This window comes from Anas acuta, chromosome 3, assembly GCF_963932015.1.
Source record: "Anas acuta chromosome 3, bAnaAcu1.1, whole genome shotgun sequence".
Taxonomy (NCBI): Eukaryota; Metazoa; Chordata; class Aves; order Anseriformes; family Anatidae; genus Anas; species Anas acuta.
This window is the reverse complement of record NC_088981.1, coordinates 51,724,551-52,877,983: the sequence shown is the minus strand read 5'-3', so window position 1 is coordinate 52,877,983 and position 1,153,433 is coordinate 51,724,551. Positions and strand designations below refer to the sequence as shown.

Here is a 1,153,433-nt window from a genome sequence, read left to right as displayed (position 1 = left end):
AGGGGAAATTGCTTCTTTCACTGAACTGATACCAAAGTGTATGATATCTTTCTGAGTTTTGCACTAAGGACTTGTCTATGAGCATCAGTGAGATGTGACCTTGTTCAGACTGTGGTATTTAATGAGATATTCATTCCTTGTACTAAGGTCTGTTAAGAAAGAAAAATAGAATGTTGAATGTCTAAGTTGTAATGACCTACAGAGGGAACCATACAATTGAGTGAATTTATTTAATTGTTAAAGAACAACAGCATCCTCCTAGTCTTTGCCTTATATGCTGTCTTCTTCCTGAATATATAACATAATCATTCATAGGTTTATTTTGAATCTCATATTAATGTATCAAATATATTTTCCTATTATTGACTAAAACTGCTTACTTTGTCTTCTTCCAAACCATGGTGTACATACACATTCACATTCTGTAAATATTGCAGAATTCATATTCTGTAAACTTGTAAATAATTTCTTGCCTTGGTAAAAATTACCAAACAGTTAGGAATTGTTCCTTCACAATTAGGAATAATGATTTTATCACCTTACAAAGATTTCAATGGAAATTATGATGAGGGGAATTTGTTTTAAGCAGACTATTACATGAAGCACATGGTGTTGTCTATATGTTCTCTCTATACATGTGATTTCTGCAGAATATTATAAAACAAGCCAAGGGTAATAAAAGGAGCTACAAAGTTAACTGCATGAAGTCGTTGAATGTCTCTTTATTAAAGCTGCTATGCTGTTGTAACAACTTTTCTGTTCAGGTCACCAATTCTGGAAGGCTTTCACCCAGCACGAACATTCAGTTAATGGCATTGTAATACTTTCAAAGCAATATTTGCCTTTTGGGTAAGACATAAATTATGAAAGACAATTCATATCAAGGCCAATTAGAAACTTTTCAGTATCCACTACATAACAGACTAATGGCATCAATATTTTCATTTATTTAACAGAAGCATGAATCTCAGAATTAATTATTCTAGTGAAATTATGTGAAGGACCTTAAAATTAAATAGTACAGCAAAATTCAGAATTGTACTTTATATCAATAGCAAATATTACTCCGTGTTTAAGTCCTATATTTAAGCTTATACTTTGGAAATTATTTAGATATTACAGTAGGTGTGTAATTAGTTTGTTCTAGCCTTGGATTTGATTTTTAACAAAATCAATCAAGAAAACTTAAAATAAGGTATAATGAAGAAAAAAATGTATAATAATATGAATTGGTATAGTAATAATAATAATAGTAATAACAACAAGAGTAATAATAATTGTACCAGGATGATATTCAGGATCAAATTCATATATATTTTCTGAAAGAAAATGATTGAGAGGAATACCCTTCCTGCCTACCAAATCATTTAATGGATAATTACGATATTTGATATATATATGATATTTGAAAAAAAAACAAAAAACAAAAAACATATTGAATTAACTTTTGCATACCTTGCTAGTGCAAAGTTAATTCATTGAAGATTTCTAATAATCTCTTAGTATTTGAAGAAGCATCACTTCTCTTGGAAGGTGTTAATTATTTTATTTTATTATAAGTTATTATTATTTTATTTTATTATAAGTATTACACTTACGCATGAATTTTCTTTATCTATTGATCTTTAACTTTTGGAGTTATCAATGAGTTCTGGATTAATGACTCTGAAGAAGGATCATATAACACAAATACAGTCCAGTCAACTTATTATCATCTCTCAGAATAACTTATTTTAATGATTTTGGTCATGGATGAGTGTACTCTTTGACTGGACTTCCTTTGTGATTTAAAAGTATTTAAAAGTATTACTAACTTCCTGGTTTCATTTTATATGCATATCTAATAAATTATTATATTTCCTTTCTCTCTTGTTATTTGTTTTAAAAGTGATGCTGGATATATGCATATTCATCTTTTAATGATAAAAATTTTTATTGACCTTCATAAATGTTTTCTGATGACATAATACCATCAACCATGGAATCACCATGGAGTCTTTAAATCCCTTCAAACATCCTGAAGCATTGCAAATGTTGAGATTGTTTGCTTTTGGCTATGTATTTGAAAAGCTTACTTTTTCACCTGTCAGTTAAAGCTAATAAAAATACATCTAGTAGATGTATTGACATTTTCTGTGACCATGCTAGAATCTGCACTACACAGATAAGCCCTAAAAATGGGAAAGTGAAGAGCCATAATCAGCCCAAATAAATTTTACTGTATGTACCATATTGTTAGTCTCTGACTGTCAGCAGAACTGCTACTGCCTTATGAACAATTAACTTCTGTGATATTCATATTTCTTCTCTGCTTTCCTTCTTATCTTTCATTTACTTGGAGTTCAATAACTCTACTTTTAGGGATAAAGCAATTATTCACTGTCAAGTTCAGCTAAATAAATCTTTCTTTCTTAAAATAAAATTTGGAACTACCTCAGAACATTTTCTTACTTGTAGATCCCACAGAATAAACACAATCACATCATTTTTGTGATCATAAAGCTTTGAATGGACAGAAGTCAGTCATACTGTCCTCACATATAGAGGACATCAGCAGAACCTACATTCTTTCTGTAATCATTTCAAAATATGTGCATAGGATTTGGACTTTGTAATGTACTGGGGGTGTGGGGGTGTTCTTTGGTCAAAATGACTCAACCCAGAGGCAAATAAGTTACAGCCTTCTGGTGGTTTGAATGTGCTCTGTGATTGGGGATTAAGTGGTCCGTTTTTTACGCGTTGACTGTTTATTCTCATTTAATCATACCATACATGGAGTCATTAGATAGAGTAAGCTGCAGTAAATGATAAATGCACTAGCAATACAATATCATTGTCTAGAAATTTGGGTTCACAGTCCCAGAATTAAATCTCTGCAAAAGGATTGGAGGACCTTTTCTGGTTGGAGCACTGCAGGACTGGCAACGTTCTGCTTTCCTTACTCCAGAAAACACACCAAGGGAAGGTAGAAATGGCAAGGATCACATTTAACTGGCCATGAGGTTGTTTTGTTACCTATGTAGAAGCAGTCAATTAGGCAGAAAATGGTATATTGGCATTTTGGACTATCAACTGCCTCTTAACTGAAGAAGTAGAAGAATAAAGATAAGTGGTTAGAAAGCACATGAGGTTAGGTCAGTCTGGGGAAGACAACCCTTAGAGAAGTATAGCTACATCCCTTGAGATGAAACAGTTCTGTCATATTTCAAAAACATATTTACTAAATGGACATGCCACCAAGCTCAAATGTTTAACTATCTTTTTGTATCCATGTGAATTAGTATAAAAATTGGGCAAGGAAGATTACCAAGATTGGAGCTAAAAAAGTTTGCAGATTTCATGCATTTCTAGTCAGGTATCATACCGTATTGTCTGTGAAAGACAACTGTGATGTCCAGAAAGAAATTCTCTCCTTTGTTACCTGCCAGACTATTGTGAACAGCCTGTGTCAAAAGTATAATTAGTCTTGGAAAGTGGAAGTTACAATGGCAGCTGTCCATGCAATTATCTATTTATTATTTATTATCTATTAGTTATTATTAAAAAGTAATCCAAAAAATGTTGTAGGAAAATAATGTATTTGTTATGCATTATACACCAGCAGTAAGATATACTATTGAAAATATGGGCTTAGGACCTTAGAGAACTGTTTACATTTCAAAGTATTTAAGTATTTTATAGTTTACTCTTACTGAAATTCAAGATTTCAATTGTTTTGTAGTTTCTAAGGTGGGCTTAAACAAACATCTCAGAAGAAAAGGCAATGTAGCAAATGCTGATTCCTTTTTGTGTTTAAAATGTGGTTCTGACAATATAGAATCATAGAACCATAGAATATCCCAAGTTGGAACTAACCCACAAGGATCATCGAGTCTAACTTCTGGCTCCACACAGGTTTACCCAAGAATTCAGACCAGATGACTAAGAGCACAGTCCAAACTCCGACAGGCTTGGTGCCATGACGGCACCAAGATGAGGAGGGTTAGAAGCCAAGTCCCAGTTCGGCGTCACAGGTAACCCCCCTCCCTACCTATCTCACTTCCCCAGGTGCCCCTCTGTATTAGGTTTGAGGCCCTGGATCTTGAAGGAGAGGTAGGCAAGGATGTGGTGGAAGTATGAGGTCACATCAGAAGAGGCAGCTGACACCATGCTTTAAGACTGCCTCTGAAAAGAAAAAAAGAAGGGTAATTGTAGTAGCAGATTTCCTCCTGAGAGAGCAGATGTCACTGTGGTCTTCAAAAAGGGCAAGGAAGAGGACCCAGGTAACTATAGACAGATCAGCCTCACCCCCATCCCTGGTAACGTGATGGAACGACTTATCCTTGGTGTTGTTCCTAGACATATCAAGGATAAAAAGGTCATTAGGGACAGTCAACATGCCTTCACCAAGGGGAAGCCATGCTTGACCAACCTATTAGCCTTTTATGAGGATATAACCGGATGGATAGATGATGGAGAGGCAGTGGACGTGGCGTATTTTGATTTCAGTAAAGCCTTTGACACCATCTCCCACAGCATCCTTGCAGCTAAGATTGTGGTCTGGACGATTGGATAGTGAGGTGGACTGTTTACTGGTTGAATGGAAGAAGACAGAGGGTTGTGGTTAATGGGATGGAGTTGAGTTGGAGTCCTCTATCTAGTGGAGTTCCTCAAGGGTCAGTAATGGGACCAGTGTTGTTTAATATAGTAATCAATGACTTGCATGAGGGAATAGAGTGTGCTGGCAGCAAGTTAGCTGATGACACTAAACTAGGAGGAGCGGCTGACACACTGGAAGGCTGTGCTGCCATCCAGCAGGACCTTGACAGGTTGGAGAATTTGGCAGGGAGAAACTTAATGAAATATAACGAGGGCAAATGTAGAGTCCTGCATCTGGGCAAGGATGTAAGGATGTACACCAGTATAAATTGGGGACTGCCCTGCTGAAAAACAGTGAAGGGGATAGGGACCTGGGGGTCCTGGTGAACCTCTTTATGACCATGAGCCAGCATTGTGCCCCTTGTGGCCAAGAAGGCCAATGACAATTACATCAAACGAATCTTCATTGACCAGTTTTCATACTGGTCTTCCTACTAAAACCATCATCTGATTCATGTGTTTTAATATCCACAAATGTGGTCATTTGTCCACACCAATTAGCTCTGCATCAGAGTTATCTGTGAATAGTTTTTCCATTAAATGGTTTTGTAACATGGGGGTTTGATAATTTAGAAAAGATAGCAAAAATTATTATTATTATTATTATTATTATTATTAGTTATTTATTATTGTTATTAACTAACAATAATAATAATATATTATTATCAGTTAAATAATAATAATAATAATAATAATAATAATAATAATAATAATAATAATAATAATAATAATAATAATAATAATAATAATAATAATAAAACACAATCAAAAATGCCCCAAACAAACAAAGAAACAACAGCAACAAAACATAAAACCCACAAACAAGAAAGATGATACTGCCTTTTCAGGGATTTTCTGTTTCCATATTAGGTTCCTTTATTGGCTTACATGTTTTACCGTTTCTTCTTATGTGACTCTATAACTTGTGCTGACTTGTACAAAGCCAGTAACAGTGCCATAAAACACCAGTTCAAGAAGTGAATAATGACATTCTCTATGGTCATTAAATCTCATCATTCTGAACTTTAATTTTGTCAGAAAGGTATGTATAATCAATATTGTTTGAATGAGTTTTAGTGGCATAGAAAAATATTATGTGTTAGTAGAATGGAGCAAATGGTGCTGCACTCCTTGTTAGTCTTGGTGTTATATAGGTCAAGCTGAACATTATTACTTTCTCATTAGTTATCCTTGGAACTGTACCATATTGATCTATTCTGAGCAGTCAGTGCACATCATCCACATATTTGAAGTGATGAAGAGAGTGAATTCTGTATATCAAAGCAGAGACATTGAGAAATGTTTGAGTTGAGTAACAGATTCCTTGAAACCATGAAGGTCAAGTGACATGACATCTGCCTTGTCCCATGACCGACAGATTAATGTGGGTGCAATATTTTTTAATTAGTTAAAATCAGCTTGCCTAACCCACACTCATCTCTCTTAGTTACTAGAATAATCCTGGTAAATTTACCAGAAGAAAGAACTTAGTATGCACATTTAGTAATAAAAACATCCATTTCTGATGGATGAAGCAGTCATAAAACAACTTACACGATGTGCCATAGCTGCCCTTCATTTACTCAAGTCATTTCAGACTATGAACAATATACCAACTGTGATACCAAAAATTTACATGTGCTGAACTAGTGTTGAAATACCATGGTAACCAATACATTCCATTTTTGCTGTTTCTCTGGCCAGAAAATCTAACAATTCTGTAGATAACATTTTCCTCTTGTGCCCCATTATATTTGTACTCTTTGTTGATAAATTTATTTCATTTGTGGGGTGGTATTATTTTTTGTGTTTTGTTTTTCTGGAAAGGTTACATCTTCATGTCTTATCTACAAGATAATATCTACAATAATATACATGTCAGCATGTATATTATTGGTTTGCTATATTGTTTATGCAAGTCCACTTCAGAGCAACTTTATTAATTTTAATTACCTCGAGGATTGATTCCAAATGATATAGTAAAATCCCTGGGGGAAGAAAAAAAAATAAGAAAAAAAAATACTTCTTTAAAGGTATGTTTAACATACATACTATTTTAAAAGAATAATTGTTCCACAAAGATCAATTTGAAAATCCAATCCTTCTCTATTCATTTAACTTTCATTTTTCATTTTACTTCAGGGTTCTGAGAAATAAATTCCAATGTTGATTCTTGTTAGACTTTCAGTGATCCATCCAATGGAAGGTAGGCATGGCTTCATTTCTAATGCACTAGCTACTTTCCAGCTGAGACAGTAGGATCATTTAAGACTGCATGATCTTTATCTTGAGCTGCTATTTATTATTTATTAAATAGCAGCTCAAACAACTATGAGGAAAAAAAAAGTATCTAAAAACTATTATCTAAATATTTTCTTTAGTTGAGGGAATGGATAAAAGGAGAAACTGTATGAAGGGGGAGGATTATGTATCAGACAGGAGAAAATAGATTTTCAAAATTGTGGAAGAATCATTTAAAAACAAATAATAGACTCTCAGGAAAAAGGCTGTGCAGCTTTGACATGAAAACTTTAAGGCTTCTTGTCATTATTTTTGAAACTTTGCAAATTTTTCCACTTGGAGAAAGACCGCTCTTAAGTTTTTCAGCTATGGGCTAAGTAATATAAGCAATTACAATGTGATAGCAAGTTTTAATGAGAAAACTCAGGAGAAAAGCTGAGTTAAATTTTGCTGAGCCATGAGAATCTGTTCTTCTCAAGTTTTCAGTGCCATAAGTAATATTGTTGGTATAAGATATTGTATACTATGTTAACTAAATTAATGTAACATCTTGATATGTAGAATATTTTTTTAGGTTATTATTCCAGTGAATTTTAACCTGTCAGAGAAGTAAGTTGTCTCAATGTAGATTCCACTAAAAGATCTGTCTGGTTACTGTGATGGTAATCTTCCATTGAAGAAGGGCATAATAGTGGATGGAGTTAGAAGACTAAATCACATCAGAAGTAGAATCTGGTGAGGGATATGGAGGGCAAAAAGAAGACTTTAAACAGGTGTAGAAAAAAAGCAAAAACTTTTGAGCAGCAAAAGTAAGAGTAGGGAAAATGTGGGTCTGCTGTTGAATGAAGAAAACTCTGTGATTACAAAGGACATGTAAAAGGCCAAGATGCTCTATGCCTTCATGGCCTTGATCTTCACTAGTAAAAGTGGCCTTCAACAATCACAGGCCCCTGAGTCCAGTGAGGAAGTTTAGAGCCTGGAAGACTTGGAAATTGGACATGCACAAGCCCATGAGACCTGATGGGATGTGTCAAACATCCTGAGGGATCTGGCTGATATCATTGCAAGGTCACTCTTGTCTATCTTTGTAAGGTCATGGCATTCAGGTAAGGCTCCTGAAGACTGGAAGAAAGTAAATGTGGCTTTTGTATTCATGATGGTCAAGAGGGGAGATCTGGTAAACCACAGGCCAATCAGCCTCACTTTGAGCCCTGGGAACACGATGAAAATAATCCTAGAAAACATTTCTGAACATATGAAGGACAAGAAGGTGACAAAGAGTAGTGAACATGGATCTACAAAGGTGCCTGATCAACCTGAAATCCTTCTATAATGAAATGACCAATTTGGTGGAGAAGAGAGTTGAATGTCATTTACTTTGACTTTAGCAAGGTTTCTGTTATAAGAGGACAGAATGTCCTTGCTTCAGTGACACTTTCATTAGCCTGTCTTGCTGTTGACCAAATTGGAAGTAATTGTCGATTTGAAATGCTTAGCTTTGTTCAAGAATAAAGAATAATGCACCTACCCAAAGAATAAAGCACCTATCCAAAGGGAGAAAACTTAAACTAAAGGAGATGTAAAGAAAGGAGATAAGTGAGTTTAGGTTAACTCACATCTTCTTCAACAGCTTGTACTCCAAAAATTATTCTCCATGAAAAGACTTTGTTCATTTTTCCGTTTAGTTCTCTTATTTTTGTCCTTTACACAGGCTTAATGGCAGGAATCCACAGATCAAGCCTAAGAGACAGGAAGTAGATGACCAAATAAATTGCATAACTGGAGTAAAAATTATTCTTTTCTTCTAGGTGCTCTTTCTCTCTCTCTCCCTCTCTCTCTTTTTCTTTTTTTTTTTTTTTTCTTTTTTTTTTTTTTTTTCTTTCTTTGTCTTCTTATCTCTCATTTTCAGGCTTTGCATAGTACAAAGGCCTCTCTGAATTCTGCCAAAGTAAATTCTGCAAAGTAGGAAAGCAGAGATATGAAAGAGTTCATCATGGAACTATACAAAGTGCCTCTATATAGCAGGATGTACCTTCAGGAATAGTAAGCTTATGTTATTCAAGTTCAGTGTATTATAATGTAAAAGGTTTTAGGGAGATTCACCTCTTCATGACTTACTGCCACTGGAGAACAGAAACAAGCTAGGAAGTGAAAAGTCAGCAGAAGAAGATATATAGTAAGTATACTCACATGCTTAAATCAGTGCATTAGACTAGTGGGAAATCACCCTTGTATTACAAATTTACCCAGCTCCCCCATGGTTACATGGTTTATTCTGCTCCTATTAGACAGCTTTTACCATCATCCTTATGATACAGGTGACCAAAATTAGCAAAATACACCTGCACAGAACAAACAGGTGCAGCTACTCTTTTACATGCTTGGAGAGAAGAAGATTCTGCCACATTTATTTATCTGCACAGGTTCCCAAAGAAAGTAATCAAGGTGACTATAAAAACTTGGTCTCATCCGATACCTGTTGTTCTCATTGGACTATCTGGAATTCCTTAAACTCTCAAAGGCACAATGGGGAATTTATGTGGAAATAAAGGAAGGGGAAGTACAAAGGGGCAGCAGGCAGATGTATGAGGTCACTCTCACCTATACAGTTATTTCCTTTGGAAATAGGGATGTTTTGATTGGAACTTACAAATCTAAATGGTAAAGCTATATCAGTGAAAATGATAAACTCCAAATTTGAATTTCATAGGATAAGACTTTGTTTCAACCTGTTATAGAAAATCTGTGCATTTCAGAGTCAGAATTTGATATGTCCCACCATTCCATTCTATTGTTTGCTACTGCAAACTGGCATCTCATTTGGGATCATCCTGTTTCTATGTAGTAATTAAATGTAATTATGTGGAAAAAGGAATGACTGAAAAATGTACACCTGCAAATTTGGCTTTTGAAGGAACCTGCATGATATTTCATAGTTTATTTGACCTATATGTTCTCCAAACACAGCACAGTACTGCAGTGTACTTTGTTCAATGCACCACACCTCAGGAAAGCTGTAAGTAATTCTACCATATAGTCCATACAGCCACATTTGTCTTTGAAATGGAATTTTAACTAGGAGTTCAAAATATTAGTTCATTCATTGCATAGAGAAAGTGGCCTGAAGGATATAGAACTACAATCATGTAACCAGTCATAATTCTTCATGTGAGCTCTGTTTTACCATAACTATTCTGTTTTAGAAGTCACTTTTTTTTTCTTTTTTTTTTTTCCAGAAACCTTGTGAGCATATTTGTGTCCTTGTTGCTATGCCAGTGCAATTATTCATACAGCATATTTTTCTGTACTGTCAAGTATCTGTGATTTGTCTTTAAATCAATAATACAAGCTTTCTACATGAGCTTGGGTGTCTGTTTCAATACTTTACACACAAATGAGAATCATAACGTAATTAAGAAAGCATCTTGGTATTTTTAAAACTTCTATTTTACTGCTACAGTGTGGTGGTTTTACTCAGGTGGGCAGCCAAGCTCCACCACAACCGCTCTCTCACTCCCCCTCTCCTCAAAGAGGAAGGGAGAGAAAATACAACACAGAACTCAAGGTTTGAGGTGAGAAAGGTTTAATTAAAGGGAAAGGGAATGGGGAGAAAAAAGAAACAAAAGAAACAATAAGTCCACGCGGAAGCACAGAGAGAGGGAGAAAATTATTCTCTACTTCCCATCAATGAGCGATGTTCAGCCACGTCCTGGAAGCAGGGCCTCAAAACACGTAGTGGTTGTTCAGGAGGAACCGCCCCCTCCCCCATGAAAGCCCCCTCTTTCTATTGCTGAGTGTGACATCAGGTATTATGGAATATCCCTTTGGTTGGTTTAGGTCAGCTGCCCTGGCAAAGTCCCCTCCCCATCACTTGCCCACCCCCAGCCTGCTGGCTCTTGGGGACTTGGAAGGAGTCCTGATGCTGTGCCAGCACTATGCAGTAATAGACACAACACTGGAGTGATATCAGTGCTGTTCCAGCTACGAGTGCAGAGCACAGCAGTGTGGGCTGTTGCAGGGAAAGGCGACTCCAGCTCAGACAGACCCAACACATACAGTTGGAATAACAATGAAGAGAAAATAACTGTAGTTGCATGTTAAGATAAAACAGGAAATTAAATGCATATACAGTTAAAAATAACATAATGTGTTCCTTGATGTTACCTCTGAGATCACAGAATAAAACAGCAATGGATAAAACTGGGTGATTAGAACTGTTTTCTTCAACATGTTTCTGAACTGTTCTGCCCTTTAAAGTATCTAAGAAGAAAAATATTCTTCATAAGATTTTTTCTGTACCATAAAACAAACTTGAAATAACCTTGGAGCATCACCTTCCACTGTAGATAATTAAATCAATTGCAAGAAGGAAATCATAAGTTTGCTTTTGTAGTAGGGGAATATTTCTTAATATTTCCAATCTCTAACATTAGTTTCATAGGTATCAAAGACTTTTATTTCTGGCTGAGAATAAAGTTAAAACACATTTACGAACTAGCTGAATCATAGTAAACAGTCTGAATATAATGCTACACATAATAAATACTATAATGATAAATTAAATTAATTCTGATTAGAGACGTGACATGGGATGCCAATAGTAACAACATATTTATGTTTGTATAAAGTTTCAACAGGCTGCTTGTGTTATTGTAAGCCATCTCTTTTGTTCTAATAAAAATGTGTAAAAAGTTCACTTCTGTGAACATCCTTAGTGTAGACTCAGCTTTTAATCAGTTTTTGAGTGCACGTCACCTAAGTATCAAACATTTAAATATGTATTTAGAGTTTTCAGTAGCTACTTAAATCCAGCATCTTTGTGAATCAGAGAAACGTGTGCAAAATAGTGCAAATTGTAGTCATTTAACAACTATTTTCAGTCTCTGAATTTTAAAATGTTATCTGTTATAAATCTGCTCTTGGTGTCCTCATTTTCAAACTAATATTTTGGCCACAGCTACAATATAAGATTCTATAAATGTCATTGTATTTGGCAGATGATTTTTAAAAAGTATCAAAGGAACACATGTATAGTGTGAAATGGTATTATGCACTTTTTCTGTCCTGAAGCACAGTTTTTACGTATGACACAAAGACATCACCGTAGAAATGATAAGACACTCAAGTCAGGTCAAAGAAGATCATGTTGATCATGTTCACATGCTACACTCCTCACAGTGAATGCTCATTACCCACAGTAAAGGAAGATCAATTAGAGAACATTTAAGCAAGGAGATGGAACTAAATACATCTGAGTTGAAGCTGGTCAGTGTCATTTCAAGGTTGCTCTCTAAATTTATTCAGAAAGGTCATGGAAATCAGAAGATATTTTTGAAGACTGGGAAAAGACAAACATCTGATCCGTCAGACATGAGTACAGACTAGGAGAACTCATTGAAAGCAACCCTGCTGAGAAGGACTTGGGAGGTTCTGGTGAACAAAAAGCTTGACATGAGCCAACAGTGAGTGCTTTTGACCCAGCAGGCCATCTACATCCTGCGCTGCATCAACAGAAGAGTGGCCAGCAAGTTGAGGGACGTGTCTGTCCTCTCTGCCCTTGTGAGGCCCTTCTTGGAGGGCTGCTTCCAGCTTTAAGGCCCCCAGCACAAGAAGATTGTGAACCTGTTAAAACAGGTCCAAAGGAGGGCCACAAGGATGATCAGAGGGCTGCAGCACCTCTTCTATAAAGACGGGTGGAGAGATATGGGGATGTTCAGCCTGAAGAAGAGAAGGATCTTGGGAGACCTCATTGCAGCTTTCCAATACTTAAAGAGGGCTTATAAAAAAAGATGTAGTATAACTTTTTACTCAGGAAGATAGTGATAAGACAAAGGGGAGTGACTTTAAACTAAAAGAGGGGAGATTTAGTTTAGCTCTAAGGAGGAAATTCTTTACTATGAGGATGGTAAGGCACTAGTTGCCCAGAGAAGCTGTGGATGCCCCATTCCTAGAGGTTTTTAGGACCAGGTTGGACAAGGCCCTGGGCAACCTGATCTAGTGGGTGGCATCCATGCCTATGGCAGGAGGGTTGGGATTGAATGGTCTTTGTGGTCCCTTCCAACCCAAGCCATCCTATGATTCTATGATCTTCAAACAAGAACAAGGGGGATGGGGAAAATGCAGACTAGCCAGCCTGTGGAAAGATTATGGAGCAACTCCTTGTGGGAATCTTGACTTTAGCAGTATTTTTGACTCTGTCCCAGTTTTAACCTTGCAACAAAATTAGTAAGATAGCTTGGTGTCCTATAAGGTGGGTGTAAAACTAGCTGGACTGTGATTTACAACCTGAGCAATGGGACATAATGCATTGTTATCAAAGTGCATTCTAATATTGGTATTAGAAAAGACAGTGTGTGGAACATAAGAATATTTCTGCATAAATTAACTGCTTTCATTGTAAATGAGAGTGAACCAGTATTAGAATGGTTTGTGGGTGGAATTGTGGTTTACAATAATGTGGTTTACTCACACGTTCAGACACTGAAAAGTTTATGATAGTTATAGATCTGAATTGTTGTATGCTGAAATAAAGGTTTATTCTCATATTCTTATGTAACCCTGAATGCTGTATTTGCTCTGTTTTAACATTATTTATAAATGGTTGATTATAGGTGTAGCTGGCTGATGGAAAGAAGTATTTACTGAACAACATGTCATCGCTTCCTCTTTGTTTTGTGATAAGAAATAGATTCGGTCTATTTAATTTTTTTTTGGACAGTAAACACTATCAGATATTTGTCCCTGAAGGGCTCATTATTTTAAATGATTGATTTCCCCATTTAGTATCCACTGCATTCAAAAGAGTTTTGAGAAGCCAAAGGTAAGGCAAAAAGCTACTTTGTGTAATGAGTTATCTTGCAGAATATGAACAAGATAGTTTGCCAACTTGTGTGTCTGAATACTTGTGGATCACCTATGAACTATAGTGATTATAAAGAGAAAGATGAGAGCAATTAATTTACACCTGTTCTTTCATACCATTTTTTTTTTCTACACTGTTTATCATTATGGTATCTGGAGCATACTGACATGTCAGACACAGAGGTTGCTAATATAATGATAACTGGTCTAGTATGGAACAGCTACTACCCTTGCTAATGACAGCAACTAATGTAATGGCAGCTGATATCCTGGCTAAGGTCAAAAGCTAACTTAATGAACCAGAAAAAGCAGAATGTATGACTTTTTTGAAATGATAGAGGGATGCTTTCCAGCAGTGCTATGGAGACTGATGTATATTTACTTTATCTGTGTTGTTGGAAGAGCTCATAAACAATAAAAAGAATTCACAGAATTCTAGTCATTTGCTGCAAAAGGCGGGGTATGAACACTGGAAATGTGAAACATAAGTGTGTTCAGATTCAAGGAAAGAGTTCTAACATTTTATATTTAGGAAACTTGATGTCACTGGTATGTGATACCTTTAACTTTGGTATAGGAGAATTTTCCATCACCTCTTGTTTCAAGCCCCACTGAGTATATCTGTACACTGGTAACCTCAGAAACCCTTGTAAATGCTGCTGTTCTACCCTCCTCAAGTAAATACATCTGAAAACATTGCAATTTATCTATCTTTAAAGTCACTTCGACTGACTTCTCTATATGAAATCAAATTCTTTTAAGATGTAAGCAAAACATTTATTTTTTATTTTTTTAAAGTTCTTTGAGAGAACTTCTATTTTTAAAACCCAAATATTCTTTCTGAGTATCTTGATAAAAGAGAATCTTTAAGGGTACTTCTCAACAGTATTATCAATATTGGATAAATACCACAATCTTATTCTATTAATGTCTTTGCTACTGCTTTCTGTGTTAGAGCAGTATCATAGTGTTTGTGTTCTGTACTATGGAATGTCCTGCCAGTTACCAAGGAATTAAAGAAAATAAATGAAACAGCCAACTACATTGTGCCAAGTGAATGAAACTGTTTCCAGACTGGACAGTAAACTGTCTTAAATATTTGGGGGGGGGGGTGTGGGAAAAGTTTATATTGAATTTATTGAAATCTGCCTTACCTGGAACATATTTTTCTTCCATGATAACGTGAATGACATGGACATATGTCCATATAGCTAACACTAAGCAAAGACCGACAGGCAATATAATATATCTGAAATACTGTCATTTTTCTTCCATCCTGTCATGTTCAAGATGACACTGTCTGTAATGGAAATGGTCTGTAGAAGTTTTGACTATTTTGACTATTTTGACTATTTTGACTATTTTGACTCCTATTCTAAAGAATCCAGCCTAAACAATCAGCTGAGAAAATTTCAACCCCCCGTCCCCCAACAGAGGCATAAATGAGGCATAATCGAGTAATGCTGCTGTCAAAGTCTTTCAGGTTACTATAGAGATAGATGATAAAGAGCAAAAATGATAAATGATAAATGATAAAAAGTTTTCCAGTGGAATTTTTGGATTTCTTTTCTTTCCATGGCTTTGAGGACAGATGACTGTAGGCAGCAAACAACTTGCAAAAATGTGTGCTTTTTTTGCTGATGCCATCTCCAAGTTAGGTTCTACTTAGTGTCTCAGCGAGCTCCACTTCACTTTGCATTCATCTTTTTCTTCATCACTCAGCAGAAACATTGTGATGTTAATAGGACTTTGCTTTAAGACTCAGGCTGTGCACAATCAATATACTTCTCTAAAAATGGAGATTTCTCCTTCATATTAATCAAGGGAACAAACAGCAAACAAATGTCTGAGCTGACAGTGGGGAGGGAGATGTAGTGTAGATAAATGCTATGTTGAGAATCCCATGTAAGGGAGGCTGAATTAGCACAAGTTCAAGATTTCTCAAGAAGAAATATTAAGGAAAAATTGGAATATATTGGAGGAAAATGAAAAACAAGGAAAAATGGGGAGAAAGATAATGAAATTTGGTAGGAAAATAGTGCAATTAAGTGGTTGGGTGGAATCAGGTAACATTTTAGAAATAACATTGAATCGCAAAAGAACCTGTTAATGGAATGGTTAGTGGAATGAAAGTTTCCCTAGCAGTGTGCAGGCACTTGAAAATGACAATATTCTGATAACAAATTAATACAGCATTCATAAATATTACTCAGGGTGTAGCTTTTCATAGGATAAAGATATTCACTCTGGGATGTCTGGGAACTAGTAAAAGTTTTTCTTTTTTTTTTCTTTTTTTTCTTTTTTTTTTTTTTTTTTAATATATATATAAGCATAGATAAGAAATGTCTTCCATTACAGTAAAGTGTATGTGATTTGGAAGATGCTGATTACTTCATTTTATGTGGTACAGAAAGGTACTAGAATGCTACCATTAAGAGGATGATATGAGACCAATACAGACTGATTTAAAAGGAACCAGTCCTCTTCAAAGACAAAGTGCAAAATTTATAGCAGAAGAAAGCTGTCTGCATAACAATAGCTTCCAGTCTGAGACTCAATTTCTCCAAAGAGAAAATACCAAGAATTAAGCTGATAAAAACTTAACTTACACTAAGCAATTTAAGCAGAAAAATTATGCTAAATTTGATTAACGTATTTATCTGTGTTCAGGTATCCTTAAAGCTTTTTCCATACATTAAGTCTTTCAGGTCTTTAGTCAAGTATTTACAGTGCCTTTTAGAGGATGATAAATCAAAATAGTTTATCAGAATTTGTTAGTTATTCAGAGTAAATTTTTTCTCTTATTGACAGTGTTGCAGACGTTCTTTATTTTTTCACCTGTCGAAGTAGGCCATACTGCATACCTTAGAGCAGTAGAAATCAAGGACACCTTTACTGACAGAAGACAGCTTTGCAGTATTTTTACCTTCTAAAAATATAAGTTTTTGAAAAAAAGACTCTAGATCTGGAAGTTTGAAGAGGGTTGCAGTCTCCAAGCTCAGATACAACCATGTATTAGTCTGGCGCAACTGATTTTTGTGTTCCTTGCACTAGCTGTTCCTTCACCTCCTCTTCAGAGACAAGGACATGTGTCTCTTTCATGCTCCTTCATTAGTAAACAAACCAGGATAGATTAAAACCTCTTTCTTCAAGTTAGTAAGCTACTGGGCTACAAAGATGGTGAAGGGCCTAGAGGGGAAGACATATGAGGAGCAGCTGAGGTTACTTGGCCTGTTCAGCCTGGAAAAGAGGAGGCTGAGGGGAGACCTCATCATGTTCTACAGCTTCCTCACGAGGGGGAGTGGAGATGCAGGCACCAGTGATAAGATCCACAGAAATGGTGTCAAGCTGAGGCAAGGGAGGTTTAGGCTAGACATCAGGAAGAGGTTCTTCACTGAGAGAGCAGTCTCACACTGGAACAGGCTCACCAGGGAACTAGTCACTGCACCAAGCCTGTCGAAGTTTAATAGTTTGGACTGTGCACTTAGTCACATGGTCTGAATTTTTGGGTAGACTTGTGTGGTGCCAGGAGTTGGACTCGATGATTCTTATGGGTCCCTTCCAACTCGGGATATTTTATGATTCTATAATTCAAGAATATAATGGTAGCTGTTGTGATTTTAAAATATTTATCCTAACTTTCCTTAAGACATAGTTGTTGAATAGAAAATCAGATTCTTGTAAGAAAGTTTTTTTACTCTGTTAAAATCTTGAAATCCCTGAGAAGATATCCTTTATAGCTTAAACCTGTTTTGGGTTGGTCTTATGCCTCTATTTTCTTCTCTTTTGCAGAGAGAAAAGGGAAATACCCCCATTTTCCACTCAGCCTACAACCCAGTTTCTTCTTTGCTTTTGCCTTTGTTCTCTTTCTTAGCCATCTTCATTTGTCTGAGTAAGGCCATCCTCACATTATCCTTATACAGAAGAATGTACATCAAACATATTTTAACAGTGAAGTATTTCTATTAACCACCTTGTCACTTCAGTTTAGAGTGCGAGTTTTTGCCTTTCGTACAGGAACTCCAGAACTACCCCCATGAGCAGGTTTTATAGAGCAGTGTGTTGCCTTCTCTATACTTTTTATTTTTACTTTTATTTATTTATTTATTTATATGTATTTATTTATATTTTTATAGAGCAGTGTGCTGCTTTATATTTTTGTAGGGTTTTATAGAGCAGTATGTTGTCACTCCAGTGGCCATTAACCTCAGAAGGAGTGTCTGTGATAGCAGATGCAGAATTACCTGTGTTGTGATAGCACCTGAAATACCAGAAATAGAGGGTTCCATATACATATATCTAAACTAAACTGTCTGTCTTCAAATTCTAGGTTGGGATAAAACTATTTAGCTCATTAAATGACATTTGAAATCAGGGTACACAAATATCAATACTTCAAGGTAGCGGACATTATCATTCATCAACATATATCCATTTATGAAAAACAATATTTCAATAAAAAAATAAAAAATATATATAAAAAATGAAGAAATGAGATGTGAAATTTAGAATCAAGTTCACAACTACTCATTTCTTATCTCAAGGGATTCCATATATTAAAATGAACATTACACATAATAATTTCCTAGAATATGCTGACCGGGTTTAAATAGCTCAAAGAATGAATAACAAGACAGTTATTGTATATTTAAATATATTTAAATTCAATGAAATTTTAAAAGTACATGATTTGATGTAAAGGGTGTATTTTGAAAAGTTAATCTATTTGTTCTGAAATTACTTTTTTTTTTTTTTTTTTTTTCCAGAATTTTAATGTTGTAGATTTCATTTCTTCATTTCATATCAAGACAAAAGGAAATTTGGAAATTCTCTTCTTCAACAGGATTAAAATTTTATTTCTTACCTAGTGTGAGAAAAATGCTGACTATATAGAAAGTCAAAAGTGGTTTAGAATGTATTTGTCTTGGGAAAATGTATGGAAGAAGAAATGAATCTTAATATTGCAAGAAAGCATTATTTAATATATATATATATATTATTTAATTTTACTAGACTTGCCCAATTTAACTTTATTAACTACATTATTATAATCCCTAATATCAACTACTGTTTGAAAACATACTTTAAAAAAAAATATGTTTTTGTGTAATTATCACTACAGTCCTTATCAGAACATGTATGCTGGAAACATAACTAATTTTAATAAGAAAATAAAGCAATACACTATTTCTGCTTCTTTTTGATGTAGAACTCCTCTTGTTTAATGAATCTTCTCACCCACTTAAATATATTAAAAAAAAAAAAAAAAAGTGATTTTATTTTTCATTGTATCTGACAGCACTGAAACTACTAGCAGGCTTTTATTTTATGTAAGACAGCATTTTAGCATGAATATTTGGACCATTTCTGTCAAATGCAAGATCAATAGAGAGGAAGGAACATAAAATGCTTAAAAACTAGGGCAGTACTGAAAAAATGTTTAAAGATCAATCAGTGATGACAATTCTTTTTCTAAGGAGACATTCAAGGAAAGTGGAGCATATGTTATTTTTTCTATGAAGGCTGGATAAATGTTCTCTCATTGATGAGATCTTTATTTTAATACATTTCAAATAAAAGTATTAAATGTTTAAGAAGCAAAAACTGATCCCCAGATAAAGAATGTTGATTTATTTGAATGTATTCATTTACTATAATCTCTTTAATTTAGTATATAGTCATATTTCTATAAAAATGTATTAGCACTTGGCTGCTTGTACAAAAAAGTTTAGTAAATATAGCTGTTGTTATTATAATGGAATAATTTGGTATTAATACATTCAAATGCATATAGTGAAAGGTAACACAGGGAAAAAAAAAAAGTTGCCTCTTAAAATTTAGACTATTGCACACGTTCCTGAGAATATTGTTTCTAAATACACTCTTGTTTGTCTAATTTTGTGTTTCCCTCATGGCTGTTTCTAAAGAGTATTTACATCTTGTGTTTTTATGTAGGCTGGAGAAATCTGACATTCTTGCATTTTCTTTTCTGCAGTCTTACTCTTTAGCTATGACTTATGAGACAAAATATAAAATTTTATCTCTTTCTTTCACTTGAGTAACTAGTCAAATTATCTCTGAACTCTGATGTCCCAGTAGGCACCCAAAGTAAAGTAACTGATGATGTCAGAGCTACTTTCTTCATAAAGCTAGCTGTGTTTCCTAGCATGCAGGCAGAACACTACAGCCCTAAGGTTATAAGGGCAGGATTAAGTCACAGCCACAAAGCTGCAGCCAAGAAAGGGAATAGATCATGGGAAGATCTATTAAGATTAGATGTGTGAAACGGTGGGTCTGCTCTAACACTACACGCTTGAGCTGCAAGACAAGGCCAGCCCAACTTAACAACCGCTGCTCCTTCCACAAATGCATGGCTTCTCTTCACAGTTGTACAGCTACACAGGCTTGCTGGGTTCTGCTAAAGGCAAAGTCCAGAATAGCTGACAACTATTTTTCTGTAACCCAGAAATCACATTCCCTTGGAAACTGTACATTTTAGCAATTTCTAGAACTGATCCTGTACTGGGATAAATAAATAAATAAACATTTATACAATTTTATTAAATACTTAGACCATCAAGAAGAGATGGGTATGATATTCAAATTCATTCTGGAATTGAACTAAATTTTAAAGTAGAAAAAAATATTTCAAAATTTCTAATCATTTTAAAATACAACCCTTAAGCTAGTCCAGCCATGACTTATAACAAGTAGTTTGGTATCATAGGACAGTGTTTATAAAATTATAGACTCCTTTTCTTCAAAAAATTGGTTTCTGAAGTAAGTATTAAAACATGTTTTCCTTTTGAAGATAGCTTGCTCAACCACAGCATTTTAGAATTAAAAATTAATAATGCAGAAAATAACATCCATCCACTAGCCAAAGAAAAAAGTTCAAACCACAGCACAAACTCACCTAAGTACTCTATATTTCATTTCAGTTCCACAGCAGAAATGAGAAGGAAATTTTGGGGAAATGTGGTTTTCCATTTTAATTCCACTTAGAGAATGATTGAAGAACTGGTTTCAATTACCTCAGGCAGTTTTACAGTGTAGAATATAAATCAGAAATTTACATCAGAAATTTACAGGCAGTTTGCAGTGTAGAATATTACACTATTAAGTTTAAGGATCTCAGAGTAGGGCTTATAGAATTAAAAAAATATATATTAGACTATCACAGCTTATTAAATAATAATAATAATAATAATAATAAAAAGAAGAAGAAGAAGAAAGAAGAAGAAGAAGAAGAAGAAGAAGAAGAAGAAGAAGAAGAAGAAGAAGAAGAAGAAGAAGAAGAAGAAGAAGAAAAGAAGAATCCCAATAGATTCCGTCAGCCCCTGCTATTGCCGAATATATATGATCCTATTCTGGGGAAAATATTCCTATGGAAATCAATGTAAATATTGTTTGAATTATTTCTTAGTGAAGATTCCTTCAGTTGACGTTAGCTATACAAAACAGATGAATTCTTGTGTGACTGAGATTAATTTTACACCATTATAAACTATTTAGAAGTGAAACTTTGGGATATCAGGGACTGAATTAAAACTGTCCATGGAAAGGAACTTAACCACTTCTCAAACAAATGAAAAATAAATAAATAAACAAACAAATAAATAAGTAAAGACTTTCACAGCTACAGATGTCTAAACCTACTGATCTATCATTTACCCGTAAATTAGCAAAGGCTTAGAAAAAGTGATTTGGTTTGTGGGTGTATTGCTATATTTACATGTTTGTTCTGGTTTTACTGAAGTTTTGTATGAGCCAAATTAAAACAGTAGTACAGTTTTATCTGTTCTAAATAATTCAAGATCCAACTACACAAATTTGTCCCCTGTTAGAGAAAGGCTTTGGAAAAAGCACAATTCAGCTGTTGTTGGAGGGAACGAGTACTCCGCCATTACATTTAATAATACTTATTTATTATTTGTCTCATAACAAATATGTTGCTTAACATTCTTGAGGAATGTTAATGCCACAGTAATTATGAGCTACTATTTAAAAACTTTGGCACTGTAGCTGTCACTAAGACCTAAGAGTAAAGCTGAAAAGGTTGAAATTTGTGTTTTTTCAAACTACATTTTTATTTAATATCTCATGATGACTGACAGCATAGTTCTCTCTCTGTTCAGCTTTGCATTTTGAATTTGACATAACCAATAATAAATAGCTGTTAGAGCTGAGGTTTTGATCAAGGCTAGAGAACACGAGCTGCCAGAGTATCTCATGTGCAGCTTCTTCCTGGTCCCTTAGCCAGCTCTCCACCTACTCCAGAAAGCAACACAGCATAGGAACAACATATCAAAGACCTGTGAAGTTTTTTAGGCCACCACATCTATAAGGGATTGTCTAACTTTCTAGCCTTTCTATATGAAAGTTAGAAAAACAATGAAATATGACTTCTCAGTAACCTCATAGATTCTTTGCCTTCAAGCGGAAATAAGGAAAAAAAAAAAAAAAAAAAGAGAAAAATCAGCATGCTATGGAATACTTCTCCAGTTAGACAGAAAACAAACAAAACCATATCAAAACAAATAAAAACAAAACAAAAAGAGCATTTCAGTGAAAATTTTTATTTGACTGACATGTATCTCTGAGACAGACAGAATCTTCTATACAAGGGCTCTCACATAGAGACTAGTTTTGTTTCCATTCTTGAACATTTCCATGGAATGCCATGTAGCCTGTTACCCAAAATCCCTCTGGACTTTTCCAATCATTATAGCTACAGCAGCTATACATGTGAGATGACATCCCTCTGGTGAACTGAATATAGCTCTCCTGGGCATGCTTTTTTCTGGAAAGAGAACATGGACAAAGACTTTCTTAAAATCATTTTTACTATAACTGCTTCAGCTTTGGTCAGCTGTAGATCCTGGGCCAGAGAGAAAAGGTTACAATGGTGGGACCACTAAACCCATCTAGCAAGAAAGCCAGCAGTGTGAGAAAAATCCTTTCAATATTGAGCTCCTTTTGAATATGGAGCACTTGGTAGTTTTAACTCTTATTGAATGAAACTGCAAGTCCAAACTTTTGTTCAAGAGCATGGCTATGAAACCTTTCAACTCCCAGTTTCTGTCAGTCAGTGACTAACCAAGTTGAAATGTGAAAGTCTGTTGTGGCCAAAGTCATGATCTAGGTCTCCAAAGCTATATTCCAAATCTGCTTTGAAAACCTGTTTCAGGTGCTTTTGGAAAATACAAATGGATCAATAAATTCATGCAACCTTTCACTCTCCACTGGTTCCCAACATGTGTAAAGTCAAATGACATATTTCCATCCAGTGACCATTTGGTTGCTGTAGTCTGGGCAACACAAACCTCAAGGTTAAGAATCCCTTCTATCCTTTAAAAGTAAGCAAAACTAAAACCAAACAAACAAGAAACAGATAGGTTATAAGAAAAAATGTCTTAAAGCTATGCTTGGAGTACTGACTACTGGATGGGACTGAAATGGGTAATGAAATGGAAAGGCCATATTGCTGAAATGCTTTGTTTCACAGACATCTATCCACAAAGAAGGAGCCACTTATTAAGTGTCTTGTCTTGTAAAATCCCAGAATCCTCGAGTCTCCGTTGTAGTTGTTGTTGTTGTTTTTTGTTTGTTTGTTTTCCCTTCATTGTTATGTCCTACACTACTTCTTCCTAAATAAGTATATATTTTTGTGGTACTAAAAGAGTTACTTTTTTTTTTTTTTTTTTTTTTTGAGTGGGTGAAAAGTGATCCATGTATCTAACTTCATAATTGCATTTCCTATTCTGATACATTTACAGAATCACAGCATCACAGAATGGTTGAGGTTGGAAGAGACCTCCAGAGATCATCTAGTCCAAACCCCTTCTCAAGCAGTGTCACCTAGAGCATATTAAGATTACATCCAGGTGGGTTTTGAATATCTCCAAAGACAGAGACTCCACAACCCCTCTGTTGCACCTGTTGAAATTTAATTTTTAATTGTTTTACTGTCCTGATAACAGTGATTCAGACACAGAAGCTGTAGGCATGTAGGTACAGCTTCAGATATGTTCTCCGCTGACCTGCCTGTGTTCCTGAGTAACTGAAGCAGTACAGGGAATATTTCCTCTATTATATTCCCTCTAGTTATAAACAACAATTAGGGAGCAGCAACAAGCTCGTCTCTCCTACAGCTAGAGCACTGACAGCAAGACAGAAAGTTTCAGGGTAATGTCAGATCAAACAAAAGCAGCGTAATACCCATGTACCTAAAATGTAATCTCTGCAGCAAGTCCTATATTACAGCAATTGAAATGCTTACTAAAATAACATCCAATTTTAGAGAATATAGAATATGGGGGGAAAAAAAGCCTGAACTTTCAATATGAAACCTGATAAGCAGTGAAAAATTCTAGGGCTGATTACTCAGTCCACAGATGTAGGGAGATCCAGTTAATCTATTAGAAGTAACATGGTTATATGGGTTCAGCTCCTACCAGTTTTTCAGTTTTCCAGAATCTGCTTTACTTGTCTTTGATAGATCTTCAAAAGTGCTGTCTTCTATTTTTCTTTTTCTGCAGAAAACTAGTCAGAGATCTTGCAGCAAGCAGTCAGAGATAACTTTGCCTGTAAATCAAGGTAGTTTTAAAGTAGACCACAGAAAATGAAGAGCAGTTCCAAGTAACTCTTCTGAAAAATAATACTATATAATATATAATAATAATAATGAAGCGGTAGCTATTAAAGAGTTGTTAAGTGAGTGACTAAATTAGACGAGCTAAAAAAAATTTTGTGGATGCTAATGGCTGTGTGTACCTACAAGAGCGAGGAGGGGGGAGGGAGTGAAACTACTTACAGACAAGATGGAAAACATTGTCAGAAAGTAAATTCAGTGATACCAACATAAGGGTAGAGTCTGATATCTGGAAGGTAGGTCTGCCATTCAGAAAAATTTTAACAGAATGGAGACATGGTCTGACAGGAATTTTGTGAAGCTCAGCTAAGGCAAATTGTGCACCTGGGACAGAATAACCCCATGCAACAGAACAGGCTTGGCACTGGCCACATTGAAAACAGTTTTGCAGAAAAGAAATTGGAGGTACTGATGAACTGCAAGTTGAAGGAAAATCAAAAATGTCCTTTTGCAACAGTGACAGTTAATTTCGAATTGGGCTGTATTAAAGAGTGTGGACAGCAAGGGAAGTGATTAGTCTGCTCCATTTAACATTTGTGCAAAAGTACCTAGAGCCTTCTTTACAGTTTTGTCCACCCAAATACTATAGCACTTCCTATGGAGAGTCACAAATGTGAGAAGCACATGATATACAAGAGCCTGAGTTAACTGTGGTTCTTCACTTTTAAGGGAAGTTTAATAGTTTAATAGATTATCTTGTTTTCTATTACATATTGGCTTACAGACAAAAGTCAGACTTTTTTTGATCCTCAAACGTGAAAGTAGAAGAAGCAATGGACACAAGATGCAACAATGGAATTTCAAATTAAATATTTAGTAAACACGAGGGTGGTGAAATAGTGGAACTGGCTTCTCACTGAGAAGTGATGGAATTTCCTTTCCTGAATGTTTTCAAAATTCAGTTTGTGCTCCAGAACAATCTGATATAATGTTAAAGGTGACACTAACCTTGTGATTAACCCTCCTTTAGACCAAATGTCTTCCAGACTTCCAAGCTATTCTGTTCTACCTACATTCCTAGCAAACATATTCCTTGATTCTATTCTGTTAAAAAAATAAGTATTTTGTGTTCTTTATGGCATTTCTGCTGCTATAATAAAGAAAAACACAATAATCTGTCATCATAGTTACATGATGATCTTTTTATCGTTTTGATCTCTTTGTCATTTTTGAGATCAAATAAGCATTGAGAATGATTGAGAACTTTTCAAGACACACACACACACACAAAGGCAAAAGAAAGTTGCCCAAAGGACATGGTTAGAAAGAGGAACTACAGAAATATTTTATGAAGTTGGTACATGGCAGTGTGCATAGTTCCTAGAATAGGCAACTATTGATTTATTTCTGAAAAATACAACAAAAGAAAGGTTCTTCAAAAAGGAACTGCCAAATGCTTTCTTGGAAAATATGACCGGAAAATGACTAAATGATTTGTATAACACAGAGTAAGAGATGAACAAATGAGAGTAAGGGAAAGAGTTTATAGAAAGCTGTATTTCTGTCTATCCAATTGTTCAGCTAATCCAATGTAAATGGATAAATCACCTTTTGTTCGCAGATAAGAGTCTGAAAACCTAAATTTTGTGTTCTGATCAGGAAAGAGTGAGCCAGAATATAACATCAGAGCCTAAGCACCGCCATATTGACATGCATGTAAAATGCAGATAGTTTTTAAGACATAAGTGATAATGTCTCTTGATTATCTTTAATTATGTGAGAATCAAACAGGTCACCATCATTCTTTTCTTATAGGAAATATACTAAATAGCTGGAAAATATCCTCAGTTTCCAAACTCAGTTTTCAACCCCCCTCCAAACCCTAGAATTATCAGAGACAAAAAATAAACCACTGAGGAAACGGCATCCAGCAGAAGATCACATCTAGAAAATTCTCCTTAGTTTTGAAAAGTCATCAGAAAGACACAACAGAAATTTACTTTGGAGATAGATGAAGAACAAAATCTGGACTATTAACAATAGAATATTTTATAATGTCTGAATGGGTTTAAGACTTAGTAAGACTACCTCTGAACACAAATTCACAGTGCGTGATATTTCCAAGGTATTGACCTTATTCATTCAATAACATACGTATAGACATAGTCAGAAGGTTTATGTATACAGTCAACTTATTAACAACTCTGGAGTACCTCAAAATATTAGACAATTGGCATTGCAGGATTGAATGATTCAGTTTTGTGCATCTGTTGCAACAGTGAAAGAAAGAGAAGTAACATTTTTTTCATCCAAGAGAAATACAGTCAACTAAGGAGGGATTTTTCCCTAACATTACTCACAAAAATTTCCTCTCTAGCATGTCCAGGCATCAAAAAAAAGCAGATATTTTTTTCTCATATGCTCATTTTAAAAAAAAAAATCAATCTGTGCCCTATTCAAGGTACATTAATGAATTTCTAGGACTGTCACACAGTATGGAAAATCACTTCATGGCCAAAAAAGTTTCTTCCTTTCTATTGTATGTAGAAAGCAATAATTTTCACAAAAGAAAATTACCCATTGTTCGGCATATTTTCCCCAATTTATGAGTATTAATACTTTGCTTCTTTAAAGTTGTACTCCTGGTAATAATAATAATACATATATATATATATATATATATGTATTATTTATATATATATTATATAATATGTATATGCATATATATGTGTATATATGTATACATATATATACACATATATATATGTATTTTATATATATATATATATATATATATATATATATATATATATATATATATATATAAAATAAAATAAAAAATAAAGTCCCTGATGCCCTGATCTCACAGAAAAGAAAAAAAAAAAATGCAGTCTGGTGCATTTTTTCACAGTACTCAGAAACACAGGGAAACACAGGACATGCATTCTGTTATCTGCTTATTTTTCTGACCTCTGCGTTGGTGAGATTGAATAATTTGATCCTAACACAGGTAAAATCTCACCCCAGCTCTTGTCAGTCTTCCAAAATGTGTCACACAAGGAGTTTTGCACTGTTTTGTTTTTTTTTCATTCATGTTATAACAACTGTGTCTGTGGCTGCTGAGTAGTCTTTCCTCCAAGTTCATGATACACCCAGCTATTTCTGAGATGGTGTGAGGGGGAGCTGTACTAAACTGCCTTCCCGTATTCCAGGTGGACTTGGTTCCAGCAGGCTGGGGACTAAAGGGGTGCATGGCTGTCCTAACAACATACTCTTTTTCCATCTATTCTGTCCTCAGACAGAGCTTCTGTCAGCCCCCACTGTGCTTATTATCACTCCTAAATCACAAGTCACCAGGAACCCATTTTACCATTAACTCTATGCCTTATTAAGCTCATTTCAGACCATCTGCCTTCTCAATATAACAAGAGCTGGTAGTAAAGTTGCCAAGGCAGTAAGTAAATTCAAAATGATTTGAATCTTGCTGTCTCTGAGTAAACACATTGCTGAGAGGAATTAACCGGAACTGAGCTTGCGGAATGGTGGCTTCCTGTCTTGTAAATTCTGGTCTAAGTCTGCAGCCTTCACATACTTTAGCTTTAGTTTAGGCCTGTTTCCCTCTGGGTTCTCTGGATTCTAATGAGTTGGAAGGAGCGTGGTAGCAGACTTCATTCCTCTTACTTTTGAAATGTAGCAAATTAGTACAGAATTCTCTCCCCTTACATCAGGATCAAGATTTACCATGAAGTTATGAAAATGTAATAGTTCAAATTTCAATAGCCTTAAAAATAATATATCTCCATACACTCTCAGAAAAGTGAATGAGACTTTTAATGAAATTTGGAGGGGAATAAAATAAAATAAGATAAAATAAGATAAAATAAGATAAAATACAATAAAATACAATAAAATACAATACAATACAATAAAATAAAATAAAATAAAATAAAATAAAATAAAATAAAATAAAATAAAATAAAATAGGCTACCTTCCTGTATTAAAGTTTGAAAATCTCCCCGTTGATTTCTAAATACTTTTGGTAAAATGTTAATTTTTTCTACTTTCACTTCTAGGTAGGCATGAATGCCCTGGTGCAAGCTTAAATGTGATATTCTGTTATCAATTTTGTTCTTGTAGTTATTACATAATGACATAGACATTACTGTGATGACCTAAGATATTCTGCTATTTTTAATCAACCATTTTAATGGTTTTCATAATACATGAAAAGCACATAGAGGAAAAAAATAACAATTTTCAAGAAACAAGTAGTTGTGTATTATCTAGCTTCAGTTCTGCTTCACTATATTGTCTTTTATAGCTGACAGTTTTTTAAAACAAAACTCTAGACTAGCAAAACTCTAGACACTGTTAAAGATTTATATTTTATTTTTTTTTCATCCCTAAGGAAATGTGACTGAATTATTAGTAACAATGTAGAGCAATGTTTGAGCAGAAAGAGTGTTTTTTGTTGTTGTCGTTGTTTTATTTGTTTTTAAGATAATAATGTCTTATTGCTAAAGCATTTTTCTTTTGTAAACATTTCCATATATTTAGTTATTTTTGTTTTACTTATAAGCTGTGTGACTTGTGTTTTGTTTTGATTTTAACTTTTTGTTGTTTGTTGTTTGTTAGAAAGGAAGTTTAGCTGTCTTCCATTCATGCTCTCAAGTCCAAGTTTTTCTGCAGTGATGTGTTTATATAATCCATCAGTCTGCTCCTCTGTACAAGCTTGGCATAGAGAAACATCTCATGCAACACCTTTGCACTGGCTTCTTTAAGAAGGATATTTGCCATAAACAGATGTTTCTAGTTATAAAGATTATTGTAACAGTTCTATAAAAATATATTTCATAAACTGGAAATTATGAGACTAACAAATGGGTGAATGGCATTCATTGAAATTTGCTTTGACGGATAAAAATAGTAACTGTTATACATGAATATTGGGAATGCACGTGAAAAAGAGGAAAGATTGTTGATTTGTGCTTGCCCATTCCAGATAACAAAGACTTTGTAGTTATATTATTTTGTGTGCACTTTTTCTTAGAAAAAAAATATTATTTTATTATGAAAGTTTAGTAAACTGTGCATTACGGTAGCAAAACATTATTTTGTGAGGATACAGCTCACCGAAATCTTTCCAGAAAAATATTTCGATCACAAAATTATAATTAGATGCTGATACTGGTAAGCTAAGCAACTATTACCAAACTAGTTGGAAAGTCAATTACCAATTTCAATCACCAGTTTGCATTACTGTAAACTTCAATTTTCAGTTGAAATTTTGGTTCACAATATTATGTGTCATATTTTTTTAAAGGTAGGCTTTTCTATTTAGCAATTTAATAATATAGATCTTTAAACATGTCCAGAGAAATCTATCATGAGTTGAAAGGAACAGGTTTAAAGAAATTGTAACCCAGACTGTTAATTCCAGTGGACACCTGGAAGAACATGGGAGAAACACAGAAGGAGTTCTCTAAGATGTATTTCCACATGGTAAATCTGAGAATCTATAAACAAAAATCCAATTAAAAAAGAAATCTAATTGGACTTATTTAAAATAAAAGTGTAGAGTGTCTCTGTGTAATTTTGTGAATGATTAAATTCAGGGCCTAATTATGTTATTTCTTTGCAGTTCCAGTTGCATCCCTCATTAATGTCTAGATTATGGCTAACTATTAATTGAACAGTAATGAGATGAAAGGCCTCCAGAAGTCCTTTCCACTTATTCAAGCAGTCATCACAGTGTTGTTTTTTCCCTATGAAGTGCCTGTGCATTGCAAAGTGTCTATCTTTCAGTGTGTTTGTGCAGCCTTGAAGAGCTAACTAACTGCTGCAGCTCTAAATTGCCCACACCATTCATTTTCTTTCAGTCTGTTAAAAGTCAAGGAGTAATAAGCTGTACTCCTGTAATGAGCTGCAATGCCAGCAGACTTGCCAGACTTCAACATTCAGAACACTGACTTGACACTGAAGTCATGGGTGTTGTATGCAAACAGCTCCATTGGGATTGTCCCCTTTGCTGACTTGTGTCTCAACCTCTCTGGTTCACACAGATGTAACACGGAGAATAAATCAATATTTAAAAATTTCCAGAATAGATGCTCTGGAACATCACAGAGGTTGTCTAACTGAAAATAAAGTAGACAATTTCAAGTGACAAAATGTAAACTTGACTTTAGGACTAACCTAAAACAAGGATGATGTCCACTTTTTTTCATCATGCACGAACAGACCCCCCCATACTCCTAACAGTTATTGTACAGATTGTCACAGAACAAGAAGAAGGGGGAAAAAATCAAAGAACTCTCAAAATACTTTTTTATATGTATTAAAAAAAAAATAAAAAATAGAATGGTTGTTCCATTGGCTAACCCTTTCCTTTTTTAATATCTCTTTTTAATTGCTTAATGCCAAACTAAATCTGCTTAGAATCGGTTACAGCAGAGCTGTGGTTATGACCTCAGCTTTATCAACATTTCTCAAACTTTCCAGTTCTGTCTGTAAACTCATATATGTGGGATGGAAATTCTGGGCCCCCAAACACAACTCCCTATGCTGGAAATCTGGGATACAAACTTGGAAAGTTCTGGGGCACAAAGTTTTCTTGTTCCAAATATTAATCACCATGATTCCCAGCTCCTGAGAAGGGTTGGTCATTAGAGCTGTTCTTAGAGGACAATTGTCATACAGCTATACAGCTACACAGCCATCTCATTTTGGATGCTAAGGAAGTTTATTAGTTTAGACATGCGCTTCTTAGGCCACTTGGCCTTTGTGCCTAGAAATAGTCCCAGGCATGTTCTATTTCTTAGCCAACACCTCACATACAGGCACTCCAACCCATAAAACTCATCTTTTATTATTCTTTTACTTTATATTGACCATAAAATTTATTTATTATTCTATTTTCAGTAACTGTTATGAAAAATGTAAGTTAATTCTTGACCCTCTGACACTTAGTTTTTTTCCTGGGATAAACTCTTGTACTGGACAGCAGAACCTAAGAGAAAGCCTTAAACATAAGGTGCTTCCTGACGCCTGTCTCTGGAGCAGAGGAAAGCAAGCCTGAAAGATTTTCATACTGCCCTCTGTGCATGAAGAGATGTTACAAATCTGTGCCATAAAACTGGCACAGAGAGTCTGTGGATATTTCTCTTTGTCTTTTTGTTTGATTGTTTGTTTTTCTGAAGTTCCTATTCTACAGGGTCATGCAAAGATACAGTAGATAATACTGTTATGTCTTTCTTGTCTTTTTCTTGCTGTCTTTCTCAGTTATCTCACTGTCCATTGGGAACAACGAGGAGCAAATAATGGTTTATGCAGTTTTTACTTCTTTATAAAATCTTTCATCTTATGGGAAAAGAGGCAAAAACTTTTGGAAGCTCTTGAAATCTGACGACAAAACAGTACAGAGTAAATTTATCAGAGGTTTCATGCATTTTCAAGCAGGGTAACATTATTTGCTTTCCCAGTGGCACATTCTACAATTCTATCTCCTTGGGCAAATGCTGTTGCTATTTTTCTTGTTGTTGCTTACACTTTTCCTATTTTGAAACCCTGCCTTTCTCAGCTATAAGCAACTGCACAAATCTCTTGCATCCCCAGTATTTGGTTGTCAGGACGGAAAATTCATTTTATACTAAAATTTATGTTCCAGATTAGAGCCAGAGTCATTGAGCCAACATAACGTCAGGTTAATCAAATGCATTAAACTAAAGGTACAAGAAATCTTTGTCTAATGAAGACAGTATTCCCTAATTTTCTGGACAGACACACACTTTTTCTTTCTTTTAAATTAAAATGTAATGAAGATGCATATTCTTAGATAATTCTTAGATAATTTTTTCTGTGCCCAGGTCAGAGCACTCATCAAGCCAGAATTTATGCCAACAGTTCTTTCTTTGTTCACATCATTCATCTGAGCAATTGGGCTGGTATGGAAATTTTGCCCTGCTTGGCTTGCTAACATGTTTGCATTTGGGCTTGTAAATTACATTTACTTCTTCAGCGCAAGTCTTTCCACTTCTATAGGAAATGTGTTTGTATGATGCTTATCTAATTTTTGCTTACTTGCTGGGAAAATTTATCTAAGATTCTGTCAATAAGCCTGAAAAAAGAATAAACATAATTGCAGTACACGATGAAAATTAATTGAAGTACAGAAGGTAGGAAAAAACAAACAAACAGAAAAACAAAAAAGACATCAAAAAAAACCAACAACAACAACAAAAAAACATAGCAGTAGTTTATACCACTTGAAGACTAGCCCCACTGACTTCACTGACATGTAAGTACTTTTCAGAACAATCAGGCTTGAATTTCTTGAGTTGGAGGATAAATTTGAAAAATAAAATGGCATAGCAAAAATGAAATAGCACAGTGAAAGTAAGCTGATCTTTCTTTTCATCTGAATTTTTGTCTTCACATTGTTCATACCAGGATAGGAGTTCAGGAGTGAACAGAATGTACCACAAATCTTTAAAAGAAGCAAGAATGGCCAAATATAAAAAATCCAAATATTCTAAATTCTGTATGTCCTATAAATAAATAAATATCTGTATAGAAATACATGGAAAATAAGCTGATGTTAATTAAAAGGTAGATGACATATGGTCAATAATAATAATAATAATAATAATAATAATAATAATAATTATTATTATTATTATTATTATTATTATTATTATTAATAATAATAATAATAATAAAAAAACAGAACAATAATAATGTATTTTATGCATCAATTGGCCTGTTGTTTGGGTTAGAAGAATCATGGAATCACAAAATGACTTGGGTTGGAAGGGACCTCAAAGATCACCTAGTTCCTCCTCCCCCCACCATGGGGAAATATTAAATGCATTTATCAAGTATGGAGAAGTAGTAATTAGTTGTGAAATAATAAACAGAATGTATGACCTAAATTTTCTGTAACTGTAAAATAATTATATCATTTGATGTGATTTGCTGGAACATCAAAGGCAAACAAAATGTCTGTGAATACATAAAAAATATTTCAATCAAGTTTAAATTTAATTAATTTATTAAATCTAAATTTAAAAATGCAAATCCATATATCTAAGAATGAAAAAAAAAAATGTAGCTAGATCATTCTTACAGGATAGGAATCTGTATCCTGAACTGGAACAACTGGAGGAAAAAATAATAGTTATTTAAGAGTCATGAAAGATGAATAGCAGAGAATAAGGCCTTACTGAGGTTCCATAATTAAGAGAAGAATATAATATCATATCATATATATATATAATTTATCATTTTATGTAGCATTAATGATACAGAACTCCATGTTCTTTCTGATGGCAATACTTATAGAAACCAAGATGACTAATACCTTTGGATTCCAAAAGGAATTCTGAAGATTGTTAAAATGCTCTGAAAAAAAAATCGGAAAGGGGAAATTTTAAAGTCATTCTGTTCAATACATTGAAGTTACAATAGTAGCTAGCTACAGTCTATATATATTCTCATGAGAGAAGAATCTGGAGAACAGTGGATGCTTGAATCCCTCAAATGAGCACTGTCAAACCTAAATAGTGAGGATTTGGAAAGACATTGATATACATAAGTTCATGTGTGCTTGTCTGTTTACAATGCGTAAAGATTAATTGCTTTCAACATTACTGTCAGTGTAAATGTTAAACTGTTTCAAAGCTTTCTGGACAATGTGAGTCTAATTTCAGTCCAGCTGAGGTGGTGAGGTTTAACTACAGATAACGCAAGTTTAACAACCCTAATTCATTCAGATTGGATTGTATGGGGTAAGTGCTGATTAAACCTTATTGCATCAGAGTTCAGATAATTTATAATCTTGGAGGCAAGTTCTTTTTGTTCCTGAGATACAGTTGGAAAAAAAGAAAGTATGCTGTCAGACTTCCACACGGACACAAGTGGCCACTAATTCCTCTTGTTTAATAACTACATTTATTTTACTACTGAGACAGATTTATGTTTGTCTTTTTTGCCATTAACAAAATTTGAGTGTGCGTAAACTAGCAAGGAGAAAAACACCTGGGCAGCAGAAGCAATCTAGCTACAATTGCAGTTCTGGACTAACTTAGTTTTATCTTGGAGCTCTGCAGTTTTCCTTTCAGGGCTTGAGACCTATTACTAGATTGCAGTGTGTACTCAGATTTAACTCCAAAATGGTTTGGTTTTCTCTATTTTGTAACACAGTGATCAACATAACCATACTAAGAAGAAAACACTAATTGAAAAAGGCAGTGGATACTATTTTAGGTAATATACTGTGTCAAGTCCATGTTTCTGAGTGAATGTAATCACTTGAGACATCTCATTATCAGCAGCTCGTGCAGAGAGTGCTCTCTCATTAATCTGAAGCATGACTGCTGGTTTACTGGAAAGTCACTAAGTGTCTGAAATCAACCGGAAAGGGGTCTGTTCTCAGGCTGTGCAGTTAATTAAGCACCAATTCTTTTATCCAATTCTTCCATTTATACCTGGTCCCATTAAACAGCAGCTTTTTGGGGTCATTAAGAGATCATAAAGAATAATTTATGAATGTCATAAAATTCCAAAGTGCAGCAATCTTAAAAATACTCAGAGCACAGTCCTGATTTGTGGTACCCAAAGCAATTGGGCTACACAAAATACAGCTGTACTTTAAGAGTGGTTTTGGTGCAAATTAATGTAAGACACCTTAAACGTGGCAATCTATACTTAGTAACCTCCACAGATAAAAAAGCTGCAAAAAAGGGGCCATATCAGTACTTTGACCTCTGCATTATTTTTCAAGTCATCTAGCAATTCCAAAGTTTGATGTTCTCTGATGATAAATAGAACTGAAGAAAATATACATTGTTTTAAATAAGGGATCTGTGCTGAAATTATACACAGTATTTTATAAAATATCTTATCTAATATATCATCAAATGGAAAGGATGTAAAGACTAAGAGTTTTCTTTACACCACAAAAAGTAAATTATGATTTTACAAAGGTATATGGCAAATCTCACTGTTTGGTTTGGTTATGTCTTGATTAGGATGATCAAAGATGATTTTTCTGTTAGCTGCTTGGAGCTGAAGCTACTAAGAGCCTCTCTTTATGACAGCAGAAAATAAAACAGCATATTTGCTAAACTGGAGTCTGATAAGCCAAAACATTGTCCTCTCTAGCAACATGTAGGTAGTAGGTAGAGGTTTTATCTCTCTATCTTTAGATAACGATGATATATATAAAATAGATGATATGGAATGTGTGAAACCTATTGATTTTTTATTTTGAAATTACTTTGTCTGCATATTCCATTTTAATTTACTCATCTGAAAACTCTTGGAAACCTTAATGAAACATATGACTTGTGATCAAGCAAAGCATTTTACTTATGTTATTAAAAGTGCCAGGTAATGCTACTTCTATGCTGAGATAGGTGGTTCACCTATGTTCAAAGAATCACAATTTTTATGAAAGAGATTTTCCAAGGTTTTTGCTCACTCCCTCCAAATACCTCTCGTCTCCCCACTTCCCCCCCCCCCCCCTTTTTTTTTCTTAATTGTCCTTTTGCAACAGAAAGAGAAAAATCACACAAAAAAAGATCAGTGACTCCACAAAGCATATGGATCAGACAAAAAAAGATGTCAAAACAAAACAAAACAAAACAAAAAAACTGTGAACTGTATTGGATGCTTTGATCAGGTCCTGACTTACCAAAATGTTAAAACAGGTGAGTAAAACATTGGTGTGGCTTAACTACCTCAGTTTTCTAGTATTAAAGACCCATCACAGCCTAGGAAATTAAATTAATTTAGTCTGACTCTGATTCCCTGATATAATCCAGATTAGATCAGAGAGTATTTATTCTGAATGCTGCCATTGGTGATAACTGGGGCACAGTATAGACTGTCTGGAGCTCATCCTTTTCTCATGATGCTGTCCCTAGCAGAGTCCACCACTGGCAAATGAACAATTGGTTGCAGCTCTGTCTGCAAGTCCTAAACTGATTTCCCAGTAGTAAAACAAATCTCTGTTGACTATCTTCAGCCTATTTCAATTCATTTTGTGCTTCAGTCTTATCTGACAAACTGATGACTACGGTTCACATATTCCAAGGGGATCTCAGTAAAACTTCCTGAGGGGAAAGAGCAGGTGATAGTATGTATGTCAGGATTACTTTATCCACAGTTTTCTTAGCCAAAGGGTTTCCTTTCTATTGCAGGTCTTGATTATTTTCAGCATTGCTCTTCTTAAGTGTATCAATAACAATTATCTACTTCTAATTCATTGAGCAAAGACGGCATTCTCTGTGACATATATCACATGGTGGTGAATAGAGCAAGCGGTTTTCTAGTGCACAAGTCTTTTGTTTCCTTTAGAGGACGTAAAGCCACTGTTATCATTCAGCTCCTGTAATGATGAAATAAAAACAATTCCCTGGGCTACATTCTTGGTAAGTTGCAGCATTATTTTGGCAAGATCTACAAGTTCTGTGCTTCCAGGTGAACAACTAGCAAGTTAAGATCGTCAATTCTCTGTGAAGTTTATTTTAATTTAGTTTTAGTGGAGAAAAGTAAACAAATCCATGATTGTGTCCTGAAAGCAAAGAGAATTGTGCCAGGTAATCATCACTCTTGGACAGGAGCTACAAACTCTTTACGCTGATCACATATTCAACTCTGACAAAGATTACAGTGAGTAATAAATACCTCCTCTTTTGCAAACCATTTGTATGTAAGCCAGCAGCTGATTAGCTGATCCAGCTGTGCAATATGAGTAAGCTCCTGGATCAATGCATTTTCCTAACCAGCTCCACATATTTACAGAGGCCACTTCTACCTAGGAAGTTGCCACAGAATTTATATTAATGTCATTGCCATGCTTTTCTGGACAAAATGCATGATGCCAACCTACAAAAGAAGCTTTTGTTTATGTATTGCACTCACTAAGAATACTCAAAAAGTTGTTGACCTAAATACAGAAAAATTCTAGTACTGTCATACCTGCAGAGCCATGCATGCATATCTGAGTCTGCTTACCTAATTTGGGATCCAGTCTCTGCTTGTTCCTGCAACATGGACCAGTCTGACCAAAGTATCTACCAGTTATTCTGCAACTCTGATAATTCTCCAGTCTGTTCTAAAACCTATTACAACTCTGGATTGCTGGTATCTGAATTGACTTCTATTAAGCACATTTATTCTACCTTATAATATACATCCAATTCTATGCATTCATCACCCTAGTAAATGTATAAGAAAAGCATTATAAATACAGACCTATCCTAGATGAAATCTTTATTAGTTATTATTTCTTTAAATATAATATAGTTTGATTACATAGCCTATTATTAAGGCATTTTCACATTGTAAATGTTCTAAAAACAAGGCTTATTTATTAAACCCTATTTTTCCCTCTATTTCGGAACATGACCACAGTAAGACTTTCATAAGACACATATACAGTGTCTAGGCAATTCTCAGTCACTTCAGATCCAAATAACTCTATTTTCTTTGTTGTACAAAACCACTCCAATACCACGCTAAAAGCTGCTTACCTGAGGCAAATGTAACAAGAAGCAAGTCTAGGAGTAAATATTGCACCTCCTGTAAAGACAGAAGGTAAGAGGAAACAACAAAAAGAAAGCAGTATGTCAGTGATGTCCCTTGTTAAGCTGGCCTTACTGACTCTTGTTATATGACACATCCTTTTTCCAACCTGAGCAACCAGTATCAAAAGCTAACAAAGACCTTACCTGACACTGATGAATGTTAAAAATATTCAATGTATTTTTATTTAAGTAGTTTGTTTAGTTGGCTGTAGTTTTTTTACATTTATGAATTAGTGAGTTTAGCTACTCAGTTCATAGTTAATCCTGAATGATTGAGCTTCTGACTGAAATCTCTTGCTTTCTTTGCAAAAGCAAATATTCCACTTTAAAGAAAAGGACAAAACAGGTTAATTTTTTTCATTACTGACCCTTATAAGAGCCATCTGTCTCTAGCCTGTGACTAGCAGATGAAAGAAATATTTTGTTATGTTTGCATGAGAGATGAATGCATATGCAGAGCAAGTGCTTGTGAGTGGTTATAATTCACCATTTGTAGAATGGCTTGTGTAGATACTACATGAAGTGATGTGTTCCTAAATCTCATGACCCTGCAACAGCCTGTTGCTGTCTGCCTGCACAAGTAAAGATGAATGTTGCTACATCCAGGATGACTAGGAAAACAAAATTCAAAGTTCAGCCCGACGAACTGCTACTCTGTGGGAAAGGGAGAAGAAGGTTGGCAGTCATCCAGGGAATGAGAAAGGACCACAAAGAGTTATAGATGTTTTGTAATCAGATTCTAGCTGTAAGACATAGCTGGAAGACTGCAAAGACATAGCTGGAAGACTGCAAAGATGTTTGAGATGGTAATAGTCTGAGTCCCCACCTGCTGATGTTAAACTCGTTAGGAACGTCCTTCCTCTGATCCCTTTTTGGTACAAAATCCTCTGCAGAACTGGTCCCCAGACACTTTATCCCTTCAGTGCAACCACATATCCATAATTCCAGCTCCTCTTCCAAGAAGTGGCACCTTCTAAACTAGTCTGGCTGTGGTAAATGGGGAGAGAGGTAGGTGAATTCAGGGTTTCATTCTTCCTAATACCTGTGCTCATTGCAGGACCTATAGCTTCTACTGCATACCATATTACTGCCCTGGGAATAGTAAACATAGTAGCTGAACCTGTACCTAGCAAATATCTCTGCCCCAGTAACAGACACATGCAGAGAGGCTGTTTACACTGGAATAGATGATCCCCATCCCTGTCAAAACAGACAATACAAACCTTCTTTCCTCAGACAACTAGCTGTTCTGTGAGAGTTATTGCTCATTTCCAATTGAAAAGTAATTTGCTTGCAGAACAATACTGTGTTGAAACTCAGCAGGTCTGCTAGGGGGTCAATCTCACACCTGAATGAAAACTATTTTTCGACAGAGGTTGAGAACAACTATTAGGTTTAGCAGAGTACAGCATGCTTAAAAATCTGGCTTTAAAAGTACTTGAAAATTCATGTACGTCCTCTTTGAGCTGAGCTAACTGAAAGGTTTCAAAATGTAGTGGCTAAACACCTGTATGAAAATGGTCCAGAAGGTTCATAACAGGAGCCATAAAATATAAGCATGTTCTTTTTGTATTACCTCTTGAAATATATTAAAATAAGGTGAACATAACGAGAAGCATAGTTACCTTGTATAAAAGATGAAATAGGTGAAATATTTCCTATAAGGAAACCATACATAAATAGCAGCAAAAGAGTAAAATGCTTGCAAGTATCTATCAAAGATATGTATCTAAAGACATTATATTAAGCACCCACATCAAACATGTACAATACATTAAAAGGTCTATACGATATACTAAAGGCAGGGATTAAAACAAGAAAAGATATTCTTCAGAAAGTAGAACCTGTGTCTACCTAAGAGAAATACAGAAAGTTTAAGGGTTCTTTGTTGTTGTTTGTTTGTTTTTTTCCAAGTTGTATAAAAAAGCAAAATAAATCAAGAAAGAGATTTCAATTATCAGCTTTCTAAACTCATAAATAGTACTAACATATTTTTATATACTATGAGCCTTTTATAGGCTTGGAGGCTATGAGAGGGATAAATATTAAATTGGGACATATAGAGACCAGAGGTGATAAGGTAATGGTAGAAAAACAAAATGAAGCATTTGGACCAGTATTCTCTACTGAGGAACAAAACCATGTTCCCAGACTAAAACCATTTTTTATTCAGGATGAGTCAGAGGTACTATCTCAAGCATAAGTGTCATTAGAAAAGGTTTTAGAACAAACTGGCAAAGTGAATAGCAGCAAATTGCCAAGATCTAATCATATTTGCCTAAGAGTCCCAAGAATATCTAATAAAATTGTCAACCTATGATCTTTGCTATATAACCCCTTTCTTAGATAAATATCAGTATTTGAGTAACAGAAGGTGGCAAAAACAATGTCATTTTTATAAAGGGCTCTATAAGGAGCAATAGTTGAGTAAGTTTGATTTATATATTAATCAGCTTTCTTGGAATTTGGGGAAAGAATAAAATTAATAAATGAAAACAGGAAAATGCAATCAAGGAAGAAGGTATCCTCAATTATTTATTTATTTTAAGAAGAGGAAGCAACTCTATTATAACTTTGAGGAAGTCAGCAGCCATATAGGAAACATGATTCATCCAACACAACAGACTGAGTACTCAAATCCTTGACCAAAGACTTGAAACAAGGTTACCAAAGAATACAGGAAATTATGTGAAGTCTTAATAACCAATAGAGTTCTTAATGGGTTTTTCTTTTCCCTTCTATTTCATCTTAAAAGATACTGTAAGAGTACAGAAGGCACAAAAATAGGTTGTGAGAATGAGCAAAGGTATCACAAGATATCCACAAAAGATGTTTTTAGCCAGATTAGAAAAGCAACAACTATGTGATATGGCAGTGTTATATAAATTCATGATGGCAACAAGTTTAAGCAAGATAGTTAAATACTTCTATGCACATTAACAGAGGTCATTAGGAATTGTGGATGTCAAAATGGCAAATGAGATTAAAAATCAGTTAAGCAAAATCATGAAAGAAAAGGGGTTGTTAAATCCGTTTTCTAGTAAATGAATTGCCAGAAGCTCGGTAAGCATACCAGAGAAAAAAAATAGCACATGTTTATTTTGCATCGATTCCTCCCTTCAGCATTTCCTATAAGATAATACCAAAGACAGAGTATTGTTTTGTTTGTCTTGCAAGACAGACCTGTGGTCCAATACAGTAGAGGTATTTTTAAGATATCTAGTTCTACCACGAACTATCAAAACAGGGCAAGAAAATGCTATAGTCTTCAATAGGGCAGACCAACAGGAGAGACAGTTTTGTAGACAAAATTATCTTGGTACCCAACAACAGAGTGTTAGGGTGACAACTTCTCTATTCTTCAACATTTCCCTCTGACACTTATGGAGCAGCATAATTTCTGGCAAGCTATTGCTAGAGATGGGTGAATGGTGAGCAACTTGTCTCTAAACTTGTTCAATGCATCAGACAAAGCACTTGCATCCTTGTTTATAATTCTGTGAGCCTTTAGATGACAACTTCATTTTGGAAAGAAAACAGCAACTATCCCACAGGAAGTGTTTATAATTTCATGAAGCCACACACCTAATAAAAGGACACCACAACTACACATACGTTCTGAATATCAAATGCTTAGGAAATCATATGGATAGGAAATGAATTTCCAAAAACATTTTACTGAGCAATTTAAGAAAGTTTCAGAGGGACTTGAATTGATAGTTTGTATTTTGAATATGACCTTCCACCATGGTTAGTTCTCTTGAGGCCAGTTTGAGGGGTAAGACATGACTAATATAAGAAACGATATCGTCTTGGTCACGTTTTATGAGTAGATGAACAGATAATTTTGATTAGTACAACCTGAACAATTTACAGGTCAAATACATTATTCCCCAACCAGACTGAAAAGTACCCAAACAGTCTTCAGCTCAAGAAAAGCTGTGGTAAATGAAGCTAATCAGAAAACAATGAAAGAAAAAAAAAATATATCAAATTCTATGTCTAGGTTGTTTTGGTTAAGTAGAATTTAAATATTCCTTAGAAGACAGATACTTTCCACATGCAGTACTGTGGTCAAAACCAATTTCCCAAGAAATATTATAAGGTAATTTTGTAACTAGCTATGCTTACTGAGCCTTCCCCTGAAAGTCTCAGGCAAAATTATATTCTCAAATATCATACATTATAGGAATGTCAGTGCCTGTTTCCCACTCAGCTAAGTAAGCCAAACAAAATTCTCAGGAAAAGAAATTCAAAGCCTCCGTTATAACAGATCTGCCAGGGGTATCTGCCAAAATACCAGATGCTCTAGCTGGAAAACAGATATTATTTATATTACTTGCCAGTATTTTCTGGCTGATTTTCTTTTCACCTAACAGTGAAGAGTGAGATTTCAAATTTTTGTTTGTGTTAGAACAGAAACTTTTAAACTGTCATAAAAATATTTACACCACAATGTTTTCTTAATATAAACATCTTAATAGGAATATTTTAAGATTATTTCATGTCATTGAAAATATAAATAACAAAATATTTAATTAGCTTTACTGTACATTTAGAATTGTGCAATATGATATTGAGGACATCCATATAAACAATTAGCAAATCTTTTGTGGTTTAATAGATAGCTGACAAAAGGGAGAGATGTTTGTGTGTTTCAAAATGGTGACATTTTTATCAAACGCTCTATAAAACATCAAAAATATGGTTATTCAGCTTTTATACTCTGACAGTATTGGTATTCTGTAATCCTGGTTCCTCATTTAAGAGAGAAAGAGCATTACTTGAATGTGTCCTTTACAAGACATAACAGTTAAATTCAGGGCAGATTTCTGTTATGTTTAATTTTCCTCATTCAAAAGTCATTGAATCGAATTCTGTGCAGACACTTTAGATGTACAATTCTATCACAGGGAGAATTTATTCCACAGGCAGATGTATCTTCATAAAGATTATAGAAAGCGGTAACATAAAAAGTGAAAGAAAAAAAATCTATTTTTATAGAAATTTCTGACACTACAAATTAAACATAGTTCAAGTTAAGAGCAACCATTATTACAATAAACCTGTAAATAGAAAATGCATATTGAATATAACCAATCTGATCAATTCATTCCACTGCTTTATCAGAGAATGCAATGTTTTAGGTAATCCAGTTAAAGTTGCCATAACAACGCAACAGAATAACTCACGTTACAGAGTTTCAAATACAATCAATTAGAATAAAATTCTTTGAGTACTTGGAAGTCTCTTTGTGTCCTGTGTTCTAGGTATAGTTTCCCTCCAAGCACGGTACCTAATCCTCAATAATTTTTCTTTTAAACTTGGTAAAGATAGTTATCCTTAAAGAATAGCAATGCAATCTCTGATCTAGAAAAAAAAAAAAAAAGTTAGAAATGATTTCATCCTTAGCATATTCCTCATTATTATCCAGTGAAATAAACGAGTGATTCTTATTCAACAGAAAAAAACCTATCTCACATGAATTGCTACTCATCCCCTGAAGAGTATAATATCCTTCTTGTTTTAGAAAGGATGAGAAACAAGAGTGGTTCATTAAGGAGAAATACATGTATATCTAATCCCAATGGAAATGCCTAGGACATTATTATCTTTTAGTCTAGACAAATGTTGAAGAGAGGCTGTCATTTCTTGAACCAACTAAGATTAGAGAAATATCTTTCATAGGCTATGTAAACTGGCTGATGGATACAGTAAATCCAATCTACCTTAAAACCCCACATCCATCTTTATCTATTGCATGGGAGAAGACAGTGTAATTGAGGTAGAGATATTTCATCACCTTGATATTTAAAAAAGTACAGCCTTGACTTTATCCAGATCACCATTCAAAACAAAAACATGTTATATTTCTTCCTTTGGCCTACCTCATTTCTTTCTTGTGAACAGTTATTAGGGAGTATGAAACAGTTATTAGGGAGTATGAGTACTTCAGTACCAGCTTCAGTACTTCTCCAGAGTGTGATGGAGAAGCCCCATCTCGGGTTTCAGAGTTTTCCTCTTTACTTTGAAGACAGCAGACAGTGCCTATCCTGGTTCAGGCCTGTCTTGCTAGACAGCAGGAAACTCAGCCAAAGTCTTTTAATGTCTGCACACTATTTGTTGGTAGATATATCCTCACCTGTATGGGGACAAGGAGACTCAGGTAAATCTCTCTGATATGTTCCTGAGGGCTCGAGGTACACAGCAGCCTCTGTGCATATCAATGCTTGAGTGGTGACAGATAATTTTACTGATTTCTTTATCGGGATCTGTGAGAGGATAAATCCTTAAATTAAACAAAAATCCCTTACCTGACTCAGTTAATTGAACTTGTTAAAAGTAGCATCAGCAACATTGGTCTTATAGAGGATAGCCAAGGAGAGAGGAAGAGAAGAAGGAGCTTATGAAAAAATAATTGATAATATCCCCAAATAACCACATTCTTGTGCACCCATCTGGAGATTCAGCTTAAAAAAAATCCTCAAAAATTTCAAAAAAAGCATCTTTCTAAGAACAACAGTTAGCAAGTCGTAACCTGTTTCATATTCTTTATTTATTTTCTGTAATTACAGACATTAGTCTTGATCATAAAATTGTTACTGAATAAACTCTTCATCAGAGTTTACTGTAAATGAGTTCTCACAAGTAACAGTGTATTTTAATTTATTTCACAATATTAATTCAATATCATTAAATAATAACTATTATAATTAATATAATAATTAGATAATTAAATAATTAAATATTTTAACTGGATAATTAAAATTAATTAATATTTATTGAATATTAAATAGTATTAATTTACAATTTAATAGGTTCAGTATTTATGAAGATTTTTACATCTAAAATAAAGAAATATGACAATCAATAAAACCATCTGTCACCACTCAGACATAGATAATTATTATCTATTTTTTTAAGAACAAAAACATTCATTGAAATTAGAATACATTAGCTGGCAGCTAATATAATATAATAATATAATAATTCTAATACAATTAGAATACATAAGCTGGCAGCAAAGTCTTGTGTGGCTTTTTTTTTTTTTTCTAAATTGTTTGGAAATAGAAGTGCTGAGGTGCTAACAGGCCAACTCCTGTTCCTACCCCTGCCGTCAGAGTGGTTCCAAAGAGTGTTTATCAATACATGATAGGCACTTTATGTAAATAAATATAAATATATATATATATATATATACATATAATTATTTGGAATTCTTTATATATATATAAAATTCTTTGGAGGATTTTGCCTTCTGTCCCACTTGCTAAAAATAACTCCAGAAATTTTATAGCATTATTCTGCAAATCCTTTGTTGTTATTGTTGTTTTGGTGGACTAAACACAAAAACAAATTAAAGAGGAAACATAATGAGAAGTTCTCTCTGTTTAATGCTGGATGACAGAAGCAACTCACTGTGGCAAGGAAAGAATGTTCCTTGCCTAAAGACAGGTTCCTAGGCAAAGGGCTGAAGGAAAATTCTGTTAATGCTGAGAGCTCCAGAACCCTATGAAAAATTATAAAATAAAATAAAATAAAATAAAATAAAATAAAATAAAATAAAATAAAATAAAATAAAATAAAATAAAATAAAAATACATTATTGTATCACTGAAAGATCATCATCACAAACAAAATTTTTGTTCTTTAGGTTTGTGTTTCAGGCACATCAGTGCTTGTGCAGCACAGAGTAAATTCTCTTCATCAAGGAACTTGGCACACTAGCAATTACTAAAAGCTACCTATAAGAGTAGTCTTTGTCTTTGCAAGTAATACTGAAGCAATATAATAATTGCTTCTTACTATACCTTTATTTTGTGCCATCTTATGTGAATCATAGAACAACAAGCAAACAAACAAAAAAACAATCATATAATTCTTGCAAGTAAACTTGCACACTTTTACCAAATTAGCCTTAAACAAGAGAGTAGAATAAGCACTCAGTTTCCTGCTTTCATTTTTCTAACTTTAGCTTCCTTAACTCTCTTCAAGGAAATCTGAGTAAGTTTAAAAATGTTCCTAGATTTGAAAGTATGGTTTGAAGGCAGTGATGTGAAATGTGAGCTCTACTGTGCTGTTGAGATATTTGTCCTACATTATATCAGCTGTTCAAGACATAATATGCAGACTGTTTTTATCTGATACTATTTTATATAATCTAAGAGAAAAAAAAATAATATATTAATCCTTTAATTAGAGGAACATTCTTCAATAAGAATAAAAAATGAGATAACATTAATGTTTAATGAGGTACTAAAACTGCCTGAGGTGCAGTTCATTATGACCTGTGAAGCAACTTGGACCTAGCAGTGGTTCTCTGGAAAGACAGAGTAAATTAAAACAACAGATAGGTTTTTGGAGATTTCATGTGGTAGATGGCAAATGTGGCAAATTTAGGAAGATATTTTTCCCCAGAATATGAACTCTGATTGAAGACATCTGTTCATTTTTGTGAGTGCTACAGTAAACTGTTAATGGTTTTTAAAGGAAATTTCCAGTCTTCATATCATTGCATTAAGAAGCAATTCTTTTCGAGTTTGATCATTATAAATAATTGATTGTCAAAATAATTTTGAGGCAGAAAAAGACTATAACTTCCTTTTTATTATTATTATAATTATAGGAATAAGTTTTATATACTTTATCAGATATTACTGACAAAATTTTAACAGAACAGAGTTTAGTAGTGATATGTCTTTAGGTTCCCTATAACTTTCCTCATCAAAATAGGATAAGAACAGATTTTAAAAATCCCATTAATTTAATTCCAGCTTGGCTGGATTAAATCTAGTTGATCTTAAACTTGTACTTGGTTTCAATAGTTGTTCTATGAATTAATCTACAAATTTTTGAACAAGTATATTCCCCCACCTAAATTATTTGCAGCATATTTTTTACTGGAAGTTTCCCATTGAGTAGAAAGAGTGTCTGTTAATTGTCTTCATTAGCTGAAAGTAATTTCAACTGCAGAATTGTTACTGTCGGTATATAACACTTAGAGGTTTAATGAGTTGTCTGTGATTTCACTAGAACCAGAGTAATTAGTCATGTCTAAGAATCAATGTCTCATCAAAGGAAATTAAAAAAAAATCTAGATATTTCATGAATTTTCAATGCTGTCAAGAAAATAATTAATTGCCAGCTTTGTTAAATCATACTAAGTAGTTGTGTATTCCTTAAAATAATTTTTTAGCCATACAGCAACATAAAGCAGCATAGAGCAACAGTGGGAGAATTATAAACATAAGATACTAGAATACTGTAAGACAATATGACAGGTTTTCTAGGTAGGTTTGTCACTAACCTCCAACCTACTCTTGCTGTCATAAGAAGCTGGATTAACGATACCAGCTGTTTGCATTGTAAAACCCAGGGTAGAGTCAATCTTATGTCACTTGTGACTGCAAAACTGCTTTGGCAAGAAAAATCTTTTGCTGTTTTCCAGCTGGCAGAATCCAGTAGACATAGTTTGTCCTAATTGTTGATTTACAAGACAATAATTGAATGTCATAGTAACTTTATTTTCTACTGCAGCACTGCCTGATGTTTCACCTCCTTCTGTGAAGAATGGAAATTCAAGAGCTGTAATAAGCCAATGTTCAGCATCATAGAGTAAATTTTATTTTCTATGAGAAAAAAAAAAAAAAAAAAAGTAATTTTCATTAGGCTTGACAGGAACTCGGTGCTTTTGCCAATGTATGCTTTGAGTAATATACTCCTCAATGAATATTTGAAATACATCTCCTGCTTAAGGATTTGAAAAATGCCTCACATGCTATCCTGGATGTTGTCTTGCGTATGTTTTTGGAATATATACAACATTTAAGCAGTTGATGCCTGATCCTTCGAATGTTTGTACATACAGTTGCCTTTATAGATCTTAAGGACATAAGAATAAATGTTTTGTGATTAAAGTGCTTTAAAATTTTTGTACAGAATTTAAAGGTCTTGTTATTTTACTGGTATTTTTACTACATTAGCCAAAGTCCATGTGAGTGGAGTTACTTTAGTTTTGAAAATAATATTTTCCTTTATAACTATTATTACTAGAAAAAGACATTTTGATGAAGCCAAAAATATTTGGGTATATATATATTTAATTGCAAAAGATCATTTTCTCTCAATAAAATTATCTGAATATTAGTCACTAGCACCTGAATAAGCTTTTCAGAAGATTCCAGTTCAGGGAGAGAGAGAGATTGCTTACCTTAGCTCTGTATTTTTCAGATTGTATACAGCACTTCCATAAAACAACCATTCATATTAAAAATCTTCACATAAAAATCTTTATAAAAAAGTTTGACAGATCACTATTTCACAGAATCACAGAAATTCTAGGTTGGAAGAGACCTCAAGATCATCGAGTCCAACCTCTAACCTAACACTAACAGTCCCCACTAAACCATATCCCTAAGCTCTACATCTAAACGTCTTTTGAAGACTACCAGGGATGGTGACTCCACCACCTCCCTGGGCAGCCTGTTCCAGTGCCTAACAACCCTTTCAGTAAAGAAGTTCTTCCTAACATCTAACCTAAAACTCCCCTGGTGCAACTTTAGCCCATTCCCCCTCGTCCTGTCACCAGGCACGTGGGAGAACAGGCCAACCCCCACCTCTCTACAGCCTCCTTTAAGGTATCTGTAGAGAGCGATAAGGTCGCCCCTGAGCCTCCTCTTCTCCAGGCTGAACAAGCCCAGCTCCTTCAACCGCTCCTCGTAGGACTTGTTCTCCAGGCCCCTCACCAGCTTCATCGCCCTTCTTTGGACCCGCTCAAGCACCTCGATGTCCTTCTTGTAGCGAGGGGCCCAAAACTGAACACAGTACTCGAGGTGCGGCTTCACCAGAGCCGAGTAGAGGGGGACGATCACCTCCCTAGCCCTGCTGGTCACACTGTTTCTGATACAAGCCAGGATGCTGTTGGCCTTCTTGGCCACCTGAGCACACTGCTGGCTCATATTCAGCCGACTATCCACCATCACTCCCAGGTCCTTCTCTGCCTGGCAGCTCTCCAACCACTCATCTCCCAGCCTGAAGCTCTGCTAGGGGTTATTGCGCCCCAGGTGCAGGACCCGGCACTTGGCCTTGTTAAACTTCATGCAGTTGACCTCAGCCCATCGGTGCAGCCTATCCAGATCATCCTGCAGAGCCTTTCTACCCTCGAGCAGATCGACACACACACCTAACTTGGTGTCATCTGCAAACTTACTGAGGGTGCACTCAATGCCGTCATCCAGATCATTGATGAAGATGTTAAAGAGGACCGGCCCCAGCACCAAGCCCTGGGGGACGCCACTAGTGACTGGCCTCCAACTGGACTTGACTCCATTTACCACAACTCTTTGGGCCCGGCTATCCAGCCAGTTTCTAACCTAACGAAGCGTGCGCCAGTCCAAGCCAAGAGCAGCCAGTTTCTTGAGGAGAATGCTGTGGGAGACGGTGTCAAAAGCCTTGCTGAAGTCAAGGTAGACCACATCCACAGCCTTTCCCTCGTCCACCCAGCGCATCACTTTGTCATAGAAGGAGATCAGGTTCGTCAAGCAGGATCTGCCTTCCATAAACCCATGCTGACTGGGCCTGATCGCCTGCTTGCCCTTCAAGTGCCGCATGATGACTCCCAAGAGGATCTGCTCCATGAGCTTCCCTGGTACTGAGGTCAAACTGACAGGCCTGTAGTTCCCCGGGTCAGCCCTCCGGCCCTTCTTGTAGATGGGCGTCACATTCGCTAGCCGCCAGTCAGCTGGGACCTCACCCGATAGCCAGGACTGCTGATAAATGATGGATAGGGGCTTGTCCAGCTCCTCTGCCAGTTCTCTCAGTACCCTTGGGTGGATCCCATCCGGCCCCATCGATCCCATCCAGCCCCATCGACTTGTGCACATCCAAGCGCCGTAGCAGGTCACCAACCAGTTCTTCGTGGATAGTGAGGGCCACATCCTGCTCCCCATCCCCTTCCACCAGCTCAGGGTACTGGGTATCCAGAGAACAACCGGTATTGCCGCTAAAGACTGAGGCAAAGAAGGCATTGAGCACCTCTGCCTTTTCCTCATCTCTTGTAACTAAGTTTCCCCCCGCAACCAGTAAAGGATTTGTTCCTCCCCAGCCTATCTTGACAAAATATATGTGTTTTGCTCACATAGCTCATCCCTAGAAGATCAGAGCACTTACCCACTAAAAAGAGTAAATAAGGAAAAAAGTATAAATCCAACAGTGAAAGACAAGATCTATCAAAGTCAGTCAGCCAAATTTTCTGCATTATCATTAAATGAAGAGGAAGAATACCACTGGGTATTTTTCATATGTAAAAAATGTGAAGAGGAAGGGAAGTAGATTTAGTTTTTTATGCTGTCAGAGGAGTATGCATAGAAGGAAGAGGGGGGAAACTGCAGTGCAAAACATCCTGTTGAGGTCAAGATCTGAGGGAAAAGAATAGCAAGTATTACATGATACAGTCCGCTAGAATTTTTAAGCCTTGAAATTTCTATTTCCAATGATCCTCTGATGGATCTAGAAACTGGAGAGTATAGATACTGCTATAGATTGTAAGTTGCAGTCCTTTACAATATTTATTTATAATTATAATATTTCCAAGTACCTGAGGGTAGGAACTCTCTTGCTGCTCTGTGGACTTAAGACAGGCATGCTTCTGTGGTAAGGTCCACTTCTGGCATCTTATTTATCTCATATTGATGTATGCACATAAATATATACAAAATAAACCAAATCTGGTGGCCTGCCATGAAAAAGAATTGTAAAACTTTTATTTATTTCTTCACTGAAAAATGCCCAGACTAAAGAAAATGCATTTGTTTCCTACTTTCATTACAGAGCTTCAGCAGAGAGCTGTTCTTTCAAAAACAAGCTAATAGCTTACACAAATGGTGTGAGCATAAAGTGGGTGCTAGTGGTCACTGTCCTAAAGCACACTGTGTCAAAACCTCACTGATTTTTGCTTGGCAAAACAGGTTTTCTCAAGTAATCACTTAATGTGATACTCCTACTTCTGTGTACGAGAAACAAATTCAACCTCCTGTCCTCCCTGGCTCAGAGCAGCCTGTGACAGTAACCAGCATTCTAAGGCAGAGACAACAAGGGCAGGCACGGGTCTTTTTAGCAGCACAGAGCTCCAGCCACAAGGAAATATGCTGTGTGTACTTTCTACAGAGTGCATGATTTAGTCCGGAAAGAGACATTTTGACACAGTCAACTTCTGAGAATACATCATATAGTACTTTATTTCATTCCAGTGCATGATGGCAAAAGACTTCAGAACATTCAACAGTGTCAGGAAATGAACTTTCAACCTTTAGTCAAGCTCCCCTCATCCCACTCCTCCATTCAGATAAAATTATTTTGAACAAATTCTTTAATGAGAGCAGAAAAAAAACAAACAAACAAACAAACAAAAACATACTGTGCAATATATTGTGTCTTGTTCAGCATCTCATTGCTGCATTTTTGTTTTCACTGCTAAGTTTCTATGTGCCGTAAGGTCTTATGGTATGCCTTAAATGAGATTTAAAGACGATATTAAAATTAAAAACACATTACGCCAGGTCACAGCATCTAAGACTTTCTTATACTTTTATTCTTTCTCTGATATACCCAAATATTTTAGCAATGCATTAAAAATGGTCTTTTCTTGGTCACTCACAATGGTGACATCTCAACCTGACCTAAGTGAAGAATTTGTCATGTGCCAGCAAATGTGTTATTAATATTTATGTATGTACATTGCTATGTTCTTTTTTTTTTTTTTTTCCTTTTTTTTTTTTTTTTTCCTTTTCTTAATGTTTTAAACATGTCCATTATCTGGATGCAACAGCCAAGGATTTGATTCTCTTAAATCCCTTTCTTGTCTCTGATCTGTTTCCTGACTTTATCAAGTTCATCGCCAAGTCAAGTCTCTGTTTAGTAGCTTTAAGAACTATGATATCTACTTACAGCTAACACTTTCATTGTTTGTCAAGAGTACTAGACATCTGTAAATAAAAGACACCATGTAAATACTATATATAAATACTTTGACCATCTTTGTAGAATAGTCTTTGTAGTAAAATAGTCTTTGTATGTAAAATCCCGAGGGATTTTATCAGAAGACAAACAATCATATCAATATATATATATTGATATGAACAATCAATCAATATTGATTGTTCATATCAATATATATAATATTGAAATCAATATTGATATGAACAATCATATCAATAAATAATCACCATAAAATGACTTTTTATCTTTTTTATCTTTTTGTTAAAAAGATAATTTAACATTTAAAATTGTAGTGTTTTTGTCTACATAGTATTTTTCTTCTGTCTTTATTTTTCTTAGGTTTTCATTTGCTGAAGTAGCATATTAACCAGAAATGCCTTTTACAAGAAAAAAAAAAATAGGACACTAGCAAGTCTGGTGGAATCCTTTTAAAATAACATATTATGATGAGCAATTTAGATACATAAATGAGTTTTGGTTCCAACAGCCTTATAATAAGTGTTCCTACTGGCTTATTACAGTTCAGTTTATGGAATGTCATTTCCTTCTCAGGCACACCCATATGTCTCTTTAACTACCTGTAAGAGTCTTCCCCGAGGTACTGAGGTAGATATAATTTTTCCTCCTATTCTTTCTATGGATAAGAACCTGCAGGAAGAAATCAGTTAGGAACATTTGTTGGTTTATTTTATGGCAGTAGAAGCTTTAACTCCAGTGTATATTAAACTTGCAGTCCTTTCCTATAATCTCATGTGGATACTGCTTCTCAGAACTAACCTCTCTGTCTGAGCTAATTGCCATTGCTTAAGTGTTTTATTTATGGTTTTAAGTCTTTTCTTTTATTAAAATGCAAGCATGTCAGAAACAAGGCTCCACAGGCTTGTACAAATTTCTCAGCATTGTCTTTCTTAGAAAAATGCATAATAGGATGTCCTTTTAGTTTTAGATATCTTGATTACTGTCAGAATTGTAAGCTGATTGGCTGAGATTTATTCTTCTTATTATGAGTATTCAATGTCCAATAATTTAATGAAGTGATTTTTTTTTTATTTTTATTTTTTTTCAGTAAGCAGCATCCCCTGAACAGCCACGAGTAGAGTTATAGTTATTACAGGAAAGAACACTTGAATAAACCAAGAAAGTTATGAGTGAACTAGCTTCATTAAATAATCGTAGTTAAACTCAAAAACTCATGCTTTAGAAAGTTAGGAAAAAGAAGAAGAGTGGAAAAAAAATTCACTTTGGGAAGAGCTCTGAAAAATCATCTCATAACCTGCATATTAATTATTAGTTACATGTACACAGTATATGAAATACATGATCCATGGTAGCTTCAAGATACCATTGTCTACACCTATTTTCTACTCTCAGTTCATTAACATGGGAGAATTACATCTTGTTTACTTAGCCTTAATTCTAACATGTCCTTTTTATAAATGCATTTTATAAAATGCATTTCATGCATTTGAAGTATCTCTTTTAATCTTCTATGCAAACTACATCTTCATAACATCTTATCTGAAAAAAATATAAAATTCATTTTATCTTAAACTCTGTTTTGCTTCACACTCTATGTTCTTTGCTTTCGATACGTTCTTAATCTATTTCTCAACCAGTGATTCACTTTTTCCTATTTGTTTCCCATAAATCTTGCATTTTATTCTCCTGAACAAGCAATTGTTTGTCACTGGCTTCATCTTTATCAAATCCTACAGCGAAAAGCAACCTCATGATTTCTTCACAAACAACTCTTTATCTACAGAGTTTGATTTGTATTGATAGACATCTGGTATATCAACTTGAATAACAATGAAGATACAAAAACAAAGGGCCCTGAAGAAAGAATACTAACACTTTACCTTTCCAAATGCCAATAATTTGTTCAACATAGGCTTAGACATTTATTTTTTTTTTCATCTTGCTTGTTATTGAATTTGAAGAGAACACATTCATTTATATTTCCAAAAGGATTTATACCATTAGAGTCAATCATTTAATTTGGGAAAATGTTCTCATCTACTTTAAAAGTACATTTGGGTGGCAGTTAAATTTACTGAGACAATAGAACTATTTGTGTTGTTGTTGGTTGTTTTTTGTGTTTTTTTTTTTTTTTTTTTTTTTTCCTTAGAATGGAATTTTATATATAAAATCTGGAAAAAAAAGAACAAAGTGGAAGAAAGATAAAAATAATTTTTTTCCAGTTGATTTGCAAAGACCTGTTATTTTTTGGTATCAGAAACGTTAAGTTTGTTCTGTTTTCCTAAGTATTTGATCTGATAAGACTTAGATTCAAAATCCACTTTTACATAACAAGATGTTACCATTACACTAACAAAAATTTGAATGATATCACCCCAAAGCACTTATATTTTTTACTATGATCTATTTAGACTGCCTGATACAATACCCAACATATTTCCATAGAGATTGTCCTACAAGGTTGACATTTATGACTGTCTGTAAAATTAAATCATAGTCAGCTTCATTCTGGGTTCTCAAACTCATATTTTGAAAAGGTCCATACTTCTGCTTAGTGTTGGAATCACTAAAGTTTTCACCTGTTATTTAGATATCTAAATAACTTTCAAGCTTTATCAATTTTTCTTTCATAAGAAAAATTTCTTTCATAAGAAAAATTTTCTTTCTTATCAAAAGAGTAACATGTTTTGCCATTGAGTATTTTTGTTGTTAGATGTCAAAAAAAAAAAAAAAAAAAAAGGAGAGGGTGGGGGAGGGGAAGGGAGAAGAGAACTAAAGTAGATGCTTTACCCAGATATAACCTTGTAGGTATGCTTAAGTCCACAGCAGAACTAGAATATTATTTCCATATAACTGAAGGACAACAAGAAAACAAGGAGAAGATAAGTCATGATAAAACTTAAATTAATATTTATTTTGCTGGAGTTTTCTGTAAAGAAATTGTAGCAGAGAAAAGAAGACTGTCTTGCAGTGATGAGTAATGAATAATTAGCTTACTTCCTTGTGAAATACAAGCAGAGCAGAACTCTAGAAAGTTGGTTAGCAGCACAACCTCTTTCTCAAAGTATTAGTTAAATAAATAAATAAATATCCAACAAGCCATGGGAATATGTGACCATAATTACCCAAAGGTGATCTTAAAATGATGTTTTTTACTATCCTCCCATTCCTATACAAAAATAATTGTTCTCTGTTTTCTTTCTGACAAACTTCTACATATCAGAAAAATATTATGTTCCCTTTCTGGACTAACTAGTTCTTTTGATTTTTTTTATCTTAGGTCACACATTTTTAAATATTCATGTATTTTGTTTTATTTACACTGAATGAATAAATAAATAAATAATACCTATAATTCAACAAATAAATACCATAAATCTCTCTTTAGGCAGACTAGGGCATTTACTGTTGTGATGTCCAGTAGGTAGCACAGTGAGGGAAAAAAAAAAAAAAAAAAAAAAAAGGAGAAACTCTAAGCCCAGAAAAGCCCAGAAAATGGTAGTTAAAGGCCTGAGATGAAAACCCCAGACCTTGTCCTAGAAACAAGGAATTATCTTAGAAGCCATCAATAAAGGCACAGGCAAGTCAAATTAAATCAAGTTAAAATCACAAGTTAAATATGGGGCATCTTGATAAATGATGCTACGAAAGATGTAAGGCTACCACCTATAGGTATAGCTTGGTCTAGAAAAGGGAATATGAGGCATAATCAACAGAGGATTTGGGTTGCAAACTAGAGAAAATCTAGCTGGATTGGTAACCAGAGGAAAAAAATGATATCAAATGTAACAGTGTAAGGTAAAAAATTGTGGCTATAAGGACTAACAGTAAGTTCTTGTCTTTCTTGCTGAAGTCAGGGGAAGAGAAAATCTGGATGGCTTGAACAGGCCTGAAATAGAAATGTGATCCTGGAATATGTGGCTGAAATATGTTTAGGAGTAAATGAGAAACACTGATGCGATTGTATAAAGACATAACTCTGTGCCTGTTTGAGCTTACATCACACGCCAGAACACTCCCTGTGAGCAGTCAATTGCCTCAGAAATATCTGTCAGGTATAGGCCTAATCATTCTTACTTAAGACAGTTTGATTCCAACAAGATGTACATATTTTGTGCACCAATGTTAATCAATCTTCTTACTTTCTTAGCACCTTCCTCTTTTTAAAACCTGATTTTTCTCTCTGAATAATTCCAAATAGATATTTTGAACCATTTCTATAGCTATCATGAAGGCTCTCCTCCCCAACAGCAAGGGACAGTCAGGTCTGAGCAGCTACATATGGGAACATCTTCTGTCAGGATCCAGTAATTAGGGGAATATCTTGTGACTGACAGTGTTGGAAAAGTATGCTCAGAGCTAGAAAACTCTCCTTGTCTTGTGTCTCTACAGGACAACCAAATTTCATCCTCTATTTGTGTTTCAGGAGATCTATAGGACTTAATTGGGAAGATGCTGATATGTCCATCAGCCTTCTGATTATAAAGGTAAATAGCATTGTTTTTGTACTTGGTTGCTTGAATTGAAATTAAAAAAAGAAAAAGGGGAAAAAAAAGGATTAGATGTCTGATCTGCAAATGTAGTCTTGTAATACAAAATGCAGAGTGGTTTTATGCAGTAGTGATAAGGCACTTAAAAATAAGGAAATATCTTTATTACTAACTTAGTTTCTATAAGTCAGATTAAAAAGGGAAAAAAAAAAAGAAAAAAAAAAGAAAAAAAAAAAAAGGAGCAACCACTACCACAACAACAATAAAACTAGATGTATTTGGGCCCTCCAGGGTAAACATTCTGCAAAAATAATTGCTCTCTTTCATCTGCAGCTAAAACTGAGACAAGTAGTAATGTCCATAGTAATTATCAGTGGGTTAGTCATCCGCAAACACCTCTGGCAATCAGAGCTGAAGTTCCTAAGAAACAGTTGGAATCTCCCTTGGCTCCCTCCTTGTAGATGGAGAGGCAGCTGCTCCAATTTGCTCAAATATCTCTGGAGACCCCACTGATAAGTGAATAGGAGATACTGCAGCTTCCAAGGCGAGCTGTTTATACAGTTCCCAATCACTGCTTGGGAGCAATTGAGCACAGGGTCCCTTTCTGCCTCTACCGGGAAATTAGGTATTTCCAGCAATACCACAGCCTGTCTTCTAGAAGAGACATGGCTTGACCTGTACGGGTTCAGTGCCCTCTTAACAAAGTAGAGTTCACTTTGGATGGTATTATGTATTCTTGTCCAGAGTCAAAAGCCATTATTTGTGACAGATTAATAAAACATTTATACTAAGTTGATTATACTCATCTCAGTGTTCAACCCCTGCCTCTGAAAGCAGCCAAGATTATTGACATATAAAGTGCATTCCAGCTTCAGCTGCAGAACACCAGGAGGCTTGCTATGCAAAACAATTGATAAGGAGATTCATAAACTGCAGGAAAGTAAATCTGCAGTAAATAATTACTGTTTAAATTATGTGACTTTTTTTTTTTTTCTTTGCCATGATAAGTACTATATACAGAAAAGAGCTCTTTCAATATTTGAAGTTATGTGTATTCTTAATTTATTACAAGTTTTAACAGCTGGTATAACTGACGAAATGTTTACTGATGGGTTTTATCACAGAAACAAAACTAAAAAGGGACTGAATGTTTCAAAACAGTTCATGGGAACAAATAAAATTATTTTGCTTTTATTTTCTTGTTTTGCATAATCACATCTATATTTCATATGTGCATACAAAGTAACACATTTTGGAAATCCCATACTACAGATTTTCAGAAATGCTATTCACCAGAAAATGTTGTCTCCTCACTCTGTTTCAAAATGCCTCGAAAAATAAAACTTTCAAAAGCTCTTCAATTACCACTAATTCAAGCTTCAAGGAATGAAGATCACAGTCCTTCTTCAACTACTGTTTAATCATTTCTGGAAGTGATTGTTTGAAATATTCAATAAATGCTTATACAAGTTACATATGCTTATACAATATACACAGGTATACACAGAACATAGACCAGTGCATCTGTATCAAACATCCTCATAGACCTAATTCATGTTGCTAACTACCCTCGGGAAAATGAGTTATACAGGATGGAAAAAGCCTTGGCAGTGACAGATCATAAGCCTACCTGAGTTAGTAAGCCTCTGTCACCTTTGCAAGGGCTATGATTTTAAATCCATGGGACATAAATCTTGGTTTACAAATCCAAAATTATAAATCTCAAGTACCATCTTCTCACATATCCAGCATTAGAAGTTAATAAGTTCATCCCAGGATCCATCTGCAAGCATTCACATTTTACAATGAAACTGGAATGATAAGAGCAAGTAGGAACCCATCCCTGAGGACGTATCTCCACTGCTCCTGAGCAGGTGTCCTGATCACATCCTAACTTTCCTCAAACTGCTCCTAGATATTGCTATTCATTATGAGAACAAAAAGAACATATTTCTCAAACTTGAATCCTCACGCTCTTTTGAAGACATTAGGTGGTTTTACCCCATAAAAATGCCAACTTTCCAAACTTCTTTCATGTATAGCTTTGAAAAGATATTTGTTTTTCTGGTAAGAGAAAAGGTAGTTTTCAATACATTCAGAAATTCATTAAATATCTTCTGTGGTGTTCAAAACAACAATGTGGCCCAAGTCTCAGGATAAAGCATAGCTTTAAAAAAAATAAAAAAAAAAAATCAATAAAAGTTTCAAAATTCCCAATATGGAGCAAAGGAGAAAGGGAAAAGGAAGAAGAACACAAGAACCACAAGAACATCTCTTTCTAAGAAAGGTAAAACCTTAATCTGAGATAATATCTTTACATCTTAGTCTGAGTTTAATTAATTTAGATATTAAAACATCCAGTTTGTTTTAACATATGGTTTCACTGCATACAGAGAGCAGTGTTGCCTATTGACCATACTAATATCAGAAAACATTACTTGTTTTCACCTGTTTAAATTATTAATGTTTCATTAGATGAACAAACAAAAAAAAAAAGTTAATCTGTCACTCATATGAACACAAATATTTTCTAAAATGTTTCTTGAAGATGAGAAATCAGGTTGTCAAATTATTTTTAACATTTTTTTCAACTCTGCAACCTGGCATTAAAGAGCTGTGAATAAGAGTTAAAATAGTCTCAGAAGGTTCTTTTATGTAAAAAATGAGTAAACACATGAGTATTTCACATTGTAGAAAGAGTGAATTGTGTCTCAGGCTTAAGGGTTTATCTATCAGTCATCTTTACTTTAACAATAACAATTATCAAAATAACATAAATTCTATGTCCAGGTATTTGCAAAAAGGGCAGAAAGACATGCATTTTTAAGTAAAAAAATAATTTTAAAGTAACTGCTAACGTTGATTGTTCAGATTCTGTCATTAAGTAGCTGAGACACATTTTGAGTATTAAATCTAAAGCTATCTTACAAGAAAAATAATGTTCAATTTTGTTTGTTTTCTTCTAATTAATTTGTTGTGAGTAAAACGTCTTTTTTTTTTTTTTTCTTAAAAAAAAAAAAAATGGTATTGCTCTTATTTTTGTTTTCCAAAATAAGGTTTAAGTCACATCAGAATGTTGCACAGCCTTTAGCACCTGTGGCTCACGTTATGGGCCTCTCTCGATAAACATTTTACAGTTCAACACAGTATAACTAAAAAGCTTTCTATTAGCCTTGCAAGTAAGAATTCTTAAATTCTTTCCAAGTGTCCCCTGAAAATCTTCCTCTCTTAAGAAAAATAACATTTTGATATGCCATACTCAATATTAGTCTTCTATTACTGTTCCAATGCTCATTTTACAAATAGATAGTAACACAACGCAGATGCCTGGGGAAAAAAATAAAAATAATAATAATAAAAAAGGATTCTCTAAGTCCACCCCTCTTTTTCTACACTGAAAAGATGCTGCCAAGAATTAGCATTGGCTAAGTAATATCTTTTCTGTGCTCATTATGTTTACTTAAATTTCCGATATTAGTATCACTAACAAATACTCTATCACTAAGAAAACTCTTGGCTTAAGATAAAGGGTTTAATAAGCAAAGGAAAGAGGAAGAATAAAGACAAAACAAAAACAACCAAAACCAAAACAAAAAAAAATGAACAAAAACAAAACAAACAAACAAACAAACAAAAAACAGATGCAAAGAAAACCATTCATTCATGATTAGACTGATTTCCAGCCAGTCTCCAAGCAATGGCTACCTACCCCAACAGAACATGGCTCTTATGCTTTTATTGATGAGCACGAAGTCTTGGTGTGGAATATCTCTTTGGTCTGTTCTGATCAGCAGTTCTGGCTATGTTCCCTCCTAACTTGCACACCCCCAGCATCCTCACTGGAGTAATGCAAACACTGTTCAGCATTAGCTAAAATACTGATGTTTGGGCAATGCTGTTTAGGTCACAAATTCATAAACACAGCATAATACAGGAAGAAGATTAATTCCATCCCAGTCAGATCTAATGAGATAAGGAAAATAAAAATTAAGTGCACAAGAGAGAATGACAGTAGCTCTGCAGGAAAAAATAAATTAATAACAATAATAATAATAAAAAGCTATTTATTTTCAATTCAATTAAAATAAGAGAGAAAAAAAAAAAAAAAAAAGGATTTTTCCCCTTGTCTATAATTTATCTGGGGAAGTGTATTTACTGTATATGAATTTGCATAGAAATTCTGTCATTATCACTATGACAATATTAATAGTAAATCATAAGCATGGAACTGTATATGTCAAGGGAGCTATACAGTAGATCAGCTGCATTTCCTGCAGGAAGGAACAGCTAACATTAGCTGTGGTAGATACAGTCTTGCTGGTTGAAAAGGCCAGATAATGGTCTTTAATAGAGGATAATGGCCAGAGTTGGGATAAATGACTTGGAAAAAATTACTTTGAAGTAAAGGAATTGTACATTCGCAAACAGACATATTTATTTTAAGATGAGGGACAATGAAGGGACAATCAAAGGGAGATGGGAAAATGCAGTCTTCCAGAAGAAAACTCAAGAAGCTGAAAAAAAAAATCTTAAATAGGCCCAAAGGAAAACAGAGCACCAAAATGCACAATAGGAAAGGTTTCTGTTTTTTGTTTGTTTATTTGTTTGTTTGTTTGCTTTGTTTTGTTTTGACTTGTTTATTTGATGTTTTATGTGAGTGTTTGGTTTGGATTTGTATGCTACAAAACAAAATGAAGAACAGTTGTGTATTTCGACCCTGTGCAATGCATTCTGTATATTTGGTGTTTCCAAAGAGGCCAATCTATAGATGTTTCATTACAGGAACATTATTGTTCCATTAAGGAACAATAGATTGTTGGGAATCTGTTCCCTACAAGAGGCTTAGATGCACCAGAATTCATGTAGGGCACTATGGTCTTCGACAAAAAACTTAATGGGAAAGAGCAGTGTCACATATGTCTCACAACCCTTCCTGTACATTCAAGGCTACCAGCAGTTATTCCCTTCTACTCAGTGCCACAAAAGATGGCACAGAAAGAGTGTTGGGAGTTCCATTTAAGAGTAAAATAAAATCTGGTCAGTACCAAGACCAACTCCTCTCTTCCCCTTCCCCCCCCACCCACCCCCCCGGACCTCCCCCCTCTTCCCCCACCCCGATTTTAAGAATACACTGTCATGCTGTCATGAACTAATAGAAAAATAAAGGTAAAAGTATTCCAGGTTAACCAAATTATACACAGTATTATTTGTGCCACACAAAATAAATAACCTTTTAGTTTGTGTGAAAAAGTTGATGTCCCAAGATAATTTTAAAGTGGTTTCACTTTCAGTACCTCCATAAAAATGGGATGCAATTGGATGTTATACTACAGTCAAACAACTATAATAGAGTCCTTGTCACAAAAAAATATTTTGTAAACACAATCCTCCAACCATACATCTTCAGGTAGAACAATGGAAATGCTATAAAGATAAAAGTAAAATACATCTTGCTTTCTATTTGGTGTTTATCAAATCAAAAATCAAGGAGAAATAATGCAAACCAAGAATTAAAGATAGTTGGTGGGAGGGAGAGAGAAGAAAGCAACAGGAAAAACTGACCCTGGAAACAGGGTCACAAAGCAAAACTTAAATAGGACTGATTCATTTTAATACATCTAGCTATAACTTGTTCAGCTATCACTTTCTGAATAGCTAAAACATCCCAAAATTAGAGGAAAAAATATTTAAGAATAAAGTAGGATAGACACCTAAGAGCAGGAACCATTACCATCTTGCTGCTCACCAGCCAAAGATCAGAGATTTCCTGCACAGCATTCCACTTTATGCATCGCTCCTTCTCTTCTCTTTTTAGATGCATTTTCCTTTTCATTCCATACATGCTTTTTTCCTCTTCATTTCCCACATTAGTTTTCCTCTTCTTTCTCAGAGAAGTAACAATTTACTTTGACTAAGCTTTGGAATTTGCCAAAGCTGTTTTGAGCTTGCAGCCATAGAGACAGCTAAAAACTTAAGCAAACATGTTTTGATCTATGGTTGTAAGGAGGATGGGCTCTGCTTCTAGCAGTTAGATTGCAATAGAAGTCTGAACCTATGAGTAATTTTTAATAGTGAAAATAATAATAAAGATAAAATAATAAAAAAAGCTTTTTCTTTGTCTTTTGGAGATTCCCCCCCCCCCCCCCCCCGTTCACTCCCCCCACCCCCGCCGCCAAGACATACAATTCAACTTAAATCAAAACAATAACCCCAAATAATCAATCAAAACAATACCCCAAATAATCTGAAGTAACTTTCCAGTTTTCACAGAAAAGACTCTTAGCACCATCATTTCAGAGACAGTCAAATGATTAATTTCCTTTTAAAGATATTTTACTGCTCCAGGCAAAGGGATATATTGTTAAAATGAAAAATTTATTTAATATTTTACATTTCAGTTGCTACACTGGTTTTATTTTTCTCCTTTATCTCTAAGAGCAGGACTAAAGAAGCCAAATTTTCTGCATTGAAAGATACCAAGGATTTTAACTATTTAATGTTATGCAGGTCATGATTACAACTTAGAACTGTCATATAAAAACTTGCCTCAACAAACTGAAGAGGAGGCTCCCATAATACTATCTCTGTGTAGAAAACATGTAATAGTGCTGCGGGTTTTTACCACATGGGGTAGGCTTGACAGCTTTTTCTGATTCAAATAATGTTACAACTATTTTTAAGTATGTAAAAGGATATGCAAAAGCTCCCTGAATCCCTAGCAAATATTTTCATATGAAACCAAATTTATTTTCTTCCAGGGATGCTTTTCTATTTCTGGTATAGATTCATTCAGACAACAACAACAAATTACTTCATAGTTTAGGTGAGTTTCTGTGTCAAACAGAGTAACTAACTCCTCTGGATTTGTAAAAATGTAAGTAGTATTTCCTCTGTCCCCTAGTTAAATGGTTATTTTAGAATCATAGAACTATAGAATATCCCAAGATGGAAGAGACCCACAAAGATTATTGAGTCTGGCTCCACACAGTACCACCCAAAACTCAACTCATGTATCTGAGAGCATTGTTCACATGCTTCTTGAACTCTGGGAGGCTCAGTGCCATGACCATTGCCCTGGGGAGCCTGTTCCAGTGCCCAACCATACTCTCAATGAAGCACCTTTTTCCTAATATCCTATATAATTTCCTATATATTCATATTATGTTTATTATATATATATTAAATCGGAAGTAACTTCCTTTCCAATGGTGTGTGTGACCCAAAATATTTCTTTATATTATATTATTCTAATAAAATACATATGCTATTAGAGGGTCCAGACTACTACAGCAACGTTAATACTGAGCAGGAAAACAGACTTTGACACTCTCTCTACAGATTCATCACATTTTAAACACATTCTTGAACCACACTGACTTCTGCTTAAGTTACTGTAAATTGAAAGATGATTCTCTTCCTCTAGGATGTGAAGCAGCAACTTGTCTTTACAAATGCTTTTATAAACTGGAGGACCTGGCAGATCTATCAGGCAGTGTCTTTTGTTCCCCTCTTGCCTTTATGTAACAGAGCAGTATGCAAGAACAGTTTCAATAAAAACACTCCCAGGCCCAGAGCTTTGTTGTAAGAAATGTTGTGTGGTGAGACTCTCAAATCAGCCTCCTTGGGCTTCCAAGGTCATCAAAGCTTTGCCACAACAGATGGTGGCAAGGTGGGAGAGCAGATTGAGCCCTGCAGGATGTGAAAAGATTTGACCATTGAAGAGATACAGCTGAAAAGCTATCCCTGTTTCCAATGGTCTTGGTTAGAAAATAGAGTTGCAGAGCTGCACAGTATTTTGCTGAGGAAAAGCTGATGCAGAAGGGTTTTTTGCCCAGTCACAGCAAACAAAACTATGTGAAAGCTTAAGAAAGAATGCTGCCTTGGCATTTGCATTGGTGGGTACTCTGCAAAAACCCAGGTAGTGCAAATAACTGTTCATAACATTAAACAGCGCAAGCTGTGAGAGCAAACGCTAGCATTGCATATGCTTGGGATTAGTAAAAGATTCACAGTTCTTTTTGTGATGCATTGTGCTAAGCTTTATGTCTGTCAGACACATAGGCACACACGTCTGTGTTAGCTGAAATATTATTTTATGAAGAACTATGTTTTCTGTTTTTGTTTTTGTTTTTAAAGTGTATTTTGTGTACCTTTAACTCTCCACTGTCACCTAGCATTGGTGTGAATTGCACAATTACCTAAAGGCATTTACTTCTATATATTCAGTGACTTAAGCAGCTGCTCAGGAAACTAGAAAAGCCTTTGAATATTGCACTTCATATACATACATCTTTCATCCAGCTGTCACAGCTGCCTGTCTGAAAGGCGTGCTTGAATCTCCCTTGAATTTTTTGCTCACATTTCTAAAGCACAAATTCTATTCTAAATTGAATATTTCTTTTTAACAGAGTCCAAATCATTGTCCCAGTCAATAATGTTTCAAATATGTGCCCTCCATCCTGTGTTTGCAGCATTTTTACATAACTTGCTGTCAAAAGTAAATAAATACATAAATAAAATAAAATAAATGAAGAAGTCTTTAGATAAGCTATAAATAAGCTATCTTTAGGTACTTTAGCAAAATTGATGTGTATTGACTAGATTATTGCTCATTAACTTTCCGTGCATCTTAACTTAGTATCATCAAGCTTAAAGTCTCTTTCTGAATATTATCATATCTACCACTGATGTAGAAAAGAGCAAAATTAGTGATCTGGGACAAGATACTCTGACGTCTTAATGGTCAAAATGAGTGACTAAGGAACACCTCTGCCTGTCGTCTTGGTCCAAGTCAGTACCAACAAATGTAATGTATTTCACAAAGATTCATTGGCTAATTTTAGTATTTCTTAACCACAGTTTTCAACAATGTGGGGGGAGGAATTCTAAAGTGAATTGCAATTAGTGGTTTGAAACCTACTGTTTTTTACTAGGTGAAAAATTTGAGTCCCTCACTGAAGGACTCTCCCCTGTATGTGTATGTCCTCATGTGTGTTTCTTATTTTGGGCTTCTGCCATCAAACAATTTTTATGGAGTCAGTTGTTTCCTAGCTATAAAATGCTCCATTATATATATATATATATATATATATATAATATATGTATATAATATATGTATATTATATATATATTTCTATATGCATTTTTGCAACCTATTTAACAGTTATGAGATAAAAGCAAATCAATATACAATATTATCATTAAAGCATTATTCAAAATTACTGGCTAGATTATTATTTTTTTGAAGATATTCCAGCAGCATTTTGTTTTTAATTAGTATTTTAATTAGCATTTTGAAGAAGTGTTTTTGCTGTTCTTCCAAAAACTGATTAGTAATCTCTGCTATGACTGTTACAGTGTATTGTTCTCATTTAATTTTTAAGTCAATTTCTCATCAATGGTCCTTCCCTATAAGTGGAATAAACCTTCTATTATTCAAGCAATTAATCAAACAGTGAGGGAAGAAATAGCTGACATAATTACTAATTGAAGTCCTAAAGTTATTTTTAGCCAGCAACTCCTGCTACATTAATTTAAAATCATTAAATATGGCTTACTGCGTTACACTTTTTGACAAAAGCATTATATTTTTCTCTTCAGTCTTTGTGGATGTTGCCTTAACTGAATGAATTCCTGAAACTGTTAGTTAAATTCTGGAATTTAGAGTGCTATGAGTATATAAGCATATACTCATTTAAAAATGAAAGAGAATGATGTGTTGTGAAACTGATCCTTTCCAGTGTTCAGTATCGACAGTTTACATTTAAATTAGAGCACAATTTAAATAATTTTAAAATACACCCTAATTTTTTATTAAAATATATATGTATACACACATATATGTGTAGCAAACATGGGATAGTCCTACAGCTTCAGCCCTACTACCATATATTATTCTAATCAATGCCTACATTTTTAATGCATAAAGTATGTGTCTTGTCGGCTATTTATATTTCTTTTTCTATACACTGACTTTTTTGATAGATATTTTTAGTATGTTCATTCTATGCCTCAATTTAATTAACTTTAATTGTTTGTTAATACAGGAAATGTTCCTTTTTACCATTGGTGGGAAATATGCAATTCAGTATACTTACTACTTTATCTTTATTTTACTATTTTAAATCAAAACATTGTCCTTACTTGTCAGAGTTTGTTAACCTTGAATATCATAAAATTGAAATCTTTGACACACTATGATGATTTTTTTTTGTTTGTTACATCATTGTTAATTCCAAATGAACTGATTCTTGCACATAAGCAAAAATTTCACAGCTTTATTTGACAAATCTGAATTGAATATATTACATTATATGGCCTATGCATCCTCCTGAACAAAGCACTTTTATGAAAACTAAGGTATCAGTACTTTGCTTGAAACCACAGCCCTAGCTTTGGTAGAAGGGGATGTAAATACCTTACCAGGTTTACAACAAGCAAAAATACAACACAACTCGAACTGACCTTAAAGAGAAGCAATTAGAAGTTACTCGTTGCAATCAAGTACCCAATATCAGCTTCTGATATGCAATTAAGTTTCAGAATAACAGCTTCAGACAGAAGAGAAACAGGAATAGGGGGCATTTATCTTATGGTGTCTTTTTTCTTATAAGAAAATTACAGCCTAAATATAAAAACAGATAGAAGAAAGAATTTGCTGTCACCCCCATGTAAACAACACTAAGGGTAAACACCTCAGTCCAATCATACAAGTGTCCTGAAATGCTTGAAACACCAAATAGAATTCCTGAGCCCCAGTTCCATTTTGACAATAGTGAGAAGTTCAGAAATTTGTAGATATCTGTGTTCTGGAGCAATTTTGTCATCAAGAGTACTTCTGAACATTTTAGATTTATGTCATTTGATGGAGCTTGATTATTCTTAGCCTGCATGCGTCATAAAGACCTTGCTTCACGTTTATTAGTTACCTGAACTGGAAAGATAACGCTATCCTTTTTCTGTAGTCTCAAGCAGCATAAATAGCTTCCCTAATGATAATTATTTATCCTTAAGTTCTCTTTTGCCCAGACATTTCCTTGCGAATGGTTTAGTGTTCTTTTAATACTTTATAGTTGTTCTCTTTGTAAATCAGTCAGCTGGTGTTCTTGACCTCCTTCCCAAGTATATTTTTGGCAGACTACCACACTCACAGTTTCAAACACTTGCTCTCTCAGTTCTGGTTTGTAAAGTCTTTCCAGTCCAGTTTGCTTATTCACTTGGCTTTACAATTGCTTCCCCTCAGTTACCAGTTAGGGTCATGCTCCCCTCTCTTATAAACAGAATATTTTTGTTTTCCTCACGAAGCTGGCATCATCTCATCTTGCAGTTTGGCTGGAGTGTGAATTTTTTTATTTTATTTTATTTTATTTTGTTTTTGTAGCTATGCATCAGTTTTGTTCCTCTTGCTATGGCTGTATATCTCCATTCCTACAATGGCTGTTCAAGTTGCATTTAAATGCTATCATCCAGAACAGAAATTTTACTGGATGGAGTGGTTTTGAGCTAAAAATTGTGTTTTCTTTTCAAATGCAGACAAAATTTCCAGCTTTCACTGCGTTTCTGGAAGTCAGATCCTGCTGCCCAAGAAACAGGTTGCAGCACAGTTCATATGCCTCAAGACTACATACAAAGGGCATGTTCTTTATTTGTTCCTGTTTGAATTTTTAAAAGTTTGCACTTGATTCAGTTAAATGCCACTGAAACATAGGCAGGACTCTGCTGGAAAAGTGCATTTTCCTTACTGAATGCTGGAGTGCCTGTGACATTTATGGTTGCAGTTTTCCTGTGTTTCTTTCCCATGTCGAAAGTAACCATAGCTTCCAGATGTGAAAACTGACTAGCTCTCCACATTGATGATAGCTTTTTCTGTGACTTTGCATAAAACCAGTTTGAGAAAACATTTTAAACTGAATACATGAGTAAATTGTGAAATATTAACACTTTCTGCTGATCAGAAATTCTAGGCTTTAGACAGCTCTAGTTTAGAACTTCTGGAATTGATACATTTATGGTTTATCTAGTGCAAAATTAACTGTTCTGATTATGAAGTCTTCTCCAAACTGTAAGCAGTGTTGAAAAAATTGCTTTCTGATTTCCTCATTCAGATCAGCAAATTTGATTGTGGAGGCAAAATGGAGTAACTTGGCTTTAAACCTGGGAAGTGTATGCACTGCCTCAGTGTAGCTTGCTGAAAGACTTTTTCTTTTCCCCCTTTCTGCACAGCAAGCTTTGGGCAGAATTGCATAGCTATGAAGTGAAAGCAGAGAACTACAGATTTGCTCGACTACTTATTGGTGTGTCACAGACAAGATTTGCAACTTCAAGTACAGACAGCACATTTTTTAAGTCTTCTTGTTCACTCCTATTGAAATTGAACATCATCCTTGAAGCTCCCAGCAGAGCTGCAGGGAGGCTTACTGGCCAAAATCTTAGCCTTTCCCTCTCCCCAAATCTATTTTCAACCAAAAATATCCTTTGTAAAATAGCACTTCCACCCCTTACTTGGTATACTGATAAGGAAATGGGACTTTTCCACCCGCTGATTGATGCCCAACCTAACCCCAAGCAGCCTGGCCCCCGTCTCCGGGCTATCTACCTCTGTATACTGTTTAGCATGATGTCTAATGGTATAGAATAGCCCTTTGGCTAGTTTGGGTCAGCTGTCCTACGTCTGTCTCCTCACAGCTCTTGCTGCACCCAAAGCCTGCCCGCGGGCAGGACAGAGCAAGAAGCTGAAACATCCTTGGCTTGGTGTAAGCACTGCTGTGCAACAATTAAAACATTGGCACATTATCAGCACTGTTTCTTGGGAATACAAATGCCATCACTCTGAATGTCCGCCTTCTTTACCCTAGCTTTTATCACTGAGTATGACATCATACTGTGGTGGGACATCCCTTTGGTCAGTCTGGGCCAGCTGTCCTAGTTCTGTCTCCTCCCAGCTCCTGGTGCACCCCCAGCCTCCTCACTGGCAGGGCAGCATGAGGAACTGAAGTCCTTGGCTCTGTGTGAGCACTGCTCTGCATGAACTAAAGCATTGGTGAGTTATCACCACTATTTTCATCTAAAATCCAAACCATGGCATTATGTGATCTTCTATGAAGAAAACTAACTGTGTCCCAAAACCATGGCACATGTATCCCGGACAGGCCTCAGGATGGGACCTAGCTCTTCCATCAGCAAGCTAGTGAAAATATTGTTGCCTTGGGAATGGTTTTGTGTAATTGCCTCTTCTGGGATCTTTAAATCTTTTGAAGCATCTGTTACATCTGAAACCATGTACAGCAATGAGGAGTGGCATCAGATGAGTAGTTAGTCTGATCCAATGTGGAAAGGTTCATGCAGAGATTAAGCTTGTCACATTCCAGCATATGAGTGACGTGCAGCATGATACTTGCCTATTATGCAAGAACTGTACAGAGCTGAGCCTGGCTGACTAGGTTTTTATAGAATGAAGGACAAAATGCAAATCACTTCTAACAGTTTAGCAAAGCTGTTTTCAAAAAGAAAGAAATTAAATTACCATTAATTCTCAAGTTCAGTTCTAGAAAGTGACACCAAATGAAGTATTAAGCAGGTAAAAAAAGCAGGGACAGATAATGGCTGGCGAGTGTAAGTAGATGTAAAGTCAAAGAGTGACATGACAAGCCCTGGAATACAGCAGTTTAATAAATGAAATTCTGTGGTAAAAGGAGCAAGTAGGGAAATCCATTCCTCCATAAACAGTAACATTAAAACTCCAAAATCACATCGTCTGCCAAGTCTGGAGGCAGAGAAGAGACATACTGCCCAGTAATAGGTGTAGCTGTTTGCCTTCTACACTTTATCCTCCTGAAATTTCTGGTCACTCAAGTAGATGTAATAAAGCTATTACAATCTTTATGATCTAATGATTACTTTCCTCATTTTTTTTCCCAATAAGGAAAAGTTGTTGATCATGAGTAAAATAAAATATTTAATTTAATCCAAAATAAACCTTAATATCTGGGGCAAGTTAAAGGTTTTAATAGCTTTATAATGTGTTTAATAGCTTTTCCAGAAGCAAATGTGTGCCTGCGGAAGCCGGGACTCTTAGCTGTTCTTAACTCCCTGATACATATATCCCTTCTCATCAACTGGCCACCTAAACAATATTAAAAGGGAAAGCAATAAACCATTCACTATAAGTTGTTTGCATGTCTAACACTTTACTGAAGGTATAGTTCATTTTGGTGTGTTTTAGGGAGAGTTTCATATGAGTATATGAGCAGTGGGTCTGAGGAGGGAGCAACCACAGGAAGATAATGAAGATATTCATTGAGCACAGCCATTGAAAAGCTAGGAGACAGGTTGATAATTTTGGTATAGTTGCTTCTTCAAATGTTTTACAAAGCTGATGGTTTGTCTACAGCAGTCTCAAAGCACTTTGCTTTTACATTCACCTGCTCCACTGTCTACAAATCAATCAGTTTGCCAATTGTACCATATTTCTTCAAGCTGCACTGTAAATTTAATTACCCAAACAGGAATGGTAGTTAATAGATTAAATTTACATCTCCCCAGAAAATCAATACACTGAAAACAACTGAAGTGAAAAGCTATTAGTTATATGCAAAATAGGGAGTAGATCAGATTGTAGGTGGGTTGCCCACAAACCTCTATCATACAGAAAAGCTGTATGAAAGGACAAAAGTTTTAAGATAAAATATTTATCCAGGGCACAATTTACTAATATTTACTAATAATACTAATTTACTAGTTTACTAATATTTTCTCCAGGGCAATACTTTTGATTTTAACCTCCCGTTATAACTATTTAAAAGGTGTGTTTGCTGCTTGCTGGAAAAGAACATTTGATGGAGAAAAGCAGCAAATTTGCTATATTTTTACTGCTGGGGATTTGTTTTGTGTATATTGCACAACATATAAGTTGCACAGCCTCGTAAACTCTTAAGCTTAGAGACAACCAGTTTAGTTCTAATTGCTTACAGTACACTCAAAAACTGTAGCTCTTATTTCTTCAGATCTACTCTTCCTTTCTGAACTTTAACTTAACTAACTGCTTCCAGGTAGCTGTTTCAAAAGCATGCAAAGTTACTGAATTGGAAAGCTGTCAAAAATTTGACAAAATGTCTACTTCAGGTCTTGCTTACTGAGCAGCTGGAGTTGCACAGCAAGCAAACAGTCCTGGATGTTAAGCAGCTTCTTGGGTCAGTCCCTCAGCATGTGATGTGGACTGTGTTGTTAGGGTTCTTTCAGTAGAGGTAATGAGCTAGAAAGATGGAAGCTGGTATATGTCAGAACAAATTGAAGGTCTTTGTTGTTTTGTTTGTTTGCTTTGTTGGTGTTTTGTTGTTGTTGTTTTGTTGTTTTTTTTTTGGTTTTTGGTTTGTTGGTTTTTGAGCCTATGTTCACTGACAGGCTTGAATTATGAAGGTATAGTAGGCTTCAGAATCCTTTAGAATAAGTTCTTAAGTTAGCTTGTCACTTTTCTCCTTCATCTCAATATATTTTGCCTTTCTATTTAGGCTTCCACTATCTGTGTTTGCGTGAAAAACAGTTATGTGAAATTCTCAATCTTTGTTTATCTTTCCCATCAAGAACAGTTCTATACCACATGAATCTGATGAAAAGCTGGGAAAGATGATCTCTTAAAACTCATCAACCTGTCTCCTAGATTTTCAATTTCCTGGAAACTTAAGCTTTTCCTCAATGCACATTACTTTGCCTGGGAAAACACAGACACTCATATCTTCTACCTACTTCCATTTTGACAAATGCCTTTGTTTCAACCTGTGAAAGAAACTGTTTTAAAGATGAAAGGATATTAAACTTGTCACTTTCTAAATCCCATGGTTTGTAACATATCTAGAATTTTCAGAGTTGCTATTCTTTTCATGTTACCATTGTACAGGTAAAACCAATAATTTACAGGTGGTACAGATATAATCCTGTAGTCAACTATAGTGTTATGGAACAACTCTGCTCTGTGAGCCTGAGTGCAAAAAATCACAGATGGAGTGTTTTTTTCTGAAATCACGGTGCCCAAACATGCTGTAATACCTACTTTCCTATATGGATGAAAAGATGAATGGTTGCATCTCTGCTGGCAACAGTACACCTTCTACCCAGAGATTATTCACCTTTTTTTTTTTTTTAATCCTGTCCTCTTTGCTCCACATTGTCATTAACACTGTACACTGGTTTTGCTTTTATCAAGTAAAAAGAAAAGGAAAAAAAAAAAAAGTAGGTTGCTTCTTTGCGAAGGAGCAAATGGCAAGAAAATCCAAACAGAAAAAACTAATTTACTATAATAGCTATCTTGCATACATGCACGTTGTGATCTGTGTTCCCCAGGCAATCTGCTTCATTGCACATTTCCAACCCACCTATAATATGCAGACTGAATGTACATCTGAGGTGCATCATCTACTGTCACAGAACAGCTGTGTGCTAGTCCAATTTTGAACACAGCACTGGAAGGAAAATAACTAGAATAAAAAGAAATAGATAAATCAAAATAAGAGTGGGAAAGAATTAGAGAGAGAGAGAGAGAGAGAAAAAAAATCTGTGCTTAGTTCCACTGAGAAAAATAATTTCTTCAATCACATTGTAAACTCTTAGCAGCAGTGCCACACTTGTGAATCAAGTCACTGAGTGTGACTCACATGTAACATAGCAGTAATAAATATTAGCTTTTAATTCCTTGGTATAGCAGTAAATTGTCAATGTCAGTAACACAGAGTTTAACTTCAACAGAAAGAGCACTCTTTACCAGGTCTTTACATTTCTGAAAGACAATGGTAAGCTCCTTACTGGTTCTGGCTTTAGTTATCTACTCAGTAAAAAAAGACGAGAAACGCTTGGCTTCAATATACCTCTAGTTGAGTTACTTGACCATATTATTTTAATAAAATAAAAATATTCAGGTTTGGAGGTATCTTCCTGAAATAAATGGGGCAAAGAATACAGCTTAAGTTTGTACAGGCTAACTCAGTTATGCAACAACTACCTGGATTCTCTGCCTGAAATTGAACCTGCCCTAGGAGAAAGGGTTCTCTGGAAAGATGTTTCTCCTGCTGCTTCTCCTGCTATACCACATAACAAACAGACAGCAGTGGGTAAAAGATTTCATAGTTGAGAAGGGAAGGCACCTATGCAGACCATCTAGTCTAACCCCTGTGCTTAGAGCTTGGTCAGCTAAGCAGGGTGCTCAGGACCACATCCAGCTGGGTTTTGAATATCTCCAACTGTTTTTAATCCTCCTTTTGATATATTCACTTGCTGAGTCTACAAACTAAGTAAACTTTTAACAGAAATTCATGTGTTTAAAAATACAGTTCTTTAGTTCCTACATGACTGTTAGCTTAAATTTTGTATTAATAACTATACACTAAGGATTAAAACAACTGCCATATAATAGGAGTAGATATAGTTATTTTTTAACACAGTTGATTTTTCACAATATCAGGTTTAATACTGATCCCAGTCACTCATATTATAGTCCTGTGAGATAAGCTTTTGCTTGTAAGAAACAGCAGCTACTGTGCATATATAGTTAAGAGTCTGACACTGAGCTGGAATGGTCTGCATTTGTTATGTGTAAGAAGTGTGTTTCCAACTTATTAAAACCAATGGGAGTTTTTAGTCAGACATCCAACAGTGGACTCAGAACAGAGATTTCAGAAAAGTTATGTTTAGTTAAGCTAGAAATGTTGAACTATCATAACTTGAAGGAAACTGGGTTAAGGACGTGAAAGAGACTACCAGTCAAGTATGGAGTAACTGTATAGCTATAAACTTGAATTAAAACCACAGAAATCTGAAACGTGGATTAAAACTCTGATTTTTGTATATGTGAAAGAATTCAAAGAATAGGATCTCTTCTTTTTTTAAAAAAAATATATGTCTGTTTTGTGTTATGTACTTTGACTGACATTGTGGCAGTTTGAAATTTTGAGGTACGTGTAAGAGGTAACGTGTTGAAGATAGCTCTAAAGGGCAGAGTGAAATGCCTTCTTACCTTTCTTACCACATGAAAGGTAAGAAGAGAGGATCTGTCCTTTTCTACATGAAATAATTAACCTTTGCTTTCTGCAGTTTTCCTTTTTTTAATACGATATGTTGAAAATTGGTACATGATACTCTATAAATGACAGACAAGATAATGGAATAGGGCAGCTTTTAGGATTGTTAAAAGTCTAAATTCTTGGTTCACACCAAGAAATGCACCTAGTGTCAAATAAAAGATATGCTGTTCTCCACACATAAAATGCATTTTTAAAATGTATTTCTGAGCAGAGCCTTTTGAGAACCTGTCCAATGGTTGCTTATCAACATGGAAAATTAGCATAATATTTCCACCTCGTATTTCACCTTTTACTTTCTAATTGCATAAACACCGTCCTTGGAATTATTCTTTATAAGACCCATGGCCTCTTTCTAGACATGTGCCATTTTTAATGCTTTCCCATTGCTTCATTCCAAATATTGTTGGGAAAAAAAGGATGTGGACCTTTATTAAAATGCAGTGTTCAGAATTGTCCACGCTGCTTAGAACTGGCCACATTTCAAAGTTTGAGACTACTGGCAGAGGAAAATACCTTCAGTTTATGCCTTAGATATTCCCTTTGTGTTTTATGTCATCTAGAAAAAACATTTTTTCTGCACTACCATTTCATTATTGATGCATATTCAGGTCATATACTGCTATTATAGCTCCAGATGCAGTTTATTCCATAATTATCCATTTTGCATAACAGCATTCAGTTTCCCCAAGGCTTGGCATTTTTACCTTACTTTTTATGAACTGAATTATACTGATTACAGTTTCTTAAACTCAGCTTGAGTTATGAAGTTGGTGACACCTCACAGTTCAGTGTCACACCAGAAATTAATCTGTGTGTTTTGTCATCCCACTGGTTAACAGTTTTAATTACTGATTATGCTCTTGCAGAGGACCCCATCTGAAATGCCCTAAAATTGGAGCATTACTCAACAAATGACTAGTTTAATCAGCACCAACTTTATGATGATTTCATGTAGATTGTTTTTCCCTGGGTCTCAGAGAATACTATAATTAATTCATGTAGTGTCTCAAATTCCCTTTTCCATGTGCTAGGGCAGCTATCTTACCAAACGAAGAAGTTATACATGTTCATGTGATTTACTCTGGCAAATCCATACTGACCACATCTTATTGCTTCATGATCTCTAGCTGGATAGTTTACTTCATGATCATTCTGATCAATTGTCCTCACTTAGGACAAGCTCCATGATTCTCTTAGGCAATGTCCTGGGAGCTCACCATTCCTTCTCCAATTGCCAATTCTTGGGGAACTATTTTGGCCAATATTAAGGTAAGCAAGGGGCCATCATTGTGAACACACACTTTTTCAAAGTGCCTGTTCACCATCATTGTGGTAACACAGAAACCAGAGAGGGACACCAAACATTTTCTTCGTGCTCCCTTTAACAGTACAGAGGATGAGGGGATGTTTAAGTTCTAAAGCAAATAAAGTCACATAGATTGACTTCAGTGGAAACTGAGCAGGTAGCTATGGTAACAGGAACAGAAATTATCACATTGACAAACACTGCATAGCCAGGCTCCCCAGTATCTTTGTTGTTGCTATTTTTTCTGACACTAGCTTAAAAGTTTCTCCCCTTTCAAATATTAGTTTTAAATATATAGAGACAGGCCTCTATCAATTTATTAGTACAGTATTAAAAATGCCGCTCTTAAATCTGTTTTCCGAACTCCACTCACCTTCTGTTTTATCTTTTACATGTCTAAGATTTGCTCTCCTGTGCTTATGGTTTTGTTACTTTACAGGTAAAACTTTCCAACTAAGGCTTCTGTCTCCCTCAAATTGTCATCTCATTCTCATAAAGTTTTCCTAAGTTATGATTTCTACCATTTTAGGGGGGAAAAGAGTTCCTGAAAATAAATTCATTCACTGTGGGATTCCTTTTTTTTTTTGTTGTTTTGTTTTAAATTAATTGTGCTCCAGATTGCTTGAGGCAGGGAATGGAAATGTCTTTGCCAAGGGATTCTCTAGTAGTTATTCTTAGAGAAAATTCTGAGCGTGCTTCACAATCAACAAATCTAAAGAAATAAATGAATACAATAGCAATCATTTGTAGCAAGAATAATTTGTCCCTACCACATCTTCAGGTAGAGGAAAAATGTCTTTTAAAAACAGAACAGTAAGAACAAGAATCAGTCCAAGGCAGGTAATCATTCCCATTAGATCATAAATCTTTTTGTGCATCCCACTAAAATTTGCTCTGACTTTGCATTAAAAATAGGTCTCTGAAACTTACTGAAGGAAGTTTTAAAATGAAATATACCATTTGTGTTCATGACAAAAGACAATTTGAATCTCCAGTCCTGTAGCCTCCTTAGAAAAAAAAATAAATAATAATAATAAAAATCTTTAAGCAAGACAGGTATTTTTGTGTATTTTATACTTTGAACAAAACTTTTTCATACAGAATGAGATTATCATTAGCTAGAAGAAAGCTGGACAGTTTTAAAATAGGGGTTTTTCTAGGCATCTTTTGGTTAGCTACAAGATAAAAATACAAAAAAGGATTTCTCCCTTCATCTCTTGTTTGTCAGAGAACACATGAATAGACTCCTTATGCAGACTCCCAGCTATTGAATTTGCTTCTTCTTGTTAATATGGAAAAAAATATATATATATTATGGTCCCTTGGTTATTTCACCATCTGTGTGGCAGCTGCAGTAGTGAGAAACTTACAGAAAAATGTATCTTTCTTTAATGTAGCCTTACCAAGAAAATTTTCCTAAAGTCTTTGACTTTGATTGAAATTGCAGCGATCAAGCAGGGAATTTAAACTCAGCTGCATTATTAGAAGTTACAAATCAAGAGCACATGAAATAAGATCATTTAACTTTGACTGTAGCACCAAAATGACTTTATGCCACAAGACATTGAAAATAAGCATTCCTGTAACACCAAAATAGATTGAACATTACATGTCTTGAACCAAGATATCATACTTATTAAAGTTATTTGGTATGTCTAATCAATACAAATAAATATAGATTTATACATCTATGTGTGAAAAGTTGAAATTTGATGACTTAAACTAATAATCTGCCAAATCATGTCTTCCAAAAATATTCATATGTGAAGGACTTTTGTTTGTAAGCTTTTCTGTTTTGCCTCAGATCACAGAAAAAGAAGAAAAAACAAACAACAACAAACAAAAACAAACAAATGAAAAAAGAAAAAAAAAAAAAAAAAACAAACAGAAACGACAACAAAAAACTTACATATTCTTTATTCTTTAGTTTAAATTTCTACACTAACTTTCCAACCGTGATAGTTGAATTTTGTTTTAAATTAAACTATGACTTCAAAATAAAATCTAACAGACTAGTAATTCTTCAAAGAGCAGGCAATTATTATCTCAGCCTAGGACAATTTTATGGCCCTTTTTTTTTTATGGCTGGTAGATGCGAGCGCATTGTTGTACTTGATGAGAATTCCAGACCAAAATAATAATTATCTTAAGTGACATAAGAAAGTGTCTACTCAATGGCTGTCTTACTGTGGACATCACAAGCTCCAGCCTTGGATAAAACTGAACTAAGTTCTCTCAGTCAAAACATTTTTGGTTTGGTTGGGTTTTGGTTTTTGTTGGTTTTGTTGTTTGTGGGTTTTTATGTTTATGTTGCATATGTTTTTTCCAGCAAACAATTATGATTTCTTGATAGGACCTGCTTAGTAGACGTATTTCTTGTGTTAGGAAGATAATGAAGATAAATAAAATACAGTTTTAAAATTTTGATTTGTTGTTGAATCTTAAATTTTTTATGCAAAGCTCGATATCATTTGAGTGGTGCAATTGATACACCAGAAGGAAGAGATGCCATCCAAAGGGAGTTGGAAAAGCTAGATAAGTGGGCACAGGTGAACATAATGAGGTTCAACAAGTCCAAGTGAAAGGTGCTGAACCTGGGTCAGGACAGTCTCAAACGTGAGTACAGACTGGGAGGGGAACTCATTGAGAGCAGCCCTACCAAGGACTTGAGGGTTCTGGTAGATGACAATATCTCTACATGAGTCAGAAGTGCTCACTTAAAGTCCAGAAGGCCAGCTGTGTCCTGGCCTGCATGAACAAATTGGCCAGCAGGTGGAGGGAGGTGATTGTCCCCTTCTGTTTTACCCTTGTGAGGCCTCACTTGGAGTGCTGCATCCAGGCTTGGGGTCCCCAGCACAAGGACATGGACAAGTTAGAGCAGGTCCAGAGGAGGGCCACAAAGATGATCAGAGGGCTGGAGCATCTATTCTGTACAGGAAGACTGAGAGAGCTGGGGATGTTCAGTCTGAAGAAGAGAAGAATCTCAGGAGACCTCACTGAAGATTTTCAGTAGTTAAAGGGGGCTTATATAAAAGACAGAGTGTGACTTTTTACTTGGACAGATAGGACAAGGGGGAATGATTTTAAACTGAAAGAGGAGAGATTTAGATTAGATGTTAGGATGAAATTCCTCACTCAGAGGGTGCTGAGGCACTGGAACAGGTTTCCTAGAGAGGTTGTGGATGCCCCATCCCTGGAGGGGGCAGGTTGGATGATCTACCGCATCTTGATCAAGTGAGTGGCATCCCTGCCCATGGCAGGAGGGTTGGGACTGGATGGTCTTTAAAGTCCCTTCCAACCCAAGCCATTCTATGATTCTACGAAGATTCTAGGATCTTTCTAAATTATACTCCTAAATTGATTTTAAAATTAATCCTATCTACCTGAAATTGAAATTAAAACTCAGGATTCAACAAAACCTTTGCTCTACACAAAGTAAATATGCTTTATCATTTCTATTTGAACTAAAGTATAATTTACTAACTTTTAGTCTTGCCAGAAGCCTTCACAAATGCATGCTTAAGGCAATGTGTAAATTGCAACATAAAAGTTTATAGTTGGTATACTCGAGTCTACATCTTTTTCTGTCAAAATGAGTAGAGACAGCCAGGATCTAAATAAGATAGTTGCCCAAGGCTGAAGTCTTGAAAGAGGGAAAAAAAAAAAAAAAAAAAAAAGATGAAAAATATAAATAATTTCTACATGAGGGATTAGATTATGTAGATTATGGCACTGACATCATCTCTTAGAGGGCATGTCCCATATCATTATATACTTCTGCAAGCTTTCAGACCCAATTGTGTTTTCTATGCACAGATATCACTGTGATTTTCTATGACTGTCTCAGACAACTGCATTTTAATGAAGTCCTTTAATTAAGTAATTTTACCTAGTAGCCTACTGGTTGTTGATTATTATACGTGTCCAATTTCCTTGGCATTTTGACACATTATTTCTCTGCTACACAGTAAGAGTTTATAAGTCACTTCTGTGTCCCAGAACTATTTTTAAGCTACAAAACCATGGAGTTTTGGTGATTTTTTTATTTTTTTTTCACAGTAAAGCTGGAAACATTCATAGCTTTTTAAATGTCATTGGTAAATATTTAACAGTTGCTCTTGCAATGAGCTGTGACAGCCCTGGGATAAAGATATCAGGTGGCAGATGTGACCAAAGGAAGGAACTCCAGAAGATTTGTACTACTCCGGAGCATGGTTGCAGGTGAGGGAAGTTAATCTAAATCATCAAATCAAAATGGCCATTAAAAAACAAACAAACAACAAAAAAAAAACTTTAAAAATCTGAATCCATTCAAGGTATCAGGAGATGATTATCTATTTTTATTTCTGTTTTTATCAATTTGAGGAAAATAATAAAAGTCCATGGAAGCCAGTAAAATGCATGAATGACATCACTGCATACAGGATTATATAAATAATGAAGGGTGCAGATATTCTTTATGCATTTCTTGAGGAATGCTCTTGTAAGTGATATTTGAGCAGACATAGGTTTCTGAAGCTGTGTAACAAGCAGTTGGAAGGCTGAGAAAGAAGGCAACATTTAATAAACTTATGTTATTACCTTAATTTCTGGCTAGTAATTTAAATAATAATCAATAATATCTTACTAATTATTACCTTCACCCATTGCTTTGATAGCTCAGTAAAAAGTGATTTCCTATGTATCTTAAAACATGAATAACACTAAAATCTTGATTTTTTAAATCTCACTTCCCGTTCTCTCTCTATATATATTTTTTTGAATATTCTATATTTTATCATTTCCAAATCAGAAATGACAGTTTGTGCCTATCATAAAGAACAGTCACACTTCCTACCTGAATTTATCAGCTAATTAAAAAAAGAATTGCTATCTCTTCCATACTGGCCACAAGAGAAATATAAAGTCTGTGTTCTAGCAGTCTGAGTAGTAATGTGTTCAACAAAAGGATTTCAGTGTTTCATCAACAGCAATGAAATTTGCAATAGCAATTCAGCAGACTTCATTGGAAAGACTTGCTTCAATGGTTTGCCTGCAAGCTTAGAAAAGGCTCTAAGGGGAAAAAGAATGCAGGAAGAAGTAAAATAAATAAATAAATAAATACAGTTGCAATGAAATTTGTGTATAAACGTCACTTTCATATATTTTTAAAATGCCAGCTTGAACCTATTTTATTATTTTATTTTATTTTTTGACAGTTGTTAAGACAGGTCAGGAACTTCAGGTGGTAAAAACTCAATATGCAAATCAAAAGATCAGTTTAAATATAGGTACTGAAGTTTAGGTGCATTGGTCAAGAAAATACTGTTTTACCTACAGATACCAAAGATGAACAGAGTCTTTGAATGAATACCAGGTCCTAAATTGTAGACAGTCATGCAGGAAAAATAAATAAATAAGTAAAAATGGTCTATAAGATTTAAGAGGAAACATATTAAAATTTAAATTTGTGCTCAAGCTTTCTTTTTTGCCTAGTGCTTTCACTCAGGAGTACCTAAGGCTATATCCCATGTCTACCATTCCATATCACAGTGTAGCTAACTGCAAATGGTTGAAAATTTATATTCTACTGTACATTCCACCTCAGTTTTGGGCATGAATCAGTGAAGATTTATCTAAAAATGAACACTTATTTATTAAGTAGTCCCTAGAATATTGCAAATATGATCTTTGTGATAAATTTGTAACTTCATCATTTGTTTTACTATGGCCAAAAGTAATATCTGCAGTTAGTAATACACCTGCACCTCAATCCACCAACAATTTCTTGATCTTTCTGTTAAAGTATGCTTAATTACAAGCAATAAAATTCAGTTAAAAGAATATTAAGAGACTTCAGACTCATGCACTTCCGCTTCATGCTTTCATTTCCTACAGTTGTCTGTGTATATATGTGCTTTTTTATTTTATTTTTTTTTTATTTTTTTTTTTTTTTGCATTGCATTGCCCATGCAGCATTTGTGTGCTTCAAAAATGAATTTAACCTTTCTGGAATATGATTATTGTGTAACAGTGTTCCCATTCTCCAGAGGGGGGACTACATTAAAATGACATTAATATCACAAGTGCACATTAACTTAGAATGACTAATTTGAGGTGCTCCAGGACCAGTTTTTCAGTCATTTAAGATTTAATTTTATATGCTCCAATTACTGATCTCACTGACTATATCTGTAAACTTCAAGATAGCCTGCAAATTAGCAATATAATAATGACTTGTCAAGACTACCAATCAATAGTGCCATTTATATTACTTGTTCAGTATCACTATCCAATTTGCATGCAGAAGCAAATGTGGAAACCAGTTTTTAGGACAGTATTAAGATTTCAAAACTAAGGCATATCTGACAACACTCTGTCTCACTGACAACCATCCTTCCATCTTTTGCATCAGACAAGGCAGAAGGAAGGAAGGAAGGAAGGAAGGAAGGAAGGAAGGAAGGAAGGAAGGAAGGAAAGAGAGAAAGAGAAAGAGAAAGAGAAGAGAAGAGAAAGAGAAAGAGAAAGAGAAGAGAAGAGAAAGAGAAGAGAAAGAGAAGAGAGAAGAGAAAGAGAAAAGAGAAAGAGAAGAGAAAGAGAAAGAGAAAGAGAGAAGAGAGAGAGAAAGAGAAAGAGAAAGAGAGAAAGAGAAAGAGAAGAGAAGAGAAGAAAGAGAAGAGAGAAAGAGAGAGAGAAAGAGAAAGAGAAAAGAGAGAGAGAGAGAGAGAAGAAAGAGAAAGAAGAAAGAGAAGAAGAGAGAGAAAGAAAGAAAGAAAGAGAAGAAAGAAAGAAAGAAAGAAAGAAAGAAAGAAAGAAGAGAGAAAGATAAGAAAGAGAAGAAAGAAAGAGGAAGAAGAAAGAAGAAGAAAGAGAGAAAGAGAGAGAGAAGAGAGAAGAAGATGAGATAGGAGAAGAGAGAAAGAGAGAGAGAGAGAGAGAGAGAGAGAGAGAGAGAGAAAGAAAGAAGAAAGAAAGAAAGAAAGAAAGAAAAGAAGAAAGAAAGAAGAGAAAGAAAGAAAGAAGAGAGAAAGAGAGAAGAGAGAAAGAGAAGAGAGAAGAGAGAGAAAGAAGAGAAAGAAGAGAAGAGAGAAGAGAGAAGAGAGAGAAAGAGAGAAAGAGAGAAAGAGAGAGAGAGAGAGAGAGAGAGAGAGAGAAGAGAAAGAAAGAAAGAAAGAAAGAAAGAAGAAAGAAAGAAAGAAAGAAAGAAAAGAAAGAAAGAAAGAAAGAAAGAAAGAAAAAGATCACAACTGTAGAGTTCAAGCATTTGAAAACCACATCTTAACGTGGAGATTAATGGACAATCTGAACTTCAGATATCATCATCAGCCTGTCCACTGTATCTAGGATTATGAAACACTGATCAAACCAGATCTTCAGGTCACGTAAGGATACAGTCCATCATCCTTGATCTTACTGACTGGTAACATAATCAACACAATCAAGAACTCATTGAGCATTTACAAGGCAATTTCTCTGATGGCCATCCAGTCTGTCCTGGAATGAAAGAAGCTGAATGAAAAAAAAATAATCCTTTTTCAACTTGCTGTATTTCTGTCTCAGTTATAGAGTCTATACTGTAGTCACTTACATATATTTTATCACTGTACCAAGCCATTTATTTGGATTGGAATTTTCCTTTTCCATTCTCAAGTAACATTACCCACAGGGCCTAAGCAGTGCCTCCTGATAATGAGAAATGACACATACAGTCTCAGGATATCCTAGTGTGGAAGGAACCTCTGGAGGTAAACCACTCCAATCACCTTTCCAGAGAATGACCATCTTCAAAGTTAGGTCTACCTTGATTACCTCTGCTTCTGCAAAGTATACCTTCTGTAAGGTATTTGGCTCTATCTGCGTAAACATGAAAGTTTCATCATTCTCCCCATGTTAAAAGGATTTGATCTCTCTGTAACCCTAATAAAGCACTAATATGAGCAAGCAAAACAATAGTTTCAAACTGAAACAAGTTCATACACAATTAGCAAGTTTTCCAGACATGCAAGAAATTGAGATAAAATTACTTCCACAAGCATAGACATAATCTACTTCCTGGATTCTGGGATGCTTTGGAAATATTTTAGAGATTTATGATCAACAGTGTTGCTGTCAGCATAACACTCATTCATTTACATTACAAATTAAATGTCACACAGTAATAAACTTGTTAATTCTCAGAATATACTGCATTGTTCATTGGGAGTATACTATAATGTTGCTTCATGAATTCAGTTTATGTCTATTTAAGTTTTATGTATTTAATTTTTATATGTGGGATATAGAGTAATTTTATATTTTTACCCATTACCTAGTCTTTTTAACAGAACCATGAGCTAGCCTTTTCTAACTAAAGATCTGGATATCTTATTTTCACAGAGCAGTTAAATTTACAGCATACTGTAAAATGTTTTCTCTTGCACAGTAGCTGTCCGTTGCATGTTGCAACATTACACTAACTCAGTTAAGGTCATTGATTGATTCAAAGAATGAAATGATTACAATTCACATTATAAAATGAATTAAAAAAGAAACATACAGATAAATGTAGTGAACTTTTCTATTTCAGTATATGGTGATTTGTTCAGCTATATTTGGCAAGAGCTTTAAAAAGGAAGTACTATATTTCTGTCATGAGTGGGTAACATGGGAATGTACATCATGAAACAAGAATATATGCAGCAGTCAAGAATGTCATTGGATGCCATGTCTTCACATTTCCACATCTCACCTTGTTTTTTTCAGCTATGATCTTTTCATTTGTTTCATTAACACTTCATCTAATGAAAATGCACATATTTGCTTTCCAAGTTATTTTACTAGATAATTCCAGGTTCAGTGGTTCAGTCAGTTCTGTAAGCAAGTGGCTGTTAACCTGAAACAAGATGTCAAGTCTCCCATGCCATCCAGAAGTAGTTGGTACAAAATACTTGGTAGTTGGTACAAAGATACTCGGTAGAGACTCCACTGTAAACAAGTCTAGACATGGCTTAATTTCCCATCGAACTCCACACTTTGCCTGTTGGCAAATTTCCTAAATCCTGCCAGATGGGAACTCCCCAATTTGATGTCATGCTCATATATAAAAAATAGGTGAACTAGTTTTTGGCTGGGTTAGAGTTAATTGTCTTCACAGTAGCTGGTATGGTGCTACTTTTTGTATTTGTGATGAGTATCAGTGTTGATAACACGTTAATGTTCTAGTTGTCACTGAGTAGTGTTTACACTGTCAGGGACTCTTTTGCTTCTCATGCTGCCCTGCCAGTGAGGAGGCTGGGGGTACACCAAAAGCTAAGAGAGCAGACTCAGCCAGGAGAGCTGACCCAGGCTGACCAGAGGGATATCCCATACCATATGATGTCATGCTCAGAAATAAAACCAGGGGAATAAAGGAGGAAGAGGGGGACATTTGGTGTTTGTCTTCCCAAGTAACCTGTATGTGTGAAGGACCCTGCTTTTCTGGAAGTGGCTGAACATCTACCTGCCTGCTGATGGGCAGTAGTGAAATAATTCTTTGTTTTGCTTTGCTTTGCTTCCAGACATAGCTTTGCCTTCCTAGGAAACTGTCTTTATCTCATCCCATAAGTTCTCACATTTTTACCCTTCTGATTCTTTCCTCCATCCCACTGAAGGGGTGTGAGTGAGCAGCTGGGTCATGCTCAGCTGCCTAGTGGGGTTAATTCACAACATAAGGCCAGCTTGAAAGATCTAAAGCCTCACATTCTTACAGTCCATTCATTCTTTTAAACTGCTTACATCCTGCTATACATTCAAGTCAGAAGTATTTTTCAGTGTTGTGTTATGCCTACATAGTATTACTTTCTACATCTCTTGTGCTTTCCCTTAGCCATTAGGAATATATCTCTGTTATTCTATTAGAAAAGTACAGTGGTAGACGGTACTTGCATTTTAAATTAAAAATATTTGTTGCACCAAAGTGCTGCAAACATTTAAAAATCAATTTAGTTTTTATTTGTCCTGTATACTACTTTATTAGATTATTGTCTTAGATTATTGACTTATTATATTGACTTATATAATATATATATATTTTTTTTTCTTCAGCTTTTGCTCTAACTTAATTATTACTTTCTTTGTCACAACAGCATAGGCTTGTGTGAAGTAGTTAGCTAAGAAAAATAAATGAAAATTTATTATCACAAAAAAATCTTGATTTTGAGTTCTGATCAGTTCCCTCGTCTACTCTGTAAGAGAACACCATAACCAGTCATGTCAGACCAATATCAAGTAGGTGGTTCTGTGGTTCATAGGCAACACTGGAAAGAAGGATTGCTAATACTACTGCAGAATCCCACTGCACATCTGTTCTGTATGAAAGTAAAACCTAAACACCAGTATAAGTCCTTCCAGAGGTTTCAGTTAACTTAATTTTCACTTATAATATGGCTATCCATGGCTTTGTCTTGTTAATATCAATGCCTCTGTGTGCTGAGAGTTGATATAAATGAGCTGTTAATGGAACAATTACTCATCAGAGAGAAACTTTTCAATTAAAAATTCTCACACTAGCTAGATGAGACAATAGCTGTTGTGAAATATATGAAATAGGACTAAATCTGTAGCTGAATATTGCTGACAGTTCTGGTTATCTCAGTTTGAGAAAGCTATGGTGGAAAAAAGTACAGGAAAGCTCAATAAGGAGAATCAGAGAAGTAGAATGGCTTCTCTGTAAAATGAGATTGAACAGGTTCTTCATTTATGAAATGAAAGCGTTCTGGGGGCATAAAAAAATGGTCCCCTGTGGTTTTGGATGTCAAAATTATAAACAGGTAAAGAAAGGAATTTGACAAAGTCACAGAAGTCTAAGGCATGGAAGAAGTGTTTATTAACATCCAGTAAATTTTAGTAGAAAGCCTAAAGTTTCTCTGGAGGCCTTGTAATAAAATGAAATAAAATAAAATAAAATAAAATAAAATAAAATAAAATAAAATAAAATAAAATAAAATAAAATAAAATAAAATAATATTGACAGTCCACAAAGTGAGAGATTTTGGAAGTGAACATTTTTTTTCAGGTTCTACCTTGAATAGATACAATTGGAGAACATAGTTGTAAAGCTAGAGATAAGTCAATTGAACAGAATCATCAGAGCTGTGAAAATCCTCCATGGCTGAAGGAGACTAAGCTTCTTATACACATAGGAAGGATACATGAATGGAAATCTGATGAAGTTACTGATTTACAGACAGAAGTGAGTCCTCCAGAACTGACTTCTACATGAACACAATATGCAGAAGCTTCTGTCTGAGCATCCTTTTCTGGCTTTCATTGCTGCATGAGCACCAAGTCTCAAGCTTTCAACACTACCCCATTTTTCAAAAAGGGAAAAATCCAGGCTCTGGGACTCAAGTCTTGAGTATCCCAGACAGTTTTACTTAAGGCACATTAGAATGCTTCCTGAATTTCAAGGATGCTGAGCTGTCCAGGCAGACATAGGCCCAAATTCTTTGAACCTGTCTTTGCATCATCCACTTATATCAGCAACACTGACTATAATGTTCTTCAGTTACAGAATTATTTGTTTTGCTAAAATATGTCTGCAGTGAATATTCTTTAAAATGGGTCAGTTAAACGACTACTGCAACTGCCACTGGGACAAAGTCATCAGGCCCTTCTATTCTTCTGCTTTTTCTGATAGTCCTTTAATATTTTTAACAAGATTGCTTTTAAAGAAACATTAATGATTTGCAGTTTGCGAACTCATATCTAAATCTTATGCTCCCAAGTGTAGGGATGAAATTTATTTGCTTTACCAGGGTCTAGGCTTACATAGTTTATAGCTGTGTTAAAGAAAACTTCATTTTTAAGAAGCTTACAGTTGTCCAGTGGCATGGGTTTGATAATATTTTCTTTTGTGTTTTAAATTAGTAGAATAGATAAAGAAGTTATATAGGTATAAATACTACTTCACGGGTTACAAGAAATGCCTTCTTCTGAATGACCAGCTTACAGTAGAATACTGCATTATTGGTCAATGCTTTGAGCTATTCTACATCCTTCAATTATGACAGTGTTCATACCATATTCTTTAAATGAATCAACACTGTTCAGCAATTCAAATACATCACCTGAAGAACAGCAGTATGTACAGATTAAATTCTGCTCAGGCAAAATAGCTATTCTGAAGTTTAGCTAACTCTTTATTGAAAAATTCCCTCTGCCACAGTAAATCCAGTTAACACCCTGCTGGTTTATACCCATGGAAACCAAAGACTCAGTGTATTGATTGCAGTAGAAATATTCAAGTCCTATTCCAGGAGAAGTGCCAGGGCACAGCAAGGGTCTGCTGCTCCCATGGGCAGACAAGCTGAGAGCTGAGGTGACCCCAGCACAGGCCATGTCCCCAGACACAAGCAGCTCCCAAAGTACAGGAGACAGAGCCAGTGCTGGGAACAAGCTCCTTTAGCAGCCCCAGCAGCCCAGTAAGGGCTAAATCTGGTCCAAGGTCCATTCAGTCAGGAAGCAACAGCAGATGGAGCTGCAATTTAGGTCCAAAACATACACACAGGTCTAAAGGGTCCATTCAAGAGAGAGAACCAAAAAAAGGCACACCAAAAACCTGAGACAAGGATCCGGGGCTTCAATGGAGACTGTCTATTCATGAGCAGATGTGCGCCTGGCCAGGAAAATTAAGGCCTATTAGTACTATCAGAAAATAAGAGAGCTATTTGATCTTAAGTAACTATTTTCAGGTGATCCCGAGACATTTCTGGTTACAATATCCTGAAGGAGAAAAATTTAATGATGTTCCTAGGGAATATAGATAAGCATGAATACAAAATAAGAAATACTAAATAAGTATTAAATACTAAATACTAGTTACTGATGTGCTGGTATATAAATAATGCAGTAAAATATCAATACATGTATATCACCTTTACTGCTAAAGATATCATTCCGCTGCTTTCCAGAAGAGAAGAGAGTTTCAAATAGAGAAAATAAACGTATTTTTTTAGATGTCTGTGTTTTCCAAGTCTGCTGCGTTAGGTGTTCCTCATACATACTAGTGCATATAGCTGTATCTTTCCCCAGTGACATCTCTTAACAATTGCCAGTTGCTTTGCTGTACTCATTGTTAATATTTCCTTTATTTTTATAATTTCTTGGGCCTTTTAAAAAAATCTCTATTATTAATTCCACTCTGCAAGTGAATTCTTCATTCAAAGAAAGGGCATGAGTTGTATCCAGTGGTGAACTGTTTTTATTTATGTTTGTCAACGTAATTCATCCAAATAACCCTTATTTGCTCTCTTATATAATTTCTTTCTCATTGAACCTGTGGGTGGATTAGATTTTCTGGACATCTAACCATTGCACAGACTGAGTACCTTTAGAAAGTTGTCTATTCCAACTGTTTTCTAATGCTGGGATATAAACCTCCATACTTTGGAGAAGAATTTGGACAGGGTTGCTTTTGAACAAACTTTAGCAAAGAAAAAGGCTATGTTTGGCAGATTTGATAACCTCTCTGGAGCTTCCCATCTGCTTCCTTCCAGGAGTTTTGTGATGTGCCCAGCAGACAAAGCCCAGACCAGAGGGCAGCCCCATGTCTGTTCCCAGAGCTATGCTCTTTCTGAAGCCAGCTTCAGATCAGTCTGAAGTAGCTTATGAAAACCTTTCCAGCACACTCATTAAACAGACCATTTGAACCCCAAATCTATGAATCTCTTCACAGGGGTCTGCACTAGCTCCTACACCCAAGCTTTCTGAAACTTGCTCTTCTTTTCATAACTTATGAAAAATAAATGAATTTCAAAGGGAGATGAGTAACAACCACAGCTGGTCAAAGGTCACCTGAGGAAATGTCCCACTTGTATTGGCTATATAAGCTAGCTGGCAGTACAGACAGTTACTTCACAGCTAACAGAGTGTTTTTCATTCCAGAATAAGAAACAACAAACCCCACTTTTTAATCAGATGTTCTCTGAGTCAGATTCTCTCAGCTGAGTTCTTCTCTTCCACTTTCTGGAATAATAAATAATAAATAACAGTCATCACACTTAGAAAAGACGCTATTTTTAATCTGAAAGGGGATTTTTATTTTATTTATTTTTTCACTTTCTTACTTTCTTGCTGTCCTGTGAAGATGAAAGTTGCTGTATGAATGCAAATTTCATTCATATATTCAATCACTTATCCAACTCCAGCTTTTGATAAATATGATAAGACTTGTCTCAGGGATAGAAGAGAGGCTGACTGATTCCATTTCTGATTTAATGGTTACTAAGAGCTTCATGCAAAATTCTGCAGGAGCAAGCCCCTCCATAAAAAAAGAAACACACCACTGCCATTTCCAATCATGTTTTTACACTAGGCAATGATTTTTTTTATTGTGGTGTATTAAACAAAATCAGTTTTTCATAAAGTATACTTTATGAATACTCAGATATATGTTTGTTTTTACATCTGTGGTGGGATTTAGTATCAAAGAGGCCCTTTTCTCCATGTCTTTTAATAAAGATCTATGTAGGAATTCTCACTTTTATTCAAAAAGCCACTGCCATGTTTCACTGAGGTATATATTGGTCAGTGTTCATTTTAGTGTAAGGGTTTTGACATAAAGCATTATAAGGATGTTCTTTATAGCATTTGGAATTTTCATAAATGTATCTGTCCAGTCAAATCCGTTTTTTTCTGGAGAATTCTTTTACTCCTGCTTTCACTTCAGCTTTCAAATTTTTACTCTACATAGCCTGTAAATAAGAAAAAGGCATCCTGGTATATGGATGACTATAGGACAGAAAGCACTATTGTAACACTGTACTCGCATAGTGCTTTTTGGAGTTAGTGAAGTATGACTGGAGACTAAGAAAACATCTTATCCACATTTAAGCAGAAGCACAGCACTGTTATAGCACTTTTTTTTTTTTTACTTTTTTTTTTTTTCATGAGAATGGCCACCAGCTGAAAGCAGTGTTTCAGTTTCCAATGAGAAAGGCAGGAAAGAAGCCTCTTCAGATCGATTTGAACTCAGACATCCAAGAGAGCGTCATTTTCTTAAAGCACTTGTGTCTTAATATATTGTGAGGTTTCCATGCTGATCACTGGGTGAACAATAGCCTGGGGATTTGCAGAGTATTTCAGAGTGTCTCCATCTCAGGTTTTAGGACTCCTGTTTTTATCTTTAATGCCAGTCTACATTATTTTTTATTTTTTATTTTTTTGCTAAACAAGATTTTGAGCTACAGCACACTGTGAAGCTGTTGATTTTGTCCAGAAAAGGTTTGAGTATGTGCTTCCTGCAATAAGTAATAAGTACCATACAGGGCGGTCAGAAATCTCTTCAAATCTCCTTTTTTTTTTTTTTTTTTTTTTTTTTTAGTTACACATGGAAATAAGTAGTTAAGTCTTTCAAATAATGTAAATGCGTAAATGCAGTTGAGCAGTTGAGTTCTCTTTCTGGCCTTTGCCTAGCTTGTGGCTGCACTTCCCAAATAATTTGTGAGTTGTGTGGCAGTAGTTCCAGGAAATGCCTGAAGAAAACTTATTTGTCTCTGACACTTTGGAATGCTTACTTTGGTGTGGTGTTCTTATAGTGTCAGTCTCATACTACTCCTGACACACTGCCATAAAAAAAAATAATAATAATAAATAAATAGATAAATAATTAAATAAAACTCAACTGCAGAACAGACCACTCCTTTATACAATTACAGCCTCACCAGAAATAGGTAGGGGTTCCCGCTATAAGATAGCTGTCTTCCATGTGTTGTGGAGTATCTACAGAAACAAGGAAAATACATTTCTGGCTGCATCTTCCCTTGTAATGTATGCTAAAATTCCGGAGGATAGAACAGACTACCAGATGCAGTGATGTGGTAAAATGAATACAATAGGAATGACATATGTCAGAAGTACTCATGTCATAAGACATATGGATGGTATATATGAAACCTAGGGACAACAGCCAGAAATCTGGTGCATGCAGACCATGACCTGAGACTGGGGTCACTGGCCTCCAGTTTGGAGCTTTGTCTTGCACCTATGGCATCCTGTACACCTTGAGAAAGCCATCCAAGACTCGAATAGCAGAGAAATGAAGCAGTCCTCCCAGCCACCATGGTCATTTCCACCTTCCCACACTGGGTTTTACCTGGGTGGAGAGTTTAGGTAACCTACACAAAGCCAGGGAACATGCTGGAGAGGGATGAATAAGGAAGAGCCAAACTCCTCCACTGACAACGTCCCATGACAAGGACAGCAGATAACAGCCTGGGGACTAAATCTGCCTTGTGGTAGCTAGGGACTGTAGAAGCTAGGGACTAAATCTGCCTTGCAATGGTTTAAGACCTTTCCTTCAGACATATGGCAAGTATTGTTGGAATTGGCATATTGGCAGAATATGTAGGAACATGAATGAGTTTCCACTCTGTATGGAAGAAATGATTGTCCCTTTCAGAAGATTAAAATAAAAACCCAGGAAACAAAATATCATGATTTATTTCAGTAACATTTCAAAAATAAGATAAAATGAAGTCAGCTTAATTTATCTTGCCTATTGTAAAATTATGAGCACTGAAAGTGTAAAAATCAGTATAAAATCATATAAAATTTCCAGAATTCTGCAGTGTTTCGGGGAAACATAAGTATCAAAAGGAATGGGATACATTCCTTTCTCATCTCTGTCGTTTTCATCTGTCAGCAGACTCTGGCTGACATCAACTCCATTTGATTCATATTTTTAAGCTTTTATTTGCATTAACAAGTGACAAATACTCCAAGAAAACTATATCTCTTGCCAAATAAAGGGCGATTTGTGTCACTGTATACACAAAGAAGTTCACATATATTTAAAGAATGAGAACTGAGTTTCTGACCTCAGTATATGACCCGTGGATACGCATGTCTCCATAGCACCTATGCTTTAATTTGTCTTCGAGCTCAAGTATTTCACTACAGTGCCAATGCTTTATCTATATATTTTTTTAATCAATATCACATCTTCATCTGATTGACTGTGTTTGATTTTATTATAAATGATCTTCTCATGCATTGAATGCTTAGACCAGATAGTGTTAGTCTGTTAGAGTGATTTATTTTCAGTAAAGGGAACAGACTTTCCTTGTGTCACTTCATAAATACTTAATCATAAATACTCACAAAAGCATTTCATATTACTTGGAGGCCTAATGTAGGGATGAGTGATTTTCTGGCTCTTAATTCTATTGACTTTGACTGCTGAAGATTATATTAACTATTATTATTATAATTATTAACTATATGTAACCACCTGTAAGTCTAAGCATGAAGTAAACCGAGAACCTTAACTTCAGATATCAGAACAGCAGATATAATTTCTTAGTAAGCAAGCACTGCTTCCAAATATGTTCTTGGCCCACAACTGTACTACGTCAATACAGGACTTCCCTGAGTCTATTGAAGTTGAAGGAGGACTTACTGGTCTGACATGCTAGCTAACACAACAGCAAAGGAGAGGCAGTTCAAAAGGATGCATGGTTTTACAAGCTCCTTGCGGTTCTGTTCCCTGTATCTACACATCACTGAGAGTCATGATCTTCTCCTGTCTCTTCTCCCAGACCTACTAAACAACTTTTTGTTGAGAAATAAAATTCCCCAGTCTACAAATTCATCACAAATAAGTGAAAATATTTAGTTAGAACTCCTATAAACTCTTCCATTAGCATACTGGTCACTCGTCTTCCCACTGAAATATTTTTAAAATCTTTTAAAAATCTTTTAAAAATCTTTTTAAAATAAATAATGACATTCAAGGTGGAGTCATATAATCTTACACTTCAGTGACCTGTTACTCTCTACTTTAAAGGGAAATTTTACATCTAGCACAGATTTATTTCCTTTGCTCTGATTCTCCTGATTGATTCCCTCCACACAAATTTTGCACTGATGGTCAGCTTCATCAATATAAATGGGAAGTGTGTTGTAGCCTATAGCACATGCCTGATAGAAGCCCCTCTTTTTTGTTTGTGATGCAAAAGCAGGCAACAGGAGTTCACATTATGGAGAATAACCTCTGTATCCTGCCTACCATGAATGACTGCTAAAATGTCAGTTTGTCACTATAAAATTCTGACACTTCAGTGTTAGGCCAAATAGCTAGCTTAGAAGCTTCACACAGTGTTTAAGTGCTCTTTGCTCTCATCTGTTACCACTGGTTGCTTACATACAGCTTGAGCTCACAGTGTTGTCTTCAGTTTATGTGGCAAGGAGGGGACTCAGGGGAGGCCTCTGTGAACAGAGCCCAGCAGCTGCCCCATGTCAGATCAAAGCCAGTTCCAGCCAGCTCCAAAGCAACCCACTGCTGGCCAGGTGATAGAATCATGGAATCATAGAATATCCTGAGTTGGAAGGGACCCACAAGGATCATAGAGTCCAACTCCTGGCTTCACACAGGTCTACCCAAAAAATCAGACCATGTGACTAAGTGCACAGTGCAAGGAGGAATCTGTAGGCCACAGTGAGGTCTCCCCTCAGGCTCCTCTTTTTGCAGACTAAACAGGCCAAGTGACCTCCCTCATATGTCTTCCCCTCTAGGCCCTTCACCATTTTAGAAGCCCTCCTCTGGACACTCTCCAATAGTTTCACATCCTTTTTGTACTGTGGAGCACAGAACTGCACACAGTACTCAAGGTGAGGCCGCATCAGCTCAGAGTAGAGCGGGAAGTCAGTGGTGTTGGTTGGGTCTCTGGGAGAGCAGATTTAAGAAAGGGAAAAACCTGCTGTGCAGCAGTGGCTGGGAGAGGAGTAAGAAGCAGCCCTGCAGACCCCCACGTCAGTGCAGCAGGAGGGCAGGAGGTGCTCCAGGCACGGAGCAGCAGTTCGCCTGCGGCCTGTGGTGGAGCAGGCTGTCCACCTGCAGCCCATGGGTCCCACACGGAGCAGATCTCCACGCTGCAGCCTGTGGAAGAGCCCCCGGTGGAGCAGGTGGATGTGGCCTGGAGGAGGCTGCAGCCCATGGAGAGCCCCTGCAGGAGCAGGCCCTGGGCCGGAGCTGCAGCCCGTGGAGAGGAGCCCACACAGGGGCAGGGGGTCTGGGGGCAGCTGCCACCCACCTGTGGGGGACCCATGCTGGAGCAGTTTGCTCCTGGGGGATGGGCCCCATGGTAAAACCACCACAAGTGTGATCTCAGGGATAGCAGGTCATTGCTCAAGGCAGTCCTGACTTTCTGTATCACTGTGGTGCAGCCACAGCAAGCGCTCATGAAGTGGCATATTCATCACACTAATGCTGTGTTTACACTTACCAAGTAAGGCAACTGTGTCTGCTCATCCCGCTTCTTCTTGTTTGTAGTGCCAAGCAATGTGTGTCTGTAAACCATCATACCCCTCCATCTTCTCATGCACACCTTTTGTTTTAGAGAAACTGTCATAGCCTGTACAAGACTGGGCAAGTCACTATATATGTCACTGATATGGAAGGAAGAAAGATTGTGCAATTATTAAAAATGCAGAGAAAACAAACAAACAAACAAAAACAAGCTATATTGCCGAACCTTATAAGTGATCTAAACGGGTACTTTTATTTCATGAGGTTTTCTAAGATTTTTTTTTCTTTTTAAGTCTGCATATTTCTAGTTTTATATCTCTTAAAAATATTTTCATCTCACCAACCTATTGAAAAGCAAACTTAAACATGGAAAGGTTCTTCTTTTTCAAAGCTCTTCACAAGCATGCCTATAAACAGATGCTTCTTGTAACACAGAATGACCAGAGCAACGCTGAGCTTCCTGTTTTCATAGACTCCTTGAATATCAGTAGGGAAATTAAGTTCTCTTGTTCATTTTCAACATAGCATCTGACATCTCTTACAGGGTAAAATAATACAATACCTCAGTTACAACAAAGAATATGAGAGATAGAAACATTTCCTTTCATGCAAGTTGATTTTAAATCTCGTAGAATTAATTGTGAGGGACTGTTAGGGCTCCCCACCAGAACACTGTAATTGTGGAAGGTTTTACCTACAGATCTGTGTATGTCAAGTACGTACACAATCAATAATAACCAGAAAAACAGCTGCTATGGAAATGAGCCTAACCTGTGATGGTTTAGACACAAGATTAGGGTGCTAAAAAACAGAAAGCAAGCTTGAGGGCTGAACGGTATGACGATATGGAGTTCACTCCCATCCTCTTGCATAAACACAAAGCTATCACTTAGTGTTCTGCTATAGCTGAAAGGCATAAAATTCTGAAAAAACATCTTAGGTTCAGGGATCACAGCTAGCATGAGAGGAAAAAACATTATGAAATACTGCATTTCTTTCTTGTTTTGAACAGACTGAAAGATTTTCTTTTTACTAAAATCTTTTCCTTCATTTAATTCTCTATTGATTTTAATTAAGTCCTCACCAGGTATGTACCTCCAGCTGAGTGTTTTATTTATTTATTTATTTATTTTTCCCTAGCCAATCTGTTTTTTAGACTGTTTTTCAAGGTTTCAAATCCAATGAAAACCCAAGAGTGCAATAGCAAAAAATTGGCTATGTGCTAGGAAATGAACCACCTATAATCTGTCACTGTGAGATTCCTTTAAAAGTCTCTTTCATAGATGACCAACAGTGGATCTAAAATGCTGGCTAATGATTCTCATGAAATGCCTTAAATTTAAAATTGTTTAGGAAGGTTAATTTCAAAAAGGTCTCCTTCTTTAAGAAAGTGATTGAGATCAGCTTATTGTTAAGGAAATGCTCTGCTAAATAAGTATATGTGGTTAACTTTTGTCACAGACTCACTGAGAGACCATGAACAAAATGACTATTTGATCCCTCCCTCATCTGTAAATGTATGATAAAGACTGTCCTTTTTTTGTCCCAGTTTTGTATAAATGCATTAGTACAATATTGGTGAATGCCAGGAAAGTCCTGAAAACAGATGGGCAGTCAGTTGTGCTTACATTACATAGCTGCCTTGTTTTTAAATCAGCATCAGTGCTAACAATGACAACAATGTACAAAATCTTTGCTTTTTATTTTTGAGAGTTTATTTTATTGTAAAATTGTAATATTGTAAAATTTAATATTGTAAAATCCAAAGCACTTACACTAAGAAATCTCAAAAATTATAATGTTCAACTGATTTAGATAATTATGAAAATCCCGTCTTAATATGTGCTACCACACCACCTAAATGTTTAATTATCATAATTCTTATACTAAATGTTGAAGCTAAATAACTGAATAACTTCATTAGCTGGGAGAAACCTTATAGAATGGAAAACTGAAAAGAAGCCCATTACAAGGTAACAAGAGATCAAAAAGAAGGCTATATGAACAGGACAGAGACCAAATAAATGGTCAGGGAAGATTACTTACATGATTAGCTAATTCATTTACAGTGACAAATCAGGAGGAGCTCAAGTGTTTTATGCAAAGACATAAACATTTATACAAGACAGTCACTGTGAAATACAGTTAAAGCTGTGTACAATTAAATATTTTCCTAGCATGGTGTTTCTTATAATCCACAATCTAGAATACACATGGGCTATGCATTACTACTGTTCACGTTTCAAAGTATTAAAATTATAACATTTTACAGAGTTAAAAAACAAACAAAAATAAAAAATAAAAACAAACACAACTTTATTTATTTTAGTATACACCTCTATACTTTCATATTCTATAAAATGATAGCTTTTGTAGTAGTGTTGAAAACTATAATTTCTTGCAATATGAACTGAAAAACGTATTATGGTAGCTTAGATCACTCTTATATTGCTCTTGAAAATGAGCCTACATGGGAAAGGATTTTCCAAAGAAAAATAATTCAAATGTAATAAAGATTCTTAAAAAAAAAAAATCTTTTTCTCATTTCCTCCAATTCATACTCTCCAAAGGGTAAAGTTTTTGCTGTTATGAACAACTTATAAATTGTATGTTCTGCAAGTGGTTGCCCTGGGTGTTCTTTGGAGTTTCAGTTCTTTTAAGTACAATCTCAAAGAGTGTGCACAGTTTATTTCAGGCACAAGACTTTAGCCTGCAAGACCTCAGCCAAGTGGCACTGCAAGGCTGGTAAGAATTAAAATGAAAAGAAATAAAAATGAAGGGAAGGGAAGGGAAGGGAAGGGAAGGGAAGGGAAGGGAAGGGAAGGGAAGGGAAGGGAAGGGAAGGGAAGGGAAGGGAAGGGAAGGGAAGGGAAGGGAAGGGAAGGGAAGGGAAGGGAAGGGAAGGGAAGGGAAGGGAAGGGAAGGGAAGGGAAGGGAAGGGAAGGGAAGGGAAGGGAAGGGAACTTCAGAGTTAGTGCTGTCTCAGCAATTTTTATGACTTGCCCAGTTTAAATCTCAATATTTGTATGTATCCAGTCAGGGAAAATGAACAAGGAATATTATCTGAAACTTTCTGAGTTCTTCATGAGCTGTGCAGTCTATGGCTAAGGACCTACTAATATTTCAGGAGTTACCTCTATTTCCATTGTTCTAGTGGTGACCCACTGAATGATGTATCACATTTACCCTTTGCATATGTTCGATGTGAAACCACATAAAAGTAACTTCATAATTCTATGAAATATTATTGAAAGCAAGAATGGGCAAGCTAGTCATTAATTTAGTCAAAACCTGTCGCATTTTGCAGAATTGTAATGGTTTGAGTCCTAAACACCAGATGAAATCTCTTTGCTGAAAAATATTATACTTGTGTCATTGGAACTAGAAAAGTTTTTTGTTTGTTTTAATAAGGAATCTAGAAATAATAATAATAATTTTTTAAAAATGTGAATCTGTGGCCTTGTCAAATTAAAAGTTTGAAGTTCTTTTGTAGCTCTGAAATTCTACATATCTTTAATAAACTCCTGAGTATTCACTGGAAGTTCATGGACAGCAGTTGTAAGTAAATCAAGTCTGGAAGAGCTGGCATTTGGTTGAAGATAGGGGAATAAGCAGAAAGTAATCACCAAAAAATAACTTTACTAAGAACAATGTAAAAAAAAGTAGAATCATAGAATCATAGAATATCCTGAGTTGGAAGGGACCCTTAAGGATCATCAAGTCCAACTCTTGACACCGCACAGGTCTACCCAAGTTCAGACCATGTGGCTAAGTGCACAGTCCAATCTCTTCTTAAATTCAGTCAGGCTCGGTGCAGTGACCACTTCCCTGGGGAGCCTGTTCCAGTGTGCAACCACTCTCTCTGTGAAGAACCCCTTCCTGATGTCCAGCCTAAACTTCCCCTGCCTCAGCTTAACTCCATTCCCGCGGGTCCTGTCGCTGGTGTTAATGGAGAAAAGGTCTCCTGCCTCTCGACACCCCCTTACGAGGAAGTTGTAGACTGCAATGAGGTCTCCCCTTAGCCTCCTCTTCTCCAGGCTGAACAGGCCCAGTGCCCTCAGCCGTTCCTCGTACGTCTTCCCCTCCAGGCCTTTCACCATCTTCGTAGCCCTCCTCTGGACACTCTCCAACAGTTTCATGTCCTTTTTATACTGTGGTGCCCAGAACTGCACACAGTACTCGAGGTGAGGCCGCACCAGCGCAGAGTAGAGCGGGACAATCACCTCCCTCGACCTACTAGCGATGCCGTGCTTGATGCACCCCAGGACACGGTTGGCCCTCCTGGCTGCCAGGGCACACTGCCGGCTCATATTCAACTTGTTGTCTACCATGACCCCCAGATCCCTCTCTTCTAGGCTGCTCTCCAGCGTCTCGTCGCCCAGTCTGTACGTGCAGCCAGGGTTTCCCCGTCCCAGGTGCAGGACCCGGCACTTGCTCTTATTGAACTTCATGCGGTTGGTGATCGCCCAGCTCTCCAACCTATCCAGATCCCTCTGCAAGGCCTTTCCACCCTCAACAGAGTCCACAACTCCTCCAAGTTTGGTGTCATCAGCAAACTTGCTCAAAATGCCTTCTATTCCTACATCCAGATCGTTTATAAAAATATTGAAAAGTACCGGCCCTAAAATGGAGCCTTGAGGGACCCCACTGGTGACCGCCCGCCAGCCTGACACAGCCCCATTCACCATAACCCTTTGGGCCCTGCCCGTTAGCCAATTGCTCACCCATCGTATGATGTTTTTATTTAGCTGTATGCTGGACATTTTGTCCAGTAGGATCCTATGGGAAACCGTGTCAAAAGCCTTGCTGAAGTCCAAAAAAATCACATCAGCTGGTTTCCCTTGGTCCACCATACGGGTGATCTTATCATAAAAGGAAATCAGGTTAGTCAGGCAGGACCTACCCTTCACAAACCCATGCTGGCTGGGACCAATGACTGCTTTGTCCCCCAGGTGCGCCTCAATACGTTCGAGAACCATCTTCTCCATGATTTTACCAGGCACTGATGTGAGACTGACAGGCCTGTAATTGCTAGGGTCTTCTTTCTGACCCTTCTTGAAAATCGGCAAAACATTTGCCAGCTTCCAGTCTACCGGGACTTTACTAAGAACAATGTAAAAAAAAGTATGTTGACTACCTTAATTAATCATTGTAATTTTTGAAGGTACTCATTTAGTATTTTGTTTCTGCTTGATGGCTTGTTGTACTGAAATGTCTGAAATTTCTTCTCTTTGAAAATATTAAATGTGTCATTGCACTGCCAACAAGGACATTGACGACTGGTCAAAATCTGTCTGAGAACCCTTGACTGAAGAAATAGGGGTGGTGACAGGAAATGAGCTTAGATTAGTTTATATCCCAGTATGAGTATCCCAGTATCCCAATGAGCTTATATTCCAGTATTTCAGTGAGTTTTAACAAAATGCCATGAAATGGCTATGTAAAAGTCTCCCTTAGTTAATTACTTTTCATTCTAACTCTGCAGTTCTACAAGCTCTCCAACCCTCCAAAATCTTCCTGGACAGGCACAATTGTTACTTGCAAGAAATAATGACAACATTGTGGCACATCTTGATTATGATGTGGAGAAGATGACAGACATCTATGTCTTTTTTTTTTTCACATTTTAAACCTCCTTTACATGTTATTGAAACTGACACTTCTTGACATAGGCCACAAATTCCTAGAGCCTTTCATAAAAGTAGGAGCTATCTTCTAAAGTGCCCCACCATTTTTTTCTTTTTGCCATGCAAAACTTTAAACTGCAAATTTCAGAGTTTTAAGGGCTCTCTTGTGTGTCCTTGTGTGTCCATGCATGAGCTTTATGTTCTGTCAAATTGGTTGCTAAGGAAAAAAAAAAAAAAAAAAAAAAAAGACAATTTGATTTCTGCTGTGTATTATCACTTACTCTAATAGTCTGGTATCTTCAAAAGGAAAACACGTCTCATATGCGTGTATATGTATGTAATGCATATAAATTGACTTAATATTTTTTCCAATCATAATTTGCTTCAACATTTAATTATGATATGAATTGATGTTTCAAAGGCATTTTGTTAAGGCATGCCTTGTGTGAACTGCCTTTATGTATAAAACCTAAAACACACAAAGGAGCTGCCTAAAGTACATCAAAAGAGGCTAGCATTATTCCTTCATTTATTTATTGGCTTTGTTGCAAATAAATTGTTGTAGCCTCAAAAACCTGAGTATAAGCAGTTGATCTCTTCATGTTTATGGAATCATAGAATCATATAATTATTTAATTGGAAAAGACCCATCAAATCCAACCATACCTAACACTACCAAGTCCACCACTAAACTTTATCTGCCTCTTTTTATATTCTCTGCAATAATTCCTTCTCTTGGGACAGTCTAACCTTCAGTGACTGAGAAACAACACAGAAGTTAACTGATTCATATGCTGCGAGACCCTGCATAAAGATTCCAATATAAGGATACGAAAGCATGATAGGAAACTAAACAGAACTTAGTCTTTCTGAAAATTCAGAAGAAACCCATAGGCACACCCACGGGCTTTGGCAGAAACCAGATTCAGTGCTAAGAACTATTACTACAGCATCAAAACCAAGAAGTAGGATAACGTATCTCCTCTTCCTCAGTCTATCACCTGCTGTCCAGGCTCCTAACAGCTCCTTGCAGGTGCCCAAGTCTCAGAGTGAGATGAAAGCAGGCTATCAAAAAAAATTAAAATAAAATAAAATAAAATAAAATAAAATAAAATAAAATAAAATAAAATAAAATAAAATAAAATAAAATAAAATAAAATAAAATAAAATAAATATCTTATTCACTCCTTCAGGCATTTTCTTCATCATAATAGTCTTCAGCAACAAAAAAAAAAAAAATCATTATTGAAATCCCAGTGGTATGAAAAGGCAGAAAGACCAATAGGAAAACAATAGGAAACAGAAGGCAAAACAAGTGGATGTCTTTAACAATGACTAAGAAAAGCTGCTCTCTTACCTTGTCTTTTTATTGTTTTGCGAGGGTTGAAGAAGGAATTTTTTTCAAGTGAAAAAGAACTGAATAAAGTTTTTCTGCATTATATTTGTCAATCATCAAGAAACATGCTTCAGTTGCCTCCATCCACTGTTAGGTAGTTACATGATCAGCACACACTTCTGCTAACAGAAGGTGTGCTAGCTCCTCGCTTAAAAGAATAGAAAGGATGCCAGCTTCAAATGATCTTTTCTGCTTGTTTTAGGAAGTATTTGTCTGTTTCCCATTGCAGGGTTGTTGAGGTCTGAATGAAGCAGTACAAATAGCGGGGAAGAAGACATAGGATTAAACAGTCATACATTAAACTAAGGTGTGCGTGTTCTGCTTCTGCAGTGCTCTCAGCCATAGGGAACTTGGTGTTCAGGGGAATCACCCAAGGAAATGTTTGTCTGTTAAAATAGCCAGAGGATGCAAAAGGCTGCTCAAAGCTCTGAATATACTGCAGGCAGGCATTTGGGCAATAGCCATGAGACTATTTGTGAAGATACCTTCTCTGCCCCAGAAGAAAATTTTTCAGAGAGAGTCCATGGCATTTCCACTGCCAGTGTCATCTCAAGGCTGGACTCTGTTCATGCCCCATAGCAGTGATCAGAGAAGAGGATGAAAATGGCAATTACTGATGGCACAGTGATAATGCCCTCTCCCACTTCTGCCCTCCTTGGCACACCCAGGTTTCTTCTAAACAAATCAAGTTGGCAGAAGTATCAGCAAGAATTATTGTGCCTGTTTTGTGTGAAACTGAGCTAGATGTCTGCTTGCCAAGTACACAAATCAAGGCTTAGGAATTTCACAGGTCTGTGTTTAGTGACCATCTTAATGTGCAATGACATTTTTGTTATCTTAAAACAAGAGTGCAAGCTGCATGCTTACAAGAAATATTGAAAATAGTGAATTGTTCACGTAAGGAACTGCTGTGCGAAATCTGATGGCAATAGGCATGTTCATACTGGAAGCAGAATGAAAAGTTAGTAGAGAGCCAGGGAAGTTGCATGCTATAACTTTTTACATGGAAGTCTTTTGTATTTTAGTCTTTCAGACATAATTTATGTTTACAAACAAAACCTAAACAAATCAAGTGATTCTAAAGAGCACAAGGATTCAGGTAAGAACTTCTGCTGTCTGATGACGCACCCATGTGATAGTGTATTTTAAGTTCAAACTCTAAAAGCATTAAAAGCTGGGACATCAAAGAGCTCAGCATGGCTATTTTTTATCTGAATATTAGTGTCAGTGAAGTGAAAATGAAATAGTTCCACAATGTAAACTCCAGCCCTGCTGGCTGTTTTTGTGTCTCCACCAATTCTACTTTGAGATAGGAAGTTGTCTTTTGCAATTACCTCAACTTCTCCAAGGTGTTCTGGATTGGGAAAAGGGAAATTTTTCAGAGTTTTGGAATCTATCTGTCAGAGGTCACGGTCAATAAAAATAGCCTTTAAAAGAACTAACATAACAAACTTTTCCTTGGTTCCCCACTTGACTGGAGTAGGAAGATCAATTGACAAACTCTTATGAAATAGAGCAAGACAACAAAAGATTGTCCTGATTATGAAAAGATTTCACAATTTCAATCTATTTGCATGACATCCTTAAAAAAGATAGCTCTGTTATTTCACATCAGCTTAGAATGTTTTTTTCTGGTCATCAAAAACAGACAAAAAACCTTAGAAGTACAAATCAGAACAAGTCACTGGCAAGATATTTCCAGCTACAGCAAAATAATGTAATTTTATTTGGAAGAATCATTTTGTAACTCTTGAAGGAAAGAACCAAATATACTTAGCATAAGCAATGTTCTTAAGTAGTACTATCCAATTATATATGAGGGGGGAAAAAATCTGGCAACAAACCCCAAAGCAATTATTTTGTTTTGGAGTTGATCCACTGTATTTTAATAAGAGTCTTTACAATTACATAATAACCCTTCATGTTTAGCAGCAAATGTTGTTGGCTTAATTATATAAAATTTAGTTCACCTCTCCAGAACAGCCCACACCTCTTGAGATAAAGACCTGCAGCATGATAAAGCATGCATGACTATTACCAATGGGTAAGCAACCCATTTGTCAGCAGATCTGGTATTATTTTCCTACAAAAAAATACATTCAACTGGAGCAGTTCCTAAGCTGCATATGTTAATTATGTTATTAATGAGTAAACAACCCCATGCAGAACCACATGCTGTGGGGTGCAGCCCAAGCCTGGCACAGGTTTGAATGGGGTGGAGTGGAGTAACAAAAGGAGCTAGGCATGTCTCCTTCCTCCCATTAGCTTACATTTTTCTACCACAATAACAGCAATTGATGCAGCTTCTTTCATGGAATCACAGAACCACAGAATGGTTGAGGTTGGCAGGGACCTGTGGAGGTCACCTGGTCCAACCCCTGCTCAAGCGGGGACACCCAGCGCAGGTTGCCCAGCACCAAACCCAGGCAACTTTTGAAGCTATCTAAGTAGGAAACTCCACAACCTCTCTGGGCAACCTGTGCCAGTGCTCAGCAACCTGCACAGTACCAAAGTGTTTCTTCGCGTTCAGAGGGAACCTCTTTTGTTTGTGCCTGTTGCCCTGTCTCTGTCTTCATTGCACCTTCCTATCAGGGATTTACATGTTTTGACAAGATCCACCCTGCATTCCTCCTCACACCCCAACCCCACCCTGCATCCCCCATCTTCTCCAGGCTTAACAGTTTCAATAGCCCAGCTCCTTCACATGCCAGGTCTGGCACATAAAATCTTCAAGCTGAAAGGGACCCACAAGGCTCACCAAGTCCAACTGCTGGGTCCCTGAAAGATTAAGATTCCCACCACCACCACCCCTTAAAAAAAAAAAAAAAAACTGTCAGAAGCTGGCTGATGGAGTCTGTCTTGTGGACAGGAATAGACATGTGGCAGCCTGGCACTCTGCTGGCCGGTGGCTGATGACTGCAGCTATCCTGGAGACAAGCCAGAGCTAAAGAGCCCTCCTGAGTGGCTGCAGGTGTTAGCTCTGGCTCTGTAACATGGCAGCTGTTGCTGCACAGCCCTTCTCAGAAGGGTCTTGAGCCACCTCTGCTGTCCCCCAAAGAGGGGACTCTCTGAGCAGAAGGGCCGCACAGCATTGGACTTCAAAAAGAGTGGGGTGGCTGAGCCCATGACTTTTAAAAATCCAACCAGTCTCAAGATATATGTCAAAGCCTGGCATCTGTTTCCCACAAATCTACCAATAAAGCAAATGTGTGGTTCCTACCCCATTTTCTCAGTTTTCTCCTACAATCCCCTCTTGCCTTTTCACCCAGCTAGCAGAGAAGTGTATTATTGCTTTTTCTCCTGAGAGAAGATGCTGTGTAGCTAAGAAGTGCGTGCTGTGAAAGCATGTCTAGATAATTTGCTTTCAAAAACCAATTTGCTCCTTAAATCTTCTTCCAAATGTGGTTATATGAAACACATCTACTATCCGGTGGCATTTGCCTGCAACCTTTTATCTTCATGATTACTTGCTAATAACAAAAACAAGTTCTGCTGCTCAATTTGCCCAAACTAGTCTTTCATTTAGAGACAGAAAGTCCAATGCAATCGACGCCCTTTTACCTAACTTCTCTTTCCTCTTCCCCAAAGATCTGGAAAGCTAATTGTCACTGCAGCAACTTTTGAGTTTTTAATAGATGCTTCATTGGCTCATAGCCCCCATTACTCAGCCTTAGGAACTGCTTTGTCTAATTGTTTTCCATCCTGGTAAAAACAATAATTTCAATCATTTGAATGAAAATGGCAATACTGTATGTCTAATAGCACCCTGCAGCTCAGACACCAGTTTTCCTCAATAATGGAGACCTGCATTTCAATATGTAGTAAATGGTTAAATCCTTCCATTTTGGAAGAACTCTCTGCAGCCATTTTAGCTATATAACTGTCTATTTTTTTAGGAAGAAAGTGATCTGCCAATGAATAGATTTACTCTTCTGTTTAATATTATAATACAGCATTGATTATTTCAAGCTTGTTTGTAATAAAACAGATTATTAGGGCTCTTTTCACACAGTTGTAATGCTTTTGAGTTACAACACCTGCTATGTCTGGGGTCTATGTTTTTCTATTTTTTTACAACAATTTTTGCATCTTTCTGGAAACATCTGTATATATTATGGAACTTGAAGTGTTGTTCAGTCCCTGATGAATCCAAGTGCAGGTCTCCATCTCAACTCAGCTATAAAAAAGGTCAGATCTGGCCTCATGCTGCCGCCTGTAATAATTTCTTTAAGTGTTTGTTTATTAACAAAAAGTTTTAGGAGTATTTTCTTGTGATAAAATAATGCACCTTACACTATAAAGCCCTATTTCTACATTAACAAAGTAGGATTTGATATGTTTTCTTCCTAGCACATAAAATAGTGAATTTGATCCAGTTTTCAAAGTTGCAGGGGCCATAAGCATACTCTTAAACTGCCTCAGCAGTGAGGAAAACGTGATAAGCTCAAGCTCAGTCTTACAAGTTCTCAGTTCATACGCTCAATTATTTCCTAGTAGAAATTCAAAAACTCTTGAAGAAAAAAAAAAAAAATCATGAATTTGGTAATCTATATATTTTTTCTTGAATTTATTATTTACTGAAGTGTCAGTTTATTCCCAAATTCCTTTCCCTTTCCCTGAACACACATGTTCCTGTCTATTCTCTCTTTGCAAATGCTATTCACAGAAATATTCAGGAAGCCTGGATTAGATATAAGAGAAGTCATTCAAAGGTGGCAGGCATCATAATGTCTGTCTGTCTGTCTGTCTATCTATCTATCTATCTATCTAATCTATGTCAGTAATGCCCTCATAGCTCTGCCTAAGCAATAAAGAAATAAATCGAATGTACCTGTGGCTTTCCTAAACAATTTGGTTGTGCTTTAAAATTAAAGTATCTCCATAGCAACTTTGAGGGAGAGTATTTTGCAGAAAACATGGAGTGGATTTAAACTATGTAGAACACTAAGACCAATTGCTCAGACCTCTTGATGCTAGTATGAACATGTGTTCTGAGCTTGTAATGGCCTGATACCCACCTCAGAAAAAAATGATTCTGTAAGAGGCTGCCATCACTTCTGGCTTTGATCAACTAGCAGGGAGCAGCACAGTCACCTGGGCACCATCCTCCCAACAAGGCACAGCCTTGCAGCAGCAGAGCGAGGAAAGCAGAGCTGGGTCAGCACAGGTGACCAAGGTCTGCTGAACCCAGGCCACCAGGCAAGTCTAGGACTCAAGGTCAGGGAGCTACATGAGTGGACACAGGCATACCTACAGTGTAGCTCCGGCAAACACCAAGTGCAGAAGCCTGAGTTTGGAAGCAGCTCCTGAGCAAAGGACATCTGCTGAGCTTCTCGAAGCCTGATGGTTTTGCTATGAAAGCTGGCCCTGAGCCCAGGAAGCATACCCTGCAGAAGAGAGGGAATGCCCTTAGGGCCCTGACACTGACTACTTATGAAGGTTGAGAAAGCATATCTGCAGCTAGTTAAATGTTATGAGGGTCAGAGGAGCGATTTCAGTTTTTTGTACCTTCAAAATTAATGTGTGCCACCACCTGCCCACTGGGGATGGGCCTTGCTGACAGTCTGGAAATAACATAGTGCCATCTGCTTTAGGGAGGCTGCTTTTGTTCTTCCATTGTCATTTTGCAAGCCAAAGTTTGCCATTTGGTCTGGAAGTCTATACTTTGTGCTACATGTGGGAAAAACAACTAATAATATAAAAAAGATTGCAGACACTTCTAAATGAAACATGACGTCTTTAATAAAATCATTCTAACACAAAATATATTTCTGCCTTTGATGACTACTACTAGACTGTGAACAGCTCTCCTAAGTGGAAAAGACAGAACCTCAAGGTTATAACTACCCTGAAAGTCAATTTTGTTTCATGGCACCTTCTAAGAGTTCACCGTGACCCCTTTGCAGCCTACATGCCCAGGTTTTTTTCTCCACAGAAAGCAGTACACTGAGCACACTGTTTTTCTTAGGAGGAGCAGAGAGTTCTTTCCAGCTCCGAATTTCTTGCTTTGTCTTGAGGTGTGACACTGAATAACTCATATTCTTTTCATCCACAAAAGAAAACATTATTAACTTTTGGAGTCATTTGAGGGTCTTCAGTTGGAATTTGTCATATAAGCACACCAGGTGATTTAAAAACACTTGCAGAGGAGACACAGCTGTCTCCATATACGTAAAATATTGGCAATCAAACAATAGTAGCATATATTTCCATATTTTCATACATAATAGCAGTATAGCTCTTTCACATCTAATTTTGTGTTGGTTTGTGAAACTTCATGTTCATGTGATCATTCACATATTTGATGCAGACCCTGCTTTTATGCTTTCCTGACCTTATCAAATCTTTTTGGTAACTTTATTCCCTCTGAACTAAAAACATATTTCTGTAGTTTTTGCCCAGAGCAAAAGAAAAAAGGCTTTTTTCTCTCACAAGCTTCTGTTGATGTTGTTGTTCATTACCACCAATGTGATCTGTTTCCCACACCTTCAAACAGATCCCTGAAACTCTTGTAGTCTGTATTTGAACTAGTGTTATGTTTTTCTCTTCTCTGTCCTCCTCAGGGGCTTAACACAATCCCCATACAGTTCAGAGAGATTTTGAATTGGACTTCAGAAGTGGAAGAACAAGGCAAATATTTGCTTTTCAGATACATAAAAGTAATACAGGCATAAACATCTTTATATTCAGTTATATAAGAAATCTTGGGATTAATTCCAGTTCTAATTTAAACAGAATCTGGGAATACATCAACCAAAGATATTGTTTGTAACCTGGAAAGCACCTGGAAGCATGGCAGGAAAGACATAACACTGCCCCTGTGGTGGTCAGGAAGGGGCTGATGGGTCTATGGGAGCACTCAGGGATCAGGGTATGGCCAGAGGGCCAGCAGATGTATTCCCTAGGACTGTTGACTTCTCTCTGTTTAAATAAATGGGACAAATCATATAGGACACACAAGCTAGGAAAGGACAGTCCAGGATCTGGAAATGAAATGGGAGTGAAAAAAGTCTGGAAGAAATACATGGGAAATAATGCACATCCTCTGACAGAAGAGTCAGGCATTCAGAAAGCACCACTGGATTTCTGTGTCCATAACCCAACCTCAGCTTCCAATAAGGGCAAGCCATAATTAATCAGTGCTAGATGGTGTGTGTATGACTCTAACATATGGCCAGTAGCAACCCCTGCCTCTGACCCATTACAGACTGTTCTCACTGCTCCTGTCACTCCCCAAATATTCCCTAAAAGTCTTCCTGTCTCATTTTCCCCACTTTTGCCTCTGCTTTTGTATAGGTTTGTGATGATACAGATTATCAAAGAGGCTCTTTGTGTCCATGAAAACACGCTTTAATGGGCTGCCTGCTGTGCTTCCTGCCATAGAAACATCTAGAGATGAAGCATAGGAAGACATTCTGCAGGATGGACAAGGACTGTCCATCCTTGTGCTCGGAGAGTTTGGGCAGCATTTATCAGTTCCTGAGAAATGATTAATCATGCCTGAACTCCATGACATCATAGTGGCAAAGGCAGGCTGAATTTATTTCTTCCTACTCATCCTTCTCCCAGTCCCACCACAAATAGGGAAAGAGTAAAAAATCTGTAATTCTGTGACAAGAGCAACAGTGTACCTGGGTTTGTGCAAAACAGACCGGACTGCCTTGGGAGCAAAAGCCAGAAGTACCTACTGATAAAAAATGGGAATACAGAGGGACAGAGAACCAACAAAATACAGGTGGAGAAACAAATTGCCACAGTAGGAAAGAACCAGATGTAGAAAATGCTTTCTCTCTTCTTATGAATACAGGAGAAAAACACTCTTACCCTCTTTCTGAATGGGAGTAGCAGAACAAGCACAGAGTGTAAGAAAAAAGTAATATGGCACAAACATTTTTGCAGGAAAAGGAAAAAATACAGAGAATACTGTAATCACAGAACCAGTCAGATAAAGTTCTCATCTGCCTTGATGCTCATTATGCCACAGAGTAACATTTGCTGCAGGTTTCTTTTCCTTTCTTTCTTTTTTTATTTTTTTTTTTCCCTCTGAGTTAATGTAACTGAGCATATCAGGGCAATAAGATCTTACTGAATAAAACAAAAGGAGGCATTAGGATAGTGTCCCTTGATGATGTCCATGTGCTATTAGTTCACAGCAAAAAAGCATAAATTATTCAAGCTGAAAAATATTGTTCAACACTTAAGGTTGTTATGCACAACTAACATGGAAAAAAATCCTACCAAGAAAATAAGCCCCTGAACACTATATAACTATATTACACACCTATGTGCACTGCTAGAAAGGGACATTTCTATTATCTGGCACACGCTCTGTAGTCCAACAGCTCTATAAATATGTTGAAGCAACCTCTGGGTTTCTATTCTCCATTTGAGGATGATAATCTCCAAATACAGGAGTAAAAATATCTCCATATTCTGCCTGCTTTTCTCTCTATGATGTGGGTATCGCTTCTTCTTTAGGTAGGTTACAGGTGGGCTGTGCTGTCCTGAACAATAGGTTTGATGGTAACTGTTCTAAAAGGGAGGTGAACAATGAAAGAAAAGGGTTATTATTCAGAACACCTGTGTCTTCTTTTGTTAGTGGATGATCAGGAAGGACAGTGACAGAAACAGGAGTGCATTTAACCATGAGTTCTTGGCAAAGATGAGTTTCAAGCAGGCAAAGGGCAATAAGTATTGCTTTCTACCAGTTAGAGAGGTTTAAAAATAAACCTATAGAGCAGGCACAGAAGAGTGTTCTTTAATCATTACTAATAATTTATCTGAACAATGTATGATGTGGATTTTAATATAAGAAACTGTCTCAGCTAGTACCTTTTCTGTTTTATCTGTTAGTTTATTGTTTTTCACATGGAATTTGCATCACAACATATGAAGACAAGCACAAACACCACGACTTTCAAAATCAGTCTGGTGTCATATAAAAATGGCACTCATATTCTGTCTCTTCCCTCTAAAATGCTGTTAGTTCCTCCTTATGTCAGTCCATTGGATTTTTATACTTAGTTGTTGGCTTCTACGCTGCTATGCCTTCTCTGTTGATCACAAAGATCTAAACAGATGTTGCCCTTCTCAAAAGAAGTCTTTCAGAATAAAGAGGAGAAATATTCATTTGGAATTATGGCAAATCCATTAGCACTCAAAATTATAATTTACTGTAGAAGAGAGAGGACTGAACCCCCCAAAAGAAAACACTGAACCTCACTTGGGCTGTGAGATAAAAAAGAGAATTGATTGCTGGCATGGCTGGCACTGCCAAGTTTCGTTCAGTGGCATTGTCTCTGCCAGCTTTCAGCCATCCTGGCAGACAAGTACTTTGTCTTTTTGAACCTTTCTATAATGTAGGATGGAGGTTTCTGTTTCTGCCTTCTCTCCTCTCATAGTTGCCTCATGCCTCCACATCCCTCTTGAAGGGCATCACAAACACTAAAATGATCTTCGTTATTAGTGAGTCTTTGAACCTCTCCAGTGGTTTGGTCTTAGAAGCCACCAGTGATTCAAGCTTTCCTCCTTACTTTTTAAATGGTTTAAAAACTCATTCTTACACTGTCCAACTGTCAAAACTTTATTTTCCACTGATGAGCATGTGAATGAGATCTGCATAACTGCTAATTTAATGTAAATCGAGTCTTAGAGCATGACTAATCTGCTGAAAAGACTACCTACCAGCTCCTGGAGAGACTTGGATGTGGATGAGTGAACCTTGGTGCCAGCTATTACAGCCAGGTCAGGGAAGGGCACTTCAGCCTGTCATACCAGCTACTGGAGGGGGCACGGGGGTCTCTGTGCCAGCCACTGGTGGGACCTGGGTGTGTGGGAGTGGAATGGGTGCCAGCCACTGGAGGCAGGCCAAGGTTGTAGGCTGGTGGGCTGCAGTGTCAGCCACTGGAGCCAGTGGGGTCCTAGCACCATGGAAACATTTAGGTTGGAAAACATGTATGTTCCCAAACCAGGAGGTGTGTGTGGGGGGGTGGGGCAGCATGAGTAAGGAAAGTGTGGGGCTCCACAGGGGAGGCTGGAGTGGGGCTGTGGGTCACAGCCCATGGGTCTGGTCCCAGCCGCTGTGGGGCTGAGTATCTGTATCTTCCTCAGCCTGGTGTGCATGGGTTGTGCGCCTGTATACACTGGCAAATTTCAAGTTGGCCTAGTTGACAAGAAGCCTGGGCCTCAGGTCTGGGCCAGGGTATCAGGCAGGTGGGTATACCTGGTACACTGGTGAGTAGATGACCCATGAAGTGAGTAAGATGCCCAGGAGCTGGGCAGGGGTGCTGGATGGACAGTGGGGCTGTGCCAGTACTTGAATGATCCACAAATGTGTATGCTTTTGATCCTAGAGAGAGCTGTATGTGTGCCTGCACTAGTGAAATTCTGTCTGTACCAGACAGAGAGGAGGAAGGTATCTCAGCTGTCTGTATCTACGTTTTACATGAGTCCTGTGTGCAAGTGCTGTTGAAGACAGCCCCTGGCTGGGGCAGCATGTGTGACCAGTCATGTTACGTCCTGTCTCTGTCTGCGTGTGTCTGTGTCTCTGGGTTATGTGCTCAACTTTGCTATTGGTTACACCTGTGAAAGAAAAAGCAGCAGCTACTTCCCCCAGCTTGGGCAGAGACCCTGGGCTGGGTCCCAGTGGCTGAACAGGATCTGTCCTGGGATGGAGTGGCTGGAGGAGGTGGCCGTGCTCCTTGCTTCACCCAACACCTGCCCTATACATCTGTTGCTCAAATAATCCCTTCCTCACTCCCATCTCTAGCCTCTCCTGTAGGCAGCAGGAAAGCAGAAATACTGAAGGACTCCCAGGTTTCCATAGGGCAGCAGTCACCTTAGTTCCTCATCATTAGAACAGAAAATTTCAGTTTTAGCTAGGCTTAAAACACCAAAACGCTTGCAACTGGTTCTGGCTTTTTCTCCTGCTTCATGGTACAAACAAAGCAAAATATAAATTAAAAGCAGATATGACTCAATTAATTGGACAAAGCATATTTCAACTATTAAAAAAATAATAATAATAATACCTGTTCAGTGCATTCAGTGCATATTTTTTTCAAGGGGAAAAATAAACAAATAAATTGAAGGGCAACGGTGGCAACATTAATCCATTCTGTCTCTGTCCTCGAAATGTCCGGAAAGAGCCATATTTTGAAAAGAGTACCAGAAATGAGCCTGTGGCCATCATCTGGGGGCATGACAAGATCTGTATAGCTACACAGTCTTGCACACTTCTCAATTTTTTGTGAACTGAGGAGTTAGACAGGTTCAAGACTGCATGCATGCTAAGCTACAACACTAAGGTTAGCAAAGATCTTTGCTCTTATCCTTTAAAAATGGGACAGAAATTCAGGTGCCAGAGGGGCAAGGACAACTATTGTTTTATCCTTTGTATACAATTACGAAATAAACAGTAAACTTCATTTAAAAGTGTTTCAGAAACTACCTTTACTGGTATGACATAATTACCAATTAATGCAGAGATCAGAGAAGCATAGTTCATATCTAAAAATATTGAGGGATTTTGTAGTGTTTGTGTATACAGCGACAGCAAGTGGGCAAGACCCATATTATTTTGTAATAACCATTTTGCTTTGTCATGGGTGTCTGGGTGGAATTTACTTCTTGTTTTGATTTTCTTGTTAATTTAGAATTTTGGAGGTTTCAGCTGGATAATCTTGTTGTATAAGGATCTTCACCCAAACACTTCACATATCTTCAATGACTTTGTTTACAAGAGTCTTGTGGCTGGAATCAGTATCTGACTACATATTTGACAAAATGTGCAGATGCAGGCATCTAATTAACTGTAGTGTTTACCATGCATTTATACAGCCAAATCCTTCTCAGAAAGCTATCAAACGGTAGCACAGGCCTTGCTTTGGCAGCATTGCTTGACATTCTTTAAGGCACAGTAATCTTTGAAGCACAATCCTCTTGGTTAAAAACAAAGCTTTTCCTACTGGGAGTGGCTCATGCCTGCCCTCTGTCTTCTCTTCTCACCTTTACTGAGCCACACCATGCAACAGCAGGAAAACAATCTGAGTAAAATGTATGTTCTAGTTCCAAGCCAAATTACTGGTGGGATCAGGAGAGCTTTATATATAGCAGGCAGTATTCACACACAAAAGGTGGGTGGGCAATGTGCTTCATGGTCCTTTGGCCACCATAGCCCACCACATAGCCTCAGGGCTGCTAGCTGAAGGATAGGGTTGGAGCACCAGAGCAGCACTTTGGGGTGCTCTGCAAAGCCTTAGGAAGCCAGGGAGAGTTGCTCAGCTCCATGCTCCTTCTCCTTTGCCTCAGGCCAGTGCTCAGAACTGAAAATACCAGTCCAACAGGTTTTGATCATGAGAAATTAGAATTATCCACAGCAACTATCAAAAGTAGACCAACTGGCTCCAGCATCCTTGCAAGCAGAAAGCTGTGCAACAGTATTCCAGCTACCTAAATTCCCCAGACACTCCAGAAACTGAGTAGAGTTTTGTTATTTTTCATTTTAGCTAGTTGCTTAGTGTGACAACATAACACACTTCACTGAAGAAGTGACAATTTTAATTGTGAACAAAATGATTCAAATTCATATAGTGCTGGTTTTGTGCAATTAGCAGAATAAATAAATACGCTGTGTACTTTTGTTCTCCCTCTTTGTTGAAAAACCCTACATAGGACTGTCATCCACTGTTAAATGCACGGACGCTTTTTTGAGAGATGTCAACAAACCCAAAATATTTGGAGTGTTGTTGGCCTGTGAGAATAACAATGTTATCATTGTGATAATGTTGCAGGCATCTTTCTAGAGCTCATTCACTACTTACATGTACGTCTGATATCCCAGCTAACCATGCTCCAGGTCCTAAACCATTAAAATTATTTGCCAAAGTAAATGATTATAACATAAGCAAACATCCAACCTTGTGCCCATCAACTCTGTATTACTTATACTGGATTATAGCTACTTCATTAAGTGACTATAATACTGCCTCTAGTAATATCTATGCATATGCAATGTTTTATTTTGAAATAGAAACAGCTCCAGGTTTAACGGGGTTCTGATTTTAAAAGCTTTGTAAGTACCTTGCTACAATCAAAATCAAGTGAACTCAGAGCAGTCTCAGAACATACGTCATGCTTGGGGTGATCAGATCCATGACTGGGGGCACATGTGTCACTTTGAAGAAGAGATTAAATGGACCTAGGTAGCAGTCAGTAGCAGTATGATAAAAGGAAACTGTTCAACTGACTCTATTCTTTTCTCCCTTTCCTTCCCTTAAAACAAATTTCTGAAGTAATAGCACATTTCTTAAAATACTTGATTACTCATTTTCTGTCACCTTCACCTAGGAAGAAAATGTCTTATCTACTTTGGCAGTATGGTATGACTAAAAAAAACTTCTGAAGAAATGTGTGGTAAAGAAGTGGTCTGCTTTTCAGTTTTGTATTGCTGTGCTCACACTGGACTCAAGAGATAGGTAGGGCCAGTGGGTCTTTAATCTGATTTCATCTTCTGAATCTGATGCATCTGCATCTAATAATACAGAAATTTGCATGAAAGTCTCAGTTCAGCTGCAAAGCATCTGGTCATGAAGTACAAAAATGCTCCATCACTGTGCCAGGTGCTCTATGTGTTTTAACTCACAGGAAAAAGACCTATGAGACTTCCATTCCTCAGGAAGAATGATACAGCCCTTTGAAACTAGCAGCTGTATAAAATTAGGAAGGTCTTAAATGTCAGTGAAATGCAGAACTTCCTTGTTGTTCTTGACCTTTTAGCTATCTTCATGCCGTGAAACTTAAATAAAAGACTTCATTAAAAACTACCACTGATATGTCCTGCAGAAAATTCAGTTACTCTGTTTTGTTCAACAAATGGATCTCACAATCATCAGCAAAAGAAAAGGTGACTCAATGGAAAAATAGAATGTACATAATACCCTAGGGGAAAAAAAAATGCTCTGAGAGAAAAGCAAATCAATTGATCTACCGAGAAACTAGGACGTTTTTAAGAAAGCAATTGCAGTTCTTTTACTAACAGCAGTTACGTATGGGAGAAAGGGTCCATTTAACTACCATTTGTGAAGACATTATGACAAAAACTGTGTCAGTTGATAGATCTTTCCCTTGGGTTTCTATATTCTGTGTTCATCAATTACCCACAGTTAATTGAGAAGTGTATCACTCTGTAGTATAAAAAAAAGCTTATAACCATTCCATCAAACCTGTTCTGATGATATCACAGATGACCTCCCATGACTGAAGATGTTGCCATGGAGAAAAGCTGTTTTGGATAGAACCTTGCACTTACATTATTACAATTGAAAGTACGTGTTCCTGATCTGTAAATTGCCGAGACAGTTCCTTTAACAGTACCAATGTTACCTACAAATTTGTCAAACTTCTATGTTTGTGCTCTTGTGAAATAAAGCAAACGAATATGAAAAGATTGAATTAATATGAATTTTCTTTAATGGTGATTTTCCATAGCTTCTTTTCTCAGAAAATGCCTTAACTCCCATGCTAAAATGTCCCTTGCTACAAATGGAGCCTGTCCATAAGGTGCAAATGTTGAACTAACTGAGTAAAGCTGAAAGCAATGTTAATTACAGAACTTAACAACTGTGCAAGAAGCTATTCTAGCTGAGTTTGAGGAAAGTGCTGCAGACACCATTAACATGCTTTGAGTATTCACTTTTGTTGGGTAGCTTCTTTGTGAAAAGAGAACAGTTCATTCTTAGTAATGCATTTTAAGATATACTAGAGTTGTACTGGTTTTGTTTTTGATTTTTATTCAATTGTTTTTGTTTTTACTTCAGGACTGACCACAGGAACATATTTTTGAAGGGGCCCTTCTGTACAAAATCCAGGTACCTGTTATTACCTATCAAGATCCACCTTAAAAATAGATAAACTTCTTGCTCTCACTACTTCTTGTCCAAAATCTAATTTCACTGATTCTGAACATCTAAATCGCAGTATGAATTAATTCATAGCTAGTTTATGAATTTGTTATTTCAGCATTGCCCTTATACTAAACATGCTTTTCCAAGCCCTTGTTTTTCCCTTTCTTTCCTCTTCCTATTCATCTCCACTTGTGCTCCCTGAACTAGGCCCAGAAATCACAGCTCTATCTCAGTGGGTTTTTGTTTGTTTGCTTTTTTTTTTTTTTTTTTTCCCCAGGGACAAACAAGATAATCTATTTAAAACTGTTTTTATTAACTGTTCTGTTCTGTTCTCAGTCATTTTTTAAACCTTAGGTGCCTCTGCTTCAATCTTAGTTTATTTTTTAATTTGTCAGAGTAGGACAGTATGCAGTTCTCCAGATGAGGTTTCACCCTTTCCTTTCATATTTCAAGTTAATATTTTCCAATTCAATCAAAATTCCAAATGTGAACTCCAAATTTAAACTTCATTTACATCCTTTTGGCATGTATTGTACTTCACCTCTTTCAGAGACATCTTGATGGCACACCAAGGCATGTTTTTGACTAAAATATCCCAGTTCTTTTCGTTCTTGGTTTCAGCTTTTTATCTTACATCTCTCAACAGAAATTACTGCTCATCCCAAAATATAAGACATCTAAACAGAACTATTAAATTGTGTTTATTTTCTCTTACTCCGGTACTAAATGCTATCGAATTCATTCTGCAGGAGTTTTTGATCACCGTGTGCTGATGAAATCTTCCATATTTGCCTTAACGTAATTCATTAGTGCCTTTTAATCCTAACGAAAGCCTTGCAAGCTGAGCTTCACTTATGAACAGAGACAGAAATTTGCATTCTAACTACAAGACATCTATTTTCAGTCATTATCCCAAGGCATAGTTGATGGGCATTACAGCTCCTTTCATTTAATTTCAGCTCATCAACATTGAGACAAGAGGTCCAAGAGTTGATTTAAACAAATGACCTCTTAATATTATTTTATAATAGCCTCTCTTATAAACTCATTAGTTGGAGAAAACAGTGGTACTGCCTTCTGCTTAAACTGCCACAGGAACAGGAATCTTCTGATAAAGGGCAACATGATATAGGAAGGCAGACTAATAGTCATGCTGAGCAAAAGATTTGACATCAGGTTGATCAGACTAATCTGCTCTGTTCTGTGGAAAGTCTGTGATGGTGCTGGTAGCAAAAAGATGGTTTTGCATCAATCAGTACATTTGTCTAAGACAATCCATATCCACGCCTACAGGTTTCAGACAAAAGGCATTGAAAAGTTTATTCCAAAAAATATATAGCTTCAGAAAAAAAATATATATATAAAAAAAAAATGTGACAGAAGGAAAGATAGAGCAAAATGGGAAAGAAAGAAAGAAATAAAGAAAAAAAAAAAAAGAAAAAAAAAAAAAGGAAAAAAAAAAGGACAAAGACTGATTTTCTCCTGATTTTATTTTATTTTATTTTTTTTTTTCAATATGTTAAATGATCAAATGAATGGCTTTCTGTCCCTCATACAGTAACTGAATCACCACTATTTTGGAACTTGGAGCATTGAACATCATCAACATTTTGCTATCTGTCATTTCCTAACCACAGGGGGTACTTCACATGCTAAATGAAAGGTAGCATTTTATCTAATATTTAGCTGCTTGGATATCTAGAGTTACATTTTATGATAAACTCTGATGATTGAGTTGGTTCTCGTCAGTTGTCATCTATGCTTTTGCCTCTCTTTAATTCTTGGCTGCAGCACAACCTAAACTATCTTCTTACTTTGCAATACTTACTGAAGAGGTTGTGCAGAGTTCAGCATTGTGGGAGAAATAATTATGCTCAGTATATATTTGCATTAATGAGAATGAGCTGCTTTGTCATACTCTTGTGTTTAGGAAGAAAATAAGGAAATTATCTGAACATTTATAGGTAATTTGCTATCAAAGGACATACTGAGCTCTCTCTATAAAGAATTTGCAAAACTGAGTGTTGAGTGAATTTAATGTTTCCCTGGTATTGTCCCGGGGAGCTCGGACTTGTTATTCTACACATTTATATAAAATAGAAATGAACAAATTCATAAGAGATGTTTGAGGGGCAAAGACTTGAGATAATTGTTGAAGTTATTTGGAAACCTATAGTTGGGTAATCTGAAACCATTGTGATTAATGCCTGGCTGTGCCATTGAGTTAATAATGCCAGTACTCAAGTATTTGCCAGTTGGTGATTTAATGTGCCCCTTCTCCAAACGTGTGCAGCACTGCTAATGAAATGACCAGAAATAGTTCTCTTCCCATTGTTCTGTGCCCTGGTTGCTGAAGAGTACTGTGACAGCCATCAGCCAGGCCCTGAACACAAGCTGCAGTTCAGTAGAGTAGCAGACAAGAAGTATACTGTGGTGGTTCCCTACTTCATGGAAAAAAAAAAAGTACCCATATCTCATGCACACTCCCGCGGCTTAGCAGCCTCATTTCTACAGAGTACAAAGCATTCAAAAACAACATGGAAACCCATTTCTCTGCCCTCCCATTCCAAATTCAAAAGTAGTAGCCAAGGAGAATCACACAAAGTCAAAACTTCTTTTCGTATCCTCTTCTCTTGAATATCAAAAGTCTCCTGGTCCTGAAGGATCAGTCTGGGAAATAAAAGGTATGGGTGTTCAATGTATTATCATGACACTGTAAAGAAATACTAGCATTTCCAATGAGGTAGCCCTATTTGTGAATGCCACCAGCTAAGTTATAGCCTGATTCTTGCTTGGCAGGAGTCAGCAAAAGCTTATCATTGACTTCTTACAGACATCTCATGGTTGTGAAATCAGTTCTAACTGAGTTCTAACCACCACACAACTGGATACTTTAGCATTCACATATATTTCTGTATTCGTATCTCTGTTCTGTAACATATTTCTTCTGAATGCAGCCACTGTGATCTACACTCAGGTCACTATTGAAGACGATTTGGAGACCATTTTCCCTATACTTGCAAATCAAAGAAATTTACAATGAATACATAACTTCCTATGCCAAAGCTAAATACAGTTTATATATCTTTAAATACATATTTAAAAAAATCTTGTTTTGAAATGTATTCAGTCCTTTGTTACAGGCTTTTATAATTTCTTGCAAGGTCTATCTTAACTGGTTGTTTCCCAGACTTATTGACTGCACAGAGACCAGAGACTTCCTTGCAAAAATTACTGTATCCCTCACTGGCTTATTATCCCTCACTGGCTTATTTTGCCAATTGTTGAAGCCAAATCTTCATGTTTTCTACTTTGCCTTTTTTTAAAAAAAAATTATTATTATTATATTATATTGTTTACACACTCAGAAATAGCACGTGAAAGAAATTTAAACAAACCCTGTCTCTGGTAAAATGAGTCAGTGAGTATAAAGTTTCTTGTCTCTCCATACAAAGGGTACAGACTTCTAGAGTGAAAAGTATTACTGCTGGCTTTTGATTGGTTATTTCCAAAAATAATTTGTCTTGTATTTGTCAAGCAGTCATCAAAACTGGATATAAAAGGGGATACATGAAGTCAGGAGTTCAACTCTCACCTCTGCAGGAAATGGCAAAGCTCCATTTCCAAAGGACTATTTGTACATGGAAAATAAGCTTAGGCAGAATCTTATCACTGAATATGAATTTATAGTCCTCAAAACTCTCACCATCTCTATTCTGGCAGCATCATAAGGTCAGTACAGAAGTTCCCAGGCATCCTAAGATCTGCATCCTTTTGTGCCAGAAGTCCTGACATCCTGGCACCTTGTCAACCTGTCAGCCCCACCATGAACCTAAGTGTTCCCATAGGGGCCAGGTTAAGGATGGCACATGCCGGGAACATCTCATGGGGCAAGCACAGAACACAGCATCAGTCTTTCTTTTTCACTGCAGTGCTTCACAGACTGACAGGCCCCCCATAAGAAGGGTAGACAGGCATTTGATCCCTGTCTCAGCTTCAAGGTGACTTTTACTGCAGCTGAGAAATGGTCAATATGGTCAATATGGTCAATGCATGTATTTGAGAGTACGAATAAGAAATTGTTTATTCCAAATGTTGTTTCTAGTATGTAATGTGCTTCAGACCATCACTAGATAAAATATTCTATTCTTGCAGTCCTATGTGGTTTCACATGATGAAGGGTCAAGGTGAGTAACTGGCAGTTGCCCATCTTCAGTAAACCATAGAACTATGCTTGTGACATTTTTGTGGGAGATGGAGCTCTGGCAGCCTTCAAGCAGCTGAGAAAAGTGCCTCCCTGTGCCTGTGTACAAGGGTGTGAGGGGACCTCCAATTCTCTTCCTCTGTTTTTGAAAACAGAATTCCCCCTCCTTCACGTATACTGGTTTGTTGTTTTGTTGGTGGTGATGGTTTGGTTGGTTTTGTTTTGACAGATTTGCGCACATACCACTGGTGGTCTAAAAAGCGTGCATATACCTGTGGGTAGATGGGATTGATATTCCTGTTCTCCAGGGTAGCTGCTGGTTAATTTAGTCTGCTCCTCCTCCCCCTTTTTGGATTCCTGGTGGAGGCACCTGCCTTGACCACTTTGGAACAGGTGTGATTTCTCTGTGATGTAGGTCAGAAAGCTAGTCACATCCCTAGTGCAAAGAAAGCCACCTTTGGCTTCTGAAATGCAAAGAATCAGACCTTGTCACTGTTACAGGGCTACACACAAAAGTCCTACATCTATTCAGTCACTAAAATATGCCTCTAAGAAAGGGGCCTTTTTAGGAAACAGTGCCAGTCGACCTCAGACCAAAACAAGGTGATTGACAGTACAGTGTGCCATTTTATTTCATCTACAATTGTTTCTTTGAACAACTGTATGAAAGTGATGGTGACATTGATTTCAAAAGGATTATCAGCATGATTATACTGACTAGAGAATTAATTAATCATTGACATTTGTCAAAAAAAAAATGACATTGGAATTCTATTACTTCATTATTAGCATAATGAAGAGATCATGTTTGCCCTCTCTGGCAATCAATCAAGCATCTGGTATGCACTCCAAAGTCAAGAAACTAAACTTAAAACCAGAAGGTATTTGATTTTTTTGAAACATGTTATTTTGCTTGTTTGATGGGTGCCACATACTATTTTTCAACAGCTGAGTATTTATTTGTGTCTTTGAGATAATACCCAGTAAAAGACTAAAGATCAGAAACATTAAAGAAAAATGGTTTACCTACAGTAAAAGGAGGATTTTGAACAAGAGGGTAAAACTAATATTTTCATCGTTTTTTTTATCAGTAGAGATCAGTATCATTATCCCTGTTTATCAGTTGTAAATTGACAAGAGAATTGGAATGATACTCCCTTTGATGAGCAGAGAAGCCAGGACCTGAACCCAGCTCTTCTGAGTACAACCCACTGCTCTGTTGTCCAAGTAAACTGTAGTAATTAAAAATGGTCCTGACTTTAATGTCATTTTCAAAAGTAAAGGATTTGGTCTGCAGTCATTACTGATGTGAGAAACATTGATTTAACCACAAAATTCAGTAACATAACCATAAATGCTAGAACCATACAAATTTGTTGCCAGACTTAAATAGCTGCAGTAAAAAGCAAGTCAGAGTCAGCAGAGTAGTTTGCTTGCTGTCTGAATGCAGGATTAGTTACCATGCAGATGCTCCCTCTCTACCTGAGTCATAACCTCACATCTACTTAAGTCCTAACCCATTTGCAGGCCCTGCAACTCAAGCTCCAGAGCTGCTTCATCTGCTGCATGACAAGGGGTCTGGCTGAGTCTGCTGAACAGCATTCCCTGAACATCCAGAAGTAACTGTTTTCAAAATAGCAAGGTTTCACACAGCAGTAGGCAGTGCTTTATGTGACATTTTTCTGGTCTCTTAGAAGCATGGAAAATCAGTGAAAACTTGAACAGAAAATAACAGCTGGGTTCCTCTGCTAGGAATCTCAGGCTACGTGTGACCAGTTGTGTTAGTTACAGGGCTGATGGCTCTTTTTTCAGTCTAAAATGACTGTATTGGCAGTAAACATTTACAGTCCATATATATTTTTACTTCAATGGTTATATTGAAGTGTAATTCAGATTGTGGATAGACTGGTGAATTTTGGCTTACCAATAAAGGAAAGCTGATAAGGAAGATCAAGCTGATTAAATTTTAAAGCTGGATCTATTGTACCTTAAAATCAGATAATTTGTAACTTAGCATGGCTGAAAAGGGGAAATTCCCAGCTTACTTTCAGGACATAGACTAACAAGCTTTTAGTACTGGAAGGCTCTACAGGATTCAAGCCTGAGGTTTAACATATATATATGTGTGTAGGCACATATATCTTGCAAGACACACAATATGAGGAAAGAAAAAGCACTGCTACATCATTAAGGATATTTTTTGTTTGTTTCTCTCTGAGACATACAGTTTTGTTTAGATTTTATTATTACTATTAATTCATTTTCTCCTCAGGATTTTGCAAAGCTTTCTGGAGCTTTTTGGATAGACCTAAAAATGTTTGGTTTTCTGTGTGACTTTGAACAAAATTTGCATCTTTATTCCTATTTTTCTCATCTTAAAAATGAGGGAAATATTACTATCCTTGTTTATAAATCATGTGTATGCATGAATGTGCATCTGCTAGGGTAGAAAGCATTCGTATCACTGGGATAACCACAGTACTGACTCACAGTTTTACAAGCTCTGGGTAATACAGCTGTTCCTGTCTCACACTGATATGGCAGAAGCATATCACATTTTGCTAATGTATCTGCACACTTGCACTCACATGCCTGCACAAAAATTTGTGGGAAGAGATTACAACAATTGCATGGCTAAGCAGGCACTAGCCAGGAAAAGCCAGTACAAATCCTGTATGATGTCTGTATGAGCATTCAGGCAGAAACAGAGCCCAGGCAGCAATCTTGGGGATTTCAAGCTCCATTTCAGCAGCTCTTGGCAGCACAGATCTTCAGGCAGCTTTGGTGGATGTCAGAGCTGGCTTCATCACTGCCACTGCAGCACATGGGGAGCCCCCAGCTGATCACTGCCCTGCAGCATGGCTTTGGCCAGTCCTACCAAAAGTGTAGACAGCAGGTACAGCAGCCAGTGTGGCATGTCCCTGAGTGAGGATCACAGTTTTGGGCAGACTGGCAAATTTCACTTGTCAGCAGAGCTGTTTCTACTGCAGAGCAACGTGCCGGATACTTGCTGACCATCTTCACTTTCTGTAGCCTCTCTGCTGATTCCCTCTCATACTTGTTCTGGCTCCCAGAGTGATATCTATTGCAGATTGCTCCCTCACCTTATGAAATTTGTGCCCCTTTTCTCCTATTAGCACAGGCATGATTTAACCCCACCTGAGTTTCCTAAATTGTTTCAGGATTTTTTTCACTTCTGCAATTTCACAAGAAGCAGAGGTTGATTTTGTAGCCTGCTCATGAAGTGGATTTTTTAACACATTCTACCATGGCATACTTCCATCAAAAACATAGGTCTTCATTGCAAAAGCTGACATAAGGAAAAGATGAGGTGAAAACCAAGTACAAATTAATTATAGTGGTAGAGTAAATATTACTGAAGTGCTTCATGTTTGCCTAAAGCTTTTCTTTGACCTGAACCTCTGCATTTACATTTCAAGCAACAGAAAATTATTTTTGTAATGTATTCAAAAGCAAATATGTAAAGAAGAAAAAAAATAATCTTTGAAGGTCAGGTCAGTGCAACAAAGGCAGGAAGAAATAGTCTTTTTCTACATCAAACTCTTGTCACTGAAAATGTCTCTTTTCCCATTCAATAGAGCTCAAGTTTAGAGCTTTTATTTTTTTTACAAAATAAAATTTAATTTCTTTAAAAATGTATTACAAAGCTAAGTGAACATAGCACTGATAAAAGTGAAGGAGTCCAACACAATACAGGCCACTCACCTATGAGCTGGGCAAATCATCTTGTACGTACTTTCTGGATACCCTGTAGCTATCCTCATCACTGCAATCCTATCCCTCTAGGATCCCTAATACCATCTACCCATTCCACTGAATGATCAGTGATGGTAGGTTCTGTGATATAGATAAACTTGGAGATCAATGTTATGGTCACATGAGATTTTGAATTTGTGTCTACAGAGACTCATAGTCTCTCCCTAACAGTCACTCCCCACTTTCCTACAAAAGGTCATTACAATTTGAGGTGTTCCGAAAACAGGTTTGATAAGGCCCTTGGCAACCTGATCTAATGGATGGTATCCCTGCCCGTGGCAGGGGGGTTGGAACTAGAGGATCTTTAAGGTCCCTTCCAACCCAAGCCATTCTACAATGATTCTGTGAATACTGCTCTTCAGTTCCAGTAGAGTTTGGTTGTTTCTTATTTATCTCTCATGAACCCATGAAATCCAGCCATCCCCCACAGTGCTGGTTGCAACTGTCAGCTTCTCGTGCTGCTGCCTGCCAATTCTGGGAGCCTCACCTGACCACCTGAGGGACTCAGGCACTGGTTAGCTTATCTGTCAAAGGTATTTTCTGCAAGCATCCCTTCCACACCTGGCTTTGGAAAGCCTGGTCTCAAACCCAAATTCACAGAGATGCGGGGGGATGAGAAGAATGGATCAAAGTGTCCCTAAAGTTTTCTTTGTGCTTTTCATTGCTTATGTTGCTTTTCTACTTAATCCAGTATCCGTGCTTATTTATTCAGAAGTAAGGAAATGTTATCTTCTCTTTTGTCTCATTAGTCTTGAATCCATTTCAAGTTACCCAACTAGTAACACTAGAACACCTCTAGGAAGACAGTCCTCTGAATATCAAATAAGGTTGCCTTGAAACCTGGGGGCCTTTTCCTTCAAAATCGATACTCTCAACAGATGTTCAAACACACAACATTAAAAGAGGGTATCACAAACAATATTTCTCCTTTTCATTTCTATGACTGCTATTCCCCTTTTGCTATTTTTCTCTAAGATGATTCTGCATTATTTTCCCACACCTCATTAAACCGTCTTTACTAATTCTGTTTCTAATGCTTTATTTTGCCTAGTGAGCCATCAAAATGTTGCAGATTCTCAAATCTGTTTTTCAGATGCCTCAGTTCTTTAGCTTCCTTTTTTTTTGTTGTTTTTTGTGTGTGTGCTTATGGTTTGTGGTTTTATTTGCATACCTATACAGATTCAAAAATGAACTCCATGACATGCTCTAAAAACTGAGACAGAAAGAGTGAATTTTGTATGCTTTCTCCTTACCTCAATAATATGGACTTCTCTCTGAAAAAAAGAAAAAAAAAAAAAAAAGAAAAAAAAAGAAAAAAGAAAAAATGAAGCATCTACTCTGTGATGGAAAGACCTTCCAAAACTGAATAGCTAATATGTAATTCTTTCCTGTGTACTCTGAAGAATCATTTGTGAAGTCACTGTATACCTTTAAGGTAGTTTTAACTAAATAGGACAGACTATTTTAGGGTTTCAAACTCTGTTCTTTGACATATCAGTGGCATTAAGGCTTCATTTGTACTTCTGATATGCTGAGCCTGTAATTCAGAAAATTATCTGATATTATAGAGACAAATCATTTACAGTTATTTTACAATCTCTAACTTCTTACCTTAGTTATCTCTTTTCTCTCTTTGAAAATACTTTGACAATTTTATAGTGATAAGAAAAAAAAAAAATCTTTTAGTTAGGCCCAAAGTTTAAGGTAGCACTTTCGTTCATTTTTGTGTATCAGAGAGTTAAGTGCTCAACTCTTTCTAAGGGAAGTTTTCTCTCCTTCCAGAAATGCTTAAAAATATCCCATCCTGAAGACACTCAGCTGTTTGAGCCAAAGAAGCAAACAGGTGTTTATGATTAACAACTCTTTATGTTCCAGTAAAAGAAACAGTAGAAATAAAATGTCTTGAAAGAGTATTTGTGCAAGTTCAGGAAAAATTGATATGGGCACAGATAAAGAATTTGTTGATATGTCTTTATCATTATTATTATTTTGGTGATGTATTTTGGAAAAGCTTTCTCCAAAATCTCATCTGTCTGCCATAAGAGCAAGAAAAATCTCATTATTTTTGGAAGAAAATTGTTCTCTTTGCTAGTGTTTTGATCAGCCAAAATAGACAGGTAAGTACAGTACAGAAATGCTCTTGAGTAGTGATGCAAGGCTGCACTGGTATATTATGACTGCCTGTAAAGTCTCCATCATCTCAACACAATATCATCTGGGATTTCTGGCTATGTCACCTAGCTGTAGCCAAGAGCTGGGCTTTTGGCAAATCAAAGTGATTTATCTGATTATCTGGTCTGGGGACAGGAATGGAATTCCCAAATCCCCGTGCTTTGTCTGTTTGCCCTCTTTAGTAAGATGAAGCTTCTTAAAGCAAGAATCATTTCACCTTCCTTTTCTCTGTGAGGAATCCAGTGTATTTTGTATGTTCTAAAAACTGTAATACACCAACCTCTTAGAGGTATCTATCTTCTCTTTATTTTATTACTAATCTTGCAAAGCAATCATTTCTAAAGATTAATATCTCAAATACAAATTATTCTCTACTTTTAATCTGGACAGTTTCTGATGTTATTATTATATAACATGATGATGTTATGCTCGTGTTGCAAGTTTCCAGATTACCTCCAGGCTGTATCCAATCACTTTATTTGTTTAACTTGTTATGAGAAGGGGCATTTCACACTGATTTCAGGGTGGGAACAAACTGTTCTGCAAAGGCAATTTCACATTTTCTTTTAACCTTTTGGCTCTTCCTTTGTTTCTTAGCTATGCCTTTTAAAATAAGAACTGGCCTTCAGCTTACAAGCTCCCCAATGGTCTTCAATGAAATCACAAACCTGCTTTTCTGCCAGAAATCTGTTGCTGAGGCACAAGTTTAATGCTGCCTTTTGCTACATAGATGAAAGACAAGCATATGAACTTGAAACCAAAGAGTTAAATGACAAGACAAACACCACTGATATCTATAATAGGCAGAGGAAATTAAAAGAAAAAAAAATGCACATAGTAAAACAATATGGATATGCTAAGATTTTAAACTTGATATATCCCTTAAAGACACGAGTCCCTGAAAATTACAACAGGATCCTAAGGCTTTATTTTCAGCCATCCTGTCCTGTGAAGAAATATCTGAACAAATATATAAAATGTGGTTGTTTTTCTTTATGGTAGTTCAGTCTTTTCATATTTATACTATATAACTATATATTTGTTCCTTGGAATTTTTTGTTCATTATATTATTTTGCAGAGGGAAAACTGTAGCTACTGTATTGCCGGGCAGTCTAGGCATCAGAATGTAGAGAAGCTGGCATTTGTTGAACATCATCAGAAGCTACATCCAGCATTTAAATTTTCAAGGCCAAAATGTGTTCACGTCAATTTAGACTTATTTCATAGACTTATTATTTTTGAATAGATCCATTAATAATACATTTCCCTATTCTAATTACAGAAGTCTCATTTCTATGCCTATTGAGTTGAAGAGCAATTTTTCCATCAGATTTAATGGTGCGGTACAGGACTGGAGTTCTTTATTAGAATTAAGTCCCACAATTCAACAGATTTTATAAATTTATGTGGGGCACGTATAGTAGGTACAACATATACAAGTTAGTGAAGTCGTTTTATTTTTCTTAACAATGCTACATGATATAGTGTTAGTGCTTAAGGTTGTTTTACATTTTTAACTGAGAAAGTTTATCTGTGACTACTTTGTGGCATCTTTTCCAGATCTGAGTTACTTTAGAAAAAAACAAACAAACAAACAAACAAACAAAAAAAAGAAAAAGCAACAAACAAGCATAATAATAATATTTACAGTGTTTTGTGTGTTTTGGTTTTTTTTTTTTTGTGTGTGTGTGTGGTTTTTTTGGGGGGGAAAAAAAAAATCTCCAATATATAATTTTTAATACTTAACATACAGATAAAAATCAAAAAATGTCTGGATGCCAGTGAACATGTTTTAAATGTGTTTACTGTTGAATATATACTCCTTCAAGCACCCAGCTATCTTAGTATTTGAGCCCAGTATATATCACTGTCAAATAAAGTCTATCACTTTAATAAATAAAGTCACATCATCCCTCCTCCCCCCCCCAAAAAAAAAAAAAAAAAAAAAAAGAAAGTATATACTAAAGACATCTAAAAGGAACAACAGATTGAATAATTTGCTTCAAGAATTCAGCGTTGAATAATTTGCTTCAAGAATTCAGCGCTTGGTAGCTAAAGAGTTGTAAGCCTTATTTTGCTAACAATTGATCAAACAAACATTACAAATTTTAAAAATATTAATTGAAGGAAAAAGCTGTTATTTAGGGAGAATGAAAGTATTCATTTTAAAGAAATACAATCAGAAACCTTTTCTCTCAGCCTTTGATCTCTTGCCCTCGCCTCAACACCTTATTGGCTTTGCAGTCCATATAGTAAGCATATTTTATCCATTTTTATAGACAAAATGAAGTTGTGAACCTAGTATAACTTCACAATATTAGCATAAAACAATTATATCATAAATGCATAGAATAATTGTTTGAATGGACTTCTGGATTTTATCTGGTCCAACTTCCTACTCACATAAATTATGCTGGAAGAAAGCACACTGCTGCATGTTATTTTGGGAGATTTTTAACTAAGCACTACTGAGAGCTCCTATTTCTTTAAATCATTTTCTCTGTTACACTCAAGTGGCGGGTCACCTTTTATGAAAAGACCACACAGAAAGAATATGGGTCTGAAGTAGACCCAACACGTAGATGGTATTTTCTTGTGTCTGCAAACTCAGAAATTCTGTGAGCAAATATCCTTCAAAGTTACTTTGCCACTCTGAACTGAGGGCAGTAGGTAGAGGATGAAATCAATTTCATCCCCATATCTCTTGAGCATTAGCTTGGCAGCAAGGCTCAAGCTGGCACATCTTTGCATTCAGAGCTAATTAAGCCCTATATATCTGAGTTGCTCTTTGCAGGATTGTTACTGTTAATGAGGTTGTTTTCATGTGATCTCATTGGCAAGTGCTGCCTTTGAACTGTTAACAGTCGAAAATTTTGGCTACCAAAACACAGAACCCCTCTTTCTCCATTCTTGTACCAGCCATGATTCAAACTAAAGTGAAAAATAGAATCAAGGATTATCATTTGTTTTATCCCCTGCTCATGTTTCTTTCCTTCAATCTTGCCATGCACCTTCTTGATTTATGGGGAACATAATAACATAAGGCTTTGACTGAAGATGTGCTTCCTGGTGAAATGAGTATTTAGAGACCATATTCTCATGTTGTTTATAGAAATGGAAATCCAAAGTGATTCCATGAATGTAAGCAAGATTGTCATATGCCCCTTTTTGCTTCATTTACCTCAGTATATATAATTTTAAAACTTCTTTTTGATGTATAATAAATAAAATACTCTATTGTATACTTTACCTGGTGACTTTTCTGGACCCCATAGACATACCATTGCTTTGGTTTTCTTGTCAACAGCTTTCCCACTGCCCCCGTGATTGGATTATCGAGCTAATTGTATGCTCTATCAGACAAGGAGCAGCATGAGCAGCTGTCTGCAGCTGGGCTTTTCTCATCATTCTGCATGGAAGACCTGAACTCCCAAACACAGCAACACACAGAGAGATCACAGAATCACAGAATTTTCTAGGTTGGAAGAGACCTCAAGATCATCGAGTCCAACCTCTGACCTAAAACTAACAGTCCCCACTAAACCATATCCCTAAGCTATACATCTAAACGTCTTTTGAAGACTTCCAGGGATGGTGACTGCATAAATGTAAATGAGAACTAAGAGCATGATGCACTGATTAATAGCTTAAACCACAGCTTACCTTTTGCTCTTGTTAACTTATGCAGTATGTCTTTCTGGAGGAAAATCAGAAACTAACGTGGCTTTTAGTCTGATGGTGAAGAACTGCAGTGTTTTAGTGCCTTCTTGTGTTGATGCCTGGAAGTGCAGTTAAAGTAAAACCTCTGAAGATTAATTTCATTCTGCTCAGATATATGATAAAGGAACAAATTCCTGCTTCATTTTTCAGCCCTTTGCTAATAATGTCTGTAAAACAATCTAAAGCTTCTCAGAAATAAACATTTTTTCTCTGATGACAGAAAACAGTTTAACTCAGTAAGTGGTTGCTGTAATATCTGTGGCTCAAAAAAATTATGAGTTCTGCGATGGGGAGAGGTGTTGCCTGGGTAAGTGTGATGGTGGGGAATCGCTGTTGGTCCCTCTGGCCCCACAGCTGTCTCTCTGACTTGTATCTAAAGTCAGTCACATGGAAAAATCTCCCTGTACAGGGCTCAGCATATTCCTGTTATGCTGACAAGCCACACAATATTTCAAACAGGGACATGAAGGAAGCATACAGGGCTTGTGTCTTCCATCATCTAGACCCATATTCTGTTTGCCCCTTCCACTCTCAGCATGGTGCTGATATTACCGCAAAGGGCAGCTGGCAGGAAACAATAGCTTAAGAATTCTGGAGGGGAGAGAGTCTCACCAAATAACATTTAGGCAAGCCTGATGCCTATAAAATCATGTGAGGGGAGAGAGCTGGAAGTGAGTTAGTGAATTAAGCAAAGGGGAGCAGAACTGAATGTGTCATCTCATCACATTTCTCCTGAAAACAGAGCACAGCACCATTTTCCCTGCTAGGCTCAGGGTGCGGCGCTTCATCCTCTCTGCTGGGCACAGCCATGGTAACTCCCATCCCAGTTCCCACCTCCCAGAGCAAGAGTACTAAGAACACACAAGGGCAAAGCCCTTCTAGCACCATCCACTTTTCAGTTGTCCAGATAACTGGGAAATGCAGAGAAGTTAGAATTTTATAGACTCATATTTTCATTGCAATATGCTACTTACCATGCATTTCCTCAAATCTCAATCTTCTGAGTTTCAGTAGTCAGACAGATTTCACTCCTGGCTATGTAGAAAGGCTCAAACATATGACCAAGAAGCTTATGAAACAGAAGGCAATAAGATTATCAAATACACTATTTTATTAAATCATTTTGAAACTTTCAAGCTACACAGCAACAGTGTCATTATTTGATAATTATTTATAGTCTTCAGAAGTGCTTTTCTGACTGTCTTTCTTTCTTATTACAAGATTTTCCATTTTCTCATGAAATATGTTGCAAGAAAAAGAGTGGTGTTAAGATAGCATACCTTCCAGAGGTATAAGGCTGCCATGTATGGAAAGAAATATAAAGAAATATATAATGGAGTGAAATTATAGAAAATAAAATTTTCACTGAATCTGGAAATATAGACCAAATGCATGGTCTGCTGAGCTATGAAAAATGTTCTCAGAGAAATTCACTCTCAGAGAAAATCACAGTGTAAAACCCGGTTCTTGACTCACTGTGAATCTATATTCACCTGGAAAAATTATGAAGATTATCTTAGGTACTGTTGAAAAGCATTTAAAGAACAAAACCATTTTCAGGCATAGTCAGTAAAGATTCATGAAGGGAAAGGCCTGTCTTAGTTATCTGATATCCTTCTGCAATAAGGTCACCCACTTGGTGGATGAAAGGCAGGCCGTGGATGTAATCTTTCTGAACTTTAGTCAAAGTATCCTTCTGGACAGATTGTCCAGCTGTGAGATAAAGAGTTTCATGCTACACTGGGTGATGAACTGGCTCAACAGTAGAAATCAAAGGGTCATAGTGAATGGGACTACATCTGATTATCAGGCCTTTGGAATTCCCCAAGGCTTAAATCAGGGACTGGCTCTGTTCAACATTTTTATCAGTGATCTGGATGAAGGAATGGAGTGCATCCTCAGCAAGTTTGGTGAGAATACTAAACAGGGAGGTACTGTTGAATCCCTGGAGGAATGAGAGACCTTGCAGAGGGATCTACATGGACTGGAGCATTGGACAATCATCAACAAAATGAAGTTAAACAAAGGAAAATCCTGCGTGCTCTACCTGGGACAGACTGATACCAGACACAGGTACAGACTGGGAGACAAGGGCCTGGAGAGAAGCTCAACAGAGAGGGACCTGTGTGTGCTAGTTGACAGCAGGCTCAACCTTAATCAGCAGTGTGCCCTGGTTGACAGGAGGGCAAACTGCATTCTGGGATGCATTAAGTACAGCATAGCTGGCTGGTCAAAAGAGGTGATTCTCCCACTGTATTTTGTGTTGGTGTGGTCTCACCTTGAATATTGCATGCAGTTCTGGGTTTCAAAATATAAAAAAGATGTTAAGGTCCTTGAAAGCATCAAGAAGACAACAAAGATGGTAAAAGGGCTGGAAGGCATGTCCTAAGAGAAGAGTCTAAGGGTTGTCTGGTCTGGAGAAAAGGAGGCTGAGAGGCAACTGCATTGTGCTCTGCATCTTCCTGACCAGGGGAAGTGGAGAGGAAGGTGCCAGTCTCTTCTCCCTCACAAGCAGTGACAGGACTCTCAGGAATGACACAAAGTTGTGTCAGGAGAGGTTCAAACTGGATATGAGCAAAAAATTATTTACCATGAGGGTGGTCAAACACTGGAAGAGACTTCCTAGAGAGGTGGTTGATGCCCCATACCTGTGAGTGTTCAAGAGATATTTGGATAATGTTCTTAATAATACTCTTTAACTTCTGATTAGCCCTGAATTGGTAAGGTTTTGATGGTCTTTGAAGGTCACTTCCAACTATTCTGTTCTGTTCTGTTCTGTTCTGTTCTGTTCTGTTTTGTTCTGTTCTACTCTACTCTACTCTACTCTACTCTACTCTACTCTACTCTACTCTACTCTACTCTACTCTACTCTACTCTATAGAATTTGAAAAGTATTCCAGTAATATTATTATGTTGAAGATTGCTGTGACTCAATCATTTCCACATCATAAGCCTAAATTCTCAAGTATGATGTTCTCTACAGCTTTCAGCCCTGAACACTCAACCTGAGAGCTGGTTTTCATGCTAGATTATTTCCACTTTACATATTGCCATCAACAATAAAGACTGTCCTATGTCAATTATGTCCAAGAGATACCTTTTTCCCTTTTGTGGCTTTGCACAGGTGTAGTTGATAAAGATTTTGGAAATATTTCTTCTGCCAAGGCTGAAGGGGTTCTGCAGCTCAGTCTCTCTGCATCCAGCCTTTCTGGACTATAAGTAAAAAGCAGCAAACAAGTTTTTGTTGCTGTTGTTTTTTCAGTTAACCAAGAAAATATTTATCTTATCATTAAAATCAGTAAAGAAGATGAACTGTAGTTCTGTGTGGTAAAATTAAGCTATTTTTACAGAGTCACCAAAAATGTCTCTAAATTAAATATCCTGAAGTACAGCACAGGAAACAATCATCTGTTCACAGAGGACAGACAAAAAGACTTAATATGCATTTCCAGATCTAATTACTATTGCTCTGTTAAAACCTCTACCAATTCACAATGCATTTCAGATGATTTTTTTTTAAATAAACTACTTCCAAAAGCTGCATGTATTTTGTTGAAAGTATTTTGTTACTAGTCTTCCATCAGGCCTTCAGCAAGCCAATCAATAAATGGCTCTTTGGACCAAAAACCAAACCAAACCAAACCAAACCAAAACAACAACAACAACAAAAAAAAACCACCACCACCAAAAACAACAACAAAACACAACCCATTTGGGTCACTGTGTGAAATAAAAATGTCACTACTGTGGGAGTGTCTTTGTCCAAATTCAGAAATATGCTTCAGCTTGGAGCCAGATTTCTGTAGGTCAAACATCAGCTGATGTTGGTTTGGAACAAGTCATTTTATTTTGCGGTAAACAGAATAGAGATTATGTTAGTCCTTTTAACAGAATAATTGTCGTCTTGCTCCAAGCAAAGGCCTAGCTACCTAGTAATGTACATTATAACGATTACTGTAAATATTACTGTAGAATATAAGTCACAGAATTAACCCCATCCAATGGAAGAAGTTCATCTGTGTTTCTCTTCTTAACATATATTTACTTTCAGGTTAACAACAACAAGATAAATTCAGCACATATAGTTTTAGATGCATCTTCACACAGTGTTGCAGAATAAATAAGAAAATATATCACATTTATTCTGTTGGGCAATGTTGGCTAAGATCAATCTTAGGAACATCTGCAGTAGAATTTTGTATATATTGGACACATTATTAACCAGAGTTAGGTATGAGCACTCTGTTAAATCTCACATTCCCACCCAGTAGAGGGCAATAGAAGTATACAATCAAAAAGCAATGCATTATTAAATGCCGGAGATTTCCTACAGCATCATTTGGGTTGCTAATTACCTAGAAAGAACAAGTACTGTTCTCCCTCCTATGTGAGAAAACGGTGGGCTACAGAGAGGACAGGAATGCAGTGTTCTCCCTGTACACTTGAATTAGAACAATAAGCAGTAGGTGGAAATCAGAGCAAAGTAAATCATTCTCAGGCATTAGAGAAATCCGTCTAATTGCAAGGACAGTTCAACATCAGAGTAACTGAGCTGGTTGCAGGATCTCCATTGTTGAAGATCTCTAAGTACAGGCTAGGCAGATGTCTGTGAGGAATGAGCTGGGGATGCCACTTGGGGACATGGTGAAATAAGTGAACTCTTGAGATCCTTTCCTGCCATTTTTCATGTGACTGATTCCAGACTTACGCAGTTTCTCATTTATACCATAAATACGTCTTAAATAAAAAAATTAGTTCACAATATTGGGGTGTACAAAAAAAAACATTTTTAAAATAACTTGTACCCATGGTTTTGAAAGATGAATGTGTTTACTTAAAAACTGTATAAATAGTACATTTTAGAGACATACCTATTCAGGTGAAGAGTAGTACCAGTGATAGAAATGGCTTTTAATTTATTAATTTTTTTAATTTATTTTAATTTACTTAATTCCATAGGCTTAAACATAAGCTTATAGTTACTTGTGGCCATTAAGCAATGTACTCTAATGAAAAGAAAAAAGTAGAGAACTAGAAGATATATTTAAATGGCATTCATTAAACCTCTTCTTGTTCAATCCTTTTTGGTAAAGTCAGAATTACAGCTGATCACTTGATAAAAATTTTCAATAGAAGGAGAGAAGAAAGAGAATTGTTATTACTCTTTCTTTACATAAAACCACTGTGAATGCGAATGCAGAATGACATGTGGGCTCTTGCTGATATCATAAAAGTATTTCAGTCAAATAATATATGTCTGGAATAAACCTCTACCTTTAAAGCTATAGTATGTCAGTTATTACTGTTTTATACAAAGCAATTGCACTGCAAATGCAAAGTCATAAGTCTTTAACTTAGTCCTTCAACAACATGTCTCAAATTTCACTAAATCTCTAGAGAAATAAGAATGTACATATGTTGCAGGAAGAATGGCCGAAAACACGACAGACACTAGTATGGTCAGATCATGCTCACCCCTTATTACCAGAATAGCCTGACTTTTATAGCAAACTTAACAGGAGCAGATAGTGTCTCACACAAGATTATTGGTCAAAAGCACTCAGACAAACAACTGCAAGAAAACAACCCCACCTGCAAGAAAACAACTCCTTTGTGATTAGCAGTCACATAGATCCTATCCTTGAAGCCAGCTGCTGGCAACAATTTTTTTCTAAATTCCTCAATTGGGTGATGTGGGAACACTGTCATGGGAACTTCTCATAGTAGCTGGGTTTGCTAAGCTGCAGCAAGCCATGGGATCTTTGCCGTTTCAAAAATCCCTCAACATATATATATTAAGAAACAACAAACTAGAAAAAGGGAAATATAATAAAGTAGTTCACGATAACTGCAAGTAGCAGAATAATCTGAAAAAGCTATACTATGTGGAATAGTTTGATTTTAAAGATCTTCTGGAAGACTCACCAGTCACCAGTCTGAAAGATTCACCAATCCAAAGCAAAAGCCAAAATGGTGGAATGGTAGTGAAAAGAATATAAAACTGCATGTGCTGTACTCAAGTGAGTCTACACATTTACGACAGAATTAGAATGAATAGATATAAATTATATTTTATATTTTTGCCTGGGTGTAGTCCATTCTTTCATTTTTTGTCCTTTTTTATTGTTCTTAGTATTCACAGGCCACAAATGCAAACACAATTGAAAGAAAAATTTAAAAAAAAAAAAAAAAGAAAAAAAAAAGAAAAAAGAAAAAAAAAAAAAGATGGAGACCTGAGATCAGGAGAGAACCAGAGAGCCAGAGCAAGTGTATAGAAGAAAGAAAAGGAAAAACAAAGAAGGAGAAAACAGAATATGTAGATAGTAGCTGGTCTCCTTTTAATTCACACAATTTTAGAAGGTTTTGGAGCCCTGAGAGAAAGAGTAAAAAGGTTTCATTATAGCAGGTATATTTTATTAATTGGCCCTTGGAAGATAAATTTATTTAATTATTTATTTTTTTTAAGAAGGAAGGAAAAAAAAAAAAAGTGGTTTACATAAACATTTTCATGGAATACAATTAACTCATGAAAATTATCACTGCAGGCTTGTCTATTGGAAAATTGTGCATGATAGAAAACAATGTTCTGTAAAAAATATTAGCTTTGCAGTTTAGTCTGATACAGATAACACTGTTGATGTTACTTCTATCAGTCTTCGTAATACAGTCTCAAATAACCATCAGCTGCATTTTTAAAGACCTGTCCTTTTATAACATCATACAACATAATCATGCTCAGAAATGAAAAAGTTGCACCTATCTGTAGCATTCCTTCACCGAGTCAGCAGAATACTAGGCTTAGAGAAATCTAGAATGAGAAGTGTCTTTGTTTTGCTTTTTGTTTCTCTGGTTGGTTTTATTTTGTTTTCAGTTTGCTTATAGCTGTGTGTGTATTGCAGAATATGTTATTCATATATTGAAAAAAATAATAATAATAATTTGGAGTGATGAGCCATTATTATTCATGCCATTCAGGGGAGCTCATCTCTCAAAATTTTGGACTTATATATGCAGGCAGATACTCTAAATTAGTTCTTACTCTCACAATAGTCAACTGAAAGTAAGAGGCAGAGATACTCATGAAATCCTAAAATTGGTGTCTAAAATATGAGCAATGCCTTTCAGGAGGTGCCTGAGTTTCTCCACACACTATAAGGAGAGCTGGAAGTATTTTAGATAAGATATTTAACTTTCAGACAATTAAATTCTAAAGGAGATTAATCATACCCAGGTCACATCCCCCCTCCAGACAATGAATTTACTTTGAGACACTATATAATGGCAGTTGTTGTAAAAGCACTCCAGTAATAATTCCCAATATCCTATCTGAAAACTCGTTTGAGATGCACTGCATTTAAAATTCGAAGCGTCCTGATTTCCAGCTTAGTTGTGTTTGAGGCCAGTTAAAATCCCCATTTTCCTGTATTGAAAGATGCATTTGAAAAGTTATCCAGATGAACAAAGATTCGGGCAAGCATCCAGCTGGATTTTCTATGCATCCACAGTTTCTCAACTAAGATATATTAGTTACATCAACAGTTTCTCAGATACCAGTTGGAAAATCTGTTTTGTTGTTGTTGTTGTTTTTAGTGGTGTTTGTTTAATTTATTCAGGAACGTGTTGGGCTATAAGTAATAAAGTGGGTATGGCAACATGAAAGCATATTACTATTTGTATATTGAATAAAAACTGCAAGTTGGATGACATTGTGCTGATTATTGCCCAAAGACATTGCAAGAACCAGATCTACCAAAAATTATTATTATTATTATTATTATTAATAATAAATAATAATATTTTTATAATTATTTTTATAATTATAATTATTATTTTAATAATAATAATAATAATAATAATAATAATAATAATAATAATAATAATAATAATAATAATAACAATAATCTGGATAGACAAGTCAAATAAAAGGTAAGATAAAAACAGAAATTAGTTTACAGGTATTAAGAGATTTGTGAAACAAATTTGTGCAGCAGACTTGCTGGTTTACATACTAGATCTTGTGAGTCACAGGCTGACTACACACCAGCTAAACCTAAGCCTACTTTCATATATACTAGTTACTTATTTTAGTTTCTTCACTTGCTGTATTTCTGTTCATGTTAATATTTGTGTATACCATTGCTTTAGGAGGTTAGGCATATAGACATAAGTCCCTTTATAAAACAGCCAATATTTTTTTTGTGGCAAGATGTTCAACCTCAAGCAATTCCTGTATTTGACAGCTCTAGTACTAGCACAGTGAAATTTCACATAGCACATGTATAAACTGGTGAACAGACATTCAGGAACATGATATTGAAGAAGCTAGGTGCCGTGCTTGTGTGCGTGTGTGTGCAATTACCTGCTCAAGCTGTATGCATAACCAAGGTAAGATTTAATCAATTATAGTTATACTCCAATTACTCTGACTGCCAGCAGGAACTTGAATTTAATGTTTTCCTTGCAAGAATACTTAGGATTAGATGTTTGTTCCTTGATTTTCACCATGACTTCAACAGTGTGGTAATCATAATTAGTACTGGGAAAGGATTATTGGTCCTTGTGTCAGACATTCTGTTAGGTTCCCAAATACCTCTCTAGGTATGGTATTTATTCAATAAACATGTACTAAATACATATTTATGTACCTACATGGTTTCCCTGACATTTATTCAACAGGATAAATGTTTAAAACAAGACTTTAAATTAAATTCTGTTAAGAGAAAAACAGAAATAGGAATGAAGATGAATATATGACTACACATGACCAGGCGATCGTAACTAAGGATAGTCCCTCTCTCAACCAGAGTAATTTTCTTCCTGTGATAATGAAGACTAAACCTCTGTCATTAAACATGAAAAGAAAACAATTCACAGCCCCGAAGTTGTAGTCTAAGTTCAAAAAGAATTCTTACAGGAGAGCTTCTTATGACTAACTAGGTATTGGTAATTTCAGCTATTAAAATTAGTGCAGTAAACCTGACACTGCTCAGCGATCTGACGTGGATGGTGTTCATGTTAGTTCTCATGCTGGTTACATGTGCAAATCTTACAATCTAATTGAGTCTGTTGTTCTTGGTTTTCCTTTTTGGTGGAGCTTGATGTTTTTCTGGACAGCTTTTTAATTTTCCCAGCTAAAGTCCTAACTCATACTCTCATGGTATCATTTTTGTGTTGTTGTCATTTGAGCTCTAGCCTTCCCATTTCCTTCTTGTTCAAGGGGGTATAAAAAACAGATCCTATTCCTGGAAACTTCTACAGCCCAAAGGACGTGAAGGCAGCTGCCTATAGTGACAACATTAACGAAGGAGTCAAAACAACATAACAGCAATGACATATAGAGGACACCACAACACAGGCAATGGCAAGTGTCAGAAAGAGCAGAAATATATAAAGTATTGTAAGAGACAAGAAAAATTCCACCTGTAAGAGACAAGAAATATTCCACACTGAAAAATTCCAACTTGAAGGACATTCCTTCATGTTGCACTAGTTTTTCTGCCCCTTGTACTGCCTCCCTCCCTCACTTCCCCAGTCACTTGTTCAGAGGGAGGGAAGAGGAGGTATTTAGAACCAAGTGACAATACCTAGCTCTTCTCTGTGTTGGATGCCTTTTTTGATTAACAAATTCCTTTTCAGTAATACACTCTGTTAATTAGACCTGTAAAAGAAAGTGTTCTTGCAATGGGTTTCTGTAGCTACCTGTTTTTAACACTTTAGTTTGGCTATCATTGCCATATATCTGTATCAGGGGAAAAGAAAAAAGAAAAAAAAAAATAAAGAAAAAAAAAGTGCACCATGCGAACATAGCTTGGGATAAAGGTCATGTTTTGAAACAGTTAAAGCAATGTGTACTCTAGTCCAAACCTTCAGTTTTAAACCTGAACCAGCTGCTGAAGCCAGATCCTTAAAGGTCAAAATAATTGTGAAATGTATATACACTAGTGAACTTTTCAGATAATGTCTCTCTAAATGGGTAGTGAGGAATGACAAACAAGGGATGATTCATGAGTGGTGCTATGTCCTAATGCAGGTAGTAGCTGAGGCATTCAAAAACAAAACAAAACAAAAACCCAGTGCTTTCAGAAGTTGACCCCACTTCCCTACTTCTGCCTGATCCTGAGTACCTAAATGGGATCATTGTGACATTTTGTTGCATCTGTGAGCACTAATATCAAAAGATAATGATTATTAAACCCATTCCACATAGCCAAGTCCCATTTGTCAAAGCACCAAAATTGTGCACTGTAGCTATGGTTAAATAATACTTCTGAAAAGTGGATGCCTGATATTTTAGGCGGTATGATGAGCCTGTTCCATCCACATTTAAGTACAAATGTCCAACATGGTTGATTAATTACAAAAGAGAGAAGGAATTTTGAACTTTAGCGTATTTACAATTTGAAAGCATTGATCCACATTGATCATTTATTTAAAACAATAAAAATAAAATAAAAACTTATTGAGCAGAATAACCATTTAAACTATGCTTATCTTTCTCTCAGGAGAATCAGAAATGTTGTAATGACTGGAATATTTCACTTTATTTTAATTACACCTGACAGGAATACTCATTACTATTTAGTTAAGTTACCAAAGTCCACTGGAAAACACAAACTTAAAAAATGTTGTTGCATGAAAGACAATGAAGTATGATGAAAATAGCAGCATCTAGGAGAGAATTTCATGATTAGGAAATGTATCTGCAAAATGAAATCTAAAGTGGTTTCAGCTGAGTCTATTTATTACTCCACTCAAAAGAGTGTTTTTTAATGCTTATGGAATATAATTTTTTGCTCAACCTTAGTTGTAGCTTTGCTCAGCTATATAAGACATTTAAGCAATTAGAACTAAGTACTATATTAAATTTGCTTGCCTTTCCTGGAAATATTCTGCCATTGATATTTGCAAAAGCCTCTATGCACTATTATCGTGTATATCCCAGCAGGTACGTATCTGCCTATTCTGGTACTTTAATAATAACTCTGTGAACCTGTATAATAAGTGAATAAGCAGAAGGATTTGGACAGACTATAAGTCTCAAGTGTTTAGCTTGAATCAGTAATTATTTTTATTAGTTGACTAGATGTGATTTTCTTATTCTTTTCTGTCTTTTACCCCAAGAGTTAAAAATTCCTGAGTGACTATTGTTGCTTTAAAAGAAATCAAACTAGTATGTTACTCATGATTCTTAAGCAGATTTCATTGCTAATTAGCAGGAGAGCTTTGATGTTTTGTGTATATGTTTATGCAAATGACAGTTATACAGAAGTAACTTGTAAGTCCCTACAATAGTTTTCCATGTCTTTGCAAGTTCTACTAGTTGTAAATACTGATTCAGTAGCTTAATAAATGCCTTGTATTTAATGAATTAAGATAGGCTTAATAAGGGTCTAGCATCTAAGAGGTGTTTCTGCAAAAACTTTTCCAATGTTTAGGAGTAACAAAAAGAGTAACTGTGAGGAGATTGAGTAACGAGCCATTAGCAATCTTGGTTCACCAATTATAGCATAACCCATGTTTTATTTAAAGAGCCTCTTCAATGTGTTTATAGTTAATCAAACTGCTGAGATCTTTGGAGCATTCCAGATGATAAACACTGTGTGAATTAGTTGTAATTGACATATACTTTTACTAAAACATATTCAGAAATGACCATGGCATAATTTCTACGATATATTATTTAACTGGGTCACTATTTTCCATGTTACTAAAAATGTGATGTGATCTGATCAAATTTGCCTCAACTTTGGCTAAGAAATTGTAGCTTTAGCCTTAAATATTTTGGTAATATATGAAGACAAACTGGGCAGTCCTGTTTTTATTTATTTATTTATTTATTTATTTATTTATTTATTTATTTATTTATTTTGTGGCATTTGTTAATGCTCATGAATATCTTTTGTTACAGTTTACTGTTAAATTCTGCATATGTTTGGTTAAATACTTGGCTCTATGTCTGTTTTGATTTTATTTCCCTCATAAAATCTGATGTCTGTTTTTTATATAATTTCCGCTCATTTCTGTGACTAAAAATTTTAAGTTTTGTTATCATTTTCATGATTCTGGTAGCGTTACCCTCCCTTCTAGCAAGAATTAGTCTTAGAAAGCAACTTGATATTTTTATTGATTTTGTGCATTTGTTTAGATCTTCCTTCCCCCCTCCCTCCTACCTCCCATGGAAAGGAATGACTTCTTAACAATGAGCTTTTCCAAATTATATAATAAACTTATTATAAGAATTTATTATGAGTCACGTGAGAAAAAAAAACAATAGTTCTTAATTTTCAGGAATAACAACCTGAAATTCTGAAGACTTTCCCAAAGATTTGGAAGAAAAACAATGCTGTGACAAAACATAGACAGTGTAAATAGAAATGATCTTAGTGATAGTTCAGTCAGTCTGATTTTATTCCCAAGAAAAACAATTGAATGGTTCAAGCTGGATTCTGTTAATCAAAAATAAAGGTCAGCAGTGTAATCAATAGGGTTCATCAAAAATAAATAAATAACTAAAGGAAAAATACAAGTTTTTATTATACCAGTAGATGGCAACGTAATATATTTCAGCTTTTAGGAGACATTTTATTCAAGTAAATTAGACTACAAAATAAACACTGAAAAAATTTAATTCATTAATATTGATGGACTGACTGTTTTATTTTGAGGTATGTCAATAGATAATCATCTTTAGAAAGTTGGGGATAGAATTTGGTCTTGATGCAATTAAGACTTATCTGTGAACTGGTAGAAAATACATATACTACTAATAAACTGCACAAGTGAAATCAATGGTGTAGTGAATCACCAACTAAGAGTGAGCTACAATGCCTGGGAAAGCTGCAATCCAGCTAAAACTATTCATTTAATGTAGCCAAATGAGAATTCATTGGAGAATAAAGCAACTAATCCATACTTGCAGACATGGCAGTTCTAAGAAATTATTTGGGGTTTATGGAGGATAATCAAATAAAGATGAACTTTCATAACAGCACTGTCACCAACAGGGCTAACATGCTGTGTTAGAGTAATTGGGAACTATGAGTTTATGCTGACTGTGAGCACAGCTGTGAGAAACACATGAAAGCTCAGCTGTTATTAGCATAAATAATGAGAAAAGGAGTACAGAAAGAAGATGGTTAGATTGGACTCATCCTGGGAAATAAATAATAAAACATTCAGTCAAGCATTATGTTAAAGTAATACTGGAGAAAACACATCAAAATAAATAAATAAATAAATAAATAAATAAATAAATAAATAAATAAATAAATAAAAATGTGTGTCGTTCTCTCCCTTCTTATACGTTGGAAAGCCCAGAACCTCCTTGGTCCCACTGGATAGGATGGGCTCCCTGAGCCAACATAGCACCCTGGAGGATCAGTAAAGATCAGACCAGATGTCTGGTTTCTGGCACTGCATTGACAAAAGATACATTGTCCTTGATAAACTTTCTCCTCCATCAGTGGATTTTCTTATTTCAAAGAAAAGTCAATCCCATTTTCTGAAGTTATACTTTTAAGATATATTTTTTTTTTTCTGAAACTATTTCAATTGTATTTTCCATACATAAATCTCTTAGTATTTTAAAGTTATTTTGGGGTGAATTTTGAAGAAAAAGAGATATGGCTATAAAGGTTATTCTATTTCTGTATTTTAAAGTGATGTGACTACAATACAGATTCTGTACTCACTTTCTGACAGGGACAGGGCAAGGAAGAAATGTTGCTATATTGGTGAAGAATGATAGAAGATCTACAAGGAAAATTAAAAGACCAGAAAATAAACAGTTCCATCAAGCCTTAGGAAGAGATGCAATTAGGGCATCTAATATTATCAGAGAGTAAAAATACCTATAAACGGTTGATAATAATGGCTTATAAATACTTCTGGCAATGAACATGTGCAACAGCAGAACAAGGTATAATAAAGCTTGGTGATGGGGTGAAGGAGAATCTAGAGAAATTCAGAAATGTGAAGGGGGGAACTAAAAAAATGAATCAAAAAAAGTCTCAATAGCTGTAGTCTTTTTGTTGTTGTTGCTATTGAAAATGTTGAAATTAAGATAATTTCTGCATAAAAGATATTTTTTCTCATTAAAACTGTATTAATTATGGGATATGCATTGAGTTTTATCTTATGCAATGAAACACTATACCATGGCTTCCTCAACTAGGTATATATTAAATTCTAAACAGGATTTTCACGGTGTCTAAACAAGTATTGGTTAGGGTCTATAACCCTAGAAAGTTCACTGTGTTACAGAAGAATGGAACCAAAGACAAGAACAAGAACAACAACAACAAAAAAATCTTTTGATTTATATCCCTCAAATAAATTAGTAGTATAACTTCAGTCTTCATATGTAGAGTCACAGAATCATAAGATTGGAAAAGACTTTCAAGATCTTCAATTCCAACCATCAGCCTGACCTACTGAGGTCCATCACTAAACCTTGTGGTTGCACAATACTTCGCAGTGAAAACACTAATGTCTGCCCCATTTAGACCTACTAAGTACAGTAGATAAGTCTTCAGTCTAATCTGTTGAACTATTCATTTGGTAACATTAATTGACATAAACTACTTTGATAAACCATTCACTTGCACAATAGTCATCATTATTCTGAAGTTATACGGGACAATTCACTAACTTACATGTATACCTTTATTTAAAATATATTCAGAAATTGTTCTTATCATTATAGGTCACACCAATTTAGAGGGCTAAATCTTATTTTCACAGGTTCTTTACAATCTAAACCTCAAAGGAATAAGTCTCTAACTTGGATGTAATGAGGTAATTATGACTAGTTCATAAATGAATTACCACACCTCACTGTTGAAAATATGACTTAGCTATCCTAATCCACCAAGCATATGCAAATCACGATTTTATATTCTGTTCCTCAGCACAGTGAATGCAATGAACTGCATGAGGTGCAAAACTGGATATGTGAGTATGAGTAAATTTAAGGTTCTTCATTTAATCACCAGCACACCATCACCCACTTCTTTCCACTCTCCATTAGGAGAATGCCAGCCCTCTCAAACTGAGTTCATCTTCACATTCTTGTCCATGCATGGCACTACAGACTCAAGAATATCTGAGCAAAGGCCAGACTCTGAAGTACTTATTCATTAGATTTCCAGTATACTTGACAGCATTGCAGAAAAAAAAAGTGCCAGAAGACCAAAACAGAGACCTTGTCATTAATGCCTTCATTAGATCCAGCATTTAAAGACAGATTATTCGGTGTATAGAAAAATAAAGAAAATTAATAAACAGAAGAGTGCTGTCACTGTGGATTGGAATCCTAGAGTTACTAGAAACACTTTTCCAAGAGAAAATAACATTTCTGAAAGAGAAACAGTTTCATTGGTAATTGGCAATAGTCTCATGGTTTAAAGCTGTTACATTATGAATCCATTTCATTCATAGCCCTTCACCAGAGGACTGTCTAATAAAGTAATTGTCTAGAGAAGAGAGAAAGTAAAAAATCATGTAAGGCTACAAATAGTTCCACTACAGAAACTCACCATGCCCGGGTAACAGGTTTTAGGAGTCAGAATGTATAGGGAAGCCATTCAGTCCAGTCAAACTATTTAGATACAATACGATGAATGGTGGCCTGAGACTGACAGATTTATTTACATTTATTTAATTACAACATTTTTGAGGCTTAAGAAATTCTGCATATTGTGCATCAGCATGCAAGTAAATCCTTCAGAAGATTATAGAAAAGGAATCTCAGTGATAATTCCATTTATGATCAGAATGCTCCCTTTTTTCTTGCAACTTTTCTCCCTTCCCCTTACAAAAGAATAGAGACTGTATGGTGAATTGCAAAGAACTATTCCCTCAAAAATGTTACCAAAACCAATATAATTAAGGATATATCATTTTTAGTAGATAAATATTTTATATATATTTCTTTTAATTATTATTTTTTTTAACTGAAAGTGCTCTGCCTGATCATTTAATGAATTAGACAACAATCCCAGAGCCATGACTGTAATTAGCAAAAACAACAAGTTTTTGAAAATTTGCTCTGAGATTACTATGTTTGTAATGATTTCCTAGGTAAAATGTAAAAGTACCAAAGTACCAAATACATCCCCTTATTGGACTACAGTTGGTATTGCAGCCAAACTGCAATGTGTGTTCATTTTCAAAATGCCCAGAGATTACAACCTCAAATGGGAAGCCTCAAGCTCTCTGTTTGGAGATAATCTTAATCATCTGAAGAGACTTCATTACAGCCAATAGATTCATCATTTGTCTCTTCTTCCTCATTTCCTTTCTCATTTCAAATCACGCACTGTGGTCAGAAGTGGCTGACAAATATGTAAGAATTGCATTTGTGGTGTGGAGAGTTAGGCCATTCTCCCATGGCTTCTAGGAGACACCTGTGAATGATGCAGCCTTTGCAAGAAGTACTATATATTTAATGGTTCAGAGAATACTGTTTTAATTTATGCTGCAAATTGCATTGCTGTGAAGATAAAAGCTAGTGTAGACTTGAGCAGGACAGTTTGCAACACTATGATATTTTATAAATGCATTAATCTTCGCTTCAAGGTCTTTATTCTTTGTTTTTGTATCGATATTTTGTGCATGCATTAATTAACTAAAGTCAACATTTACTTATGAGCTGTTTCTTTCTGGTACTTGTTTACCTTTAATACTGCTGCAACTGAGACCAGAAAAGACACCTGCTTTTTTCAGTTTAGAAAGGGCTGTTGGTAGTTGATCTGTGACAGGATCCTACTTCTGAAAGCTGCTTTCCACTTAGGTGCCTAAAGCACTGGGTGAGTACATTAAGCTTCAACACATGCTGCTGGGTCTACCTTCTCCCCCTGTTCAAAGGACGAGTGTCCTAGTATGAAAGGCTGAAGTTAGTAATATGGATGAGGTTTACTCTAACATTTTTGTTGTACTTGTTTTATTGCTGGTGTCTTGACCTCAGCAAGTCATCTTGCTGAATTTATGATGTGAAAGCTATGTTCAGCGATACACAAACTGTCACACAACATTATTCATTTATTTATTTAGTAGCACACAATAAATAAGTTTTAAAAATGTATTGTATAAATTCAATTTTATTTTTTTTTGGGGGGGTGGGGGGGATTTTTTGGTCTTAAGACAGTGGATGTTCATTGAGTTCAGTGGAAATATACAGGAGTAGAACAAGACTGTCACCGGAATAGAGGCTTTAGGATTTGGTCTTTTGTTGCACCGTAGCATTTTAAAATCATTTTAAACCACAAATCATTTTTAAAAAATCACTTTAAAATGAAATTGCAAACCAGGAATCTAAATTAATAAAATCTTGAATTTTAATACCCAATATGAAATCTGACTCTATGATGAAACAGAAAAAGCTATCAGTGCAGAAGATTTAAGTACAGCATTCAGTCCTCTCAGTGTTAAAATAACAGGAAATCCAGATAATCTGCACCACTTTTTTTTTTTTTTTTTTTTAAACAAGTAGGAGTGGATAATCAATCAGAGCATACACACATTCAAATTAAACATATATTCTTAGATAAATATATCTGGTGATATATATTAATTTGCAATAATAACTTGGTAAACTGGTAACGTTCAATTTAAAGGGAAGAAATTTGCAAGTATATTTAGATCACTTGTGCCAGAATGAGTAAACCTGCAGAAAAATTTAATCTTTCAGCAAGTAAAAAGTAAATTTATTCTGAAACTTATGCTTTCACAGGATCAGTGTTAATGTTTGCTAACTAAAAATTCCTGTTGCAGATTAAAAAAATATTTCTTTATCTTAAGTAATGCCATTACCACTTTTTTTTCTACTGCATTTATAAATTCTTAACAGTAAATTGATATTTTTCCATGCTATTCTGAATAGCTACAAAAGAAAGTGTGATCAACCTTTGCACTGAACCGATCAGAAATTCATATTATAAAAAATTAGATTTTAATTAGTTCTTTCAATAGTTTATTTCTGAAATTTGTTACAGATAATCAGTTGCTATACTAATGTAGCCCAGGAATAATTAACATTCAGCTTTCTGGCGCTAATCACCGGAACCATGGCTCGCTTCCTAGCATTTAGGGCAGCCCTTGGAAATAATGTGATAAAGCACTCAAAAGCATTCAACCAATTAGAGTGCTTGGATGAGTGAGCTTTCCAAACCATCTGATTTTAAAAGCAAGTGCCTCATGCTGGGGAATATTTTCTGTGCAAAATTTCCTAAAAGACTGTTCCATTAAATGATGGGGATGGAGAAGAAAACTGTAATCACAATGTATTAACCTGAAAGGAGGATCCATTGGTCAAAGAAAACCTGTATAATAAATATAACAAATAATAAATAGTAGAAATGTCTTGAAGAAAGTGTCTAGTTCTAGCTGTAAAATTTTCTGTCCATTCTAAATGATTGTTACCATTAAGATGGTAACATATATAATGTATAGATACTATCAATAGACTGCAAGCAGTATTAATCTTTCAGAATGTTTTGTCGTTTCAAGGCACTTCTTAAATTTTAATTTATAAAATTACTCAGCATTTCCTTTGTCCACATTCTCCATCTTGTTTTGTTTCCATTTAAAGAGGTTCTGATTTTATTTTTTTTTTTTTTTGAAATTTCATTCTCTTCAGAAAAATTGCTATTAAAGAGTCATATTTTGTGAAAAAATATCCCATAAGATTTAGGAACATTTTTCAACATGTTCACAAGATATAAAAATGACAGGAAAAAATCCTGTTTGTTAATACACTTCATTAAATAAATACATGAATAAATACTATTTTTCAGTGTCAGTTAAATTTGCTCATGGTATTTTCCCATAAAAATCTATTTTATCAAGGTTTTTCAGAACCTACAAATGATGACTTGTTTATTCAAAGGCAGCTTTCACCTAATGTGACTACGTAAGTGTATATACATGTACTGGTATATACATTTACTAATTTTAAACACCAACCTTGTTGACATAAAGCTGAGACCATAAGATATTTCACTATTAAATTTACAATCTAAGCAGTGTGTAGTTGTCTCTAGAAAGTCTAGAATAAAATGTTATTTTTCATATTTTTCTAACATACTAATCATTTCTAATCTACACTCATATAGAGGAAAATTAGTTCAATAGTATCGTTACAAGCAACTGAATAGTTTTAATCTAGATGACAAAACACTTTTTTTTTTTCTTCTTAAAAATATTGTGTATACATATGTGAACAGCTTGGTTTTGTTTCTTCGTTAAAAAAAAAAAAGGCTTGCAAAATGTTTTGTACAATTAAATATTTTATGCATGCAAAAATGTTGACTTTTTAACACGTTCTAATATTTGTTATTTTTTCCAGTTAATTTATAGGATCTGTGAGACTTTTTCATAGTTACTTTCAGACTTTGAAGATCTTAGGTTCAAAGGGGATAGAAATGTGCAAAAGATCAAAGCATATCAGTAGGTATGACTTTGCCTTTCATTTGCATGTCTTTGGGATCTTAAGCTACAACCTACGTATCTGTCATGAATTTCTAGATCTGTAAGACCCCATTCATTCTTCTGTATCCAGAACTGCCTCCCACATCCCAGATCCAGATTTCTTGGTTTCACCAGATATTGGAGCAAGATCTGGATTTCATCAAGTCTCACCCATACTCACACACCTTTGTTTTCATGTGAAGAAAATGTGAGTACACAGTAGGGACAGGAGCTACTTCAGAACATCTTGAAAATTACACATAACACAGCCTATGTGCTCATCCATGGGGAGGTCCTTTTTTCTCTATGTTGGGAAGAAAAGTAAATCAGGGGAAAAGGTGGGGAAGACCTGAACTTTCTCAGTACATGCCAAATTAAATGTGCGGCTAAAAAGACCCAATATGCTCAATTTTTAATCAATCAGTGTAATTAGTGTTACCTGCTCTGAGTAATAGTGTTTCTTTCACTCTTTCTGCCCCTGATACGATAGCTGATTTTCAGAGACAATCCATAAGTTGCACTAGCGTCTGTCAGGCTCCACATATTTGGGGAATCACACGTTAGGAAAACCCAGAATATCTCTTTTGCACTCCCCAACCATAGACAGCAATCTGGGTAGTAGTGGCTTTCACTGGGATCTTTGTGCCTGCAACTGAAGTGAATTAACTTCAAATTCTTCTTTAGAGAAAAGGGTAAAATAGGTCTAAAAGAAATGCTTCTAACGATCTAGGATGTGAGATACCAATGTACAGTTCTTTCAATAGATCTTGCAAGTTTAGTGACAGGAAGATGGGGATTTTTCAACTCCTGAAAAATAGAAGAAATTCCTGAAAAACAGTAGAAATTAATGTTGTCAAGGTGTTCCCCAACACGTGGGAATTTGCAGAACATTTATTCTGTCTTGATACTGAATCTCTAAAGAAGCGGTCATATAACAAAGCCAGACAACCATCTGAAGATTTAAAAAAAAAATAAAAATACAACTCCCAAGAATTACAGAAGAAATGCATTAGGATATTCATAAAACTAAAGTTTTCTTTTGTCACAAATTCTAGCTTCCTGAAAGATAGTGTGAATGATTAAAAGCCTCTTCATCGCAGGGATTCACAATAAGATTCCTACCTGGAACTACCAGCAAAGTCTTTTTGCATTTGTCATGGTCAACGTGATGAGTCTTTTTCTGCACCTGATAAGAGTATTGAATGGCCTAAAGCGTATTCTTATTCCTGAACCTTTTCTCCATCAGTCCTGTTTACTAAAAGGAATATGCAGTACAAGGCTTCCTCAGCTCCTAACATTGTTTTGATTAATTTCTGTCCCTTGTGTGCACTTGTGCAAAAGAGAAACACATGGGTCTGCTTTCCTACTTTAAGCATCCCAATCAAGGCATCTCTTTGATCAACAACACAAATCACAGTACATTTCATATTCTACAACAACAAAACGCAAAAAAAAAAAAAAAAAAAAAAAAAAAAGTGCAGGGTGTGCTGTAGATCGATATCCAAATGGCACATAAAAGATCTAGAATACAGATCAAAGCAGAGAATGTTGCTTTTTGGCTGGTCAGTCATCTTGTGTTGTAGTGTATTACTCCTTTACGTCTTTGGCTGACAAGGCTTCTGAAAACAGACTGACTCAACAAGCTCCTGTGGGAAAACTCACTTTTTTTTCCTTGTCAATTTAATCTGCTGGCTATTTAGAAAGATGTCATGAAATACTTTTATTTTCTGTATTTTATAAATCAATCATAAAATAGATGAAGAGGCACTAAAATATGAACCCACATAAGGAGTACCTGAAGCTGTCACTGTGCTTTGGGTCACTTTCCAGTCCGTTAGGTACTTATAAGTTGCTTCATTGCTGTGGTGCTTAAGACCATCACAACCTAGCACCAACCCCTTTGGTGAGGCAGGGAAGTTCTGCTGTTCCCTTCACGGATGGGAAACTTAAGGATATGAAGCTTAAAATCAGCACTAATTTTCTTTTTGTCTTTTCCTCTCTGCAAGGTATACTGTGCTATGCAAGGATGCCACATTAGATCCCATTTGGCAGGATGTATCAGCAACTCTGTTCCTACCATACAGTGGTCAATTAACAATTAGGGGCTCTTTTGTGGCTTTTATGAAAATTAAAGATATGGACCTATTAAAGACATGAACCAGTGTACTTCAGTACCTTCCAAAGCATTTGAAGTTTCCTTTTATGCTGGCGAGTATTTCATGCTTTGTTTTGGTTTTGTTTAATTATTATTATTCTGTTAGTGTTGTGGTTTTTTGTTTTGTTTTGTTTTGTTTTTTTTGTGTGTTTTTTTTTTTTTTTTTGTGCACTTGTGTGTTTTTTTGTTTGTTTGTTTGCTTGTTTTGGTAGTATTTTTGGCATTAGCTTTTGAATTGTTTTGGTTTTACTTAATAATCTTGTGTTTTCTTTCTCTCTTGCATGCTTTAAACTTTACAGACACAGATGGTCCACTCATCCGTAAAGTCAGACACATGAATCAGCCTACTTGAATAATATAAAGCACATGCATAGCTGTTTGCAGAATCAGGGCCTCAGCGCACACATCATAAATCCAGAGGGGGCTTGCCCATAAATCTTCATGGGCAGCCATACAAACTGGCACCTAAGGAGAAATCAGACATTCTCTTCTTGTCTTTCAGGAGCAGTCTACATCCCAGGGCACATACCTGTTTGGTAAAGGAGGAAAGCAGGTATTTCTTCCTCTTTGTGTTTCTCAGATAGAGACTGGAGAATGCATATAGAGACACAATGACATGCCAGGCTTACAGCAATTATTTTCACTGTGGTCATCAGGTTGCAAGGCTGGTGACTCTCAGAATTAAATACTCTCCTTTTCCTGGGGTACTCAGCAGTCAAATAGTAACTTGCCTTGGTGTTGTACAGTCATTGTGACTATTCTTGGATTTGAGATGAGATAAAACAAAGTGCAGAAAGGCCTGATGAGGTTTTTTTTCTGTTTGTTTGTTTTTTTCCCTAATATGTTTCTAACCCTTAAGCTCTTACATGGGGCCTGCTGGCACATCTGAATGCCATTGCCTGGTTATCTCTGTTTTCATGGGGGCACCCTTTTACTGAGGTTTGTAGAGACCTCACATACTGTCAGCAGGATGTGCCCTTATTGGTCTTTATATTTGCTGATGACTGAGGAGTGAAATGCTTGTGATGATGAAATACCAGCATGCTCACCTTTTACAGAGCACATTTCCGTGTTTCACCAAGCCTTCATAAGCACTTGGTACAGAAACAGCTCTGTTTATTGGAGGTGCTTGTTCCCCAAGCTCCTGGGACTGTGCCCAGTTGCAATCACAGCAGTGTTATTTCAGTTCCTTCCTGTCCCTTTGATGTAGCATTTGCTTTTTAAATTCCTGCTGCTTTCACTCATTTTTCTCAGTCTGCTTTTTGGCTGGGTTTCTGAAGGTACTGGGGCTCTTTTAGGGACAAAGCTTTAATAGGGAGGATATATTTCTCCCACCTTACTTTTTCACTAATTCACAATGTTAAAGCCTGATAGATTTACTAACATCAACGACCCCTAGAAACACATCAAGGACTATATTAAATACGGTTTTACCTATATAATGCTTAAAGAAGTCAGCTTTAATAACCAAGACAGTGAACCACGTTTATTTCCCAGGTTCTCTCCTTACTCTCTCAAAATGCCGCAAGAGCTTAAGAAGTTCAGTGCTCTGGAGGAGGGACTTGGTGCCTTGCAGGAACAAGCTATTAAATGTCAAATATTTTGCAGCAAATACCCTAGAAACATAACTATCAGCAAAACTGAAGTAACTCTCATGAATTCAGTTTCATTGTCCAAGAAGAGCAAGATGCAAATGGCAAACCTGACATTAACACTGAACCTAAATGGTTGATTTAAAATATTTTTGAATTATATTACTCAAGGCAATCTATGCTGCGCCTTGTTTTTTGTTTTTTTTATTATTATTATTTATTTATTTATTATTATTATTATTATTATTATTGTTTTTTGGTTTTGTTTTTGTTTTCTGGTTAGTTTTTCATTTTTTATTGTAAACTTGGCAGAGGCCCTATAACTCTGCACAAAGCTATTAAGGGTTTTACCATGTTAAAGAGCAATTGGCCTTTCTCTGTATAAGGAGGGAAGATGAGGCTGGAAAAACAATCTTAAAAAGGCATTGAATCTACTATTTTTCTCCTACAGCTATTGTGGATAAAGTGTAGGAAAAGACGTATTGTAGGCACGACTGGAGGACTATAGTTTGCCTTACATAGTACATTTAAACCATCTCTTTTTTTTTTTCTTTTTGTTTTTCATAACTACAACACATAAGAAATCAGGATTTCAAAATCAAAGTGAAATTTACTGAAATTTAGTAGTGAAGTTTAAGTAAAACTGTAAATGTGGTTTAATGGAAGGACCATACCTCTTGATCTTCATTTTAGGAGTATTATCTCTGCATTTTTGGATAAGTCTCTTACCTTTAATGTTTATAAAACAGAAAAAGCACTATATAACATCATATAAAGAATTAAAGTCACAATTCTACTCTAATCAGATCTATTTGGAGGAAGATCAAAGTTCATTTTAGGAAATGTTGGATGAATTTTGCCCTCACTTACACCCTATGGACTTCTGTGGGAGTAAGAGGGTGGCAGAAGAAGTAGAATTACTCATTCATTCTGTGCCAATCATCACAACATCAGAACACTTTCCAAATTAAGATTTAAACAAAGAAGAGTAATGTCTGCCATGCGAAGTTTCTTCTGTTCCTCCCCTACAAAGAAATGTTATGTCAGTGTTGTGCAGGAGGGATATTGTGATATTCACATAAATAGAAAAGGTAAATGCATATTTAAAAAATAAAAATAAATAAAAATAAAAGAAGAAGAAGAAGCAGACATGCTTATTTACTGCCTGTTTCAAAAGAAAAGGTTGAATAAATGAGCTTTATAATTAAGCTGGAAAGGCTTCTAGTTTGTTGACATACTGTTCTTTGAGACAGATTTTCAAACCCCAGACCCAATTTTTATTCACTGTAAACATTCAAGAATGAACACTGGGATCTAAATGAGACAAGGAGAACAACGTGGGATTGTCAGTGAAAAGTATCATTATTATAGACCAAAGAGAAAAATTGAATGTGAAGGACTTTGAATAATTTGAATTATTTGCTAGAATTTACAGTGATATTGTTTTTTCATAATGGACAAACAATAATCATATATGGGATGGGGAAACATTGAATTATTGGTTCATTTTTGAGACCATGAACAACAAATACAGATACAAATTCCAGCAGTTGTTGTAGCTATCCATCCCAATTTTTACACTTACACATCCTCAGGACCAAATCTGCTGATGTACATGATGACAGGTGTCTTGATTTCAATGCCCTTGGGAGAGGAGGGAAACAACTTCATAATGTTCAAGAAAATGTATTTTTTTTAAATGTTGTTAAGAAAATGTTCACCTTGATAAAGTTTAAGTCCATTTATGTATTTTCCTCTGATATTTTTCTTTCTCATCAGTAAAATTCTCTCACTCTTGCAATTGCATCTATTGTATCTTGATCATGTCATTATTGTCTTAAATTGGGTGTTCTAAACCCTTCCCTTGTTAAAACACTTCGAAACACAAACCTCATTTCCAATTCTGATACAATAGCTCTCTATAGCAAAGATGAGGGCAGCCTGTATGGGTAAGGAAAGAAAGACTGACTTAATAGTGAAATTACTATTTCACTTTTTATACAAACTTTATAAAGAAATCACATACAGTAACTGCTGATTCACTCTTCTGATATTACCTTACATTTGGACTTACCTTTCACTAACAACAAATTGATAGATGGGCAAGGGATGAAGAGCTTCGGTGATTAAAAACTTCCCTGCCACTTTCTGCATGGACAAGCAGAGTGTCTGGTGCTGCAGAGACTTACAAATATTATTCTAGCTGCCAGCATTACTAGAAATGTTAAACACATTTTGTCGTACTGAGTTCCAAAATAGCATGTGGCATAATATCCTATAAAAGATGCTGTTGAAGAAGACAGTCAATGACAATGTCAAGCTTGGTCATAGCTTAGGAGACGGGGCTTGTCAAAAAGTAGAAGAGGTCAGGAATGCAGCTCGACTTCTAACATGAGCAGAACTCATCGTGCTCTGAGGAGCACCAAATGCATTTTGTAACTCTGCACACATGCATTTGTAGTATTTTCTCCTACATCCAGTGGATATATATGCCTGTTAGAAACTGATTTGTGTGTAACATTGTGACAAACAAAACAGAAATTATTTAAGATACACAGATGACATGATTTTGGCTGAGATAGTGTTAGTTTTCTTCATAGAGGCTCATATGAAGCTGTGTTTTGTATTTTTGATTAAAATAATGGTGATAACATGCTGACATTTTAGTTACTGCAGAGCGGTGTTCACATGGAGCCAAGGATTCTTCTGCTCCCCACACTGCCCTGCCAGTGAGGAGTCTGGGGGTGCACTAAGAACTGGAAGAGGACACAGCCAGTAGAACTGACACAGAAGAAACACATGGATATTCCATACCATATGGCATCATGCTCAGCAGTAAAAGCTGGGGTCAGGAAGGATGGGGACATTCAGAGTGATGGTGTTTGTCTTCCCAAGTAACTGTTATGTGTGATGATCCCTGCTTTCCTGGAAGTGGCTGAACACCTGCCTGCTGGTGGGAAGCAGAAAATGGATTCTTTATTTTTCCTTGCTTGTGCATGCAGCTTTTGATTTATGTGTTAAATTTTTCTGTATCTCAACCAATGAGTTCTCACACCTTTACCTTTCCAATTCTCTCCTCCATCCTACCTGGGGAGAACAAGCAAGCAGCTGTGTGGTACTGAGCTACATGCAGAATTAAACCAAAGCAATGGATAATCCTATTTTCTTCCTATTAGCATTATTATAAATCCAGGGAATAAAAAGAGAAGTCTTTATTTATTTATTTATTTGTCTATTTAAAGACGTGTACTCCAGAGGTCCCTTTCTCTCATGATGTCTTCTTCTGCTGAGGGATTTGTATGTAAAAAGATATATTTTCAAATTTCTGCCCACAGGATGTAAAATTTCCTGTAAATCCTGTCCTGATCTAAATTGTAATAGTGTAACTGCTCAATCAATTATGTTAAGGTTGGTGTGAGTTTTTTGAATTTATAACTTTGCAGTTGAGATCTAACTGGGACCATGGTTTTTAAATAATCATGAGTTAGAGTGACCAACTTAAGATATTTCTAGAAGGCTGGCCTTTCCAGAACTCATGAGCTTCTCCCCTGCCTCTTCCCTAAGAATGTTTGGGCTTTGGGTGTCTGAGGTTGTTGAGCCAAAATAATAAGTAATTTCTGAAGAGTGATTTTTTTTTTTTTTTTTTTTAAGTTGGCAACCTTTTCTACCTGCCTCTGATGGCAAACGGGTTATAAGTATTGCCTGAATCTTGTAAATAACAGTTGTTCAGCGTAAAAGAGGCTCTATGGTTCAAGATGCTTTGATGTTATTTCATTTTATGTGCTTTGATTTGATTCATAAAGAAATGCTTAGGAATTCTTTGTAGTGTTCCTTAGCATGATGAAATTTCCAGATGCTTTCCCTCCACTATAGCTCTGATTATATCTAGGAAACAGACTTTTTTTTGTTAGAAAGTGACATTTTTAAACATTCTTTTTTTCAGGATAAGTTTGCTGTTCAAGTTCTGATCCGCTACCTTCTAGATTCTGACAGGCATTAAAATGCTCTTGAAAACAATGGTATCATTCTTCTCAAAAGACTGTTTCATTTTCTTTATTGTGTCTAAAGTACTTTACAGGGCAATATCAGCTTCATGCCATTTATTGAACTATTAGGCTTCAGACAGATTTAGATAACAAGCAAATTATCTTTTTTTTTTTTTTTTTTTTTTTTTTTAATTTTACTTACGTGTTGTCTCCAGCTTGTTTACAGTGCTTTCTTTCTTAGTTTTGAGACAAACAAGGCTTGACCAGATGTTGTGTTTCATGGAGGGGAAAGAGAAGAAATTGGTTGGCTGATTATGACATCATATAGACACAGATTTCATAGTGATTATCAATTATATTTTATTATATGAGATCTTCACAACACAATGACTATACTATCATTCTAGATTGTGTTGAGTTAAATAGAATTTCTCAGGATTTACAGTAATATGCCCTAGATTTGATTTTGGCAAGTTTCAAAAGGGACAGAGGGGCTTGGCTAATTTCATTTTAGATGTTCAGAGTGATTCCTGATTCCTCTACAGCAAAGAATGTGAAGTCACATTTCTCTGTACAATATTATTGTAGTCATGTTTATGGATTATATCCATCAGTGCAATATTAAACAGATGACACAATGGCGAGCTCTTTCCTTTTTTATAGTTCTGTAGACATATGTTGTGCTTTAGAAAATAAAGATAGAATCTTGCTTGAAAGAAATGACATGTTAATTTAAAACAAGAGCAACAGAAGAAGATAACAAATACAGGAAATTCTTCAAGGGAGAGAGACTAAAAAGGAAATAATGAGCTTAGGTGGCTGTCTGGGTATAATTTCAGAATTGTTTTATCATGTTTAAATAAATATAGACTAGTCTAAAAGTCTTTAAATAAATAAAGACTAATCCAGTAGTCTACTTAGGGAAGTGAGTTTTGACAGGTACATAATCACCATATATGAATAGTAACTACTCTTAGCTTCCAGTCATGTGCTCAGCCCATTAAATCATGGTGCCTAGCTGAGTGACAAACTCACAGGTCTTATAATTTGCATTGATGGCATAATCATGACATACTCAAATGTAAATGTTTTCAGTTGTGCGGATAAGGCAGAAATTTTCATCTTTTCCCCTCTAAATAAGCTATATATCTAGGACATGAAATTGCCATAAAAAAATAAAAAATAAAAAATGCTGCTTGAATACAGCTGCTGTTACACCTCTGCTTCAGGATTTGGTTTCATTTAAAATGATACATAGCTGAAATAAAGTACTACCACTTTCTCTTGTTAGTTACAGTGCTGTTTCCCTTCTTTCAAAAGGAGCAATAAAGTTAGAGGTCAGTAAGACAGTGAGAGGTAATAACAGAAACAAAAAGGTAAACAAGTCCAAATGGAGCCATAAAAAAAAAAAAAAAAGAAAAAAAAAAAAAAAAGCCATTTTGCACAAACCAGTATATTTTTAAATCATCATTTTGCAAATCACCAGACCTACACCCGTTGCCCTTTTTTTTTTTACCTGCTGCAAATCTCTCAAAGCCTCATTGATGTTTCTGGCCTGGGCTTGAAGTTGTGAGGCTGGGAAAGGCTAGTGTGGTGCACATCACTTCTTCTCAGCCTGGGGTTACCTCACAAAATGGCTGTGGGGAGAAGGGAAACAGAACACATCCTACAAACACTAACACCTGCAACTGAGAAAATAAATGGAATTGGGGAAATGCAAGCCACACAAGAACATTGTGAATTTATGCAAATTTTGAGCTGAGTGTAGCAGTACTGTACTGGTAGTTACTGAGGTGTTTTTTTAAAAAAAAATGGATCAAGTCCTGGGTAGGAGAGGTTGAGTAGCACTGTCCCCTGATCAGATGCATGACCACTCAGTGGTCAAGATGGTCCTGTGAAAAGGAAGCAGAGGTCACAGACATCCTCACCTCCCAGTGTTTGAATCAATCCAGTTTCATTTGGTTGTGCAGGAAAAAATCTGACAGGAAAACTCCTGATTTTTGTGAGAATGTTCCAGAACTCAGAAATTTGTCATCAAATTCCCATTTTTCTTCAGAAAACTTATATTGAAGCAAAATAGTAATTTTAGTGTTGCTTTGAAAAAAAGTTTGCTTCATTTTGGTTTTCCTGGAAGTAATTCTTTATCAAAGCAAACAAGGACAAAAAATTTTTTCAGACTTTGTTGACAAGTACTTAAACACAGTAAATTATCTGAAAGTATTTGTAGATGAGACAAATACCAGATAAAGAATGAAGTTCACATTTCCATTTATTATTTATTTGTAAAAGAGTACAATAAAAGGACATGTTACAGAATATTTGAGGCATCATTCACAAGGACAATTTAGCCATTCTTTGACACATCTGCTAGTGAGAGTGACCTAAGTCACTCTGCTGCCTCTTTGTGACTGTATACAAGCTCTACTTCAGAAAGTTCCTGCTTATGCAAAAAGGTATAGCAAATACTAACCAGGGAATGGTGCTCTCTACATGCAAATACAAATACCGGTAGAAAGGTTAGGCATCCTCCCAACAGGAGCGTGTTTCTTAATACCAAGTGATCGACCGTGTCGATTCCCATCACCAAATTTTTCCCCACCTGAAGTGCTGTGAGTGGCACAGGTAGAGAGCACAGCGCCCTGGCACCGGAGAGGGAGTGCTCTGCTTCCATCTCTCGGTAAAGAGGAGGAAGAACAACCAGCTCAGATTATTATTATTTTTTTTCATCTGGATACTTCACTGATGCAAAAGCCAGATGAACAGATGCTTCAGAAGGGGAGGACAACTGTGCTTTGACAGACTGAGAAGCATGGACAGAGACCCATTCACATAAGCTTTTCTACTGGTATTTCCCCCCCACACACTGCTCTGGGACTCACCACAACTGCAAGTTAAGTTAAGTTAACTGCAACACCTGTTAAGTGTACACCTTGTGGAGCCAATCCAAGAAAAGAAGGGAAAGGTGTCTAGTTTGTGGTGAGGAACCTATTCAAGCTGCTATCAGATGCTGACTTCTAGCCAAGGAAATCCATATGACTTTGGGAGGATTTTTCAATACAGGCTGACGAAGAGGGAAACAAGGACACAGATGTGCCCTTGCCAGGGGATGTGGCATTGACTGCTGAACTCAACAAGGCTGGCAGCAGAAAAAAAGACCAAAGCTGAATCACTGCCTGGAGGTGCAGCCACAGGTGACAAACACAGGGCACTGCCCTGCTGTCTGGGAGTCACACATGTGCCTGGGACTCTGGGAATATGCAAACCACTGATGCCAGCCTGTGGGTCATGCCAGCACCAGGCAGGAAAGTGGCCCATCAGATGTTCCAGATGGTGGGGGCTCTGGGCTGAGTTAATAAAATTCTGCCAAATGTGGTGGGGATGAAGGAGAGAGTCACGTATCCTCAATAGCACAGGAAGCTGCTCACCCTGCTCCTTCAGCTGTTTCATAAAATCTCCGAGGCTACAAGCTGCAAAACCTGCCTCAAAGAGTGCTGAGGAAATGGGAGGTCTCAGCATCAGACCAAACCCTCACCACCTCACTGCCTTCTACATCATATAGACCTGACTTGGCAAACATATACGTCATTAAGCCATGTGAATACCAAAAGCTACAAGTTAAGCAATTTTATAAGAAATATATATATAACATATGAACCTTCTATTTCCAGATATCCTTGTTATGATATTTCTTTGTTTATTTTCCTTGAAAAAAAAGGTTCTCTGTCCTCTTAGAAACTCTGGCTGAACATTCATGTGTGTTTCTAATCCAAGTTTGGTTGCTTCCTAACAACTCTGACAGAAGAATTATGTGTATTATAGAAATAGGTTAATTTAACTATTGGATGCAACATTAATTTCTTCACATTACACTGGCCACATTGCTTGCACTTATAATAGATACTAGCCAAACCCTTCCATGAAATAAAATATGCACTTTTATTCCAGTACTTCTACCTTGTCCTATATTTATGCACAAATCTCCACCTGAAATATTTGAAATATTTGCCTATTTGAAGAGTTGGTCTTATATTCACCCATACTTTCTGGTTTCAAATGCTTGGAGATTTAAGTCTTTTTTTTTTTTTTTTTTTTTTTTTTTTAAATTTCCACAGTGAAAACATTTATAATCACTGTTGTGTTATGAGGTGGAAGGGCTTCTTTACCAGTTGTTGTCTGCACTCTCACCTTTATCTTCATCTTAATTATGATCTCCATGGAAACATGAAATAAACTAAGTAAAAATAGAATATACAAAGCATAAATATTTGTGTTTAAAATTTACCTACAGTAAAGATTATATGATTATATATAAGATTATCAATCATGTAAAGCACAATAGAAAATACAAACTCCCATTAAAGAAAATAATGTATTATATGCTATATTTTTTATCTTCTTAAATATGGAATTACCTTTACACTTAAAGTCCCATTTACTGAGAACAAATACATGTTCAAGACTTTCTTGACTCAGGATCAAATTTTCAAACTTTGTTCTGCTTTTATTGAGACTAAACAAGGGCTTAGAGAAATAGCATTATTATATGCCCTGTGGTGTTTAGGAGTAATCAGGGATGTCATCATTAGATAGAAATGCTAAAGAGTTTGTGGAAAAGCCAGCTAAGTAAAAATCTGTATTTTATGAGCTGCACCTTAACCTTGATCCTGACAAGTTTTTATTAATTTTTCAAAATTCATAACCCCAGAATTATCATTCACTAGAATGAATTCACATCTAAAATACTACATACTTCTTCCCACCCAAGTGTCATTTCTTAGGAGATAAAAGTGGCTTTTCTGACTACTAGTCTTTAAACTTATACATATATATATATATATATATATATATATATATATATATATATATATATATAACTTACCATCTCCTGGTCCTTTCTGTTCACTTTCACTCAAAGAGCAGATGTGTTTCACTGCAGAGTGATCAGATCACTTAGTTACTGAAGTAAACTGGCTTATATAGCTTGTAGTAGAATTTACTTGTTGAAATGGTAAATGATAAAACCAACTTGTTACTGAGCTAGCATCAAAGGGCTACCAGGATAGCTTAAGCCCACAGGAAGCTATCTCAAACACCAGAGCTTTAGTTCAGTCTGGTTTATTCAGTTTAGTGCCAGTGACATTTTTCTTCCCCTTTGAGTCAACAGACTTCAGGGTTTTGGTGCCTGTTGGCACATAATACCAGCCTTTGAAATACTGATTGCTCAGCCAAAGTTAACAGAAACAGCTGCAAAACAAGATGTCATTATCTCTGGGTCTTGCTCTGAGTGAGCTACAAGTGCATTGCCATCTGCAAAGAGCAGTTCTTTAATAAGGGGACCTCTAAAGCCTTTGTTTCTGCATACAAACAAGCCAAATTATCAATGTTGCTTGGGGGAAATCTGAAACTGGACTCTCAGAAACAGACTCTGAATTTGTTCAATCTATTGCCACTGCAGAATAAATCTTTGTAACACTGAGATGCTGTAGCGTTACTCACATTTTGCAAGCCATCTCTCCGTCCAAACAGCCCATGCAAAAGGATCACTTCTTCAACTTATTTGCTTGTGCAAAAGAGGAGGAGTTGGGATTTGTTTGTTTGTTCTTTTTTTTTTTTTTCTCCATATTTTTCTGCATAGCAGCATAGCAAGGTCTTTTTCATTCTCTGAACTCTAACAATATCAAATAGCATTAGCTACTCTGATGGTTAATAACAGCCATGGCTGTCTCATAGGCATAGCTAAGATTCAAATCAGTATTTTGCATGAGGCAGACCTTAAACATACAGTCACCTCTATAACTACAAAACATTTTTCTAACTCATTGCCTAGTTGATGGTACAAATGTAAGCACCTTTGAGCTGCTGCAATATGCTGCTTACAGAAAAAGAAAAAAAAAAAAAAAAAGTATATCATTAGGGGCTCAGACATATTTTAAATAATTCATTTTGTATCACATCGAAGCAACACTGGAGAAATGAAAGAAAGTCATGACTTTTTGATCAATTTGAGGTTTTGACTATTGATTTGTTTTAATGATAGCCATTGATTCTTTTAATGTTGAAGAGGGGCAGAGACTACTATTTACAGAATGTAATCTTGATGAGTTTATGACCATGAGAAATTTTAAACATCTTGTATTGTACAGGTAAAATATGAAGTTGTCTGAAGTTAACTAGATTGTTAGTCAACTAACAATCATGGAGCCTTTATACTGGAAAATAAGGAACCTAACTTCATGTTCATTAAAGTAATAGGCATCTTGACATCAAAGATCAAAAGTTGGTGTATAATGATTTTATTATATTTATATGTAATCTTTATACCAGAAAGCCTTCTTGTGTACACAGTGTTCTAGCTTTAAAAAATAAAATAAAATAAAATAAAAAATTTAAAATGCATTACTATGTCCTTTTCATTTTTCTCAAAAGTCAATGACAATTCATTGGAAAAAATGATGACAACAGGTTTCAATTAAAAAATAACGAATGCATGGTAACAGGGAAATTGTTTGGGTTAAGAAATGCAAAGAAGCATGGAACAAGACACAGGAACTAGGGAGAGAAGATAGAAAGGCCTGGAAGAAAAAGTCATTGAACACAATTGCAGGGGTCTATAATAGGCAAAAGGATTAGTCAGTGGTCTGAACAGAGTGGCTGAACAGCTATTGAAAGTAAGTGTATTTATAAACAGGAGTTCAAAGAACAACAAGGAATGGCTTCAGTGCAGGAAGCTGCAGTAAATAGGAATGGCTGTGGGAAACATTAAGGAAGTCATAGAAATCTGAAATCTTTTATTCATTTAAATAAGTGAAGCATAACATTTTCTAACATAAAATTCTAAAATTGTGATTTTTTTTTTTTTCTGGTATGTGGATATATATATATATATATAATATATTGATATATATATATGCACATTCTGGTGTGTATATACATATGTTGAACACCTGAACACCTGCATATACTTCCTATGTACTTACTAAATCTTTGGGAGAAGACACTTGATTGATGGGTTTCATAGTCAGAACAAAACTGTTGTCAAAACTGTTGTCCTAATATTACAGAAGCTCTAAAGGCTTACTGTCTTCAGTATGAAATGAATAAGCTCCAATGTATGACCTTTAAGTATATTCCTTTTAGGAATATTTCCTAAAAAGGGAGACTTTCCTGAACTGAGGCTTGGAATAGCATCAATGTTCTTTAAATTTAATTCTATACTAAATGTTAATATACCTAACATATAGTAACATACCTTTTATTTTATTTTATTTTTTTAATCATCACTTAACAAAACCTGTTAAGAAACTCAGAATAGAAAAAATATGAAATTCTGAACATTCATTCTTCCTAGTTGTCCTTCATCACTCACTCTTAATCGTTCATCCTTCTGGAGAGCAATGTCTATTACACTTTTTTTTTTTTTCTTTAAACTTTGCAGATATGCAAAGCTCAGAACACTGGTTTGGCAGAATATAAAACTGTCTTTCATTTTGGAGAATCCAAGGAGCAACCGGGCAGTGTTATGCTGTTGCTTGTTGTACCAGGACACAACCTGTCAAATGCCATCAGTACAGGAGCAGCAGACGTGATTCCTAGTGCTGGGAAGCACATTTCTTAGTGAGCCTTCTAATTGTTTTTCCTATTTACATCTCTGTGTATATGTGTTCTTGGTTTGGATGTTTTTGACAACGAAATATGCTCTTTTCTGAATGTCTCCCAAGGTCTGCCTTCTTGGAGGATCAGAAAATCTAATTTACACATTTGTTGTATTCTTGAAAGAAGGGATACCCTACTTCAATCCAGGGTGTGGACTGTGTAAAGACAAGGCAGTTTTAACTTCTCTTTAACTGTCTGTGAACAGCGAAGATGAGCTTGAAGCATATTCAAAACTGTTAACACTTCATAAGCATTTTTTTTTCTTTTTCAAAACTCCGAGTACTATTTTGGAAGAAACAGAACGTAAGCTAAATTTCCATAAAGATTTCCCAATTGCCATCCACGTGGTTATTTAACTTGGAGTTACACCTACATCTTTATTTATGCATGTAACTAAAAATTTTGAGGGGAAAACTCTATGTATAGGTAGCATTTTTATGAAGACACTTGGCATAGTTGGAGGGAAAAAAAAAATCGGGCTCTCAAGATCTTCTTCAAGTCCTAAACAAAAGCTTAAATATCAAACTAAAGGTCTCCTGTTCTTGCTTTATTATGTTTAAAATGGCTGAACAAATCAAGAGAAGGCTGTAGGAGAAGAAGGGGACAATTGCCAGGGAAAAGGTGACAATGTATGAGCACCTGTAAGCCACAGAAGAAACAACTGGAAAAATTTTGCCTGTGGAAAACTGAAAGGCTACTTTGGATGGAAACGATATGAAGTTTCCATCATGGCCTTTACTTAGCCAATAACCTTTGGTATCAAGCAGAGTTATGTATTCCAGTTCTCAGATTTTTCTGCCATGAGGATCAGGATCAGAAGAAAATAGGAGTGACGGTTTGCTTCCCCTCTGGACTGCTTCCAAACCTTTTAATTTCAGCCCTGCTAATACACACACAGATCTGGCTTCAGTTTTAGCACACTCTACTTTGAGATGTAGCTGAGATGCACAAGTGTCTAGATCAGTGTTGTGAAGAGGATCAGTATGGGTTGCTGGCGAGGCGCAGTACTACCTTAATCCAGCCTTGTGCCTTTTTGTACCATCTTGCCAGATTGTTTTGACTGAGTGGTAAATGCAGCAATGTGTTCTCTCTTGAGATATTAACATTTCTGGATTCGTGGCATGATTTGACAGGATCCAGGTGCCAAATATGTATTTTTTCCAGTGCCGTTGCCTTCAGGCATATCAGGCTCCAGATTTTTAAGGTGCAGCAGGGAAGCTAAGTAACGTTCTCTGTTGAGACAAAATTTGGAAACTGGAGTTTGGGAAGCTGGGGAAAAAATGACTGGCAAGATCTGGCAGGATTCAGGATTCGAAGCCAGATTTTCAGAACATCCTGGTGTTGTTTCTTACGGTCACAACTGACAGATCCACGTTGGTTCTTTATCCAGGCGTTGCTCTTCAGGTGCCTGACATCAAAAAGTTAATCAGGCTCTAAATCCCTGCACTGCTCTTGCCTGCACGAGCGGAAGGAAGAGTTGGATAGCGTTTTAAACACCTACTTCTCTTTTTTTTACAAACCAATATGGGGACAAGAAAAAAAACCTAAGCCGCAGCCCAACCACCCCCCGCCACCGCGGCTCCCGGCTGCCTGCCGCAGGGCACTCCCAGGCCACCGGCACGGCCACCGCGGGGCTGCGGGGACCCCTGGGGGGGAGCGAGGGGGACTCACCGCGGCCCCCGCCGCCCTCGCAGCCCCGGGGACCCCCGCCGAGGAGCCCCGCGGAGGCGCGGCCGTGCCGGGGGTTGCACCGAGGGCTTCCCCACGAGCATCCCCCGAGCATCCCCGCAGCCGGCGGGCGGCGGGGCCGTGCCGAGCTGTGCCGCGCCGTGCCGAGCCGTGTCGAGCCGAGCCGTGCCGTGACTCACCCGCCGGGGCCAAGCGGGGAAACTCCCGCTTCGGTGGCAGAGCGCATGTGCCGAGGCTCCCAGCCTCCGCTCCTCGCACCCTCCCCTCGCTGCCTCCCTGCCTCCCGCCCTTCCTCCCTGCTCTGCCTCCTTCCCTCCTTCCCTCCCCGCCCGCCCGCCCGCCGCCGTCTCCTCTCCCTGCCGGCTGGGTGCTGAAGTTGGGCGGATGGCAGCAGCCCAGCTCCGCTAGGACGAGCCGCCGCAGCCCTTCCCGGGATCGCTCAGCGCCAACCGCACGCAGCCGGGCGGGGGTGGGTAAGGCGCTCCGCTGGGGTTTCAGCCTGAACCGTGCGGAACGGCAGCAAAATGTCTGCTTCGGACTGATGCGCGGGGTGGGAGGGTGGAGGGGGGGAGAAAAAAAAATAATGAAAAAATAAAAAATAAAGGGGAGGGGGGGAGGAAAAGAGGAGGGAGGTGAGAGGGGATATGGATGGAGGGCGGTGGAGTGAGGCTGAAAATGGGGAGACCGGCTCTGTGTGTGTGTGTGTGTGTGTAACAACGGGCGGCTGCGGCGCCGAGGCTGCAAGGTGGTGTTTCTATGTGTGTGTGTGTGTGTATATGTGTGTGTGTATGCGTGTGTGTATGTGCGTGTGTGTGTGTGCGCGGCTCCGTGCCCGCGATGCACAAAGGGGTGGGGAGAGGTGCCGCCGGGCTCTGCCCGCTCCCTCCCCCGCCGCCCCCCCGGTTGGTGCCCGGGGTGCCGTGGGGCATCCGCCGAGCCGGGCGATGCTGCCCAGCCCGGGGCGGGGACGTGGAAAAGGGGGGGGGACACGGGAAGGGAGGGGGACCGTGCCGCCCCCGGGGAAGCCGGGGGCATGGGCTGGCGGTGTGACAGCCGCCGGCTCGCAGCTGAGGCAGCGCTCCTCCTGCCTCCCTTCCCTCCTGACCTTCCCCCGCGTATCGCGGCTCTGCTTGGCGGGCGGCGGGCAGCAATTAGCATTATTATCGCTATTACCGTTTTCATCCGAGGAGCCGGCGTAAGGTGCAGGCGAACATCCGAGTCGTTGCTCCGAAGCCGAGAGTTGCTTCCCGCTCCCCTGTTGCCCCCACCCCAAGCCCCCGGCTCGGCCGCCCCCACCGGGCCGGGGAGCCCCCGGGGGCCGCCCCCGCCGCGCTGCCCTGCGGCACCGCCAGCCTCCTGCCCTGGCCTCCTTCCCGGTATATGCCGGCGGGGGCGGCACGGCGGCGGGGGGAGCGAGTGGCGGGGCTGGGGCTGCTCCCGGTGGGACCCTCGCTCCCCCGGCCCCGGTCCTCGCACGGCGGCGCGGCCCCGGGCGGCGCGGGGCTTCCCTGAACCCGGGGAAATCCCGGCTGCTGCCGCTGCCGGTGCGGCGGGGGGATGCTGCAATCCCCGCCAGCCTCCCAAAGCCGCCGTGCGCTGCGGTTCCTCACCTCTCCCCGGGATGAACCCGCCCGCGGTTTTAAGCAGGCTGAGGTCGCCTCGCTTGCTCGGCTGTCAAGCCCGCGTTGCACAATTTATAGGTGCCTCTTGTTGATTCATCAGGGGACCCTACCCGCGCCGTCAGGCTTAGCATCGGCAGGGGTAAAATTTAGGATTTTCGGCATTCAGTTTCCTCATTTCCGTATGTGGATTTTCACCGATGTGTGTCTCAGGTTTGCAGCCAGATGCTTTTGCAAAATGGATGAAATCTCAAATACCCTGCTAGGTAAATGTAAGTAAGTTACATATCGTCTGGCACTAGTATTATGGGTAACAGGTGATAAATAGCTTTCAACAAATGTAATATACAAGCACTGCAAATTTGGGGAGTTGTATCAAGGAAGTTAATCCTTATTCAAATCAGTGGATGGTAGTGGCATCATCCTTACGTAAATCACTAGGGAATTTTCCCGTGGCCCAAGTCGTTTAAGCAAACAAATTATTTCACCGTTATAAAGACACGGTGTTACACACTGTTATCACTGTTATCAAATATGTATTTTCATTTGATTCCATACTTGGAATAAGCAAAGTCCTAACAAAAGACACATGTGCCCCACCCCAGTAAGTTTACGGCTTCAGAACTGCAGGCCATGATAGACACAAGTATTTACCTCCCTAAAATACGTGAGAGTCAGACATTGAAATGCCTTTCTCAATCAGGGCCTTAGATCCTTCTAAGTAGCCAAAATAGGAACATAATTTGATTAAAAGCATACGATCAAAAGAATTGCTATAGTGAGTTGGACATCTAGTCCAATATCCTGGCTCTGACTGCAGTCATTAGCAGATGCTGAAGGGAGAAAAACGTAAGAAACAGGGCTGGTATACAGTGTTTTTTTCCCGGCATATCCTTTTAAGTTCAAGCAAGCCGTAGTACAGGGATTTCTTAACCTGGAGTTTGCTTCCAGACCATCATGTGTAATAAGCCCCTGACTTTCTGTGCTCCCTTTTTTTAATCCATTTATACTTTGGTCTCAACCACATTCTGTGGCAATGAGTGCCACAATTTAATTATTATTTGTGTGAAAAAGTACTTCCTTTTGTTTGCTATGAACCTGCTGCCTGATAATTTCATTCAGTGTGTGACAAAGAGCGCACACTGTGCCTGCACAAGTTGCTAGCAGTGTCCTCTCACTCCAGAGCAGGTACAGCACTGGCAGTACAAGTCCCGTCATTTCATCTAACACTGAGTTAGGAGGTCTGCCTAGGAGTGTAAAGCCATATTAAGCTCTCAGTCTTCCTGTTGAAATCTACAGATAAGAATAGTCATTCTTTTTCTTGTTATTCAACACAGGTACTTGTGCACAAAAAATTGCTGTGAACCCATGAACTCATTTCAAAAAGGCTACTGAAAAGCTGTCTGCTGAAAATTAACTCTCTGCACTATTGATTTGAATCAAAGTCTGACTGACAGCTTGGCGAAAAAGAAATCCTGTCCTAATCCAGTTTTCTACTTATCCTGAGCAGAAGATAAAATGTTTTATTTTCAACTGCATTTTTTTTTAAGAAGTATACTAAATACAAAATGGAAGCTACATATGTCTATGAACTCTACACATTTGTGTAACATCTCTGCTAATTAATTCACCTGCATAAAGCTCATTATAAGGAATGTGCATATTGAATGATGTGCATGGTTGCATAAGTAAAGTTTAAATGTCCCATAAAATCTAACTGATTTGGAAGGACTTGTGACATGAGGTCTTCTCCCCACGAGTGCTGCTGGGTTTGAATCATCCTTAAGAATCACTAGTATTGGTCAGATTAACATGTCAGAAAGCTTCCCCGATTTCACTGCTAGGCTCCCTTTGAGTTCATCGCAAGAGTAATAAAAGAATAAGAGCCCAGGGAGCTACAAAAGCACCACATGGACCCAAAGATACAGAAGTTCCCACTGTTTGAAATCAGCTGTGGACACAACTTGGAACAGTATAATCCACAGCAATTGTGGGCCCATGGGGAACAGTAGAAACTCACGCTAGCTGAGAAGTCCTTCACAAAAGATAAAATATTGGCAACCTCAGATGCTGTAATCTTCACCAAACAAGTTCAACAAATTAAAAGAAGAGACTAAGTGGTATGATTATGAAGACAGGATATAAGGGATGTCAGTCAGTCTTCTACATAAGCCAGTCTCAAACTAAGTATGAGAATGGTTTTCCTCTTATATATGGCATATATGTATATGTATGTGTAGGTATACATATATGTGGCAAACATACGAATATAAACTTTCCATCATCAAAAATGCATGTGTGAAAAAAATATAATCCTACTACCTTTTAAATAAGATTAAACTTTTTTCTGCTTCTATATTGAGCAAATGAAACCACGTTCTTACTTGTATGCTTCATGTGCATGCCTTTTGGGCATGGGGAGATTCCTATGAGTACTTAATAAGTGTACTAAATGAAACAGTGTTAGCTCTTACAGAGATGCTGGTCGCAGTTCCATTAGCTCCCTTATAACATCCTCATGATTTCAGGTATGGATTTATTTTGCACTTGTACCCAATGTCTCAACTTCAGCATTTTTGATGAAAAATATATCCTCACCATACTTGTAGTGCTTGTTCTGGGAATGTATAATGAGTTTTCTAAGAACATAAAATTAATGTGCTAATTAGCTTCAGTTAAAATTAGTTAAAAATGAAATCATTCAAGAAATTTAGCATTTCTATTGACCTCTTGTTTGTCCTAAGTAGTCTTTGTAATGAAATAATGCAATCAAACTTTCCATATTGTTAATTAAAAGCTTGTGCATAGGGTATAAAAACAAATGAATAGAATAAGTTGTAATTAAGTTTACCTATTCCTGGCTATAGCTAATGGCTATAACCATACAGGCTGTAAGTAGGCTTGTGTGAGCAGCTTTGCTGGCTCCTGGGGGGCTACTGCACCCCCTGAAGGAACGGAGCCTTTCAGCTCAGCACCCTGGCAAGTCCCGGCTACAGCAGCACTGAGGCAGGGGGGCTGCATGCCGGTGTCATGCAGCCCCACTGGAAGCAAACTTCCAGTGGGGCTGCTTCAGAGACCTCCTGTCTGAAAAAAAAATAATAATTGTGCCCCTACCCGAATCTGGGTATCTGCTCTCAGAAGGTCTCCCTTGGCACAGTTGCTGCCTCTAATGTACACAAAGGAAGCAGCCATGCAGTGTAACTGTGGCAGGAACTTGTGGGAACACATAAAGCACACAAACCAATGAACTCAGGGTCTGCACTGCTGCTCCTGCCGAGCCACCATGAAACCTGGGCCATGGTTTAATGTGGGTCCTCCAAAGTAGGGGCTGGGTTCACATGCTTCAGCAGTTCTGCACTGCTCTGGTGATGCAAAATAGATGTAAACTCAATTTAAATGCTGTGCTTTGAATAATTTGTGCTGTTCTGGTATATTAATGAATCTGGGCTTAAATTAAAAAAAAAAGAAAAAAGTAATGCAAACTGATTTAATACTGAATCTATCATATCTTAATGTTTTGAGTGATAGTTTTGTCTTTGGGTTCCTTGTTTATAAAATATTAATGAAATGTTTCTTACCTTTCATACAATCACAATTTTCATAAATTATTTATTGTGTAATCAAATGGCAATAAGTTCTTAGAAACTGGTAGATTTCTAGCCAAAATGTATATGGGGAATTACAGGTAGGGAGATAGGCTAGAAATAAAAAAATAATAACATCTTAAATCTTAAAGCCAAGTATTACATATTGCACTTAAAGACACTCAGACATCTTCAACACTACGACTGCTCCGCATAATCCTTCTCCATACAAAAATACAAAATAACTAGCCTAGTTTCATCAGTGAGAAAGGGAGTAAATTAGTGAGTGATGCATTAACACAGCTATGCAGCTTCTGCTACCAAAGCAGCTTCATTTAAATAATCTTGGCTCTTATTCCAGTGATGCCAGCTCTGTGCTTGCTGAAATATGAGGGAGAGATCACAAGCTGGATGACTCTATATAGACCTAACTCTATATGTGCTGCCCATCAGAGAGTATAACTGAGAAAATGCTGCCTTTAAAGGCATCACTCTATCATGGCTTCCTGCTGTAAAAGTCAATTGAATATGTCACTTTGGTCTGTAATTTTAGTTCAGTGCAAGTCCAAGCAAGACTTGCTGATAGTCTGTTTTAGGAAGGTTGAATATGATTTGGGCTGTTTTGCTGTGTTATGTTTTACTATGTTATATTTTGCTGTGCTGTGGTGTGCTGTAACAATGTCTTCATTTATCAGTGACTCGTGATAGTTGCAGTAAAATAACCCCATGTGTTCAAAGATAAAGCAATTAGACCATAGGAATCATGGATTAAGGCTGTCAGGCTATCCTTAGCACAACACTTCTATGCCTACTGCAGTTCAGACAGCTTTCAGATGAGAGGGCTCAAAATGCAGGGCACTCCAAGAGGCAAGTGTTCAGCTAGCCCTAGACACACTGTATCTAAGGTGAGGATCTTAAGGAAGTCCTTACGTTTCTCATGCTACCAACTATTGTCACCATATACATACTGATCTCCTAAAAGCCTAAGTAAGAGGAAAACACGCAATACATGTTTAATAGTGTGGTTACTATTTATCCTTTATGCAATGAGAGTGACTTTCTGAAATTAGCAATTTCTTAGCCAATCCACCTTATTAGGGTGCTCTTACCCAGCCCTGCAGGCAGCACCCAGTCTCCAGCATTCGTATTGCACCACACCTTTGGGTGGTGTAGATGTGGGTTTCTCAATTGTTTGCATCAAATGAAAAATAAGAGCAGTGAGTAATAACTTCCTTTACAAGAGCTTCAGAAGGAGCCCAGGTTTAATGAATGTAGGTGGGAAGTGTGGACCTAATTACTTTGTGTCCAAAAGGTAGTTTTACTTCCAAGCCTTAATGTCTTCAGAAATGAAAAATCTCTAAAATATTAATCAGAAAATTTTCACAGCTTTCAAGATGAGTTTGGGAAGAGAGGATTGAGATGTGTAACCTATTTTTTATTGTTCGTTCACAATGGTTCAAAAGTACATGCACAAATTATTTTCACACTTAACTCTGAACTAGTTTGTTGGAATGCAGTTGTCATATAATGGTCTGATAATCTAACTCATTCAGCTTGATATATCTCCTAATCTTGTAACAAGAAAGCATCATGCTGACCAGAATAGACAAGGATATTTTCAAAGTCAATATCTGATTATTTCATATGTAAAACCAGGTCATAGAGCTACTGAAAAAAGTCAAGACAGTACTCGTGTGGTGAGGACATAGAAAAGGAGAGAGGGAACACCTCTACTCAGTAAATGCAGAAGCTTTATAAATTATGAAGTTATGAAAATGGCATCTTTGAGTGGTACAGTCATGTACAACTGGGCATAGGTCAACAATTGAGTATACAAAGATTCACTATAGAGAAATATGACTGTTTATGGGATTTGTCCTGGGTTCTGTTTGCAGAAGAATCATCCTGTATCAAATATCTGTCTCAAAGAGCATGTCTTTACTGCAAATTGCAATGTATGGTAGAGAGACCTGTCATAAGTTGAACACTGGAAAAAATCTAGTTAAAGCAGCACTGTACCCTGTGGAAGAAAATGACCTTATTTTACCTCTACTATCTGTATGCCATCTTGCATCATGTAATATAGGCTGCTCAGAAACAGAGATATCCACTCCTGATTTTTTTATATTTTTTAAAACTAAATGGCTTCTGAGGGCATTTACCATGAAATATGTTCCATACTCCTTCAGCCAATGTCTTAGCTGTTCTTAAACTTGCTCCAATTGATCAATATTCCCCTTCATCTATGGACTTCCCAACTGTATGTCAATAGCAGTCAGTGAAAAATACAGAATTAGCACAGCTTTCACATGGCTAAGTTTTCAATTTTATGTAGCTAAGGGAGGACAGCTCTTCCAGGTGCAGTATTGCACTGAGCACTTCTTTTACTTGCTGTGACTCAGTTCCTGTTAAATTCCCAGGTTATGTCCTGTAAAACAACAGAAGCCTGAGCTTGCGCACCAGAATCTGACCATCTGCATACAACATTGTTAGAGTGGTCCCAGCCCTGGCTAGAAAACTAGTGCAGTCCAGGGAGCATTCCCAATAAAATGCCTGCATGAAGCAGTCCTGTTATTCAGAGCAGGGCAGTCTAATTATAGGAATATAACTAAATTGGCCATTTGGCCTCAGAGCCAGAGAAGTCCTGGAATTGCTTAGCTTTCCAATATAGATATGTCACATCTTTTCAGGATGGAGCTTCCAGCCTCTGGCTTTGGCCTGCATCTTTTCTCCTTTGATATGTGATGTTAGATTCAACCAAAGGAAATCCCTGTTTGCTGTGACTTTGTTACCAATGGTTCCAGATCATCTTAAGTCAGTGATTTGCCCTTGTTAGCCTACGTTGTTCCCTCAATATTCGCCTACTACGAACATTAGCATTAGCAATTTTTATGGTTCCTTTTGTTTCGTTCATAGTAGAGGGAAGGTTGTTAAGCTGAATAAAAGAACATATTCCTGAAAGACCCAATTAGAAACACACTTGCCTAAAAGTTATTCCCTATTTTTAATTTCAGACCAAGATTTATCAGTTTTTAATACATTTAATGTTTACCAAGTTCATTTTTATCATATTTATTCTACAATCATATGTACTAACAGAAGTCAACTTATTTACATTGGTGCTATAGCCACCAAGTTCAGCCATCAAATTGATAACCTTATGTAAAATATATAGCTATGTAGTTTCAATTTTTTATTTACCATAACTCATATGGAATGCCTTTAATTATTATTAAGTTCACTCAAGTTTTTCATATGATTATTAATAATAATATTCTATCAAATCTGTCAGATGTGGTGGTGATGTTTTTATGTTTAATATTAATTTCTTTCACACATAGCATAGAGGAGAATTGTTTAAACATATTCAGCAAGGAAGTGTAAAGTTTAGAAAAGGGGTGTGGCTCATATCTGTATGTGCATGATATAATAAGAAAATGATATACCTTGTGTGACTTGACTTCTACTGAGCATTTTTCTTGGCCAGACTGTGACAAACTGGCCAAACGCTGTGCTGTGACAAACACTGTGACCTGGTTTCATTTACATAGGGTGTAAAAACTGGTGACATTTCAGGAACTTTTAAGAAAACAGGGAGTCCAGAAAGCTCCAAACAGTAAAAGATGAGGGTACTGTTTTTCATATTATAACAATCTTGAGAATCTAGACAATTTAGTAAGCACTGAGAATGAATACAAAGCACATTATGAAAAGGCCATCCTTATTAATACTGTTTTTTCCAGATTTCTGGGTTTCAGACCTAGGAAGTCTTTTAAGATAATTGTCCCATCATGCCATTTTTGCTACAAGCTCATTTTTCAAAGAACCACATCACCTCTGTGTTCTAGGACATAGTAAACAGCACTTCTATTTCATGGAAAAGAAATACAGATACCTATTAATTAAGTGATTACCCAGGATCACACAGTAAAGTACTGGCAGATGCATAAATTGAATATAAAGAGCAGGAATCAAATTTCTTGTTGAAAAGATGTTCAAGAGTCAGAATTTAACACCAAGAATCTTGACTCACACTCAACTTAACAGCTTTCTTTTTTACCAAAGTAATGATCACATGTAAAATATCAGTGAGAGCTTAAGATACAGGACAAAAATGGGAATTTGCATTTGACTCAGAAGTCAGTCTTTCTGTTCAAATGTTCCTAGACATTCTGAAAACGACCAGAGCAAAGCCCACGTTTCCATCCAATATAATTACCCTGATGTCTTGAATATGTAACCTGCATATCAATATTAAAAGTATTAGTTATTGTCCTGTTAGAAAAACATCCCTCAACAGGAAGAAAGAAACTTCAAAAACATGGTAGCTTTGGATAATTGAGCAATGTAACCCTACATTTTGTAAATTGGAAGAAGAGAATGGAAACACAGTTGATGGCATGATACCTTCTGCATATATCTACTGATATTTGGCTCATCAGTTCTTTAAAAAAAAATAATCTGTTAAATCTGTTGGGTTTGTTTAGTTTTGGTTTTGTTTGATTGTTTTTTTTTTGTTGTTGTTTGTTTGTTTCATGTGTTGTTTTTTTTTTCTTTTTTTTTTTGTATATGTATGCATGATTCATTAAACCATTACCTATAGATTTGTCTATATAATTCCCAATACAGTAAAGTCAGTCAGATAACACTTGTTCTAGCTTTACTAAATTAAAAATAAAATAATTTTCTGCATATATATTTTGGCTTTGTGTTTGTTTGTTTTTTTTAGTGTGTGACAAAAGATCCTTTGAGATCACAGTTATAATATTTTTTTTTATTCATTTACTAGCAACAAGAGGGCTAAGAGTGGACTAACAAGTCAACACATGCCTAATTCCGCTAATGAATACACAATACATTTGCTAACCCAAAATTACTCTGAATGATAACAACACTATACATTCTTTGGCTTAATCAGGGCTTGGCCTAGGGGAGGTGTTTTCATCAGCCTATATCAGGATATACTATATTAATATGTATATTATATGGATATTTATTTTTAATGCAGTCTAAGATATTTTGAATAAATTGTCTTGTGCATAGCACGGTGACAGAACACATCCATGGGCTGTAGCATAAGTTACTCTCAGTCAACTTCTCCAGTATATTTGCCCTGAAGTACATTGATGGCCCAAGTAAATGTAAAGTAGGTTTTTTCTTAGTGAAATAAAGTAAGTCACTCCATGTCCCTTTACAGATAGGGGGAAAGGTCTCTTTGAATTCAAGTAAATATGGTTTAAAAGAACTTTAATATAAGAAGACTAAATTTGTCTGAAAGTGTAATTTATTGCAGACTGAGTTGTAGCTGGAATTCAGATGGTTTAAGGTTCACAGGGGTTTTAACTGTCCAAATAATTCAATTGCTATTAACGTATAAGGCATTTTTCCATTAACTTCAATGGACTTCTATGGCAGAAACTATTCTTACATGCAATGCCACCAGTCATATTTCAAACATGTGATTATGAGAGCTCTATTTAGGCTGTGTTAAATAGAAACTATTCTGCTGGACAGTGAGATCATATGCAGCAAAGGGACTGAATGCCAGAGACACCCTGACTTGAACTGCACCCCGTGCAGTGAGATACTAATGGGAACCACCTACAGACAGTATTTCATGTTTTAAAACCAAGTTGGACAATATTCATGAAACAGACTTTTATTTATTTATTTTTTCCAATCTGTATCAAACCTTAATCCACATAGGTGAGAGACTACTTTAAATTGTGCTAGAGTCTTATCCTCAGAGGTACAGAGTGTATGCAGCAGGGTGCCAAGCAAATCAACTGCTATCAAACGAGGCTGGCAGCATGTGCTCAGCAGCTCTCTGGATTAGGCTGCTTTTTATTAGTATGGCCAATTCCAGCAGGTGGTTTAGGAGTAGTTTTAGGAACACTGGAAAATAAGAACATAGACTGAAGGGAACACCCTGGCTAATTGTATCCAAATCCCCAGCTGTTTCCAACCATCAGTTCTTACTTTTCCTTCCTATTCTGGATCAATTTAATATTAGAAGCAGGAAGGGTCTTACATCTATTCTTATTCAAAAGGTGTTCCAGAGCTCCCGTTTAAAACCTTTTTTTTTTTTTTTTCTCATTTCCAGATACATTCATTGAAAACTAGCTTATTCTCCATTTGTTCCTATGCAATAATACATATTAAATTGTTTTCCCTTCCTTTTCTTTGTCCATCTGACATATTCATCTTGCTCCTGTTTAAATATTTTTCCCCATATTGCTCCTTAGATCAAACAGATCACAGAAGATGGAGGGAATCCTCAGAATGCAAAATCTCCATATCTTGGAAGAAAGAAGGCTCAAATGCCATGGCAACAGCACTCCTTCCATTCATGAAAAACCTCCTCCAGCCCTTTTTCTTCATAACTTGATCTGTGGAGCTCACTGTAGTAGGAACGCAATAGGCTGCATGACTACTACACAGTCATCCTCTCACTCCCATTTATTTTAAGGTGATTCCATGCTAAGATGCACCTAACACCTTAAGAAAGCATAGAGCTGTGTTGTTTGAGTTTCAGTGCTGTGACACAGAACCTTCCTTGTTGTAAATAATGGCATCAAAACTCATAAAGTCATCTGTGTAAGAAAACTTACATGAACTTCTACAATCTGGACCTAACTGAAAGATATATCTTGATACTTATTTCTGATGAAGTTGCAAACTATCCTGTGAGGCCTGCTGATAATGATTCACCACTAGTGAGGTGAACAAGTGACTGGTTGTCAGAAGGAAAGGTGGTAGCTGACCCATAGCCACTTCCATCCTAAGTTATACAATGTGAAAGAAAAAGAAAAAACATTTCAGGTGTAATAGTAGTTAGGGAAAAAAAAAAGGGAAAAAAATACATCAACTTCTGCATGTATTTCCCCAACCTTAAATTTAATATTAGTATCTATCTTTCTATCTATATGCATTAGAATGAAAATAAACAAGAAACAAGACATGAGAGAAAAAAAAATAGGAAGATCTATCCATATATCTCAGGAAAAAATATTTAATTAGTATTAAAGATATACTTAACTTCAGAAAGCTTTTCTGACTTCATGTAACTTTAATGGATGCAATTTCTTTAAAAGTTGATACAGTTGCTTTTGGAATTATTCCAAACCTAATAAATAAAGAAAGAAACAAAACAAGGTCTTGATAACTTAATAGCCAAAAAATCTGGTATAATAGAATTCTCAATCACTCTCCCAAAAGAAAACAAATTTATTCTTGTTTACTACTAGGTTTAGAGGTGCCTGAAAGTTTTGTTTGTTTGTTTTGTGTGTGTGTAGTTTTTGTTTGTTTGTTTGTTTGTTTGTTTGTTTTCTATCACCAAATTACATTTCCACATTGATCTGGATGTGGGAAAGCTTAAACATTAATATACTTTCTCTTGTCAGACAAAATTGCTTTATCAGGAAATTTCGGTAAGTTACTTATAAGTGCTTCTCAATTTTGGCCTCTTGTAGAACTAGATAAACAAAATATGAGCGTAGATACTTAGATGTTAGTCTACAAGAGCAGTGTTCCAACAATGACAACTGTGCAAATGCTTTGGTTCCTCCATACGAGATTGCACAGGACAAAAAAGTATGTCATCCACTTTGATATGTTGCTTCTTGTTCAGAAGAAAAGTCAAATCACAGGATAATTAAACATTTGTCAAGGTGATGAAGAATCTGGGCCATTTGAATGAATTGGCTCATGATTATTCTTAAAGTTGAATTGTGTTATGAACTAGGTAATGTTGACCCACTTGCAGACTTTAATGGAAACAGATCATGTGGATTTATAAAGCTTTCGCTCTCACATCTCAAAAGTTGTCTTTACACCCAAGCAAAGGGTTGAACTGACAGTAAGCATGACATATATTTTATTCCCCTTGCTATCATCCTAGCTGTTAACATGCAATAACGAAAATACTCAGGGCAGGGACCTAACTGGGAAATGAAATTTGGCCAGGCCCAAACTTATGATAGCTGAATAATGTCTGAATACATGTATCTGATGTGATTAACAGGCAGCAATGCCCCTGGAAAATGCAATTATAACACGACTTTAGTTAATTCTTTAATAGTAAAATAATAATAATAATATTGTATTGTTCAAACAAACATTAAAACCTTTCAGAAACCATCTAAATTTGGCTTCAGACTGTTTCAGATTTTGAATGCTTTTCACTGTTTCTGAGTGATGTTTGAGGTTGGTGGAATTAGCACATTGAAAACACTTCCCTCCACATCTCCTTCTTAAGATGTTGCATGGGTGCCATACCAGAGGCCAACGTGTGTCATGAGTATTATTTACATGTGTCAGAGGCAAGTCCCCTGATCAAAAAAGCAGCTACCCTGAGGTTGTAGCTATGCACATGCCATTTGTTAAAGGACATTCTGGAGCTCAGGTACCCAAACAAAATATGTGGAGACAGCACTGAGTTGGTCTCTGTGCCCAAGCAATGAACACTTACCTTTTGCGTGTCCAGTGGCTGTTTACTCCATGAAGCACTTCACATCCCACCAACATGCCAGTGTCTGAGCCTGTCTCGTCCTCTTCTTATCACGCTTCCACACACAGATGCAAGAAATCTTGTCTTGTTCACAAGACAGCAATGTAGATGGGGCATGGGAACCTCCCACACATCCAGCTGGCTAGAACATATGATTTTGGTCCCCCTGTAAGCAAAGCTTCTTAAAACAGATAGAAAGTATACATAGCACATGCTTATTCTGGCTAGGATTCTGAACTAATCTGCAACTCCACAAAATCAGAATTCAGGTGTGGATTTACACAGAACACTGTTAGCATATCTAATCTTTGTCAGTCTCTCTCCAGAACTCATCAGTCATAGCACAATTACAACAATGATGTTGTAAATTAGGATAAAACCAAAGAAACAAAATTTTTTCATTTTTCTGAAAAATCAGAAGTTTTCTGATTGTCTTTGAGAATTGTCCAAAGTAGTAGTAATGAGAATGGGAAGGTTAGAAGTTGATCTGTAGTGGTATAGATGGTTAGTGGCCAGGAGTGACTTCTGACAATAAGAGCAGAAATATACTTTCTTACGGTGCTCCTGCATCCTAAAGGATGAAATCAAAAATACTCTCCATGAAAGTATCATAGTACTTGTCCACAAGTCGATGCCAATGAGAAAACATGACAGTCCAAATCAAGAACCGTAATGCAAAACTTCCAACGTTTCCACACATGGAATGATGAACATGAATACAGGCCTCCACCCTAGCAGAAAAATCTGCTTAATCTTACTTTATGACAAAACATGCAGACAGCTCAATTTAACTCTGACTAGTTCTTTCCACAAAACTACAAAAATTTCCTTGCCTGAGCAGGAAGTGCTTGAGTCAGCTCCACAGAACAGAAGTCTATCCTATTCATTAAGAAGGATGAATCTTCTATTGAGATGCTAAATATTGTTTAATTGCCTGGCATACAGCCCTTCTATATGATCTGAAGAACTTTTTATTCCACAGTCATGTATTCAGTGTGAGCCTGATGCCCCTGGCTCTCCACCTGCTTTTCTGCTTACATTCTGAGGCAAGAACTGCTGGACTTGGGGAGCAGGAAAATTGAATTATCGACAGAGACAGTCTACAGAAAGATTTGGATTATGTGTACATCTCAGAACTGTTAATCCAGATCTTTCAGGAAAATAAACAATTCTGCAAGAGCAGAAGTAATAACCAGCAAAAACTGAGGCATCAAAGAGATGTTAATGGGACATTCAAAACATAGGAATGCAAGGTACAGGCATATCAGGCATTGAGACTATAATGATAGACAGTAATGATGAGTACTGAAGCAAGAACATGTGCCTAGATGTTAGTGAAGGAAAGAGGAATTTAGTGATGGCTACAGTGATACAAACCTGGAAGTATTAAATAGGAGTAAAGAGTAAAAGTAAAAAGAGGAGAGCTGAAAAATGAATGTGAGAGGGAGGAAGGAGGCTTTGTGCTGTGGAGATGGGAAGGGGAGAAGGATTTTAGAGCTCAGAAAAATGAATGACAGTATTTCAACAGATGAGATGATAAATGAGAGGAGTCATTGGTGACTGAAGTTTAAAAGGTTGGGAACAAAGTGGTTTGAAAGATTTTTGGTGCAGAACAGAGTGGAATATCTAGAGAGGTAAGAAAGACTGTTTCTCTTTCTATGCAATGAATTTAACTTGCCAGTGCAACATCAAGAAGAAGAAAGCCATTAGCTAGCTAATAAGAGGCTGAACAGAGCAAGATCTCACCAACAGTAAGCTGACTACATAGATAGCAGTTTAGACATAAGGCAGTAGAGGAACATGTTGTGGGAAAAAGAAAACTAATGTTAAAGTACTAGAAGAAGAAGAAGCAAATGCTGCAGAGTTTTATAGTGAGGGGAATGGAAGAAAAGTACTACAGTCACTTTTCAACATAAAAGCTGATTATTTCTAATATATTTTGATTATTAGATGTTTGTAGCATTTGAGAAATCCAGTCCTTATAACAAGATGTTTGCTCAGCCTGAACATTAGCTAAGATTTTATTCAAGTCCTGCTTTAAAAAGTAGTTAACTCAAAAGAGTTAATTTAACTGCATTAAAATATGACACATGGACAACACCAGAACCAACCAACCAACCAACCAACCAACCAAAAATGTTAAATTTTCCCTAAACTAAAATTTCTTCCTGAGGCACTCAAAAGTATGTACCATTCAACTAGGTCAGAACTAACAAACAGATAACAATTTTATATTCTCTCTCTTTTTATTTATTTTTTTTTATCCTATCCTACGCACAAATTAAGACACCTTTGAGTAAGTAAGACCAAATGTATTCTTCTTGAATGGAAAGATTAACTTTTCCAAAGATGTGCTTTCTTTGGAACCGGATATCCATGAAGAGAAAGAATGCAGACAACTTTTAATAGTAGTAAATATTCATACCATTCCTAAATTTGCTCTCTGTGGGGATTCTACTGGAGACCAACTGCAAGCCTCCCAAAGATTTTGTTGCTGGGTTTATTTGTTTTTTATAGATTATTCAAAATTTCATTGTATCTTATTCAATACTGTTAACATTACAAAATAGATTTTGTTTCATTGCTCTACAAAAACAAAACAAAACAAAACAAAAACAAAAACAAACAAACAAACAAAAACCACTTTCCACCATCCAAAATTTCCCTAATATTTTTCTCATCAAATCTGTTTATGGAAAATGCATAAATATATTATAACATGGCTATTGGTAATATTGTTTTCCAACGTATCAGTGCTCTGGTAAATAGAAGGGGGGGAGATAGGAATAACTGTCTTTTTATGAAAAAAAAATATATATATTAAACAATTTCATGTAACTGAAACATTTCCTAGACCTCCATTTGCATTCAGCCTTGTAGGATGAGGTATATGTGCAGAGCTTGAACTGGCATAGCATAGAAATAGGAAAGGAAGAGTTTATCTTCTTTACTTAATCTGTGATGGCAGTATCTGCTGCATGTACCTTGGCCTAAGTCTGACATAAACATTAGGAATCCAAACTAGGATTTATTTAATTGGCTTTCAGTTCTCTGTATCCAAGAATCCTCAACGCCCCATTCCTCCCACAACCTCAGGTACCCAGATTTCCCAGGTCAAGTACCTTGAGTGCCTATTAATCTCCTAACAGTTATGCCTGAAACTGCTTTCAGCTAAGTAAGCCACAACCAGCTCTTATCAGAAAAAGTTTTCTTCCTGAGATCCCAGAGGAGGCTGGTCCATGCTGAGAGTGTGCTTCTCATTTTCTAAAACAGCTGAGCTCATCACAAAACACAGGTCAAAAATCAACTGTCATTCCAAAACACAGCCAGAGGTGAAGCCTGGCCAGAAGTATTTTCTGTGGTTGTTTAACAGCCCCCCCTGCCCTCACAAAAACTGTTAAAATTTTCTTCACTTTTTTTTCTTTTTTTTTTTTTTTTTCCATAAAACTATGCAAGACGGACAGCTCCAGCCAGGATGTGAGTCCCACAGGATGCCCCAGTTCCACATCATGTGAATCTCAGGAGTTCAGACCTCTCCTTTCCAATCAAAAGAAGCCTGTCTTAATCACCAGTATTGTGTCCTGAAGATATTTAATGTCTCTTTCCACTATTTCTGTTGTCACTACAACAAAAGCCAAAACCAAACCCAAAACAAACATACAAAAAACTAAAACCCATCAAACAATTAAACCGTCCTTAGTCAGACAGGCAGCAGAGTACCCACCACAACAGCGTTCACCTGGGAGCAGGAACACCTTGATTTTTGCCCTAAGTACTAAAGAGAGTATTGGAGCTACATTCTTTAATCTTCATGATATTGAATAAAAGCAAGAAAGCACATCTACAATTTATCTTTTTCAAAGCATAACCTGCCCCTTCCTTAATGCGTTTTTAAAACAGATGACTCAGAGTCCCAAATCTAGGAGAGGTCCTTGGCCAAAAATCTCAGTCATTCTGCAGTTCAGACGGGGTTTCTCAGTTCCAGGAAGGGACAGGTTAAAGTACTCTTTTGGTCACCTATCCTCCACTCATGGTTGTGCCCCAGCTTAATCCAGTCCAGACCAGAACTGCTGCTTCTGTCTCCCTGCCACATGTAAATCAGTGCAGAGAACCATTCCAGCTGAAGACTGTAGAGTTAGTTTCTTGCCACAACATCTACTTGATTTGGCTTACCACATGGTAGAATCACATCAGCAGAAATCAGGAGTTTGAGGACTGGCAGCTCAGACTTCAGCCAGCCAAAGATGCCGCAGAGGCTTCTGCTTGGTGTGCTGCCTTCGGCAATTCAATCTGAGATGTCTAATCCTGTCAATGTATTGCAGATGCCCAGTATTCCACACAAGGAGACAAAAGCACCTCTAAAAGCTAGGTGCTAGTTGTGTTTTTGCAGCCAGAGTTCTCTGGTCTGGTATTTTCAAGCGAGCTGAGCAAATCAACTCTGGGGGGGCCTAGTATTGCCACAGTGCTCTAGAAACAGAGGGAGGCATTGGTTTGGTTTTATCATTTCCTCATCTTGGTAAAAATGCCCATATTCACTGTATGATTTTTTTATTATTATTATTTTATTTATTTATTTATTCATTCATTTATTTTCTGCTTGCATTGTAGTTCTATTGGGACCCAGTTTTAACTTTTGAAATTAAGTGTGTTTGATCTTTTTTTTTTTTTTTGTTAACTCATTGAATAGCTAATAAAAGTTGTTTAAATTGTAACTCAAAAAAAAAAAAAAAAGCAAACAAACAAAAAAAAACATTAAAAGTAACAAAATCTGTGTCCCTGCCTGGGACAAAGACTAAACCTACAGTAAATGTTGCATGCAACAAATACCCTGACAAGTTCTCTTCAAATACCTGCAGTTAAGTGGATGTTCACCCCAACCAGACACCCTAAAAGATATTTATCTGTACATAGATCTTCTGTACATAAACAGAAAATTAATTTATTCCTCTAAATACAAGTTTCTTCCTTTTTCTTTTCTATTTTCTATTTCTATTTTTCTATATAATCAAGTCTTGTGATAGTTCATCTGGGTGAAGATATTCACCAAACGTGGATGGGGAATGCACTTGAATGCCTTTTCTAAGAATTTTTGCAGATATACCATTTGTTGTAGATGAGGAGATGAACTCTCCTGGGAGTTGTATCAGACAATTTTGAGATTGTTTCTGAAAAAAGAACACTATTTTTTTTTTTTTAACCTTTCATGTATGTTCCCCTACTCTGTGAAATTATTAGTCTGACAGGAGTCATATATGGGAGCTCAAAACTGTTGTGATCATAAGACTGACACAATAATGTACAGCACCATTTGTAATTCCAGCCAGGACTTAAATGCAGACAGGTCCACTATTATGGCCTCACACAATAGCTTATTTAAACACTAACCACAAAGTTTTGTAAGGTAAAGTTTTTCTCTGGTGTTTTGTTTTAGCCCTAGAAGGCAGCTCAGCACCACTACTACATGAACTGCTCACTCACTCTCCCCAGCTGGGATGGAGGAGAGAGAATCAGAAAGGTAAAAGTGCAAGAACTAAGGGGTTGAGATAGAGAGTTTACCTGGATTAAAAAATAAAAATAAATCATGCACACAAGAAAGGCAAAACAAGGAATCCATTTGCTGCTTCATATTTGCAGGCGGGTGTTTTGCCACTCCCAGGACAGCAGAGCTCATCATGCATAATGGTTTCTTGGAAAGACAAACACCATCACTCCCAACACCCCCCCCCCCTTCCTTCTTCTTTCCCTTCCAGATTTACTGCTGCACATGACACCACATGGTATGGGATATCCCTTTGTTTATTCTGGGTTGGGCATCCTGGCCATGTCCCCTGCCAGCTCCTGGTGCACCCCCAACCTCCTCCCTGGCAGGGCAGCACAAGGAACCAAAGAGTCTATGGCTCTGTGTGAGCACGGCTCTGCAGCAACTAAACATCGGTGTGTTCTCAGCATAATTCTCATCAAAAATCCAAAACACAGCACTGCGTGAGCCTCTACAAAGAAGATTAACTCTATCCCAGCCAAAACCATGACATCTGGTTGTCTGCACATCTGATGTCATTCTTATGTCTCTCGTTGTCCGAGTCAGAATCTTAAAACACTATGTCTGGAGTCTGAGATAGTCAAAAAGACTCATTTCTGCTCACGCAATACTCAATCACATGTTCTTACCCCTGTATGTAGAATGCAATGTTTAAGGCCAACCCGAGCTGAAAAGGGAATTACATCTGCATCTCTTGCATCCTCTAGCTATATAACTGCAAACAGTTACATACACGTCAATGAAATCAACAGAAAAGTAAGAAGTCTTAATTTCATTTGATTCAAAACTGGAAAGATTTTAAAATCACAGATTTGTTTCATTAAATCAAAAAAATATATATTTTATACAGGAAGAACTGCAATACATCATTTCACAACCTACAGTCACCAATTCCTATTGAAAGGAATAACTTGATAGAATTCAGACAGTAAGCAACAAATTTAGTCAGACTTCTAAATTTTAGGATAGCCCTCACCTACTGGCTTATGCTTTCTCTCCAGTTTATTGGCTGTTTCTGATCAGTTGGGTATGGTGGCTAACTTTGGCACAAGTGGAACCTCCGTTAGTAATCATTTATTAAAGCTGTGGTGAATGGCTGTTGTAGAAAGTTTAAAGGTTATGTTCTTTTATGTAATCTGAACACTTTTAAAATTCCTTGGGCTCCTCTACTGACACACTGCCAGATGTGAATCACAGCAGGATTGCGTGCTGCCTTCTGTGTAAAATTGGACACACTCAACAGATTTTCTAACTAGTCAATATAAACATAAATCCTGTATGGCTGTTTATTTTCCTGAAAGGAATTTCTTGCTCATACAGTGTCAGATTTTAGGATATGAGAGAGCAGAGAAGATGAACACTGGAAGACAAATCAAATTAAGAATCTGTGTGGTCTGTGAGAGCAATACAGAGAGCTTACTGTAAAGGAACACTGTTAAAACCAAAGTGCAATAAGAGATAGGTTTTCATGTTGAATTATACTTCAATTATCTGGATTGCATCTGGAGCACAGAACTAATTTCTTCAGTTCAAAAACATGCAAATGTCTGTGTGAGACCAGCAGACTGACCATCTTCTATAAGCCTCCCATGTAAGCGACACAAATGCACAAAACCAAGAATAAATGAATAAATGGGGAAGCAACATTCCTATCCATTGCTTCAGTAACTTAGATGGAAAAAGACACACCATTAAAAGAGAAAGGGTGATAAAAGCATATCACTAGACCGCTAAGTTTGCCTTGTACTTTGCTGTAAAAGCTAGGAATCATCAAGCTGAGTGTTCTGAAAGCTTCTCCATTCAGCAGGATACAAAAAAAAACAATTCCTACATTTTGTTATGAGTCAAGCCAGCAAGATGTTTTTAATGGGCTTTCAGGCTTGATTTTGGAAATATCATAGTGTCACTTATGGTAAAACTAGAACAAATAATAGCATCTGTCTTGAATATAGCCATCTCAACCCCATTACACCATAGCAATGCCATTAGAAGCAAACTGGCTTTCCTGTACTGTCTCTCTATTAAATTATCTTCCAAAGTGATAGCATTCTTACCATAAAAATTTGCCAAGCATGTCTTGAATGATTACCTGTTTATATATAATTTCAATTTTTCCATCTAGTAAAAAAATCCTCCGTATCTGAAGGAGGGATATATTCAGTCTGTATCCAGGTTAGTATAATGGCCATTTTTAGTTGGAAGACCATATATTGGTTATTCCAGTACAGAAAAAAAAAAAAAAAAAGAAAAAAAAAAAAAACTTTTCCAAAAAGCTGTGGCATGTGAGGCTTGTTGTTGGTTTGATGTTTGGATTTTTCTGGGTGTGTGAGGAGTTTGAAATCATTGTCTCGCTACCTTTCCTAAAGCAAGCGTGCCAAAGCAATCCACGTAAACTACAGGTGTGCTCACAGGATGACTAATGTCAGCTGTCACTGAAGAAAATGTGCTAGGGAGTAACAGTGTACACCATTCAGCATGGAACAGAAAAAAAATGAGTCTCTTTCATATCATTTAGGTGACAGAATCTGACTTGTTGCTGAAGACCAAAGTATTACTCTCTTAGCTGCAGCTTAGTTTCCGTAAATTCACTTGAGGTAGTAGACTTTCAGAGCTAAGCTACTAGAAAGGCATGGCTACAGCAGGAAGCCAGACTGAGATAATTCTTGAAATCTGAGGTGGTCAGTCTCTTAAAACTGCACTGCTTTTCAAAGACTCAAATTGCAGTTTCCTGGCATGATGATAAAGCATAACCCAGCTTTCTTTTTGCCAAGTGGCTACAAACTGCCACTAGAGCTCTAGAGTAGACATCTCTGTGGCTAAAGCATAAGCACCTACTGAATTGCAATGAAACAGCATAAAGAAGGATGGAGTATAGAGAAGGGGAGTAGAAAGTGCTGAGACAGCTGACAGAACCACCTCTGAAAAGGAAAACAAGGTGAACACCTGCAAATTCCTGCATCATGTCATATGCCATCCTCTTGAGGAAGGAGTAGGATGCAAACTGTACTATGCATTTTCTCAGTAGTAATACTGACTCCTTTAGGAAGCACAGTATATCCAACCTTGAGTTTTTACAGAAATAATCACTTTAACAGTTTGACATCTCAAAATTGAGCTTCCTGACTATCAGGTGAATAAGGTATGTCTGCATTCTATTCTATTCCCTTATCCTTCGTAGGAGTAAAAAATAAATAAATAAATACATTTTCACATTATCTAGAATCAAATGTATGTAATCCTAACTGGAGAAATTTGAGTGATTCAAGAATCTTGTGCTCTACATCCTAACTCAGTACTTTTATGTATTCTTAAAAAAAAAAAAAAAGATACACTGAAAATACATCTAATACATCTTCTATGCTTCTATGCTGCTTTTTACATTTATGTGGCCAGGTATAAGAAACCAAAACTTGCTTTTAGGGTTATTTGTAAACCTGGTTAATATCTTGGCACAGGGAGGATAATGAAAGTGCTGTGCAAGTGCAAAGTGATGATGTGTAGTGAAGAAAGCTCTTTTCTCGCCTAAAAAATGGCGACTTTATAATAGCTGGAGGTAACTCAGAGATATACCTAGGCATCTTTATAATTTCATTGGTCGAAATGATTACCTTTTGATGTACACTATAGCTGCTCTTTAAATTGCACTTCTTCTCCAACAGCTCATGTAAATTTTACAACTCATTAGTCATTTTTCATTTTATAACACCAGTTTATACAGTTTTTCTGGTATAAGAGTAAAGGGATGTTGAATAGTGATTAGTAATTCCTAGACTTATTTATAATTTAATGCCCCTAGAAAAAATGTATGAAAATAAGAGATGCCTTATCTCATAAGTTTTTGGGAAATTTCTCAATCTTTGAAACAGTGCTTTTCAGGCAGCAGTATATCACTCAATTTCGCAACCCTGACCCATTCAGGTATCTAGAAAGGACTCCTTCCAGACAATTCATGTGCTGAGATTTAATCAGGACCAAATAACTTATTATAATGTTGAGTAAACTTGACTGTGGTCACTTTTCTGTTGCCATGCACAGAAGTAATTATATGGCAATTTATGGTTCTCATGTAGAAGATTTTCTTCACTCAGAGGGTGTTGAGGCACTGGCATGGGTTGCCTAGAGATGTCCCATCCCTGGAGGTGTTCAAGGCCAGGTTGGATGAGGCCCTAAGCAACGTGATCTAGTGGGAGGTGTCCCTGCCCATGGCATGGGGATTGGAACTAAGTGGTCTTTAAGGTCCCTTCCAACCCAAGCCATTCTATGGTTCTATAAGATTGGTTTTTTGCCCAGGTTTACCTGAAACTTCAGACAAGTAAACACCTGAAGAATTAAAAAAAAAAAAAAAAAAAAAAAGACACAAACCAATAAAAAGTGAAATCTTATAGATGATTGGCCAAGATCACTGGAACATGACTCAGCATAGTCTTGATATTAAAGCAAAGCTAGGTATAACAAATTTTATCAGTTTTGGAATTAACTTGACTGTCTCTGACATATAGACATACATGTATATGCAGCCCAGCTGATGCTAACGGCTGACTTGCTCTTGGTCAGTAAATCTCATATCCTGTGGCCTCTCTTCCTGCTAGGCATTAAGTGCATATCTTAAGCAAGTCTGCTCTCATACAAAGCAAGTAGCAATATGATAATCAAATGTATTTCCTGTTAATATCTGATTTATTCATCATTTTCTTTTTAAAAATTAAAATTGAAATCAGCACTAACTTCTATCCTTGCCAGTTCATTTTGTATGGTAGTTTCTCTAGACAGCTACAGAATTTCATGTCTGACCATGGGCAAAAACAGTGATCTGCCTTCCTCCAACTTTTCTAGGACACCTTTGTGACCTGGAAGACTCTATCAAATGCAAATTCATGATTGTCATTGCTGTATTTGCCACTTTGAGCTCCACCTAGGCTCCACCTAGAAACAGTCCTGAAAGGAGAACAGAAAGCAAATTTTAATAAGTAGGGTGCATATTATCTATTCTTTTCATGGGAGGTAAAGACAGAAGAAAATTTATAACATCTTTTGTCATGCTGCTCCTCTCCCACAAGATAATGTCACTGCAGTAGTATTATAATTCTCTGTATACTCCTTGACTATTTGACAATGCTTGACTGTGCAAAGCTCTGGCCTTTCATCCCCATTTTTCCCAGAGAATCCCATTTCTTCAGTTCAATCATACTTGCCTGCTGGTATACTCAAAGGGGGATGAGCTAATCCAGAGAGGTAGTCCAGATGACTGTAACAGGAGAGATTAGATTGTTTGAATGTCTAAATATTCTTTTTCTTATTATTGTGAGATACACAGAATAACTAAGTTGCTTCCTAGCTTATATGTATTTGCTGTAGAAGAAAGGATAAACCCAATGCCTTTGTTTCTACTGTTTGCCATTCACTTTATTAAGTTGAAAAGCTTTAGTAAGCTAAAAAGCTTTTTTTTTTTTAGCATTTATTTTAAGTTACATTCGTAACTTTCTATGAGGGAACACTGTTTTCTGTTGTAGAATAATGAGGTGTACACCACTGAATAAGTAATAATCTGTTCATTAGAGCTGAATTTAAGGCATTTGTTCACATCGTTAAAACAAACAAACAAACAAAAAAATATATTTGTGTACAGGAAGCACTCTAAGTTTCTTCTCTAAATATTAGTTTGTTGCTTGTTTGCTTGTTTTTCCCCAACTACTTGCAAATTCTATAACTTGAGCTCTGATTTCTCCTCTCAATTGTTTTCCCATTTTTAATCATGCCAGCAGTTTTCTCTATTCATGTGGAAGCACTCAGGGTTTTTTCAGCATAACTGCTTGAAAACAAAACAAATTGGAATACAGAGGAGCATACAACTTTTAAATCTAGAAAATGAGTGGTTTAGAGGCAGTTTGGAAATTGATATTATCATAAAAGGACTGTATTCCACTTTTAACTCTCCAGAATCTATAGGAACTAGTAGACACAGCGTCCTGAAAAGCTTCAGTCTAGAGGCAGAGGCAGGAGCATTTTTTTCATATGTTGAGAATCTAACGTTTTCCAAAATATTTCTGTCCTAAATAGTGAAAAAACTGTCTCAGATGTAATAACCCTTCCTAAATAGAAAATGTGGAAATAAATTTGGATTAATGAAAACATTGATTTTTTTAGAATACTTTTATTTCATTTTCCAACATAAATTTATTAGTTTCAAAGCAAAAGTTTCCCTTTGCAAAGCTGGCCTCAGTTTAGAAAGGAAAAAAAAAAAAAAAGGAAAAAAAAAGTGAAACAAAGCAAAACAAAAAACAATTCAGTGAGATACTTTGGCAACTTCCAAACTTTCTTTCAAATAAATGTTTTTTAAGAGGACATCTGTCATAAACAATTGTTTCAGCGGTCAATTTTGGTTTTGCCAAACATGGACTTTTCTAATTTATAATTAATTGAAAAATTCCTGACCAGGCCTATTCCAGATTGACATGGGAATTGGCTGGCAGTTGGACACTATGCAAAAAAAAATACGATATTTACATGGCAAGCTAAGGACCATGAGCATAAAATTAAGGTGATGTTATATAAGGCAGCTCCTTTCGCAGAGAAATCTCATAGGGAGCATAAAGCATTACTGATTTTGTTTGCTGTGACAGCATGGGGAACTAGCATAGCCAAATTGGGATTGCTTCATGCCCTGACTCCACTTATTAATATGTCCTCTGCAGGACATAGTAATAGTATATCAACATCCACAATACCAGTGGCTAAAAAGTTGAAATTTTACAAGAAAAATCAGTCATCAGTATCTCATTTTCATGAGTATCTGTATCTATATATACATGTATAAATAATGTAGAAATCTTTAGTAAAGGGAAAGCTTTACTCCATTGAATAGCCTTAGTGATGGTGATGACCACTGAATAGCTTATGTTCTGCTAATTGCAGGGCTACAAAAAACTATGTAAGTACACAGTCAGAGTTCTTCTTATAATATTTTACCAGAATAATTACTTTGCCAATTACAGATTAACCTTGCTTATGAAGCATCTCCACATTTTTAGGCTAAATTTTCAGGAAACTATCGGGGTGCTCTTTGCTGCTGCTGTACCTCCCACCACTTTTGTTGCTGCTGCTGCTACCACAGCTGCTTTGCTAGCAGAAGAGGTGGAAATGTGCACTGAGACAGCAGCAGTACTTGAAACAAGAGCTTTACCTGTGGAGGTGAAAAAGGTACAGTGAGAACAGTAACAAAAGGGTCTGGTACATGTAGGGTGAGTGGGAATTTCTGCATTCCTAGTGGGAGAAAATGTGATGCTGAAGAGATTTCAAAACCTTTTTATATCTCCAAACCAAATTCTTTTTATTATTTTTTAGTTTTATGTTGTTTGTTTGTTTGTTTGTTTTGTTTTGTTTTGACTGAATTTAAGAAGAGATTGGACTGTGCACTTAGTCACATGGTCTGAACTGGGGTAGACCTGTGCGGTGTCAAGAGTTGGACTTGATGATCCTTAAGGGTCCCTTCCAACTCAGGATATTCTATGATTCTATGATTCTATGTTTTTCTGCTAATGTGCAAGAGGTCAATAGTGATTTCAGTCTCTTCTGTGCAATTCCACCTTTCTATCCACAAGTGTTTTTGGGACAGATATAATTAATCTTTTCCTTGTGCACTTGAGATTGCATTGGGATTCTCTCCAAGTCTCATCTTCAGTAGACACCTTTGTTCCCTAGGGAGGGATTTATTCACTGCTACAAATCACTCACTTTGAACACCCAAATCAATACGTTTCAAGAGAGTTTGAATAAATTATGTTTGGAAGCTATGGTGAATATTTCTTTATTTAACAGAAATCAAACTATCCTTGGGAGGGAATCCACCATGTATAATTCTGAAGCAGAACTGACAAAATGGACAGAGCCCCCCTAGACACTTAACTCATTAAAGCAGACCAATCTCTGGAGGGAATTTTAAGGACCAGTAAAACAAAAGCATAGTAGATGCTCAGGTTTTTATCATGTCTGAAGTTTTTCTTTCAACTGTAACAATAAGTTTATTTTGCTTAGGTATCACTGACATTAAAGCTCTAGACTTACCAAGAGGACAATAGATCACTGTCACATACTCAAAGGTAAATGAGAATACTTTTCTGACTTGAGAGGACATGAATTTCCTTCTGAAAGAGGACATGAATGTTACTGTTACAGAAATCCTTTGTAACTCCCATAAATTGATTATAATTCTTCTTTGCTTCATCTTGTTTGTACATGTGCCACGTACAAACATGACCTTCCTAATTTGTGGAGGAAAACCTAGGCCTACTGACACTGCTGCAGAGGAAGAACACCTGCAAGAGTCAATAGAGTGGTTGTGTTTACCAATGAACAGGGAACTCTGAATTTGGCCTGTTGTCACTAAAGTGGCAATTGAGGAATACAAAGAAAAAAATACTTTGAATATAAGAAATTCAAATAAGTGATGTGAGTAGAAAAGGACCCACTCCAGCAAAATTACTCTTCTGGATTAATTTGAATTTTAAAAGACCACACAACTGATAGAAGTGCCAATGAAGTTTTTAAGCCCCTCTTCTGGCTCTAAAACAGATTAACTTGGGAAAAAAATGAGACTACACATCCAATGGAGATCTGCCTTACTTAAACAATTCTGTCTCGAATGACTGAAGTAGCCACAAAACTTCTGAACTTACATTTAAGAATAACAAGGCATCACTTGAACAACTCTGGCCGAAGTATTAAAGGCATTAATTGCATAATGGTACCTTTCTATTGCATCAAGATCTTCTCTACCCACTGTTTTCCATATGATGCACTTGCAGTATAGAGACTGCAGTGACACAGTATGTGATTTAGGCAGCAAGGGGAAAACAGTTCATGATGGGAAATAAATCTAGCAAATGCTCCCAACACTTGGGAAACTGATGAAGCATGGCATCAGTGGCAGCAGCAGTCTAATGTTGAACTGAACAAGTCTGAAAAGCAGGACGGTTCCCCTATCCAGAAATTTAGAGTATAACTAGCAAAATCTTTCCACCACCACCACACCCTCTAGGAACCTGTAATGTTGCAAAAATGCCATTTTCCAACAGTCACAGAGAAATTCTGATTAGTCCTTGGCAGAATCAGATTAAATGTTCAGTAACTTACAGCAAGACACAACTAATTGTTTCTGCAGAATTTTTTGCATTTTCTAAACTATGGAACTTGAAAATACCCGTGAAGAGATTTGTCTGCTATCTGCTATCATCATCAGCATTTAATTTGTGTCTATCTTTCTGGGGAAAAAATGCAAACATAGTTGTGAATATTATCAAGTCATCCACAAACATTTTAGGCTAGTGCAGGTTATTTGGAAGTTGTATTTATGGATAAGCCTGTAAGATACCTCATGCAAGACTGAATGACAATGGCCAGCTACATCACCTACATAATTTTTCATAAGTCAATTATTTTTGTACAGCTGAATTAGCTTTTGTGTTGGAGCAAATGGTGTCAAAGGAGTACTCAACTTCTGAGTTCTCGTCACTTTCATTAGCTGCGTTCAGATTATCTGTAATGATTAATCAACTTGAATAAATTGCCTGGAAACATTCCTTTAACCACTTCCTGTTTGTGTCTCATTAAAAACACTGTCTTTACATGGTAGGGAAGGGTGGCAGATGTATTTACATACAAATAGAAAAAACAACTCTCCCTTGTGTTGCCATGTGCCTCCTGCAGTAAGAATTGCTTATGGACTTATCTCAGCCCTTGCAGGGGAAGCTTATTCCCAATGGCTTCACTGGAGGCCCCTCACACATTCAGCTCTAGGGGTAAGGGGGGTGGGTCATGCAGTGGCTTTATGGGGGATGTTGATTGCATCCAGATGCTGGTTCAGAGCAGCCAAAGTAGCAGTGGAAACAATGACCCCAGCTTCAGAAGAAGAAAGGAGCAGATTATCCTCCACTGGGAACTGAAACACTGGAAATGGGGAAGGCTGATGAAGAAGTTTCAGACATGCCTTCATTTTGGCAGGAACTGGAGCTATCAGAAAAAGAAGTCAAGCAGAAACATTTGTATTTCTGAAAGTAGGTGATACTCAAGAATCTCACGTTTTTCATTATTTTTGCTTATTCAAGTAGAGATGGTTAAACATGAGACTACATTCGAAGTATGAAAAATACACTGAAAAGAGCCTCAGAAACAATGTGTTTTTGAGCAAGACATTACATATGCAAGTGAAATGGAGTTATTGACTGGTTTAATTTTTAAAGGTAATTTTGGGAAGGTCCTTGTAAAAACAAAGTAGGACCACAATTTGAGGCAAGGTGCTCAGCCTGATGAAAGACCCAGAATTAACTTAGCAATATGATTATTGATGGGTAAATGAAGTGCCCCTGCCTGAAATTTTGAATGTAAAGCAGGAATTTGATAGTGTGGACAGTGAGGAAAATTATAAAATGCATTTTAAAAACAGGCTTGAATTACAACAGCATTTAGAACTAATATACAGCAGACTGCAAACAACACAAGTGTGGTTGTCCAGCATGGAAAATAATGAAGGAGCTGAGCTGGAATATGCCATTAGAAAGACTGTGCAAACTTCAGGAAAAGCTGATGAACATAAATTGATGATCTGACCAAATGCACAGAAGAATGTTTACTAGTCAGCGCTGGAATAGAAAAATGACCAGATTATTAGTTGCAAATATATGGAATCTCCGCTGTTAGTTGCACGCTGGTGCACAAGTCAGTTGAAGAGAAGAGAAATGCAACAGATGGTAATATGCAAGCTGAACATTAAAGAAAAGCTAAACAAAACATGGAAAAAAGAATACCCATAATATCACTGAGAGGGAAAAAATAGTGTTCCTGTAAGGGCTAATATCTGTTATATCTTTTCTTCTTCTTTACCAGCTGTCCTCCATTCAGAATAGATACGTCCAGAGACCTCTGCCTCCACTGCTCTGAGGGTGCTGCCCATGCCTGCCACATCATGTGGCCTCATTTGTTTCCACATCTGTGAGCTCCTCTGGGCACCACTTCTCCTCTGGGCAATGCTTCTCCACAAGTTGTCTCCAAACATAGCTGAGTAACTTTGTTGGGATTTTCCATTCTTGTCTATAATGTGGAATAAAGCCACTTCAAGAGATGTTTATTAGAACAAGCAAGGACTGGCAGACTGGCATTAGGCATGCTGACATGTGTCAAGTGTGTTGGGAAGAAATGCTGAGTTTTGCTTTTCCAGTTGTGCATTTACTGAATATGCCAAAACTTTGCAAGAGGCATGAGTCAAATATAAAACATAACATGAAAGCATCATTTAGTCTGAGAGGTTTTGAAACAAAGCAGTGGTCTTTTTGATTGAGAAAGACTGTGTTCAGTGTCTCTCTGTGAAGCTTCTGTTCCTATTTATTACTGCATTAAATTGCACACCTCCTAACAAGTAGAGATCTGAGGATGCACAGCTGTGTTAAATGATCATCTTTTGCCCCAAAGAATAGTCTCATTTATTTATCTGGACTAAACTAAATATATGTGTATATATATTTTCTTAGTGAAAGAGTAACAATATCAGAGGAATCTAATTCACAACATGCAGCCTTAGAAAACATCCTCCTGAAGCAGCAACCTTGTCTAATACTTAAAACAGAGATAGTTTTTCAGTAAATAAAATTAATTCCAGAGCTCTTGCACATATCTTTTAAATAATGAAAATGGTACCTTGTCCTCTAATTGTTGTAAATATAATTTTCTAAAATTCATCCAGCAAACTACTTAAGCATATTTCACTGTCTAGAGGGAACAGTTCTTTTACTCATTTCTTTTAACAATATGTAATACTGGAAAAATAAGAGTGCTGATAAACTTCTGTCATGGAACCTATAATCTCTGTGGCAGTAAACATGAGAGGATATCAAACACACTACACTGCCTGCGAGCAGGATTTTGGTAGGGAGAGAGGTGATACAGCAGGCATTCACATCAAGCTCTGTTCAGAGATCTGTGAAGACAGTGTTCCAAGAAGTCTCATCTGCTGATAGATCTTTGGGGATCTATTTATCTAAATTAAGTTGTTTCACTTTATCCCATTGCATACTCAAGCACAAGAGCTACTTGAGTGCCTTGCTGCACAGTAATATAGCTGGTAATTGTAAATCTGTTCTAATGCCCAGCATAAGACTAGTGAGATCGTAAATATACAGATCTGGCTAGACGTGACACTTTCATACCAAAATTTGCATGTTCCCAAAGATTTTAAAGGTTTCAAGTTTCCATAGAATGTTTTCTGTCCCTTGTGTCTGAGTGTTAGATTTTTTTAATACCAGTACAATGAGTATACTTGGATTATGATAAATCATGAAAGTTATACCATGGCAGAGTAGTTTTAAGTTCCAGCCTTTAAACTTTATAAAAATAAGGCATTAAAAATAGACATTTTATGTAACCCGTTTTTGTAATTCCCTTATAAGTGGTCTTCAAAAGGTTTTCCTGCCTTTGTATATATTTTGCTCTTTTCAGAGCAGCAATTGATTTGCAATTCTTTCTCTCTTTTTTTAACTTTGAAATAAACTCACTAACACTGCAGCCTTCCCTGAGCACACACTGCTTCAAGAACAACATCATACAAAGAAAGAGGAGTAAAAATAACTTATGGAGCATTACTTATTCTTGGAGCATGTTTCCTAAGTTCAAATATTCTTTTCCCAAGAAGAAAAATTATAATATTTTTTTTCTAGAAAAAAAAAGATTGTTTTTAGCATTGCATTTGTGCAAAAGCTAAAAGAGTGTTTATTGCAATGATTTATTAGGAATTTATTTGTTAAGAGTAGTGACATGTTTCTTAGGTTAAAAAAAAAAAAAAAAGGAAGAAAATCTTTATATCATTTTTGTTTGCTTGTTTCCATTCTGAAGGATTATGCAAGTCTTTCATAGTTTAATAGCTATCAGATCCTGCAGGAAGACATAATTTATTCGTTTCTATTGGTGAATATGAAAGAACACATGGGCAGCTTATTACAAAACTTTGTTTACTGGAATGGTTGTGAATCTGTATTTTTAAAACTGACATTAAATGAATGGCCATGGGAAGATAAAGGAGGGAAGAAATAATACTTGCTTTTGTTTCCATTCTCTGTACATCCTCATATCCCTCCCAACAGACAGCATGTTAACTTACTTTAGGGACTTCCCATGCTCACTTCAGAATGTCTCAAACTCCCTGCCTCAGTCTGGCATTTTGGGAATCTCTATGTGCTTAGAGAAACCTGTACGACTGTTAGCCCCTCTGTATGATTTAGACATTTATGTTGTTCCCCTTGCATCATACCTCCATGTTTAGGGAGAAAGATTGTGCTACAAGTGTACACCACCACTTATAAAGTACCAGCAGCAATTTGTGGCAGTAGAACAGCGTAGCTCCTGAAAAGCCTTCCAGGCAAGATAATAAGCCTGAAGCTACTGGGGATTCAGTCAGCTGAGGCAGCTACTCAAGTGATGAGGCACACAAAGGAGCTTGCCCCTTTATACATAGGAATCCTTCCAGCAAGGGAAGGGATAAAACAAGGGCAAGGGAGAGGAAAGAAAACCTGCTTATTCTCATGAAAAAAGGTAGTGAATAAGTTCTAGACATCTCTTGTAACGGCAAGGGGCTTCACCTGGAAGTCTGCTTTCTCTTTTTTTTTCCACAAATCTCCTTCTGTCTCCTGTGCTGTCTAGTGGCCTTGACAGATGAGCCGCAGCGAGTCTTGCTGCAGCAGCATCTGCCTGGTGTTGCTGTGCAGGCCATCAGTAGCACAGCAGAGCTATGAAGTGCCTCTTAGAACGGAACAACTTCAGGGCCTAGACTGGTGGTTTCCACTGCCCAGAGATGTGTCAGACGTGGGGTGTGCCTCAGCTTTTCCACAAGACGTAGACAGAATTTTTACATTTCTGACTAAAGTAAATGTTGTTGGTGAAATGTTTGTTTTGTATATATATATATATACACATATACATATACATATACATATACATATATATGTATATGTGTATATATATATATATATATATATATCAAGGCACACAGAAGCTGAAAGCTCTGCATGTTTTTTATATCTCCTTGCAAATACCAAAAAAGTCTCCCATTAAAATGTTTAGGCTTTACAAGACGCATAACCAACCAACTGATACCCACTCCATTCCTTGCTCCAAAATGGTTCTAACCCAAGATTTAGTTAGGTAAAACCACATTCTCCTTTCTAGATTTGTTCATTTTCTTTCCATTTCCCTACTGCTGTCAGCTCCCCTTTTTACTTCAGACCATATTTTATTTTATTTTGTTTTATTTATTATTTTATTTTATTTTATTTTATTTTATTTTATTTTATTTTATTTTATTTTATTTTATTTTATTTTATTTATTTTATTATTTATGGTGAACAAGCTGCTTGCTCATCAAAAGCAAAAAGACAGATAAAAACTCCTCCAAATGACTGCCCTGTGGCTGTGATAAGCAGATCCTGCATCCCCTTGCAACAGTGAGGGCCCAGCCAGCAACCAGGGACATGCAGCCTGGGGTGGAGAGGGTGAGTGCACCAGTTACAGGGATCTGGTGAAACTGTGAGGAAGCCTGGGGCCACAGTGTTCCCTGCAACTTTGGCACCTCCACAAATCATGCTGTTGATAAGGAAAAGGGACATATTCTTTTTATAAGTAGGGAATCCCCTCATGTGACCTGTATGTAGGACATGAAACTTGGAAGCAGCAGATGGTAAAGTGAGAGTCACTACGAGGGATGTGTGACTAACAGGAAAGCAGCATCCAACACAGAGAAAGGAAGTACCAGGAGACAGTGAGACCAGTGGAAATGCATGCGTTCAGACTACAAGCATTCTCCAACCGTGGAAGCAATAGCTGCTTCTGCAGAAAGGGATGAGGAAATGAGGACAAAGCTTTGCTATATTATTTGTGGGGAGGAGAAAAGGGAGATGGAAAAAGTCTGAGACATCCTTTTCAGTAATAGTGCCTGATACTGAGTAACAGGGAGAAGGAAAAAAAAAAAAGGAAAAAAAAAAAAAAGGAAAAGAAAAAAAAAAAGGAGGGTTTTGGTTTTGTTTGTTTGTTTGTCTATTTGCTTTACCTAGCACCTAGGAACACAGAGAACAGACACATTACAAGACAAGAAGATAATTGGCAGGAGAACTTATAAGAACCATGGCAATTTTTGAAATTATGCAAGATTCCCTAATTTTAAAAACACAAAATTTGAGAAACATTTGATTACAATTTATTGCAAAGATTGGGGTAATGATGGTATATTTCATCCTAATGCTACAATCTAAAAAAGTCATGGCAGCAGAGCCATTCAGGTAAAAATCAATATATCTCTCTAAACTGAAAAATAATGACCTATATAGCCCTGATAAAAGCATAACAATTAAATAAGAAGAAGTGCTAAGTAAGTTGCAGCCAAGCCTGGAAGGATTCAAGAACACATCTGTGTGTCTTTAATTATATGAATTACTGTTAGTTCATATCCCCAAAATGAGTTAGCAGCCTGGAAGATACACTGTGATTAGAATTTTTTCCTTGCAAAGCACTCAGTGCTTTATCCTCTTACCTCATGCAATGATATTATTGCACCCATGGCATAGCACCAGTCCTAGCATCAGTTAGTACAAATCATCTTTACCTAGACAGTAAGAAAACCACAAAAAGATCTTGTCAGCAGTAAAGATAACCAAGAGATTGACAGATGATAAAGAATGGATGGAAAAGATCCTTCCTGTGTCATGCTGAATTATCCTGTGTACGTTATTGGATGTTAATTGTAGCCCTGCACAAACTGATATGCCAAGACCTGCCTATGAGAGTCAAACGTAATGAAGAGCTTGACATGGCAGAGATTTAACTGTAGGAATGATGAGAAATAGAACTGCCACAAATCTGGAGCTATTATGCAGGTGAGCAAATGGTTACCCACACCAAGGGCTAGACGCCAAAAGCCCAAGCTACCATGGACTACAGGTCACTTAAAGTAGTTACAGACATGGGGTGAGAGTGGAGGAGAAGGAAACAAAGGCAACTGTGGAGTGGTAATAGAAACATTACTAATAGAATAGCCTCACACATATCCTGCAGAAACTCTTGAAACGGGGTTAACAGGTAAGGATGAAGTCAGAAAAGGCAACATAAATTTGTTGTCTGGAGGTGGTAAGAAGGTAAATGAATGAAAAACAAGCAAGGTAGAACCAAGAACCATGCCAATAGCACTGTGCAGTAGAAAGAGCTGAGGCTTTAACTGCTGTGGATCCAAAAGCCAGCGTAGTGGGAAAGATCATGTCCTCTATATCAAGTAGAAGTCTCCTCTCCTTCAAGTTAGCAAATATTAGCACCAACTGGAGGACCAGACATATCAGGAGCTTGCAACAAGTTCAACAGAAGTAGCATAGATTGGAGGGAAGTGGGGATGCTAACTGCACCAGGAAGGAGCTGATGTGTATGCACACAGCCTGAGCACTACCTGTCAAGGGTAAATATGTCCTTAGTTCTGTGGTCATAAAGTTCACAGGTGCTATGATATATGGAGAGCATGAGGATAATCTGCCGCTGCCTTTTACTGGCGGCTACTTGCTGCATCTGGCTCCCATCAAGCCTATCCACAGGGTGTGCTTGTATTAACCTTCTCCCACTATGCCAAGCCATCCAGCGCAATGCTACATGCCTAAACTTGTTTCTCCCACATGCCACTTTCTGTTAATTTCCGTGGTTTTTTTTTGTTTGTTTGTTTGTTTTGTTTTGTTTTTCTGTGTTAACCAAATACCTTCTCCCTGTCACACTAATCTCTCATTTATTTATTTATTTATTTATTTATTTATTTATTCATTTGTTCTTTTGAGGGTGTCTGAGGGAAGGGAGGCTGAAGATCCTGTCACAAAGATCCTGTCAGAGTATACCTCAGAAGTCAGTCAGTGAACCTAAAGTCAGCACAATGAGCAAATCTCATTATTTCAAAAGACCTATGCTACAGAACCCTGTTGGAGGCTACTTCTATCTAAAGCTTCAACTTCCATTTCTGAAGATAATTTTAAATAATAATAATAATAAAGGTGATTAAGAAGTACAGAGCACAAGTGTTCATTCTACAGAGAAGAATGTAGATTTTTTTCACCTCAGAGACTAGGACCATGTCCAAAGTGATTTCATGAAATCTGTTTTCGCCCTAAAACCATTTCCTTAATGCCTTCTTTGTTTTTCAGCCTGTAGTAGCACATGCACCCTAAATGAAAGTTTTGTGCATTTATTTGATTAAATGCTGTAGTCATTTATGCAAAATTGCTGCCATTTCTGCCTACGGAAATCTATCTGAATGGTCTTATGTGCAGAAAATGTAGTCAACCAACACTAAAGCTTGTTGGATACTTGCCTTGTACATGCAAATATTTTTCCCCTACATTTGGTACCAATGCTTGTACTGGTCCTATGATTTTTCTTAAATTTCTGCTGAAGACTGTAGAGAATCTATGCAGTTCACATATCCCCAAAAATTACTTCTGTTTTTTTTTTTTTGTGTGTGTGTGTGTGTTTTTTATTTATTTATTTTTTTTGTTTTCTTTCACACACAAAACTGGCTTTAAGCATAGAAAAACTTATTTGGAAATTACAACCCTAATGCTTGCAGTAAAGCTGTACGTTTTCTCAAGTGTCTTCTTAGTGTCCCCTTTATAGGGAATGTCATGGACTTCAACAAACACTTCTTTAATTATTTAGCAATATGTCAAGATCTGTATTTCCTCCCTGTGAGGAGAATATCTTTTCAGTTTTCAAAAGTGTAGTGGCTTGATGTGTCCAAATCAGTGGCAACCATGCTAGCCACAAACAATAGGTATATATATATAGCATAAAATGAGATTCTCAGATGTTTCTCAAACACACATAAATAAAAGCAATATGCTTAAAAAAGATAAAAGGTTTCCTGATGAGTGTTACATTTTGCTTTTTATAAAAATGTTCCTGAAGGCTGTAGAGTGCTCTTGATCATAATTTTAGAACAGTTCCTTAAAAACCACATGTAGGCATCTCAAACTTTTCAATAATGCATTGCTGTCAGGCTCGATGTTTTGTTTCTTAGCAGTAACCTCTGATTCAAAAGTACAAATGCATATCTACTTGATGAGATTGTAGAGATTTAAGCTGGGCTTCCTAAGGATACTAAGTTCACCATAAAACAATAAAAAGAAATCTCAGACATCCTTTATGAGCACAGAAGCTGTCTGGCAAAGTCATAAAAAGAATATTACTCTGCACAAGGCAAAAATTTTATAATGTTCAGCCAAATTGCACAGTTTCAGGTTAAATGAACACTCACGGAGCAGTGTTGTATTCTAATAAAATGCACAATGTCTGAAAATTTTCTGCCAAGTGTCCACACAATTTCTTTTTCTTCTCCTTCCATCACTGGACAGAATGTCCAGTTTGTGATCTTCTGAAAGACTTTAGAAAGAGTCAAACATTGTCAGAGCAGGAGAAAGATAACTGCACAGAAAAGATGTACAGGTCTTGAATCTTCTTGTTAAGTTGCAGTAACTGATAGAAGAGCAAGATATTTTGCTGGAGGCACTTGGGTCTTCAATTCTCCTCCCCTTGGTTTGATCTTTCCTTCCAAAAAATTACCATTCTTAACAATACAAGCATTTCAAACTTTCCATAGTGCTGGAATTAATTGGCATTTTCCAAGTAAGCATTTTCAAAGCAATTAAAGTTCCATTTTACCAATAACTTCTAATTGTCTTTTAATAGACTACAAATACATTGGAATAAGTAAATGGAGCCCACGGTAATTCAATTACACTTCTTCTTCTGGTAAGCTTTTCCTTCTCTATTACTTTATATTCATTTATTTGTGAAATATTGAGTGGTTATCATGACCCAGTGGCAAAGTAGAGAATGTATTCATGTCAAGGTTTCTCTTGGGTAGAGTATAATTGCCATTGCTCTATGAAGATTTTATAGGTGGTGAGGGGCAATTCAAAGGATGTTCATGTCTCTTCTGTCTTGACTTCACTATTCATCAAATATTGCCAGAGGTGTATGGAAAACTTTATAGTTCACAGTCATTCAATAAAGTCTTCCAGTCCATCTTCATTTAGCTTGTGGCACACTGAAGACACTCTAGAATAAAGACAGCAGAAATAAAAGACTGTTGCTGTGTGGTGGTTGTCCTTGCATCTCAGGAACAACACAAGAATCTGTGAGCATCAGTAGAGTTGCATCTGGGACTAGTATAAACTGATAAAAAGTTTAAATTCTTGCAAGCTATGCAGCTGAGCTTTTGGTGCTTTATCGTCAACGTTAAAAGAAGCAAAGCAATGCAGAAGAGTTGATGTGCTAGATCACCCAAAGAAAGTATTTTAATGGCTAGGTTACTAGCCTGCAGAATAAATCACCTTCAATATCCTGAAGTCATTGACTGCTTCTTTCTGATGAAACGTGATTTTTTTTCTCTTCCATTGAAGAAGTTTGACAAAAGACAGATTGCTCTAACTGATTCTGTTCCAATTCTGTCCTGAAAGCTAAGTCATTATGTGTCCTACCTGCAACAAAAGACATAATACCACTTGCCTGCTGTAGAAAATGATGGTGTGTGTTTATCTGCACCCTTATATGATATCTCTTTTTCCAAACAGACATTAGGGAATGGCTCGAGAAGATATGATCAAAAAATATCTGTCCCTAATGGAGTTTCAAGATGCTTCTATGACTTCCCAGCATCTGAACCGCTCCATGGTATGCCCTCTCAATCCTCAGAGTAGAAATGCTTATAGGAGAGTCATATGCAGGGGAAAGCTGCAACACTAGCAGAGAGGGCTGGATGTGTCAGTGCCAAAAGTAAAGTTCAGGTAATTTTCAGGTACTAATGTCAGGCTTTTGAGGTCAGAGAAGAAAAATATATATATATATATATTCTTATTTAATCAGAAAATAGACTTCACTACAGTCACTGAAATAATGTAGACTGTGTTCTGTGCTGTGTTGAACACCTTGGGACTTTCTGGGGGAACCATTCTGAAAGCTTAGCATAAGTTCTACAGAAGATGAAGGAATGGGGAGGTGGAAACATTCAGAAATTGCCTTCTTTTCATCTTCAAGAAGCACTGTGTAGAGTTTGAAATTACTGCAGTTAGGATTCAATAGAACTGCCCGGGTATAAGTGTAATAAACCAAATGTTCTGTCAGCTATTCCTTTTTGAGCTCTCTTCCCAAGATACTCTTTCTGTGCACAAGGGAATTTCTCGAATAATTACTCCTGAGTACCCAGTGGAATAAGTAGTAATTACACCATATAAACAGAAATAGATCCTTGTGCCAACGGTTCCACAGCTAACAGGAAGCCTTACTCCAAACTTAAAATTTCTAAGGGTTTTTTAGTTTTCATATTCCTCTTACACTGGAGCATTGAGGATGTTCACAGGGCTGTAGAAATGTTCTTGCTTTGCAGTTTATATGAACTACCTGTCTGTAACAAGTATAATAAACAGTTGCTACACCCTGGGGTTCCTTTCCTCAGCTGCAGGGTAGGGGAAGCAGATGCGCAGAATTAAATCCTCCATGATTATGGTATTGCTCAGAGGGCCATAATACCTACTTATCCCCAATAGAATGAGTCAGTCAAGCAAAATAGAATACTATTCTGATTTCTGATCAGCACAAAGGTAAATCATAACAATGGTAGTAAACTATGCCATGAAATGGAGGCAAAGAATCAGATGTAAAACTGGCAGAGGAAACTTCAAGCTGTGTTATGATGGTCTGAGAGATCATATGGAGTATCAAGGAAAAATAATACTTCTACTGGACAAAGGTCCACCTTCACAACCAGGTATTATTGTCAAGCTAGAGAAGAATGAAAATGTTGAAAAACCTAAAAAGTAAAAGTCTTGGGGATAGTAGATACATTTTGTATTACTATCCTATAAGGTGTTCTCAATATCTTTTCACAGTATTCTACTCCTTTGTAGTTATGCACTAACTTTCACACTTGGTTTCAGAAAAACAATTTATCTCATTAGACTTAATTGCTGAATTAGAGATTCTAAATTCCTTTTTCATACCTTGTACCAAGGTGCCAAATATAAATCCTCTGTCTCTGGTTCAGTCTGTCAATACAGCCAAGAATTAGGATGTTCCTGTTTCTGAATCCTAAGTAATCTAACAGAATAAATTACAGTTTTCCATAGATGACATCTGATATTCGCAAATGCAACCTGGAACATTAAAATAAAATCAGCATGAAACTAAAGTTTCCACCTATCCTCGTTCATCCTCAGTAAACATATTATTGTTTTGCACAGCGGGGTGGATTTCTTGTGTTTCTCATAGACTTCAGATTGGAGACTGCATGGTAAGGAACAGGATGGGTCATGTCCCTCCTCAAACTCCAGAGCAGAGCCAGACCATAGTAAAACACATAGTATCATTCTAGTGACTGGCTAGTCTGTAGGCTATGAGTAGCCTTGGAGGAAACCATGCCTCCTGAAATAGTCTGCAGTGAAGGCACATTTCCTCACAGCTCTTATGTTGCTACCATATACTGCCAGAGTTGCAAATCTCTGACAAGGTTGGCCATTGCAGTCCATATCAAATGGTGAACACTGAAGAAGTTTCAATGGTAGATGTTGCTGGGCAGGGCTGGGGACACTGAACCACTCCTGTGAAATCATATGTCTGCCTCTGTCCCCAGATAATGGCCAGGGTTGTGAACTGGGAATTAAAGTTATGGATTTTACCTTTATGCAGCAGAACATCTCCCATCAGTTTCACCATAATTTCATGCCAGCATAAGCAAGGACTGTCAGCAGCAGTCCCCACTCTCACTTCCCCTTCTTTATGTTTGCGCTGTACTGCTCTGTTTCCTTCCTTGCTCCACCCCAGGTGTTCACATCTTCCCAAGGTGAACAAAACTTGGACCTGAACCAAGTTAAATTTATTTTCCACCCCCTTTATATTAATTTTTAATCATGTCTACTGTTTTATCCAATTCACCAAGTGAATTTGCCTGCACAAATGCTGCTGCCTGCACAGAGAATGGGACAGCTCAAGCAAGGGAATGAGAGGCTGTGAGCTCAGCAAAAGCGAAGGCAGAGGGTCATCTATCTTAGTAGCAGCAGCAGCTTGTGCTGTGTTAGTTATTGTGAAAGTACAAAAAAGTCACAACCGTCATCACTATGTCTGCATGGCTAACCTTTATCCTGCCAACTTGTATTTATAGTGAAAGAGATTCTAGCCATTTTTTCAACAAAGGTAATAGTATATTTTATGTATGTAGCTAAAATTGTGTAAGAAATGCATGATATCAGGTATAGAGGTTGATCACATGGGATGCTTTCATTCCAATATTACAGCCCTATAAATGCCTAAATATGGGTAATCTCACTGGTTTCTGAAACTAATACATTTTATGATTATGTAGAAATATTTTAAGAATCTCTATTTTGTTAGAAGCAAATGTTCCCTGTGAAAATATCTGGCTTTAATTTCTTTACCCATAGTCATTGCACCTGCTGAAGTAAGTACTATTCACAGCATGGCACAGCTATCTATGAAATAATTTAACTACATCATGCATAGTCAGCAGAAGTTCAGCACTGTAATTTGGAGAAAGTGGCTCCATGCTGTCACTGTCTAAGCTACACATTATGCTGCAACTTTCCTTTCCTTCCTACCTACTGTAGAAATATGGGCATTCTTTCAATTTTATCAAAGTATCCCATGTTAACAACATATTTACAATAGATTATATATATATATATTTAAATGTAATTTTAATCTTCAAGAATTCAGCAACTATAAACCATAAGAAGTAATATCAATAGCATAAACAGGTAGTTAAATTCTGAAAGTATTCCTGAAAGTCCCCAAAGTGGTGGGAATTTAATTCCACTTAAATCAAAATCATTTTATGTGAAACAAATATAAAATGGCTGTTCATTGTTCAGTTTAACCAAAACACTGAAATGACTCAGTTTTTCAACATACACCAACAAGTTAGCTGCACAAGACACTAAAATGAGCACCAACCCTGAGTTTTGCAGCATGGGTTCAAGCTCTGAGACTTAATGTTCTTGCTACAAGGTGTTGTGTGTAACTTATCTATAAGTACACTTTTACAGAAGAAATTCAGGAGTTTTAGAAATTGTGTAAAATGCAAATTCTTAAAGCTGCTCTTTGAATGCATGTAGAGGGAGTACAGACACCTCTCCATTACCTGTGCATCGTGTACACAGGTGGCAAATTAACCAGAGCCTGACTTTCCACAGCACTCCTGGCTACAACAGGAGGCCTGAGGACAATGAGCAGAGAACATGCTGCTCATACCAGGCTCTCTTCAATCCACTTCTGTTTAACATTGGACTGCTCTCCACACTAAAATGTTTGCACTTTTTCAGACAGAAGTACCAAATTTATTCTAATTTGCATTTACTCTTACTCTGGGAAAACAATAGTTGTACAAGGAAGACGTGACTCTGGCATCTAAACCTTCCTAAATAACATAATCTGGCAGTAAAGTTACAGCTTCTTTTGAAAAGTAATGTATGGAATATTACTTCTAGCTGCATAGTGCAAGTCACTGGAAAGAAAAATATCTTGGCCTAATAAAATCTAGGAAGGACTGGCAATGAGCAAAAGAAAAGCTGTCACCAGAAAATAGTCCCAAAGCTGGAAAAGTATTTTGTAAATAAATATTATTCCTTTTATTTACAGAAAATAACTCTCAAGTAGCAAACATCTCAGTTACGACACATAGTAATCTTGGCTCATTATTTACAGACAGCTATTGCTGCCCATGATTTTTACAACACTTATATTGATTTCTCTGGTCCAACATTGACCAGCGAAGTCAGTACTGGCTTAAAAAATAAAGATCACTTTCCAGCTCATGTTTGAAGTATATAACCATTTTGCCATATTTTTAGTAAAATGGAAAAAGCTGTGATAGTCATATGGTAATGAACAACTCAGTCTCTACCAAGTGCTATCCAAGCTGTGTAGCTTGGTGTTCAGCATGGTAATAACAGTCCTGTTAGTCCACTCAAAGTGATAATAGATGTGATTTGAAAGCACAGTAGCATAAACTTGCCACCAAAATGTGGTCTTCTGGAAACTGCTTTTATCACAGGAGAACTATGACTTGGCCACCAAAGTTGATGGTCATGTGCTTTCATTGCCACAAGCTGTGAGAATCAGTAGAATTAGAGGTTATTGTAGAAATGTGAATGTACTTTATGATGGTCTGTAGTAATACTGTACATCTCTTATGTCTGTGTTCTTATAGCCACTTGGGCACTGAAGTAGCTGAAATGAGAAAGAGGCAGCAGTCACAAAATGAAGGAACATCAGCTGTGTCTCAAGCACCTGGAAACCAAAGGCCCAACAACACATGTTGCTTTTGTTGGTGCTGTTGCTGCAGCTGTTCATGGTATGTCCTGTAGTATATTTGGTTCCACATCCACCACAGGTAAACAATGAGAATGGAAAGAGACAAGTACTGGGAACATGCAAACTTCTGGGAGAGGATTTCTGCCAAGAGGCACAATTTAAACATTTCACATGCACAAAAATAAAATAAAATTGAATAATTCCCTGAATTGGTTGGACATCTTGTGAGGGGGAGGATGAAAGAATAGTACATTTAAGATATATTTACCCTATCAAAATCATAACTAAATGAGAAAATTCCACCCCTGAAACTTGTATGTGAGAGACTTCATGATGAACGTTTTATATATTGTGTTCAAAGTGCTGGGACTTTTTCTGCTTGTACTTTTGATATTGTAGTTCTTTTCATTCAGGAAGAAAAAGGGGGGAGGGGAGGGAGTTGTATTACTTCTTAGTTGTTAAAATATATATATTCTGTAAATCTGAAATCATAAGCCTTGAATTCTACCTCACCTTTTAACTGGTGTGTCAAAATTTTGATGGAAAAAAAAAAAAAAAAGCTCAGTAATTGTGGTTGCCTGTTTGTTCCTGAACAATGTGTTGGTTTGGAAAGTCAAAGAATTAAAGACAGTTTCAGAAATAGCTTAAAATTTTCAGTGTCTTGAAAAACATTAAGTCTTTACTTCTTATTTTCATGAACACAGTCAATGTTGAAAGAAAAAGAAATTGACCTGCAGTGTTCAGAGCCTGTGCATCCTGTTACATACAGAGTTCAGTCTCTTTGGAGTGACCATTCTTCTGTGTATCTGTGTTATTTTCACTTGAATCAGCCCTCTAACCCTGATCTAAAATCAGAGGCTATTTGCCCCAGTACATTTAAAAATACATGTAAGTGGATATTTGGTGCAAAGATGAACGAGTGCTCATGCTTTTACAGATACTTTGCAATGTGTTCATTCCATACAGCAAAAGGGCAGAAGTGCCTTTAATGGAAAGAAACAGGAGGATGTTTTGCTGCTGTTTTCTTCTGCTTGTGACAAAGGCACAATATAGGATTTGCTACACTATTACAGACCAAAGGTCCATTTAGTTCAGCATCCTACCTCAGGATGCTGTAGTGGATGCTAGAAGGAAAGGATAAAAGAAGTGAACATCCACATTCTCATGTTTACCCCAACAAAACTCACAACTTCTGGCAATCTGCAGTTTAGGGACTTCCTGGTCCATCTATGGTTTTTGTAGCCCTTGATGGAATTTTCTTTTATTACCTTGCCATATGATTTTCTGAAGTGACTTCTGTAACTCACCTAAACTTTTGGCATCTAGTTTCCCATAGAAGTAAATTCTACAGCAGACCTCTGTTCTGCGTAAATTATTAACCCCTCTTATTTGTTTTAACCTGCTACAGAATAATTTCATTTGATGCCTCCTTGCTCCTATGATTATAAGGAACGGTGAATAATTGTACTCAGGTTGATCATTTGTTAGAAAGGCTCTGTCATATCCCCCTTGACGTGTGTTTTCTTACATAGTCTCCTCTCTAATCTCTGTGATACAGAAATTGACCCAGACCTTGGTTTATCCTCTTCTATCTATCCAACTACTTGTGTCTCTCTATATATCTTTCCTTTTTTACTATCCCGTCTGAGATGTGTGACCAGAACTGTTGCAGTAGTCAAGACATAGGTGTACATGTATTTAGTATTTAGTTTTTGTTGTTGATATTCTGTCTTTTTTTTTTTTTTTTTGGGGGGGGGGGGGGGGAGGGGAAGGGAATGTGGAATGGTAGGGTTTGGGTATTTTATTTTAATTTTTTTTTTTGATAATGTAGATTAGACTGAACATGCAGAAATTCTGTCAGTTTAAGCTAATATTCTGAATTAAGGCAAAACACGCAATCAAAGGAGGTAGTGATATCCCTTGTATTTTCTAAAATCAAAGAGATAAAATAGATGATAAGTCTTTTTCCAGCTTTATCTTCTGTGATTCTACAGTGGAAACCCCAAAAGAGAAGAGATGAGACAAATTTTGAAAAAGACAGTATGAAAAGCTTCCGAATCTGTGTTAAAATGAAGTAATTGGTTCTGGTGCCAGATCTGTTTGGTGAATTTGAGCTTTCCAGGTGGAGTACAGATTACTGTTCTTGCATCAGTTACTTACCCTAAAAAGAAAAAAAAAAAAAAAAAGAAAAGAAAAAAAAAAAAAACAGATAAACTTTGCTCGTCACTCATTATATAGATGATTCCAGGTAGGTAATTCTCTAGGGTCATGAAACAGGAAGGCTTAATCAATCATTGTAACAGGTTCTCTGGACCTAATGCAATTCCCTAGTTCTACAAGGATTTTTGAGTAACGTGAATTTCTCAAGAGATACCAGTTTGGAAACGTAGCTGGGTTTATTAATGGTGATAATAATGCTTTAGCTGTCAATATTAGGATAAGAAGGTTTTTCTTCTGTTTTTCCACCAGCTTATGTAACTGAGGGACAGCTCTTATATCACTATCATTTAATGCCACAACTTCCTCACTATTCATAGAAAACGGGGGAAGGAGGAGGGCAGATTTTAGCATAAAGCTTTCCCTTGTGTCTATGTGAAGAGCTAGTTCAGTAGTTCGTATCTCCATACAAATCATTCCAATTCTAAAAATATCTTTTGTGAATCATGTGATGTTTGTTTCCTTTTGTTCTACCCTGTGTTAAAATCAGAATAGGCATTAAGTCTTCTGTTTGCATAACAGCATAGGCAAATATTCACACCTTTGTTTGGAGAAATAATACTTTGCCTAACAGAGACTTGTTATCAGCAACAGGTTGAATCCCAAAATTATCCAGTACATATTTTTAAAACTTTTTTTTTTTTTTTGATTTTTCTCTAATAATTTCTTCTTAAAGGTAATAAACTTCTGGAGCACATTTCTATTATTGTGAGTTAATCCCAGAAGGCATTTGAGCCCCACCCAGACCTCCCTCCCAGGTGGCTGGGGAGAGAACTAGAAAGGTGAAAGGCATAAAATTTGTGGGTTGACATGAAGACAGCTTAATAAGTAAAACAAGGCTGCATGCACAAGCAAAGAAAAACAAGGAATTCATTCACTGCTTCCCATGGGCTGACAGATGTTCAGCCATTTCCAGGAAAGCTGGGCTCATCATGTGTAACAGTTACTTAGAAAGATAAACACCATAATGACAAACGTCCTCCCTTCCTCCTTCTTCCCCTCAGTTTTATTGCTTAACATGATGTCATAAGGTATGGGATATTACTTTGGTCATTTTGGGTCAGCAGTCCTGGCTGTGTCCCCTCCCAGCTTCCTGTGCAGCCCCAGCTAACTTGCTGGTGAGGCAATGTAAGAAACAGAACCTTGACTGTGTAATCATTGTTCTGCACTAGGTGTGTTATCAACACTGTTTTCTCCACAAATCCAAAACATAGCACTATACAATCTACTATGAAGACAATTAACTCCATCCCAAACAAACCCAATATGTCCATTGGTACAGATCATGGAATTATCAAGGTTGGAAAAACCTCCAAGATCATCTGGCCCAACCATCCCCCTACCACCAATATCACCCACTAAACCATGACCCTAAGTACCATGTCCAGCCTTTCCTTAAACGCCCTCAGGGAAGGAGACTCCACCACCTCCCTGGGCAACCCGTTCTAATGCCTAACTACACTTTCTGAGAAGAAATTTCTCCTGATTTCCAACCTGAAATTTTAAATAATTGTCATGACAGCAAATTGCTTAGTTTAAATGGATGGAACAGGGTTCACCCAGATTGCCAAGATGGAGATAAATAGACTCCAGAAGATGGCATTTTATTTTGATAGGTATGGTCAGTAAGTTGCTCAACTATTTTAAGCCTTTAAGTGGTGGTTCCTGAGTATGACTAGCTAATCATAAGTGGTTCCCCCTTGGTGGGGAAAATACAGTACTTCAGAAGTCCTCAACAGCAAAAGTTTGTCCATTTACTTCAGAGGCAAATAATATATGCCTCTGAAGGCCTTCTATAAAACCTTCTTCTCTCTGTTGACCAGATATAAGCCTTATACTTTGGAAGGACTGCCTCACTGAAGTGTCTAGTATATAAGTACAAGTTAGGTACCTAAGGTGCTAAACTGAATCTCACCCTGTGTCTTAAGCTACCACAAAACACCATGCCCATAGAGGAGATAAGAAAAGGCTTCCTCATGAGGTATAACTTCAATGATTCAAGTAGCCATAACTGTCCTAGAATCTACAATTTCCTCAATTTCACTGTCTTCAGAGAGCTGCACTAGTGTTTAATGCTATGGCTTTAGTGCTTTGAGCTCAGCCTGGCAAGGTAAATGTGGAGGAAGACCTTTATTTCACTTTCTTTAACAGTCCACTAATTCAGCTTCCTGAGCAGACATCAATCTAGTCGCTCCCTTGCAAACATTTGTAAATCACATTCTTCAAAATAATCTCAAGATGTAAACATGGAGATATTGGCTATCTGCCAATTTTACTTTGCTTCCTCTTTTTTTCTCCCACCCAGAGAATCATAGCTTTTTATCCTCTCTTCCTTTTATAAGGTGCTCAGTGAATTTCAAAGCTCTTGGACACCCTGATGTCTAATAAGACCTATCTTATTTCACCATACACAGAAGGTCCAGAAGACATCCCACATGTGCCCTGCCAGACCTTTTCTGTATGGGAGCCTGGGGGACATGACAAAGCTTCCTCGGGATGAGTGAAGCTGATCACACAACCATACCTACTTCTGTAGCCTGATTCATGTACCTGAGCTGGATGGCCTTTTCCTTAAAATGAATTTTAATGAGACCTGCATCAGTTGCTGAAGAACTGTGAAAGAGGGAGAGGTGTTCCCATGTCCAGCAGCGTGACCCATACAAAATCTGTGCCCACCATTTGATTTCTTGTGACCTTTCTGTGACTAATTTCCCACACCCAAGAGATCTTGAGGAAGATAGGGTATTTGCCAGCTTGGCAGTAAACAAGAGTTGTGTTGGAAAGAAACCTCTCCCTTTAAAAATAAAAATAAAAATAAATTAAAATATAAAAATAAAAATAAATAAAAATACAAATACAAATAAAAATAAAATAAAAATAAAATCTGTACTTCTCACCTATAGTACTTTGAGATGAATACCTGTTTTCTGGCATATTTGGTGTTAGTTTGCCACTGAAAATTGTGTCTAAGCTTTGCGTGACTCTACACAAGGCAATCTCTGGGGGTTATAGTCAGGGCTGCTTTATCTTTTTTAATTCTGGAAGAAAATTTGGAGGGGAAAGAATCAAAGAAAGAATAGAAACAAAACCAAACAAACAAAAGAATCCCAACAATGTAATGCAATAAATTATAGCCACATTTTCTGAAATGTGTGCAAAAGCTAAAATCTATATTCTACTTCCCAAGCATGTCTGCAGCAGAACTCTTATACTAGGAGTAGACTAGAGGGGAACTGGTACAAGCAGAGACACTCTGGCATTTTGTTAAAGTTTTAGCATCACAATCAGATGTACCCAACTCCCTACATTGTATTTTTTCAAAATGTCAGACCTGAGAAAAGCAAATGTGTAAAAGTGTACTGAGAATTATGGAGCTGTAGTGTAGAATATGGAAGCATAGACTATTGCACTCTATTTTACTGAAATAGAAGGTGATATTCTAAATATATGTATATATTTAACAGGAAAAGATGTTCAATTCTGAATCTTTTTATACTTTCAAACATCACAGAACTTCCTTCAGTTTTTATCATTTGTGGTTACAGAGGTCAAAGATGAAAACATTCCCTCTCTTCCCTGCACAATAATTTATCCTGAGGGGTAGTGGGCTTAGCCAGCACAGGAACTTTTTCTATATGCTTCTATGAGACAGCCTCACTCGCTTTGCCTCGGGTTATCACATTGCAATGGGCAGCACTGGTGCTTCCTGAGGAAAAAAGCACTAGTTTTCCTGACAGGTAGAATTTAACGCTGTACAAAATCCATTACATAACCTGTCACACATGCTACTGAAAGTGATATTTTAGAAAACTAGTTTTAAACCACCTTGTCTTTAAGTCACCAATCCTGAGTGCTGAGGCCATGACAGAAAGCAGCCTGGCAGGCATTTCTTTTGTCCCAGGAACACGCCATGGCATGAGCTTGGGGTGAAGACTTAAATGCTTAGTCCTCAGAAGTGGGCCTCTCAAGGAACCCTGAGCTACTTAAATTTAAATTCTCAGCATTTGGAAAAACAAGCAGAAGACACTCTAAAAATAAATAGCTTGTCAAGTATTCTTTTCATACTTTCATAAACTGTGTTAATATTTGAGAGGTAACGCATATCTTTTCCTTTAAAGCAAATGAAAGGGATGATCTCTGAAGTTAAAAAATCAAGAAGAGAATCCTGTCTTCTTAATGGGTATGATATGTAATGGTCTCTCTCTGCTTTGTAATTCAAATGGGCAAGTGATTTTTCAGTTTTATGGATGCTTCATTCCTAAGGGCAGGTGGGGGACAGGTGGCTCTTTACATGCTTGTTTACACAGCTCTCCCAGGGCATCACAGTCTGACCTGCCAACCTCTGGGCTTGTACCCTTCAGTAACACTGTGCAGATTGTCAGTTTTAGCCTAATAATTCCTGGAAGTCTGCTCTCCCATTGAACTGGAACACAAATTTATCTCAGATGTGATTTGGGGCAGGTCCAATCCCAGAGCTCCAGAGGCAGTGAGCAGAGAAAGATTTTGACCATTTCCTGCACCTCTCTGTGAAACAGATGTGAAATGACACTGTTTGAAAGAGGGGAGCACATTTCTTCTACATAAATAATGCCATTAAGTTTGAACATATGACAGATTGGGTTTCAGGTATGCTAACTGCAGCAAACTTCACGATTTTTCCTTCATCTACATCTAGATAGCAAAAGGCCAAGGCAGGAAATCAAAACGCTAACAGCAAACTGCAAGGAATACAGAAAATTTAAAAAACAAACCAAAAACAAACAAACAACAACAACAAAAGAATTTAAAGTAAAATCAACAAAAGAAAACTTAAAATTAACTTGTTAAATCTCATGTGAAAGCCTGCCTCAATCATTGTGGAGCCCTGCTCTGAAATGCTAATCTGATCTTCCCTAGTCAGAAGCAGCCCAGAAATCACTATTTTCAACTCCATCCATCACCTTTTGTCTTCCTATCTTCCCTCTGTCTTCTTCTCAGCCTCCCCCACCTACTTGCAAAGCCCATTGCTGAAGGTATTGTGCAGCCTTGGACCACACATTGACTCCCACAGCAAGGAGTCTCAACAGACCATTTGCCACACAGAAGTGGCCTTGGTGCAGGTCATTGCCCCACTGGGACATGTAAAGTAGAACAGAATCCTGTGTTTCTCTAGAAGAAAGCAGCAAGCCACACACTGCATATATTTCTGCCAGTGGTAATGGTAAGGGGTAGTCACTAATGTGCTGCTGGGCTACCGTGAAATCATAGTGGAAGAACAAAGATACAGAAGATACACACGTGTTCAGCTTATACACATTATTTCAAATGAATTTTTAGCCAAAGCTCTGGTTTGGAAAAAAAAAAATGTACCACCATAAATTCAGTATAACTCCATGTAAATTGACAGATGTTTCTACTTTCAAAGGTATGAGATAACTTTGTTCCTCCCCACTGTAAAATAGAAGACTAATGTGAGATGGAGCAATAGCTTATCATGCATCCAGGCTGTTAACTTTGCTCCCAAGCTAGTGGTGGAATCTTCATTAACATCAAAAGCAGCTCTATGTTCTCTTGGCCAAGCTTTCAAGATTAGGTCTTTGATATCTTAAACTATGAAGTTTGTTTCATATTGAGAAGGCTCATGTATTTATATATACATATAATTACAGTTAAAAAAAATAAAAATAAATGAATAAATAAATAATAAAATACAGTAAAAAATAAATTAATAATATAGTGACATTTCTACCTGTCTGTGAAAACACAAGCAGGTTAGAGAATGGTAGAACATAAACATAATATATTAGCAAAATTTTAATAAATGTTTCTGAAGCTTCATAACCAAATGCATGGATTCTTATGTGCATAATATTGCTGAGATAAGAAACACCTATCAATCAAAAAGCAGAGTTTAACTGCAGAGAATAGTCCCTATTTCAAGCAAACAATTCTGCAAAGGAACTGGAATTAAATAAAAAAAAAAAAAATCAGAACAATAAATACATGTTCAGAGGGGATTTGGGATTACAGAAGGCTCATTCTAATTCAGCCATACATAAGACGCTGATAGTAGCTCCTTAGAAGGAAAAAGCAGACTAAATCTAGTTAACTTCAGAAAATGATCTTGATTCTGTCCTGGCACAGCATGCAGGGTGGATTCAGGGACAGCTGCTCTTGATGAGACTAGAGGAGGAGAAAGTGAAGGCAGAATCACCTCCACTGGGGTACAGCAGCTTGATGTCTCCTTGGAGGCTGTTTAAGAGATGGATAGCTTCAGAACATCAGCATCTTGGCTGTCCCTCGCCACTCATGCCCATTTCCCACCTGCCTGTGCCAAAATGCTGTTCAGCCTGATGTCTGCAGAATGGTGTCTGAAGGAAGATTCATAATGTCAGGACAGATTTTCTGTCACTAGAGCACAGCTTGACTGTTTCTGTGGAAAGAAAGAAAGAAAGAAAGAAAGAAAGAAAGAAAGAAAGAAAGAAAGAAAAGAAAGAAAGAAAGAAAGAAAGAAGAAAGAAAGAAAGAAAGAAAGAAAGAAAGAAAGAGAAAGAAAGAAAGAAAGAAAGAAGAAAGAAAGAAAGAAAGAAAAGAAAGAAAGAAAGAAAGAAGAAGGAAGGAAGGAAGGAAGGAAGGAAGGAAGGAAGGAAGGAAGGAAGGAAGGAAGGAAGGAGGAAGGAAGGAAGGAAGGAAGGAAGGAAGGAAGGAAGGAAGGAAGGAAGGAAGGAAGGAAGGAAGGAAGGAAGGAAGAAGGAAGGAAGGAAGGAAGAAGGAAGAAGGAAGGAAGGAAGGAAGGAGGAAGGAAGGAAGGAAAGAAAGAAGCAATAGAAATGATTGCTGAGGATGCCTGAGTCAGTTCGTGTTACAGTTTCGGTGATCTTCAGTTGTTAGGATTATGGAGCTTTTGAAATCTACCCAGATGTTTTGTTTTGTTTTGAATTTTTTTTTTCCTTATTGAAAATTTGTCAATTATATATTTACAGAAGGATGCATTAACATAGGAGTCTGTGGAAGAACACAGAAATGAAGATGTGAAAGATCAAAATGTGTCTGAGATCAAAACACAAGCTCAACTAAGGCTTGTTATAGATGGTGTCATCTTAAAGGAGCAAAAGTGACATTGCAAATACTCGGAGTTTTATTCATCATACAGTGTAAGAAGGGCTTAAATATTTAAATGCAAAAACAAAGCCAACAAATCTTACTCAAATTAAACACATTGACTGCATCTATATTAGCAAACTAAACAGGTCCAGGGGCCAGTATGGGCTCAAGCAATCAGCCATACTGTTAAATTGTTAGCAGTTGGTACCTCCCTGACAGTTTTTGGCACAGTTACAGACAGAGACCTATTGCATGTGCAGAACCCACCCCTGTTTTGGATATGGTCTTTATTTTGAGCTATGGGCTGTCAGTAAGCCTCAGTGCCAGAGAACTCTCCCAACCTCTGCAAGAATAAATGCAGCCTGCAGTTCTGAGCTGGAAGGGGAAAAATATGAGGCTACTTAAATCTGTTAGCAGCAAAATTTCCATCTTATGATGGCTTATTTTTTAACCATGTATCATTCCAAATCGTTTAAAATGTCAGTTAAAACAGGAATAAATGCCTAGTGCTTTTAAGAGAAAAAATGAGAAAAAAAATATCATGGAAATGAGTCTGCACCTCTAGTAGATAACACTTATATGATGGAAATCCTTGCACTTGAAAGTGGGTCAGATATTCATTATGGGAGGCAGAAAGGCAAAGAAGATGAGAATCTTGTCTAGTCACTCTTAATAATTTCATAGCACACTTACTTGTCTAGATGGTAATTCTGGCTTTTCCAAAGTGGCTGATTTAGGCCTGATACTGGCAGATACTGAACACCCATTATGGAGCAATGGATATTCCTTTTGCTCTTTAAGTTCCTTTTGGTATTCGTTGAAAGTGCTTGTCAGCTCAGCAATTTGTTTAACAATATCTGGACCCCAGAAGTTGGCATCCATCAAAAGAGAAGCTTGTCTGCATTAAATACAGACTGGCATGACAGTTGTAATTCCAGCTTCTTAGGTGGACAAACGTTAAGTGGAAGATCCCCATCGTATACGATTGTAGCGTGGATAAGTATAAACTAGTTTGGCCCATGTTAATTTCATAAATAAAATAAGCTATTCATAAGCCTCATGGTAGGAATTCCACTTGACAAATGCATAAAGCTCTTTATAACTGAAGAATTGTAAAACACTTTATGAAAAATTATGAATTTAGTATGAATGCTCCAATGCACCTTCTCCCATTTAGAAACAGCCACTAAATCTACAGAAGCAAAGGAGCAACCCTAGTCAGAGTGAATTCTTTACTGTTGCTGCTATTTTCATCCCTTTAAACCAAAAATAATCAAAAACACTATTGAAATCAAGACTAGATTCATTTCTCTGAATAAACTGAGACTATTAGACTTGCTTACTAATGGATTGGAGGGCTTTTATTCATCCAGTTACCCTCACATAATTTCTATTTCTTTGAACACTAGACAACTGCCACTTTTAATTGTGTCAAGTATATGAAGGAATTGCTTGCAAAATAGCTGTAGCCAGGAGTAAGGACACTGCAGATTGTCTAGTAATTAGACATATCCATTGTACAAAACAGGATATGAATGGTAATCTTATTCGGAAGGAAGGAATGAAGCTGACAGCCAGACTAGTGAGCTGTTGGGTGACCTGACAAGAGAAATACACCCTTAAGTTGAATCTTGCCTAAAGCAAAAAACAACCCTACTGTAACAAAACAAAGCCAGAGTAATTATATTAAGAATCAGTGGCAAGGGAACTTAGTCAAATTGCATCAATGGATTTGTTATGTATACAGACGTTACATTCTTTATGTGAGACCAAAAAATGTAAAAAATTTATCCTAGAGGAGACTCAAAGTTCCCAAAAGATGTAATAGCTTCTGGTGTGGCTACCATTATGTAAAAGTAATATAATCTCCTTGCAGTAGAATCCACCAGAAAGCATATTTTTCTTAAAGATTTTAAGAACAAAATACTTCTGAGAAAAAAAAAAAAAAAAAAGAAAAAAAAAAAGAAAAAAAAGGAGAGTTTAGGAAATCACATTTTTCTTTCTTTTGCACAGTTGCAAATTTTGCTCAGTACTAGTCTAACTTTGAGGAAGATACTGTCCTTTATTTCAGAAGTTCAAGTACAGTGCACACTGGTAGTTTCCATCTGCCTTTGGTTGCCTGCTGAGCTGCAGTATCTGGAGCTAGGTAGATTAAATCAGTCACACAAGAAGAGAGGAGAAAAGCAAGTTCAGCAAGCCTTGGCTTTCTGAAAGACTGTCCATAAAAAAGACAAGACTGCTTTCACATATTCTTTAGCCTGAATTTACTCTCATTGACCTTGGGAATATCTCCCTTGTTCACTGAAAAAAAAAAAAAAAAAAAGATATTCTGAAATATAAATATTGTTACTCTTTTTTTATCAATGTGTGCAAAGACCTGAAGGTGCAATGAAGACAGAGCCAGGCTCTTTTCAGTGTTGCCCAGAGCCAGAACAAGAGGGTTCAGAATAAGAAATGGACACAAGAGGTTCCCTCTGAACATCAGGAAGCTCTTCTGTACTGTGCAGGTGACCAAGCACTGGCACAGGTTGCCCAGAGAGGTTGTGGGGCTGTGGGGTTCTTTGGAGCTCTTCAGAAGCCACCTGGACATGGTGCTGGGCAGCCTTCCCTGGGTGTCCCTGCTTGAGTTGGGGTTGGACTAGATGGCCTCCAGAGATGCCTGCCAACCTCAGCCATGATATGGTTCTGTGATTCTGTGTTTGACTGGAGAAAGACTAAACTCAGATCTTGAATGTTTGCAAAACTTTTGTTGTTGTGGATATATTTGTGGTTATCTTAGGAGTATGTCCCTTCTGTCAGGGGGTTTGTAGCAGGTTAGCTTCTCCTCCATCAAACTGCTTCTGAACATTTTCCACAAAAATGTTCAGAAAAAAAAAATGTTTTCCACAAAAATGTTCAGAAAGAGTCAGTTGAAAATTTTAATCAAAGATCAAACTGCAAATATAAATCTTTGATAAAAGACATATCAACACTTGATTTTTTTATTCTACAAGGCCTTGCTTTCAAATTCTTTGTGGGCTCCAATAAGAAAATGCAGAGTTTGGACAAATTTGAAAGCTTTGTCTGCCAAATTTGTACTGATTTCTACTTTCATGGAAAATACAGCAGGATGATATAGCTCATGGCTTTAAAAAGAGACTGCTAGTTCAACTGTCCCTTTTGAACAGAAAGAGTTATCAGATTTTAGATCTGTTACATCTTAAATTATTAAATATACTGAAAAGGGAATAAAGTGGAGTGCTGCAGATTTGCTCAAACCTTTTTAGGTACTGATTTTACCGAGCCTCTGTGACTTACTTTAGCTTAGCATTCATTTTTCAGTAAGGATGATTTACCTTCACAGTAGCATGTGGGATGCAATTTAATAACCTTATATAATGATCTTACATAAACTCTAAAATCTTGTCCAAGACTTCCCATTAACAAAGAGATGATTATACTCTTAAGCACTAGATCACTTGGTTTCAATTCCGCTTTTACTCAAACTAAGGAGTAGCATAGCAAAAGTAAGAGCATCAGAACAGAGCTAAATGCCTTAACTGACCAGACCTTAATAGACTGAGATGATGCAGATAGCTTAAACCTTCATTTTTACTGATCTCTTTTTTCTTTTATGGTCTGTAGTTGCATCTGTAATGACTTTGACCAATTACCCTGAATCCAGCACAGTATTAAGGAAGCACTGCTATTGAAAAGCCTGCTCTCCCCCACCTTCAAAGCATGCCAGAAATATACAATCTCAGATAAACTGAGAAATTTCTTATTTTTCAGGAGTAAGTTCATGCTTCTGAATTAAAATAGGGTTGACCTTATGATAATCCTTTTAAGAAAAGCATTCACATACCTTAGTTCAAAATTTCATGAGGAAGAAAAGTAGGACTCCCCTCCTCTTCATCTACAGTGTTTTAAGTGTATTTCATTCTAAACTCTCATATTTCTTGCAAAACAAGCAGCTAGCTCTTCACACGGAAAAAGAGCACTGCAAAAGCAGCACTGGAACAAACAGGTTAATTTTCAGCAATTCCTTAGTCACATCTGGATTGCTGCTGCATTGTAGGTATTAGAAATACTGTAGCAAACAGGCCAAGATACTTGTGTGTAGGCACAGAATTTTTTGGCCACAGATCATCATAGAATCATAGAATGTTTTGGGTTCCAAGGGACCTTAAAGACCATCTCATTCCAATGCCCCTGCCATGGGCAAGGACACCTCCCAATAGACCAGGTTGCTCAAAGCCCCATCCAGCCTGGCCTTGAATACCTCCAGGGACAGGGCATACACAGTTTCTCTGGGCAATCTGTTCCAACCTCATAGTAAATAATTTCTTCCTATTATCTAATCTAAACCTACCCTTTTATACTTTAAAACCATTACTCCTCATCCTGTCACTACACTCCCTGACAGAGTCCATTTCCTGCATTCTTTTAGGCCCCCTTTAGGTATTGGAAGGATGCAGATAACTCTTCACTCCTGTCTTCACACACTTAACAGCCACTTGTCTAGGAATCTCATGACTGATTTAGGGAAGCAAGGATACTTCAAAATAACACACGAAACAAATGCAGTTTTTGTTGTGTTTTGGGATTTTCATTCTTTCAGGCATTGCTCTTCAAACTTCTCTCAATAATGCTTAACATAAACATGACTCTAATGGAAGGTGAAAATTTATTAGCAGGACTCAGAGATAACAAACTAGTAGGCTCCATGTATCATGAAATTAAGAGTTATAGCTTTTGGATTTTCTTGTTAACTATTTTCTTATTAGAAAATCTCTTTTCTAATTATCAGAGAGATTACTGGGGAAAAAAAAAAATCTGCTATTACAGAATGTAACTTTTTAAAGAGCTTTTAAAAGTCAAGCACTTTAATAAATCTAAGCACAATAATTAATTTAAATGTATTTTTGATTATATTATCTGGAAATAAATATAAATGAATAGTTTGTTGTTAGTAACTAGCAGTTTTACATAGTAACTAGCACCTACTAGCTGTGAATGAAACCAAAACTACAGATTACTGTATAATTAAAGAAAAATTATTTTAAGAGTATCAAAATAAACTATGAAATTTAATGAATCTGAAACTTACTTTTTCAGTAATGCTGTTTTGTGGAAAATTAAGTGTTTAAAATCAAATTCAGAAGTAAATTATCTTCAACTGTCAATTTATACCCAACACAAACTCAGTGCCAGTCAGCTGTATTCCCTACCACACCACAGTAGAACATGAAACATAGTAGAACTATGAAACAACTTCTGTACCTATTAGTAAAAATCCGACCAGAAAATTTACAAGTTGAGTATTCCATTGGCCCCCAGGATTTACAGTATGCCGAAAGATGCATATGGGAGCCAGAAGTCTGCCTCCATTTACTATTACTGGATCTTGAGCAGGCACTAAGCTTTTCAGTTGAAAGCTCATTCACAGCACACACAAGTGCCCAGCCGTCTGTTACATACCGTATCTCAGCTGTATGCCCTTCAAACAAAGAGACGGAAAAAGAGGAAAAATCTGAAGTACACCACACTACAACATACCAATCTGAATCAAACAGAAAAGATACCACCAAGGAAAATTGTAAAGGGAGAAATTTAATGTGTTCTAGCCATTGGAAGAAAGAAAGTATCTGTTTTATCATCTGGTTCATTTTAATTTTACCTTTTGTGACCTATAAGGAGAGAAAAAAAAAAAAAAAAAGCCAGTAATCAGTTATCATCTAGTTATCATTGTGGCTTTTATGGTTACAGGTCAGAATGTTGCAATCATGGTGCAAGCTGAACTAAACTGAACACATGAACTTGGAAGTTTGTGACTGCACATTCCTTTCCCTCACTGAAGTTCTGAAGCTTTGAAATATTAGAAGTTTTTTTAGCTGCAATATAAAATCTCCAGGATGAGAGAACCTTTGAACCTTGCAAATACTTGTTTTATTTAAAAACAAAACTAAACAAAACCACTATTTTTTTTTCTTATATGAAGTAAGCTTGCAGAATGAGACCTCAAGTTCTCCTTGCAGATACATTTTTTTCACTCTAAAATAGCTGTGTCCAAGGTAGAGTGTAGGTTTGTTTTGATTATCATTATTTTATTTTTTTTTCAAGAAACAATTTGTATCATACATATCTCTTGCGCCATCTTTTCACTTAAGGCAAATATAACTCTGGCACTCAGGAAACTTAGCACCACAGGTACCTGGACTTTTTGAAAGGAGTTTATAGTTTCAGTGGACACTGCCAAGTAGGCTGATTATAGCCTTATGGTAATTGTTGGCTTTTTCCCAACAGGCTGCTTTCCTCCTTTCCTCTGGCAGTCTACTAAACACAATCTCCCTCATTTAGTTTAAAGCATGAGACAATTCATTGCCTCAAAGAAGGATGTAGCTATTTTTTTCTAAGATCCTAACATTTATTCAACATAAAATTTTACATCCTACATTTCTTCACTGAATTCAATGTAGATCTGTAAATCTTATTTTATTAAATAACTAAATAAATACTAATTCTAAAATAAATTCCTTCACTTTTTTTTTTTTTTTTTTGCCTGCTTTACCTTTGGACAAAGATGATCATGTTCTGCTGCCTCAGTTAAGACCGGATTCTGATCGCCTGTAATCATTCTGTAAATGATTCCCAAAGCTCTTGATCACCATTTCCACTTCAGTTTCTTGCAGACAATCAATGTTGCTCTGCATTTCTATGCTTTGCATATATTGGTATTACAACAATCTAAATGCCTGTCTTGCAATTCTTTCTGACAAGGATATAAATTCTCAAGAGGTCAGAGATAAGACATGGCTTTGATGGCTCATGCATCCCCTATGAAAATATCTAGTGCAGGGCATTACTTCTTCATAAAATCCATTACCCTAGTTCAAGCTTTTCTCAAACTAATTATTCTAGACTTTTTTCACTTACTGTATCAAAAATGAACCCTTCCTAACTTTGAAACATCTTTTCCTCAGATACCAAAAATCAAAACAACAACAACAACAACAAACTCTTAAATTTCTTTTGACAAATACTCATTTTTGCAACATTAAATGGGAGATATAAGATAGCATTACTGACTAGGCTCTGCCTAAGTTATTTTGAGATTAAAATAGCTTCATTGTTCTTTACAAATGGATCACAAATATATTGCAGTTATTTTTCCTTTTTATTGATTTATTCAATATAGTAAAATCATTATACTCCTCTGGTCATAAACACAACCCTGCATAGTTTTCACTGCCTTCAAGTTTCAATATTCCATCTGTCAGAAGAAAGTTGTCAGAAAATAATTTTATCCTTTGTTTCATGAAGAAATGAAAGGGTGCCAGTATTGTTGTCTCTTTTACTGCCATACAGCATCACGAGACCACATCCATCTCTGACTGCTACTAGAGCCTGCCTCAGCAGCTGAACAGAGCTGTGCAAATATGCTGATTTTTCAATGACTGATTGTTGAATTAAACTTCTGAAAAAAAGTCTATTCAGATTGATGCACAATCAAAAATGGCAGGAGATACCAGCACTCACTTTTTCTCCATACAAATTAAACCCAGGAAAAATATACTTCTGTTCATATGGCATGTTTTATATCAGACATTTATTAAAAAAAAAAAAAAAAAAAAAAAAAAGGTGAAGGAATCAAAGAGCTTGGAGAAAGGAGGAAAAGGCACTACCATTTTATACTGAAGAGTGAAGGTATTTACCCAGCTGGGCAGAGATCTAGGATTACTGCCCATGTTTGTCGCAGAGTACTCAAAAACACATTTTCCTCTTTTCAGGAAAATTCAGTGATCATATGTTCTTGTTTTCAGGCTCTCCCCTCAATGGTATAAAAATATTGTACTTTATATAAAATATAATTATTCATTATGCAATGTTTTGCCATTAAGAGTCTCTTATTTCCACATCATGTAACCTTTATTTTTACTAAGTGGAATAATTTCACCAGAACATCTTGAAAGACCCCACAGCAGTCCCACAGTGAGGGTGTTTCAAACCATTCAATCTACTAACTCTTCTACTAAATTTTCTACTAAGAAGATTCAATCTACTAACTCTTCTACTAACTCTTCTACTAAATCTTCTGAATCTACTAACTTCCTGGTTTAGCAAATGGCTTCTCCTCCTCCAGACCATCCTGAAAAAAATATTTAATGGCTAAATCTGTTTGGCAACTTCGACCTGAGTTTCTCAACATTTTCAGGTAAAGGGACACAATATATTGTCTGCCAGTGGAATTTTGAAATCTCAAATATATCTTTATCTCATTCTTTTTTCTTTTCTTTTCTTTTCTTTTCTTTTCTTTTCTTTTCTTTTCTTTTCTTTTCTTTTCTTTTCTTTTCTTTTCTTTTCTTTTCTTTTCTTTTCTTTTCTTTTCTTTTCTTTTCTTTTCTTTTCTTTTCTCTTTATCATTTCCTTTTCTACTCTTTATCCTTTCCTTTCCTTTCCTTTCCTTTCCTTTCCTTTCCTTTCCTTTCCTTAAAAAAAAAAAAAAAAAAAAAAAACACAAAAAAAGAAACACCATCTTTTCCTTTAATCTACACCTCACTAATCACTATTCTATGTATCGCTATTCTAGTGATACAATCCCTATTATTTCACTATTATTTAAATTATGGTAATCCTGCATATAGTTTGCTTAAACTGGAAGCTGGATTCAAGCATCAAAACAATCCTTCCTGGGTCTTGCACCTAAGACCTAAAAATATTTTGTCTTTTGATCCAATGGTAACAAAATTTCCTAGGAGTAGGATAGGTGAAAAGTAGTGCCAGCAAGATATAGTCTTTCAGAGGGTAAACCAGTGAAACATGTCAGAACAGTCATCTGTTATCCAGAGGCCTTGAAATGAATATTGATTTTCACCTGGAAACCAAATTCTGCCTTTAGATTATATGTGTGCAACTGACTTATGTGGCCTTTGGGCTGAAATAAAAAAGGCAGTTGTGTTACAGCAGTGACTAAAAGGATCGTGGCCCTACTGCATTACACGCACAGATTTAGGCCAAAATATAATCATCAGCAAAGAAGTAGAAATTGAGCACTGATCTCCTGAATGGCAACCCACCAGCCCACCAAATAAGTGTACAATGTCCCAGTTTGATTTCTACTCCTTATCTTCACGGCAACACAATAAATGCCACTAAGAGGACAGGCTTTAATTGTCAGCCTTCAATGACAGATATAATTGCAAAATACTGGGATGATATACTGGATATGATGCATATAACCCAGAAAATACCTGAGTAAATAGTAACTAGTGGTAGCCATGCACTGGCAGAGTGTCAGTCTTAGCACCTGTCACCATGGCAATTTTCTTGCCATAATAGTAATTTCATTGATTCACCAGATTTAGGCTACTGGTATATAAGAATCTGATGTTTGGAAAACAGTGAAAGACTATTCATGTACTGGATATACATAGAATGAAAGATTAGGTCCAAGCTCTAACTAATTTTCAGTTTCTTAGTGGCAGTATAGGTGAGTGCAGCAGTAGAGAAATTAAGCAGCTTTTAAAAAAAGTTAAAACCATTCGCAGGAAACACCTTGAAGGACAGGCAGTGAGGTCCTTGCTCTTAAATTACTCTAACTCTCTTGATGATTTTATCCAATTAGCTTGCCTTTTTTACCTCACCGTGCACCAGTGAGCTGCAGTATTTTTTTATTAAAGTAATTACTCAACAGAGCAACTATTTAATTTCTGAACACGGATGTTAACAGGTGATTAATATAGCTAAATAAATAAATGTTGATCTTCTGAATCCCACTATTTTCTCCAAAAACACATCATCTAGGAACCTGGACCAGTTTAACATTATATATGGTAATATTTTCAATTTGTATACATCTTTAAGCAATCCCCGGATATTAACATTTTTACTTATAAAGTTTGTGAAGTAGCAAAATAGAATTGTACTGACTTCAAATATAAATTACTCATAATAATATTGTTGCAGTAGTTAAAGCAACTATTATTTTTATAAGTGTCAAGAACCCAAGATATATTTGAAAGCAACATCAAGGTCAAGTACTTGGGCTTACTGAAGTACTTATACTTATTTATACTTACAAATAAAGTCAGCACAAATATGGGTAGAACAAATCTTCCAAAAGAACAGAAAACAAAACACTGCTTGTGCTTTGCACTGAACTCTTCCATTAGGCAGCCCAAACTCTCTCTTTTTAATCCTTTAGTAGTTTTGTTGCGGTTTTATTATAGATAATTTATGTCCCTACATTTTAAAGATCTCTGTTGGTTGGTACCATAGATGTTAATTTCTATCTCCTTAGAACACCTCTCTTTTATTTAACTACTTTTTTTTTTTTTTTTTTAATAAGGCTTCTCAGCAATTTCCTTTTTCTGAGAGCCTTAAATATGTAAGGCCATTTGTTGATCTTTATCCTGTAGCTTTTATTTAGTTTAGTTTTATACTAAATAATTCTTCTGCCATAATCAGCTAGTTTCCATGATGGAATAGTATATGAAGGATATGCTTGAATTCCACAGAGAAATGTGGGCAGATAGGGTATTTTCAAATGAAGATAGCAACTTAGCAAATAACAATGTAGTGTTGTCATTTTGATGTAAAAGGTAGCAGTCTGTTATTGTGATCAGTGTTATTTAAAGGCTGCTTTTAAATTAGTTTTACAGTCACAAATGTGTAAATATTTAATTTTTTTTTTTCTAACTTAACATGAAACAGTTCCTTGACTGAAAACAGACATGTCTGAATTGAATGTACTTCTGTATAAAAAGAATGGTTTCTTTCACAGGAAAAACATAGCAAAAATAATGTATCCGATGTAACTCCAGTCTTGACAGATGTATATAAATCAAAGTTGAAATGTAGGGCTAGTTGTTGTCGCTAGAAACATAATGTAGAATCTGTGCCAAGATATATTATAAATTTAGCACAGTTTTGAATACAATACCCAAACTTGAGAAATTGTTCCAACCACATCTAGCACCTCTTTTAGAGTCCTCCCTGTTTTGCAGTGATGACTAACTTCAGCCACTGAACTTCAGCTATGACTGCTGAAATGAAGGTATCAGGGCCAAGTGTGCCCTTTGCACTATCACACTGGTATAAATACCAGAAACTGTACGTTGCGTTCTTGGCCCACAACCCAAACTTTTACCAACATGTAGTCTTGCAGAAAATCAAAATGTATAGGGCCTATCCATTACTCCTCTGATAAAAAAAAAAAAAAAAAAAAAAAAAAAAAAAAGGACATTGAGGTCAACATTTTTTTTGTCCATTTCTCTATTTCTCTATTCTCTATTTCTCTTTCTCATTCCCTACTCACTACTTGTATTCCCCTTTCATCAGCCCATATTGGTTTTCTGAAGTTTAGCAGAGACTTTGCATGAGCACAACCACCAATATCTGACCCCAGACAACAAATTAAATTAGCAGGGCAGATTAGCTGCTCTCAGATGAGTCACCTTCCACTTCCAGTAAGACTCTGCATCCAAACCTTGTAATAAGCCCACTGTCCAATAAGTAAATTATCTCAGTATGGTTTAGCTGCTGCTCATGTGATGGAGGAAAGAAAAGGGCAGCCTTTGTTAGAAGGATTCAGGTGAACACCCTGCATTCCCAGCTGACACTGTTTTCTGCTTCTGCTGTGTCATGCCCCCATGGCCCCCATGGTTCAGTTCTCTGAACCCAGAGGAGAGCACAAATGAATGCTGTTCTAGTGGAGGACTGAAGAGGAGGAGGGAGAGCAGCTTTGTGCCTCTCCTGCTTCTCCTTTGCTGTCACTTTGTGCTCCAACCAGATGCAAAGTAAACCCTAAGCAGTTACATGTGCGGACTTAAAGATTACAAGACAGAAAGTGCATGGTCCCTTTTTTTCTCCTTCTATATATGGAACTCCCATCGGTTTTCATGGGTGTTCCCTCTATAGACTGACAAGCAACAGGTCAGAGGAGATGGAAAGGCTTTTTACCTGCCAACCCCAGAGTTCAGGATGTGTTGTTTCTCCTGCAGCAGTTGATGACACCATAACACCTTAGCAGCACTGGAGCTGCATTCCTACGCTGTAACAGGGGAAGCAGGACCAAGGGCCTGAACTAAGGTCTTGGCAGGTAAGTGAAGGAGCAACCAGCATCAAACAGCTTTGTTTGAGAGTGTATGTCTTTGTAATGTTTAAGTCTTAATATGTGCTCTGCTTTACATGCAAGTTTAAACTGCCAATTTTCAGAAGAGTAGTTGAGATCCCCTATTCACTCTGCCAAATGCTTGAAAACATGTTGATGAAACTCATCAATGCAGAAGGGCTAGGAAGAAAGGCTATTTGTGCTAAAAATGTCTCAAAGTTGGGATTTCTTCTTAGAACTGAGTGGAAGTTACTATGATTAGTGGGGGAGGGAGACACTTATGCTATCAGCATATATTTGCATACCTCCACTTGGAATGATTGAGAACATCATTGTACAATGAATACTAAATTCAAAATATGAACTTTGTTGGGACTAGGGCGGGGGATTTTTTGCTTGGTTGCTTGTTTTCCCTCAGTTGAATATGCAGGAAACACACAGTGAAGGGAAATTTCCATTTTCTATGTTTCACTTCATAAGCTTAATTATTGGAACCAGGTTTCTAATATGAATACTGATGTTATTTCAAAATTCACTTTATTTCAGAAGTTATCAGGGACTTTGTTTTTGCTGGCAGTACCATGGTCCAGAACACTCATAGAGAGCACACACAGGGGAAGCCACTACTACTGAACCAAATCCAATTAAAAAGACATTTACAGAATAGTGATGCAAGTTACCAGCTTGAAAGAAAAATCAAAAATAAAAAATCAAATAATAATGATAATAAATACAATTTAACTAGATCTTTACCTAAAGGAAGTTTTTATTTTCATTGCTTCTAGTAATATGACTTTAATGGAGGCCTTTCTGTTCAGAGGTCAGTGACTTTAACTTTTTGGAATGAAAAAGAAATTTGGGTTAGAGGAGGAAATCATAAGCAGCAGCCACATGCTAAGATCTGTTTCCAAGCCATCTACTGCCACTATATCCTGGAGAAAAATGGGGATGTTCGTAAAGAATGAACAACCATCCAAAGCTGCTGGGGCACCAATACCTGATCAATGATTCAGATATTCTTATCCTCCTTATCCTTATTGTTACTAATATTATCCAAAATTTCCCAAGAGAAATCACTCCAACAGTGACCTCTAAGTTTTTGTCTGTCTTTCAGCTTGTAAATAAATAAATAAAAATCACATATGTTAATACCAACTGTTAATTAACATTCATCATTATTACAGGGAAAAAAAATGTTATAAAAAAATTTCTCTCCAAAATCTGAGTGTAAATTCTAGGGGCAAGAGTGAAAAATGAGATTTTACATACATTTATATCTTTTGAAAGTTTGCATTTCTGTAGTCATTGTTTTAAATTAACTTTCTCTAGACAAAATAAAGTGTTGTACTACATTGCAGCCTCACTGTTAGGAATGAAGATAGAGGAGACAATGCAGGAAGGCCAACACATACAACCAAAATGGAGAGCATCCAAGTCATAGAAGAATGGTAAGTTGGTCAAACTGTTGTCCAGTAAATGTTTTTTAATTTGACTGTAACTAATTTGTTTTGGTTTTGTAGGCTTCTGAAATATTCTTTTAATGACTTTTCCTCCTAAAATTTCTAGAAAAATGGAAGCAAAGTGAGGCCTGACATGAAATGCCAACAGAGACATTCAGGTTTACTTACAGTTTCACATTTGTCGGTAAAGAATGATGGGAAGAAATGGGAGGTGCAAGAATGGTTCCATGGATCTATGGGACTCTATAGGAAGTGTATGCTATTTGTGGGATCATTTTCTTCTGCTTACCCAGACAAGAAATAAAACTAACTTGGGCAAAAGTGTACTTTATAGTCAGATTTTTAACATGGCTACTTTTTGTAGAACAGCTTGGACTATGATTTCAACTGAATTAACCAAGGAAACATACTCTGAAAGCTGGGCAAATATGCATTAAAAGTCTGAGCTTCTGTTTGTGTCTGAAGGTTGGACCTGTATTTATTCTGTTGGGAAATATGCTAAACTATCAGTGGTCTTGACTTCTCTAATCCCATAAAAAGTAAATTAAAACTTAACTCTAGAGAATATGATCGATTTTAAAAGCAATCCAATCATCTCAGGCTATCCATTGCTACTCACAGTCATTTTTGAGACGTCAAAATCAAAAAATTTCCACAAGTTATAAGTAGTATATACTTCTTTGTTGTTGTTCTTACTGACAAAGAACATCTAGTGAATTGATTTGACAGATTTTCTTTTAGGTTTATAGGAGTATGGTATAGGAGTATGGTTTAACTATTTATTTCCTTCAGTTACATTATGCTGAGCACCCCAGAATTCAAGTTACTTACAAAGAACTTACAGGAGCTCTCCATCACAACATATCTATGGTACTTTGTGACTTCTCCATCTAGGATTATATGTTTCATAGGGTTTAACACTCAGCCTTGTAGCTTTGTCATGCAAAGAAAGAACAGAGTTTAGTCAGGGAGCTCAGCCTGCATGGCTGAGATCCTGTGTTCTCAACATCATTGTCTGTGGTAGGCAGAGGACAGGAAGCCTGAGAGGTCTGTCAGAGGAATATTAACAGAAAGTAAGGGTGTGGCTTCACAAAACAAGGACGTGGTTAATTCAAAACTACGAATTAACAGCTCCTTGCCTTTTGGGAGAAAGAGGCTTGCCACCCATGCCATCTCTCTGCTCCCTCCTCTTTTGCCTCCAGTTCTCCCCCCCCACAAACTACATTGAAGCTGGTATTCATCTGAGGTGCTTCAACTCAAGGAAAATGCACAGGGGTAGCAGGTAAAGAGATTACTTAGTTAAATATTAATTCCAAAATTTTTAATTCAGCTCAACCATGATATAAAAATGCATCCTACATAACTTAAGATCCTTCTGCAATCCAGTGGGGACCAGTAACTCCAGATCACACTCAGAGCACCTGAATTTAGCCCATGGCAAAACATATTTTTGCATTCACTTGTAGTGAAACTTATGTCAGATAACATCCATCAGCTAAGGTTAGTATCTTGGTTTGTCTGAACTTGTAAAATTTACAGGACAAGGTACTCTGTGAATCAAACTTCATTGCATGAGCTTGTTAGGTTTAAAAAAAAAAAACAAATAGGATCTCAGTAGCCTTTTAAGAGACTAGTCTAACTCATTAAGATTCTGATTCACAACTTCATTTATTCATGAATTCATTAACTCACAAATTCACCAGCTTTGCAAGTTCATCAACTCATGCATGACTTAGCAAAATAGTTACTTGGCTGATGGGGAGGGTGCTCACCTTTCCTGCCTCTTCCTAGGCACATCCTAGTTTCCACAGTTCAGTTGCTGATAGATCCATTCATTTGAAAGGCTTGTTGGGTAAACTGTCATGTTTATACCTCTTTCAGTCTACATCACCCACTAAATTAGTGGATTCTGCAGAAACTGCCAGACAGTTGCTGTTGCAAAAATGCAAGAGATGAGAGCCAAAGGTCACAATGGCTGCAGGATGGCCCTTGTCTCATTCTGTCTATTGTGTCCCCCACACATGATGCTTCCTTTTTAACTTAATGGTGCTTCTCCCACCATACATCAGGCCTTAGGATGTGCTGTATGTTAGGGCTACATCTGAGCAGGAGATGAGTGAATATCCAGAAGTTCAAATATTCCGTATAAGTATCAACCTTTTATTTCCTGGGAACAGGGAACATTCAGACACTGCCTCACTGCAGTGTATTGGTTGGTTTCAATGTCTGCTAAATTCAAGGCTTCAAAAAGGGAGTTGTTCTTCTATTTCCCAATATCACGATGAGTTATTTAGACAGAAATGAGCCTTAGTTTATCAAACTGGAGATTCTGTACGTAAATCTTTCCTTAAACTGATGTAGTGGTATAGTACAAGAGTATTCTTTACAAATCTCCTCAGGAAACTAGCATTTTGGAGAAGGAACAGGAAAGCAGTTTTTTAACGAAATGACATACAATATAGTGGGGAAAAAATATCTTTATAAGCAAAACCTTATCAAAATGGTCTTATTCTGTACTTTTCTTCATATTGTTTTTACTTCCAAGTGTAGTAAAGATGCTTTCCAAACACAAGTTGCTTGCCAGCTCCATCTACTTCAACAGGTTTGCTTCATTCTCCTCAGAGAGAGGATTTTTTAACTTTAAATCTGTATGTTTATAATTTTTGCTTCAGATTGCAACTATTTTGCTGGATAGTTTCAATGTTGAACACTTTCTCATTTATTAGATCTTAACTACCATGAATAGCTTCCTGTCATCCAGTCTGCCTTGCATACAGACTAGGAGTTGACAAACGGACTTGAAATCGTATGGACAAATGTCACTTATTGTGCAACATGATTGCACAGACACTGTTAACAACATCCAGTAAAATTAACAACATCCAGTAAAACTCTTGCATTGTATCCTATCAGGAAGGGGAGGATGAGCGCTCAGAGCTAAGTGTGAAACCACATTTTAATTGTTTTTAAGTAACTTGGAGTATGACCTTCTCAGGCTGTTGATTTGTACATTAGTGGATTAGTGACCCGAATTAGTCTTCTGTTCACTTATCCCATGCATCCGCTCTGCAAATAGCTTCTTTCAGAAAATGGGAATGGGGATTTTTTCCCATTTCTTCTCTCTTCAATTTTGCCAGAAACATTCATCACATCCCATGCCAATAGATCATCATTCAGGTCAATAGCACCAAACAGAGAGAAGCTTAGCAACCCTTAGGTACAAGCACAGAGAAATATGCTAATTTAAAAGCTCTCTGAATTACTATTTTGTTGGGGCTCATTAGTATGCTCTTGGCTGCCAAGAGCCTTTTGTTTTTCTTGTCCTTGCTGAACCAAATCGTGTGGCAGGCAGTGATTGGCCAAACCCTATCAGAAGCAGGCAGGGACATCAGGTGTCTTCCAAGCCCATCATGAAAAAGAACCTATTGTCAGCTGCCTCAATTCACATCTCCTTTAAATGCAGAAGCAGAAATTCAGTCCTGTTGCTGGAATTTTCTTTGAGTCTGATAGTGAACAATACCAGTAGAAACTTTGCAGAAAGCCAAGTGCACATCTCTTAATATTAAACATAGTTTAGTGGGCTATTGAGATAATGAATGCACAAGTGAAGAGTGAACGAAATTCTCTTGTCACTGCTGAAGCCTTGTTGCTTCCAGTTTTCACTCTGGACTAAAGTGCAATTGAAAGGAGAATTTTGGATGAATGTATGAAAACACTGTTACAAAAATAGAAGCATATTTGTAATGATACTTTGCTTTTGCAGCCAAAACCCTACTGCAGATGAAATTTTGTCTTGGGCTCAGAATTTTGACAAGATGATGAAAACACCAGCTGGGAGGAACCTTTTTAGAGAGTTTCTTCGAACAGAGTATAGTGAAGAGAACCTGCTTTTCTGGCTTGCATGTGAAGATCTAAAGAAGGAACAGAACAAGAAAGTTATTGAAGAAAAAGCAAGACTTATTTATGAAGATTACATTTCTATACTTTCACCAAAAGAGGTAAAGCTGTAAATGTTAGATTTGCATTTTCTGATGTTCCAGAGCAGATATGCTATACCCTGGGTTGCCAGAGGGAGGGTCAGAAAGTCTGCCTCATCTGTCAGATGAGAGCAATACTTATTATGGAAGTTTAGATCATGAAAGCAAGGGATAGAACAAGTGCTGACAGGTGCTGAGCCATTTACCATCACTGGCCACAACTCCTCAAAGCTCTCCATATGAGAGGAATAAAAGGGAAATTCCAGAAGCAGAAGGATGAGAAATGAGAATACTACTTTAACAATGCAGTATGTCTGCCAAAAACAAGAAATACATCATAGAAATGGATTTATGGAGAAACAGCACCAAAATTTTCAGTATCATATGACAAATAAAATACTCAATATTTAACAGGAAACAAATCAGTCATGAAACAGATTCACAGTTTGTGTCTTGTACAACATAAAGGAATTTAAATCATAATCAGAACAGATTTATCTGCTGCAACATCTGGCCGGGAAAAAAAAAGTAAAACTTGTTCTGGTTATTCCTATGTGGGATCAACTAGTCTAAGTTGATCTCTAAGGAGTGAGATCACATATTTTTTCTAATGAAAGGTATGATAACATCTAGGAAATTATATATAACTTCCTCCGATACTCAAACTGAAATGATCTTCACCTGAAGTTGAGTAAAAGCATCCCCTATCAAATCACAGTTTGGAATAATAAATAAATATACAGGCATTGTAGAAGAATTTCTTAGGCCATGTCGTGTACCTTTAGCAACTCTGCCTTGTCTTACATCTGACTTTCTCTTCAATGGCATTATGCTAATTTATGCTCACTTGCGGACTTGGCTTGCTACATTTTACCTTTTAGTAATAAATTGAAAATTCGTTACTATGAAGGGAGCGACCAGCCATTTATAACTCCATTCCCTTCTCTTGTGATACCATGTGTGTTTTGGCTTTGGAATGAGACAACTACCAGTATAGCAAGAAAATAATGTGCATTCCTGATCATATATATGTGTCTCTAGTACACATATATGTACTACTAAACACTCAGTTTTCTTTCTAAGCCACCATGAACCAGCAGATACAATTTAAACACTAAAGTAGTTTTGCTTGACTTAAGGTTTAAAAAAAACTGCTCACAAACTTCATCCTCTGCATGTGTGAGGATGTCATCATCCCAATTGCTACTTATTTGCTCCATGAGGCAAATAAGAAGAGTTTGCAATGCTTTAGATCAGTATAGGAGCTTTAAAGTTCTTGTTCATCACAGCATCCCCTTCCAGATGAAACCTTTTGACATAGGAACTGAAAGGAGGACTTTGACATAGGAACTTGCTCAGTGATGAAGTCATTGAGGCAGAAAGTCCTAGTGTACTAAACAAATACCTTGTGTACATCTGTTTACCAAGGAGATAACTTTAATAATTTCAACTACTCTTGCCATCTGGCTCTAGTGAGTCACAGAAAAACTACAATGTGAATTAACAGATTCCTAATTAATTTTTGTTTCACTCTATAACTGCAATTAACTTTTACAATATTCAATGGCAAAATGACACCACCATTCTGCCAAATTTGAGCTTTTTTGTCCCAGCCCTTTTATTTGGTAATGAGGAGTCAATTAGCTAGCTGCATAAACTGGTCTTGCTAAAATAAGTGCCTGTGTGTGCACATGTGTGTGTGTCATGCGGGGAGCAATTGCTTCAATCTTAGCATGTCATTTCCATGCTACAGATAGGCACTGGTCTAGGATTTAAAATTATTTTAATAAACTCCTAAGACAAGGCTGCGACACTGCTGCTCAGAACTACATAAGCTATACCCCCACATGCTGTTGTGTCTCAAAGCATTTAATCAGAGTAACCCCTCCAGCTTGTTAAGCTTGGCCACATAGCCCAGCGTGCCTGCCCGTTCATCCGTACGTCAGTTAGGCACCAAAGTCAATCTAAAAAATACCTGGGTGAGAAATTGCCTGGAAGACAATGTGTCACCTTCAGAAGCTAAAGCTGAAGCTCCCTAACAACTTCAATATGGTCACATGATAGCCCGAAAGTATAAATTACCAGATATTAACAGGTCTTGAAGAGAAAAATGAATCAGAATAGGAAATGTTGAATGGGAAATTTCTAAAGATCCAACCATAAATTATAAAAGAAAAAAAAAAAAAAGCCTTTGTGAGAAATATTTCTAAATATGTAAAAAGATAAAACATTTTAAGATATAATAACGTATTTTGGGAGATCCAGGTTACTACAGAGCTTTATTTAGCAGCACTGTATTCTGTTAAAGAGAGGAATTTAATTTTACAGCTCTTAATATGGATGAAAAGAACAGGTCAGAACCAAAATTGAGTTAGTTGTCTGACTTTGTAGTTGTGTGTGGTCATTTTAGAATGATGGCTGTGAAAGACAAACAGCATAACTTGAATAAACTATGAAACTGATAACTTCTGGGTGTTCTGTGCAGCCCTATGCAATGATGAGATGTATACATCCTTTCCAGCGTTATTGTTTAATATCAGTCTATTCTCATCTTCTTCAGGTTAGTCTTGATTCCCGGGTGAGAGAAGTGATCAACAGAAACTTGCTGGATCCCAGTCCTCATATGTATGAAGATGCCCAACTCCAGATATACACCCTAATGCACAGAGACTCTTTTCCAAGGTTTTTGAACTCTCAAATTTATAAGTCTCTTGTTGAAAGTATTACAGGCTCTACTTCTGAAACTTAGTTTTAATTTTCAAATAAAATTACTTGATTTTTTTTGGGTGGGCGGGATGGAAGAAAAGTAGTTTAATAACATCTGGAGCTGGGTTCCTGGAGAACTACAGTTTAGCTCTACTCAGGCTACTGTGAAGAAACAAATACATATTATGGTCTATGTCTACATTTTTACCAAGGTCCTCCTTGCTTGAGATGGCATGGGAGGGGAACAATGGATTTGCCAAAATACATTTGTTTCACACTCCTTTCACCCAACTGCAGTCAAGATTGCAATGATGTATTTGTAGTTTTATGAACAGTCTCCTTGTGTATCCTCACACTGCATGTGCAAGGTAAAACTGCTTCACTTACCACTTAGTTGTTGCAATATTTAATCCAATAACATAAATTATATCTGTATTTAAGAACTTTTTTGTGCAATACAGTCTAATGGTACATAGAAACAACTGCAGCAAACCAGAAAGAGGCTTGCATTTTTTAACATCACTAACTGAAAAAAGCCAATTTTTAAGGTGTAGCATTACTCAATATGCTCTACTGAGTACAATACACTGACTTTTTGAAGCCAATATTTCTGTACAGACAAAAAAAAAAAAAAAAAAAAAAGAGCTATTTATCACTGTTTATTTAAAATTAATTCAAGCGGAGGATTCCTCTGGTTGTTCACTGCCAAAACTGTGGCATTTTCATTACAGAGTTTGCAATGTCAAAAAGAAAGAGAAAAAAAAAAGCACAAACCACTTAAAGGGATCCGTATCTGGGTGACACAATCTATGCGCTGATATTGTTTAATTGTTAAAAGAACAAAGATTTTCAATGTACATTTCAGATGTCAGATACTGTAATTGATTTATTAAAGACTGGCTATCCAGTTCTAACACTGTTGTATAATGTTATGTACTTCAGAAAAGAAGAAAAAAAAAGAAAAAGAAAAACAAACAAAATCTTGATAATTTAGTTTTTTGAATAAAGAAATTTAATAAAAGACTGCCTACATGTAGCATTTTAGAGCATTTTAGAACATTTTGATGAATTGCATCTGTCCTGTAAGATTTTTTTTGAGAGCTAAATCCAGTCAAAAAAATGTTTTTAAACAAAGTAATGTTTTACAAGGTGGCGGGTTAAAGAAGATTTATCTTAACTTCTAGCCTCATTGAGTTTGAGTACTCCTTGAAAACAAGGGGTTTGGAGAGTGATATTAAACCAAACTTCAAGGGCTCCTAAATCTGCAGTCCTTAGCCAGGCAAAATGCCTACCAAAACTCAGTGGGTGTCTTTCCTGGGTAAAGAATCCTGTAGTAAGCCCTAAATCAGAGCTAAGGCAGCACAGTACTCAATCACTTTGCTGCTATGGTGTTTTTAATAGATGTTTGCTTGGCCTTTTTATCAAAAAATGTCCAATTTTAGGATGCATTTTGATGTTTAAAGAGACAGTGACTTGGAACTTAAAAATCCCAACATCTTCATACCTAACTTATACATGACAAATGAGCATTAGCATCCCTCACAAACTGCTAATAATATACCATGAGATTGCTTTGAATGCTTGTTAAATATATATATATGCATGTGTGTTTGTATATATATATTTAACACTGACAACTCTGGTCTTGTACTAAGACTTAAGAGGCAAAGTTCTTCTCACTTTCCTAGGACTAAACACAGCATAACCCTATTGCTTTTGATGGGACTGAAAGGTTTTACAGTTGTGTAACTGAGTGGAATCTGGCCCCAACAAACTTGGCTCCAACCAGCAAGCTGCTTCTTGCAGGCAGCCCCTGGTGCCAGCTCTTGATGAAGCCGCTGCTACCGAGGCTGCTCTGGCTCTATACAGTAGCTGGTAGGATGCAGGTCTTAGTATATTTCCTGGGGCTTTTTTTTTTTTTTTCCTTTATTTTACTACCTCTTTCTCTCTCTCTCTCTTTTTTTTTTTTTTTTTAATTTATTGAACATGCTTCAAATAGCAAATCTGGGGAATATTTTAATCATTCTTTTTACTTGAAACCTATGTGCTTTTTTTGGATATATATGAACAATTTAACAAACTGTTTCTTAAACTCATTTGGTTTTGTAATTTATATAGAATTCAGGAGATGATTAAAAGGGCTATTCTCTATTCCCTATGCAAATATTTTAACTGTTGTAGTGTTTGACAAAATGGGATCTAAAAAAAATCTGCAAAGTGGAAAACAAATCTGTTTACAGTGGCGTTGCTGACTATCCTACCATATTCAGCACTTTTAAATATTGTTATTTATGAAAATGTAGTTTAAAATGCAAGACAAAATATTTATAAATGTTTCTTTTAATAAATAACTGTTTTGTCTGAAAGTGTTATTGTGTTATGACAACTTTATTCATGTTGGTTAGCTACTTACCATTATGAATAAAATATTCAATTATTATACTGATAGAATAATAGCTACGATGTTTACAAATCCTGAGGGAGGGGGGAAGTCAGTGAGAAAGGACTGCCTCCTTCTACTGTGAAATACTGTTAGAAAAAAATGATTTTTTCTGGCTTCTTTTCTTAACTGGAATTTAACTATGGTCCTACATATGTCTAGTATCATTTGATTACAGTTGTATTTACTGTGGTACTAAACATATACAGCATCATATATGTATATATTTATACAGTGTAATTTCAAGTTTGTTGGTGTTTGAGGCACAAAACATTTAGTTCACACATCTAAACAATGTGTAAGAGACAAAACTGCATGCAAAAGTCTTTACAAATGTAGACTTGAATATTCTTAATGTTACTATTTGATGGTGACCTGCTAGTCATAACCTATCTTTATAAGATACTTCACATAGGTAGAAGTTCTTGTCAGCACAGACAAGTCATCCTTTCAAGGACATTTTTAAAGTTAACCATGTTGGCCCCAAAATATTATATTGATTTATAGCAAAGGATTCCAAAACCTGTATTTGGAAACTGTTTCATTATTTTGATAAATATTACACCAATCTTCAGTGTAATACTGCAATGAAATCATGCTCAAATTTTCTTGTCTTAAATCCTCTAGTTGGAGGGATTTGTAAATTGACCATAACTTGTATGAAGTTTCTTTCTTGGAGCAAATGCTCATATTAAAATGATTGATAGACATTTCATCTACTAGTTTGGATTTCCCAAAATTTTCTGAAAAAAATGGATATAGTCCAAATGGACAACAAATCGTGCCATAACATGATCTCATTGCCTGTCATACAGTTCTTTGAACACAAAATGTAAAACAGTCAAGTTATTAAACTGATTTACTGTGCATGCAGTGTACAATACACTTTGAAAGACTGCCTAAATACACTTATTCTATAGCCTGGAATAAAATACGTATGTATTTACCTTGTATTTCAGTTTTTCATGAGAATGTATATAGTAAGCGCACTACAGAAAGCGAGTTATGTTTTTTCTCATTTTTTCCTGGTGTTTAATCTTTTCTGTCAAACAGAGTCTAATACCAAATAGCCACAAATAAGCACTTGGTTACACTCCTGAGACCCTTAGGTTTTGAAGAAACTCAGTCTATGTTGCATTACGCATGTGTTCAACTTAGCTGTTTGCAGTGAAATTTCAAGTAACTGAGCTAAAAATAGTTTGGGACACCCAGGATAAAACAAAAACACAGATAAGTTCAAGCTTGAAGGCAAATATGGTATGGAGGAGAGTGAAGGTATGATGGAGAAAAGAGAAGTCATTGACAGAGGTGACCGCAGTGCCCGTCAGCCAGCTCAGCCCAGGCAGCATCCCCTGGAAGTGTGGCCGTATGGCGTCCAGTGCCCCTGGCGGTACACAGCGTGCCCGTGCACCTGCGGAATCCACTTGAGCCATCGCAGGATCACCGAGAGCTGAAATCACACTTAAGCTAATAATACCCTCTCTTAAATTACAAGTGTGCAACACGTCTGCTAGTTTGTGGTCTAAACCAACAATATATGGCAGACCCACCCTATAACTAAGCAGGTTTGAACAGTCACTTAATGCCAGACTCACTCCCCTTAGCATCAGATGCGAACATAAGGAGCATTTGAGCACAGAAATAGAATCTAAAAGAGGTAGGAAGCTCATTCTGTGAGAGCAGCTTGCTGGACTGACCACACTATGAGCCCGCTAAGGAACAGGTAGTTTCCATATCCAGTGAGTGTTGCAAAACCCATTTAGCATATGTATTGCACGGTGCTGACTCAAAACCAAAGCTCATACAAGAAAGCTTCTTAACTTCAGCGGCTCCCTGCACCACCAGGAGTAAGGGTCACAGGTATACAATGCCAGTGAGCCTGCTCCTGACAGCCTTAACACAGTCTGCAGCAGCCTGAATCCTCATCAAATTCAACAAAGCAAAGAGCTGTGGCTGCACATACATGGCTGCAATGTCTGCCCCAAGCTGATTGGAACCAAGTCTAACTACCAACTTCAAAATGGGATTTTTCTCAACCCATTGAATTGCTATTTCTGGAGATACCCAAAAGCAGCACTTGACAGCAGCCTAGGATGTGGCTGCAGTGACAAACTCCCAGCCCTGTCCACCTCTGTCATGAGCACACACTGCAGTGACAGAACTTCAGCCCCATTCACCTTGGTCCTCAATACTTCTGCCAGAAGATGTGACCTTTGCGGGATGAAAGGACAATGCGATCATGGTGCCAACATCAGCTGAAAAAAGAACTGACACGAACATTGTCTGCACTTTTGGGAAACAATTACCTTAACGTCATGCCAAAAGCCAGATTTTGCCCCTGCCTTTATCCATAAACTATCACTCTCTGGAAATCCATCCTTCCAATTTAAAACAGAAATACAATAAAGGTGATTAAAAGGCTGACAATAAGTCATTTACTCACAAAACCTTTTTTTTTTTTTTTTTTTTTAATTCCCAGAAGCTTTATATTAAATCACTTGGTATTCTGAATTTCCCAAGCTCTGTGTACTTCTTTCACAACCAGTGATCTCTACTGCAGTTAAAACCCTCATGATTTCTTTCATTGTTCTCAGAACACCAACGTGTTTGGTGTATGAAAGGGTATAAATTCAATCATTTTTATTTTCACCCCTCTGAAAAGAAGGCATACAGGGAATGTCACAGGCTGGTGGCAGTGAGCATAAGGGAAGCTGTCAGTAAGAAAGGTTCATGAGCAGCAGTCCAGGCTATTTATTTATGCCAGGCTAGCTACAAACACTGCACATCCTCCACAGAGGTCTTCAAGTGTAATTTTACTTATAAAATATTGTTACAGCATAATTTGTCAGAGCCTTACTCAAAAGCAGTGCATTTGCATCACAGGAAAACATTTTTATCCTACCATTTATTTCAATGTTTGATATTCCAATTCACAAGTGTTCATGTTGTCTATATTGCTTTGGGATGCCTGCAGTGGAACAAGACTTCAGGCTTTTATTTCTGACTACTGGAACCACTTGGGCGCGCAAGCACTGCCCTTACTTTTGATATTGCACCACTGGTATTATCTCATGAAGATAACAATTTGCTGATTTAACATGTTGAAGTTGCTGTTATTCCATCAGTGTAACTTAGCTGTAAAGTCTGATTGCCTCCTTCTGTTAAGGCATGAGCAGGAACAAGAGAATGGCAAAGACCTGACTTCGATCCCTTCGGTTACTGTAATATAAACCGCCTAATAAACTTTTATGGATAGTTGCACATTTTTATAATAAAGTATATTCTTCAAACCACGCTCTGAGTTTAGCTAAGGCTCTCATTGATGGCATTACCCAAACCAAGGCCCCCGCGGGCAGGCAGCCCAGCCCCAGCCCCAGCCCCAGCCCCAGCCCCAGCCCCTCACCAGGCTGCCCCTCACCACCAGGCGGCCCCCAACAACCAGACCCCCCCTCCCCGCCCCGCTTGCTGAACCGACACCCCCTCAGCACCCCCTTGGGCTCTCTTCCCAGAAGCCCTTTATAACGTCGCGGTACAGTGCGGGACATTCGGCGAGTTTTTATTTTTATTTTTTATTTAATTTTGTTTTGCTCAGAACGACACCAAACCGCCCCGCCCCGCCCCGCCCCAGCCCCTCCGCCCTCAGGAGCTCGTGGCCCCGCCCCCGCGGCTCGCCGACCAATCAGAGCGCGCCCTCCCCTCCCCGGGACTCGGCCCCGCGAGCCGAAGGGAGCCGAAGGGAGCCGAAGCCCTTCGGCCGTTTCCGCCAGCGGAGCGCCGACGGTTGGGCTCGGGGCCGAGTCTCTTCGGCAGCTTCCGGAAGCCCGGAAGGGAGGCGGCCGAGCGCCTTCGGCTGTCTCCGGCAGGGCCGTGGCCACCGTCCGGCGGCTGGGGGCCGGCATGCGGCTGCTGTCGCGAGCCCTCCGCGCGGCGCACGGCTGCCGGGCGGCGGCGCTGTCCGCCCGCAGCTACCGCGCAGCGCCCGCCGGGGGCAGCGCGGCGGCGGGGCCGTGCCAGCCGCAGCCGCGGCGCAGCCTGAGCGGCCGGCCCTGCTTGGACGGCCTGTTCGCCACCGGCGCCTTGAGCCGCCTCCTGGAGGCGCGGGCGAGCGGCGAGGCGGGGCCGGCGCTGGCGGCGCGGATCCAGCGGCTGCGCGACAAGGAGCAGGAGCTGCGCGACACGCGGCAGCTGGCGGGGCAAGGTGAGCCCGGGCGGGGGGACCGCAGCCCAGCGGCACGGCCCGGCACGGCCCCGGCCCGCCCCAGAGGCCGCCGCAGAGGGGGGGGGCGGTGGGAGGGGGCGGGCCGTTGGGCCTCCTGCGCGAGCGGGGGGTGATTTGCATAGCCCGAGGGGTGATTTGCATAGCCCGGCGCGATTGGCTGGCATCTCTGCGCGTGCACGCGGGAGGGCACGTGCCGGCGCGGGGGCGCGCCCCGGGGTGCGGGCTGGGTCCCGCGCTGTTTGCAGGTGGCAGCAGCGCGGCTCCCCTGGGAGCGAGAACTTTACAACGCTGTTGGAAAACAAATCGTGTTTCTTATTTTCTTCCATCCCACAGTTCAAATAGTAAACGCGTCCTTTGAACAAACTCACGCTTGACCTGAACCCGTTAGTTTCCATTCCCATGAAATCAAGTGAAGGATTTTTATCCCCTTTCAGAACCTGCTGAAGGTGATGGTGTCTCTAAAACCTGATGGAGAACTTCATCAAAGTGAAGCAATCATAAAATTTTAGGCAGTAACTATGAGCATTTCTTCAGCTCATCCTTAAAAATATTTTTACATTTTACTCTTAAATGATTTTAAAGCTTATATTGCTTTTACATCTTAAAAAATGCAACTGGTATTAAATAGATTATTTCTTAACACTTAAATAATAAATTTGTCTAACAGTACTAGACATAGAATTCTTTAATTCTTGTCCTCCTTTCTGTTAGCTTTAATGTCTAGCCCTTGATCAGTCAGTAAAAAAGTAGTTGCAGGTGATCAAGTTTGCGTGTTTAAAGTGTTACAGTTAGCTAGTCAACCATACATGCTTCACACCAGGTGTAGGTAAAGCATTCTTGTTATATAAACAACTTACACAGTGTAAGTTGTTTTTTTGAAGTTTCCTTTTTGCAGAGGTGATTTGGGGAAAAAAAAACAACAGATATTAAACTTGATCTGTAAATTCAAAAAAAAATGATTTTAAATTTGTGTTAGTGACTAAATGCAATTACAGTCATAAAAAGGTATGGTTTTACAGTGAGAGTGTACCTCTAGTCCTGGCTGAATTCATATAAAAGCTCAATGTGCACAAAGAAGAAATGGTTATTGTCTTTCCTTTTCTTCTGCTGCGGTTATGTGTCCCCGTGTCCCTCCACTCACTCTTTCAGTAAGAGTGCCATTTTCTTATTTTCGGAGAGGTTTTTTTGTTTGTTTGTTTTTTTCTGTGCACATGAGGTGAGTCAGTGCAAATCAGAGGTAGCTTAAACTGAATTTTTATTTTTCCATGTGAAGATTGATCCTGACCAGGAAAAAAAAAAAGAGAGAGAAAAAAGAGAATTTATTGAAACTTTGGTATAGAAAAACAAGTCTAATTCTAAACTGTAGTGGTGATCAGTCAAGTGACATCTTAATATTTCAAGTTCCTCTTGTTATGCAAGGGTTCTTTCATACCTTTTTTCTTCTTAGTGATAAGTTAGAAGCTTTGAAGCTGCTCTGGAATAAATAGATGGAGATGGAATGCTTAAAGTTACTGCTACTGACTTGAGATTTTTACAAATGGCAATAGGGTAATGGTCCTTTTAATGAAGAGTGTTAATTGTGGGACTTTTATGCCTTCTAAATCCTTGATGTTCCTATCGCAGGGAAATACAGAAAGCAGTTCCTTAGAATCTCAGAGCAGCAGAGATGGGAAGACCCTTCTGGAGATCATCCAGTCCAACCCAGAGCAGGGTCATGCAGTGTGTGCTGCTCAGGGTTGTATCTGGCCAGGACTTGGGTATCTCCAAGGGACTCCAGAACTTTTGTGGGCAACCTGTTCCAGTGTTTGACCAACTCCACCATATACATTTTTTTTCTTGTGTCAAAGTGGAACTACCTGTACGTCAGATGTTCCTGCATCTCCCACTTGAACAATACCAGAAAACTGGTACATACTGTTTATCTCCATTACAGATCATAATATTAATCTCATTTTCTGATAGGTTTATTGTGTTTTGTTTTTTTGTTTGTTTGTTTGTTTAGTAGAGTAAGTTCTTCATATGGTTATTTTTCAGAAGATTTTCTGAGAGTGGCACTGATTTAAGTCTGAGGATTAACCATGCTCAAATATTCCAGATGAAAGTGAAGATCTGCGGAAGCTTGCAGAAAGTGAAATCATTTCCTGTGAAGAAGAAATAGCTGAACTGAAACACCAGGTTAGATTCCCTTTAAAAGCCTCGATTTCTTTGCCATTCTTAAAATAAGCCAAATAGCCATAATTGAAAGAAGATGTAAGTGATGAACTCTTCTTTTACTTCCATCCCCACCCTCCTCCACTAACTATAATCCTTGACCAGTGTCTGTTATCTAAGAAAAATGCAAATGGCCAATAGACTTATATACCATCTGTAGATGGTGTATAGGTCTGTAAGTGCCTACTTTATATCTGAAATTCTTTGAATCAGTACATCTCAGTAAGTAGGTGCTGTGCTTTGTCTGGTCTGGGTGTGCCTTTGTGGGTGTTCAGCTTTTATCTTTTAAAAAAAATGAACTTATATGGTACCCCACACTAGTCTTTCTGTAAAAAATAGTTTAATACTATGTAACTGCTGTAGCCTGCTACCTTATATAGTTTCTACATAGTATCTATGGTATTTTGTATAAAATACGCATCTTTATGTAAACAAACCGTTACATACTCCTAATTTTACAGATGAAGTAGAAGCTGGTATTGTCACGTTTTTTATTCCTTTGACAGCAATACAACAGTCATCTTATAATATATATATACTAAAGGAAGTAAAAGAAGGCTGAAGTAGAAAGAAGTGTTACCTGATGCTAGTAAATAAGGATGATTGAAAAGCATTCATAAATCATCCAGAATTTTGATCCAGACTGCAAAATCACTGTTTTTTATTATGGGTTAATAAAGCCATCTTTCCTTTAAATACATAAAAATAATGCAGCAGAATTACTATTGAAGGAATGTACTCCAGAACATCCATACCTTCTTAGTTCTGAACTGGATGTTTGGTTAAAAGAGAATTTGGTGGGAAGGGAAATGCTTAATTTCCTTGCAAGAATCATTGTGTATCCACAATGTCCAAATGGTGCGGTGCTTTTAATTTATGAAAGCTTCTGACTTACAGAAAGTTCTTTGAAGCTTTGTGGGTCTCAAAAGAAATCTTTTGTTACTACAAAGAGACACAGGGATCCTTTCTGCAGTGCAGCATCCTCCCCGCCCTCTTCCTCACTGTATTAGTGCAAGGGTTGTCAGAAAGCACTGAGAGGCCAGCCCTCTGGAGAATCCGTGAGTTAATACAGGAGAATGCAGAGTAGATCAATTACAGACATGCATGGCATTTTATATAATCTCAATTCTGTACTGAACTGCCAGAGGGAAATCTTAGATGGGTGTTTTTGCATTCACAGATAGCATTGCTTTTGATTCCTTCAGAAGAAACAGACAACAGTGATCTTGTCATGGAAGTAACCGCTGGAGTTGGAGGACAGGAAGCCATGCTGTTCACGTCAGAGATATTCGATATGTATCAACGATACGCTGCCTATAAAAAGTGGAAATTTGAAATATTAGAATACTTTCCCAGTGAAATAGGTCAGTAACAATAAAAAAAGTGTGTAACTTTTTAACTTAAGCTGAAATGTTTATTCCTAGGCCATTGGAATTTCATAAGTGCAGGAAACTAATTTGTGTAACTTATTTTTAGAAGCAGAGGTAGGATGTCATGGTACTATTTTCCTTAGCTTCTGTATTTGAGAGTGAAATTACATTTGAGAAGTACTGATAAAATATGGAGGAAAAAAACTGTCATTCAGTAGTTTCAAAAACATAAATAAAACTAAGTGTTTGGAGGAAGGAAATGCAGAAAGTCGAGTAGATGTGTTTTAGCTTTATATTAATTTTACAAATACAGGTTACATATTTCTTGTGTTTATAGATCAGTTTAGAGGCAGGCTGAAAGTCTGTTTATTATTTCTTGGCAGAGAAGCAAACGGTATAATTAAAACTAGTCTTGGTGTTTAATCCAAAACATCTTGATTTTTATGAAATGTCAACTGAGGGTTTATATAAGGAAATTGGATGTTTGGATAAAGCTTGTGTGCTTGTATAACAGCTAATGGATCTGCAAAGTGGAGGAACTGTTGAGACAGCAGACAGCTAAGACATCTAATTATTTACGAAAGCCTTTGAGTAAAATTTCACAAGTAGTCAAGTTTAGCAGCTTAATGATGCTTGTGAAAAGAATTTTTTCTCTGTTCTCTCACTTACTGTCTTTGTGCCTGTCTAAGCAATCCTACTCCATTAAGTCCTACCTTAAAAAGTCCTCTTCTGATATTCTTTCCCTTAAACTGGCAAAGACTGTGCTTTCTCAGACTGGAATTGTCTTTTGCCTAGTTTGAGTTGAGTCAAATTCTCAGCTAGCATAAAATAAGGAACAATGTGTTTGAATGAAAGGAGATGGAGAACTGGTTCTTTTGATGATGATGAGCTGTTAAGCTGGTCATCTCAGGTAGCAGTGTGTTACAGAGATGGGATTGATAGGTTTACATAACAAACAGAAGCAGTTATATTTATTTATTCATTATAGTTTAATCCAGCTGGTGTATAAGGCTGTTTTACAGAAATCAGGTTTCTGCCTCTGTGCTGCTACTAACTTTTCTGCACTGATGCTTTGATCTGTGCAGAAAGTCTCATTACCAAGTTAATTCAATGGACAACCCAATTCATTTTCAGGTTATCCAACACAGGAGAAGAGGAAAAATGCTTATGGGGAGAATGGAAGCAGAAATGTGTGGCTGCCAGTGGTGGTAGTTAGAAAATCAAGACCTTTCCATCCAGCAGCAAAAGATTCAGTCAGCTCAAGCTAACTGTGAAACAGCAGTCTGAAACATGGAGATGTGCTCAAGTGATGGCAGGGATTAAGGTTTTTTTGACTGACAAATTGCTAGCCACAGTTCTCAGAAGGCCAGATCTGCTGACTCTGTGTTAACAGATCTGCAAGCTTGCTGTCATACATGCTGTGGTGAGTAAAGCTAGCACATTCTGGTAACCTACATCGTGCTGTGGGTACTTGTGCAGTTTACAAGTTGTAGCTCAGAATGGCTGTGAAACTTTAACTGTGTTTGTACTTTCATCAGCATCCTTTTCTTTTTCATAATGATGGACAGTTAATGCATAGTTTTAGTTATACTTTTGTTCTTAACAGTTCTAATGAATAGGTGTCAATAAAAAGTAATGGGTAAAATGAAAAGTAATTCTTTAAAAATTGGGTTTAATTGGAAAAAACATGAAGAATACAGTCTGCTTGTGAACTTCAGTCAACATTTAGTTGCAGAAGTACTTTTAGCAAACTTTGAGGAATGCATAGCATCTTCCAACTCTTCTGTTCACAGAGTACAAGATACTACATAAGTAGTATTTTCAAGTACTTTGAATCTTTTCTGTTCTCGTAGAAATTTACAAAAAATAAATATCCATGATTCTCCTAATTGAACTTCTCATGTCAGTGAACAACTTTGCTCTTCTAATGAGGGACTTTCTGTGCCTAAAGACTTTTGTTGCTGAAGTATAGTTCTTGATTCACTGTTAATGTAGTGAATAGATTACTAAAATTGGACTGTGTGGAGGAATATAGTCAAATATCATAAATTGGGAACGTGAAGGTCTAGACACAGGCTTCATTTTGTTGTCTGTAATACTTCCAAAGAGGAAGACCCATATTTTCACCTGTCAGATAACACTGATATAATTTGTTACGGGATTTCACTTGCATTTCTGAGTTCTTAAAATCATTAACAATTCAATTTTAAAAAGTGTTATTTTGGTAAATATGTTCAAATGGGAACTTCTGTTCTAGAGTTCTTAAATCACTTACTTGAAGTTCAAGCACATGAACTCAGTTTTTCTGTTTCAGAATCTCCTAGAGTGGCTACTGCTAATTCAGTTAATATACAACCTTGAATTTCATGGGACTTGAATTCAGTATTGTCTGTTATCTAGACATGTTATTATTAATACATTTTCTTATGGTCAAGAGGCCATTTGCACAGTTCAAGTGATGGGAGGGGCAAGAACTGAAAGCACAGATCTTAGACATTGAACCCACACCATCAGAGACGTTCTTTTTAATGCCTTATACAGGAAATCAGTCATACATAAATCTAACAAATATCTAGCCATTTTTCCTTTTTGAAGCTGCTAGTCTTTAATGGAGATATATGTGTTTTGTCTTGCCTGTGTGATGAGATGAATATTTAGGAAGGTGGGATGTAAATTTACAGGAAAAATAAAGGCAGCCCTATCCTTTGTTTGCCTCTTGCAGTGAATTTTCAGATCTTACTCATTTGTATGAACACACATCTTTCAAAGCTTGAGAGGCTGGGAATAAGTAGTAAGTAGCATTGTAGATGGCGTTGCCACTACTTTCCCATACAAGTCCTCAGTTTCACTTTGTCCATACTGTGTTGAGTAAGAACTGAGCTAAGGGTATTTGCTGGTATACCAGTGGGTTGCATCTCATCCATGCTTAATTCTTAAAGACTGCATGAGCAAAAGCAAGGTCCTATGTTAAAACATCAAGTTTCCTTTTCAAGTTCTCCTTTTCAAAGAGTTCCAGGATTTGTCTGAAGTTTGAATGTGAGCGTGTGTAAATATGGTGAATGTTAAGCAAAGCTGCAATTAAGGATTTGTCTGAATCCACTCTTAACTGACATTATTGACCTACCCTCAAAGAATGACACTGCAAAATAACACCTTTGAGGTTTAACGTATACATTAAAGGACAAACCCACATGTCATTGTTTATCTGTTGCTGCTTGCTAGTAGCATGTGGAAACAGATATCAGGCTTTGTCTCAGTCTGGGTATAAGGTGACATACAAAAAATTGAGGGAGTGCAAACATGCACCTTCCTGTGCATCTCACCTTTTCAGAACAGCAGGGGACACTTCTAACTAAAAAAAGAGGCAAACGTAGAGCTAGTAAGAGCTAGCTGTGTTTGACAGGCCTGTGCAGTATCTGCCATATTGAAGATTTTGGGGTAAATGGTTTGCTGAATTTTCATTGGGTTTGACTGTGTTTCACATTAAACCTGAGTTTACTATGTGTTGGTAATAGTCAATTATCAACAGTAAGGCAGTATGACCTAAATAAATGCCTGTCTTTCAAACCAGTTTCTTAGTCTTGTGTAAAGCCCAACGTTGTCACAGGTACATGATCATCTCCACAAACATAAACTCTCCTGAATAAGTCACATATGCAGCTGCAGCTCAAATAGACAGATTGACAAATAGATAGACAAATAGACATGATACCCATGATGGATGTACCAATCCCAGGACATGTGAGGGAGAAAAGAGAGAACATCAGCTTTTGCAATGAACTGCTTATTACATTATTAATGCTTGTCAGCAGTGCCATAGAACAACTCAAGTTATTTTTACTCCTGGTATGGCTTGGTTTCTTCCTCATGTACAGAAATTGTTTATTATATTTTTTTTTAGTACTTTTTTTATATATATCAGAGGAAGTATGTTTTTATGCTAGCTCTGCAGTCAACCTCTGTGAATTATTTAAGGCATTATTTTAAGATATATAAGATTTTTAGAGTAAAAAACAAAGCAGGTGTCACAGAAAAAAAAATATATTCATCTGTAGTGCCATCAGTTCTCTAATCCTTCAAACAGTTTTACTAGCAAAATTGAAGGGATTGCACGCTGTCAAAGAAGGAGATAGAATGCCATCAGCTAGTATTGCAACTAACTTTGTCTTGAAGCCATGATTATATTGGGTCTTACTTCCAAGTTCCAATTCTGATGGTTAGGTGCTAGCTTTTAGTACACTGCTATCCAGCAAAACATTTGACATGCGGGTAAGGGGGACAGGAGATAGAATTCTGCTCATTCTGAAAGATTAAAAGAGTAAAATGAAATGAAAGAGCAAGGATGGGATGTGGGTAGGATGCAAAAAAAAAAAAAGACGGGAGGAAGAAAGAGTAACATCAGTCAACACTAAGTTAAAGACTTTGAGTTTTGTTTTTTTTTTCCAGTAAATGGTGAGGTTCTCAAATACCAGTCAAAAGAGTTGGATGTAGTTTCTGAAGGTGTCTTTCAAAATTTGATCTTTGTATAAACTTAATGTTGGTGTGTGTTAGACTTCTGCTATGGTTGGAGGATTGCATATGTGCATGACTCAACCTTTTTATGTATATAAAAAATAAAATGGACTTTTTACAAAGAAGTTGGCAGTCCTTTACTTAACATTTTGTGCGAGTATGTTTGTCTGGTTTTAGAGTTTCCTTACATTTTGAGTTTAATTCTACCTAAGCATTTAAATGGTGAATTCATAATTTTAAGAAACAAACAACTTAATAAAATTTAAGAAATCAACAATGATGCGAAATAGAAAGCCTGAAACAGAAAAGCATAGAACGAACAGTTTTTCTTAGTTTTACAACTGTTTTTCTTTTTTATTTAAGGTGGCCTAAGACATGCAGTTGCCAGTATAGCAGGTATTGAGGCTTACAAGTACATGAAATTTGAAGGAGGAGTGCATCGCGTACAGCGCGTGCCAAAGACAGAAAAACAAGGGCGCATTCACACCAGCACAATGACTGTTGCAATATTACCCCAACCCAGTGAGGTAATGGTATTTTAGTATAACAGACATTACTATAAGCAATGCCATGTTGCTGATATCCACATCTTTTCTGTTGGTCTTACTATTCTCTCTTAATTACTGTTTGTTTGTTTGTTTGAATCTTAAAATTTTACATCATATTTTTTGTTTATTTTTGTCTAGGGAAATAAAGAATTTCTTTTTTTTCCTCAAAATCTTAATCTCAAAAAAACTCACTGGCAGTTTATATCACTAATTTACTGTAACGGTGCCTTGCATGTTCAATGGAAAATGTGACACAGTTAAAAAGGACTGAATTAGTTTAGACAGCTCAAAGAGATTTGTTTTAGCACTTCCTTTTCCACAATTTTATAGTATCCTCACTTTTCCCTTCCAAAATGTGTGGGTGACAATCTTTTTTTACTGTATTTGCTTGGCTAAAAAACAACAGGCTAAGAATTAAAACATTGTTTGGATCTTTATTTCATGTTGGCCTATCAAACTGTCAAAAAATGTTATTCCTTCCTGCACTCCCTAAGTTGTCTCATTCCTTCCTCATAGAGATCACCACCCCATTCCAGAACCAGAAAAATCGTTGTGTTCTGTTTTATCTGAAACCAATCTAGTCAAGTTCAGATATTGATTAACTTGTTTGGGAGAGGGTGCAGAGATTAATGTTAAATCTTAAACTATCTTTTCTGATTTCCCAGCATTTAGTAAATGAATCTGAGCTACCACTCATGAACTAGAAAAACAGTTTGATCTTGCCTGAATGTGACTTATAAAATAAAACAACTATGCATATTTGACTTTTTTTTTTTTCTCTTATGACAGATGAATCTGAAAATTAATCCGAAAGATCTGCGAATAGAAACAAAGAGAGCTAGTGGAGCTGGAGGGCAACATGTCAATACCACAGATAGTGCTGTACGGATAGTTCATATTCCAACAGGTGCTTCACTTTTTCCTTACCATAAGATCTACAGTGTAAAACTACTGTCATAATTTCCTTTTGAAATCTGAATTTCAAACAGATTTTTGAATTTTGAAACAAGTTTCAAACATGGCTAACAGTAGAGCAGAGTTTTTGTAAAGGCTTTATGTGTGCAAAAATATCACTAATATTGTGTAAAAAAAAAATAAAATAATAAAAAGTCTTGCACCCACCTGTTTGTAATAGGGAAAGCTTTAGTAGGTAACTACCCTTTTTGCCATTAAGCATGACACTCGTGAAGTATTCAAATCAATTTCCATGAAAAAAAGCTATATTTAAGCTTTTAACTAATGAAAAAGACAAAGGTTTAAATCTGATGATTTGCCTTTTCTTGACTATTCCATGAAAGAGAGATTGGCTCTTTTTCTTTATTAAAATGTTGGCTTAAATATCATCTATTGCATTAGGATGCCAGCTTTCATTTGTCTTCTGGCTCCTTTCCCATAGATTACAGACATAATTAGGAAGTCCACCCCCAGGGCTCACGTTAGGGAATGTAAGAGGATGGATAAGATACGCCCTCAACGACTACCTGATTTTAGCCATCATATCTTTTTTTATTGCCATTTCTAAGCTTTTTACTTCCTTTTAAGCAATCCACAACAGCTGCCTTGACTTTCATTGCTTTTTAACTTTTCCTCTTCTCTACCACAAACATTAGTCAAGTTTTACAGCCTCAGGGTAATCCTGAGCGTGCTTATCTTCACATATTCATATATTTGCCACCCATTTCTTCATATTTATTGAAGACGTAAATCCATTCTACACTTGTTGCATCACCTCAGTAAAGTAGAAAGTAAATAGTGGAGATGGTAGAATTCTGATTAAGATACGGTGACAAAAAGTTGCTTCAGATTACAAGAGTTTTGTATTGTCTCCATGTTTGGGGAAAAAAAAAAAAAAAAGACCTTAGTTTTTGCTGGTGGCGATTAGTTTTTGTTACAGAAATCTTAAGATATATTGCTGTTTTGTGATTATACAATAGAGATGGTTCATAGTTTTTTTTTTTTTTTTTGTATTTCACCTTGTCTCCTGAACTTTTCTTGTTCCATCTTTTGAATCTTTGTTCTTCTTGATCTCTCTTCCCTTACAAACGTTCTTCTCCTTCTTATGTGTCTCTCCTCCTAATTCTGTTTACAAGCCTTCATTTTGACCCCAAAAGTTGTTGTTAAACAACTCTTTCATATATCATATATAAGTAATCTTACTAAAGTTGCTTAAAATAAATCCAAATAAAAACTTAGCTTGTACTATCTTCTTATCTTCTTCCTATATTTCTTCCCTTTATGTTTTGTTTTTTTTTTTAGGCTCTTCGCTTCTTGTTTTAACTCAAATTGTATATATATTTTGATGAGGAAAACCACACTTTTAAAATTTTATTTTAAGAAAACAGTGCCCACTTTGGTCTATTCTGTATACTCACTACCTAGTGTATATTACTGCTATTTAAATCCTAAATTTTCTGGAACTGAGGCCAAAAACTACAGGTACTAAAGGAATCTTCTATAAGTCAGATCACATTGTGTGTCTTATTTCATTTCTACCTGTTGTACAACAAAATTTGTTGTACAACAAATCAAATTTCTTGTCTTCTGGCTCGAAGTTTGCACTCTCCCAAAATGTATCATAAGACACTAATGAGGCTGGGCTTTCACATTCCTACTCCAAAATAGGTGTTGGAAGATAAAATTTATATATATACATATTAATTTTTAAAATAATAAAAATATTAAGAAAAAGGGTTTTGGCATTTCTAGCTTGTGTTACAGTTAAGTGTTAAATCTCATGATATTTTTGGCAGGGGTTGCATCTGAATGTCAGCAAGAAAGATCTCAAATTAGAAACAAAGAAAAGGCTATGCAAATGCTTTGTGCTAAACTATACAACATTAAACTGGAAGAAGAAACCAAAAAGAGAAATAGTGTTCGAAAGATTCAAGTAAGTTTCACTTTATAAAGATAGAACTCTACATATGTGTATTTTTTGGGATGTTTTATGCTATGCTCAACCAAAAATAGTAAATGGAACTATAGAGGAACGGGAGCCCATTAAAGACTTACATGAGGGGAAAAAATTACCTTTTCGTTCAGCAATAAAGGTTGTATATTAGCCAGATTTAACGTTTCAGTGGTATGTAAATTCTAGAGACCTAATGAAACAAACTGGATTAGAGTGTGAAGAACTAGAACGGTATTAGAAAAAAATATAGTAAAATCCATCTTTTACATGTTTAAGTGTAATTAGTGTGACTACTGAACTCGTCTGTGTACTAAATATTTCTATTGCATATTTATGGAAAGAGGAGAAAGCATTTGCTTTAAATGCTTAATCAACATTTCATCCTTTTTCTAAGAAGGCTTTTAATCAGTTTTATAAACTGCTGCTTCTTGTTTCATAGATTGGGACTAAAGGAAGATCAGAGAAGATCAGAACATACAACTTTCCACAGGACCGGATTACTGACCACAGGATAAGCAGATCAGTGCATCATGTCGAGAGTTTCATGTTAGGGGAAGAAATGCTAGATGAAATGATACAAACTTTGAGGGAATACGCTGATTATGAATCTTTGATGGAAATTATTTCAGAAAATGAAAAATGAACCTTGCTCTTTGTCAAGCCATTTCAACAGATGTAGATGCTTGTCCGCCAAAGGAACTTTTTGGAGTATCATCCAGAAAATAGAACTACTTTTCAGATACTGAAAGACACCACAGCTTGTTTCCTCATGACTGATAAACAATTTTCTTACTTGCTGAGTAAAAGACTTTATCACTGCAGAAGTACACAAGTAAATTTGACTGGTCCAGAAGTAACTGCAGTTTTTAACCTTCTCCACTGAGAAGATGTTGATACACCACTCTCAAAAGGTACGCATTGAAAACAAGCTATTTCTAGTTCCAGGTTTTATTTAAACAGTAGTTGAACATTGATAGTGTCAAGTAGTTTACCTGAAATAACAAAAAATCCCGTTTTGTTTGAGTGACAGGAAGAAAGTGATAAATAAATGAAAATACTACTAATCTGAAGACTCATTAATGACTAAGTGACACGGGAGAGGAAATTCTTCAAAGTGTATCTCTTCACATGTTCATGGCCCTTTGGCCCTTATTAATCAGGCATGAAGAATTGTTTAAGAATATTGTTCCTTTTTCTACAAGAGCTCTGGAAGCAAAATGACAAGATATGTGGAATCTTTTTGAAAAGAATGGTTCCGTTCTTTAGTCAAAATTGAAAAGAAACATTACAAATTGGTTATCTTGAAGACTGGTATGACTTCAGTCTCCATTTCTGGAGTACAATTTCTCCTTCATTTTAATTGGCTCTCTATTTTACTGATTTTTCTGAAGTTTACATAACATGAGTGGCATCTTATTGTTTTGACCTATTCGGTTTAACAGCAGCTTAAAACACTTGTTCTGTGAAAGCAAAATAACACTTGCCTTTTTAATCTACTGATACATGTGCACATATTTATATCTGTGGGTAAATAAGACTACATTTTCCAATCCCAAATATCAATATACTAACATAAAACCTGCCTCCATGTCATGTTATCCCATCATGCATCATATGTATGCATGTGTTTATACACATGGAATGTATTTGAAATATAACTACCAGTAGATAAGAAATCAGAACCTAAGGAAAGAATGGAACCATGAATACAGATATTTATTTTGAGACTTCTAATTAAAATTACTATAAGAAATCAGAGTAGGAACAAAGCAAATGCAGCACTTTGCTGCAAAGAGCTTATTGAAACTCATTGTTTGAGGACGCTAGATAAAATTCAGTGAGGAATGCAAAAATAAAACCGGTTGTTACCAGTTTATCTTCTTTTATTACATAGAAGACTTCAGTTGGAACACAAGCACATAAAAATACATAAAGAGAGAATTACTTATTACCTTGGTCAGCTTTATTTTCTAGGACATACCGCGTGGTAACAATGATTAAATTCCAAATCTTCAAATTAAAGATGCATATGTTACATTAAGATGTTGGAGTGTCTGTATGCATGAGGTGAGGTACGTTTTTCCTTTGAGACTTTACCTTTGTCTAGATTTATTAGAAGGTTTATAACTCCCGCTGGTACCTAAGAAAGTAAAAATAAACATTGAGCTTCATGTGTAAAAAGGTATTGATTGGAGTAGAGTCCAGGACTGAGGTCTTTATTCCTACTAGATCTGTCCTGCAAACTGGAAACTACAGAGCAATTGTCACACTCTCTCTGACTTAAAGCCAGGTTATCTTATACGAAATGATAGAAGGAGTTTGAGATTTCTTCTCTCTAGCTTCCTAGTTTTGTAAGCAAATAAAAGGACATTAACCTGGTCTAACCACTGGCCTACTGCATAAAACCCAGGAGTGTTTGGGTCTTTGTCACCTCAAAACCTTCCATGATGTTCCAGCTGGTGGCCTTGCTGGCCAGATCCTACCAGGCTCACAGCCTCCCTGTTCTAGTCTGCCTCCTCAACAGCGATGAGCTGCCTTGTGAGTGGCCAGCCTTGGATCTGTGTGAGAAAACTCAGACATCTTGTGGTCCTGGGAGAAGGCTGGCAGAGGTGTCTGAAAATGGTCAAACTGACGGTGTTGTACGAGGTGGACTTCCATACCCTGTGTTGCACCTCCTTTACACCGTAAAGCCTGGAAGTCTCTTTTTTGGCCCTGTATTCATTTTAATGGAAGACTTGTTTGTAGTCTTGGTGCAAGTGCAGCGTTCCTGAGCTGTGAGATGATATTTTCAGTGGTAGGATCCTGTCCTTTACAACCTGTACCTCAGTCTGCTGCCAGCTACTGATGTTCATCATACTTTAGAGGAAACAGGCATTTCATTTCATTTCATTTCATTTCACCCACGTGCTAGCAGCAGCCTGTCAGCCAGGGGGAGGCAGGGAGATGCCAGCCCCGCCACCAGGCGCAATTCCCGGGGAGCCGAATTCACACTCGGTGCGGGCAGAGCTGAAGCGAAGGCTCCAAGCGCGTCCCTTCGCACATAAGCGTGGCTGCAGGAGGGCAGCCTCAGGGAGCCCGGTGCTCCCCGGGAGCGCAGAAACCTCTCGCTCTTTGTGACCACCGGGGAGGGAACGGTCCTGCGGGGCAGGGCGGGGGGCAGTGCGGGCAGGACCGGAGCCGCGAGGCGCTCTCCTGCCTCCCCCTCCTCATCCCGCTGCCGGGCGCTCTGTGAGGGGTGCGGGGCCGGTGGCGGTGGCGGTGGCCGCGCCGGTCCGTGCCGGGTGGCGGCGGGTGCCGGGCGGGAGCCGCGGCCGGGCGGGAGATGCCCTTGGCCCCGCCCTCGGCGCGCGCGCGCCACCGCCCCGCCACTCGGCTCGCTCCTCGCCTGCCAAGGAGGGAAAACGGGAGCGGGGCCGGCCCCGCCCGCCGCGGCCCGGATTGGCCCCCGCCTCCTGCCGGCTTTCTCCATTGGCCGCGTCGGCGGGGCCGCCGGCCCCCGATTGGCCGGCGCGGTTTTGGATACCAAATTCAAAGTTTTTAAAAGTACCCGGCGAGGGCGGCCGCTCACTCACTGCCCGCGGGACGCGCTGGCTGCAGCCCTGCAGGTGAGCGCCCGCCGGGACGCGCCGCGAGGGGCATCCCCGCCGCCGCCGGGGGCTCGGGGCTGCTGCGGGGCTCCGAGGGGTTGCGCCGGGGCTGTGCGGGGCTGTGCGGGGCTCTGGTGGGGTTTCGGGGGTCCGGGGCTCCGGGCGCGCTGCGAGGGGAGGCGGGCGGGCATCGCGGATGGGCATCCCCCCACCCGGGCTGGATGGGGGCCGCCGGAGCCGAGCCGCATGCGGGGCGCTGCCGGCCCCGCGCCGGTCCGGGGAGCGCTGATCCCGCCGGCGGGCAGCGGGCGGGCGGGGAGGGGCCGCAGCGCACCGTGCTGCCTCGCTCCCGCCCGCGGGACCGTGCCGCCGGAGGGGGGCATCCAGCCCTGCCCGCCCCGCCGCCACCATTTTGGGGGGAAACCCGCCACCAACGGGACCCCCGACAGCCCTGAGGGGGCCGCCGCAGAGCCCGCCCGGAGGGGGGTCGGGGCTGGCCCGGGAGCCCCCGGGGCCGGGCTGAGGGGGGACCATCGGCCGCACCGCGCCGGGGAGGGGGCTCTGGGGGGCTCCGCTGCCCCCCGCCTCGCTCCGGGTGTACAAAGCCGCGGGCGCGCTCCGTCCTCTCTTTCCCCCCATCCTCCCCCAAACGTGGGCACGAAGAAGCGGGCATTTCCCTGGAATATCATGAAACATCCTCAGTCCTCCTCTACTTTGCTCCACGCCACTGGGAGTGCCAAAATCCCTTCCCAAAATACCTGCTCAGACTTTTTTCTTTTTTTCGGTGCGTTTTGCACAGTATATTGGCAATAATCCCCCCTCCTTGGGGCTAAGGCGGCAGCGATGGCTTCCCTCTCCCCTCCAGCCCTCGCCCATCCCCCGCGGTCGCGAATATAGATAGCACCATGCTCGGGGGGAGGGGAGCGGAGCAGGGCAAGAAGGGCTCCATTTCCTTATAGCAGCTACCAGTCCCCATGCCTTTCCCTTGCACCCGCTTAATCCTGCTTGTAAGCAAGACCCCGCTTCACCTTGACCATTGTCTAAGGCTCCTTGCGCTACCCTGTAACTCACCGGGGCCTGTGAGTGCACCCACGTTTTTCCTGTGCCACCTACCCTCCTCGCCTTTAAAAATGCCAGGTACCTGCCCTGCACCAGTAGCATTGCCTCTGGGCATGGATGCAAACCCTTTGGGTGGCTCCAGCCTAGCTCTGCCCCTTGCCTGGGCACTCTGCTGTCACTCACTGTGGCAGAGGCCTTTAGACCCTCTGCCACCAATGTCCCTCGCAGGGACTGCAAATGTCCTCATCATATCATTGCATCAAGGGCAGGAAGTGGAGGCATTGGTGTGTCTGAAACCAATCTGTACTGGTGGAATGGCGGCAGTGTAAATCATCCACTCACTTTTCTCATCCTAGCTATGTTCAGTGTCAAGGTCAAATTCTAAGAGAAGATCTCAGGTAGACTTAATGTGTGGCTGATCAAATCCTTAGTTCCACTGGTTTTATGTGTTTAGCCACTAGAGGTGCAGTTAGATAATAGATTAAAATCCCTACTTTCAGAAGGAAGGCATGATCACTTTGAAACAAAAACAGTTTGTGCTGCAGTTTGTAATATGTTGTAATAATTTCCTTACTGTCACTTGCAGGATACAAACAAAGCAATGAAGTCGAATATTAGCCAGTCTTTCAAAATGAAATGTGATTTTGGTTGTACATCTCTTCGCACTGGGTTTGTGCCATCAAAGTCTGCTGGAAAAACAAGACTGGAAGAGTCCTGCCCCTCGAATTATGAGGAAGGTTTGTGTAAAAGCTGTGCTGAAGAGCATCAGAAAATACTCCTTAGTGAATCATATCTTTCAACCCCCAGAAATCTAGATGTTGAAGATGAAGGAAGGCCTGTACATAACAAAGAAAACAAACAAATAAACCAAAGACTCGATGAAGGGATCTGTGAAGTGGAGGCACTGGAAAATAGTAAACTTAACGAGGACAGTGGTTATTCCTCTATGTTAAGTAATCAATTTAGTGATACAATAGAACATGAAGATAGTATACCCTTGGCTGGAAATCTCTGTGGCACACCAGAGCATTGTCTTTTGAAGAACCAAAACCAAGTACAGTTTTCAAAGAAGACTTTGTTGCCAGTAATCCATTATGAAGAAATGATTTGCTCAACTTTGAAAAAAAGTGGTAAAAGAAATCTCAAATCTTGGACTGCTGTAGACAGAATTTGTTTTAGGGGAAAGTTTGAATTTCACAACCTAATTGGAAAGAAAATGGGGTTAGATAGAATAGACATTCTTGATGAACTCTTTCAAAAGAACCTGAAGCATATATTAGCAAACATCTTAAGGCATCTCAGTGACATGGACTTAATAAAGTAAGTATTTTGACCTTCAGGTATTCCATGGTGAAAGCAAATTACCTAATAAGATGGCCTAATGCTTTAGATGTGACTTTTGACATTTTCTTAGGGGTTAGTATTATGTGTTAATATACTAAAACAAGAACTGGTGATGTAATCCATAATATTTGTGGGCAATATGTCTTTTCCCTAGAAAGTAAAGGCAGTAATTGTGAACATTTCCCATTTCTGTATGAAAAAAAAAAATGCATAAATAGCTATTTCCACTTCTAAATAACAAGATTTCCATCTTTCTTAAAGAGGTAACTGACGTGTTTGTATTGTCATTACAGTTTTGCCAAAGTCAGCACAATGTGGAAGAAGATTCTGCAAGAAGATAAATGGGCTTTCCAAATGTACAGTAAAGCTGTGAAAAACCTTTCTGTAAGTTTCTGCACTTGTAGGATATTTTAAGCCATATCTCTTCCCAGCCTCACAGAAGAGATTCTTAGGTTGGGAAGAGTTAGTCACTGAGTGCATGAGTTTGTCCTGTTAGGATGCCTTATCTCAAGCGTTGCTAGTCAATTCATGGTAGTTCCATAAACTGACTTTGGAGCCCAAGGAAGATTAGAGCTGAGAAGATTATCATACAAGATACAGATGTTCTTAAGAGCTCCCACATGTCCTGTTTAAAGAGAAAGAAAGCACGGTGTCAGTTCCAGTGCTGCCCACTAAGCAAGACCTAGATCCTCTCAGCAGAGGCTTGTTTAATTCAGCATCCCCACTCATCCAGAAGGGAGAGATACTCAAAGATACTAAGTGGTTGACTGTGAGACTCAGATTTTTTGCATATACTTTCTATCAACAGTCTCTGAAGTCCAACATGTTAGCTACAGACATTCAAAAAGCTTTTTGCACTATAAGCTACTCCTATTGCTTATTCGCTATATGAAATAATAAACACAAGATCCAGCCACACTGGTGTTTTCACCTTATCAAGGAAGGACTCTCTCAGAACATTAGGAGTACTTTTGTTCTTTGAGAGAAGGGAAGACAATGAAGCAAGGCTTGGCATCTGTCACAGAATGAGGTAGTTAATTAGTCTGAGTTTTCATTAGTACTTCATGATACTAAGTTGTTGTAATGAAAACATTGGATGCCACCAATATAAAAACTTATGCCATAAAGTTTGATTTTCACCTAGCATTGTATCACTTTCAGAGGTTGGACTCGATGATCTTGAGGTCTCTTCCAACCTAGAAATTCTGTGATTCACTTTTTTTAACCTGAATTGCAAACAGAAAATCAGTTGAGGGGAGGGTGGAGTTTACTTCCTAGAAATAAAATGTACAAGCATTCCTATTCTCTCTAAAGATTTAGACATAGCTGCTTTGTGCTTTAAAACATTGCAGTGTGGACATTCTGCTTAAATAACAATGTGTCATTATGAAGTAATATAAAATGGTTGCAAATGGTGGTCAGAAATAGGGGTCAACTCTATTTGTTTCTAACGGTAATAACTAAGAAAGCTAATGTAAAATTGTTAGCATACTACCTGCTATGACACTTTATTATTGGAAACCTAGCCAGAGGAGAGATCAGATTTTGTTCTGCTAAACAAAATTCACTTTGTATCCTCTAAACTGTTGCCAGATAAGTCTCTTCTCAAATTTTATTCTTGTTTTCTCTTTGTTAGGATGGTACTAAGACATCAGAACATGCTGCAACAAGGGACTACGTTCTCTACCGGGCGGCTTTAGCTTCAGTTCAGAGAGCAACTCTGCCAAACAGCCTAAGTAAAAAAGGCAGCAGATCCAAAGCATCTAAGAATCACAGTAGGCTCATGGAGTTTTCAGAGGTAACTGGTGGATTTCATTCATCTTTAATTTCTCACATGTTGTCTGGCACACCATCAGCTTGTAAAGTGTATTTCTAAAAGTAGTATCTCCAATTTGAAGTGCTTGTAACTCTTAAGTATAGCTTCCAGCTTTTGCTTATTGAGTCTATTTTAACACAATGGTAGAAACAAAGTGGAGAACACATACTGTGAAGTTGTGCATCTTTTTTCTCTCGGTGTCTAGGTACCATCACAATAGCTTAGTACTTTATTTTGCTTAAATTTTGGCTTTGATCAGACATGAAAACTTTAAGTCATTTTCTTTTACTTCCCATGGACTTATGATGAATCACGTGTTTTCCAGTTATACAGTCCCACAAAAACTGATAATTTGCTTCAACAGCAATTGGCAATTTAAAAAAAAAATAAATAAGAAACTAGTTCTTATTTAAAAAAAAAAAAAAGAAACAAATTAATAATTCTCTTGTTCATTCTGTGCTTCTTTTTGAAAGAATTATCTGACACTGATCTGACACGTGGATTCTAGTAGCAATTACCTTTTTAATTACACATTTGCAGCATGTCCCATGTTTGGAGTTTTGATTAAGATACTTACTTGGTCAACAACTGCTAAGAGATTTCCATTCACCTTTTATTTTTTTATAAAACAGACAAGATATAATGGTATTGAAAAATATGACCAAAGTGCTCTAATACTAACATACAGCACTTAGTAACATTAGAAATCTGAAAGTGCAACTGTACACTAAAACAATCTAAATTTATTTTGCCTTGGTATAAGTACACACTTGGTATAAGTACACGCTTATTATAAAAGCATTTTGTTTTTAATAGTTGAGTGACATAATCTCTAATGTTGAGCTATTTTGAACGGTGGATCTATTTTTGTGTCAAAAACAAATTCTTTGGGTAAATGTAGGAATTGTTTCCATTTGGTGTCTCAAGCTGAGTACCCCACAGCTGAGATATCTGGACTCAATTGTTATCTTTGCAAATGTTAATTCAGTCGAATTCAGATTGTTTTATTTTTTAAAGTTGACTAAATCACCATCCTTAGATGAGATTTGAAGGATTCAGAAGTTTGATTGGCTATTTTTCTTATTGGTTTGCATTTAGTCTGACTGTCCTTTAAGAATTATAAATTACTTATCTCCAAACCAGTCCAAAGTAACTGAAAACTGTAACTTCTGTTCAATCTCCATCAGAACTTGATGCAACCATAACTAAGCTAAATTTGTAGTTTCCAGAGTGAGAGAAGTTACAATTTGTTTTGTGACACGTGGTTAATATCGGAGGGTGTTTGCAACGTGTTTACCTTCCACTTATGACTTTTTGTGTATTTTTTTTTCAATAGGCTGCCAAGACTTTGAAAAACACTGAAAGCCTTAAAGTCTGCCATCGCTGTGGCTCACCTGCAAAGTATGACTCCTACCTGCAAAGAGCAACGTGCAATTATGAAGGCTGTGGCTTTGACTTCTGCACAAGATGCATGTGTTGCTACCACAGCTCCAGTGACTGTGTGAGCGGCAAGCCAATAAAGTCAAACTCTAAGATGGGGCCACTTCCCGGGACTAAGAAAAGCAAACAGAATCTGCGGCGATTATGATCAATCCTGATACACTTTGTCAGATGTGCCATAAAAGATTTCTAGGACGTAACTTCAGCAAAGAAAACAAAGCCTAAAGATGCTAAATGGCATTCTGACATTATCCTATATTAAAAAAAAAAAAAGTTAATGTTACAGTTCCATTTAGTCATTCCTAGGAATAGTCACAAATAACCATTTTAAAATGTCTTACTGATTTCCAAGTTAAAAAAAAATACAGGGCATGGATTCTAGAAACATTTTAAATACTATTTTGACAATTTTTGTCTACCATGTTCCAGTGTCCAAAAACTTCACCACAAAAATATTGAACAAAAAGCTTTTGGCAAGTAATCTTGGCAATTCTTGGATGCCAACAGGAAAAAAAGCTAAGATGTGTTTTATTTAAATGTTTACTTTTGTTGTTCAAAAGTCTTTTAAAAGCATTGATAATGAAAATGTCAAGAGAGGTCCCTTTTAAACGTTAAGAGGGTCCCTTTTAAAATAAAATTGTGTGGGACTCTAGATTTTATTGTTCAAGATTTTGCCTTAATTTTAAAATGTGAATGTTTGTAATACCATTTTCTCTGATGGTTTATTTGAAACTTAAATATTGTTTTTCTTCCTTCATTCTTCATTCAGGAACTACATTTTTTCCTAGAACTGTGATGATACTCTTTCTAGCTTTTTTTTTTCTTTAAAAAAAGAAAGTACTGTATCTTGGCAATACTGCTAAAAAAAACTGCCAATATTTTCCAAATTATATATACATTTTTAATATTTGTGTATATTTGTAAATACTTTAAATATTTTTTTGTTTGTCTTGTAAATGTGAAAATAAATTGCTGTTTTCAACAATCTGGTTAGTAACTCTGAACTTCCTATTTGTTGTCTTAACAGATAACTTTATATACTCATTTCTCACCTTTGCTAGTAGTGCTGCGTAAAATTTCTGATATTTTCAATGACCAAATATCCTGTTTTTGTGTAAAACCTTCAAAATCCATTCTTATGCTGTGTTTCTGCAGCTCACCTAAAGTGTGTTAGTGTAACTGCTGGTAATTTCTGTTCTAACACATTGTAGCAGATGTTGCATTGACTGAATTTATGATGCTGTTATAGAAGTAGCTTGCTGCCAGTAAATTCATACTTGCTATTCCACAGTAAAAGAAAAAGGCAAGTTTTTCAAGAAAAGCCCTGAACCAGAGCAGGGCTACAAAGCTGGTGAAGAGCCTGGAGCACAAGTCCTGTGAGGAGCAGCTGAGGGAGCTGGGGTGGTTTGGTCTGGGGAAGAGGAGGCTCAGGGGAGACCTCATTGCTCTCTGCAACTGCCTGAAAGAAAGCTGTGGGGAGCTGGGGGTTGGCCTGTTCTCGCAGATAACCAGTGATAGGACTAGAGGGAATGTCCTCAAGTTGTGCCAGGGGAAGTTCAGGTTAGAAATTAGGAGACATTTCTGCTCAGAAAGAGCAGTCAGGCACTGGGACTGGTTGCCCAGGGAGGTGGTGGCATCACCGTCCCTGGGGGTGTTCAAGGAAAGAGACGTGGTGCTTAGGGATGCAGTTTTGTGTTTTGTGGGTGACATTGGTGTTAGGGCGATGGTTGGACCAGATGATCTTGGAGGTCTTTTCCAAACTTTATGATTCTAAAGTTTGTCTGTTTTGAAGCTGAATGTGGATGTTACAAACTTAATAGATTCTCAGGTTTTGAACTTACTAATGTAGGCTGTATCTACTTTCCAACAAGCCTAATAACTTGTACACAGAGAAAGTGAAGGACAGCTTTTTGTTTTTCCCTCCTGTAGAAACTTACCTGTTTAAGCATTCTGCTTGCTTATGCAGAATTTTGAGGAAAATTCCTTGTTACTTGCAGCTAAGGGGAAGGAATTAGGCTATGTGGCTTCAGTGATCATGGGGATATGAACAATATGAAGAAATGGACATTTTTCCCTAACTTCAGGGTGGGGTGGGAGGGATAGTCTACTGGAAAAAAAAATATGAACCCTATGTTAAATCTATTACAAAATATGAAACGATGAGTCCTAAACCAAAAGCATAAACTGATAATCTGGAAAGTAATCAATAAACTGCTTTGAATAACAACCTGAGTTTGAAAAGAAATGAAATGCAAAGTGTGACTGGTTATACAGCACCTGAAATATTGTGTGCACTTCTGGGCCCATCAGTACGAGAAAGATATTGAATATCTGGATTGAGTTTCGAGAAGAGCAACAAAACTGATGAAAAGACTTGGAACCGAGGTATTTCAGGGCACCTGAGGGAACTGGGACCAGAGAAGGTTGAGGGGAGACATCATAACACTCTACAGCTAGTTACCTGAAAGGAAATTGCAGCAAGGAGAGCGTTGGTGCATTTTCTCAGGTGACAACTGTTAGGATGCAAGGAAATGGCCTCAAGTCATGCCAGAAGAGGTTTAGGTTGAATGCCAAGAAGAATTTCTTTAAAGGGAGGGTGGTTACGTATTGGAACAGGCTGCCCAGGGAACTGGTGGAATCCCCATCCCTGAAGGTAGTTCAGTGACATGTGAACATGGCACTTAGGGATGTGATTTGGTGATGGCACTCAGTATGTCAGGTTAACAGTTGGACTTGATAACCTTATGGGTCTTGTCCAACCTGTGGGTTCTGTGACTCTTAGCCCTTTTTTAGAAATTATGAAAATCTTATAGGAAGTTCATGAACAGTACAGGAAACACAGGGCCATGTCCAAGCAGCTTTTGAAGATCTCCAAGGAGGGAGTCCACGACCTCTATGAGAAACCTATGCCAGTGCTCCATCACTCTCACAGTAAAGAATTATTGACTTCTGTTGTCCAAAGGGAACTTCCTATATTCCAGTGAGTGTCTGTTGCCTCTTGTCCTGTTTGTCACTGTGTACCACTGAAAAGAGCCTGCTTCTATCTTCACTGCTTCTTCAGGTATTTGTACACACTGATGAGAGTCTGCTTTAACCAGCAGTCTTAACCACTGTTTTGGAGACATGGCTTTGCTCTCTGCCTGTCATTACATGGGCACAAGGTGAGCAAAAGAAACTTTATGTTTTAGTGCAGCCAATCACTGCTTGAAGAAGGAATCTGTATTTAGTAGCTTTTATAGAAAGCACCTATATTTTTTTAAGTGTAGCAAGCAAATATGTGTTCATAGAAACTAGGAAAACCTTAGCATAAATTACTTTCTGATAAGAGCAGGGAGCTTCATATCCCAGAGGAGTCCATTTGTGACAGCTTCTTAAGGATCTGGACCTGTTAAAAAACTATGCAAAATTTTTAAACAGAAGCATGAGAATCTATGGTGGTCACACTGCTATTTCTTCCTTAATGATAATCTTGCCCAGTAGTTGAAATCTTGCTCAATGATGCATAGCATTGGAACCATATGAAAACCATATGCATCTTCTTGAATGCCACATAATGTTTGGTCTCCTCACAAATAGCTCCAGTTCAGTGAATGGTGTAAAACAAACAAACAAAAAACAGAGTGGACAGTCAATCTCCATCTCCATACCAGCATCTACTGCTGAGTGAGGAAGCTGCTATTTTTAGAGACATTACACATTAGTACTAGCTTGTGATCTCACGAATGCTGAAGAATTAAGTGCCAAAAGTGGGAACACAGTAGCATATGCAGATTATTCTTAATGTCTGTGCCGAGCTCTTCCTGGACCTGCCTTTGATATGTAATCGATACAAGATTAATAACTAACATAGGAGAATGGCATGGCAGTTGCCACACAGAGATAATAAGTGTCCAATTACTACAATACCACAATAAGTGTCCAATTACTACAGCTGTGTTGTCAAAAATGCTTTCAGACTTGCCAACTCTTGGCCCCAGTGATACGGCAGGAGCAAGGTAAGCTTCTTAGCCAGAGTACTTGCACCTTTCAGATCTACAAAGGGTGATAAATACCTGGTTGATGGGCTTGATAATCTTCAGGGTCTTTTCCAAACTAAACAATTCTGTGACTCCCGGAAGCTTGGAAAAATTTACAGGAAATTCAAGGACTACTATGAACAGCATAGGAAACCCATAATATATGTGTTACCAGTGCAGGATGAAAGAGTTCCTTAGCTGGTTGGTGCAATGCAAATTTCTCCAAGTTTATCTTATGCTTATCTCTGGGCATGGACCTACATGAAAAGAAAGGGCAGGGCATTTTTCTGCTTTGTAAATTACCCCAGCTAGTAGCCATTCCCCCAGCCTGAAAAGCTTTGATACCAGAATGGTTCTTACCTTCACCCCAATTGCCTCTCCCTGTGAGGGAGGTAGAGGCAGGGATTTAGGACTTCTTGAAAATCAACAGTAAGTATCCACACTTGACAACTCTTCTCTCCTGCACTCATGATGTTAATCTGAAGAACCCAAGGAGGTCATCTGTTGCTATTGAGCAGTTCAAAGAGGTGCTTACTTCTTTTTGGAAAACATTAAAGACATTTTCAGCTGTCCCACCACAGCAACCAGAAAAACTAAGGAAATGTCAGATGTTTATTAAACTGATGATATAATCACTTTTAAAAATAAGGATGAGTTTGCATGGGCATATCAGTGTAATTTATCTTCCAGCAGCAGGTTTTGTGCCATGAGGACCATGAGACATGGAAGAACCAAGCCAAAAAAAAAAAAAAAAAAAAAAAAAGCTTACTTCAACCATGCAACTGTTGGCACAACTTTTGGCACCTTCGTTTAGCACACAACCTCCCTGTTTTCCTGGGAGACTGATGTCTAGCCCATGGCAAATCTGCTGGTATTCTGTCAGCAGCTGAATACTCCACTGAAAACAAGCTAGGTTTTATAATGCTGAACGTTTTGTTTGATTAAATGTTTAAAACATAAAGTTCTGGCAGCAACCACTATAAAAAATATTAATAAAATATTTTTTTTTTTTTAAAAAAAAGCTCAGAATATTTAATAGTAAAGACTAAAAATAGTAAAATAGTGTATCCTTCTCTGACTCACAGAGTTTAAAAAAAAAAAAAAAAAGGATCTAGATTAAGATGGCAATAAGAATTGCCTCATCAACTCCCAGAATATATACTCCTAAGTCCAAGGGCTGACATCCCTATTGAGGAAATTGTGGTGTAGTATAGAGATTTTAAAAATATAAAGTATGTTCTGGGAAGGGAAAACCACAAGATGGTGCTCTTGAAACACTGCATGAGGCCAGATTCATTGACTTCCTTCTTGCTCACTTCAGAGTATATTTCCTGCATTTCCGCTGACTATAGCTAGCCATCCAATTACTCTGGTCTAGGGTGATTACAATAAATCTGTGATTAAAAGAACAAATCCCAAACCTTGAATTCATTTACTTATTTTGACATTCGTTTGAAAAATATTTATCAGAATATGTATTTGTTTGCTACACCTAAACAAATACATGCACTTTCTATAAAAGCTTTATACTGCTGCTAAATACATGTCTTCTTCAAGACATGATTGTCTGACCTAAAACATAAAGTTTCTTTTGTCGACCTTGTGCCCGTGTAGTGACAAGCAGAGAGCAAAGCCATGACTCTGAAGCAGTGTTTAAGAGCCATCCCACCAGCATAGGTCTAAACAAAAATATCTGTAATGTGCCCTTGCTTCTGAGAAGGCTAATGGTATTCTTGCTGCACTGGACAAAGGTTGAGAGAGGTGATTCTTCACCTCTACTTGTCATTGGTGTGGCCACACCTGGGGCGTTGTGTCCAGTTCTGGGCTCCCTTGTAAAAAAGAGATGTGGACATACAGCAAAGGGTCCAGCAAAGAGCCACAAAGATGATGAAGGGACTGAAGCACCTCTCCTGTGAGGAAAGGCTGAGAGAGCTGGGACTGTTCCACCTGGGGAAGAGAAAGGGATTTGCTATCTGGTTTCTGATCAACTTAAGCATCAGCTGTGTGACTGCTACAGAGTGACTTGGACTTGTCTTCTAGCAGAAGCTAACGCTGCCAATTTGCAAAATATCTATCTATCTGATTTTGGAATACACTTCCCATGACAGAAAAGAGGGTTATCCATCTAATGAATTTAATCTTTGTAATAGAGGATGAGGAGTTACAGAGGTGGGGACCTGCTAGAGTGGGAGTCTCTACTTGAGGATGAACAATTTGTCAAGTCAGGGCCGCTTGATATTAACATTACTTTGTTGGAGTTGTTTCTCCCCTGAAGAAGTCTAGGGGCATACAAGGAGAGGTGGAAAACAAAATGTTGATATTTCTAACAGAAAACAAAATTACAAGGGTGTCCTTGAACTTGTAGGCACATACAGAAATACTCATGAGGTTCAAACAAAAGAATACATGTTGTTGTAATGGCCACTGAGATGGTTCAGCAGCTGTGGGTTTGTCCCTTAAGGTTTAGTCTTGCTCCACACTTTCTGTTCAGAAGTGAGTTCACTGTACTTTAGCATTGTACTCACACGAGACAAGGCTTGGGAGGTATTTTGAGAAATTAAGATGTAAAAATTAAAAACAAAACTCAACAACAAATAAAAAACATAGTTCCTCGTGTCTGCTGACTACTCTGCAGGCATTTGTTTGGTGCTGGGGAGGGATACAAGCCAAGTTGAGCTCTCAGTCAGCTGTAGTGGCAGAGCCAGCCTGTGGCCTCACAGATGGTCCCAAGGATGTCCCCTCGCTGGGCAGGGGCTTTACTGAGGACACAGAGGGAACTGTGGACACCCTCTGCTCCATTTCCCGCTTCCTAAGTGCTGCTGGACTGGTTCTGGGGAGGTGCCAGAAGTGCTGCTGACCTTGGCTGACACAGCTGTGCATGGCAAGGGGAAAAGGAGGAGGGAAAAAGGCTCATGTGAGACTTGGGGCAGGGGAAAAGCAGGGCCACGGGGCAGGACTAGGGGTAGGGGTGGGAACCATGGAACAAGGTGGCATAGCTGGTCCCTCTGGGGCACAGTGAGGAACAGAGGAAGGGTTTCTAGACATCTGATGGTACCTTATAGCCAAACGTGGCTGGTAGGTTTGGATGCTGATGTTGCTGTAAATGGCCTAGTTACACGAGATACACCAAGGACTCGTTCAAACCGAGAGTATCCTGAAGGTCAGCGTTGGCTCTAACCAAAAGTATCTAACCAAAAGCATGTGCACTGGGCACATAAGGTTCAGGCAGTCTTCATCTGCTCTTCACAGTAGCCCTCTATATGCTATGTGCGTACTTATCTATATGAGTGGCCCCTGTGAGACCTCGAAGAGGTGTGGGGATGGGCCCATGCCGGCACCACTGGCCGAGAAGAGCACAGCAGAAGGACCAGGCTCAGATGAAGCTCCTGGGTGTTTCAGGAGGATGTAATGCACGGTGGCTACAGCTTCACACGAGGGACTTTATATGAATCCAGCTATGGTTCTGGTGCTTCAACATTTACTGCTCCCTCAAACTCTTGCTTTCTGCCTGTATCTCCTGTATTTCCACCAGGGTGCGCAGTTCACCTTCTCAAAAGCGATGAAAGCTCCTTCAAAGGGCTTACTTAGGTGGTAGCTTGCTCAGGCATGAATCATAACGCAAACACGATGACACAAGACCTCTGAGACTTACCTCTCATATTTAGTGTCATTTTATGAGGGTCTACCTCGGTTCAGTTAATTACATTGTGCAACAAATTTTCGTTAGTCATATGTAGATCTAATTTTCAAGATTGTCCCTGGGTACCAAATTAGCAGAGAAGACATCAATTGCAATTTGCTTACAAACATACTTTAAACACCAGCTGCTTGTAAAAATACACATAATGTTTTTAAATTAAAAAGCTCTGTGTTGCCAAAAGCAACAACAACAACAACAACAAAAATAATCTCACAAAAGGCAGCACAATAGCATTTAGTCTCTGCAATGCATTTACTTATGTACTACTAGATTAAAATAAAATAAAATAAAATAAAATAAAATAAAATAAAATAAAATAAAATAAAATAAAATAAAATAAAATAAAATAAAATAAAATAAAATAAAAAAATATGTGTGCCAGAATAAAACTCAGGAAGTTTGTGGCTTGCTTACATGTCTTTATAATTTTTTTATGGCTAATCACTATTATGTGATAAGTAATGAGAAGCTGTAGTGGGAAAAAACTGTTGAAGCAGGGTAAAAAAACATGTAAGATATCAGATATTAAACACAAATAAAGCAGAAAAAAATACTGCAGGACTTCCAGACTCATAGAATACATTTTATAGGGAGTTTTGGAAAACCAGGCAATTCATAGTTTTTCTGGTCTTTTCACCTCATTAAATAGCTGTTATATTTTCTGTATTTATATTTGTATATTAATATATAAATATATATAATACATTATAAATTATTAATATGTCTTAGTGCCCTACACCACTACCATTGTCCTTCCACTCTGCTATGAAATAGACATGAAAGATGTAAGGAGTGCACTTCTTACATATTTCTATTTATACTCTCAGTATGTTAATAGTCAGAGTACTTAATTTCTTGTCAGAAATAGTAATGTTCTGCAGTGTTCTTGGTACTCTTGTAAACAGATTAAAATTTGAATTGTGTTTTTCTCAAAGGAATGAAAACTGCTTTGCTGTATATCAGATATCATGACAGAATAAAGGCTCTCTTCCACTGTAGTTTCAATCAAGAGCAAGATTTTCATAGTTCATACAGAGCAGCTCACTATAGTTAGGTTCTCCCCAATTTCTGGCATTGACAGTAATTTAGCATGTTGAGTTTTGTTTATATGATAGTCTTGAATATGATTAATGTTAAAAAATAAATAAATCAATGTCCTATCTATACATATTGACACTGAAGCAAAATAGATCTCAGTAATTACTATTTCACATATTAATTTCATAAATCCTGGTGACCAAGATCAAAGCTGCTGTTATTCTATTTTAAATGTAAAGAAACTGGGAGGTATGAAATGCTTATTCCATGATCATTAAGGGTTTCAGCTACAAATACATCCTGAAATTTCTGACTCCAAATTCTGGGGCTATATCTTCTCCTATCCAAACTGCTTTTTGTAGTAATTAAAGTAGAAAATCAAAGGCGCATCTTCTATTTTATGGTACACAGTGCCCAAACAAGCAATGAAGCTTTTAGGGAACATGAATGTGCAGAAAGATTTCTTGTTTAAATTGGTTATATTTTAAAGCGGTTAACTCATATCAACAACAACAATAATAATACCAATAATAATAAAAGGTACAAAAAAAAAAAAGTTGTCTGAAACAATAAAACCAGTCTCAGATCATGCCTCAGACAGTTTTTAGACCAGATGAAGATCAGAAGTAACAAAATCTTAGTGTTTCTTTCTGATGTAGGATTCACCCATTGATGTAACTTCTTACTGCAGGTGAATGATGTACACTTGTACAGCCCACTCAGGTATACGTCACATAGTCATTGCTCATGTGACTGATGAAAACGGAAATTTATGCTCTTGTAAAAGCACAGGATTAACTTTTAGCACTGCTAACTAGGCAGAAATGGTTTTGTTACTTTAGAGTATGTAAGTGTAACTCTCTGTGAAAAAAAAAATAAAAATAAATTAAAAAAAAATCAGTGGAAGACATGCCTGTGACTTGAGCCTCCAGAGGTATGAAGAATAGTCAGAATTGTTAGCATCACTGATAAGCACCAGCGTTGGGCAAAGGAGAGTTGAGCAGCTTGCTTCTGTTTATATCTTATGCAATCTTCGTGGATGGAGGTTTGCAAGTTTGGTATGAGAGGCTGCCGAAGGCAGGAATCTTGTGGTGGCAGGGCAGCCCACTTCTGGTGGCAGAAGAATCTTGAAGGTCACAGTCCCCAGAGCTTTTGCTTCATTATTTGTTAAATGAATATTAAAATTAACATCCTTGAAGGATAATGAGCTTAATGAAGTACATGTTAAACATATTTGACATATATGACTTAACAGTACTTAACTCTTCACCCAAATCATGCCAAACATCACCCCAGAGGGGGAATAGGTAAGGTTAAGATACAAAAGACTGTTAGGAGTTAGTGTTAAGAAAGTTAGTGTTAGGAAAAAAAAAAAAGAAAAAAAAAGAAAAAAAAAAAGGGTGAGGAAAAAGAAAAGCAGGGGGAAGAAAGCTGAAACTGCTTAATACCTAATGCCTAATACCTAATACCTAACAGAGGCAGTTGATGGGCTGTGCTCCTTCTCCACTGAGACAGGAAGCCCCCCTGGTAAGCTCTGCACCTTCACCCTTTGGTGAGAAATACCTGGGATAACATTTTGCTAGCACTATTACCATAAGTAATAATAACAATAGTAACACTGCATGAAGTGTATTTATCAATGCCTATTCTCTTGCCCTACTAATTACTTTAAATGTTGTGAAGCTGTGTCAGTGAAACCATTAGGAGAGCTCTTAAACAGGCAAATGTTGGACTCTGGTAAGTTCCCTTTAACATGACAAGAGGGTAAAAAATATTAATTGTGGAGAGGATGGTAGAGGGTTACTGTAGCTTTTCCTCTTCTATCTGAACAAATTAAATATAGCTTATTAATAACAAATTAATTATAGCTTATGGATTTGCAAGGATTATAAACTGGAAAGAAAAAGCCATCACTTACTTTATTGCTTATTACTGTTGCTTTATTTTGCACTTAATAGATTTATCTTTCAAAGAAATCAACACATTTCTCAATAAAATTGTAAAGTTCCAAAATATTTCTGAAAGTTTTCATTGCCACATTTACATACATTCTTTATTTTAAAACAGTTAAATTTGTATTCAGCAAATAAGGTTTAAGAATACTTCTGTTCCAGGGTTTTCTGTACATGTATTTATTGTATTTATCTATAGATAATTTACGTAATCTTAATACAAAGTATGTTAGATGTAAAATACTAGTTCTTATTCTCTGCAACTATTGTGACAGGAGCTAGCTAAAAGTAGGCAGGTCATATAAAAATTTCTGAAGTTGTGAATTTATTTTGGATGTACAGAGTTTTAAACTGGCATTTTTGCTTCCTTTCCCAAATTTCAAGTTGTGTTACATATTTATAAAATACAACTTATTTACAATCTATAAATTTACTAAAATATAATTTTAACTTGTCACAGGTAGTGCCCAAGAAGCTGAATCACCACACTGTTTTGCCATTCTGGCCACTTTCTCCCAGGTGGCAAGAGATGTACCATTACACCTTCACACATTTAACCCATGTACATACAATCTTTTCTACTTAAAACAAAACAAAACAAAACAAAACAAAAAATCAGTCAGCACTTAGCCCCCAGGGCAGAGAGACGAAGCTGTCTTCTTACCTGCTCTGCAAAGGTTTTTCAGACAGCAGTTTTGTTCATGCACACATGGTTCTTGATCTTGGGCCAGGGCAGTTTGAACACAATTTCAGAGTAAGCCTGTGCAGACCTCCCTTGTGGAAACCCTCACTGATACAACCTTTCAGAAACAGTCACACTCATGCAGTGATTCTGGATATTTTTTAATCCTGCTGCCGGGTTTGCTGTAATGAACATCAGAGTTCTTGTCATGGGTGCCACCTCACATTCAGAGTACTAAACTTGGCCCTGATTTCAAGTTTGCTATCGTATTAATTTAATCATCCAACTTTTGGCTAGCTTTATATTGATGTTCTTTTCTTTACACTGCTATAAATATGTATAAAATCATATCTAATCTCAGGAACTGACAGTTTTCATGATGCCAGCAACAATACCAGTACCCACGCATGCATCTAAAGTAAGGGTCCTCTGCTAAAGAAGAGAAGGCAAAGAGAAGATCTTGAAATAACGTAAGTACCGAAGATTTTTACCTTTCATTAGATATTTGTCATGCATAAAGATTTTAACTCCTGTTTGCACTAAATTCCAGCACAGTGCTGGAATTTAATAATAATGTTGTTATCATTAATTTCCAAAAGTTATTTGAGAAAGATGTTAGAGCCCAAGATGTGAAAACATAATTGAATTTATCTTTTTATTGATGTATTAACCAGTGCTTTTTCAAACTTACATATTCCTTGAATTACCTTGTTTTATCACTGTTTAGTTTTAAATATTACTGCACTGAAAATATCTTTGAGTCTTTCAGTTTCTAGTTATTCTTTTAATTAAAATGTAAACTATTGCCCAGTATATAGGCTTGTAGACATTATCATGTGGATTCAAAGTTAATACATCTTCTTCTTAATTTTAATAGAGGAATGAATAAAGCCATGACCTTCTCCTCCCACCATGTTGAATTACAAAGAGGTTGGGGGTGGTTTAATCTATTGAAACAGTTGTCTATGATGACATTGCTGTATTATTGATTGAAGATAGACTACATGTGCATACTCATCCCTTTACTTGAAAAAGAAATAGTTTTAAAGCTTTATGTAACAGGGACATGTCCTTAGCTTTCAGCCATTTCAGCCCAGGCATTCTAACTAGTATACATGCTTATTATTTTTTTTTTTTCATGAAATAATAATCACCGTAGTAGTAATTATGCCTTAAGGTATTCATAATGTAGGCTACATTTTTAGACATCAAATGTTTGAGTGTGTTACAGAGGTTTAAGAAAGTATTGGTTATCTGCTGAGTGTGGCAACAGTTCCTGGACTCAATATTAGTCCTAGTTTTCATGGAAATGATTTATTTTATCTTAAAGCCCATCCAGTAGTGTTTAGGGTAAATTCTGCTTTGCAATATGCTAATGTGCTAAGAGTATACACAGTTTTAAGCCATGCTTAAGATGGCAAAATGAAAATGCCCAGGAACATTCATAGTAATTGAGGCTGACAGCCCATATCTATGCTGACAAACACCCTGAGCCTCCCAAAGAGGTGGGCTGTGTGCACATGACCCATTGAAGCCAATCTCCACCAACTGTATTAACTTTTGAACAGTACACAGCAATTATTTGGGAAAAAGCTAGTCGGTACAGGCTAATGGCTCTAACAATACAGGATAAGGTATTTCAGTGCCCACGAGCCTACTAAGGTAACTTGTAATTTGCTTGTGTAGAGGTAGCCACAGAGAACTGGCTAAACTGCTCTAACACCACCAGTTGAACTTTTAGTAGAGAAAGATCTTTACTGAAACTGCAACATTTAAAACATGGTTAAAGTTTGGCCCACAATCTTAATTACCTTTATGGCAATGAGAATTTATTGGGTAATGGTTCGCATTCAGATCTCTAACCAAAGCAGTAAAGTGAAGGGAAATCACTGGAGGCTATGCAATACAACAGACATAGTCCCAGATTGTGGTGTCAAGACATCTCTGGACACTGTGGTGAATTGCCTCATCTTATTCCTGTCTACAGTGACTGAAGCCTGTTTGAGAAGGAAAAATGCATTATTCACATTCCAAATGTTTTAAGCAATGTAAGCAACTTCTGTAGTTGCTCAAGGGATAGTATACCTACTTTCTAGATAGATGGATTGTAGGAACTTAAAAAGTAATTAGAGTGAATAAATTACCATATATTTATATATCTGACCCATCTCTCAGGAAAGATACACATCCCTAAAAATACCCAGGAAGAAAAGCACTGGAATGATAGACATCCTCTGATAACTGAGCTGAGTGTCCTGCTTTGTCCCAAGTACATGGAAAGAAAGAGTTTTGTACTTCCAAGGTACTTTGGAAGGAAGAAACAGAGAGGTTAAAAGGGTTGTGCACCACGACAGAAAGCCAGGGGTAAAGGCTTGCAGATATGAGCAATGCCATGGAGGTGGAAAGAAAGACTCATTTTGAAATCCCTGCTGCGGGTTGGGAAGGAAAGGGGAGATCTGAGACCACAGCTTTGGTTATTGAACTTGTCCGTGCATTACTTACGCATGAGTATAATGTGTGCTATTCAGCAACTAAAGATTTTGACTGATAATACACAGACTCAACACGTTGAAACAGAACATAGATTCTATATCAGCTGAAGCCTCCCAGGGATTTTTCTCTCAGATGAAGCCTATAATTTATATTTGGTGGGACAGATTTTTCAGCTGCTGTAAATCAAAGCATCAATATGATTTACAGAATATGAGGATCAGTTCAAACTGTGTCTACATAATTTCTGGGCTATAAGAATGATTTTGGGGCCTGATTTTCCTGTGGTTTTCATTAGCATAATTTTGCAATAATTTCATTGAACATAGAAGCATTTGATCATTGAGTGAAAGGTGTATTAGCTCCAATATCTACATTGCAAAGGTGTAGATGCCAGTTTATGTCATGTTTCTTGTTATTACTGACAAGTTTAAAACCTAGCAGTCACATACATGTATGTAAGTCCATAATAGTCATGTTAAATTGAGCCTATCATAGTATTGATCATCACACAATAGATTTGTTGCTAAAGAACAATAAATTATGTTGATTCTATCTTCTTAATGCTCTTCCAGGGAAAATATTGATTATTCAATTGAATTGATGATGCTGAAACATTGAGAGTAACAGCATTTTTCAAGTAGAAAAGAAGATGAACATATAATATTCTAAACATATATATATATATATATTGAGATGTTATTACTTTTGATAATTCAGTGAGGTATTATCATCAGATCACCAAAATATTATAATTAGATGGTTCCTTAATAACAATGTGTTTAGAACATGTGTTCCTCTGCAGACCATTTTTTGCAACTATCATACTGTTAACAGCTAGTTTTTTTTCTGGGAAGCATTTTCTACAGCACCACAGTCCAGCAGGTGACATATAAAATGGATTTAGACTCCAGGATACTCCTGCCTCACACTTCAGCCTCTCCTCAGAAGTGTGGCTATTTGAGTAATGCAAATAATCCTAGCAATCCACCCAGCAGTGCACCAGCACAGCAGAGGACAAGCCTCTGACACATGTTTATGTGGGAAAGCAGGTAGGAATGAGGGCATGTGTTGTCCTGTACCTCCATGTGCTCCACCATGTCAACCTGCTTCTAGAGTAAGGCAGCCCAGAGAGAAATACCTCAGCTAGGATGTGGCCCTGGTGCTGCTGAATTTCAGGCTGTTAGGTTGGAAATTCAATTCCCTTTAACATGTATAACTGAGTCTGGGAGGATACTCTTTGAAAGTTTGACTTTAAAGACGGTTATGAAGTGTTGACGTGAGAAACCAGACCCAATAAAAAGAAGAGAGAAAAGTGAAAATAAAAGTTATAGCCACTTAGTCATTTGTGGAAGGCATTGGTCATCCTGTTTGTTAAGTGGTAACAATGATGACTGGGTGACTCAGAACTGACCCTTAGAAGACTGCAGCCAGCTGACGTACTTCCATCCATCCCCTTCCCCTCAGCTCCTGGTAGATGCTCGGTGAAGAAGCATTTGCCCATTCTACCCAAAATAGAAGAATTTGCCCATTTTACCCAAAATAGAAGCCTGGAGGCTAAGGAAGAAAAGCAGGATGTCAAGACTCTCTTTTTATTTTATTCCCCTCTTCCCTCACAGAAGCAACTTCCTCAGGTGATTGCAGGAACAAAGGTGGCATGGAGGTTTCTATGGGAAGTGATTTTTGGTAGCAGATCCTTGCCTGGAGCACTTCTAGAAAATGCTTGCCCATCCATCACCTAATATGGGGCAGCTGATAACTTGAGGGTGAAGGGCTTGAGTTGCTCATTCCTCCCCAACAGGCATACTGAAGAAGTCTCAATAGCTTCAGGCACTTATGACCAACTGCACAGTCTGGTGGCCTAGGATCATATTAGTGGCTGTTATTCAACATAAGGTGAGGTCTGTTTTAAAATATGACAGGCAGATATTTCAACACACTTGGAGGTGGAAGGTGGGGGAATACAGGATCGGCGTCATCCTTCAACAGGTAAAGAGAGTAGGGAGGTTCATGACACTGAATCATACGTGCATTTCTTACAGTTAAAAATAGACCAAATAGAGGCTCTGGTCTTGACACAGGCCTTCTGCGAGATGGTGTCTGCAGCTGCTTAGAGCCTGCAAAATCACTTCACATAGGTTGTTGCACCTAGGGTCTTCATGTGGAGCTCTGCTTGCTAGGTATGTCTGTGTTGCTTTTTATTTATTTATTTATTTCTGTTTTAGAAACTGAGGTCAGCGAAGAGCAGCTGCACTTAATAGGCCTGTAGCGTACATGGTTGTTGCAGGGCTTTGACATGCAGCATCTCCATGGCGTTGGGTAGAGAACAGCACTCTTTTGCATATATACACTAGTATTTTCTGATTTGGTCACATTTCCATCCTGCATGTTTCTTTTCTGCAGAAATAGTTGTACGCTAGCTCAAAGTTATCCATCAGATTGCTAACAGTGTTATAGGTGCTCATCACCATGTTTCCTCATGCACCCTCCACAGCTTTCAGCTGTAGCTGTAGGTGGTCATAGGTTAGATTAGCTGCTGCTGAGCTTGTATCATTCTCTGGGCTAAAGCTGGGTCTTTCAGCACATTTTGGGTTGCTGGAGAAAAATCATGAACTTCATTTTGTGAGTTGATCTATTTGCTAAAAGGACTTTATTTTCTTTCAGTCACACAGTCAGTTCTAGCAGAGGATGGTATGCATTCATACTTTTTACAACATATTGATAAATGCCACTGGCCTTTGCAAAGACACAACTCTTCCTCTTGATTGTATTTAGCACCACACTGATATTTTTATAACTATTATTTCATTCTGGGGGATCTTTACGTTTTCAAAGCTAATAATTTGGCATGGAAATCTTCAATTAAACAAACAAACAGACAGAAACCCCACTCCCCAAAAAAGAATCATGTATAATGTGGACTAATGTAAACTCACATAATGAAAAGGATATTTCAGTGAAGTACTGCAGCCACTAGTTTGGGGATGATGACAACTGAGCTCAAACTGCATATGAAATTATACTGTAAAGACTGTGTTATTTGAGAGAACAGATCTCACTGCAGATGTCTTGGATGTTGCCTATTAAACCTCTGTAACCACCTGGGGAAAACCTACAATGCAGTGTAGGCAGGCAGATTCTTTTGCAAAATGTAACCCAGGAGATACTACAAGGGACCAGAAATCCTGTTGGATGGTGCTCTGGTTGATGTGGACACGGACAGTCTAAAAGGGTCTGCAGGGCCAAGAGGGTACAATTACCTTAGTGAAATTAACATAGACAGCTTTTCCTCAGGAGCTCTGCACTGGATGAAATGAAAACATTAATGCCACCTAAATCTACCCCTTCCTAGATCTTGCCTGTGCAATTACCTTTCCTGTTCCATTCTTTAATGGATATGTCCTCTGTTTAAATTCACTTTATGAGTTTTAAAGCACTGTACAAGCACACTAATTCTCATAAGCCTATAATCTATTTACATTTCACAAAAGAAAAATAGGAAGTAAGAACTTATATCTAGCTGAAAGCTCACTTCAAAATGTTTCAGAGCCAAGATTACAATGCAGGGGTGCTTGACTTCCACCCTAATTTTTGCTCATTATACATCTTCACTCCCTTTTTGTTTCTGTCTTCCCTGTCTAGAGTCTAAACACTATTTCATACAGGCTCCAAAAATTTACATACCTTTAAGCCCTTACAAAGCTTCAATCAGACATTAATGAACAAAATAACTTCCGATAGTGGAAAAGAGCTCTTCTCCCTCCCAAGTAACTCTGGAAAATGTTTCAGTCATTTTAATGACTTAAAGGTTTAAAAATTACTCAGCTAATCTATTTTGGATTTTTAGTAAGAAAGAAGACAATCTGTAAGACATGAGATCATTTCCTAGTTTGAAACCTTCTGTTTCTGACTTGCTTTACTGACTCTGCTTCAGATTTCCTGAGGAAAGTTTTATCCATTACATAAGAAAACATTTCAGGTAGAAAAGTTTGGCTACAGAAACCTTATTTATATCTGTTTTACAAGAGGACTAGAATGATGCATTTGTGAATAATAAAGAATATTCATATCAATATTAAAAATCAACCAACTTTTGTTCAAAGTGATAAAATGTGATTTTTTTTTTTCTACCAGATCAATTCTGCTGACCTCAGTGGAATTGTTATAATTCACAATTATAAAAAAGTTCTAAAAAGTAGAAAGAACCAGACCTCTGATTTCCCTTTTTAATTATTGATTCTTTCTCTTCTAATACTTGATTATCACATTATTTTTCATTGTGAATTGAGTACGAGGGAGTTCTGTTGCAGTGTTTGAGAAATTCTGCCCAACCTCTGCTGTTTGTCTGGAGCTTGTTGCGTACAGCTCTGCAATGTCAAACATCTTTGATTTGATTTAGACTGGACCAGATGTCAACAAATTGAAATTTAATGTTGTTGAGACAGATGACAACGTAGGAAGCATAAAGGGATTCATTACAAATTAGAATTAAAGAAAACATTCAGATGCAGTTGTGCAATTTTTATTCACCACAAGTTAGATCAATTCCTTACAAAGAAGTAAATGAGAATTTGGGCCTTTTTCATAATGCACCAGGATGCACATTTTTTTTTCTTTTTTTTTTTTTTTTTCCCCTCTGGACTGGTATTTTTCAAAGATCAGTTTGTGGTATATATTGTGACATTAGATTAGACAGAAACTCAATAAATGCCCAGTGTTACACCTTCTTAGAGTTTATCTACAGAAGTAATAGATATATAAAGCTGGTAGGGCTTTTTGTCTTCTTGGTGTTGACAACAGCAAATATGCAAGCAATGACATTTTACTTTTCAAATTCATCTGGTCAGTAAACAAAACAAGCTGCCACAATCTCACTGGCCCCGTAAGCAGGGTGGGTCAGATGGTGATTAACTGTTGCCTGCCTATCTATCTATCTATCTATCTATCTATCTATCTATCAGAAAATGCCAATGAATAAAAGACTCAAAGACATGGCCCTCTGAGCTGCAGATGACAAAACAGAGGAGGTCAAGACTGAGGTATCCAACACCACATCCAGCTTTTCGTTTGGAGCCTCTCCTGGTTGCCTGGTCAGCGACTGTCTGTCTCCTGCCCCTGGGTCTTCTCTGCTGCCATCTGCCAGCATTGCAGTGGGAGAACTTCCTCTGCAGCACAGCATTGCATCCCTGAGGGACAAAGTCCTTTTTCTCCAGGAACTCAGTGGTAGTGTAGATGTTTCTTTTTACAACCTTGTCTTATCAGTACACCTAGCTGTGAACTCAGAGATGCCTTAGCTTTTGTGTTGAAAAGTAGGCCATTTGGGTTCCATGGGAATGACTGCAGTGGTTAGTGGTAATAACCCGTAAAGCTTGGGAAATTCAGAGGACTCAGAAAGTGAATGGGAGCAGTTTTCTCAGTTCTGAGTACAGCAACATCCCCTTCCCAATGCAGGCAGCATGGTAGAAATCTGTATGGAGAGAGGAAAAGCCCCACAGGTGTATAATTTCCCTTTAGGTAGAACTCAAGTGGAAGCTATGTGAAAAAAATAAATAAAAAAGATGGATCTGGTTCCACCTAACCCTGACTTCTATCCTGGACGTAACTGATTGTAGTGGTTTTAACCAGCTGGGCAGCTGAGCTCCACCACAACCACTCTTGCTCTCCCACTTCTCAGAGGGAAAGGGGGAGAAAATATGATGAAAAGGGCTTAAGGGTTGAGATAAGGACAGGGAGATCACTCAACAATTATCATTACAGGCAAAACAGATTCAGCATAGGGAGATTAATATAATTTATTACCTATTACTAACAGGCTAGAGCAGTAGGAAACTAAAATCAAACTAAAATCACCTTTCCCCCATCCACCCTTCTCTACCTCCTCCCCCCAAGCAGCACAGGGGAACGAGGATTGGGGCTGTGGTCAGTCCCTAATGCTTTGTCTCCCCTGCTCCTTCACAGTCATTCCCGGCCCCTGCTCCAACTTTTAGTCCCTCCCACGGGATGCCATCCTTCCCCAACTGAGCCTGCCGGGGCTGCCCGCAGGCAGCAGCTCTCCAAGCACTGCTCCCACACGGCTCCGTCCCACAGGCTCCATCCATCCATCCCCCAGGAGCAAACTGCTCCAGCACAGGTTCCCCCCTCACGGCTGGGCAGCAGCTCCCCCCAGACCCCCTGCTCCTGCGTGGGCTCCTCTCCACGGGCTGCAGCTCTGGCCCAGGGCCTGCTCCTGCAGGGGCTCTCCATGGGCCACAGCCTCTTCCAGGCCACATCCACCTGCTCCACCGGGGGCTCCTCCACCCATGGGGAGGCTGCAGCATGGAGATCTGCTCCGTGTGGGACCCATGGGCTGCAGGGGGACAGCCTGCTCCACTGGGGGCCTCTGCACAGGCCTCAGGGGAACTGCTGCTGCCTGCCTGGAGCACCTCCTGCCCTCCTGCTGCACTGACCTGGAGGCCTGCAGGACTGCTTCTCACTCCTCTTCCAGCTGCTGTTACACCACATATTTTTGTTTTGTTTTGTTTTTTTTACCCTTTCTTCAATCTGCTCTCCCAGGGGCCCACCCAGCGTCTCTCCCTGGCTCAGCTCTGGCCACTGGCAGGTCCCTTTGGAGCAGACTGGACCTGGCCCTTATCTAACATGGGACAGCTTCTAGACTATTCTCACCAAGGCCACCCCTGAAACCCCCCACTACCAAAACCTCACCATGTACCTCATCCAGTACACTGACAAAAAAAAAAAAAAAAAAAAAAAAAAAAAGAAGGGCTCACTTGGGTCATACAAAAATCTGAGGTTTTGTCCTGGTTCTAGACATGGGGGCGTGGCAGCCTTTTATAAATCAAGATTGAACAAAACCTAACTAGCAGCTGAAGGTTTGACTTAAGGCTTAACCTTTTTCATTCAACACATAGCAGAGAATTGCAGCTGAGGTCCCATGGTTTCTTCAGTTCCGAGCAGAGCAGGCTGAGGGGAGGCCTCATGGCGGCCTGCAGCTCCCTCACGAGGGGAGCGGAGGGGCAGGCGCTGAGCTCTGCTCCCTGGGGACAGCGACAGGACCCGAGGGAACGGCATGGAGCTGGGACAGGGGAGGGTCAGGCTGGGGGTTAGGGAAAGGCTCTGCACCCAGAGGGGGGTGGGGCACTGGGACAGGCTCCCCAGGGCAGTGGTCACGGCACCGAGCCCACCAAGTAAGAGAAGTGTTTGGATAATGCTCTCAGACACATAGTCTGATTTTTGGGTGTGCCTGTGTGGAGCCAGAAGTTGGACTTGAGGGACCTTGTGGGTCCCTTCCAGCTCATGGTATTCTATGATTCTACGATTTACTTCTCTCCACCCCCCACCCCCTGTCATGGAGGACTAGACATTTGTCTTTTGTGGCTATTTTCTTTATTGATACTGAAATATGTGTACTATGAAGAGGTTTGTCACTTCTTCTCTCTTGAAACAGCACATCCTTCAATGAAAAACTATGATTCTTTCTCTGAGCAATGCTATTTGAATTATATACAGTGCACATATATACAATTTATATAAAAATACACATTAACCAGAGAACAGATAAAGAGTCAGCAAACAATAAATGAGGTTTTACAAATAACTGCAGAGTAGAGTATGGCTGAACAATACCATTTAAAAAGGGGAATATGTGGCTGTTTAATCTATTGCTACAATTTAAGGCTATTCCTACTCGTGATTCAAGAAGAGGGCAAACTATTGGTTTCTTTTCTGCAGGAGCGTCACATGCATTTGAAGACAGGAGTCTTCCCCACCGTTCCATTTCCTTTTTGAGTAATCACCCAAAGTGTGTTTAACATCCTTTTTTGCATACACAACTGACCATTCTTCCCTTTGCCTAATCTTTGTCTTTTGCAGGATGTGTTCTTCAAAGTCAGATATTATGCTCTACTTTTGCAGGGTCAAGGAGCTGGTCTTGACGTTTTTTGCCTGAAGTTGGAAACCATGCTCCAGCTCAGGAAGTACCACTAGTACAAGAAAGAAGAAAGATTTAGTCTTGCAAATCTGCTCCTCTTTATACCTGCCAGGATGATATTTGATGCTTTGGCAACAGCAATACATTGTTGACTCATGCTGAGCTGCAATCCTCTCTACTATTTGGTTTCTTTCTGGGAACAGGTAGGGTTATAGGATAAATCAGCCTGGAAGAGACATCAAGAGGTGTCTAGTCCAACCTCCTGGTCAAAGCAGGGTCACTTCTGTGCTCAAACCAAGTTGCTCAGGCTTATCTCTGGTTATTATTTCTCATCCTCCTGCCATGCCTTGCTTTGAAGAATCTGGATCCATCTTCTTGCTGACCTCCCTTATAGGTGCTGAGGGGCTGGTGTTAGGTACCAAAAAAGCCATGTCTGCCCTAGGCTGAACTAACCCTAATCCCTCAACACCTCCTCCCAGAGTGAGTTCTCCAGCATCTGACCATCCTGGTGGCCTTCTATTAACACCACTCCAGATCTGAACATGATACTCCCATGAATGCTGACTAAAGGGGAATGATCACCTTGCTCCATCTGTGGTTGTGCTCCTTGCCACACAGCTCTGGATGTTGTTGGCTGGCTATTTGCTGCCAGGGCACACTGCTGGCTCATGCTCAATTCCCTGTCTGCCAGCACCCTCAGCACCTTGTCAGCAAAACTGATCCCCAAAGTCAAGCCTGAGCTTGACTTCAGTGTTGTAGGACAGTCTTTCCTGTGAGGTCCAGGACTTTACATCAATGGTGCTTTAGAGTGTACTAAATGCCAGGTTGTTTATAAACCACATCTCCATCACTCAGGAAGCAGAACCTGCTCCAGACCACAAAGATTTGGTAAAACTGATTTGTTCAAAGGATTTTCCAATGGAGAGACATACCTTTTCTTCATTCTCTCTAAGGAGCAAAAGAGTATTATTGTTTTTGGAGAAATATAAATACAGCTTCAGGAAGGTCATGTATCCTTCAAGTAGCAGAGCAAATCCCTCTCTGTTCTCCTCAGTCACGGCAGCCAGAATCTTCAGAGGAACTAAAGTTAAATTTTAGAAATATAGTTCTCAATTCAGATATTTTTTTCTTTCTGTGATTGATTTAAAAACCTATTATGGTAACACTTCTCATGTAGCAGTTTAATATTACAAAGGAATGTTCATATTCCAAATCTAAGCATTGTTTATAACTACAGCTTAGAAATGGGATTTTGCAAAAAGACAGGATGAACCCACAAGAGCATCTTTCCTCTGACTCTAAAATGCCATGCAAGTCTTTAGTGCTTTATTGAAGCATAAATTCAATTCTCTGATGGATGCATGACTTCCTTAACAGCACTTTGTAGTTACTCAATAACTGTTACCTTGTAATAATGTGAGCTTCCTTTAGGAAATTCCTCTTTGCACATTCATGCGTATGATTTTGCTGAGATTTGGAAAGGGAAGTTTACCAAATTGTCTAATTTATTAATTTCTTTGTACCATGTTCATCACCATGATGTCTACATATTTCTTTAATTACTGAAGCTTTATTGTGTTTCACCATTGTATGATAGGAAGGAAACAAGAGTTATTTGTTATTATCCAAGCTTTAATCTTCAAACAGGATATTAAAAAAGGCTAACTGCCTATAAGAACTATAAAACGGTACTTCAGCTCTTGCACCTTTATGCAGTGTAATTATAATTGTATTACTGGAACCTACACAAGTGCATGCTAACCTACTCAAGGTAACGAAAGCTTTAATCTTCAATTATTACTTCCTGTGCTTGTTGTCTTCATGTTCCTTCTGCAGAGTACATTGGATCATTCCAGCACAAAATTAATCTCTTGTAGAAAATAAATCACCCTTTACTTTCTAGTTAAAATATATTCTCGCTTTGCTATTCATAAACACACTCTTAAAGAGGTATATTTTTGTAGAATGGATGTGTCTTGGACACTTTCAAATAGCTGCCCATTATTCAGATATGTTAAATTAAACCTGTTTTTGTTGGACCTTCTTTGAATAAGAAGTTGGACTAGAGGAGCTCTTGAGCTCATCTACAGAATTCTGTCCTTGCTTCCAGTGATCTCAACTTTCTCCTACATTTGGAAATTTCATTGTATTTTCAACATCCTTGGGAATACATCTAGGAATAATTTTGATTCTGAGGGTTCAAAATTCAAGCTGGAAAATGCAAGTGTAGAAAAGTGGATGAGCTTGTTCCACAGTGCAGCAGAAGTAGTTTTTAGTTGAACTTTCTTTAGTAGGATTGACTCCATATACCAGCTCACGAAATGTGAAACAGCTGGGAATCAGAGCCATTATTACACTCTTTGATATGGAATATCTGGGAGAAAGAATTGTGAACATATACTGGAAGACTAACAGTGTTTCGGACCCATGTCTGTCTTACAAGCACAATACAAAATGGGCATCTGTGACTCAGCTTTGAAATTGTGAGCCCATGCTCAGACATGCTTAATCAAGCTTTTGCTACTAAAAGTGGCCCAGAAACCTCCTGACACAGATGAAGTCTAGAGAATCCTTCTCAAGGTTGTTGTTATTTATTATTATTATTTTTATTAAAAAAAAAGGACTTCTGGTGGATTGTGTATATTGTCCTCTCAACTTAACACACTGTCATTAGGAAAATACACTTGGATGTGGAATGACACAGACATGAAATGTTGGCTTTCATTGACTTAAACTTGGATTTATTGAATAAGTAAAAAATCAGTTTTTTATTTCAGAATTTGCTCCTCACTAAGTTTTAAGTTCGTGAAGGCTTCAGAAGAGTTTCTGAGATGACTGGAAAACATCTGAAAAAGAAGGTAGGGAAAAAGAAATCTAGAAGTCACAATTTCTTTTTAGAGTCTATATTTTCAAAGTAGTTAAGTCATAATAGTTATTTCTTCTGACTCATGAAAGAGTAAAAGACCTTCAGGTTTGTTCTTTTCTGGACTTTTAGATATTTATTTTTTTCACACTTTTTTTTTTTTTTTTCAGATAGATAGGTCATTATGGAAAAAACACCAACATAGTTTTGTTTGTACTGTTGTTAATAAGTAGTACCTTAATAAAGAGTTCTAAATGAGGTCAATGGGAGCTCAGTGTGAATGATCTCTGCTTTTATTTTGGAAGCTATGGGAATCCAAAAGCTATTATGTTGAAGATTTTTCTGTTAATTAAAAAAAAAAAAAAAGTTTTATTAGAAAAGATTTCCAGTCTTTGTGGATAGTTTCTGGGAACAAATAGATTTTTAATTCTTGATTTAAAATGCAAAAGAAAGATAAAACATTAATATTTAATGTTAGTGGGTTAAATCTGTGTTAACCTTAGGACTTAGCAGACCTATAAGTTCAAATGTTATTGCAACAAAAAGAGAAAATTTCATATATTTGTCTCAAACTAAGTCCCTCTCACCTTTCCTCATCTCTCTGACTAGCAGACAGAATAGGATTCTGAATACTGATAAGTACACCAGCTCATAAAGTATTTAGTTTTCTTCCAAAATTGCACGTGAAGTTTTTTATTATTTTCTTTGCACATTATGTTTGCTGCAGTATACCCCTATTGTTTTAAAACAAAACTACACATTCTTTGAAGTATGATTTATTGTGAGAGGTTGTTTAAACAGAGTGTGATCTCAAAATGTGTTACATGCAGTAGGTATCAAGCAGCATTTTACATCTCCATTCTTGCTTTAAACACAAGGAGCTCAATTCATGTGTTTGGCTGTAAGCAAACAACTTGTCAAGCTCCAGGGTATCTCACACAGGACTTCAATGAAACCCATATTTCGTGGTGGCCTGAGGCTGGGAGGATGCCAGGCAATGCCAAAGGCTGCTGCTGATCACAAGAGCTCAGACACCGAGGGTGGGACTTGGTCTTGGTTACATGCTGTCCGTGTCCCAGAAGGTCACAGATCCATGAGAGAGATATGCCTCTCATGGCATATCATGGCATAATATTTGCCTAGTTGCAGCAACTAGGCAAAAAGAAGGGAACTGTGGAGTGGCTGAGAAGGCACTAAATTGATGAAAGAGCAACTGAATCCTTCCCCAAGTGCACATGCAGAAATATAAACCCTGTTCATTAGTTCAGTCTGCTCTTTAATGAAGAAAGACCTGAAGAAAATGCTGATTATACCTCTGTGTTAACTTGGGATACTCATAAAATAATTTTGGTTCTGGGAAATGAGATGATTTTAGATAACAGCTTTTTGTCATTTGGAATTATAACAAATCAGGCTATAGAAACTCACCTGGTTTGTTTCCTTGTCCCCAGAGCAAACTCACCTGCACTTAAACTGCTCCTGACAGACATTTGTTCCTGTAATCCTTTAAATGATGGGGATGCTGCAGTTCCCATAGACTACTCATTCTATTAGAAAGCTAAGTCCCTACTGCTACAATTTAAGCCCATTACTTATGCTATTCATAGCAAACACAGAAAACAATTTTTTCTTTTCTTCTTTGAAACAACAGTCTAAGTACTTGAAAATCGTTCCTCATAGATGGCATCTTCCAGATGTTTGATTCTCTTCAGCTGGCCACGTCTTTCAATACAGGAATAAAACATTTGCTGCACAAAAGCTTTTCTCCCCTAATCCCCTATCCCACTAAAGAGAAAGAGCTTTATTATGGTGATGCATTCATCACTGATCATCTACATTTGAGATTTATGCTCCCTGTGTGCCTTTGCTGTTGAGGAATGTTCAATGATATTCATTTCTGAGCCCCCTTCAAACTTCTCACAGCAATATTTTCTGATATGCTGGGCCTTGGTTGTCTGAGAGGCCATCTTTTTCCTCGGGGGATAATGGTGCAGTCAGAGTTTTCAAGTTTCTGCCTTGTGATTTGACTTGGACTGAGTGATATTTGTTTTGAAACTATTCCTTCTGGAGGCACTCTAAGTCATAGTGTAGTAAGGGAGCAGTGGACTGTAACACAAGACCTTTGTAAGTGCTAAGTAGGTCACTAGCAATTTACTAGGTTTAACCTGGCTTTCTTCAGAGTATATAAAAGATAACTAGGCTTGCCAATGCTATTGTTAGACAGCAAGTGACTTACAAATTTAATAAAAATACTCTTCAAATTAAACAGAGACCTGATAAAATTCAGAATTATGCCAGGTAACTACCAATGCATGATCCACAAAAATGCAAGATAGTGAGGGAGCTCAGAAGTCAAATACTGCTGCATTTTGTCTGGGTCATCATTTTTTTTCTATTTTTTTTTTTTTCTGTTTGTGCTTCACTGGAGGTAGAAGACATAAGAGCTTTATCATGGATGAGTTTTAATAAAGTACTGTAGCTTCATCCTGAAAAAGACTGGGTCACTCTCGATAACAAGACAAGCTACCCTAGTTTAGTGGGACATACATCACATTGCCTCACACCAGCCATTGACCTATCTCTTGGTGCCCGGAAAAATATTTTGGAGAATTATGCAAAATCTTTCTTAGTTATATAGCTTATGTGTGTGTGTGTGTGTGTGTGTGTGTGTGTGTGTGTGTTACGTCTCTTTCTCTTTTAGTCAGCAGAGCAAAAAGAAGGAAGTCATGGTAGAACATGACTTTAAGAGCACAAAAACTGGAGGGATCTTGTCTGCAGGAATATGTTTGTCACTATTTTTAAGGTCATGAGATATTTCTAAACTGACTGGATTTCAAATTATGGTGTCAGTTAAACCACAAAAAAAAAAAAAAAAAAAAAAAGTGATTGGTAAGTGATTGGTGATTGGGTGAAGATAATGAATGCGTTTGGTAAACCTGAAATACATAAATTACAAGGAAATAGACACTTAAAAATAGTTTGTCAAATTATGGATGAAGATCAGATGAAAGAAATAAAAAATAGAATCAGAGCAACCTTTGGGACGTCAGTGGGATCCATCAAAGTCTATTCATTATACAGCTCTGGCATTTTCCTTCAGTGTAGGGGGTGCCCCAAGCACTTCTGGTTGGTGGCTTGCTGAGTAAATGTCAGTTTAACACTGTTTTCCTGTTTTTGCAAAAAATTCCTGTAGGGTCTCTCATCAGCTAACCAATTTTGTTACGTCTTCACTGCCTGTAGTCAAGCATAAATGTTAGTTCTATATGTAGCTGCTTTCTTATCTTGCTTCTTTTTGCTCAGTGACGTCAGGGTTTTTAGCCATTTGAGGTCTAAGATCAGCTATTTTTGAACCATGAACTACTCATATCTTTGATGCTTCTTGCAAATTGTATCCCTGGGTACATGTCACCGAATTCATTACAGGCAGCAGACATGCACATAGTTATGACAGTTGTTTTAAAATTATTAGTTCCACTTTAAATGTGATCCATGGATAATACATCCCAGTGAGTGCACAGAAAATCAGTTCAGTTCTGTTTCTTTGTCATAAGCACTAAGATCAAGCAAAAAACTTGTTGAGAGAGCACTTGTCACTTTTCTTTTTAGTTTGCAGGGTACAGGTCTGGATACATGTATTGTATGCTATCCTTTAAGCTCATCTTAAAAACACTTCACACAAAATAGAGGAAAAATGTTAAGTGTATTAGATGCCTTAGAAAAATATTATCACCTAGTAATAAAGACATGCTGTTCTTTATTCTGACCTAAACATTGGAAGCATCCATAGTAATTTACAATGTGTCTTACAAAGAACATAATCCCTGCATCATTGGGACATCACAGTCTAAATGCATGAGTGGGCATAGTATAGTGAACATGCCTTTTATGTTCATTTAACTGCTGTTTAATTACCAATTTATTTATAAAGTAAAATATATGCATATTGAATAAATAATTCCATTAGAGTTCATCAAAGCTGGGAGAGAGGGGCCTCATTTACTGACCTTCCTATAAAAATGTTTTTCATTTGGTGTCAGAATGGGAAAATTTTAATAGGGTAGAGCACCTTTGTCTGAAATGTGGCATAAGGAATGAAAAAAGTTTTAGTAATGTTGGCAGATTTATTTGGAGAAGCTATGGGCTGTTTTAAATTATCATTACTTTATTTATTTATTATTATTATTATTATTATTATTATTATTATTATTATTATTATTATTATTAATAATAATAATAATAATAATAATAATAATATTAATTATTATTATAATTAAATTAATAATAATAATAAGAAGAAGAATAAGAATAATTTTATTTTTGCAAAAGACCTTGCTAAGGTGAGGTGCAGATGTGGCCATTATCTAGCTCATATGACTATCTTCGTTGTAGCTCCAGTAACTGGGAAAGGTTGAACTGCAAAGCTCCAGATCTGTGTCCATCTGTGAGTCACAGCAGGAGCAGAAACTCTCTCTTATAGACAAATGACAAGTTAGAATTTCATTAATCTATCTGTCTTTTTATTTATTTATTTTTCACAGGAAATCCACTCCCATGGTTCTGCTAATAGTTAGCAGAAGCTAAGGTAAAGTTGCCATAAAATCTGTCCCAATGCCAAAGAGTGAATCTGTGATCTTGTGACAGAACAGCCTTGTTTTAATTTACAGCCCTGTGCTCTCACTTTTAGATAACACTTTCTTAGCATAAGAGAGTAAGTTTTAGAGGAAATGAGAAGGCAACATTTCTTTGAGTAACTTTGATTTAGTAAAAGTCAGATTCTTATATTTTTTTTATGATGGGGTTTTTGCACATAAAATATAAATGAAAGCAACTGTTAAGATTCTGCCTTTTTTTTTCTGCATCATAAAATGGTGCTATTTTTAAATAATCATCCCTTAATGCATCACATGGTTCATTTTCATTAAATAAACATTTTAAATGTGTAAAAGCCATATTCATTAGTTTTTTGTTTTTGTTTTTTTTTTTTTTTAAACTAACCCAATGGATGTGGCTCCCTATGAATAATTGATATTTGTTTTATCTTCTGTTTCATACAAAGAATTAGTTAAATTAAAATGACATTTTTCCTCATTTGTTTAATTTTTATTCTCTTTTAATCTTCCATTAATGTTCAAGTAATTCATATATATTTAGACGTTCCCTCCATTCTCTCCGTTTCTTCTTGGCTTGGGGCTTTAGCCCCAGAAGGCCAGCAAGCCGCAACCATCTACATAAGCCTTGCTTCAGTCACCACTCACAGGACTCATTTGCAGCTTTCCCTACTATACCTCCTCTGGACTTTTCTTTCTTTATGATAACAAGTTTCAGCAAACCTGGCCTACGTCATCTGTGGTTTTGTAAAACCTGCTCACAGGTAGTATGCTGCCCTTGGGTCTGAGCCAGATACCACTGTACTTATTGGAAAGGCAATTGGATTTGTATGAAATCTCTCTGAGTTAGGCTTTACACATTTGTTTTTGCTATGTTGCTAGACACCCATCAGTCCTCACTGTGCACAACTCCTTTCACTAGCTTTATGCCCATTTCAGAGTCATTCCACTTCAGAGTTATTTCAGCTTTATGCCCGTTTCAGACATTTCACCCCTTGACATTTGTTTCTGAACTCTACATTACTGAAATTCCAGGAAATTTTGCTTGTCTTCAGTTTGCTTCCTCTTCTTGGCTGCTGTTGTGTATAACTGATGGTTTGTAAATCACTCCTTGTTTGTCCTTAGATCCCACCTTACTATCAAGAGAAGTATACTCTTTTCTAGTTGGCCTGTGACCCCAGTTCTCTCTGCAATATAATAATCAAATCCTATTCTCTAAATTTCATCATTTTCTACATTCAGTTATTCTACATGAAATCAATCCATTCTAATAGCATCCAGCTTTGAAATGATTTATTGTGCAATTCTTATGTTGTACATGCATAGGCTTTAATCAGCTCTTGGTTGTTAATAAGTTCTATTCCAGATATGGAAAGGGATAATATTTTTTTCAGAATATATATGATTTATTAATCAGAAAAGGGGAACTTTCATACTGGAGGGACTAAAAATATGCCTTTTTTTATCAAGCCAAAGGTGAGTCTACTAAGGAGTAGCTCTGTCATGCATTTAGCTGGAGTTGTAGATATGTTTGTGCCTCTGAACTTAAAACCAAACAAAACAACAACAAAAGTGAAACAACAACAACAATTTAGTGTTTTTTGTTTTTGTTTTTGTTTTGTTTTTGTTGTTTTTTTGTTTTTTTTTTTTTTTTAGAGACAGCAGCAGTCTGAGATGTTCTTTCTCTATGTGCTTCAGCTTAGTTTCTGTAAAAAGAAATCAATCTTTTCAAACTGCTTAAAATTTGCAAGGAGGAACAGCCTCTTAAGGACAAAACACTTGTAGTAGCTTTTCCAACCATCATCTTGGTAACATAGTCATGTTTTACATACCACCCTCAGTGAATGAAATCACTTTAATCTCTCTTACCACCTGTTCGCACTTCAGAGCTGTTGTACCAGAGCAACGATGCATGAGAGCAAGCTGCAGCCTGTGTTTTGAGTCCCAACGTAATTAAATCCAAATGAAGAAAATAGAGTAAATACAGAGGTATCATTTGTGATACAACATAACTAACAGAAATACTGCTCCTCCACTGCAGAGCTTTTAGTGCAGTACTGATTATTTCAGTAGTGACAGGAGGTAGGGCAGGAGAGGAGAGGAAGTTTTCAATCTCAGGCAAAGATTTGCATATATTTCTTTTCTAAAGCAAGTATATTTCCTTCCTAAAAATAATATATTTATATTGCATATGTAAAAGAACAAGATGGTAAATATAGAATCCTATTTTTGAAATTCCTGTGTTGAAATATATGAATTGCTACAGCTTGTTTTTACTTTTGTTTTCCACCCACCATTATCTTCTCAGCAGGAAAAATTTTCCTCAGCCCACACAGGCACATCAGTGACTGACATCAGCAAATGGTGCTTCTTCAGAGAAGGAATAGGGTAGAAGATCTGAGTTTCCAAAACAGAGGGTTTGGGATTTTGGTGACTGTGGAGCTAATTTTTCTCAGCTGAGAAATGTCACATAATCTCTAGTGTTCAACACCTCACTGTGTTAAATGACTTACAACAGGGACTTTGCAGAAGCAGCAGGAAAGAGGGTGCTAGGTGCTCTTCCAGAGAATGCCTCTTAGTGGACTTTTTGAACTCAAGGTCCTGCTGCATGGTGTTGCCTTTGCTGGAAGGCAATGCCATAAAATCACCACATGCCAGAGACAAAGGTATGAGGTAGTCCTCATAGCACACGTATATGAAGCAGAAGCCCATTATTTGATATTCAGCACATAAGAAGTCAGATATAGTGGTTTATATCTTGTATAAAAATCCAGGCTGATCATATACATATATAAATGACTATTTAACCTGCTTTGTAGCAGAGATGAGGTCTCTTTTTTGTTTCCCCTCATCAAACTGAGCTTCTGAGCAGCCTGGCAGGCTCAGATTCTGCCCCACTTAAGTGTTACTCACTGGGAATGGACTGATGTGAGGTATTTTTTATATGCATGTCAATATTTGTCCTCTAGGGTAATATGGTCTGACTTCAGCCAGGGATTTAGCTATTAATTGAGCCTTGCCTCTTCTATACACCAACTTTTCATCTTTCCTCTGACAATTTGACAAAAATTGTCAAAAGTTGTTGCCTCATTAAACTAAATGCCTAAATCACCAGAGATCATCACAATCAGTTTCCATAATCATTTACTTCAAATAAGCTATGTTTATTAAGTGGTTTCTTTTACAAAGAATTACAGAATACCCGAGGTGGGAAGGTTCCTCTGCAGATTTTCCAGTTCAATCCTCTGCTCAAGCAGGATCACCTACACCAGGTTGTTCAGGGTTGTATCCAGTCTAGAATTGAATATCTCCAAGGATGGATACTTCACAGCCAATATGGGCAACCTGTCTGGGGCTCTGTTTGACTACCATCACAGTAGCGAAAACTTTTTTCACATGCTTAGACAGAATTTCTTGTTGTTCAGTTTGTACTCATTGCTCCTTGTCCTGTCATTGGGCACCACTTTGTATTCATTGGCTCCTTGATGACCTGGTTGCCTGTAAAATCCCTCAGGCTAATGCAGGTGAAGATCAGTGGGTATGCAAAAAGAAGGTGGATTTTCAGTATCAGGAATCCTCAGTTCATATCTTACTCCTACAGTGTTTTCTTAAGCATGTTTCTTGTCTGTTCTAGATTTCAAGGGTACCATCTACATAATGGAAATTATAAATGTGAACAGCATTCATTGGAGTTTTCCTGTAAAATTCTTTTTATAAAAATAACTGTTTGCTTTTCACTTACTTTCTTGATATTTTAGATTACTTTAATATTTTTCTGCTTTGGAAACCATAACTAATAGAGATTCTTTCTATTGTTCTGCATTTTATCAATAACAGAATAGAAGAAAAGGGAGGCAGAGGAAGGAAAGTTCAAGGAGCAGACTTCACATCAATATAGTTTGATTTTTTTTAAAGCTAAATTTAGAAGAAACATTTATTTCAATAATTCTCTCGTCAGTTCAGTTCTGGTATTTGTCTTTATTTGTGATGTACAGCTGGAAATCACCAAATCACAGATAAATAGGGTGCAGAAATAGGAAGAAATGCAACTTTGTGTTATCCTGTGTCCTTGCAATAAACAAGTAAGACTATTTTTAAAGGCAGCATAAACACCATTGTATGTAGTTCAGTAAAGTTGTACATGGATCTTGTAAATATCATTGACAGACCATGACAGAACTCTGTATCTAAATGTACACACCAATTGATATCAAATTATTAGTACCACTGTATTAAAGTCTCACCATTTCCACATTAACACTACTTCCATGGCTTCTGCATCATCACAGAGAGAGATGGAAGAGGTCTCATTTTGCCTCTGCTTTCTCTTCTGCTTTGCAAAGTGTTGGAGCAGATCACAGATTCAGTGTTTAAATTCAGAGGGATCTTAGGAAGAGTGATTGTGCTGGGATGGGTCTCAGTGGGGAGGAGCAGATCTCAACATTCAACACAGCCCATTCTTTACTTCTCCAGCACAGAATGAAAAGAACCTGGGACATGTGCCAGCTTTCTTGTGATGTCAGCTTGGTTGGAGAACAGAGATCTGTAAAGGAAGAGAAAGAGAAAACTCCAGCAGCAGCCTCTGCTAACTCCTAGTTCAAAAATGTTCAATAGATGCTGTCAGTATCTTTATGGAGAAAGACTGAAATGCTAATTCTTTACACTGGTACTAGGACAGGTTTTCCTAGAAAAATCTAAACAAATATGGCAATATAACAGCTGCTTATCAGTGAAAGAGTTAAAAAAAGTTGTGTCTGTATTCCATTTATTTGCACAAAATATTTTTTTCTACCTGTTTCAATTGATCAAATGGTGAAGAAATATGACTTAAAATGTAAGCAGGTTAAAGGTCAGTCCTCTAATGAAGAAAGGGGTCAGAACTTACATGTTCTATTTGTTCTTGCCATAGTATCTCCTTACTTCAGGCTTTTGGGAAACTTAAAAAAATAAACCTAATGAATATGCCTAACATTGGATTAAATCAGAATTTTGTTTACTTCTGAATAACTATGAGTTCTTATACACACGTATATTGTTATGCATTCTTACCTCAGTACACCTACCCAAAATACCATGATACTCTAAAATTGTAAAAACATAATTCTCAAATCACACTTTCCAGGGGCTTAAAAACCCAGTTGTAGACCAAACTTCATAGATTACTTGCAATGAATATGCTAGTGTAGTAGGTAACAGCAACAGACAATAAAGGGGACTAGGTAGCTTCAAGTTACAAATTGTTCATTGAAGCAATGAAGGATGTTTTCTGCAGGGTCCAGGAGTGTTTTGAAGTAACAAAACTTTGCTGATCAGAAGTTAAGTGGGAAGAGAAGGTTTTCTATAGTCATGACTGTGGGACAGAGCTAGTAGATGCTCATATAAACCAATAAAAACCTGAAGAAAACACTGGAATTACAGTAGACAGTGGTCACAGCTTATGCATGAAAAGAAAGAAAGAAAGAAAGAAAGAAAGAAAGAAAGAAAGAAAGAAAGAAAGAAAGAAAGAAAGAAAGAAAGAAAGAAAGAAAGAAAGAAAGAAAGAAAGAAAGAAAGAAAGAAACTAGCTAACAAACTAACAAACTAACAAACCCTTCCATTTATGCAGTATATAAACAGGGCCAATCAATCTCTTCCTTTGAATTCCCTCTAATTTTCCTGCTTAATAATTTCAAAGATGAGAGACATTAATTATTGTCAGATAGATTGTTACTACTGTATTACTTTTGTTCTAGAGTTAATCTTAACACTTCACATTTTTCTTTTTCCTCTTCAGATTTAATGGCTTTTGTAATTTTATTGGGTATAGGAAGTTCTTGAAACTTTTTTTTTTTTTAAACTCCAGGGGGCAGACAGACACTTACCCAAATCTCTCTGAAATGAGAATAGTGACTCTCAGTGCAAGAGTGACTAGGAATTAGACCAGGAGATTAGAAACACTGGGCTGTAAGATCACTGGCTTTGTAATTTCTGCTTTGCTTTGAGCAATTCACTTTCCTTCTCTATACTGTATTTTTTCCACCTAATGCCTACTTAATCATTACTTTACACTGCCTCCTATCAGGACAGTGGTTATAATAAATAAACTATAACTTAAATTTATGCTTATTTTCCTTTGCATAATTACAATTATTTTTATTTTGTGTGCATATGCATTGTAATAAATAAAGATATCATATATTATCCCATTGAATTATTGGGAAAATAACTAATGAACAAACAAAAAGTTGTTCCTATTCTCACTCAAAATGCTTAAAAGGGGAGAAGGAATTGTTTGCAAGAATATTTCAAACTCTGAAAAAATAACTTTTCCAGTTTACAGGAATACTTTTAAAATCCATTTAACAATAGATCCACCTAGCACCAAATCCAGCACATGTTGGTTGCAAGTCTCCATCAGCTGTTCAGAAACAGTATGCTTTATTTTTTAAAGAAGTTTTGTCTGAATATCCTCTAATCTTGATTACTGCATTACTTTGTTTTGAAACCTCTTCTATTTACACACAAAATGGGCTATGCAAATGTAGAAAGCATTTCTGCTCTCCTCCAGAAGAACATTTTTGCAAAGATCTATGTAGATTTTCTGCTGTTATCTGTCTTGAGTTCTCCTCTTGCATTTTGATTACTGACCCTGATTAGCTCATTCCTTCTCATGTTCCTGACAAGTCTTATTAATAATTTTTATTTCTTCAGCTAAATTCTCCTCAAAATAAGTGTTTCTGTTTGACTAGATTTGGTTCTTGTAACTTCTACCTTTTGACAGATTTAGTATTAAAACTGGAAAAATAATCAGACCCCAAGCCACAGGAAGTATTATGGAATTGTGTTTAGAACTGATGTGCTGAACATTTGCTGTAATTCTCTCTGGTGTAAAGTTAATTGTGATGCCTGGTTGCCCTGATCTGTATATCAGGTCTTACAGAATCATAGAAGCATAGAACAGCTTGAGTTGCAAGGGACCTTAATGACCATTTATTTCCAACGCCCCTGACATGGTCAGGAACATGTTCCACTAGACCAGGTTGCTCAGAGCCCCATGCAAGTTGGCCTTAAACAATTCCAGGGATGGGGCATCCACAACTTCTTTGGCCAGCCTGGTCCAGTGCCTCACCACCCTCTGAATCAAAAATTTCTTCCTTACATGTTATGTAAATCAGCCCTTTTGTAGTTTACTCATTTTCCTATCACTACAATTTCTGACACAGAGTCTCTTTGCTGCTTTCCTGTAGGCCCCCTTCTAGGTACTGGAAGGCTGCAATAAAGTCTGCCCAGAGCCTTCTCTTCTCCAGGCTGAACAATCCCAGATTTCTCAGCTTGTCTATGTAGGTTCGAGCCCTATCATCTTTGTGATCCTCCTCTGGACTTGTTCTAAAAGGTCCATGTCCATATGCTGGGGGTAACAGAGCTGAATGTAGTACTCTAGGTGGGGTTGCAAGAGAAGAGTAGAGGGACACAGTCACCCTACCTTAACCTGCTGGCCACAATTCTTTTGGCACAGCCCAGGATACCGTTGGCTTTCTGGGCTGCAATTATGCTGGTTCATGTTGAGCTTCTCATCCATCAGCAACCCCAAGTCCTTCTCATCAGGGCTGCTCTCAATCCATTCTCCACCCAGCCTGTATTTGTGCTTGGGATTGTCCCAATGCAGGAACTTGCATTTGGCCTTTTTGAACTTCATGAGGTTTGCACAGGCCCACCTCTTAAGCCTGTCAAGGTCCATCTGGGTGGTCCACCCTTTCCCTCCAGCATATCTCCAGCATATCTCTGAAATAAAGCTTAGTAGAGCCAGACCAGCAAATGATTGACTATTTAAGAATTTAAAGTAAGACTGGATTTAAAGCTTGTCAGGGGTGAAATACTACTGGATTTGCCATGTTCTTTTGTTGTTGTTGTTTGTTTGTTTGTTTGTTTGTTGTGGAAAACTGTTTGTCAGGTCCTCTTTGTCAGCAAATCCATAGTCCGTATGTTCCAATAATGCTTATGGAGAACTTCACATTCTCAGACACTTATTCCTTGCATAGCTGTGATGAAGTAAACACTGGTAAGCCATGGACTCTAGATATAAACACTTACAGAACTGTAAATACATATACATATACAAAAATTCCCTTATGAGGCAAGTGTAAGCATTATTATCAAAGACTGCAAATTTTGCATGATCTAGGCAAGCAAGGAACTCCAGAATATTTCACTGGTGACAAAAATGTGAGGTTAAGAATGAGAAATGGCAACAATATATACCTATGGAAAATTCCCATTCATTTTTTATAACCAAAAACTCAGAGAAAGATTTCATCAAACATGATACCTATTAAGGAGAACATCAACTTTCTGCTGACTGTTGAATTAATAAATAAAGCCCTCAACTTATCAGTTTTTCTTAATTGCACCTCAGACAGTGATCTTGTTTCGCTGACACCATCTACTCCATGCTGGCCATTGCTGTAGAAACATGGCATTATTTACAGGTTCATTTTCACCTTTCTAAAGGGAAGGGGTGGCAGCAGCAGCTTGTTTAGGCACAGGTAAAGCATAAGCTGCCACAATTTGGTTTCCTGAATTTGCTTGGAGAAAAATTCTCCAAGCAAATCTGCAAGCCACCAGCTGCAACACATGTAAAATTATCAATGGAAAATTATAAATTTAACATCAGGCCATATTAAATAATTTATTAAAAATTACAGTAATTCGATTAGGACAGCATTCTTTTGGTTCTGTCATTTCTTTCCTTCTTTCCTCATTTTGGTGTGCCACATGGAATAAGCACCTGCTTTGCTTGTTTATCCTGTTCTGAAACAGGACATAGAGAAGGAAACCTCTGAAGATTCATTTCAGCTGTTTTCCAGTTATTTTACTAGTACTATCAAGCTTTCCCATATAAAAGACAGAAAAAAAATGAGTTAAATAACTTATATGATCTGATGAAATTCCAGATGAAAAAGAATAAATTGTTTATGCTATCTGAATGAAAAAAAAAGGAAGAAAAAAATTATAAAAATAACAACAAGAAAAATTAAGAAGCATGTAAGGCATTCAGATAGTGTTGAATGTGATAAAAGGTCCTATTTAGAATGGAACCTGGATAAACCCAGACTGTAAACCTACATAAAATGATCATAGCTCAGCATCACAGGACTCTGAAACAGACTTGTATCCCTGTGAAAGTTTGTTGAATTTATTTTTATTTACATGTGTAAATCCCAAGTGGGCTCACCATAAATCTGCAACACTTAGTTTGAATAGAGAGCTCAGTCAGCTATACCAGTTACTTGTTCTCAGTCAATCCAAATCAGGAATTGAATATTCAGCACACACTGATATCTAATGCAGTACAATAGAAGTAATTTGTCTGTGTATATTCACAGTCTCTCTGAAGTAACTAAATACTAAATGGCTATTATATTTTTACAGAGCTTATTTTCTGAGACAATTCTGCACATCTTATTTAGTTATATTAATTCTATTAAATTTAAAATCTTTTTACTATGAATGGTTCTATATCAAAAAATTAATTATGTTTGTGAAATAGGTTATATAGTTAATACTTTCGTTATTGACCAATTTTGAATGATAATATTCAATTTTCAAAGACCAGATATTTCTCTTCTCTCTTTATATTGTAAAAGGAATATCTACTTGATAAAAAAGATGTTACTAATCTGGAGAGACTGATAGACCATAACAACTCAGTTTTTCATTTTCAATTATTTGTTTATTTTGCTTATTTTTGATTTTTTTTTTCTTTGAAACCTGATGTTTCAGGTATGAGTGGGGCATTTTTCATCTGACTATCAAAAATAGGTATCTTACGTGAACCATTCCTTTAGTTACAACTTCATCCGTTCTTCTAGCCAATCCCATTTAACAACAACAAGTCAGATTCCTTAGAGAGCAAATTCATCCCATAATGGGATCACAGTCACATTGGATAAATGTACTTTTCAATATGCCTATGTGTCTCTTCATTAATGACTATTCAGACTACTTCTATCATTAATGAAGAGACATAGGCCTTGGTGCTTAACTTTCACAAGGCTAAAATTAAGTGGAAGAAGCTCATTCTATGGTTCTACACATCATTTGGGGTTTATCCCTCACATTTTATATTTTTCCCCACTATCTCATTTTGTGTGACAATGGGTACAGCAGTGTATACACAATTAGCCCTTCCCTCTTCTCCGCTCTCTAGGCACCCAAATTTTTAATCTCTGCTCTTTTTCATGCAGCTAAGGGACAAGACTGCAGATTTTATGTTGTTCTTTCTTTTTTCTTTTTTCTTTTTTCTCTTTTCTTTTTTTTTTTTCCTAATAATATTTAAATAAGTTTATTTCTCAAAATCTAAGCTGCTTTTTGAAACTGAAAGATCTAAAATACTTCTCCAGAAAATGTTCAGTAGCACAACCAAGCTTTTCAGTAGTTAGAGTCAACCTTTGACATGGTGACAAGGTTATTTTACATAACCTTGTGTTGGAGGGTATGTTTTGTTCCCATTACTAGTAGTGAAGTAAGTATCTGTTGATTTCTTCAGTTGCTAAATGTGAACATTTAGTTATAAAGAGGTAAATTATTTCTATGTGTTAAAATAATGATACATTGTATCATGAGTAATGCTTCATTTGAAAATGATTGATTTTATTATACTATGATTAATAGTATAGATCTATTTTAGTTTAGAGAAGCATTTGTTCTCTTAACAATATGTGGTTAAGGCATACATGTCATATACTTCTCTCTCTGTCTTTTATTTATTTATTTATTAATACTTGTATAGATTTCTTTATGTGGATATATGTCTGTATATATAGAATGAGATTTGATAAAAAATTGGAATAGCAGTGAAGGTCCTTTTTCATTTCTAACTTCTGTGAAAGTGAAGTTATGAAAAAGTACAGAAGAAGGAAGATGAAAACGCAAAAAGCAGCAGATTGTTTTTGATAACAGAGACCCATCTTAGTTAGAAGATCTTTGGAAAGAGCTGGTAAAAGTTCTATAAGTCTTCGCTTGCAAGTGTGCATTTGGGAAATGTCTCTGGCAAGACACACAGCTAAATTGTACTCTTAAACTCAGCAATCTCTTTTTCCTTGTGTTTATTTGGCTATAATTAAGGCAACACTGGTCACACTAAAAGCAGCCAGTACATTTCTTTTTTTTTTTTTTTTTTTTTTTTTTCACTTTTTAACTCTTTGGTCGCCTTGGTCTGCTGCAGGGACTGCTGAACTGTTGAGAACATTTGTCTTCAGGAGAGGGAAACCAGCTTTCTGGTGAGGCTGCTAATAGAAGGAATTGATTTCATAGTCAGAGCTAAATGGCACCTTTCTGGCAGCAGACACGTTGAGTCACATCTGCTACGCATGTACCTCTATGCTGTTCTCTTGGAAACTCTCCTATATGGGGTCTGTCTGCCTCTAAGAGCTCAGGCAGAAAAATGTTCTCATTGAACAGTTCATTTCAGTTAGGTTTTCTAGCTACTGAATGTCTGCAGTGCATTCTGCAGACATTCTGCAGCTACTGAATGTCTGACAGTTAGTTTTGATGGGCTTCAGGTACCCTGCCCTCAGATCAGCATCTCCACCATATCTAGTAGGCTGAGCAGGATGTCAAATGCCACTGTAAACTCTGTGATGTTGATAATTTAAAACTACTAGAACCTACTCCCTATGCAGCTCTGTGACTCACTGCAGACACCAACTGATTTCCCCAAACTTGTTAAAGGAACTTTCTGCAATGAAGATACTGTTTTCCAAGATGAGGCAATAGCCACATTCAAAATTTAATGGGCACAGGCATAGGAAAAAAAAAAAAAAAAAAAAAAAAAAGTCCATCAAGGATATTGAAACAGCAATTAGCTAGGAGAATCCCAAAAGCTGTCCTGAACAGGAAAATCATTCCTCACATGTCCCCTTAATGAAAGGTAAAAAATCATGGAATTTTGCCACTTACCATGATATCTCTTCTAAACAGTAGATGAATAATCATCCTTTTGCCCTTTATTAGGTAGATGGAGCTCTGAATGAAATTACATGCTCATTAAGCTAATCAGATCTGGAAAAAAACTCCACTTGACTTAACAAGCTATGTGGATCAGTACATAGCTTTACTTTTCAGATATTAAATGAAGCATAGTACTAAGAAATTGCAGGGTAATTAGCACCTATCTTTTCTTCTTCTTCACTCAGTAATTCTGTTCTTTGTCTTATCTCTGTTGTCTTTGTGTAATGGAGCTTCTCTGATCTTCCCAGAGAGATCTGTCATATTGTTCCATATTCATTTCTTGACATAAATGTCAAATTATTTTTCCCAGAAGTACAAATAGTGATAACAAAAGAAAAAAAAAAAGTAGAGTGCCATGAAAGGAAGTAAAAGTAGCCCTCCAGAATTTTTACTGATGAATTATATGAAATGACTTCATTCATATTAAGTGAGATTCCAAGTGGTATGGGAAATTATTTGGAGGTTTAAAAACAGCAGTGCAGAATTTCCTGTTATTCCCGTATTATTTCCTCTCTTCTTCAAATGTAATATTACTTAAATGCTAGTTTGTTTTTCTCATTATGTTCAGGAAATATGATTCAACATTTATGTAATATTTCTTGTAAATGGAAATAACTGTATACTTCTAGAAACTATAGTGTTCAATATTAATCTATAAAAGTAAAAATTAATATAGGAAAGTAAATACAAATGTAAATGCAAAATACTTTCAACTGATTAGACATAATAAAAGTATAAGACAATTAATTCAAAATATAGTGTTATTTTTGTTTTGACAACAAAAGAGATTAACATATGAGAAATATTTATTTTCTTCAAGTGCTCCAAAACCAGCTTTGTTGGCTAACATTATGTATTGAGTAGTGATCTGCAGAATCAGTCTTGTGCCCGGTTCTCATCAATGTTCTCATTAGTGACTTGAATCATTGAGTAGGTAGTCAATGATTAAATAGTGTAGTGTGCTTATTAAATTTCCAATGACATCAAGCTGTGAGGGTCTGTAAACATATATGAGGACAGACTTAAAAAAGATTTTGACAAATTAAGGAAATCATTTAAATAAATTGGACGCAATTCAGCAAAGACAAATGCAGAACGCTAAGCTTAAATGATCAAACATTTTGAGAGAAGTCATGAAGAAAGCATTTTGGATATAAGGATCTGAGGTAAACTGAGCAGATTTTTTTTTTTTAAACATTAGATATCCAAAAACGCAGACATCTGCATCTGAGACATTCGCTTTATTATCCCTTTGAAGTTATTGGGAAGAAATACCTCTTCCAGGAATCCAACTTTTTTGAGATATCTGCTTAAGATACCTTAGAAATACATATATATATCTACTGATTAACAAAGAAGCCCAGGACAGAAGATCAGCTGTAGATGTCCATATTTTAAAAAGACAAAAATCTATGAGATTTTTCTACATCTATCAGATCAGCACCATGTCAGAGCTGGCTAGATTTCTCTTAAACCAAATAAGAGTCCTATTTATTTGAACTGTGATATCATTATCAAGAATTCAATGTCAGCCACAGAACAGGAAGTCATAGATGTAGTTTTACCAGGGACAAGGACATCACCTGGTATACCCGTTTACCCACTAGCTCCTCTTCCCTCCACTATGAAAATGAAGACTTAACAGAAGATTCCTATACCCCAAAATCTTACAAATCAGGAAAGTCTGAACAGTGGATATTCAAAACTTAAAGTACCAACACAAGTCAAACCTTATAGTGGTGCCATTACCTCTCTAAACTCAAGCTGTATTTATCAAAGTACTTCACACCTCTCTTGCCTAGAGCTTGTGGCTGGATGCCTAGAAATCAGTGTGCTTATTTAGAGTATCAGAAATCATGCAGTTGTCACCCTGGCTACTTTACTGACTTTCACAAAATTCCCTGAAAAGTCTGTCCAAATTTTAGCATAAGCAGCACAAGGTCAGGTTACTTGAACATACACAACGCAACTCTTATATATATACATTTATTATTATTATTATATTTTTATCAGCTTTGGTTCTGATCTATGGAATTATTTCAGTGGCCCTCCACCAAAACCTAATGATACCTTCACATACTGCGAGTTATGATGATGAACAAGAGCTAATGATGTCTACATGTTAAAGGCAGACTTTTCACATGTTCGTTCATAAATACTAATCCAGTGTTCAACAGTCTAGTGAATGACATGAATTATCTTCCTGACTAGTGTTGTGATTCGGGGAAAACTTACATTGCTTTAAAAGGACAGAAGATCTGTAAATTAATAAACCCCGAAGCAAAAAAATAAATAAATAAATAAATAATAATAAAGAATAACAAATAGATCACTGAAAATATTCAGCTCTACATTATATGTAACCTGGCTGATTTGGGATGACCAAAAATGTTTCAGCCCTTTTTGGCTGAAGGTCTTTGTAGGAAGAATGTGGCTCCCAACAGACAGATATTCTTTTAACACACTATCAAAGGTGTTCTGTGCATCTTAAGGAAATTTCTATATAGAGTCCTAGGACTCACTGTAGTGTCCAGAAACCTTAGTAACAGTTTGCTACTCACAAAAGATTAAGTCTTCATTGTTTTACCCAAAATAAAATTGATAATGTGTTGCAGCTACAACTGAAATACTGAAATACCCATATCTTTCTATGTTTTTTTTTTCTTTTTCTTTTTCTTTTTTCTGTTTTTCACAATATCAGTGGAGCTAGACGGAACCTGTCAGCAGGAGATTGCCTATACTATTTAGTCCCAGTAATAAATTGTTTTAAAAAGAAAATACAGACTTAACAAAATGAACAGTAAAAACAGTCAAAAGCACAGGATTTCTTTCTTTAATCTGATAGTATTTAGCTTTTGAAGATTTGAGCTTACACTAAGCAGTCATATGGACCTCAAGCCTGATACCTGCTGTCACTGTCTGAGTCAATCAAGTGGCAGTGTTATTTCCATCGAATTTATTAGAGCTGTGTGTCCCTGGACACTGGCTTTGAAAGCTGAACTGCCAGCAGCCTAAACCAGAAGTTCAGTGACATTTTGATGAGAATGATTCAGCTCCTGTTTCTTGTTGAGAAAGGGGATAGGAACAAATACGTTTATGTATGCAAGGAGCTCTGTGCTCAAGGTCTGTAAACATCGAGAGTCCCTATTTCATAAATGTTCTGTGACACTTCTATTATGAAGTAGAAAGAACAAGGATGTCCATAAACTGATAGATATCGGCAAACATGCCTCCCAGGGGTGTAGTGAGATCAGTAATAAGCAGAGAAGCTAGCTTCCTTATGACCTACCACCATCTGTCATAGCAAAAGCAGGTCTCAGCCAGCTGCCATGGGGCTGGTTCCTCCATGTTGTCTTCCCTCCATCCTATGCACTAACGTGCTCTGGGGTCCTGACCCTATCACCTTGCATTGCAGCTCTGGTGCCTGCTGTGCCCTACCTCATTACCCTTGTTCTCAAGGGTATTTTTGATGGCCTTGTTCTCCTCAAAAGGGTAAGTTTCTACCTCCTAACTCTCACTCTCTCATAGATTCCTGGAAATATCTTGTTAAAACTGCAAATCATGGTAAGGTGTTGGAAGCAAGGATTTTGCTGATCTTCATGAGAAGAGCTGCCACAGTCTTGGTGAATGATCTTTACCAATGATAAAAAGCTGCCTTTTCTATTTTTATTTTAAACTGACGAATACTTCTTTAAGGATGTCACTTCTGTTGAATTAAAGTATTTCGTTACATTAATATGCAAATTTAGGCCATAAAAATTAAAGCAAGCACATCACTAGTATAAGAAGACAGTGAAATGTTTGAACTACCTGTAGATGTGAACAAATCTGCAGAATGATAACTTACTGCAGTGATAGTTGAGGCTAACTATCTAAACCACAGAAATCACTGTTCTTGTGATAGAATCTTGGAATGAGACATGTACAAGCCCTTGATCTACCTATTTTATATCTTAACTTACTAAAATAAAATAAAATCAGCATTAGTTTGCTTTGCTATATATGTTCTCTTTGGAAGTATTTGCATTAACATACAAAGGAGAGTGACTGCAGTTTTTTTGTTTGTTTGTTTGTTTGTGTGTTTTTTGGTACCTGTTGTTTGAATTGAAGAACATTAAAAAAAAAAAAAAAACAAAAAACATACTGTAGGTTTGTTTCTTGCTCGACAAGATCTGTACTGAGATGTCTATCTGCTCAGCTTGTATGTGCAGTGCCTATTTTCTCATGCATCTCCAACCTCACCCTCTCATCTTGCTGTGGAACATTATTTCATGCACTGGAGGGCTCTGTATTATAAATAAAATATCCTCTGAATCCTCAGCGAGAATCCTCTCCTGCATCACAGCCATTTACTCTAGAATAACATTACCTAGTGCTTTGCACAGATGCTGCATAAATATGCCATCAGAAGAGAACCGTTACATCTTAGGCCCTTGATCTTAGATTCTCATTATGCAGTCCACCCCCTAATTCACTTGAGGACTTCCTTGATGGTAATTTGCACAATACTTCATTTTGTTAACTGAATACACAGCATATCTCCTACAGTTAAACAGAGACAGATACATGAAACAAGCTTTTCTGTGGAAAGAATATTATTTAAATCAGAATATTAACTTGGGCAAAACAAAGGCTGAGTTAAAATTAGGTCTGCTTCTTTATGGCAGCAAATAGTCTGCTGATCAAGGTATAAAAACACATTACTTTAGCCTGTGAATTTGGATAAGTCATAAGGTGAGATAATTTTAAGATGTCCAAAATTTTTTTTTTTTCTTCCAGAAGATTGCCTTAACTTAGCATTAAACTTAGTATTGAAACTTTGGTTTTCCAGGGATGCTAAAATATTGTTATTTTGTAAAGGAACAGATGTTTATTCCAAAAGTATGTAGCCTTCTATAAATAGTGTATAACTAAAGAATCAAAGTAGTCCTGCTTTTCATACACATTGAGTGGGTTCTTCAGTGATGTAGCCCACATAAAATATGACATAAGCCCCACTCTATCTACTTCCAATACCAAAAAATGTGTATAAGGTGTGGAGTTTACTTTTGTTAGTCACTACTCAATTTAGAAATGTTTATCACTAGAACTTTTAATATGATCATAAAAATATAAACCCTGTTAGATGGCATGACCATATGAAATTACATTGTTCATGTTGCCAGGTTTGACACATATTTGATAGGTTTTTGATAGATTTAGCCTAATTATGGAAATACATATTTTTCTAAATTGGTAAAAAAGACATTGACACATACTTGTATCTTTTTTAATGGAAATAACCACAGGGAATCTTTTATTATACCTAGCTACATCGCATCATTTTATTATTTTTTTTTTGTGGCAATATTTTATGATTTTTCCTAAAATAGGTCACCTTCCTTGAGACTTCTGTTTGGTGAAAACTAATAGGCAATAATTATACACTGAGTTTACATAAAATCAGCTTTCACTGTTATTGATAGTTCAAAGTGTGATGGGCTTATTTGGACTTTTATTTCCTATTTCACAGCGCATTTTTTTTCCTTAACAGACAGCACACGGTGTACATTGGAGTGCACTGAAATTTTTTCCAACTTTGAGAGTTGGGACTAAGGATCTGTGATGGTGGTTTTGCTAATCCATTCCCTCTTTCCATGCTGCTCACTACTTTCTGAGTTACATTTTAAGGAGCACATCTGCCTGAGTTTGATTCTAATATGGACACATTTTCTAAGTAAAAAGTTGTAGTCATTTAGAGATTTCACTGAAGAATCCAGGTTATTTACTTAGAAGAATCACATTTCTGTGTCATGCTTTCTTAGCTCACAATGGGTGCTCCCTACTAGACTAAGAGATCTGAGATCTACTCACATTTTGCATTGGATTAAATGCTGTTACAGGAAATTACTAACTGAGTTTTCTCTCCACTTTTACTTTTTTGTTGTTTGATTGATTGTTTGTTTTCTCTCCTCTTTTGTCTTTGTTCTATTTTTATCTATCTCATTAATGTACCAACCATCATATACTTGTCTCTTTCATCTATAAATTACATAAGGTCCTGTATTGGATGCTCAGATAGATATACTGGATAGAGCTGTGTGAGTGAACTGTGTTCCTGCCTCCAGTTGAGAAAAACACAAGGACATTAGCTATTTTACCCCAATTTAGCAAGCAACATAGCAGTATTCAGTGTCTAATATCCATGAACAGATCTGTCCTCATAGGAATGATTTTGCAGGCATCTGTCATGATAGACTTTGGATCAGATGTGGATGATTTTTGTGTTTGTATTATTCTGCACAAAACAGTGGCTCTGCAGACAGGAAATGTTCTTTGGCAAGATTTTTAACAGTGCAGACAGAAGCTTGTAATCTATCTTTAAATACTAGAAGGATATGACATTAATCAATTTTTAGCAAATCTCTGTTTCATGTCTAAGCATGAAAGTTTTACTCTTCCTGGTAGATGTTCTAATTGCCTGGTTGAATGCAGAAAATCTATAACCATAGGATCGGTAACCCTTCACAGTAACCTCTCTTTCCACAGCTTTGAATTACTCAGCGGTTGAACGTACTAAATTTAAGTGGCCAGGTACTGTTCTCATTTGATCACTGTTTTTAGCCTGGCTTCCTAAGAAAATCAGGTTTATGTGAGCATATATAGATAGATAGATAGATAGATTTTTCAGTTAGCTACACATGTCAATGTCTAGATGTCTCAAACAGTTGCTTTGATTTTTGTGAAAGTAGATGGCTATAATTCAACTTTATCCCTTCCGTATGGCTGACTAGCTGCACAGAAAAAGAGGATCTGAAGACAAATAGAAACTCATGTGAGTCAACCAGCCAACCTCCATCCCAGCAAGCTTTGCTGATGCCCTCCTGGCTGACCAAACATGGGCAGAGAAAGCAGAAGTGAGTGGGTGTCTCAGGAGGGTCATAGCTGAAAGGGGAAAGGTTTCAGGGAGGATTGCAGATGAAAAATGTGAGAACAGAGAGAAAGTTGAGTGTGCTTGTGAAAAGTGTGAAAAGGCAAGGGTAGAGGTTGAACAGGCAGAGGGAATCTAAGAGCAATGTAAAAACACTTAAGGATAATACCCTTACTCCTCTAGAAAACATGGGGCATATCAAGATATTGGAGCTGAAGAAGAAAATGGAATAGGAAATGAACCTAAGTCCATTGGCTTTACTGGTCCTGTTGTTGCTTACAAAAGCAAAAACAAACAAACAAACAAACAAAACAACTTCACATTTGTTTAACGTAAAAATTTTGAAACAACTCCAAGAAGATAGATACTTAGTTAAATCCAGTAAAAGTGATTTGTATCTTCAGTTATGGAATCTTGTGTCACTCACATTCTACAGATAAAAATGTTTCCTAAGCTGGAAAAATATTTTTTTTCTCTTGCATCAGCCTGGAAATGAAAGATGGATTTTCTTCTGTCAGAAAGAGTAAATAATGATAGATCATATTACAAAAAAATTACCATAGTTTCAAATTTATATTTTCATTTTCTCACTCAAATTTAAGTAGCTTTGGGGGTACTGTTATTCTATTTTTTTTCCTCTCTTTTCTTCTCTATTATAGCTGGAATAATGTAAAAGTATAGTTTAGGATATTGTCTCAGTTGCTACAAAGATCATGTTGTGAGTAAAAAGATAAAAGCTCTAGAGTTTCATATGCTTATTTTCCAAATTATTATAATTTTTCTCCTTTTCTGCTTGCTACTGATACATGCTGCTAAGCTTGTCCATGCACGTTCATACAGGTATGAGAAAGTTGCCTTTACTCAGAGCAATTTACTTAAATTTAGCAGTGAGACATCCACCAGTAGGAGACCTAAACTATGCTGCTTCTTTTCCAGGACTGTGCACTCAGCCTCTATAACAATGAGGAACCATCATGTTTTCTTCATTTACTGGAGTCCGTAAAGAAAAGAAAATATAGTTTATTCTTATGCACAGTCTAGTAACAGGAGTCTTTTTGCCCTCTGCTTTCTTTGCTAAATTTATTCATTTTAGATTTTGTGTAAGCTACTGCTACCTACCTCTTTAATTTTCTTCAATTTTCTTTCTAGTGTTTTCTTTTTTCTGTGTCAGGGTGCAGCAAGGGCCAGCTTCTCCCAGAGGGTGGGTGAACTGAGAGCCAAGATCACCCAACATCAATGTCTTGTTGTTTCCGAACATGGGGACAGGTCTTAGGGCTGGGTCCTTCAACAGCCCAGACATACAAGCAGGTGAACTTGGGACCAGGCTCATCCATGGGCTCTAGCCCCAGGAGATGGGACTGGAGACAGGCCAGAAGATAAGGCCATAGCATATGTCCAAGCAGTGCATTCAGGAGACCAGTTGCCTGCAGCAACTGGACAAAAGTCACCCAGGGTCCAGGACGAGGGCTGGAGACCTGACAGCCCTGGGCTGGTCTGAAAACTTGAAATTTCCTGATAGTGTTGTCCTTCCCATAATCTAGGTCATTAATAAAGATATCAGTCAGTATTTTCTCCAGTCTGCATCCCTGAGGGATGTTACTTGATTTTCTAAGTTGACTTTCTACTGCTGTCCATTGCTAACTAGTAATGTCCAGCCAAGTAATCGATAATGTCAATTGAAAATTGAGTAACTCCCAATTTTCCACCCAATTGATTGTCCACCCCTTCAGCCTATATCTCACTAATACGGATATAGGAATACTAGGTACAAGTATTAAAGGCTTTCTAAAGTCCAAGTGAGCAATATCCAAAGTCAACCTCCACTGACCGAGACCTCTCAACATGCAAGGCAATCACTTCATGATAGAAATTGCCACATGAATATGAAAATGACATAATCATTTATTTAGTCTGACTAGTCATTTTACTGGGTGTTGGATCAGGACTTGACTAAATAAACAGTTGTCACTCGCTATCTCATCTGAAAATTGTTTTGTCACATAGTGGTGTTTATCTTTCACATCAGTCACCTTTCAGAATATGGGTGTTTTAGAATTTATATCCTGAGTATCAGTCCCCTACCTCAGGTTTTCGTTGGTTTTCAACCATTGTCATTAGTTTGCTGAGTCACTAATTTGACATGTCTTGAAAATTTTTTCACCACAATCTTAAGACATATTCTTACTTCTCTTTGTTGCCTGAAATTCAGTAAATCAATTTTAAGACCATATTTTCGTCCACAGATCATGATCACTACAGATATTAATTTTCATTTCTTTGCCCCTTCTTCTTCCCTTATTGATTAGCATAAGGATATGATATAATTTCTATGTGTTCTTTGGATGGCTGAAAATATCCAGAATAAGTTTGGAGGTGGAACACTTTCCTTGTATGTGTTCTCACAAGAAAGTGTCTGAGCATAGTCTTACGCAGGAAACTTGTCTTAACTTCTCCAGTTCAAGTGGTTACACTGGTATTCATTATATATTCCTGACACAAATTATATACTCATGACACAGTTCAGGATTTACATATTTCTAATTTTAATTATCCCAATAGAATACTGTAATTTATTAATTTGTCTCAAATAATTTGACAATCTATCCTTATTCTGCAAGCTTTTTTAGTTTCTTATGCTTTTGTCTCAAAAGAATAATTTTCACTTGACTGATTTCCTTTGTCTTGCCTTGCTTTGCTTTACCATTCTTTTCCTTCTCTGGGCAGCTGTTTTTTTTTTTTTTTTTTTTTTTTTTTTTTTTTCTATTAGTACCTCCCTGAAACTGTCTGTTCCAATGTAGGCTCTATACTATGGGCCAGCCATCCAGCTAGCCATGGTAGATATTAGAAACCCCCAAACAGCTAGCTTTGAGTTTTGAGACAGAAAGGACATCTTTTGCTAGTTATATTTTGATGTTCTTGCAGACATATGAAAAAAACCACCAACAACAACAAACAAACAATAGTCTCAAAAGACTCAAAATTGAAGTGAAATGAAGAACATAACATTGAGAGTTTAATTGCATGGATGATGATGATGTTCGCATTTGGAAAGAAATGCTATAAATATTTTTATTGTATTACTTTTTTTATCCTTCTACTCAGACTCAAAAATATTGACTTTATTTCATTTATAAAGATAAGTAAGTAAATAAATAAATAAAGCCAAATAGGTTGACCAGAGGCCACAGAATCCATCCAGTTAGATGCCTCCTCAACCCACATCCAGCTGCAAGAATTTTGGCCTGCAGGGACAATGTAAGTCTAATTAAGAAATTCTGTTTGGTAATTATTCCTTTTACATTTAAATTAGAAAATAAATTATATATTACCTTTGTTAATTTCTTGTTTACTTCTGAAGTGCCTCAGTCACTATTTTGAGATTATTTTCAACCCTCATCCTAGCACTAGCATTACAATTAAGGCTGATTTTTTTTTGAGATCAATTAGATATTCTACTACTACAACCCAAATCTGATGTTAATAATACTTACATTGGGCTGAAAAAATAAATAACATGAAATAAAATTAACATTATTTGATCTTAAATAGTCAGTAGAATGTGAAACAATTTAAGATTGTTCCAGCTCTCTTTCTATAATATATATTTGTATTTACATAATAAATCTTGTTTAAATATCAGGTTCTAGCCACAGTTTTAAAGACTGCTGAGCTACAAACTTATGAGAAAGTAAATTATAAGCTTAGGGAGCTGGGGATTTTAGTGCCATTTTAGCAGTCCTGAAGACTAAGAGCAGGTGGGATGGGTATGATTCCAACATTTTCTGATTATGCAGGAAAGATTTTCCAGTATTGCAGATACATTTTTTTTTTCTCTTGAGTAACTGCTTATTCTTTAAGGCATTTCTAAATTCATCTCCAGATAATGAAAACACATTCATCACATTACATGTTATAAAAATTTACATTACACTCCCTCCCCTAAATTTCTATGCTTAGTTCTACGAGTTGTTTACAAAGTAAGATAAAATGGTTAAATATTTAGATTAATTTAAACAAATAAACAAACAAAGATTTAAAATGTCCATTTTATTTTTTAAGGATTTGCACAAAACCACTGGTCCCCTCATACCCAGAAGGAAATTTTCCAATTTAAATACCTGTGATTCTGTGATTCTGTGATCTCTCAGTAACGATCCAAAAAACAGATTACATTTATTCTAAATAAAAACCTGCCATTAATTGATTATGCACTGTTTGATTGTATAGGATAACGTATTTGCATGAAAACATTATTTGTATGCTTGTGATATTTTCACGGATATATTTTATCATGTTTCTATCACTTTTGTACAAAATTAGTAAAGTTAACTAATTAGTAGTCTTTGCCAACCATATTGTGACTCATAACAACAATGTGAGTCAGAACCTTTCAAGCTATTTCTGTAAAGAGCATCCATTCAGTTCCAAGACCCCCGCACCCAAATGTATAAATTAGTAAAACCAGAATTGGATTAACTATCTTTGGACTATCTTCCAAAGATTTTTATATCTGTTTTCTTTTCCTCTCCTCTGCTCTCCTTGAAGGTGGGAGAGATCTATACCAAAATATCCCTGATGGAAAGCTGTCACTATGAAACAATGAGCAAGTTTCCAAACAGTTCTTTCAGTTATTTGACAGCTTCCATACTCAGTAAAACTCAAAGTACTTTTGTTGTTGTTAACAGAAGGCTATTCCAGATAGATCCAAAGAATAATGAGCCCCCATAAATTGAGTTTTGTCATGTTATTTATTAGTTAGAGATTGGTTTGAGCCCCAAAGCATGTTTTAATATCTCTTCCAGAATATAATTTTAGTAATAACATTTATAACTCTGGAATTTTTGCTATCTATATATGTGTACAGTTTCTTTTTAACTCTCACATGTTTTTTTCCCTTCAGCATTTCCTTTGGCACTAAGTTATGCAGTCCAATTATGGGTATCATGAGAAAGTACTCACTTTTATTGGTTTTGAATATGTTACCTCTTAATTTCATAGTGTGATTCTCTATTTTTGTGTTATGATGTAGGATAAATAGTAATTCCCAAAAGACATTCTTTATAATGTACAGTATCTTAAATATTTTTAAACTAGTTAATATATTCCTGGAGCACCGATTACTATCTAAATTAAATTTATTTGAACATTCCCCTTATCCTTTTCCTGAATAATTTCTTTCTCCATTTTTTGGAGCCAAAAGTTGCAAAATAACTGGTAGGTTTTTCTGTACAGAAATATTTTTGCTGAGAGATTTTCAAGTGCTGGATCAAAGCAAAACAAAACCAAACAAACAAAAAAGGTAAAAATCAAAGACTTTTAAAAACACGCAAAATCAATGAGTGTGTTTGGTCAACATTGGGCTTGGTCTAAACCATCTAAACCATTAAAAGAGTAAGAAAAGGATTTATCTTTCACCAAGTTTTATAGAAATGGAAATGAGCCCCTTGTCAAAATTGCCTGTTAATAGTTTGCAGTATCATGACCGCAGGGAACCCATGCCACAGGTCATTTTTCCTAGACTTTATAAAAGACTCACATGTTTCTACAATCAAATACAGAGTCCTATATGTCATTCCAAATAGGACACTCAAAGGTTAGATCATTCCACAAACTAAAAACCCTTTTGTTCACTGTTCTAGCTGACTGATGAGATGTTTATCCTATTTTTTATGGCAACATTTAAAAATACACCTGTAGTACAATCCATGTCCCTAAGGAGTATTTTAAGACGTTTGTGGGTAGAAAGTACCATATGTGCAAACCATTGCAGTGAGTTAAGATTCTTATTGAAGATTCAGTTGGGTCTTTTGAACTGAAAAAATATTTGTGGGTTTTGTTTTGAAACTTACTAAATTGCCTTCATTATATTTCTGCAGCTAACACAGATGTCTTTTGATATTGTGCTATTCATCTTTTATTAATTATCTACTTAGACATATGAACAGACCATTTGAAAATTAAAAGCATTAGTGAGCTGAACTGTTCTCTACTGGATATACTTATAAACTACCTCTTAACAAAAATGCTCCTAATTAAAAGAAAATATTCAGGTATTGAGACAATATCCGCTGTATTCATAAACAGCTTAGAGCTCAACTTAAAAAATAACTTAGTTTTCAAATTAAAATCTATGTACATGTATGTTTGATGTTCCAAATTTATTTGTCTTTCATGGAGAAATTAATTGATTACTTTAGCTAGCTAATAAATAAATAAATAAATAAAAGTAATAAAAATTAAAAAATATGCATAGCGCTTAATATATATAACAAAATAGATCTTAGTGGGGTGGTTTCACCTTAGGTGGGTTCATAGGTATTGGATTAGATATGCTATATCAATAAGTCATCTCTGTATCATCTGGATTTCAAACAATATTTTGTGACATTTGCAGTGCAGATTAACAGGCCCAATAAGCATTTGAATCTGTGGTGCTTTCACTCCTTCAGAACTGCTGAAGCCAATTAATAAAACTTCTGAAACTTCCATGTACTTTGCTGATAGCAAGCAATCTCTACTTCAATTCCACCCCATTGTCCATGAAAAGGAAAATGATGCTACTGAAAATCTATCTCTATAGAAGAGAAAAATTCCACTATTAAGAAGTATAATGGTATCCCTCACATTAGTACTTTAGGAAAAGTCAGATATATTCTGTATGGGAGGAAACCTGCCAATTATTATAATTATTATTATTATTTTTTGATTGTCACATATGATATTTTAACCAAGCACAAACAACTTTATTTGTCTGAAATGCAATTTGCCCAAAGTTAATATTTAAGTTGCATTGTGATAAGGAGGAAGAAGTTTAATTAGCTTTACTCACAAAATGGGTGAAGTAGGTGGGACATTTAAATCCCATGAACCTGCACAAGACAGTAATTTGTGTTTGAAAGAAAACTGATGCTTCCTACTTATGCCGTTTGCCACTATATTTTCAAGTAAGAGAGACTTAAGACGGTTGATATTGATTCATGTGTCTGTAAACACAAAAAGAAATTTCAGTTAAAAAATTGTAGACCTTTGTTCTTGTTAGAGATACTACTCAATCTGAATTTAGTAACATTTATAAAAGGTAAGTAAACAATGCTGGGTGCACAGGGAGTCTATGCTCTACCAACACGCACACACAAACATCGAAATTTTTAAATATACAGAACATTGCTTTTACATATTAAAGCCAAATACCCAAATACATATGTACAATCAGAAAAGGTATCAATTGAAATATAAACGTGGCGAAGTTTTAAAAGGCAGGTGTTTAACAAACAATCCTTTAACTGTATTACTATTAATGTCCATGACTGGAGGGGCATAGTTGGAGTTGGTAATCCTGGTTGAAGTGCTCCCATATCTTCCATGATTTCATTAATTTTTCTCAGATCATATAACAGTCTCAATTTTCCATTCATTTGCTTGATTACAATCACCGGAACAATTTGTCTTGCTGTAAGTTGTTAAACATCTCGGCCTTTGGGCCTCATGTATTCTATTCTCCCCAGATCGCAGGGAAACATCCGTCTTCTTTTCAAGGCCAATAGGGCCGTATAGGCACGTTACGGTCACCAGGGGGCGTAACAGCAAAGGTCTGTGATGGCAGTAGCGCGGGGACCGATGATGTAGCAGAAGGATCGATGGACGAGCCCGCGGCACCCTTACCATCTGGCAAACCACACGTTTCTGTTTGTGGTCGCACATTGCTCTTTAAAGCCTCAGAGACTGCTTGCCAGGTGCCGAGCATCCAGGTGCCAGGTGCCTGCAACCTTGTCGTTTTTAGTTGCAGAGTCCCACACCTTGACCTCAATTTGGTCCCATATTTCAGGATCATAAACTGTCTGATTGTTAATAAAGAGAATAAGATGTAAATTTACCAGCACAGTCTTTGTTTCTAAGGATTTATGATTCCTCATCATTCCTGATAGCCTCATCGTTAAGAGTCTGATGTTATCATCAACCACGGGGCTTGTCGACCCCCATGGGCATACTCCCACATCTCTTCCTTCTTTATTAACATCAACCATCTTCTTGACATGAATATTGACTCCATATATTATCACACCTTTTAAGGTTCTTCCTTTTTGCTCACTTAGACTTATACCAGTGACTCTCACTACAAAACATCAGTGCCAATTATGAGTTGTGCCTTAATCAGGAAACAAACAAAACAAACAATCAAAATACTATTTCAAAAGCTTTTCTAAAGCTTTTCTTGGCCTCTAGTAGGTTTCTGAGCCCAAAGGTTTGTAAGTTTTTGTTTTGTTTTGTTTTGTTTTGTTTTTCAGTCGCCAGAACTTATAGTTAAAAAAACAAAACAAAACACAAAAGTTTCAAATCCCAATTATTTTACAAGTGTGTCAGAAAACAAGAATGAGTTAGACCAAAGGTCCATGATTATCCATTCTCTGGAAGTGCTTAAAACAGCTGCTTAAATTATAAAGCAAGTTAACCACACAATTCTTCTCTGGACTTTGTTTCCAGCAACCTGCAGCTCAGATGATGTCTTTGCATTTCCCAGCTTTAGTAGATTTTTATTCCATGAGTTTGTCCGGCTGCCTTTTTAGGCTTTTAGCCATGGGAAAGAGTCTGACACCTTACTTACACATTGTGTAACAAATTCTTTCCTGATTATCTTGAATTGCTGTGTTTTAAGAGGGTCCTATGAGTTCAAGATAACTAGCAACCTGTTACTTGTGCAGCACCTGAGAGCAAATGCAAGTGAGAGTGCTGAATAACATCAAGAGGTGCTGTTATTCACAGTCACAGGTGATACTAAGTAAGATTATTGGATGGCAGAGTTTCTCAGATCTTGGAGGTATGAAGAGAGAAGAAAAGAGATCTCTCTTGTGGGGAAGCCTTTGCTACAGGATGAAGTTCCTGGGTAAGAGCTTCTAGACTCATACCCATTGGATCAGCTAGATGTGAGGGTGGTGCAAAAGGGCACTGGGTGAGAGGAAAACTGACAAGGTTAAGTGTGAGAAAGCACTTCAGGTACCCCAAATCTCACGGAACCTATGCCAATCCAGCAAAACAAATTGGGCATCAGTTGGCTAGATTGACACCTTGTTATGAGCATAACATATCATGACATGATCAAAGTTTGTTATCACTGCAAAGGTAGGCCTGCAGAAGTGACAGGCTGGAGCAATTAAGACATGTTGCCTAAGGGTCCAGAAATAATAGAACAGTGGGAGCTAGACAAGGAGTAAAGTTAAACATACTAAGCATAGACGGAAAGAAGGAGAGAAATAAAAGATACAAACAATGATAGAAATAGATATATCTATTTATGGTAACATTTGAGACATTTGTTCCTATGTGTCCGTTCTGAGATGTCCAGAAATCTGTGAGTCTCCGCTGTCTTTTGACTGAATATCATACTTTTTCAGTGCAATTTCTTAGCAGTTTTCACTTACACATTAGTAACTCATGTAACTCTAGTCACGTAATAGAATGGCATATGATGTATTCTCAACAGGCCCATACGGAGATGGAGTGACACAAGTGTAGGTCAGATTTCATTCACAGCTGAACAGTATTTGGTTCATTAGCTTTCTTATTTACAGTTGGATATGTGCAGGGATATTTAAGAGTTGTTATTTCATGTTTGCAAACGCTCCACATCTGTTTGTGGACCTACAAACATTGGACCTACAGCTACATCCTTGGTGAACTGCTAAGTAATGCTTGATGGACTTTCTCAGTTATCCATTTGTAGTTGCAGCTTTGTTCTTGGTGCTGTTCCTTTTTCACACTAAGCAAGTTCAGAACACTTCCTATAAATAGTGGTTGAAGGTAATAATCCCTTTCCCCCAAAATTCTCTTAGTTGGTCATGAAAAGGGGTACCAGGTCGTTCCTTTTGCCATGTATTCTGCTGCCATCATGTGGTTATTTCTTTTCATTCACATCAAGATTTTTTTTTTTTTATAAATAAACCATTGTTTTTGCACCACATTGTAGGCACCACCCTCTGTAACATGTAACATTCCTGTATCAATTTTCTTCAGATTCTTATTCTTAGTATTTCTCATACACATAAATGATGTATCTGGCCAACATTTGTATAACAAATGTTTTGAAGATTTATGTTTGAAGGAGAAAAGTTATTGGGCCAAAAAAAAAAAATAATCATCATTTTGCACAACAAATAGGTGACAGTGAATGCACATAGCATTTTAAAATTTAATAAACAATGTTGTTAACACAATATTTTCTAGTCATCTGACGCAAAGGGAACAGCTTGTAAAGTTTCTCCACAGCTTAGCACCATGAGGTGTTTCAGAATAATTCTTTTTTTTTTTTTTCTGTATAGTCAGTTTGACTTTGATATCCGGCTATTGAAGATGTTTGATATATATATTTCCTGAATTACATATTTGGATACATGAAAGAATTTATTTTCTCTGAGCCTTTTCTTTGAGTTTTCATTGAGTTTTAGTCTCAAATGTCTATGTGAACATGAAGGAGGTGTGCTAAAGGTAGGAAAGTCTGCAACCTCTAGGGTGGATTCTGTAACTTGTAATATCATCAGTCTTACTGTGATTGAATAATAAATACATTAGTGTTTTTCATTCAATTTGGACTCCCCTTTCATGTAGTTTTTTCTCCTCATCTGACCAGGATAAACTGGAAGTATAAGAGCTTCAGCAACTGAAACAAATTGACAAGCACTTCAGCTTTTGATAGTCTACCTGATAATACTTCTCCATGTTCTTCTGTGTTACACATGCATGTTCACGTGCATGTGCAACACAGTAAACCTTGTATTATTTAGAATGTGCAGTCTCCATCGAGTCTGCTTCATCTAATTTAAACACATTGCTTTGTGTTTCTCTGTAGCTAACTGGCCACTATACCTCATTAATTCAGCCAAGTAGTCTGACAAGCTGTGTTGAGGATTATTATGTGGTTGACTTATCCAAGGATATAGAATTTATCCTCAAAGTATAGTAGTTTTATTTAAGGGTGTTGTTGTTGGTTAAACAGACTGTCTGCCCTTCTGCAGTTGTCAGATTTTTGGCTTAAACACCAAATGTTATATTGTATTTATTGTATTTAAAAAATCTGCCTGAAACATCTTGCTTTTTTTTTTTTTTTTAACCTTACTTATCAGTTTTAAAGAGATAAATGATCGTGGTTTAACCAAATAGTAAGATACATACTGCTGTGTTAAGAACAATAGTGCATGTGAATGAAGATTAATAAAGTGCATATTAACAGAATTAATAGAAATCCAAGCTTCTGTCCAGCACATTTGGGCACGCTGTAGTGCCTAAATTTTAACTTATAAATAGGCAGAAATGATGAAAAATCTGCTGTTTTATCTGCTCAGAAGCATTGCTATCTTGCTGGAATTGAAGACTGCTGCACCTACCTCATGCCTAAACACCATCTGGGATTTACAAACTGCCTGATGCTCCCCAAGAGCATTGGCTTCAGTACAGATCTAAAGGTGTGGAGGATGCTTTTCATAATATGGTAAGTAAAACTTTATCATTCTTACACATTTACATTTTGTGTATTAAGATGTAAATACCCTGTTGCTTTACTCCATTTGAGATATCTGCAATGATAAGCATAGTGAGTGCTATAGGTTAAAGTTGAGATGCCTTTTTCTGTTTTTGCAGCATGGGTCTTTTCCTCCTATTTGTTCATAACTCCATCAAATAATTAGCAGAAATTTTCCACATTTTATGTTAGCTTAGGTGACAACTTTTAAAATAAGTTTAATCTCATACAGTTGTGTATGTACATGTGCATGAGCCATGTGCATAAAGAGGATTTGTCCATTTATTGTCAATCAGAAATTGTCCACATAAAATGCAACAGCTGAACTGAATTTTGATAAACTGCTGTCTTGATAGTTTCAGCCTGAAATCTAAAGCTCAGCATGAAGAATAAAAGTTCAGCTGACAGAGTGAATATTAAAACTGTTTGTATGAGTGTACATCAGAATTTTTCTCATTATGACTGAGAATGAGAATGTTGCTGCCCAATGGCACTGGAGAATTTTAGGCTTTTATGCTGAGTTTAAAATGTATGCAAGTATTGGCTACTCTGAGAAAGATTTCAACTTCTAAGAGCTTCTAAGCAGAGAGTAAACAGAAACAAGAAAGAGAAATAAAAATGCTCCTCAAATTTGAATTATAGGCCTCTCCAGCCTTTAGACACCCCAATAACAGTTGCATGGAGTAGAGGTTATCCCATCTGTTTAATGAATATTGAATTCTCACTGGCATGATGACCCAGCTTTTAGAAGAATAGAGTGGTCCATGTGGTCAGCATAAGCTTTTAGGGTCTGCTAAAACATTATTTTATTCAGCTTCATGAATTTTGCAGCAGCAGATTCCTGTGTTTTAGTTAGAATGACAAGTATTTACAGAAAGCCCTGCTATGATACTATAAAATTGAAGAGACAGGGAATTAAGTTGTTAATTTTTCAAACATCTGCTTAGAAACAGATATCTTAAAATATTATTAGCCTTCATCCTGATTTGTTTTGTTTGCAAGTGCATATTTTGCAGTAATGAATCTCTTGGTACTTGGAATCCACCACTTAAAGAAAATGAAATCTTAGCATCCTGGTGATCACTGCAATCTGATTAATCTGGAGGGATGAGTAACAATCATCTAACTTGACATGGTACTTTACTAAAAAGAAAGCTTAAAAAAAAAAAAAGTGATTTTCAATTGTGTAAATTATTTAGCTTTCTGTTAGGAATCAAATTGGAGGAGGAATAAGAAGATGGGAATTTTCCAGACAGCAGCTTTTTATAACCACTGTGTCTTGATAGATCACACACAGATGCTGTAATTACCTCAACTGTGGTATATTAATTTTCTAACTAGGTACCAACATTGGCAGTGCAGCATTATGATGTTTTTCTATCTTGGTCATAACTGCTTGGGCATATTTCTTTCTAGGATAACTCATGCAACCATAAATTATGCCTCCTATTTTTTACATTAATAAGCAACTAGGGAAGGCTAATGTTTGTGAAGATGAAAAGGTTCTCATTACAATCGCAGTTAAACAGAAAAGAGGTAAAAAACATTTTAAAACAAAACTGAGAAGGGGAAGCTGAAGTATGAAGTATTTGAACAGGAAAAAAAAAAAAAAAAAGAATTCCTATTACAGTAGTAAAGATATTTAAGAACTGCAAAGAAAAAAAAAAGTGTTTGAGCAGGAAAAAAAGAAGTCCTATTACATTAGTAAAGATATTTAAAAACTGCATAGAGAAAATGTCTGGCTAAGTTTATAATCTTTATGTAAAGAGCCATGTACTATGTGGGGAAAGCAATATATCTTATTTTCAGAAAGGACAACTTTTCCTTTCCTCATCAACTGGAACAATAATTTAGAGTAGGAGACAGAAGGGAAATCTCCAGTGAAGATTCTATTTGCAGAGGAGAACATGAATTTCACTCAAATTATTTACCACAGGCAGAAGTTCAATTATTAATTGAGCTAGACTACAAGATTGTTTTGTGGTTATCCTTGCATTTTTTAGTGATAGATGAGGAAAAGGGAGCAGAGGGAGGCAGGTTGTTTGACCTTAGCACATCAATAAAGGAAGGGCTGGATTACCTCAGAATTAAGACACATCAATCAAAGTCTCTTCAGGATGTTGCCTATGCGTGCCCAGGTGCCTAAAGCTCTTGTTACAGTAAAAGCAGATCCAGTCTACTTTTGGTTGGTGAAGCGTAGAGGGTGATCCACCACAGAGAGTATAATCACTCTGAATTCTCCAGCAGCAGGATTCAGTTGCCTAAATACGTGTTGCCATTTTAAACACTTTTGAAATGATACCCCCAGATTTTTGACAAATGTAGAGCTGAGGCTTCAGACCACTCAGTAATTCTGTAGGCTGCCAAGAACCAAGCTTTAATTGCTATTTCCTCATCATAAAACTCCTTAATTCCTACATTTATTTAGGCTTATGGTGTTATTTTTCATCCTTTTTTTTTTTTTTTTTTTTTTTTTTTTCCTTCTCCAAGGGTTCAGAAAAAGAGGGACTATAAACATTCTATGATGAAGTATAGGTAAGTCTTGGAACTATAAAAATGAACTTAAAAGAGCTCCATAGGATTATTAGACCTATTCTCATCTTCACAGGAAAGAAAACCAGCCTCACATGGCTGAGACGTTGTCACTACAAACACTTGTGAAACACAGTTCTCTGTGGAGTGCACTGGAAACCTACAAGAAAAACCTGTCCTCATTGCACTCTGTAGAGTTCTCAAAGTTCATGTTACTGATGATGAGCCACCACTTAAGAATTAACATATTATATAAATCATGCTCAATTATAAGGGTATATTCCCACTCCTTAACCAGCACAATGAAAATAGAACAGGAAAAAAGAGCTGCATGACTGTTTTATTTACGTAAAGAAATGTCATTAAAATTCTTTTGATTTTCCTGGAGGCAATTTTTTTTGCATTAGTAGGAATACAGATCTGGCCTAATTTCCTAACTGCAAATTAATGAGGATTGGAGATATTTAAATTACAGTCAGTGAACTCAGATATTTAGAAAAGAGAATATCTTTGGTGAAAAAGATGTGTGAGGAAAAATACTGTAGTGAAGTTGGAAAAGAAAACTTCGTAGATCAGTTGAAGGCCAATTTTCTATATATAGTGTTAAGATATTTACTTGGAGTAGCAAGTTGAAAGAGGTATTGCAAAAGGAACATAAATAGATGGTTGTCCATGCTGGGGAGTGGTAAATTTTTCTTCAGAGTGAAAAGCTATTTTAATTTTTCTTCTGTTTTGCCTTCATTTGTTTATGTGGCTTTCAGTGACGGCTACATATCCATGCTAATCTGAACCATCACAGACACTAAGTTGTATGCTTTGCTGCTTTGGTAGTGCATTGAACCTAGCTACTGCTCCCCAGAAGCAGAGCTGCATGGTGATGTGAATGGGTTCATTCAGGCAGTACACAATGTCTAGTGGGATGTGGTGGGCAGCCCAAGTGCCCACATAACCATTGCAGCTAGTGCAGCCTCACACAGGCATAGGCCCTCCATCTATCAGCATCAATGTCCACAATTTCTTGAGCTCTGCAGGGAGTCACTGTGGAAATGCACTGCACCAGTACACTGCTGTGGTTTGTGACATCTCTACACTCTTTCCTTAACACATGTAATTGAATAGAAAATTGCATCTCCAATACATTTTTTTAAAATTGAGATTATTCCATGTGTTCCCTTCTTCATGTTTTTGTTTGTTTGTTTTGTTTTTGTTGTTTGTTTGTTTGTTTTTGTTGTTGTTGTTTTTGCTTTTTGTTTTGTTTTTGTTTTTTTCACTTCCATTTCACAGGAAAAAGAAAAAAAAAGAAAGGTGGGTTTGTTGTTAATTTAAAGCCTACAACTACTTGAAGTTGGAAAAGTGACTTTTGAGGAAAACTCCCCCTTTTAAGATATAAATCAGAAATTTCATAAAGAAAGCCTAAAGTCAACCATAAATAAATAGACTGTAATACTGATTTTGATGAATCCTTTCACTTGCTGATTTTATTCATTTAATTTCTAAATCATATCAGCTTGTATGTTTCCCAGATATTTTTGTCTCTAGAGTTCCAGAGCAGTACCTTTCTGACAGCCCATTTCACCCAGTCCAGTATTCTCCCATTACATTCTTATGAAAGAATTACTACATTCTTTGAAATAGACTGAAAGAAAGCGATGACCAAGTGCAACTTGAGAACTGGATTGGAAAAAAAGTGGGGTGATGACAGAAGAAAGAAAGTGGGTAAGCTAACTTTTATTGTGTATACAACTAATAAACATTATTGCAATTTCTGAAATTCTATTTACCTGCATTTAGCTTTGATTTCTCCACTACACCAGTAGAGACTCTAGAAACTAGAAAGTAAAAAACCATTCCAGGGTGAATTTTCACTTGTACTATACTCCAGTAAAGAGGTTCATGAGATACATTACCAATATGGCTTCTGTGGAAAAATTATATAGGAGTCAGTTAGGGTTTGAACTGTGTAAAAGTTAGGGTACCAGTAATGGATAGAATTAATATTCCCTGTGCTCTGTGCACAGAAATCTCTTCATGCTTTTGAATTACCTTAGAGATTTCTTATTTTTGAGTAAGAAAAATATATAATCTCTTTTTAAAATGTTCTGTATGGCACCAGCATAAAGCCAAATGTTCAGGCTTTATACAGGAAATTGACAAAGTGGTTTCAGCCACCCTATATTGGTTTGTCCTTTACTTAGCAGTTTGGAGCAGACCTGCATCTGCTTTCACTCCTTGATAGCTAATAACCACAGATCTAACTGGGGTACGAGAGCTAATTGCCTATAAATGTTCTGCTTATGCTGGGAAGTCATCATAATGAAACGCAAATTCAGGCTATGTAGACTGATTATCTTCCCGAGAGCTAGAATCCAGTCTCTGATACAGGAGCTTCTGCCCAAGCATCCTGCAACTTGCTGACCCCATTTCCCTCAGGACCCTGTGATTTGAGGTTGTTCCTCAAAGAGCCATTTACTGGAAACAGAGAGGATGATAACAAAGCTGAATTAATTCCAATGGGAGCCTAAAGCCCCATGGGTTAGAGGGATGACTCTCTGGCAAGAAGATAAAAAAATCCCACAATCCCTTGCACACAGACTTCCAGCCCATGCATTCTGAGGTTTTAATGGAAGTTCTGCTACAGGCAGCAAGGCATGTGTGAACAATCACCAATCTTACACTCTAAATTAGTGACTTCTGTCAAAGTTGTCATGAGGCACTGTAGTAGTAACCATTCCTGTGGAGATATGATGCTGTTTCAGTGCACAGGAATGGAGAAGATATTCTCTTGATGTCTACATTTTAATTAATTTATTTATTTTTAAATCCAGTAAGAGTGTCTTATAAGAGAAAGTCTCTGTACAGGGTTTGTCCATGTAACTTTTAAAAAAGTGTTGTACAGCAACTCAACATTGGCAGATGGGAAGACATTTTTACTGAAAACATGTAGGTAAGCTGGCAATGTTTTTCTGTTTTTAGGACAACTCACAAATTAACTATGACCTTTGTTACTGACGATATGACATAAAGACTATGTGTGCTTATCAATCAGCAGAAATATTGTCTAGCAAGGATTTTTTTTTTTTAAACCAAAACATGCTCAACCTACTAATGTCAGCCTACCAACATCCAAACAATACGAAACCATTGCAAATATCATATCTTTCCAAATTTGGTCTTTAATCCAAACTGTTTCTGATAAACATTTTCCTTATGTCAAGCTGCAGTAACCCACTTAGCTGGTATCTTCTATAAGAGAATGAATTTGAAAGCTATTCCAGAAATAATGCTTTATAGTTACTGAATGATACAAATGCTATCAAAAGATTAAAAAAAAAATAATAAAATCAGTATAAGTAGTATGATAGAGCTTTATATCTTTGTCACTCTTAACTGTCGGATCTTTTATTTTATTTTATTTTACCAAAACCAAATTATGTTGAGCCAATAGGACTGCCAAGAGAAGGGATAATGGGAAATTAACGCAAAAATGCTCGATCCTATTCATGAGAATTTACCTTGAAGATCTAAAGTTTCCTCCAGAGAGAAGATGAACTAGCAAAAATGCTTTTATAAACAAGATATATTTTTATATCTTTCAGGGAAAAAAAAATATCTTCCTCGAAACCCATAAATAATTATCAAATGAAAACTTAATGCTGAGAAGTTCATTAATATTTTTGGGACAGCCTGCAATTGTCTATTCAGATAACCTTAAAGTGATCTTCAAAGTGACCTTAAAGACCATCTCCCTGTTCTACTCTTCTCCTGCCCTGGCCATGTCTCTGACTGCTCTTACAGCAGTTGATCCTTTGTGTTTAAAATGGGGGATCTAAAATCTTATATTTTACCTCCTGCTTCCCCCCTATGGGAGGAAATGTGCCCAGGTCCAGGGCAGACAGACCCAGTTCCATCCATAGATGGAAACTACCCATGTTTGGGCTGGATTAAGCTGATCTGTGCTGCTCTGAAATTCACAGTTCCCAAAGTAGCATGAGGTGAGTGCAGATGAGTCCTATTTCTCCTCTCCTCCTTTAGTTCCCCTGAGCTGGAGAAACTGTGCTAAGGAATAGTTTCAATTTGACCAAAAAGAGAAGGTGGTAGAGGAATGAAACTAAAATGTTTCATGAAATCATTAACTTTTGTAGTATTTGAGATAACAACAAGGACCAGAAGATTATCAAATCTTTTTTTTTTCTTTGCTAAGTAATATATACAACATACATACCTATCTATATGATAAGTCATATATCATATAATATATCATATGATGTATGATACATACCTATATATTTAGATATATAAAAGGTGTCCAGTTAAGTGCATTTCAATCTGCATGCCTACAGTCTCACAAGCTTGAGCTGAGTTCCAGGTTCAAAACTAGACAATATTCAACACTTCAGCAGTTACTTATAATGCATCAGTTTATTCTGGTGTTAAAATGTCATTAGTTCTTTGAAGAAACAAATAATGACTTTTAAGTGTCCTGTGAAGTTACAATTTGTTGAACTGCAAATGCTGTTAAGTAGAGATAATAATGTGTCCAAAAGATTTCAGAGGAATCAAGATATAGGACAGAAATGAACAACCAATCAAACAATAACAAAAAAAAAAAAGCTCAGTCCTTCAAAGTCTTTCATGGTGTGACAGCTCTGAGCCTGCAGACATAAAAGCTACTCCAAAGAGCCATGCAGAATAAACTCTGAGAAGAGAGGAGCCTGGAGACACATCTCCTCCTATATGTGTGAACAGCTAAGTATGGAGTTCGTAAGGGTTGCTACTGTCCCAACTTTTATTGGTTTTATTGTTCAGCATGATACCGTGTGGTAAGGGATATGTCTTTGGTCAGCCTGGGTCAGGTGTCCTTGTTCTGTCCCAGCTCCTGGTACACCTCCAGCCTCTTTACTGGCAGGGCAGCACAAGAAGGAGAAAAGTCCCTGGTTCTACATGAGCACTGCTCTGCAACAGCTAAAACATCCATGTGTTGTCAGTATTATTCTCATCCTAAATCCAGACCACAGTACCATACCAGCTATTAGGAAGAAAATTAACCCTATTCCAGCCAACACCAGGACAGTCTTCCAGCTTCTCTATTTCATAACAGACCTTTTTCATCTAACTGGAGACTGGAAAACAGGGACAGTCAGACCCTGTCTGTGGCTGTTACCAGATGCTAATGGAGTTTCAGCACATACATTTGAAAATACCGGTCTTAATTCACACTTAATAAAAGTTTGTATAAAATGGGATGGATAGTAAAGCATACTTTACAAAAAGTAAGAAATTTATCTCTACGGATAAATCTTACTGTTGTTAAAGGGGTTTACTACAACAGGTCAGCTTGTACTTGGTATTCATAGCTGTTGAGTCATTTACTGAGGTAGAAGGTAGAGTTAGAGCTTGAGTGATTATTCACCAGCAGCCAGTCTCCTTTACCAGCTGATATTTCATATTAAATTGTAATCTCAGTGTTTCACCAAAATGATTTGCAGTTTATATCCTACATTTACCTCATGTCCTTTAGTCAACTCATTGTAAAGTGCACAAAAGGAAGGTTAGGAAGCAGCTGTGATACCTCTGCTCTTCAATACAGAACAAAATATTTGCAAGCAATTATTTTTCAGCATCTTTTCTGAGTTCATATCCTCAATGCACATCAGAGATGGTAAATTAATTATTATAGTTGATAGTATAACGTAATAAGAAAAAAAATACATTCAAATCTAGAGGTCAGTTTTAGGGATTTTCTGTTTACCCAAAGAAAAAAGAACAAAGCCTTGAAAGTTATTTCTCTCTTTTTAAGACGCCCTTCCTAAATAAGGTGCCTCTTTCTTCAGCTTGTTTTCATTTCTAAGAGGTGGAGAGGCCAGATGTGCACCCTGGGTCAGAAGATGTCACTTACCGAATCATCAAAGCATCACAAGAGCAACTGATATTGTCTGTCCAAACTTTACTACTTCCTTCCACAACTACTTCTGAATTTCATAAGCTCTTCCTGAAAACTTTTATAGTAGGTCATCTGACTGGCTGGGGATTGCCATGCTGGGAAACAGAAGTTATATGGGGAAAGGGAGGTTATATAGCTACGCAGGTGTATGGGAAATCATAGCTTTCCACACCATGAAGCATACAGATAATGTTTCTCATCATGTAAGTCTGGTGGAGAAACATACATCAAGGCTACTATTTTGGAAATCACCTGGACCAGGACACGTTTACATCACTTGAAATATAAAGTCACAAATTATTTCATAAAGCTGTATTTATAAATAACTAACTCTTGATTTTTTTTTACTTGTTTCCTTTGGATTCTCTGAGAGTTTACACCTTTGTACACAGTGAACAAAACTTCCTCTGTGATCCAAACTGAAGCTGTTTTGAAGAAGCTTTGCTATATAGAAAATATACTATAAACTGTATAGAAAGCATATAGTAAAGCTACATAGCAAGTTTAACTAATATGTCTTCTTCTTTTTATCTGGTAATAAAAGGTTCAATTTTTATCTAGCTGTCTTTTCTGATAAGTAAGTTTGAACCACAAGAACATTTGGTTTTATAAGAAAGCCTGCATGAAACATTTTGAAATAGGAAGTTACAAACACTCCTTTCTGTAGGAAAAAAAGTTGGTCAGCTATTCACCTCACATAAATTCACATACTTTCACTAACTTCAGAAAATAAATAAATAAACATATATATATATATATTGCTAAATGAACTTGATTAGTTTGAACCCAATTATCTTCTTATTTATTCTCATAGAAATTAGAAGGAACTCCCCTGAAATCTCTCAAGTTATATCAGTGTAAAATGAGTGCTATCAAGATTGGCCTTTAGAGTTTTTTCTTCCTGTGACAACTGATCTCTTTTATATCTAAACTAGGAGTTTAGATATGATACTATTAATCAGAAGAAAGGGAAGACTACAGGCCATCTGTCAGGGCAGAGGTTGACTTAAATTGACAGTTCTGATATCTGCAGAAAAAAAAAAAAAAAAACAGTTAAGGAAATGTCTTGTAGATCAGCACTTTCCCTAAGTAGTTGGGCAGTCCATCTTTGAGTGACTGAACATCAAAACATGTTTTTTTAATGCATCTTAGGCAACTCCAAAAATACTGACTTACAGCTGATTACTTATGAAACTCACCATGTCCAGGAGGGTACCGTGGTTAGTAGACACTTGTCTACTTGCTGATTTATTAACAGATTTGTTAAATATATTTCTCAGCAATCTGAGAAACACAACAAGCCAAGAAAATTCACTGTCTTGTTTCACATTATAACAGAAAAACAAAACAAAACAAAACAAAAAAAAACAGCATGTAAATATTTATACATACATATAACTTTTCTTCAAGCTCTCTCAACATCCAATATTTGATAACTAAAATGGAAAATCATGACAGTGCTCTAGAGTTTGGTCTTCCTTTAAAGTTCATATAATTTCATCAAGGTATCCTGTCAGATCAATCAGTGAAGAAGCTGCAGGTTATAAGTAAGATATAAGAAAGTCTTAATAGGAATTCACCAACCTTGGGCTTCTGCTAAAGTTAATGCCAAGGTTCTTTCTGATTCAGATGCTTTTTCTCAGCTAAGTTGTTAGCACATTTGCATCTGAATTTTTCATTGATAACAATTTGTTTACCCAGAATAGTTGCAGTAACCAGAACAATGATCCCCTCCTTGTTAAACCATATAAATCACTGAAGTCTTTTTTATTTTATTTTATTTTATTTTATTTTATTTTATTTTATTTTATTTTATTTTATTTTATTTTATTTTATTTTATTTTATTTTATTTTATATATATATATTTTTCTTGCTTCCTTCTAATAAAGCTGTTAAGAAAATGCAATTTAATCACTGAAAAAATACCATCAAAATTTCTAAAAAGAAAACAAGGTACACAATCCTATAGATTTTGGATGGGCTTTTAATGAAAGAGCTTCTTTTGGTTTTGTGTAAAATCAGTAGGAAAGAAGAGTATGTAGGTCCTTTTCTCCCTAAGCTCTGCCCTCAGGGGAAGAATTTGAATTACAAAAAACTGAGGAAGTTTGATTTCATTTCCTTTCCACATCTGAAGAACAGTGTGGGGGTCAAGAGTCTTTATTTTATTTGCTTAGTGAGCGATATAGAAAATGTGCTTTCCAAAGAACACAAACACTGCAGAAAAACAGAGATCCATATAAACTGAATGAACTCCCTTTCCAAAAGAATCTCCACTTAGTGTTTCCCTCCTACTTGGATAAAAATCTGAGTATGCCGCACCAAATGTTGGAAGAGCAAGAAATCATTAGGCATTTATTACTGCTTTGCTCTATTATATATTCTGCAGAATGAGGAAGAGATTTGCTTTATTTCCTGTAAATGTGCAAACTTCAGACTGACTCACTATTATACTGCCTGTAAATCAGAGGAAGCTGTTAGATCAAAACCAATAGGAAACACTGCAAGCATTGTGTCCTTGAAAGAACAAAGGTGATCTGCTATTCATCCCTATGTGGCACTGGGGAACACTGTGGACCAGAAACAGAACATGCCTCCAAACAGGTTAGTGGTGTGCAACATCCCAGTCCCTGGATTAAGGCTCAAAGCAAAGTTTGAAATTTTACAGATGCTGAGGTAGGCAGAAGAGAGAGAGAGTGGGTTTTGAATATGCTGACAGAGATACTGGAAAGAAGTGAAATTCTGAATAAGTTTGCAGCCAGATTTGCCAAGGCATGGAAGCAGGTAACTGAGTGGGCAAGTCTTACAGAAAATGGCCTGGGAAGACTGGTGTGCAGGCTGAATAACTGGGTTTGAGCCTCTAAAATCAAAAGTTGGGTTTATTGGGTGCTTCTGTCAGTAACATTTTTATTTTGTTACAGATCTGGAAGGATGGGTGGGAAGTAGAGCTGGCAGAGCACAGCTCCTATACTGATATGATTGGGCAGGGTCATCTACAACAAGGAGACTGAAGTTCCACCTTTCACTTAAAGTATCCTTTTGAAATAGACAAAAGATATAAACACTAGTGTAATTGCAACTGTGACACTTTCCATACTATCTTTCAGAGGAGTGTCTGAATCCTCCCCCAGTCCTGGATTTTCTGAGGTAACAGTCCACCCCTTCAGCCACAGTTAAGGATGTTCAACACTTCATTAGGCCTTTGATGAATGAAAATGCTGGAGTTAAACACCTGGAAATGCCCAAGGTAGTGAACTTTGATTTATAAAGGTTGATTTAATTTGACAAAGTGTTGGTAGTAATGTGTCATTATCAAAGAAGTATTCTAGGCCCTGTTCTTTCATACCAAAGTTAAACTCTCAGAGATACAAATGGGCCTGTTTAAATTAATTTTGAGCCCCTTGAATTCTTTAATTCTACTTTAATTTAACTTTAATTCTAAAATGCTGTTTCTATTTCTTCTTTTGTTTGCAAGTTGAAAAGGTAAACTACTCGTAGACAAAATTAGAAAAATTGAGCTGGTTCAAAATAGCATCTCTGGATATATATGTTATGCTACTTTCAACTGGGAAACCATGTAATAGAGCACTCCAAATGCCATTCCTTTAACTATTTATATACAGAGTCTCTGGAGGAATTTGATGTATTTGTTTCACTTAACCCAGTCATGATTAAATTTCTCATATTCTGAACAGCAGGCATAGATCTATATTTCTTTTCTTTATTTCATTACTAGCTGATAATTTTATTGTATTTCCTTTTGAGATTCATCTCATGAACACACTGTGTTTTGCATTCAGCTAGATCTTTCTTATTTTTAGATCTTGCCTGATTCACAGTAAGCTTTAAAAGAGAAAAAAAAAAAAAAGCAAAAAAAAAAAAAAAAAGCAGACAGCCATCCGGCACCTTTTGTTCTTGGAACCATTTAAAATCAATTTGTGATCCTCTCTACTCAATATTTTTCTTCAAAACTGATAATATTTTCTGCATGAAAAGTTGCTGACTTGAGAACAATAATATATTCTAAAACCATATATGCATTTTTCTTTTTAATTGGTTTTATTATATCTGTACATTTTCTTATTCCTTTCTTTGAAGATGGTATTCTATTGTGAAAAACTCAGGACAAAAATACAAGTAAAAGGCCCATTCATTCCTTCTGAGACTACACAAAATGGAAAAGATATCTCATCTAGGTTAGCTGTGTGAAAAATCTCTGCATCTTCCCTTTCGCAGGCTTGAGAAGGTTTTGGATTTTGCTCTCTAAGGTTCTGGGAGAAATAGATGCAAGAAGCATTTTTTTTTTTTCTTGTGATCTTGCCTCTCAAGAAAGCCTGTCCATTTTCTGTCTCATGCAGATTTCTCAGTCTTATCTCCAGCAAGCGCCCTGAAAATGGGGCTGGGGAACACCATATAGTACTTCCTGAACTGAAGCACAGCCCAACTGTAACTTAGGTCTTAGGATGTCCCAAGACCCACATTTGCAGCAGCCGGAGCAGCCAAAGATGTGTTTTGTATTGAGAATTACTTCCACCAGTACTACATCAGACTGCCTCTGATATTCATCTCAGTTTGATGCTCATTCAGATTCTCAAAGTTCAAAAAGTTTTGTTGCTGCAGCACAGGAAAAACAAGGTACAAGTTTAGGAGATGCTATGCTTGAGTTTTCCCCAATTTGTAAAGTAAAGAGATGATGTTTAAGACTGGAATAGAAAGTGAACTTTTATGTAAAGTTTTCAGACCAAGAGTACAGCTTATAGAGCTTTTTTTTTTTTTTTTTTTTTTTTTTTTTTTTCCCTGCCCTTCCTTGCTATGCAGATAGACTGACAGCATTTGAACTCTTTGGCACATGAATATATCCTGAAGGGACAAACTCTGCAGAATAATGTAAGAACTTAGCAGTATGGACAATCAGTGATCTGATGTTCAAAATATTTCTCTGTTTTAGTTAGCAATATTGACACAACCTATATGTACCAGAGGATTGGACAAATGGTTTAGCAGACTTTCCAGTTAGCTCTCCTGTGGAAAAAGACTCAAAATGTATTGTTTAGAGTTTGTGAATCTTTTCACTTTTTTTTTTTTTTTTTTTTTCTCTTTTCTCAAAGGGACAATTTCTCATCTACATAAAAGGATAACAATTAATATTGTTTGCAGAGATACTAGCTAACCAATTGACTAACATATGAGTTTGATTACTCAATTGATTCTTTTACTGCAGGAAATCTAATGTTTAATGAAAGAAAAAAAAAAAAAGAAAAGAAAAAATAGAAAAGAAAGAAGATTCAGTGAACTAAGTAATGCAAGTTGTCACTTGTTCACTTGCTTTTCAGGTCTTCATCTCTACCAGCTCATGCCAGTGGCACTGTTCAGTAAGCACATCTATAAGCATTTTAAGGATATTTTCCTTATCTTTCATATGATAATTATTAGGGTCCACGGAGCTTAGGCTGTTTATATTGTTTAATCACACTTTACATGTTATACATGTTTGTTTTAAGCTTATAATCATTTATTTTCCTGCACAGAGAAAAAGATGTTTAAAAGAATATTTGAACAAGTTGAACATAACCAAATTGTTATATAGCATTCAGCCATGTAAGATTACATGTAAGATTACCTATTGAAATGTTGAAAACCAAAAGTACAGATTATGTTTTATATACAATGTGATTAATCTGATCTGTAACAAAGGAAGAAGAAATCACATACTCTGAGCTGCAACTGTGGCAGTTCTCACATTTTCATAAAATCTTATTTGCTGTGGAATCAAGACACTTATCAGTGTTTCCTATTGGCTCTCAAGAGGATTTTCATGATGGAAAACCTTTGAAGGAAAGTTAAAGAAAGCTCTGGGATAAATTTGTGTTAAGATATTTTTATACTAGTTGTATTTTATTGTAATAATATTAATGCAAGATATCAGTAGAAATACTTTAAAACTAAAGACCATATTAAGGGGAAAAGTATTAGAAATATAAGAATAAGATGATAACTTAGAAGAAAAGAAGTGGAAGTTTTCCTAGGAAAGGAGACTCAGCAGTACTCAGGTCCTCAATATAACTTTTCTGCTTTCATTGATATTTCCCAATTAATGAATATTGATGATATGATATTTCTTAATGAATACAAAAGGTGTAAAGCATCTGATATGTCACACAAACACAGGCACAATTCTGTCTGTGAATTGTGAATATCATTTTTAATAAGAATCCTAGCCAAGCCTACATTGTATCTGCAAGTATATTGTCCTAGGCCAGAAAATTACAGTCTTTTATACAAGACCTATTTTATGGTACTATTTTTATATAACATATACTTTTATTTTGACTTTGAAATATCAAATCCCATTTCTCATGTAAATTCTGCCTTGTGAATGCTTTGGTGACTCAAAAAACATTGTAACTCCCAAGGAACTAAAATAGTAGTGTTTTTCATGTGATTGTCACATATCAAGTTTTCTTCCTAAAGTTTACTTCCTTTCTTGCTGATAAAAACAGAGGGTTGGGGTGGGGGTTATTAGAACATGCCATAGCAAACATGCCATATAGCCACAAATGAAACAAATTTAATAGACTATACTTCGTTATATTTGAAGAAAAAAAAAAAAAAAAAGAGATGTTTGTGATATACAGGCTGAATCTCAGTTCAGGTAAACAATTTGTATGAGATCCTTCTCTCCTTTCTCATTCTGCTCAGTCTTCTGCTTGGGTAAACTTGAAGACAAGTCGCTTGCATGAGGGACCCTGTGGTAAGTCGCTGGTTCAGATCTCCCTGCCAAGGGTCCTTTTGGTTTTTAGGCATGTTGCTTCAGTCCAGGTGGGATCAGCCAGGTATTTAAGGACTCAGCAGTACCAGATACAAAGAAGCAGTACTTAAAGCATTTTTATCAGAAATCAAGCAAACTGAACTTCCAAAGTCATGCTACAAATAAATTGTGTAAGACAGCTGACTTCTTATCAGCTATGCCAGTTTTCACCAACTGCAATTCCAGGCCAGCATATTTTTTGTTTGTTTGTTTTATATATACACTGGTGCAGATGCTGGGTATAATAGATCTTTTGCATATGTTCCGGTAACTTAATCTGTTTTTCTTCCACCCAGAGTACAGTTTCTGCTTGGAATGAAAAGATGCTACAATTGTAGTAGTCCTGGTCTTCGTAAGTTCAGCAGCTGTTTTGAAATGTATAGATGCTGTGTATTTTTAAACATACAAAACAACCGGAAGGAGAGCAATGGAAAATACAGAATTCAAATTGATTACCAGACTAGGTTATAAATAATGGGTAAAACAATAGTATGTAAATGTACTATGGTATCACATAGTTATGAGACATTGCAACAAAAACATTTTATTTAATTACAGACCACTGAAAATCAGTCTCCAAAGCTAGGCAAAATTTTGGAGAAAGCTAAATAGTTTCCCAGTGTTTCATACAAGGAACAACTGCATTTCTACTTACTTTCTAATTTGAAGGCCAACTTAAAGCTAATAAGAAACATTAAAGTAACAAAATTCTTCCACTTGTAAACAGCACAATGAATCTGTACAAAAATTGCATTGCCACGATTTAGGATCTGTCTCTCAAGTTTAAGACTGCCCAGTTCCACAAGTAATTGACTTTGTGTCATGCAAGTCTAAGGGATTCTGTGTGTTTATGTTTCAGGCCAATGGTAATGTCTTCATACAGATCATTCATCTGAAACTGTTCTGTTGAAAGAAATCTGGTGAAGTGATAAAAACTGCTGATAAAAACTTTCACAAGTGCATTTAAATGTTTTAGGTACCTCAGAAAAATATTCCATACAAATACAACAAATATACAAACAGACAAACCCTTTAATGTCATCTAACTAAAGTTAAAAAAAAAAAAAAGAAAAAAGTTTTAATAAGTGTGTATGAATGAAAGTATCATTTTTTACCTTGTTAAATATGATTTACAAACAGATGCTTCTATTCAATACAAGCCTGTGATTTCTCTTCCAGTTTAGGAGAAGTGATTTGAAATATGAGAGAAACTACTTGGACACTTGAATATGTCTCTGAATTCACTGTCTGAGTTTCTATTTATGCTATTTTTTGTTGCAAAAACAGTCACAATGAGTTAGGTATTTCAGAAGATGAAATCCACATGTTGGTAAATCAGGCTGCTACATTTCCTACTTCTTCAGAGTGAATTAGTGTTTAATTCATATAGCAGAATTAAAACTAATATTGGAGTTGACACATTGGTTCCTTGGCTACTATGAATCAGTAGATTTGAAATGTAAGTTGCACTTTATATAAGTCTGTGGGAATAGGCATTGTGATTGTGATGAGAACTTTTGATATACATGTATTTAGTATCACTCAGTAATTTATTTTGATGGCTAACCATCTTTTCCATTTTTTTTTTTTCTTCTTTATGGTGTAGAAGATCTGGAAGAGTCAAGAATCTGGAAGAATATTATACATTGTGACTATTCGGTGAGTACTTGTACAGAAAAGCCTGTGTACCCTGTAGCCTGTGAAAGGAATCCTTTCAACCAGCTGATTTCAATATGGCCTTAAAAGTAGCAGTCGAAACATTCCTCTATCACACTTGAACCTGGACAAAATCTGAAACAACATATAAGATATATTAAAATGATATCAAAGCTATTTAATCATAATTATTGTTGTATTATTTTTGTTTTAGTATAAAACAAAACTATAATTTAGTATTATTGTTTAATAATAATAATAATAAAGAGCTCTACAAGCAGATTTCCTTGTTGTGTTCCATTTTATCTTTACATGTTATTTCAAAACAGAGCTGAGTCTCCTCAGCTCCTGAGGCACGTCGGCGCCATGCTAGAGTGCAGCATTGACCTCTGCATTCTGGATGATTTCAACAGAATCGTTCAAGTCATTTGACATTAAAATAATGTTCAGTGACTCCATCATTTTAAAGCAATTTCCTGAATAATTTCCAATCTATTAATATACAGGAAACTGCTGCTTAACAAAGGTTGGATTCAGTGAATCCAGGAACACCATCTAATTATTAACTTCCTTTATCATCTGAAATGAAACCTGCTATGATACAGACTCATTTTAAATATCAGATAGTGAAAAAGATAGAAGTGATGCACACAACTGACATCCTTGTCTGAAAAAGTGTAGCACTCTTATATTTTCTTGTAGTCTTTTATTTTACATGGAAAAAGTAAGCTAAGCTAAATATTGTACTGATGTACAAAGCAGGAAAGGAAATACCTGTTTAACTATGAATTTCTTCTTCACATTTGTAGCTTGATATATTAATTTATCCTGTTGATTATAACCACAAAAAGCCCAAATATTTTCTTTCTTTGTCAGGCTTCTTGACCTGAATGAAAACAGAAGGCCTACCTAATCTACAACTGGCACAACATAGATATTTTGACAACTTCTTTCAATACTACCCTTGTCTTTTTATTTCTTGATGTGACTTAATAACAACTCTAAATAACAAAAAATAAGAAATACATATAGCCTGACTCTAGAAGTGCTGAAATTCTTTCAAAATCATACCCAATGGATTTTGTACTTACCTGTTACATTTTAGGTAGCTAACAATTTCAGCTGTGAAGTGTACACCTGATTATTTTTCCATGACTTCTTAGGGTATATGCATTAAAAGAGATCTGTGCCAAGCTGCTTCATGCCTCATGAAAAGAGCATTGCTTTGGTAAAGTGACTGACTATCTAGTGTAAGCCAGAAAGAACTGGATCATTAAAGAGTTATTTTCAGCAGCCAGAACAAGAAATGATGCTGGCAGATTGAAAGATATGTCATATTTTTGTACCTTGATGAATATTGAAGATTGTCTCTTCAAGAAAAATTGAAGACCACAGTTGTTCTTGTGTCAAAAAATAGATAAGCCCAAGGCAAAAAAGGAAAAGGGAACCACGAGATAAAAATTGAACTGTTGAAACATGGTGAGTGAAATGTGATGATTATGTTAGTCATTATACTGTTGTCAATTTGATTAGCAAGTAGCTCTGGCAATAGTATTGGATGAAGAAGTAATGGAAACTTATTTTAACTGCAACCAATTGTCTCACAGCAAATTAGATAATGAGAGACTTGAGTTTTCAAGCTCAGAGGTGGTTTTGTTAAACCCTGAACTTTTAGGTACTTACCTAAAATAAGCTGGATCATTCTCTTTTCACAAGCAATATCTGGAAGGTAGAAAAAACCCTCTCATTGAATTTTTCAAAAATGTTTCTGCTGAAAGAATAGAAAATAGACAAATGAGTCTTTCTCTTCTCTCTTGATTCGAAATAGCAATTCCAAATGCTAAATTTGGAATTTGTTCCTTTATAGCAATTCTCAGCACTCATAGAGAAACTCTTATAGAAAGGTATCAGGAAGATGGTCAAGAGACCATCTTCATTTTGCACTTCGCATAGGGAAAGAGAAACAATAGAGCAGGACAAGTGAAGTGCAACTTCCTTGAGAAAGGTTGGTCTGAGTCGCCCATGGAACATGGGCCCATGACCACATAATGAGAATGCAATTATATGCAAAGACATGGCAAAACACACTGTGGGTGCTGAAAGAATGGTATACCTCCTTCTTTCCCCTCTGTACAGGCTGGGTGCAGCTTAGGTTCTGTTAGAAGCTAGAAATGTTTTATTTGACACCGATGTATGACATCTGGCGCTTCAGTATATGTAGTTAATGTTAAGTCTGCAAGAAAAATGTGCCAGCAACATAGAAAAGCTATAAAAAACATAAATTCAACTCCTCACCCATATTCTATTTTGATTCAATCTAAAGATCTGATTTAATGGTATGATTTCAAACAAGTTAGTACTTTTAGGAATATCCTTAATCTATTCTCAATCTGACAGATGTGAAAGTCTCGGTTGTTTATTTAAGATTAATTGTTGTAAATTAGGCTAAAATTGAAATACAAGCATCCATGCTGCCTTTGCATTTGCATAACTTTTTTTTTTTCAAGTAATATAAGTTAAACTGGTATTTCTTCTAATACAGGAGAGCTTGTAGTTTAAAATAAGACTGAGTACCAGGATTTCTGTTGTTTTAGTCTCACATAGAGTAAGAAAGGAAAGCAGTAATAATAGCTATGACTCAAAGCTGTGGTGGCAAGTTTCAAGCGGGAGCATCTGTACTTGTTCACTGAAATTATGGCTCTAATAATTGCAAGATCATTGTGTCCAGTATTTATTATAGTGATGATATACTGATGACACAGGACAATTTTATAAAATACTGACTCTTCAATCCATTTGTGTTTTCTCTCTAGATGATGACCATACTTCAGATGCATTGCATTGCTGATAAATGAGTGGAGAATGCAGAATGCCTTTTCTATTAGTAGCTTCACAGCAGAATTTTCTATTCTTTCTGTAGCTAAAATATTTTGTATTCCTGTGTAGCCAGGCTGGAGACAGGGAACCTGAAATGATACAGTCTTGCCTATGGCTTGAATAAGAGTAATTCAGTCAGGTGATACAGAGTTTTACATTTTATTTACCTCATCTTTGGAAATTCCATAAATTATTTCAAAATGTAAGGTTTAAAATTACACTGGAAATGGAGATAAGAAGAGTTTGGGCAGAATATAAGCCCATTCTAACTATATACAACTTAAATAACCCCCCCACACCCTCCTTTTTTTTTTTTTTTTTTTTTTTTTGGGGGGGGGGGGATTAACCATAACTACTTGAAGCTTGTTTTGAGTTCATTAAAAGAATTTTTCTATAGCTCATCTCAGTTCCTTATTTCTTGTGGAAGAAATATCAAAGTCTGGAAGACTTCTCACTAACCACTGTAAAATAAAGATATTTATTAGGCCTCAATTAACAGGCAATTTGGCACAGTAGGAGCAGGTCAGTTATGTCTACCATTTGAAGAGTTTCAGAAGGAATGCTCTTCTGTAGTAGATTTAGTCATATTCCTTAGACCAAATATTCATTATTCACAAGATATAAGGTTTAGATTTAGGCTTTTGTGTCCCCATTACTGATGGGTATGGAGCTGGGGTAAATTCCCCATGTATTTTCTGTGAACTGAGACGATGTCCATAAAGTCAGGATGACTGGAAGATTTGTTCAAAATTGCACTACTGCTGTAAAGTAAAATAAAATAAAATAAATAAATAAAAAATGCAGCCAGTAAGAACTTCTCCTACTACTGAAATAAATAAATAAATAAATAAATAAATATATAAATAAATAAATAAATAAATAAATAAATAAGGGCTCAGTACTTGATTTAATTGCAAGGCAGCATGACTATATTTTATTGGCTTTTTATAATCACTTATTTTGATCTGTATTTTACTTCTAATTTTATAATTTTAAGTTATGACTTTTGCTTATTTTTACAGAAAACGATAAGGAAGTATACGATATAGCACAGTGTATCTTAAAGTATCACCAAATCCTCAGTGAGCAAGAATTAGGTGCACTGAGATTAGCACTAGTCTTGCTGACTAGTTTATTAACTTAACTATGTTGCCTGAGATTGAGGACTGTCTTTCTATTCTATGCATATATATACATATATATATAATATATACATATTCTTGTATATTCTATATACTTCTATATAATCTATATGTTTAATACACTGACTGTCAGTACCTAGAAGAACAGGCTTATAAAAATAATTATTAAAACGGGTAATGTATCACCTTATGGAGACAAAAGAAATGTAATGATCTGCTAGAAAGACATTTTTAAAAATATGATGAATATCTACACCTATGTCTTTATATCTTCATTATCTGTACAAACCAAAGATGTGATAATCATGTATACATTGGAAAGGCTGATAAAGTACACAAACTTTTTTCATCTTTGAATGTTACGGAATAGAAATATCTAATATCTCTTAGATAGGAGGTCTTATAGGAAAATTACTTTCTATTACTGAATTCATAAGAAGTAATGCTGATCATATACCTTTCCCATGAGAACATAAACATACTAACAAGAAGGCAGTAAGTCATATACACTAACATCCAGCCACATCTGAAAAGATTAGAAAGCTCCCACTAACTTATAAAGGATTCAGTCAAGCCAATAGTCAGGCAAGTCTCTTGAAGATCTTGAAGATTGTATCTTGAAGTGGTTTGTTACTAGAATGAAATTTTCAAATCATTCCTAAATTAAAAATAAAAGAGAAAAAATAAAAAAAAGAGAGAAAGAGAGAGAGAAAAAAAAATAGAGAGAAAGAGAGAGAGAAAAAAAAAAATAGAAAGAGAGGAGAGAGGAGAGAGAGGAGAGAGAGGAAGAAAAAAAAAAAATACAGTATTTAAGTAAACAGAAGAAAACCTGCAACAAAGGCTGGTAATCTGAGTATAGTTGGGTAATCAAATTTTACTGCAGCAGATAACACAATTGATGATACACAGCTCATGGTATAATTGTCTCCAATTACTGATATGACTGAAACAGAGCAGTAGCTATATACTTCTGCTGCTTGTTTGTTGAAACACTGTTTCTAAAATACTATACACTTCTAACATAACACAAGACAGACTACTTTTCTTTTGCCTGTCAGTGGTCAAATGATTGATTTTTTAAATCATTAAATGATGCTGTATACAGTAGCTAACCAAGCCCTAAAGTGGCAGGTAAATACAATTTACCATTAAAATATTTATTGACTAAACTTTTTAGACAGTGGGAGGCTTTCAGCAACATGAAATAGTACATGCCTGAACCTAAAAGGCTGCAATTACAGTTGCTGGTTCTGCAAAGATTGTGAGAAAGAGAAATTGCATCACAAAGAGGAGAAATACATTCAATTGTTTTGAATTTATACAGACCTGAGATAGGTAAAATGTGGAAAATTGAGTTCTTGCTGATGGCCATAACAGGAATTTGCTAATACCACCCCTTGATAGTAACTGTGACTATATTTAATGTACAATCAAATAAATTGAATAAGCAATTCCGTTAATTACACTGTTCGCAGAAAATTCACCTGCTTTCAGGTATTCTGCATGTTTGGTCTGTAGCATAAAAATAGTAGGTCAACTCTGGATTGTTTCAGTCTGTTACAGGGATTAAAGTGATGTAGGTTTGACATACTTATATGATTAAACTTGACCTATAGCAGTTTTCCTATCACATAGGTTACACAGGGCAAGCAACGTTTTGTTTGTTTGTTTGTTTTTGCTTTTTCATATTTAATTATAAATTGAGGACAATAGTTTTTAATTGATTTTTAATTGAATTTTAATTAATTTTTAATTTTAATAACACTTGGTCTGATAAATAAAATTAGTTGAGGATTCAAACTTGGTAAGCATCACTGCAACATTTCTTTAGAAAAAGTGTTATGAGTAAATCTGTATACCACCATTTCCTCAGTACTTCTGGCCTCTCTTTGCCAAATCCCATCTGTGTGTTTAGCACTGTAAACTGATTATTCCCCAAATCATGCTAATTGACCAATTAGCTGAAAGTAAAGGTAAATTAGGCATTACATAATTACGTTTACTGTCAGTTAATCAACTACTGCAGATACAGCACATCCACAAAGGAATATCAGGAATAGGAATAAAATAAACCTATCACAAAGTAGAAATTGATAAGCATTATTCTGCTGAAAAGGGTCATTTTATTCCTTTTTTTTTTTTTTTATTGCTATCAACATTGTTACATTGTTATCAGTAAACCAAATTTATGTGACATCAAGTACAGAAGTCAAAAAAATTGTTTCCAAAACAATCATTATAGGTTGTCTTGTTGAGCAACTGACCATTACTACTGGTAATAACAATATTCTGTTGTCACTACTAGATCTATCTAGTACTTACCAGTCATCATGAAAGTCAAAGAGGAAAATAAGGATTACCAACAACAGGAAATTCAAGGTATATCTAAGTCGTTCTGGGTGTTTGTTGCTAAAAAAAAAAAAAAAAAAAAAGCCTGAAAATCCTGGATGTTTAAACAAAAAGTAGAAAAAAACTATGAGATCATAATTCCTTCCCTTTATCCCTTTCCCTTCTCCATCTTCATTCCTTATAGCTTTTAGCAACCTATCCTACAAATATTCCAGTCATCTCCTTCTCATAGAACTGAATACTTACAATAGTTAAATTTTGTATCCCATCTTTGGTGGGATTCAGTAAGCATAGAGAATTTGGTGTCATTTGATCCAATCTCTAGTGTCACTTCAACCTTCTAAGAATATGAGCTGGCATCCAGTTTGAGGTTAAGATGGGATTAAAATTTGGCATCTGGAGGTAGGGGTCTAGGAAAGTACAAGGTGTCCACAATCCCATTCCTGTTAGTGGGGTTGATTTAGTTGCCAAAATGCCAGGTTCTTGTGCCATGTCAGGGACTATGAGGTCTAAGTCCTGGCCTCCATCTGCTGTTAAAATAGGCATGTATCTCTTGCAAGTCCGGCAGTATTTATTTGCCAGCCCTGTGTGGCTGTATGCGACACAACAGAGTATTTTAAATGGTACTGGGTAGGTGTCTATGTGGGCAACCAATCCTGGCTCCAGGTGCCTTTTGACATATAAGTATGGTCAGATTAGTTATTCTGAAATTAATCCCACTGTTAGGGTCTGTATGAGATAATTAGACTTCTCCTTAAGTCAGTGGGAAAAAATCAGGACCTCCTAGAGAAGGGTTTATACTGAAAAAAAAATATCAAAATATCTTCAAAACATCAGCATTATCTCCCATTTGGAGAACAATGCCAAACTGAAGCAGCCCGCAGTTCCTGTGGCAGAGCTGACAGCCTGTATAGGTGTTTCAAACGGCACTAGGGAACATGACTCTGGATCTGTTAGCATGGGCCAACAAATGGCAACACCTAACACTGAGCAGACAGCAAGAGATGCTCACATAAGCAGTGACTGAGCCCAAGAGAAAGACCAAAGCCAATGGGAATATCTGGAAGCAGGATGAGGCTCCATTGATAATGTACTTCTCTGGCAGTCTTCCAGTCCTGCTGACTCAGTTTTCTACTGATAAGGGGGCATAAATATATGTTTCTCATTACAGGGTATTTTGTAGATAAATGCATTAAAGATTGTGAAATTATTCAATTTATTTCTTATAATTGGAATCATTATTGGCTGAATGCAAATGCATTTCCTTTATAAATTCAGATTATCAAAGTACTCGTCATTTTCATATAGTTCAAATAGAAAACAAAACAAAACAAGAAAGGAACCCTAGCGTTTGGGATGCAGATATTACATTCAAGAAAAACTGCTTATTGCTTTATTTAGTGACATCCACTAGTTCAAGAGTTAATATATTTCCTAGTTAATTCAGAAGTTCTCATAACTATCGTAGTGCTACTTTGAAACATATTGTAGAGTTGTATAAATTACTGTGTTCATATAGCTCAGCTTGTACCTCTACTCTGTTAATGTAAGGCACTTATGTTAGGTATGTTGTGGGATTCAGAAATAAATTCTACAAGTAATGGTATGTTAGTATCAAGGCCTCTTTCCCCAAAGACAAACTCCTGCCTATATTTAGTATTACCTGGAGATATCTGCAAATGTCATATACAGACCTTCTGTTTTCTCTTGACCACTCCAAGCTGCATACAAGGTAAATATTTAGCTAAACGCTTTTCCGCTTTTATGAATCCAAACCATTTCCTGCCCAAAGCCCACCTCGTAGCCTCTGCAAATATTTCCCTGTCTGGCTGTGCAAAGAGCTTACCTGACTGCAGTTTAATAACTTTTTACTCACCTCTTTGAAAACATAAAGGTCATTAATGTGCTCTTTCTTCTCCCTTCCTAGACGAAAATTATTCTGAGGAAAAATTTAAAACAAAAATGAAAAGAATAACACTACTTAGGGTTCTAATATTTATCTAAGGCTATTAATGTCCTTTTGTTGCACCTTCCCCAGAATTTTAGATATAGAGCATATTCTACACAGCAGCAGGTGACCTCTTGTCACCCACTTAGTTTAAGAGACTGTTTAGGACCACAGGACCATATGAAAGTTCAAGCTGGAATGGATCTCAGAATGTCTGTAGTCCAATTTCCTCCTCTAAATACAGTCAGCTGTTAGATCAAATCAAGTTACTCTGGACTTTATCAAGTAGAATCTTTAAAAGCTCAAAGGATGGAGCCTGAAAAACATTTCTGGGAAACCTGGTCCAGTGTGAGACTATCTTCATGCAGAAAAGGATTTTTCTCATGAAATCTGAACCTCTCTTGTTTCAACTTCTATACTCCACCAGGCTTTGAAGAGCCTGGCTCCATCTTCTAGGTGACCTTCCCATTGGTGCCAAGGAACTACAATTGGATCCTCCTGCATATCTCTGACCCCAGGCAGAGCCTGGTACCTCAACACATCCTCACAGGGTAAATGTTCCAGCCCCTGACCATCTTGGAGGCACTCCACTAAACCCACTGCAGTTTATTTGTTCCAGAGTCCAGAACTGGACATAATGTTCTAAATGTAGTTTAACGAATGCTGGGTAAAGAGGGATCAATTTACTCCACCTCTGGATATGTTCCTGGTCAAACAGTCGAGGATGTTTTTGTCCCTTTTTGCTTCCAGGGCGCACTGCTGGCTCAGTTCCCTGTTTGTCAGCAGTCATAGTGCCTTTTCAGCAAAGTTGCTCCCCCCAAGTCAAGCCCCAGCCAGCATTGCTGCAGGAGTCTCTTCCTTCCCAGATGCAGAACCTTGCACCCGTCTTCACTGAACTTCATAACGTTCATGATGACCATTCCTAAAGTCTAAGTCCCCACAAAAGGCAAATCTGCACTTGAGCATATTTTCCTGTGCCCCCCAAAATTTCTACTGTCTTTCTACTTTCTACTGTTCTATTTTGATAAAGTCCATTCTGTTTACCCTTAAATTTAAACATCCAACCACTTTTTTTTTCCCCTCTACTTGCCTATTCATCCAGATGGGAACATCCTACCTTGGAAAAAATTTCAATATCTAAAGTCACAATAAAATCATCTCTCTTGCTTTCCCCTTGTTCACAAATCCAGTGATTCTATCATGCAAAATAATCAGGTTAGTCAGGCATGATTTGCCCTTAGTAAATCCATTCTGATTAAACCTAATCACTTCCTTTATGAGGGAGACCTCATACCCAGAAAAATCTTTGAAGGGGGCTAGCTCTATGATATTCTCAAGGCTGACCAACCTGTAGCTCCCTGGGTTGTCCTTTTGTTTTTTTGGTTTTTTTTTGTTTGTTTTTGGAATATTGGTGCAACATTTGCCTTTCACAAATCAGGGATTCCCCTGTGCCTAATATCTCCACAATCATTCAAATATGATAAATATTGCAAAGATATTGGCCAGTTCACTCCGTATCCTTGGATGCAGGCCATTGGTTCCCATGGTCTTGTATGGGTCAAACTCTTGCAAGTAAACCCTGACTCAACCTCCATCCACTGCTGGTAGTTCTCTTTCACTAGGCACAGAAGCCTGGGAGACATAATCAATAAAGACTGAGGCAAAGATAACATTAAATGCTTCAGCCTCATCTGTGCCTACTGTCACTAAATCAACAATCCTGTAGGCTCATGTTTGCCTTTTTCAGCCTTTTACTATTAAGGTAGCGATAAAAGATCTATTAATTGCCTTTGACATCCATTGACTCGACTCCAGTTCAGCTTTGGCTTTTCTGATACTTTTCCTACATGCCCAGTCAATGTTCTTAAACTCATCCTCCAGAGTGTTCTTGTTTTCACCTCCTTTTCATACATAAGATTTCCAATGATTTTCCTGTTGATACAAGGAAGACTCCTGGTGCATCTGTTTGTCTTTCCCCATGGACTGTTCCAGCACTTGCAGGATACTGTCTTTAATACCTGCCAGACTTTCTGGGAACTGTTGCCTTCCATCAGCTCCCACCCACTTGTTTCCCGAGTAAACTGTAATATGCTCTCTTGAACTCCAGTGTCTGTACTCTGCTACTGTTCTTCCTTACTCATTCATCACCTTGAATTCCATTGTTACATGGCCACTACAGGCAGGTCTGTCACCAATTACCACATCCCCAGATAACTATGCGTTATGAGTGACCTGCAGATCCAGCTGTGTGTCACCTGCCTGGCTCATTCATATCAAGCATATCAAGCATATCAAGCATTCATCCCTAATTGCAATCCAGAAAGAGAAATCTTCCTGACTGCCCTTCTCCTGTGATATTTTCTGTTTAGCTGACATCAGGGAATCTATGAGGCAGAGTTTATTGAGTTGCTTAAAGAAGGTTTACTGTTCTACTGTTCCCTTACCCTCTTCTACTGTTCTTCCTTACCCTAGAGTGGTCTGCACTACACAGCGACTTTTTTCCCCCAGCTGAAGATCTCTTCCTCTGGACCATAGCTGACTCATTCAACAAGAGCACAGCCCTCTGAAGTTCCAAGTTTCTAAAATAAATAAATAAATAAATAAAATGGGGAAGACTTCTAGCAACCCCCACATATTTGAATAGGGCATTAAAGTTACTGTGCTTAGTGGCTGCCAGATTAAAAATAAAAATGAATAAATAAATAAATATAAATTTTTTTTAAATTATTTACTCTATGGAAGAGAAGATCCTTACAAATAATAGTAATAATAATAATAATAATAATAATAATAATAATAATAATAATAATAATAATAATAATAATAATAACAACACAATTTTTTTTCAATTATTATTATTATTATTTTTATATTTCCACATTCACTAGTTAGAGATCTCTGCCATGGGCTTCCAGAAACACTGAAAATCTTGTGAGCCTGTGTCCTTTCAGCAAATGAAGAAATACGTAGGGTACTTCTAACTTGCTCCAGAAAGACCAATCAATTTTAAAGTTAGTGAGTCATGAGCCCTTGCTGAATTTAGAGCAAGAACAAACAGTTGTTTCAAGGGAATAAACAGCACAATCAAAAGTACAAGCTTTAAATTGTTTTCTGAAGAGGGTCTGCATACAGATGGTTCAAAAAAAAAAAAAACACAAACCAAAACAAAAACAAGAAAGAATGTATACCTTCACCATAGCTAACTCCTTTTTGGATCTTTAAAAATGTAAGAGTTAAAGAGAATATTAATTGTTCCTCTGTGAGTTACACAGCTTCCAAGAATCTAAACAACCTTTGATCTAGTCCTCAGATAGAATAACTCAAAAACTAGTTATAATGTCAAAGATGTGACCCTTTCAGGCCAGGTACCTCAAGTACCTACTAAGGCAGCTGAACAGAATAGTCCCCAAATAGCCACCTTCACTTTGTAATGCAAAGAGAATCTGGTTTTGTAGCCATTAACTAATTTTGCTAGAAAATAAGGCAGTCAAAATGAATGCTACTACTAGGATAAATATATAAAATCCCATTGCAAATTTCCTTCCTTAGAAAAAAAAAAAAGAATCTTCCCTTATGCCTTCCAGAATTCAATGAAATATTCATCAATGTTGAAAGGATGGAAGAGGAAATTTCATTTGTCTTTGCTCTTTTTCCTTAACTCTTACCTCACATACTCTTTTCTCAAAGAAAAATGCGATTCATAGTATTTTTTATTATTATTTTGGCTTTAAAAAAATTAATCTATTTGCAATTTATAAGAAATGTAATAAATTAATTCCTACTGTTTTAGATGGGCAGAGGACAATTAGGATGCCTTCATACTCATTAATTACAGAGGAGAGACTTTGGAAATCAGAGAAGATAGCTTTGGAAAAAAAGCAGTAGATAGATAGTAGCTGAATGGGTAGTTAGGCCTCTAGCTGAGCAGGCAAGGTATGCCTCAACACCACCTTTTGACATGATATAATAGAAAAATTATATATCTTCCTCCAAAACCACAACTAAATTGTTTTTATCTATAGTGAATTTGAAAGAAAAGATTATCTCTACCTAACTGGTCATCATCTTCATCTGAAGAGTAGCACAATGGCATTTCATTTTAAATTTGGATTTGTCATTCCTCATAACTCATTTTTAGCCTTGTAGCTAAAAATGTGAACCTTTTTAGCCTCACTCTCACCCCAATCCCTATTCCCCAGCCCCTCTCACCTCCCCAGCCCCTTGAAATATAGTGCCAGTATCTAAATATTTACTGAGATGTTCTGTGTAACTCTTCATGATTGCTATCAAAATGAAAAACCCAGTCTCACAAATAGATCTGTGTGAGAAGATCCCTTTTAACTAGATATAGCCCAGTTGAATCATAGAATCATTAAGGTTGGAAAAGAACTTCAAGATCATCAAGTCCAACCATCCCCCTAACACCAATGTCAACCATTAAGTCATGTCCCTAAGCACCACATCCAACCTTTCCTTGAACAGCCCCCAGGGACAGTGACTCCACCACTTCCCTGGGCAACCCGTTCTTCTAGTGCCAGACTACTCTTTCTAAGAAGAAATGTCTCCTAATTTCCAACCTGAACCCTACCCTATCTCATAAAAGAAAAGCAGTTGCTACCTAGAGGATTATTATTTTCTGGATCAGATTTGTATAGGGTTTGATGAAATAGGACATATACTTTCATCTGGAAAGCTTTTCTTTCCCTAGCTGGACTGATCTAGAATTTATGTACCTGTTGACTTCTTTATTTTTAATTCCCTGTTAGTGTAGAAGAGTACCAAAATGACAGAGGGAAATATATGTCAGCAGGCAAGGATGGACTAATATAGAGTTTTCCGCTGGAGAATATGTCCAGATATTATTCCCAAGCTAAGAAATTCCCTATATTTTACGTTTAGTCAACATGTAGACTAACTAAATACGTTCTGTTTGTGCTCCTATAAAATATTTGCTTTTCTTCCAGTTTTACTTTCTGTCCTTCACCACACAGCCATACGGAAATCTAAACTTGCTTCCAGGAAAACTTGTAGAATTTCCACATTACTTTTGCAAGTTGAGAGAATGTGACCACAAATTATTTGTTTGGGTTTTCCAGAATAAACATTTGTAGAAAGATTTTTGAAAAGTCAGAATATTCTGAACTGAAAGAAGACAATCCCACTGTTAATAAGGAATAAATCTTGTAAAAAAGAGTGCTTGCAATGTGTGCAGGAGCTGGGTAAAGAAATTAAAGTATTTCAGACTAAAAATTGGAAAGAAATATAACTTTTCAAACTTACTATGGAAAGCAAATCACTCATTTTATTGAGTTCTGATCTGTACACTGACAGCACAACGGTACCCCTTTGTGGTGCTCTTGTACATGAGTTCTCTCATGAGTTCAAATGTTTTCTCAACTTTTGGTGGTTGAGATTGTCTGGTCTACTCAGAACAAGACCAATTCCCTGGTTGGCTGTTATATATAAAACACATGTTGGAAAACCCCATTGTAATAAAACTTTTCTATGATAATAGCTGGCTCAATATCTGATGCTTTCCCTATTTTGTGGGACTTTCATAATTTTTATTTGTTGTCTGAAAAGGAAATTACTTTTAATGTTATTTCAAAATAAATAGACTAATATTAAGTATATAGTGCTAAAATTTATTCCTCTAATTCTAGGCACTGCAGAGGGTAAAAGTTGTTTTTTTTTTTTTTTTCATAAAAACACTCAAAATATCTGACAGAATTTAGCTCCAACAGTACATATATAGCCCAGTTATAGACCCATATTATAGCCCATTACATTCTGAGGTTTTCTTAACTATATTTATAATTCTCTATGAATGTTCATATTGCACTACCATTTTATTTATTTATTTTTGATCTCCCTTACACTTTACCTTGTATATGCTGGTGACCTTTCCCCTCATGTTAATGAAGTAGCACAATGATCTCAAGTTTTATCTATTTAGAAATTTATCAAATTTATTTCACTTGCTAGAGACATTAGGAAATATTTATAACCTTATATTAAGTATGAAAAACTGTCTTAATATTCCAAGCAAAGCTTATGTTTGCAGCTTTGGTGTTTCTATATATCTTTAAAGCTACCTCTTTTATCTGAGAGCTCTCTGTAGATTTTTACAACTTTCCCATTTATGTGTCATCAGAGCATTAGATGTATGAGAACATATCTCTTGTGGTCCACTGAAATACTTAAAGGAATATTGTCTTAGCCCCTAGTTGGATGGCAACTCTTTCTGTTTATTGCTAGTTTAACTTATTGTATAAATAAACTGATCCTTCAAAATTTTCTTCAGTAGGAAGAAATTGTAAATGATATTCCTGTATTTTAATAGAGATATTTTGGTTAAACATTTTCACAAGTCAACAACCAATCTTTTTTTTTTTTTTTTTTTTTTTTTTTTCAGTTGGAATCCTTCACACTGAATTCTATTTCTACATTCTCAGTCTTCTCTGAACAAGCAAGAAATGAACACTGAGGTAATATTCCTCAAATGTTGGTCAAAAGCGGAAGTTTTAGCAAACTTGCTATCTGCCCTATTCAGGGAGTATACCAAGGTTTGAAACTGCTGAACATACAACTCTTTTCAAGCTTTTAGAAATACATCATGTGAAATTGGCAGCTCCTAAAGCTATCTTATTACCTCTTCTAGTTCAAATATAAACAATTGGATATGAAGATTTTAGGGAAAGATGTCTCATAAGAATGAAAAAATGTGGTAAGTGCAAAGAGCATGAATAAGAAACAAGTTTAAATTCTATCTTCCCATAGAGATATACTTCAGAAAGAGAATCTTTGGAGGATATTAATGGAAGAAGAAACTCTGCAAGACTCAGATAATTTTACATGTTGAAGGAAGAACAAATCTTATGAATTTCATAGTACCAAATGCATTCTTCACTTTGTTTTGAAAATGATACAATTTCCCAGACTCCTTCCATTTCTTTTAATATCTAGTTAGCTGTTTGTGGTTTGACTTCAGATCTGTTACAATTGCTGACATATGTGCAACTTTCCTTAGCTTCTTGTGTGATCTGAAACAACCTTGGATTTTTCCATTCCAAGTATCTTGCTTCATTTACAAAAATCATGTAAACACAACTTTACAACATTACAGAAGTGAACCTTCTTACCTGTTAAAGCATTCTTGTGTTCTTCTTGTGTTTTGACTGATGGTCAGAGAAACAATGACCCATGTATCATTACACATTATACATTATTTATGACTGAGATCTGCCCTTCCCATAGTTGTTGCAGAAGTCTCTTTCTGAGCTGCACAGTATAAAACTTTCATGTGAAGCATGTTTCATTCTGAAGGCAGGGATGCTCGCAGGGCTCACTGCAGGCTCTTCACATCAGTATGATGTAACTGCAATTTAGGGCATGCTTAAATTAGGAAATCACCTAAATTTTTTCTGTATCAGTTACTGTTCTGTCAAATGCTCACAGAGTAACAGGTCAGTCAGCTGAGGAGTATTGTCAGTGGTGGAGCATTAGTATTGAAGAGAGAACAGCTTAACTAGATAACACAACAACAATAACAGACTCAGAAGAAGAAAAGGATTTCAAATTAATATTCCGGCTGCCCTTTATTCTTTGTACTCTTTCTGGCAGAACCTGAGAAATACATATCTATACTCACTTGGCTGTTGGTAATTGCAAGACATCTGAAGTCAAATCATTAACAGCTAACAATATTTAGAGAAATAAAAAGATTGTTTCCTCTTAAGAAGACTCTGGCTGAGAAATTATGGTATCTTTAAATCTCAATGAACACTTTGACAAATTTTTGGAATGCAATAGGGCTGTACAATGAACTGCAATGACTTAATGGAAATTGAGTTAAACACAGGCACATGGACTGAAGGATCTAATTAAGCACCATTGGGAACACAAATAAAGTAAAATGTAGAAGCTAGTGTTTTACAACAGTGTTTTTCCTATGAGAAATGCCTATATTATAACCTAAACTAGAGTAGTCTGTATATTCCAGAGAAGATGGTCTAACAAAAGAATTTCCCCCTTTTACTTAATATATAGATTTGTAACAACAAAAAATGTCCTTAAGACTAAACCTTTTTATATTGAACATTATTTCAATAGTGACTTATTAGGTGACTTTATCAGAATTCTGGTAAGTAAGTTAAAAGGTAAAGAGTAAATCATTTATAATAATAATTAGTAGTAGCAGTAGCAAATTGTTTTTTAGTATTTGAAACCTTACATATCAAACTAGTTGAGCTGAGATTTGTAGTAAAAGACTAGAAACAATAAAAAAAAAAAAAAAAAAAAAAAAAAAAAACTGCTTTTAAATCCTGCTAAATGAAAAGTGGAAATTGCAGTGTTAACAGAAGTGTTAAAGTTTTGTAATGAGTAGTCAGAACTGTGGAAAAGACATACTACCAAGCGACAATGTTAAGATATGTTTACTGTGCAACTGGAATGTGCAAACTCTAGTGGAAGCTAGCAAGCAGTATAAAGATGCAAGTTCCCCAACATTTGCATAACCCATCCTGAAAGTGGTGTCGTGGCATTTATACTGCTAGGACCTGCACAAGTTAACGAGCCAGTGCTCTTCTCATGCTACAGTCATGCCTTCAGCTGCAGTGCTGGCATAGTCTCACTTCTCACTTCCTAAAATATGCTGGTTTACACATATCATGCATGGTCACACCTCTCAATTGCACAATATCTATGCCTTAATGTTGCCACTTAGAGTTTTCTGTAAGTGTCTGTCTTACGTGACCAGAGGCTTTTGTTTGCTGTGTTGCTGCCTGCCTTAGGTGTTGCTCTGAACTTTTTTTTCCCTGCAGCTCCATGCAGCTACTTACAGTCAGTGATTCCTAACAATAGGATATGATCTCTTCTTATAATGGCAGACAATCTCATTATGTTATTTGTACCATCTGGCTCCTTTGCTTTATCTAAAAAAGCATACAGGCAACTTCAGAACAAGTGAAAATAAAACATGATATAAAACATGCTGAAAAAAAGTCTGGGCAAGCTGTCAGGGCAGCTTTTCTTTCCTACAGAGCACTACTAAATGCAGGGTTGTTTCTATTGCTGAAGAGTGTAAGGGAGGGGGTTAAAAACAAACTCCAGTAGCATAATTCAGTTTCCAGACAAATTCATCTGAACTGATAAAAAAGTGTTATCCAGGCTTATGCCTTAAGCCTGTCTGTTGTGAAACTCACAGTGAAAAGCAAGATTTTTGGCGACATAAATATTTGGCACAGTCTTGAGTAGTTTCTGAAAATCTCTGTTGAGGACAACATCAGAAGAAGTGAAAGTGGAAACTCTCAACTTGGTTCTCACTTCTCAGAAAGCTTTACAGGCAAAAGTGTTCAAGGTTCATATTTACATATACTTTCAATTATAAAATTTGTATCAAGGTAATATCGCAAAGACAGATTACAAACAAGGAAACAAGGGCAAAGGTAGAGTCCTTTCTCCTTTCCTTAGAAGACAGACTGTTGCCAGCAGGATCTGAAGACACTTTGTAGATCTGCCCTTACAAGTTAAGACTTTGCAGGGTTTTCCTGCGGCACAGCACTGTTGGGCAGTGCTGACCTGTTTTCTTGCTTTCCTGGGACAAGCCAGAGCTTGGAATCCCATTGGTCTGAATTCAAGGCACCAAATTTGGAGTCTTGTTAATTCCTGCTTTTGGTCTCAGGGACAGCAGCAGTGCCTAAATTCCTTGCACTTCCTCATGAGCCTCTGGCACTTTAACATTTATTCAGACTTAGGTTGACCTCTGCTGCCTTTATGTATTTTTAAAGTTCATTCCTTTGCAACTGTCAATACATCTATTTTGCACCATGGAAATAAGAAGCTTTAGGGTGACTAAAATAACACTCAAACTGTTAAGTCAAGTGTGGTTGTGATTTTCAAGATTTTGCTGTTTTCGGTTGACTTTTAATAATATTGCATCTATTTTCACATCCATCTTTGGGAAATATATAACTATACAACATTTTCTAACTAGATTGCCTTGTGATTCATGAAGGTAACTGTAAGGTAGAGATAGAAGCTGTTTTGGGGGACAAAATTTACCTCAAAGAAGTCTTTTCCGAACCATTTTTTTGTTTACCCTTCAATCATTTATAATTATGTAGCCAGCCTTTCCCAGAATGATAAAAGTGGTATCATCCTAAAGCTGAAAGTAGACCATAAGTAGTGTGGAATAGCTTTAATATGATATTGGAATAGAAATAAGGCTTCCAACACAGACTATATAAAATGCAGAAATAATTGAGTTCTAGGATTGAGATTGAGTTCTAGGAGTGCTCCCAAGGAAATAAGTGAATACCATGAGTCAGTTTAATTCTCTGTTGAAAGGAGACATGACTGTTATCTAATTTGTCACATTATGTGTGACTTATATTCTCATCTGTATATAGCTGCAGGGGTTTAGCACAGTTCTGTCCCTGTTCTGGACATTACACGTCACTATATCAGCATGATAAGTCTAATATAATAATTTCAGCATGTCTTTTCCACCTTAGAACCACAGAAAAACCCGTGCTGTACTTTGTCTTCACCAGCACCCCCAGCAGAAGTAAGCAGATTGGGGTGCAAAGTCAATTGACAACCTCAGTCAGGTTGCAATAAACACAGATATTGTAGCTCAAAGCAAGACCCATTCTGTCCTGCAGCTTACTGTACAGAAGGATACATGTAGGCTTCACAGACATCATGAAAAGAGATGGAAAATAACTTTTTTTTTTTTTAAGTGTCTATTTTATCCTCAGAAATCCTTGCCTTTCAAAACAGAGTTTGCTGTGTAAAGCTGCTATCTGCTTCATCTTCCTAAATGTCTTCTACTCTGCCAATGGAGGGAAAGGAGCAAATGTAGTCTGACCGGTATTCTCATGAAGACCTTTTTTCCCAGTCTGGAAATGCAGCTCAGGTGTGGGGAGCTGTGCTCTGCAGCAGCAGAAGGTGTCTAGTGAGTATCTGGTGTGGTGTCTCATACGAAACATTGAGATAATTGAACCCAAATGTTGAGATAATTGAACCCGAAGGTGGAAGAGTCACAAGACTCATTCTTAACCACAGTCTTCCTACTGAAATGCAAATCTTCAAGTCTTCAGTATTCATGCCAACTGGGTGTCTGAAATCCCTGAGCAGGCAGTTCAGGGACTTCCCCAAACCTTCACCATGACACTCAGCTCTTCCTTTCAGCAAGGCACACTCCAGGGACATTTTCCATTGAACCAGGCTGTGCGGAGCACCAGTGCCTCAACTATCTGCCATCCAGTCATGGTTAAACCCCAACTCCTCTACTGACATTCTGTTGCAAATACTTGGTTAGGTATGTGGCTTTTGCGCCTCATCTGGCTGCTCATATTATCTGATGCCTTTTGCTTTCTATGGAGTTATATATATTTCTGGCATATACTACTTCCTTCATTATTTTCCCCTTATTCTAGGCACTTTATCTCTTTTGTACTTTATTTATTTATTTATTTATTTATTTTTACTCATGTTCACTTTTATTTTCCTTGTTGTGATATTTTTGTTTTCCTCTTTTCCTCTTTCTATCTCTGATTTCTTACAAAAACTCCTTTCTCCCTTCTTTTTCCTGCTTCTTTACATTTACCTTATTCCTTTTTCAGAGAAACCAACAGATTTTGTGATCCTCAGCATTAATGATTTATTGTGTCCTCAATCCTTCAGATTGATAGCACTACATCATGGTGTTGGATTAATCTTTTTTTTTCTTTTTTTTTTTTTCAGTGACATTTCCAGGCTGAGGATTTAAATCAAACTAATTCATCCACTATTAATATAAAACTCTGATAGGAATTCTTTTGTATGAAGTTCTGACAAAAACTATCTTCAAATCCTAGTTCTTTAGTTAAAGCCAAACGCTGAATTTACAATTAATCCCCTCCTACGCATACATCTGAATTCATTAAACACCTTTCCTTGTCTTAAGGTCATCATAAGAGTTCTGTCTCTTAGCATCACAATGCTGAGTCCAGAGCTATTGTTTTTCAGATTTTTTTTTCCTTCTCCTGAAGAGTTGTTTAGTTTGTGGGTGATATCCTTTTTCAAACTAATTGATGAAAGATACGATCATGCATTGTGGGGTAGATGCACAATCTGTCAGCAAGGATCCCTGACACAAAGCAGAAACGTAGAGTTTAAGTTCACTAAAATGTTTTCCACTTTTGAAGCTCCTTTACCAAACAGAAAAACTAGAATAATAATGTTCCAAGGAATGTTTTTTCCTGTCTCTTGAAAGAAAATAAAACTAAAGCAAGCAACAAGCAGGTAGATGTCACAGTTTAATGTTTGTCCTTCAGTTTTCCGATGTCAATGATTTAAAGAGGACATTATGTTTCTGAAGTTTTAGTAAGATCTCTAAAGGACTTAGCAAAGAGATCCTGGTCAAAAAAGCTGTGTAATACAGCCTAAGCTCATGTGAATGACAAATCTGGGTGTCTGTGTCCTTTTGGAAACCCCCAGACTCTTCTTCTGACAGGAGTAAGATTATCTGTCACCTTTAAATCATCGAAGCCTGAGATCAAACAAGGCTCCTAATCTTAACAATTCTTTTCTTGTGTATTTTGGTGTAATTGTCAAGGTCAGCACCTGCAGCTCTAGTAGTGCTTCTTTACAGTTGTTGAGACAGTAGTAAAAGAATCTGAAAATGGATAGTAAGTGCAGGTGGGGCAGTAGAGAAAAAAATCAGACTCCTTCAAACAAGGAGATGTAACCCATCAAATATTCCCCGTGCATTGCATATGGAAATTGATTTAAAACTACTTCAAAGTACTGAGTAACAAATCAATTCAACCTTTTTCCTTACATCATCCTTTCTTAACACTTCCTCTGCCCTATGCTGGGTTATACCTATTTATGTTAGTCAAGGATCTTTTCTCATTTGATTCTTTTCTACAATGGAGAAGAACTAATGCTTAAGATATAATGGTTGTGCCAATACACTAATCTTTGAACAAAAAGTAACCTATCTCTTACATGCATGTGCAATTCACTTTTCTCAATCTTTCCACAGAGACAAGCACCAAATTAACAATATAACAAAGGCATATTTCCTGTGGCAAGGGCCAGGCCAGGCCTGGCATTACTGTAATTCCTTTGTTGAATTGATAGAGAATTGAATATTCTTTAGTTTCCTGTTGTCTGAATTCATAACAGTCCTTTATACAGACTTCTCAAAAAAAAAAAAAAAAAAGTCTATCAGTAAAAAAATTTTTAGTATGCACACCCAATACATGTATATTAATTTGTTTATAAATTATACACATATATTGCCATATTAATACACAGTGAATATTATAAAATTTACACAAAAGTATAAAGTTAAAAGGATAAGATAAGGGTGAAATAAATGTTTGTTGTTGTTATTGTTGAACTTATTTATTCAAATAAGTACAAAAAAAAAAATCTTTTTGTACCCCGATGGATTGTTTTGCATATACCTTGGGGAACACACACACAATTTTGGACACCATTGCTTTAATTAATGTATTGTTGTGGATTGTACACCTTTTTAGTAGAAGTGTTAACAGCAGCAGTAACCAAACACAACCTATCCATATACCACACACTTAAGGTTGACATCACATTCACATAAGAATTTTAAACTTTCAAGTCTAATTCATTTTCTGTTTTGAGTCTGCTAGAATATCTGTGGCTGGTTTGAATTAAAAACATTGTTATGGTATTAGGAAGTGATGAAGACATGACTGTAGCTGTCTGCTTATTTTCTTTTGAATAAAATCACATAAATTAAATAAGATAGTGTTTGTCATTTATTTATTGTTTTGAAAGGACTGTTGATTAAAAAGTACTGGGAGAAGGCTGGTGTAGCAGAATACAGGAGGGCAACCTTTTCCAGAACTGTTCTTCCCCAAAGCAGGATGGTGATGTGCAGCCACAACACCATGAGAAAAGGTGGTCTGAGCTGGACTGAACTGCAAATGTTACTTTTGTTACAGGGAGGACTTCAGACCTTTGACTTGTTGTTGATGTTGAATTGCTGACATACCAGCAACTACAGTATAAATCTCCCACAAAACTCTGATCTTAGAACCTTGACTATTTAGAAAAAAAGAGCTGTAACAGTTACTCCAAAGAATTAAAATTTCTGTTCACAATTTTTGGAATTAGCAGTGACATTTAGTCTTTAAACTTATTTTTCTTTTTCTCTTCCATCAGAAAATCAATTGTGGTGTTCAGTTTCTTATTTTTCTCACTGTAGTATCTCCAGCTCTTGTTATATGTACCTTGCCATGTTGTAAAGGTCTGGGAGGAATTGCATCTGTCTTTAGGCCTTATTATAGAGCTGCTGAATCACAACATATGAGAGAAAATGAATAGTAGAAAGTCCATTGAAAATCATTTGTTTTACCGTTTTAATTATGTCAAATTTCTAATTTTTTTTTCTGCTGTTTAAAACCATTAAAGGCAAAGCCTCATATAGCCATACATCAACTCTGCTTTGCAATAACACTACCCTTCATTTAAAACGTAGAATGTCTTATCTTACAAAATTAAGACAAAACCCTACATATTGATACTAATGATGGAATGGATATGTATTTATTCCACATTTGATTTTTGCCAATGAAAAGGTATTCACACCTCTCTCAAGCCACTTAAACAACAGACCCCAATCCTGCTCATACTGAAGTAAGAAAATTCCTACAGAGTTAATCGGAAATGGAGTAGACCATGGTCAAAAGTACTGTCATGTACAGATATCACAGAAGCACCTAGCTGGCAAGATGATTAGCAAGCACATCTGTTCTGAACCATTAAAATGATTTAAAGAAATTACCTTTGAAGCCACCCACAGGACAGCAATTTTGTACAATCATTACAGACTCATTAAGAAAAGTTAATGTAGAAAAAAAAAAAAAAAAAACTGCTGTGGGAAACATAATCTTTTTCTCTGTTTACTAGATAGTCTAAAGATGTGAGCAGAGAAGAGTCTGAACACTTATTTTTGATGATTATGCCTTGTCTCCAGAGCATATTGGCTGACTTATTTCTCATGGTACAGGTTAGACTACTTTTAACATATTCAGACTGTGCTGAGAACTTCATGTTGGACATATAAATACGGTCAAAAACAGGTCAGAGGATTTGGGAACCCCTCTTAAAAAGACGTCCTTGAATTCTACACTTGAATTCAGAACCCTACACTACATAGGCCTCTAAATGTCACTTTTGAAATTTTATTCAGAGTAGACCCATCATTAGGTTGAGAATAAACAATATGGATTTAAAGAAAGAGGTACTACGGTTGGGGAAGGGACTTAATAATTCATACTAGGATCAAAGAAAGAACAAGAAAAAATGTGATAAACTCAACATTTTAGATAAAAATAAGAATTACTCTTTAAATGTCATAACAGAACACAGTACGATTTACTACTGGAATATCTGTTTAATATCCTTTATTTTGTATGTAATATTTATATGAAGCAAATATTGGGAAGAAAAAAAGTGTTGCTTACAGAGGTATTCTGCTCAGAGACATACAAGGTTCTGTTTGACTCGCAAGCTGGAGGATGTATATGGAAAGCACTAATTGGATTTGATAAAGCTTTGACATCATTTCACAAAACAGTCTCATGAACAAACTATGGAACTATAAATTTGGACAAAACCACTGGGAGCAGACAGTCATAGTGAGCAAGAAACTAAAACTGTAAGAGATAAAAATTGGCTGCAATCAGGAGTTAGTTCATACCCTGTGTAGGGTAGCTGAGGTCAGCTCACTTTGCAGAGGGGCCATCATCAAAATAATCATTGCTGTTTGCCAGCCAGTGTGAGGTTTGTTGGAAGGTTTCAAGTCAACTCTGAGTAAATCACTAATCACTTAAATCACTACATATTGTTCTCTACAACTACCAGAAAGGAAGTTGTGGGGAATTTATGTCAGTAGCCAAATATCCTGCTAACATCTGGGAGCCACAGCTTTTCCACAGTTGCCAAAGAGAAAAAGAAAGGAAATGGCTAATGCCAGTCTATTTGGACAGTCTATTTATTTGGAAAGTAAAGTTCCAAATAAACAAAAGAGCTTTGTTAAAAAAAAAAAAAAAGTCAGCAAAAGGTAAAGTTACAAATGCAATAAAATAATAAAATAAAATAACAAAATAGATACTTCAGTAGCAATAATCTGGTCTTATGTCATTTAAATACACAAGGAAAAAGCCAACCAAGTATTCTGTGAAGCCACAGAGGGATATACAGAAATTGGGAAGTTAGTTAATGACGTTAGTATTGCTCTGAGCCTGAATAAATTCTCTGCTTTCGTCTTCATAAAATAAACCAAAGGTCAGTTTCTGAGGATTAGGATATTTTCCCAAGTGGAAGGGAAGGCAATGGAAATGTTGAAAGACTTTATGAGTACATCAAAGCAGAAAGGCAATCAGAGCTGATAAAAGTTCACATACAACAAAATACAGATAAATTGCATTCTATATTTATTTATTTTTTTAGGTCCTAAACTAGGCATTAGGACCTAGTTTATTAAAAGGGTAGTTTTGAACAGAAAACATAAACAAACATGTAGAGTCATTTTCAAATAAATTGAGATATTAAAAAATTTGTTTTGAGGAACTCCTTTTAAGTCATGAATATCATGTCTACTTAAAACTTCAATCCACTGAGCTTTTATAAAATGTCTGTACAATCATTTCCTCTCAGGGTTTATCAGTGTCAGGGGGGTTCTGTAATATTTGCAAGTCATCTTTAGACATGGAAAGCAGTTTATGGTCCTTTAAAATACACTGAGAATGCAGGTATTAGGTGACCCATTTTTACTCATTAGTTGCTAAATTCAGTATTTTCATAAGTGGACAGTGCCTTACATTTCAAGTTATGATGCACCTATTGAATCCCATTGTTTTGCATTTTCCAGCTTATTTTTGTCTTTTGTTCCAGCTAGAAGGGCAGATCCATGTCACTGGATGTATATCTAGTATGCTGATGTCACATAGTGCTCTGCAATGCCTTCCAGTGTGTAACTCTTATTTAAGCAGTAGTTTGGATTTTTCAGTACACGTTCTTGGTCTTTTATCATGTTTTAAATGTAAAAAGCTGGTACCCAGTAACTACAATAGTGAATTGATACCGAGGATATTAGTTGTGTAATGTTAGATATGTTGCTTACTTTCTCTTCTACTTAGTTTCTTCTTATCTGACAGATGATTTTAATGATTCTAGTTCTGCTTCCCAGGAGTGTGGTGGATGAGCTTTAATTAATATATTTAAAAGTGTTCTAGCTCCTTACCCATACATGTAATATAAATGTGAAGTATGATTAGATTTGAGAAACAATGAAATATCCTAAAGGTAATAACAAGATTAACAGTTTGTAGAATTTTATGCTTTCTATTAGCAACTTACATGTAAGATATTATGGTTGTATGCCCACACCTGGCTAAAGGAAGAGTTTTTGACTAAAGATGTTTTTTGCTCTATTTTTATATATCAGGTCTAAATCAGTTCTGATGAAAAACATTTGTTCATTCTAGAGTTCTCAATAGTCATCAGAGATATTCTTTTTAATAAGTAACATATTATTCATCACTGAGGTAGTGACCAAAAATAAATAAAAATAAATAAAATCCAACACCCACACAGGTAAATATTATGAAAAGTAAATTTCATGTTTCCTACAAAATCTCACATCAGTTCAGGCCTTCTTACTATTTCAGTACAGCTTTCCCTGTTTCTAGATTTAAAATGTAGCTAAACACTTTTTTAGTTTCCATTGGCTTCTCAGTTTGAAACTGACTTACATTCAAATTGGCCCAAAGTCTTGTTGAATGATCAGCCAATGGGACACTGAAAATGTTTAGATGGTTGTGGTTGGGGCCTTCAGCCTTCACAGAAGTGTCTGTTACACATGTGGTAAATTCTCACTCCTAATAGACTCCCAGCAGAAATGATAGATTGATGAGTGATCATGGAAACACAAATATCATTGTCATGCTTTAAATAAAGCCTTTCTGCAAGAAGCATGCTGCTGGGTAGCTGCTGAAAGTTCTCTGCCCCCACTGTATCCCTTGAGCTGAAAAATATGGCTCCCAGAACTTTCATACGGGAAAGGACATCCATGATTTGCCAGCACAGGGTGCTCGTACTCGTGTCTGTGCACATCAGAACTCTCAGCAGAGACTCTACAAAACCTGTGTGCCCAGAGAAAGGACTTTCTTCATGCAGGGCATCCTTATTTAGGGGGATGTCTCCAGGGCTAGAACACCTTTCTGAACACTATCAGGATTTATTTTTCTCTCTTGTATTCCAGAAAATAGATGACTGCACAATTCCTTTTCTTACAAAGCTAAGTCAATATTTTAATTCAAACCACATGAAATAAAAAGTCTGTGACAAGACTCAGAATCCATGTTTCTCCTATCTTCATCCATTTTTGCCATTCCCCTGTCACTAGGAAGTTTTTTATTAGCTTGTTCATAACAGCATTTTCAATGAGAGGACTCAGGAATGTTCCTTTTTCCCAACCACTGCCTGAAGGTATACATCCCATTGATTAGCACAGTTTTCTACTGTGCTAATGATGGGCAGCAGCACCGCTGTTCTGTGGATGTTCATGAGATGTAAGTATCAAACTTGATGTCAATAATAAGGTTTCTGAGCTCATCCAACAGCAGAAATGAACTTTATCTATTAAGGTTTTATTTAGCATCAGGACAGAGGTGAAATGTGTTGTTGTTGTTGTTGTTGTTGTTTGTTTGTTGCTTTTTTTGTTGTTTTGTTTTTATTTTTGGACTACAGTCTTGCACTTTTTTTTTTTTTTTCCCAGATATCAGTGAAGTTTTCTGGACTTAGGCCTGAATTTAAAATCTAGTGATTTAATGCATTGAGCTTAGTATTTGCCACCATTGTTTCAGTTTCATCCAGTGTTAACTATCTTACGATTTGTCTTCTGAATACTTATATAAGATTTTTAGTAATATTTATTTTAATTTTATTTCCTATATTGTATTGATATTTATATGTAATACATAATTATTATACACATATGTGAATAAATAATCTTGCAGGTAACCATTTTAAACTTAAAATAATTTACTCTCACTATGTATAATCACATGCTCGTTTTTCTCTTCCAATGGAAAATGTTAAGATGTCATTTATTTCAGCTTGTTTTCAGCAAGAGCATCATCATGCATCAGACTTCCAGCATCTATTGATAATTTCCTTGTTTGCTTTTAATTAATATTATTAGTCATTCAGCATATGACACTCAAAGTAAATGTTAAACCCCTGGCAGCAAAAAATCTGATTGGCACTTTGTGTGTCACAGTAAAATGGCAAAGGACAGTTGTCGTCGTTCAGGAACAGGAGCACTTTGCTGGGAAAACAGACTATGACGATCAGTTATCCTGACCTTGAGAGACACTTGAGAGTCACAGGGGTCATAACACTGGTTTCAGAGAGCTGGAAAGTAAATGCTTCCACCAGGTGGTTGACCTGTGGGGGCACCAGCAACATGCACAGCTCCCAGACTCCAGGAGAACCTCTGGGTCTGCCACCCTGCTTCCCCGTGATAAGCCAGGGTACAGGGTTCAGGCCATCATTTTGGATCCACAGATGCAGTACAAGCAGTGCTTTGGCCTCTCCTGAAGGAGGTGCCAGTCTCTTTAACAGAGCTTTATTTTGATTTATTTATTTATTTATTTTGTTGAGAATCTAACAGTATTATTATCTGTCATTGCTGTAAGCTTGTGTCACTTCAGGGTATAAAGTCAATTTGATTATTATTATTACAATTATGATCTATCAATATTATAGGTTATACCGTAATGTTATTATACAGTTAACTTAATGGTGAGGAGTGTCTATCATCAAAGAGTGACAGCAGAGTCCAGAAAATATAGATTTCTTGTAGGCTAACTCGGTCTGTCTTTTTTTCTTGACTTTGTCACTGCATCATATTTCTCCATTTTTCCAATGCCTGTGTAAATATCTGCATAAAAATCAATAAAAGCACACCCTGCCATGCACATGCACCTGAATTACAGGTTGCTGAGGTCCTGTACTGCTGTGGATAGGACACTAGTAATGCTAGAAGTGCTCAGCCCTGTCAGGTCCCTTAGGAGAAGCGTTATCCCCACAACCACCCCTGCCTTCGCAATGAGCACGTCTTGCAGCATATGGCCAGTTTACATCAGGCTCACTAATCTTTTGTTGTTAAGTGTCACCAGTCGCTACACACAATAGAGTTTGATTGAGATTTCTTCTCTTTTGAAGGAATCAAATTGCATTTTTTTTCCTTCCATGAAATAAGGCTCACTGGTTTGTTATTAAGATACATTATACATCATAATTCATCTCCTTGTTTATATGCCTATATATATGATGTGCTCAGCTAACATTCTGATAAACAGATTTATTTCAAGAAAAATCTCTCTTGCTCTGAGGTGATAGCTTCTTACATTGTCTTCTGGCAACTGGAATTAACAATACCTCTTTCATAACGTTTTATAAGATTCCCTTCCATACTGTTAAAGACCAGCAGGTAACACTTGCTTAAATAGAAAACTGATTTCCATGCCAATAGCTCTTGTTTTTCTCTGCAAGCACAGCCCAACAAGGACAAAATACTAGAGAATGAACAGCTATAAAATGGATGTCTAGTAATGGGAAACAGGATCACAATATGATTTTTTATTATTTTTTATTACAACTGACTTCATAACTCAGAACAACATATTTTTGCATATTTGAAGTTTATTTTAGATGGTAAAATAACACCTCTTCAATATTTTCAAACTATTCTTCAATTTATAAACAAAAAAAAAAGAATGACTTCATGAAACCCGCTTATTTTAAGAGGAATGGAAATGTATATTAATTTAATAAACATATTTATATTAAACAGCCAACCCACTCCAAACTTATATCAAACAGAACTACAATAAATATAAATCCCAGGAGGGATTTCATGTACTTAACCTTGTCTCATTTCATATGAAACTGACAGAGGAAACATATTCCAATCTATTAAAATACATTATTTTTCTGTATTGAAACTGACAGAAATTTCCCATATAAAATAGAGTATCAAAGTCCAGCTATCAACAGTGCTGCTCCTATTCACTCTTTGACTTTTTAATATGCCTTCCCTTTACAACATCTGAAAATATAAAAGCAATTAGTTATGAATAATATAATCATAATTTTACAACATTTTACATTTCTGTATTCCAAACCACGGGACAAAAACTCTTTTCATGGCTCATTCCCCAGATAACTACACATTAAAAAATGGAATCACATTTTACATTTACAACACTATTTCATATTTATGAAACCAGAAAGATAAAATTCACACACATTATTTCAACTATATATATTATTGGTGTGTCCTTCACACTGTAAGTTTTTTTGCCTTGCCCTGGAAAAACACAGACTACATAAGATTGCCAGGAAAAAGAGATGAAATTTCCCACCAACCCCTAGATGTCTATAATTTTTAAAGACTAAAAAGAACTGATTTCAAGCTTTATAAGAGATAAATTACATAAAAAAATTCTGAAGCCTTCCAGGCTATGTCAAGGATCTAACCCATTACTTCTAACCCATTACTTCTAGTCATGAAGTGCATGGAGTATAATTTCAGGATTTGCAAACAGTGTGCTTAGTACACTAGTGCTATTTCACACAGATACAATTCCTGTAAAATCCTTGGTGCAAAATCAGCATAAAACTAGAAGCACCAAAGTTTTGATTGCAATACTGCATTGGAAATAGAAAAAAAATAAAAAAAAAAAAAAGAATGAATGATAGGAAGCCTCCTGTGGCAAGGCAACAGTTGGAAAGAAAGCTAATCAGACACAGTCAGAAACTCAGTGGTTTTTGATAAACTGTAAACAGTAAAAGTCATGATTTCTCTCCAAGACATCTGAAACCTTCATTACTACAATTGCTTATTTAATCCCCCTCACTTCAAGAAGCAAATGAAGCTTTATTAGGCAGCTCATGCAAGCTTTTTTTTTTTCTCTGTATTCTTCACCAGTACTTACCAATTAACATTGTGCATCAACAACCTGACATTTGTAGCAGCTGCTGAGCCAAAAATGTATGCAGATAGTAGAACAGTATTCAAAACTGTCATACTCCTTCTAGGAACAAGACCAAATGAAGTTACTATTCATTCACTTACCAAATACATATTGAACTGTGGCCACGTGGTACCTGAAAGGGAAATATTTATCTGCAGATTTTCCATAGCTGTCCATTTCAATGATCATAACAATATATATTTAATTCTTTAAGCTCCTGGCCCTACTTTACAGAAGTACTAAATACATGTATATATCTCAAATTTGGCCCAAGGGCACCCTAAAAATATTTAATTTTTAATATTCACTTCTTAGACTAAACTGGTTAACTCATCTGTAAAATCTTGGTAGCAGAACAACCAAAGCAGACAGAGGAAATAAAAGAAGCCAGGTTTGTAAGGAAAAGCAATATCTTTTAATAGAACAACTGTTACAATATAAATGGAAAAGCATTCAGACTCAAGGTTTTTTAAAAGTATGAAACTAAATAGCTAAGAAACTTTTGGGACCATATAAGTACATTTTGAGAGAATACAAAATCCTTGGATTCTGGCCACAGAGATCTGATGATTTTCAAGACATTGTTTCCACAGAGTTTTATAACAGCTGTAGTTATAGTAGCATTTTGTAGTAGCATTGCCATGTAGTAATGCATGTAGTAGCATTAGCCAAAAATCTATGATACATGTTTCTTTCCTTTCCAACACTAAGGCAGATGTCAAATGGAAAGTCTGGGGAAGTTTTTGTTTGTTTGTATGTTTTGTTTGTTTGTTGTTGTTGTTTGGTTTGTTGAAACATTTTCTGTATTCCCTAATCTACTATCCCTGTGCAGGTAAGAATACTTTTCACAACATACAAAATACCGCTGAAAAGTAAATAAATGTCTATAATTAGAAAGACTGGTTGATACATTTGATTATCAAAGGAAAATATCATCAGTGCATTTTAAAGTCATCATATATTTTAACATATTAAGGAAAGATTTTAATGGAGAATATACTAAAGTTCATTCAAATTATGTGTAGTATGTTGTAAGAGAAAATAGATACTTGTTTTGTTAATTCCCCTCCTTTCTAGGCTCAGTGAAGCAAAACTAGATACTGTTGTTATAGAGCCAATAAGTGTTCCTCTGTCTGTCTTTCTACTATGTAAAAAACACTGACCAACAATTTGAAATTGATGAGGAGCTTTCAGATGGAAATAAAGGCTTAAATAGATGCTTCAGAAAATGAAAGGCAACCCATCACTTTTTTTTTCCTTTTTTTTTTCTTTTTCTGAAGACAATCTTAAATGTAAGGAATATAGAGCAGATTGTAAAATTCAAAGTCTCAATCTGTCATAAGTTGCTCCATTTTTTCTTTCATTTTCCACATTCCAGATAAACTAACAAAATCCATCTTACAGTGTAATTGTAGTAAGTGAATTTAGCAAGTAAAGTCAGGTGTTTCTGCAAATTATCATGGAGTAGATAATATTAAGCATACAAAATGACTTGTAGTAATTTCTTCTGTACCTTGAAAGAATAAAACTTTTGTACTTTACGATCTCTAAGGAGGCAAGCAGACCTTGTGATCCAAGACAGCCTCCATTAAACTCTTGTAATGCGTGTTAATGCAATTTTCCTAAGGGAATGCTGTGGTGATATTTATCTTCAGCCTGCTTGCTAAGAAAACCACTGCCAAGGAGGCGAGCAGGCATCTGTATACATGGCTGAGTGGCATTTTTATACTAGCAGATATTGGAAGCCTCTGAAAAGACTCAGTAGGAATTGAATTTGAGAGAAACACCTGAGGAAAGGGCATTTGTCTTTTTTGGCTTTTTTTTGTTTTGTTTTGTTTGTTTATTTGTTTGTTTTTTGAGTTTGGAGACATAACTTGACATTTAATATAATAAAACCATCTGTAAAACCATGTCTTGTTCAGGAGTTCCATTATGAGAAGTCCAACTCTTCCAGATTAGACAAAAAAGCAAGTTAATTGTGATCTTAATAGATTTCTCAGGTGCTTGCTGTAATCAGAACTACCTTTTTAACAGCTTTCATTGCTCATTAATTACATTTCCTCTCTTAATTTCACTATTTCTTTCCTATTCCTTGGGGAGTATGGAAACTGATACAACTAATCACCTCTGAATTATGCATGTGAACCATCCCAGAAACACGTGGTTGAGATCTTTCTCTAGGTCAAGAGGCTACTTTCGATAGAGAATAATTTCTCATCTTATGGTAGAAACTTACTGTGAACTTCAATACAGCCAGAGGCTGTATGTAACAACTAGCTTTGAGGCAGAAATTTTCATTCTAAACTAATTAACATGTCCTAAATCCTAAAATAATGTAAATGAGAAATAATTTGAGATGACTGACTCACCTGATAATTCTTCTCTTTCCTATTAAATGTTTTGAAATTCTCTGAGAGCTCTGTCAACTGGACTTCAATTAACACCCTGACTGTTCTGATTAGGTACTATCTAGATGTAGTTTTTCTTTATACCGTGTCATATTATAACATAAGCCTCAAGTTTAAACATTTTACTTGGAGTATATTATTCATATATAGTGTGATTGCAATGGAGTTGTGACATGCAAATAAGAATAAAATTAAAAGCAGAATGTGTCTAAAACCGGTACCTGCTTTTTTAATATACTGTTTCAATGCAGTTTACCAAATGTTTCATGCACAGCACCCTACTTTCAGCATGTTAAAACAGCACATTTATATTCTCTGTTCCACAGATTTTTTGTTGTTGTTGTTTTGAATAGGATTCAGTTCATTTTTTCTCCCTGTATAAGCCTTTCTTTGGCCTACCCGTAAAAACAGTCTTATATTCTATCTTTGTATCTATTCCCATTTCCTAACTGTGAGATTTTTTTGGCCTAACAAGAACAATATAATGGGTGATCATAATATATTTTCATTTTTTCTAGGTCTAAAGGGCCAGTCATATATTTTTTGTGTACCTACAACTATGACCTTACAGGAATGTGGGACTTGTGAAGTCTACAGAGAACCCAGGCCTTGACTGTTACTTTCTTTCCTGTGGAAAAGGAAAAGGAAAATAGAAAAAAAAATAAGGAAGAAAAAGAAAAAGAAAAAGAAAAAAAAGGAAAAAGAAAAAGAAAAAGAAAAAAGAAAAAGAAAAAGAAAAAGAAAAAGAAAAAGAAAAAGAAAAAGAAAAAGAAAAAGAAAAAGAAAAAGAAAAAGAAAAAGAAAAAGAAAAAAAAGAAAAAGAAAAAGAAAAAAAAAGAATTGCATTTCTTTATAAGAAATTTTCTAAAGAGTATTGAGAGGTGAATTTCAGCGATGTACTAACCCTGAAGGAAGCAGAAAATAAAACTTACATTAATGGTGTTTATATATTATGCTGCAGGGTTCTTATCTAAATGTCATTTCCACTGGAATGCCCAAGATTTGCCAAGAATTAGAAAAACAGTTATGTATGCAAGTGTGGGGGGAAGTATGCAAATGTGTGTTGTTATATACATTGAATGAGTTAATAATAAACATGCAATAAAGCACAATTTCCCAATGGTACCTGATTTATCAAGCAATGTTAAAAATGGTACTATCAGAAAATGTAAGAAATCATCATGTCCGCAATACTTATATGTACCTTCATCAACTATATAGTAAATTATGTAATTTACTATATAAACAATTACAGTGCCTTCCAACCAAGATGTGGCTACACAGATTGTATGACTGAAGAAGGGGTCACGTTTGTTTATTTTCTGTGTCCATAACAAAATTAATAACTCCAAAATTCTCTATGGTGTTCATTACAAGTTCTTAGATTGTGTCTTGCCTTGACGTATGTCAAAGGTAAAAATAGCTGCAACAGCTATGGGCTATGCATGATAAAAATGAAAAAAAAAAGAAAAACAGAGTGTGCCTGTTGGCATCACAGTCAAATTTGGCCATATAGTAGAAAGAAATAAGTCAAATTAGAAAGATAAAAGTGGAATTTTCTTTCTCAGCAGATAAAGGAATGACTGGGGTGAAAAAAAAAAAAAAAAAAAAGTTATAATAACAGGTTGCTGACTCAAAGCTTCTCTCTGAGAATAATCTCAGTTAATTTTGTTTCTAGCTTTTTATGCTACAGGGGAATGTAGAGGGGGGAATGTAGAAGTTTCCCTTCTTCCTCCTGCTTCCTTATTCTTGAATATGTGCTTAATGCAGAAGATGGGAAGAAGGAAACACTGCGTATACCCTGTGTTGTCAGCTACCTACATTTTAATAAGCTATTGAAAACAATGAACTTAGAATCATCAGAGAAGTATCACATGCCCTTGACAGTCTGTGAATGCAGTGTTTAAACGTGCCTGCTACAGTAATTCCGAGGTCATGGAAATGCATGGTCCTTCATTAAAGTAGAAAGAAAATGATGTATATGGGAAGTACTTTGCTTGCACCAAATTCACCAAATTCACCAAATATTTTTTAGACTGGAGATGGGTGACTTAGTAATTAAATAAATCATCTCCTAAACAAATAAAGCTATTTTGTAGTTCTTGTTTGCTGGCAGTCAATACAAGCAACGAAAAAATAAAATAAAATAAAATAAAATAAAATAAAATAAAATAAAATAAAATAAAATAAAATAAAATAAAATAAAATAAAAATAGTAAAATATTTTTTTCTAGGTTTCAGTGCAACCAGCTTTAAGAAATCTAAGTAAATGTGTTTAAACAATTTATTTTAAAATGTTATGCCACTAGCAAGTATAAATCAAGCATATGCTATTTTCCTGTTTACCTTTATTTTTTTTATGTTGTTTTCTTGTGAAAAATCATTCAGTTTGTTCCAGTTCAAGTTTTTATGAAAGCTGCAGACAGCTAAGGGTAAATGACATCTAGACAAGCTATCCTTGTAACTTAATATTCATATAATTTACTTAAAAATGAAATTCTTTAATCAATACAGTTGTAAAAATCCACAATAGAAGATATAATTTAAAAAGCAATAATAAAACTATGGATTTTTTTCCTGATATTTTTGTCATATGTAGGTAATTACTCCAAAAGATATATAATGTGTTTGTGACATTACTACATGTAAACATAAAAACAACAACAAAACACAGAAGCTTTTCTGCAACATTTGATCTGGAAACATCAGAAAACCAGATGTGGACAAACCTCTATTTCTGAAGATGATGATATGAAAACTGGATACTTAATGTTAAACAATTCTTAAATTAAGTAACAAATTTTATTTATTTTTTTTTTTAAGGACTTGGATTACTCTTTTTTCTTCAACAGCAGATTCTCCCACAATGAATAATATTCCTCACATATTTTCTTCCAGCTACTGTAGTGTGATTTTATTCAGATAAATTGCAATGAGATACTCTTTTAAATTCCTTTCAAAGTCCATTAATACAAAGAAGCCTAAAATAATAATAGGCACTGAGAGAGATTCCTGAATGTAAAGAAGTTCTCAACCAGTGCAGAGCAAGCTAAATATATATATTTATATATATATATATATATATATATATATATATATATATATATATATATATATCTTTATAAGCTTTGAAGCTTCGATATGTTTGTCACATGGGCTGAATTTGGAAAACTGTAGTTCCAAAACCTCATGAAGCTCCTCTAAAAAATGAGCTAAAATCGTCTAAAAAAAGGAGCTCTTAAAAATTGCAATCCAACAACCTAGATTACTGCAGACTAAATCTGCTTTAAAGCCAGTGTAGAGGTCCTTGAAACCATAATCTTTTCCGCTGTGGCTGACCATTGCAGCAATGGAGAGTGAAGCTAGGGCAGAAGACCTTCTCCTTCAATGCTTTTTTACTTATTAATAGAAAATAATTTGATAATCTGTATGCATTGTAATTATGTAGCATGCTGTTTTTACATTAAAGCATATCATTCACCAAACATAATATTAGTATAAAACACCATGTTTTTGAAACCAAAATTCTGATAGATTTCCTTTAGAGAACTGTTAAGCAACAATGTAATTAGAAATGTAAAAGAGCACATTTATGTGGATTAGTCCTTATTACAAAGGTAACTTGTCTATTGTCCATGTACTTATTTATTAATCATATCCTGCAAACATATTTTAAACAAATAGCCAAGCAAAAGTCCTACTGAAATGTCATTCTGTTTTTGCCAGGTGAAGTTCTGTTTGTTCCATCATTGAAAAGCAAGCTAATTAACTCATATATTATTCCATTCCACTTCAGAATGTCACAAACGTGCAAAAGCTATTCAACCGTGCTAAGGCTGGGGAAATGAAATTTTGAATTAGCCATTCTTTGGGAAAATACATTCGAATAGAGCCTGAAAGTTTGAGAACCTTCAATGCCCATTAAATTTGATCTTTACAGAGTCAAACCGCTTCTCTATGAAAGAAGGGCACATTAAGCATTTGTATTCTCACCTGTACTGAACGAAGAATGAATCATAAATCAAAGAGCGATGGCCCAAGTAGTCCACCCAGATGGATTTCTTTATTCCTGCACAGCAGCAGACTAATAATACATAAGGTAATCCCTGTAGTAATCCCTTTAGCTATGGATAAAAGGAGACCCTCAGCCCCTCGTCATCACTAGCATTGAACTTTAGCATAATATTTTTATACACATGACATAAACACACAAGTGAGTGCTTTCATGGCTCTCCTTCCTTTTGAAGCATTAACACTGGTGAGAGGCCAGTGTGTCACCTATACCACTCATTACTCACAGAACAAGTCAAAGGACATAGTGCTCTCTCTGTATTAGTCTCCTTGATAACCTCATAGGGTTTTGCTGTGAATTCACATCTCCCCGTTTCTCCTTCCTTAGGTTGGCAAAAGCCAGCAAAGGGCCATGGGTGCTCCTGCCCTTGGGCAGCTGCCCCTACTGCAGATGATGAAATGGCAGCACAAGGGTTGCATTCTTTGCCTCCTGAGGCTGCAGGATTTAAAAAAAATAATAATAATAAAATCAAAATGTAGGCCATTTCCACATAAAAAGATGCATTCAGAGATCTAGGTGGAACCACCTAACATCTTGGGAATCTGCCTGGTTAAGAATCCAGATTTACTTTACAAGCATTTTAGATTGGATTGAGTGTTTCTCCTTCTGCCTGTCCCAGAAAAGCTGTCATATTTCACACCATTGGTGATTCGATTTGGAAACCTGGAAGTGTTTGAGAAGCAACAAAAATTCCCCAGTCTGAAAAATCAACTCTTCTGCAGCCCTCAGGAGAGGCCCTCAAAATTTGAATGAGAAGAGTAATGGTACTCTTACGATGAGGATGTTAGGATAGTAATAAATGGTTTCTCAAACATCCAGGCATTGATTGGAATGAGGTTCCCAACAAGTACAGACACTAGAATCAGAAATAGCAGAAGGATGAGACAAACAACTAAACTATGTTCCTGGTGTAGTTTAGGTTAATGAATAGACTTGGGTGATCTAGGTCCTCTGACAGCAAAAGCCGACTCTCTTTATTCTTAAAGCAAGAATCTTATATCTACATGAAACAAAAAGCCATATATGAACTCAGTTTAATATTAGGTACATTTTTGAAGAGACGGTTTCTATATTGTCTGTGATATTTCGATACCTATTATGTCTTTTTTTTCTCATGTTTACATGGCTCATTTATCAAGAAGAAAGTACCTACCTTCTGGAACCTGTATACTTTGCCCGTAAGCTTTGTAAGCAGACTGTGAGGTACTGCTCTCAAAGAAATCACCAGCCAAGATTGGAATCACCAGCACCAAATCTAGAATTTTTCAAACCTTTTAAACAAGATTCATTCTTTTGCATAAATGGTATACCCCCAGCTTTGTCATGAAGAATCTTCCTAAAATATAGCAGTTTTCTTTCTATACTCCCTAATAAGAGGCAGAATTGCTTACTTAAAGCTGTGTGCAGATGTTCTGACTGTGATTAAGGGAAGGGGGGGCGGCTGAAAGACAATAATAAAAAGCTGTGTTAGAATACCAGCAAATGGCAATAAGGCATCTGTTAAACATACTTGTGAACGCTTCAAGTAAAAAACAACTCAGTAGTATATGAAATAAGCAAACAGCTAGGAACCATCCAGACTTCATGCAGCTGATTTCTCCTCTATGAAAAGTTGATGTGCCTGACGCATGTTTAGTAAGACACCAACACTAACAGGTAAGACACCAACACTAACAGGTAATTTAACAAGAACAACTAGAAAAAATTTTGTCTTTGTCCTACCCAAAGACTAGCCTGTCTATTTTATATGCCATTGGCAAAAAAAAAAAATAAATAAATAAATAAATCTGTTGTTTACATTTCCTAAATAGATAAGTTTTCCTTGATCCGGTAATATAATAATAGGAGAAAATGACCTTTTCTAGCTTCAATTCTGCTTTGCACCCATGCCAAAAAGAGGCTGTACAGGAACAAATTTCTAACTTGACAGCTATAAAACAGTAGGATCAACATTAAAAAAAATAATAAAAAAAGATATATCCTGTGTTTGGAAGCAACTTAGTTTCCTAGAAGCTGTCATCTCACTGAAAGCAAATGTGAAATAAGGTTTTTAAATGTCCAGACCAGTTCTGAAAATGTATCTTAAGCACCAAACTCATGCACAAATATCTTCATACTATCCTGTACAAAACTGCATCTATGATCAAATAATACACTCAGTGGGAGAGGACAAGATCTTTTCTATTCTTTTTTATTTTTTTTTTCCTTCATTGTTGAAACATTTCCCATTTTTTTACCCAAACCGTGCTCTATGGAGGACATTATTCTCACCATAAAATTTTGATAAAATAAACTTTCTTTTTTTTTCCCATGCTAGAATAATGCAACTTTCGGCTTAATTTTTGAATAATAATATTTGTATTTATTTCATATTTTTACTTATAGATATGTATTGAATATTTTGAACAATTGTTAATGAAAATACTTATGATATGAGGGAAAGTTTTTTCCTAATAAGTAGCCTGCATATACCTGTGTATAAAACTGAAGAAAAAAATCCCTCTTTGTTTACTTCAGAAGTAGAAGACACATCAAATTATTTTTCAAGCTTTTTTAAAAGCTGATGTAAACAAGCAGTATCTATTTTTCTACTTCTAATCCTAAACCAGATTGTCAATCTGGCAAGTGATGTGACTGTTCCAAAGCAGAATGGAGAAAAGCTGAAAATACTGCAGTTGCCTGAGCCAGCAGGAGAGGCAGGAGGCCGTCCATCCTGTTTGATGTATCCAAGGAAATGTCAGCCTTCTGTGTCAGTCACAAACCTAATGAAAAACCTCCAGTGGGAAGTAAGGGCAAGCATGTAAAGTGTTCCTGCATACACACACCATTTCCCAAAAGAAATACCATATGCATTAAGTCATATTTATGCTTAGGACCCAAGCTACCCATTTTCATATTTTTAAACAGAAATTTTGTCTTAGATTTTCAGGTGTAGAAGAAATTTTCATTAGTCCCTCAAGTCCATCAAGTCCATTTAAAGTATTGGAGGAGATCTTAATGTTACATGTATTTAAACAAAAAGCTCTGTGTATGAAGACAATGTATAGTTTTTCTTTCTATCTTTTTTTTTTTTTTTGTCATTAAGATTTTAAAATACATGTTAACACAGAAATCCTAATAAAGTTCAAACTACACCAAAGAAAATTCTCAGTTAAATACTACTACACCATCCATCTATTAGTGTGCTTCAAGTATCTTCAAAGGCAATTTTCCACTCAAGTTTTCATAATGAGATAGGAAGTGAGAGTAGACAACCAGTAGAAGACTAGTTTTCAAGACAAGGCTTTAAAATTGTATGTCTAACTTTTGAGAACCATTCACTGGTTTAAAATAAAATTAGTTCAGTCCACAGTAGGTGGAAACAGCAATAATAACATCTGATATGTGCAAACTGGTTTTCACTTGATATATTTATGCCAATATTCAAAAATAAAAAAAAAAGTATGCCAGAAGGCTGCAAATTTATGAGAACTAGTCCCCATAAATTTAAAATTTTATCATGTGTGAAGCTTCCTTTTAAATAAGAACAGTAAACTTCTAAGTGAAACTTGTAAATCATTTTGACCACTATGTGTTCCACGTGTGATATATAAATACACTTGAAAGTCTACATTGAACTTTGTAGGTAGGTCTGATTTTTTTTTTACTTCAATTTTTTTCTCGTTTTAGGATATGAGAGGGTGTTCATAGGAACTCTAGTATCATACATGAATATGCATTTCATAACTTGTGTATGCAGCTGGAAGTATATAATTCTTTAGGAAATGATCCAATTGCTTAAATCTAGAATCTTTACAAAATACAACTGAATTCTGATTCATATCAACTGTGAATCAGCTTCAAATTTCCAGTTTCTTACTAAAATATGGTTCTATATAGTTTACCTGCTTAGTGTTTTTAATTTAACAAAACAATATTTATAGCATACCTCAGTGTATAAATATCTTCCTCTACTAATATAGTAGAGACAGAACTAACTGGGACCTCTACCCTTTCAGATAACTGTAGCACTAATTCAAACCAATAAGTTTGCCGTGATAATAAAATGATTTATTGTCTGCATATTTTGTAAGTTACATTCATTCTGAAAAAATAGTAAAGTTTCTTCAGATTTTTTTTATATATACGGAATAATTTCATCATCAAAACTACATACAACCAAATGTAGAATAACCAGTGACTTTAGACATCAAACAAGAAGAGGGACAGCTTTTTTCTTTATATGCTTTGGCAGTTCCAAAGTATTGCATTCAAAACATCACTAAAAACATGGGATACATTTCTGGTCCTAATATAAACTGTATATTGTGAACTATTAAAAATATGAGTAAAAAGTAAAGATGTTCTCAAAGGTCAAATAATTTGTAATATTTTTTTCATTTTATCTGATTGACAAGCTGCTATTAAAAAACATACTTTTTTGCTCAGTAATAAAATTCAGAATTTTTTATAATGCAGTTTTAGACCCTTCACACATTCTTTTCCTCACATTTTCAAACTTGTTTATGAAGCTGTCTGCACATGTATCCATCTTATCATAAAGTCTTATCTGACTTTGTACCACACCTAAAGTAAGCCAATTAAGTAGTAATGATGGGCTCTTTTCAGCTGTGCGCTCTTTTTCAAATGAATTTATTGAAGTAAAGGATTTACAGCATATGGACTCACAGACTTTTCATGAGTTTAACTGGCATCCATATGTACAGCTTTCAGTAGAGAACTCTAGAGTAGTATTTACAATGTAAATATCAACTTTTATTACATAAGAAACAAATATATCACAACTTTCACTTCACAACATATTTGTTCTGGTTTGATGACTAAAGTCATCTCTTTGAAATACTATGTGGAACTCAAAAGTAACGTGTTCTTGTTGTAGACTTTACCAGGTGTCTTTCAGAGGTCCTGAAATGCAAAGGAAAAATATGTTTGAAAAATCATTTTGGTAAGCAAGTGCATCATGAGGTATATAAAAGCAGACAGGAGACAAAAATTAACAATGGTAAAAAACAGCTACTGTGTTTAGGACTGAGAAGGTACTCTTCGCAGGAGCTTGATGGTCATTACAACTGGCAGACAAGGTTGTAGCATCAAGAATAAAGTTTGAAGTTTTATTGTAAAATTTTTACTGCACATTGTCCTACAGTGCTGAACAGCTCACTTTGAAAATATCTGCATCCTTCAGACAGATAGAATTCAGGCTGCTTGATACACACTCTGTCAAGAACTGGGCACCATGATAAAACGACCAATAACAGACAATATTAAGTAAACTTTTTACCTATAGGGAGATCTGAATCAGCAGTACAGTCAATAAAAAAGGACCAAAAATATTTCTAAGTGAATACCATCAAACCACTGCATAATCCAGAAGCAGATATTTTTTGAATAACATTGTCCAGAAAGAATATTTTCTGAATCCCATCAAATAGAAATAATTCTGTTCCTTCAAGCATAAGCCGTTATTGTCCTTTCTAACATTTGGGACCTTTAGAGGAATAGCCAAATTTACGGAAAGTAAAAGAAAATTTTCTTTCATTCTCTGAAGTAAATAACAGTTTGGAGAAAATTGGTTTTTATTTCCTTGAAAATATTATCTTCAGAATTATAGTTTTCATCTTACTTGTAGCTCTGACACAGCTGAATGGTAAAAAATAACACCCAAAAACAACAACAGCACTTTCTTAATATTTCTTAATACACTTTTAAGAATAACAATCCCGATAAGTTTTTACATTACCCTTTCAATTTTATGTCCCTGCAAGTGCTGTGATGTAAAAGGATTTACGCATAAGTAAATCAAATAAATGTTTGTGAATGAGCTTTGAAAAATGATAACAGCTAAAAGGAAAACAATAACTGCAATATTTGCCTGCCTGATGATCCATCTACAGCACATTTCAGATGGGAGCCAAGAACTTTCTTAACACTTAGGGTTCACATTGCTGATTCTCTTAGTTCTAGAGGCAACTTTTAATGAGGTAGATGATGTTAAACAAAATGAGTATTTTTTTTTTTTTAATTAAAAGACGTATCACTGAATATGTTCTCTGAAGAAATAATAATCTTTGTAATTAAAAATGAGTCAATTCTGATTTTATGCCACAGTGCATAAAGGTTGAAACACCCAAGTGAGTTAGGTACATTATTAACAGTGCCATTTAACCAGGAACTTTCAATAACAGCAATCATGGGATATTTTAATTATTCTTAGTAAAATGATTATTATATTCACACAAAATCCCTATAGAAAGAAGTAGCATTTTATGGAACATGGATTTTTCTGCTTTTCAGATGTGCCACATTTCATGTATGACTGATCTCACTTTATGGGGAAAGTTAGTTAATAGCATAAGGAAAGAAAATCTGGACATACCAGGGGGAGGTGGCTCAGCAGCTCATCTACAGAAACATCATCATAGTTTTCTGAAAAGGAAGGTTCAAGAATTTCTGCTTCATCACGAAGTTTAGAGGGGTTTAGCTCTTCCTGGCTGTTGTGGATTAAAAACAAGTTTTATTACCTTCAGAAGAAAAAGCAAACAAGAAGCAAAGCCTTGTACTAACTTTATCTATTGTACATTTTGTTAAACTTATACAGAAATGTTATGAATAACATGAAATAGCACATTTAGATGAGGTGAAAAGACAAGATATTTAGAAGGGTTTGTCTGAGTGAATATACAAGAGAATAAGCCCTAAAAAACATACTGGCATTTATCACCTAAGGACATATGATCTTTTGGGGTCTTCTAAATTTTTTGTATTTACTTAAAGATAGATTTCCATCAAATACTGTTTCTCCCTTAAAAAAAAAAAAAAAAAAAAAAAAAAAAAAAAAGTTGTTCATGTGTCATAGCTCTGATTTCTTCCTTAAAAGTTTTTTCTTGTTTTTGTTTTTGTTTTACACATAAAATCAATTTAAGAATATGTCAGAAGCTTTTTAAGATTACTAGATGCTATCTCCTCTTCATTCTTTTACTCTAATCTGATTGTAGCCTCTGTTTCAGAATGGAAAAAAATGCTGTCTGTATTTGAAAGTCATGTTATAAACTATGTTAAAAAGTCATTACTGCTCATTGTCATTTGTCTTTTTTCCATATGTATATATAAGTGGCCATAAACCTTTTATGTTTAGTACTATACAGCTATGGAAAAAAATATATTTTCTTTATTGTAGTACCTTCTTTTTCCGGTTAAAACTGAGTTTAAGTATTTCTTCACTGCCATTTGCTTCCGAAAGCGGCTGTAGTTGTCAGTGAAAACAGCATCAGAGTGGCGTTTGACAGGACTGTCCTGGGAACTGGCAACATACAACAATCGTGAAGGAAAAATTAATAGACAATAACAGTTTAAAAGAAGATACTATTCAATAAATAAAATAAACTTTACAATGTCAAGCTAAATAAAATCTAATTTTCATTTCAGCTTTCATTTACAGCTACGACTTTGGATCTTTCTGCTCTTGAAAAGTCGTTGCTTTATTTGTATCATAGTAACAAGGACCGATTTCTCAATTCTCAATGACTTCCAGAGCTCCGGTCACAGGAAGTCTGCAGGATCAAGTGGCTGTGCAAGAATTTTACAGTTTTGTCCTATGTGTTCTCATAGCCCCCACCACTCTTTTTTTTAAATAAATAAATAAATAAATAATAATAAAAAAGAATTTATTCTGTTCTCTTTCATTTGCTTAAATACATTTTAGTCCAATACCAACGTGAAGTAACCTCTTAAAAGGACAGGTCTCTGTTCACGTTTAACTCAGTGAGGACTGAACCTGCCTCTGAGGAAAGGGAGAGCGTAACATTACATATATAGTTGCAAATGTCTGTTTTAAGGAAGTATCAGAAGACAAGACACAATTTGTGAAATCCAAACTTGAAGGTATATTTTTCATGCGTGGTCTTGGGACACCTCAGGGTGTTCTGATATCAGTGATCTATGTTATAGCATAAGAGAAACCGGCCCTATAAGTTCTGGAACAAAGGCAGCATTGACATAAATAGGTCAAAATGGAGGACCTAATTTTCACTCTGCTTTTAAGCAGTAAGTAGTTACTAATAGGAACTGTCATATTGGGTCAGACCAAAGTATCTTATTATTCTGTTCCCAAGAGTACCCAATAGCTGCTGCCTAGGAATATTGAAAGAAAGAGAAGTACAGAGTGATCCTTCTCAGCACCCTGAGACCATTCGTTCATGAACTCCGTGCTTTAAAATTGTGTCCAGACCTCTTGTCTACAGATTTGCCTCATTCTTTTTTGAGTCCTTCTACAATGCAGAACTCCCAAAGTGCTCTGGCAATAGTTTCTACAGTAGCAAAAAGATCATCCCTTTTTGTTGTCAATGTAAACCAGTTGTTTCTTAATTTCATTGAATATCCCCCTGTTGTTACATAAGTGTTGAGTAATCATTCAGCTTTTGTTTACTTTTTCCAGTCATTCACCAAGCCAGTAAAATCATTATAAAAAAAAGCAAATTGGCATGGTAATCATTATACTGTTACCAGTATTTATTAACAGCTATGTGCAGTCCCTATTGCTATATCCCTCACAGCTGTATCAGAAATAAATAGCAATGTATGCATTCAATTCAGTAACAAAACCCACTAATTTACAATATAGGATTTTTGACTCCCCCATTATTATATCAATTGCCCTTTCATCACCTCTAAATTGCAAAAATGAGAACTTAGGTACAGAAGGGTGAAAAATTGCCAATGAAGCATGAAGCCAGCTAGGAAAAAACTCTACCTAATGTAAGTGTCACCTCACCTAACTCGTTTTCTAATAAGCGAATGCAGATATCTCTTCACAGCAAGTTTAGCCAAAAGATGGCTGTAGACACTGGTGAAAATTCCATCAGCATGCCTTGCATTTCTGAAATGGACAATAAATAAACTCTACAATACAACCTGGGTTTATATCATTTTGATAATGTTCATTTTGTAAACATACTGCTTTCCTTAAGTTATCTCTTGTACATATTAAATTAAGCTAGTTTCATAAAACAACTTCCAGATTTTCACAATATGTATACCCTTTCTGGGAAGTGAATGAACTCATCATGCCAGAAAGGCAATGCCATCAACATTTCTTCATACATTTCTACTGCAACAAATATTCAACCAGAGGGCGCGTGTTCTTTTTTCAATAATTGATTCTTCCTTTCCTATATCTGTTTGAAAAAGGTGACAGATTTTTTGGCATAATTCAAGCAATGTATCAACATTTGCATTTATGACAATAAAGAAACTCACCTATCAATAATTCTGGACAGATCAAAATAGAATTTCTCATTTTCAGGTAGTGTGTTCTGCAAAATGTCTGATTCAGACTTTAAAGACCCATGGGTACGGTCAGGTTCACTGGCTGCATCAAATGGCATTCTGTTTCCCAATCTGTTGGAGAAGAAAACCACATGAAGTGCAGTTGATTGAGGATATGCAGCGTTTCATTGTAACTTAGCATTCTGTTTTGTGGTAAAATGCACCTACTTCTTTAATCTGTAAGGCAGTTTAAAGTAGTCTGGATAAAACAAAAATCACTTTCAGGTTTAATCCATGCTCAGTGATAAAGTAACTAGCATAACAGATCTCTTTTCTCTGTAATGTGTGCATTTGAGAAATACATTGTCATTGCACACAATTAGTGCCAGTGAACAGTGCATAATGTATGGCAATTCCAGCTCAAGTGGCAAACACTTTTCATAACAGCTATATTTTATATGAACAAGGAATGAAGTTGCCTACCTCTGCCCATGCAAAGTGAAAAGAATTCCTGCAAAGTACTTACCTTCCAATTAAGACTTAAACACTGAAGTGCATATGAAACAGTTCTTAGGCTTCCTCTATAGGAAGACAAACACACCCTCCAGAACTTCAAACCAAATATGAAGTGCAGTCATGTAATTCTAATGCTTTTTTATTCTCCTCTGTTTAAATTAATTTACTAGTTGCAAGTTAAAAACTGTTCACAAACCTTTCAAATGTATCACTGCAAGTGCTCTGTATAAACTGATTCACATTTACATTTTTTCCCATTTGTTTAGACTGCTGTATCTTATGATGTGTCATATTTTATCGAGGACAACCTGACTGACTAGCAGTTGTTTGGCATCAGATGTTTGGTCTATCTGCTGTTGTGTTCTGTGGCAGCCACAAGTCTACTATTCCTATGGTAAGCCCTTGTGTGTGATGATGCGAAAAAAAGCACATGTGAAAACTGAAAAAGATTAATTTCCTCATGAGCTTACAGTTATTATAGTTATTAATGTGACTTACATATTTGAGGCATGTAAGACCTCTCTGGTTTAAAAAATAATAATAATAATAAAAAGTTTTTACTGTGTAAAACAAACTAACTCAAGTCTTGGAAATAAATCACTGTACTGCATTTTCTACATTGTTTTCACACTTTATGTTCCTCCAACCCACATGTAGAGACACCTGATGTTTATAACACCTGATTTAATTTAGTTAGATAACTAATAAAAACTTCAGCAATTCAAAACGTAGTGGTACAAAACTTACATATTGATCCGTGCAGACCATGTCCCCTCATTCATGATTTGGGATTTTTTAATGTCTTTTTTTTTTTTTTTCCTATGGATGTCTGTGCTTTTGAAAAGAAAAAAGACAGCAGTTCAGCCATCCACTTAGCAGACCTGTGGAAATGAAGGGGCTTTCCCACAAGAAAAGCAGAGTATTTTGCTGGGCACCCACTGTTCCCCAGAGCACGTTTTAGCCTATATCCTCTACGCCTTTCACTAGTACAGCGGTCGCCGCTATTCGGCTCATGGGGCGGCATTGCCAACGGTGCCTCTGAAGACGCGTGCGTGCCTCGGGGGGCTTTTAAAGACCAGGCAAGACCGGGCTCCCTTAGCCACGTTTTACCAAAGCCTCAGCTCCGAGCACGCCCCAGGTGACCTCTCGGGGTCCCATCCCCGAGCAAGCAGAGCAGCCCCCAGCCATCCCCGGTCCTTACCGCGGCACGGCGGGGAAAGCGGCCCCCCGGGGGGGCAGCGCCCTTGCCCGCCAGCAGAGAGCGCTGAGGAGGGCGAGGGCGAGGAGGAGCGGGGAGGCGCCGCGGTGCTCCATGGCCGCCACCTGCGGAGGGAAGAGCGCAGCCGTCACCGCACCGCTCCGCACTGCGCGGGGTCCCCGAGGGGAGAGGGATGCTGCCAGCAGCGGCGTCGACGGGGCGGGGGAGATGCCAGAGGGGAAGGGAGAGGAAGAAGCCCCCAAAGCTGCGGAGGGCAGAGGTTCTCGGGACGTAGAGGTTGAAACCTTAAATATATATGGTGTATATACACCATATATGTTTAAGGTTACCCATACATATTTAAGGCTACGCCCGGCTACCCAGGGCGGTCAGAGCCGCTCTCCGCTGCTTCCCTAACGGGCCGAGAGGGTAGAAGGAGACTGAGGCCGGGGCCACCCTCCTCACCCGCTGGGAAGTTGCCGCTGCGGTGGGAGGGAAAGTTACTCACGGAGCCGCGAGTCCGTCGGTGGGGGCTGGCTGAGCGGGCAAGGGGCGCTGCGCTGCGCTGGTCTGCTGGGGACGACGACCTGCGCCCTGCCCCGCTATCGGGCTGAGAGGCTGCAGGGGACGGCGGCGGAGGACGAGGAGGAGGAGAAGAGGAGAGGAGAGCTCCGTCCCGCCGCACGATCTGAGCTGCCCGCCGCGCCGCCGCGTTTTATAGCGTTTACACGTTTCTGCTTCCGAAGAAGCAATCACGTTACTGGGGAGACGTCACCCTTCCCAAGGGGACGGTCGCTTTGTTCAGGACAGTCAGAGACTTATATTTAATTCATGAGCAGACGCGCACCCTGCCTCCCCCCTAATTCCCCCCCCCCCCCCCCTTCCATTATTTGATTTATATTAATGAGTTAGTTTTGCGGGGATCAGGGCCCCGTCGTCAGCGTGATTCCGCCTCGCAAGGCAGGAGAGCAGGCGGCCAGCGGCGGCTTCGGGAGCGGGGAGCTGGGGAACCGTCACCCCCGGGGCCCTTCCCTCACCGCCGAGTCCCCCCACCCCATAGCCGGAGCTTTTAGGCTCACACGGTCCTTTTCTAACACCGGCAGGTCGCCATCCCCGCCGGGATGCGTGCCCGGGGCGCGCCGTCGGATGATCTTATTTATTTATTTATTTATTCATCGATTGATTTATTTTAAGCGGGGTGTTCGCCAGCCTTTGCTTTTTCGTTGAAGCTGTGTGTGTTCCCAGGGAAAAAATCGTGTGTGTCTCCCCCCCCGCCAAGCAAGTACTGAGGGTGCTTGCGACTGTTCAGCGCGGGCACCCCAGGGGCGGGCACCCCAGGGGCTAATTCCTAGGGGCTGGGGTCACTGCCACAGCCAAGGATTTCGACATGGAGTTCTCCCTGCCTTAAAAAGATCCGTGGGCAGCAGGGAAAGAAACGCGGGGAAGGTGGGCGTGGGACCCGCGGGTTCCTGCGAACACCTCTTCGGTATCTCACCAAGCACTGCCCTGAAGTACCTGCCAAAGAATCACGGCAAGAATTGGATATCGAAAAACGCCATTACTCTCTTTTCCCTCCTCCCCCCCCTCCACACACACACCTATTTTTTTGGGGCTTTTCTGTTCCTCTGGTTCTCCCTGCTCAAAAGTTACGATTGTAACCCAGTCCTTGAAGATGATTTCACTATTCCCCTTCTAACAAGTTTCTTTGTTTCATGTTTCGCTAAAGGGTTAGGCAGGCTCAACGGTGAAGATTCTGCGATGCTTAATCACATTTCTAATCAGTTACACAAAAATTAGTGAATTAGATTAAAAATGCCTGGAAATTTGTTTCTCGGATGACAGCCGTGACTAAAACCAGAGTTCCTGCAGTAGTCTAATTCAGGAAATTTTCCCCTTGTTACTGCATAACTAGAGGTCGAGGAAGCAATTCAGCTCTGAATGGCGAGATGAGCATCAATAGCACCGTAATCCCCTCACCCCCGAAATATTCAGCCAAGGTGTTTTGGCGTCGTGCTGCGTGCGCGACCTACCTGGACTTCGCCTGACAGATGAGAGGGAGGCGAAATCTGTCTCCCGGGCGTTGAAGAGCAGAACAGAGAAGTGGAGCTCTGCCCCTGCAAAAGGCTGCGCTGCTCAGCCTCCCGGCTGGGGGAGCGCTCATGGGGGCGCAGGGCACTCCCGACCCCGCTCCTTCACCCCACCACCGCCGAGGATGAGGCCGTGCTCTGCCGTGGGAAAAGCCCAAGGGCAGCCGGAGGGAAAAAATAAAAATTAAAAAATTGCCCTTCAGCTTGTTCATTTTAGCTGATGCAGGAGGGGGGGGGGAGGGGGATAGTGGCGGGCTGTGGGCCCTGGGAAGGAGGCGGGGAGCTGCGGGCTGCTCGCTCCTAATGGGTGCGGGAAAGCAAGCCTGCTGTCAGTCGCTGTATGAGAGACTGCATAGAAAACGTGTATAGTTTTCACTGCCAAAAAAAAATGAGGATCACTGGTACTTTTTTAGTACTTTTTACCGTACCGTACCGTACCATACCATACCATACCATACATACCATACCATACCATACCCACTTATTTACTGTATCTGGTAAATCTAGTTTGTCATATATATATATTTATTTATTTTTTTGTCAGGTAATAAAAACTCACCTGTTCACTGGAACAGGCTGCCCAGAGAAGCTGTGGATGCCCCATCCCTGAAGGTGTTCAAGGCCAGGTTGTATGGGGCTTTGAGGCAACATGATTTAGTGGGTGGCGTCCCAGACCATGGCAGGGGGTTGGAACTACACGATCTTTAAGGTGTCTTCCAACCCAAGCCCTTCTATGATTCTATGAATAAACTAGATCGGAGAAGTGAGAAACATGCTGCCACAGTTGGATAAAATAGTCTTCAGAACCACTCTATAGATGGCAGTATTCCCAATAAATAAATAAATAAATAAAATAAAATAAAATAAAATAAAATAAAATAAAATAAAATAAAATAAAATAAAATAAAATAAAATAAAATAAAATAAATACAAAACACACCTCTGTAGCCTTTTTTCATGATTTAAGCTGTCTTTAGCATATTCATTCTTAGCATATCATCTACTTTTGCTATAGACAGGAAACTGAGTCACTGGGAGATCAAGTGTATTCCCCATGTTTATGGAGGAATCTGTAGCAGAGCCTTGGAATGACCCCAAGCACTTTTCAGTTGCAATAACTATGTCTTCCTTCAACATCCTGTTGTACTTGTCACCTCCTCCTTCTCTTGAATCAAAGTAAGCTGAAGAGGAGGAGATGCTACCTCTTTCTTTTTCCTTAGCTCTTTCTCTCATTTCACAAGACAATTTTCACAGAAGGAGGTTTTGAGATGACTGAGAAGGACGTGGGGTGACAAACAAATGACAATCCAAATTCTAGTCACTTCCTTTTTTTTTTTTTTTAATGACATACTGTATTAGTTCTACATCATTCTGAGATGTTTTGATAGGAGAAAGACATTAAAAAGGAAAATAAGATCTTCATAAAGAGATGGAGGAAAGCCTACTTTCTAAAATAGTTCTAGGTGAACTGATCCTTTTACAGTGGTAAATCTTACTGTCCTCTACTGAAAGAAATTCTGTCCTTTCAGAAAGTGGCCCTTGGGCAACAATACCAAGTGGGAGCTTCTTAATTAGAATATTTATTAATAATTAGACATAGGCAACTTTCAGACAGTCAAGCCTTTTGCAGTGGCTGTTGCAGGAATCCTGATTACAGCTGCACATGGACTGAACCTTTAGTTTATATTATCAAGCATCTTTTAGTTATTCTTCCTTCAGACTTTATTTTCCACTTAACAAAACAGAGATTATGATTGTAAAATGTGCAATACTTGGGAATGATGGAAACTCCATTATACATGATTGAATAATGAGGAGTACAAGCTATCTGAAAACTCATCTTACCATTTGTATACAAACTTGTGTGTTGCATGTTGTAGATCAAGTATGATCTAAAATAGCTACCTTATTCTGGGGAAGGAGATTTGGAAGTTTTTAGTTTTGATAGTTACGTTTGATGATGATGATGATTATTATTATTTTAACATATAAAAATATGCTGAAGTTGATGGACTAAATAATTCTTAAAGCCAAATCGTTAGATAGGGAAATCTGCTTAATTCTATTGAGCACCCACTTAACATTTACTAGATTTATCATGTAATTATGTTTAAAAAAAACAAACAAACAAACACACACACACAAAAAAAAGAGAGAGAGAGAGAGAGAGGGAAATTACATCACCAATATAAATGCAGTTTTACTGTTAAAAAAAAAAATAAAGAAAAGAAGAAAAGACAGTTGTCTAAGGGCTTGCGTGTTATATCAGAAAAGGAAACTTCTACTGACTCATGAGCTCTGCCTCACGAATCATTGGGTCTGCAGACTCTCCCTTGTGCATTACAGCTCATGTTCCTGTAGACGAGTTCAGAAACTCTGCCTTTGATCCCATAGCCATATAACATTGATCCATGAGTTTTTAGAGCTTATAGAGCAGATTGATGGAGCACTACCATTCAGCTTTTCTGATTTCCACAGAAGAGATAACAGAAGAAACGTCAAGAAACTGTACAGGCAGAATAAATTATTAAAATCAAAACTAATACACTAATCTGCTCTTTTCTAACCCTTAAAAAATATGAGCGGCAGAACCCCCAGTTTATTCTCTCAGCATCATTACCTTGCTTGGTCCCTGTAAACATTTATATTCCTCAACACCACCTGGTTTGAAAAAATGGATGGGGTCATATGCTGAAACTCTCCCAGCTTCACTCTTTGCAGATATCTCTGAATGCTTCTCTGGATAAATAATATATATATATATATTATTTCATTCTTTTAGATAAGTTTTATTTCAAAAGGTCAGTTCCCATTCAATCATACCTTTAGCATGAGTCAGTTTTACAACTCAGAAGTGTGACAGTAAATAGAATAAAACACTGACAAATATTCTGCAATTGAAAACTCATGACTTCCCTCCTGCAACATTCATTGGAAGAGTGCTTGTGTCCTCAGTTCCCAGATCATTAGGAGATTATGCAAGTGGAACAGGGAAGCCTTCATTTCCTCTCATGCTCATCTCGAGTCCTGCTCTCAGGTCATAAGTGCGTATCCTCAAAGGAGAGTGATTGATTAACCTTAGTAAACTACTGCAACAAGTAAACAATAGTAACAAATATGCTTACTCTGTATAATACTTGTACAAGTTTCACCTGTTCCAGATGATGCCTTTGCATTATGACTCTGTGTGGGTTAACAATTTTCAAAATCAATTTTCAAAATCATTGGAATATTGAGCATCTTGATTAAAACCGCCTGGTTGATACCATGATGAGCAAAATGCATATTGGAGACCTGTTGAATACAATAGTATTCCCAGGGGTCTTCTTCCCTTGCCTGTCATGCCATCTAGAAAAACTGTTATTACTTGTAGTTTTATTTCATACATCCTATTCCTCACTCCAAATTCTATCTCAGCTTCTTGTAACAGCTCAAAAAATGTTTGGGGTTTATGCTGTTTGTTTATGCTGTTTGGCATGTGCTTGAAGTACTGGTTCTTGTTTGGTTCATGGTATGTAGCTATCCTAGAAGTGTCCATCCAAACTCCTTCTCATTCTTTAAAGAGGATATGATATTTTTGCCAACCCTCTCTCAATGTTGGACACATGTTCTGCACTCATTCCCCAGGAAGATCTGTGACTATACAAGCTTTAACAGTAGCTTTAATATTTCTGGCTTTCTTTCAAAACTATCTCCTTTTAATGTTTCAGCCTAATTTTTTTGAATGATTTAATTCACCTCAGAACCTGGCAAAGTATGTGGTAAAACAAAGCTTGTCAGGAAGGCAGAGTAGTTTGTGGTCTGGTCATATTGTGTGTTCTTTGTTTTTAACAAGCTATCTGAAATATGTCCTATTCCTATATATATAAATACACACACACACATATATATAACACTCTTATAAACTTCAACCTTCAGAAAAGGATCAAATGATATTTTCATCACCAGAAATATGATTCCCCTCACTGCAGCTGCCCCAGCCCATTCCTCTTCTCTGAAAATCTAAAATTACTTCTGTATATGTCATGAATGTATATCTCCAAAATGCTACAAAATACAGATTCAGCTTCTCATCCATATGCATCTAACTCAAAACAACACCCTTTGCTTTCATAGAGTTGGGATTTTTTTTTCTATAAATTGATTTGTCTTTACAAAACTGGATTATCTAAAGTAAACCCTTGAAAAATCATTTTATTTTAATGATATTTTGACATACGTCAGTTTAGAGCTGGATATTAAGAACCACCTTTCAGACTTATGTTCCAACATTTTCCTCATGCTTTCCTGCTTGTCACCTGTATTATATGATGTCTTTTTGCTTCTAACTGTACAAATCAATACAAAATGGAAAAACAAAAACAAACAAAAAAAATACAAAAAAAAAAACACATCCATAAGTCCTTCAGGTTACTTGTTTAAAGTAACACCCAAATAACAGCACCATGTTGGCGCTCATAAGGCAGAAGAAAATCCAGAGAGCAAAGGATTGTCAGGGACATATTATCTTACTCTAAATCACTATTGCCTCTAACCTTCTGAAGTAGGTCTGTAAGTTCATCAGAAGCTTCATGAACAAACTATTGATACTACTGGCTTGGAGTACATCTCCATATGCAGCACAACTGTTGAAAGTCACTTTGCCTTCCTTCTTGCTTTCTATACTAACTGAAAAAATAAATAAATAAATAAATAAAGCACAGAATTTAGTCCATTTATAACTAAATGATTGGAGACTTTCATGGGCTGAATAGAACAACACCTGTGGGATGACTGGGATGCTTGCTTCTCCGATTTTGCATACATTGCATTTCCTGTGTCTAGTACAAGATCCTGGCTATAGACTGTGTACATGGCCAGATTCCTTCTGTATTCCCTAGTGAATATTGTTACTATTGCACTGTCTGGAAACTTGTAGGAGCAGACATATCATCTTGGGATACAGAAAAACCCACGTCAGTTGTGTTGGAAGGCACATTTTAAGATGCTAATTATGCCAGGATAACTTTATCCCTTGAACTGACCTAATCATCACAAGTTCTTTATTTACTGAGCTGAAAAAAGCAACAATCTAAAAGCTACGGCAGAAAAAAAAAAAAAAAAAAAAAAAAAAAAAAGCTAAAAATGCTTCACTCTCAAGCAATTACCACTATTGTCTTTATGGAAAAAGAGCTGAGAGAAGTTTTCTAAAATTGTCCATGTGCATAAAGGGCATAATGTAATGTGCTGTCTCTGAGCACTACTCTAAGCCTAGTGTACGTGACAATGGCTGAGAAAATATACATTCATATTTAGTTTCCATAAAGAAGTCATGTAGAAAGAAGAAAGTATCAACCTATAGTTTACTGTCCTTACATTTACTTATGTAAAATATATAATATGGACTTAACTGCTTTCAGTATTAGTTAAGGAAGAACTTTATTATTGTTCCAACATAGTTTATCATTTAGTTTGACTCCACAGGTCACTGCAACAAATAATAAACGCCTACATTTTGTTAAATTTGATTCTTGGCCAATACATCAATGGCTCATTATTCTTTTTCTACTACATAAAGCATGAAGAACATTCCAGTGAATGCAACACCACAGTCAATATATTCCACTTTATTAAGTACACATAAATAGATCTAATACTAATAAGATTTTAAGGGATTTGGGGACACTGTGGAGATCATCACAGAGACAGAAAAGATTAATAAGACAGCAACATTTTGATAGCCATCATGTGTACTGTCAGCATATGCGTGATGCATGTATCATTACATCCAGCTTTTTTTTTTTTTAAGTTGACAGATGAATAAAAGTGTTTTCTTCAGAAACTAATAAAACATTCAGCACCTGTGCTAAAAGAACTGACACAGTGTTTTCAATTCTATTGAATGATAAAAAAAGTTGCTAGCTGTTGGTTAGTGACAAGTTGAACATAAGCCTTGGACCTTAGCACTTTAAATATGCTAAATGTCGTATTCAAATTATAATAAAGTCTGAATTTACAAACTATCAATCTAGATGTAAATCTTGTTCCTGGTGACTATTGGTAAATCATGCAGTTACATCAATAGCTACTCAGTAAAAACAATTGTATTTCTACTATAACTTTATTTCATCATGTAACTAGATTAATATATATATACATATTTTTAATTTCATGGCAGCAGGGTTTTTTTTCTATAATAATAATCTTTAATAATCTTTATTATCTTTATCTCTAATAATCTTTAATGATAAACTTTACGTATTATTGTGTCTCTCCAAATCACATATAATTGTTTTGCCTTATTTAAACCATTTTCCATTTCAATAGAAAAAAATATTTCAGTTCTGATTTGAATCCTCTGTAGATATATGTCAAGAATTCCAGTTAAATTCTCCACAACCATGTCTTCCAGAGTGTTATCAACTGCATCGCTGTTCTTTGGTGACACACTGACCCATTCTGACATTACTCAAGGAAAAGACATAAATGAGAAACCCTGTTATTCAAACTTGCACTTATTGTTTATTCATAGAAGCCATTTTTTCTCATTCATTTGAGCACTCCATGCACATGTTCATCAAGTGTATCACAAGATGCCACAGAGAATTCTAGAGTACTTCTGAAAATTATCTGGAATTAACTAGAAGATATCTAGAGCAACAGGCAGGATGATCCATATAGGATGTGGAAAGAACTTTGTGTTCAATGTCTTCATGAGAAAAGACTGATCTGCAAGTACTTTGGAGTCTCCTTTTATCAGCAGCATTGCACTATATAGTGCAATGTTTCTCAATGTTTTTTTAATGACACAAATTTATGTTTTATTATGAAATTAATTTATCTAATAAATAAATAAATATTTTATTGTATATTTATTATGTTTTATTTATTATTATAATTTATTAAAATTATGCTTTATATAGAGTGGTTTAGAGTTCCATTTTTTTATTTTTATTTTTTCCCTAGAAAAATTTGAATATAGGTATTGATGAAATCTTGAGGCACAGGTGAAGATTCATTGTAGGTCCCTATAGACCTATGAGACTTTTTTTTTTTTTAAAGACAGTAAATCCTTCTGAACTAAGGAGATAAGGAGACGCCAGGAAGAATATGAGGTTGTTCTGGCTCATTTGTGTTGCAGAAAGCCTCTTAATTGTTCATTGGCTCAGAACTGGGTTTTATTGACCATTACTAGCTGAGAAACTTAATTTAAATCTAACTCAAGTGTTTGCCACAAAAGAATGGGCCACACTGATACCAACTAACATGGAGATATGTAATGATTTAACCAATCTGATTGGTTCAATACTCTGAAAGCAAACTTTTTGTAGTATAGGTTAAAATGCTCCTATCAACAAATCAAACAAAATCATCTGTCTGTTTTTATTGTCAAGGATGCTAAACTTGAACTAATTGAATATCCACAGAGAACTTAAGTTGGCTGCCATGAAACACCAACCAGTGTAAATTGTGTTAGTGATTTACAAAGGTGTAACTTTTTTTGTTGTTGTTGATGGAGGAATCAGCTTGATGTTGATTGAAGGCATAATGGAGGCATGGAGGATTTGACTTGCAGACTTAAGTTCAGAAAACCTTTCCACAGAGGCTCATTCTTCATTCTTTATCTACTGCCATTTGCATGATAAATAAATAAATAAAAATATTGTTACCAGCACAAACTATTAGGCTACGGACATAGTTTACAGAATCAAGCTAAGCAGTTAGAAGCTTCATGTAACTCAACATTGTGTGTGGAAAGGGCAACAAAGTTCACCTGTCATAGCTATACTTTCTTGCTCTTCTTTCAAAAGATATCCTCGGTTTGCTTCAGTTGCACCAGCTCATGTGAGAGAATAAAATAACATTTAATTCCCTATTGACATTACTCAATGAGTATTGACATTTTTAACACTGAGTTCAAAGAAAGCCTTCAGAATGAAGGGGTATCAGAACAATTGACTCAAGCAGGTTTATCTTACTCTCAGCTCTTGGAAGATATAGGTGTCACATGACACCAAGTTGAGTGGTGTAGTCAACATGTTGGAGGGAAGGGATGCCATCCACAGGGACTTCGACAGACTTGGCAGATGGGCCCATGCAAATCTCATAAATTCAACAAATCCAAGTGCAAAGTTCTGCACCTGGGTTGGGGCAATCCCAAACATGAATAAAAAATACCATGAGTGGATTGAGAGCAGCCCTGAGGAGAAGGACGTGGGGGCATTTGTGAAAAAAGGACACAGAATGTGAGCCAGCAGAGCACACTCGCATCCCAGAAAGCCAATCATATCCTGGGCTACATCAAAAGAAGTGACCAGCAGGTCAAGGAAGGTGGTTATCCCCCTCTCCTCCATTCTCATGAAACACCCAACTAGAATACTTTGTTCAGCTCTAGGCCCCACAGCATAAGAAAGACATAGACCTGTTAGAGAATGTCCAGACGATGGCTACAAAGATGATCAGAGGGCTTGAGCACCTGCCATATGAAGACACACTGAGAGAGATGGCGTTGTTAAGTTCAGAGAAGTGAAGGCTCCAGGGAGACATTTTAGTGCTCTTCCAATACTTAAAAAGGGTCTACAGGAAAGACAGGGAGGGACTTTATTAGGGAGTGTAATGATAGGACAAGGGGTAATGGTTTTAAGAGAGGGTAGATTTAGATTAGATATTAGGAAGAAATTCTCTACTATGAGTGTGGTGAGGCACAGGGCAGGGTTCCCAGAGGAGCTGTGGATGCCTGGAAGTGTTCAAGGCCAAGTTGGATGGGGCTTTGGACATCATAACTGATAGCATAAACTGAGGCCAAATCCATAGCCCTGTCTTGGCCTCTGTTCCCTGAGCCATGACACTTCATTCAGGGTTTAATGGTTCAGAAAGCTCACACAGAGAACAACCTGTGGTCCTGTGGTGCTGTTGCCCATGACTGAGAAAGGTTAAGGATCAGCCTTTCCCAAGAACAAACAAGGGCTGCATCTCCCCTCCTGGCTTGACTGACAATTATGTGTCTAGAAAAAATTCCCTGATTTTCTACTTGAGAGCCAAATATCTTTTTCATGCTTAACTTAGTCATCTTTTAGTCCTAGCTATCTATTATGTACATTACCTCGTTAAAAAAAAAAAAAAAAAAAAAAAAAAAAAAAAAAAGTGTACTCATCTTGTTTCATAAAATTCTGCTTGCAGACTTTGTGCACAAGGTAAAACATGTTAATAAAAGTTCCCTAATAGTGGAAAGGTTACAAGGTCACTCAGAAATGAATGTCATGTACAAATTTAAGAATCTGAAAATAAAGCATTAATAGAAGTCACCAAAACAATTCCAGATTCTTTTCTGCCTCATCTTCCTGTCAGCTTAAGACAAAGCTGAATCCAAAGTGAGATCTCTTGGGATCTATCACAATAAAAGGCATTTTGTCAATTCTAGACAAAATAGTCTAGAATAGTCTAGAGGCAGAAAGATGTTTCTCTGAGTCTGTAAGAGATTGTCCTGCTGGGGACTGTTTGTCTTCAGACAGTCTTCATTGCAAGCAGGATTGATGCAATGTTGGCCTCAACTGCCAGAAGAGAGACTGATTTCCCGATTCCAGGACTGTCTTTGCTCAGTTTTCTTTTCCAACTCCATTTCTAAAACACCCCAGCCCAAATGGTGCCCAGAAGTATCTGTAAAAACTTCTCTTCACTCTTTCCTGATGTTTCCCATTTCACAGACACATCATCTAGATAGGCAAGATGAGATGATGAGATATTCTGCAAAAAAAACATCACTGTTAACAGAAGTGCTGAGACTCGAGCAAAGATGTGATTCAGGATTTCCTAGCACTGCATCAATATCATAACAGATAGGAGTGGCCAACCAGTGATTCACCATGCCCTCCATGGTCAGTCCCTCATGTGTCTTCATAAGGACAAAAAGATCACCATTACATTCTCACAGAACATTTTACATGCTCAAGAAATGACTGGAGAGGTAAGATGAGCAGAGCAGGCATCTGTTTTCACAAAGAGGAATCTTTCAATAAACAGAAATCACTTAGCAAATACAAAATATGCTCTTAAATTAGGCACTAGAATAGTGTGGCATATGGAATTATATTCTGATTCATCAGTTAATAAGCATATGAGTAATCTCTCTGCAGTGAATAATAAAGTAATAGAGATTAAATCATCAATGGTCAGTCAATGCATTCAGAGAATTAAGGTAAATGTGAAGCAATCTGTTTTTCTGGATTGGTTTTGGATAGCAAGACCCTCACTTGTGTGACCAGCTTACCCCATTTGCAAATATACCTCCAAAGAACAGCAATATATAACACAGTATAACTTTTATATTCTTTTGATCCACCATTTTGATGTACTAATAACTGAACAGTTAACCTTGAAAGTCTTTTTATCAGTAATAACTCTGATTTTGAGTACAATGTCAAGATAAGCAAGATTGCCTGAAACATTCTGTCTGTTTTTATATCTTTTGTAATGTCCAAAACTGGAAGAAACTTTAAAATCATCTAGCCATTCAGTGTCTTACAGATGCTTTGAAAGAAGCAGAAACACCTGCTTATATCCTCTGTGATCCTAGTAAATGCATTTAAATGTATTTAAGGTTATCTAGGACTCTGTGCAATTCTAACAATTTATCAGAAGATCTGTCAAAGAATATGGAATACTTGTGGATTGTCTTATGTGAAGATTTTGATTTTCAATTGTCCTGGTCATTGCACTCTAAAACTCTCCTCATCTAAAACTAAAAACTGGGCAATAAATACCTGTTGAATAGGTGGATGAAATGTCAGGAGAAGATATAAGGCATGTTATTTACTTTCTGACTCCATATCTTTTATTAAAACAGAAACTGATTAATGTTCTGTACCCATAAAATGGTTGTGAGAGGCCATGTAGATGGCCTTGTTACAAATTAGGGAACACTGAATCAGGAGAAACCCTCTCAGGCATCTTTTAGGAATAAACACAGTCACACTTTCACTAACTTTGCAAAGTCACAGTAAATCAGCTATTCTCTAATATTAGTTGAAGCCCATCTTTACCTACACTGAGCTTTCTCAGTCCTTCTTTCTCTCTTCAATATTTCTAGTTTTACTGGAAATATATCTGTCCAAGAACAGGTTCCTTGAAGTGAAGAAGATTAGATTCAATGTCTAGGAGCACTATCACCTTTAGAAGAGTTTATTTAATATTTATACAAGCACTCAAATATATTTTTGAGCATGTGGGACTTTTTATAAGAGTCAGTTTTATGCTACTCAAAATTTTCAAAAGTATCAGCATCATGAATTAGTGTATTGTAGATTTATAAGAATTTTGCAAGGCGATTCCGAGTTTCACTAAATGAATCTATCTGTTATTTAGTATGGACACAAAGATGTTTGTCCTTTTCATGACATCTACTTGAGGGATTAAAAGGGGAAAAAAAAAATACAAAAAAAAATACAATGGAACAGTGCTTTGATGCTGGCAGACTAGTGCTGGAGAGCTTATCCCATACAACCTAATCAATTCCTTAGAGTGATTTTCTGGATAACAAAGTCACCTTTTCTGTTACTGGCAGAACAACAAAAGAATGGGATAGAGTGAAGACCTGTGTACTTTTATACTTGATCCATAGAGAGAGAGATGGAACTTACTATGGAACTAAACAGATGAACGCTGAATGAGAAAAAACAAATTCTACTATCCATTGAGTAATTATCTTGTAATCTAAAAGGAGTTATTCCCTCCTCCAAAAATAACTTCGAAATGTCACCAAGATATACAGCACAGGAACAGAGCATAGTCATAGAATGGGTCTCTCCCATTCTTTGCTTCAATGGAGCTCTAATGTGCTTCAAGTCAAACCGTGGAAACCTCAGGACTGGTCAGCCCTGAGGTTGAAGTTTCATGCTGTTTTAGTGTTTTAGCAACTTCTCCATGTATGTCCAAAAGAATACAAATTACTGCCAGCTGTTATATGTGCTCTTGTCTGTTTGAAACAAGAGGGTGGCATCACCTGTCTTGTGTAGTCATCAATATGCCATCGTAAACTAGTGGATCGAAGTTGATGCAGATCAACCCTGAACAAGATATGGATGATTTCACATTCCAGTGCCTTTCCATACTGTCTGTACACACAAGACAGTTATGTCCTAAATTAGCAAATCTAATTTCTTGCTATCTTGGGGCCATCACTCTGTGTAGCTTCTTTCACAATTAATTGTCTCTTATTTGAAATAACTCCTTGCTCTAAAATTGTGCAATTGCTCTTTCTCAGCCCTCAAAGCAGAGTCACTTGCTTTTGCTACTTAACAGATGAAAAAAAAAAAAAAAAAAAAGCAAACAAACAAAAAAAAAAAAAACAAACCATGTCTCTTTTGAAGAATGTCACAGAGAAAGAAAGCAGACAGGAAACATGTTTGCAGAATTAACTCCATGATCCAGTCGATGCCTATCAGACACTGAAACCCTCATGCAGTTTACGCTGTCATAAATCTGATGGGAGCCAAAAGCTTCCATAAAAAAATAAAAAGAGAAATGAGACATGCAAACCAGACTCCTCTGTTGAGTTGTGTCCGCAGACTCTAAACTGTTTAGAAGCAAAAGCATAGGATGAGACACAGCCACCACTTATCATAGCGAGACCAGAGATCCTCAGTGCGGTCCCTGGTCCAATTTCTAAAATTCTGCTCTCTGCTTTGTGAACTTTATCAGCAGTGTTTTCTCTATTCTGCTCTGAACTTGACAGAGGTAAATTTTCAACTAGTGTTTTCTTTCTTTTTTTTTTTTTCCAGAAGCTGTACTGCATCAGAGACATCACCTAATTTTATCAAATGCCTATAGGTCAGGGATCTGGCATGTGTCATTTCATCTCTGAGAGGATATTTCCAGTAAATGGGGTTTTTCAGTTTATACTTAAGAATGAATGTTGAGATGACTCAAAAACTTCATGGTAAATTGCAACTGAACGTTAAAAATTTAATTTGGCAAGGATTCTGCATGTTCATTGTGTTTTAGTATGAAAATCAGTAGCTGTCTGAAGAGGTGATCAGAAATTCTTCAGTAAGGAAAGGTCAAGGAATATAGCAAAAGTTACTTTTGTAAATACATTGGAACATAACTAGTCTCAGACAGAGCTGGTAAGTTTTGTCTTCTGTATGAAACTGGAACTGGAGCAATATTTGTCATGCCTATTGGCAGTAATAAACAGGTTTCTCTGTGAAAAGAATTAGCTCTGTTCACTTCAGGACAGGAGGTCAGGATATCTAGAGGATGATCGCAGTTTTGCATATTCCACCTTGTGTGATTCTGGTCATATCCCTTAATCACTGCCTCTCACCATTAAAAAATATTATATGCAAAACTGTTGTAAAGTTTAATTTATTGCTTGCGAATGCTTTGAAATACACAGAAATACATTTTTTTTAGAAATCAACCTTTCCTCCCAGTATTTTAAATTAAAACCAAAGTTTTAAAAGGCCATTATAATGAGCAATTATAACCTTTTGCTTATCAAACACCTGAATTGATCCCTGAATACTACAATTGAATTTGAAGTTTGATCATTTGGAATGTGTTTTGGTTCTAGCTCAACTAAATGTGCATAAGTCCATTTTAGCATGAATTCTGTAACGATTACCCATGTGCAATTCTGTAATCATTGCCCATGAGAAAAGCAAGCATTTTTGTGGATTAAAGTCAAATTACCGGGAAAACATTGAATTTTAAATCTGCAATCACGTTATTTGTAAGAGAAATTTGATGACCACTCATTGTACTACAAAAATAGTTAATTCCTGTTAGCATAAATAAGCAAAGCAATTTCCTAATAATATCTGGTTTAGTTTCTACTTCTAATCTTTGGAAGGTGGTCTCATGTGGCATATTCTTCATTTAAGATCATCAGCCATGGTCTGTCTCCTCACACAGCAGAGGAGGGGCCAAGCCCCTATTCACACTCCCAACTATATGAGCTTGAAGAATTAAAGATAATTCACTTCCATTTAAGGTATTATTTTTATACAAGTCAACATATTTATCTTTTAAAACAGAGAAAGAGAGAGAAAGAGAGAGTGATTGTAACATCTATCTTTATTTCACATTCTGAAACCTCTACAGAGCTTGCAAAACATTCATTTCAGATATTTTTTAAACTGGTATCTGACCGCCAAACTGATTAGGCATAAAACAACCTGTGTTTTTAATCCCCCTAATCTGGGGGACATAAAAAATATTTTGATATCCAGTGCAGATTTCAGGAAGAAAAAAATACAGTACATTTAAGCTTCCCTTTCTACATTGATTACTAAATATAGTATAATACAAGCAATAATATGCTGTGGAAAGTTCTACTATAATGTAATGTGCATTTATAAACTGGAAGTAAAAAATCACTTGTCTAAAATGATTTATCTCAAGGAATGAGCAGTTTTGGCCTCCTGGGTACACACCAAGTTGTCTCTGGGCCAAGTTGTCTCTTCAAACAGTCCACCAAACTCAGTAAAGAAAGGGAGCAGGCTTAAACTGCTGCTTGTAGGCATGTCAGAATAGGTGGCTTCATTTATTCTAGTTCCAGCACACTGTAAAAGTACTTGTGAATGCAATGAAGTTCACCAGACTTGATAAAACTGTAAATTAAAAAATATTATTAAAAAGAACAAAATAACACAACTTTCTTTCTCCATAGGACTATTGTTTTAAGTCCATAGTCTGCGATCAGACAAATGCAGTTTTACAGTCTTATCAGTAAGTCTTCAGTGTACTAGAACCCATAGTGTCTGCAGTGAAACTCTGTAAACGCTGTTAAGTGGTTTTCTTCTAGCAATAACATGCATCCCTCTAGAAGGGAAAATGTTGCACGCTAAAAATAAAGCAACAAAAAACAGTCAGTACATAAATGCAAAATAATTTGATTTTACAATAAGTAATAATTGTAGCTTATAATAACTAATGCTTGCAAGCTCAATGTAGCAATATTTGCAAGTGGAAAGGTATGGAGCTGGAAGATTGCAGTAGTGGTGCTGCTTGAGGGATGCTGAACTCTGTAGAGAGATGCATGCTGCTAGATACCAAAAGCCTGCAAAGTAAAATATGAAACATTTTGCTTGTTCTAGAAAGCTGCTGAATCCTCGTCCCTCCCAGAGGAAAGATGAGGACTCAGGCTCTCTACTGAAGCACAGGAGCGAACTACTCATATTCAGGGGTTCTGCAACTGGTAGTTGCCCAACACTTTTAGGAATAAAAGGCTTATTTCTAAGCAAGAAGAAGGACTGTTCTTCTACTTATGGAAATTCTTTTCCCTTTATTTGAGCATGAAATACTTATCAAGAAACAGATATAATAAAACCTAAATCAGTCCCGATCTGTCTGTGCTATTTCTAAATCCTGAACTTCTCACATTGGTGCAATTAGTCTCTACTAAACCAGAGGTTAGCTTGACATAATACATGTATTAACAGTCAAGTTAACCTTAAGTAAATATTCCATCTTTATCTTTATATTCTAGCTAATTGTACAATCCCAGTATTCATCTATAGATGTCTAAATTTCTGTGTTAGTGAAATACATTTCAGTGAATAACTTGCCAGGAAGAATCGAACTATGGTAAAATTTGAGAAATACAATTTGAAATAAGGAAATGAGCAATCCCATAGCAAAACAGGTAACTTAATTAAAAATAAATAAATAAAATTAAAAAGTTATCATTCATGAAATGCTTATCTTGATAACCAGAACTAGAAAATGAAATATCAGGATTTCTGCTGTCATACAATCTTACTGGTTTTTAAAATGTTAAAATGACTATGTGTTCTGCAGGCTGCAGGCAGAAAAATCTTTATAATTGTTGCCAAGCATTTGCTATGCTGTTTGAAACTTCTTTTTACATGAAACATAGTATATCTCACCCATGCTGTGGGGAATTTCATACAAACAGCCCTAATATAGAGTGTTTTAAGGTCCTTTACAATCAGCAGAACAGGATACCTATTATCACAGACTGGACTGTGATGTCAAATCTCCTATGGGGTCTTTGTATAAGGTTTCTTCCTTAGAAGCTGTTCTGAGGTTACAGCAAGAATTTGGTTAATAGGAGGTTTTCACTGAAAGTTTAATATCCTTGGAAAAATACATAGAACCAGAACATGTGTTTTGTTTATTTGTTTGTTTGTTTGTTTTTTGTCTGTTTGTTTGTTTGTTTGTTTTAAAAAAAAAAAGAACAGAATAGTGACATTTGCAGAAATCTGTATGAGTAATTCCTAGAATCATATTTCTTGAAGAAATTATCTTTTTTTTTTCTTTCTTTCTTTCCTTTTTTTTTTTTCTTAAGTGCAGCAACATTTTGTTTTCTATAAAGAAAAAGATACAATGGTTACATTACAGAGATAGAAATACGTAAGCATGTTGTAAGGCAGTAAATCAGAGCTGGCAGCGCAAAGATGAGTGATTCCTTGGACAGTGGGACATAGTGCTCTAAGAAATCAGCACTACCCGCCTCCTGGCAATGTACGTCCCCTCTGCAATGTGTCACAGCAGCTGGAGACTTCTTAGAGATCTTCAGCATGCACAAAAAATGAGACATTTGTGGTTCTTCCTAAAATGTCCATGTGTATTTGCAACAAGGACCTGGCTCAAGAGTCTGGGAATGCTTTTATGATGGTTTCATAGGCAGGAGGAGGGGTTTGTGTGGAGTGGCAGATGCGGAGGCTGTTGTTAGACCAGTGGAATTCAGGTCGACTTAAGCTGTTGGTGGTGCTTCCCACAAAGGTTGTGGTTGTGTTGGTGGGAGTGAGGGTGATCAGTTGACTGTTCGTCTCCACAGGGAGGGGAGGGCACTGCAGAAAAGGGTGGAAGGTGGACCCACGGAAGCTTGACTTCCTAGGGAACGAGTTGGCTTGCTCCAAGGAGGCTTGCCGCTGGAATGTGAGGCTGGCCAGGCTGAGGTTGCTCCGACGTTCACAGCTGCTGTTACGGTAAAATCCAGTCCTGCCAGTAGTTTGGCTGTGGGAGGCAGGTCTGGACCGACGACTGAAAGCTGAAGAGCTCCCCTGGGAAATGTGAGCACTAGCTCTGCGACGGGACAAACAAGTGAACAAGGCCCAGATTATCCCTCCAATCACCAGTCCAATCACCATGGACACTGTGAAGGCGATTGTTATCTGTTCTGAAATACAGCAAAAATACACAGCAGAGTTAATTCATTAGTCCTGAAAAAATATCCCTGCTTGAAGATGATTTGAATATCGCAGCCTCCTTAAAAGATGAGCACTCCCTAAGATTTTTGTGTCTAACACATGAACCTTACAGCATAAACACAGCAAGTCATACTGTCATAGTATCATAAAATCATAGAATGTCTTGGGTTGGAAGGGACCTTAAAGATCATCTAGTTCCAACCCCCTTCCATCTAGGCAGGAACACCACCCACTAGATCTAGGTTGCTCAGGACCTCATCATCTAACCTGGTCTTGAACACCTCCAGGGATGGGGCATCCACAACCTCTCTGGGCAACCTGTTCCAGTGCCTCACCACCATCATTGTGAATAGCTTCCTCCTAACCTGTAATGTAAATCTCCCCTCTTTTAATTTAAGACCTTTTCTCCTCGTCCTGTCATTATCTGATTGAGCAAAAAGTTGTTCTATGTCTTTTTTATAATCCCCCTTTAAGAATTGAAAAGCTGCAATAAGGTCACCCCAGAGCCTTCTCTACTCTGGGCTGAACTAGCACACCTTGGTGCTAGTGGGTGGCCCTCCCCTGAACCCTTTCTGAAGAGATCAACATCCTCCTTTTTCCGTGCTATATGGTATTTTTTTTCTTTAATTTGCTTAATTCAACAACATTCAGAAAGTAGACTGCATTTCCTACCAGTCTTTGGTAGGAAAAATTGTAGTCTGTCTCAGAAATGGCCACCCACTAGCACCAAGGTGTGCCGTAAAACCATCAAACATTTGTTTCTGTGAACACTATAAAGTATGGATTAATGAAGACTTGATGACTTTTTTATAGATATTTATATTCTACATGTACATGTTTGCTAACTAACCTATTACAACTGAGATGTAGCTTCTGCCATGTTCTTAATGGATTAAGCCTTGTATTTATTACAACATGAGAACACGTCCCAGCCTTTTACTGCTGAGTAAAAGAGACTTTAAATCCTCTTAGTAATTAATGTGAATTACCATATCCTAAATGATTTAGGTCAGAGATAACCGTTAGCAATACTAAGTCCCTTAAATATTTCCCATCCCCCACAACTAATTTGAAGATGCATTAATCTGCCATTAGGAAAAGTACATTTCTAGCTCTTTCATACTTGTTTTCAAGCATTAAGAGATCAGAAAATAAAAAAGCATGACTAGGATCATTTTCTCCCCCACATGGTTTCACCAGGTAGAAGAATAAGAATTTTTCCTCATATATTTCTAAGAATAGGCTAGTTGCTTCAGAAAACTTGTCATTTACAACTCAGTACCAGCTTTTTTTGGTGTACCAAAAATTTAGACATATCTTTTTGATCCTGGATGAGGCCTCAAATGAATGCAAAACCTTTATATATTTCCTAAAAATACAAATAGGGATTGGATCACAAACAAGATGAAACTGTGTTGACTACCAGTGGAGCAAAGAGGAAATGAGTGAAAAAGTGCCATATAAATGTTTGAAATATTTATTCTGTTTGCGTTGTTGTCTGTGTTATGTTATGATGTTTGTGAAACATTCCTGTTAAAAAGGTAATTGGAAAGGAATAAGGAAAGGAATTCCTTATCTACCTTCTTTTCACCCTTCAGTGAAGGATTTAAGACAGAGTAACATTATCACATATTATTGACATCATTGTGAATTTCCTACCTAACTTTATTTGCTCCGTATTTTTCAGGAAAGATATGGAGAAAAATTCAGGAGGCCCAGAAAATTTAAGTTCTAATTAAGCCACTGGTATTTCGGATGTCTATAGAATCCTATTGTTACTTGCTCATAACCTCTACTTTCAGAGAGGTGTCTGACCACTACACTTTGCAAAAGGCAGAATAAAGTAAAGTCTGGGGGCATAAAGCTTTGGATATTGTTGCAGAGCACAGCTTGCTGTTAGGAACAGTTTATTGTCCCTCAGATCAGAGATGGACCAGACTTGACCCGAAATACAATTTTTTTTCTTTAAGCCCTCATTTTTTACAACTAAGAAACTCTTGATTGGGTATTCTGCAGCCAAAGGTCAATTGTCTGGTCTGCTTTCTGCAGGAACCCACAGGCAGCAGCATCCTGCACTGCAACTCTGGACCACAGATCAGAGCCCTGTCACCATCAGTGGCCTTCTGATAAATGCATAATGATTCTGCCCTTTATAAAATCATCAAATCATCTTCAGAGACACAGCAGGCCTTAGTGTGCCACTTTTTTTTTTTTTTTTTTTTTTGGTCAGGAGCAGGCTATTATGATGTTTTAATGTGTTTAACACCTTCTGTTACTGCAAATTCCTCCTCCTACTGGGAGGAAGAGAGAGACAGATTTTGGTGGCCTTCAGTGAATAGAGCCAAAGAGTTGTCCTAATGACAGCCCTGTGCAAGGGCCTGAGCTTCTGTATGAATGCCCCTACTCCCATCCTTCCATGGCCATGAGTAGAGCAAGAGCTAACCCTTTCTTAGGTTGATTTATTTCACATCTTGACTAGAATGCTAGATACATTGTTATATTTTGAGACTGACAAGGAATACCCCAGGCACAGGGAGCTGTGCTGCTTCCTAGCAACCCCACTCCTGCTTGGTATCTTGACTCCAGCATGGAGGTAGAGAAGGGGTCCTCTATAGGACTCAGCATCCTCCAGTGTAAGCAGAAACACAGCAAGCTGCGCCAGCATACCTGACTCTGGGGCTGCTGTGCACCATGGTGAGAGTTTGTCTTTGCATCCCTCTAGGCATAATTTTCACCACCTGCATGATCAAATTGGCATTTCACACTGTTAAAAGCAGATGAAGGAATTGACAAAAGTATCGAGTGTAGCTCTTCAGTCCTTCCCACGTGCTCTTCCCCTGTGCTGGAGGTACAGCACAAACAATTATCCCTTTTCATAATGTCCTCATTTACTTTAACTTCTTTGATTCTTTTATTTTTCTACCTCTGTATTTGAATGCAAAAATAGAGGGTCAAATTATTCCCTGGGGAAACTCAGCTGGGTTGGCACTGATTATTGCTATCCCCATGCAGTTCCCCATATGCTCTCATTTCAGTTTGTACCCACATTTAATCCTTCTGGTTCCTATTATAGAAATATCACTAGACCCATGAGTTACAGGTACTTTATTCTTTCTGTTCCCAGACTCTCCCTGACATCAGTGGGAACTGTGGGGGCACACTAATAAGCCAAAGTTACTTTTTGTTGACTCCCTGCAGAGGATGAATTTCACTGAAATGTAATTCAGGTCTAAAAACTTACACTGAAGAATTGTAAATCTATGCCCATTGATTTCCTCTTTAGAACGTCCAGTGATCACAGCCCTGAGGTGCATTGGAGAAAATACTACAAAACAGAGGAAAAGATCAAAGGCAGAGAGGGACTTGCTGCACCTGGGATTTTGAGGGGAACAGCTGGCTTTCACAGAGTTGTTTTTCTCTTCCTTAATCGGGGCAGTGCCAGGACAGAACAAGCCTTTCAAGAAAGTCAGAGCAATACTACCAGGATGTATCTCCTATGGAGCCATTATAATACCCTATAGCTTGCTGAGAGCTATGCAAGTCATTCTGTCAGCTGCTTTTTAGAAGAAAAAGGAGAAAAAAAGGGGGGGATGAGGTAGGAATGCTGACAATAGTTCCTTTGGTGCTGGTCCCCTAAATATGTTTTGAGATGTATGTTTCTCAGGCTGCTCACACTTTCCACTTTATTTGCTTATGTTACTATTGAAAAGATTGGGTACATCATCTCACCAATTTTACCAACTTTGACCCATAACACCTGACCTCTAATACCAGCTGAGATGAAGAATAAAGGTTTTGTTTGTTTGTTTTGTTTTTTGTTTTGTTTTAAGAACAAGAAAAGACAGACTTTGAGGTACAAAGCCAGAAATAAAAGGATATAAAGAAATAAACATAACACAAGCCTGCTGCATGTTTAACAATTAAATATCTGAGCTACATCACTTTTCTTATCTGTGGTCCTTCCAACAAGTCCATGTCAAAATGTGGAAGGTTTGGAACCCACATTAACTCCCATGTCTCCTAGAGGTTACCCTTGATCTGAATGCCAAGCTAACATGTATCTATCAGCCCAACTTTTGTCCATATTGGGCAACTCCTGAATTCCTTCTGTTCTCTCCTCATGAATTTCTACATGCAGAATCAAAGGCAGTACTACAGATTTGCAAGGCTTTTTTTTTTTCTCTCTCTTTTTTTTTTTTCCTTTTTCCTTTTCCATTTCTATACAGTGCAAGATTTTTCTATGCAAAGTTTTTTTCTTGGTTGTTGTAGCTGGCTTTAAGCCTTTTTATAAAATTCCACGAGATGTATGTATGAAGTGTTATTATATAGTATACATCCTGTCAAGACGACAGTCTAACACTCTGTAGAACCACACAAGAAATTTGGACATGTTATTAGTAAAAATAATAGACTGTCTGGTAAGGTACTTTTCCTAGTTATGGCCCTGAAACAAGTTCTTTCCATCCAATTTGGGCATCAGTAGCAAGGCCAGCCAAAGAGGGCTTATACCAATCTGTAAATCTTCTGAGAAGGTATACCTTGGGGTATACTTCACCAAAAATTAACATAATCCCTACTTTGACTTGTAAGTCCCTGGATCAGCCAAACTCTTCAGGAAATAAATTTTCTTTTCATGATGGAGGATCCTGCCTCTACCATGGAGCTTAACAGGATCCTTGCATGTGTACTCAGGTCAATATCTTATTTCTGTGAGGCTTTCATTTTCCTTTCATTTTCATGAACCACAACAGATAGCAAGACATCCCTTTGAATTTAAAACACATTTGCATTGAGGATTTTGCTCGACTAAAATGTAAGAATTTTCCCAAGATTAATTTTCTCTTGTCATTATCTCTGTCTGCATAAAGGCTGGAGCAACATGCTGCTCCTTGAACTCAGGAAATCCCCTGGACTTGCATATTTCCTATAGCCTTATGATCTATTAACCAGTGTGAAAAGTTAAGGCTGACACAAGATTTTCCTTACCCTGCAAGGAAATACACATTTGCAAATTTTTCAACTGGACAAATACATGAAGGTTTAAGTAGTATCTTTCAAAATCATGAAAATAGCATTTTCAGTGAGAGCTTCCAAGGGTAAAAATCATGATGGGGGTGGGGAGAGGGAGCAAAAAGAATTGTATGCAGGGAACAGAGAAGTAGAAAAGCATCATTTAGCCAGGCTGTGTACGTATGACTTGAATCTGAACTGCATCATTGCCAACAATAACTAATAAAGAACCAGCCAGCCTTCTTAACATCTGTTCTCCTCATGCTGTCACTAAGCACAAGGACGTAGAAAACACCCCTACAGTGAGATGATGCCTATACAATTGATATCTAGTAGATGTCTAGTAGATCATTAATTTCTAGAAGATGACTTACAAATATTGCAATCTACTTTATGTTTTGGGGCTATTAATATTTTGATGTTGTTGCTTTATTAAAGCTGAAATAATTAAGTAGCTTTATCTCAAAGTTATGATACATGGTAAGGTAGTTTGTCAGTCAAGTATGGCATTGTTCTGATCCAAACTCAGGTTTTTATAGAGATGCTTTACTCATACTCTGTTAGTGCAAGATCCTTCCTATTTACTTCAAAAACTGAGAGTAGTTTTCCCATTTGCTTTTTCTTCCACCTACTTAAAACTAGGATGAAGCATTTTATATGACATGCAAACTTTATTTTACGGGGACATCAGCAAGCTTGTTTACAGAACATATCACATACAAGCTGCTTGATTTCAACTCTGTAAGAAATTATAGAATCATAGAATCATAGAATCGTAGAATCATAGAATCATAGAATGGCTTGGGTTGGAAGGGACCTCAAAGATCATCTAGTTCCAACATCCCCAACATTGGCAGGGATCCCATGTTGGCTCCATGTTGATCAAGTTATCCAGAACCCCCACCAACCTGGCTTTAAACACCTTTAGCGACAGAGCATCCACAACCTCTCTGGGAAACCTGGTCCAATACCTTGCTGGTACTCAGAGGGTGCTCTGAGTAAAGAATTTCTTCCCGATATCTAACATAAATTTCTCCTCTTTTAGTTTAAAACCATTCTCCTTTGTCCTATCACTATCTGCATGTGTAAAAACACTCTCCATCTAAGCCCCCTTTAAGTATCAGAAGACTACAGTGAGGTATCCCCAGAGCTCTGTTTTCCAAGCTGAACATCCCCAGCTTTCTCAGGCTGTCTTCACAGAAGAGGTGCCCCAGCTCTCTGATCAACTTCATGGCCTTCCTGCTCTGCTAGAGCAGGTCCACATCCTTCTTGTGCTGGGGGCCCCAGATCTGTATGTAGTACTCCAAGTGAGGCCTCACAAGATGCAGAGCAGAGGGGGACAATCCCCTTCTTCAACCTGCTGGCCTCTCTGTTGATGCAGTGACATGAGATGCCTGACTGCCATTGAAGAATGGCAAGACACAAAGTATTTGTTGAGCACCTCAGCCTCCTCCACGTCTATTGTTACCATTACTCCTTTCTCATTTATCTGAAGGGGTACAGTCTCCTTGGCCTTTCTTTTTTGACCCATGTAACTACAGAATTCTTTCCTGTTATTCTTTGAATCCATCATCAATTTCTCATTCACTATTCCTAAAGCATCTGGTAGTTCTCTCTTTAGAAGTTGAGAGCACTGACTTTGCTCTTTGCCAGGTATATATTCCTTGAGATCAAATATTCAACCAGGGGGTAGGTGCTGCAGCCCAGAAAGCCACCAGTCTTAAACTCTTTCATGACTTTATTTGCACTGGTGAGCACTGCATCCAGTAACACTTCTCCTCTGATCGGTTTGTCAATTTCTGGCCCAGGAAGCTATCCTCAACACACTCCAGGAGTTTTCTGGATTGCTTGCAGCCTGCTACGCTGCTTTCCCAGCAGACATCCAGGTGTCTGAAATCCCCCATCAGGATGAGCGTGTGAGCATCGTGCTTCTTGTAGCTGAAGCAGGAAGGCCTCAGCAACAGGGTTCCCTTGATCAGGCAGCCTGTAATATACCCCAACCATACAGAGTCCTTTTTGGTCCAGTCCTTAACTTTTACTCCCAGGCTGTCAACCTGTTTGTGGTTGTTTCTGAGGTAGCTCTTTGCAATGTATCCACTCCTTAACATAGGGGGAAACATCCTTATCTCTCCTTTCCTCTCTGTTATGAAAAGCTTGTAGCCCTCAATTACAGTGCTGCAGTTGTGTGATTTGTCCCACCACACTTCTGTGATACCAATTAGGTCATGGTTTTGTGAGCATGCTGTGGTTTCCAACTCCTGCTCATTTTCCATTATACGTGCATTGGTATAGAGACACTTCAGCTGAGTTAATGGCTGCATCACCTTTTTAGAGGAGCCCTCCCTAATTTCTCTGAGACAATTCACAGGTATTTTCTTGTTTCTTAGTAAAGTGTCAATGTTTCTTGGTTCTTCTCTGTCCCTCAGAAGTGACAAAGAAGTGACAAACATGAAAAGTATCAGAACATACTACCATGTTGTATGGTGGTAATGAGATATTTTTACATTTTCCATCTAAACAGGAGAATTCTAAATTTTGTTCCATTTAAATTCTTTCCATCTCACATTTTTATGAACTCTTTCCTTTATGCCATGCCACATGCCAGTGACTCAAAACTTGTCCAAATAAGTAAGCAGTTCCCCTACATGCACACATGCTTATACAAACACGCACTGCTTTGCCCCTTGAGGTGAAAGACCTTGACAACTGGCAGAGACAAAAAACAGTGTAAAGATTTACAAACCAGAATGGGAATACATTCCTGGCTATTGCACAGCTTAGCGTTGAGCACCAGCTAGTGTATTTAGGTATGAATTGCACTTACTTATGAATGACAAATCTAGTAACCTGACTAGTAAGAATGGTTGAGATACTGTTTTACTGGAGTCTTGGTGAATTTTGAAGTGAGGTTCATCACAATCAACAGTGCATGTTTGTAACTTAGTCCAATTTGTGCAAAACCAAACAGCAGTAGCCAAGATCTGTCAAAATTTTAACAAATTCATAGAATCTTCCTGCAGCTATAGTAAATCACAGAATAGTAGCATGACTTGGGTTGGAAGGGACCTTAAAGATGGTCTAGTTCCAGCCTCCCTGCCACAGGTTGACACCTCCTACTAGACCAGGTTGCTCAAAGCCTCATCCAACCTGATCTTGAACACCTTTTGGGATGGGGCATCTACAGCTTCTCTGGGCAACCTGTCTCAACAACTTCTGAGTAAAGAACTTCCCCCTAAAATAAAATCTAAACCACATCTCCCTTAGATTAAAACCATTCCCTTTTGTCTTATCACTAGCTGCCTATGAAAAAAGTCACTCTCCATCTTTTTTGTAAGCCCCCTTTAAATGTACAGATGTAAGCTGGAGAGGCTGCAGCTATTCCTCCTCGTGCATCCCAAGCAGTGTGTAGAAAGGGAAAATACCCTACACCCAAACAGCCACCACTTTTTCCCAGCACAGAAGGTCTCAACTGACTTGAAGTACCGAAGATTTTATACTGGCTCTAGGAACTCTAAGACTTAACTTGAGGCTGAGGCTGACAGTAGAAGCCAACTCCTGTGCTGCTGTTGTCATGCTGAGTTCAGAAAAAAACAATTTCCCTGTAACTGACAAGTGTTGACATTACTATCTTCCTTATCGTTGTCACTAATTGTATTAGCAAACCAGCCGCTCATTAATCATTTGTAGGCAGCCCATGATTCAGCTGGGTGGGCGAATCACTTGCTTTGTGAAAGCAGCCAGCTGTGATCTTAGTCATGGCAAACGCTAAGAAAGGTCACACAGCACTTGTGATAAGACGGAGAGAATAATTGTCTACAGTACAAGGTGATTCAGGTAACTGTGGCATCCAGAAAGCAACCAGATGAAGATAGGTGTAGGAAACAGAATTTGCTGGGGCAGAAGGGGGAGGGGGATAAAAAAGCTGAAAGGCAGACTGTGTGGGACACAAGAACTAATAAAACAAGATAGTTAGGCTGTCAGAATGTCAGAAATGTCATCTTGTGCTATCACTAGATCCTTTTCTACAGCAATTAAAAGCAATTCTCCCACTTTTATTAAATGAACTGTTGCTGCAAATAAAGTTTCTATGTCTGCTACAGATCAGGTAAAAAAGTACCGGGTTTAAAATAAAGCAAAGGAAATTCAGATTTAAAATTCAAAATGTGTTTCTATTGATGAGGACATCTAAGAACCATTCCATGTGGGTAACACATGTACACACATTAAAGATTCTAAAAATATATATTAATCAAGGTTTTTTATAATGTAGTCAATCCTGTCTTGGAAAAACAAAACAACAAAAGTAATATAGATGACAGCTCAAGGCCCATACAGATGCAATTTTTGTGCAGTTTCTAAAATATTCTTTGAGAAGTTAAGATAAGTTCCAGAAGTGTCTGAAAATTTATTAAGTAAACGACAAGGAAAAAAATTGCATAGTCCATGTCCTTGGATTAATCCCCCTTTTGAACTGCAGAAGGAACAGCAGTTTACTAGTAGGTTTATTTCTCAAATGTTCCACCAACGTAGGAACAAGATTGCCCTCTGCTGGAAATTCATGGTGGAAATCTAAACAGTACATAAAATACCTTACTCAAAATAGGGTGTCAGAAAACCTAAACAATGAGCATATGATGAAGGGTAAAGGAGAACTTAATAGTATCTGAAAACTCAGACTCCAAATTATGCTGACATAGCACTTTAGAACTAGCATTTTGCAGAGGCATTGAAAGTGGGGTACACTGTGGCACAACAGAAATAAATACATGTATTTATTAGTCTAGTGAAGTACAGTTTGTACAGATTTTCTTTGCAAATATATGTATTTATTGTGAAACATGATTAACATGATGTTAATTCTGTTCTTAAATTCCTCTTTCTTGCTACCCAGCCATGTCCAGAATGAACTCCCTGCATTAGAGGACATCTTCTTTGTTTACTAATACCATCATTCATTATGATAAAAATCCAGAACAGTGGGATATGCTATCTCAAAATCCTATAAACCGACTCAGAGGTAATAATAGTCCATTGATCTTACTGGCAGTTGAGTTTTACTGGAATTATAAATAAAGAGTAGCTGTAATAATCAGAAGGAAACATCTAAGATGGAGATGTCAGCATGTTTAATTTCATACCTTTGTACAACTTCATACCTGTTTGTACAACAAACTATATAAAACAAAGATTTCTTTGTGCAGAGATAGAAACTTTGTTGCTGTGTGGTTTCATTATAATTCTTAATGCATTACAAAGATAGTAATGTAATTGTGATGCTTTTTGCTTGTGCAGCAAACAGTCCTCTGGCAAGACATTCTTATCAGCCTCACAAAACCAGAGCACAGGCCAAAGCTATATGTCCTCTGCATAAAACTAAGCTAAACAGTAAAACACAATTTGCCAGAGTGCAATATGATTTTATAGTTATTATGTAATTGATAAGATTATTTTACTGATCCTGAGAATAAAATCTTTTCCTATATGGTCAGAGCATGGCTGACTAGAGTGATATCCTAATATTATAAGGACAATTTATTGAAATTCCTAAAATTAAGGAAGTAAATCTTAAAGAAAACAAAAGAAAGTTACATTCAAGAAAACAGAAGAAATCAAAAGTTAGTACAAAGTCCTTAACTTTTTTTTTTTTTTCCAAGTTACTGGGAAGTCTGTAGTGTAAGGAATAATTTACAACCATCCCCAGTCCCACCACAGCAGTTCTGCTGCACGTGGTCTGAGACCAAAGAAACACAGTATCAGGACACACTTGTTCTTACTGTGAAAATACACAAAAAGACAAGAAGTGTTCATACTGATAACTTAAGTCTTACTAGAACATAAAGTCAAATATTTTAAAAGGGAGAAAACTCAGAGTGACAAGGTGTGTTCAAAAAAAAAAAAAAAAAAAACAAACAAACAAAAACATAACCACATTTCGGCTTGTCTCATAAATCCTACAAACAGTGTTTCTCAATGCAGAATGTTTTCAAAGTGCTCCAGCGTTTGCTGCTGGGGCATAAGTGTCTCTTTCTGTTGTCAAGAGGCCTTGTTTCTGCTCCTTGTTGCTCAGGGCTGCTCAGCTGCTTCCAGGAGTGTAGGAATCTCCTTTTTACAGTTCCATCTCTTTTAGCTCCATTGTAAATGTCCATCATATATGCTAGTGCTGACAAAATGAAAGAAACAGATACAGCTTCTGCCAAGATGCAGATATGTAGGAAATCTAATGGGGCCCAAAATGGTAAAGCTTCTCAAAAGCAGATCTTTTTCACTCAAAACTCTACTGCCTTTAAGATAGTGACACAGAATATTTTGCTTTCTACTGACAGCTTTAACTTGTGCATTGCTTGTTCAAAAATAGCCTTTAATGAAAATAGTATTTAGTGTTCTATTTGTAGTCTTTTTTTTTTTTTTTTTTTTTTTTTTTTTGATATGTCCATCCTTCTTTAGGTGAAAATGAAGAAAGTTGTACAAAGTTGAAGAATGGAAGGAAGAGGAGCTGTTTGTGAACTTCAATGAATAATAATCTAAAGTATTCAATAAACACATGTTCTAGTAGCAGGAAGAGGGATCTCTATTTAAATAATATTTTCCTACATTTTTCATTACAGAAATACCTGATCTGTATCCAGTAATGCAAAATAAATAAACAAATAAATAAATAAATAAACCTCCTGCTACATTTATCTTCCTTGGGGAAAAAGTATTGCCATGAATATGTAATTTTGAGAATACCTAAATGTGTTCATACGTGGTAGTACTGCACTCTGAACTACAGAGAGGTAACTGCAGAAATTTGAGCTTTATTTCTCCCAGTACTTCCTGTGTGACCATCTGTGCAAACACAAGCTGATAAATGTTGGTATGATTTCTAACTGGAATTATTACTGATCTGGACTTTTAGTCAACTCTTGATGATCCAGGGCAGATGATTCAGGATGGAGATTTGGTGTGCAGTGAGACATTGACGCTTGTCTCACATGAGCCAGCAGTGTCTGGAAGGCTATGCTTGCACTGGACTCTGTTTGCTCCAGGTGCAAGGTCTGGTCCAAGCTTTGCTTACCAGAGACTTCTGCACATCTCAATCAGCTGAGCCATCAATAGTCTCCTTCTTCATTTGTATTTTGCCTGCATTACCCTGGGTAACTGAGAGACGGCATCAATATAAGATAACTTTTAAAACAAAGGGTTTAAAATGAGGAGAGGATGGTTAAATGGTCAAATATCACATAAGCATGTGTTAAGACATCAGATTGGGAATTCAAATGTCTGAGTCAGTGAATTTATTTTCTTCAGCAAATAAAATGACTGAATCAAGTAGAGGCCTCTGTTGAGAAGCAGAAAATGTCTTGGTTGTTTCCTTTAGCAAACACGTACAAAACCCTTAAGAAGTTTTTGCATTGCATTGAACAGTCTGTTTTGTTTGTTTGTTTTCCTTTTCTTTTTCTCTCCCAACTAGCCATTATTTCATAAAAATGTTGTATATATTTGTATTGTTGATGTTTTTATTGAAGCTGTGTAACAAATAAGTGAAGTTACAACTGTCCTGTTTTTCAATACATAAAAATCAAAATCTCCTAACTCTCTTTTTCATTTCCTCAGACAGAAAGGGATTTATTAATCATATTGGAAACAAATCTACTGCATCCCAAGAATGCAGTAGATTACATTTACATTGTTTAAGAGTTTTTAGGAGCACAACCTTGAATTGGCTGTTAAAACTTAAGTATTTTATAGTACACGTACCTTTTATTAAGGCTGTGTAGAAAGTGAAACTTCTGCTTTGAAAAGTAAGAAAATGTTCCATAGTCAGTATGGACTGTAATGTCCGTACTTCATTTATTTATTTATTTTCCCAGTGAAAGGGATAAGGTTATAAAAATCCTACAAAGACAAAAAGGGTCATTCTTGAATCTTGATTTTATTTTGTGCTCTTTTTTTGATCGTGGACATCTCATGCCATCTGCAAACTTCATATTAATCTCCTGTGTAAGGAAGATGACACTACTCACAGCCATTCATTTGGCTCACAAAGATTTTCAGCTCCTGGTTGAATGAGTTACAATCGCAAAATGGGAAATTGAGTATAAAATATAAATAGAGTATTTGCCTCTAACAGTTTTTACAAGAAGAACTGAGACAGTCTCAGCACACCCAGAATTTGCTGAGACTAACACCTCTGAATCGAAATCTTGCAAGGCTCTAACAGTTGAGCATACAGCTTTGTGGGGTTTGTCTTTATCAAAAAGTACACAAGGAAGGTACTTCTTTATGTCTTTGCTGATATCAAGACATTCACTGCCATGTTGGTTGGAAGAAGACATATACATAATTTCCCAAAGATGAGATTTCTGGATTCAGTGGATAAATAAAACATGACTTTCTTGGCAGCTGGCTCATGTGACAACAAGCAGCAGTACACAGTCAATATAGTGGGTGTACCTGCCAAAATGTGTATACACTCTGTGTTTGATTAATTAAATAATAGTATGTAGAAACTTTGCCTCTTCACTCAGCTACCTTAGATCTATATTCTTCCTGCCAAATATAGTTAAGCATTTGATAAATCAGTGGTTGTATAGTGGGGGAAGAGGAAAGGAGGAAAGGAGCAGTAATTAGGAGGCAACAAAACACAGCCTGAGGATGACAGATTCACTTTAAAAGAATAATTTATACACAGGGAAGAAATCGTGATCTGAATAGACAACATGTAAGTATAAGACTGGTCTCTTCTCCTCAGTTTGTTGCTTTTATCCATCTGCAGTAATACTTATTTCTTTGGGTTTGCCAGAAAAATGTCAAGGAAAAAAATCAGTCCCTCATTAATATATACTTTTATCTCTCTGAGAAGCCGGCACATAAGATCTTGGAAAGGATTTACATATTAGCTCCCTGAATGCAAGGACTGATTATTGATATAAAACCTTTTGCTTCAGTAATGCAAGAGATTGTTTCACATGCTTATCAAATCTTTTACTTAACTGATAGCAAAATAAATATCATTATACTAAAATTGTAATAGTGTGGTCAGCCTGAACCTTGTGAAGAATGTATATGATTTATCTAATAAATTCTTATATGGGGTTTATATAAAATGGTAATGGTCCAGTAGTCGATAGAAAACAGTAACTCCAGAATATAACCAGCGAGCCAAAAAATAAAACATGGCATAAGACTAAGAAATAGTTCTGTTTCCTAGAGAAATCATTGTGGGAAGAATATGTTTAGATTTGGTATATGACTTCTGTCCCTGATGAAACAGGGAGAAAGTGTTGGCTTCCTGCAGTAGTCTGGCACCAGCATAAGCATTAGAAGGTACAGCAGAGCATCTCTGGCTTAGCTGCTTTAGGTGCTCTTCAACAACACTGGAAGACAATGAAGCACAAAACCACTGCAATTCCAGTAAAATTGCCACATGAATAAGAAATCTAGCTGAAAATCTGTTATTCAGATAATTTATTCTCAAATAAAGTTGAGGAAAACAGAGACATATCCTGAAGATAAAATGGGGAAGATGAGCAACACCTTCCTTTTTATTACATAACACTTCATAGATTATTTTCTCATTTTTTTTATGGGCATATTCCTTGAGGACTTCACAGAAGGAGCCGGAGACCCCAAGTGTTACAGAGCAAAAGGATTAATTGCTGTCATTGTTGCCGCTGAAGGACTGATGTTCACACCATGCTGTTTGCTATTATTGCTAATGCCTCACCATCACATGATGTACGTTTAAACCCACAACCTTGTTGCCATTTCTCTCAGCATTAGCACTATTTGTATGAAAACTTTGTCCTGTCTGAGTCACTATCCCAGGCTGATCTGCTGATGCCTCATGACACATCCCAAGTCAGCTAAGGCTGTGGTCAGGCTAACCAGAAACAGGAAGATCTGTTAATGACCTTGACCTGGTAGATCCCTCTTTCTTGCAGAGATCTTAACAGCTTTAGCCAGAGGAGAGAGGAGAGGTGGCACATTTGGATCTTCTTTGCCCCAGTAGTCCTCTAGTTACCTGATAATAATGATCATTATCAAATTTGTGTGGACTACTTAAATCAGCTTCTGGCCACTTGAACACTTGAGAAGTATCAGGGGTTTTAGTTATGTGACCTTTTCTACATTTCTATCAGAGGATTTTCATATAGTTTAGTATTTAGTCAACCACAATGAAAGGGAATAAAATAAAATAAAATAAAATAAAATAAAATAAAATAAAATAAAATAAAATAAAATAAAATAAAATAAAATAAAATAAAATAAAATAAAATAAAATAAAATAAAGATTGCCATTAGTCCAGGGAAATCTCTGTTGCTTCCAAAACGATGCAGCATAAATTATTCTGAAACTTCTGGGTGTGGGAGGATGCACAACCCTACAGCCCTTTCCAAGGGGAGAAAAAGAAGCCTGTCTTGGTTCCTGTACAGGTGAAGCTGAGAATTATCAGTGTTACCATTATTTATTCATTTCTGTGTTCTGTGTTCTTGGAGTCTGATTGGGGTCCCACTGTGTGGTGTATGTGATGGACAAAAAATAAAACTGGTTCATGTCATGATGAGCTATATAGGATTTTCACAGTCCTGATTTCTGCAATTTCACCATGCAGATATATTGCAATTATTCTTCATCAGTATGAAAAACTGTCACTCATTGAAATGAAATATTTGGTTAAATGATCTGAAAATAAGACACCACTATTAAATTTCTGGTATCATAATGTTTCACTGAGGAGTTGAGGAAAGACCTTGTAGGCACATTCAATTTAAGACTGATAATAAACAAAACATTAAAAAGATGTAACTAATATTAATGGAGAGATTTCATTGTCTTTCACAGAATTGTTTAAATGTGTCATATTTTATATATGTGTTGTACATCTAGTCCTCAGACAAATGTACTTGAAGAAATATGTGTATTTACAGGGAACATTTACAAAAACAGAATCAGCTTTCTGTCTGATTCTGTCACAGTTTGCCTCAATGTCTTATCTTCACAACTTTCATGCAAAGCAGCACAGGGTGCTTTTCTCTACTTTTTCAAATAGTCACCCAAAATGTGAAAAAAAATTAGCTGTATTATCTTCCAGAAACCCTACTAAAAATCTGTCTCCCATTATGCTTATTTTCAGTAATGTCTTTTGGAGGTGCCACTCTGCTCTAAGTTCAAGCTAATCGTAGGAAAATAAAGCATTTCCAGTTTCTCAGTGAATTTGGGAAGAATCAATGTATATTACTCCATGTTAGGAGAGCTACCTTGGGAGTCTAAATTTGAAATGGATAAAAATTTGGGGCAGCATTGGGCACTTTCTTTGTGGAGGAAGAGGAAGATGCTACGTGTCACCATTACCTTTACTCTGCACAGCTAAGCAAACACTTAACAAGTGTGTTTGCAGATGTGCTATTTGATAGAGCCAGGGAAATCTGCATACACAAGGACTGGTCTGTCCATACCAGACTGTAACAAAGGGCTGTAAACATACTCTACATTTTTTCTGTATTGTAGGCAATATGCAATTATACCATTCACACAAACAACAGAATTTTCTAGTGCAGACAATATTCTACACATATTTTAGAGGAATAATGCTCTAATTAATCTAATTAACCTGATCAATACTTTCTGGGCTGAAAACAGGGGAAAGATTTCAAGGCAATTATTTTCCAACCAGTTTAATTTTTCAGCCATTTAAAGCAAAAATGTTAATAAAAATTTTCTTTTTATTATCTATTAATAAATACATATGTATTTATTATGTATTAGACTACATTTATATTAGGTTGTCCAAGTTCACATGCCACCGACATATACCAGAACCAATCAATGGCATCATTGGATTCCATGCTCAAAACAAGCTCTTTTTTCTACAGTTAGAATATATACTTTGCTTTGAAATGGGACTGAAAGAAAAGCTGCCATTTGCTACTAGAAGTCCTAAGGGTATATCTATGGAAAGATAGCTTTGGAGATGTACAACTTTTACTTTTTCAAATCGTCAGATTGAATAAGTAAAGGAGAAAACATTAGTCAGAAGATGGAGAGTTCGGTAAATAATAAACACACAGTAGGACTCTGGAAAATCTATAACAAACCTGGAAGTTTGAGCCTTTTATTTGATTGGAAACGATAAGTGGGAGAGGTGGATGGAAAGGTTGTTTACAAGCAATCGTCTCTTATACTAACACCATCATGAAATCAGAAATCTGCTCATGAGTTGAGTCTTTTACTGTCACACATCATGTGACAAGTAAAAGTTGCAAGCCCTGAGTGCAAGTCCTAAGCAATAGTTCAGTATTCCTGATAAGCCAGATATGAGGTTCTGAAATTCAAGTCTTAAGTAAACCACAGACTCATTAAGGCAGTGCATGATAGGGTACTGTGGGAAGTCTGAGTGGCAAAGTTGTCACTCTAGACTTAGTCATTGTTTGCCAGAAGGGGGGTTGTAGACTCAGTATGAAGACTGCATTTTCTTTATATGTGTTTGTCTGTGACGTAAGGGAGGCATTAGTACAAACTCCTTGATCTGACTTCTATTCTTTCAGATATGTTCGACTTCACCAAATCAATATGGATTAATCATTCTTCTGGTAACACTTAATGGTACCATTCTACTCATTTCCCTCTCACTCAAGCTGTATTGAAGAGTTTGGCTTTTAGTTTTTATCCTCACTGGTTATTTTTTTCTATTATTTCTATATTGTCTTAACTAACTGGAAAGGAAAAAAAAAAAAAAAAAAAGAAAAAAAGGAAAAAAGTGTCATTAAAGAAATTCAGAACTGACAAAGTCTGCAAAGTCAGCCTACAAGTCTGCAATGCCCAATCTTCCAGGATACATTCTCTCTGGAATTCTCTATTTTATGCTGGTCTTTTCCAGCCATCAGATTAGGAAGAAGCTACTACTGCCAAATCTTCTGTCAGGTGCTCCATGGCTAGCCTAAAATTCTATCTTTGTGTCCACATCTCCAGCAGGGCAGTTAAGGCAGCTCCTGGAGTTTTTACCTGGTGCTGCTCAGGCAAGACCCGAGGGATACTTGTCAAAGAGAGAACAGAGAATGATGTGAGAACACCCAGTAAGTACGCTGGAAATGTCCTGTCACATCAGTCAGAGAGGAAGCCAACAGGCTTAACCAGGTCACCACAATTACCCAAATACTACTTTTCACACGCATAACTTGAATTTGCTACTGTTACTTCTAGTCTAACACTGCTACAGACTGTGAAGGAATGCTGGCATAGAAATCATGTTCCATGGCCACCTAGGTTAGAATTCTCAGTGTTTGAGAGCTGTGCCAATGCTGCCCTTTCACAAGTAGTATTTCAATTCATAAAGAGAATGGCTCGAAGTCCTTAACCACCATTATTGCTAGATCAGTAACACAACACAGTATATTATAATATGCTCATTGATAGGTTGCCCAGAGGTGTTCTGGAGTCTCCCAGTTTGTCGGTCTTCATAACGTGCCTGGACACAGTCCAGGGCAAGCAACTCTGGGTGTCCCTACTTGAGCAGGGGGGTGAAACAGATGATTCCAGAGGCCCCTTTCAATCTCATCCATTCTGTGATTTCGTGAACTATTGTCCATATTTTCCAGCAGAATATATAGATCGATTTCTTTCAAGCAAAAAAATCACATGTTAATAGAGGGAAGACCATTGGGTAAAGACAAGGGAGAGAAAAGGCAAAATTTGGCATTATATTTAAAACCATGAGTGTGTTTGCAGCTTAGCAAAGTCAAGTGATAATGCTTAAATTGACAATACCAGACAGTTCTCAATCTTAAAATGTTGAAAGCCAGCTGGCATACAATATTTTTCCATATACCAGACAAATAACACCCTAGATTCTGATTCAGGGGGGAAAAAATATTGGCTTAATGTTTTTAAGGTATTAAATTGTAATGTTGCATTTCTTAAATAGATACTTGAGTAAAACCAGACTGAAGGATTGTCTAGGGATCCAGGTTTATGCTGATTAATACCTGCTCACACTTTTTCTCTCTGCTGTTGTCGTATTCATCAAACATAATATTTAAATTGAATTTCCTGATCTGAATGTATTTTACCACTTACACTGGAGGAACAGTATTGTCTAAAAGCCATTTATTGTATTTAATTCTGTGTGACTGAAAATGCTTTTAGGAATTACAAGAAATGCACTGCTGGTTGAAATGGAAATATTTTTGCTTCCTCTGTAAACTTACTCATAATGAACTCAATAAAGACTATATTAAACAGTAAAAAATGAGATTAGTAGTTGATGGATGGATACCAAACCCTGAATTTCTCACTGAGCTAATGCCAAAAAAAAAAAAAAAAGCGAATGCAGATTCTCTGTCTACATTCCCATGAGATGCCAATGGTGCTGAAGCTCAGCAGAGGCTGCCTTTAAGTGCTTCTACCTCTGCCAAACTAATGTACTATGGGAAAGCAGAGGTTGCATAGCTTCATAAAAGCTGGCACCTGAAAAAGATGTTCTGCATTCTCCAGTAGCTCAGCCAATTTCTCTGAAAAAAAATCAGGTATGTGTTAGTAGACTGTGCAACCTCTGTAGTAGGGAACAATGGCTAACAAAACAGGAATCAGAATCTCAGGGGCTGCAACAACCTACATGTCTGCCTTTATGCTCGCTACATATTACACAGAAGATATTTGTTCACAATGTCAGGAGTTCTATTATGAAACTCATTAATTTAAACTAGAAGAAAACACTAACACTTTATCATTCCTTTTTTTTTTTTTTTTTTTTTTCCCACAAAACTTCTCCTTCTGTTTTACATTGCTGCATAATTTAGCATTTCAAAAATGTAACAGAATGAAGTTCTGTTAAATTCAAGCTTCACTATTGACTATTCAGGCTTCACTGAATTTAACAGAAGAGTTAAGTGTCCTTGGCCTGCAGGATCTAAAACTAAGCATGCTGTTGACTCTTCAGGCCTCTAAAATGAGTCTGAAAAAAAAAAAAAAAAAGTGCTCTTTTTTTGGGGAGAGTTATTGCTTTGTTTTTATTATTGTGTTAAGGAATCGGTATGAATTGAGATAGAAGATTTAGACTACTTAGGCAATTCACATAGTATGCTTTATGTTACATTATCTTAGATATGTATATATATATATTTTCCTTTTCTTTTCTATGCAGTTTAATCATACAAATTTTTAACATGAGATAGTGGCCTGGGGCAGTTGTAAGATGATTCATGTGTGTAAATTTATGATTTACATAATTAGAGGACAAATTAGTTTGTTCAAAAATAATTCTTAGATGTTTTGTGTGAAGTTACCATTGGAAACCAGACAGCTTTAGAAAACAGGATGCCTGTGTATTTTCCAGAGTAGGGAACCAGTTGTTAGACAATAGGTGGTTCAGGAAATTATAAGAAATTAAATGTCATTATGAATATCTTCTCTTACAATTTTTACAGCACCTATTTTTTCTCCACAAAGTTATTTTCTCTCAGCAAGCTGTTACACACATGCTAAAATTTACATATTGGCTGAGTCCAGGAGAGCTACTGAGAAGTCACCCACACAAGGAAAAGGATCTGCATCTTGGTAATGTATTCATATATGGTGGGTGGCTTAGAAAAACAGTGTAACAGACTGGAAAACATATTCTAGAAAAAAAAAAAAAATAATAATAAAATCATAGTTTCAAACCTGAAATCATAGTTTCAAATATTGCATTCTCATTTAATAAAAATATACATTCAATACTAATAAAATAAAATATAATATAATAAAAATATACATTCAATTTAATAAAAATATACATATTTATACTTATTATGCACAGTTTTATTTTTACCTCATGTATCTCCAAGGATGTTAGCAAATACAGTTCTATCTTTGTAATAGATGTTTTCTTACAGTGAGGTTACATCAGTCATTTAGTTCTGATGCTAACTATATACTGAACTAGATTGTGTCCCTCCCTAATCTAATGTATATGATTAGGAAATCATATAGGAATCTAAAGGAAAGGAAGGGTAAATGTTATTAACTCTTCTAACTGTATCAGAAAATACAAGAACCCAAGAGATTTCTACTTTCCAGGATGGTGTGAGCTCTTTACAAAGTTTTATCTGCTGTTGGAGCACAAGCAAATGGGAGGTAATTAGGGCTAGGGAGGTAATCAGGGCTATTTGTCCCTGGCAAGCCATGTGGGTAATGCTGGTGAGAGGTAATACTGGCCTTTTCAACATTAAGGTGCTCATGAACGTGTTGCTTTGTGTTGTCAAATACAGCCCTTCATATTGAAAGACCAGTGCTTGGCACACTGAGAGGTAAATTAAAGTGTGTAACAGCAGCACCAATGGAGTCAGTTCCATGCTCTGCATGCTGTGAAAATTAAATATTCACTTTTTAAATACCTTTTGTATACTTTTTTTTTTGACTGTTCATGAAAATGGAGAACACTTTGCCCACAATCTGTGTTATAGCTCAGTCTTAGAGTTTTTATAACTTTGCTGTTTCATGTGAATATTTACTTGAGTGTGAAACAATAATTTATCTCAGAATAAAATTAAGTCTGCATTAACAAGGGACAGCAACTTTTACACAAAGATTCTTAAAGTACAGATGAAAGCACTTCCATTTTTTTGTTCTGAAAGAAACATTTTAGCATTATATGAAGTTCCACAATACAAAAATTATAGTTATTCTTCAAAGTCCATCAGACAATAAGAAACTAAACATTAATAACAATATTTTTTTTCTTCAGTTAATCTCTAAGTATTTCTCAAAGATATTCAGTATGATTATCCCACTCTCTAGCCCAAGACACAAAAATGAAATGAGTTGCTCATGGTGTCCCAATAGGAAAATATATGTGTCAGTGCAGGAAACATGTGGCTGGCATTCCACAGACTCCTGCTTCATATACTAAGGAAATCAAGGAACTTCTTTAAATCTTCTTGTAGTGTTATTTTCCACTCTTTTCCCAGGGTGCTTTTATATAGCAAAAGCCCCGTGTTGCTAATGAATATTATATTTTAGCTTTAGATATTTCACAGATTCTTGAAAGGGTCATTAACAATAATGAAAGGCTCTATAACAATAATAAAATAGACATAAATATGATCCACATAATACATGATATGATCCACACTAACAATACCCACTAAATGGTAATACATATTAATGCTAAATATATCTTGATAGAGCATTTTTGAATGGAAATAGTCTCCACAGAGTCTGGATTCCACAGAATCCACAGATCAGGTCACTGAATCTGATTACCTCAAATGAATTTCAATATGAAATATCTTACCAGTACACACTGTATACATATCAGTTAATGCACCATTTCCAGGTCTGGGTGAAGGAAAACAGTCATAATAGAGGATTATCAAAATATTCATTGAGGAATAATTAAGGAAAATCTGATCATGAGACACCCCAAAAATTACTGCTCATTTTACATTCTGGAAGATTAAGAGTGTATTCCAGAGGTTGCAACATGTTTAGTGTTTGCCATTTCTTTTGTCAGAAGATGAAACAAATCATGTCTACTATTTAAGGACATCTATTAAACAGTTGAGAATGTCTTCCTGATCTGAAACACACTGAAGTCAATAGATACCTTTTCACTGACTTCAGTAATGGACTTTGTCAAACAATCAGTTCTGTCCTGGAGGTTTCTGCTGTCTTGATTTGTCAAAAATCATGATAAAACTGATTTTTTTGCTAATAAATATCTGATTTTTTGTTTAGACTGATTTATTGTCTAATAAATATTTGGAAACAACCTTTCACATTGCAAGAAATACTGACAAAATTTATTAATTACCTTTTGTTTCAAACTTAATGCTTGCATTCTCTAGATGTATTTCTTAAGGCAATTAACAGTGAAACTCAGCATCTACTTTAATGATATTCTAGAAAAAGAAACAGAAAGCTTACCCCAAAACTTTGGTGGCCATGTGGTCAGAGAGTAAGTGCTGTTTTTATCCATAACATCCAAATGATAGATACAAAACTATATCTCCACAGTGTAGCAATAAGTTTCTGAATGTTTGAGATTTAGGGGTAGAAGCAATGCTTTTGTGCTGCCAGGGAACTGTTTTGTTTGTCTGAAAGGAAATAGATGTATCACATTTCCTGCTTGTGGACTCAAATTAGCAATCGCTTGCCTTATCTTAGAGCCCCACATAGTTCCTGAGACAGAGGAATAGTTTCCTTCTCGTCATTTCCTCAGCCTGAGTGAATTGACTTAGAACAATACCAAATCTGCTCCTGCCCCAAAACAGTTTGAGCCCCAGAACTGTTGGAGATAGAGAGATGCAAATTCGTTTTTCTACACTTTACTGAATTTTTTGTCTTAAAGACGTTCTTTAAAAAAAATCAGTATTTATATTCAGTGGTAATTTTCTATAAGGAATAAATGTTTGAAATATGTTTGTAATAAATGCCGTTTCACTAGTATACTGATACAGGGTATGAACATTTTAAAGTATTTGCCATTGTTCTTCAGCTCGTCTGAGGAACTAGCTAGGCCTGACAGTGTAGCTGTAGGTATTGCTATTTTAATGAGTGTTCTTCAAATTTCCTCTGCTAATTCTTTTCCTTTCCACACCCCATTCTAAATTATGAGCTCTCTGTAACACAAACAGGCTTTGAGCTAACTGTTTGAATAGTTTTAATACAATGTACTGGTAAATCTCAGATGGAATTTGTAGGCAATACTGCTAAATATAACATATAGCAATAGTAACACTCAATAATAATAATAATAATAATAATAATAATAATAATAATAATAATAATAATAATAATAATAATAATAATAATAAAGCACACAATATATTTGAGGACACAGACACATAAGTAATATAAAATGTATGGGAATCAATAAAATGTATGGCTTTGTACATATGTGAAAAATTCTGTAGAACCTGATTTTAACTCTCTCTTTTTGCTGACAATAGACACAAGAGGTATCATTATAATTATTAATTATTATAATATTAATAGATATAATAATAATAGATATTGCTAATAATAGATGCAAGTCTTTAGATATATTTAAGGCAATTAACAAACTTTTTTTGTGGTGAATTTCAATACTTAGCAAAAATACACGGATGATTAATGGAAGACTAACAGTTTTCAAAGTTTGTGCTTAAAATGACATACCCAAATATTGATTTAATCTAGTTGAAAAGCAGCTGAAAAGACATGGACACTTATGCAAATAATTAAATATTCCACATTATCAAATGTATGAAACATCAACCTTAGTACTTCGTGAGAAAGTCAACAGCGAGAAGGATGGCAGTTTTCCTCTGGAAAGGGTATTCCAAATAGAAATTCTCTCTTTTTCCTCAGAAACATACAGCTGATATTGGCAGTTGTTAGCAACAGTAGATCAGAGAAGAACCACTGAAAGTTATTTGGAGCATACCCCTGCAATGCTTATCAAGTTGCACCAAATAAAATTTTAAATGAATCAAGATAATGTGGGATTACAATGATTTGCTAATCAGGAGGGTCTCTCAGATCAGTTTCACAATCTTTCCAATGTGTATTCTTGCCTGAAAAGAAGAACTAAGTTTGTGCAACAGAATTTGCCAAAAACAGATAGAGTGTATGAAATCAGATGTTTTAATTAAAATTACACATATTTTTTTTTCCAAAAAGCTAAAGCAGGTTGATGTATAGTAAATAAATCTTGCCTTAATTTATTATTTCAAATATTATATTAATCCTTATATTTTATGCTTGAGAGTACTGCAAGAATCTATTCACATTATCCCTATTAGTTCTTTCATTTTTCACCCTAGAGAAGTATCTTTTTCTGAAAAAAATAATTGCTGCAACCCAAGATATCCTTATGGGTAAAAATGCTCCTCACTATGCATTATAATGACAAGTATAACACACTGTCACCTCTAACTGGTGAGAGACAGAGGTATGTAGAGGACAAGCTGTCAAATGCATTACTGATGTGAGTTCAAATGAGCAGTCTTTTTTACTGCTTGAAAAAAAGGAGCTGAATTCTGTTTTTAAACTTTTTGAATTTATTGATTAAGTGAGGGGAGATGTTCTGAATTTACATCAACACAAATTTTAATCAGTGAAGAAAGAGAAGAACTTCCAGGGGATATAAATGTGATATGTCTCTTCATGTGTTAAATAAATTATAATTGTAATAATAATAATAATTAAGAATAAGAATAAGAATAAGAATAAGAATAAGAATAAGAATAATATACTAATGCTATTATATATTATTATAATATATTAATAATATTATCATTGTTATATTATAATATAATAACAATAACAATAATATATTATTATCATTATTAATATATTATTATCATATTATAACAATGATTGATAATGATAATGATAATGATAATGATAATGATAATGATAATGATAAAATCATGGGTAAACCAACTGTAGGTACACAATGTAATTCTGGCAGGTAAAGAATCACTTTCTGGCTTGCAAGAAGTGTGAGGAAACACAGAGGAAAGAAAGTTCTAAAGAGGTTTCTGAAGCCTTGAGGGGTCTCTTCCTGCCTCAGGGCTCTGTAGTCCCTTCCTGCAGGTCCAGAGGGGCAAAGATTTCTGAGATGCATTAATGCTTTCCCCACTGGTATATTGTGACTCCTCTCTTTTTCTTTGCCTGTGTGTATAGATATTAATTTAGTTGAAACCTTTTTATTTTTTATTTTTATTTTTCCTAAGGCTGTCCAGGGCTCATGTTGATGATGTTTGAATATGATCTGAAACAAACAGAACCCAGATCTTATCTAGAGTCAATCATTGCCAGACAAGAGTCATACCACTGTCATTGGCAGCAGAAAATGATCACTCTGTCAGAATTTTGAAGCAACTTGCTGTGAACAACTTTTCAGTTTTTTAGTTGATTTACTGTTACTGGCATTTCTCAAGAAAACAAGATACACATGTTGAATTCTCCTGAGTGAACCCACAAAATATTTTTATTTCAAACATAAACAGAGTTCACCAAAAACAGACAATGAAAAAGTGGAATGAGTGAAGTGAAACTTCTTTTTTTGACACTTTCCTTCTGGAGATTATGATTTAGGCTGGGATTTCCTTTAATTGTTTCATATTTCAGCAGCCTCATATTTGTCCTTGGTTAGTTTTACAGCTCTCCGGATGCATGAATTAAAACTCAGGAATTTTTGTTCTTTGACCACTGATGAAAAATATTCCTGTCCCCCATCAAACTACCCCTTTTAAGGGCTGCTCATAATGTGACAACAGACAGAAACTACTGCCTGAATTTAGTCTTTAATGACTGACTTTCATCTTCATCAAAATTGAACAGTGGAAACCTTCAGTTTTCTTGATACAGATCACAGTCTCCAGTGAAAGGGTTAAACAGCTTACTTCCAACTGCTCACTGTATCAGAATACACCTTTTCATATGATGTACCTGCTATTATATGGCTTCAGTAGTGTCAATATTTGGAGGAGGCAAAGATGAGCTTTTGGGGGCTAGTCGGGCAGTGTTCTTCTGGCACTGTTGTATCTAACAGAGTAATGCTTTGTGTACATGTGTAGCCCATATGGAGCTAGCAGCTTGGACTCCAACTTAAAAACTCCAGACTTAAACTTTTATTTTGTCAGAAGACAAAATTGTGAATAATCAGTTCAGAACAGAAAACAATGTACTGTCATTCTCTGAGGTTTCCTCACTCACAAGGAATAAACTCACAAGGAGTAAACAAGCTTCAGCCCTAAAGTTGAAGCTTGAAAAATTACAAACAGGATTACAGGAAGTGACTGCTTATTAGGGGTAGAGACCTGCACCTAGAGTAATCCTTCATCGTTCTCTGTTCTCCTACAAAAGCATCCTGTGAACTACTTCCCATTCAGCAGATGAAGATTAAATTCCCCCATATGCTTTCCAAAATGTGAAAACTTTCATCCAATGGCCAAATTTTCCATTTGTACACAAATTTACAATCTAAGTAAGAGACTTGGCATTATGTCTTCAGAGTACAACTTCTCCTTGTGTTACAGGTAAAAGGGACAGGGGGCAATACTAATAAATAAATAAATAGACCTGCATCTGCCCAGTTGTGCATCCCTGAATCTCCTGAGACATGAAGTACTGAAGCATGACATTTAGTAGACTCAATATCTTAATTCAGATTAACATCTTATTCTTTCTAGTATTCATTAAGAAAGGGACCAAGTAAGGGGACAGAAAGAATCAATATCAGTGTTCAATATAATCACAAAATTATACTGTTTTAACATTTTCATAGTAAATGATAGAGCTCCACAACTGAGCCGTAAATTTTGCATCACATATCAGAATTGGATAAAAAGTCATCCATTGACATTATATTCTCTCCTGCCTGCTGTTAAAAAGATGGAATGAAACTGCATCTGTTCTTCTCACTCCCTAAGGAGGTCTGAAATTTTAAATTGCATTGACAAATAATATTTACAGATATATTTGTATCTGTTCACACTGAGAACATTTATTGTCTTTCAGAGACAACAGTTTGTTGATGTGAGCAGCAGGTGTCTGACTTACTTTTAAAGTGCATGAACTATTTACGAGCAGAATTGTATTTGTCCCAAGTTGCCAACATAACATTTAATAGACTTGACATGACATGTGACATTGTTTTAGAACAGGCAAAAACATTCCAGTGTGTTACCTTGTGCACGTGGACTTTTACATCAATGTACCTTTGTGGACACCAGTACCTCTGCAGAGTGTTGCTGTTCTTAGATGGACAAAGACTATTATTTGTAAATAATCTTTTATTGAGTTGTAAACTACGACTTACCATTGAAATTGTCTTCATCTATCACACTGTTAACAATACTGAGATACAGAGCATGCTGGATTCAAAGTACTTTTCTGAGGCCCAGTTTTATTTTTATTTTAACAGAAGTAGGACCCTACTGTCATTTCATTACATAAGTAAGATAAAAGCCTAATCGAAACACGTGGAAGCTAGTGAAAACATCCACATATATACTGAGATAAGTGCAGCTTGGGTAGATAAACATTTAGAAAGTATTTATATCTCCCATATATCTGAAATCTGTTCCAGAAATGAGATGGGAAGGTTGGTAGGAATTAAATCGTTAGAGTCCATAGAGTTTTATGACTGTTTCCAAAACTAATACTTGTATAGATTCCAATACTAATACTAATCCAGAACCACTTTATAACATGGCTTGTCCCAGTCTAATGTGGTACATCTGGATTACTTCATTATTCTTTCCAGATTATATCCAGTCTATCAGGCTTGTCACAGAAAATGAAATGAAATGAAATGAAATGAAATGAAATAAAATAAAATAAAATAAAATAAAATAAAATAAAATAAAATAAAATAAAATAAAATAAAATAAAATAAAATAAAATAAAATAAAATAATCTTTGTGGAATTAAATGTTAGAAGACACACCATTTTGGTTTGACTTATTTAGGGTTCTTGTGAGTACACTGCTTAATTTTCATGACTGCATTTTTTTTGATAGGAGAGCAAATTGAAAATTCCTTTTTCATTTTTTTAGACAAATGTCTTGTGACAGTAAATGTCTGGTTTCCATGTCACACCAGAGGCAAGGAAGTAATGTGATGTGAAATAATGACAAACATTTGATCATTATGGCCAGGTCCATACTAACACACACAAAAAAAATAATCTAGGAAAACAAAATCTTTTCTGAATATTGTAGGAAGAGGAAATCCTATAAGGAAGGTTAAGAATGAAGACATGATAAACAATTGAAGGAAAATGCCTTTCATCAGTTCTGAATGTTTAATCTCTTCCTCTGATTGACAGATTTTTTATCACACTGCTGTCATGGAGTATTCATTGATTTTTACAAATCAAATAAACCTGAAAGTCAATTCATGAGAAAATTAACTGGACTTGTATCTCCCTGTTATTATAGTTTAGATTTACCCAAGGAAAATTAAAATATAAATGATGTCAGAATGTTTTAAAGTATGTAAAGCCTTGATTAATCACACAGAAAAGCACAAAGAGTGCCACAATACTTCATAACATCATAAGCAATGTTTTAAGGGACTATAAAGTCCATAGGTAATGCCTTGTATGCCAATTTAGCTTGTGTGGTTTTATTATTATTTATCATTCTTCGTAGAGCTTCCCCGAGGCGTCCCAGCTCTGTTGTACATAAGCACTGTACAAACAGGTTATGTTAAGACTAGGTGATTTGCATTCCTTCTTTGTTGTGCAAATGATTGCTTCCCGTGTTCTCAGAAGAATATCATATTGAAAAGGAAAGAGCCAAGCCTCCTTTCATGGACTGGTATTTTTCCAGGTGTGTCTTTGGCATGTCTGTCATCCTCACCTTGTATGTCAAGATACAGTACCTTAGGGCAGGCCCATTAAGAACTGGTGTGAAGACAAGATACCAGCAACAAGCTTCCTAGTCTGTCCTACCTCTGCTAAAGTAGAGAAGTAGGCAAAAAGTTTTTAGTGGGAAAAAGATAACAGTGGTCTGTCAAGGAAATTGTATTTCTCTTTGCATACCCAAGAGCCCCAGTAGTTGTTTCTACATATTTCTTCCTTCTTATTGAAGCAATTCTAAGCATCCTATCACTCTTCAGACGCACCAGATGTTCAAACCTTCACCATCGTCCTTACCCATACAGACATCCTAGCCACTGAAAATTCCTGCTGCTCTCTTTGTAATTCCATGTAGCTAAGCCCTCAACAAGCTAATAGGAGAGCTTCACAGAGAATGAAGATGAATAATTAATATAATAATTTTCTATTACAGGTCATTCATTTTTACTGCTCTCTGATGGCTTGCTATTATAGATACTAAGCTTTATAAATCTTGATCCACAAAGGACAGAAATTCTGGACAAAGACATCCAACACAGAGTGACTGCAGAAACTCCAGATGTAGAAAATAACTTACTGGTTAGTTCAAGAAGCTTGATACTACTTTCATGTACACTTTCATGAATGCTTTCAGTTTTATTTTCATTAAAAGGGAAAGACCGGGGAACAAGTACTTATAAAGACATAAGATTTCTGAAACAGACTTCTAGCTTATAGAAACCCATGACAGTAAACCTTGACTTATAATCTGAACAATTAAAAATATCAGAAAGTGATGAGAGATGATGAAAATGTGAGGGTACACACAGTTTACAAAAGTAAAGCAGAAAACAACATCACTATTTGATATGGGCCACTCAAAATTAACAAAGCAAACATTTACTAAGACTAAAATGTGGAACTGAGGGACACAGAGTAGAAATGATTGCTGACCCTTGCAATTATGATCACTTGATCTTAACAAAAGGGTTCTGGACTGATCCAAGAACAGTCCCAAGGCATAAATAAAATTGGCATGAAAGAACATGGATTGAGGTATTGAAAAAATGGGCAATTCTGTGGAGAATTCTGACTAGACAACAGATAAGATGATAAAGGGAAACAGTAGTAGGGGAGTTAGTGACAAGAGAAATGTTTCTACTTGAAGATGGTATAGACAAAGAGAGTCTTTCAAAAGAAATACAGCTGGATCTCAAAAATATGAAAGATTCTGGTTTGATGATGTCAACTTACATCTGATCTTCATATAATATCAGAGAAAATTTATCGGAGAAAATATCTACTCTGGCTGATTTATCAGGCCTTGTTTATAACAGCAGTCAGTAAACTAAACAGAAAGACTTCAAAATTCCTACTGAATGACAAAAATAAATCTGTATGGATTTTTCTTGGGATGTGTTGAGTTGACTGGAGCTGGGCTTGGGAATTTTGAGATCAGAGAAGAGAAAAAAGATGGGAAGCATGTAATATTTTTGTCAGGAGATGACAGAAAAAAAAAAAATCCCAAGGATTAAAAGGGGTTCAACTCTCTGTCCTTCCTAGTCTACTCTGAAAACTCTCAGGTGGCTCATCTCTAAAGCTGCAAGCTAAGAAATAGGTTAGGAACTGGAAGAACATGGTAGGATTCAGAGGTTAGGGACTGGAAGAACATGGTAGGATTCAGAGTTCAGGTTCAGCTGGATCAACAGAGACATTTGTTGGACTACAGAGGGTACAAGATTGTTGGACTGCTGGACACATTGTCTGTTTTGTGGTTAAAAATTCAATGTAGTTTCAAAGCCTTGTACTCATGTAACTCATATTCTTCCAAAGACTGGCAAAACAAAAGTATTTTGGAGTTGGTCAGGAGAGCACCTGAATCAAAATGTAGGCAAAATTAATTAATCAATTAATTAATTAATTAAAAATGCCTCAATGATATTTCATTCTTCTTCATTATATTCAAAGGCCTGATGTTTGTAAGATTGAAAAACAGAACAGAAAGTCACAGAGTGACTTGGAATCATCAAAACCTCTCCAGAAACAAAACGATATGAAAGTTTCATTGAAAAAGGTAGAGATTTCCAGGTCTAGGCAACACACTCCTACTTGTGTAAACCTCTACCGATTTTATCGATAGTTCTTCGTTGTGTGCAGAAGACAGAAGCCTGTAACAAGTCTTCACTGCATAGTACTGGAGTTCCAGATAAATCTGCAGCAGGTTACTCTTTTATTTCTGCTTCACTTCACACTCAGAGGTGTTAATCAAATCAATCACTATTATAGCTCTCCACATCAATGTAAACTGTACACAAAATCAGGCCATTCTGATGTGGTCATTTTATATCCACCCTGAAGTTCCTTTGTACGACAAAGGTATGTAAAAAACATTAACAATGAAATATCCATCTCTGGAGAACTCACAGATGGTTTAGGAAATCTCCGGAGGGTCCAGAAGCTATAATCCCTATTGATTTGACACAGACTTTGCCAGATATCTTTAAATAGACCTACTGAAATCAATGTGTGTAGGCCTCCCCACCAGTTTTATAGAAAGTGCCTTTGTTGAATTTAAGTAAAACATTGAAAGGATATGAATCATCAGTGGGTTTTCTGGGTTTCTCTTGCAGTTATCCATCTTAATTTTTTGGAGTTTGGAGAGACACAAAAAAGTTGAGGTACTTTTAGCAAGAGAAGCACGTTTACAAAATCTATTTCATCCTCCCAAGCACATCACTTAGTTTGCTCTAGAAAGAAGACATTAACCCAAAGCCTTGAGATAGAAAGACTTTCCCTCAGGGATTTTTTTGTCCTATTAGAGGAACATACTTACTGAATAATTACTATGATGAATTTTAACTATATTCTGTATTGTAGCACAGTATTTTCCTGAAACAAACATTGCAGTACAAAACAGATGCAGCCTTGAAACTGCCTAATTTACTCCTACTCAGAGTTGAACATAGGGGACTTGCAGGGGAAAAAAAAAAAAAAGACCACACAGACATTGCAGAGATGAATGAGTCACAATTTGCAAGATTGCATACACATATGAAATACAGCCACCTTCAGGATAAAGTACAACATTGTAAAACAGTGGACAAAGACAGTTAAAGCCAAAAGATGAGCAATATGTAATTTTGGAAAACAAAGAAATTTTGTAGGCACGTTAAATTATTCTTTCAATGATTATTGGCCTTTCTATGGACCAATTACAAATCTTATAATTTCATCCTTAGATTTGATCTATCAATTCAAAAAGTTTTTGTTCTTAGTCAAATACCTGTCTTTTTCTTTGTATGTGAGGTTTGTGCGACATTATTCTTATCTACCTTTCTATTCTGCTGTACTCATTTTTGTTAAAACACTTTTATAAAATAAGCATTATTTTTACAAGTTTTAATTAAAAAGATCTATGTATGTTGCAGCTTCTCATAGAAAGCTTCAAACTTCTTCATTGTGATATTTGAAAAGATGGATGGTTTCACATTGTTGAATGAAAATATTCATGATGAAAAGTATGGATTTCTCATAGAAAAATCCTAATGTTGTTCAGAAGAACTCCTGGTTCTACCTGTCAACATCAAAAGGTAGAAAAAAAAAATATCAGTAAGATTCATTGCACAGCAGTGACAGATTTCTGATCTTGGAAGTCCTCGTGAATACCAAGATGCTAATGAATTTAAGAAATATTCACAATGAGGTCAAGAAAAACTAGATAAATTCTTCCTCTCACACATAGCATGCAGAGGTTCAGATACATGCCTTGACTTTTGAAATATTTAACATATTTTAAATATTTAAATTTATTTTTATAGTTCTTTGATGCATTTCATAACAAGACTAATATAGATGTCAGAAAATGAAGATTTGGAACCTTAAGTATAACAACAGTGGCAGGGTACATCATGGCAACACCACGGAAACAGGGGTTCCTCTTGGTAGACACTGGATGATCAGAGAGATAAACTTCACATTCTAGACCTCAACACTGCTTTTTTTGCAAAATCCATATTTGTAATGTCACAGAAAATGGAGCACTCATATAAAAGATATCCTTATGGAGTGTGACTCTTTGCAAATAACATAAAGATTGAATAAGCAATAAGAAATGAAGGGAATGTGAGAAGATGAGGAGGGGTCGGAGGTTAGAGAATACCTGCATCCTGTTTTTTAGGATTTGCATTTAGGATTTGGGATTTGCATTTCTAAAATACCCCAAAACTTGGAGGAAGTTTTAGTTGAATTTTTGCTAAGTGTACCTGGACTAGTAAGATAGAGAGACTTTTCTACACTCCTCTCTTTTCCTCCCACATGAGGTAGAGTGAAGGGAACAATAGATACATTAGAAGTTGAGGAGGTGTCTCATAAGGTCTAATCTAAAATGAAATTAAGAGGAAGCATAGGATTTAATAAGGGGCAGGAAGCTTGCTGTGTCACCTGAGGCAGCTACAGCACCTGACAGGAACAAACCTGATGTTTCCTAGAGATAAGGAGGAAGATAAAATCAATGACTATTCCTTGGGAAAATACTATTATTTTAGAATAATTGGGTTTCGAACCTCTTGGCTTTTTGTTCACTTGTTCCTCATCCATAAGTGACAGAATCAAGGAGATCAATGCTAACCTCATGTTCCAAAAGTGTATTTCAAATTCTCATGTTTCACAGGAAAGCTTCAAAGCATTTCACACAAGTGTGTGTAGAGGAGTGAAATACAAATGATTTGATCAGTCATGTCTATAAAAATGAATAATTTTCGAAGATTTATTTAAGGTTCTTGAACATCTGAGGTTGACAGCAACAGCTCTTGTTCCTCTTTTTTTTTATCTTCTATCTTCTACAAACATGTCTCTCATCCCAGTTGTTTTCTAGCCTCCAATATAGTTCATTTTCCCATATCTCTTTCCTATTCATTCCCTTCCTCCTCTCATGCTTACTGCCCATTACCTCCTACAATGCCACATTCTAGGAACATTCCTCTGGCAGTGCTGCTTTCCTGTGCCCTTTTTAGTTCTTTGTGTTATACACTAGTGTCACTGCACAGCCTAGATGGAGAAACACAATAAACCCAGCTGTCAGGACTTTACAAAAGCAGCTCCCATGTCTATTTGAGCTAATTAACATGACAGCTGATGTTGAAGCAGCAGAGAGTAAGGGGTTACAGTTTGCTCAGAAGCACTGGTATATTAGCCTGTGGCATATCTCTTCTCAGTACTTCCTCATTTTACAATAACTAGGAGGAAAGAGGAAGTGTTGCACCCTTCACTCTACTTCATGTGGGAGGAGAAGAGAGGAGTGTAGAAGTCTCCCTCTTGCTATGTTCAACGTGTCTCTAACATGCCTGTCAGCCCTTTCTTCCTAACAGGTTACACTTTTCCTTCAGTCTCCAGATCATGTTTTACTGTCTGTGGTTTCACTGTTGTTTATTATTTTTACAAGGAGGAGTGGATGTTTGACTGTAATATTTTACTTCAGAGAAAAAGTTATTTAAATGTCTTACTTATTTTAAGATAATTTTTCTATTCCTGAATGCAGTTCCAAACAAGTAAGTACAATAAATTATTCCAAAATAAACCCAGAAGGATTAGTTCCTCTGCCTAATAATTCACCAAAGATTATTATTATTATAAATTATTATTAATTTCTTTTTTTTTTTTCTGATAGGATATTTGTTCATTTTTTAGTTTGGTGCTAAGTTTTTCAGCTGAAACTCTGCCTAGTATTGTTCAAAAACACCCTGTCTCTACCAGAGTGTAAACAAATTCAGAATAATTTCAGATTTGCTAGATGAAAGTTTCTTGATCTGTTCTGCAGCTTTTTAGTCTAGCACTAAAGAACTTTGTGATACAGTCCATGTGGTGGCACTATCTGATCATGTTAGCTTTGTACTACTACTTCAAGTTAAACAAGTTACTTTTAACATGTTTGATATGAATTTTTAATATATATATATATATTTATATAAATGTAATCAACATATATAAATACCTGAGGGAGAATGCAGTGAAGATGTATCCAGGTTCTTTTCAGTGGTTCTCAGAGCCAGGACAAGAGGCAATGGGTACAAACTGGAATACAGGATGTTCCCTCTGAACATCAGGAAGCACTTCTGTGTTGTGTAGGTGACTGAGCACTGGCACGATTACCCAGAGAGGTTGTGGGGTCTCCCTCCTTGGAAGTCTTCAAAAGCTGCCTGGACATTGCTCTGGGCACCCTGCGCTGTGTGTCCCTGCTTGAGCAGGGGTTTGGACCAGGTGACCTCCATAGGTCCCTGCCAATCACAACCATTCTGTGATTCTGTTATGTATATATTTATATATAATGCTGAGGCATTAAAACATGTTGTGTTAAACAAGAGTAGGCAGGGGAACCCCAGTAAAAGCCCAGTACCCATGGGCTGACTAGGGAGTCAACGGGAAAGGCTCTCCACAGATCACTTTATAGACAGAGAGGGGGGTGTCATGGAATAGATTTTACACAACTTTAATCTCAGATTTATAGGAAGTAGAAGAGCATCTTGGGATTGTTCAAGATTTACTAAAGGATGTTTAGAATAGGAAGCAAAGGTGGGGAAAGTGAGTAATCATGGTGGATTGTGAGGAACAAGGATGGGAAAGTAGAGGGATAAGGGGACAAAAGGTTTTAAGCAGAATATTGGTCAGTATACTATACTGCACCTGATCAGCACAATCTGTCCTGGCTTCTCATTAAACTCAATTTCTATCTCATTTTGCGGGCCAGGGGCTTCCTATCCTGTGTGCATGGGTGTGTAAGGAAGTCTGTATGTTTGGGGTGTGTAAGAGCACTTGTACTAATCAGAAGGTAGAGTGGGGCTCTGGCCTTGGGAGCTCACAATGCACATGGACCCATGTCATCCTTGCCACTGTTTGACTGCTGGATTTGACAGCTCCTGAAAGAATGGAAATGAGTTTTAGATTTGAAGAATTTCTGTTTGCATGTCACATTTATATAACACAACTTTTAGTCATACTTTAAGCAGTAACAGGGTGTCCACTTTTCATTCCTAATTTGTATTTTGAGTTTTTAGAAATGTTTTCTGATTTAGTGTAATGTGAGAAGCAAAAACAAGGAAAAAATGGCACAACAATAAATTCCAAACAGATATGAATCTCAACAATAATGAGGTGACTGACATTAAAAATAAATGCCATTTGGTTTAGCTCAGCTCTTGCCATATGCTACACTGAGCTCGTTCTGTACATTTACGTGGTTTTAAGTCCTAATTAGGCATCTCTAAACCATTAGAAGTTTGATAACTTCACTTACAAGAACATACCATATATTATATACTAGTTTAGAAGATGGTTTTCATTTATTTATTTATTTATTTATTTTTAATGTCTAGTCCCAGTACATTTTTCTGTAATTTCATCCTGTTATTTTCATGCCTTTCAACACAAGTAAAGTTAAACGATCTGTTGCAACACTTCATGTAATTTGGTACAGCTCAAATTGGAGGGAGTATAGTCTCTTGCTTCTATTGTTATTCTTAAGTTACTGTCATAATTTACTCAAGCTTTGTCACATTAAAATATAAAATATAAGCTACAGAAAACATTTATGTAGAAAAATTCATTCTGTTTACAGTTTATACATTAATGCTTTACAGAGTACACGAAAAGGGTATGAGGAAATGCACATATCTCTCAGGAGATGTGTGGCAATTTTTAAAGTTGCATATTGATACTGTACGGCAGTTTAGGACAGGAAGGAAGTGGCAGCTACTGCTTGCTGCAAAACCTGCAGAAAGAAGGGTATGCTCTGTTGCTCAAAGCAGTCTTGATTTCCACAGAATCACAGCAAATAGACTTGGAAGAGATTAAGATACTGAAAGAGATATCCTGTTCTGCACTCCAACCAAAATCCAAAAATGCTTTCCAGGAAGAGGACTGACTAGTCTTTACTTTAATACCTTCCATTATGCAGATTTCACTTCCTCCTTATGTTATGTAGTGCAAAGCTTTATTTCCTCCTAACATTTTTTCTGTTCTGATACAGCAATCTCACCTGCTGCCGGGCAGGCACATTACTTCTTGTCTTCTGCAACTGTGGACACTAAGAGGTTATTCCTTTCCTTTAATAGTGCTCCTTTACTGTTTTGAATGCTTTTATACATACTTTCACTTTCTGTTCCTTTCTATTCTCTAGCTTAAACAGATTATTTATTTATTTATTTATTTATTTATTGGGTGGGGGGAGGGCAGTGAGGGAGGGATGAGGAGAGGAGTGGAGGGTGTCTTCCTCAGTCTTCCTTCAGTCACTCTCACAGTTCTCCTCTGGATTCTCTCCAGTTAGTTTAGGTCTTTCTTGGAGTCTGGTGACCAGAATAGGACCAAGCTCAGAGTGATACAATGAGGCAAAGAGGTAAAGTCAAAACATTACCTTACTTTCTGAGGAAGGGTGCCCAGAACTCTTTAGTGCCAACAGCCTTGCATCTCAGCTAAAAGCAACATCACTCAGAGATTGATTCTGTGTCATCCATTACACGGAACCAGGACACTTACATGTACATATCAGCATTTGCTATATTGTCTGTATTTCTTTGCAATTTATAATACTTTATCAGAGTACTCAAGAGAAGGATTTCTTGGAGGATGGTTAGTATCCTTCAGCACACACCTGGGCAGTTCATCTGGCTGCCATTTGTCCTTAGTTGAGGCCTTGTTACCTAAGGTCTCTTGGAAGCATGCTGCATGCTAAATAATCTCCTTTGGAAATGGTATGTTACTATACATCTTGTTATTATCATTATTTCTCTATGATGGAAATAATATTTGTTTCTTACCTTAATTAATGTATACATCTAGTAAAGCATCCTTATTTAGTACAGCCATTTAATATTAACCATGTTTAACATCATAGTGGAATCAAGTATAAGCTTAGAGTAAGGATATCGTCCATTTTCAATGAATCTGAATATCTGAATATGCTTCTCGATTGTCCTTTCCAAAAATTCCTAGTCATGGTTACAGAGTATACATGGTAAATTAGGTGACCCCTTTTTCAGAAATGCTATCTATTAGAAAATACAATCTCCACTCTTTCCAGATAGGCTACCCACAAACATCATAGTGGCAAGAGTTTAGTTCTTTTTTTTTTTTTTTTTTTAACAATTAAAAGAAAAATAAGATAGTGATACATTGTCCCTAGGACAGTGAAAATAATTTTCTTCTAGGAATAAATAAATAAATAAATAAATAAATAGGATAAGTGCAGTAAAGCTTACAATGATTACCACATTTGTTTGGAATAAAATTTTGTACAAGGTGGCTTCCAGCTCTGTTCACATCTGGAGTTGATAATTTTTGTAAGAACAAACAAGAAGAATTGGGATGATATTATATGCTTGATTAATATGCAAAGATAAAGAGATTTGAGTAAGCCAGATCTTCTTTTCAGCATGTTAAATTCAGGGTGACTATACAGAAATCAGTAAGGTTTTTTGGGGTTTCCTGATACATGTATAACGGATAGACAAAATATATCTTGGTCATTTTAACTGAATATTTAAAGTATATAGTGCAGCATACAGTGCTGCAGTTTTCCAAAAGAAGAAAGCTTACTCTAGCAAGTACTTTCATTGTTAAATTGCTTAAAACTAGAGTATTATTATTATACAAAGTCTAAGCTTTAGTTGTGAAAAAGATGTTCTCTCACATGTCAGTATTCTTAACCTAAGAAGCAAAAATAAAATGACATTTTCTGAAAGAGACAGCAAAAATTTATTCAGCTACTAGGTGTGTGTGGAAAGGGGAAACTTGGAAGCATGTCAGCATCTACTTCCTTTGTCATCTCTGATGCTGCAACTGGCATGCAGTAAGACAAAGAAGGAGAAAAATCAATAGAGATAAAAAGCATCAGATGCAAAAGTCTTTGTAGTTCTACACAGAACAAGCAAGGAAGCAAAAACTAATTGATTAATTAAATAATAATAATAATAATAATAATAATAATAATAATAATAGGAAAATTTCAGGGCCAGTATGCCTGGCTACACTCATTGTGAGGAAGAGATAATGTTTTTGGATGGATGGAGGTGACCTACATACATACACTCCTGTTTCACAATAATCCTTGCTTAGCTCCTGCTATGTCTTCTACACAGCAACCTGACTCCAAGAGTGTGATTTGAACTGCGTGTTGTTTTGGGATAGGTGCCACAAATATAAATGTTCATATTGCAAGGGTAGCACCAATTTTAACATGACTAGCACTAAAGGAAGGGATGATGCTGAGTAATCTCTGCTGCTTAACTCAGATTTCTTCCATCCCCTCAGTAAACACCCTGCATGCTAATGTTGCAGGCTCACTGCAGCACGGCCAGAAAAGGTGAAAACTAAAAGGTATATTGGCACCTTTTCTTCCAACTTCTCCATTTTGGGTCTAGATGAATACTTTGCTCTCCTAATGATTCCAAGCAGAGATGATCAGCCTAAAGAGAAAAAAAAACATCCCCCCACCTACTGCACGATGTTAACCTTAACTGTACCAATATAAACGAAGGAGGGAAAAAGCATAACCAAGCGTTAGGGCTTGTGCAACGTCCTTTGAACAAACAGAAACCCATTTCACCCTGGTGGCATAAACACTGTTGCCCAGCCAGCGAGGTTTCAGCTCAGGAGCGGCAGACCGTCCTGCTGGTTCCTCCGAGTATTTCTGTCCTGCCGGTGTTATGTAAGCGCCAGTGTCCCACTTTGCTTGCACAGCTCCCCGGCTTACTCGCGATGCTCCGGAGCCCACACCCGAGGTGATGCTCTCCAGTACGCCAGGTAACGCAACAACAACCACAGTAGTAACGCAAACGGCGGCAGCAACTGGCAGCCACAGCTCGCCGCAGTCATCCTCGGCGCTATTTGTGCCGGCGGCTAGCGCGCACTTCGCGGGGGTTTGGGCTCGGGGAGGCGGCTGGTGCCCCAACCCCGATGGTGCCCCAACCCCGATGGTGCCGGTGCAGGGCCCGGAGCAGCCCCCCCCCACCCCGGGGCCGTGCTGCTGCGGCGGGGCGGGGCCCCCGGGATGCGTGCAAGGACAGCGGGTCCCGGGCACGGGGGGGCAGGGGGGGGGGAGAAAGAGGAGGAGGAGGAGGCGGCCCGGAAAACGCCGCAAGGGCACCCCCACGGCCGCCCGTCCTCCCTCCCACATCCCAGCAGCCGCCCCCGGTTGGTGGCCGCGGGGCTGCGCCGTGCCGGTAACCAGGGAGCCGCACGGAGGCGGCGCGGAGCAGCAGCGCGGCGGGCGGAGGTAGGGCGCCGAGTGGGGACGGGGTGCGGGGGAGCGGGGTCTGGAGGAGGGGACCCCCATGGGGCAACCCCTGTCCCCCTCCCTCCCCCAGCACCTCTCTCCAGCCTCAAAGTGCTTTGGGGTCGATCCGGAGCTCGCTGCCGGCGTTAAGCGGGCTTCCCCTTCTTGCTCAGAGGGTTTGGGATTGTGTCCTTTCGGAGGACGGGGGTAGAAAATCTCACAGGAGGGGAGAGGTTTTCCTCTCGAAGTGCACATGGGTGTGTTACGGAGGTACACGGGTATTATGCTTGGTCACACGGTGCAGGCTGAAATACAGTTAATCAAGGGAGACGTGACTCTCCGCATATGCTCCCAAGAAGCCACTTTTAGGCTGGGTTGAGTGCAATGATGGTGCAAAAAGGACGAGTGCATTGCAACTGAGATGCATAGAGTCCGTATGCTCCCTGGTATGTGTGGAAACTCCCCAGAGGTAAGACCTGCTGGAATATCTAACAGACACGGCTGTTCCTAGGATTTTGATAACCATATCTTCAACCATGTTCCTGCTGGGCAAAAGTGCTTGTAAGGATTACAACTCTGCTATTATAAACCAGAATTCACAAATTTACGAGAAATTAGCTACTTAAGTTATCTACCTGATGCTGAGGGAAACTCCAGTGCTCATCACTATGAGGGATTTATTTTGTGTGGTTTTAGGAAAATAGTACGTGCTATTTCTGGCTGCTTGCCAACACTTTTCAAATGCTGAGCCTGTTGAAAGACTCTTAACAGGCACACATTTTCCTGCTGTAGTACTAGCAATGGACTGCCTGCTTTCTCTGGTCTCTGATAACTATTGTCGCAATTTTTGTGTGTACTCACATGGAGCCCAAGTTTTAAATGCTGGTGGGCAAACCAAATTATTGAGAGTTGCCAGATAATATCAAGGTGCCATGTTGTTGTAACTGGTAATCAGAAAGGCTTTTTTTTTTTTTTTCTTATCATACTGACCTTCATGTGGTGAATCACATGACAAAAATGGTTTACGAGGTACAGTATTAAAATTTGTAGAGCGACTCACTCTTTTATTTTTATTTTTATTTTTTTTTCTGGTTGGAGTCCATACCTAATCTATATGGAATGCATGAAAAGCTCTAAAGCACAGAAGTTTCCCCTGAGAAGAGGAGCTATCCAGAAGGAGCCTGGTGCTGCATCTTGCAGTGGACAAAGTGTAATCTGTGCAAACTCTGTAGATGTGAAAGAAGTAATAATCTCTCCACTTTCCTCATTTTCTTTTACTTCCTGGTCCAAGGTGTTGTGTTTTCCTTTGGTTTGTTTGTTTGTTTAGTTTTTGCTTGTTTTTGTTTTTATTGTTATCTCCAGAGTGGCAATTCTGTGCTGCTGAGTATGGATAGGTATTAATCACTGATGAAACCTAATAAATTTGTGAGCTTTTTTTTTTTCTCTTCTACTTGATGTTACATAATTCTGATAAATGCCAGTAGTGACTTGGACTACTTCACTTAATAGACACAAGAATCTCACCATAACAGTATACCTGCATGTTTTGCTACTTTCCATTTGTTAAAATATGAGAATCATCCAATGATTTTGGATTTTTTTAAATAAATAAATAAATATTTACTTTGGGACCCTGGGAGCACCTTCCTATGAGAGTCACACTGAGTTACATAGCCTGCTAACATGTACATTGTTCAAGGACAGTAACCCTTTGGTTTTGGGTGAGAGAGAACAGAGGCACTCAGGGAAGTAAGAACAGCACCCTGATAGCATTTGAATGCATTTGGGGAGCATATGGGTCTCTGTAGCTGATCACTGAGAGTCTGCAGGGTGGATCCTGTGGATAAGGCCCCAAGACACACATGTATATGTCCACCATTCAGACAGGCACCATGCTAATCTGTCTTGGTTACACTTTGTTAAAGGAAGTCAGCTGTGTCTCAAGTAGTGACTGTAGTTATTGGGAAAGTACATACATCAAACACAGACAATTCTTTCCGTACTTCCTTGTTACCATGGCTAGTGGTGGAGACTGTGTGTCCTTAGAGGTCATAAAAATAACAGCAGCAGTGTACCTCTGAAACAACTGAACTTTTACTTTCTTTTCACTCAAAGGCACAGATTTAATGAGGAAAGCAGTTTTTTTTCTTTTTTTCTGCTTTTCCATTCACACGGCAGCCATGCTGTCCCTCGCTTACATATTCTACTCCAGATGAGCTTTCTTGCTTGGGAGATGTGCAGAAAAATACAAGGGATTATTACTTGCTTATCTTAAATTCAGTTTGACCCACCCTTTCCTGAGATGCTTCAGTGTCTTCTATGTTGGTGTCTTTGTTTTTGTTTTGTTTTCCTCCTATAATTGTATCTCTGCAGGAACCTTATGCTATAGGTGCTGCTATGCCACAGAAATCCTAAATGCCATATCAGTATTAAAATAGAAAAATTAGAACCGCTCTCCTGCCATTAAATGGCTTACAGATTATATCCTAACTTCACTCTGTCTTATTTGCTTGCATATTGTGACCTCTGATCTTAATCTTAGTTTTTGTCTGTGCAGATAGTAAGCTCTTTGAGACAAGGATTATATCCTGTGTTTGTAGAAGGTAATGAGTTACTGATCCCAGTCTGCTGCTATTACCAACATCTATATAAACTATAATACATTCCTGTAGAATTTCAGTAGCAGGATTACCAAACTGCAATATACAATGTATTTAAATTCTCATATTAGAAAGACAGAGAATGACCTTTCTTTGAATATGTCTCTATATATTCTGCTAATTTTTCCGGGAAAAAAAATAAAATTTTGTCTTCTATTTTCTTCTGGAACACTTTGCGTTTTTGGTTCAAACTGAATAACTGCAAGACAAGAGTCACAATTTCATAATACCACTGGAATTTTGCAGCCCCCTTCTCTTCCCCCTCCTCCCCCTCAAAAAAAAAATAAACAACAAACAAACACCCATAATCACAAGTAAAAATAATAATAATTAAAAAAAAACTATTAATGTACATAGGTGTGTAAATGAGTGTAGTACTACAAATAGTTTTTAATACCAGAGTATAGCTGTAGGTGAAGCACAGAAAAATTGTGAGACACATACGCCACAGTTTTAAATGTCAGATTTGCAAATTACCTTGACTTTTCCAAATTATTAGCTGGTGTTGCAGGCTTTCTGTAAAAAGAAGAACTTCTGTTCAGTGCCAAACATTACTGAAGCACAATTAGAGGAACTGAAACAATCTGGAGCTTCAGAAGGTATCCAAACTTTTTTTTTTTTTTTTTTTTTTTTTTTTCCCCCTATGAAAAGCAAGTTTAAATACATCTTGCAAACCTCTAGGTAACTACTGCATATCAAATCAGTTTGGAGTTGAATGGTCAGTGAGAACACCCTATTTCAGTGTTTCCGTTTCAGTGTGTTCTTAGTGAAAGGTTGTAATCCATCTCTTCTTCCACATTTTTTCTCTTTGAAAGCAATTCATGCTGTAAAGAAAGGAAGCACAGAGTGACAGTGTTGGGATTTGGGGACCATACTATCAAAAACACTTTTCAGAGCCAAAATTACATTTTTCCATGATCTTATGCAGTGCATCGTTATGTCCCATTTGACTTGGGAAAGTTCCAGTGTACACTGACTTGTGGTGCTACATTGTGCTTAAGCAAACAAGTGTACGATTGCAGTTCAACCATCTGTAATAATTACCAAAGTGATTCTTCTGGTGGACTGAATTGTGGAAAAAGAGTAAGGAGATACTACTTTGTTTGAAGGTAGCATAAGAATCATTTTGGATCACTCTCATCTCCTTCTTTCTACTAACTCCTAAGTGGGCATTACCTGCAGCTTGATTTATTCAAATATGTTTACAAATGGGTTCTCAATTCATCAGCTACAAGCTTTCAGTATTCTGGGATGAGTTTTATCAAGTTCTTCCATTTTTAATTTTGATTTTGTTTCAAATGGTGCTCTTTCCACTTCTGTTGCACTTCTGTCCCTGTATTTATCATAGTTTTATCATCATCTTCACTGGAAATAGCAATATAATATTCACTGATGTAAATTAAGCTCAACTTTACCTTTTATTCTACTTTATTTCTATTTCTCTGGCTATGAACCATTTTCTCAATGTCTACTTCTCCAGTCTAACTCATCTGGACTTTCAGCAAGTCTCTCATCATCCCAATAGATAACATACATTGTGTCAGAGATCTTCACTTCTCATCCTTTTCTGCACTCTTAATGTAAATATGATAAACAATATAGCTGGTTCTGAGATTATTTGATGTAGAAAACTGCAGGTATGATCTCTAAAAAATTCTGCCTTTATGCAAATCATTTCTTCTTGGTTAGCATGAGGGTCACTGCTCCCTCACACAATCACATCACTTTCAGTAGCATTTATCTCCCTGTCAGAATTCTGAAGACCTCTACTGTTTCAGGAACTGAACCTGTGGATCAAAGTAGACCTTTAGCACGACAGCAGTAAACAGTGTTTGGTAAGGCACTGGAACAGGTTGTCCAGAGAAGCTGTGGATGCCCCATCCCTGGCAGTGTTTAAGGCCTGGCTGGCTGGGGCCCTGGGCAATCTGAGGTAATGGAAGGTGTCCATGCCAATGGAGGTTTGGGAACTAAGTGACCTTTAGGTCCCTTCCAACCTAAGCCTCTTTATGATTCTACGATCCTTTCCTGGAAGTGATTTTTGATTGAATCAGTTCTATACCAGTTTCTTTCTTCAGGGAAGCCTGCTGCTTCTTTAATATGTAGTGCTGCTTTGGCAATTGGTCTTATCTCTCTTTCCTGAGACTTTGTTTGGTTGTTGTGTTATAGTTACTCCAGTTGTTCCACTGTATTTCTTGTGAGTATTTGTCAATCACTTCTAGTTGCAGTATTTCTTTGAGTTTATTACTCTTTTTTTTTTTTTTACCCCTCAATTCTCTTTTTGATATACCCCAGATATTTTAGACAAGTTAGAAACAGTCTGCCACCTTGCTATCACCAATAACTGTACTGTGTTTACCCTTTTTTACCCAGACTTTCTTTACCCATTGCTACTATAACTGGAGATTATAGAATTCTAAAACTCTACTTTCAGGTACAACCCACTATCTGAGACATGCATTTGCAGTTTATTCTATGCGGAATAAGTACACTTCCAGTGAATGCCTCTTTGTAGCTGTGCATCCCCAACCCTCTTTCACAGTCCAAGTCTCTCTGTAACTAGCTCTTTGTTCACCTTTTGCTCTCCTTTTCTAAGAACTGGGAGAGTCACTGTGGAGACTGTCCATAGCTTCAGCAGGAATCTTCCTCAGGTTGCTATATGCAGCATCATTCTGGTGTAGCAGAAATCTGCAATTTCTGATGGCATGAAGAATTCAGAGCATTTTTTATACTTATTTTCATCAGGTTTATTTTCAGCCATTACTCCACATCTTATAAGCTCTCTGCTTTTCTCTTTGGTTTTCTGGAACCACTTCGCTGATTGGCTTGTCTGTCAACACTAACATGTCTTATACACTTTAATAACTTAAAGATCAAATATGACCTGCTCTTGCCAATGGTGCTGTAGGTTCACCAATAAAAGGAAAATATGTTCAATTTTCTTTTTTCTAATTAGAAGAGACATCTTACTTTTCTGGAAGTTGAAGAGAGAAACAATATGCTGTTTTAAAATCTCTGTATTTTATTACTATAGCGGATTGATAGGCCTTGTGCTTTTAATATGAGAAAAGAAGTAGATACTTCTCTTTTCTCATTTAAAATCACACTACCAGAATATTAATACAAGAAAGTTGTGTCAGTGTAACTTTATCCATCAAATGCAGATAGATGGCAAAAGTAATAAAAATTATTTCATATACATGCAACACTATTCCTTTTCACTCTTGTGCATTCATTCTCTCTATGTTCAGACCAAACAATTAATTATTTAAAATAAGGAATAACCACTTTTTCTGTGTTAAAGCAGGGAATAGCTCACATAGTCACATAGTCAGGTCTATTTCTGGCTGAGATTTATGACATTTAGGCTGTATATTTGTCTTAAAGCTTGTGTATTTTAAGAATGTATATTTGGAGATATATCTTTATGTCTGGTACTAAAATAAAAAATGTCATTCCTCTTATTACAAATGATTTTCTGTAACATATATGAGTATATTTTACGTAATGAAGATTTTTTTTTTAATATTTACAAATCTGAAAAATACGATGCTTCTATTGGGATAGTTTGCTGCAGGCATTAAACATTTGTTGATGTCAGGGAAAAAAAAAATCCTTTGTATTACATTGAGTAGCTGACTGCATGTAGATTTTCTTGTTGTATGGAGTTTTAGATGTTGGCTGAAGACAGGTAAGAAGGATGCATGAAACTTCTTTTAATCCATTTCCCTGATGTCTTTGTTGTACTCTGAACTGTGGTTTTCTGACTGTGGAGGTGACTGCAGTTGCATCTGTGAATCTTTCTTCCTTGTCTGTAGTAACTCAGTTCCTTCTTTAAATGAGTTAATTTGCATTACTTGCAAAAGGAGAAAGGAGTTTTTGAATGAGCAACTGCAGATTCTTATTATGTAACATGTAATTTAATATCAGCTAGATAAATTATTAATTGCTATTCTACCATTTATTACTATGCAGTGACTCAGCCTGCTGTATGAGTAGATTGAACATATATCTTGATTGCGATTTCCCAGACGCTTTTAGCTTGGAGCTGGAGTCAGCATCATCCACAGCTCCTCTAAATCAGCTCGTTTACAACTGATTTCTACTGATTTAAAGCCAGCTTGGGCCTGCTGAACTGAGTAGTTTTAATTTTGTTTCCAAAATACATGGTAAACATCTCATAAAACCAGCAGCAAGAGGGGAAACAGGGAGTTCCTTAGGTCAGGCAGGGTTGGAAGGATCAGAAAAGGAAATGTTAAAATGTTATTTCCTCTGACAGCCCTCGCATGTTGACAATTTCTTTGGGACTGTTTTGTGTGCCTGAAGCAGGGCAGCCTAAAGGCTCCTCTATTGTAAACTGGGAGACCATGTGCTCTGATGGACCTTGGGGCCAAGGGGAGGGTATGGTGCACAATTCCCATAACCCTATTCATACCTGTGATGCTGATCACCTTATTTTTATCTCAAATTTGGGGTGAACCCAGGGTATGTAGTATGAATGCAGTTATTGTTGGTGTCTATGTGGTCAGTTATTTCTTAACGGAGAACCAGATGCATATATACACAACATGTACTGGCTTCTCGGAAGATAAGATGCTAAATGACCCAAGATATAACATCACCATATGCTGTAAAAGGGAATGCAAATATAACTTTATTTAATAATAAGGTATGCAAATCTCAGTGTTTCAGATTAGAGCATGCAGTTCAGTGGTGTTATGGATTGTCACGATCAATGATTTATTATTATGTGTTCCCTTCTAGCATGATAAAATACAATGACATTTAGACACTTACGGATTTTACAAGCGAATTTAGTTTTCCTCCTTTATGCATAATATTATTTACATTATAAAGTATTACAGTATTACTTTAAATATATATAACTATCATTGTTTCTAAAATGACATCCACAAGCACACTTCTGAAAGCATCGATGTCTGGTGCATTGCCAATTGTTTTTAATGATTTGTTTTTGCCATTTCCGCGGATGATGGCCAGGCAAGCTTTCAACATTAATTGCCTCTCTGGCTGGAGGGTACAGCATGCACAAGACACATCAATCCTTATGTGTTAAAATAGCTTTTGAGGCTCAGAATTCTTAGTTTTGCAGAGCTTGTAGACATTTCTTCTAGATCTTGGTACTTTCTTTTTCAGGTGCTGGGGTTGCTTGTGAGAACAGCGCTTCTGCTGGACCCTGTGAATGCCCACATGGGCCGTGGGTGGCTGTGACTCAGCCAGACAGGTTATGCTGAGGCTGAATGCTGGAAGGAAGAAGTCAAAGGTTGGCACCTCACCAAAGCTGGTGGCTTGGAGGGTGTCTTCTGAGTCTTCTGTCAGTGGAAAGGGACTTGCTGCAAAGAGATCATGGCCTCATCCAGACTTGTGGCAAGGTCTAGGGATATAGCCAATGTCATGCAACGACTTCAAGGTAAGAGATGGACTCTGGTTGGTGCTCTCTGTTATCCATTCATAAATGGAGGTTCCTACTTACTAATTAACAGAGTTAGGATGGTATTTCTGAATTCTCGTAGCTATTCTAAACTAATACTGTGCATATTTTCTAGTAGATATCTGAAGGGTTCTGATTATATGGGTATTTTGGTATAGGATTAGTTGCAATGTTTAAAAAGCAAATGACATTATGAACCTGGGTGCAAGGGATTGAACAGTGAACTGAAGATAAGACTTTGGTGCTGTTTCTCCCACCTGACCAATTGTACGTTGGATTTCTCATAGAGAAGAGAATAGAATCTATATCTATCCTCTTCTTAGCTGTGAAGTCTACAGGTAGATCTGCTTTACTGGTAGACTAGTATTTATTAGTTTAGTAATACTTCTTGTCTCCGAACAAGGACAGGACCTCATTGCATTTTTAAGCATTGAAAAATTCATAACTCAGTGAGCTAACTATTTGTGTTGAAGTTGGTAGCCTTATACACATTGTATCATAGGAATACTTTGTAGTATTTCAGTATTCTTTTTTTATGTTCTTATAGTAAAGTATGATTAAATGAACTTATTGTCTTGTTTATTTATTTATTTTTTTAGAATTAACACCTAAATGCTGCAGATAAATGTTGCATTCAGAACATGTTTTTGAAAGTGATGTTACTGACTAGAAACAACTATTTTCTGTGCTGCTCTAGGCTTCATTCCTCTTAACTTTCAAACTTAAGCATAAATCGCTGAAGTAGTGCTTTCTTTATACACCAGCTTCTACTTCAACAACCACTTGTACGCACAGAATCCTTGCAACTCTCTTCTGCATCCTCTAAATATGTAAACTTTATCTTCCCATGACTTTGCCTTCCATTTATCTTTTTTTAGTTATGATGGGATGTCTGAATTCAGCTTCCGAATCGCCAGATACAACTAGCGTGCGTGATTTCTATGTAGTCTCAGTAGAGAAATATGAATAAATAAAGATGAAAATTCTGTTCTGTTTAGGCCTAGTAGAGCACTTTTCCAACTCCAAAATACTTCTGCCTTATGTTCTACAGACTTCTGTGTGGTTACTTTTTTCTCCTTACTATTTTTTTTGTCTGCTGTTTCTTAGGCTGCTATCTTGGACAATTGTTGTTCAAAGTGCACACAAATGTAGAAGAAAGAAATACTCCCTGACCAGAGAATGTGTGGTTTAAATATTAGGATTAGACCCTCAAGGTAGACACAAATGAGTGTGCAAGACAAAAATGAAGCTGCCCTGGCCACAAAACAGGCAGTGGTCCTAATACACACACACACGCATATGTATATATAAATCACTCTCTTGTATCAACCTATAATACGCTTAAAAGAAGTCAGGTTTTTAATAAGGATCCCGGGGTGGGGGAATACAAAGAAAGAAATAAGCATGGGACAGTGAACCCTTCTGAGGAAAATAAAGAAGTGCATGTGGTAAAGGACAGAGGTGCTTAAAGCTTATGAAGACACATTGCAAAGGAAATGATCAGAGAGTTGAGTAGCATTCAGGGAAGGTTATCCGGGCTGGTACTCTGAAGAAATGAGCCAGGAGGATGCTGAGGAATTTACAGAACACGTGTAGTGTTAATTGTCAGGCTGCTGAGTACCACCTTTCTAAATATCTATAAAGTTGCTACTGACAAAATGGCTGTTCTGTTTATTTGCATATTGGTTTTTATCTTATTTTTTTTATTATTATTATTTTTTAATATTTTGTTCTGTTGAAATCCAATATAGGATTCAGAATTCTATATTTGTTTTATTTATTTTTAGACATCAAAAGTAATTAAGTGATCTCTTAAGTGAGGATCATTTAAAAGAAAATGTATGAAACAAAAAATATATTTGGTATTGGTTAGTTTAAAGTTATAGATGTAACTGGATTCTTTGCTCCTCAGATGAAATCAGTTCAGCTTGTTATTGCTGGGATCTGGGTTTTGCTGCAGAAGCTATACTTCAATAAACGTTTCACCTTTGCCAAGAATGGAGAGCTTGGAACCGAAGTCTTTTTTTAGTCTGTAGTTCTGCATTATGGATGAGCAGACATGGATCTGCACTGTGACTATCTTAGTCTTGTGAATTAAGGTTACTCTGCTGGGTCCTGTACTTGGGGCACAACAACCCCATGAAATTTTATGGGCTGGGAGAAGAGTGGCTGACGGTAGACTTGGGGTAGACTATTGGTTGGATAGTTGGATGAATATAAGCCACCAGTGTGCCCAGGTGGCCAAGAAAGCCAACAGCATCCTGGCTTGTATCAGAAACAGTGTGGCCAACAGGAATAGGGAAGTGATTATCCCTATGTAGGGACAATCGCTATTGTATGTAATTGTACGTATGTAATCCCTATGTATGTATAGCCTCTGATGAGGCTATACCTTGAGTAATATATTCAGCTCTGAATCCTCCAGAAAAGACCAGAAAAATACCTCTCATCCCTGGGATTATCAACACTGGTTTTGAAATCTCTCCTAAACATCCTGTAAGTGAACAGATTTCTGTCAACTTTACAAATACTGTGAGAGATAAATAAATACAAAACAAACTACTGGCTTTTACCAGTGATTATGGCAATTGCAGGAGAAAACATAAACGTTAGAGTTTTTTGTTTTGTTTATTTTTTTAAAAAGATTATGTATCGCTGCCTCAGAAGCCCACTTGGGACAAGCAGTCATAATGATGTGGTGTGTGTTAGGCTGCAAGTGTGTAGCCATAGCTGGGAATGTACAGATCAATCCACAGAAGCCATAGTTGTCCTCCATTTCTACTCTTTTGCTAGATACATACACTTAGGGGTGTGTGGCATCTTTCTACTAATCTCTACATATTGCTTACCCTATCTTCAGTGCTAGCTCCAACCCTGCAAAAGTGGTTACAGAGAGAGACAATAGAGCATAGAGGAGATACCTGATTTTTTGGTTGCAGAATTTACACATGAGGAAGCCCAGCCTTGAGGTACTACAGACATCCTTTAGTATGATTGTCTTTGCATAATTTATTCCTTACTAGCATAGTTCATGGCTTTCTACTCTGTTTCCAAGTTTACTTTTTCACATTACAAAAGCACTCACAAAGTTTGAGCAGAACTGGTGCTAACCATCAGTTGGAGTTGCATTCCTGGGATTCTTTAGGGTTATTCAGGGAAGTAAATGCCAGTTGGCACAAAGATACTGCTCCTTTGCCTATGGGGAGTGCAAGTTTCTCTAGCATTATTACTGATTGTACTCTAAAGGTTCTTAAAACACTTCTAATATGTGCAAAAATCAAAGCAGGCAATGCTGGTAAACAAGCCAGCAAAAACTTGTCTTTTTGATCTTTGGTGACATCCTTATATTAACACTGATCACAGAATACTGTGTACTGTGTTGTTTTGTCCCCCCTATTTTTTTTTCCCCCCTCACCAAACTCTCCTTAAATTTTGTCTCTTCTTTTCCTTCCTTTCACATTCTAGTACTTTTTTCTTTTCCACAATGTCCTAGGAGTAGCCATTAATGAAGCACCAGTTATATTTTCTTTTTTGCTAATAGGTACTTTGTTAATATGTACCTTCATTGGACTTTCTCTGTGGTTGTTTTCTAAGTCAACAGTGCCAAGAGCCACAGTTTAACATTAAGCTAAGCTGATTTAACAGCTACCTGCTACTGAAAGCTACCTTGCTTCACTGCATGCGTGTTCCCGACATTCTTTTACACCAATGCTTCAGATCTTCTATTAGATCTGAACCACATGAAAATTGTATTGTGGAGGTCAGGAGAGCTCCTGCCAAAAAAGCGAGTGTCAGGGTTTCCCTTTTTAATGCCATTTCCTGTTTTATCACTTCTGAAATCAAACTGCAAAATCACATCTGTAAATGTGAGCTTGAAAGTCTATGCTTGGTCAAGAGTGGAATGCTGCACACCTTGCGCAATGTAGAGTTTTAGTCCTGCATCACAAACACTGACATGATTAAAGCTTTTGTCCAGTTTGTTGACATTCTGTCTCCACGCAGTGTCCTGCTGCTGCTGTTCCTTTGCAGTCCTTCATTCTCTGAAATAATCTTGCATGAAGATTTCTGCACCTTTTTTGAGGGAAAGTACATTTTTTTTTTTGACTCTATTCACTCAGTAGGCCAAGTAAATCCAAAGGGAAATCTGTATCGTACTTCTCATGTCTGATTTAAGAGGATTCCAAGCAGAATTTCAAACTTTTTTTTTTTTTTTTTTCTGGGTAAGAAAACTTAAGTTTACATTCTTTCATAACAAAACAGATTTATGTGTGATGGTTAAAAGATTTGGAAAAAAACAAAAACAAAAAACAAAAAACACATCATAGCTGTGAAGAAAACTACTAAAGAGTAAACAAAGAAAGAGAAAAAAAGAACAAGATTTTTCATTTACTAAAATGAAAGTATTTGAAAGGGTTATGCAGTCAGGGATATCCAGGTTAAATATTAGTTAACATTGAATAGGGAAACTTGCTAAGGCTAGCTGTGAAATCACTGTTGCTGTAAGTATTTATTCCTCAGGTCTCTTCTGACCCAAGTATCTGATAATTTGACGTATTGCTGGCAGAGAGAATTTCTGGACCTACCTGTCCAGAAACATATGGCCAAGGTTAACAAAACAAGTAGCTAATAGAGTAAATGACATAAATTCAAGTCCAATTCAAATTCTAGGTATCATGTTGCATTAGAATGTTTTGTCATAGATAGCGATGAGTATCACAGTGTAAAGAAACATGATTTATTTATTTATTTGACTGTAGTTGGCTTTCATTTTCTGTTCTCCTCCAAAAGAACACAGTCCTGGGGCAGTCTGTGTGATGCAGTATTTGTTTTAGTCCAGCATGGTCCTATCTTGGGACTTCCAGATTTTTTCCTTTAGTAACAAATTCCAGGTTAAGTATTTAAATACCTTTTCTTTTTAAACTATTCTTACCATCTTACAATTTTCTAGTGTTTTTCTCCCAGTGTTATACAGTATAAATCACCATTTCAACTCTTTTTTTTCATTGCACCCTTGCTTGCACTTTTAAGAACTGCACTGTTCTTAAAGGTTGGTAAACTATCAGTGTTCCTTTTTCCCATTGGTTGATGATCAGCCAGGATAACAAGCTCTAAAGATCAAACAGGTGTTATAAGTAACAAAAATACATTTGCATTTGAGTTGGTTTAAATATATATATATATAGAGAGAGAGAGAGTTGGTTTAAATAAATAAATATATTTATTTATTTATTTATTTTCAATTTTCATCTGGGATAAAGTATATATTTAGGGCAGAAAACAGTTGACATTTTAGTGCTGCATACTGAGATTGGTTACACTTGGTTCTAAAGGAATAGAGTTCAAAAATCATAATTCTCTTATGTGGTAGAATTCAAATATTGAGGGTATGATTCACTACACAAAATGTGGGAGGGCAAAATGGGAGAGGAAGTTCCCTTTTGACTTGTTCTGTATACTGTGGTTAAAAGCAGTGCTTCTCAGAAACAGATCTTAAAGTGCATATCCAAAATATATCAGACATATTCTGTTTTGTACAAATCTGTCGTTACCAGCTCTGCTTCACTCAGTGTAGACTGACAAATTCAGATGTAGGCATCTGCACTACAGGTGTTTAAGTTGGATGTGATTAAAAGCTCTTTGATGTGTAAAATAAATAAAGAAAATAAAAGAAAAACTATTTTCAGTTAAAAGGTTTTATCTTAAAATAACATCTGCCAGATTTGTTACTGGTGTGAAAGCTGTGATGTTTCAGGAAACCTAAACATGAACAATTGCATGTCAGTTTGAAGGTTTACTGAAGATAAAGATTTTGAGAAGGAAAATATTACTGTCATGAATATTCTTGAGACCATCCCCTCTATTTTGACCAATCTCTAGACAGTAGAGATTGAGTAAAGTATTTTAGTAGTATCATTGGGATGGGGATATCAGAAAGCAATACTTTCAGAATTATTAAAGAATTCCAATGTCAGGTTTTTCTATACAGGTTATGACATTTATCATCCATCTTACTTAACATCTGATTCCTTTTCTGTCTGTAGTAGAATATACTACAGACTTGAAAAATTAAGCTTCATCTACTCACAGCTGTGCTGTAGTATCTTCCTACAATACAACTTGTAGATCTTGATGAATTAATTTTAGATATAGCAAATTGTGATCACCACAAATAATCTTCCCTCTTGGAATGACATCTTTTTTATTTTTTTATTATTACTATTATTATTTTTATTACTAGAGGAACTTGAAACTACATGTCTCTTGTCCTCTATTACTAAGTAATAAGCATTAAAATAGTTTTGTAGAAGTAGTATTGCTGGTCATCCTTCTATGCATGGGTAAAAGTCTTCTTCAGAGTAAAGGGAAAAATATTTAAATGAGGCAGCTGCATTTGTTTCCTGTTTTAGCCTTTTGTGGAAATCAGAAGCTTTACCACCTTTAATTATCAGGCTAATGATAATACTTCAGAGAATCTACTTGAAAGAGGATAAAACACAGATATGAAAATAACACCTAGTAATTATTAGCAATTTATTTCATAGACTATTTCTAGAATGCATTTTTTATTTTGTACTTTAGACTTCATTTGCTTAAAAATATCCTAGTTTGTCACAAAGCTCCATGTGAGTCATATCACAGAATTCTAATTTTAGACTCTCACTGAGTTTTAGATGACAATTGTATGTATCCAAGTGAATCGTCTATTACTGTATGCAAGAAAACAGGCTACTTGTTCTCCCTTTTATCTAAGATGAGAAGGAGCCTTATGAGGAAAAAGTCAACAACCTATTAAGAACACAGTAGTCCATTTAACGAAGAGAAAAAGCAATACAACTGAAAAAAAATCCCAACAAACTAGCCCTTTGGAATTTATTACTCAAACTAAAATGAGATGTTTGAAATGTATTACATGTATTACATTTTACAGGAATTTCTAATTGATTACTTAATTCCAGAGCTAGCGTTTATGTTCAGATTTTACTTGCTTTCTTTTTGGGGTCTAGGTTATATTTTTTCTTTTGTTTTGGGGCCTCTTCACATATAATTTGCTTTTCAGAATGTGTTTGAAGGATCTAAGGCTAAATATAAAATCTAACCTCTATCCTGTCCATTGGAACTGATCCTGTTTCATTTGAGGTTCTCAGTGACTCTTTTAATTCCATAGCAGAACTGTATGGGACCTAGCAGCAAAGCATGACATATTTCAGGTCAAGTCCACGTAACCTCCAGGTGAATGTTGAAGAAGGAATAATGATGAGTTGCTATATACTGTGAGAGTGGCTCTTTCCAGCCACAGCTTGGTGTGCCTGGAAGCCAAGACCCCACATCTCACCCTGATCCCTAGTAAAGCTCTCCCTCTTCTCTCTGTTGCTTATACTCCCACTGCCAAGGAGTGACAGTTATTAACACATAGCATTGTGAAATGCTGTTGGGAGTTTCAGTATAAACATTAATACAAACACACAGACATTAGTTTATTAAGAAACATAATTTGTGAAAATTATTTTACTAGAACTTCAGCAGATTTTGTGTAATTACATTCAGTATTTGTTACATACTTGTCAGTACTTTTAAGAGGATTATGCCTTCGTTGATGCACATTGGTTTAAGTGTCTATGGAGAATCTGTGTAATCTCTTTATAACTCTGTAAGGCTTGTGACACAAACCTGAAAAACCTGTGAAGCTCCAAGCTAAAGATTGTCATTTTATTCACCTGGATATGACATGTGCCTGGAACGTTTAACAATATCTTGTATCTACATAGCTGTTGATGCAAAAAGAAAGTTACGCTTTAGTTTACCTAGATCAAATTGTTTCTTTTTAGCTGTGACAGTACAATTCGAAGGGAAAATCCATTATCTCCTTCCAGCAATAGCAAAGAGCTGTACAAATGTGGTGTACAGCACCTATGCTTTGTGCAGGTTACTCATACAGGCCAGCTAATGTAGTTTGTCATGACAGCATAGAGTGTCATGACTCCACCAACCTGCTTGGAGGTTGTCATTTACATACCCAGAGCAGTACAGCTTCTTCACCTACACTAGCATCAAGGACCGTATGTCAGTGTGGGAATCTTGGCTTGAGGCACTGTTGCAAGAAAGCAGCTTGTGAGAAAGCAAGGCTCCAGACCTCGTGAATGCAGCAGCTGTTCTACAAAGGCTTTATCTTAAGCTCATTAAAACAAAGGAAAGATCTTCTTTCCATAAGGTGAAGGGAATGAACTGTTACAGCAATAGTAGTTGAAGAGTATTAATGCTAGTCTTCCGGTCCAGGGAGGATGGGGAGAGGTGGGGGTGGGGAGGAGGAAATACCTTACACGTCAGATCAGATACTCAAGAAGATGTGGCTTCAAGCCAATATATCAAGGCAAGGCAAAATGTTTACTTGTTTATATTGTCTAATGGTTAAAAACAAAACAAAACCCTTACTTAGGAACGGAGCCTATAGCATTCAGACTTGGCTATTCATAAGAAATTATAGTTCTTCATGTAAAACCAGTGTTTGGACTGTGCTTTTATTCTCCCAAATAAATGAAAATAAACAATTATGAGCATTAATCCAGTTGCTTTACCAGCTCAGTCTTTCTCTGTTATTAGCTTCATTGACTACATACTTAAGTGCTGTTTTGCAGTTTGAATGTTCTATTCACACATGGGTGAAGCTGATGTGCCTTGTCACAAGTGAGAAGAACAAGAAATACCTTTTAATGGAAGTTACAAAGCTTGTATTCTCTTCTAAATTCAGGCATGAATACTTTCCTTAGATTTGATGGTGAAAATTTTGTGCTTCCAGCTGTGCTGCACTTTTGAGCTTGGTTGACATTTTCCCCAGTAGAGTACATCATCAAAGAAACACAGGCCATAGCTGGGAGGTTATGTTTAGGGAAACCAAAACTTGGGCTTGTGAACAGACAGATACACAGGTGAGACCATCCTGTGATCAATTACAAATCAGTGAAGAAGTAAACATGATTAAGCCACTGTGTTAGTGGAGGTCATATGGGCATGAAGCTTTGTTAGCAGATGTGAGTTGCAGTAATAAAACATGGATGATCATACCCTGATTTGAGACTGATTAGCCAGGACAAAAGGCTAATTAACCTGAATTTTTGATTGCTTTGCATTACTGAAATTGTGCAACACAGCAAGAATTAAAAATGAAAAAGAATTTGGTTGCCCTGAGGTACTGGCGTAGAAAGACATAGATGTGGATTTTGTATATCTAAAGATGCCTCTTTTAAATTTGAAAAAATTAAGTAGTATATAACCTGATCCATAAACATACAAATGCAATGGATTAAAACAAACAAATAAACAAACAAACAACAACAACAAAAAAAAACACTTCAACAGCACTAGCAGTTAGAAATTAGGAGGAAGACTGTAATTATGTGTGAGATGTGCAGTACCCTCAATGTAGTTAATATTTCAAAAACAAGATACTTTCTTGTCAGCAGTTGTGAGTTGAAGTCAGTGGGCTATCCTGGGACTGCCCTTTTAGTTCTTTAGTGCCATGTTTCATATCTATTATATAAAAGTGAAACCATGTGACAATCTCATTTATATTTCTAAAATATATATCCATCCTGCCACCTTTATCCCCTCCCCCCCCCCAAAAAAAAAAAAAAATTACTGTTTTTTCATCCAAATCAACTTCCCCCCCTTGAAATACAAAGCTCTGAATCTTACTATGAAATGCCTGTTTCTGGTTTTCTGCTTCCTAAAGAGTCAAAAGTTCATTTTGATTATTTTTTTCTGGCTGACTGACTGTATTAAGAGCAGGAAATCTACTGCTACTTATTGCCATGTATCGTAGAAGGAAGACTCTAGTCTTGTATAATCTTCTTTCTTGGTCTTGCTTTCCAGAATCTCCTTTTGTTAGGACACTTCAGTGAGCTTGAACGCAGCCAAGTTGCATAATTCTTCTTTCATAATCCTGATCCTGCCTTTTCATTTGTGTTGTTACTAAGAAAACTGTAGGTGTGAACAACTGCCAGAAATAACTTGAATAAATGAAAAGAATAATGAACACTTCATTGTTGTGTTTACATATAGTTTCTAAGAGATGAATAGTCCACGGTTACTGGATCTGTGTTTTTGTATTTGATATTTTAGGCACGTTCAAATACTATGTTCCCTGGGGAAATTTGTCTGCACAAAAACTCGTACCTCATATTCACATTTACCACAAAGAAGTTGTCAAACTTGCATAGGAAATTACAAACTTTATGAATGAGATTTTATAATAGTATGTCATTTTGCTTATTGTTCTGTAGTAGTTAAGGTATTACTCTAATTTTTTGTTGACCTTTGAAAGCAATATGCAAATATGGAACAAAGTAACACATTTTGATCTCTGAAGGTGGTAAAGATAACTAATACCACTTTCCAGATAGGAACTGAAATAGAGGAAGGTCTGACTCTCACCTACCAAGAAAGTGTGGGATGCAATATGGCATTTACTGCAATCAAGAAGAAAAGGTCAAATCCTAAAACTCTGCTGTGCTGGTTAAAGTAACAGCTTGGATCAGGTGCACATGTAACTACCAACAGCTAGTCATAGGTGTTTTTGATAGTTATTGATAGCTGTTTGTTTGTTTGTTTCTGAAGGCCCATATTAGTCTAAAAGTCAACTGTGTCATCAGGAATAAGAAGTAGCTTGAAATTTGAAGTTTCAACAGTATATTTTCTTTGAACTCGCTGCTTTATTATATGTTCGTAATCCAATATTTTGGAAACTTTATAAGCTGCAGTTTGTTTGTTTGTTTTTTTTAACTCACTATTGGCACACTTAAAGCAGTAAACCAGTAAAGCAGTAGTCACAAATGCCTAGCTATTTGAAACAACAGGAATGACAGTAAAATGCCTATTCTCTCACTGAAATGCAAGCTGCTAGTAGAATTGTACTTCGAATGAATCCAAATTTGGAATCTATGTCAATTCTCTTGCAGACTTCAGTGACATAGTTAATTAACATAACATAATTGTCTGTGGTTTAAGGAGCTCAGGTTATTTGCACAAGTGCATGACAAAATTTAAAAGCATCAAGCTGAATTACAGTAATATCGCAGGTAATGTAAGAGAGAGAGATAAACAGGTTTACATGAAAATGTGTATTGAGCTTCCTTTGAAGGAAAGGAAAAGATTGAGTCGATTGATCAAAATTCTGGACTACCTCTTCTCACCAAATAGGAAGTTTAAAGTATAGAAATCAGAACTGAATGGTAGACTAAATGGCCTAGAATAAAACAAACAAAAATAATTAATGTTTTCTTTTCATCTTCCAGGAAAGTAAACTTACAATTATAAGTTACGTAAAAGCTATGAATGATATTTTCAAGGCAACAGAACAAACTAACATATTGGAAGACACATAAAAGTGAAAGAAAAAAGATGAAACAAAAGTGAAAGAAACTCAAATAGCCTTCTGACGTAGAAATTCTAAAGGAAAAATGTGTGGAGAGGAGATTACATATTGAGAACAGCAGTAGCATTGTCTTGGGGGGAAAAAAAAAGAAAATGGAGAGAAACTTGTTTACATCTTGAAACATAAAAATTACAGTGGCAAGTGTTTTAACTGTGTTATCAACTGTGAACTGTTCCAGTTTCAATCAAGATCTAATATTAAAGATCTAAGACTAAGTTTGCCCTAAAGTTTGGTTTATTTTGGCAGTATATTATGGAGGCACTGTACTAAATCAGCTAGTAAAAGTTGTATCTGTATTCTTTGGAGGACCTACGGTGTTGAGAAACCAAATCTAGATTTAAGATCTTGGTCTCAGTATTGTGTTTCAAAACCCATACACTCAGAAAGGAGGTGTCTTTAATCTGAATTAGTTATTTTAGTTTGAGTATAATCAAGGTGTATCATAACCTGATTGCTTCCTGGCAGGGTTTGACCATTTGCTAATTACCAGGTGATGGCTGGATGCTGGGTTGCACTTCCCTAATCTCGTAGAGTTCTCTTGCAGTTGCTCTGGCGACTAGTTCTGAATTACACAGCAAGAGCTGTTCATTATTAGATTAATGTTATTAGAGGCTCATTATATAGAGGTACCTCAATTTCTTCTTTCTTTCTGATAAAGGGGCCTTGTTTTCTCTGTCATTACTTTAGTATCCAAATAATTTGAAGTCCTGAGTCCATGTAGTTTAGACTAACTTCATACTAGTCAATTGTTGCCTTCTGTTTTTTTATGGCCTCTAATACAAACAAACAAAACTATTGTTTGGATTCCTTTAAACTTTCAAAACTTTTACTTTCATTGCGTCTTTTACTAAGAAATGACTCAATTATTTTAGCATTATCTAGACTTCAACATTTTTTTACTTTTTTTTTTCCACAGAAGCAGAAAGAATTATAAGCTTGTTTACAGTTGATACTTGTACATAATTAAGTCTGTGCGATGGCTGTTGGCTCAAGTTTATTGTTTATCATTGTCATCTAGATTTGTATATCATAAATACATATAATAAATATGGCATAAAAAAATTTAACCTTAGACATTGAGCTTTAAAGACACACGACTCAATAGAATTTCACTGAAAACCATATGTTCCATTTACACGACCTCTTTCATTCTGTCTCAAACCAGGGCTATAGGATGTTGATCATCTGTTCTCCAGACATCTTTTTCCCCTCAATGACTGGACAGAATTTGTGGCTGATAGCCAGCAATGCAGGACATAAGCTGCTTTGGCAGATTTACCCTCCTAAAGCTGTGCTTTATTTGGAGGGAAAATGTTTCCTTTCCAACACCCACAAAAAGCAAAACAGAAACAATAAAAACCCTTCAGAATGATACTAACTAAGGTAAACCTAGTGTCAGAGACTGAGGTAAACCTACCTAGTGTTAAAGATTAAAAATTACTATGGAAAATGAATCCCAAGCTGATGATTTTCAGTTCACTTGTCTATAACCCCACTAACGACTTACGCTTCTTTGCTGTTCATCAAAATCAGATTAAGTTGTTGGCCAGTGCTATAAAGCATAATCTAATAATCTAATTTCTCTAGTTCCTCTTTTTCCTCCCAACTTAGTGTCTAAATTAAGAGAATGTTTAAATCTAAACTTTTTCTTACAACTGAGACTCAAATAAAGATTGAAAATATTGCCAATATACTAGTAAAAGCTTCTTATTGATATATAGAAACATGCAGATTTTGCAGCTGATACCTCTTCCTTGAGGAAGAACCTGAGCAGTTTGGTGGTGAAGGCTGAGAGATTTTTTTGAGAAGGTAGCACAAGGTATACCAGATGACTGCTCTGTAACCTGAAAGAATTCATAGTCGTGTAGCTAAGAGAGTCTGTGATAACCTTGCCCTGATCACCTGCATAATTTTAGAATTAAAATCTGAATGATGAGCACATAAAATTGTGAAGTGAGGTGAGTACAAAAGGGCGCACACATTTGGTGAGGAATATCAGGGTGATTGTCTTTAGATTGAATTAAATGTGTTTATTCATAGATGGAAAATGTTCGATGTCTATGATGAGATACTTTAAACTCTCTCTGAGCACTAAGCAATGCCTTTCACTGTTTTTTCTTATGCTGATAGGCTGTTCTAGGTTGGGCAAATAATGCTGCCTCAGGTCATTTGGTCAAAAAGTATGCAAGACTGTTCTGGGAAAATGAAAATGGGAACACATGAGAGCTTAGCAGGAAGTTGTCCAAATGAACAAGTTCCTCTTAACTCTGATAAGCTGCTTGCATCCTGCAAGTCAAGATGACCCAAGATAGTAAATTTACAAAAATGGCAGAAATTGTTGTATTCATACTCAGCACCTCTCACCATGGGCTTTGTGAAGCCAAGATATGATGAAACCATACTGGGGTTGAAAAGTGGTTGAAAGTACAACTCCATCCTGTGGAGGTCAGTGCTTTAAGGACTGCATGCCTTCATACTTGTTGGCAGGAGTTTGTGTGGATGTGAATCGGGAAGAGATTTCTTTGGTTGTTTATGCTTTGCTAATCGTGTTTTGGGTTAGGTTGAATTAATAAATTTTGGACGTGATGTTCAGTATGATATGCACTATTTTTTCTGCTAATTTTTGTTAATGAGAATAATGTGATCCAGCACACTTTTTTTTTCAGCAAGCTTTGGGCTCCTGGTGGCCATATTTAGGACTTAAATCTAGAAATAAAATTTTAAGCAGTGTAAAAGTGGAGAATCAATCTTAACAAATTCCCATGTGTACATACACATAAATATAAAATAAAGCAACAGACAGATGTTTCAGGTCTTGTTGATCAAATTATTATCTAAACTAAAAATGTTTAATATGTCCTAAACATAAAATAAAAGTACTTGGTCAAGTACATATTTTTATTTAATTGGCAAAGCCTGAACAGAGCAAATGTGGAAGTCCTATAATACCACCTTCAAATTAAGTACTAAAAACAACTGAAATATCCTTTTATTCTCTGTTATGAACTAGAGCCCTTGCTGAAAAGAAACATTAACTTCATGCCATTTTATTGCAATTGTGTGACCCTCATTACCATTTTTATTTAAGTTCCTCCCAGTTTTTAAAGTACTGACCTTTACAACATCCCTGCTTGGAAGCAAGGATGCTTGGAAACTTTTCCTACATTTGTGGAGTAAAGACCTGCATATGAATAGGTCAAATGCCACAGGTACAGGCAGAAGATACTTGTAGTGGCAGGAGAAATCAGAGGTTCCAGCAGAAGACTCAGAAACTCTCCAGCTGCCCAGACCACAGCAACAGGAAAGGCTGAGGATAGTGCCCAACCTAAAGACTTGTGCTTTGCAGAGCTGAAGTGCCTTACTCCCTGTGCTGGCTGTCAGCCTTGGGTTTCCCTGGGGAATTTTTCACTGGGAGTTTAGCCTTCAGGGAGTTTCTTACACCTCTGTGGATGACCATTAAGTAGGTCACCCACCTGTAATGCAGAGTTTTCTACATGCTACTGAAATCATAAGATTTCAGTTTTGCCTGATAAACAAACTTGTTAAACACATTTCTGTATTATTCATGCATTTCTGTCATATAGAAATGTGCAGTGAAATTTTCTTTAAGAAAACAAACCAAAACCAACAACAAACAAAGCTGTGAAATTGCACCCTATAAAGAGCCTCTCATTTTGTAAACACTTAACTGTGGAAAAGGCACTGCTCTCCTGCTTTAACAAGACTAGTTACTGAGGTCATAGCTATCTTTTCCAGCCCTTGTGGTACTCCACCCATATGTTGTTTTCATGAAGAACTGAAATCAAGACAAAAAGATCAGAAGGAAATAACCCTTGTGTTGAATTTGTTTGTTTTTTTTGTTTGTTTTCTTGAAAGGCGGTTATTCTTCAGACACTGGTTATTTTTAGTGCTTATGAAACTGAAAGACAATGAACATTGGACAGAGTCAGGAAAGCTGAGAGCAAATATAATATTGGATTTAAAAAACAAAACACAAACAAACAAAATAAAAATTGCAGACATAGAATAACTCAGTTGTCTTTGCCCTAATCAGTACCCTTTCTTGATATTTGCTTCATTAAAACACAGCAAGTATCTATCCTATAGCTGGTTGATAGCAGTGTGGGTAGGTGGTCTTTCTTCATTAGATCAGTAAATTACAGTCTTCTGTGACCTAAGGCAAACATAACTGTATCTCTCTTCTCTGTGTTTAAAAACACCAAATTCTGTCCTGCTGAAGATCTCTATTTTTGAACTGTATTGGCACACAATAAGCCTAAAACCACTTTGAGGGGCACTGAGTTTTTAAAATATTTTTTTAATGTCTTACAGTATTTTATATAATAAATTTTCATAATAGCCTAATATATTAGAGGTTCCATAGCTGCTTTAATGTCCTTAATATGACAATTTTCTCTGAAACCTGAAAAGAGAGGAAAACATTATTAGAACATTAAGAAAATGCTCCCACCTCTGATGGTAGTGTTAGGTTCTTCAGATCAGCAGGGACTGGAATGAATTAGAGGAGCTGATGAGGTGTCACAAGTTCTCTTCAGGTTTGGACAAATTTTGAAATGCAGGAATCAGAGGAAGTAAGTGTGTAGTAGCAACCCGCTTCAGTCCAGTCACCTGCTGGGTCCAGTGACTGTAATGAAACTGTTGTATTATTTCTATTATATTTGTATTCAAATCTATTCTATTTGCTTTCAAATGATAGTCAGTATTAAATAAACTACAATGTCTGCATATCCAGGCTCATATTTTTGTTTTTGTTTTTCCATTAGAGGTGATATACAAGCATTTACATCAAATGCTGTGGATCTTTAAGATACCAAGTACATAGATAAGAGCTGTAGATGAAAAAAGAAATCAAATTATCTAATCCAAATTTACAAACAAATTTGCAAACAGCATGTAAACACATCAGATGACTTTGGAGATTTTAGAAAAGGTACAGTCTTTCAAGGTTTTTGTCAAACCAAAGAATGGCATAGGTTGTACTTGTGAATTGTAGGGAAAGATGGAAAGATATCTTCAAAAGAAGGATTTCAAAGGTTAGAGTCTCAAATGCTTGATACTGTGGGATGGGTTATTATTTCAGAGAGGGAGAGCAGCATGAAAGCAAGGCAAGAAAAATAAACTATATGGAAGATGAGACTGCAGTCATTGGCAGTGTAGGAGTAAATGACTTTAGAAGATATATATATTATATATATAAGTTGTATATAAGTATATATATATATATATAAGTTGTTTGTAAAATGAATTACTTTCATTTGAAATGACAAAAGACAACCAAAGAACATATCAGTTAGAGAAATGGCAGGGTCAAGAAGGTTGCTGAAGAAGATAGTTTTAGTAGCTGCATGGCAAGTCTACTAGAAAGCACAACGGAGTGTAGAAACAAAATGCAAAAAGGAAGGTGGTGTTCGGTAGGTGAAGAGAGAAACCAAGTCTGCACAGATTCTCTGTCCCTAGAAGAAGGAAGAGAGTCTTTGATATTTTAAGATGGTGTGGAAAAAAGGATAGTACTCCAAAATATAAATAAATACACAAATGTGTTAGTCAGATAACAGGAGTTAAATGTCTCTTCTAAGAAGCTTAGCTGTAGTCATGAGGGACTAACATGCTGTCTTCAATTTTACTGTTAATGCAGCTAGAACACTAGCATTTGCTTCAAAGATTTTTTGTTTATTTTTCACAGATTTTTAGGTCACTTTGAAATCTTTGGAAATCCTGAAAGTACAGAATGTACACTTCCTCGTCAATTTTGAATTATAGTTGCCTTTTCCACCTCTGTACTTCTTTTGTGATTCAGTGTAGATTGCTATTGCAGTAGATAAATTTTGGACTGAGTTTTCACTGTTGCCACGGTTCCTCAGCTTGCTAGAAGTTGTCTCTGCTCAGTAGGCAGTTATTTGTAAGGGTGACTTCCTGAGCAGCATAACGCAGCATAATCATCCCACCATGGTAGGTTTATTGATTTACTATGAAACAGAAAGGTTGTATTACTCTTGAGAAAATTTCCATCTAATGTGAACACCAATGGACACCATTTATCCAGTATGATGTTCAAAGAAGAATGTGAAAATATCACTGTTACTTATTCCTTTGTTTTCCAATAAGTTGTACACTACAAGAAAATAATGCATGGGATCTTGCCTCGCCTATGGAAAATTTTTGAACCTCTCCTACCAATCTATTACTACTGTCAGGCCTGGTTCATATGAGAATTTAGGAACTGCTATGACAGGACACCTCTGAGGTCTGTAAAAGGTTTCTGGAGAATGGGGGTGAGTAGGTGGTTTGGCAGCTGCCGCCAAAAGCTGGAGGTGGGACAGTCTTACCGCCCAAACCACAGCCAGTTATTTAGTAGTTACTTAATCTCAGAATCTATTAAATAGGATCCTACATAATATCCAAAGAGGATACATTTTAAGTAGTAACACAACAATGTAAGATTAAACTCAATCTGATGAGCAATACCATGAATTAGTTATGAACAGTAATGTTTACGTTAACAAAATTCCAAATATCAACCTTGTATAAAACAAAACATCTGATGAGGATGATGTCAGTAATTTATGGTCCCAAATCTCTGCATTGCTACCTGTACAATACTGGTACTTGGAAATAATGGTCCATGTTTCTAATATCCTGGATTTTAGAATTTGTGACTGAGTCAGTCATTTCTTGTTCCCTAGATTTGCTTTGAAATACTGTCAACACAGTCTGTGGCTTGTTAAAGGGACTTCAAAAACTGTGTTACTTCCTCTAGGAAGCAAACTGCTATTAATTTATCCAAATCTTTAATTAAAATTATCTACTTTTATTTACAATTTTTAAATTATTGTCAGTGAGTTTTCAAAGGAAAAATCTTTCAGACAAAACAACATTTAAGTTTGTATTGTTTCCATATGCTTTGCTTCTTCAGCATTGTCTGGAGACAAGTTTTTCTACCTCAGCATACAAAATGCTTGCTGGGCAGATCCTTTCAGATACTCAATAACTTAAAGTTTATCAAACAACACAGCTTGAGGAAATCAATGCAGAGAACTATTTTGTTAGACAAAAACAGAATGCAAAGGATTATTTGTCTCATGATAAAAGAGAATGTTCTAGCTGAAAATGTTAGTTCATCTATGTTACATAGACGTTCATCTAGTTACAGATGAAAGATGTTTATAATGTTCAGGTTCAGTGACACAAGCCCCAGCTATCATCCTTATACAAATATAATCACATAATAATTATGATAATCATAACTGAAAATCTGTATCCAGGGAGCCTTTTAACATGGCAGAGAAATTGTTACTGGATGGAAAAGTGATGATGGAGTAGACAGCAGAGAAAGAGAGTTAAGGTGTGTACACTTGGTTTCAATGGGAATGATTCAAAAATGAGACCCCAGAACTGCGATCAGTAATTAAAGACAAGTGGAGTTACTGTGGTGCTGAGGAGACACTGGCTGATTTCTGAGATTTGGAAGCTGCATTTTAGGAATCAGGAATCGGGACTGCACAACAAAGCAGGTTCTTAAGGAAAATGCAGCTCAAGCTGGAGAAAATTCAGGTGAGAAAGGTGGGAACAGGGACCAGATCGTGGTTGGCAGGAGCAAGCAACAAGGAAAAAGGAGTAGCATTTCAGCCAAGTGGCAAACTGAACATCTAGTAACAGCTGGTGGGATGACTCAGATGATGTTCAGGAAACCTGGTATACGGGCTCACAGTCGAAGCAACGGTTTATAAGGCTTATCCAAGCTTTCAGTACTCTTTTGTTGGTACAATTTGATTGATGAGGCAGATCCTGACACAGGCTGAAGAAGAACCGCTATAGTTTTATCTGTTTCTCCTTTATCTTTGTTCAGAAAACTACAATTTCAAAAGAAGATGTAGGGTGGCTTTTTTTTTTTTTTTTTCCCCAAACACTGGAATTCTGTCTATGAAGTATTGTCAATATTGAAATTGTCACTCAAATAGTTACCTCTTTCTCAAATTAACATGTGCATGTACACATATATATTTGTTTTTCATTCATATATGCATACATTACCATATGCATGTAAGTTTAAAGGATATTACCCTGGAGCACTGGCAGAGACACTGTCATATTTCATTATTCTTGCCTAAGATGTTATTTGCTGATGGCGTTGAATAGGAACTGTAATCGAACATTTTATCATGTAGTGACACATGCAGCTCTCTTAATTGTATGTTTTAAAATTAGGCATAATCTTGAGGTTATTTAGACTATCTGCAATAATTTAGGCTTGCAGTACACCCCACTGTTTATTTGTTAAATGTTATATTTTAACTAGGTTCTGTATAGCTACCTATACCTAAATACTCGTGGCCTGAAATGAAGATCACCTTCAGCTCCAGTTGACATCTCTGAGATTCCTGTGTTTCCTTAAAAATCAAAAATGAAGGTACCTGCCAAATGTTCCATTGTGTATCCCACACTCACATTAAAATACTGAGGTATGAATATCCTCCATGTCTCAAGTTGTGTTCAATCTATATTATACTGATTCTTCAGGAAAGTAGACCATTTTTGACCTTAATAACATGTGATAACGTATTAGGACTCTGCTTGCTTTTACACTAACAGCTGCTAAATTCTACCACTTTGCATTCCTATTTCTCTGTGAAAGCTTAAGTAGTTTTAATTTACATGGTAATTCCCTATCAGTTTGTTTTGCTATTTTTTTTTTAAGAGTACATGTCCAAAATCTGTGGATGTTGGCCAACTATGCTAAGACAACACAAGATAGATCTTTTTTTTTTTTCTTTTTTTTTTCCACATTCAGTTGTTCATATTTCCAAGTTTAGCTGTACTGAATTAATATTTTTTTTACACATTCTTAAGTTGTGAAGCTCTACTACTTTCTGGCCAAGGCAGTTATCAGATATTCAGAAGTTTTTAATTTTTATAAATTCAAATTAATTTTTATATTATTATTTATTTTTAATATTTTTATAATAATTTTATATTATTATATATTTATGAATTTTTATATTTTTAAAAAATATAAAACTAAAATATAAAACTATGGGGCAGCTTTTTCCTCCCCTAGGTCTGCTCAATTTAGAAGAACTCTGAATGTTTTCAAGTGGTAGCAATATCTCCTGTTAATATTTGTAATGACATAGGAAAAAAAAATACACATGCTTTAATATTATCTTACATATTAGTATTTATTTAGTATTATTTAAAAGATAATTTTCAGAATAATAACCTACAATTGTACAACTTCTAGTAAGTAGATTTTACTCCATTTCTGTATTTGCTTTAACACCCTCACACACTCCACCCCACTCCATTTTCAACTTTCCTTTCCAGTGTTTAATTCCATTATATTTTACAAAATGCAAAGATACGTATAAGCATGGAAATAACTTCACTCAGAATAAGTCAGCATTACTCCATTTCACTTGAGCAGTCTTGAGGAGCTGGTCTGTATCATTATGCACATACAGCTAATGATATCAGAGGGATTGCTCATGTGTTAAAGATCAAGACAGATCTTTTGAGCAGGGACCGTGTGTTTTGTCTGCCTCCATATGGCACCTACCAAATGTTTGTATAGCTAGAGCATAATGCTGCTACTCATCTCAAAAATATAATTAAGTTTGATTAGAGTTAGAAACAGGTCGTTTTTATGTGCTCTCCACTAAGCTAAATGCACTTTATTAAAACCACTGAATGAGCACAGTATAGTAAGGTGGTATCCTAGAAATGACCAGGGCTTTTGCATTGATTATCTTTCTGCTTGAATTAGTCAGTAACGATGCCTGCCAGACAAGGTAGATCTCAGTGGAGCACTCAGAAGTTAAAGAATTAAGTACTTCCTCCCTGAAGTACTCCTCAGCCATGCTGCTTTCCCTGTTCCTACCCAGTCTCCATACACCATTCCTGTCCCCGCGGTTCCAAATCTGGGGACAGGGAAGATTAAGGTGATGTTATCTGATTGAATTTTGATTTTGAATTCCGTGCATAGTACTTCCTTGTGGATTTGCCTGTATAGAAAGGCTAACTTAATGATTTTGAAAGGTTACATGTTTCCTGAATTGTCATCTTTTTTTAAATATGTCCAAGTAAAAATTGACATACACACTTCATACAAGCATGTAAATCCATAGGCATTACTATATTTTTTATTTATTATTATTTAGCTTTTCCATACTGTAATTTATGTATCATTGTTTGTTTGCCCAATTTACATTTTCAGGAGCAGGGGGAAGATTGATATGTCACTTATTGAACAAGATTGTATAGGCAGTCACTGAGCAGCAAAACAGGGACTTCACTGGACTGAGATGTACTCATTTACTTTTCCTTACAGTTTAAGATGTTTTTCATGATTTGCCTGTATTTTGTAGATAATCAGCTCAAAACGAATGGGAAATGCCCCACAAGATGATGATGTCAGTGTGCATTTTAAGGAGAGCAGATGAATGCTGTAAACTGATTAGTTTAGTGAACTGTGCAGGTGTTAGAAATTACACTGTGTTAGAGTTGACTGCTTTGGGTTGTGAGCTATAATGGTTTTATTTTATTTCATTTATTTATTTATTTTCAGTTTTAAAGCACTTAGGTGAAGGACAGAATTATAGTTGAAGCAAGGATTAGAAGCACATGTTCAGTTGTTCAGTCTGTTCAGTTTAGGGTCTTCATATTCACATTGTATTATTCAGGCTGTGGAAGGTCTACAGCTCTTTAACATCAATATTAAAAGACTGTGTTCAGTGTCTGATTACAGTGTGGCCGACTCTCATAATGGTTCTCAGATTAGTATTAGTAAAATATTAAAATATAACACTAAATTATCTTCTGGTCATCATGGCTGAAAAGAAACATTTACAAAATAGATATATGGCTCCAGAAGATAAAGATGAGCTAATTATCAAAATAAAATAAAATAAAGTAAAATAAAATCACAGTTTTGGAGAGTTGGTCTTGATATGTAACTTTCATCATTCATGTTTTATAATGTTAAGACTAACTAGCTATGGTGAAGAGCCTGAGTGGTAGGATTTAAGAAACTTCTCTTATTAAGTTTGTAATTCAAATGTGAGAACTTTTGTGGTAGCTTTCATTTGAGCTGGTTCTTGGATAGAGCAGTTTAATGACACTTTTGGCCTGTATATGTATGTTGTATTCATCTAACCCCAAGATAAGTAAATGAGGATGATCTGATAACCATGGACTTGGGAAATAAGATGTGTTTACTGTTGTGGGTCACCCAGTTGATGCTTTTACTCAAACCTTTAGAATAATAATGTGAATTATTTTTATAGTAATTGTGTTAATAATTGAATAGCAGTAACGTATAAAAGTATTGGCATGGTAGTTGTATTTTACACTGTGGAGAGTTGTCCTTCATCTGCTGAGGGCCTGAAGGGCCTGCTCCTTTCTTGTAACCTAGATGAGAGATGGTCTGCAGGCTATCTGCAGATATTTGTCTTCAGAATCACTCTGGTGACTATGTAGTCTTCTAGTCAATGTAAAAAAATTAAGTAAGTTTGAGCTAGTCTAGAGTACCAACAGAGAACTGATTTTTTCATAGCATTTGACTATTTGACTAAGTTCTGTCTGGATTAAGATGCAAGCTTGTACCCACTGAAGTTAATAAAGTCTTTTGGACTTGAATCCATGACTTAATATCTTCAGTGTTTTACAGGAAGCAAAGAGTCCTTTGACAAAATAATTAGAAAATAATGTGGTATGCAGTTATCAGTTTTTGAGGCATAGATTGTGATACAAGGTTGTAGAATGTAATCATTTCTGTCTGTTTTTTCTGTTTTCCTAGAATAAAGTGATATTAGCAATCAAACATGCATGCCAAGGATATAAAAGCAAAGTGAGCTGAAAACACATTAAGCAGTTTTTTTTTTTTTGTTTGTTTGTTTTTTTGTTTTTTTTTTTTAACGCTGTGAATGTTTCATGCCATTTTGCAGTTGAGTGAAGTATTTGAGCTCTGTGTGTCATGCCAGGCATGTTTGGGCTTGTTTGTTGGCTGGACAAGTTTATTTTTTTCTACTGTGTCCCAGACTAGAGGACTAATTCAAAATCAAGGGTTGTAGTCTTTGAATTCAAACACAATCATCTTAAGAAAATTGTAACCAAATTGAAGAATAAAGAGTTTCTATAAGCATGGTGTGAAGCATAGCCCTGAATTGTTGGGATGGAATTTTTCTCTAGTGATCGTTTTGCAGCCAAGACTCCCTTGAGGATGGAATTTGGTCCCTTTGTGGACAGCTCCCACCTGTACCAATGCCCGGACCCAGTGCCAGCTCTGCCACCAAGTCAACCACTTGCTCCATCCTCTGTTGGCAGAGGTCACCATGCTGGGGTCCCAGGGCAGGATGCTGCAATTGATTCATCGCTTCTGTGAACATTTAACAGAAGTCATTCAAAATTAATGATCTGAGCTTTTTGTCCTATTGAAAGCACAGCGGTATTTAAAAATAAAATGGCAAAGGGCTGGGTTCTCCCAAAAGGGTAGAGGTGGGAGAATTTCACCCAGTAATATGTTGTCTGATAAAGGGATTTTTTGTATATGGTTTCATGATGGTCAGTAACACCTAAATATTACAGTAATGGCTTGTTTGTCTTGGCAAAAATAATAGAGAAGAAATAATAAATTTAGAATGAAATTAGAAAAACTGTGAAATGAACGTCTGGTAATGCTACCTAACATCAGTTAACATTAACAAACATTTTATTTCCTGTAATAATTGGTAAGAATTTAGATATATATTTATCAGCTCACAATAGCTTTAAGCTTTTTCTTCCCCTCCAGTGGATGTGTACAAAGCACAATGAGCAGCTGACTTCCTAGGGCAGCATAGACCTTTCTTTTTTTTTTTTTTTTAAATACACTAGTTGTTACCTTCAGTAGAGATGAAGAAATAGCCAGGTACATCTTCTTACAACACACTGCAGAGGAATTGAGCAAAGAACATTTGCTCTTGTTTGAATAAATGTTAACAGAGAAGTACCACCTATTAGAGCCATTCTAGTCATAAGGTGAGTGAGAGGCAGATGTCGCTCCTGTGTTGCAAGGTAATGGTTAGTGCAATTTTAACAGTTGCTACAGCCTGGTAGTATTTGTTAGTGTTGTAAATCTGATTCACCTAATATGCTATGCAGCATCACAGTTGCATCTCAGTTATGGCCCATGGCCATGCAGCTTATTTCTAAACAGGAAAGGAAATTCAAGTCTTGTGATGCTCTTTCCGTCACCATTACATCCTTCCACACCAGCAGTATGCATGGTGCTCCTCTTAAGAAAGTCACATGTTTAACAGGAGTGCCCTTGGCATGCAGAAAGTAAAGGCAGCACTTTGCTGGACAGGAACAAGGTCACCACTGTGCTGCTTCTTGCCTGTGCCAGAGCCCTGCAAGCCCAGGCAGGAGCTGCTGCTTCCCCTTTGGAATCAGGGTAGTGGCTACTGCTGTGGGAACAGAAGGACATGACTCTTTGGAAGCAGCAGTTGCTACTCCCACTTCATACAGGATCCAAAATTTAGATTGTGGAGGCAGCTTTACTATATTTCATCTTAAGTGTTAGATAATTTGCTTAATACCCCAAATAGAACTGTTTTCAAAAGTTAATTTCAAACTAAAAATAACCAAAAGATGATGTGTGGTAACTTTTGATGAACTGTAGCTACCCTTCACGGGGTTTGTCATCATGATCATGGTATTCTGGTCGACAGGTTTTGCTTTTCAATATTCTATCATCTTTAGACAAAACCAAGAAATGCCCTTATGAGTGGCTTGAGGGATTTTGCTTGCTGATTGTGAAATTCATATAATTTGTGTCTGTGCAGGTCCTCGTGATAATTTGCTATTTTGGCAATACAATAGAAACATCCTAGGGAGTATCAAAGGAAATAGAAACAAATTATTTTGTTATTTTTTTTTTTTTAAAGGGTGATGTTTAAATGCGTGGCCTGTTCTTCCTTTCATTTAATCTAACTTTACAACAGAATGTAGACTACAATCCATGTAAGCTCAGTTCACTCTGGTTCTTGTCATGGTTTAATTTACTGTTGTCTAACCCCAGTGATGTCAGTGGAACTTCTCAGTGTGAAAACACAGTCAGGCCAAGAACTGTTAAGTTTTCCAGAAGCTGCCCTCAGATATGCTGTGAAGTAGTGACACAGAAAAAGGGAAAAAAAAAAAAAAAAAAAAAAAAAAAAAAAAAAAAAAGTGGTATGTTCTAAATATAATGAATAAAACAGTAGTTGAGAATATAGAGGCTAAATTCTTTTATTTATTTTTTCATACTTTAGTAACCATTAAAAATGAAACAAAATGAAGAAACATACCTTAGATACAGTAAAACAAACAAAAGACACACCAAGATCTTGTTTTCTTAAGAATGGGTTTGACAGAAAATTTTGCTTTGGTGTTTTTGTCCTATGTTTCTGTTAATATGTACAAATTTTAGAAAAGATGTTATGCTCTTAACTGTAGTTTACTACTTAATTGCCTTCTCATTAGTGATAAATTTTGTTACAATTTACATACAGAACTCAATTCCAGTAGGTTTATCAGTGTTTTTATTTTGACCTTACTGAACATTTCTGGCTGTTTCTCAGATGATATATACCCCTCAAAAAGCACTGATTTTATTTTATTTTATTTTATTTTATTTTATTTTATTTTATTTTATTTTATTTTATTTTATTTTATTTTATTTTATTTTATTTTATTTATTTTGTGAATTGTTAGTAATATTTTTCCTGTTAAATGAGTGCTATGAATTTTAATATGACACAGTAATATAGACTTCGTTGACTCTACTGAGGATGAAGTAAACCTTGTAATGTACCCAGGACAAGAAACTTAGAGTTTGCAGTAATTAATGGGTGTAAGTTGAACATATATATTCCAGACTCCTGGGGTCTTCAACATCCACAAGAGAAGTCAGTTAGGTGGAGTCCTTCGTCATCCCTGATCCTTGCCATTTCCTAATGAAAGTGGTCTTAGGAAAGTAGAGAGTTAATGCCTCCAAAGCTGTCATCCCCTTATGAACTGGGATATGTGCTTGCATCTGCATATTTGAGGACTATCTGGTCCACTATATAAAACATATCCAGTGAGTTTCTGTAATGTTTCAAGTAAAAAAAAAAAAAAAAGGGGGGGGGGGATGCAATTTAGGTAGAAGTGAGTTTGAGTTTGCAATTTAGCGTAGATGGCCCCCAGGAAATCTGTGAATAAATCTTCATTCCACAGTGAACCTTCAGATTAGATGATCCTCAGATGCCCCTTCTAACCTCAGCCATTCTGTGATTCTGTGGTTCATACATCCTACTCTTGTCTGGTCCCGCAGATACATGGAAATACACTAGCATGTGGCTTTTACCATATTGTCTCATACTCCATAAGGTTGCTGTCTCTGTACTTACAGACACAAACAGCATGTTGTGCCTGTTGGAGCATGTATTGGTGTTATTATGTTGATTGCCAGTATCTTCTGAACCTATAATTAGCTGTCTAGTCATTGCCATCGATAGCAATCTGCATATCCTTGCACAATAGGTGTATTATAAAGGTATTTGAAACACTAACAAACACATACTATGCCAGTAATGATTTCAGTCCATCTTTGGATTAGATCCTTGGCTTAAGGGAATCTACCTTCATAATGCTCCAGCAGAATAAATTGGATTTGGAGGCTGGAATGTCTGTTAGGGATTTTCTTTCTATAAAGAAAAGTGAAGCAAATTCCATGCTACTCTGCCTTCACATTCTGCAGAGGAATTATGTCAGGGCAGGCTAAAGGCTGAATAAGTACAGCTGGAGTTGTGATGTGCATAAGTGTTTAAGGAAATAAGAAAAGATTCGATGAATTGTTATGTTTACAGTGTTGTAGGAGTTACTGTTTACCTCACCTAGTTGCAGGTAGTTCCTAGAGTGCCTTATAAAATACAGATATACATGCATATTTATCCTGAAGCTCATTATCTGGTCTAAGGTGTGAATGAACGGAAGGAAAGTTTTTGTTTGTTTGTTTGTTTATTTTTCTTCCTTGACTATGAATTGGAACAAAACAAAACAACAACAACATCAACAACAAAAGTGTAATTTCTGGTAAATCAAAATGCATACACCTTACAGGTGCTTCTTGGGACTGATGTTCTTGTCACTTCCGTTACTAGTAGCAGCAAACTATTAAAGGCTCTGACATGCACCTGGCAGGTTTACCTGTTCAAGGGCTGGTGATTGAGCCCTTTTTTTCCTGGCAGTGAAGAGTATCTTAGAACCTTAGATTTGATGAAAATGAGATGGACCTGAAAATTTTCAAACTTACGAGTTTCTATAAAAAGCATTTTTTTTTTTCAGCAAAAATTTTGTCAATGTGTGTGGTTGTGATCACTCTCTTTTCCTACAAGCGAACAATCTCATAGCTGTTTTCTCTTGTGCACACGTATGCCAGTACTGGAAGAACTAAATTCTGGCTCCTTCACTATTATCAGCAAGGCATACTGTCTCTTCAGTGGAGCTGGATTTTTCTTCACTGAGTTTTAGATGTCCCTGTAGATAGTCTGCATTCATTCACTTCTTACATAAAATTTGCAATGAAACCTTGAGGATTTTTTCTTATTAAAAATATGAATGTGAACTGATGGGTTTGTCACAAAATATATTAAATGTTAACAGTGCTTAGTCACGGCATGGTTCCTGGGGAAATTTGAGATGTCATTGTCTTTTTTTGTGGGCTATTTATTTTTGTTATGATGGTTGTTTCTTGTTGTGTTGTTTTGTTTGTTGAACAACCTACTGTGAACATGCTTATCTCTTCTTTTTCATTCCATTTTAATACATTTTTGGATGTCCAGCACATGTGAAATCCCCCATGAGGAAATATACTTTTCAGCTTATTTTTGACAGACATGTTCTTCTGTATAAAATCAAGATGCACAGTCCGTCTAATTAGAATAGGGTTCCTACAGGAGAAAAGAAATTCTTCCTGTGAGCAGGAAGATGAATGCAGGGTATCTTCAGATTTTTGGACTTCTTGGGAAAAAAAAAAATAAAAAAATAAAAAAATAATAATAAAAATATATATATATATATATATAATTATATATATATAATTATACGTATAGATATTTCTAGGAAAAAATATGCTGGGGGTTGGTAAGGAGTTTATTTAGCAGGGACCTATTAATAACATAACTTTTTATGTGACAGAAATCTTTTATCTGTCCTTTTTAGCACATGCTAAAAAGGCAGTATGAAAGAAATATAAATTTCTATTTCATGTGGGAGATGGTTGCCAGTCAGATGTACAATCTGAATTACAAATGCTTGTCTCATTCAGTGGCAAAATTGCTATTAGTTTGTGTGTTGCAGAGCTAGAGCTCTTCAGCACTGTTTCCGGTGGGTTGACAAGGCAGAAGTGGGATGGAGGCTGCTTGCCCTCTTTCAGGGCACCGCTGCTGCTGCCACCCTACGACAAGACCAGGGACTGACTCACTCTAACACTTTTTTTCTCTTGTTCTTTCAAGGACACAGTTGCTACAAATACTCTTTTACCTGCTCAGTGGTGTCTGTGATTTGTAACCACAGGAAGAACTGTTTAAGGCAAACATGGTAGTGGCTTTTATTTATAAATACTTACTGTGGTGTGTTACAGGTATATGCCAAATCACTTTTAAAAATAATAATCGATGTCCAGACAGTTACAGTTTTATTTAAACGATGTCCAGTTTTGTGCCAGTCAGTCTGTTCAATTCAATGAAATTTCATGGAATGAACTAGTATAGCATACAAACGAGGTAAACTCATGGCTGAAGACCCATGCTTGGTTATCAGCTTATGCCCTAGGATGCTGGTGTGGAATGATATTCAGAGAACAGACTGATTTTGATCTATGATTTGAGTCCAACAAACTTAAGATTTGTTTTTAGTTACTTGTCTTGTTTCATGAACTTTAGTAACCAGTTTTCTTTGAGATTTTCCTCTTCAAAAGTGTTGGGTTTTAGAATATTCTGTGTCTTTTAATAAGCTTAATTGAAAAGAAAAGCAAAACAAACCAAACAAAAAACCCAACAACTTAAAATTTATTTTCATAGGATTTTCATATCTTACACAATGTTACAGAAGTAGCACAAGAGTTGCAAAGGCACATGGTTAATCATTAGTTCTGATGGGAAGTGCAAAATCATACATAGAAAAAAAAAAATACTGATTGAATATTTTCAATTTATCTGCCAGAAATGGCAGGGAGTATATGAATGAAACCTGTGTGGCTGTTTAATTAAAGACTGATCTTATTACATGCATAGAAGGGGCAAATATAAAGTTTGTACAGACGCAATTACATCTGACATATGTGACTTCTGAGTTTGTCTTGGCAATAATAATATTTTAATTCCAGGGCAGAGATGTTTATAAAGTGAGCAGATTCTGCCTATTTGTTTTGTTTTTCCAGCTGCCAGTCATTTTTTTTTTCTCACCTGCAGAGGGCATGCTCTCTAGGTGATTCACCCTTTTCTTCTCAGTTTTCTCGCATTAACACAGCTTTTGTCCCTTATGTGGCTGAAACAGAGATAAATTTAGGTGATGCCATTGGGATGGGAAGGGAAGTGGGGATAGGTACTGAGTATGCAGAAGAGTTTCTTCTGAGATTACTTGGAGATGAAGCAATTATGGATAACAAAGATTGATTTTTCCCTGTATTCTCTGAGCAGAAAAATATTCAGCCACTCTTCATGGGAACAGTTTATTTACAGACTGCTTGGCGATCCATTAAGGGGATGAAGCATGCTTAAGTGAGAATGGTGGCTTTTAGAGAGCTCAGGTGTTAAAATTTAAAGTATGTAATGAATTTGAAAAAGCTTGTGATTTGGACAAATTAGTATAGATTTTTTTATTTTTTTTTCCCCCAGGGATAGCTGAAGTTCTGCTTCTGGCCAAACGTGTAACTCTGAACTTCCTACTTATTTATGTATTGAGAATAAATAAATAAATAAATAAATAAATAAATAAATAAGAAATTAAAAAAAAAAAAAAGAAAAAGAAAAAAAAAAAAAAAGAAGCAGCCAGTCTAAAATTAGGACTCCTTGCATCAAAAATAGCTTGTAGATGGATAGATTAAAAAAAAAATAAATAAATTATTTACATTGGCTTGTGAAAGCATTGCTTACAGTAAATCATAATCTTTTTTTTTCATTTTTCTTTTTTCTTTTTTCTTTTTCCTTTTTCCTTTTTTCTTTTTCCTTTTTTCTTTTTTCTTTTTTCTTTTTTCTTTTTTCTTTTTTCTTTTTTCTTTTTTCTTTTTTTTTCTTTTTTTTTTTTTTTCACAGTTTGTAGCTCTTTACCAGAGAGTTTCCTTACTAGATCATTTTATCTTTGCATCATTGAGCAATTATACCCTCTTCCATGCCTCAGCAGCCCTTACTTAGCATAATAAAATTTTCAAGGAAATGAATCCTAGTAGAATTTCACGTCAGAATAGCTCACTGGTTTGTCCTGAAGTTTTAGTATTTTTGCATTAGGCTGAGTGAATTGAAATTACAGGCTCAGCTGTGATACTTCTCACTTTGGGGGATCCCTGAATGTATAGGAAATTAAATGTTTTCAGTTGTGTATTTGGATGCTTGGCTTGAGAGACACGGTCAATGAACATGACAGTGGTTGAAGTTCAAAATGGTCAGTCCTACACAGCTTTTATTTACGGAACTGATGGTGAATGGACTTTGTCAAAGTAGCTATTTAAAACAGCATATTTTCAAGATGTCCTTGCTTTGAGTCACACTGAGACAAAAGAGACAGAATGAGAACAAGGTTCACAGAAGTAACCCCCACTGCAGGGAAATCTCAGTTCATCTTCAGGGCATTGCCTACTCTGGCTTCCTTGAAAATAATTTTATCTATAGAAATTGATTCCCACAGATGGACTACAGGAGTAATTAATTTATCGTTCATAGTATCTTACGAAGATGTTAAACAGGAGTGGATCTGCATTTTTGAACATCTGGGTTTCAAATCTAATTTTCACCAGCAAGACATGCTTCGCATTGCATTGCAATACTGGTTTATTTTTAGCACAGAATATTGTTAAATCCTCTGTAGTGTTATAAGTTAACAATGATAAGTATTTCATAATTGTTCTGCTTGTTTTTAATTTATTTTATTTTGTTCAAGAAGGTTTCTGAATAAACTGGAACACTGTGATTAGGGCCAAAAATCTTACTCTTTACTGATGACCCTTGTTTTGTCATAAGAAAAGTGCAGTCATATCTGTGGCATGTGCTGCACAGTACAAGGGACAGGTGGGACAGGTTCAGCCATGCAGAGAAGAGGGACCTGAGGTATGAATACTTGTAGTGCTACTTTTGTGCAGATAACTTCAGCTCATTTGGAAGTCTTTATTTTCATGGTAGGTGCATAAGACAGGTATAGAAAATATAAATTTTGTAGCAAATAGGAGTCTTCTAAGTCATATACGATCTGCATTTATAAACAATAAGTGGGCACCAATAAAATGATGTTGACATCCTGGGAGATTGCTACAGTGTGACTCTTCTTATGTCTGAAAACCTTCCTCTAACTCATAGGATATTCATATCCTACCTGCAGCCTTCTTCTCATGTTCTTTTGCATTGTTTTTTCATGTTTTTCCATGTTTTAATTTTTTTTTGTCCTCTCCCTTTTCTCCTTCCTTTCTCATATATTTGCAGAGAGCAATTACAGTCTTTCAGGGAGTGAGCAATCTATGCTCACTCAATCTATGCTGTTTCAGTTTTCATCAATCTATGCAGTTTCAGTTTTCTCTTCATCCTGTTGAGTATCAATTCCAGATCCTCACAGTATTTGAACGTGGGTTATCAGAACTCTGAATAATATTCCATGTAAATGCTTATTGTGTCTGATACAATAATATTTTTATTCCACACTTAAGCTGATTATATCCTATCAAATAACATCATACAGTCCCATTTGCCGTTTTCATGTTGCACTTGTGGCTTATATAATTCCTGTAGTAGAACTACAAAAGTATTTATTCCTCCAGTCTGGTTTTGTGCAATGAGTTTCCACCTCAAAGCATAAATTCTTGTTATTCCCCACTTAAGTACTTATGTAACATTGTACTTTAGCTGTTTAGTAATCGTACTTTAACTTTTTCCAATTCAGTAAACTCAACTTCTTTCCCCCCTTCCTTCATCTCCCACCTTTTTTTTTTTTTTTTACTTTTTTTTTTTTTGAAGGTATTCTGATTCCATTGTACTGGTGTTTCCCAAATATGTCATTGTTAAATGTATAAGCATTGTTGTGATTTTCTTGCCAAAATCATGGCTGAAAATATTAAAAACTTAGACTAGTGTTTGAGGAACTCCAACTTTTGTTCCTACTTATATCATTAACATTTAAGGATGCCCCTTCAACACAGTAGCCCTATTTTTTAACCTGTGCAGTAACTTGTTTTATGAGTAGTTCTAGTGGCAGATAGTGGGACAACTCCCTGAATTAGCTACAACACACTTTAAAATGGTGGAATTTATCATATACTACTTCATTAAGAAATACCACATTTTAAACACGAGTGGTATAATTTTTAAAGTGAGGGATTGTTTTTTGGGGGACACTTAGGAAAACAAAAGAAAATGGAGGAAGGTACAAAACCATTGTGCACATACCAATGTATACTCAAGTATTTCATGAAGATTGTCATTCAGAAAGAGCAGATGGTTTCTCTGATAGGAAAATTTGCATCATCTAAGGCCATGTTGTGTTTGCACAAGTCCTCTATTGTATATGATGTATGCACCTAACCACCTGTCACTACACCCCCAACATTCAGCATTTCCGTAGATACCAAACGTCACATCCTTTCTGAAAAATTGTAAATATTAGTTTGTTTCAGCATAACGTGTTAGTTTTTTGTGTTTTTTTTTTTTTTTTTTTATGATTTTGTATTTTGTTGATGTTGTTGCTGTGTTGTTTCTTTGCTGTTGTTTGTTTGTTTCATTCACAGTTCCCCAAGACCTCAGTTCTTATATATGCTCATATACATTTTTATTTTATTACAGCTCACACTAGGAAGAGTAATTAATTTGTAAGGTTCTGGTTTGAATCTAAGTTGGAAGATATATGACCATGTGTATGATTTTATAAACATGGTGTGAAATTATTATGGTTTTTTTTAAAGTAAATTTGCACATTTCGCATTAAGACAAAATGTTTGTTTGTTTGTTTTATTTACTACTTATACTGAATCTATTGAGTTCAACATAACTGAATATGTGAGTAAAGCATTCATCATTTAATTCTGAATGTTCTTTAAATTATTGTGCCTTCAAGCATTCAAATATAATAATTGCTTTCTTTCCCTTAGGCAAATTTTCATAGAACTTTGTTTACCCTGTGTATAACTATAGTAAAAAAAAAAGATCTTGAAGGAAAAACTGCCCAGACTTTCTGCAGGGTAAATGAAGGATTCTACGTTACTGTTAATGTTTAGTACAGTATTGTAATTTCCCTAAGTTTAGGCATAAACAGCACTAAGATATGATTGCAGAAAGTCTTTTCTGCAAGACATGAATCATGATGTATTTTGTTTTTCTGCATAGATTTATGCATGTTACATGTTTCACCCCTACATCCTTATTTAATCTCTTGGATAGTGTGTGCCCACCATGTCTCCATTGGTTTGACTTTTCTTAGTAGATTCTAAGCTCTTCCATGTCTGAATCAAATGTTCTCCACTTCTTTTAGGCTACTGAATTCACTGTATGCGTAGAAAAATAGTGACGTACAGAATAGAGTAGTTCAGTTGGAAGGGACCTTCAAAGGTGATCTAGGTGATTGATTTAGCTTGACCACTTCAGGACTAGCCAAAGGTTATATTAATTTTCCCAAATGGTTCTTGAACACTAATATGCATGGGGTATGAACCAACTCTCTAAGCCTGTTCCACTGTTTGACCACCTTCAGTGTAATGAATTTCCCTAATGTCCAGTCTGAACCTCCTCTGGAGCAGCTTTGTGCCATTCCTTTGTGTTTTATCATTGGTTATAAGTGAGAAGAGACTGGCACCTTCCTCTCCACTTCCCTTGCTCAGGAAGTTGCAGGGAGCAATGAGGTTGCCTCTCAGCCTCCTTTTCTTCAGATAAGACAACCCAGGTTTCCTCAGCCTCTTCTCTTACTACATGCCTTCCAGCCCTTTTACAAGCTTTGTTGCCCTCCTCTGCACAATTTCAAGGGCTTCTTATATTACGGACACACACAATGTTAAAGGTGAGACTGCACCAACACTAAATATAGCAGGAGAATCACCTCTTTTGACTGGCTGGCTATGTTGGTTTAATGCATCCCAGAATGCAGTTTGCCCTCCTGGCTGCCAGGGCATGCTGCTGGCTCAGGTTGAGCTCACTGTCAACCAGCATAGCCAGGTGAGCTGTCCCTCATCTCTCAGTCTATACGTGTGTTTGATATTACTGCATACCTGGTGCAGCACTTGGCATTTTCCTTTATTGAACTTCATGCTATTGCTGATTGCCCAAAGCTCCAATCTATTTATTCCCTTCATCCACCAAGTCGGTGACTTTATCATAGAAGGAGATCAAATTACTAAGGCAGGACTTTCCCTTCATGAATCTATGCTGATTAAGCTTGATAATAGCTTTGTCATTTACCCGACTTTCAATAATATCTAGGATAATCTTCTCCATAATTTTTTCAGAGACTGAGGTTAGACTATCAGGTCTGTAGTTTCCTGGGTCTTCTCTTATGCCTTTTTTGAAAATGGGTATAACTTTGGCTAGCTTCCAGTCAGCAAGGACCTCCCCAGACTTCCATGACCTTTGATGATATGAACTTGTTCCTTGCTGTGTATTTGGCATAAATAATTTATCTTCCTTATTAAATGAAAATTAATTTAAAATATTCTTGCACCGTCTCTTCAGGATGCTTAACATTGTGAACAGTCTTGTCAGTGTTGCACATTATTAGCAAATCTACTGAAAATCAATCCCAGCTCAAAGTAATTTGCCTTCCTGACAGGTTTGGCTTCAGGAAAACATCACTTTCTGTTGTTTTAGGAGATTGTGTAAGTGTCACAAGTGTGTAAGAGATGGAATTGGAGCTTATCCTCTCAATTTTCAAACATATGCTACTTTCAATCTGATTTCATAGATATTTTTGTATAACTGCATGTTAAGTACCCTTCTTGACTGTAGAATGACTACTTAAAGAAAGATACTTGTAGACTGTCTGGTACTGATCTGGGTAGATTTCAACATTTTTAAAAACCTTCTTTAAATGATTTGATGTGAATGGTCTTTGTCTTTAAGACTTCTGTTAAAAATTAAATATTTCTTTACCATAATACATGTTTAGTTCAATCCGATTTTATAAAAACCTCTAGGGGAGGGGAACCATCCCCACACAAAGGATGTCATTCACAATCTTTTCATGTCAATGGAAAGAATTGCTGTAAAATGTGTATGCAAATAGTAACACGATGCCAGTTGCAGACCCTGTGGTGAACTGAAAAACATGAAGATTTCTTCAGATTTTTTTTTGACTGTCATCATTTCAGATGATGATGTAGGTGGTACAGAGTTCATAAAAAAGAAAATGATTTTTTTTTTTTTTTTTTTTTTTTGTCAGGGTTTCTTTACGTCTTTAAGTCTTTATGAAAATATCTTTTGTAAACTGTTGTGCTTATTACCATGGAGGTGTTGAAATTTGAGAGTATTTTCTTATAAAATAGAATACTTGTTAACAAACTTAGGATTTTCTACCTGATCTGTATAATTAAAGATACGTTTTGGATGACAACAATTAAGGAAAATAAGTAATTAAACGGACAAAGGTCAAGTTGACTCTGATCTGTTACATCAAGCTGTTTTCACCTTGTATACAAGTTTAGGAAAAGATAAGCATATTTAAACACTTAGTTCACTGTCACCCATGCCAGACTAGTGAATAAGCAAACATCTTTATAGCTTCCAATCCAGCATCTTTTGGAAGGCACTGAAGTCATTACATATAATAATATCAGATGTTGAATATTCTAATTTTAGGTAACAACTTTCTTCAGAATACTTCTTTAAAAATTAATTGAATGGGCTTTTAACTGTTATCTAAAAGATCTTATGTTTATTTTGGAGTGTATTCAGCCAAGTACAGATATGAAAACGAATAACATATTTACATCTCACGAGCGCTGGTCCTCACGGGGAACTTCAATTACCCAGACATGTGCTGGGTAAGCAACTCGGCTAGGCACAAGCAGTCCAAACAGTTCCTACAATGCGTTGAGGACAATTTTCTGACTCAGGTGGTGGAGGAGCCGATGAGGCGTGGGGTGCTCCTGGACCTCGTTCTTACCAACAGGGATGGCCTTGTTAGGGATGTGAAGGTTGGGGGCAGCTGTTGGGATGCAGCGACCATGAGATGGTGGAGTTCCAGATGGAAATAGGCAAAGGAAGTAAGGCTAAAAGCAGGATTGCTACCCTGGACTTCCAAAGAGCCAACTTTGACCTCTTCCGGGACCTGCTTGGTAGTATCTCATTGGTTATGTTGCTAGAAGGCAAGGGTGCTTGTGAGAGCTGGGATTTAAGCAGCACTTCTTCCATGCTCAGGGTCAGTGCATCCTGAGGAATAGGAAATCGGGGAAGGGGGGCAGGAATCCCGCATGGATGAGCAAGGAGCTCATCAATAAGATCAAAAGGAAGAGGATGGTCTATGAAATACAGAAAAAGGGCCTGTCCTCTTGAGAGGAGTATAGATGTGTTGTCAGGGCCTGCAGGGACGTGATGAGGAAAGCTAAAGCCCACCTAGAGATGAGGCTTGTGAAAGAGATAAAGGATAATAAGAAGGGTTTTTTAAGAACATGTAAACAGCAAGAAGTATGTAAACAGCAAGAGGAAGACGAGGGATAATGTGGGTCCCTTGCTCAATGAGGGGGGTGTCCTGGTCATGGGAGATGCTGAGAAGGCAGAAATACTGAATGCTTTCTTTGCTTCAGCCTTTGCTTCAAGGACACTCCCCTGGGACTCCTTGCCCCTGGCAATAAGACAAAGGGTCTGTGAAATGGAGGGCTCCCTGCTGGTGGACATGGGAGTGGTTTGGGAGCGTCTGGGAGGGCTCAGTGCACACAGATCCATGGGCCCTGATGGGATGCATCCGCATGTGTTAAGGGAGCCAGCAGATGTGATCGCCGAACAGCCCTCTATCATCTTTGAAAGGTCCTGGAGAAGAACGGGTGAGGTGCCTGAAGACTGGAGGATAGCCAATGTCACTCCAGTCTTCAAGAAGGGCAGGAAGGAGAATCCAGGAAACTACAAGCCAGTCAGTCTCACCTCTGTCCCTGGAAAGGTATTGGAGCAGCTTGTTCTGGGTGCCATCTTCAAGCAATAGGAAGAGAAGAAGGTTATGAGGAGTAGTCAGCATGGATTCACCAAGGGGAAGTCGTGCTCGACCAACCTCGTTGCCTTCTACGATGGCATCACCAGCTGGGTAGATAGGGGGAGAGGTGTGGATGTCATCTACATTGACTTTAGCAAGGCTTTCAATACTGTCTCCCATGACATCCTACTAGCAAAGCTGAAAGTGTGGGATAGATGAGTGGACGGCAAGGTGGGTTGAGAACTGACTGACTGGCCAAGCTCAGAGGGTGGTGATTGGAGGAGCAGAGTCTGGCTGGAGGCCTGTAACTAGCAGTGTTCCCCAGGGCTCGGTGCTGGGTCCGATCTTGTTCAACATCTTCATTAACGACCTTGATGAGGGAATAGTGTCTGCCCTCAGCAAGTACGCCAACAACACAAAACTGGGAGGAGTGGCTGACACGCCAGAAGGCTGTGCTGCCATTCAGCAAGACCTGGACCAGCTGGAGAGATGGGCAGGAAGAAACCAAATGAGATTTAAAAGCAAGTGTGGAGTCCTGCACCTGGGAAGGAACAACCCAAAGTATCAGTATAGGCTGGGGGACAACCTGTCCTCTCCTCTGGAGAGGAGCTCTGACAAGAAGGACCTGGGGGTCCTGGTGGACGACACGTTGACCATGAGCCAGCACTGTGCCCTTGTGGCCAAGAGGGCTAATGGGATGTGCATTAAAAGGAGTGTGACCAGCAGGTCAAAGGAGGTGATCCTCACCCTCTACTCTGCCCTGGTCAGGCCTCGCCCGGAGTACTGTGTCCAGTTCTGGGTTCCCCGGTACAAGAAAGACAGGGATCTCCTGGAAAGAGTCCAGCGGAGGGCCACAAAGATGATACGGGGCTTGGAGCATCTTCCCTATGAAGAAAGGCTGAGAGACCTGTGTCTGTTCAGCCTGGAGAAGACAAGACTGAGAGGGAATCTCCTCAGTGTATATAATTGTCTGAGGGGTGGGGGACAGAAGGATGTAGCCAACCTCTTCTCAGTGGTTTGTGGGGATAGGACAAGGGGCAATGGCTGAAAGTTAGAGCACAGGAAGTTCCGCACTGACATGCGAAAGAACTTCTTCACAGTGAGGGTGACAGAGCATTGGAACAGGCTGCCTAGGGAGGTTCTGGAGTCTCCTTCTCTGGAGATACTCAAGGCCTGTCTGGACACCTACCTGAGCAGCCTGCTCTGAGGAACCTGCTTTGGCAGGGGTGTTGCTGATCTTTTGAGGTCCTTTCCAACCCCTACAGTTCTGTGATTCTGTGATCTACATGAAAATTAAGAGAATAGTTATTGAAGATGATGAAAGTAACAGTAGTGCATCAATGCAGGCAAAAATGCAATAAACATAAAATGCATATACATAAATTGGAACATTTGTATTCCTACAAATGTTATAAAATCTGTGGTTTCTGAACCACCATACTAAAGCTGCCTCCAGATTGAGCAACAGTAAGAACTCCATAGAGCAGATCCCCATCATTTTCATTAGTGGGGCTTTGGGTAGGATGGCTTGATGCCTACTATCACATGTGCATGGATTTCCTTTCTGCAGAAACTGATGGGGAGCAAGCTGGTGCTGAATGATGGGGCATTATATGGCTGGTGTGTGTACCTACAGCTCAAAGCTTGGAGATTTAGATAACAGACCTGTTAGTAGTACTACATGTATTTCACTGACTCTGATAAAACACATTTAAGAGGGGCATATGTACAAAACTCTGACAAGCCAGTCTTTCTCCTCAAAATAAAAATAAAAGCCATGGAGTGTTTTAAATTATATTCTTATTATTCGTATTACTACTGCTCAGCTTCAAAGTCAGCTGCATTGCAGTGGCTGCAGAAATCAATTTTATTTTTCTCTCTCTTACTTTGTTCCCACTGCACATAGGTCTCTTATCCTTTTCTTTCTAAAATGTATAAAGTAACAGTTAAACTTAGCAAGTGGCAAACAATATATTAGCTTTAGAGCTATCATCAAAGTTTTTTTGTTGTTGTTGTTTTGTTTTAAAAAGCAAAATCATCCTTCCATAAAAAACATTCACCATATGATACTTTCAGGAAGATCCAATTATTTTCCTTTATTTCCTCTGTGTGCTAATTCTGAATAGAGGTGCTAATTAAGCTCACATGGCTTAAAATATTGATTATTTTTATAACTAAAGTCTCCATATTATTGCTTTGACTCTGCAAGCTTTTCTACAGCTGCTTTAAGTTAAGAATGTCCTTAATGAAGATGGAAATTGCCATATAACATTTCTTATTGAAAGCTTTAGGGAATTTATGCCAAACTGCTGACCAAACAAACCTTCCCAGCAGGGTGCTTGCTGTTTGTCGTTTTCTGTGCTGTGCATGTTCTCAAATGACATCTTGAAACATTGCAGGTGGTTTGGCACTTCTCTGCACTTCCAAGTTGTCTTAGCAATATTCCTAAAGACCACTAAGACTTAGGAAAAAACATCAATAACAACAACAAAAAAAAGGAAGCTGTTTGGTATCTTTAGGACTTTACTAGCATAAGGAAAGAAAGCAAAAAAGAATAATTTGCGCTAAAAATGAGGAGCTGTGAGCAACTTGATTTTTATTGAAGTAGAAAACAAAGCAAATGCTAGGTCACCAAGAATCAGTCAGGATGCTTTTGTTAGCCATGTGTGAACTCACCTTTGTCACGTCTCTCACTCTGTGCATGAGACTCCTCCTTGTGTGACCATGCAGCAGAACACTCTGTGTGTAAGCCTATGCTACGGTTGCCTTCCCACCATTCAATCCTCATGTACCTGAGGCCAGAGAGGCATGATGTGATATCTGCTGCTACACACCATGCACGTGTAGTTCTACAGCTGAGACGGGCTGGGTAGCTTAGGAAAGCTGTCTCTAGAAGAGCTCTGCTGGAGAGCATGCCATTACTTTGTCTCTTCATGTATATTTATGATACATGTGATAATACTCATCATAATGTGCATGCAAATTGAATGTTTCATCAATATATTCATAACTGTCATATTAATAAGATACATATTTTTCTTTCAAAATAATTTATTAATTACTAATATATTATTTTATTATTTTGTTACAGTAAATATGTATTTTTTTCTTTTTTCCTAGTCAACCTAAATAGTATTTTGTTGGGCATGTTTTAGTGGAGTAAATATTTGTAAAATGTGAAGATATTTTCAGCCAATTAAAGGAAGATAATTGATTAAATAAACTTTCTTGTAACATTTCTTTTGAATGCAGCATGATCTTGTCAGTCATCATGTTCTACACAGACAGAAATTTGAATTCAACCTCTGTAATGATGTAATCGCTATAATGGCATACTAAAAGCAGGCCTTTTGTTCTCATTTCAGTATTATGTACTGCTGTGTTGGCCCCTGTCAGTGAACAACATATGAATCTCCACATGCACTGTTTCATAACTGCCTTCATTTTACCAGAGCAAAACAAAGTCTGTTCAGATGCTCTGGTGCTCTGATGCTCTCACTTAATGAAATGGAAAGTACATTGTATTTTCAGAAATTGCAGTATGTTTCAGGCTGATTCAGATGCACTCCAAAAATTCTGTGCATCCTTACATATGTTTCATCCTTCTTATACAACAGTTCAAATATATTATTAAAAGCAAAGTGCCCTGTATGTCTGTTCAGATTCATTGCTTTCTATTTCTTCCAGTTCAGTGTTTCAGTGGCAAAGCTGAAGGGTATTCATGTCTGAACAGAGTATGCAAAGAGGAACCCAAGTGGTTGCTTTTAAAAGCTGCTTTCCTTTATGTGTATGAAACCTAGAGAAGGGCTATGTTATTCAGCCATTTTTATGCTTACTGAGCAGTGTGTTATTACAAAAGCATCAGTGAGAAAATTGCATTGCTTTTTGCAGCCACACATCTTGCTGTTTTTGGATATCAGCAGTGTAGTTGGGTTGTCCCAGTGCCTGGATGAATTATTCAGACTCTTGACATCAGAAGTTTCTGTGCGTGGATTGGCTGGTGCTGGGTTAATAAAATCTTTCCTCAGGAAAACAGTGGAGAAGGATGATGGCAGTGAGACCAGCAGAGCTGCTGCTTCCAACACAGCTGGCTTTCTCTGGCTTTTGCATCTCTGCAAAAAAGCATAAAGATGATTTTAAGGTCTGCCTTCATAGGAATTCGATAAGAGCAGGTGGAGGGATTTGTGTAAGAGGCCTGCATTGCCAGTGAAGGAAAAAAAAAATTGTACTTGAAGAATTACTTCCGTCTGTATTCTAAAGAAACGCTGCACACTACACCAGACAGGAGCAGCAGCAGCAGCAGTGCTTATGGCTCATTACAAAGGTGCTGGCGGCAGAAATGTTACATCGTTAAACCTGCTTCCTGGGTCCTTTCAGTACCGTCAGGGTAAGTGGTGTAATCAGGGTGCTGGCAGTCTTTGCAAGTGGGGAAGGCATAACAAACAGTATGACACATGTGTCTTATGGTTATGGGTAAGCACTACTTCTGTAGAGAAGTAGTTAAATGAAAATTACATATTTTCTTCCAAGAAAATTTGTGAAATATATATATATATTTATTGCTAAATTTGTAAAATTGAGCTGCTACTTGTGTTATTATCAGACATAGGTTACTTTAATTGGTACAACCCATGCCTTTTAAACCTATACAAATTAAATGCTAAAAAAAAAAGAAGACAAGGTTATTAATATTTGCACTGGAGCTCATTAAGAATACGTTGTTCACATATATTCCCTTGAAGCAGATCCTTTTGCAATGATATTTCTGCTGTTCATTGATATGACCGAGACTGAGTGTTTACTGCTGCTAACCATTTGGATGCTGGGAGTTAGTTCTCTGATTTCCAGTTGCTGCCGGAATACAGCTTCTTCAACCAGCAGGATGTATTGTAACTAGAAATTAGGGAACTGGAGGTGAAAATCATTCTCTCATTCCTGTAATGAGAAGTTCAATTTCTGAAGGTGCAGTTCTTTTCTTTTGGTATGCCTTATCTGGATTTCTGGGGAATTTTAAGTTGCAGAGGTGTGAAGGAAGTCAGGACTGGACTAATCCTGTGCAGAGGCTCTCTCTCAGTCTCCATACCTACCAGAGTGCCATCCAAATGTACAAATAATTCCAGTAAAATGAATTGGGCTAACATCATTGCTTGTCAGAGCAGAGCTGATATTTACTGTATCTCACAAGGGAAACGTCTTGTTCATGGTTAAAACCATCCAGTGAGAAATCTGTTTTCCAGAATGTAGAAGCTCAGTAGTTTTTAACAGGTTTTATCATTTCAGGTATCTTTATATGTTTGTGGTTTGTTTGTTGATATTGTTTTGTTTTGTTCTTAAGTCATCAACATTTCTGTTTATTGAATAGGAGTTCAGATTTAATTATTTTCACATTAGTTGCCTATAAGTAGATTCTGAAAATTTGATGAATGTTTCCAAAATAGTGTACAAGAGCCTATCCAATGAAATCAAAGAAAAACAAAGAATGCGAAAATATCTTCTTAGACATGAAGTATGGTAATCTAGTAATAGATGCTAGAGATATGTCTTTTTCCCCCTGGTATTTCTTATCTGTGAGATAATGCTTCTTTGTAAAGAAAATATAGAATTAGTCATAATACACAAATATATTGCTAGAGCTTCTACATGATCAGGGAGCAATTGTCCCACTTAAGGTAACATTTTGTCTGATGGATTTTGTGCAGTGATTTGTATCTTTTTGTACCCTCACTGTGGAGCAGCATTACATTAGTGTAAATGAAGGAGCTTAATACATATATTAGTTTCCATCTGTACGCTTTGAGACATGCATGTGTTCTTATACAGAGTAAGTATTTAACTGGACTTTTATTTATTTGAATTTTCTGTAGGGGTATGAAGGTGTTCATTTAGAATTAATGATGATAGTGACACAAATTCTTTTTTCAGAGAAACAGCATTTCCTTCTATCTCCAAAAGGAAAAAATCCCAATAGAAATATGTAAATTCTATTTGTGTAAAAATTATTCCATGTGTCAAAACTGGTTTACCACAAGGAAGGTGCAGGGTTTCATGGACTGGTTACAGTGCTGTGATGCTTTTTTCTCCTGGCTGTGGAGCCATGGCCCTGGCTGCTGAAGTTAGAAGAGCTCATTTGGGAGCTATTTTTGCCTATGCAGCTGGCAACAGTCGGCTATCTGAGAATCAGTGGAACTCACTATAAATCAGACAAGTTCTGCAAAACAGGACTGAGGGAGGTAGTATACATGTATGAACTATCTGAACTAACTGATGGCTTCTCCCTGGCATGATCTCCCAGAGGACAAATAAGGCTGAAAGTCCAGTTTCACGTATTTAATTCAACATCATGAATATTTTCAAGTATACATTCTAATAATATTTTTTCTAAATCTTCTAAATTTGATCTTCCAAATTAAAGCAACTTGACTATCAGACATGGATTCTAATTGGGAGGTACAGTAGAAGTTCTACGTGCTCAGAATTTTTTCTTGGGTAAATATAATGTCAACTTTGAAGTCGAATTTATCTTGGCATTCAGACTTGAAATGGTGTCTTACTTTTCAATCACTCATTAAGACTTGAACTTTGCTGTGAAACTTCAAACAGTCAAATGTCAGACTATTATTTTAAGACCTGAAGGTTTTAGTTATGGGTAGTTACAGACAAAATTGTCTGAATTGTCTCAAGAAAATAAGAAAATAGTGGCATTTCTGGCAAATGCATGATGCATATAATAGAATATTATTCTTCCATTATATAAATCCCAAAATATTCAGCAATATCTAAACTTTTTTTTTTTTCTTTTTTTCTTTCCTCAGATGAGCAAGAGTCAGTGCAGAAAAGGACTTTTACAAAATGGATCAATTCTCATCTGGCTAAGGTAATGTATGGCTTAGAAAAAAACATATAATATTTTTTAATCAAACCTTTTTATTTCTACATATACAGGCTCTGGAGTATACAATATGTCAGATTTGGCTGAGCAGAATAGCATAAACTTGAAAAGTGATCCACATTACCTGTACACAATCTGATTCAGTATGGTAGTGATTGAGCCAGCTACATCTATAGGCTCAGCTCCTTTTGCCAAAACTAAGGTCTGAAAGGTAGCACATTAGCAGCTATTCCAGCCAGAGGAAAGACTTGAAATTGTTTTTTTTTTTTTTTTTTTTTTGTTTTGTTTTTGTTTTGTTTTGTTTTCTTTTGTTTTTATGAAGTAGAAATATTAACATTATTATATACAGTGTACTTCAATAAAATTGAGTCAGTTTTGTAGTTTGATAGGGGCATCCTGGACTGGCTGCATATATAAATAGTGTTTTTTGAATCCAGTGCCAAAATCATTATCTGATACATCTTAGGATATATCATGAAGTCATTTTTGCTTCCTCTTGCCACAACCTAAAACTCAGTTTCTGGTGTTAGCACAAGAACAAAGGGAGTGATTTGCACACAATTTTAAAATATTGTTACAACTGATATCAGTTTTATCTGACAACTTGAACAGTGAGATTTAATTTGGCACTTGCCATAGTTTTCTCACAGCACAGCCCTACCTGTAGTTATCCATCAGTCCAGTTGATTAAAATATCTAAAAGTGTTCTGAAATTATGAACATGAATGAGTTTGAAAGTTGAGCATGGAACAGATAAAATTGTGTTGTTTTACATTATGTATACGGAATTGGCAGATAATGCCCCAAAATAATAATAATAATAGTATGGTTAAGATTGACTGTTAGATATATGTATATGTTGTTAATTATACATACGTGCATGTGTAACGATAATTACTAGTAGTAACTATCTAATCCTTGGGAGGAGACAAAGTAATGGCAGCTCAGATAAGGTATTTTGTTCTGGATTGACAGTTGTAAAATCAACCTTTACTATACCAAACTGACTGGGCAATGAGACCTCAGATAGACCTTTTGACTTTTCTTTATCTGTATGTGTATTTCTTTAAAGTCTGTGATATTGTAAAGGTGGATCAAATACTCACATTCAAACAAAGCAATAAACCAGTCACAACCCTTGCATTTAACAACCTGAGCTATTGTGTAGTATTTAGTGTTAGTGTTAATTCACCCTTTAACAGGAAAGTTGTTTCTGTCATATTTTCATTGATAACTGTCAGCAAGTTTGCCTCACTGCCTAAGCCAGATTTATAAATGATCTATTTTGTTTTGCTTCTCATTTATGTTATGATACTGCTACAGGAGAAACACTGTTTTTATATTACAGAGGTTAGAGTCAAAAGAGGAACAGTGACCCATGCCTTTCAAATGTTTATATTTTTGAAGTTTAAACTTTTAAGTCTTTGTTGGTCATGTTTTTGGAAAGTGTGGAAATGTGTTTCCTGCATTCTTTACAGCTGTAGAAAGTACAAATGGGTCTGTGAAACACACAAGCTTCCCTCAAATTCACGTTCCATATTGTAACCTAGAAATTCAATATTTAGGTTATTGATAAAAGATAATTGTAATTCTTATTATTTAAAATTAAAGTGAAAGCTGTAACATCTCCATTGTCTGGAGGCCCTTGAAATGTGTTAGGAAAATATCTTGGAAGTAGACCCACTAATAGACAGAATTCTCTGCGCTCATGTTTGAACACAGTAAAACGTGGAGCACCACAAAAATCATTACCTAATGAGGACTAACATGAAATGCTGGCCTTGCACTGATTGCTGAAAAACAACAGTGCATGATGAACTGTCAAGAGACAGAAAAATTCTTCCTGGTCTGAAAGAAAGGAGATGTCACCCTTGCAGATCACCCCAATTTATGTCCATATGACTCTCAAACACATACCAGTTAGAAAACACATACCAGCCTTTTAATTGCCCCATCAACAATGTTTTTTATCAGGAGATGTAAAGGCTAAGAAAACTTGAGATCACAAGGAAATTGTGCTTTCAACAGCTTTGTTCCAAAGCTTTCACTATTTGCCATGTTTCTTTTACCTGTGAGAATAACGCAGTTGCCTGAAATAAATAATGTTGCAGACGTTGGTGGAGAATAGGGCTTACTTACTAAAGATAGTAAGTTTTGGCTACTGTAGGTCTACTACTTTACCCAAAGTGTTTGTACTGTACACACTTTTAGGACTTAGTAACTTTTAGTAACTTGCCATCTATATGAATTAGCAGCTTGTTTATTGAAACTAAAGGATTAAAAGTTCATTGTTTTTAGATACTGATAGATAGTTTTGACTGATAATACTATGAATAAAATATTATTTGTATGGTTGCTAGTGTATGAAAATTCTGAGGCTAAAACCAAGATGTCTAATGGTATTTGATTATTTAGTAACTCAGTTTATTCTAAATCATATTGTTTTCACTTCTTGTGCACGCTAATTCTGAAATACAGTCACTCCTGGTATTGTTGATCCAAAGCCTGATTGATTTTTTATTTGTTTATTTATATACTTTAGTCTTCAGACAGGTAGTATAATACAGCTTCATTCTGGGGCAGCTTTTAGCACTATAGACTATGTGTGGGGGACTATAAGGGACACGTATAGAATACATGCGATACATATATGACACATACAGACTATATGTGTCCCTTAGCGAGTTCTAGCTGTTTGAACTTGTTCCATAATTCTGACTCAGAAAACAGAAATTGTCTCTGCTCCCCAGTTCCAGAAGTTAAGGCCAAAGCTGCCAGATAAACATGGTCTCTCTGTCCTCTGGCTGTCATTTTAAATATTCTTGCATCTCTGCAAGTGTAATGACAATGGAGATACACATATGTCACAGGACTACAACACTCATGTTTTCTAGCTGCATATTACTATCTCATACAATTCATTTAAGCTTCCCAAAATAGACCTCCCTCCTCCTCTCAGTCTCGACCTTCAAATCCATAGAAATAATTTGTTTGCTTCTCAGCATATTTTGAGGAATCTTTCCAAAGGAAAAGTTTTAAATAGAGGGCAATATTACACCAAACATGTAATACAAACAAACAACAACAACAACAAAATACTCAATTGCATCCATTCTGAACAGCAATCACTATAATTTCCTTTCAATGCTTATCCTGATATTTTTTGTTTGGATAGCAGATTAGTAAAGAAGAAAAAGCAAAACACGCTTCTTTGAAAAACAGCAGAGGTATATGGCTTTTATTACCTTTGTCATTTTCAGTGAAATTGTTGGCAAACAGCAGTTTCAAAACTTTTGAACACAGACAGTAAATTGGTTTAACCCAATCAAATAACATCTTGTATAGGCATAACTTCAGTATTTGTGCTCATAAAAGTATTGTTGTAAACTCACTGAAAAGAGCAAACAACAAATATATATTGAAAAAAAAATAGTATTTGTTTTCTATTTCTATTAAAAAGGTGCACATATCAAGAAACAAAAGAAAGTAATGAATATCAAATCAAAATAAAATGAAGAATGGATAAATATGTCTACATTATGCAAATACAATGCTCTCATAATACTGAATTAAATCTGGATATTAAACCTTACATTAAGGCTTTAGAAACTGCGAAAGCTCTATAGAATTGTTTTATAGAACAAAGAAAGGAAGAAAAAGAAATGGATATAGGAAGTTTTATAACTCTCCCACGCAAGGCTGTCAGCTGTGCTAATTTGTGGTTCGAATGTAACTTGGTCTTCATACAAGAGCCACATCATTTTTATGAGTAAACTAAGTAGTTCTCTTTCCTTTTCAAATGGGAAAACAAAGGCTGCTAATTGTCTTAGTGACTGACACAAGAAAAACTTTAAGCTAAGTCCATCTTGTCTTCATGATGAGGAAAATCTGACTGGAAGTTTTTTGCTTCAACAGTCACTGCATGTATTCACTAGTATTGCATGTAACTCTAATATTAAACCAATAAGGAATGCTAAATTAATTTTTGTGAAAAAATTAGTCATGTAAAACCTAGGGCCTGATCCCACAGATTTTAGTCATAAAAATAGTCATTAATGGCAAGAAACATGAAAAACAATGTGCTTAAGTATTTATGAATTAAACTGGGGCAGAGGGGTGGGGTGGGCCAGCTATTACAGAGTGACTGAAATTTCACATTCTCCTTCCTGTACTCACATGTATTTCCCTGTCTAGACAAATTCAGTAGTTAAACAGATTTTTTCCTGAAATGAAATGAATGAAATGGTGTTGGAACAAAACAGTGAAGCTTAGCAAGGGAGACTCTTTATCAGGGAGTGTACTGACAGGGCAAAGGATTTTTGATTTTAAACCACGAAAGGATAGATTTAGATTAGACAAAAGGAAGAAATTCTTCACAATGCGAGTGGTGAGACACTAGAACAGGTTGCCCAAAGAAGCTGTGGATGCCCCATCCCTGGAGGTGTTCAAGGACATGTTGGATGGGGTTTTGAGGAACCTGATCTAGTGGGAGGTGTCTCTGCTCATGGAAGGGGGCTTGGAAGTAGATGATCTTTGAGGTCCATTCCTACTCAAACCATTCCATCATTCCTTTGATATATCATTATATGATATATATATATATATATATATATATATCATATATGTTATATATATATATAAATAAAATGTATGTGATATATATATTATATCATATATATCATTATCTGAATATTTGTTGGTTCCATATTTGAGGTTTGGATTTTTCAAAACTTAGTTTATTGTGTCAGAGGAGGAATGTCTAGACGTTGTAGGATTATCATATATCTCTTTTTGTGAGGCTTGTCAGTCAAATGCTTTTTGTATGTACTGATGTTCTTTAAATTATTCATAATATTTCCTGAACACTGCAGCAAAGGAGATCAGCTTGGAAGAGCAAATAGTCTAAGGAAACCTCTTCCTCATGGATTGCCATTAGTGATCAATTCTAAATACAGATATTTAAATAAAAATTTAGTGCTGGGAAAGATGGTTCATTAACCTTTAAAAATAATTCCATGTTAATTCTTATTCCTTCTACAGAGCACATGAAATTATTTGTACTGAGTATGCTTCTCTCCTTGTGATATGACTGTTCTTAAATGTCAATATCACTATAAACTCCTGTGATTGCATATATTGCAATAAATGTGTTGAAAGAGTACATGTGATAAAGTATATAGAATATCATCAGTATTGTTTTGCTGTTTTGCTTTCCTGGAGAAGCTTATGGAAAGCCAATATCAAGTACTAAGGCATATAAAATATTAGTGGAGACCTGACAAGTTGTAGATTTAATGTATGCTTGCTCATCAAAGTATATTCTGAGTATCCCCAAATAATTTTGTCAAAGAAGTTTAAAAATGACAACTTCCCCTTAATATTACAGAATTTTACAAGTTACTTTGTGTGCTTTTTTAATGTTCATTTTTTCCTGGTTTAAAAGTGGTTTCATTAAACTATTTTGTACAGACTTTCCATCATTCAAAATATATGTTGAATTTTTCCAACATTCAATACATAGTTTAATAGGATCATTAAAGCTGATCACATTGCTGGAGCTATACATTTACAAGAACAAAGACAAAATCTGGGCTATGTTTTATATTTTCAAGATTACAAAATCTCAGGTTAGTTTTCACTCCCTGCTTTTACTGATTTGCAGTTAGCATTTTGGCAATGCACTGTGGCTACTAGGTGAATAGTTGCTAAGGCCTATCGAGTCTCTGGAATAAATAAATAAATAAATATTATTAATATTAATAATAATAATAATAATAAACCAGATTTTATCTGAATAGAGTTCTAAAACAAAGAAACAAAGCTTTCTTCTCTGGAGGATAAGTAAGCAATATACATCTTTAATTTCTCATTTTATTTCGTTTGCCATTATACATACAGCCAAGGACTAAGTCTTTATTCATTTCAACAGAAGTGTTAATTTCAGTAGAGGATCTGTCTCTGTAAAATATTATGTAGCTTGAGCAACACTGTTCAATGGTTGATGTAAATAGATAAATGTTTATGAACTCAATATCAGCTACTGTATATCTTACTTGTTTGTATTGGCATGGGGAAAAAGATTGGCTTACATGGAATACTTATGTTAAACAGGAATCTATTCTTCTATCTATGCCATTAAAAAGATGACTCATTCCATATTTTTGAGAGAAACTGGAGTCATAATAATAGGGTGGCTCATGCACAAATTATTAAAAAAAAAAAAAGTTTATGAAATACAGTAGGGGTCTTATCTTCTTGTAACAAGGTGTTCTTCAGGATAGTGAAATATATTTTAAATTGTATTTTGCAAAAGCTTGTTTGTCAATATATATAAGTAATTTTCCATATAAAAGGAATCTCATATAGAAGACCAGGTGACATGGCTGTTGTACCTGCCTTTCATTCATTGTTTTATTAGTATTATATTACATGGTGTGTGTTGCTAAACACTGGCAGTGATGGCAACTATAAAAACCTTGTAGCCACAAAAAGTAGATTTCAGTCTACTGATTTTGGGCTAATTTTTATGATTTTCATGCTTCAGAGAAGTCAGCATTAGAGACTGATGTAAATCATTTGCTTGTTTCTTTTTTTCTTCTCATTTTTAATGCTTTCTCATACTTCCCCTTGTTTTCCCCAGACTAATATTTGATTCACATCAAAAGTAGAATACTTTAGGTGCTAGTTTGCTTCAGTGATGCCTCCAGTGGTACTTTCACTGCTTTACCTTAGAACTACATGTATGCCTAAGTTACTAATTCAGTTTTTCTAACTACTGTCAGTGACTACTGAGGAGTGACCAGTGAAGGGTGGTTCAGAGCAAGAGTTTGACACAGAAGATCAGAGGATGTGTTTACAGTGTGAAGCTATGCACTATGGGAACCAGAAGCACCTCCCTTGTTTTGCATATGAATGCCATATGACTTCTGACTTCATGTTTTGATAAGGCAAATTCTGGAGCATACCCAGAATTTTGAGAGTAAGGATACCAAAACATTCAGTATGGAAGGGAGCTGTGGTGCTCTCAGAAGATCATCTGACACATATGTTATGGGCAGCAGGTGTATGGGGCACCGTATATCTCACCCTTCAATCTAAAAGTTTCCTAAATCATCCTCTGTAAGAAGTTCCCCCTCTTTCTTACTGTAGACTGAGCTTCAAGTGACAAACCTCACTACTGGGGCATTTATTTATGTGGTGAATCTTTTCAAGCATTTAGCTCCTGTTGGATTAGATTGGCAGCTGCTTGTCTTTATTGCTGAATTATTTTAGTACATACATGTAGTTCTTCACTGTTACATCATGCAGTAACACTGATAAAGCCATAGCTGCTTCAGACTCCAAACAGGAAATGGTAACACAGAAGGTGAGGAAAATTAATTGTATTTATGTCAACTGCCTGTAATGCAAGACTGTGACGAATTAATCTCCAGTAACCTGGTTGCCCCATTGATTTCTTTGTCGCTATATTAAGGAAGAACATTATCCATTATATTGTGCATTGCTAAGGAAGCAAAAAGAATAATGATTACATTTACTTTTGTAATGAGTTGTAATACTGCTGTGTTTGATATACATGAGAGAATGAACTCTTTCATTATTGGGCTATCAGAGCATGTAAAATCTCAGATGAGGTTTACTTTCAGCAAAGGAGTTCTTTTTTTCCATTTTATGCCAAAATTATGTCTCAGTGAAATATTAGTTCATTCAAACTGAATGATGAATTTGGGGAGTTTTGATTTTGTGAAGTACAGATTTTTGCTTTCTCCTTATTTGCTATTGCATTTTTTATGTTTTCAAGAGCAGTGTTTTCTTTCTTAGGTTCATCTTTTAAAATGTATGTTTCTATAGAACAGAAATCAGATCAAGTTTTTGTACAAGATTTTTTTTTTTTGGAAGTACCCCATACGTATATTATTTAATACAAGTTAATTTCAATAATTTTGTAGTTTAATAATCTTTTCAGTCAATTATCAGATATGACTATTTTCATTATGTGAATTTGCAGATATATGAATTCTGATAACCTCATGGAAACTAGAAGGTATTTCTTTCATTTAGTTCAGCAGGGCAAAGTTTCACTTTAAATGTATTGTTTCTAAGAGATATTTTGTGATCATTAAAGGGGCCATTCAAAGGGACCTGGGCAGGCTGGAGAAGCAGGCCCATGCGAACTGCATTAGGTTAAAGTCCAAGTGCAAATTACTGCACTTGGGTTGGGGCAATCCCAGACAGGATTAGAGACTGGGAAAAGAATGAATTGAGAAAAATTCGGAGGAGAAGGTATTGGGGGTTCTGTCAGACAAAATGCTTGTCGTGAGTCAGCAGCGTGCACTTGCAGCCCGGAAAGCCAACTGCATCCTTGGCTGCATCCACAGAGGAATGTCCAGCTGGTCAAGAGATGTGATTGTACCCCTCTGCTCTGCCCTTGTTAGGCCCCATTTGGAGCGCTGCATTCAGGTTTGGGGCCCCCAGCACAAGAAGAATATTGATCTGTTGGAACAGGTCCAGAGGAGGGTCACAAAGTTGCTCAGAGGGCTGGAGCACCTCTCCTTTGAAGAAAGGCTGAGAGAGCTGGGGATGTTCAGCCTGAAAAAAGAGAAGGCTTTGGGGAGATCCCATTTCCAAGGGGTCTTAGAAAAAAGATGGAGAATGACTCCTTACTCAGGTAGATAACGATAAGACAAGGGGGAATTGTCTTTAAGTAAAAGAGGATAGATTTAGTTTAGACATTAGGAGGAAATTCTTCACTGTAGGGGTAGTGAGGCACTGGAACAGAGTGTCCAGAGATGTTGTGGATGCTCCATCCCTGGAAGTGTTCAAGGCCACACTGGATGGGACCTTGTCCAACCTGATCTAGTGGGTGACATCCCTGCTTATGGAGTTACATGATCTTTGAGGTCCCTTCCAACTCAAGCTGTTCTATAATTCTATAATTAAAGACCAGATGTTAGTTAGAGTCCACAAACTGACCTGTACTGAAGAAAGTAGAATACAATGTTATTGCCTTGTTAAAGACTCTTGAAAGAAACACCATCTGTTTACATATTTTTCAGTATTTTCATTTTTCTATTTGCAAATGTAAAGGCAAATATTGAGCAATTTTTCTTAAGTAGAAAATGACAGTGTTAACAACACTGAATGGAGATAGGATGTAATGTTCCTGAGCCTTTATAATATCTGGTCTTCTCACTTTTCAGCGCAATCCTCCCATGCTGGTCAATGATCTGTTTGAAGATATCAAAGATGGGGTAATGCTGATTGCCCTTTTGGAGGTTCTTTCAGGACAGAAACTGGTAAGAAATTCCTCCCTTCTGAATGTAGAAAGTAGTTACACTACTTCTCTAGAACATTATCTATTTTTTTTTCTATAGTTGAATACTTTTTTAAAAAAATAAAAATAAAATAAAGATTGCTACATAGCAAAATAAGTTTATTCACTGAGTTGCCTGTCTGGTTAAAAAGCAAAACCAAGATGATTACAGAGTGACATTCTCAATTTTATGCATTGTCTTTTAGTTTTGTCTTACGACTTCATAAAAATAGCTCTTTTATATTAGTCTTTACAATTCACCTTGGTGTTACTGTTATGACACACGAAAGGTCTAAAACTCAGGCCGATTCTATGTCTTGAAAAAAATACGACAGTCCTTTCTTGACTAATTCAGGGCTTTCAATCTGAGAAAATGTGAGTGTGTCATGTATCATGGGGTCTAATATTCATTTACCCTGACAGAGGCTCAGCTACTGTAAAGAACCTTAACTGATGCCAAATGGCTTTCTCACAGCCAAGTTATATAAGGAGGCTACAAGATTTACATAGCAAACAGGCTGTCTTTTGGGAACCAGGTTAGTGTTGTGTGTGTGATGGGAAGAGAAATGAAACATTTTCAGGCCAAGACTTCTCACATTTTCCAAACCAGCTCACGTGAAGTAGCAGCATCTGATAATAGGGTAACAGTCTTCATCTGCCTTTATCTAGGTTCAGAGGTTACCTATTGCCCCACAGTCAGGCGATTTCCAAGTGACATTCTTTTGCTCTGTTTTCATATGTCACTTCTGTTTCGATTGCAGGTGATGCACAAAATTAGTAGTAACTCAGATTGCAAGTGATTGTAAGATAGAAAGAAAGCAGCTCCTTCAGGTGTATTTTTGCTCTGTTGAATTGTACCGATTTGTTTGTGTTCATGTGAAGTCTCCCTCTTGTGGCAAAACAGAGGTAGTGAAACAGAAAAAGAATTTTAATGAAGTTATCAGTTATATTCACATTCACTGGATCGTATCCTGCCTATATTTACTAGTGAAAACAACAGAAATTACAAAACCAGAATAATGTCTGGTTAATTTAAAATCCATGTATAGTGGAATATTATATTGTGTAGTAACTTCAAAATAAATTTCAGAACATACAGCAAAAACATTTTAAAGTGATTTCTAAACTCATGAATACAAATTTAAATGGCCGTAGTTATATATTTTCATTGCAACATAAGATTGGGGGGGGAGGAGGTTGGCAAAATTCCTGTTTACAAAGGTAGAGACTATGATGTGTTCTTGGATTAATTCAATAAATTGTATTTTATTTTTTAGCCTACCTTTCTTAAATTCAGCAAAATTATTTTTCAGTAAGGATTAGTGATTTTTTTTTTAAGGTGTATTAAGGAGAATTGATAGAATAAATAAATAAATAAACCTCTGCATAAAATGTCTTTACTGCAGACTGAATTTAAAACTAACAACAACCTTGACTTCTAAGGCAAAATAATTTACTGAATGTTACCTTCTCTCAAATATATGTTAATAAACACAATTATTTTATTTTACATAACAAAAATAATTTGCTGTTTTGATGAGGTCTATAGACTGAAGTCCACAGTTTTAATCCTGGAGTTATTAAGACATCTACAATTATTTGATCATGTAATTTTGGTATTTATGTCCGCTATATCTGTCTGTCCTCTCTGTTGGTTTTATTTAAAAATGCAATTTGACTGTTTCAAGCAATGTTGTTCAGGTAAATCAGGCTATAGCCTGTATATATGTGTTCATAATGATCTTGAACTTAATTTTTTTCAGCAAAGTGGCATACATCTAATGAGTTTACACTGTTCTTTTTAAGCCATGTGAGCAGGGACGTCAGCTGAAGAGAATTCACTGGGTTGCAAACATTGGCACAGCTCTTAAGTTTCTAGAAGGAAGACGGGTAGGTTTGGCAGCACAAAAGTTGCTGTAAAGTAAAAATGTCAAAATCCAACATTGGTATGTAGCAATCTATAGGGTAAAGTTGTGTTTTGTTTCTGTTGTTGTTTGGTTGTTCTTTGTTTGTTTGTTGAATTAGAATCACCTTGGATGATCTCCTTCATTTTCTGTGGTCTTTGTCTCTTTCCTACTTTTCTGTTGCTGTTCTCAGCAAAGTTGAGAATGATCTTCAGTTCAGTAGACACATTCATTTATAATTAAAAGAACAGATTTATGGACTTGACTACATCGTACATGTAAAACTCTACTCCCTGAAAGTATACACATGAGAACAGTGTGACTTTTTGTTCGCTTGGCAAGACCAGGTTAATCCACGGATTGATTCTCATAGTCACTTGATTGATTGATTCTGCAGCCACTTCAGAAATGTAGCAAACATTTTTAGAAATTTAACATATTTAGATACTTAACACAGAGTGTTGTGATTGTTCAACTTGGAGAAGAGAAGGCTCCGGGGAGACCTTATAGCAGCCATCCAGTATTTAAAGGGAGCCTACAGGAAAGCTGGGGAAAGACTCTTTGTCAGGGAGTGAAGTGACAGGATAAGGAGTAACAGTTTTAAACTAAGAGTGGGTAGATTTAAATTAGATATTTGGAAGACATTCTTCACAATAAGGGTGGTGAGGCACTGGCACAGGTTGCCCAGAGAAGTTGTAGATGCCCCATCCTTGGAAGTGCTGGATGGGGCTTTGAGCAACCTGGTCTGGTGGAAGGCATCCCTGCCCTTGGCAGGGGGGTGGAATTGGATGATCTTTGAGGTTGCTTCCAATTCAAACCATTCTATGAAAACCTAAATGCTTAATGTATTCTAGGTATGAATATCAAATACGAAAAATCTACTTTTTTTTTTCTCACTTTCCTCTCTGTATTACACTGACATATCATTTTTATTTTTTTTAATCAGAATTACATTTACTTTCTTCTTTTAATGTCTGTATTTCAATTTATTTTTATGTTTTTTTTTTGTTTGTTTTTGTTTTTGTTTTTTGTTTGTTTGTTTGTTTTTCAATGCATATGTAATACCGAATGATTTTTATTTCTTCATAGTACAATACATCAAGAGCTTTTGGACCTTGGCATTCTTTCAGTTTCTTTAACCCCATGGCACCGTGACTTAATTATTTTTCTGTTATGTGGTAAACTATCTTTGCAGATTCCAGTAGAATTAAGTTTATCGTAAGATAACTTTTTTCTAGTGAAAAATATATATGACTAGAGCAAAGACAAATATGTTCACAAAGCACAATTCTGCTTTGACTCATGGCTCTGCTAGTTAATGTAATAGAGCCTGTTAATGCAAACCGTATCTGAATGCAGCCTCAGTGTGGAGGCTTGAGAGCTTCCTGAACAAGACTGGGGACAATAATAACAATAATAATTGGGGAAAAAAAAAAAAAAAAAAAAAAAAAAGAGGAAATGTAGCAGGTGACCCAAAATTTATATGATGTGCAGCAAGATAATTAACTCTGCTAAGTATCAAGATATATCACCAGGAATGGGACAGCATGGTTTTGCTTGCTGATCTGAGCATTTTTGTCTGAGCTTTCAGTTATTTCTGTATGCACTGTGTATTAGTATGCCAGATTTCCTTCTAGAGAGAAATGAAAATAAGCAGTGTGTAAGGTATATTAGTGTGTCTGCACGCTGAATCCAGACTAAAGAAAGCATCTATCCAGTCTGTCATCCTTTTCCTCCCAGAGGAGATGGGGATGCTGTGGGCACAAGAAATGACTCTTCAGCATCTAAGTGCAGTCCTAGTTTTTACTCACGGGTGAATGAAGGAAGATGTATAAACGGCCGTCTGTGGTGCCTTATGGGAGTGCTGGGGGTCTCCTACTACCATAAGTAATGTTTATTACACATATAATCAACTTCCTATTTTCACAGTCCAGACTCCTGTTACACTGCAAAATGCAGTTGGCATTTGACAGATGTTCTCTGATCATCAGAGAACATCAGACGTTCTCTGAAGTTTTTCTATAACCTTGTTCCATGAACAAGTATGCAGTGCATGAACAGTTTAGCTGCCCATATTTATATCAGGATTAATGGCAGACTATCTTAGTTTTGCTGAGGGAATGAAGGTTAGCATATTTCATTATTTTCTGACACTATTTAATATATTCAATTTCCTTGAGCATTACCGATATATTATTTTCTTTATACATACTCTGTCCCTTCCATGACTGGCTTTTCTCTTATGAGGTTATTTTAGGGCGATACCTTATTCAGACTATCGATGGAAATTTGGGAGTTAAGACTCATGGAACCTATTCCTGTTTCTTAACTTTAATTCTTAACATTAACTCTTAAATTCTCTTTATTTAGTTCATTCCACACCTATTAGTAATATATCTTGCATAATTTAAAATCTATTATGCATAGTATTTAATTTGCTTTCCTTATTAATTGTGCTGTAAGATGTAGCCAAAAAAATGTTATTTTTACATTATAAAATTAAATGAATGCATTTACCTAATAATTAATCACTTAAAACTTATTTTTGTATCATCTTTTTCCATTTATTTTTCATGCAAGTCTGTGTACAGAGGATCTCCGGTTTGTATAATGGTTTTATAATTATAATTACGTAAGAAATCTTATTGTTTTTTTTTTCCTTTTTTGTTGTTTTTTTTTTCTTGTTGTTGTTTTTTAAATGAAATAAAATATTATTTCTACAAGTAATAACATGCAGCAGCCCCTAAAAAATCTGTCTTTATCAATAGCTATTCTTGTTTAAAAAGTGAAATTGTATCATTCAGTTATATTTTTTATTAACAAACTTGTTATTTGGTTACAAAACTGTGTTAAAAGCAAAAAACCTATTTGAAATCTATTTTGTAATTGTTATCATTCCTTGTGTGTAGTAATAACACATTTTCTTTCCTAAATAGATTAAACTTGTCAATATAAACTCAACTGATATTGCTGATGGTAGACCTTCTATTGTGCTTGGCTTGGTGTGGACCATAATTTTATATTTTCAGGTACAACATTTTTTATACTTCAGTGTAGCTTGCTCAAGTAAGGGTCCAGGTCATTATTTCATATGAACTGCTGTGTTTCCAGTACCTCACTACATCTAAGTTTATAATTAGCTATTAGATCCTGAATAAAGCAACAGTTTACTATAGGGGTGTTTCACACTGGTTAAAATAAGATACCTGTATTTGGAATGGACCTCAAATGGCTTTCCTTTGTCACTGAAACATATTCTTCCACTCTCTCTGAAGAGTGCAAAAGAATAACAAAAGAAAAGTATAGAATCATGGATTCTTCATACAAGCACCTTTACCAGCCCTGGACATGATTGTGCTGTATGACTAATTCCATTGTACATGATGTCAGACAGTAATTTTGCATACAGAACATATGTAAACTTGCTGATTTCACTGGGAGATGCAAATACTTGTAAGGACAATATTTAGCTTTAAATGATGTAGATGGAGACCAATCTTGCAGTGTCCTCCATAACTATTTCATGTTAAGGCCAAATTGTTGTCATCTTAATGTTCTTAAAAGAGAAAACTTACTGATTTTCATTTGATGAAAAGCATGATACAAATAACTGTCATACATCTTCACCAAGCAATACCAATGCACTTTGTTTCAGTACATTGTACTGAATGTATTTCATCACAAGGTATTTCTAAGCAGAGATTCAATTATATTTACACCAAACCAGTACAAAGGTAAATGAAGAACTATCCAGATGATCATCAAGGCCATTTCCTTTCTTTAATTAAATGAGTGGACTCTGAAATTAGTAGATTGTTTTAAAATTTCAATTCAAGCTAAATATTGTCTCCTACTTGAATGATAATTTGTCATATTAGATAACTTGACACAGTTAAATATTGCTGTAGCTCTTTGTCAGGAAAGTCAATGATTGTTAGATTTTCTATACTTCAGAAATTAAGACCATCATCTGGTCATGTACATTAGAATTTTTGAATCTACTTTAAAGTACAGTTAAACAATCTACAGCATGTTAATCACAGCTTCTGCTCAGCTTTGTTTTGTTAGTCCTATTACAATATTATTTAAGAGACTGATAAGAATTAAACCGATTATCTATAAACAGTCCATTAACATTTTTTTCACACAGATTGAAGAGCTGACCAGCAACCTCCCACAGCTGCAATCATTGTCTAGCAGTGCTTCTTCTGTGGAAAGTGTTGTCAGTTCAGAAACTGCAAGTCCCCCAAGCAAACGGAAGGTGGTAACCAAGGTCCAAGGAAGTGCCAGGAAGGCTTTACTGAAATGGATACAGTACACAGCAGCAAAGTAAGTAACCTACAAAATAATTGATTTTGTATCTTAAGTGTAAACTTTTTCTTCAGAATTTAAACTCTCTCAGTCAGGGACTGTCCTTTTGCTATCTTTTTATATAGCACCAGTCTGTGATCATATTATTTTTGATAATTGAGGCTGCTAAATGTTCCACCATTACAAAAAGCAAGTAATTAATAATAATTTGCATTAATTTTACAAGCAATCACATTTTATAGTCTCTGATTAATGAATGGGATTATCTCAACAGAATGAGGAACTGAAAGGGGAATTAAATATCTGAATGATGATGTATTAGTCTTACTGCCAAAACACTTGATGTTACAATACAAGCCCCACACTGACAGCATTCCTTAGTGACAGAGCCTGTGAATTCTGCACTAAATTCAGGCACTTGCTGTTAAAAGAAGTGGTGAAAAATCAGAACATTCTTCCACAGTTTTAAGGCAAAGGATGTATTACTGCAAAAATTGTCTGGATTTTTCATTCTTCTTAAACAAAGTTTATGCCAAGAAAGCCTAAATTTATTTCAGTTAGTTTTACTATTTGGTACAATTATCCCAAGTTTTCTGTGCTTGTTAAAAGGCATGAAAAAAAAGCATACATTAAATCAAAGAACCAATATTAATTTAGTTGCTCTCACTCTAAGAAAATAAAGATAAAAAGCATAAAAGAATAAAATGTGTTTGGTTTTTATTATTATTATTTTACTTAAGTAATCACTACTGTTTGAAGATATCAATCATGCAATAATGTAGATGGAAACAGTGAATTAAGGAACAATTCTCAGAGCAAAGAAATATAAAGACAAAGTTCTCTCCAGTTCTTCGATAAATAGGTAGAATACAGTAACTAAAAATGCCAAATCAGATTGTACTGAACTATTCCTATTGAATTGTTGTTAGGAAGAGACAGGCTACTGAAAAGTGTCAGCTGCAACTTCCAGACGTAAACAAGCAAGACATAAACAAAGAGAGAGTTTCATAAATCTGATTTTCAATACAGTGAGGAAGAGTAGGTGAAATGTGTTGTAAGAAATCTAAAAGAAGGATAATCCACTTTGCCAAGCCCTTATTTACACTACAAGAGCTTTCCAAGTGTTCATCAAAGGTTGTAGGAGTCTTTCAATGATTACAATAATCTGTGAATGAAGCCTTCACCCAGAGTTACTGTTCTGTGACCTTCCCAATGACAAGACTACCTTCCTGTCCAGGTGTGTCTTCAAAGGAAGTTTGTGTGCTCAAACTAAGTTAAAAAACAAACAAACAAAAAAGTCACTTTGCACCTCCTCATCATATACAAGAACCTCAGTGCACTTTAATTGTTCAAAATACCATTGGCTTATGGCCGCTACTGAGCTTGCTGGTGAAAAATGCAGTATGTATATAATATCCTCTAGGATCTTCATATGCAGAAATGAATTTATGCAGTGTACAGATGGAGCTGTAGTCAACTGTAGGAACAGTAGGTAGTTTAAGTCTAATTATGAGTAGCCACTGGTTGGAGCATCCTGTCTCCTCCCACATTTCCTCTAGTCTTGATGTTGAGATCCACTATTTTTTCCTTCATATTTCTTAGGCAAGTTGGAATTGAAATCAAAGACTTTGGACAAAGCTGGAGGAGTGGTGTTGCATTTCATTCCGTTATTCATGCTATCCGTCCAGATTTAGTGGACATGGACAAAGTAAAGGGAAGATCAAATAGGGAAAACCTGGAAGAAGCCTTCATGCTCGCAGAAACAGAACTAGGAATTCCAAGGCTCCTTGATCCAGAAGGTACTTAATTCATTGCTTAAAAAAAGTTTGGACTATTAGTATGCGTTAAATCAAATATGCTGATTAGATGGTGTTTAGAAGAAGTCGAATGGTGTTTAGATATTTAAGTATCACGTTGTGCCATTCAGATATAATTTAATTTACTATGTTCTGTACTCACATCTAGATGTGAATGTTGACAAGCCAGATGAAAAGTCTATCATGACATACGTAGCCCAGTTTTTGAAGTACTACCCTGATCTTCATCATACGGTGACTGATGTGCAGGAGAATGATGTAAGTTTCTCTTTCATACCTATGCAAATCAGTTTATTGTGTGTGTGTGTGTTATAAATACATTTTTAGTTCTAAAAGTTTATTATATTTCCTTTTGATTAGCAGTTCAAATGAAAGCAAGAGGAGTAAGAAAAGTAAGAAAGATTAACTGAGAATAAAAGAACCTGTGTTGTAAATATTTACTGGTAGATGAAGAAAAGAGTGTGGCAGTTCTGTGGAGATTTTCCTTTCAACAGTAGGAGCCAAAAAAGAACAGAAACAGTTTTGATAAATGTTAACAAATGAACGGGTCCCAAAATCCTCTGAGAGCTTTTCAAGCATAACACCAATAAGATTGCAACAGTTCGTTACATGAGACAGTGCATCATGTATTTTTGGTTTCTTCTGGGCAGGAAGAAACCAAATGAGATTTAATAAGAACAAGTGTAGAGTCCTGCACCTGGGAAGGAAAAACCTGAAGTATCAGTACAGGATGGGGGATGACCTGTCCTCTCCTCTGGAGAGGAGCTCTGACAAGAAGGACACGGGGGTCCTGGTGGACGACAGGTTGACCATGAGCCAGCACTGTGCCCTTGTGGCCAAGAGGGCTAATAGGATCCTGGCGTGCATTAAAAGGAGTGTGACCAGCAGGTCAAAGGAGGTGATCCTCACCCTCTACTCTGCCCTGGTCAGGCCTCACCTGGAGTACTGTGTCCAGTTCTGGGCTCCCTGGTACAAGAAAGACAGGGATCTCCTGGAAAGAGTCCAGCGGAGGGCCACAAAGATGATACGGGGCCTGGAGCATCTTCCTTATGAGGAAAGACTGAGTGACCTGGGTCTGTTCAGCCTGGAGAAGAGAAGACTGAGAGGGGATCTCATCAATGTGTATAAATACTTGAGGTGTGGGAGACAGAGGGATTTGGCCAACCTCAGTGGTTTGCGGGGACAGTACAAGGGGCAATGGCCACAAAATGGATCACGGGAAGTTCTGCACCAACCTGCGAAAGAATGTCTTCATGGTGAGGGTGACGGAGCATTGGAACAGGTTGCCTAGGGAGGTTGTGGAGTCTCCTTCTCTGGAGATATTCAAGGCCTGTTTGGACACCTACCTGAGCAGCCTGCTCTGAGGAACCTGCTTTGGCCGGGGGGTTGGACCCGATGATCTTTCGAGGTCCCTTCCAACCCCTACAGTTCTGTGATTCTGTGATTCTCTGATTCTTTTTCTATCACACTGGATTTTTGGATAGGAACAAGAGATTGCTTAGTCTTTGGACTTTCAGACTTGGGAGGCAGTTGTAATTTTTACACAGACTTCTTTATATTGCACTATGAAGTTAGACTAGACTATTCGCTTTAAGGAATCACTTTGTCTTTTTTTTTTTTTTTTATCTTGTTTGTGCTGTGAGTGCTATAGTGCATTAGTTTTGCACTAGAATATCTGTACTCAGTGATGCCAAGTGATCATGACTCACTTCCTAATCCTGATCATTTACTTCCTTCATGGCAAATGGAGGACACTGCTGAGACAATCTGCTCAGCCACAGCAAGAGAGAAAGAGACAGCACTTTTTGTCTGTGTTTCTTTGGATACCTTACAGACAGCAACAAAAGATCTTTGAAAGGAGTCAGTCTTCTTCCTTGTGGCTATATGCAGCTTTATTAGGTGTGGCTAAGTCAGCTGTATCTTTGCTGTCTGATTCCAGTGACTGAGCACTGGCATTTCTCATTTTCCTTGCTGCAACATTGTGCTGAGGATGCAAATGTGCTTAAGACACAGCATTCCACTGAGCAGTGGATCTGTTGAGGGAGATTGAGTGAGCACCGAAGTCTCCCTCTGTGACCTGTGGCAGACTGAGGTAGTCCTGCTGTTTCCATACCATGGAAATGCAGCTCCTGCCACCGACAGACTCAGCCAAGTCTGTCACCTGTGCTGTGGCTGAGTTATGAACAAAAGCCTCACCACCTTCTCCTGAGGTTTACGCAGAGGTGGTGCAGGAGGATGCAGGACACCAGTCAAAAATAGCAATGGGATGCTACATTTTTCCTGACACAAATTCTGCTAGACCATCTCTGGCAAAGTTCTCATCCCTGTCAATTACCTATGCCCACTCCATACCTCACTATCCAGTCCTGTCCACCATAACTTTTAATTTCCTCACTTCTCAAAACAAAATGATGACCACATGACATGTGATAACTTCATGGAAAGGAGATCTGTATGAAGCCTGTCCAGTAATCAATGTGCGTAAAGTCCAGAATCCCAAGTAGTTATTGGCCCTGAAACAGTAAGATGCCTTGAAAAACAGCACGGGATAAATATATGCTCTCAGGTGTCTAAGCTTTTGGGAAATTTTAGTCTTCCATTACTATAAACCTTTTACATTTCTGTCATAGGAAAGAAGTTTATTTTTTTCTCAGAACTGCTTTGGTTATGACTTTTTTTGTTATGACTTTTCAGAGAGGAAATTATCTGTCAACAGATAATCAAATTTTTATAGTGAGAACTTGCCTTTTAAGATATTCGGTGACTTTGGCAAACTATCATACACAAATTCCAACAAATGTTGAGACCATAGTTTACATACTTCTGGTTACAAGGTAGTAAAAAAAGAAGCCAGGAATTAATGCAGTCAATCCTGTGAACTGCAAAATACCTAGATGAAAGAAGATATCCAGATAATCCTTCACAAAATGCGAAATTCATTTATATTACATTATATTAGAGAGAGATTCTAGTGCTGAAAGTCCAGCAACACAAGGTTAACAGCATACAGATAAATATTACATTCCATATTTATACAATATTTAGAGGCAATATTTGAAAAAATCCCAATCCAATGTTTCATAATCAAATATCTTGTGGAGTTTTTTTTTCTTTCTTTCTTAATACAGCAGGCGTGTCTGTTTCTTAGTCCAAATTCTTTAATATAACACTTATTTAATATATGGGTAACTGCTTTTCTTGGCCACACAACCCACCTAAATGTGATTTTTTTGTTTTTAACCCATTCTGCACATATGGTCATTCTAATATGTACCTCAGATAAATTAATTGATTAAAAATATGTAAAGGAGAGAGTACTATTTTTTTCTCAGCACACAGTGTATCAGATATGAGTTATTCGTGTGATGACATAATCCATTTAAATTGAATTTTTATTTTTTTTTTTCCCAACAATGGTTGTCCACTGATTCTGTTCTGAGTATATACAGGATTGATATTTTTATGTCTTCAGATTTATAAAAGAGATGTATATATGGTTTTATATATGATTGTGTCTTACATGCTTGGGGTCTTTTTGTGTGAAGGAAAGCATTCATGCTTGAGACACTCTGCTCTTTGTTTCCCCATAGATTATGATATTTTAGAAGATATACTTCTCTAACCATCTTGGAAATTTAGATCCCTAAAATTGTCTAGTAATAACTGAGAGAAATTCAAAAATCTAACAGATGAAGTTTTTACATTTGAAATGAGCGTTCAGAAATGAAGCTGCAGAAGTGAAGCAAATTGCAGTCACTGCAGTCAGTCATTGTGTTTATAGTTTGACTTGATCCAATTAAATACCTTTATTCCAAGGTAGTTTCTTTGTGGTTTTGTTTGTTTGTTTTTCTTTTGTTTGTTGTTGTTTTTGTTTGGTTTTGTTTTTAATATATAAGTAATGGGTTATTTTCAAGCAAATATGATCAAGGGTTCATCTCATACTATTTATATCTAACTAGTAGCATATGTTGAAATTAAGTTTAATACTCATAGGAGAATTACTCCCATCTTCTCAATCCATTCAAGAAAATGTTTGAGCAGCTTTGATGGGACCTTGTTGAAAATTCTTACCCTTACACAGTCCCAATGCAGTTCTGCTGAAGCTAGTAAAGAGGTAAAGTTGTAAAAGCTCTATCAATTGCTTCATCTTGGTATGATTTTAAGTATAGAGAAATCACATTCCTTCAAATTAAAGTGTTCTAATGAGAAACAAGTAATTCAGAAAATAATACTGTCACCTCCAACACCTTTATGCCATTGTAGTTCCCGAATATAAAAGGAATTTTCTGAGCAGCAACTGCAAAAATGTCTTTCTGAGCTCTTCCAGTAATTTTCTGTCTGCTTTTTAAGATGTACATTAATAGCTCACCCCTGAAGATATTGCTTGGCTCAGCATTCGCAGTGCATCTGTGCTACTGTTATCAATGGATGTGTTTCTGTGATGATGGTAACACATACACATAAACAAGAGTTTTCAAAAGGAATTGACTAAGTAATTGAATTCATAGATACACATTTTTAGAGGGACCTGATTTTTTTTCCAGTAAATTGGAAATAAAATAGTTCCATATTTCTGAAAAACAGATAATTTTTGTATTTTTTAACTTTTTTTTTTTTTTTTTTTTAGATTTAAATGGTCGTGTCTGAAAATTCTGTCCTGGTTCTGCCTAAGAATTTGAACAGTTCAGCTGGTTTATAATTACACAGTAGAGAACTCAAGAAAGTACTCATTTCCTAGCCCATAATTAAATTTCTCATGAAACACGGATATATATTTTTAGCTCTCCAAGCACCAGAGTATTCTGTATTTTGTAATTTTCAAATTAACACTGGCAGTTCAGTTTAAAATAAGAAAAAAAAAAAAAAAAAAAATATATATATATATATATATATATAGAAAGAGAGAGAGAGAAAGACAGAGAGAGACTGAGTTTGCGCTGAAAAGCTTCTATGTAAATTTAATTTTTCCCTTATTCTTGTCATATTGGAATTCATAAACACTTTTCTCTAATATTTTTCTTTAATATTCTTTGGTGGTTGAGTGCTCCAGTTCTGTTTTTTTATCTATGCAAATAAGTGAAAGTGCATAGAATGGTATCAGTATAGTATAATACTCTAAAAATCTGTTTGGAAGTAGCAGAAAATAAGTCGTAGTGACTTAGAAGAGTTAAAGTAAATGTGATCAGAGATCAAAAATCCTCTTACTGAGGAAGGAACAGATGGTTACAATTCTTTGATGGTTTTCTTTGATGGTTTATGTTATGTTCTGTATTCTGCTTAAGATGTGCAGGTTTTAGAAAATAGTTATGTATCTGTAACAACACCCTTTTGATGTTTTTTATTCAGGGTAAGAAACATTAGCCACTAATTAAAGTCTTGTTTTAAGAATGATATCAGATGGGGATGATGGTGGCAGGTGCCTTTGTGTCTAAGTGAATGCTTTAAAATATTTTTATATCAACCAAGGAACACAGAATCACTGCAGGTGACAAGAAGTGATCTGCTCAAGTGAAAACCTGTGAAAATTTATAAATAAATAAATAAAATGCCTATTATGCTTTTCTTGAGTTGCACAGTGTCAACACCATTAAGTTAGGCAGTTACTGAAACACCTACATCTTCTGCAAGTAAGCAAAGTAAACAAACATAATCTGAGTAAATACTAAAACTAAATAAATACATGAATCTCAGAAGACCTAATGTCACCTATTAACTTTACCTTTTTCATTTAATGTCAAAGAAATCCTACTGGAATTCGAGAGGTGTGGCTATTCCTATATTCTTCAGGTATCACAGAGGTGTTCTTGTTCTGGTGATATTATATTTCAAAAAGAGTCGGTCAGGCTCATTTTTAGCTAATATTGAATTTTTAAGCTGCCTTAACAGGAATCATGTTAAATGCCTGCTTTGCTCACATTGCTTGCTATATGAACAGTTATCACCACACAGATGCTCTTGCAAAGACTTTTCTTAAAGGAAGTGATTCTCAGCCATAAGAATGGCATAGAGGAATGCCATTCCATAGAGGAATAAAGTCCTGTGTTTTACAAAACTTACTTAAAGTTTTAATTACCAGGATTGTTACAGGAGTTTTGACCTATTAGGGTGCAGAATTTAGTATTGTATTTATGCATCTGACTGCTAAATATTAATAGTTCTTTTGGTGGCTGAATGAGTAAAGGGGACGGGGAGCAGGATGTGGCCCTCACCATCCACGAAGAACTGGTTGGTGACCTGCTACGGCACTTGGATGTCCACAAATCGATGGGGCCGGATGGGATCCACCCAAGGGTACTGAGAGAACTGGCAGATGAGCTGGCCAAGCCCCTATCCATCATTTATCAGCAGTCCTGGCTATCGGGGGAGGTCCCAGCTGACTGGCGGCTAGCAAATGTGACGCCCATCTACAAGAAGGGCCGGAGGGCAGACCCGGGGAACTACAGGCCGGTCAGTTTGACCTCAGTACCAGGGAAGCTCATGGAGCAGATCCTCTTGGGAGTCATCATGCGGCACTTGAAGGGCAAGCAGGCGATCAGGCCCAGCCAGCATGGGTTTATGGAAGGCAGGTCCTGCTTGACGAACCTGATCTCCTTCTACGACAAAGTGACGCGCTGGGTGGACGAGGGAAAGGCTGTGGATGTGGTCTACCTTGACTTCAGCAAGGCTTTTGACACCGTCTCCCACAGCATTCTCCTCAAGAAACTGGCTGCTCTTGGCTTGGACTGGCGCACGCTTCGTTGGGTTGGAAACTGGCTGGATAGCCGGGCCCAAAGAGTTGTGGTGAATGGAGCCAAGTCCAGTTGGAGGCCAGTCACTAGTGGCGTCCCCCAGGGCTCGGTGCTGGGGCCGGTCCTCTTTAACATCTTCATCAATGATCTGGATGACGGCATTGAGTGCACCCTCAGTAAGTTTGCAGATGACACCAAGCTAGGTGCGTGTGTCGATCTGCTCGAGGGTAGGAAGGCTCTGCAGGAGGATCTGGATAGGCTGCACCGATGGGCTGAGGTCAACTGTATGAAGTTCAACAAGGCCAAGTGCCGGGTCCTGCACCTGGGGCGCAATAACCCCAAGCAGAACTACAGGCTGGGAGAGGAATGGTTGGAGAGCTGCCAGGCAGAGAAGGACCTGGGAGTGATGGTGGACAGTCGGCTGAATATGAGCCAGCAGTGTGCTCTGGTGGCCAAGAAGGCCAACGGCATCCTGGCTTGTATCAGAAACACTGTGACCAGCAGGGCTAGGGAGGTGATCGTCCCCCTGTACTCGGCTCTGGTGAGGCCGCACCTCGAGTACTGTGTTCAGTTTTGGGCCCCTCGCTACAAGAAGGACATCGAGGTGCTTGAGCGGGTCCAAAGAAGGGCGACGAAGCTGGTGAGGGGCCTGGAGAGCAAGTCCTATGAGGAGCGGCTGAAGGAGCTGGGCTTGTTCAGCCTAGAGAAGAGGAGGCTCAGGGGTGACCTTATTGCTCTGTATAAGTACATTAAAGGAGGCTGTAGCGAGGTGGGGGTTGGCCTGTTCTCCCATGTGCCTGGTGACAGGACGAGGGGGAATGGGCTAAAGTTACGCCAGGGGAGTTTTAGGTTAGATGTTAGGAAGAATTTCTTTACTGAAAGGGTTGTGAGGCATTGGAACGGGCTGCCCAGGGAGGTGGTGGAGTCACCATCCCTGGAAGTCTTCAAAAGACGTTTAGATGTAGAGCTTAGGGATATGGTTTAGTGGGGACTGTTAGTTTTAGGTCAGAGGTTGGACTCGATGATCTTGAGGTCTCTTCCAACCTAGAAAATTCTGTGATTCTGTGATTCTGTGAATTTTCTCATATAGGAGTAGTCTTGGATTTGTTGTTCATCTCAAAGAATCTTGATATTTTTCCACACAGAAAGCAAGCTATCAGACCAGAAGAGTAGTACTATCATACTAGAAGAGTAATACTTTTATTCTCCTTCTCTATGTTTAAATGATTTGAGAAGTTGGAAGCATTAGGTGTTCTGGCATTTTGGGACACTGTATGCAGTAAAGGAAATGCCAGCATTATAAAGAGCTGAAGCAGGGAAGTGTCATATATGCCCTAGACTGTTTCTCAGGTACCAGCTTTAGGCAAGTGTCAGAAGATAGGAAATAGAGCTTTATTCCAGTGCAGCTGTCCTAACACAATGCTAACTTTGCTGCACCATCCAGATAAGAATTTACATAGGGAATTAACAGACATAATGCCTGTGGTATTTGCACAATCTGTTATGCAAATTCTGTCCAACCAACCAGCACTGTTTTGAATAGAGGATCAGTACTTGAATTAGTAGCAATACATCAAAGATGATTCTGTCCTTTCCTCAATTGAAATGAAGCAATAACTCTAAGCTCTTAAAATGATTAAAGGAAGTTACATTTTACATATTTGAGACAGCTTTCAAAGAAAGGAATCATAATTGGCTCCTTTCTCAGGTTAGGATTTTATTAAAATAATTAACTTCATTACTTAAATACTGTAAGTTGCTCTTCTTTTTGAACACATAGCCCAGTGTTTATTCTCTCATATAATGTTTAAAATTCAATCACTTGTTTTAGGTGCTTAGCTGATATAATGTGGTGTTGCATTTTTTCACTGAGACAGATGTGTTTCTGATAGTCACCAATTTTATGGTAACATCACTTCTTTCATTTTAAAGAGTAGCTTCAGATTAACAGCCAGAACACATGGTTCATTGGCTGAAAATATGAGATGGACACTTGTATTCTACTTAAAGATTAGTGTACTTACACGGTGCACAAAAAGCCTTTTGTTTGTCTGCCAACCTTCTCATATGACATGTTGACAGATTTCCTGCCAGCATTTTAATTTTCACTGCCAGGTCACTGAATTCTGCAGAGAACTTTGCAGCCTTGCAAAGCTCCAGGGCCAACAATATACTTGAAGTGTTAAAGCAAAACTATAAAGTAAAATGCCAAAAATATCATGGAAACAAAAGAAACTGAATACAATCAAATGTTATTTATTTCCATTTTCCTTGTTAAAACATTCTCTACTAAAATATTTTGCCAGCTTCTGAAGTTAGAGCTTGATGTCAAGGATTGCCCTGAAGTCACTAAGAAAATAAACGAATGACATTGGGATCATACTTTTACTACACTTTCCTGTCCAGCACCATAACCTTACTCTCTCCTTCCCTCCCCTCCCAGCACTAGTAGACCAGATAATAAAAAGGTGGCAAAATGATGATGATAAATTCTCTCCTGTCTCAGCCCAGTTAGCTTTTCCTGGAAATTCACTCTGCATATATGTGGAAAACTAAAATTAGCTGCTGAGGTATATTTGAAGTACTTTCTGTTAAATTAACAGCAGGCAAGAACTACAAGTAATATTTCTGACACAGTAAAGACACAAATAGTTATGATGCTATAAGACTCATGTCTAGATGCTGAGTTCATCTTTCATACTCACAATGTGCTTTTCAATTAAACTATATGAAGATAAGTGTTGAGAGAATTTGGCCCCAAGGTTTCTATTGATTTTCACTACAGTTAATGACCTTGAATGGCTAGATAGATGTTCTATCCTGGGCTATATCTGACACCTCTACTAATAGGCTGTAATACTTTTTTTTTGTGTGTATGTGGTTGTACAAACTCATAGAAGGAAGACAGGTTGATGCTGAGAGACCTAAAGGTGTGGGCAGAACAATTTGAAAGAGATTTAGCCCGAGCACAGGTGGCAGAAACAAGCTTACAGGAAAAATACCAGGTAAGCAATTGGGAAATATTTGAGTAATAAGATATTATTGTCATCATTTTTGTAATATGCATTGCAATATTTTATGCAGTCTGCATATTTGCAATTCAACATACTGTAGTTTAAAGAAATAAGGATGCAAATTGTGTTGCCTGTTATTGGTGGAGTATTATAATGTCAACTCCCGCTTTGCTATGTAGAATAGTGCACAGATGGTATGCCTAACACAGAGCTTTTTCTAGCAGCATGAACGACTGTCCTAGTTAGAAGTGAGCGTGTGTCTGTACAGTCCTTCCAGATCTTCCATGATATAGCTCAAATGAGAAATATAACTGAAAGCTGATTGAGGTGAGAAGTGGACAGGAGACAGGGCTTAGAGCTTCATTTTTAAGCCCTCTTTTAAAATTTAATGTCTAAATCAACAACACAAATTTTGGCCTAAATTTTCTACTGAAGCTCGGCTATTTTCTAAAAACAGCATCTGTCCTACCTCGCATTTAATCCATTTGCTAGTTTATCTGAAAAATGATTATTTCCCTTTGGACAGAGTTCAGGCATCTGATACTGAAGGGAAATGCAAAAGTCCTACCTATATTTTCTGGGAGCGTTCTAGGATCTATTAAAAACTTTAATAAAAAGCAATTCAATGAAGGTTATAAATATAAAAGTTAACTGTTTCTCCTTTTTTGGGAAGTATTAGGACTTCCATCAATGCAAAATTGTCATATAGGTGGCCTAAGTGGCAACTCCATAAATGTTGCAGATTTTTTTTAAATCTACTCTAAATTAACTTGATTTTCTCTTTGTGCAGTCATTTAAGCATTTCAGAGTGCAGTATGAGTTAAAAAGGAAACCGATTGAACTTGCAACCCAGTCCTTACGGAAAGATGGTAAATTACTGCTTGATCAAGCTATAGTGAAGCAAGCATGGGACAGAGTTTCTTCCAGGGTAAGTTGAAAACTTATTATACTATATATTTTTTATTAAGTGAAGGTTGAATTTTTAAATCCTTCAAGGTACCTATTTGCTGCTGATTTTATTAGGCATTAGGAACAGAAATATGAAACAAGTTTTCAGTGATGTTGAATTGTACAGTACTTTTTTTGAGAATGTTTTGTAGATCTATCATCCTTAATATTTGTTCAGAGACAGAGTATGAACTTTAAGACAAGGACAATACATTGAGGTTTCCCTTTATTTGAAGGTATATTGACAAGCCAAGCTGAAAATATTGTGAAGGGAAAAAAATGCACAATGAAGCTTCCAAATGCAATTTTTCAATTGAAACTGCTAGAGTTATTCTAGTAATAACTAAAAATTCGAATAAAATATTTATTTATTTAACCAGAAAACATTTCTGTGCAACAAATTCTGAATCAATAAATGAAGATTTAATGTCATTTTTTACCTGGTTGCAATAGAAACAATTGATGTTAGTTTTCATGATAATAATTTTGTACTAAATGAATGAAAAATCCAAAGTGAATTATAATGTTTGTCCCAAATAAGAAATAAGTTATCAAATCTATAATCGATACTCAGTGTATCTTCATGTATTCTTTTATTATTATTGTGAGTATGTGTATGTCATACTTAATGGAGAATCTGCTTTAAAATATTCTGATTTTTTTTTTTATTTTTACAATTTTCATTATTTTTACTCCAATATCTGGGGTTGCCAGTAAGACATGGTATTGTAAACAATAAATGAATTTACTGTTGTACTCTCAACTCCACAGTGCTTTGAAAATCATTTGCACATTTGAATGAAAATGAAATCAAAATTGCAATGAAAAGGATTTTATGGAAAAGTATGAAATAAATAGCACTGAGAGGAAGATTGTCTCAACTGCTTTGCTGTGCTTGATGAAATTCCAAATCTTCAGAATGTCAGCTGTTACAGTTTACATATAGTCGGTTCTGTAATGCAGCTATGATTCTAGAAGGGAAATCCAGAAATCTTTATAGAGATTTTGTTGCCTATGAGAATAATGTAATTTCAGAACTAATGTCATACTTGTTTGTAAAATTAAGCAAGGAAGGAAATTCAGTCCTCTTACTTTTATTTCCCAGCTATTTGATTGGCACATACAGCTTGATAAATCTCTTCCTGAACCTTTGGGTACCATAGGTGCTTGGCTCTATAGAGCAGAGGTTGTTTTGAGGGAAGAAGTAAGTATTCAGCAAGCTCATGAAGAAACAGCAAATATAATTCACCGGAAGCTTGAACAACTTAAGGTAAATATACATGCATTCATTCTGTGCATTATATTTCATTATTTCCAAGGCTGTAAATGATCCATGATTATTAATTGCAATTTGAAAACTAGTTGGTACGGGAGGTGTCACTTTGATGGTAGTTAAAAATTAGATATCTTTCGGTGATGACTTTTAACTGTGATATCTATATATTTTACAAGTAATATTAAAGATTGGTTTTGAATGTTCCTGCTTCTTCTTTCTGAAAAATACTGGGTATTAGTATTTTAACTGTTTCCTACTCTAGGAGTGCTGTTGGGGAAAACTCCATACAGAACTCCTAAGTTGGACGCATTGTTCAATGAATGTGAACTCAGTAGGTGAAAAAGAAGAAATACAGCAAACTAAATGCAGCTACTAAATGTGCTGATGGTTCATGAATATATAGCTGAGACTTGGGGAAAAAAATAATGAAATGAATTTTCATTGTGTAGTAATGACAAATGACATGAGAAGTCCCCTCTGCTGTGGTAAAGAGGAAATTTACCAGATAAATGTGAATATCATTGCTACTATTTTTGCTGAGTCCTTGTTGTCATTTAAAATTAAAACTGTGAGGTTTGTCAGTGCTTTTATGTAATACAGATGAGAAAAGTATAGAAATAAAATATTGGAGACGATGAAAAATTGAAGTAGCAAATATAAAGGAGAAAGGAAAAAAATGGTGTAGAGAAAGGCTGCACTTGTGGCACTAAGGCTGTATTGTTTCATATATTTTCTTCAATATTATTTTCTCAATATTATTTTCTAATTTTATTGTGTTTGGATATTGTTTTCATTTTTATGGCTGTGGAGGTTTTTTTCTGTAAAAAAAATCCACTGTTTTAAGAAAAGTAAAGCTACATAATGAAAAGCTGACAAATTTCATGGATATCTTGGAACAGTTTTGACAGTTTTTGGATCTCCCAATTATTCTTTATTAAAACAGTGTCACCTGTACTAATTTTAGTTTTAGCTAATAAATCTTACCAAAACAATATTAAAAATTACGAGAAAGATAATTGTTATCTTTCAAAGTCTAGTCTTTCATAAGGTTACATTTCATTAGCTTTATTTTCGACATAAAATATTTCAGGATTCATAAAAATTGATTTTCATCCAAAAAAAAAAAAAAAAAAGAAAAGAAAATGTATTTTTTTGTTATTGTTTGTTTGCATGTGAATATTATAAACCTTATTTTGATACATTCATAAGAAATAGAAAAAAAAAAGTGTACTAACCTATTTTCTTTGCATCAGAAATACTGTGGTGGGGGATTTCTACTCAAAAACAAATAAAAAAAAAAGAAAAAAAACAAACAATTTAGATTAGTCTGTTTCAGGGGACTTTTCCCATGAGGGTGAGATGGGGAAAACTTCAACATAAGCATGTATAATTACATTCAGTTCCTGGTGTTTTATCACTCAAATTTATATTGTTGAATCCTGGTGTGCTACTGAATAATACCAGAAATACTTTTTTTTTTTTTTACTTTTTTTTTTCAGTCACTGTTCTTTAGGAAGTTTTAGGGTTTTGTTTGTTATGCCTTTGTTCAGATAACGTTACCTTCTCTATATCTCTCGCTCATCTGACATTGCTTATTTTAGTGAACTCTGTTGCTTATAGCCATTTGGAAGCTAATACAAAAAGTATCAGCTTACTTAGACAAACCTTCAAGGAATTATGCAAGTGTTTAAGTTTATTTCTTCTCAGAAAGAGTAGTCAGGCATAGGAATGGGTTGCCAAGGGAAGTGGTGGCATCACTGGCCCATGGGGGTGTTCAAGCAAAGGTTGAACCTTAGGGACATGGTTTAATGGGTGATATTGGTGGTAGACTGATGGTTGTACCAGATGATCTTGAAGATGTTTTCCAACTTTAATGATCCTATGTTGTGGGTCATTTTGCAAAGCAGGATTTCTCTTGATGTGTAAAATAAAAAATAAAACCCATCTCTTTCATCCAAATTCAACTTCCAGTTATAGAGATGGGTTTTATTTTCACTTATGAGTGCATGTTAGGGGCATCCCTCTTGAGATTGGCAAGGTCTCCAATGCAGGTAGATGAGATGCATGTTCCAAGTCAGTCCTCTACATGAAAGTATGTTAGCTACAGGATAGCCTCAGTGCGGTTTTCCACATGGTAAAATCAGTACATCACCTGCATCTGAGAAAGTCTGATTCACTTTGTTTCACAATGAAGTTTTGACTGAAGTGGAAAACGGTGAAAACATAGATGGAGTGATGGGAATTATGGGACCATTTGGTGATCTGAGCAAGTAGATAGGATCAATACACAAGCCTGCACTTTGTTCCCACGAGAGAGAAGGGGGCAACTTTTTATGATTAGCTTTTGCTAATAGGCTTCTGAGCAGTTTGTGCCAAGAGCTGCCTGTTTGCAGAAAAATATCCACTGCTTTGTGTCCTCTCAGCCACTGGGGACTTTACGTGTTATTGTTCTGGTATCTCTTCAAAGACTACTGCCAGTCATTCATTTTAATATGTAATCTCCAGGAAACCGTTTGAAGCGGTGTTGCTTAGTTACAGTTGAAATGTGCTCTGCCGTAAGGTTTTTGCTGGTACAATCCTTATCACAGGAATACTGGTTGGGTACCACATTCTGCATTCATTTGTGTAATATAGAGAGAACAATCCTGAAATCCTTTGATGCTGAGAGAGTGAGAAGTTGACTAAATACTGAATATGTACTTACATAAGGAGCTCTGGATCTTCAGCCGGTATATAGAGGAGTAGATTAGTTGCTGAATATTTGAATCATGCTTAATAAAGGTTAGTATCTGCTATAAAGATGTAAACAGTAAATTTAGCAGGATCATAGAGTATTGGTATTAGTGTATTTTCGTGGTGCTTTTCAGGCATTATTTAATGCAGTTGAGAGTTCTTGTTTTGTTAAATCATTGCAGTATATTCTCTGTTTTAAAATCTTCCTGAATTGTTAGACATAGCTTTAACAGAGCATTTAATAAGGGTGTTTCCAATGTAAATGTTCAAGCTGATGTAAATGCTTTTATGGTAGGCATAATCTTGCATGCAAATGTGAGAGCATGATCAAATAGTTAACTACATTGAGTCATCGGTGCAGGCTTCAAATTGTGCTTATTAGATAGCCTACTGTGAGCCTTCTTTCTCCCTCTCTCCCTCTTCCCCTCCACCCCTTCTTCTCTCACTCTCAATCTTGCTCTCTCTCCTTAAAAACAGGATCTACTGAAAAATATAGAAGGTCACAAAAAGACATTCCATGAGATCCACAGGGCCAGGTCTGTTAATGGAGTACCTGTTCCACCTGACCAATTAGAAGATATGGCAGACAGGTAAGGCTTTCAATCTGAAATGAAAACCCTCTGTGAAATAAAGGAGACCTGTTTGCTTTTTAACCTGTTCATGTAAAAACTGCTGTCTAATTATGTTTCTTAGTGGCAAGCATGAAAAAATTGGAAGGGAAAACCCTCTTAGTATATAAAAAAAAATAAAATGCTGAAAAGCTTGGTGCATTGATGACTGATGAGAATTAACAGAATCTAAGTGTTTTAAAAGGGAATATATATATATATATATATATATATATATATTTAAATTGATCCTGTTATTACTTTCCCCTGGAAGAAATGTTATGTAACAGCAATCAGGATGAATGTAAGAAAAAAGAATAAATTACTTTGCAAAACTTAGTAATAAATGTAAACTGATGATTTCTATGAATGAATATGATTATAATTCATTTGCTATTCAAAAGCAGCTATCAGAATGATCATCATATGTAATTAAATGTTAGTAGATTCTGAATTAGGTGAAAAATATCTGAACTGTAAGTGAAGCTTTCAGTATGTCCTGAAAGAAGAAGAATATTATTGATGTGTTTTACTACAGTATGATTCATTTTCCAGGTTTAATTTTGTTGTCTCCTCATCTGAGCTCCATCTGTTGAAAATGGAGTTTCTGGAACTGAAGTACCGTCTACTGTCACTCCTAGTCCTTGCAGAATCAAAGTTAAAATCATGGATTATCAAATATGGAAGGCGAGAATCAGTGGAACTACTACTTCAAAATTATATTGTAAGTTGGGGTTGTCTTCTTTTTGTTATTATATTTGAAATATTTTCACCAAAGATTTCTTGAATTTAATAATAATAACTATTATTTTGAAAAAAAAAAAAAAAAAAAAAGAAACGAGACGTACCAGTCATCAACTTTGGCTGCATTTATATGAATATCTTTTCAGATGTGTATCTCTCATCCCCTGGAGGAGCCTTAATCAAAGTACTAAAAATAAAAATCAGGCATTTTACATCATCTCAAAACCAGAAATAATGTCCCAACTGCTGTCTGACCATCCAGCTTACCAAGCATATCAGGAACTTCCAAATCCTATTTTTTTTTTTTAAATAGAAATTTAAGAGAACTTAATTTCATCTAATTTTACAACAGCATAGATGCACTTCATTGTGCCTACATATGAATTTAGTGCAGCGTTGAGGAGGTTCTGGGAGTGAAGTCCTTCACATTACAATTATTCTTAGTGTCCTCCAAATGAGGAAGAAATAATAATTTGTCTCTGTATTTGTTGAATGTATTATACCGGTAGCAGAGTCATTTTATTCTTTCAAGGAACAGTTTTTCCACTTCTGCTCTACATTAGTATATTAAACCCATTACTTGATTTCTGTTCTGGAAAGAAATGGCTCCAGTTCTGCATCATTCATATATCATGTTAAGAAACAGAGGCTATTGACTTGCAAGTGCTCATTGATGTGATCCCTTTGTTACAAATTAATTTGCATTACCAAATGGCTGGTAAGATGGTGCCACCACTCGCACTTCTACATTAGAGTATGAGGGATTCTTTCAAAAGCAGGTCTGGAATAAATATTTTTCCCCTTATGTCTAATACGTATGAGGAAATTTGCACAGGAAAATTCAGTTTGGAAATAATTCATGCAGTTATAGAAACTTTCAGAGCCACGATACTGTAGAGAAAGTTACTGGTGCCCACATAGCCTGCCAGTTTTTATTGTATTGGAAACAAACTTCAAATTTAAATTTCCTCTCACAATGTGAGAACTGAAGGCTATTCATACTTTTCCCTAAGTTTAAGCTTTAGCAGTTAGAGACACAAAAAAATCAGGGGCTAACCCTTGCTTTTAGAAAAGCAGTAAAATATTCAGATGACCATTTACAATAACACAGTTTGCTAGAATGATGTGCAAGAGCTAGGTGTTAATTGTCCATATGTATGCTTTGTAAGGTTGTCTCAAAGACTGCTAAAGGGTGTCAAGGAAAATAATGAGGAAGTGGATAGCTTAACTTTTGGATTATTATTTTATATCACTTTCTTATTTTTAGCTTTAAAATAATTATTAAGTGGTGATTTTGTATGTTATTTTGTGATTAGCTCAATTATTCCTGTGCTTTCAGACAACTAGCTCTTAGTTAGTCAATAGGGAAAAGAAAATGCTTCCTTGCATCATTTATGAAACTGTCACATCAAAATGAGGAAACTGGGACAAGAAGATAGAGCTCAGCTTCATTCCTGGTAGCCTTCAGTTCTGTTTGCTTCTAAGTGTCCTATGATGGGAAAAGATTATTTGCTTTGGCTTAACTGAGAGCAAGTTTCTAGGAGCGAAAGCTGAGTATTACTCTTTGATCTTAGGAATCTTAATTAGGAAGGCCATAGTCAGTGCCTTCAGTGACTATGTTAGTAGACAATCAAGAAATAAGTATGTTGTCTGTCACAGCAGACTGAGCAATGTTGGCATTCTAGGAGCATGCATTTTTAGGATTTAGATATAACATATACCTGGAAAATATTTATGTTCTGTAAGATAAAAATAAAAGTGTACATTTAACCCATCTTCTTTTCACCTGTGTCATATACCGGAAGTAAAGTTCCGAATAGACTCTACGCCATCAACTTGAAGAATATATTGTACCAAAGTGTCAGCTGCAGTGGAAATACCGGATACAGCTATCTGTGGACTTTAACCCATTGCACTATTTTTTGGCATAGTTTTATTAGAATGTTTGTAGCACCAGATGCTGTATGGATTTGGGAAAAGCTACATATTTTCTTTAAGTGCTCTTGTCAGATGGGAGAAGTTATTACTTGGCAAAATGCCAATTTATTTTTTAAGTATGTTTGTAATTGTTCTTGTGATTAGTATTACATAAATAATTTTGTATCTCCCTTTACTTTCTCATATGAAGAATAGCTTTTAGTTCAGGTTAAAATGTCTGTGCATATGGATTTAACAAAAGTGAAAATTCAGGAATTTGTCAAATAATTTGTGGTAAAGCATGCAATTCCTTATATTTGACAGATTTATATGTATATATATATATATATATACATATATATATATAAGTAGAGTAAAAATACGTCTGTTCTTGACTTCTAGTTTCCTTGGTTATAGACACATTTTAAAACTACCTGCTAGATAACTGGTGATTTGACATAGCAACTGTAAAAGGTTTTTAAATAGAAGATTTTTAGATATATTTTGTCTGGTGGGTTAATTTTTAAAACAGTTTATCATATTTATATTATGTGGGCTGATGAATACAAGGTCTGATTCTTCTCTTCAAAGTACATTGACCTTGGAAATTTTTTCATTGATCATTGAAACTTAGGCCCCATTTGAGACCTGGTATTACCAAAATTATAGTAGTACACATAGAAGTTTGTCTATTTTGACGTTCCAAAACTTGTATACAGATATTAGAGATGTGTTTGCCTTAATGTGTAGATCTGTAACTAGAGACACAGCAGGTAGTATAGGTTATAGAACCATTCAAAAACTCGAGATAAGTACAGTAATGTAAGGTAAGGCAATGTAAAATCCTTATAAAAAGTAATGCAAGATACAATATATCTTTGTATCAAAAGATACATTTGCACAATATAGGTATATAATTATACAGAGCATTTAAATAAAGAGACATTTCTGAAAGACATAAAAAAAAAAAAAAAAAGCCATTTGGCAGAAATAAAGAGGCATAATTTTGTGACCAAAATATTTCCATATAAATTATTAATTGCACTGTAGCACATTATATATTGGAAACACCACTCACAAAGGAAAAGGACCGTTTTTCACTTTGGAAAAGTGATTTGCAATTTTTTTTTTTTTTTCACTTTGGAAACATATATATATTTCCTTAACTATATTTGTACCATTTCCAAAGAAGGTAAAAGAAAACTGAAGGATCAGTCAAATGTATTTCAACTCTTGAACTGAAATCTGTCTTTCTGTAAAGGACTAATACAGTAACCATTTTTAATGCTTTACTACAAAAATCAAATCTAGTTACCTTCTTATAGGGAGGAAATTTTTATTAATTAAAATTATTAATTAAAATTATTCCACAACAAATAAACATAATGTTTATCTGTTCACTTTCTGTATATTCATAGAATATATAGAAAGGCTTGGGTTGGATGGTCTTCAAAGACCATCTAGTTCCAACCCCCCTGCTATAGGCAGAAGATCAGATAGATGATAATGATCAGAAGATCAGATAGCTCAGGGCCTCATCTAACCAGGTCTTGAACACCTCCAGGGATGGGGCGTCCTCAGACTCTCTGGGTAACCTGTTCTGGTGCCTCACCATCCTCTGAGTGAAGTATTCAATGTAACATATGCTAAGACTTTCAGCAAGTGATCAACTAGCAGATTAACAAAGAACATATTAAATACTTTTTCCATATGCAAAGTTAATAAACTGAAGTTTGAGGAGATACTGTGCTGTACCATTAATTTTAAAAGATGAAATTTATATACTATTTTATAAATGAATAGAAGAATAATGAAGTTAAGAGATGTCATTGCTGTCCTGGTGTGATTTCAAGGAACATATTTTTAATATCTATCTTTATTTTCTCTGCATTTTTTTTCCTTTCAGTCTGTTATTGAAAATAGTAAGTTCTTTGAGCAATATGAAGTTACATACCAGATCTTGAAAAGAGCAGCTGAAGTGTATGCCAAAGCAAATGGCTCAGGTAAATGCCTATGTTTCTGTTGTTGTTGTGGGGATGCCATTTTAATCTCTTCAAACATAAATATCTTATAAAAATACAGCCTACTATTTGTTTCTTCAGTGCATAGAGCTGTATAGTGGCTGCAGTCCACCAGAGAGGCTACAGCCTCTTGTAGCAATTTTGCGTTTTCTCTAGCATGAGGCCAGCTGGTAGACAGTAGCCTGCCCTCCTGCTTTCCAACTTTCTGAATGTCCAGATCGGCATTGTCATGTTCAGACTTCCTACTGGGAGACGTCCATGGTCCATCCTAATTTATAGATTCTTTGAATATTGGTGATCTGAGCCCAGTAGTGTGCCAGAGAACCAATTATCAGTAGGGAAAATCACATTCTGGTGCCTGGGAACACTCACTGGAAAGACTTCATTTACTAGAAAAACACAGCCAGAGAGCTGATCTCAAAGTTGTCACAGTAGCAAAAGTATCCCCTGATTTAAGATTTTTCATCAATTGTGAAAAGGTATAAGGGGAGCCCAAATGATAGCTCGAGTATGGGTGTACATGAGAAAACTGTGTAGCTGATTGAACCAGTACCTCCTGTAATTTCTGAACAGCTCTGCTTGGTTCAGTGAGAATGTATGAGGGCAATGTTCAACTTAGGTATCACTTTAGTCTCTGCTGAGATAATAACACAGTAACATCTGTGGAAGATTGTTGCAGTTATTAAAATGGTTAGTATATTTGCAGAGAAAATGGACACCTTTGTTGTGAAATTTAAAATTGATAGTGATACTCAAATTTTACTGACAGGATATTCTTGCAAAGAATAAAAATTAATAGATTTACTCAATAGTAGTAAAAATCAAGTAGCAAATTCTGTGGATTTATATGGATTCTTTTTCATATGTCTTTTTTTTTTTTTCCCTTCTGGAATAAGGACACATATCTTTCTTGCAGTGTAGAAAATATTAAAAAGTAAATAAAGCAAAAAAGTAGTTTTGTATACAGACATAATTTGTTTTTACATTACACATCTCTACTACTTTATTTTTAAATTAATTTTCTCTCGATTTCTTTTACTACAGATTAGAAATGAACATCACACTGAACATGCAGTGTTTCTATGCAAATATGGCACTAATTTTATGTACTTTCCTCTGTCTTTAATTCACATGGCTCATTTTTCAGTAATAATTTTGTACTAAAATTTGGGCTATCAACTGAGCATATGTATATAAGCCTTCTGAAACAGCAGTTTTAGCAAAATGTAATTCCCTGATGAGAATGGATAAACGTAGAATAAAATTAAGCTTCACAAAAGCTTAATAATAAACTTAAATAATTGATTTCATTTCTGCATGTCAGTGGAAGAAGTTGAGAACGTGATGAAATTCATGAATGAAACAACAGCACAGTGGAGGAACCTCTCAGTAGAAGTGAGAAGTGTAAGAAGCATGTTGGAAGAAGTAATTGCTAATTGGGACAGATACAGCAGCACTGTGGCAGGTCTGCAAGCCTGGTTGGAAGATGCTGAAAAAATGCTTAATCAGCCTGAACCTTCTAAAAAGGTAAGAATTAATGCCATCTATATCTATCTATTTTGTAAATTATTAGATATATTATATCCTTTTGCATTTCTTTAGGTTGTTTTTAAAAATATCATTATGAGAGAGAGAGGTTCAGGCTGGAACTTTTTAGTGGATTCACTGATAGATTCAAGGACTTGAGTAGTTTGCTACATCTTCTCATTCCTTCTTGACCTCTAATAAGGCTGACCAGGACAGTTTTCCTGTCTCCTAATAAGGAGAACTGGACAGTGCCAGATTCGGTAGATTTAATTAGTTTTGGCTGTGCTCACAAAGGACAGTCTATGCACAAAGCAAAGGCTGTGCTCTGCAACATATAGAAGATTCAAACTGCACATTTAGCTTACTAAAGAATGATGATTATTCACTTATACAGCAGTACAGAGTATCTGTACTCTTTATTGATCTCACCTTTGAGGATTTAAAACACTTTGTTGTTCTACTCTTTCTTCAACAATTTTAAGCAGTATATATCCATTTAAAATTTTCTCTTTGGTTGTATCAAAAATGTAATTGTATCAGAAGTGTTTTCACATGTGGATACATTCTGACAAGAAATGTAGCTCTGAAACTTGAGATGACTGGCATTACAGTTGGACAGGGCTTTTTCACATCTGCCCCTAAGCAAGGGATAGCATAGCACTGTCACTATCAGATAAGCAGTCTTGGAATTCTAGATTGAGAGCCAGTAATAAAATGAGTCAGTGCCTCTTTCTTGGTCTTGAGGACCAAGTGGCATGGTTCAGCTTGCAAGCTTGTGGCTACTCTATTTCTCCACGTAAAGAAAGTGTCCTCTTTGTTTCAGTCTATTTGGAACAGCACTTGCCCTGTGCTCTCCAATGAATTGCATACTGTTCGGGAGAAGAGCAGCTGGCAGAAGCCAAAGCCATATGAGAGAACATGTTAAATAATATGGATAATCATGGGACAGTGATCAAGTAATGTTTAGTTCGCTGGTATAGCTATGACCATAGTGCCTGGAGATACCTGTCTTAAGTAACTCCCATCCTTAGATAACTTAGATAACAGCCCATTCTCTTGCAGAGCAAAAAGGAAGGGGAGAAGGAAGGAAGGTTGGTCTTTGCCTTCCCTGCCAATTTATGTATGTGTACCCTCCTACAAGATGGACAATGGGTGGGCTATTTAGGCTGTCTTAGTAGGATAGGGGAAAGAAATCAGTCACAGCTACCCTTTTCACTTAACCTCTCACCTTCTCTGAGATAAGAGGAAGCAGTAGTGAAGAATCAGTTTTCTCAGATCAGAAATTTTATTCTAACAGTGTTTTTAGTTACTGACCAAATACTCTTAAGAAGGAGTTTCATTAGTTCAACTGAAGCTACTCACCACAGTAAAATGAGCTACGAGTAAACTAGTAGCAATTTTTAATATAGTAGGCTGTCTTCAAAGAGTTCAAAATTCTATTACGGCATATCCAATAAAAAGTGTTTTAGAGAATGATTGTTCAAAATGTTTTATCAAACCATTAATGGGTGGCTAATGTTTAGTTTATTGTTTTAAGGTAAATGTTATTTGCAAAGGTGTAAGAATTTTGCTTTTATTTTTTTCTTCAGGATTTTTTCCGGCACTTACCTCATTGGATCCAACAGCATACAGCCATGAATGATGCTGGTAATTTTCTGATTGAAACATGTGATGAGGCCATTTCTAGAGACCTTAAACAGCAACTTCTGCTACTAAATGGAAGATGGAGAGAGTTGTTTATGCAAGTTAAACAAGTATGTGGTTTTGCAGTTGTTACATTTAAATGTTTACTTTGTAATTTCCATGCCAGCAAGACAGATTTGCCCCACTAGCAGGACTATACAACAGCTTACTAATGTGCCTAACTTTTCATAATTATTTAAATATGAAATTAAACCCTGTCAGTAGTTTACTGCGATTGGGGCATTTGTCTTGTTTATCTTTTGGGTTATAAAAAATGTTGTTTTTATTTTTAGACATTTTCAGCTGGTGTGGCCTGTATTTTTGTCTTTACTATCATAATACGGTGATTGTTATTCATGCATAACTTCTACTTTCTTTTAAGGAAATGATTGGTTTTACATACCCATTGTTATTGCAAGGTCTGTAAAACTAAGTAGGGAAAATGTTAAAAGTGCATGTTTTTATTACCCTTTAATGGAAGTTGTGTTCAATTACTGTACTACAACCATAAGCAGGTGCAATGCAAATTAGTTAGCTAAATGTTTTCCCCAAATCAGTCAGACATTAGTTCCATCTCATGAACCCGGAGGTAGGTATAGCAAATTTAAAAACTAAAACTAAAAATACAAATATGTCTCATAAAAGAGATTCAACTGTTTGGAAAATAAATGTTGTTTTTATGTTCTTATTAAAAGGCACAAGAGAGGATAAAATTATGCACAAATGTTTCACACCTTATAAACACAATAGAAAATATTTTTGCTTATTATCAATATATATCTAATGGTATTTTTCCCTTTCAGCAGCTTTCAATTGGCAATTGCCTGTTTGAAGATGTTGAATCTCCTTTTTACATTGGCATGATTAGTTCCATTGCAGTCAAGTTAAATGGAAAAGTGCACAGATTTTTTATTGTAACTTTTCCAAACTAGAACATTCTCGAGTTTTATTTGTTAATAATATTTAGGGTGATTCTTTGTGGAAGTGTAATGCCTAGAGAAATGTGTTTCTTGTCTTATGTCTTTCACATGTGAAAGCATAGCCTGTCTGCACTTCCATTATAGAATGCTTTCTTCCTTGTTCTCCCTCCTTCCAGTCAGCAGTTTTTACTGGACTTTCCCTTCTTTCTCAGCTTTTCTAGGCTTTTTGTATTATTTCTTGTTGCTGAACTTTCAAAATTGGCACTGTAGGTAATAAGAAATTAATTCTAGGTTAGAAACCAATGAGAGTTTGGAGTTCTTGGAAAAATCCAAACCTTAAAAAAAAAAAAAAAAAGGCTGAACTCTAGTTTGAAAGTTCTCCTTAGCATCAGCATTGCTGAAAATAAATCAAACCCTTAGAATATTTTCCATTACTTTATATTCTATTGATTGCAATTTTTCTATCAAACTGCTCAGAAAACATGCTAATTTTCTCAAGTAATTATTTAGTAGCTACGTATGTCCTTTGGATAAGTTTCTTTCTTTCTTTCTTTCTTTTTACTTTACATTTCTTTAGTATGCTCGAGCAGATGAGCTAGACAAAATGCAGAAGGAATACCTGGATGGTGTTGCCAGTTTGACAGCCTTTGTTGATGAAAGCAATAGAAAATTCTCAGCACCTGTAGAAGTTTCCTTCCTAGATGTCAAGATGTTTGTACAAGACTTAGAAGTAAGTCTTCATTCCATTCTTTTCTTTTCCTTTTATAAAAGAAAGGTGTGTAACTATTTAATTCTGAGGATAAAGCACAAAAATATATTAGTATGTGTTTCCATTATTACTCTTCTTCACTAGTGTTACTTTTGTATAGTTTCTCCTATGGCGAATCTAAATCCTTGTGTTCTATGAGTGGTATTTCTAGAATACATTTCCAGAACACTGTCCATCTGGATATTTATTTCTGTTTAGTTTCAAATCACATCCAGGTGAGCTGATTTGATACCCTTTGGCACAGTTTGCATGCATTTGAATTATGATTCAAGCCTCACAATTCAGCCAGGACAAAAATTGGAATGTGTCTCACATCACTTGGTAATATGCTTGTATCTCCCATGAATGCTATTGTTGATAATTTTCTTGAAACATTTGTTACAGAATATTAAACAGAAATTGCCTGCCATGGAAGCTCAGTACAAAACGGTCACAAGAACAGCACAACTTGTTACAAAAGAAGTTTCCCAAGAGGAAGTACATGAAATACTTGCAACTCTGACAAGGATCAAAGAGCAGATAAGCAAGGTTGCAGAATACATTTTTCTACTATACATGGTGTTGACTGCTGAACTAGTAGCCAGTAAGCTGCACAAGAAGAAAGAAAGAAACAAACAAAAAAACACTCAGGGATATGCGTTTGAGCAAATTAATGTCTGTAGTAACAATGGAGTGAATTAATGGAAGAGAAAATATTACTTCTTACCTCAAGACCACCATCTTTTATTTTATTTTATTTTATTTTATTTATTTATTTATTTTTAAAGTGATGCAGTACTGGGATTGATCTTAAAAGAGACAGTTACCAACTATATAAATTACATGTAAATGAAGCTACTGTTTATTGAATTTTATTACTTTTTTAACAATTATTTTTCTTTACAATGACCAAAGGTTAAGGAATATTCCTGTGCCCTGCTATATGAAAGTCAGCATCTGCTGTCTCCACTGGAAGAACTGGAGAAACAAATAACAAATTTCTATGAATCTCTTGAAAAAGTCAATGAAATAATTTCTATTCAGGATCCTGAAAAACAACCTACAATAGTTCTTAAGCAAAAAGCTCAAGTAAGTTTATAAAAATACTTGAACCCCCACTAGAACCCATGGTTTCTCAATTCAAGATGCAAATATGAGATCTTTCTTGTGAAAATAGAATTGAAATGTTAGAAATGTAAATATGATATTTACATTTATATATATTTACTTTATATAATATATATATTATATAACGTATAATATTATATGTGCTGTGTATTATATGTTTACATTAGCGTGCTTTATGTATACATATGTAAAAAATACTTCAAGCCTGCAATGTGAAGAGATTGTCAACGAGAAGGGTCTTCTTTTCCAGTGACTTCAAGCTTTGATTGTACTTGGGCAAAAAAAAATGACCTAGTGAGTTCGACTGTTCAATCATAACAGCCCTCTTCTGTACATGAACAATGCAGTCTTCTGGTTAAGAAGCAGTCTGAGTACTCTTTTCCTCTTTCCTGATGTTGCCCAGACTCAGAATCTCAGAATGTCGTCATAAAATTTCATGTTTCTTCTGCGGTTGTTTGCCATCAAGGAACTGAAATCTTCTCATTTATATGAAGGCTACTGACAGGAAAGGTTAATTTGTTGAAAGGCAAGATCAGTCTGCTTTTGAGAGTTGTCATTCTGATGTCTATTTTCACTGCAAAATTAGAATTGTAATATAAATGCAGACATCACGTAAAATCAAATCACAGATTTATGCACTGACATGTATTCTACAAAGCTATCCAAAGGGCTTTGGCACATGTCTGGTTGTTGTTGTTGTTCGTTTTATTTTATTTTTTGTTTTGTTTGTTTATTTTACATATAGCTAGAACTCTATTTTTCATTCCATCTAACATTTTCTGTAGTTTTTTTTTTTGTTGTTGTTGTTTTTTTTGAGGTGCTTTGACCGTGTCCCTTCTATTCTTCTTGTTAAAAATATCGTCCTGTTATTTTGCCAAACTTTTCTCTCCTTTATTCCTGGCCAGGGTGGATATATGTTTCTTTCTTTCAGGATTTGGTAGCTTATCAAGAAAACTGCAAGAAAGCTTTGTCCCTCATTGAGAGAAATAGTCAGAGTATCCTGCAGTGCGTGGCTTCTAGTGAAGCGTTGCAGCATTTCCATCAGTCAACATTTCAGAAGAAAGTCACACAAGTTCAGATTACTTTTCAGGTACTTATGTAAAACCTTGGTGCATATTTTTGAAGTCTTCTTAATATGCAGCTGACTCATCCTGCCATATCTCCATTTAATTGCTATGTAGCTCTATAGGTAACAAGTGGTCAGGGGAATAAGGGTCATCTTCTCCATGCAGTTATTCAGAGGTTAGGCTGCCTCAGGCCTTTTGAGAAACCTGGGATTTAAGGAGAATTTTCACATGTCTCAGGCTCCTTTGAAACAAGCAATTGAGAATCCACCCACTAGCTCTGTGCCATTTTTTTTTTCTCCTGACTTTCTTATCTTGGCTAATTATTTACTCCTATATTCCCACACATTCACTTTAACATAAAGCATTGAAGACAGAAAGATTTGCAATTGCTGCTATTGGTCTGGAGCTTTGTTTTTCATCAGAAAATGCAGATCATGAAGATAAAGTCAGAATTTACATTTGTTAATGTAAAAATGCAGTTAGGGCTACAATCCACTTTAGTTTTAGAATTCTTATTAGAATTATTAGAACATTATTATTAGAATTATTAGAATATTACTATGTTATTAGTAATATTGATATTTTCAGGGCTACTTAGTCCCAGCCTGTCACAAACTCAAACATTTTCTTGGGTGATCTCCAGATGCTGGGTGCTGTTAGATTTATTTTCAGGCAATTATTGTTGTAATTGTTGTATAAGGCTATCTAAACTGAATTTCAACCTGCAGACAATCATCTGTCAGTGAAGAGTTGTACCTGAGAGGCGGATTTCAAAATGTATATTGTATTTTGTGTGTTCTACGTAAAGATCTGTAGTTTTTGATTTACCATTTAGAAATCATCTAAGTTATGTTTGTGTTTACAGAGGCAGATACAATTGTCTTGATAAATTTACCATGTTTAAACATAAATTATTCTGGTTCTATAAAGATGGACAGTGATTTATCTCCGGGCTTAAAATATTTATGGATCTGGAAATTTGTCTTTTCTCATGTAAAGACTACATTCCTATATGATTTTATTATTTTACACAAATTTATCTGGAACCTTTAAAAAGGCTTAGCAAGGTGTTTAAATTGACAGCTACAGATTTGATTAGCTCACTGGGTAAAACTATTGTAATTCTTTTACACTGGGTTAGTAATCAGCAAGGATAGTAAAGTGTGTAGTTAGTACACAGTGTTGGAATTACCTTGGTGCAGCTGAACTGGTGAACTGTTCATTTGTCCTGTTAATATTTATTATTTGTTTATGGATTGTAACTGCTGGTTGATGCAGTGCACCAGGACAGAATGCAAGGCAGAATAATAAAGAGTGTGACTAAGGTTTCAAAACAAGAGAAGTACAAGCTAAGCAACAAAAACATAAGTCTCTTTTAAGCAGCCTTTTAGATGGTTTGACATGTGGCCTACTAGAGTGATTATTGTTCAAACCCCCAGGTCAGATCTGTAGCATGGAACTGGTTGGATCCATAGGTTAAACCATATTTATCTGTCTATTCCCTCCTATCCCCTCCCCTCATTTTTTAATCAGGGGTTGGTGCAGAAACTGGTAGTCTGATAAAATGAGAAATGCAATGACACACATTTAAACAAAACAACAACTGTTTTATGTTTGAAAACAGTCTTTGGGAAATAAATGTTAGCCAAATGGCTACATATTTGCATTCTGCAAGTATCACAGGCATCTGTATTGAATAACTATCCATTTTTAATTGAATCAAGGATGACATTAGGGTGAGTCTTTGTATAGGTATTAAAAACAGGGAAAACGGGAACATGAAAGGAAGAAGAGGAGCAGCTGTGAACGAAATGTATTTTTAAGAGTGACACCAGTCAAATGCATTTTTAGGTAAGATTATGGTAAAAGAGTAAGTAAAAAGCTGTGAAAAAGTGCCAACTAATTTTCTTTGTTTATAACTCAGAATATGATCAGGAAAGCTGGTGAGTGGAGAAAAAATATAGAAGCAAATAGCCGTTTGATGAAGAAATTTGAGGAGTCTAGAGCAGAACTGGAGAAAGTTATACAGATTGCCAATTGTTGCTTAAAAGAAAAAGGAAATCCTGAAGAACTTCTCAGGAAGCATAGTGTGAGTAGATTCTCTAATTTTCCTCATGGAAATCTTTAAGTGCATGACATATAAGTGAAAAACCTATTTAATTTTAAAATTGACATAGATTTCTTAGATTTCTTCCATATTTTGAAGTGATACAGACCTGGTCAATGTTAAGATTTAAAAAAAAAAAAAAAGTTACAACATATAGATATAATAATCATCCCCCTTTAATCATCCCCCTTATTGGTGAATGTAAGCAACCAGAAAGTATGGAGAGAGGAACCCCTTAGACATTAAGGTTGGTTTTGCCTATAGAACTGGTTGGAGTGAGAGCATTAATCTGTGTTTTGACATCCACTGCTGGGTTTTCAGAGGAATGAATATTCATTTGTGTATTATAACAATTACTTACACGTGTGGCTTTAAAAGCTATTCTAGTTAAAACACCGTATCAATGTACTGTCTGAGTGCCCCAGAATAAATTAATTTGCTGGACTATAAATAGATAGACAAAGTTTTCCTTAGTTCAAACTCTACTTCTTTGATGTAACAGATGTGACATTGAAACTTACAGTGTATGTTAAGAAACTTCATGCTAGCAGGTTATCATATCAATAACCAGTTTTGTCATCTGACTTTTCACCTTTCACTTCAAACTCAGGAATTCTTTAACCAGTTGGATCAGAGAGTCCTAAATGCCTTCCTGAAAGCTTGTGATGAACTTACTGACATCCTTCCTGAACAAGAGCAACACAGCCTGCAGGAAGCTGTAAGGAAACTCCATCGGCAGTGGAAGGTTAGTGACATTGAATGATTTCTCTGGATATTCTAAGTTTTAACTTGGGAAAGTTTCTGCATGACCTATATGCTGAATATAGATTACAATAAATAAATAAATAAAGTAGTTGTAGTCTTTGACTTCTTATACAGTTGGAGAAAAATCTGTATTTTACTACACTAGATACACCTACACCTACAAATACCCTCCTGAAAAAGCACTGATAATTTAAGTGGTCAAAATTTAGGAAATGAGAGAAAACAATTATGAAACCTTAATTTCTTCCCCTGTGTACAAGCATAATGATACCTGTGTTAAGAACATTTGTTGAGTGTAAGTGCTAGCTTTTCTTACTTTATGCTTATGTTGGACAACTGCAATTACTTTCCCAACCTTAGGAAGGCAAATTTGCAAGAAATCAAGCTATCAGTTTACATTGAGTCTTCTGCTAAAAACTCTGAACAAACAGAACAAACTCAGACAACTGAACAAACATTGCTCATAAGCTGTAGAATTTTTGCCTCTTACAACATGTTTCAGGTCAGAGTTGGAATGAAGAATGAGTGGGTTCTCACTGGCAGCAAAAAGGAACCTCTGAAAGCAGGTGTGAATATAGGTTCACTATTATGTTTTTTTTGTTTTTTTGTTTTTTTGTTTTTTTTTAAACAGGAAGTACTTAGTATATCTTGTCAAGAGCCAAGATTTCTCTGAGATCTGCCTTATAAATACATATTTTGGATCCCACAAACATATGTCTTTATCATCTTTCTAAAAGACATCTTAGATCTAAAACATCTAAGATGCCTTGTTTTCTATATTAGTTGTTAGATAATTTATTTGCAGTTACTTCACACTGAGGTAATGGGTGTATTGTTACATTTCTGTTCTTGTTCATTGCCCCTGTGGGAATGTAGGATCTTCAAACAGAAGCTCCATATCATTTGATTCATTTGAAGATTGAAGTGCAGAAAAACAAGCTTCTGGTCACAGTGGAGGAGTGCAAAGCTGAACTAGCTCGTCAGAACAAGGTGCTAACCAGAGAAGGCAAAGAAAGGATGATTGAGGAACACATGGTATGAACTATACACCACCAAGTGGGCATGTATAGAAATACATCTGAATACAAATGATAAACACATCTTACCAAATCAAGCCACCAAACACTGTGCACAACTGAATCAGTTCAATGCTTTGGACCTTTCATTAATAAATAAATAATAAATAAAATCATTTGGAATTTATCCTTTCATGCTAATACCTAAAAGCTTAGTAGGAGCATGTATGACCTAGTAGCATCATGTATGACCAGTTTACATCAAAGATATAGATATGCTTTGTGATTTATGCCAATTATATTATTATTGAATTTTCTGCTTTTTCTCCCATCAGCTGTTCTTCGGTGACAAGGGATCTTACCGTCTGTGTGAGAAGAGACTACAACGGATTGAGGAACTCTGCCAAAAACTTCCAGTTTCTGATCCAGTGAGGGCTACATTGGAAAGTAGCCAACGAATCCTGAAGGAGCTGAAGTCCCAGATAGACAGCACATACACAAAACTAACAGAACACTCAGACACCTGGAAGGCCTATAAGAACAGGTGTTAGCCCAAATCCTAGAGGGGTCTGGTAGTGCATTATGTGTGATCACTCCTCAAAATGTCATTATAGATCAGTACCATGTAAAGAATGATAAATCTGTGTTCTTGACTTCAAGCTAACTATATGTAGTGATTCTACAAATAATAGTGGGGCTTTGAAGGTTTTATAATTATTAGCTTAAATTTAAGAGGTTACCGTTTAACAGTGGTAATCATTGTCTTTTTTCCTTGCTTTGCATTATGACAGAATCACAGAATATTTTGGATTGTAAAGGACTTTAAAAATCATATAATTCCTTCCCCCCTGCCATGGGCAGGGATACCTCCCACTAGATCAGGTTGCTCAAAGCCCCATCCAACCAGGCCTTGAACACTTCCAGGGACAGAGCATCCACAACTTCTCTGGGCAACCTGTTCTAGTACCTCACCACCCCCTGAGTAAAGAACTTATTTGTAATGTCTAATTTAAATCTACCTTCTTTAAGTTTAAAACCATTACCCCTAGTCCTATTGTTACACTCTTTGATGAAGAGTCCATCTCCAGCTTTCCTGCAGGTGCCCTTTAGGTACTGGAAGTCTGCTATAAGGTCTTCCCAGAGCCTTCTCCAAGCTGAATAACCCCAACTCCCTCAGTCTGTTTTCATAGGAGAGGTGCTTCAGCCTGTTGATTATCCTCATGGCCCTCCTCTGGACTCATTCTAATAGGCCCATGTCCTTCTTATATTGGGGACCCCAGAGCTGAATGCGTTATGTGATGTTTTATTTCAGATTTTCTGAATTGGCAAATTGGATTTCATCAACAGAAAGAGAACTAAAGAAGATAAAGGAAAGTGTCAATGATACTGCCAAATATGAGCAGTTTAAATCATCTGTGGGGGTGAGCTTATATTCTAACTAAACTACACTCATTGATACTGGGTCTCTGAATAAAACTGTACTCTGAAGCATTGCAATTGTTTTAGTGTGGAAACCACGGATAAAGTTCTGCTGATTCTTAGAATTCTTAAAAATATTCCCAGGACAAAATTCCATGTGCAGCAAATCATGGTGTAAGTTCCTAATTCTAGAAATTCGGAGAATGGCAGGTCCCTTTACCAGTATGTTCAGACCATTCAAAATATAGAAGCAAGTACACTAAATACTTACCCCTCATTCTGCTGCATGTACAGTTAAGAGTGCAGTGCAAAGAAAAGCCAAAATTTCTGGACTGGGTGGTTTTGAAGGATCAAGTTATTGCCCTACATTTACAGAACATTTAGGGAAAACTTCTATAATAAGACTTCTCTTCTACAGTAGTATAATAGGGGAGGCAGAGATAGTCTACCATACACTTTTGCATTGGTGAATGGTAAGAGAAATAGTAGAATGCTTTTAAGATTCAGTGCTTCTAGACCTTCAAACTACCTTAACATTTTTTTTTTTTTTTTTTTCTCCACGCGTTAGAAGCCAAAATAGGAACATCACATAACATAGAACTTTGTGTGAAAGTCATGAACAGTTTGTAAAGGCCAACTGTGTAGAGAAATAAAATTATTTTTATTTATAATAAAATAAATTGCTTGATAAAGCAGAAAGACCGTTAGCTAAATGGGTGTTTCTGCTCCAGAGAGTCTAATTTATTCATGTAGTTTACCTGCTGACAGCTTTACCTGCTACCAGCATTGATATAAAGACAGAAAATAAATACTGGATGGAAAGATTGAAAAAATATATATTAAAATGGAAAAAGAAATATGTAGAACCTTATATCATATGATGTTTATGTTTGAGAAATTTAAGATTTAACTTGTAACTAAGAAATTTGGTCAATATATGAAAAATATATACATATTAACTATCTATCCATCTTCTATTGGTAAAAATGCTAGTTTGTGAGGAAAAATAATTCTACTGCTATTTTATAAAACAGAGTTCTGTAAAATCTGTGGAGCAAATGCAAGACACTAGCCACTGATTGGAACAAAATAGTATGTGAGCAGAAAAATTTTACATTTTTAGTGTTTCAAGATAAGAACAAAAATAGTATGTTTATACCACTAATCTTTGAATTGATGCCATGAATGCGACTCATTAATATATTTTACTTACTTGAAGAAAATATGTTTTGATTCTTCCACAGGAAATCAGGCAGCATATTAACAAGCAAGGAGAAAATCACAGCTGGCTGAAATCTAGACTTGCTGTTCTGACATCAATATGTACTGATATGGAGGCCAAGAAAACAGAGGATGAGCTGTGTAAACTTTCCAATGACTTCAAGGGACTCCTGGATTTGCTGGCTGAGGTACAGATTGAGGAACACAAAAAAATCTCCATTTACAGTGTCATGTGAAATGACATCAATCATGGCTTCACAAGTTTCCTGATACATAACATATATATACATATATATATATAACATATGTATATATGTTATATGTATGTATATATGTGTATATATATATATATATACATATATATATATATAACATATGTATATATGTTATATGTATGTATATATATGTATATATATGTTAATTAAACTGGAAGCATTCAGCAATGAAAAAAATAAAAAACATTTGTACAGTCTGGGTAGCAAAGCTGTGAGACAAGCAGACAAAAGATACTAACAGTATTATAATAGTTTTATAATAGATGCTTTTTTATTTTTTGGTCAGAACTGGAATGTGTCCTAGAAAATAAAATATTTATAGAATCAAAATGTCAATATTTTTAGAGGCAAAAAATAGTTTTCTAAAATCAGTTCTTAATTAAAATTGGGAAAACCTATCAACAGTTGGATATACAACTTGTTTTTAATCTTAATTTGTGTATCATTTATACTGAAATAATAAAGGAAATACTGTGAGGTGGTTTCAAATCAATTAGATTTCAAGCATGCACTGAATTTTCAGAAAAAGGACACAAGTATCTGAGGTCTGAATGGTAATGAGATACTGGAACTGCTGAAATCTTGGGAAGTTTCTAGTCAATAAGAAGTAAAACTTCTCAGAATTCACTGAATTCTTGAGGTTTGTGGGATCTTAGTGATCTTACCACTTCACAGTTTTTACAGTAAAAAAAAAAAAATCAATTTGAAAAATAGTTCAGTATAGAGAAAGGTTTCAGATTTCATTGTTAATGTCAGTCCTTGTAGAGACCTCATAAGTGTTCGAAATGTGTAAAAGTTACATGTATTTAATAAAAATTTTCTGAATTTCCATCATCAGAAAAGTATGTTTGGAAAGTTGGGGAGAACCAATGTTATGATTTCCAAGTGATGGCAATAAATAAATAAGATACCTTATTATTTATATATATATACATGTATATATATTAAAGTACTTTTGCTTTTTGGAACACAAGTTCATGAAACTACAACAAGAAATTAAGAACTAGAATCTAAACTTGTTTTGAATCTAAAAATGTTAACAGAAGAAAATATCCCAAGTTGGAAATGGTCAACAATGACCATAGAGTCCAAACCCTGGTTCTACACAGGGATACATAAAATTAAGCTGTATGTCTAAGAGTGTTGTTCAAACTCTGCTTGAACTCCAGGAGGATTGGTGTCATGACCACTACCCTGAGGAGCCTATTTCAGTGCCTAGCACTCTCTCTCTATTTAGACAGCTATCCACCTTATGTCAATATAGTATAGTATGGTATGTCTAAACAAGACAAAGCTCTCTACAGCCATATTTTAAGGCTACAATCACTCACCAATGTAAAGGTAAAGGTGTACACTAAGAATTCTAGAGATATAAAAATTTAGACAATTCAGTCTTTACAATTTTTAAAGACAATATTGGAAGTCTTTTGTAAAACAATTCATTTTTTTACAAAAAGTATTCCACTTATATACATGTCCTTACAATATAGATTTGTCTTTTAACATGAAATACATAAAGTTATCATTAACTGTAGATTGAAAAGACACTAGGCACTCTTGGAGACTGTGTTCAGTACAAAGAAGAAGTTAAAAGTGCAATTGAAGAGTTAATCAACAACTCTAAAGAAGCCCAAGCAGAGGCCGAAAAGATCCTGGATACTGAAAGTTTATTACAAGCTCAGCAACTACTGTTTCATCATCAGGTAGGGCAATTTCTCCATATATGTCCATATTTGATTTTTTTTTTTTCTTTAAGGCAGGAGGTATGTAATTACTGAACTATGTAGCCATAGCTCCATAACTCCAGCAGCATACATGTAGCTCTCTCTATCAAAGCTTGCAAGAGTCATAATCAGGCACTATGATGTCTTGCCTCTGTTTTATCTGAACTCTTTGGTGTTTTAAAAGCTGTTGTATGTGTTAAGGTTCATATTGTTCTTTCAATATTCTGCAATCCTTACTCATCATAGGATAGGTAGTAGGAACAATTATCTTCTCCCTGAGTTCTCACACTACTCTATCTCTTTTCATATAAAGCCTGTTATGTTGAAAAAATACTTCGACAAAGAACAGAGTAGATTTGACTGGGCAAAGCTTGCATAGCAAGGTTGCTAATGGGTCAGGCACGTTAGGAAAGGGGCTATATAAGCAAGCTGATATATTGCTTTAATCAGTCCAAGGCTCCAACATGTTCTTCAAAGGATACAGAGCAGAAGCAGATACTTCAAGGCACTCAAGAGGAATGCACACACTTTTGGGTACTGCTGCAGTTGCTCAACTGTTGCTACTTCTTCTTTCTAAAACATTTCTTTGGATGAATGGCCATATATTGTCACTCTCCCTCATCCATTTCTATGACACAGGAGGTGCATACACCTTTTGGAATTCATGTCATATATCGTATGAGTATATGTGACTCAAGTAATACTTGCACAGTTTATTTCTCTGTTTATTAATTTCAGTGCACACCCATTGCAAACCACAGAAAGTGGTTTCAGTGTGCCAGTTTCCCAAATGAACTAAAAAGTCTGATAATTCCTGTTGGATGAATCCTTCTAGCAAAGGACTAGGAGACTCCGTGCAAAGAGACAAGATGTGCAACAGCAGATTTTCCAAGCTAAACAGTTGCAGATTGAAGGTGGACTGCCAAGCACAATGCAGGAGGATTTACTAAAGTTGGAAGGAACACTGGAGAACATGCAGCAGACTATGGAGAAACGTGAAGAGCAATTGCAGGTGGGTCATTGCAAGTAGAAATAAAAAAAATATGCTTTATTCTTCTCCATTATTATTTTTTTATTAGTAAGAAAATATATTTTATATAAAAAGTCAGAACTTTCATTCTCACCTTTAAATCTTGATCCTTGAGGTTTTCATGATCAGTGTCTGCATCAAAACTTCTTGAAGCTTCTAGATACTTCTAAATAAAGAACTAACATTTTGTTTGGAAATGTTTAAAAGTCCCCCAACATTTCAGTCACAAGTTTAAGTAGACATCTATGAATTTATTTTTTGGATGGGTTAATTATCACCCCCAGTTATTAAAGATGACGAGGACCTTTATTTGAGAGTACTAAGCCAGACTGATAGAGTAAAAATACTGATGTTGTGCAAATATAAGCCTCACAACTACTGTGTGGAATACTTGTTGCCATCCTATATCTGGAGAAGGAAATAAAAAATCACAGAAAAATCAAGTGGAATACTTTCAGCTGTATAACTAATTACTGACTGAAAAATAACATGTATAACAGAGCCCAAATAACTTCTTAAAATAACAATTTATTATCAAAACTATTTTTTTTTCTAAAGAATCCTATATATGAAACCTTAATTTTGCTTTGCCTTACTTCAGAATCAAGAAAATATTTGTTAATTATTTTGTCATAATTAATTTGTCATAATCCTGTAATAATCTGGTAATAAAATGCTAGTCAATAAAATGTTGGTCAAAATTTAATACAATCAAAAATAAACAGATTTTTATGTCCAAGGAAAGGTTTTATTTCATAAAATCCTTTTAGATATTACTGACTTCCTGACACCATAAACATAAGCATCTGCAGTCAGCACTTCAGACTTAAAGGGCATTCAAATATAAGTTTTAAATATTTCTGTCACCTTACAGATTGAACAGTGTGCAAAATCAGTGAAGCAGTGTGAATATGCAAAGAAAAACTCTTTTTTTTGGGTTTCAAAACAGTTTCATCTGTAGAGTAGGTGGCATTTCAGGAGAAATTATATTATGTTAGATTTTTTTTTTTAATTTTTCTGTAACTTGAAATGAAATTCTTGTAATTCTTTTTTTTTTTCTCTTCTTTGTCCTTTTTGTCTTTGTGTGTTTGTGTGTGTGTGTGTGTGTGTTTGTTTTTTCCTTTTCGTTATTGTTTTCTTTTTGTAGGTCACAATAAATAAATGGGAGCAGTTTGAAAGGGACAAAGAAACAGTTGTAAAATACCTTAATCAAGCAAGCTCTGCACTTGAACGTATCTTAAATTTTAGCAGCTTAGAGAGCCTCTCTTCAGAACTGGATCAGACAAAGGTATTCACTGTATGAGATACAGGAACTGAGATATCTTTCTGCCTTTTTTGGTTAACATGTTCTGAGCATATTGCATACAATATTTTATTGTTAATGCTGATATAAATTGTGTATACAGTTTAGAGACTACATAAACTTCAGAGGTAAAATGTTCTCTCTTAAAAACATAATGAAGAATTACTCAAAATCTGCATCTGAATGTATAAAATGATAAAATGGTAAAATTATTTTAAAGACTTCCCATTTTATGCTCGGTAATTGTCTATCCTAGTAAGCTAAACAGTATCAAGCTCTGGCACGTCATCATTGACAAAAGAGAGAATTCCACTGTATGGAATCTATAAGCCATTACCTGACACTCGCCCTTAATAAAAGAAAATTATCCCAGCCCATTTTATTTACTAATACAGAAGTAATATATGTGATCGACTTTCCATAGTGCTGTGCTTTTCATGACATTTTTACCCTGTGGTGAACCTGATACCACATTACATCTACCCTGCTTTTCTCTGAATCCATTGTTCTGTAGCACATTTACTATGTATGATAGAAAATAGCTATTAAACCAAGTGAAATTACAAGCTACAAGATACTACAAAGTCATCTCTTCAAAGGGTAGTGCAATATTATGCAATATATGTTCAATATTATGCAATATATGGTTACTGAAAGCATATAATATTCAAAAAATCATTTAAAACAATCAACAACAACAAAAAAAATGAAGAGCTATAAAATTAATTTCCATTAGTTGAGTTAATACCTTTTGAACATACATAGTTTTCCTTTCCAAATTTCATTGGATAGAGTTTGTTAAAATGAATATTTATTAAATGCAACTTGAAAATGAATTGGGAGGTGTTTTTTTCTGTGCATTTACACATTCGGAATATACATATGGGATGCACATAACCCCGTGCAATGCTTTTTTCCAAGAACAAACATTGAAGACAAAAATATTTTTTGAATATATAAAACTGTACGTAATTGTATTAATAGGTCTTTCATTCTTACAGGAACTTTCTAAACATGCTGAAGCCATGACTGTACAAGCTGAGAATTTGGTGAAGAATTCTTCTGAGATACATCTTGGTTCAAAGAACAAGCAGTCCCTTCAACAGCAGGCAAAATCTATCCAAGAACAAGTGAAAAAAGTAGAAGTTACTCTTGAAGAAGAGTATGTTCTCAATAAATCCTAATATTTATTCTCCACTATAAGATTGAATCAGATCTCTAGAATCCCTTGCCCAACATTTTGTGTCGTCTCATCAGCTCTGTCATTTTCAGCTTGCCATGGCATAACTACCAGATTATAGTACCAAATATGTCAAAAGGTTAATATGTGCAAATAAATTTAATCTTTGTTTGATAACACATAATTTATAAAATCATTGTAGTTACATTTAACCTGTCACGGTTCTTACCTTTAAGCCCCAGTCTTGTGAAGAAGGGATAATTAATCTCATTCTTGAGGTTCTATGATCTTTTAGAAAGAAAAATCTCTGTGCAAATATGAGAACAGTACCATATTTGCCTCAATTTTCAGTTTTCCATTTTCTCTACAGAAATGTCAAGTGCCTTTATCTTAGCTGAATGCCCAGATTATTTTTTTCATGGACAATATCAAAAGCTGCTTCTGCCATCACAAATGAGAAGGCATAATTTGCCAAATTATGTTTAAAAGTGTGACATTCAAACTACAAGAAAATGTTGTTAAATGGTTTCAGTATAGGTTTCAGTACTTGTGAAAGTCTCATCCTCTCTCCTAAGTAATCAGAAGTTACTCAGCTCAGTGTTACTCTTCAAGAGTGCTTCAGCTTTTGACATTTTTCTATATACACATGCACTTGTATGCATGTATGAAATTTGTATTTTTTTTCATATTTAAGAGCAGGCTCACAAAAGATGTCTTAGTGGATTTACTATGTAGATTAATTTATTATACAACTGTAAGAAGACACCATGTGGTGGAATACCATGTATTCCATCTGAATATGAACAAAAGACAATGTCAGCATTACTGTTTTGTGTTTTTTGTTTTTGTTTTTTCCTCTATTGACCATTGTCATGTCAGCATGTTGGTACGAGTTTAGTTGGTACGAGTTTAGTTGGTACCCTTTTCTTCCTGATGCAGAAGAACACCTTTAAGAACAGAGAAGAGCTCTAAAATGGAACATAACAAGGCTGTGCAGCAGATGCAACTTTCTGATTATTGTTGGTCTATTTTTTTATTTTTTATTTTTTGGATACCATTTTATGCAAGTGTATTAGAGTGATTTGAAATCAAATCTTCTACCGTATCTTCCTGAATACTTTATGAAGTTGTTTTGTTTTTTGTTTTCCAATGTTACTGAAAAAGCTTGTATGATTTTACATAATTTAGATATAGGAAATTCATCCTTCCAGCAATTATTATTCACTTTTTTTAATAACATGTGATCTAGTTTTAAATGGAAACCATTGCTGATATCCCCTTTTGATCTAGGTATGGAACAGGTTTAGTTGAATGTATGAGTTATACAGAATGTCTGTGATACTGTGATATGGCAGATAATAAAGAAATAAATCCCTTCTGCAAAACCCATGAATATATACAACTCTCTATAGTTAATCTGCAGAACACATAATCAATGTGTAAAAGATATGTTGTAACTCACATTAATAAAAAGGTTGGCCCAGTAAGTTGAAGGTATCCTACATACATATATTATGCCAGTGAATAGGAAGAGGAATTTTTTATTTTGAAAATAAATAAGAAAAAATAAAAAGGCCATTTTTATTTTTTTTCACTGCCATCTTTTCTTAGCTTCCTCTAGCATTACTGAGGGGAAAAAAAAAAATCAAAACTTAAAAAAAAAGTTGTTTTTTTTTTGTTTTTTTTTTGAAGGCTATATTTAAAAGGAACATATATTTTGGAGTTTTGTAATATTCAAACTTTTCTAAGGAAATTTTCATATTTTCAGTGAAATGGAAAGTGCATATTTTACAAGCTGTGTGTAGGACCCACATTAGTACTGGTATCTTTAGATTGGTTTTACAGTAAAAAAATTTCTACATTGAAAGTTAATTCTGTTAAGTCTTATAAGGGTCTTAGACTTCTAACTTGTGAGGAAAAAAAAGGTGTGTGTGTGTGTTTGTTTTTTTTTTTTTCTCTCCAAGATATATGTGAATGTCTCTCTCTCTTTAACATATCTATAATGGATGGTTCAAAACATATAAATATATTAACTTTGAGGTAGTTGTCATATCTGTTGATTCTTTGTCTCAATATGAAATTATTGCCTCGGAAAACACAGGTGTCCCCATTATGGCTAACATAACGGTTTGACATCATGTGCACAGTCTAAGAGAGAGGCAAGTTTGAATTTAGGTTCACATCTTAGTCTTCTAAAATCAAGAGTTTTTAAAATGCCTTTCCTTTAGATTGAATTAGTTACATTCTAGCAAGAATACAGGGAGTTTTAATATATTAAACTTTTTATTCTCTCTAATTAATTTGGTTAATTTTAGTATTAAAAGCATGGAAATGGTGAAAAACAAGTGGGATCTTTTTGGCAATAATTTTGAAGCTCTGTCCATCTGGATAGCTGAAAAAGAAAAAGAACTGGAAATTTTGGAAACAACATCGTCTCCTTTGGACAAACAAATCAGCCAAATCAAGGTGATTAGTTCTTATTATATTTAGCATTAAAATCACATTCTATGTCTTTTTTTTTTTTTTTTTTTTTTTGATAGAGGCCAAAACGGAGAACAGATTTTTTACACACTTCCTAACTAACCTGAAATAGTGATGACACTTGGTACATGAACATGCAAAGCAGTAAGGCTTCACATAAGCTAAAGAAAAATTATTCTGACTTCTCTGTTAGTGCTTAGTGTACACATATGCAGCCTTTATGTGTATGATTAAAAAATATATAATAAAAATAATAATCATTTAATTTATACTCTTTTTCTTATTTTTCCTGAGTAATTTCCATTGATGTAGAAAATAGCTACATATATAAAAAGTCTCTCTCTCTCTATATATATATACATATTTTTAAATATATAACATCTACTAGGTATAGATCTTGATTTCAATCTTGCAAGCAAAAGTTATAACATGATTTATGTTTTATCTTTTCTTGTAGAATAATAAAGGAACTATTGACTTTAGTAGCTTGTAAATCTGCATTTATTGCTATTATATTTACACTGTTCTATATTCTGTGTACATTCCGGTAGACATAGTCTTTTAGTTTCTTGTTGCTAAGGTACACACTGTCCCTAAGCATTTCCATTTCTAAAGGTCTGCCTTGAAATCCATCCACAAATGAAAATGTGCCTTCTCTGAAGTTTTTGAAGTTACATGTTCCTAAGGGGGCAGCCTTTTTTTTTTTTTTCAACATGTTTTTATACTGAAATTTTCTAAATGTGCTAACTACCTATCCTTCAGAAAGTGCAAAGTTGTGCAGCTGCTTACAGTTAAGGACCAGATTGACACTAAGTCACATGTGGACCAAACAAAATAAATACCTTGATTTCATCACTGAAGAATAAAACAATGCTTGATTTTTTTGCTTTATTGCTGCATCAACTCAAAAACATCTTCCTTTCAAATATATGCATTTATCCACTGGCATGCATTGTCATCTATCCATACCTGTCAATAATTAATAGATAAGATTCCAATATTTAAGACAGAAAATTATATTAATATTGCATTACAGAGTAAAGACAGTTCTTGTATGTCTAAATTAAGCCTCTTTAAGCTCTACTAGTACATTTAAGCCAATGCCCCAGAAAGGGTTTTCCTTGCTATTTATGCATATAAACGGTAATTTTTGCAATACATTGCAAATTTCTGAAAATTCCAACACAATTTTTCTTTATTTAAACATCATGCCTGAAAGAAAATGGCCAGCAGATACTTTTTTTTTTTTATAAATGTGTATAAAACAGTAAACGGACATGAAGCAGAGAACACCTTTCAGATACACCTTTCAGATAAAGCCTAGAGCATATAATTGTAACTCAGGTAAACAAAGCAGCTGTGTAAACTGTGAAATGAGTCATACAACCTCAGATATGTGGACATAGCTACAGGTCTCCTTCAGTAACATTGTTCTGTGCTTGATTTTGAATAAATTGCTATGTGTTTGTTGCAGGTTTCCTGTTGGTTTAGTTTATGTCACAGTGCTAATCAACATACTTAGTTCATAATTTCAGGTACAGAATTTTAGTAAGGACTACTGCAGATGAAGAGAATATAGTGTGTTCCCTGACATCTTTGGCTGAAGTGATTAAAAAACTGGTCTCAGCTGAACATAATTATCAGGCATAATAGTGGTAATTTTTTGCCTTCTGTGACATTGATTGCAAAACCCCAATGATGTCATTAGAGCCAGATTTTCACCTACACATTTTTCTGAAATTCCTGGTGGACAAAATGACAGCTATCACAAGAAGATGCCATAGGTGGCAGGCTCAATGCGAGTTTGAAGGCTTCAATTATCCACCTTCTTTTATGTAACTGAGTGAATTTAACTGAATAGTGTGGGAGTAAACAAGTGCTGCCTAATTTATATCTGCTGGATTGTTAGATGATTTCAGCTTTAGGGATGTAATTCTAGTATTTTTCCTCTGCGTCATATTCTCATAAAAAAAAAAAAAAAAAAAAAAAAAAAAAAAGGATATTTTATAATCTGAATTAATTCAGCATATATTGCATACACTCTATAAATGCTTCCTGTACCACTTTTTCTTTTTTTCTTTTTTTTCCTGTACTGTCAGCCTGCTAATTCTAGACTCTGAATGTTGCAGAAAGCTACTTATGAGATATATAAGTAAGGCATCATATTTTTATCACAATTATACCAGAAGGTGGACAATTTTAATACCTTTGAGAGTGCATATTCAGGAAAGTTTTAGGTTGATGTCATGTACGTACATATCAACATATATATATATATATATATATATATATGTTATATATATATAACATATAACAATGTTATATCTAAGAATCTTATTGCCACTTTCAATTCCAATGGGCTCTTTAGGCTCTCTCAATTCCCTCCCCAGTGCATGTTTTACACTCCTTTTGAAATGAACTCCAAGGACATGCTACATCTGCTGAATTTAAAAGAATTCTGTCTTGAAAAGAAAATGTATCTCCAAGTTCACAAATGCTTTTTGAATAAATAGCCACCAAATATATAATACCACAGGTTTATTTCTTGCATGTTATAGGTTTCAGGTTTACCTCTAATTTGCAATAAAAGTGAGGAAAAAACAGAGGAGGCTGTTGTCATGTACTTAGTGAAATATAAAGCCAGTGTTACTTAATCTTCATGCATTTAGTAATGGACTTAGGAGACAGCTGAAAAGTGCCAAAGACTGTTATCACCATTGTTTCATGGTAAATTAAATTTATACTGTAATGTGTTTCTTTATTTAATCCTCTTCTTGGGGGGTGCACTCACCTTACCACAACATCTAATTTCATTTATACTTTACTATTCAATAGAAATTTAAATTAGAATAGGAAAACAACCTCTATTGGTTCTCGAATCATAGCACGTTTTATTTTGTTAGTGCTTGAAAATTTATTAAAAGCAATTAATCCGATCATAAGGTTTGATTTCTTAACAATGTTGTTTTCAATTGCACATTTACTTATTTCTTCTTACAAATATTTTGAATCCTCAAGAGAATTGCATATTAATTTGCAAGATTCGAGATGGTAAATTATGAACCATTTTGCCTACTGATGATAATATGCACCTCAGCAAATTCTAATTCTTCTTCATGGACACTGTTTTTGTGTCAGGCTGAATTTTAAACCTTTTCCATTGCTAATCAAAAGAAGAAAGGGAGAAATACAGGACATAGTAAAGACTTTCATAACCAGTTATTTCACGAAGTCAATGAGCTCTCCTCTCACATTTTAAATTAAGAATATTGGTAAGAATATTCCTTCACAGAAAGGAAGTATAAAATGTTATTCTGATCATTAAAAACCTGTTGTGCTACTTTATTTATTATTACTTTACATTTTAGGTTATTAATAATGAAATAGATGGTAAAATAACTGGAATCTCAAAACTAGAAGAGGAAGCTGAGTCATTTTCCCAGTTTGTTACCTCTGGAGAATGTGCCCATATTAAAGCCAAACTGACTCATATCAAAAGGTATTGGGAAGAGCTAAGAGATCATGCACAGAGATTGGAAGGAACAATCACAGGGAATGTATCAGCACAGCAGAAATATGAAGAATGTCTGAAACAGGTAGACAATATAAAATCTACTGAGCTATTTGCAGCAATTTATTGAATTATTCGATTTTTCCAAAATTAAATATAAAATACCATATTATAAGAGAATGCACTAGAATGTATGAGTAGCTTTTTAAGGCAATTGCAAGACTTCCATAGGTAAATTTTTGCTTTGAGTGACTTAAAACGCAAGTTCAGGAAGACATTAAATTATACATACTCAAAAATTTATACTGTCTTTTAGAAAACCTAAGTGATTCTTCTGGATGGAGAATAGTAAAACGTATCTAGTGTCTAGTTTATTTGTATAAACTACATAATTCCAATCTAAGATTGTTAGCGTGTGAATATGATACATCATAAAGGAATAATTTGGATATTATTATTGTCTCAGTTCCAAGTAGCAGAGCACAGTTAGCAACTTTTAACTTAAAAAAACATCCAGAACTACAATAAATAAATAAATAAATTTGATATAATATTCTCTTGGCACTAAATATTTATAAAATGTCATTTGAAGCATCATGTATGATTCATGAAGCATCATGTATATTTCTTGATAATTTTAGGCTGTTTCATCATTATTACTATTTGCTTCCTTTTCTTCATAGGTGCAACAGTCAGTGTCTGAATTTGAAACTAAGTTAGCTGAGCCTCTCACATTATGCAGTTCATCACTGGAAACGTATGGAGTCCTGCAGGATTGCATGGTAAGCACATGGTCAGTGAATCCTGCCACTGAGTCTAGGGAAATGGAGCCACAGTGAGCTCCTCACAGAAACCCTAATTCTGGACCTGTGTCTGCCTGATGCCACACAGCCTGGGATGGAAACACAAGGAGGCAGCGGCTGCCTCTTGGGGTGGGCAGCCCCAGAGAAGCAGCAGCTTTCCTCTGCTACGTCCTCTCACCATTTCAGACAGGCTTGGATGGCTTTCTCCCTCCTCTAGAAAAACAACCACCAAAAGTATTAAATGGGCCTTCAGGTTTTTGTTTTTAATTTCATATGCCATATGAATATTTCAATAGAAGAAACAAGTCTGGTAGGTGTTGTTCTATTGTTCCTCAAGGATTTTTATGAAACTTAGGTTTTAGAATAGAGAGGTTTGTGATTGAAATAAACAAACAAACAAACAAATAAATAAATAAAAGTGGATCTTCCTGGAAGCACTTTTTCTTGGGCTGTGCACAGACTGAACAGAGTTTTTCAACAGACAATTTTTTTTTTTTTTTCTGTGGTGCCCATGAGTGTTTCAACATTTGGTTCTGTCCATTGCAAAATGAAAGAGAAAGTTGGACTGGTATTCAGACTACAGACAAGCCCAAATCTCAGTGAACTTGGTGTATGCAGCATTTTTTTCTGTGTCTATAAGTACATAATGTTTTTCCATGATAGTCATTGTCTTCCTTTCTGAGAAAACTCTGTAAAAATGCTTAGTTGTATATTGCAGAAGAATAAATGTAATTTCCTTTTGAATTTAGTGATAACTAATTGCAAAGTCTCTATGCAAGGAAGATCTTAGCCGAAGCACTTCAAAAAAAGCTTGATATTTGTTCAGGAAAAAGAACTAGCATATAGAAAATTCATTCAGACAACATATGTAATCATTATTGTTACTGGCTTTTAAACATTATGAATATACTGAGTATACTGTTGTATTCCTGTCCTGTCCACAGGATCATGTTGATCCAGTATCTTAATGTGAAATTAATTATTATTATTATTATTTAGTTTAAATATCAGCAGTGTTTTGCTGTATAATACGTATTTATCCTATATATGATTTATTCCATGATGGTCATTATAACCATAACTGTTTTCATTGCACACCTGTAAATTGGAACTTCAGTGGTATTAAATGTATTTTATTTCGTGCTTTTCTAGCTCATTTTACCACTTTCGGTTCGTTTTCAAGTGAACAAGTTTCCTAGCCCTTTAGTAATGGCAACACTGGAAAGTCTAGTCAACATTGGATGCCATTTCTATGAAAAGGCGCTGACAGGAGTCAGCTATGGTTAACGCTGACAGGAGCTTACTGTAACTGTTCCCTATTTCTCCCTTGTAATGACATGGGTTGTGGCAGTCTTCACAGGCTGGCAGGACCCTTGGTTGTTACTGTATCTGCATAAGTTAAAGCAAATGTTTTCTTTGGAATTTGGATCATTGTCCTACATGATCATGCTGTGTTGTGTGCCAGTTCAGAAGATCTGACTGTTTCATTTATGACTGGTTTTTTACTTTAACACTGTTCTTAGGAAAGTCTTTTCTCACTGTAAGCTAGTGGTCATTGATATACTTGGACCCGTGTATCTAGGATAGATGTGAGAGAAGCTTAATTTATACAGTAGCTTCATGATCTGGGGGGTATGGCATTGCTTCAAACTCCTGATGGAAGTATAGATTTATTTTTTTTCCCACCTTTGTTACTGTAGTTTTGCTATTAATGTATACAACTTCTCTTTCTTTTACATGTTCATTAGGACCTTTGTCATACTGTGGAAAAACTGGGCAACACTCTGGCCTCTCTCTCAGCCTGTGCCCGAAAGGTGGCCAACAAAGAAAAAACTGCTCAGGAAGTTACAGTGTTACAGCAAAACTATGAAAAGGTGCTAAAAAATGCTAAAGAGAAGCAGATCTTACTGGAGACTCTCCTGGCTCGGTGGCAGAAGTGAGTAAGCTCCTATGTCTGTTATGATGGATGCAGAGATCTTTCTACAGTCAGTCCATGATATGATGGGGAAGACATGAATTGATCACTATGTTGTGATTTTCTTAGGCAGGAGAAAGAGCTCTCTTCTTTCCTGGCCTGGCTGGAGGGGTGTGAAGCTGCAGCCAGGCCTTCAGAGCAGTATGTTTCTGCTGACAGAGTTAAGGTGGCAGGTGAACTGCAATCTCTGCAGGTATGTTTCATCTGAAAGATCATTCCCAAGATCATTTCCCTACATATCCTAGTTTGTTTCTGTAACATCTAAAGGATGTGCTTGCTCAATTGTCATCTGAAAAGTCACTTGATTCTGGACTTTGGAAATGTTTTAGGGAAATATTCCTATTTTTTTTCTTGTTTTATCAAAAAAAAAAAAAAAGTCAGGAAAACTATTTGAAAATATAGAATGTCTGCTCAAGAAGAAAATATATCCTGGCATATACTATATATTTATCATTGGTCTGCTTGCCAGAGGATCTTTACTCTAGATAAATTCCTTTGTTAACCAATGTTACTTTCCTTTTCTCATGTGAAGAATGTTGGTGTGACAGCAAAATATTCAGGGATGTAGAATTCACAAGTCTGATATCCTTTTGCTTTTTTAAGCGCAAGATTTTCATCCTATTCTAACATATGCATGTATTTTTCCTGGCATTTGTTTTTAGATTAATAGGAAGCAGTTGGACAGATGTAGCATCCTTTACACACTCCATGACACCAATCAATCCATAATTTGACTTTTAAATGAATGAAGGGAAGGAAAATTACTATTTTGTTTCTTTGTTTGGGCCAATATTTCCTCATAATTCTGATGCTGCACAGAAAATATGTTGCAAAATTTACTCTTGATTTTAGCCATTTTTGTCAGACAGTAGAGCTATATGGAAAGGTCACACTTTGTCCTAAGAGAGAGAAAGGAAAACAGTTTTTGATGAATTCTTCTTGAAATACAGAGGCAGCTTTAGCTATCTGAGAGATATTGAATACCTTTGTGTCCTAATGGATCTCAGTTCCTCCAAGTATTTGGAGCTCATTCACTTGTTTCACAGTGGTTTTATAGGAAAGTCTAAGTTGATTTTTTTTTTTTTAATGATTTATTGTTATTTGACATAATATGATGCCATATTTAATCTAAATTCTGCACATTCCATTGTTTTCTCAGGATTTGAGAGCAGATTTTGAGCCTCATGCTTCAGTCTATGCGAGCCTGTTACAGTTAAATGAGTCACTGTTCCCAACAGCTTCCAAAGAGTGTGTGAAAGCAATAAAAGATAAATTTAAAGAGCTGGATGAAAGGTGGAAAGCTTTACCACAAACTGTCGATAGAAGGTTTGTGCTTCAGAATGTTTTTTGTATGTTGAATGAGAGTAACCAATACCTCAGTTAGGAATCCCAGTCCTGAAACCTAGTTTTACAGTATTGTCATTAGGAAAACAAAGATTTAAGGGTCACTTTGTACACTGTGCTCCTAGGAAAAGGATGTGGGGAATCCTACAGATTTGTCATGTTGTCTTTTTGGGATAAACTCCCCTGTTTCTTTGATAGAAGATGTTTATTGCAAGGAGTATGGTGCCAGAAATGGAGATAGTGTTTTGTTTCCTCAATTACATGTTCTCAAGTGACTTCCTAAATTACTTCCAGAATCTGTAATATCTGCTTTTCATTTCTTCAGTTATATGCTTTACCTTGTGAAAAGCTGTCTTTTTAAACCCACTTTGGGCTTAATTGTTGGGCTACTGGCTAATATGAGACTCAGGAACATTGCCTCCTTTTCAAAACCATGTCATATGGTATTGTTTAGATTTCATTTGTTTTGGTGATGAATGTACATATTTTGCTATTTGTAAAGTGTCTTAAATAATAGACCCTGGTCAATGACAATATTTTTTTTAGGTTCTTTATCAATACAATTATTTTACAATATAACAGGCTTCTTCATAAATTTTCATGTTGAAAATCACATAGAGAAATTTCAAAGGGAAGTCTTGCAATGGATGAATGGTGAGGCCTTTTTTAAAGCAAGGGTTTAGAAACTGAGGTCTGCTACATGCTGAATACTCCTCTGGACATGTTTCTTCTTTGAATTGTGTTCCTCTGACTCCAGCCCCACTTCAGCGAAAGTTGAACATTCAGCTACTCATCCTCTGCCTACATTTATAAGACATTTACCTCACAAGCAGTGTTGCGGATAGGATAAACAGAACTTAAAGTTAGCTTCTCTTTGTTGGGTCTACCACTATGAAGAAAAGTTGAAGAAGCCATACCTTGGTGGCTTGGCGGACTTCTAACAGTTGATATGAACAGGATGGTAGAATAAAGGAAGACCTGATTTTATACTTTCAGGTAGTGCTTCCCAGTTAAGTAATCAGCACAGTAGTCATTACTTTTGTAACACAGATCTACATTTCCTTCTTTCTTTCTACCTGGCAGTGATTTTAATTCTGTCCAGTCAGCTATGGTTTTGAATATGGGAAATGATTAATTTACGTCAACTGCATTCATATTTACATTTGACATCCTATAGGATCAACCTCCTTCAATCTCTTGTTGCTGAGCATGGACAGTTTGATGAGCTCCTACTTAGTTTTTCAGATTGGATTAAGCAGTTTCTTGCTGAACTACAAGCCACTTCAGAGATAAACACAGCTGATCAAGTACTGGCTGCATCTCAAAATAAGGTAAACTTTTGGATGTAAAAAGTAAAGGCTGACAGATTGTGCAGTGTATTCTGATAAATACTCATCTAAAACTAGCAGGAGGTCGTTTACTTGTGCTTGAAAATTAATACTCTGTTGCAGCCACATACACATTTCAATCATTTGACCAGCCTGAAACAAAACTGTAACACCAAACTGTTCTTACTAAAATCACCTCAATAGTACTTGTTTTAATCCTAAGTTTAATACTACAATGTTTTCTGAACTTCTGGTTGGAAAATGAAACACAGATCTCATATTTTCTTTCTTTCCAATAGAACCACTTAATGGAAATTGAAAGTAAGAAGCAGCAATTCCGAAGTCTGAAGGAACATTTAGATAAATTATGTTCTTTCAGCTGTCCAGAGGACCAGCAGACATTGCAAGGAAAGACTGAAGATTGCTTTCAGATCTTCCAGGAGGCAAGTCAAATAACTAGCCAAAGACAAGAGGCTCTAGATCAGCTGCAGGTATTCCTGGGGCTCCATAGTGCTTCATCAGGAGTACTCCACCAGCTCAGGCAGACAGTGGAGAAAACTGGAAATATGGATAAAGCTAAGTCAGAGTTGTTGGAGAAGGAACTCCATGATGTTATTCAGTCTCTTAACAAATTGGAAACTGTTGCTGTCAGTTTGGATGGTTCACTTACTAAGGCCCAATATCATCTGAAACATGGGAAATCTGAGCAGAGGACTTCGTGTAGGGCTGTGGTGGATAACCTGTGCTTAGAACTGGAGGCAGTTCAAAATCTGCTTGGAACAAAACAGAGTGAGGCAGAAGCTCTTGCAACATTGAGAAGATCCTTCATGGAACATAAAGAACAGCTGCTGAAGAGTATTGAAGATACTGAGGAAAAGGCTGACAAGGAGGGCCTACGAGAAGCAACGCTGCAAGCCCTCCAGCAAAGGTAAAAACAGTATAAATGTTTGAGATTGGCATCTCTTCATTTGCTTGCAGTCCCTAGATTTTTTTATGAGTTGGAGGCACATGTGAATTTTCTGCCTGGGTGTCTTATTACTTGCCATTTTGCAAGGCATGTGAATCCATATATCTATTTAGTCAAATTTTGGAAGTGAGATGTTTGGGTGGAGGGAGAACATGAGCAGAACTTTCTGTCTCTCAAACTGTCTCTCAAACCTTTTATACTGAAAGAACAGAGAAGAAAGTCTTTGTCACAAAAAATTATTTTGTTCAAATGAAGCCAAACTCCCAACAGTTATTAGAAATACCGTATAGCATAGGTTTCCCTTACGTGAAAAGGAAGATAAGTAAATTTGTAACCTGACTTTTAACTTGCAGATTGAGGGTCTTTAACCAGTTGGATGAAGAATTGAGTTCTCACCAGCATGAACTCCAATGGCTCATGGACAAAGCAAAGCAAATAGCCCAAAAAGATATAACACTTGCTTCTGAAATCGACAAAGAGATTAACCACTTAGAATCTCTGTGGGAGGACACTGAGAAAGTTATAAATGAAAAGTAAGTAGATCTTATGTTTATCAGTGTAAGTGTATTATACACTTACATGTATCAATGAAAGTTGATAAAAAAAGAAAGAAACTGCAGAAATAAAGAATCTAATTAAACTTGTCTTAACATTTTCTTTGTTTTAGCTGCCTTTTCTTATATTTAAAGAAAACTTTTTCAAATGTTCTTTTTAAAATTTGTATATTAAAATTAAGTGCTAGATACATTCAATACTACATCATCCTCAGTGAATGATTTTTGTCTAAGGGGCAGAAGCAGAACAGTTCCAAGCCTGACTTAATGGAAAGATGCAGTTTGGTGATCCCCAAATTTGATTTGATTTACTGGCTGCTATTGTTCCTTTTTTCTTGATTGCAATAATACATATATTTGTAAATATCCGTCCCTGTCTTATATCCCTTCTGCAAAAAAAAAATCTGTACAACTACATGGATTACATTTTTGCTTTTATTTTTTTCCCAGCTGAATTCAGTCTATTTTTCTAGTGTATTTTTAGGAGATATATAAACTTGAACTAAGTCAATGAAAACAATGGTTTTGTTAAAAAAATCTTTACCACCTCTTTTTCTTTAGCACTGCTACTAATTTGTATTTCATGTTGCATGTTGGTACCACCCATTTTTCTTATCTGTAGAAGTCCTTAATAATAGTAAAACAAGTAATTTCTGTACTGATGTGCGAAAAACTAGATAGCACCACTTTGGCAGTGAAGAACATGTGTTATTAAAATAGCTGCCTCTGATAGATGCGTTATTGAGGGTAAATCAGTTGTGCAGTTGTCCCATGAAGTAGGTGTATCTTTATACCTAAAACTGGAAAATGCTCAGGTACCCTGATGTGGTTTAAACCCAGCAGGCAGGCAAGCACCACCCAGACTCTCACTCACTCTCCCCAGATGGGATGGAGGAAATAATTGGAAAGGTAAATGTGCAAGAACTCATGGGTTGAGATACAGAGAGTTTACCAGGTAAAGAAAAATCGGGTGTAGAAGAAATGCAAATCAAGCTGCTTCTCATCAGCAGGCTGCCACTGGAACTCAGCAGTTCAGCCACTTCCAGGAGATTGGGGCTCACTACCTCTAATGGTTTCTTGGGAAGAAAAACACCATCACTCCAAACATCCCCCCTTCCTGCTTCTTTACCCCAGCTTTTTATTGCTGAACGTGACACTGCATGGTGTGGAATATTTCCCTGGCCAGCCCAGGCCAACTGTCCTGGCTGTGTCCCCTCCCAGCTCCTGGTGCACGCCCAGCTTCCTGCTGGCAGTACACTGCAGGCAGTACAAAGAGAAGAATATTCCTTGGCTGTGTGTGAGCACTGCCCTGCGGCAACTAAAACAGCAGTGTATTATCAGTATTATTCTCATCAAAAATCCCAAACATAACATTATATGTGTCTCTACAAAGAAAATTAACTTTGTCCCAGCCAAAACTATGACATACCTCATGGTTGCCTTCTAAAGTAAAAATATTTATTTTTATTAATTTATTTTACTGATTTATTTTTACTAATTTATTTTACTAATTTACTATTTTTAAATTATTTTTTTTCCTGATTTATTTTGAACAGTTTTCTCTCTCATATACGCACAATTTTAAACACTCCTAACCATGACTATTTTTGGAGAGTGTTTTGGAACATTCAGAAAAGGTCCAGGTCTTAAAGCAATTGCATCTCTTTGCAATGTCATATTTCCCAAATTCCTTTCATTGTTAAACACTGTTCTACAATTAAATGTATCCAAGATATTAATCTCACCTCTCTTTCTTCAGCATAAACACCAATAGATTCTTTCCTTCTGTCTACTGCCTGAACAGAAGTAGGCTTTTCTAGAAAGGGGAAAAACAAAAACAAAACAAAACAAACAAAAAAAACCACCTTTCTTAGCATCCGGTTATTTATTTATATTTATAACTATTTATAGTTATATTATCAATACAATGATACAATGGCAGGTGAGTTGAATATAATGTTTTAAACACAAAGGATTGTCATCTGATAATTGGAGAACAGAATAGTTGGACTGATCTTGCAACGGATTTAGCTGTTACTTCTGCTTCTTATCCAAAAAATACTCCATGTTAAAGGAAGAGGTTAAAAAATTAATTGCAATTCTCAACATTATTACAATGTGGTTTCTCGTTAGTAAGATGCTAAACTTAGGAAGTGAGAAATTTGAATTCCAGTTTTAGTGCTTCTTTTGCTCAAGTCTTTTGCTTCACAGTATGATATGGATGAGGTGGTGATTGATATACTGCCTCTTCAGTGAGGTGCTTGGTGATGTATGGAGTGCCGGTGATTTGTGAAAGCTAAATATATTTCCTTGACTGCCCAAAATATGTTTAGGACTGCATTCTGATTCCTTCATGCTGAATTGTTATACTACATTCACTTTCCATCATAAACATAAACATGAATTACTCTAACACAGACTTTTACCATTACAGAAAGGAGCAGTCCTGTATTCTTATTGATCTGATGAAAGAATATCAGAGCTTGAGGTCAACAGTAATGAAAGTCATAGACAGTGCTGACAGTGCTTCCGTGATCAAATCTATTTGGAAGGATCATGAAGATGTCAAGAGAACTTTATTGAAGGTAATTACATATATTTTCATTTGAGAGATTTAAGTGATCTTTGATTTCATCAGGATTTTCTGTTTGAAATGTGCCATTAGGCTGTCTTTCAAGTTCCTTGAATTTACTGTCGAATCTTGACACACTGACATTCAAGATTTAAGTTCTTCTGATTCTGGTGAGGAAAGAATATAGTCCTTTCTTCCTTTTTTTTTTTTTTTTTTTTTTTTTTTTTTCCTGTGAAATCCATTAATGGGCATTTGATTTTTGTTATTTTAACATTTTAGGATCAAATGAATAAATTTTCAAATGAATAATACACATATACACCACTGGCCTAGAGATGAATGCCCGAAAAAATGGGTTATTTTTTTTTTCTTTGAGTCTTCATTAAACAAGCAAATATTTATGTCCACAGCATGAAGCAGCCAAGAACAACCTGAGTGATAAACAAAAAGATCTGGATACTTTCACCAATAAAGGAAAACATTTGTTAGCAGAATTGAAAAGAATTCATAACTGCGACTGCACTGTGGTGAAAACAGATATGAACTCTATGGTGGACAAATGGCTAGATGTAAGAATCTGGTGTTTTTACACAAAATACAGTTTTTAATTGAGCAAAGGTTAAAGTACTAGTATTTCCTTAGAATATGCAGTTTTTTGTAAAGTTTACTCTAAAATATATGATATTTAATATGATATCATAGGGATAGTGCACAGCAATGACATTCATTTGCTACACTTAAAAAATCTTGTAACAATGTATGAATGTAACTGTTATAGACCTACTCAGAATATAAATTTGAATTGGATTCTTGCCTAATGTGTGCCAGTATTACTTCATGACTGTAAGTTTTACTAAATAAATAAAGCAGTAAATTATATTATATTAAGTTACACCATTAAAGATGTGAATACATTGGGAGAGACATTATAGCAGAGAAACATAATATAGAAACTAATATTTTTTAATTTTCATATTTATACTGCTTTGATAGAAAATACTTTTATCACATAAGAAATATAAATGTAGCTGTTTTTAATAACAAATTTTATTTGAACCTGAAATGATTTCCCAGTAAAAACAAACAAACAAACAAACAAAACACATACAGCTTTTTAGGAATAGTAACATATGATTTTTGTTTATTTTATCATCTAGGAAACTAAATTCAAATTAGATTTTAGAACTTTTGCATAACTCTAAGAGGAGAATTATTTTGCCTACGGTAACTAATTATTTGTCTTAAAATTGGCTTCAAAATCTAAAAGGAATCTAAAAATAATTTTTGAATGTATTTATATGTTCTCCTTTCTTAAAAGGTGTCAGAAAGGATTGAAGACAACATAGACCGGCTGAGTGTAAGTGTGTCTTTATGGGATGACATCCTGAAAATTGGAAAAGAAATGGATGGATGGTGCAATAAATGTATTTCTCAACTGAATGAAGACATCAGCAACTTGAGTAACAGTCAGAGAATGGAGGTCATCCTGAAAGACTTCCAGGTGCTTATGCATAAATTGTTAATAAAAATGTTTTGGGCGAAAATCTCTAGTGATATAAGGCACAAAGATAAACCTGCACTGCTTTAGACCACTGTGTCCCCTGCACAAGTAATGGTATCACAAATGCAGCGGCTAGCATAGACACTTCAGTCTAATTTTGAAGCCGTCTGCTTCTGACAGAAACAAGAATGGCACAGCGCTTACTCCATCTAAATGTCATAGTCATTTTGACTCTAGCAGTACGTGACCATGTGTTCTTGCAAGGACAAAAATTTCAAAAATTTGGGTATTGGACTGAGTGATGGTCCAGTAGAAGCTCATGGAAATTTTAGACATCACCTGAAGTTAAGCAATGAGCAACTTCTAAAATCTCAGCTTAAAAGATAGAGTCTCCAGCCACTATAATAATAAAGTTATGGTGGACTGTAACACAAATTTTAATGTCAGGTTATAACAAGTTCAGTAACATGCTCTCTTTCTTTTCTGAATAGTGTTAAACAGATTTTGGAATATAATCAGTGTTCAGGAAGCATTCTGCCACCGCTGGCTTAAAATGTACAGCAGGTCAACCATAGAATGAGTTATATTCTACTTCATTGGAAATAACGTCCTTACAAAGATGCACAGTGTACAATAGAAGATGAAATGGTGCTAATTCAGTATTTTGCTGAGGACAAACTCTATCTAATGTCTTTGTGACAACCATGACAGTCAAACCACCTAACTTCATTACTATTTAAACTTCTTTGGAGTAACAGCAGCCAACACCCAAACCACGGGTGTACCTGACTCAATGAGAGACAGAACAACAGAAAGCATGAGGGCTGTGAATACATCTGCAGTCACAGAATGCATTGTTCATAATACTTTTTTGTACTGTCTTTTGCAAAGGAAAGGCAGTTCCTGACACATTTCACATGGACAGAAAAATCTCATATATTGTCCATAACACTGGTCTCTTTCTCAATTAGCTCATATTAGCTAATATTATATGCTCCTAGAACATCCCCTTGAGGATTCTTCTAAAGCCACCTGAATTTCTACCATTCATGAATGGTGCTGAAGTTAAGCGTAGCTGTTTAATCCTGAAATCCACAGTCCAATCATTTAACTGATTTTGGCCTTTGAGTTTTTTGAATGAAAGTTTGGGTAACATGGCACAAACACTAATTTCTTACTTAGTACTTCAAAACTACAATTATACATATTATATTTTTCTCTTTTTTATTTCTGTTGCTTTTAAAATAAACAGAATATTTATTTATAATGTGGATATCTATGACTGCAATAAATATAAGGTCCTGATGCGTCAGTGTATATATAACAACATTTTTAATTCCATTTTGAGTGTGACTTTTAGTTCTGTCTATTTTTGTTCTGAGGTCTCATTTCTTTGTAATAAAAAACAGAGTACATCTATTATGCTCTGCATGCTACTTAGTGGAAGCTAACAACCACAGTAGATTTTTCCAGTCAAATAAACAATGACATTCCAATCTTTATTCAGCCACTTTTAGGAAACTAAAGCTGTTGTATTTTTAAATGCTAAAAATATGTCTGATTATTTAAATGGAGGGAAAAAAATCTGAGCCAATTCTAATAAAGGAAAAGAAATGGGAGAGCTTTAGAGAAGGAAACTAACAGAACTGTGCTTGCTGTTGGTTGCTAAACCTCATCATATTGTTCATTTTTCCGACTGATGGAGCATCCTTTCCAAGCTCTAAAACCTTCTTGTAGTTTGGTATGAAACTTTGACTACATCTCTTCTACAGTCTCAAGTCAAGGATAAAGAACAGAAGCTGGAGCAGCTCAGCTCTAAAATTTCAGAGCTCAAAGACCTGACTCATAGTCAAGAGCCTCCTGCAGATCTTCAGGTAAAATAGATACTGTTAATCACAGACTATGCTTAACTATAAGTGTTCTTTAGTAGTCTCAAATTAGTGTCCAGAACTGTTACTAGATAAGGATAAAATAGGAGCACTGAAGATAAGCTCTTGAACTGTTGTTGTTGGTTAGTTTCATACTTTTTTTTATAATCTAGGAGAGATGCAAAAGCAAAAATATGAATATTTTTGAAGTTGGATTTCAAAAGGAAATTGATATGTGAGGTTATCTGTTTTCAACATGTCAGAAATTTTAAAAGATAGTCTGACTTCTGTGATTTCCGCAGCAAGGAAGTATCTCAGTAGATAGTTATTTCAAGCACAGGTATCAGATTTTAATTTAATCTAACATTCAAGTCTTGTCCACATTTTGGACTGACTGTAAACATAAGCCTAAATTACTAATCAGATACTGATCAAGAATCCTATATTATCAAGATGCACAAGCTATGTAGTAATGCTTATGTTCTCAGAAATTGTTTCCTTTATGTGAGAGAATAAAACATCATGTTTAATTTATTATGAAATTAAATTTATTAAATTTATTTTAATAAATTTAATAAATTTGTTATTTTATAATAAATTTAATATCTATTCACTTAAAGTGTAAAACCTAGAGCATATTATGTTGCAGTATATCCCTGCTTACCAACAGACACCTATTTCCAAATACTGAATATGATAAATACGATAAAAATGTACACCATATCCACAGTAAAACTGTGGTAGATATTATCCTATCATAAGTTGTTTGATTTACCTTTTATTAGTAAAATGTTTACAACTAGCATCTACTATAATTTCATATAATGCTGTGATTAAACATTTTTTGTGTGTGTTTTCTTCAATCTGCTTTACAGTGGGATTCTCAGTACTCTTACTTCTCACCCATATCACCAATATTTATTGTATAGAGCTAGTAGTAATTAGGTGATGTTGTATATATATATATATATATGGCAAACAATTAAATATAATATATAATAGTAATATAAAATAGAAATATAAAATATAATAGTACTAGAAATGGAAATAGTAAAAGATCGTCTGTTTAATTTATTTTAGAAGTGGATAATAACATTTTGCATTCTAGCTTTCAAGAAGTTAGTATTCCTTCTTTGGATTACTGTATATCTAAGATTTGATCCTGAATGGCTGATATTTTTTTATCCATGAAAGCATACTTAGTCATGGAGCAAATTTTTAATGTGTATAACTTTCCTACCTTACATTTTTTCAATACATTTCCAGTTCTCATTATAAATGTTTTATTTAAGTATTTTTAAAGTTAACATTTTTCTTTTAGTTTATAGAATCAGATTTAAGGCAAAAGCTGGAACATGCCAAAGAAATGTCTGAGACAGCAAAAGAGACACTAAAAGATTTCAGTACTCAGAAGATGCAGTTACAGAATTTTATTGATCAGACAACAGACTGGTTAACAAAAGTGGAAGATACACTTTTAAGCTGTGCACATAACCTGAATCCTGAAGCTCTGAATAAGGTGAAGGTCAGTGTTGAAGAAAATGAATATATTTCTTTTTAATGCAGCAAACTTCTGTTTTTACTGTCACAGTTTTCGCTACCTAGGTATAACAACAGTTAAGTATTATACATCTCCTGCAGAGCTACTAGAATATTAGAAAATACTGATACTCTTCAAAAGTTGCACCAATGAATAGAGGTGCTAAAAAACTATTAACTTTATGCAAAACTTTCAGAAAATTATAATGAATAACATGGTCCTTGATGTGATGAGAACTGGTTATGTTTACAAGTCCATTCAATTCCTTGTGGAGTAAGTTATGAACATATAACTCACCAAAGTAAAAGACCCTGGGCTTAACTGAATTTAACACAAGCTTCTACCTCAGAAATACTCTTCGGTCCTCATATATAACAATTCTTTTGTCTAGATGCTAGAGTTCTCTTGATTGCATACAATTATGTACATCATAACAGGACAAACAATATGGAAATCTTTTTTCATTGTGATCACATGTTAATGCTGATATACCAGCTAATTCAAATTTAATTTGGTTATAGGTATTCCTCTCTAGTCAAATGAAAACTCCTTTTCATTCAGAAGTCCCAGTAAATACCAGTGTCATAGTGCATCTCACATGTAATTTCATACTTTTCTGAAAACAATTATTGTAATTCAATATGTTTTGATTAAAAAAAAAATAAAGTTAAACAATAATAAACAGTAAATTTTGTATATATTTGCTGGATCTTTAGTTTCAAGAATTCATTTCACTTGGCAAGTTCAGGAAGCATGATCCAGATCCAGTACTTCTTCCCTTGATTGTGCTTAGACTTGCAATAGACCGTAGAATAAAGGAATATATGGGAGGAGCAGAAATGCTTGAGAAAATACAGGGCTCATTCGTTTATTTAAAAATGTCATATTTATGTTATAACTTCATTTTCAGGAAACACAAAAAGACCTACAGCTTCAGCAGAGCAGCATTGATTCAGCACGTGAGAACCTCAATAGACTGTGCCGCAAGTACCATTCTGTAGAGCTGGAAACTCTTGGTGGCACTGTCACTTCATTAATAAAGAAATATGAGACTGTGATTCAGCTCTGTTCCAGAACACAGGCCAGCTTGCAAGAGTCCTTGGAAAAACATTTCCTCTGTGAGTTTTCAGGCTCGTTAATATGAACCGTTAGCCCACAGCCATGAATCATTCTGGAGGCTGCCAGAGTTTCCAGTGATGTCACTTGCAATTACAACTTTATTTTTGTATGGAGCCTTTCAGAAAGTTAGCAAATGGTCATTTACCATCTGCTACGAAACAATGCATTTTACAAAAACAGAATTCAAATTTAGACATGTAAAATACATAAATGGCAACTCACCTTTCTTCAACTTCTATGTTACTGCCTCATATTCTCACAGATTCTTCCTTAGTATACATCTCTAATGCATAAATACACTTTGTGTATTTGTTATTCAGAGATGTATTTAACCATATGGAAATCTTTATAATGAAAAAGTACTCATTTGGAGTAGTTCCTGGTTTCTCTGGTAAATAACTGGAGAGAAGTATGCATTTTTTAATCTTAGATGTTAAGCTAGATGTTTATCTAACATCAAATTGGGATAAATAGTAACCTGGAAGTGTCTGTCTTTCCATTGACTATAAAGGGGAACCTAGTATGACTCTTGGAATTTGGATGTTTGCTGTGTAAACATCTGACTTTTTGTGAAATGAATCTCATCACCCAGTGTCAGTAAAAACAGTGAGGCTCATCCTGTTAGCTATTACACATGGTTCCTGAAGGATAAAGGATAAATAAGTGTGGGAGACAGCTGCACAGTATTGTGCTTAATGCTGCTTCTTAAATATATATATATATATATATATATATATATTCTCTTCTCTATATTTTTTTTTTATCAAATAAGATTCTATGCAAGAATTCCAGGAATGGTTTTCTGATGTGAAGGCTGCAGTAAAAACATCATCTGACAGGTCTGGAGACAGCAAAGCTATAGAGGCAAAGCTACATGATTTGCAGGTATAGTAAATAAATAAATAAATAAAATAGTAATTGACAGTACAACTACATGTATCAAATTATATCTCTAAAATAATTTGTAGAACCTATCATGCATATGATTTTGTTTCCAATAAGGCAGTGTAAGACTAGTTCAACAAAGCTACATGTACTGTAAAGGAAATAAAATTTACATTCACTGTTCTGAAATATCAGAGTTTACTTTCTGGAAGAGTAAGAGGTTGATGTATCTGAACTTTTCATTTTTTTTCTGTTTTTTAATCCTTTTCCCTCCCCTTCCCATTTTATGGTTAGTCAGTCCTTCAGATTTACACAGATGTATCAAATCTTGTCTATTGCTGGGACAGAGCACAAACAGAGCAGACAGCTAGTGCAAGCAACCATAATTACTGAAGTGTCTAACATCTTTCGGACATCACTAAACTATCCAGAGAAAAACAGGGCTGTCTTGAGGACAGATAGGAAAATCAAGCTCTGTGAATTATAGCATCACTTAATAAAACTTTATTTGAACTATCCATTGGATTTTGTTCCATTTCTTGAAATGGTTCTCATCTTCTAACATAAATATTGCTTATCTTTATCAAATCTTACATGTTTAAACAGTATTCTTTCATCACACAGATCGTGATGGATTCTATTAGTGAGGGACGAAACAAGTTAGATGCTGCCTGCAAGGAAGGAGAAAGTTTGTATGCTTGCTTACCCAAACCAGTTGTGATCCATATTCAGGAGCAAATAGCAAAGTCTAATGAGAACTTCCATGAATTCTTCAAACAGTGTCTAAATGATAAGCAGGCCCTGGAAGCTTGTGCTTCACACCTGGGAAGGTAAGTTGAAGATAGACTGCATGAAATGTTCAGACTGGAAGTACAGGACACAATTTGAAATGATTTCCAGTTACTCTAGTCCTGTTTGCTCTTTTTCTTTGGAAATATTTAAGACAAAATGAGGTTCTCTTCTAAAAACTACTACTACTACTACTACTACTAATAATAATAATTAATAATAATGATGATAATAATGATGATGATGATGATGATGATGATAATAATAATAATAATAATAATAATAATAATAATAATAATAATAATAATAATAATAATAATACAGCAAGTCCAGCTCTGAGAGTATTAGCTTAAGTGTCAGGATCATATATGTGGAAGAACCATGTAGCTCTTGTGATCCCAGATCAGAAGTTGGGGTCTCAGTAATCCAAATGCACTTTCAGGGGAGGAAAAGGTATGATGAATTTCCAAGTTCTGCCCCGGCATTTGAAGATAGTATGTGCTTTCTGAACAGCTGGCACCTGTCCTGTCCTATTCCAGATTTACATATTTCCTAAAGAGATAGTAAGAAAACACTCTTAAATTACACCTTGGAATTTGGGGACATCAAATGCTTTTAGGTATAATTAGATTCCAAACTGTTGCTAATTGAAAGCAAATTTGGTGTGTCAATAATGATAAAAGAGCAAGGTGGGTTGGTTTGCCTTCATGTAAGTAAAAAGCTTGCAAACATAGGAACTTAGAGCCTGTTTTGTTGAGTTCTGAACACTCAAGATTCCACTTTGTCAGACAAATTAAAAGCACAACACTCCAGGTATTGCATGTATCAATAATGAGTAAAAATCAATTTCTACCCATTTTTTTTCCTCTTAAAAATATCGTTATGAGGATTTGGGGATTTGGAAGAAAAATATTTCTTGTGCTCTGTCTTTACTGAGTCTAGTAATAAATAAAAGCACTGCCACTTTAAATTTTGAGGGCTTCTTTTCTGACTGTAGTTCCCATGATTTTGCTGAACATTTTTAGAGAGTTACTGAGTATTTTTAGATTAGTAGTCACCGTGGAATTATGTTTTGTGTACAACTCCTATTTGCCAAGAATGAAACTTATACCTAGCTTTGGTTTCCTGGTCTTTTGGATATTGAAAGAACTGAGTTAACTTAACTCGGTTAACTTTGCTAACTGTACTACACCTGAGAAATATTTTTAAGTAAATATTTATCTGTTCTGTAGTTTTGAAGATCACTACAAGAAACTCAGCCTGTGGTTACATGACATGGAAGAAAGAATAAGCACAGAAGCATTAGGAGAGAGCAAACAGCTTATTCCTGAGAAGAAAAAGGAGGTGCAGAAAGTGGAAAACTTCCTGGAAGAGTTACTGACTTCAAGGTAGTATGAAACACTTTTCCTAAAATACTCTCATTTTCCCCTCTGTTAAAGTAATACTGAAAGTGAACTGTTTGGGTAAAGTGTGTTTGTGAAAGACAGAAAAAAGTGTTGCAATATATTCTAAAAATAGACTGAGTCCAGATATTCCCTGTTTTAAGGAAATTTGAACTTCAAGACAATACCAGAATTTGATATAGACACATTTCTCATTAAGAAAAGTATATCTTAGTTCATTAATAAATGAAGCCTGAAAAATATCATTGATAGTAAAAGCAATAGTAAAAACATCATATATCATCACATCAATTTATAAAATTTTATTCTTTTTTCTGTCCTGCAACACCTAGATCTAACTGGGTTAGCAGATTCCACTTTCCTATAGAGTTGACTTTGTATAAAGAGACCAAATAACATTATTATGTTATTAAATAATATTAATTATTCATATTAATATTAAATAATATTAACATTATTTACTAATAAATTGGCTGATAAGTATTTCTAGATTTTAGACTCAGTGAGTGGATTGACATCCAGGCAAATTAATGGCTTTTTTTTTTTTTTTTTACTACATTGTGGCTTTTCAATTTTTATTATCTTTATTATGTTAGTGAATATTGAACAGAAATAGTAGTCAGCTATTCAAGGCTCACAGAATGCTAAAAAGAAACACAGTCACTATCTATCCTCTTGAGACTGTTGCAAGACATTTTGGTCTAAATTCCGTCTATATAAATTCCTTTTAATCACAGGATATCTGGAAGGGTTATCCAGTAGTAGATTAACTGAGGCTATATAAGGCCAGAGTTTTAACTCCTTTTACTGAGCCTTGTACTGAACCCCAGAGTTAGTGTCTAATGCTGGGCAAATGGCCTGACTTTTCCATCATACATTCTTACATGTCAAAGGTTATAAACTCCTCAGAAGTTTTGGCAGGTACAAAAAGGTAGCAGTTCATGAAGAACTGGATGTCTGATAGCCAAAAAGAAAATAAGTTAGCTTTTAATTTAAATATGTAACACAAAGATTCCAGTGTGATAATTTGGAGTATCAAAATCTGCAAGAAATGGCACTATATATGAGTAATGATATTAGTTGATACATACTGCTAATATTTCCTTTCAGTCTCTCCCAGCTAGATTTTCTGTTAATTAGACATTCATATTTGTGGAGTAGATGATTATGTCAGCACCCTTCATGACTTCTCATAGTTGCTATTACAATGTCATATGCTTTTTGAAACTGATTTTTCAGCCTCAATATTTTTCTTTCAGGGAATCTTTTGATAAGCTGTCCCAAATGGCACAGGCTTTAAATGAGGAAGGACATGGTGCAGGAAGGGAAGTGCGCCTGGCCTCTCAGCATCTCACTAATTATCAAAACATGGTCAAAACAGTCAAGGATAAGCTGAGGACATGTCAGCTTGCACTCCAGGAGCATCTCACTTTGGAGGAGGCATTGCAGAGCATGTGGTCATGGGTGAAAGAGGTTCAGGATAAACTGGCATCATCAGAGAGCACAGTCGGTAGCAAAGCCACACTAGAGAAACGACTGACACAAATTCAGGTAAAGATTAAAGTGGAGAGTATACATCAATTAACATTGTGTGAGGGCCACATCAATGGAAAAGAAATAATTTTGTATTTTATCCTTCATACTGTTATTAAGGAGAGAAATTTGAATTTAAAGTGATCTTAACAAATTGGGAGATGCAGTGTGAGAAATAAGATAAAGTGTAATGAAGACAGAGGCAAGGTATTGTGGTTAATGAAGAATAACCAACTATGAAAATGTGCATTCAGGTTTTAAAAAAATATATATCTTCCTAATGGAGGGGAAGTCTTGGAATCGTTCACATGGAGAGACTCTGTGACGTATCTGTTACAGTAGGTCTTCAAGAACAGGACAGATTAGGAAGGTCATCAGTGTAGATACCACTGTATGTTGCTGTCTTTCTGTGCAATGCTTAACCTATTCATTATCTACTGCAATATGAGCAATATTTTAGGACCAATGCAGAGAAATACCTGTATGGCTTTTGGGAAAACTGTTGGGTTACTTGCACATATCAAGGTACAGACGCTAACAAAACCAGGTGCCTAAGAATTCATACATGGTATGGTTATCAAGGGTAAATGGTGTCTTTTACTGGAAGAATTTCATCTCTCAAAGGATTTCACTTAATATTTTGATTCATTTTGCCTCACAGGAAATCCTCTTACTCAAAGGCGATGGTGAAGTTAAGTTGAACATGGCCATTGGCAAAGGAGAACAAGCACTTAGAAGCAGCAATGAGGAAGGACAAAAGGTGATACATACAGAGCTACAAACACTGAAGGATGTATGGAATGACATCATCAACACATCAGTGAATTGGCAGAGGTAAAACTAACTAGAAAACACAGGTCAAACCCTCATATCTTTGCTTATGACAAAAGAGGTACCTTACAACACATGAGACCATTCATTCACACCTGAGGGAAAAGCTACATACATCATCAGAAAGAATCAAAATTACCTGAAGAAATACATCCTTCTGTAAAAAAGAAAAAAAAAAAAAAAAAGCAGAGAGTTCACCTTCACCCTATCAGCTGAATCAAGTTTCATATGAGATGGTCACTTAAGAAGAAGTAGTAATCATCCAAATTCATTCAAAGAAAAATCTAGAAAGGGCTTGCTGAATTATTGAACTGGGGCAGAACCAAGAAAAGCTGACAAATATTTATATACCTTTTCCTTACAAAACTCTAGGAGGATTCCTCAATTATCTTTCTCTTTTTTTCCTTGCCTTGCCTGAAAATGAAGCTAATTTATTCTTACCTTAACTTCAGTGGAAATTAAAAGTTTTTTGCTATTGCCTGTGTGAGAACTTTTTAATATATTTGAAGGACCCCAGCATCTCTTTCTGGGCCGCTTTAATCCATGTTTCCTTTTCAATAAATTGCAGACTACTGCTCATTTGTCTACATTTTTCATAGAAGATAATTTAAAATGGGCTGATGTCTTACGGTATTTGAGAACTTATTAATTCTGAATAGAATATCACCATTTTCTACTTCATATAACAACCTTCTTAATACAGTCCAGAATTGATTTTTTTTTTCTTCATCAAATTCCATCTTTCTTTTCTTCTTTTAACAACATCTGACATTTAAATCCTGTTATCCATACTAGCAGCATGCCCTCCCTTGCTGCTTTCATCTACGGGTTTTATAAGCACTGCCTCTTTCAATAATGACTTTAGTCATTATTGGATAGAAATGGGCCCTTCTTCATGATCTTAATTCCTTAGCTGTCTAATGAAAACAAAGCTTTCTCTTCATTAGGGTATCTGAGTCTTAAATATGAGTTGTCAGTGAGCTATGGTATAAAATTGGAGTTCTTCAATGAGAAGTGATGCCACTTTCTTACTTATGCCAAAATTGTAATACAATGCTATGTAGAAAATTATGGTGGGAAACCTTTAAGATTTCATTTTAATTTCATCCACTTTGTGTCATAAAATATTATTTATATTACTATAACATTACATTACAATATTACTATTACATTTTAAACAAAATCTTTACCACACACTCAGCTACTAAGTCCAGTGGAATCAGAATTACATTCCTCAAGCCAAGTCCCAGAAAGACCCGGAGATCTGTTAGAAGGAGCAATATATAACAGAAGGGTATATTTATTCTTAATGATAAAATGGACAATTTATAATTTATTCATTCTTTTAAAAAGTTACCAGGAGCTCTCTTAATTGTCAATAACCTAATAGGATGCTGTACATTTTATTACTGTGGTTGTAAAGAGCTCCAATAATGCTCTATATTTTGATTTGCTAGACACTGAAATGCGCATTTCTGAGACAGATTGCTCATGTAACCTGTACCAGGGAAGCAGTTGTATCAGGTTATATGTAGTAGCCTAAAGAACACAGAAATTCTAGAATAGCATGGATTAAGTTGACACAAAACTAAAACAAGATGAAGGAAAAAGTAAATACTAGATGTATTAAAGATGTCTGTATAATGTAAAAATTACGGTATATGCAAGCTCTTTTTTTTAGACCTTTCGAGTGTTCTCATCTGTACCGTATATGTTTCTTTTAATGTAAGCTGCCTAGAGTCTGTCATTAGCCAGTGGAATGAATACCTGGAAAGGAAAAACCAACTGGAGCAGTGGTTAGAGAAATTGAATCACAAAGTGGAGCAGCCTTTAGAACCACAGATTGGTCTGAAGGAGAAGTTTGCTCAGCTGGACCACTTCCAAGCTATTGTTTCTGAGATAGAGGATCACTCTGTTGATTTACAGCAACTCATTGAAAAAGCTGCAGAACTGCATGAAAAAACTGAGGATGTTTTTTTTGGAGAAGCAGCTCGAGAAGAACTAAAAACACAGTTTAATGATATCGCAACAGTAGCCAAGGTAAGAAAAAAGCAAAGGTTTCCATTTCAAGCAAGTAAAATGTTTGGACATCTGTATAAAAGTCTAACGTTTTGATTTTAATAGTTTTATAGTGAATGAATGACTGATTGTGTTTGAATAGTTATGCCTTTTGTTATGGCTGAGTCCAGCAAAAGAGTTGGACATAATTTACTAGAATTCACTAGAACACAAAAGGTTGGGAACTGAAACTGGTATGGTTATGATTTTTTAGAAGTGAAGGGCATATATTTTACTCTAAGTTTCATATGTACAACAATACTTCTGATATTCTTCCAGATTTATTTTCTACTTTCTACTTCTTCTGGCTGACACACCAGAAGGCTGTGCTGCCATTCAGTGAGACCTGGACAGGCAGTACAGATGGGCAGGAAGAAACCAAATGAGGTTTAATAAGAGCAAGTGTAGAGTCCTACACCTGGGAAGGAACAACCCGAAGTATCAGTACAGGCTGGGGGGAAACCTGCTGGAGAGGAGCTCTGAGGAGAAGGATCTGGGGTCCTGGTAGACGACAGGTTGACCATGAGCCAGCACTGTGCCCTGGTGGCCAAGAGTGCCAAGGGGATCCTGAAGTGTATTAAAAGGAGTGTGGCCAGCAGGTCAAGGGAGGTGATCCTCACCCTCTACTCTGCTCTGGTCAAGCCTCACCTGGAGTACTGTGTCCAGTACTAGGCTCCCCGGTACAAAAAAGACAGGGATCTCCTGGAAAGAGTCCAGCAGAGGGCCACAAAGGTGATACAGGGCTTCAGGAAAGGCTGAGAGACCTGGGTCTGTTCAGCCTGGAGAAGAGAAGACTGAGAGGGGATCTTATCAATGTGTATAAATACCTGAAGTGTGGGAGGGAGACAGAGGGATTTGGCCAAACTCTTTTCAGTGGTTTGTGGGGACAGTACAATGGGTAATGGCCAAAAGATGATGCACAGGAAATTCCGCACCAACGTGCAAAAACTTCTTCACGGTGAGGGTGATGGAGCACTGCAACAGGCTGCCCAGGGAGGTTGTGGAGTCTCCTTCTCTGGAGTTATTTAAGGCCCATCTGGATGCCTACCTGGGCAGCCTGCTCTAAGGAAGCTGCTATGGCAGGGGGGTTGGACCTGATGATCTCTCGAGGTCCCTTCCAACCCCTACAGTTCTGTGATTCTGTGATTCTGTGATTCTTTTTCTTTTATTCCTAGCACTCTCTCTCTCTCTCTCTCTCTCTTTTTTTTTTTTTCCCTAACTAACCTAGAAAGCAAAGAATCAAATTCTTCCCCCCTAAGCAGAAAACAAAGAAAGAGAAATCTTGTTTTCAGAAAATTAAATGCACATATTTTGTGTTATTTCAAGCTATTGAACACTGCAGTTGTAATACAGGTGTTCTGTTTGGTTTCTAAGAAAAAACATAAGGAAACTCACAGAGATCTTCTTCCAATCCAGATTATGACAGTGACACTAGCTCTGAATTACAGTCTTCATCTTCTCAGCTGCTGGGAAAGTTTGCATCAGCAGTCTTGTGTTAAAAATAAAATAAAATAAAGTAAAATAAAATAATGTAAACTAATAAATAAAATAAAATAAAATAAAATAAAATAAAATAAAATAAAATAAAATAAAATAAAATAAAATAAAATAAAATAAAATAAAATAAAATAAAATAAAATAATATAAAAATAAAGTATCATAAGTGAGCCAAGCAGTGTTCTGCTATAATTGAGATGCATCAATAAATTTAATTTCTTAAGCAATTTTCCATGTCCCTCAAAAAATAAAGATCCTGTGGGTGAGTATAAAAATTGGTGCTTTTATTTTTCTTTCAACAAATATTAATTGTCTTAATTGATCCAGAATCTCCCAGCTGGGGTAACTGGTAATGGCTGCACATGGCATTGTATGAAACAGACCAAATGTAAACAAGAAATCATTACAGAGTTTGAAGAATTCTTCTGAATGATGCTCAAAATAATGGCAGAATATTCTTTAAACCCATCAAAAGCAGGATCTAGGGAATTGCTGGGACCACTTACTGATCAAAGATCACTTGCTCCAAAGGACAATAAGGCTGTACCAGGAGCTCAGTGAATTTACGTTGTTCCTTTCTGCTGAAGACATTGAGGAGATTATAACACCTGATATTTTCTTCAGAGCATGCAGGCAAGAGGAGCTAGAGGAGTTTTCTGGTAAATGTATGGAAAGACCTAGACCAAGCAGTTAGATGCTAATAACTCCCCAAAGGCAGATGGCATTCAACAGAGGTTTCTTGAAAAATGCTCGAACAGAAATTGCTGAAAAGTCTGGCAATTGTTGTGTCACTGCCAGCTTCAAAGGAGGCCCTAGAGGGAACAACAGTCTCATGAGTCTGGCTGATGTAATCAGAGGGCAGTAATCTATAATGAAAAACAGTGTAATTGACAGTATTGGTTACATGCAGACTGCTGAAAAAGTCAGTATGGAATCCAGAAAGTATAACTAACAAACTAATATGCTGGAGCATGGCCAAGATATCAATAAGCACATTAAAATAAAGGAGGATGAAATGAATGTAATACAACCAGATTTTTCAAAAGCCTCTGACAAGGGTCCACATGAAGGATTAAGAACTTTCTAACATTCTTAAGCAAATTACAAATGATAAGGAAGTATAAGGGAAATTGCCCACAAATATTTGCCAGATTCATGTGCTCTCCCTAGATAACATGGGAGAGAATAGTTAGTTTGATGAACCATTATACAGGCCCAGTAGAGCACTTCTCATCTGCTGAGCATATGGGGCAGGTATTTCTACTTTGCCCACATCAGAGCAGATACTGACATCCTACCAGCCTGCGGCCATGCTGTGTTTCTTGTGCCTGCATGAACTTCTTCTCTGTTTGGTGGAGACTGGGGCCTGGGATATGTTGTAAATTCATCACTTGTAGGGTAACAGTGTCCAACAGCATCACAGGGCTGGAAGGCTGAGAAAAGAATTGATGCTGGGCAGAGAAGATGGGCCAAGTTTGGCTAGCTGATGTGCCAGATGAAGCTACTGCTCCTTTCTCTACTTGCTGTGATGGCAGAAATTGTTGATAACTTTGCAGTCTTTCCTTTGGGAGAGAACAGCACTGATTGGAATTGGTAAAAGTCACTGCCACCAGAAGAGAAACAGTTTCCCTCCACTCTCCCTGTCTACTAGTGTTACATTTTGGTATGTAAACAAAAGTAAATCATCTTTGGCTTTCCTTCCTGATACTCTTCTGCTGCCTTCAGAAGATACCTACTTTTTTTTTTTTTTTCTTTTTTTTTTTTTTTTAAGTCAGGCACATGTGTGCATTTCTTTACTTGGTCATTGGACAAAATGCATTAAGAGGTAAAAATTTTGAGGATTTACTTTAGGTCATCTTTGTTTAGCTAGTAACCATCAAAGAAACATTCTGACAGAGAAACATTCACATCTCAGTTCAATTTTGGTTACTTTTGAGAAACATTCCTGAGAATTTTAAGAACAAATCTATGGTCAAACCAAAGGCCGGCCTAGACCAAAACACTATTTCACCTGTAAGGTAAACTGGTCCCACTTTAAGCCTATGTTAGAACACTGGTACAAAGCCATGCAGTTGTTGTATGTCTATGTAAGGGAAAGAATCTTCCAGGGTGCAAGGCATATGGCCTGGAGATAGCCACTACTTCTGATCTGATATCTAAAAAAGACTCAGCACCATTACAACCTTTTGCACTTTTGAACAGCAGAACTCATTTGTGGGCTTCATATGGGACATCTCTGTGACTTTGCTTAACATTTAGAGACTTGTTTCTTCTAATAAAAAAAGAGATATTTCTGCCAGCACTCCTGTCCAGAGCAACCTAAACCAAACTTTGTGCAGTGTAGCACTGTGTTCAGTTGCTATAAGCTGCTATATGTTCTGCTGCTCAGTATTCAAATGCATGCAGAGCAGTTCTTTGTAATATTACACCCATAAAGTCTGGACAGAAGCCAGGAAAGTGTTTTAGCAATTTAACAGATTTTTGTTTGTTTGTTTTGTTTAGTTTTGTTTTGTTTTTAAATCTGAAAAATAGGACAAAATGAAGAAAGTAGAAGATATTGTGAAGGATCATTTGCTATACCTTGACGCTGTGCATGAATTCACAGACTGGCTCCATTCTGCAAAGGAAGAGCTACACCGTTGGTCAGATGCAACTGGAGATACATCAACGATACAGAAAAAACTGGCCAAAATCAATGTAAGAAATATTAGCTGTCATGATTTCATCTGTGATTCAGAAGCTATGCTCCAAAATAGGCCAGAGCCAAAAACCTATGGGATCTTGCTCTTTTGTGTATTTAAAGTGGTGATTATATTCCAGTGAGCTGAAAGCAGCTTTTCTAAGCTGTGATGTGTTTTTGCCTGCCTTGCCATACTAAATTGATGGAGTGAAAGTACAATCAGACCTGAGTTAGTCACTGCAGGCATGGAAACTATTTGCAAGAGTGGAAGCCCAGTGGCATCACAGAAAAATATGGCTTAGCTGTTTAATGAATACTGTTCTGTCCTCATCTCCAAATATGTTTTCTCCATAAACAGTGTTGTTTGAATCAGTCAGAAACAACCTTTTGTGATTTTCATGAAATGGGGATGCATAACACAGTTGAAGGATGTCCAAACACAGTAGAAATGTGTGTTGCCTCTCTATGTATACTCCCCTTGTGCTGGCATCTCTATGTGTCCATCCATTCTTAGGCATTTGAGTGTCTGAGCAAGTTACACATTTCTGAATGCAGCATTAAAGCAGACTTCATGTTTTGCTCATGCCTGATGTTTACATTCAAATAGTCATGCTAACAGCATTTTAGCCTGATCCTAAATTTGAGGGTGGGCCTGTGAACAGAGTAGATGAGGATTTAGGATAGCCAGATCAAATTATAGATTTGTTGTTTATTACTGAAAAGTTTTTAGCCTCCTTTGTGTTCAAACTCCCCATGTATAATATGAGAAAGAGAGGAGACAGTAGTTTCTAGTTCACGAGATGAAGAAAATAAATAGCATTTTTCTGGCATGCAGTGATTGGGATGATATTTATATTTTCCAGCTTCTAAAGCTGAAAACTAAACTAAACTAAAACAAACAAACAAAAAACAAAACAAAACAAAAGTCCTCGTAGCCTGTGTAAGAATGAAATAGAATGCTGTAGAAAGAATTTATTAAAAACCAAAAACAACAGCAACAAAAATCATGTGTAACCAATAATGGTAATCTCAGATCATGAGTAGGCTGCAGAATGCTTTTTTTTTCAGCAACACGGTAATGTTCTTAAACCTGCTACGTGCAGCTTTGTACCAGTGTTTGTTATGCAAAACATCTCAAATCAGTTCCTTTCTGCATCTTACCCTAAACATTACTTTTTAATATCTGGAAAAAAAAAAAAAAAAAAAAAAAGTTCATTCTCCTCTAAACTTATGAAAGTTTAGAAAGAACCACTCTGTAATAACTGTAAAGCCCTCACAGTCCCTTGACTGAGTTTTATTTTCATCTTGCCTCTGGCTACGTTTTGCAATTCTGCACGCAGCGTGGATGTCGTGAAAGTGTTGCTGCCGAAACTGCTGCTCAGTGCAGTGCTGCGCATTCCCCCTGCATGCTGCCCCCAGCTTGGGCGGCCCCCCCCTTTGCAGCTGTAGCAAGTTACCATGACAATGTTGCTTTGCAGGAGCTGGTAGACTCCCGCCAGATTGGTGCAGGCCGCCTCATCCGAGTGGAGACTCTGGCTCCCGCAGCCAAGCGCAGCACAACTGCAGGCGGGTGCCATGTCCTCGCTGCCGAGATGCAGGCCCTGCAGTCGGACTGGAAGCAGTGGGAAGAGAGCGCTTTCCAGAGCCAGCAAAGCCTGCAGGGTGTGCTGAGCCAGATGGCCCTGTCGGAGCAGGAGTTCGCCGTGCAGGTCACACAGCTGGAGGAGGCCGTGCAGCGGTTCGGCGGACTGCTGGCCACCTGGTCGCAAAGCCTGACCCCCCTCGATGGCCAGCACACTGACACCGAGATCATGGAAAGCTGGAACAAGGAGAAAGTAAGGTCACCCCTCTTTTCTGAGTAGTTTTCCAGTTGTAAATGTACAGGTACCATGGGCAGAAAACTTCTGCCAAGTGGCACTATCAAGGAGTGGGAGAGGTAGAAAAAAATAAAAGGTGTATTTGAAAACCTCCCTCTGAAATCCCAACTTTCCAAACTTCTGTGACTGCAAGCAGAGCAAGCACTGTTTACAGAAGACGTATCTTTAGCCACTGCTGTACTAGACTTAGTAAATGCTGCCTGGATCGTACACGTTAAAAACAAGGCTAGCCTTTAAGAAAATGAAGGAACTAGCAAACTGTCTCTGAATTTCTCTTTAAGTTGCTCACTGTTTAGAGCCAGGGTAGTACTTGATCAGGGAAGTATGAAGTATTTCCTAAAAGCCAAGTAGCAGCTGGAGTGATTTGTAACTCACAATTTTTCATGCATGTATTGAGTTTCTACTTTTCATTTCTTGAAATATTCCTCACATTATATATGTTAAGATCTTGTCCAGTATTTAAAGAAGTTATATTTGAAACAGGTTTTTTTGCTAATCGCTCTTCTTTGGAATGTAGTGGAATTCAGAGAAATAGAAAAGGAGTTCCTGGGTGTTTTCTAGCAAATATTCCATATGTATGTATCACACACACACACACACAAAACATATATAGATACACACAACACACGACATCCAAGTTACATATCTATATGTTTGTACCTATCTCAATTTCTGTGAATCACAGAGGTAGAGGAAAGACACATTGTATCTTTTGCTTTCTTTTCAGGGTAGCGTTCAGTTTAATTAAAAGAAGAGAGGTATGTGATGCTTGCTTTCTCTCCCCTTCACCAAAGAAATATTCAAAAAACCCAAACACTTTCTCTTTAAACTGAGATTATAAATCTCCTCCTCCTCCACTGGCTGTGCCAAGTTATTTCTGTGGCTTCCCCTTCCACAGAATTCCCTGAAACAGACTGATGGAACCTGCTTGTTTGAGTGCCAGTACATAACAGTAGGAGTAACAAAGCTGACACTACACTAGAGTAAATAAAAAGCACAAATATGCAAAGTCTTATATGGTTATGTTTTTAAACAGGGAAGGAAGATATGGAACTATCATCAACATGCAACAGATGTTTCTTTGATCTTTAAAAAAAAATAATAATTTTAAAAATGGAGAAATACTAAATTCAAAGGACATTGCTTTTATTAGTACTATGTATACCACGTATGTACTGTAGCTCTATGTGAAATGCATTATTTAGACTATAAAGTTGTAAACTTTAGGTAAGGAGGAAAATGCAGAGGAAACATAAGACTTATTATGCACAGTCCTACTATGCAAATCTTTTTTTTATATATAGCTTGAAGAAATGCAGTCAGGACAGTAGTCCTTCAATTGGGCTCCAGGGATGGGTCCTACTGTTAATGTAAAATAGCACTGCAAGCATTCCCTTTCCATTGTCACATACCAATTCTGTTGTCACACAAGCCAAGGCCACAAATTAAAGATGCGTTTCCTAATTCTCAGAATTAGCAAGCTCACTCTGTTATCCCATACCCTTTTCATATGTGCAACATAATAGCAACAGATCTTACACCTGGTATTCAGCAAATTATTTTTGTAATTCTCAGATTCAAAATTAAATCTGTCACTGAAACAGTGCTATTAGTGATTCAGTGTCTCTGTATGGCCATAGCTAAATGTAATCTGGTTTTCAAGTAAATGTTCCTGCTTGTTAAGAGGTTATGCCTAAGGTTGTATAACATCAAAAAAATCTTTTAATATTTATTGTGGTAAGTTATTTGAAACTCATAGATTTCATTGAAAACAGATGATTTTAACCCATGATACTCTTAGGCTCTGTTTCTTTGGAAAAGAAAGAAAAAATATACATATATATTATGTCGTTATAGTGATTCCTGCCATAAGTAATCTCTGTTTTAAGTGTTAAAAAAACATCTTGTTTTAAGTAATAGCCAGTTTGCTGTCATTCCCAATGCTTCCAAAAAAAAAGTCTTGTGTGCAGTTTAATGAAGTAGACAAACGAAAAACAGCTTACTTTTTTTCTTCCTTTTTTTTTTTTTTTTCCTAAACATTGTTATTACTTCAGTACTTAATTCAAATGTTATTTTGTGTGGTTTATAAACAAATCAGCATCGTGACTATTTCAAGTATCTTTTAATTATGGTTGAACAGATTTTCTGGTATGTGAGTGATTATGTCAAAATGGATTGTTGTTGTTTTTCCTGGCAGTTCAGGTACTACAAAGAACATGCATCCCTTATTCTTATTTTAGCTTTCTCAGAAACATACATTATAGATCTTTTAAAAAATTTGCAACTCCACAGATTTTTTCAATAAAAGAGATATAAAACAAGCACAAAGTTCCTCATGGGCGGCAGACACATTATCTGAATCCCAGGCTTTTGATCATTTGCTGTTCTTACTAAGTTTGTTGTCTTGCTAGACCCTTGCTAATATTTGTTTTCAGTTTTAATTTACACAAGTGCATATCAGTTTATTGCAGTGAGATGTATTTGAAAATGTATTTGGTGAGTTTTTTTTGGTTGGTTGGTTTTTAATCTTTGAAATTGTGGTGTTTTCAAAACCTTTTCTCTATTTTCACATACATAACTTGTATATTTCCTGAACATACAATTGTGTGCTGATAGATAATCACAAACTATTTACTATGTATATTCTCAATTATCATTTTGCATATATTCAGAAACTTAATGGCCTTGTACCACTTCCCCTGTCCCCTTTCTATTCTGTTGTCAATTTCATGTGATCAGTTTCTTATATTTATACATACATCTCTTCCAGATCAGGGCTTAGATGTAGCCAAACTAACCTATGCATGCCAAACCCTCTGGCATGACTTCACTGTAGAACCTTTGCTGTGGTGAATGTAACAATCTAGAAGATTGTCTTTTCTCCCTGGTAGTTTAAGAGGAATGCCAGAAGAATTTAGTTTCTAATGATGTGAGGAGCCAAGTCTACACTGCTAATCATGCTAGAGTAGTTGGCAGGGTGCTGCAGTGGAGACACTGTGTACATCAACATGAGAACTGTTTTTGTTGGAGTAGTTATCACACCTATCCCAGTGATGTTTGCTAAGTAAATATAAATACTTTTTTCTTGACTTAGCTGTTTCCAAAAACAGTGCAGCAGTGACAGCCAGTAACCCTCAAAGGACTGTGAGCAGCTGTGCTTTTACATTAAGAAAGCCTCTGTCAAAATATCGAAGCTATTAGAAGTTTCGTTTGTTTGTTTGGGGGGTTGTTTGTTTTTTGATACAGCTTGTTTTTATTGGGCATACTAAACTCAAGCCAAAAGGACAATTATAGTCATATGCACTGGTATTGTTTGCTATTCCCTAATTGTACATAATTTCATGGGTACAGTTAGTTTATAATACTATGTATTATAATATACATATGCACCTTAATATATATAAATATCAAGGGGCATATCTTAAACTCTTCCACGAGAACGTTTTGAATTAAAAAAGTTGAGGTGTCCAGAAATTTAGTCTGTAGAAGCTCATAATTTCAAATAAGCCTCTGTGCTTGATTGCTAAAATGCTTTCAAAAATGTATTGAAATTGAAGTTGAAATTAAATTTTATAAATTTTCATTGTATTTTTTTTTTTTAATTATTTACTTACCAATATTGCTCATTTGTTTTGTTTTAACAGGAAATGTTGGATGCCCTGGTGAAGTCTGAACATATGATAGATGAGATCAAGACTCAGTTAAACGATCTCTGTAGATTTTCCAGAGATTTGAGTACTTATTCTTCAAAAGTCTCAGGGTTGATTAAGGAGTATAACAGGTACATATTCATCTTGTTTATAGTTAATCAATCCCATATATGTGTGCATGCAAGTATTTTTTTTAGGGAAACATTAATTAGAATGTTGGAATTTGGAATAGATATAGACAATGATTAGAATCATTATTTTGATATCCGTGTCAATGACATTTTTAGCATTTTAACATTTTGCAAAATTTTAGCAATATTGGTTTCAATTAGCATTTCTAAAAAACAGTTGTGTTTTTTCTGACACAAGTTATGCAAACAAATTGAGCTTAAGCCATTGTATGTCTACACCTGGTCTATTACAGGAAGTAACCTTATAAGAAACTGTGAGGTAGAGCTATATGTCATTTACCTGAAAGAGGAGGAAGCTATAACAGCTGTCTAAACTTTTTTTCTTAATTTTGTCCTTCATTATACCCCTGCCCTACCTGTCAGTTCATTGAAACAGGGGGCTAATGTTTATTTGTTCTCTTACTTTCTCTGAGGCCACTGTAGATGATTGACACCTGCATTTCAGGTGCAAGATTCTTTTGTCTCTTGCAGCTTTTGGCTTCTGTAACTGCAGACGAAGGGTGTGACGACCCAAGTTGATCCCTTCTAATGTTATGAACTTAATTAAACCGTGGAAGTTCATATTGTAATTTCTGTAGTTTCGTGTTGTGTCCCTAGAGAGAAAAAGGCTTGAAGAAACTGTTCATTCTTAGGGGTACTGAATCATTCTGTAAAAGCTTATCTGTCATATCTGTGACAGCTATATCCCAATTTACATACTTCACTTTTAAGGCATTGAAAGCTTCTAATGGATTTCCTGGTGCTTAGTTATGTGCTTACAGTTGGTAGAAGGAATCCAGATCTTATTCAGAGAAATAAGTAATAGCACTGTCACCTAACAGAGTCCTTCTCTTCCTTTTCTCCCTTCTGCTTCCCTGATGTGGTAAACCCAGCCTTTGCCTTCAAGCTTCAAAAGGATGTCAGAGTAAAGAGCAGATCTTGCAGCAAAGATTTCGGACAACTTTCAGGGATTTCCAGCAATGGCTGGTCAATGCAAAAATCACCACAGCCAAATGCTTTGATGTACCTCAGAATATCAGTGAAGTCTCAGCGAGTCTACAGAAAATACAGGTAACTTTAGCAATTGGACATTCAATCATTTTCCTATAAAATTCAGTCTTTTCTTTTTTCTTTTTTTTTTTTTTGTTAATGTTATTGATAACACTAAAGGTGACTAACTGTAATGAAATAAACATTTATTCTTTCTTTTTGAATCTAGATCATTTAATTTAGCTGTCATACTATACTATACACATAGTCATTGCCTCTCATAATTTTCCTTTTTTTTTATTTTTCTTTTATATTACAATGTGGAAAAACGTGTGTTTTGAAGGCAGGATAGCACTGTAAAATTGGCAGGGCATCAGAATTGGGACTTAAAACCTGGAATTATTTCAAAGTCATATAAAGTTTTTCACTCATTTATGAAAGTAGAGACCTTATAGTGTAAGAACAAGGTAAAAATGTATGCAGTGAAGCAGGCATTTAAAAAACATGATTTTCATACAAAGCTAAAACAAGACACAGCAAAACTGTGGAAATAAATGCCAGTTAAAAATTTATTTTATTAAACTAAAAGAAACAGGTTTTTAATAAAATATGCCTACAATTTTAGAAATGAGAAGTACATAATGAGATTGTTTAACCTTCAGGTACACCGTATGACAGAAGAAATTCCTATCATTTTTTCTATCAGAAAATACCATGACCAAAATCATTTCCCCCTGTTTCTGGTAAATTTACTTTCCCTTGTTTATTTAAAAGGGTAAGCACCACTTTACTAATGTGACAATATTTTTACTATCCAAAATGAGAGTGTTTTAAGAGTAAATACAAGCGTTAAAAATAAAAATAAAATAAAATCCAATCATCTTGGAAGTTAAATAAGAGTTTTAGCAAAAACAATTTCCAAAACTGGTAAGACTTTTTTTTTTTTTTTTAAATCACTGCAGCCTATTCGTAACATAAGGCCTTAGTTTGATCTCCTTCTCCCTGAAACTTTAAATGAAATAAACTTTTTTGACATGTAGTAACTGCTTTAATACTTTGCGGCATGTCATGGGAGCCTATATAAACTTACAATTGTATTTTCTTTCTTTTAAGTTAATATTCTGTCTGTTAGCACCTTTGATATTATTAAGTCACAAGGCAATCACACATTTGATTTTAATAAAGCAAGAGCTTGGACAAAGTATTTCAGAGCTAACAGACCCTTTGCATTCTCTGATAATAGCTCCAACTGTACACATAATCAGTACTTTAGTAAATTTTTAGTCAAGCCGTTTGTTTACAACATGGATGTAACCTGATTACTATGAATATTAAGCTAATTGTGTGTCATGTAAGCATAATAGTAGTTTAAAATAACTTCATTGATATATAGAACTGCTAAATTCACTTGAGTCCTAAAGGCTCACAAAATATTTTAATAATTACAAGTTATAAGAACACTATCCCAACACATTGGAATTTAAAAATCTGGTTATTTCCTTACAGTATCTAATATTTACTCTTATATTTCTATATAGTCTTTGCATACCAACATTGTGAAAGAATACTGTGAACAAAAATACTTTGAGTCAAGAAAGATACCCTGAGGATGTGGAGGATAAATCACAGAGCTCAAATGTTGCTCAGGGTCTGATTGTTAACCCCTGCCCCTACACATGCATTGGAAGTCCAGTTTGGCTGTCTCCAGTGGGCAAGGCTTCTTTCCTGTGTTCCCTCAGAGCAGGACCCTACCCCTGAATGTAGCTTCAGCTACATGTCATGCTGTGCCAGGATACTGGTTTTCTGAAATCAAAGTGTTATCATTTTCTGTACTGTGAAGATTTAAAGAAGCATAATGCCCTGTTAAATGTCTCATGAAGTGCAGAACATACAGATAAACCAAGAGGTAGTATATACATTGTTTAGACTCATGGCACTTCTGGATTAAGTAGCTATTGTCCCTGTAATATAAATGATTGTCCCTCATATGAATGTCCCATATAAATGCGAATAATATTAAAATGGAATATACTGAAATATGAATTTTTAAAAAAAAAATAACATGCAGAAACAATAAACTCCATTCTCTGTTTTCTGTGACCTTGCCACTCACCTTTACTGGACCCAAAATTAACAAAAAGAGTTTTTACTGAATCCAACCAATTAACTTATTTTGTTATTGTTTTTAGGAATTCTTATCAGAAAGTGAGAATGGGCAACATAAACTAAACCAGTTAGCATCCAAAGGAGAACTGCTGTGCTCTATTTTACCAAAGGAGAAGGGTAAAGTTATCCGGGACAAATCTGCTACTGCTAAAGAAGATTGGAAAAAATTAATCAGCACCCTCCACCAAAAGGAATCTGCACTGGAGGTACAGAGCAAGTCACAGTGGAGAAATATTTGATCTAAATTTCCTTTTTGCTTTTTGTTTCAAAACACATTCATCTTAATAGAGGACTTTACAGTTTAGATTTCCCACTATAGCTGTAAGTGTGTATGATGAAGCAGTATGTGTTTATGATTGAAGACCCAGTAGAGAGGTAAACTTTGTTGTTTTGATCTGCAAACTGGTGAAATGTAATATTTTTGAATAACTTTCTAAATAAACCCTAGTGGTGTTCTCTTTTCAGAGCTCACAATTCAACCAGCACATAAGGTGAATATATTTAAAACATAATCTCTTTTAAGGTCATAGGTTTTAAGGTCAAAAGGTCTTAGCTGGAATTCCTTGCATAGTGTAGGAGAATTAAAGTTCTTATGCCTTCCTGTTTCAAACCAGTACTGTCTGGCCAGCTGTACTGTCTGGCTGAGATGTTAACTTTCCCTGAGAAAGTTTCCTGCTGAGAAAAAAAAAATAAAAAAAAAATAATAATAGTGTTTAAATAGATTAAATACATCATGTAGAAAAGGTTTTTATTATTATTATTTATTTTATAAGAAAATTCCCAAGTAGCAAGACCTTAACTTACTTTGTATCAAGGTAGCCATGGGAAGGGAGATTTCCATAGATGTTAATCTTTTTGTGCCCAGCATTTTTCAGTCTCATAGGCCTAGTCTTTCTTTCTGATGCAGAAGTGATAAGGCTATAGCTAAAAAGAAAACAAAATCAGTCTGAAAATAAAATAGTAACTAGGGCATAGGAACTGTGCTGTTCAGATTTCTATTACATAAGAATTATTTCAGGTGCTGTTTTTTTATAATGCAGCATAAACCTTTAAGAAAATTATGCAGGATGAAAGAATGCCTACACATATCTTACACATACATTTTTAAAACTTTCTACTAAAAGAAAATATAATTAGAAGTGAGTATCAGGACTGGGTTGAGCTTAGTCATACAGGCTCTAAGAATAATGTCAACCCATTTAAGGGGGGAAGATGCTCTTAATGACTGCAGGCAGATTCGACTGCAGGTAGATGCAAGGTAACTTAGATCCCAAAGTAACCTTGATTCAGACTCTCTTTGCTATGTGAGATACACTTATATTGAGTCAAAGCTCATATAATTTGTAAAGCTTTCAATACAGAGAAAATTTGCTTCATTCTCTCAACTGTATAGACATACAGCATTGTTGCCTTTGTTTTGTTTTTTGAAGAGCTCTCTCAGACTTTTCTTTTGGTGTCTATGTATGGGCAGGGGCAGAGTCAGTGATATTTATTTTGAACAGCTGCGGTAGTGTTTGGCTGCAATAATATGTGTGTACTTTGTGTCTACTTAATCTGTGGGTTGTACATTACACACACAACCCATTGCAGGGGGACTTTATAAATTTGTATATTACATGTGTTCCCAGAACTTAAAGATCCAGATGAAGGACTTTGAAGCAACTGCTGAGCCTCTAGCAGAGTGGCTGAGCACAACTGAGAAGATGGTACAAGGAAGTAGCAGTAGGCTCCATGATCTTCCTTCCAAGAGGAGAGAACACCAAAAGTTGCAGGTGACTTCTTAAAACCTTTTGACAGAACCAGCTTTTTCACTCCCATCCTGCTGGTCTCATTGATGCTTTACAAGCTCATGATCACTCTGGCATCCTAAACACTAAATAAGAGGAGAACTAGTTTCAGGGGTCTCTGTTGATGGTCCTGTTCCATCAGAGTTCACATCTCCAAATTTCTTACGACATGTTGCTTCATTGCTATAGCTGTATGGTGTGCTTTCACAGTACACGTGCCATTTGTCATTTCTATATTTCATGGGGCCTTTAAGCTGCTCTCTTCCTTGGTCTGCTTCCTTGCACCCACTCGTAATATTAACGTGCTTGTGCTTTACAGTCTGTCCTTGAGGAAATAAGATGCCACGAGCATCAGCTCAACAGGCTTAAAGAGAAAGCTCAGCAGCTGTGGGAGGAGCAAGCTGTCAGCAAAAGCTTTATGCGCAGAGTGTCTCAGTTGTCTTCTCAATACCTTACTCTAAGCAATCTGACAAAGGTAATGCACCCAGTGTATGTGCTTTTAAGCTGTTCCTTTGATGTTTGTGGAGAAAAAGAAAGATTGAAATGTGAAACACTATAGCTGTCTTGCTCATCTGCTCTGTGGTATGTCTGAGCTTGCACTAGCTTTAAAGAATGAGAAATAGGGACCTGTATAATTTTGTGGGCTGTCAATGAAATAGAATGGTGATTATTTATTTTTTTAAATTTTATTTTAAAGTAATTAACAAAAAAAAAATCCTGATTATCAACAGTTTTGTCCTGACAAGGTGCTTGTATTTTTGATTTTTTTTTCAAACATTCAAGACATTTTAGATAAGTGGCATTTTAGATGAGTGGCACCTGAAAACAGACAAACATACAAAAAACATATTTTTCAAAATCTAGGGGAGCTGGGTTTCAGTGGTTTTTTGTTTGTTTGTTTTTTGTTTGTTTGTTTGTTTTTTTAAGAAAATGACAAGTCATTACATGGCAATATTATTATTTCATTGTATTCAATAAAGATAACTAACTATTTGCATTGTAAGTATTTTTGTCTAAAACCAATAGATTGTTCTTTAACATTATTTTAAAAGTGTTACCTGTGAGGCTGCTTTTGAAGGTTCAGTGAGAGACATGGGTCAAACTCTGAAGTATCAAGCTAGGAACTGACAGTTTAACCTAACTTTGTTTTACTGAGTGGTGTGTTTCACCATTTGATACTTTTACTACCTTTGTTGTTTATGCAGATTAGAAGGTCTTTGAATGAGGACTGACATTTTTCATAAAGTGCCAGTTATGATGGAGGCTTGGTATTGAATTAGGCTTGTACTTACTACAGTAATAAGAATAATTAAGGATTTTGGAAGTTTGTTATGGGTTAGCAATCCAACACATAAAGTATTTGTTAGAGTAATTGTGTTTTTATTTATTTGTTTGTTTGTTTGTTTATTTAGTTATTTATTTTTCCTTATAACTTCCTGTGGAAGTAAAACTATAAAGAATATTTAGAGCTTTAAAAGAGAGCTTTTAGAGCTTTATTTACTGAAAATTCAAAAGGAAAAGATGCATAAGTTACTAACATTGGCTTATGTGGACAGAACTTGTAGAAGATTTCAGGATAAGAGGATGAGGTCTGAGGAAGAGGATACATATGGTCCACTCAACGAAGGAAATCATGAAATTCTTTGGTTTGCCATGAATGTTTGAGACAAATCACTATATCTTCCTGAGCCTGTTTCAATGGCTTGACTAATTTTCTGTTGCCATGTGAAACACACTCAATGTTAAGTACTCCTGTTAATCTTGGGCCTTGTAGCACTGTAATGAGTATTTATTTTTGATATGAGTGAATGTCAGTGATTCTTCAGAAGAGTGGGTAGGAGCTGTTCTTCTGGTTCTGGGAACCAGTTGGATTTACTGAGGGAAAAAAAAAAAGTTCTATATTCCAATATCAATGAAATAGTGTTGCTCTGGTGGCATAACTTCATATACTTCGCTTTGTCTTGTATATTGACAGATTTCACAAATTATCTTCAGATGAAACACTGAAATGTAATTAGTTAGATATGATAATTCATAAAGAATGGAAAATAATAATAAAAAAAAAACTCATCTACTTTGCATAAGGGGAAACAAAGAGATAAAACTTTAGATTTAGAAAAAAAAAGAGGTCATTTCTGAAATTTTGATTACTATATTATGATTGGAAAACTAGAGTGACTTTATGTGTTCCAAATTCATTCCATGTTCAACTAAGTGTACTTGCTATTATCAGTGTATGAAGAGAATTGCTGTGTACAGTTCATGAAATTTGTTCTAACATCCTTTGACTAGCTACTGATACTAATTGCAGTATGAATTGCAGGAGAAGGTTTCCAGAATGGATAGGGTCGTAGCAGAGCATCAACAGTTCTCTCACAGTATCAAAGACCTCCAAGACTGGGTGGCTGATGCAGTTCACATGCTGGAGTCCTACTGTCATCCCACCGCTGACAAGAATGTTCTGGACAGCCGGATGTTAAAGCTGGAGGTATGTAAACAGACCTATAGTCTGTTAATATCACTGCCCAGAACATATTAAAGGGCAGTGCTCAAAAAATAATACTTTGATGTCCATATTTTGGCTGTAGCTTAAAATCTGAGGCAAGTGCTTCAAATTCCAACCTGTTCCTTTGAAGCCCAGCCATGAAAACCACTGTCCCTCTTCTGACTGTTTCTACAAGCTGCTAAATTTGATTAGCTAATTTTCCAGTGAATCTAGTTAGCATATTCATGCCCAAATAATGATAAAAATGGAACAATATCTTCTCACATTTTAGGGACTGCTAACAGTGAAACAAGAAAAAGAAATCCAAATGAAAATGGTTCTGACAAGAGGAGAATCTGTTCTGCAAAATACTTCCCTGGAGGGAGTACAAGTGATTGAACAGCAATTGAATACCCTGAAGGACAACTGGGCTTCTCTTCTATCTGCTTGTATCAAGTGCAAGAGGTAAAAAGGGTGCACAATGATGCTTGATAGTCAAATTTTTGACTGTCGAATTTCTGGAAAAGTTAGTTCACGGTGTGTTATGTATTCAGGAATCAAATTTATATAAAATGACTGCATGTGCCTAACATTGCAGGTCTAGAAGCCTTAAATGACCTATTAGTTTGAAATAGAAAAAGGGGAGGAGACAGTGAGGAACTAAACTTTATTAACACTTATTATCAGTATACTCTTAAAAATGGATTGCATGTTCATAATTGTTTTGTAACTTTTATTTTGAATTGCACTCAATTCCTTGAAACGTTCTCAGAAATGATAAGATCTTAACATGGACAGTAATGGCTGCTCTGTAAAGGTTCTGTCTGTTTTTCCACTTGTTAGCTTTTCACAGGAGGTAGCATAATTACAATATCCAATAAAGATGCTCAAAATAGTTATGTTTAAAATGATAGAATAAAGAAATTCAGGAGAAAAAAAAAATGCAACCTTCTACGGTGGAGCATAAATAGTTGAATCATTTTTATTTAAATTATTCAAACAATTAAATATTAGAATGCAGCAGCAGAAAATTTCTGATTCTGGATCTTATTCTTCCTGTTCTTTTATTTACTAAAAATTGCACACATCAGCTAACTATATCATTTTAACAGACCTCTAAACTTACAAGTTTGAAATCTTCATTTGTCTTTATTGGACAATCAATGCTCCTAGTTAAAACCTGTAGGGTTTTAATGGCTGTTTGTTTAGCTTGTGATACAAGTCTTACAGATATAGTCTAGAGTGATTCAAATAGCATGAGAACCTGAAACTCCAGTATCACAACAAATGTGAATTCTTAAATTGCAGTCAACTGGAAGGAGCTCTCTCCAAATGGACAAGTTATCAGGATGATGTTTGCCAGTTTACCAGCTGGATGGATAAAGTAGAAGCAAGCATGAATGCTTCTGAAAGACAATATGCTGAACTGAGGGAAAAAAATGCTGCCCTCAGCAAAGCAAAGGTGCGTTTGCTTTACAACAAACTAACAACAAATGCATATCACGTTACAAGCAATAAAAGTCTGAGTAACTGCAAGATTAATCTGTGGTTTGTTTAATGCAGATTATTCATAAATTCTCTTGCTGTTTTGCAGCTACTCAATGAAGAGGTGTTGAGTCACAGCAGCATATTGGAGACAATTGAATTAAAAGGCAGTGGAATGGCTGAGCACTATGTCACTCAGCTTGAACTCCAGGACCTTCAGGAGCGGTACAAGTTGCTCAAAGATAGGATGAGGGTACAGTTTTTCTTTATAGAATCTCACTACATTTTGTTGTCCACAAGGAAGCAGAGGAATTCTTTTTTTTTTGTTTTGTTTTGTTTTGTTTTAATTATTATTATTTTCTTATTAGAGTTAAATGAAGACTAAAAGTCTGGGGGAAGCTGTAACTTAATGTATGTGACAGAAAGTTATCAAGGTGCTTTATCAATCTATCTTTTTGTAGCACTGAGCTCTAGATATTTTCAAAAAGGTTCTGAAGGTCTGAATCTGGAAATAAAAATAAAATAAAAAAATAATCAAGTGAATAGGTCAAGGAATTCCATGCCAAAAGTGTAACAGACTTCAGTGAAGCTATGACTTTATTCATTGTGACTGAAAATTTGGAAGCACCTCTGAATATCTGTGGTTTGCATAAATGTAGGTTTTGCAATAAATGTAACCATATGAGCAGGTAAATCAAAAATGGTTGACAATTATAGAATCTTGCTGCTCAACACAAACCTTATTAGCAAGTAAATTGACTCTAATGTTGAAAGACCCATCAGGACTTGGACTTGACCATTCTTGGGGCAACTTGGGATATTCTGTTCTGTTCTAGTAAGTCCTATGTTTACAGGAAAGTGCTACTATGGTAGATCTTGAAAAGATCAGGGCATAAAGTATGATACAGAGGAAATAATGAAAGACTTGATAGTGCATGTAGGTTACCTGCACATTACCTGCCAGGTGGTTACCTCCAGTTAACCCATTTTTTTTCTGTGCTGTTTAAACCATACCAAATGTATGATCAGATATATCACTTTTCTCCATGACATGTCTCGAGGATGTCTTTTTCCTGTACAAAGGGCCAAAATTCATTTTTTCTGATGCATAAGTGAGTACCTGCTTTGCAATACTCCCTTCCACAACCACAAAGAATTCATTGTACTGTCTTCCCTGGACCTCCTCAGAATGAGCTCAAACTTGCCAGAGAGATAAGTGAAGTCCCAGGAAACATCAGTGGATACCTATTATTCCTGTTAGCATGGGGAATTCTCTAAACTTTACCTTTTCCTGCAGCTTTTGCTCTTGCAGAAAGCTGTACAGAATGCCTGTATTGACTAATTGTATGGAAAAAGCTTGATTAACAGTATGGGAACAATGGGAAACGGTTGTTCATAGGGGCAAGAGCTCTATGTCTTTCCTAATACATGTGTAATGATAAGCATCCCATCTTTCTCATTCCACCTAATACCCCAGATGACTTCTGGTCTTCCCCACTCCCAGCTGTAGTGATGATGTTAAGTGTCTAGACCACATTTAACCCTTAGGAAGTTGGTCAAAGGCACTAGCTGGAGAGTAAAAAATCGGGGGAAAATACCAGTTTGGTAACTAATGAAATGTATGCCTTGAGTTTGTTACTTGAAATCTTCTCCATTTAATAATGCTTTGGCCAAGTGAAAAACCTGGCAAACTTCTGTAAGTGTTTGTGATCCAAACCAGAGCAGACTAAGACCTGAAATTCCCTGCAGCCACTAGTAAGACGCAAGAGAATTAGTCACTGTTCCCAGTATCCCACTGTTCCCTGTGAGGACAGGACATTTAAAAACGGACAGCTGTACTCTTTCTCCCATTGCCCTGAACTGTTACGAATAGATAAAGCAGACTATAGATTTACACGTATTTGTGAAAGCATTTTTCTTCTTGCGTAGCCTGCTGCCCTGGAACACAGCCTCTGTTACCTTCATATGAATTTTCCTCCCTGCTCCCTTCAGTTCCTCCAAGGTCTGAATTACTTGTAGTACAATTTTCTTGCCAATGGAAAGATCAGTCTTGTGCTGATGCAGGATGCATTTCTTTCTGTATTCCAGATATGGTAATATTTTAGTGCTGAGTTGTGAAATTGTTTGCTCACTCATGTACATGGACAACCTGCAGTTTTATTCTTAGCGCGTTCTATAGGAATTGCCCACAAAGGACTCGGATAGTCTTCAAACCTGAAGATATTAGATATTCTTAGGAGACTATTATTCTACTAGCATAATAATAATAATAATAATAATAATAATAATAATAATAATAATAATAATAATAATAATAATAATAATAATAATAATAATAATGTAAGAAAAAATCCTAAGCTTATAGTCTCATCAATAACTTTAGTAAACAATTTAAAATGGTATAAGAAATAAGCAGATCTTTTGTTGTTATAAACTGAGGTTTCATTTAAAATTAAACACTGATCAGAATTTCAAATCCCAGAATTCACAAACTTAAGTGAATAATTGTTAAGGATAATTATCTCCATCTCCACATTTGAGCCCTCTTTCCTTATAATCAATCAAACCATCCTCAGAATCCAATTAGTCTTGAATTCTAGGAAAGCTTAGCATCGGACACAAACTATGATCTCAGTACTGGATTTATGTTTTTTTTTTGGTTTAATGATACACTTATGTATAAACATTTTAACAAACAGGAAGCAGTAACAAAAGCCGAAGGATTGCTTAACCTACATCAGGAGTACCAAAGACATCTGAAGACATTTGAAATATGGCTGGAGAAGGAACAGGAAAAACTTGACTGTTTATTACATCTTGAAGGTGATGTCCAGAAACAGGAGGCAACACTCAGAGATTTACAGGTACAGTATTTGTAACACCCTAACTAAAATAATAAATAAATCCTACTTGTAAAATAACAGAATATTAACTGCTGGACAAAAAAATACATCTTTGTTTGACTCAGAAACATGTTATATCTAAGTAATATACTGCTTGAAAGTGAAGTTCGTGGGAACATTAATGTTCATTTCCAGATAAAAGCATCAGGACTTGAATGAATTCTTCTGCCATACTAATGCAGGTTTCTTGCAAGGACTGAATTTATTTTAGATGTTAGCCTATAGTGAAGGAACTACCTATTTTCCCTGTGTTTCATAGAATATCAGAAGTATTCTTTTCATTGAGTTTTCACCTTTTATTGCTTACAGTCCAATACTTACTTACCTACCTTTAAGTTGTTCCAGTCATACAGGCTGCCTCACATGGTGAGGTGGGAAGATTCTCGCTGAATCCCCCAGGTGATAATGAAGGGTGAACATAAAGCACTGCAGTAATCTCTCAGTTATAATCTTAAAAGGACTAAAGATACTTTCAGGCTTGTTGCTGAATTAGGAAAAGGGCTGCACTTGAGTTTCCATATAATGAAATATTTATTACTTTTGGCCAGGTGAAAAACCTGGCAAACTTCTGCAAGCGTTTGTGGTCCAAACCAGAGCAGACTAAGACCTGAAATTCCCTGCAGCCACTAGTAAGAGGCAAGAGAATTAGTCACTGTTCCCAGTATCCCACTGTTCCCTGTGAGGACAGAACACTGAGAAAATCTTTGTGCAATCAATGTCTCTGTATATAAACCTTAATATTAAGAGTTTAGAAAATCTGAATCCAGTTTGAAAATCTTAGTATATATTTCAAATACAAACCAAGAAGACATATAACTGTATTTTGGTCAGATCATTTCCTGATTAGGTTTCCTCATCTGATGGATTCCCTGCATACTTTCTAATAAAGTTCTAATAAACATGGGAGAGAAAAAAAAAAAAAAAAAAAAAAAAAAAAAGCACACATATATCCAGAAGAAGGTATCGAATTATTTTGGGATTATGTATCTAACATAAATAGAGACATAGAAATAATTAGGTGTCTTAATTAAAAATAAATAAATAAAATGAACCATCATCTTGTTCCTTGCTTTTAAACAAATTTAATTTTAGAATCAGTCTTACAGTGTGTTTGTTACAGCTGGAAAATTTTGAGCTTAAGGTTGTGCTGAATGGGTTGCAGGCTCCCATGACAGCTCAGGCAGCTACCGTTTCAGAGTCCATTAGAAGGCTAGGAGGGGAAGGAATTTAATATAAATTTTGTCAATATTTTTCTACTACTCTCTTGTCAATAATAATAATAGTGGATTTGCTTTGTAAGTGAGCATGTCAGCAAGGTCTTATTAGAGATAGTGTAACGTGTGTTCAACTATAGATAAAGGATATGGATAGATAACTGCTTTTCTCTGAAGTAGAACCAGGCCTTCATTTGTCACGTGTAGCAACTGCTAATGTAGAATATGTATCCATAACTCTGCCTTCACAGGAGCTGCAGGTCCAGTGTGCAGAAGGACAAGCCTTACTGAATGCTGCTGTTCATGCCAGAGAGGAGGTGATTCCCTGGGGCATGCCCCAGATAGAAGACAGAGCCCTGGAATCTGTACGGCAAGATTGGCAAGTTTATCAGCACAGGCTTTCTGAAGCAAGAAGCCAACTAAACGCCACTGTGAGCAGGCTGAGGTTAATGGAGAAAAAATTTCAGAAAGTTAATGACTGGCTAACGGATTTGGAGGAGAAAGTTGCTGTCAGGACTGGTAGGCAGTCTAGCAGAGCAACAAAGGAGATGCAGCTTCAACAAATGAAGGTAAAGAATATAGTGAAGGAATTACATAAATAAGGAATGTGAGATTTCCACATCAGTGCCTAGTATGAAAATGTCAGGAATCACTGAGATCATCTGAGTGTAGACACTCAGAATGATGTATCCAAGAGAGTTTTGTGCCTTCTGGGTCCAGATTTCCCCTGTTCTACTTATAAAACAGTGGTTATACCAATACTGAAATCTGATAAGGATTATCTGTAATTCCTGTGCTCTGTGGAATGAAAAGACATTACTGAGGTTCTGGAGTGGGAAAGAGTTAATATAGTAACAAAATAAAATGTCATAAGCCGTGTTGTGAAGTCTCTGCTGTGTTGATGCAGTGGTTTTCTTTAGTCACTAGAAGTGGAAGACATGGTTCTGAAGAAACAAAGGAAGCGCATTTATAAAAATCCAAGGTTATGGTTTACGGTCTCTTTTAGAATTTGGGCAACAGGAAAAAAAAAAAAAATTGTAGGACTTCCAGCCTGCAATTCTATTATTATTCATTAAAAAAGTATTAAGTCTATTGTAATAAATTCAGTCCATTTAATACTGTAAAAACATAAAATAAATCACAGAATGGCTCTGGTTGAAAGGGAACTTAAAGATCATCTAGTTCCAACCCCACTGCCAAGAGGTTTGGGTCTACCCAATAGATCAAGTTGTCCATCCAACCTGATCTTGGGCACTTCCAGGGATGTGGCATGTGGCATCCACAACTTCTCTAGGCAACCTGTTCCAGTGCTTCACCACTCTCTGAGCAAATAATTTACTTCCTCCTAACATTTGAACTAAACCTTCCCTCTTTTAGCTTAAAACCATTCTCCTTTGTCCTATCATTATTTGCCCATGTAAAATGTCACTCTCCATCTTTTTTATAAGCCCTCTTTAAGTACTGAAGGGCTGCAGTGAGGTGTGCCTGGAGCTTTCTCTTCTCCAGGATGAACATCCCCATTTCTCTCGGCCGATCTTCACAGGAGAGGTGTCCCAGCCTCTGACGCCAAGATCAACTTTGTGTCCCTCCTCTGCACACACTCTAACAGGTCCACAACTTTCTTGTGCTGGGGAGCCCCAGACCTACTCCAAATGGAGCTACACCAGGGCAGAGTAGTGGGGGGCAAAACATCCTGTATGTTTATTCAGTTAACCGTCATCAGATTCTGTTTAATTTTCCTGTTGTAACTCCAGGTGTTTGTTTTCCTTTCAATGGTTTCCTAACCATTACAACTAAATTCCTGTTGTGTTTAAGTTGTTTGAATTAGTCATACAATCTGGGTAATGTCTTTTGTCATAGAAGTGGCATGAAGAAATTACAATCTACAAAGATGATGTGGAGGAAGTTGGGATATTAGCTCAGCAAATACTAGAGGAAAGTCTCACTACAAGCAGAATGGGAAGCCAGGCTACACAGCTTACATCTCGATATCAAACTCTCCTTCTTCATGTCTTGGTAAGCAATGATTAAGTAATTAATTTATAGATTCATAGAATCATAGAATATCCCAAGTTGGAAGGGACCCACAAAGATCATTGAGTCCAACTCCTGGGTCCAACTATTCATTATAAAATTATAAATAGTCAGTTGAGAAACAGGTAAGATAGACTTTCTTAATTAGATTTTATCAAATTTTACTCATTACTGTAGATTCCATAATACAATGTTCACATACATATCTGTGTTTATATAACTATCTACATATAAATATATACACACATTTATAACTATATACGTGTAAATAACCATGAATACACATAGATTTCATTGGTCTAAATGCGTTAGAGAACAATAATCAGGTTGAAACTCTTTCAAAAATATTCAGTATTGATCAGATGTTGTTACTACCTTTCTTGTCAGCTTCATGAGAGAAATTCAGAATTCAGCAGATTTGAAGGCTGAATTACTACTAGAGAAATGTTTTCAGGTTACCATATATATATATAATATAGATAGATGTGAGCAAAAATGAATGGATAAGGTACAGTGTTCAAGTCACTTTAGGTAGAAAGTGCTTCATAGTGACATAATCACAAGTCACTATACAAATTGCAAAATATAAGTCCCTTTTCCATGTCTAGCATTTACTCAGTTTTAACATTAGTGATTGTGGTATGTACACTCTGACAAGACCCCAGTAAGAATTATCCATTAGATATGAAAGGACTCAAAAACTATATATTTAATCTTAGTATATCAGGTTTTATTGATAAGTGGCAATTTATTGCTCTCTCTAACCAATAGCTATGATAAACATTAAGGTGTTTCTCATTTCTTCCCCTAACCTCCATACCTGTTTGAAGGAACAAATAAAGTTTCTGGAAGAAGAGATACGCAGTATGGAGGAATCAGAATTGGCTTTTAGTGCTTACACAAATTGGTACGGAGCTACTAACAAGAACTTCAGAAATGTGATCACCAAGTCTGATGTGTTGGATAAAACAGCAATGGAGAAAAAAGTGCAGGAACTAGAGGTACAGTGTTATTGAATACAGTTATTTTTTGTCTTCAGTTTCTGTTCACCAAGAAGTGCCTATATTTTAACACGTATCTTAACAGCTGCTCAAAATTCTAACTTCACTCTGCCCAGAGAAGTAAACAGGATAAAGATCACCAAATATAAAAGTTTGTGTTCTCATGTCATATACATATTACATCACAGTTTGGTTGGTGAGGTTATGCATAGTCGTAAATAATATAATCCTCTCTTTACATAAGGCATGTTTTATGCCATAAGGCATATTTTGTTTCAGGTTAAAACTTAGAATAAATTTCCCTCCCACATCATCCTGCCACATTTTATACCAGTATGCATTGTTTCCTGTATGCATTCCTGTATTTATACCAGAAGTTATAATATTATATACTTAATTATAATTCCCGTATTTATACCAGTATGCATTGTTTCCTGTTTTACTTCATTGAAATAATTCAGTAGTAAAACTCACGGTTCATCTGAGTTGCAAATGAGTTTTTCATGTTTCCTGTAGCTTAAACATAATGCACTAAGTGAAAACTTTCATCCATTACAGAATTTGAGTATGAATCATCTCTTGATAGACCTGAGTTTCTGTGTTTATGTTCATAAGCCCAGTGCAGAGCAGAAGCATTCGTTTGTTGTTGTTGTTCTTTTGTGTTTGTTTGTTTGTTTTTTGCTTCTTTCTAGTTTATCACAAGTTAACCTCAGGTAATTTTGAAATTAAAAGCCCATTTAATTTCCATAGCAATTCCTTGTGTCCTTATAATAATAATAAAAAAAGAAATAATAATAATAATAATAATAATAATAATAATAATAATAATAATAATAATAATAATAATAATAATAATAATAATAATAAAGTGTTATCCTCTCACTAATAATAGAACTACACTGAATCAAAAAGAAAGAGACAAGAGCTTGTATGCATTTTCTGTTAACCAACATTTCTTTCACAGCTGCTGCTGAGTGATATGGACATAGGCCACAGTTTACTAAAATCTGCCCGTGAGAAGGGGGAGCGAGCTATAAAGTACATGGAAGAAAATGAAGTTGACCAGTTAAGAAAAGAAATTGGTGATCATGTGGAACAGCTTGAAGAGTTGGCTGGATCCATCAGGAAAGAACACATGACTTCAGAAAAATGCCTTCAGTTGGCAAAGGAGTTCTCAGACAAATACAAGGCACAGACTCAGTGGCTCACAGAGTACCAAACCATGTTACATGCTCCAGTGGAGCCAAAGAGTGAACTCTATGAGAAGAAGGCCCAGTTGTCCAAATATAAGGTAAAAACTCATCATATCATTGCACTATTGAATGAATTTTGACCTATAGACTTGCAACAAATCTGATGCAAGTGTCTGTTCAAGTGCCCTCAATAGATTTATGAGATATCTCTGATCTGGGTGTCTAAATTAGCAAAAAAGTGAAAAGATGCATAATGCCTACACCTATGAATCAGAGTGGGCACATAGATATGCAAAGTGAAAGTTTTAATAAGGCTTCTACATTTGAAAATGTCCTGTTATGAAACAAAATTCTATTTCTATTTTTACATGTGAGCAATTCCTTTGACATCAACAGAGTTAACTTCCATTTAAGCCAGGACAGAAAATAATTGGTCTCTCTTCTCTGCAGACATTTCCCCTGTCTACATTTGCTTAATCATCTTTCTGGTTAAAGCTGAATGTCCCAGCTCAACTGACATCCAGGACAGTCAGCTGCTATGGCTTCCTCTGTTTTTAATTAACATTTTTATGATTTTTTTTTTTCCACTTGTAAAAGTGAGTAGAAAATAATTGAGATCAAAACTGTTGCCTATCTTAATGATGCTTTTATGAAATACTCCAGGCTTCCATACATTTTGTAAGATGTACACTGGGCCTGGAATGAAGACAGCTCTCCTCATAGCAGCCCATACAACTCTGTGTTTAGCATTTATGGCTAAAACAGTGTTTTCAGCATACCAATGCTTTTGCTGTTGTTGAGCAGTACTTGCACAGCACCAAGGCTTTCTCTCCAAACCACTTATCAACCCCATCCTCCTGCAAGCTTAAATACTCAGACATATAGAAGATCTGTGTGCTTGCTGGCTACATGTTTGAGGAGCTTGTATCTCACTGTTAAGTGATAGATACTGTCATGTACTATGCTGTCTGACCCAGTAGCGCAACAATGACAACAGGAGCTCAGACTGGTACTCTTTATATTCAAGACTTAAGCATTAATCTGTTATATATTATCTCTCTAAGGGCAGGGATTTGGTGATGATTGCCCACCTATTTACAGAATTTGTTCCTCAGAGCAAATTTTATCCTTAGCATTTAACCATTCACACATATTAACTCACTTTCCTTTAGCAGCTCCAAATTGTTAGGCATGCTACTAGGCAATCACAAAAGGATCAATTGCTGTTATGTTCCTGCAAAGCTGTTGTCTCAGGGCATAGCTGGAAAAATATAGTCCCACAGTAGTGGCAAAGTTCTTCTCATCTGGAAAGGATGATATACGGCCATACTTCAGATCAAAGGTGAGCGAATGAAATAGATCTTCAGTGCTCAATTAATATTTCGCTATTCTTGCTTGCACTGTAGTCCATACAGCAGACCGTTCTGTCCCACGAGCCTTCAATAAAATCAGTGATTGAAAAGGGAGAAGCACTTTTTGATCTGGTGAATGATGTGACTCTAAAGAGCAACATTCAAGACCTTCAGAGCAGTTACCAGGAACTCTGCAGTGCAACAAAGGTAAAAAGTCAGAAAGAAAAATTAAGGTTCTTCCAAATTACTATATTTTTCCCCTCTTTGAGAAGTTGACTATTTGTTTCATACTTCTATAATGTTACACCCTGCACACAGAGCCAGTTAGGTTTCCTTACCTTTTATTTGTCTCTTGCTTCTGCTACATCTCACACAAACTTCATTTAATCTAGTTTCACTACTGAATGGAGGTCACTGAAGAAAATGAACCGTAAGATGGATTCAAGTTAATTCAGCAAGGACAATATAAATTAACATTGATTCATTGATTCATTGAGTCTACATGAATCTACATGAGTCTACATGAATCTACATATAGTAATACTTTGAAACACCCAATACTAAATACGTCCTTAAGTATGATTATGGCTACAGCTTTTAATAGGTTATACCCCTAACAAGGAAAAGCTCCACAAATTAAGTTAAAGTCCTTTTACCATCTTAATCATTATTCATTATGAATGTTATTATTTTCATCATTATTTAACTTAAATTATTTTATTAATAATTTAATAATTTATTTTAACGATATTTTAATTATTTATTTTTATTAATAATGTAATTAATAGTTTATTATTTTATTATCATTATACGTGTTGTGTATATGTCATCATATATTCATTACCATCATTATTCATCATATTAAGTCCTTAAACCATCTTATTAAAGTCCTTTTAATTTCCAATCCATCCATCCAATAATAGATTATTTTTTTCACAGCTGATTTTTAAATTTGTACAGCCTGGTTTGTACCACAAAACTGATATCTGTTGTAGTAGACATAATTTGGATGGGTTAAATTCAGTAAAGTACATGAAAAGCTTTTTTAAAGGGGGGAAAAATAATATTATCTCAATGTATTTACTCATGGTTTTGTGTGCTACAGTCACAAGTACGTATAAAGGCAGCAAATACCTAACCATAGCATTTGGTAGGTCATGTGCAGTCTCTCAGTGTCTGTAATAGCTATTTTGAAATGAATTTAATGTCAAGTTAACAATGTTTATTTTCTCAAAGAAACAGAATCTTCACTGTTTTCTTCAACCTTCTCTGTATACTATTTCACCCTAAATAAAAATGCCACTCAGTACCACAGATTTTTTTCACACAACTAACCCTGTTGGTATCTGGTTTAACAGTCTAATGACAGGACTCACTCACAGGAATATATATTTGGAAGATTCTTACTATGCTTTCAAGATCTTGGTGTTTTGTTTTGTTTTTGTTTTGTTTTTTTTTTATTCTTCTTATGTTTTAATTTTGGTCATTGTGAACCTGCAGGCATATGTTGACACTTTAGAGGTGAGAGTAAAAGAACATGAGGATTACAATAGTGATTTGCAAGAAGGAGAGAAATGGTTACTACATATGTCCAGCAGGCTGGTTAGCCCTGACCTCATGGAGAGTAACAATCTTGAGATAATCACTCAGCAACTAGCCAACCATAAGGTGGGTTTGTTACTTTGGTAAACCTTCTTTATTGGGTAAATTGGAATTTTTCTTCTCTGCTTCTGTGTCTTCACTCCAAAGCTCTAGTTATTTCTCATTCATCTGTTTTATTCCTCCTACTGTTAACAGTGAAAATGAGCACCAGTGTCATTAACACAATGAACATATTTACTTTGTTGTAGCACTGTATCTTGGATCAAATTGAATCTGCACAAGAGCTTTGTTGTACTCTGATCTGAATTTCATGTCAGACTCTTTACGAGAAGTTCCAAGAAATAGACCACAAAAGGCAGATTAGGGTCTTTTTACTCCTAAGGTGTTTTTGATTCTGACACTTAAGGAAAAATAATAATAAATTTTCAAGTATTAAGGTGTCATATTTCATCTATTGATTTAATTCAAGGTATTGTTACTGATGTTATCAGTCATAAGCACTCACTACCTCAGTTACTGATACTTTATGTAAAATAAAATAAAGCATAATCCAATCCCCACCACCACATACACACTTAGAAACTGAGTTTCCAAGGGCGAGTATTGAAACCTTTTACCTCACTGTGATTAGCATATTATCCTTTAAGTAACCTCTTGGTATAAAAAATTGGCTCAGCCAAATCTTATGCAAAGATCTTTCTACAGTTGAAGAGCTTATGGAATAAGATATGATTCAGCATCAGGTTTTGTCCTTAGCATTAGACACAAGAGAATTTGATGCAACCCTGGAGATCAAAGGAAGACAAAGGGCACTCTGTTTTGGGGCATGAGCATATAATGTTTACACGTTACAATAGTACTGCAAACATTTCTGTGGAATATCTCTGTAAAGACTTTTGACAATGATTTTACAATGAAAGTGTATTCTAATAGCTTGACTGTAACAATACACATTGCCTGAAAACCTTTGTCCACATCTGAAGACGAGGAGTGATCAGAACACATTCTAAATTTAAAATATTATTCAAAATATGTTAACTGTTTCCTAGGCTATCATGGAAGAAATTGCAGGATTTGAAGATCGTTTGAACAACCTGAAGAGTAAAGGTGATTATTTGATCAACCAATGCACAGAACATCTTCAAGCAAAATTTAAGCAAAATATACAAAGCCATCTTCAGGGGACAAGGGACAGCTATTCTGCCATATGCAGTACAGCCCAAAGGGTGAGTCTTGTTTCAAAAAACATTTTTAATACAGTTTAAGAACAACATTGTTTTTTTCTGTAATTGCTTTCTGTTTGTTCAAATGGTATACATTTCTACTGTTTCAAAATAAATTGAGCCTATAGGCTCCTAATATAGCATTTCATCATTACTGTGGTGCAGATGAATTTCTTGTGATCCAAATGTTGCCTTGAAGCCAGCAGAACTAGCTGCATATCATCCAGAAGTTTGTACTTAATTTCTCCACTGCCTTGCAGCATTCATGTTACCGAAGCTTCTGAGCAGTCACAGTCAAGAAAATAAAGCTATTCCTACTTCAAAAATGATGGAACAAATTACACTTTTAGTGCCAGCTGTTTAAATACATAAATAACTGGTCTTAATTATGTACAAGAAAATACTGTCTGTCTTAGTTAAACCAGAACATACAATAAAGAAGGGCTAACTGGGTCAGTTCCAATTAGGAGATCAGGACAGCATGGTTTCACAAAAAAAAAAAAAAAAAAAAAAAAGCCTTCAGAGTCAGTAAGAAGTAAGAGTTGTTGAGGTAAAACCTCATACTATAACAATGGTAAAATGATGGACAAGAATACAGAAATTAGAGAAAATACTCTTCATTTTCACCTCTATTTTCTCTTTCCAGTAGCTATGCTTTAGATATCGTCTGTTTTATCCACAAATGCAGTGGGAGCTTAAGGAGTTAACTATCCCATGGTAGTTTATACAAGGGCTAAAGTAACTACAGTCTTAGCAGTTCTCTTTTCTTCTGCAGTTTGAAAGGTGTGGGAAGAGAGACAATAATGGTGTTTGAAAATGTAATGAAGTTCCAAATTGTTTATTTTAGGTATACCAGAGTTTGGAACATGAACTCCAAAAGCATGTTAATCATCAGGATACCCTACAACAGTGCCAGACTTGGCTGTCTACAATACAGTCAGAATTAAAGCCAAGTACCTGGCCACCCTTCAGCCTGGCAGATGCAGTTAAACAGGTAAAAGTTCAACACTTGAATATGCTCAGTTATCCTTAATGAGGTGATTTCACATAAGAGCTTTATATTAATAGAAATTAGGTACTCCCTCTAGCCTCCTCAGACACCTGTGTAGCCTCATTTTTTGTCCCCAGCTCAAAAAGGAGTACCTTGAAGGAAAAATAACTTTAGGTGAAAAATCACACAGGGCTTTTGTTAGCTCTGTTTAATACTTAGAAATATGCTACTTGAAAATGTTGGCTAATTAGATAAAACTGCTCAGATATTCCATAGATGTGTTTAGCAGAGAGGTTGTGTCTTTCTGCTTGTCTAATTGCTTATCTCTGTCTACTAAAGTTCCTACATGACACCTGGTTTCATAGTACAATCAACACAGAATCTGTTAATCAGTCAATTAAAATAAGTTTTCAGTCTGATAGTATAGAAATGCCTCCAGCTCACATTAGTGATTAAGGATGTTTTATTTGTTTTCTGATTATTTTTAGTAACTTAATATATGTCATCACTGGATTTGTACATTGTTTTCAAACTAACCTGGTTTGACACAGAAATTCAATGCTTTCTCATCTACCGTATAGCTTGAGACCTTGAAATACTAGAGATTTTGATTTCCCTTTCCTCTAGTCCTTTTTCTGCTTAACACTGAGAATGGTATGTCTGTCTTCTAGATATCTGTCCTTCTACCCTTTAAATAATAGGAGATGGCAATTAGCATCCCCTCTCTAGGTTAGACAAACCCTTTTCCTTCAGACCTGCCTAAATGCCACATGCTACTGCCACGTATACACTACCTCTTTGCTGAACTTGCACCAGCTTGCCGATATCTCTTCTGTTAAGAGGGAAGCTTGAACCCAATACACCAGGCTCAGCCTGACAAGTTTAAGCACCGGAGGATAATCCCTTCCCGGAGCATGCTCTCAGCTTTCTTGCTAATGCAGTAAGTCAGGGTTGCCACAAGGGCGCACTGCGGTGTATTCAACTTCTTGTTTACAAGGACCCACCACTGGCCCTCTGAGTGGTCATTCAGCCTCCTCTCTGGGACTCTAGGGGGTATGTTACATGCAGGTATAAGCCTGCTTTTTGACACTGATACCACCATTTTCTTGTGAAATGAGGAAAATCTTCATGAGAGAGATGGGCTTCTATGAACAATAGCAAGAGGAACAACCCTCAACAGAATAGTGTTGTCAGATCTTGTCAGTTGTAGATGTTGAGAGGGCTTCAGAGGGTGTGGAAAACTTGTTTTGCCACTGGTTTGGATCCTCCTTGATCTATTGAGATGCAAGAGATTTTTATAGGTATAGGCAACAAGACACTTTAATAATTGGATAAAGCCCTGCTTCCCATTTACCTTGGGAAAGTAAGTCACCTTTCTGAAACTCTATGTGTGTCTATCCAAACCTTCTAATTATAAAGAAATAAGGTAGGTAATGCATGTCACTGAGTACTTTGCTAAATGGACAATGATAATCAAATTTTTAAGAGTTACTCTTTTCCATGTTTTTTACATTTTTTGTAATAAAATAGCATATGTCTACATTTCTTCTCTTGGTAGTAATGAGCTAAATTTTAAACACTGAAACGTGATTTTAATAAAATAAGAAATATTCCACAAGCTGAGTTTATATGAGGATTGTCTTCCTTCAGGTGAAACATTTCCGGGCTCTGCAGGAACAAGCTAATACATATTTGGATCTTTTGTGCTCCATGTGTGATCTGTCAGATGCCACAGTGAAAAGTACAGCAACAGATATTCAACAAACAAAACAAATGGTACAAGATAATGAGCTTTTAATCCTATTTAGAGCTTTAACTGCTGTCATCTGTCCTCTTTTAAGATGGTCATCTTGGGTAATGGTTTAAAGAAATGTTATCTTATATCTTACATTCATCTTAAGTATTTAATTCAAAAACATTTTATCTTTTTTTTTTTAAATATGTATATATAGATATATAATATAGATATTATAAAATTGACACAATGCTATCCTGGCAGTAATAAAAAGAAAAGAGACAAAGGATGTGAGAGGTACTGAGGTGCTAAAAAATGTCCTAAAGCCACACGTATGACATCATAAGGAAGAAAACCAGTTCCAAATTATTTGTCTTCATAAAACATAACTCAGTTAATTCTTATTTTTAATTAAATATTAAGCATATTTATTTATTTATTCAACAGTAGATTGATGTTCTTCTTACTAAGATATACTAATATATTCTTTATAATCATTATTTTTATAAGTCAATTCATAAATCTATGTAATTTATCCAGAATGCATCAATTTTAGCATATGAATGTATAGAAGCCGACCTCAATTTTAAGTTTCAAATTACCTTAATGATTTGTTTTAAAATAAAATAAACATAGCTTATTAGAAAAATTATATTGTTAGGATTCCTGGGTTTTTAACCATTAAAGTTTTAGTTTCACATATGCACACACACACAAAACTCCTGAAACTACTTCTACAAAGAGTAAAAATATAATACATACAGTAACAGTCTTTCATACTAGAGAAGTAAATTGTGCAAATCCAAGTAATCCATACAAAAAAACTGCAGTCCAAATATTGAGTAACTAGAAAGCATCCCAAACATCAAAATGAGATTCTTCTTTTATATATATAAAGCAGTGGGGGAAAAAAAAATAAATAAAAATAAAAAAAAAAAAAAAAAGAAATCACAGACAAGGCAGCACTCAGATATATTGAATTGATTGAGAGTCTAAACCTTAAAGGCACCCTACTTCTGGTTTGAAGCAAAAGAAGCTCTGTGGCTAATTAGTGTAAACTGATTAATGGGCTTAGATCCAGTAAGCATTGTTCTGCTCAGCATTTTACAAAAGACATATAGGCAAAATTACTGGGCTAGGCAAATTAAAATTAAAGTGTTTTGTTTAAGTGTTTTTTGGTCATTGTGAAGGCATATAGGGAGTAGTCCTCCACAATCCTTGGTACGCAATATGCATTACAAATTACACAGTTAATTTAAGCTTCAACTGAAGACTTAGAACACTTCAAAATACATATATAAATATCCTTGCTGCACTCAAGGGTGAATTTTTTCACAGCTTTCCTTGGATAGGTTTGATTTTTACAACTTTTGAAGGTTAAGTGTCTTTGTGAATAATATTAGCCCCTTCAGAATCTAGTACAGGAATTTGTTGTGAATAAAGTATTGTGCTGGGAGGAAGAAGGTATTCATCATCTGATGCCCCAAAAATAGCTGCATTAAAGCATTCCTACTCCTTTTCTTTTCTTTTCTTTCCTTTTCTTTTCTGCTAGATTGAGCAACAGATAATGAACTCACAGTATTTGGCTCAAGGTTGGGAAGAGATAAAACAAATGAAGGCTGAGCTCTGGATGTATTTCCAGGATGCAGATCAACAACTACAGAATTTGAAAAGGAGACGTGCAGAGTTGGAGCTAAACATTGCCCAGAATATGGTACTCCAGGTTAAGGTAAGGAGACGAGGTTAAGAGCAGAAGTTAAAGAAGACATTCACCCTATGGCTGATTTAATTACAATACTTGCTATATACATGTGTTGCATAGAATTGCTAATATGTTCTAAGCAAGAACAGTGAAGACAGTGGAAAGAAGGTTTCATTATTGATGCTAAAGGGTAACACAGGGAGCAAAACACAGCACAATACTATTTTTCTGTGTTTTTTCCTTTTCTGTTTCCTTTTCCTTTTAACAGCAGACAGTTTGCAGCCTACTGTTTTGATTTGCCTTTACTTTTAAAAGTCTAATTTCTGATTGCAGTGGATATGAAAATAAGGTCTGCAACTTGTGCTTGCTAAGTTCTTTGATTCCAGTGCTTGTAAATCATTCAGTTCTATTTCAAAATCAGTCTAGGAAACTATTCAATTTTGCTGGACACTGAAAAGCACAGGAGCATTGGCATAATGGAAAACCAATTTAATTTACCTTCAGTAGTGAGATTAATGCCTTCAGGTCCTCCGTCATTTCAGATATTTTCCACGGTTATTCTGCACACATCTCAAACATCAGTAAGGTAACAAGAAGAAACAGGAAAACAAATTATGTATTCGATAACTGATTAAATGCTTGGCTTTTTCATTTTTCGTCTAGACTTCACGTTTTCTTTTCTGATGTGCCAGGAGTTAGCTGAAAAGTAAACAGCACTTCTTTTCTGTTCTAAAGAAGTGTCAAACAAAGCTGTAGCTCTTGAACACACCTCAGCACAATGTGGTCTGAGACCTGCTACACTAACCATCATGAAAGGTGTCTGTGAAGAGGCAGGAGTCTGTACTTCACTGTTTCAGTCAGGAACTTCTGATTATTATGAATGACAGGCACCAGTTGTACTGTCAGATGTGGTGCAATCTGTATTTTTCCCATGTATTCCCCTGGTGTAGGAAGATGCCTAGCTCCATTTGAGACAGTAACAAAGAATGAAGCAGAGAAGGGCAGTAGCATCTCTTCTCCAGAACTCCAAAAGCTCTCAGTGAAAATGAATCACCCCAGCAAAATGCTGGAGCTGGGCATAGTTGCTTAGTTATTGGAACTAGAATTTGGAAAAGATTATATTTACCCTAGACAGTGTGTAAGTGCCAAAGAATATTTGATTATTTTAACTGTCAGTATAATGTATATTTTTTTCTTGGGTTCTCTGGGACTTATTCAGTAAATGTGTGTACAGATTAGCTCATTTGTCTACTGGAGTTTATTAACTTAAATAGTAATGATAACTGAATAATTGTTGGCTTTGTTTCATTAATAACAAGAATAATGGTCACTATTGGGGGAATAGATACAATGCAAAATATGGATGTGGGGTTCACAGACTCATTGGCATTGCTTCCTTTTTTCAGTACCTAATGAAAAGTTGAAGAAAAAAAAAAAAAGAAAAGAAAAGAAAAAAAAAGCTACAAACAGTATTTTCAGAATGAATTCTCATGAGACCCTGATTATCTTGCTTGTAATAATGTAGGTAGAAGAGGCGTTAGGCCAGGCACCTAGACAACAAGACGTCACTTGCTTTTAATTTCTTTCTATCATTGGCAGTGGGAAAATGCTCTGGTTTGCTGTCCTCATCTGATAAGATGGGGAAAAAGTGCTTTCTTCCTTCCCATAACCTTTATCTAATTAACATTTACACATTTGCCTGGGCAGACAAGTAGTACTTATAAAATATATTAATTTCAGAGTTTGTATTTAAATTTCATCATATAATTTAAAGTAGGTGACAACGTATTGGTTTTGGTTTGTATCTTTTTTAGGAATTCAATCAGAAGTTACAGTCTAAGCAGTCAGCTCTTACCTCTGTGACTGAGAAGATAAACAAACTAACCCAAGGACAGGAATCACCTGAACACAAGGAAATTGGACAGTTGAACAACCAGTGGCTGGAACTCTGCCTTCAGGCACACAGTTTGCTCATACAGAGGGAAGAGGATCTGCAGAGGACAGGGAATTACCATGATCGCATGAATGTAGTTGAAATTTTCTTGGAAAAGCTCACAAAAGAGTGGGACAACCTGGCTAGGTAAAAAAGAAAAGCACACACAAGGCTTATTATATATACACTGAAAGAGCAGTTTACAGAGTGTCTCTAAGTGGATCTGCTAAAAATACATTTTTCCATGCCTAAATTAAATCAGCACACCCCCCCCATTAATTATAACATAATTACTTGTATTGAAATAAAGAGAATTTGAGGAGCTGTATCTTCAGTCTTTGTCTTTAAGGCATAGCCCATCTTGGGCTATAACATTTTCTGATATTTCAAGCATTTTGGCTGTTTTGTTTGAACTTTTCGTTTGTGTTTGTTGTCATTTTTTTTTAATCTATTAGACTATTATATTTCAGTTTAGTTGCTGCTGCTAAATTTTTGCAGCTGCTTTTCACTCGTGTATAGCATAAACACACAGGCTGTGTGTAATATTTCAGAAGTCTGCTACTGCTGCTATTACTGCAATGAAACAAGATTCAACTTCATTACTTCTTGTTACTGTGTTCTGGTTGTTTGAATGGGAAATATAACCTGTATGCTGTGCATTACTGATATTAATTTGTTTGGTCAACCTGATGACCATATTGAAAGTGAAAGAGAGAGAAATAAAAATGTTAAACTTTGTAATTTATATTCAAGACCAGTACCTTCAAAAGAATCTGATATCTCTAGGTATTTATATGATGTTGATTTCAACATATAGTGGGCTCATCATTTATCCTAATCTCTTTTAAAATTCCTTCCTAATCATTCATTTCTATCCTATCCATTTTGATAACAGATCTGATGCTGAAAGTACAAATGTGCACCTTGAAGCTTTGCAAAACTTGGCACTGGCACTGCAGGAGAGGAGATTTGCTCTGGAAGAATTTAAAGATCAGAAACAAAAGATGGTGGAACATCTAAATCTTGATGACAAAGAATTAGTAAAGGAGCAATTTGGTCATTTTGAGCATCGCTGGACTCAGATGGAGGACCTTGTCAAAAGAAAAATACAAGTTTCTGTTTCAACCTTAGAAGAGTTCAGTTTGGTGCATTCCAGATTTCAAGAACTAATGGAATGGGCAGAGGAGCAGCAACCTAGTATCTCAGAGGCTCTTAAACAGAGCCCTCCTCCAGATTTGGCTCAGAGTCTTCTCATGGATCATCTTACCATTTGTAGTGAGCTTGAAGCCAAACAGCTTGTTCTGAAGATGCTGGTGAAAGATGCTGACAGGGTGATGACCAACCTAGGACTCAATGAAAGGCAGGAGCTGCAGAAAGCACTTTCTGATGCACAGCATCATGTAGATTGTCTCAGCGATCTGGTTGGCCAGAGGAGAAAGCACCTGAATAAAGCACTATCTGAAAAGACACAGTTTCTCATGGCAGTCTTTCAAGCTATTAACCAAATTCACCAACATGAGAAGAAAGTAATGTTTCCAGAACATATCTGTCTGTTTCCAGAAGATGTGAACAAACAGATTAGGGCTTGTAAGAATGCCCAGGCTAACCTGAAGACCTATCAAAATGAAGTCACTGGGCTGTGGGCTCAAGGAAGGGAATTAATGAAAGAAGCAACGGAACAAGAAAAGAGTGAGGTGTTAGGTAAACTGCAAGAACTACAGAATGTATATGACACTGTTTTACAAAAGTGTAATCAGAGACTGTTAGAACTGGAGAAAAATATAGTTTCCAGGAAATATTTCAAAGAAGATTTGGATAAAGTTTGCCATTGGCTAAAACAAGCTGATATTGTCACATTCCCAGAAGTTAATGTAATGAATAGTAACTCTGAACTGTACACCCAGTTGTCCAAATATCAACAGATTCTTGAGCAATCTCCAGAATATGAAAATCTATTACTTGCTCTGCAAAGAGATGGCCAAGAAATCCTACCATCACTTAATGAAGTGGATCATTCTTATCTGGATGAAAAGCTTAACATTCTCCCTCAGCAATTTAATACTGTCACTGCTCTGGCAAAAGATAAATTCCATAAGGTTCGGGAAACAATTTATGCTCGAAAAGAATATGCCTCTTTGATTGAGTTGACAACTAAAGCTTTGACTGAGCTAGAAGATCAATTTATTAATATGGACAAAGCTCCAGCTGCTGTTTTAGCCAAAGAAGCTGTGTCACTTCAGCAGGCCTACAGAGATCTCTTAGGTGAAGTGGTGAGCCTTGGTGCAGCAGTGGATGAACTAAACCAGAAGAAGGAGGCCTTTAGAAGCACTGGCCAGCCATGGCAACCAGATGAAATGTTAAAACTTGTCACATTATATCACAAGCTAAAGAGGCAAATAGAACAGAAAATCAACCTGTTGGAAGACACAATAGAAGCATGTCAGGAACATGAGAAAATGTGTACACAACTTGAAGCACAGCTAGAAGCAGTGAAGAAGGAACAGATTAAGGTAAATGAAGAAATGCTCCCAATAGAGGAAAAGTTAAAAATATACCATTCTCTAGTGGGCAGCTTGCAAGACTCAGGGAGTCTTCTGAAGCGAATAACTGAACATATGGAAGCCCTTTCTCCTCAGCTTGACCCATCTGCATGTGAGACAACAAGTCACCAACTGCAGTCTTGGCAAGACAAACTAAAGTCTTTGCATGCTGCCATTGGAGACACAGTGATGGACTGTGAGAACAGACTTGTGCAAAGCATAGACTTCCAAACAGAAATCTGCCGCTCACTTGACTGGCTGAGATGGATCAAAACAGAACTCAATGAAACACTGATTTTGGACCTCAAACTGCAAAGCATCCAAGAAGAAATCCGAAAAGTTCAGATACATCAGGAAGAAGTGCAGTCAAGCCTGAGAGTGATGAATGCACTGAGCAATAAAGAGAAAGAGAAATATATGAAAGCAAAGGAGCTAATACCTGCTGACTTGGAAAACACTCTTGCTGAGCTAACAGAACTAGATGGTGAAGTTCAAGAAGCTATACACATGAGACAGGTTAGTGCATCCTCAGTGTCATTAGCTTCTCGTTCATTAAGCTGAAAAATATGACTGTGTGGTTTGATGTTTGTAATCATCATGAAAGGGTTCATTTTAATAATCTTGTTGTCTTTTTTTCTGACACCTTAGATCATGGTCTGTTGCCATTGGTGAACACAGGGGGAATAAGATTTTCTCAATATGCCCATATCCATGCGCATAGAAATGCTGACTGACTCAAAACCTACTTCCATCCGGTCTCTCCAGACCTAAGTTTTAGATATACTACAGGGAAAAGAAAGCAGGCATGGGCAAAATCCAGACTCTGATGAGGATATATTTGTTGCTAGTGTGAATTTTTTGTCTGTGTCTATATAATGTTCACTTCCATTTCAGGCTACCTTGGATAAACTGTATAGCCGTTGCCAAAGATACTACCAAGTGATGCAGATAGCAAGTGACTGGCTTGAGGATGCTCAGGAATTTCTACATTTAGCAGGAAATGGTCTTGATGTTGAGAACTCAGAGGGGAACCTAAGGAACCACATTGAATTTTTCAGCACAGAAAGTCAGTTCAGTAATCATTTGAAGGAGTTACAGGGTCTGGTGTCTGAGATGGAGCCCTTTATCCAAGCCACAGTAAGAGAGGAGCTTGTGCAGAATCTAGGTGCACTGGAAGAAAAGGGCAAAAGGACAAAGCAAGACTCAAAAACCCAGCAAGAACTGTTGCAAAGGTATGCTTTCCCTTTCCCTTTCCCTTTCCCTTTCCCTTTCCCTTTCCCTTTCCCTTTCCCTTTCCCTTTCCCTTTCCCTTTCCCTTTCCCTTTCCCTTTCCCTTTCCCTTTCCCTTTCCCTTTCCCTTTCCCTTTCCCTTTCCCTTCATCACTTTGTTAGTGATGAAAGAAAGAGATCACAACACTTGATTTGTCACCTAACTGGAGTATCGTAAACTGTGTGACTGGTAACAGAAGCAGATATTGGGATTCAGGACTCTTAGATTCTGTTTTTCAGTTCTGCCACTGACTAGCAGTGTGATCCTGAGGTGTAGATATGGTAAAGTTCTATAAAGCTTGGAAAAGCACTGAGAGGATGTATAGGGAATGGCTATTTTACATAGTACAAGAACCATGGAGTAACAAATAAAATTGAAGCAGACATTATGGGCTTAAGTTGCGCCAGGGGAGCTTTAGGTTGGATCTTAGGAAGAACTTCTTTACCGAAAGGGTTGTTAGACATTGGAACAGGCTGCCCAGGGAAGTGGTGGAGTCACCATCCCTGGAGGTCTTTAAAAGACGTTTAGATGTAGAGCTTAGGGATATGGTTTAGTGGGGACTGTTAGCGTTAGGTCAGAGGTTGGACTCAATGATCTTGAGGTCTCTTCCAACCTAGAAATTCTGTGATTCTGTGATTCTGTCATTTTAAACTACAAGGAAATACCGTTTTAACCAACATTACTGTGTTATTCATTATTCCAGAATGTTCTGGATGCCAAAAGTTTGGATGGGTTTCAAACACAACCTAGACAAAGTCACTGAGGAAAATTCTATCAAAGGCTATTAAATGCCAAGCTATAAATACAGTTTCTATCTGTCTCTAAGGCAGAGCTCAAAATCAGCAACATACATTTCTGTATGTGTGCTCTTTAGCAATAGTCTATCGCTTTCTTGGAAAATAATGGTTTTATATTGCATTAAATTGATTTTTCTGACATTTTATTTGTTTAAGGTGTGCTTCTGAGTGGCAGGAGTATCAGACAGCAAGACAGAAGGTTATTGAAGTGATGAATGAGGCTGAGAAAAAATTATCTGAATTTTCACTAGCTAAAGCTGCTTCTTCTCATGAAGCAGAAGAGAAGTTGCTAACACATAAGGTAAGGTGCTGAAAATGATATGGAATCCTTTTCCTTCAGTTAAAAATGAAAATTTTTTTATGTAGGTCTTTACCTGTGAAAACCTAGAGTTGAGTTTTTAGATATTTTCCTGTAGCTTATCGGTGTTTTAGCACATTACAAGCTGTTTTGTGTTGTGCAGAACACACATTATACTTGTGGGATGAATGGGACAGATATTTCGTAATCTTTTTCTAGTCTGTGCATCTGTGACTGTAGGGGAATGAAAGAATCCAGGAGATTCCTAACAGTCCCCAAACTGTGTACCCTATGCAAAATTCAGAACAGAAATTTCCATCTCTTTCTGCATCATATTTAATAGTTTTATGAGGACAATAAAATAGGATTTAATATTAACTCATTTAGTCTAAAAGAAATAAATGTTACAAGAATTACTTTATCCTCTAGCATTTAGGATGCTGCCCTCACTGCTGCCATTCAGCTACCTAAATATACTTAGGTATAGTGAGTTAGAGAGACTTAAGACATCCCATGTGGTCTCCAGCTGTCTCTTCATATAGGCAGGAAACTCCTGTAAGAGCACTGTCATGTCTTCCAACTTCATGAGAATATCCTGGTACATCTGGATATCTAAAATGATATTAGATTTTAAAATGACATAGATGAGTTCAAGCATTTGAATTGCTTTTTTGTTTGTTTTTAGGCTCTAATAATAGAGGTTAAAATCTTTGCTATTAAAATGTTCCTGAACGCTCATTTCCATCCCTTTTGAGGGGTTAGCAAGAAAAAGAAAATCTGATTACACTAGATTGCTGCTGCTTCTAGAGAATTGCAATTTGGACCAGGTCCTTCCAGTCACTGTACCTAATGTATTGCAGTGCAATAAGCTGAACCTAACCAACTCACTCAATGTAGGGTACCTCCTTTTAACCTGCAGTGGCTGGAAGTGGCTTGTCCACTTGCAAATGTATTGCGTTGTAAAAAAATAAAAAAATAAAAATAAAATACAAAAAATGCTCATTTGCATTCTTAATGCTCATTTTTGCTTTTGCAGACTCTTGTGTCCATAGTGAATTCTTTCCATGAGAAGATCACAGCTCTAGAAGAAAAGGCTTCACAGCTGGAAAAAGTCAGCAATGATGCCAGCAAGGCAACTATAAGTAGATCAATGACAACAGTTTGGCAACGCTGGACACGGCTCAAGAATGTAGCCCAAGAACAAGAGAAAATTTTGGAAGATGCAGTACAGGAATGGAAAGGATTTAATGATAAGGTAACTTCTGGTTTTGGTAACTCCTCCTTTTCTAACTGTACATGGGTTTCCACTCCTTATACTGCCCTTCACAAACATTGAGTACAGATTATAATGAAGTCTTGTGAAACAAACAAGTCAATTTTATTAATAATAATTTCATGGTAGAGAAAGCTAATACTATGAAGTACAGTGATTCTTCTCAGGTCACAAAAGAAAAATAACAGCAACAAAACAACTGTGGAAGACCTAGGTTTAGAACCACTGCCTCTAAGGCTTGCACTGCTCTTCTGTATGTATACACATACAGTAAAAACAGAGGTATTTTGATTTCTGGTTGTTCTTCAGAATCTTCTCCTCTGTTTCCCTTTCCCAAATAATACGTTCTAGATTAAGTCATTCTCTCTCTCTCTTTTTTTTTTTTTTTTTTTTCAGAAGAGAATGAAGTTGCTAATTCTAAGTTTGCACACTGATATCTTTGCCTGTTACTGGTCTCTGATCATGCCTCTCTTTTTTTTTTCGTAAATCCTACCTGACTCTCATTATTTGTCATTGTCCTTTATTTTATGCTCAGATTGCAGTCTCTCTGAGAATAGGGATAATCTTTCTGTTATTTATATGGTTTATGCCAAATAGGGGCATAAAGGGTTAAAGGTCTAAGTTGTATGGCAATAAAGATAATAAATGATCAAAAGTATGTATATTTAAGGAGACACTTATCATAACAAAATAGACTGTTAGCAAGCCCTAGTCCAGTGTGGAGAGCTAGGGCTACCTAACTACAATTAGCAGCATTAGGTCACAGATTTAGATCTATAGAGATTGTTGCATCAGCCCTTTACCACAACTGTTCTACAGCATACAGCACAGGGTTTGGCACATTTTTATATCAGTTCTACTAAATTATTTTTAATTTCATTAAGAGACTGCATCTCTTTACATAGATTGAGAAAGCCACTGTGGCAATAGATCAACTACAAGATCGTTTACCAGAAAGCTCAATAGAAAAGGCTTCTAAAACAGAGCTCCTGGAACTCCTGGATTATCACAGCAGCTTCCTTCTGGAAGTGGATTACCAGCTATCATCTTTGGGTCTGGTCAAACAGCATGCCCTTAGTATGCTTCAGGATGTGGAAATAAAGCCTCCATCTCAGGAAGAACTACCAGTCATGCAAGAAATCAAAGCAATGCAAGATCGATGCCACAAGTAAGGAATTTTAAAAGATTCACTAGAAAAAAATGGTAACTTAAAATTAATTCAGTAATAACAGTTCAAATATTACTTTTATTATCATTAACAATTATAATACTTAAATAATATATTTATGTTTAAAATAAACAGATAAAATTTAAATAATCCTTAATTTTGAAATAAATTTTTACCATTAGTTTTTCACCACTGTATGTATTGTAGAATATGTACTTCCTGCCTTGCATTAATAATAGTAACTTATGTAAGACTTGTATAAACTACATTAGAGTTATAACTGACTTTAAACACTTCAATTTCATCTTATCATCTTTTTTGATTAGTCTATCACTTTGATTCTCCTTTTCGAAGTACTTCAGTATCAAAAGTAGGCATCTTGTAAATTTCACAAATGAATTTAGTGCACAGGCAAACAGAAGACATCTTAAAATGTTATCTTGTACCTTACACAAGTATTATCTAAATTTAAAGTATTTCTCTGTCATATAAAGCAGGAAAATTTATGGTTAAGGTTCAGGGTTCACATCCATTTCATAACTGCACCAAGACACCATTAACTGGATCTCCACAGTGGGAAGAGAGAGAAAGGGAATGAAAAGTTTAAACCTTACACCTAGCCTGTTCAAAGTTAGTTATGTTTATGCATAACTGATCACAGTAGAATAGCAATCACTGTAGAAATTGTGTAGAGATTAGCACTTATGTAATTCCATTCTTCACCTAGAATTGTTTTCTAAGAAACAGCATCTGAGATGATTTCATGCTTGTGTAAGTAAGGCATGATTCAGCTCTGAAAGATTATACATGTGTAAATCAAATATCAGAATATCAAAATAAGATCCATGTCACATGCATAAGAGCTGCAAACTTCAGTCCTGTACATCTTTCACTGATCTGACATCTGAAGTATTCTGTTTTTTAACAGGATATCGCAGTTCTTGAGGAAAGTGTGGAAATTATGTCTTAGTGTAAGTGTGGAGATAGGACCCGGGATCAAAAATGGTGTTCAGATGCTTGAGCCGTGTCTTATCCTAGGTATTCTGCCACTGAAAATCCCAATAGTGGTAGAATTTGTCTCATGTTATTTTAGCTTATAGATATCGACATCTATAAGCTAAAATAACGACATAACCCAGTTAATTCTTGCTGCCTAATTAGTGGAGAGAAATAGACAAGTCTAAGATACAGTTTTTATGACCTGTTTCAAAAGTTTCTTTTAGAATGATGATGAATCATCATAAACCATGACACAGAATTGCCTGTTTCCTCCACTGACAATAAGGACAGACTGTGGTGCTGAGCACAGATGTAGGTGTCTGGTACTATAAACATTTGCATTTGCCCAGAAGAATTGTGCATGAATGTCAAAATACATAAAACCACTAATAAAAAGGTGTGAACTGTAGAATGAATGTGAGAAACTTAAAAGTGTCTGCTACTTTAGTAAACTGTTAGCTACATTACTCTGATTTTTATTAATCTGGATATGGGGCTATTCATTGTTTTCCTTATTATTCAGTGTTTTTTGACAAACCAATATGTTTAGACTTCCTTAATTCTTCACAAATAATTATTGTTTCTGTTTCTGAAGTATGCAACAGAAAGTGAAAAAAGGTGTGAAGCTGGTGAAACAAGAGCTGAAAGAGCGCGAGGAAGTCGAAGCAGAGATTAATATTGTGAAGACTTGGATCCAGGAAACAAAGGAATATTTATTAAATCCTGATGTGGAAGTGGATACTCAACTTCAGGAGTTGCAAGTATATCAAATTTATCAATTTCTAAATTGTGATGTTTTTAATGTGTCTTCATCATAATTTCATAGTGAGTGTTAATTGCTTCCAAACCACCATCAATTCAAAGTACAAAGTATTAAATGGATTTTGAGTAAGCCACCAGAAAATAAATAAATAAAACATGGAGTAGCTGATAGGCTACAATATCTTATTTTAAAGATGTATATAAGTATTTGCATTTGTGCAACCTTACGTGCCTAGTATATTGTTTAGGAAATTTTCCCCCTGCATTTAAAATACGGAAGAACTATAGAACATAAATGTACAGAATGTGGCATTTCTTTTCTGTCTCATAAGTCTTGGGAGAAACAAAAGCAACAAATTAAAATAAATTACTGAAGTTGCTGAAAACTTAGTATTTTCCATATAAAGGTGGTCAGTCTGGAACAGAGGACTGGACAGACCATCATAAATTAGAATCCAGGGAATTTCAAGATACAATTCTTTTTAATGAAATAATTAAACAAAAAATTGAAAACAAGTGTGTTTGTCATAAGATGCAAGTAATGTCTATGCTTGCTAAATTTGTGCAGATGTTTTCCCATTGTTCCTAACAGCATTATTTCTCTGTAATTAGTCTCTCCTTGGTGAAGTAACTGCTCATCGCCAGGCTGTTGAAAAAATGGCTGAACAACAACAGAATAAGTACTTGGGGCTTTATACCATTTTGCCTTCTGAACTCTCTCTTCATTTAGCAGAAGTTGGACTGGCCCTTGTAACTGTACAAGATCAGGTAAAAGATAGCAGATTAAATTTTTGTGGAATTGCACAGATTCACAAAATTGTTGTGGTTGGAAGGGACCTGTGGAAGTCACCTGGTCCAACCGCTTGCTCAAGCACCTAGAGCTGCTTGCCCAGGACCATGTCCAGGCAGCTTTTGAAGGATCTCCAAGGAGATACCCAACAACCTCTCTAGGCAACCTGTGCCAATGCTCCACCACACACAAAACGCAGAAGTGATTCCTGATGTTCAGAGGGAACCTCTTGTGTTCCAGTCTGTGACTATTGCCTCTTGTCCTGGCAATGGGCACCACTGAAAGATCCTGGATCCATTTACAGATCTAAAGCCCTTCTTTAGACTTCATAATTTAGTAACATTGTCGTGGTTTAACCTGGCCGGCAGCTAAACACCACACAGCTGTTTGCTCACCCTCCCCCTCCCTCTCTGGGATGGGGGAGAGAAATGGGAAAGTGAAGCCTGTGAGTTGAGATAAAGACAGTTTATTAAGACAGAATAATAATAATAATAATAATAATAATAATAATAATAACGAGATAATAGTACTACTACTAATAATGTGTACAAAACAAGTGATGCACAATGCAATTGCTCACCAACCGCTTTACCGATGCCCAGCCTAACCCCGAGCAGTCCAGCCCCCTCACCCTGGCTAGCCACCCCTATATATTGTTTAGCATGACATCAGATGGTATGGAATACCCCTTTAGCTAGTTTGGGTCAGCTGTCCTAGGTCTGTCCCCTCCCAGCTCTTGCTGCACCCCCAGCCTGCCCATTGGCAGGACAAAGTGAGAAGCTGAGATGTCCTTGGCTTGGTGTAAGCACCGCTCTGCAACAATTAAAACATCAGTTTTTTATCAGCACTCTTCTCATCCTAAGCCAAAACATAGCATTCCACCAGCTACTAGGAAGAAAATTAACTCTGTCCTAACTGAAACCAGGACAAACGTACAGTATCCAAGTGTAGTCAAACTATGGTTATGCAGAGTAGTTTTATTGTCTTCCTACTTTAGCAAAATAAAATTAAAAGAAAATTAAGTGAAAGTTAATTTATTTTCCGGAGGACTGATTCCTGGTTACTGAATTTAATTCTTGTTGTTGACAGATTCAAACAAAAGAAAAAGAAACTCAGCATATCAAAACATTGAATCAAGAGTTTGGACAGAAAATCCAGGGAATAGCAAATGAACTAAATGCAATTCTTTCCAAACTGAAAAAGAAAACAAATGATATAGCACAAGCTAAACTTGAACAGAAGGTAAGACTAGTTTTTCTTTAATTGGTTACAGCACAGGCACTTCAGAATTGGGAGTTGGTACCAAAATTATATTTTTTAAGAGCGCAATCAAACTTTTATTTTTTTTCAACAAGCCTATACAGGCAGATGAGGGCTTAACAAAAAAAATGTCAGGAGTATCTGAGAGTAAAAACAAGTCAGTTGGACAGAATTATGCTTTTCCCTTTAAATAATGAGTATGATTGCAACCTGAGGAAGCGTATGAGGCTTTCAAACTGCTCCTGTTTTAACTCTGTATTGAAAAGACCATTCTTTGCAGTCTTATCTTTACTTGTAATAAATAGAAGCTAACTTAGTAGTCCATCTCATATCATTTTGTGCAGTCATGAATTTAAGTACTATTGGTGCTGTTACAGGAAATGAAAAAGACTCTTGGTTACTTTTCTGATTTTTCAATTATAGTTATATACCACAAAAATATTGGCTAACGGGCAGGGCCCAAAGGGTTATGGTAAATGGGGCTGCGTCAGGCTGGCGGGCGGTCACCAGTGGGGTCCCTCAAGGCTCCATTTTAGGGCCGGTACTTTTCAATATTTTTATAAACGATCTGGATGTAGGAATAGAAGGTATTTTGAGCAAGTTTGCTGATGACACCAAACTTGGAGGAGTTGTGGACTCGAATGAGGGTGGAAAGGCCTTGCAGAGGGATCTGGATAGGTTGGAGAGCTGGGCGATCACCAGCCGCATGAAGTTCAATAAGAGCAAGTGCCGGGTCCTGCACCTGGGATGGGGAAACCCCGGCTGCACGTACAGACTGGGCGATGAGACGCTGGAGAGCAGCCTAGAAGAGAGGGATCTGGGGGTCGTGGTAGACAGCAAGTTGAATATGAGCCAGCAGTGTGCCCTGGCAGCCAGGAGGGCCAACCGTGTCCTGGGGTGCATCAAGCACGGCATCGCTAGTAGGTCAAGGGAGGTGATTGTCCCGCTCTACTCTGCGCTGGTGAGGCCTCACCTGGAGTACTGTGTGCAGTTCTGGGCACCACAGTATAAAAAGGACATGAAACTGTTGGAGAGTGTCCAGAGGAGGGCTATGAAGATGGTGAAAGGCATGGAGGGGAAGACGTACAAGGAACGGCTGAGGGCACTGGGCCTGTTCAGCCTGGAGAAGAGGAGGCTGAGGGGAGACCTCATCACAGTCTACAACTTCCTCTTAAGAGGGTGTCGAGAGGCAGGAGACCTTTTCTCCATTAACACCAGTGACAGGACCCGCGGGAACGGGGTTAAGCTGAGGCAGGGGAAATTTAGGCTTGACATCAGGAGGGGGTTCTTCACAGAGAGGGTGGTTGCACACTGGAACAGGCTCCCCAGGGTTTTGTTGTTGTGGTGTTTTGTTTTGTTGATGAGGAAGGAGAGGCAGGACATGGAGGACTCATTCTGTGGTTTTTGCTTTTATTTTTGTTTGTTTTTTTGTTTGCTTTTGTTTTTTTGTTTTTTTTTTTACTAGTCAAATATAATCTTGACCAAGTTGTTTGAAAGTATACGAAACAGAAAACTGGGTATGTCTGATAGTTATGCTTGTCTGAAATATGTATGTCTGTATTTAGATGCGTAGATCACCATCTATCTTTATGTCTACACACAGGCATTAATATCATTAAAGCATGTTACTGTTCGTGGAACGATAGTCATTTATCATAAATGGTTGATCATAAATTACACTCTAATGCATCTGTGCTAGGACAGTCCTAATCTGGCAAGCTTAAAGCACCTGCAGCTAGAGTTGTGTTCAGTTCTGAATGTTTTTGCCTGATGATTGCAATTTATATTTCTAAAAATAATTGTAAGGAGCTAAAGTGTTTGATGAGACTTATTTTGTTTATACTACAAAAGCAACAAATCATTAACACCCTAGGCATAAAAGCAACAGGAAGAAAAAACCACGTCATCCCAAGAAACTGTAGCCACTAAACATGTTATCAGTCTGGAAAGTATAGAAAACTCTTTAGATTTATTTTTAAGAAAATTTGTCATTATGGTAAAAAAAAAAAAAAAAAAAAAAAAAAAAAAGATTTAAAATTTGTTTCTATTGAAATAGTCTATCATGATCCAAACCACATGTCTGTGTAGATCAAGCTATGAAAATGCAAAAGTTTTTATAATGCATTCATGAGTAATTACATATTTCTGAGTTTGCAAGGATAACAAGATCCTTTTCAAATAAACAGAAATCTTTGTCATGGCAATGTGTGCTGACCATTCACTTCAAAAACAAACATGGAAGGAAGGCCAAGAACAGTTAATGTCACTCTGAAGTGACTCACTCTTTTGATATGGCACAGAAAATGGTTATCCAGTTCAGCCAGGAAGTCAGAGAAGAAAGAGTAATGGGACACATATAAGAGGTGACCAAACATCATGCTGTTCTGCCTTTCTGCTTAGACAAGCATTGCTGGTTTGCAGCCAGAATAAAAATGAAATGAGAGTTGCAAGTTGAACTAGAAATAATCAACCAGAAAACTAACACTTCCTGTCGCACTGATTTTCTCGTTTTTCTGTCTAGATCCTTGGTGAGGAGTTGGACAGCTGCAATATAAAATTGGTGGAATTAGATGCATCAGTCCAAGACTTTGCAGAACAGAACATACCCCTTGCTAAGCAGCTGGCTAACAGGATAGGGAAACTCACAGCACTGCACCAACAGACCATACGACAGGCTGAGTACAGAGCAGCCAAGCTCAGCCAGGTATGGTCTCAAATTCTTTCTGTCATGTTTTTGTTGTTACTGTTTTTTCATTTTTGGTTGGTTGGTTTGGTTTGGTTAGTTGGTTGATGTGTGTGATGTTTTGTTTGTTTGTTTGTCTGTGTGTTGGGGGGGGGGGGGGGTCAGAAAGAGGAAGTACAGGCAAATTTCTCATTTATTTTCCTGTATTTACACAAGAAGGGACATTCTTTGGCAAATCTGCCAAAATTTTATTCAGAGCTTGCATCACACAGCAGAGGAGTACAGAATGGGATCAAATAAAGAGGGTGGAATAACTGACTGGGTGATGCTGCTTTAAGAGATGCATCTACTGATTGGTTCTTCTGGTGCCCTGAACAAATTTTAGACCTTCCTACTAACAACAGCATGCCAGGAAATAATACTATGTTGTCATACTTTTCAGGGCTTCTGTCTTATCAATTACCAATATTTGCTGCCTCATACATACACAAAACGAAAATAAAAATATTTTACTTTAGTCACAATATGTAGAGGGAGAATATAATTTGTAGATTCAATGAAAAAGTCTAGATACAAAGAACCTGATAATGCATAATCTTTCTTCCCTGTGACATTTACAAAGATGCTTCCTCTGCTGTCTTCAAGATTCAGTCTCTGAAACCCCTTGCAAGAAGTTTTTCCTAACTGTCGTGATCCAAAAAATAATAATAATAATAAATAAAGTCTAGCTAATATAAAGAAAGGGATTTTCTATGGTTCGGCAGTCAACACCCTGATAATTTATAACTTCTCTTTTCTGCATGCATGAAGAAGGTTCTGTAAGTTTTGAAAAAGTATTTCATGATATTTTTTTTCAGTTATCTCTGAAAATTTGTTTTAAAAACAGTTAGAAAATAAATATCGAAGCATGAGTTCAGTCAAAGGTGAAGGGATTTAACTATTGTTAGGGAATTTTTGTTCAACAAAGAAATCCACTTCCCCTTTAAAAATAAAAATAAAAGCAAAGTCAAGACAACACATACAAGTAGAGAAATACAGAAATATAGTTCAAGCACAGAGAGGAGTTGATCTGTCCCTCATACAGAACAAATGCATGAAAAATTAATCCTATTGTAAATAAAGGGTACTTGCTAATCACAAATTAGATTAATCAAAAAACAGAGCATTTTTGCTCTTGTATTATGAAATAAATGCACATTTCTCTTTTTTTTTAAATGTGACAGCTTGAGTAGACAAAACAGGTTTTAAATAAAAGTGATTTGGGGAATTACATGGCAGAGACAAAAACATATGAATGCCATAAAGGAGACTTGCAGTTAGCTATACGTTATTTTCAAACTTCTGTGTGTGGCTTAAGTATGTGCAGGAAGTGTATATGTAGAATGTACACATGTACATATGTAGAGTGTAGATGAGCATCATCTACAGGCAACCATCTCCCAGGTTTACCTATGTTCTTGTGGTGACTTTTTTCCTCAAAAATAGATACGGTTGTTACTGAAACCAAACCTATTTTATCTCCATAAATATAGACTTAATTGGTTTATATTCAACGGTAAGTAAAAGTTGTTAAAATTATCCCCAAAGTTAAACATGAAATGAAATGAAATGAAATGAAAGCAATTTTGTCATTACTAAGAACTGTACAGAATTACATCTTAGATTAAAAAGGTGGATTTTTCTTCTATATCCAGGCTGCTTCACATTTGGAAGAATACAATGAGATGCTGGAGTTCATACTGAAATGGTCTGAGAAAGCAAATATCTTAGTGCATGGTAGTATAACATGGAATTCTTCCTCTCAGCTTCGTGACCAATTTAAAGCCTACCAGGTGATTATAGTTGTGAAATTTAAGGGAAAGTGTATAAAAGAATTGAAGTTTTATTTTCCACACATTTTCTTTTCTTTCCTTGAGAGAAAAATGCCTAAATATGCTAGGTTTCTTTATTTTCAATAATTGTTTTGAATACTGAAATAAGGATGCATTGTTGAATAAAACTGTTTCAAATGATCTCTCTGTTTACTCAAGTACATTGGCTTCATAGCAGCATCTGACTGAACACTGTGTCTAGACAGTGGGATGCTATCACACTGAATATGTCATTACAGCTAATACTCTCCTAGATAAAGATCATAGTAATTCTTTTCCTGGCACTAGATGATTCCTATCCAAGAACATTTTATAAATTCTAACTTAACCAAACAAAATCTTCAGTCTTTTTCAGTTTTAAGCTAAGTTAGAATAGCCTTTGTTCACATTTGAGCAGTTTCATACCAAATGTTCGCACTGATGCCCAATGAATGTTTCTTCTTCCCAAGTGCTTCCTGAACATCTCACATTAGTGTTTAGCTCTCTATGACAGTGTATGATCATGTGAAAAAAATCAAACCATCATGAGATGATCATGTCTCACAAATGCCAAAATAAGACTGCATTAATTACGTCTCCTATACATGTAGAGAGAGATCAGTTAATTGTCAGCTGCATTCAGTTACATTAGGACAGGATAACATGTGCACTTCCTTATCCTGAGTAGGACTCTCCAGGCAACTTATCCTGAAGAAAGCTGGGAGGTAGCATTCGTAGTTTTTTTGTTTGTTTGTTTGTTTGTTTGTTTGTTTGTTTTTTTTCCTGCTTCAGAAGTCTAGGAGATGGACGTAACCAATGCCATCCCCACTAAACACTTTGGTATCCAATTTTTATGGAGTATTGATTATTGTTGCCCTGTTATCCAAGTGCTTTCTGTTGCTTCCTATTGGGTATATCAGGCTTCCAGAACAAATCATATATGTAGATGGTGCATATTACATTTTTATAGGCAAGTATGTATAGCAAAATACTAATGATGGTAAGCAGAGTTGCTGAAGCTTCAAGACTTATTCTGTTAACCTGATATAACCTGAAGCACTTGAGTGTGCACTCAGAATTAAGCATATTGCCTAAGCCTTACAGTAAATTGGTGAAACTTAATCATACTTATACATGTGTACAAATTGAGGAGCTTGAACAACAGGAATATACTTGGAGATATGTCCAATCTGTAGCTCAACTTTGGCATTCAGTTCTGATTATATCTGTATCTAGACTATGCTTGAAGAGTCTGGGGAGATTCACGGTGATCTTGAGGCCATGAGTGAGAGGATTGAGTATCTGTCCAGTGTATACTCTACTGAAGCAATGTCTCAGCAAGTTCTGGAACTGGGACGTCGTACAGAAGAGTTACAGCAAGTTATCAAAGTACGGTTACCAAATCTCCAAGATGCTGCCAAGGTATATGAAAGCACTTTTTTTCTAACATCAGCTGACAGCTGTTTCTATGTGCTTAGAGAATTATGGTTTTGTAAGTACTAGCAGTACAGATTATCTGTGGTCTATAAAGGATACAATTCTATTGTCTAAGCATAGGTGTCCTGCACTGCTTGCAATGCTGTTGAGCATTCAGCCTTGACTTCAGCTACTGATCCAAATAGGGACAAGATTCGTGTTACATCTGCCCTCTCTAGATAGATGTATTGGGTACCATGGTGTGACTTAAATGGCACTAAACACCTTGGTTTAGATACTTGAACTGAGATGAAAATGTCTCTGTCAGTATTTATGCTGTACCATTTCTTTAGTTTTCCCTTAGAAGATAGCTGTTTATTGATTCTAATCAGCACTGGACCAGACCAGGACTCTGTAATGTAAGACCTGTCTCTCCAACAGAGTGCAATGAAAAGAAGGAACATGCTTTTTCATGTTCCAGATATTTCTTTGCAACTCTTCCATATGGGTTTATTATTACTGTATGTGTGTTATCCTTATGTAACGCCTGAGGTCACTATAAACTGGTATGAGACACAGGAAAAAAGCACAAAAGTCTTTTCTATTTGCTCTTATGGTTAGGGCACATTTTTTTTCTTTTATTATTATTATTTTATTAAACACAATAATTTGGTAAAAAGAATATAAAAGAGTATTATATATTTCTAGGTTTGTTTTTTGTTTCTTTGTTTTTGTCAGATGCTACAGCTACACACAAATAAGTAGGAAAATAGTACCTAAAGGCACCTAAGAATAGCCTATTGCTAATAGTTAGAACAATCATAGCTAAATTTAAAATGGTTAGAAATGTGATTCATTTGACAGTATTTATAGGATATGGCAACATGACCATGTTTAACAACTGATGGGCAGCTAACTTCAACACTCTCAAACTCTCTCCCCCTCCTCAAAAGGACAGGGGGAGAAAATACAAATAAAAAATAAAAGTTCATGGGTTGAGGTAAGGAATAGTTTAATTAAAGAAAAAAAGAAAAAAAAAAAAAGGCTTCATGGGAGCAGAAAGAGAAAACCTCCACGTTCTCTGAAGCAATGTTCACCACATCTTGGGATGCAGGGTTTCATTATACGTAGTGACTGCTCAAGAAGACCAACATTTTCATAATGAGAGTCACGTCCTGCCCCTCCACCCCTTCTTCTTATGAATTGAAAGGCTTTTATTTATTTTTTCCATGGGAAAAAAATGCATACAAGTAAGCACAGTAGAAACTAAACTTAGTATCTTCAATTCTCAGATAAATCTTGGTATAATTGAATAAACTATTTGTAAATTTTAACATGGAAACATGGAGCAGAATAGAATTAATCACAGATTTGTGAAGAAAGAAAATCATATCATAAGAGTGCAATTTAACATGAAAATAATAGTTTTTGTACATAAATGTGTGTCCAATATATTTAATAATGTTTAACATGATATTGTTATTAGCAAATGTTAAAGCTTAACTAGTTGAAAATAAAATAGGTAGATGATTAATAATAATAATAATCAAATAGAATGTTTAGAATTTTATTTGGTGTGTAATTATCCATGCTTTGCACCCCAAAAGACAGGATACATCAAGTAGGATTTTTCAAGGTTCTCCCTTGGGTCTGATACTTGTCAATAATTTTCATTAGTGAGGTGGATGCTGTTTTAAAGACCATGGCTTTTAAGTTGCTTAGACAAAAGCAACTTAGACAGCAAGAAAACAGCTTGAAATCAGACAAGAAAAAGAGCAAGAAAACAGACAAAAGTACAGGAGCCACTTGGAAACAAATAAATAAATAGACAAACAAATAAATAAATAAAGCTGCTATTGAATAGGGACAAAGGCAAATTGTTACCTTTAAACAAGCGGGGAAAAAAAAAAACTTCTGTATCTGAATGAGGAGCTACTGGCAAGAGGCACACTGTAGAAGGGTCTTGACTTCAATCATGGAAAAATAAATGAACATTGTTGCAAAAAAATAAATAAATCCAAACACTATGCAGAATATAAAGTATGAAGATATGTAAAGCAGGTCTTTTATTCTCCCTGTTGGTCAGTAGCAAACTCTCAGCTGTGTTCTGTTTTCCACTTGAGGAAAGTTGTGGACTCACTGGATAAAGAACAGAGGATAGTGATAACAGTGACATGAGTATAAACTTGCAAGAAAATATGCATGAAAAAGGATTATCCTAAAATATTAAGTATTCAGAAAGGATAAAAATATTTTTTTCATGTCTGCTGTTAATAGCATAGTAAGTAGAGGATTGAAATTGCAACAAAAGATAGTTTCATGTCAAACAGCCAGAAAAAAAAATCTTCAAAATAATAGTAGTGGAACAATAGAGCATGTTGTCTGTTGTCTGAGATAAGAAGGACACTGATGGTAGTGGTCTTTAAGAACAGTCTGTAAAAATAAGACAATTCTGTCCTGTCTTATTGTGGGAAGGTGACTAGAGGACGTCTTGATCACCTTTCTAGAACTATGACATTGAAATCAGTTTTATAATATACATGCTGTATATTATACAGCATGATATATGTATATCATGCTGTATATCATGATATATGTATATCATGAGATGCATGAAGTACTTGAAATAGTAATAAACAGTAATAAATAACTCTGGATTTGGGACCTCTTTCTCTATAGCATCACATGACTGATATTTTCATCCAATATTTTAAACAGTTTTCGTTGTTAAAATTATGAATTAGCTTTGACACTGTAATAAGGGACACAACTACAAAATCCAGACATTTATATTTCTAGTGATTTTTTTTTCTTATTCCTGAATCAAATCTATTATGTTACAGGACATGAAGAAATTTGAAGCTGAGCTGAGAGCCCTGCAGGCTGCTCTGGAGCAAGCCCAAGCAACACTGACCTCTCCAGAGCTTGGACGGTTGAGCTTGAAAGATCAACTGTCCCACAGACAGGTAAAAGGGCAGGACCTCAAAGTTAGCTCTTGAGTGGCATGAGCTTACACAAAGAATGTTGGTAAGACTGTTTGTGGTGTTTCTTAGGTAGGCCATTTTTTCAAAATCTAGCTGCAAATTACTGCCAAGGGAATAAGGGATTGAACCATAGAATCACATATTTTTGAGTTGGAAGAGACTTTAAAGATCATCTGTTTCCACCCACACTGCTATGGACAGGGACACCTTCCAGTAGACAAGGTTGCTCAAAGAAAGCCCCATCCAACATGTCTTTGAATACCTCCAGGGATGGGGCATTCACAGCTTCTCTGGGCAACGTGTTCCAGTGCTTCACCACCTTCTGAGTAAAGAATTTCTTCCTTACATCTAATATGAATCTCACTTTTTTAGTTTAAATCCATTACCCCTTGTCCTGTAACTATATAACCTGACAAAGAGTCCCTCTCTAGCTTTTCTTTATCCCCTGGATAAGTGCTAGAAGGCCACTGTAAGGTCTCTCCCGAGCCTTCTCCAGGCTGAAAATTCTCAGTTCTCTCAGCCTCTCTTTGTAGAAGAAGTGCTCCAGCCCTTTGATAATCTTTGTAGTCCCTCCTCTGGACCAAATCCAACAGATCCATATCTTTCTTATGCTGGGGGTCCCAGAGCTGAATGCAGTGTTCCAGTGGGGTCTCACAAAAGCAGAGTAGAGGGAGAGAATCAAGTCCCTCGACCCACTGGCCACACTTATTTTGATGCAGCTGGCTTTTTTGATGCAGCAGGTCTTATAAGTATACCTATCTTTTGTACAGATGGAAGGGGGCTGTAGCCCCTGCACATGTATTTCACCAGACAGAGAGGAAGTCTTGGAGACTTCCTGGCTGGCAAGTGGCCCCATGGTACCTCTGAGTGCCAGTTGCACAAAGCATCTTTTGCCAGCAGTGCAGGGCCTGACAGAGGAGAGGCCTTCGCAGTCCAAAGAACAGGTTGTTGTACCAAGTTTCTGGTTAGATTATCCACCATACCTCATGAAGTCTGTCTTTCTGCATATAGTGTAGGAGGAGGGAGACAATCACTCCTTGTTTGCCAAATACATTGCCTAGATGATTTGTATCTATTGAGCTTCACACCTTTTCTAATGTACTGAGGTTCCTTTCATCAGCTTTGCCTTTTTCTATTTTTTTTCTGTATATTTTAATCAAACTGTATATTTTAATCAAAAGGAAAGCTTCAATGTACATCTAATTCCCTAATGAAGATAAAAGAATACCAATAGAATCTATTAATCAGTCGTTGCACTTTTATATGCTTCTCATGCACAGACGTTGTGAAACAAATAGAGAGTATTAAAAAGGGAACCCAACATATGATTATTAAACAGAAAAAATAAATAAATCTGTATGTGAGTTTTTGTTCTTTTATTGCCTTTTGAATTTTAAATATTTTCAGCAATTATTTGTATTTTCAAGGAAGACTGTAAACGCAACAGGATTCATTTGCTGTTTTTTTAAGTGTGCTTCAACATGGAGTTCCACTTGGATTTTAACGTTAAAATGTATGTGTGCATAAGTGACTCCTATGCAGCTTCAGTCTGTGTATTTTTTAAAGATATTTTTCAAATATGTTAACAGAATTATTCTTGGGCTTAGACACTCAGAAATAAGAATGACTGTTTTTTCATGAATTATTTTTATGCCTGGTATGTAGGTCTTTTGGTTAATCACACAGAATCACACAGAATCACAGAATTTCTAGGTTGGAAGAGACCTCAAGATCATCGAGTCCAACCTCTGACCTAACACTAACAGTCCCCACTAAACCATATCCCTAAGCTCTACATCTAAACGTCTTTTGAAGACTTCCAGGGATGGTGACTCCACCACCTCCCTGGGCAGCCCGTTCCAGTGCCTAACAACCCTTTCAGTAAAGAAATTCTTCCTAACATCTAACCTAAAACTCCCCTGGCGTAACTTTAGCCCATTCCCCCTCGTCCTGTCACCAGGCACATGGGAGAACAGGCCAACCCCCACCTCGCTACAGCCTCCTTTAATGTACTTATACAGAGCAATAAGGTCACCCCTGAGCCTCCTCTTCTCTAGGCTGAACAAGCCCAGCTCCTTCAGCCGCTCCTCATAGGACTTGCTCTCCAGGCCCCTCACCAGCTTCGTCGCCCTTCTTTGGACCCGCTCAAGCACCTCGATGTCCTTCTTGTAGCGAGGGGCCCAAAACTGAACACAGTACTCGAGGTGCGGCCTCACCAGAGCCGAACTAACACTTTAAAAGAATGCTCATTTCAGAATTAAAAACTCTAGACAAAGTGTATCATAATTATATTAAATTAAAAGCAAACAAACAAACCAACAAACAGATAATCAAATTCATTGTTTATTTTAGTTTGTGAATTCATAATTATCTTTTGCTGTATCAAATGTTCTGAGAGTTCTGCAAAATGGGCTTATTGTGGCACTGACTTTTTGTAGCACCTGTTGTCTGAAATGGAATCACTGAAGCCAAAAGTTCATGCAGTACAAGTTTGTCAAAGTGCCTTGAGGATTCCTGAAGAGGTGGTCACCAGCCTGCCAATATGTCACAGTGCCCTTCGGCTCCAGGAGGAGGCCAGCCGCCTGCAGCACACTGCCATTCAGCAGTGCAACATCATGCAGGCAAGTGTAACTGTGTCTCATATATTATATCTCTGAGTAATTTGACCACACAAATTGCAATGAAAACAATTTTATATTTCTATCCATTCTTCATTATACAATTATTATATTTCCCGGTATGTTTCAGTCCTTTCTGATCGCATATTTTGGGGGGGTTAACATTTTTGATGATGTTATTGGTCAGTTTACTCATCAGACTTTTATGGTGGTTCTGTCCTCAATCTTGAAATGTTTTTTGTAATGCTGCTGGGATTAAATAAAGAAATAGTTAATATGCATTTGTATGCAGGGTAATGTTTTAACTAATATAATCCCTTAATGAAATTAATTTTAATATATAACTATAATTTTAATATCATAACATCAGCTGCTTAAAATAATAACATAACATTGAGCTAAATAGCTTTCTGAACTAAAAGTCATTATTTTTTTATTTAAGCTTTCTACATATTTCCTTCCTGATTTTGAAGACATTCAATATGTACTAAATTCTTATTTTCAAGCTTTGCTAAATACAAGAAAATTAGTTTTTGTTCGATAGCTTGATTTCATACCTAAATATATAAAAGGTATTTCCAAAGAATGGAATAAAACTTTTTTTCCTGCTAGTTAGTGATAGAAAAATACATATTGAGCTAAGGTACAGCTACAGAGATTCAAGTTAAATAACAGTAGAGGCTTCTAATTAAAGGTAGTTAAGTACAAAGAAGGACATAATGTCAGACAAAAGGTTTTAAAAACAGATCAGACCAATTTCTGATTTCTGAAAAAAAAAAAAAAAAAAAAAGATACCTCACTGGTAGTATAATGGTCTAAACTAGTCTTCAGGATCTTCTCTCTGTAAAATTTAAGTTTCTCATGTAGTTTTTCCATTTCATAGAAGGAGGCTTGAAGTGAATAAATAGATGAAAGTGCTTATATTAAACTATCAAATTAGGCAATGCTGTCTTTTGGTGAGTATGCTTGGGGCAGATGCTTATTGAAAGCTGAAGTTTTAGCCCCAATATTGAATATCTTAAAAACAAAAACAAAACAAAAACAAACAAACAAACAAAACAACACAACACTTTGGCTTGCCAAGGTGCAAGCGCCAGTTGGGTGTAAGTTTACTTCAGTGAAGAAAGGAAATTGGTTGTACTTACAGTAAATAAATAGTTATTTTCATGTAGACACTTGATTATTTTTTTTTTCTTCTCTAGGAAGCTGTGGTTCAGTATGAGCAATATGAGCAAGAGATGAAACATTTACAGCAAATGATAGAGAGTGCCCATCGTGAAATTCAAGACAAGCCAGTACCAACCAGCAACATCCATGAACTCCAGGTCCAGATATCTCGTCATGAGGTAGGAAAGACAGAACAACATAGGCTCACTGGCAGTTCATGGGCCTAAAATAATTTTCATAACCAAGTTTCATAAATTAGCTGAGTAGTTTTTTAGGCATGCCTGAAGGCTATCTGAGCAGATAAACCAATACCCAATAGGAAACTCGTGCTATTAGTGCAATCTGGAGTATTTATTTGTTTATTCAGTTAAATATGTCCTAATCTCCAGGCAATATTATGCAAACTAAAACATTTTGTGTTTAAGGGGCAGTTAACATAGGTACTTAACTGAGGAACATCACAGAAGCTAATGCAGAGCATTTAGTCACTTGATCACTGCCAACTCAGCAATTCTTAGGTATATCTTAAAGTCCTTACTTATTTCCATCCTATTAATGTAAGAAAATACGAGGGGACTTGAATTGCAGAAAAACTACAGTAAATTTGGAGGAAAAGTCTGCAAGAGTCACTCTAAAGGATTCTTGTCAATTCATTTTGGGGAAGAGTTCTGTCCTGTGAATTTACAGATTCTGCCCTCAAACTCAGTGATTGTAAGTACTCATATGAATCAGGACAGTTTCCATGGAGCCTTTTCTGCTGTGCTGGCATGGGAGCTCCTGAACCCCTTTTCTATCCCTCTATCTGCTGTGTACTCCAACAGATAAAAAAATTGCATCATTGATACATGTGTATCAATTTTGACACCAGATGGCACCATTTCTTTAACTTTGAATTAAAAATCAACCTGGAATATTATGTAACCTAAAGTAGTGTTATATGTGTTGATCATTTTCTGTCTAGTTATCAAATAGTAACTCACTGTAAATGCAGAGTGTTTTCCTTTATAAACAAAACAAAACAACAACAAAATAATACCTTCTGTATTTTTAGCAGGGAATTCAAAATGCTAGATTTTCTGTTCAAATGTTCTGGAACAACAAAAGCAGCAGGAGAGTCACTTTAGTGATACAGAGCAGTGCTGATAAGGAAAGGAATGAGGCTGCAGGGAGGAATTTAAAATGGGGCAGCTTGTAGTTTCATCTGCCTTTCAACAAATTCAGTAGCTTCAGTTTAGAAGATTCCTTTTAAACATCTGCAGGAAGATAGCAGCTTTACTGTATATTTTGGGAACAAGCAGGGAGTGTACAGGTTTCACACTCTCAAGATTCCACATTTAGAGACAAGGAATTTTAAAAGACTAAGATACACATATTTTCGGTTTGCATTTTGTCTGCTCAGTAGTTGTGGAAAAGCAAACAGTTACGTAAGTGGACTCTATATTGTTATACAACTTTAAAAAGCAAGTCTGTCAAGATGCTTGTCCTGTGTTTTATTAATTTAAGAAAACATTAGTTGCCAGATTGTCTGTTTAATCCTGCACGAACATGAATTTATATAAGCATTTTGGTACCTTTGTTTAGGATGAAAATAGGAGGAAGGAAATATAAGGAATGTACACTGTTTTCTAGAAAGCTTGTAGTACTGCATATGTATGTAGTTATACTCTGGAGCTAAGTTTACTGAACCCTGTTTCTTTAGACTTTCGGATAAGAATATGGGCAAGTATCTCCATACTTGCATATGATTTTAATGGATATACAGTACCTCACAGGAAATTACCTTTACAAGTTGTTTTATTTTCACAATCACATTTTTTCGTCTTTTTTTATTTTCTTTGTATTCAATTGAAGGAGGTATGTTAGATTCTCCGTTCATTAATGATACAAATGTTATTACTTTTCAGTAGTATTGATGGAGTAGTGTGTTTTGAATGACAATAGATTTCCCGCTTGTGTGTTGCTGAGATGTGCCATTCATCAAATATTAGTAAATGATTAGTACTTGCCAAACAGAACAGATAACTCTATTCCAGACATTAAAGCTGTGGCTTGATTTGATCAGTTTTTCAATTGATCTCATCAACTGTTTTATACTTGAGACTTTGTTTAGTCTCCCAGGTGAACCTTGGAGCTCCAAGAGAGGTTGTCTTGTTGCTGACATGACAAGCAGTGAGCAGGTACCATTGAGTCCCAGACTGAAAAAGTCATCATTGGTCTTTGTGATGTATCCACTTCTAATTCTGTATTTTCCATCATGACTGTTCTGCACTGTGACTTTGAGGAAAAGCTTTACTGAAAATGTTGTATAACCAAAATAACATTTTAATTTTACTTTCCTGAAGCAACAATTTTAGTTCCCTTTTTAAAGATATTGTAATCATTTAATATGATTAATCATATCAATACGCAATTATTACGCATATTATTACTCAATATTATATTTGTTATACTAGATCTTGCAACTTCTGTTGCTGTTTTTCCCTGAAAACTTTCATTAGGTGAAAAAAATAAAGCAGGTATATAAGTAATTTAGAAATACCCATTAGAATGAATAATCACTGAACTAACAGGCAAACTTACATAAATGTTGTTTTAACTTTATAAATCAAAATTCTATCACATCACTGAGCCTCCAGAGAGGCAGGAACATTAGCTTTAGCAGAAATGTGAAAATCTCCCACCAGTTTTTATTTGAAAAATATGAACTGAATGCCTTAAAACCAGACACTGAACTAGGCAGCAGTAAAGTATATGAGAGAATATTAATCAGTTTCTGTCTATTCTGTTCCATGTTTCTTCTCTGACTAGACTTATTGTGGTGATGTTTCATAGAATCATAGAATATCCTGAGTTGGAAGGGACCCTTAAGGATCATCAAGTCCAACTCTTGACACCGCACAGGTCTACCCAAAAGTTCAGACCATGTGACTAAGTGCACAGTCCAATCTCTTCTTAAATTCAGACAGGCTCGGTGCAGTGACCACTTCCCTGGGGAGCCTGTTCCAGTGTGCAACCACCCTCTCTGTGAAGAACCCCCTCCTGATGTCAAGCCTAAATTTCCCCTGCCTCAGCTTAACCCCGTTCCCGCGGGTCCTGTCACTGGTGTTAATGGAGAAAAGGTCTCCTGCCTCTCGACACCCTCTTAAGAGGAAGTTGTAGACTGTGATGAGGTCTCCCCTCAGCCTCCTCTTCTCCAGGCTGAACAGGCCCAGTGCCCTCAGCCGTTTCTTGTACGTCTTCCCCTCCAGGCCTTTCACCATCTTCGTAGCCCTCCTCTGGACACTCTCCAACAGTTTCATGTCCTTTTTATACTGTGGTGCCCAGAACTGCACACAGTACTCCAGGTGAGGCCTCACCAGCGCAGAGCAGAGCGGGACAATCACTTCCCTTGACCTACTAGCGATGCCGTGCTTGATGCACCCCAGGACACGGTTGGCCCTCCTGGCTGCCAGGGCACACTGCTGGCTCATATTCAACTTGCTGTCTACCACGACCCCCAGATCCCTCTCTTCTAGGCTGCTCTCCAGCGTCTCATCGCCCAGTCTGTACGTGCAGCCAGGGTTTCCCCGTCCCAGGTGCAGGACCCGGCACTTGCTCTTATTGAACTTCATGCGGTTGGCGATCGCCCAGCTCTCCAACCTATCCAGATCCTTCTGCAAGGCCTTTCCACCCTCATTTGAGTCCACAACTCCTCCAAGTTTGGTGTCATCAGCAAACTTGCTCAAAATACCTTCTATTCCTACATCCAGATCGTTTATAAAAATATTGAAAAGTACCGGCCCTAAAATGGAGCCCTGAGGGACCCCACTGGTGACCGCCCGCCAGCCTGACGCAGCCCCATTCACCATAACCCTTTGGGCCCTGCCCATTAGCCAATTGCTCACCCATCGTATGATGTTTTTATTTAGCTGTATGCTGGACATTTTGTCCAGTAGGATCCTATGGGAAACCGTGTCAAAAGCCTTGCTGAAGTCCAAAAAAATCACATCAGCTGGTTTCCCTTGGTCCACCATACGGGTGATCTTATCATAAAAGGAAATCAGGTTAGTTAGGCAGGACCTACCCTTCACAAACCCATGCTGGCTGGGGTCAATGACTGCTTTGTCTCCCAGGTGCGCCTCAATAAGTTCGAGAACCATCTTCTCCATGATTTTACCAGGCACTGACGTGAGACTGACAGGCCTGTAATTGCTAGGGGCTTCTTTCTGACCCTTCTTGAAAATCGGCACAACATTTGCCAGCTTCCAGTCTGCCGGGACCTCTCCAGATTCCCAGGATCGTTGAAAAATAATTGAGAGAGGTTCCGCAATGACGTCCGCCAGCTCTTTCAGCACCCGGGGATGAATCCCATCCGGACCAATGGACTTGTAGGGATCCAGGTGGAGCAGCAAATCCCGCACACGTTCAGGGTCGGTTGGGAGTTTGTCATCCGCACCGTCCCGGTCCTCCAGCTCAGGGCACCCTGGGTCCCGAAGCCCATCATCAGCATTGAAGACAGAGGCAAAGAAGGCGTTAAGTGTCTCTGCTTTGCCTATGTCATTGTCTGTGAGGAGACCTTCCCTATCAAGGAGCGGCCCTATGTATTCTTTAGTTCTCCTTTTTCCATTCACATATCTGAAAAAACCCTTTTTATTTTCTCTCACAGACACAGCCAGCTTCAACTCTAGGTGTGCTTTAGCCACACGAATTTTCTCCCTACAAACATGAACAGCATCCCTGTGTTCTTTCCATGACACCTGGCCCTCCTTCCAGTAGCGAAACACTCTCTGTTTCTGCCTAATCTCCATCAGAATGTTCCTGGTCAGCCACGCCGGCCTCCTGCCCCGCCTGCCTGACTTGTGATATTTAGGAATCGCCTGATCTTGTGCTTCTAGGAGGCATCGCTTAAAGAATGACCAGCACTGGTGGACATCGAGGCCTTCAAGAGCAGCTTCCCAGGGGACCTTGCTGACTAGTTCCCTGAGCAGCCTGAAGTCCGCTTTCCCCATATCTAGGAATGAGGTTTTGGTGGCACTTTTCCTTCTGTCACCGTAAATTTTGAACTCAACCACTTCATGGTCGCTATGACCGAGGCGGCCACCGATCACCACATCTCCCACCAGACCCTCTCTGTTTTCTAGCAACAGGTCTAGGAGGGCTCCTTTCCTAGTTGGCTCCGTTAGCACCTGCACCAAGAAGTTATCATCTAGGTGCTTCATGAACCTCCTGGACTTGCTCGTGTCAGCCGTGTGGCACTCCCAGTTAACATCTGTCAGGTTGAAGTCCCCCATAAGGACAAGGGGAGTTAATCTCGAGGCCTCTCTTAGTTCTGTAAAGAATAATTTATCGGCGCTATCGTCCTGGCCAGGCGGTCTGTAATAGACTCCCACAACGACATCCCCTTTATTCGTTCGTCCCTTGATCCTTACCCAGAGGCTCTCAACTTTGCCATCGCCGACCTGAAGCTCCACACAGTCCAGCCCCTGCTTCACATACATCGCCACCCCACCACCTCGCCTACCCTGCCTGTCCCTCCTGAAGAGCCTGTAACCATCTATCGCAACACCCCAGTCACAGGACTCATCCCACCAGGTTTCGCTTATGCCGATGATGTCGTAGTTGCGGGACTGGGCCAGGACTTCTAGCTCATCCATTTTATTCCTCATACTGCGTGCGTTCGTGTAGAAGCATTTCAGGTGCGTCTCCTTACACTCAGCACCTTGTGGATCTAACCGAAGGACCTCACTGGCACACAGCCCCTCTGATTCCAGCGTACCATCCCTTAGGTCTTCACCGGCGTGCCTGGTTTTAGCCCCTTCCCCCTTCGACTCTAGTTTAAAGCCCTATCTATCAGCCCTGCCAACTCCTGACCAAAGATCCTTACCCCTCTCCGAGAGAGGCGCATCCCATCCGGTGCCATCAGGCCCAGTGTAGCATAGACCTTCCCGTGATCAAAGAACCCAAAGTTCTGCCAGTCACACCAGTCTCGAAGCCACGAGTTTATGTGAACAGCACACCTTTCAGCCTCGATCCCCCCTATCGGAAGGACAGAGGCAAACACAACCTGCGCCCCTGATCCTCTAAGTAGTCGCCCCAAATCCTTAAAGTCTCTTTTGATCGCCTACAGATAGACCATACAGATAGACCATTTCATAGCCATGATAAACAATATTTTAAAATATACCCAGCTTTAGGCCAGATTTACCAATGCTTATTAAAGAAGAGCTAGTACTGTGTGCAGTTGAGTTTTTAACTCTGAAAATTTACTCAAAACAGAAATAAGGTAAAATATATCCAAACGCTAACAAGTGATTCAGTCTGCATTTAATCTTATTATGTGAACTATTGTTCATATTACAATTGATCTTGTTAAACCCTGTGAGTTATTGTTTGAACTATTCATTCTTTCTGGTGAGAGCTGAATGGTGCTTTTTTTTTTTTACAGTTCTGCTTATTACATGACCTCATTTTCATGGCATGCAGTATGTGGAAAAGCTTCATCTTCCTTAGAAAAATGCAAATAGGTCAGAAAGAAAAAATAGAAAAGAAAGGAGAGATGTTCCCCTTTTCTGTAAACTGCAGCATAAAGAATCTGTGTCTAGTTCAGGCTGGATGCAAGTATGGGGTGTCCTTCACTTCTGCAGTGATCACGTAGAGGCTTTCACAGTACTTTTCCGGTTTCACTTCAAAGCTCTCTGCTTTGCGGTTTAGCTGTGCAGTGAGACGCAGCCTGACTTGTTCCCTCCACGATCAACATCCTGCTTTTCAGCTAGTGCTGCTGCTTATGCAGGGTTTCTGAGAGGCAGCGCTATGATTTCATTGGCTGAGCTAGGAGGGGAGAGCTTGCCTTCTCTACGGAAGCTGGAATGTTGCTAGTCCTCTGGCCTTTATTGGCTGCCTCTGCATTAGGGAAAAAATATGTTTCCTCAGGAGCTGGCACAGAAGATCAAAGGATACCAGGAGCAAATTGCTTCTTTGAATTCAAAGTGCAAGATGCTAACAATGAAAGCAAAACATGCCACTATGCTGCTGACAGTGACAGAGGTGGAGGGGCTTTCAGAAGGAATGGAGGAGCTGGATTCAGACCTGCTCCCGGCACACCCTTCTCATCCCTCAGTGGTTATGGTAAGGAATGAATTGTTCTCAGTACCGGTTATCTGAGCTGATTGCTTTTGCATCATTGCAACACTCCTGTGTAGCGAGTTGCCACAGCTCATATCTGTATTTTGCTTTTGAAATGACTGGAGTGTGGCAAACCAAACAAGCTACAGCTTCCCCTTACTGTATTTTGCTTTATATGGGTTATTAAGACTCATAGGATGAAGTTATTTAACAAACAAACACCAGTGGCAGTTATCTGTAATAAGATGCAAATTTAGTGCCTTTTCTTAGCTGTCAGCATGTGTGAGCAAATGCCAAAAAACTACTGAATTGCAGGAATCAGGTGAAAACAGAAGAAATATTATTTCATAGAATGTTGCAGTGCATGTATTTTACAGAGCATATTTCTAAAGCTCTTTTATTAAAAATTTGATGTGATACTCAACTGTATACTGCTATATTCTCAAATGAGTATGTGGGAATGAAAGCTGGCTAAGTATTGGCATAGGCCTCATGTTTGAATTAAAATACTTTTATTTCTTGTTGGGTCTTATTATAAACATACTGTTAATGTCATTGTGATTTTTGCCTGAGTGCAGGTTTCAAGATTTATCATAGCATAACAGAACTGAGGAAGCAAAAATTATAAGTTACTATGGGATTATATGTTTTTTATATCTTAATTCTATTCCTTGATGTTCTAACCAGGCCTGGATATGGATACCAATACTTTATTATTCTGTAGCTGTCCATAACATTTCCATATGCATCTCTGATTGCACAAGAAGACATTTAGGCAGACCCTGACATGTTATTATTTGCTGACTCTATACATTTCCTTTTAAATTCATTAGTTTACAAAAGAGAATGTTCATAATTAAAGTATGGCCAGTAAATATGACTATTAATTCACCAGATTTTTAACCTGGTAAATGTAAGGGCATGAAGGATGACTAAATGCTGTCATGTTCATTCCAGCTGAGTGTTTCATTTTGTTTTTTTTCTTGTTTTGATCTCAGTCTAAGTAAACCTAAGCTGAGGTAACTGATTTTCTTCTTGTGCTCTGGGGTTTGCTTTTCCTGTGGCAGATGACTGCTGGTCGCTGTCACACGCTGCTCTCCCCTGTCACTGAGGAGTCTGGGGAGGAGGGAACCAACAGTGAGATCTCTTCTCCACCTGCCTGTCGCTCTCCCTCACCTGTGGCTAATACAGATGCTTCTGTTAACCAGGTACCTCCCTCTTGGCATTCATTCAGCTTTTATCTCAGACATGTATGGTTCCATTCCACAGGTGGTTTATTTAATCCTGTGATATTTGCCTATAGCTCCAAGAAAATGAGGCTGTACCTCTAACTTAATTGAACCTTCAGATTCTAGCTCAAAACATGTACAAATATTTACTATTGAGTTTAAAATGTGTAATTTGGCATTACGGCTATTCACTAGTTTTAAAATAAGTTTTAAGTGACAGTTACAAAGCTCTTCCATGTCACTACTATTTTCTATTTATACGCTATTTTTGATTTTCACAGCAGTACACAATGGAATCTTGCATCCTGAGAAAAAATGCAATTTAAAATAATAAAGCATTGTACTATATCCATATACATCTATCTTACAGTATCATTGTCATTGTAGCATTGAATTTGCAGACTATCTTCTATTTAATACCATTTCAAGTATTAATTTTCATGTAATTTTATCATGTATTGTTCATTCCATACTTTCAGTGACCATCCATTTTAAATGGCAATGAGAGAGATCAGTAAAATAAATTAAATTTTAAATTAAAACTGTGGACTCTGGCACTTCTACTAGGATCCAGTGTACATCAGCATTCATTATAATGTGAACAATGAACCAGCACACTGAGCATCATGTACATCAAGGCACATATATAATGCTAAGATTAAGTTTATAAATTAGCCTTAGGAGCAGTCACCACCTCACTGGATTCATCATGTTTTGTGGTTGTTGTTTCTTTTTTGCGTTTATTTTTATTCCCAAAATTGACCGCTGCAGAATTTGAAGGTAGAGTCGTGTTGTGTTGCATTGCTGAAAAGAATTAGAGAAGTTTGAGCAAGTTGCCCAATAATTCCTTCCACTAATTTTGAAGATGTATATGGTGCTTTAGAAGTTGCTAAATCTAAAGGGTTCATTTTCATTAACTTATATAAGAAAGAACATTAGGGTAAGATAGTAATAGAGGTAGCATTCTTCAACAGAATAATAACAATGTTATATAATATATAATATATAATATATAATATATAATATATAATATATAATATATAATATATAATATATAATATATAATATATAATATATAATATATAATATATAATATATAATATATAATATATAATATATAATATATAATAAAGGAGGATTTTCACACACACAGAATCACACAGAATTTCTAGGTTGGAAGAGACCTCAAGATCATCAAGTCCAACCTCTGATCTAACACTAACAAGTACTCCACTAAACCATATCACTAAGCTCTACATCTAAATGTCTTTTAAAGACCTCCAGGGATGGTGACTCTATCACTTCCCTGGGCAGCCCATTCCAATGCCTAAGGTTTTTTTGTTACTTCAGATAATCAGAAATGGTAATGTTTGCTTAAAGGTAAAACAAAACAAAACAAAAAACAACAACAAAAATGTCAATGTCAATCAGTGAAAGAGTTAAGTGACCAAGAACATCTTGTGTACTAATAATCAAATCCATCATTGGTTCATTACATTTTTCTAGGGGGTGGGAAATAAATAAATAAATAAATAAATAAAAATCCAGTAACTCAAATAATAAGGAAAATCCAGTAAGAATACTGAATACAGTAAGAATATATAACCTGACATGGAACACACAAGTTTTAGAGCCTGTAATTTACTAGGGTAAAATTGAACAGAAATATGATGTCTTTCACTTAGCAGGAGATCTTTGAAAGAGATAAGATCGCTGGTGTTATAATAATGTAAAAAACTGACAAATGAAGGTTTCTTCAGTGTGGTTAATGTTGAAATGAACATCACTTACTAAATAATAAGGGGAAGAACATTCCAAAATGCAGTGGTTTACTTACAAAATGCAACAATAACTCTAGAGAAGAAAGAGTTAGGAACTTAAATGTTAAAAATATTTTGTATTCAGTAAAAAACAAAACAAAACAAAACTCTACAAAACTAATTTGGATTTTTTTTTTCTTTTTAAGTAGCCAGTGCTAACAGAAATACTTTCTCACAGGAATATCACCTGCAACATACCAGAAAAATCAAAAAAGGAACTCTAGAAAATAAAGAATTACTCTAGTTTAGTTTTGGGAGAAAATAATTAGAGCACTTATAAAGGTTTTTTGTTGTTGTTGTTGTTTTATTTAATTGGTTTTTTCCCTCCTGGAGTAGGGGAGAAATGTGTTGTTAAAACTATAGAGAGGGATTAGCGATTAAAGACAGTCTTCCATCAGAGTTTCATAAATATCTCCTAATGATCAAATGTAGGTATCCCTCATTGAGACATCTAAGTGCTATTTTTACAGTGCTAACAAGTTACAAAAATACAAAACAAGTGTCAGCTGCATATTAGTGTAAATACTGATCCTATGTATGGAAACAGTAAAACAAAAGCATGAATACAAGAAAGTGAAATACCTATCACTGTTGTATTGTTGTTGCACAGGGTCTTTGTTTTGTACTAACACTCCTCTAAAAAAGTCGGGAGTGAGGTGGAGAGGGACAAAGCTAAAAAAATTTTAAGAATCTGATCACAACTCCTAAAAGGGTGAATGATTCCATGGTGTATAATATTTCAGCAATTAGTAACAGTGCTTTCATGGAGTTTATTCTGATAAAAATCTGTGCTACAATAGTGAATCAGAATCCCTCGAAGCTAACATTTCTCACATTTACCCAAAAATATAAGTGATTAAAATTTAGCACATCTTTTAAAACCTGTTTTCTGGATATATAATGTACAGCAATTGAATTGAAAAAAGATGAAGTTGTTAGTGTAAAACCTTTGGGGCCACAGCTGATCTTGTGATTCAAGTCTTCATCACTGGGTCACTGTAAAATATCTTTTTCTCTCCTTGTACACAGACTACTTCATAATCGTTCTTTCTCCTTCCATTATGAAAACTCATCTATGTTGCACCAGCCCTTAAATACAAATCCTTGAAATTTAAACTCATCATTTGCTCCTACATCCTAACAGTGAAGCTTGAGTACTGTTCATTGACTAATTTTCCTAAAAGAGGGCATGATACATTGGGTCCTGAATAGGGGAAAGTAATCACTAAGAACACCTGGATTCACATTGTCAACATAAAAACCCTTCTGAAAAGAAACTGTCATGTTCTATACTCCAAAAAGTAGTTGAAATGATGCACAAAGAGGTTACTTTTCCCCCTCTGTAAGAACAAGCCATTTATTCTACAAACTCTGACTAAGAAGTCTCAGAAGCACAGGCTGTTTTTTTGTTTGTTTGTAGAGAAGACTAGCTGGGGACTGTGCAGTAGCTGCAGACAAGACAAATTGAGAAGTTCCCTGCACTGCTGTCATTTTTCTCCATGCTGTGGAAAGATCACTTGTGGTCAGAGCCAAAAATTCAGAAATCAAAGTCCTGAATACTATGTTAAGCTGTTACACGTCCCCTGTTGACTCCCAGACACTGTGTAAATGCCTTTATCTTGTGATTTCCCAAGACACTTATTAAGAAGTATCTCATTTAACAGATTTGGACAGTTTGAAATTCTGTCCATTCTTTGGTCTTCTGTTTCTATTGAGAGACTTTTTCAGGGATCCTCAGTAAAGATTCATGATCCATCTGTCTATAAAATACAGTAATGGCAGTTTCCTACCTTTAAAAATACTGGTAACAACCAGTGAACAGGCACCTTAATTGTTAAAATGTCCACCTAGGAACCAGATAACCTGAGCTCATCTCTTCATTTTCTTGAGAGAGTGAAGAAACATACCTATGCAGCTGCTGGGTGATGGGCTGTTTTCTGTGGCAGGTGGGCATTCTGTGCTTATTAGATTGAGTTAGAAAGAGAGCCCAAGAAAGTGACTGTACCTAGAGTGGCTTGATTTCTATACCATTCTTCCAGAGCTTTTTTTGGTTTTGTTCACATATGCTATTAAATAACATTGAAATAACACTGGGAAATGAAGAGTCTGCTTCAAATTTGGATCCTTTTGCAGGTATTCTAAATTCCCACATGTGCAAGAGTGAGATAATATGGCACTTGCATCAGTACTTCATTATAAGAAAATTCATTTGTTTGAAATTAATTTTTGTTAATCCATAACATCCTTTGGTAACACTGGATTACTGTCTTCTTTGGATCTCACTAATTCCTTAGGCCCTTATTTATCAAGCCATACTTTTCTGTATAATTTTCTATTAATTTCATTTTTTAAAAATTCCCATTAACTAATAAAATGAAGATCAGTAAAGATTAGACAAGAAATATTATAGTGGCCATGAATTCCCCAAAGGATGACACACCGAGCACATAACATAGGCCTGTATTTTATTTAATTATTTTTAAGGCTTATCTTGAAAATGCTGCTTCTGAAAATGAGGTCACAAAAAGATCTGTAATGGTAGCATATGACATCTTGGTCCCAGTGTCTTGTTGCAACAGTTGAAGAAATAGCCAAACACTAAATACACAAGTTCTGATGGGAAATATTTCTGCCTTGAGTTTTTCAGTGGTAACTTGAACACTTGCCCATTCTCCTTAGTACTTCTGGTCCCTCTGCCCACTGTCTTTCATGAGTGAGTCGACAGTACCTGTTTGTTTGAAGACCAATGCTTAATATTCTTTCTTACCTCATTGACTAGTCCTTTGGCATATTTGATTTCAGTTCTTCTGTTGTCTTCTCTATGCTAGAGTTCATTAGAGTGATATTCTTTGTCACCCACAATACCCACAATGCACTGGGTTGTGATGGGCTTTCCCCATTTATAGCTGTGTTGCTAGAATGTTGTTCCAAATTTGAGCACTTCCCTCACAGACTTTCCATGTCTCTCCACAGTTGCATCTTGAGACTCCTTCCTAATATCCATCCAAACATGTTCTGTCGACATGGAAAAGAAAAAAAAAAAAAAAAAAAAAGATCCACAATTTTCATCATATTAAAGCTCCAAACCATACTCAGTGTATTACTTTTAAATATTTATTTACTTTGTTGTTCATGGATTGTTTGGTTCTTTTGGCTTTGTGGCTTGGCGGTGTTTTGTTTTGTATGTTTTTAACAGATATATGCAATGGATCAGTATATGGGGGGATATTCTTATACATAATTTTTTATTTTGAAAGTGCAATAATGTGTTTCGTGATTGTAGGATATTGCTTATTACCAAGCCTTATCTGCTGAACAGTTGCAAACAGAAGCTGCTAAAATTCAACCCAGCACTTCAGCCACCCAGGAGTTTTATGAACCAGGATTAGAATCAGCTGCTAGTGCCAAATTGGATGATTTGCAGCGTTCCTGGGAAACACTGAAGAATGTGGTATGTCTTGGATGTCTGGTATATCTGGAGGGTTTAAAACAATCGGCTAGCTTGTAAGGAATAAAATGCTTAGCTAGTATTCTAGCTAGTAACCTGCTTAGCTAGTATTCTTCTCTGAAGTTCTTGGCTCTCTGGGGGCAACAAAAATTGTCTGTTGCAGTATTATATTATCTTCGTTTGTTTGTTGAAAGCCCGTGCAGGATGGACCTCTATTAAGAAAAAAATAAGTCATTTGTGCTGATAGTTGCCTTCAGAAATATTAGCTGTTGTCAGACAATATTCCATAACCTAACATGGAATTCAGTTCATACCAGAAATGTTGGTAAAAAAGGCCCAAGCATCCAGTTCCTCCAAATACTGAGTCAGCTTAACACAGTTCTGCATAGTAGTGTAGCATAGTCATTCAGTGATGTATCAAAATGGCTACAGATTTTATTATATACAATATATTTTTAATTCTTTTGAAAAGGCACAGCAGCTATTATGGGGTATGCCTCTATCAAACTGTACATGATTGAGTGCATAAAATCTGTAATAATTCACAAGAATGTCCATAGTTTATCCCTGCATAGTAAAGTGTTTTGTTTTTTTCCAGTCACAGAACATAGAATTTGATTGATGATGTTTAAACATATAAGTAATTTTAATATGTCTGTTTTGATTTCTAATTTCTGTTTTTGAAAAACGATATTGCAAGTTTTTGGGTTTAGTCATTTAAGCCTTGGGATGTATGAAGCAAAAAAACATTCAAATCCTGTATCAAAGGTTGGAACTTAGATCTTCTATTCCTCATCAGATAAGTGAAAAACAGCGCACCCTTTATGAAGCTCTTGAACGTCAACAGAAGTATCAGGACACACTCCAGTCTATATCCAGTAAAATGGAGACCACTGAGTTCAAACTGAATGAGAGTCTGGAACCATCCAAGAGTCCAGAGAGCCAGATGGCAGAACATCAGGTAAAAACTTTTTACATAAGAATTAAAGGGAGGCCATGCATTACCTCTGTATCTTTAGTTCCCTTTGTTGTTAGATAGCAGCGTTCTTTTTGGTTGGATGACTCAACAATATGCAGTAGCTGTATTATCTATGCTAACTGTATGTATTGCCTTTCTGGACTTCCCACCATTCTAAAGATGATGTAACAGGGATTCTTTAAAGGAGAAAAAAAAAATGCATATATATATATATATATATATATATATATATATATATATGTATGTATGTATGTATGTATGTATAATGTTTTCCAACCAAAATTTTCTGTAAAATCTTTTGTCAAAGATTGTGTTCAATGACACCTACATAAGATTGTGTTCATTGACACCTACATATACTGGTTTTCAACGTTAGTGCTATTAGCAATTTATGCTAGTGCATTCATAGAGAGAGACTATATATAATATTCCCAATTTACTAAGATCATCACTAATACTGATGCATTGTAAATTGATCCAAATACACTTTTTGCCTTGTTAAACAAAACAAGCAAACGAAAGCACACAAAAAAATCCCTTCCAAGGGAAGTCAAGAGAATATGGTAACTCTTTGAGGTAAAATGCTGCAATTATATTCACCAGGAAGCTTCTCCTTTTCAGGTTATTAATGTCAGTATTACCGACAAAGAATTAAAATAGAATATTATTTTGAACTTTACTATATCAACCCTGATGCTAGAGGAAAAGGTTATCTATTTCTAACTGATTTTGACACTGGATACTCAGTGTCAAGCAAATAAAACATCTGCATCAAATGTCTGCACAAAAATACAAATGGATTATTTCCCTGGTAGATGTTCATCTTCAGAATGTAAAGAACCCAGAAGAAGGCTTTCAGAGAGATAACACTACCTTTCTTTCATCCATGTAGGCTGGAGGAAGATGCAACCAATACAGGTCTCAAACATTGTTACATGTATAATGGCAACACCGAGCCATTTCAAAATTGGTTTGAACTCATTCATTACCAAAAAAAAAGTGTGGATTAGGCTTCGCAACTTGATTTTATTTTCTTTTTTCATTATGCTTGCAATGAAAATATAAGCTCAGATGTTTGGCTTGATATGTTTTGCAGTTTTTACCTTCAAATAATTACGGACACAGAATTTCACCAATACATAGTAAGGAAAATCATGATGTAAAATATCTGATGTTACATGCAGGTTTTGCTTGCAAATTTGTTTATTGGAGAACACATTAATGTGACAAAGAGCCAACATGTTACAAAAGACTTACCAAAATAGTACATTCAGAGAAACAATGACAGGGAAACACTTCTGTCATTATCAGTCAATGGACACTTGTCTAAATTGCACTCTGGCCATTCCCTTGCTCCAGATGCTGAAAACTTGAGTCAGTACAATACTCAAATGCAGAATACAGCTGCAGGTTTGTCTAAATAGCTCTTTATCAAGAAACCAATCAGACATAACTAAGTTGTAATCACAGTTGTAAGTACTCTAACTGATAACTTGAAACAGTTTGGTATCTCACTTCAGTATGAAGTCTGACTTGCAAAGGATAACGTCTGGCTTTTGCAGCAACGTGTTGTCTTGTGTATCCAATGTCTATGTACTCTTAGATATGAAAGTAAAGTGCTTGCTCTAAAAGATTGATAATGCGACATCATTAGGTATCTGTCTTGAAACTCAAGATGAGGAATGAAATCCAGCAGTGATATATTACATTGTTGTATTCCTCATGCTTCTTTCGAACAGTCACCTTGACTTTTATATTAAGGATACTTTATATACTTAATACCCTTAGATACTTCCTTCTCTCTGATAGATGAACTAGTTTCTCTGCTCTCATTTCTAAATAGGCTTTGATGGATGAGATTCTAATGTTACAAGAAGAAATCACTGAGCTTCAGACATCATTAGCACAGGAGCTGGTTTCAGAATCACGGGATGCAGAAGCTGCTGATCAGCTGGCATTGCAGTCCACTCTCACAGTCTTGGCAGAGCGAATGGCCACAATTCGAATGAAGGCATCAGGAAAACGACAGCTATTAGAGGTACCAAAAAAAACCTAAAAATTAGTCTTTTGGATTGCATTCCAGATTTTGAGAGCCATTTTTGGCAGAGCTGTACTTTGACCAAAGTTCTTAATCACTAGTGAATACTTCTGATTGAAATAAGTCATTTTAATTTCTGCTCATTTCTCACAATTCCTTTCCCTAAAATATTGTTGTTCTTCCCTAGCCAGCCCCTCCTCTTAAAGAAACTAGACAGAATCTGGAAACACATAGTGCATATATTTATTTTTTATTTAATATCCTTGTTGACATTTTCTCAATAGGTGCCTTATTTTCTTGGTATTCCTTGTCCTCCACTGAAGAAGTTATGGAGTGCATTTATTTATAGCAGTTTGCAAGTATTAAAAGCAGTTACCTACAGTAAAACTGAAACTTTTGAGGAGTCATCTGTCCAAACTGGGAAACAAGAGAAGAGGGAAAGTTCAAACCAAGAAATAAGTCCTCTTCCAAACTGTTGCCTTGTTGCCTCTGGTCATCTTCCAAGTGATTTGCATGCACACCTTTATAGTGGAAGATGGACTCTTTTATTTCTTTGTCTACCAACTTTACCAAAAATCCTTTAACATGAAGGTGATTACAAAAAAATAAATAAATCAATTACATATAGGAATATTTACATGTATAACGCAGCAGGTATGTATGAGAAAATGCATTCATGCTAAAGCTGACTACAATCAATCTACTTTGAATGCTACAGGGCTGATTTACTGCTGTAATTTTGAGAATTCCAACAGTGAACTCATAAACACATCAACTGCTGCTTTTATAATTTCAAACATAAATTGGTTCTAGTAGACTGTGTGAGGATTTGCTCTGTGGATTTACCTGGGCTACAGAGGAGTCCTAGGGTGTATCACCTCCTGTGCAGTCACCTGAGGCAGTGAATACATCCTTAGTAAATAGAAGTTATACTAAAACAAACAAACAAACAAAAGAAGCACTAAATTTTTCCCTCTCAGAAGAAAAATGGCCTTTACCTAACATTATGGAGCTCAAAATAGAATAAGGATCTTGCTGTTTGTAGTTTGAGCTCCCTACTGGATCTTCTTGATGGCACTTAGAAGAAGATGCTAACTAGAAGATGCTCTCTACCCACCAGAGGCCCATCAGTACCTTGCTGGCACCTTGAAGTACACTCTCATGTCTCTCATGAGAGACGCTAAGACTATCTAACAGCCTGCTGCTGCCACCAAAGAAGGCAAGGCTGCTCTCCTTTCCCTGAGGTCCACTCCCACCTTTGTGTTACCCATGCATGTTTCTCCCTAAGTAAACAGTTTTGTGATAGTTAAGCAAACTGAATCAGGGTGTGGGGGGGTGATGGTGGAACCCAAAGGAGAGCAGCAAAAGGAGGCAGAAAAGTCCTCACCTTTAGGAAGTTCTAATAGTGGACATCTACTTGTAAAATCTAAGTAAAAATAGTAACTTAACTGAAACAGAATTCAGTCACCACGAAAAAATGTTCATTGATTGAAACTAATTGAAATTAATTTTATTAATTGAAAGCAATAATATATTGTAAAGTTTTCAAACATGTGAAAGAAAATGCTTAACATGGTTTAAAGAATACAAGCAGTATTCTTGTATAGAAGCAGTGAGAAACAGAGAGGAAGGACAAAAAAAATAAGTAACTACTATGGTGTATGGCTTTTAAAAAGTAAAATATTGTAATTTATACCTCTAGGAAAAATTGAGTGAGCAGCTGGAAGAACAGCGGCAAGAGCAAGCTCTTCAAAGGTACCGCTGTGAAGCTGATGAGCTTGACCACTGGCTACTCAATACCCGTGCTACGCTGGACACTGCTCTGGTTACTGCTGAGGAACCTATGGATATGGAAGCTCAGCTGGTGGACTGCCAGGTAAAATTATCAGTCTCAGTTTTTTCATAGATTCATCTTTGACAGCCATATTGTTGTATATAATATAGTTCACCCTGTGAACTTGAACAAAGGAATATTTTTTAAAAATATAATCTCCAGGAAACTCAAAACTAAAAAGAACAGTTAACTCTGTGGATGCGTTAATACTGCTGTTCTTTAGCTAGTTCTTAAAAACTTAATGCAGTAAGTTTTTTTAAAAGTCCTATATTTTTTCCACATTTTCGAGACTGCCCATCTCATCCTGTACACATTCCTTCAATGGGCAATATTTGTAGGCTTGTACTTGACAGTGGCTATGGAAATAAAAACTGATATTAGGCTAGGATTTTCAGCAAGAATACTATGAGCTTTGAACTTGGAAAATCAAAATATTTACCACGTTAATGGAATGTCAGGAAAATAGCTCTTGAGAATAAACATGGCAGAGATTTGTCACTTTAAGTCTTTCTTTAGACTAAAGAGGATTATACAGAAATCCTTAAGTCCATCATGAACCAATCAGAAAGAGCAAATAGCAAGAAGAGAAGCTTATCAATTTAGTCAGAGCAACACACAGGTAGAACAGATTCTACTAAACATACATGGAAGAAGAGGAAGGAAGCATTTCCACCAGTCTGTGCTCAATTTCTTGTCATTATGGATGTCAGTCTTAGCCACATTTACAATTAATGCGAAAATAAATAACATCTCCTCTACAACAATTCCTGTTTCAAATAATTCTTCAAATTCCTATTTTGAAAAAAAAAGGTTGTAAACAGAAATGACACATGCAAATGCCTGTGAGCATATTCATAAGGACTTTGAAAGAGACTGGAAGGCAAAGCAATAAAAAAACGGCTTGCTGTTAGCTTGGCAATGGGTGAGGCATGCCACAGGTCTCCTTGCCAGAAAACGTGACAGATGCTGGAAAATGTATGAATTTGCTTCTTTGTTTTTGCTGCTGCAGAACATGCTGGTTGAAATAGAGCAAAAGGTGGTGGCCTTATCAGAGCTGTCTGTGCACAACGAGAACTTGCTTATGGAAGGGAAGGCTCACACCAAGGACGAGGCAGAGCAGCTGGCTGTGAAGCTCAGGACATTGAAGGGCAGTCTTCTGGAGCTGCAGAAAGTGCTACATGACAAACAGATCAACATTCAGGTAAGTGGCTCTCTGTAATTGGCTTCAGAGTGGGCAGGAGTTTGAGAGATTTCATAGCGGTGTTATGCAACTGGGCAAAGGAGTAAAATTATTCTACTGTTTTAGATTGAGCTATTCATCTTTTATTAGTAAATGGATTTACACTCACAAATAAAGAACTGCTGAGCAAGCTTTAGTTTATCACGTCAAGCACCACTTTGTGGTGAAACTCTGCACTGAACCTCACTATCTGCATGAGAGGACAATAATAAAGTAGATAGATAATTAACTTTGTCTGAATATATTATGTTCCTGTTCATGGTCCCTGTAGATTACATCTCCCTGCAACAGAAGAACAATCCTAAACACATGCTCCCATGCATAGTGTGCACAATATAACATCAAACTAATTAAATATTTTTAAATATGATTAATACTCAGTGGCATCATCACACTAAACAAAATATTATATAAACATAGACACATTTAACGTCAGTTTTGTCCTAGGTTTCTTTTCCTACCAGCACCGGTCTGCTTACTATAACTAGTTAATTTTATATAACATTTGTTTTAGTCACTCATCAGGTTAAATTAACATGCAGAGAACTGAATGCACACAAGAAACCCAGCCATGTAATGTGACTGACTAGTTTTGAAATTGCTTCCTCTGCTGTGACATACCGCTTTCCCCTTCCTTTTCTTTTACTTCTTCCCTGGGCTTTGTTGTGCAAATTAAACATGATAAGCTTCAAAGATTTCTAGCTTGTAATGCAGATTAAACTCTACTGAGAGGTTAGCTTGAAAAGTCCCTTAATGTGCTAAGAACTATTTTTAGCCCAGAGAAATTGGATAACTATGAAGTATGACATAACAAAAAACAAACAAACAAAAATAAAAGGGGGGATTGGGGGGGGGGGGGGGGGCAGGAAAGGGTAACCTTAGGTATTTATTGCTGTTGCATCTAAGATTGAGGCAATATGCAAAATGCTTCATATTTTGGCCCAAGATCAATGTCTGTTTTGAAGGAGAAAAGGAAGCTGTTTGCCCCAATCTTTCTTTAATATTCTTCTTACTTATATTGGGCAAATGAAAAGTGTTACTAATAGCATGTGGACATATGAATCTGATATATTCTGATAATAATAACTATTATTATATTATAGTCAAAATTCTGATATACTAAGTATAATTATATTAGTCTTTGCTGCTGCATTTTAAAATATGTGTGCAGTATTTTAAAATATGATGGTGTGATTTAATTTACTTAAACTTTTAAAGCAGATTTTTTGGGGTGTTTTTTCTAATATCTAAAATAATATAATAATTTCAAGATGTATAATAAGACTAATTTAAGATACTACATACATGAAAGAGTTTATAAATTGCAAGCAGTTTTTGGACTTAACCTGTGGATTATGAAAGAAAATAAGTTTAGGCAGTGAAACAGCTATCTTTTCAAATGAGAAGTCCATATCAGAAGAGGATATTTAAATGCTAAAATAATTTCGTAGTCAGCTAGAATATATATTGCAAATTCTATCTTTCTGAATTCATGCCCCTCATGTTACAATCCCTTTATTCCAAATAATCAGGCAAAAAGAATTTCTTATAGACTGAGGTTCGGAACATCAGATGGCCAGACTAAACCCTGCCATTAACACTGAAAAACATTACATGCTAATAGTACTGCAGTTCATGCATGTGAGAAACACTCTTCTCACCAGGTGTATTATAAACTTGCAATTGCCCAGAGACACAGACAAACCTGTACCCATGAAATGCACCCAAATTGCAGTGCAAGACAAGGAGCATTTTAAATACAGAGCTATATTTTCTTTCAAGCAGTATTTCAGCATGTCTGCTATTTCTGTGTCAAAGTGTTTTAGAGACAGTGTGAGATTCTGTAATTTCTTTGGGCAATTTTAGCTTTCTTTCTAACTGCATCTGTCATTAATGATCTGGAGAAAAAGTCATATGGAGACAAATTCCGTTATTAATAAAATAAAACACATAAAATAATCAGAAACATGATGGGATCCTGAGTGTTACATTGATTTCAAATGTAGCATTTTTCAAGCATTTTGAAAAATATAGAAAACATTGCCTTGTACTGTTATCTTCTAACATCTGTAATTTAGGTGCAAAAAATTGCTGTCCTTATAAAACAAAAATGTAAAACTGATTTTGTATTAAAAGTAGTGCTTTCCTTTTTATTCCATTGTGTGTGTGGGGGGGAGGGGGACAGAGTGTGGACACGACAGACAATAACAACGTTAGTCTTCAGTTCTACAAAAATAATGTGACTGATTCAACTTTGTACAATGCAGAGCTCCTTTGACAGATCTATTCTATCACCATTTTCATCTGGGATTTTCCAATTATTTCTGTGCTGCAGTGGATACTCTCCAGGAAAGACAGCATCAAACATTTATTTCCCTGTCTGTTTAAAGGAAAATTATTATAGTTCTATCAGGCAGAATTCAAATGAAAACACAATTGTATGTATTTTGTGATTGGAGAATGATAAAAGTTGGTTCATAAATAGTTTTGGTCTAAAAAGTATGTACAACAGCATATTTGCAAAACCTCATTGCATCCACAAAAGCCATAAGCATTTTTAAACCCCTTACTACTGTAGGAACTGCAGGACTACCATTTGTCTTAATGTAACTGCAGTATTTTAGCTTCTAAACCTTCTTCTTAGAATACTTCTTCACTCCAAATCTAAGAAAAATCAAGCAATCTGCACAAATGTAATGAAAAACTAGAGATGATTCGCTAAAGGAATCTACAAGCTGAACTGCTATTTTCCCTAGAGCATATAGGAAACATAGGAATTTCTGGTTTTTTAGAATTTACAAAAAAGATGGCTTTTTTTTCTCCTTTAAAAAAAAAAAAAAAAAAAGAAAATCCTCTTTATTTCTCTATTTCTCAGGTAACATTTTCTTTTCCTAATCTGATATCCTATATATGCTGCTGTTTACACTCCAACCACAGCAGTTTTTCAGTTTTTCTAGAAACTTGTTCCTAGGAAACACAGATAGAGTACTTATTTATAAAAAATAGTAATAAAATAAAATAAAATAACAGACCAGAATGAGAAACAACTTAAACAACTTTCTCTCTTTTTTTAAGTTGACCAAAAAAAAAAAAAAAAAAAAAACACTTTAGACAAAAACCTGACAGAAACATCCATTGATTCCCTGCATTCCCAGTTAGAGCTTCATCTTCCATTACAGACCAATTCTGTTTTCTAGGAGAGGTAAAACGAGGTAAAACTGTCTTTAAGAGTATGTCAGCCCATGGTCTCTTGATCTCTGGTCTCAGATTCTGATAATTGAGTGTGGAGCTGTGTGTTTATTTTTAGAGATACTTTTTTGCTAGTAACCAAAAACCAGCAAAAGTCAGAAACCTGAAATCATAGCTCACTTCAGAATTTATGTGAGCCAGCAACTTGAAAAGTAGAAGATGGAAGTACGTGTAATGCAGGGACTTGCCAGCTCCCTAGCAATGTAAGAAATTTTGTGAAATTTTCATTTTTTTCTCTTAAAGCAGGGATCACTACAAGAAAAGGAGGAGAACAATCTGGACTTGGTTTCTTCACAAAGTCCCAGCGTCCAAGAATGGCTGGCACAAGCAAGAACTACTCGCTCACAGCAGCAACAGAGCACTCTACAGCAACAGAAAGTTGGTGTTTTACATTTTTTTACATTAAATCAGTTTAGATCAGCTCACTATAGCTGAGCGAGTCTAGTTAGTTTTTCCTCTGAAATCTTCATTTTAACATTTTTTGTTGCCCAATGTTCCTGTAATTGAGTTCATCTCAATTGAGTTCCCTCATCTGAGTTCACTGTTTTTTGTCTGTAACAGCAAGGAAGACTAGACTTCCTGGGAGACTATGGTCAACTCATTTAGTCACTCTGTACTTCTGTTATGCATCAGTAAAATGAAACTGGATGAACCATCTGAGTTGCTGATGCTCAAAATAGTAATCAATAGTATCTTTATAGAAGCAAAAGATACACATATTTCAAGGTATATTGTTTTGCATGATACTCAGACATCCTCACTGGGTTAGATTCCAGGAACTATTATGCATTAGTCAAATAGTTCAACATTCCTCTTCAGTTTATTTTTTCTGTTTCCCTGGGTGGAGATTTTGCACTGGTTTTAGTGCTCAAGAAATAGTTTGGCTGTCTTTGCTTAATATAGGTATATCTTTCCGGAGCTAAAACATTCTGTTTCAGGGTTGTCTTTTTGTTGTTATTGTTATTATTGTTGTTGTTTTTGTTGTAAATTGCTGTGTCAGGAGCTGGAACAAGAGCTAGAAGAGCAGAAGAATCTGCTGCGGTCAGTAGCGTGCCGTGGAGAAGAAATCCTAACACAGCAAGGTGCTCCAGAAAACCTAAGTATAAGGTATGGTTAGATGTTTTCTTCTGTGAAGTTAAATTCTTTGACCATATGCCTTATTATCCCTATGTTTACATCCTTCTTCCACATATGACCCTCTAATTTTTTTTGTTTTATACAGCACCTAGGGTACTGCAGTTCTAGCTTGTAGTTACAGAGTTTAACACAAATATATATATGTTTTATATAGTAACACAAGTTGTTTTGTGCTTATAGATTCAGAAATTCTTCTTATTCATGCATCATTCTAAAATTGCAAATTAGTAGGATTCATTAGACAAACAGTGGATCATTACTATAACTTTCTGGTCCAGCATTTGTGTGTGAATCATAGCTGAAATCTATGTAAAACATTATAGTCTACTGTTGTAACCAGATCCTTCCAGATGAGATACTCTTTGCTTAATTTTATTTTTCCCACAGTTAGTGAATGTTTCTCTTCTTGGAGCCCTGTGTGTTTTGAATTTCATCTCTGGTCTAAATTTCCATGCACACTTTCCCATTTGGGGGAAGTAATCTTCTTTAAAAGCCTTAGCTCTGGCTGGGAGAGAGTTATGCTTTAGAGAAGGTGGAAGAAAATAGCTTCCTACTGCCAATGCAGACCTTCAGGGACCAGCAAGGGCCAGGTCTGGGGAAGAGGTAATCAGAATGGACATTGTCAGTTTCAGAATCAAGGAGCTATCAGCACCTCAGTTAAAATACTTCCTCTATGTATTTCAGCACCAAAGGCTAGAACATGAAGGTGATTCATGAGACAGGAGAACCAAGACTTATGCATAGAGAATGCACTGTTTTCCTCAGAATTTGTGTTAATTCAATGTGTTTTATTCTTAAAAAGTACTTAACTTGTATCTTCTTTTGTCTGAGGTTTCTCTCCATGACGTTATACTATAAGAAAAAAAAAATCAGAAAATGAATAGTTTAATTAAATGCTTACCATATTACAGTTTTACATATGAAAACTATTTCATACACTTCATTATTTTTCATTATTTTTTCATTATTTTCATTATCATTATTTTCATCATTTTTTCATTATTTTCATTATTATTTTCATTATTTCATACATTCATAAATTCATACACTTGTCCTGTATTGAAATATCCAAGTATGTCTGGCATGTTAAGAGATGAGAGGAGGAAGGAACCGGATTAATTTTTTGTTATTTCATGCTTTGAAGTAAAGCTTGTTTAAATGTTGCATTCCTAAGTGGTATAGTTTTAGTCTGTTTTGTGAGTTCTGACTTATTCAGGGTACTCACAATTCTAACAGCATGTTAGAAAACACATTTTATCTCATTGGACAGGATCAATTACTGTTACAAACAAGCCTTGTCTTACTCCCAGGAATAAATAAATAAATAAATAACAAGGAAAAGCTTTAAAAAGTAGCGCTTAACTTTAACATAGAATTTCCTGACTGAAAGAGGAAATAAACGCATTATGGTATTATAATTGTTGTTTTTTTGTTTAAACTTTATGTATTTTCCCATTACAGTGAGAAGCCTGAAACACTCTCTGAAGAATTGGGCTTGGAAGGCGAGAAACCATCATCTGAAGAGCAGCTGAAGCTGAAATGGGAAAGCCTGAACCATGAATTCAACAACAAGCAGAGGCTTCTCCAGAAAGCTTTAGAACAAGAACAGTTGGTAGCTATTTTTAATTTCTCTATGTGTTTCCTCTGTCAAAGGAGTTATCACAACACAAATTATAGTATGTGCATAGCAAATGAATTAAGTTGATGGTATTAGTGCAAAGAATATGGAGAAATTTCTTTTTCTGACATTTAAAAAATATATATAAATGTTGGCACTAGCGTTGCTCTTGTTCAAAGTAATTCAAATTGCACTACTGTTCAGGTGAATAAGCTAGAAAGAAAAGGATTAGACAAAATTTTGATCTATTTATGTAATTTGGGATAATTCTGTAACAAATTGTGTCTCTGAAATTGACCTCTAGTGACAGCTTAGAGAATCATAGAATTATAGTATCATAGAATGACTTGGGTTGGAAAGGACCTTAAAGATCATCTAGTTCCAACACCCCTGCCATGTCACCCACTAGATCAGGTTTCTCAGGGTCCCATCCAACCTGGCCTTTAACACTTCCAGAGATAAGCCATCCGCAACTCTTTGGGAAGCCTGTTTCAGTGCCTCACCACCCACTGAGTAAAGAATTTATTCCTAATGTCTAATCTAAATCTAACCTCTTTTAGTTTAAAACCATTCCCCTTTGTCCTATCATTAAAAAGTTGCTCTCCATCTTTTTTATAACCCCTCTTTAAGGTTGCAGTGGCGTCTCCCCAGAGCCTTCTCTTCTCTAGGCTGAACATCCCCACATCTCTGTCTTTCTTGACAGGAGAGGTGCCCCAGCCCTAGGATCAACTTTGTCGCCCTCCTCTGGGACCCACTCTAACACATCCACATCTTGCTTGTGCTGGTGGTCTCAGACTTGCTGCAGTACTCCAACTGGAGCTTCATGAGGGCAGAGCAGAGGGGGACAGTAACTTCCCTCCACCTGCTGGCCGCTCCTCTGTTGATGCAGCCCAGGATACAGTTGGCCTTCTGGCCAACTGTCAATGACTTCTTCACTTAGTCTGTACTCATTTGGGAGTGCCCTGGCCCAGGTGCAGGATCTTGCATTTTGCCTTATTGAACCTCATTAGGTTCACATGGGCCCACTTCTCAAGCTTGTCCAGGTCCCTTTGGGAGGCCATTCCTTCCTTCTTGTTGTATCATACCAACTGTACCACTCAGCTTAGTGTCCTCTGCAAACTTGTTGAGGATACACTTCATTGCACTGTCTATGTCATTGATAAAGATATTAAACACCAGTCCCAAGGCAGATACCTGAGGGACATGACACATCACTGTCTTCCACCTGGACGTAGACAACTCTCTAGCTGTAGCTATCCAGCTAATTCCTTATCCACCAAATAGCCCACCATTCACATCCATATCTCTCCATTTTAGAGATAAGGATGCTGTGTAGGACCATGTTAAAGGCTTTACAGAAGTCCAGGTAGAAAACATCAGTCAGTCTTCCCATGTTGACTAATGCAGTCACTCCATCATACAAGGCCACTAGATTGGTCAGGAGTGATTTGCCCGTGGTGAAGCCATGCAGGCTTTCTCACATCACTTCCTTGTCTTGCATGTGCCTTGACATTGCTTCCAGGAGGATCTGTTCCATGATCAGGAACTGAGACGAGGCTCACCAGTCTGTAGTTCCCTGGGTCCTCCTTTCTACTGTTTTTAAAAATGAGAGTGATGTTTCCCTTTTTCCAGTGATCAGGGACTTCGCCTGACTGCCATGACTTTTCAAATATGATGGAGAGAGGCTTGACAACTCTATCAGCCTTGTTCCCTCCAGACCCAGCGATGCATGTCATTGGACCCCATAGACTTGTACTTGTTTAGTTTCATCAGGTGGTCTTGAACTTGCTCTTTGCTTACAGTGTGAGGGACTTTGGTCCCCCAGCCCCTGCCTAGAGTTTATCAATTAAATTGTGAGCATGTGACAAAGAAGCAAATGATTTCAATCGTGGAATTTTTACTGAAAAGAACAGATTCACCAACTAAATTAAGAATAGTCCAAGACCTATATTTCTGTACATCTTCTATTTTATTATCAATAGACCCAGACCCACTATTCTATATATCACACTGTATTAAATTCAGCTTTCAAAGTTCTAAATATCTTGTATTCATTCAACAGTATATAGCCATATGGTGGGTTCTTTTAAGTGCAGTTATTTATTTTACACTTGAAGTGAACCTCCTGTTGATCAGTCTTCTATACAAGAACATTCATGACAGAATAGTTGTGGAAGGGCCATGAGCATTACTTGGTGTAGTGGAACTTGTATAGCTGAATTTTGTGCCCTATATTGTAGAAGCACTGTAATTACTATTTATCTCTCAGCAGCTTTATCACAGACCAAACAGACTGATTTCTGGACTGCCTTTGTATAAAGCAGAAGGACAGGATGAGGATAAATCATCCGTGTCACCAGTACTGGTTGAATTGAATCATGCCTTTGAAGATGTGTCATCTGAGGTAACATTTAAATCATCTTTACTCTGATTTTCATCAGAGACACATTTACAATGCAAACTCTTATAGTTCCCACCAGGAAATCCTGTCCTTTCCCTAATATTAGATGTTAGAGAGAGTGTCTTGTACTTCTTCTCTGGACTTTTTTGGTTTCTTTGGCCCAGGCTGGACAGGCGGAGAAGGAAAGAATGCATCTAGAACAGAAGCTGTATGATGGAGTCACAGCTACCTCCTTATGGCTAGATGGTGTGGAAGAACAGATATTTATTACTACATCTCATCTACCAGAGGAAGAAACAGAAATATACCTCTCCAAACAAGAGGTAAGGAATCCATGAATAGGACTTCCTTTAAATTGACAGTAAGGCTACACTTCATGTAGTGATTTAGAAGGAAAATTTTAGAATTGGCTTTAAGTAACATGTAACTGTCATAGTCCTCTATGTAACTGCAGTACACTGCTACTTGCAGAAATAACTTTACCGAGCATGTAGACAATGTTTTAGAAAACAGAATATGACCAAAATTTTGCCTAGTCAGAAGAGAATTAAACACAGACTCTTTGTTCTGTTTAAATTCTTTGCTTAGTATTAGCAAACACCACCCTGTTGAAACTGAAATGAAGCAAACAAGGAAGAGGAAAGCTCTGGGATATAGAAACAGTACAAACTCATCAATGTGAGAGAACATTGAGAGAGGAAGAAAAGCTTTTTCATGCAGCTGTTGACATAAGGCGGCAGCTACATGTATTTCTGTTTCCTGAACCCCTTATTCAGAGAGAGGGATCATTTGGGCAGGTTAATCCTTGTTTTAGGACATGTTCCTCAGAGTATTTTATTATTATTATTATTATTATTATTATTATTTTGACTTTCAGAAATTATAGTTGCATAACTTTGTCTAATGTCTGTTTCTTAACAATGTAAAAAAGTCACTAAATCATTGCAGGATGGGCAATGGTTATGACAATATGTTTGCCCACTTTCTAGAATGTCTAATTGTCACTTTGTTTTGTTTTCTACAAAATCAGTCTCTTGCAAAAGAAATCAAAGAGATAACAGAAGAAATGGATAAGAACAAGAATTTATTTACTCAGACATTTCCAGAGAATCGTGATAACAAGGATGTTATAGAAGACACTTTGGATTGTCTCCTGGGAAGACTGACTTTACTGGAGTCAGTAGTAAACCAGAGATGTCATCAAATGAAAGACAGGCTCCAGGAAATAGTGACTTTCAAGGTATGATGTCCATCTAAAGGAATTAACAGGGTTACATGTAAAATGGTGATATAAAGGATCTGACTCTCAGTGATAACTTTTGGTATTAAATCAAGAGAACAGGTTTTCACAGGTTTTTATTGAAAATTAAGTTCTCTCTTAGGCTATGAAGCTTGGCAAGTAAATCATTTTCCAAAATTGAAACTCCCTGCTAGAAGACCCATGTTTCATGACATTGTTATAGAAGGGATCATCCATCCAATACCTTCTCACCCTGTTGGCAATACAATAAATAGAATTTCTTGACTACTGACCTGAAAGGAGAAAAAGCAACTTTAGAGTTCTACTCCACACATTTTGTGATTTCATAAATGGTAGAGTGCTCTGTTTTCATTATCTGAGATGAAATAGAAAACAGTATTGATTCCCACCTTTCTGAACACTGTTAGACCATCCCATTCTTCTGTGAGAACTCATATCTCAAGGCATATTCACTCATATTGAGTGAAGCTGAAAAAAAAAAGAAGAGAATGGGAGAAATGTTCACATTTTGAAATCTCTTCAGAGTTCAGAAATATTTTCAGATGTTACTTGAGCACTACCTTCTCTCCAATTCTTATAATAAAAAGTATGGTTTTGGAAAAAAAATAAAAACAGATGCCTGGATTACTGGTGTCATTAGATTAAGAACATCATTTCACAGGTATTAATATATGATTTGTTTCCAAACTCCATAGACAGGGAAATAAAAAAAAAGTCAATAACAGACCTTACTTTTTTGAAGAAAGGAGACAAGTTGATTAGACTCCTATGCATTACTGTTAAAGCACAGAGATTTAGTATTTAAAAGAATTACTGCATGAAAAGCTCAATAATGCACACCTTCGTAATGGTGGAAGTCTTAGAAAAAGAGTGATTATTTTCTATTTTACCAATATTAGAGTTTATGATGAATGCATGGCAAAACAAAAAATAAATAAATAAATAAATAATAATAATAGTAACTTGGCAAAAGTTGTAATGTATAGTTGGTCTTGTAATGTGTGGAAGATTTGTTTACTACATTGTTTTATTTACTGAAGTTAGTAATGAATACAACTTGTCTTAAAAAAAATAAAATATAGCTTATCTACAAGTGTATGTGATTGAATAAACTACAGAAGAGTAATATTTTTGTTAAATAAAGCTAACTGATCTTTGGTTATTAATTATCTAATTGGAAGGGAAAAGCAGAAGTGTATTCATAGGTTTTGTTTTAAATAGGAGTTGCTTTAACTTTTTGCTCATTTATATCCAGTTATCCACTTTCAGCTATGTTGCATGTTTTGCATTGGATAATTATGACATTTTCAGTTTTGAATAGATTGTATTCCTTAGTGCTAACATTGCAGCATTGTATTGCTTTAAACTTTTTGGAACATAAGGCATTTTTGGTTGCATTGTGCAGAGATTTTCTATAATTTTTTGCCATTGTTGTCTCCTATAGAATGATCTGAAGATCCTGTTTACATCACTAGCTGATAACAAATACTTGGTTCTACAGAAACTAGCAGAGGCAGCTGAGAAACCAGAAACAGAACAAATGCAGGTATTAACAACTGTCTATTATTTGGCAAAATAAATAAGATGTAAAGTTTCTCTTCAAGGTATAAATGGATTCTAGAGAGCAGTTGCTTTGTATGGTCTAAACTGGTTATGCATACACTCTTTTCTGCCAATTTGAAAAAAATATCTAAAGTTATTTTTAAATTGTTTGTTTCATATACTTTATTAAAAACTAAAGGCACTTTCTTTGTCATTGCTTTATAGCGGCATCTTGACTCTTATTTAATTGAAGACAATAATTGTGGTTTTGTTTTGTTTTAATCAGGAATTGCCTGATGAATAATTAGTTAAAACATGACAAAATATATTCTGTTTCCTTGTTTCTGTTTTGCCAACAATGAGATAATTAAATGAAGTATGCTAAGGGTTATTTTCTGCAGAGACTTCTCATTACCCAAGAGCTACATTTGTCTGGTACCAGCAGGGGACTGGGAGGAAGAGACTTATCCTTCAGCTAAAGTATTCTTGGCTTCAGCAGAAGTATTGAGTCTCTTATATTTGATAATCAAATTTAAAACAAAAACAACAACAACAAAAAAAAACACAAACTCATATATAAACAAGAGAGGTAGCACTCTCTCTTTCCTATTGCCCATGATGTGAAAGGTTGTTTAAAATTAATTTCTATATGATTTCTATATACCTATCTAATGGGGAAATATAGAATCATAGAGCATCCGGAGTTGGAAGGGACCTACAAGGATCATAAAGTCCAGCTGCTGGCAGGTCTACCCAAAAATTCAGACCGTTATGACTAAGAGCATAGTCCAAACATCTCTTAAACTTCGACAGGCTTGGTGCCGTGACCACGTCTCTGGGAAGGCTGTTCCAGTGTATGACAGCCCTCTTGGTGAAGAACCTTTTCCTGATATCCAGCCTGAATCTCCCATGTCACGGCTAAACACCATTCAACAACATGCTAACAAAAGAAAACAAACAAACAAAAAAATTGATTATCACCTGTGTATCCTTGCAAAGACCAACTTATATGCTTAAGTTGTAGCTTCCCAAGTGTAAAAGAGGATATGCAATTCCTTTTCCTTTACTGTAATATTGCCCCTATTCTGGTCCTCTAGAGGAACTGCACAAAGCTCTTTTACTATCATGCATGTTTTCTGCTTTGATGGTTGTTTGCTTGGTGCTCAGCTATGACAGGAATAAATGCTACTACAAAGAATGTTCTAAGGTGGTGTTAGAACAACTAAGAGTCCTTTTATGCCTGTTCTATATAATTAATAGCATGGAACTTCACAGAAGGTTTTGTATAAGAGTTTACGATACTAAAACGGCTTACAATTTAAAAAAGAAAAAATGTATTTCATTTTAAAAAACAAGCTGTGCTCACCCAACTTTGAGTTTTTCTTTATAGTATCCTTTAAATCCTATCATGTAGTATAGAATTTTTTTTATAGTATCCTTTAAAGTTTCATCATATCAGATTCATCATATGAGGAGGACTGATAAATACTTCAGGCAGAAAAATGGAATAAAATATTAATGTACGACAGTTACAGTTTTGTTATTAAACATTCAAATTAAATGATTTAATTTTCAAATACAGGTCATACTGCAGGCAGAAGAAGGTTTGAAAGAACTAGATGCTGGAATCAGTGAATTAAAAAAGCGTGTAGAGAAACTGCAAATTGACCAGCCTGCTGTGCAAGAGCTATCTAAGCTCCAGGTAAGGTTCATAAGTTCTACCCTAGAGCTGGCTAGTGATATGAAAGGTGTTAGTATGCTCCTTTTTGTTGTTCATAAGGCAGTTTAGGAAAGCATTTCAGTGTGTACAATAGATTGAAAGCTTTCTCCCTCGTTCATTTACTTTTTCTACTTTAGCTTATTTAAATTGTCTAACCTCTATTAGTAGCATCCACAGTAGAAACACACAAAAACGTGTTTCGAGTCCCTGTTCAAATGGATGAAGTTAAACATGTAGACATAAATGCTTGTTGAAAACTGACCCCTGTTCTCACCACTGTCTCATGATTTGGGGTTTAACTTTCTCACATCATTAATTTTAAAAGTAAAGCTGGGGGAATAGGCAGATGGCAGTGGGTAGGGTACAGAAAGGCTAAGTATGACCTGAAACTGGAAATGTTCCACTTTCACAAAAATGCTAAACTTAAAATAATGCTAAACTTAAAAACTTTCTCATGTTCCTGCACACATGGTTTTGAACACACCTAAGTGGTAGGATTCCCTGACATACATATGTAGGGTAAATTAATCCAGAACTTTTCTAAGGTTGTTGAATCTTCTTTGTCAGCAGTTTCTTGCTGAGGTAGGGTAGTGAAAGATGACAAGGTTTATGACTGAATTTTACTCTTTATAATGATGTAATAATAACCTTGAAAAAAAAGAAAACAGATGAATTTGTGTGGTGGTTTTACTCCGGTGGGCAGCTGAGCTCCACTACAACCGCTCTCTCACTCCCCCTCTCCTCAAAGAGAAAGGGGGAGAAAATACAACACAGAGAATTCGAGGTTTGAGATGAGAAAGGTTTAATTAAAGGGCAATAGAATGGGGAGAAAAGGAAACAATGAGTCCATGCGGAAGCACAGAGAGAAGGAAAAATATTCTCTACTTCCCATCAACAAGCGATGTTCGGCCACATCCTGGGAAGCAGAGCCTCAAAATGCGTAGTGGTTGTTCAGGAGGAACAGCCTCCTCCCCCACGAGAGCCCCCCCTTTTATCGCTGAGTGTGACATCAGGTGTTATGGAATATCCCTTTGATTGGTTTAGGTCAGTTGCCCTGGCAAAGTCCCCTCCTCATCACTTGCCCACCCCCAGCCTGCTGGCTCTTGGGGGCTTGGAAAGAGTCCTGATGCTGTGCCAGTACTATGCAGCAATAGACACAACACTGGAGTGATATCAGTGCTGTTCCAGCTATGAGTGCAGAGCACAGCACTGTGTGGGCTGCTGTAGGGAAAGGTGACTCCATCCCAGACAAACCCAACACAACGTGGAACATAAACTTAAGCCAGCAAAACAGTAATCTCAATTAAAAATTAATGACACAGATTTTGTGTAAAAGGCATCTTTATCTCATTTCTTTATCCTTTTTTTCCAAGAGGCTCCTGTTTTTTTTGGTGTTTTTGTTTGTTTGTTTGTTTGTTTTCATTGTCATATTATGTCTACGTATTCCTCTCCCCTTTACCTCAATTAAAAAAAAAAAAAAAAAAAAAGACCTTCCCTTTGGTTTTGTACCAAAGGTTTTGGTTTTGTTTCTCACAATTGTCTCTAGATCTGGGAGAGACAACTGCAGTCCAGGGTGGGTACTTTGCTGTAGCGCTGACTGGTCTTAGAGGTATTTTGTTTTGGATGCCTTGTCTTCAATAAGATGATACAAGTCTTTGCCCATCAAAAGTCTTGGGTTATCCTCACAATTAGATATATGTTCTGAGAATGTAATTCTTGAGACCAAAACAAGTAAAGAGTCCTGCTCATATGAAGGAAAACATCTGTAGGTTGCTCTCACTTCTGGGGTTGACGTATAAAAGTTGAGGAGTAGCTATGAGGTTCGTTCAGCTGGCTCATTTTGAATTTCACAGAATTGGCATTCTGAAATATACACTTTTTTATTTTTATTATGTACTTCTGTTGCTAAGAATAAGCTGCTATGGCATAGATCTGGGGTTTAACTCTAAACTCTGACTGTTCTGCAGCAGCAAATGAAGATAAACCTGCCTTCAAGATGCCTGTAACCTGTAGCCATGATGGAATCAGTCCAACCTGTTGTAATATAAGAAGCAAAACATAAACAGCATCTTCAGTGTCCTGCAGCCACATAGTGCTGTTTTTTGATGACTTAAGTGCAGTTACCCCAATTCTTTGCTTCTTAAAGACAGTCTTAGGGACTTTGCTAATTTTGTTCCCAAATGCATACACTTGAAATACTTACAAGTGCTACTTATCTTTCCTCTCTTTAAATGCTGAGTTATTAATTTATGAGTTAAGACTATCTGCATAGTCTTTTTGAGCTGAGATATTATGCTATCATTAAGTGGAATATACTGACAATTAAAGTAGCTGTTAGGTAGATATGTAAGGTGGGAAATAAGGATCATTACTGCTGCTTTTTTCCCCAAGGATACGTATGATGAAGTGGTGAAGATCATTGGATCCAGACGGAGTGACCTGAACCAGAACCTGGCTCTTAAGAGACAGTATGAACGGGCTTTGCAGGACCTGGCTGACCTGGTAGAAACAGGCCAAGAAAAGATGGTTGGTGACCAGAAAATGATTGTTGCTTCTAAGGAAGAGGTTCAGTTGCTACTTGACAAACATAAGGTAAGAATCAGTGACATATTCAGGACTAATCACAACTGTAAGATTGGATATGATAAATTGCTAACCTTGCATTCATGAATTAATGTTCAGGACCTTTTCTGAATGGTGAGTCAGTGTTAAATCAAGATATATTAAAATTACTCTTTTTAAAATTGTTATCAACAAACTATTTTGACTGAGTGACTTTCCAATGCTGTATTGCAGGTAAACCAGGTGGGTCATAATAGCTATACCATTTTAATAGCAAGTTCCTATTATTGGGTTGTTATCCTACCTAGCAATTTCTTCCACTGCTCCATTTGTTTTCTAATGGAAATTTAAGTTTGCTAATAACACCCATAAAATATAGAAAGACCATGTACAGCAAGTCCACAGTTTTTTATTTGGCAGAACTTTTAGGTAGTTTATATCTGATTTAAGCTATTTTTTTTTATGGAATGAGAGGGTAGAATTTGCATGTAAAGGATGACCTCTTTCTTTAAAAAACCTATTGTCCTTTTTATATTGTGTAATGGATTTTGTGAAATGTTGGTGGAAGGAAAAGTTTACCTATTTCTACGTCTGCAGATACTTGATTTTACTGCTATTGTCGCAAGATATTGTTTTAGTGGTAATGAATTATGTAACAATTGCACTTTCCCTTTTCTATCCTCCTCCTCCCCCACATCCAAACTTCTCAGGAATATTTTCAGGGGTTGGAGTCTCACATGATCCTTACGGAAACACTCTTTAGAAAGATGAGTAGCTTTGCCCTCTTGAAGGAAACTCAGTCTCATTCAGAGCTAATGACACAAGCTTCAGCTGTATTAAAGCTGGCCCATAAACGAGGTGTGGAGCTGGAATACATTCTAGAGGTGAGGATCTCTGTGTTATTTTCTGTATGTCTATTGTAATCAACAACCAGGATATCCTACAATGTTGATTTCCTGGACAAAATTGGATGTCAGTCCCGTTTTTCATACACAGGAGACCGAGGGACAGCATGTAACCTTTGTTTTGGGAACTTCAGGTGACACCAGTTGTGTTTCTCTAAGTTTGAAAGAGCTACTTTGCTTGACATGACAATTTTGTTCTGACCAAAAGCTGGGTTTGATGAAGAGATGGTGTCTTATTGTAGATTCACGAGACGTTTGTACTGCTATTTATGTACATTTACAACAGTACAGCTATAGCATTTTACTCAGGTATAAAATGTTCTAGACACCCAGGTCAGTAATCACCATACGTGTGGGTAATTTCTGTTTGTAGACCTGGATGCATCTGGATGAAGATTACCAGGAACTTACCAGACAGCTGGAGTCTGTTGAAGGTAACATCCCTACTGTTGGTTTGGTGGAAGAAACGGAGGACAAGCTCAGAGGTCGGATTGCACTTTTTCAGGTTGGTGCTTTTTAGTCATTCTTGATGGAAAAGTTAGGTGGAAGAGTACCTCTGAAGGTCATCATTCTCATGGGAGTCCCACCTCCCACTTGAAGCAGGACAGTTATAATGGGCTGGATCAGCCATAGTTTTGGAAACCTCCAATAACAGAGATCCCACAGATGAGGTGGGGACCAGTTGCAGTGCTGCACAGTCTTCTACTGAAAAGGTTTTCTCTAATGTCCGATCTAAACCTTCCAACTTGCAGCTTGTGGCCATTAATCCTTTTTATATTATGTGTCTTTACAGAGGAGCATTTATCTCCATAATATGGGAACATTTATCTCCATAATATTTTTCATTCTGCTTCAAATAGTTGTAGGTCTTTGTTATACTAGCCTTTAGCCTCCGCTTTCTCAACCTAAAACACACATACCTCCCTAATCTTCATTTTAAAGGTCATGTGCTACAGGTCCTTGAACATCTTAACAGCTCTGCACCAGACCCTAACCAGTTTCTTCTTCTTGAATGTAGTGGGAGATGAAGACAGGTCAAAATTGAATGCACTAGATGAGGATTTAACAGCACAATATAGATGGGGATAAGAAAATAACCTGTCTGTTGTCCACATTCCTACTAGTGTAGGCCAGTGCTGTGGTTTTCCTTATTAATGATGCCGTTGTTATGTTATTGTTACATGATATGGCACTTTATGTTATAGATGCCATTGTTATGTTAGTTGCAAAATTAAAGACAAATTTTTCCCTTCCTAGACTGTACTTAAAAACAGGGTTATTCTGCCCAAGGTACAGAATTTCTACTTCATTTGAACCTTCTGAGGTTTCTGCTGCCTCCAACCTCAACTTCTATCAAAGTGTCTCTGGACACAAAGCCTGCCTTTTCATGTGTGTGTGAACCACTCCACATATATTAGTGTCATCCATGAATTTACTGAGGAATGCTCCATGTCATCATCCATGCCATTAACTAAGATGTTGAAGTTATTTGGGCTCCATCATCAACAGTCCTTGGAGTACTTTTTCATTACTGTCTCTGAGACAGACATCAAGCCTTTGATCATTACTCTTTAAGACCAGCAATGTAACCCATATAACTGTCCATTTCTCCAACCCCCTCTTAGCTACCAGAGGAGAGTGTTGTAAAGAGACATTATCAAAGGCCATACTGAAGTCTGTCTCATCCACAGAGAGAGTAATTTTATCATAGAAGGCAGTTAAGTTAGCGAATCCATGCTGAGTACTCTTGATTACTTTTTCTCTTTTTTGTGCTTGGAAATGGATTCCAAGATGTACTCCATGATCTTTCCAGGGAGCAAGATGAGGCTGAACAGCCTAAAGTTCCCCAAGTTGTCTTCCTCTTTCTCACCTGCAATAAGAACCAGTAGTTTAAATATAGATTTTTGCCACATCCTGTTTTTTCAGTCTGTTCTCAAAATGAAAATTCTGGTCTAGTGTTTTGTCTTTGTCTTGTAATACACAAGATACTTCAGTTGTGTTTGTGGTGTTTTGTTTTCAGAAAAATGTCTGCTACATTTTTCTTTCAAATTTACTTTACATTCTTTCCTATTCTGAGTTTACTATATGTTCTTTTACCAGACAGCTTTATGCTTTTGTAATGGTAGGAGGGGGTTATTACCCATTGTGTTTTGGTTTTGTTTAATACTAGGCATTGTTTATGTTTTTCTCTTTTGTCTCCCTTATCAGTTTAATAAATTGTGTTATTCAAATCCAGATTTTCAGATTCTGATATAGCATAACTTTTAATAACATTTTTTCTTTCCTCTCTCTGTGGCCATTTTTAGATTTAAAATTAATCATATGTAATTTATGGCTGTCTTGGAAATTTTATGTTACTCTCTAGAATTTACACATTTATGTTATGTTATGTATGTTATATGTAAATACATCTGTAGACATATAAAAATATAAAAAAATATTAATCTATCAAAGCTTTATTTACGTGAAAGAGAAAATAGGAAGAGCAATAGAAAGCTTATGTACTCACCATAACATTGATAGCTTTGTACATTTTATCTTCAGACTGTTTTAGCATAACTGAAAAGTCAGAATACATGTACATATTGCCTAGTCAGATATGCAGATACTTTTGAAAATTTGTACTACTTATGTGATGATAGCAGAATTTGGCAGGTTTGTTTGCCACATATACAAATTCTTTACCCATCCAGAAGTCACCATTTCTATAAAATCTGCCTCTCCTCCCAGTTGGATTCAGGGTCAGAGCATTAACAGTTGTTGTGCTCTAGTATTTGGATAGGTGGGTAGAGCTTCTCTTTCGTAGTAAAGATTTTGTAGTTTGATAACTGAAGATAGACATTGAAGTATGGTATCTGCATTAGCATCTTGGGCATCTTTAAATTTCAGTATATTAGAACTCTGAGCAGATGGAAGATTAAGTTATGACTTTTTAATCAATTTCTCTTAGAAGTGATGTTGCTCCTCTAAGATTCCTTTGAATTTGTACTTTTCTATTGTAAAATATCCACACCAAGGAGAAATTAATCAGAGGGAGATGTTAATAGACATACTAAAGTGAGGGGACTTGTTACAGCACATTCAGATTGTGAGTAGATTACCTGCATGTTGAATCTCAGGCATTCTAGAACTGTTACGGAGGGGAAAAAACGAGATTTGCAGTAATGACATTGGATATGCTACAAAATGCAATAAAAGAAAATGGAATATTGAAAAAGCTTGGTAGTGGAGACCTGCAGACCTATCTAACTGTCTCTCTTCTGTCATTCCAGCATCTGAGATCTAATCTGACTGAATACCAACCTAAATTAGACCAGGTCCTAGATGATGGGAAAAGGCTCCTTTTTTCTGTTAGTTGCTCAGATCTCGAAAGCCAGCTGAACCAACTAGGAGACCGCTGGCTAAGTAACACCAGCAAGGTTAACAAGGAGCTTCACAGGCTGGAGACAATACTGAAGCACTGGACCAGGTGATGCTGATATAGTGAATGTTATAATCTATCTTCAATTGCGCTTGTTGAAGTCAAAGGCATTCTGAACCCAGAACTATTAAATTCCATACTTAAAAGAAAGTTCTTTAAAATGTATGTGATGGTTTAACTAGTCTACCATATCCTACTTTAGTTCTATGCAAATGCTCTCATACTCTCTCATTTACAATAAATCATGCACCAAATAACAGTTGGTGAGAAGTCAGAAAGCTATCTTGATAAGATAACAAAATTATAAGTCCTCTCTATATATATAGTGCTGAAAAGGGGTGTGTGCTTTGCTAGACAGTATGAGTATACTCATGATGTTCTGGTAGAGATATTGCCGCTGCTGGGTACTTGTGTTTCTGTGCCATTGCATATAGGGAAGGGAGCTTTTAGCGGTGTTCATGCGCCTCTTTTGAAATGAATTATCTAAGTGATATAGAAACTTTCTCTATTATTCATAATGTTCCTGACTTGTTGGCTCACTAGCCTTTCAAGAGAGACACATAAGAGGATTTTTATATAAAGTTTATATGGAAGCACTGTCATTCTGACATTTGATTAGTTGCTTAGCATATGGAATGATATGAAGATAGTTTCTGACAAAAGCAGTACATTTCTGATATAAGATGACTCGTGCTAAAGTTTTTGGAAGATTGAGACTTCTAATGGAAAAAGAAAAAAATGTGATTGTTTGAGTTTGTGTGGTGTGGAATGGTGCTATTAGAGCTTCCCCCAAAAGGTTAGTAACCTAGTTACCAGTCTGTTAGGAGATTGTTTTTTCTAAAAGGCAAAAAGAAGTCACCATTAAGAATTGTAGATATGATAACTAAAATAAGAGCAACCTTTCTTAAAAATTAAATCATGCTTTTCTGAAAGTTGATAAAGGAAAGAAAAAATATTTCTTTACAATCATATCTTATCATATCTTTCTCTTAACACGTGGAAGAGAGACTACTCCACTGGATGCAAGAAGTGACAATGACTGTTTAAGTTTTCTGTAAATATTTTTACAGGTATCAGAGTGAATCTATTGAACTGACACATTGGTTACAATCTGCAAAGGAGCGACTTGAGTTCTGGAGCCAACAGTCTCTGACAGTTCCTCAGGAACTTGAAACTGTCCGAGACCACCTGAATTCCTTTCTAGTAAGTCAGTCATGGGTCTAGGACATTTTTTTTTTTTCTCAAATTACAACTAAACAGTGTAGCAATGAAATGGTCATTAAGTAGAGCATGCAAAAAAAAAAAAATATTTCTGTAGATGAGCTGGTGTGTTTGCACATTACAAAATCACAGAATGGTCTAAGTTGGAAGAGACCTAAAGATCATTGAGTCCAACCTCTGACCTAACACTAACAAGTCCTCCACTAAACCATATCCCTAAGCTCTACATCTAAACGTCTTTTAAAGACACCCAGGGATGGAGACACCACTTCCCTGGGCAGCCCATTCTAATGCCTCACAACCCTCTCAGAAAATAATTTCTTCCTAATATCCAACCTAAAACACCCCTGGTGCAACTTTAGCCCATTCCCCCTCGTCCTGTCACCAGGCACGTGGGAGAATAGACCAGCCCCCACCTCGCTACAGCCTCCTTTAATGTACTTATAGAGAGTGATAAGGTCGCCCCTGAGCTTCCTTTTCTCCAGGCTGAACAAACCCAGCTCCCTCAGCCGCTCCTCACAGGACTTGTTCTCCAGACCCCTCACCATCTTCGTCACCTTTCTCTGGACTCTTTCGAGCACCTCAATGTCCTTCTTGTAGCGAGGGGCCCAAAACTGAACACAGTACTCGAGGAGTGGCCTCACCAGAGCTGAGTACAGGGGGACGATCACTTCCCTAGCCCTGCTGGCCACACTGCTTCTTATGCAAGCCAGGATGCTGTTGGCCTTCTTGGCCACCTGAGAACACTGCTGGCTCATATTCAGGTGACTATCCACCAATACTCCCGGGTCATTCTCCGCCTGGCAGCTTACCAACCACTCATCTCCTTGCCTGTAGTTCTTGGGGTTATTGCACCCCAGGTGCAATTCAGAACTGTATTATTTTTATGATTAAAAACAGTTTATATTTTCACTTGATTTGAAGTATATCTGGTAAACACTAATAGAAAACGTGTTTTTGAAGAGAAATGAGGGTATTAGCTTTCTGAGGTAAAGATTTAAGTACAGTAAACTGCTTATCTCCACAAAAAAAAATGATTCTGTTTACAGGAGTTTTCAAAAGAAGTGGATGCTAAATCATCACAGAAATCTTCTGTCCTCAGTACTGGGAACCAGCTCCTCAGACTGAAGAAGGTGGATACAGCAGCATTGCGTGCAGGATTATCCCAAATTGACAGTCAGTGGACAGAGTTGCTCACACAAATCCCAGCAGTACAAGAGAAATTGCACCAAGTAAGGAAGCACAGCGATGGCTTTTAATATTCCAAAAAATTCAAACCATACAGTTGGCACTTTCTCTGAGACATGGTTGCTCCCTTCCTGCCTATCCATGTGAGCAAGATAGGAACATTACATTCATTTTAGTGTGGGAAGCTTACACTCTTGTCTAAATCCTGTCTACTCATAGTGTCTAGCACCAATAAGTGCTACTTTCAGACTTTATGAGTTACACAGGTTACATTTTAAAGAACAAGTAGATAAGATTAAAAATAAAAAAAAAAAAAGAAAAACATAGCCGCCATAGATGAAGAGTATAAGATTTTTACTAGACTTATTATATTTGTCAAAATAATTTAATTTAGTAGTTCTCTGAACCATCTTGTAATGCAAAATATATACATCTACCTAAACAAAAGTCTTAGAGTACATTTCCAAGTAACTGTATTTAAGCCAGTTACACCAGTGTATCAAATGTTTTTTAAGAAAAAAGTCTTTTAAGAAAAAATCAGGTACTTTTCAAAATAAGGCCATTTAGAAATCACATCCAAAAGAAGAGTAGTAGAAAATTATTTTCGAATGGCCTACTCACTAGCTATTTACAAGGACTGAGAAAGTATAGCTTAAAGTTGAGCTACACAAACTCAGTACAGAATTACGGAGTGAGAATGCAGAGCTTTTTGGAAGCCAAAATGGAATCTTTGGGTTTGTCCAGTTTCTTTGCACAATGAAGAATAGAAATAATAAACCTTTAATAGAATGTTTTCTTATTAAGATGCATGAAGTTACACAATGTGTTTCATATTAAAAGCTGTAATTTCTTTTACTTCATTGTTTTATGAACTTCAATAATGTTTTAGGGATGTACATGATAATAAGAGCAGGTAAAGGAACGTATACTATGGTAATGCAAAGCAAGGGGTTCTTATTCATTTTCTTCACGACATTGTCTGTTATTTCTAAAGCTACAGATGGACAGAATTCCTTCTCGCCATGCCATCACTGAAGTTATGAGCTGGATTTCCCTGATGGAAAATGTTATTCAGCAAGATGAAGAGAATATAAAAAATGTAGTAGGACAGAAGGCCGTTCAGGATTATGTCCAAAAGTACAAGGTATATCATGGAAATGTTATGGATTTTCTTTTCTAATTATCTCCAATAAATATATATACATATGTAAAGTATAATTGACTTAAGTAGATAAAAAAGTATTTACACTGTGGAGTGGTTAGAGTTGTACACTAGATAAAACTGGGTAATATTTGATACAGTGGAAAAGAAGCAAAAAATACTTTTACTCTGCTGTTTATGGCAGGAATGTAATTTTTAATGTACTTACCTTAATTTCCAGTTAATCCAAAGCAATATTCACATGATGAAATGTTATTAGATCTGACTTTCATCCAAAACCACAAAGCACTTTGTATATGTGCTTTCATGAATTTTTTGCATGGTATCTCCCTCTCCTCAAAGCATAGCCTGTTCTTGAATGAAAGGTGTTCAGTGCTTTACAGATCAAGATCATTTTAATCAGTATCTGAAGTGAAAATGAAAGATGCTGTATCTTGAGATAACTATTGAGGAGAATAGATAAAGAACAATCTCAGATCTTTAACCAGATTGGTAGTACTCCTGTAGTAGATACGCACCCGAAGACTCTATTTTCAGTGTCATATCAGTTTTATCCTTCTGAAGAATATTTATTATGATACCTTCCAGATATTTGTACATGTTACATGAAAGGCAGAAACTTCACCTTTAGTCTTCATGAGTCTCCTGAAAAAAGCAGTTCTTGGTTATTCTTCTTCTCTGTTTGTAATATCTTCTGTATTACCTCTTGGTGTAGTAAAAAAGTTTTATACTAAATAAAGTGAATAAAATTTTTAAACAGACAGTTTTTCTTATATCATACGCTTGAGACCAATATGTTTACTGTTGTATTTTAATCATTTACTTCAGAGAAAACAAATTCTTTATTCCAAAGACAATGTATTGAAGTCTTTGTTCTCAATATTTAGAAAACAAATATCAATGTTTCTAATTGTTGTTCCAATGCTAGAAAAACTTTAGGAAAATTGTGGTAGAGTTGTAATCTGTGAACGTTTTCCTCCTCTATTCTGGAGCAAGTTAAGAAATGATGATACATTTTTTTTATTCCCTTCTTTTTTTTACTAGGGTTTCAAGATAGATTTAAATTGCAAACAGTTGACGGTAGATTTTGTGAACCAATCTGTGCTACAGATTAGCAGCCAGGATGTTGAAAGTAAACGTAGCGACAAAACTGATTTTGCAGAACAACTCGGAGCAATGAATAGACGTTGGCAGATCCTGCAAGGCCTGGTAATGGAAAAGGTAAAGAGAAAAACCTACAGCTGCTCTGAAATAAACTGTCAAAATGCATGCAAATGTCAGATAGTAATGACTAGAAGTCTCTGCAGGTCATCTAGTCCAACCTCCTGCTCAAACAGAGCTCACTTTACCATTAGATGAGATTGCACAGGGACTTGCTTAGCTGAGTTCTGAAAATCTACAAGGATGGAGATTCTACAGCCTCTCTGAGGAGCCTGTTCTTATATTTAACTACTGTCCCCTATTCCTGTGAAGAACAGGTTTTTGCCTTATGCCCAAACAGAATTTCTATTGTTGCAGCTTGTGATTGTTGTCTCTTCTCTTTTCACTGTGCACCTCCAAATAGATTTTGCCTCCATCTTGTCTAAAGGAGCACCCACATAAGGACTGGAAGAGCACAAAGAGATGCTTTCTTAACCTTCTTTTCTCAGGCTGAATGAAGAAAACCTCTCCTAGTATGTCACGTGCTTCAGCTCCCTAACAACCTTAGTGCCTGTTCACCAGTTTGTCTATAGAAAGGGCCCAAAATGGATCACAAGAGTCAAGGAGAGGGAAATAATCTCTTGTTTTTACTTGCGAGGCACACTTTCAATAATCTATCAGAGGATGTAGTTGGCCTTCATTAGTACAGGTCCATACTGCTGATCTATTGATTGCATTCAAGTTATTGCCCATCATAGCCCCTATGCCCTTTTCAACAAAGTTGCGTTCTATCCAGCTTACTGCTAGCCTACTGCCAGCCTACACTGTTGCATGTTACTTTGTCCCAGGTGCAGGACTTTACGTTTGTCTTCGCTGATTTTCATGAGGATTCCCAAATCCATTCCTCCACCTTATTTACGTTTCTATGAATGGCAACCCTATTCTCCAGCATATCAAACACTTCTTCTAACTCATAAAACATATAAACATATAAGCATATGTTTTATGAGTAAGAGGAAGTAACAGATAAAACAATATCAACTTCTAACATATAAAACAATATCAACCCTAGAACTGGCCATGATGATGCATCTTGTAAATGACTGCCAGATGGACGTTGAAGTGTTTACCATTGACCTTTAAGGCTGATGACTCCAAAAGTGTTCATTCACTTTTATACCTCCCATTGAAACTATCTGTCCTAAGTTTTGCTATAAGGATGATATAGCATCCATATCAAAAACATTGCTAAAGCCAAGTCAAACAGCATCCACTACTCTCCATTTGTCCATTATATAATCGTAGCAGTTGATCAGTTAGTTTAGGCACAGTTTACCATTAGTAAGGCAGTACTTATTACTTCTTATTCTTCATGCATGTGGACATTTCCACATTTCTGACAGGATTTGCAATATAGCCTTTTTTCCAGTCACCAGAAACCTCTTCCAACTGCCCTTTCAAAGTGATAGCTACCTTGCAATGACATTGGCACCCCTGGATGCAGCCTGTCTTATTCTGTGGACTTTTACATGTCAACCTTACATAAGTATCTCCTAATTCTTTTCTCTTCTACCATGGCTAGTACAGAGTCTGCCAGAAGACCTGGGAGGCATGAGATGTTGGCAGTAGGATCAGAGCACAGAAGACACGGTGTGCCTCAGATTATTCTGTGGTTTCCCATTAGTTGCTGATGTACTTGCAAAGATTAGCAAGAAGGGTTCTGTCCCTCACTAGTTAGCTCCAGCCAAAATTTTGCTTTCCTAACAACAGCCCTACACAGCCAAGCAATGCTTTTACATGTATGTCCAGTTTTCGTAACCCACTTTCCATGCATACTTCTTTTTCCTTTTTAGCTCTGTAAGAAGTTCTCACTTCAACCCAAAATTCTGAACTATGCCATCCTGTTTCCTTGTAGCCTGGGTTGGGTCATTTTTGTGACTTGAGGAAGTTGTCCTTGAAGAACATCCAGTTTCTCCTTTGCCCTTCTCTACAGCCTCCCATGGGATCATGATTCCTTGAACAAACCAAAGTCTGCTATCCCAAGCTCCTAGGGATCTTTAGTCTGCTATTTGCTTTCCTCACTTTGCTCGCAGCTGTCTTGTCACTGTGGTCAATTGACAATCACATCCTTAAACAGTTCTAATTCAGATTACACCTAATTATGTTGACTCGTTCCCTAGAGTGATTGTCTTAATATGTACTTAATAAGTACTGTGAATGCCTTTTATGTCAACACTGCCATTTTCAAATTCTGCTTTGTTTTTTTTTTAACTCATATATTTCCTTTCAAAGAAAAACTATCTCATTCTCCAGTGAATAACACCCATTTCAGAAAAATCTAAGTGATTTCAAAGCTGTCAATTGACAAAGGAGTTAATATAAATATTCATCTGCTTTATCAGAATAATAAGCAAGAAATATAAAATGCATGTTTAGATACTTAATTTTATTTGGGAAGTCTTGAGGTCCTTTATGTCTGAAAATAATGCCATTTCGTAAAAAATTCCTGCTAAAGTGTTAGCTCTTTTCAATGTGTCATCATGTTTGAACAATTTATCTGCGCAGAATAATTCCTCAATTAAACAGAATTTTATTTTATTTTTAATGTACTCCTTTACAAATAACAGGCATATTTCAATTTGAATACATATACTGTGTTTAAATTCAGAAAACATTACTGAATTCTGAGAAAGGCACTGGTCAGCATTGTTTTTCACTGATTTATTTAATTGACACAACATTAGAGGTAATTGTATGAGGAAGTATGCACTCATATTTCTTTGCAGATCCAGCTGTTGGAAAGTCTGCAGGAATCTTGGACAGAATATGAAAATAATGTGCAGTACCTAAAATCTTGGTTTGAAATCCAAGACAAGAAGCTGAAAAAGCAACAGAGAATTGGAGACCAGGCTTCAGTACAGAACGCTTTGAAAGATTGTCAGGTAATGTCTCTTTCTAAATAGCAATATTCTCTTTCCAGCAGTTAGAAACAAAACCAAATAAAGCCATGAGATATCTGCATACCAGGGAAGTCAGTGACCAAGCTTCTCTGTACTTCAGTGAGAAAGATTTTATTCCTAATGTGCAAGTACTAAAGAAAGGAAGAAGGAATGGTAATACCCCACGAGGTTTAAAGGCAAAGTCATTATTCTTTTTGCATTCAGTATAAAGGCAAGGACATTTCCAGCTATGCCAGGCTTACTGGACTATGAAGGCCATCAACGGAATAGGTTGCCATTCCTGTTTGGCTAGTTATTTGGAACGTGATGTCATGAACACCATGCTTGACTATTCAGAAATATATTGTTTGTTTGTTTGTTTGTTTTAAAAAAACCTCATCACTACTTTTTCTCTGCCCCCCCCTTTCCTTCCATTCTTTTTCCCCTGACATTCTCATTTCCTCAGAATTACTAAAAGAAAGATGATAGAATGCAAGGAGGTTTATTTCCCTTTTTAAAAAGTGCTAGGAATCATATTTATTCGAATATTCAACTATCCAGAAAAGCCAACAGTGCTGGACTCTTTTCACCTTCAAAAGAATGAAGAATAATCTTGATTAGAATGGGCAAAGATTGAATGAGACAAAGCTCAGTTATACATAATGCACAGCAGGTCATAATTTCATGCAAAATTTATACAAAGACTACACAGCATAGGGAATTACAGCTGACACTGAGCATCTGACTAGGAATAGTGTGCACATTTAAGTAGTTGGAAGCTTGCTTCTGGAGCTATCAGACTAGGGTTCAAGTTTATACATGTCTAGGAAAAAGTTTTTCTGAATTTCTAGTTTTCTGAATGCTATCAAGCATCAGAATATTTTTGCTCAAAATTGTTTTGTTCTACCAGAGACCAAATAATAAATTTCACAACAGATCAAATGTGTAATTAAACTCAGACATGACAACTGCATGTCCACAATCTTAGTATTCTTTAGTGTTTGTAATTATTATTATTATTTTATAATAATTATAAATTATAATTATTTTTATAGTTATTATCCTTATTTAGTATTAATTAGTATTTTTTTAGTATTCTTAGAAAAGGAGTAGGGAAGCATGTTTATTTTAGTGTGGCTGTTTTTCACCCATGCATTTAATGAATAGGATAAGTATGATCCAGCTTTTAAGTCTTCACAAATGGAAATCTAAAATAAAAAATGAAGTGCATAATAGAATTTAGTGTAAATTCACCAGTGCATTGATTCTGTAATGGCAAATAAGCAGTTAGGTCAGATATGTTAGAAGCCTTTTTTCTCTTTTTCTTCCTTTTCTTCTTTTCCTTAATTCAGGTTTTCAAACTGTATCCAATGACTAGTTTCAGATAAAGTGTCTTGATGATTTCAGCACAATAAGCCCATACCAAGTGTAATTTAGCGTAGACTGACATAATTGGCAAGCTGTGCTTGGCTAGAGTTCAAAGCTGAATCTGATTTATCACCTTTTTGGTTTCTTTTGGTCAGGGAAGTTAGCAAATATGCTTGGGGAATAAGTTACAAATGGCAAGACTTTGATCAGCACAGAAACAAATTGTTTAAGAAATAACCATATCAGACACTCCCAAGTATCCGGTTCAACTAGTACAAAAGCTGCAGCTTATTTATTAACCAATGTTAGTTGCTACCTAGTGTCATATTAAGAAATGAAGGCAACTTTTTTTTTTTTTTTTTTTTTTTTTTTTTTTTTTTTAATCATGGTTCAGAAAGATTAATGCATCTTTAACTTTGTCTTCAGGTTAACATGATGAAAAAGAAATAGAGCCGGAAATATTTGCTATTATTGGTGGTTGAAGCTTCTTCCAATTTTGCATTCTGAATTTTGAAGCAACCTTCTTCAAACTTAAATTATTCTTAGTGTTAAAATCCCCTTGTCAGAAAGTCAAAGTTGATATTTGCAACTTAGAAGTGTTTGGTTCAGTGTCAGATGTTAAAAAATGAAAATAAAAATTAAAAAGTTATAAATAAAATTTTGAAATAATGAAGAAGGGAAAAATAAACAGTGCAGCAAAAATGCTCTCACATATATGATTTGCGATGTATATAGACAAAGCTGTTGTTTGTGAGAAGGGATGAATTTTGTTAATAGCAAGTGTTGGGCAGAATTTGGTTCCAAATACTCTTCCTGCTATGCCAAGTCTCTCATAGCAATGGTTAAACTTTTTTTTTTTGTTGGTATTGTTTTGTTTCTTAGGGAGAGTATTTTATTGAAAGATAGGTGTTTTTAGTTTGCCCAGAGTTTTGTTTTCTTTCGTGGATGATTCATCTCTCTCAATAAGGAGTAACCTGCAGAATATGGACAAACTGAAAGAACTTTGGCATTGGAGAACTTTGAATCTTCATTTCCATGACCAGTCTAGGGTTCTCTTGACAATACAGTAAGCACTTACTTCCAGCAGCAAAACAAGCCATTATCAAGCCGTTACAACCTCTGTGCCTAAATACTCAACCCCATTTTCTTCACCTGTTTTCAAGCCAATCATTCATTTTCTTTCTATTTTCTTGGGTTAGTGTGGGGGAATGCTGAGTAGAGCAAAATGTTATAGAGCTTGTTAATTATAGAATTATCAAATAGCTCAAGTTGGAAGGGAACTTAAAGACCATCTACTTCCAACCACCCTGCCATGGGCACGAATGCCACCCACTCAATCATAATAATACTTCCCAACAACGTATAACCTTGTGGAGGCAATAAAAAAAATTCCTACAGTCTGTTGCTTGTTATCATTGGCTGGAGTCCAGTGAGCTTGTCATCTAGAAAAGGGGAAGACTTGATGTCCTCAGGCAAGGGGCTTTGCTGGGATCTGGCAAAAGAATAAAGATTCCACTTTGGGAGGCACAGCACATTGACATCTTTCCCTAGGAAATCATTTTGTCCTTTCCTTTGGGTGGCAAAATTCAGTTTTTCCAGGGGCTTGAGCCAACTTTGGGCTAATTAAAAAGCCCTCTGTGTGCTGGGACAAACTAAGACAACACAACAATTTTCCCATGTATTCAAACTGCTAGCCTATTTTTAATTAATTTTGTACTCTTCCATGAGAGCAGCTGGTTACAACAGAGTTTTAATGTAGATGACATACTTCTATTTAAATTAAAGATATGCAACTGTGATTTAAAGGGAAGATAAAATATTCAAGAAAATTGTTGATGAGTTATAATTCTCTTGAGAATAAAAAGACAAAGTGCACAAGTTTGCCTTTCCTATTTTTAACGTTGTACAAACTGGGGAGCTTATGTGTATCTTTACCGACTCAAGTCATTATCCATTAAAGTAAACAAACAAAAATACTCAGGTGTCTTATTTTTATTTTAAGGAATTAGAAGAATCAATAAGAACAAAAGAAAAAGAAGTAGAAAACATAGAACAAAGTGGCCTGTCTTTGATACAGAACAAGAAGGAAGAAGTCTCTTCTACTGTTATGAATACACTGAAAGAAATCAACCATGCCTGGGCCAACTTGGATCACATGGTAAAACAATTATCAAAGGGCAAACCATAGTTCCAGGAATTGGAACATGCAGCAGAAGAACTAGCAGTTTGCGGCTAGTGGATTTATTCTGTGTTGTATGGGAAGAGATTCTGAATTGTGTCTCTGTTTTCATCCATCTTCAAGCTAGTGTGTACATAAAATTTACTATTTTAAGGATCACAGAATCACAGAATCTGTTTTACATTCTTAAAATTCAAGCTTTTTATATGCTGATACGTAGTAGAAAAGTACCGAACGATCCATAAGTAACTACCTTTTTAAGCATATGGGTCACGCAAACTGAGGAAGAGATCAGTTTCAATTGTCATCCCCTGAAATCTGAACCTTGGTAGCATTAGTCCATATTCTCAGGAAGAATGCAGTGTGTTAGAACTAGCCTCTCCTGTAGCACTAGCCTCTCTTGGATTTGAGAGGCCGATTGCCTGTCTTAAGGAGTCAAGAAATTGCTTTTGAACCTTCTTCAAAGCAAGGTTCAAATATATTTGAACCTTGTATGGTTCAAATGTACTCAAAGATATTGAGTACATTCAAAGAATGTACTCAATATCTTTCCAGTCCCTTCCATACTGGTCTTCTGTGGCTTTATGGAATCAAACAGACCTTTCTGCTGTACCCAGTGTAAGCCTAGCTGATGGTAGGGCAAAATGTTCTCTTCTTTCTCCAACAAGTTTAAAGTTCTGCATGAAGAACAAGTAGAATATGAGATCAAAAGGAAGGAAATCATTTAAACAAAAGCAACCCCCTTGAATGTTTTTCATTTACCTTTTTTTTTTTTTTTTTTCCCTCCTTCCCTCCTCCTAGGTCAGCCAACTAAAGATATTGTTGCAATCTGTTCTTGATCAGTGGAGCATTTACAAAGTGGCTTATGAAGAACTGAACAGTTACCTGATGGAAGCCAGATATTCTCTGTCCCGTTTCTATCTCCTTACTGGTTCTTTGGAAGCTGTGAAAGTCCAAGTTGATAACCTTCAGGTGAAAAGGAATACCATGCCTCTTGCCACACTGAGGATGGATTTCAGGATAAACGTTGTCCTTATTGCATGGATGCAATACATGTACATTTTAGCTGATAATGAATGAAACTACAGGTGTATCGGCACATTAAAATCTTATGACATTGAGAGGGCACTTTATCAAGTAGCCATTACATTTTTCATTTAACTAACTAACTAACTAAAATGGTAAAATTGTTTCATTTGTAGATTTTTTGTGTTGTTGCTTACATTTTGACCTGTTAATGTTCTACACACTGAGACAGCATTTATAAAATTATATCTGTGGATCTAGTTTACATAAAAAAAAAGCAATTTCCTTAAAAGTAAATACTCTGTGTGATTGGATGTCCAGACGTATACAGCCAAATGCCTTAAGCATAATCCTCACTTTCCAAATCAAGATTTAAAGAACGTATATACACTTTACAGGTACTCTTCCATGTTTTCATTTTCTACATATCAGACAGGAGGAGTCAGTAGAAGGATAAGTTGTGTGGTTTGTTTTTTTTTGTTGTTGTTGTTTGTTGTTATTTGTTTTTAAAAAACCCTTTTTTACTTATTTTGTGTATATTGATTAATCAGGTTGAGATTTGCTGAACTGTTCAAACTGCAATAATATAGTTAAATATATATATACTTTTTTTTAAAAAAGAAAAGGAACATTTTACCTGATAGCAATACTTCAGTCTGTTAAGTGAAAAAGAACCTTCTTTTTAGAATAAAGCTTTTTTATGCTGTTACTTTTTCATCTAAGTCTGAACAGGAAAACGTCATTAAATTTAATATCTTACAGCAGTTAATGTGTTATTTCTGAGGGAGTTCCATGCACTTATTCTGTCAGTACAGAAGTATTTGCTTAGGATAATTTCTTTTACAAAATTTTTACATATTTAGAAAATTTTGGTTAAAAACATACTTTTTGCTACACCTGGATATTGAATCAAGTGTATCTAGCAATAGTCTTTATATTAAAAAACTTCCTAGTTAGATTCAATACACATGAAATCTAGTTTTGCTTTCATAACCCATTTACTGCAATCGATACATACCATTTTGAAATGTTTCTACATCATACAGTTATAATAGTTTGTGTATCATTATTTTTTCTTCTATTTCAGAGCCTACAGGATGAACTAGAAAAGCAAGAAAATAGTTTACAGAAATTTGGCTCAGTGACCAATCAATTGTTAAAACAATGTCACCCACCAGTGACTGAAACACTTACCACCACTTTGAAGGAAGTGAATATGAGGTAGAAAGTGTGTTTATGTTGAACTGTACTTTCAGTGGTAGATTTGCATTTAACTGTGGACTCGATTTTCCATCATTTTTATTTTTATTATATTTTATGTATTCTTTTATTTTATTCCTTTTGCTGGAGCAGAAGTGTGTTATTTTACTAGTAATAATAAAATAAATGTTTTCTCCAGCAAGAGATTTGGATCATTAGTGTCAGCAGCTTTGCTCCATGCATGTCTGCAGGGAAATTTGCAACCATGACAATTCTTGTCCTGGAAAATAATACTGCACTTAAAATGCAAGAATTCTGTCTGAAAATTGCTGTGCATGTCTTAGTTTCTCCAGTACTCAGCTTGCAATTTCTAGCTGTAGAAAGAGCATGATAGACTTTTCTATCTAAGATCTAAGGTTTTGCCAGTAGCTTGGCAAACAACTTCCCCAACTTTGAATACAGGCCATAGAAGTCTGAAGGTTTATTCAGAGAAGCTACAGAAGGATTTGATTGATCCAAGATCAAAAACTGCTGTGGTAGAAATACTGTTGTATTTGGTTTTGAGGGGTTGTATGTTTGTTTGTCTGTTTTTGAAAACGCAATCATGCCAAACTCATTTTGGTTCGTCCTGTACTGGAAACTGGAAACATGGGGAGAAGACTTTTTCCCCAGAGAAGCTGTGGATGCCCCATCCCTGGAAGTGTTCAAGGCCAGGTTGGATGGGGCTTTGAGCAACCTGGTCTAGTGGAAGGTATCCCTGCCCATGGCAGGAGGGTTGGAACTGGATGAACTTTAAGGCCCCTTCCAACCTAAGCCATTCTATGATAAGATACTGTATGATTTAAGTCTCAGTGATGACTGACAAGGTTTTCACTTTATGAGATAATTTTATCATATAGTAACAATTGAAAATGCTGTGATTTTTCTTTGATAAGGAAATAATGAGAAAATTTGATAAACACAGTACATTTCAGAAAGCAGCTGGTTTTGGGTCTCACTAAAGCTAAGAATTCAAAGAGGAATTAGACATTTAATTGGATAATGAACCTATTAGAGCTTTAATAAACCTGGAAGTATTTTAATTTTACGAGGCTTTATGAATTTAAAGATTCTGTGAGATTTTGGGAGGAAACTGCAGCAGAAGAAATGGTTTCATATATACACCTGTTCTGGGCCTTTCAGGCCCTTGATTAAATTTGAGGCTGGCAGTTCTTGGCCAGTTATGTCTGCTGTGTGGTGAACCAAGGTGTGCTAAGTGGGAATTGCAGTAGGTTCACTTCAAAAAGTGTACTCCAGCTTTGACCTAAAATATTAATATGCAGCATCCAAGATGCAGTACAGATCAAACCTGGTGTCACAGGTCAGAACATCCTGTCAACATATTTCTTGGATTCCTTTTTTTTCTCCTAATGTCTGAATCTTTATTATTATTATAAAATTTCTTAAAAGACAGAAGACCACAGGAAACAGCACTGAGGAAGAAGGGCAGAGACAATGGATACAACAGTGAGGAAGAGGGGCAGGTGTAGTTCTTTTGAGCTACCAAGGTTTGATCATTCATCCAATCTCTTTACCAGGTGGAACAACCTTCTTCAGGAGATTGCAGAGCGGCTGCGTTCCAGTAAGGGTCTCCTTCAGCTGTGGCAGAGATACAAGGACTGTTACCAACAATGCTCTTCAACAGTCCGTAAACGAGAAGATCAAATCAATGAACTGTTGAAGACTGCAACCAGTAAAGATATTGCTGATGATGAAGTAACTGCTTGGATTCAGGACTGCAATGTATGTTCACTTAATCTTTGCACTATACAACAGCTCTGTGAGCTAAAAATCTCAACAGGCTCTACATTACTAAACTACGTATTTGGTGTATTGGAAATTTTCTTTTTATTGAAGCATCTCTCATGTGCAGGAGATACAGCTTCATGTCTGCTACCCAAATCTCATGATTATCTTGGACTTATATGATCCCTCTATTATTTGTTGCTGTGTTATATTGCTTTTATCTGAAGTCATCTCTCTGGAGAAGGTGGATAAATTCTATTGTTTGATTCAGTCCTTGCTTATCAAAGTATTTCTTGCTAGGCAAGAATCTCTGCCAAATCCATTGAGCTCCTTATAGTAGAAAGAAACAGGATCCTTTGTCTATATTTCCAGATGTCAAGGCTGGTCACTTTTCTGAATGAAAAAAGACTGTGTGTGTGTTCTTGGTGTCTTTATCCTTCCACATGGAGGAACAGTGTTGACTCTGGAACCTTGAGATTCCTCTATTTTTGATACTGTGTCCCAGAGAAGCAGGATTTTTTGTCTCCTGTTATGTGGTTATGTTTTGGTGTGTTTGAGTTCAAGTTAATGTTAAGTGTCCTTGATAAGAAAATTGAAATGGCAGTTGTCTTAGGGTAAGAAAAACAATTGCAAGGCAAAAAATTAACACATTAATGAGCATTCTGAGCATTTGCTGCCATAGTCTGCTGGACAGGCAACTCAAATATTTCAGTCAGATAATTGCATTACGCAATTTGCAAAAGTTAGTTTTTAATCCATCCTGGTAATTCATAACAAGAAGAAAAAATAAAAATTAAAATTAAAAATAAAAAAAGGAGATCTAGGGATCATGTTGCCTTGTGGCAACCCACAGGTAGAGTTGCCACTGCTTAGGAGCAGCATGTCAGTAAATCGAAAGTGTTTTTTTCAACAAGTGTTGCCTCATCAGTAACGGCAGTTTACTCAATGGCAGCTGAGTGTTCACTTCTTTCTGTTCCTCTGAACATAAGTAATTCAAGATATGTTTTATTCTGCATATCATTTCCTTTTTATGCAAAGAGACAGTGGGCACTTTGGCATTGAAATACAGTAGTAAATATAAATTCTTCATGTAGTAGTGGTCCTTACTGATTTCATTTCTCTACATATCAGGGAGGATGGCATCAACTGAGTGTCAGATTAACTATTCTTATCTTTATTCAATGTGTTGCCACAGGATCTACTCGTTGATTTAAAGACAACACAGGATTCACTGATTGTTCTTCAAGAACTGGGAGAGGAGCTAAAAAGCCAGGTGGAGGCTTCAGCAGCAGCAGCTATACAGTCTGATCAACTGTCTCTGAACCAGAATCTGTCAACCCTAGAACAAATTCTCCGCAAGCAGCAAACAGTACTTCAGGTATTGCAAAGAGTGTTTTCAGTTCCTGCATCCAATCACCTTGTTGTACTTGAAAACGCAATTAGCCAAAAATACCTGGGTAAAGAAGATGGTGCTACCTGTTCATCTGCATTTCCCAATCTTCCCTGAAAGCCAAAGGAAAAAAAAAAAAAAAAGTTCAAGTACAGTATAGAGACCTTGTATGAAGTTCCACTTTCTGGAAGAGAATGTGCAAACCTCACAGGGGAATGTTTCCATCTGGAATGCCAAGGGCAACATTTGTGCAGACAGCAATAATGCTAATGACTATATCCACAGCTACTGCTTCCCCAGTGACAACCTCTCTTCCCAGCTTGTTCTGTTGTAAAACAAAGGAGAGAAGATTCCAAACAATTGTGTAGCATGGATTTTAACAGTTCCTAATAATGTCAGTGACCATACTGACACCTACTATTTGTGTCAAAGCTTGTATGTCACATTTTGCTAATTGTTGCATGTGTCACTAGGGACTAAAGGGTAGAAAAAGAGTGTCAGAATGTGTTTCATAGGGCATGGAAGTGCGTGGATGAGAAAGCAACAAGGCAGTGGCTTCTGTTTGGGTGACAAGTGGAGTTGTCTAAGAAATCTAGTGTCATCAAGAATGTGCTCATTAATGTAAGGAGAGATTTTTTTTTCATTTGAAATTGCAACAGAAACTGGTGGTTCTTTTTATTGACAGAGCACAATAAACAGAGGAGTATTTTATATAAGGAAGTTAGAGCAGGCTGTGTATTTTAAGTCAAGAAGGTCTTTTAATATTTTGCTGAAGTGCTGCCCTTTTGCTATGATGAAAAATCCCATTTTCTCACCTGGTGTGGACTTTACAGCAAAAGCCCCTTGATAAAAATAATGAAAATAAATAATAATAATAATAATAATAAACACTATATCCACAGTCTGTAAACAAAGCAACAGTTGAAATTGTTCCTAGCGTATACTTCTGTTTGCAAATCTATAATGAGAATAATCAGGAGCATAACTACCAGAAGGGTGCTATGTGGCTAAATTCCTAAATCATGGGTTCTTTTTTATTCAAGGCTGGAGTCCTGGACTATCAAACCTTTGCCAAGAACCTGCAAGTCCTTGAGGTCTGGATAACAGAAGCAGAAGAAATACTGAAAGGACAGGATCCTAGTCACTCATCTGATCTCTCAGCAATACAGAGTAGGATGGAGGAACTCAAAGTGAGTAATAAATACACAAAATGTTCATTTTTTTACATTGGCCTGGTTAATTTGTACAGGGTATGCACAAATATTACTCTATACATATTAAAGAACTGTCACTCGTGGGAAGCATAGGACTGAGAAATGTTTGATGGTAGTCAGGTAGTGATTGATTGTCCATGTTAATCTGCTCCTGAGTAAAGAATAAAAGGAAAAACGAAGGATTTGGATTAAATGAATATCAAATCAAATTAGGAGTGGAAAATTTAGCAATTTTTGGAGTTCCTTTATCTTATTTTCTCTCAATTTTTTTTTGAATGTATGCAGCTTAAGGACCAAATCATCTACACGTTTTGGATATATTGATGTACTGAAGAGTACTGAAACATTCATACTATGTACCCTATAATATACATTTAAACTCTTTTTCTTTCTTTTTGTGTTGCTTTTTTTTTATTATTTATTTATTTATTTATTATCTTTCTTCTTCTTTTGGAGGCCCTGACAGGAAGTTGATTGTCTCTGCCACCTAGGCTGTTTTTGTCATTTTAATATTCAATTATTTTTCTTTCAGGATTAACTATACATGTTTTTCCACTGTGCATGCTAACAAGCATAGCACTTTTTCCTAATTTAATGATGATTTGGACATTTCTGTACTGCAAAAAAGAAAATAATAATAATAATAATAATAATAATAATAATAATAATAATAATAATAATAATAATAATAATAGTAAAATCAAGTGAGTATGTTCAATGTGGTATACTACCCTAACATTGAGTTTAGTAAACACGAAAAAAGGCTCACTTTCTTGGCAAGATAGACATGTAGCTTCAAGCACTATCCTATTTTTGCAGCTCTGAGAGGTAAATCTCCAGTTCAGCAATATATGTAAGTGCAATTTGAGTTTACTTCTCTGTTTCTGTTTAAGTTTTCTTCTAGACTTGGACCAAAGAGACTGAAAACTGGAAATAAAGTCTTTCCTTGGCATAAGGATTGTTTGCCACTTGGTGGCAACCAAGGCCATTCCAAATTTAACTGAGTGCTAGCTTAGTCTATAGTAGTGTAATTACTGAACTTCTTGCTTATCAGCTCTATTGTTTGTTGCAGAGTCAGATGTTGAAGTTCAGCAGCATGGCCCCAGATTTGGACCGTCTTAATGAGCTGGGTTACAGACTTCCTCTGAATGATAAAGAAATCAAAAGGATGCAGAACCTGAACAGACACTGGTCTCTTATCTCATCTCAGACTACAGAAAGATTCAGGTGGGGATATCTTAAGATTATTGTATAGTTTTCTTATATTACAATAGTTAGAAAGTATGCCTTTTGCAGAGTATAAAAAATATTTCAGATATTTCATTAACCAAAGCACCTTTCCTTTAGTGTACTCATGAATAAAGATAGAAGTCAATGAGTTGAGATGGTGGTTTTGCCATAAATTAGAATTTGAAATAAGAAAGATTGGTTCTTTTTAGTGTTGTATAGATAGATTAAATGATGCAGCTGCATGGTAAAATCAATACTATCTGATTTAGATTTCTGCTGGAAAATTTACTACAAGAGTCAATACTATGTGAGAGAGCAGGAGACCTTACCTGAATCCATCTTTCTTTCTTTCTTCCTTTCAGTAAGCTGCAGTCTTTCCTGCTGCAGAAGCAAACCTTTTTGGAGAAGTGTGAAACTTGGATGGATTTGTTAGTTCAGACTGAGCAGAAGCTGGCAGCAGAGATTTCAGGAAACTACCAGAGCCTTTTAGAGCAACAGAGGGCACATGAGGCAAGTCATCATGTGTATATATACATAACTACAACACATACTATTTATACATAGGTGGAACTCACATTCTTTTGGGGAGTAATATAATAGTATGTCTTGAATATATCTAGTGGGTAGCATCCCTGAACATGGAAGGAGGGTTGGAATCGGGTGATCTTTAAGGTCTCTTCCTACCTGAGCTATTCTATGATTCTATGATAAATTGAATTACATTTGCTTGCACTCTTTGTGGATATCTTAACTTAGAAACAACAGCATGCAAATATGTCAGTGATATCCAGTTTTGTGAAGGGCTTGCTTATCTGTCTGCATTTTGTGTATAACATATTGGGATGCCTCTAGCTGCTTGTCCGCTATACTTATTCTACTTCATATTAGTTTCTACTAAGGGAATCAAAGTTTTACTGGTCTTCCCATAAGACCAAACTATCCTCATGCACTTTGACCCTTTGTCTTTAGTCCTAACTGGAGATTTCAGTTCTTTCATTTTATTTTGATTTTGTTAATTTACCAATAAATTGCCAACATACATTGAATCTGAAATGCAAGACTTTTCTGTCAAAGACTGAGTTATATAATTCATCATGCAGACTCCATTTGAGTTCCTTTTGGTAACATTTCCTTGGAGAACAAACTGATTGGATCTTCACTCTGTGCTGGAATCATTTGTTTGTAGACCTATTTACAACAAACCAAGAACTAGTCCAGCTTTTGCCGAAGGAAAAAAAATGATTCAGAGTTTTTACTAGAGGATGCTTTTCTGATTCTATGGTGAGGTCAAATGATGCACATTTTTCTCCACCCATATTGTTACTGCCAAGAATCTTAGTAAAGATCAATTAAGACAAGTCAATTTTCATACCAAAGCTCCCATGTGGCAACAGCAGTTTCAGTTCCCACAACTTTTTCAACTGACCTACTCCAATATTCAGGAAGGATCACAGGGGAGTTGTGTCCTTCCACCCCTTGTGTCTTATTTCAGCAAAACGTTTGGGTGAACATTTTTAAGCAGGAAGTAATTCACAATAATTTTTGCTTGCTTTAGTAGATATTTGCTTTAACATTTAATGAGATTTGCCTTTGCAAATCTCATCCATTTCATTTCATCTCAGTGCTGCCAGCATTAACTGGACAGGGTATCTTTGTAATTTGAGATATCTCAGCTTTTTGAGATTTATATGTCCACAAATCATCACTGTCTAAACAGATAAGTTCCTACTGTTGTATTGGCCACTCAGAGTTATATTTTTTGAAAGGGGTTAACAAGGATCGTTTTGCGTGTAATTGCATGTCTTGAGACCTCAGCCTAAATCTCTCCTGAAAACTTGAACTGTTTCAACTATCTGAAGCAGTTAGTTCAGATAAGTGCTACTCAGTAGAAGGTGATTTTTTTTTTCTTTCAACTGTAAAGTCATCTTTCGGAATTTAGAGAATTAATAGCCAATTATCCAAATACTGCATTTCACCCTAACAAAATGTTGTAAACTGTATCTTTTTATGAAGAAATTGCTTTCCACTCCTGCCAACTGAAAGACAAGGTTCAAATCTAAATTCCTTGAGATTACTTTCCAGATTGTTTTACCTTATTTCCTTGCACATTAATGAGAAAATATTCTATTTCCACATACATTCCCAGAATGGATACTGGGATGCATTCAGTTCTGCTATCAGCTTTCCAGTGCTGACTCTTAACTTTCAAATAAACAAATGTTTATTTAAACAGGACTCCAGCTACCTCAGTGGCCTTATTTAGAAATAATTTCCCACTGTTATTTACAAACCTTTGATGTGGATGTGGTGCTTTTTCTAAATATCATGAGCTAACACTTTCATCCACATCAGATAACTCCTTCATGACAATCTTGCAGTCATTCTTATGCAATTCTCCAGATATCTGTCTGGAGACCTGGTACATTCCAGGGGACACTTACAAAGTGCCAATGCAGTGAGACAAGCATTTGAGACAGTGCTGGTGGAGGGAGTTGCTTGCCAATGCACTTACTGTTGCGTTTTGTGGTTTGTTTGTTTTTTTTCGATGTGCTGTTATTGTGCATTTCAATACCTGTCCTCCTTTCCTGCTTCTTTGAATTCCTATTTCTGTGTTGACAGTGATCTACATATGAGAAGAAATTGGAATGGCAAGCGGTCTCACATAACAGAATATCCCTTTTATATACAAAGTTAATATGTATTCACAGAACAAGTGGATGTTGACAAGAATATTTCTGGTTTTGGGTAGGGTTTGAGTAAATCCTCTCTAAGCAGAGTTCTTCATGCTTGATAAGGTTTTATTTCACCTATCCTTCGGAAAAAGATTTTAAGTAGTCAATGAAAAATATTTTTTACCACAGAATATAGATATTTCATACAGACAGACTTAAAATGTAAAACCTTTCTTTAACATCCTTGTCTCCTGTACAACAGCTATTTCAGGCAGAGATGTTCAGTCGCCAGCAGATTTTGCATTCAATCATCTCTGATGGGCAGCACCTCATAGAGCAAGGACAAGTGGATGACAGGTAGCCATTCTTGTGTTGTTGTTGCTGCTGGTTAAGTGAAGTAATACTTAAAATAGTGGGAGACTTCTGAACAGAGAATGTTGCAGAAGATGTTAGTGTTCAGATCATGTTTTTCCAAGACAGGAGTTACCATCTACATGCTTAAGCTATTAATCAGCCAGCTCTTAAATAATACAGTGTTCATTAGGATGTGATAGGGTAGATGTGCTGCGTTTGGGAATGTAGTAGCCTTGAGGCTACTTCTCTAACAAATATTTGTCTTGCATTATCAAACACATCACATATATGTCTATTCTGATGTACCTTCAAAATATGTCTTTCACCAAAGGAGCTTGCACTGACTGATTTACAGTGAGTTACTCTTGATTTGTGCCAAAATAACCTGAAGCATAAATATGATGGAATAAGAATTCATTCCTGTCTCATTTTTTTTATTTTAAATGCTCCTGATCAAATGAATAGGAATCAGTGGAACGCCAGTGGCTTCACACTTATGCATTGATTTTGCTAAGGATATCATGGTCCTAATACAAGAAGAACTGTTTACTGCAATATGAGAATTTTATTAATTCTGTGTACATCTTACACCTGCTTTGAGCTAGCTCAGTAGTAAATTTGAGGGCAAATCATGAAATTTCCATGATTTCCTATTAATTTGGATAATACAAACTAGCAAAAAATGTGGGTTTCTTTGTATGTTTGGGGGGGAGGGGAGAAGAGTTTCTTTATTTAGGGGAAAAAAAATAAAGTCTTAGTAATTGGACTCCTTTGATTATCCACGTATATGATGTGTGGAGTTCTCATCCTCAGTACACTGTCAATAGACTCGAGTAGTTTTCTTCTAGTGCTTAATAATCAGCAGCCAAAAAACACATTTCCTTTCCCTCCAGTTTATTTCATTAAAGAAATAGATCAAAGTATGAATGCTACCATAGCTTTTTATTTATTTATTAATTTGCAATAGGGATGAGTTTAATCTGAAGCTGACACTTCTAAGTAATCAATGGCAAGGAGTAATTCGTCGGGCACAGCAGAGGAGGGGGATCATTGACAGCCAGATCCACCAGTGGCAGCGCTACAGGGAGATGGCAGAGAAACTGCGCAAGTGGCTGGTGGAAATGTCCTGTCAGCCAGTGAGTGAGCTGGGAAATGCTCCTATCCCATTGCAGCAAGTCAGAGCATTACTGGATGAAGTGCAGGTATGTCCAGTGTGTTGTAGAAGAAATAATACAGCTTTTTATCATCATCATTTAAAATATTCTTAGAAGTACTTTGGATTCATACTATGTGCCTGGTAGAAAGCAATATTAGATATCAGTTATTCTTTGAAACTGACATAGCCTCAAAAGCAACACTTTGATGGAAAGGAAGTAAAGAACATGCAGTGATGAACTTAACAAGCTCTTTCTCAAGCTTTGTTAGTGTTTTTTTTTTTTGTTGTTTTGTAACTAACCTTATATTGAAGCTGTCTTGAAACAAAAACAGTAATCTCCCATTTGAGAAATGTATTCTAGCTAACAAAAATGGATACCTTGAATGCCTGATGTGATCTTCATGTGAAGTTAACGGTGTCTATTTAGCAGTTTGGTGTCTTTTTTAGCCAGATGATACTGTATTATAAGCGTATTGTGCTCTTGAGGAACTGTTCCTCCTCAAGATCAATTGAAATGCTGATATAAATGAGGAGAAAGAGAAGTCTTCCACGTCTATCTCCTTGGAGAAATTTTCTAATGGTCTGCTGCAGTAAATGATAAAAAAAAAAAAAAGTATCAAAGTATTTGAGCTGTAGCTCATGCTTAAGTATGCAACCAAATAAAAGTGAACTAGTAAAATACGGTTTTCAGGACAGACTATACTGAATTTCTAATTATAACTAAAAAGACAAAGTTGACAGAAATCCATTTATAATTGCAGCTTAAAGAGAAAGTTGTTCTAAGGCAGCAAGGGAGTTATATCCTTGCTGTGGAAGCTGGGAAGCAATTGCTGCTCTCTGCTGACAGTGGAGCTGAGGCAGCCCTGCAGACAGAGCTTACAGAAATTCAGGAGGGCTGGAAGATAGCTAGCACCCAACTGGAAGAACAGAAGAAACAGCTTGCTTTAATACTAAAAGTAAGTGTATAATTTTTTCTGTACCTTTCAGCATGTTCACAGTTTCTCACTTTGAACCCTGATAACAAGTGTTCTCAAGGGATGAGTACAAATACAGGAATTGAATGTATACTGCATTACCATTTCATTTCATTACCTCTGATTTTCAAATATTTAAACTAGAAGAGGAAAAAGTTCCAAGCTACTTTGGAACAAGTTTATATATTCCTTGGTATCTTTTAATCAATATTTCCACATCACTGCTAATAAAAGATATTCCTAACAATACTATTTTCAACATAGAGCAAAAATGTATTTTCTTTTGCACAATGCTGGTGGGTTTTTATACATGCTGTATTGAGAATTGCATCTGCCTTATTCCTTCTTGTCCTGGTTTCAGGACAAAAAAAGGACTGTTGTGGTTTAACCCGGCCGGCAGCTAAACACTGCACAGCCATTTGCTCACCCTCCCTTCTCCCTCTCTGGGATGAGGGAGAGAAACAGGAAAGTGAAGTCTGTGAGTTGAGATAAAGACAATTTATTAAGACAGGAAAATAATAATAACAATAATAATATTAACAATAATGAGATAATAGTACTACTAAAAATAATGTGTACAAAACAAGTGATGCACAGTGCAATTGCTCACCACCCGCTGACCGATGCCCAGCCTAACCCCAAGCAGTCCAGACCCCCCACCCCGGCTAGCCACCCCTATATATTGTTTAGCATAATGTCAGATGGTATGGAGTACCCCTTTAGCTAGGTTGGGTCAGCTGCTCTGGGTCTGTCCCCTCCCAGCTCTTGCTGCACCCCCAACCTGCCCACTGTCAGGACAAAGTGAGAAGCTGAGATGTCCTTGGCTTGGTGTAAGTCCTGCTCTGCAATGATTAAAACATCGGTGTTTTATCAGCACTCTTCTCATCCTAAGTCAAAACATAGCACCCTGCCAGCTACTAGAAAGAAAATTAACTCTGTCCTAACTGAAACCAGGACACTTCTATGTGCCAATGCTATCCCTAAGATATCCCAAAGATATCCCTAGCCATCTGATAGCTGGTGCTTCGTTCAAGAGTCTCGAGTGTTTGCTAACTTAGGTAATGTACTAAGAGTGAGCACTGAACATTTTATTTATTTTTTTTTAAATATAGGCAGTGTCCAGAATGACTGCTAACATCATTTTAAGTACTAAAGATGGTAGTCAAAGATTTAAATTTGGTCTGTTTGTTTTTGCCTTTTGCTCTTTCCATGCAGGATAATGAAAATTGGACTTGTGTATATTAATAGTGAAATCAATGGCTTTTAGAACAGTTTCAGAGGTTTAATAGAATTCTAAAATTACAGACACTTTAGTTTTGTTTGTAAATAGAAAGGAGAAAAGCAATGCAATAAAATTAAATATTATTTTGGAAAAGTTCAGATAAGTAAATTTTTCTTCATCTTTCAAGCCATGTTCCTCCTACCTCTGCTTCTAGGTGGGGAATTACATGAGGAAATTTTTATTCATGAAAGCTTATATCTAGGGAAACTAAAAGTTCTGTGGTATTTTGGCAAGAGAAAATATAGAACTTGATGCTTGAAAGTGAGGAAGTAGGGAAATTACCACATAAATTGCATAAATCATCTCATAGATATCCAAACTTCATTACATGTTGCTACCTTGGTCCTACATATGTGACTTTTCAGTAGTCTTCTGACAAAATGAGAAGCGTAAGAGTATATCTTGCATTAAGATCATCATAACCTCATACATCATGTAAGGTCATATTACTTATTAAGGAGAGAAGAAAGAAGACACTAAAGAAAAGGTCCTTTTGCAAGACCTGTTATTTATAATAATCCATCCTGAAGAAAATCATGAAATACTGATATAGACTGAAAAAAATGGAAGGAGAGAAATACTAAGGCAGTGACAGAAGGAGAGTATCTTCAAATAGACAAGTTAAGATAAGTTCCTGTAGTGTAATACAACTGGCATTCTGAAGGATTGACTGGCTTATTACAGATTTGTCTGTGTGATTACCTTTTCAATAGGCCTTAATGAACAGGTAAGATGGGCAAAGCTATGCTGTCATATGACAGTTGGTGGCCTTATATTATATTATATTATATTATATTATATTATATTATATTATATTGGAGACATTTAAAATTTTGTAAGGCATACAAGCACTAAAGCTAGATGTAGCTGCTAGGACCATAATTTGGAGGAGGTACTTCAGATACTTCGATCTGACCTGAATTTGCAGTAACCCCAACATTTACATTTTTTTTCTGGAGCTTGATGCATCAGCCATTCAAGAAATGAAATTGAAAATATTTTGGGGAGTTAAAGGCTTTTCTGAAAGGATGGAGTTGTAAATAGACAATACTATAATAATAGGAGGCTTTGACTAGTACATTACTGCTAGCAAAGACCTACATCAAAACTAAAACAACAACAAAAAAGATATGACTGTGCATATGACCCAAGCTTTAAGACTCTGCATATTATTTAAAGGGAAAATTCAGTGCTTTCTATTGTTATGGAAATATGTGGTTAATCAGTCAAATCAACCAACATAAGTATGAGAAGTATAATCTAGATCTGAACTGAAGTCTGTTAAACATTTTGCCTTCAGGACTGGGAAAAATCTGAAAAGGGCATAGGAGACTCCCTGGAGAAGCTAAGATCATTCAAAAAAAAGCTTTCTCAGCCTTTGCCAGAACACCATGATGAGTTGCACACAGAGCAGATTCGTTGCAAGGTAAAGCACTTGTTCTCTGCTAACTGTTGTCTCATCTTTGCATGCTTTTGTGCAGTAACCTCTTTAGGCTTTACATCGCTGACTGTGCAAACCCACCACACATGACTGTGACAAGCTAAAAATCTATCCATGTGACATTTGAACTGTATAATACCTGAGTGATCTCATTATGATGTAAAACCTGCATGGAATACATCGAACTGATCAAAGTGAGATTATAACAAGGTCTGAAAAGTACTGTAGAAATAACAAGTAATGGTATGTTTATATAATATAAATTCTTGCTTCAAATTTAAGCACATTGTTTTTAAACACTCAATTTCTTATTTGAGGTTGAGGACCTTAGATAATATTTTATGCTATATTTCTTGCAGTAGAGAAATGTGGTAGAATTTGAAAGTATTTTTACTACAGAGAATTTCAAATCAATACTTGAAACTCCCCAAACCCTTTGAGTTTGAGAGACATTTGAGTACTAATTTAGTTTGTGGCTACTTGTTACAAAGCTGATGTATTATACTCTGCTGGGGTTGAAAATAGTGGAACATATGGGGTTGGTGTATTCTTTTTCTTTTAGTAGGGCAGAAGTAGTCCAAATGGTGGGTCTGCTCAGATATGACATTAATTCAGTGAGATAAGAATGTTCATCTTTTTTCATCATCACCACATTCAATTTTTTTTTGTTTGTTTGTTAGCAAACTGGTCTTTTTTCCTTATGCACTTCTTTTAAGGAGTTAGAGAATGCTGTTGAAGGATGGACAGATGACCTTGCACACCTCTCTCTGCTGAAGGAGTCCCTGTCTGCATATATCAGTGCAGATGATATTTCAGTCCTCAGTGAGCGAATAGAGCTTCTGCACAGACAGTGGGAGGAGCTGTGCCATCAGGCAAGTATAGTACTGAGCTCTGATATGAGTATGCAGACTAAAAAGGTATTGGAGGAAAAAAATAATGCAAGTGGCAGATTTTGGAAAAGATGCATATAGGCACAGGTAATGTTCAATTATGAACTCTTGCTGGATCAGGGATAATATCCATAGAAATGTTTCCTTTAGTTACTGCTTATATTTTTATATTTCTTGAACTTTGCCATGCTTACGAGGTCATATTTAAAACAACAAAAAGTCATACTGTGTGTTGTGGGACTGTGGCATGGGGAAAACAGAATTAATACAGTTTTCCATGCTTTTGTGGAGTAGCCGTGCACAGAAATGATGTCCTCTCTCAGCTCAGCATTACTTTTATACCTTTAGTTCTGCTGACGGCTTCTCCTTCTTCAGATGTTAATGTCTGCATTTCCCTTATTCTGAGGGTGAATTACTTGGCTGCACAATGAGATGAAGAGTATTGTTTGATTTTTCAGTACATAACCTGAGAGGGTGACAGAGCACTGGAACAGGTTGTCCAGAGAGGTTGTGGAGTCTCCTTCTCTGGAGCTATTCAAAACCTGCCTGGATGCCATCCTACACAATGTGCTCTGGGTGATCCTGCTTGACAGAGGGGTTGGATCAGATGACCTTCAGAGGTTCCTTCCAACCTCAGCCATTCTGTGATTCTGTGATCATGCTATTAGTGTATTTCCTGCATCCTTTTTGCATTTAGAGATGCAAACAGTGGATTCTCCCTCACCCAGCTTTTCAGATTAGGATCATGTTATTTCTGTGGTTTTGTAGATGTCGCAATGCATACCAGGGATATTGTGGCAAAAGTTACATCCCGTAAGTTTCCTATGAAGGCCTCAAAACCACCCTCAAAATAGAAAAAGTGCATTACAGTTAACAATGCAGAACTTCTTTAAAGTTAGTTGCATTTGAATGAGCCAACACGGGTACATCTAAACTATGGTCTAGTCACTGTACATGTATTTATGGGAATGGAGATAGCCAGGTAAAGAAGTTTTGTACATACTAAGTGCTTCAGGATGTAACCCAGTGCAACACTGTGTCCAACCGTTGCTTATTTCCGGAAAGTTGTCATCAAATTTAAAACCACAAAAGGGAAATGTTGAGATCATGGTGTACGCTACTGTTAAACCTAACATAGTAGTCAAAGAACACTACAATCACTTTTGCTTATGAAAGAGCAGATGAAGTCTTCATATTCTCAGCTGAAATGCTGGTATGAAGTCAGAAACAATTTAGAGTACAGCGAGAAGGAAATAAGTAGTGGTTCTGAAACTACAGAAACAACTGCTGCACACCTTCTGCTACTATTTTAATTTCATTTTCCATGCTTTTCCTGTCAAGGATGGACTATTGCTCATTTCTTAAACTTAGCAATACTTTTCTTATTCCAGTATTAATTACAAATTACAGCATTTGCTTGGTGGTTTTTTTATGCCTATTCTTCCTTGTCAGGACATATTCAAATCCTTTGGAATCTCTGAAGGTGTCAGTGATTCAGAAGAAATAGTCATCCGTGAAATGAGTGTATCGGGATTGAAGCGGAAAATTGCATATGCTATTTTAGAAATTAAAAAAAAAAAGTAGTGTCTTTGATTTCGCTTTGTGCTCATGCACAAATCATGAAGTCTTTTGTAGTTTGGCCTATGCTCTCTCTCTATATATATATTTTATTTTATTTTTGGTGTTGGTCAAGCATTTATATCTTCCTTTTAATTAATCTCTTAGACTAAAAAGAAACCATTAATATGCCTTATTGCATCTTATAAGTGAACAAAAATTGTAAGAGAATTTCCCCCTTCTAATGAAACCTTAGAGACATTATGAAACAATATATTGACATGACACTAAGCATAGTACTTGGATGCATTCTTCTATGCAATTGGATGTAACTAACAAGAATCCTGAGAATAACACTTATCTCTAAACTTACAAACAGTCATGCAAAGTATTTGCAGTACAACTCCAGTTTGCTGTAATAGAAGTAAGTGGCTGGAGTTCATCTGCAGCGCCAGAGGAGTTCACATGGAGGCACAAATTGCTTCAGCTATCTCTTAAATCGATGTACTTCTATTTATTTATTTATTTATTCTGTTTAAATGTTTTAAGGTCTCCTTGCGTCGACAGCAAGTTAGTGAGAGACTGAATGAGTGGGCTGTCTTCAGCGAGAAGAACAAGGAGCTCTGTGAGTGGCTGACACAAATGGAAAGTAAAGTTTCTCAAAATGGTGACATCCTCATAGAAGAAATGATTGAGAAACTTAAAAAGGTATAGTGCAATTACAAACTGTTGTGTTGTTGTTGTTGTTTGTTTGTTTGTTTTTTAACTTTTGTTTGGTTTGTGTCGCAAAGAAGATTCTGAAATAGATTTTACCTGTTTATAAATTTCAGGGCGTATTTTTATTCTCTCACTTCGCAGCTTTTTCCTGTCTTTTTTAAGGTGGGACTATCCAGGATACCAGAAAATTAAATGAATATAAAGTCTAAGGCAACTGAGTGTTTTACTAAATGTCCAGTCAGAATTTACTGCAATTACTTTAACTATAACAGACGTATTTATATAAGGTTTTTTTTGTTTGGTTAGTTGGTTGGTTTTTAATTTTTTTTTTCATTCTTCTGATAAGGTTGTTCGTGGTTATACCCTAATATTTAAGAGATTGTCTCTCTACTGTACCAATCACCAGAAGAACAAAAATACGTTAACATTCACTTGTATTCTTGTATGGTTCCTTCTGTAGTGTAGAGCAGAATGCATTCAGTATTTATATTCTGAATGTTCTTTTCTGTCCAGGATTATCAAGAGGAAATTGCTGTAGCTCAGGAGAACAAAATCCAGCTCCAGCAAATGGGAGAGCGACTTGCTAAAGCCAGCCATGAGAGTAAAGCATCAGAGATTGAGTACAAACTTGGCAAGATCAATGACAGATGGCAACATCTTCTGGACCTTATTGCAGCCAGGTAAAACACTTGTTTTGTTTTAAATTAAGAATCTTAAATTAAAAATCAAATTAAAATATTTTTATTGTTTGCCTTTTCATTATTAAATGTGAATGAGTTTATTCTCAGATATCAGCACATTTCTGTGAAATTTACTTTCCTGTTTTCCTTTGCATTATTTATTCTGACATTATTTCTTCAAGCAAAAAGGAGACAAATTGAAATTTGTCCACTAGAATGACACAGGGTTGGTTGCAGATTTAATTGAGCTTTCTTCAATGCAATCTTACTTCAGATGAGTGCTTAAATCTAGGTAGAAATGTAATTAAAAATAAAAATAAAAATGTTGGCAGAGCAATGGAAACAGTGCAGTTATTGTTTTGGCTTGAATTTCCAGAAGAGCAGTTCTAAAACTAATTCTGCTTAATTCGTTTTTGACTGATGGAGAAAAGTAACTGAAGGTAGACATATACACATTGGACTTAAATATTATTCTTTTTTTATTAAGGTGAACAACATAAAAGCAGTTTTCATAGCTTAAAGAAATACAGGGTTGTTGTTTGATATATGAACAAAATTGGCTTATTTGTTTCAATATTTTCTGCTCTGAGTCATTATACAACCTTCTTCCTGTTACAGACAATAATTTTGGCATGGTTTTGTATACGCAGTTCATAAAACATATACTCTGTATTTTACACTTCCGTTATTTAAGGGTATATGAATTAAGAGTATTTCAATCTTGTTTGCAGCAAAAGGGTTTGCTTTGGTTTATGTTTGTTTTGTTTTTCACTTTTTTTTATTCTTTTACTGCATTCTTGCTCTGAAATCTTTAAGCATGAGAGTAGTAAATTTTATGTAAGCAGAAGCATTCTGGTGGCTCCAGCTACTTTTACAGCAGCTCATTTTAAAGTAATGAAAGCTGTATAGTTTCTGATCGAGTCAGGAAGTGGCGCATTACAGTTGAGAAGCCTGCTTGTTTTAGAGGATGTGATATATCACCAGCTGTTGAGCATGGCATATATTTGTTGTATATTTTTTGTGTCTTCTCAAACACTTCCTCAGACAAAATTTCAAATGTTATGTTCAAATCATACCTTCAGGAAGTTTTGAGTGAAAAGCAATGAAGTTCAGAAACTGTAAAACAGGTTTTTGTGGAGAGGAAGGGCATATAAAAACTTAAACTTATATAAACTTATCCACTTAAACTTTTTCATTCTGTTATCATGAAGCAGGGTGTTAAGTCCTAGCACTAGACTAACGTATGTGAAGTATTTATTTACTTTTATTCCCATAACATTTCAACTAAGCCTTCAATATAGCCTTCTTAAATAAATTACTTCTTAATTCTGGACTAAGTACAGTTTGGGAACTGAGTCGCTGGGAAAGAGCTGAGCAGAAAGGGATCTGGGTATGCTGGTTGACAGGAGGCTCAAAATGAGCCAGCAGTATGCCTTGGCAGCCAAGAAGGCAAAACACATTTTGGGGTGCATTAAACACAGCTCAGCAATATGGTCAAAAGAGGTTATTCTCCCAATTCATTTAGCATTGGCGCAGCGTCACTTGGAACACTGTGTGTAGTTCTGGGCTCCCTAACTTAAAAAGGATGTTAAGGTCCTTGAAACATCCAGAGGAGGGCAACAAGGCTGGTTTAAAGGCTGAAAGTCACGCCCTTTGAAGAGCCACTGAGTACAATGTTTGTCAAACTTTTAGAAAAGGAGGTTAAGGGGTGACCTCATTGCTCTCTACAGCTTCCTGAGGAGTGTAAGTGGAGAGGGAGGTGCTCATCTTTTTTACCTGGTATCTAGAGACAGGATGTGTGGCAATGGTTCCAAGCTGCACCAGGGAGGTTCAGACCTCCCATTAGAAAAACCTTTACCCAGAGAATAGGCTTCCTAGAGAGGTGGTTGATGCCCCATGCCTATCCATGTTTAAGAAGCATCTGGATAATGCTTTTAATGATAAGTTTTGACCTTGGGTCAGCCACAAAGTATACTGACAGTTGGACTCAATGATGTAGGTCTCTTCCAGTTGGGACTGTTCTACTCTATTTCATTCTAACTAGCATGCACAGCACTATTGTATGCAGTTGTACAACAAGTGGGAAAAAAAGAAAAAAAAAAAAAGTTTGGAAAGTTTGAATGTTGTATTTCTGAAGTTAGGAAGTAAATAGTGGAGAGGTTTGACACTAAGTTATGGAGATTTTGCTAGTTCAGCTGTAACTTAGGCTGATAGGAGCTAAAACCTGGTTAACTAATTGAACAAAAATTTTTGCATTCCCCGAGCTGATATTTAGAAGACTGCAGAGGCTTTCAAATACATCGTTGTATTTTGAAGTATGTTCCTATATTGATATTTTTGAGTTTGGAATATGTCATATAACATAACTTTTGGCTGCGCGCAGCTAGTAAATGTAGATTAATTGTTCTAGTGTCAACAATTAAACACACCTTTTCATATTCTGAATATCCTTGGATCATAATCCTCAATATCATTAATGAAATATTATAGCCTGCACACTTTTCTGTGGAGCCACAGTCAGCCTTTGCTTGGAGCATTTTTCTTGGTGTTTTTTTCTCTTTTTCTTTTTTTTTTAATTATTTTTCCATACAGATGTGAACTAACAGAAGGTGCTCTAAAAAATCTTTAGTAATATAGTATGATAATATGAGTCTGATCTGTGTCTTTACTTGTTTTTATGCTGGGTGGTAGAACTTCTCCATTAACTTGTAAAAGGCTTTTTTAGTTGTGTTCTGGTCTGTTATCTACTTTTTTAAATTGCTTCTTCATTTTGAGGAGGTCTGTAACTGAAGAAAAGACAGCTACAGAAAGGTAGTTGTGTCTCTTCATCAAAAATTTCTGTTTCTGTCCTTCTGGAAGATTTTTATCCTTTCAGATGAATTTATTTGATAGGTCGGCCTGCTGCACAAAATGTTACTTATGTTCACAGCCAGTTAGCAGTGCTTTTGCTGTTACTGCTCAGGCTTTGCAAGGAAAGTAATATTGTATGGTGTCTTTTTTTCCTCCCTTCCCCTTGCACTCATGGTCCACATTCCTGGAGATCAAGCCTGGCACATGTTGATGAATGCAAGTTTTATTTAGAAACATGACCACTTGTCACCATTCAGTCTCATGTTATCAAGCAACGTCTGCTAACATTTGTTTGGCATGCAACATTTTCTGTACAGTACTCACCAGCAAAAAGGAGTTTGTCCCCTTTCCTTCCCCCATACTAAGCACAGTGTGTGCAAGCTATTGGACTGGAAGTTCTTCTTTTAAATGCTGGAAAATTTCATGGTGGTGGCGGAGGACTTGCAAGCTGTGAGGATGGCGGAGGACGGCAGTGTGGATTCAGATCTCCCAGACTGTAATTGTGATATCACAAGGCAGGCAGCTATTTTTGTTTCCTTTTGATTGATACAGTTCTTTTTGAAGTCTTGGATTGCTGAGAAACTGATAAAAATATAGATATGTAGAAATCACTGCCTTAGCTAGAAATGCCTGTTTTTTGCTCTATTTAAAAGTAGTTGACAGTGATAATGGTATACTTTGTTTTACAGCTAGTGCTTTTGGATCCCAGATTAGCTTTTTGGTAACTAATTCAAACTTGCAACTCCTAAAATGTCTTTGCTATCTGAAAGAAACCATTGACTAGTTTTACTGCTCTTTTTAAATACAAGTGTATACACATGTGAGAGAAAGCAGACTTTATATTTGTCTGCTCACTGTGTCATCAAAGGGGCATGGCTACAAGCAAAACTCAGAGGAGGAAAGAGGCTGTAAAGACAATGTCAGGCATTACATACCGGAGTTGATCTGTCCAATACATATCCTGTAACTATATGTAACTCAACCTACATTTTCTTGGATTTATGATTCAATTTGTCTTCTTCTCAATAAATATCTTCCAATATCTTCCCTAGAAGTTTTGCTAGTTATGTTCATAGTTCTATAAATTTATTCCCTGAAAGGGGAATCTGTGATCTGAAGAACAACTATAACTGACAGTAATACTGACATTGTGCACATTTGTACTGTAATTTGGACCTTGCACCTTTTTTAATCATAAACTGATTTTAAGACTGATTTTAATAGTGATTTTTTTTAACTATTTCATAGAATTAAATGCTTCTTAAAACTTCAGTTATGAGTATGTTGGGTTTTTTGTGGTTTTTTTTTTTTCACTTTTCTGTTTTCTACTGGCTTTATACAGGTTTAGCTAACATGGTCTTACTGTCTGTTTTCATGTTCATTTTAAGTTTAACATTAGTATCCAGCTGTCTAAATGACTAATGCAGTATCTATGAGTTCTGTATGATGCATTGTTATGTATTTACAAGGCTGTTCCTGTTTAGGTTTAAGTGGAATCTCAGGCTGTCTAGTTTAGGACTGTTTGAATTAAAGGCATTTGGCTTTAATTTTAGCTCCAAATTGTTCTGCCATTGCCCTTTCTTAATGTAAGATAAACATTTCAAAGTTACTTTCTTGGGGAATCTGAGGTACAATAATTGAACATTGAAATTTAGAAATGAGTCTTCTTCACTAGACCACAGAAACTATTCGATTCTGCAGTATTTTCCCTTCTAAAAGTCTTAAATATTTGCAAAATGTAGCAATACTTACATAGATATATAGATATATAAAACAACCTTTGAAACAAACATGGCATAAGTTTGAATGTGATGTCTTCATTATCAAGCAGGGAAATTTTCTCAAATCTCTTCAAGTAACATGCATAGTGCTGCAACAAAGGCATGAAATGCTTATCAGAATAATTAATGGTTTAAACATAATCTTGTAAATGAAATCTCAAAAGATCAAAAATTACAGTTGGCTAGGAATACCACATATTTGGATGGTTTCTAATTTGACCTTTGTCTCTAAGTAGAGCTTTTAGTTTCATTTTTAGTCTTTCAGGCCCTGCCATTAACATAGAAATATGTGATTTTGAGCTGTTATATTTTCAAGGGGAAGACATTTTTTTCTTGCATACACATTATGTAATTATTTGTATGCAGGCACAGTGTTCAGTGAGATTAAGAACACATGCATCTTGCTTACTAAATTCAGAAGAAAAACTGTTAGACATGCTGGATGTCAGAGTAAATTTTCAGAACAGCTGCAATCACAGCATGGTATTTCAGTTTAGTCAAAAAATAAAAAAAAAAAAAAAAGGAAGCCCAGCATATTCCAAGAAGCACATGTTTATTTGTTTCAATCTGTACCATGGGCAAGGAAGCTGTTATGTTATACTCTGTACAAAAAATTTAGGTGCAGGTATACTTAAGAATTGCAACAGCCTTTGGAGGGAAGGCAGGTTTAGAAGTAGTTTTTGGCTTTAGTTTGAGAATTCTTTTCATATGTCACTTTTATTTTTTTCTTTTTGTCTCTTAAGTAAATTAGGTCAGGTGACTGAAGACATTGATATTTGGGGATTTTATTATTTTTAGGTTTCTTTTGGAGCCTGGCAGAGCTGTAGTCCCATGCAGTCTGACAGAGACAAAGAGTGTACTTTCTGATTGGCAGGCACTTTATCAGATGTGTCTAGCAAAATTTAAATTAAATCTAGCAAAGATATTAGGGTACTATAAAACTGCCAATATGAAAAGCCTGGTTCACAGCTTGGACTTACAAATGATAGAGCAGCATTGCTTGTACGCTAAGGCCTGATGTGACTCATTGTTCCCTTTTCCACTCCAGCACACGTACAAAAGATCAACAACATTCAGCCTTGAGAGTCCAAGCAGAAAATGGGCTGGATTTCACCCCAGATAGACTGAAAAACTGTATGTGAGGTCAGAATGAGTGATAACCAACCTTCTTGCCTATCCTACAAGCAAGCTTCAATTGGTCCAAAACCACAAAACACAAGCATAACACAAAGGTGAAGAGGGGATGGTACCGCAAAGATTGGTTGCTCATAGTGTCTCTCCAAGGCTGAATACATTGCTGTGTTTTGGGATGACCTGATTGACTGGGAGTTGGACTGTCTTCCAGCACAATTGTGTTGTCTTCAATTACTTCATAGCTAGATTTTCAGAATGAAGGAATTACTGAGAAAGACTTTTACAGATGAAACAGGCTGAAGTGAAAAATATCAGCACAGGGTGAAGGTTTAGTGAAATTTTTCTCTCTCATTAATCTTAATGCACATTTAAATCAAAAACACTGTATATTTTTTCCTGACCAGTATTTTTGCAGGATCAGGGCCTCCAGAAAAATACTACTTAGATATCACTACGAAGATACATTCTGATTTCATCGTTTAAATCTGAAGTAGGCCATTAAGACCAAGAACATCTTAAAGCAGCCCTTAGGATTTGGGAATTTTCACTAAGTTCCCAGTTTGATTTCTCTCACTAAAATCTGTTTACTCAGGCACAACTGTCACTAACAATAATTCAATGTTTTGAAATCATCAGGGTGAAAACGATGTGTTCACTCAGAGCACTACACCAACAGTACTGGTTAACTGGACCAGTTATTTGTAGTCTAAGATCTTTTGTCTTCTTTTAGTCAAGTTTGCAACTAAATTAGCTACATTATTTTGGGTTTTGGTGTGTGTGAGTTTATTTAAATATATATACATATTTGTATTTCTAACAAACCATTGTCTCAACAGATAATGGTATAGAACCTTTGAAAATGTTGTCTGGAATTAGTAAACTCGTAATTTTTCTCAACCAGAACCTATGAATGCTGGATTATTTGTATAGATAATACACTTCTGTTACTCAGTAAAGGAAGACTTCAGAACAGAAGTTGCCATCTATGTTAAGTTCGTTAAGTTTCATCCCCCTGAAACACATACTGTAGAAATTTTTATGTTTTTGTTTGTTTGTTTGTTTTTTGTTTTTTTACAGGGTAAAGAAGTTGAAAGAAACCCTGGTTGCAGTGCAGCAGCTGGATAAGAACATGAGTAGCCTGAGATCTTGGCTTGCCCATATTGAGTCAGAGCTGTCCAAACCAATTGTCTATGAAACTTGCGACTCTGAGGAGATACAAAGGAAGCTAAATGAACAGCAGGTAAAATACAAAACACTTATAAGGTGCACAATGGCATTAGGAGAAACAAAGTAGTGTGTCCTTGGGCTGCTCATACCCAGGGCATGAGGCAAAAATGTGTACGAATATCAAGGCAAGTGGTGCTTACTGTGTCACTTATAGAGCCTTCTGCTGGCTTTGACATCCAGTCTACGGGAGCTGTTTGACATTCACAAGAAAGGTAAGGCACCAAGAGATGTAACCTGAACGAGCTATTGCAATTGATTTTCCTTGGGGGTTTGTGGTTTTTGGTTGTTTGAATTGACTGTTCCAAGAGGCAAAACTGACACCTATTAGACCTTGCAAATTTTGCACATGCTTGAAAAAGACTCTTTTTTAGCAACTTTTCTAACTTGGTTTTATCTTGCAGCTTGTTTGAGAATCACATTGCACGCAAAGATGCATGAACTATACATGTGAAGTTAAAATCAGTTGTTTTATACTGCCCAAAGCTTTTACGCAGTGCTAGAACAAAATAGTCAACATTGGAACAGGAAAAAAAAAAAAAAAAGTCAGCCAGCTTTTGGCATTACAATTAATCTTACCCCAAAGAACATTTATTATACTTTCTATATCCTGGTCCTCTTCACTGCTATGCTATACGCCTACTTCACAGATTATGGCTCAGTGCAGTAGAAGGAAATATATGGGCATTTCATCCTTCAGCTGCCCAGTGTAGTTTTACTTAGAAGCATTTTGCTGGTGAAGACTGTTCCGTTGTGTTCCTGTTGGTTATTTATTAGCAGAAATACCTTTTTGGTGCCTCATTGGAGCTGACTTACATGTTCTCCTGAGTTCTTTCATGAGATGAGAAATAAATGTGTGGGAAGAGGAATGCCAGAACGCTTTGGGGAACTTTAATTTATGGAGTGCATAAAATGGCATTTTGATCTTTTAAGCTGAGTGTGGGGCTGAGACCCAAGAATGTTCTGAGTGTTTTCTGGCTCCCTAACTGATTTTCTACATGGCTGTGCAGAACTGCTTATTAATATTCTATATGTAATTTACACAGGGTTAATAATTCATAACACACAAGTGTAACTAATGAGTTGTGTTTCTGAGATGGTGAAGTGCTGGGCAAGGCTAAACATTGCTATCAGTAAACTAGATACTTGACATTTTTTTTGCACTAGGATCCCCGTGCAAGCATTCCACTGTTTGTTATAACCACTCCTTGTGGGACTTATTAGGAGTATGGAGACTGGTGTCTCTCTGATTTCCACCATTTCCTTGTGGTGGTTCCCATAGAGTGAAAGCATACAACAATATTCTGTGGAAGTCTGAGTGGTTTCACTGGACTCCCAAAGGGGAGAAATAGAGGTGAATTTTATACTGGGAAGATACTGTGTTTGTAATCTTGATGATGATTTGATTTGGTAATGCTGCAGACCATGGTTGTCCTATATATATTACAAAACAAAAACTTCAATGTATGGCAACCAGTATTTTTATTACCAGGCAGCTGTATCTCTGTTCACTTTATCTCAGAAGGCCAGCATGTCAGCCATCTCAAGTATTTCATCCCTCGTTTTTCTTCCCTCTTAGTGTTCTTTTGTTCTTTTCTATGTTTAATCTTCCACTGAGGCCATGTTATCCTCCCCGTTCATACTGCTACCAGTTGTTCATATACAAGATTACATAAAAAATATTATTCTGTGAAAGAGGAGAGACAAATTCCATTTCTGTAACCCCACTGTCATTCTGTAACTTCTCAGCCTCTTCTTCAGTCAAGAATGAGCTTTGCAGGTTGCTGGTCCCTATAGTGAAATTAAGAGGCAATTCAAGCTGGATATCCTGGGGAAGGTAGTGTAACCTCACTGAAGCGTTTTCCAAGAGTTGCAAGCTACATTTCTAGGATTACTTGTTTGTTTACTTTCTCAGCCTGCTACCAGTAGAAATTGAAAAATTGTTTTTGCTTTTGGGATGATTAAAGAAAAACTTGTGCGTTGATGAGAGCAGTGCACAAAAGTGATGCTTCTTCTGTAAACTAACCAAAAAGGCTAATCGTTCTCTAAGAAACATATCAACTAAGGAAAAAAAAAAAAATATATATATATATATATAGCATAGTCATCTGTTGTAGAAAAGCTTTGTAGGGGAATAAAAGTTTAATTCTTAGGAATACTCAGGACCATCAATGTGGCAGTTATAATTGCTGCTGTAGTCCAAAACAACAGAAAAGAGATTTTGTTACCTGAACTTTCTTAGCCTAAAGTCTCATAGCTGTCTGGAATACATGTTTTACAGAGTGTTGAAACTATTTATAGCATCCACCTTATATAACATCTCAGGACAGGGAGAAGAATAAACACTTGTACATTATGATGAAAGAGTATTTTCCAGGCAAGTGAAAGTGAAAGGGACAGAGCTGAAGGATAAAATACCGTGATTTTCCACTTTCTCATGTGGTTAGGTGTTCACAAAATATCCTTCTATTTCATATATGAGAACAGGAAATTAATAAAGTCATTGAGTCCAATCTTCACAAACAACAAAATCAGATAACTGATATAAGATAACATTACTCCATTTCAAATTTGATGATGCTTTTATATTCTATATTTAAACCTCATTTCCTGCTGGAAGGCTATCTTCGTATTGCTAGTTGTTAGAAAGATTTGTCCAGTTGGAGCTTAAATTTATGTAGAGACAGTATGTTGACACTATATTTCTTTTTGTGTGTCAACATTTTGCTTTACAAGCAAAATCACAGAATCATCTAGGTTGGAAGAGACCTAGTCCAACCTCTGACCTAACATTAACAAGTCCTCCACTAAACCATATCGCTAAGCTCTACATCTAAACGTCTTTAAAGACCCCCAGGTATGGTGACTAAACCACTTCCCTGGGCAGCCCATTCCAATCCCTAACAACCCTTTCAGTAAAGAAGTTCTTCCTAATATCCAACCTAAAACACCCCTGGTGCAACTTTAGCCCATTCCCCCTCATCCTGTCACCAGGCATGTGGGAGAATAGACTAATCACCACTGTGCTACAGCCTCCTTTAAGGTACCTGTAGAGAGTGATAAGGTTGCCCCAGAGCCTCCTCTTCTCCAGACTGAACAATCCCAGCTCCCTCAGCCGCTCCTCATAAGACATTTTCTCCAGACCCCTCACCGGCTTCGTTGCCCTTCTCTGGACTCGCTCAAGCACCTCCATGTCCTTCTTGTAGCAAGGGGCCCAAAACTGAACACAGTACTCAAGGTGTGGCCTCACCAGAGCCGAGTACAGGGGGACAATCGCTTTGCTAGCCCTGCTGGCCACACTGTTTCTGATATAAGCCAGGATGCTGTTGGCCTTCTTGGCCACCTGAGCACACTGCTGGCTCATATTCAGCCAACTATCAACCAATACTCCCAGGTCCTTCTCTGCAAGGCAGCTTTCCCTCACTTTACCTCTACTTAGCCTCAAGTTACCGTTTTCTTGTTCTCCTACTGTGTTCATCTCTTGGGGCCCCCAGCACAAGAAGGACCTGTTAGAATGAGTTCAGAGGAGGGACACAAAGATGATCAGAGGGCTGGAGCACCTCTCCTATGATGACAGGCTATGGGAGCTGGAGTTGTTCAGCCTGGAGAAGAGAAGGCTCCAGGGAGGTCCTTCCAAAGCAGATCTACACGAAAACTCAAGAGGGACTTTTTGGCAGGGAGTGTAGTGATAGGACAAGGAGTAATGGTTTTAAACTAAAATAGGGTAGATTTAGATTAGACATTAGGAAGAAGGGTTTGTGAGGCACTGGAACAGGTTGCCCAGAGAAGCTATATGTGCCCCATCCCTGGAAGTGTTCAAGGCCAGATTGAATGGGGCTTTGAGAAACCTGGTCTAGTGGAAGGTGTCCCTACCCATGGCAGGGGGGTTGAAACTAGATAATCTTTAAGGCCCTTTCCAACCCAAACCATTCTATCATTCTTTGATTCTATAAATAAAATTTCACATCTCTTATACTAACAGTTATTTTGTTCACCTGCAGCAGAAGCGAATGTGGTATTCTAGATACAATCTATCACTTTATGGTATGGTCATGTTAACATTTCTCTGTTACTCTTGGGATTATGTTGCCTTGACCTTGGTCCATCCTGACTTTTCCATCTAATACTCTGATGGTTCATTTCAAATTTAAGCAAAAGTCAGGGAGGGTTTCTTTTCCTTGCACTTATCTAACAGAAATAGCCAATTACTTTTGTGGCTTGTCTCGACTTGAACCAGTTGTTCAAAACTGAAAATATGCTTCAAGAAGCAGCATTATCACCAGTGGAGGAAAAGACATTACAACCAAGAAACCAACAGGAGAAATAATACTAATCACATATAACAGGTGCTAAGACCACATAAGTACATTTTCTTTAGCTGTCCTAAATCCTCCGTTCCAATTCCAATTAAAATGCTATATGTTTTGAAAGTTGAAGGAATAAACTCCTACTAAATATGCAGTTTGACATGTGCTGCTGCCAATCTCCATGTCAGACGTGCCGCTATGCAGCTATCTTGCCTCGGGAAGAGTAGAATCATGAAGGGCACCTCCAGTAGATAATACTTTTTCCTGACACACTTGTCTTACTAACTTCTGCTTTACATTCTCTATGATAATGGAGAAGGGACGGGAACGTCATTGGTGTGGTTGATTAAATGTAGCTGAAAGATACTCATCTGAGTATGCAGAGCTCTGGCAGTTTGTCCCAGGGGATGTTCTGATGTTCATAGCTCCTGGGAGAGCTGTGCATGCTGCCAGGTTCTCCTAGCTTCGCTGATAACATTGTATCAATATTTGTGCTGTCACAAGCACAATATCTATCTTAGTAGATTGCTTTTTTCCTGTTTGCAATTGTTTGGTGTTTTTTGTTTGTTGTTTGTTTTGTTTTTTTTGAATAAGTAGAACAGAAATGCATCTGTATTTAAGCATGTTTTGTAATTTATCTTAAGAATTAATTTCTTCATCTACAGGAACTTCAGAGGGACATAGAGAAACACAGCACTGGAGTAGCATCTGTTCTCAATTTGTGTGAAGTGCTTCTTCATGACTGTGATGCCTGTGCCACAGAAACAGAGTGTGACTCTATCCAGCAGGCTACACGTAACCTGGACAGAAGGTGGAGGAACATTTGTGCAATGTCAATGGAAAGGCGACTTAAGTAAGTCTAAAATGTCTACAAATGAGTATTTTCTTTCACAAACACAACTACAGAATGGGACATATATGATAGGGTTGCAGTATTGAAGGAAAGAGTCTTGTGGGAGTGTGGCTATGGCGGTCGACAAGCCCCATGGTTGGTGATAACATTGGACTCAGGACTCTTAAGGATGAGGCCATAAGGAATGTAAAGAGTGTAGAAGGAACAAAGGGTGATTCAGGAGACATCTTGTTGTCTCAGGTTGCTTGTTCTCCAGCCCTTAAGACATGGAAGTTGTTGGGTGTTTGCTGTTGCCAGGCAAAGTTGTTGACCAATGAATAGTTAGTGGAAAAGTACTGCTGTAGGGCAATTGGTATAAGAAAGGAGCTTGTCCTCAATAAGAATAGATGAAGTTATGCCCTCAATAAGAGGGAGTGGAAGTTGTCATCAATAAAGTAGAAGCAGTTACTTATCCTGAAAGAACTCTGGTGTCTGTGTGGTTCTTGATGCCACAAAGTCTAGAGGTCAGAAAAGGATCATACACTGAATAAAAGCCAATAGTTACCATGACACCGGAGGAAAAAAAAAAAAAAAAAAAAAGTTGTATTATTATGGGTCTTTATATAAAGTACATGAGTCAATTACCAAATTTTGTTCACATGAGACCTTTGATGGAATATGTTTGATTTTCCATGCTTTACAGGAGCAATGAGAAATAAACTAGAGAATGTATGGTGACTGCAGTGATTTCAAGAGGTTTAGAAAACATGACCTAAAAGAGAGAGTTACAATAATTAGTCTTACCCTAATGATGTTTGTCCTGCTTCATATCCACAGATTGCTATCTCTAAGTAATTTTCTACTGTTTCCATGGTAATGTGTGCTATTAATACATTTGTAATAGTAAATTAGCTGAGCTATCAGTATTTAAAATTGTTATTGTGCTAAAAAAAAAAAAAAAAATTTGAAAAAGGAAAAAAAAAAATGGGATGTTGAAATTCAAGTTCAACAACATATCATCAGAGTGTAAATTTTACCTCAGAGTATTGCATGGATCAGGTGCCTTTCAGAGCTGCATATCTAAGATTTGGGGAAAATGTCTTCTGTATGCAAAAGCACACGAAGTTCTGTTGTAATATATGCGGTCCCCACCCCAAAAAAAAAATCATCTTGGGATTTTACAGTCTCAATATTAAGACAATTTGGTTTCAGGGTTGAGTCAGTCACTCCTTTCACATATTCAACTGAGGTCAAATAGTCTATTTGAAAAGTTGAAATAATTTTTAATTTTTTGATTAAAAAAAAAAATCGATTACCATATATATTGAGAGAGAACATTTTACCACTTGTTGAATGCCAAAAAAAAAAAAAAAAAAAAGAAGAAAAAGAAAAAAGAAAAAAAGGTCATGTCCCTTTGCCATGCAGGACAATGACTGTGAACTTTAAAACAACTCAAGCATTTTGCAAAAAAAAAATAATAAAATGTTCTGAAGTTGAAGTTACTGTGGAATTTCTAATCTCTGAAATACTGTTTTAGGTACCTAGATTAGACTGTATATCTGAAGTTATTTAGCTTGTGCTATGATTTTTATAGCTCCTATTACATGTTTATAATGTTCTTTTTATAATAGTTCCAAAATTAGACGTATTAAAAAAACTGTCATCATCTTATTCCAGCTCAGTCTGGAATGAGTCAGTCTCCTCTGTTGTCTGTTTATCAACCTGCCTATGTGAGTTAGATTAAGAGCCAGTTTAGTGCAGTACAAGTTTGCTGTTGATGATTATTTAAAGTACTGAAGGTCAGCTGTCCTTCAGTCCCAGCATTCCTTAATTTTCCATTATCTGTTGCAGAATTGAAGAGACGTGGCGGTTATGGCAAAAGTTTTTGGATGACTACTCAAGATTTGAAGATTGGCTAAAAACCTCTGAGAGGACAGCTGCTTTCCCAAGCTCCTCTGGTGTACTTTACACGGTTGCTAAGGAAGAACTGAAGAAATTTGAGGTGATTTATAATACTTGAAATTTAATATCTACTGATCACATTACAGCAGCCAGCTGGTGTTCTTCCTTCCCATACACAAGTCACTCAGCAGACACTGTATTAACATAGCAGAGTTGATGATTTTGCAACTGCCCTCTCTGGCAGGTTTCTAGGAGGAAAAAACAGTGGAAGGTGGAAACTAAAAATGCTAATAAGTTAATCCAGCCTCACTTCATTTTTGTTCACCACAGTTAGAATTCTTGGCATTTTTCTTCTGCATTTAATATGCTCAGTCAGCAGGTGCTCCATAGCATTCATTAATTTCTCTTCAGTAAGTACTTCTTCAAATGAATGCTGTATGTCTTGGCTTTTGCTTTGATTTCATCCCTTTACTTGTTTCCATAACACTCTGATACCAGCTCTCTAAACTCTTGTATTTTTTTGTACAAAGTACTATGTGCCCATATTAGATACTTATCCCTGAAAAGCACGTGCATGCAAGTATTGTTGTATGTCCACATGGTGTCTCCAACAACTTAGAGGTCAAGTGTGTCATTAAAAGTTGACAAGCTGTCACTTCAATCAATGCTTAATGGCTTTTTACATAACTCTGTTATTTCTCCTACAAAGTGATGCTTTATCTCATAATCGCAATGGGTTGTATGCCTATATGCAAAGCACACTTAGTCCATGTGGCTAATCATGGTAAAAGTCATAGAATCAGAGAATCACAGAATGGCTGGGATAGAAAGGGGCTTTAAAGGTCATCTAGTTGCAACCCCCCTTTCATGGGCAGGGACACCAATCCAACCTGCCCTTGAATGCTTCTAGTGATAGGGCACCCACAACTTCTGGAAAACCTGTTCCACTTTCTGAGTAAAAGATTTCTTCCTAGTGTCTAATCTAAATTGCATCTCTTTTACCTTAAAGCCATTACTCCTTGTCCTATCACCACATGCCTTGACAGAGTCACTCCCCAGCTTTCCTGTAGGCCCCTTTTAGGTTCTGTAAAGCTGCTATTAGGTCTCCCTGAAGCCTTCTCTAGGCTAAACAACCTCTCTCAGCCTGTCTTCATAGGAGAGGTGCTCCATCCCTCTGATGGTCTTTTACTTAGTTTTAGATTTGCAAAGAGAATATCAAGATGAGAGAGAAAAATGACTCTGAAGAAAGAGAACAATTTAGACATTTCAGTAAGCAAGCCAGGTGCTAGAAAGTATCTGCTCTGAGGAAGAAATGCAAATTTTACATGTCCAAGAGAAGTTAATACTTTCTAGTGTAGCATTTAATTCAGAAACATAAACTGTGAAGCACTGATTCAAGTTTTATTCTTGACATTTGCATCTCTGAGTGTACTGGCCAGGTTCTGTTGTTATACACTGCCAGACTTCTTAATTAGGGTGAGTTAGGTTACCAGAGCATAATAATTCTTGCTTGCTGGACCCATGCACTCTGCCTCAGACTTTCTTTCCATTGTTTCTTTATTCAGTGATCAGTGTCTAAGTGTCTTGTTTAGCAAGTCACTCTATGAGAAACAGTACCAAAAATCTTAGCTGTTTGATTTTCAAAGGTGACTTGACATTGCCCAAAGTCTGTTTCATCAAACCTCCATTTGTAAGGTGACCTTCCCTCTCCTGCAGACTTGTAAGATTTTTACTGCAGGAACTATCTGCAAAGTTTAGCTGTCTTTCTAGAAGCCTGCTTTCGCTGCAGTTGGGTTCTTTCTCCTTTTCCTTTTCCCTCCTCTTCTTGACTAGGTAGTTTCTCAAACTACAAAAAAAAAAAAAAAGAACTTGGTGTTCAAATTCAGGTGCGAATTCAGCAAATTCACTGTTAAGTCAGTATAAAGTCAGCCATGTATGCATACTAACTAAATTGATTTTTTCTTTAACTGATTTTTTTTCTAATTTTATTTTCCCCTCCATCTTAGTTGAATAATAATAATAAAAATAAATAAATAATAAAAATAATAATTTTAAAAGTGCAAGACCATGTAAGAATATTTCATTTCCTGATCATGGAGGTCAGAGATGAGTGCCACTCAATTCACAATACAAACTCACACTGCATCCTCCTCGATAGCTTACAGAGAAATGAAAAGAGGTTACAGGGAAGAAGGCAACAGATGTATTCTTGTGTAGCTGAACTGAAAGTATGTAAAACAAATACACAGCTGTTCTTTTGCTGAAATAGTCTTGGTAACAGGTGAAACAACAACTGCACATTTGTGGATTTCATAATCCTAGTAAATATAGTCATAATTGTGTCTCTTGCATGAGAATCACTTCCCTTCTTCTCCTTGTGTGATTTTAAGTGAATTCAGTTTTGTTGAGTATTTCAGTCCAGTTACAAGCCTATTTGCTGCTTGTTGGTTGTCCCCTACTCAATTTAACAGTGATTTAAACAAAGGAAATAGTTGTATTGAGAGGACTCTACAGACTTTTATCTTTTTCTATTTTTGAAACAGGTTCTGTATTTCTGTCTCTGGTCTTATAGTAAAAGAGTGCTTATTTCACTTTTAGTACAGTAATAAGAGTATTTATCATTAATGAAGAAATCTTGTGTTACCTGATATTAATGAAAAGTTCTATACTGAAGTGTTTTTTATCTATCACGCTTCTCTGATTCTTAATAAGGATAGTGTCTTGTTTTGGGAGAGATTGTTTATTTGCTTTGTGAGCAATAGTAGAGAGCAAATTTGTAGAACTACAATTGGAGCAAAAAACTGTTCACCTTTGTCCTCCTTTTATTCAAAAGAGAGATGGTAAAGTAGTCATTTTAAGTCTTCTTTTGTTTGATTTTCTGTTCATAAAAATAGAGGTAAGTGGAATTTTGAAAAACAATTCATAAATAATTTTTGATTGGAAAAAATCAATCAATTCCTTACACAGTGCTTCCTCTAACTTGCTTTGTGATTGCTAGTCACACTGTGAAGCTGATGGGCTAAATCATCTACTTTTCCACTCCCCAGCTGGGTGACTGAGTCTTTAGTAATAGTAGAAGAAGCACTGAAAGTATGTGACAGAGACACTTGTCCAGGCATATGCTGGTATAGATGTTCATAAAATTTTCTTTCCATTAAAACTTTAAGACAAAACTGACTTGTATAGCAATATACTGAGGTTAAAGAGATGATTCCTTCAGTACCAATTTTTGCTATTTTTGGTAAAACTCAGATTAAGCAGTTTCTTAAAACTTCAATATTTGCACTTCAGCAAATGTAGTTTGAGTAAGTAAATCCAATGAGGCCACAGGAATCTTGGCTTACTTTTCCATTAAAAAAAAAAAAAATCATGTTCATTGTTTGTGTTCCTATTCTTCAATACAAAGGCATAAGAGCACTCTATTATTTTTTTCCTTTGGTGTGATTTTTATCATTGTAACAGGTATTCTTCTTGCAATTTTTCACTCAATAAATTATGTCAGCCTTGTAAACTTTTTTCTTTTTCTTGCTCATTTTATTCAGAAGATCATATCTCAGTGTCTGCATCTACACTTAAATTTATTTAACCCCAAAAGATCAGCTAGCATGGGTTTTAGTGTAGAAGCAGGGTCAAAATAAAAGGAGAGGCTATATACATATTGTGATTTAAATAATGAAAACTGATGGTGTCTTTTATTCACACTGCTTTAGGCCTTCCAGAGACAGGTGCATGAAAGTCTGACTCAGCTGGAACTGATTAACAAGCAATATCGTCGCCTGGCCCGGGAAAACCGTACTGATTCTAACTGCAGCCTCAAACAGATGGTCCATGAGGGGAACCAGAGATGGGACAATTTACAAAAGCGAGTTACTTCCATCCTGCGCAGGCTAAAAGTATTTTTCCCTGTTTAAGACTTTGGCTTTCACTACTGTACTTGTGAATTATGGGTACTCCAGAAACTTCCAGTTTAATGCATTTTTAGTGTTTTTGAGAAGTTTTCTACCTTTGGAAGAGAAAGGGAGCTTAGAAGTTCACTTTAAGGTAACCTAAGCATGAAATCTATAGGCAAACGAATACCACCTCCTCCTTAGAAGATAACTTTCATGTCTGCTAATTGCAGCTGAAGGTGATATTACTGAAGAGGGAACCCTAGAAATCGTGAAGGAAATAAAAGAAGAAAGTGTACTGAGTTTGGATTAGGTTTGAAGGGCATGAAAGCTCTTTATTTGGAGAATGCTGTTGCTGTTTTTTGGGAGGTTGTTTGGTCATTTCATGCCACTCTGTTTTTCACTCCACTTCCCCAGCATTTTATTGGCCAGCGTGAGGAGTTTGAGACAGCACGTGATAGCATCCTGGTTTGGCTAACAGAGATGGATCTGCAACTGACCAACATAGAGCATTTCTCAGAGTGTGATGTCCAAGCAAAGATAAAGCAACTTAAGGTAAAGAATAAGTAAATGGAGAGAGGGTGAGGGAAGAGAGAAGGGATAAAAACAGTCTTGGGTCATCAGAAGGTGGGAGGGGGCTTGGGGGGGGAGGGCAGCTGGGGGAGAATTTAATAAACATTAAACCAAAGTACATCCTGATACAGCCCCTTAATTGCATGCTGAAATTCAGCCTCAGAAGTTTTGGTATATGTCACATTTCAATACATACTTTTCTGCTAGAGTGAAAGAACTTTGGGCAGTGATAAATTTTCAGAAAAACAAGTGGTAGTCTCTGTTCCCTAAATAAAGGAAGAAATGTAGATTAAAAATAATGTCAGGACTCCAGTACTTTTGACACCTAACAATTACTACATTTTCCAACCATTTCTGCATCCAAATAATACATTATTTAATGAGAAAAATGTCAAGTGGAAATCATGTTATGTTATCCAAAATTCCAGTAGGTTAGCTTTAGCATCTGTGTCCATTCTAGACATTTGGTCATGGGCATGGCTTGTTTAGAGAAGAGCTTTCTTTCCAAATACAACAAGAGAGGAATGAGATGGTAAACCATGAAGTATCACTGTTTTTAACAAGAAAGACTGTGGAATGCTAAATTTAATTTCTCATTGTTGTTCATACCAGAATATTTAGAATCATTCAATTTTGTTACCCACACCATTCTTACTGAAAAAATCTAAGAGTTGTATATAACTTAGGTTGTTTTAATGAAGATTTCATTGATAAAGTATGGGCTTTGCTTTTATAAAGGCTTTCCAGCAAGAAATTTCCCTGAACAACAACAAAATTGAGCAGATAATTGTGCAGGGAGAGCAACTCATTGAGAAATGTGAGCCAATGGATGCAGCTGTCATTGAAGAAGAATTAGATGAGCTGCGTCGTTACTGTCAAGAGGTCTTTGGACGTGTGGAACGTTATCACAAGAAACTGATCCGTCTTCCTGTGTGTATACTTACATATGTATTTGTTTTATTGCCATTTAACAAATGTGAGAATGAGGAGACAGATGTTGAAATGAACTAACATTTCCAACTTTCAAAAAAAAAAAATCCTGTGGTTTTAATTTTGTTACAACTCTGACCATCTGCCTCCCTTCATTCCATGCTATTTATGTCCTGTTCAGAGAGCAAACTTAACAGATCTGGATTTTTTTGTAAACCATCATGAAAATGAATGCAAACTTGAGATTTATAAAGGTTTGCTAATGGGGGAACATCTCTATTGTTTCATTTTCTAAACAATAATAGAGTGATTCTCCCCAAGCAGAACAGATAGAAATTTGTCTCCAGAGCTGAACAAACAGCTGAAGAAGTGAGAGCAAAATGACTTTTGGTAGCTCAAGTCCCATGAAAGCGAAGGAGCAAAACTCATTTTTTCCAGAAAAATTAAAGAATGTAATAGGAGCACTGGTCACAATAGCAGTCACTTAACACTTGATTCCAGAGTTTTCTTTAACTTAATGTCTGCATTACACTGGCATCAGTAAAAAGTCTGGAGCCATTTGCTTAGTGTGAGACTGTGGTGCGTTACATAACTAAAATGACCTTGCATTATGAAATTTCTTGTTGTTCTCTTTTTTTAGTGGACCTTTAAATTATGAAGGGGAAGTGCAAAAAGAAGCAAAATGTAAACCCCATCATTGACTATTACCTAATGCTACTTTATATTTATGCTTTATGTTTATGCTGGCCAGGATGACCTTACAGTGCTTTTGCATGTTGCATTGATCGATCCGTTCGCATTATTTTTCTAGCTGACAGATGATGAACATGACCTCTCTGACAGAGAGGTGGATCTGGATGAATCAGCCGATCTCTCTGATATACACTGGCACGACAAATCTGCAGACAGCATTCTCTCCCCACATCCTTCTTCCAACCTTTCACTGCCCCTTTCACAGCCAGTGAGAAGTGAGCGATCAGGTCGGGACACCCCTGCAAGCGTGGACTCCATCCCACTGGAGTGGGATCATGACTATGACCTTAGCAGAGACCTGGAGACAGCTGGTTCACGGGAAGTGCACTCTGAGGAAGAAGATGGAGAACAAGAGAAAGACTTCTACCTGAGAGGAGCAGCAAGTATAGCAGGTATGGTAGCAAATTGTGTCCTGTTCTCTCAGTAAGAAGAAGCAAATGTTACATGTGTGACTGCTTGGCTAAGATACTCATGGAAAAGTATTTTAAATAGCCCCTGAAGATCTTAAATAGCTTTCCCCAAGTGATCCCAATGGCCTTCTGGCCTTAGATGCAGTGCTGGAAATTCCTGGATGACTACAGCCTTGGCAAATCACAAAGGTTTGTATGATATGACAGAGAATTGGCTATCTCTGTGCCTGCAGCCTGCCAGATGGGATATGTCATCTGTAAGAACTATGCGTCATAACTTATTCTGACTAGAGAAAGCTATGCTGGATATGTCAAGAGGCGCAGAAGATACTGATGAAGAAATGCTGGGGGAGAGATCAACAACCCAAATCATAAGGTGCTTAAATAAATCTTAATGCAGTCCATATTCAGGCAAGACTCCAACAACTGTGAGTTTAGTCTGAGGTGGCATCTCAGGTCTTGCTTTCCAGAAAAGCTGGAAATCCTTTCTAAGTTTGTATAGTTTGTGCAATAAATCTTAATGAGTGAAAGTTACCAAATGCAGACAATTGTGCAGGAAGACTTACTGGTATATTACACTCTGATCTTCTGGCTGTCTTTTGCTTTCCAGGTTCATTGCTCTGAAAAGAGTCAGGTTTCTCTGGATATTAAGAGACTTTTTAGCAGGATCCTTACTTTTGTCTTCATCATTTTTCCCTCTCCAGAAAGGATGTTTGCTATTGGAACTGTTTCTGTACTTCATCCCATGGAAAAGACTGCTGTTATGAGGAGACAGCCATTGCTGAGCTGTCAGTTTAGACTGTGCTTTTATTTTTTCAGATGTAGAGATCCCTGAAACTCTTGACACCTATGTCACACTTACAGAAAATGCACTCAAAAATTTCTCTGGTAGGCACTGAAAAACGCTAAGCATAGCCAGATGCAAATACTACAGTGCACAAGCAAAACATCTTCCTCTTCTCTATATCTTGGCATCTATTATACTTTTCACAACTTACAAATACTTCTGTGGCAGCATTGGCATGTTAATGTAGAAATACCTGCTTTTCTGCTGGGATTAATGGTATTACTGGGTGCATGGATGAAACAATGAAGTTTGAAGTATTGGCCCTCTCACCTTAGCTAATTAGACAAAGCTGATCAGTAGTTTATTCATATCGGTAGAGTCCCACAACAGGTCTCAGTGCTCTATGTCTCTCAGAGAAGAGTGATTTCTACAAAAATTATTATTTAGCTATAACATTTTAGGGTAGTTCTTATTTCATGTGATTATGATGCTAAGGTAACGGATGTACTGTCATCCAGCATCTTTGTTTTAGTGTTTTATATTGGAAGGTAGATTTTTTTTCAGTTTGCATTTTTTCACAAGATTAAACATACTGTTCCACTTGTTAGATCTCGAAGAGATTAGATGTACTTGCAAATACCTTCTCACATGACCTCACAGTTTTACTCTTGTGAAATAATGAAATATTGCAAATATGAAATATCGAACATTTTAAAATCTTTAAATTTGTGACCTTAGGTTCAGTCTGTTTTTATTTTTTCCCCAGTTTAGTCAAATAATACTGTGAGTTAATCATGATTAATAGTATAGATAGTATTATGTATAGAAAAACGTGTGGTTTCATGACCCATGAAAATTTTGAAAGTAGTGTGAGAAAATTTTGAGCAACTTGTTCTATGTATTTGGTGGGATAGCATTTTGTATGAAAAGAGTTTTAACCACCTCAGAGTACCCATTTTCTGTAATTAGCTGGACAGAAGGCTTCCTTTATCTGTGCAAGTTTTCAAACTTGTTTTTTATAAACAAATTCAGACCATCTTTGTAAACAAATGGAAATCAGGCAGAGTCATAGAATATGGATAGGAGGAATCTCACGCAGTCCTCTATGCTGCAGACTACTTCAGACACGAATTGGCTGTATCTGATTCATATCACAGAATTCACTTGACTTCTATAAGGAAATTGTATTTGCTTCAAAAACAATATGAGTTCCAAATGGCTTGGTAGAATAATACCATTTTTAAATATTATTTTTGTCAAATATTTGAATGGAAAAACACTATAAATTTTGCTGCTTAATGTAGTTGCTTTAATCAGGTGTGGGCTACTCACTGTGGCCATTCAGAACATCCAGTCATCTTTGGATCTTGAGAATATAATTACAACAATATCACTTATCATTTATATACCACTTTTGATCTTCAAAATTGGATATAAATAGAATCCGTTCATGTAGCTCAAAATTCTACTATTTTTAGTGCTGAAAATTAATACAAAGAGAAAAAAGAAGAAATCAAATTTTAATGCAGACTTTGAAACAGGAGCTTGTGATACAAGGTTTTATCTGAGAGTGTTTGAACATGAAAAGGAGGCATGCTGTCTCCAAAATCAGTGAGGCTAGAACATGTTTCTCTAAGATCTTTGCCCTTCACACTGGTGAGAGATTCTCTGAGGGAAAAAGTCCTTTCAGAATAGTTAGCAAGACTGCTTGAAACTGTGAAGATTTTTATCATATTCTTATGGAAATTATGTTCATTTGTACATTGATCTGTCCTATAAAGATTGCTAACATGCTCTAATGTGACTAGTTATTAGCTTGCTTTGACATGTACTACTCATACAGCTGCAGTCATATTCCTTCTTTACTGTCTAATCTAGCTAGTATTCCTGATACTTACTCTGCCTGGGCAAAATGTAGATAGAAGTTCTGGAAAATTTGTGTGGCAGTCACTTTTTTTTGTTTATTTGTTTTTTGATACAGGAGAATCTAGTGAGCTAGAAGCACATATCCTACAGCTGGACAAGGCCTTAGATACCAGTCGTTTCCAAATACAGCAAACAGAAAACATCATCCGCAGCAAAACACCTACAGGACCAGAACTGGATTCCAGTTACAAGGGATATGTGCGTGTGCTTGATTCTCATTATGTGCTGACATTACCAAAAATCACTGTTCTTAGTCATGGTGGTGTATTTTGGAACAAAAATCAAATAAGCACTCCAAGCTTAGGTTTACTTGAAAGAAATCAAGCTGTGTTTTGAAAGAAATACAGCTTTTTCAACAACTGCTTCTCAGGCTTACTCACTCACATGGTTACTACCCTTAATCACATGCTTTGTTGTTTACATTATTAGTGTTTTTACAATAGTATAAGTTTACAGAAACATCACTCTAGGGAGTTTATTTTCCTATTGTATTTCTGTCGATGTCCAAAAGTAATTTCTCACACATGTGTTTTTATCCATCTGATATTGATATCTTTGTTTAAAATTCCTCTGCTTTTAAGAGCAAGTTTTAAAGCTTGATGCTTAATATTCATTTTGCTAATGAATTGTAAACATGCATCATGTAAGCAAAGTTGTATATATGGAATCCATGACTGAAAAGCTTTCTCAGTGAGGTTTTCTGTAAGAAAAATATCTACATAAGTTTTTCAGACCATTTTATTACTGACAGAATTGAAAATTTAGGTGATTGGATGCATAGTAGTATTTCGATACTGTTGTTTCTTTTCCTAATCACATTTTTTAGTGTCTAAACATTTATAATAGATGTCACCTGAAGTTCTCCAGAAAGATATGGAACAGAGGCACTGAGATATTTTTATTTCATCTGAATTTAAGTCTTTATTGTTTGCATATAGATTTCTTTGATAGTGACAGATTGTGAAAGGAATAGATTTTTACCCTCACACTTGGACCTACCTGCAGAAAATTTTAGAAGTTGCATTTTCCCTGCAACTAGTCTTGTACAGTGCACATTGAGGTGAGTATTTTTTGTTTGTTTGTTAAAACAGATGAAGCTACTAGGTGAGTGCAGTGGAAGCATAGACTCGGTAAAAAGACTTGGATACAAACTGAAGGAGGAAGAGGAAAAATTATCTGGACTTATTAACCTGAACAGTACTGAAACCCAAACAGCTGGTAAGTCATACTCAGTATTTTGATGGAAATCAATTATGAAAAGTAGCAAATGTATGCAATGTTTTTCTGAATTAGCAGTTGGTATTATTTACTGACATAGATATTTACATAATTGTGTCTGTTACCATGTTCTGTTTAACATCTCTTACAATTAAGTAGGAATAGTAAGTATTCCTTTTATATGTCATATGAAGACTTTAAGCATTCAAGTGCATTTTAAGAACCCCTTCATATCATGAGACATAATTGTTAATCTTTGGGAAGGTCCCTGTAGATGCAGTGTGTTTTATTAAATGTTTTCTTTTGAAAAATGTTTTGCCCTACAAAACATGTAAATCAGCATTCATTTCTTCTAATATTACCTTTCACTTTTTCTTGTATTAGCTGTCTACAATATAGAAATATATATTCACCTGGTAGAAGTATTCACCTGAGGAATTTTAAGCATCAGCTATAGAGCAGAATGTGTTGATTGTAAAAGCATGTAGATGTTCCAGAGTCTGTAAAGGCAAGGTCTCCATTCTCAGCCTGCAAATACATGCTACCCGTGTAGTTTATTTTATTTGTAATTAATATATATTTTTTTATTATTATTTTAAGTTGATGGGATGATACAACTTGTCCTTCTCTAAGGCGCAGCATTTCAAGTAAACTAAGAAGAAATAGACCCTAATTTATTTCTTTTTAGCAGAGATACTTGTCCAATGCAACATCAGTAGCTTTAGCAAATGTGGTGATATGGGAATATTAAATAGTGAGAGGTACGAATACTTCTGAAAATAATATTAAATATGTGGCTAATTAGACATATTCAGGTTCTGTCCTATTGGTACTTATTCTGATTTAAAATGTCTTTATACCAGCATAACCTGTTCAGACACATGTATCAACTTAGTTCTGTAAAGCCAAGAGGAATCCGACATTAGAGAGTGGTAACATTTTTTGATGCCTGGTTGCTCATCCAGATTTTTCATTCTTTCTCTCCAACATAATGGTTTTTTTCAATCTAACTTAGTTTTTTAGCATGGTGTTTAGGGGGGTTAGGGTTTTTACAGATGTTAAGGAGCATCTTTTTTACTGTGCAGGATTCAACTGACACAATTGCATGTGTGGCAAATGTTTGGGGTGTGTTTTTCTTTCTGAACTTGGTGTTTATCATTCCAGGTGTAATTGACCGATGGGAATTAATCCAGGCTCAAGCTCTAAGCAAGGAACTAAGGATGAAGCAGAATCTTCAGCAGTGGCAGCAGTTCAATTCTGACCTTAATAGCATTTGGGCTTGGTTGGGAGAAACTGAGGAAGAGCTGGAGAAGCTCCGCTGCCTTGATCTTAGTACTGACATACAAGCCATAGAGTTTAGGATTAGAAAGCTGAAAGTGAGTTCTCTTTTCCATAATTTAATCTGCAAACAGTCCTGAATGCAACACATATGTTAGAAAGGTCACTGATAGTTGCAGCTGGTTTGCTCCATTCTGTACATAGCTGATGACTTAAGTAAGTAACTAAGTAACTTCAGTGTGATTTTATGAATCACCTTTTGGCAGAAAAATGTACCGCTGCCATTTACTATTTAATCCAAATGAATTTTTGAAATAGTAATTCTGTGGCAATTCTGTAATTCCAGAATGCACAGATAATTGCTGTAGTTAGCTAAGATGATGAAAGTTGAAAAAAGCCAAATGAAATAAAATCTGTTCTAGTAAAGCTGGTAACAAAATAGCTATTTCAATAGATACACCTCTGGGATATATTACTTTTTGTGGAGGAAAAAGAGTGCCAAATGGGCTTTAACCTAACTCACTGGTGTCACCCAGTACAGCAAAAAAAATGGTGTCACTTTGCAACATTCCAGTTTCTTCTGATATCTCAGATGTATCAGGATCTGATCACTACCTTTGTGATCTCTCCTGGATACTTTACGGTTATAAAGATCTGGAAATGTGGTGCTCCACGGCTTCACATACAGTTATTAGCATCTTATAAGCTTGGGTACAAAAATGTGGGAGCCAATGTCAAAATGTGCTGTGATCCATGCTAGGAATGAAGTGGACAGACAGTAAAGATTGTTTCCGGCAGTGATCCATTTAAACCATATTAATGCTGATCTTCACTGCAATCCAAATATAGCTGCCATAAGTACTACAAAGGTCACTGTGACATGGGGCTTTTAAGTAAATGCTTTAAACGAGGTGGAAAAGGGGACATTTCATAAGAATCCTGTTCTTATCTCACCCACTCTTGGAAAGCTCATTAGTGCCCTCCAAACCAAGAGAGGTGGGGTTTCTTTTGTGGTTTCCAGTGTAAGCAAATCATTTTTTATACGTGTCCTGCTTCTATAAATTGGAGTAAGTTGTTTATATTCTCGTATGTTTTCTTTTCCTTCAGTAAAAGCTTTTTTTAAAAAAAAATACTGTTGACAGCCGTTTCCACTTGAAAACATGCTGTTGGTTTGTTGGGTTTTTGTTGGGTTTTGTTTTTTTGTTGTTGTTTATCATCAAAACCGAGAAGTGAGGGCAAAAGTTTTATTGTGAGCTACAGTACAAGTATCCTAAATTTGTTGGACCCTCCCTGTCTTTAAAATATCTCAAGCATTAGCCAGATCTTTAAAATTCAGCTATGACTTCAGCCTTTTAAGTCCTTAAAAGTTTAAATAGATTCTTCTAGTTTATGCTCACAGCAAAATTTTAGTAGATGTTAGAGAGTGAACATTTGCAGAGTCACACAGTGAGCATAGAAGTCTCATATACAGAGCAAAGAAAGAGACATTAAGGTACATTATGCAGTTGCCGAAGGCAAATCTTTACATCCTTATGGTGCCTTCTCTGCTTGATTTTTCTGAAAGTTGCATATTTTACTAATTTATCTTCTTTCTTCCACCTATACCCCTTTCTCTTATCATCAAGGAGCTGCAGAAGGCAATTGATAACCGCAAAGCAATCATTTTATCCATCAATTTGTGCAGCTCAGAGTTCACTCAGTCTGACAGTGAAGAGAGTAAGAAGCTCCAAGAGCGCCTGTCACAGATGAACATGAGCTGGAAGCACGTATGCACTATGATGGATGAATGGCGCTGCTCACTGCAAGATGCATTAATGCAGTGCCAGGTCTGTACTGTATTTATTTTAAATAGACAACAGCCAACATATCAAGTTATAAACCATATTGCTTTCTGGTGTGATCATTATACAGTCTGGAACTTGCCCATGTGAGCCAAAATACAACTTTGTTTTATTCTTTGTAAAGAAATTTCTGAGATATACATGCACTACCTGAAACATGTATTTCTAGCCCAAGGTTTTCTAAGTTTGTCATTTCTGGAATAGTATTCTCATACAGTGTTCTATACTTCCTTACAAGTTATGTTATTTAACCCATAGGAGCTATCATAGGATCAACTAAAAATGTAAATTTGACAGGAATTTTCTGCTACATTATTAAAACCTGCACTCATCCCTTGCAGGACTTCCATGAAATGAGCCATGGTTTGCTGCTCTGGTTAGAGAACATTGACAGAAGAAAAAATGAGATTGTGCCCATCAATCCAAACCTGGACTCAGAAATTCTGCAGGATCATCACAGACTTCTAATGGTAGGGCTATAATCACTCTTTTCTCTCCCAAAGTACATCATCAGAAAAATAGCTAATCAGATTTATCTTATCTTTCACTCGAGGATTATCATTGTCTGTTTTGTGCTAATACACAATGGTGGCTAAGTTCTAACTGTGGGACTCAGCTGCTAACTTTACTTAGGAGGAGAACACCACTCATTTCTGTCAATAGCAGAACTAGCAATTTAAAGACTCAGGCAACATCTAGGCTGCTGTATATCTTGCTGTCATTTGATGTTTAGTGTTTTGGAAGGTCTGTCCTCAGTGGGAACTTGCTGCAAACATCAGGGATGTTAAGCTGTCACAGAATGAACTGCAAGCTGGAGGGAAAGAATGCCATTCAGAGGGAGCTTGACAGCCTTGAGAGGTGGACCTGTGTGAACTTCATGAAGTTCCACAATGCCAAGTACAAGGTCCTATATCTGGACCAGGGCAATCCCAAGCACAAATACAGGCTGGGCAGCAAATGGATTGAGAGCAGTCCTGATGAGAAGGACCTGGGTGTGTTGGTGGATGAGAAGCTCAACGTGAGACATCAATGTGTGCCTGTAGCCCAGAAAGCCAACTGTATGCTGGGCTGCATCAAAACCAGCATGACCAGCAAGTTGAAGGAGGTGATTGACCCCCTCTTCTCTGCTTTGTGAGATCCCACATAGAGTACTGTGTTCAGCTCTGGAGCTCCCAGCACAAGAAAGACGGACGTTGTTAGACCAAGTCTAGAGGAGGGCCATGAGAATGATCAGAGGGCTGGAGCACCTCTCCTATGAAGACAGGTTGAGAGAGCTAGGGTTGTTCAGCCTGGAGAAGAGAAGGCTCTGGGGAGACCTTATAGTAGCCTTGCAGTACCTAAAGAGGGCCTACAAGAAGGCTGGACAGGGACTTTTTTCAAGGGCATGTAACGATAGGATAGGGGGCAATGGCTTTAAACTGAAGGAGGATAGATTTAGAGTAGATACTAGGAAGAAGTTCTTTACTCAGTGAGAGGTGAGACAGTGGAACAGGTTGCCCAGAGAACCTGTGGATGCCCCATCCGTGGAAGTTTTCTCTCTTTTCTCTTTTCTTTCCATTTCATTAATTTCAATTGTCCGCTTTTGTTACTTCAAGCTTTGTTCTTCTTTTTATATTTTTCCTTCAAAAATAACTTCAATTTTTAAAAAATCTGGTGCTTGCACTTGCAATAGCAAATCAGACGTGAACTGCTGGAGTCTCAGTTGAAAGTGGCATCACTGCAAGATATGTCCTGCCAATTGCTAGTCAATGCTGAAGGCAAGGACTGCCTTGAAGCTAAAGAAAAGGTGCATGTCATTGGAAACAGACTGAAGCTCCTTTTGAAAGAGGTTATACGTCACATAAAAGACCTAGAGAAAATTCTAGACATTTCAAGTAGTCAACTGGTAAGTCATGTTTTTCTATTTCTTCCTGTTTGTTGGGCACATTTCCCACTGTTTTGGTTCTTGATGGAACCAGCCTCTTAACAAGCCTCTTCCTGTAATTAAAAGCAAATTAAAAAGTACTATTTTTAAACTGTATTGACTTTGGTAGAAAATGCTTCATCTAAAGCAATTAAGTTTTGACTACAGGCTTGATTTTCTTTTCCTTCAGGGTTAACAGAGAAAACATGTAATACTTTAATCTTAGAAAAATTGCTAACAAAACTTTATTTATTTATTTATTTAATGAATTAATTAATTTCACCAAATTAACTTTTTTCCTCCCCTTTGGAAATAACTCTGCTGGGATATCACTCTGGGATTTATTTATTTGTTTGTTTGTTTATTGAGTTTGTTTACCTGAACGGCTAGTTGATGCATTTCTGAGCTCCATTCCTTCTGAATTTAGGATTTATCCTCATGGTCTTCTGCTGATGAACTAGACACATCAGGCTCAGTGAGTCCTGTATCTGGACGAAGTACACCAAGCAGGCAGAGAACGGTAATTTCACATCATATCACATCTGCCATCAAATGGGTGGGAGCTCTGGATGTCTACAGTAGTTCTAGTCAGATGAAAGGCCCCCCTTCTCACTTGATAGGAAAGGAAATGTCATAAACCAAATAAAAAACACAGCTGCTTTCCCCAACCCTGCTGCATATCCCATCCTGCATGAAATTTGAATTAGTGAATATTATCTAAAACCAGGGCTGTCAGTGTGGTTGGTTTACCATGGTATGGCATGTTGTGTCTCTTGTATTTTGCTCTAGTGATGACAGCATCTCAAAGTCTGATCTTGTCTGGTAAAATCGATCTTCCATTTCTGTTTGGCCTTCTCTTCAGAGCTGCTTCATCGAGAACCTCAATAAATACATATATATATATATTTTTAATTTCTGATGAACATTGTAGGTCTCATTGAGACTTTCGATGAACAGCTGAATAGAGCTGAAGGACATAAACCATTGATCAAAACAGCTAGTTGAACAGGACCTAATAAATGATGGCAACTCTGGAGTTGTCTGTTTACATTGCTGGCACAAAATTCAAGAAATGTAGCAATACATGCCTAGTACTTAACACTTCCATACTCTGAGCCCAAAATGGAACTGCAATTATTTTGTCTTTTTCTGCAATTCTATTGGTTGATTACTTCACTTTTTCTTTATTTTTTAAAAAAACTTTTTTTTTTTTCCATTTTCACTTTTTGTAAAGCATCTGAGTTCTGTCTTGACAAACTGAATGGCTCTTGGATTTTTTTGTTTTGTTTTGTTTGTTTTTACATTCAGTAGTTTCCTTTTAGATGCTAGTATAAAAATGTAAAGGAATACTGGCTTTTCAAATGAAGAAACAATATAAACTTTTACATTTTATTTCAAAGGTCAATGCTTTCATATTTTAAATTTAACCTTAAATGACTAATAAAAACTGTGATATCATATGTAACTGGAGGATGTATGAGCATTGCAGGAAATGGATAAGTATCTTACCATAAAATATCTCTAAAACGTATGCAGATTTATAATAGACTTTGTCTTAACATTTTAATAAGTATTCATCTATCTATCATTTGTTAATATTTGTGTACATGACCACTTTTTCTCATTTTTGTGCATAATGTAGAGCTAATTTTTATGATTCATTGTGTCATACAACTGACCCACTGTTGGGCCTGTTTTTTCAGACTTCTACTTTTTGCACTCGCAATTTTAGAGACTGAAGTGATGATGTTTACAATTTCAGTGCCAAATACACTGATGCTATATACTGATACCAAAAATGATATCAGATTGATAATCATCTAACTGCATTAAATATTCCAGCAAATAGTTGTGAGTGCAGGAATGCACCTACAGTTACTTTGCCTTCAGAATTGTGTCGAGGGCAGTGGAGAAGAGGCCAAACACCTAGAAGGAGGCCTTTTGACTTTCTTTTTTTTGTCTTTAGGAATATTAACTTTTCACAATTGCATTTTGAAATATCTGTATTTTCCCATATTCATATCAAATTTATTTCTACTTCATATCACAAATTATATGAGCTCAATTTCTAGTGACATATATATGGTTTTGATCCTTTATATATATATATATATATAAACAGAATGGCTAAGCTGTTATTTTTTAATTCACTGTGAACATTCTAATTATTTCCATATTCAGCTAGTTGAAAAGAAAAGCCAGTTTCCTTGGTTCATGGGTATTGGTCACTTCATTTGATTTTTTTGTTTGTTTGTTTCCTTTGCTGCACTTTTAATTTAGTTTCATCGGTAGCTTGTCTTTATTTGCCTGGACTGAACATTCTTCTTTCTTTACCCCCTGTTCATTGCAAACAGCCACGGGGCAAATGTAGTCTCTCACAGCCTGGACCCTCTGTCAGCAGTCCACATAGCAGGTACCTTATTCTCCTGGTTTCCACACGCTGCTCTAGAACCCCAAGAGGATGATGAAAATTGGTCGTGATTCCTGTCAGTCCACACCAACTCTATCGGGTGGTCAGGACATAAACGAGTGAAAACTTCCCTATTATTATTAGTTTGGCTAATTCTTGAATCTCTACAGCTTTTGCTTCCCAGTAATTCCATGTAATAGACATTTATTTTTCATGTGGTGTTTACAGTCATATTTAATGATTATTTTGGCATAATTTAACCGAAATGCCAGTAGGTTCATGGCAAACACTTTTTATCATCCTCTTTACCTCTAGATATTAAATTAAGGAAGGTAATAGGCCAGTACCATCTTCTAGAATTCACAAAACCCACAGATCTGGATGAGACATACTAACATCCTTTTCTTTTCCAGTTTTTTTTTCTCCTTCCCTGAAATGTTTTGTTCAGTTTGTGGGTTTTCAGTACTTAAGACTCAAAATTAAAAGCCGGAATTTGAAGTTTTTAAAACTTGGGGTTACTTTCTCTCCCCCCGTCAGAAGACTGCATTATAATGTGCTAATACTGCCATGGCTCATGCCAAGTGCTTGCATCCGTGTATTGCTCTGGGAGCAGCACTGCCCCATCACTCTCTGACCAGTAGAGAGCAGACTTGCAGCTACAGCTTTTTGCTTTCCACCTTGTCTCCAGCAACCTGTCATCTCTGCAGCTAACAGTGCTTCTGCATTCTTTGTTGTTGTCAGTGTGATACGTGTACTTTCACTCTTTTACTGATCAAATCACTAGCCTCTATAGTTAAAAATAAAAAACAAAAGTAGCAGTAAATATGCAGGCATATAAATACACACTGTATAAAGTGGAAGTCTTTTGCTATTTCAGCATCTTATGCAACGCAAGAGGAACATGAAATAATCAGAAAGCATGATCAAAATAGATTTGTTCTTATAGTTAAGTCCCAAGTCTGATTTATTCTACATATAACATGAACTACTTCATTTTTAAACTAACTCCTGTTGAAGTGAAAGATTTAAGGTTGGAAAGAAAACATTAGATTTAATACAGTGATTGAGCAATAATCAGGCAGACAAAATATATCTTGAGAGTATTTTTTTCCCATAAGCAAAATAAAGGCTTTATTCAGCAAAATATAAATGAAGTAAAGAATAAAATACCTAAATTTAGTTGTTTACATAAACACTTCTTTAAAAAATCACAGGTATAGTTAGTCACTGTGAGCGAAGTGTCATAGTTACAAAGCCACACAGCATAGCAGATAGAACAGATGGAGTATCTTTCACTACTGCCACTGACACTAAGAAGCTGCCTTGTTTTCAGAGATTTTTTATCTTTGAAACATGATGAAATCACAGAAAATAGGTGAAATACATACACACCATTTTTCTGTCTAATGCAGAAATAATTATTTTTTTCCAACTCCAGTCTGCTATGAAGCTTGGCATTTTGTTTCTCACAGGGAATGGGAGAAGGGAGGAGTGGGGCTTTACTCTGCAGCCATTAACATCTAGAAGGAACGGAGAATGTCTTCGGCAGATAAGCATGCTTGCACTAGCAACATTGTACTCAAGCAATGTATTGTGTGCATTCTTCCACTCTCCTGTATGGTCCAACAACCTCTGTCAACCTTTTGAGAAGGTTTCTGGTTGTAGGTGTGAGCAGCTGGCTCAGAGCACAGCTAGCAATGCTTTGCAGCTTTGAGATCAACCTCTATTCTAGCAGTGGCAATGGCGCGGCACCTTTCAGATCAAGTCTCTCCAGCACTGTTTATTAACACATCTTGTAGCGATACAACACAATGTTCAATTTGTCATTCAGACAAGCATGGAATACGAATGAGTCACTACTGAATAGGAAACTTAATCAAATGCGCAAGCCAGACAGGTTGTGGTTGAAGTATAATGTGGTTTTAACTGATAAAGTAGTACAAGCTGTCACTGTGTTCTTTAATATTTTGACATGCCTCTGATCAGAGTACTTTGTGTTTGATCTTGCACTGGATCAGCAAACCCTGTTACAGTTTAGTATACAGGAGAAATAAAGTCAATTTTAAAATGTTTATCACATAGAGGATTGTGAGGGAAAGCTCATTTAAAAATTAGAGGGACTGTGTTTTCTGTATAACAAATGTGATATCATTTTGCCTTCCCTATTATCACAGCGAAAAAGAAAAGCAACCATAGTGTGGTGCTAAGCAAGGTATACGTTTAAACTAGATGTTACATTGTGGATTTAATTAAATGCTGATTCAAGAGGTATTAGTAATGCTGTACTAAGTAGGAAAAGCAAATCCAAGAATCAACTTCTCTTCCTTCATCAGTTTAATAGAGCTGTCGTAAATGCACACCTGGATCTGTGCCTGTGGATTTTCTGAAATGATTCAAATGTTAAAAAGATTAAAATAATTGTTCAATTTGCTCAGGAGTGTTTACATTGTCTCTCTTGAGCAGCTCTATTCAAGTCTTGGCGCCACAGTGCCAACCTCCATTTCCTGCTCTCCACAAGCCTCCCCAGATGACTACTAGGTATTTAAATGTCACTTGCTGTTCCTGGAGCATACCAGGCCACAGCAGTCTTCATGGCTTTAGCCACGTAATGTCGTTCAAACACGAGCTTTTCATTTACATGTAGATTACCATGGCTCTTCCTGTTTTCTCCCTCATTCTCACTTAGTGCCTGTTATTTTAACTTCATATTTATTTAACTCCAAATTTATTATTCAACTTCATATTTAACTTCTGTGAGCTTGAATTCATCTTTCAGAAGTATGATAACTAAATAATACCAACTTCTCTAGGTGAGGTCTGACTCATGCCATATAGAACATCATTAAATCAACCCCGTTCTCTTCTGGAAGTCTTGAACTGAAATTTTGAAATTGTTTTTGTCCCCTTTCACTGTTATGTTGCAGCATTGGATTTTGGTTATTTGTCAAATAACAGCTCTATATTTCTTTCTTCACTATCACAGAGTGTTAGCTTCCAAATGTTTTTTGGAAGCTTTTGCAGAAGTTTTTATTTCTACCTTGCATACTGTACTCTTAAACTCCTTTTCCTACTTCTTAAGTGTATTTCTGATCTCTGGAGTCAGTTCTTTCTTTGCAATAAGCTAATCCTATTTTGTATTTGTAAAGACTTCCAACTTCTGTCATAGAAATGAATTTTGCTGTTCTTATATTTTGTGCAGTAGTCTTTTCATAAATATATTAAACCAAGGCTCATCCTTGATTAACTCCAGTAATAACATCCTACTAGCCCAGTACTGCCACTCTCAACATAAGACTGTTGTCTGCATTCCATTAGTCAATTCCCCATTAAATTCAATTTAGTTATTCCTATCATTTGCCTGAATGACAAATTATTCTGTTATAATCTTTCAGATGTTTACTGCAATCCAGATAGATTAGTTCAACCATATTTTCATTGTCCAAAATAAATAAATAAATAAATAAAATCAGTCATCATTAAATGCAGGTACTCATCTGAGCTGAAATTAGACTTCAATTTGCCCATCTGATCTACAGCCTGGTAAATTAGCTTCTCCTCTCTTGAAATGCTTCAGAAAGAGTTCCAATTTCTCTGATATTAAAAACTCCCAAAGTAAGGGTAACTATTGCTTGCACTTCTTAGGTTAATGTATGAGATTTCTTGACATGAAGAAGCTTACATCTGGCCAGGTCTGCAGCTGTGCCTCCTTCTTTGTTGAGTTAGCAGGAATTATGTATGGAATGAGTAGCAGGTGGTCTTCCTTGCATCCAGAAACAGCATCCTGTGTGATAAATGGTGGAGCAGTCAGAAGAGAGAGCAGAAGATGCAAGCTCAAGAGAAAGAAATTGCATTTTTTTCTCCAAACTGGCATACAATCCTTCAGCTTTCCCTTCTCCTGCTGGAGTAGATACGAGTTCTGCCTCTCACCAATAGTAAGCCTTTTTGTTAACAATGTATGGATATTTTTAACCATCTCTTCTTACCAAATCCATTAAACACTCTAAACTGAGCATTCCATTTTTCAATTATGTCCATTACAGAGGAGTACCTGCAATAAACAGTGACAGTACAGCACTTGAACATTTTAGAATTTACCCTCTGAAGATGTTTTCATAATGATTCATTATTTGCTTTGTTGAATTGTTCCCATGCAGTATTAGAAACTGTTGTTCAACACCCTACTTCACTGCAGAGAAAGAGTTTCAATATACTTTGCCATGAACTGTTTTAATTTTTGAAGGAGAATCTATGTTCCTTGCTGAGACCAGCCATGCAGTTTATACAGTTCAACTCTTTTTCCTGTCTGTTGTTTTTATTTTTTGTTTATTTTGTGTTTTTTGGTTTTTATTTTGTTTTATTTTAGTAAATCACAAAGCAAAAAGTGCTGGATTGTGCTACAGCAACATTAGGAAAAGATTTAATAATAATAATAACAACAACAACAAGGTAGATGCTGACTTTGCCTTTTGATTCTGCTTTTTAGAAATTTCTTTTCTTTACTCATTATGAAACAGCAGTTACCAACTGCAGAAATGCAACCTTTTTTGATTGGGATTAACAACATATGTACAGTGAGAGCCTTGTAAATAGGTGGACTATGCAATCAAATGCTTGGAAGGTAATTAAGCACTCCTTGTTCCCTTTGTTCCTACCTCAGCCCATTAATTTTCTGTCTTGGCATTCTTGGACAGTAGAAGTCCCGATCTAATTGAACTTTAATATGGAATGCTCTGATGCTGTTAAATGTGCCATATCCTTTCAATGTGTTCTTTATAATACATGATCTTGCATAATTCAACAAGCAGCTTTCCATCCGGGCTACAATAACGTGGATTCAAACAACATGTGATCTGTTGTTTTGATCATCCCTCCATCCTGGGATATTTAGGTCAAGTTAATCGTTTAGCTTTCCTGAAGTGCTGGAGTTTGTTTTGTTTTGAATTGTTCTTGTTTTATGACAGTCTTATTTCTGTCTGGCTTTCTTGAAGTCTTCACAATGGAATGATACACATGTATGAACAAAATAATCTCAAGCACAGGAAGAAGTTTTTTCCTGAACATGTTGAAAGGTGGCCCTTGCCAAGCCTCATATAGTTTTTGAAGATGATTTTTTGGTTTTTGTATGCTTTCTCACATGGATTTGGATTTATCTGTGAGACAAGATCAAAAGGATAAAGAGATCAAGAAACCATCAAGACTTGCTTGACTGGGGAGCATTTGACCTCAGCAGACCTGATCTTCCATACCTTTAAGTTGAGACTAAGTGCATCTTTATGAATATTTTTCTCTCTTAAACCCTAGCAAACTATAGGTTTTCTGGAGCTTCACAACCACAGCAGCTACGCATATGGTTTGTAGCAACATATTTATCGCAAAATTCATGACATAACGTTTCAATGGAAGGTTTCTTGAGACTAATGATTTGAAGGCCCGAAGTTCTTCCATTTTTGCCTAGTGCTAAAATACAATACTTTACCATGCCATTTAATTAGCACACTCAGATAACCCATGTTCTGATATCAACTTGCATAATCTCTCTTTTGAGTGTTCCACTTACCTCAAAACCCGTTGTCTATGTATTAGAGCTCTGTCAGTTTCAGTGAGAAGGGAAAATGTGAAATCTGCTTCTTTATCCTTTATTAAAAATGTATTGGATTTGTGTGCTTAATTTGAAGTGACCCATTAGAAATGTTTGGAAATGTCTCCTATGGATTTCTGATAGATATGTGCCATTTCAAGACAGATCCATAGACACAAGGGATGCAATCACTCAGATGTCCTGTCAGTTTAGCAAATAAGATTTTAACTGCTGATCCAATGCAAGATTTAAAATACAATGTGCTTTGTAGAAAATGAGTCCCCATTGCCTGAAGATTGGTGTATTAATTAACTGAATATTGATTTAACAGTATCTTATTGCATTATACACTTGTGGATAGTATAAAAAGAAATTAATTTAGAAACTTCTGCAACCAAATACAGTTGCCATTTTAAATGAAGAGGATTTTTTTTTTTTAGGCAGTGTGCAGTAAGCATATGTGATAAGTATGTCCCACTTTTTATTTTCCCCTTCTCTAGAGCACAGTTAAGTGTAGAGTCTTCCTCATAACTGATGAAGGGGCTGTGGTGTCACAAAGCCCATTCCATTGTGATTATTTGTTTTTTTTTTTTTTCTTATCCAGTGTAAAAACATGGGGTCTTTTAAGACAGCTGGGGAAATAGCATGTTCAGTGAAAGACACCTCTGCTGTTGTCAGAGTGTACAAATCCTAAACCAGCCTTCAGGGACAGCTGAGTATTTCAGTGCAACCTCTGCTGAAGTAATGTCTTATTCACCTGTCCATCTTCTTTTCTCAGGTCCATAAGAGGTGGCTCAGGTTCCTCCCCTTCTGAGGCTGGGCCAGCATGGCAGCACCCATCCTTCTTCCTCAGAGTCCTCAGAGCTGCTCTGCCACTTCAGCTCCTTTTGCTGCTCCTGATCGGGCTGGCTTGCCTGGTGCCGATGACCGAGGAGGACTACAGCTGTACTATGGCCAATAACTTTGCCCGCTCTTTCCACCCCATGTTAAAATACATGAATGGTCCACCTCCATTATGAAGTTGTGATACAGCAGGCAATCTTGCTGGAGTACTGGCTAGGTGGCAGGATGGTTTTAAAGGGCGACAGGACTCAGTGTTGCAGCTTAACCTGTCTGCTGCAGCCACCACTGTGTCCATACCATGCTCTACTGGCACTCAGACAATAACAAATCAGTATATCAGTACCAAACTACGCAACATATTACCTGAGTAGCATTACTTCAGTATTTGCATCCAGGGCACTAAGGAAGATGTGATGTAAGTAAGGGAAATGTTCTTTTGTCCAGCATTCTGGATCTTTTAGCCACTTTATACCCAGGCCATTGCCCTGTACTATGCATAGCCAAGGACTTGATACTGTAGATCCTTTCCTGTGTGCTGCTCTATATGAGCTATTAGCCTGTATTTGTTAAATAACTTCTCAGTATCTACAGTATGCAAAATAACTAATGCTTAAGAAATTTTAGAGCATTTGTATCATACAATTTTAAAGGATCTTGTATGGCACTGTATTATTCCCTGTGATTTCTGTTTTGGGCATGGTGATCTAACCTTTGCTTTGGATGTACAAGGTGTAAATCTGAGAAGCACTTTTTTAAGGTTTAAAAAATGGATGTAATAAATGAGATCATAAAAAAGTTTTATGAGGAAAAATGTTGAATGTCAAGTTGAAAAACAAAGAACATATTTATGTATGTACAGTTTGCTAAAACAAGTTTTGTTTGTATTCATTTCTTTGCATTTATTGTAGATACCATAAAATATTTTGTCTACGTGCTTTTTAAGGACAACTATGAAAACCTCTAAGTTTAGAATGAGATATGTATGGTATAAAAAAAATAGAAAACATTCATATGCTGCACCTCTAAGAAATTAAAAATGCTGTAACAATTTAACAGTATTGGCTATCTGTTAGAATAAAATCATCTGGAAAATGTGACAAATGGTAATTTACATGGGAAAGTGTTACATAAATTGTACAGTATCACTAGTTGAACTTCAGCATTTGGAGGATCCAAAATAAAGCTCCCTTTTCAGATAAGTGTAACATTTTCCTGGAAAAGATTTTGTACATCAACAAAATTCTTCAGTGTCTGAGACCTAGACTTAGATTGACACAAGTATATATTCTTCTCAAGACCTAGTTTCCTTCATTGGTATTCAGGATTTATGCTAGGCTAGATTAGTAGCTATAATCACTGATTCTGAGCAGACAAAAATAAATAATATACTTTCACGGTATAAAAATGAGCTATTATTTGCAAGAAGTCTGACAGATTCATGAAATTGACCTTTCTTCTCTTTTCTGATATCAGTTTCTATGGTAACATAATGTATGTCAATGGTAATCAATGCACCTACATTCATAATTTGGTAGTTCACTCACCTTTGACAGGTTAGTCCAGATCTCTGCATTCTTTAGACATCCTTTCATCAGCTGGTCCTTGTTTTCAGTATCTAATTTTTTTGTTGAAAGCTGTTTTTTTTTCTTTTTTAAAATAGAGAATTATTGAGGATAAAAAGAGTAATTTAGTGAGGAGGATCTAAGGCTGTCTCTGAATTCTATTCCTCATTCTACTGTTGGTGATCTCATGGAAGCAGATGTTATCTAACGGGTAGTAGATAGCCTGTGATTATTAAACTATGAAAGAAAGTTTTATCTGCATAGCTGTCTGTTGAAGGAACCAGGAAAAAAGGTCACAGGTGAGACCTGTGTTAATTTCTTACAGTATTTAAAAATGGAGGGAGTTTTGAAGGCAGATGGTTAGGGGCGAGAGGGGAGTGCAAAGAAGAGAGTTCTATTTGAATGATGTCAGATTCAATTAATAAAGTACTCTAAAATATAAAAGGTAGCACCTGGCCTGCTTTGACCTGCAACCTGACATTTGAATTTTGCCAGCAATTTTACCATTCAGTAGTCACAATTTCCTAAAGTCTCTGTATGCATATATGACCCATTCAGAACTGAACTTTTTACCTTTTGACCCAACCCCTTCTTTGCAGCTTTGCGTCTGTCACTATTGTTGACAGTTTGTCATCTTTAGCTTCCCCCTTATCTCTGTTTTTCTGTTGTTTGTCCCCAGTAGTTAAAACATGAGTTTCTTGTAATAACCTGAACATATGAGGGTCCATCAAACTTTCTCCTGTACCTGGATGGCCTCTAACTCCAGAAAGCAAGATGCTACTGTGTTTCAAAAACTGCTGGGAAGCCCTGCTTTACAGACCAGCAGTGTGAACTGTTTGCTTGTTTTGGATGGTGTTATTGATCTTCTTCTTACGTGTACCTCCTTGACTCTTGCCCTTGCTGCCCTGTAGCTTATGTCTGAAGTGCAGAATGGATGAAAAAGAGAGCCTTGCTTATTGGAAGTTACAGAAGAAAGCAGAAGAGGTTTTTTTGTTGTGGTGGTTTTTGATTATTTATTCTTGTACTCAGCTTCATCCATGATCGTTTTGATTCCTTACTGCATTTATTGTCCTCGGAGAAGATTTTTCAGGTAGTTTAATATAAGTAGAAAAGGGTAAAGTTGGTGGAGACTAACATATATATTGTATATATACATATGTATATATATTTTTTTCCATGCTGATTGTCTAGGGAGAGCAGAATCCCTTGGTCAGCTGTTACAGCTGTTTCCACATTTCTGGCTTTCTGTTCCTTCACACTCTGTGTTACTCAGTGCTGTAATAGTCATCTTCCTCTCTATTCCTAGCTTCTTCTCTCCTTAGTGCTGTGGCCATTATTAACTACATCATTTTTCCACATTTCCTCCTTCAGCTAAAACTGCCATTTTGCCAACTGGCTTTCTGCATGTCAATCATTTATCTGCAGATTCCTTTTATCTCCCCCTATCCCTAGCCTTTGTCATTCAAATACTTGCTTTCAGAAGGTTTCACCAACAGATTTTGCTTTTTTTTTTCTAAATAACTTCAGCAAGCTTTTAGGGTTCTTCTAATTATAAGGTCCTCTCAAACCATAACAACCGTTCTACAGGCTACTACCTACAGAAAATGACAGTTGCTCAGTTGTTAAAGAATTAAAAGGCTATGCAAGGGAGTTTTGAAAGTAAAGTGGTTACAAAAAATGGAGTAGTATGAGTGCATCCACATATACACACGTATATAATGGCAGAAAGCAGTCTTCAGGAATCTTTGTTCTTCTGTTGTACACAGTGAGAAGTGATAGATGTCCCTGAAAGTGTGAGATGAAAGGACAGCGTTGTAATCAGATCAGAGGGACTGCAATGGTATGAGAGGTCTGAAGCCATCATATTGCATGATAATGACTTATTTTTGAATTCAGCAAAATGAGTATTCTGGGTGACTTTCAAAGATGGGGGGAGACTGAAGGGACATATGCAAGAAAGTGAGACTGCAGCAAAGTAGCCAGGTGTGGTTGTCTCTAGTACTGCTGTTTTGTTATTTAGAAAGCTACAGACTTCTGCAAAATTTGTCTCTCTCAGTGTAGCTTTCTCTTTTGATGGTCTGAATGCCACACCCACTTCCCTTAGACTTAGGGAAGAACAGCCTTTTGTCTATAAAAGAAAGGCAGAACTTTTGCACCTCATTCATCACAGTGGAGTCTGGGGAAGTAGTCACTAAAACTGGGGAAGTGGTGGTGGGCAGAATGGTTCCATCTTGTTCATAATGGTCATGCCTTCTTCTTTCCTCTCCCATGAACATGAAATGTTTGGTCTAGGAAGACTGAGAAAAAAAGTGATGAGCTGCAGAAGGACTAGAGGTTAACCTCATTAAAGAGGTAGGGCATAGCTGATGTGAGATCATAGGAACTTTTCATAATTAATTGATAATGAATTCATAATGCCACAGACCTGGAAAACACCTATTTGTAAATCCTGCACCTCCTCAAGTATAGGAAGGTCAGATTGTGAGCTGCCTCAAGGGAATCATAGGAAGTTTGTGATAGTATGTTAAGGGTCTCTTGAGTGCCAGCTCAAGCTTCTTACTTTCTAGTTTTCAATCTCAACTCTAGACAAAGTTTCCATCTGAACAGTTAAAGTGGTTTGAGAAACAGATTCCTCTAAAAGGAATTCCCAGCCCTGAACTGATTCCATTATGACTTCAAATGTGTTTTTGCAGAACTAGATCATGATCCTAAGAACTGGCACAAAGCAGTGAAAGCTGAAACAAATGCCCACAGGATGCCCAAACTTCACAGGATCCCATTAAAGCAAAAATCATTCAATAAGTAGCAGTGGCTTGAAGATCTAGCTTGAATTGCAAAGCTCAGTGCGGTATCAACATATGCATTAATCAGCATAGCATGAACTAGGGTTAATGGGGCAAGTGTAGGGGGAAAAAAGCACACCCAGAATACCCTCATCTAGCTCCAGCCCCCTGCCATGGTCAGGGATGCTACCCACTAGATCAGATTACTTAGGGCCTCATCTAACCTGGCCTTGAACACCTCCAGGGATGGGGCATCCACAGCTTCTCTGGGCAACCTATGCCAGTGCCTCACCACACTCTGAGGGAAGAATTTCCTCCTAACTTCTAATTTAAACCTCCCCTCTTTCAGTTTAAAATCATTCCCCCTTGTCCTTATCATTATCTACCTGAGTAAAATGTTGCTCTCCATCTCTTTTATAATCCCTCTTTAACTATTCAAATGCTGCAACAAGGTCTTCCCAGAGCCTTCTCTTTTTCGGGCTGAACATCACTAGCTCTCTTAGCCTTTCTTCATAGGAGAGGTTCTCTATCCCTTTGATCATCATCATGGCCCTCCTCTGGACCCATTGTAACAGGTCCACAGCCTTCTTGTGCTGGGGACCCCAGACCTGGATGCAATATTCCAAGTGGAGCCTAGTGGAGACTTAGGTGTAAACAAACTTTTTGAGAAACACACAAAGTGGAGTTTGAAATGCCCTGTGGTTGAGATGCCCTTTTTCTAAAGCACCTCAGCTACTTGGAGTCTGCCAATAGGAGGGACTGAAGTTTAGTAACATGCCTTGAGCCTTGGCTGCAAAGCATAGGAAAACATGATACAGGAGCCACTGAAATCTGGGTCCAAGGCATGTGTTCAGGCCTAAAGAAAGTGCATGTAGACTCTGCATCTTGAGGAATGCCACTCATTGCTATATTATATCTTTCCCTTTTTCCATTGTAGATAAATGCAGCAGCTGCTGACATGCTGTAATCATCCCTGCAGCTTTATGCATCTTGTAACTGTGAACCCTACTTACCAGGCTTGAAGTTACCTCATAAACAGTGGGTGTTTAAAGGTGTAATGGAAACTATTACCTCAGTAACTCCAGAATGTGTAGTAATATCAAGACATCATCTGCTCTATACTTATAACGATAAAAGTGCAAAATAATGAGCTCTATTTTCCCTGAGCTTACAGCACCTTTTTATGTAGTTTAATTTGTGGGCTGTGCTTTACAAAATCCAAAGGGCAATATTTAGTAATGTCTGCTGGTGTTAGTACAAGTGATCTGAATACGACAGAAATAGTGTACCTTTGTTGCTCATAGCTGTGAACCTGATGATAACCATTGCCTATCCTCTCACTCTGTTCCAACAGTGGTAACAGCTTCATTCTGCATCACATCAATAGTCAGTCTCCACTAGTTTGCCATCCTTCCAGTCCCCCTGTAAATCCAATTCCCCTGTGAATACATGTAGTTTGGCCTTTTCTTCTTAGAGCTTTCTCCAACAGCTGGTCATTGAACCAGGACAAAGCACTTGAGAATGTTGTATGAATGATCACCCCCACCCCTCTTAAGTCTTGTGCTTTTTGTGGTTGAGAAATCTGTTTACAACTGATAGCATCTCTCCACATGATCATCATCATCATGTGCATCTGAGTGCATGTTCAAAGGCATAACAGAAACTCAGTTCTCACACTCTTCAAACTACAGATCCTATCAGGATTTAGTGAGTATTGGATGATTCTGGGAGATAAGAGCAGAGTTGAGAAGAAGAAATGCAGACTGCAACTGCAGAATTCAACAGAACCAGTTATTGCCTATGCTGGGGAAGGGGAGAGTTGGAACACTTATCTTGTGTGTTGGGGGAAAAAGGGTCCACCTTATATTCAGAGGTTTCACTACAGAAGGCTTCAGCCCAGTAACCTTGATGCCACCTTACTTAATTATAAGAATCTGAATTCTATTAAACAATTTCTCTAAAAACAGACAGGTTCTGAACAGCTGTGATTTTTATTGTTTGCTTAATGTGGTATTCAGAAATAGAAATGGTCAAACCTGCTTGGTTCGTTAAATACCTATTTAAAGATCTGAGGTATACCAAATTGACTTGACCACAATGAGGTCTGAATAAAACAATAGCACATTTAACGTTTGGAAGAGTGAGGAGGCTTGTTGTCCACTTCCTGTAACAGAGGTGGCAGGTAATTTAAGCCATTGTCTCACGGGGTCCCCTGACCATTGGACTGCATGTTAAAACACACGGTTGCAATTCAGTTTTAACTCCTTCAGTTAAACTCAAAGCATTGTGCAGTCAGGTGTGCAGACCGTGGGGGCAAAGCAAGAAGAAACTGCAGAACTGAAGTTTTCTTTTTTTATTATTTTCAGGTTTAATGTAAATGAAAAATAATCCTGCAAAGGCAGACTGGAACTCAAACTTTTCTGGTCTCATAAATGAACTTTTAGGCTTTGAAGTGTTCTACTGTAAGTCTCACTGCAAAGTTGGTAGCATTTTTTACTTTCCTCTACAGTACAAGGTTCTTGTTTTACCTTTCTGTGGACAACATGTACTCAAGAGGTGGGTAGAAAACAAGAGAAGCAGCTATCATGAAGCAAATCTTCCTGCCTTAGCAAGGGGCATTTGGTCTTGGTTTGTACAAGGCCTAAATATCCTACAGTCCCAAACACAGAATCATAGAATCATAGAATATTCCGAGTTGGAAGGGACCCATAAGGATCAAGTCCAACTCCTGGCGCTGCACAGGTCTACCCAAAAGTTTAGACCATGTGACTAAGTGCACAGTCCAATTGCTTTTTAAACTCAGACAGGCTTGGTGAAGTGACTACGTCATTGGAGAGCCTGTTCCAGTGTGCAACCACCCTCTCGGTGAAGAACCTCTTCCTGATGTCAAGCCTAAACTTCCACTGCCTCAGCTTAACACCATTCCCACGGGTCCTATCACTGGTGTTTACAGAGAATAGGTCACCTGCCTCTCCCCTCCCGCTCTCAAGGAACTTGTAGACCGCAGTGAGGTCCTCCCTAAGCCTCCTCTTCTCCAGGCTGGAAAGGCCTAGTGCCCTCAGCTGCTCCTCATAGGTCTTCCCCTCTAGGCCCTTCACTATCTTTGTGGCCCTCATATGGACACTCTCCAACAGTCTAATGTCCTTTTTGTACTGTGGTGCCCAGAATTGCACACAGTACTCGAGGTGAGCCTGTACTGCAAAATCTGGCTATAATAAAACACTGAAAGTACAACCTTTCCTCACATGCACATTTTTCAGCTGTCTGAAATGGTAACATATCGGAATGTTGCACAAATGTGTAGGAATGGAAAACAGAAGATAAATTTTATATCACCTACATGCATGAAAAATGAAAACATTATCAGAGTGACACCTAAATACTCCAACACACAGCTCTTACGGGGACATGAGAATAGGTTAGGCTTGTCTCTGGTGAGATAAGTGCCAAATGTTATTATTTTGATGGTCAATGGTCCTGAAGACTTCATGTGCATTTTTACATTTAGGCTTCTGTATCTGCAGGATATCATGGTGAATAATAGTAATTGGAGGCTGACTGGGCATAAGAAAGACCATGTAAGCAGTGCCCTTATGCTGGCATACTTTCTCTGTGAACACTGCTGCTAAGTCTTTTTTACATTTGGATTTTTTTCTCCACTGCCTGGGTAGTGGAGATAATGTTACTACAATGAGCAAAGAGATGCAAGACTTAGCCAGCCTAAGGAAGAGCTTTTCCATGGGGCTTTTAATGCAGCAGTATCTGAATGAAAAGAACAAGTTCATCATTTAATTTTTAAGAATAGTCTTTACAGTTGCAACATGTATAATTGAATCTATTTATTTTATTTGTATGTTTATTGTATTTGCTTCATGCTCTGTCTCGGCTGTCTGACTGAGAACACCAAGCTGTAGCCCGTGAAGAAGCTCTTAACATTGCACATTAAGGAGATTGCCTTAATTGACAGAAAAGTAAAAGCCATCAGGTATGTTCCTCAGTTATGCATTAACTATGCCATACCTTTCTAATTACTTAAATGGAATAAAATATGCCAGACCAAGACACACATCACTCACATATTTGGAAAGAGAGGAAGCAAGTGTGTGGCAGGGAGCCCACTGAAGGTGGCTGTGTGCATGTACATGGGCTCCCCCACGGGAACAACCTTTGGAGAAGTCAGCTGTTCTGCAAAGGTTCGTGTATGTGGTGAGGGAAGAAGAGTGGTAAGACCAGTAAAGGTGAGCTAGGAGTTTCAGCTGCAAGAGTTCTTCAGTGAAACAAGAAACAATTTGTCATTACTGCCTAATTTCTCACATGACTTCAGCCAACAGACATAAGAAATCAGGAATGAGGCTGGCTCCCGGCTGGGGACATGTGCCCAGTAACTGACAGCAGAGTCCCTTTTCCTGGTGGGTTTTTCCTGTGACAGAGTGAAGCAAGTTGACATCCACCAGCTTCCGTCACAAAAGACACATGATGGGAGGGAATGAAGACTGAGCCAGGGTCTTCACTGTGGTGCACACCATCAAGACCAGAAGTAACAAGCACAAATTAAAACATAAGAAATTCCATCTGAACATGGCAAAACACTTTTTTTGTCGTTGTTGTTCTTTCTGCAAGGGTGGTCAAACACCAGATCAGGTTGCCCAGAAAGGTTGTAGAGTCTCCTGTTGTGGCTAATCAAAACTCAACTGGATATGGCACTGAACAGCATATGCATGGCATGTGATGCAGCTCTGAGCCAGGTGTTGGTCTAGACAATCTCCAGAGGTGCCTTTCCAGCTCTCCTGTTCTGTGATTCTGTATGGTCATTTTGTGCTCTGGAAAGAGGTGGTCAAAGGACTGCCTAATCTCAGGTGCTATGCACTGTCTTGATGCTTCAAATTGGTATGATTTAGGCAGGTATAAATATGCTCAGACTTAAACTGTTTGGTTTTTAAATGAACAGTGACGGGTCTTTGATTTTACAGGAGTATTCTGTGTTTCAGCTGCTTCTGTGGATTGGACCTGTGAATTGAGAATCATAGCGAAGCAGTCATCGTTAACCAGTTCTCCATGAACTATAGGGGCATTTGACCTAAGTGTTCATTTGGTCCAATAGATAGAAAATTGTATAAAGCCCTTGAATTTTGTGAGCTTGTGAGTCTGCATTTAAACCAATCTTATTACTCTGAGCACATGTATGGGTGCGATTTGTTCAAATTACTCTGGCTCACTACTGGTAGCCAAAGTAGCAACTCTCAGTCAAGTTATTTACCATGGAAGCATATTGCAAAAGTCATGATTTTGAACTATTGGGAACTATTGGTCAGATACTATTTAAAGCCCAACAAACCCCAGCTTCCTATGGGATTATAAATTTGCATTCATGCTTGAAAAGCTGTAGGGTGAGGTTTCATGTGTACATGTATATCATGTATATAATGTATCATTTAGCTAGTTACTGGAAAACAATAAGTAGAGGAACAGATTTAAAAACAAACAAACAAAAAAAAACTATGTAAATGATAACAAATGAAATAATTTTCTCTGGTTAATTCTTTATTTTGACATCAAATACAGTGAAAATCTTGCACCATCCAGGTAGCCTATCAAATTTTTCATTTAGACTCTGTAAGTTTTTAGGTGCAAAACAAAGAAAGAAAGAGGAAAAAAAAAAAAAAAAAAAAAAAGAATAATAAAACAAAAAAACTCACCAAAACAAAGACATCAATAATTTCATATGCATCAGTGAAAGAACAGAATACTTCAACAAATACATTATGGCATCTGAGCCTATATCAAAGAAAGGGCTTTCCATTGACAGACTACATAGTGCACACAAAAGCATTAGTTTTATATACAATAAGGTGATACATAAAGTGGCTTGTTAATGCAAGTCTCATGACCAGCAGTCTATCCCTTCATTTTCCAATGGGCACTTTCTGAAGAAACAGACATATAATTATAGGCACACAGGAGTACAGAGCATACTAATTTGCAAGATGGCAGCATATACATTTTAGTTTTATTTGTTTAGGCACATCTGAATGCAAAAGATTTTTTTTTAGCTTTTTTTTTTTTTTTTTTTTTAAACACGATGGAAAACGGAATACCCCTCTGAGCAACAATCATTTTGAAAACAATTATCAGGGTATAAGGCTATCTACATTTGAAAGATGAAAGAGAATTGTAAGTAGAAAGGGTAGGACATTAATGTTAGGGAAATATTAATTTAAAATTCTCAGATTAATTTGAGATTATGTTATAGTTGCAGGTGGCAGCAAAGACTGGTTTGTATTACAATACCATTGGTAACATGACCCCTCCTTTAGATATGCTGAATTTCTGTCTGTAAAACTATATTATGGTTGCAAATAGGATTGAAAAAGGCCATCTGTTTATTTGGGGAAAGAAATGCACTTCACATAAATTCAGCTAGAATACTTTATATATAAAATCCCATTGGCTTTAGGTTGGCTTGCATGCTAATTTTAAAGTAGCATTTTATATATACAAGATAGGTTTGCCATATTGCAAAGTCTGTGGTAATACTCATACCCTAGTGAGGCAGAATTTTTACATTGCTGGTAGTTTGTTTCATTTTAAACATTTAGCTCAACACTTAACAAATCAGTCAGCCTCAATTGGGGTCGATAGGGATTCCAATTAAAATCCTGTTTTGAGGGTAGGGGTGTGGAGGCAGTTGAAGTTTTCTTTTTTTTTCTTTTTCTCCAATTTAAGTTCCAATGACCTGCTAACAGTCCTTGCAATATCCATGGGAACTCATTTCAGTTTTGTTTTTTTAAATATATTTTTTAAATTGTTAAAACCCTTACTATACAGAAGGAGAAAAATAATCAAGAGATTTCATTGAAACCTAATAGAAAAATTTACCACAAATACACACCAAGAAACGCTCATTAAAATATTTTTCCCCAGTACAAATCCTACTAACCCCAACTGGGAGTTTTACCTGAGACAAAGTCTGCAAGATGAAGACATGGCTCGAACCACTACAAACCAGAGAAGCTTTCAAATATTGTTGGAAACTCATTCAACTGGGTGCTACACATCACTCTATCATCTCTGCTCCTGTCTCCTCCTTTTTTTTCTTTTTTTTTTTTCTTTTTTTTGGTAATACAACAACCATATTCTCAAGCAAAGCAAGTTCATCTGGTCTAGTTCTAGTTGGCTTATGCTGGTATTACATTGCCTATGTTTCTAGGGCTTTCTTGTGTTGGTATTTTTTTGTTTGTTTGCTTGTTTTTGTTTTTTAAAAAAATCCACATATAAACATTATAAAATAATTCTTTCATTAGCTGTCCAGAGACATCACTATGAATGTTTTGGTAAAAGCATAATTAGCTGCCTTGAATATTTTTCTTTGATTTTTTTTTTTTTTTACATGCTATATATTTTTGTTTAATATCCAGCACCAGGTATTCAGGTAGTACTGGTTTGTCAGCTGCAAATATAAAGTATATATGTATATGTATATATATATATGTATATATACACATGAAATAGCATCCTGTGAAATAATAATTACCAAATGGCAGGCACAATTTTCTGCATACATGAGAGCATAATTCAGAATTACATATGAAAAAAGTTGCCACATTTATAGCATATAATTTGTTTAATCCGTTGAAGAGCTACATTCAGCTGTCTGGCATGTGGACAATCATCTTTATAGATAACTATGGGAAGATTACTATATTCATTAAGGTGCTACTTCAAATAAAAGATCATCAACAAGTTAAAGACACAGATCATGAAACTGCCCCAAGGTAAATGAATGTATCATTGGCAATCACTCTTTTTCTTTCCTGAATGCCCTTGGTGGTGCTGCAGCATACGCGGGGGGACTGGTTGACTAAGTAACTTCATTGCCAGGGCTCAACTTAGGAGAACATTTGTAATTATAACTGCAAACTCACTGATTATTTCTTATGTTACAAGCCACATTTTGATACCGTTCTGTCTGCTGCATACCACTCCAAATCATGCTTGTCCAGCCTCACTGGGACAATCTGTAGAGTGCATTGGTATTAACCTATGTAAATATCATCAGAATCTGGACCTTTGTTGTGGATTGCTCTCCATCAACTATTTTTTTTTCTTTGAGGCCAAATTTACACTTAAATCAATACAATGAATTCTTCTTGGATGTAGGAGGCAAGGCATTTATTTAACCTAATTTTCTTAGCAGCTGATGAGCCACAGGCTTGATCCATGTGTTCTGTCATAGAGAACACACAAGCTGCACACAGAGCATTGAAAAAGCAGCTCTAATGCACACTGGGCTACAAGTGAATAATGGCAATGTAAGTACTTAAGTGTATCTACAGGAATTCCTGTGCTCCATTCAAATCTTAACCTGCACTCATTTCAGGGCATTCATGATTTTTCTAACACATTTGAAAACCAGCTACTAAACAAAACAAACAAAAATAAAATGTGCATTTTTTTTTCAAGGCATTTTGAAGCCTTCCAAAAGCCCTTAGGTACCGAACTTACACACACGCACACACACACACACACTCTACTAAATACATAAAAATACAACTCCTTCAGCACATCAGAAAAAAAAAAAAAAAAAAAAAAAGATACTATAATATGCATCAATAGAAGGCCTATTCACTTACAGTGATTGCTTCACACATTCAGACTTGCACTGTTTTCAAGGAATCTTCTCAAGCATGTAGGTAGCATCTATCTTTAGACTTTTAAACTGCACGTATCCTCAGATATGTACATTAAATTGTTATGGACATCGTTATCTACACTCACTAAAAAGTTGAATCCTTGACATGGAGCTCAAACTCATCCTATGCCTTGCTGCCTTCACAATTGCTATGTAACTGAAACTCACTGAAAACTCACTTCTGCTTGTCTAACAGTGAGCATGGTTAGACGTAGGCACTCCTGTACCGCATTAGTTACACTATTTCCTATAATTAGTTACAGGATATTCCAATCAGCATAACCTAACATAAAGACATTGACTATAGTAGTAAAAGAAGCATCCCCAAACCCTCCTCTAGCACTGTGGCCTGCTGCCATGAAGTAGCCTATACACATGCTATAGAACTTCCTCGCTGACAGGTGGTCACTTCCAACCAGCTATTGAACTAGTCCCTGGTGGTCCATGCTAACTCTCAAACTGCACCTGAAAACCAGACATGCAGATATCACAGGCAAAGATTATCATTAAACTAATAAATCATCCCCAACATATATAATAATCACATTCCAGTACCCAGCAACATTCCCTGACATGTTTAGTTTTCTATCCTAGAGGCAGTCAAACAGCAGCACCAAATCCTGTTTTGGACAGTTTATAGTACGGATAGGTCGGTCCTTCTTTTCAGTGTCTCTCCTTCATGAGTTGCGGAAATTCTTACTGTCAGTGGACCTTTTGTATATTTATGGTTGACGTGAAGAATCCAACTAACTGCATGAAGAACTGTTACACACATGCATGAAGAAAGCCAGATTTACCTTCCTTTCACCTGAGCATGCAGTCCTGGAGCCTTCACCGTACCTGAGACACATTGTCCACTTCTGATATCACAGATGAGATGGAACTTAACAGTGATTTTTGAGTTTGCCCCAATAATAGCTGAAGAAAGCCAATGCAAAACCTACTGTTCTGGCTCTGCTGGCCCTCAACAGTCCGGGTAGGCAGGACTGCCATGAATGGGACAATCCCACACTCCTATGCCAGTCTTATGACGTCATCACCCCTTGGTTTGTAGCGCAACAAAGCAAAGGAGAGGGAAAGTTTTTGGTTTTGTTCTTGTTGTTTTGTTTTTCATAAAACAATGTATGTGCGATAAGGTGAGCTTTAATTTTTGTTGTTGGTTCTTTTCTGGCATGATGAGTTTTTGTACTCACGTGATCTGACTCAAGAGCAATTATCTATATTATCATTGCTTGCTATTTTGCCCTTGTTTTAAACACTGCTGAGCAACAGAACAATTTAGCTTCATAGGATAGGATACACACAATGCAATTTGGCTAGAAGATATGATAAAAGGACCTAAAAGTTTGGTCAGTATGATCTTGAAAGGGAGCTATCTGGTGATGTAAGCCAGTAAGGCAAAACAGAAATTTTAAGAAAGGGGGTACTTTCTACTGTAAGAAGAAGAGAGGCAGAAATCTACCTAAACTACCAAGGCAGCCACTAGCAGTACAGTTTCACTGTGACACACTTAGATGCCAATCAACTTTCCATTATCCCTCACTAAAACTCATTCAGAATCTACCAAACTTCTTCAAAGTTTCAAGCAATTCAAGGATTAAATGGGCTCAGAATTTGGGGTGGATATCAACAAAGGCTCCCACTCAGGAAGATACCAATATGCATGGCTGGTATGGCCTATTAATTTATGGTAAAATGGAGGCTTAAGTTTATATTAGGACTTACCCAACTTGCATGCAAAAATAAATTAAAACACTGCAAATTCAAATTAAGTTAGCCTGCCAATCCTTGCTGGCTGTCCATAGCAATGAAACGTCTTTCAATTAGAATAAGCAATCAATTTAGGCAAGCGCTTGACAAACACTCAAATGGAAAATACAGGTTACTGATGTCATTGGAGTGTTTACATGAGTGGCACTGCAGATGAAATGAAGCATGAGCTAGGTAGTACGCTGCTGGGTTTCTCATACCATTATATATACTGACTTTTGTTTATATTGTATTCTGCATATTCTCCTCTTCTTTGCTGTTTATGTAAAAGGACTGCAAGGAATGAGAAGAAGCTGATGCAGTCGTCAGCTGGCTCCGGTTCTCCTCTTCCATTGGTGCAGCACTCCTGGCTGCTGGGGCATGCAGGCGGTGAGCGTCCAGCATCTCCAGCAAGAGATCGTAGAGTGGAACTATGTTTTTGCACTTCATATTGTACAAGTGCTCCATTCCTTTGTTGCTGTGGGTTTTAATGAAACAACAGTTACTTTCTGAATGTGCTATAAAAAAAAAGCTGTCAGCTAATCATAGTTGGGTTCCAATAAATTCCACCTTGTTTAAAATAATTAACTTAGCAGCTTAATTGATGCACACTCCTTCTACAGTTTGCAGAAGTCAGCTTCAAAGAACTATTCAGGCTGCCCATGAGCAATTGCCTTCTAAAATGTGGCTGTTTTCTCTTTTGCCTAAGAGGTGACCTAGAGCGAATGGACTCCTAATTTAGGCACTTTGATTACATGGTTGGGATGAATCTTGGTTTTCCATAATTTAACTTTTTTTTTTCCTAGAAAATAACCTTTTGGCCAATTTGAGTTAATGCTATCTTTGCAAACTATAGAAACAGTAATTCACTGTGCATCTGAACTTCCTTAGTTGTTCAAATTCTTAAGAAAACAAACACCAAAATGGTGATTAACATGAGAACAAAGAAACTCCCCCAAAAGATACATATAAAACACATACCCCTTAGCTTTTTCCTGAAAGTCTGTATGTCAGTCTAGTATTTAAAATATTTATGTCTCAGCTTCATTAGCTACTTTGTGGTAATTAATATAATTTTAATTTTATTAACTGAGATAATGAAAATTAAAAACTGTATAACAGCAATGCCTCTTATTACTTAGTAAAACTAAAATATCTACTGTGTCTTTGTATAGGCTTGTCATGCTGCACACACTCCAGCTAGTGAGCAGCTACCTTAAGAGGTAATTACATTAGGGAGAATGACTGCTGAGACTACCAACAAACTGAATGCCTCAGGCACTTCACCTCTAATTAGCAAAGGGCACAGTGCTCTAGATTGGGACTCAGAAGATGTGCATTTTATCTTCACCCATAAGATACATATAATGATAATAATATCTTTTCTAAAGTGATTTGCAATCAAGCCACTTGTGAGAGGTGGCTATATAAAAGCAAGAGTTTTATTAAATCTTATCTTAAAGGAAACCAGAATCTGTAGAACTAGGCTGCTGTTACATTGTTTTTCATCTGCTTGATACCTTTCAAACGGAATAACAAGGCACATAGTGTTAAAAGCAGACAGTGGCACTGTCAAAGCTAGAAGTAAAGGAAAAGAAAAAAAAAAAAAAAGAAGAAGAAGAAGATACAAATTGGGAAAATGTTTACCCCTTTCACACCATAATCCAGCATACTGTTTTGTGCACAAACTCCATATATACTTATGGAAAGAGGACAATGATCTATCCTTTATATAATGCACACAGTTTGCACTCACTCCATGAATAAAAGAACAACAAGCACACCTGTGCATTTGTGAAACCTCCCTGCACCTAACCTTGTGCTTGCTCTCACCTCATATGCCTGATGTGAGAGAGGATGAGGAGAAGCTGAGCCAGGCGCCGGTGCTGCTGCTGCAGGGAAAGACCTGACTTAGCCATTAAATGTATCAGAGTATCTGTGATTTTGTCCAGAACACGGTGGATATAGTCTCTCTCTTCCAGGGATTTCAAGGTGCTGGAAAGAAAAGTGTACACACCTGGAGTAGGGAAGAGAAAGAAAACAAACAAACCACAGGCAAAAATTACTTTGATAGAGTAAGACCTTGTGGCTGTCCTCTTCAGCTCTGTTAAACCATAGGAGCTGCCTGTGAGCATCCTACTTTGGAAGGCACCTCTGCATATAAATTTTTCATCTCCTGACAGTTGGGAAGGATGTGGTGACAGTCAGGAAACAGGAAAGAGTGGCTTAGAGAAGCACAGGGTAAAAAATAAATCTCCCAGAAAGGGCTGCTGGGCAACAGAAGCATTATCTAGGGGGCTGTACACGGAATTAATCCGTTCATTTAAGGAAGAGAATAAGGAAACTAAACAGCTCACAGAAACATGAAGAACAAAGTCTTGGCCATGAGACAACTTTCATCCCACCCTGAAGCCTGGATTTGGTCACTGTGGACAGAGCAGAAACAAGGGGTAGCAGGGGTCACCCATATCCTGGAGGTAGACCTGACCTCAGGCTGCTCGCCTCTCTTGATCATGCAGCTCCAAAAGAAGGAGATGCTGTTGCTACTTGAGAACTCTGCCATACTGATTGACCCAGCCCAGGTTGTCAGCAGGTTTTCCCATTTTCTGTGCTGTTTAATGTTTGGGTTCTGGTAACTTGCTAGGCAATCTAGGACTGAATAATATGTTACAACACATGTAAATAAAACTAGCACTGGCCTCAACAAGACCCTCTCAACCAACTAGGTTGGCTATATTGAAACCCGTTTCAATATAACCATCTTTCATGGCTTCTTGAAATTGAACTACTTGAAAGATTTGGACCAGGAGGAAATTTTTCCAGAGATCAAACCATCTCCCTCCAGCAAGCCCCTCTACACCTAGAAAAAGCTATTTTCTGTGAGTAGCAGCTTCTTGGGTACATGAAACACATCAGATTTCTCCCTTAGAAGTTCTATACTATTCTACACTTTTTTACCTGGACTTCATTCTGGAGGAAAACACAACAAATGTGAAGCATGTCACAGTAGCACTATGCTACCAAATGGCAGCTGTTGCCTACAGAACTACTTTTTAAATTTTCTGGATTGATCTTATAACTCTAGATAGTTTGTATTAGTATAATCCATCCTTGAGTGAGCAACAGGTTAAGAAGTATGTATGATGATACAATCAAACAGTCTTGATCATGACCTGTCTTCATTGACCTGTCTCCATAAAGTACTTGATAAATCCTGTGTTTTATGCTTTCTGCATCAACATATATAGCCAAGAAATAATTTGTGGGGGGTTTATTTGTTTGGTTGGTTTTGGTCCCTGGAAAGAAAAAAAAATGGTTCATGGAATTGCTATTCGTTTAGTTTTTCTTTACAGCATCATATATAGCAAAACATGCAATCCAGTTAGGGATATTAAAAAATAATAATAATTAAAAAAAATGCACTATAACACACACACACACAGTAACACATGTACTCCAGCTTGTTTGTACTGTTTGCAGCTGGGCATTATGCCATCAGATTTGAAGATAAGCATATTTATTCATGTGTCAGAGCAGTCAGGGAACTGAGATTATTTTTTTTTATTTTTTTATTTTTTTTTAGCCATCTTTGTGATGTGTCTCACATCCTCATATCATCCTGGTATGTCAAGGACCCAGTACCTAGAAATACTGTAACCTGTAAGTAGGTTTTACGACTTTGGTCTTTTGCTCTAAAATGAAACATAAATTTGTGAGTATGTGTATATGTGAGAGAGAGACTGTTCAAAACCAAAACCAAAACAAAAGGGCAACAGAAATACAGCACAGCTTCTGCAAACCAATAGTCAGAACCCTTTATTTTGGTAGTGACTATTGCTTCGAATTTTATATAGATAGATAGTACAATGGCCTCTTTTCTCACAAAGCTTTCAATGATTGTTATTTTTACTGAAATGAATTCAATGTAAAGAAACAGCTCTTGGGGTTTTTCTCAGCTGGATGACTCCAGAAGCTATTAAAAAGTATAAATCAAAAGTAAACAAAAAACACTCCCCCCAAAATGAAGAGACTTCAGGCAAATGCCCATCAATAACTGCCAAGAAAAATGACAATTGGTTTTGCTTTCTACCCCAAATGACTGCTCCTGCCTCAGGCCAATGACCAGAAATTTCCCCAAAAGAAATACCAGATATCCATCATAGACACACACTCACAAGCAGAGTTTTGAAACAAGAGTGCAGAAAAATTGTCTTAGCAAAGTGAAATTTAACAGTCTCAAAGGTCTTTCCAAGCTCTGAAGCAGACAGAAAGCCGAGAGCAGAATTGAATAGCTACCGGTTGGTTTTCCAGCTATATGTCATTATTGTAAAACATCATAGGAGAGAGACTAGAGACTGCACTGCCCTGTGAAAAAGCAAAGCCTACAAGGCTGTGCCCAAACAAAAAACTATGTACACAGATTTCCTCAGGGACTGCAGTGCTACTGTGCCAGTTGTTGGTATATCATGGTAAAGTTTTGCTATATACAAGTATTGCTATATACACTGATATAGGCATTGCTGTAGAGGAAAACGTCCTCTAAATATTTTCTATCACAATAAATCCTGGTTTAAAACATATTTACATTGTGTTCATTCTCACAAAACAAACCAAGGGTCTTTTTCCCTTCTATCAAGCCCCATCGGTCTGTATCTGTATCAAGTCAGGCTGAGCAAAGAGCAAGTTCAGCTTTGTACAATGCACTCATGTAATTCTCCACCATCAAAATAAAGAAATCAATTAAAAGCACAATTCTACATGAGAAGGGAAAATCAAAAAAATAACAGTCACAGGAATGATGCATCAGGGAATTTTACAGGATACATAAAATCAGCAAAATCTTACCATCTCTGTGGACTTATCAGCAAACTAAGTAAATCAGCTGCTAAGGAAGATGTGACCAAAATCTGTGTCTCCAAAATGAAGAGATGATTACCCAAAAGTAAAACATTTGGCATTTTGTTGCTTTTTCATGTTTCTTAGAACATGAATGTTCATAAGAAACGGCATTCTGTTATTGAGCTGAACGTGGTTTTCAAAAATCCAGTTTTGCTTTTTAGTCAAAAGACATTGCTGCAGCTTTAGAGGGGCACCTTTGGTTTTGTTATTTAGCTGGAGACAGTGCTGTCCTTGTTGTTACAGACATGCTGTCTCCTTGATATCTCAGGAAAAATTTGGAAGCAGCATAAATGTATATTTTGCTTTATAAACAAAACCTTCCATCTTTTCCACACACACTGAGGGAAAATAAAAATAAAAATAAAAAAATAAAAATGTTAAGACCACATGGAAAAGCAGTAGAAAGATATTAAACAGCCTTGAAAGATTCTGTAAAAAAAAAAAATAATAATAATAATAAATGTCCAGCGAAAGCAAACAGCCCTGCCTCATGCGGAAAGACTAACATATCCAAGGATTTAACAACGAAATGTTTGTGTACACTTGGGGAATAAACTCCACATGGACTTTTAGAATGCAAATAGAGAATGCTTTTAAATATGAAGTGTAGCATAATTAGTGCAATTCAGTTTTGGATTTTTTTTAAACCTTTTAAGATCAGTTGATTTAATCATATGTGTATATAATATAAATAGCAGAGATGAAGAGATCATTTTGTGTATATCTGCTGTTTCTTTAGTAAAAGATTTGTGTATATATATACGTGCAACCTTAGAGAAAGTGTATTCTAGAATGGAGGTTTGTCCTCCTCAAATAGCAGTAACTTCAGGGTCAGATCAACCTGCCCAGAGGTTGCTCAGTTGAGTTTTGGTATCTCCGAGGATGGAGATCCTATCATCTTTCTGGCCATCCTGTTCCAGTGCTTAAGCTCTCTCACTGGAAGGAATTTTTTTCTACTCACCTCCGAGAAAAGTCTTTCCCTGTTTTTTCTGTAACCTGCTCATAAGCTATCTGAGGACAGCTGTCCCTCACCCTTCCCTTTTCCAGGCCGAATATACCCAGCTCTCTCAGCCTCTCCTCATAAATCACATACAATGTGTGCTTCGGAGCACATAAGCACATAATATTTCATGTGTGTCCAGCACTTTGCTTCAGGGAAGCTGGCTATATTTCATGAAGTAAAGCATCTCCAGAAGTCATTTCAGAATATCTATGCCAAACAACACTTAAACAGATATTACACATACCCCAAAGTATCCTATTTCTCTGCCTCTGTAATGCAACCTAGCTTCCTAAAAGGGATCTAACATTCAGAAGCTTGTGCCCACATTCCGACCATCCTGTAGTTAACTCCTCTGACAGTTATAAAATACTTTGATTAAAGGAATGTAAAAACAGAAATAGAAAATTACCCTTATGCATAAAGTCAGTGAAAATCAATACGGGCATACATTCTGTGGCCATATTTATGTATACATTCAGTTTACAGTGTACTCAGAAATACTACAATGAGTGCAGTATGCAAACCAGAGTAGCGCATGATGATCCATGTAACAATGGTATAAATTGTTTTCATCACGAACCTGTAACAGCTTAGCCTGAGCTATTCCTTCTGAACCATCATCACCAAAGCTCTTGTAAAAATGCCAGCCTTCTGAGCAAATATAAAATTTTATTTAATGTAATAAATAAACATACAAATAAATAAAAACACTCTAAATCAGATCATTCACCAGAACATCAGATCAACTCTGACCTTCTACCGTATAAACGCCATCATTTCAAACCTGTAGTGTGGTCCTGAACCTTGAAGGAGTGAAGATCCATAGCTCCTAGCCTTGCCTAGTGGGCCCATCTCTCTTACGGGCAGAAGGAAGTCTGCCTCTTACTATTACTGGATGTACTGGCTGCAGGTCTTTTTACCATTTTTTCCTAGAGAAATCTTGAAACAGAAAGCACCATTAATGGAAGAGAGATGTGCTTACAAAGGATGTGCCTGACAGGGCTATGACTAAATAACAACATTATTTTTCTGGATCCATATTAAATACAGAAGTGGGGCAAAAACTCTTAACATTATGACTCGAGGACTTCACATTCAAAACTTGTACCTCTAACACATTTCATTCAAATTTCCAATTCTATGTATTTTCTAGTTCTAATTCAGAACTAGATTTATTTAAGAAGATAATCACATTTGCTTATATTAGCTGAAAATCTGGAGCAGCATTGCCTTTCTGGAAGAGCATTTAACTTTAGTAAATAGTCTCCTACAATTATCAGGACAACAAAAGGAAAAAAAAAATCTCAAAATGTATTTAATTACAATTATCCCACCTTGGCATCCAAGACAAAAACAATAGCTCTTCATTCATCTAATATGTCAGGTGCTTGCCTCAGATGTCACTTTTTGGTAATTAGTGGCAATCACAATAAAATCTGAACTATATTAATATCTCATAGAATTTAATTGGACTATTTTATACATGTATATGCTTATATAAGTAAATAGTTCTGCTTTATTAATTTATTTATTTTATTTAGATCGGGTTGTTTCCATAAAGGACTAAGTGCCTGAATGGTATGACAAAGTCTGGTGTGATTAGAATCACCTTTTGATAAGAATTAATTGATTTTGCATTTCATGCAACTTGAGCAAGTGGTCTGCTAGACTACAGGATAAAAGAGACACACAGCTCTCCACATGTGCTTTGTCTGGAGGCTAATAATGTCTACAATTTTAAACACAGCAGGAAAAGTGGAGAACAAGTAAATCCTCAGGGCTGGAAAACTTTGGCATTTTTAGTCATTAGATAACAACTTAGCAGGGAACTGAATCTAAAATTTTGCCTTTGGTGCCTACATTATTATTTTAGACCTCTATCGTTGTTATAAGGATGTTGTGGGTTTCATTTCTGCATCTAAAATGAATTGTCTGGAGATTTTTCTCCAGAAAAAAATAATGATAATAAAAAAAGAATGTTGTGCAACAGAAACTTTCTGCCACACTCTTCAACTGTTATTTACTTATTTCAATGATGTGATGAAGAATTCATCAGATAACTTCAGATATTTTTATCTATAGCTAGGCTTGTTGTCTAGTTGTTTATTTATTTATTTATTTTAAGTTTATTTAGAATGAGATTTACAGCCTAAAAATAATTTCATCAAATATAAAGGAAGTATAAATTGCTGGCACCAGTATTAGGTGGTTGTATTTTAACATAAACAATCATGATAATCTCAATTACATCATTGCCATTCTTTCCTTCTTTCCCTTCATTTTGCCATTGTCAAAAAGAAAAAAAAAAAAAAAAGAAAAAAAAAAAAAAGGAAAGCATAGGCCCATAAAGCTTAGTTATAACTAAGTATTGCCTTTGGATGCCTGCAGTGTGGCTCCAGCTACCTCAGTGCCTTGTAATCAGGACTTTAACAAGACCTACCAATTCCTAGTTCAACACAGTGCTCCAATTGTCCTCCAAGCCAGCTGCATGCAGTGTATCAACCTCTAGTCATGTTAATTTGCTGGGTCCAATCCACACCACTGACCAGATTTGCCCTCTTTCATCCCTACCTGGTGGTTCTGCCCATATATCTTGATAGCACTTTCAGTTGCTGCTGCCTCAAAATGAAAACATCACCAGAGACAGCAAGCAGCACTCAAACTGCATGCAGAAGCAATGACAATTACCCGAGTGACAGCAAAGCACACCACTTACCAGAATTGAGCAGGATGATGGACTTAAGGCACACAAATTCCTCCCCTTGAAGGTTCATCATGCGAAACCGAGCAGCAGTAGCCAGCAGCATGTCAAAGATTTCCACCATGCCCTCTACACATTTCCCTTGATTCCTGTGTGAATACCATCAAGGGGGAGATATTCACAGCTTTAACTTGGTAGTATGAGCTTTTCATTCCCCTGGACCATTCCCCTTCAATTTGATTTGTCAAACCTCAGAGGACTGCTAGCACATGACTTCCTGCTTAATGCTGCATGGTTGTATGTGTGATTACAAAAGCATGATTCCCAGTTTCCCAAATAAAATGAATAAATAAATAAATTATGTTTTTCCTGGCATTACTGCAGTGGAACATTTGAGACTGATTCAACCAAACCCTTACATTCAGGACACAAAAATGTTTAAAACTACATTTTAAAACTACATTTTGATTTATTTTTCATGTTTTGCTTTTTCTCCTTTTTTTTTTTTTTTTCCTTCAACTTACATAGCTCATTCTGTACTTGTTCCTACCTGGAATGACATAATGTTCCAATATGCTTCTCACATTTTTCTTCTGCAAGCAGCACACCTCCATAAAGAATAAGCCATGAACTCAGGAAGGACTCATTGGGCCAAAGTCTTGTTTGTATGAGTGTGTCTGATTAAAGCTTCAACTTCATGTCAGAAACCAACTCTCTTCTTACAGTACAACTTTAAACAAAGATGGTCTTAAGCTGAGGGAGAATCTTCATGCATTCACTAATAATGTAAATTAAACACTTCCCTCTGCTCACAACACCAGGTATTCTCACTCACAAATTTTCATCTTGCACGTCCAAGAATTAATGAAGACAGTATGTAATTTAATGAAAATTTTGTCTGCATATTTTCTGGTCATGGAATTTTAGATCATTTACAGTACTACCTTTTACCAAAAACTACCTACTTTTAATTTCATTAGGACTTCCTGAGTGAAATTTTAATATATAAATCTCAGTGATCAGAGTTACTGACTAAAAATATACTATTTTTTAGATATGGGATAAACATTTCAGATTATCACTATAAGAAAACGCAAAGGAAATTTCAGATGATCAGATGGCTGTCACACTGTAATTTGTACTGCAAACACAGATTAAGCGTCTCCTAATCTCACCATGGCAAAAACAACACTACCAGCACGGACACACCCGCCTCATTCCTGGAGCAGCCATGTTGTCAAGACCTCTTAGCTAATGTCTAAACTCTTGCCTGAGCCTCAAAGAAAATACTCGCCTTCCTCTTTGACTACAGTCTGAGAAAATTCTTTGCACTTCCAGATCCTTCCTAAACCTAAACCTGGGTCAAAGAAGGGGAGAGGATGTGGGTGGACTTGTGGGAGGACTTGTGCTACCTTTTGAGTTCAAACCCCTGTTCAGTTTAACATGGTGCTTGATCTTAAATCTGCATCTCATATACCACAGAGCAGGACATTGCATGTTACAGAAGCTATTTCATCTGCTTTCAGAAATATTTAAACAAAGCAGAACAATGTCAAGAAAAGAAACTGAGAGACACTCCCTTAAAACAGCCAGCAGAGTGTTGGTTAAAAAACAATAATATAAAAGAAATGATATGCTTATCCAGTGTATCATTGGAAGTGGGAGGTCAGGGTTTGAGTTCTAGCACTGCATCAGATACTAGGGAGGTCTGTAAGCACAGACTATGGAGCAAGTTTTTCAGTCACTGTTATAGCTGCACAAATTTGATGACTTTTCTGTGAGAAAGAGATGACTCAGCCTTGGGAGTGCAGAGTACGAATAATTTAATAAGGAGGATTGGTTGCTCCTTCTTGCCTTAGGTCCCTATGGGCTACCTACCAGCTGCACATTGAGCACTCCCTAATTCTCCCCATGCATTTCACTTGTGAAAATGTGATTTCCATTGCTCAGCAGTCACCCAGTCACAAGCTGAAACATTTGGGAATGCAATTTACATGGCCTATTCTGGCTTCTAAAATGTTCACTTAAGAAATAGTGATTTAAACTGCAGCAGCTTTTAAGAAATGACCAGCTACACTTGTAATTTCATGTATTAGGATTCCCTAGGCTACAGTAACAAGTGCAGTGTAAAAAGTCTTGGACTGATGTCTATGTCCTATGGTTGGCAGGCAGGCAGATTCAGTGCAATGTTTCATGTAGAGCACATAATGCCTTTGGCACCTCATTCACAATGCCCTGAAGGATGAGCAGATCTAAAGGACTGATCTCAGCCTGGTATATTTGAACTTGAAATTCAAATATAAATTGTGAATTTGAATGTAAATCGTGAATTTGTAATTCCCAGTTCTGCCTCTTTTGCTTGAAGGCTGAATTTGAACATGGATTTTTCAGTGATGACTTGTCAATTATACTGCTCAGTGTTAGGTAGAAGAAACTCTTCAGCAAAGACCACCTTGCTGAAAAACTTCACTGGTTGGATTCAATTATATTCCTCCTCTGTTTGAACATAAATAAAATAAACAAAGGCAATGTAGTATTTAATAGCACCACAGGCAAATCAAAAACAAATAAAAAACAGGCATTCAAAGCAAGGCATGAGAATATGAACAGTTTCTATTGCCTCAGAATCTGTTTTGTCTGATAAAATTTAAATTCAGTTGAAAGAAAACAAACATGAACCTTTACAGTGAGACAATTTCTGCTGTTTCTGGTACAATTAATATTCATGTCTATAACTAGAGAAAGATTAACTTGCCCATACAATTCAGCACAGTTTCAGAGGACTAAAAGCCTTCAATGATTTTGCAATAATTTAAATGATACCAATCATTAAGGTTAGCTTAAGAATTTAGCATTTCAGAATTAGGGAGAATTGAAAAGTATCATTAGACCACATTGCAAACCATGCATATTAAAAAAAATAATAATTTTCAAGTCTGGCTAAGACATCTACTTATTTCCTATAACCCATCAAATTACTGACAGTCAGTGTTCAAAAGAGTTCCAACACAGACTGAACAAATTGCAAACCAAGTACTTTTATTTGTAAAATTAAACCTTTTAAAATACCTTATGGAAATTCATAAAACGGAAAAGATATTTTAACAGCAAATAAGAATTATTATCAGGTACCTTTTACAAAAATATTTCAAAGGACGAAGGAATATTACAAGATAATATTCCCGTCAAGAATTTATTGCCAATAGGTATAACTTATGGATAAGAATCTCTAGACTTGCAACATTTTGTCCATTTACCTAAATCTCCTTGTGTGTCTATTTCCCACCAGCTGAATTCATATGATAGGTGATAAACAAAAATTATGTAAATTCAAGAGATTCTAAATACCTCCTAATCTCATTTGCCTTGGTGTGTGAAATACCAAAGAACTCCATAATAAATATTCACATGTGCAAGCAACAAATTGGAAATTTTTGCTTTATTTTCAGACCTAAGCAGCAGCTCCAACTCCACTGAAATTAGTGGAAACTGCAGTGGCTCAGCATGTATGACATGCAGGCTTCTAATCAAGTGTTTTTATTATCTAGCCTACAACACTGGTTTTCTTTGTTAACCAACAAAAACTATCTGAAATAGGAATTTCCAGTTCTCCTAAATTGCCTTCTAATTTTCTAACATAAACTGAAACTATTATCACATCTTCACAGCTATAAGTCCAACAGATAAGAAGGCCAATCTAGGAAGGCCTAGATAACTTTCCTGGAGGACAAATTAAGCAACAGATGTAAAAATTATTTTTATCTCAACATCATGTCTTTGTGTAGTCAGCTTACTGAAAACAAAACAATAATGTCTTGTTTACTGAAAAATGGTGGAGTGTATTCTTGGAAGAATCCTTAACTTTTGACTGTTGGGAAATGTTCAGGCAAGTGCTGCATAGGAGTGCTATGCACATTAATTTTAGTAAGTCTACGGAATCACAGCATCACCCAGGCTGGAAGGCATCTCAGGATGTTTATAGTCCAACTATCTGTTCAAAGTAGGGTTAGATGTGCTCTCAGACAAAGTCACTCAAGGCTTTATCCAGTCTCATCTCGAAAACATCCAGGGGTGGGTGCACAACCTCTTTCAGCTTAATTACTTCCATAGCTATTTTTTCTCCCCTATATCCAGTCAGAACCTCCTCTGCTTTAATTTGACTCCAGTTTCTCAATCTGCCCTCACTAATCTTAAAGAGTCTTGACAACCTCTCTGTAGAATTTACAAGGTTAGGTATGCTTCAGAAGCTGTCTCTTGTTCAGGCCGAACAAATTTTGTTCTCTCAGTTTCTCCTCAAAAGGCATGTGCTCCAACCCTTACAACCTTGGTGGCACTCTCTAAGACTTGTTGAAGACTTTTAACATCTTTCCTGTAACGTGGAGTGCAAAACTGTATGTGCCATTCCAGATATAGTCTAATGGGTGTCAAATAAAGGTGGAATAATTACTTCCCTTGCTCTACTGGCTACACTGCTACTGATACGGCCCAGGATATTGTTGGCCTTCACTGCTGCCATAGTGTAGTACTCAGACCACCTTCAGATTTCTGTTCAGTGGGACCTTAGCTCTCTTCCAGCAGAGCTGTTCCCCATCTTGAACAGGGGCAGTGAATTAAGCCCATCATAAGTGCAGGACTTTGTATTTTTCCTTGCTAAATTTCACGAGGTTCCTGTCAGTTCATTTCTCCAGCCTATCTCAGTCTATCCATATGGCAGCTCAATTCATCAACTGCACCCCCTAGTTTCACGTCATCTGAAAATATGAAGACTATGCACTCCTCCTCCAGGTCATTGACAAAGACAGTTAAAGACATCCTGTGATAAGCCCTTGAGAAACTCCAACTGCAACTAGCATCAAAATAGAGTGTGAACCATTAACAAGACACATTGTCATTTTATTGAAGAAGGCAATCAGGTTGGTCAGGCACAATACACCTTTGCTAAATCTATTCTAACTCACCCTCACCTTCTTTTCTTTAATCTCATAAATGGCTTCCAAGAGAATTTGCACTATGATTTTCCTTGGGATTGAAGCAATGCTGACTATTCAACCTGTAGTTTCCCAGACTGTCTTTCTTTCCCTTTTTGGGGGTGGGTGAAAGATATGCCTTTCTCCAGTCATTGTGTACTTCCCCTGATCTCCACAGCTTTTCAGAGAAAATAGAGAGAAGCCTTGCAATAATATCATCCAACATGTTTGGGTAAAGCCCATCCCATGCACTCATATGTGACTTCTCAAGCAATCCCTGACTTAATTTTCTTTTACAAATTGAATCCTTTCCTCCTTGAACCCTGTACATATGCACACAACCTAAGAATTTATTTAGTTTTGGAAATTTATTAATTTTGATTTTTTTCAGAATTTATTAGTTTCGGAAAAACCCTTGCTATTAGGAATGTCTTTTACAAAAACATAAGACCAAATGACAGATAAGTAAACATTAATAGAGAAGTGTGTTTAGGTGAGGACAACAGGGACCTAGGGAATGTTCTCATTAAACTTTTAATTCAAAGGGAAAAGTTGAAGTTAGAGCAGATACACCCATCAAAACAAAGTCTGACTATGTAGCTGGCATCTCCAGCAACATGCTGGTTTCTTTGACTGTGGTACTTTATCCAATGAAGAGGGACTGCTGAGAACAGATGGGATCTACCAGACTAGGAGAAGGATGGTCATCTTGACCAACAGACATGGTAACTTGGTGAGGAATCCTCTAAACCCAGCTTGTCACAGGATTCCTAAGCCTAAAGTTAGGAAACAGAGGATGTGTGATTGAGAAAAGGCTATGGGGACAACATTCACATTTCTGGTTATAAGGGGGAATTTGAAGGCTTACTTCAAATGCTTGTGCTGTGACACATAAAGAGAAATGAAAATTTATACAAAGTAATATGGCTGTGAAGAGACTGGAATCACATAGGCTTGGTGAGATAGTGCACAGATAAGATAGTACACATAATTGGAGGATGGTCATGGATAGGTACAGCTTAATTAGGAAGAATAGGTATGGAAGAAGAGGAGAGGAACTTGAGCTTTGTATAAAGGGAGTCCTTGATTGCACAGACAGGAGACTTTGGATGTAGGTCAAAGAGAAAGTAATGCTGATGACTTGGAGGGCAGGAGAGATCGCTGCTGGCTGTCTGACCAAGTGGATAAGTCTTTCTATAAATAACTTGTAGAAGTGTCTCAGTAATAAATCTACACTCTTGTGGAGGGTTTCTACATGAATAGTCTGCAATCACTAGCTAGAAAGCCACCACAGTACTATGCAAGCAGTCCAGGGAGTTTCTGGACTGTGTTGATGATAACTTCCACAAAAAGTAGTCTACCAAGGGCGTATCTGTATTGACCAGTCTTCACAAAGACAGAGAAACTGATGGTGAGTGTGCTCATAGATAGGAGATTTAGTTGCAGAAACCATGAGATGTGACTTAGCTCAGGATCCAGAGGTAGGCTGGGAAGACAAACAATAGACTCTGCATTTCAGAACATACTACAGTTTATTTAGGGAATTGCTATGTTGAATGTTCTTGGAGACATGATAGGGAAAAGCATCCAGGGGGATGGAAAATATTTTCAGGAAAATTTACTGAGAACTTAAGAACAGACTCATGCCATCATAGAGGAAGACCAGCTATTTCAGCAGAAGATCCTCTTGGAAAAGCAAGGAGCTCCTTAATGAACTAAACAGAAAAATAAGTAAAATAAACAAAACAAAACAAAATAAAATAAAATAAAATAAATAAATAAAAGCCGGAAGTAAAAGAGTACTGAGGTGCTGTTCGAGCATTTACGTCAAAATGAATTTAGAGCTAAAACTAGTGAGGGACTCAGAAAGTAAGAAGAAGGGAAGTATAGCAGCAACAGATGGAAGTCCAGCAAGAATGAATAGTTGATGAATTGGGAAGAAAGCCTAATGGCTGACTGCATGGAATAGACTGAAGCAATTGAAACATATTTTTTTTTTGGTCATATTTCACTGGCAAAGCCTACTGACAGCCTTCCATCTGTACCAACTCAGTCTGAGAAAGGACAGAGGCAACCAACAGTAACATATTGACGGGTTAGGGAATTGTTTAGGAAATCAGTATTTAGAGAAGCACTTCAAATCCATGGAGACAAATGGGGTTCATTTCAGGGTGCTGAAAGAGCAGATCGATTTTATTTGTTATTCACTATCTAAAAAAGAATATGGAGATTGGAACAGGTCCTGACAAACAGTAGAAGGTTAACTCATCTCTGAAAACAAAAAACAAAACAGGAAAAGCAAACAAACAAAAAAAAAAAAGCATGGAGGAGGATCCATGAAACTTCACGTTTGACCACTCTGACTGATTCTATGATGAAATGATTGATTAAATAATCAAAAGCAGAGTAGGTGCTGAGTTGCAACCTTGCTGGAAAATGGACAGCAAATAAAATAAACTAACAGCATTCTCTCATAGTGGCTAAGGCAAACTGCACATAAACTGTTAGGATGAATTTGGCTGGAATGTGGGAGAAATTGTCCCCCCCTTACCAGCCGGTCCTGTTGAGACCATACCAGTTTCTTGTCTCAGGTCTCTCAGCACGGGAAGGATGTTGGCTGTCTCCTCTGACTGGAGGTGGTCAGAGGCATGCAACATGTGGCCTACAAGAAGGGATGCAATGATTTGGATCTGTTCACTCTGGTGATGAGGCAAAGTATGCACTGAAGAGACAGGCCGAACTGCAACCCACAACTGCTAGAAGGAGCATTATGAACCGGGTGGAATCAAGCTCTTCTCAGGAGCAGTGGGTGCAAAGGGCATCTAACTGCTGCAAGCTGCAGTTAGCAAGGTTTGGGCTGGATTGTGGGAGGGTGATGCAATCCCATAGCAGGTACCCATACAGACTGTGTATTCACTACCCTTAGAGCCTTTTAAGACTCATCTCAGTCAGCTGGCCTAAACTGGTATTGGCAATACTCTTGCTTCAAACAGCAGACTGGACAAAATGATCTGAAACTAACATTTTTGTTTCTAAGTAAATTGCTGGAGAAGTTCCTGAAAGAGTTTGGTTTCAGAGGGTGTAACTAGAAGAAAAAATGTATAACTATTTTTGAGCTTTTTAACAAAGAATCCAAATATGAAGCCAGCATCTGAATAAATAATAAAAGCAATCCTTAAATCATACAAATAATGTTTTCTGCACTAATGTAGTGGTTAAAATAAAAATAAAAAAAATAATTTAAAAAAAAGCCTTTTGATTTCAGCTTCTGCATAAACCTGGCACAGAATACAAAACAGAGGAGAAAAAAAAAATAAAAAGTTAGCCTGACTTCCTGACTTTCTCCAAATTAAAAATCTCTTCATTAGTTTAAACTTGGATTGTATTTTGGAGAGTTTTGAAAGGAGTACTTTCTATGGAAAGGCTTTCATTCATAATAATCTGTTCATTCTCAATGTATAGATTCTCCATATTTCATCCTCCTTATATCTTATTCTCATAGTTATTTTATATTTGGTTAGGATTTGTTTCTAATTCATTAAATTATTCAGTCATGGAAAAGGCAAGGAAGAAATATTTATCTGTACAGTGGTAAGAATACAAATCTAGAGGAAGGAAGCGTTCACATTTTTAAGAGTAGTGCCTTCAAGGTACCTTGATTTTGTTTCTTTTTTTATTATTTTTGGGGGGTATGAGAAGAGTTCACTAAAATCTTTTTCAGTTGATTTACAACACTGTTTCAGTAACTAATTATCATTGTTTAAACAAATACAATATTTTTGGCTACTTATTCAAAAATATGTGCCATTAGTGTCAATGCATGAATCACAGTCTCAGAATCACTCACAGCTGGGCAATTGGAAAATACAGGACTGGAATTAGCACGGTTCAAAATGGAATCAAGTTTGTTTTTTTTTTTTCCATTGAAGAGTTGCTTGAGTCAGACATCTTCCAAGAAACAAAACTGAAATATCAGTTCCGAACAGAAATTTGAGAGAGGAAAGGAAGCAGGACCCCTAAGAGCAAGACTCTTTTCCTCCATTGAGCTGGGGAGTTACACCTGTATTTCTTCTCCTAACAAGCAAGTGACTGCTTTTGGTATTGTAACTATCCCAAAGCAAGTTGAAAAAAACTGTTGTCCACACACAGCAGCAGTTTTCAGCCATTGTGGCTATGTCTGCTATATCAACAAAGCAACAATTAGGATCAAGCATGAGGCTCAGATGGGTAATTCCCACCTCTTCCAATACTGCAGTAGGCAAGTGATGGGAAGGGGATATTGCCAGGGCAACTGACCTAAACCAATCAAAGGGATATTCCACAACACCTGATGTCACACTCAGCAATAGAAAGGGGGGCTCTTGTGGGGGAGGGGGCTGTTCCTCCTGAACAACCACTACGCGTTTTGAGGCCCTGCTTCCCAGGACGTGGCCGAACATTGCTTGTTGATGGGAAGTAGAGAATATTTTTTCTTCCTTCTCTCTGTGCTTCCGCGCGAACTTATTGTTTCTTTGGTTTGTTTGTTTTTTGTTTTGTTGTGGTTTTGTTGTTTTTTTTTCTCCCCATTCTCTTTCCCTTTAATTAAACCTTTCTCATCTCAAACCTCGAGTTCCCTATGTTGTATTTTCTCCCCCTTTCTCTTTGAGGAGATGGGGAGTGAGAGAGTGGTTGTGGTGGAGCTCGGCTGCCCACCTAAGTAAAACCACCACAGTCCCATGGACTTGTGCATCTTTAGGTTCCTTAGCTGGTCTCAAACCCGACCTTCTCCTAAACTTCTTCTCCTAATTCTTTTCCTTGTACTATCACTAGATACCAGGAAGAAATGAGCACCACACCCCCTTTGGGACATGACTGTACTTCCATCTCCTCTACACTTTCTATTTATCCCCGAGTTGTTTAAGAACTCCTTATTCATTCATTTAGGCCTTCTGCCACTCTTGCTTGACTTTCTGCATGTCAGGATGGACCATTCTTGAGGCTGGAAGAGGTGATCCTTGAAATTCAACCATCTTTCTTATATCACTCTTCTTTCTGTAGGACTGTATCCTACAAAATTCTTCCAATCAGGTCTCTGAAACAGTGAAACTCAGAACAGTGTTTGGATCCTGCTCTTTGGTTCTTGAACTGCACTGTTCCATCATCAGTCCAGCAAGGTCTGTCCCCAGTCTTCACACCTTTGACTGGTTCTTTCTTTTCTGTATAGCTATGACATCAGGTGAAGCACCTCCCTATATCAGCTCTTCAAGCACTTGTGTTATAAATTTATCATCAAGCAATCCAGAAAGCCCCTGGATTGCTTGTGTCCTGCTGGGTTGTCCCTCCAGTAGCCCATTAATCCTGACCTCAGCTGGCTCCTCATCCATTCCTAGCAAGATCGCCATGCATTCCCACTGCTCACTCACACACAGGGCAACTCCCCTTCTTGCTGTCCCAGTGTGTCCTTCCTAAAGAGCCTATAGCCATCCAGTGCAGCTTTCCAGATGTGTAAGCTGTCCCATCATGTCCCTGTGTTCCTAACGGCATCATAGTCCTGCAACAGCACATAGACTTAACACTTAGGGTGGACCTCTTTCTACCTGGTTCTGGAGAGACCTTGAAATCAAGGTTTCTCCTGTCTATGTTACCCTGAAATTTTATATAAAAATAAAAAAAATTACTCAAGTGTCAGACTGACTAAAAGTATAATGTTCTTAGGCATTTGCAATATTTTACAAGGTGAGGGACTAGGAAAACACAATGATTTCACACTGACACGCTTCAATTGTATCCAGTCTTCTATGAAAATATCTGAATGTGCCATCTTCACAGAAAATATAAGACTTTTTTCAGATGTGGTGAGAAACTTTCCAACCCATGAAATTTTCCATGAAATCCACGAAAACAGTAAATTATTCATCTGCAGAGCCATACAGAGAATTCTGCAAGTTTTTATGCCATTCATGCTATCTGTGGTTTAAAAAGATCCATGGCCTTCTGCCATTGCACCATATGAAAGTCAGTAAAGGGAAAAATCTTCAATTTCTACTAGATGAGAAAGAGAAGAATATGCTTCCTCAAGCACTCAAAGAGGGTGTGAACAGCAGTTTCCACATTAAATAACTGATAAGTCGATTTATCCATAGAAAGACTGAAATAACCCAGTAGACATTTCAAATACTGAATACATTTAATTGAGATTTTTGAACACTCTAGACTGATTTGAGGCTAGTAGACTTTATTTTTTTCAATAGCAAATAAAAAATACCTAGAATATAACATGAGAACAATAGTATTGGTTCCTTTTAAAAGTATATTAAACCCTGGACTAAACATACACGTGTTTGGATCTGCTGATTTGTAGTAATTACCTCTTGCTTTAGATTGGAAGAGAGATAACGTGGAGTACCATGCTTCTCAACCTGCTCATGCCTTTATACAATTCCTATCATTTCTGTTTCATTTTCCTCCTTCTACTGAACTTCACAGACAGATAAGTCAGACTACTTAGTCATTTGTATCAAAACTTATCTGTGTCTTTGCCTATGCAACTCCACTGGATACCCCTCCTGTTTTTTTCAATATCCCTGTTAGATAAGGAAAATCAGAGAAGCATGGTTTCTAAACACAGATTTACACAATTTACTACCAAGGTTCTGTATTATTTTTTCCCAGTGTAATGATTCCTGGGAGGGGAGCTGCAATATTTTTACTTTTTGAAGTGCTGGTTCCATAGAATTGACTAACGCAACAGTGAGATGGAAAAATCAACTCAGAATGTAGCTTATGATGTTTAGGACTATTCTCTTCCTATATGCATCAGTTTACTTTTGTCTACACAAAATATAGATCTTGTTTAACACCTTTTGAACATCAAACTAGACCTCCGTTGTACATGTGCTTACCAATTTCTTCAAAGAAGAATATACCTTCCAATATGTCTACACCTCATAGCTTCTCCTTACAAAACTCATGGTGACACTTCACCACTATGTCATGCTTATTCATGCTTCAGCCAATTCAATTCATTTATTTAGACTGTAACCCATCAGTTTCCCTGTAATGGCCATCAGGTTTACTGGGATGAAGTTCCACTAACCTATTTAAAAACTCAGCACTGCTGGTATCCATTTTGCTGGTACTGTTGAGAAGTCATCCACTTCAGGTAGAAATTCAGCTATTTCTATCATGAGGGTTTTTTTTTAGATTTTTTTTTCAAACTTTTAAGTAATGTCTGATCAGTGTGATATTTCAGTGCTTTAAAAATATAATACGTTATGACTTTTTCTTACTCCTGAAGAAACATTACATTTTCCTCAAAATTATAAACAGCTTATTGTCGGGCCTGACAAATTTCAGCCCTGGTCTAATGACATTTTTAAGGTCTAGTTCCTTGGGAAACCTCCAGACAGGAAACATCTGTTTCATCCCATTGAAAACCTAACCCTTTACTTCTGGATTTGCCTCATGCAAGATACTAATTTTCAAAAACAGTATGTAAAAGATTTGCATTTATCCTGGATTATTATTATTTTTTTATGTATTAAATGCTATACATTAATTGCAATCTCTGTGAGTGTGCTATTGTATTTCCTTACTGGGTTTATTTTTATAATCTATACTTATTGTCAGTTGAGCTTTTATAATAGCATCAGTTGTACACTGTAAAAATGTACTATGTGACTAGCACACTGCTAAATGTCCTGATTTTGAATCAAGAATTAAGTGTTTAGGTACTGCATTAACTGAAGAAGAAAGGGTGCATTATCCCACAGAATACCCTATCTAATTACAAGGCAGAGTGGGAATAGAAAGGGATAATGTGATGATACTCATCCATACAGAATACAATTGTCTAAACATACTGGCAGCTTAATTGTTGTGTAATTATTTTTACAGGCAAAGCAAAATTTTAAGAAGGAACTTAAAGTGGGTAAAAAAGGGCTGCGTTATGGATATTTTCAAGGAGTCTTCCAAATGTGAATAGATACATAGGAAAATTATAGAGGTATTTATTTGAAAATGTAACAAGTAGTGTCACAGAATGGGAAAAGACCCAATAAAACCCAAATAGGAGGAGCAAACTGGAAGAACAAAAATTAGATTTGCTCAAGTAAAGGCAAAACAGGAATGGTATTTTTATAGCATTTCAGACAGATATGAACAATGCAAGACTGTATTTATCTAGCCAAGATGGAAAAAGTTGCTGTAGTAAAACTTGAAGTGACCTGAGCTTTACATACAGATGTACACAAAGGACAGTCTATCGGACAGAAGGAATCTATCAGATACAAGATAAGCCTGAAAGTGAAAAATGGAACAGATGAAGAAATCAGAGAGGATGCCTGGCACTGAATGATCAGACAGGCAGAGACAAGATATTATAAAGCTCTATATTAAGGATATTGAACTTGCATTAAGTCCACAAAGACATAGGTTATAGACAGACCAAGTCTTTAGTATCTGCAGTTGGTGACTCTGGACTACAGCCAATAGTTAAATTTACATTTGCACATGCTTTTAACTGCACAGATCAGGTAACAGGGTAAGAGTGATGGGAATTCATGACAGAAAGCTGTGGATGAAAATACTGAAAATAAGTATCCTGTAAAGAATATGCAGAAAGAAGCCCAGGTGAAAGAAAATGTTACTACTGTATGCATCTTTCCCATTATTTTAGCCATTCAATCATAATTTCATTATTTAAATCTATAACAATGATGCATCAAACTTTTTTTTTTTTTTTCACTCTTCTTGTGATATATGCTGAAATATTTGATGCAGTAGAAGGACTCCACTGGCTTAGTCTTTGAAACAGTCTCTGTTCAGCCCTCTCAAATCTGGCAAATAATATGACTCTGCTCTGTAACACTCTCAAATGGAAACATGCTTAAATCAAATTAACACATAAATTAGTGTTAGCACTAATTAATGATTACATCAATGGTTAGTAAACTAATTAGCATATCAGTGTTCTCCAGAGTCAATTAATTTATTATTTCAGTTTTGGCAAATATCCCTAACAAGTAGAGGGAAGAAAGTATATGGAAACACATTTCTTATTATTTGAAAATGATAACATCTCATAGATTTAGACTTTTAGAAACAGTCCTGTTTAAAGGTCAGAAAACAAGGAGTCTGCTTTGGTTATGAAGTAAATTAATTTTTCACCTCTAAAGCAATATGTGTTTCCACTTACATGCAATTGTTTCTTTTAATCCATCAGAGACTTGGTTTAAACTGCATGAATCAACTGTTTGGACTTTTTTTTTATTATTATTCATAGTATGGGAATTTTTGGTCGAGAAAGACCAAAGTTTCCTAAGCTCTTTTTCTTAGCTAACAGGAGCACTAATGGTACTCTGGCTCTGTTCTTCAGTTTTAAGTTTTTTCACACAGCCTACATTACAAAATGTGAAACAAACTAGTTAGTTTTTGGAGGCTAAATTGCAATTTACAGTATTTTTCAGTAGCATACTATATTTGCTTTCCTACAGTAGAACTTTTTCCTTTTTATGGGTACTGAGAAATTATTTTAAAACTGATGGGTTTCTCTTTTTTTTTTTTTTTGCCTAGTCTAAGAAGAGTATATTTACATTTAAGGAAGCAGATACATTCTGCACAAAAAAAAAATATTTTCTATGTTGTTTTGCACATCTTTTGGTTGCACCAGGGGTGTTTTAGGTTGGATATTAGGAAGAACTTCTTTACTGAGAGGGTTGTGGGGCATTGGAATGGGCTGCCCAGGGAAGTGGTGGAGTCACCATCCCTGGAGGTCTTTAAAAGATGTTCAAATGTTGAACTTAGCGATATGGTTTAGTGGAGGACTTGTTAGTGTTAGGTCAGAAGTTGGACTTGATGATCTTGAGGTCTCCTCCAACCTAGACAATTCTGTGTCTGTGTCTGTATCTAGTTCCATAGCTCACAGATCATGTGTTTATACAAGCAGAAGAGAGGCTTTCCTACAGCAATAAGCAAGGCAATAAGCACTTCCTTATTTCTATGATATATTCTATGATATATTACTATAATATTATGTATTATACTTTTAGGCATTATTTTTTATATTTTCCTAAAATAGAAAGATTAAATGATTAAATCTTTTTTTTTTTTTTTTTTCAAATAGAGGGGAAAAGACCAAATCATCAGCATTGTACAAATACAAACATGGAAGCTCAGTACCCCACAGTTAGTTAAACAAGCTGCTCAAAAGATGTAGCCATGGAACAATGTTAGTAACCCATTAGGCATTTTGTCTTGGAACTTAGTGAATTCCCAAGTAGACTAAAAAAAAAAAAAAAAAAAAAAAAAAAATTATTACTGTAATCTTGATTTTGAAACCCTTACAAGAGAAACAATTTTTCTGCTAGCAAGAGTTTTGATTCATTCACCTAACTAATGGTTGCAGTTACTGAAGGAACTGCCTTTGACTCTTTGCTGCAATGCCTCTGCAGCTAAGCAATGAGATCAGTAACATTGCCAGATCTTAGCTGCTTCACATTAAAGTCTAGCTCTGCACTATGTGACCAGTGTCCACGCATAAGGTCTCTGCTGCCAACTGTGCTATGTGGGTGTCTTCAACATCAAAAAAGAGTACTACCAATAGCTAGGATATCTCCATCTTAACCAACTGTTCCTGGGTTTGCCACAGTCATATGTCAAATCCCCTGCTCACTATTTATTCTGTTTCAATGCACTTTCTCAAGGCTAAATATTTTCATGACTGGGAAAATTAAAAAAAAAAAAAAAAAAAAAAAAAAAAAAAAAAAAAGAGAGACAGAGAGAGTTTGCACTAAAATTGCTAGAATTCCTGTTTTGATTTTGTGAAGACTGACAGCTAAAATCCAGAATATTGTTGTATGGCAGAGAAGCATATTTTTCTCTTTCACATAGAAACAACTACAGCATCTCAGCAAGACTATCTAAAAAGGCTTAGAGAAGCAAACAGGTGTGCATTTTCCAAATTTGACTCCAGTATTCAGAAGAAAAATAAAAATCTCAGTGTAAATAAATAAGATTTCAACTTAGAGCCATCAGGATTTTCTTACAAAATTATGGCTGGCTGCCTGAATAAACCAATTTTAGCTAAGACTGGCTAGGAGTATTCTAGGTAAGCAGAAATAATTATCTGGATTAAAGGGATTAGTGTTCCAGATTTATTTTTAATTTAATTTAGCTTTGCAACAAACTGTACAAATTATAACAGGAATTTTCATCTGCTTTTGAAATAAAGTACTTCCAGCAGCAGGTGACTTTCAGATGTTTTCTCTGTCTAGCATATTACCAACATCACTCAACAGAGTAGTTCTAGATATTTTAGAGTTTCTTTTCCAGTCCCACCAATGATAATCCTGCTTAATTTATGACGTACTGTCAAATTGTAGTATCAGCAAGATGTCTACAAACTAGAAATTAATCTGATTGCAGTAGAAACAAATCAAATAATTAACAGCAATACTCAGACTGACCTGTCCAGTAATAGATTAGGTGCAAATAAAAGCTTTCCTGGGTGTTCCATGGAGCGCCAGACTAAGCCAATCATCAGTATCTCTAACCAGGCACATTCCAGTAGATGGACCTGATCATGGAGTGTTAAATCCACAAATCCTGAAAGAGTAAATAGGAGACAATAAAAACACTCTAGTTTTGTAAGTGGAACAAAATTTTTCAGAGAACCAGGTTAAAAAGTGCATCGGAGCTGGATAACCAAGAAGAAAAAGCAATAAAAAAAGCAAATAAAAAATTGTCCTTTTTCAATTTTCTGGCTGAGATTTGTGTATTTTCAGGTTCACTATGTCTTTATCCTATAAAACATTCAACGCTTTCTAGCAGTGTAAGAGCCAGGTTAACATAGTACTGTGTCTGACTGGGATGGAATTCACTTTCCCTACAGCAGCCCATACATTGCTGTGCTCTGCACTTGTAGCTAGAACAGCACTGGTATCACACCAGTGTTGTGCCTACTACTGAACATTACTGGCACAGCATCAGGACTCCCTCCAACTCCTCCAGAGCCAGCAGGCTGGGGGTGGACAAGAGGGGAAGAAAGAATATCACCAGGGCAACTGACCTAAACCAACCAAAGGGATATTCCATACCATACAATGTCACATAAAATATGGAAAAAGGAAGAGAGTGGGCTGTCATTGTGAAAACGTCTGTCCTCCTGAACAACAGCTATGTGCGTTGAAGCTCTGCCTCAAGGATGTGGTCAAAAATTGCTCATTTGTGGGAAGTAGAGAGTAATTTCTTTCCTCTGCACTTCCACACAGCCTTTGTTCGTTGGTGGTTTTTTTTTTGTTGTTGTTGTTCAATTTTGTTTGTTTGTTTGTTGTTTTGTTTGTTTTTTCCCTTTTCCCCTTTTCCTTTTCCCTTTATTATTATTTAATTAATAATGATTTTCCCTTAATAACTTTTTCCTTTAATTAAATTATCCTCATCTTGACCCATGAGTTGTTTCTTTCCTTTTCTTCTTCCCCTCCTTTTCTGAAGAGGGGGAATGAGACAGCAGTTGTGGTAGAGTTCAGCTGCCTAGCAAGGTAAAACCACCACAAACATCTCCTTCCCCACGTGTTGCTGTTGGCCTGGGAAGCCAGGAACACACTTCACCAGGAAGAAGGTGGAGGAAGAAGATGATCTCTCTTACTCTGTATTTAAACAGTGCTAGAAACAAGGAATGCAAAATGACAAGGTGGCTTATAGCAATGCTAAAATATAGATATGAAGAATAATGATGAAGGTAGACATGAAAGCATAATGACAATGATCATTCATGCATTCATTTCATGGAACATATGATATCATTCTCTATTTGAGAATCTCACTCTTTAAGAAAATTACTTTCAGTACAAAGGTACATGAAGTGGAAATTGCATAACACAATTAGATCCTAGCATAAGGTTCTTTAGTTATATAAGCTTGCTAAGAAGGAAATGTGTAGAAGTTCCCTCAAACAGAATAATTTTCAGAACAGTTGGCACAGTATAAATGTTTTAATGGAGACATCTGAGAGCTAATCAGTCCATTCATAAACAATCATTAAACAAAAAAAATAAAAAAAAAAAAAGGAACAGAAATAAACAGCTTTGACATTTCTGAAATAAAACTCATCTATCAATCACTAGGAGTGGATTTAGACCAAAGTAGCATATTACCTGCTGTTTTTATGAAGGTGGTAAGTATTAAAAAAAAAAAAAAAAGTCCTTTTTTTTCTTGTATTTTTCCATTTATTTTGAAATGTAAAGATGAGTTTCAGACTTCACAGTGATGGAATTGCAGTTGCCTGAGTCACCAAACAGCCTGAATCAATAGAGCTAAAACTTAAAATAGTAATATTATTAACTACTAAGCATTGATTATAGAACTTAAGAATCAAACTGGCAGAAGGAAATTGTTGTCTATATATGGAGAACAAACAATAAACACTATATTTCCTATTAAGTATTGCCTTAATACAACAGCACACCATATAATATTTTTATCTGTGAATGAAAAGAACCACAGCAATGCATGGACCCAAGTCCCTGTGTGGTATTTGAAGTTTGTAGCCAGTTCATATCAGTCATTTATGTCATCATTTCACATGGCTGCATACTATTCTACAATGGATTGTTTTGACTTGCAGAAGAAACGAGTTTGTTGCAGCTGTGGTAATTCACTTTGCTCATTCTACAGTATTCTGGATGCCAAAATGTTTGGCAGCCCTGTAAACTTCGAGTCATACCTCAAGTCTAGATTCAACCTACGTGCAAGAACAAATTTACTTTTAACCAGTCTTTTTCGTCCAGAGTTTTTCAAAATATATGAAAAACATAACAGTAACATGAAAAGTCATTGAAATATATCTACATGTGCTGGGAAAGGTGGTAACTGTGTGCTATAGCAGAACCCAAGCAGCAACTAACAAATCTCATAGAACTTCAAACACTTATTCAGCCCTGTCTTTAGTATGCTGAACAGAAGTCCTTTCTTCTTTTATTTCAACTTAATGTAGTCAAAGAAACAAACTGAAAATAAAGTATGTATCTTTCAAGCTGAAAAGAGGCTGCATTTTTCAAAGCACAGAACTATAAGGAACCTTGTACCCTTTGTACAAGGGCATTCTTTTTCTGATATAATTCTCCTTTCTCACTTCACTTCGCTCTCCACACTGTCTTGGTCTTATTTTTACTACAACTTTTTAAGCCTTTTTAAGCACTAGGTTTTTATTAGTTCTAATTTTCCCTAGCCCTGCATACAAAATTTCAGATTGCACTGAGGTTATGTGATCTGCATAAAAACTAAAGAGAAAAAGTAAAAAAGAAATTACCTCAGTAGTTTTGCTAGTCTGCTTTGAGAAGAAGAATACAGCAATACAATGTTAAAATAATTTAAAGTAGCTAAATATAAATATTTTGCATTAAAAAGTCCTAAGAGACCGCAGCATTCTTGCTACCTGGAATATTAACTTCGATTTCAATTAAGTTTCATCAGAAAACTAGGATGAAAAATAACACTGATGATGTGTCTGTATTTTAAAGTCTTAAATGACCTGTCAGTCTTACAGTTTTGTGTACTATAATAAAACAGCTAACACAATCCTTGATTATTGAAGGTTTAAAAGTCTGTAATATAATAATGCACAAGAACTGTAATACATAGAAACATGATCAAATTAACTTGTTGGCTTTTTAGATGATATTATACATTTAGTTGATAAAAATAACAATTTTTATGAAACATACTTTTACAAAACATTCAATTTCATAAAAATATGCAACAGATAAACTGAATTTGTGTTTTAAGTGACACATCTCAGTATGCAATGGTAAAAGAGTAATGAATTGAATTGAAGTGATGTGTTTCTAGAGGAACCCCATACAGCTTACTTATCTTGAGCATTTTTTTAACAATGACATGGGAAAAAGCAGAAATCATAATTAAGTTGATATGAAGGCATGTGGAAAATAATATAACAAACAGGTTAATAATGTAAGATATCTAGCTCACTCACTAGCTTCATCATAAAACAAGATATAAACAAAAAGTATAAAGAGAGAAATTTAAAACCAAGAACATTAGGGATATAGACAAGATGTTTGAGCTTCCAGTGGGAAACTGCATCTATAAAACCAATAAAATTTATAAAAACCCAGGAAAACTCAAAAACAGTTAGGAAGTTAAATTACCTCCATGCTACATGAATCTGGTAGCCACTCGTGAAGGAGGATGAGAAGTTGAACAGAATGATAAAGGTCAAAACGATGAAAGCATTGAAAAACATGCCCTCTAGTGAGGAAAAACAGGAATTTAGTTACTCTTTAAGCCAAATAGGTTAAAGAGTTAAAAAACTGCAAAGTGTAAATACCTAAAGAAAAGGAAAATTACATTACAAATGGTAACACACAGAAGCCCACAGTGGAACTTAAACCTGCTCCACATCAGACTAAAAACAAGAAGCCATTGTTAACAAAAGTAATTATCTGAGCAACATACTAAGGTTCCATGAATTTTCTGTCATTTGAAATGCTAATCAAGATTTAATTATTATTTTTAAGATATATTCTTGTTCAAGCAAGTTAATTCAGAGTAATGTTATGGGAGGTTAAATTAAATGAATAAATCTTTAGTCACTTCATCATTCAGAGCAAGCTGCACTTTAATTTTACTAAAATTATGTGTTGATGTGCACTGAATTCCCAAATATCAGTGTTCTTTTAGTGGTGGCAAGTTTTGAAAGAAAAAAGTATTTCTGAATTCCAAATGTTCAGTTATTGTTCCTTAAGAAAAGAGAAGGACCTTCACTTCACTGTTGATAAACTAATTGCAGCTTATTCCATATAACCTACATCTGATTCCATCTGCCAGAATGACCAATTGAATGATCTTATGACACATATCAATATGTGTCCAAAAATCTAAAGATCTAGACTGCCATTAAGCTCTTTATACATCATGTCTGTCAGAAGTAAAACACTATTAAAAGTTATGTCTGGAACGTCCCTGTTTCATACACAGATAAATTAATGGTATTTTTGAGTGATTGCCAACAGAACACAATAATTGTTCCATGAACTCGTGTATAAATATGGAAATATGAACTTCTGAAAAGCCAGAAAGGTGTTCTGAGCACTCAGCTAAAAGTAGGTGGCAATTAAATTGGTTATGTGCAAAAATAAAAACAGCAATGTTCAAACTAAACTGATTATACTTGCTAATATAAAGCAACAGTGTCAGTGATAATATGATACAAATCTCTCTCTTCTAGACGGTACTGGAAGAGGCAGCAGATCCATGAAAGTGGGAATTTTGATCATTGTCCAAAGGGACAGATTACCATGAAAGAACACAATGACTGCTAGAAGGAGAATTAGGTTTAAAAAGAGAGAGAGCACAACAACAACAAAAATACATCTACTCTTGAAAACAGATAAGAGGTTTGCAGTAGGGAGCAACATAAAGCTCAGATGGTTTTCATTTATTGCTACTGTAACGTGTTGTGAACCCTGCAGTCCTCTGGATCAAATACCAACAATATATATATGTCATATTTTACCAGTCCAATATTTTGAAACTAATAAATTCATGATTAGTCTTAATTATTTTTGAAATAGTAAGTAGCATCCAATTTTGTCAGAATTTCCCTAATAATTAACATTCTCAGAGACCCAATGATTGCAGATTTACCCCTACAACAATAAATCCTCCACTAGGTACTTATTAATATTTGGGGATCTTTAAATTATTGGCATTTCACAGCTTCTGCTATGACTCAAGACACAATTATACAGTGTCCAGACTATTCCTCTTCCCACAACAAATGATAAAGCAATCTTCTTTTTTAATCTGGTCTATCTGTAATCCTACTTACATGTTTATACCATATGTTTTAATTACCATGAGTACCTAAAATATAAATCTCAAGCAATTTTTGCAAGACTATAAACAAAATTGTGCTAATGACTCTGCCTCCAAGTGTTCTGAAAGAAAGTAAAACAAAAGCAGTTAAAAGCTTTAAAAGAAATACCAAAGGTCCATCTAGCAAAGTATCCAATTTACAACAGCAATTGATACCAGATGCAGAACATACAGCAGGAAAAACATAAAGTCATGCTTCTAGAGATGCTTTCTCAGGCTCCTGTGGTATGTGACTCAGGGACTTCCTGAGCCAGAGATGGTCTTTTTGTACTTAACGTCTCTCAACTGTTTTTTCCTCTAGTTTGTTGAGTTGCTTTTTGAACCTATGTAGACTTTTAATCCACTTCAGATTTTTTATATACTCTGACAGTAATACTCTTCGGTAAAAAGTTTTACACCCTAGGTTAACACTGTGAAAATAATAATATATTCCAAAAAAAAATGAAATTAAAAATAAAAATAAAAATCACTAACTTTGATTTGATACATCTAATTATTTTAATGAAATATACCATCATTCCCTCATCATCTCACTACCAATCTTCCCTTTTTCAAAGAGTTTGTGCATATTCAAGCCATTCCTCACATTAAAATTATCCTAATTCATCACTGTCCTCTGAGCATTTTCCAGTTCAACTATGTTCTTTTGGAGACAGTGAGACTAAGACTGCACAGTTTTTCACTGGCTCTTGCCTTTATCACCCTAGCCAACTTAATATTACCTGTAATTTTTAACACTGCTATTCATCCTTCTTTTTCCAGATAAATTATAAATATGCTGAACCTGTTGGACTGCAAAGGTTATGTCATTTCTAAATGTCCTGCCCTCTTGTATGGGAAGTCTTTACCTTGATAGTAAAGAGAATTTTTATAATCTCTTCTATAGTAAAAAAAAAATACAAAATGCTATTCTTTACAAAAATGTCCTGAGAAGGCAGAACATTCTTACACCAGATCATATATCTGCATATATAAACTGTTCCTTTTTTTTTATCTTATTGCAGTGTTTTGAAAAGTAATAACTATAGGAGAAAGATGTTATTTTCATCTTAACACAGTATTTCAACTATGCAACAGGCATGTAATAGGGCACATTTGGAAGAAACACAAATTAGGTTGGCAATGACAGCAGGAAAGTAGTGGTGAGTGCTTCTACCTGAGAGATAGCAACCACTCCATAAAACAACCAAATTAAGATATGGTTTATATGAACAAAATATCTATGTAGATAAAATAAACCGAAAAAACAATCTCTACAGCAAATTCTTTCAAGAAACAGACAGAAAAAAGCAAAACAGCACCTGTTTCTCCTAACCTAATGGGCGTTTGCAGATGACACCAAGTTAGGTGCGTGTGTCGATCTGCTCGAGAGTAGGAAGGCTCTGCAGGAGGATCTGGATAGGCTGCACTGATGGGCTGAGGTCAACTGCATGAAGTTCAATAAGGCCAAGTGCCAGGTCCTGCACCTGAGGCGCAATAACCCCAAGCAGAGCTACAGGCTGGGAGATGAGTGGTTGGAGAGCTGCCAGGCAGAGAAGGACCTGGGAGTGATCGTGGACAGTCGGCTGGATATGAGCCAGCAGTGTGCTCAGGTGGCCAAGAAGGCCAACGGCATCCTGGCTTGTATCAGAAACAGTGTGGCCAGCAGGGCTAGGGAGGTGATCGTCCCCCTGTACTCGGCTCTGGTGAGGCCGCACCTCGAGTACTGTGTTCAGTTTTGGGCCCCTCGCTACAAGAAGGACATCGAGGTGCTTGAGCGGGTCCAAAGAAGGGCGATGAAGCTGGTGAGGGGCCTGGAGAACAAGTCCTACGAGGAGCGGCTGAAGGAGCTGGGCTTGTTCAGCCTGGAGAAGAGGAGGCTCAGGGGCGACCTTATTGCTCTCTACACATACCTTAAAGGAGGCTGTAGAGAGGTGGGAGTTGGCCTGTTCTCCCACGTGCCTGGTGACAGGACAAGGGGGAACGGGCTAAAGTTGCACCAGGGGAGTTTTAGGTTAGATGTTAGGAAGAGCTTCTTTACTGAAAGGGTTGTGAGGCATTGGAACAGGCTGCCCAGGGAGGTGGTGGAGTCACCATCCCTGGAAGTCTTCAAAAGACGTTTAGATGTAGAGCTTAGGGATATGGTTTAGTGGGGACTGTTAGTGTTAGGTTAGAGGTTGGACTCGATGATCTTGAGGTCTCTTCCAACCTAGAAATTCTGTGGTTCTGTGATTCTGTGATTTGATCAAGATGAGAAATTTGTGCTGGCTGTAGTGCCAGTGGGTCAGCGCCAAGACTTTCCAAGCAGAGAGTCAAGCAGAGACCATATCTCTGCATTTTTCTAGCACATAAAATGACATTTTGGTCTGAACTTGCATGGATCGCTCGGATTCTTCAACCTTTAAGGCAGAGCCAGGCAATCTCTTAGTCCAGCTGAGAAGTTTTCACCCTGACTATAGCCTTGCCCATACACAACAACAGGGCAAACGAGAGTTCAAGGAGAAGTGAATCAGAGAATCATAAACACTATTTTCCATGAGTCTCAGTATTCACAGGGCTATTTCTGTAATGTTCACAGGGCTTATTTCTACCTCATTACATAGATCTTCAGACCAAAATTATAACCAATTTTTATTAAGTTCTCCCTCCTTAGGGAATTTAATGGCATGGTTATATAGTCTTGTTTACACAATTCCAGTGTTTTAAATCAAGCTGTGTTTTGAAGAGTGAAGATCAAAAAGTTCTAAAATTCAACATTTTGAATACAAATGTTTTGGTAACAAAATAAATAGTATGATTGATACGTTTTTCTAAAGGGATATTACTTTTGTTTCTGTAAATGGGATCATGAAAAAATAGTTGTAATTTGCTAAGTTCCTGAGAGAAAAGTTTGAAAGGCAAACACCAAGCAAATGGCACACTTTGTCAACTCTTTCAGAATTCTGTACTTTCACTGCCTGTAGAATTATAATATATTATAATACCTTATAAATTTTTAAACTTATAAACTTATAAATTGTCTCCTCTAAACCTAAGAAGTCTATCAGAAATGAAGAGATGAGATCAGAGAAAAGACCATTTGCTGTTAATTCCTTTTAAAAAATTTACATTTGCCATTTTAAACTCTAACAGCTCTAAACCCCTTTCTGTATTATAACAATTACAATTTACAGCCATAAACATAACCTGAGTTAGGGATGTTGCAGGGGTCAGTTTTGTCACTTTTATTTCAGATCCCATTTCTAGAAGCTGGTCAATCTGCTTCAACCTAAAGGCTTTACCATGGCAATTTAAAAATGCATTTCTCAGTTGAAGGAGAACCATTTCAACCATTTTGCAGGAATGTGTAAAGTTCTTATGACTTCAGTCAGTAACTTCTCCTTGCACAAAAGTGCATATTTTTTCAGGCCTGCCCAGTCCATATCTTTTCAGGATGAGGAGACTAAAAGGTTCTTGAGGCCATTCCTAGTCCAAATAGCTAATGCCTCATTCAGGACAGGAATCTCTCCTTCCTTCCTCAGATACATACCAGTCCGAACTACAACACAAATGTTCCCTGCGTACCCAAGATCTAGTAAATACTGTCCTACATCAAATTTCCTATGCCAAAGCAAGCTAGTGGAGAAGCATACAAGTGGAAGATGATCTATTCAAAGCCAATACTTTGTACCAAACACTGTCTGGATTTAGGTCCATGAAAACACTTTACTGGTAATGACAGATAACTGCCACTGGTCCAACATACACTTTCATCTCCTGACATGTGCCTGCCACGTTTTTGGGAAATACTGCTATCTTGCCTGAGAAAAATGTCAGAGGTCCACAGGACAGCACTAAGATGGCTGGCATTGCTCCTGGGGAGATGCACTCAGTGCTGGCCCAGCTGCAGCACGCTGATACCCAACCCAGGAGCCAGCTCCAAGAATGGAAGTGCTCTTGTGAGTTTTGGGGACAGTGAATTCTCACTGCACAGCAGCCCCAAGTAAATTGCTCTTCAAGGTTTGATTGTCTGGAAAAATCTGTCCCAAGCTGGTGGTCAGGCCATGGCTCCAAAGCTCCAAAGCAAAAGATGGAGATTTCTCCTTCACTAGGATGTCCCTTGCACAGATGCAGTTTGGAGAAAAGACAAGCTGTGTTGAAATGTAGCTCCAGACTGTGGCTGAAATGTAGCACAGACATACTCAGTGAAGCTAAGTGCTTAAATTTCCCAACTTTCCTTGCATGTGTCACCATGTCTGCCTTGACTAATAAAGTTTTTATTTTGCAACTGTTTCACTTTGATAAATAAGATTATTCCAGAAAGTGCATTAGCACCACCAGTTAACACAAATATGTTAAGGCCTTCCATCAGGGAACACAATAAAAGTAATCAGCACTCACATAGCACTTTACATTTTCAAAGGGCAGTAAAGCCATTAAGTATTATTAAATGTATTTTATAGACAGAACACAGAGAGGTTAAGTGCCTCATCCAGGAGGCAGCAGGATTAGGATGGAGGTGTGGCAGGCTCTTAGCACACTCTCTAATCTTTTCAGCCACAAAATCTTTAGGATAGAGAAGCCTCCTTAAACTCAAGTGCAAGCTTTCTTTCTTGCAAATCAGAAAAAAGAAGAAAACCAGCAACTGAACTTTTCTCAAAGTGATAAAGGAAACAAAGCCTTCAGAAATCAGTTGGAGGAAAACTGGTTAGATTGTGAGGCAAAAACCTGGATGCAGTACACTAAAAAAGCATGAATTCTTTCTTAGGTTTTAACATACTCGATGAGCTAGGCAAGGTAACTGCCAATACTAGAACTTCCTAGACCTACATTTTCTTCCTCACTTATACAAGTAGTTTCATTAAAAACTACTAAGTCATTAAAACTACTAAGTCATTAAAATAATAATAAAACCAACAATAATAATTGTATATGATTATTGCTGGTGCAGGCTGCCTGGCAGTTTGCTAGAGAAAGCTTATCATGTTGTCTTTACAAAGTAAGGAAGGATACATGCATATATTTTCTATACAAACACAAAGCAATTCAAAAGAGCAACAAAAATTATGTTAATTATTATGTGACAATTTCCTACAGCACTATCATGCTCATTCATTAAAGCATTTTAACTATCAATCATTTATCCCTGGACTGTAATCTGAACATCCAAGACTCAGGCTACCCTTTAACAAAAATAAGATGCTACTTCATGGCTCCTTTATCACTGAGAGCTGTTCTTTCTTTCAGGGAGTTCAGGCTTGCAAATAAAGTGTGCGGGATATTGTCTACATATTGAAAAAGGGAGAACATAAGCTGTTCCCAAAAATTTTAAGTGTAGGAACAATCAACTTCATGGGAAGGCTTTTCATTTCAAGGATGGTCTCTGAAACTTTTCCTACCCAGTTGAAGTAGGGTGCTATATCAAATGTATTAGCTGCTGAGTAAAACATGCAGTATGAAGTAGTTTGTTTTATTTTTTCCCTCTACAACAGTTAATTCTATCACTCTAAATTTATATTAATATTTAGAACAGTTTTATATTAATATTTAGAACAGTTGCAAGTAGGTTTGTGGATTTTTTTTTGTGCACGGTGTTTTTTTCTTGTTTTGTTTTATTTTATTTTTTGAATTTGTCATACTTTTTAAGAGGTCAGTACTATGCAAAATGTTTTCCTTCAAAAGCAGATCCAGCTAAAATCATTTGTGATGCTGGCTATGCATTCCTGCCTGACTTTTATGAACACAAAAGACATGCTCATAAATACAAGCTGTACTCTCCACCAGATTCTTCTCCCTCCCCCCCTCCTTCCCCCCCCCCCATCCCCCCCCCAGGCTGCTGCTCTTCTGGTCTGTGCTGTTCCTTTAATTGTTCATCCAACGGATGAAATAACCCCACAAGAAGGAGCGATGAAAGACATGCAATGGGCAGCCAGGGAACACCAACCACCTTGGATGAACCCTTGTTATAAACCTGCTCCAAGATTTGAGGTCATATCCAGCATGACTCAGATTTTTTTGCATGCTTAGCTGAATTCAGGCCTTTTCACTAAAGTACATGTTTGTGCTCCAATCAGAAACTAAATCAAATATAAATAAGTGATGTGTTTTTTGACTGCCAAGAACCAATCATTTGAGCAAAAGCTTTTCTGAAGCAATTGCTCATCAAGTTTTTAAGAAAATGTATAGTCACTGGATACGGACAAAAGGAAGCAGACTGAAGTGGACTCTTTCACAGTACTGTAAGTGACCACAGCATGACCCTGTGAGGTTTCAAATGTATGCTTCAAGACACAGTTATCAGGGGAGATGTTTGAAAAACAAAAATCAGCCTGCAAGACTTGCCAGTTTGCTAGTGGTATTTGCTGCGGCCCAGGCTCATGAAAAAGTCCATGAAAAACCTCAGGCCAGACAAAGGCAGTGCAGGCATGCTGCACATGCTAATGGCTGGGTAGCAGGGTCAAGGTGGCAACTGAATTAAACTTGGTTAAAGTGAATCTGAAGACCTCTTCTACCACAGTCAGCTCATTATAACTTCTTCACACCTCAGTTTCCCTGCAAAAGCTAGGGTATAAAATATCTCCTTTGTTTCATTTTTTATGCTTCTTGTTCTATTGATTAGAAAAGGTACAGAAAGGACCTGAAGGTTGTCATTACACATTCGAGAACACTTTGGAAAAGAGATAAAATTATCTTTTCAAGGTAACAAACAGTGATCATCATCAGCTACTCTTTTAAACTAGTATTATTTATTTATTGAAGTAACTAGAAGCTGAAATTAATGATTACTAACCTTATAATTTACCTGTTTCTTAATACGTCTAAAATCCTGATCTTATTTTATACTATTTCCTTTTTTCTTTTTTCTTTTTTTTTTTTTTAACTCTTTTTCAATTATATTTTCACCGTTTTGATTTCCATCTCCATCCATGGTTGGAATCTTGATAAATGTCAGTTTTGAACTGAAGACTTTTTTTGACTACAACTTTAGGTGATGAAACTGGGAGGGCTTTCGTCTTTCTTCCTTCATTCATAAAATCCAGTGAACAAAACACAAAATTTTCTGCTCCTCAGTCTGTTTCCTCCTAGAACCTAGGGTACTTACCACTGAACCAATTAACATTCATTTCAGCAGCATCTGAAGCTAGCAGAAAAGCAGACTATTTTGCAGCCCAAGGAAAAGAAGAAAAAAATGTCAGGTCTATACTGAACTTAAGATTAAAACTGCTTCAAGACCACAAATAGAAACTGCTCAGAACATAATGTGCTGTACCCAAGAAATGGAGCATAACCTCAGAGTTCATGGTCTGGTCATTCTTTATAGTCATTAGGAAATAAAACTAGCTTGACTAAGGCACCTGCATCCATTTTATTTTTTCAGATTGTTCACTTTTGGAGAAGTCCTACTTTTCCCGAATGCACTTGTATGTGAGTAACAGAAAAAAAAAGAAAAAAAAAAAGAAAAAAGAAAAAAAAAAGTATGCGTACTTTTGTATACATACATGTTTCATGTTCATTATGTTGTCATAACTATACCAAACCAGAAACATACACATATATAAATGTGTGTGCTCAAAAGTTTTCCCCTCCTATAACATTCACCCCTCCATGACTGGTTTTGAACAGAAACCAATCTCTGAAAAATTATCCAAAAAATTGTAATGACACATCAAAGAGAAAAAAGACAGCAAAATTAATTGCAGCAATTTCCTTTAACCACTACAACAACAAAAGCATTTTAGCAGCTGTGTGGGAGTGTCACCTTATGACAGAGCAAAAGAATACATTGCAGGGAAATCAAGACTCTGGAATGCGGCTGGCCATTTATATTCATTTTGTTGTCCAGGGAAACCTAATAAGTTAGCAAGCAGCATGTTCCCAGAAAACACATCATTCACTGAAAACCCCTTTTTGCATGCTCTCCTTCAACAGATAACAAATTCAAGGAACATTTCAGCATCTACTAAGCAACCTAAGGAAACTCACTGTATGGACCTGCCTGAGGTGTGAACACAAATACTGCTTTTGGAGAACCACCACCTTGTCCTCAACCAACCCAAACTGCTGAGGCACATACTGAAGCTGGAACTTGTTGGTTGGAAGCACTCTGACAGAATATTTACATTTGTAAGTGACAGGTTGACAAGCTTAATACACTCAGGAGAACTTGTCAACTTTCACAAAATAAATATAAACAAATAAAAACAGGGTGGGTTCTAGCAGAGAACACATAGCGTCCCTCTCAGCTATCTTAGTTTTCAGCACTCCACCAGGCACCTATTGCTACTCAACATTTCATACCTAAACTTCTATGAAATCTAGGGCCTTTTTTTTTTTTTTTCAAAAATTCTCATTTTCATTTTAAGCCAGTGACTAAAATATTCAAAATATTAATTAAATGTATTCCTTTTATCTCAAATGTTTTATTTTACCTGGAACAGTTGCTATTTAGCAAAAATATAAAGAAATGTCATTTTTTATTAAGTTAAAAAGATTCTTTTTATTGTTTGGTACTGTCAGGAGACAAAGATATTAATTATTCACATAATCCTGATGGAGACATCTGGAAAAGTTTTGGAACGTTGTACAAGTTCATCCAAACTAACTGGACCTATAAATCCTAATTGTCATCCTTTGTCAGGACTGGAAGGTTGCATGGAATTCCATTACTTAAAAATATCACAGTAATATCTTCTAGTAAGTATGATAGCAGGGATTAAAATATTAGAAAAAAAATATATGTAACTTAAAATTCAGCAAGTTTCATCTGGAATTATAATTTGATTTTTTTTTCCCAACCATTAAATTGTGGTAGTTTTTATCTTCTTTCTCATTTGCAGAGAAAATGTTATTTATTTTGTTTTTCTTTTCTCTGTTACCTGGTCTGGAATGTGAATTTGACAAATTCCTCATGGATAAAAATAAAACATTTAGCTTGGGTCAAGAAATGGAGCCACTGTTCAGACATAGCCTTGGATATTGTTTTATGACTAGTATCACCCTACTATCACAAATATGACCTGCAAGACACAAGTTTATTGATACATAGAAGACCTTTCCAGGCTGAAGGCTCCTATCCCCAGAGGCAGAAGAACTATGTTTGGTGTAGGATCCATGAGATAGCAAATACTACTAAAACGATGTTGCCCATATCTGATAATATCCAGAAGGTTTGGGGGGCTGAAGCTCTTCTATACTGCTACAGCTAATATATGCTTATAAACTTCTACAAACACAGTTAAATATAGTCCTACCCCTATAAACATCAGTTACTCTCAATCTGTTTAAAGAATCTGAAGCGAAGAGACAGTGTCACACAGGCAGTTTGTGGATAAAACAGAAATCTTCTCATCAAAATTATACTGACATATCTAGTAAAGCACCAATATACTTCTGACATCCCAATACCAAATGATTTCAGAGAAGTTACTGATGAGCTAATACCATTATCTCCCACCTACTTAACATCAGCACTTAAAAGATACTCCACAACAATACTAGTAAATAAAACATCTCCTAGGAAAGCTGGTAACAATTATTCACTGTCAGCTGAAGAAGAGCAGATCTGAATTAATCAGACTGCAATGACGGAGTTTTACCAAAATCTCTCAGAAACCCCACTGGTAAACAAGGTACAAAAAGCATCATCTGGAGTTCAAAGAAAAGAGCACTCTGACTGAACTGTCTGCTGAAGTAAGATAGTCGGGGAAATATATTTATGTTGCCTGGCAGTGGCTCATTCAAATGTCAGGATCTTTCTCGAACACTTGAGTACAAGTGGTCCCTTCAGGGAAAGAGAAGGAGAAGGGGAAGAGGAAGGGGAAGGGGAAGGGGAAGGGGAAGGGGGAAGAAAAAAATGCATAGAGTGGAACAAAGGTACAAAAACATAGGGAGGAAACATGAGAAACAGATTTCATATGTTACATATTGTAATATGTTGCAGTATTTCAGCTTAGCTATAATTCAATTTTTCTTAGAGGGACTTCGGTAGCAGTATCAAAGATCGATTCTTGTGATAGCCTGGCACAATACCTGGATAAAGTAGCAAGCAAAACTCCTGCAAGATATGAGACATTGTGGCAACGAGTAGCATTGAGCAGGAACATGTGGAACATTATTAAAAAATAAGAGCAGATTGAATTCATATTTTTACCTGTAGGCTAAGAGTCTTCAGATTTGTTTTTGTTTCACAACAAGGATATTTAACATGCTTCACAGCATTCCCATGCAGCAGATAGAATCCTCTAATAGCAGTTTAGGCATCAATAAACTGTGTTACATTATAAGGGAGTTATATACCACTGACACAGAGAGACATTGGCAAAGTCAGGAGCAACAGCAGTGTTACTCATTGGTAAGGCAATATTCTTCCCAAAAGACCCACAATAAAAATACATAACACTGCATGTATGCTTGGGGAAAAAAAATAAAGGTGCATTTGGTGTTCATATCAGAGTAAAAGATTCTACATAGCTGTGCTTATATGAATACCAAGAGGGTAGAAAAATGAAGGTGACTGAGGCATTAATAAATATGCTAGGTTTTCATTGGCAGCTCTTCTCTGTCAGCTGAGAACATACCTAGGTATATGGCTTTTAAAATGTGCAACACATTGATTTATTGCACCATCTCTGAATGAAATACTGGAGGCTTCCTTATCCTCTTGCAAAATTCTGCCCTGCAGAAGAAAGCTAATTCTGAGCTGCCCTGTCCAAAAAGTTTGCCACATGCTTCTGTTGCTTCAAATCACTATTTACTACCCACACAGACCAAGCTTAGCCCAAAGAACTTCCATAAGTTTTTGTTGTCTTTGTGGAAGACAAGGGCAGAACAGCTTCTCAACAGCATGCATGAGAATAGACAACCACAAAGTAACTCAGCAGAAAGCAAACCAGATGCTTCCTCTATAATCAAAACAGCAAATGCAAATGAACAGCCAGTCTTTGTCTCCTGTGAAGTAGTCTCCTGTACGCTAGAGTTGGAGACTAACTGTGATCCTTTGTGTACTAGGATGCATCTTGATAAATCATCTTGGGGTCTTTCTTCTTTCAAAACAAGGAGCTAGGGGAAATTACCATGCTTCTTCCTCCCTCTGATTCTCCAACCCCTCACAGCTCTGCCATAATATTTCAGAATGTATTTCAGAACATTCAGATCAAGCAGAAATACTCGAAGTTGAAATTACACATCTACTTGACCAAGCAGTATAAAGACTGTAAATGGTGCCAGTAACTAGGTTTTTTTTTTTTTGCCTTTTGTACAGGAAAGATTGGAAAAGACCTCTCTGTTGAAGCTGAAGTAAAGAGAAATTAAATTAGAAAAAGGCTTGAGTTAGAGCTGTATTTTACCATTGACGCTACAGATAATGTGAGCACTTCCCTTTCTAGCACCCTTAACACTTGCCTGATCATTCCTGGCCTACTGTCACCCTCACATTCCATCTGACTCAAGTGTTCTGCAGTGAACTAGACTGGGGAACTCACACACATTAAAGGCAAGTTGAAACACACACCCACACCCACATTAAATGTATATAGATATATATGTAAAAAAAAATATATAGATGTGTGCATATATATATAAAATATAAATATATACATATAAATATATATATTATGTTATACATATGAATGTATATATATATATATTTTTTTAATGTAGATAAATTCTTCTAATTTGCACAACTGCCCTAGCTCAGGCAGAAGCAGCAGGGTAGGAACCACTCTAGCCATCACTGCAACTGGAAGAAATGCTTGTGAAACTACAGTGTCACAGCAGCTGAAGATGATTTCTACCAGCAACTGCAGTCCTACCTCCACCCCTTTCCCTTGAGTTGCATTCACACTTGTATACTTTTGACTATGCAGTGCGGCTTATAGATGTTTTACAGCACAGTGCTGGTATTTGGACAGCTCAGCTCCCTTCCACTCCTGTAATGTCTGGGCCAAAATGAGGCAGTAACAACAGCTGGAGACGAGGGAAGGACTGGACTGCAGCAGTCATCATTGGACCTTTCTAAGCTGCTGATCAAGGCATACATTACCAGTTAGCATCCTCTTAAAATCAATGGAGCTCAAGCACATGGCATTCTAGGCAACACATGGCCAACCTCTAGCATGCTGAAGGGTATTGGGTTCTATATGTGATTATTCTTCCCAATCAGTGCCTACTGATTTCCAAAGTGCATCCTACAAATCAATGTGAAACACTCTTGAAATATCACTTTTGTAGCAATGAAAGGAGATTTCAGAAGTAGGTCATTCATGCAGTAATACTATATTCATTTACATTAGCATGGTAATATTATTATTTTGCCTATATTCAGGTCAGTTGTTTCTAATAGAATGAATATATCTAGTCAGAAACTCTTCAGTGTTTTAGTAAACACTTGGCTCACTTGTCAGTCACCTGTATGGCCATTTCTCTATTTGAAGCCATGCTTTCTGAGGGATAGCAGCTGTTTTAGAAGATGTTTCATCATTAGGCTATTGACAAGATTTAATATTCTTTGGAAAAAAAAACTAATTAATCATATTCCCTATTCTATGAATCAAGTAAAATGAGATATCTTAAATATTTTTTTTTTTAATCACCTCAAATGCTCCAGAATGTAATTTAATGGGGAACACCTCAGTTTGTCTAGAGTCTAAGTGAGATTTTGAACTGTACGTTTCCCCTTGTCTTTATATTAGCTTTATTTCCAGGCCTTGTAACTTCCTACTGGATTAACTCAAAAAAACTCCAAACCAAAAATCCCATGCTACAGAGAAAAAATCACTGAAATTTCTGTCAATAGGTTTTGTTTTCTTTTGTTTCTGAGATCAGCTTACTCATAAGGAATACTACATAACTGAAAGAATCGCTGGGTATCACCCTCATCCCCAGAAGTGCCAAGATAGGGAAAAGGTGCATGACTTCTCTCTTCAAGAGGCTTAAGAAACTACAGGTCTAGACCCTGGCTCTAGGTGAAGTGATAAATAATTTATCTTCATCTACCTGCTGAGTACTGTTGTGGACAGCTCTGTTTATCAGAAGGAACAACACCTTCCATAAGGAAGAAAGAAGACAATGGCCACTTTTATCAGAGAACAAACTTCTGGAGGAGTGATTTCTCATTCTCCATTCCATCATCGGATATGCTTTAACTTGCTTTTACTAGCTTGAATTCACAGCAGTTTGTAACTAAAAGACAGACAAAACAACACACTCTTTGCACACATAGTTCATTTCCTGGAGAGATAATCAGAGAAAATAAATGAACTGTGTAACAGATGTGTTATATAATGCACCATTGTAGCAACACAAACAGGCAAGAATCTATCTGGAAAAAGTCCACAATAATTCCTTCTTAATTATTTCTGTGTATCTTAAAAACCCCTACATATCTAATGTGAGACTTCAGTGAATGGCTCGCTTGAACAGAAAACTAATACAGATAATATTCAAATAACCTCTAGGTTGGAATTACAGATGATTGTGCTCAGATATGTAGCACTGGAAAGAAACTAAAAGAATTATGCTGAAGTTATTAAACATCAAGTAAAAAGGGCCAATTTATGTGAATTATGTGAACAGGGAACAATGGGTATGTGCGCATGCACATACGTATTGCATCAGTGCTTTCCAACAATTGCATATTCTTTTTGTAAATTATTTTCAGAAATAAATAAATCAGGAAGGATCATTACTTACTGTTTACTTAGAGTGGAAATTAATGAGCGTTTCCTGGAAAGCTCCAGAGTTCAGCATAGCTGAAACCTCTAAGACAGCTATGTTCATCCAGGAGTGTAAATTATTTATCAGCTAAGGCAAAATACCAGAAAATGTTTTTATAAAGGGATCATTTCTTTTAGAAATGAAATAAGTTTAAGTATTTGTTTCATTAAATTTTAGATTAAAATATTAAGATTATTACTGTAGATCCTCCCTTCTGTCTCTCTCTCTTTTTTTTTTTGCCCAAACCCATAGAATTTCATATTAAATTGTTTATTATCAAAGAAACACGTAAGTTATAGAATGTTCAACGAACTCCATTACGTAAGTAGTTTTTGTTAAAAGAATGTTAGTTCCTTCTTAACTGTTGGGTATTATTTCTAATCTGTCACTATAACACAAAAAGCTAAACAAGATTACTTATATATACATTGTTCCTTGTAATTCAAATACTTCTCACTCTGGAAATTTCTGAGCAGATTCAGCCTTGTAATAGCACTTTGGGTCTTGGTTTTAAAACTGATGTGCACAAAAAGAACCTTACGTATGTGAATAGTTCCATAATCTTATGAAATGTGTTTAGATATGTACAAACTTGTAATAACAGAGATTTACAAGATAATTTCATATTCAGATTTAAATTTATATTTCAGCAAATACTAATTTCAGGGATATTCAGATAAACACATGTATTTGAGGTTCATGGCTCTAAAGAATGCCATAAAAAAAAATGTATTTATTATGCTGAGATAAAAAATGGATGATATTGGAAGCTTTATTAATTGTTTTCAGACTATTCACTTCCAAAACAAAGAAGGGAACTAAGACATCTCTGGGAGGACAAACATTATAGCATTTAAAAGGACATATTGGGCTTTTATTGATTTGTCACAAAAATGTAATGAAAAATCTTGTTAGCTAATTTCCTTATTTTTAAACATTAAAAAACGTATCGGGGGGGGTGGGGGGGGGAAGGTGGGTGAAAAGAGAGAGAACTTTCAGAGCATTTTACATATTCACCTCCATCTTAACAAAAACACATTTATTTAGAAGGGCAATAGACATTTCTTGTTCTTTTGCACAAAGAACAATAATTATAGCTATGCAACACAAGTGAAAGACAATTTCTGTCATTCTTGGTATCTTATTACAGCTTTACTAAATATTAGGCACCTAGAAGGCTGGATAACATGCTTGATTTAATAGCTCTTTGCAGTTACCTTTCAAAGTAACTACCTCTGTGAATGAGAAGACAATAATTATTTAATATCATAATTTTGAAAAAAAATCACCTCACACGAAATAGCGCTCTTAACTACAGCCACAGAACTTTGCTAAAAAGAAATACAAGCAAATGATGCAAAATGGAATCAACTCATGAGTTAATAATGTTCAAAATCTCATTCATCTGGACAAAGAAATAAAATCTGGAAAGCTGCAGAATTAGCTTTATGCCTTTATAAGAAAATCTAGTGAGAATTAAAAAAAAAAAAAAATGAAATGTTGCAAGCTATGCATTAGAAAACCCTCAAAGGCTCAAAGGTATACTTCTGAGATTGTTCAAAGACTCCATTTATTTTATGATTAGGATCATCACCAAATAAAATTTACTAATATTCCTAGTATATAAACCAACAAGCAGATAGATGTTACGGGGGAAAAAAAAAAAAAAGTTGTGAAGAGACTGATCTAAGTCTAAGCAAGGTCCTTGTGCTTGATGAAACTGAGGAAACTGAGGAATCAGTCACTACCTGGTCAAAGAAGAATGTTGATTTGACTGTAATCATGGAAGAGCAGCTTCCTCAGCAATTCAGTGTTTCTATCTCTACAACATTTTTATCCCTGCAATATGTACTTTATAGTCATCCTCCTGGCAAGTGACAGATGCTGATGGGTTTGTCGGACACTGGCTGTGTCTCAGACAGAGGAAGGAAGCAAATAGTAATTCCTTTTATATATGTGCATATAAATACTTCACAAGAGCATGGGCTTTTACTGATCCCCATGTACCAATGCCTGTGATCTTGTTATCTGCCTCAATTCATCTTCCTTTGCATTTCTTTGGCTTCTTGTCTGCAGCAAAACTGCCTATACCCAAACTTTTCCTGTACCCACACACAGTTCTCTTTCCCTGCCTTTATTTCAAAAGCTCTTTACCAGCCACTCAGATGAGTCCTGGCTTGCCCCTCAGCAGTGCCCAGGTCCAGGCTAGGTTGTGAAGGAGACGGTGCACACAGCACTCGGCAACCCCAAGGTAAAACGCCAGCAAGTTTTAAAATGTAAAAGTCCTTTCAGAAATTCAGTCTAAACATAACTTCATGTGAAACATTTTGGAATAAGAAAATGTGATAGAAAATACACACAATGTTATTAACAGACAACTATTCTTTCTCCTAAAAGCCTTAACCTAGATTCAGAAACCTTGAGGATGAAAGTTGAGCTAGGGCATTGTTTTCTAAATACTTTTCCCCTCTTCACCTTGTTTCCCCTGTCTGAAAATTTGCACAATTGAATCACTCCAGTTTGAACATATTCTTGTACTCCACACTGACACAAAACTCCTTGGGGGAAGACTGGAGCATGAAGCTCAAAGACAATGGCTTGGAAGAGGAAAATGGACAGGGACAAGGGCACATCTTCAAAGAGCCCCTGAACAAACTACTGGCCTCCAGCAAGAGCCCTAGGAATATGTAAGAAGTCCAGAACCGAGTTGCTGAATTTATTAGATTCCCAGTATCTTCTTCCTCTGATCTTGCTGCATTTGATACTTTTTCTCCCTGTTGGAGCCTTTTTGATGCTGGTCAGCCTGCTAACTCTAGCTTTGATGCAGTTATTTCCCCCTCTACACTCCTACACTCCTAGAGTTTGAAAACATTGCATTTGGATACCTCTTACATTTCCAGTATCAGAGCTGTTATTCAAACCCTGGTCCTTTTCCACCTGCTATTACTGTCTTCTAGTTTATTGTATCAGCTATTGAAAGCATTGCCTGTTTATAGTTTTTGAACCCACACATGCCTGCAGCCAAAGTCTAAGTACCTTTCTGAATACTTCTGCTGAACTGTTCCTTCTCTGCTTTGGCTTTTTCCCACCTGACACAAGCTCTCAGTGCATGTAGCTCTCCCCCACTTCTTCCTGTTCTTTAGAATCCTTTAGAATTAGTGTCTTCTCCTCAGGATCTCACCAGCAAACCGTTGCACTACATTGTCTGGTCCTTTTCTCTACTTTAAATTTCTCTACAGGAGGCAATACACCTCCCTGTATTTCAAAAGCACTAAAAGACAATTCTATAAATAGTCGCAGTAAAAGCTACTTGCAAGAGCAGCTTTGTCTCACACAGTACCCAGAAGATGACCAAGGAGGAGAGAAAGGGCTGTTGTTTTTTATACAGTATAGACATGAAAGACTAAAGATGCCTCACACAGTAAGAAAACACAGTGATGAAAAGCTTTTATATGATATTCAATAGTTTTAACCTTACTCTGTTGCCTCACATAATCATGCTATTGCATGATACCTCTCAATCTGCTGTTTGAATACAAATGATAACTTACTGTGTTATTCCATTGTAAGGACTGATTCTCATCTCTTGCATTCATGGCAATGAATTGAAACTTTACAGAAATTAAATTAGCAAAAAGCATCCATAAAGTGAGATCCAGGTGCTTGCTAGCATTCCTCTTTCACTTACAGATGTATTGGCTTCCTTTATTTTCAGGGTATTAGTTAGACTATCACTTCTACAGATTAAAGTAACTGATAACCAGAGGATTTTTTCTTTTCTAATAACATTGCTACAAAACTCCACAGCAAACCTACTAGTCAAAGGAGATATTTTGCAGCTATTTTGGAAGGTTTGTTAAATAAAAAAAAAAAAAAAAAAAAAGAAAAGAAAAAAAAAAAGAAACTGTTGCAGCAGCTGCAAGTCTTGTCTTTTTCAAGCTAATTGCAAATTACTGCCATAAGGACTACTGCACATGAAAACTCTGCAAATTGCCCCATGCCTAAACACATTTGGAGTTACTAAGATACACCATTCGTGTACAAGGTTGCTTTCTTTCCATTACATGTTCACGTTTTTTTTTTTTTTCAAGGTTTGGTGTCACTGAAGTGCAATGTAAGATTGTGGCTATTGTTGGCCTCTTTACATACTGTTCCTAACTTAACAATCAAAGCAGTTTAGAAGGTCAAATAAGAAAACAATATCTTTAGAAAATAGCAACTTCTGTGGCTTTGAAACAGAAAAAAAAAAAAAAATCTGTGCCAAAATGTTTATCTCCTCGGTTCATGAAGCCATAAAATAAGTACAACACCGTGAATCATCTCAAAACTTCAAAGCTTGTGTGCCCAGCGTACCATTTTAGGGCTATTAAGTTGTACAGCTACTGTACTTGTGGTAAATAGTTATACAAGATTGTAGCAGCAGTGCCAAGGATTTCACCCTTACAACAAAATCTCCTTAAAGCTACACTCTACCATGAGCTCACTGTGTGAACTCGTTATGTCTCTTGCCATCTCAAGATACTCTCCACAAAAAAAAAAAAAAAAAAAAAAAGTTGACCATTGGCAATACCATCCTCCTTTACTCCTTTAGAGAATACAGAACTTTAGATATAGATATTATGATATAAACGTAAGTGAATAATAAAGCACAGTGAGTTAATTCCCTTGACATATCAGCATTTCTATAGAAAAGCTAGTAAATGGTTTTGCTCATTGTATAAAAGACCATGATCAAAATTCACTAAACTAAAAAAAAATAAAATATATATTATTCAAGACTGAAGGTGGTAGTATATCCCCAAGATGTTATGTAGGCTAAGGAGAAAATAGAAAGACATGTTTTTCAGGAATACATGATTCAGAAATGATCAAGATGGTTACTCATCACTCTAATACCTGTTAACGTGTGATTTTTAGTGATTTGTCCAAATTAAATGGTAAAAAGCTCAGTTTACACGTGTACAAAAATTCTAGCCCACCACAATCTGTTTGCACCTGCAATGAGTGCAGCTGCTTGCTATCCCAGCTGGCTAGGGTAATCACAAGGCATCACTACTGTCTTAAAGAGGCCATCTGGGAGGATTTAAGCCAAAATACCCATTAGGCCATGTAAAGAACAGGTCCTGTGGGGCATCCTGAATTTTTTGTGTATGTCATAGGACACTACAAGTTTTTTGCACATGTCGTCTGGCAAGCCCATTTGTATCAGTGGCCAAGGTTTCAAAGGAAAATTAAAACAAGCTTTTATGGACTTGGCATATTATGAAATGCACTGTCATGGGAGAACTTTGTTATGAGCTCAGTTAACAATCGTTAACTTGTTATACATGTACTTATCGTTAATGTGTTATACTTAAATACTGAAGACTGTTCTTTAAGGTTATGCACAACAAGCTGCCGCAAGTTCTCTTTTCCATAGCAATTTGTCAACATCATCAAGACTGCAGAGTCAATTTATGCAAATTTGTTAATACTAAGTCAGAACTTTGAACTAAAGCTGAACAACTTAAAATAAAAATTTGGATCAGTTGTCACTTTTACAATAAGGGCACATCTGCAAAGCTACTCACTTCAATTTGGAGACTGTCCTCAGCATGGCTTTACAATAGGTCTCTGTCCATGTTGTACTAGGCAGTTGATTACAGTGATTTCATTATTCCTTTTTTTAGAATAAAGTTATTTCTAACAAGTCCATCTTCTAATTAGCTGTTTCTTCATCCATGACCACTTATTTACATCATCAGGAAGATTGGTTTACCAAAACAAGGACTTTACAAGTTGCCTTGACACACTTGCTCTTAACACCTACATGGCAATATAAACTCCAAACACAATCCTGAAAGTCCTTTTTAAGCTGCATCTTCACTGAATTTCTGTTCTTTTAATATCATTTTCTTCTATCCTCAGCAAATATGCTCTCAACCCAGCAACTCACATCAACTTTGCTCCTTCCTATCCATCTGCTAAGAGTCTGCATTTAACTAAATGAACTTGTGCAGTGCTTCCAAGGTTTGAGAGATGTGCATAAGAGAGGTTGCTTCCTGTAACTGCGTTTGGTACAGGTTAAAAGCACATTCGCTCTTTAGAAAAATGTTTTTATCCTGGCTTCTGAAGCTTGAAACTGTAGTAAATTAGATGAGAAAATAACTGAGTGGAATCCCACAATGCTGTTGAACAAAGTAAATAAAAGAAAAAGCAGTTGCTCGGTTTCTCTGTTTATGTATAATGAATATGAAAAAAAAAAAAAAAAAACTAATTAATCAGTATTGTGTAATTCCTAGTAATAAGACAGTATTCAAATGTAACATACTAACATACTGTAGAGGTGAAAATACAACTTATGTTATCAGAAACATTTCTCTTAAAGTACAGCTATTACTGAATAGTACATTAGTACATTACAGAAGAAAACTTCAGCAAGCAATCCAAGCAAGAGTCCTATCTTTGAAAGATGATTATTACTTCCATAATTTAATATAAAAACTAAGAACACTTTGACTTTTCTAGAACCAAAAACACCCCTATCCTCCCCCCCAAAAAAAATGAAATGAAAAAAAATAAAAATCCTTCCAGAGCTATGTAGAGAAGCAAATTTTAGAGACAGATAAAATATTGGGTCTTAATTCTTTTAAATCCACTTTCTAAACACATTAATTTATGCTTTTGGACATGTATACAGTTGTGCAAATCAGGATACCAAGAACCAAAGAGGTGTCAAGCAAAGACATATATTCAGAGTACCCAAACTATTCATATTCTGTGTTAAAACTTTCATTTGGTAAGATTATTCGTAAAGTGTCAAATTGATATAACTATGACTGGGAAGGGAAGGGATTTATTTTTTTTTTTAAACGAAGTTCACCTGTTTTATATCAAAATTCACCTGTTAGAGTGCTTATTCATGTATATACACAGAGACATTTGTCTTAGTTTAATTAGTTTAAATGTAAAATACATTGGACATACATAAATAATTGATAACCTTCTACATTTGGTTTTCCAAATCAGAAGTTTGCTTAGGAAACAAAAGATATATTTGGCAAAGCAAGCTGGGTTTTGATCTTTCCTGGATGTAATCATCTTGGAACAAGGAGTTTCATGGAGATTTCTGAACAAAAAATAGGTTTGAGTTCCCTAACACTGTTGCTATATACCAAAACACATTGTGATTAATTACATTAACTATCTAAATCAAATGTCAGAGAAACAAATGTTTCCAGTTGGAAAATATACTGAATTTAGAATGTGGTGTGTTCATACTGGGTGTAAAGTAATGTGTTTTTTTGTTTGTTTGTTTGTTTTATTTTGTTTTGATTTTTATCTGAGTTAGATCAATTATCTCTCTAAAATCAATAGATATATCATTTGAATTCAGCTGTTTTGATAGTGTATCACTTTAACATTATGATCATATGTTCATCTTCCAAAGACATTTTCTAAAGGCATGATCCAAAGCACATCAAATTAACAGAAGAATGCATCCTTGACTTGAACAGACTGTGGATCAGGCTTTAGCCACTGAAAGAATAAAATTCTCAGATGATTTCCTATGAGATATGATGAGAAATGGAACACTTGGAGGTTCTCATTGGTCATCACTGGAGCCCACAAAGTGACATGTGAAAGGTGCTAAAAAAAGGAACCCATAAGGACTGGAAAAGACTCAGGTTTTATGGGTTATATTGATTTACCAAGAACAGTCTTGCCAAGTTTAAATGAAGAAAAATGGCATAACCCAAGTAATGCTGTTGAGGTAATGTACTCTGTAATAGTGAGTGAAAACGGTGGAAGTGTTCTCCAGCATCCTTTCATAAGACAGCTACGTGATTTTAATGAAATAAACAGCTCCAGTAAAAACTTTCAGAAATCAGAATCCCAATGAATTTAAAATATAAATTATTGTGTATGCTGGTATTTTACAAAGTAAAATTACAGGATCTGTAATAAATTTTTAATAACCATATAAATGTTAATTTATTGAAAAGAAACCTTTTAGACTGACACTTTTAAAGATGATGAACCTTAATTATGAAACCGCACTCTGATTTAACTGATATTAATTAATTAAACCACATGAAAAAATGTATAACATAACTTCAACCAAAATGGTCTCTCTATTCTTAAATTCCCTCATAGAAATGAGGGATTAAAGGTAAGCAACTGTGACGCAACAAAATGTTAAAAATAACAGCATCCACTTCCAGTGGGAAAAAATATTCAGAAAAAAAATGCTATTCTGTATCTCTTTTCAGACCCAAAACTTATGGAAGAGTTCTATTTTATGTTTGAGATGGTAAACTGACAATTAAATTAATAATACTGAAACTTATGGGCTTGGGAGAAATGTTGAGATATATTACAAAAATCTGAGTAAACATGATCTCAAAAGGGAGCTAAATAATTAATGTATTTGAACAGATTAGATTCAGTTTTTATTAATTTATTTTAGCTTAAATTTTTGTTTGTTTGTTTTTTAATCTGAAAACAGTATTTATATTCCCCAAACCATACAATATTCAATCATGCAGAGAAAATATCTTTTCCTGCACTTACAGTCAGGAAAAGATTTAAAGTCACTTATATTGCCCTGTAGTTTTCTATCAACCAATATGACACGAAATTTGTGATTTATTTTTTTAAATTATTTATACTTGGGAACAATTAGTGTGAAATTAGGAATTTAAAACTGTATCTGTAATCATGTCATGTTTAGCCTTTTATGTTCCTCTGGGGCTCTCTTTCCTTACCTGGAACTCTCTTTGCCCAGTTGATCATGTGCACTAATTCTCTGTCTGCAAGGTTGGTCAACAGGGTCATCATAGATGCTTCGTTGAATGGTCTGTTTGGGTCATATTCAGAATAAACTATGGGTGGCTCAGCTTCCAGCAAGGCACTGACCATCTGTTCTGCTGTCAAGGACAAGGCTGGACTGTTCTTCTTGTTATGTTTAACCACTAGTGGACTTGTCCAAAGGGTGGGAGCTCGCAGCTCTGTAGAAGTAGCCTCCCCGTTCCTGGAATCTTGCTCCTCTCTTTGTCGTTTCTGTTTCATCATTCGCCCGCCTCTGCGGTCTTTCCGGATTCCTAGAGACACACAAGAATATAATGAACTCCGTTCCTTAAGCACAGGCATTACACAAATATGGCCTCAGCCAATCAGAATCTGTCGTCGATAGACCTACGGAGCATTAATGCCTGGTTTATTTTGTCAAGGCTTCTTCCTACACATGGAATCTTACATGAGTAGTTGGAGAGAAAAAGTATTTCAAAAAGTATAGTGTCAGTAATAGTGACAAAAGGAAGTCAGTACCTGGAATAAACATCTTTTTTTAAGCACAAACTTCAAGGTCATGTCCCAATCTCTAGCATACAACTCTTCAATGACTGATCAATGTTACTTCATCATCTGAATGGACTAGATGGATCACAGAAGTAGCTCTCAAAAATTATCCAAGGTTTTGCTCAAGTTCACCAGTTTTAGCTAAACATTATTACTGACGAGTGTGTGATCTTCCTAGTTATGTAAGAACTATCCAGAAAGTTCCCAGCATAAGACGGGCTTATACAGCAATAAAGATTGCCATATAAGCAGATAAACAAAAGCAAGAAAAGGGAAGAAAATTGCAACCTCAAATCTAATGTGGGAGACCTATTGTCAAAAGTCTGTTACAACTGGAACAGAAACTATCTTTGTCATTACTGCACATTTCTGCAATGTGCTTAGCACTGAATGACCCTAAACCTTTGGAAATTATCAAGTCAGCCATACTAATTAGAACAACAACATAAGACCTTACAGTAGAACAAAATCTCCCTTTGTGGAAAGGTTACAAGCAAAATATAATGATAAAGCCCACACGGACTCCAACAAGAAAGGGAAGATCAAGGCTGCTTCTCAGAGGAGGAGGCACAGGCATTCTGAGGCTGAGTTAAAACCTTAAATCAGTTATCGAATGGAGATGGGGGATGAGTAAATAATAAGGAAGGCATACAAGGAATTGAGCCGTGAAGAGAAGCCTATGAAGGATCTAGCTTGCTTGCAACCATACTGAGGCAACCATTGCTGCTAGGTGGGCAGAGCCTGCCAGACCATCTGTGTGGGCAGCCCATGCATGGACCGCACCACACAGTATTCACAGTTCATTAGTCCTAACTGAAGCAGATCACTAGAAAACAAAGTGTTTTCTACTATACAAGTGTAGAAGCTAGGCCAACCCTTCTTTCTCTCCCTTGCTTTTTTTTTGTAAAGAGACGAAGAAGCTGACCCCCCAAGTTAAATGCCTGTTATTTAAAGTATGTACAGCAACACCCAAATCCCATTTCTGAAACTGAGAAAAAAGGAGGAAATAATCTGTAGTGTGGTCTTCTTCCATTAGGAAATAAGAGCCTCAGCTACTGAGTCTCTCCAAATGCCTGTCAAAATGACAGGAGGACTAGTCAGAGCCTTGTAGGTAGTTCCCTTACTTCCATTTCCAGTGCTGGGTGGGCACAGAGGTTATTCTGGAGTTCCCATGCAATATGTTCCCATGAAAAGCTGCACCATTCCCAGTTTGATAATCAAAGGAATAAAGATCTATAGAGAAGAAGGAGGCAAACTATTCAAGAAACAGAGGAAGGAAAACAATTAAAAATAATAATAATAATAATAATAAAACTTTGAGAACTGCTGGCAGTTGAAGGAAACAAATACAGGTCTTTCAAATGGATGGGGATAGGAAAACACAGTCTTTGCTCAGATTTTTCATACCACAGAAATATAAGCCTTTAGGTTCCCAATTTTTGTTAGTAGCACCTTCATCCCAAAATCAGTATTTGTTTGTATAAATGTTCAGAGGTAGCTTTTGGATTATGTCAGCAGGTGTCCTTTCCCAGTCTCAAAGGAACAGAGTAGATCTTTAGATCAATGTGCCTATTTCTTTGAATATGGTGATATTTTCACTGAATTAGTACTTGAAGATTAATAGATTAATTAGACTTGAAGTCTAATTCTTTCAAAATCTAGCAGGGCTCCTGATTCCAGTCTCTCAATCTTTCCATACACAACAAGTTCAATGAATCTTTCATCACCCTTACTACTTGACCTCTCTACATTTTCCCATTAGTTAAACAAGTTGTAAGCCAAAAGTTTGCATTGCATCGCTGCTCCCATTTTTCCTTCAATAATACCAAATTTTTCTTACCACTGGACTATTTCTGTTTAGAAGGTGATCCTTGCTATCAAGAAAAAATGCTAGACTTATTTTGGCAAAATCTCATCCTAGTGTTATTCTCAATGATAGCTTACTTCATTGGACTACTCAAAAGTAGGCTATGCTCTTCCATAACAGATATTTTTGTTGTATGCTTTATATCACTGTAACGTTGTTGAATAGAATTCACCTTCTGAAACATGCAGACATAATCATATGAACAAAACCACATGGTTTGTATACACTAAAGCATTTGCTAGCCTTCCCACATCCCAAATTCTACATCTGCACATGCAGTAATTTCCTTTTAAAGAGTTAGTAGTATCCTTGGGGCCTCCACTGTTCAACATACTCATAAATAGATAGACTCAGTACTGACATAGTTCAGAAACAAGATCTTAGGGTTACAATAATACTATAAAAACATCAGATAAGCTAGTTTAGAAAGTAAATAGAATGTTGGAAGTTACCAGGAGAGGAAGGGAGGACAAAGCATATTCATAAATCACAGATTACGTTAACTCATGAGACACACTACAACGAACACTATATGCAGTTCTGTTCTTCTCATTTAAATACATATATATGTAATACATAAAAAGTGATAAGTGAAAAACATGTAAGATTATCTGAAATGTGGAATATGTTTGGTGCAAGAAAGAGATGAATTGATTAGGTCTGCCTGTCTTGCATTTAACATACAAACTGACAAAATCCAGTGTAGCAAGATGAATAAGATATGAAGCCAGTGGAAGGTTCAGAACAGCTGACGAGGTTCTTCTTCATACCATGCAGAAACAAAGCTGAACTTGTAAATACATTAGACATTGGTATGACAGTGAAAGATATAGGTCAATTTTGCTGGAAAAAAAGAAACCATCGAGGGTTAATACATGCAAGTAGAGTAACCTTTGGCTTAAGTCTCTATGCCATAGATTACTAGAAGGTAGGCAAGAATTTTCTTTTGTTTTGCTTTAAACATATTCCAGCCGTGTCTTGTTGTGTAAAACAAGGATAGGATGATAATTTGACATAACAGAGGACAGGTAGCAAATGTAAGCATGCTAAGTTTACAAATCAACTAGATTCTGAGAGCGATAGTTTTATTTTTAATTCATCTGCACTGGGTTCTCTTCACCCTGAAAAACATGGTACATTGAGTGAAGTTGAACACAACCTGAATTTTGAAGAAATGCCCTGCACAAATCATTTTTTTTTTTTGTTTTTATTTCATGAATAGTAATAATAATAATAATAGTAAATCTAGGAAGCCTACATTAAATCTTGAAGAGAGCAGATCCGGAAAAATAAGAAGGGGACAGTACACATTCCTTCTGCATCATTTCAGAAACTTTTATGATGATGGCATAAAGGTCTTTGAATCTGTATTAGCATCACACTAGTAAGAGATTTATAGAAATTGCTACTAACTTTCCACTTATCCCCTGGATGGTTACACAACATAGTGATTATGTTATTCATTTTCTTGGGTGAAATAGAAGTGAATATCTCTCTGAAAAATGTAAGTGGTTCCAAATCTCCTTCAGTTTACTCAAATTTTATCTCTTACAAAAAAAAAATAATAATAATAATAATAAGATAATATCAATGCACAGTCAGTAATTCCATAAAAAAAGGACAATTCTATTGAGCTAGTTTCATTGCCAAAAGTGACATGATCTTGTAAGTTTGATCTTTTTTGATAATATGAACGCATTAATTTTGATTCCAGCGTTCCACCAATAAAGGAGCTTGAATTGCCAGATATTAAGAAAAACAATATTAAACCAAAAATGGAAGTTCTGTGTACCTTACAAAGGCTCTCAAACAATTTCCACTTCATTGTAAAGCTAAAACAGACAAGATTTTCAAAAACAGTAACGCTTCATATCTAAGTTCAGCTATGGAGACAAGCTGCAAAACTGTTGAACAATTGCACACTCCTGGAATTCAGTAGTACCTGACCAGCAATAAAATTGCATATGGATTGTAGAATCAAACTTTAATCAGTGAAGCACTTCTGTAGCATTTGCAAACAGGTGATTAAAATAGAACAAAAGATAAATTCTAAATTATTAAAAAAATATCCTAAATCACAAATGCATTGGACAAACATGGAATCTCAGCCATCCAACAGTGGCTCTCAGCATGCATGCCATCACACAAGTTTGGTTGCAAACTTGTATAGACATCCCTGCAGTTGCAGCACATGTGCACATCTTAAAAATGAAATGCTAAAGGTTTTGATTAAGCATAAGCCACTAGTAGGGGAAAGCTACCTTACCATTGGAAAGGGGTGCCAGAGAGTAACAGAAAATCTGCATGCTCTTACTAAAGGCAGAATGTACATTCTTACTCTGTGCTAATTTGTATTTGTGTCCACAAGCTGAAAAAAAAAAAAAAAAAAATGGACAGTCTTTACATTCCTACATGTTGCAAATCATCTGCAAAATCAGTTACTTATATTATGATACATACTTATCAGTAGTAACAAAAAAATAAAAATTTTACTGAAGGCAAAGGATAGTAGTAAGACTATCACACCACAAGGTAGTTGAAGATAGGTTACACAGTCTTTACTTTCTAACATTTGAGAATCTCACTTTGCTCACTTTGCAACTTTGCAAAGAATCCAGCCAAGAACAAAGTCTCTGTCTCTCTCTTTTTTTTTTTTTTTTTTTTTGTGTGTGTGTGTGTGTGTGTGTGATAATTGATAGGGATGTCACAGCTTCAGTATCTTTCCTCAAAGTATCCAATTCAGTAAACCTGGGTTAGTTTAGTTCTGTTTATCTTGAACTCACAATAACATAAAACTAAAATAGTTTAAAGTCACCACCTTCTTTGAAGTTCATTATCATTGTCTAGACTAGGCCATAAAAATATATTCAAAAGCAACTGAAGCATTTTTTTTGTTAACTCTCTCAATAAATGTGCAAAAGTACAGCATATGCTGCTCAACCATAAGTGACAGCAGATTTGACTCCAGAATTCCGGGTCCATACAGTGGGACGAGGCAGTATTTTGTCCTAGAAACTGCTATATAAAGTCTGCTGGAGATAGGAGTTTCTATTTAACCTTTTATAAACAAATAATTTTACCTATTAAAATCAAAGTAAAAAGACAAAATCGTACAGCGAGCAAGCAAGAAAATTAAAAGTAACCCCTCATGTTGGTATGCATGACTATCTTGTATATTATTTGATAAACATTTCAATTTAAAACTTTAGGCACACAAAAAGCCTTCTGTTTTTATGTTTTTAGCATGTGTTAGCCCTGAAGCATGCAAACAAACAGGATATTTGTAGATACAATCTTGGCTTCCACATTGTGATTCAGTGACAGTAGAAGAGCTTTGTAACAAAATAGTAGAAGGTGCTTTTAATATTCGTAACTGATGCAGTACTTTTCTACTTTTGCAAGGAAAATTTATATTCCTTCCAATTGTATTTTAGATTATTCTCTACTTTTATCAGTGGCCAGATGCTGATAGGTTTAGAGGAGAAATTCAGGGAAGTAACAAGTCAATGAACTGTTAAATCCCATGCCTCTTTTTTTCTGAAAGTACAACCAGAGACTCAGCACACTGTTGAACTATCAGTCAAAATGTCAAAAATCAAAGACAAAAAAAAAATCTCTATCACAATATCTGGCTTTTATCCTCTAACTGCTTAGAAACCACATAAACGATATGGAAAATGTTTCTTTTCAGCTCACTGTCTTTCCGTTACTCACAGTGCTTTGGCATCCTACAGTTCCAAAACTCAGCTCAATCACATAGTGATAATGGCACCAGAAACTGCCCCAGCCATGGGCAGTAGAATGCAAGTACTGCATAAAACTCATTAGCACATAACTTGGAACTGTACCACTAATGGTACATGTGCCTTACTCTGGGAATCCTTGCAATAGTCAATGTTCTGCAAATTAACCTCCACTTTTTACTTGACAGACATTCAGATTACTTTTCAAGTATTTAAAGTAGTGGAAACATAGTAGATTTGGAAACTTGACAAGTCAAAACGTAAAGTCAGGGTAAGTGCCAGACGTGGAGAACCAGAGTTCTGTTTCTAGGCAACAAGCTTATAAGCAATAGCTTCTCATTCATATCAGTGCTGTTTCCTGTCTTACTGGAGCTAGCTTGCAAAACAAATAACTTTTAACACACAGAAGAAGCTCCTACTTAAAAACTGCCTGCTCAGAAATTAGCTTTTGGCTTTGAAGTTTCTCCTGCTTGTTTATGGATTCCTGGTAAATGCAGACTATTCCTTTTTAGTGCTTTCTTTCCATTGCATGTAAATACCCCAGTGCAGAGGGACTGGAATTAGATGAGAGAGAGAAAGAGATGCAGTAAGGGGTGCTGGGCACAGGGCTTACATACAGAAATCACAGTTCTACCCTACATTCTGCTCCGCTAGTTTGCTTACTGATTGTCACATTAAGCATCGCACAGTCCTAGTATTCACATCAACTACAGTTAGCAAACAGACAAATGTAATTTGGGGTCTCTAGTGACCATTCATAACTCACGGTCTGAGAACCAGAAAACTACTAACTACAGATAAAGGTCCAAGACATGCTTATTCCTGATACGTATTTTGCCATTCATTCTTTCTTCATAGCACATGTTTTAAAGAGTGCCAGAGGATTTGTACAAGAGGAGCAAAAGAAGTTCAATTAATCCATCATTCAATTAAATCACTTTCAGTGCTGACAGTCCTGCACAAATCATACTAAATTTGGGCTGGAGTAATTATGGCATCAGCCCCATTTCTACATAATCCTTACAGTGAAGGTATAAACATTCTTGGGTTCACAATGAAGCCTTTAAAATAACCAGATATTAACCATGATTTGGAAAAGCCAGGTCAGTTTAGGAGTATGAGGCCATTAATACATCTCTCAAAGAGAGAAATTGTAACTGCTACACTTTAGAAATTAGATAAATTACTTCAAATATTGAATCTATAAGGCCTGAAAGTACAAGAAATGAACTGTAAATGCCTAACCAAGTGCAGAATCAGAAACTCTAGTACTCTAGGAATTTCTCAAGCTCAGGAAGAGGACACTAGCTGTTCTAGGCTTCACACAAAAACAGTGAAGAGTAATGCTAGGAGGTACCTTCGGTAAGGGCAAGTGGGAGATGGAGGCACAGCAGGAATATTAAACGTCATTTTAAAACTATCAAAAATTTGAACAGGAACAATCTTTCTGTTGTATCTGTCATGAAAAATGTCATAAAAATAAATGTCTAATTAGAATCTTTAAGAACTTAAATGACCAAAAAGAGAACGTAAATTAATATGTAGATATAATTGTCTTTACAATCTCAAAGAAATATTGCTCAATAGTAAAATATCAACAATTCTTCAGTAGTAAACTATTATTACATGACTAGCTAGAGCATATAATGAAGCATAAAACAGGTTGTCAGGTAGGGAAAAATGTCTGTCCATAGAGATTTTCACAACCTGACTGGAAAAGTCTTAAGCAGGCTGATCTGAATTCAGTGTTGAACCTGCTTTGACCAGGTGGCCTGACAAGAGGCGTCCTGATGTTCCTTCCACCCTGGACTGTTCTGTCAAGTAGAAAGAGAAAAAATATATTTGCAAAAGTATTCATAATAATGTTTTCTTTTTCTTATTTTGGAGGCAGAGCAATGCAATATTATATTTCAGTGGCAACAATCCACTTTGCATTTGTACAGTGGGGAGAAGGAAACATTTCACTAAAAAGCCAGGTTTCCACTCCATCTTCTTTTCCAAGAGGCTGCTCTAAGCTCACAAAACTTTGCTTCAAATGCTGCTTAAGTATATGCTTTCAGCCCATCAATTACATCTTAAAAACTTACTTTTCCTCGTACATTTATCAGGCCCCACCTACACAGTTATTTGGCTCAGTACAGAACAGTATGTCCAATAAATATCGTAAAGGTTCTCCTCAGACAAGCCAAAATAGCTTCCTGTTGTTAATCCATTTGCCTTCATTCACTAATTTCTATTTTTGATATAATATTTCATTAAAAGATAATTATGTGGAAAACGAGAAAGTCTGGAGCCATTCCAGTGGTTGCATCAGACATAGATTTACCTGTGCTTCTGAGAATGATTTTAATAACTCTCAAACCTTTTCTTTTTTTCTTTTATTTTTATTTATTCATTTTGCTGTTTGTTTTTGTTTGTTTGTTTGTTTTTTAACATGTAAAAATATAGCACTCATCAAGGAAGTATACATGTAGCTCTCTGCATTTAAAAATGAAAAATCAGTAATGAAAAAGGGGATGGCAAATTTGCCAAGTGCTTTTTATTTCCCTGTAAAATGTTAACTTAAAAAAAAAAAAAAACTTAAGTAACATTGTCACACTGAACTAGACTGAATTCTCCTATGGTTACAGCTGGGTACCTGGTTCAACAGAATGTAAGAGAAAACCTGAAAAGAGGAATATTTTTTCCTCCCTGTTTCTAGAAGTTAATGAATGTTTAGGCACCTGACTTGTGGTTATAGCGTACTGCTATATCAAACAGACTTTTATTCTCTGGACTGTACTGCAGTAATCTTTGAAGTCTTCTCAGATAACCTGTTTGGGCAGCACTGGAGGATATAGGTTTCAAATACACTGTGATTTCATAGTCCAGAGAAATGACATTTCTGAACAGAGAATCTTCTCTAGACAATACGAAATTCAGGCTATTCCAAAACAATAAATACCCGTAATCATATTCATGATCACCATTTGGACACAGTAAATGAGCTCTCAATCCTTGATCACCATATGTAATATGTCTTGAAGTTGGGAAGCCATCAGCATATACCAGCTGATAGAACCATGTACTTCTCAGAGTCATTAAAAATACCTTACCAGGTATAATAATTGATTCTTCAAAAAGGATCTAGCATTTAGCATTACAGTGAATATTTTCATAGCCACATCAGCACCCTGTTGTTCTGATCCCATAGGGCACCTGCATCATCACACATGAAAGAAGAGGAAGAATGTAGCATTTTAATAACTAGAAATTCACATCTATTTATCAAACTATAACATATTTAATTGACAGGTAATAATTAAAGTCAGGTGAATAAGACCCTTTGGAGCCAAGCCATTAAAAAGTCATTAAAACAATAAAGTAATGGAGAACTAAGTTTATATTGGAGCAGAGATTACCTGAATTATACATACAGTTGGAGTTTCTGCAACTGCTGTGAAAACTGCTGTAGTTGCAGTTGGAGGACTGCAACTGCTAATGTACTGCTACTGTAAATACTCCTTTTGGAGTCTGGGGGTGTGTTGCAGGACCCCACACATTGTGAAATATTAAGTTACCATACAATCACCAAAAGCAGAACAAAATCAATCTTCATAAATGTATCAGAGGATCATATACAAAAGCAAAGCTATTTTTCTCTGTTACCCAACCAAAACAAAAAGGCACATGACAAAAAGCTTATTCCATGTGACTGCTATATCCTCATATACAAACAGAAGGCTGCACAGTCTAAATACTAACAAATGATTTTATGGTCTTTTTGGCTTATTCAGAAAAAAGGAGTGAAGTATTTGGACAAAATATAACAGCTATAAACTCTGTCTCACTATAAACTTTGCTTCATATGCTATGTCACCAGAGAATCTATCAGTCTCTCAAAGCAATGAAATAATGGATGCAGAAGGAAACACTTGCAAACATAAGAGGAGAGAAATAAAATAGCTCTTCAGTATTGGAAGAAGTTTTTGGAAGACCAAAGAAAAGCTGGGTGAAAAGAATTATTAAATTTCCACACAACCTCATAAGTAAATGTTCCTACAGTAGAGCTCAAGACCCACTTGAAGCCTGCATTCTTCTAAATGAAGCCTTAAAAACACATTTCAACTGTCCACTCTATTAAAAATAATGCTACATGAATTTTTTAATATTGCATTCAGTTAGATGACTTTCCAGGATTTAAACCTGAGAAACCAGAGCTTATAATTTATGTTTCAAATTAACCAGGAACAATTAATCAGGAACTTATCTAGCTTCTCCTGTTGGTACTGTAACTCAACAATATCAGCTATTGTTCAGAAGTTAAATGACAGATGAAGTCACAATCTAGCAACATTGGCAATATATTCAAAAAAAAAAAAAAAAAAGATTAATTCAGTGAAGAAAGAAAACAGACTATATTCAGAATTATTCAAAAGGTATACCTTCTAAAATGTTTATTATCCTAAGCATGTAACAATTATGGAGGTAAATATAAAAGTGAAATCTGACACAAAAGAGTTTTTCTTTTCAAATGCATGATAGAACTAGTCCTTTCAACAAGACAAATTCTTCCATATGAACAAAACAAGATTATTTCAATTTAAAAAATATTACAAGACAATTATGAATTATTAAAGGAAAATATGGAACTTGAGTTAACCACAGCGCTGTGTGATTCAAAAGTGATGAAGAGAAACATTGTAAGATAACTATTACAACAGAAAAGCTTAAGACATCTCCGCAAGGAAAACAAAACAAACAAACAAACAAAAAAATGGAAAAAGAAAATCAAAGCTAACTGGATGGAATACCAAGAACATGCACTTAACCTTTATCTACATCTGAGAGACAATATGACAATTATCAAGCAATATCTGGAGAAAATAATTTCTCTCTCCCGTAGCTAGTTGGACAATACAGGGTTACTGTAATGAATCCTGCAGAACCTTGCTTTGCTTCATCTTGCATAACTTTACCTTACTTGAATATTTCATCTGCAGGCATGCCAGATTTATTACTTGCAACTGATGGAGTTCAAGAAATTTTTCACAGCCTTCATAAAACGCATATTCTTAGACTCTCATCTATGAACCAGTAACGAACCTCAATGCAATACTGAAGTAGGAGCAGGCAATATATAGATTTGACTTTTAAGAATATCCACCAGTATGAAGCAAAAAAACTCTGGATCTGCAAACTCAATTTTATGAAAAATAAATGTCTACAGTCTTAAAAGAGCTTTGATGCCTTCCAGCTGTTTGCATCACTAAACTGAGTAACAAAATCAGTCTCAGCTCTTGAATTGAGAAAAAAAAATGCATATTTAACATCAAAGCACAACGACACCTTTAATCTTTTCCTTCTGCTCTTTCTCCCAGGATTCCCAAACCTGGCTTACTCTGACTGGACAGAGTGGACTTAAAAACAACCATTTGTTGTGTGAAGGATAAACATAGTGAAGTAGACTTCACTCTTACCCCCAACACAGTTGATTTTTCTTGGAATAAGTAAACAGGTGTGCCACAAAAGGGAGAACCAATCTATAATTTAACAATTATCCCCTTCCTAACATAAGACATGGGTTCTAATCCTTTAGTATTTTGCTAAATTTTCATGTAAAAATAAATTTGGATAAAGCTAATGAATACTATTCATTAATAAAAACAATCTGGAATTTTTATTACAAGGTTTTCTTCTGCTTTAGAGAAAATATTTATCTTATGAAACCCTATGACTTCCTATTCTTACATGTATATGTTGATCTAAGGGGCTTGACTTTTTCAAAAGCAGTAAGAGTTGGTACCTTCTGTCTGCTTTTGACAAATATGTAGTGCTGTAAAACAGAGGAGAAAGCCAGGTATTATGATCAATCCAAAACTATGTTATGAAAAGAACTTTTCCATCTAAGAACACACTGTGTCAATTATTCAGTATTGTCAAATATTTCTAATTTTAACTCCAAAAGTTTAACACTATGTAACTTTATGAAGTAATTCACTGGTGTGCCACTTCAGCCTGAGCATTCAGTGTCTAATTCTTCTTCTCTGACATCATTAGTAAGCAAGTATCTTTCAAGAAAGCAGCACCTATCTCAGTTTGTACAAAATAAATGAACATTTCGGTTTTGTTGAAATTAATTTACATCTACAATATATGTACAGTACTGGAATAAATTATTTTACTTTCCCTTCCAGAACTAAATGAATAAGTATCAAATAATTCACAAGTTTGTTTTAACATATATGGACTGATCTGAGATTATTAGTGCTTTTCACACTGAACAGCAAAATGCCATAAAATCTTGGGTTAAATTTCATTCATCACAATCTGGTGTCTACCACAAGAGAAAAAGCAAAAATAATCATGCATCAAAAATACTAAGAGAAGAATCACAGGTCCACCAAAGTCCATGTTCCTATAAGTTTTGATGCAAAATTTGGCTGAGAATAATAGCATAGGATTTGGGATGTTTTTACTTTTATTTAATTGCTCTTTGATTTAATAAGCTTCAGATCAAATAAAATAGTTGCTCCCTGCTTTAGGAACCATATCATCTGTTCAATGAATTAAAAAACAGGAAGGCAGACATCAATGCTGAGGATTTGTTGGTTGCTGTGTACATACCACCTTTCATCATTCCCACTTCATAGCATTTTCTTAGTCGGCAGGCTTGGCAGCTCTTTCTTCTGTTCTTGTCAATGGTGCACTGGTTAGTAGCAGGACACATGTAGTCATTGTGCCCTGGAAAAACAGAGGGAAAGTAAGGACACAGTTATACACAGTCTCAAATCACAGACATTACAAAACTGCCTATAATACTTTATCTTATTTTTCATTGAGTATTTAGTACAGCATCTAACATCTCAGTTATCATAATCTATCACAAAAGATCTTAGTGAAGCTAACATATTCACAATTTATTTATTCATAAGTTCTTTACAAGTACTATTAGAAACACAAATGAAAATATCTATGGAATAATTTTTAAAAATGAACAATCACAAAAGGTGATAGATAATTATAAACAAGTCACTTGACTTCCTTCTTTGTAGCCTCAGAAATACAATGTTGTCTGGTCCATCTGCCTGCTTTCATGCTTAAGCAATATACTGCACAAAATGATCATAGGTTTATAGAATAAAAAAGGCTTATTCACAGAACTTTTTTTAGATAACTACCAAAACTCAGGACAATTTAGAAATTAAATAAATAAATAAAATTAAAAGCAACACCTTTTAATTTACTTGCATATCAGGGATAAATCAGTCTCTAATTCACTTCTTATTCACTTCTGTCATTACAAAATTCTTAAATTACCACGTGGTGCAACTAAGTTTGGTACCAGTACCTTTTCCTTCAGAGATCCACTTCCTCATTTATTAGGCTCTGCACCTCAGTTCTTGCTACAAACATTTTCAGCATACCATAATTTGTTACTGCCAACAAACCTCTATTCTAATTTTCCCTTAAAAAGAAGTATCAAATATTTTCTCAAGCTTTCTATTAAATTCCATCTAGAGATGAAGTTTAGCAAGGATAAGAAGACTATCCAAAATGATCTTATTGGTGCTTGGTATTCATCTAAACACAACTAAGGTACAGTACACAATGAAACAATTTTACTGCAGAACTGTTTGTTCTTTCTTTCAGGTCAAGGGATCAGCTTGAGGTAGAGTAGGGTGGAGGCTTGACAGAGGCCTTGGTCTCATCAAATCATCTATCCTTGACTACAAATTAGAAAATGGAGTAAAAATTAGTATCAGATTACTCCAGGAACATCTGCTCTCTAATGCTACAAAACTGGGATCCAGTCAAAATAAGCAGCCAAACTGTAAACTTGTTAATATGGTGACAGCTGACTACATACTCCCTCAAACAGACAGAATTATTATTTGTTAACTCTACTTTACAGAATGGTATATGACTGGAAAAAGCTGAGTTCTCCAGGACTGAGATAAAGAGAGAGAACAGAAATTCAGCTCAACCTCAGCATGAAAGAGCATTTTAATTTTCAGTTCCTCTGGTATGATACAGACTGTTCTATATCTAATTCAAAACATTTCACATATAAAAAAAAAAAAATCAAGACAGAAAGAAAACAGCCACAACAGTATAAAAATGCAGTATCTACAGGGAAAGGGAACAAAAAGGTAAAGCTCTATTTTCATGGAAATGTATTTTTATTAGATCACACTAAACAGCAGCAAAAAAAAAATTATAGCACCTGTCCTCAACCGCCAGCCTTGTCTTATAAGCTGAGTTCTGAAATAAGGGAAAGAAAGACTGAAAACATTAATTAATCTTTTTTAAAATGAAGGATAGCTTTGACAGGCTATCTGATCTTCATCCTAGTGAAGTTAAAAGGTAATTTCACAAATGGAATTACTGCAGGCTCTGAATTCAGAAAGTCATTCAGAATATCATTTAACTCTGTATAAGAAAAGCAGATAAATGGCCCACTTAGGTCAAAGCTGAAGATGTGCTGTACCATGTTCACTGTACCAGCTGATGCTCATAAGGTTCAACAATTTATTTATTTATTTATTTTAAAAAAGGTGACTATGCAAAAATCTAGTGGAACCACTATGAACAGGACGGTCATTCTCTTCACAGTGTTTATGTGGGTGATAACCTATCAATTTTCTCTGGACCCAGATCTCCTTATGCAAACTATTATGTTTTGGGAATGGATTTATAGTTTGTAGAATAATATATAAAATAATCCTGACTGTGATCAAGCTACAGTCCCCATTGGAATTAATGGGATTCATGATACCTTGTTTCCATAGTTTATATTTTAAATATATGCTTTAGAGTTTAGCTTAATTAGTCTGTTTTCATGCACACAACCTGCACCTTAGACATTCTTCTTCCATAGTGCTTGATCAACTTCACAAGATAAAACCTGTAAAATTTTGAATGCCACCAAAAGAAAGATGTGTGTGAATAACATAATTCTTCTGATTATGACTGCCGTAGGTAATGTAAATGTTTAGACTTTATATTAGCTGTAAGCCTGGTAGGAAGATGGTGCATTTAATATTTCTCACAATTTTTGTTTTAGTTGAACGAATGTGTCTTCAGAAGACTAGAAAAAAACATAAGCAACTTGGAGAAAATGTTAGATGATTAGAGTATACAGTTGAAATTATTATGAAATAAATAAGGGCAGAACAGGACAGAAACGAAGGAAGGAAGGCAGGACCATTTACAGCTTCCTGACAACACCATCAGACTCGGTCACAGGAAATGAGGAAGGAAGTTTATTTTCCAAGGAACAGACAAGAGTGGTACAGTCTAGCTTGGGGTGGGATGGAATAGGAAAAGGTAGAACACAACTAAGGAATAGGTAAAACTCAAAGATTACTCATAGTTTTAAGTAATATAACTTAATTAATCTGCTGCAAGGTGTATTGTCTTTTAATTATTCTAATTTTCATTTTATCCTTAAAGCTCATCTGTTGGCAAAGCCGATTCTGAACAATCTGACATATTAGAAGGGACTTCTCACTGGCAGTAATCATTAACCTGACAGTGGGTCACATTAACAGGTGCTCAACTGCCCTAACACCACATTTTTGTGGTATCCAAACAACAATACAGGCTACAGGAGAGACTAATTAGATCATTTGGATAATTGGTATCACAGAAATACTGAGAGGAAGAAATGTCCTTGGTGATCACTGATACTTATAAATGGAAGCACTTGGCTTTACTGTTTTGCTGTGTTGTTTTTTTGTTTGTTTGGTTGGTTGGTTGTTTTTGTTTTTTGAAAATAAATTACTAGATAGTCTACACAAAAATAAAGGCACTGAGTTTTCTAGAGTAGAGCCCCTCTATTATATATATGACCTTGGTTTAATCTCCACATAGCTCACATAGCTTTTAGTCTAAGGGCTCTCACAGTACATGTGGTGTATGCAACAGCAGAGCATGCTTGAATCAGAGTGGGAGAAAGATTTATCTGTGAGGGTTTCAGTCAGCAAAACACTTCATATTTCTTTAAAGTTAAGTGTTACTACATTCAGTAGAGCATTTAAGCATCTGTGTACTTCTAGCTAGCATTCCCAGCATATTGTATACGGCTAAGGCTAAGTTTGAGCATTTCACTGAATTGCATCTTTCACAACATGACTCCATGTTGTCCTGAACCAGGAAAGATGGAAATTAGGGTCCTATTAATATATTCACATTAATTAGCATTACACAGAAATAGGCAGTTCAATATTATATTTCAATAACCATCAAGACTAGCCTAAGGGCATGATTAGTTTAAGCAGTACAGAAGTATAAACAAAATGCATCAAAGCAACCAACATGTTAACATGTCAGCTTAAGAATGCTTAAATGACACTTAATTGTACAAAGCCAATAAAGTAACATTTTTAGTTAGGTAAATTTTGTATGAATCCTAAACTGATGTAGTTGAATTGACACACTGTACATTTCAAACAAAGCTAGTGAGTATTATTATCATTTTACTGACATGTGCTCTTCATTTTATTTATTTATTTATAATTTCAATCCTCACATCACACAAATCTCTTCAACTTTATTTACCTATCTACTTAAGGCTTCTGACAGCTTAGCCATTACCTGGAAGCACCAAGTTTTTCTATGATCCTCTTCTGATAGTAAAATTAGCAGAATTTCATAAATGCAGGTGAAATGAAGGCTATGGTGTATTTATCTACACATTAAAGTACAAATCAAAGAACAGAGTGATGAGTTGGTGGACTGGGTTTCAGGAAAATAAAACCTTAGAAAGAATAGCCTCAACAGCAAGAAGAAAATTTTCATAAACTGTAAGAAAAATGCACATGGACAATAGTATAATTGTATATGCTAACCCCATGTGAACAAATGTTAAATGTAAAATAAAAAGTTATACCAATTTTATGTTAAAGTGCCTCAATAAAACACCATATTGATTTTTAAATCCTGGTCTGTCCTAACAGGAATCGCAAAAGAACAGAAGGTTATGCCTAATTCCTATATAAGCACAGACACTCACATTCACAGCTTGATTACCCTCAGCAAGGTCTTTGGATTTGGAACCCAGGTTCTCTTAGCAACTACCCAGCCCTGCTGAGAAGATGAATAATTTTCTGTTTTTAAATACACAAGGCATTTCTATACAATACAGTAAGGAAAAGGGCCTAGATTGTAAAATATACTTTCTATGCATCCTGTAAGGAAGTCCTCCTTCTACACACATCTCTGACAGAAGGATCACAGAGCCACTAAAGAATGAGAAAGGAGTAGAGGTCAAAATCTATATATTCTTCTATATATCCTGTATTATGCCATGAACTGAATGTTCATTTTCAAGTGGAATCTTCTGGTCTTCACGTATGTATAGTACTGTTAACATGAGCAGTTAAATCAAGTGAAAGTGAAATGATTATGATACTGATCTTTCCTTTATCCTTTCCATATACTATTCAGCTAGCAGGATAAATGAAAAAAAAGAAGAATGAGAAGAGACACTGTTTGAACATACTATACCTGTTGTCATCTCACCAATTCAGTAACTTGTGAACATATACATTGAGAAAGAGTAACATATAAAAAGTAAAACACTATTTTAGCTGTATAACTATATAAATGTAAAATTGTATTTTCTACCCCAGTAGATGATTTTGAAGGTTTTCTTATTGGTCTTAGCTCTAAAAATTGAATTGATGTTTCATCTACTATTTCAGGCTTTTGACTGTATGCGAAGTCTAATTCTACCCCAACTCCATTCCTGCCTTTTTTAATTTTAGAAAAGATAATAAAAAAGGAAGCATGTTTTTTCTTAAAGACATATAAAAAATACACTAATCTAGATCCAAATCTCTACAAAATCTGACAAGGAGTGTGACATATAGTTTCTGTTTCCTTATCTGATAAATCACAATTGTTTTTAATCCTTGGAACATGATTAAAATAACAGCTGTTAAAAGAAAAATTCCCACACTGTATTACTTACAACCATCTCAATATGGTCTCTGCAGAGACAAAAACGATTTTCAGAAAGAGTCGCAGGCATGCCATGAACATCTTATTCCTGTAGATTTGGAATGATATCTCAGGCATTTTTTAGCTTCAGTTTATTTGATCTAAACTGGGAAGAGGAGGAATTCTGCTACAGAAAACTCCCACAACTAATGAGGCCAAAAAGTAAAAACAATTGCAAATTATTCTTGTGCACTTAAAATCCAATAGGTTGTTGGTAACAGGAAAATTAGCATAGCTCTATTTTTTCCAGGTATGTTTTGGATTCTCATGAGACCTACTGAATAAGTTTAGCTAGTCTTACTTTATATTGGGATCCTTGGTAACTGAATGTAACATTTGCAAAGAGCTGTATTGTATTTATCCACAGTTACCCCCCTGTAAAAGAAAGTGTCATTTATTTTGTTAATATATCATATAAATCTTTAACAAGAGCACTCCAACAAAATCCCTTTGCTGCGTGTGAACCACATTCTCATGCAAAATAAAACCTAGCTATGTTACTCTTTCATTTATTGATATGGAACACTGATATGTGCTCGTTGGGTTGCTTACATTCTAATATCATCCATACTCTATACTATATTCATCCATTTGATATTCAGATGGGTCAACAAAGATAACTTAGTCTGTTGCCCTACATATCTCCAGCCACATTTTAGAGTGGGGAGTACCTGTGTTATTTATAACAAAGGAAGTCCAACTATTTCAATAATTTGTAACTAAACTAAAATCAAGTCTTTGAGAGATATATAATCTTACACAAAGAATGCAGACAATTAGAGATCTTCTAGAACTGTTACTAAATTATTCCAGCAGATAATTGCCATTCTAACTCAGTGGCCTTTTTTCTTTTTTCTTTTCTTTTTTCTTTTTTTTTTTTTCTTTTTCTTTTTTACAGTAACCCTGAACTACTACTAATACTTCCACAAAGTTTTTTGTCTCATTTTGGAAATAAATTATATCACTTCATGCACTTCTAATAGAGTTATTATTTAAGATAGATTAATTATATAATATATAATAAAATATATAAAATAAAAAATAATAAAAATAAAAAATAAAAATAAAAATATAAATATAAAATAAAATATAATAAAACTTTAATTATTTAGAGTTATTATATTCTCCAAAGAGAATGCAAAGGATAGACTTAACCTGCAGAAAGTCTGAAAGTTCAAGTGAGAGAGATTTATGGAATAAGTTTAAATCGGTAGACCCATACAAGTTAAATGACGTTACAAAAACATATTTTCTTTCACACCCTCTGAAACCAAATGAAACAGTTAAGCACTTTCCTGATGGACACAAAAGCATGTCCTCTTGTAATCTGTAAATGTCAAACTCTTTTATTTTTCTTCCTGTTTTTTGTTTGTTTGTTTGTTTGTTTTCCTTAGTGAATATGGTGAATATTTTGAACTGCTGACAGGCCGAGAACTGAGCTAGGAATAATACTTGCAAATTAAATATTCCTGAAATACTTGCAACATGAAATACTCTTTAATTTTACTTTGTTGCTTGATGAGACACAACAATCAAACATAATATTCCAGCGGAAGTAAAACACCATTAAAGCTAATAATACAGGTTACATTAAGTACAGTCTCCAAGTGCTAGGAATTTTGTCTAGGATGGAGAAAGTTTTGGTTTTGGTGGAGGAAGAACCCATAACCGTTTATAAATGATTAAAAGATGAGCTTAACCTGCAGGAAGGAAGATTCAAATTTCATACTAGCCTTTGGAGACGAGGAGAGTTAAATGGATCAGGGTACAGGTTTTAAGGAAGCAACTAAACAAACATATATAAGGAATCAGCAATAGTTGATCCTATCACAGGACAGAAAAATGGACTAGGGCTCAAGGTTCACTGAAGCCCAATGATTTGCTTAGACCATGAAAAATAAGGAAACATCTTGGATGCAATCATCTTAAATCACTGCCGTATCTATGCTGAATGTAGCATTTAAAACTCACTGGAATACTACCACTTTCAAATGTCATTGACTAGGAAAAAAGTATTGACACTTACTTTTTAACACCCAAGTTTCTGTAACAAGATCACCATTAATTAGGATTCTGATATTCAAAATACGCATTAGGGAGCAATAGCCAGAGTATGTATTTAATTCAAGAGGCTCTAGAAAACATATATTAAAAACACAAAAAATAAAACAAAAAAAGTTCCAGATGAAGCGGGCTGATCACAGGTGTTTAGAACTGTCACAATGACGCCTAAACCCTTCTGGTCTTTCCAAATACACATTTTTTGGACTTTGAACTTCTAGCATTCACCTACCTCTGAAACTAGAACTGTGTATTTTCCACCCTGACATAAGATACTGGTCCGCAGTCCCTGTTTATAGGCTGTGTTTGCCTCTGCAAGTCTCATTTAGGCTTATGTCCTATAGCTTTGCTCTTTCTACTGACAACTCATAGAATCAGCATACAGTCTTATTAGGGAGTTTCTGTCTTCTTGGCTGCAGGATCAGTACAGAATTTGCAACTGTTATCAAGCAGATTACAAAAATACCATGAAAACAGAACGTAATAATAGAAAGTTATAGGGAAGATTTCAGAACACCCTCCTCAAACTGGCAATATGTCAGTTGCTGCACTGCAGCATTACTTAACCATACACTTATTAGGCATGCTTTACCAGAGAAAGTCTTCTCCCCAACTCAGATGAAAATATGTGTGTCTTACTACCACTCCTAGCACTAAAATTTGAACTACATACTTTGAATAGAGCACAGCTCTATCACTGTGAAGTTAAAACAATTGATAACACTCCTAGACTACTGCCAAAACTCTCCTACTTGATGTTCACAAGGCATAACAGTTAACTACAATTGATGTTCAAGACACACAACTAAAATACTTCCCAGCTTCAAGAATTCCTGCACTTCAAAGACAACTATATCTCTGTGATTCAAGACACTAATGGCAATCCTCTGCAATTCCTCAGCATGGCAATTCATACATTCTCATTTGCAGGCCTATTCTTGCTTGATGCAAAGCATCAAGCAGTAATTCTTAACTGAATATTTGTGAAACTTTCCAGATTTTTGTCTGAATATACATCTGTGAGGAAAAGGCAGAGAAGGCGCACCTGAAAAAAAAAAAAAAAAAAAAAAAAAAAAAAAAAACAGAAGACCTTATGACAGAAACAGGAAAATACAAATGGGGATTTCTAGAATACTTTGACAGTTCTCAAATCAATATATCCTTCAATGTAGAGTTACCTCTCAGTTTTCCAAATTCCTTTTCTCCCATGGCAGGTTCTTAGTCCCTTAAATACAGGCATTTGTTGAATACTAGTCAGAAATGTTAAGATTAATTTTTTCCTGTCCCTTTGGTGGCTATCTAAATAACGATAGAATTAGAAGGAGGGGAAAAAAATGTGTGAGTCACAAGGGGATTTTTAATTTGTATATGGCATTTGTAAGGCTGATCTTGAAACAATTCATCCAATTCTGATATCTAGATTTTAAAGAGGCTATTATGGGGGAATTAGAAAAAGTCTAAAGACAAAGGAATTGATTCAGAAAATAGAAAGATATACAGTGAGTGACTCAAGCACTTCTGTTTACTTAAGGTATCAAGGTAATTTGACTGTAACAACTTAAGTTGTAAGAACCTCCCACAGGATAGCTAGATACTAGGTACTAAGACTAGTTTGTGGATGTGATATAAAAGCCAAAGTAATTCAAGTTAAATAGATTTTTTTTAGCAGGTGTTTATTAGAATAAACAATCATCATACAAAAGCTCCTGAGCCGACAGATCAAGATTTACTTCCATCAAGCTACTGGGCTCTGCACATAGATAGCATATAAAGTTTATATTGAGAAGAGACCAGACTTAATGATCTAATGGCCCCTTTTGATCTTAAAATCCATAAATATTTTAATAGAGAAGTACAGCGTGCTGTGATGTGACTGCTTGTTATGCCTCTGGATTCAAGTCAGTTGACCAAGTACATTTCAGAAGGCTACATATGCTGGGCAAAGAATAAAGCACTCTTCTATCACCAAGCAACACAATGTTCTTGGTGTCATATAATTTTTTCCTCACATAAAACTTTATACATTAATATCAGTCTGCACTGTGTTTTCTCAAAACAAAGTCCCAAATCACTTTTGTGACATAAACGAACAAAATGGACTGACACTGGAAATTTCAGGAGGCAGTTGAGATTTTCACCAACCATCTGCTATTTAAAGAAAATTGAATAGTTGCAAATATTGAGAGACAGTTGAGAGACAAGTACTAATTCGGGTTGCCTTCTAAGCATTAACTGTTGGGGAAAAAAAAAAAAAAGTATTTAAAATTCACAAAATATCTCCAGAACCATTCCAAACCCTCTGGATACAAATAAAAATGAAGCTATCCATCTTCATTTCTGGCAAGGTCCAATGTAGATATGAGTTTTCACAAAATTTTAGTAGTTATTTATGCAAATAGGTAAGCCAAACATACCACTGAAGATAACATTACACAGTGAGGAAAACAGATTACCCCATACAGCTCATTCATGTCTGTACTCACTTTTTCCTGTGGTTCTATTAAGAACCATATAGTAGTTTTGACTACAATGTATTAAGAACATCCATCTTCATTATGGCAATTCTCCTATGAAATCTCTATGTGAAACATAAAAATAGCCAGTCTACTCTGTATCTATACATATATTGGAAAATACAGGACAGTAAAGAACAAAAGTAACATGGTTCTTTGGCATTTAAAGACATTCTACACATTCTGTATACAAATAATAATAATAATAATAATAATAATTGCCCAAAAAGTACTGTATTGCTTTTGTTTATTAACAACAACAACAACAAAGTCCGATTTGTCTCAATACAGTTAAATCATATGATTCCCAGAAAATTCTTTCCCCTTTTTTAGGAATATATGTCATATATGCAACAGAGATAAAATATTTACTCCACATATTCTTCTACAAATTAGTAATATTTGTTCCTAGATATCCAATCACAATCTCTTTAAAATTATTACCATCTCAAAGGTAAATGGCATGTTTTTGCATGTATGTGCAGTCTAAAGATTACTGACATTCCTGTAAATTGGATACATGTCCAATGAGAATATGTAATTGCCAAAGTAGACATCTTTTCCAAATAATGTAGGAAATTCCTAAACTCCCTTAGTTCATCAGGACTGGGAACCTATGACTTTAAAATCCCTTCAGAGGGTTTTTTATACCATCTGTGATCAAAAGATCACAATTCTCTCACAAGCATTCAAATCCTTGGATTATTGTCTTGATATCAGTGGATGACATTTCTTACGATAGCTGTTGTCAAAAAAAAGATGTCGATCGACTAGAGAAAGTTCAGAGGAGCATAACAAATGGGAGAAGTCTAGAAAACGTGTTCTGCAAAAAGAATTGTGTTTGTTTAGTCTAAAAAAAAAAAAAAAAAGACGAAGACAGAAGACTGAGAAAAGATATGATAACACTCTTCAACTATGTAAAAGGTTGTAGCAGTAAACTTTCTTCATGCTCATGAGGAATAGGGCAAGAAGGAATGGGCTTAAATTAGAGCAAGCATAAGTTAATAATTAAGAAAAGCATTTTATGGGACACTGAAAATTTAAGCTTTACATTTTTAAAGCCTGCCTACTTAAAAATTATAAAAGCATGTAAATGAAGCAAGAACTAAATTTACAAATTAGCATGTACTGTAGCACAAACAGATAACAGATCTGTTGTTGAGGACTGTAAGATTTATTCACATAGAGACATAGACACTAGGAAAGAATCACCCAAAGTTTTTAAGTAGAGCTATGGAACTCAGTGAAGCAGTCTCATTTCTTCATCTGTAAAGGCCAAAAGCTGAAGATCTGTTCCATACAGTTATTTGATAACTAACTCTTACCTTTACATAAGAATACTCAATTTTGTTTTATTGATGGGTCACCCACAAGCAAGTTACACTGGCACAAAATTAAGCAGTTTATTCTGTCTACTTGGTATTGATCTAAATGACAAATAGAAGCTAGGAAAGAAGACAGAACTGTTTAAAAAGAAGGTGTTTTGGGTAAGATGACTTAGTTCAATTCGAGTTCAAGTACAGAATTCCAAAATTCTAGAAATAATTCTGATTCAGTCAGAGGACTTAAAATGAAAAAGCACTCAACTAAAGGAACCGTTGTCCCTACCTCACAAGTTTAAATATGTCATTCTGATGTTAAGTGAAAAGCATTTCATCTTTCTCCCTCTGGTCTGGCTTATTATTGACCTCTGGCTGTAACCACTCTTTCCTACAAATCACTTAGATGAATTTGGAAAAGCAGAAATACAAGTAACTATTAACTAATCACTGACATTCAAATCATTTCATCAATGTCTACCCTGCAGCCAATCTTTCACTTTTTTCAATAAGCTTGGAAAAGTTCTTGAGCTGAATGCTGGAAGTCTTATTTAACCCAACTCGGCGGTAGTCTTTGTACAAAACAGGCAATAATCCCACCTAGTGATATAAGGTAAAAACTGTTTTTTGCTATGTTTACTTCAAAAAAAGAGCTACAGGAATTTCTCTATGTGTATATCACCTGGGAATGGAAAAAAACTATAGAAACCTAACAAAAGCACAGCACTTTGCTAGTTTTCTATTTATTTGGAAAGGAAGAAAATTGTTTTATATTTATCGTCACAGTAACACTTAGATACTGCATAGGATATTCAGTAGAATCACACTTTGTTCTTACTCAGTTGTGTTGAACAAAACAAAAAAAATAGCCATTCCATAGATGCCAGGGATTTTAATCAAGAATTATCTTAGTCACAGTAATTAACGATGTTTCTGTTCAATGCCCTTTAATCCAGTGGACATTTTACACAGAACTCTTTTAGCCATGGCAAGGCTGCAAACTATATCATTCTGTGTATAGTTCAAAGCCCTGCTTTACTGGGAGATGCAAATATTATTTCTTCAAGGATACATTCCTTTTCAAAATTGGGTCTCAAAAGACATCTCAGATCTGCAAGTGGCTGAGGTTTGGATTGAAGCATTTTGCTAATGGAACATCGAATTAAGATTAAGAAATCAACCAACACAAATTAATCTTCATCTGACAAGGAATTCCAAAAAAAAAAAAAAAAAAAAAAAAAAAGTTTTGTTAGGAACTTAATCACAGAAAAGAGATATACATAGACTGAAAGAGTGATCTTCTTGATCCAATATGGATTTTTAAATTAGATTTCTCACTACCTCCATAGTCAGACATACAGAAACCAAGATGAATGCACAGAAGCTTTAATCTTCCCTCATTAATCTTGGGCTACATAACAACGTAATATATAACTGTTAGAAACGTTCACCAAATACAGAGCAAAACACATATGGGAGAACACAGTAGCTCCTAATGAAAATCCAATAAATGTCATTGTCCTGGGCTCAGGCTGCAATCTCAGCTAGCTTCCTCAGGAGTAAACAGTTAAGGTGACTCACTTGAACAGCTTATTACCTTGAATACTCCTTTTGAAAAAAGCTTTGCAGCCCTCACAAGACCAGACCCCATAATGGTAGCCTGAAGCATAGTCGTTGCACACAGCACAGTACCGGGTCTCCTTGGTGGACTCCATGGATAGGCTCCCTTTCTCATTTGTACTGGACATCCTCTCTCGGATGCTGTGACGCCTGCTATCAGAGCTTGGCCTGTTAAAAGCAAAAAAAAAAAAAAAAAAAAAAAAAAACACAACTTTTTCAGCATTGTTAGGTCTCATCCACTCCTAAAGAACGAGGAAGAAAGAAGAGCGCATCTAATTTTGAAACAAGAGATCATCCCACCCCACTCCCCCCCTAAAAGAAAAAAGAAAAAAAAAAAAAGACCTTGTATCTCTTTCTTTTCTATCCTAATTGGAAAGGTGAAGAACTAATATGATACAAAGAAATTTCTCACATATGAAACTGTTACTAGGCACTGTACCTTAAAAAAAAAAAAAAAAAGCTATTTGATAAAGTAATCAGTTATTCTCAGGATATTACAAAAGCACCACCATCCCACCAAAAATTGAAAACAAACAAAAATAATAATAATAATAATAAAATGTGTACCTGCTCCTGTCCCAAGGGTTCAGCATGTCTGCAGTAGCAGTAATGAGTCTGAGAATCTAAAGCAAAAATTGCCTAATATTTGCAGCACAATTTGCAAGTCACTTTTGCAAGGCTATTTTCAAGGCTTATTGCCCAATTAGAAATCAAAACTTTCCTTACATTGTCAAACATATAAAATAATTCCTTTTCTCATTATAAGGCAATTTATATAAAAATGAAGAAGTGTTTTTTCCACAAGAAAAGTCAGAAGGCATTAAAAGCTCTTGCCAAAGAATTTCTGTTCTAGTAATATACAGAGCCACATGTGCAGTATGTGAAACTCTGAATGAAAACTGAACAAATCTATAGCATGAATAGGCAATGAATTCATATCTGGTAAGAAGTTATTACAGGTAGTTGCTGCAGGCTTGGTAAACAGGACAGTGAGATGAGAGGATGTGAAATTACCAAGAGGAACAGCAGTGATCTCTGAGATTGCTCCTGGAAGGTAAACAGCTCTCACATGACATGCTTTGCAGTAAGAGTCTGCGCTACAAATTGTCCAAGACACAAATCCATTTGTATCTGACAATATCATACCAGTTAAAGCATGAAGAATCCTACTGTTTACAGTAATTACCCACTTATCATGAATGTTAGTTAGTATCTCCCCTTGGTTCCAATCTTTTCTCAAACATGTTTTTGAACTAGGAAACCAGGGCTCTACTTCAAATTTATCCACATATACTTAAATTTGCCATATTACCTTCTTCAGTGCAGCAAAACTTCCTGTGTTTTGATGAACTGAGGCATCTGGCACCAACAGCACCTCCTGCTCCAAACTAATACTCCCCTACAGCTTTCTGATGACTCTTACACTAAACCGTTCTCTTTCATCTATGCAAAATTTCCCAAAACCTCCTGCTACAGTCTGTCTCCTGAAAGCTTTATACCAGACAAAGCCACCCATATGATCTCATGTGAGCTTCCAGCCATCCTCTGAAAACTTTGTATATATATACTCTCTGTCCCAAAATATGATATACTTGCATTGAACAGTTTTGCATGAATAACAGTTATTGGAGAAACAAACAGCTGTGCCATGTTAGACAGCACAATCTTTTACTGGCATCATTCAGAAAATCCACATCTTTAAAACCAAAAGTTCTTTAACATACCAGCTACTTTTGGAAATTCATTTTAACATTTTTTGTTTTCCTTAGGACCTGTGCAAGATGAAAGAAACTGCAAATTCGGAAATGCTGATGTGGCACAACCCTGGTTTTTAGTGATGTGGGAAAACCAGAAAATCTCAGAATCTGACAACAACAGTATACCAAAGTAGGCAGGAAATAATAATAACAATAATAATAATAATAGTAGTAGTAATAATAATAATAATAGTAGTAGTAGTAATAATAATAATAATAATAATAATAATAATAATAACAATAATAAATCATTGCCTATTTAAGATGTTAAAATGTGAAAAATATATCATTAATAAATCAGTATATATGCAACACCTATATGGTACATGTAATTACCTTTCCAAACCTGCCAAACCTAGATAGTTTTCTTATTTTTCTCCAGGTCTGAATCTTCTTTTGAATTTGCTTTATCTCAGTGCCTCATTTAATTGACTATTTTTTTCTACTGAGCACTAATCAGAGATGTTTCTCATTTTCTCTGCCCCATTCCCTCTTGCCTGCAGCTAGATCACTTAATCCATCCCTTTAGTACAACTTTAAATTAACCAAGATGAAACATTTTTTAAAATATATCTTAGGTGTGTATAACTACAAGAATATTTTAAATATTACAATTTAAAGTAAAAGAGCAAGCAGGCAGATAATTGTCAGTATAATTTTACCATCAATAAACTATTCTGGTAGTTATACATGACTGACTACCTCATAGATATTCATAAATGTGAATCTTTTCTTCAAAACTGCTACAAATATGCATGTTACATGAGACAAGGTTCCCAAAATAGCATTCATATGAATAAGAAATAAAAATAAAAGTCTAACTTTTAAATTAACTTTAAAAAGCACATTAAAATGCTAAAATGAAGAAATTCTCAAGTTCCAAAACAACTTCATTTCTCTGGACATGTAGTACCTTTCCAACACCACCCACTTCCTGAAGCAATCCTAGCTGCATACAAAACAAAACACTTCAACCAACAGGTAAAACCAAAATAGAGTAAAGAAATACCAAAGAATATCAGTCATCACTTCATCCAGATTATTCAAATGCTCACCTTTTTAAACTGTTTGTTTTCACTCAGATCAAGACAAGGCTAACAAATATCATTTAATAATAATAAAAAATGACTGAAAATTTTCCTGGAACAACAACAACCAAAGTGCTTCTCTTATCTAGAATGGATAAGAAATTTCACCCCCAAAAAACTGCAAAATACAAAAAAAAAAAAAAATAAAAGATGCATAAACAGAAACAAAAAAGGTGTAGTATTTTATCATGCTGCCTGAGGGTAGTCTACTCCACAGACTGTCAGTCACAGAATCAGAGCCATATTTTTAGAAGAAATCTAGAGGCAGAGGCATGTAAGACAGTTTGTTTCCTGTAAATACACAGAGGATCAGTGGTGCAAGGGATCACAGAAAAACAAGGGAATAATACCACTGCTCACGACTGCCAATAATACCCCTGCATTTCATAGTTGACTTAGACCTGCATTGCCTTTCTCCTCACAAACTTGTTACGTTGAAAGACCAGTGTAAATCTTTTGATGATGCAAATCTTCACAAAATGAAATAAATCCAAAGGAGTTTGCCAGCTTTCACACCCCCACACCCAGCAAAATCCATGACACTCAAGCACCACACTGAGGCAAACTGGCCTTGCAAAATCATCATGTTCAGGCTCTTGTGAACCACAGCAGAAAGCAAATTAGAAAACCCCTAGCCCCATCCTCACCAGAAATAACAGCTTGCCACCCGTTTCCATTTAAACCATGGAAATGAGACGTGGTAATAGACTTTGTGTTATCACAACTGTAGTACTTATTTGAAGATATGAGGAAGCAACCCTTTGGGGAAAAAAGGATCCCAATAACTCAGAGATTACTAAATCGAAATAACATCTCAAATTTCATCTGGAAGTCAGCTGCTAACTAGTGCACATCACAGACCACTGACGCTGTGTCTTGACAAAAAATAACAGTCTGCTCTCCATCCAGTTTTCAGTTAGGTTTCAACGGTTAGCTTTCTGGAGAACATAGTGCAACAACCCAACCCAACTTTAATAACTTTGGCAAGACCATCCTTCCCAAAATACAATAGCAGAACCTTTTCAATAATTTCCTTTGTAATCTATGCAAACAATAAAAACAAAAACAGAAAAGACCAGAAGTTCTTGTCAACTATTTTTAACAAAGAGAAACATATATCAAAAAAAGAAAGAAAACCCAAGATAAAGCTCTCCATCCAATGCCCCCAGTAAAACAGAATAGATTAGAAAGCAAAAAAATCTCAGGGAGCACATGATTTACTGCTCTTTTCCAAATGTAATAATACAGCAGATATATAAAATGGAAAGATCTTTGGAACCTACAGAGCAGGACAAGATCTTCCATGCTCATTTTTCTATTTTCCACCTATGTCACGTTTAATCTGCTCTTCAGTAAATTTGTTTGCAAACAAAATTCTGCTTTAAACATTCATTGATCATCCAGGACTCTAAAGCAGCCAAGAGATCTTTAACCCCATGTTGACTGTAAGGTAAAAGCAACGTGTACATGTTGCAACTAAAGTTTTGTAATGTAAACTTGCTTTTTGCATCGTAACACTGACTGGGAGGCAGAATGAATTTAGACCAACTCACAGTACACAATTCAGCCAAGAGTGAGGTAAGGCCCAATTTATTCATAAACCCAGCTTTCTGTGAAATCAAGAGATTTCATAGGAGAGGAGGTTTTTAAGGGGACATTTTTTAAGCTGTTAAAGAAGACACCCTGATAAAGACTAGTTTTCTGAATTTACTCTCTGCAAGAGAATTTAATCTGCAGATGCTAATTTTTTTCTTACCAGAATGGACAGAAATCCCCAGTGTAAAAAGCCTCAGAAACAATGCTCAGTTCAAATGCAACCAAGGTCTAGCAGGAACAATGCTTTCCACACACTGGGCTTATTCTAACAATATTATGTTATTCAGTATGAAATTAATTAACTTGCTTTTAGAATGTGAATTTCCATATGGTGCAAAATTTTTATAAAAGTTTATTTACCAAGAATTAAATGCTTGAAGATACTTAAAAGACATTTCAAGGAGAAGTACTGCAGTAGGAACAACCAAATACACAGAGAGAAAATTGCACATTAAGTGCCTCAAAACTGTACTCTCAGAAAATAGCTCCAATGAATCTGGAAAAAAAAAATGCTTTCCAAATGAAAATGTTGGCTTGAAATGAGTATCCCCAAATGTCTAGGGCTGTAATTTTGCTAAATACAAATTGAAGATGGAGGGGAAGTAAGGTGGGGAAGGGGGTAGGAGAGAGGGAGAGAGAGAAGGAGAAAAAGAGGTGTCATGTGGAGTTGAGTATCAGACAGATGGAATCATGGGATATGTTAGGTTACACAGAACCCCAGAAGGTCGCCCCAAACCAGACCATTGTTGGCATGTGATGGGTTCCAGCAGTGAGGTAGGGTTCTAGCAACGGGACCTAGAACCAGAAGCAATCTTTGTCTGAGCCTCCATCGGTGATTATGTTTGGCCAATTCCTAGTCCATGGCTTCCCCAAAACAGGATGATTTCTTCTATGTTGCCAAGGGGGAAGACTTCTGCATAGCTCTGACCTGAGCTATGCATGACCATAGCTCTAACCTGGGAGAAGGTTATTCAGCCAGGCCAACCCCCACCCTGGGGAATGCAAAAATATTAAGTGGTGAGAGACGTTATGTTGATGCCCATGCCTGTGTCCTAGCCTGGTTTAGTTAACTAATATATTTGCAAGCTTTTCTTCTCCATTATCCTCAGCTTATTATTCCCTGATCATCTTCAAGTTAATATCTCTGTTTTCAGGTGAAAAAAATAAGCTATAGAGTGAGAAGGATCAGAACGAAATTCAGGTCTCTGTAAGGATTGCAAATCAATGCTTTGATTTGATGGCTAAACTAAAATATCAGGAAAATAGTTTGGTATTGTCCAGCAAATGGTACTGTTGCAGACAAGGTCTCTCAACATGAAAACAAAAGCATATCTTCTTAGGTCATCAAAGCTGCTTATTCAATGAAATTAAACATTTCCTTTGGTATTGGTTTAATTCTCTTTCTTCATCCTTAAGTCACATTAATTTTAAAGTGAGTGACTGACATACTGTATTTGGATATGTCAGAATTTATGATTTCATGTCTGAAAAAAATTATCCTACATTTATCTAAGGGTATTTGCAAAAGTCGGAGTAAATTTTAGCATCCTTTCATCCTTAAACCTTCACTTTTTATTTTATTTTATTTTTCTCAGATCTACCACTAATATCTTCAGACTGCATTAAAATCTAGTGAGGCATGCCTATGCACAGTCACCATGCAGTCTGTGGCATCTCCAGCCACACTTTCCAGAGTTTCAGTTGATAGCAGAATCAGGGAGCCCATTCAGATGCTTAATATCTGAATTTGGATGTTTTCAATATTTAATTTTCCCATATTCTCATTCCCAGGATTGGTGTTTCATGTTTTAGAAATGTAAGCTAACTATTTTGCAATTGATCCCCTTGACTAACAGAGAAGTTTGTCCAATTTTTCTGAACAATGTAGGCAGTTTCCTTGGGGGTAGTGGTGGGGTGATTCTTTAAAATGGAAAGACATTTGATCTGCTTGACTGTTCTACAGGTCTGAAATCTGAATTCTTACCAAACCAAACCAAACCAAAATCTTTGGAATAAGCTAAAATGGATCTAGATCTTGTAAATACTGAGAAATTAGTTCTGTTTCACTCTATTTCTCAGTGCTGTTGGAATCTTAACTAAAACTCACAGGGTCATTTTCATTAGTGAATGAAAGCTAATGAAGAGTGGTGTTGTAGCTGTATGTCACAGAGCAGTCCAGAACTCAAACAGTCCTGAAACATTGACAATTTTCTGATTGATGGTTTTTTTTTTTTTTTTTTTTGTTTGTTTGTTTGTTTGTTTGTTTTTTTTCTTATAAATGGAATGCTAATAATTTCTTGCTGTACATAAGCTGACTGCAGAAACAACCCCACACATGTTTTAAGGCAATATATATTCAAGGAAGTTTCGAATTTTAAGTATAGCATATAGCTGAACTCCACCTTGCATACCCAACTGAAACCTTAATTTATCTCTCCTGTACGTATGTATATTATCTTTAAATATATGAACATACTTTTCATGGGGCAATAATTCATCAGTGCCCAGAAGAGAGAGTATTTATTAAATGAGCAGTTATTCTGCCTTTGTTTTTTTTCCTAGCCACTCAGTGTCTGGTGCCTTACTATCAGCACACTATCTGAATTCAGCTATGACATCAGAATTAATTTCTTTCCAGTATTTCCATGCCACTGTAGCATTTGAGTGTTTGACAACTGCTAATGAATGTACTTTTTTCAATACTTGTGTGAGTTGAAAGGATGAAAAATGAGGCTGAGAGAGATTAAGGTCAAAAGTATATACAGAGTCGTATGCAAACCTGAGATTTTAAGTACCCACCATTAAATAGCATTTTATATGTTCAAAGTGCTACTTCCCTTGTCTGCAGCTGCAAGGGTAAATGTTTAACACTTACATAAATCAGACTGTAGGACTTCCATTCAGCACAAAGAAAATTACAATACAACATAAGACTACTTGTGAAGAATTTGATTCAAAATATTTCTAAACTTCACAGAAGGATTTGTGGCAGAGTTAGGCAAAGAATTCAGTTCTTCAGGCCATCAATCAGCTGCCTTCACATAATAATAGTTGGAATTTTTGTCTCATTCCTTTTTTTTAGTTACTGGTACTTGTGAGAAAGGAGTAGAGAATTTACAAACAGTGACATATTTCACTACATAATTATGATACATTCCAGAGTTGATCTTTTTCATATACTGAGGTAGTCGTTCACTTATGATTATCCTGTAATTATGAACATTATAATAATTATCATCATATCAGAAAGTGGAAGCTGATCAAATAAGATTTGCACAGGTCATTTAAATTTGGACTTATTAAAAATACATGTTGCAATTTTTTTTTTCTATGAGCAGCTTCTCACCTTCTAAAGAGGACATTGAGAGAAAAAAAAGAAAAAATATACCCTTTTGCTTTGTGTTTAAAGTCACAGATAGCTGGTCTGGATCATACTGGCGTACTTGCCTTAATGCAGGAGGCAATAGCAAGAGAAGACTCTCACTACCTGAGCAGCAGAGGAAGGGTGTCAGTGATATTTCCTAACAGATGTGAATAGCGACACTGCTTCAGGTTAGATGATGCAAAATATAGAAATGCACACAGGCATATGCCATTGCTGCCAGTGACCATGTCTGCTTAGTCCTTCTGCAGCTGTTCCTTTTTCAAACACTTTTGCGTGATCTACCCAGCTCCTCTTTTCCCATTCTTACACTTACCTCTGCCTTTTCATTCCAGTATCAGCCTTCCTGTCCAGAAAGAGCAAATTCCTCTTATCTGGTCCCTGGAGTGACTCCCCTGGCTACTTCTCCTGTGCCCAGACTCCCCACAGGCTCCTCATGCAAAGCTCTCCTTCCCCCCTTCATTACTATTTATTTTCCTTGTGTCCTGGGCTGGAAGTTTCCACTCTTCTGTCTCTCTCTAAACCCTTCACAAATGTCTGCCATGACGACATTTCAAGTTGGTCTAAATAGAATTATAATATTTTAATTAAAAAATATATATTTATAATACCTTTAAAACTATGACATTTAATTTATATAAACAGCCTTGCCTTATGTGATTTGTACTTCCATGTTTTCTCCTTTGGACTGGGACTACCTCACAATGCAAGCCCTCATCAAAGTAACCAGTCCCACTGGAGTCCCAGGGTTCTGTACACTGGGACACTTTGCTGTTAGGATAAATGGCAACTGAAACCATATCTTTAAACAGCCAATTGAGAGATGTCATAATAGCCACAATATTTGATAAATGACATAATATTTCTCCCCCCCCCCCCAGTATTTCAGTTCTGAAATAAGAAAAACACCATGCTTTTATGATTTGAAAACTATTGAAATCAGCAAAGAAATCCACTTTCTGCAAAGTTCAGAGAATAAAATTAATCTTTTTCAATTTTCAAGGAAAAAAAAAATCTTTCATTTGGCAGACATACAAATTCTTAGAAGTTTTGACAGAAAAATGCTTTGGTGTTTCAAACACCAAAACATTCCTTTTCATTAAATATACATTCAAAAGGAAATAGACATTTATATGATATGCCAATAATAATAATAAATAAATCTACAGATGCATTGAGAGGGACAGTTTTGCAATTTCAACCACATGCCAGTGTTTCTACCAGCTGTCAAACTGCACTGCAGTCTAGATGTGAAAACATAAATAGACATATAGAAATTACAAACCCTGCAATCACTGTATATTAGCATTTGGTAAATCAGGGACAGAATATCCCTTAAAAGACTGTATATCTAGACCTGCCCTACAGGTACTTATTTTAACTTGTCTTTACAACCTTTCCAATGAATAAGCCTCTGTGTCTGTTTGAAGCTTCACTGCCTAATGTGCAGCCTACACCCTCTCTGCTGGAACTTAAGCTCGTTTTTCCTCAGCTATTTCCAGTTAGCCTGGAGAACAACTCGGTCACTGCCCTCTCAATACAAATCTTCCCTTCCCAGGATTCCTGCCACATCTCTGCCTCCAGCCTTCTCTCCACAGATTCTCCTCTCTAATCCTCCCGTCTTCTGGCTCTTTCTTAGGGACTGCACTTGCATCTGAGTGGACATGAAAGCCTCTGAAAGAAGCTTTGCCAGTCTCTCCTAAAACTGCATATTTACCTCTTCATCTGTTTTGATGTTAACAGAATAAAATTTACCTTTCCTGCATACTACTCTGTTGACTTGTAGTTAGTTTATGATCCTCTCTAACCCTTAGATATCTTACTGCCGTACCCTAGTCAGTAATTCCCCAGTTATTGTGCTCGTATAAAGGCTGGGCCTTAGTGAATTTCAGAAATGCTTAATGTTTCACCTTCTATTCCAATAAGCAGCACTATAAATACGTTCTCTTGCATACTTCAATTTCAAGTGGCCCATATACATATTTCTGCTACTTTTAACAATGGGCAGATACCATCTGCTTATTTAAAAATGAATGGTACTTTTTTTGCTGTTGTTGTTGTTGTTGGATTAAATTCTCTGCAAATTATTGGTATGGTATATCTTTTTAATCTATGATCTCTGAGCACTCTCCTGCTCGTTAAGGAATAAGTACCTTTAAAATATATATTTTGATCTAAATCCCCAGGATTCAAAATAATGACCAGTTAATTTGCTCAGGGTTTCTATGCCCATTTCTACCTCCTGTCACTTTGGTCAGGGCACTGTTTCTGACATTTTCGTTTTCATTCAGTTAAGCAACCTCACAGGCTCTGGTTTATAAAGTCACACAATCTGAGGAAATACCTTTGTCCATTGCCTAAAAGCATGCCAAATTTTATGAAGAAGCTACTGACAGGCAGAGTGCCTCAGGGCACTGCACAGATCTGATTTTCTGGCAGCAATACTGAGTAGTGTGGTGATGTGGCTCTGGGGACAAAAGTGACAGGGGCCTGAGTGTGGTAATCAGCTGTGTGCAGAACTATGTCAAAGTGGAGGGTCAGATGGGCAAAACGTCTCAGAGGGAAAGGACATCTCACTTTAATGTAAACAATTTGAAGAATAAAACATGTTTGAAAAGCTGGAAGCACGGGGGGGAAAAAAATGGTTCGGCAGACTATCTCTGGAGTTTATCTTCTGCTGCTTTCACACATCTAGAAATATCTGGTCTCCTTTGTCTCCATTACAATCATGCCAAGCCTCACAGACTAAGCTGAAAACTTGTAATACTACATTTCTTATATAATTCTTATAATTAAAATATGGCTTTTAAGAAAAAGCTGAAGTGCAGCCTCTAATATAAAAATAACACATCATCCAAAACAAATCTTTTCTCTGAGTTTCACTGTTCCTAAGCAAACTTTCTTCAGAATTACTCATTCGCTACACTCATTTTTTGTTTCCTTTCTAATGTTTAAATAAACTACCACAATCCTAGCATCTGAAGAGAAAAAGTTAAATGCACTTAATAGATCAGAAAAGAGTGTTTCAGGAAATTCTGTCAGATTCCTACACTTACCTCCAGACTATTTCAAAGCTAAATGCCAGCAAAAACACAAGAATCAATCATAAATCTTCCTTTACCATGCCTTTATAGGGATTTCATGGGCTCATGTGTTCTTTTTATTCTTGGGCAAGCCTTTTTTCCAAATATTTCAGATGCACACAATTACACTGTAGTTTAGCCAATTACCCAGACCTTCTTTAAATTCCTGTAATAATCTTTCTATGACAACATTAAATGGGATATTTTTAGAGAAAAACATTTGAAGGATATAAAAGTTCTCTATCACAACAACTTCAAAACTGATATGTCAAATAAGAATGCAGATTGTATAACACATTACAATTCAGATAACACTGTTTTAAAATTCCAGTCTAAATTCCTATCATCTCAAATACCAGTTTTTCTTAAAATGACGTTTTAAACTCAGAATATAACTTTAAGGTGTACACTTAATTTGCAAATGAACTTCTGAAATTAAACAATGTTTTAGCAACATATGAGCCTAATAAAGAAATCAGAGGGCTCTGGGCGACAGGAAATTAAACCTCAGGAAGATAAAATAAAGGACTACCTGAAGTAGTGTTTTTAAGTTCTTCAAAGTATATGCAGATCTCTTGAACTAACTGATGTAAAGCATTGAGGAAGAGCTTACCAACCAAGCCATCTACAACATCTGGTACCAGCTACTATCAAGAATAAAGGAAAAAGACTAAGCAGAGGTCCCAAGCCTCACGATGACATGGCATAGGCAGCAAGAAAGCTGCTGGGCCACTTTGGAAAAATCTACACAAAAGGCATAGCTGACACCTACATGTAAAAATGCTTCTGTATTTACTCCAGAAGACATGGTTTATCCACAGATCCATGTTTGTGCCCAAGTTGCTGGAGAGCAACTTTTTACACAAACAGATAATCATAGGACAAGCGAAACAGTTTTAAACTAAAAGACAGGAGATTTAGATTAGATGTTAGGAGAAAATTCTTTACTCAGAGGGCTGTGAAGCACTGGAACAAGTTGCCCAGAGACGTTGTGGATGACCCATCCCTAGAGGTGATGAGGGCCAGGATGGATTTTGATCAACCCAATCTAGTTGGAAGTGTCCCTGCCCATGGTGGGGGATGGTGGAACTGGACGGTCTTTAAAATCCCTTCCAACCCAAACCATTCAGTGATAAAATGATACTATAGAAATAAATAAATAAAACAAAAACTAGGAACCCTCCCCCTGTATTCTTTGTGCACTCTAATGGTGCACAATCTAGTTCCCAGTGAAAGTAAAAATAATTCCTAAATATACAGACCCATTTGTGCTTAAGCCAGTTTCACCAAAACAAATTATTTGTATATGGGAGCTGTATGATCCTAGTCATAGGAGCAGACTGACCGACTTGCAGACCATGGCTAGCCTGCAACATGAGTAGCAGATGAAAGCCAGCACAGGAATGAAAAAATGCATCTTGTGGTGCAATACTGGCCTGACAATCAAAAAGACAGAGGCATCAGTCCTAGCTGATGGTCCTGTGCAAACAATATGTTTCCCAGAAATTCAAATATGACTAATCTCTTGGATGCTTGAAAGCATAACAAGTATAACAGATGGGACAAAAGTGGATGATCTGCATATGGTTGAGTACTACCAATCACAGGACAAGTGACAGAAGCCTGACAGAAGGCAAACAAACAACCAGTCTGAAAACATGTCGTACCTACCAACCATTGCATACAAGGGCTGTATCCCACCTACAAAGCTGAGCTATCAGGCTAACAAAATACCAATACCTTCTAGCTTGTTACATAGCCTACTTCCGTAATTAAGAAGAATAAGTAACAAATTTTGTCAAGAGGTCTGGACCCTAGTAGGGGAAGAAGCAGTTTGTCCTTTCATTCAACGTGGAGGAAGAATGGATGCACAGAAGAATGATGCCGCACAGAATTGGGGAAGCTTGAAAGGAAACACTGCCCCAGCTGAGGTACTTGAATCATACTAGTCCTCTGGGAAGTGCTGAATTCAACTCTGCATGCCAATTCATTCTTTGAAAATTAATGAACAGTAAATCATGTGGTAAACAGATTGGACTTCGAAACAGAGCACTGAAGCCTGGCAGAGACATGTATAGCATAGTAGTTACGAGTGTGCTAGCAAGGCCTAGTTGTTACATGTGTGCAACAGGGCCGTAAGGCCAGGCCATGTTGACCCTCAATGAAATAAAACATAAAACTTCTCTAACACATTTGTCATAGAGGATCTCTGGAAACAGAAATTTACATGTTCTAGAAATACAGCTGAAAGTATAAAAATAAGAAAATAAAATTAATAAGAAAAAATCTTGAACATATTGTCATATAAAGGATACAATTTGAGACACCCCCACCAAACCGTTTTTTAATGTGATTTCAGATTTCTTAGATCCTACAGCTCTCCTTCCCTTCAAGGATAGTTGTTAAGTATTCAGAATGCCTCTAAGTATTCCCTAGGAACCACTTCTGAAAATTTGGTGTTAAGGGCTGTAAAGGCTGTCATTTAATTTTACATTCAAGAAGCAGTAACTGTAAACTGCTGTCAAACTGGATAGTCTTGCTCTCCCTCCATTTCTGGCCACAGACACTAAAAGCAAATCAATCCTATTCAACACAGTCATAAAACCTGAGCCAAGAAAGGAGGCCAAAAAATGCAGGGTGAAGAGAGAAGGGGCCCAACTGTGTGGTCATATTGGCTTGCTCCTCAGGGGAATCATGATCAGAAATGTGACAGGGGAAAGTCCCTTCTAGTGACAGTTTTCAATTAGAACATACTAATGATTATATTATGACAGCATGAAATATTGAAATAGTGGATTGAAAAAAACTGACTGTGTTCTTTCCCTCATGCCTCTGTATCTTTCCTTTCCTGCATGCAGATTGCAGACCTGATCTCTTTTACTCTGTGTATGGTTGTCTCAATTATCACTGATAATTGAATAGTATATATAGATTTTTTTACATACCTACATTATCTAAATTAACCAAAAGTAGCTAATTTATTAATTGAGCTTATTTCCATAGATATATTTGCATAAACTGACTGTTCAATCAATAGTAAGCAAAGAACATATGGCTTATGAAATGTAGAACATATGTAGCCAACTGCACATAATATGTGTTTGCAAAACTGCCAGCTGTCATATTTTGGGTAACATGCATCAGTGTGTGAGAAATCAAACCTGTGAGAAATCCATACTATTGCCTTTTGTGTTGGTGATAATTTCTTTGCAAGACAATAAGAAGTTGCATTTTGTTTGGTAAATACATGCCATCTGTTTGTGTTATTTCTTATTCCTCATAGTAGCAGAGAATAAGCGCAAATACCTCAGAGGTGCCACAACATAGCACCTCATTAATCTTCCCACTTTTTATTGTTGGTAGACAGTAATTGCTCCCTGCCCTATAAATTACAAAGGAAGGAAAAAGTCTATTAGATAGACAAATGCATGTAGAATTAAATGTACAATATTATGGACACAGCAGCACAGCAGTCAGATTTGTTGTGACATTTATAAACATATTATTAGCTGCTCATAAGGGAGACACATAATAGCAGTGTACTAGACACAAGGAACACCTACTGATCTTTTTTCCCAAATATGCATGCTTCTTATAAATAAAAGAAGAAAAGAAAAAAAAAAGTAAAAAACAAACAAACAAAAAAACAGGTTTCAACTTCAACTTCTATTTGTTCCATAGTATTCTCACATAGCTACCTATGCAAACAAATAGTAATAATAAATATATAAAAAATCTGTTTACTCATTTTTAACCAGAATATTCACATCATGTATGTTGCATATAGCTGAATGTTGGAGTGTATGTTGCACTAAGCTTGGCATAGCAAACCTATTAACCAACCATCAGCCAGCACAAACCTCATCTGGAAAGCCACAGCTCACAGTTTTGCTGAGGCTAGAGAAAGGCTGACTGCACTACTTCCCTCCTCACCTCTACGCTGGGAAGGCACACAGGATCTGATCACAGACACTCAACCACTTGTGGTGTTGGGACTGAGCAGCAGCCAACAGCTATAAGTCACCTGCCTTTAAAACAGCCTAACAGATTTTGCATTTCTTCTGACCAAATTAGTCCCAAAAGTTTTCAAGACCTCAGATTCCAGATGTTAACGTTCTAGAAAATGACCTGAATGAGCAACAGGTTACAACACAACCCCAAGCTCTCATCTTGGCTTAATGTGGTGCAAAGATGACCAAAATTAAAGTTTCATTTACAAATGGTCTCTATATTCAAAATATTTTAAAAGCATATCTCTATAAGAAATTCAAAAGCATAAAAAGATTCAAAAGAAAAAAGGCACATAAGCCATATTCTTGATTATTGTTCTCATTTGCTGATAAAATGTGGAAAACCATTTGCACTCCTAGCACAAGAGCTCAGCTTCTGTTCCATGTTCTTGAGCAGACATCCCAGAGGTGTATACACAGCAGCAAGCACAAGAAAAGGTAAGTACACATAGCTCTGCATCATGGGCCTTATAAGGAGGCATGCTGCTGCACATGCTAGTGAGTCAGGAGGTGAGAAAAAGACATAGAAGAAGAGAGATAAAGAGCATCTGACCCCTGATATGGTAGAGACCCCTGAGTATGCACAAAATCTGCCATACAGAACAGATATACATACAGAACTAAGGACCATCAACCTTAGTTGAACTTAGTGTAATAATAGCTACCTGCACATAGGTTTTGGTTTAGAATTGATTCATATTCAGTGGGACTTCCAGCAAATGGTTTGGGTTGAGTTTAGGGTGACAGGAGACAGTTGTTAGAACTCATCAGTTGGAATTCAGCTAAAACCCTCGATATATATTCTCAGACAAGAAATTAAACTGGCTTCAGTTTTTTTCTTAAGAGTTTAAGGTGTTATTAATAAATAAATAAATAAATATTATTTAAAGTTTAGCAACAAGATTTTTTTCAATGCAATTTTTTTTTTGTCCTTCAGAATCTATCTATTCTGCTTAAAAATACTCAAGAGTAACTACAAGGATATAATAAAGTATCCTTGCTAAATTAATGAATTACAGCAGTTCAGTCTCTTGTTATGGATGGAGTATATGCTCATAATTTATTAATTACCTCACATTAATTAATTTAGGTAAAAAATACAGATGAAATGGGCTTATATATTATGCAAAATCATATTTAATAGAAATTGCTCTTTTCTAGTAGTGTTAATTCAGTTCAGTATTAGACTGAAGCTAACCTAATATCAATCTGATTTTGTGTGTATCTGAATCTGTAAAAAACTTCAAAGTGATGTCAGATCCTCTGATTGCAAATATAAATTGATTTTTACTACATCACCTTGTGTAAGACTGTTCGTTCCACACAGCAGCTATGTACATGTCTAATGATAGAAACATAGCATCTCATGTCCTCAGAATATCCAAGGGTTAAACGGGAAGATAAAAGAGATTGAGAGTGCTGATAGTACCAAAGTAGATACCTAAGGAATAAAAGTAGCTCTTCAATTGATTGTTTCACATGACAATTTTAGCATATAGCATAACACAGACAAAAAATCCTGGATGGCATATTCTGTACATCTCCGTGTTGCAGAAATACCTGTTGTAAACATTTCTCTATTGATTTCCATGTAATAATTCATGATATATAGTATATAAACCCCTATTCCTCAGCTATGCTGAGATGACTGAGATGTAGAATAGAGCTAGTGATTTCATTTACTAAGGACTGAGATCTTCAACTTTATTTTCAATAGATCTAAATTTCTTTTTTTTTATTTCGGTTTGGAATATTTTGGACTAACATATTTCTAGAATTATACATTTTCTAGGAGTCTCACTTCTCACAAAAGCAGTCTTGAATATCTCTCATGCTCAGACAGTTAAAGCTACAATGAAATCTCTGATTCTTAATCTTGGATTCAAAATTGGCCATATGACACAGGCCATATCTTTAAAAAAAAAAAAAAAAAAAAAAAGTCCATTGATGTCATCGTAAAAGGATCGAAAAGGCAGATGCAGACCTTGTATTTTCTCTGGGACAAGGAGATTTTTCCCAAATAATATGGTGACAGGTCTACCTGTCTACCACCTCCAGTTTCTATTCATTTTAGGTTGCTATGTGACTTAAACATGGCTCTTGGCAAAAGTCATGATCCTGAGTTGCTGGAGACCTGTCCTCACTTATTTCTCACTATATGTGTCCTGTCATAATCAAGACAACACATTTTGCTCAACTCTCCCAGGTTTTAGTTCTGGAACAACTTGGAGGGAGAGCAGAGATGTGAGGCCAGCCTCTTAAGCAATACCACTTTCAGGTTGCTTGCCATTTCCACACATATCAACATTTGTTGACAATAAAGTGAATTAGATAGAGAGGAAACGAGGCATGTATGAGTCAGAAAATGGGTCATACATGAAAACAGCTTGAAGCTATTAGTACCTAATGTTGCCATTCAATGAATAAAAAACAAGCTGGTGCTAGATGTTCAGCAATGTTTTAGTTATTTTTGAAAATACACTCTTGGCCCTAGTAATTTTCTTAAATGCTTTCAAAAAGAGAGGTACAGAGAGCAATTAATATTTTTCATGGATTGGCTTTTGTACTGAAACACATTTCTTCTGAAGAGTAAGTCTTTCAGTGCTTTGCTGAAATGAAACCAGGAAAATCCTTCATCCTAAGTAAGAGAGCACGGGTCATATCTCAAATAGTGCATTAATTCTTTGTTTCTATGCAGTCATCCCTTATCTGCCTATTAAATGAAAGCAAAGTAAATGAACATACGTGTACATTTCCATGTAAGGACTGAAAAGGAAATATATCCATGCCTCTTTGTTTTGTTTTTCCCAAGAAAAACACCAGGTATGCATGATTAACAAGTCTGTGAAACATTGTTTTTGTTCAATTTCAAACACTGGTTAGTAATATCATTAGTTTCCAAAATCATACTCAATGACTGAGCACCTACTCATCTTTTGCATGTTTTCACCCTTATTCATATGTAGCCTCTTGTCTTACTTATTCAAGCCTGCTCAGAAAACAGTCTTACTGACATTCCACATGTAATTTTCAATAGACTCTTCATTACAACAACAAGGTACTTCACAGACACCAGTGAATGTTTATTCATAAGGCTTCTGTGTGGTAAAGCAGTGATATTTCACGTTACGAAATTAGACAGAGAGAAAGATATATGCAAGCAAATTTAGTTCTGGTACATCTCAACTTTTTGAAGGCTGGAGTCCTGTTCTGCCATTACTTGATTATATTTTCTCGGTGTACATGAGAAATTACAAGGCTTTAAAGAAAGTAAACCATCAACACCCAAAGCAAGATCTTGTGGAGTCATCTCAGTGGCAGAGGACTTATTTAAGGAGTGATGGAAGATCATATCAACAGCACTGACCTCTGCCACATGGGCTACCAGAAGAACCACCAGCTGGGCTAATTCAGTTACTTTCTAGGCAAATCTGTATTGAACATGAATGAAAAGCAAAAATATCACACACGTGTTGTGAGGAATTGTGGTGGTTTTACTGTGCTAGGTGGCTAAACGCCACAACCACTCTCTCACTCCCCCTCCTTAAATGAGGAGGGGAAGAAGTAAAGAACAACTCATGGGTAGAGATAAGAATAATTTAATTAAAGGGAAAAAATAATAATTATTATGGAAAGATTATTATTAACTAAGCAATTTAACTAAAGGGAAAAAAAAAGGAGGGGGAAAGGAAAGGGAGGGGGAAAGGAAGGCAAGGCAAGGCAAGGGAGGGGGAGAGGGAGGGGGAGAGGGAGGGGGAGAGGGAGGGGGAGAGGGAGGGGGAAAGGGAGGGGAAAAGGGAGGGGAAAAGGGAGGGGAAAAGGGAAGGGAAGGGAAGGGAAGGGAAGGGAAGGGAAGGGAAGGGAAGGGAAGGGAAGGGAAGGGAAGGGAAGGGAAGGGAAGGGAAGGGAAGGGAAGGGAAGGGAAGGGAAGGGAAGGGAAGGGAAGGGAAGGGAAGGGAAGGGAAGGGAAGGGAAGGGAAGGGAAGGGAAGGGAAGGGAAGGGAAGGGAAGGGAAGGGAAGGGAAGGGAAAAAGAAATAAAGGCTATGTGGAAGTGCAGAGGAAAGAAATTACTCTCTACTTCCCACAAGTGAGTGATGCTTGACCACATCCTTGAAGTAGGGCCTCAACACATGTAGCCGGTGTTTGGAGGACTGACGTTTTCACAATGAGAGCCCACCCATCCCCTCTTCTTCCTGTTTCCACCTTTTATTGCTCAGTGTGACTCGGTTGGTTTAGGTAAGCTGTCCTGGTGATGTTTCTTTTCTCACTTTTTTGCCCACCCTCTAGGAGGGTTAGAGAGAGTCCTGATGCTGTGTCAGCAATGCTCAGCAGCAGACACAACGCTGGTGTGATACCACTGCTGTTCTAGCTACAAGTGCAGAGGACAGCACTGTATGGGCTGCTGCATGGAAAGTTAACAACCCAGCCAGACCCAGTACAGGAATGTTGTTCTACACAGCCCCAGATCCATACCTCCTGTTTCTCCCTCTTGGCCTTATTTGCCCCATGCTCTGTAATATATACTTGTTCTGTTTCAATTCTGTTGGCCCCACTTCTGGTCTCAGTCCCCGAGTACCTTGAAATTCCACCCTTTTTCTCCAACCCACTGTGTAATTTCTCCTTCTACTTGACTTTTCTGGTCCTTCCCAAACTCTTCCAGGTCACAGAATCACTAAGGTTGGAAAAGACCAAGATCATCTGGTCCAACCACCCCCCTACCATGTCCCTAAGCACCATGTCCAACCTTTCCTTGAACACCCCCAGGGACAGTGATTCCACCACCTCCCTGAGCAGCCCACTCCAATGCCTGACAGCTTTTTCTGAGAAGAAATGTCTCCTAATTTCCAACCTAAACCTCCCCTGGCACAACTTGAGTGCAAGACCCGGTACTTAGCCATGTTGAACCTCATCCCATTGGCCTCTGCCCATCAAAAAAACTCTTCCCTGACCAGGAATCGAACCCGGGCTACAGCGGTGAGAGCACTTAATCCTAATCATTAGACCACCAGGGATGGATAAGATGCATAAATAAAGTCCTTAAACAATATCTGCTTTCTCCTACTAGGCCTCTCCCTCATTATTATGTCCTTGTTTTGTCTGCCAGTTCACAACAGCTTGCTACAGCATCCTTACCAGAGATTCAAAGTTTTCACCTTACCAGCTCCACTTGGTTGTTTCACTGGCCCCATTCTGTTCATCAAAGAGACCTCTTTTACTTACTCCTCTTCCAATCTTTTAAGCTTAGTTTTTGACCACATTTTACTGGTGTCACTTTTGCCAAACTCTTTAGAACTAATACAAATAAAGCAACAAGACACTAAAAACAGAAGAGAAACCATATCAGCATATGAGGAGATGCTGAGAGAACTGAATTTGTATAGTCCTAGAAGACTATACTGCTGTCTTCAACTGTATGCATAAAGGAGATGGAACCAAGCTCCAAGAAGGAGAAGGAAAAGAGACAAACTGCACAAGTTTTAAGAAGAAAATTTTGACTGGACATTAGGAAACAGTGAGAGTGGTTCAGCACTCTAACAGGTTTCCCTGTTTGGATGTGAAATCTTTATTTCTGGATATATTCAAAACACAACTGGGTAGGGGTGAGAGCAACCTGATCTAGCTTTGATGTTAACCCTGCTTTGAGCAGGCTGTTGGCCAGGTAATCTTCAGGGGACCCTTCAAGCTTATATTACTCTTTGATTCTCATCTCACAGTAAATTTTCTTTCCCCTACCTGATACTTAAAAAGGTAAGGTTTTTGTTTGCTTGCTTTTTGTTGATTTTGTCAAAACACTTTTAAAAGAGAGAGAGAGATAATCATCCAACACTGAAAATGTAAGTCGAAGCTGGGCAGTGTAAGTAACCAGAAAAGAGAGTAACTAGGTAGACCTAATAATAAGCAACATTACTAAATCTACTAGAAAGTAAAATGTAGTTTTGCTCTGTGGTGTTTAAAAAATTATCTGTAGAATCAGATTTTTTTCCTCTTTATTTGTTAATTTTATTCCTTGGATCAAGAAGTAGTAATAGTAATTTAACTTACCAATGTGCAACCTGCTTTAGCAATATTTAAATTCTTAAGCTGCAATATGCCTTGAAGGTGTTCTTAATATATGCCTTTTACAATTGCACTGGTTCTCATATTGTTACCATTAGAACATTCAATTAAGTTATTTTATATAGTTTTCTATCTCTCCACCATACTCCATGCCTCTAATTGGGCTGCTCTGGGATTTTTAAGAATTTGCCAAACCACCATAACACCATTTCCAGGATTTGCATACATTTATCTCCTATTGATACCCCAGTAGAAGAAAACTAGGACTATATTTCATGTTGCATGGCAAGACAAAGCTATAAATATTTTTCAACCCACATGTTCTAAGTAATCCAAACCATGTAAAACTATTGTAAGGTAATAAATGTGTTACTGTGGCTCATATGTTGGCAACATACACACTTTTTCCTTGCTTGTGTTTATCAGTTTGGCTAAAGGAGAAGTATCATTTTACTGCAGAATGGAAGCAAACAAACAAAGCTGTTCTTTGACATATTAGCTCCCTAAAGATACTTAGATCCAGCACATGCTCTTGGCCTTAGTGTTCTTTGCCACTGCTACAGTTTCCTGGGTACAAGGATTCTGTGATACGTAATTTGAAACAAGGATCCCATCTCAAGTTCAAGGTGTAACTAATAACCAAAACAGCGAACACTTACATGAATTAGTTTTCTTTAGAAAACAGCTGATATAAGCAACTAAGTAGTAACTAGAGATACTGTTTGATCAAGATAGCTCAGCACAACAAATGTTTTAAGTAAGAATGCTTACTAGACTTATGAACTGTAAATACAGATGGTAAGGTATTATATGACATTTTAGTTTTGCCAAAGAACAGATTTTATAGTACTTGTCTTCAAAATTAAAAAATATATTTTTAGAGTTAGCACCTTCTAAGCTTACACCTGTTTACAGATCAACTTTGAAGAAGGAAAAAATGTAAACTTCTAAGAACTGGAATATGTTTCATGGATTTACAAACGAATAGATCTTGTTTCACAAACTGCAATTACATTTAAATTTCAGAAAATTAAAGGAAAAGGGAAATCAAAAGAAAGCTGTAGTTATTATATATTCCAATTTTAACTGGGCTATATGTAAAACCAGCAGCAGAGGCTATCTGTAGAAGATATTTTGAGTTTCCCAGTCTTGTTATTTAAGATTTAAGGCCTAAATTCTGTGCTGCTTCTGCAGCTGCTACTCTCTGCACCATATATTCCTAACCATTTGTATTTACTATGGAGTGAGACTTTTCCTGTGTTGGAGTAAATGTCCTTTCTGTTTTCTTCCTAGGTTAGACACCTCCTTTGTATCATCCACGGAAGTGTTCTATAGTCATGTCTTAGCAGCACAAATCAATCCTGAAGCAGACAGTAGTGAACAAAGCAGTATTTCACAGATCTGCATGATAGCCAGTAATAAAATAACAAAAAGGACTGGAACTAGTTGCTTTGTCATTGCAGTTGAATTGGACAACATTTTCACCACAGATCAATGAGACACCAAAAAATCTTCAATGAAGATTTTTCCCTAGGTTTTCCCTATTTTTTTCCTAGGTTTTCCCTAGGAAATTAGTTAAAATAGTTTCCTATCTGTATATGATGATTAAGATGAAAAAATGTACTGCTAGCTCACATAGCTTATGACTGGAAAGTGAAATGCATGGACATTAAATGCAACCCAGTGCTGCCTAGCTGTTCGCTGGTGTGTCATCCTCAAGGGGACAGGAAGGCTCTCTCCTATAGCATTCAACAGCCACTCAACATAGATAGAGCTGCCTGGCTCCTGGTCATATAAGTTTTGACAGTTGGCAGTGTTGTGAGACAACAGCATGTGGAAACGGAACACAATGTGTTCCGCCCATGTTGTCTGATATGAGACAGACTATACTCTTGAACAGTAGTTGCAGACTGATTTTCTACCCACTGGATGTTAAGTGGTTGCATGCAACATTTTTCATGGTTAGCCACCAACAACTTGCTTAAGAAACATTTGTACTTACTTCTGGCTTTCAACATTTACTGTTATTTTCTTCTATTAATGTATTCCATAGAGTGGAAATAATATGAGAGGCGTCATTTCTCATTTAGAATAAGATGCTGGTGGTTGTGTCACTGGTTAAGAATGTCACTGGTTGGAAGACCACTGTTATTATTATGTACATCTATCAAATATAATTTATGCTTAGGACATTCATATTTAATCTCCATGTTTTCTAAGGACCACATTTCCTTGTTCTAATAAAAGGTTAGAATAAATTTCCCAGATCACTCCCAATTCTGATATTATTATGCCTTGTCAAGGAAGATTATCTTGCAGATTGTTTTATGATCTTCCTGTCTCGAAGAGGAACAGTAACTCTAAGTATGTAGTAGGTTAAATCTGGCAAGCAGTATCTTACATGTTCATTGTTTTGGGTGGGAAGAAAGATTTTGAGTAAAATGGTACAAGAATCCTCTCAGCAACTGGAACCTGAACTTTGCAGAAAAGCTGAAATGCCTTGCTTTGCCCAGTGTCACATTGATCAGGATTCCTAATGTGCCATGTCCTCTTTCATTTCATTGGAAAGGCCATAGTGATAGTGTAGAAAGGCATAGGGATAGTGTAGAATTCCAGATCTGACTTCTCTCTTTTTAGCAAATTTTCCAAGCAGCCCTCAAAATTAATGCAATGAAAGAAATGCTTTAAATTAGGATGTTGAAGGACAGCATCTCTGCTCTGATCTCAGTTCTGATGCCTGTATAGACAACAAAAAAATTCCATGCAGACAGAGCAGGGAGCTTATGATTGGTTTTAGTGTTTCATTATCAACAATATCAAATTACTTAGTTTATTAGAAGAAGTGGATGCATTTCATTTGCAAGACTTTACATTGTTTAGAGCTGTCTTAATTCTGGTCAGCCTTTCTTGTTTTCCTAATCAGAAATGCTGACATTTGATGTTCACTTTGCAATTGCTGAAGGAACTGGTGCCAGCAATTAATGCTTTCCCTATCAGAGCAGATACAGCCAGTAGTGTTTGTTGTTTCAATAGCCTCAGAGCAAGAGTGATCAAGGCCAATAGCACAGAGTCAATTCTCTGTCTTTCTCTCAAGGAATATAGTGCAGTGTCTATCTGAAGGGCCATTATAGATGTTGACATCTTTGACTCCTTAAAAAAAGGAAACATAATGGTGGGATTTATTTCATATAGCTCTGAACACCACTATGTGTCTACCTCCTTGTCCGTTCAAAAGATACCTACATCAGAATCAGTCTCTTTAGCCATCTTTTATTATACAGAAAGAAAAACTCACACTTTTAGGTAGGCCCTGATACATCTGGTCTATTTTAATTATGTATCTTTGAAAGGGATAATGTGTGTGCTTACAGTGCCTCTGTCTCTCTGTGGTTTCATAGACTAAGGGAGTCCATGTCAAGGTTTGATGCTGCTGTCCATGTCACATGATATTTGAGGTGTCCTAGGTGATCATTTTCACTGACACCTACCTGCTACTCCAGGAAGTTGTAGGTCCTGTGTCATATCTACCAGCCCCCTCTAACCTTACAGCCCTTCAAATGGCATCAACATATTATCGAACGAGAGTTGCAAATGCAGTAAATTTGCATGAGTCCTTCATGACTGATGTGTAAGTACCTCAGAACCTTTAACAGGTTTGTCTTCACAACACTTCCATGAGGAAGAGTAACTTCACATTTTCCTATTTTTTTCGTTACAGGCATCTAGTGCTGTAAAATTAACAGGTATAACAGGACAAGCTCTGAAAACAAGAACACTGAGTATTCAACAAACTGGGGTCAAATGTCATACACTGATGCTTAGAGATAACCTGAGAATGGATTCATGCTGTAGAGAAAAACAACAACAAGAACCCAAAAAACTTCACAATACATAGTATTCTTTCATGTTATGGAAAACCTCATACAGCATTAAAAAAAAAAAAAAAGATTTATTCTAACATTCTTTCAATTTTAGAATTTGGAACCCTCTTTAATGAGAACTCAACATGAGCAGCTACAAAGACTCATAATGAATTAGACAACATTAAAAAAAAAAAAAAAGAAAGAAAGAAAACATTAGATTAAGTAACATTGTTGTTCAAACTGGATTTATAAATTACAGAAGAGGATTCAATCTACATTTGTAATCTTTCTCCATTCTAGAAAGCATTAAAAGTTAAAGCTGTGATCATACCGATCAGCCCAACATGTTTATAGTAATTCAGTATCAATTTCAGTATGATAAATACATTGCAGTAAAGCTAAATAAATACTTTATTATATTAATCTAATTCCAGAGCCTGAGGTACTAGAGGGAGTAATGAATGATTTTTCATCTGATATTTTTTATATGCTGATATGCCCTGTCTCTGTCAATCACTACAAACAAAAAGACAATTCTCTCATGAGGTAGCTGGTAGGGGCTGTCTCTTTTTACATGGGTTTTGCTCAAACTTGGAAGCAGCACCAAATGTAGGTTACAGAGAGCGTGAAATACAGGCATGATTTTACTTCAGGTTTGAGGAGTGCACTTGCAGTGGGATAACACTGTAACATCACACACTGGAAGAAGAAAAAGGATTTATCTTTGCTGTTTTTTATAAGAATTTAGTGAGGTAAATTAGATACTGAATGGCTTCTTGTTTTTTCCCCTGAATGACCAAAAAACCTGACAAAAAAAAAAAAAAAAAAAGATAAGGAAGTAATCTGACCAGAATATACATTTATTAGTTAGGAACAAAAGAAATATTTCAAAAAGTTTACTATAGTATCCATAAACAAATGATTTCCTGTATTAATAAACTAATAGCCAGCCTTTGATAAGAAACACTGCTAAAAACAGTGACAGAAAAAATAAAACATATGTAAATTCAAAGAGAATCAAAAACATAAGTAGTGTTATGCCTTCTGTCCCTTACTGAAAGATACTGACACTGTAAGATAAGGGAAAGGTATTTTAGTTTGGCTCCCTATAAAAACAAGCCACAAGTTCAGACAAAAAAGGGGTCAAGTTCAAAACAGCACAATATGAATTAATTAAGCCCAGTCTCTTTTCTCAAATTCTGATGACCCATGATTTAGAAACTACAGGAAAAAGGAGATTTATTTACTTATTTGTATTCTTCACAACATTTGTTCTTTTCTCTATGTACTGTTATATTCTTCAGCTAGACATATGAGTCTGTCATTATCTTGTAATAACAAAGTCATTTAAAATGGAAACACAATTTAAAAGAAAAAAAAATATATATATAACTTCTGAATGAATACGTGTCAATTAATACACGTCAGCATGATTTTGAATATTTAGTAACAAAATCAAATTACCTTATATTTTCTTCACTACATGTGGTAGTCTTGTGACTGAATATTTTGAACATTTGATCCAAGTACTAACAAAATATTATTTCAGCTCTTACCTACAATGAATATTTATTGTCCTAGTAACTTATATCACAGAATGCACTATTTGCATCCCAAATCCATCATATAACAGGGTTATTTAAAACAATGCAAACATCCCAGTATGGTGAGCTAAACAGCACAACTGTTACACAGAAATGGTGAATAAGAATTCCTGAAGGGTCCTTTGGAGTCTTAAGTTACACTACTTGCTATAGCTGCAAGTAACCATATCATAAATTGATCATGATAGATTTTGAATTTTGCTAGGACTAGTTTGAGACTGTTTTGCATTTACCACTCCTTCTGGTAGGTTGCTCCAGAAGTTCACCATTTTAGTAGTTAGACATCTTCCAATCTCCAGCATCTCTATTTATTGACAGATTATACTGCCCCATGCTTTCTTTTTTTCCAGAATCCAAGTGAAGACAATGCGATTAGCCAAATGAAGTAAATTGGAAATTCATGTATTTAAATATTTTTAAAAGAGCTTACTTTTATACCCCATGGTTAGGTATTTAAATATTTCCCAGACACTGAACGCCTATTCAAATTATTTCTAGCAGACTATTTGTGATTGGATTTGTGCCAAAGTACAAGAATAAAGACCTAAAATTTAATGTTGTCAAGACAATAACTTTCTAAACACAGTCTTGCTGAAATGAAGAAAAAAGCAATGATTTATCAATTTAATTCCAACAGTAGTACGCCTGTTAACAAAAGATAATCATAGCAAGGACTTTGATACACATTTCCTATTAACATATCAAATGTGCCTTACAGAATTATGGCTGGAAGGGGCCATTAAATCTGTTGTATAACCTTGTATACAGATAAACCACCTGCACATCCAAGATCATAAATTCACTTAATTACTGCAGCTTTAAGCCCCATCAGTTGTGTACGGATAAAACACATCTTCAAAGGACATAGTCAACCTTGATCAGAAATATCAGTAAATAGGGAATCCATCACTGCCCTTACATGTTTGCTCCAATAGCTAAACTTCACTACTAAAAAGTATGCTAGTTTTATTTTGAAGTGTCTCACCTCAATTCACTATTTAAAAATGAAAGAATTTCATTTCCACAGTTCAACTTTTATTTCCAGACAATTCTTGTTTTTCTCTCTCCTTAAGTAAATCACCCTGACTATAGTACATTTCCTGCCTGTGTATTTCAGCTTCACAAACTCACTGCTCCACTGTTTACACATCTCAGGTCCCTTACATGCTTTCTACAAAAAAAAAAAAAAAAAAAAAAAAAAAAAAAAAAGTAATGTAGTGCAAAGTGCACTTTTACCCTGAAATCAGTTAATCAATCAAGATCTTTATGCTCTGATATGTATTCATTTTTCCTAGAGGAACTGCATTCGATTGCAGTAAGATACATATTATTTGAATCAACTCAGTTAACAGATCACTTTATTGGAGTGCCTGGCATAACCATTATCTTTTCACTAGTTTTTATTTCAATTGATCTCCAAAACTGATTAATCATTTGCAAAAAGTGCAACCATAATCTGTTTTTTTGGACCATATTCTGCTACCAGATTCTCACTCCGGCTGATTTAGACTATTTTTAAGAAGATACAGTGCTGTTCCCAGCAACAAACTATCTTGTGCAAATAAGTCTGACCGAGTCTGATTCTCAACAAGGAAAGAGTAATTTGTTTTTATTTACTTAGAGTCACTCCATGTGTAGCAAAATTACTTGTATCTCCCAAATAAACAGATACAAACATCAATTAGAAAATATATATATAAATATATCTAACTGTTCACTCTGACTCAGTGAAGCCCATTATAATATGATGATGTAAAATTACGCTATTAACACTGCACAAACATTAACATTGTGAGTATTGATGTGTTTGACTATATTTTCTTGGAAGCTACAACTCTATTAATTACTCCCACATATTTCAGAAATTAAGTAAATGTTTTCACAATTGACAATAATATTAAAACCCTTCAATCTAAGAATAAAAGTAAAATAAATAAAATAAGATAAAGAAAAATACCCTTTTATTTCAAATGCAGCATATCAGATTTCTGCTTGATATATATCAACTTCCAATGAAAAATACAAGTTATTAGGCATATAGCTCACAGAGGTGGTTGCTGACTGAGATACTGTCACTGAGTCAGCTCTAACAGTTTGATTAGGAAGGATACTGTGTGTCTGAACGACTTTCTATATAACCCACTTATACTGTAAAGGAAGTCAGAGGAGGAAAATACTCTTACTAGCAGCTAAGAGCTGAACAAACAACGGCTCGCATATGAAAACATCTGATGGTGGAAGTCTTTTTAGTATACTTTTAGACAGTAATTCTAATATATTGCAACAGGGAGATTGTTTGCCACTCCTTAATCAATTACATTTTCATGTTTTCCAGCATTTCCATTCATGATTTAATTCGTCTCTCATTTATATACAGTTTTCAAAATTTGCAGCTTACAGGCACAGTAAGCTGTAAGTTACAGTTCTGTTTTATCCTCTGCTATTTTTATGGTCTAGATATCGTGGACAATTCCGTGAGATTACATGGTCTTTTACACAAAAAGCAAAGCCGAGGGCACATATTGCAACATTCTATTTTTCTCAGCATATCTGCTTAAAGATGAAAGAGAAATCATCCATAGCACTTACCTGTAGAAGGCTGGAGGACCAGCTTCCCTCATCCCGAAGCTGCCCTGTTCATTTTCAAGGTAGTAGGGTACCTGTTGGCTGTGATGATGGATGAAGGGTGAGAGCTGGGGTGCCGTTTGCAAGAACACCACAGGGCTTGGTGGGACATTGTTCAGTGAGTGAAATCCTGCCAGGCTGCTGGACCCAAAAGATTCTGAAGTAGGGGCATAACTGAGCGTAGTAGAGCCGTACACTGGAGCAGTAGTACCAAAATCGTAAGTGGCCCCTTCTGGGTAGTTAAAAACTCCTGTCTTGTTGCTCTCCACATACATGTCGCTGAGTGATCTTTCCAGGGGAATCTTCAGCTGAGGTCTGCTCAGTGTCTCCAGTTCAGTGCCTTGAATCTGGTGCAGCAGGGTAACTCCAGAGGTTTTGGTGTGAAGGGTCATGGTCATTGCTAATGGCAGTGAGCAAGGAACATATCTGCTTTTACTGTCAACAGCGAGATCAGCAGCTGGCAGTCCACCTAAAAAAAATACCAGAACCTATTCTGAGGTTCAGCAGAAATCATGTTAAAGCAGCACTACACAGGTATTCCTCTGATCTCAGCAAGGAGGAGGATGCAAACAAATGCAGGGTAAGCACTGGAAACGCACATTCTCCCTCTCCCTCTAACTTTTGAGAACTCCTCATCTGCGCTAATATGCGTTACAAGGTGCTGGCCACAAGCCAGGAGCTCTTGCCTAGTGCCGACGCTGGTTTAAACATCACTTCAGAAACAATTAGCTTTGGAGTTATACCAAACAATTGTCCCACTAAATGTTACTTTATTCTTACTAGTCATTTAATTTTTCACTGCAGAGTAGCCAGCGCTCCACAGCAACTAACGGGAAAGGACGCTGAAATTAGACCAGGAAGACTAGTCCAGTGGTCAGCCAGATTACTGCCTTTTATTTCCTCAGCAGGCTCCAATCTATCTGTGCTTATCTCTCCTCCCGTTTGATTCATTTTTGTGTTTGCTAGAAATATGTAATGTGTACATTGTAATGACCCTGGGCAGGACTATGCTGTAACTGAGATATGGCAAAGCAGAAAGTGTGTGCAAGCGCGTGCGCCTGTGTGTGCTTGTGCGTGTGTGTGTGTGTAGTTAGCCTCAGTCAACAGAACGAACTAACAGAAATTAAAGGATGATCTATGTAGGAGAAAACATTTATAACATGCTTGCATCAGTAATAGCAACTTGAATTAGCTAGAGGATAAAAATAGCTTTAAAAGTGAAGAAAAGCTTTAGATTAGCCTAGAATTTTCTATCTCCTTCTTTTTTAGCTCATAAAATTATGAAGTAAAGTATCCTTCAGACTTTGCCTTAGTAAAATCTTCAATATTAGGAAAAAATATTTGACTGCATAACACGTGAATTGAATACAGGATATTTTTTATTATTCCCATGAACAAAAGCTCAGCAAACTTGATTTTTGAAATCAGAGTAGAAAATCAAGTAATCTAAAATAAACTAATGGGATCAGCTTTAAAACAAACTGAAATGTCTCTCAAAGTTATTTTTAGGAAAGAAAAGGGGGGGAGAGAGAACATAATGAAAAGGTGTGGCATGCATGCTTCATCTTGCCATCTCATTCCATATAATTTTAACTTTGCACAAACCAGTTCTCCTGAACCAGCTAAATGAAAACCTCCAAAAACTGTTCCAAGTTCTCTAGTATTATTGCTGTGGTCTGTGGTTCAGTCAGCTAAACAGATTAATGCCAACCCTAAACACATTAATATATGGGCTCCAATTAGTATGCTTTGAATACTAGCAAAGTCTATGCTATACTTAACTCCACAGTTAGTCGTCTCAACCTTCAGAAAAACCAAGAAACTGAAAAACTGAATATGCACGTCACTAATAGCCTCTAGGAAAGTTTACTAAAAATTGTTTTATTTTAGTAACACTGTGTTTTTAAAATTTCTGCTAAAATAGCAGGTTACTTACATTTCAAAGATTATACTGACATAATATATATCTGTACCTCTGCAGACACACAGCTAAGACAGCAGCACACACATAAATATGTACTTGATAGATTTCCTCACCCACCCCACCACCCTCCCTACCCTGTTCAAATTTCAAATTGCAGACTTTGATCAAAGAGATAAGCCTGTTTAAATAACACTGGACTAAACATGTTCCCAGTTAAAAAAATAATAATAATCAGACAATCATACCCAGCAGTTCAGAAAGTCTTCGAAGAGTTATACTGAAAATATGCCAGACAGTGTGAGAGAGAAAAAAGAGAGTGTGTGCATGTTTGCATAGAGTGGGTGAATGTGCATCTGCAGAGACTCACAAAACAGCAAGCAAGCATAGCTCTCAACAGCCAGTCTGCTGGGCTACACAGACTGAAATGAATGGCAGTTACGAGTTTAAGGTCGGTCACTCTTATAGATTTCATTTCGTGCTTCAGTAATACGTAGAAGAAGCATTGTCTCATATTATACTGCATAATCTGGGAATTAATGTGAGTCTGTCTGCCTTAAGAAGTACCCACTTCTTATGTGTGTTACAAAATGGACTTTAAATTTTTATTTAAACCATTATCTGATGTGTATGCTATTTTAGAAATACTACACTGACATGTAATAAAATGCTACAGCATAATAGCTGGGCAGAAGATGGAAGATAGAAGAGTGAGCACGCCGAGTTGACTTCTGAGTGTGTCCTGTGCAACCTTAGTGAACTTTACATGCAATTTTTTAAAATGTCATTAATTATTTTGGGAATGTTGTATGTTTTCAGGGAGACAAATATCTAAAATTTCCACCATATGCAAACAACACTGAAACACACTTTAGGATTAAGCAAAAGCAGCTGCTCTTTAATGTCTGCTCTACACAATTCAACCAGAGACCTTATGACCATTTTTCGCAGGCCAGTGCAGAAAGTTTCAGACAGTTTCAGAGCTCGGGAATAGATGGCTGCAGATTCCCTGTAACACATAGACTGGTACACATCTCCGAAGAAAAATGCAAGTGCCACCAACAAGGTCTTATAGGTGGGTTAGAAATCCCTGTAATAGCATATTGTAATGTTTGCGTCAACTTTTTTCTTTGAGGAAGATCAAGGGGGCAAGAAAGGGCAAAGACTGCGGGAGGAAGGTGGGCCTAGTTAATCAAGCAAAATTCTAGGAAGAAGGTGATTTTTTTATTTATCCATATTGCATAATATTTTATTATTATTTTTATTATGCATACTATTTAGACATTTAAAAAAAAAAAGTCAAAATAGTATTTAGACTTCATAAAATAAAATCTGTGAAATGCAACAGATTATCAAAAGTGTTTATTTTCCTTGTCCCGTATGGTGATGACTACCCTACTTGCCCCAACTAACATATAGAGCTTTAGAGATGGCATTGAATGTGTCTGCTTGTGGGCTTGTCCAAAGAAATAGACCTAGGTTCCTAAAACCCAGTCTTTTTGCCTAAAGACCAGGATTTACTCCACCACCCAGTTAATCACTGTGATCCATTAGATGTCAGGTTTTATCCATTTTGAACACAATATGGAAATACATACAGGATATAGCAAAAAGATTTGGTGGTACTTTTCACCAGTGGATGCAAACAGCCTAATCAAAAACTTGGTTACACTAAATGCCATTTCATATATGCCTTTGTATACTTCATGTATGCCTTCATAGAAAAGGGCTTCCCTTATACACTGGATATGTAAAAATAATAATGGTAATAACAATGAAATCACATGTAGTAACTATAGAGTAAATAAAAACACAAATTTCCTGCAACATCTTCATTTCCAGTGCTAGACATAAAGGCTCAAAAAATACCAAGTCAATGGGAAATGTACCTTTTAAGATTTGATAATTTCTCCACTAACATTTATTCAGCTGCAGCCCTATGTATTTCTTTCACTTTAATTAAGGGCCTAGTATTGTTTTGGCGATACAGCACACATATTACAGGAGAAAGTCATCTATTCAAGCCTTCCTCACACCCCTATAAATACTGAGGGAAACTGGTTCTGCAGACTGAAAAGTTGCTAAATTTACATCAGGTATAGATTGTTTTTTGGGATATGACTGAAGTTTGGGGATATACAATTAAGATTATTGCTGGTTTTGAGCCACACATGATACGTACACATCTGTTAAAACAGGGAAAAAAACAGGAAGGAAAAACAGAACAGCAGTTAATGAATACTGAAAAAACAGGAGGGGAGAGTCCACAGTGACTGAGGAGCACTACAGACATTGACTAGGAAGTTCAAAGCAGAAATTGCTTCTTCACATGTGGTGTTTTTTAGTGAGATTGAGACAAAAGGTGAGTTTCTGAATCTATGAAGATTTAGGCACTCTTTCTCATGGAAATTAGAAATAAATTGATTACGTGAAAGTGACTGATTAAATCCTGTTTTCCCCTTTTAATATCTCAGCCTATTTTCCTTTTCTAGTTATATCAAAGTTCCAGTGCCCAACTCCAATTTTGCAGAATGAGGATTTCACCCTAAATACCACTGATGAAATACCATCTGTAGAAATGTTAAAACTAAATCACATTTCTGTAGTTAAGTTTGCATCATGTAGAGCTGGATAATATTCAAATTTGTTTCTGAAGGCAAATTCTGCCCATTTCAATTCATTGATGCCCACAGTTTGCTTTTTACATGTATTTATTTATTTTTTTCCTTTCTGACAACCAGCTAGACTGATCATTATTAAACTAGCAGAGTCTGTACAGTTTGACTCAACCAGACAACTGGACCACTGGTCCAACACACTTACCAGCTAGAAACAGGAGGGTTCTGAATTAAATTCAGAATTCTTATTATAACAGAAAACATGAGCATATTTTCTCTTCAAATCTGGGAAATAAGTCAAAAACAAGAGAATTAACCTCGTTCCACTGAATGTAAATGAAGTGGCACAAGCCACTCAGAAACAGAAAAAGGAAAAGGAAGGATAATAAAATATATAGGAAAAAAAAACCTTATCTAAATAACTAAAAGAAGGTTTGGGGATTTCTAGTGCCATGATTCATTTTCTATTAACTAAAAATCCTCAAAGTCAATCGGGGTATGGTAATAGAACAAGTTCAATTTATAGGAGAAAAAAGAAAGAAAGAAAAGAAAAAAAAAAAGAATTTGAGGAAGAAACAGCCTGAACAGAACAAATTTTTGATTCTGGAAAAGATAAAATAGCAGTTTGAAGGAAAAGGAAATGAAAGTAAAAACCATATATGAAAACTATTAAAATTATAGGAATCCTTAATGATAGCAAAACTCCTCATCCTGTACTGGGTGTTTTTTTCAGTGCTAGTTTTAGTACATATTCTAACAGAAAGTGGTAAACTCAGAACTGAGAGGATATACTATAAATTTTCCGTAAACCTGCTGACAGTGAGAGACCATAAACTTCATTGCTCTGGTTCCACAACTATAAAGATAGAAGCTTTTTTTAGCTGCTGCAATTAAAGAAGAATCTATTGCACATAACAGGAGGAACATTATGTTTTTCCAAGATTCCACTGTAGCATTACAGAGAAATTATGTTGTGTTTAGTCCAGTGAGGAAACTCCTCAAGATAGACAGCTGGAGAACAGCACCATCTACCCCACTGCTTTACAAATCTCTGAAAATAAATAAATAAATAAAATAAAGCCCTTGATACCACTAGGCAAAGCATGAGGTATGCTGAAAAATTCCTTAGGCTCTTAGTAGAGATAAGCTCTTCAATCTGTTATTGGTAGTTTATAACATTTAAATTTTTTATAAGCTGATTTGAAGATGTCTACATTTTTTCTCCAGCCCCCAAATAATTTACCAAAACTGTCTATGGCATGAAAAGGCTGGACCAAAGATTTTTAATTCTGCATTTACTTTTTATGTTTGTTTTACAATTACAAGGGGAGTTTCTGCTTTCACATGTCAAATATATTTAGGGAGTTTGATAGCATTTTCTCAAAATATTTATTGTTCCAAACAAGAAACAGTGGAACACAATTATTCCACACATTTATTAATTTTCATCTTTTAGATATACCTTCAGTTTTGTCTATACACTGACTGAGAAGATCTTTTATATATTTTATCTGAAATTATCTGTGTAAGCAAAAGAAAAACTAGGCTGGGATGTCAGGGTAGGTTTTTGGTGAAGTATTCTAATGCTTTTTCATTTTAAGAGTGCTTACAATTATTTATGATGTGATCAGATTTTTGCCATTCAGGTGGAAATCTTACACGTCAGGGATGAGCTCAGAAAGAATGACTTGGAAGTATGTGAGCCATTTGGACAGAAATGTTTTGCTTTTCCCATCTTAAAGATTTCTAGAAAACCTTTTTTCTTGAAATGAGAAGCCCTTTTTTGCTATAGATTTTAGAGCAGCAACTTTGAATCTGGCAAGGACCTGAAACTGTCACAAAAATGCCTTTTGCTGTTCCCTGAAACTCCACCCACATTTGGCCAATTTTTAAACTATTTTGTAAAATTTTTAGAAGTTAATATTTCTTAAAAATTCTCCTGACTGAACATGCTCTCTTCTCTCTCAGCTCCTAGTCCTGACTGGACTGGGCATGAAACTTCCCAAAAAAGTGACCAATATGCCACCATCCAGATAAATGTACAAAAAGTTTTCTCCTTTCATTACTGTTCTGGTGCACAGTAAGAGTTCAGGCTTGAGTGCAGATTATTGTGTCAGTTATAATACTGAATTTCAGTTCCCAGATTTGCAGACTGCATTTCCTGACACCAAAGTGGGATACCATCTTCCTTTTCAATTCAGCATTAGAAAACAATCTGTAGAAATGTACCCTTTCCTAAAGGAGTAGAAAATATGCTGTAATTAACTAGCTTGTGAATTTCTTCAGTGTTTTTTGTGCCTACGAAAGATGGGAGAGGATAAGACTTAACAATTATGCCCAAGCCATACAGGATAAATGACTTACTACATACATAAAATGGGCCAAAATACCTGAGTACTCTGGACAAACTCAAAAGATATTAGCAAATACTGATGTTTCAAAGGGTTAGCAGATGTTCTCATGCAGGCTCGAAAAAAAAAAAAAAAAAAAAGAAAGCTGGGGGTGAAGAGGGGAGGCAAGAAAAAAGGAAGAAAAAAAGACATCTCTCTGCTTTCCTAAGCAAAATGTTAACCACTTGTGAATGAGATGTTCACTGGCAGACGTAGCACTACAATACTGTGATTTAACATTAAAGAATATACCTTGCTTAATCACAAATGTTGCATCGTAACATATCATTCCTCATAGATCTCACTTCATTTTAAGAACTGAATGAGCTCTGAAAAACAAAGATGGAGCTTAGTATCCCATGTTCATATTAATTTATTGTGCTTATTTCAAAGACAAATCAATTTGAGTGACTGATCACGAGTTAGTATTTTGAAAGGAATCTACCAAGAAAACTTTCATAGAATCATGAAATGGCTTGAGTTGGAAGGGATCTTAAAAATCATCTAGTTCCAGCCCTCTGCCATGAGCAGGGACATCTCCCACTAGACCTGGTTGCTCAAAGTCCCATCCAACCTGGCCTTGAATGCTTCCAGGGAGTGGGCATCCACAGCTTCTCCGGGAAACCTGTTTTACTTCCTCACCACCCTCTGAACAAAGAATTTTCTCCTAACACCTAATCTAAGTCTCCCCTCTTTTAGTTTAAAAAGCTTCCCCCTTGTCCTATCGCTATCTGCTCATGTAACAAGTCATTCTCTTTTTTAAATACCCCTTTTAAGTACTGAAAGGCTGCAGTGAGGTTTTCTTCAGAGCTTTCTCTTTTGGCTGAACATCCTCAGCTCTCTCAGCCTTTGTTCACAGGAGAGGTGCTCCAGGCCTCCAATCATCTTCATGACCCTCCTCTGGACCCACAGTAGACCCACATCCTTCTTGTGCTTTAAACTGATAAAGTACCTTTAGTATAACACATAGCATCCAAATAATGATCTTGAGATCACTTAACAGATAACAGGTTGTACCTCTGGTGAACCTATACATACCAATTTGAACATGAGTAATGCAGGAATCTATGTAGAAAAAACATCTAGATATTCTAGATATAAGAATTAACCAAAAAAAAAAAAAAATGAACAGTCTGTAAAGTACAGATAAACACACATCTTCCCCTGCCTCTTGTCCCCATCCCTTCCCCCAGAGTCTTCCATTGTTTCAGCAGATTTTCTTAGTGGATGTCAGCTCCATTTACTAATCAGTCATATTTCATAAATAATTAGCCTCACAGTGTTATTTCTCAATATTTCTCAATACTCATTTTCCTGCTAAATGCATGACAGTCTACTAAGGAACAACAATGGCCTCTCAGATTTCAGGCTTAAACACATATGCAAATACGCCTGTGCAAGTGTACCCATCGGCATGCAAAATATGCATTATGATGTTCTCCTTAGGTAAACTGTCCCAGTTACATCATTTCAAATACTGTGCTGTAATCTCTGCCTGATGACTATTTTTTTCTTATCTCTTGCTTTAGTTTCAAGTGACACTGCAACAGATACCTATAACAAATACAACTCTATAACTATTCTTTCAAAAGATGTTTGCTAATGGGAAACGGGAAAGGAAAAAGAGGAAAGGGGAAAGCAAGTGCTTGCCCATTTTATAATATTCAAATTTAAATAACAGGTCTCAGATTAGGCCTCTCAGTGTGAGAATTCCTGTTTCCTTTATTCCCTTTTGGGTCTCCCAGTACAAGAAGAAATTTCAGAGAACCCAAGCATGTGGATGCCAGGCATAAGAGAACCTGCTTCAGGTAGCAGGACCTACTCATTCTACAGAAAGAAAGGTTCAGGGTAAACCTTATTGTTATTTACAACTGCTTTACCGGAGAATACAAAAAAAAGAGACAAATTCTTCTTGGAAGTGCACAGTGACAGGCCAAGAGGCAACATTAGACCAGGTGGTTTAGAAATTCAAAATAGATATTAGGACTTTTTTTTTTTACCATAAAATTGGTCAAATACTGGAAAATGTTGCTTAGAGGCTGTGGACTCCCTGTCCTTCAAGTCTGAGACTCAACTGAACAAGTCCCTGAGCAAACTGATATGAATAGCCTTCTCTTTAGCAGATATTTGGATGAGATGACATTTTATCACCCCTTCCAATTTAAATTGTTGCACAATTCTGTGAATCTAATACACAGATCTGCAACAAAATATTCACACAGAAGACGTTAATAGGTTAATTGATTATCTGTTTCTTTTCTGGTCTTCACAGAAGCCTAATTTCAGTATCCCATGTCATGGTTTCATCTCTGCTGCACTTTCATCAAGATAAGTTACCTGTCTTTTTCAATTGGCTTGTGATTCTCCTTAAATTAGATAGGAACTAAGAAGATTCAAGAGGCAAAGACACCCTTCCCTTCAATTCATCTATTTGCTGACCTGATCAATGTCTTAAGAGTCTCAGTACCCTGGCTAAGATTCTATAATAATGAGAGTTAAGAAATATAAGGGATCTATTGTCCTCTCCTTACCTTCTCAGCATCTCTGTGACATGCTCCCATTCAGACCCAAAATGCCTTTGTAGCCCACTGTCCCAATAATGGATCAGCATGTTCTCAGAAGTCATTAGCATATATGTTTGAACACCCACCAAGTCTGAGGTGCTACATGGTTGGCCAGGTCTCATGGCTTACACAAAATAAAGCCAGCTGCCTCTTTTGATGGAGATGACTGCCTTCATCAAAAGAGTCAATCTGAAGCATCATTCTTCATGTCTAGTTCTCTCTGACAATGTTTTCCTGTACATACTTGTGATGGCATGTACCAAACATGTACCAAAGTGACCAGAGTGTCCAAGTGTTTAGAAGACTGAGCTTAACCCCAAGCCAGAAGATGGTATAGAATCAAACTAATGGCATGGCCCAGTTCCTTCATTTTATTTCTTTCTAGTAACAATATTCAAAGATATTATGTCTTGTTTTAACACCTCACACATTCACATTTCTTTGCTGGCAGGTGGCCCTTCAACAAAAAGTTCCTTGTGGTGAGGCTAGCCATACTACCTCATGAGATTATATTTCCTGTGACTGTGAGGCCAAGGTAACTCTTTGCAAGATAACTTAACTTCAGCAACCCATTCTTGTCTACAGGAGTATTTGCCTTTAGTAAATGGTAGCAGAAGTCCCTCATTTTCTGTTTGTCTTCAGAGAATTGGTTTTGCTTTGGGTATTCCATTAATCATTGCTAATCTTTTTTCTCTGGTATTGCAAGTACGACTACATATACATGTTAATAATATGTAACCTGCACATCAAGTCCTCTGGTGTACCTTATCTTCTCTACGCAATTGCAGATTATCACAGAGCCACTGGACTGTTGCCACTGCCATGCAAGGAAGATATCTCAGTTTTATTCCCTGCCTGTCCTCATAAACTTCAAATCCAAATGGAAATATCCACAGGTTTATTAGTTCTTGAACTAATCAGTGCTGCTACACTTCCGTGTATTTTCTCCCTGATGTCAAAAACTGGTTTGTTATTGTCACCACCAGTCCAGCAACAACTACAGACACATCTGATTGACTCACTGTTGCTACTGGTCATCCATCTAGTACATTGTCTAGAAAAGCAGTCTGTCAGCAGCTGTTCATTAAAAATGGTCATGTCCAGCAGGAAAGGTACTGACTACAGTCATCTTGTGCAGACTCCAAGTGAAATAGTAAATTTGATATTCTAGATAGGAGGATGATAGATGTTGTGAGTTAACAATTCATCAATTCTTTGGAAATGGAAGCTGTATCTTCTGTCCTCCTTTGATTGATAGTTGTTTTCTTTTTTAAATAATAACACAATATTTTTTTATTCAAAAAAAAAAAATCAACCCATCTAGAAGAGAGATGTTTCAAGTAAGAGGTTCCCTTGGATTATATGATTTCTTTTAAGTAGCAGAAATGTACTGTATATTTCAAAAGATGTATTTTTGGAGGTAATTAACAGCTTCTTCCATAACAATTATTCTACAGATATGCAGGCCCAGAAAGATCTTGAAATTAATTATATTTCTGATACTTTAAGATTAAAAAAAATAAAACGTTAGAGATTGTATTAAATATATAATACAAAATAGGTTCGTACTATATCTTCCATGATATTATGAATCAGTCACTGTCTTCAGTGGAACTGATCATGATGAGGTAAGATAAAAAATGAGCTTAAGTGCTTTGCTGGATCAGGGCCTACGTCTCTGATCCTCACACATCATCTCCAAGCATCAGAGAAGTCCAAAATTAACAGCCACAGAGGCTATATCTCATTCTTTGGGAATAACTTGCAAACTTTCCAAAATTCTGTTTCTGTGATATAAGGTATACTCCTTAGTCCAGAGAAGAAGTCCATTTTAAAACTGATTTAACAAGTCTACAAGTACAGTCAAGGCAATCTGAACTAAAAAGCGATGCAAAATATTCAGTTCTACAGTGATGATTGTTTGTACCTGGGAGCACCTAAGATCACCATCAGAAGGTTCTTGTTGTGCCAAGTCTAAGTACACTTAAAACAAAGAATGTTTACTTAATAGCATAGATTTAAATATCCAGCTTTATGCCAGTGACTGGAAATAGCACCCTAAAAAAGCTTTGCAATTTCTTCAGAGGATTCAAATAGACCTGTATCTCCTGCTTCCATTAAATGGTTACATTTATTCAATAAAACTGAGATATGCTTTATAAACTCAAAATATAAACTCATCAAGAGTTGATCAAGATATCAAACAATGCAACTGCAAATACAAGAAATTTATACAGAACTAATGAATTGCCAATAACAGAATTTGTTCAAAGGACCAGGGTATTACAAGGAATTACAAAGGGCACTCAAACTGGACATGGTCCTGTGCAATCTGCTTGAGCATGGGGGTTGGACCAGAGGATATGCAGAAATCCCGGCCAACCTCAACCAGTCTGTGAAACTAGCCAGTATGTCACTGAAGCATCAATATATGTTACAACTGTTGAAGACTTCATTCCCTGCCAAAATAGTATGGATAATGAGCAACAACAAAATCATTCAACTTCAGCGTGCTCTAACCAGCATCAAACAGAAAATGGCATCACAATTATCTGCAGTATGCTGTCACAAGGAGATGAGACACAAACCCCCACCCCCACCCCATCCTCCAAGAAAAAAAAAAAAAAAAAAAAAAAGCCACTTCTATGCTTTTTTAAAAAGACAAAAATGCATTGTCATCTGTCAAGCGGAACAAATAGGACCTTAGTGATTCAGTAACAGTTGCACTCTCTTGGCAGATATTAGCTTGTTTAAGGCAGGGAAGATCAAAGGACACAACTGAATGCCAACACTGAGGGGGGAGAAAAAAGGTCAAAGTTATTTATTATTTCAGCATACCCCTATCTTTATTTGTTCTACTACCATTTTCATTGTTTTGTGCAACAAGATGGAGGTCTTCCTGAAACAGAGCAGTCAATAATTTAATGCAATGGTTCTTTTTGCAATACAGGCTCACCCTATAAGTTCAGAAACTCATCAGAGCAATAGTTTTCCCATTCCTAATAGTATGTGAAATACACAGTCCCACATATTCGTTTAGTACAACAGTCTACAAACCATAGAAGCAACTATTATCTATTAGCAATGACTTAGAGAAAGGGTAATAACGAACAGGAATCATTGGCATTGGAGAAATCTAATATAAAAATATTGATACTTGATTTGAAAAAAATAGAAAATCCAGGGTTAGTTTTATCTGGCTGGTATTTTCCATGAAAGTGATATTACAGCTGAGAAACCTTCGAAAGCTGCCAACACTACTGTCATAAACTTCTTGCAGCTATGGTAAATTAATTTAAATGTTAAAGTTTTTGTTTGGTTGCTTGTTTTTTCTTTTTTCTGTTTGTTTATTGTTGTTGTTTGTTTGTTTGTTTTGTCTAGGAAAACTAGGAAAACGCAGCTCTTATTGTGTAACTACGTGATAGGGTTATTCCTAATATTTCCTAAATGAAGTAATCAAATAATCAAAACCTCAACAGTACATCATTCATACAACCTCCTTCCTATCACGCTTGTTTGAGTAGGCTATGTATGCTTAGAAAGGCCTCATCACAGAAAAAGAAAATACTTGGTAGTGTTGGCAGCCTCTGCTGTTGATTTTCCATCCCAGAGTACAAACAGTCCTGACATCATCGGAGCTACATGGACTGGTGACACATTAGAGCTCATACCCAATATTGTGACACTGCAGATGGCACCACAAAGGCTTCAGCCACTACAAGAAGGTTAGCAAGTGGACACCAGTGTCAGCCAACCTCATTAGGGATGGCCGGCAAAGACAAGGCCTCAATGAAGATGCTGAAGGCATTTTCCTCAGGGAAATACTCATTTTGTAAGCTAGAGGTGGATGAGAATACAAACTGCTTTGACTTTATTGAAAATAGAATGTACTTGCAGACACTCTCAGGCACTGGAATGCAGTTGTTAACTGTTGGAATATTCCCTGGAGTAAGTTTGGCATGTGCCAAATAACACTACTCCAAACAATCTCCAAGCATGGTTGAGGCATTAAAAAAGTACAGGGACCACTGTCATTATTTAGTTTGCATCCATACACCATTTTGTGGAAAGTAGTATCTTGGATACAAGCTAATTCCAGGGCAACTGGTCCAGCTGTCTGGTAATAATTTGGGGTGAATTTGATTTGTGATTATAGCTAGAGTCCCTGGCTTTTAAGTTTGTTACAAATACTGATTTGCAACCTGTTTGTTAGGTGCCAAAGTTCAAGAGTGATGCAGACTGTTACAAGCTGGGCATGCCTCACTCTCAGTAGCTTCTGCATGACTTGAGGGTCATGCACAGTGAGTCAGTGGGCACTTCTGACCCAAAGCACTCAATGAGCATTTCACAGAGGAAACACATCCCCATTTCAGAGTTCAGGGAATTCAAATTCCTGAAAGCCAGCCTGGAAAGGCAATTTGGCATGCTGGTCAGGCCTTTAAAAAGAATAGTTTTGCAATACAGTTCAAGTGGTGAACCGCTGACAAAAGTGGTGGTAACCCTCCTCCTACCGTTGCATTCCTGTCCTCTTCCATGCTCCCAGCTTGGAGACCGACATCTGCAAAATGCTTTTATTTGTGTTCTGAAATGTGAGTTTCATGCTGGTGTAGCTCTTGACCCAGCACAGTGGAAGCTACAGAAGTACACAGACAGAGTGGGGAGAAGGAGATCACCTTTTTCAGAAGCATCCAGCACTTAGGTTAATTTATGTGTACCATAAAAGCACACACAGAGAAACCAAGGCAAAGCAGAAGGGAGGCAAACTGCCAATGAGACATTTGTCCACCACACATTCACATTGGTAATGGTGAAACTGAATCAAATACACCATGGATTACGTATATGTGTTATATGGTTAATTTATTTTTCTATTAACCCTATTAACCTATGCCTTCCTTAACAAATTATTTTGTTTTGTGTAAATATTCAGTGCTTGCAAAAGAAAGAATGCTTGTTGTTTAAGACCAAGAAGAAATATTTTGCTTTTCAGAACTTTTTATGAACATGCTTAGTCAATTTTTTCCACATTTCTATGCAAAAACCCAAGCAGTAAAATGTCATTTTTAGAGGAACTTCTAAATATTTGAAATTAGCCAATGTTGGCAAAGAATAATATATATAAATAAATATATAATAATAATATTAAAGAATAATATATTTTTACTGGGAGAAAGATATTATTCTGTAATATATACTGTTCAATTAAGAAACAGGAAATAAAATATACTGTTAATTTCAATAAGCCAAAAATACAGGATTAGCGATGGAAAGTTCAAAAATTGTCCATCCATAATATTAAGGTACGTACATTATACATCTTTATAAATAAAAGTGTTTTCACATAGATTTTAAGAGGCTGTTGTAAGCAAATTATTATGGCTGACAGATCAACTCTGCATTACTATTGCAGCAAGTCCTTTATGCCTATGTTTTCACTTTTCAGAGAAAGATTGAATATGAGTAGATCAAATTACAAAAATATTCCTTATCATATTAGTACTATCATGGAAAGCCTGTACCTGCTATTGAAGCAGAATCAAACTTTTCTTGCTTTCCACCATCATATGGTTACTGCTAATTAATCAAAAGAGCTCCAAAGATCTAGTGTCAACTTATCTGCAAAATCTGCACACCCAGAAAACACATGCATTGCACCCATGACTACTTGCTGCAGACTACCTCTACACCTTCACCACCAGCTGCTGCAATATCTTTTAGTATTCCGAACAGTAAAATGAGTACTACACAGCATTCCACCTAGATATCAGCTTGTGTTACTTATTCCACACTTAAACACACCCCAATGAAAACCCCCATATTTCAGTCCTCAGACACAAAAAACTGATAGAGTGCAATCCTAAGGTAGTTTGAGCCCTGATACGTAGTAGACTTCAATAAAACATTTGGAAGTGGATGAAAAAGTTCCTCTTTTCATGCAAAATTGTATCCTGCAATGCTCACAGCTTTGTTTGGATGAAAACTAGTTCGTATTCTTTCACCTATGTTTCAGTGAATCACTATTTTCTTATAGTGCTTGAGTGTTCCACTGAATTTGATGCAATTCTGGAATATATTTAGTGAGGTAAGGATTTTAGGGCAAGTATCTAGAATCTACTTGAACAAGTGTGTCTTTTTGAGCTGATGCCATATATCAGTTGTATTGACTTTAGAAATGAGACTGGAGTTAAATTCACTCGTACTATGTAGTTTGACTTAATTTAACAATATTATAGCAATTGCAAGTGAAGTGTGGATGCCATATTTGCCCAGAAGACTGAAATGTCAGACAGATTGTGTTTTGGCTAGTAAACAAAAATGGTTAATTATCAGTCTGAAATATACGTTGAACAATTTGTTGTTGCTATTGTAAAGGTATCTCCAACATCACTGTGTGGTATCATTGCTCCAAATATCCCTAACACATAAGTTATAATGTTTTCAGTGCAAATTCTGTATTTTTGACTTTGCACACAGCTTATGTTCACAGCCAGTTTGAGCCCCTCTTCCCCACTTAATTCCTAACTTGCTGTTCATTGTTCACGATCAAGTAACATAAAATATAATTTACATAAAAAATAAAAGCACAATTACAAATCTACTTCTGTTCTGTGACAGAACTGTATTCTGAATGCAGATGGCTATTTATTTTATCTGACATATCCAAACTATATTAAACTACCCTTGATAAAATTAAATGGACATTATATAAACTTAAAAAGTAACTGACAAATTTGCATGGCTGCATCCTCACTGAAATCAATGAATAAATAATCCCTGTAAAATCAATATGATTATTCATGAATAAATTTTTATCAATGCTAAATATGTTTAAATACTATGGCCCTTATTATTAAAAGAAAAAAAAAAATCCACTGCTAGGTAGTATGACTTTATACTACCTATATTTTGAAATGCTGATTCTGAGGAAATGCAGGAGCAAATGCTAAAACAGAGCACCACTGCACCACTGACACAACTAGCAGTTGAGTCTGTGATAGAAGTCTCTCACTGATTGCTTACATTCCCTTGAACCTAAGAAAAATAAACAAACAAACAAAACATAAAAGATATTGTAGCAACAATATCTAAATTCCAGCAAAGTTGAATTATTTTTGTTTTTTTCAAGTGCACAGTTTCTGTTCCTTAAAGGAATGAATAGTCATTTGTTTTAATCTCCCATAAAGTGCCAATAGCAGCTAGGGATACCCTGTGACATTTCTAGCCAAAGGCACATTTGACTTCTTTTGCTCTCATGAGTGAAAGTTCATGAAGATAAACAGAGTAACCTTACTATCTTAAACACTATCTAGATAAGCATGTTTGTTTTACAGACTGGGGAGAAAATGTATCCATTTGAACCTCATGTACTTTTCTTTTAACAGATATAGCAACTTTAAGATCATATTTGGCAAAAAGAAAAAACATGGGCTCTTGTAAATTCCTATCAAAGAGCATCATATTTCAAGAAATGAAGAAATGATTTAGAGGCAAGACTATATGATCCTATAGTATTTTGTTATTTCTACCTAAATAAGTTAAAAAACTAACAACCTGTATCTGCTTGCTTATATATATAAATATATATATAGAGAGAGAGACATTATATATAAATAAAGCAGGGCCTGGAACTCAGTTACCATGCTACAGAAAATCCTGAAAACAGCCACATCCTTCTAGTATCCCACATGTCTTAGTTTCTAAAATCCCATAAACACGCCAATCTTGCAATAAGGTTTGCAAGTCAATCCATCTAGCCTATACAGGACAGATACGAGGGCATGAGATCAAAGCACTTGAGTCATTTACCTCATGTTATATAGAGATCCATTGTTTAATAGCTTCATGTCTCCAACTTCCTCTCTCCTAAGATAGAGCAGGTGCATTAACACATCCTTTCAGATTGAAACTACAGCACCACCAACTTGCAGAGTGACATATTTTCTCAAGTAAAGTTTCTTGTGTTGCTTAAAAACATGACTCAGAAGCAATTAGGAGAGAAAAGTGTGGAACAATCTCAGTGTGAAAATTTAGATACTATAATCTCATCTCAAAGAGTGCACACAGCACTGCAGAAACCAAATTCCAGAAGAAGGGGTTACTCCTTTCAAAGAAGAAATAGTTGGAACAACTTTAATTTTTATCAGAATCTGATCATCCGTAACAGCTGAAGGTCTGAAAACACTACCAAAGTTAAACTCTCTTCAAATGAGTGAGACATGCTTACTGACAACTAAGTGGCCAGTAATGCCTGTCACTGCATCAGCCCAATTGCTTTCCAGAATCTTCGAATTCCACTTAAATGTCTTTTTTAATTCTAGCTACATGCTCCATACTTTCTCCTTTCACAATCCATCATTAGGTAATTACAAAGTATGACAATAGAAAAAATAATCTATTGAATAATACCTATTTTAAGCGAATCCAGTGTAACAAGACTGCATTTTTAGATGCAGTCACAAAATATCATAAAACAATTTTAATATGTTAGCAGGTCTAGAGCATTTTGAAAAGGCTAAGATGTTGTTCAATAGTCTTAAATTTCCACAACTAAATCTTTACACTCATTTTTGTTTTCTTCAGAAGTCTGCATCCACTTATATTATGAAAGATAGACACCTGAATCTATGCAATTATTGGATTTTTTCTGGCCTTGTTCCCTCAGTGTGTTGTACAGACAAGAAGTCTGAAGCAAAAAAGCAAGTAGAGCATGTCTGGATGGTTGGCTTCATCCACATTACTTAAGAGTAGTAGTTATGCAAATCTTCATTACCATTCTTTTACTGGCTTCCAGACAGTCTTACAAAATCTTGTCTCCTTCCCTGAGTATAATACCAGGTCAAGTTTAGTACTCCTTGCTTTTGGGACTACAGAAGTTCCTTCAGACCCATGAAAAAATACCATATAATCCAAATAGCAAACAATCAGCTATATTTACATTTAACAACAGTCCTTTAAGTGCAGTTCACTAAGCCTAAATATATCCATTTCATGTCATTTGAGACACTCTAGGCTATCCAAGACACTAAGTGAAGTTGGCATATATAACCCAGTAGTTAGAAACCTATAAACTCTGGAGCAGCTATGGGTGGGTGACAGGCAATCTTAGGGGCCATTATGTTAGTATTGGTACCTGAGTATACATACTTGGATATATACAAATCTACATATATATCTGAGAGGTGTACATCTGCAGACAAAAGCTGTAAACTTTCTACTCATGCCCTTGGGGGGGGGGGGGAAGACTCAGAATAATTCACCAGTATAGCTTACACATAAACAGAGGTATATATAAGTATTATTTATCACAGAAAGCAACTCATTTTGAGAACCTCTCCACAAACGTGATTAAAAGGCATTCCCAAATCTTTTGCTAAAAAACGCCATTACTTTTATCTTTCATGTTTGTATTTTCTGTTGAAATGTGGCCTACTGCGTTACAAAACTGACATAGCTAGCAAAAATAGTTTTCTTGTGGCATTAAGTAATTTTCATCTCATCTCATAGATGCTTTATTAACACTTCCTAAATGTATGGAACAACACATATATTTCAAATATATTATGTGTATTTAACTCCTACCCATATAAATTAAAGACAAAAAAGACAGCTTTTAAAAACATGAACTGAATTAAAAAAAAAAAAAAAAATAGACATAAGATTTTTTAAAAATGCTTTGGTTTCAGATATATCCATTATTATCTTTCCAAATGGATTTTTTCTTCTCAGATTATCAACACATTTTACTTTCAAAAATGGCAAATTTTGATAAAGTTCAAATTCAGATTTGGTCCAGAGCTCTCTCCTGTGACCTTTTCATTTCATGAATCAAAGGCACAATTGAAGCATTGATTTTGTTTTCCCAGGCTACTGTCAATGTTTCGCATTAAATTATTCACATTGATTCATACTTCCTTAGGAAAAGGAAACAGTCTCAGGTGAATGGAAGTAGACTGGAGGAGATATAAAGTATCTCCTCATGAATACCATACTGCTTCAAACCCAGGATCCCTATAGCCCCGTGTCCCACCTTCAGCAATTCTGGTTACAAATTGATGTTTTGTGAAGAGAAAGAACAGGACAAGTATATGTGGCATTTCTCTTCTATATTCTCATAGTTTTTATTTTCTGCTCACAGGAGTAGTTGAGTCTAATACAATTATCTATTCAATAACCCTCACTGGAATTCTTCCAAGTCATTTTTACTCTCCCTTCAACTTGTCTAAACTGTTTGTATTCATACCAGCCTTTTTCAGGAAATTTCACATATCCCTCACTTGTGGAAAATTATCTTCTTTTGCTTGTTCTGAACCTTGTTTCTTGATGTTTCTCTGCATGATCTAGTGGTAATTCTCTTTACAGAAAAACTTCTTAACACTCATCCATTCCCTTCATTACATCCAAAAGTAGAATCCAAAAAGACCCATCAAATCAACTCTTAAGACCCCTGGAGAAACCTAAAGTCATTAAAAATATCCTTGCTTTATCTGAAAGTCCTGGATATAATTGCTCTTCTGTTTTGGCATAACACTGAAGCTGTCCTCCCTTAGCAGCTGGGTACCCAGTTTCATGACTAAAACAGGCTGGGATATGAAAAAGAGGCAGAACAGCATTAAAATCCACAAATGACAATTTGGAAGGAGTGCTCTGAGTATGCCTAACACATGTAGCACAACTTAAAAAGAAGTCTTAACAAAAGTTGGCTGTTTATTTTATTTTATTTTAAGTGATGAAAGTATGAGTAGAAGCACAACTGAAGTCTTGTGGTTAGAATTTTCACTTGGGAAAAGGAAAACTTACATTTTAGTCCTCCTCCTAGAACAATTTGCACTTTATTCAAAGTCTGTTTTCATATAAAACTCAGAAAATAAGTTTTAGATCAATACTGTAAAGTGCAGCCTCCAGAAGACAGGAAGATAATTTCACTTGGTGTCTGAATTATAATGGCATTGTGCAAATTGTGCTATAGAGGACCCACAGCACCAAGACAGAAAAGCAGACTCAGAAGCCTACAAAGTATGTAGCCACCCCTTGACAGCATTAAGGCAAAGTTTCTGTCTGTGAAAGAGGCAGAGTCTGAAAAAAAATATTCATTAAAATATTCATCAGATCATTAGATCAAAATTGTTAGATACAAAACAAGATTTGTATTTCTGATATCATTCTCTGGACACATCCTTCCTCGAACACATATTTAAGTGTGAGGTCAAAGAAAGACAGTTTCTACATTCTCATTAGAGTCTTGGATGACAATGTTACTAACACATGCAACTCTTCCATTCAAAACATAGAAAGGTAATTACAAACTGTTCTCTTGTTTTCTTGAGAGAGGTGTTAATGCATTACATTAACATAAATTAGAGTGTTCCAACTGAAAAACAGAAACTATTTTTCAACAGAACATTTCTCATTACAAATTACTAGCTTCCTGCCAAATTTTAAGTTAATAGTTCTTATGCCTGAACTACCAGGATAACTTTAATATTTTGGTAAGTGACTAAAGCAAAGGAATTATATGTAAAATGAATCTGCCACATCATTCAGAGCTTAGCTTAGTTTTATATTTGTACATGTAATTGCAGACCTTGGTAGATATATCATAAAAGCAGTACTCCAGTACTTAGCATTGCTAGTTTGTTACTTATCCTCACTAAAGCACACAACAATAATTCATAAAAAATCCTCATCCATGGGTCTTTTGTGCCTGACACAGACACGTTTTTCACTTCCCTATGTCCCAACCTTACATACATCTTGTAATTATGTAATACCCCACCCAATCTCATATCACATTTTATACCCTAGAAACAACAGTGTTCTCAGAACTGTTTATAAATACTAAATGTCAGCAACTTCTTTCTTTATACAACACTGGGAAGTTGCAGTGTTTGCCTAAAACATACCAATTTAGTAATGGAGCAGGACAAAACCTAAAAAAGAGATACTGTTTTCTAGCTTCTTGATCTAATTATGAAACTTGCTCATTGAATATCATCCACCAATAAAGTGTATGACTCAAGAAACAGATCTATTTATAACATATTTTTTTAGGATCTGAACTTTTGACAAAACTAAGAAAACTGTAATTGAAATAAGGCAACTTTTAACAACCAGAAACTATGCAAATGGTATTCCTGAAAGCCATCTGTGCAATTTTATCCTTGCTGTCCACAGGTGTTATATATGTATGGGAATGGTTTCTGTTAAACAGAAATGAAAGTGTAGGAGAAGATACCACTGTACTGTAATCCAGATGTCTGTCAGCATTTCACTGGAGGATCTGCAGCTGAACAAGATACAACTGCACTGAGAAGTGGTAGGATTAGTCAAAATATTCTGAGAGCCACTGTAATTGGTTTAATAAATAAATAAATAAATAAATAAATAAATAATGTTTTCCCTTAAGACATATTTTCCAATTGTGCAATTTTCTTCTTGTGGCTACTTAGCAACAGCAGTCATTTTCCATACAAGAATCCTCCTGGTACATTTGAAGGAGCCCCAGGCAAACTACCATATACAATATTCATTACTCTGAATGAACAAGTGGGGAAAAAAAGTACTGAGTTCAAAATAGCTCTTCATTGTTTGGTAATCGTTGCAAAGTATCTTTTCCCTATATTCCACACACAATATGTTTTCATTTTTTTGTCTGTTTGTTTGCTTTTGTTTTTTCATTTTTAATCACAAATGGCTTCTTTCTGTACAAAAGAGAGAGAGAGAGAAGAAATTCTAAAAATTTGTAAATCATTGGCATCAGTTCAACGCAGCCTCCAACCACATTAGGAGACACAATGCAGTTCAATAGCTCTGCAACCAGTTCACATACCATGTTCCTAGTTGGAATAAATGATTCAACATTAAAAATTTTGGATACTCACCTACTCTAGTGTGTCTAATGATACCATCATCAGTGGTACTTCAGGACCAAATAAATGTTTAGAAAACTTAACATAGGCAGAACCATACCACTTTATCATCAAAATATATCTCTTGGAACACCAAATCCATTTCTAATTCATAATTCATTACAATTTAGTAGCATTGTGGTTATTCAAAGGTGTTAATTAAAATCTGACTGTACTGTTAAACTCAATCTGTTCTCTCTTCCAGTCTATCCTGTTGGTAGAATTAGACATTCCTATACACAGGAGTAAATAATGTCCAGTAAAGATGGGTATCTGCTTAATACAAGAAAGGGGAAAAAAAAAAAAAAAAAAAAATCATTGTTATTCTGTATTAACTGTGACTGTGAATGCAGTTCAGCAAAGGTTTAAGCATGTGCTTAAATCTGTGAAAATAATTAAAAGCTATTGTATACTAATAGTGTATATTTTGTATTATTTTGTATGTGTATAATAGTGTATGTATATTAAACTTTGATGAAACACAAGACCTTCACTCTCTTAGACATTTTTTCCAGGTTTCAACTGATTTTTGTCTCCTTTTTCAACTTTTCAACATCCTTTTAAAAACATAGACAAATTAAACTATTTTCTGTGCTAGTATACTTAGAGCACTTTTTATTCTTCATGCTGTTTCCCTGTTTCAACATCCAAGGATTACAGTAGCTCTTTTTGTCATAAAACTACACAGGCAGATCATGGTTTCTTGGTTCCCTCAATGTTGTTTGCAAAGCTATTGTTTACTGAAGCACAAGATAAGATTATACAAAAGTTCAAATACAACATTCCCTTGGCTCATTGTATGATTCATCCTTAAGGCCCTGATTCCCTCACCAGCTACCTGCAACCAGGCACAGAATGCATGTCCTTTTCACTCAGGTACAGCTCTCTTATTATCCAAGACAACATTAATCTTATTAAGAATTGTGCCTCAGCGCCATATGAGTGACATAAATTCCAACTCTACATGGTACAGATGTAATAATCCACTCAAGAGAGGACTCACATTGAGTTAGTTCCTTGGTGTGGTCCACAAAGTCAGCATGGGATCATCTAAGGGGTTATTTGCTTTGGAACAAATGGTTCAATTGTGCTGTCCAGTACAAACTTACTTGGGAAAATACAGCTGCTATTCCAAACCATCTAGATGAATGAAAAGTTCCTTGCATGCTAACGGAAGCCTATTGAAAAAAGGGATAAAAACCACATTTGCAATCAGGTTGAATACTCTACTAATTTGTTTCTACTTTAATATGAGTCACTGTTGATAGGTAAATTACTTATAGTCCTCATTTACTGTCCTAACTCGTTAAATCTCTAAAGTGTTTGCACATTCTCACTTTGAAGACAATACTAAAGTATTATTGTCATGATGATACCCCAGTGTCTAGGAGAGAATAAACTGAAACATGCAAAAACTGTCCCAGAATTAATGCTTTCAGCTGGCAGTTAATGCTTTCAGTAGGGTATCACTGCCACAATGGCCATGCAATCAGCATTTATAGCAAAGATCATTATGGCTACCATTGGTGATAAAGTCAGTGTTGGCACAGAAAAACATATAGGAAACAGCATATTGCTTTAAGCTGAATCATTCTGATATCTGTTAATACAGTAGTAGTTTGGCTTCAAATGAATTGTTATTTTTTAAGACCTTGAAAATGAAAACTGTGAAGTAACTGTGAAGCAAGTGGTATTGTTTGTAAATGTAGCCAGACTGAACTCAAAAAAATGAACATTCTCTAGGAAAAAAAAAAATACAAAAGGAAAGAATATATAATAGCAGATAAAAGCTAATACATCACAACCATTTGAAATACAAAAGGGAGGAGAGGGGGAGGAAAAGAGGTATGTTTTCTTCAATGTCTTTATCAATGATCTGGACAAGGGGATTGAGTCTACCCTCAGTAAATTTGCAGAAGACACCAAACTAAGTGCAAGTGCTGATCTGCCTGAGGGTAGGAAGGCACTGCAGAGGGATCTGGATAGGCTGGACCAATGAGCTGAGGCCAACTCTATGAGTTTCAGCAAGTCAAAATGCTGGGTCCTGCACTTGGGGCAAAATAACACTATGCAACACTACAGGCTGGGGGAAGAGTGGCTGGAAAGCTGCCTGGTGGAAAGGGACCTGGGGGTATTGGTCGATAGCCAGCTGAACACGACCCAGCAGTGTGTTCAGGTGGCCAAGAAGGCCAACAGCTTCCTGACTTGTGTCAGAAGTAGCGTGGCCAGCAGGACTAGGGAAGTGATTGTCCCCCTGTACTCAGCTCTGGTGAGGCCGCACCTCAAGTACTGCAGAATATAACAGCTATTACAGTAGGATTTCCCACTGTAAACAAATTCAAGGAAAATACATCAGAGCAGAATGCGCTGGATGATCCACTGCAGGAAAGCAATGAAGCAGAAAGTGGTACACCCTGGAGCAGTGGGGTTATAAATAAAAAAGCAATAAGTTGAGCTATTTTATATAGGAAAATGGGCATCTGTCCAAATTAGGAATAGGTGATGTGATTTACCTGTGCTGTGTTTACCTTTGATTTCATCACTGGAAAAGCTAGCCTGGAGGATTTTCTTTTAAGATATTCTTATCACAGTGTATTGCAGGAAATCTGAATGAATCTGAATGTCATAAAGACATATTTTAAAACCAGTTTAAATAGACAAAATGTTATAAAAAATGAGAAATAACTTCAAGACTTAGCTATGAAATTCTAATTGCTATTGCTCTTACCATTTTATATTCAGAAATGAAATATTTGTACAATGGACATTAACCGCTATTTGGACAGGACAGGTAGGGGCTAAATGATAGATAACCACTTATTAACTAGAAGTCTGGTTTGTGAAAGGAATATCCTACCATATAGAATAAATATGTCAACCCCCAAGAACACTTGTCTGAAGCAACAGCAAATTTGAAGTAAAAAAATTCTTAGTGAGTACATTACAAAATATACAATTTTTCCAGTGTTTCCAAAAGAGAAAGCAAATATTACCAAGTATAAAAGCATAGACTTCACAGAGGAGGTTAGTCTGCCAACATATTTGGATATATTTCAAAAGTCTGAGATGAAAAAAGAAATGGGGAGTAAGAATGTGTACAGATTCAAAGCTGTTGAATAAAGCAATGAAATCAGAATGATTTATATTTTCTGCATTAGATGAATGTTGTTTTAAAATTAACCAAAGCCTGTGCTTTTTTTTTCTCACTCAACACTCTCAGTGGGTCCTGGCAAATACTTGTGCTCCATAACAATGTTGAATTATCACATATAATATCACTTGGAAAAGTGTTTTCTTCAGCTAACACCACTTTGGAGTTGCCTTTCTCATGGAAATAAATGTCTGAATTCTGGAGTACAGTAGTAAAAATAGGTGTTAGCAGCAATGCCATCTTTATGGGTTAGAGGGAAATAATTGGCACAGATGTACTAAACCAACTTGCCTCTGACAAATAATGTCTCTCAGGTAGAAATTGTCATGGGAGACCCTGGAACTCTCCACCTTTGAACTAAGACTCCAACTTCATCCTCAAAATTCATGACTGTGGTTCATTAATGCAAGTGATAAGTAAAATGTACTTCACTTTGTCCCTCTGAAAGACATATTCACAGGCATCTGCATATAACACCTTTTCTGCAACAAAACAGAAATTTTTATTTGTAAAGCTCTAACATTTCAGATCATTTTAAGAATAGTATTATGAAGATTACAAAGAGAGAAGTCAAATAAAAATGATCAGAGAGCTGGAACACCTCTCCTATGAAGTCTGATAGAGCTGGGGATGTTCAGTTTGGAGAAGAGAAGGCTCTGGATAGACCTCATAGTGGCCTTCCAGTACTTAAAAGAGGCTCAAGAAAGATGGAGAGAGACTGTTTACAAGGCCCTGTAGTGACAGTATGAAGGGTAATGGTTTTGAACTGAAAGAGGGTATATCTTGATAAGGTCAGAAATTCTTTACTCAGAGGGTGGTGAGGCAGTGGAACAGGTTGCTCCAAGTAATAGATGCCTCATCCCTGGAAGAGTTCAAGACCAGGTTGGACATAGCTTCAGGTAACCCCATCTAGCGAAAGATGGGGTTGGAATAGACAGTCTTTAAAGATCCCTTCCAACCCAAATTTTCTATGATTCTATGATCCAATGAACCTGGTAACAAAACTTGCTTCTCTTGCAACCATGTTTTGGGCAGCAGAGTGTATCTGATATCTTTTTCTTCATTTCAAAACTAGACAGTTCTGCTATGTTTTTAACTACCAGCCACTAAAAGTTGGCATCCAGCTGTTCCTTACCCTATTTGTCTTCCAGGGCAACCCCTATTCACACTGCCAGCAACACACTGGAGGAGAAAGATACTACCACTAACTAACTCAGGAAGCCTCTGAGTTGCAGAATTCTGAATACTAGGGGAGCATTCTTGGGAGTTTAACCTGAGTTTATTCTTATATCATTAACTACACATACAACTCTACCAATGCTGGATGCTGGACATGGGACTACATAAACATTTGATCTGATGCAGGGTAGCCATTCTTTTGTTCTTGGAGCTCATTTGAATCAAACTATGTTTACTTAGCCTAACTTCTGTTTCAAAGATGAAATCAAAATGTCTTTGATCTCGTGGATTCCAGGACAGTGACGTATAAGTAGACTGCATCTTGCTTACACATATGTAAGAAAAGTAGCTTTGAAATACTCTACACCTGCTGACGAAAACCTCTAGTAAAATAGCATTTCTAAAAAGTCAAGACTTGGGGCAAGAGTTGGCAAGCCTATTGATGGATTTTTAACTAGTTGACTGCAAAATAGTAATCTTAAACTAGAGAGTGATGTGCCATGAAGACTCTACAACATCCACAGAATTCAGTCTTGCGGATATATCCTTGTAACCCTTGTCCTTGGGGCACAGGAAGAGTCTTCCCTCTAGCTTCTTATTTTTTTGGAATCAGACACATTCCCACAAGGTCCTGAGCCATTTTCTAGAGGGAATCCTCTCTAAAGGAAGTGTAAAGAAATCTTCCTAGAAAGCTTTAAAGTTTGCCAGTTCCTTCCAAGTGACTATTACCAGAAGTTAAAACATTTTTCAAAATTTGCATGTGATCATAAGGGTCGGAAGCAATGTCACAAAAGGAGGAGTATTGCTCAATACAGACTCAACTTCTGAGGGCACTGAAAAACCCAGTCATGTCTACAGTAACTCATTTCCACAGCTACAGGTGACAGGCAGCCCAAAGTGACCCACGGTCATAATGACATTCTCACATTCAAGGGGACAGAAGACATAACCACTTCATGTTTGCAAACAGTGCTGAACACTATGATTAAAATTAAACAAGGGTGAGTGCTAAGTTAAGAAGAGTGAAATCAGGGGCATAACAATACACAGTTATATGAACCCTTGAGCACAGAAAAGCAAAATGGAAATACATCTTAAGAGCTCCCTTTGTGCAACTAACAGGACAGACACAGATCGAAACTGGGGTCTGCTCACCCTTGAATATATCATGTAACAGGAGCATAAGCACCTCACAACTAAAATGATGTATCTACCTGATAAAGGCTTGTGCAAAATACACAGTTACTTGTCCTTTTCGACTTACCTAAGTTTACCTAATATTCATTACCATGGTATCTGTCCATCTTTTGAAAGTGTCCGTGCTGACCCAAGCCATACTAAACTTATTTCTCACCTAGTCTCTGATCTAGCTATCTCTTCCTATCTCTGTCCTCCCAGTTGATTTTTTTCCCCAAGTTTTCATCAGTTTATGTTCCTCACTTCCCCCAACAACAAAAGATAACATAACATAACATAACATAACATAACATAACATAACATAACATAACTAAAATAAAATAAAATAAAATAAAATAAAATAAAATAAAATAATAAACATTACAGTAACAGGTCTGAAGAAGCGAATCATAAGAGTAAAAAAGTTGTACCTTCTCCCTGGAAAATGGGAACCAAATGCATCTCTTAAGTGACAGCAAAGAAGTGGGATTGTACTGAGAAAAATGGTTGGCCACAGATTTCCTCACACTGGGGATAACTCCTCAGGGTTCACAGCAGCACACAGCAAATTTTCCATCACCATACAAGTTCTCACAAGAAAAAGCCCCATGGACTCCTCACCATTACTCAAGGCTTCCCACAGATTATACTAAAACCATGAATGTGAATGCATTATTTGTACTGCTTACAACCATCAGTAAGACACAGAGGGGGAAACAGAGTTTTGAAATATCTGCCTGTCTACCCATGCAGAATATCTAAGCTTTATTAATGGCTGGAATTCAAAAAGCAGCTTAGACAAATTATTTTCACATGCGACATCTAGGAGTCATGAAAAAATACAGCAGACTGCATCAGGAGGCTCTGATGTGTCAGAATCAATACAGGAAAAGACTGTAGGCAGTACTGGTAATGTAGAGATAAAAGCTGATAGGATTAGTTACTATTTGGTTGCTAAAGCTTAGCAAAGGAAAAAAAAAAAAGTCATGTATTTATTTCTCTGTTTAAAATGGATCAAGATTAATTTAATAAAATAAAAATTAAAAAAAAAAAAAAGTTCAATAGGAATAAGGTTACCTCTCAGTGACATAATTCCATTCTGTCTCTATAGTTGTTTCTCTGACCTTCTTTGCCTCAGTAGCAAGCTCCACCTTTGCCCTTTGCCAGCTTATTCTCCCTTCTATAGCATCATAATCCTATAGTAAAATCTCACACGTTCTTGCAGTAATAGGATGATCTCTCTAACAAGAAGTTTCTAAGAATATACATGTAGAAAAATAAGATATAATTTCAGAATGAGAAGACCCATGCTCAGTATCATCCTGTCACTTTTCTGCAAGATACAGAATGGTGGATGGATATTTGCTGTCCCTGCACATTAGAAGCAAAGTACAAAAAAAAATAACAAAAAAATAACAAAAAAAAACCTCTTTTCTTCCTAAGACAAGGATCAAAGGAAAAACAAAGCAGTGTTTCTTGAACTTCAGTTGGTTAGGAAATATATATGTGTACCTTTATGCACTTAGACAAAGTTCTTCTTAAATGTCTGAGAGCTCCCTAGAAATTACTGGGTTTTAAGCTTTTCCTTTTTTGCTTGCTACTTCCCACGACAAGATACCATTCCACCAGATAATGTCCAACATAACACCAGCTACTAAAGCAGATGTACTTTCCTCATTATTTTAATCCTTTTTAATGTCTGAGATAATTAAATTAACTGAATGCTATATATAGTCATATTGTCTGAACAATGCAGTTAAAGCATGATCCTAAGAAAGAGGTGCAGCTGAACTGGAAGCAGAGGAAAAATAAAAATTCCTATGAAACAAGTTGAAGAACAGGATTTCAATGGTGGCATTTCCTGAATGCTCCCAGTATTCTGCTTAAAATCAGAAAGAGAGGAGAAGAACAAAGATTTAATGCCTACTTCAGTATGTGGCAAAAAGAACAGAGATTCAGACTCATCAGGAATTAGGGCTGCTTCCTGCAGAAAAAGAGACACATCAGCTGAAGAAAACAGGAACCAAGCTGCTGATACTTAAAACTAAGAAAGGAAAGGAGGGAGAGGGAAGAGGGGAGAGAAGAGAGGGAAGAGACAAAAAAGAGAAAATAATATTATTTTTTTTAAAGGCCAATGAGGACCAAGAGGCCATGTACAAGGTAACACCTCTGTTACAGATAAGAATGAGAAAATTCAGTGCTATCAGTTTCAGAGGATGAAAGCAGTCAAACAGGCAATATCAGACAAGGTGTAACTTTCAATAGAGTGGCAAGAGAACAAAAAATCTGGTGTACATGCTTGTACTTAAATGCTAAAAGGCATAAGAAATATGATAGCAGAAATGCAATGTCTAGCCCTAAATGAAGGCATGGATATCCTAGACATATCAAAAAATTAGTGAAATACCTGTAATGCTAGCATGCAAAATACACAGGCAAAGTACATAGGTAACCAATGATAGAGTAACTCTATGTTAAAGAGACCTTAATCAAAACAAATGAGTAAGCTAGGCACCTCAAAAAGTAGCATTGACTTTATAAAGACTGAAATAACAGACCTAAACAAGAAATGTTGAACATGAGTCTACCAACCAAAACGATGACATGGTTTGTGATATGCCTAGAAACATGAGACAGCATGGAGAAAACACGATAATAATGGCAGATTTCAGTTATTTCTATGAAAGTAAATAAACTGTATGATGATATAATACAATCACCAATTTAAAGACAATCAATTATTGCTTCATGGAGAAAAAAAACCTTAGACATTCCACAACACAACAGACGTAGTGTCCATCTTGGTTCAAAAAGCCTAAATAGCTGAAGAGTCCATCTATAGTAGAAACCATAACATATCCAAATGTGCCACCTGTGCCAAGGTATGAAATTCTGAACACCCACCACAATTGTCTTCAACCTCAGAAGGCCATGAAAATAAAGTCATATTAAAAAGGAACCCACAGGGGGAGCTAAGACAATTAAATCCTTAGAAGTGGCCAATTGACAACACCATTACAGGAAAACAGAGTTATGAATGGTTTGAGAAAAGTCAATGAAAAGTCAGCAGGGCAGGGGAGTTAGGTTAGAAGCAAGAAGACAATCTTCCAAAGTCTGAAGCAGTGTATAAATGAAGAAACAGAAAGGATGAGGAGCTCTGGCAGATTAAATGTACATACACAATAAGGCAGGCCAAAGAACTTGTTGAAGAAACAACAAAAGAGAAACTAATACTATGTATTTCTTGAAACACATCAGGAGCAGAAGCCTGGCAATATGTCTACAAGGCCAACTGAAAGTCAGGGTACGAAAAGAGCAAGCAGGGGAAAAAAAAAAAAAAAAAGAAAGAAAAAAAAAAAAAGAGCAATCTTTTGCAGTATTGTGTAAAAGTGTAAAAGTAACTGGACAGTTTTGAAAGGAAACCTGAATTTTCTTAGTGAGGACTCAGGAAAAGTCTGAAATTCAGGTACATATAGAATAAGCTATAGAAAGATTTTACAAAATTAATATAAACAAATTATCAAAATCAGGTGGTATTCACCAAAGACATCTAAAAGAATTCAAGAATGAAATGGCTGAATTATAACAATGAACACTAAACTCTTATAACTGCATTTGTACAGTATAACTGAAGAATGACAAATATGGCAACTTTTAAAAAACATTCCAGTGTAGGTCTGTGAACTTGCAGGCTGTCCAGGCAAATTAATAGAATATATGGGAATAAAGTTAAAAGTGACATCTACATAACCATATGATGTAGTCAGGAAAAGACAACACTTTTTTTTTTTTTTTTTCTGAGGCAGACCTGCCTTTTTACTTGTTTGGTATTCTCTGATGCAGCTGACACTGTCTGCTTTAGTTTTCAACAGCCTTTTACTGAAGTCTTTTGCTAAAACTGCAAGGAACTGCTGAAAACCCTTGCAAAAGTGCATGACTGGCCACAAATTAGTAGATGTTCAAAGTAAAGATGAAAGTACATAAGGAAAAATAATTCTAAATTTGCATGTACAACACCACAGTGATCCACACTGAACTGGCCATTACTATGAGGGTGTGATCCTGGAGACATGATAGATGTTCCACGAAAACATCAACTTAGTGCTCAGTTTAGGTCAAAAAGAGTGTCAGGAATTCGTAATGAAGGGACAGAGAACAGAACAGAAAACAGTACCATAGATCTATATATAAATCTAAGGTTTGTCTATATGTGGAGTACAGGTGCAGTTCTGGTCACTTCCTCAGTTCCTCCTAAAACAGGATATGGAAGGATATAAAAGGTTCAAGACAATAAGGATGACTGAAGGCCTGGAATGTATGAGGGATATTTGGAGGGAGTATGAGAGGCCAACCATATCGTAAGTGACATGAAGAAATTCAGTGAGCTTTGACTACTTGTTCTCTGCCAGTGCAAGAACCACAGAGCATCAAATTGAAGCCATTAGGAGCCAGGTTCAAAACAACAGAGATAATTCTTCATATGACAGAAATCTCATTGCCAAAGGATGTTGCAGATGTTATAGGTTCACCTGGATTCAAAGGGACATGGAAACTTAGAAGAGAAATCCACTGAAGTTCACTAAATTTTCAAACTCTCCATCAGGCTCAGGAAGTCCCTAAACTAACTGAAGACATGGAGAGTATTAGAGGGAGCATATGCATTTACTGTTCCCTTTTGCACAGCTTTTACCTTCGTCCCTGCTAGCAACAGGACACTGGGCTAAAGCAAAGGGCAAGGGCATGCTCAGTCTTTGAGTTCCTCTAGTCATATGACCTCCTCACAATGCTTGTTGAGGGGGTTCCAGCGCATGTAAAAAGGTGTAGAAAGAAGGTGCTGCAACACACCTTTGACTTATTGAATAAGTCTTACTTAACCCATAGGCCTCCAATTATTGCTCTATGTCTGCGCTGTTAGTAATCTGAAAATAGATCAGGTCTGCCCAGGTGCTGCACGGTCTCACTAAAAAATGAGAAAGAGACTAGAAGCACCTTTGCCTTTTCCATAGCACTTGATTAGAGTACACCAGAACAGACTCTAGATGCAGCACATTATCTTGGAACATTAACATGCAAATATTACCCTGGGCAGAGAACCATTCTACACTTATATCTATTTAAGTAAATCCGGTCAAGCACATGTGTTCAGATAATCAGAAATCCTTCTAATAAACCTGATTATTTGTTTTAAGTGCACTGAATGTTCTGCAATAGAGATGCACATGAAGTAGTTGTATCCTGCTGTATACTGTAATTCTCACCACTTCACACATTTATCTGTTTGGCTCTTACAAAACATTGTTATTTGATTTAAGATACACTGTAGGACTGCATTATAGAAAAGATCTAGTGACACTGATGGTAGTTAAGTTTGTGCAACTGTTCTTTTCATATTTTCAGCTGCTTGTAACAATTTGGGCTCAAATTTACCGCTGTGATTTGTTGTGCTGTGCACAGGCAATTTTTTTCCATTGATAACCTGCAATGTTTCCAGGAACAATGCTAGTGGTAGAAATGCATAATTTTGGCAGCATTAAAATAAAAAAAAAAAAAAAAAGTCCCTTAAGTCCCTTTATTGAACATCTCATGCTTTTCAGCATTTTGAAACAGAGATCAAAGATACAACAAAACCTGATCCATATGTCAAATTCTCTGTGAAATTCTACTTCATTTTGGCCAAAATAAAGTTATTAGCTAAAATCTCTCAGCTTAAGAGTAAAATTATTCTACAGTGTCATTCCATGTATTTTAAAATCATCTAATTTTGTATAAACTTTCAGCTCAGATGTTCTAACACTGATTTTTAGCTTAAATAGCACAATCCATTACCTGAAGATTATGGTCCTTGATTTACAGCATTGTGTACCCCTTGTACCCCTTCCAGATCTTCTCCTTTCAAAATAATGGTTCTACATTTTATTGATCATCCTCTACTTCAAATTGATTTCCTGCCACAGATGTGACTTGAGAACTGATAACTTAGATCATATACAATATTCCAAAAGAAGCCTTAAGGAGACTTCTACAATTGCATAAGTATTTCCCTGTATCAAATTATGCAAGAATGACTGAGGTGGGAAATGACCTCTAGAGATTTAGTCCAACACCTCTGCTCAAGCAGGATCATGCAGAGCATGCTGCTTAGGATCATGTCCAGTCAGATTTTGAATGTCTCCACAGGTTGAGACCACAAACTCTCTGAGCAGCCTTTTCCAGTGTCTGACCATACTCACAGTAAAATAAATATAATAAATAAAATAAATATATCCTACATTTAAGCAGAATTTCCCATGTTTTGGTTTGTGCTCATTGCCTCCTGAATTCTGAAGTCAGTATGTAGTTATCCATTTACAAATTTTCCTTATCAAATAACAGATACTGTCTTTGGAAATATTTAAAAGCTGTCAGATGATAAAAATATGTTCCATGCTAAGTTTTGATTTCACCTTCGGTCATTTCCATATACAAACACTTTTTCTTTTCACCTATTCTGCCTGTATCAAAAATCATTACTAAAAAAAAAAAAATGTTCTTTTTTGTTGTTGTTTTTTGTTTGTTTGTTTGTTTGTTTTTTAATCATATATCAACTGTTTCCAACAATGTCTTCACCTTTAGAATACTTTAAGAAAATATATCTGATTTACAGAGGAGGTGAGAACTTGTGCTTCAGGACTAAATTTGAAAATAGATAAAGTGTCTTATAATGCTAAGCCCTGAGAAAAATAAGTTCTCAAAAGTCTCTAAATTCTACTACTATGGAGCACCCAATATTTATCCTATCCACAATCTCTAAAATAAAAATAATACATCCCTCTTGCCCTCAGTGATTTTGTAATGGTTTCTTATATTAAATCACTAAAAAAAATAAGGAAATTAATAAGTCTCCATAATATCAACATTTAAAATAAGAACTTTGCCATACATTACACAGTGATGATGAAAAGTAGAATAGTTTATTCATGAGTCATGCAACTTGTGTTCTGTGCCTGAAGAAGAAATATTATAGAAATATCATGCAATCACATAATTACAATTCTATCACATACTATGCATAAACAATAAAGTTGAATTAAAATAGCAGTTCTTACAATTTTGCAATCTTCATACTTTTCCTTTGATGATCAGTATCTATCTGGTGAAACCATCACTGCAAAGGTAATTAAAGCTTCTCTCTTGTTAGCAGTAAGGCATCAAGTATACACATCTATGTGCATCTGATTTCCTAAAGTAGAGTTTCACAGCTGAGAGAATAATTTAATGTAAATGGAGAAAACACATTGTTTCCCAGGCCACATGCTATTACATGTGCCAACAGACTGACGCACTAAGAAGTTTTGTGGTATCTGCTGTTAGCTACTAAGTTGGATGATAAAAAAAAAAAAAATCCCTATTCTCATACATACAAAACAACATTCCAAAAACAATTGTAAAGAGGAAATAGGAAGGCGAGCAATGTTTATAGAATAACCACAACAAACATCCTATTCTTTTTAAAATGTCTTCAAAAATCCCTCTTGATTTGCAGCGGGGGAAAAAAAAAAAAAAAAAAAAAAAAAAAAACTACAGTCACCAAGAATTTATTTCCAACTATTCTGTCCCCTTTCCTTTTTCTCTTCCTGGGTCAAATCAGGAGGAAAAGTAATGCTTCCAAAAACACTAAGAAGCCCATATAATGTAGTTCAGTTCTCCAGGAAAGTATTGCATTTATACTGTGGTCAGATACATAAGGTAACCAACAAAGGAAGACACTAGCTTTGACACTAGCTTTGTTGGCTAGTCACTGCAGTGACTTAAAGCCAACTCTTCAAAGAAGAATCATTTTGGATATCATAGCAATAATATAGTCTGTCTAGCTGAGAATCTTTAGAAAGTAAAGACTGTTTTCAGACTCCAGACAGTTAAATTGTGGCATTGAACATAACTAGGATTGATTGTCTTCAAGGGGAAAGGACACACACAGCCATCACAGGTTAGACTTTGCACACTAGAAGTCACTTTTATGCCAATATGAACAGCAAAATCAGGCACATATCATTTCTATACAGATCAAAGGAGAAACACTCCCTAATCTTAGATAATGGCTTCATGTCAAAACCATTCCATAACCATTTCTCCAGTAATTGTTACAGCAATCAGTCTGGGACTACTTGTAGAAATATTGTATCTGTTTTTTTCTTGAGGAGGTTGAGAAAGAAACAAGAAGACTAAAGGCAAACCCTTATGCGAAGACATGTTCTGTCATAGACTTACAAATCCAGTGTGCAACAATGACCATATAATTCTTACTGCCTGTCTTGAACCTGCAATGTCATGGTCTGCACTTTCCAAAGCATTGAGAGCACTGTCGTCAATGGGACTTTAGGTTGCACACCTGAGCTTATCCCCACGGTGGGATTTGGACATCATGGTTCCTTTTCTTATTGCTTATTTTCAGAATTGTGCAATGCATTTCTGACTTACACAGTTCTTAATCTTCCATTTCTAGTAGCTCCTTCCTAAACCCAAGCCGCTCCTTTAGTTGGGCCACAAGAACTCTTTGCAGTTTGAGTGGTTTTCTACTCCAAGATTAAAACAAACACACTCACACACTTCACACACTTTGTCTCTTTTTTAGATTACATTGTTATTCAGTAGATGTTGGTGCCAGCTCTACTGAAGGGGTGACACCAGTTCTCTTAGAGTCACTGACAGGAGGGCAAGAATATTTCAAGTCAACATTGGTATCAGAATCTTCATAATGTGAAACCACTGTCTTTCTTATTTTCCTGTTTCATTAATATTCACATACCTTGACTGTAGTCTTTCTGGTTGTAGTCCCTTCATTTTTGAACAGGTAAATTTAAATTAATTTTTGTATGGAAAATTATATTTGTTGTTATTTTTTGAATATAAACTCATCTCCAAACCCCTCTACATCTGAAAGGATTTTCTAGTACATGTGAAAGACACGCAATTCTGTCAAGATGCCTCAGAAGCAAAACAAATCATTACAGAAACCTCTGTGTAAATTCACACAGAGGTGTATATACACATAAAATTAGCATGTATTAAACATGTCTACAGACCACACTCTTGTGATATGTTGAAGACAGGAATGATATGTGCTTTTAATTCTGCATTGTAGGCAGTGGGAAATAAAGAAATTATCGTTTTAATAGCCTTTTTTTCAAATCAGATATATCACTTGCCAACAGTCAGTAAAATAATGTAGCATGGTAGAATAGACAGTCAGAAATCATGACAAAAAGGTACTTAAAACCTAGAGTTCAGGATTTAATTTTTGCAGTCTCAAATAACCACTTCTGGGAAAACAATATGGTGTTGAAAAAAACCTGGCCTTCAACTTACTTCCCACAAGCCATCTGTCTAGTCACTTATTAGTCCATCAGACACTAACACACAAACAAAAACAGATATGATATGCTTTGTGTGAATTTACTGATGCCTCCCTTGCACTCATGCTATGTGAATGAAAATGTACACTGTATTATCACCTTATGAAAAACCGATTAGGCTCACAAACTTACTTGCTGCCTACATACATCTGAATGATCAAAGCAGGAGAAAATTGATAACAAATCTTCGATTAACTTAACTGCTTTTGAGAACACATGATTCAAATAATTTAATCTTGTATAATATTTAAATTTAATAAATCTCATTTTCAAAGTGTAAAGATTTGATTAAGGAAATTATTTTTTCAAAATCTCCCCACTGTGAAAACAATGTAAAAACACACATAAACATTTATATATTATTTATACATATTTATATATGTGGGTTTTATCTATATACAGAAGTAAAATTTCTATCCCTCATTTCATTCCATACTACAAATTCTCTCCTTGACAAAATAAATTGCATTATCAGTATAAGGCACACTATTTCCAAAGGCTAAGCTCATAGGTCTGATCCCCTTTTACTCTTTCTCTCTCTCAGATAAGACACATATATCAGGACATGTACACATGTGCCCTTTCTACTGCTGAAAGAATTTGCTTAAGAAACAAAATTGTCAGAAATTTAGAAAAAAAAAAAAAAAAAAAAAACAGGTTTTATATGCCTTCTGTGTTGAATACTAAACGTACATAGATTATAATGCATATACCTATAGCACCCCCTGGCCTCCAGAATCAAAGGAGTTTTTGCAAAAAATGAGACTGCAAATCTCACAGAGAATTCCTTGGGAGCAAAATGAGAGAATGATGAATTTCTATTGTGTTATTCTCTCTAGAGGAACTCTGCAAAGTGATTTCTCTGGAGACTGCAATCCTTAATATACAATTGTACAAAATATAAGGGAGAGACTTTCTTCCTCCAATCCAGAGAAAGAGATCATACCATACACAGATGACTATTTTCCCACAATTTTTCTACTAATTTTCCACTATTTTTCTACTTTCAGTTAAGGTTGCAACACCTACAAAAAAAAATATGTAGATCTCCCTAATGCACAATATTAAGTGCATTATAATAGATAATAGAAGGAACAGTGGGACTGAAAACCTAAATGCAAGCAAATTTTATTTTTGATTCAACCACAGTAAGACTACAGAAAGCATTTCTATTTTGCCATTATTAAAAAATGTTGCTAAGGGGACCCATATAAATGAACAGGTAAGAGAAAAGAACAAAAAAAAAAAAAACAAAAAAAAAAAACACAAGAACAGTCAGAAACAAAAATTTTTACAAACTGTATTGAGGGTGTTTTCATCTGAAGAGGAGTTTGACACAGAAGCAGTTTTTCAAACTAGAAAATTATTTTAAAAGTAGACAGTCTTTTACAGATAAAAAAAAAAAAAAAAAAAAAAAAAAAAAAAAAAAACTAAAGGCATATTCTTAAAACATTCAAGGACGTGTCTGTGAATAGAATTGTGCCCAGTAATAGACAGCAATATTTCACATTACTACTGCACTATCATCATGAAGATTTAAAGCAATTTAGCAACATTTATTAAAGATTTTCCCAGACATCCCTGTCTAATAAACAGCATAGCATTGGGGAAGGTTCTCTGGAGTCACACCAAAAATTCTGACCAGCAGTCAGAATTAGAATGAGTGGGCAATGGGTTAGGAGTTGTAAAGAACCCACACATATGAAAGACCCAAGAAAATCTTCTGAGTCCTGTACTGCAGTCAGGTAATTGATCTTCTTCCCATATACCACTCACTTCCATAAAGTATAATCTAATACAATGACTCATGTTTATTAGTAGATATATATTTTTTTAATTATAATCTCTGCCTTGAAAATGGCTTACAGAATTGTTTCTTTTCCAATGGTTAATTACTCCCTCCTTAAATATTTGTACCTTTCCCCCAAGTTTTTGACCTTACTGTATTTTCACCTACCATCTCAAATAGCTTTCTGTCATATAAAACCATTATTTATATTCAGAATTTAACAAGACAACGGCATTTCTATGGCTGATTCCCTTTGGCTGAAACAAAGCTAGACTTTCTCCTGGAGCTCTCCCACAGTTGAAGCAGGGTTTAGTCCACAGCACCAGACCAGAGCAAAAATCCCCTGAAGCACACAGTGTGGAGGTCAGGTTCCTCATCACCAGCTGTCTTGCTTTCCAGGCTTGTTGCTATCCTGCTACACTACTTGCTAGGGGGGAGTACACCCGCAGAATGTCAGGACAAGGATGGAATATGTTGTTTATAATTGCCCTATATGTGGCCAAAATACAACATCAATTGTTTGTTTGACCTAAACTAAACAAACTGCCATGGGGTCGTCTTTTTTTACCAGCATTTTTCCTCTGTAAACTTGGAGCAGTGCTTTAGCATTCCTTTCCAAATAAAATAACAATATTTTTTTTCACTTGCTGAAATGCTTAGTGAAGAGGTGTTTCTTCCATTTCTCTGTTTTTGTACTCTCATTTCTAATTTTTCAGCTGTGAAAGGTTTATTTAGGAGTAAGAAATATACATACCAACACTTCTTCCAATCACCTTTAAAAGAAACAAGCTGTTGCGGAATGAACAAAGCAAATACGGGTAAAATATAAAATCCCCTACTCTGCCCATGCAAAATAATAACCTGAAAAAGCTCACATGTTCATGAATCCAATTGTCTGTACTATTTGGCTAACTCACATGGTTTTGCAGGACAAGCTCTATTAAAATTACTGAAAGCTGCATTGGCAATTCTTTAAAAGACAAAGTAAAACTTACAGAAATCTGCACTGAGTGTATATTTCAGAAACACAACAGTTTAAGTATAGCAATATATTTCAAAGTAAATGCAAAACACTTTCACGTCTGAAAGGATAGAGTTGGGGGAACAAGAAGGGGCAGAAGAACCAAGTGGTGTCTCTCCAAGATGAACTTCTTGATGTATGACATTATCTCTGTGTTCATTATAAAAGTAATATTTACATAAATGAATGTATATATGCATATTCACGTGTATATATGAATATATTCACTGCAGAGTGAAGCCTAAGTCTTCCACAAAATTTGTTCAAAGAAGGAAGAGAAGGAGGCAGCTGGTCTCCCAGAATAAAAAACTAACTAAATAAATAAACAAATATATTAAATAATAATAATAATAATAATCAAAGCTTCCTGATCCACTCAAGACTGGGAAGATAAACAAAACAAAACAAAACAAAAAAAACAAGTGTCAGATGCTTCTTCAACATCTGAGCAGTTTGAACATTTCACTGCTCTGGCTATGTTTTGCATATCTGCTCAAGGCAATATGTGCAAACCTTCCTGCTGTTCATGTTTGTTGCAGAAGTGATGGAGCTGATAGCTGCATGTTCTAGGGAGACCTCTAAGTGGTCTCTGCCATCAGCAGGAGGAACAAGGAACTTTCCTGAAGGAATCAGGGAACAGCGCAAGGGAGCTACTACACAGAGCAGATAATGAAATCTTGATCAGTAGTGTCATCAAGCTGAGAAGCTGCAGAGAGAATGCAGGAACAGTGAGGAGGCTAAAGCCTGGGGGTAAGAACAGAGAGCAAAACATGAAACAGATGGTGACAATGAGAAGACAATGAACAAGAGGGAAATAGTGGTGACAGCCAGCACAGAGTTTGTCAAAGAAGGGAATAAGCATTAAGAGTTTCCTCCTGAACCAGGCATCCAGTGTAACTGCAAACTTACATGGAAGAGGAATAGTATGTAAACAAACTACAACCTGCTACAGTGAAGCTGAATATTCCTTCCAGCCTAAACCAAGCCAGAATGTATACTACCAATAGGTCTTGACAGTAGTGTTTGCAGTTCAGCTGACCTAGAGTTAAATTCCTCCTTCACTACCCCGTTTCCAGAGGAAAGAGTGCTACAAAGATGACTTTTCTTCACACAGACTTGTTCAGGATTTTTCACTAAAATTTGCTATGTTACATTCTGCAGAACAAAAGGGCTTGCCAGCAGACTTCATTGGGATGGAGGAGGCCCATGCATCTTGATTAGATACTGCACCAGTTACCTTTCAAACTGACCCACAGGTTAAAAACAAAAAAATAAACATTATATACACACAGGGGAGGTTTCTCCACCTCACAGACAGAAACATCTGGATCAACTAAAAGAACAAAGATGTTGGTTCAAATACGTACAGAACTGAAAATCAACTTTCCTGTCCTGGTTGCCAAGAAGTGAAGAAAATTTCTGAAACCGAACCACCATATTCTTTCATAACTATTTTATTTTAATTAATGACTCCCAGAACAAGCTAACATCCTCTGAAGTTAACAGGCAATATGGAAAAATGACTTATTTTGCTATTTCAATTTAACAGCCATTCCAGAATGAAGAGAATAGCTCTGTTGTGAGGAATGGAAAAGAGAAGAAAGGATGGGGAAGTACAAGGAAAGAGAGGAAGAACAGAAAGAGAAATAGAAGGAAAAGGAACTGTCATCAAGTAGCAAATAATGTCATTTCTCTCATTTACGAAATAGGGCTAAGGTTCATAGCTTAAAGTTCATGAGTCTCAATGATTTTGCAAGAATCTATGAACTCTGACAATGCAGAACAGTGAATGCATTTTGCATTAGTTCTACATTTCAGCCACAGCATTCTTTCATGTTCCCAGTTATGGTTTTTTCAGGTTAGCAGCATCAAATGTTTCATGAAAGGGAAGGGAACAGATCACAAAAATATTATCAGCCATTGTATCCACAGTTTTTTTTTTTAATTTGATTATTATAACCCTGATGGTACTGTAGAATAAGAATAAGAAAAAAAAAATTGGTCTTAAGACTGTGTTCCTAATATTTCTTCATGCACATATCACTCCAAAATTACAGACATCTTCTAGGATAGGCTTAATAAGACACTCAATGAATGAATGTCAAGAATAGTAATTTTGATAAGGTAAGTCAGACCAGTACAGAGACAAAATATACTGGGACAGAAAGAAAAGACTGAAAAAGGAGGGCTGGGAAGCAGAGATGGGGAGCAGAGAAGCCAAGAAATTAAATTGCGTGAGAGAGATGTGGGATGTGTAGTCAAGGTAAGGAAATTATATAAAAAGGAGTGAGTGATAAGAAAGTGAAAAGCGAGATGAAAGTGGTCATAAAAAAGCAACAGAGACTAGGGCCTAGATCCAGAAAAGCTCTTATGTTCTTAACTCCAACTATGTTATTAAATATATGAAGTACACTACAAATAAAGTTAATGGTGTACTTAGCAAGATAGACGAATTTTTAAAAAATGTATCAAGGAAATAAGACTAACGAATCAAAGAGTAATAATATCTAAAGAAAGAAGAAAAAGAGTCAGCAAAAGACCAAACACAATACGAGCCATCCTTGTGACAGGGTGCTTTCTTATGAGGAATATATGGTACCAGTATTAATGAATATTTGTATGTACTACAAATCATACACAATAATTTCTCAAATTTAAAATTACTGGATATAACATAGGGTTATCATTTGACAAAAGAAGCAGAGATAATTGTATAGTAGAAAAGTTTACAATGATATAGATGTAACTGATAACAGTTTGACTGTAATGAGGTACAAATATCAAGTCCAAACTAGGTACATACACATACATATCCTTTCTTCTTTAAAAGTGCCAGTTTCAAAGATATGAAAATGATCAGAACTATAATCAGTTGAGAGCAAGCGCTTGCCTAGAAAATATGAATAGCATATGAAAGCTTTTTAAGAATACTTTACTAGCTGTTGTGAATGCTACAATTCAACAAAATAGCATGGCTCAAAAAAAGGGCTGGGGGTAAAATTAAATTTGACTTAGTGAACAACACATGAAAAATTATAAATTTAATAATAGTCTGGGGACATCAAAACTTTAGATTCTCAAACAATAATTGCAGTCTTGCATATGTGCAGGGAATAGATTCATAAATTGAAAGCAGGTAAAAGACACCACTTCAAGAACTCTAGAAAATTATTGACTGAAACAAAGTGACAGGAAAAGAAGGCAGCAGTTCAGGCAAGGAAGGCATTCTTCTAAAATATTAAGAGAGAAAAACGAATCCTAATATTGGCATCAGACCATTTTTAGAATGAAAAGTTAGTATTCTCACTAGCAATGCACACACACATACAAACTTACAGCAGCATTCAGTAAATTGGTTATGGTTTGTGAAAAGTTATATCCTTGTAGCATCTTTGCTGCATTCTTTTTATATCCTTGTAATAACTCACAAGAATGTTAAGCAATGGTTACTGACATTACATTTTGTTAGCAGGTATGTCTGAAAAAAGTGCCAGAAGTCTTACAAGAGCTGGCCAATGACTTCTCTGAATATTAACTATGATTTTCTACTAAATCAGAAACATTGTGGAAATCTAGGAGGGAAAAAAGCAGAAATTACATTAGAATTTTTAAAAGAATAAACAGGATTCCAAAGTAACTTATGCCGAATGTCTGATTATACTTCTAAGGGAAATCAGGGTTTAAATTAAGAAATAAAGACTAATATAATATCAACTGATAAGGTTATATGGTGTTATGCATACAGTGATTCCTTTTAAACTACCTGAACAACTATTAATTCAACATTAATAGTTGATGAAAGCAATAGCATTGTGTGATGTACTTTTCCTACTGTAAGGCATTTGATAAAATAACTAGACAATTTTGATTAAGGTAAGAGTATGAAACAAAACAAATTGTCATATATTAAAAGTGTTAGATTAGAAAAACATAATCATGAATAAAGAAACATCAACAAACAAGGATGTCCAACTGCGATTCAGAGATTGTTTAACAGCTATACTCTTTCATATTTTCCTCAGTGTCATAAATGTAGGAATAATAGCATTGCTAATGAGATGTGCAGAAAAAAAAATGATATAGCTTAATCCAAAAGCATATAGCTAAACCCAAAAAACCATATAGCTAAATCCAAAGGCATATATCTAGGGAAAATATATGTATATATATAAAACATATATATATACTTGGAAGCCATTGCATAGTGTTCTGTCACAAGGAAAAAAAAAGACTGACAAAGATCTGGAGTACTAGTAGGCAGCTGAACATGAACTGCCAATATTACCCTGTGGCCTCAAGGTTAGAGCAACCCACATGTAATATAACGCAATAGGGAAAATGGAAGAGTAAAAAGAGTCATATCTGCCTCTATTTCTCACTGACACACAGCATTTACCAGGATACCACAGCATCTACCAGGATACAAGGCCAGAAATAGACGGTACATTTTAACATTACAGATAATTACTCACTGCAAAACTACTCTGCTTGTCAGGACTGATCTAAAGCATTCTTACAATGAAGCAAAGAGCTTCTTTCCTAATATATATATAATTTCAGACAGAAAATAATTCAGAAAGATCTTACAGGTTGTGCTACAGAGGAAGTCAGCCAAGATGGTCAGAATAGCTCTGTTCAGCAATGCAAGGTCTGCAAACAGGACTATGCACATACTGTGGGAATTAGGCAAATATTACAGCAGTCAGAAGATGCATTTCCTGAGGTGCCTCTTATAAATCCCCACAACATCATGATGCCAGGAACAATTAAAGCCAAGAGGATTGCTGCATGTTTGGGACAGACTGCAACCCACAGTGATGTGAAGACTGAGCAGCTCTGCCACTCAGACCTTTCTAACCCAGGCTGAGGCTTTTCCAGCTCCTTCAGATGGCTACAAGTGCAAGAGGAATTTGACTTCTTTTTACTTTGACTACACATTTCTCAAATATACAGAACCAAATGCAGTACCTTGGTCACCAGAGAAATCATAAAGATACTGTCAGATTGGGTGGTTTTCAGAAAAGAAAAACATATGTGCTAACAACATATCCGCAATTAATAAAGTCACTAGGGCATATGTATCTGGCATATTTTAGAATGTGACATAGTAAAATGTATATAGCACAGGAGATTCATGATACAGTACAACTTCGAAAGATTCATTTAGAATAAATAGCAAGAACCAAAATGTAGCTGTCAAAACAATCTACTTAGCAGAGGAAGCTATTCAATTGCAAAACACTATTTAAAGGGAAAAAGAGAGGAAAACTCGCTGGAGGTACTCTTACACAGCAAGAACATTAAAACAACCCTGCACTGAGAGAGACATGAAGGGAAGGTATCTGTATGTTTTTACTATTCCTGACTAAACTGTAGCTGATGACAGTCTATATGTTCCAAAAAGCTCAGAGACAAATTAACTATGTCGATAGAGATCAACTGCTCCCATATAATCAAGTAAATATCAAGTTTGGGAATGAATAGAAAATAAAACTTTTAGACTATTAATAAATATTTCATGGTGCATCTAGACACATAACCCACAAGATAAGCAGATATTAATTTGATATCTGTGCCAGGTATGTAGAATTTTTGCTAGTAAGGAGCCATTTTGTAATAGAAATCATAAAGCTCTTAAATTAATCATCTACATAGGAGCAAGCAAAGCCAACAAATCCCCCAAAATAATGCTTGATTTCAAAAACAGTAATTGCATAGAAATAAAGAAGTTGTAAAGGAACTAGCAAATGGACTTCTAGAAGAGCAAAGAGTTCATAGGTAGTACACAGAATATGTTGAGTGATGTGAAGCAAACTTGGAAAAGCAGCACACTTAATTACCAATGTGGGGAAATTATCTGAAGCAGTTCTTCAAAAAAGATGAAGTTGTTGACTTAATGAGGACAACAGAAGATAAAATAAAAACTGTGGCATACCAAATGTATAAATACAATAAGACGAGCCAAAAAAAGTTTGAGTGCTAAGTTTTTGTTTGTTTGTTTGTTTTTGTTTTTGTTTTTTTCCCCAAGTACATCAAGATTAGGAAGCTTGCCAGAGTATCTAGAGGTATAATGAGACATAAAGGTGTAAAAGGAGCACTGAAAGAAGATCAGGCTATGGCAGAAAAACTAAATGATATTTTTGCATCCACGCTCATAGCAAGGATCTGAAGAGGAATTCTCATAACAGAACCTTTCTTAAGGGGGGCTGTTGAAGGATCTGTCTGAAAGTTAAAGTGTCAGTAAAAGATGTTATAGAAAAATCAACAAAGAATACAATAAGAAGTCACCAGGACTAGCTGGTGACTTTTAAGGGTAAAACTCTTAGTATTAAGGGACAGGAAAAGACAAAATGGATTGCCAGCTCTTAAAAGGATGTGGGAAAGAGGAAGAAGAGAGAAGTAAATTTAAGTTAGCAGAGATCAGGTGTCAAGACATCTCTTCTGGGTAATTTACCAGAAACTGCTACCACGAACACAATTAGAGAATCCTTAAATACAATATCTGAAGAAGAGTCACTGTGTAAAATTCTCTATAAGGATGTTGATTCTATAGTCAATACAAATATAAAAATAAATTAAATTTATTTGGATTTCTTTAAATAGTTCAGCAGACTCTGTCTCCAAGAGCTCTCAGAGAAATGGGCTAAAATAATTGGCTAAAAGGTAAGACACAAAAGCAATTACCATGAGCCAGGTTTTTTTCAGTGGAGGGAGATCTTGAAGGAATTCTTTCTGTTAGTTGCTCTGCTGTTTATATTTTCTTAAGGGCTGAATATTGATATAACTAATTTTGCTGATGATACAAAGGGTAGTAAGGGTGAGGGCCAACTGCAATGAGTTGGAAAAGGATTTCATAATGTTAAATTATAAAATGGCAGCTGGAATTCAATAAAGATCTGAAGGTTGAAGAGTATATTAAACAAATGATGGAGAAGAATTTGGCTTACTTGACTGAAAAAAAAAAAAAATGGTGATAGGAAATCTGACCACCTTCTATAAAAGCAACATTAGGCATAAACACAAGAGGTGTCTAAACCAGAGAAAGAAAGCTGGCACTGCAAACAAATTCGGTATGGGAATTACAAGACTCAGCTGCCAGAAGGGTAAAACTCTAGATCAGCCTGTCCATGAGAGGAAAAACAGCCTAACTGGGCCTTAAGATAAACGTGGATAAGCACTGTGAACAAATTACACAATCTGGTTGCTATGACAGCTCAGCCAATCCAGAATTGGCTGGATTCAATAAGTGAAACTAAAGCAAAAACTTACCAGCACAGAGCAGATGCACAGTGACTTGTGTCTATGCAAAAGTAAATCCTCATGTGTTATCTATGCTGAAAAAAATTCCTGCTTCTCTCTTGAGATTATGACCAGTGAATTGTTGTATGTGTAGGAAGCCTGGGGGTAGCTAACAGTAACTAAGTCATGTTATCTCATGTTGGAGGTAACCAACAGTACCTCAAGCCTTCTATCACCAGAGACATAATTAGATTTAAGGCATTTTCAAGGGGGAAATAATGTTCCACTTTTATTCAAAATGTCTGTTTTTCCTTTGGATGTTTCTATGACAGCAGATGTGGGTTTAAGCGTAGAAATAGGCAGGCTCATATGACAGTCATGTCTTTTGCAAGCAGAATTATGACTTGCCAAAGTAGACCCAGAGCTGAGACAAATTAGTGACAGGTTAGTTAGCTAGCACAGAGAATGCTATTAGTTAATTAAAATAAGCTGTGTCCATGTTACCATCTTTCTTCACAGTAGTGAGGTTTTGAAGTGATTTCCCCAGTGCATTGGTTTGGTATGTGGAGCAGCTGGGGTGTGCATAACAGATTTCTTTTGGGTTAAACTAAACTGCAAGCTCTGCTCCAAAAGTGTCCCAAATGCACCCCACCCCCTCAGGGACCCATTAGGATCTGGACCCAAGAGTGGTTGGTTGGATAGTTCTTACTTCCTCTTTCTCCAGTCAACCACCACAGGAACACATGAACTGTGCCTAAACCAGAGAGGCAGTCCCAAGCTATTACATGCCACAGGGGACATCAGGTCCTCGCTGTTCCACCACGGTGCTGCCAGACATTCCCACGGACAGTCACTGATGACTGGAAACCAGCCAGGAAGGGCACACTGGGAGAGCACAGTCTTACCCCAGCCCTGATACTCAAGGGGGAGGGCAAAAAGTGACCTGGCTAGGCCAACTAGGTTGTTTTACAACTGGCAGCTGGACAGGATGAAGGGTTGTATAACACCAGGCAGATGATATTGGCTCACTTCATAACATATACACTTCCCAAGCATAAAAATTCTGCCTTGAGCAAAATTAGTCGTCTGATGTTTTGCCTAGGTTTTAATCATTTAAGTTACCAAAGACCAAATTTGCTTAATGGTTTGTCTTACTCGCCTCAGTTTAATACCCTTAGGGAAGAAAGATTAGTTACTTGTGCTTTTTCCTCATTTAAAAAAAAATAAAATAAAATAACTGACTCACCACCTAATTCATAAAGTTTCTTCTTGAGTCTCTCTTGACTTAGCTTTCTCTAGCTTTTTCTGTTTTATTTTTAAAGACATTTTTACAAGCACATCCTTCATGTTGCTAGGTTTCAAGAGAAAAGAAATAAAGGAAGAAAACAAATCAATATTTTTTTAAAAAGACAGCCCTTTGTCAAAAGTCCAAAAGGAAGTATAAAGTAATATTCTTCTACTACTCATGTACCAACCTTCCTGATGCATTTTTTCCTCATTTCAATTTTTTGTTGTATACAAAATTGTGTCAGTAAGCAACAGTAAATACTTTAAGACTAACCAAGAAAATAAGGTGCTAATGAAATACTTATGAACTCATGTGTCACATAATTACAAAAATTCATCTAAGTGGTGCTCTTGCTGTCCTCTTGTGTTTATATATTTGTGTGTATGCATGCAAGCTTCTATGTGTCCAGTGAACTGGCATAACATGGAAACATCATTGAACTGCAAAGATATAGCAATATATGCAACAGATTAGGACAAGAAGCAAAACCACCTGAAATGCATCCAGTTAAAAATACAGAAAGAATTTAGGTTGACAAAACAGAGCAATCAGATTAGCTGGGACAGAAATATTATTGCTCTTTACTCTTGTGAAATGTGCCATCAGCTCTCTAAGACCATGTGAAATCAAGGCTTCAGGGTAACTTTCACATCCAAAAGCATCCAGGCAAGATATCAATGTCAACAGAAAAAGGGCTCTTCTGACACAGCCAGAGGTAAAATACAAGTAGAAATTGAATGATTTCTTTGGATGATGAGGATACAGCTTGGCACCAGCTGTGGACATATTTGAATACTGGGCAGCAGCACAGTCTGAGATTTATAGTATTTTGGAAGGAATGAGCAGGTTGCTGATTTATAGCAACAGAGTTAAGATGAGCCCACAAATATCATTTCTGTCCATTACCTCAAACTTGGTGATGTTAATAGAATGAGACCCACGTATGAAATATTCCCTTCTTTTTCACCATAAAATCAAATCTTAGTGATCTTATTTGTAAAGCTGCATCCAGTTTTTTTACTTCCACCTGAAGAAAACACAAGCCGAAACTGTAAGCAGTTACATGGGAGTTATACAAGCTTTCAGAAAACAAAACAAAACAAAGAACAGACAAACAAAAAAATCCAAACAAGATCCTAATTCTGTGTTGATTTGGATTTCAAATCAAGGGCTTTAAAAAATGCCAGAATTCAAACCCAAACAATTCTGGCCTCACGGCTCCCATAGTGGATATAATGACTGAAGCAAACAGTTAAGCCACAATATTGATAGATCTGCAGTTCTGTTACAGTTCATGCAGAAAGCACTGCTATGCGATTGAGAGTCAAAAACATCATGAATGAAAGCTATCTAAAACTGGATACAGCACTAGTAGTTGTATATAGAAATCTAAATGGACTTTTAGAAAAGAAAGTATATGAAACCCTATCTGCATAGTCTCCAGAGTTACTTCTCCATAGATTATTACTTTCTATTCAATATATTTAAGATAATCCAACACAAGATAAATGATATTTTTATTATCTGTAGGAATTTGCATGAATACAATTACTAAAATTTGCACATTAATAAAAATAGAGAAAAATCACACAAAAATGTTATTTAAAAAAATAAAATATTATTTTCCATTCAAAAATTATCCAAGTTTTATCATTTAGACTTTAGAATGTACTTAACTGAGGGACTGATAAAAGTCCATCATTTTAGCCATTAATCTACCTTCTGCAGTAAGTGATATTAACAACAGAAACTATTGGGAAATATATAACAGAGTTGACCCAAATTATAGGCCTAGGAAATTGAAATTAAATAAACTTAGAATGCTAAATGAAAAAGATTTTTTTCAAATCAAAGAGATCTGAAAATTCCCAAATTTATACTATGCAAATGCTAATCACCAAATAAAATGAAAGAAAAATGTCTTGTGAAGCTAGTAAATTGTTTAATATCATGTAATTATTGAAAATCTTTTCCTCCTCCTTTTATCTTCTTTCTCAGACTAGTTACTATCATGAACTGAATGTTGCCAGAATGAGTTTTTACAGATATTTGCTCCTTGGAATGTGGGGTGGGTTTTTTGTTTTGTTTTGTTTTGTTTTGGTAGGTTGGTTGGTTTGGTTTGTTGTTGTTATTGTTGTTTTCTCAAAATTAATGACACATCTTGCAGAATTCAAATGCTCATATCCACCTACAAAAAACTTTGTACAAATTTCTTTCATTTTTATTTGCAGTGTTGCCATCAAAAAGGGAAGAATAAGAAGTTTAATAATTTGGTGAGAAAAGATGTATTCATGTTTTAAGCTGTGCCTTCTTGAGGAAAAATACTGTGTTTAAATTCCAGTTATGTTATTGAGCCAGAAATGGAAATGGCCCTCTGAGTCATTGAGTGCAGTCCTTACCACTAAGCCTTCACCCCAAGTAGCCAGCTCACTGTGCTCCTTACAAACAGGGACCTGTCAGCCTAGCCCTCCCTTGAAGGCTGAACCCTCCTATATTTCCAACTCCACTCTGCATTTATTCACAGTAACACCCATCTGGTTTTGTGTCAGCAATAACTTTCAGGGCAAATATTTATGTTTCATGAAGATAAATAGAATTAAACAAAATCACCTACTTCTTTATGGCAGAAAAAATAAAAATCACTTTTCCTAAACACAAGTAAAGTTACTAACTTTTGGTATTTTTAATTAAAATTGATATCCATATGCTAGTGTGAGGTGCATTAAATGAACTTTGTATACTTCAATGTTTGGCAAGTACATTTTATACTTATATATGTATATATACATACTTTTTTAGTTTGTTTGTTTTTTTGTACCTCTTTTTGCTGTTCTACTTCCATTATTGCCAAACCATCTCATGTTTCCTTGTACCACTCACAAGGCCCATAGACTACAACTCCTCACATAGTATATGGGACTGGAACTTAAATTTTTCTGTAGCCTCTGAGAGCCTGCATGATAATTGTTTCCTTACGTCCTTCTGCACATATAGGCATTACCTTTGAAAGCTTCTAGAGATCCTGGAGTAAGATTCAAATATGGTAGCAAGATATCCACAGGAAGTGCTCATTGGCTCTGTCCCTTCACTTTCTAGTTTTGCTTTTCCCGCAGTACTTTCATTCATTTTACTCTTTTCTCATTCTCTTTCTGTCAGTGTCTCTCCCTGTGCCAGCCCGTGGTGCCTGAGGACACAGTGCAAAGAAGGAATGCAACAAGAAACGGCTGCCAGAGGTAAGTCTGAATAGCCATGAGGACAAGGTGAAAAGGAACCCTTTTCACTGTCGGTAGCTGCTTGCCTATACGTGACATTTCAGATGGCTTGCATGAGGTGGTGCCAACAAGACATATACAGCTATCACTCCAAATGAATGACTGCTGGCTGAACCAAGACAGCAAAATGACAAGGTCTAAAATATGGGTGTCATTTTAAGATTGCAATCCACAATTGACTTCTGATCTCCCCTAAAATCAACAGTGTTATTTTTCAAGGAATCATGGAATCACTGTGGTTGGGAGAGACTTTGGAGTCCCCTTCATCTGGCACAGTACCCTGCTCAGGGCAGGGTCACCTGCATCAGGTTGCTCACGGCCACATCCAGGCAGTTCTGATGTCTCCCAGGATGGAGATTCCACAACCTATGGGCAACCTGTGCCAGTGTTTGACTGACCTCACAGTAAAAACAACATGTTTTCTTCATGTTTTCTGATGTTTCTTTCAAGAAGCAAAAACAGGTGGGCATGAATGAAGGCAGTAAATAAACCAGTAGGGGAAAAAAAATAAAAGAAAGAAGAAAAAATAAAAAAAAAAGTTAAAACAGATCCTCTAATGTAATTATTTGTGTTTTACTGCTTGTAATTTCTCTGGTCACAACAGAAATTAGCACATCTTTCATGCTGGGAACTCATGCTCACAAGCCTTAGTGCTAAACTATGGGAAGCATGGTGAAGTCCCGCTGTGAGGTGAAGTCTCAAAATTCCAATTAAGTGCATGCTGTCATTGTACTAAGTATTGAAACAAAGGCAAATCGATGAAACTGAATTAGAATTTGTTTTATCATCTAATATACAAATACACTTTTTTAAAAAGCAATAGAGACACTCCTTTCCTGCCTATGCAATGCTTTATCTACAACCCAACAATTTAAACTTCTAAACAAAAATGGCAATAGATTATGTCCTAAGTTTCATCCAACATGTATAACAAAGGTGGCTTTTTCTAATAAGCTTCTCAGACAAGTATTTACACATGAATGCTGTTGTGCCTCTGACACTGCAGGACAAGGAGTGTTTATATTGCAGCAAAGCAGAGCATAATTTGGAACATACAATTTTCCTTCATCTCCTGTGATGAGGGGAGGAGCTGCACTGATAAGTTGACATGCCTCACCAGTACTTCTTGTACTTCAGTGTAAACATTAAGTAAAATTTTTCTGTACCCAATGGATTTTTAGGAGGAAAAAAAAAATTTTAAAAAAGATTTCAAATAGGTATCTAATGCATGCTTATTAAGGTATAGACGTGTAACACATAAAGAAAACAAAGAAATGTGTGAAAATGGTTTCTGCACCTACAGAGGATACAATACAGGTTCCAAGTCATAGGCCATTGATGGGAAATTATGAGATCCCAACTTTTTTCAACAGTTTTTTTCCACAAACACTTATTCTTAATTAAATAAATATATATATATATAAATAAAATTAGACAAAAACTCTACTCATTAGTAATTACCAGGTAAACTTTACCTATAATTTTACCTATAAAGTTTAGGCACTGTATTAAAAAAAAAGAAAGACAACACTAACCCTAACAGGAACAACCTCTGAAATAGAAAGTATATGATAAATCTCAATGAACACAATTTAAATATCATACAGGATAATCATGGCTCAGCATTGGCTGAGACCAAAATAAAGTATTTCACTTCATTCATAAACTCCCCAGAAAACGATACAATGTCTTGTGTACCTGACTGCCCTTTAATTTAATTAAATCCCTTCACTAAATACCAGCCAACTGGCCAAGATGTGACCGTGTGATTTCGGATCATTTTGTTTACTATTTTCCTTCCACCAAAATAATCAATTGTGGCTGGCGAGGGCGAGTCACTTCATTCTTTCAGAACTGCAGATCGGGATTTTTGACACTACCTAAAGCACACATTAAATAACTACTACACTTGCACAATATTCTCCATTCAACTTAAAATGAACTTGAGACAGTGTTTGGAATGCATTTCTTTTGTTTTCTGTTGCTTTTTTAGGCTTCTCAACTACATTGCAGGATACAGGAAAAAAGGAACATGGTAAGAAAAAGTAACGTTAGGCAAAGAGGAAAAAAAGTCAAAACCAAAAAAAAAAACAACTTCTAAGCATTTCCATAGGCATCACTAGGTGTGCCCTGCAAAGTTTTGGGTAAAAGCAGCATTTAAAAGTGGGTGTGAGCGACAGAAACTGGCAGAAGCTAGGAGTTTTTGTCACTTACATTTATCCCAGAAGGTTGTTGCCATTACTTCGGCAGCGCTCTCACTGGCTGGGAGGATCACGTGACCCGGGGAACTAAAATAGAAAAGTCTCAGTAGCGAGGAAACTGAACCAGAAGCACATTTGCAAGAAAACACGTATCACAAGCATAATAACACCCCCTTAGCAAAGAAAGGTGATAAATTTAGAAGGAAACCTATCCTGTATTCAAAACACACTGCCTTGCACTGTGCAGCCTGGCATCGGTCCCCAGTTCGACATACGGGAAGTGTTTTCTGCTATAAATCTCAGTCCATGTCTATACGTAGCTAAAGCTGGTAACTGCTCTAATAAATCTCAACAAATTACCAAACCCTAAAAGAAAATCTGATCTATTAAATTTAAAAATAAACTTCCGCTGCTGGAACATTTTCGTCTTCAGGCTGAGGTTTTTACAGTTGTTTGTGTCTACAAGAGAAGCAATTTTTTAAAAAGCATATGCTCTTAAGGTAATTGGGAGAGCTGTAAACATGCTGGAAGATTGCTTTCAGTTCTTTTATAAGTAAGTAATATGGTCGCAGAGCTATAAACTACTAAAGCATGGACCATAAACCTGCAAATTCTAAATAAAGAGAAGGCTTGACTAGTCCAAGACAAAGGCTGCACAGATGAATTAGTGACCAAATGCAGGTTCTATACAATGATATAATATTATCTGATTTCAAGGTTGCTTTTTAATCATCACCAACAGAATAGCAGCTCTTCCCATTTTGTAAAGGTCTAGAAAAAAGTTCCAGCACAACCTGTTTGGATTACAGGAAATACACATTACCTTTTGCACAGTTAACTTTTTCACCATTTACTGTTTTGTTTTAAATCAGATTATTTCTGATTTATATAATGTCAAGCATTCTTTATTTCTAACGCATGTCAGGATGGTTAGTGTAGAAGGAGACATTACTAAAAGATGCAAACAGCAACATGAAGGAGACAGTGATCAAGGAAAAGAGAAATGTGTTTTTACATATTAACAGGACAAGGGCAGGAAATAATTTATTGCTCTACTCCCTAAAGTCAATCTTGCGGTTATAAGGCAAAATATTATAATGACCACCCTTTGAAAGAAAATGGCTTACACGGGCTGTTAAATTAAAACAGAAGTAGAGAAAACAATGCAAAACTCGTCATAGCAGACTCCCACTGTGCAATAAAAATTAGAATAATATGAAGAGGAAACAATAAACTAAATTATTCTCCTTGGATTGAAATAATACAAAGATAATTCTTCTTAATTTTAAAATCTGAGATTAAATTTCCCCCCAAATTACACTTTTTTTTATCAATCTACACACATACATGTATATACATACAAAATCAGAGAACATTTCAACCAAGACCAAAACTTTGATACCACATAACCAAGATCTATTTTATTCTACAGCATACCCCAAGACTTACACTGAATATTTCACAGAGTATTTTCACAGAGGTACTACTTCATGTATGACAGAGTAACACTAAAATGTTGCTCATATGTTCCCTGATTCTATTGAAATTTGTGAGAAGAAACATGAACATTGACTCAGAGTCAATAGATGAAGCACAACAGAACATACCTAAGCTGTTGCCATTGATTAATTACTAAATCTGAAAGATTCAGAGCTTACTTTTTTCTTGAAAAAAATACATTTTGAAGCCTGTTGTACATATTGGTGCACACATACATTCAGGTATTCAACCAGGTACACGTTATTTTTATTACTGTGTTCTCAGGAAAAGCTTTGCATGACTTTAAAAGTGCCATTATGCAGATAATGTGGCAGAACTGAATACACTGGAAGGTTTCCATTGATTGCAATAAGAGAAGTGTTGGGATACTGGGATTAATACAGTAAACAGTATATTCTGCCATAGATCTTAAAAAATGACTCAAAAAAATGGTTTCAGTTGTATATTCTTCACTGATTTAAGAGACCTGGATGAAAAATTATCTCTTGAGTTAATTTTAAAAGTAATAACGGCATGCTATAACATAGTTTAGAGAAAGTCTAGATAAGTACTAACACCCTTTCTCAGGGTATTGTCACAGTGCATCCCAAACCTATTGCAAATCATCTCAGCAACACCTTTTTGTCACATACCTTGTTTTAGATATTTCATTTTAGATATTTTATTTTAGGTATTTTCCCACATTTCACTTTTCAGTTTGAAAGATGAAAAGCATATGGAGGAGGAAACGCAACAGCATTCCACCATAGATAATTTAATGGGACAGAAATATATGCAAAACAAACCTACTGGCAAAGGTAATGAATCAAGGCTAAAGGAATGCCAAAGTAGAGAAAGAAATACACCCTTGTGGGAGGAAAAGCATGACAAGGAAGAAGTACATAATCTCCAGAGTAAAGAGCCTTAGGTGAGAAACCAAAAGAGTGTCAGTAAATTTTGGAGCCTAATACAAAGTGGGCAAAACCAGGAACAGAGCAGAATGTCTTTTTATACAGCTGGAACCATGGCACCAGGTCTGGTATTCCACATGCTTCCTTCCCCTGTTTATATTAATATAGACATATATAGGCAGTAATGAATTGCTAATTTAGGCATTCATCAAAGGAGCAATTTGCCAAAGACGGCATTTCAATACTCAATCCACTAATTTACTCAGGTACTGTCCAATACATATCTATTATTTTATAACATTTCTATTGAAAGTGTGATAGAGACAAACACGTTTGGCAATTTCATACTTGACCTGCCTTGACTGCACATTCTGATTTTCCAAAAACCAGTACATAGCTAAAGAATACAATTGCAAGTAGAGTGCAGACAAGTTTTACTGACTTAAATTGGTAGAAACATGAATTCTACCTCCTTGTTAGCTAACTTAGGTCTTGAGCCAGGAGAAAACAAGTGATCTTCAAGCTTGGGGTTCGCTTATGCCCAGAGGCATGACTCTCTGGAACCCATTACGTGGAAGTCTCTTGATAAATTAATAGAATAATTAGCAAGCAAAACAGTAAGGACAGCAGTCTATTCCACATATGTTTTAAAACACACTATTTTGTCCATTTCCTTTTCACAGTACTAATACTCCCTCAAACAAGTTTTCTTCCCCAGCAACAAATTTTAATCTGACTGCTATTGCCAAGTTCCAATATGTTCTAAAAGGGCAGTTTTCAGTAAATTTTCTGTGAATTTTCAGCAAATATGTACACAATTTGATTAACGTGTTCATATACTTCCTTATGCACTTAGATTATTTCCAAAACAAGAGCAGAGATTTACTATACATTTTAGCTTTAACTGGCATACAAAACAGGAGTAAATTATATCACTCTTTCAATCTCTCTTCTGTAGCTGTAATCCACAACCATTTGAACTAACTCTAGTAATCCTGGTGCTAAAATTGGCCTTTAAGAGCATAAATATAAGCCTCTGCAACAGATGGCCCCCTAATTTATTTCAACTCACCACACACATCCCTGCAAATTTACTAGTATCTAGTGATAAATCTGGTCAAAGCACTAACATACATATTGTACACACAAGCTGTTCTGGAAAACACAATCCTCATGTAAGATATTTAAACACATTTAATGACCTTCTATAATTGAGGATATCAAGTAGTAGTACAAAGCTAAAAGATCATATCCCCTGACTCCTAGAAAAAAAATAAAATCCAAACAGTTTTAATTGAATAACAATCCTCCTACTCTAGGGATGACTGCTTTGACTAAAGAGTTTTTTCTCTTTGTTTAAAATTGATTCTAAATTCTCATCCCTAGCAAATAAAACAACCCCTAATACAAATACAAATGCTAATTGAGCAATTTTGTGCTGCAAGTGAGAAGAGCATGGAAATACAAGGCATTTCCTAATCTCTTCACATACATAATACTTCACGTATCTGAGACAACAGCTTTGCCACCAGCTTTCAGATATCATTCTCAATAAACAATTCTGTTTTATGCAGTCTTTATTTCTGCTAAGAGAAATAGCAAAAAGCAGGGGAATGTCAGGTTATATAGCTTTATCTGACACCTGCTGTCTCAGCCATCAGCATGCCACAAATACCATCTATTCCACCAATTTTTTGCAAAGTCTTGAGACGTAAAAGTCATATTATTTTTGCAGACTGCTACTAGGATATTTTTCAATTTAAACAAATTAAGAAAAATAAAATGATACATATGCTGGTTAAAATGAGATTTTAATTTCGGGTTATTCTGATACTATGCAATTCTATGAGGTATTTTGCTAGAGTAACAAAATGCAAATTCAGTCTCTTTTATAAGGAAAGTCATAATCTAGTTCTGTACTATCATCTAATATTATTAACCAATTTAAACTTTGTGCAGCTGGAATTTAGCCTTTAATACAATACCAAAAATGTGTGTTCTGAAAAATATTATTGTAAGACTATGCACCAAGCAACTACACAACTAGGAGTCTACTCAGTGATCAATAGCACTAAAGCTGAAACATTTACAGTAAACCTTAGGCTGCAACACACTTTTTCAAATAAAATATCTTTGTACTTGAATTAGGTTCCTCCTAGATGACCATCAAATATGTTATTTTGGACTTATATTTCTGATATGTCATTCAATAACAAACTCATCATCATCATTATCACTATCTGTTCAAGAAAGCTCAGGATTTATATGAACAAATTAATTCCTAAAAACATAATAATAGAAATGGTTTAAATCAAAAAGTTAAACAAACTATTTTTCTTGTTACAGCTGTAGAACATTAAGATAGACAAAGTCCATTCAAGTCAAGACAGATTCCCTTTTCCCTTAATGGGCTTTATATTGGACTCAAGAGTATCCAGAAACTATTCACAAATATATATATATATTTTTTTATTATTATTATTATTTTATTTTTGTTTGGTCCCCTAACACTAAGATCATGAGGGCCTAATAGCAAATCAGAATACATAATGGCTTTAACAATGGAGTCTGACACAGGTGAATCTACTGTATGGACTTCACATCTGAAATGTCCAGCTACAGAGTATTTTTTCTTTAGAGCAAGACTACTTCAAACCAGAATCAACTTCATTGTCTCCCAAGAGGACATGATTAGGCATTAACTGTGGAAATTTTTCCTGGCATTAAACTGAGATCCCAGGAAATACAACCTTATTTGATTTAGCAAATCTAGAAATTATTTTACAATTTCTATTTTATAATGTAAAAATCCCAGGGGTCTACCCAGTTAAAAGACACTAGTGATTATTTTATTATTTTTTTTGTGGTACTTCAACATCTGAGTATGCAGTCAAGCACAGATGAAATAGATCTATTTTTCATAAAGTTATAAATGTACCATCTTTTGGAGGAATACAGGAGAGAAAGTCTACAAAGCTGAGCAACCAAAAATGTTACAGTATAAATATACATTACAGAACCAAGCTAGGGCATCTGTAACATTCACAAAATAAATATAGCAAAGAATGTTTTTATTTCTATGAAATATTCAAAATAAATTTCAGAAAGTGTTAAAAAAATAAAAAGAAAGAAAGAAAGAAAGAAAGAAAGAAAGAAAGAAAGAAAGAAAGAAAGAAAGAAAGAAAGAAAGAAAGAAAGAACTGCCATTTCATGAGTAAAGACCAGTTTAAAAATTGTATACAAAGATGATCTGTCTTCATTAAATTTCATACTACCCTTGTGTACATGTATCTTTCTAACATCAGGATCTATCTAGTCAAGAAGCCAAGAAGCTGAAACCTGTATTGCTGACCTCCTGCCAAAAATTGATGTAATGAGTAACAGGCTAGGAATAAATCAAGGAGGCCTTTTCAGCTGTTTCAAACCTACATAGTACTATAGGCCATCTCTAATCAAAAGAAACATTTTCAGAGGTCAGACTGCTAAGTACAATAAAGGAATTGTCAGATATTAAAGAACACATATTACAAGTGCATATGTATGGTTGGAGAAAAAAATCGTGGAAGAGAAAATATAAGGACAGAAATGAATATATGCAGATAAAAGTTCACAGGGATGTATTAAAAAGATGCAGTTTTCTGTCAATCATTGTTTGACATATTATTACCTATGCAAGGATGAATTTTCCTGATGATTACTACAACTGTGTAGGTGTACTTGAAGAAGTATTATTCAGGTCAGTTGCTGATAAAAGGACAGACATAGCAACAAAGACATTTAGCGCAAATTACAAAATCTGCTTTGGGGGTCTGGATCCACACTAGATATTTAAGAACAAGTAGGTTGCATGTTGCCATGACTGCAAGTAGTCAAGCAGTTTAAAGTTGCCTATCAACATACTCTGCAATCCCAAATTTCAGTACATTGTAGATGTATCCTAAGCAAGCTATTCACTCACACACAGTGTCCAACTTTAGTGAAGAACTTGAAGAGCTTTACAGAAAGATCCTCTAGAAAATGCAATGTATATGACTGTACTGTAATTTTCTAAGATCTATCAGAGAGCCTAAACAAAATTTATTTGCAAAGATTATGTGAAGAATATCACTGGTACAGATTAAATCATAATCTTCTACCTTCCTCAGACATACAGCACAGGATATTTCAGTCCAAAAGGTGATTGGTTTAGAAAGTAATAAGAAAATGATAGATAAGAGATTTAATAGCATCTAATAGCATCTTAATTTAAGCAAACATCAGAATTGCCAGTTAAACAATATTGATTATTATTAATTAATTTATTGAATAATTTTATTGATTATTATATTGATTATTATTAATCCACACAAGCCAGTGAATTTAAGGGAAAACTAAATTTTGTTTTCACATAATCATTTTCAGTTCAAACTTAAATAAATATCAAATTTGATTACCTACAACTTTATATTGGTACCATAATTTAGTAACAGTGATAGTTTAAATTTTGTGACTACTTCTTGAAAAATGTTTAGTGAAGTCAATGGAAAACAGAACTGTACAAGTAACTAACTCTTTTTATGATTTGCTGTGGGATGGAGTTGAACAAAAAAAGAGAAGAGGGAAGATCAAGAGAGATGGAAAAGGAATGCACTACAATGTTGGTAGGAGAAGTTAAAAGAAAAAAAAAAATTCTTTCTATCCTCTGCCCTCACTTTTCCAACTTCTCCTTTAATTATGAACACACGAGAGCACTGAAAATGTGTGAGAAAAAGCTACAGATCATCAACATTTTGTTTGACAGAAAGAAAGGAAGTGGTTAGTGTCAAATATTTCAAACAGGAAAACTTACTGTTTAAATATCATTAATGAAATATAAAATGAAAGCTGGTTTACTATCAAAACATCCAAATATTTTATCAACAAAGTTTCTATTTTTTCATAATGCCTTTTCATGTCTTAATTTTAACTGGAAAAACGGTGGAATAGGGATGAATTTTAAAAATATTTATTGAGAAGCCCAATGAGCTTTTTTTCCAAGAACTTCATCATCCTAATATACCAGCTAGCTCATTCTAGATACAGTGGGACTGCAGATCAGACACAGAATTAAAGCATTTCGTATTACAACATGCATGCCATTAGCCTAGAACAGTGTGCAGTGAGATGATCCTTGCAGAAGTTGGTCATCTCGCAGTCAGAAAACAAACACAAACTACTCAGAAATAAAACAGCACATCAGCAGTAAAGCACACAGCTTAGACTGCATACTTAGAAAAGGGGAATTGTCACTAGTCATTGATGTCAACAGGTAGGTCAAAAGGTCTGTTATTGTTATAATTATTTAACTTAGCCTTGCTGGAATCAATATTTTGAGGACAAGATCTATTTAAAAAGAAAGATAGGTTCACCTTCCAAAAGAATATGATCAAAATAAATACACCAACATATTTTGTAACCTACAACACTTAACATAATCTTCAACATATAGCAGAAGAAGCTTAGGTTTTAATTATTTTGACTGCCACAGAATGACACACATTTATAAAACATGTATTTACCTTTTGATGGGTTGTGCAGAAGTCCCCAGCTTCTTTGCTTTCTTTCCCATTATTCCTGGTAGTACTTACCAGTTCCTCTGCCGTCATAGTCAGGGCAAGATGTGCACAGTGGCCACGTCACCCAACCAGATGGAATTGTCTTCATCTACCTGGGCCATTTGATATTCCAGCTGAGGCTGAGTTTTCAACAGCAGCCCATGCCTCCTTCTATTGGCATGGAGGAGTGTACTGACTCTCCCACTCAAGAACCATATTATTTTCAGCCCTATTATTATTATATCATGGAACTGGGTTATTAAAGGACAAGGGAGAGTCTGCAGATAAAGAACAGAAAGAAGATAGATGGATAAAAATGTCATGCCTAGATTTTCAGTGGAGGAACTGACTAAACAGTGTAAAAGGAAAGTTTCCTTCCCTCTCTTTTTTCTCATCTCCTTCTAGAACTTCATTCACATTGTTGAATCTAAACTGGACTAGATGATACATTGATTTTGCCTCTCAGTAATTATTTTTGAACTCTTCAGAAGGATGGGATGAGCTCTGATGCACACTGGCACAGGTGTTACAGTACACAGACTAATTCAATAACTTGCCAAGCAAACCAGCCATAAAAACTCTACCTCACTACTAAAAGCAGAGATTCCTATGACTACCGCGAGGAAAACTATAGAGGAAACAGAGGAAATATATGCTATCAGCCAGAAACACAGCTGAGGCAACAACTACTCTCCTAAATGGGATGAGGAGTCAAATTGGCATACGTAGCCAGAAACCAGTAGACATCTGTGTTTGTGAATCTTCAATACACATAGCATTGCCAACTTCATCTGCTCCCCATCTGTTTAGTAAGACAAGCTACTAGGAACATAAAGCTCAAAATCTCTACCTTTATCTTCCACAGGACCAGTGCTCTGTGCTCTGGACATCAGTATCTGAACCTTTGGGGCACAAGCGAGAAAAGCTAAATGTACAGGAGATGAAGCTCCTGTGTACCCAATTCAAGACTGCAGAATAAATTCCTAAAAAAGAGTATGCTTTCATTGCTCAAGCCAGACTCTATTTGTCATGATTAAATCTGACCAGTATACTGGCAGTCAGATGATGCCGTTTAATCCTTCTATCACAACTTTCCTCTTGACAGACTGAAGCTATGTAGTTCATTTTCCCTTTGATTGCCAAATGCTGAGCTTGCCCCATACATACATTAGTGCCTGGTTCCCAAGAAAGCAGGCTTCCAGTTGGACACCAATGATGTGCCATGCCATTGCAACCCTCACAAGTAAGTCACCTCCAGAAGCACTGCTGGAAAAAAAAATTGTGGTCATTGTACTTAGGGAAGTAAAGGTCATAGGGCATAAATAGGTTAGGCCATGCTGTGTCAACTTGCCCAGCAGCAAGTTTCCAACACTGTCGAGAGGTCTAGGGAAGAGAAGGAAAATGTAAGCAACCATGGCATTTCTCCCCACACTTGCCCAATTTCCAGCTACTTTCATTTATGGAGACTTCCTGAGCCAGATGCAGCTTCTATAAACCACATACAAAATGTGTGTATGCCGTCAGGAAGGTTATTTGAGGAAAAAGAACAGGAATCCAAGGACTTCCCTCTCAGCTGTAGCTTAACATGTTGCATTTTCAGTAAACACATTCTTGAGAAAAATCTACAAAAAGCCAAAACCTAACAGAGAAACATGGAAGATAAATAAAACAAGGATCTTCTGTCCTGTTCTCAATCCCACTTTCAGAACAATTTAGTACAAATTATCAGCAAATTTATCCTTAAAGGCACTTTTTATATTTTAATACATCTTTATATTTTAATACGTATTTGTATTTTAATACTTTTTTTTTGCACTTGCTGTTAACAATGGAAGAAAAGACTGACACCTCCACATATACAAGACAGGAATTTAGAAAAATAATTGGCTTTAGTTTTTAATGTTGCTCTAAAATAAAATAAAATAAAATAAAATAAAATAAAATATGAATAAAATATGAATAGAAAAAAATATGTTGACAAATTTATGGGGATATGCACGCAGATTTTTAAACTTGTGGGACTGCGCACTCTTCAAGCAGTAGGAAGCAGTCACTGTGAAGCAGCAGTGAGTGTTTCTTTAACACACAAACCAAGAACATTCTTTGAATCTTGAGCATCTACGTAGGGGTATTGCTCCTGGAAAAGGAAACAATCCTTCTTCATTTGTACTTCTGTGTCTGAAGTAAAAGTGAATTGAAGGGGAAAAAAAAAAAAAAAAAAAAAGCGTAGTAAGCTTATTAAGCACCAATAGTTTAATTCACACTACCTCAGCATAATAGCCACCTGGCTCCAGTTTATTACAAATCTCTGTCCAAGTAGCAGTCCCCCCAGGATGCAGAGTGATAAACTGACCCAGTGAAGCACAATTCATGTGTATTTACTCTATCAACAACAATACTGACACACTTATCTTTGCACAGCAATCTACCAGAGGCAGTTAATCCTTTGATGGCATGTCACCTCAACCATCACACTGACCATTCAGTCAAATCTTTAAGAAAAAAAAATATCTGCTTTTAGCACATAGCCTCATAGCAAAGTTGCCTGAAAGCTTCTCACAAACACGGGCAACAGAGCTCTGCAAACACAAGGATATACATGGGCAGATGTGCAGGGGGAGGAAGGAGAAAGAAAGGGTTAAGGCAAAGAGGGAGAGGCTGAGGTAGATCCCTAATAACCAGGCTTGCTGGCCTGTGACTGCCAAATTAGCGACGTGAGCCTAGAGAACTGCAAGAACTTCCTCCAGCAATAGCCCCTGTCCACTCACTCATTCGCTCCTTGCAGGTGGTGGCAGCAGCTGCTGCACTTGCAGGGCTCTGGCACAGGCAAAGCAAGCAGTATGGCTGCAGGTCACCACCAAAACCTACAGTTAAACTCAACATAAAAGGTAGGAAAAGCCCAACAATTAAATTCACAGGAAATTTAAGGAAAAACAGAAAAGGGAACTGTTAAGTCAGCCCTCATGGGAAGATAGGAATTTTTAACGTACGGCCTCATTGGTTATACTCAGGTGTAGAGAACATCGGAGCTGCAGTTACTGGGACATAAACTCAGAGCTGCTCTTTTACTTATTCAGACAGTTTTACTATACAGACCAGCCAGATGCCCAGCCTTATGGTTGAGATTGTTACATACAGAATTTGGAAATACTGCCTTTGAAATTTCACTTACTGGAGGACCAGGCTCTTTCTCCAATACTATCATAGTTTATATAACACACAGGCCAAAGAGCAAGATGAATGCACTCAGCAAGCACAGTTAGATGATCTAACTCTGTCCTTATGCCCTGTTTGTTTCACGTCAAGCGTATTTCTTACCTTAAACTGCTACTTCAAACAAACACCTCATTCTTCCTGTTCCCAATTATTTATTCTGCCAATTCTAAGTATCCAAAAGCCAGGTCTTATTTCAAAAACGGCATGATCTGGGTTGGGAATTTTTTTTTACTTTTTTTTTTTTTTTTTTTTTTTTTTACCTTTTGGGCAAAATTTTCGAACTTTCCTTTGCAGCTGTGAGGAGCAGAAACTCAAACAAACAGGGAGGGTAATGCGATCTTTTTAAGATAACAGTCTTTTTTCATTATTAAAGAAATCCCCATATTGTGGGACCTTCAATAAAATCATGAGGTAGCTTGTAACAGAGCACACTCCATGTCTGCCCCATGCCAGAAGTCCTATCTCACAGAATCACAGAATCATCTAGGTTGGAAGAGACCTCAAAGATCACCTAGTCCAACCCATGACCTAACTAACCAGTCCTCCACAAAACTCTACACTTAAACATCTTTTAAAGACCTCCAGGGATGGTGACTCAACCACTTTCCTGGGCAGCCCATTCCAACGCCTAACAACCCTTTTGGTGAAGTTCTTCCTAATATCCAACCTAAACCTCCCCTGGCACAACTTTAGCACATTCCCCCTCATCCTATCACTGGACATGTGGGAGAATAGACAAATCCCCACTGTGCTACAGCCTCCTTTAAGGTACCTGTAGAGTGTGATAATGTCTCCTCTGAGCCTCCTCTTCTCCAGACTAAAAAACCCCAGCTCCCTCAGCTGCTCCTCACAGGACTTGTGTTTCAGGCCCTTCACCAGCTTCATAGTCCTTCTCTGGGCATGCTCCAGGAGGAGTGTCAATGCAGATGCATCACGATGAGGAGCATCACGCCTCAATGTCTTTCTTGTAGCAAGGGGCCCAAAACTCAACAGAGTACTCAAGGTGTGGCCTCACCAGAGCTGAGTACAGGGCCAAGTACAGGGGGATAATCACTTCCCTAGTCCTGCTGGCCACACTGTTTCTGATACCAGCCAGGATGCTGTTGGCCTTCTTGGCCACCTGAGCACACAGCTGGCTCATATTCAGCCGACTATCAACTAATACTCCCAGGTCCTTCTCTGCCAGGCAGCTTTCTAAACACTCATCTCCCAACCTGTAGTGCTGCTTGGGGTTATTGTGCCCCAGGTGCAGGACCCAGCGCTTGGCCTTGTTGAACTTCATACAGTTGGCCTCAGCCCATCGGTCCAGCCTATACAGATCCTCCTGAAGAGCCTTCCTACCCTGAATCACAATTTCCTTGTGCTTCACACAACTCTTCTTCCTTTCTAGTCCCTCCACCCCACACTCAGGCTCATTCCCAAACTGCATTCCTGAAGCTCCTCGTCCACTCACTTTGCTCTTCCTCACCTTCCCAATACCGCTTTTTTGTTTCCTTCCACCACATACCCTTGCTCAGTTTTATCTCCAGAGCTATAGCCTGGTGAAGATGCTAGTCTCTGCTCACCCCACACCTCCCCTGCCTGAGTGGCGTCCTCCCTGCTCCGAGGCCTCTGTGGAAGAAGCAGCAAAGCAAACCCAACCAGCCCGTGCTGTCTGCCTCTGGGCCCCCAACACCTGCCCTAATCCTCCCTGGCCAGCACTCCCAGGCAGCATCCACACCTCTGGCAGCTCCTCCAGGCCATTGCCCCTACGCCCAAAATGCCCACCATTTATCTTCTCATTTCTGGACCATGCAGACAGCAGGTCAGCACTCACTTTGCTGGGACATTTGGGCTAATGTCCCAGAAGAGAGGGCATTTCAAGGCAGATCCCAAGGCAGTGTTTCTCTTGATTTCAATGGGAGCAAGGAATTCCTTCTACATGTGAGGGATTCACTCAAAGCACAAAACATCATCTAGCTGACAATCTGGTAACTGCACTGTACAATCCTGTATCACAGCCTGGATAAAATTAGGGATTAATTTAAATTTAATTATTTGATTTGTATTAATTTAAATTTATTTTTAATTAAAGTATTTAATATTGATTAGCAATTCAGAGTTAGACTGCACATCAGCAAGGACGTCCAAACCCAAGCTAACCAAATCCATGCCTGGGCAATGTGAAAGAAGAGAGGTGTTGTCCACAGTGATTAAAAAAGGAATCAAATGTGACACATGGAGGAGGAAGAGGAAAGGGAAGGAGGAGATTTAAAAGAGTTCTTTTTTATCTCTGTTTACATTGAGCTGATGGTCAAACATGAATGAGAAATGTGCCAAGATTTTGGATTAAGCAGAAAGGACAAAGAACTGAAAGGAAAAAAAAAAAAAAAATCAGTGCTCTGGGCTACTCCCCTTCCTTCCAGACCCACATTTGTCACTCCAAAATAGTGACAAAGAGGAAAGAATTAATTGCGTGGACAGGAAGGTGCAGACAAGCTCTAACAAAGTTGAACGGTACAGGAGAAAACGTATGGGTTATTGCCAGAAGTAAGAAATTATATAAATATATTTAGATTTTATTCAAATGTAGACCCATTGTTAACTGGAGAAGATAACATTGATAATTAAGAAGAAAAGAACATCTCAGGAAAAGAAGCTGAATGACGTGTTTGCGTAACAGGTAAGAAGAAACAATTTTCAAATCCACTAGTAATTGAGGAAGATGTTAATCAACAACTATTAGAGATAAACACTTGATAGTGTGTACTCCCAGTCACAGTTTCACTAGCAAAGTCATCTTTGGCCTGCTAATCTTGCAGCAGTGCAGTTCCAGAAGACTTTCTTGGCACTTCTCTGAAAATTTCCACAGCAATCTGTGCACATCAGTCTGATCTGATCACACTTATTTGTCAGAGATGGGGAGGTAAATCTGAAATCTCAGAGGATAAAATTTGCAGAGGATTCGAAATTTGGTTATCACACATGGATTTTGATCACTTCATAGATTTTAGTACTTTTGGCTTATTGAAAGCAAATGCAAAGTACCAAGGAATGTCAGTCATCTGTGATGGAACAGGGGGCTTGATCCTGTAAAATAATGTCTCCAATGAGGTTCAAGCTGCTCTGCATAACTTCTGTCACCAGACATACTTAAAGGCCTGGAATTAAGCAATCCAGTATTCTTGCCAAGCTTGCTCTTCAGCTCAGCCAGTCTGACCAACATGAAGACACTACATCTGTTTCTGGCCTGCTAGCTACAATAAGGGATAACGACTCTCTATCCAGCACCCATCACAAGAGCTGAGGCTGCAGCAACGAGCTGCATTGATCCTAAAACTAGTACTGGATCTCAGCTTCCCCAAGACTTCAGAAACACTTATTTTCCAGGACTACAGACTCCTTGGTCCTCTGGCTGGACAATTAGAAAGAAAGTAGGAGTTAAGTGGAAATTTTATAACATCTGCACAAGAGTACAGACAATGAAACCCACAGTAAATTCTGAGAACTATCTTGTGGAGAAGGGCTGCCAATCTTTTCAAAAAGTTATTAATATCTAGGGAGATACCAGAGGAAAGGATAAAAAGAAGCAAAGTACTCCTTTCCAAAAAAAAAAAAAAAGAGAGAAAAGCAAGAGAGTGTTTCTGGTAATTTTCCTGTAAGTTTATCTTTATAGTTCAACAAGGAATGGAACAAATACTAAAAAAAAAAAAAAAAATGTTTACTGGCTAGCAATAGGTTTGTGTGAATCAAACAGTATTAAATTATAAAAGAAAAAGCTTGCCAGAAATCCATGACTCTTTCAAAAAATATATATATATAATTATATAATTAGTGAAAGGAGTGAATATATTAGCATGTGGCAGTACAAACAGTGCTAGACATATTAAAAAATCATGACTTAAAAAAAATTAATTCCAGCTGACTGGAATAGCAACATTGCCAAATTAAGTGGTTATCTGTAGTTACACTGTTATGACCATTCAACATTTGCAAAGGATAAAGAACACAATCTCTAATAGGGTAAGTTTTAAGACATGGCTTACTTAACATCCATGAGATGGAGAAAATAGAATACTTGTTTAATTATTTCATTAGTGTCCTTCTGTTCTCATAAAAGAATTCTTTTTCTGTAAACCCTGGGCAAATCAACATAACTTAATCAGATGTTGCAGTTTTCCCACTGCGTAGTGATGTTCATCCTTGGACCCACAAACCATGCACTAACCTCCTGATGTACCAACCTTTTACAGGAAAAATATCTTGAATTCTGCAGTCACAACCAACCTTTGGTTTAGAGATGAATCAACCCAGCTGGCCTATGATTGCCACCTGCTCACCACAAGCTCTGTGAATATTTCCAGGAGAAAATAAGGGGGAAGGGGACAATAAAACCAAGACAGCTTCCTGTGTTGCCTCTGGAGGGGACAGAAAGTGCGTTAGTCACTGGCTGCGCACTGAGAGGCACAGGAGGAGGGAGGAACCAGCCACTCAGGTGTAATGAGAATGTCTTACTGAGTACCACTTCTGGATCATCTGAATGATGTCTGCTGAAAGTCCATGCTGCTATGACACCCATAAGAAATTAGATAACCTAAGAGCTAGATTGAGAAGCTGATAGTAAAGAGAAACTGTCACAGCATGTGTTCACTGCCTTCTTCTCAGCTCAAGCATCACTTCTGAACTGTGATCTTGTGAGGAGGAGGATGTGATCTTTTGAAACTTGTAGCAAGAAACTGAAGAAATGTTGTTCTATCTTGCAATAGGACAGTACTCTTTTAAGAGCTTCGGGACATGGAGATATATCAATTTGGGGGAAACATTTTTGCCATAAGGATATTGACAAGGAAAAGTCTCTAGTAGAATAAATAAAATCAAAATAGTGTTGGCAGGGGTAATCCATCAGGAAAGACATAAAAAGTCATAAAATTTACTTTGGCTAAGTGATTTTTAAGACCATTTCAATGGTCTACATGCATTTATTTAAAAGGTGCCAAGGAAGAAGAAAATACATTTAATATGGTAGAAAGAATCATAAATATAACAGGTAGATTGAAATTATAAAGAAAAGGTAGGAGTAATCTTTATGAATTTATGAATTAATGCAATATTCTCAACTCTAAAGAAGTCTTCCAAAGTGCTCATCAGCTAATGCCCTAGGATTTCCAAATCTTGAGCATGCCAGACACTTGAAAACAATCAAACCTCTGGAAAATATGCCCAGAGATACCAAAAGCAATTTGAAATAGGTTTTCATGTCTTAACTTCTTGTTTTGTTCAAAACATTACTACATTACTCCTTAAACAAATGGTGGCCTAGGAACCTATTTTTATAGTAAATTTAAATAGTTTGAATCCTGTTATAGAAAGGATTAGAACATAACTCACTCTGCATCTCTGTAGAGCAGCTTTGCTGCTTCTAGGACCTTGCATTCTAAATTTGAAAGCTCACTCAGCCTCCATATAACCATGAACAATCTTCCTCTTATCTGATTGCTGAGAATAGTCATCCTGGGTTCTGTCTTCTGTCCTGAAATTAAAAATACACTCTTTTCCACAAATTCTGTCTGAATATTCTACCATGTGCTGTATGACAGGCTCAATCTGTTAGTCCTTTATACCAGACAGAGAAAACGTTGCTCCTTTGAACGATTTACTACCCTCTGTGTTTTCACTGACACAATAATTACTTTCTCTGCATTTTTTTAAGACTCTTTGTAGGCAACTCCCCCATACCCATGAACAAGCTTAACGAGTGCTTTAAAGTGCTATCTGTTTTCCAGAGACTGAAACACAGATGTCTCTTTTTGGTAATGTTGCAGGACATTGACCTCAATGCAAATTTGAGGTATTCCATTGGTGCACCATCCAGACATGATTTGCTATGTAAAGGGTTGTGGTTTTTTTGTTGTTGTTGTTTTGTTTGTTTGTTTGTTTGTTAATTATTATTATTCCTTTATTTGTTTGGAAGCTAGTTTCAATTCCCAGCCTTCATTTAGGGAGTTTATTTTGATATTGTTCCACTTTTCAGCAACTGATTTATACACAAAGATACAGTCACTATGCCAAATTATAAAATACATTAACCAGCAAAGAGGAAAACATTCATTTAAATTTTCTTTTCAAACTTGAATCTTTCTGAATTTTCTAATTCATGATTAATCTACTTTCCCTAGCTAACTTCTCTTGGCCATTCCATCTGTATTTTGCACACCAAATTTGGGAGAACACATTAGGGCCTACCTGTGTCATAAGTGTATTATGGTTGCACCTAAATCTGATATGTTGTCCTTTGAATAAAGCTTGCACAGAATAAACTTACGTGTTCGGGATTTTATCCTTTTCAGTTTCCTTTAACTTTCCATGTATACTACTTGCTACTTCTTAAAGCCCAATATTAACTCTATTTCTGAAGGAGGGATCTTGTTTTTTCTTGTTCCATGGGATAACAATTACATTCACTATAATCTATTTCATTTTATACTCCTCATCAATTACCCAAAAACATGCACCCTAAAATACCTCCTGAAAGAAAGCCTGAAGAAAAAATGTACAGAGGTGCCTTTGGAAGTGAGACAATGTTTTTCCTCTCAAGTTTAAAAAAAAAAAAAAAAAAAGCCCTTTCAAACTTTTGGTAAAAATGTAATGCTGTTGGGAAACTGCCTTGCTTTTTTTTTGTAGTGGAACAGCATTAGAATTATTCCATTGGTTCAGAGAGTTCATCCATTTCTTTTAGTGTCTGATCTCCATCACTGGTCAGAAGCAGATGCTCAGGGAACAAGCAGGTATGACACTTGTGAATACATTACTACCATCCAGTTCGTCTCTCAGTCTATTCCTTGAAATGGATCTGGTTTATCCATTTACTAACACTGAGTGAACACTTTTCTGTGTATTTATCCACATTTATGTAAACTATCACACGTGAATTATCCATAATATCCTTTGAGATGAATTTCCAAAGTCTACTGTATGAAAAGCATCTCCTTCTTCGTTTTGAACCTGCCTTCTACTATACTTCATATACTGAAAGGCATGATGAACAGAAACACAACTCACAACTTTGCAAATTTCTATCAAACACTCCTAAAATCATCTATTTTCAAAGAGTCCTAGCCTACTTAACCATTCCCCAATTTATCTCAGAGCATGAACAAAACTGACAAATCTGTGACTCTTAAGAGACACTGCTAACAGAGTTCCTCCCTCCAGGTGCTTAATTCTGGGTTTTTACAAAAGAACTGTTAACAAAACATGGTTTTTAATACTCAGATTTGTTTGTTCTGCAGTGCCTTTTATTTAGAACATTGCCAAGGGGAAGATATTCGTTTCTACATTCTATGTTCATTTTAGATTAAGGGAAACCAAGCCAAGAAGTTATAAGTTATAGATACAATTAAATCAAATGCACAAACACAAGACAGAGAATATTTGGCTAGACAGTGAAAGCATCCCATGTATTCTTAGGAGCCATTAATTTGCTGCATTTGGCACAGATGGATTCTTGCACAGAGAATTAATTTCACCTAATTTCAAGAAAAATGCAAACAAATCAGAATCAAGAGGACTGTAACAGTATTAGAGGATTTAAACAGAAGAGGTGATGAAAAGATAAGGAAGGCTGTACTGACTGGGTTTCTTTTCTCTGAAGAAGTGGAGGCAGGAGACAAAAATGGTAATGATCTTACAACAGGTACCGGTGCTATAAGGAGAGCAGTAATCAATAGTTTACCACAGCCACAATCAGAAGCAAAATTTGTGAGATGAGTTACACATTACAAAAAGCTTTCTAATGGTCAGAGGAAGAAAGTGCCAAAATAGTCTATCTAAAGAGATCTGGAATCTCCTCCCTGGAGGGCTTTTAATATCTTCCAGGGTGGTATGTTTGATCCTTCCTCAGTCTATGCAGATAAGTGATCTAAAATCCCTGTCAGCTCTGCACTCCTATGGTTTCCCATTGATGTAACATGTGGCTTTAATGGGACACAGCTGCCTAAAAGCATTTTATGAGTTCTGGTAGCTAGCCAAAGGACCAATATATGGACCTGCAAGTAACAGAAATAGGACACAAGAGCTATTGTTCCTAGTCATATGGTTTTATTTGAATGTTACTTGGTTTGAAAAAATCAAATCTTGCCTATTCAGTTTTTGCTGATTCAGTCTGTTTAAGGCACACAAAGTGGGAAAATAACATAATTGATGCTCTTATTCTGAATTCAAAATTTCCAAATTGCTAACAGTACCAAGGCACTCTCAGTACAATGCAAACAGAATTTGTTCTTAGGAATAGGCCTAACTGCAATTTTGTTCCAATTAAAACATATTTTTGGCTTCTTACTGTTTACCATTACAATTACTATGACCTAATGGGAACTCAAGCTGTAGCATATTCTCCAAAACCATAACCATTCTGCTTCTTCATAATTTATAAAATCACACACCTTCCAATTTTTTGTGGCAGAATTTGCTCTAATTTCACAGGTAGAAGGATATAAGCATGGGCTGCTGCATCTAATGAAAGCAAGGTTCATCATTAAGGCCTTCTCATGACAATTCGGTGACAGTAAGTGTGAACAAGTGTTTGTCTCACTAGACACTAACAGATGACTACAGGAAAACAGCACACTGCTGCTCTTTAATTTGATGATGCTACTTTATTCTTGATATTCCTGTCTCATTTCAGGTTCCCATATAATTAATGAAAAGAGGTAGGTCTTAAACTACAGACTAAACCCAATCCATTGAGCAGACAAAAAGATACCGTTTCTAACAGGCACCTAAGTTAGATTGCTATAATTTATAAGCATAAACCTTCCCCTTAGGGTGCAAGCTGCCTACGTGAGGTAAAGAATATTATGTGAGAGTTTTACTCTACCAGGGAGCTCATCTGCTGATTAAGCAGGCAAAATTTTCTAACAGAAACAGATGCAAAACACCCTGTAACAAAAAATAGGAATAGAAGTCTAGGTAAACATTTGCAAAAAGTTAGATACACTAAGTGAATCATTTTTCAAAGCAGATTCAAGAAGTAAAATAAAAACTGTATATATACACCTGCCAATGCTGTAAGAAAAAAAAAATACAAATTAAAAAAAAAAAAAATCAGACATCATGATAATAATTCAAACTCACCCAGTAGCTATAACACAGCTCTTAAACATATTTAAGTAGGGTGTACTACATTAAGTAGTGTGTTCCTCCAAGACAAGAATTAAAAGAACATTTTCAGGGTTGCAAAGTCAGGCACTCAAAGGTAAAGGCATGCCAAAGCTTAAAACAGTTGTCATTGTTTCCATTTGTACATCTGCATTGCCACTTCACTGCATATGTCTTAACGTGAATTTCTTTTTTCTCTTGGTTCCAACTGATTAGCTCAGTTTTTTAAATTATTACTTTCAGAATTAGTTCTAATATCTGGCATACTGTTCAGGTCAGAACAAGAGGCTTTTTGTCACTTTCACCCCTCTCTGCCTGTTATAAATATAGATAATACAGGTGTTGTATTTGGTAATTCCCTAGTGAAATTATCACCCAGCATGATATATGTATTAAAATAGTTTGCTTTTGACCTTACAATAATGTTGAAAGAAGCAGGACATGAGCTTTCACAGACTATTCAATTCCCCTGTGTTGCGTATGTGTTAGGCAATGAGAAGTATTTTCAGGCTGTAGACAAGTCCAAAATTAAAGCTGCACAAGATGTTTTATCTCTGGAATCTAGTCACTGAGTTATTGATACTGCAAAACTTCTAATGCATTTAAAGTAGACATTGCATGCAAGTTTCTTGGTTTGAAAAGCAAGCATTCTTCCTTTCTCAAAAATTCAGTTATGTGCTGTCTTCTGACAGTCTCAGTTACTGTGAAGAACTAAGGTCCATCACAAAAACCTCTGCTGTCACTTCTCCTCATAGAATCACAGAATGGCTCAGGTTGGAAGGGACCTTAAATATCATCTAGTTCTATTGCCCCTGCCACAGGGAGGGATGCCACCCACTATTTTACAGCCTTTCTTATGCTGGTACTTCCTCACAGGTAATTTTTCCAATTTTGCCTTTCTTATCTAGTTTTGGTCTTCACCCCCCAGCTTTCTGACCTCCTCAAAGGCACTAGAGGGGAATATCTTTTCCACCTTTCCAGTTCCTCCTGCAGGAAGCACCTGTTTAGGCTGCACAGCCCATCCTTTTTCCCTGCCAGACCTATTTATTCTGTACTAGCCTTAAAAAAAACTCTTCACTTTTTCTTAGGCTATCTTCCCCTTAACTCCTTTCATCATCCTAACCTCTTTGTCCAGCCCATCCTGACTTCTTACCCAGAAAAGTAAACCCAATGCCTAGTTTCCACTCCCACATACGCCTCCAGTCCCTGTATTTCATAGTCTTCTACAAACAGATCCCATGTCTCAGCCTATTGCCTTGATCCCTGTCCCAAGGTCAGGCTCTCCTCCATTATTCTTTTCAACTTTTCAACTTTTCAACTTCAACTTTAGGCAGCTTCCTCCTAAATAATACATAGATAATGCAGAGAAGGAACCCCATACCAACGAGCCAGTGAAGCCAGCAGCACTCCAGGAACTTCAGTTACAGCAGAGGTCTGCTCAGCCCTGCACCATCCCAGCCTGGGCATGCAGAGATAAAGGTCAGGGAATAGAGCTAAAAACATCCAGCAAATATGAGCATTTTTAAATGATGTTTTATTTAAAAAGCTTACCATTTTGCCAGATTTGGGTTGATTTCACAGAGATAGGTCACTATTTAATCAATGGCCATTTCTTTTCCAAAAATCAAGCCTCTACTCAAAGCACAGAGAGAGTCATGCAAGAAAGCTTTCCTTTAGTGAGGGCCAAGCAGAACTTGAAAATACCTTTGCCAGCACACACAGTATATGTGTGAAACTCCATTAGGGTCCACGTTTTCGACACTAGCACAAAGCCTACACTAGCTCTTCTTCTGCTTGTGCGATCATGAAACTATGACCTGCAGATCAACGGTCCTACAGCTACATTTGGAGTACCGCAAAGAAGAGATTATCCCTGCAAATCTATTTGCATTTCAAAAAATATATATAGTTTGGGGGGGGACTACTTCCAATTCATTTTTAAATTGAAGTATTGGGATATAATTTTGCTAAAAGACCTGCGTTGGTCATGCAGACCAACATAAGGAGAAGTCAGATTTCAACTCAGACAGTTGTAGTTTGACTATAATACAAGCATCTGAAAACAAAGACCATAGTGGGAAGTGTAAGGCAACTTTAATCATAGGTGGGGCTGATATAACCGCTTTATCACAGGGAAACACACTACATATGCAGGGAGATCAGCCGTAAAATAACCTCCTTCCCGTTATTACCCTGCAGAACCAGTAGCTCCCACACTTCAAGCCACTTGAAATTTGGCAGCCTGGTGACTAACAGCCAGAAGCACAATTTCAAGCTGATGATAAAACACTAACCTCACAAAACAACTCATAACGGCTTTTCCAGCTTGTGATTTTCAATGGACAAAATTAACAGCAGTTGTACGCTTGCCGCTACATTAAATGGTCTAAGTCATCAGCAATTTCTGGAAATTTCTCCAAACCTAAAACCTGTAGCTATTTTCTTGAACAGGCACTGATATACTCAATAAACACACTTCAAATCTAATATGTATTACCAAAGGGAAGGTTGTCAGCTATGTACTTCCCCAACCCAGTACACAGTCTGTAAGACTGCTACGATGCCAATGGGTATATCTGAAACATGGAACTTCACAGGGAGTGTGAAAATACAATATATTTTGCTTGGAGTACAGTAGAGAAGCTGTCACTGCTGCTCTGGGAGAAGGGCACTCTACATCCTACTGATTACTGCTCCACAAGCCAATTTTGGCAAAAGCAGGCTCAGACAGAGTCCTGTGCTCGTAGTCTAGAACACAAATGCACAATAGGTGCAGCACAGAGAAACGTACATCAACCCACTGTACATATAAATATAAACATGCAATTAAGTCACAACAGATATGAATCAAAACAGAAACAACAGCAAACAAAAACAGATTACCTACTTTGACAGATTCATACCTGCAGTCTTCTCATTTTAAAGCTAAAAAACAGGAGAGAGAATATTCAAATTTCTTGCCCATTTGGGTGGCTTCTTTGCACATGTTCCTGAATTTTCAGCTATGATGAGATCTGCTCATTGGCAGTCACCAAGAGGCTGATATGACCATGAAATGAGGAAACACAGGGAATGAAAAATAAGGTGCTAGCACCACCATTTGCTGAGGGCTGGAAAAACTAGCAGAAACTTTAAGAGACTATGAAGACCTGTTTCTATAACACAGGCTGCTTTTAACTCTCTTACCATTGCTGCTATGTGAGATGTTTGATCAAAACATGCTCTCAGCATTAATTATTTGCCAGGAAAATCTTAACAAAGTCCAGATGATGATTTTTATTTCCAGCACTATAAATTTGCACGTGTAGACACAGTTTCATACAAAGGTTTTTTGTTGTTGTTGTTGTTTTGGTTTGGTTTGTTTTTTAGGAGTTATTTGAATTAAAAAGATTACTGAGAGCTAACCATATACTGACAGTGAACATACAGCAGCTGGCTGAGTCAAACTGAAACAGCTTAAGAGAGTTGCTATGCCCCTGGAAGACATATATATTTTATTGCTCCTCCCTGCCATCCTGACACAAAGAAGCTTGGGAGGAGGGGGGGCTGCCAAGATGCCCTGGCAGGGGTGAGCTGTGCCAGCAGAGCCCTTCCCCTCCATCACATGGCACTTCCATGTCGGCCTCCTGCTTCCGGGAGCAGTCCAGGTTTGCTTCTAAGGAGGAGGAGGCCTGTGAAGGAGGAAAGTAGCATGAGTCTTATTTAAGCAACTTGAAGGAGCACAGTCTGATTTTAAAAGACACTTGCTAAGAAGCAGATCGCAACACCTGTATGGCACAGTACATATGTGATTCCCAGACTTTTAAAATCTAATTTGCTTCTGCTTTATGTGCTGTCTGCTAGCTTAATTTTGCTCCTCTTGAGCAACAGACACTTACTTATGACAAAAATCAAATGAATTCATGATCACGGATGTACTAAATCTTTTATTTAATTAAAAAAAAAAAAAAAACTATACTATGGAGGGGAAATGTTTTAATGTGGGATAAAAACTGCAATTACTTGTTTTCAGAAAGTTGATAGAAACATCTCTATTGCAGTAACATACTGATAAGCATTTTTGTTATCAAGACATTGCTACTGGCACAAAAGACCTAGTAAATTTTCATTTAACAAAGTTTTTTAAAGTCACACTTTTAATTCCTGAAATGAAATGATGAAATTAAATGAAAAATTTTCTATAGATTTAGATCTGTGAAGAGGATAAAGAGCAAGAGATAGCTATACCATTACATTATCTGATAACAGCTCAATGCAAAGTAGGTTCAGAGGGGCATGAGGAAGAAAAATTAAAGAATATCTTCTTCAGCTTTTTAACCGTTTTCTGAAAATTGTTTAGACTCACTCACCATGACAAGATTACTGTTACAAATCTGTAGCTGAATTTCTTCCTCTTCCACAAACAGCATACCTCTTTCATCCTAAAGCATCCCAAACCAGATAACCTGGAGCTAACAGGTGCTCTGAGGCTCAGGAAATAGTGTGGACTCAAGTTCCTCACAATCTCAAGATCCTTCAACAATTTCTCACTGTCACAGTGAATTAAAAAAGCATCATCTAGATTTACTTCTATGACAGGCAGAACTGAGACATGAGTGCTTATCAGGTAATGCAAAACAAAGATGAAAAAAGGTTTCTCCAAAGACAGCTATCAGTGGTGGGCCTCTGGTTTGGCTGGTGTCACAACACATAACCCTACAGAAGTTAACAGAAACCACTTAGATGTGTACAAGTTGAGGTTTTTGCATTAGATATACAAAAAGACACAGAAAAAACACTTATCTTGTTCATGTAGCTATAGACACGATGAAAAAAAAGGCAAGAAAGCACAGGCCAATTTTTTTTAAAGCTGGATTTTTTGGCAGCTCCAAGTATTTTAAAGTAATTCATATTTTCATCCAATTTGTACAATTTCATAGAATCAAAATGGATTAGAAGCTATTGCCTTCTTTTCCTCAAATATTTTTAGCCCTTCAGATTTCTCAATGCTGTCTAATCGTTCCTAAAGCTGCTTCAAAAACTCTCAGTTTCCTGGAAGATGTAACATCAGGACTTATCAGTTTCCTTACTGTCATGAAATTTGCCCCAAAGTGTTTTTATCATGTACCCCAAGTCACAGCTGACACAATTATATTTGTTAAAGTATTTAATTTTTCCCAAATTATTTTTTCTGCATCATTTGAAAATGTGACTACACTATACAGGCAGCTAATAACCAATCCGCCTGCTCAACATTTTCACCTACAGCCTCTCCAATTAGGCAGGACAAAGATAAACACAGCATAGTGATAGATATTTCATGTTTCTTATTTCTAGCCTTTTCTAGATTGTTTTCTGTTCTTCCTTCTCTCTAACAACTGCACTATGACTTAAGACTGACATATGACAACTACACTGAAGTATAGGGCATCTATGGAAAGCACACTTTAAAACTGTGCTTAGGATGTATGAACAGAAGATAAAGGTAATGAAACAGGAAAACAAAATGAAGTTCAGGGCTTGTAGACAACCCATGAAGCCATGGACCAAAACAGCCAGTAATACTGTCTAAATCTGGGCAAAAATTACTAATTTCTCTTCCCTTTCTCCATTAGCCACTGTCAGTATTACAGATAAAGGCACATTCAGAAGAAATTCAGAAGGCTAGAAAAAAAAGTATCCTTAGGAGCTGCTGCACTGTAGTTACTTGTCCTAACTCACTGCAGGATTTTCTGGGGAGGTCACACACTCCTGATCATCGCAGATTGCTGAGAGAGGTACGACTGTAATTGAGAAGACGCATTAGTCCAAGGAACCAGATTCTGAGAGGGATCAGTGCAACCAAGGCCTCCCTTCACGGTGGCCCATGGAGTGTCCTTGCAGGACTTGAGGGTGCCAACATCCAGCTTCTTTCCCCACATCCCTTTGGTGGCATTAAAGGAAAATAAAATAAAATAAAATAAAATAAAATAAAATAAAATATAAAATAAAATAAAATAAAATAAAATAAAATAAAATAAAATAAAATAAAATAAAATAAATAAAAGGAAGAAAGGTGGAACAAAGCTGCAAAGGCCTCAAGAACACCACAGAATTGGGGTAGAGAAAGATGCTGAACAAAAGTCCTGTGTGTGCTTCAGGAAGGTAAAAAGGAAGAAATTAATGGAATCGGCTAAAACTGAGGGCTTCGGGCCCCAGAACGCTCCCAGCCTCACTCCTGTCAAAACGGTTTAGAGAAAGGGCATCTCCTTCAGTAAAACCATAGCTTCCTATAGACTGTTCTCTCAGTGCCACACAGATGTGTACAACATGCTGCTATTATATGCATATATACTCACACATACATGTGTAGCAGCACAGTGCCATTGTATAAACTAGGGAAAATACTATCTTGCTTGCTTTGCAGCCTACAAGTATTAACATCCCTTTTACAGCACTGCTGACATCACGAAGGATTCTGCTCACAAACAGGCATATGAACCAAAAATATTTCTGTCTCCAGCTTCATATGGCAACACAAGTAGAAAACAAACCAAGCAAAAAATCAGGATTTAACAAATAGCAATAAACTTGTATCTTCAAGCTGCCACAACTGACACCATCTGAGCAATTACTGAAAACATCTGCTAATCCTTTAATCATATTTATTTACAGAAATCATGCAGGCAGATATATTCAACATTATTACTGATTTATTTATTTTTACAGTGCTTTTGCACTGCAGTAATTTAACTTATTCTGTGAATCCATACATAAAATTTCCAGTTCAGTTAAAAGACCATATTATCTTTTGTTAAAGACTGAGAAGTGTTTAGTCCTTTCAGATCTTTGTAAAATCAAGCCAGTGGGTTCTGCTTTCATGACCAAGGATGCAAAAGCCATCATTCTTAAAAAAAGAAGCTAGAACAGATAATAGATGCCAGAGCTGTGGAATGCAAGAGGAGGAAAAATGCAGCCAAAGCCACAGTTTAGCAGGGGAAGCAGCTTCACTCTTCCAGATAAGGAATGTACATCTCTGGTACTTTATAAAAGAAAAATGAATATTAAAGAAAAAATATATAATTCACCTATTAAGAAAGAACATACTTTTACAAGGACTTGTGGGTGTCTTATCTCTTATAAAAAAAAAAAAGAGCTATGCACATCTAGAGATATTATTTGCTCTCTGAGATGAGGAGTGCTGCAACACTGATAGAAATGCAAAACACTCCCTCCATGCAGAGATGGCGTGGAGAGATTTACAACAGCATAGTGATGTAAACATTTAGGCTAACTCCGGAAGTTAAACATGCATCCAGCTGATGGTATCACATGCAGTTACATTTGTTAGCTGGAAGTTGTTCTATGGCTGTCTTCCTTCTGCAGCCCCCAGTATTGGCCACTTCCATTCTCTGGATGCTAGAGAATATTGGGTTGCACTGCCATGGCAGTCCACCTACACATTTTTTAGGCCATCTCACTACAGAGAGTTTAATATCTTTTCAAATTTAGGTACTCAAAAAAGCAGTTAAAGATTCATTCTGCAATCTGAAAGGTAAATGTCTACATGAAATTGTTGTCTTTTTTAGGAGTAGTCTACATATTCCTCGTTTTTCTTCTCTGCCAGCTGCATTCAGCCTGTTTAACTGATGGGAAGAGTTGTCTGGTTAAAGTAAAAGCAAACAACATCTTACAAAGATTAAAAGATACCACTTGATTTAAAACCAAGTTCTTGGCTGTCAAGATACCCAAAGAAACCCTGATGAACAAGAAGTACTGCTAGGAAAGTTGGTATTAATATTTCCACCATAAAAATTCATTGAAGATTTTCAAAAAAAGATGTGCAACAGATGCATCTATAAAAATAGCATATTTTCCTTCCAAAACAGCAAATGAACTCATGATTGCCCAGGTCACTTGGTTTGTGTACTGACTGACTGGGGTTTCAATAGCTGACCTTTATCAGATTGGCTGACAGACAGTTGGTTAAAGGTAAATGTGTATTTCTTGGCCCCAGAAGAAAGATGTTAATTGGTTAGTGGTATATCAGACCTTATTTCAGCTCAATATCCTTTTTGTGTTGTTTTGTTGTTTTTGTTGCTAGAATCAAGTTTCTTTATCTTCATATTTAGTTAAATTACTAACAATTAATTTAAAATCAATTTAAATCAATAACTGTGTTTTCAAAATTTATACCAAAGCTATAAGTATATCCTAGTGCTACAGACCATTTCTAGCAGGGACTAAAGAGTGCAGGCTACTGAAAGAAAACTTTTACTCCGTTAGTAAGTTGACTGTTTTTATTAATGTCCAAATTTTCTTGGCACAAGAAATGAGACTCCATAATTGAGCTCTGTCTACACTGATACGTAGAAAAGTTTGATGTTTTCTTCATGTTAAACTTACCAGGTCATAGCATGACAAATGCTGGAATCCTGGCAGCCTTGCAGGTCTGGAGTCGAATGCCTTCAGCTCCTCAGGATTTGGATCTTCCCAGAGGTACATGAGCAAAGTGGCCAGCCTCTGCTGGCTGATGGTGCTAGACACATTTCTTTGAAGAAAACACTCATCTGGCAGCCAAATGGAAGCATAAAAATCACAGACTTGTTCTCCAGAGCCCTCACCAGCTTTGTTGCCCTTCTCTGGACTTGCTCAAGCACCTCGATGTCCTTCTCATAGTGAGGAGCCCAAAACTGAAAGAGTACTCGAGGTGCGGCCTCACCAGAGCTGAGTACAGGGGGACAATCACTTCCCTAGTCTTGCTGGCCACACTGCTTCTTATGCAAGCCAGGATGTTGTTGTCCTTGGTCACCTGAGCACACTGCTGGCTCATATTCAGCCGACTATCAACTAATACTCCCAGGTCCTTCTCTGCCAGGCAGCTTTCTAAACACTCATCTTCCAGGCTGTAGCACTGCTTGGGGTTGTTGTGCCTCAGGTGCAGGACCCAGCACTTGGCCTTGTTGAACCTCATACAGTTGACCTCAGCCCATCGGTCCAGCCTATCCAGACCCTCCTGCAGAGCCTTCCTACCCTCAAGCAGATCAACACACACACACAACTTGGTGTCATCCACAAACTTACTGAGGGTGCACTCGATTCCCTCATCCAGATCATCAATAAAGATATTAAAGAGTACTGGCCCTAGCACTGAGCCCTGGGGGACGCCACTAGTGACCAGCCTCCAGCTGGATTTGACTCCATTCACCACAACTCTTTGGCCCCAGCTATCCAGCCAGTTTTTAACCCAACAAAGCGTACACTACTCCAAGCCATAAGCAGCCAGTTTCTTGAGGAGAACGTTGTGGGAAACTGTCAAAAGCCTTGCTAAAGTCAAGGTAGACCACATCTGCAGCCTTTCCCTCATCCACCCAGCGCGTCACTTTGTCATAGAAGGACATCAGGTTCATCAAGCAGGATCTGCCATTCATAAATCCATGCTGACTGGGCCTGATTACCTGGTTGCCCTGCAAGTGCTGCGTGATGACACTCAAGATAATCTGCTCCATGAGCTTCCCTAGCACTGAGGTCAAACTATCAGGCCTATAGTTTCCTTGGTCTACCTTCTGGCCCTTCTTGTAGGTAGGTGTCATGTTTGCTAGCCACCGGTCAACTGAGACCTCCCCTGATAGCCAGGAGTGCTGATAAATGATGGAAAGCAGCTTGGCCAGCTCTTCTGCCAATTCTCTAGCTACAGCATGTAAGAGATATTGGTCCTGAGGTTCTGTCATCGCAACCAACTGATTGTATTAATTCACCAGCCTTTTGAAGCACCGATGGATCGTTCTCAGGAGTACTGACGCAAGGCTGTGATGTGCAGCCCGCAAGTCTCTCTGCATGACAGCAGGAGCACCGGTAGCTATTTTTCTCCTTGTTCTTTTGGCTGTTCTTCACTTATCCGGACAGTATTTGCCTAGCAGTCGTTCTGAATTTTTGCCTTTTGCCAGTGATGGCTGCTTCCTACTTCCTAATTAATAACATCACACTGACTTTGTATCTGTTAGCTCATCTACTTGAGGCTAAAAATTTCCATAAGTATCAGGCAAAAAGAGCTCTGAGTCTGTTCCTTCACAACCAACTTCTACATTGTTTTATGTACTGGTATTCATCTTCTTTGACTATTTCTTACATTATTAGCTGTTTCACAATAGCTTTTCACACTACCATGTCCACTAAAACATGACATCTACAGTAAGTATCCATTTTAGTTTCCTTCTAGTATTTAATAAGAGGCTACAACATACATGTACATATACAATATAATATGTTAAAGAAATTAGACTTGAAACTTTAAGGGATTCTGTATGTCTCTTATTTTGGACTATCTAGAGTTCTGAGCAGAGGAAAGAGTACTTAAAAGCAGTTAAATAAGAAATCCCACAATAGCCAAACTACTTGACTTACTGCTAGAATATAATTTCCTTCATTTACAATTTGACAGCTTGTTTTGTAACTCTTTCAAAATCTGAAATGTTGCTCTGTTATGGCTAAGACTTTAAAAATAACTGAATAAAATACAGAACTCCAGCTGCTAACTGCAAAGCTGAGGACAGAAACAATATGGCAAAATATTGCTGTAGCTACTTAAAATGTTGAAAATATTACCAACCTTGGACAAATTTCTAAAACATAATTATGTATTTGTGGATGGAAAAAAAAAATGCTCTATTCATGCATGCATGCATTTTTCCCACATATAGTCCTGTCATATCTTACTCCACTACATCACACCCATGCAGAGACTTCTGTATTTCGGGTGGTTTTCCACCGCAGCATAACTTCATCGTTTTTCAGCCTGGTCCCATTCTCCATTTGGAATTCCCATCCCATTGCACACATCTAAACCATCAGCACCAACTGTTCTCACCCATCCCACAGGGCTTGTCAGAGATACAGTCTTTGCTTACCTCCTAATTGTGGATTCTTCCATATTTTACAACATTGTATGGTGTTTTTTTTTGTTTGGTTGGTTGGTTGGTTTTTAATAGATATAATTTAGGATAAAAATGTAAAGTCTTCTTTCAATTGAACATGTTGGGCCTTTTGCGTCATTTTCAGAGCTCACATATATAAAAAAATACAGTTGTTTTCCATTTGGAAGTGTGAAAACCAACAGATCCAGATTGAAAACTGCCTTACACTTCCAGGAGAGACAAAATCCAAACATATCCTGAGGCAATTGGGAGAACTAAGATTTTGGTATTTTGACACATATTCCTCACCTCCTACTGTCTGTGAGAAGCAGGTTTCACCAGCAAGGACGTCCCAACTGTGCCACTGTGGCAGCTCTCACTGGTGAGAGAGAGCCACATCGCAGGTGAGAGACACAACCCAACTGTCTCTGCCCAGCTCCTACATCCTTACTTCTTACATCCTGGGATTTCTCCCCATTCCCTCCCAAGACTGAGTACCAGCTATTAAATCTGTGATTTTGTTGTATTGCGGGAAGATTTGTGCTCTGTAAGTTTCATATTAGGGAATATGGCTGAACAAGGATCCCAGAAAAAGCAAGAGAGTATCATGATATCATGCCTACTAGACAGAGCACGGATGCACAGCTTGGCACCAGGGCAGTGCTCGGAGGAAGTAGCAATCACCTTGCACCTTGGTGCGGTTTTCTGCAGGTCTCTTCGTGTTGCTGCAGTTTCTCCATCTGTAAGGGCAGAAGCAATGGGCCAGCACCCCTTGTCAAGCACTTTGAGATCCAGTCACAGAAAGTACTACATCACAGAACAGTCTTATTAAGTAATTCCTTTATGTAAATTACAAGTAGTTATTTATTTTACTGCAATTTAACGTAGTCTAATTATATTTGTAATTATTAGCAATTTAGTATTAAAATGCTTACTAAGCAATGTGTTTATTAGAAATAAGTCAGCATTTTCATTTTGTTATCATGGTCGATATTACTATTATCTGGCGGATAGCATAGCATGTATTTTCTGTTCATAATATTTTTGTGTTCTGACACTTTTCCTTACAATGCTAATCCCATTTACACATGGGCAAAGGACTTGGTACTCAACCTGAACTTGTGGTCCACAGGATAGTTGCTGACCAAGGGAGTAAAATACAACAGTTTCCATTTTCAGCCACTCTTCCAGCAGGTTCTCCAACCTAGCTTAGAAATAAATGTCATTACAGTTTATTGTAAGCTAAAAGCAAAACTAGAAGCAAACAACAAAAGGGAATTTCCACAGTTTTTCTAAAGAAAAAAAAAAAATCAACAAATTATAGGGAGTCCTATAGGTAACCAAATATAATTTTATAATACTCCAGTATTTCTACAAAAACTGTTAAAGAATTTTATCAAGGTGGTTGGGTAACAGTAATTACCTTCCTATTAAACAGAGAATACAAACTTCAGTACTTAACCTTTCCAGATCAGACCCTTGTACTATCAAACAGAAAGGAACATCCTCGAGTTTTAATATATATATTTCTCGGACAAAAATAATGGCTTGCAAATAGACTTTTGAAATTTAACTGTGATAGAAATAAGGGCCAAACTACATAACAAAATGCATCCTACACATGGGCCGAGCAGCTGAGGGAAGACAGGTGCCAGCAGCCTTGCAGGGTGTCAAGCCCATAGTCCTGCCACCACAGGGTGAAATGGCACCTAGCTGGCTGCTGGGAGCTCATGGGTGGCAGACCAAGACCTCTGGCAGCGAGATGTGGGAGGCATTTCCCAGTGATTCCCCACTTTTCCAAAACAAAAGAACAAGCGCCATTATAGTAAGCAAGAAGCTGAAAAGTGCTGGGTGAGAGAAAGGGAATTATTTCCATCCTAGGAATTCCTGTATCTTAGAAAGTTAAATTTTTCATCTTTACATGTAGACCATTTTCAAACCACTTTTTTTTTTTACTTCATTTTGACAGTAACAGTGAAGTCTGCCTGAGGCAAGAAGCAGATAGTTTTATTAGTGTAGTTTGGGCTATATACACTTTCCAAGCTCAATTTGTGCCACGGAAGGTGGATCCTGAGTTTCAGAGGACATTCTCCCTCATAACTCCTATTGATCTTCAATAGACATTCTGGGGGCTCCACACCTCTGAACACCAGATATTAAAGTCACTCCACTATGAAGAATGTGTAAATCCATTGAACGATCATCCAGAAGACTGCAAAGGAACTCTGCCCATGGAGAGAAACACTGGGACTACTGACGTTTGTACAAGCAGAATGGACTTGAGACGGTCCCCGTGAGCAGTGGGCGAGAAAGCAGAGGGCACTCGCCAGCCCTGAGCCCGCTGGCATGCCATGCTGCTCAGAGGCTTGGGTAGCAATCACAGTGATACACACAAGGCAAGAGTCATCGCACAAGAAAACACTCTGTCACATGGTGTTTTCCAGACTGTGCAACCTTGTTTCCTCCCACTCTTCATCAGTGAGGAATGCTCATGATAAAGGTCAGTTTTTACTCTGGTCTGAACTGCCCCAAACTGACAGGTTTTTATTTACAGATATAGGAAAACTGTGCTTGTTTTTTGTTTGTTTGTTTTGTTTTCCATTACTCTTGTTCTGAGGAATGACTGAGCCATTTCATCTTTGTTTTTCAAATGAATAAATGTTGTCAGCTAGCATCAGAGACTTTGCTCGTACTGTAAATAAGTTTTGTAAATGGGAGCACCAAATTGTGTTGCAGGCAATGATAATGTTGTTATAGACAAGGATGTAAACTGAACCCTCAAACCAGTCAGGAGTTTCTTAGGAAAATTGCAGAGGGTACATCTCTGGAGGAATAGAGTCTGATTTTATAATGTCAGGGGCTGCAAAGACATTATAAAGTAATATTCACAGTATTTGAAAGCACACTGCTTAAGAATAATAAAACAAAACAAAAAATATATATATAAAAACAAAACTGGTCATCCCAGTTGGGGGAATACAGGATCTCTGTCCTTGCAGGCCAGGCATTTTGTGCATGAAAGGTTCAGCTCTAAGCAGCAGTGCCACCCTTGTCACTCCTAGAGCTTCACGAGACCAACAGGATTCTTAGCTGCCTTGACTCAAACTCCAGCCAGGCTGCAGTCCTCAGGCATGTTGCCAGCCCTTCCTCCTGCTCCAGCTTCCCTTTTTCTCTCTGCATCAAGGGCAGGTTTCCCTGGGCAGCTAGCTCCTCCTGTTTCTATCCCAAAGCCCATCCACAAGTCAGGAGAAGTTTATAAAGCCTTGCAGTAAGGATTTATCACCAGGCAACTCTGAACCTATGACATCAATTTCTGCTTGGGTCATTGCTCTAAATCCATCTCTGTTTACTGGTTGCTTTTTCAAATATTTATTCTTTTTTTATTCCTACACTCTCCACAGCCTGCTAGCTTGAACTGTTGTGATGAATAGTTGCTCACAGCAAAAAGGGAAGTCATCTTCAAGTATATTTTTAGCTACTTGAAGTCAATCTATTTCAGCTCCTTGACTGTGAGATGCATCTCAAATCCGCTCCCTCTGTCCCCTCTTGCTTCCACAACTTAGATATAGCTGCCTGGGGGTTTGTTTCAACCTCACTACTTCTCTCACTCCTGCTAGACACTCCCCAACACCGTTGTTTATCTCCTGTTCAACTCCTCTCAATTCATCTTCTCCAAGGCAGCCAGGCCTAGCTCATGGCATCACATGATGGTGACACCATGTAAGTGTTATTCTAAGCATATACAATACCAAACACTACCAAAAAGGTGATTAATTGCTGAGATTGCGATAATCTCAGCACTAATTTAGCACTTTTCTGTGCAGCCTGGTTTGGACCATTCTCCAAGGAAAGCTCTAAGGGACTTTAAGGCACAATCTTCAGGGTTCCTTCACCAACACTGATGGCCACAGTACTTCTGTAATAAAAAAGATCGCGGTCTCCTTCCCAAGAATCTTCACCAGTTCATCTTGCTGCCATCATTTTGTCTCTCCTCCTTCCTGCAGCTCCTCCTCCCTGCCAGGGAGCAGCAGCCCATGCCTGTCCCCTTGTGGACACATGCCTGACATAACCTTGCAGGTTCCTAGGATCCTAGGATTTGATCAACCGTTAGGTTGACCAAAACCTTTCTGCCCCTTCGGTTCCCCACTCAAAAGCAGGCTTCTGCTCTCTGCTGAGGGACAGAAAGTGGCAGAGCAAGGAAAAGAACAACAGAGTAAGGGTGAAGGGATTGCTCAAGCAGTCCTGCGCAACCAGGCTGACACTGGAAGCCAGCCGGATGAAGAACAGGGCTGGCCACAGGCATTTTGCTGCGGATTAGCAATCTGTGAAAGAGCAGGGTGAGAAAGAAAAGCAAATTTAATTGAGGACAGAGGCTGAGAACAAAAAACAAATAAGCAAGCAAGCAAGCAAAACAAAACAAAACAAAAAATAGTGAATTACTCCAAAGAAAGGTCTGTTGGTACTGGATTTCTCCTTTGAGGCACCTGTCATGTTAACCCCAGACACCCGTAAAGGCAAGAATTCAGCTGGAGCAGCTGCCCATATCAATCTACACTGCTGCTTTTAGGTTGCATGCTTTTATACTGTCACTGCTGTATGAGGGATACACAGTGGAAATACACTGAAATATTTGTATCAATGCTTCTCATTCATTGTGCCAGCCTGGGTCGAAGAGCAGCCTAGCCACCAGTCTATGGGCTGCAGACACTACCAGGACCAGAAGCATCTTTTGGACCTGCCCAGATTTGCAGTCCTGTTTGCAAGGCTTTCCTCTGTCCCAGCTCCCAGAGCCACTGCAGCCATTATCTTCCTCAACACAGAAACATGTCCAGGAGGGGAAAGGGCTGAGTCAGCTCTGCTGGCGCGTCGCTGCCTCCATATGAAAACCAGACAAGTCTCCCAGCATCCAACAGATGCCACTGCATATTTGTTTTGTGGTCGGAGCTGCTACTGCATGGCCGGAGGCACAGTGTGGCCTCCCCGCTGCGCAGGGCTGTGGTTGAGTAGGGAGCTGGGGCGAGGCAGATGTCACACCCAGACAGACCCCTAGCCAGGACCAGGCTGTCCCCAGGGTGAGCCTACAGTGGCTGGGGACATGGACTCTTCCACACAGGTAGCTCCATCATTTCCAAAGGGGAAAGTGAGCTTACCTTCTGGAATTAATTCACACTTTGTCTCTTAATAAAATCACCTCCCTGCTTGCACACATCTACGGACCTAATCCTATTCTGGTCCCCACCTGCACACTTAGTGGTTAGACTCCATGCTCTCTATTCCCATCCCCAGAAGTACCAAAGTCCTCTGACAATTGGTTTCTCTAAATTGGGCCGCTTGGAAGAGAGCAGCTTGAATACCATTTGCTCACACTGCAACTTTCTTTTCCTTACTTATTCTACTTACCAAAAGCATAAGTAATTACAGAGTAATAAAAAGAGTAACAAAAAAAAACACATAACCAGTTTTATTTATTACCATTTCAAAAGAAGTGCTCCTCTTTGTTTCTCGGCTCATTAGCTGATTTTAAACTTGTTTTAAACTGATTTTAAACTTTTAAGCATTCTTTGTTGTTGTTGTTGTTGTTCAGGCAAAGTTAGTTTTATAATTCTTTATTTCTGACTCAGTTATTCCTGAATAATTATGGATACAGTTTTATAACTCATCTTTCTTTTCTTCCAGACAAGGAAATACTGCCATACAGGATTCTTGCTTATTTTGACAGAAGAACAAAGTAATCTGAAATCCTCCATTTGAAAATGATTATGTTTGACCATTCTTTCCAATTTCTATTCTGTCAAACACCCAGTTTTTGTATATTCCACACAATTAACTAATTTTAAATTGTTACTTGGTTTTCTGTGATTCAATATCAGAAATCCTTCTTCTCTAAATTCACAGTGAATTTCAATTCATTTTGTTCCTTTCTTTTTTTTTTTTTTTTTTTTTTTTAATTCAATAGAAATCTATAGTTTTAAAAAGACTTCTGTTTCTTATGAGTTCAAGAGGACACAGAGTACAGGAATCTTTTTCTCTAGCAATGTCCCTGATTCACCACCTGTTTTTGATTTTATTTTGTTTGTTTGTTTGTTTAAGTGAAAATCTACTATGATTTAGGTCATCTATGGTCCCCCTCCCCTGCACCATCATAATGGATGGAGTTACTTGGTAACTGAACAACCCTAGAACGTGAATGATGCACACATAATTCACATCACTAAAAGGTGAAAGAAGCAAACAAACAGTTTTATACAGTAATAATAAACTCTAGAGCAACGTAAGTTAAAGTAATTTAATGCAATCTGTCTTTAGTTTTCCTAATGCTAATTCAGCAACACATTTAAGTGCTCTTGCACTTAATTTCTTACTCAATATAAATTTTGATGAATGTATTACTGACAAAATGTTATATAAGTAAAAGTTTAGTTGCAAACATTTTAACACTTATTTAATATTTACATATAAATCTTAATGTTGTAGCATTCATTTCTATCTGCACTGTGATTTTATTAGTAAAATATTTGTGGCACGTAAATTGTTTCACTTCAGTATCTGTAATGGCAACATTTTGCTGAGTTTTGCCTTTTTTTAAAACTACCAATCTGATTTATTGCCATCAGTGAGATTGGTTCAGCTGGTTATTTGGAGAAAAAAAAATCTAGCCCTGCAACTATACCAGTCTGTGATTTCACACATATTACAATTTTAAATAAGTATTCTGTCAGTAAATAAAAAGTCTTTTACCACTACAAAGGAGTAATTAAGGAAAGATAGCAATCGCTTTATCCCAGGCCCTCTATTACTACAAACAAACCCACTAAAAACAGTGACCTACCCAAATATAGGTGTCTTCTGCCAACACAGCCTTCATACATACATTATTCAGGAGGTCTCTGTCAGATCTGTCCTGCTTTGAATGCACCTCAGATTAGCAAAGAAGAAAACATTTAAAACAAATGTTGAAAACATTCATAAGCCTGTTTTAATATTTTTTCCCCACAAGGAAGACTAAGTTCGACACCATATGGAACAAACTTTAAAAAAGAGATTGCTGGTTTAAACTTTGTTCGGGGGTTAATTAAATTACATGGGTCAAAAATCACTTGAACTTTGCTCATGTCAAACTACTTCTTTACCTATGTCTTGCTGTTTGCATTGGCTAAGTGAACAAAGATGCCCATGCTCTTCCAAAAGTAAGGCAAATATAGGAAATAGTAATCACTATCAGCTAAGAGCTCATTGCCTTTGATGAACTGCATTAGCATTAATATTTCAAAAAGCATAGATCTGCTATGTTAAAAAAAAATAATAATAATAAAAAAAAGCATTAAAAAGCCCTTATTTACTTTCTGCTGGCATAACACAGAAAATAGTAAGCAAGCTATTTTATTTATTTATTTATTTTTCCAGTGTCAAAATCTGCCTCCTGTGAAGTAATTGAAAAAACTTTGCAGGTGGTTTTGCAGGAACGTCACAGCTGGTACCACAGCTGTGGTCATGGGGGACAGGATACAGGAACACAGGGCATGGCAGCAGACTAAGTTTTTTTGCAGGAAATCGTCGGACTTAACCATAAATTATGGCCAAGTATGAATACTTATTTATGATTGGCATGCTCAGAGACTATTAAAGTTATGACCTATCTGGGCTGACAAACTAATTTCTTAACATGGTTTATTAAATTTGTACAATGTGGTAAAATATGCTTTGTATAGTATTTATTAATGTATATGAAGAAACCAGGTTTTGCTGCTTACTTACACAACCCTAGCAGAAAAGAAATGCCCAAAGAACCAGCGACACACACACTGAAACTACTTGTTTTTTTTTCCAAGAATTATCAAATTCCTACACACTTTTCCACTTTCTAAATGCCCAACCAACATATGACACCTAAAAATATTTACATTTCAATTTTTTATTCTACTTTGAAAGTGTAGTGTTTTCCTAAGTTAAAGTCTGTGTAAGTTAACATTAGATCTTTCCATTACTACATTTATTAAACAGTACAGGAAAAAAAAATCTCATCCTAAAACAGGAAAGAAATTTGATTTTAATTCAAGTAGCCACAGAAGCATAAAAATACATGATTTATTGTGTCTCCTAAAACCACTGATTTTGCAAAAGATTGTGTGTTTCCCTTTTTTTAAAGCCAAGTCACTGCAAAATGATTTTGCAGAAATATAATAATAAAAGCAACCTAGAATGCTCTAAGTCCATAGCCATGTGCCAAAATTACTGTATTTTCTTCTAAAAGTCTATTTTTTCTTAAAATAGTGCTCAGTTTTAGTGAGTAGGTTATCATTTGCTGAAATACTGTAGAAGGTCCACAATAGTCATACATAAATAGGTAAGTCATCTTTACTGTTCTACAGATACACATCAGATATATAACAGGAAGAGACAATGAAAAACACAATCATTTTTGAGTGTGCTATTAAAACAGATTTATTGTTCCAAAGTCTTTTAAAAATCATGAAGTTTAACAATCAGAAAGGGAATTAGGCATCTTTCATGATTAAAAGGTAATTCTGGATATCTCATCATTGCTTTTCTGAAAATCAAGACTTCAGTAATTCAACTATTTTCTTCAGTGGATGAGGATTTTTTAATATCTTAGTGATTCAGAAGAACTGCTGCTTATTTGGCCAATGGATTAATTAAACAAAGAATGCAGCAGCTAGAAAAAATACTTACAAAGCACCATGATGAACAGTGTGCAATTTTACTGTATCTAATTTTACTATATATCTATGCCAGGCACATGACTGGAGCCTGTGAAAGAATCTTCACTGAAAAAGCATTTTTTTTTGTTTTGATACAAGAGTAGTCTACAGAAAACAATGGAAGAAAAAAAAAATCTTATTCCAAAACCAATAGCCCTCTGACTGATTTCCAGTCTTAAGCTGAAGTTCTTATGTAAAAAAATGCACAGATGGGTCCCATTTTGCAAGAGAAACAGAAGCTGGACAATCCCCAGTTCATTTCATCGCTGTCACACTTCTGTAAAGCACAAGAAACATCACTGAAGCTGATAAGTACTTGCCAAAACTGTGAACTGATCTCAGGTGGCTCATGCCTTCAGTGCCTCAGCACTGAAACTAGAGGAATGTTCATTGTTCACACATTGCCTACCATTTTCAAGACTAAAATATAATGCAGCCCAAGGATTTTATGTTTTTTGTGTCTAGGTTGTTGGCTATATACTAACAATTAGGCTCAGAGTCTCTACTGAAACACTAAAAATCAGTCCAAGTAGGTATCTGTAGAGCAGGGAGTAGAAATAAGGATCTATTTTTTATGCATATCTAGCAAATAGGGAAGAAAAAAGAGAATTTTACTTAGATTTCCTCAAAATGTGTGTTTCGATGAAGAGATTGTATGTTCGTCTTGTGTCCTTGCCACATCTTTGAGACAGACACAGGTGATAAAATGGTGCTGATGACAGTGAATCAACCCCTCAAGACGTGTAATGATCTCGTAGTCAGGCAGAGCAAGGCTGGCAATATCGAGGCCCAGCATCCGTGAGACCACCTCTCGGAAGTCTGCCAGCTGCAATGACAAACAGAAAGGAATTACTAATACATTAACTACCAAGCAAAAGGAACGCCTGGAGAAACATGTACATATATGCATACGTACAAACACAAGCATTTGTATTAGAAAGGCAAAATACAGGAATTTCTGCCGTTGGTCAACACAGACAGCTGAAGAGGATGGAAACGGCCCTTTGAGGCATACTTCAAACAACAAAACAAGTAAACAGCTGTGGTGCTAGCAATCTTCAGCAAAGAACACTCACAATTTTAATATTCTTTAATATCTTTCACAGGCACATCTTCCCTGCTGATTAAACAGTAAAAACTACAGAAAAGATGGGAAGAGGAGATGTACTTGACCTAGTAAACAGCAGAGACAACTGGAAATTTTGGCAGTCACATGCCACAGCATGTACTAAGATACTGACCCTGACCTCTGCCTGTCAGAGCTCCTCTTTACTCATCAATTTCTCTTGGACCACCTTCTTGGACCACCCAGCCTGACCCTCCCCTGTCCCAGCTCCATGCTGTTGCCTCGGGTCCTGTCACCAGAGAACAAAGCTCAGTGCCTGACCCTTGTGAGGAAGCTGCAGGCTGCCATGAGGCCTCCCCTCAGCCTCCTCTTCTCTGGGCTGAACAAACCCAGCAACCTCAGCCACTCCTCATATGTCTTTGCCCTCTAGACCCTTCACCAACTTCATAGCCCTCCTTCAGAGACTCTCTAATAGCTTTATGTCCTCCTCATATTATGGTGCCCAAAACAGCACATAGCACTCGAGGTGAGGCCACAGCAGCGCGGAGCAGAAGCAGCACAGTCACTTCCCTCAGCCAGCCAGCCACACTGTGCCTGGTGCATCCCAGGACATGGTTGGTCCTTTTGGCTGCCAGGGTATACTGCTGGCTTATGTTCAACTTGATGCTGACCAGAACCCCCAGATCCGTTTCTGGGAGGTTGCTCTCCAGCCTCTTACTGCTCAGTCCGTACATACATGTATATCCAGAGTTGCCCCATCCCAGAGGCAGAGTCCTATATTTGCTCTTGTTAAACTTCATACAGTTGGTATTGTCCAGCCCTCCAGTCTATCAAGGTCTCTGAAAGGCCTCTCTATCCTTAAGGGAATCAAGAGCTCCTCTTAATTTAGCATCATATGCCGTACTTTAGACAAGTCTAACACACAAAGAACAACGTGAAACACCATGTTAAACCCTAAATGTCAGTTAATTCTAATTTACTCCAATCCAATCTTAATTTTTTACTTCACTTGTGTATGCTCTGCCATTCTTTGTGAACATGAGAATGACCATTGTCTTAACCAGATGGCATTAGTTCAGTTCTGCATACTTTTAGTTTTCACAGCATAGAAAATATCCATGCAAAACCACAATGTTGCATAAAATTATATGTGGTTATATCCCTGGAAAGCAGAAGACACCTGAAGAAAATCACCCAAATGTATTCAGAAGCAGTCAACTTAGCCACGTCATCAATTCCATCAGATAACAGCAATTTCAGTTTCCAGTAGTTTTCTTAACACATGCACTCAGACACACTGCATTTATATTCTTGTTAAATATGTACACGCACGCTGAAAGAAATATTTAGCTCTTCGTTCACTATCTTTTACAGAACAAAAGAGAGGTTTGGCCCTGTTTAGTATCTTTGAGATGGAATAACAAACAAGTCCAAAGCAGGTGAAGAACAACACCAAGTAGGGGGTGAGGAAGGTGTTTTCCTTGTTTAATGGTTCTGGAAAAGTTCAGAACAAACTTAAGTGTTAACTACTAATAGAGTTTTGAATGAATTATATGATTTAGCAACAGTAGGTTTATCTCAAGGAGAGATTTTAGCTAAGAAAACCATTAGGAGGCAGGTGAGTATGTTACATATATTGCTGATAGTTCTCACATTAGCAAAATGGCAATGCTGCTCAACAGTACTGCACAAGTATCAGGCACAGGTTACAGCTTTGCTCCCCTTTCAGCACCGTGGTTCTACCTGTAAGTGCCTGAAACATTCCTGGTTATTGTAGGTACTGGTGAATTATAAGATGAAGTTTTTCCTTCATTAACTCTGAAAGTTTGAGAACTAGTACTTTGCTGCGCTTGAGCATTCTGCACTGTGTAGCCCACTTACCTCGCCTTTCCCACGTTCTTCATATTTGGCCGAAGATCACTGCAAGTGTTTGAAAAGCCTTGGCATTTCAAACAAAATCAGTATTCAGTATATACAAAGCATTCAGTAAAAATTTACAATGTGTGGTTTTAACAAGTACTCAATGTATGACTCCATAGTATAATTTTCTGAATATAATTCAAGCCATTTTCTATGTTCAGGATGCTTAGTTTCCTCATGAGACATATGAAGAAATTAGATATTCCTGCCAAATTTCCAATGTTCATTATAAAACAAAAGAGGGCTAAAGCTTTCCAGAAATAAAGATTCCCCCCCACCCCCTTTTTTTTCCTGTTAGTAAAACAGTATTTTTCTAGACTTATCTTAGGAAATAGCATTCTTAAATATCATCTAGCACTGTTGCTGAGACCACAGAATCACAGAATTTCTAGGTTGTAAGAGACCTCAAGATCATCGAGTCCAACCTCTGACCTAACACTAACAAGTCCTCCACTAAACCATATCCCTAAGCTCTACATATAAACATCTTTTAAAGACCTCCAGGGATGGTGACTCCACCACCTCCCTGGGCAGCCTGTTCCAATGCCTCACAACCCTTTCAGTAAAGAAGTTCTTCCCAAGATCCAATCTAAAACTCCCCTGGCGCAACTTAAGCCCATTCCCCCTCGTCCTATCACCAGGCACATGGGAGAACAGACCAACCCCCACCTCACTACAGCCTCCTTTAAGGTATCTGTAGAGAGCAATAAGGTCACCCCTGAGCCTCCTTTTCTCCAGGCTGAACAAGCCCAGCTCCCTCAGCCGCTCCTCATAGAACTTGTTCTCCAGGCCCCTCACCAGCTTCGTCGCCCTTCTCTGGACTCACTGAAGCACCTCCATGTCCTTCTTGTAGCAAGGGGCCCAAAACTGAACACAGTACTCAAGATGTGGCCTCACCAGAGCCGAGTACAGGGGGATGATCACCTCCCTAGCCCTGCTGGTCACACTGATTCTTATGCAAGCCAGGATGCTGTTGGCCTTCTCGGCCACCTGAGCACACTGATGGCTCATATTCAGCCGACTATCAACCATCACTCAACCAACCACCAACAACTAATGTAAAAATTATAGCTAGAAGGACCAACAAAGTTCTAAGCAATTTGAATCTTAAAATGATACATTCCTGGCTTTAATCAAGTATCCCATTGGCTTTTAACAATGATGCTATCCATAACGTTGTTATAAAACTTGATACGCTGGGGCAATTAAATACATACTTCATAATTTTCTGAAATTGGAATGGAACATACTTACTAGCGTCTCTCTCGTCTAAATTCTCTGCACCCTCCCACCCTAACACACACTTTGGTTTCTTATGGATGAGTAACCACAAAATTTTTTTCTCACTTTGAAAAACTTGTATGTCACAAGTCAATCTAAAATAGCTGTCTTCAAAATTGTCTTTTTTTTCTTTTCTTTTCCAACAATCTGAATTGATGGCCTGTACATGGTACTAGGTAACCAGGTTTTATACCCAAGAGATATGGAAAAACACACTTTAAAATAATACTATGATTTTAAAGCACTTTTTTTCTTCTCCAAAATGTGATGTAAAATGAATATTTTGCAATGCACAAAGAAATCAGTGCATTTATTTTTCATTCTCCTGAATGTATAACTTGAAGAAGAGCTTTGACTCTTCTTCACAGCTGCCACACTAGATAATATTTCCTTACTTTATTTACACAAGGTTTTACCACAGCCATATAACTGTTCCACCTACAACACATTCTTTCATTCTAAATGACACTAGCACTTGTTGAATACCTGTACACCTACCTGTCTTTCTCTTCTTGTTAATTCTGCAAGGGTTGTTTTAAGCACCTTCATTTCACTGGAAACTGCTTCTAGCATATTTTTTGCTTTTTCTTTATCCTCAGTAGCTTTAAGCTCCTTTAAATGAAGTTCAGATTTGACAGAATTTAGTTGTTTCTCAACCTTTTCTTTCATTCTTTCCAGTTTGCCTTGAGACTTATTAAGTTCTTCTATTGTTCTGTTCTGCTCCAAAGTCTGGATCTGCAATAACCAATTCATAAAGCAATGTTAAATTTGTCACACATTTTCATCTAATATGAACGAATAATAATGATGGCTAATCAGGACTATGAACTCTGATGAGCTTTCTTACAAATTCTTGAGGAAACCACATGTATGTGTGAACTGTAAAGTTATCAAAGCAGACCTGGGCAGTGTCAACTCATTTACCAGTAAAGCTGTTGTTTCAAAGACAGCTGATTCCTTATAGGGTTTGCAAGAAGAATTGACTGGACAGAAAAGAGCCTACAGTGAGAGTTCAATCCCTGCTAGCCACTGGGAAGAGAATACAGAGAAAAAAAAAGAAAAAAAAAAAAGAGTTGCCAAATGTTTTGGCTGGTGAAAATCCTTCAGTTGCAAGTCATCAATTTCAGTCCATGAGCTATTAAGACACAAAGTTGCTTAAAATAAACCTTCCTCACTTCCAGAGGTGGCAAGATATCAGCAACTGCAAACTACTTGTTTCCACCTGAGTTGAAGCAGGTAATTTATTACTGCTGCAAGGTAATAAAACACAGGAACAATGAAAATTTAGCATCTCAGGAAAAAAAAATATATATATATTCCACTCCACATGTTTATCAGATTAGATTTACTGTGAGCAATGTATGGGAAAACAGAATTACAATTATACTGACAGAAAAGAAAGGGATGCATGTATAATCATTTTCTTACACTAAACTGAAGATTTACATAGTGCTTATAGATGCTATTTAACATATCAACAAATTTCTAAATACACAACACATTGTAATTTTATATTTTTCTACATGAATTCGACCAGTACTCCATGGATGTATTTATTGCAAATGAACTCCAGCAGTATCCAAGTTGGAATAGAAAAAGGGGAAGAAGCCCAAATCTAATCTTTTAACTCACCTTAAGTTCATTGGTTTCAGACAGTTTGGCTTTGAGATCAGTATTTGTTTCCCTGGCCAGATCAAGCTGCTTCTGTAACCTCTCTATCATCTTGTGCAACTTTCTGACAGTGAGATTGGCCTCATCCCTCTCCACTGCTAAGGCTGTCCTTACTTGCTTCTCTTCTTCCAGCTGGGTTATTTTCTGCCGCAGAAGGTTCATGTGCAACTCTTTGCTTTCAAGCTTTTCTTTCTGAGTCTTCAACTGGTTTTATGAATACAAGGATATTTAAAAATATATGTAAAAGACAATGGTACTACACAGATTATTGTATAAATTTAGTCACCCTGTTGCACATTTAACCTGAACTCCTAATCCTCTCTTGAAAACTCTAAGGCAGTATATATATACATTAATTTCATACCTCTTATATTACCAGTTGTTTGTGCTTCTCCATCCCTAAGCCTGTGAGTTACCTTCTAGAATGTATTTACATGTAGACTGCACCTTATTTGAACATAAATACATGTGCATCAAATATCTGAGATTATATTATATATAAGGCACTTGCCAAACGTAAGACGTAAGAGACACTCATTAGGCAGACAACAGTTCCGATGTGGTAGTTTAAGATATTTCCATGTTTAACCAGCTTATTAAGCCTAGTACGCAAGGAGCACAGTCATCACACAGAAGTAAGAAAGCACTCATCCACTGCTCCTACACAAAGGTCAGCAACCTTAGTTCTGCAACTTTGGTGCTCAGGAGGCTACTTGTTTTCAGCTTACCTGAGCTGAACTCCCAAGCTGTACTCTGGAACAACTGAGGAGTGTTAACATTACCTCAGAGAGGTAGTTGCTTCCAGAAAAAGTATGGTTTTAAACACAGTATGGTTTTAAACCTTAAATATACCTCATGCCTCCTGCTTAAACATACCTCCATTCTAATAAGCCTAATAACAGAAGATTTCACTCTGTCACAACAGAATGACTGAGGGGTGTCTGACTACATTTGCACAGATAATCAAGGTTCCAAAAGGAGCACTGTTCTTGTTGAAATACTTGGTGAAGTGCAACTGATGTTCAACTAGCTCCTAGAGAAGCTTGTATAAGACACTTTCCTTCCAAGTAGATCCTTTTAGATTTAAATATCAACAGTAGTTGTTTATAGAAGCATATACTATTAGTTGCTCTAATATGCAATCTGCTTGCACAGCTCTATACATTTTTCTTTTCTTAACAGTTCTTTTTTTGTAATGGACATCTTTGATACTTCTTATACATATATGAAGCTCTAAACTGCTGCCTCTAACAAGCTATCACCCTGATATAGCTATAGCAGTGTCTTACCTTGGAAACAAACAGTAGCTATTCATTTTTGCTTACCTTCCTTCTTAGGCTATATGCCATAGTCTTGTTTTCAATCACTGCATCACCTTCCAGTTTGACCAACTGTTCTACCCGGGCTAGAATTGCATTCACATTCATATCAAATCCAACATCTGCTGCTACACTATCCAGCTTCATCTTCTCATTAAGTTGCTCCAGAAATATCAGATACTAAGATACAATGTGGGAAAATGAGAAAAAGAATAATAAAATTTCATTAACAGTCCTGATATATAATTTAGAAGCAATTCCCCCTACACTGACAACCAACTATACAGAGCCAGACTGTGCAACAAGGTACTGGAAGGATATATTTTTCATACACATTTCTGATAAAATTTCAAATTCTCCAGTTGTCCTTTTTCAGCCAGGATTTTTGTTCATAAATTCTTGGACCTACTGTATTTATTCTCTTAGCAAGATTAGATAGTCTCATGCTCCTCTGCAGCAAGAAAAGCACTAGGTATGTGTGTCTGCTTCTGACTCCAGTTCCTGCCTGTGGCTCTACCACTCTACATGACCACACACTGTCAGGAAGGAGGAAGAAAGGACAGCTACATTCCACTTAGTGGGAGTGCATGCCCACTGCTCTGAGCTCTGACTGACTAATACAGATAAAACTGGTACTGGGGATAGTACGGGTTTGATCCCATGTGGTCTGAGGAAACACAGGAGTGTTAGCACAGTCAGACTTCTACCCTTCTTTGGAGCAGTAAGTTTTAGAGATAACAGTTATTGGTTTACAAATTGCTTTAAAGATTATTTTAATTGCATCTCCACCTGGCTTACTGCTGTAAATACATAGATGTATCTAATATTTAATCTGTTTTTTTTTGTTGTTGGTGGTGGTGGTGGGTTTTGTTTGTTTGTTTGTTTTTTATTTTTGTTTTTTCTCCTTGTTTTCTGCTGCCTGCTAGCCCTTTAAAAATTGCATACACTCGCTGGTCACAATTAGCTTCTCTTACAAAAACCAAAGCTCTCCTTCTCCCTAAGAATCATATTTGCCTTTTTTCTTCCTTACTTCTATTGCAGGTCATAATCTTTGCAAAGAAATAATGAAGGAAAAAAAAAAAAAAAACAGTTCCATAACCGTTGTTTGAGATGAAGATGAAAAAACATAGCAAGAATCTCTGTGTTTCATTATGTTTGTCTCAAAAAGTTAAACACAACACCAGCAGAACTGAAGTTGTTCATCAACGGGGAGGTGGGAGGGAACATAGACAATCTAATTGCAGCAAAATCTAGAGAGAAATTAAGAAACTACTGACGCGTTCTTCACAGAGGAAGCAGGGTGAAAGAACACCTCAATTTTCTGGTTTGCTCATAAGATAGTGGATGCTTCATTTGGAAAAGTTATTGTATCATAGACTAATGCAAAACAGCATCAAAGTAGTGATTCTTCGCAAATTCAACTCAATAAACACTGATCTTGGCCTGGTAATATGCTACAGTGAACCATGCACTTTGTCTTTCTTAGCTGGCTGGTTTAGCTCTTGTGCTATGCCATTTTTCAAACTCTTAGTATGCAAAAGTGTACCAAGCTAACTGCATTTATTCATTCAATTAATAAAGCAATCCTTGCAGTTACAGTGGTCTATGGATATAAAAGAATCAAGGATTGCAAGATTTGGGGAGTTTGTGGATCGTATGATATATTACAGAATGATGGAAAAGCTTTGAAATCAAAGAATCCTTAAAGGACTTCTGATATATATACAGAGACTTTTTTAAAATCCTTCCCCCCTCCCCCCCCCACACACATTAAATGGCCTTTGAACTTGAAAGCTTATCCACTTCTTCCAACTAAAACTGTCAGTTAAAGAAAAGATATTACTACTCCCCACACGATGCCTTACTTTGCTCATTCACACTATTTGCAGTACTGGGCAATACTCAAGCTGATCAATATAACACAGTTAGCTGCATCTCTAGCTTTACTGATTTTTATGAAAATAAAGTAACACATGCAACTACTTTTTGTTTCTCAAGCTTCAAACCATCTTGCATCATATCTATAGACAGCAATTCCTCTTCCAAGTTTCTCAGTTGATCCTGGAAGGTCTCCGATTGTTTTTCAGCTTTTCTGTTTCTCTCCAGAGCTTCTTGATACAATCTGGTCTGATTTTCCAAACTTTCAGTCAATTTAGCTATTTGGGTTTCAAACTGAGATACCATCTAGGGAGCAAGCAAGCCAAAAGAACATATAGGGTTAGGTGAGAGTGGAAATTTTAGAAAGATATGAGACATCTATTATCAAATTATTAAGAGGAGGATAAAATATCTTTTTAAAATACGAATTTTTAAGATGCAAAAAGAGTAAACTCTGTTGCAACCACCCAGAGCAAATGACAGTGATGATATTTATAAGACTCCTAAAAATGAACAGCAAAAGTAATACTTGGGTCAATCAAATAAAAGGAGCTAATATATTGTAAAATGAAACAAACTTAATTTTAATGACACGGAAAAATTTAGATTACAATTAAATAATAATAGTTTGCACCTTAACTACCTAAAAATAAAAAATAAACTGAGAAATTACTGCTGCTTGTACAGAGGTAGAAAACACTGAACTGCAATAAATTCTAAACTGCAATAAGACTGTGAGAACCCTAACAAACATTTTATGTTTTTGTGCATTGTATATCACTCTGTAGGAGAAACAGCTTTCAGTAGCTTGTGCCAAGGGATGTGTTGCTGTCTATGAACACGGAGTCCCTCCACCAGGCTGCAGAGGGTCTCTGCTCATAGCCCAGCTGCATGGGGTCCTGCAGGCTTCCAGAAACGATAACCATGTGAGGGATCACACAATAGAAGGTGATTATTTTGTGGTCTCAATCTGTTACTTTATCTTCAAAGGCACCCAGAAGTAACCTTCACCCCTGGCTTAGGAGCAATCATCATTTTAGGGATTTCCTAAAACAGAGTTGCACCTTTATTACCCGTGCCTGTACCCAGTGATTGACAAAGGCTCTATTTTTCATCCTGTAGTTCTGACCTCCATAACCTCCTGGACCAATCCCTCATGCAGTTCAATCTTTTTGTATTAATAAAACACTTTCTGCCTTTCTTTTCTGTGTATCCAAGACAGTTGTATGCTGGCTCCAGCTGAGTGCAAAAAGCAGCATGCAAGATGTAGCTACAACGTCCTTCATACTATAATGGTGATCATTTTTTCTCTTTTCCAACATAACTAGACATTCTTGTCATCTTAGTATTATCTTGATGGTCAAAAAGCTGCACTGTTCTGGTTTGATAAGATGATATCTTAAACTACCACTGATTTATAGGCACACATGGGCATATAAATTCAAACAATCTATAATCTGATCAGTTGTTCCTACCTCAGGTCAGATGGGTAAGTAGTCAAGGGAAAAAGCTTCAGCTATATAAATTTTTCTGCAACAAATCTGTGAAGGACCTGAACCCACAGACCTCGCAGCAGGGCTGGGCTCTGTGTGAACTGATAACAATTCCTTGCCTTGGACTCAAACTCCCTATGAACCCTTCTGGTACGTCATAAATAATAAATAACAAAAACACCTAAGAGCTGTCTAAACATACTCAGATGATGTACATCTTATAACTGATGAAACGATTATCAGAACAGTGATTCAAAGCAGCACCTTAATCCTGCAGTAGAATACCTTTCACTGGACATTGCTATATTTCATTTTTATTTTTTTTTTTATAATTGTGGAGCCCAGAACTGCATGCAATATTGAAGATGAGGTTGCAACAATGCTAAATATAGGAGAATCACCTCTTCTGACCGGCTGGATATGCTGTCTTTATTGCACTCCAAAATGCAGCTTGCCCTCCTGGTTGCCAGAGCACGTTCCTGGCTCATGTGGGGCCTGCTATCAACCAGAACACCTGGGTCCCTTTCTGCTGAGCTGCTCTCCAGCCCCTTGTCTCCCAGTCTGTACCTGTACCAGCATTATTGCATCCCAGGTGCAGCACCCACAACTTTCCTTCGTTGAACTCCATGCTGTTGCTGATGGCCCCATGCTCCAGTCTAAGCAGATCCCGTTTCAAGACCTCTCATCCCTCCCGGGTGTCAATAGCACCTCCCCATTTAGTGAACTTGCTGAGGATGTACTCCACTCCTGCATCCAGATCACTGATAGAAATGTTGAACAGGACTGGCCCTAGAACAGCCCTGGGGAACACTGCTGGTTACTGGCCTGCCAGTTAAACCTCCTTCACTATGACCCTTTGAGCTCTACCATTGAGCCAGTTCGTCACCCATCATAGTGTGAACCTGTGTATCTCACAGTTGGACAATTCGTTCAGAAGTTTGATGTGGGGTATCAAAGGCCTTACTGAAATCCAGAGAGATTACGTCTACTGTCTTCTCTTCATCCATGAAACAGGTGACCTTATCATTGAAGAAAATCAAATTACTAAGGCAAGACCTTCTCTTCAGGAACCTGTTTTGACTATGCCTGATGATATTTTTTCAACTGACTTTCAGTAAACCCCAGGATAGTGTTCTCCATAACTTTTCCAGGGACTGAGGTTAGTCTAACAAGTTTCTTTTGTCATGTCCTTTTTGTAGATGGGTATGACACTGGCTAGCTTTTGCTTCAAGTTAAACAGTTTACTGAAAGGTGTATGAGAAATTCTATCTGGAAAAAAAAAAAAAAAATCCTTTGCTTAACTGAGTGATGGTAAAGCATGCATACCCTAACACAAGAAAGTTATACCCAAGTCCTACAAAGAAATTCACCCAGAGATGCAATAGGAATCTGACCAAGAAGGTCAAGACCAAGATATATTCCTGTCCAGTGAAGCCTTAAAAAATATTTAATTCTGACGTGCAGAAAGAAAAGCAGGTCACTGTAAAACAGCTTTTTTGATGACACAATTTATGTTCTACTAGAGATGGATTCATAAGTGTAAAACATTGACATTTTAGCTCAGTTATTTCAAAGCCCCTAATCTTCACACAGAAACTCTTCTGAGAATAGATGTCAGCATTGCTTTAATATCATAATTCACCTCAGGGCAGTGCACATAAATTTTTCCAAACCTTTGAGTCATAGCAGTAAGGCATTAAAGCTTCATCGCTTAACATACCTAGTAAATACAATGATACACAAAACTTTGCTATTCAATTACAGTAACTAAATTCACCAAGTACTAAACTTCAAAGCTAACATTTATGGTTCAGGAATTTCTTGAGCCACAAGTTGTTTGAGAAGGGACTAGCATTCTGGGGAAGTATTTCTGTAAGTACAGCAGGCAATTGTATTTGCTAGCAGAGGCAGAATGCTACACTAGGAATACCCAAAATAGTTCCTCTACTATGTAAAAATATACCAACAAAAGAAGGCAACTGTAAGACCAGCTTCATATTTCCAAAACACAGATTTAGTTAGTGGCAGACTAGAGTCAATACCTGCTCTTAGTAATAAAGCACATATATTTAATTGTGATAGCAATAACATTGAAAAACATCCTCAGACAACCAACAAATTGAGTTATTTTTTCATTGCAAGAGTCCACAGGCCTTTCTGGAGGACAAAGAGGTTAGAGCACTGCACTAAAATAAATTCTCACACTCCTATGCAAAACTACCTGCTTTTCTGAGCATCTGTTTCTTTACCTCTAAAATAAGAATAAACTCAGCTCTTTAGAAAAAGAATAACTAATTAATTGTATGACTCTTTAAGTCATAGGGGAATTGCATTTTTTAACAGAGTATTTGATATAAATGCACAGAAGTATTTTCAAGAGCTATTTCCAGCCTTAGACAGAATACAAAGCCATACCTTTTTTTTATTTTATTTTATTTTATTTTATTTTAAATAAGGAACTATTACATCAGCAGGAGATGTTAGAATCTCAAAATCTGGCAAGGTCACAGAAGCTGATTTCCAGTGACTCACTGAAAACAGCTTTTCATTTACCGTGTGACTTCTAATTAAATAATAGCCCTCCCTGACAATGGTGTGCAGACAACATCGATTTATTCTCATACAAAAAGAGTAAGAAGCCTGAGTACAGCAACCAGCAGTCAGGATGGGATACTGACATTGGTCACACTGTATTCTGGCCTGACTTTCCCCTAAGCTCTCTCTTCTGCACATACCTTTCCTTTGCAAATGCTATCAGCCCAAATCCCTCTAGCCAAAGCATTAGAATACCCAGCTACCTTAATATTATCTTTTTTTTTTTTTCTAGAATGGTGAACAGTTATGGTTTCAAAAATACTTACCTGTAAGTAAAAACAAATACTCTTTCCTAGTAGCAGACTTTGAGGATTGGGGGCAAGAAGTTGCCCGGGGCAACATTGGTTATACCTGCCTCGAAAAACAGGTCAGTCCATTAAGTTACTGTTGCAACAGCAAATCCCTGCTTGCTCACATGTTCAGCTAAATCATGGTGACCATGCAGCCACTTCTCATGCCTACAAAGCAGCTCTGAAAACAAGTTTCAATGTCGTAACAAAAAGACTTTTCCTGCTAACAGCACTTATTTTTTATTTAATTTCTGACTTATTCCTACTTAATAAAATATAAGTGTTTTTGGCTTAGCATCTCAAATTAGCAGTCAACAAAATTAGTTTTCTGTAATTTCAAAACCTAAGCAAAAAGAATCAACACTCAAAAAGATAAATCAGATTAAAAAAAACTTAGTCAAAGGGAATAAATACATTTGCCATGCAAGTGAGGTAGCTGCTGACTTACTATCTCTTTACTCTCCTCTTTGCAGTTTATTTCCTGGATCCTCTCCAAAATAGCTTTCTCAGAGGGTTTAACGGTTGCCGATCCACTGCTGAGAAGGGCAGCAATTTGCTCTTTGAAAGCCACCAAAGAACTTTGAGCAGTCCTGGCCTCTTCTTTGCTGCTCTTCAAACTTTCATCCAGCTCACTCAAAGATTTCTTCAGAGTGTGAAGTTCTTGCTTTGAAGCTTCCCAAGCTTTCTGGTTAGCAGTGAGTTTATCTTGGTGGTTTCTGATGTCCGCCTCCAAACTCTGTCTTGCTATTCTAGCACTGTCAAGATCCTAAGAATACACAAAAGACTAAACCAAAGTTTCAAAATTCATTAGAACCCCTTCCCATATGCACAAAACAGGGAGTTACTCAGAAGCAGGTATTGCACCTAGAGAAATACAGACCCATATTGCTCACAAGAGCCTGACAACATCAAGGTTTCATGAGAAAGCTCCCACTGAAATTAACGAAAGCCCAAAGCCTGCTGTAATCACTCTAGATAGCTTAACTCCTTGCAGTAACCTGGAAAACTGTATGTAAACAAAAAATTTTTGATTGCAAAACTACTGCAAGATTATATTTTCATACAGATAATAAGAATAACAATGGTGGACAAAATGTAATGAAAACAAAGCTAAAGGACTACACGTGGGAGGGGAAGCACGAATACACATGAAGTTTCTGAAAGTAGAGCTGAATTAGATGTTATCTCTGAGAATAATTTACCTGAATGTGACAAAAAAATCCTGAGATTGTTTTTACATAGAAGTACGAGCGAGACAAAAACAATAAGAAAAAGTTAAGACAGCCTAAAGGAAGATTAAGTGCTCAAATATCAATTAAATCTCAAATAAGAAAAGTTTTTTCAAAAGATGCACTAAGGTGAAGGAACAATTGATTGTACAACACTCAGAACAAAAAATAATAATAATTAGAAAAAAATCTGCATGATTGCATCTTCTGAAGAAAACAAAAACACTCATATAAAGCACAAATCTGCCTGATGAAGAGGAGGTCAAAGCAGAGCTAGGTGTCCTTCCACAGAGCCTACTGCTGCCCTCATCTGCTGCTCAGCAGAGCTGTCAGAGTGCAGAAACATCAGTGGAGAAAGACGAATGGGAAGGTGGCTCTGTCTAACATCCTTGTATTTTATTTTTTATTTTATGTTTTATTTTTGAAGGAGTCAGTTCCCATCTACTACTACTTGCATTTCATAAGTAAATACATTCAAAGATAATGTTACCCTTGGTACCAAGGGAGAGGGGATACTGTAGGATAAGCTTAACTGGTGAATAGCCCATAGGATTTACTGCTCAGAGTCATCCTCAGATCTTTGGCGTTTTGTTATGGTTCTCGTTTAGCCTTTCACACCCACAGGCTTTTCCTACTAAGCCCAAGGATTTTAAAAATTATTTTCCCTTTATCTTCTGATAAATAAAGGCTCAATGGAGAAAAATAGCCAGTGTACACATATATCAGTTGTATATAAAATATTGACCCAACTGGGAGGCAGAACTATGTATCCTGACCCACAGGACAAAAGCAAATGATGAAATATGGAAGAAAACTAGCCCATTTAAACAAAAGAAACATTCAGCTCTCATTCAGTCAGCTTGTGAACCTCTTTCCTATCCCTGCATTACTAGAATTAAGAGTGTTTATAGACTCATATGCAAGAAGAAAAACTGCAGAAAGAAAAAAAGACAAATCAACTCAAAGAACAGAAAAGACAAAAGTCTTCATTCCTCATGGTATTACCTGATTGACAGGAACCAGCCAGAAATAATATTACTTCACACAAGACAATAAATTAAGCAAGAGGATGGCATATTTACACAGAGTGACTGAATTTCTCTAGAAGTTCCAGGTTTTTAGCAAAAGCTCAGTATGTGGGTTGATGTCAACTGAGATGGTCTTCCTCAGAATTTAAAAATTGTTCCAGGAGCAGCTTTGAACATGGTGGCTACTTGGGGGTCTCTCAGAGCCCACCTATACTTGCTGTGTGGCATGGTAAGCTGTTTGTATTAATGGCATACATGCTTATCAAGCAGTACGTCTGGAAATAGTCATATAAATCAGCAGTGAGGCTGGGACAGAAGCTTAGGAAACACCCTTGGAAATAACATAATATACTAAAAATACTAAAATTTTTAAATAGCTTCAAAAATGCAAACATGCAAATATATAAATGAAAACAAACCAAAACAAACCTTATTATTTAGGTAATTATTTGTTACTTGAACTTTCTACAGTAGTTGTAGAACTCTTTGAAACAAATGTTGGCACAATTCATTGTCTTTTTTTTTTTTAATTCCAAAGAAAACCTATTAGTAGAAAATTCCAACCTGTGTTGAGAATTACACTCTGGTAATGACAGCAAAGAATAAAGACAAGTTTATTTCAGTTACAATTTTCTGCAGTCTGAGTTTTTTCTTTCAGAAAGACAGAGCAAAAGTAGTTTTCCAGTCTCAAGGAGCTTACCTAATTACAATCTCATTTCTAATTGTGAACATCTGCAAACATACATAGTTGAATCAAAAGATCAAGGGATAAAATAAGTAATTGCAAGCCTGTTGATGCCTAAACAATTAAAAAACAAAGCAGCCATACAAGCAATTTACAGAATGAAAAGTAGTAAAATTCAAAGCATTAAAATTCTGAACAATCTTCCTTAAACCCTCTCTTGAATGGAGAATATTTAAAGTAACTAGCTTCAGCAAGGTCAGCATGAACTTGAAACAGTACCTGGAAGCTTGGGCACTATGACATGTAAAGGTGGTAGCCCAACTAGAGGCAAAACCCCAAAATCCTGATGGCTTCATGCAGGGGGATAAAACAGTTCTGTTCCTATAAGATGGAATGAACGGAGCTGTAACAGCTCATGGTTTTCTTCAGCTCCTCAGTGCCCATGACTGTTCTGTCACTCTGAATCATATGAAGGTTTTGGTACGCAGCTTGTAGGGTTAAAAAAAAAAAAAAAAAAAAGTGTCCAACACTGACATAACTGCATTTGAAAACAAGAACTACAGAAATTCCTGTTCAAATAAAACAGAAGATGTAATGCAGATTTATCTAGCATATGCTGCATCAGTGTGACTGACTTAGACACAAGAGATGCAGCAGACATAAAGCGGACCACTTATGGGCTGATGTAGAAAGTGGGAGCAGAGACTCTTAAACTATCTGAGACCTAAGCAAAAGAGTTCATACAGCACAGTGCTGTGCTTGCAGCTACCCACTCACACCTGGTTGGAGTACACACACACTCACCTGCTGGCACTCTGCCTGAGATTAGAGAAGATGGAAGAGTATACAGACCACTGCATAAGATGCCAGTGAGGCCTCCTGAGAACTAATGTATTCAATATTAGGTCAGCTGTATTGACATCAAAAGCTGTAACTGGCAGGGAAAATTACTTCTGTCTTTTAAACATAGAAAGAAAGACACTATTTTATCAGTAAAGGCTAAAAAGCTGTATTTAACACTGGAAAACAAAGTCAGGGAGATGTGATTGCATTAAAGAGACGTGTATGAAAGAGGCAAAACAAGACAGTGTAAGATCTTCTAGCTAATAATATATATTAATACATACTCTCATTCTACTGATCTCTCTCCAAAGATGTAATTAATTCACATGAAGTGAAAAATAGCAGAGAGTAACACAAGAAGAGCTATTGCAGCTCAGACCAACGGTTTATGTATTCCAACAGCCAGCATCTGACAGTAGGCAGTAACAACCATCTCAAAAAGGTTATAAGAGCCAAGGAGGCATAAATTACTTTCTCAGAATACTCTCCCACCTCAAAATAATTGCAGCTCAGAGACTTTCAGGTGTAGAAATGGCCTTTTCTATTTTACAGCATTCAGTGATTTCTTCTTCCATTTTTATGTGCAATTACTTTTTTAACCATAATTTCCAGAATCTACAGTATCTCATGGTCATAGTTCCATTTTAATTGCCCAGAGAAGTGTATCTTCCTGTTTGTTTTGAATGTACTTCATTTTTAATTTTCAATTTTAACTTCATTTAATGAAACCTTGTTTTATTAGAAAAGAGAGCCATCAATTATTCTTTAGCTTCTCTCTTCTTAGCGCTCATAGTTCTCACGTCACTGCCCAGATGTCTTGTCTCAAATCTGAAGAGTCCAAGTCCTTTTAGTCTTTCTTTATAGAGAAATCACTGTATATTTGTTTTCATATTTGTTGCCCTTCTCTGAATTTCTTTCAGTTTTACCACATTTTTCAGGGATGTCAGAATTTGTGTTGAAGAAGTAGACACACCATGGATTCCGGCAGTGACAAAATAACATTTTATTATCTCCCAATAATTTATAATCTATTTTTCTTACTGCCGTTGACCTGAATTTGTTCAAGAACTATCATACTCCAATATCTCATTCGAGAGTAATTACGATAAACTGAGCCCATTATTTTGCAATTGCTTTGTTTCTATAAAACTGTTCAGTCCTTCCTTTATGTATCATATTATATCTATCTACTCATATAAACTGACTCCTTCAAAAAGTTCTAGTTATATATATGTATTTAATCATGCACTGTAGATATATTTTTTTCATATTTCTCAAGATTTCAACTATGCACATAGAAGGTTTGTTGGTCTGTCATTTCATCAAATAATATTTTTAAGAAAGCAGATGCTAGTCAAATCAGTCACTAGTTATGGTCCCAAGACTGGTTTAGAACTTATGATTCAACACTCCAAATTGATTGAGGACTTCAAATTCAATTTTCTAGATCTATGAATTGCTTCCTATAGTTCTCTTTCCTGAAGAAAAATAAACAATAAAACACATCACCACAACTGCAGCAGATTTAGAAAAGACACAATAGGTTCACATTCTCAAAGTGCTATAGCTTTTTGTTATGGTTTTAAATAAACACAAATTTAATTGCTCATTTACCTAACTTATATGGTTATAAACAGCAAAAATTGAAATCTTTGCTTTCATTTAATGCAATAGATTAAAACAGACTAAGAAAGATCATTTTTCTCTTGTTATTTTGCATGTATGACACCACAAAAATATGTCACACAGAAGCATGCCACACCCTATTTAAAAGCCATTATTGTGGCTTTGCATATGAGATTACAATAATATTGATGTTTATCTCCAGCACCAGCTTTCATCTTAACATCTAAATGGAAAAGAAAAGAAAAAAAAAAGAATGCAGAACATTTCTTTTTGTACTGAGTTGTACATTTTTGGCTTTAGGAATGGCTGCTCAAATTTAAACTGATGAGCAAATTTATTTTGATTTACATTAATTTTTAACATATATGGGCTTCCAATACTTCTAAAGTATCCAACCACATTTGCTTGTCCATTTGTATGCTAGAATCATGTCAAACAGGTGCTTGGAAGTTTGACAATATTGTTTCAGAAGCTCTGCAGAGGTCTTGCCACAAAATACCAGCAGAAGAGATGGCATGAAGCCTTCTCTTTCCACAGAGCCATCTGAAGACTTGTGAAATTTTAACAATCTTTGAGGAACCAACACCACTCATTTCTGTCTTTCATTGTTCCTACACATGTCGCTGCTCCTAAAGCAATTTCTCACTGGAAAGGAAACTGTTCATGTTAAAACTGAGATCTTTCCTCACCACATTTCACACAGACCACAGCCACCTCATCACACAGCTTTATTGCCCACCAGCCATGTTACACAGCCCCATCAATTATCTCGGCTGCGGCTAAAGAGATAGAATCTCTTGGCTTTCATCACCTCTCTCTAAAACTCTGGTGTGCTTCCCTGAAGGACCATATACAAGGCAAGAGGTAGGCAGCTGCACCAAAGGTGTTACAGAAAAGGATTCTCTCTTGATTCAGTCAAATGTTGCAAAGTTTTTCACAGAGGAGGCTATTCACGAGGCAAGCCTCTATAGCTGTGCCTTAGTTCATTATCAAAATTATTGTGATATTAAAGTTATTAAAATGTATCATTTCAATTGTGCACACTGCGTGCTATATTTTCAAAATCTCAAATTTGTTATTTTCATAGACACAATGTAAAAGAAGTAACTCATTTGAAAACTGTTTTCATAGATGATATGATATCTTTGCACCTAAAAGACACCTAAAAGTGCATCTGTGTTTTCCCTAAATTGGTGACAAAAAAATTCACTGAGTTCTGTGGAGTTAAGATCCCACAGTTTGTAGAACAAAAGAAAATAAATTCAATGACACTTTTAGGAACAATAACATTGTTATGCTTACTGTAAAATATTTTTTTTTTCCTCAGCTTTAAAAATACCTGGAAGTTTAAAATACAGCAAGTTCAGTCAGGGATTAATGGAAATGTGAAATGAAGACTTGCTACAGGAAAAACAAATAACTTAGAGGAAAAAAAGACACAAGATTTCACTTCTAATTAAATGAGTAGAGTAGTTCAGTTAGAAGGGACCTTCAAAGATCCAACTTCCTGACTACTGCAGTGCTAACCAAAAGTTAAAGCAGTTTATTGAGCATTTTATCTTGTTTTATTTTACTGAGTGCATTATCCAGATACCTTTTGAGAACTGATGATCTTGGGGCATTAAGAGAAATACTGCATAAAGATTCATAAAGAGAAATGCTATGCCATGAGAAGGTGGGTACAGACCTGAAAGCTCATGAAACAGCTGAGGCTCCTTCCAGAGAGCTCACACATATTTTACAGTGATAGTCACACAGCGTCCAGAGCCTTGCCTGTATTTTGCAGTATAGCTTTCCATACACAGAACAGCAGGGATTACCGTTTATTTTTGGTCAAAATTCACTAATACTGACAGAACCATTTTCTAAAGGGCTTTCACGAGATTTTATGTGAAACAAACATATTGTTTTATATAGTAGTAGCATTAGCTGTTAGCATGGAGATAGATGCAACCCTCGTATCAGGAAGCTGAGAGGATATATGGCAAGATGTACTTCTGCTTCTGTGTGCTTACATACTCACCAGCCACTAGCCACTTTCACAGCACAGACAACAGTTATTCAGCCTAATATAGCAGATTCCTATATAACTGCTGTCCTTCACTAACATCTATCCCTCTACAATACCTGCCACAACCACAAGCCCACCTCCTCCCTTTTCTTTCTTGCTATGGCCATATGCTAACTGAGGCACTTGTAATCCATCCAGAGGAAACTCTGGGCTTTTTGGCTTGAATGTTTTTAATAACAAGAATGTAATTAATAACAAGAGTGCAGCATTTAAGTTAAATAATTGGAGAGAGCCTTCAGACCAGAGAAGGATGTTTACTTATCCTTATATTTACTTTTAACTTACACCATCATTATTAACTCCGGCACTTCAGTGAGCAGCAGGGTCTCAATTTATTAAGTCAATTACATAACCACCACCACTCCAAAGGAAAAAAAAAAAATAGAAAATCAGGTTATATTAACAGGAATAGTAAGTTATAAAAGAGAATGCCAGTATTTTTCACATGAATTCTTACACCACCTGTGTCTTCATCTACCACTGCTATACCACAAGAACTTCAAACTAGATTGCTCTTATCTCCTACCTTGTTTTATGATTCAACCTGAAAATATTTGAGATGTCTGCTGAAACCTATCTATAAAATTAATTTACTTAACAACTTATAACAAGCAAAAATAAATAAATAAAAACACCCAGGTTCTAAATGAGAAAGTCATTATCTATTGGGAAAATCAAAAACTAAAATAATTTGGTCACATCTCCTACAATCAAAGTATTTGAGTATATTAAAAATGTATGAGTGTTTATGGTTTACTCAATTTCTCAGTTTCCTTAAATTATAATAGCTTATTTTTAATTAACTATGTTTTCATACAATCGATTTTAAAATTTTATATTGCATACTACTTAGATTTAATTAATAACAATTTAATACATTAATAATGAATTAAAACTTCATTTTCATTATCAATTTTGCATCAACAGTACATACAGATACATTTGAATTAATTAAAGTTAGTTGATAATATTCTAAATATGTTTTTTGAAGACACTGCTTAGTGCATATCTTTGCAAAACATATGTTTAAATTAAGACTTGAGAGGAATCACAAATATTTCCAGGTTGACTCATCAGAGGAAATGAGAAACAGGAACAAGCCAGTTTACCAATTCTTGTGGCTTGTGAGTGTCAAAGCTATATGAAAGGCAAATTCATTTGAAAGAATACATGCACCTTCTATACCTTAAATAAATACTGTGTAGATATTTAATAAATATTAGAAAGGGACTTGGTTAGAGACTTTTTTTTTTTTTTAGAGACTGCCAGACTTCCTCAAAGACTGTCATAATACTGTAATTAATGATGATCATAATAAATAATCATTGTCTGGGCACACAGAAAGAATGAACAGATATTCTAATTTTCAGTCTAGAAATTTGGGCAGCATTTAAAAATTACTTTCTATGAAACACAAATGTGATATCCAGCACTGTCAGAAAAAACATTTATGTTGTGTTTACAGAATTCCAGGAGCACCTTCTCACAATATTCAGTCGGGAATGTGGGAAGTTCAGGATTCTGAAACAAAACTAATACATTAGGAAAAAAAAAAAAAAGTTGGTTACCTACTGCTAATTAAATTATATATTATATTAGTTTCTCTTGTTTGCTGTTCTATAATTGTAATGCACCGAGGCTGACAGTGGAATTAGTAAAATTATTGTTTGCTTGCTTATGTTGCTCCAGTGGAAACCATCTGACTTCAACAAATCCTGGAGCATCAAATTTACTAAAGAACATTCTGAATAACTCTCACATATTAACTTTTTATCATGCTAATAGTCTGAATGCAACCAATCTGGTTTGCATTTTCTTCATCAAGAATTTCTGAGTCTATAATCTGTTTATTTGGCCATGAGATAGCTGCCTCTTCATGGGGCATGAGGAAAGACCCTAAGGCATCAAGAGACACCACGCAGAAAAATCCCAAGGAGCAAGAGCGAAGAACCACCTGACAAGAAAAACTGGAAATGGTTCAGAGAGGAGGCGTGAATAGGGCTGAGACTGAGGCTTGTCAGAGAAGACTGACAGAACCACTGAACAGAAAGGTTGTGTTCTGTCCTCTATGTAATTAAGAAGCTTTTTTGAGAGACAAAACTGGGGCAAAGTGGCCACCATCTTGTAATACAAAACTTAGCCAAGCTATTGGCTAGCACAGAAACACTTCTTTATTACCTGTGACAGTTTTACTTGCTTTTCTCCTTCACAAGTGAACATGAAACAATGCACAACTCTATTCACACGCTTATTTCATCTGTGCAAAGTCAAACCTACTTTATACAACTGAGGATGCCCTTCCTGTAGCTTAAGACATTCATCAGAGGAACAAGGGATACTATATATCCTGCTTTAGATACGCAGATTAAAAACATTCTTTGTGTTTTTATTTATTTTTTCAATACTGCATTTCTTAATACACTTTTGTGAACACAAAACCTTCTCAGGAGATTTATTCAATATCTGCAAAATTAAGCAGTTAAACTGAAACAACACTGGAGGAATCTGCAACCTCTAAATTAGCCATGATGGCACACACTTCATTTGAAAGGCAATGTTGATAATTTAGCAAGACGTTTCTGTAAAATGGGCTAAATAAATTATGCATTTGGCATACATGCAATAACAACAAGAAAATATTTTTCAGCTAAGTGCTTCAACTTTTGAAATATTTTGGCACTTAGAGCAAACTTGCAAAACAAATCATAAATGAAGACTCATCTCAGTTTAGAATGTCTCCTGATTCTGGCTTACCTGGCAAGTGCACCACCCTCTCTCCTGTTATGCTTGAAGAACAGGGACAAAAAGTTCTCAGAAAGGCCTGGTTAAGTTTTCAGTCCAGGTTCACTCTCTTTCCAATTTGAGTCTTAGGAAATTTTACACAGGTCATTAAGAAGCATTTTCAGCAGTAAGTAAAATTTATGACCCTTGTGGTACTTTACATTCATTTTCCCCACAACAAATTCTTTCTTCTTAAAAGCATGCTGTCAGCTCTCTCATCTGCTAAGTATTTTGCCTACAACAAAATCAGAACACTTTATCCTTTAAAGTATGTGATTGTGATAATTCAGGGAAAAAGTAATGCTGGAGGGGTGGAGAAAACATTAACGTATACTAACTTTGAAAAATACAACCTTGGGCAAGTAAGTTATGTTAAAATTTCTACAAATTCAGTTACACGTAACTCAGCTACATATTTGGCAGTTTCATTTTCTTACTTTCTTTAGTTCTGACCATCAGCTTTAAGCACACTTCCCTAGTACCTGCAAGAAATTTTCATAATGGTTTTAGTAAACTGCTTCCTTTTTGCAGTTATCACTCAAAGTACAAAGTAATAAAGCAAACTGCTGCAGTAACTGACTTTGTTCTTTCTTTGCAATATATTAAACCCTTACTGCAAGCTCTCTTGGAGTACTTAAATCCTTAAATCATCTTTTTCTTTCCAAATTGTACCTAGGTGAATTTGGTGAATACTTGACTTACAACTTCACCTACAATTCTCAATTCACCATTATTCCTGCTGCACTTTTTCCCTCTACAGGTTCTCCTCAGTAAAGTTGTACTTTTCTGCAAGAGACAACCTACTGCCTACAACATTTTGGGTATGAGTCAGCTGAGTTCTTATGAAATACAGGTTTATTATGCAGTGAAACAAGATAATCTAGTGTGTCTAAAAGCCAAGACATTTTATTTCCAGACCTTCAGAGAAAAAGAAAGAACAAAATAAGATTCTACTAATTCCTTTCAATCTCATTAGAATTTTTGAAGAATCTTAGTAACAGAATCATCAGAAAGTTTGCAACATCACATATTATTTAAACAAGCATTTTTTCCATTGTTCCATTCTTGTGCCTCAGTTATATTCACAGTTATACATTTACAATGCTTTAGAAAAACTTCTGCTTAATTACATGTTTTTGCAAGCAGCAAAGTCTACAATATGAAGGGAGCAAAAATACCAATTTGCAATCACCATAAGAAGACATCAAATCTAAATCGGTTCTATCAAATCTAAATCGGTTCTATCTTGCACAGTTATTGTTTAATTATATAATAATTTCCATATATTTTAAGATTTCAAGAAGCTGAGAATAACCTTAGAATAACCTTTTGTTTTTTTACTAAAGACCCTCATCAGTGAACGTCTTTCAAAAGTACTTTTTCTCATGCAACTCCTATCCAAAATTGATTTGAAATTTTGAGAAATTCAAATTAAAAATGAAAACTAGAAAAACATATGCATGACTCATTTATGTACCTTACTAAGTTTTTCCATGTCTTGATAGTATCCTGCTGCCTTTTTCTGCTCTTTGGTTGCTTCTGAAACAAGCCTCATGATAGTTTCTCTGCTAGCCTTGGACTCCATCTCATGGCCATCGATAGCTTCTTGAAGAGCAGCAACCTGAACCTTTAGTGCCAGATTTTCTTTACAAATTTCACAGACCTAGAGAGATAATTCAAATAGTGGAAACATTTTTAAACACTTAAAAATGATGTTTATTCATCCCAGTATACAGCTCCTAATCATCCTAATACAGACATGGTGTTTCCAAGACCCCTAGGCTAGATTTATAATTGCATTCTATTGCTCCTTTCTAAACAAGTAGAAAGGCAATTAAAATGAGAACCATATTCCCACCAGAAACCCACATCTTAGTGAAATGTGGTTCAGATTTACTCCCACACAATCTCTATGATCTACTAAAGAGGTGGAGAGCTACTGGCACTTCTGAGTATCTGCAGTTGACATAAAGCAGGTCTCAAAATGAAAACAGATCATATAACTATCTTCATGTGAAAAGCAGACTGTTTTGGTTGGGCCCGTTAAGATTTATGCCTCTCATTTGGAACGACAAACTGAAAGTTGCATTTTATGCTTGAAACTTTTTAGGCAAAGGAATATTTGAGTTAGTAACAGCTATTTCATGAGCATATTCAAGAGCAGGGCCAAATACCTGGTGGACTGCTGTGATGAACAGCCAGCACCTTGAAAAAATATCCTGTTTTGTTACATTATGTTGTTTCCAAGCAGGGAGTAGATAAGTGTGGTAGCTTCAAAGACTGCATTAGGAAAAAAATGTACCCTGACTGGTAGCTAAGTTTTCCTAATGCACACAATTTTCAGTGCACTCTAGATTTCCCAACTAGATCTATTAATTGTTAGGAAGAGGGAAAAAAAAAAAAAAAAAAGAGCAAATGTATACTTTTAAAAAATAAATAACTGTATATTTGCTTAATTTAAAGCATGTAAGAGATACGGTTTAATGCAAGTATTTTTGCCTCCAATGACAACTAGCCAAGTTTTGTTACATGTATCTGTTGCAATTTGAATATGCTTGTAATATTATGAGGGCAAGGACTGTAAGAGAACTGTGGAACTGTGACACCTACTTAGATCATCTTATTTTATTAAGGTTTCCTTATAGCCAGGATAGTTACAGTATGAATATAACAAAAGAGAAATTCCCAAAATTCTGAGTGTGCTCCCAAGTGAAGAAAAGTGGGGATACAGAAGACTAGACACTATATAATTATAATGCATAAAATTAGGATAAAGTGCCCTTCAGCAGCCTCTAAAAAGGTTGAAAGAGTACACAAACAATTTTCCTTTCCTAAGTGGATGCTTTGCATTCAATACTCCAGGAAAATTCTGAGGGGAGATAATAAATTTTGATGCTTGAGATTCGAATACACCCTATAGTGATTCACAGCATTTTATTACACAGTAAAGTTACACAGGGCACAGTTTAGGTTGTTTTACCAAGTGCCTTTTCAGATATTTCTACTTAATGGTACATCAGCTTGAGATAAGTATTAAATACAAGTGGTAGAATTTACATGTCATCTTGTGATCCCATTGCTAATGTTTTCAGGAAAGCTTTGAACCATATCAAGGTTGTACTTGGAAACTATAGGCCGATAAAATATGTATGTAAATAAGACTGAGTTCACTAAAGTCAATTAGTGTTCAACACCTTTGAAAATCTGGCCAATATGAAAAACCTGTCTTAAATGATACCACTCTGAAAATCATTATTTAATACAAAGATTCCTCTCTTTATAATTTTATTTTTTATATAAACAAATATTCTTCTGCTTATTTTCTACATAGAAGGATGAATTCATTTTCTTTGTCAAACCAGTTTTTTGGGGGGTTGTTTGTTTTGTTTTCATGAATTAAGCTAAATTTGTCACTCCTGCAGATATTCCTAAAACACAGTAAAAGGTTTTAATAAGCCTTGTCCAAGAAAACCCTTGCTCACACATAATCACCTTTGACATTAAGTGTTCCTGTGGTTTCTCTTTCTCTCTGATGTCTGTGTCCAGGAATTCAGAAAGCTGTGAAAGGAGCTCTTCATACTTTCTGCTGATATTAGAAGCTTGTGTCTTGCTTTCTTCACACTCGTTCAAATATTTACTAATTCAACATAACAGACAATCAAAAAAAAAAAAAAAAAAAAAAAACACAACAGTGTAAATGTTCTCTGAAACTGAATTCTAGGCAAAAGATATTATCCCAAGATGATTGCTAGCTTCTGCATACTAGAAAATTAATTTTGAAAGTTACATATGCAATGTAGCTCTCTCTACATATCGTGCAATATATATGACTTTTGTTAGTCACCTCATGTGTGAACACTTATTCATCTGTGCTTTTCATGAGCACTTTAAAGAATCTTCTACAATCCCAACCACAAGAACTAGGTAGCATCAATGAGCACTGTCCTCAGGATATTCAAAATGGATGTTGCACTTAAAAGCTTAGGAAAAATAAGGGGGAAGAATGACCAAATTACATTAAAAATATATTAGAGCACTTATCATCCCTCTCTAATTAAACCCACAGGTTTAATTTAATTTAATTTAATTTAATTTTAATTTAAAAGACAGGGGAAATAGAAGCCCCTCCTGACTGATGGAAGCATAGGGCATCCAGAGTGCTTGTGAGAGGAAGTTCACAGGCAAAAGTGGAAGGGAGAGGAGAGACACTATTTTGCTGCATATACACACTCTTCTGCAGTGTAACACAGCCTATGAACATAGGGCATAGAGGTAAAGAGGAAAAAGAAAAGTGCAGACTGGATTCCGGTTAAAGGCATCCATACAAAAAAAAAAAAAAAATACAAGGGATTACCACAATATTATGTAAAAAAGGCAGCTTTTTGTCATCAGTTTCATATCTTTCAAAAGGTGCCTACCACACTGATAGGCATCTTGTGTGAAACACCCATCAGTCCTACTGCTAAAGGTAGCAACATTAACAGCAGGTAGCAGTTCATAAGTGTTCCCTGTAAGAATGAACAAATAGCAGAGTGGCCTAAATATGTTTACACCCTTCCCATTGCCAGGAACAAAGCCATGTCTGGGAAACATGCATTGCTATAGATTGCACAGATAGCAAATATGTAGATCTAACCTTGCTCACGATGCCCTAACACCGAGCATCACTCCTGGAAAACTACAAAGAGAGTGACTAACAAAAATAATCCCCCAAACAGAGTCAATATAGTCAAAGCAACTATTAATTTAATTCAAACATCAACTCCAAAACTGCTTTGGAGTATCTTGTCAGAAGGAGGAGCAGTCTATACTCATGGCACTCCAGTCTCAGTACACCTGTCAACTGATGCTGCAGAAAGGAACTGCTAACAAGCTGTCCATAGCACTTGCTAATCCCAACAGCATGCAGAGATCAGATATAATGTTACCACACAGCACAGAAACAGCATTGACAATTTTCAATTCGGATTCATTCTCCGATCAAACCCAAGAAAAAATTACTCAATGGTAAAAATACACTCAGTGCAAGAGACAAATCTATTGAGCTTCCAGATGAGAAAGTACTTTCTAAAGCAAGGTCTTCACAAAGATTTGAATGCTGGAATCAAATGAGATGTGAGGTATCACCAAACATCTGTCTAGGACAACTAGTTTATCGAAACTGTTAAATACTTGTTTATGAGTGCACAGCATTGTTCAAAGTTTTCAAGGTGGGTGTGCGAGCCATTTCTGGGCTCATTCTTCTCCATTTCTGATTTCTCCCTCTCTAGGAGGCACAGAGCATAATCACTTTCATAAAAGCAGCATGAGACACCTATAGAAAATGCACAGTGGTGCAAAGGGAGTCCATTAAATGGCTATAGATTGCTGTAAAGTAGTCCAGGAAAACTTCAAGATAGAACCTTAGGAGAGAGGAAAGCACGGTTGTTGTCAGTGCTTCAAAGGGGAAGACAGGAGAACAAAGAGGAATGGAAAACATTAATTACTGCTCTGCACAGGATGCAGAGAACTCTGTGTAATACTGCACAGCACCCACTGTGAACCAGGAGAGCTTTGCTTTCTGCAAAGCACACTCTGGCCCTCAGAAAACAAGCACCTCACAGCTTTCTCACCTCCAGGCAACTGGCATTCTCCTCCATTACCCCAGCAAAACTAAGCTGTGAGATGGTTACTAAATTGCTGTCCTGAGGAGGGATACATCAGAAGTGAAAAGGTATGAAACTCCAGAAGTGCCAGACGTGTACACATATATATTAGAATATTGTATTAGGTTACTGATCATGCAAATTATCCTATTCTATGGCTCGGAACATAAGGTGCATCACCCACAGAACCAGGACTGCTGCTAAAAATAAACAACTGGAAGAACAAAGCATACACTTGACAACCCAACGAATAACCTAATTACCTTCAGTACAGCCATAAAGGTGTCAGCACTTAGATAATAGGCATTCAGGTACAAAAAGTGGAACACAGCTCTTTCACAGTTTTGCTAGCTCTTCAGAACTAATGAGCAAAGAGAAGGGAAGAAAAAAAATGTTCTTCTCATCTCAGGTTCTAAAAATACCTTGGCAATAGACACGTTGAGTAGAAAAGTGCCATTTTTAATAGGGGAGATATGTGTCTTGGAAACCAATCACAGAATGTATTAAATATTTTTGACTGTATCCCTTAGTATACAATGCAAATGCGCATTTTGTACCTACTGGCTTGCTCTTCCTTTTTATCAGTGGTTTGCAATTAAAATCTTGAATATCTAATTATGAACAGCCATGTTCTACTGAGGTGGTCAGACTAAGCAAGTTCACTACTGAGTCAACACATTGATTAGTATTAAGGGGCACATGTAACCACCAGCTGAGGAAGAGAAAAAGCTTTGAAAGCATATACTGCAGATTCATAATCAGTTTAATCCAACATGGTTGTTGCTTCCAGAACAGCGGGTTCGCTTCCCTTTATCCCTTTCCTTTTGCCAACCGTCTAGTGGTACAGCCAGGTACACAGCTAACTGGTTCTGGGATTGTCAGAGCTGCAAATTGAGCTTTTTATTTTGTGCACTTTTCTCTTGGAGCAGATCCCTGGTCCCTGACCACCATGCAGCAGTACAAATGGAAGTACTGACACACGTAACATGAGCAAAACAGAGCAGCCAGCTAAAGGACAGGACCACAGTGGGAGTAACAGCACAGATTTATACCACATAAAACTTACCATATCCCTGTAACAATAGCCTAACTCTGATGCACGGTATTTTGGCAGATTTCTTGTAGTGACTGAAGCAAGCAGGATAGGAGGCCCTTACTCCTTTTTTTTTTTTTTTTTTTTTTCAAAAGTAGCATTTTAAAGAATCTTAACAACCATTATCTCAGAGACTGTGATGTTTTCTATGTTGCTAGGATGCGTAATACACTTTTTGGCTTTATTATCCCTTGCTTATATTGGGATTGTATCTAAAAACCTTGTTAATCAACATTAGCACTCCCCAGGCAGGTTCTTTTAGCAATTCAGCTCATAACAGACAAGTGCACTGCAATGGATTTCTCCAGATACTAAAATAACTTAATTATCCACTTCTAACTGACGGGGCCTGAAAGAGCTGTGCAAAATACTGATTTGAGAATTACAGATATCTGGTAACACTTGTCTTGCTTTTAACTAGACAATATCAAGACAGACACAGATATTAGCCTTGTAATGGTGAAAAATCCATTACAAAAGAATCATAGAATGGCTCGGGTTCGAAGGGACCTCAAATATCATCTAACTCCAACCCCCCTGCTATAGGCAGGGATGCCACCCACTAGATCGGGTTGGCTGAGACCCCACCCAGCCTGGCCTTGAACAGCTCCAGGGATGGAACATCCACAACTTCTCTGGCAACCTGTTCTTGTGTCTCAGCACCCTTACAGTGAATAATTTCCTCATAATGTCTAGTATAAATCTTTTTTTTATTTTAAATAAATAAATCTCTTTATATCCTTTTTTTTTTTTTTTAATAAATCTCTTATTTTAAGATTATTTCCCCTTGTCCTATCTTTATCTACCTGAGTAAAGAGTCACTCTCGGTCTTTTTTATAAGACCCCTTTAAGTGTTGAAAAGCCACAATGAGGTTTCCCCGGAGCCTTCTCTTCTGCAGGCTGAACATCCCCACTTCTCTCAGCCTTTCTTCATAGGAGAGGTGCTCCAGCCCCTTGATCATCTTTGTAGCCCCCCACTGAACCTGCTCTAACAGCTCCACGTCTATGTTGTGCTGCGGGCCCCAGACCTGGATACAGTATTCCAGGTGGAGCCTCACGAGGGCAGAGTAGAGGGAAAAAACTCACCTCCCTTTCCTGCTGGCCACTCCTCTATTGTTGCAGCCCAGGATGCAGTTGGACTTCTGGATTGCAAGCACACACTGCTGGCTCATGTCTCACCTTCTGTCTACCAGAATCCCCCAAGTCCTTCTTTGCAGGACTGCTCTCAATGAGCTCTCCCAGCCCATACTCATGTCCAGGATTTCCCTGACCCAGATGCAGCACCTTGCAATTGGACTTGTTGAACCTCATGCAATTCACATGGGCCCACTTCTCCAGTCTGTCTGTGCCCCTTTGGATGACATCCCTTCCTTCTGTTGTACCAACAGCATCACTCAGCTTGATGTCATCTGCAAACTTGCTGAGGGTGCCCTCAATCCCATCATCTATTTCACTGATGAAGATATTGAAAAGCACTGGTCCCAGGACAGACCTCTGAGGGACACCGCCTGTCATCAGTCTCCACCTGGACATAGATCACTACTCTCCAAGTGCAGCCACTAAGCCAATTCCTCTTTTTTTTTTTTTTTTTTTTTTTGCAGGAGGGGAGAGTGTAAATATTGTGGTTTCACCAAGCTGACTCATTATAGTGATTTCTTCTCCAAAGGACACAACTCTTAAAACCCCGTTTATGGTCTAACAACTCGAACCAAAATACAAATTTCAATACTTTCCACACACTCAGGTACAATTTTTTTACAAAACGTAACTGCAGATCTGAATTCTGTTGTAAATTCTGCCCACCAACTTATTTTTCTGTTGACAACTGCAGCTTCCTGTCATCAAAAATTGCTTCTCATCTCACATGAATCTTACTTAAGTTTGGCATTTTGCTCATGAAGTTTCTCCTTCAGCTCACAGTTTTCTTTGGATGCTGCCTGTGCTGTCAGCTCAGCCTGTTTTTTAGAAGTGGCAAGCATACTGGACTCTTCCTCTGTCTCTCGAACTCGGGCTTGCAAAGACAGGAGAAGAGATGCCTGTCTAGCATTGTTTTCCTTGTAGTGTTCAGCTTCAGCCTTCAGCTCTTGAAAAGAGGCTTCCTTAGAGACCATTCTGGACCTGAGTTCTAGAAGCTATAAACAGAAAAGGAGAAAATTAATTAAAAAGGAAAGATAATTTTGTGCAGACTGAAATGTTTGCCTGCATTAAAAGTTCAATAACATGACAAGAAGCACAGTCTTGTGAAAAGACAGTCTTCTATCACTATGAAACTGAGTGGAGGGAGACAATTTTATATTACTAAAAGAAAATAATAGGAAAAAGAAAAACTTTTTTTTATGTAATACAACTTAATATAAACTCTCTGCCTGGAAGACAAATCTGCTCAGAAATACAGAATTAGGAAATACCCACGTTACTTCTCACACACAACCTTAACTCACTCCCCCCCCCCTTATGCAGCTGCCTTACAATAGAGTTATTAATACCACCATTCCCTCTTTTTCTTTTTTGCCTGCCTTCTCCCTGTTCCCAATTCTGGTGCACAATTCCACAAATAACGTATAGCTGTGGGGAGATGTAATGGCAAAGTATCCTGTTTTATGAGAGTGGAACTTTTTGATGATTTGTAGCATATTCAGAGGCAAAGAAGTTTCTGGAGATTTGTGCTTTAAGGTAACCTCTTTCCAGCTTATGCAAACAGTTATTTTTTGGTCAGATGATTCAATGAAATGTAGCTGGATTTACACAGAAACAGCAAGAGAGCCTTCTAAGGAGGAGGAGGAAGGAGATTACTGCCAAATGTTAAGAACCTGATCCAGAGATGTTAGAGCCTCACAACAGTTCATGGAGTTCGTTCATTTTTCTTTACCTTCCCCTCTTTCTTTTTGCTGAAGTACCGTTTCCCATTGAATTATTTATGCTACAGACTTCTACAAAAGATTAAGCTTCAGGCAGATGCACTAGGCACACACAAAACTTCAGTTCAACTATTTTACTTGTTAAAAGCAACATATAATTTAAAGCAAAACTTTTACTATTAGAAGTGCTAAGGATTGATTTCAGCTTCCCTGACAATTCCAGCTATAAGCAGCAGGGCTTTTAACTTGTGGCAAACATCATTGAATATTTAAGACATCAAGCTGCAATACAGGAGGTCAGAAAATTCATGGTTCTACCAAGAGCTTCTGTTGTGACCAAACCTAAGATGCTCAGAGTGAAATTCCAGGAGGAAATTCCAGGAGGAAAAGCCACTGTCTTTGGAGCTGACATAAACCAGCTCTGATTTCAAGAAAAGCTGCTCCATCTTTTCCCAGTCTCATAGGCTTCATGTCCATACTCTGCCCTCTTCTTTGCACTAGCAGAAATACTCCTATGGCAATGAGGTGAAATAGATCAGGAAACTGATCCGGCTCAAAAAACAACCCAGAAGGAAAGGCTTTATGCTTCAGGTGGATCTGTTCCACAGTCCAGCACACCATAAGACAGACATTTGTGCCAAGGCAAGGGATAGGACAGTGTGGGAAAGGAAACAAGCTGCTGAAGGAACAACACAATTGCTTTGTTTGGCAGTTAAACCAATTTATGGTAGCTTAAAGTGTTCATAACCTTAAAATTTTCTCTGTGGTTCAACTCCCCATCTGAAAAATGTGATATTTTTTCCTCTGTCTATTGCCTTTGTGGTCAGTTCCAACAGCAGAAAAAAAACAAGAATAATCCCATATTATGAATTTTAAGAGTGCTCAGCATAACTGGGCTCTGACCTCAGCTGGGTCATGAAGGTCTTTATTAAGAAGAGCATGAACAGCTGCTTTCTTGACTATTCTTTTGTTTTGCAAGAACAGTGCTGAAAGATTCTATAAATCAGTCGGTCATGCTGGCAATAAAGCCATTCGAGATTTCCAGTAAAAAAAATCTGTCCATGAGAACATGGAATTCTGTACTACTTTGCAAAAAAAAGAAAATTAGAGTACTGATCCTAGATAGCAATTAACTGTAAAGGATCTCTGCAGTAATTTCAGGATCAACTGATCAAAGTCACACTCAGCTGATAGACACTCATCCCTGCAGTTCTGACTGGATACTTAATAAACAATTCATTCTTCTATAATATTACATGTTCTTCCTCTTCCCATGTTCAGCCATCTACAGTGAAATAAATTTTATTTCATTGACTCTTTTTTAAGGTTCAGAAGCTATGCAAGTGTCTCTCAAAGCACTTTACAGAGTGCAAGAGAAATACATATTTGTAATGTGTACAGACATTTGAAGAACTAGTTGGATGAATGTTTGCATCTCTATGAAATGTTATGTATACTTATCTATGTATACTTATGTATTTTATGTATACTTATATCTGTGTATACTTATGAATATATACACCTAAATCTGTGGAAATAAACATGAACCTTTGCATTTCTCTTAGAGGCAAATATCGACTCTGTTTTGAAACTGACCACCACCTGCATTGCTGCATTGTATCAAATCAACCTTATTTGGTCCTACGTTAACAAAAATTAAGCATGAAAACACAGAAACTCTGAAAATTATCCTGTAATAAATTCTCTCTCCTGAAAACTTCCATCCACACAACAGAGACAGCAGAAGAGGATGGATATAGGTTCTCCAGTTAAAATCAACCTCACTAGCTCAAACACAACTTCACTGGTGATGCAAGCAATGCAAATTTTCAGTCATAACTCAATAAATTGGAGAAATGGGTGAGGATGGGCAGTTATCTCTGAAGTTAATAGCAACAACAACAGGACATCTGTCAGAACTTTTATACAACCACAATTTCTAAATATTAACTTTCAGATTTAATTACAAAATATTGCATTTACTATTGCATGATGATGATAAAAAGCTAGAGTGGTTCGAATCTTGGAAATATAAACTCATGGTTCTTGAGCACAGAATCAAGCAGAGTAAAAATCACATCAGAGTGCTAAAAAGAAATTAAAAAAAAAAAAAAAGAATATTATAAGAACCAAAAAGTTTGTAATAAACTCAAGAATTTTTAGACTTTCTGCAAACTTTCTATTCTCAGCAGAAAGATACTGTAGAAAATCTTCAAATGTCGAGAAGTATTTGGAGGTATTTTAAAATATACCTCTGATTGAGCACAATCATACTTCACTGAAAGTGCTGCAAGTTCGCTTTGAGCAGTCTCTGCTGCAGCTCGATAGCAGTTCATCTGCTCTCTGGTGACAGGAATATCCAAAAGAAAGTGATCGTGAGACTCCTGGGGAGACAATGTGAAAACAAAGCCATTAGACATCACAATTTAAAACATTTTTGCTTCAGAGCCTTTTTGTTTCTTTCAGCTACTAAAGGGACTCTGTTCCAAGCATGTTGTTTCCAGAGTAACTCACTCTTATTGTAATGTAAGGTAAACAGTCATTTCTCTATCAGTCACCACTTTCACCTGCAATTTAAGCCATCAACATCAGTACTAGAGTATGTCAGGAAAGCAACACACTTGTTAGAGAAAGGCCTTTCTATTCTTAACATGAGCCAATGCCCATGGCCTCTAGAAAGGGGTAGGCTAATGTTAAGCTGCTTTGTGTATCTATATTTCAATTCAGCAGTATGGGGGGGGGGGGAAGTAATGAGAGATTAAAAATTTCAAGTACAACTGAAAATCACAACTACGGAGTTATTTGATTCTTCTGCATGCTGCTTCTAGTCAGTGTTGTTCTCATCTCTCAGCACTTCCCACCACACAACAGACTGCTGCCAACACACTCACAAATTGTGAAGGCGTAACTCTGAATCCTCAGTGTTTATGAGGGTATCTTGCAACTTTCAAGACAGAATTTGCAGTTGTATTACATAAAGACAGAATAATTTAACTCATAAATAAGGAGGAAGAAAATAAAGGTAGATCATATGAATCTCCATAAAGGGCTAACCTGCTCCTCCTTCCATTAACAGTGGCCATTAGCAGATTCAGCATAAGTATGCAAGATATTCCCCCTCAGCAATTTCATAGCCTCCAATTATTTTCAGTTCAGGTTATTCCCTGCAGTTTCCATGAATTTAGGAACACTCAAAAGGCCCCTGTCTACAAACCTCTCCACTCACTCCTTCAGCCCATGTCAACTTTCATCCAAAATGTTTTCTTGGCAATGATCTACTTAAGTGTCTCTTATACAAAGAACAACTTTGTTTTTCAGACTGCAGTTACTCCGAATGCCCCCATAATTTTACATTGAAAGAGTGGGGAAAAAACAATGGCTATCAATCTTCTCTGTGCCACATGTGATTCTGCAGCTTTCTATCACATCTCACCTCCACTGTCTTTCTACCAGGTTGAAGAGTCCACCCCTACTCAGGCCTCCATCTGTTTCTCAAAGTCAGTTTTAGGCTTGCCCAGCTGTGCTTTTACTTTTAATCAGCCATGGCTACAGGTCCTTTTGAGTTCTTACTATGAATTTTGGGCATAATTTCAGCTTTTTGAATGATACTTTCTTGTCCCCGGCAATCACCGTTACTATACTGACTTTCTTTCATCCTTTTTCAAACCCCACTAATAGATGGCAAGTACTGGCTTTGTGCTTCCAGCACAGTCTCCTTCAGACCACTTTCAAGACTACAATTCTTTAATTGTGCCTTTTTGACTCTTTTCAATACGCTTTCTCATTTTTGTACATTTCTTCTACAGTAGAGCACAAATGCAGTGGATTTCTTGGTCTTTGTTATTTAAATCTTTCAATATGAAAATTGAGACCTGAGGTCTTGCTAGGAGTTCCATTAGACAGAGCATTTTTTCAGTCGACCACAAGTATAAAATGATGTAATTTAGCATCTTCAGAATTGAAGTCTATTTAGGTGATACTAGGAACACACATGTTAGAGGACAGAACAAGAGAATTTTATTCTATCAGCTCCCACACAGGACTAAAACAAAACTGCAATACTAATGCTTTTAGGTACGTGTCACAAAATGCAAATCTCCACCAGTTCATGCCTGCCCTCGAAACTAGGTATTCCAGTGGTGACAGGCAAGGTGTTGTCTTCACTCCATGCCATTCCTGATGGCCAGCAAAGGGGGTGCCAGCCTGCAACATGCTATTTTCAAGCAACACACGGAGGCAGATTTACAGCTAAAATTATTTTTGAAAGCCATTCATGATTTTTTAATGAGCTACAGTGCCATTCTATGTAATTAAGTAGTACTAACTCCATGTAGAAAGAAGCAATTTGTATAGGCTTGTTGTACTTGAAAATTAAAACTCATTCTCCGTAGTACCATTATTTAGATGCAAAGGTTATTCCTGAACAATTATCTGGAAAGAAAATATTTTTCTGTAATAAAATATATTTCCATTCTAAATAGAATATTACCCTCCTGTAACAAGCTGGTAAGTACTGGTAAGATCCATGGATTAAAATATTCATTTGAATAGAAAAGCTTGAAAATTTTCTGTGGCAGGCCACTAGAAGAAGTAGCACTGATGAACACTGAGGAGCAATAGAAAAGCCTGTAGGGATTTCATTCATAGTGTAGCCACACACATTGAAAGGCGGGTGCAGCTAACATAAACTAGACGGATCTGATTCATCAGTTGTCTCTGGATCCTATTAACATAGGTTTTATATATTTTTATAGTTTGGTCAGTGCGTGGTGGCACATGCATTTACACACATAAAATGCCCTATTTTTTTTATTTGATTGCCAGTCTATTAAAAAAAAAAATTAAAAAAAAAAAAAAAAGGTTGTAAGGACTAGGAAACTAGCAATCTGGAACAATTCACATTCAATCAATTAAAAAAGAAATTAAACAGTGCCTCTCTTCAGCAGACTGTATAACTGGATGTGTAACGCTTACTAACACAACTGGGAGCAGAAATAGTTTTTTGCCTTCTCTCACCTTTTGGACATACCTAGGCTTTTAGAGTTAAAAAGAGAAACCCACATCAAAAGTGAGCAGCATACACCATTAGCTCTTTGCGTGAACTGTTTTCTCACATATTTATCTCGTTCCCATTCTTGTACATTCATCTGTCTCCACGAGTGGATGACAAAGTGAATCACAAGCCATCTTTAAGGCTGACTGAGCCAAAGGTCCCAGAAAGAGAACACTTAGCTTTCTGTTCCTTTCCCTGCCTTTTTTTTTTTTTCTTTTTTGTGTGTGTTTGTTTGTTTTGTTTTTTACCTTGTTTTACCTCATTCCCCTGAAATGAGGGGAATGAAGGAGGAGCAAAAACCTACACAGCAACCTTGGAAGAGCTGAGTTTCCTGATGATCACAGTTGCACAACCTATATGATCAAAAGGAAATAAGCAGGTGGAGAACAAGTAGCTCCCACCTGTCTTTTAACTGACCAAAATCCATTCTCTGAAACAACATTTTCAGAAAATGCCAGAAGCACACATTCTGCTGACATAAACTTACAAGCTTCCTATGCAGTGTGCAACTATGTTCATAACCGACTGCTACAAGATACACAAAAAGAGAAGGCCAGATGGTTACTATAAGCAGCAACTGGAACTATCTGAGTAATAGAGTATGTATATAGCTGAAAACTACACACACTAAAACTGAAAGCATAAAAACTTGCATTTAGAGCTTACAGCTTATTAAAACATAACAGAACCCCCTGTCCACTCAACACTGCACTTTCGACACAGCTTTCTCAATAAGATAAACACATGTAAATGAAATATCCTCCTAATTAAAAAAAAAAAAAAAAACATCATGTTTGCTTTCCTTCAGTCCTCAAGTGCCACAGCAGTCTTAAGTGAGAGCTTACACACCACAGCTAGTAAAAGCTACTTCAACTTCAGAGCCTCCTATGGGGTTGCAGGGCTGAACCTAAGAACTCCCTGCCAGCGGCTTCCTCTTTTTGAGCACAAAGGGTGTGTCTCAGATGCCTTTCCTTTGGCTACATGTTGCATGGAGACAGTCATCTGATGGTTTGATAAGAAAGTTCCAAGTTCTTTAAGGTTTCCTTAAGCCAGAAACCACGATGTTAAAGGAGCATCCAGAGTTTACAGGAGGTTAATAGAGACTCTTGCACATATTATTTTGTAGTTAAAGTGTGACATATAGCCCTTCTACTTCATTCTACATTGGCACTGGTTTCCAGGCTGAGATAAATTAGAAGTTCAGCTCCTGTCCAGTCTAAATAGGAAAAAAAAAAAAAAAAAAAAAAAAAAAAAGAACATTTTTCTAAACAGGTGAATATGTAGTAAAATAACCCTCTATCAAGAAACACATACAGAAATCCCTGAGGAATAAGGCAAAACTACTAGTTTGGACTGTGGCAGAAGGTAAATTAGTTTGGATTAGTTTTTATAATATCGTCAACTCTTTAATCTTTCTTCAGTTCCCTAGTAGAGACTGGATTACATCCATCAAGCTTAATCACATTCATCTTCTCAAAGACACTCAGCAGTGCTCCTTCACAGAGGAGTTGCCACTCTCATCAAGCCAGACTGATACACACAGCACAGCTCATGGTCATGTACAGCAAAGCACAGCCTCGGAGATAAAAGGGCTGCCAATTTTCTCAATGCTTTATCATCATTCTGAGGGAGTAAGGCAAGGCATGGGCCATCGTTTTGCTACTTTGTCTTCTTTTTGCTTTATTCCACTTGTTTCATAGTGTACAACCACATGGAATTCTTTGAGGTAGAGAGCTTTGTTTCATCCTGTGGTACAGCATGGCTCCAAAACTAAAGCCACTGCTAGCAAATAGTAACACTGTTTACATTATTTGTATGCTATTATATTTATATTACTGTATTGGTGTACATTTTCTTTTTCTTCCATAAACAAAGACAACTGCTTCTGACTCTACAGAAAGAGGGAATACGTCTCAAAACTGATGAAATAATAAAATTACAGATCACAGCTGAAGAAGGACCTTGTTCCTCAGCAATAATCAATGTAAGAAAGCCCTTTACAGATGGAATTGATAAAACCCACATCTGTTTTACAAAGGTAGATTTTAAAATAGCGAGTATTTTAGAGAGGTAAAGATATACATTCAGAATGATTTAAAAGAGGTTTAAAATAAGCCAGGTGCTAAAGTCAATAGGAATTACCGTTCACACATTTATGGTTTTAATGAGATTTATAGAAGCAGTTCTCACGTGCCTTAGCAAATACGAAATCACTGTGACACCACACTAGGAAAGCTGCTATAATTATCACATTCGGGGGAGAAGGGGAGGGAGCGTACATGTCTTACTATTTAAGTAAATAACTTTCCACGTTTTGCCAGCAGCTATTCACAAGTCTGGTCATTAGTCATTCATATAGCAACTCCATTAACTGGGCATGACTCTACTACACGGGTAAGATTTACAACGTACCTGTGGGGATTTCATCACTCCCTGGAAAAAATCAGATTTGTAATGTCTTATGAGTACTACATAGTTTATACTGATTACAGTTAAGTGAATAAAATGAATAATGTGCTAAAAGAATAAGAGGCAGTACACAGGAGAAACCTTCATATATTACAATTCAATGAGCAGTCTGGGGTTTAAGTGTTTCACCCATTCACATTATGAAATTTGTATCCCTTCCCATTTAGCAGCTATTTACCACCAAATAAGCTTTCATTTCACTTCCAATGCCAAACAGAAGATAAATCTATATTTACAATATATTAGAGAGTAATATTTACTTAAACCTTTGGCTGCGTTAGCAATAGACATTATTTAGGGGATGAACAACATAAGGACATCATTGTTATTAGGTGTTGTGTTTTGTTTTGTTTTTTTTTGTTTGTTTTTTCATTTTTTACCAGATAACCATTTCCACCATTTTGGAATCTGGCCTGTAATTGGCAAACTTCACTTAATACAGAATTGACAGAACATTAACAATATTCACTAGATTTATACCTTCCCATACACTTCAAAATCCATCAGCTGTTCAAGTCAGTCACTCCCATTCTGCTTTTATCAGCTTTTCCTTTATTAACAATGTCCTTTCCTGCCACACTTCTAATTTCGACCCTGGCAAACACTGCTACCTCTGCTCCCCCCTCTTTCCCAAAAATATATATATTTTTAAATATCTACAAAAATAGAAAGCCCTCAAAAAGTAATCACTAACCACTACACTGAGTGATCTGCAAGTACAGTCTTTCCTTGCCTCTTGGCCATAGCAGATGGACACTACTCAGGGCAGGGATTTAATCTTCCTGTTTCCCAAGCACTTAGGCACATTTGGATTGGCAGACCAAAAATAAATAATGACTCACAAACCTTTGTTGGTTCCATTTTTCCTTTGATTCTAAATGGAAAAAAAAAAAAAATAGTTGAAAACAGTTGATAATACTTTGTATTCTGAAAACAAAAAAAAAAAATCTGAAGCTATTTTTCTTCCTAATGCAACTTTATGCTTACGGGTATATATATGCATAAAAATTGTTCTAATTTCTGAAAATTCAATACATTTTCCCAACACAGCAGCACAGATGATTATTATTTGTTGCAACTAGAATGAAGATGACATCCAATATAAAATACTGAGATGAACATGCAATTGAAAAAATTCAATACAAAATTCAGAATCACAAGGAAATTTTAGTCCCAGGACAATGGAGAACAATAGGAATTCATTCGGCATGTGCTCAACAACCAGAAAAGGGAGCTTAAGCACCATGTTTTGATTGTGACTATTCTAACTACAGTTAGAAATGTAATATTAAAAGTCTGTTGTCATCCAGAACCAGATTATCTTAATGTTCTGACAAAACAATCAAAATATGTTCTAACAAGGCCACTTTTAAAACTTTCTTGTATAAATTGATTTTAAAGGAAAGAAATCTACCTCAGCATTCAGGGGATCATTGAACTTTTATTGTATTTTGCAAAAGAACCTATACTAACAACAACAACAAAAAAAAAGTTTTAGAATATATATGTTTCATAAAACCTGCACAATAAAAAGCTAAATGTCTACAAGTTTCATGAAAATCAGGCAGTTGCCAGTTTTCAGAGTCATTAGTGAATGAAGGGAAAGCAGATAACACTTGGCCAGTGCAGAATTAACTTGGCAACAGCAGCCAGCCAGCCAGCATGCACATAGCTTCAGAATAGCCACAGCAGCTAAACACACCCATGAGTGCGAGAAAGGTGAGGCACTATTACACAAGTCAGATTTTGTTAAATCACATGAAAACAGACCACAACGAACCAGTCTCTTACAGGAAAAAAAAAAAAAAAGTTCATAAATTAACCAGCTTGTATGTATATTTTGGGTAAGCCTACCTTCTTTATCAGTAATACTTTGGACAATTTGCCTGCCATCAGAGATCTCAAAATATTTGCATTAATACTGCTTTATGAATATCAACCTTAAAAGTTGCATGTAATATTAAAGATGTTGGGTTGGGTAGTGGGGGAGTTATATGCCTGTGGAGGGTTTTTTATGCCTTAGCGTAGATCTAGAAACACGCAAAAATAAGTAAAACATTCTCAAAAGCCCAAATAATTAGCAAAGAGATTTTCTAAATTCCTTTCAGGAGGGTATTGCTTAGCCCTACCCCCCTCCCTTTGCAGTAATCATTAAAAAGGTATTACCAAAAGATAAAAATCAGTGTCTGGTGTTGTTTATCTACTGAAGAGGCTTGAGTAATGGGCCCAGATGAAAGTTGCACAACAATCAAAATTTTAATCTTACCCTCTACTACTACAAGCAGAAGTTAAAGCAGCAACATTTTTTCATTTTCCTCTCTGTTAGGAAGAGGTGACTTTGCATCTAAATGTAAACAATAAATTTAGTATGACAAAAGACAGCAGTCTTCTCAAGGCAGAAACAAAAGGATCAGTTACTGTAAATATTATTTGATATGTTGTTCTTTTTTCCACTTCACCCTTTGGCAGCAGGGCTAAATTAAGGAATTTAAATCTCCCAAGACACTTTGTATTATTGATTTTCCAAAATGAATAATGAGGAAGAGCTGATGTGTTTAGTGCCAAAATAATAAAAACAGTAATTGCCAAGACAAGAATTAGGAGTAAAATACAACAAAATTAAGTGCTTAGGCAGGGATTTTTGCAGCTCACTTGTTCTATGGGCTTTACTTCATCATTCTTGAATAGTGTTATATGACTTTTGTAAGAGATTTGTTTAAAAGAAAGATTTGAAAACAGACCACCAAGGAATGCCAACACTCCTGCACTTTTCCTACAACACCTATTGTGTTTTACCTATGTGCAATACAAGCCAGATATTTGTGATATATTTGAATGTGTAGGCATAAACACAGTTAGGACCAGCTCGTGCTCTGGATCGATTTGCCTTTTGTAGCCCACAATTTATAAACACAATTTTCTTGATGTGCTCCTGAGCCTCCGCAGAACTGCTCACAGCCTGCTGACTCCAGGTCAGTGGGACACGGGACAGAGCTGCTGTCAGTTCCCTAACTAAGCTGTGCTAATGAAAACTCTGCAGCCAGGTTAAAACAAGCATGGTTAATATAACAGCAAGCAATCCTGCAACACACAAAACCTCTGTATTTTTTGTTATATAGTGTAATTACACAACTGGCATTCAACTATAAGGGGCATACCAAGCTATTCGCACACTAACAAATAGTTTTCCCTTCAGAAAAAGAAACTGTTACAAATTTTCTGCTCTATCTTCAGCAGAAACGAGCTGGGTTCTTCCAAGCAATCTCCTTGGGTGTCTCCTCTAAATTCACATCAAAGCCAGCGAACCGGTTTCAAAGCAGCAAGAAAGGCGAGGAAGAAATTCTTAGATAACCGTAAATTCCTGCTAGATGACAGACCCTCCCTTCTGCAACATTAACAAGGAGAGATTTCGTCCTTGAGTTTGCAAAGATAAGCTCTAACGACCGGCTCAAGTTTGGCGAGGTGGGATTGAAGCACACACCCACCACCAGGCAAAGTCCTGCAGCTGCAGAAATTGTTAAAATAAAGGTATTAACAAATTTTAAATCGAAAAGATAACCGGTGAGAGCGGGTTCCAGCCAGCCGCCCTCCACAGAAACAGCCAACAGAAAACTCCTGGAGACCGGGAAAGCTTTTTCCCAAATCTGCTCGGAGCTGATGGCGGCCGCCGCGCTGGCTCCGTCCCCAAGGCAACGCGGGCGGGCCCGGCTCGCTGGGTATGGAGGCCGCGCATACCATGGGGCCAGTCTCGTGTAAATGCTGCCTCGCCCCTCTGCTGGGGCTAGTTGCCACTCGCCATGGGGCAGTAGTGAAAACACACCCGGGCAGCAGCACAAATGTGAGATCTGAAGATTGAGTTAACGGGAGTGGTGCAGGCGCGTTGACCTTGCAGCCACAACCTCTTTGTTTTCCCTGTAAACAGGACAGCAGCACGCTGCACCACAAAGCCACCTCCACTGAATCACAGAATCATTTATGTTGGGAAAGACCTTCAAGACCATCAAGCCCAACTATCCATCTGACCTACTGAGTCCCACCACAAAACTATGCCCCTAAGCACTGCATCCACACCTCTCTTAAATACCGTCAGGGATGGTAACTCCCTTGGCAACCTGCTCCAATGCGTAACCACCCTTCTTGTGAAGATATTCTTCCCGATACCCACTCTAAACCTCCCGTTTCACAACTGTACTCTATTTCCTCACATGCTATCACCTGCCACCTGAGAAAAAAAGATCAGCACCCGCCTCACTACAACTTTCTTTCAGGCAGTTGCAGAGAGCAATAAGGTCTCCCCTGAGCCTCCGCTTCCCCAGCCCAAACTCCCCCAGCTCCCTCAGCCGCTCCTCACAGGACTTGTGCTCCAGGCCCTTCACCAGCTTCATAGCCCTGCTCTGGACACGCTCCAGGGCCTCGATGTCCTTGTAGTGAGGAGCCCAAAGCTGAACACAGTGCTCAAGGTGCAGCCTCACCAGAGATGAACACAAGGGGACGATCACCTCCCTGGTCCTGCTGGCTACACTATTCCTGATACAAGCCAGGCTGCTGTTGCCCTTCTTGGCACATGGTCAGAAGGCTGTTGACCAGCACCCCCAGGTCTTTTTCTGCCAGACTAGAGGGCCAAGCCTCGTGCCCAGAACTGCAGCAACAGTGATTGGGAGGTGGAGAACACAAGATGTCCGCTGATTTGGGAAGTGCCTGGAAGTGACCCATCTTTTTGAAGGGATGTTCACAGAAGTTTTTTCCACTTCAAATACTCTGAACAAGAGCACTTCACAGATCTGAGAAAATTACCTTTTTTTCCTCAAGAAATCAAGGTGGAGGCCCACGGAGCAAATGACACCATGCTCTTGCTCAGGCAGTTTCCTCCTCTTCTTCTTCAAGAGACTGGGAAATGAGTAGTCCACACAGCACAGGGAGAACAGGCTGCCTTCATTAGAGCAAAAATAACTCCAGCAGACAGGGGAGGCCTCCTCCTCACCTCCCTTCCAAATAAAGTAGATAAACATGGGAACAGAGGAACTGCAGCTAGCATTAAGAAAAGGGAAGGAAAAGAGGAAGGTAAAAAAGGAAGGAAAAGAAACCTTCGGATATGCAGGCATATTGGTGCTGTATATCACTTACTTTGGAGCTGCTTAATCAAGCCTGTCACACACACCTGCAAGGAACAGTGCCATTGTATGTGATTTCTGTACTCAAATCAGAAAGTATGACAGCTTTTCTTCTGTTTCTATGAATACTGATGTATTTGTGTTTCCCAGAGAATAAAATTGAAAAGCTAAGGCTAGTACTGTTTTATTATTATGTATTAAGAATACATCTCTGAGTGATCAATTCATTATTTAGAGACTGCCACACTCAGGCTGCAAGCTCAATATAAAAAAAAATAAAAATGTGCTAAGGACTGTTTGCTGTTATCTAAATGTGCATGTCCACACTACCTTTTTTTCTCCTCCCCTCTGTGCACCTGATGCTATTTCACTGTTTCTGCCAGTAACAGAGAATCTCCCCCCCTCCTCCATGCCCAGGAGTGCCAGTGTAGATAGCATATTTTAAAATGCGACATCGCTTGAAGCACAGAGCTAGGTGATGCCATCCCTCAGATGGAACCTGCCATGTTGAGCAATGTGCGCTAAACTGATTAAAGGAGGAAAAAAAAAAAAAAGATTAACTGGGACAAAGTAAAGCTGGGAATAGAGCAGGGGAAACAGAGCTGAGAGTGGCATGAGCCATGCTGTGGCTCTGTCTGGGCAGCACAGAGTGGAGGGAGCCTTAAGTCTCCACCTCAGCCTGGGAAAAGCCACAGTGACCATCAGTGGCCGAGATGACAACTGCTCCCTCTGATGTGTTTCACTTCCTCCTTACTGTCTCCGAAACAGAGAGCAGCTTTTACTAACAGGATGCATGGAAGGGCTCTGCGCAGGATCGGGTACGCGCTGCAGCCAGCACGAGGGAACAGCAGGACCTCATGGGGTCAGCGACTGCTGGGAAGCACAGGCGGCTGTGGGTCAGTCTCGCCCCGTGCTCCAGCAGTGCAGGACTCACTGTACTGGCTCAAAGGTGCTACAGCCACATGGTGCAAAGTGCTGAGCCCACAGGAACTCATTCTGCACTTCAAAATATTCAATATATTTGACAGGTTAAATTTGTACTGATCGTCTTGCATGAACACCAGCATATATCTGGTGTAAGTTTTAACATCTTTCCCGAAATCAAAAATCTCTAGTTCAGCATCTTGACAGCAGCCCAAACTGTCCCACTACCAGAGCAGTGTGCAGATGCATGATTAAATGACTGTGAAACCTTGTCCTAACGCTAAGTACATGTTTGAGTGCATTTCCTCATCACTAATCCTGCAGTGCCACAGCTGGTTCAAGAGCCAAACTTCAGCTACTTCTATGCCCTTTGTGATACTGAGAGAATGTTTATAAAACTGTGCCTTAGAGTAGTGCTACAAAATTATTCACCTTTAAAAAAAACAAATGCTGAACTGTAGCAAGAGTAACAAGAGGGGCAAGAAAAAGAGGATGAAGAAAAGCAGAAATTTCATTTAACACTGGAAAAGAATGTGGTAGTTTGAGGTAGTACAGTACTTCAAGACATTCAACCATGAAACATATCTTAGTACAGCATGATAACACTAAAAATGTTTTAGGCTTGTTTGCTAAATACTACAGGTAGAGCTCTCAAAAGGATTCAAGTGTTTCTTTTTCTTTAACGGTGAGGACATAAAAAATTAGGAAAGATTAATTCTGAATTTTTAGTTAAAAATCATTTCAAGGAATCTTTTACATGAATGGAATTCTTAATGTTGTGTTACAGAAATTACAGGGAGAGCCTCAGCCTGAGAAAATAACCATACAGAATCTCTTGAACTCATGTACCTACTAAAGTCGCTCTACTCTCTAAATAGAAAGTTTTGTTGATTTAGTAATTCTATTCGCAGATTATCTTTTAAAAATATATCATAATAACTGATTAAAAGATTGAATCAAAATATTTTAGTTTTGAAAGATACATTTTTGATTAATACTGTATAAAAATAAGTGGTTTTGACCTCAAGCCACTGACATCAATACCACATTGAGAAGGTAACATGACTTGAATACATATACACATTTCAGACACTCATGTAAAGGCAACTATAGATGAAGTAGAAGAGACTATTATGCTAGCAACGTTAAAAAGGAAAACGAACTGTTATTTCCCCAAAAGAGACTCAGGGTAAATTTAGTCTCTAGGACCTAAAGGTCTTCAAATTCAGCTAGAATACCTGAAACAGTCACATTTTTACAAATATTGGGCACATAAGTCATGGGCATGACACGCCAAGGTTCATGCTTGCCTTCCCAAAGGTATCAGCTCCAGAAGCGCAGTGTGCCCCAACACCAAGCTGCACTGTCCCCCTCACCTCACACACACCCCCAAGATCACCAGATCACCAGTATCACATCCCGTGGCACAGTTTTCTTGGAATGCCTTACCTTCAACTTACCTACTTCAAAAAATGATCAAGAATTGAAGACAGGACTTACTTCCATTTCTCTTTTATCAGTTGACGCACAAATCACAGCTAGTGGCAGACAATATGATGTAGAGAGCAAATACTTGAAAGTATGACTCTTACTAAAGGAAGATACTGCCTCTCTGGAGGCAATTTTATAATACATTTAGAGACTTGAAGGTGAAAAAGGTATTAATACAACTATAAAGAAAAATTAGACTCATGGGAAAATCAGACAATAACACAAACTAAGAGGATTATGGGCATATGTCTGTGTGTGTCAGTTGTGTCTGATACCAGTTACTATCAGAAATCTGACAGTGGACAAACTTGAAGATTAACTAACCTGATAAAGACTAGTTGTTCCTCTGCCTAAACAAAATGGCAGTGCCTTTTTTTTTTTTTTTTTTTTTTTGTGAAATACTGAGTTTAACTGTCCTCAGCCCATGTGAACCTGCACAACTCAGCTAAACCCATGGAGACATTGTGTGGGATCATTAAACCCCCTAACATGCACCTTGATATATCTTACTTTAGTCTGCTCAGTTCCAAATCTTTGACGCCGTAAAAGACTTGGAAGAAATAGGTAGGATCACAAGAATGATCAAAAAAAATCCTACAAGCATGGAAATGTCTTCACTTTTTTTTTTTTTTTTTTGAAAATTCACATTTCAAAAATAAAAAAAAATGAAATTCACATTTCAAACATAAGCTTGAAAGATTATGATCATTTAGTTTACTGAAAAGTGATAAAAGCAGCATACAAACACTGAATGTTTATTCATTTTATATGATCATAATGACATCTTTCCCAATGGAAGTGAAAGAGGAAAAAAAAAATACCCCAAACCAAAAAAAAGAATCATAGAATGATTAAGGTTGGAAGAGACCTTAAGATCACCTGGTCCAACCATCACCTTACCACCAATGCCATCCACTAAACTGTGTCCCTAAGCACCAGGTCCAATCTTTCCTTCACCCTCAGGATATCCAATCACCCTCCAAGGATGGTGACTCCACTGCTTCCCTGGGTAACCCATTCCAAAGCCTGACACATCAATAAACCCCCTCCTCACAGTTTATCTTTGGAATTCACAACTATGAAGCTGAGCCAGAAACTGGATTAATTTGTCTACACGTATTTATGACATAAGTGTACTCCATTTATTTTCACAACCAAGAAATATAAATTGCCTATGGTGTAGGAAGAACTTCTACACTCTGTTTGCTACCATATTGTAAAGAAATAAAAGAAACATTTTAAACAACAGATTTTCACAGTTTTATTTTTAAACTCCTTAAGTAAGTCAGAGGTGATTTTCAACTTATATTTTTGCCTTAAATGAAAATAATTCTATACTTTTTCTCTGTATTTTAGATAAACAAAAAGCCTCTAAGCAAACAAAACATTTCATGAAAACTAGCAATTCTGTATAAAATTCCACTTTGGAATTATTATTTTATATACAGTTTAACTTTTTAGAATGAAAACATTTAATAGTGGTACACTCTGGGCAACAGAGTGAACATTTTCCTATGCTGACAGAGTACTAGAGATAAATATGCTTCACATCAAAGAACAAATTAAGTAGTTCAACCATGAATGCAAATACACTATGAACTTTAAAGCAACTATTTCAACAGCAACAGTTAAGTTTTATGGAACATTAGTAGTGCATGTAAAACAAAGTGGTTTAGAAATATTTTAGTTACACCGAGCCAAACACTTAAGTATTTCCATTTTTGCTGAGAACATATGGAGCACCTATTGGTTTGGGAAATGATCCTCATAACAACTACACCAGCTGCACTAGGCTTAGTAAGTAGCTGTCACATGTATTTCGACAGATTCTCAATGCTTTTTAGGGTTTTGAAATTAACAAGAATATCGGTAATTGTAACAAGGTAAAAAGTTTGAGACATGGCAGTATTAGGGAAAAAAATGTTGGAACTCTTGCATCTATGTCTTTCAAAACTTCACAGAATAAATAAGCTTTATTGGCATTTAAATAAAATCCACTTCAGAGGAAAAACAACAGGAACTTCGACCTGAATTACTTTAACTTGGCTTTTCCACCCATTGAAACAGTACGATGTTCAACTTTTGCACAGAAGTATATCATTTATTTCAATATTCTTAAATCAGTTTCCAGTCATACCATCAACTTATTTTCTAGATCAGTTTATTTTATAACAGCTCATCTTACAGCCTCAAATACATAGACTTATTGTACATATCTTACCTAACAAATTATGAAGTACTTGGTTTTTATACTGGCTTTTGCTGTGCCAGTGACCCTACTTTTCCCACTGTTTCATCACAGATGGAAGTCATTGTTATCTCTCAAGAACTGATTTACAAATACAGTTCCTCAAGAGGTAGCACACACGCACACAAAAAATGTGTCAAGACATTGGTCTGTGGTGGTCCTTGGAATTACTGAAAATGCCCTTATTTCTGCTATAAATACTCAAATGGCACATGAAAGGAAAACCTCAAGAATTTGGGTATACGAATCAGTAGCTCCTGGGGTATGTTGTAGAAGCATTTTGGGCAATTAGTTATAACTGATGTACAGAAGCAACTTTCCTGGACAATCAAGAAAATAATTATGCTATAACGTATGCTATTGTTGTAACACATGCTTTATGCTGTCTAATAACAGTATATTCCACCTGAATGAAGTAGGCACAGGTTTCCCTTTCATGAAGCTGTACTTACACAAGTAGTTAATGCTGAATACCTCGGAAAGCACTTCCTAAATGTATACACTATTTTCAACTAACCTATAACCTATAGAGTACCAGTCCTGCTCCTACCTTGTAGCACGGGAGAATATAACACCGGAATTTCAGCATCGCTTCTTTTCTTTATTGGAAATCTGAATTTTACTTTTTGTAAACTTTTTGTAACAGGCAACCAACAAATGGAAAAGTGTAATGCATATTCCATCCTGTCTGTAAATGACACGTTGCAGTTACAGCTATAGAAGCCAAGCAATTAGGTATCTGGAAGTTATGTATGTGTATTCTTGATGTAATTAGGTTGTCACGCTAATAATTACAAAACTTTCCTTTGTGAGGGGTAAAAGACATGCTGACTTAATAGACTGCAAAATGAGTTACAACTTTCAAACCTCTCCAGCAGCTTAAGTGAGCACCTCAAAAATCATCCATCCAGAGAAGATCAGGTTCTTTCTGCTAATTATTTTGCTTCCTTGGACTAGGCAGGAAGTTTTCAGTGCACCTATTCCACAACATCCACCTCTCTGCTCTTGACCCAAAGCTGTTGCTTCAAAGTGCATTTGAAACAAGTTAACAGCATTTTCAAAGATGAGAAACTGAGGCTCCAGTGCCCAGACTCATCATACCATTTATGTATTTGATCAAAGCACCACATCTGGAGCCTCCCTGAGCTCTCTCCGGACAGAGACAGTCCATCTGACCTTTAGCTCTCGACTGGATTTCTAACTTACAGTTATTCAAATGGTTGGGGATGGACATGAATTCATCCTTTAGATGTAGTAAGCCAGAGATACAAAGGAAATGACTAAGTTCAGGTCCCAAAACTAGAATCCCACCAGTATTTAGTATTGTATTGCCTCCTGAAATTCCTAGCATTTTAGTTTTTGAATATTTGACCTTGCAACTTTGAAATATGAATATACTTTCAGAAGTGAAAAGAAAGAAGAACACAAACACAAATAACCAAAGTCATCAGCAACTGGAGTGCGTTTATCCATTATATTGATCTTTATTATAAGAACACAGTATCTCATAGCACCAGCTGATTCTCTGCATATCAGAATGGGAAACGAGACGTTTTTTTGCCAGTGATTTCACTGACCAGAAGGGATTCCAGCTTCATTTTCAAAGGCTAAAATAGCTTTAGACCTACCAAAGTTTACTCTTGTCTTAGGTTAACTGTTAAGTGCAGAAGTCGCTTTTAGTCCACCTTCCACCATCCAGCCATTCTAATTCCTTTGTTAGAGCACATGTTTCTTCAGTTCCAGAATGCAGCCAAGTAAGGCCACTACAATGTCCTCCTTTTTGTTGTGTAAGATTTCACTGTATCTATAAAACAGAAGATGAAGTTTCTCTACCTGTGGGTTACTCCTGTTCTCTGTAACATAACGACCCCGGTTACCAGCAGCAAGTTCTACTCATTTTAGCAGCTCCAGACAGCAGCACAGACAGAAAGACAGATGCTATGAGAAATTTTGCTATTTTCTAACAAACCTGCAGTTATCACTGCCATCATATCAGCCCTCCAAAAAGGCCCTATTTCAAACAACTAAAATAAGACAATAGAATCTATTTTTAATTTTTCCTTTAGAAACAGATACTGCATTTTCCCTTTCATGTCACTCTGAAAAAAAAAATCACTAAAATATTCCAAATTTTCCCCCAACTTCTGAGTGAGGTAAACTGAGACTGGGTTGGAGGAAAAGAAAATGGGACACAACTCTAATTAGCAGCAACCTATATGGCATGTGTATCTTTAGTATATATTGTACTTCTCAGTGCAACTGGGGTTATATTTCCCCCATAAAAAATGTGGCATCCTTCTTAAAAAAATACAAAGCACTATATTTGACAATGTTGACAATTGAAAGAGGCAGCAATACTTGAACCACCAACACTGGTGGTGGACAGGCCACCTTCAGTTCAAGTCTTTATTAAATCTAAAATCCAGTTAGCAAGGTAACTGTGTTTTGTTGTTTTTGGTAGAGATTCTTAGATAAATAAAACCTTCCCCACTCTTAAAATGGAATTGTCCATTTTCCTACTACCAGATGGGATAACTCCCCTCTTCCAAGCAAAATGGTTAGCAACATCCACTTCTATTTTAAAAATCGAAATTTAAGTTTAATTTTAAAATTTAGATTCAACATTTACCAGATATCACCCCAAAACTCTTCTCTTAACGTACTGCTATTTTCAAATAAGACAACCATTTAAAAAACAATGAAAGTACTTTGTCAATTGACACAAGCAGCACATAAAAAACAATTTATGTAAAAAGTAGAAGTAAACTCTTTCAAGCAGTTTAAAAATATGTTCCTGCAATGACCATATGCAAAATAATTCATTTGTGCTTTTGCTAAAACATCAGCTTTCATGCAATTGATGGCACATGGAGAACAAAATATCCTGAAGTGAGTAAATACATGCAAAGATGCAGTTGAGAAAACTGTTTCCAAAGCAGATTTTTCACTTGTTAGGCATAAACCCTCATACTCAATGATGAAGAAAAAAAATTACGGACAACCAAATGTTCACCTTAAACATCTTCTGCTGACATTGGACAATAGGAACACAAAATATGTTGAAATGCAGTGATTTATGTAAACTGTGAACTTTTACAGAACACCAAGAAGTCTTTTGTGGAACAACAACAACAAATTGTTTAGAAGAAAAAGTGCAAACAAGAACAAAAATTTGCTGAAGCCAAGCATAGAACAGAGAAAGTTGAACTTTTTAACAAAGTTAAAACTTTGACTAAATCTATCTGCCAGAATATTAGGAACTGGAGTCAGAGAGCAGGATCAAACTGAACCACCCCATATTTCCCACTAATCATCCATTCAGGTTCAGAAGCCTGAATTTGTTCAGCTTGTCCAGGTTTCAGGCCAACCTGCGTGTCAGATTTCAGTGTTCTCAAACTACAGAGAGGTGCAGGATGAAACTTGTTCAAGGCCTGATGAAAAGGAACAGTGTGCTCCCATTTTCTATCTCCTGTTAATTTTCTATAGTTTAGATCACCTTTAAAAAGAAGCAAGTTTGACTTCTGTAGATCAGCATACAAATCAGGAGCAACCTCAGCCATACTGGAAAAATCATGTGGCAAAGTCCAAAACATGTGATCGTGGTAAACCCAAACGCCCTTTTTCAAATTGCCCTCCCAGTTAATCCCACATCTAGACATCCACATATGATTAGCTGCCTGAAGCTGTTTTATAGTCCAGTTAAAATCATTCTTTGTGGTATCTGACACATACCATGGAATACTCTTTCCACGGAAATGAACTTCATCAGCTAGCTTTGATGATAACAGGAAGTCAGCTAACACAAAATCACTTACAAGTTCAAATCCAGCATTATCCAGGATTATATCAACTCTAACTTTACATTTATCTGTTTTTCTATTTTTGGCATTTTGAAGTAGTGACCAAAGCTTTTCCATATCATTCACTAAGATAAAAGGTACCATATCTTCCAGGCATTGTAGAAGACTAGATTTCTGAGAGCTTTCCTCACCAGCTGAAAAAGAAAGGTCACACTTATTGCCCCACAATGACACCTAGAATGAGGAAGAAACAAAAACATTTGGTAAGTTTCGTTGTAGCTACATTCTGAACTTTGCAAGTACTTAAAGATTTTTGTTTATTTCTTTTTTAGGGACACGAAGGCTCTGACTCCACATTTTCCTCCAAGCTTTAATAGAAATCAACTTCTTGTGCAAAAATCTCAACACAGAAAAAAAAAAAATCTTGGAAGGAACCAAACAAGGCTCTGCATTTATGCAGGCATCAGAAACATGCATCAGAACTGACAAAGATGGAAGATTCAGAACAATGTAAACACACTGATTGGAAAGCTTTATAAATTGTGTTCTCCACACTATAACTCCAGAAAACACCAGTGGGAATACAAAAAAAGTAATAAAACGTGATTTATTACATGAAGCCAAATAAGAACTAGAACTAGTACTCATTTACAAAAACATAAAAGAGTTTTAAGTACACTCTAATGAGCTTTTAATAGTTTTGTCATATGGTTCATGTGCATTGCTGCCAATGAACGAACTTACCATAATCCTGTGATATTCTGTATTCTATCCAAAGGCATTTTTTTCCGAGAACAATGCAGTTATAAACTTTTAAACCACTTCTGGCCCAAACTGACATCTAGCTTATTTCCAAAAGTCTAAAGCTTTTAAAGCGTCAGTAAAATTAACTGTTTTAAAATTCTGTAGTTAAACAACAAAAAGGCCCTCTGGAACTCAACATAACATTTATTTTAGAGATACTGTTTCCTGCGAGAGAATAAGCTGGGTTTTCAAATACACAATGAAGACCAGCAGTATAAGGAAAACATCAAACAAATACTTCCAGTGTAGTGATACAGTATGGCCATCAGGATTTCATCACACCCTTACAAACAAAAAAAAAAAGAACAAAAAAGCTTTTAAAAAACAATCTCAATGAAACTCAGATTCTTTATACCCTCAAGGTTTCATTTGCTACAGAGAAGGGATATTTTAAAGTCTTGTGTAAAGTCTAGTGTAAACTACAAGTTTACCTGCAGTAGCTTAAAAAATTCCTCCTGAAGTTGCTTCTCATCTAGATCTTTGATGTTTTTAAGCAGTTCTTGAAAGTAAGTGCATAAGGCAATAATAGCCCCTTGGGATTCGAAGAAATTTTGAGCCTTTCCTTCTTTAAATACATCAAAGTTATCAATAGGTGGGCTAAAAGTAAGCAGAGAAAGAGTATATTAACATACTTTCCACATTTTCCAAGACAGCACTTGAAATACATGAAAACGCAAGCTCAGAGCTCAGTGGTTTTAGACTGCGTAATAGCCACTGATTATGCAGTTTTAACTTGTCATAGGGAATTCTTAGACATCTGAATAAAAGCTTGATAACACGCCTTACTAAACCAAATAGCATACAGGACATCTTCATATTTTTAGCAATTCTGAGAGTGAATAAGCATTCAATCCTTGCTGTAACAATTTTAAACTCCATTCTTTGTATACAAAGGACTAAAATTATAATATGCAAGTGAACAAACATAGTGAATTGCTGACCCAAACTGCATTCGTGCCTACTGAAGTATATTTCCCATACCAAAGCCTCTTACAGTAACGTGATGTCATTCTTATGAAAGCTTTTATCTAGGACTTTTGAAAATTAACACGACAAAGATGACAAAATAATGCAGCTCTTGGACTATATGAGAAATAGAAACTCGTTATGTAATAAGAATCATATTTGCTGTTACATGTTTTAACAAATGATTGAACCTCTATCCAAACATATGCTTAACAGCAGCAAAATAATAAAGACTGAGAAATTTAAAGCTTACTAATGAAGAGCATCTGTTTGTTTTAGTACAATCCAAAACATCCATCTCAAATTTGAACTTTCAAGAGTTCCAAGGGCCTGATATAGCAGTAGAAACAAGGAAACCCATTACTATGTTTCCATCTCTGTAATGCTAAGAACAGGTCCATTATGCATAAAGTATCTCATCTTATTTTATTTCATTTTAGACAGCAGCAGGCAATTAAACTGTTCATTCCTACCCCGTTATGTTATACTGGCACCTCGCCACAGTACCAGCACAACAAACTTTTCCTTCAAAGTTATTTTTAACCAGGATCAGCTCCCAAAGTCTGATGCAACACATGGCCTGCAAACCCTGCTGTAACTAAGATGATGGTGTAGAATGAACGGGTCCATTGCAGTAAGAACTTCAGATCTCAAGCAGCAGAACAAGTTAGAATGCCCAACATGGTGGTGGCACTCCTATTACGTATTTTAGATGAACGTGCACCTTAAGAGATAACTCTAAGCTAACAAACCTTTTAGAGATGTTAAATCACTTTGAGACCCTGCTCTACATTAGTCTGCAAGGGCAAGCTATGCAGTCTACATGAAAACTCAAGTTTGACTAAGTTGCAGAAACCGAATCATAACAAACAACAATAAACCTCAAAATCTACTGAATAAAATAATATTGATTTTAAATCTGAGGTGCAAAACAAGGGAAAAGGAATATGGAAATACTTAAAACTTTTTTATTTTTGTATATCTTAGTCCCCAGGTGTCTTCCTTTCTCCTAAAATTAAAAGGGGGCAGAATAATGTTTTGCAGAGTAATACACCAAGCTAGTAAATACTTACTTCTGTGCTAACGCTGCATGAATTCTTCGATACATGTAACACTCTACATATAACCAAGGAGACTGAAACCAACTTGGTCCTCCATTTCCATTTGATAAATTTCGTTGGTAGTCAAGGTATTGGTTCCACAGCATGGCGTCAGGCAGCTCATCTTCTAATGGAGTCACTGGTTTGTCTGTTTGAAGTTCATTCCGTAATTTGGAAAGGAAAGATATAGCTCTCTTCTCTGCTTCAACACCCTTCTGAAATAAGTGAAGAACAAAAGTTCCTATTCTGAACATTTATTCCTGTAGAAACGCAGACCAGGTTTTCAGGAATAAGCAAGCAATAAGCTTCAATTGCCACATACAAGTCCCTGAAAAATCAGAGCTTGATTCAGCCAAACACATTTGGGTAAATGATTCTCATTTTATGCATATGCTCCTAAAGTGAATCATGCATTGGACTTCTTTCTAGATTGGATCTTTTGGTCATTAGAGGGCAACAGAAAAGTGAAACTGCCATCGTCAGAAGATGCTAAGTCTATTAGCCATAGCAGCATTAAAAAGAGAAAGAGGGAGGAAAAAAAAACTGATGCAAGGGCAGAACAAAAACATCAGAAAAAGGTAGGACAGGAAGGTGAATTATGAAATGTATAAAAGAAAGCTACGAGAAAGGTGGCCAAGAAGAAGAACAGATAAAAAGAATAAGAAAGCCAAGCAATGATCATAGAAATAAATCAGTAAAAACATAGAAGGGGTCTCAACAGTTAGGGGGGGAAAAAAAAATCAGGCAAAAAGACACCTTACTCTTACCTCACCATGTTCTTCAAAGAATTCATTTTTATGTCGATGCAGAGTATCAATAGTTCTTGTGAGGATCTGGGGCAGTCTGTCTTTGATTGTAAAATATGCAAATGATCTGAAAAGGAAAGGATCAAAATTTCCTTACTGAGAGGAAATGATAAAGTATCTTCTATTTTTAAATAAACATAAGGTCTTAAGAAATATGTTTGTGTACTTTTATAGTAGTTGACATTTAGAAAAAAAGATCTCAAATTGGTTGGGCTCTTGGGTTGACTTCTGGAGAAGCCTTTTCGGGGAAGAAAACACTAACTGACTAGCCCTGACGGAGGTAAAAAATGTAGTCAATTCCAGGCTAAAATACATTCTCTAATTGTGGTTAGGCAGATGTAAAGATAGGTAAATTTAAAATGAAGAGCCCAGAGAAACATGTCATGTTTAGTTATACTGCAATTGTACTGATTTTACAGTCACAAAATCCATATAGTGCTTGCTCCCAATGTATATATTCATACATGGATAGATTTACAGCTACACAGGTAGACTTAGCACCACGTCCAACCTCTCCTTGAGCACCCCCAGGGACGATGCCTCCACCCCCTCCCTGGGCAGCCCGTCCCAGCGCCTGGCTGCTCTTTCTGAGCAGAAATATCTCTGAACTTCCACCCTGAGCCTCCCCTGGCTCAGCGTGAGGCCCCTCCCTGTATGCCAACGGCTTTACGGTGGCTTTGTTCGCTGGGCAGGGCACCGAGGCAGAGTTAACACGGAACTTTAACCCCCCCCCCCCCCGCGGAAGGCGGCTGAGGCTGAGGCCCATCCCGCAGCGCCGCCTGCCGGCGCCTCCCCGCAAGGCCCCACCGCAGCGCTCCGAGGGCCGCCCCCCAGCTCCGCCCCGCCTCGCTCCGCTCCGCCCCGCCCGGCGCCATCCGCCGGCCCCGCCGCCCCTTCCACCGCCTCTCCGCGGGGCCGGGAGCCGCGGCCGAGCCCCGCTCTGCCCCCCTCAGCTCCGCTGCCGGGACGCACCCCTTGAACCTGCCGGACAGCTGCACCGGTAGGGCCGTTACCGGCAGCGCCGTCCCCGCCGCCGCCATCTTGTCCCGCCCCCCGGAAGCGGGGCGCGGCGGCCGGACGGTATTGGCGCGGCGGGCGGCGGGCGGCGGCGGCGGCGGGGCCCGGCGGCCGGGGGGCGGGGCCGCGGCGAGCGCGGCGGAGAGCGGCGCGACCCCTCCCCCACCCCCCCCTCCGCCTCCTCCTCCTCCTCCTCCCCCCCCCCTCAGGTCAGTGCTGGCGCGCGCCGGGAACCGCCTCGCCCCTCCCCGCCCGCCGCGGCGGCGGCAGCGGTGGCGGCGGCAGAGGGGGAGGGAGGGGAGGGAGGGAGCGGGCTGGAGGAGGCCGCCCCGCGCTGCGGAGAGGGAACGGGCCGGGGGGGGGGGGCAACGGGGGAACGGGGGGGGGAAGATGGGGAACAGGGAACGGGGAACGGGGCCGTTTCCTGCCCCACCCCGGTGTCAAAGCCTCAAGGTCGCGGCTCGCTGACACACACGCGCACACGCACAGCTCCCCGCGCACCGCGGCGGCTGGAGGAGGGCAGGCCGGGCGCCGTGGTTCGCCCCGCTGCCCGCCGCCCTGCCCGCCCGCCCGGCCCCGGGCGAGGCGCCCCCGGTGGAGGCGCCCCTCAGCCGCCGCCTCAGGGGGGCGCCGCGGCCTCGCCGCCGCTCCTGACGCGCCCGGCGTCTGATTGGCTGCCCGGCGGGCTGTGTCCCGCCCTCCTGAGGCTGGCAGCCAATGGGAGCGCGGCTCCGCCGTGCCTCAGCGAGGCGCTGCCGCCGGGCCGGGTGATGGCGGCGCGGCCCGTTGGGGCCTCAGCGCCCCGCTGGGTGCGGGCAGCGTGCGCGTAACCGCCTCGTGGAGCCCGTAACGTGCCGAACAGCAAGCACATAAATCCGAAATGCCTACAGCACATAAATGCCCAGTGTCAAGCACCTGTCCTGTGGCAGCCCGGAGGAGCTCCGTGACCCTTTTTGTGGAGCTTCTTCTTACAAAAGAATGGGCGTTTCGGCCGTTACGCAGTGTGTCGGTGCCGTTAACGGCCGTTTACGCTGGGTTTGGAAAAATATCCCTACACAGACCCACTTTTTGTAAATTATGGAGCTCCACGGGTTTTCTTTATGCTAATATCTTCCTGAAAATGAATTCTCTGTCGCCAGGGGAACGCTCCTGGCCGACAGAAGCGGGGGGGGGGGGGCAGGGACGCGGCGCTGCGAGCCCTCAGCAAGCGCAACCCGCCCCTGGAGGAGCCCGGCCTGTGGACACTCACAGAGTTCACTTAATCAACACCCGCAGCGCAGCACAAATACGCTCAGGAGCTAGATTTTGTGCTGGATTAGCAGCCTAACAGTGCGCGTTTCCGGCAGTGCAGGTGGATCCGCAGGCAGCCCGTACTGCTCCGTTGTGTAACAGCGGGATCAAGGCCGCAGCCTGGTTTAGGGGCCTCTCGCGTCAGTCGTGACAGGCGAGCGGAGCTGGATCCATGCTGGGCTGGCAGCAGCGTAGTTGTGGCAGCTGGTGTGGGTCAGTATGAGTGTTGTGTAGGTGACGTTGCCACACAAGCACACAGCAATCTAGTTGTTGTTTCTGCTATGTTAAAATAATGGTGCTTGCAGTCTCCCCTGCGAGGTGATTTCTTCCCCTTAAGGTGAGTGCTTGCCCATGAGTAGTTTCATCAGTGGAGTTGCTGAGAGCACAGACCACTACACAGAGCGAACAAGAGGGGAAAAGATACCTGGTTACATACTGACATAGCAACCAACGCTACCACTGTGTATTGCGAGCACACAGTTCATTAACATGCTTTAATCTTAATTAGAGTATGTCCATAGCATTGAGAAAAAGCTTTTTAGAGCCATCACTGTTTGTGTTTAGGAGTACTAATGCATTCAAAAGGAGTATGGGTCACCTTTTAGCTAAGGGACAAATAATAATATTTCTTTCCAAAGGGCTGATAGAGGATTTTGTTTCTTTCTTTTGAATACAGTTCTGAGGGAAGCAATGAGACTGAAACTTCTGCGCCTTCAGGCTGGATCTTTCCACTCTTTAACAACCATATGCCGACACCAAACCTTTAATAGAACTGGACCTCCACTACCAAAGCTGCATAATGAACTTGACAGGACAGCAAGGAAGATTGGGAATTTGTTTGCTCTGAAAACTGCTTCTTCTTGTTTGACAAGTCAATGTGTGCAAGTGAAGAATTGGCAATTGATCCAAGGAAATGTACCAGCTTTGGGAAAAAATGTTCATTATCAGAGCGGGGAGATGTTTTTTCCACCCTGGAAACATTTTTGTATGGCAGCAATGGGAAACTACAAGCTCAATACGGAGCATATTAAAAGGCTTTGGAACATGTCACCAAGATTTCACTCCATTGTAGCAGCTTCTAAAATTATTCCAAAACAGAGTAACCAGCCAGTTAAGAGGCCACCAAAGGCACCAAGGACCAAGCAGCCATCCAGAGCTAACCAGCCACTACCATCAGAAATGGAGGTAAAGAATACAATTTGCATTCTATATAATATTAAGGGGACTTCATCAGCTTCATTTACGTTCACATTTGGGTTTAGATTAAAATTTTAATGCAATTAACATATTTCTTTGGTGAAGAAGATTTCGTTGTTTACCTGACTCTGGCCACATAGAGAGGTCAGAACTCTACAAACAGGAACAAACTTGATAGAAACTATTGTGTCTGGTATTTTGAAGACAAAATAGAGACGTACTAGCAATATGGGACAAAAGTGGAAGGAAGAGAGTTGGTTATTAAAATGGAAAGACATTAAACCCTTAAAAATGTTTTAAGCTAGTTCAATATTTAGGAGAAAAATCCAGCTTTTGGAGTAATTCAACTTTCCCCAGGCATCCTGCTTGCTCAATTCTGTCCAGTTTTAAGGCTTTGTTCTATGTCTAATAGAAATCAAGATGAAAGTAGATAATAAAGAGCTTATAAATATTCAGATTAGATTTCAGAAGCTTTTGATTTAGGCTGTATTCTCAAGTATTGCTGCTTTTTTTTTTTTTTTTTATAAACGGTCACAGCATTTCAAACTATAGTGAAATAGCTTTAATACTACAGCAAAATTATTTCAATTTTATTCTTAGTGATAAAAATAAGTTCTTCTAGGAATATCTGGATGGAGATCATAACACTTAGTATGTGAAGCCTCACAGTATTTCAGAGAGGATCACTTCTGTTCTGTCAATGGCAGAACTGAGGTGCAGACATAGCCTGCGTTACTTGAGGAAGATTATTCCAAGTGTAGAAATAGCACCTGGATCACCAGATTACTAGAACTACAGAGTAACTTCATCAACAAAACATTTGGGATAAACTCAGATCTATAGGGTGAGTAAGTGGAACAGCGCATGCTTGTAGCTCTTAATCCTTAAGACAGGTCTTTGAAAGCCTTTACTACTAGCCAAAGCAGACTGTGAGTGTACTTAAATATAACATCTACAAGGAAAAAATCCTGGTGTCAAAAATGTTATTGTTCTCCTCAAGCTACCATAACAGCAGAGTTCCAGGGTATTGTTAACAAAATAGTGCTATAGACGAGACTGGGACCAGCACTGTGCTTTCAGAAGCAGCTTCCGCATTGCAAAATCTGCCTATTGCATATCTGCTGAATGTGAGCACCGAGGTCTTAATGCTTGCCTTCTACTCCTGCAAACTCCATTTAATGTTTTTGTATGATTATCAGGAGTAAGACTTAATGTGATATCGAGGCTCCATTGTAGAAAATTTAGTTCCCACTTGAGTTTTCCTATTACTCTGAAAACAGAAAGTGAAGAATTTTAGTCCTAAATCACCACATGCTGTTTTAAGCTTGTTATTTGTACTATGACATTATATGTAGAGGTTACTTCCTTTTTTGTGGGGTGGATTAAAGTGACGTTTCTTAATTAGATTTTTGAGGTTTCTGAATGGCAGTATGAAATGCTAAAAGTTTTTGTTTGACATTTTCATTTACATGTGTACAAGTAATATGCACTGCTATTTTTACTGCTATTTTTACTTTTTTCCACTGTGAAGAGATGGAGAAAATTCTGCCTGATAGGAAAGATCATTATTATTTCATTACAGAAATCGCATAAACTCGGGCCTAACAAAGCATTTTCTATTTTTGAATAAACCCTTTGTGGTTTTGGCAAATACACAGCTCCATTTTCAGAGGTACTTGACATGCTCTCACCCTGACTGTGCACAGGCTGATAGTACTTTGGAACAAGCATTTATTTTTTTTTTAACCTGTTTTTGTACTTCCTTATAGGTACTTAGTCTAAAGAGATAAAGAGTTAGTTTAAAGATGCTACCGTTTTCTGTACTATGACTAATACAAGTACAGCAAACAGAGAGGCCCTGTGGTTTTTTTCAACACACCGTCATTATTCTCTAAATCCTTTGTCACAAAAAAGCTGATCCTGTCTTCCTCTACATGTGGTGGAGGAACCAAGAACCCTCCAGTAACACAGGCCCTATTTCCACTGCAGTTGCCTGAGAGCTGGCTGCAGTGTCCCTTCCTTCATAGTCTGCCTCTGGAGACAGCAGCTCTAGACCCATTCTGAAGGTTTTCAGTTAGATGAACCCTGAGGATCTCTGGTTTCTGTTGGGAAGGGCCATTAACACCTTCCTTTTGCCGAATTGTCTGTGAATAAGCTCCTTCCCACCCCTTGCCTGCACTCCTTCATGTGCTGCCTGCAGCTGGAATGCCGAGCACCAGCAGTGATATATGGTCGGAGACCAGTTCTTCAGGGTAGGTGGAAGAGTTGCTTTAAAGCGGTAACTGGTTTAGTCAGTCCCTAGTGCCACGATTCGGGTTAGTTACTGATACTGCAAGGTCTGAAGGCATGAGAAGCCTTTGAGCTGATTTTTAATGCTATGGCCATATATACTCTAGAAAAAGCTTGAAACTCAATTAAAGATGTGGTTGCTAGTGTCCTGGAGGCAAAGACTGATTCCTGTGGTGGTATGAGGGTTAAGTTCATCTTGCAGCTTTTCTTTCTTCAAAATGTTTGTATGCTTAAAATGAAAGAGATGGATGGATTAACCAGAGAATGATGGTTCCTGTGCAGTTGTTGGGGGCATGATGATATGGAGAATGAGTTGCTGAAGTAGTTAGGATGGCTAATGGGATAGTTGCTGTGGGGCTCTGAGTTGAACCTGAGTGAATCCCCAGGCACAGCCAGGAAGCAGGGGGTGGCAAGTGGCTGGAGTTGATGTCACCAAGACAGACCTTCCATTCTGCTCAGGCAAGTGTGTAGGTGAGGGTGTAACAGGCTGCACGGGATGGAGGTTTACCCACATAGCTCACCAGCCACAACCTACGGGTAACAAGTCAACACCTGTATGTTAAGATTAGCTGAATCACTCGTTAGCTTACAGACATCTCTGTTCCATCTCCATCAGTTATCATGGGAGACTAGATTTCTAGGGTGTCTGTGGATGCACAAATTTTAGGTACCTTAAACTCTATACCCAGTCCAAATGTCCCCCACCAAACAAGAGTTTAGTAAAGGGGAAACAGTGCACTGTTACTGAAAAAGAAAGAAAGAAAAGAACAACATACTGCATATTCAAACTGCTGATTCAGGTACCTAGTCTTGGCAGCCAGCTTCTGGTGCTAGCTACAGTCTTTGCCTGGAAAGTAAAATCACAGCAGTAGATATAGTCTGTCCTCTAGTGCATCTGCCTTGAAAAGAACAATAACAAAATTAACTGTGGAAAAGTATAGAGCAGGATAAAGACTTTCAGATTATTACTAGCTAGATTACAGTATATTTCCTGAATAGATACTGAGAATGTTGGTTGCTTTTTTTTATAGATGATACAGTAATAATGTAACTTTTCAAAAGTACTGCAGCAAGGAAACTGAAAATACATTTCTGTTCGACTGTTGACTCAGCCTAGTCATGGAAATACATCTACAAAATTGCTGTCTGAATACTGAATTACTTTTAAAGTGTATTTTCTGTTAGTGGTCACTGAACTAAGATGACGTGTAAACAAAACTTTAGAAATGATAACAGAAAGTTAAAGTGAAAAAAGAAAATGAAGTTAAGTGCATGGCCTTGCTCCCAATCAGTGGTGGAGGGCCCCCTTCAGGGGCAAAACACATCTCCTCAGGTGTTGCAGTTTGGTGTATGAGTGCAGCGAGAAAGTCATTTGGATTTGAAGTGTATTGTGGGTATAAATGCTTGCAGATGGGAACAGCTCTTTTGTTGGTTTGTTGTTAGTTACATCCCCCTTTGTATTAGTTACAAAAAGCTGGAAAGTGACGGACCCGCAGTGAGAAGCATTGCTGTCTGGATATCTTCCATTGCAGTGTACTGAAGAACATTATCATGGGAAATACAGGGTATCCGAACAAAGAAATCCCCTTAAAATGAGGAGTAGAGTTCGTAGGTCGGTTTATGGTGACCTGTCGGATTAATCAGGAAAGCTTTTACACAGATGACTTTCTGATGCCTTTGCCATGTGTGAGTCAGTCCTGCTGCAAGTCAGTACCCCTTTTCCTCACGTTCTTGCAGTGTGCCAGTTATTTGTTCCACTACAGCATTTTATTTCTTTTAAGCTGTGGGATCCTGAGACAAACTGGCTGTTGCATTCAGCTCGGCCGTGGTTTCAGCCGAGGCTGCGTTGTTAGCACAGGATTCCCCTCAGGGAGGGGACACTGATCTGCAGCTGGCCCCGACCTGTGGCTCTGTGCTGTCCCCGGAGCTGCCTGCACAGCCAACTCCATCCTGGGCAGGATGGGATCAGACTGCTGCTCTGGGAGCTTGTGGTGCTTCCTAGGGCAGGCTGGGGTGGTCCAGCTCCATGTGTCCTCACAGGTCTTTAAGCTGCTATTGAGGGTGTCTTGCTTTTGGTTTTGATGGTCGACCATGTATATCAGAGGGTTTAGGATGTGAGAGCAACTGCAGCTCTCCTGTTAGAGCATTTCTCTGGCATTCAGGGCAGAAGGGCTCAGTTCGTGGCTCTGTCACACAGGTTTTTGGTGTGACTGACTCACATTACGTGGTTTGGTCTCTCTGTGAACCTCAGATAGGTTTTCTTCCCCACTTAGCAGGGAGTAACCTCATTAGTAGTTGTACACGAAGCAGACAGCGTAGCAATGCTGATTAGTAGAAAAGAGTGAATAAATGAAAAGTGTCACTTTCATGATTAATTTGAGGCAAACGTGAACGTGTCTTATGAACATCTTGCTTCAGCCTTTCCCTAACTCGAATCTTTGTTCCTTTGGCACAGAATCTGATGCAGTGCACAGCCTTTGCCACAGCAGATGAGTATCATCTTGGTAATCTGTGTCATGACCTGACTTCACATGGATATGTTGAAATAACAAGTTTGCCTAGAGGTAGATTTTTAAAACATCTTAAAAACAATATTATATCTCGTTAAATGAAATATGGGTGAGGTAAATAATTTTTACAACTTCACATATTCTTATTGTGTTAATACCCTGGAATACATCTTGGTACTTGTAATATACAGGTAGCTCTATCTAAAAGTTCCATTTACTTTAAAAATAAATAAATAAGCCTTCCAGAATAGCAGTATAACCAGCTCTTGCTATTACCATATGATGATTTTTTCCTCAAATTACTGTTACACTAAATTATTGAAAACTTAGTCCTAGAAATGCATTCAAGAAAAATATTTTTTGAAAATTTCTAATACAAAAAATACAGCTTTTCAAGAAATCTGCCAACTGAAAATTTTCTGAAAGTTTGTTTTAATCAGTGTTTCAGTACGTGATGCCATGGTGCTTCGTCTGCCAAGCAACGTTGTAATTGGAAGTGTTGCACCTTCTTTCCATACCCAAACTTCTATTAATGTAAATCACTGAGGGTTGGAGGCACGCAAGAGAGAGTCTTGCTGACTAAGTGCAATGTAAAAGAGATGCACATACCGATTTAATTCTGGTAAAGAGAACGCAGTTGACACTTCATACTGGCCAAACATACCCTAGCTGGATGAGTCCCTGCAGCAAAGTAATTGGTTCTGGTTCTGTTCGAAGTATCTCTGAAGACTTGGGAAAGTATGGTGTGGAAATAGCTGCAGGATACTCCAGGAGAAAAACAAATGGAGCTTTTTATAGCTTAATGAACCCGATGCCCCAGAACAGCTGCGATTTTCATATGTTGGCAGTAGATTTATTTATTTTTTGTGAATGAACAGATTATATAAAGCTAAGAGGAATGACAAATATTGTTTATGTGCATTTCAGTAGAGGTTATCAAATACCTGGCTGACTCTCAAACACCCAATAAACCAGCTGTGATAATAATCCAGTGGATCTTTTTAAATGCAAGATTTAGTAATGGCTGTATTTCTCAGAAAGGTGAATGTGGAAAGAAAAGGTGCTATATAATACAGGCATCATGTTCCTTTGTAGTTAGTTCCTTTGTGTTAAAGCAACACTGGTTTCACTGTTTCAGGATAGAAACTTTGTACAATCCTCAGCACGACTGAGTTACTGTAATGCAAATAGTGCTGTTGCTGGTACTTTACCTTGAAAGTGTGAGCTTTGCCAGTTCTTTCATTTATTCCTGGTGTGTTTTTGACTCCTTACAATAGATACTCTGCCAGAAGTTTGGAGGAAGTAAGGAAAGAATGTTTGATTGTGCCAGCAGATGTGACGTTTTGTGGTGGTTGACACGTGGATGTAGCAGTGCTAAGTCACCAAGCTGAATGTTACATCTTGGAAACTTGAGAAGTACTGGCACATAGAAATCTACATTAGAAAACTTTGTGTGGATTTGTTGCTTTGTAGTGTTCCCCCTATTTTTATTTTGTTTTTGACCCCTTTAAAAACATTTTAGTCTGACACTGTAGCACTATTTATAAGGGACCAAATTCACATTCACTGTACATGTTCTAGCTGGAGGGGATTGATAAAGTAAGAGTGATATTTGAAAAGGCAAATGAGGAAAATGCAGACAAATGTTTCTTCTGTGGTGAACTCCCACTTCACACCCAAAGCTCGCTCCAGTGATTCATCGAGTCATATGTTTCTGAATTGGAATAGCAAGTGAAAGAGAGATCTTTGAAGAGTTCATACAGACCAACTAACTGCATGGTCTCGAGTTCTGTGTTAGCAAAAGTATGGCCAGTATTCAGTCATCTCTTCCTGCCTGCTTAGGCTGCCTGGCCTCTGGGACTTCAGCAGTAAAGCAAATGCAGGAGTTCATACCCAGACCTAAATTGGTGCATTGGTGATTGCTTTGTGATATTTATGCAAAGGGGTTGAGCTTTTTAACGCTTAGGTGTTAGGCCTTGCAAATTTGTCTTTGCAGAGTCTCAGCTCACAATAGAGGTGGGAGGTTTTGCTGGTCTGGCTACCAATGGTAAAATGAGTCACACTGGAAAGTGAACTTTCCTTGGCATAACCACAGCAGGGCTTCTAAAGCTACGCCTGCGCTGGCAGAGCAGTACAGGGAAGCAGCTACAGGGGAAGGGTGGGGGAGTGGAACTGTTTTGAGCACCCAGCACCCACACTGAGTACATTTGGGGGGCCTTCAGCTTGCACCAGCTGGTGTAAGAGTCTGGTCCTCTGTAATGCCTGCCTGTTAGCATGGCTGGAGTATCTTAAGTGCAGTGCTGGAGCTCATCTTCCAGTTTAATTTCATGCAAAAGAAATCCAGTTTGTGCACCCTGACGCTTCTACAGTGCAAACCCAAAGCGTGGTGAACAAAGGGGAGACTGGAGGATTTATTTCAAAAGCATGCTTCTGATCCAAAGGGAAATATGGATGTTCCCTCTGCTGCCTTGAGGGTATGCTCTTTCAGGTTTCTGACTATCAAAGCAAAGTCAGCAAAATTAGCCCCTTGTTGTATAGAAAAGAGAGATTTTGGTCTTCTGGGCAAGCAGAACTTGAGTGATCATTAGTCTGCAACTGTGGGCCAACTTCTATAGTTCACTTGTGTTCATGTCCACTTTTGCCTTCTGTATTCTGTTCCTGGTTATTTTAATATGCCCTGCATTGGTTTTGTCTAAGTTCTTTAACTCCTAAGTTTCATTAACTCCAGTTTATAGCAAAGTTTAACATAGCAGCTGAGTCTGTGTAGCATGTGGCGCTTTAGAGAAGCTGCGTAGTTTTATATTGTCACACTTTAATCAGAAAAATAAAACATGGGACTGACTCTGAAAGTGTTAGCATGTAATTGTTGAGCTGGAATCATATGCTTATAGCTGTCATGATTAGAAGTGTAATTAATTCTTCATTTTGAACTTTTATTTTGCTTATTTGTTTCAAACTAGATGCTGCAAATGTTTTGGTGATTGGTACTGAGAAATCTGCAAAAGATGATGATGCTGGCATGATTTTTTTCTTCAGGTAAGTTAAACACTACACCTGTTACCTTTTAAACATTTTATTAATAGCAATCCTGTGAAAGTGCAGCTTGCTAGATCATTGCATGTAGCTCAATCAGAATGAATCAAAAAAAATGATAATACACTTGATCATACAAAATTGATCATATACTTAAAACAGTGCAATTACACCTCAGTTTTTTCCTTGAATTCACAGGGAAGGGGCTGTTGTGTTTTGGAATGTGGAAGAGAAAAGTGTAAGTAAAGCACAACTGTTTGCTAAAGCTTCATAGTGAGATATCTTGTTAGTCCCACAAAGCCCAGCATGCTTTCATTTTGAGAGTTTGAACCTCGCCAGAAAGGAGGAGGACTGATTCTTCTCCTAAGGAGTGCAGCTGCCCTCAAGTGTGTGGCTTGCTGCTGTATCACCTTTGAAACCCGTCTTTCTGCACAAAATAAGCAAACAGATGTATAACATACAAAGGGGATGAAATTTGCTACTTAAGGCCAAAAATCTGAAACCTTAATCTTGTGAGACTGACAAAAAATTCTTGCAGTTTTATGTACTGAAGAAGTAGATCAGAAAAATTGACGCATGAATGGTTGTTTAACAGGAGTTAATGTAACAGGAAATAAATCAGCAGAAAAGGATCGTTCTAGTGACATTTAAGTCGGATCTTAAAACTGCAAAACTTACTATCCAAAGCTTACATTTGGTTAACTTGAAACATGCCAAATTTGTAAACAGTTGTTTTCTGGTTTTTTTTTTGTTTGTTTGTTTGTTTTTTGTGGGTGTTTCTAACAGCAATATTCCTTAAGGAAAGTTTTTATAGGATGGTAATAATGGTTAAAATACATAGATACCAAAATAACATACATATCCCTTGGGATAAATCAGTGCTCTTCGCTGACCAGGAGTGGAATGCTACAGACATATTTATTTTTATGAATATATTTATAGTCACTTTCAAAATATGTTGTATCTATGCATTTTGTTTGTTGTGGTTAAATAAAGCTGAGTACTAGATACATAAAGAAAAGGCATTGATCTTATCTGTAGGCAGGGTCTATGAAAGTAGTTGGCATATACTGAGCATGGCAGGGAGATGCACAGATATTCATAGGAGGATTTTAATTAAGGTAAATGAAAATACAGAGCCGTTGTTTCCAGATGTGAACAACTTCTGGATTCAAGTTTGCTTTTTCCATTTCAGACCTGAAATGTGCCCAATTTCCTGTCTGTTTTGGGGAGTTTCAGTACATCAGCAGGCCTACAAACAGATACTAGCTTTCCCTTCAAACTTTGCCTGTAGCCCATTTGGGATGCAGTGGCTGTAACTGTGCTACTGGGTCACTGGCATTTCTGAAGACTAGCTGACTAACTCCTGTTGATAGAATTGGGCACCTCTGCCCTCTGGGGTACTCTGAAAAATCTCATTTTCTTGTACATTTTTACATGCTTAAGAAACTTTGAAAACTTGATACCACAATCTTTATGTCAGTAGAAGTAACTTTAGTTGGTCCTTTGTCGGCCTTATTTATACAGGAGGAAAACTGCATTTTTCTGCTTTTTGAACTCATTGTCAAAGTTTTAACTCCAAACAACTTGCTTAAACAAGGAGGTATGTTTTATGCATAAATGGTATGTTTTATGCATAAATGTTAATGAACCAAAACAATACAAAGACCTGGTCTGTAGAAATGAAACTGAAAGTAATTCAGTAAAACAGTGTGTAGAGACAATGTGAATGGAAAAAACTGCTCTTTGAAAGTACTCCAGAATGATTGTTGTGGGAGGAAAAACTATTTTAAACAAATGGCCGCTTAACAGAACAATTTATAGCTACAGGCTGATCGTAAATAGGACTTAAAAGTGTAAAATACTTTTCTCAAGTACCTGAGCAGCAAGGCTGTGCACTAGCTTCTCCACCAGAAGTAGTAAGGGCAAAAAGCCAAACTAGGTGGAGTTCATGTATGTCGTTAAAAGGAAACTGTGAAGCAATTGTCTCAAATAGGAAGGGTTTGCATTTAGTGAATCCAGAACATCTCATTAAATGTACTGTATCACAAGTGGTCCCTTCTGTAAAATAAAGCTGGGCCTAGAATAAACTCACATCAGTCAATGGAAACTAATGTATTTCTTTAAAAGAAAGCTGCCACTGAAACATAATTTCCTATTATTCAGAGCAATGGAAGAACTTTGGAAATATGCGTAATACAAGACACATCAATTCTGCAGAATCGGTTATGGTCTGTAAAGCTTTGTTAAATCTTACTTTGTGCTGGTGCTGGGAAGCCTGAGCTGGTTGTAGTTCTGGAAGAGTAATAACGTATTAACAGCATAACTATTACTATATTGATACTAGGCTCCACAATGCCAGCTAGGCTGTCTGGACCCAAGTGAGTGCACTCTTGAAATCTGGCGTGCTATGTTACAGGTTGGCTCTTAGCTCTGGCATTGTTTTAGCAGGATTTGCATTGCTGAATTGTGCCTCCAAGCAGTGTATCTAAGCTGACTGGCCTAACAGCATACGCTTCCTCACTGGAGGAAAAAAAAAAGTGTATTTTTTCATACCTTTGTTTACCACAATATTGGGAATATACAGCAGGCATTAGACATGCTAGTATTACATTCAGGGGTACGAAACAAGCAGTTGCATATGTAAGGGTATTTTTGTATGTTTTTCAGTGAAAAATGTTGTCATGTCTTAGATAGGATCACTGAAATTCTTGAAAGTAATGAAGAAAACAAAGTCTGCAAAGAAAAATGTTTCTTGCAGGTGATCCAACAGATTTTTAAAGTACTTAACCTGGAGGAAGTGCTTTGGGGACAATTTATTGACATACAGTACGCGCTGCAAGATTAACTATTGTACAGTGTTTTGAAGAGATTGTTTTAAGCATCACTAAGTAGAAACTTTACCTCTTTAAAGAACTTAGGCACCAAAAGTATATTGTGTTAGTAGCTGTTGTGCAGTTAGATGCTTTTTAGATACCTATATGTGCATGCTATAGATGAGGGTTTTTTCAGTTCAGAATTTGTTCTAATTGCAGAACAATTTATCTGATAGGAGGCTCTAATGCAGACAAAAGAACAAGAATGGGAGATCCTGAGTTAAAGGAAAATGCTTTGTGAGAGAGAAGAGCTCGTTATTCCTGCATCAGGTTTTAGTGTGCTTGGGAATAAAATGACAATGAGATTACTCCTCCAAGTGGAGCTGCACATTCAACTGCTTACAGGGCTGACTCTAGGCAGCTGAAACTATTTTTTTTTTTTAATTTCTGTAGGGAAAGGACTCCTGTAACATGACCTGACCTCTGGTAGTTGAAAAAAAAATAATTTTAGCAAACTAGTAATTTTGGTAGCAGCAGCCACCTGATGTATTTATCCTAAAGATTCATTCCCACACTCAGACATGTGCTGAAGTTTTGTACAGCTCATTGTTATAATACTGAATATTTCTGCATTGTCATTACTGCTGCTCTGGTTAATCCCTACCTTATTTTGTAAATGTAGATATTAAATGATACTTTAGTCTTAATAGATTCTTTGCAGTTGTTCACAGCCACAAAATTCATCCACGTGGCTTCAGAAATAAGCTGCTAATAGTTGCTTCATTTGAATACAAAAAATTACTCGCACACCTATTCATTTTTATTTAAATAACTTTAATAAGCATGGAAGTTGCTTTCATCAGCCTATTACGTGCTAGCTCTTTGTAGAGTGATAATATACTACAGTAGTAACTGCTCCTCTGTGCAATTGTCTTTTTCTTAGATGAAGAATATAATGCGAGTGCTAGAACAGCATGAAATTCAGCCATATGAAGTTGCACTCGTCCATTGGGAGAATGAAGAGATGAACTATAGAATAGGAGAGTAAGTATCTGCAGGCATTCGTGTTTATCTAAAAGCTAATAGACATCTACAACAAATTCACATAAAAGTAACTAGTAGAAATACACCTTTTTAATTCTTATTTCAAATGAGTAAAAATAGGGAAAGGAGAAAACAGTACATCTACATTCACAAATTTTGTTGAACTGCTAAACTTTCAAGTAATGGCCTTTAGGACTTGATTATACACTAAATTTTGTAAATCAAGAAGGTCTGTGTCTGCACAACTGAACGTGCCAAACAACAGAACAATCCTAAACAGAACCCATGTACCTCACAGGAAAAATAAATACACATTGTTGAGCCAACTCTGATTTTAAAGAAGGAACAAAACTTCTCTGGGTCAGCTTTCTTCAGTGCCCTGTAGGTTCGTATACAAAGAAGCATTCTGCACATACTTTGCTTCCTAGGAAAGGTGCAACTTGAATACTATGGCAGGATGAATCTGGCAAGCTGTCTTGCTTTGTTAAATGCTTTTTTCATCATGTGGAGCGAAGTATCCCTATGGAAATACTTTTCAATGTAACTGATTGTGTAATTTATCTGTAATTTTTCTAACAGCACAGAAAAAAAACTGTGCTCCTAAATAGGACAGTGTAACAACATAAGCTGTTACATATCAGCTCAGCTTATTTAAGGTAACCTGGTAAGAGGCCAAGGGGTCTTTTATTTTTTTTCCTCACTTTTTGAATACTGTGGACTATCCAGATCTGGCATTTGTGATTCCTGACATAGTTTTAGACTGAAGAACTAATTTTCAGTGATTTGTTTTGGTTACTGTCAGTTTGAACATGAGTAAAATGCAAGGATGGGGGTGATAGCCATATAGATACATCATGATTTATATAAAACAACCAACCTTACCTGCATTGTTGATTATTCTTTAAATGTTCCTTTTCTGGTGGCTTAGTCAATGAAGATGCTTCAATCCTGTTTTAACAGAGGGCAGTCAAAACTTCATAAGGGAGAAATCTTGTTAAATTCTGAGCTGGATATCGATGAAGTTGTTCTGCAGAAATTTGCCTTTTCGAACGCCCTTTGTCTTTCTGGTAAGTTAATACTGTTTGTAATATCCACCTATGGTACAGATTCTGTGAAATGTGGTTGTAAATGGGATTTGAACAGTGAGAGGTTGAAGACTTAGTGTCTGGTTTGGTGAACTGTGTAAAGATTGTGCTTCAGTGGGAGGATTAGTTTTCAAAGCTTTTGCTTTGTTTTCCGTAAATTGGAATTACTTAGCTCACTGTAAATCTTCTTAAGGATGAGCAAAGCAAATTAAGAAACGTACTTTGCAGAAGACAGATGTTCCACTGGGCATACTGTTGCCCATCTTTCAGATTATTCTAGGATAGTAACAAGTGTAGAGTCCGGAATTAGAAAGCTGTCAGTAATCTTAGGTAATTGATCCTGAAATCATTACCAGAAAAAAAAAATAGATACCAGCTAAAGCAGGTAGTAATGTAAAGCAGTGACTCTTGGTGTGGGAAGCGTACCAGTATCAAATGCGTGGACTGGAGAAACCAGATAATGGTTTCCAAGCTGATTAGCTACGACTGTGCTACAGGTGGTGCTTCCATCAGGAGGCACTGGAAAGAAGTCAGGCTCAGCAGTGATGCTGCTGCTTGAGAAAATCTCTCTGCTGCTTCAGACCTAGAGTGAGGTAGGAAGTGGGAATAGAAGCTAGCAGCAATAAGGGGCCATCTTCAAAAAGACCTTCAAGGAAGAAAATCCTACTACCTCTACTGCTTTTAGGGTGAATGACAAAATTCATGTAGTATGTGAGGAACACCTTGCAACAGGAGAGATATCAAAAACCAGAATGCGTGTTTTTGAAGCGATCCACCACTTGATCAAGGCATACAGTGTAACTAAATGTTTTTTGGATCATTGAAGAAAGAGCTATTGAAATAGTGAGGGGAAAAATAGCCTCTAGTTCTCTATAGTTTTGCTATTCATAAAACCACTGCATGGAAGAGTGCTGCCACATACAACGGAGCAAGGGATTTATTCCCAGGAGATAACTGGTACCAATTTATGGTAGCGTTAGACATGTATACCATAAAGGAAGACAGTGCAATGTTCAGTGATTATAACAGAGGATGCAAGTGTAGTCCAAGTCAAATGTACAACACAGCAGAAACCAACCTCTGTCAAATAATCAGCGATAGCTGAAATGCCTATTGGCCTCTTTTCAAGGGCTAAATTAAATGCCGTTTAACTCACTGACTTGGATTGGGCCTCTGTACTCAAAAAAGACCATGAAAGATGCTCAGCATTGAGTTTACTGTGTGTCCTGACTAAATGATGTGCACAATTACTACCAAAAAGCATTTGTTTTGAGAAATAAACCTTATCTGTTTAATTTTTCTGAGTGAACAGGGTTAATTTTTTAAAACTGATATGTCATTACTTCATTCTTGCCTGGGAATCTGAGGATAAAAGAACAGAGAGCCTGAGTTGTATCATTTCCCTGTAGAAATCATCCTTTAAGGCTCAAGCTGAGACAGAGTAGAACTTGTGTTGGCATTGTGTATGCTGAACAACTTCCACTGAAGATAATTATCTTTTCAGTGAATGATATATTCACTAAAACAAAATGTAAGATTGCCTAAGTTTAAATTTAGCTTCAACAAACACAGGTGATGGTGTGTCTGTCTATACAAGCTAATTCTCCATGGTTTGAGCATGCTGCATCAAGTACTGGACAAACAGGAAGTTAAAGTTCTGCACAACGCTGTAGAAATGTGTAGAAAAAGTGGAGACTCAAGGGGCACCAGCTGAAGTCAGCCTGATTCCTGCAAGGCTAATTATCTCCAGCATGCCTCCTTGGAATGCAGTTTGCAAAGGCTTCACACGCAGCACACAGCACTCAAACACACCTTGTTAAGTTGAACCAGAGCTTCTCCAGGATCTGAACCAGTCCGTTGGAGAGTAGAGCTGAGCTTGAGGTGGTTCTGCATGCAAAGCTGTGTCAATACAAAACCTGAATTTGTCTGTAGATGTATGAACGTGTATCATAAAATACTAATGGTCTCTTACATGTTGATACAAACCTATCTGTAGCATCTTGAAACAGTGTGTTGGTAGATGTAAATTAAGATCACTTGAAAGCATATACCTACCTCTCACAGCATTCTGCTTTGTCACCTCTGTGTTACAGTAAAACTGGCTATCTGGGAATCATTATTGGACAATTTTGTAGAGTCAATCCAGTCAATTCCTGAGGTGAGGTCTTCTTTGTACCTTTCTGTTCCTCTTTTCCTTGTGCTATGTTAAAAGATCTGTCCAGGTATAGCTGAGGATATAGGCAAAAGCAACTGCGTGCTTAATACATTTGATGGCAAAGCCATTAACACACAAGCTCAGAAAACCTGCAAAGAGGTGGGACAAGAAACAAGCAGTCTTTAAAGGGCTGGGAGGTGAGGGTGGGAGTGTGCATTGGAATAATGTTTCCCATGTTGTGCTACTGTCAGCTGCTGCTGCGGGACATTAATGCATAACAGGACAAGCAGCATTTAAAAACCTGGCCAAACAGTGTGTGTGGCAGCTTGGCTTCAGAGTAGTCTGCTATAACCTGAATGTAATGAAGAGTTCAAGTGAGTTACTTAGACTAGTGTTTCCACGAGGCTTAATTAAAATACAAAGTCCATATCATGTTGCATTTAAAAATTAGATTCATAGGCTTCAAAAGACAAATCTTCCTTTATTTTTAATGAAAAAAATAATTGGTAATACATGGTTTGCTTTAAGTGAGGAAGAACTCTAAGAAAGGACAAATAAGTAGCAAGGTAAAAGAACACTGTCATGACTTAAAAATAGCAATAGTAGTAAGAGAGGACAAATGATCTCTTGTTCAGGAAACCATTCATAGAAAACATTCCAGGATCCTGTATTGACACTGACAGCCTACTTGGTGGCTTGCTGAAAACCCGGAATAACAGTTGAATGGTGATACCCTTATCAAGCTAGATAAGCAAGGCACCATTCAAACAAAACTGAAGTGTTGTAACAAGTATGATATGCATTCAGATTCTAGCTCATACCTACTTCAGGCTGTATGAGAATGTGAGACTTCTTAACCTACAGTTCATGCTATTTGATCAAGCAGTGAAAAACTTGTTACTTTGCAGATACTAAAATCAGGAAGAAAGGTGAAACTGTCTCATGCAGATGTCATGCAGAAAATTGGAGAACTCTTTGCATTAAGGTAACATTTTTTTGTTACACCAAAGACACTGTATTACACGGAACTTAAAAATCATCTTGTGCATGGTACAAAGACTGGGATACACTTGAAGCTTTGGAGTAGTTTACAGTCTGGCCTAAACCCTGTGGGTGGGATTCCCTCAGCCACCTTCTGGCTTGAGGCAGTGTTTGTGCTATCATGGTCAGAGGACTGTGCTTCCCAATGCCTCACCACTCTCACTGTGGTGTCTCAACTATAGGTAGGCATTAGGCAGTATATTATAAATGGCCAAATTCCATGTCCTTATTCTTTTCTAGGTACAGCAAGGCATGTTTCATAACCTGCAATTATAACAGTATGCAAAATGATACCAGGAGGAAGCATGGGGGTTAAGTAGAGCTATTAACTATGGTCTACAGTTAAAGCTTTTCAGGGATTTGGCCTCTTCTACAAGTTATGTTCTTCCCCTAGATTCACTCAGAAGCCACTGGTACATTGCAAGGATTTAATGTTTGTTGGTTTTTTTTCCTTCTCAAGCATATCTTGGCCATTAGGAATACACAATAGTATGCATTTAAAAAAAAAGTGAAGAAAGAGGTAAATGAAGAAAACAATTCCTATCTTAAACAGTAGATTTTATCATCCTACTTGGAGGACCCTTCTGTAACACACAGTGATGGCCTAAAAGTCCAAGGATTTATGTGAGCAGTAGGCTGAAGGTGGGAGATCTTAGCTCCTTGCCTTTATAATGCTCAGCCAGGAGCCTGGTTCTGAGCTATGCTCACATACCCAGCGTGCGGTGTCATTCACGTTTCAGAGCTCTGAAATAGAAACAAGCTGTTACAGACCTCCCTAGGTAACTTTAATTCAGGTACTTCAGCTTCAGTGAGCTACCAGCATAGTGAAGGACTCCCTCCTCAGCTTGTCACCTTCTTGAACTTCAGGTCAAGGAGTGTTGCCATAAGGCAAAAACAATGAAAAGAATGATTCATATTAAAGTGTTCTCAGAAAAGTTTCAGATGATGTTACCAATTGTAAACAATAACTATGTTAATATTTTTATTATGAAAGGTTTTCATATTTTATTTAACAAGAAAAGCTTTCCATAATTTTTCTTCTAACCACTATGTAAATATTTACTCCTATATGCACCCAAAGAACTTTGAAATACTGCAGTAACCATTCTTTTTAGACACCGCATAAATCTGAGTTCCGACCTGCTGATAACACCTGACTTCTACTGGGATAGAGAAAAACTGGAAGAGCTTTATGACAAAACTTGCCAGTTTCTCAACATTAATCGCAGAGTCAAGGTAAGTGTCTTATTGTTGTTAAGAATACCCAAATCAGTTGAGCTAGACTGCTCCGTGAGCGTCTGTTTTAACTGTAGAAGGTGAATAAAGCACAGTAGGATCCTATACGCTCTTCCCTTTTCTTTGTGTTTGTAACCCACTCACATCTTTTACCTACTTTAGGTCAATGACCTTGTTTCAACCATCTAGACTTAAATGGATGGATTGCTTATTTCCAAGCCACTCAATTTGGCTTTAAATAGTTATGAGAGGAGGAGCTTTAATTCTTGTTCTGAAACTTGTGCAAGAAAACAAATTTTATAAAAGGGATCTGAAGCAGTCTTCTTATTGACATGATGATCCAGGTCAGCTCACTGCAGGGCAGCGCAATGCTTACTGCTCAACCAGAGTAAGAAGTGTGTGAACTTTTTCCAGTGGTACAGCAACCTTAAATATTGACTTAGTTACCTTTGAGGCATTCCCATAAGCTGCGTCATCCTCGCTTGCATGCTTTCATGACTAGAAATCACCTAGTAGCTACTTAATACCTGGAGATGCCTATCTAAAACCCATTGAAATAAGTTGTTTGTATGAAAACTCCCCTTGCTTGTGCATGCTGCCTTACAGACTTCCCCATTAGTTCTTTTGCAGAAGCATTAACACGTTTCTGCAGTTACATTCAGTAAGCCCCTTTGAGGATTGTGTTTCTTTAGCTATGTCATACAATTTGTGGAATCCAGCCTTGCCACATGCTTGGGATCTGTTTCAGGTAATGAATGAAAAGCTTCAACACTGCATGGAGTTGACGGACCTAATGAGAAATCACCTGAATGAGAAACACGCTCTGCGCCTTGAGTGGATGATAGTAATACTCATCACCATAGAGGTTGGTTCCTTTTCCCCACTGTCACACTGAAGAATTCAGTAAAAAGTGCAATTTATAGACTTCATAACTTGAAAATCAATATTACCTTATTTGTGTAATGTCCTGTACAATGGAATTACTCTTTAGTTCTTTGCAAGTAACTTTGGAGTTGCAGCTATAGTTACTTTCCAGATTATCTGGTTTAAAGTGTAAGCTGTTTGTTTTAAAGATTAGTATGTATCATTTGATAATGTGTTTGTTATTTCACAGGTTTTGTTTGAACTTGCAAGGGTAGTTTTCTGACCACAGAAGAAACTCTGGACAAAAACTGACAAAGCAATAAAGACCATGTGGCCAAGAAAATGCTTCTGGAAAATAGTGGAATTGTCCCTCTTGATAAATATGTACATATTCTGCTGAAATAAAAAACAAATCTGTGAACATTCTTCCAAACTCTTGTAATAGTGATGTTAAAGAAGTGTTAATCTGTGGATGTGCTAGGGTAAAGCTGATACAAATGATACATTCTAGGGGTTAGTCTGGGTGCAGGGAGCTAGCATTTTCCTCCTCACTGAACAGGGACAGAAGGATGGATCACTTCGGTGCTGACCTTATTAATTTACTGAGCTACCTGGCATGACTTTAATACACCTGGCAGGTTGGGATGGTTTTTCTTTTTTTTTTTTAAATTATGTTACATTCTTTCCCTGTCACTACAAAGTATTTGTACAGTTGCATGCGCATAAAGTTTAGGAACTAGTTGAACTTTATCTGAGGTCACGGGAAGCTGTAGCAGAACAAGAAACTAAAGCTCACAAAGTTTCACTGCAGCTATGCTATCCCCCTTTTGTTATCTGATTAATAACAGTACAGATTACAAAGAATGAATTAGTGTAGGTTAAAGCGTCTTAATTTTAGTCCAGGTAAATGTTTCAATGGTTTTTAATGTCTTCTGGAGTGTTCTAGATTACCATCTCCAGAACACTGCCACTTACTTGTACATGTGAGAATGAGGTCTGGGTTTTTTCAGCATTCAACTTTCTACGTGAATTTTCAGGAACTACTATGCAACCACTAGTAGTCACCTTTTCCAAGATCAGGTTAGTCTACTGGACTTGCTTCAGTGTCAGGTGAAACACAACATCTCAGTAACATAACCTAGGAATTCTGACAAGCCCGTGAAACATCATTAACAAGCTGTGATGGCTAGATTCAGGCTAGAAGTGAGATTACATTTGCAAGAGCTTACATGCTATTTCTCTGATCACCTGAATTCAGTCTGAGTATTAGTATTAGACTTCTTTTGAATACGTCAGCCGTGTGCATGGGGAAGAGAATAGAATTGGGCAGAGCTAGAAAAAACATCCGACTATAAACCCATCATCTTGCCACAAATTGCTACCAGTGGTTTGGGGAGACATTGTAAGGAGCAGCAGCTCCTCTTTAAGGAGTAGCCTTTTCTCCTCAGAAAAGCAAAACCTGGAGGTCAGCAAACAGTTTTATGAACTGCTGAGGCTGTCTGAGCTGTCAGCCCCATTCACAGAAGCAAACCAGTCAGCAGAACAGCTTGGTGACAAAGTTTACTATTAACTGCAGAACAGTTCCTCAGCACTGAAATACTACATTAGATCCATGAAGAGGTGCCGGGTACGTTTTTCTACATAATTACAGTAAGAGAATTAGGTTAAATTTTAATTGCCATTCTTCTAGCAAACATTTTTTCATTCCTTTATCAAAACAGGCTTTCTCACCCCCACTTTGAATACAATAAGTAAGCCTGAAAATACAAGTTCCCATTCATGTCACGTACTTAAATGATTTTGGTACTTCAATTAAATTGCTAAAGTGTAAATTTGCAGGCAAAATGCACCTATCAAACACACAGACTGAGTTACCCAGCCAAACACACTGAAACAACAGGAGCCTGGTTACTTCTGCAACTCCAAATCAGTTTCTGTCTGCACAGATGACTGCAGCTGTGAAATGCCTCCTTCTGTGCGGCCCCAGACCTGCTTTACTGGGTGGAACGGCTGTTCGGTGCGCTGCTTCGGTTAAGCCCTAACTGTACGTTAAACTTTGTAGCCACCTTTTTGAAAGCGTACCTGCTGGCAGCTGCAAATCTGAGGGTTGTTTTATTGAAGTATCCAGCCTCGGACAGAACAGCCTCGCTGTGTTACACGCAGAGACCCGAGACCAAGCCAGGCAGCTGAATGCACCAAGAGCTAACTTGAGCTCTGAGAGCACAACATGCAGCAGAGCAACCCCTGATGTGCAGGACTCGGGACACTCCTCCCGCCAGCAACTTTTCATTCTGCTTCAAGCTGGACAGCCGATAGGGGCCCCGCGCAAGTTCACAGCACGACCTGATCAGCAGGGAGTTTATGGCACAGGCGAGATTAGAATCCAGTTCCAGAAGCAAATAAAGCCTGCCGTAACTGTGAGAATGTATCTGCCTTATCTGTCTCATCCAGCACACACCCTCATAGTTTAACTGCAGAACCTTCTGCACTACTTCATTCAAATCCAAAATGGGTCTGTTCTAGCCAGGGAGGGTCCAAGGGTGAAAGACAAAGTGATAGAAATATTGTATATATGAGGAAAATCAGAGAACAATCCTGTTATACCTAAAACTCTTGAAATTGTAACCTTTTTAATAAACTAATATAAATCAAATGGCGAGAAAATGGTTCAGATGGAACATCATTAGACTATCATTTATGAAGACCTCAACTGCACAGACAGCTTGTAACTGCTTTTTCCACCAGATGAGATGAAGGACAACTTGTAGAAAGTGTTTTTCTTTGATGAATCTGCTAGATAGAGTTGTCATGAGACTAGCTAGTTGTAAAACCGCTACGAGCACTAACAGTCAGGAGTCCTGACGTCCAGTCCAGTTTTTGCAGGGGAACCTCTCTCTGCTGGCCAGGGTCAGCCCCTGTCTTGTCAGAAAATCAGCCCTGCAAGTGATAACATGTAAAAATGAAAGCATATAAAATGACACCTCCCTGCATCTCTGCAAAGATAACTTGTGTTCAGTCCAGCCAGCGCAGAAGAGCTTATGTATGACTTTCTTGCCAACTTCAAGCATCTGCCTGAAACGGAAATAATAAAATGCTGTGAGATTCGCTCTCCTTCCCCAGCCTAGCTTAATGGTAGGAACCACTAAAAGTTAAGCTCAAATGTAAAAAAGAACCAGATACTGTGTCCACATAAATGAGTTTATTTACTCACAGCCAAGTAACAAAGTTGCCTTCTAAAGCCAGCAGGGACACAAAAGACAGATGAGTGTTCTAGGCAGTAATAATGGTTGTGGCAAACCTTTTTCCAATTTAAGACCCTTCACACCTGGATCCATTTAGAAACTGAAAAAAGGAACCGAGGTACCACATGTGCCAACCTACTTTTCTCAGCTGCCCTCGGGACCAGAGACGAGCGCTGCGGGAGGTCCTGCTGGCCCCGGTGGGGCAGCGGATCACCTCTGCTGGGAGTCTCATCCTCGTCTGCAGGCTGGTGATGGCACCAGCCTGACAACGGTACAGAGTTCGAGGTACTTGAACACACTAAAATACAGAGGGATGTAAAAAGCAAAAACCACACCCCAAAACACTTTCTTCCAGTGGAGAGGTCGGGGAGAAAGCTTAACTGTGTCCTAGCTAAGGGGAACAGTAAGGGTCTGGAAAAGTACACAGCCCCAGCTGAGGAAATAATCTTAAGAGACTGCAATTCTGTACAATCAGCAGGAAGGCAAAGATCTGTGCTAGCCTTAGACAATTATTTTGCCATAGCTATACACTCCACCAGGTAGCCCACTTCTGATCCCCCCAGTGCCCACCCGTGACGCATTTCTTGGCATCACACACATATTCTCTGCTACACATAAAACCCCAGAGGCTGAATCTCAGAAAACAAAGTAATTCCAGCAGTTTGGGGTCCTCTGGACAGAAGAAGAACTGAACAGACCTAGACACAGCCAGAAAGCAGAGCAAGCAAACCCCGATCCTCACAACCACAGCACAAGGACAACCCACACCCCTATTTCTGATTCTTTCAAGCAAACCTAAACAAACTTAAAACAAGAAGACTTTTTTTTTCCTTAAGTCTGCTTTGAGTTGTCAAAGGCACCACATTGACAGGATCACCTTTTCTCGCAGCTGGTGCTATGTATGTCAGTCTTCAAGCTCCACACAAGAAATACACGTTCCAGACAGGCGAAACAGGGTTGCCAACCGATGGTAGCTGCCGATTATTGTTTCACCCCCAAATACTTTTTAACACTTTGCCAACTGCACTCAAGTCAATGCTAGTATCACAACTGTTCTTGACAGAAACCTCAACTGCATAGGCTTGAAAAATGCACTCTGTGCAGTTGCAGTTTCAATCTCCTCCCCCAGGGAGAACAAAACATGCAAGTACACATTACCGTAGCTTTACAGTTGTGCTACTCTAGAAATGTCACTCCAGCCAGGAATGCACGGTCCCTCTTCAACTCTCCCAGTTAAAAGCAGACAGGGCTGATGCACCAGGCTCATCTGGGACGAAGGCAAAGGCAGCAGCAAAAGGGCTAATCTGCATGGCAGAAGCTGTGTCAGTTCGGTTACGCCAACAACTCCTGATGGAAATGGGACTCCTAACAAATTCTTCTATCTATGGTTAAACCATTTCCTTTGAGGACATACGTTCTACAAGCAAAAGGATTTGGGGGTTTTGTTCTGTTTGCTTTGCTGCTGTAAATTACAGCTACTCAGTAGCTGATGATAAAGTTTTGCTCACTAGGTGTAAAAACACAAAGTTTCCACTTTTGTAACCAACATCAGGATACCAGAACAACCCTAACGTGAGGGCTTATCCTGGGCACCACTTCTCCTTGCTTTGACAACAAGCGAGGTTTGGACCGAGCGTGAGACAAACTCTAGCAGGGATGGTAACCCTGGACGAAGAGACAGGCAACCATCAGATGAACAACGTTTATTCATCCAGCAAGAAGCTCCCGCAGCTGTCGCGCTTCCCACCAAGCCTTGTCACCAAGATAAATCAGAAGCCAAAGCGTCAGAAGCGTCAGCTGTGCTAATAAAATGGATTTACAGTGTTGATACAGACTGGCATTTTACTACAGAGGTACCCATCCGGAAACAGTGCCCATGACGTGCACTGATGGGAAGCCCCCGACAGCTTTGGCGATCCCAGAAGCTGCCCTGGGGCAGCGGGTAAGGTGCACTGCAGGAAGGAATGAGCAAATTGCTCTTTGGAATAGGGACTCTCCTCTCCTGCTTTCCAAAAACGCTACAAAATTTGAAGACTTGCTGAAAAACTTAAGTTCAAACCCGACTGATGTCAACAGAACTGTTAAGGTTTTGACTAGAACAACAAAAATCTGCTCCCCCAAACCAACTTCAGCTGATCTCCACCACAGAGACACACTGACAGACTTGGGGCCACCTAGCTCTAGTTCCTCCTACTGCCCTAGTGCATTTTTACTCAGATTAGCAAATGTCTTCATCGTTCTATTAGCACTTAAATCATGAGCAGTGTGCTCATTTACAATGCAAAATGTTCCCCTACCGAAGTCCTGCCTTTAATCTGGGTTATGCATAGATCAAAACAAAACCAAAGACACAGGGACTGATCCTATCGGCAGCAGCAACACAACTAAAGACACTCTCAAGTACAGAGCAATGTTCAGAGCAGTATGAACATTCCTTTTAAAAACTCATAAAATTAGGAAATAAATCCTGAACAAGCATCTCAAGAAACTGGAGGAAAAAAGTTGGTGTAAAAAACTGAGAACACAATATGAAGATACATTTTAAATTACAATTTCAGCTGTACTGAGTGTATGTTAAGAAAAATACACTAAGAAGTGAGATGGACTTTAGATTTAAAATTTTAGATTCACATCTTAAGCCAGGTGTGAACTGTTGCAACAGGTGAACCACTTGTGGCTCCCTGTGACACAGATGACGCGCCCCAGGTGCCAGCCAGCACTGCAGATGTAAGGTTAGGCAGCATTAAATTCAGCACAGAAATCTTTCTACCAATTCCAGCAGACTCTGAATCCAACAGGATACTTTTAAATTAAGAATTGCATTATTGCTGGATTCAGGTATTGCAGTCCAAACAAGGGGCTTTAAAGCTGAATTACGAGTTTTTATAAAAAACAATCACTTAAGTTAGTTTTTTTTCCAGTTTCAGAGAGAACACAGAGGAGAACCTCACATGAATTCTGACACAGAATGACTCAAGGGCAACAAAGAAGAGAAAAAACAGGACAAAAAGCAAAATCATCAGATAGGTACCTGCCAGAAACACCATGATTTTCCTAAGTAGCCGTCTCAAACTTAATTGAAAACTATATCGCTCTCACCATGTTCCCCGAGAATGAGACAAGTTGGCCACCAGTAAGCAACACAAGTCCAAACGTCCACCTACTCTCTTTACTTTGTATTTAGTTTGCAGAGCTGAAATACAAGTGAAAGGTAAGGGGAAAAAAAATCTGCCAAGTAGACTAAAAGCCTTTCAATCTGCTGGTGAAATACCTTTACATCAACTTTTATCATGCCCTCAGCACAACAGAACCATGAGTGCTGTTAGAAGCGTGTCTCTAGCACAGATGCCCGAGGGGGCTCTGAGGATACAGTGCTGTTCAGTTTCTTTATTCCAAATACTGCAACGGCAGCAAACACACCACTGGTTTTCTACTCCAAGCAAAGTAAGCTTGGTGCTTTTTGTTTAAGGACTTAGCTAGTTAGTTTTTGGGTGCTGCTTAACAAGGATAGATAAATAAATATTGATGAGCTACCTGCTCAAACACACTCAAGCTGTATCTATCAAGACCTCCACCAGTTTCAGTGGCAGACAGCAGAGCCAGGCGCGTGTAAAGCTCTCCCAGTCCTTGCTCGGTTTAGACCCTGCAAAAATAACAATAGCCTCAGATGACTGCAGTCGCCTGTTGATTTACAGACCAGACAAAATACAGGACTCCTCTGCCCATTCTCAGCGCAGTTGCCGCCAGGACTCTAAACTGGAAGGGTTTGGGCTTCGGTTTGTGCATCCCATCCCGTCCCACTCGCGGGACACCTGATGTAGTGATTGCAGAGCTACCAGCCCAGCTCCAGCTAGCACCCTGCCAGCTGGGTGAGGGAAGCGCCTCGCACGAGCTGGCTTAATTCAAGAGAGAGATTGCTGAGGAGCGTTAAATAAATAATTAAGCCGTGACAATGACCCGGACCGATTCAAACCCTTGGCACTGCCGCTCCTACCGAAGGAACCCAGGGCTGCACGACAGCAGGAGCGGCTCCGGGGCGTAGCGCAACACCTTCCCCGCCAGACCCGCGCCCGCAGGAGGGGAGCCTCCAGCCTGCCCACCGCGGGCACCGTGTACACCGCTCCCTCCCTCCCTGCTTCCCTCCCTCCCCGTGCAAGCCCCGGGCGCGCCCCCCACCGGCGCTGCGCGCCCCGGTGAGGCGGCGGGGACGCACCTGCGGCCGCCACTCGAACCGGGGAGGGAGCGCGGCCTCCTCCTCCTCCTCTCCTCGTCCCGCAGGCGGAGCTCCCTCCCCGCCACCCCCGCCGCCGGGGCCCGGCGAGCCGAGCCCAGCCGAGCCCAGCCGAGCAGCCGGGGCGGGCGGCGGCGGCGGCGGGGCCGGTCCCGGCGGGGAGGAGGGCGGGGCGGGAGGGGGCTGGGTGGCGGCTGCTGCTGCTGGTGCTGGTGCTGCTGCTGCCGCCACAGCGCTCGCCGCCTCCCCTCCCCCCCGGCGGGGGCTCCTCGCTGCAGCCTCTGTGCTCCGCTCTCGGTCATGTGACCCTAACGTAACCGGACAGGAAAAGCCGCCGCCGCCGCCGCCGCCGCGCTGACTCCGTTGTTGCCGCCGCTGCTGCCGCTGCCGGGCGCCGACACCACGGCGGCGGCTCCCGGCGCCTCGGCCGCCCGCAGGTGAGCGCCGCGCCGCGCCGCCAGCACGTGGGGCCCGGCCCCGCCGCGCACCGCACCGGCAGCGGGGGGCTGAGGGGAGAGAGAGAGGGGGGCAGGGAGGCGGCGGGGGGGCGCTGAGGGGAACGGGCCGCGCCTGGCGCCGCTTCACGAAAACCCGAACCGCGCCGCGCCGCGCCGGGCGGCTGCAGCCGGGACACGGCCCCGGGCTGGGCGCGGAAGGGGCTGAGGGGGGGGCGTGAGCGGGGGGGGGGGGGCGCCGGTGGCTCCCGCCGCAGGGCCGGGCCCGGCCGGTTGGGGCCCGCTCGCACGCGCCCGCCCTCGCGGCTCCCCCCCCCCTCCCCTCCCGGGCCGGCGGCATCCGGCGCGGGGAAGGAAGGGCGGGGGAGGGGAGGGAGGGGAGGGGAGGGGAGGGGAGGGAGGTGGGGGGGGGGGGGAGGGGGCGGCCCCGCCTGTCTCCGGCTCCTCGGCAGGGGCGGGCCCGGCCCCAGCGGCGGTGGCGGCAGCGGCGGCTCCCGTCTCGCGCGCGCGCTGCGTCTCGCGCCGCCGCCGTCCGTCCGTGCGCGTGGCGTGCGCGGGAAGAGGGAGGGGGGGTGGGGAGGGGAAGGGGAGGGAGGGGGGGGGAGGTGGGGGAGAGGGGCGGGGCTCAGCCAGTGAGAGCGCCGCGCGGCCGCCCGGCCTTCCGCCCCGCCGGCCAATGGGAGCGGGAGCGGGGAGCGGGGGGGAGAGGGCGGCCCGCAGGCCACGCCCACGCGCGCGCGCACGGCGGGAGCGGGAGCGGGAGGGAGCGGGCGGGGCGCGCGCGCCGCGGGGGCCATTTGCCCTCCCTCAGCGCCGCGCCTGTAACGGCGGGACGGGGCCCGGCACAACGGCCCGCAGGGAGCCCCGCCGGCGGGGGGCTGAAGGGAGCCGGAGCCCGATTTTTATTATTATTATTATTATTTTTTCCTATCAAGAGCGTTAGCTGAGCAAATAATCGTTTGGTTATTTCATTATTGGTCGCTGAGCCCTGCTGTCGCCCTCCAGCAGGCAGAAATGCTTCGAAACGTGCTGCCCTGTGTGCAGTACACCTTTGTCCTCTTCCCTAAAAATAAAAAATAAAAAAAAGAATCGTTCCTAACACGCTAAGGAAACACTCAGTTCGTACTTTACCCAAAATCTTGGTGACTTCCCCTTAAACTCATGAAAAAAAAAAAAAAACCTCCCTGTGCATCTGCTGGTTTTGGTCCATTGTCTACCACCTCTTTATTTTCTGTTTCTAGAGCATCCGCAGTGCCCCGATCTGTAGAGCATGGGCATGTGCCCCGTGCCCGGTGTTTGCGTTACCCCACACCGTGCTGTTTCACCCAGCTGTGGGCAGGACTGCCTTGGTCACTGTGTGCTGTCACTTCTGCCCACAGCTCCGCTTGTGTTGGTTGAGTTTATACCCACTTGTTGATGGTAGCGGCCATATATTCATCCGTCCATCCATACGCAACCCTCCTAATGTGTTTCCCTGGCTACTTTTTTCCCAAAGTTGCCAATTCTTGCTTCCAAAGGTGCCCTCGAACCCTTGAGAGAATGCTCCTGTAGGACTACACAGCACGGGAGGCTGCACAAGCCCTGGTTTAGGCTGGCTGAGGTTGGTGCCACATTTCGCTGGTGCTTGCCCGCTGTCGCATGGGTTCCCACTGATGGATGGAGCCATACACGTCACCTCCCGGCGTTCCTCTTTGTGGGACAAAGTAGGAATTTCCCAGGAGAGAGCAAATCACTTGCACCTTTGTGAATCGTGTTGCGTGTCGTGAAGCAGCGGTCCTTGCCTGCGTGCAAGGTGTCATTGGTGTCGTAGTTTTGGGGTTAAGAGGTGTTATTAATGCAAGGCGTACAGACATTAGAGGAAAATAACCACGGAGAGATCTACTGTGGCACCTGTGTATCTACTGTTAAGTTTTACATGAAAGTCGTTTGCTTTTCAGAGTGTAAAAAAATGGATTTGGCCAACCATGGACTTATTCTGCTGCAGCAACTAAATGCTCAGAGAGAGTTTGGTTTCCTGTGTGACTGCACGGTTGCAATCGGGGATGTCTACTTCAAGGCACACAAGTCGGTCCTTGCTTCTTTCTCCAACTACTTCAAGATGCTCTTTGTTCACCAGACCAGGTAACTACGGAAAGGCTGACTTGACTGTTCAAATGTTGTTCGGTTCGCTGTGGTAGGGAGGTCTAGCGACATCTTGAAACCTGAAGGGTTCTTTTTGCTTCTTGCTGCAACCTGGTGAATGCTATATGATCATATGTGCAGACCAGAATCTCAGTTTGAAAGTGTCAAAGTGGAAGGTGAAGTTCATTAACGTTAATGTTATAATTCAGTGAATATTCTTCGTCCTTAAAAAGTATAGGATGCCTGGAATCGAATATTTTAAGGCTCCTGTCTTCACCATTGCACTTCTCTTCCTCCACTCCCTATATTCTACGCAGTCTTGGCAGTGTTCTTGACATTGCCAGAACATTATAAGCAGCCCAGTAAGTATCTACTAGGAGGTTTTGAGAAATGGATGTGTAAAATAGGGTATTATGTTTTGTGGTTTTCTTTAAATCAGATAAAAAATAAATAGAAAATAAAGGTTGCGTTGGGTTTTGGGGTCAGGATGGGCTGTTCTGTTGGCTCGTTTGTTTTTTTTGGGGGGGGAGGGGACAGCTGAACAGAGAAGGCATTAACAAGATAAGTTATGAAACTGTTTTAAAGATTTTTGAGGAATTCTCTTTTTCCCAATTATTTGAACTGTATCAAAAAGTTTAAGTGAGCAAAACTCTCGGCTCTGGCTAATAATCTTTGTCCAAAAGTAAATAAAATCAAGGAGAGAAGTACGTTTGCACTTCTGAGACAGGACTGTAGCAGGTGTATCAGTCTTGATGCTCCGTCAGGAGTATACGGTCATCTCTGGAGGATGTCACTGCACAGTTTATTTTGAGTAATACAGCTGAGTTCAGAAGCAGTAAGAGGGAGCTCAAGAAGGGTACACCTCACGAAAAAGAAGAATTGGTTATAATTTCCTCCTCAGCTTGGTAGCCTACTGTGGTCAGAGCATTCAGACCACAGTGCAGTCATGTCCACTTCTGGATTTGTCTTTCATTTAACGTCTGCTTAATGTGAGAGCTACAAATAACTCTGAAAAACAATGAGAATCCCAGATCCTCTCCTTTTGCAAGGCGGCCTAGCTGAGACATTCCTGATTTTCTTTCTTGTTCTGTGAACCTCGCCTTTCCGTCTTCACAGAGATCCAGCTGGAGGACTGGGGCGTGTTTCAGTCCAGAGCATCCTAATGGGTGATGCACAGGGCGTGATCCAGCTGCAGGATGGTGTTGGTTTCAATCCTGTTAGGCTGAAGAGGGCATTGCAACCAATGTGCCTCACTTAATTGAACACTCTAACCAAGGGACTGTTAGTGCTGACCAAGCATACTACTGGTGCTACCTTTCCTTCCTCCCTGTTCAGGGAAAGAAGCTCCTGTTCTCTTGATAAAGAGCCTGGCCTTCACGGGTTGGATGTGCTCGGGCTACACCTTTTCCACCAGATCCTCAGGGAATTCCCACCCTGTCCTGCATGTTTCTGGGTCATAGTGCAGCTTAGAGGAGGTGATACCGCACGTTTGCAGAACTGTTACTGTAAACACTAGTAAGACGTAGAAGCCAAAGAGGTAAGTGCCATATGAGTTCTCAGGGCTAAGAATGGACAAAAGTTTAAAGGGCTGTGAATTTATACTCCTGTGCTAGCAAGTCTTAATTTGGCTGCAGACATGTTTGAATCCAATTAAAAAAGGGGGAGGGGGAATATCTTCAGAATTTATGAAATATATTGATGTCTGTGACATCAAGTCTATCACGCAACAGCAATTTGAAAAGGTGAAGATTGCGATGGGACAGCTTAATCTTGATCTAGATCTGGTTGAAAACATCATTTCCCTTATCAGTTACTGATCACTTTGTTTCACCTTTCAGTGAATGTGTCCGTTTGAAAGCGACTGACATACAGCCAGATATCTTCAGTTATCTCTTGCATCTGATGTACACCGGGAAGATGGCACCGCAACTCATTGACCCAGTTCGACTAGAACAGGGAATAAAGTTTCTGCATGCGTATCCACTCATTCAGGAGGCCAGCCTTGCAAGTCAGGGAACTTTTTCTCACCCGGATCAAGTTTTTCCATTAGCATCTTCATTATATGGCATTCAGATTGCAGATCACCAGATAAGACATCCCACTAAAGTTACATCAGCAACTGACAAACTCGGGCGAGAACCAAGGCCACAGACTTCACGGATGACCCAAGAGCAGGTTTCGGAAGGCTCGCAGCTCTCGCAGTTAGCTACAACTATGCCACAAGTGACCCGGACAAATATGACCACTTCTGACCCCTTGCCATCATCTTTATCTCCGGAATTGGTATCTGCTGCCGGTAATAATTCACCTGCGGGAGAAGAGGCCAACATGGAAGCATCTTCTTCGGATGAACAGCCTTCTTCGCTCACAATAGCACACGTCAAGCCAAGCATTATGAAAAGGAACGGGAGCTTCCCAAAATACTATGCCTGCCACCTCTGCGGTCGACGGTTCAACTTGCGCAGTAGTTTGCGAGAGCACCTGCAGATCCACACAGGAGTTCCCTTCACGTCGAGCCAGCAGGGAGAAAGCAATATTTCTTTGTCTCTCTGTAACAACACGGCTGAAAAAGATGCCATGGAAGTGCCTGAAGCCGGGATGATTAGTGACAGTGAGCTGCAGCAGATCTCAGACTCTCCAATAATTGATGGGCAGCAGCAATCAGAGACACCGCCTCCCTCAGATATTGCAGACATAGACAACTTGGAGCAGGCAGATCAAGAGAGGGAAGTAAAAAGACGGAAATACGAGTGTTCCATCTGTGGGCGCAAATTTATTCAGAAAAGCCACTGGAGGGAGCACATGTACATACACACTGGCAAACCCTTCAAGTGCAGCACTTGTGACAAAAGCTTTTGTAGGGCTAACCAGGCTGCCAGACACGTGTGCCTAAACCAGAGCATGGACACGTACACGATGGTGGACAAACAGACTCTGGAACTCTGTACTTTTGAGGAAGGCAGTCAAATGGACAACATGCTAGTACAGACCAACAAGCCCTACAAATGTAACTTGTGTGACAAAACATTTTCAACTCCCAATGAAGTAGTCAAACATTCGTGCCAAAATCAAAACTCTGTCTTTACGCTAGAAGAAGATCGCTCCATTCTGCTAGGTGCTGGGGACACAGAAGCCACAGAGACTGAAAACTCAGTGTTAGCCTCCATCAAAAAGGAGCAGGAAGCAGTGTTGTTAGACTGAATGTGAAACCTGTATCAATTTTTTAAAGTTTCTTTACTCATTTTTATTAAATCAACCCTCCCTTCCCCACCCCCTGCCGCCTCACTTACCCCTGCCATCTTTTCCACCAGCCTCCTTCCCACCCGTTGTCTTCAGCAACCAGAACTGTACTGGCACATTAGGAAATGGGACTTTGCCTCTCCCACCGAAACAAACAAAAAGCTCTCGCGTCGAACCGCAACATAATTGATTTTAATACAAAGGAACATGTGAAAAATAATCCAGCTAACTATGTGGATAGTATTAGTTAATCCAAATTTAATAGATTTTAAACAAAATTTAGATTGCTTAAAAGTGTATTTAGATACGATGATGAAAGTAAATGAGAAACAGAGTATCAGTTTGGTAAGCAAAGAGTATATATATTAGTTTCCCTGGTAAAAGGCATTTTGAGAAAATCTGGCAAATTTAACACCATGCGTTTTAGAACTCCACATGCAAGTTGATTAAGATTATAACTTGAAATCCTCAGACTTTTTGCTCAATGAATGCAAAAATTGTTCATTGAGGTAAAAATCGCTGCAGGTATTGGGTTTCTTTTAGCCTTACGTTTTCCTTCAAGTATGCCTTTGGGTATCTGTTTCAGGTAGCATGATTGATTCAAGCAAAGAAGTTACTAAGTCAAATTTTGACTTGAGTAGCTGAAATAATAATGTGATGGCAATCTTTATATATATATATATAAAAGTACTGTATATGTATAAAGATTTTTATATATATGGAAAGTGTTTGTGTGTATATTTGATACAGGTAAATAAATGCACACATCCTTTTTAAGCAACTGGCAGTCTGCTCTCAGATTCAGCCCAGAAAGTATTCTAGTTGTTTGACAAAACTAGTTATTGCACAGGTTATTTTAAATCAAATTTAAAATGTCCTCAGCTGTGTGCATTTTTATTCGCCTGTAGAACAGAAACTGTTAGGTAAGTGTTGTCACCCAAGATGCAAAGGAAACTGGAGAAGTGACATCCTGGTGAGCACAGTACCATCATCGGTGCAGCACGTGCATGTGTTGTTAGCTATAGTTTCAAGTCATTCTGGATGAAATGAGAGGGAAAAACTGTATTTATTGCCTTACTCAGGCAAGGAATGCCCGTGGTTTCATTTGGTCTAATTGCATGAGTTAAGATGAAGAAAAAGTGGTGCAGAGCCGTTCTAGCAACAGGGGATCATGGTTGTTTTAAAGCAAATCTGTAGTGTCGACTGGCAAATTCTGCTCTTTGAGAGTCCCTTTATTTTCAAAGCCAAGACAAAGTCTGCAAAAACTGAAAGGATGAATTTGGTAGTTTTTAGTTACTGCTGATGGTAGCACTGCATCTTTGTGTTAAAAATCAAGTTGTTGATTCTTATTATTTTATATTAAAGTGCCCGGATTTTTTTGCTGGTAGCCTCAAAACCTAAACTGACAGCAAGGAGGAAGCCCGCCTAGCGATTACTGGGCCGCCAGAAGGCTTGAAGGACAGAATTAAGTGCCCCATCGTAAATGGAGACACTGGGTGTTCGGGGGGGAGGGGTGGGAGAGGGCAAGTCACAAACCACAGCTCTTCTCTGTGTATACATTTAAACTGAATATCATCTTTTTGTGTATAGTTAAGTTCTCAGATTTGTAAGTTTTTATACATCATTTCATTGAATAAAAACTGAATTAAATGGGATATGATTTATTGAGTTGCAGGTGAAAGGTTGTTGGTTCTTTTGATCCTCCTGAAAGAATTCTTACTGAATCAGTTTAAAAGCCAAGCAATGTACTCTGCATATCAGACTAAAACCTCCTCCATACATATGAACAAATAGCTTACTAAAGCCTAAAACAGTGGATTTTGCACAAAGGGGTCCCTACCTATTCATATTTCAAGTTTATTATTATAATGTGACAATTATTGTAAAGTTTATTGTAGGTGGCGTTGAGTTTATTATGTCTTCTATTAGCCTAATAGGTCTAAAATCAGTTGATTTTACATCAAGGTATAAAAGTATTTTGAGGTAAAAATACATCTTACAGAATTATTTTAGTGTTGCCCATTTTAAAACTTTCCTTTAGGATCTTTATCTACCAATGTAATTTCTTTAAATGTGTTTTTTATTTTGTCTCACTTACTCTGAAATGCTCTCAGAGCAGTGGGGAAAAAAAAAAAAATCTTTCCTTATTGAGGATATGGTCAGGGTTTTGAGGTAGCTGTGGTTTAGGGGATAGTCACAAGTTCATTTCCAAAATGACTACTACTGCTGAGTGTTGCCATCTCAGCTGTGAGTTACTACATATTCAGATGATCTTTCAAGAGCTCCAGGTCAGCTCCTATGCAAAGTACGAGGGTTTAGCTCAACTCCCCCAGGGCCAAGTTGTAGCAGGAACAGATGCACGGCCACACCATTTTTTGAGACGTTCATCAGCCCCCGGTCCTTTCCTTATTGCTGCTCTTGCCTCTCTTTTTCTGTCATTTGGAGAACATGACGTTTGCTTGGTTACATGTCAAAAGGGCTCAATGAACTGGTCTGGAAATAATGAGTCAAAAAAAAAAAATGTTTTTTCTGTCAAATCCCATTTGAGCTCTGCAGAGGGTTTCAGATGGCTCGTGGGTTGTGCAAGGGCAGAAATGAGCAGGGAGGAGGAGCGCCGAAACCAGCAGTGCTGCTGGCAGTGTGTGGGGCAAGGAGGGCAGGGTGGGCAGTGTCCCCACCAGCCAGGGCCCTGCCAGAAAGAAGGTGACGTGGGGCAGGGAGCCGCCACGGCAAGAAGCTGGCAGTGACAGCCCTGCTGCTGCAAGCCACGGGAAGCTGCAGGCTCAGCAGAGGGCTTTCACCTGTTACTATCTGTTCTTAAGAAACAACGCTGTCTGGTAAAGAGAAAAAAAAATGCAATAAAGAGATGATTATTTTTCTACGTGTTCAGCTGTTAGCATGGTTTATTGCGAATGCTCCTTATTGTGTGGTGCTCCAGAGTGGTGTTTGAATCCTTGCTTCTCACTGCTTGGGCAGTGTTCCTCTACTCACGAGTTAGGAACATTACAAAAGGCAGGATCACCATGTTTTGATTAAAAACATATATATACTTTTTAAGGTATTAACAGCTGAAACAAGAATTTAGGTATTTACAGCATAATGGCAGTTTTGTCCCAGCTTCTCTGTTAAATCCTGCCTGAATTAGTACAGTTAGAGATAACTTCAGGTTTTATCTTTAATTTTTTGACACAAATTCATGACTGCATTGCTCATTACTCAGTCTGCTCGCTCGCAAATTTTGTACCAAATTAACAAAGAAAGACAATTGTGCAGAAACTGCTGAAAAATCTGACTGAAAATCTGTCATCATTCAAGTCTGGACCGTAGTCCCCAGTATATTTCCAGAGGAGTAACTTGGAAATTAATTTCCCTGGTATGTCATATAATAAGACACCTCTGCCTTGACCTCTGAAGTACTAAGCACCTACAAATCTATTTGGTCAATAGAGAGATGATTATTGCTTCTGAAAGTGAAGATTACAGCCATCTGTAAAAAGCACTTTTTGTCAGCTTTGTACCAAATATCTTCTTACTCACCGGTCTGCTAAAATCATTCTGTTTCTGCAGGGAGGGAATTTATTAGAAGATGTTTTTAGGTACTTTGCCTTTTTGGAAAGTAATATATTACTTTGTTTATCTTCAACACAAGCTACCAAAGACCAACGTGATCCATTCATCAAGTTAAAGTATTTTTAATTGGTTGTTTTTGCACACCTTTTAATCTTCAAAGGAAAACACAAATAAGGAAGGATTCATTTTGGTGTAAGTTAGATTCTTTCATTGACTGTAATTCATTGCTTCCTACAAGGCAACAAATGTTTCCGTGCAGCAAGATACTTCATGGCTATGATTAGAAGTTAGGTACTAAAGAAAAAAAAATCCATTTAGCATTTGTACTTCAACATTGTAAATGTTACACTCCTAATTAGTTACAGCATCATACTTTCATAATGAAATCTAGGTGATACACTACCAGTGGGGATAAAAGTGGTTTGTTTAAATAGCCCAGATGTTGTCCCACCTGAGGCAGAAATTTCCATTTCTATGGTTGTTGCTTTGTTCATTTACTTCTGTTTGTAAGGATGCCTTTTGCCCCTGGATAATGAAATCTCAGTTGTAACAAGACCAGAACAAAATGCGGAAAGAAGCAAGGAGTATTTTCACTTCATTAATGTATATTTGCCAGATGATCTGGGAAAATTCGTTGTCCTTAAACATGGGCTTCTGACAAGCCTGCCATGGAAAGGGGCATGGCTTAGTAGAACTTGGCCAAAACCGCAGAACTCACTTCCTCTGCGGTGCAGCCTCGCTGCTGAGCAGCTATGCTTTGCGACAGACCGCATTCGCCAGGATGCAGAACTCAGCGTGCTCTGTGCTCAGCTGTCAAGGGCTCGCTGCCACTCCTCGCAGCAGCACTGCTGTAGCGCTTATGCCAAAGAAGCTACGAGTACGACTTCCTCGTATTCACATCATGTTTACTGCATTAGCCAAAGCCTGTGCTTTCCTGGGACCTTAGGAAATCTACTTGGAGAAGAGAGAAACTGAGCCACAAACACAAATTAACTCAAGTGCCCAGCTGCTGCATGGCTCTGCGGGGCATGGAGGAGGCAGCCCTCTGCCCCGGAGTGCCTGGGGAGGGAGCCACAAACTGCTGACTGCGGCAGGCCTGGCTTCAAAACCCTCCCCAGGATTTCTAAAGAAGCTTCCTGATAAATCCAATGTTTCCTCCAGTCCTGTACCTTAATCTCCTAATCACGTGGTTAAAGCATTTTCCATCTTGTTACTACTTTATCACGTGAGTCCACTTTTATCAGAGAATTGTTTTGTGGATTGTCACAATTCATTTGGGCCTCCCAAATTCACAGAGCAACACACTCTGTGAATCAAGCTCCATCTCATGAGCTCATTGGCAAAGTCTCAATCTCCTTTCAAAAAACTTGTCCAATTTATTAATTCTCTAGATTGCTGTTTCATTAATTCACCCACTCATTAGCTCACAAAGTCACTAACTCACACATTTATGAGTAAAACAGTTGCCTGTCTGAGGGCAAGAATACTCATCCCTCCTTCTCCTCCACCACAGTGCAGCCACCTCCTGTATCCCTTCTGGGACAACTATGTGCTAGCAATCTATGTGCTAGGTGCACTTGAGGTGTAATCAGTGTCTGTGAGAAACCAGCTGAGCCTCCTGCTGGCAGAAGGACCGGCTGTGACCCTGCAAAGGACAGCACTAGATGGTGCAGTCACACCAGTGCAACCACCCGGGCCTCCTGGCTCGCTGCCCATGGCAGAGGCAGGCTCCTGGTGTCCCACAGAGCCTTTCTGTAGCGGTAGGGTAGGTAGCTGCAGGGCTGCAAAGGAAAAGGCCAGCCCCTCACCTCCACTTTGCCTCCTGTTCACCTTCCTCGTCCCAAGCCCCCTGATACCACCTGGGCACCAGGTCATCAGGGTGAGCTCTGGGCTCCCTATCCCACAGGGTTGTTTGCCTCCAATGCTGGTGCTGCAGGCAGCATTCCACATCTGTCCCACAGCTTGTCCTGTGCCCGTGTGATCATTTTGTCCTTCCTTTGGTGCAACAGGGGTCTGACATCCATGCTGGTCCTGCCAAAACAAAACCCACACACACGGTGAAAGGAGCTAAAGTCCCCATAGTGCATGTAGGAAAGTGGATGGGGAAGGCAGTGTGGGTTGCTCCTGCCTCGGGAAAAGGCAAACCCACTCGTGGGATTGTCTTCACCCAAGGACCGGGGTATACCTGGTAGGTCATGCAAGAGAATGGGGATATCAGGTGCATGCCTCAAGGAGATGTAACCCTGAGAGAAAACTAATCTGTAATGTAAGTTATATGTTGGAGGAAGACGCTACAGGATCAACGAGAGGTCAACTTTGCAATGAACCAGGCAAGTGCAACAAGGACTTGAGCTAAGCTGGTGCTAATTGTTTAGTTAATAATAATCTTTCCTTAATATTTTTTTTCCCTTTAATTAAATTATCCTTCTCTCAACCCGTGAGTTGTTCTATACTTTACTTCTTCCCCCCCTCATCTAAGGAGGGGGAGTGAGAGAGCAGTTGTGGTGTTTAGCTGCCTAGCACAGTAAAACCACCACACTCAGAAATCAACGTCTCTTGCTTTATTTTCTACATCTGCATGACTTGTTGCTGGGCTGCTAAAGTAGCGTGTTTCACTCTGGCTCATTGCTGAACCTCCTGTTCTTCACTCGGTATTTCCTCCTCTTCCACAAGGAGCAGATGGCCCACCTGTGCTCCTTCCAGAAGATCAGGTATGTCTCTGGTGGGTGGGCTTTCTCCTACTTGGTGGGGCCTACTTGGGTGGGCTTTGTGTGCTGCGTTGGCTCAAAGGCAGCTGCCTCTTGTTTTTGGAAGTTTTTATGTAGTTTGTATTCTGTACCCTGGGGAACTGCAGTCTTAGGCTGAACACCGCTCTCGTCTGATTCAGAGTGGTTCTGTCTCTGCTCAAAAATCCTTCCAGCAGCAGCCGTAGAGCTGGGCAAAGCCTGCAAAGCCAACCCCTTCTGCAACTCCAACAAGACCCAAACCTGAGGCCTTTCACGACAGAATTTTTTGGAGGAAAAAACAGGCTCACCTGTCTTCTGAGTAGTGCAGGCGCTGGGATCCTGCCTCAAACAAGAAGCCAGAAGTACGATACCTGTATGGCTGACCGGGACAGGGAGTCAACTCCCCCACAGGTTGGCCGGAGGGGTTTTAAGGGCCGAGTGTGGCTGCCCCGGGGAATCTCAGCTGGTAAGGGTGTGTCTCAGAGAGACTGGCTGCAGTATCGCTTTTCCTTTCTGATCTCCATCTGCCGCAAGCAAAATGAAAGCAAAAATCAGCTGCAGGAGTCAGAAGAGACTAGAGAGCTATGCTGCCTTTCGTCTGTGCGCAGAGACATGCGATGGAGAACGGGGAGCAGAAGTATGTTGAAACAGCAATTCAGAGCTCAAGGGGAGAGCCTGAAAGATGACTAAGCACTTAGGCACTCAGGAAGCAGTCACCTACACTGTAAAACTGTGACCATGCATCTAAGGACACCACCTTTCCTGTATTTTGGGTTCAGTTTGGTTTGGTTTGGTTTGGTTTCTTCTTTTTTGGGTAAGTGTTGTTAGGTTTTGCTTTTGTTTGTTTGTTTGTATTTTTACTCTCTTTCCTCTTAAGACAATAGGAACATACATGTATAAGGCATAGAAGTAACAGTGAGGTATTTTACATTTATAAATATTTTTTGACATTGTAGAGGTTTCTGTGATAACTTTGTAAGGTGGATATGTCATGTGGGCAGCTGGCAATGACAACAGTTTTCACCATGTATCCAGACCATGCCCCATCCCTAGAACAAGCATGGATCTAGGGGCTCGTGCCTTTCAATGTCTTTCTCAGCCTGAATTGAGAATGCCTGGCTCCTGCTGTGTCAACTGACGGTAGTGGCACTCCAGAGACAGTGCTTCTCTGAGGGCTGGTGCTTTCTTCTCAACCCTGCCAGACAGAGAACAGGAGGTGATATTGAATGCAGTGTTCTTGCCCCAGGGAATGGGAGCACCACCTTCAGTTCTCATTGGCTTGAGGGTCAGAGATCTCTTAGCATAGGATTTGTATATTTATAGAAAAAAAATAATAATAAAATCAGAGAATCATTAAGGTTGGAAAAGACCTCCAAGACCATCTGGTTCAACCATCCTCCTACCACCAATGTTACCCACTAACCCATGTCCCTAAGCACCAGGTTTGTCTTAAAGAGAAGAGCATACTAGGGATTTGGAGTTGATGGCTGTATTGATATATACTTTTTTTCCCCTTCAGAAATTGTGAGAGATGGATCCTCTTGCTAGAGAGCTTCCTAAAGGAGTTGTTTTCTGCTCCCAAAGGAAGTTGTTACACAGAAATCAGAAGTCCTCAAGACCTGTATTTGTGTCTCAGCACAAGTCCCTAATACAGAAGGGCTAAAACCCGTGAGAAAGTCACCTACTGCGGCAGTGTCACGTGAAACATTTTCCTCCTTCTCATACTGGTGAAAGAGAGTAGGACATGGTGGCTTAATCCAAATCTGGCCATGCCCTGATGGTGGTCTCCTCCAGAGTGCTTACAGGCGCTGAGCATTTGCACGGTGAGAGAAGACAAGTGCAGCTGCTGCTGCCAGGTGGATTTATTTGCTCTGGCGTGTGACTGCTGCTAGTGGCACTAACTTGCAGTGCCACACCTCCGTGGTGATACTGAAATGAGAAACGAGCACATTTATTTCCTCCTGCTGCCAAGGAACACAATTAAATGTGGCTATGAGGACTAAGAAATAGGGATACAATACCACTGACACTTAGCATTGACATCTCTGCTGCTCAACATAAGGGAGAGAGGTCATTTGCACGCGTGACACTCAAGGCATTAAGCTGTCTCCAGGATAGCATTGAGGGCTATGGATTGCTCTGGTTGAAATGAAGCAGGCAATTTTGCAAAAGCACCAGCTTGCAAGCTGTATATAAGAAGGCAGTTCCTCAGTTTGCTTTTAAAACTTGCCAGCTGAGTGGCAAAATCCTTCAGTGTCTGAAGGGATCAGCAGGGAGGCATTTCTTGGTATCAGCCTGCAAGAGGAAACGTGTTAAGATTACACAAACAAATTGCTCTGGCTACTCAGAAACCCATGAGAGGCTCCAGGGAGTAACCAGAGCAAGTCAAACACCTGCTCAGGAGACACTTAGGTCCAGGAATGACACTGCCTCTTCAGCTGACAGGGGCATTTGTGGCAAAGACTTGCACTGCAGCCAGAAACCAATGACCTGCCAAGCAGGCCTCAAGCCCAGAGCTCTCTTAGACTGCAGTTTTGATGCAGAAAAGCCACAATCCAGAAAAAATCATCTAAATGCGGCTGAGGGGCCGCAGCCTGCCCTCCCCAAGACTTTTTCATCCTGAATGAGGGCTGAGGGTTTCAGAGAAGGCTCAATTTGTAACCAAGGTGTAGGGTTAGGATTAGGGCTAGTACTGGGAGGGAAACAGAGACAAACCTGCAAAGGGGCTGCTGAAGGAAGGGGGTGGCTCAAGGACTGTGTAAGGACTGTGGTGGGGAGTGTGGGCACAGGACGCTGCTTGTTCAGCTGGAGTGATACCAAACACATAGTTCAAGTATTGCAGAACTAAACTGAAAGTGTTTCTCTACATTTCTTTCTCTGTTTATTCTCTCCAAATGTCAGCTTTATTTTCCCTTTCACCCAAGAGCATGTGCAGGAGATGCCCTTGTTTCTGTCCCTGTCTCCCCATAAGAAAAGGGTGAAGGAGGAGGGGGACTCCTTCCTGCCCCCCGTGAGATCTGCTGGTATCTCAGGGCAGTGGTGCCTTTGCACCACATTCACGTGGAACACATATGCATCTTACTCATCAGTAAAGGCATTGCTTTTTAATAACGATGACAAAAAAGGTAAGTCTTCAAAAGAACGAGTGTTAGCATCCCTGAATTAAGCCACATGGATAAAGCTGCTGGCTCTGCCACAGCCTTGCCAGTTGTTCTCTAGAGCTAGCATTGGATACTTTGCACATCTAACAGAAAAAGGCTTTGTTAACATCTTACCCTCCCAAGAACATCTTATTTTCCCAAACAGTTCTCAGAGATGGAGATAAGGAAGGTCCCCTGACTTAAGCAAGTGCAGTAAATAGCTTGGGGAGAGACAGTGCCTATCATCTTTTCTGATTCAGATTTCACTGAAGTGCAAACAGCTTTGGGCATGAGGCACTCCATGTTTATCATGGAAAGCAATACTCATGTCCTCTTGAATTTTCAAAAAGCTTTACTAGAGGGGAAGTATAGTGCAGATCAAATCCCTTAAACCCTCAAAGGTAAAATACCTATAGTTAAGAAAACTGGAAATTACATGCTTTACCTCTCACAATAACTGCCTTAAACTACAGGCTGGAGGCCAAGATAAAGGGAGACACTGTTAAAGCAAGGGGTAGTGGTACATGAAAGAAACAAGGAGTTGAGTGGTAAAGAGAGGCAGTAAGGAGAAGGAAGAAAAAAAATGGCCCAATGATTAAACTGGTGAGCAGCACTGCCTCTAACCTCCTTTTCACTAGAATAAAATAACAGCTAAGGAGACAAGACTTGTAGGGACCCAAAGATTACTCTGGAAGGAGAAAGATATTGTTTCTTAAAATGCTACTTACATTCAAGGCCTCAGGAGCCACTGAGTTCCAGCTTTGTGGACTGCCAAAACTTCCTTCATGGCAAATATCATCCTCCAATGTCTATTTTCCCATTTTCCACTGACAGAGGATGTTCTTCTGTTTGTGTGTGTGTTTGCTGGCCTGTACATTGATCTAGGATATCCATAATCTGCCCAATTTATTTTTTCTTTAATTCTGCTGGGTCCATTTCCAAGGAATTCTATGAATGAATTTCTGAAATCTTTTGTTCCCAATCCTGAATTCAAAAATTTGCTATTTCCATTGAAATGTCATCAGGATGACATTTCCTAGTAGAGCTCTCTCTCCTCAAACACACGTGTAATCAACAGGGTAATTGTCCAAGGGTCAGACAAGCCTCAGCAGTCTCTTCACAACACCCCACCATGACCCCCCAGCAGGCTCCAGCCGTCCCTAGATATCCGGTGAGGTGGGAAGCTGGGGGTATCTGTACCCTGCAGCAGGGAGTCACCCACTTTATCACTCGTTTCTTCCTCCCAGTGCTGGTGTGGGATTCAGGCTCAGCGTACATGGGTGCTTCATCTGACACAGCTCCCAGCCTCTTGCTTGCTCCCAGCACACTGAATGTGCTTAGAGACTGCACGTCTTCAGGGACAAGGGACAAGCTTCCAGCCATCACTCTCATGGGAGCCTTTACATCCCAACCAGATGATGCATAGATGCTGCCAGCTCCTCCTTCAGTACTGCTCCTCCCACTGCTCCTCTGATGACCTGTGGTGGCACAGATCATTAAAGGAGACCTGCAGAGCTGTGTCCTCCTCCTAGACGCAGCTCTGAAAGGCAGAAGTTTGAGCAATGCTGTGGCTTGTTTTCTGTGTCACCTGAAAATTCATGTTTTTTTTACACCAGTGATTCAGCAGAGCAAACTGTGTCTTAGGACTGGGATGTAAGACAGCTTCTGTGAAGGAAGACTCCAAAGCTGATCCCAACATAAAACCAGGGTGAGTTTCTGTGTTGGCTCCCTGTAAATTCTGCTGTACTTCTTGGAAGCAGTTCCTGAAAGAGCATTTCATTCAGCCTAAAGAGAAACAGAGAGTATATCTGCTGACCAGCTGTGCTGAAACATGTCTCTGTCTCCATAGCCTGCTTCTCTTGAGAGACAGTGACAAAACCAGACATTACTGAGTTTGTTGTTTTGGAGAATGATGCTCTGTGTCTCGCCCTGTCAGACGTGACCTTGAGATGACAGCGCAGCAATGTGTTTAATTTGAATTCTGCCTGTCTGGTACTGTAGGGATAATTGTCCATCCTCAGAAAATAAGGGGGCTGTGGCATATATAAGATGATCAGCAGTAGGCAATGGGAAGGGGAAGAGACCAAAAATCCCGTGTTCTTTATACAAAAATCAAACAAGGGCTTTATCCCCTTTCAATGGACTAGTCTAATTTATCAATTTGCTAACTCATTTCTTCATTAATTCAAACACTCATTAACTCACAAAGTTGCGAATTCATGAGCTTACAAGCAAAACAGTTGCTTGAGGGTGAGAGTGCTTGTCTTTTTTCCTCTGTCACACTGCAGGCATCCCTTGTGTCTCTGTGGGAAGCACGAGAGCCTCAGCAGCTCTGCTGCTGGTGGATCCACTTCAGAAAGCTCATGCTATACCTAAAGGCAGTGGTCTGCCAGCAAGAATAAACTTAAGAATAGATAGTAGTAGCACATGCACTTTTACATCTACTTACCTGGGTCATAGGTTCATTTGCTACCAGCCCTTCGTAAGCTGCTAATAACACCTTTTAAAAGATGAATAATTGTGCTGAGCAATCTGCCATGCTTTGGAAAGCAGTGTTAGGGCCCAGCCCCTGTTGCCTTTGTCCTCTCCAGGATCCCCTCTCCCCCAGCTGGATGTACAGTGAGAGGGGCTGCTTAGGGTGGGTGAGCCCCAGTGGCTGGCACACATTTATATGTTTCTTTAAAAGCTTTGGGGCCCTCATCATGTCGTGGGGTCCATTCCTAGGCTGTTTTACTATAGTAGGTTACAGTGGTTAGGCTATCACACCACACCCTGGAATAGGTGCCCTCAGATCCTGAAGTCCCCAGCACAGCACATAACTCCTGTTCTTCTCCCCGCTGTCCGTCTGACTCCACAGCAGATCAGTTCCTGCCTGGGTCCTGGTTTCTTTTCTTTCGGTCTCTACCCCAGCAAAGCGGGGATGTGTTCAGACAAGTGTCCGCAGGTTCCGCCAGGCGGCCGGCTCTGGAGGCATCACTGATGCATTGCCCCACAGTGACCTCTTGTGGCAATTTCATGCTTCCAGCTCTGCAGCCAACGCAGTCAGCAGGGTGGGAGGACTGACCGTGTGCCAAGCCTTGGGTACACGAGTAAATGTATAGCTGAGTCCTTGCCCGTGACTTTCCCCACGGGTGCCCACAATAGAAACAAATTGTTTGCTAACTGGAGCCTGTCCTTGCTCAGTGTCCTTATCTACCACCTACATTTGGGCTCCTGTGTCGATAAGGGTTGTTGTAAAGTAGTGGGATTTAGCTGCCACCATCATCTTGGGACTTGGATCCTCAGCAGGGCAAGTAGCAGCTGCTCTGACTGCCACCAGGTCAAGCCCCAGCCCTGGCTGCCTGCATATCTGTGGTCCAAGGGTAGTGCAGGTAGATGTCAGCACCCCTGAGCTCGCATCCCCAACATCCCCCGACTCAGTCATTATTTTTTTAAATTACAGTGTCACCGCCATCCCTGGGTACAGATCCCAGAGGACTATGGTGGAGAGCTGATAAGAAAAACTTCGCCAATTGATGTAAAAGAGTGGTTGTCAGACCATTTATCTGACTCAGAGCTCTTTATCTAAACACAATTTCCATAACCACTTACACTCAGTATTGACTGGGGGGTGCTCCTCTATTTCCCCATTTTGCTTTTCACTTCCACATAGAGACAGGCCTCCTTTCCATTATGTTAGCTGAGGTTCTCCCTGTTCTTTTATCATTTGTGGTATATACTAGTATATATTACATCTGCGGGGAACTCCCTTGGAAGGTACCATCACTTAAACCTGGCTAAGGCTAATGAATCCAGTGCTCCCTCCACAACTGAGATGTCCCTGCTCACAAATAACTGCCCAGAGACTTGGCTCTGCCAGGGGGGTAGGGGTGGGGGATGTTTGTCTGGCACCTGGGAAAATGGGGGCTCCTTCCTCCAATTCAGCTAAAACAGGGGGTTTTCAGTCTGACTGCCACAGCAGCCAGGCAATAAGGCTGGTGTCTAGTAGTTATTACAGGTTGAAGCAGGCACATGCTCATGGGAGTGTTCTGTTGTCCTGTCTTTATTACTGGTAGAGGGACGGGGGTAGGAAGATCATCCCTGCTATCATCTGCCCCTGAGGGCAGGGAACCAGGGTCCAATAAATCCCAAATATCCAACAGACTGTAAGTGGGTCTAACATAGTGGCTTCCAGCAAGCTCCTACTGTGCCCTTTGGCTTCTGCAATTATCTGGGGCTGAAGTTTTGATTCAAGCAATTCATTTTGCATTTCTATCTGTTTGTATTTTACTTCCCAGGTACTCCTTCAATTTTTCTTTTCCTCATTTTCCTCTCTCACTCATACAATTTCTCCCTTTATCTCATCTCTTGTTGCTCTTAAACAACAGCCTAGTAGCCAACACATAGCATCTTTCCCTCTTCCCTTTAAATTACAAGAAGCCTATCTTAAAACTCATGCCAAATTTTGTTAGCATCCTTGCAACAGCTTTCTGCCCAAGATACATCTCAGTTAGATTTTCACAGTCCCTCTTTCCCAAATTTATCTCCCGGTTGTTGACACTCGTTATCCAGTTTTTCATTTGTCACCATGACACACACACACTTAACCAATTGCCTCAGTTGGCATGGTGAAGCAGCTCGTCCCTGCCAACAGACGTGTCAGAGAGAGATCCAACTTCTGACACTGATAAAATGTCACGGTTCATTTGGGTCTCTCACATTCACAGAGCAACATACTCTGTGAATCAAGCTTTCTTTCATGAGCTCATTAGCAAGGGTACAATCCCCTTTTGATAGATTAGTCCAACTTCTTAATTCTCTAAATAGTTGCTTCATTAATTCACCCTCTCATTAACTCACAAAGTCACTAACTCATGCACTTATGAACAAAACAGTTGCCTAGCTGGGAGTGAGAATGCTCATCTTTCCTTTTCCATCACACTGCAGGCATCCCCTGTGGCACTGAGCACATGAGCCTAGCAGCCTAGCTGCTGATGGATCCACTTCAGAAGGCTTTGATCAGAAACTATCAAGGAGTTACTCTTGCAAAGGTGCAATGAGTGCAGACCTCGTCCTCTTCTGCCCTTGGTACCCCGTGCATGTGCTGCTCTTACTGAGACAAACAGGGCTGCTACCAGCCAGCACTAGGCCTTAGCAGGAGCTGTGTGCTAGGGCAACACCTGACAGGAGCTGAGGGAACAGCCACGGGCATTTATTTCCACCACTGCCTTATTTCTTCCTGACTTGATTCACACTGGTACTGAGCACAGCTCATAACCTAGAGCTGAGTCTGGATTTTCTGCTAGAGACCACTGAAGTAGTTTATTATTCTACATGTGTATCTTATGCACACATCACCAATGCAAGCTAGCACTGTAATTCTTTTTCCTCTTTAATGACTTTCCAAGCTGGATGAAAGTTCATGTAACAGCAGACAGCGGCTTGAAGTAGCTGCTGCCTTTGCAACATCAATTTCTCCAGCTTTTGGGTTATTTATGAAACAGGAAGTCTCCTGCAGAAACAGCCAGGAAGACCCCTGTAACTGGGGCTGCAGAAGTCACTCTGCTATGAGGAGTTTGAGTTCTGGCTTCTGGTTGGGTTTCCATGTTAGCAATAGCATTGCAAGAGTCCAGGGCCTGATTTCTGTGGCCATGATGCCTCAGATACAGTTCTAGGTGCACTTGGGGTGTTGTATTGGGCTTACGTGGCAAGGTTTTAGTAGATGGGCACTGTAGGGGTGGCCTTTGTGAGACAAGGCCAGAAGCTGCCCCATGTCAGCTAAGGGCCAGCTCCAGCCTTCTCCATAAGGGACCCACCACTGGCCAGAGCTGAGCCAGTAAGTGATGTTTGTGCCTCTGTGAGAACAGATTTAAGAGATGGGAAAAAAACAAACAAACAAACAAAAAAACTGCTGCACAAAAGCAGCTGGGAGAGAGGAATAAGAACCAGCCTTGCAGCCCCCCAGGTGAGTGCAGCAGGAGGTGCTCCAGGCAGGCAGCAGCAGTTCCCCTGCAGCCTGTGGAGAGGCCCCTGGTGGAGCAGGCTGTCCCCCTGCAGCCCATGGGTCCCACACGGAGCAGATCTCCACGCTGCAGCCCCCCCGTGGAGGAGCCCCCAGTGGAGCAGGTGGATGTGGCCTGGAGGAGGCTGCAGCCATGAGGGGGGGGGAGAGCCCCTGCAGGAGCAGACCCCGGGCCAGAGCTGCAGCCGGTGGAGAGGAGCCCCCGCAGGAGCAGGGGCTGGGGGGAGCTGCCGCCCACCCGTGGGGGACCCGTGCTGGAGCAGTTTGCTCCTGGGGGATGGATGGATGGACCCCGTGGTACAGAGCTGTGTGGGAGCAGTGCTTGGAGAGCTGCTGCCTGTGGGAGCAGTGCTTGGAGAGCTGTGCCCCCGCAGGCTCAGTTGGGGAAGGACGGCATCCCGTGGGAGGGACCCCACAGGGAGCAGGGGCAGAGTGACCATGAGGGAGCAGCAGAGATGAAGCCTCAGGGAATGACCGCAGCCCCTATCCCCTGTTCCCTTGTGTTGCTTGCAGGGAGGATGTAGAAGGTGGATGGGGAGAAGGTGGTTTTAACTTGCTTTTAGTCTCTCACTGCTCTGGCTTGTTAGTAATAGGCAATAAATTGCATTGATCTCCCTGCTCTGAGTCTGTTTTGCCTGTGATGATAATTGTTAAGTGATCTCCCTGTCCTTATCTCAACCCTTAAGTCCTTTCCATAGTATCTTCTGCTTTCCCTTTGAGGAGGGGCAGTGGGAGAGCAGTTGTGGTGGAGCTCAGCTGCCCAGCTGGGTAAAACCACCACGGGTACAGTGTTGACCTGTGAGAAACCAGCTGAGCCTCCTGCTGGCAGAAGGCCCGGCTGCAAGCATGCAAAGGACAGCACTAGATGGTGCAGTCACACCAGTGCAGCCACCCGGGCCTCCTGGCTCGCTGTCCAGCAGCCCATGGCAGAGGCAGGCTCCTGGTGTCCCACAGAGCCTTTCTGTAGTGGCACCTCCATGCCCAGAGGCCGCACTGGCCAGCCCAAGTGGGCAGAATGGATCCTTGCTGCCCCCCTCTTGGAACAGCTGGAATAAGGGCAGTAAAGCCAACACTCAGGAGGGGAGCGGCCTTTCCTGAAGGAGAAGCTTTTCCTTTTCCTGAGCACCCAGTTCCTGCAGAAAGAGGTGCTGGAGGCAGGAGGTGCTGCCAGGCCACCACAAACAGCATCCACGGGTGACAGGACAGCCTGGCCTCGGGTGAGGCCAGGTGGGGAAGGGGCAGCCAGCCTCCGGGGGGTTCTGGTCTCACTGTCTGTCAGCAGAGCTGCCAGGAGACAGACACAAGCTGGGCAGCAGAAATGATTTACTGGGGGGAAATGCTGAATGTTCCCTACACATTGTGTTCCAGCTATGCAAGGAAAGTACAAGGCTGAGGGGAGGCCACTCTCAGCCCCAGCACTGCCTGTCCCAGCGGTTGGTGGGAGGCTGCTGCAGCTCCACATCCCCAGGTCCCACGTGGAGACAGAGCCTGAGCACATCCTGCCAGTGTGCACACACACAAATACATAAGTGTCCAGGCACAGAGGTTAACACAGAGAGAAAGCTCTGTCTTTACCAGCACACGCATGCACACCCATAGTACTCAGGTGTCCTGATCCTGCTCCTCCGCTTCTACTGATCAGGATTGGAGTCTGCTACTGCAATATGGCCCCCACAACACATGGGTTGCTCCTGCTGCGGACTTTGGGCCCTCAGCTTGTCCTGCAGCAGCCTCCTGCCCTGCTCCAGCCACTGGCAGCAGCACCAGGAGCCCCGAGGTCGTGGCTTACCCAGCTGCTGGCACGCAGACCTCTGCTCCTGCCCGGTGGTGTTCATACCTGCACATGCAGAGATCACAGCCATACAGGAGGCAGTCAGGAATCAGATTTACACAGGGTAGTGGACTGACTGTGCTGATTAAGCACAGGGCTCAGTCTGACAAGTTGCTGATCGCCACCCTTATATTCAATCAGCCCTTTCTTCCCTCTTTACCCTACAGCTGTTCCTCTCCAATCTGCCTCGATTATTTCCTTCCCCACCTTTGTTCCACTCACTAAACACTCCCTAATTCTTAACCCATTCCCACACCCCCCTTCAAAGATCCTGTAGTCAGTTTTATACAGTCCCCAAGTGCTCTTCCTCCTGCATCCCACTGATCCCTTATCAGTTTCAGCTGGCAGTTTTCTGGGGAGTTTCCCTGTTGACTCATCCTGGTGGGTTTCACACCTGGGACAATGGTCTCCTCCAGGGATGGTCTTAGGAAACAGCCAATTCAGTGCACTGTAATTATCACTGATTAGGTTTTCACTGATTAGGTTACCAAGGTTCCTCCACCTATCATTGTTTCTCTGATTTTCCCGTGTCTGTGTGTTTATGGTGATTAGGCGTTGCCCTTACTTGGCTAACTAACAGATGTCTGTAGATTTGGTTAAAAGTAAACAAAGGGAACTCAGATCTTTCTTGTTTGCCAAAGTAAAAATACAATGCCCTTTCTCCACACCTGGTTTAATTAAGCATTGTTAACAAATGGCAAAGTGTGAACTGAGGACTGCAAATCTTTGAATAACAGAGGATGCTGTAGTCAGCCCACATGACACTAGGAATGTGCTACATCTGAGGCCGCAGAAGAGACAGATGCTCCTGGTGTCAGCAGTATTACTGCAGAAGCAATGGTAATGTCTTTCTTGAAAACACGTGGCACAGAAAAAGCTTATCCTCTGAACTCTGTTGAACAGCTTGTGCTGTCTGTAGTGCGCGTGGTACCTTAGTCATCCTCAATTACAGAACTACTGAAGAGTTGGTCTACCTTCAGCTGCTGTGTGAGCGTTAGTGTCCTTACCTTCTCTGAGGGGGTGGCCTTGGAGGGAATACTGGGGCAGAGAAGAGGACTCCTGTTGGACACAGAGAGATTATGTTGCCTCCTTCTCTGGGAGCAGGAGCAGTTGCTGTGGTCTGACGCAGAGCTCTTATAGCTTTCCTGGATAAAAATTGATTCATGATCTAGTAAATGGAGGGCAATAGTGCTTTGTTACCAGGATTGTGGGATATTTCTGAAAGGTAGGTGGAAGTAGTTACACATCTAAGGAGGGCTTCAATTACTGTCATCTCCAGCAGACCACAGAAGGCTTACCTTTAGGGGAAATCAATGTGCCTCTGACCAAAAGCTATCTCTACGCAATATCTTGGGCATAGAGAGAAGAAACCTGCCAGAAATCCTGGTGACAGCAGGTTTTGGAGGCAGGTGGCAAATCAAATTGGAAGAACTTAACTCCCTCAGTTTCTGGGCACGATCTCTGAACAGCAGCAGAACCAGCAGCCATTGCCGTTCCCAAGAGGCAGAGCAGAAGTAACTACCTCCTGAGGGGAGGAGAAAGCACAACTGTCAGACAGCCTCAGTCTGACAAACAACGTGGACAGTGAGTCAGGAAAAACAACCCATTTTCTTCTGCCAACTTCAGGCATGTTTTGATTCCAAAGTGTTCCAGTAAGTAAAAGCACAATAGTGTTGTACTACAAAACACAACTGTAATATTAGACAGTAGCTCTAAGTGGGTACCTGAGGCAGGGTATAAGTACGGGACAAGCACATGTGGTACTTCCCCTTATATTTATACTTTCCCAGACTCAGTTTTGGGACTTCCTGACTCAGCTGTGCTTTCTGCATATTTGAAATCTCTCAGTGGATTTTCTTCCATGAATTAATGCAGTGTTCCCTTCCCATCCATGTAAACTTTCACCAGATTTTTGGCAAGGAGTCCGGTAGATAGTTACCTTTCATTCATGTTCCTTCAGGGGTGTCCCTACTTCAGCACAGGTCACCTTCTCCTAGCCTGGAGTAAAAAAAAAATGTTAATTCTCCATCCGTGATCACTGCTACTCCCCCTACTTCATTTTCTCTGCTTAAAATCAGAGCATCTTTTTTTTGTTTGTTTGTTACTGATGCTCTGTTCCCATGATTTGGTTACATTTTGTGCTCACAACAATATCAAGCAGCGATTTCTCACTGGAACATTAAAACAGGCTAACCTCAGCACTCCTCTTTCGACAGCCTATTTTAAGCTCTTCTAAGCAGAAGAATCATTAATATTTCAGTATAACTCATTTAAAATTCAAATGTAACCTTCTAAACTTTGGTCCATGCCCTTTATCTATAGTGGATTATTCAGTTATCCAGACCCCCTTTATCTAAACCCATTATCCATTCTCAGTATCTCCCTTTCTATTACTCAAGAAAACAACCCTGAGGGGAAAAATAGAGCTACACTGAACTTTATTCTTTAAAGGTCATAATTGGTTGTCCAGATATTTTTATATTTCTTGTTTTTATCAAATTTTAAAAGCTGCCACTCCTGCCGCCTCCTGCAGAAAGGGAAATCACTAGCTTCACAGCATTTTCGATTCATTGCTAAGTATAACTTAAAAGATATGAACAGATTATTCTTATTACTTATGCTGGTATGTATGAGCATATTCTTTAAAAAGGTCTTCATCACAGAAGTTACACCATGGCCTTCTGCAGCAGTTAGGTTTTATCGATCAACCTTATTTCTTTTAAAGCTAGTTTTCTATCCACGCACACCCAAAGGGAACTCACTTCAATTTGGTGGGGTTTCTGGGGGTGGGTGTGGTGGAATTGCTTTGTTTGTCTGTTTGTTTTATGTTGTATATAACGAGTGGATCATGAATTCTTTATCTTTCATTCTCACTTTTGTAATGACTAGACTTAGCATCCAACTAGGAATTCCATCAGCCCTAAATTAGATATAAATATTGTGGCTAAGCTTTCACCTTACTAGCAGCACCCTAGATATGTTCACACCCCTTCTTTTGCCATTTCTCGTCCACCACTCCGAAGCCAGGACTCGACACCCTGTGCTGCCAGTCCCGCTGGGCCACAATTCATCGTTGCTCCTCGTACCAAACCATACCTTTCCTTGCATGGCCACCAGCCCCCTCAGGCTCACTTCCCTCCCACGTGGCTGTGTAACCAACAAACATCCAGAATTCAGCATCCAGATGTGACCGTCTCAGGAATCCTGTTTCTGGCAAGCTGCCGGCCCGTCCCCAGGCACTTGCTGTATCCAGGCTGTGCAGGTTCCTCCGCGAGCACAGCTGCCTCCCATATGCTCCAGGTCTAAAGGGGAGAGCCAGGTCTGCTTCCAGAGCTTGAGGTAACAGGCAGGATACTCAAGCTATTTCCAACAAAACAGCCTCCTGCTGATTCAGGTGGCTCGGTCGCCAGTCCCTATACTGATGCCTGTTCAGGGACCTTCACATTAACGAGTACCAGGATATCATAAATGCACAAACCTTGCACAAGGATGGGCAGAAGACTTCAGTGTCTGCATTTACTGTGACCAGAGCAGGTGTTTGCTGATAGTGAATTTAGCATTTAGCATCTCAGCTTCATAACTGAGACAAGAACACAAACGTAGCTTTTACAAAATGAGTTCAAGTGCGAGTCTGTACAAGGCATGTGGTTTACTGATTTTTCATTCTGGCTCACTGAATACTATTACCTATCTTGAATTTAATGGATTTTTTTTTTCTTCACAGTTTTCTGAAGTATCTTAATTGTACGTGCGTATTTTATAGAAACTTATACCCAAGTTGCCATTTAATTCTGTAATTAGCTCCTTTAATTCATATCAAAAGCTGAACATCCGTCAACAACAAATGAATCATCATGAGCAAATCTAACTCTGAAGATTAATCAACCATCAAAAAGTAACTTACAGTGAGCAAGCTGAAAAAAAAAACAACACATACACACATTAGAACAAATTGGTAGTTGTATTTTATTTAATCAATGAAAATCTACGTTAAAAACACAAAATCAAATTCAGTAACCCAATACATTGGATTAAAGAAAGCTTCAAGCTTTTAAGCACAAGCCAGAAGTCACAGTCTCAAATGAGAGTTTCAGAGGCCAAAGCAATACGCTGGAACAAAGGAGGATATTTAGGTGGAGTCATGCTCCTTGCACCGTTAGCATGGTTTCAGGTGCAATATATATTTTTAGCTGTCAGTTACAAGAAGCTTTTGTATTTGTTTTATAGTTACGGTTGTTGCATTGCTTACCTAGGCCCTGGATTAATGGAGAAAACAAGCAAGTTTAAGCACTTGCCTGCCCAATTACTACCAACAGACAATTTACATTGTGATAAAGCTAGCTTTATTTAAATGAGGTTCAGACAAGAGTTAACTTTACATATTATTAACAGCTTTGGAGCTACAAACATAAGAATCAGGATTACACAGGTCATGCTATTGTTATTTCATTTTACCTGCTGCAGTCATTGCAATATGGCTTAACGTACATAGGTACACAATTTGTACAAATTCAGCCAAGTTTGCACTTGTGAGGTGTTATTAAGAGCATGATTAACTTGCAAGCCAACTTAAACCTGTGGAAACCAACCGAAGTTGTTGGAATTGCCCAAAGCTAAGGGGGAAAGCTGCCACTAACAATGGACAAAGACAGACTGGATTGTTTGAAACCACATTGTTTGGCTTTAAATATTTATATAATTTGCTCTGAGGTAAGGAAAAATCTTTTGATGCTTCCACACAGGGCAGCACCAGATGGTGCAATCACACCAGTGCAATCAGTCGCATTGCTTGCTGTATGTGCAGCCCCAAGGAGAGGCAAGCACCTGCCATAACAAGAGCATTTGTACACTAAAAGTTGTTTTTAAAATAAATTACTATACAGGTAGGATAGTGAGCTATTGTTCAACTTGGTGGGCATCGGTTTTCACAAAGTGCGATCTGTAACCTTCACTTTAGAAATCAGAGCTGTGACTGGTACCCTGTGTTTGATTTTAATGTAAACAAACAAAAGGGAAGACCTACTCCTGTTAGGGACAGACATCCCAGGACTCTCAGACTTGAGGCCTCTTTCTCCTTTAGATCACCCAGCTCACCCTGGTCTGCAGCTGTTCTCAGTCCAATCCACCTTAGGTGAAGACTTTTAGGATTTCAGCACCCCAAACTTCTCTTCTGTCTTTTGCAATCCAAAGCAGAATTCACTACCTGCCTGGATGTTAGATGGTGCGGGTGGAGGAAAGACTTGGGGATGAATGGGGTAGTGACCAGGACTGAGCAGGATGTGATTTAGGTGTTGTGGTACAGCTGAGGTTGCTGTATGAGTAAGACAGCAGGGAAATAATAAGTCTGGAGGGTTCTCAGAAACCTGGGAGGACTGCAAGTTGAAGTGACGTTGGTCAACACAGTTGGATCTGACACAGGTCAGGGCTCTCCTTTTGTCTTTAGAAATACCATAGTTCTACATTAAAATCAGAACTGGGCTTAGGATATACATATAAATATTCAAAGCATGACAGCCAAGTTTTGGAGAGATTTTACAAAGGGAAAAACCTGGAACAATAAATAGGAAACTACATGTTATCAAATTCCACTCCACCAGTATCCATTTCCTCTCCAGGCTACTCTACAAAATTCCTTTAAGGGTACGCCTAAACGGTACAGAAGTATCATAGCTCTACAATAAAATCAGAACTGGGTTTAAGACATACATATAAATATTCAACACATTACAGTCCAGTCCTGAAACCTGAAGTCTTGAACAACAGAAAAAGAGCATTCTCAATCTCCTTTCAAGCTACGCTGTAGAAGTAATTTCTGACTAAATCAGGCCTGCGCAAACACAACTGAAGGATGGATGGAGATACCTGAATGGGACTGAAAGGCAGCAATCTTGAGCATCTTGCTCAAGGATTTGTGCGTGATCCAGTTCCTGCTGTTTGCTAGACATATCTGCTAGTCAGCCAGAAGTCTCGTGTGTTCTCATCAGTCAGCTCTCCTCTTTCCCCTCAGCACAGAAGTGGAGCAGCAGCTGTGGCCACTTGTAGGTCAGATCAAGGCAGCTACGGAAGATGTTTGGGGGTAAGGGAGACTGCAGAAAGGAGGTAGGGGATTTGGGGATGAATGAAGGGATTCAGGAAGTCAGGGCTCAGACAGGACACGTTAAGTGAGGGGACGGTAATAACTGTGGCACAAATTTTAGTGGTCTGTCCATTCACTCAGTTGTGCATCTCCAGTCTAAATGGGATATTTTGGGCAGAGGCAAATGACCTTTGAATGGAACACGTGTAGATATACCCAACGTTAAAGGCATTGTTTTTTAATGACAATGACAAAAAACGTGAAGTCTTCAAAAGAGCAGATGTTAACATCCAAGAATACAGGGTAGTGAATTAAGCTCCTGGTTCTGTCACAGGATTGTCAGTTGTTCTCTAGGACCAGCATCTCTCCAAACGCCACATGGATACTTAGCACATCTGAAAGTAAGAAGACAGTACAAAGAAAACCCTGTATTAATGACAACTTACTCTCAAAATTATCTTATCTTTCCCAAGCAGTTTTAGAAATGAATTTGAAGACAGTCACATGGCTTAGTCAAGCAAAAACAGGAAATAGCAAAGAGAAAGACTATACTTATCACCTTTTCTGATTTGGATTTCACCGAAGTATAAAGAGCTTTGGGAACAAGGCACTTCAAGTTTACCATGTAAGGCAACACTCACCTCTAAGTAAAAAAAAAAAAAAAAAAGTCTGTGGATTAAGTCTTATACACATCTGTATGGCATGTGTTTAACGTATCTTGGAAAACTGGAAACTACATGTTCTACCTCCCAGAAATACCACCCTAAACCACAGGTCAAGACAAAGGCCTTTAATGTGAGCACAGCTGTACAGAAAACAAACAAGGTGTAGAGTAGGTGCATATAGGGAAATCTGTGGCCTGTTGGTTGAAACGGGGAGTGCTTGTCTTTCACTGGAATTAAAAAAAAAAAAAAGAGAGAGGAAAGATACAACAGTTGTAGAGAGTGCAAAATCTACTTTGGGGAGAAGAAGAAATTACTGGCTGAAATTGCTACTTACATTCAAGGCCTCAGGAGCCAACGAGTTCTGACTTTGTGCACCATCACAAGACGTGCCTCCTTCTTGGCAACCATCATCCTGCCACGTCTGCATCTTCCCGTCCTCCACCGGTAGGTGACGTTGTTCTTCCTCCCTTTCTGCACACGTTTGCTGACCTCTGTGTTGGTCTGAGATTTCTGTAACCTGCCCAACCTCCTTTTCCTTCAGTTTTAGTGGGTGTACGTCTTTGGTTGAGTCTTCTGAAGTACTTAGCTCTAATGCTGATTTCTGAAGTCTTACACTTTCCCTTGAAATGTCATCAGGGGTAGGCACAATATGAAGAGAATTCTGACTTTGTCCATCTTCCAGCACCTCACAAGTTAACAGCATGTCTTTTGTTTTTCCTACAGTCGCATGAATTTCTGCAGACTCTATTAATGTAGCATGTTTCTCTACTTTGGATTGCTGGAGCTCTTGTTCCATACTTGACATCTCTTCCTTTTTTACTAGGAACTGGTGATCTGCATGCATGTTTTCCAGAAGTTCAGGTATAATTGTACCTGATGGGCTTTTCCCTACGGTCTTAATGTGCTGCTCTGACTCAAAGGCCTCTTCTGTTTCCGCAAGTTTGTTAACAGCCGTCTGGATGACATTCAGTACAATTTTTGTGCTCTGGGACTCTATAGTCCCAGAAGGAACAACATCCGCCTCAAATTCCGCGTGGGTGAGGGAGAGACCATCGCTTAAAGGAGCAGCATGCTGTTCGGGTAGTCCAGTGCTCTGGGGACTCTCTGGTATTCCATTCATGTAAGCGGGACTTACTTGAGGCTCGGGTGCTTCTGCCCTACCAGACCGTGCACTTTCACTGCCTGAAGAGTCAAGGGTGGTAAATGGGACCTCATCAGAAACCATTTGCTCTGGTGTGGTTGCCAAGGGCTCTGCAGTTTCGGCTGTTGTGTCTGTGGGCGTGACGGTTTCTGCCACGACATGCTCTTCAACTGCTGCAGCTGCTACAGGCACAGGCATTTTCTGAGCCTCTGAGCTCTCAGCTGATAGGAAGGCTGAGTCGGGGTGCTCCTCCTGCGCAGTTAAAACCTCTTGCTGGACAGCTGTTGAACAACATTCATCACCCCTCACAGCTTCCTGTTCTCCAGATTCAAATACTTCTTTGGCTCCTTCCATCAATTGCCCATTTATGCTTTCTTCTTTCTGAAGGTCTTGACAGTTCAAGGTTTCTACAAGTTCTTGTGCTGTTTCTGCAGACCTTTCTTCAACTAAGCTGCTTTGTTTTTCACTTGTCTTAGGACTTATGTCAGTGAGGGGAGTGCTTCCATTTTCAGTGATACCTAGGCACGCTGATGCTGCATTAGATACGCTGTCTCCTTCAGTCTGGGGGGTGGCCTCAGTAAGAGCCTTATCGCTTGGGGAGTGTGTTTCAGTTTTAAGCATGGCATCTTCTATTTTTCCTTTGATTTCATCGCTCTGGGAGAGGCTTTCAGTTGTTTCTGTGTGTTTTGTCTCTAGGATGGGGACAGGATCTTTTGTCACTATCTGCCCAACATCCCCATCCCTAACACTCTGCTCAGCAGCTTCTGCTGCTTCTGAGGCTGTGGTTTCAGAGATAAGGGCACAGGTTTCTACCTCATTCTGCGTCGGGACCTCAACAGCAATGACTTCTGTGCTTTTTACTCCAAGGAGTGCAGCATCTTCTTCCTCTTCCTGGGCAGGTGCCTTGCTAGGAACTCTTTCAGTACAAGTTTGCTCTTGTGAGTCTAGCTCAGGAATTTTGTCTTGTCTTTCAGGTTCAACAGGGACCACAGTGACAACTGCTTCTGTACACACTGGTCCTGCGGTGAGAGTTTCATCCTCTCCTTCAAGCTTCACGGGCTCTTCACCTGGAAGCCCCAAGGCAGAGGTTTCATCTTCGGTCTCGTTCTGCACCTGTGGAGAATCGTAACAGATCCTTAAAGAAGGGTACGAGCAGGGAGAGACTGAGAATGTTCTCGGTGAAAGCACCAGAAGAGGTGACCAGGAGGAGAGGAATGTTATAAGGACACTGAGATTAGCAGGTCACCAAGATCGCAGCACATCCAGTGTGTCAGGACACAGTTCAGGAAACAAAGGGCAGCTTAAAGCAAGGGACAGCTGACAGCACTTGAAACCAAGACAGCCAGAAAGGTGGTGGAGACATAGGTAAGAAGATAGGAACACATCAGTCACAATAACTTCTGTACACACATAGAGATAATGGTATCATTTATTTTCCTGCCTTTGCAGAAGTGTCTCAGATACAACTGTATCTCTGCCTATGACTGAAGATACCACCTGCTATGTCTGGTATCATATGCATCACAGCTGCATCATGTTTTCATATAATATCTTCAGTCACAGCGTGCTGTGCCGGAGCCCCAGTGGCAATCGTTTTCAGCACCTTCTGATCCATGCACACCATCTCCCACCCCCTTTCTGCAGCCATTGCATCCACATCACTGCACATGAGCAACAGTGGCTGCTCCTTCTGGACATCCGTGTCTGTCTCACTAAAAACAAACTTCAGATGCCTCATGCTGCACAAGGAAGGTCTTTCACAGGACTATTGCCACAACCTGGCTCTAAATCAAGTTAACACTTAACTCGAGTTAACTCTAAATCAAGTTAACACTTGCTGAATTTTTCTTTGACAGATCAACCTTAGTAGCTTATGTAATACTTACTGCAGCCTGGACTTCTGGAATACATTCGTCTCTCATCTCATCTACTGTTAACTCTGTTAGGGGCAGTTTCTCTTGTTCTGAAGGCTCCTGCTTTGTTAATGGCTCTTCCTCAGGAGTGACAGTTTTGCTGTCTTGTGATGAAGGTTCCTCAACTGTCCTCTGCATTTCAGATATCTCTTGATCTTCTACAATTTCTTCCTCACATGCCTGCCACTGCCTTTCATCTCTCAATACATCCACATTTTCACATCCTTCTGTGCTTTCTTTCACTGCAGCAGATAATTCACTTCTTTCTGAACCTTCATGTCCTCTCTCTTCAATTTTATCTCTGTCCTGAATGCTCTCTGCACTTTCCGGGGGCTGGACATCATCCTCTGTGTGTTCTTCTCTTTTCAAGGACTGATCAAGCAAAACTGTTTCCTGACCTGCAACTTTCTCATCTGTAGCATCATCCTTCACTTCTGACTCAACTTCTTGCACTGTTGTAACTACAGTTGGTGTCATGGTTCTTTCACTAACCATCTGTGCTACTTCTGATGACTTTACTCTTTCAGCAACTTCGTGAAGAACTTTTTGCGTCTGCTTCTCTAATTCTTTCAAATTTTGTTCAGTGGCTTCTACTTCTTGTACTGGCGTAACTTCTTCTGTAGTATCTGGGGTTTCTAACAACTGTGAAACAGCAGAAACCATCTCAGTTGTCTCCTCAGCAAAGGATACTTCCATTGTTTCTTCAGCACAGGAAGCTTCAGCTGTCTCCTCCAGAGCCGTCACTGCCTCTGAGGTTAACTCTAGCTCACTTGCTGTGGTATCATCACTAAGATCCTTTCTCGTCTCCGGCGCTGTCTTAGCGACTACCACTGCTTGTTCTACAACAACTTCTGATTCAAATGCTTTCTCAGTTTCTTTCTCTTCCTCTTCTTCTGCCTGCTCAATGCACTCTGTCAGAGCAGCAGATATCCATGATGGTGACCTTTCTTCAATACTGGTAACAGCTCTTTCCCCTTCCACAACAGTAACAGTGACTGCATGTACCAGCCCTTCACTGGGTTGCTTAACTTCTAGGGTGTCTTCTAATTTTTCTGCTCCTTCTTCCTCTGAGGTTTGTTTTTTCATTGCTTCAGCATCTTTCACTTTCTGGGCTTCAATTTTCTCTTGCTCTGCTGCTTCATATTCAGACAAAGGAACAACAGCTGGAATATCTGAATCTTCCTCAGTTGTTTCTGCCATGTCTTCTCTTGCTTGTTTAAGATGAGTTGGTTCTGGCTTTCCATCTGACTTTTTCTTCCTACGGCCAGGCATAAGTTTTCTAAATGGAACCCATGATTCATCTTTTCCAGGCTCACCATCCGATGTTGAATGTTCCAGGCTAGATCCCACAACAGAGTCTTCGGTTCTCTCTTCCATTCTGGTTTTGGATTTCCTTCTAGGAGTGACTAACCTTTTAAATGACTCCCATGTTGAAATACCTTCACCTTCAGACGGGCTTCCAGCTTGTTCTGGAGAGGAATTCCCTTGTCCTTGATCACTCTCCTGAGAACTAGTAAGAACTGCATCTGTTGCTGTTTCTTTGCTCTGTCCAGATTCTTCTATTTTTTGGCCATCTTGACCAAATTTATGCTCAGCTTCTTCATCAGATGATGATGATTTCCTGGCTCTTTTCTTTGAAGAACCTACACATATAAAGGCTTCCCAAGACACAGAGGTGTCAACCTTTCTTTTGGGCTCTTCTGTGACTTTCTCTGTTTTCTGGTCCATTCCATTTTCTTTTAATTCTACCTGACTTTCTTCAGCTGCATTTTCAGTTGCAGGCACTGCAGTGCTCTTTGTCTTATCAATTTCTTCTTCTTTATCACTTTCAGAAGGTCTTCTGACACGTTTCTTGGGAGTCACCATCTTTTTAAATGATGCCCAAGGCGTAACACTTTCTCTTTTTCTCTCCACATCTGAAATTGCAGCATCTTCATTTTCAGAGACCTGCATTCCATCTGCAGATTTTTCCAAAGAAGGAATTTCATTCAGCTCCTCAGGAGAAGAAGCAGAACTCTCCACCTTTTGTTCTTCTGGGCTATCTGGGGAATCTGATAAGTGTTGAGTTAGTTCTCCCTGTTCCCCTAACTTAGATTCTTCTCTTTTGCCTTTATGCTTCTTTCCAGACAGTTTTTTTAATCCAGTACCCGTAAAGAGTTTCTTTAAAGGACTGCCTTGTAATTTAGTTTTTTCTTGAGAAGAGAGCAGTTCAGCTTCATTTGTGATACCTTCTGGAGGCCTCTTTCCAGCTGCTTCTTCAGGAGCTATTTCTGTGGTTATTTCACCTGGTTTGGTACTATCAGTCACAACTTCGCCAATTTTGCCTTGTAGCCCTTCATCAGTGGGTTTGACTGATCGTTGATCATCCGCGGTATCAAATGACTGTTCAGAAGTAGAAAAGGACTTTGATCCAGCAGCCTCCAGAGTCAGTTCTGTCTCATGGCCTTTGCTTGCTGCCTTCTCTGTGGTTTTATCATGAGCTTCTCTTTGTGCTTCAGTGGCATCTTCTGCCGTGGGTGACATTTTCAATTCTGCTTTCTCTGATTTTTCATCAAACGTTTCTTTCACCAGTGACACAGGTTTACTTCCTTCTATTCCTTCAGACTTTTTAAACTCTTCACTAGTTGCCAATGAAGATCCTGCTTCGAGTTTCTCTTCAGAGGATATTTCAGTTCTGTCACTTATTTCACACTTTCCTGTTGACTCCAGATTTTCTCCTACAGGTAGGACTTCTGAGGATGCCTTCAGTTCTCCATTCACACTGTCTGTGATTACAGGGATTGTTATTAGTGGTTTCTCTGTCACTTCACTTTCTTTCTCTCCTTCTTCAGTTTTTTCTTCCTTTTTACCAATATTTTCTGTGACTTCTATTAATTTACCTTCTTGATCTTCTTCAGCTTTTTCCTCCTTTGCACTTGCTGTAGCAACAGTTGTCACTACATCCTGCTCATCATGCTCTAGTAGCTTTTCCTTCTCACTTGCATCAACTCCTATGTCTGTTTCAGTCTTAGGCTCTTGTTTTTCATCTTCTGTTTGTTCTTTCTCATGTGTTTCAATGGTTACTGCTGTCACATTATTCTCTTCAACTTGCTTCTCAGACTCAGATTTCTCCTTTTCACTGGTTTCAGTTGTTAATGTTGCCCCCTCTTTTTCTTGCTCTTCTTCTTTTGTAGGAGATGGTTGTTCATCTTCTTTGGGCTTCCTAAAACTCTTCTTTTTTCTAAATCCAGCCAATCCCTGAGAAAAAAATTTTCTTAATGGTGATGCAGTATCATTGGCTACAGCAGATGACTGAGAACTAATCTCATTTGCTTCTGGTGTTTTAGGAGATTCGTCTTCCGTTTTTTCATTTTTCAGTGCATCTTTGGTGTTGTCTTCTGCAGAGGGTGCATCTTCAGGCATCACTGTTTCTTCTGAGCTGACTTCTTTTTGATCATCAGCTCCTTCAGTGACTTGTGTTTCCTTTTTTACAGTAAGCAGCTGAACTGGTTCTGATTTTCCTGTCTTCTCTTTCTTCACTGTGAATCTGAATCCAACAAATTTAAAAACCTTTTTAAAGCCCAGATCATATGACGGTGGCTCAGATGCTTGTTCAAGGTCTTCTGCATCTTCTTCCGAAGATGGCAACTGTTTAACTACATGAGCATCCTCTTTCTCAGCATCTACACCATCTTTGGTGCTTGAGTCAGATGGACTTGTCTCCATAGTTTGGGTGTCTTCCTTCAGAATTACACCGGAATGTTCTGTTTGTTCAACTGTTTAAAAAAAAAAAAAAAAAGAAAAAAAAAAGTTAATTTTCTTCTTGATTTAATGTTATATTATACCTTTAGGTACAGATATATGCTATCTTTCTACAGTTTTATCAAGCTTTCCTAAACATACATGTTCCTTTATCTGCATGCCTCTCTTAAAATTTTTAAGGACTAGTTTTTCTGATCTAAGATTACTGTAATTCCTTTCCTTTCTCACTTCATTGTAAATATCCTTTCAAAGTTTATATGCAAATGCACCTTTAGAGCTCATTCTCTTCCTCTCTTTTGCAGTATTTTTCTTCTTTTGGAATTTAACACAAACTTAAGAGACAAAAAATTAATTTCTCTCCAATCAATACTCAAAGAACAACATGTGCAATTATTTCTGAAGTAAAGCTCAGAATCCTTTCCAGGTAGAAGGAAACCTAGAGGGGTGGGAGTGGTGGAGAAATGTTGACTTAAAATTACAGCAAGAAAAGGAAAGCTCATTTTACAGCTCTGTCCCAAAAGAATGGTAAGATGTTAAAATGCCCATGGGAAATTCCCTATTTTTCTGAAAACCTGTAAAGCCCAGAACAGTTACATTACAACGTATTTGCTTTAAAGATTGTGAACCTTGGAATTCTCCCATACATCACATCACTGCTGTTGCCAGACCGAAACCTCATACGTAGCAATTCCACACCGCCTGAAAATAACGAAGTTGTTACTATGCAAGCAGGTAAAATTCTACCCTCCAGTTCTCACACGTCTGTGTTTGCATTGCCGCTTTCTTGAGCACTATTTGAGTTTTTCCTTCAGGACACTGGCAGCCAGCCTCTCAGTCTTGCTGGGACAATTTAAGCATTATCACTCCCTCTAGCCATGAGCTGCCTAAATTCACAGACTAGCATATAAATTAATCCCCCTGAAATACAGCAGTTAAAAAGCCAGCACACATCCATTTAAAAGCACAAAACTGTAAGCTCTACATACCCCTAGATAAGTAACATGTTCTTACAAATTATTAACAAACTATTGTAATAAGCCTAAATGCAAGTTTAACATTTGTTTGAAAGAATTTTGGACCAAAAAAAAAATCCAATGTTAGTGGCAACATCTTGGGAGAAGGCAGTGCCCTCATCTTTACATTGTGTACGTGCTACTTTGATGCCCAAGGGCATGCAGGAGACAACTTTCAAAAGTACATGCATCACTGCATTCCCCAAAATGAATTTGTTTTTATTTGAACCATCTTCACGTTGGATCTAACTGCTGTGAGCCTTCCTTTGCCAGGGACTGGACCAGCTGAGCTCTAGAAGTACCTTCCAGTTTAGATGCTTCCCTGCCTCTGTTTGCTTGCGACCTCTTTAGAAAGAACTGCATCTTTATAAGAGTATACACAACATGCACTAAGGTAAGGCTGAAACACGACTATATAATAAGTAAAACTAAATCTACAAGTACACTGCCTTCTAATAGCTACATAGAGGGCAAATTATGTTTATATTCACTATCAGCAGCGTACTGGTTGTTGCTTCTCAACAGACATAAGCTTTTTTTTTTTTCCTCCTTATCTAGCTGTTTAAAATTACTTACTTTAATTGTTCACTCCTAATTCTCTTAGAAGTCTGACCTCTGATAACACCCTAGCTCCCTGAACTTTTCAAGCAATGATAGAAATTTTCAAATTGAGTAATCTGCGCCTGAGCCAGGTAAGAAGAAATATGTATATATTTGAAGAAGCAAAGATTATTACTCCATTGGTAATAAACCTCTTGCAAACATCAGCACAGTCCACAAGCAAAAATAACTCACTGTAAGAACACTTCAGTCATTGGCAGGGTAGGGAAGGGAAATAAAGTTCTAAGCACAGCTCGAAGCAGCAACAACACATTTGAGCTCACTTCTCATTTTAAGATGGTTAACAAAGGAAGAAAACATTTTGTGTTTATTTTCCTAATGTTCTTGGACTCTTATGAATCAAACATTACAGAGCTGCACACTAAGACCACGTAATGATAAAGCCAAGGAATCACTTTGCTATCTATGTTCATTTATTCTTAGGTCCAGAAAGAAGTGCATTGTCATTGCCATCAAACTATGTTATTTAACAGGAAGCTTATCATGGCTCAATAGGAATTCATAAAGTCAGAGGCATTTCTTCAAATACTGGGGTACATATCACATTTTAAAAATATTTAGTAACAGGCATACTTTAGATCTTTAGTATACCCCATATACACATATAGAGAGATAAAGGGACATCTGTAGATATATACATATATGTATATTTGTTTATATTTACATATACATGTATGTATGTATCTATGACAACAAAGCTTGTAAATACCACTGTTTTCAATACAGCAACATATTAACTCCTCTTTTTTTCCTGCATGGAGAAGGTGATATTTCTTCCCTTTGTCTATGTTACAAGGGTTTTTTTGTTTTTTTTTTTTGTTTTTATGTCTGTTTTTCCCCTGTGTCAACCAGTTATGAAATTAAACACTTATCATTTAATGTTAAACACAGATTTGTTTATGAGCCAAACCTCTTACCATCTCCTATAGAAACAAGGTCTATAGAGCCTCCCTCCTGTTACTCCTCAATCCTGCACTAATGCCAGCACGCTTCCTCTCACATCTGGGACGCTCTGTCTCTATCTGACATGACTCAGATAAAGGTAGAGCAAAAACCAGGGCTGCGAGCCAGCCAGGAATGCTGGCTCTATGCGGGAAAGAGGAGAGGCAGAAAGACAGTGGGAGGAGAGGAGAGGTAAAGAGACAGTCATGGATCACTGTGGGCAACTGCTGAGCAGCTGAAGACATCTTTGTAAGGGCTCTCCTCTCCTCTTGCAAGCAGTCCTGGGGAAGGCATATTTACTATTTCGGGCAAAAAAAAAAGTTTCAAAAAAAGTTTATAGTTGCAGTTGAGGCTGCATTTCTTTTTGCTTGTTTTTCTTTTGTTAATTCCTAGAACACAAGTTTAGTGTTTAAGATGAGTTTCAGAGGTTTACAGGTAAACTGGTTTACTGCAAGAGGGGAATGATACAGAATGTAAATGAATGAGTTATATACAAAGTAAGAGATAATGGAGAGTTTATAAAGGCATCTCTTCAAACTCATTAGTCAAGATTTTTTGCTTATGAATGCATTGATTTACAAATAGAATAACACACTGTTAAAAGCTTTGCAGGCAAAAAGAGCCAAAAAACTACTGCAAAACCTGCATGTCCAGTGAGAATATAGTAAGATGGCAAATGGAATCATAAGAATAAAGAGGACACAGAAGTTTAGAGGCACTAGGGTAAACTTTTAAAAACTGTAAAAGCAGGTTGACAGCAAGTAGATTTCCTTTGTGGGTCCAGCAAACACACTGTCTTGCAATACTTTTATAAACAAACTGCAAAAGGTAAAAAAAAAAATAAATAAAAAAGACCTAAAGAAAAGTGAAGATGTACTTTTAATACCAGTAGAAAAGCTGCAGCTATGCTACACACATCACTCTTGCATCACTCCCTCATAGCACAGGCAGTGGGTATTGCACCCCAAGGTAACACAGAGCCTGGATGCCAGCTGTTGAGTGACACACTGCTGTTGTTCCCAGTCTCTGCTTTACCTGCTTCCTTCTGCTCCTTCCCATTGAAATCACTGCACCAGCCCCTTTCAACCAAGTCCATTTTGGATGCCTTTCCTCAGCACTTAGCAGGGCAATGCCATTCCAGACAGCTGCCTTGCGTGCTGCCAGGGGGCTGCTGCCACTGCTTGGTGACAAGATGCAGGGAGATGCATACCCAAGCGATGCTTCTGCAAGGTGACAAAGGATACTTCTCTATCCCATGGGCACATACATGTAGTAAACAGAAGACCTGAAAAGCCAACCGTACATGCTGAACTTGCTCTTTCTTTAGCAGTTGGATTCTTTAATGACATTTTTATTAATGACATTCTTGGTGCTCAAACATTTCAGGGCACTTCTGAATGCAAAACAAACAATGAGTAACTCCACTTTGGAAGTTACTCACACAAGGTATTGTTCAGAGCATTGCAGCACATCACTGCCACAGGTATTTTGGCAGGGCAGCTAGCTCTTTGTTAATGAATTTATTGAATTCGAACGTATCTTTAAGAAACACAAGAGATCTTCATCAAAATACTTCTTTTAATAGAAAAAAGCCTAGTAAAACACTTATGAACACAGTTTCTTCAGGTCTGTCCTGGGGTAGGGCTGCATGAGCTACGGGCTCATGAAGGAAAACAGTGCAATAAAACTATATCCAGAGGCAATGATAAAAAAAAAAGTCATAGGTCATATCATAACATTGATCCACTTCGCTATTTAAATCCACTGGGGCTAAGAACTAGAGCTGAAATTCTATTTTAACTGCTTATGTACCAGTTAAACTACCAAATATTTTAAAATTAAATCAAGGTGCTGTTTGTGTTTTAATCACTGCAAGTGGTCTCTTTTATCCCAAAGGAAACATATGATATTGAAGGCCTCGAGTAATGAGAAGTGCTTGGTCCCTACCCCCCATCCCCCAAATTTCTTTAGGTCACTTAGTCCATAGTGAGAGTTTATTTGCATTTTTATGAGCAGTATACTGATCAGATGTTGGAAAATTAATATTCTCAGACTATTTCCTAACTCGTTACATTAAAAATGAAATGAATTCATAGCACTCCTGTTTTAGCAGGCTGAGAGCCACTGTGGCAGCATGACTTAACTGCTCCCACCATCTCGCCCGTTTCTGAAGTGCAAACATGTTCCTCTGCTGGTAGCTGCCAGAGGGAAAAGCAGCTCTCTGACTGCAAGAGTTAAATCCGCAGCACTTCATGTGCTCGCAGTCAACCATGTCAACATCTGGAGCTGGTTGACTTTTCCCCCTAAGGATTTGCAGTGCTGTGCTGGATTTTTTCCATAAATTCCCTGCATTCTAAATCTATCAGATGGATGTCACACACACCCTGCGCCCCGTGTTTCAAACCCAACTGGCCACTGAGAGACTCCAGAAGACTTTTTCATGTTGTTGTTTTGTTTTATTCGATGTTTAAGTATTCGGGGCCAGATCCTGCTTGTAGTCACATACAAAATATCCTTGGTAGGCTTGCTTGAGCCTGAAGGAAAACTGAAGCCACAGAGCTGAGAGGCGACTTCAGAATCATTTGCTTCCATTGTACCTGGATTTGCCACAAATACGGCTTGTGCAGAACACCTACTGCTCTAAAGCTCATGTGGCAGTGACACAGGAGAATGTAATTTAAAGAAGAATTTTAACCAAGTGTCTTTGATATTTCACGTTTAACACCAAGCTTTCATTCATTAAATGCATTTTCCCTTAATGGCACAATTCCACTAATTATTAGTAGAAATATTTGAAGGCAAGAACTGATACAAATGGAGAAACAGTAATTAAAATACATGTTTTGAAACAACAACAGCTACAGAAAACCTACCCTAAACAGGTTTATCTGGGACAAGTCATCTATTGGGGATTATTAGTGAAACTGAATACTTAAACAACAATGAAAAGTAAGTTGTGCTTTTGGGTTTTCATCACAGTGTGCAAGAATTGAACTTTATTCCTTAATTCCTTCGACCTCAAATTTCAGGCGATGAATTTCAGTAAATCAAAAAAAAAGCCCCCCGTAGTAACAGAATTAAGCAGGAGTATATCCAGGTGTTACATTTTTTTTAACAAAGGTGGGGATTTTGTTGTTGCTTTTAACTACACAGTTTAATGTACCAAAATCTGTACAACTGCTGCTTTTTGACAATATTTCAGATTCTTGCTTCCTTTCCCTACTACTCATGATATTTATGTTTCTGCTTCAACGTATAAATATTTCTCTAATGGAAAGCACACACTTCTTCCCTCCTGATTGTATTCCCTCAATTATTTCTAAGGTCAGGCTCAGTGTTAATTGTGGAGAAGAATTTCTTTCAGAAAAATTAAATAAAACAGAAGGATTTACAAATATTTAACATAAATTTCACAGTGCATAATTGCAATTCATGAGCTTTCTAATCCTGTTCTTCTGTCAAAGCATTAACAAGTCCCCTTAAATTCAGTCTTCAATTCTCTGGTACTTGGGAGGCACCCAAAGTTAAGTCTTAAGTTTTCACATACTTGTGTGTCTCTTTTAAAAAAGAAAGAAGGAAAAAGTTACAAAACAGCTGTAATTTATCATAGCATAGACTTAAGAAAGCAAAACCAATGTCCCCAGAAAAGGACATCACACATAACCTCATATGAAAGAAACTAAAAGAAAGCACAATCATTTCCGCTGTGATGCTAAAACATTCCTCATAAACCTTTTATTTTTAGAAGCTTGTGCTTTAGCTGTACTTGTCTGCTCCAACCTAGAGACTAAGTTCTCAGATTCCAGCGTGGGATGTTATAAATTTCATTCATTCAAGATTTTTAGATATTTCTTCATTCAGTTCAATGTTTCAAAAAACAGCACTGAAGTTCAAAAAACAGTAGTTAAGACCCAACAAAATTGTTCTCTTTTTTAACGGAAAGGTCATTAACCGTGGCTTGGATATACAGTTACTGTATTTAAAGATTCTTCATTAAATGAACTCACAATAATAAACTGCTCTCAAACTAGTCCAGCTGTTCTGCCTGTGAACCAGACCAGCACGCTGCAAATATTTATGAAATTTCATGGTTATCCATACCATCCGCGTCTCATGTTCTGCAACTCTGTTTTGCTTTTTAAAATAGAATGTAATCACTAAACCTAAGACAGATGCACTTGGGTATTTGAGGAAAATAGCTGCTCTGCTAAGAGCAAGGAAGGGGTAAGCAACATGGCTTAGTCGTTGTTGTGACATTTTTGAGAGCCCCTAATGACTAATGAAAACACACAATGGGAAACAGATTGGAAGTTTTCTTTGTCAAAGCATCTGCATAAAGGATAACAGACATCACACACAAACAAAGGAGTTTTAGCTTGAGCTACACTAATTAGACAAATGATAGCTTAATACTCTCCCGCTTACCAATAAGGAAATGCACTCCGTCCCTTCAAAGAATAATGCATACCATGAGCTAGATGCACTTCTTGCAAAATGTACTGCAGAAGCAGTTGTGCTACAGTGAAAACCCGAGTTTCCACAAGAATTATTTAATAAGGAAAACCTCAGATGATCAAACTGTGCAACCCTACGAAGAAATTGCTATTGAAAAACAGTTTAACCTTTAAATACTAACAATAAAAGGAAATAAAAAAATAGAGAACCCTTGAGGAAAAAGACTCAGCATGTGATAAGCTCATTAAACATCGAGTTTAATGAAAACCCTATTGTAAACAGCAGTAGGATATCTCCTCCCCTACTAACTGATTCAAATCACGTACAGTCCTCCCCAGGGTCAGCTCCAAATGGAGCTGGACTTCTGCAGGCTTTGTTGTCAGTAGGCATTGTAACACTAGAGTACTTTGCATGAATAAGCCCCCACTATTTGTTGAATTGGTTCACTAACACCAGCAAATAAGATAAAAGCAAACAAACAAATATTCATACAAGGCAATAAAAAAGACTTAGTAAATTACAAGAGACATCATCAATCTGAGGGAAGTTCTGATGCAAATTAGTTACCTTTACGGAAAACTAAGCTTTTTTTTTTTTTTTAAGTACAAAAATTGTAGTACCACTTAGTTTCCAGATAAAGACAAAAGCCTGTGCAAAAGCAGCAGCGCAAAATACTTTTTCCTTTTAGCTTTTCACTCCTGCAAATAGTAATTATCTTTTCAGAAAGCCCAGTTAGTTTATAGCGTTAGCTCAACCACTTCAGTGGCTCATGCACTACTTTCTTAAACAAGATGCACAGAGTCCTATGCTTGTAACATCAAGATTTTGATATCCCAGGCTGGAATCCTACTGGGACCCACACACCCACCTCCACACCATGGTGTTAATCTCCTCTGGATTTTTGCTTCATTATAATTAATAAAAAAGAATAACAGCTTAACTTCTCTCATGCAAATTTTTTTACAATACCTAAATGATGCCTACTTCTACATTTCCTTACATTTGACTGTATTTAGCCTCTAAGATATTTTACCGCATTATGCTATTTTTTCTTAATCAAGAAATAAAAAGCATTGTAACCCTTGATTGTTGCTGCTAGATTTCAGACCCTATGTCACAGTCCAATACTGCAGGAAAAAAAAAAAAAAAAGAAGCAAGCGTCCTCTAGTTTATAAAAGTCTTGCAATACAAGTGCCACTTCAAGCATGCAATTGAAGTGACAAGAAGTTTTAAAATTTCAGCAGCCTTCACTGGGAAATGGTTCTCATTCTGATGAAATATTTAAGTCAGACCTTTTAACTCCAACTACACCGCCAGGAAATCTATCGAAAGTAAAACAATACTTCTGAGAGCCCAAGGAGCGTTCCAGCATGCACACCACAGCTCGCCCCACCCCAGCAAGTCATAAAACCGCTGCAGCACAAAGTCACCAGATGTCACACACGCAAAGCCAGGCACTAACCAGCAGAAAGGGGGGAAAAAATAAAAAAAAAAAAAAAGGAATGTGCTTACGTTTTAGCAATGCCACACTGCCTTACCCGTGATTGTTATGGTCCCCAGCATTTTTAAATTACACTAATAATAAGAAACTTCCTTCTCACAGTATGAGGTTCCTGATATTTATTCCTCTGGAGCAGCCTGAGCGTGGGGAGTGTGCAGCAGAGCAGCCTCTTGCCTCAATGAGAGCGCACGAAGCCTCGTCCGTCTGATGAGAAAGGCAGACTGAAGCTGTGCTCCCACAGCCTCTCTCACTTGGCAGCTGCTCTTGGTGGACCATTCCCTCCTCAGCTGTTTGCTGCACAACTAAGGGAGCAAAAAGCAACTTGGGGGTGGGCTGGGCGCACGTGATGTGCCATAAGGACCTGGATCCCTCCCCTCGCCTGCTCCAGCACCAATTGCTGGCTACCAGACCTCATGTGAGGCTCTGGAAGTGTTCACAGGCTGCAAAAATGCAGTTTAACTATTCTCTTTCCATTGCTTCACTGCTGGTAACTAAAAAAATTATACTTTGAAGTATTTGTCTTAATACCTTTCAATTCAAGTGCTCTTTTTTTCCTCCTTAAGAGAGGAAACGTCAGCTTTGCAGTAAGAAACAATTGCTTTTAAAACACTGTTTCATTCCCAACTTCTGAAATGGTTTTGAAGCAGTCACTAGACATCCAGACCAACCCGATACTTCAATAGGTGTTAGTCAATAGCCCTAGGTAATTTAGCCCACATAAACAAAAAAGCATATTAAACACTTGTTAATCCATAGTGAACCATTTGCTTCTTTGCATATTGACAGTCACTTTGGGGAAGAAATATAGAACTGATGATTTATTTCCTTGGATGGAGAGATTTCTCCTCATAGAGCATTTAAAAGATACCATCCCCACCTTTACTCATCTGCCTAAAGGACATGTGGACCAGACGCTGAAAGATCCAGACGATTGATACGAACAATTATGGATATCCAAATGTAGTTTCACTTGAAGGAATAACTTTTCAGTGCTTTACCAGACAGTTTTTATTTGACTTTTGGATGGTGTCATTTTCAGCTATTGCTACGAGAAAATACATACTGTATTTCCTCCATAAAGGTGGTATTTTGGTGTTGTTGGGTTTTGTTTGTTTTTATATATATAAAAAGTAAAAAGATGCTTTAAGATCAAACCTGTGGAACTGTTTCCCTTTCATATAAATTATGCTACCGTCTAGGCTTGGTTCCACTGACAACAGTAAGATAAATCCCAAATAGAACAGCAGCATCATGCAACCACATGAGAGAGATTAAAGAAAGTAAAACCTTTTGGGGTGATCTATTCAGGTACAAATTCCTAATACTATCTGTGTTCATAATGCATCATGCATTTCATCACCTATAATCATCTACATCTAAGGGAGCTTCTCACTTCTCCTTTATTATATGCCTTAGGAACACAATTCCAGCACAACTAACGCTACAACACATAATTCTGTATAAAGATTACTTTGATTGTTAACTTGAAATCCACACCCTTTTAAAGGCTTTTTCTATTACTTGATCCAGAAGCTGAATGCCAACACAAAATCTACTTCAAAACATCAGGTATTTTCTCCTCCTTCATGACTGTGAGTATCCTTTCTCATACTCCTATCTACTTTCTCTATCCTATCCTCTCAAGAGTAAAGTTTTAAAGAGGAATGAGTGAAAGACAAAACATGCCACATCAGTTTTACAGCACCCCTCTACCAACGCCGAAATCAGCCTGCTGCTGGGCCTTTGCAGCCAGTGCCACCCAGGGCCAGGAAGGGGCAGGAGCAAGAGGCTGGCAAGGGCAGGGCTTCTGTGAGAAAGATTTGGAGGGTCAAAATGCAAGTCTGATTAAAATCAGTTTGAAAGAGAGCTTTAAGCAAAACAGAGCCAGTGGTTTAGCAGCCTGTCCCTTCCTCCTGAGAGTTCAAATGGTTCCTGGGCACCCTGCTTGAGATGGCCCTGCTCAAGCAGGAGGTTGGACCAGCTAACCTCTAGAGAGCCCTGCCAACCTCAGCCAGTCTGTGATCAATATTAATATCATTAGTGAATATAATAGGATTTCTACCCAATGAAAGAAGGGATAGGCCTACGCACAATAAACTCCTAACACAGGAAGAAAAAAAATGAACTGTTCCCTCAGGTGAATGCTCAAGCAATTGGTAGCAAGCAAGCAGAGGCACTGCAGGCTCCCACTAAGGGAAATGAAGCCACCTTGAAGGCAGAAAAGGTAGCATCCTGTACCACTGACAGCATCAGCCCCAACTCATTTGTTGCCTAAATTCTGCTATAAAGAAAATGTATCCCAATAAAACACCCTAGAGGAAGCACTTGAGTAACCAACAGATCACCTGAGCAACTCCCCATCCACTATGACACAGCCAGCTGAGTCCCATTTCAACCTCGCACCCAGACCTCTAAGATCAGTCCATTGAACCCAGATTTTTACTTACCATCTGTTCCAAGGGCCTCTGCTTGCTGTCCAGGAGGTTCCTGGATTGGTGAAGCCACCTCTGGCTGCTGCCCATTCAGCTCCTGAGGCGTTGTGGCAGCTCCTGGCTGCTGGGGCTCCTGCGGCGGGGCATCAAGCTCCAAGTTGTCTTCATTAACGTCAGGTACTGGTGAACTCGCATCTAAAACCTGGGCAGCCAAGTATTGGATGAAGGATGGAAGCAGAGGAGAGAAAGATAAAGAAAGAAGCATAACATCAGTACCAGGTCAGCACTTTTTGCACAGAACATTGTTCTTTTGTTCTCATTTCACTTATATACGTGCAAGCATTTGGGGAAGTAATTACTTCTGTGCAGCATTGCTCCTTCTCAAGGTTATTAACTTTAATAAATCAAAGTACTTCTGTGAGAAAAAAAAATACACGATATAATCTGGGACTATTTATTGTACTCTTCTACTGCATGAGATGTGTGGATGAAGAACATTTTACAGACAATGGCCTATAACCTTGTGTAAAAATACATTTCTAACATTCCTTCTAGCATGAAGGAAAGCTTCAGGATAACGTGAAAAATATCTTTCCATTAGCTAGATTCATTCTTCAAAGTGTCTGGCACAACTCCTCCTATATGTGCAGGAATCCTATCTGTATTTTGGCTTTTGGTATGGCTCCTCTGCTGACGTGCTTATCTTGTGATCATGAACAGTACAATTGCAAAGAAAATTAACTATTTGGGACAGAAAGCTGAACATGTACATATAAATCCCATGAGGAAATTCAATGAAACTAGGGTTAGAACTAGAGCTCTGGGGCCTCGGTTATTAGGTAGAGGTTATTTTTACAGAGGAGAAAGAAGTTTGCAATACTTCAGGATTCCTCACTATAACATTTCCAACTTTTTTCCTAGATGTGCCAATACCAGGGAAAAAGCTCTCAACTTCTACATTTGATACATTTTAATCACTTCCAGAATGTCTATAGGCTTGCCACATAACAAGGGAGATACTTTTAAAATAAAAATGTCCTTCCAGAAGTATGAAATACATTGTGGTCATAAAAAAAAAAGCTTCCTTACGCTTTATTTGTTTAATTGACTAGCTTTCTAACTGATCACATTCCCTTCCAACAGAAGCTGCTTCAACTAATTAACCACATCTCAAATCTCTGCTCCTGAAGTGCAAGTTTAAAGTTCCTCTGGTGGGACAGCAGACCTTAATTACATATCATTTTCTTATTACTCAGCTGTATTCCCAAACTACTGGCATTGAAGACCTGTTAATTATATGAAGGAACCACAGATGCATCCCATTTTCCAATGTAATGCAACATCCAAACGCTTGAAGCACCAAACTGGGATCAGAAAGATGACACATTCGATGAGTATCTTCCAAAAAGCCACTGAAACAAGCTTCTGAAGGGGCAGACCTATTTATTTATTTTTATTAGCAATTAGCCTGCTGCAGTGGAATTCCAAATCAACATGCAAAGTGCCAGGCAAAAGGCTTTCCTTTCCCTCTTATCCTTCAACTACCTATTCACGTGCCAGGTCAGATCTGAGGGAAGCGCTGCACCTACTTCCACAGGCAAAGGAGTCTGCATTAGGGCTCTCAATCTCCAGTTCAGAAGCCCTTAATTAAGCCAAATTGTTTCCACCTGGCACTGCTGCACTCCTCAAAGCTGCCTTTCACAGCCACATAATCCACCTCACGAAAAAGGACACCATTCTGCTCTACTGCCAATACCACAGATGGAATAATTTGGCTTCAGAGTTTTCACATGCTGAGACCAGATATTAAATAGAAGAAATACGGAATGGCTCGACACTCAGATTGTGCTCCCACTTCTCACATCATCCTTTTCATAAATCTAAAACACAGGAACTCAGAAGAAATAAAAATGCCACAAAACCGAACAAAGGGATGTAAAATCTGAGTTGCTCTTCTACAATTGCACACAGGATTAATCAAACAGTAAAAAACAGTTGAAGACTAATAACAAATAGACAACAACCCATTTTTTTTTAAAGTACTTTGAGATTCTTCATTACATACTTATTAAAGGACTTTTCCTTTAATACATATCATAAATTGTAGTCATTCGTTCTTTTAAGAAGACTGTTAGTCCTGCAAACACAGGAACAACCTTAGCTTTACTGGCTCTAAGGGCACTTAGCTAGCCATCCATGGATGGTTATTTTGAGGTGACACCCTCAGAATTAGCACCAACAGCTCTTTGAACTCACAAGAAAGGCAACAGCACTGAATATTTTAGCACTCCTCACCTTGTTCAAAAACTTCCTTCCCTTTCTTTTCAAACTTCCCCTAGTCAAACCATCTCAAAGCTAGAGTCATATTGACAAATGCACTTAGATAGACATATACTTAAAATTTACCATTTGTGTAAGTGCCTAACGACATGAATAGGCACTTACAATCTATGGACTCTGTAAGGATGATGTGGTATAAAGGAACTAGGTACCCCAATGCAGTGCCATTGTCTCCTTCTTAAATTGATCCCTCAGTGTAACAAGGAAATATTAATTATTACCATAGCTAATATTTCCCCAGTCCTGAATTTATTCTACAGTCACAATGCATTCAGGAAAACAGTGACTATGTATTAACCCAGAGATACATAACCAAAATCCAGCAATCACTGAATCAGTGACTAAAGCAGATTATGCTTTAGATCTGTAAATGCTATGATACTTCCCAGTGTGAAGAACAGAAGGAAATGTATGAACACTGCTAGATGTAAGACTAGAAGCTGTTTTTCCTATCAGCTGGTAGAATTATAACCAGTATTTATGCTGTCCATAAATTCAGTTTAGAAAGCAGGACACAGCATTCAAAACCAAGAAAGCTGTAAATATACAAAAAAACTCAGCATTTTGAAGTTTGACCAGATCTGTAAAACAGCCCAGCCCTTCCAGGGGACAGTGACTGTTTAGCCCAATCTGTAGGACAAGAATTTGATGTGATTCTTGGCCATAGGAAGGCAAATTTAAATTTTCATATCAAGTGTTCTACTTTAAATAATTGAATAGATTATCAAAACCAATAAAGTATTTTTATTTTTATTTTATTTTTTACAAATTAAAATGCATATAAAGGAGAATAAAATATGCACTTTCAGGGGCTGGGGCATTTGTAACATTAAGGGATACAACAGCATAATTAGTTAAAAAAAAAAAAACTTTTCTAAGAAAATTTGCTCAGGCTCTTTATGAGGGTCATTGCAGTCTGTCCCAATGCATTAGTTTGTGAAAGAAACTAATTTCAATTTTCACTCACATTAACTGCTTCATTTCTCTGAAGGGACCTGAACCACAGTTTAGACCAATTATGTCCAATTTATTCAGCTGTGTTCTTAATTCCATTGAGAATAATTATAAAGCTTCAATAAATATAAAGTCAAAGTTTAGAGAGATGGGTGAAAATCTCAAAGACAAAAATTAACAATATTGGGAGTCTCATTATTTAGCTCTGTGTTTATCTACAGGTAATGAGAAATTGCATTGGTACATTTACCGGTATTTATCAGGTTTCTGTGGCATTCACTCATAGCTCTCTCCTTGGGTTATGAATTAACTTATGAATGTGTTGTCTCATAAATGCAGGAGAAACTGAAAAGACTTGGTTATCCAGTTCACTGGTCCTTCAGCTTGATCATTCTCAAAACAAAGAACCATCAGTGATGTAACACTTCTGCTCCTGTCATGCCACCGCCATAAATCATGCAAGCAATTTTTAAAGACTTGCTTCATACCCACTGCGAAGGTGGAAGCCAAGCGCTAGTACGCAGTTAATGAGACTAAAATGCATACCGCTTGTTGCCCATGCCTACAGCAGCTTCTGCTCCATTTGTTGGGTAGTTTTGAGCCCAACCGTTAGACTTCAATAAATGCATACATCATTATAAATGTATAAAGAAAGATAACACAAAGAACCACATGAGATGTGGATTAAGAGAAGGCCCCTGACTGCTTGTTGTACGTTTGAACATGCTTCATACGCTCATTCACTATTCACCATGGGGCTAGCAGTACCCAGCTTCTTCCCCCACCAGGAATCACCCTCATTCCCAACATTCCTTGTACCAGACCCAAATCATTCCAAGGATTCCTCATACCAGGCCCAAATGCACCAGGGTTAATTTTGCCTCATTCTGTTAATCCCGCTACACTGATTCTACGTGAGATTACTAAAATAGCCAGATCCAGCTGTCTGAACAACTGAGCAAACTAACGTAAACGTCTCTAATATTTTTTCTGAAGTTGGATTTCAAAAATTTGGGAAGCTTAGAGCACCACTGGTCAGCTCAAGAGGTCAGCTCCTTACACACACTGCTTCATTAAAAAGATCTTCAAAGAGCAATATTTAAAAAAAAAAAAGTGAATTTAGGTCATTCTAGTTCTTTGTTCACAGCAGTTTGTCTTGGTTTGCATTAGCTAAGGACTAGAGGTTCATGGGACGTTACAAATTCCAGGTGGAGATACAGAATAAGGGCCTTCTGTCAAAGCACATAAGATCATACTTAGCTTCAGTATCTTATTTCTTGGTAATATCTCCTGCAGACAAAGCCAAGGGCCTTCTCCTTACCTTTTACTCTCTTGGATCTAGCCTCTTCTGTTCTAACTCTCTCTGACTTAGTTGTGACGTCTCCTCAAGGATGACTAACTTTGAAATCCACTTGGCTAAAATGAAGCCTGTTTTTTATTCCCAAACCATCACCATGATCTTTTTGCAAGTTGTGAAGAAAGCCCTCCTTCTAGCCTGCCATTCAGATCTGTACCCTAAGCCAGAACCAACATGAGCTCCTTCCTCAGTCTCACATCTCTCAACTCTGCATAGCAATCCTAGGACACCACCACAACACGGTCAGGAGGATAGAGCACAAAGCAGGTTACTCTTGTCTCAGTAACTAAACACATGGCTTGCATTTCCAATCAGAGTGACTTTCAAAGGCCGCATTGCTCCTCATTGCATCTCTTTAGCTTCTCTGTCACATCAAACACAAGCTAATTGCCTTCCTTGGCCTTCAAAGTGCCTGGACACTCCCTCTACCACCTCCCTCTTATCTCCTAGATGATTAGAGGGCTATTTCACACTTTCAGTAGATCCATGGCATCAATTTCCATTGTGCATTTTTTCAATTAAGCGCCTTTATGCTCTCTCTCAAGCCACTCTGCAGGCATGGGCCCAACTCCAAACATCACCACAAAACGAGTGACTGTCTTCCTTCCAGGTCTGAAGAGGACTCGGAAGGGATCAGCCCCCGCTGCACCAGGAGCACCCCGCAGCCGCGTCCACCATTCAGACCAAAGGCTTCAAACTCAAGTGCTTTTTAACCAGGGCTCTTAGAGATGCCGTTTAGGGACTTTCCTCTGGTACTTGATTAAGCTGAGTTTTACCATCGCTAATGTACGACTTGCTTGTATTTGCAGGCTGACTCAGCCCTGTCACCAGCACACAGTTGTTTAAACAGCAGATGTAAGTCTGTCACAGCTGTTATTTGTCATGCATTCAGACAATAAGACATTCTGACATCTCAGCTGGTAACCTCTTTAGAAGAGACAGTTCCAAATATTTACTGTCTAGCAGACACTTGCTCTCATTACAAGGCAGGTAGCGTAATCAAGTTACTACTCAGAAATAGGAATTATCCAGAAAACACGGCTTGAATGATCGCTGCTCTTGAGCAGGGGCCCTTGCATGGGAGCAAGCCAGGAATTCACCACACGAAATTTTCAAGCCATCAAAATTCCCGCAGAAGGCTATCTTTGCCAAACCTCTATTTTGCTGCAAGAATAGCTTGTTGCTCTGCCAGGCTTTTTTTTTTTTTTTTTTCTCCTCCCCTGCATCCTACCTTTAAAAGTTTCCCCACGTAGCGGCAGGTAGCTGTTCCTACGCAGCTCTCTGCTTTCTCAGCAGGGCCACAAAAGGTACCTGTATTGAAATTGGTGCCCTGGACTTCTAAGTTAGATAAAAACAGGGCGGATCACACTTGTTCTGGCTCGGATGTTCATAGCATGACGCGGCTTTCCTTGCAGACCCTGCATCTCGTAGTTGCTTCCCTCCCCACAGGGCCCCAGAGGGCACCGCCCTGAGGGACAGCAGGCCAGCACCTCTTCCCAGTCTCTCTTTTGGCTCTCAGCATCAGAATGGGAGGTTGGGGGAGAGGGGCATCACTGCTACGAGCAGAGATGAGCACACAAGGTGAAGGTGACAGCACCGATCTAGCCATTCGCTGCCACCCAGGGAGGTGTCACCCAGGCCTGGTCTGCTCCCTCCACCCACTGGACCTTGACAAATTGGCAAAAATCAGTCCTGCCAAAGAAACTGAACAGCTTCCTATGGGGTTAACTCACTGAATGAGCTTGCTGAGTGCCAGAAACAGCCCAGAGAAGCTGCAGGCACCCAGGCTGGAGAGGAGGCAGAAGCACAGGACCCATGCCAGCAGACATCTCAAAGCTTTTGCTAGCCTGGGACAGCTGAACTTTGTCTGTTCTCTCTAAAGAGATCCTGCTCCTATTTCTAGCACTATTATTATTGAAATCTGTTAACTCCTTCTCAGACCAAGCTTCAGTCCTCAGTGTTACTCAGGACAGAGTGGCAGGGAGATCTCAGCCATGGTCTACCAGCTCACTGCCACCAGTGTCGATGTTTTCATTTCCCCTCCTGGCTGCCTGCCACAGGTGCTTGCCTTGGCCTGGCTTTAGGTCTCACCTGGACATTGTATGAGGCAAATGAATCCATCAGGGAACTGGCCCAGCATCAAGACTGGCCTGAAGACTTAGCGAGTTTGTTTGGCTTATGGAAATGTAAGGTGAGCACCAGGCACAGCGTGAGGCGGGGCTGCATCATATGGGGCAAGGCAGGAAAGAGGGACGGGGGAGGAAGAAGAGGATGGGAAGAAGTATTGCTGCCGAAACAGTCAGGAAATATCTAGATCAGATCAACCCTCTGTGGGACCACACCCTGCCCACAGATTTCAGCAGGACATTGGATGCTGATTCACAGGTCGGATGGATTTGGTTCAGACACGCGGAGGGGTTGGTATCTCCAGCTACGTCCCACTCCCTGCAGAGGGGGCTTCCCACAGCAGGGTGGCTATGCATGATAAGGATCTGTTACAGCAAGCAAAAAACAAGAAACCACACCACCAATTTCAAGTCTCACTAACGTGCTGGGATGGAAACTCTGGAGCTGCTGCATGCATAAGTCAGCAGCAACGTGTGAAAGGATGGGGCGAACACCTGAGGTCCTGGCTCCTAGAGCCTATGTTTAACCTGCAGTGCTTCCAAGCCAACATGCCCAAGGCTCCCAAGCATCTTTAGCACTGCAGCCCAAGTGCTTAACAGGGCATCTGACATCTCCCAGGCTGCAGCAGTGAGAAACACAGTTTCTGGACCCCCCTTCCAGTAACTAGGACACCTCAGGAACTGGTATCTGGCCAGAGTCACAGGGAGATAATGACGCGACTTGAAGACTGTAAATTTGGTCTTTCTGGAAGAAAAAGCAAACAGGTTTTCATCTTGTACAAAATACAACTGTTACAAAAGACACTTGATTAAATATTTTGAGGAATTTTAAGTGACTAAGAAGTACAACTGCTGAGATTTTACATTACACATTAGAACAGTTGCCTAGACAATTCGTCTGTAATTGATTTGCAAAGGCTCACTCACATTAGACTACACTGAAGCCAGTTTTCAGAGTTTTTCTTCTAAAAGAGAGGGTAGTGATGAGCATTTTAACTTGAAAAGCATAAGAAAGATGACCATCCTTTAAAATCGCCCTATTGCATATTCTGCAAACACATTAGCTCATTGATAGATTTCTCCAGGGGCATAGCATGATCTGGTGATTTTCAAATTCAAAGGGCTAACTATGAAAAATTACGTCTCAAGTCCACATGAAGCTCTCTCACTGGAGTAAGAACAGATTAAGTGAGATACAAAAAAAAAAAAAAAAGCAGGGCTAACGTTCATAAAAGCTTCCTTTTCTTTTTATTTAATGTAATGGAAGACAAAAATGGCTGTTTTAGAAAAGCGGCAGTAATACAACTTCTTACAGCAGTGAAATGCAAAGAGAACTTCCCCACCTTTAACCAGTTCGACTTAAATAACAAAATTTAATTATTCGAAAGCATGTTTCCTAAAGAGCGGAAGATATAAACCACAGCATTAAAAACAATAATAGTCTGTAGTCAAGAACAGCATCGGCGGCATTCTCTTTTTTTGTCTTGGTTCCCACAACTGGATAAACACGGCTATGAACATTATGTCCCTTCTTGAGAGTCACATTATCTTCATTTTAAAACAATCACGGTAACCAAATGCTTGCCCTCTATAAATTCACCGCCGCCTAGATTTCAGCATCCGAGTTCTAGAACCGCTCAACGTAACTGCTAAATATTTTGTTAGCCAACACCAATCCCTTACGCTTATTTGGTTAAAAAGAAAATAAAATAAATCTCAGTTAATTTAAAGCTCATTCTCAATGTGGTTTTCAAATCTGTCAAAACACGCACAAGGAGGTCTAGGGGATGCCAGGAACTATGGGAAATTCAACTTGAAAGTTAAATCTGAACCACAAGGTCAAAGAAACAAAGTCATAACCAGTTCTCAAGCTCTAACACACCCACACGCCAGCTCAGAGAAACTTCTGAGTAGCCGTGCTCCGGGGACCCAAACTCCGAGCAGCCTGGGTATAACGCCGCGTTATTCCCCCCCTAACAAACCCACGTCTGACCCCACGGCGATGCTGTGTAAACACGCCGGTGGACATAACCTCCCTTTCAGTCCCAGAATCCCCTAAACACGCCTATTCCAGAGGGATAAATGGGTTCATTCATAATCTATTTTTAACCCCCAGACATGTTTTAAAAGAATTTCTTTCAATTCTTTCGCCGGCTCCGTTTAAAATAGCGCGGACCCGGCCCCCCCCCCCAGCCCCTCTTTAGGGGCTGCCCCCCGCTCCGGTGCGCCGCGGCACCGGGGAGCGCCCAAGGCGGGCAGCGCCACCGCCCGCCGCCGTGCATCCAGCCCCGGGGGGGCTGCGGAGATGCCGGGTCGGGGGAAGGGTCGGGAGAAAGGGGGGACCCCCCGGGGCGGAGGCCGGCGGGACGAAGTTGGGGCAGCGCGGGGAGGGCTCCGCGCTGCAGCCCCCGCGGGCGGGCTGGGCTGGGCTGGGCTGCGCCTCGACGCGCCTCCCACCGCACCCTCGGGAGAGATGGGAGGGAGGGGGGAAAAAAAAAAAAAAAAAAAAAAGAAGTGGGGGGAGAAAGGGAAAATTAAGAAATAATAACAATAAAAAAAAAAGGCTGCGGAGCGCAGCGGCTGCGGAGCGCCGGGTACCGCCGCAGCCAGCCCTGCTGGCGCAGCCCCTGCCCTCTCCCCCCGGCTGGGCGCGGCCCCGCTCCCCCCGCAGCCCCCGCGGCCACACACAAAAGCGGCGCCCCCCGCCCTCGCCCCCGGCCCCCGCCGCCCCGTTTTATGACTGCGGCGCTGCCCGTGGCGCAGTCCCGGCCCGGAGCCCCCCCGCCGGCCGCGGCAGGTGCCCGAGGGGCCGCAGGAAACTTTCCCCGCACCGGGGGAGCCGCCACCGCCCGTCCCTACCCCCCTCCTCCCTCTCCCCTCGTCCCCCGTCCCCGGCCGCCCCCTGCCTTACCTTGGCGGTCTCCGCCGCCGCTTCCCCCGCCGGCGGTGGGGGGCTGCCGGGGGTCCCGGCGGCGCCGTCGCCCCCCGGCTCGGTGGAGCTGCCGGCGCCCATGGCGCTGCCCCGCGGCCGGGCCGGGCCGAGCGGCGGGAGGGGGCTCGGGGGGCGGCGGCGGCGCAGCCGGGAATGAAGGAGCCCGGCTGTCCGCGAACTCCTTTAGGGAGCGAGGGGAGGGAGGGAAAAGGGAGGAAGAAAAAAAAAAAAAAAAAAAGAGAGGGAGGAAAATCACCTCCGCCCCTGGTCCCCCCGCCCGTCTGCCTCTTGCTCCATCACATGAGCAGAGCCCCAGACACGCCTTGCAGCATCGAGCCGGGCTGATAAGGAGCGCCGGGGGAGGCAGCGCCCTGCCCGCCGCCGCCCCGCCGCCGGGGTCCGGCCCCTCTCTGCCGGCCACCGCCGGGGCCGCTCGGGGCGGGGGCGACCCCCGGACCCCGCTCCTCGGCGGCCGCCCCTCGGCGCTGACTCAGCGCTTCTGGCCCCCCGCCCGCACCGGGACCGCACCGCGACCGCACCGGGACCGGCACCAGCACCGGCACCGAGCCGCCGCCCTCGGAAGGCGTCGGGCCCCCGCCCGGCCGCGCTGCCCCGCACCGCCGGGGGGCTCCTGCCCGTCCCCGGGGACCCCCGGGCCGGCGGCGCCCTGGGCTCGACCGCCGCCGTGCCGGGCCTTGTGCGGGAAGCCGGGGGCGCATCCTGGCTGCAGCCGATGCAAAACGAGCGGGGTCCTGTGCCTCAGGCCGCCTCGGGGTGGGGGGAGAAAAAAACAACAAAAAATGTCTTTTTTTTCCCTTTTTTTTTCCTTTTTTTTTTTTTTTTTTCTTCTTCAGGTATTAATTCTTGCCAGATTACACGACAAGCAAAGCAAGCGACGCAGTTGTCTCTCTCCTGACCCGACACAGGAGCAGGACCAACGCGTTCATAGGAATGCTCGGGTCCAAAAGTATCCCCCGGGAAATGACACACGCTAAAGCACACCAACCACTATGCACCAAATGGATCCATGTGCTTCAAATCCGCCCATCCTCTGTGGGGTTCGTAGTTCAAATCAGATATCAGGTACTCAGCAGCCATATACGATTTCCATTAGAAAAATTAAAACAATCCGCGCTCATCAAGACACTGCTTCATTCAGGGAAGAAAATTTAAAAAGAAATAATTATCTTAAAAAAATCCATTCTACAAATTGTCTGATCTCTGCACATGGTCTTTTTTTTTTTTTTCCTAAAGCAATCAAGCCATAGCAAGTCATTGAGTGACAAAGCCACTGCAGCAACTCCCTTTAGCCAGTACGAGAACCTACCAGAGCCTTCAGCAGAACAAAACTGCTGTCGTGGATGGTGCAGGCAGAACCAGCACCCCTTCCCATGCCGCTTAGTCCCACTCCTCCTCTGATTCCCTATAGATGTGTGTCACAGCAGGACCACATTGTCCTAAAGCCACTTATCTGCCCAACAGTTTTAATTGTTTATCTTTTTTTTCCTCCTCATCTCCAGGAAATTGGTGTTTTAAGGGAGCTCAGGAAAAATACGAAGGGATGGAAATCTGTTTGTGTGGCCTGTTGGTTCAGGGGGGTGGGAGTGAAGCCCGCCCAAAGTCATGGCTATGCCCAAGATCTGAGCAGGGGAGCTGCACCCTGGAGAGCTCGAGTCCTCGCTGCAGGAGCCATTTTGAACATGCTCCAGCCTCCACGCAGCCTCTGAGCCCAGAGCTGCCATGCCCTTCTTGCATCTGATGCTCGTGTTGCACCTCTGTGCTGGGAAGAGCAGCAGATACAGATATATTCCAGAGTGGGCCTACAGGATCTTTTCTGCGGTGAAATACTAGCAAATATATGCCAGTATATATGCAGACACAGGCCTACAGCAACTCACAGAACCACACGGGAAAGCCTCTGAGGACTATTTTGCAGCACACGTTTCTGTCTTCCTGCTACCAGGGCAAAGCTTGCTCTCAGGCTCTTGATGTGCCTTTGCCCATAGCACCATGCACATGTACGGGGCCATCAGCTGGGCCTGTGGTGTGTTGTGGCCCCTGTGTGCCATCTGAGTTGTTCCTGGTGGTTCAGGTGAGCAGGCAGAAGAAAAGCCTTCATCAGACGAGATGCCCAGCAGCTCCAGAGAGAAGAGCCACTGAATGGTTACGTCTGAGCATCCCTCAGCATCTAACAGTGCCTCTGAAGAGGAACTTCCCCATAGGCACCCAGCAGCCAGCACCCACAACCATTCCCAGCCTCTCCTCACCATTGTCCTTTGAAGGACGCTCCTGTGGTAGAGGAACACCTCCAGCAGCACCTCCATTCCCCAACCAGCCGGCCTTTCTCCCTGCCTTCAGCTGCCACACCATTTCTCTTTCCAGTGCTGACTGACCACCAAATGCTTCTTCTGAGAGCAGCTAAAACGCAGCCTGCTTTTCCCCACCTGAAATTGCTCTGTAGGCCTTCTGCTCATGACTGCACCCCCTGCGACATGGACCGCAAGGCTGCAAACTGCAGCGGTGTGAGAGCACCTCAGTGCCTATACCCCAATCATTTTCCAAGTTTGGATTTCCTCCTTTTTAATGGAATTTCAGTATCACAAAATAAAGCATGCTGTTTTCTGGTTTTAAGGCTGAGCAGTGCAGAATGACTTGCGCATACACATTTAACTTCCTCCCCTTCCAAACCAGCAACTTTGTGCAAACCTGTGGCACAGACAGCAATGGGGTAGTGTCTCATTTCCTTTTTTTTTTTTTTTCTTTTTCCTTTTTTTTCCTTTTTTTTTCCTTTTTTTTTCCTTTTTTCTTCTGTTGCTGATTTGTTTCTATAGTTCCGCCATTCCTGTGGTAACTGTAGCACAGGGACAACAGATCTATCCTCTACCTGGGCTCAGAGGCTGGTCAGTTCTCTTTTAGGCTTTCACCATGTTTTGTACCCAGTCTATACAGAAGGAATCATGATGAATGACAGGTCTGGCTCTGGCGTGTGTTGTCCTGTGTTTCATTATCTTCTACAAGCTAGAAGGGTTATTGCCCAGACCTTTAACCAGACCAGAATGCTTCAGAATGGCTCGACAATCTTTTAGCATTGTCCTTAACATGTAACTGCTTTAAAATTCTTTGAACTCTGAGTAAATTTAATAATGAGATTTAAGACAGTCTGTGGACAAGGCTTAACTCCCTCATTTTTAGAAGTTTTACTTCTCTAAATAGGTTTATAACTGATGTCACCAGTGCAGATGTATTTGTAAAGAAGACATGAACCAGTGGACTCAGCCAGTGCTGATGAAATATTTTCTTGCCATCTTTTGTCCCATTTGTGATTTTCCCCACCCACTCGTGGTCTTGACTTTGTGTCCCTGCAAGTGATGCTGCCCATGAGCTCTGCCACTGCCACCCACACCGTCTGTGCCTGAGGAGCAGCGGGGTGCCTGGGAGGGCTGGTCCCCTGCGTCTGCAATGGGGAATGGAGCCACCTGGCTCTCATGGGCTCCCCATCTCTGGCCCAGGGTGTCTGGCTGCAGGTTTGTGCAGGAGCATGGCAGGAAGTCCGGGCAGCTGCCTGGAGCTCTGTTCACACCAACACCCCTGCTGCTTTTATCAGCGGGAGCCGCACTGGGATATTTTTGGCATAAAAGCTAAGTGGAAACATATCGTATAAGTGTTCTTGAAATGGGAAGCTCTTGAGAACATACCTTAGATCTGGATAGAGAATGTAGTACTCTGATTTCACCTCAGCTGTATTTATCTTCAGCTTCCCCCACCCCACACCCCTTTCTGGCCAGTTTTGATAGGAAATCCCAGGATGCTCTTAGAAATAAATGCATATCCCTAAGGAGCTAATATGTATCAGCCTAACAAAATACTGACAATGAGTGTAAAAGGAAGAAAATGACAAAAATAGCCATGTGAAAATAGTTTGCTTGCAAGCAACCTTGATGAAGCCATAGGAAGAAACAATGAGGGGCAAAGGAATAAAACATTCAAAATTATCCTTTCCTTACTTCTCAGGAGCTAAAATACCCCAGAAAATCATGCTGATATTCAAAACTAAAAACGTAACAAACAAACAAACAACAAAAACACAATCAGCCTCTAATTCCAATGCAGATCTATATCAGAAAAGACCTATTCATGGGTAAAGACTCATATGTGTATATATATTATATATATACGAGTTCCATTAAAAAAATAGCATTAGTAGCAGAAGATGACTTTCAGTCTTGAATTTGATGATTTAACTAAAAGCCGTACAATTTGAATAAGTGTGTCACCCAGTGCACATTCGCACACAGTGGCTGGTCCCAGATGCCACTGCTCAACGTGCTGGAGCCATTTTGGGAGAGCTGTCCCCAACTGTGGTTTAGTTTCTCTCCTCACCCTGTCCTCATTTATCCTGCTCCTCACAAAAGGACTTTGACAAATATGTTAAGCTTCAGTAGTCCAATCGTCATCACCTGCCTGAAAGCAGATCTTCACAGGGGCATGGGACAGGGCAAAAGACTACAGAAGTGCACCTCCTTGGGAGTTTTATTGAAGAGATGCACAGCACGGCCAGGTCACTGCCCAAATGGTGCAGTCTCAGCCCTGTAAGAGCTCTGGCTGCTGGACAGCCCTCTGATCTGTTCTTATCAAAATATTGGGGTTCCCAGGAGACAATGTTTTGGTGTCCATGCTTAAAAGAGACAGTGGCTGAAAAGTTATTCTTCAGTAGAGGAAAGAAAAAAAAAAAAAAGCTTGGCTTCATAAAGAAAAATAAAAGTTCACTATTATGACTGCTTTTTTTTTTTTTCTTTTTTAGAGAAGAACAAAGCTCAAAAGAATCCATTTCATACTGTTCCTATAATACTTCCCTGTGAATGGGAGAAGGCTAGACCCAGGCTGTAGTTTGGTTCCCTAGTCTTAGTTTGGCAATTGTGCAGCACAGCAGAATAAATAATGCGTTGTGCAGACGCATGAACCCTGGAGCACCAGTGTGGAGCCCAGCTTGCAGGCAAGCCCAAGTGACAGTGGCAAAGGGGGAGGAATGTGTCCTCCCTTGCAGCCTTTTATCTGCTGCATAGATAAACGCATCTGACCCACAGAGCCTTTCAGTCAGTGCTCTGAGGAAATTCCTCATCAGGGAAGGAATGCCCAGGAGACAGAGATAAGGAGGCAGAGCAGCTCTCTGTAATGCCATTGCCCCATTGTCCCAGCAACAGGTGAGTGACTTCCCTGCTGTTTTGTCCTCAGGAGGAAACCTCTGAGGACTGGGACTGAGAGCGGTGACCGTTCGGAAATGCCTTGGCACCGCTGGTGTTGTCATGGCAGCTGGGAAGAATGTCAGGGTTCAGAGGCAGCAGGTGCTGGGACACCACTCTGAAAATTAAATTTTAATTTAGAGTGAACTCAGAGAATAATTTAGGTTGGAAGAGACCTCCGGAGGTCACCTTCTTGTTCAAAACAGGGCTAGCTTCAACCTTAGATGAGGTTGCTCAGGACTTTGTTCAGGCGAGCTCCTGCTCCTCCTCACCTATTGCCAGTGCCTGCAGCGATGCACTTCCAGCCTCCTCTGCTGAGGGAGTCCCCACCCTCCACAAGCTCGGGTGAAGCCCCAAGATGCCCATCCTCTGCCTGTCACCCAACAGTCTCTGCCAAGCCCGTGTGTCCCCAGCTCCCCTCCTGAGATGTGTGGCCATCACCACCACCCCGAGAGGCATCCAGCTCTGCCCACCACCCAGGCAGCCACCTCCTCTCTCAGGAGCCCTGTCCCATAAATAGGAAGTAGGACATGAAATTGTTCTTCACCCTATCACCCCAGAGAGACTACCTGCCCCTCAGGCCATTTCTCATCAAGTTTCATGGCTCTTGGACAAGCAGAGAGACATTTTCTCAGTGGGACTGTGTAGGCCATTAAATCCTTCCTCTGTACTCCACTCCCAGGGAAACTTCTATCGCTGTAGGTAGGAAGCACCAAAATGCTTTCTGGATCATAAAGCCAGCAAACAGAGCAGGAAAGCAACTTTAGAAGGAAACGTGCAGACCACCGGGATCGTGTCTCAGTACTGTCACATTCTTCCTCTGGCCCGAACAAGAACCGTGCTGCTCTGCCACTGCCCACCCAGAGCGCTGCTGCAGGGATGATTTTCCCAGCCCATTACCTTGACCTTTCTCTTTGCAGCATTCCTCTGGCTCTCCATCGAGCACAATTTACTTGTCTTTGCTTTCAAGAGCTTTCCTCATCTAACCCCACCATATTTATAATCTGTCTTTCAGTATTGCTGACAGTCATGGCTACCTGCCTCCTTCGTCTGCTTTTGAGATTTTCAAACAAGAAACTGTGCTTTGCCTTGTGCTGGAGGAAACGTCCTTCAAGTCCTTCATTAAATCATGCCTTTGACATGCCATCTACAGAAAATGGGACAGCCGCCGTGATGTGGCTGATCTATGATCACTGCCTGGCATGCTGAGCAACCTTATTTCCTCATTTCCTCACGTTCCTGTATCAGTCCATATGAATTTAGTGCAGGTTTACCAGACTTTACCTCTGAGCCCTAGCGCTATTTCTTCACCAGGAGCCCTCCTGCTTCCATGCAGCAGGCACAGGGAGCTCGTGCTGCTGCCTCCTGATTTCTTTTAGCCCCATGATGGTGGCACAGGGTCCCACCATCACCTCTGGATGCAGAAGATCCCACCAGAGGGACAACTCCTGGGCAGCAGCTGGGTTTCCAGGCCACCCACTTAACACGTGAACCCTTCCATCTGGGCAGGCAGAGCCACCCAGTGGTCCTTGGGTGGTCTCTGAGTGGAGGGAAGCTGTGAGATCTGTTCTTCACATTGTTTCATAATTAAATTGTAAATTCTCCAGTGGCTGGAGAGCACTTTTGTTCTGTCTGGTAGGCACAATACTGAAGATAATGGGGTTCAGTCTATGAGCTGTTTCTCCAACAGTACAAATAATAAATAGGCCTTAGCTATTCATAATTTATATGTTTTGTCATGAGCAATGAGTAGAAATGTTAGGCTCATTGCTTGACTGACAAAGTACAAAGAAGCACCCAAATCTTAACCAAAAGCTTTTAACCTGTCAGTGATCAAAAATAAGCCTGATTCCAGAAAAATAACCGGAAGAAAGATAGCCTGAAAGATAACCATCATGTTTCAGGCTTGTGAATAATTCCTGAGCTGGGACTCTAACTCAAAACCTTTCCAGCCCTTTTGTTGTCAAGGCACATAAGAAGATTACTGACGCGGGAAGAAAGCGGGAAGTAAAACAAGCATAGATCATTTCCACAGTCAAGTTTTGTCTTAGTCATTGTACCAGAGGGCATTGACACACCTGGCAATCAGAAACCTTCAGGGATGGTGAGAATTACCTATGGTCTTTGTGTGGGTCGTTGTATTCATCTTCAGCTCGGAAAACAAAAAATACAAAGCCGTTGGGGTAGAGCCAGAAGTCTTTTTGTAAAGAGTCATGTATGTGTGTAAAATTTAAATAAACTTTTGCAGTTTTAGTACAGGAAAAGGTAAAATGCTTCTCTTGATAGGTCTCCCTCTTTAACCATTTCTGGCAGCAGTAGCAGATCCTCAGCCAGTCCTGTAAATGCTCCGTGCACCTTCCTTGTAACAGCAGGAACAATGACACAGCTGGTGTCATTTCTATGGCCAGCCATGCTGACACAGCACTTGAAGTGATCCTTGATAACATTTTAAGTGAAAAAAAGGAAGAAAGAAAGACAACAAGAAAGCCTCCCCCACGTCAAATTCTTCAGGCTGACCTGTCAGCTTCTGTGTTACTACATTTGGACTTGAATTTCTCACCAAAGTCAGAGCAGATTAGAAACTGCTTTCATATCCGACAGAAATATTGCTCCCCTGTGAACAGGGGGTGTATCTTGAACATGGAAAAAGAGTTCTGTCTTCTCAAACCAGCAGTGTAGAGGACGCAGAGGCCTCTCTATTCACTCTGATTTGCACCAGCAGGTCATCTTCTTTCCCTAATCCCACCTCCCCCACTTTCTGTTTGGATCTAAGCAGCAGACTCTAAAAGCACAACTGAAAATACCAGAAAGACATAACAAGATTTTAAAGATCTTATGATCATCTCATGATCACCAGCATTCATTTCTCTTTATGCTGTTTGTGGGAAATATGCAATATTTTTTTCTTAAACCATGCCTTAAACACAACAACAGAATTATGTGCAGCCAGGCGAGGGCTTTATTTCAGGAGTGACCTCAGGACTCACATTTCCTCTTGCCTGAAGCTCAATTCACATTTGTAGGGAACTTGCTCAGTGGGAGACATGTTTTTCTTAAATGTTCAACAGCTGCATGGAAGCGAGGCAGCAGGAAAAACAGAGGGGCAGGCAAAGGATAAAAATAATAATAATGTATTCCCCCCTTGTCTTTTAAAACTCTGGTTCCCTCAAATAAAAAGCAAGAAAGGAAAGTCTGAAAATCCTGATCTGATGAAACTGAGACACATCGTTTGAGTGGCATGCCAGAGGTCATGAAGAAGTCTGTTATGGCAATTGGAACAAAGCACAATATCCATTTCCCAGCCATGTTTACAGAAATGTCTAGCTCCACCAGAATTAGTAATGGGATGCCAGAATGCAGAAGAGCCACAGTTTTTTCAAGCACAGATCTAAATGACATAGTGCTGAAAGAGCATGATGTGAAAGCAAACTGTGGATAAATTTAAAAAATCTCTTTATTTTAGAACAGGCTGGCAAAGTAAGATTTGTTGAGGAAGATGATTGGGAAAGATGTACAGTAGCAGAAAAGAAAGGTGATTGTACTAGAGAGCAGGTGACCTCAAAGTACTGAAGATCAGCATTAACCAGAGTTTTCTGCTTGGTCACTTGGCCTCCCATGTATGTATCCCACGTCCACTTTACATGTCAGGGATTGGACTTGCACCCCTTTCACCTCTAGTGACGGTCTGCAGCAGTGAAAGCAGCTACTCAAAATAAATCGGAAGAAATGTTTTCCTGGTTATCTTTCCCTCTGTCGGATGCCTTTCTCAGCTGGAAATCAACTTTTGTGCATCTCATAAACATGACAGAAAAGGGAAATTAAGATGAGAATGCCAAAGAGAGATCTGCAATCAGCAGGGGGGTGGGGTTGGTGGTTAAGGACTCCAAAGACAGAGGAGGCAAAGGGCAGGTAGAGAAGCAAAGAAAATCAGTAGGAGCAAAGAGGTACCAATGAGGATTAAGGAGTTAGGGGAAAAGAAGTATTCCATAGATTTTTTCAAAAATGTATTACTCGGTTTGCAAAACCAATGCAAAATAACCCCAAATCTTTTAGTTATTCTGATGCATGGCTCTAGTTGTATCAACAGGCACTTTTAGGACAAAACCAGGAGCTGTCACTTGGCCTGTGCACCTGCAATCTTTCAGCAGCCTGTAGGCTGAGTCCTCCTCGCTCATGGTGGGGAGAGGATGGAGATAATGCTGACAGAAATCAGATGGAGATGATGTTGACAGAAATCAGCATTTTTATCTGATTTATCTGGCCTGGCTCCGGCTACAGGCTGAAGATAGTGCTCTTGTTGATGATAGGTCTTCCACAAGTGCAGTGAGCACTCTCAAGATGTCCTTCTGGTGACAAAGCTGAGCACATGGGGCTTATCTGAGGTGGGGTCAAAGCATGTAGGCTCAGACCCGGAGCACATGTGGGGACCAAGATTTATCAAAGCGTGGCTGCTTTTTCTGCCTGCATACCCCAGGCACGTCAGCAGCCCTCTCAAGGGGGGCAGAACTCCTCACCAGCACAGGAGCTCCTCCATAGCATATTTCTTGTTGAATCAGGAGCTGTAAAGCACTGCTGCATGTGGCTGTTCAGATTCGAGCATCGTCTTGTGATCGTGGCATAAAAAACCATCCTGTCAGCAGAATATGAGCCCTCTGGCAAAGCTCAAACACAGTTGTTTTGTATAACTCTGCTCCCAAGTCTCAGACCTCGACTCGCATTTAAGCCGCGTGGTGCAGAAGCTCAGTAAATACCACCAGGCACCGCCTCTGGCTGCTGGCGAGCAGCTGTGTTACCAACACGGGCAGTTAGCGAGGCTGTTAGCAAAACCCAGGTGGGTTGTATCACATTTGCTCTCACAAGTAGCCAGTACCGACCTAAATCTTCTGCTCCCAAACAGACCACTCCCCGCCAGAGCTGGGGCTCCTGTCCTCACGTAGCAGAGTTACCCAATTCATACAAAGATAAGTTATGCCTTTTTCGAGGAAGGCTGCCTTTTAAAAATATTCTGCTCTTTTCAAGTCTGTAGTGCTAGGCACACCAGAAAGACAAAGATTTTGAGTTATCCTTTTGTTTGCTTGTTTTTGAGTACATACTAGAAGTGATGGGCTAGTCCCCTGTATGTGTCTGCACAGTGTGAGCCCTTCATGGATGCTTATGAAATAGCTTCCTATTTTGTAGGTTGTGTTTTACTCTGTTATGTAGTGGCCAATATATTTCTGAAGTAATGGAGGGATGTTCTAGTATTTTATCTATCTTACTACCTATTTTCAGTCCCATTTCCAGAAACAATAAATATATCTGGAGTCTACTCCAGTTTGTACTTTTGTAGTGTCAGGAAATAAACCTGGCAATGAACAAAGCGGTAATGTCTTCTAGGGTTCTAACCACCCTCCATCTCTTGTTATGATTTTGTCATTTTAATTTCTATTTCAGTGAGCACCAGATCTGATTAAACTGCTTTGCACATTCATTTCAAATCCATCGTCCATTTACCCCAAAGCATGCAATAATGTAACCACCTGCCATACCCAAAAAGTAATGTGAGATGTGGCTTGAAGCTAGCTAATTGATAATTTTTTTCTGTCTAGACATCCACACTGCAGTATCAAGCATATTCAGATTGCTCCTCTGTCCCAAGAGGTTTTTCTCATGACTCTCTGAACCCTTTCAAGCAAATGGAGGCTTGGGTGGCCCTGTGGCACTGTTTATTGCTTTCTCCTCTTGACCATATTTAAAGCTATCAGTGCAAACACAGGGAAGGATGTAGTATTTGGTGGTGCAGAGACAGAAATTCCCTTTGGGAAAAGATTGCCCTCTCCCCAAAACCTGCTCTCTCGTGCTCCCATTCTCCAGCACAGAACTGGGTACAGCATTGGTGGCACTTTAGGTGTTGAATTATTCTCATGTGAGCGTGTTTCTTCTCACATAGTGTCCTTGAGAGGCTTGGGAGCGTCTGACGCCTGCACTGCACTCAGCTGTGTCTTTTTGTTTGTTTTTTAGCTTTGGGAATTTGTATGGGGGAGGGGAGGAGAAGGGCCTCTAGTTTTTACAAGAACTGGTTTCTGTGTGATGTAAGAGAAGTTTAGTTATGTGATAGCTTTGTGGCTGCAGGATAATACTGCACGAAAGAGTAAATGCAGACCACTGACTGGGAGATGCGTGTGATGGTTATAACTATACTTATACTGATAGTTAAAGATGATGTGATCCACGGCCCCAGCTGAACCATAGTTATGCTTAAGCAGCTTCCTAAAATAACTCCTTCCCACCCCGTGGTGGAGCCTGGTGCCTGCAAAGCACCCAGGAGTCTTGGGGTCTGCCCGCAGCAGCTCGCAGAGCTTTGGAGAAGGGGAGAGGGATGCTCCTGGCAGCTCTCAGGCTGCGTTTCCAAGCTCCATTTCCCTGCAGCACTGCTCTGGTTTGCAATGAGAGGTCAGGGCTCTTGTGCCCAGCTCTGGCAGGGACAGCTGCTCCGTCATGCCTGGTCAGTGCTCCAACTTGACTTTCTCACCAGTTAACTAACAGCAACTGGTCTTAACTGGCATGTCCCAGTGGCTGTTTTACTCCATCCCAGTCCTCCAAAAGGGTTCTTACACTTGCATGTCTGGGGCTCCATTCCCAAGCACATGCATGCAGACCAGTCTGAACCTCAGCCTCAATAAAACCATTTCAGATTGTTTTGACAAAAGATGCTGGCCTGTCTTGAAGCAACCCTTTACTTATAGCTTGTAAATATACCTTAAATTAACTTTGATCATAGCAACCCAAAAACATCGTGATATTTTTGAGAACATGAACAGTCTAATTTTCCTTTCTGTTGTAATTTGCTTAACCTTAAAAAAAAATGCTGAACCAATTCAAACTGTTTTAGAAAGAGATACTGCCCTCAAGCTCTGTCTGTGGAGGTTGCTGGTGGCATTTCACTCCACAGACACACTTGACAGCAGAGATCTAATCCTTAGCACTGATGTTCACAGTGGTAGAGTTGACAGATCCATAAATACGAAGACTAACGAGCACAGCAATGCTCAAAATGTTTCTTTGTGAAACACACACAATTTTCTTATCCGAACAGAGAGAACATCTTGTTGCTAACAGAGTATACAAGGTCATGTCAAATTGTGAAGTTTTTTTTTTTTCTTTTTTCTTTTTTTTCCCACTTTTGCTACTTTTACATTCAATGCCATCAAATTTCAGGTCCAACCATTGTTCTACAATGTCTCCTTGTCCAGTTTTACAGTTATTCTGCATCAGAGATATTTGGCCTTCCTCAGCCAGAAATGAATAGGTTTGGGAAGAGGTTTTCAAATGAATAAAGCTTCTTTGAAAACCTTATTATTGTTGTTATTATTATTATTTAGTGCCGCACAATTTTGTTTTTGGAAGCAAAGACTTGAACATGACTATTAGCTACACCCCTGTTCTTCTGACTCACCCCAACAGCCTAGCTGGTGATGTTGCTTGGGTGAGAGAAGCTAACAGATGGGTTAATGTCAACATTTATTTTTATAACCCTTCCTTCTTCAGCCCCTCAGTTATACAAGGTGGAAAGCAGAGTGGATTCAGCAAATGTTTACTCAGTTTGCGCCAGTTTTCCAGCGTGTCTAGACTCAGTACGAGAATCCACAGCTCTGCACTTGAGCAAATGAAGCAGATGAATAATTTAGTTATTGGTTATTGAAACCTGATGCAAGAAGCAAGTAATATGGAGGAAGACTACATGTCTAAGTACTCTGCTATTCATGGGGCATCCTTAGTTACAGAGTAATGTCCCGGTATAATGTCCCGTGGTATCCATCCAAGAAGGAAATAGTTAGTAGCATTCCATTAGATAAAAACATGCAGCCACAAAGAAGTCCAGCAAATGATAATGCTCTGCTACAAATATGTAATATGAGTAAAAGGCATTGTTCAGCGGTGTCTCTGCAAAAGCAATCTTAATCCTCTTTAATTGTCATGCTCTTCATATTTATTTTCCCTGGTCATGATAAACACCACTAACATTTTTTGCGAGTATTTTTGGTGGTGTGGGATGAGATCGCTGGAGACTGCACAGACGTAAGATAATGTAGGATTGCTACAGATGCAGTTAGTCTTCGATAAGAGGTTTTTGCTTAATGTCTGGGAGGGCTCTGATTTTAAAATATCCCATCTTTTTCAGAGGAATAAATAAATAAATAAATAAGCCTTCATAGGCTCTGACTCAATTGTTACAGAAGTCAAGGTGAAAAATTAAACTCCAAATGCACAGAAAAGACATTGTTCTGAATATTTTTTCTTTAATTTGAAAGTTAGTTTCTGTTGGCTATCTTCCTAATCTTACTGCCCTGTGTAATCAAACACTGCAAGGACATGCAGCACAAAATTTAGTGTCAGTATGAGCTTTTGAAAAAAAAAAAATGTGATTAGTGGAAATGTTGTTTTTCTTTCCTTTTAACAATCTTTATTGTGCTTACAAATGCTCACACTGAAATACTGTGTTAAGGCAAGTGAGCCAGGATTGGCAATGACTGAAAAAAGTTCAGCTGCAAGTAAAAATTAACCTGATGTCTGTTTACATAATCTAGGCAAAATCCAAAAAGTAAACACGGAGTATTATGAAATAGCAATTAAACTGCCAGATTCATTCACTTTTAATAGCCTAATAATATTAAGTATTTTTAAAAAACAGCTTTTTAATCTGGCACCCTCTCTACTCAGGAATTTTCTGCTTCAATCCAGAAAAGCGTTACGTGTGTCAATAGCTTAACCAAAGCAGGGAAAATGTTTGAAGATATCTGAAATATGAATTACGTGAGATAAATCTGGCTTTCCAGGCAAAACACAACCATCTTGTGAAGCTGGCAAAGTTAGGCCTTACATCTTGATCTGGGAGAGTTACCTTTTGTACAAACTTTGATATAATTACCTGTAGTTCACTAAAAATAGATAATAAATTCTCCTTAAGAAAAGGCGAACAGAGTTTGTCTAAAACACTATTAGACAGAGACCTGGAAAGGGGAAAAAAAAAAAAAAGAGAGAGAGAAAAAGAGAGAGAGAGAGAGGTTCTTTCTGAGTGCCAGGACCTGGTACCCATAAAGAAAGCATCAATTGCCCTGTCAGTATTAGGATCTGTATAATCCAGAGCACCAGCAGTTAATGGCATTTCTTAGCAGTAGGGTTTCATCACTTTTGTAATACCTTCTCAAAGCAAAAAGTTCAGAATAACCTTTCCAAACTAAATGAAAGAAGAAAGCTTTCCTTTTCCTAGGATGCTTTTATGGACTTGTAGCCTTCTTCAGGGTGTTGGGTCCTTCAGGAAAAGCTTGCCTGCTTATGGAGGAGGGTAGGGAAGAGGCCATCAGGTGACAAACCTGGTGAGAAAGGACCCCATGTTGGGGAAGCAGTGGACATGAGTCCTGATAAAGCTTGTGTTAGGCAACACTGTGAGATGGAGAGTGAGAATTGTCATATGTTTTTATGGATAGCTTCCAGCCCTGTCTTTCCAGATCATAAATGTCCATCAGTGGGTCAGTTTAATTTTATTAGCTTGCCCAGCTAAACATTAACTCTACCACTATTGTTTCACATGCATGGCTATACCCTTGTTTACCAAGTAGCAATTAGTAAGTTATAGCCAAAATATTCCTATGAATTTGAAAGAGAAAATACATTTTCATTAAAATAATCAATGTTACTGGAGAAAAAATAAGCAAGTTTTTGGTCATGCAAGCTTCTTTTCAGAGCTTTTCTTTTTAGAGTAAGTACCATTTGCAATGAAATGTTTCTCTTCAGCTCTAATAACCGTTATACTTTGTAGAATAGTTTATCACATGACCAATGTTAATATAGCTAAAATATTTACTTCTGTTTCTTATGTGTACAATTATAATAATTTTGTGCCTACATGACATCTTGCAGTGATTTAACTGTCACCTTGATCTGAAACCTCTTAATTAAGGTAGTGTGAAATCTCTGCAGCCACGCCTTTGAAGCAGACTGACTTGGCCAAATCCTGGCAAGCCTCAGTTTAAGCTGAGCTGCAGTAGGTTGTTCTAGCCTGATTTCAATGAGGTTTGGTAGCAATATAATTTCTTCAGTTAGTTAGGCTTGGAGTTTGATTTCTCCTTTGCCAAAATAGTTGTTTGAATACAACCTTTCTTGCAGCCATCGGCATACCTGAAGGGAGGTGCTTAACAGTGGTGTGTGTTATTGCTGATAAGGGGGGCTGCACTAACCAAACACTGCTCTGCACCCCCAAACCTCACCCATGGTGTTGATACTGAACCAACCCCACCATGGATGCACAGCATCCTGCTGCTGCCCCGTGCTTTCACCAAGCACATGCCAAGTCCCTGTCAATGGGCAGGGAGGTAGGCTCATCCCCAGCGCTCAGGTGTTAGAGTAAAAAAATAAAAATAAATAATAATAAAAAAATAAAACCTAAACAGCTTTGCTAGGAAAGCTGCATTCACACAGGGAGGCTCGGCTGCCAAGGACTGAAAATCTTGGAAACATGTCAGTGTATAGATAAATCGTATGCATGTGCTTGCACAAGTTAGCATTGATCTATTTAAATTGATTTAGTGCATGGTTTTGGTTCAGTCATAGCTGCCTCGAGGCTGAGACACATGAACCATAATCACTCTCCTCTTAAGAGCATTATTGGCAGCGTGAACTCTTGGCGAGGAGGAGCCTGATCTCAGGGTTGGATGCAGCTCCTGCCCAACGCAAGACACATACATGCTTGTTAGCCGAGACTGCTGTGCTTTGCTGCTCCTGTTATTTGCATGCTGCTTTTGAGACCAAGCATGGTGTTTCCCACAGTGATGCCCAACACAAAATGTGGCCAGGCTCAGACGAGCACCATCCCTCCCTGCAGCAGCAGCTGCATTCCTAAGAGCTGCCTATGACATCAGTGAAACGAAGTCTGAAAGCAAATAAGCACAGTTAACTCTCTAGGGCAGGTAAAACATGAAGTTCCTGTGTGACATCCTCCTCCTCCCTGCAGCCAGGTGGTGGGGAAGGAGGGTTCTTGTGGTACTGCAGCACCTGAGGGGAGGGGAGAAGGGGCCATGCCCTGGGGCTGCCTCTCCAGGCAGCATCCCAAAGAGACATGGGAAACCCGGTTGGGAAGCTTGGAGCACCCAGCTCCAATGTCTCCATCGCCACCTCAGAGCTCCCCTGCTGCTGCACCAGCCAGTTCTCCCCACTGGAAATACAAAAAAGTACATGAAACATTTCTTCAACTGAATTATTGCTCATTCAGAGAAGGGGCCATGCATGTCTTGGCCTCTTCTGTCACCTTTTGGTAGCAGAGCAGGATCCTGGACCCCAGGATCTCCAGAGGAGGCAGTGGCAGGGGAGTGCTGCACGGACAGCCACCTTCCTGGTTGAGGCTTTGGGGACACCCCTGGCTGGCTTGGGGGGTAGAAGCCCAGCCTAGTGGCATGGCTCTATTTTGGCTAATGGAACAGCATTAACATTTGGTTTTAGAGATAAATCTCCAGCTCAGTTATGAAGCTTTCTTTGTAATCCAAAATCTCCAAATTCAAAAGGTGACACTTCCATGACAATGTCACAGGGACCACAGCTGCGTGAAAGCGCACCCCTGGGGAACTCTGCCATTTCACTTTTCTTACAGCCACATCTTGCTTCCTCCCCTGTGCTGGGAAGAGTGCTCTGTATGTGTATATGAATCTATGTGCACATATGTGAGAGACTGAGCCCATATAGATGTTACATTTTTCACATAAAGTGGCAGGCAAACACCATGCTCCAAAACACGATTACTGCCACCTGTATTTTGCTGCTGCCACCACTGACAGCAGTGTCCCCAGCAGTGGCTATGGCTGTGACCACCCCTCATGCTGCTCAGGTACAAGTTCCTGGTGGCTCCAAGACATCTGTGTATGGATGCCTCAGCTGTAACAGCTGCTTGCAGTCAGAGCAGGGTGGTAGTTTCCTCTCCTCGTGGGACAGGAAGGCCATATCCACCCATCCCAAGGTCTCCAGGGACTTTCAGTGGCTTCCCATGAGGAGTTGCCTCCCTGGGGCACCAGGACCCTTTACAGGTGACAGTGCGGTCACAGCAGGAATCGGCGGCTCAGGGGTGCCGCGTGTGAGTGGAGATGCCTGCAAGCAGGTACATTACTGCATCCTGAGGGAGCGTACTAATAAACCTACTTAGCATCTCGTTCACGTCTTTGAAAGGTTTCACAAGTATTAGCTTTGCTGAAGCATTTCTACCTATACTCTATGGGAGCCAAGCTGATGCCTTAACCCAGCTATCTCCATTTTTTCTCATTTTACACTCATCATGGAGACTAAATTAGCGCAGATGAAGCAGAGAATACACTGCTCTCCCCCCGGCACACTGAGGCTGCGTCTGGGGCTCTGCTGGGTGCCGGCAGCCCCCATCACTCATTCCTCCTGACATTTCCATTTTTCTCTCCTGACTAAACCACCCGCATGCACATGAAATGGTGGCACTTAGTGGTTCTCCGCACAGCCTCCTCAGCTTTGACACAATACTGCTTTTTAATGTGTGTAGTGATGACATCTAATGTTCTTACATAAAAGCACTACATTTCTATAGCATTTTAGAGTGTCATATATAGTATTTTTTTTATATAGTTAAAAAAAATAAATCACAGAGCTCTAGTTCTGGAGAAAAGCAGTTTAAACATGAGTTGCAGCCGCCAGTCTCTGCAGAGGCAGCTCCCCATCCTGGGGCGCCTACCTGCTGGCTGGTGGCTGCCATCGTGTTTTCTAAGCTGGGTGCCAGCTGTGTTTTTCAAACTTGGAAGTTATTTGGCAACTTGCAGCTAATGTGCATAAGTGTGTGAGAGAGACAGACGGTAACTCAATCTGATGTGAGGAGTCACCTTTCTGCTTCTGAATCACACCTCAACCTTTTGGAGAAAGTAATTATTAGACTAGTGCAAGGATAGGAGGCACTTAGCATGATGATGAAACTCCAAGCGGGAAAGATAAGAGGTTAAAGAGTGCTTGCTCATCACTCAGGCCATCTGGGTTTGGTTTATGGTACACATTCCTCAGCATCTGTACTGAAGACTGGAGGATTTCCTTCTTTTCCTTGTTGTTTGTTGTTGTTGTTGTTGTTTTTTTTGTTGTTGTTGTTGTTTTTTTGTTTTTGTTTTTTGTCCCCTCACCCTATATCATAGCCACCCACCCTTGCAGATGCAGTGAATCCAGCTTTAGGAGACCCGGTACCAGACCGAAAACACAGCAGCCTCATGGTTTTGCAATGGAGTGAAGCAATGCATGGACTGCTGACAGAGAGCCAAACCCCCATACAAACACCACTTGCACTCTGGTTGATTTGAGAGAAATAGGATCCAAATCAAATCTGCATGCCCAGGTGACCCAGTGGCACAGGGAGACAGTGGTTTAATGAGTGTGGACCCATCTCCTGGATAGTGGAACCACTCCATGGCCTTGGTGGACATCCCTGGTTAGGGACCATATCAAAAATCCAGGGCAGGCAAGAGGCAGTAATTTCTTCCTTCACTCAACTCTTGGCAAGGCCACTGGTGTGGCCTCGCCTCGAGAACTGGGTGCCATTCAGGGTGCCACAATATAAGAAGGACATAAAGCTACTAGAGAATGTCCAAAGGAGGGCTACCAAGATGGTGAAGGGCCTAGGGGGCAAGATATGTGAGGAGGAACTGAGGGCCCCTGGTTTGCTCAGCCCCGAGCAGAGCAGGCTGAGGGGAGGCCTCATGGCGGCCTGCAGCTCCCTCACGAGGGGAGCGGAGGGGCAGGCGCTGAGCTCTGCTCTCTGGGGACAGCGACAGGACCCGAGGGAATGGCATGGAGCTGGGACAGGGGAGGGTCAGGCTGGGGGTTAGGGAAAGGTTCTTCACTGAGAGGGTGGTCAGGCACTGCGACAGGCTCCCCAGGGCAGTGATCAGGGCACCGAGCCTGACAGAGTTCAAGACGCATTAGGACAATGCTCTCAGACATGGGGTTTGGTTTTTGGGTGATCCTATGCAAAGCCAGGAGTTGGACTCATTGATCCTGGTGGATCCCTCACAGATTGGGATATTTTGTAATTCTGTGATCCTGCGATTGTGTCCACAGTCTCTCTGGCAGCATGTGCCCTGGGTTTCCACTGCAGCCACATTGCTCTTACTGGCCCTGTTCAGGCCTATGGTATTTGCAGCAGTATGAGGTTTGAAGTCACCCTGTAAAAGACTGTACAAAGCCAAACTGAGAAAATACTAATCAGATTTCTATCTGGTCATTGGCTGTATTTCTGTGGAAATATGGATCACTACCAAAACCAAAACCTTTTCAATAGTGAAATTAAAAAGAAAGAAAGAAAGAAAAAAAAAGTTTATTTTGACTTTTTACATTTAAAATCAAGTACAACAATTATGTTAAAGGCATACAAAAAGTATATTAAAACATGTAACTGTATCTCTGCCCAGAGACAAATGGGGGGAAGAAATCACTAGTGTGGCTTCAGCAGCCCTGCTGTCCTGAGGCCACTGCTGCTGCCGCCTGCACTCTGACACCTCCTCATCCACATGCTTCTGCCTCCAGCCCTACCCACAATGGGGGGCCAGGCTCCAGCTGCAGGAACCAAAGGAGGCTCTCCAGGAGAGGCAGGCACCAAGTGTGGGGGTGGCTTATCCCAGGGGAGTAGGGCAAGGTGGTCAGAGCATGGCTGGGGACCAAGAGGTGAAATGATAATCACATCGACACAGATAAAAATAGACAAGACTGAGGTCACTCTGCAGAAAGCAGCACTGGAAACACCACAAAAAATAATGAAGATCTGCAAGACCGTTTATAAAAAGGGCAGTGGGAGGAAAGAAGGCAGCAGAAAGGTAGAGATTTATGAGGACATCTTACAAGACATTATCAAGAGAGCAGGGAGAAGAAACAGAAATATGTGTAGAGATGCCAGGGGACAAGTTCCAATCTCGTATCTGAGGATGTGTGTGCATTTATGGGCAAATGATTACTCCAGTGTATTGGTAAAGGCATATGAAAACAGGTATATGCATATGCAAGCAGCCGTTTACATTCACTGGTATGAATTATGCATACACAGCTTCCTGGAAGATGCAGTGTCCTGTGGCTTTTATTGGTACAAATCAGAATTCCTGCATTTCGAATATATGGTCTTTTTATGTCTGCTTACACCGATGTCAGTATTTTATTAGGCTTTTTGTGTATTTCAGAGGCTCTGTTGCAGAGATCTGTGTCACTAGCAACAATATAGGTTTAATAATAGGTGTGGACAGCACAGCTACACTAGGTAGCAGAGTATTAAGGTAACCATCTTTTTCATCCCTTAGATGATGTAGATCAGGCCAATCACTTTACAGCGGATCCTGTAAAGTGAAAGCAAGCAAGCACTGCTGTTTTGTAAAGGAAGAAAGAGCTGGCATGGTTTCAGCTTTGCTCTCAGTGCTGAAGAGAGGTGATCACCTATCCTTGTTGTGTTGAAGCAGGAGATTTGGTTATAAAGACACATAAGAAATGGTGATTGATTCTTATCTGGTGACTGATTCACTGCACAGCCATAAGCACAATGTTTATTTTGTTCCTGTTTTCTGACATAGCAAAACAGGTAAAAAAAAAAGTGATTTTTTTTTTGTGTGTGGGTGTGGGTGTAGTGGGGGTGGGGTGGGGGTGGGGTGCCTTAGATGTGTTGTTAAACAAAACACCATTGGTAAGGGGCTCTGAAACTATGAGATTTAAACAGCTTCAGAAATGCCAGTGTTGTTCTAGGGTAGTCTAAGTTTCACCTCCTCCTGTCAGAGGATTTTAGATTTTGTAGGGAAGGCTTCAGTGGAAGTCCAATGGTGCCCAGTGCTGGGATTGGCCCCCTTGGCCCAAGGGTATGCATGGTCCTGCTGGTGCGGAGCAGCAGATCAGGCCAGCGCTGGGGCACAGCCCAGGTAGAGCAGGACATGGAACTGCTGCTCGCTGGCAGGTCCTCCCCTGCCCTTCCTCCTGAGATCAGGGCAGGAGAAACAGAAATATCAGTCTGATAGCAAGCGGCAACAACTGGGTGTAGAAGTTGGCCTGGAGACAAACGGAGGGGGAAGCCTACCCTGACTCCTTCGGGACACAGCGAGTGTGGCGGTGCCCTTTGTTCTTTCCTGCAGGCCCTCAGGAAACCCTCTTTCCCTGGCAGAGCTCCTCAGCACAGCATCACCCCGATCGATGCTGATTAACCGTCTCCAGAAAAAGGTCCTTCCTTCCTTTGTTTCTTGCTAGACAGGAAGCAACTCTGCCAGCCCTCCCCTGGGGAAATGTCAGACACTTTGCAGCCTATAAAAGCAAGTGGCAGCTTTTGCACTGGGCAGTGAGCAACCCAGGTGCCTCACTCAGGAGCTGGGTTTGTTTCTCCAGCTGATGCAGCTGAGGAGGAGGCCAAATGACTGGGATGGGAATCCTTTTGTTTCCAGCTGTTGCAGCTCATCAAGTGAAAAGATATCTGTCTTGCAAGCCTGGCTTAAGTCTTTAGGTTTCTTATGTTTAAAACCAGTGACATCTCTTGTATTGGTTAGCAGAATATAATTTAAATGGAAAATAGAAATAAAACAGGGGCCACAAAGGATGATTTTAGTGCACTATTCTCGTTCAGTGCCACAGTAACTGTGTGATAGTGAAGCTGATCACCACAATGGGCAGCATTTACAAGGTAAAGGGTGGGCCTGGATGAAGATGGACATTGGTATTATCTTTAAGTACTCGGTTTAACTGATTGACTGTGATGGGTCCTTAAGTTAGACTGTTGTCTTTACATATGTGTTGGTTTTGACCATTGCACACACGCACTGCGTGGCTGTAATGGGACCCTGGTGAATCTCACAGGCAATAGCACAGAGACATTCATTCCCAGTTTAAGTGATACTGTAGCGTGTCGGCACATTTGGAGGTCAAGCAGCGTGGCAATATGATGAAAACTCCTGCTCAGCAAAGCGTTCGTCCTCTCACGGTTCGGCTGCTGTGAGCTATTCCCGTCCTGCAAAACCCAAGTCTGCAATATTCGCTCAAGTACTGAACCTGTATCTGTGCAAAAAGGGAATGAACATTCATGATACAAATTCCTGTCTGTCCAGAGAGGCAAATGAGACATCTTCCATTTTATCTGCATTTCACCTTCACCTTCATCTGGTGGTAGTAAGGAGATGGGGGTAGAGAGAGAATAATGCTGAGTGACTGAGGAAAGGTTCATGTAGGACATTTGCTGTGATCAAGAACGATCATCCAATTATCTTCTTCTCCTACCTAGTGATGGGAAAAACATGCAGTGGTTTCAATTGTATTACCAGGGTTTTGGAGCCCCTTATTTAGAAAGATTTCAAGGATTTTATTATTATTTATGTAAAGTTCCCTAGGAAATTTTCTTTAAATATTTGGCACAAATTAAAATGTACTATTTGAAATGAGCTAAAGGTTCTTATTTCCTTTATATTCTAGTTCATTATATATTTTTTTTTTAATTTACACAATGAAATGGTGACCTTTAAATTGACTTATTCGTGACACTACATTACCTTCCTCTGTCTCAAGTTTTGGGAAGCCTCATACTGATCTAAGTTCAGATCCCATACTGCACCTTGTGAGTGCTCACTGGGTAAATAATTGTGTGACCATAGTTTCATATTACATTAGACAAAAGGCATAATTGTTTGTAATCCAATATGGCAGAGGAAAAGAACATCATACTCATCAAATCAGGCTTTATATGACAGCATCACTTACAGAATGTACAGCTAGCAAAGGACTTTTAGGAGCTGTAAATAGTGGAAACTTGTAGGTTCAAAGAGCAGATGTTTTACTGACGCAAGGCAGAAGCATCGCAGCTAGGAGCTATCAGCGTAACAAGGGAAAAAACCCTTTGGGGTCTTCAGAGCCAGACTGGAGTAGATGGATTGTGTTCATTAAACCACCCAAGGGATGGGGTTTTGCAACATTTTGTGTACTTCTGATCAGTGAACGGCAGTGCTTTGGGAGTTACTGGGTTAAGTTCTTAAATTAAAGTTTGGGTAATATTTGGTAAAACCCTGGCTCCACTGAAAAGAGCAAGACTTTCATTATTGATTTGGTTGCAAATCAGATCTCATCAAGTATGGCAGGGAGGAGAAGTTTGATTTTTTTCTTTTTATAAACGCTGAGCACTCAAAGATGGCAGAACAACTCTGCAATAGGACCTTCCCAGAGCCTGCAAACCTCAGCAAAAATCTCCTTGCCTCCATTTATGTCAGATGTGCAGTGAGGGAAGGCAGGAGTGGAAGCACCTGAAGGCTTGGTGGGAATCCGGAGGCTGTAGTGCAGCCGCTGCGGGAACAGAAGTGGAAGCCACCTGATGGGAAATATGGCACGGGAAGAAGAACCTTAAACACCATCACCCTGCTCCTCTCCCCCGTGTCTCCCACCAAGTGCCCTGCCTGAAAAGCTCCTGGGCCACCTCCCTAACCCAGGAGCCACCCTCCTGCTGTGTTGCCCACAGCTCCACAGGAGCCCTGCTCTTGTCCTTTCCAAGGAACACGATAGGGATTTTGTGGGGAGTTTCAGTCCTCTTTGGTTTTGTTAGAAAAATTAAAATTAAAATACTGGAGCCCTAACAGAAAACTTTGTTTCCTTGGAAAATTTTATTTTCTTCTCTATATTTTCATTCAATCATTTGCCAACTGATGTTATACAGTAAAATGCTTTTCTAAGTACTCTGAAAGTGAGAGGAATACAAACATTTCTACTATTTTCCTGTGGATATTATAAAAAAATGACTAAACTTTTCCCCACTTTGAAATGAACATCTAAGCATCAATTGCTTCCCATTTTCCAACTTGAAAAACAAATTTTTGAAATGTCTTGTCTTCTCTGCCACATGCATTTTGCTTGAATCAAGCCTGTTCTCTAAATCAAAAGTTTCCAGACATTCAGCAACATAGGAGCGGATGCTTCTTACGTGCCTCCCATAACGAAGACGAAAACCTTGTAGCTAGCAGCAGTGACTGAGATTTCAGTTGTGAAGGAATAATTCCCAGCTTTCAGCAAAAAATACCTTTTTATCTTATCCTAGAGCATTGGTTCAACGGTGTAAAATTGACTCGAGTCTTTTATCAGTTTATACATTATATCAAAGCACAAACCAGGAACTCAAATGGGATTTGGGTCAAAAACCTGAGCAGGGGGATGAAAGGCGATGAGTTTTCACCATACCGATCCTTGCCAACAACCTTTACCTTCAGACAAAAGCCCTCATTCCTCATAAACTTTCCTGTGATTTTACCTCCAGAGAACTTCTCTGTAGTTCCATCTTCCTCTCTGCCCCAGGTCCCGTTGGGGCTGGGCTGGTGGCAGTGGCAGGTCTCATAACTGGTCGATGGGCTTTGAACCAGCATAGAGGTGATTTCAAGGCAGTGGTAAAAGATTTCAGATAAAATCTAGGGTGTGTTCAAGCCACTTTTCTAACAGGGATTAGGCTAATATAGAAAAGATCCACAAAACTCACCTCTCAATATTTTAATTTTCGTATGAATATGGCAGCTAAAATTCCAATTAACCTTTGCCTTTCAACAGCTTTTGATGCTGAAATGCAACTGTTTTTATCCAAAAGACTACTGTTTTCAAATGTACTCTTTCTTATTTAAAATGCTTAAAAATAAATGTGTGATTTCTAATTTTGAAGACTTGCACACATATTTGGTAATTTGCCACAATATTTGAAGTAGTTTTGAGTCAACCTGGAGTGTTTAATTGACTAGTTTTATAGAACTGAAAAATCAGGAAAAAAATATGCAGAAAACCCTGTAGCACTGAATGCCTATGTTCCCACTGAAGACTGCCTGCATCCATGGAAGCTTCTCCCCTACTGTCCTCAAACTGCACAATATTGGATGCAAAATAAATTTTTTTTCTCCCATCTCCTAAAATGTTATCCAGTAAGTAGTCAGCAAATTAAGGAAAATTGGGCAAAATTGGCAGTAATTAGAAAAGTGATGCCAGCATTGATTTTTCCCATGCAGTGGGTGCAGCGCAATGGCAGGACCATGGGCGGAGCAGCAGGACCTGCTGGAGGTGGCACTGGTGGCAATGAGTTCACCGAGCCCCAGCCTGGCTGTTATCAATCTGCTTTCTTGTCTAGAGGTGGATGTCCAGCCTCAGACTTACACAGCCAAGGGACATGGGCAGTGTGAGAGAGCAACTTTCAAGGTCAGGAAAAATTCAGATGTGAGTCAGAATTACGGTGGAAATATTGTGTCTTTTTCACCAACCAGAACTAAATACCATTTGTCTCTTCCAGCAGATCCCCTGGGCCCAATTCTTTGCTCTTCTGCCTCCTTAGTCACTCAGGTCCATGAACAGTAACTGGATGGCAAGATGTTTTTCATGGTTGCTAGAGGAGCTGCAATAAATTCAGAATCCTGATTAAAATATTTTCTCCTCTTTTTAACAGCTCATGAATTAATGGCAGTGCTCTAGCAACACTTTGCACTGTGCAGAATTACAGGTGATACCTGAAGCCACAACACAAACAGCAATTTTGAACCTTAGTTCCGTCATTTATCCACATTCTCCTACCCCCTCCTTTTTTTTTTTTTTAATTTAATTTAATTTAATTTTTTTTTGTGCACAGCTTGTATATAGTGTCATTTTCTGTAGTAGTAGTAGCAGCACAACTCTCCAGCCGCCTGAATGAAAGGCACAAGCATGTGCTTACAGCTGCAAGCACTGCACATCCACTGGTGCACCGGCAATCTGACCTCTCTTTAGAAAACAACTTCTGAACCCTTCGGCAGAGGCAGCCAAGGCATTTCTCTCCACTTGGGCTCTTGAAATGTCAGGGAGTATTTATCCGGAGTGATGAGGAGTTATTGCATGCCGCCCTCACAGTATCCACATATTGGTCAGGGGCAGGAGATTTCCAGTTACGCCTGCTTGTGTGATTAAGTCATTCGGACTGAAACACGGTTTCTAAATTGCTCTTTTATACATCGGATGTCCTTGCCTGTCATAGCCGGCCAAGGAGCTGGGTCCCTCCCACAAACATGGAGAAGGATGACAACAGCATGGGGCGCCTGGGAGGTGACCCGGTGGCCTCCCTGAGGCTGCCCTTTCTGGCTCCTGGAGCAGGGAAGACTGGCAGCGACTGGAAAAGCGATGCCAGCATTGATTTCTCCTAGTGGTGTAAGAAATGATAGTCACTTAACATCTCTCTAAGGCCCTGTGAAAGAAGTCCTCAGTTTCTCCTGCCAGAAAAGAGCAATGGGCAGCAATTATTCCCCATGGAACAGACTTTTCTTATACCTTGTGTAAACATGGATGGACAACTTTACCTGTTATTGCACATAAGACCCAATTTCTCAAAAATTAAGTTGATGGGATTCAAGAATCAGAGTGGCTTTGCAGTCCTAAGCTCAGGTTTCTCCTCTGAGCCAAATTTGTGTCGTTTCTTGATCTGTGCAGGTTATAAAACAATCAATGGAGTCAGTTTTTGAGCATTTTCTATCAATCACCGACACGCAGTAAGGGCCAGCTGGATTGCCTCCTATGCATTTGTTATGACCCATCCTCAGGGCTCTTACATGTGGAATTGAAGCAATTTAGGGTTTTATAAATATTGTCTTGTCTCACAACTGATTTACAAACTTAGTCAGTAAGATTCCTGGTTCTGAAATATAACAGCAGAATTATAAGCCTGGATAGAAGCGCTAGGAAGGGTGCGTGCTGCTGCTGGTGGGACACGCGGGAGGGCCAGGGGTGTCCTGCTGGCTCTGGCCACCCCTCGTGACCAAAGCACCAGTTTTTGTGTAGGTTGGTGTCCCTGAGGGTCTGGTGAGCAGCAAACCATGCCAACCCACAGGAGCTGGTGGCAGTGTGGAGAGCAGCTGCTTCAGCGAGGCACCGCTCCTGTCACGGAAACAAGGGCACTGGGCAGGGACTGGGAGTTGGTCCCTTCAGGTGCTTATGCTTGTTTTACTTTTTTTTCCTCCTTTTTATTTTTTTTTATTATTATTTTTTTCTTTTTCCCCTGTGGTGGTTTGCAATAAAAGACTGAATCCATGCTCTTACAATCTTCAGGATGCCATTTGGATTATGACAGCCCATTTAAAAGAGTGATCGGGTTGGTTGTCTGAATATGGCACCTTTGAGAGGCGGTAGGGAAATGGCCGTAATGCTTCTGTGGTCGAGTTGGAGCAGCTGGATTACTTGCTTGTGTTGATTCTGGCAGTCACAGCTTTGCAGCAAGGCTTTGGTTTTCCAGCACTCCTTCACGTGAGCAAGCAAGCCTTCTCGCTTACAGCTGGTAAGCACACGTATGGTATATTACCTAGCTCTTCGTGAAAGTTCACGCTTACACAAAGAAATTTTGCTTATTAGTAAGGAAAAATCTGGGCGTGTAGTTGTACTCGGTGACATCCAGAGAGCCTTTTCTTCCTCCGTGGTTCTACGTAGTTCTTCTATAGCTGCTGCGTTCAGTGGCAGCATCTGTACCAGACCTGAATGACACATTCGACTGTTAAAATCATTTGTTGAATTTAATGTATGGCTGAAGAGGGAAAGCAGCTCCCTTTGTACTAATGAGCTAGCTGATATTTAGCTTGCTAATGTTTTTTTTTTTTCACTGGTCTTTCCTTAATGCAATAATGGTGTTGCAAAGATATGTGCCTTGTTTATGCAAACTTTGACTCTTCACGACCAGTATTGGGATGCGAAGGCAAGAGAGTTGTAGTGAACGTGGGCGGGGGAATCCTCCCCACCTGCCTACTTAACACCTACAAGTTTCTGGCACAAATTCATGATTTCTCCTTAGACGTGAGGAAAAGCCCAGATGTAAAACTGATCATATCTGGTATGAGGCTGCACAAAACGGAACTGCTGAGCCAGTTTGTGCCCGCAGCTCTACTTCTGTAAATTCTGCTGGCTATCTATTTGCTCAGTGGGTAATCAAGTCTGCCTATGTCTCTGCACATACTAGACCTGCGTCTTTGGCCTCTGGTGGGATTTGGGGAGCAGGATTTGCTCCATTTGTGGGGTGCAGTGCCACGGGGAGGGTGCGCTGACTCCTGGGGACCTGGGGGACCCGTGGCATGACGGAGGAGTTTGCCTAAGGTCTGACACCAGGGAGCTGCAGAGTAACTGGCTCCAACGCTGATCACATTTGAGCAGTACTGAGGCATTGGTTTGAAGATGCAGGAGAGGCTTTCTTCAGTCTCGCTACAGGGAATGGCTGTAAACATATCCGTGGCTGCTCAGGCTCAAGTCAGGCTGGTTGAGGCAATGTGAAATTCGAGGTCAAAAGGCGAAAGGCTGCTAAATTTAAGATTCAAGTTTACGTTCAAAAGTAAATGGTTACTTGGAAGGCTTCCATCTCAGATGCGCTAAATAAGGGATGGCTCTCCCAGCATGTCTCCCCGTGCATCTGGGCACTGTAGCAGTGTCACAGGAATTATGGGCTGGAGAGGTCCTCCTCAAACGTGCTTTCCCAAGAATGCAAGCCTAATTGCTCTTGTGCATCCAGGCTTGTTTCTATAAATGTTTGGATGTGGCCCTGCAGGTTCACTTTGTCATCCCAAATACAGGATTAAACAGTGGATTCTCCTGCCAGATTTTTTTTTCCGGCTTCCTACCACTTGTAGCAGTGGAAAAACTTGAGCATCAGCAATGTGTGGGGTATGGATACAAATGGATTTGATGGGATCCTCTCTTACTGGGAGAGAGCGAAGGTGTTTTTTTTGTCAGGTCTTAAAGGGAGAAAAACAGCACCAGCAGAAAGGCAGTGCTTCAGGGAACCTTTCCCTGTGTGAGTGCTCTTCAGTGCCCAGCACGGTGTTGGACTGACAGCTCGATTGGCCATTTCTGAAGGGTTCAGGTCATCTGCTCTTCAAATGGCTCATGATGCTCCCAGTTTGATAACTGCAGGCTGTCTGTACAGCCCCCAGGCAGGTTTCAGCCACATGATTGAAAGGATCGGGATGAGCTGGTAGCCAAAACTGGAAGGAAGAATTTATGGGAAACAGCACTCTGAATGTGAGTGTTGGCTTTGGGTCTTCTCCAGCAGTGCTCACTTTCCAGGTGTGTCCTTCCTTCAGAGGGTGTTCTAGATTACCTTTTACTTGTTTATTTGTTTTTGTTTTGTCTACTCTTTCACTTGCTGCTCATCTCATTTTCTATTTCCTAGCATGATTTGATTACATTGTCCTAGCATAGCATCCCTTTATAAATAACAAATTATTATCAATGGTAAGCTTTGGTGGTGCAGTGAGAGTATTTTTCCTCTTTTCAGTATGTATTTGCAGATAAACTTACTGGCATAGCCTTCTTCAGAACTGTTGGTGGCAGGTTATATACCACTCTACTAAAATTAATTTTTGAAATGAGACTTAGTAAAATCACTTCTCAGACTCATCTTGATTTACATGTGCTGCTTTCATACAATTCTGTCCCCCGCCCAAAAAAAAAATAATAAAAAATTGGCTTGTGCACTTTGTTCCTTTATTTGCCATTTTCATTATCTCATTATCTTTCTTAATTTATTTATTCTTTCCCATTTTCCACTCATTACTAAGAATTAAATAACTGACTTGCATACTTGGCCATAACTAACCGAGTGGGATCTGACAAAGTCTCTCTGTCTCCCTGTAGTCTCAGCGCTGGAATTAGACCCAGGATGAAGCAGGGCTGGCTCCTTGCTCCAGCCCAGAGCAAGCTTTTGCCAGGCACTCCTACCTGATGCTGAATTAGGGTGGTTGGATGATAACAGAGACAAAACCCATCACTGTATGGAAGCGATGCAAAGGGCTTAGTTCATTAAGCAGGTATTGTAGGCTAATGTCACAGTTTCTAGTGCCAGCTGTGGTGGCTGAAAGGACGCTGACCCCAGAAGCCATCAGCCCTGCCTCGCTGGTGCTGTCCCCAATTCCCTGCTGCCAGCAGGGGTTTGACTTCTGAACTGCCCACTGTAACCATGCAAACAGGGCCTGAGGCTCCCAGGTGCTGCAGGACAGCGATAAGGATGGGGATGGGGTCGGGAAGCCTCTCACACTCCCACCTCTGACAAAACATCTGCAGTGCCCAACACCGGGCTGCGATCTGCTGGCTTTCTCACCTGCTGCAGTCAGAGGGAGCCTGCTTACCCCAGACACCTGCACAAGCAGATTGGCAAACACATTTTTTGACTGCACTGGAGGCACCGAGGTGACACATGCTCCAGCTGAGCGGGGCAGGAATGTGTGCAACCAGGGATCCAGCAAACACAGGGATGGTGTCTCCTTGCAGAGATGTTGGCTGGACGAGAGCTGCATAGGAGCTGGTCTGCTGCCACAAGTAATACATCAGGCTCTCCTCCCTTCTCTCACATTTCCCCTCAAGACTTTTGGCAAAGATGGAACTGGAATAAGACCTCCTGGAATTCATATAGGGGCATAGTTACATTTCATCTATATAACATGCATTTGGTACAAGTACAGCCATAATTATTATTTCTTTTTCTGAAGAATACTCACTGCGTATGTGATAGGGATATGTAGGTGCTGTGTCATGGGAAACCAACAGGCTGTGTCCTGAAAAGCTGAATATCTTCTCTGGCATAAAGGACCTAACTAACTTTGTGACCAGATATTGACATTTAAAAAGTTATTGTGTCTTGTGTTTGAAACATCCTCTTTTTAAATAGTACTCTGCTCTGTGAACAGAACTCCTTATGATCCCTATACACATGCTCTGCAGCTATGTGTGCTTCCCTATTGCTCACCTTTCCTACTAGCATCACAATAGGAAAACAGAACAGCTTATCTGGGAAGGGACCTAGATGTTACCGGGTCTGATCCCCAGTGCAAAGTGGGGCTGACTTGGGGAGTTCCTCAGGGCCTTGTCCAGTCCAGCCTACACTGGCATGTCGCACTCTGGCTCTTTCCAGTCATTGCTCAAAGGTTTCAAGTCAAAAAGTTTACTTGGGAAGTAAATATTTAAGGTTTTAGATAAAAACTGCATGCACAAATACACATGCCCTCATGCCTGCATGTATATATTTAATATATTACACACAAGTGCATGGAGAAGGGAACTATTATTATGACCACACGTGTGGACAAGTTAAAAACCCAATGCTGGTCCAAATGACTTTGTCTTGCTATTGAGAAAACAGAAGCAATGTCCTGTATGTGCTTGAAATGCTTGATTTCCTTCCCCCCAACCCCCCCTCTCCAGCTCATCTTGCTTCCCCATTTTATTTCTTCCTGCTCCCAGGCTGCTTGCTGCTGTGTTACGATCCAGTCAAGTTAACATCTACAGTCCCTGAAGCTTTTGCATTTCTTGTATTTCAGTCCCACCCTGAAGAGCTCATGGATGCACGTTCCTGTACCTGCCGCTGCTCCACACAAATCCAGCTGCCAGCTGAGAAGTGGAAAGCATCCAACTGACCCTTGCATCTGATTCAGCCTTTCACGCCAAGGACCAAAGGCAATAGCAAGATATTTTGGGACCAGGACAGGATGTTAGTCTGGTGTGTCCTTCCCTCCAAACACAAACCAACTTCAAAAGGGCTGCACCGAGAGAGATGAGGT

At 37.3% G+C, this 1,153,433-nt stretch overlaps 12 protein-coding genes and 5 long non-coding RNA genes across 51 annotated transcripts; 9 read left to right on the top strand and 8 right to left on the bottom strand.

Moving 5' to 3' along the window:
- Window positions 1-167,614: 167,614 nt before the first annotated feature.
- On the top strand, window positions 167,615-246,235 carry RGS17 (regulator of G protein signaling 17). 4 transcript variants are annotated; one of them, XM_068677135.1, is made up of 6 exons: window positions 167,616-167,816; window positions 206,227-206,326; window positions 210,873-211,016; window positions 233,726-233,815; window positions 237,591-237,825; window positions 240,365-246,235. In XM_068677135.1, exons 3-6 carry the CDS (start codon window positions 210,898-210,900, stop codon window positions 240,551-240,553), a joined length of 633 nt encoding a protein of 210 aa, XP_068533236.1. In that variant the 5' UTR covers window positions 167,616-167,816; window positions 206,227-206,326; window positions 210,873-210,897; the 3' UTR covers window positions 240,554-246,235. The 4 variants fall into 4 exon arrangements, with proteins under 4 accessions (XP_068533238.1, XP_068533236.1, XP_068533237.1 ...); XM_068677137.1 differs by lacking the exon at window positions 206,227-206,326 and having other exon boundaries at window positions 167,615-167,816; window positions 233,738-233,815; XM_068677136.1 differs by lacking the exon at window positions 206,227-206,326 and having other exon boundaries at window positions 167,617-167,820.
- A 427-nt stretch (window positions 246,236-246,662) lies between these two features.
- MTRF1L (mitochondrial translation release factor 1 like) lies at window positions 246,663-260,759 on the top strand. 2 transcript variants are annotated; one of them, XM_068677132.1, is made up of 7 exons: window positions 246,663-247,148; window positions 249,265-249,344; window positions 250,561-250,744; window positions 255,626-255,789; window positions 256,600-256,717; window positions 258,561-258,697; window positions 259,158-260,759. In XM_068677132.1, exons 1-7 carry the CDS (start codon window positions 246,848-246,850, stop codon window positions 259,359-259,361), a joined length of 1,188 nt encoding a protein of 395 aa, XP_068533233.1. In that variant the 5' UTR covers window positions 246,663-246,847; the 3' UTR covers window positions 259,362-260,759. The 2 variants fall into 2 exon arrangements, with proteins under 2 accessions (XP_068533233.1, XP_068533234.1); XM_068677133.1 differs by having other exon boundaries at window positions 247,010-247,148; window positions 249,204-249,344.
- FBXO5 (F-box protein 5) lies at window positions 259,492-268,956 on the top strand. Of its 2 annotated transcripts, none has more exons than XM_068677130.1 (5): window positions 259,492-259,629; window positions 263,951-264,684; window positions 265,002-265,092; window positions 266,345-266,506; window positions 267,861-268,956. In XM_068677130.1, the coding sequence occupies exons 1-5, from the start codon at window positions 259,606-259,608 to the stop codon at window positions 268,110-268,112; spliced, it is 1,263 nt and encodes a 420-aa protein (XP_068533231.1). In that variant the 5' UTR covers window positions 259,492-259,605; the 3' UTR covers window positions 268,113-268,956. The 2 variants fall into 2 exon arrangements, with proteins under 2 accessions (XP_068533231.1, XP_068533232.1); XM_068677131.1 differs by lacking the exon at window positions 259,492-259,629 and adding an exon at window positions 262,169-262,323 and having other exon boundaries at window positions 267,861-268,955.
- A 69,066-nt stretch (window positions 268,957-338,022) lies between these two features.
- On the top strand, window positions 338,023-348,285 carry LOC137854106 (uncharacterized). The gene is made up of 4 exons (XR_011094957.1): window positions 338,023-338,721; window positions 339,225-344,584; window positions 345,458-346,060; window positions 347,395-348,285. It is a non-coding gene; the product is annotated as an uncharacterized lncRNA (long non-coding RNA).
- A 37,793-nt stretch (window positions 348,286-386,078) lies between these two features.
- Window positions 386,079-434,711, bottom strand: VIP (vasoactive intestinal peptide). Of its 3 annotated transcripts, XM_068677126.1 has the most exons (7): window positions 392,949-393,257; window positions 392,444-392,565; window positions 390,718-390,858; window positions 390,233-390,337; window positions 388,643-388,762; window positions 387,839-387,953; window positions 386,079-386,367 (listed from the first exon to the last, which is right to left on the bottom strand). In XM_068677126.1, exons 2-7 carry the CDS (start codon window positions 392,554-392,556, stop codon window positions 386,359-386,361), a joined length of 603 nt encoding a protein of 200 aa, XP_068533227.1. In that variant the 5' UTR covers window positions 392,557-392,565; window positions 392,949-393,257; the 3' UTR covers window positions 386,079-386,358. The 3 variants fall into 3 exon arrangements, with proteins under 3 accessions (XP_068533227.1, XP_068533229.1, XP_068533230.1); XM_068677128.1 differs by lacking the exons at window positions 392,444-392,565; window positions 392,949-393,257 and adding an exon at window positions 434,578-434,711; XM_068677129.1 differs by lacking the exon at window positions 390,233-390,337 and having other exon boundaries at window positions 392,949-393,239.
- MYCT1 (MYC target 1) lies at window positions 408,562-434,827 on the bottom strand. The gene is given in 2 exon segments (XM_068677125.1): window positions 408,562-411,649; window positions 434,578-434,827. Coding segments are annotated over 2 exon segments (783 nt in total). The 3' UTR covers window positions 408,562-411,116.
- Window positions 420,006-425,555, top strand: LOC137854105 (uncharacterized). The gene is made up of 3 exons (XR_011094956.1): window positions 420,006-420,524; window positions 421,582-421,707; window positions 423,135-425,555. It is a non-coding gene; the product is annotated as an uncharacterized lncRNA (long non-coding RNA).
- Window positions 434,828-451,627: 16,800 nt separating the features above from the next.
- Window positions 451,628-770,795, top strand: SYNE1 (spectrin repeat containing nuclear envelope protein 1). Of its 14 annotated transcripts, XM_068677107.1 has the most exons (145): window positions 502,396-502,552; window positions 504,978-505,039; window positions 514,255-514,350; window positions 516,174-516,257; window positions 518,852-518,872; window positions 519,208-519,300; window positions 520,422-520,600; window positions 522,185-522,381; window positions 522,548-522,657; window positions 532,025-532,132; window positions 532,932-533,069; window positions 534,195-534,359; window positions 537,576-537,688; window positions 538,262-538,430; window positions 542,274-542,370; window positions 543,713-543,915; window positions 545,505-545,669; window positions 547,096-547,248; window positions 547,672-547,815; window positions 548,182-548,355; window positions 549,326-549,484; window positions 551,386-551,550; window positions 552,179-552,313; window positions 553,210-553,368; window positions 553,685-553,893; window positions 554,662-554,770; window positions 556,013-556,177; window positions 557,800-557,967; window positions 558,824-559,000; window positions 560,166-560,306; window positions 561,323-561,483; window positions 563,817-563,967; window positions 567,351-567,578; window positions 568,177-568,275; window positions 570,045-570,232; window positions 570,341-570,464; window positions 571,431-571,597; window positions 572,793-572,946; window positions 573,243-573,871; window positions 574,264-574,443; window positions 576,899-577,049; window positions 577,447-577,605; window positions 578,355-578,537; window positions 580,310-580,411; window positions 581,727-581,930; window positions 582,856-583,063; window positions 583,837-583,949; window positions 584,574-584,779; window positions 585,971-586,126; window positions 587,401-587,692; window positions 588,336-588,508; window positions 590,236-590,545; window positions 594,593-594,757; window positions 596,219-596,575; window positions 600,262-600,398; window positions 601,331-601,508; window positions 603,617-603,799; window positions 605,222-605,365; window positions 605,700-605,855; window positions 607,704-607,868; window positions 608,158-608,330; window positions 609,174-609,327; window positions 609,460-609,603; window positions 612,050-612,214; window positions 613,719-614,036; window positions 615,328-615,483; window positions 616,332-616,502; window positions 617,467-617,793; window positions 619,102-619,254; window positions 620,548-620,715; window positions 621,699-621,875; window positions 622,720-622,866; window positions 624,514-624,639; window positions 626,151-626,327; window positions 628,115-628,380; window positions 629,129-631,289; window positions 631,668-632,005; window positions 632,997-633,141; window positions 634,175-634,393; window positions 635,317-635,579; window positions 637,174-637,339; window positions 637,953-638,108; window positions 639,220-639,372; window positions 641,912-642,094; window positions 643,768-643,905; window positions 645,160-645,345; window positions 648,183-648,305; window positions 650,762-650,944; window positions 652,144-652,287; window positions 659,018-659,212; window positions 660,277-660,417; window positions 665,542-665,709; window positions 666,506-666,667; window positions 668,529-668,723; window positions 670,426-670,599; window positions 671,567-671,758; window positions 675,293-675,424; window positions 676,047-676,153; window positions 677,645-677,795; window positions 680,071-680,205; window positions 680,367-680,525; window positions 681,233-681,442; window positions 682,908-683,009; window positions 684,588-684,707; window positions 687,117-687,317; window positions 687,998-688,171; window positions 688,566-688,697; window positions 691,465-691,661; window positions 692,684-692,816; window positions 693,884-694,066; window positions 695,017-695,166; window positions 696,229-696,405; window positions 699,111-699,266; window positions 702,634-702,789; window positions 703,612-703,782; window positions 704,924-705,057; window positions 706,614-706,818; window positions 708,017-708,199; window positions 709,255-709,401; window positions 710,498-710,652; window positions 711,018-711,165; window positions 713,590-713,684; window positions 714,649-714,883; window positions 715,599-715,793; window positions 718,394-718,519; window positions 719,251-719,406; window positions 721,531-721,689; window positions 722,212-722,378; window positions 729,221-729,383; window positions 734,340-734,527; window positions 736,358-736,508; window positions 740,119-740,301; window positions 740,713-740,850; window positions 741,607-741,798; window positions 742,610-742,943; window positions 743,781-743,849; window positions 745,730-745,872; window positions 746,766-746,892; window positions 748,057-748,268; window positions 749,796-749,996; window positions 750,353-750,481; window positions 751,684-751,896; window positions 752,342-752,434; window positions 754,269-754,327; window positions 760,681-770,795. In XM_068677107.1, the coding sequence occupies exons 1-145, from the start codon at window positions 502,474-502,476 to the stop codon at window positions 760,919-760,921; spliced, it is 26,454 nt and encodes an 8,817-aa protein (XP_068533208.1). In that variant the 5' UTR covers window positions 502,396-502,473; the 3' UTR covers window positions 760,922-770,795. The 14 variants fall into 14 exon arrangements, with proteins under 14 accessions (XP_068533199.1, XP_068533198.1, XP_068533197.1 ...); XM_068677098.1 differs by lacking the exons at window positions 502,396-502,552; window positions 722,212-722,378; window positions 729,221-729,383; ... (14 more) ...; window positions 754,269-754,327; window positions 760,681-770,795 and adding exons at window positions 451,628-451,777; window positions 460,064-460,337 and having other exon boundaries at window positions 675,290-675,424; window positions 719,251-721,590; XM_068677097.1 differs by lacking the exons at window positions 502,396-502,552; window positions 722,212-722,378; window positions 729,221-729,383; ... (14 more) ...; window positions 754,269-754,327; window positions 760,681-770,795 and adding exons at window positions 452,060-452,249; window positions 460,064-460,337 and having other exon boundaries at window positions 675,290-675,424; window positions 719,251-721,590.
- Window positions 703,602-706,675, bottom strand: LOC137854100 (uncharacterized). Its single transcript, XR_011094953.1, has 2 exons — window positions 706,539-706,675; window positions 703,602-703,812 (listed from the first exon to the last, which is right to left on the bottom strand). It is a non-coding gene; the product is annotated as an uncharacterized lncRNA (long non-coding RNA).
- A 1,377-nt stretch (window positions 770,796-772,172) lies between the features above and the next one.
- On the bottom strand, window positions 772,173-937,395 carry ESR1 (estrogen receptor 1). Its single transcript, XM_068677118.1, is given in 10 exon segments — window positions 772,173-775,792; window positions 775,795-776,006; window positions 777,362-777,545; window positions 784,147-784,280; window positions 800,543-800,681; window positions 828,389-828,724; window positions 841,197-841,313; window positions 854,066-854,256; window positions 883,120-883,624; window positions 937,275-937,395. Coding segments are annotated over 10 exon segments (1,884 nt in total). The 5' UTR covers window positions 937,300-937,395; the 3' UTR covers window positions 772,173-775,751.
- LOC137854102 (uncharacterized) lies at window positions 883,607-937,095 on the top strand. The gene is made up of 3 exons (XR_011094955.1): window positions 883,607-883,735; window positions 934,945-935,021; window positions 937,054-937,095. It is a non-coding gene; the product is annotated as an uncharacterized lncRNA (long non-coding RNA).
- Window positions 937,396-976,581: 39,186 nt separating the features above from the next.
- Window positions 976,582-1,022,260, bottom strand: CCDC170 (coiled-coil domain containing 170). 9 transcript variants are annotated; one of them, XM_068677113.1, is made up of 14 exons: window positions 1,021,881-1,022,099; window positions 1,020,327-1,020,404; window positions 1,018,907-1,018,934; window positions 1,018,004-1,018,024; window positions 1,012,791-1,012,922; window positions 1,009,556-1,009,812; window positions 1,004,435-1,004,579; window positions 1,002,420-1,002,605; window positions 991,128-991,445; window positions 986,407-986,607; window positions 984,430-984,603; window positions 983,066-983,308; window positions 981,932-982,168; window positions 976,583-977,992 (listed from the first exon to the last, which is right to left on the bottom strand). In XM_068677113.1, exons 3-14 carry the CDS (start codon window positions 1,018,919-1,018,921, stop codon window positions 977,792-977,794), a joined length of 2,130 nt encoding a protein of 709 aa, XP_068533214.1. In that variant the 5' UTR covers window positions 1,018,922-1,018,934; window positions 1,020,327-1,020,404; window positions 1,021,881-1,022,099; the 3' UTR covers window positions 976,583-977,791. The 9 variants fall into 9 exon arrangements, with proteins under 9 accessions (XP_068533209.1, XP_068533210.1, XP_068533211.1 ...); XM_068677112.1 differs by lacking the exon at window positions 1,021,881-1,022,099 and adding an exon at window positions 1,021,620-1,021,756; XM_068677108.1 differs by lacking the exon at window positions 1,020,327-1,020,404 and having other exon boundaries at window positions 976,582-977,992; window positions 1,021,620-1,022,099.
- Window positions 1,022,261-1,029,294: 7,034 nt separating this feature from the next.
- On the bottom strand, window positions 1,029,295-1,036,415 carry ARMT1 (acidic residue methyltransferase 1). 2 transcript variants are annotated; one of them, XM_068677121.1, is made up of 5 exons: window positions 1,036,283-1,036,415; window positions 1,035,272-1,035,377; window positions 1,034,478-1,034,719; window positions 1,032,870-1,033,035; window positions 1,029,295-1,031,868 (listed from the first exon to the last, which is right to left on the bottom strand). In XM_068677121.1, exons 1-5 carry the CDS (start codon window positions 1,036,348-1,036,350, stop codon window positions 1,031,101-1,031,103), a joined length of 1,350 nt encoding a protein of 449 aa, XP_068533222.1. In that variant the 5' UTR covers window positions 1,036,351-1,036,415; the 3' UTR covers window positions 1,029,295-1,031,100. The 2 variants fall into 2 exon arrangements, with proteins under 2 accessions (XP_068533222.1, XP_068533223.1); XM_068677122.1 differs by lacking the exon at window positions 1,036,283-1,036,415 and adding an exon at window positions 1,035,789-1,035,908.
- Window positions 1,036,407-1,057,320, top strand: RMND1 (required for meiotic nuclear division 1 homolog). 2 transcript variants are annotated; one of them, XM_068677123.1, is made up of 12 exons: window positions 1,036,407-1,036,536; window positions 1,038,294-1,038,802; window positions 1,043,559-1,043,667; window positions 1,046,574-1,046,649; window positions 1,046,845-1,046,884; window positions 1,050,406-1,050,506; window positions 1,051,467-1,051,573; window positions 1,053,685-1,053,749; window positions 1,054,655-1,054,731; window positions 1,055,903-1,056,023; window positions 1,056,772-1,056,888; window positions 1,057,138-1,057,320. In XM_068677123.1, exons 2-12 carry the CDS (start codon window positions 1,038,308-1,038,310, stop codon window positions 1,057,168-1,057,170), a joined length of 1,341 nt encoding a protein of 446 aa, XP_068533224.1. In that variant the 5' UTR covers window positions 1,036,407-1,036,536; window positions 1,038,294-1,038,307; the 3' UTR covers window positions 1,057,171-1,057,320. The 2 variants fall into 2 exon arrangements, with proteins under 2 accessions (XP_068533224.1, XP_068533225.1); XM_068677124.1 differs by lacking the exons at window positions 1,036,407-1,036,536; window positions 1,038,294-1,038,802 and adding an exon at window positions 1,042,539-1,042,668.
- Window positions 1,054,208-1,064,477, bottom strand: LOC137854101 (uncharacterized). Its single transcript, XR_011094954.1, has 2 exons — window positions 1,064,343-1,064,477; window positions 1,054,208-1,063,772 (listed from the first exon to the last, which is right to left on the bottom strand). It is a non-coding gene; the product is annotated as an uncharacterized lncRNA (long non-coding RNA).
- An 85-nt stretch (window positions 1,064,478-1,064,562) lies between these two features.
- ZBTB2 (zinc finger and BTB domain containing 2) lies at window positions 1,064,563-1,071,836 on the top strand. Its single transcript, XM_068677119.1, has 3 exons — window positions 1,064,563-1,064,797; window positions 1,066,753-1,066,936; window positions 1,068,775-1,071,836. Exons 2-3 carry the CDS (start codon window positions 1,066,764-1,066,766, stop codon window positions 1,070,135-1,070,137), a joined length of 1,536 nt encoding a protein of 511 aa, XP_068533220.1. The 5' UTR covers window positions 1,064,563-1,064,797; window positions 1,066,753-1,066,763; the 3' UTR covers window positions 1,070,138-1,071,836.
- A 19,550-nt stretch (window positions 1,071,837-1,091,386) lies between these two features.
- On the bottom strand, window positions 1,091,387-1,123,062 carry AKAP12 (A-kinase anchoring protein 12). 5 transcript variants are annotated; one of them, XM_068677089.1, is made up of 5 exons: window positions 1,122,981-1,123,062; window positions 1,111,960-1,112,146; window positions 1,097,213-1,100,994; window positions 1,094,520-1,096,439; window positions 1,091,387-1,093,915 (listed from the first exon to the last, which is right to left on the bottom strand). In XM_068677089.1, exons 1-5 carry the CDS (start codon window positions 1,123,044-1,123,046, stop codon window positions 1,093,907-1,093,909), a joined length of 5,964 nt encoding a protein of 1,987 aa, XP_068533190.1. In that variant the 5' UTR covers window positions 1,123,047-1,123,062; the 3' UTR covers window positions 1,091,387-1,093,906. The 5 variants fall into 5 exon arrangements, with proteins under 5 accessions (XP_068533190.1, XP_068533189.1, XP_068533192.1 ...); XM_068677088.1 differs by lacking the exon at window positions 1,122,981-1,123,062 and adding an exon at window positions 1,121,633-1,121,874; XM_068677091.1 differs by lacking the exons at window positions 1,111,960-1,112,146; window positions 1,122,981-1,123,062 and adding an exon at window positions 1,109,524-1,109,813.
- Window positions 1,123,063-1,153,433: the final 30,371 nt, after the last annotated feature.

Bases quoted from the DNA above. Each gene is read 5' to 3' on its own strand.
- RGS17 (XM_068677135.1), top strand. From the start codon at position 210,898: ATGAGAAAGAGGCAGCAGTCACAAAATGAAGGAACATCAGCTGTGTCT. The intron at 211,017-233,725 runs GTATGTCCTGTA...ACTACATTGCAG, and splicing joins TGTTGCTGCAGCTGTTCATG to CCTCACTGTTAGGAATGAAG. The intron at 237,826-240,364 runs GTAAAGCTGTAA...CATCTTCTTCAG, and splicing joins CTATACTTTCACCAAAAGAG to GTTAGTCTTGATTCCCGGGT.
- SYNE1 (XM_068677107.1), top strand. From the start codon at position 502,474: ATGGCTCATTACAAAGGTGCTGGCGGCAGAAATGTTACATCGTTAAAC. The intron at 542,371-543,712 runs GTAAATGCCTAT...TCTGCATGTCAG, and splicing joins TGCCAAAGCAAATGGCTCAG to TGGAAGAAGTTGAGAACGTG. The intron at 609,328-609,459 runs GTGCGTTTGCTT...GCTGTTTTGCAG, and splicing joins CTGCCCTCAGCAAAGCAAAG to CTACTCAATGAAGAGGTGTT.
- ARMT1 (XM_068677121.1), bottom strand. From the start codon at position 1,036,350: ATGGCGGCGGCGGGGACGGCGCTGCCGGTAACGGCCCTACCGGTGCAG. The intron at 1,034,720-1,035,271 runs GTAAGAGTAAGG...CACTTATTTCAG, and splicing joins TCTTTGAAGAACATGGTGAG to AAGGGTGTTGAAGCAGAGAA. The intron at 1,031,869-1,032,869 runs GTAAACTTGTAG...TCCTCATTCTAG, and splicing joins AATTTTTTAAGCTACTGCAG to GTGTCATTGTGGGGCAATAA.
- AKAP12 (XM_068677088.1), bottom strand. From the start codon at position 1,121,734: ATGGGCGCCGGCAGCTCCACCGAGCCGGGGGGCGACGGCGCCGCCGGG. The intron at 1,100,995-1,111,959 runs GTAAGTAAAAAT...TTTTTTAAACAG, and splicing joins AGAGGCCCTTGGAACAGATG to TTGAACAAACAGAACATTCC. The intron at 1,096,440-1,097,212 runs GTAAGTATTACA...GATTCTCCACAG, and splicing joins TTCCAGAAGTCCAGGCTGCA to GTGCAGAACGAGACCGAAGA.
- FBXO5 (XM_068677130.1), top strand. From the start codon at position 259,606: ATGTTGATACACCACTCTCAAAAG. The intron at 259,630-263,950 runs GTACGCATTGAA...TGTCACTTGCAG, and splicing joins TGATACACCACTCTCAAAAG to GATACAAACAAAGCAATGAA. The intron at 264,685-265,001 runs GTAAGTATTTTG...TTGTCATTACAG, and splicing joins AGTGACATGGACTTAATAAA to TTTTGCCAAAGTCAGCACAA.
- CCDC170 (XM_068677108.1), bottom strand. From the start codon at position 1,021,798: ATGGTATGCGCGGCCTCCATACCCAGCGAGCCGGGCCCGCCCGCGTTG. The intron at 1,018,025-1,018,906 runs GTTTGTGAGTCA...GATTTTTTCCAG, and splicing joins GAAAAATGGAACCAACAAAG to GGAGTGATGAAATCCCCACA. The intron at 983,309-984,429 runs GTAAGCAAAAAT...TCATAAAACCAG, and splicing joins CATATAGCCTAAGAAGGAAG to TTGAAGACTCAGAAAGAAAA.
- ZBTB2 (XM_068677119.1), top strand. From the start codon at position 1,066,764: ATGGATTTGGCCAACCATGGACTTATTCTGCTGCAGCAACTAAATGCT. The intron at 1,066,937-1,068,774 runs GTAACTACGGAA...TTCACCTTTCAG, and splicing joins CTCTTTGTTCACCAGACCAG to TGAATGTGTCCGTTTGAAAG.
- VIP (XM_068677126.1), bottom strand. From the start codon at position 392,556: ATGGAGCACCGCGGCGCCTCCCCGCTCCTCCTCGCCCTCGCCCTCCTC. The intron at 390,859-392,443 runs GTAAGGACCGGG...CTTCTCCAACAG, and splicing joins GCTTTCCCCGCCGTGCCGCG to ATTGGGAAACAGAATGCCAT. The intron at 388,763-390,232 runs GTGAGGTGACAC...GTATGTTGCCAG, and splicing joins CTTATTAGAAAACGAGTTAG to TTCCCAGGACAGTCCTGTCA.
- MTRF1L (XM_068677132.1), top strand. From the start codon at position 246,848: ATGCGGCTGCTGTCGCGAGCCCTCCGCGCGGCGCACGGCTGCCGGGCG. The intron at 255,790-256,599 runs GTAATGGTATTT...CTCTTATGACAG, and splicing joins TATTACCCCAACCCAGTGAG to ATGAATCTGAAAATTAATCC. The intron at 256,718-258,560 runs GTGCTTCACTTT...TATTTTTGGCAG, and splicing joins GATAGTTCATATTCCAACAG to GGGTTGCATCTGAATGTCAG.
- RMND1 (XM_068677123.1), top strand. From the start codon at position 1,038,308: ATGAGACTGAAACTTCTGCGCCTTCAGGCTGGATCTTTCCACTCTTTA. The intron at 1,046,650-1,046,844 runs GTAAGTTAAACA...TTGAATTCACAG, and splicing joins GGCATGATTTTTTTCTTCAG to GGAAGGGGCTGTTGTGTTTT. The intron at 1,046,885-1,050,405 runs GTAAGTAAAGCA...TCTTTTTCTTAG, and splicing joins GGAATGTGGAAGAGAAAAGT to ATGAAGAATATAATGCGAGT.